This window comes from Struthio camelus, chromosome 1 (assembly GCF_040807025.1).
Source record: "Struthio camelus isolate bStrCam1 chromosome 1, bStrCam1.hap1, whole genome shotgun sequence".
Lineage (NCBI taxonomy): Eukaryota > Metazoa > Chordata > Aves > Struthioniformes > Struthionidae > Struthio > Struthio camelus.
Genome location: NC_090942.1, coordinates 93,075,574 through 94,011,300, shown reverse-complemented (window position 1 = coordinate 94,011,300; position 935,727 = coordinate 93,075,574). Strand labels below are relative to the sequence as shown.

Below are 935,727 nucleotides of genomic sequence, written 5' to 3'. Positions count from 1 at the left end.
TGAAGAAGCCACCTCATACTCACGTGCTACTGGGCCTCCCTCCTGCTGCCTACTCACCATGGTTTAACCCAGAGATATGACAGACCCACACCCAGAAGGCTCTATTTATGAGTTTGCATGGTGCTGTGATGTCGTCACAGTGATGTCATAAAAGGCAGCCAGAAGAGAACAAATGTAACATCTTACTCACCAAGAAGGTACTTGACCTTCTGCTTTGCTGCTTTTAGGGCATAGGACAAGAACCAGTGGCTAGAGAACCGAGTGTAGTCATTGGCACAGTAGGAGTAGATATGCACTGCTGCCCATTCCACCTGCTGGAGTAACTCTCCCAGCTGCAGCAGGCCTAGGAGCGTGTTAAGACTGCAGGCTGAAGTACTTCAGTAGCCTAACGTAGCATGATATTCAGTTAGCAGCTTCCCACCTCATAACTACAAAACAGGCAACTATGTTTTTAGTTAGACTGCCTTCTTCCACTGTTCACACTCGTTGCATAGGTGCCTTGTGTATAGGAAAAAAAAAAAAAAAACGGGAGGAACATATCTTCCTTCCCTTACCCTGCACATAAACTCTTCTGAACAATGACAGTTGCTCAGTTCTGTGTTTGTACAGCATCTAGTACAGGGGAGCACTAATCATTGACTGGGGGTTCCAGTTGCTCTTTACGTAAACAATATAAAGGCCACTATAGAAAATACATACGTTTCCCAGCATGAAACTTAATTGATAGCACAATAATATACAATAGTACTATGAAACAAGCATTGACAAAAAACTGTACCATACCAGCCACACAGATAGCAAAGGCTTCTTTCATTGCAGAGGCATGCCCTTAGTCTTCTCCAAGCATCTTGCCAACTAGATGACTCTTTTGGTGAGGCAGGAAGGCCACTAATCTCACACCATGGAGCCATTCCAGACTCTCACAGGCCCTGTCAAGAGTATCCTGCCAGCAGCCTCTCTAAGGCCTCTGAGGAAGAGGCACCTAGCAACCCTGTGCTGAGCACAAACAGCACGAAGGCAGCCTGGGAAAGAGGGGATCCCTCAGCAAGTTGCAAAAAAACAACAGTAAGCCCTCCTGCCAAGCTGGTGGATGTTTTTACCTCCTTTTTTTCTGACCAGGTAACTGAAGAGGCCTATGAGAAATAAATGGCTTGCTTAAGAGCAGAAAAAGCCAAATCAACAGCACCTAAGAGCTTGAGAAGTGCCTTCACCATTTTTCCTCATGCCTTACCAGCCTGTGAACACAAAAGCTAATCAGGATCCTCAAGCACAGCCAGCACCTCTAAGACCTGAGAAGACTTAATGAAGGAGGCGGGGCAGGGGGCAACTCCTGAGTAGATGTGTCACTTCAGATGCCTTTTTCCTTTGTCACTACATCCAGCAGCTACACTACCACAGCCTAAGGAAGAGCAGAAGACTTTCAAAATCTGTTCCTCCAAATTTGCACCCCCCTAGTTTTGTAGGACTTTCTCCTCTCCCTTTATCCTATATGCATTGTTCTAGCAGAAATAGGAAATCTGTTAAGCTAGAGGCACATGTTACTAAAAGAGAAGCTGTTTGGTCCTAACCCTTTCTCCTGACTTCAATTCTGCTAGCCAACAGCATTCCCAATCTTCTGTGAAGGCTCCCACATGTATGATTTCTGATTAGCCCAAGCTCACAGGTACTCAGAGGAGTGAATACCATTTCTCTCCCTTTCACTGCCTACTTTCATACTGTAGGATGTTCTTCCCTTATTAACAGTTCTGTCAATCATGTTGCCCTGGGAGAAGGAAGTTGTGGGTCAACCTGACTGCATAAGGACAGTAGTCCATTACACTTGTAGCATTTCAATAGTGATGCCAGATTAAGGGCTGAGAAAGAACCTGTATGATAGGGACTAAGCTAGAAAGGGGGAAAGAAATGAGTTTGTCTAGTTGTTCACCCAAGCAATAATCTATTTTGATTACTTTCTGTAGAAGAAAAGGGCTGTTTTGTAATGATCCTATCTGTTGAAAAAAACACAAATAGTTCAGGGCTTGCTCACTGTTTTAGGGGTAAAAGCTAGCCTATTAGGTTCTATTTTTAGAAATCATTTAAAACTTAAGAAGTTCCTTTGCTCTAGAGTCTTCTGTTGATTACTTGTGAGAAGCTTCTTTTCTATGAGAGGACTTCACCTTGTTTTAGTGCAAACTTTCAACTACGATTACTTTTATCATCTCTAAAGAGCTAGCATTGCAAGTAAAAGTTTTTGTGAAGGATATTCAGCTGTGATGATGGGTCCCTACCAGGATAGATTGCTTCTTCACCTCTTCTCTCAGCCTTTAGCAAGGCAAATACAGATTTGATTTGGTGAGGGGAAAAAGGGAGAGAGGAAATCAAGTCTGCAGAAGCCCACTCCACCCCCCTGCAACACCTCTGCAAGAGGGCTGTCAGCTGTGATGGGTGGAGTGCTAGCAGCTGTGGCCAGGAAAGCCAGGTGTTGCTGTGAGAGGCAGGCTCTGGCTCATTTGTTGTTTCTTATTTCTGCTTGCTGGTCTAAGTCCCAATAGGGAAAGCTTTGGTGGTTCTGCACAAATGCTTTTCTATTGTCTTTGCTGCAAGGCTGACTATATCCTCTCTTCCTTTCTCTTCCTGCCTTGCACCACATCCCTCTTCTTGGTAAGGCATTTGTCTAGGTTAGATGGGAAAAACAACTTGCTCTTCTTGCTGTGTTGTCAAATGCTGACAGTACTGAACAGGGAAATTAGCTATGTGAGAAAAGTCTTCCTTCTGCCTGAAGTTTAGGAGCCCCCCTCTCTCAGGATCAATGATATGAAAGTTATTCACATGCTGCCCCCAAGAGAGCTACGTTTCTCCTTTAACCTTTTCCTGCCTGGACCTTGGCCGTTCTAGCAGGAGGTGTTTTCTGTGGAGGTATGCCAGGCTGAATAGGTTTTTTAGACTTCTTTACCATGCTTTTTTCCCACCCTGCTGTTTGGAAATGTCACTAGCCTGCAGTGCTGTCAGTGACATTATTTAGTTTGAATCCTGCTGAGTCTCAACACCTCCAGACAAAGGTGACACAAAGTTATCTTCTCTCCATCACAGACCAAAAGGGCTTGGCTTGGCTTGGCTCGGCTCTGACACCTCATTGTCTAAATCTGTGGTTCAGATTATTTCCTGACTCATGCTGAAGTTATACTGGGTGTGAATTATAGCAGAAAGTGCTCAAAAGAGTTCAGCCTGGGTCCAGTAATATTCTCCCTGTGCTTTGCAATCACTTACACAGCTTAATAGGCTGCTTGCAACTTTTATGGCTCGTTTTGCATCAGTGTTGCAAGACAACATGATCAGGACATCTGGGGAGCCCTCTCCTGTGTAAATGGGGTGGTTATAGCAGGACTGATGCCCTTTCTGCAGACTAGCAGAGGGGTTTTGTTATCTTTAGAGCAAGCTTTGGCTAAGGAGCCTGGCTCCCTAATGCTGCCCTGCTATTTTTAGACCCTCTTCTGGTGTGCCCACCCAGTGCTGTTCCCCTTGTTTGTTTCCTACCAAACAATGAGACCTGAAAGAATTGCTTGGAAAGGGGCCAGCGCTCTTGCTAATGAAACTGTCAGGCCGCCAAGCTTTGCAACAGCCCTTTGTAACATACTGTACTGGGAAATGGGAAGCGATTGTCCCTCTGGCTTCAACCTCCAGCACGGGCTTTTTCCCCATGCTAAGAGCTCTGTGGTGCGACCTAGCCCCGGGGACTATCTTTGAGGAGGTGTCAGAAGACGTGAGGGGGAACATGGAGAGGCGACAAATCAGGGTGGCAAGGAGCAATGTGAGATCTGCTCTCTGTTCTCCCTCACCCCTAATCCTGTATCCCTGCCAGTGCATGTTTTAGCAGCAGGTTGTTCCTGGAAAGCCTTTGCTATCTGCCCCAGTTGTAGCAGAGTTGCTCATGTACATATAGGGTTACAGGTGCTGTCAGATGCCCTTCTCACTCACCCTGTGTGTCTTCTGTGTGCCCTTGTGGTGCTCAACTACCACTTTCTACCACCTAAACACTGTAGCAGAAAGAAAAGCAGCCCCAGTCTTACTGATGAGCAGAGCAAGAACTATGTTAAGACTCATTTTGCTTGATTTAAACAAATGGAGCCAGAGGGGGTGGGAAAAAAGTCCAGGCAGGGAGAAGAGAGAACGAATAGAGATTTCTTTAGCGCAGAGAGGTCCACCTGATCCTCAGCAGCCTGAACAATGAGAGGCTGGAAACTGTAGATCAGTATCCAAAACAGATATTGTTCCATTATCTTTAGATTCCAACTTTGTTGTTTTTTTGGCCTCCTGAGCCAACCCCCTCTCTAGCCAGAAAAGGGCATGTGTATCCCTTAGGGAGATTCCAGGAACATCCTTCAGCTGGATGTGTTTGGGGTTTTTTCTTTAGGTCCATAAGCCTCAGAGAAGTCAGAGCTTGCAAAAAATAGACACCAATAAGGATCAATGTTTCCGGTAGGGGAAGGAAGGTGCTCTGTACCAGAACCATAGCAAAACTTGGAGCAAGAGAATGATCAGCTGAAAAGGCACCTGCCCAAACCATGCAGATGTCTGCTGCTCCTGCCTAAGAAAAAGGGTGCAAATCTACTGTAAATGGAGGAATATTGAGGGAGAGGGCCTGCCACCAGCACCAGAATGTCATGCTGTAGCTCCACTGATCACATCATGTATATTGTCCTCTGGCACATTTAAGAGATGCTTAACAGAATCCAATAGTTTGAATTATAGTTAAGTAGCATCTTCTTTTTTTTTTTTTTTGATGATAATCAAATATTTGCAACTTGCAAATTGAACTGACTTTTAAGAAAGGCTTAGACGAAACATGCTGTTAGGGATAATTAGATAATTAATAACATTTTGACTACTATGGGCACAAAGCACCAGTTGACAGGCATTGTAGGACAGCAGACATTTCTGGGGCAGAAATTACATACATGAGTAGAGAGTATAGGGAGCAATTCATGGGCTGCAGCATGCAAATCATGTGGAAGTAGGAATTAATGCAGCAAGAGAAGGTTGCATTTCAGACTGACCTGTAGCAGACAGGCTTTATAGGTCATAGGAAGCAGGCCCTTGCACTGTTGCCCTTTCATATATCGCAGAAGGCAGTTCTGTATGTGTCAGGTTTGTGGTGCTACAATATTCTTGTCTTGCATAGCAACTGTCTTAAAGTTCCAGCTCCTGAAAGAGGGTGGTTTCTTATAAGACTCCCTGCTTTCAGTTCAAACCCATACCAAATAAGCTACAGCTACCTTGTTAGTGCACTGGGAAATTTTGAAGAAAAAAGCTCAGAAAATTCTGGAGGGCAAACTAAAAACAAACGGAGGATCTCTGTAACAGCTCCGGATTTGGTACACACAGAGGCTGGCTGAGAAATCTGGGATCCTCTTGGTTCTTGTTGCAGGAATAAAGGGGTTTATTTCATACTGGCTGTTTATTGCAGAACACAGATCCACTGTGCTTACTGACTAAAGATCATTTGTAGAGTCTTAATAGTCAACAGAAAATTATAGTCTCATTTTGCCAAATCGCTTTATCATGATGCCATTCTGAAAAGACTGTTCGTCTATTTTAATGGTTGCTTAGGAGATGAGAGAGGGGGTTGGCCTGCAGCCACTTCCCTCCTCTGATCCTCTCCAAGATAGTGCTGCAGCCGCTTACCTATAAGAAAGCCAGTGGTGACTGCTCGAATCACCAAGGAGATGTTACGTTCTGCCTCCTTTTGGGACCTCTTCGGGGCAGCAAGGCCTGAACTCCAGCTGAACGGGAAATAGAAAAGCTTACGGACAGGGAGAATCGGGGGAAGAAGGCGGGTTAATGACACTCTGAAAAGCTTGGAAGCAGCAAGGAAATGCCTGCTGAAGTGGCACACTTTCTTGGAGGCATCCTTTGCAAAAGCCTGTCTCGTGTGCTCTGGTTTTGGATCCTCATCTCAGTGGAGCCTGTTGTAGAAACATTTGTTTAGATGTGAAACGAACTAGAAGCGAGGGGAGGACTGATAGGGAGGAATCATAGCTGCCTAGTTTTGTTTTAATTGTATTTTTAGCCTTTAAATGAACTAGATCTTCTTTTTAGAAAGTGAAGCTGTTTGAAAAATTAATGTGAAATTCTGACACATTGTATCAAAGGCCTAATCTCAGCCACTGAACTGAGGCAAGGCACCAGTGCGAGGTCTAGGAAAAGAGTTCGCTGAAGTCAAAAAGCTCCTTTCCCTATGATCTGTAGCCTTTGCTGGAGATTCTAGAGGATATTTTCTTAAATTTATTCAGTGCTGTTTAATTCAATAACCAATATTGTTCTGTCCAACACTAAGAAATTCACAGCAAGTTGAAAAAGCAAGGAACACTAGGTTTTCTTTTTCGATTTCAGTATAAATGGTATTTGAGAGGCTGAGATTTACTAGCTCTAAAACCTTGTGGGAAATATTGACCAAAAAGAAACAATTCAATTCACTACCTAGAGATTATATATCCTTTCCTTATTTAATCAGTTTTGATCAATTTATCTTGTATATCCTGCACAGTTAGTGTAGCTTCATTATCTAATAAAAAGCAAAATTAAAATGCTAGCTTTCTGCATTTTAATTGAATTCCAATTCTCATCCAAAAATAGCTTGACACAAATCAAAAGTAAAAAAATAATTACCATGTAAATAAGCAATGCCATTCACTATTTTCTAACATAGCTAAATGCAAATTATGGATCTAAATAGATGTGAGCAATTAGATAGTTTTATATACATGTGCAGAGAGTCCAGGCTAGCAAAAATTTACCAAATTTAGTGGAAAGGCTATATTTAGTTTTAAAACAGCAGTCCTTAATTACTAGTGAACAGGAAGCAGCCTTTTTAGTTTTTTTTTTTCCTGGTAATCTTTTTAGGGTCTTAGAAATAACTACAAACCTGAAACATAATTAAGACAGATTGCTTTGATCATCTTTTCTTGCTATCTGTTTTTTTTTATATCACTGCATCTTGAACAGACATTATTGCATGCTAGTCTTGTTGAAACTTCACAAACGCTTTTTCTAAGTTATCCTAGTTTATCCCAGCTTATGGTTATCCCCCTTTAAAACTAACCAGGCTACCCAAAAGCAATTTTGAGGTGGATCATCTTCTCTTTTTCAAGTTAACCTTGGCCATAAATAACATAGTCCCTCATGTGTTTGCTGGTTCCAGCTTGTATCTTGGGATGAGCTCTGGCTCTTTATGGCCATAGTAGGGTAGACTCCCAGTACCTATTGTGTGCCCAGCAGCCTCCAAACAAAAATAAAAAAAAATACAATGCCTGTTCTGTCCACTGTAGTCTAATACTATCTACTACTTATTGCAGGCTTGTGAAACCATGGACATTCAACGGCTGAGGATTATAAAGTTTTTTGAACTTGCTGCCTAAGCTTTGAAGTGCCACCACATCTGAGTGCAGCTCTTGCATCAGGCATAGTTAGGCACTATATTTCCAGAAGACCTTGAGTCTCTGCCACCACTATCAGTCCTCTCTCTCCACCCTGTGCTGGTACAATGCTTCTAGTACTTCAACTTTTCATGCAGTCCTTGAATTCCCAGAGCCCGTGTGTGGGCTGAAGAACAACAGTTGCAATTGCTGAAAACATGAAATGGAAGGAAAGAAAACATCTTAGTAAAATACTCGCACACTGGGTGTAGACTGTGAAAATAAGAAGTGACAGCTCAGCTTTGGGGCCCTGGCATCTAGGGGTTGTAGATAAAAGCTGCTTCTATTTTCCTTCTAAAGTTTTACCTCTTATTCAATAAGTCTGAGAAATGTCAATAAGGAGCCAGATCTTCTTTGTCATCACTCATAGGTGGTATGATCCTCCCATGCCAATATCATACCATACATTACTTTAACATATTCTCTATCCCCTCCCTCCTTTTATATGGTTCCTAGATCTCAGTGAATAATTCTGCAATGAATTGTTTATTCAGCAAATTTAACTTCTTTTTCCATTTGTAGAGTGTCCCAAAGCAGATTGCAATTTCCTTAGGTTCTTTGTTATCTTACGTATCCTGGCAAGTTTGCTGCAGTTTGTTCCTCTCCTCCATGGACTGGTTATGAACTTTGAGGGGAATATTTGCTAGTTGTGGTTTCAGACATGTTGGCTAGCTGCGCTGAGTGAGATTGCATGGCTTAAGAGAAATCAAGTGCATAGCCATGTGCCAGTGTTTGAGTGCAAAAATGCCATCATTGTTACTTTAAGTTGCTATTGACTTTCACACCTGCATCTTTCACTTAAGGAGAGTGAACATAAGAAGAGGACACTGAAGGGAGGATCACTTAAATTTAGAACTGTGTGTCAATGAAGGAGAATACCTTTTGTGTTGTATGCAGAACAGGATATGGCACAACAGACAGAATACAGAGATAGATGATGACTGAGAAATGGTATTGTAAAGTTGCCAACAGCCTCTCCATTTCACTGCTGTACTGGAGCACCACGGTGTTTTCGATGTCCCATTCCTGGCCCCTCAAAGTTTGTTGTTTGGCTGCAGGAGGCGACTCTGCAGACAAGCAGAACAGATAACAGCACAGGAAAAAACAAAATCATCATTGCTTTGAACACTGTGTGGGTGTGGGTTGCCATGGAGAGGAAATCCCATGAACGGGTGTCCCAAAGTTGGTACAACGTGGAGGGCCCCTGCAGCGATGTGCTCAATTTGGCTGCCCTCCTGAGTTGTGTGCTGGCCCCACCTTGCCATAATGAGAGGGTTGGTGGGAAATGCAGGTTTGCCGCAGGCTCCCATCCTCCCTGAACTCCTTAATTTACCTTTCCAGTGATGGAAAGAGTGGGAGAGAGGAAAGCAACAGTGACGTTTCCTTTGAACAGTCGGTGACTAAGAGCCAGAATACTTTGCGGGGGGGGGGGGGAATAAAACAAGGGAACTCCACCCTTTTACCGCGAAAACGTCTCAGCCACAGCCCAAGCCCTGGCTAGCAACAGACTCCTTCCTTGCATTGAGGAGGAGGTTAGAAAGGAAGCCAGGAGAAGTGGGATGTACAGGCAACCAGAGATATTTTTAAATGTGCTGGAGGTCTGGAAGCATAGTTCAGGCCTGGTTTTGCTGGCACAAGGCCCTTTCTTCCCCAGTTTTGATACATCACACTTGCTAAGGAGGCCCTCCTCAAGTCAAGATGAAATTTTCTGGCTGACAAGACAGCTCCAGGGACAAGTAACCAGCAGCAGCAGCAGCAGCATTTCTGCTGTGTTTGTTCTGCAGCCTGTTTGGTTGAGGAGACCCTTCTCTCAGATGTGCTGCTCTGAGTAGAAAAGTAGGAATGTCAAGAAGGGCATGCTGTGGGCTTTCAGGTAATATCACAGGTTTGACTGAATACTTTCGGGCTTAGGCTGTCCACTACAGCTGAAGCCTCCATTGCCTGGGCAGGAGGCAGACTGCCACTAATGCTGTGTTTGATAGTTCCCTCTCTCCTTATGCAGCTGTACCTCAGAGCCTTTTACCCATCTCCTAGTCTCTGAAAAGGAGCACAGGAGGTACTGAGGAAGTACCAAAGCAATAAGGGATGTGAGCGGTGACTAAATGTTATTTGTACATACAGCCTGTGTGGAGGATGACAGGGAAAGGATTGTGCCTGTACGCAAGAAGGGAACTGGAGGAAGCCTCAGGCATTTATTCACACTGAGCCCTGCAAAACGTGCAACTTTTTTTATGAGTGACCTGGATGAGATGAACTCAGTGGTGTCAGGCTGGGGCCCTGTGGCGTTGTTCTTTTTTTATATAATTACACAGGGTTCAGAAATTTTGCTGTGGTCCTTTCAGTGGTATAAGGCAACGCTGTTAAACAAGAAGGTGAAAAGAAGGTGATGAAGACTGCTAGTTCCCTATGAGCCTAGGGAACTAGGCTCTCTCTGCTGCGGAGAGAGCACACGCTCTGTGCTGGCTCTGGACCTGCTAGACCTGGTTGCTACTGACCCACAGGAAAGAGATGAGGACATGAGGCAGAAGGGGGCCTAACCACATCCCCACACAGGGGAGGCCTGAGATGATCTCAGCCGGTGTCATGCTGTGGCACTACAATTTTTGCGGTGTTGTGGGACATCCTGTGACACACAACCTGTGACAAAGCTAGGAGAGATTGAAAGTGCTAGAGAAGAAAAGCCTTGTTGTGTTTATTTTAGGTAGAAACAGGAAGGTTACTGGTGAGGCAAAAAGAGCCCAAAGTGGTGTCCTTTCAGCCTACATCTAGCAAACCATGTATTTTCCACTACATGATAAAGTCAAGATTTCATCCTTTACATAATAGCTTTCATGGAAGAGATATTTAGTTAATTGGGAATCTCTTCACCTCCCGCTGAGAAGCAACCCCATCTGGGAGAGAACAGCGTCATCATTTAACAGCGCAGGTCCTGGAAAGAAGCACATATCTGAGAAATTCAACACATGGAAGGTAGTGAATTCAAACCTTGCCAGAGTAACAGTGCCATAGACCTTTCCCGAGGAAGGAAACATAGGATTTCTAATAAACCCACTTATTTAGGGACTACAGTATTACAGCTCATGTAAAAGGGAGCATCCACATCACTTCCAAACTAAGCTACTCTGATGAATCAGCTGCTCTTGTGGGTTTTGTTGCGTGCAGGGGGACCATTGATCCAAATGCTGATCGGCACTTCTATGCTTAGCATACGAGTGCTGCTAAAGCTGCAGTCCTAAGCTAAAGGCTCCTCGGCTTTGTCTTTTGTTGTTCTTGGTTCTTGTTCAAAGCAACTCGAACTGTCCAAGAGGGAACAAAGAAAAATATAGTGTCAGTTTCTTCTATGTTAACTTTTTTTCCAGAGACAAAGGTAGCGATATTAACTGCTTTTTGCATTGATGGCATGTGCAGGTAGATTTCATTTTTGCACAAAGTCATGGTCAGTAGCTATCAGTAACCCTTGAAAGTGGCCCCCTGGGCAAAATGCCCCTTTAGAAATCCCTGTGTCCACAGTAGCTAAAGCCCTTTAAACATGTCGATCATTTTCCTCTGAGGAAAAATTAAAATCCACCCTGATACTGTTACTGCGATAGCTGCCCCAGGAACAGCATATAGGGGCTTCCTCACTTGAGACTGGAGGCATTTCTGGGATTTGGGTTAGAGTTTGACATCTAGTGGTAATGTGTGGTATAATCCCAGAGCTCACTGGAAATTCAAGGGTCGCGTTCTTAGATAAGATGAGCTGGGAGAGGATCGGTCCATCAGCAATGGACACACTTGTATGCTCTATGTACAGCCATGCATCTTGGTATTATGGGTCTTTCATGCTGCACCGACATTTGATTAAGAGAGGAAAACACTAATAGGTAGGCCCAGGTCACGTTTCTTCCAGAAAAGTAACATTTTTTAAGGTTTGCATTTTGATCTCCTTGCTTATGAAGTCTTATATCATTATGAATGCTTTTAGCATGCTAATGAAGCAATAGCAGGAGGGTCTAAACCCAAGTAAAGCAACAGAAGATGTCCAGGTAGTTAATTTGGAAGTCTGCTAGGAAGACAGGTTTATAGAAATTACGGATATTTCAACTTCAGGTTTGATTGGTGCCATTTACAATTGCAACCAGAAGAGTCTTGTGGAGCTGATCTGCTGCTAGGAGCTGAATAATGAATGCATAGACAGAGCTGTCTTTATTAAAAGAAAATATAGGAAAAAGCAAAATGATTCAGGTGATATGAGCAGCAGCCCAACCTAACACTTCCAGAGGGCTACAAAGAGACTGAAATCTTCCTTATTTTCATACTTCTTCTCATTTCCTACAGTCAGAATGGGAAAGTATCATTATCCCTTTAGAAACATGATTCCAGCTCAGCCTATATGCAAAATCTCATAGGGAAATCGTGTGCTTTTGAAAAGTTTGGCCTGGTGTCTAGCTTGCAGAAGCTCAAGTAGGAGTGCAAGGGTGAGCAGATCCTCTGAACTTTCAAGATTTGCTTCTTGCAACTAAAATATACCTATGTGGATAGTGATCAGGCAGTTGCTTCTTCTCCCTGGAAGCGTTAGATTAGATAAGTATACAGGGCTTGGTAACATTGTACCAGGGATGAATTTGGCCCATTCTGTACAGCTGCCAAAAGGAAAAGAATAAATGTTAATTAGAAATTGTATTAAGAGTTTTGGAGCATTTCGGGTATTTACTTTCTTTCTATTTATTTTTAGGGAAAGAAAATACAAATAATGCCTAAATCAGAGTAGAAGTTATGGGTTAGAGCTCATGAAATCAGATACCCTGTCCTCCAGATATAGCAGAGTAGAGAGACTCCATTCCCCCTTTGCCCTCTGTGAGGTAAACCTACTTTCCATGTGCCTTCCGTGGGGCAGTGACCAGTTTCTCTAGTATCACTCTGTGAACCCTATGTGCTACAGTGCAAACTACATTTGAAGTCCATTCCCTGGTGCTGTAAAATGATTGCAGCTTGCGGAGCAATTCTCAGTCTCTGGAGTGTGTTGAAGTGTGAAGTGTGAAATTTTAACTCTCTCCAGATTATAGCTCAGTCAGTCACCTGAAAATTGTCTTGTCAGCCTTCTCCTGGCAGAAATGAGTCCAAGACTTGGAAGTGTCCAACACGAGGATGGTCAAACAAAAATGCCAAAAGCTGTGGCCTGCTATCAGCGTGCCTGCTTGGAAATCCTTCTTTCTGTTTACCCACCCAGGCAAAAGGTAGGTTGCTTTCCTCTGGCGGAGGTGGATGGGAGCCAGGACTTCTCTTCTGAGAAGTCTCCAGGTTGCCGAGATCTCCAGATACAAGGGGTGGAAAGGAACGAGAAGCATCAGGGAGCACCACATTGTGGTTGGAGAAATCTTCTATTGACCCTGTTCTTGCTGTTTAGTGTGGCTCATTCACATACCATAAACAAACACAAGGTCTAAGTATAAGAGAGTGTATCAGTCCAGGCTTCAGACTGTTTTGTGGCTCTGATACACAATTCACAGCTGCTTGCTTCCTCACAGGCATTCAGATGAGCTGGTACCACTTCATTAATGAGATCCTTAATTCTGAGGAGATGCAGACCCTCCCCTCCCACTGCGAAGCAGAGAAAATCTGTGACCCTGCACAAGCTCTTCCCTAAAAAAACTTGTATTTCCATCTCCTCCCTTTATCATTTGGTTTATTTCTTTTTATTTTGTTTCTTTTTTTTAACCTAGCTGTAGTCAAAAGCTCCTCAGGACAGGAACTATGTCTGTCTATGTGCCGGGGGGGGTGCGACAAACATTTGTGGAACAAAACAAACAGCATATCGTTGCCTCTAAAAACTAGGCATTACTGATACAGAAGGAGGAGAAAAACCAGCCATAACAGAAGATTCAGGGCAAAAGAAGCAGCGTCTTGGCCTGTGGCAGCTCTAGTGCTTTCTCGTTGGTGCGGATCTCAAAAGATAATTTTGTTTTAGACTTACTTATGTGCGTATGAGGTGGTGGAGGTTTAAAAGAACAGTATGAGATGAGAGCAGTGAAAGGTTATTCATAATCAAGATATTACTAACAAGAATATTTATTTGGGGAGGGGGAGGTTGGAAAAGAGAAGAAATGGCCGTTCCATTGTAAAAGACCTTTTAACTTTCTCCTACGCGCCCCTTTTCACAATCAGCGTGCGTTGCTGCAGGCCTGTCTCTGAGCCTGGGGGCAGCCAGTGAAACCCCCCTGACCACTACTGCACAGGAGCACAAATGCAGAAAAACTCTAAAACATTTATGCATTATTTAGAAAGTATAAATATATATGGAAACTTGTTACAAGTACTTGTAACAAGTTTCCATGGATATCTTTTTTTAGTATCACTTAAATACATTACAGAGCGGCAACTAAGACTGAAGCCAAAAAGGCCTATGTAGGAGAAAGTTGTAAAGGTTGGTCCTTCACAAGCTAATGGCCATGTCTTCTGTTTTGCAACATAAACAAAACGTTCTTGTCTTGTCAGTATGATCTTGGTAATAGATAACCAGTGCTGTTCTTGATTTGTACAATGTTGTTCCCTTAAACCTCTGTTACATTGTGCTGCCACTGCATGTCACTGTTAAAACAAAACGACCAAGAAAGATTTTAGTGAAGTTCATGAAGTTCTGGTGGGGCTGGACCCTGCTGCCGGTAAGGTAAGAGCTGTCCTGGTCTTGGCCTCCAAAGCAGGAGGAAGAAGTACGATTTTCTTCTCTGCTTAGGAAAGTTCTCCCTTCCCCTTTCTCCTTCCCCTCATGGCTTGCATAGCAGTCGGTTCCTACAGTCGTCTCTCAGATTGGGAAGGTAAAATCCTGAATAATTAGGTGAGTGTTGGCTTCTGCTGTTCAGAGAGGGGTTCTGATCCTACTATTTTATACTACAAGTCTCTTAGCCCTGAGGAACATTGTATTTCCTGCACAACAATCAGCTTTCTACACCCTCATTCCCCACCTGACCTTTTACATCTGAAAAAGCGCAGCCAAACACTAGATAACTTGCTATGGAGAAACAGCTGTAGGAAGCCATACCTTTTGCAAGAGCAACGGAGTAGACGCTTTTGTTATCTGCTTCTGGATATTGTCCCCATTCGTCACTAATGTCCCTTCAGCTTTTTGGTGTGCTTGCTTCATTTTACTGCCTTAGGCTCACCGAGTCCACCCAGACAGTGCGAAGCTCAGAGCCAGGACGGCAGTGTTTGCAGCAGTCAGTGATCACTACCCATCATGCTTCCGGTGTCCCCCTTGCCACCCCAGCAAGAGCCTCACCGTTGCCACAACTTAAATATGATCCAAACAGCCAAGTGAAGCCTGCCTGGGCATTGCTGGACAACAGTTTCCTTCATAATCCTGACCTCAGAAACCTGTTCTCCACAACAGTGCAGTTGGCAGGCAGAACCCGTGCTGAAGCACTAAGGGAAGAGGGTGATCTTCATGCCCTCTGGCGGGTGCTTTTATTATACTGCTCCTTAGCACAAGGAGCACCCAGTGCGTTTGTTGGGGGCCTGTGTGCCCACCACGTGCCTGGCAGTCGTGCCACTGAGCCCAGTCCAGACTTACCTATAAAGAGCTAAACTGCAGCAGCAGCTCTAGGGTTACAGCTCAACAAGTTTTTCCTGGCTGATTGTGACAGGGGAGGATTCTTCTCCCCACAGTCTGAGATGTCTACGTCTGAGCTGGTCATCTACAATATCTCTATTTATGACCAGCTGAAAGGAATAGGCACTTGAAGGGCACGGTTCATTTCTTTCTGCTGACTCTAAAGGGAGCCCGTGATGGTGAGCCTAGCTGCAAGCATCTGCATTCATTCGAGCTGAGGGAGGTGAATTCCATCCCGGTGCCCTAAGTTTTTGGAGACTTTAAACATTTAACCCTATTGCTTACCATCCAGAAATTATTCCACATTTTCAGTTTGGAAACATTTCTCTTTTTTTCTGGCAAGCTCAGTCTCGCCTTTCTTGCATGTTAAAAAAAAAAAAAATCTTGTCATCCTCTCAGACCAAAATGGTGGATGACAGTCAATTATCTAACAAAACTGATTGATTAATTTTTTATCTATCTATAAAACTCTTTTATCACTACAAAGTGCTATAGAAATTCTATGATGTTGTCAATAATACAGCAACATCTGGCAGGTGCAAAGATGGATCACCATCCCACAGATTAAGGTACACTGTGTTAACTTGTACACTATTTTTAGGAGAGTGCAGCTCATTGCAAGCCTCCAAATAACAGTTTTGCAGAGAGACTGGTCCTTGCCTCTGACAGCTTTTATCGCTGTATTGGTGCTGCTAAAATAAGCTAGTAGCCAGATACTTTGTTTTCATCAGAAGTATTATAGATATTATTTCCTCTTGTACCATTATGTTCAGATGCTGGAACCACCCCAGCAGCTAGGATACCTGGTGGTCTGCCAATGCTCCATCGAGCATCTGTCCTGCGTGCCTCTCTAGTACTCTCCCCAAGAGGTAACTTCTGTGTGTGTGCGTGTGTTTGTAATGAGAGGCATGTGGCTTCATTTGATAAGTCCAGGGAAGTGCGTTGTGCATTTGGGTTCCAACTGATCCCTCCTTTTCAAGGCTGCAGGAAGTAAATCAGTCATATTTTAAATGATCCCACGCTCCAGCTGCTGCAGATTTGGAAATTGTTAATGAATGCTGCTCACAGTGTTATCTGCTTGTGGCCATATGGCTCTGTAGGGAAAAACTTTCATCCTAAAGTGTTCTGCACACCTTTCTCTCATACTTGCAGCACCACTGGAAGGCAGCCATCACTGAGGTGGAGAGTGACAAACAAGTCCTGTTCAGAAGCCAATGCAGTGCAGCTGGGAGTGAGGGAGAATGATTTTTTTTTTTTTTACACAGTCTATTGTGTCAATATAGAGCAGATTTTAAAGGCCTTTACTCCCAGTGATGTGTGGAAAGCATTCTGCTCGGCTTATTAAAGCATGAAATGGATCCTTTCTGATCTCTTAGTCTGACTTGGATATTGTGTGATTCCCTTCTCAAAGCGTAGCATCCTTTGAAATGAATGTCCGTTTCTTCTCCCCTTATCGCAGGGCCAAACTTCCATCTGTTGTGGGGCTAGTGTGAGGCTTCATCATATTGATTGTAGAATATTAAAAAAAAGCATTATAAGGGACATCAGGCATTCATTTTATTCATTTTATTGATCTCCTGCCCAAAAGAGAACTATGTATATCTTGGTCATTCCTGGCAGATATTCAGTATATTTCTTTCTAGAGTTTATCATGATGGAAGCACACCATCCCCAGACAGTCTACTTCAGTGCCTCTCTTTCCTCACCTGTAAAATGCGAATGTTTAGCTTGAATTCCTCTTGCTTCAGTGTAAGCCCGTTACTACTTGTCCTTTCTAGTGTAGATATGAAGAATTATTAACGTCCTTTTTGCAGTGGTCTTTCATGTTTTCAAGGCTGTTCATCACATTCTCCTCCTCAGCCAATCTCTTCTTCTCTAGATCAAGCTAGCCCGGTTCCTTCTATCTTTTCTCACAGTGATCTTTCTTGGCACCCTCGCCCTGGACTCTGCCCAACTGATCCACAAAGGTTCTGAGTATGATACCCCTTGTCCAGCTGAGCTCTTTACTGGTACCAGTGCTGAAGGATTGCTTCCCAAGTCTTTCAAATTAGACTCTTGTTCATACCTCTTAATATGGTCTTATACATTTTCACAATAGTGTGACATTGTTGATTCATTCTCTTGTGAGCCAGTGGAAACTCCTCCCACCCACCCTTTTCTCAGGTCCCTCTCTGCAGATCTGTTATACAGAGGGCAACAAACAATTGCTTCTCAGTATTTGAGGGACTGGCTTCTCTACTGACTTTCCCCCTGGGAGAGATGGAAGATCTCCTGGGACTCCCAAATATACCTTAGAATACCAATCTCTGATGTCCTTGACAGGATTACACCAGTTTGCAAAGTTGGTCAAAAATAGGCCTCTCCACGTAAAGTCCTTTTAACCCCTATGTGGAGTTTTCACACCAGGTGAACCTTGGCCCCCCCTAGCAGCAGAACAAAGCGGGCTGCAAGGACAGAGAGGAGCTCCCTCCAGCAGTGCGGAAGTCAGGAAGGGGCTGGCTTGTGCTGCAGCATCCCGTGAGTATGAAAGAGAGTTTTGTTGCCTGTCCTACTGGACAGAGGACACATCATAGTTTAGAGGGAGAACACTTATGAGAGCCCTTTGTTAGAAAATCAGAGGCACAGTTAGCATATTATCATCCCTTGTTGCTTCACCATGCAGTAGAGAGCTGTAATGGTGCCTTTAATGCTTAGCTTTGAGGAGGGGCCCCTCTGAATCTTGCTCTAAGGGATTCAGAGCAGGCTAAGAGAAACAGGGATGATTAAGCTACAGATGGGCGGAGGTGAGCTTGACACAGCTACTGATATTCAGGTCAGCCAGTGCTTGTCTTCCTTCCAGAGGATTTTGCTTCTGACAGAGGAGGGTCCTGCATCTAGTCACACAACTTGACAGGCTGAAACCTGTAAGAGAGGAACTCAGTGGCCCATACAAGGCAGATAAAATCCAAAGGGGACTGTCCACCATAATCATGGCTATTACTCTGCATACCCGATGGGAGGTGACTGCTTAGGGGAAGGTACGTGGCAAATGCTAGCTTGAGGGCTGAGTACTGTGACAAAGATTTGGCAATACAAAGCAATAGGTCGATTTCTGCTCATCTCCACAGGACTGTGACCCCACCAAGAGCTTCATACCTGCCTCTGACCCCTCTTCCCCTCCTCCCGTTCTTAGCTAAGTTCTTTGTCCTCCGCAGTCCTCACTTAGCTGAGAAAAAAAAGGCCTGAAGCAAGGCCAAGGACAATGCAGAATTGTCAGCCTCGACTGCTAGTGTCAGGGTCAGGCCAGTTGGCAGACAAGGGATCATTTGAGCTCAACTCGTTGGCAAGCTAACTGAATGGTGCTGGGATCTATCCACATACAGACCCGTAGAGAGTCACGATGGATTCCTAAGCTGGATGCGCTGTTCCCAGAGGATGCTGTTTCACGCAAGGGGCATTCCTATCTCAGTCTCTGTAGCCAAAAAGCTGGAGTTGGGAGAGAAAACTTGAACTGTATGGAGATTCTTCCAGGAAAGTAGTAACACTCTACTGTATTTCAAAAAATCTTATTTTTTTCACCAGAGAAACTCTGTAACTCTTAAAATGAAGCTAGCTGCTGATCTAATTCCAAATGCTCTCTGTTTAACTTGAAAGCAATTTCAGCAACACTTTGATCTACACCCAAGAGCCACTGGGAATAGCACCAACTGCTCAAACAGGCCAAAGCATAGAAAGCAAGAGATGCCTACACCAAAAGAAAGCGTTCTGCTTCCTGGGCCTCCATCAAATCTACCCTGTGCCCAGATAAATGTACAGGCTCTTGGGAATGCTTATGGTCAAAGTAATGATACTCTTTGGAAGGTCGTGTGCTGTTAGAAGTGCTTCCCCTCTCTCTCTAGATCACTGTATCCAGCCTTTTAATTATAGCTGGCTAGATTATTTTTACAAATAAATTATCTGACTAATTCAGCCCTTTATCCAGCTCGTGAATCATTAGCAAACAGACTTTGCTTTTTGTTACTCTTGGTAATTATTTCATGAATGGTTCATGCAAATAAACTTCAGTCTGTGGGAGGTGTCTGCAACTTGGTCCCCTCTCCTGCTCAGGGCATGCAAGTGGTTCCCTTGGTGATGTGCTATGCTTTTCTTCTCTTGAATTGCATGTCAGAATTCTTTTAATGACAAGATTTCTCCTTCCGCATGCACAAAATACTGCTTCCACAGCTGTGTCCCAAACACTACATGCCAAGCAGAACCTCATTCACACCAGTGCTCATGAATAAGAAACAAAAGAGAGTGGGGGAGGAGTAGAGCTGAGCAGCTGTACAGAATCTGCATAAATATTCACCAGTTTCCCTTTTCTGCAGCATCTGCTGTCTAGGTTCCCTTCTCATGTGCAAATAACATACGAAGCGTGTGCAGGGAGTGCTAGGAGACAGTCATATGCCACAGTTTTCTAGGGGCTAGCTCATATAAGTTAACAAGCCCTTTACTGTTTTCAGACAGAAATAAAAATCTTCCTGATTGTTATAGTCCCCATTGTTCCCTTATCTTCATACCTGTATCCCTTACACATTCTGTTGGGACAGGGTTCCACCAGTCGTACTCTCCTTGGGGCATAGAGCTTGGCATGTCCAAAAAAGTCAGAGTAATAGCAGAAGTTTTCATGCTAGAACAGCTCTGTTCATCATCTGTCATAGTACTCTGTCTCTAAGAATGATTGGACAGATGTATTCTATATATTAAAATTGCTCATGATACATCTCATGTTTTTATGTATCCTTTGGAAGGAAATTCCTTCCTGACTGCAGCTAGTGATACAGTTGAAGCAGGACAATTGGTAGCCACGGTTGTTTTCACCTACTAGCTAGCCCACATGAACTAACCTCTAGCACAGATTTTCCCCTTAATAAACCTGGTTGTGCTCTTCTGAATTCGCAGCTGTTCTGCTGAGTGACATGTATCCTTTGTGCCCATGTACTACTGCTTGCAGCTCAATGCAAAAAGAAAATCTTTTCAGCCCCTTAAAAAAAAAAAGAATGGGATAATCAAATCATGCTTAGCCCTACAGCAACTGTTTTCAAGGCAGCATAAGCCAGCTCCCTAAGATTCAATGTTCGCATTTGCTGTTTAATAGTGTTCCCCCTTATTTATGACCTTTTCGCTATCAGACACGATCCCTCCTCCAGTGCACTAATAGGCCTTAATTGCCCTGACCAGCCTCACCTGGGCCTTCCACCCACACACCCTCTGCCCCCTGGCCCAGGAGCTTCATTTAAGCTCAGGCCTGGGCTATGTTATAGCTCTGTTCACTGCTGTCTTGCTTTGCTGATTTATTTTTCTGGGGTAGCTCTGAATCTATGCTGTAGATATCTGTTTCTAGTTCTGGCTCTGCTGCTGTCTGGATGGACCTGGGGCCTGACTCATTGCCTTGCCTTGCCTGGGGCTACCAGTGGCCACTTGCACCGCCCTGCCAAGGCACTGTGAGACTGTCCCGTGGTTGATGAGGGTACTGCCTGTGTTGCAGTCATCCTGGGCTCTTAGTTTGTCTTCCCTCATGGAGTAGTGCTGCTCCCTGGTATTATTCCCTTGGCGGCTTTATGCCTTGAACAGTGTACTCTGATGATCTGTCTCTTGCTCTCAGTGTTGCACCAGGAGTTCACAGACCTGAAAAGATGCAGAACCTTGCTTACATAGAAAAATGTGAAACTTTTGGCTTCAAAATAATGGCTGCCACAAATCTGTTCCACTTGTAAGTAACCAAAAGTAGCTACTATCCAATAATGGCTATTTTGGGGGAGTGATTCTGTCCTGCTGCTTGTGGTGAACTGTCCGGGTTGCAATACTGTTGCCACAATTGTCCCCTTTTATAATCAGCCTCAGTAGAGGGAATGAAAAGGCATTGGAACCTGTCCTACATTTAGAGTCCCCTATCCTGTGGAAGGTGGAGGATATCAGTCTCTGCAGTTGTTGGGCTGACATACTTCAGCAATGATAAATTCGACAAAAAAATGAAGGGCAACATCACAGAAAATTAACCTGATTTCAGACTATATATAGCCCTGGGATGCATGGAAGCTATTCACAGAGGGATTTCTGCCATCGTATAGGGATTTCTATTGCACAGTAGCCCTAAGCTGGAGGTGGGATGGTGTCCCACAGAAGCATTGTGGGAGCATGCTGTGCCTAGTTCATCAGTCCATAAAAAGCTAATGCAGGCAGATATCCATCTCAAGAGGCTATTTGGCTCTTTTTACTTCCAGAGTGTTTCATTTATTATTATGGTTAGAGTAAGCTGCTAATATGTTCATCAAAGGCCTTTTTTTTCTGGGCAAAAACTGATTTTTTTCAAAGGAATGGATACTTGTGAGAAATGTTTGTTCCCTTAGAGATTCTAATTCGTAAGATTAAAAAGGCATTTGATTCTGCAATTCTTTTGTTTGTTTAGGCTGAAGAAGGGGTGTTAAAGCGAACAAATATTTTCTATTAGAACTGAAATAGAATGAAATTGCTTGATATGATTAAACAAAGATGATCCACATGAAACAGATCATGATTTATTATTTGCTTCTAAGTGAAACAAAGCTGGGAGGGGAGAAGGACTTTGGAGAAAGGTAATGTGTCAAAAACAGCCTCCATATTTTGCTAGCCTTAACAGAAGGTAGATGAGTTTAGGTAAAGTGATAGACTTTGTAGTTGCTGTTCACCAGTTTTAGTCTGATCTCTGCCTGTGAATTTCACAGCAAAGAAGTCCCTGTTGATATTACTCTTTCTCCAGAGCTTTGGCTTCATTGGCTGCTGAACCCCTTCAAAGTATATATCATGAAAACTGAAACAGAGCAAGATTGCAGTCAGCTAAGAAAGTATGCTGAGATCTTGAAGAAGCTCTGGGATCAGAGCACTGATACAACAGGATCTGTTAGGTAATTATTGTTATGTCGTATGCTCTTATGTAATGCACAAATGGGAGCATGATACTCTTTTTTTCCAAAAAGATCATAAAGTAATTTAATTCAGGTTGAAAGGTATCTCAGGAGGCTATCTGGTCCAGCCTCTTGCTCAAAGCAGGGTCAACTAGGAAGTTGGAGCAGGGTGCTCATGGCTTTATCCAGGCCAGTCCTGAAAACCTCCAAGGATGCAGACAGCACAATCTCTCTGGCCAACGAGGTTCACTGCTCAAAATCTTCATGTGGAAAAAGGTTTTCCTTATATGCAGTCTGAACCTCTCTTGTCTTGAATTATACCTACATTGCCTCTTGTCCTCTCACCAAGAACCACTGTGAAGATCCTGGTTCCATCTTAATGATATCCTCATAGGTATGGGAAAGCTACTGTTAGGTCCCCTCAGAACCTCTGTCCTGCAGGCTGAACAAGCCCAGTTTCCTCAGCATTTCCTCACAGGGCAAGTGCTTCAGCTCCCCAACCATCTTGGTGGCCCTCTGCTGAACTCATTCCAGTTTATTTATGTCTTGTATTGGGAGCCAAAAACTGGGTTCCGTGTGGTCTAATGAGTGCTGAATAGAGGGGGATAACCCCTTTCCTCAGTTTACTGGCTAAGCACCTGTTAATACAGTCCAAGAAGCTGATTTATTATTTGCACCTGTTAATACAGTCTAAGAAGCTGTTCTTTGCTGCCAGGGCCCACTGATGGCACATGTTTGGCTTGCTGTCTACCAAGACCCTCAAGTCCCTTTCTGCAGAGCTGGTCCCCAGCCCATCAGTTTCCAAACTGTGTTGCTGCAAGGGGGTCTTTCTTCCCAGGTGTAGGACAATGCATTTGTCCTTGAATTTCGTAAGGTTACTGTTGGCCCATTCCTCCAGCCTGTCCAGGTCCTTCTGGATGGCAGTCCTGCCCTTTAGTGTATGGAATGACACCTCCACCCCAGTTTTGTCAAATTTTAAAAGCAAACACTCTTCCTCTTCCAGGTCATGGGTGAAGATGTTAACCAGGACAGGTCCCAGGATAGGCCCCTATGCTACTCTACATAGGTAGAGTATGTCTCATTAACTACTACCCTCTGAACCAGATAATCCAATCATTTTCTACACATCTGTTTAATCACCCATCCAGACCATAATGTCCTAACTTGGATACAACAACATGGTAGGAGACAGTGTTGAAAGCCTTGTTAAAGTCAAATGCTTTCTCCTCATTGACAATTCCAGTCATTTTTATCATAGAAGGCAATCAGATTCATCAAGAATTACTGTTGGCAAGCCTGTGCTGATTGTTCCAACTGCCTGCTTCCCCTTCATGTGTCCAGAACTGTGTTCAGAGGACTCACTACATGATTTTCCCAGTGGCTGAATTGAGGCTGATCAGCCTGTAGTTCCCTGAGCTGACCTTTTGGCCTCCTTCAAAGTTGGCTGTAACAATTGCTTTGAGGATTTGAGGTTGTTGAGGGTATCCTCCAGTCTCCATGACTCTTCAAAGATGATAGACAGCAGCCTAGCAAGGACATCAGTGAGTTCTCGCTGCACCTGTAGATGTAGCCAATCTGGTCCCACAGACTTGTATGGTTTGAGGTTTTCACAAGTAATCCCTGACCTAATGCTCACTTATTGCTGATAGTTCTTCTTGAATCCTTTTATGAATCACAAAAGCCTGGGAGATCCTGTTAGTGGAGACTGAGGTGAGGAAGATGCTGATTAACTAAACCTCATCGGTGTCTGCTGTCACTAAATGATCCACCTCATTCAGCAACAGGGCTCACATTTTAAATTTTTCATCCAATGTAGTCATAGAAGCTCTTCTTGCAAGGGATGTGAATGGCAGCAAGTCTCAACTACAATTGGTCTTTGGCTTTCCTGACACCATCCCTACGTTCGTAAATTCCTCCTTTGTAGCCTGTCCTGCTTTCACCTCCTGTATGCTGCCTTTTTGTGTTGGAGTTCTGTCGTGAGTTCCCCATTTAGGCAACCCTTCTGATGCATCTGTTCTTGAGTATCAGGATGAATTGTTCTTGCACTTGGAGGATGCTATCATTAAAGACTTGTCAGCTTTCCTGAGCTCCTTTGCCATTCACAGCTGCCTCCCACGGGATCTAAACGACTAGTTTCCTGAATAAGCTCAAGTCTGCTTGTCTGAAGTCCAGAATCTGCTACCGTCCTTCCTCACTCCCGTCAGGATCTTGAACTACTCTATTCCGTGGTCACTACACCCAAGGTTGCTTTTGGGCATGTCATCCACCATTTTTTTTGCCTTGTGTGTAAACAGCAGGTCCATCTCTATATCACCTCTGATGGACTTATCTAGTGCCTTTATCGAAAAGTTATTTCTGACACCTGCTCTGCTTGCATCTGGCTATTGCCCTTTCAGCAGATATCAAGGAGGTTAGTCCCCCATGAGAACCAGGGTCTGTGATCCATAGACTTCCCCAAGTTGTTTAAAGAAGGCTTCATCTGCTTCCTCAACTCTAATCAGGTGGTCTGCAACACAATCCCACAAGCTGTCAACCAGGCTGTTGTCCACCCCATAAAGCTCCATACAACAGTTGTTCCTTCACACAAAGGGCAACACCCTCCCCCCTCTGTCTTTCCTAAAGAGCTTGTATCCATCCACCACAGCACCCCAGTTGTGCAAGCTGTCCCACCATATCTCAGTTCCTGCAGTGATGTTGTAGCTCTGTGACCACATACAGAGCTCTGATTCCTCTTGCTCTTTCCCAGGCTTTGTACGTTTGTGTACCTAGGCTTGAGGTGGGCCCCCTTTTGCCCTGTTTTGTTGTTATTGAGGTCTGTCTTGTGCCCATCACCCTTCATCTTTTGCTTTCCAACCTGGTCCACTGTTTTCTTGACTGTGAGTTGCCATCTCCCTTCCCTATCATTTGTATTTTAAAGCTCTTCTCACCAGATTGTCCAGCCTTTTGGAAAAGATGCTTTCTCCCTACTTTGTCAGGTGGATCACATCTCTCCCTAATAGTCCTCAAAGAGGGTCCTGTGGTCATGAAGCCAAACCCCTGTTGTTGACACCAGTTGCACAGCCAGTGTTGTCTCTCAGGATCTGTCCTTTACTCCTCAAGCCTCTTCCCTTGACTGGTAGGACTGAAGAAAATACCATTTGAGCCCCCGTGGTCTTGAAGTTCACTCCCAGAGTTGTGTAGCTATTCTTGATACACTCAAGGTCCCCACTGGCAGTAACACTGCCCACGTGGATAAGCAGCAGAAGGTTGTAGTTCAAGGGCTGGACAAGCCTCGGAAGTCCCTTCAACACCCTGGATCCAGGGCCCTGGTGAGCCGCAAACATCCCTAGGTAGCAAGTCAGGTCAGTAGTCAGGGCTTTCTGTTCCCCACAGGAGGGAGACTTCCACTACTATTATTTGCAGATTCCTCTTGGTGCTGCTGCATGCTTCAGACTTGGTCTGCTTTGATGCTTTCCCAAACAGAGCTTCCAGCCACTTATCTGCTATCAGGGCACTGAATCTATTCTGTAGCTGCAGATCTGCAGCACAGAAAAGGAGTCATCCTCCTGTGTCCAGAAGTCAGAAGCCTCCAGCCTTCCCCATCATGAGAGTTTCCATTTGCCACTCCACTGAGCATAGATTCTGGCTCCTCCCCCATCTGCAGTTAGAGATTTAGGCACTTGTCTCTGCAGGATTTCAGAAGATCCTGTCAATCTTTCTCCATCTACCCTGATGCTGTGCAGCCTTCTCACCTTTCTCCCACAGCTCTTTAACTCGGTGACACAGCTCTTCAACCAACGCACACTTCTTGCAGGCAAGGACACTCTCTTCCTCTTTCCTAGCATCAGTGAGAGACATGAGACTCTCTCTGCTGCCCAAGACCTGGAGAGCTGCATCTTCCCCCTGGAGCTTTGTTTGAATGAAGGCCTTTGATGCGCTAGGGGTAGGTGCTCCACCACTCAAGCTGAGCACGCATACACTGCCTTCAGGAGAGTTGCCATCCCCCTTCTGTGCAAACTGCCGAACAAACCGTGGTGTCTGACTGCTTTTGTTGGCTGTGCTGTCAGCTGCACTCCAGGCCTAGCAATAATATGTCTCTCCCTAGTACCAGCTGAATGGGTGCTTGATGCTTCCTAATCAGGAGTCAAGTGAAGACAAAATATCAAAGAACCCTTTGATTGGGAATAGCTGACAGGTCATTGGAAACTGCTAAAGTCTGCTAGAATTAAGAGCCCCCCACGTGATGGAGAAGGACCAGTTCAGAGCTTTATTTCCAAGCTTTGTGAAAAGCTTAAACTCAAACCAGAACTTCCCTCTAAGAACTGACCTGGGGACAGAAGGGAAGTGGATCTTTCTCTGACACTCATTATGGGCTGTGGTGTTATGTTTCCTCTCTGCTCCAGGATAGAAGTGTCAGATCTTGCAAGAGGAAAGGAGGTAGCACAGATAGGAATTCTAGTCTAGAGGAAGCCCCAAAAAAATCTATGCCATTTGAACGTCAGTACCATTTTGCAGCCCTAAGGGGCCTGAATTTCCACTGCTGAAAGGAGATGAAGTTTAGTGTGAAAGTCAGTTGTCACCACTTTCTAATTGCTAATCTTTGTTTCTGTCTCCCACTCCTGGAAACTTTCAGGATCCTCCTTCCCTGTAAAATGAATTGTGTGGGGTTCTCTGCATCTAAAACATACAAGATTTGTCTTTCTCTAACCGGCAAGATCAGATTGGCCTTCCATTCGTGCTCAAGAGAGTCTATTAATCATAAATAATTATAAGGGGGGCAAAATGATTTAAAACTAGCTTGAGCTGTGTAAAGCATTCACCTTTATTTATCCTCACCCTTATTTCATCCCTATGGCATCCATCCCTAAGCTCTTTGCAGATCAAGGGTTTATAGTAAGTTCTCAGGACCCATCTTCCCACCACAACAGTATCCCTGTTCAGAGTGGAAGAATGTGATGCTGAAAGAGCTGTTCAGAGAGGTGCTGCCTCTGTCAGATAACTATTTTGCTGACTGACCTCTGCTTCCCCGCTGTCTCACTGCAGGGTTTGCATGCATTCACTGTTAAGCATTCAGTTTCTTTGATGATAAATATGACCAAGATTGAGTAACAGAGTGTGCATCTCTGGGATTTTAAAACTCACGATGTCTAGCAAACTAATAATGTTTACACAGGTACTTACATGGAATGCTAACCTCCTAAGATGCTGCTCTTGTAGGTCCATGTCTGTTAATCGCCTGTGCCACTTGCTGATAGGTAGGCTGACAACAAATAAGCACTGTGAACAGTGTAAAAACTCAGAGGCAGAACTGCTCTTATCCCAAACAATACCCCTCAATGTCGACAATTCCTATTTCATACTGGCAAGTCCATTGTAACAGCCAAATTTTTTTGTGAGCACCTCGAAGATTTTTGCACACAGGAGACCTGTCTAACACATATGATGTTGCAAGTGAAAGGTTAAGTTCTGCAGACTCCAGGATGCTCATTTCTGTAGTCATGGCTATAATGGAAGCTCTGATTATTCTTCAGCACTCAATTTGCTTTTCGCCAGTACTAATTATTTCAAGAGGCCTTGAACAGCAAAAAAGTGAATTTGGTGTAACTGCAGTTATTCACACAGCTCCCTATTTTTAGCAGGACTAAGTCCTGAATCAATTAATGGACCATGCAGTGTGACTGTACACTAAGAAAATGTAGTTCTGAACACTGGAGAGGACAACAGATGGAAAGGCAGGTGCAGAGTCATCTTACTGCCTGTTTCATTAGGGACTCTAAGATTAGTCTTCTAGTTGGTGAGGATGATCCCTATTGTCTAGAAAACACCTGCTGATAATTACAATAGCTACATTTTTCATTTATTTCTTGTCAATTGGCTCTAACAGACAGCTTCAGCACATAGCCATATACTCTTATCTACACTGGCATGTGCCAAGACAGATAAAGTCTAAACTCCTGTACGTCAAAAACTTCATCCTCAAGTCCTTACAAGAGCAGAAAAATCTGAGTCAGCAGGAAAGCTGCTAACATTCAGTCCAAAACTGTTTATGTTTCTGCTTTAGGGATGCAAAGAACCTTAAAGTCCAGCTGCACCTTTTAGCACTCGAGGAGCTGGTGGAGAAGAGTGCCAAGAGGTGGCCAGAAGGAATCGGTGACCTTTGATTTCCTAAAAATTCTTATTTTTTTTCTTCAGCAGGACATGCTATTCTTTCTTTCACTCCCTTAAAATAATTCCTTAGGGTATAGTAAACTTCTAGTGTCCTACTGCATTTCATCCAAGGGCTGGTGTAGATGTAAGAGTGATTCATACTTGGAAACAATTTTCAAAACAAAGTCCCTAAAGAAAAAGAGGCTTCTAATGCCTAATCTCTGTAACTAGGCGTGGATTCTGGGTCTGACTTCAGGAACTCAGTTTTGGTGTATATATTTTCCTGCCTCAATATTTATAAGATATTATATTATGCATGACGTTTTGTATGAAAAAAGAATCCTTTGCTAAAACAGCTAAATGGTAAAATCCACCTGCAGAAATGGTTACTGGCAAAGAAAAGTCCTTTAACATCCCATCCTTTAACATAGCTCAACCTAATAAAAGAAACTCACATTTTCAGCTAGCTGAATCCCGCCTCTATAAATAAGACCCAGGTACTTTGAAAATGTGCAGTAAAATAAATACCAATGTTCTTGAAAGTTCCACTGAAAGTCAAAAGTTGAGTTCTCTGAAAAGCCAATACACTTTCTGCAACAGAGAGGGTGTCGATGTGTTACTTTTCAGGAGGAAGGAGGAGATTGTAGGTTAGAGTTTCCGTTTTAGTGCACTTGAGGGATATTTTTTATCCATTTACTGTTCTAGCATCAGAAGCCAAAAAGTGTGTGTGAAAGAGATTACTGAAAACATAATGCCATTCAATAAATCAATAGTGTGCTTTCACTTGGAATATTGTGTTCAGTCCTAGTCACCAGCCCTCAAAGCAGTTGCAGTAGAAATGGAAGAAGTGCAGAGACTGACATGAATGATTATCTGCTTGGGAGGCTCCTATTGAAGAAAGATTGAGAAGGATTAATCCCTTTAAAGAAGAGACAAATAAAAGCAGTCAGGTTATGGGAATATTAAGTGGCAAATGGAAAAGGAAAAGCAGAGTTAGCATTTCCTGGAACTCTTTCCTGTGAAGCAAGCACCATGAAATTGATCAGCCTGGATCTTTTTTGCAGCTGTTTGATACAGCGTCATTCAACACTATGCACTTCATAGATAAGCGTAAAGACAAGAAGTAACAGCTCAGCATTCAGATTAGCAGTCCTGCAGGACAGTTCTAACCATTCTGTCAGCCCAGGCCATCATAGCATAAAAATTCTGCAATCCAAAACATGGAACAGAAGCTTTAATAGCTATTTCTGTGAACATGTGCAGAAGCGCTGTGCCTTTTTCACAGAATCACAGAATCATTTAGGTTGGAAGGGACCTCTGGAGATCATCTAGTCCAACCCCCCTGCTCAAGCAGGGTCCTCTAGAGCATATTTCCCAGGATCGCATCCAGACGGGTTTTGAATATCTCCAGCGAAGGAGACTCCACTACCTCTCTGGGCAACCTGTTCCAATGCTCTGTCACCCTCACAGGAAAAGAGTTTTTTCTTGGGTTCAGATGGAACTTCCTGTGGTTCAGTTTCTGCCCATTGCCTCTTGTCCTGTCGCTGGGCACCACGGAGAAGAGATTGGCCTCATCCTCTTGACACCTTCCCTTCAGATACTTATATACATTGATCAGATCGCCTCTCAGCCTTCTCTTCTCCAGGCTGAAGAGGCCCAGCTCTCTCAGCCTTTCTTCAGAGGAGACATGCTCCAGTCCCCTAATCATGTTTGTGGCCCTCCGCTGGACTCTCTCCAGGAGTGCCATGTCTCTCTTGTCCTGGGGAGCCCAGAACTGGACACAGTACTCCAGGGGAGGCCCCCACCAGGGCTGAGGAGAGGGGCAGGATCACCTCCCTCCACCTGCTGGCAACACTCTGCCTAATGCACCCCAGGAGACCATTGGCCGCCTTGGCCACAAGGGCACACTGCTGCCTCATGCTCAACTTGTTGTCCACCAGCACTCCCAGGTCCTTCTTGGCAGAGCTGCTTTCCAGCAGGCCAGCCCCCAGCCTGTACTGATGCATGGGGTTATTCCTCCCCTGGTACAGGACGCTGTCCTTGCCTTTGTTGAACTTCGTGAGGTTCCTGTCTGCCCAACTCTCCAGCTTGTTGAGGTCCCTCTGAATGGCAGCACAGTCTTCTGGTGTGTCAGCCACTCCCCCCAGTTTAGTATCATCAGCAAACTTGCTGAGGGTGCACTCTGTCCCTTCCTCCAGGTCATTGATGAATATATTGAACAAGACTGGACTGAGGACTGACCCTTGGGGGACACCACTAGCTACAGGCCTCCAACTAGACTCTGCGTCACTGACCACAACCCTCTGAGCTCGGCCATCCAGCCAGTTCTCGATCCACCTCACCGTCCACTCGTCTAGCCCACACTTCCTGAGTTTACCTACAAGGATGTGATGGGAGACAGTGTCAAAAGCCTTTTCCTTCCTTTTCCTGTTTATTTTTCACTACTGCTGCACAGAAGCACAAGTTTTCATTGACCTGATCATTAGGGACCACTAATTTAGGTCCTGTAACATCTGAGGCTCACTGAGAGGATTCTTTCAAATGTGTCAGTGTCCAATGGCTGGACTTTCTCTGCCAGTACTGCAGGTTTTGCCCGTCTTTGTTTAAACACTTCAAAGTCTTTCACAGTGATTGGTCTTATGACGGGAGCAAGGGAGGGAGGGGTCAAGCCATTTAGCTACTTGAAATCTGATCAGCTTATGAAAAGCTTTGTGATATAGTTGCTTATGTCAGCCAGGGCTAGATTCAGCCACTTAGGAGAACACTTGCTTTCGTATGTTCCTAAATAATTGCACGTTTATCTGCAACATTTTCTAGCTGTCTAATTATCAAAGCCTGCGTGATATGAAACCCTGCAGCATTTTGCCCCATCACAAGCTACACTTTTGATCATGCTCCTGATTTTCTCTGCTGTAGGCTGAACATCTGACCTATAAGACAGTTACTCGTAGTATCCCTAAGGGTTATCTGCTATCGCTTTCATTCACAATGAGCAATAACTTATTTCCTCAGCTATCCTGATGAAATAAAGACAGACGCTGCTAATGGAGCAAAGTATGGCTACATGCAGAGGGAAGTGGTCGAATTTGTGAGGCCTAGTTTACAATGCCAATTTATCGTAGAGTCCAGCAGAATAAATCCTGACACTTCAGTCCTGAAGGCATGGAGCACGTTTGCATGGGGAGGCTTGGGGTGCAAATCAATGCTTTGCTCCGAGCTTAGGCAGTGTGAATTGTGGTGCCCATGTCCTGAGGTGGCTCCCTACAAGATCACTCTTTAAGCATCACTGAGGCATGTTGCAATGCTAGGCTATGCTTTTTTTTTTTGTCTGTAGTCTTCACTGGGACATCAGGGCCCTGTGACTCCTGTGGCTATGGGGCAAGGAAAGGGAGCAGCCACCTGACACCATCTCCCCATTGGCCTGGGGTTTAACTCCAGAACCCCCTGCCACCATCAGAGGAGCCCCAGGGATTAATCACATGTGTTTCTCTTCAGCCCCACTACTGTTAAACCTACTGTTTTACTTCTGGTGCTGCTGACAGTCCAACCGTGATTAATGGTGTTCAGATGGAGCTGAGCTCCTTTTCTGTTTTACCAAGCAGCAGCAGTATGAAAGGCTGAGGAAACAGCTGATGTGCCTCTTCCTCTGATGTGTTCTCTTTTAAATGCTTGACTCAGCAGAGAGGTGACCAAGCATCTCTTGAATGATTTGCAAGGGAGCAGGCACCAGAACTTTTCCTCTGCCCTGAAAGGGCTGGAACTCAGTGACTTGATGCTTCAATGTGACAGGGGAAGAGATGAATCATAGGCAGAGAAGGTGATTGCAATCTGGGGTAAAGAACAAGGTACCTACTGTGACCCATGTTCAATGGCTATGAAACAGCAGTGGAAACTGTGGCTTGCAGCAAGCTGGTAAACAGTACCCTATGTGTTTTTGTAGTGAGACTGTTGTGAACATATGTTGCGGTCAAATTTTAGTCTAATCATCATTTCACACACTGTATTTCCCAGATAAACCACTTATTGCCCTCTTGGACTTTTTGTTTGTGTATGATGTGCAAGAGCAAACTGAGGCATGCAAGTAATTAAGAGCTATGGCTCCTGTTGCGCTTAGTGATAAGAGTATCGGAGACCTGTAGTTGAGAATCTACATTACCTATCAACTTGGATCAGGAATGAGGTTTTCATAGAAGTATGTGTTGCACTAAGGAAATGTCTTTGGTCTTCCTTTGGTTTGTTCCCTACTTGCTACTGCTGAAGGCACACCAAGAAAGATGGCCAATTAGTCTTTCCCTTACAGAGAAGGTGAGGGCACTGGCAGGGTAGAGAACTGGTTTGCTCCAGGATGGACAGACATTGGAACCCAGGCTCTCTTCCCCTAACCTGGTCTGTGAGTCTCCAGTGAGCTTACTGTGAGTTGGGAGCCCATCTGTCAGGAGAGTCACTCGTCTTTACTGGCGATCCCAAAGATTCAAAACTGAGGAGTCAGACCTCAAGACGTGTGGGAGTGGCTCTTTAAAAGGATGGTATTTTTTTCATGGGATTTTACTGCAATTTTGATCTAGCTTTGAGTTTTGAAACATCCCATGCACATGTTATCATTCTATCTATACATGTAAGGCTATCAGCATTGCCAGACCTCCTTTCTCAAATTTATCATTTAGTGTTTGATGTCCTCTGCTGCAAAGACTTTTCTCCCTTCTAACTCTCTCTTCTGCTCAGCAAACCATCCTTGCAGTCTGCTCCCAGGGAGGCTACAGAGGAGACATCATATCATGATGGACAGTTGCTCATCTGCCTCAGAAGTGCACAACTTAATACGCTGCCTCTGAAAACTCTTGGGAAGATGGAGAGATGTCACCGATTCCCACTCTATTGCTAAATAACTATGCATGTGACATGGCCAGCATCAGTTGCCCAATTTCAATCGGCCCTGAGATATTTAACCAGAAGGAGAGCAGTTCAGACAAGAACTGCCATTTACCTGGAGCATAGAGGGAAAGATTTTGACTTGCCTTACAGCTATTAGCTAAGGGACTCTCTGCTCTCCAAAGCAGTTGCACAGATTCAGTAGTGTTGTGGACTCTTTATCTCATCATCTTCAGATCAAAGTATATGAACTACCTTTTCACATTAACTCACCACAAATCTCCCTGCAGCTGTAAATATGAGAAGCAAAGACATTTTTGCCATGCTGTATATCATGAGATTACTGAAGATGGACAGACTTGACAGGTGCCAAGTTCCAGTGCAGTAGTTTTTACAGTTCTTGTAAGAAAAAGAGCAAGCCATCTCCAAAGCTGGCCTCTAGAACTGTTATAAAACAAGAATGCTGTTTATGCAACCCTGATACAGGATCACATACTCCATACCCTGAGAGTCTAGCCACACAGTGCAGGTGTTAAAAAAGTGACATTAAGCTCAGGTCAACACAAATAAACTGCACTGATGAGGCAGCATATAAGGGAAGAAATGTTTCATCTGTTTATGTTCCAGTGCAAGGACACTCTGTAACAAGCAAAAGAAATTTGAAATTTTCATTGCTGTAATTGGCATTGCTGAAACCTGGTGGGACAATTTTCATGACTAGAATGTTAAAATCCATGATTTTAATCAGTTTAGCAAGAAGTGAGTAGATAAAAGAAGTGGAGGTAGCAGTCTGCATTAAAGACATCATTACCTGATTTAGAGTTATTGATAATCCAGAATCAAAGGATGTTGAATTCGTACGGATTAATATGTTACCTAATAAAACCCAGGAGACAGGTGGTCTAGAGATGTTCCAGACCAGAACCAGAAAAAATCAAACCAGAAAAACAAGATGAGTTATTCTTTAAGCACCTATATCTTCTTCATACCTACTGCAGAAGGGGAAAAAAAAAAAAAAAAGGAAAGCTCTGTTCTAAGGAGTTTTAATTGTGAGGACATGTGCTGGAGCTGGTAGAGCTTAAAGGTTTCTAAAATTGCAGATGATAATGACTGTGACATGATTACATTAAATGTGGGCAAACAGAGGGCAGTTGCAAAGGAGCTAATTTCTCAAAAGTGGAAGAAAAAGACAAGTGAAATTGATGGGGAAAAAATTAAGCATGAAAGACGAATGAAAATTGGCAGGTTTTAAAGAAGAGTTTTTTAGAAAAAAGTGTGGTTTTGCAATCAACAAAAGGCATACTTTGGCTGAGATCTCATCATCCTTATTCAGCTGCAAAGTCAAAACAGCAATCAGAAACTAAGAAGTCGTATATGACAAATGGGTTATACTTTATCAAGAAATAGGGAGCAGTCAATATAAATTAGAAGTTACAAATATAGAAAATTGATAAATGAAACTAAAGACAAGTTAAAACCAAGTGCATGGCAGAGCTAAGTACTGTAAAGAGAAGTTTAAGTGTGTTAGAACAGAATAAATTCCATCAGTTGTATGGATTCCTGACTAACGAAGATTTTTTTTTCATGCATTGGAAAAAAGGCAGACGGGCTTAAGCACTACTTCTGTATTTGAAAAAAAGCATTATGAGAGGATGAAGTGGTACTTTCTAGTCTATTAATGTCTAGGCATATTAAACATCACCTGCTAAGGTTAGATATTTTAAAGTTTCCAGGTCTGAATGCCTCGTAGCCAAGAGTCCTAAAGCGTTTGCTGTGTTTGTTACCTATTGATTAGAGACAGTAACCTACAGTAAACAAATCTTGGCATGGAGAGAAAATCTCAGAAGACTGGGGGAATGCTATTGTTGTGTTAATGTAGCAAAAGATGCAAGCAGCTTGTCCTAAGTAATGGGAGGTCAGATAGCTGCTGACAAAGTAACGGGCAAAAATATAATTAATGTCAATCAACATGTTTTTATTGAAAGAGAACATGTCAAACCTTACGTGATTTTCTTGGATTTGCAAGCTTAGCTGATGAAGATAACCACGTAGATTTTTGTTCACTTAGTAGTGCACAATATTCTGAGTAAAAAATAGCCCTTTGATGATTTTGCAATATCCATAAAGCACAGTATGAATAGATTAAGAAAAAGCAGCTGAAAGTTCTCTAAAAAGAGTCGTCAGTAACAACTATTCCTCAAATGGGAACTGTGTCTCACATAGCTCCACAATCAGACCTAGGCCTAGTGCCTAATGATCTGAAAGGAGATATAAGATCCCAGCCAGTAAAGTTTATGGAGACAGAAAGTTTGACAGAGTAGTAAATATCAGCAAAAATGCTGTCATAGGCCTTGCCTCTCATTCAGCACTAAGTGGGTGCTTGCAGACCACATGCATTTTAACATGGTCCAGTGCAAAGCTAAGAAGAGGGATCACAAGCCATTCCTACCAAAAGTGCCTCAGTACATATTAACTCTGAATAGGATGTAGCTGCGATAGCAGACAAGAGATGATCATCTTACACTATAATGTACTAAAGGGGAGCTAATTAGAGCCTTGAATGTGCACAAAAAGTGGTTTTTTTTTTTTAACTTCTCTTGTGCAGAGAGCTTATTTTGTGAGAAGTGACTTGATTGCAGTGTACAAGTACCTTCACGGGGAGCAAATGCCAGCTACTAAAGGGCTCTCTGGTCTAGATAGGAAAAAACAGAGTAGGACTCATGGAGTGGAAGCTGAAGCTGGGCAAATTTGTATCGAAGACGAAGCATGAGTTTTAACAGAGAGGGCGGTTAACCAGGAAGTAGCCACTGGTATTAGATACAAATGTCCCATCCCCTGCTGTCTTCAAATCGAGAGTAAATAGTTGTCTAACAAAGATGCTTTCATCAAACATAAGTTCTTTGTGTCATTCCAGTGGCAACTGAATAAAAATGTGAAAGACCTGCAGTGCACAAAAGGTCAGGCTGCTTGATCAAACTGTGATTCCTTTTAGCTTGAAATTCTGCAGACCTGGAAATCACATTTGCGTTCACTTGGTCAAACGAGCCATGCTGTAACAATCTCATCTCCAAAATGTAAAGAGTGGGTCTGTTCCTGCCACCTGCAAATGTGTTATCCTCTTCTATCGATCATCTGCCGTGGAAGCTGATGGAGCACTTGGATTAGTTTAACAGTGTGCTTCTGCTTCATCTGTGTTTGTTTTTGTTTCCTTTTGAGGTTTGACTAGCAACCCCTAAAAAAACAGCACAACAGGAGCACAAGATCATCTGTGGCATGGCATTGTGGAGAGTGTTGAACTCTCTTCTCTAATACGCTTTGCTTTTACTCGGTCATACTGTGTTATGCTGTAGTGTAGCAGGGAAAGAATTTATGCTGGGCAGGAACAGCAAAAGGCAACTGCAGAGTTATAAAAGGTCTTTAATTCCCAGGACAAAACAGCACTGCAATCCTAGATAATACTTCCATACATATTCAGAAACAATTTGTGACCATTCAAGTCATCTAGTCAGACTGGCTGCATATCACAGACCATAGGAGGATAAGAATTGCCATCACCAGCACATGCAAGCTGGATCGTGTACTAGTGTCCACTTGAAGGAGGATGCTGCACCTCACCTTCAATCTGAGGTATAATTTAAAGAAAAGAACGTGTGTGTAGTGATTCTCTGCCAGCCAGCCCAAGGGCTGGATCCTGCAGGTCAAACTGGCTAACTTCTCCCTGCACTCTGAGCAAAGGGAAAAGGAGAAGAAGGTAAAAAGCCCCAGAGAAAAAACTCAGCTCCATTTTGTAGCTAATTATTAATCATATGTGGTTTCCCAGCATTTTCGGAGTAGTTGCTTGGTCTCCTCAGGACTGTGCCTTAGTCTTACGAATCAGAAATAAGCTTTTTGTTCTTTCTTTTGCCACTTCTTTCTCTGTGCTTTTGCCTCCCTTCCCCTCTCCATTGTCATACACCTTTCTTCCTTTCTATGTTCCGTCTCTCCCTGGTTCCTGCCTTCCAGTTTGTGTTCCCTGTATCTTTCTCTTCCTCTGCCATCATCTCTCTTGCTCTGTACTGTTTTCTCTCATATTCATTGTCTCATAGCTCTGCAACAGCAATGCCCTGACATAGAAAAAGTGAGCTGCTCCTAGAAAAATAATACAGCTGCAGCCCCAAGCTGTTTAATGAAAACCTTGAATATATGGCAAGAATGGTTTGTGAGTCCCTGAGGCAGAGGTAATATTTTGTATTAATATTTGATATCTTATTTAGGATGCTAAATCAGATGCTTGGAATCTCTGGGGAGGGATTGTACACAGAGTTCTGTTTAAATGATATAGCGCTAAGCCAGGCTGCTGGACCATCTCCTCTTGTCTTACAGCCAGACCTCTCTGCATTGCCTTGGTTTCAGACAGAACATTACTTGTGAATCAGGAAGCCATGGGAATAGTATTTATGAAGTCCCTGTATTACTTAGATTAAAATCCCCTATAACTGTGCCTTTCTCCAACTTTTTCTTGAGATGTTCCTTTCTTCTATGGAGTACCTAACCCCAAATGCTGAGTCAGATTCCTCCCCACATACCTTAGATTAGGCAAAAAAGATGATTTGGTGCTTTTTAGTTTATTTCTCTTTCTCGCTCTCTCTCTCACCTACACACATACACACAGAGGGACTTCTGCCCCTCCCTGCACATATATCTCTGTGGCAGGTGGAATTAAAAGAAAAGTGTCACTCACTCCCTCAAAATGCAGAAAACCAAAGTGATTTTGGCCCCTGTTGAAGACTTCTCAACTTTCCCCTCACTGCTTCATCCAATCAGTGTTTGCACCCCCTCTCAGGTTACCCTCAAAACACGCATGTGCATGTTCTGCATGGTTTCCAGCCATTGCTTCTGAAATCCTCATCTGCACAGCAACCTCACTCTTCCAGATCTGTTCCTGCATCTCCTGGCCAGGCTCTTCACTCCTTTCCTGAAACCCTGCATCCTGAGGTAGCAGCAGCAACATTCTCTCCTGCCTTTTCCAAGCCTACCAAGGGGGGTAGCTCCAGACATGTTTTGTTCCCTTTGCATCTGTCTATGCTTAGAGGGGCAGGAGGAATGCAGATGCATCCTCTACTTGTCTCTCTTCTCCCCCTACCTCAAAAAATATCTTCTCTCATTCCTAAGAAAAGATAGTGGTGGGGGTGGGAGGGTAAAAAGGGGGACAGAAGCAGGATTTGTCTCTTACCAAAGCCCTCATTGCCTTTTCTGCCCCAGGAGGCAGGCGAGCTTTTGGGGAAGATCGCCTCTTCAAGCCCCGGGCATGGCTTGCATTCTGACAGGCATCAGTGCTTCAGGACTTGCAGTTAGACAGGAATCGCATGGCTTGGGGAAAAAAAATGAGTACTGTTAGCAATGCTGTTCAAGACCTCGTCTTAGGAAGTTTGGTCTATAAGAAAATATGATATTTCTGTAGCATTTCTTGAAGCTAAAGTTTTCCATCTCCTCTACCATCTGAGCAGCCCATGTACAATGGCTCCTCACTGTATTTGCTACAGTTTCATCTTGGCACTTTCCAAAAAACCCTACCTGACTGGGCTGCATCCTTGAATATGTAATTTCTCAGCACAAGAACCACCTCAGCTAATGGAGCAGCGGTAGAAGGGAGGTTACTTGCCCTACAAGCACCCAAAGGGGACCAGTAAGAGGAGTAGCAAGAAAAAACATGCTTTTTTTCCTTCTGGGGCTTGGGCAGACTGACAGGCACAATGAAATGTGTGGGTGTCACTTGGCAGGTGTGAATTGTTCAGGCAAGCTACAGTACACATTTTTAGTTGTTTTAAACTGTCCTCATACATCAGACCTCGCCACCCCTTAAGCAGATTTATTGCTGCAATCTTTCATTTAGAGGATTAATGTCATCCAAACCTGGCTGCTTTGGCCATTTGCATCAAGGCTGCCAGCTTAATATTCGACATTTTGTCCATAGCAATTTCTTTCCTTAGTCATTTAGCGGGAGATCAGTGCAGAGAAGGGGAAAGTCTGGGGCTTTACCGCCAGCATCGCTTGGATGAAGTCAAGTCCTGTCAGCAACCCTCTGTTGCCCCTCTCTGCTAACGCACAGTGCTGTGCCTGGGCTGAGCAGAGAAATCCCACCCCTACCCTGGGGGGCTGGTTTGGCAAGGAGGAATAGCCAGAGGTCTGGGCATGCATCTGGGAAGTCATATGTTCTTTTTTTAAATCTGAGGCTGACTTGCTACATGACCCGTGTACTCAAATCACCTCCCTTTGCTGAGCTTGTTTTCCTGTGTGTGCATTAGGGCTGATGGTAGTGACATATCTAGGTGCAAGATGGGGAGTCTAAACTTACTACCATGAGCAAAAAAATGATTGCTGATGCTGAACAATTAGGGGTATGTGTTTAGCATTTGGCAGAGTCCAGTATTAGATGCGGCTTAATAAAAGCAGAAGGGTTTTTCTCCTGAGGAATAGTGATCAGCTTTATTTCAAGCATAGATTGGAAACACTTTACAGTTGTTCTAATTAACTTATGAAAGTAACACAAGTATTTTCTTATTCCAGAACTAGCAGTTCCTTCTCTCTCTAATTCACTGCCGGTCCTAGCTTTCCCCACCTGGCTGCACAGTAACCAGCGGGCAATTTGCTTTCCTTTTTCAGGCCACCCGTCAACACAGTTAACCTATCGGTTTCTCAACAGAACCATTACAATTTTGGGGAAGCGAAAAACCACTGCTGCCACAGACAGGATGGTCTCCCCCACTCTGTGCAGTTCTCCTGTGCAGTTGCTCCCCTTACGCATGGAATACATCCTCTCCCTAATTAACCTTTTTTGCCTCGGTTCCTGTTCTATTTTTCACCTCAAGGCTGGGAAACTGAGTAGCATCTTGTTAGCTGTGCATCCTTGTCTTAAACAAGGATGTTTATCCTTAACAATTTAAACAAGCTGGAGGATGCTGGCCTGCCACTACAACAAGCATAGACCTCAAGGCACCACAGGACTGTGCTACTGCAGGGCAGTGTCTGTATAGCACTGTGCCTTGGCTCCCAAGGTCATATTTTCTTCCTGATATAAAATACAGTGTGCTTCATGTCCTTCTCTTGGCTTAGCACTGCTCCCAGTCCTATTTTGGTCATATACATTTGTGCTATAAATGATCTCCTAAAATCAGAGCTTATCAAAATTGGCTCTGGGCTCAGGGCTTGTTTTATTGCATAAAAGGTGCATTGACGTTCTTCCATCTAATTTATTTCTTTTCTTTTGGCTTTTTTTCAGCAAATTGGTCAGAGGGACATGGCAGCTTGCAAAAACTTAGAAATAGATCTCTGATAATAACTTTCTACCCCTAAAATTGTCTTGCTGTTTGGAGCTAGGAATTTAGCACTTCCCCTACAACTCCAACTTTAGAAACTACTTGTTTTTAACTTTCCCAGGGCCCACCAGATACCTTGGGTATTGGATCCCTGAACCAGTTGGTGTGTATTTTGCAGGGAAGGCAGGGAAGAAGGAGGCTGACAGTCAGCCCAGCTTTGACTACTTCATTTAGAACTAGTTTTATTGGGGCTGAATGTTGCTTCAGTCAGTTCTGTAAAGACTCATGTCATCTGCCTGCCATATCCTCGCAGTGGGGCTGTAGAACTAAATCCATGAGATGCTGGAGGGTCGCCTGTGTCCCCCAGAGTCCAGAGAGCAGTGTAGCCTTTTAGAAGCGGCAGAGCAGGTTTGCATTTGTGTCCCTCCTCCAGGGCAATCTGCCATGCCCACTGGCAAGGTCTGTTATGGTAATGTATCTTGCTCTGCTTTGCAGATCTAGCAAATCATCTAGGTGAAGCATAGGATAACTGTGGCACTTCAAGACATAATTTAACTCTTTGGAAGAACTGAATGCTCCCCATAGTCAGAAAAGCTCGTGATTCTGCTTAATCCTGACACCGACACCTGTCTCTATGTCCTTTCTTAACCCTAGGATGGGAGGACTGTTTGTGGGGAGAAGCATGTTCTTTTGGTACTAATGGAGTGTTGCCCTGCCTTGGTCTGCTTCTGCCTAGGTAGAAACACCTTGCCAAATTTGTTAAGGCTATGCCCTCTTCCCACTAGCTGTCCTTTCAGGCCACATCCTACCCCTTCTCTCTCAGGCTTTTGTCCCTTCAGAGTAGAGGAAAAAAAGGGAATTTTTTCTTCCCAACTTCTAAAGTACAGCTCAGAGCTTCCTGGGGTTTCATGCAGGCCAGAGTCATAGTAAATTAATGTCAAAGATTCTCCTCTGACTTCTCCATCCCATAATCACCGCATCCCACTTCCTTGCTCTGCACAAACAGCTCTTGCGTTTTTGCCAGCAGTTTATCTTCTGTTGCAGGTAGTAACAACAAAGCTTTCCCTCATTTTCAGCCTCATTAGTTTTATCAACCAGCCTGCCTTGCCGGCTTTTGTCTGAGATTTTTCTTGGCTATTTTCTCTCTCTTATCTCTAAACCGTGTTGGAAATGTTTGGGGTTTAGCTTTGGACTGAGGTCCAGGAGGCCTCAGGCTGTCAGCCATACAACATGTCAAATGGAGAAGGTCCTGCTGAATCCCGTGCAACTTCCCACTGAGCAAACAAAATATAGAACAAAATTGCCTGGGTTCCACTCTCCTGCTTAGGTTTCCTCTCAGGGCCTGACTCATCCTCTCTACTAATTTATCCATCCAGTGATGATCAAAGGACATTCAAATGGCTTTTCTTGGAGGAGAGAAGGCTGGAAATAGTCCTCTGCTCCATTAGAGTTTCTCAGCCTACTCAGAAATGCTTAACTAAGTCCTGCAGAGTTCTTTTCGTTGTAGTGCTGTGTAATGGAGCTCCCTCTGGCCATCAGGTCATACCATCACAGATAATCAGAGTGTATCAGTTTCACACAGAGCTCAGCCAGACAAGCAAGACAAGACAGTCTCCAACACACCATGAATATCTCCCTCACATCACACATCATTTTGCTTTTAGCAAGACCACCCTGTCGCAGCACATAATGTATACTACCCATCTTACGGGGTGGCTGTGAAAACCGGGTTATAGCTGCAAAATGTGTTATTGCTAAGGCCTATTTTATTCTTTTTGTCTCTATTCTGAGTCTGAACATCTCAATATCTATATTTCTCTGTTTATTTTGGGGTCTTTCACAGTAGTGTCTCAGAAAACACTTCCTTCTGCTCAGTAACACAAGACAATAGAGTCTGGTGACAAGAGAGTTTTTTGGACTGCAGCAAGGGAAGAACCAGTGTACAGCAGTACGAATGATCATAAGGTAAGCAAAAGTAGCCAGGAACTAATACATTGTGCAAGAAGTTTCTTGTCAAAAGAGAAATCTCATGGAGGGACAGAGTGAACCTGCATTCAGCTTCCTCTCCATCTTTCAGACTGCAGCATGGAAGGAGGGAAGCATCGCAGAAGATGTGGGACCACAAAGACTTGGTGGGACATTGCTCACAGCCGGAGTCATGGTATTGGCTGCGAAGGTAAACAGTAGAGTTAAGATTCTGGACTTTTGGAGAGTAAGCTTTGTCTTGTTTAGGAACTTTCTAGGCAGAATCATCTGAGAAGCTGCCGTGAGGGGTTAAGGTACCCAGGGGAGCTGGTTGATTTTTAAAGGAAAATTACTGAGAGCTTAGGAACAAATCTTCCTGTTGTGCAGGAAGACTGAGTGTTTCAGCATAAGGCCCACTTGGATAAGCAAGGAACTCCTCAATGAAGTAAAATACAGAAGGAGTGCATACAAGCAGTGGAGACAAGGACAGACATCAAAAGAAGAGTTTAGAAGCATTTCTTGGATCCTTAGGGATGAAATAATGAAGAACAAAGCAAAAAAGGAACAGAGTGAGAGTTTCGAAGCTTTGGCAGGAACTGTCCAGATGGGATTCATTTTAAAAAAGTCAAGGCTAAAATATAGTTAGCACATACTCACCAAACAGAAGATACATGATATGTTCCTGGCAGCAATATAGGTGCTAGGGAGGAGAAGCAGCAACTAAATAGAAGGTTTTAACATAGGAGAGTGCTGAAAGTGGTCATTGTTGCTTTGGGCGCCTAACAAAGATGGGGAACAATCTGCCTCTGGCAAGAGTTTACATAAGCTGTTTACTTGTTTACTTCTGGCAATTTCTGGAACTGGAGATCAGAGAAAAATGATGAGACCAGTTAGAGGACCAGAAGGTCAAATTTACAGCAAGCATTACAAAAGTTAAATCTGTATCCGTGGAATAATGGATGATCAAAAGGGAACACAGCTATTCATCAATAGCTAAAGGGCAAGGCTGCTAAGGAGGCAGGGAGACAAGCAGGCATAACTAAGAACAGGAAAGGATATTTTCAACCCAGTGTCAGGAAAGTTACCGGGCCAGAGTTGTACCAGGTCATGAAAAAGTTTTCTGCAGGCAGAGGTGGAAGCCCTCCCACCTGAAGTTCTTCAGGGTTTTGAGCGCAAGGAGGTTGTTTAGATGAGAGGGCTATGCTCTCTCTACCCCTTTTCACTTGTTATGGTGGCTGCTGTGCCGCAAGATGTGTGTATGGGTGACGTAGGATGATCCATGCCAACAGTAGGTGTGAGTTTTTGGAGCCAGGGCATGAGAGGGGCAAGGAGAAAATGATGTCAAGGCCGAAGAAGAGAACAGTGCCACCACATTTGATTGCCCTGGGTTTCTGCCTGCCATGTCCTCTTCTACCCTCACCTGAACCAAAACGTCTGCCTGGGATTGCTGCAAGAGATTGAGGTTTGGCTTGAATCCAAACCTGACATCTTGTAGCCTTCCTTTTTTGGTATTATTATAAGAGAATTGATTTTCTCATCTCTTCCAGAATGACAAAGCATAGAAGGAGCTAGAAGCATCTCTCATGGACTAGCTCCCCTCTTCCAGGCAAAAATGTTAGTCAAGCCACTCAGTGTCTTTGCAGTGAAGTCCCATGCAGTCAGATGAAAGGGTCACACATGATTTGGATAAGCAAGGCTTTAGAGTGGAGGAAGAATCTGATGTCTGGGAGGAGTGAATCCTCCCTCACTGAGCAGGAAAAATCAAAGTGGGGCCATATAACCCTAACAGCAGGGACCTGCATATTTGGCGTGACCTGAGTGCCCTATACAGTAGGGACAGGTTGCAGCATGGTTTCCCCAACCTGCCCCCTCTCCCCACCACATACACCTCCTTCCCAAGGGGCTGCCTACTATCTTTTTATACCCTAACTCATGGCTCTTCTGCACTGGATCCTGAGCTGTGGATTTGGTTGCTAGCACTTGCTTAGAAGAGAAGTAGCAGCTTTGGGTAATTGCAGCCTGGGTAATTGAAAAGCTGCTCTGTCTCTGCTGAGGGCAAAAGGTAGGAGATTCCCCCATCTCCCAGGGCCAGCTCACACCTTGCAGTGCCCTGACTGAGTGCCGAGCTGCCAAGAGAGGAATGCTTCACTCACTTGTGACAGCCAATGGTCCGTTAGAGAGAAGAGCACTTCATAATGATGTGTATGCTTTGCTCTGTCAACACAGAGATCTGTCCCCTCTGCTACCCTCCCCAGTCCCACCCTGCAGCTGGATTTCAGCCAGAAGAAGCCCTTTAGAAAATGGAAATGGATGCATCTTTCACAGTCATTAGGGTGGATCGTGCTAATGGGATGTCATGATAAATACTGACAGTTAGCTGAGGGCAGCAGCGTTCACTGTGAGACTCCAAATGAGAGGGCAGCAGATGCTACAACAAGCTTGAAGTGCGCCTGTGGAGGGGGAGGATGCAGTAGGAAGGCAAAGGCAAGCTGGCCGGCAGGCAGGCTGGTGAAGAGATACAGAGCTTTCTGCTTCAAGGTCACCAGCCTGAAAGTAGTCCTGGGTGCTAGCAATATGGCAGATAAAGAGCAAGTGGTGTAAGACCCTGGAATAGCTGGGGATTTTGCACACTAGGAAGGAGAGGTATTGCTGGAAACCTCAAGAAGATCCCCCATGAAAATAGATGTTAGCACATGTGTGTAGGGAGCCCCAGGCTGGGAGAGCGGGGGAGCTGCAGAGCAGAGCAGGGGACACTAGCAGGATTGCATAGCTGCTACTGAGCACAGTTAACAAGGGTAGTTTCAGTTTCAGGGAAGAGATGAGATGCTAATGTTGGGGGAGAGGATTACTTGACTTGCATTATTATATGAGCTCATGTAAAAAAAATCAGAGCTCTTGTACCTCAGGGAACTGACCAGCATAACTATAGTCAGATAATTATACCATTAAATCCATGCTAATACTACTAAGGCTGGTCATGAATTTTTTAACAAACCAGTGTTTCGTTGGAAAATACCAAGTGATTTTATCAAAGTTGAAACTTTTCTCAAGGAGAAGCACAATTCAACTACAAAAAAAAAAAAAAAAAGAGAGAGAGTCAGAACACGCACCTGTCATAGTGAACTGTTTTTAGTTAGGACATCTTTTTCTCAACAGGAGCGCTAGGTTGAATATCCACCCAGTAATCAGACTGACAAGGGGCCTCAGACTGTGGATCCACCAGCCATAGTGGATACTCTGATCAGCAGGCTATCGAGGAGCACTTCTTGATCTTTCTGATTTATTTTCCCTGAAAAATGTCAGAAGAATCTGATTTTCATTCTGGTGCAGATCAGAAAACAATTTTTGCATCCCAAAGTTCGTTAAGGCAGGAAAAACTAGTTCATTCCCTGCTTTTAGTATAATTCAGCCACAGGGAAATGCTGTTCTAGAATAAAATCATTCTCTTATTTTGGAGTGATTACTCTTATTCTCGAATAGATTATGCACAAGAGGGAGTTAAAATAACGTAGCTAGAGCAATAAGTGCTATTCTGTTGCCGTACTAATCAACTTCCCAGTATATTCAAATCTTGAAGGATACAAAAGTAAATGTGTACTTTTTTTCTTATTGAGAGTATTAGCTCTTCTTAGGTCAATGTCATGTATAGACATTCTCTTGACAAGATTAGTCCTGCCTGACTAAAGCATTTCTGCAAAGACAGGCGAAGTATCCTGATGTATCCTGTGATGTATCCTGAGTTGTTCGAGGAGTTAACACTAGCCTTACTTGCTGAGCAGTGCTGGGGTGCAATACTGGTGTGCGTACATGCGTGTACAGTCACACACACATAGGTGCATACATGCAGCCTTTGTACATTCACGATGTCTTGGCAGATTCAGTAGGAGGAAGTGCAGAAATAACAAGGAGGTCTTTCACTATGGATCAGACTCAAAGAAGGAGGAGATATGAAGTGTGTGCATATGGTGTCAGCACATCACATTATATCCACCAATCATTTTTCTCCCAATATTTCTCACTGGAAGTAGCTCTGAAGACATTACAGTAATGATTATCGGCAGGATTTGTGTGGGTGAGGCGCTGAGAGCCAAACAAGCCGAAAGACTGTATGCCATTTGAGTCGCCTACACAGAGTGGCCTCTTCAGACCTAAGATGAGGTCAGCAGATGGAGGAGAATGGAGAGGAAGGGAATTCCATATTAGTGCTCATGACTTCATCCCATTCCTTTGCACAGAGAGTTTGTCCACCTGTTTCAGGTTGGGTGGGACTGCCTCTTGAGCTTTAAGAGAAGGACTGCAATCCACACAAAGGATCACCCAGGAGCCTAAAAACTTGTTGAGCCCTTGCATGGCATTGTCACATCACATTGTCCCAGCTCCACTTTGTGAGACTCTTTTCCAGGCTGGAGAGAGACTTTCCTGTTGCAGTAATGGCTCCCTTGGCCATACGTTACAAGCATTCAATAGTGATAGTTTAAAGAATGAAATCCCTTTAACAAACCGCCTAGCACAGGGCCCCTTCTGTTTGCTAATGTGTCACAACATAGCAATCACCAAGACTCCTTAGTACTTCCAAAGAGCGTTATACTTTCAGCCAGCTGTCCTCTTCCAGCCCTGCTTCTGCCCATGGACACACACTTCTTCACTGCTAGATTGACGTGATAAAGACATATTTTGGCATCCAGCTCTTTTTTTGCAGTGCCACTCAGCACAGCTGTAATTAGCTTGACCTGAGCAATGCTCAGGAGATTTCCAGAAAGCAAGTGTGGCGCATTGAAATAGTAATGTCCAGGCTGTCTCCCAGATAGAAACCTAAGCACGACTCCATTGGACTGGTGACGGCTGTTCATATGGAGGGAGAGATCGTAAGCTTAGATGAACCCTGTTGCAAAGCAAGCTGCACACCATATACTTGTCTGTGGTGACAGATTCTGCTCTTTCATTAACAGATCCAGACCTCCCTTGAGGGAAGGCTCTACCCAAACTCAGCTACCCAACTTGGCCAGGCTGGCACGAGCTGAGAGAGTTAGAGGGACCCCACAAATAGCAAGACCAGATGAACAAAAATCTAAGTTCATTCCAGCAAAGAATAGCATGCCTCTTTCTGTGTTTCCGTAAACCACAGCAGGAGGCAGATTCTGTTCGAGCAGAGGGTGATCAAAAGCTTCTATCACATTTGTGAGATTTCTTCATATGCTTGTGTTGGAGGAGGCATGTAGCTGACTAGGCGAATCCCTTCAGACTCATGGCTGCCTCTCATTTAATGACCAAAACTCAGAACTAGAGCTGTTGCCTGGATCAGAACATAGCCACATCAAGGGAATTTTCTGATCTGAACTCCAAGCCTTGGTCCTTTCTAAAGCACTTGCACCTATGATGCCACCAAACCGCAGACCTGTGCGGATTCACATCCGAGCACAAACCCAGGGAGTGGAGGGACCAAGCAAGGAAAAGCCTTGCTCAGCCACTAGTTGTTACACAGATGTTGCATAGGGCAGCACTGGCCTGGCATTTGCTTCATTCCCCTCTTGGATGTATGGACTCTGCCCCCGTGTGTCCAGTGCAAGGAAGGGAGCCTGCCTTTGGGGCACGTATGACTGATAGTGATTGTGTTTCCAGGACAAGCCAATACTGTGTGAGGCAGGTTTCAGCCTTTGCAAGCAGTGCTATTTGACCCTTATGTGGACCATTCATTCCTGTCATACAAAAGACAGTCTTGTTTCATTCCGTGTTGATGAAAGACGTGGAACGAAGAGAAGCTCGGAAACAGAAGCCACTTTCTCATATAGCCGAGTAGCTGGGTGACAACTACCCTCTGTTCTCCACCCCCAGCCTTCCTCCGCCTCCCAAAGGGAATAGACAAAGGATGTGTCATGATCTGCTTTTGGAAAAAAGGAGGACTTGACATCTCTGTCAGTAAAGCAGTGTGTGGAAAGCAGAGCCCTTCACATCCTTCTGGACTTGAGATTAATATTTGCTGTTATGAATGATGGCACATAGAGATCTGCCCTGGTCAGTGTTTGTCGAGTGACAGAGTCTGCCCTGACTCTCTCTCCTTGGCAGGATCGGTTTCTGTGTCACAGAGTTTCAAAAGCTACTCCTGCATCAATTCAGTGTAATAGCATGGTGAAAGCCCATGCTTTCAATAGATAGCACTTAAGAAGTAACTTTTTACAGGCAGTTACTTACTTTTATGGAAGAGCCTTATCAAATTTAACAGAGATGAGACTGACAGAATGGTATGAAAATTATTCTTAAAGCTGACATTTTAAAAGAGAGTGACTTTCTGTTTTTGTAAGCCATCCTATAGAAATCAACAGTCAGGATGTAACTCTCTGCTCAATATAGAGGATGGCTCACATCGATTGAAAGGTCAATACATATTTTCTCTCTGCAAAACTTTTCCAGAGGGAAACTGCTCCATCAGCATAACGTTCATTCTCATCTCCCTGTCCCCATCCTGTTCCCCCCACAAGTGACATGGGTGTATTCCCTGCTGCTGGGGTGATACTGAAGCTTGAGGCTTTCTTTTGTGTTATGTTTCTTTTGTTGATGGGCAGGAGTGATTTACTCTGCTAGGACATGGGAAAGGTGGTCACTCAGACTCTCCAGTCTTTAAGAGACAGATCCCACCTCTAAGGTGCAAGGCACATGCAAAAGTAGGTGGTTGCTTAACCCAGAGACCTATACAGAATGTGCGTGAAGGCTGTGGCATGCACGCAGCAACCTTTAAACGTGCTCCTACTGAGTAACTGTCAGTCGATTCACAGGCTTTTCGCAAGCTCTGAGCCCCTCCACAGTAATGGTGTCTCATGAACAGCTATGAATGAGACAGAGAGCCCTGGGAACGCAGAGCACAGGTCTTGACGGCGGCTGAGAGCTGAGTCCTCCTCGCAGCAGCCCCTTGCTGCACCTTTGGAGCTGTGCTACCAAATGAGCCGCCTTCCAGTTGAGGAATAACATGCATTTACCACACATCAATCTGTCTCTGTCTGGGTCCTCACACGGTCCCCATCATCATCCTATTCAAGAGCTTGCAAAGTATTTAAAAATAGCAGTAAGACTAACAATCTCTCTTTCTTTCCTCCCCAGCTTGTAGCAGAAATAGCTTGATTAGTGTACAGTTCTGGTGCTTCAAGGGGAGAGAAATGAAACTGCAGAGCTTGCAGAGCAGCTTTTCAGCTTTCTTCAGGCAGCAATTGCTGGCTGCTTTGCTGAAGCACAGGCTCTTCAAAGGACGGCAGGTTTTAGATCAAGGACTGCTTGTTCTGTCGCACATCTTCTGAGGCAGATTTACAATGAGGAGAGAGGCATTGCCACATCTTTGGACCTTGGGAGATACATGCCCAACTCCCCTCCCCACCTCCTGCCGTCACTTGTTCATCACGCCCAGAAGGCTGGGAGAAGAGAAGTTTCCTGTGTATGGGTTTTCTGTCCTGGGGATAGAGGCATGGCTAGACAGAACATAGCTCAACAGGCTCTGTGAAAATAGGATCAGGCTGTAGCGATCAGGGGCTTGGCAGGCAGGAGCACTGGGGTGTCACCTCATTCCTCAGGCACTGATTTGAAGGGTGACTTTGAGGAAATGCCTTGTCTTCTCCAGGCCTCGACCTTACTCTGAGCGGAAAGTAGATTTGACTTCCTTGGCTCACAAAGAAGGTTTCACTCACTTTAGCTTGTAAATTGCCTTCAGATTCATATTTATAGGGGTTATGTGATGTCATTGCTTCCCAGTGCTTTAAGGACATGGAGCCATTTCAGCTGTGGGCATGAATATTGATGGACCTTTTCAGTAGGTTTCCCTGCTATTGCCTCCGCATCCTCCCTCTGCCCTCCTCTTGGCCTGCTGGCAGCTCCTCCTCCCTTTTTGCATTTTTTGTGAAGTACATCGTGCCAGCTGGGAACCCGTAATGGCCGTGCTTGCTCCTCTGGTGGCTTGAATGCTTTGAGAAGGTAAGTCCTCAGCACAGCTGCTAACAGAGAGGTACCCACAGCACAGAATCACTTCCTGGCTGAGGTTATTGTCAAGGTCCCTGCTGTCCTGTAGCCAAACACCTGTGCAAAAGGGAGGATGGGATGGGTGAACAACTCACTCCCCCAGTCCTAGGACATGTCTCAGATGTGCACGCTGCCATGCAGAGCATGCGGCAGCAGCAGCAGACCTGGCAAGCCAGGGGAGCGTGGAGCAACTGCCGGCTCTCAGCCCAGATGAGGTAAGATCTCAGGAGGCTCAGAGCACAGGGGCACTACTTACTTCTTTGCAGCATGAGTCAGTGAATGTTTTCCGTAGCGTTTCATCTCCTATGACTTACCACTGCGAGAATCAGGGATGTGGTCTGTGGGTCTGCCTCAAGGCTGACACAGCACCAGACCCTACAGGGAATGCCAGTGAAAAAGAAAGAAAAGAAAATTGCAGGAATAAATTGTGTACAGATCACAATAAGCCACCTTCTACAGCACCATGTCTTGAAGGATCTCAAAGCACTCAATGCTTGGGAATGAGTTCAGCTTCACAGTGCCCCTCAAGGTGGAGATTTCACATAGTTTTTTCACGTGATGTTTTACTTCCCCTGTAGGAAATAGGGGTAGGAAGAGAGCAGATAGCTTAAGATCGCACAACACATCAGAGGGAGAGCTGCCACCCAGAGCGCTGGAGTGCAGATTGCTGGATTTGTTTCTGGACAGGACACAGCCATGACGATCGTGGGAGAAGGAAGGGACTTAGCAGTACAGCAGCTCCCCTACCACGTGGCTGGGAACACCAACTGCCACAGGCAACACTTTCTGGGGGGCCAAGGAACGTTATGGCATGCCAGGTACTGCCCTGTCTCTTCCAATAAATCCACCCTAGTTTCTCTAGCCAAAAGAAATGTTCTGCACAGGCTTCTCTTCCCTAGACTAGAGTCTCAATTCAGAAGTGTCCTGCTTTTGCCAGGAGCCGGCTCAGACCAGGCATGTGGGAGAGCATCTTTCTGCAGCGCTGGCCCTCAGCTCCTCCATTCCAGCTGTGGGATGCATTGCCTAAACTGTGGCTCCATGTGTAGCAGTGAAACAGTTATGTCAAAGCTGTAGACATAAAAAGAGAGAGCCTGGAGCAGGAATAAGAAATCCCTGAGAAGCTTGGGCCTCCAGACAGAGGCACTCTGGATCTAGCCAGCACTCTTGGATCTAATCTCTTTCTCCTGCCTTTGCTCTTGGGAGAGATTCCCAGGAGTGAAAGTCCTTAACAAGCCTCTTCTAGAGAGGTCCCAGGGTGAAGGTGTTCACCCAAGACTTGGGTCCAGGTCACTGGTCATATAAGATGTCTGTGGCCAGTCATCTGTCACTTATCCCTTCTGCAAGTCCCTACCCACAGAATGAGGATAACATCTCTGTCCTATCTCATGGGGATACTGAGAGATGCAGTGCATTACAGCAGGAGACAATCAATTTCATTGGTGAAGGTTTGGCTAAAATCAAGGTGCTGCAGAGCTGGAGCACCTCAGCTAGCTAATTCTTGGAGTGGAATAATGCTTCTGCTAGTAGTGCAGGGTTAATTCAGACTTCTGCTGAGCCATCTGTGGGAAAGCATCCGGCCATTTCCTGACATGCACACGCTGGCTTTGAGCCCCAAGCGCACAGGACTCTTCTGTGCCTGCTCTACAACCTGGTGATTTTTGCCTCTAACACTAAGGGTGGCTGCGTTTCTGGTCTGCTCTCTCCTAGTGCGGGGAACCTGTGATGCCAGGGCACGATTGCTTCAGCCCTCAATGCACTTGGTTAAGGAGGGGGACAATTCCTGCCCACCCTGGCTGAGGGAGAGGTGAGTGGGGTGAGCATGGACAGCAGCACGGCAGTGAGCAGGACAGCGGTGAGCATGGCACCAGGGTCTCCTTGGGGAAAACACACCCAGCTCAAGGCGTCCCTTTGGCGAGGGGAGAGGCAGGTGAGCGAACAAACGTGCTGGTGCTCACACATCCGTCATGCTGTCCGCATCTGGTTCCTCTCTATGTTCTGCTTTGTAAATATCATTTGGGCTCTGAAATGCCACTTGATGTCTTTCTTTCTAAGGTGTTTCCAGCAATGTGCGCTCCAGGAATGTAGCTGAGACTTGTCAACTAACCCAAGGAGACTGCTCTCGTGTTCTTCTCCAAGAGTGCTTCCCAGCCAAGGATCTCAAGGCCTTTTGCCCTGCTTAGCACATCGCACAGTAGGAGCCTATGACCTAAGGGGGAACATGCGGCTGCTGAAGCCAAACCTGATCAGCAGTCTTGTCTGAAGACTGGGCTTGTGCTACCTCTGGGTTTGCTGAAGACTGTGGCACCCTCTTCAAGAGAAACTCCTAGGATGCGCCGGCCACAGCCATCAGGAGAGTAAGCAGGGGGCAAGCTTGTGCTGCCCAGCCCTATACAAGGAAGAGGCTGGGAGCTGGCTGAGCACTTATTAAGGTGTGACAGCCGTCACTTCTCCCTCTGCGCATTCAGCCCCAGGTTAGAGGCTGAGGAACTGCTTCAGACCTCCCTCCTGGGAGCAGGATAGTGACCGTTCTGCCAGGGGACACAGCTCCAGAGGGAGGTCAGCAGAAGACAGCCACTGAGAGCAAGCTGCCTTCTCCAGCATAGCTTGCTCCGAGCTAGAGGCTGCTGGACAGACTGTTCACCGTGGCTGCTCATGTGGCCAATGTTTGAAATCAGCCAGTGGCAGCTGTGGTGAAAGTGGGTTGCACTAACGCAAAGCACAGAGCTAGAAGGGAAACTGAGGCACACAGCAGTGATGTGTTCCGTCAAGAGGCAGGTGAGGATACCAACGCCCAGAAGAGCTGTGGCTTCTGGCTCTGGGCCCTGTCAGGTGGGTCTGCTTAGTGTTAGTGACATTCAGATTTTGTGGTGGTATCTGGTGTCTTGTCCTCAAAGCCGCCAGAATCTAAGCAGGGAACGAGAACTTCAGTGTCCAGTTAAAAGCAAACGAACCCCCTAAAACAAGCAAGCAAACAGGCAAAATACTCTGCCCTCCTGGTTTCAGCGCTGAGCAGCAACTGGTGATCAGGGGGCAGCAGCTAGCGCTCAGGGACGGGGAAGCGACCGCTGTTCGAGGGGCGCCGCTGCCGGGGATGCTCCGTGCACAGTGCCGGGCGCGCAGCCCCGGTCCTCCCCTCCCCTTCCCTCCCCTCCCTCCCTCCCTCTCTCTTCGCCTCCCTCCCTCCCGGGCTGCTTTTCTCTCCGTTTCTTCTCCCTCTCGTGCTCTCTCCCCTTCCCTCGCTCCCCTCTTAAGGTGGCGCAGCGGGATGCTCGGCGAGCGCCAGGCGGCTGCGGGCAGCCCTGGGCGCTTCCCCCGGCGGGGTGGCCTTAAAAAGGCTCCTTTCGCGCAGGCTGAAGCGGAGCTGCATCGCCAGCGCCGGCTCTAAGGAGGCTGCCGAAACCTGCTGGCTCCCGGCCGGCGCTGGGAAGCGGGGACGGCTCCGCGGCGGGGCTGAGCCGCCGCCGCCGGGCACGGGCACGGGCACGGGCACGGGCACGGGCACGCGTGGGCAGAGCCCGGCAAGGCTGCAGCCGAGCTGGGCGCGTCGCTGCCCTGCGGCGGGGGATGCTCCCCCGGCAGCCCCCGGCCGGCTGCCGAGCTGCCCCGTTTTCTCCAGGATCTGCCCGGTGACCGGCGAAGCCAGCGCATCTCGCCAGGTAAGCGGGAGCTGCCCGCTCCGCCGCCGGGAGCCGGGCGGGGTGGGAGAGCACCGGTGACCTTGCAGTCCCCTGAGTGCCCAGCGCTTCGTTTCGTGACCAGCTGTTGTATTTAGCATGCCCTGTCAGAAAAGAGCTGGGCAGAAAGCCGGGTCCCCAAACTTTAGCTGAGCACAGAACCTGAAACTAGGTCTAAATTTCATGAGCAGCCCCTGCCCTTGCCGTGAACTAAGCCGTGCGATCCCCTTACCTCCCTGCCCCACCATCTAAGCACCTTCAAAATGTGGAATATTCAACATCCAGACTGGAATTTTCCAGCTTTAGGGTGATATCGCCTCTCGTGATTTCTGTCCACCCATCGCTATATTATCCAAAAAAAAGCATAGCATCTCTAACCAGGTTACCCAAATGCGGTGTCCCAGGCACATCACTGTCCAGTGAAAGGTTTTATCATGCCTCTTTGTGGTAGATATAGGGGAAAAAAGTACAAAGAGGCAAGAGGACTTGTGCACGGGCACGTGCAGCCACGAAGGACACATACCCTGAGCATATAGCTCCCTGTCTCCCTCAGCTAGGCAGCCCTCCTCCTCTTCAGCGAGAGCAGAAGGTGTTTGACCCCTCAGAGAAGAGGGTCTAAGCACAGGGAAGGGAGACACAATTTCCCTGTGTTGGCTGATGGCGACAGCTGGAAAAGGCCAGCATCACCATGAGGAGGCAAGAAGGCTCTGGAGAGAGGGAAGGGTGAGCAGAGTGGCATTAAGCAAACTAGGAGGGGGCAGGAGCAGGAGGAGGTGGAGGGCTGGGGAAGGACTCGGCTCCTCTTCACCCCTGACTGGCACAAACGTGTCTGCTGGGGATGCACTTGCTGGTTCTCTAGAGTGACAGAGTTTGCGATGGATGTCCTTAGGTGGGTTGGAAAATACTTGTTTTGCCCTCCTGTCACTCACTCCATCCAGGCTGGGGCCAGGGGAGGGGAGAAGCACGTTTAGCAGCTAGCCTATAAGAGAGGGAGAGAGAAGAATCCCAGAGGTGCTGCAAGTCTGGCAAGAAGCAGCCGATCCCTCAGCTCTCCAGGAAAACCTGCTAAGGGGCTAATTTCTGTGAGCACTTGGGAGAAGAACTGTTCAGATCTTCTGGGGAGCAAGGCCAGCACCAAGCATCTCAGTAGCACAGCAACAAAGACTGGCAATAAATATCCTTCCAGCAACTTGAAGCTTGCACAGCAAATGAGTGGGGGAGCATGAACGATGCAGTATCTGCAGGTACTTTCAGCTCCTTTTACAGGGCATGGGGGGGGGGGGGCACTGGCAGAGCTGGGGATGACAGAGTGTGTCACATCTGTTTGTAGCCGTGCATGCCTCCAATCCCCTTCTCTCTGTGCCTTAAAGCAAGATCTAGGGGCCAGGGTAGTTTATAGCTGGTGTCTGCTCCATGATTTCCTGGAAGCTGTTAAGGGCATGTATGGGACATGCTCTATAGGTAAGTGCTAGTTGCCAAGCATACACTGTGTCTTGGCACAAGGCCAGGAACACCACGGTAGCTGTGATTCCTTCCCTCCCTCCTGGGAACTACTTCAGCATCGCTTTCAGGGCACTTCCGTCAGCACTGAATTAAGGCTTCGCAGGACAGTTAGTGTCAGAGGTAGATGCACTGAGCAGCTAACACAGTGTCAGCTATTTCAGAAAATGAATGATATCAAATTAAAGCTCTTGGCTTCTTTGACATTTTCAGTGTAGTAATAATAATTACAATAATTGATAAGCCATTTAGTCAACCTTTCAATTCCAAAGCAATTCAACCAGCTGACACGGCACAGTTGAGATGCAGCCACCTTTACGGTGAAGGATCTCAGCCTGACTTGCAAGACACTTGGCAGCTGCGGGATAGAAAGTAAAGCAGTTGGGCTGAGGACGCTTGCTCTAATGGAAAGGTTTTTTAATGAACAAGGCTCCCGCACCTATGGGTTTTGTTACAGTGTCATTTAGGAAGACTGTTGCCTAGTGAGCTGTACAAAGCTCGCAGAAAAAGCTGTACAAAACAGCTAAATGTATGTAAAAGAATATTCTTGCACAACATATAGCCCTATTGCCTTTAAATTCACACCCTTTCTGTGGGCTGGGCATGTCTTTGTGGCAAGCACTTCAGTGCTGTTTAACGGTATCTTCCTGCAAAGTGTCCAGGTTGGTACTGGACAGCTCAAGGCTATGTCTCCTGGGTACGCAGCATCCTTTCTTCTTGCCTGTGACACCCTCTCCATTGGCAGAGGAGGGAATTTCTTGAAGGGAATTTCCCTCTGCTTCAGTGGCAGGCCAGGATACGTCCTTAGGGTCTGAGAGCCAAGATATACCTAGGACGCAGCTTGCCAGTGAGGGCTTGGAGCAGGTTCCCTGCAGCGATACCCCACATTGTTTTCCTTCCCTCTTCACCGCGGTAATCACCCTGCACGTGCCTTTGTTTCTCCATGCCTGCTCTGCCTCCACTTTATAGCCCCCTACCCCTGCTGCCCCTCTCCCTCAGGGTGCCAATGCTGCAGGCACTATCACACCATTCGCACCAATGTGTAGGGAGGCAACGCTGCTGTCCCAGGTGTGAGGAGCCACACCACGAGCCCATCTACTTCCTAGAGCTTCTTCCAAGGCTGCTTCTTCCTCCTCTTTAGCATCCTCAGTTGTCTTTCCTATTCCAGCAAGGCAATGTTTGGCAGGAATAAAGAGAGCGCCTGACATACTCTGCAAGACTATGTATGCCTGTGAGGGATGAGATATTTGATTGGCTCCAAATATGCCCTTTACTGAGCATGCAAAATTGCTCTGGGAAAGCTTTGCAATTATTCTGCAGGATGTACACAGGGAAGATGATATCTGTCCTCTTCCTCCTTGTATTTAATTATTCCTAATAAAAGAAAAAATCTACAAAGGTGGTAATAAGCCAGACTGGAAGTCGGGGTCCAACACATCTACAGGGTCCTGAAGAAGTCCAAAATCACTCTGCTCTTTTTGCTCCTGGCCTTTCTGTCTAGTAATAAGTATTATGCTCATCTGTACAGCTTCCCATCCAAAGACCTCAAAGTACCATACGTACGTGATGAAGAGCACTCTCTGCCCACGTACAGAGCTGTTTTTCAGTATGACTACCCCTACTTTACACAGGGAGACACTGCAGCTGATAGCGTCAGAGCTGAGACGGCCCCAGATCATCTGTCTCCCAGATCATCTCCCAGATGAGGCCTGCATCTCTGAGAAGCGTTTGCAAAGCTGGGAAGTAGCTCAGCCTAAGAGGACTGCAATTAAAACCTACTGGTACCATAATAAATACAGGGTACAGATGAGGCCTAGAGCTAACGTCACCCTCCTCTCAGCAACAGGCATGACTGCATAAACCCTACTCTTTGAGAGGGAAACTGGTCAGACCCCACTGATTCCTCTGAGCTGGAACCTTGTTCCAAATTGCACCCCAACTTGTGGCCAACATGTGTATCAAGAACTTGATCCTTTATCCTGTCGTGTTGTTCAAGCTGTGCCGGCTCGTAATTCAGACCTTGGTTGAGACGTCTTACCTAGTTCACTCTCAAGTGACATTAATGTTCCCGTAGGTCTTTCCTTAAGAGCTAGAATGCATCTACTTTGCCAATATTAACAAGTGTTCAGTCACCTGCGTGGTTGGCTTCCACCACTGCACAGTGCAGGGGAGCTGTCTAAGATCCTTCTCCCTGAAATAAAAAAAATTGCTCACATTTCATTAATTTGAAGAATTTGCAGAGTGCAAAGTTTCCTCAGGAGACACAGTTTCCTGGGGCTGAGACACAGAGTTGGGATCCACAGCTTCAGCAAAGAGTACTTTATATTTTGCTTGCTGTTTGTCCCTTCCCTCAGCAGGTAATCCCACAAATGCCTTATGCACAGCAAGATTTGTTAAGATGGGGCTGTTTAGTTCAGGGAGATAAATGAGGAGTGACACCAGGGTGAAAAAAACAAAGCAATGAACATTGTAGAACAGGGAATTAATGCTTTTCTACATCTCTTTTCTTAGTAGATGAACTGGGTTGCAGTCAGGAAAAATGCAAAAGGTAGCAATTTGATGATTAAAAAAATACTTTCCTTTGCAATGCATAGTGACATACGGAACTTGCTGGTACAAGATGCTGCCGAGGCTGAGTGTAGGATTCAAGAAAGGAGGAGACATTTTGATGGATCATAGATCATTCATCATTGAATAGGATAACCAATTTGAAATAGATCTAAATCTTCAGGCTTCAACCCTTCACAATTGCCTAGTGTAGGATTTCTTGTACCTTCTAAAACACACAACATTGATCAGTGTAAGAGGCAGAGGACAAAAGGAGACAGACATACTCGAGTGAAAAATCAGTGGGGCAACTCCTATATTCATTTATATGCAGAGGAGAAGAATTTATGTTTTCCAGCCTTTGTGATGACACTTAGCTCACATAGGTTTGTTTTTTGTCAGGTGAAGAAGGCTCAGGGTAAGTTCTGATGAGATTTGAGCTGGTCCAGTAGTGCTTACACTAGTGCTTTCCCTGCCTGTGCTGTTGATTTTAATAGACTGCCAGCAGCCTGGCAACTTTGTGTAGTGCTGGTTGATGAATAAGGCTGCATTACAAAAGAAAACTGTGTTGTCCCATTCTTTGGATGTTACCCCTTGGCACTGAGAGCAAGGGCATTTATTCCCGGTACAGCCTGCTGCTAGCCAAGTGAAGCACTGGTATTACTTGGAGCTGAACAGGGTTAGCAGTCAAACATACTCAGCTCTAGTTAAAAGATTTTTAGAGCAGCAATGCTGTCTCATTCTGTAAGTTCACGGTGGGTTTGTGTGTGGGAGTGCAGGGCACACGGGAACCTTGTTTTGCTAGCAAAGCAGGATTGCTCCTAGGCAGTCCTTGTGTGGGAGAACATGAAGGAAAAGCCAAGGGCCAGGCAGGCAGCAGCAGCTTGGCAGGCCCTGCTCCCTCTGCCGTGATGCTCCTAGGGCAGTGTTGCAGGGCAGCCTGGCTCCTGAAGACACTGCCTCTAAAGTTAGAGGTAGAGATATGGTCTTAGCAAGGTCCCCTGTGTCTGGTAGAAATCTCCTGGTACCTATTTCTACAACAGCACAGTTGGATCCTTGCCTGGTGCGGAGTAGAGGTTGCCTGCTTTCCTCTACCAGTTAGCCTCCCCCTTGATGCACCAGTCTGTAAAGGAGGATAGATGATATTCACCTCACTCCGAGTCCTCTTCATGTTCTGAAAGCATGTTAAAAAAGAGTTTGAAAAGGATATTTCTCCTGTGGCTGGCAGATTTAATAAACTGTTACCTGGTTATGTCCATAGCTATGGGTTAGGCAGCAGTGCTGGCCTTCCTGGAAGAGGGACTTCATGGCTCCCTGAATACCCTGGCTGTGACCATAGTAATAGAAGTGCTGTTCATCAAGGCAAACTTATGCAAAGTATCACCTTCTAATGACTGTGCTGGGCCAATTCGAGAGGAAGCAAAGGATCCAGCCATCACATCCACTCTGCAGCGCTGGGATGGCTTCCTTGCGGGATGCGGCCGAGCCTAATGCATTTATTGGGTCCCTCCTTCCCTCCTCTTTCTCCCACTGAGCAGCCCAAACTGACTGCCACAGTGATCTTAGCTTTTTCCCTCCAGATACATCATGCCCTGGATTGCTGCCTTCCACCTCTGTGGATCCCTCCCTCCCACAGCCCTTCCCCCACCCCAGATCCACACAAAGGTGAAAAGGAAGGAGGCGCCAATTGCTTTCCTGTATCTGCCAGCTTCCCTCTCCACCTCTGACGTGAATGAGGCCCTTCATGTGCTCCTCTTGAGCAAACACAGATGCTTTTGTTTTATGGGCTGGTGGGACGGGATGGAATTAATAAATCAGAGTGCTGATGCTGTGTTGCCACATTCCTGCAATTTTAAGGAAGGATCACAAACAAAAAAAAAAAAGGCCGAAGCAAAATAGACAAGCTCTTCAGAGAGAGCTCAGATGCTCCCTGCTCTGACTATACCTCTTGCTTGCTATCCCACTTGGTCCCCTGCTCCGTCTCCCCTGTTCATTCGTCCTCCGCTTTTCTCCCACTCTGTCATCCCTGTTAACCTCATCTTTTCTCCTGTTCCTTCTGCTTTTCTCAGCAACAGCTTCCAGTTATACCTTAATATCTCACCTACCCATTTTAATTCTCTCACCTTCTTTTCACCTGTGCTTCCCTTGCTCCCACCCTGCACTAAGGTCTGCCCAAGGCTTGTGCATTCAAGAGGCGTTCAATGTCGTAAGTGTAGGTTCAGGAGTGAGGAATGCCTCAGCTCTGTGCTTCAGCTCTTTTTATGCCCACTTCCGCCTCCCTACCTCAGTTTCTCTCTCCTAATACGGAGAGTAGTGCTGTCTGAGAAGGTAAAAAAATGACTCTGGAGATAAAAGAGAGTATTATCGTTCTCCTCTCAAACATGGTATCTATCAGTGTTCCTGTGAGAGAAATAAGATCCTGTCGCCTGTAGTCCCAGAACTGGCAGACCCTTTCTCTATTTTAAGTGTAACCAGAAAAATCTTGCTGGGATTTGCCTAAAATTAGTTATTTTGGTCCAGATAACAAGTTTTTGTCATCTCTGTAGGGCTACTATCAGGTGGTAAGGGGCTAGGAAAAGATCTTTGTTCTCCGCTAAAATTGGTTAACTGTACTTTGGGCTTCTGGAGTGAAACCTATACCATGGGAATGGTGTATAGTATAAAGATAGTGTGTGTGTCTGCATATATATAGATATATAGATATATACGGAGAGATCTATATAAAATGATATCAAAAAGGTATGTAGATAATGTATATAATAGCTAAGTAAGACAAGGGATATAGATAAGATACAGATATATATACATACAAGATAGTATAAAGGTAGTATAAGCTACTGTTAAAGTGCTGAGATAGTCTTTATTCATTGCAATAAAACAGTCTTCATTCACTGCAACGTTTCTTTCTGCAATGAGCCTGGGCACTTGAAAGTCATTTCCCCGAATTGCTTATACATTGTTGTGCTTATCTCACCTATGGGGGAACTGAGGCACCGAAGCAGGTGAAATGACATACGCATAGTTGAAGCCAGAAAAAGAACCAAGAAATCGTGTTTCACAGTTGAGTGCTTTATCCTCTGGCCTCAGAGGAGGCCAGCAAAGACCTTTATCTTGTTTAGATGAGTGGATAGTCGTTCCAAGAGGCCACTGGGGCGAGGGTATCTTTCTGCACTAATACGTGTCCTAATGAGCCCTGTTTCTAAGCTGCTTCAATGATAGATCATGCAACTTCTTCACTAAGCATTGAAATAATTTTTTAATCATTAAAGCTAATATAAAATCCTCAGAAACATCCAAATCTCACAGCAGGGGCTCAAATTAGCAAGCAAACAGAAACCAGATCCTGATTATCTCTGTGCACCTCCACAAAGCCCACAGGCAGCATCTGCTGAAGTCAAATATGTGCCCGGCTGAGCCAATTCTCAGAGCTAGGCAGGGCAGAGTCAGAGCCAAAGTGGCAAATTCTAATGCTCCAAAGTCCACAGCAAGTTTCTTTCCTTCTTCAGGCATGCCCTCCGGCTCCCCAATGACGTGGAACAACTGGAAGGGAGTGGGGGTATTAACCATTGCCACCAGCTAGCAAGGGTGTCACCTGGCAGATCTTTGGACAGGAGGAATTATTTGTGGTTTGGCAAGCGGTATCAAGTGACAGATCTCAGCATGGCCAGCGTTTCTGCCCTCATCCCATTTTTTTCCTTGGAACCTCTTCCTCAGCCCTACTCCCAACAGCCTCCTGCAGCCTCCATTTTATCAACAACTACCTGTTTCAGCAAGGGTGCTCTCCATCCCAGCCCTTCTCCTCTGCCTTCACTCGCATGTCTCCCCAAACCCTAGGATACTAACACCTCTTATGTTGTAGCAGCCCATAGGACTTCACAGCTCTTCCAGTAATCCCAGTGCCTTTCCAGTTCAGGTTAGTAACTCCCATTTTACTTGACATTTTCCTAAAACCTACCACGCTCAGAGGCATATTCTCAAATGATAACGTAAACTTTCTTTACAGCACAAGAGATGTTTCCAAGTTTCATGTCAGAACATGACTCTTGAAGCATTAAGGAAAACACAACAAACCTCTTTTTACTTGGTTATGCACCAAAAAGTCCATTACAAGGGAAAGCACAGGACTCTGCCAAGCACTTTGCTAAGATGTAGCCATCACTATGCTGACCTCTGTGCTGAGGAGACTTTTGTGGGTGAATATAGGTCACTCCAAGAGGCCTTTGGGAGAGGAGAATTAAAAATTGCACTTACCACCTCCAAGAGCCTCTGTGGATGGGGCTCCTTTCTCCTGTCACCCTCTGAAGAACAAATCCAATATTGTTCCCGTGTCATGACCAGTCTCCGTACTTTAGCTCCTAATCACAATGTTACCCTGTCGGACAAACTCTGCATGCTTCATCCCACCTAATACCTTCCTCTGGAGGTTTTGCAGAGGACCCCTCTGGCTCTCCTGTCAACACCTACTCAGTGTTAGATATGCTGTCATCAGCAAATTTTGTCTGTAGTCCAGCAAGCCAAGCCAAGCTTGGACTGTAGCTTCCTAGAAGTCATACCCAGCCCAGTAGCTGTGAGATGCTGGCACAAAACAGGCACTAGACATTATTTTTGCTCTTTTCTACTCTCTTTTGAATGCTAACACCAGCCAGCTAAAATCTGATACTAAATATTTCTATCCAACAGGGGTCCCTGACCTGAGCATCAGATGACAAACACACATGACCTAGAAATTAGTTGAAGCAGTAGAAGTATTTTTGCAGAGTTGGAAGGGGATGGAAGGAGGCAAGTTCATGTGTGCATGTGGCTTGTTGACCTACCCTGGCTTGTTGACCTCCACAAATGTCCCCACAGAGAACTGCTTTTGGCCTAGTCCTCCTGTTGCTCAGAAATACCAAGCTATTTGTTACACTGAGGTTGCACCTACAAAGATTAACATTGGCAGAAGACTAGCATGCCAGGCACCAGCCATAGAAGGAGGGCATGTGCATGTTTGCAAGGGTCTGGAAAGGAAGAGGCGAAGGAGTAACCTTCGTAACATCATTCTAAAGTTGTCTCAGTTTTAATAAAACCCAGCATCCCTCTTCTGTGAGAGGGGTAATAAGACGGAACGTACCAAGGAAGGAGTCAGAAAGAAAGAAAAGACTATTCACCAGCCACGCAATGTAGAAACTCTAGTTAAGGAACAGGAATATGAGGAGCAACCAGGAGTGTACTCCAGAGAAGGGAGGAAAAAAGAAAAAAAAAAGAAAAGAAAAAGGAGAGAGAAATAACCACACAAACAGTTCCAAAGCGTATAAAGCTGCTTGTATTGGGTTGGGACAGCAGTAGGCAGCTCAGAGAAAGTTAGCCTTCCTGCACCAGATAGAAAGACATAAGTACAATTTAAAAAAGTTAAAAACAAATGAAAATAAATAAAAATAAAGAGGCAGGAGAGGGATGGGAATAAGGATTAGAGGCATGGTACTACACCAAAAGAGAGGATTTATACAGGATGTAAGTCCTTACGTTTGGTTTTCACTCCAAGGTGGGTTGTCTGAACCCAAAATTCTGCTCTAGGTGCCCTTAACCACGGGTGATCCTGTCAACCCTGTTTTAAACCAACCTCGAGTTTCTGGAGATCCAGCTTCTAGCTCTGCAGCTGTCACTTTTACCAGCACAGAGTCTAAGCACAGACTCAATGCTCAGAGGACATTCAGATAATTAGAGGGCACTTAGCTCTCCCTGGCACAAGGAGAGAGATAGATTCACCCTCAGAAGCAGGAGAGGTTCAGAGGTTCAAATCCACCCCTGGGACTTAGAGCAGCAGCCTTTCAGCTAGAGCCTGCTTTTTATCTGACCTGATGTTTCAGGCCAACCTGATCTGCTTTTCAGGTGAGTTCAAAGGACTTTCAAAATACAACCAAGGGTTCCAAAAAAGCCTAGTTCATCTCTCCCTGCCAACTAAAAGTATCTCTTCCTCAGATATTCTACCCAAGGTCAACTGTCACCCCGCGCATGTGGAAAGGAGGTAGGAAGGACAGCAGCTGTGAGAGCAGAGATTTAAGAGCTGGGGAGAAGCATCTCCCAATAGTTCCTTGCTAGTGTTTGTGCAAAGACCACACTCCAAGCTCAAGGGACAGATTGAGCAGACAACCAACCATTCTGGAGGGTAGCACAAATCCCTTACTGGTTCCAGATTTTGAGCATCCTGAAGCATAAAAGTTCACAGATAAGCTCCTAAGTACAATACAGCATAGGCTGACCTTCCAAGGGAAGGCTTATAGAGACCACTTTTGGCCTAGGCTCCTTTCATTTGCAATTAAAGAATACAGTGCGCAAGCCCTATAGGCTCTAAGAAAGAGAGCAAAATTTGTTTCTCATGCTGCAAGCTCTTCTGTCTTCAATTCCCTCATAGCCTTGCGTTCCTAACAGACAAGCCTCGTTCATTTTAAATGTGTAAGACATGGAAAAACAGAATTCAAAACATACATACACTTCTTTTTGATAGGATTGGATTGTTGTCAGGATTGGATTGTTCAGTACTCCTCAGCTCCATCTGTTCCCCAGAATGTATTCGCTGCTTAAATGCTTTTCAACACTTTTTCTAGAAAGTAAACCTTCTATTGTAATGCAGGGCTATTTTCTGACCAGCTGGTTTTGTTGCCTAGTTAAGCTATTTCCACTATCGAGCTACCTGCTTCCCCGGCATCCCCAGAGGGTAGGAACTATGAATTGCACAAGGGTCTCTTGATCTCAGATGCCATAGTAGCCCTGGCACCTACTTTGAATATCTATCTATTCTTTGTGGCTTGATTATGATCCAGAGTTGACAGCTCCCCTGCTAGGACTTTCCCCTTCTATCCAACAAGTCATCACCTTCCTGCCACTTCTTTCCTTCGTTCCCTTTCTCCCTTTTCATCTCACATGCAGAGGGCAGAGGACAAGCACTGTAGCTTTCTGTATCTTTCTATTTTTCATCCTGTTTTTTTTTTTTAATCAAACCCAGGCTTATAGATCACCTGTGACATTTAAGGTACAAATTAAGCAATGGACCATCACATATATCTGTTACAAAAGAAAATTTGCTAAGCATCACTTTATTTTTCTGTTCTACATTTGTTTTTAAAAGTGTCTGCATAGCACTTGGATGCCACAAAATAAGTGGCAAATCTAATGACTGCTGATGATTTATTTTGGGGAAAAGATCAGAATTAGCATTTGGGATCATCACAGCTAGTTACAGAGCTAGCATATTTCACACAGACCAGAGAGCTATAACAGCAAAAATGTCCATCAGGGAGGCCAAAGCGTTGTTCTCCTCATTCCAGCTCTAACTTAATCAATGCCTGCTTGATTTCGTGGCAACTCATCAGTGCTAACTAGTTTCCATTCTGGGTTAATCTAAGTGCCGGACACCTGCAAAAATATTCTGCTCAAACTTGCTGTTTGCATTATGCTTTATCGATCATGTAATTCAGTAGCATTGCCAAATAAAAGCTCTGAGAGGTTGTTGCCCATATACCACACAGCTCTTCTGCCCCCAATTATTTTCACGCACTAAGGACTCTGGATTCTGATTTTTCAGGGTGCAAGCACACATGGGAACCATTAAAATGTCAGTATTTTAGCAGATTTCGGAAAGATGGCTGACACCTTTAGCTCTGGGTTTTAAACGGCATAACGGCTGTTCCACTCATTTGCAGTATGATTTTAGCCAGAGCAGCTTCTCCTTCAGTCTCTTTTGCCTTCCTTAGGAGTAACAGGGAAGTCCAAAGGGGAAGAGCGTTTTGACATTGCCTTTGAAAGCAGAAGGAAAACAAGCTGTCTCATCAGTCAGGAGTGTGCGTTAGGGATAGTATATTCCTCTGGAGGTCTGCATTTGATGTCATATTGACACACAGCTAAGATCAAAGCCCATTTCTGCATCCTGGCTGCTACTAGAGGAACAGCGCTGGCCTTTGTGCCCCATATCTTTACAAGGAGCTTGTGATCAACATGATATTTTTTCCCCAAACAAGCACCTGTGACATGTAATTATCCTTCAAATAACGCCTAATGCCTTTTTCTCTGAAAAAATAATTCCTCTCCATCTTTGATAATGCTCTGAAAGCAAATACTATGGGTTTTTCCTTTCTGCTTTTACAAGAAACCTGTAAAATGACAGCTCCCACTCCTGCTGAACAGGCTTCAGCTGTTAACTCAGTAGGGAAAGCTCTGGATGAAACGTACAGATACTTTGGAACAATTCAGTATTGGTTTTGCTTCCTTAGACTTATGTTGCCTCCTCAGAAAAAGAAAGCTTGTTTTTTTTTTTTTTGATAATGCAGATATTGGGCTGATTCACGCTGATACATTCGGAACGATTATTCTGTAATAGTCATCAGTGCCTAAAAAGGACCTTGGTTCTGCCAGTACTTGGCAGCAGGGGAGAGAAGTCATGGTTTGAATAAGCCCCTGAGCTCCTTTTAAGATAAGCTAATTCCAGGCAGGCAGGTCTCTCAGGAGAGAGCTGGCTTTCTCAGGAGACATCTGGTACCTCCTGCTTCTGTTGGGGCCTGAAGTGCCAATCTTCCTCTGGGTATTTTTGGCACCCCTGGATTACCGATCTGGTCAGGAACAAGCAGCACAGATGCAGGAAAATCAGAAGTGGGTCGAAGGCTGCGTCGCTCTGATTCATAGCCCAGCATTGCCAAAGCGCAGGGCAGCGGGGAGGCCGTGACAGGTTGTACAGGTCGATCGAGAAGGACGTATGGGTCTAGGCTGATTAAAAATAGCGTATATCATTTTAGACCTCCTTTCTCAGGCTCTGGAAGGTTCCCTGTGTAGCTGAGTTTGGAGTTTAGTTCAAGGTCTAGGCTTTATCTGAGCTGGGTTACCTCCGTTCCTGCCGATAGCCCAGATAACGGTGGATATCCTCGTTTCACCTGGGCAGAGCAGGCTGAGCCACGCGCTGCTCAAAAGTACTGGCTCCCACAGGACCTAGCCAGCAGATTTAATTAGCTGCCTCAACTTTTCTTTTTTGCTTTTTGTTTTTTTGTTTTTTTTCCTTTTTACTTGGGAAGAGAACCCTGTGTAAAGCGTAGCCCTCCCCCACTTGGTGCTGTTTAGCAAAGAACCACCTGGCTGGGATAAAGAAGCTGTTTCACCCTCTGAGGAAAGGCGCCATGCCGAGCTGTTTGCAGAGCTGACAGGCCTGAGGTTGGCGGAAGATGCTTGGCCTGCAGACGTGCGGAGGGTGGAGGAGTGGGAAGAGAGCGCGAGGCGAAGGACGAGCCCGGTTTCTGGGCTGGAGTAACTGCAGTCCCATATGGCGAAGGGACCGGTGCTGGCAAGGACAGGATGGAGCTTTTCATTGCATCTGTGGAAGATGTGGGGGCTTGGGAAGGGAGGCTGTTTCACTAAAAGTGACTCATTTCCTGGGGAAGTTTCCCCCCCCCAAGGAGCCCTCGCGCTGAATGGCAGAGTGTAGCTGGGCCCAAACGCTGTGTCCCCACAGCTGCTGCTAGATCCCATCTTCCTGCCTTAGCGAAGGACCTGACCATCCTTCCCCATATTGTTTTACTATTTGTAGTTGTCTGGTTTTCATCTCTCCAGAGGTCTCAGTGGACATCGGTTATTTCTGCCTCACACGCTGTCCCCACGAGCAGTAGTGAAATATCATTATTCACACCACTCAGATGACGGGAGCTGCTTACCCAGAGTCACTCACAAGGTCTGTGGCAGAGGAAGGATTCAATCCTCGGCTAGCTGAGCATGAGGATTAGGACTGCCTTAGGACTGCAGTGGTCTGCAGTACCTGCGCTACTGGAAAGTGAGGTCCCAGTCACGGGTTTAGGAAAGAGCCATTCCCTTTCCTGATCCACCAGTAAAATGTCCCTTCCCAGAACATCCTCCTCTCCTTTTCAGGTTTTTTGTTCTTTTGGGTTTTTTTTGTTTTGGTTTGGTTGGGTGGGTGGGTTTTTTGCTTTTGAGTCACCCAGTTCCAGCAGAGAACTGCTGACTGGCTAGAAAACCAAATCTTCCCTTCTGTTTCCCACCCTGCACAAGAAACACTGCTGAAAGTGACCCCACTGGTGCTGTCCTTTAGATTTAATCTGTCCTTTCTGTTCTACATCGGCCCCTTGAGCGCAGATCTGACTCAGGGTCAGAGGAGTTCCACTGCAGAGAAATGTCCTGTTGTGACTCTGTTTGCGCAGTAATTACCCCTGCTAATCCCCTAGCAAAAACCCAGTCCGCCCACTTCTGTCTTTCCTTCAGTCCGTCCTCCCACTTAATTGTGCACATCTGTAATAGGCAGGAGACTGCCCAGTGTGGGGAAGCACTGCAGCATCTTGGCTGGTATCAATTTTACGCTGCGCTGAAGCTTTGGCCAAAGGCTCTGTGGGATGGGCCCGAGGGAATGGAGACGAGGGGATGGCAACTTTCTGTGCATTTCAGCAAGCAGAGACGGAGCCGTTGCTGATCACCACAAATACCGGCGCTGCCATGAATTATGCATTCCTTGTTTAAAGAGAGGTCGCTCTCATCAATAATTGAAATCTCCCTGCTCTGCCTTCAGCATCGCATCTCCCACACCGAGAGTTAGGGAACTCATGAAATCTGCATGGAGTTCCTCAAGGTGGTTAGGGGCTGGAGGGGAGAGGCAGCAAAATGCAGGCAAAACAAACCCAAAATCCTGCTGACAGTTCCAGTGTGTGAAATTAAGAGTCATCTACACCTGCCGGCAGCTCTGCTCCCATTCTGCCCTTCTCCTCTTCCCCACACCCTTCTCCTTCCCTCTCCACCTCCTCTCTCCTCGCAAGGTGCACACAGAACGGTAGGCTTGCAAACAGGGTACAAACCAAGATTACGGGGAGTTTTTTGAAACTTTTGGCTCCATCAGCTGAGATCAGTTTGCTTTGGGTGCTTGCCTAGACAAGTCTGTACACTTGGTGGCGGGATGTTCCTGGGGAACAGTGTGAACTCTGAAACTCGTCCCTCCTTAAAACGATGCTCTTTACAGTCTGTGTTTCAGATGACAGATATATTGTCCTGGGGCTGAGGTTGCTCCAGCACTCGCTCTGTGAGCTCGGCAGCCAGTCTGGCTGCCCTGAACCAGAGGCTGCAAAATTACTTTCCTTGCAGAGCAAACCTTTTGAAAGGTGTCATTCTCACGCTGAATCCAGTGGGTGGAGTGTTTTGAAATCTCAAAACAGAACTACCTAACTCTGGGTGATTCCAATAATTTTTGAGTTATCAGAAAGGAAGTAAATTGAGTACCTTTTTAACAGGGCTATAGCAAAATCACAGGCTCCTGAACTCACATAAGCCTCGTAAACCCCAGTGAGCCAGGCCTCTCCCTAGCTTTCACCTTTCTCTACCTTCCATCCACAGATGTGTCCTTTAAAATCACTCTGCAGCTCAGGAAGAAAATCACAAACTTGAGTATCTTAAAGTTGTATCCGAACAATGAGGCTGCCTAGGTTGTTTCCCTGCCTGGGAATCCTTAGCCCTCTCCCAACAGCTGAACTGCCCTGCTTATAGCAAATTGTATCGTCTGTTGGTAATTAGTCAGCAGTGGACAGAGGGGTCTGTCACACGGGATGCTCTGAACTACAGTCGCATCTCACTTCTCTTCAGCATCAGTCTGGGGCACACAAACTTGGGGCTAGGCTCTTCCCCGCACGCTTCTCTCATTCTCTTCTCCCAACTTTCAGATTAGTGCCCTCTGCATCAGCACAACAGCTTAATAGAGACCAGGTGCCATTGTGTCCTGGGAACTGAGAAGTCTGACAAAGCCACATCAGCTCATCATAGCACAAGAAACCTTTTGTCCTCAGCATACCCAGCTTTGTGCTGTCTGTGTGTGCGTGCACGCGTGTGTGTGTGTGTGTATGTTTGTTTATTTTTTAATGGAGAACAGAAGATTGATGGATGAAATTAAGAAGAGGGATGTGTAATTGGAAAACAGCTCAAGAAGGCTACAGGCAGCATATTGAAGGCATCCATCAAACATCCAGCTAATGTTGTTAAGGGTGCGTAACACAAGCGAGGGCTGCAGGAGACACTAGGAAAAAAAAGAAGAGGGAGGAGAAAGGGGAATAGGCAGGAAAGGGAAAACAGCAAGGGAGGAGAAGAGACAGCAAGAGAGTATAATCAGTAATATTTGTATTGCAATTGCATCCAAAGGCCCCTGTTGGGATCAGTACAGGAGCACATTAAGAGACAGCCCCTGCCCTCTACAGTTTAAACCCAGGAATTACGGGACGATTGCTGGAGACTGGTCTAGATGATCACAAAATTTTCTCGTGATCTACAAACCTCATTCACTGGGATCGACTCTGAATAGGTTTAAAGGCAGAGGGAAGATGGCTGGCTGTGCCAAGAATGCATGCAGTAATGTCTGCCAGCCAGGCATGCAATTAATCTGAGCCACTTAGGGGGTCTTTGTTTTTAATTATAAGATGTAGGTAAAAATATGTGTAGTAAACCTCTGAAAACCCCAGTGGGGCCATCAGCAGCCTACCCAGAGGCACTGACACGTGGCTAGGTTTTGATGCAGTATTTTCAAGAGGATGGGCTGATGCTTTAATGGACTACTTTGTGGGAAATATTCCATGTGCAGTGGCCATTAAGAAAATGCAGTTGTGTGGGGAAGGAGGCAAGATGAAGGTTAGTGTTATTAGGAGGTCAGCAGATGCCTCTAGTCTTGGAAACAGGGAGGAACAGACACCTAAAGACTAAGGAAAGGAGAGTGAAAGAGGCATAAAGGGGGCAGCAATAGTAGAGAGAAAGTAAGGCTTTAAAGAGGAAATAAAGTATCTCAAGACAGATTTTCTGAAAACAGTATTAAAATCAGGCTCCTTGTGAGGTTCACAAGTGACCTGGTGCTTTTTGCAGGGTTGAAGTTCTTCAGGATTGCTTGCTATCGAGAAGCAATAGAAAGAAAGTGAATGTAGAATTAAATGAGCAAAGAGCACCAGGGGAGCTGCACACACAGACAGCATCTCTGCTTGTTTGCGGTGTTCAGGAAGCATGAACAGGGCTGACTGTGAAGAGGAGAAGAAAGAACTAGAAAGAGATTTTGTTAAAGCTCTTCCAACTATGATCCTCTCTCCACTGTACTCTCTTGGTAACACAGCTGCCACCGCCGCTGCCTCCTCGCCTTCCCTCCAGGATCAACCTGCGTTTGCAGCAGCAGCAGGCCCGCTGCATAGAAACTGTGCCTGTATAATTAAGGCTTTTTATTAACAGGAAAAACACTGGCTGCCTCAGGAAACACTAACGTAGGGCCATTTGTAATGCCAAGCATCCCCAGAGAAGGCAAGGAGCTGTGAGAACCCCAAGCCAGGGCCTGGGTGAACCTGGGTGTCTGCTGCCGTTACAAGGAAGTGTAGACCCTCCTTTCATTTGCAGGCTTGGATTTCTTTGGTGGCTCTGCCTGTTTTCATAGCTCCGAGCGGCAGGAAGCCTTGCTCTGTCCTGCTGCTCTGATAAGGGAAGGGGATTTCCTGGGGGTGAAGCAGCCTCCGTGTGAGTACACCGTCCTGCCCTATGTCCAGCTTAAACCTGTAGGTTACTAGACACCTACCCCTTCTGCACTAGAGCTTGAAGGAGCCTCTGGTGCCTGCCCTGGACCCAGCCATCAGAAAGCAAAACGTGTTTGCTATAGAAGACTGCTGTTGGCATCACCAAAACACTTCTGTATGGCCCTCGGCCAAGCAGGTCCTTTGGCCTACTACTTGATTGGTTTTTCATAGCTTGAAGGTAGAAGAAAAACACCAAGTTGTTCCCTGAGTGAGCAGTTAAGAAGCATTAAGGATTATCACTGTGAACAGTTAATTTGGGGAACAGTAGAGGTAGGCTGCCGAGAGGGATTGCTCCAGCATCGTGCAGTTGGTATCTGATAAGGAATGAGTTCACGGTGCAGCAATTCTCTTACTAGAGCATGTGAGTGTGGTTTTTGCATCTGCTTGCCTACCAGAAGTCTTGCTGGGACATGCCAGACCTCTGTCAAATTTGGCTGAAATGGGTCTGATAGTTACTGGTGGTAGGGCTCTGATGAGCCCTGCAATCACATAACACTTGTTTTGTTAGGAAACCAAGGTAAAATGTCATTGAAAACATTGAAAACTGGTCCCAAGAAGAACCCAGATGATGAATTTAGAATTATGCCCTCTGATATCTTCCAGGAGTACCAGGTAGCTGCTGTCACTGCAGATCAGGTTCTCTAAGGCTGAAGCAGGGTGATCCTTCCCCTTTGGACAGATGAGGTGCTGCTGGGCCCCGATCCTGCATACGGAGTTTCCTTTGCATTCAGTGTGCCCGTTTCCCTTTGTGGACTTTGGTGTTAGATGATCAGCCTGCAGCACACCTAGGAAATACAAGGCAGAGCAGGATTTTAGAACCAAACAATTTGAACATCCTTTTGTTCCTTTGTGTCAACGTGATGCCATAGTCCTCTTCCCTCAAATTGTCTTCAGCCTAGGAGAGCAAGTGAGCCTGGAGCGGCTGTATCATACAGTAGCTCTCCAGTTCCCTAGGAGTGTCACTGCAGTTTCCCAATGGAAACCTCACTGTAGGAGAGGTAATGGAAGTTTTACGCTCCCTTTAGGTTCCAGGGGAGCATCTCTGTAGCAGGAAGGAAGTCCACTGGGAGAAATATTTGACATTAGAAAGGAATCCAAGAGGAAACAGACCACAGATGTTACCAGGAGGGGAGGGGAGGGGAATAAAATCTAGCAAATGCATGTCTCAATCAAGCATCAGGCAACCTGCTTGGAGTGACAGCAAAGAGTCTTCAGACGGCAACAAGCAACTTTGCTCTGTACCACTCAGTGTCTCCTTGGGTTGCTCTTCTGCAGCAGCAAAACTGGATCCCTCTTTCTGAAGCGCTGCTTTTGTTGCTGGGCGTGTGATAACAGGATTGAGAGCTTTAGTACCCAGAGAGAAACCAAAGAGAAGCTGGAAATTGAAGGAAAAGGTTCTTGACAGTGTGTCAGAGCCATACATACACTACACTACTGGACCTCCAAAAGTCACATCTGAGATCTGATGCTCATATGACTTACTGCGCACAGGCTATGAAGGAACTTTCAAATAGGAGAGCCAGGACTGGGATCTCATCACACCATGACCTTGAGTTATGTCCCCAGACAAGTGGTCTATAACAGACAACTAAGGACTTCAGTCTGTATTTTCCAAGCTGATCATTAATGTTGGATACTTTGTTGAAGGCATGCCTACCTTGAGAAGCCAAGGATCTGATTTCCAGATGAGCTGGCTGTTCATTAATCGTATTGACTAGTGGGAGCCAAAGGTGCTCAACAACTGGGAAAAAACAAGCACAGGATTGCTGTAGCTTTGGAGTGCCTGTAAATAAGGCACCCCTTGTTGTTGATTATTCCTGATACTTTCGTCCTTGATTTTTATTTTCCTTTAGTTCCTCTCACCTTATGGGGAGAAAACATTTGAAATCAAATGTTAACTGTTGTGAATCCTCAGCTCTCCTGGTCATGTACGTTACAGAAATACTATGAAGGAAATTAAAGTATTCAAAAGTCTATGATATAAAATAAATGCTGCAGTGGCCAAATACTGCAAGCTAGCAGTAGAAAGAGATCTGGAATAATTAAGCTTTCAGCAAGCACCACCAGCACTGTGGAATGACTGAGGCAGGGGCTTTGTGGAAAACTTAGTAGGTAACGGTGTGGTTATTGACTTTATCAATGCATCTGCATAAGGAGGATGAATTTAAAACTGCAAGAGTGAAAGAGATGCTAGGCATCTTTAGGGTCCCTGACATTTTCTCTTTGTTTTGCCCACTGGCATATTCAAGAATGCAAATCTTGCACACAATTTTAAATAATTCTGCCAGTTAAGCACATTAAATGCTTACCACTAGGCTCAGGAATGAACACCCATCTGGAACGGGGGCAAGTAACAGTCATCTTAGGCCTCAGACTCAGCAAGGTGAACAACCTTAAGTCAAGGACAGCTAGTTCATCTCTGGGCAGCAGGTGGTTCTTTATAGCAACATAAATAGATAAAAGCTTATATTCAATAGCATAGGAATTATCAGGCCTGCAACCTAATGGGACTCCTGATTATACTTCAACAAATGCTTTGCTGTATAATAATGTCCATCATTTATTATGTCTCCCTCCAAGCAAGCTGAATTCAGTCTGTTAGTCTGGTCTCTAATCTTACTGTCCTAGTGTTTATGGTGACTGGTATTTCAGAGGCTTTCTCTTTTCCCTGCTCTGAAAGGTAGAGAGATGCCTGGGCATTGGAAGCTCTCTGCAGCATGCTGAGGAGACGTAACCTTCTTACCACGCTCCTGATCGCCTTGCCATGGGCTCTTCTCCTAACTTTGTGGCATCAGTACCCAACCACCCGCTACCTCAGCCTCCTGAGAAGTAAGTGCAAAATCTCTGCTGTCAATATGCCTGTCGCTGTGACAATTGCTGGTGAGAGCCCTCAGTAAGAGACTCCCTCACAGGATGAGTTAAACCAAAACAAATTTGCTTGAAGCAGGCACCCAAGCTGTTCTGAAGAGCATGTCCTTCGGCTGTCTTCAGAAAGAGGCTGCTGTGCTGAGTATTGCTGTTATGGTGCTTGTGAGAGGGAGCACTCTGAGAAGAGGGTTGTCAGGGAACCTCTGCCTCAGGCAGACACCAGACCGGCAGATCTGCAGCATCCCTCGAGAGGAGGCAGCCCTGCAGTGATTAGTTTTCTAACATCTTTCTTCCTCTTCCCTCCTTCTTTCCTTCCTTCCTTTTGCCCCAGAAGAGACAGATGAGAATGTGACCTCTAAAGCTCTTGTCAATGGTACATCTGCACTGAGAGAGGAAGGCCTCCCATCATGCATGCGGCAGCAGCAGAGCATGGCGGCAACGCCTAAAGTCATCCAGAATTATGTGTACTCCAGGCCTCCCCCATGGTCAGACACCTTGCCAACCATCTTCGTTATCACCCCTACCTACACCCGGCCAGTGCAAAAAGCTGAGCTGACCCGATTGGCCAACACCTTCCTGCACGTACAGAATCTGCACTGGGTGGTGGTGGAGGACTCGCCCCGGAGGACCAACTTGGTATCCAACCTGCTGGAGAAGGCAGGGCTTAACTTCACCCACCTCAATGTGGAGACCCCCAAGAGTCTGAAGCTGGGCCTGTCCTGGATCCCATCCCATACCCCAAGGGGGACACTACAGAGGAACCTGGGGCTGCACTGGCTGAGGAACAGCTTCAGCAACACTGCACCACCAGAAGGGGTAGTGTATTTTGCCGATGATGATAACACCTACAGCCTGGAGCTCTTTGAAGAGGTAGGAACCATAAAATTACATGGGACAGAAAACACAATATAGCTGCAAACATATACAGCCAGACCTCTTAAGGCAAGGTCCTCAGAGAGATCTCTGAGGCAGGACTACCAAATGAACTTTTAGCACCAGCTGGGAGACGAAGGTTCTGGCGTGCTGCCTGCAGCCCTTCCCTCTCTGCACTCTGCGGGAACTGGGAATAGGGCAGATATAAACCAATGGTTATGCAAATCCAGTAGCCATTCTTGAAAGGGCTAAAAGATCAAACAGTGCATCAGCCATGGTGTAGGCTGCAGGTGTGCATAGGCGGTCACCCAACATTGCACCAACTAAATCTCCTTTTGCCAGGTCTGTTTTCATAGGGGTCATAGAATAGATGCCCCAGAGGAGCAGAGGTTCAGGGAGAACTGACTTGGTTTAAATAAGCACAAAGACAAACTTCTGCCAAAACATAAATCTTCCCTGTTGTAGCAGTGTTAGAAAAGTTGACTGACTTTCTAATCCACTTTTTCCCCTTTCTTGCCCTTCTGTATTCTGAGTTCCAACCACCACAACAAAGCCATGTCCCTGGGATCAGAAAAGCTTGCCCAGACTTCTGCTGGAGACTTGGCTTTTGTGAGATGTCAAGTCTATGGCAGACTTGCAAAGATGATTATTCAGTAACACTCACTTGTCACCAATTTAAGCCAAACTGTAATACACCACTCAAAATCCTGTGTTATGCATCAGTGTTATTTCCAGTTTTCACAGTTTTTTAGATCTCTGCTAAGCTCATCCTTTCCTATTTCCTTCCAAGTCCTTTCAGGCAATTTCAATAAACACTCACCCTCTTAGGAAGTAGCCATGGATGATAGAACAAGGTGGGGTGTGGGGGGGGAAGTTGCTGTAAGTAAGGACTGAGATGCATCAGTGAGGGAGGTAGATTACTTGAATAATGGTAAAGATGGTGCGAGTGGAGCTGATAACAGGGAGCTAGAGGCCCGGTAGGAGCTGTGTTTGGAATGTTTCTATTAAGAAAATTATAAAAGTTCAGATGAGATTAGAAACCAAGCTTTTCCCTCTTCTGGAGGACTGAATTTAGGTAATAAAATGCAGTGAATTTTGCTGTTCAGAGCAGAAGACTATGTTAAGACAGAGCTCATGGCATTGCAGACTGTAGCTTTTCAAGCAGTAGCATAGGTGAACAAGAGTGTGTGCTGCTTAGAGCTGCATGATTGTGTAGGAAGTCAGTGGGGGAGGATAGGTGCCAAATGATACAGAGGATGGTATACTAACAGGCTGGGACAAATGTCACAGGGCTGAATTCTCACACCACTGTTTCCTTTTGGCCCACAGATGCGTTACACAAGGAGGGTGTCAGTCTGGCCGGTGGCTTTCGTTGGGGGTCTGCGATATGAATCCCCAAAAGTGAGCCCAGCAGGGAAGGTCGTGGGCTGGAAAACGGTCTTTGATCCCAACCGACCCTTCGCTATTGACATGGCTGGATTTGCCATCAGCATCAAGCTAATATTGGAGAAGCCTCAAGCCAGTTTCAAGTTGGAGGGAGTTAAAGGAGGCTACCAGGAAACCAGTTTGCTGAAGGATCTGGTGACTATGGATGGGTTGGAGCCAAAAGCAGCCAACTGCACAAAGGTGAGCAGGACAAGGGACCTTGAAGATACCTTCCTTTTGCCGGGTTCTGGCCTCTCCTGCAGCCTCCTGCTATGCCCCATTCACCTTCCACTGTGCCTGCTCTTGCACACCTCAGCTCAGAATCATGCTGAGGGAGCTAGAGCCTGTCCAATGCTTTGCCGATGAGAAGCACAATGAGTGCTGAGGAACATGGAGTGCTATGCATTGTAATTGTGTTACTAAAGAGCCTCAGCTGCATAATTTACACCTTGATTTCTTCTCCAAGTCCAGGAGGATTGGCAGAGGGTTGAGTGTGGGGTTTTGGTCCAGAATGATCTCTCCTCCTTGCCACTCTTTCATGCACTTATAAAGTCTCCCCCAGGTTCTGAATTAAGTCCTTTGAATTGCACGCTTCAAACAGTTCTGAGCCCCAGGTTGCTCAGGATCCTACCTGCTGCTCTCAGTGTTTCCATGGCATCCAGAGCCCCTCAACTCTCTTTGTGATTCCCTGTAGGTGCTGGTCTGGCACACAAGAACTGAGAGGCCTACTTTGGTTAATGAAGGCAAACGTGGATTTACAGACCCCAGAGTAGAGGTGTAAGCAGAGAGCCAGCTCCAGGGTGTGAGTATCCTTGTACTTATCGCTTTTAGCAAGGCAAATAATCTGTACTACTTTCCTTATTTGTGTTATTATTTCCTCTAGGACTGCATACATAAGACAGTCCCAGTAATTCCCTTATCTCATTCTTTGCACAAGAAACAGATTCTCACCTTTACTCCCTTACTGTCTGCATTTCTTACTCATTCATGCCTTCCTGCAGTTCACGTGGAAGTTTTGCCTGCATAAAGACAAGAAAAATCTCATAGTTTCACTCAATAATGACAAGTCAAAGTTTTTGCTCCCCTATAAGAGATTCCTGCCAGGTCCAAAGTCTTTTTGGTGTAGGAGTTGCTCTACAGTGTGTGGAAAGACATCACACGCCTGCAGATGATGAGCTTCCTCCCTTGCAGCCCTGCAGCCCTGCCACCTCTGCTGTGCTTCATTTGTCTACCTTCAGCTTTTCTCCTGCAAGAGGTACTTCATGACAAACCATGGTATGGGGCAGCACGTAAAGGCTGATGGGACACTTACACCATCTCAAAACAGGAACCAGCAAAAAGTAACCTATACAAACTCTCACGCAGTCTGAGGGGCTCCAGTACTGACATTACCAGTGGTAGGAGTACACCTGCTATTGAGGAGAAATAGTGAAAGCACTAGGAGTGCCTGTGTGGTCCACAGAGAAAAGTTCAGCAGGACGAAGGGTTTGTAGCCACCACCACAGGCAAGGGCAGGAATGTATCGGAGCTCAGTGATATGTTCATAGAAATTAAGACTGATGAAGAATAAGCTCCAGAGGAGTTGTAGAGACATTGACCTCTAAATATTTACCAGCTATAGGGTAGACTGTAGCTGGGCTCTCTGCATTGTTGTGTGCTTGGCAACGCCGCTCTGGGTGACTCTTATCCCAGCTATCCAAACCCAGCATGACCTAGTGGCTATGATCTCCTCTTTATATCAACTGTCCAGCCCTCTGATATCAGTGTTTGTCCTTGGCAGAATCCTAGCCCACAAATCCCAGAATAAAGGTGTCTGATTTGGGAGGATCTAGGTCTTCCTGGAATGACACATTCCTGTGGCAGGGTACAGGATGCTGAATGATTTACCCCTCTATTTTGGAAGATATTCCAGGGCTGCTTTCATTCCTGTCCCCAACATACCCTTCAGCCCAGAACTACCAGTGGAACAAGAATGACAGCTTTTTCACACACAGTCACGAGTGTTTCAACTTCTGCACTGACCTAGCATGTGTATTGCTTGTAGCTGTGTACGGCATTTCCATATCATCTTATCACCTCTGAGTGATAGCCATACAAAGAATGAAAGGTAACCCCAGCTCTGGCACATGGCAGGGGTGGGAGTAGGGAACCTGGTGTATCCTACCTGGCCCTCCTGTCAGGCGCAAACCCTGTATCATATCTGCCAGCCTTCCATGAATATCTCAGATATCCTAGGGAACCTGAAATGATGCTAGGCACCTATGCTTGGCAGCAGCACCTCTCTTGGCCTGTGCTTGTGTGACTTTCACTAGCAGAAACGTGCTCATTTTATAAACTCATTCATGCTGAGGCTGCAGTAAAGCAAAGCTATGACTTTCCAAGCTCAGCTCAGCTCCGGATCCAGTTAACTAACATGGAGGTGTTCATACAGGATGAGCAGACTAAAAAAAAAAAAGACACATTAGGCCTGCTTGCCTACTTATCAGAGGAGGAGTTAAGTACTCCGTTACAGACGCAGAGTGTGTGTGTGATGATTTTATAAATGTAGTACTTACGTGTCTGCTCTTTTGTCCTCATCCTCACTCCCCCCTGGCCAAACATTTACTATCTTCCATGAGACATGCCATTCACCTACAGTGAATTCTCATGGGAATGACTTCCTGCAGGTCAGAATTTGACCCACAGCCCCTTCTGTATCATCTTCCATGTGGGGCACCTGTCCTGCCTGCCAACTGGGCCGGTAGCACCCCCTCCAGGAGACATCTCCAGAGCAAGGCCTTCGGTGTGAATGCGCTGCCCTGAACAGCCTGGTGGATTCGACTGAGAGATTCTGCTGAGCTTCAGAATCTTGCAGACATGATCTAGATAAGCTAGAGGAAAAACAGGTGAAATTCCTCCCCTAGGGATGTTCTGTTCTATAGCCACAATTGTGAGAACATTTCTGTTTTTCCCTTCTGAGAACTTGTCCTCATTTTGGGTCAGATCAGGCCAGGCAAGTCCCAGATCTCCCAGAGGCTTTTTTTCCTTTACCCCAGGTAGACATTGCTTGGTGCAGGGTTTGGTGCTCTGTTAACCCCTTAGTTCAACCACTTTCATGGCTTCTGGGCATGTGTGCATACTCTCTGGCTTGCCAAACTGCAAAGATCAGGCTTTAACGGGTACTGCATAAATACAGTTACATCCTTCCAGTTGCAGTCCACTCTTATCCTCCCTTGCATTCTCACCGCTCTTAACTGTGTTTAGCTGAACCACTGCTTTGTTTGTGAATCTGTGAGAGACGAACTATACACTCCAAATCAGAGCAGATCGGAGAAGGGGAAACAATAAGACATATGCCACAGTTTTGATTTTCACGAGAGACAATGAAAAGAGCTCAGAATTTACTGACAGCGTTTTACCTTTCTGCATTGGAAATTCTGCTTTTCTCTGCCCCAAGAACCACTAGGGATGATCTGAAATGTGTTAAGATTAAGGACAGTGAGCAAGATCCTCAGCCACTTCTCCAGTCATTTGATGCAAAATGGAGGAGCAGGAAGGGCATAAAGGAGGTCTCTCAGCCCATCTTCAGCTAAACTCAGACTTTCACTGTGGAGATATTGCAGAAAATAGCCATAAGCCTGTTCTCTGAAAAACACTGTGGGGACGTGCAGGGTTGGAAGGGGAACGCTGGGGGTGTGGGAAATCCTTAGGATTGTCTGTGTTATGATAGGGGCCACAGATCAGCCAAAAGCCATTATAGCTTATATCCCTGCAGACTGCCATAGAAACAAAAATGCTGGTTTCTGAGCGCAGCAGATAGGGACTAGTTTCTCTTAGTATTTTTCCTTTGTTGAAGTCCTGAAATCTATCACTCAAAAATGGTGTTAAAAACTAGCTATTCTTATTGTTAACACCTATAACGGGCATTTGAGAGAGAAGAGCTCACTTAGTTTAGCTTAACTCTTTCTGCTTTGTGATATCTGGAGATAAGGAAAGAAATTGCCTCGTTTTTCAGAGCTTCCAGACAGACTAAACAGGGATCCTCAGAGCTGATTGTCTTGCTTTTTCCTAGAAAAAATATCGGAGGGATTAAATAACGATTTTACTGGGAAAAAAAAAAATCTTTCAAAACCTTTTACTAGTTCATAAAGAAAAAATCCCCCCCCCCCGACTCTGTGGTATAGATAGAAAAAACAGCACTTCAGCCATATCCCTAACCTGAGGTGGTAGCATGGTTGAGGAACCTGCTTACCGATACCTTGTGTTTATCTGAGCAAAAGCACAACTCTCTTGAAAATGCATCTCTTGACATGATGTAGTGGATGTGGTATTGAGACCTACTTCCTTTCCTTACCCCATCTTGTGTTTGTTTTGACAGAGGCACAGGGCAGTGTTTGTTCCAGAAGTTCGTCAGCAACCACAACAGCTGTGCACGCTGCCCGTTCTGCCCAGCACTCTGCTCCACCGCTGGAGGATAATGAAAGCTCCCAAATGTGGCCACATCTATCAGCTGGCACTGCCCGAAAGGTGGTAACAAAGAGGGACAGAGCTGATCCTGTGATCCTATAGATCTTTACCTTTGACTTCATCCACTGGCTCTCATTTCTCATTTGGGAGAGGAGTGCTTCCCTTTCCCTGTGGGGCCTGTGTTCATTCATTAAACATAAAACTTATTAGACGTGATCTTCATTCTCTGCTGTGCCAGCATAAAGGCTGAAATCCAGGATGGGTGTAGGATCTCTGAAGATCTCTTGGCAGCTTGTGAAACTATAGCTGTACAGCTGTGGCAAGCTGCAGGGATTCAGGGCTTGGAGTTGCTGCAGAAGCACATCTATCAGTCAGCCTAAGAATGGGATGCTCTCAAAACAGCTTAAAAACAAAGCTAGCCTGAGAGAAGGTCTCCCTCTGAAGGATACACTCAGATACATACATGGCTCAGCCTTCAGTTTTGGGCAGGGAGCTGTACTGAACCACCTCATTCTCAGTTTGGGAGTTCAGAAAAGTACATAGGTATCAAGTAGGGATCTGGTGCCTCAGCTTGCCACCTCAGCTGAGAATGGAACCGCCCTGAATTATAGTTGTTTTGGAAAATGCCATACCAGATCCCCAGACCCACAGCCCTCTGGATAAAGTTCCTCTCCCGCTTGGGGAGACCTGGCAAATACTGTACTTCAAAGGCCATGCCTCCACTTGCCACTGGAGAGCCCAGAAAGCAGGAACAAAGATGGGTGGACTTGGAAGGTTTGTTTCTAGCCTGGAACCCAACTGCAGCACCATCAGGCACTTCAGTAGCCTCGAATCAGATATATAGAGCTGTTTCCTCAATTTCCACAGACAAAGACACCTCTCTGGAGTGGAGGTGGGTGAGAAATGCTCAGAGAAGAGGAACCCTGAGCCTGGGCTCATCTCCTGCGATAACATCAAGGAATGTGGAGAGAAACCGTCAAGGAACTATTCTTGAGCACCATAAGTGACAACTGAAGTAGTAAATGTGACAAAGTTTTCCAGGTGAACTTTGAAAGGCATGTTTGGCCCTGTAAACAGAAAGAAGAGACATTGTCATCCAGAACAATTCCCTTTCCCTTAATAAAACAGGGGGACAGTGAGGTTAAAGGCAGCTCACAAAGGAGGAGCTAGCAAATAAGGACTGGAGGATGCACTGGATTAAAAGCACAATCGTTTGTATCATGTAGGAAGGGGGCAGGTGTCACTCCAACTTCCAGGAGGAGAACTTAAATGACCCAGAAACCCCTCTAAGCACATCTTGAAAACCATCTTCATTCAAGCCATGAGAAACAAGGCTTTAGGCTTTCAAAACACATTGAGGATTTTCATAGCTGGGGGAAAGTTATGAGTAATTGTACCATTCCCCACCCAAGAAAATCTGGGCTGGCAGGAGACTTATTTATTTTTTGATTTATTTATACTACAATTCTTTTCTGCCTATTCCTTGTTTTGTCTTACTTTTTAGCTTAGATCATCTGACCTATTCATGAAGAAAAAATATTCCCCCTCCCACCCCAAACTCTCACAGAAGAACAGTAGAGCTTTGCATTCACTGCTGAATGTCATGTTTCATGCTCCCTGGGGTTTCTTTACAATGGCATCTTAAACTGGCAAAATAATCAGAAACACAGCAAGCAGGGGAGTTTAGCAAGGGGAACTGCCGTTCCTTTGTGCAAGAGATGTGGGTGGCACTAAGTTTCTGGCCCCCGAGCAGTCATACCGAGGTGAAAACATGTGCAAAGGACTGTCTCGCTCAGCAGACAGTCCCCATGGGATTTTGGGAAGCTTCCAAGAAGAGGGCTCTTCGAAGGATATCTGAGAGAGTATATGTGCAACTAGTAGCAGCACACCCTGCTATAGGAGGGAGGTCAGAGTACAAGAAGGGGGAAAGGGGGAAAGGCACAACCTCTCGGAGGAGAATTCATGAGAAATTAAAGAACAGGCAGCAAATAGAGAAATGGAGGCTGCCCTTATTTTAAGTTTAGTGAGGCTCAGGCCAGAGATAAGCATACCCAGGAGAAAAAGCTACCTTGTCACCCATCTCAGCATGAAGGAATACTAAATGTACCATGAAAACTGTATCTTCTCTGGATCCTAGAAAATAGTCCTGACTGTTTTTTACGGGCGTCTGGCATTTTGGAACTGGATAGCATGAAGGAAGCCTGGCTTCTGTAAAACACTTTTTCTTCTCTCTTTGTCAGAGCTTTATCTCCTGGGCTCTCCATGAGGTAACAGGCTTGGCCCACCCACCCCTGCCACTAGACTGGCAGGCTCATTGATCCCATCTAGCATTAAAACAAGAAAGTGACCTTCTTTGTGATTTTAATGAATGAGCAAGAGAGAGGGAATCTTTATCCCTCTTAAGGGATAAAGAGAGGGAATCTATATCCCTCTTAAGCAAAGGAGTTGCTTAAGATCTTCCATTTTCCCCTCTGAGATGGGCAAGGTTGCTGCCCGTATGAAAAGGAGTGGATACGGTGACTAATTCCCTGGCCTTTGGTTCAGCTTTTGAGATTTTCATACAAGTCCTATGTAGAATTTTGGCACTGCTAGTGAAAGTTTGCAGCAAGGGTCTATTCCCATTGCAAAGGATACTCCCCAACCCATGTTTTTAGGGATTTCTTCTCTCTGCATTCCTACAAGAAAGCAAAGTTACTATTCCTATTTTTCCCACCGGGAAATTGGATTCCAGTGCGCTGTGCTACGCTGTCAGCTTAGCGCAGGTCTGAGCCTGCTCTCAGGGCCAGACCCTTCACACCGTTTCCATTCTTGTCCCAGCCTGAACCTGGAGCCCTGCAGGGGAGGAGATTCTGTGAATCAAGAAATTTCGTCACACCGCAGATTGTGCAGGCCCAAAGCCTTGTATGGGCAGCGTGGATGTACACAACTACCATTCCAGGCTAGCAGACATTTGGACCTGTTCAGCACAAATGCTCCTCCTCTGCAGAGCAGATGATGGACAGCAAGGACTGTTGCCAGTTGAGATACACGAGCTAAGGGCAAATGAGTAAGCAGTGCCACAACTTAAGATGGCTATTTATTAGCAGAGCTGGTGGGAGAGCCCAAGAGCAGAGCAGCAGTGAGGGCCACAGGTTTCAGGGTAAGCAAATATAGGGGTGCAGTAGGGAGGGAAGCTGCAGATCAATCCTAAGATAGTTAAAACAGGAGAAGGAATTGCAGCTCCTGTTTTTTACTAGCATATTAGTGTCTGATACTCATGTTCTCTGAGATTCATCTAGTTCACCAGCCAATGAATACTAACATTTCCTGTTGCAGAAAATACTATTGACAAAAGAAAGAGAATGTCAAGGAAGTAATTTTTAATGGTTATTTATTTATATTGAACGGTACTAGAGCGTTATTAAATATGATGTAAATAGTACAACATGGCACCATTGTTTGTCTTGCAGTTGAAGTGCTTACTTCTTTTCCAGGAAAACAGTGGGCTCTGTAATGGAGAATGTCATCAGTTTCAATTGTTCTCATTTCAAGGGAATTCTCTCCAGTCTTCATCTGACTTAAACGCTACATGAGAAATGCAAGCAAAAACACATCAGTTCTCTGGGACTGGAAGAGGCTGCCTGCATTATGGAGGTGAAGAGACAGAAAGGAACACGGGTATTCTGTCTAAACTCCATAATTCCACGGCAACCTGTCATTCGGGTGATGTGGTGGCAATCCCTACCAAAACTGCTTCGTAAAAATGCCGATCAATCTCAGAAGTGCATGGTGGTCAAACATAGGGCAGTCAGTTCTCCATCGCAAGGGTCTTAATGCAGTGGCAAGCTGTATGGCACAGCTATGCCGAAACAAGGCTGCTGCTGCTGACAGTGAGCAAAGACTACGTGATTTCTGCTACGTAATGTTATTTAAGTTAGTTCTGCAGGCAGCAGTCTCCCACTCCAGCTTTGTTCGGCCACCCAGCTCCTGCACACTGTCCTTCCACCTGGGAAGAGCCAGGACAAGCTCCTGGCAGCATGATGGGAAGACATAACGGATCCCCCACAGGAATGTGGGAACACATCGCATGTCTAGGGTCTCAGCAAAAGTTGATCCATGGTCATGTATCCATTTGGCCAGTCTGCTATGTGAAAAGTCTCCCCGAGTGGTCCTGGAGGCCGTGAAACCCCTCAAGGGACATTTTTCAACTGCCTCCCTCCTGCTGGGTCAGTTGCTTAGGATAGGTAGCAGTGAGAGGCAGCCAGGGCGATAGCTTGTGGCCCTGTGCAATTGCATCTCCTGGGGAGGGGGAGACATCCAGGAGCAGCACCAACAGGGTAAGGAAGAGTAGGCTAAGGCATTATAAGGTCTTGTCTTCCTAATGAATCAGACACTATTACCAGTTCCTGCTCCTGCCAGTCCCTAGTAAGCCACTGGGAAAAGTGCATAAACCCTCACCACAGCAGTAGGTTTCAATGGGATCACGTAGAGAAGCAGCTCAGGTCTCTTGATTCTTACTTCTCCCTCCGGTTAGGAGGAAAACGGATGGGCCCATTTGATGGGAGCCCAGTGTGGGCTAATCCACAAGGCTGGGAGAAGCTAGTAGACTCAGGTCATGTTTCTAATGCTGTTTCTGATTTACTTTGTCACTTGGCCAAGGTACATCCCATCAGCTATCTGTAACTTTGGTTTTTGTTTTTTGTGTTTTTTTAGTTTATTAGAGGACTGGCCAAATCCAGGCCTGCTTAGGTCATAACAATCACATTTGCAAAGGTGTCGCTTAAGGTGCAACACGGGGTGCCCAAGCAAAGGCTCTGAGAAAGGCTGAGAAAAAAATGCAGTGGCTCGAGTCATGTGAAATTTCCACTCCACTATAAAACATTGTTGCCCCCTAAAAAACAGGAACAGCTCTGCTTGGCTATGGTGGCTGAAAGCCCCTACAGTGCCTTTAGCAAGGCTTAGTGCTACCTTCATCTCTCCTTGATAGAAACCCTGGGGGTGGGGAGGGCAGTAGATGAGCAACATTGTCTGATACAGCCCAACTACCCTGCTGGGCATCGCTCTGTCACGCCAGTGCTTTGTTCCTTCCCTCCATTTGCCGTGCACCTTTAAGGCTGGGCTTCCCAATCACTCTGCTGCATTTTCAACAGGGAGCTACTGCAGGTCCCGGAGAGCAGCGGGGGAGGAATAGGAGAAAAAGAAAAGGCAAATAAGAATGAATCGTATTAAATGGTGTGAGGTACTTCTCTCAGTCTCTCGTCACGTTCAAGAGTGATTGGCGGTGAAATTACACTTGGAGGGAGGGGAAGCGCCCTCCCCTGGGACATCCAGAGGCTCTTGCACAAGCTTAATTTCAAGCTCTGTTGAAGATGGTATTTGTCTTTTTTTTTTTTTTTGTATGCATTTGTTTAATTTCTCAGGAGAACATGTGAAAATGAGAAAGGCAGACCTTTGACTGTGAAGATAGCCCTGTGCCTGCTTCTTATGGATCCAGTCTTGCATTGTTTTCTTCCATCACTGCCCTCAATACATCTGTGCTCAGGGGTTGCAAAAATGCCTTCCATCTCCCTTCCACGCTTCAGTAGAGATAGTTAATTTTTTTTTTTTATTTAAGCAATCCAATTCATTTTGAATTAAAAAAAAAAAACATAGCTTTCCACAGCTTGGTTTAAAACAGGGATACTGTGACCTTGAAAAGGCTCTGTGGCTTGGGTCTGTCTGGCACCATGAAGTTCCGATCCGTATTCAGCTCTCCAATCCATACTTGCTTTCTGGTGAGAAAAAAGCTTATGGTGGGTTATGATCCAGCCATTTCAGTGATGATGGCTGAAAGGGAAAGAGAGAAATCATGATTCTTGCATGTGGTTTTGAAAGGATGTTGAAGGAGGCGATCCCAGAGGTTCAGTTCTCCCAGGCAATATAAAAAGACATGCTGTTTGCACACAGTTGGTCTGGCTAGTTACATGTTAGTTTTCCAATCCCGAGAGTATATATACCCACAGATTTAAATAAAGATTGGGGCAGGCTGCTACCTTCCCAATTGACCTGCTTGTGCCTGGAAACAAGCACAAGGTGACAGCTATTACAACTAACACGTGGCGGCCAGTTTAAGTTAGCTGAGCTGCTGGTGCAGGTCAGTTGCAGTGTGCCTGGCTTCTCCCTGCCTCAGAAAGGGGTGGAGGCAGACAGACCTTGCCCAGGTTGTTCCAACATCACGGTTTTCTACCATGACCCAAGGAGGGATTGTAACTGAAGCATAAAGTCAGGCAGTACCAGGTCCTAAAGCAGTTGCTGCCAGCAACCCCAGGCCGTACCACGAAACTCTTGGTTTCTCTGTTTGTTTCACTACTGACACAGAGATTAATTATTTCCTGTCCGTGGCATTGTGTTCACCGGAGCTTTCAATAGAGCAGTGAGTCTCTGCTTTACTGCAAACCAGAGCATAAGATGATAGGCAAAGGTTAGTTGTTAGCAGGACAAGTAGGAATTTGCATGCAGGAGAAGTCCATGTTTGCATATTTTGGGTCTTCTGAAAGATTCCCTGCAGACTGTGCTACTTCCTATAGGTTCTCAGCTTTCAGTGAAAGTTATGGGATAGTACTTTTTGGTACAAATTGTGTAACCACAGTGGTGTTGAAGTGCTATCACAAAACAAGCTATTGGCTATACTTAGAAGGTGCAACCAACATGAGTTCAAACTGTGGAGGGAACGTCTTGATTCTTTTCTGAAGACAGGATAAATACGAATGCTAATGGAAGACTAGCACGATGAGAGATGGTAAGGCCCCAGGTATGTAAAACTAGATATTTACTTTTTTACTTACTTACTCACCAACTTATTTATTTAATGGCATGTACAGCAAGAATGCCTAAGAGTCCTGGTCACGGACCAGACAGTATGCAAACAACTACTATGCACAGTGAACAAGTGGAATGGCTCTCTCTACAAAGAGTTTACAATCTAAGACAACAGATGAGGATTACAAGGAAATAAGCTAACGCTGACTAGTGCAATCAGTTTGCTATGTCAGTACAGCAAGTTTCTCTAAACATTGTGGAAGAGGAGGGATTTGAGGGACGATAGCTAAGTATTTTCGGGACTGTTCAGACACGGGAACAGACAAACCTCTTGATACTAAGTGATGCCAGGTAAGGTGAGGACAAATCTTGAAAATGAAGACAAACAGGGTGGGTTTGACATGGTAACGGAGCGAACGCCCAAGGAAGAAAGACAAAGATAGACATTCAAAGTGTTATGCGAGAAAAGGAATCTCTGCAGCAGTATTGGGTGGGTTTCAATAAAACAAGACTTTTTCCAGGCAAGAGAAATCTTAAATACATCTTTTCTTTAAAAAACAACAAATTTAAATATCAAATTATGTCAATTTATATCCAGGCCTTAAGTAATCCACTTAAACTGAGTAACAGGCTACTCTGTGCAGCAGAATTAATGAGGTCAAGTTTCCTGCAGATTTGTGTCCTGCATCTCTTAGCCCTGCTCTGAAGCAAGAGTACTCTCAGCTCCCCTGACAAGCGATGTCACCCTCTCTCCCCCATCTTTTCCCCGTGACACATTCTATTTGGCTGGGCAAACAGCAGCACACGTTTTGCCTGGTTTGGGGCCATGTGCGCTGGCTGACGGACGCGCACGCAGGAGCTGGCTGCCCCGCCGGCTGCTGCAGCTTGCAGTGGGACGGCAGGCTGAGCTAAATGGACCTGCCCCATTTTGCAAGCACAAATTTGGTTCTTACTACTCTTGTCAGTGCAAATCCAGGCACTGACAAGACTGGCAGGAATTTAACGTCTGTGAGACCTCTTTTCCTCTGTGAAATTTAAGTGAAAGGGGAGAGCACGTTTGAAATGTATTATTGGAGAAGACAGATCGACCAACCGACAGCACTGTCACGTAAGCCCCATTTCGTTAAGCAATCAGCCCAAAAAGAGGTAAATGCAGAAGCCAAAATGTCAGAGGCAGTCAAGCCGTTAAAGGAAGTTCCTCACTGTGCCGTCTATACAAATGAAATCCCGCCGTAGTCTCTTCTGAAGTAGGTAGAGTATTGCATGAATTTCAGTTTCTCTAATTCGCTCAATGACTAATTCAGAGTCAAGAAAATGACTGCGTGTTGAAAGCACTGAAGAGCTTTCGCTCCCTCCCTGCCTATGATGGAAAACTAGGTGTGACAGATATGACATTAATTTGTTCTAAAATCTTGAAAAATACGGTGACCAGAAACAGTTACTTCAACTGTCCATTTACATATACTACTCCCTGTCACTAATAAATCAGTATGAAATATAAAAATAACTTCATGTATTCTGTACCATCAGACTAAATACTGCAACGAAGCTTTAATTGATGAAAACAATTTCAAAGTGCTTGTTTGGGGCATTTTTACGAAATTTTAAATTTCTACCCAAAAGCAGCTCGACATGAACCACGCAAAAACTATCTTGTAAATTAAAAAAAAAAAAAAACTTAACATTGGTCATAGTCCAATATAGCACGTGGCAAACTGACACGGCGGATTAGCGCATGTTATCCTGTATTCGTGTTTAAAGCCTTTTACAGCTTCGCAGCCGTCCTTGCCCCTCTCTCCCCCCACACCCCCACCCCACAGCGGCGGCTGCTCCTCCCCCGGGGGAGGGGGGGGTCACTCGGCCGCTGCTCTGCCACCCTCACGCGGGCCCACAGCACACCCTTCCAAGGCGCTGAAGGGGCGGGGTGGTGGTGGTGAGGGGACTACAGCTCCCATCATGCCGCGCTGCGGCCCACCCCGGCCGGCCTGCCACCGTGCCCCGCCTTGCATGCTGGGAGCTGTAGTCTCGCTGGCGCTAAGGGGGGCGCGGCGGCACGGCGGCGCGCGGGCTCCCCCTCACGCGAAAGGCGGGCGCGAGGCCCGGGGCGTGGCTGCGGTGGCGGCCGCGTGACGGTTGGGCGGAAACGGCTGCGCTGCCGCCGCCGCCGCCACCGTCGTAGTCAGCCAGCTCCTCCGCCGGGTGAGGGGATTCTCGCTCTGCCTCATCGCGGGGCGGGCGGGGCGGAGGGGGGGGGGGGGACGGAGCGGCGAGAGTCGGGCTCCTCCTGCGGGGGCGGGAGGGGGAGCAGCGTTCCCCCCCCCCCCGCCGGCAGCGAGCGCGCGCGCGCGCACCTCCGCCTTTTCGCGCCCCTCCCCCCCCACCACAGCGCGCACGTTGGGGGCCGCCGCGCGCGGCTGCCCCGCCCCCTCCCCCCCCCCCCGGCTCTTCTACTCGGGGTGGCCGCTAACAGTTGTTTGTGTCCTGTCGCCTGCCGTGCAGATTCGGCAGCGGGAAGCGATGGCTTGGCTCTAGCGCACCGGGCGGGGGCCCGAAGCCTCCTGACGGAGCCATGCTTCTGGAACCACGTGCTGCTCCTGCTGCTTGAGGAAAGTTAATTCTGGAAGAGGAGGAGCTCTTCTGTTCGCACTCATGTAGCCCTGAAAGGAGAACGGTAGCTTGTGAAAGGCAGCCAAACTCCTCACGAGTCTGATGGTCTAAAAACGATGTCCCTGTCCCGTGTTGAAAATCCCTGCTTTCTGCTCTTCCTGTTTGTCTTCCAAGCGATATTTATCCTGATACTGTACCAAGGTGGACCTTCACATGTGTTTCGTGGGATCTTAGATTCACATCAGAGTCAGGATTACTCAAAAACTCATGATGTGTATACAAACCTCAGCTTGTTTACCCAAGCTCCTAATGAAGAAGCTATGCCATACTGCTCTGTGCAGTCACCAATATTTGGTACGTATGAACTGGTAGTGGTTGAAATACTGCTTTGGGGTATAATGACATTGCACATTTCATAAAAGTAAGCTGTGTTTTCATACCTGTTCCATTTTCAAAGCGATATGCTTTGTTATGATGTTATAATTACACTGGCAAAGTTGTTTGGTATAACTGGAAAAGCATTTTACTGATGTAAACTCTTCCAATATTAAGGCTTTTGCAGAGATTGTAGGGGAACAAGAATGAGAGCAAAACACACCCTTAACACTAAATTAGTCATAGGTTTTTGACATAAAGTTGCTTTTTCTCTTAATAACTTGTCATGCGTCAAATGTCTGTCAACGATTGTGCTTTGGAAATCGTCCTAAGTCTAGAAACTGGCAACATTGACCTCTATGCTCTTTGACTCGCCTGGGTTCTTTATTTCAGCCTTATGCTGAGCCTGAGACTCAGTTAAGTTGGTGATGTTAGCTTTAAGTATGATTTCCATGAGAATGGGGTTTGGCACCCTGAAAAGCTTGGTATCTTACTTTTCCTGGTGCTTTGTTGGCCTATGGCTGATAATGCTTCCTAGGTCTTCTCCTTTAGGCTTTAAACTGTAAGTTTGGTCGCAGAGCTCACATTAGAGCTGGGTTTAGAGACAGCATTAATTTGGTTACTGCAGTACTAAAATGGTTGAGAAACTTTGAGTAAATGTAAAGTCAAAGCCATAAAGTAAGTCTGTTAGAGTGAAGTTAGTATCTCTGGTAATAGTGACTCAGTTCCACCAAGAGAGCTAAAAGTGGATATAAATTCTGTAACCATGCACACGTAGCTGGTGTGAATATTCCCGCTTCTTGGTGTTCTGTGTCGTAAGTTACTCTTTTCTGTTCTTCTGTATTGCACAGATTTCTGTATATTAAAATCTTACCTATAACCAGTCTTGAAGTGCTATTTAGTTATTGCACTAGTGTTGTAGGAAAGCAAATCACTGCACATGGAGCTTGGAAAGAGTCAATGCCTGACTTTGGCTCACAGGAAGTATTATGGAAAGTTGGTGCTGTGTACTTGTGTCAAGTCACATGATTAAGCTGGAGGACTCAGCTGGGCCACTGTGGATGAGCCCTTTGACTCTGCAGTGTTCATGATGGTGCTTGTTCTTTTGGGGAGTTTTCTTCCTTCTTCTGTTGCTGCAGTTAAATGAAATATGTGCGGCATGTATGATGAAATTGTATGATAACTTTTGGGTATATGCTTCAGCATTTCTCTTGGAAACAGGTATGTTTCCAAGTATATGTTGCTGAAATAACGATAGTACGGAGGCTTTTTGCACAGGTGCAAGTGCTAGTTGTTATGGTCTTGCTGTCGTCTCTGTTCATCACTAGCTAGAACCCATCATTTCTTTTGAGAAGCTACAATTTTGTGTCCCAGCCTTCTTTGCTTTTTACTTAAAAGCATAGTGGAAGTATGCTTGCATCTTGCTTGTTTCCACTACTGACAAGAACCTGCTGTCCTGGAAAGACAAATGAGGAAGCTTTGATCTAACTAAAAAAATAGGTGTATGTCTTCAGAGTTTCCCTGCAAACCATTGGATAAGCGAGAGTAAGTGGCACGTGTGGACGAGGCAGAAGCAGAGTAAAATTACACTGAAATAGTCAGTGCTCTTAGAGCTATGGAAACCTTGTAAGACCTCTTACTCCCTCCATCCTTGGGAGTGTTAAGAACAGACGATGGCATGCATGTGGTACTCCAGAGCTCAGATGAAAGCATAGTGTTCATTATAAACAGAAATAAACAGTAAAGTTCACTTGAAGGGAAAAAGTATGGCACACAATCTTGTGGAAGTGTTTCTGTACAAGAAATTATAATTGTGTGTGTGAAATGTTGCTGCTGTGAAGCACTTAAATCTTTTGGAGTGTTGATACTGGTTCAGTTTAAGTGAAAACACTCTGCTACAACTTAAATTTTACTTGGTCATGTTTCTATTTAAATGTAAGAAACAAGTTATTCTTTCTGATGTTGTGTCAACTTCTTCCCAGTGTTTTCTTTAGGGAGAGGGAGAGGTTTGGTTGTTTTTCTCCTAAAAGCATGTGCCACGCTCAGGATACCTGCCCTTGTTTTTTAGGTGATGGGCACATATGACTAGATATATAAATAGTTTATAAATGTCTTGATTGATTATCTTCTTCTCTCATGGGTCCGATCTCTGTTGGAAACCTTACATCAGAGAGAATGATGCCTTTTAATATTAATTTCATCAACTCCATTAAATGAAATTTCATATCAATTCTTGTGGACTCCAGTCTCCAATTCAGAGCTGGTAATAAGTCACTGTGTCCACTCCAAAGTATGTTAAAGTAACTGGATGAATGCCAGATGCCTTAAATGATTTATGGATCAGGGCTTTTATGAAGTGCAGCATTTTCTCCACTTATGTATGCCGTAGGTCATTTCACTAATTGTTTTGAATATAAGGTCAGCTTGCAGCTCATCTTTTTCCAGCTTCCTAAATCCATAGCATCTTGATTCCTAGCATCTTGATTTTTTCCACGTTAGGGGAGTAAGAATTAACTTAAAGTATAATTGCTCAACATCTTTGCCTGGGAGGAATTGAATTTTTGCTGACTAGTGTTACTTTTTTAAGCCTTACCGCTGCCTGTTGAGCCTCTTGTGATCCATAATTTGAAAAGCACTGTACTACATATTCAGTTTCTTCGTTAATATTGAGAATGAGTTACTTCAATTCCCTTAAAGGTTAAAGTCTCTACACAGATATCAGTTGCCTCTTTCCTTCTTCTTCATTTTTGAATAAACGGAGTATTCATATGCTCAAGTTGAGCCTTTCAAAACGTACCCACTGGCATTTACATTTGAAGTCTGCGTTTCTCACTTTACATGATAGTCTCTTTCAGTACATCTTTTCCTCTTAGAAGGAAGAAGCTTGATGCTAGAAGAATTGGGTTGTTTTTTTTTTTAAAGAGGTGCCTGACGTCATGATGCGTGCTTGTGTGAGTTAATTTGGCCCTTGCAGATTTTAATAGGTCAAAGTTCTGTCTGTAACTCTGATGTTTTCAATATGTTCATGCCATGGAAGAACTTCTTTCAACCGCTTCTTACAGCAGTTACTCCCTTTTAGTCCCCTCTGTCATAACCTTTTCATGAGCGTGTCCATCCGTTCTGGTAGTGAGTAGTTCATGCTGTGCCATTTAATGGATGCTCTCCTACTAAAGGTTCTTTCCCTTGTGTTTAAGAAGTGTGGTGGTGGTGCTGAGATTTATCTTTACTGTTGAGGCAGCCTCATAGTCTATCATTGGAAATTGGTGTTTAAATTAAGGCTGTTTGCTCTTTATTTTTTTCATCCAAGTGATGGTAGAATTATACAAATATGACTACAGTAATACACAGTGTGCTGATGCATTTTCTCTTTGAGATTTTCATCCACACTACTATTTCTGTTTGGCTAGCTTGTATAAGTTTTGCTTATCCTTATTGAACTCAGTAATTATAACTGCTTGCTCTGAACTAAACGTATGGGAGGAAGGTGTTTAGAAGTCATGTAGTTCCTTTCGTAAGATGGAGTAGGTCTAATCAAAAGCAATAGATCCCCCTGATATTCAAACATGTTGCCTAAAAAGTGAAAGAAGCAGATAGTGGAGTGTGCTGTCACTGGAACCGGCTGACAATGTGGACAGGGAATTGTGGTTTTTAACTCTTCGCGGTAAAGTTTCCGGTTCATATTAAACACCCTCCATTTGGCGGTACAGATGCCGAAAGAGCTCAGGAACCAGGCTGAGAAGAAAATTGTTTGGACACTCAAATATATTGATTTTATTTCTCATCTGAATTGGGATTCTGTGCTCTCTAGCATGTCTAAGATGGATTTTGCCTCCTTTCCTAAAGCTGAGCTTTAGCTGTTTTGTTTTTGCGTGTTTGGACCCGCCTGCGACTGCTCTGTCCACATCTGGGATTTAATTGGATTACAGTGCATTAGTCTTTCGTTAGTTGAAGTTGGACAGGAAGGAGTCTAGAGAGCCAGAACTTAGTTTATAGCCAAGGAGTGTGGGGCAGCCAGAAGTTTTGGGGATATAAGTCACAGACTTTAAATTCTTTGTCTGTGTTTCCTTGGAACATGTTAAGATTTGAGTTTCTGAGCTGAGCCCTTCGGGGTATGGAGTCAGGAAGCTCGGGAGAACATAACATCTTGAAAAACCTGATGAATGTAGATGTTACCCTCATGAATCATATATCTAGGTATAGAGGGAGACAGGAGCGAAGCTATTGCACGTTATCTTACTCTTACCCTTATATCCAAATTTAGATTTGATTTTTGGAATGTAAGGATTAATACTGCAAATCCTGCTCTGCGATATGAAGGGCCCTGATTGTATTGGAGAAAATAAAATCATGCCTTTGTGGGAGAATAAAAGGGTTTAATTCCTTTTCTTACGTTTTCCTTGGAGCAATGATGTGCGGATGTAATCCAATCTGAATATAACATCTCTTTAGCAAGCGCCAGTTGCTACTGATTCAGTGGTTAATGGTGCTTTAGTGAAAAGAACTGATAATGAGGGAGTTCATAAATGTAAAAAGCAACATAAATGACAAGTTAAAAGCAATGCTGGGCTGAAATGTGGTCTTCTAAAGGCAGAACAGGAAACTGGCTTCATAGAAGTAGATAATAACATGATATCTTAACAGTAAATGTGATCTAGATTCATGAGCCTTCAGTCTGTTCTCTGAAGAACTGTTACTATTCTGTTTCAGGCATAAATACATTGTACTTGCATATTGATGCTCCAGGTAAGAGAGTTGAAATCAACCCCCCGTGTGTTTTAGACACTGAGGGAAGGATTTAAAAGTAATACCTAAGAGTTCAGTATTGCAACACCTTGTCATTTGCTGACGCTGACAAGGTCAACCCAGATTTTCCTTATTAAGGGGCAAAAAATAAAACTTGAAGTGGAATTAACAGAGGCTAGTCCTTTGTGAAGGTTTGAGGAATGGGATCCATTGCTGCATAAACTGCCCTTCAGGAAGTGCAATTGTGTATATTTTTTGAGGACGAAGAGGAGACTTGTGGAGAATAGCTTTGCCTGTCAGAAATGTGAAGCATACCAACTTCTACATACAGGCAACATGTTTCTCCCTTCCGGGTAAATAGCCTGAGTCTTACTCCGAAGTTGTGTTCCTTGGCCTTGTTAGTTCTCTAAAAAAAGCAGTGAGAGGGGATGTTGCTCCCTTCTGAGTCAATTAAACAATATGGGTAAGCAGAGACTTGAATATCGGATGAGCTGGAAGAAACATCTTCTGGATCCACTTGCTTAAATATTTATTAGACTTAAGATTCACCCATACCTTCCCCTGCTAAATGAAAGCCAGTAAACATAAATACTTACACTAAATACTACTAATATAGTCCCTGAATACTTACTCTGTGTCTCCTAGGCATTGTTATCTAAAGCTTTTTGAGAGAAAAAAATAGTTTATTTCAGTAGTTTAAGAGGGAGTCTGAATTTTTTGATACTGAAAGCTCATTTCAAAATGGCCACAGCGTTGACTGTAAGCCTAGAAGGAAAAGAAAAACTCAACAGTGGCTTAAAAAAAAATCTTGCCCCGCAGGTTTTTGATACAAAATACTTTGTCTTTGGGTAGCATAGCCTGCAGAGAGTGATTGGAGCTACTTAAAGCTATAGTTTGAAATTAGCAGCTTTTAATTGTGATTTAAGTGAAGATTTCTTGCTAGTTCATAGAAGTAATAGATGTTAATCTTGTTCTGCATTTCTGCTTTATTTTCTTAGAGAGATTGACTGTCAGTGGTTGGAAACTGTTAAGCCACAGTGATTTGCAATTAAATACAACTATTTTGCTAATTTTGAAACCTCTTCTCACTACCCAGAAGGACAGGCTATATATGCATTTAAGCAATTGTAGAACTTGATGTGTTTATTCATATTGTTAAAATGTGAGACTTCTGTTAAGATGGTGATTAACATTTTATATTGATTGTTCTTTTTTACTTGTAATTTGTCAAATAATTTGTGATTTGTCAAAAAAAAAAAAAAAGTGATTGGTCTTCCTCCTGAAGAACAGCAAGATTCAGATAAAAATGCAGAAAGCCAGCATTCTTTTTTATTAAGTAAAACTGTTAAATGTAATGCATATCCAGTATATTTAAAATTGATGTATTGAGTAGAGAAAATATTACTTGTAGTTCATCTTGCTACGCTGTGCCTCCTGTAAGTATGCAACTCCGTCTTCTTCCTTCTCAACTTAGTAGTTTGCTTGTCTTAAAATTTTGATAGCAAAAATACTGCCTGATTATTACTGGGTATATAATTAAATGATATAGTGAATACAGCCTGTACGGCAGGCTACCATAACTTCAAATTTAACTTAAAACTTTACTTTTTAAATTTTCTTTTAGAAAAGCTAACACTTCCTAAAGCATTTGTATTCCTCCAGGCTTTGAATTTTTTTTCCAAGTTCACTGAAAATTCTTTTGGATGTTTTTGTCCTTGGAGCTCACCTGAAAAAGAGGCTTAGATAGAGGCTTTTTCCATATGGATACCAAAAGGAGACATGTCTGTTCATCTTGATCCATTTTCAACTGTGCTCTTGCAGCGAATACATTTATTTAAGGATACCAAACAACACAACACACACAGTTTGCTTGTACTATGGAGAGCCGATAGCAGCAAAAAGAAAGCCGTGTAAGAACCTAGTGAGATTTGCTGGCTGCGGTGGGATTCCTGATGTCTCTCTGGCAGGCAGCTGCCAGCCTAGTGCTACATGGATCCACGATGAGGTGTCTGGGGAGTAGCAATGGAAATCATCATGTGGGCGCAGCTGCATCACCTTATTGACAGTTCTGTGCTATGGGTAGGGCAGGTGTTTTCAGATAAGCTACATATACCTACAACTGATCAGATTGAGTGACAGTTGAGAAACATCACTGACCTTATTTCCTTTTTTTTTTTTTTCTATCTGTCTCTTCTTGCAGTTGGTCCCTTAACCATCACCTTCAGGGTGCTCCCCAGTGAAAGAATGATCATCCAAAAAAATCCTCTTGTTCAGTCTGGTGGCCGCTACAGACCTCCTCATTGCTTAGCCCGCTACAAATCAGCCATCCTTGTAGCATACAGGAACCAGGAGAAGTACCTTCACCATTTTCTGTACTATCTTCATCCTTTCTTGCAGCGCCAGCAGCTCAGTTACAGCATCTACTTGATTCAGCAGGTAAATCTAAGTTGGATGTGTCTGGTGATGTAACTGAGCTTTTTAGTTATGCAGTTAGGTTCTGAATGAGAAATGTAAATCTTCTAATGTGGAAGTAACATTTTATGTATGGATTGAGAGCAGGTCAGTTGCATCCTGCCCTATCTCCAGGGCTACTCCTCACTGAAGTATCTTACCACTTGCTGAGATCATCATCACTCTGCTATTGATTTGTTTTTTTCTCTGCTATGGGGATAAAGCTATCTTTAAATTGTAGCTTGCATTTTCAGCTCTTGGGAGGGTTGAAATGCAGTTTATCTGTAGCCTGTCAGTATAGCTGCTGAGTAAACTGTTGAGAGTAAATGCTAAAATGGAAGTGGGAGATCTTTAGTTTGTGCTCAATATCACATAAAAACATCTGACTTGACCTTGCTGTGGGCCAACCTGTGCAGGTCAAACAGCTATTGCTTACTGATGGAGGTGGGGAAATGTTGGGCTCATTAAAGAAAATTGATAGCTGACTGGGAAGGAGAGGAAGCTTTTTCATCATCAAGGTATTTACTCATTTCCCAGACTTAACAAGCAGTAGTAAGGGCAAAAGTGTTGATGTGCAGATGTAGACCTGAGAATTGACTTACTGATCTCTTAAAAGTTGGCCGCCTTTGTGTGCTCGTGGTATATCACCCCTGATGCAGAAAGCTTATAACAATGAGAATATTGTGAAGAGAGTGGACAAAGTTTTCAGTCTGTGACATTAGATTTGCAGCCAGCACTGATTCACTCCGGTGTCGCTGAATTGAATAAGGCTTTTGCACTAACATCAATTTTAATGGAATTATCATCTTTACTGTTGTGGCGAGGAAATGCAGGTTTTCTTTTCCAGGTGGGGAATGGTACCTTTAACCGAGCAAAGTTGCTTAATGTTGGTGTCCGGGAAGCCCTGAAGGATGAAGACTGGGACTGCCTTCTCCTGCATGATGTGGACCTAATACCTGAAAACGATTATAATCTCTATGTTTGTGATGAATACTATCCCAAACATATGGCAAGTGCCATGGATAAGTTTCAGTACAAGTAAGTGCCTCCATTTGCTTTGGGATGTATGTATTCTAATTAGTTCCCTTTCAGGATACAGATAGTATGAACAGGAACAATGAAAAACATAACCTTTAAGAGGTTTTTTTTTTTTTTTTTTTTGGTACTAGTGATTTCACCAGAAAAGGATATTCTTAACCTAAGCTTGCAATCTTGAACAGTTGCCTGCAGTTCCCTATTCTACTGTTAGCTCAGGTCAGCCGATGATCCTACCACCGGTCTGGTACATGCTCGCAGATTTTTCTGTTTGCCTTTTCTTCCAGAATAAAAATATAAGATGGAAATTATTAGACTATGTAATGTGTGGAAGATGTGGGATATGATACAGTGTTTGGAATTAAAAATTGTTAATTTTAAAACCAGCTTTACTTTGGGCTCCTGGTGGGGGGAAAGGAATTACGCTGAATTTGCTGTTTTGATGTTACAATGGCAATGTCTTAATTCAAGGCTTAGAGCTTTCCTTTGGGTACTTAATGTTTGTTTATTTGTTTTTGTTTTTTTTCTAAACTTGCCATTTCACATCCATCTACTTTTACAAAAAAAGGTCTGCAAGTTACAAGATTAAAATGCATGTGACTTGGATGATGATGTTAGATAGTTTGTGACGGATTGGTATTAGCCCTCAATCTTGTTACTTTTTCTTTTTTTTTTTTTCTCCTCCTTTAGTCTGCCATATAAGTCCTTTTTTGGGGGTGTATCTGCTTTGACTCCAGAGCATTACATGAAGATGAATGGGTTTCCAAACACATACTGGGGTGATGATGGTGAAAATGACGACATTGCTACAAGGTACTGATGCACAGGACACATACATACTCTTAAAATAGAACCAAGATAGCTTGTGAAACATATAGCATTACCCTAAGAAAGGAACTAAGAAACTTGGTTCCTTAACATGCTTGAGGTCAGAAAATGCTTAGACACTATGAATCTAATCATTGTGCACTGGGAGGACAAAACTTTCTTCAGACTCTGGGTGGCAGAGAACGTTAATTCACAACCTTGTGCCTTCGGTTGCTCTGGGATGCTTCCAAGGGGTTATAACCACCAGTAGTTGACAAGTAACTTCACTGATGTTAAGAGCCCCCAAGGGCAGGAATATATAAGCTTGATGAATGAGAAAATCAAGAAGGCAGTAAAACAGGTACTTCTTAATTCCCAAACAATTGGGAATTTAAGATGTGCTGTATGTACATATTGCTCTAAATACTAACTAGTGCTTGGAATTAAGGAACGTAAGAAATTCTGTCTCCAGTGTTGGATGACTGAGAAGTCTATGTACTGCTATGAGTCAGTGAGAGCCAAAAAAAAAAATCTGTTCTTTCTTGTACCTTTGTTGCTATGGCAGCAGTACGCTGAAGTGAATTTGATCACTTTAGTTCCACATACTCTACATAATGCAAATTCTGAGTACAAAATCATGGCTGTATCTTCTTTATCCAGCTTTGTAGCTGCATTTCATCTGGAGTGCGCCTTCATCATTGTGCACTGAGCCACGCTCATGAGGAGTTTATAAACTGGCAATAAAGACTTAATTTTTTTTGGATCTTGCACAGCATGACAAGTTATACAGTTTCAGTGGAATGTTCTGTTCAAGGACTGTGGGAGTTTTTACAAAGCAGTATTCTTTTGGGAATTGAAAGTTAGGTTTTCTAACATATAATTCCTCCTTTTCCTTTCAAAGAAAGCTGACTAAAAGAGTATATGATTGTTTAGCGAGTTGACATTTACTGAGGAATGGAATGCCAGGAAAGTAGATCTTTAAATCAAACACTACAATGCTGAGTCTATTCATCTCTCAGTACAACTTGGGCTTTTAGTGTGGTTTTCAAGTACCAGTGGTGAAGACTTATACCGATTATGGGTATGAGTGCGCTTCCTTACAGAAATCACTTAAGGTAAGTAGGTTATATAGATCCCAAAATAGCCTTTTACTAGAAGGGAGGCGAATCTTGTGTTGTTCTGTGAAAACTTATACAAATGATTGATTAGCAGTACTGTGGCTCATAGGTGCATAGAGGTCATGGGCAGTGACTGTTAATGATTTATTCAACTTTGCAAAGTCAGGAAATGATCTGGCTGTTTTTGAGTGGCCAACACGATACACCTACTGGGATTTGGATTTTAGAAAGTGCTCAAGCACTTCCTACCATGGAGCAACAAAAATAAATTGGTATCTGAAACTGGACATTGAAGTCTGTCTTATGTAAAGATTTCCTGTTGGAATGCTGGTTATTAAAGCAGAATTAGCCCCCCTCCCCCAAGAAGTGCTGGCTGCTGCTTAAGAATTGGCAGACTGCAGTACTCTATTATTTAGTTCTTAAAGCTAAATATTAGTCCCGGTAAGCACCAACATCCACCTTTTATTAGAAGAAAACACAACTTGAGTTAGAACCACTTACTTGTTAACATCAACTACAGGAAAAAGTCTGTTGGGGTTCTTTTTAAAACAGTACATGAATGTTGTCTTAAGTGTTTCATATTGTGTTATTAGCTAATCTTGCAGTATAAAAACTGCAACAGCAAAACTAGTTCAGCATTCCTACCTTTTCTTGTCTTTTGGATTGAATGTGCAATATGCCTATGTCCAGAAAATAAGAAGTCTTGTCTAAAACCCAGGTTGAAATAATATGTTATCAAATGCTTCAGTACTCTTAATGAACTGTTGTAATCATTCGCTATCTCTAGACCAACAGATCTCTTAAGTTCTTTAGCCTGTTTCTTTCAGCTTTGTACCAATCGTGCTTCTGTACGGCTTGCTGCTAGATCACATCAGAAGGCAACCAAACGTTACAAACGTGCCAGTTAGATGGGCTAAATTGAGCAAACATTCACTGTAATATACGTTTCGCAGGAATCTTCTTTGCAGAAGAACCATCTATGGTAACAGAGGTTTGCTAGAGCTAGCACTTTACTGGCAGTTTTTGTTGGTAAGCTAATATAGATGCCATCAGCAATGGGTTTCTTGCAAGTCACCCAAAATGCAGCTTTTAGCAATTCTGTGCTGGAATTCTGAAGCTTCTGCTCAATTGGTACTTGGCAAAGTGTACTGCAGCTGACCAGCCTGCATTTGTTGCTTTGGTATGTGTTATTAATCACCATTCTTTCATGAAGTCAGTGCTCTCATCAGACCCCTCTGTATGAATGGCAGTAGTCAAAGAACAAGAGACTTAATCTAGAGCTGAGACTCTAGACTGGGTTCCTTATAGAAACTGCAAGTCTTCCCCCCCCCCCCCCCCCAAAAAAAAAAAAACCAAAAAAACCTTGAACGACATGACCTCTAGTAGAAGCTCTGCGCTTGTAGAAGTGAAAATAATGCTTACTTGTCAGATGCATGGGAGTTGCTCTTGGATGGGTCTGTACACTGTTGTTCATTCCCTGCTTGTTAATCTTCTTTGTTCCCTGTCACATAGCAACCAGGCACTTCGCTGCCCAAAACTGCCTAGAACCCCCTAGGGAACATAGTTTGGCACCAAATTGTCAAACGTGCTCCTTTCAGCTTCTGCATTTTGCTGAGATGATTACATTAATATTGAAAATCATCTCTGCCCTTGAACTTACGAGAGGTGGCATCCTTATGCATAGGCAAACATTTTATTCTTTGTTTTAAAGGGTTCAGTTAGCAGGAATGAAAATAGTCAGGACACCATCTCATCTTGGACGCTACAAAGTGATGGACTACAAGAAAGAGCCAGAGCCCCAACAGCCTTGGAGAAGGTAACTGTTCTAGGGGGCACCTAGATGGCCACTTTGTGCCTTGTTACCTTGTTACTGTAACCATCATCTTCCTCAAACAAAGTGGCAAGTATACCTAATGCTGCTGTATAAAGGAGACTCCCTTTTTTTTTTTTTTTTTTGGCTGATGGATTTGAGGATGCTCCATCTTGAAAACACCTTTTTGCCTTGTTCTAATTTAGATTAGTCTAAGCGCTATCAGATGCAGTAAAGTCATACAAAAGATGTCCCATCAACACACACAAGTTATATTAGATGCTAGTACAGATCCCCAGTCAGTTTCAACTGAATTGTACTGCCTATGTTTCTAAATGCGAAGCGTGGATGCATTACTTTTGTTTCCTTCTGTCTTACTTGGTAGGAAAGTGTTGTTTTTGATAGAAAGCTGCCAGTAATGTCAAACTTGAGCATTAAAGTGCCACCTCAGTTTGCCTTGTAAATAGGGCAAATTGTGTATGAAGATCCTTTTGTTATGCCTTTTCTAAAAATTCTTATGCAACCTCTTTATAATAAAAATTTATTCTTCTGTCCCAGGCTTACAGTACATTAAAAGCATTGCAGCTTTACCATGACCCATTAAAACAGTGGAAGGCAGTGTTCTAACTTGAAGAAATGAGTAAGGTGCATGACAGCGACCTGTAACAATGAACTACTTTACATAAAAGAGCTGGAGGAGGGGGCTGGTTAAAGTGTGCTGGAGGCACCTCATTATTGAGGCATCAGACTTCCCTCTCAGTGTCTTACCACTGAGGTTTCCAGAACAGTCCTGTACTAAATCTACCTATAGCAGCCTTTATACAGCAGTACTGCAGACCTCTTTCCTGCAGTCCCAGGTCTCGCTAAGCTGCTGCCAAGTTCTTCTTATTTTTGCAGAATATAGTTGCCACCTCACTCATCTCCTGTGTTCCAGTCCAAATTGTGCTCCTTGCTTATAAGCCTCAGCATGAAGTTACTCCAGTTTAATCTCATAAAATACCTTCTCTCTCTCTAAACTAGATTATGTGAGAAGATTCTTCTTGGGGCTTGTCTGCTGGTAGCATTCATTCATCTGCCAAAGCACTTGCCATCTGGAACACCATTTTTTTCCCCCCCCTTCTATTCTAAAGCATCAGCTGCAAACATTTTCTGTGTGAGTGGGTTGGGGGTGTGTGTTTGGTTTGGCTGGGGTTTTTTTGTTTGTTTTTTGTTTGGTTGGTTGGGTTTTTTTTGCATCTAACTGCAGGTATTCTTCCTTCTTCAGGCCTGTTTCCCGGCACAACACCAGAAAAACATGGAAGGATGATGGAATGAACTCATTAGAGTTCAAGCTCCTTTCCAGGAAGAAGCACCCTCTTTATACTAACATCACTGTAGACATTGGCTATGTTCCTCCATTTTCTTAAGGGAATGGAAAGACAACTTGAAAACAGACAAACTTGAGTTTGAGCTTACCATGGCAGCACACGGGCATTTAGCGTCTACCTCCTGTGGTACAGAGTCTGTACCACCTGAGACTAGTCCTTTTGTCTCCTGTATTTCACTTCTCTTCTGAGTGTACAAGACTTGGAAGAAAAGACTTCAGGAATAGGGTATGAAAGCTAATGAATAGGATATGGCTTACTGTATAAAGACTCTCTCAAAGCACTGTAAACAATACCTACTGAGCCAGATGCACCTCAGGCCTTGAGGATTAAGATCTCCTTGACAGTAAGGTGACAAAAGTTTTCTAGTACCCTCTGTTCTATAGCTGGATAGCTCTCTCCTGCTGCTTACTTAAATTTTAAATGAGATGCAAGTTGTGCCGTCAGACACTCCTATCCTGTTGGGGCACCAGCTCCTCTGAAATGTTGTATTTGGAAAAAGAATTCACTGACAGTGTTACAGTTTTGAAGCCTGTTACATTTCTGTGAATATCTTCTGTGAATTTGAGTAAAATAAATTGAGATAGCTGTTTGGTTTGAGGTTTTCTAGAATACTTATTAAGAGTCTAATGAAGGAGAAAGGTACCCTGAAGTCAGAGAAACCAGAGGTCACATCCTTATTTCTGCCTCCAGCCAGGTCCATCAGTAGTTACATGTTTTTATTGCAGTCATAGAATAGTTCAGGCTGGAAGGGACCTCAGGCTTATCACCTGGTCCAAACAGCTAAGTACAGGGAAATGAATCTAGTATTTCAGCTATTGCTCAGACAATCACCTCTGTAATTTGTCAGGCTTGAACCATCTTCAACATAAAGTACTTCTGAGAAACGAAATACCAGAGAATGAACAAGTCACATGAGCTGTGACCTTGGCAGGTAATTACCTGACTCTGAGACCTTGCCCTTTTTGTAATCTCTTCTCTATAAAAGTAGTCAGCAGCACTGCCTATCAGACAATTATTTTGCAAGCTTGAGACAGCTATTTCTCATTACTGCTCTCATCAGTTTTCAGCAGAAATCCTGCTGCATACTGGAAGTGTTTGTGTTTCTTCTTTTAGAAGATTGGTGGAGATTTGTGGAAAACTAATAATAATGGCCTGGATATTCATATGAATATGTGCTGTGCCAACAGTGAGGCACAAAGCCTTAAAAAAAAAAAAAAACACACACACACACACAATCTCTGTCTCCCATAGCTAGCCAGGGCATTTCCATACAGATCTCTCCAGAGTAACACAGCCTGGAGACTACTGCAGAATTAAGTGAGCCTTTCATTTTGCTGCAGGACACTTGAGCACTCGCACTGCATGGTGAGTTGAGCTTACGAAGGAAGGACAAGAGATGCCTTTTGAATGAAATTCTTTTATTTTATTGAGAGGTTTTTAACATCTGCTCAACTGTTACCATTATTGCCTTCCCTCACACATAAGCAGTTTTTCCTTTAGGCTGGAAAAAATTGCTTTTCTCAGCAAGTTTGTAGATGCTGAAGTATTCTTGTGCTTTGACTGAGAAAAGACTGGCCTGCTCCTTTTGAAGTCATGGCAGTGCTAGGCTGCCTTCCCAGTTCAACAAACAGTAAGTGTAGCAATAGTTGTGAGAGCAGAAATTTTTCAGAAGGCATAGTTCAAGTCCTTCCACTGGACCAGCCCAAACAAGGAAACTTTTATATATGTCCCAGCAGAAAGTGCATAGGACACCAGAAACTGTCCCTAAGGTCAGTCTACTACTTCAGTCCTCACAAAAGGAAAATTTCAACCAATCAGTTAGACGCTGTGAAGAACAACTCTTTCCTCTGTGCTACTGAAGTATTCATTCAAGCAGAATGCTAGGATTCAGCTGCTGTAGCAGCTATCACAAACAGAAGATTTGTCCCCGTCTCCTAGAATCTGTGTGGTGCACATCCTTACGAGACCTTAGGCTGCATGCTGAAATCCACTGTGATGTTGATGTATAAAGGATTATGTTCCACTGAGAGCAATTTATATGAACAAGAATTCAGCCCATCTGTTTTCCACGTTCTAGACACCTGGCGTAAAAGCTTCATCCTGAGGACAGGACAGAGAAGAAAATCAGTACAAAATTAAAATGCACAGAAGAGGAGTGTTGAGCTCTTGCCCATTACTAGTAAACTGGCAGGTGAAGCAGCATCCATTCTGGGTTTACTGGGAACATCAAGTCCTGCTCTTCCTGTCACGATCATGCATGCTCAGTCAGACCCAGGAAAATAGTCCTTGGATTTTGTGCGGTTTGGGGTATTTTTAAAACCATTTACTCTCTGAAATCACATGCTCTAATCACATCTATGTGACTATAACTTTGAAAGTTTTTAAGGAACATTACCCAGGCGGTTACAGGAGATGTCATGCACAAAACCGTAGCTGCCAGCTGTGAACAATGGTGTTACAGTAGTGTCCCCCAGAGACTCTGGCACCACAGAATGTTTTATTTGGCCTACAGTGAAAAACTGGGCCACCAGTTCCCTGGCTGCTAGCCACCTACCAAGGCAGTGCAAGGTGGAACACTGTCCCTGACTCACCTCTCTCCATTCTCTTCGTTGCCCTGGTCTCGAGTGTGGAAGATCATTGTGTACCGGGCTACGTCAGGGGATGGCCTCATCACTCTCATCTTCTGCATCTCAACCCTGAAAGAAACAATAGTGCAGTGAGCAAGACACCACATGTAAGCCATGTGTTAAGGCAAAAAAGACATTTGGAAACTTTATGTCTTGTAGAAGCCGTGGAAGCAAGCACAAGAACTGTAAGGAACTTATCTTCGCCTCTTCCAAACTCCATTTTGCCACAGAAATGGAGCTCTAAGACTTGTGTTTTTTGAGAACAGGTCCAGTAGAGTGATAGATACCATTTTCTTTTGTAGAAGCTCGTAATTATTACGGTAGGGATCATGTAGACTTTTAAGCACACATTACACTAATTTAAAAGTATTCTGTTGCATCGTCTGGTGCAATTCTTGTTGCCATGTATTATCCTAGGAGGCCTTCAGCAAGATTGTACACATCCTGCAACAAGCATGTCGCAACTCCTGCAGTAACACATCTGGTAGCTCTCCACCGAAAGAGAACCGAGTCCATTTCTTTTCTAATGGTCCACAGACAGCTGTGCAATTTTTAACCTTTGTTCACATGAATAAAAATCTGATTACAGTGCCAGAAACACTAAGTCCCCTGCATGGAATTAAGTGCCTAACGTTAGGCACTTCCCTGGAACTTTTGGCCTTAAACACATCTATGGAACACAGCAGTTTTGCTGTCAGCTGATGAAAGGTTTAATTTCATGACAATGGAATTAAGGAATACCCCGAGCCTCTGCTAGTCAAAAAAAGCACCTAGAAGAGCAACAGGAAACCAAGAATTTGAGAAACTGAGCCCCCACAGATTTTCAATGACTGTCTATTGCAATAATTTATCACATGGAAGCAACAATCAATCTGAAATTCTCTTTGTGCTGCTCATTTTAGAAAGGGGCCCAAAAGAGAGCGGCTAGTTTAGCACTGAGGCGACACAGTAGGATGCAAAAGAACTCCCAGCCCCCGTTCTTGAAGAGAATGAAGAGGATGCTGCCATCTGCTGCCTTCACAGAGGAAAGGCTGCAAGGATCTCTCCATACAACATCCTACTGAGAAAGTAAGTTTTCCATTACCCACTGACCACAAACTGTAACCAGCCCAGTTCAAGATCTACCCAAGAGGAGAGACCTGAGCCAAGTCCAGTGCAGTGGGCACTTGGTCATACAGTTTGGTGACAGCCACAAGCCTGTGCACCCCTTTCCATACTAAGACCACAATGGCTGTGAAGAGTGATCCTTTGCCGTTCATAAGCATGCATCACTTTTGATTCCAGCCACTTACAAACACGCTGGACAGCATCAGTAAATCCTGTTCATCTGCTGCACAGCCAGTTCTGCACCTCATTAATGTTTGAAAGAGCACCACCATTACCTTTGCTCATGAGCTGTGAAACTTTTCAGGAAGTGAGGGAATAAGATTTGACCAAGCCTGCCACTAAAAAAAACAACCCTCAAGGTGTTCTCACAGAGAAATTGGTGTCTGTAGCTCCGGGGGGGGGGGGGGGGGGGGGGGGGAGGAGGTTAAAAAAAGGTGATGGGACTGAAATCCGCGTCACCAGTAGACCTTTTACATTTCTTGAGACATGCTCTGAGCACATCAGTCATGCTAGACTGACATGGGGAAAACTTTTGTTTGGAAATTCCTAACTTTAACATGCTTCATTTCACCAATGTACTTATTTAACAACACCAGGGGTATGCATTTAATGTCCCTGAAACATTAGTTTGCATATATTTAAGCAACTGAAAAGGATAACAACTAGTTTATCCACCAGGTTACAAATTGATAGGCTGAGGCAGCAGAGCTTGCAGGTTCCATTCTTTTTCAACTAACAGCAATGCGGGATGATAGGGGTTCCCTCCAAAGCACGGGGCAGAAGTTCAACATTTACCTTTTTTTGATCATCAACATGCATGCTAACTGGTTATCACCATACATCTTCTATTGGTTTCTTTGTCCTGCTAAACCTCTCAACTAACAAGCTTCTCTTGCTTGAACAGACAAGTCTGTAAAACTAGTTTTAACCACAGCAGCAATGAGCATAAGACAGATATATGCAGTCTTTATAAAATGAAAGTTATTGACTATCTTAATCAATACCAAGCCATGCTCAGAGAAAATCATGACAATCAATGAGTGTAAACCATTCTCCTCTCTCCCGAACCAAAAGCTGCCACACTCTTGCAAAGTACTGGAGCTCAGATCATTTATTTTCTTTAAAAAAAAAAAAAAAAATAACTACACCAAACTTCAATACTATTACGTTGGTTATAATCACAGAATGACCAAGGTTGGAAGGGACCTCTGGAGATCATCTAGTCCAACCCCCCTGCTCAAGCAGGGTCCTCTAGAGCATGTTGCCCAGGAATGTGTCCAGATGGCTTTTGAACATCTGGAAAGAAGGAGACTCCACTACCTCTCTGGGCAGCCTGTTCCAGGGCTCTGTCCCCCTCACAGGAAAGGAGTTTTTCCTCAGGTTCAGACGGAACTTCCTGTGCTGCAGTTTGCTCCCGTTGCCTCTCGCCCTGTTGCTGGGCACCACGGAGAAGACATCCTCTCGACACCCTCCCTTCAGATACTTGTACACGTTGATCAGATCGCCTCTCAGCCTTCTCTTCTCCAGGCTGAAGAGGCCCAGCTCTCTCAGCCTTTCTTCAGGGGAGAGAAGCTCCAGTCCCCTAATCATCTTTGAAGCCCTCCGCTGGACCCTCTCCAGGAGCTCTATGTCTCTCTTGTACTGGGGAGCCCAGAATTAGACACAGTACGCCAGATGTGGCCTCATCAGGGGCAAGTAGAAGGGGAGGATCACCTCCATCGACCTGCTGGCAATGCTCTTCCTAATGCACCCCAGGAGACCATTGGCCTTCTTGGCCACAAGGGCACATCTCTTCCCAAACCAAGAATACGAGTGCTCTGAGGCGGCTCGCTCGCTCCCTCCCCCCCCCCCCCCCAAAACTAGCAACAACAAAGAAAACACCCCACCCAAAAACACAATCTCAATAGGAGGACCAGGTTTCAGGCATGCCTACTGTTTTGAAAGACAACTCTGTTCGTAGAATTGCATCTCACGCTCCAAATCCCCAAACTAATACAGCTTTTGAGCTGAAGACTCCTGTAGCATTCCATCACCTTTAGATGCTAGGTCTGAAGTCACACAAATTTGTTGCTTTTTTTTTTTTTGGCTGTTTTTTTAAACCCCACTCTTCACCCTCCCATACCCATTTCCCTCCAGCCTTCTTTTTACCTCATTCGAAGGTCATCATCTTCTCCACCCCAACCCCAGTAGTTGTTAGAGAATCCGTTCACCTTGGAAAACTGTTCTCTCGTTAGAGCAGTTACACCTCCAAAATATCCCTGGTAACGTAACCTGGAAGTGCATAAGAAGAGAGAATGAAGAATTAGAAGTCTAGCTCTACTAACAGTGAAAAATATTACCCTGAAGCTTTGGATCCAGACCTGACTTTTGCAAAGTTCAGGGTGCACAGATCCAAGAGGTGGGTCCTGTTCTCTTCTATCGCTCTTTTGGCAAAAATAGTGTTGCTTCAGGCCAGAAAAAGTAATTCTCCAACTGAGTGTGTGGAGCATTCTTACTTGAATGTTTTCTTACACACGACTCCTCTTGACAGTCAAAAAGGCTCTTTACCTCAAGGACTCTAAATGAGTAGGAAAGCAACAAAGCTATGCAATAACATAGAAGAAGCAACAAGAGCTTGCTCCTTTTTAATAGCAATAGCAAGCCACTGACTATCATACGGCTAAATTTCAAAAACTTAGATGAAAAAACACATTGCGCTAAGAAGAAACATGCAACGGGTCCTCAGCACAGCTAGCAATATTGTAAGACAAATTCCAAGGCAAGGTGTAGTGTGAAAGGAGATCAGTTTCTAACTTCTACCTTCCTTGCCCTAGAAATTGTATCTACTTAAAAAAAAAAAAAAAGTAATGACATACCATGTTTGTTTACCTCATTTTACTGCCCTGCTAATTGCATTTTAAGACAGCTTCCTCTTGCTTGGCCCTTAAGGTAGCCATTATAACCCAGCCTCTACTACACTGTCACTGCCAAATTCAGACATGGCGTGCAAATGGCTGTAGATTACATTTTTATTTGTGGATGTATATGAATCTAACTAGATGAACAAACTGGCAGAGCTAGAAAGTATCCAGAACAGTAATTTACATGTCAGATAAGTGAAAGTGCAATACTTATTATTTCATGGATCAACTGGGGGGGGGGGGAGGGGAACCTCACACACACTATTTTTACCTTAAGATTGGCTGATTTTTGCTCCTGTCATAGAATCACAGGAGAATCAACCTCTGGAGATCGTCTAGTCCACCCTCCTCACTCAAAGCAGGGTCAGCTACAGCAGGCTGTTCATGGTCATGTCCAATTGAGTTTTGGATATCTCCAAAGATGGACACTCCATAACCACTCTGGGCAACCTGTTCTGATGTTTCACCACCCTTGCAGTAAAAAAGTTTTTGGTCATCTTTAAAGGCAATTTCATGTAATTCAGTTTGTTCCCATCGCCTCTTGGTTTTCACTGATAGAGAATGGTTGAGGTTGGAAGGGACCTCTGGAGATCATTTAGTCCAACCCCCCTGCTCAAGCAGGGTCCTCTAGAGCATGTTGCCCAGGAATGTGTCCAGATGGCTTTTGAACATCTGGAAAGAAGGAGACTCCACTACCTCTCTGGGCAGCCTGTTCCAGGGCTCTGTCCCCCTCACAGGAAAGGAGTTTTTCCTCAGGTTCAGACGGAACTTCCTGTGCTGCAGTTTGCTCCCGTTGCCTCTCGCCCTGTTGCTGGGCACCGCGGAGAAGAGTCTGGCCCCATCCTCTCGACACCCTCCCTTCAGATACTTGTACACATTGATCAGATCGCCTCTCAGCCTTCTCTTCTCCAGGCTGAAGAGGCCCAGCTCTCTCAGCCTTTCTTCAGAGGAGACATGCTCCAGTCCCCTAATCATGTTTGTGGCCCTCCGCTGGACTCATTCCAGTAGCTCTGTATCTCTCTTGTACTGGGGAGCCCAGAACTGGGCACAGTACTCCAGGTGAAGCCTCCCCAGGGCTGAGGAGAGGGGCAGGATCACCTCCCTCCACCTGCTGGCAACACTCTGCCTAACGCACCCCAGGAGACCATTGGCTGCCTTGGCCACAAGAGCACATTACTGCTCATGCTCAACTTGTTGTCCACCAGCACTCCCAGGTCCTTCTTGGCAGAGCTGCTTTCCAGCAGGCCAGCCCCCAGCCTGTACTGATGCATGGGGTTATTCCTCTCCAGGTGCAGGACCTTGCACTTGCCTTTGTTGAATTTCAGGAGGTTCCTGTCTGCCCAACTCTCCAGCTTGTTGAGGTTCCTCTGAATGGCAGCACAGTCTTCCGGTGTGTCAGCCACTCCCCCCAGTTTAGTGTCATCAGCAAACTTGCTGAAGAGGCACTCTATCCCTTCATCCAGCTCATCCAAGAGTATGTTGAGCAAGACTGGACCCAGTATTGCCCCCTAGGGGACATCGCTAGCTACAAGCCTCCAACTAGACTCTGCGTCACTGACCACAACCCTCTGAGCTCGGCCATCCAGCCAGTTCTCAATCCACCTCACCATCCACTCATCCAGCCCACACTTCCTGAGTTTACCTAGGAGGATGCGATGGGAGACAGTGTCAAAAGCCTTGCTGAAGCCCAGGGAGGCAACATCCACTGCTCTCCCCTCATCTACCCAGCCAGTTGTCCATCACAGATGGTTATCAAATTGGTTAAGCATAATTTCCCCTTGGTGAATCCATGCTCACTCCTGATCACCTTCTTATCCCTCCACGTGCTTAGAGATAGTCTCCAGGATGAGCTGTTCCATCACCTTTCCAAGGATTGAGGTGAGGCTGACTGGCTTGTAGTCCCCTGGCTCCTCCTCCTTGACCTTTTTGAAGCCTGGAGTGACTTTTGCTTTCTCCCAGTCCTCAGGCTCCTGTTCTCCATGACCTTTCAAAAATAATTCGGAGTGGCCAAGCAATAACATCTGCCAGCTCTCTCAGCACTCGTGGGTGCATCCCATCAGGGCCCACAGACTTGTGGATGTCAGGTTTGCCTAAATGATCTCTAATCCCATACCACTGAGAAAGAGTCTGTCTCCATCTCCCCCTTCTTTACTCCCTCCCATCAGGTAGCTAGGCACACTGATAAGATCCCCCTTGAGCCTCCTCTTCTTGAGGCTAAACAATTCCAACTCTCTCAGCCTCTCCTCATACATCAGATGCTCCGACCCCTTAATCATCTTCATGGCCCTTCACAGGAACCTCCGCCAATCGGCATGACCTTTCAAAGATAACTGAGAGTGGCCCTGCAGTGACAGTGGTCAGCTCCCCCAGCACTCATGGATGCATCCCATCAGGTCCCATGGATTTAGGTATGTCCAGTTTGTTTAAACGTTCCCTGACTTGATCCTCCTCCACCAAGAGTAAGTCTTCACTGCTCCAGACCTGCCCACTGGTTCAGGGGCCTAGGACTCCTGAAGGCATATCTTACCAGTAAAGACTAAGGTAAAGACGACATTAAATATCTCGGCCTTTTTCATATCCTTTGGCACAAGGTCCCCTACCCTGTTCAGCAGTGAGACCACATTTTCCCTTGTCTTCCTTTTGCAGGTGATGTACCTGCACTTCTAGCTTCCCATCCCATTGTCACTTGCCAGATCCAAATCCGGATGGGCTTTGGCTTTCCTAACTCCACCCCTGCACCCTCAGACAATATCTTTATGCCCTCCTGAGTTACCTGACTCTGCTGCCACATCTTGCATGCTTCCTTTTTATGTTAGAGTTTTCTCGGAAGCATCCTTGTTCATCCATGCAGACCTCCTGCCATCTTTGTCTGCCTGCATATGGGGATGGACTATTCTTGAGCTTGGAGGTGAAGATTCCTGAAAAAAATCAACCAACTCTTCTGGACCCCTCTTCTCTCCAGGGCCATCTCCCATGGGATTCTTCCAAGCAGATCCCTGAACAGGCCCAAGTTTGCACTCCTGATGACCAAGGTTGTGATCCTGATATTTGCCCTGTTTCCTCCTTCCCTCCTTATTTCCAGCCTTCACATCCCTGACCAACTCCTTTCTTGTTTGTAAGTATGAAGCCCAGCAGAGCACCTCCTTTCATCAGCTCTGGTCATCTGTGTCAGAAAGTTATAATCAATGTATCAATGTGTGCATTGATAGTCCCTCAGTTTAGGTACTTAACGGGCTCAGGATCTGTATTCCTTCAAACATACCAGTGAATTGAATTTCCCTGGACTTAAGACAATTATTATCCCCACCTCACAGATGTGGGAACAGAGACAGCAACAGAGATGAGAAGGCATGAACTGAAGTCGTACCATAGTATCCTAGTGTAGGGGATTCACAACAAAAACATCTCGTCAGTGTAAGACTTTTTAAACCAAAGGTTAAAGCTGACCTAAAGCTAACAGCTCTTTTCCACAGATTGGAGAAATCCAAGGAAATTAGTGGTAAGACAACCTTTTAATAAAAGCAAAAAACCACCTGCATGCTTAGCTAATCAAAACCCATGCAGTATGTAAGGCATAAGAAGTAAAACACCTCAAGCTTTATATGATATTACTAGTCCAGATTCTACATGTCAAATAACCAAAGTTTCTGTTGCTTTGTTGAATTGACCATCCTGCAGCCCTCAGCATTCTCTTTGCAATGCACACTACTCCAAAAATCTGTCACAAGCCTAGTTCATTTCTGGTTGTTCCAGTTTTTACTAAATAACTGGTAAAATAATTATTATTCTGTATAAGAATTGGCACATCCAATCTCTTTCTCATATATATTTGGAAAAAAAAAAAACACAGAGGTGAAGTAGAGTTTTACTTCAAAGCACTTTGAGATTAGCTTTTGAGAAGTCCATTTCTAATTAATATTTAGAGTGACCTGACCTAAGAGGTGAATCTTGAGTGGTTTAATCAAACCTGTTTCTTTCTAGTCATTAAAATCACCAATCTCGGGAGCCTCTTTTCTCTGAGGTGGACTAGAGCTGACTTTTTCACTTTAAATTTTTTGTATCACAGTAGCAGCACTTAGGGGACTCATGACATAACACTCCTGTATTAGGCACTGCTCGGTCAAATAGTTAAAAGGCAATCCTATCTCTTGGTAAATTCTCACACTTGAGCTCTAAATACCAGAAGTTACCTCTTCAACAGCAAAAGTTAAGTGGCAAGTTTTATTAGCACAGCCCTAAGACGGATAATACTGTTAAATCACAGGACCAGGAGACTGCAAGTATATTTCTGTATTTCAACCTCCTTTACATCACCCCAGAAAGAAGAATAGCGATGCTGACCACATGCACAGATGATCAAGGGGCTAACTTCAAAGGAGTCCGTAAAGATCTTTATTCAGAAGGACCTCCAAGGAGGCAGAATGTTATCAACAGAAATCTGCTGTCAGATGGATGTACAGAAAATAATAAATGGCTCTATTAGAAGAGGAACATTATCAGAAACATGGCATTTTCCAGTTAGTATTCTCTCCGTTTTCTTTATTTCCTACCTGTAGCCAGTATTGTTCCTGCCAACTACAAGGTGCTTTGGTTGTCTGTCACACATGTAAATGTTAAAGTCATTCTCTGGCACCAGATCCACATCATGGAAAATGAAACAGTCCCAGTTCTCTTCTTTCAGGGCCTCTAGGTATCCTACATTCAACAGCTTAGCTCGATTAAACTTTGTGCTGCCAGCCTGTGGAAAAGAAGGGAAAAATCTCAATGAATATGTCAAACCTTTTTAACTAGAACTGCTCCCAGGCTTTTGTTGTAATCAGATAGTTCACAACTGCACTTGCGCTTCACAGCCTTTGCAGCAGTACCTACGCAAAGAGCTACTCTAGAACATTAAATCATTGGCTGCTCTGATGCCATATCTAAAGTGTTTCTTCAGTCTACTTCTCCTGAATAAACAAACACAGTCAGGGTCAGAAAAGGCTAAGGTTATCTGGCTACCTGAAGAATGCCTGCTGCATGATGCAGTTCCACTACTATTATTGCGTCTGTCCTGGAATTTCTATCAGGCTACATAATAAAAAAAGGTTATCAGTAGACAGTTTAGGAACCAGCACTCCGTGCAACTGTGATTGCACAGCTTATGGAAGCTTAAAAATAATGGTACTCCCATAACGGTTGGTTTATAGGTTTCCGAGCACTTGACACAGGTGATTAAGCATTGCTATCTGCAAAACAGTGGACAAGCATAAAATAGTTCAGTGTATTTCCTTAGGCCACACAGTAGGTGGCAGACCTGGAAATAAAATGTAAGCCTCTTCATGGGTTTATTTAACTCCTATCTATACCCTAGTTACTAGGCTGCACAGGGACTCCTCCCAGCACAGAGCTTCACTTTACGTTTACTGATTTTAGTTGTTTGCTTTTACTGTATGTTAGTGTGTTTTCACTTTTTTACAAATATCATTTTCCCACCAGTTTTTTAATATATATAAAAACTGTATCTGGCAGTTTTGTAAGCTTTCGATGACACTATTCGTTCTGAAGCAACACGAGTACTTATCCGGCTATTTATTTTTTTTTTACTGGACTGTACACACGCACCAGCCAGAAGAGTGCTTTCTGCTCCTGAGGACAAGCTGGGAAGTTGCCTCCAGTTCACACCTGGGAATCAAAGGGACAAGCTTTATGCTTCCAGAATCCTGCCTGTAGGCTGGCAGTCATTTTTGCCAAAGCTAGCAGCCTGCTGAACTTAAAAGAATTAAAAAGCAATTTTCAACAGAAAGGAGTCCAGAGGGCTTCTAGCCAATGACAGAAAGAGGCTCCATGGAAGAACAAAAAGAAGCTGGCCTCCCCAGCCTGAGAGAGTGGTTAGCTCTAGGGAAAAGTAGGCATATACAAAGCGTATTTTATTGTCCTAATAGGTAACTTTGCTTCAGAGAAGCAATTTGCTCACCACTACCAATAGCCATCTGCTCCTGCACAAAGAAGATACATAGGATTTATGGCTCATCATACCTGCAGCTAGGGAAATGAAGCCCAGGGCCCGTTCTGAAAAATTGAGAGAAGGAGAATCAATTGTTTCCATTTTGAGTCAGGGAAAGAGGGCATTTCCAAGAAAAACTTAGACACAATTCACTCAAGAACTGTGATGTCAAGGTCCTGAGTATTTTCATATACAGGACACAAAAAAAAATCTGACAGAAAACCTTCTCCCGATGATGAAGACATAGACTGAGTGAACAACAGAACATTTCAGATGACTGGTAAAGAATATATAGAGAACATCACATATATAGCAAATCCAGCATTGTTCAGCAGCAACTTCTACTATCTATTGTTTTTTCTGTCTCCTTTGTCAGTCTAGTCAGCGACAACTGGCCCCTTCCTGTACAAAGATAGCTGAATGACAATTACAACTGCCTTCCATCAAAGGCCATTTCAATGCTGGACTGAACAAATGGTAAAGTCTATTCTCATCTTTTATAGACAGGAGGAGAATTCTCCTCCTTCTATGGAAGGACAGTGACTACAAGACAAACTTTGTTGAGAAAGAAATTATTCACCTTTTAAGGATTACAAACTCACATCTTTCAGTACTACACATACATGCAGAGAAACATAGTTTTCAAAACGTTAAGAGTAACCCATAAAGAAGAAATGTGGAATTACGCCCTTTTCATTGTTCATAGATAAAAGATCCATTTCTTAATCTTCCTCCAAAGGAGGCTCTTGTACATTTTAATATATTTTATAGTATATATAGTATAGTACATAGAGATTATAGATAAAACCAGGATTTAACTATTAAAATATACTATTTCTTTCCTCAAACATAATTAAAACATGGAGATTGAAAATGGATTTGCCATAAGAGAGTTTTAGTTAGACTCACCTTCCAGTGTATGGTTGTACCTATCCACCCTGAAAGGCTAAGCAAAAGTTCCCAGTCTTCCAAATAAAAAGTTAAATAGAACAAGTCCAGACTTCACATTGCTGCTCAGATCAGACAAAACTTTCAGAACTCCTTCTTACTTTTTGCTAACATGACAGCCTTTCTCCACCTCACATATCTCAATAAAAAAACAAATCAAAACAAAAAAAGAAATGGGCATGCCCACTCTCCCAATGATTTACTGTTAACCACTACTAGCTAGTTGGGTTCAGCCATTATATGTACAATTACAGCACGTGCTAATGCAGAAAAAAGCCTCACTTTTCCACTTTACAGTCCACGTGATGACTCTAAACAAGCAAAGAGCAGCATATTCCAAATGAAAGTAAATCCTGCCATGACTTTTGTTGCTGTTCTGCCATGACACAGAGCAAAAATGTAAGCTCTCCTCTAGAATATGCTGTTGCTTCCTGATTAAATGACTCCAGGCTGGTTAAACAGAAAGGAAGAGAAACTATACTAACTTAGCACCTCATTTGTTTCCTGCTGTTTGAAAAGTCTGTCTAGTGTCAAAGCAGAGCACATAAGTAAATGACAGTAAAAGAAAACTGATGCAGTTAAAGATTAAAAAAAGACAACGTATTACAAGAGAGAATTCTATGCTGCCTTAGATCACGTGACCAGAGCGTATGCACCGAGATGGAAAAGGACCTGGCAAAGATCTAAACACTCAAGCCTTAGCCACTGAATCAGCAGAGCTAAAGAGAATATGAAAAAAAAAAAATCAGTCATTAAATCTTTCAGGAACCAAATGCTATGACTACTCCTTCCCTCAGCTCTTGCTGTGCAACTGAAGTACCTACAAGTAGTAGGTAGTGTGTTTACCTCAAGACAACAGAACAACCACCACATGATGTGCGCAGCTTACTAACCATGACAGTCAGTAAGGAGATGGGAGAGAAGAGCTAGATATAAACTGAGGCCTTTGGTTCAAACAGCTCCAAATTTAAAGACAAAAAGTATTTCAGCCTAGCTGTGTAAAAATATGGTGCAGGAAAAGTGAGTTGTCAAAAGATGCCTGCCCTGAACACTAACTCAGAAATACTAAGTTAGACTGAGAAATGGACAATAATTAAAGACAGGGTTTGTTAATACCTCCAAGTTTTGCTAACAACAGCTCATATCCTCTAGCGCCTCTAGTGTTACCAATGACGGCTGGAAGCCCCACAACAAGTGGAAGACCCTCAACAATTGGAAGTGTTTGAAGCAGGCTCAGAGGACTGATGCTTTACAGCAGAGGTGGCATCTTACCCCTCCTCAGACTGCAGAGCAATGATGTCACCCCCCTCCCCTCCCAAAACCAAAGAGGTCTCTGTATAGTTGCCTCACCTGGTGGATAACGTAGATGCCGTAGTCCAGCTGCTGCCTCTGTAGGAACGGGTGGAGGTGCTCCAGGAGGTACAGAAGGTGCCTCTCCCGATTGCGGTGTGGGATGAGGATGGCCACATGTTGCAATGCTGAGCACTCAGCAGGGTGATACCGGCCCTTGGCTACCTGAGCATTCTCCTTTTCTACTTCTTCCAGTGTGAGAGCTGCTTTGAAGGTGAGTTTGCTGGCACCTCCTGCAGGAGAAGCACAGGAAGCTTTCCTGATTCGTTTCTGGTTGTGACTAGTCCAGTGCCCTCATGAGGTACTCTGTAACCAGCATAAGAAACCCAGGTTGAAGCCTAGAGTTCATTTCCCTAGCTTTCCAAGAGAAAGTAGTGCTACAATGGCATTACAGAGGCAGTGGAAGGAGGGGATACCAAATGTTTAGTCACTTAAACTGATACAGAGCAGTGATAAGAAAAATCAAGAGAAGTTCCACCCTACTTCAGAAGGATTGGCCAGAGATGGCTGCCAGAACAAAGAGGAGGACAGCAAAGTGGAAAGAGATGCAGGGCTGGAGCCATAAGTCACCACAGCTTAAAATATGAACAAAAGTTTCTCAGGCTTAAGACTAGAAACATATAGGAGAAAATATACCAGGGCGCTCTCTAGCCAAATGAAATTTTCATCACTTTCTCTTGCACTGACCTGTCATTCTAGCCCCTCCAAATTCAGCCATCCAACGAAAGAGAACAATGCAAGCAACTGTGAGCGTATATGGTTTTTACCTTAAACACATACATCTAAAGGGGTGGGAAGCAGGGTGAACCTAGACAGCAACTTTTTGGACTACACCTGGGATAAGGGAGGAATCTAGTTTCACAAACAAGCACCTAACTGGGTTCGTGAAGACGACAAAGACACAGTACTGCAAAACAGATGGTTGGTGCTCCTAGCACAAGGTGTCTAAGGCAGTACAAGTGGTCTAATAAAAATGGCTAAAACTAGGAAACAGAGTTGCCTATTTGAACCTTCACCATAAATCACCCCCAAAAGTTCAACGGCACAGTGATCCAAGTGGGAGCACTAACCCCCCAAAGTAGCTGTAAAGACCTTCAATTGTTGAGATAGAGAGGTGAAAGCACATCTGATAACGAAAAGGAAAAAGTCTCCTGTGTGGAAGAAAAAGGGAACACTTTAAAGAAAAGAAAAAAGAAACCTGTGAAACCGACAAATAAGGATAAGGCCCATTTTTCTTTATGCTGTCATTGTAGAGTTCAGTTTCAGGAGATGATCTGCAGAGCTGGAGTACAGTTTAAACAGCTGTAAGCAGTGAAGAGAACTGTCCACATTCTTTTAAACACCTTGTCCGTAGTCCAGAGCAAAGTTTAATATGCAGATGTTAAGCTGTTGCAGCTTTTTTGCTGGACTTTCCATCATCTTTGTACCCTCTCTTCCTGACATCCAATAGAGCATCAAGTTTAACCTGCAAGTAGCAATGCTTTCCATTTCATCTTTTCACAGTAGGGGTAGGATAGGGGGTTTTGCCCAGAACACATACGAGGTGACAATGGAGATAAATACAAGCAGTGCGGAGAAACTAATGGGTTTCTGCCACGTTCAACTTGACAACGCAGGGGTGGTCAAGCTTCGTGACATTAAAAGCTATGTTCCAAAGTTCTCCCGCGGCAAAAAGCTGCCCTGCCCAGCCACGCTTCACAACCTCAGTTCCATGCACTGCACTCCCCCCTCCCCCCCCCCTTTTTTTTTCCTTCAGTTTAAAGAAGCAACAAACATACCCGCCCCTTCTAATCTTCCAAGCCCACCCAAAGCTATCAGCCAAATCTTCCTACAGGAGTTAAGGCATCCAGTGCCACAAGTCACTACCTCACCCAGAAGTACTTATTGCAATTGGCAGTGTTGTTATTTGGTTCACAGCAAAAATGCCAGAGTGTAAAATAGCTCAGAAGAAAACCAAGTCAGCACTACCAAGCAGATGCAACTTGTTAAAAGAAGAGGAAAACAGTATCACTTACGCAGGTATGGAGAGAGAGCTGGGCAGTGACCCTGAGATGACTGCACTGTGGGAACTTTCGCAGTTGATTTGCTCTTCTCCTGCTTCTGGCTGTTGTCTTCCTCCTCCAGGCTAGGTACCTTTCTGAAATTTTCCACCATGCTCTTAGCTTTAGGAATTGCCTGTCCAGAGTCCATGATGTAACTGAGTGTGGCCCATAGCATCATCAAACACAAAAGGACAAGCAGCAACACTTTGAACTTATAGAAGAAGTGAAGAACATAAGAGCTCAAGGCCATGGCGCTCTCTGGTCCGCAAAATGCTTCCTCAGCTCTTCCCGAGGTAGGCCTTTCACTGCACACTCAGTGGGGATGAAATCAGAGGTCCCAAGAAGAACGTCACAGTAGAGAAGGAAAACCGGAGGTAGGGACAGCTGCCACACTTCCTCTGGTTTTGCAATTCATGGAGCTCTGATGCTGTTTGTCCTCGAAACGTCAGAAAACATGACTTAACCTGGACCAAAAAAGGGGGGGGGATGGTAAGTTAGCTTTTACTGATGTACCTTTACAGACGTCAAGAAAAGAACTCATGACAAGCCAAAGGACATCAGAGCATCACAATACAGAAGGAACAAGAAGTACGATCTACTAGTCAGAAACTCGGGAGACTAAGCTTTGGTCCTAGCTCAGCCACAAACTGAGCTGTATAATTTGAGGCAAATCACTTTTCTTTTTTGCTTCTCACTCCCAATCTGTCCATTTTTACATCAGAACATGCAGCAGTTGCTCCCTATTATGTCTGTATAGGGTGCCTGGAACTACGCAAGCTTAATTACCTCTATTGCTACCAAAAATCAATAACAGCTGCAAGGCCACAGATTCCGCTGGCCAGGGGTAAAGCCAGCTCCCCTCACCAAAATGAAGAGCCCACGAAATTATCTCTGAAGAATTCTGAGAATTTTCTCCTGAGAGAGAATATTATCAATGCTATGCTGCTATACCCTGTAGTGTAAACCACATAATGCTTAAAAGGCATCAGAAACTATTCTGTATATACTGCCTGACAGTACCACCTTGTGGGTCTTTGCCCAGTACTCCTCTCTCACATGCTGCTGTAACGAGGAATAAACAAGTAATTCATCCTGCTTTTTGAAGGAAAGGCTCAGTTTTCCATGATAGGTCTGCAAGGATTCAATCCTTCATTCCGTTTCCTGACCTCTTTCAAAAGCTCCATTTTCATATAGGCTTTCGTTGCCACCATACTATAGAGTTACAACGGTAAGACTTCTGTCTGATAGAACATAGCAGAGAAAGAATGATGTTGCAATAAAGAGAGAGTTCTGATAATGAAAATACACAAGAAAATAGCCACCTGTGGAAAGAAAAAGGACTGAGGCTAAGCAAAGCAGAAGCTTGGCGTTCTCATTTATTCCCTCTCCCCTGATTTGCCATGTCAGAATAGCCTGTAAGGCATTGACAGCATAGGTCTCTATTACTCTCTAGAGAAGTTTGAAAACGGTCTGAAACTAGTCAGAACTAGTTCTTCCTCTGTCGATACCCATTAGCTCTGTTTTCACAGAATCACAGAATGACCAAGGTTGGAAGGGACCTCTGGAGATCATCTAGTCCAACCCCCCTGCTCAAGCAGGGTCCTCTAGAGCATGTTGCCCAGGAATGTGTCCAGATGGCTTTTGAACATCTGGAAAGAAGGAGACTCCACTACCTCTCTGGGCAGCCTGTTCCAGGGCTCTGTCCCCCTCACAGGAAAGGAGTTTTTCCTCAGGTTCAGACGGAACTTCCTGTGCTGCAGTTTGCTCCCGTTGCCTCTCGCCCTGTTGCTGGGCACCGCGGAGAAGAGTCTGGCCCCATCCTCTCGACACCCTCCCTTCAGATACTTGTACACACTGATCAGATCGCCTCTCAGCCTTCTCTTCTCCAGGCTGAAGAGGCCCAGCTCTCTCAGCCTTTCTTCAGGGGAGAGATGCTCCAGTCCCCTAATCATCTTGGTAGCCCTCAGCCGGACTCTCTCCGGTAGTGCTATTTTCCAAAATAGAATAGAAAACAGCCGCAGGGCAACAGCCAGTATCCAGCTGATCTACAGAACTAGGAAACCTATGCAGTTAAGGACTGCCATATACATCTGCAAAATCCAAGACGATCAGCAAAGCTTAGCTGTATGCTGCTAATACACAGTGCTTTCCACGAAAGGATCTCAAATCTTGTGATAAACAACTGGAAACCAACTTTGTGAGGGACAATCTATAATACATATTATACATACATGGACATGGCAAGCTTGATTACTTGTTTTCCATGGTCAAGCATTCACCGTTTTTCCCTTTTTTGCAATATAAACTATCCAGCCTCTCTGCTATCCCATAGAGAAGAAATACAACCTTCAGACCCAAATGCCAACAAATCTCGTGACCTCAGTTATAAAAATTTACTCAGCACACCTCCTTCAGATATTCACTTACTGTAGTGAAACCACGCCTCTGTCACTTTTTCCTCCTATACAGTCAAAAACATCAACAACAGAAGAGTAAACACTGAACTTATTTTCTCCTTCTGTATCATCAGAGCTGTTCAATGAATTCTTACTACAGAACTAGCTGGCAGGCGTCTTGCACACACCTAGAAGGTCATTGCTCTCACTGCTGATAACTACCCCAACGAGCCTTGTTTCACCAGACACCTCATATTTCTTTTACTACGTTCCAGGAATCCTCAACATCCTGCTATAATGCCACCACTCTGGCAGGCCTCAGTACAGTCTCACATTTACACACACACACACACAAATAGCAATTACGTCTCAGGATCACCACACAGGGCCCAGACTAAACTCACCCTAAATATTTTGCAGTGATGCTGATGATCTGCTCCAGATGGTGCTAACCTTGAGTAGTATGCACACGAACCAGTCTGTACCAGTTCACCTGGAAGCCCAATTCTCCTTCTGGTACCTGTCACAGAACTGTTACTTACAGCACAGGGTGTGACACATGCTGACTGCCTGCCTAAGGGAGTGCAACCATTACTGCAAATCCAACTGCAAATCTCCAACGTTTCTGTGGTTTTCTGGAAACAACGCCATCCTGAATATTACAAACAAGGGTAGAAACGTGCACCGCAACCCAACTAGATTCAGAGATTAGCAGTGATTAATACCATCATGTAAATATTCCAAAGCTTGGAGATCGATGCGCAGCAGCAAGGATCTGTCTCCCTTATTTTTTAAAAAGGGCCACTTCAAACCCACAAAACTTCTCATTGGCATCATCAGCTTTGTGAAGTGTGGTAGTTCTACATATTTTAAAAATCAAAGGTTGAAACGGAGCACTCATTCCACCCTTTTCCAATTCTAAGGGCTACTACAAACAGTTATGCCTCTAGGGACCTTATTCTACAAATATCTGCTGAACAACAGATGAGCCCACAAGGATACAAACACTCCAAGCCAAGCCAGCAGCAGCATTTTACGACTTCAGGGAGGCCAGCAAGCTAGAACCAATGCTAGATATTTTCAGATGTCCAATTGTTGTTGTACCTCTCCAAAGTTTAGATTTAACAGTTTGGTAATACACAGTGGGAGTAAAGGCGTGTGGGGTATTTCTGAAAACAGGGCCATCACAATTGCACAGAAAAACAAGTTGTTCTTTCCTCCCTCGGGTCCTCTGAAGGCTGCAGGATCCCTTTCTGCCCCTGCTGGGTGGGAAACCGTCACTGGCTGCATTCCTTTCGCAGGCATTCCTCATGTCTCCCCTGAATCTGAAGACATTATTTTACAAAGGATAGGTTTTTTCCTGTTTATTTTTTTGTTACATTGTGAACGCACCCATTTCCCCCCCCCCCCCCATGCACGTGATAGATATAAGGTGATGGATTTTACTGTCCTAAAAAGCCTGCGATGTGCAAGAAACTCAGTATTCTAATCTATACATTGGTTAAACACAAATTAAATCCAGGGTTTCCACATATGCTCCAAATATTGGTTTGGGGAGGTTTTTGTTTTTTTGTTTTTTTAAAGTTAAAAAATATTACTGCAGTTGCTGTCAGTAACCGATGCACACTTTATTTTGCTGTTCCTCACATGAGTTGTAGGCTACAGCTGAAGTACTGAAGGAATGCCCAAAACATGCTACTGGGATTGCAGACAGATGGGGAAGGGAGGGAACTAAAAAGTGAAAGAGCAACAGGAAAAGAGGAAGGAGGAAAGTCTCAGTTAAGCACAGACAGGGGGTGGGATTCACTTTCCAGCAAAAGGAGTACTCCAGTTTGCACAGAAAAGTAGAAGAAGAAATCACTGTTTTACAGTTGAGAAAAGTGAATTAAAAGAAGTGAAATGGGCTCAAAACAAAAAAATAGATTAAATCCAGTTTAACCTTCCCCTACACTTCTAGAGTCCCAATTCAATCAAGCTCTGTAACGGGTGCAGGAGGAAAAGCCCCCTAACTAGGGAAATGAGAGGCAGATAAAACTATCATATATCAAATACTAAAGGGAAAGAGGCATGAAGAAGGAAAAGAAAAATGAACAGAATGAAATTAAATGGAAAATCTACAAGAAAGGAGTGGAAGATAAAAATAAGACTGAGATTTTCAATGAATATATTTTATTTCAGCTATGAAAATTTACATCTGACTTCATGTTTTGTTTTGTTGGCAGACGTGCCACAGTAATACAGACTTGCAGTTACGGTGCCCTGAGAGGTGACAGCAGAAATATCATATTGATATAACTTGAGTTAAACAATTGCTCACAGTGAAGCTCAAAACCTAAGTTAACAGGATAATATTTGTTTTTGAACATTGCCTGCTGCAACATCAATGCATTCCTTTCACCCAAGCATCATTTCCTAATTAGCCGTCATTTCTAATATGGTTTGCTTTATCCAGTTATTGCTGCCTTTCCAGGATCCCTGCCATACATACTAAGGAAAGATTTTTGCATGACAGAAGGGATTCTGGACCACAGCTTTGCTCAAAGTTCACCTCTGTCACTTAGGACTCCGATTCACAGCTGCAGCAACTGAAGAAATAACTGCTGAAAGACCATTACCCTATTGCACCACTACATATTAGCACCCAAATAAACGGGGATGCAAATAAAAGCGCAATTGTTGGCTCCCCGGCCAGAGCGGACAAAAAATTGATCAAATTCAATTTATTAAATTCATAGCCTCCCACTGTATCAGAAGCAGGCTGTATTTTTTTTTTTTTTTAAAGGAAGTTGAAATAGCTGCTTATCGCTCATGCGTAGGCTGGGGCAAAACAGATCCTCCCCCATGAGAAATTATGTTTTCACAAATAAAATAAAAATTTAGAAATAAACTACCTATGGGGGGGGGGGGGGGGGAACGTAACAACACATCAAGAAGCAATCAACACCATCCGCCAGAAGAACAAACTTATGAAATACTTTTATATCAGGAAGAGCATGCAGATGTAAAATTGTAAGGTACAAAGATGCCAATTTATGGAACTAAAGCAAACACTGAACTTACTGCGCCAACTTGATTTGTACCACCTTCCCACTGAGTTAGGTAGAATATCATGTGTACAGATTTTGTCAGCTTTGTGAATTCCCTTTACAAGCAGATGTTACTATAAGTTCACAGTACTTGCCACTGACACTTATTCAAATTTTACTACTGTCAACGTGAGTTATTTTGTATGGTACCTTAAACCACATCTTCACTGAGTTCTATGGCAGTCAGAATAACTGAACATTGTTCTTAAAATATTTATACTTAAGCACTTCATAAAAGTGGCATCAGTACACATGCATGATTACAAACAATTAGTCATTCTCAACTCATCACAACACATGCAGAAGGGCATAAATAACAACAAAGCTTGCAGTTTGGTATTTCGATGTCTTGTATGCAGAATACAGTTTGTACTGCAACACGTGAAAAGCATGAAGACGCTTCAGGTATGTTAAATGGAAAAACATGCACAAACTAAATTCACTCAACTTACATTAGCACTTCATAAGGTAAAAGGTATTTGTCTTTTCCTGGGACAAGGGAACGGTATGCACACAGAAAGGCTTGCCTGACTGTACTGACGAACTATTAAAAGCTGTGCCCTCGTGAATGACAGCAACTGAAAGAAGCAGTGAAGAGCTAACGCTTTTATGACTCCCACCAGGGATGCAGAACCTGTGAATATAAGATGACCGTAACTGGAAATAAAAGGACAAGCACGAGGTTCGGCCTTAATAAAAGCTTGTTTGGAGTAGTTACTTTACTGTTTCACACTAAGGATTCTGCATGTTTTATCCTAGTTAATAAAAGCTTACTTGTTAAAAAGGCGATTTTTCACCAGCCAATTTAAAAGATTGGTGTTCCTGCACTGCTAAGACAACTCACCCAGACTCAAGAATAGTAAGAGTTGTGGCCTTGTAAAAAGCCAAAAAACAACACAAAAAAACCCAACAACAACAAAACATTAGGCCCAGAGCTGCGATAGAAAGCCGCAGTCAGGGATATAGGATTAAAGCCAGAGCTAGAACACATCTATCAAATCATTATTAATGGCATAGCCTTAATAAAATAAAATATTGACTAGAACAGCCATGTAAAATCTACTCCAACTTTAATAAAGGCCAAAGGTCACTCTGCAATTCACGTGAAATGCAAATACTTTGCACTTCAAAACTTTTAGAGAAAAGCAAACCCTCGCCAATAAAGTACAGGCTGATAAGCAAATCATTGGTGATATACTGGAGAAGAAAAAGATGACCGGGTCAGATATTAAAATACGTGCAAAAATAATTCAAACAAAACATCAATACTATTGATTAACCTTTATAGCAAGATTTGCTTAATCTCAAAAATGCTGGAAATGTAGTTCTTCCTTCTTCTATATTTGGCAACTCAGGGAAACTGTCCTTCAAATATGGGGGGGGGAGGGGGAAAAACGTAAGTGGTGCAATAAAACTGTTCTCATAGCTGTCATAAACCTCTCTCTAGCTAGATCTGACCTTCAACAGACATACCCACGGACCTTTCATACAGACCTAAAGTGCAATTCATCTTGTGAACTAATTTCTCAGTGAAGTATGACCAAGCCTAGTTTAGAAAGTTGCAGCTGGTCAGCTGTGCACAGCAAAAATACAGCACTTCAGGTCATGAGGTTAAAAAGACCATGGTACCTGCTTCAAAATCCATGACAAAAATAGAATGTAGTTATCCAAAAACGAAATCAGCCAGAATTTCAAAGTCAATGGCTTTACGAAGAATGAGAAAGATCTCTATCCACACACAGATTAATCCGTATCTAGACAGGCACCACAAACATCGTTCTGAACAAATTCCTGATCAGGTTAAGGCACATAAATACCATATGATCTGTGCTGGGGACCTGATCTCTTATTTGTATTGATAGCTGCCCCTGTGCTCAGAGGTCTGTGAGGTCAAGTTCAGTAACCTGCTACGTTTTCTCAAACATGTGCCAAACTCCGCTTATATTTTCCAAGGCTCCCCAGCACTGCTCAGGATAAGCTACCTGTAGAAGTCAGTCAGCACGGCTGTCTGACCCCCTCAGCAAACAGGGGTTTCCAATTCTGATCCTTGGGCTTGTGGGCATGAACACAATGCTCTAACTTACCCATCTCCGCAAACCGCCCAAATTAGTAAGTGAGGTTCCTGCACGGACGAGATTTTTTTCTAAGCAAAACAACTATATTGTAGCCATCCATTTTCATTCAGGGGTTTCCCAGAAGAAATACACGTGCATGTGCACTGAGTCAGACTTGCTGCGCAAGCACAGAGCAAGCAAGCAGCATACGCGCAACTGGCTCCCTGTGCATGGGCTGCAGGGTCAATCGGCCCATATGCGGTGGGCATTTGTCTAGCAGCCTGGCTGAAGCTACTACCGTAACCAAGCTGGGAGATACCCAGAAATTCTAGACTGATAGCGATTCTTTTTCATCTAGACAAAATTTCTATGTAGACAAAGAGAAGATACGTACTAGTGAAGGAAAAAAATAAGATTACAAAACAAACTTTGATATGCAGTTGGGGTTGATGAACTCATTATTTTCAAAGACTTATTTTTCACTGATATGTTTTTAAATAAAAATTGTCATTATGACGCCTAGCCTTTTCTACAAAAAATCATGTGAATTTAAGTTTAACAATATAAATGATCAGGAAGAACACTTACCGCCTAAACTTGATTTCTCAGGTGTTTGCATTTAAAACAATTCACTCTGTATGCAACACCTGCAGAGCAGCTCTAGAGAGATCCTCCAATTTCATGTATGCAAAATTTGTTTAGTGGATGCTTTTTTGAATTTGCACAAACTAACCTTCCAATTCTGCCTGTCTCACGCTTCCCAGGAAGGACAGGTTTCCTATCATGCAGGATTTTCCAGAACCCTCTGCAACCTTCTCAAGTTCAGCGAAATGCACAAATTCCACAGCTGCAAAAAGCATTCATTTCAACCTAACTTTAAAACCCCTCATAAGTCCAAACAGGAAGTGAAGCACGAAAAGAGTTCCCTGGGACAGCATTTATCAGATCAATATTGTGCAGATTGCTATTTAGTACTTTGTAAGAGCCAAAATTCAAAGTAGCAAGGGGTTTGCTCTGGGGCTATCACAAATAAATTCAGCAACCTTCTTCTCTAAACCCTCCAAGAAATAATCAAATTCTTTACAGTTGACAGAGTAGAAAGATCAATGTAAACCATCAGCTTTTCTACACAAGACAGTTCAAGTCCTTGAGTTTTACAAGCGTCTAAACCCACTCCTTTCACAAGTCTTTTTAGCAGATGAGTTTTTCAGTTGGGCATTAAGATAACACATTTTAGGATTATAAAGCTGTTATATGAAAGAGGTGCTATTACCTCCACCTATTAAAGAAATACAAACTGCACTGAGAAATGGTGAATGCATCAGCAGTAAAAAATAAATATACGTATTACCAATCCTCAGAAAAACACCCTTTTTGCCCCACTTTCCGCTTCTCAGGATTTCAAGCCAAAAGGAAGCACATGAAATTACTGTTGCTGCTGCTGCCACATCCCTCCTTCCTGCAGAGCAGTCACTCTGAGAAGTACGCACGCTTGCCCTGTGCAAGCGACAGACACTTTTCAGCCCTGAAACCCCACACCATAAAGAGACCTCTGTTACCTCTCACAGGCTTCTGGAAAGAGTCAGCTCAAAACTCGCAGGATGACTGACTCGCAGGTTTTCCCCAGCCCTAGAGAGGCTCCCTAGCACCGTCCCCCACGCTCCTCCCCTCTGGCCACGTCCCAGGGAGGCAAGGTAGGCTGCTTCCCTCCCTCCCTCCCTTTCCCAGGGCACCACCGCACGACAGAATTAGCGGGGGGGGGGGGGGGGAGGGGGGGCGCACTCAGGCATATCTTGATGGAGCAGTGTGCCAAAAGCCGTACTGCAATACAAACAATAACAACAAACCCTGGTTAGAAACAAAGGCTCGAGCAAACCACAATTTCTATGTGAGCCCTTCTGGTACCTGTACTATTTGAGGATTTTTAATGTTAAAACTTGCATCATTCTTCTACAGATCAAGCTGCCCTTCCTCACATCCACACCCATGGAGAAGTCTAGGCACTCTCATCACACTTCTCTCGGTATCAGCTGGTCACACCTAGGAAGCACAGTGTCACCAATGACAGAAGCGTGTACCTTATATGAGGGTGTTCAGGCTGCCTGGTTTACTGCCTAGTATTTTCAGGAAAGGTAACTGTTTTAGTTACATTATTCTTACTGTGAAAGGTTGTCTCCTGCTGCTGCTTTCTCCCCCTTGCTTTGCCCCATAACGCTCTTCTAATAACCTAGCAGAATCAGCAGCACGAAAGTGACTGAGGCGTCTCCTTACCACCGGGTCCATGAAGGCTTTTGCAGGCCGCCAGGAAAGCGGTGCCACCGTGCTAGCCAACTCGGCACATGGCGCACAGCTACCAGGAGGTGGTTGCTGCCAGCCTACCCAGGCCTCCTCCCTAATGGCCATATATTAAGCTGACAAGCAGGCGTTTCTTTTGGTAGAGTTGCACCTACGTTAAGGGATTTACGAGCACACCTATGCCACTTAAGGGGTGGAATTTTCTCACGCTTCCAGTCAACATACTGATAATGGGGAAAAATACTATAGTGAGGACGAAACCTAAGTACATTCTGATTACAATGCTAGAATGGGTATTACATACAGGTGGGGAGAGAAAAAATAGTTACAGACTGACAATAAATGTTAATCTCCTATAATTCACAGTTGTTCAAACTCATTGTGCAATACATACTTGAAATGTATGGTAGATGTTTCAAAGCTTTACCAGTAGGTCTTCTCTGTGCCACAAAGATCTTATTATTGGGACTGCGCAAAAGTTTTGGCTAACAACTCGTTTCAGACACTCAGCAACATGGAAAAAAAAAACCTTTAGAATTACTGTATGTTTTAACTGGTGTTCCCACAGCCCCTTAAATTCAAATCAGCCTGGATCTTGACTGTCACTGTCTCACTTCTCTCCCCATTCCCACCCCCAAACTGTACTTCCTTTGCCCTGGCATTAATACTTACACAAACATGAGGTAAGTCCGATCAGGAAGCAAGCAGTATTTCTAATAACCACCTAGCATCCTCTATTCTTCCTGCTAAAGAATGTCAAAAAACATGGTACAACTAGGAGCAGAAAAAAAAGAGTAGCTCAGCTTTCTGTTTTAATAGGGAAGTTATTTTAGGAGGATGATAATAAAACAATATATTTCCAGGCAATTGCTGGCAACATTCTACAAACTGCCTTAAACTAGACAACTGTAAAGAGGAAATGCATGAGTTAAAGAAATCAAAATGCATCTGTGGGGCCTGATTAGAATAAAATCCATTGCCAGTGAAAACATGTCAGTTGTGTCTAGAATATAAGCAGATGTGCTGGCTGCACGTTCTTTTCTTGCTGTTTATTGCTCAATAACTGTTTGATGCCCAGTGTAAAAGAACAAAGGTAATGCCAGCCCCAACTCCCTAATGCACAAATTAAAAAACAGACAGAAGACTTAACATATCAGGAAATATCCTAGAGGTTTAGTTTACATAAATTATTGTCTCCACGTATATGAGCATCACGGAAGAAGATATTTATGTTATGAAACAGAATTCATCAAAGCAATGTAGTAAAACCTCACACAGGATCCTCCAACAGGTTCATAATTCATTTTTACTGATAGATATGTTATTACAATTACAGCATAAATATTTTCTTCTAGTTTGCAAGGGGCATGTGGACAAAGAGAGAGGGAGAATGAGAAAAGACAGTCACCTTACATAGATTTTCTAGCCGCAACTGGCCCGCCTTTCTTTTCTGCTCCTCATCTGACCAGTGCAATGGATGGATCTACTCACTTTACAATGATAAAGTAAAAGCCTGAAAGAACATATTTGCTAGCTCAAACCTACAGACGATAGTGAAATAAGAACCTAAGAAAGTGCTTTAAAAGATCCATTGTGTTGCTTGAGATGTATGGCTTCTTAATAATCAATCATACATATTTATTCCGAATATTTATCATTTTCTGGCTACTAGTATGCACAGTTAATACAAAGTCTTTTCCACCTTGTACCTACAGCTACACCAGGTGCATAGCTACACTTGCTATCTTCACTATCTTCTGCTTACCTCCAGAATAGTAACTACACCCTTTTACTGCCTTTGTAAACCTGAACAAGTCAAATAAACTGATTGATACTTTTTTACTGTTCACCTAGACAGTTATTGCTACATGGTGTAATTATCCTATCATAGCTCTACCAATTTATCTCAAGGTGAACAAGCCTCAAGTAACAATTTCACCAATGCACAAGAAATTTCATTTCATATTTTCTCTTAATATAGCCCTCTACAGGTATCTTGGCTCTAGCGTTACTTTTTAGTGCTCTACATCTATCTCCAATAGATATACAGCTACTTGTAACACCCCAGACAACTTGCTGAGCAAAAAGAGACGTTTTCTTACACAGCCACGTTTCGCTTACAAACAAAGGCCTAATTCTCGGCCAATACTCAGCGCCTAGAACATCGCATTAAGATTTCTCAGACTGCCTAACAACAAAACCTATGCTTTCTTTATTAAGCACTTACAGAGCCTTTGCAGCAAGTGACCCAACATCATTATCAAGCAGAGGTCAATTGAGTGGGTGCTATTTCAATATCACTGCAGTTTTCACTCTAACTCAGAGTTATGAACTCTGATTTTACGCTACAAAATGCAACCCAGCTTCTCCAGACCAAGAAACACAGTTATGAATGGCTCCCCTTGTTAGACAACTACAGCTGAGCCACTGACCTCACCGTAAAAGACACAGCACTGTCAGACTGAGCGCAGTCAAAGACTGAACGAGACAAACAAACCTGAACTGGGCACACTCCCTAACTCCCGTTTCATCCAGGAAACGGCTTTTAAAACTACAACATAGCTTAAGAACACCTTCCTCCCTATGCTCAGTGGAATATTGTGGATAAGAAAAAGGTAAAATAGATTTCATCTCACACAAGAATCTCATGCATAAAGGAAAGCTAAGGTTAAGATTCAACTTGGCAACACGCTACCTTTTTCTGGCAGCTGCTGCCTTGGTGGAGTAGTATCAGCCAGTATGGATGCCAGATGTCAGACACTATGCCACTTTACATAAGGAAAAAAAAATTAAAAAAAAAAACAAAAAACAAAAAACAAAAAACTCCCTCCCTCCCAAAAGACAAGCAAACAGAAAACCACACAACAATGCAGAAACAAGTTTCTGGCCAAATTATTCATTCGCCTTTCTTTGCACAGCAAATAATAGAGCAAGTTAAACTACATCCAAGAAAGGCATGGAATTAAATCAATGTACATTCTTATTGCAGCTTTAGGTACTTAAGAATACCTCTTTTTTTTTTTTTTTTAAGCCAAAGGATCAACCACAGATGGCTAAAGCCATATAGGCTTGAAATTGAGATAAGAAGTAGAGATCTGTAGCTACTTAAATAGATGTATAATTTGCAGTTTACAAGTGTCTATCTGTAAATCAAGTTGTAAAAAAGAAAAGCTCCTTCAGGAGCTAGAGACAGAAAGGAACACCCTCAATTCAGAAGAGAAGTAGGGGGAACCTCTGACACCCTTCATTTCCTCACTGTTGTGCAAATCTTGTCCTCCTCCTCCCATCTCATTGGCAAATCAGATTAGCTGCAAAAGTTTGGGAGTCAACTACAGGACTGGAGACCGAGGCACAGCAGGGGCAACACAAGATTAGCACTGCAGATGCCCCAGCAGTGTCAGTTCCTACAATTTTAATATAGCTTGGAAATGCGTTCATTTAGAATCTTGATGATTATCAGTTCAAGAGGATTAGCTGAATTATGATGGATAACTTTATCCCACACTTTGCTGCCTGACAAATAAACATTATCCAGAAGTTCTTGCTCCCAGCAGCAGCTGAGATATGGAATACGGAATAAATGGGGGGGGGGAGGGGGGAAAACACAACATTTAAAGACTCCAGGGTGACACAATCATAGCTGTAAGGCATGTTCCGTGTATGTATGCCAAAGCAATAACAAAAGGGGAAAAAAAGTACAGATGCATGATAAATATGTTAAAAATTATACAGAGGAGATGGAAGCTCTCCCCCACTGTTTTATAAAATTTTTTAAAGTTCCATTTATACCCAGCACTACAAACAGCTTTTGAAAGAAAAAACTAACTGGCACCATTACGAAGCCTGTTGTGTGACTTTTGGCTTATGTATTTGCCAGAGCAAGCAGTTTTTGAGCTGAACCCTTGCATCAAGCAGATGATCATTTGACCACACTTCGGAATCTTGAGGCATATCATCTTCAACTAGCAAAATCCAACTTCACCAAACTCATTCATACACCTTAGGGTTAGGATCACATAATAAAAAATACTAGAAACATACTTGTGAAAATTAAATACAGCCGCTACAAAAATGTTGCGGTGAAATACCTACCTAAATCAAAAACGTGTTCATGCAGATACCTTCTATCAAACTCATTAGATATGTTTATCAAGAACAATCATTTTCAGTAGCTTGGATGAAAGGTGATATTTCACTGTGTTAAAGAAAGGTTCGTAACATTTATCTCGCTAATTAAAGAGTCACAGAGAATAAAATACAACTCAGAAGCCCTGCTTTCCAGTAGCCTATATCTGATCAAAATATTTGTAATTAACAGAAGACTTACAGAATTGTCATTGTGTTACAGAGAATATATTCTTTAGAGAAAGAGTATCTGACATAACTTTACAAGACTTACTGATAAAAAGTAAACGTAACTTTTTTAAAGAATGCAAACAAGTCCTAAAGCGTATTTCTTCTTTTTTTCTTTTTTTAAACGTTAGCCATCTCAACGACATCAAAACTTCACCTTTCTTTTCTCTAACCCTCTTTCTTGAGGACTGAGATCTTCTCGAATGACTCAGGTGTCTCTCGGGAACTTCCTTAGCTCTTCAGTGAAGGGGTAGAAAGAATGTTAAATCCACAAAGGGCAACTTTGCTGCTAAGTCAAATAGGTGTTAGAAAACATATATAATATATACAACAGAAGGTTATTACTCTTCATGATGCAGTATCACTATCATGGTGCTGTGAAAGTCTCAAGTCGACTAGGTTTCTAAACTTATCAGAGCTGCACTTTTAAAAAAAGCCAACTGTGCTACAACTTACAGAACAACCCCTCCCAAATACTCCTGCTAGTACCCCTACTTCTGCTTCCCCTCAAGGCCTGCAATCACACATCCATCACCAGTAGCCCACCTGGGGCATTTTCACAAAACGAGGACTCCCCCAAACCTGTGCACATGCCCTCTTAACCCTCTGACCATTAATCAGGATCCTCCATAATAACAGCTGCAGCAATGAGTGAAGGAGTTCATGTTACAGGAACGAGAATGCTTTATTGAACCGTATCACATGCCTGTGCTTCAGATTCTCCATGTGTGAAATGGAGAAAATCTAGTAGAGTACTGAACTTACCTTATTACAAGACTGTTCAAAAGCATCAGTTAAAATGAAAACACCACCAAGTCCATCCTCCGGACTTGTAATCTTTAAGCCCAACACAATAAGCCCTTAAGCCTATCCATAATGTTTTGATATGTGATTATTCTCAATGTTACCGACATGCTAACGCTGCAGCGTAATGCTACGCTACAACGAAGTTATATACCAAAGTAAGTATTTTCAGGATCACAGCCCAAATTCTTTCCTTTGGCAGGTTAGCGATAATTTCAAAGGGACTACCTGTAGATTCGGGGGACAACCAAACTGTGACCAACTGCAGGATGGGGACCAAAGTGTTTTCAACATGCTAAACACGCAAAATAGTAGGCACAACTAAACAACTGTCCTTAACGGTTTGGCTAACGATTTAAAGCTGAAGTGACCCTGGAAAGCCCGCTAGCTGCTAAGATTCAGGACGACCTTTTCCTCCCTCCATCGCCAATTTATACCACTTGCGCCCGCGCGTCATATTTACAGTCTCACTGCTGCAGCCTCTCCGTCACACCCGCTGCAGCCGCTGGCACGTTTATCTTCAGGAGACATTTACTGGAGCGGCACGTCTCTATCGCTCGCCGGCTTTACCGAAATCCGTACTTACACGAGCCGCGCTTTAGCGCAAATACGAGCTGGCAGCGCCGGGCCGGGCCGGGCCGCGCAGCCGCCTCCCCCCGCCCCCGCCCCGCGCAGGCGCAACGGCCGCGCAGCAGCCGCGTGCCTCCCCCCCTCCCCCCCCCCCGCCGCGTGCCGGGGGCGGGGCGCCCGCTCCCAACGGCTCCCCGCTGGACCCCACGGCCGTTGGCGGTGTGGGGGGGAAACGCGGGCGGTGCGTCGCTACCGTTGTCCCTGGCGGGGGTCGGAGCGGCGGGTCCCTGCTTGCCGAAGGGAAGGCGGCAGGCGGCGGCGGCCCGGCGGGGGCACGCGGCCCGCGGCCTGTCCTCACCTGCCAGCCTGCCGCCGCCGCCGCCGCGCCACCGGCTCCCACCCGACTCCCCCGCCAACCATCGAGAGCGAGCCTAGAGCGGCCGCCTCCCGCCACAGAGACCCCGCCGGCGGGGTAGAGCGACCCTGCTGTGTGCGGGAGCAGCCGTTGCCCCCGCCGCCATGGCGGCACCGGCCCCCCTCGGCGCGGCGCGGCGCGGCGCAACGCAGCGGGTCCTGTGGGTCTGGCAGGCCTTACGCGCTTGTTTGCTTTAGCGGTACAGAGCAAACTCGGGAGTTATAATTTAATCAGCACAGGTCGGGTGTGCCAGCGTTTAAATATGCCTAGGGTATCTGACGGCTGCGTACCAGAGAGTGTGCCAGCTTCGGTGGCTTCCAGCTACGTGAGGACCGTTTGCCGAACTGGCTGGTTTCTGAAGCTCCAGGAGAGCTTTGAGGGTTTTGACGTCACAGCACTTGCGTTGCTTGTATTTGCAGAGAGCTGAGTTTTGCTTTCTTGTAAAACGTATCCTATTCAGGACTTTGATAAAGTGAAATCTTATGGGACTTGGCAGGACTTCCAGAAATCGAAACTTAAGATACCTGCTTGCAAAACCTAATGGCTTGTTAAAGAGAAATGTGTTCTCCTTCCTTAATCTGAAGTGGAATCACAAAAGGGCTTTTTGTGTCCAAACCCTGACAGAGTGCAAACAAAAGCCCTTGAAATGTGCATGCCCATGTGGGAATGTGGAGATGGTTGAGAGTATTTCTTCACCTGTTACTGGTAAGACTTGTTCATATTTGAAGAATTAAAAGCTTCAAAATCAAAAGTACTTTTACCTGCAGTATATTGCAGGCTAGATATAATGAATGCAAATTAAGTCACCCTTTGGGTTAACCAAAGTTTGTATCACTGTGGTATTTGTTCAGAACACTAGAGCTATTTCACTGACAAGAGGCAAGAAAAGCCAGATGGGAGCAGCAGGCAGGCTGGCTGGCTGGCTAGGCATTCCCGAGCAGGCCTGCTGGCTGCTTTTGCCCCCTTGCTTCTGTGCATTGCCCGTCAATCAGGACTGCATTTCCTCATGCTCCACACTGTTGGACGGGAACTGTGCTCTCCTGCTGAGTCCTTGGCTCTAGGGCAAGCCTGCATACGTTGTACGTGCCCAGCAGGAGCTGGACCAGGACCACGTTTCATCCAGACCTCAGAAAGGTCCTAAGTCTGTAGCACCCGGGAGTAATCTGCTGTCAAACACTAAAAAAAGAAACCTCAAGAAAAAAGCAAAATGCATCTTCTTTTGAGGTAAGAAATTACTTTTGTGAAAAGAGCCAGAGAGGAGAAAATATTATGCTTAAAAGTATAAGAAACTGAACAAAGCAAAACGCTGCAAATGTTTTTGCAAGAGACAAACAGCTGCAGCAAAACTGTCAGATCTGAAGGAGAATGAAATAACGGTCCTGTATTCCATCAGTTTGTAAATAGCACAGGATGTTGGTAACCCAAACTTAAAAGACAGATAGTTGTCCAGGGTTGTGCGCTTAAGATGATGGTAAGCGGAGCTCAGTAAAAACTACACGAGTGACCTCTGCTCTGATGGTATCGTTCACATCCATTGATATTTTTAGTCTAGCTTTCTAAAGAAATTAGATTAATGCAGTGTAATTGTCAAATCCAGATGTTATTTGCTGATTGTAATCAAATTTGTCAAAGTGGCATCTTAAGAGACAGTAAGAGTCTGTAAGTACTATGAGAATTAGAACTGGGTACAAGGAGATCTGAAGTCACTTCTCTGCTGAGAGAGGGACAGAGAGCTTTAGCCATTCTGTCCGACCTGACACTATCCTGCTTGTCAGTCCACATACATACTATGGATTTAATCAGCATGTGTCTTAAGGCCCAGCACCGTCAGCAAATCACATTCTTACCCATTCTACAGGACAAACAAAGATAGGTATGGGAATGGTAAGGGCTGAAACTACTATAGTGGTGGTCTTGCAGGATAGGGACAGGGAGAGGAGAGGTGGCCAAATGTATGTGGGAAGGCGCTGGAAGGGAATCAGGAGATGTGCAGAGGACCTGCAGTTGTTGGGTGGACTTGGAAAAAAGGGGATATTTTATTACAGAAGTATAAAGAATATGTTGGAAACCTGGACTATTGCTATGAAGACATCGTAGGGGATGTGGGAAACAAATCCACTGAGAACAACAATTAATTCATTTTATGGCGTGCTTCACTTTATTCACTTACCCAACGCTGTGTTAAATGCAAGCACTAACTATGGGTACACTTTTATGAAAGTCGCTCTGCATATTTTCCTCTACAAGCACTGTATTTAGTAAATGTAAATTTTTCCAAACTCTGTTTAAACAAGTTTCTTTCCTCTGGGCTAAGTGTTATGCTTGTTACCAAAAGACCTCATGGTGAACTCAAGGGAACTGAGTCTGTATTGAGAGGGGGCCCATTCGGAGTCTGAGGCCTCCGTCAGTGGTCCGTCTTTAACCTTTTATTAAACAAAACCTTACATTGTCCCCTACTTCAAAAATTCATTGTCCTGGATGAGATCTTTAGTTGTCGATCATAAATCCACTTGTAGAATATGACAAGAACTAAAGAACTGAATTCAAGCTGCCCAGAATATTAGCAGTGCATCACTGGGCACCACGCCACGTGCCAATTACTAAACATTGCACAAGCTTTTTTTCCAAATGTCCTAGTGACTCAAGATTTTCAAAGTGTAAAAAGATATTTTTCAAATATTTGAAAAAGATCAAAGAGCACTAGTTGTGGAAATAATTCCATCCAATGCATAATTGTCTGTAAACTTAGTAGTAGCTACTTCAGTGGAATTCTACACCTCGGTCTGGAGGAGGACATACAGTGTATGACACGCTGAGTAGTAGTATTATGTTGAGGTGGTGAATGGACATTTTTTTTCTGTCTGGGAAGAGGCAATGATATCAGACAGAAAACCTGATAACCTCCTCAGTTTCTTTAGCACAGCATAAACAGTTTCCCTCAGAAAACAAATTATAATAGCAGGTTCTTATGCTACTGAAAAAATAACAATGAAGCAATCGTGGACGTCGTTTATCTCAGTGCAGCATCATAGAAGTATTGGAATTTCAGAGCAAACAGAACAAGAATGTGGGTCATTTTGGTCTGTTTCTATTAATGTTGCTATTTGCTGAGCAGGAATAGATTTTAAGGCCATGCAGGTTAGTTTCCCATTCGTTATAGACATCAGTGATCTGAAATAGAATTATTCCATAATTCAGCTTGTAGAAGATGTACAGAAACACTATTTTCTTGAACTGAGTTAGTCACGACTCCGTATAGGACACGCTTCCTTGCAGAAAGTGTGAAAACACCCATTTTTTTTTTTAACCTTCTTTCTTGACTTTCACAGTTTAAACACATTTTCCTGTTCTTCAATACTTGGTCCTTTTAGCTGATAAATCCTTTAGATAACAGCTATTCCCCTGGTACAGTGCGGCCTTGAAAGGTGAGCAGCAGCAGTAGCCATTTCTTCTATGCAGCTGTGATACAAAGAAACCTTTGGAAGGGAGATTTGTCTACCCAGGCAGTGTTCTGCACAGGACATCCGATTAGTGTTCGTGTGGGTACAGAGCAAGTTCCATCTCCAGTTTAGACATCAGTGACTCATAACCCAGTGACACTTGCATCTTCTGGAATAGCATTAAGATTGTGTTAAATCCAGAGCTCTGTACTCATATTTTTAGTGTGTCCTATTTAGCTACACCCTATTGTAAACCTTGGAGCCAAATCCTAGCACACACTAAGCACCTTCCAAAAAATCAGCAACAAATAACTTCTGTGCATATATGTCCTGACATGACTTACTGTCACAGTTGTACACGTAGACGAAGCAAAGCTGACTTTAAAGTGGCTCAGATGCTGATAGCAGTGTGGTGACAACAGCAAGGAGTTCAGAGTAGGCTTCAAAATTCATCCCAGAAATGGGTGAACATTCAAGCAGTCGGTTCATGCTGAATTTTGTATTGCTGCAACTGTACTGTCAGTGGTACCCCAGCCTTGTTTGGATGTGTCCGCATGACACGGAAGTTGCAGCTTTGCTTTGTCAGGTAAGGCTTTGAAACTCTGAATTAAATAACTGTTGTATCCCCAGGTAAATTTGCAGGACTGTTCAGGGTAGGACCCGTTTACGTCCTACAGACTGTGGGACAATAGCTCTGAAGTAAAAGAGTAAGGGGGATGTTTCGTAGGATGAAAAAAGGAGGAGTTAAATCAGTGAAACAGAGAAGGGATTTGAAACAGGAGAGAACAGGACTGACAGAGAAGAAAAGGTGTTCAGGTCTTTTAAGGGACAGCAGGAAACAAACACAAAGCATGGCAGGAGGGAAAAGGAGATGAAAAGGGCAGTAACCTGAAACATCAGAAAACAAATGAGAGAGAAGAGAAAATCGGAACAGAGGTGAAGATAGGCAAAATTGTGTGTGCTACTGGCTGACAGCGTGCTAAGTCTGAATTGTATGCCGCTGGTTTTTGCTGGTGTGTTGGCCAGCCGGGAAAGTGGTGAAATGGTTATTCTGTATGCACATTTTACAGAAGTCCCTGTAGCAATTAAATATTTAATTAGAAATGAAGGGTCTTTTTGAACATGATCCTCTGTACTTTCCTGGGCTTCTCACTGATGTGATCCAGTGCTTTGCATGATAATGCCCCAGGCAAGGATCAGTTAAAACACTAGAGGGGATTTCACAAAAGGTAGCAATATGATACCAGTACTGATGATCTCATCTTTCAAATTCTGTCTGAGCTGATCCTTGTTCCTCCGTACCAGCTTCCTTAGCTCAATCTGGATTAGTTTCCTCTCAGATATTAGGAGAACAGGGACCAAAGTTTCACAAATCCTTATCTATGATGGATTCAGTGATAAAAATACAACACAGCTGCAAAGACCCTGGCAGATGAGTGCAAGGAATTTCTGAAGCAGATTTATCAGGAATTGATGGGGAAAAATTCTCATTCCCCAGTTGTCCGAAGCTCATACTGTTTGCCTGCAAGAGTGAGAAAGGGAAAGAGGAGGCTTCCAGGTCTCTGTAACATTCGACTGAATTCTGTACTAGGTAGGATGCTGGGGGATGTATGTTTACAGTAGGTCTGTAAAATACCCAGAGTTGATGTCAGGTTACTAGCCTAAGTTTTACAAATAATGTGATGAAGTTATTTCTTTGAATCAAAGTGTACAGTAGCTGGAAGATTGATGTGCATGTATCCAGACTTAGACTGATGTTCAGATTTGTGTCTAGGAAGGAATTGTCCCCCAATCAAATTAGCGTAGACCTCTGTTTCTTACCTTACTGTGCAGTACTGCACAGGTCCATCAGCTAAGATCTCCTGGACATATCGCTCCTAAACGGCAGCTTTCCATTACAGCACGGGCCTCAGGCCTAAGAAGCACCTGGACTGAGGTTAAGAACAATTTATTTTCTGAAGACCTCACATTTTGAAAGATGGGAAACCCTAGTTTGGATTTTTTCCTGCTGATCTGAAACAGGAAAATTTGGTGGGAGATTTTCTAATACAAGGTGTATGTATATTACACCTGGTTTGTCACTGGTGAGTGATCCAGAGATAGACACAGGGACTACAACCAGTCTGCTGCTAGAATTGTGATTTCACTGGTCATTTCTGTGGCTATCTACAGCTAAGCTACAGGGAGAAAGATGAGCAAAGCTGATATATGTGGTACTAGCAGGAGGTGAGGTGTATGTAGTCGGTAGTCGCACTACCACCTGTAGTCTGCTTTGTAGCCATGAAAATAAATGGAAGATGTTGTTGAGACTGATGGGAGGAAAATGTATGGATGGATCAGAAACTAGCTTAACCACACTGAAGAGCCAGTGAGACCATATCAGAGCCCCTTCCAGACCATCATTTTAAAATTAAAACAGAATAACAGAGGAGAGTTGGGCAGGCCAGCTATATGCCATTTATCATAGAAAAACCTGGTCTGATCAGCAAAAGAGTCTGCCAGGCCTGAGTAACCAGGTTCTCAGTGTAGAGCTTGTAAGTAGTGTGTCCCCAGGCAGAATTGTCTACAGCTCACACAGAGTCTGGAGGATTAGGCAGCAGGATTCTGGACTGAATTCTGCAGTATCGTAACCCTGTCTTTCAAAAGGGTGGTGTGAATTACTCTATGGGAAAAGATGAGGTTTACCCTGAAAGTTAAAAATAACAAATTTTACGGTGAGTGAATTTTAACAAAGACAAACATCATCAGGCTGACAGTGGGCCAACTAAATTTCAACCCAAAGAATGAATGTTTGGGACCATGAAAATAAATGGGTGGAAGGGCTTGAAAGCAGACTTTTGCAGGTGTTTGTCAAGTTATTTCAACTAAACTTTCATCTCTTTCTTAATTTCTGGCTACTGCTGTATGGGAAATGAGGGACAATCTCCTTTTTGCCAGCCTTGAGGATAAATGGGTTTCAAGACTATCTCTTTCCTCCATTATTTCCTCTCTCTCACTCCACATGTTACGACAAAACCGTTTTCTCAAACAGACTGGAAGAGTATCCTTCGTGTTATTGTGCAAGATAATCGTTCAAAGAGATACTTTTTTACCAGGACAGCCTCCCTGCTTTGGGATAGCATCTGCCAGCTGGCCCAGAAGTTGCTTCCTGAACCCTGTGCAAGATGGCCTTTAGTTGGTTCGGTATCAACTTACCTTTGATTATATGCTGCCGCTTGGTGGCTATTGCAAATATTACCCAATTCTCCTTCCTCAGGGTATATTTTTCACTGGTTGTCTTTCTCAGTGCCCTACTACTGTCCTGAAAGGAGAGTAACCCGCTTCCCCGTTCAGGTGGTCCAGGTGGTCCAGGTGTGATCTGCATCACACCTCATCCAGAGGTGGCAACGGCAGGAGTTTTTAGCTGATCCGTCATGGGATGAATAGATTTTGCTGACTGTAACGAAGCAGTGGATTTTATTTTTGGCCTCTTGTGATGCAAAACGTCTAGCTTTCTGGATTTTAATTATGACTCACGACTCTATAGCAACAAAAATGCTCTTGGCGCAGCAAAGAGCAAACGAACAGACAGAGCGTCTCCCCCAGAGACTCTTGGCTGGGTCTAGCCAGCGTGGGGATGATGCATGGGCTTAAACAAACAGCGAGAAGGATGAAGTAGCAGCCACACCGAGCACCCGTTTTGAGTTACTTTCTGAAATTGTACTTGATTTGTATTAGCATTGCAGGGGAGGGAGGGAGGGCAGGCATCGCTGAGTTAGTTATTAAGGCCTCAGAGAAGGAGCATGTTTTCCGGGCTGGAGAAAGGAAGCGACCCGCAGGCCTCGTCGGCGAAGGGATTTCGGGTGAGAGGGAGCAGAAGGACATCAAGAGCGGGAGGACCTGCGCGCTTCTGGAGCGGAGGAGGCAAGGCGGGAGCACAAAGCCGGGAGGAGAGACTTTGAGGGAGTTCCTCCCGCGCAGACCAGGACTCGGCCCGCTCGCTCCTGAGCGGCGCGCCGCCTCGGCCGCCACCAAGATGGCGGCGCGGCGCGGCCGCCCCGCCCCCGCGGCGCGGCCCCGCCCCCCTCGTGGGCCGGGCGCTGCCCAGCGCCGCCGCCGCCGCCGCCGCCGCCGCCGCGGTGGCTGCTGCTGTTGCCGCCGCCGCCTGTCGCCCTGTGATGAGAGCATCAGCCCTCACTGCCACGTCTCCTGGGCAGCTGCGGCGGCGGCGCGGGCAGCCGCTGTGCAGCCGCTGGGCAGGGCAGGGGCGGCGGGCGCCCGGGGGGCTCTGGCCGCCCGCCCGCGCTGCGCTGCGCTGCCGGGGGAGCGCCCGGCCCGGCGCGGCCCGGCCCGGCCCGGCGGCGGGTGCGCCGCTGCGGGAGAAGGGGACCCTGCTCGCAGCCCATGCGTGAGCTGCGCCGCCGCCCGCCCCGTCGGCGCTTGGACGCGTGAGTACGGCACCTCCCCGCCGCCGCCGACGGCAGCTGTCTGCCGCCGGGGGTCGGGGGCCGCCGCCGGCCGGGGGCAGCGCGGGAGGCCCCTGCCTGGCCCGCAGGCTGCCTGGGGCGCGGCGGGGGCGACGCGCGGCGCGGCGCGGGTCCGTCTTGGGAGCCCTTTGGGGGTTTCTTTCCCTTCTTCTTCTTCTTCTTTTTTTTTTTTTTTTCCTTTTTGGTTGGGTCCTTCCCGTACGCTGCAAGCTTTGGCGCTGATCTTTTGATTGGTTTTAGACGTTTCTTGATACCTCGGCAGTATGTTTGGGCTAGGGAAGAGGCTTAGGCTCGTTATTGAGAGACATGTGCTTTGTGCTGCGAGGATTAAACACGAGAAAGTTTGTTGGGCGTCACGGGGAGGTTTGCTCCGGGCTTTCCAAACGCTGGCCTTCAACAGCCAGCCCAGCAAGGGCCATAAGACAGCATAGCGTGACAGGGAGCAGGCAGAGCTGAGACGGTCCCTCCATTTAACTTATTAAAACGTTAGCCTCAGCAAACCTAACCCGCAATAAGATAGCGTTTCCAGAATTAACGTGCCTGTGTGTTTCTCTTGCTGCTCTTTCCTGCGCTGCCTTGATCATCCTCCATTATACAGGATAGTAGCCGTGCTGATGATCTTGCGTATAACGTGAGGTAGCTCCTTAACTGTTCTGGGGTCGTTTTAACACGCGAATGTTGAGCAGGAACAGAAGTCGCTTTGTTTGCGATGTATGGTCACTCTTGTGCGTGCTTTTTGGTTGTGAGTGCCAGGCCCCTCCTATGGCGGGCGTTTGTTATGACTGTAAATGAAGGAACGAGATATCCGTATTCCAACGTGGCGAGCCGTGAACTTTTTTGGAGGCGAGGCGTCCTTTCTGCGACCACCTCAGGTCTACTGGCTGGCTGCAGTCGGCAGGGTTTTTTGCCGGAGTGGGGTAGGGGGGGGATGCAGTACTACAGGGCTGAGACTGGAGTGGTTCAGCTCTGATTTCACAGGATGTCAAGAGCAGGGCAGGAAATGGACACCAAGGCTTTCAACCACTGTCTGCTCCTTTGCTCACCCCTCAGCCCTTGTGTCTGTTGGCGCTGCTTTGCTTCTGACGCTCGGCTCTCCTTCTAGCTGCTTCTCTGGAGCACAGAGGCCTTCAGCCGAGGGGCTCAGTGTGGCGTTTTGATGGCGCTGCTGGTAAAAGCTGGGCCCGCTGAAGCCAAAGTGGTAGCCAGGCAATGTTGATGGCTACAGGAGTTGTGCTGAGACTTCACCCGCTCCTTGTTGTCCCCTGTCAGGCTGGAATTTCTTAAGGTGTGAATACTTTTGACTCTTTGCTTCTGTTCTCAAGCATCTTTACTCTTGTTTTGCAACACAGACCAGCTTGTAGGGTGGGAATGCCGCCCAGGGCTAACTTATTTGGAGGCAAAGCAGAGCTAAGGAGATATAACTTGGCCGGTTAGCCTTGTCGGATGTGATGTGTACTGCTAGTCTCAAGACCATAGAGCAGCTATATAGCTGCGTGGCCATCTCTTGGCAGATCTAGTGACTTGCAGGCATTTGACACCTGATGTTCAGAAAGTCTGGCTATCCACGCTGCCATTGGTAGAGGTGCCTGTATTGTAATACCATAAGCATTCTGAATCATTGATAGTTTAGAAAAGCCGGGCACACCTCACCCCATTTTTTTTCCCTTTTACTCTGTGTATCAGTCTTTCTGCCTGTAAAATGGGGATACAAGATTTTACTTGCTGCTTCTGCAGGGTATGTTTCTATTCTCGTGTGAGAAGATCATTTATTTTCAGACTTTCTTGAGATGTATACGTTAGCACCTTTCTGAATTATTCTTTTTACAGGGACACTAATGCCATCCTGTGACACCTAGGGAAATAAAGCTATTTTCCTCTCTAGTGCCTTGTCTATATTAGCAATATTTGCAGTGATGTGACATCACCAATAGAGTTATGCTGTTATGTATTACTCAAAAACAGACAGGCCTAATTACTTTTCTGTCTATGTTTTCTTCAGGCGTGACTTTCAGGTCTGGACTTTTGGAGGATTAAATTATGTCTGTAGGATTTGAGGAATTTTCTGCTGGTTTTGGAATTAGGCAGCAGTGAACACAATTTTTTTCTCTGAGTTGTTCAAATGGATTTGCGAGGCAAGTCTGAATATTATAGAATGAACTTTTTTTTACTTCTGCAGCATCAAACCTGGATGTTTGAAAATACAGCGAGAGAATATATGCTAGAAGGTTTTGTTAAGCTGGCTTCCAGTTTCAGTGAGTGCTCAGCTCAGAAGCCAGCTGAGCACACAGTACTACTACTCCATAGAGTTACAACCCCTAAAGATGGGTATGGTGCAAAGCAACAAGATGGTACTGACTGAGGCCTTTCCACTCCTCAGTCTTCATGCTTTCTCTTTGCCTCAGTATCATGAAATCTTGGAAAAATAGTTTTCTCTGTCATTGCAGAGAAATGTACATTACAAGCATGCGGTTCGGTTTTAGTTTATGAACATGATACTCTGAATTTAGGGATTTGGATTCATACTCTGGATCTAAATGAATCAGATGTTTTGTCAACATAGAGGTGTGCATTTTTAGCACTTGAGAAAAATCAGTCCATTTCTGTTTAAACTTTTAAGTTTAGTTGAAGTTGCTTATTATTAGAATACCTATTTTCAAAAATTATCTACTTCCGACCATTCTTTTGTTTGTCCAGTGCAAAAGTTTATGTCCTAGTGTGTTTGTGGACAAAGAAATACATAGGAGAGCTGAATTAAGCTTGCAGAATCTACTTTAAATGCTAAGGTTGTTTAGACTTCATGTTACTTGATCTGTCGTTCTTAACTCTGCAATACAGTTTTCTGTTATTTAATATATTTATTTTCCTTTTGTAGGCCCAATTTTTGTTCTTGCATTGCTATTCAGTTGGAGAACTGATGCAGTTTAATGCCAATATTGCAGTGTTAGCGTATGCACAAGAAACCGTAAGAAAGATACGAAATTATGACCGTCAGCCTTCCTCTTCCCTCAGTGATCCTTTCCTCTGCCATCCGAGTAATCCACCCTCCATCTGAAGAGTCTGGCCTTTCATGGTGATAGATAATGTCATGAAGTTAGCACTCTCTTCTTTGAGAGTGTCCCCCTCACGACAAGCAGGTCTCTTGTGCTGATGGAAACTTTAGTCGATTTTTCTGACTGTATTACAATTTGAAGTGCTTTTAACAGGTGAGTCTTTAAAGCTGGAGGTAAATCTCTAGTTGCTGCGTGATGTGGCTGAATCGTTCATGAGCTGTCACGAACTCAACTGAAAGATTTCCTGCTGTTCTTTATAGGGTATATTCATTTGCGAGTCATTTCCAACCTTTTTTGACTTTTTGGACTAAACATGTTGCAAGCGGAAAAAGAGACTTCTGATGGGAAGTGGATATTATGCAACCTAGTCAGAAAAGCTGTGCTGGCCAACATGGTGCAGCAGCATCCATGTATGCTGGTAGGTTTGAAATGACTAATTTAAAGCAAAATTATCAGTGGATTTCTGTGGACCAGAAATGTTTTTAAGGGAGCATGCATGTAAATTCAGACAGCTAAACTATACTTGGTGTAATAAATAATACCAGGGATTAATATATCCTATTGCATTTTCCTGATGTGCGAGGTTACCTGCTCCGCAGATGGTCATAGGAGGTCCCGAGTTAGCACTCGGGAAGCAAAGTCCACCAGAGTAAAGGGAATTGAACTGAAGGCCCTTACTGTTTTGCTGGAGACTTGCATAAGAACAGGGCCATATGAAATGATTGTTGATTTAAAGAATTACCTGTACCTGCTATTTAAGACACAAGCGGAGGGGAGTTAATGTATTTTTATATGTATTTTATGCTTTTATGCAAATTATGTTTTCAGGGTGATCTATTTAGAACTCCCAATCATAATTTCACTTTTCCATGGTGTTAGGGATAACTAAATCATCATTGTACTGATAGTTTCTGATATGAATTCCAGTGTGATGACTTGGAGTAGGGCGCAAGCAACTCACAGCTGATTTGAATGCAGAGGAAGCCAGAGCTTTCAGAGTAGCTGCTAGCTGAGTTCTGCTTAGGTACAGTTAGGCACACCCCTCCATGTGCAATATCAGTAAAAGCAGCATTAGATGCCATTAGGGAAAAAATATGAAATGACTTTGAGAAGTATTCCTTGTGTTCTACTCTGTCTTCAAACTCACTGCTGCAGATGGCAGATTCCTGCCCTATTTTTAGCTATGTGAGGACAAACAGAAAAATGCTAGTGGCTCCTCATGGTTTGTCACCGTGGCTGATTCCCTTTAAATTAAACAGGGGTTGACAGAGGAGCCTAAACAGCAGGAAAGCTGCTTCTGTTTATTTTAAAAAAACTTGTCAAGAGCTCTAAAATAATGCTAAAAAAATCTTCACTGCTGCATACGGAGACCCCTGGGAGGATAAATACCCAAATATTTATCCTATTTGGAATAAGGAAATTGAGGCCCAAATTGCTGAAACAATTTCCCTGCAAGTCAGTTGAAGAGCAGAGATTAGAAAGCAAAGAGTTCCTGGCTTACAATCCAGTACTCGGGCCATCCATCGGGCCAGGTGTATGTGTGGTGTGAGGGTTTGGAAGAGAACGCTGATTTCACTGGCTTACTTGTCTGAAAATTACAAGATGGGTTCTTAAGGCAAGTGTGTTTGTTTTGTTTTGTTTTCTTCCCCTTCCCCCCCCCCCCCCCCGGAGTGGTCTGCTTTGCTGTATGTTTGTCCCGATAGGTTAGAAAAGAAAAATTCAGTGCCCACATCCCAAACTCCCCTCCCTTGCCAACTGCTGTGCGCTGCACTCTGTAACAGGGAGCGCTATCTCTGCCCATCAGTAGCGGCTGTGTTTCAGCTGTGCTGTGGTGTAGGATGAACTTAAGTATGCGTGTTGATAAACTGTATTAACTGACAGCTTGGATGGCTTTGCCTGTGTGGCCTGCTAATACATCATCCTTGTGATTTAGCATAACTTCCCAGCCTTTGCATAAGTGTCCCTTTCAAACTGCTTCTTTATTTGCTGCAGTATTAGTCTATCTCAGAGCTGACCATATGCTAATCCAGCTCTGAATCTATGACATACTAGAAATGCCTAGATATCTTGCAAACCCTCTGGCCTACTAGTAGCTGACTTACGGAGGAAAATGGAGACTATGCACTTCGGCAGTGATAAAACTTTTGTTTCTATCTGTGACAGGCATATGAAATTGGAAATTAAAACTTTTGTGTTGTTATATGTCTGAATCCAATTTTGGATCTCAAACTCTCTAGCTTTCAGATGATAATGCAACTTGTCTTTGAGAAACATATGTCTAGCGGAGTAGTTCCTGCCCGCTCTTTAGTTTGAATCTCTTGCTCTCTATGAGACTGGTATTGCTATCCTTTTCTCCATATGATTTAGAACATGGGAACTGTAAGACCAAAATAGACCATGATCCAACTAGTCAGGCCTGCATTTCCCTCCGGTGCCGGAAAAGATGAACTTTGCAATTCTTTCTTGCTCTCATGCAAGAACAAACAAATGCCGCCTTTATTCCCAAATTCAGTTTTTAGCTCTGATCATTGCTGTATATTTCAGAGGAGTCCAAAGAAAATTTTAATATCTGGCTAATTGTGTGATACTATTCTCTAGGTGATAAGTAAGTGTGCTATTGGCCACTTGCAGCTGATCAGCTCCAAGGACTTTGGGGGTTTTTCTTTTTCTTTTAAACTAATTGCACTTATCTTCATTCATAGAATTATTATAATCCTTCATTAAAGCCTTACTAAGCTGTTTGGTTTAACATGCTGCAGCAGTTAGTTACACAAGATAATTATATGGTTCTAAAGTATTATTTTATTACTCTAGAAATTGCAGCATTGTTCTTCTACTAGTCAGAGTGTCCTTAAGAGTGCTTAGAGCGTGCATCTCCTTTTGTCCAGTTCACAAAGACCTGATTTTTATCTGTATCCTGAAGAGGACCGTATCTCCCACATGCCTCTGAAAATCTCTTCCTTAACACCCCTAGAAATGAGGTATTTGAGGAGGTTTCTAAGGAATGTAGGATTCAGTTTGGAAATCTCTGTGCTTTTTAAAAATTGCTTTTTCAGTCTCTTAAATAATTTCACTGGCCTAGATTATTAAGAACTTACATATATATGTCCCATCTTTCATGAACGTGTCTGCTAAACGTGCTAAATTGAGCTTGCTGTTTTTTACCCTGGATAGGCTTTCCATGAAAGACTTTTCTTTCCTGCTCCAGTTTCTTCAGTGGGTATTGGAAGTACTGCGGCAGCTACAAATGGCAGGTGCTATCTTCATGTTGTCTTTAGCTAGAGCTTTGTTTTCCCCATTCATTTATCTGCTTAGCTCTAGCCTTCCTCCCTGAAGATGCCTGCGATCAGCCGTATAGCATGTATGCAGTTTGTGCAATCTTGCCTTTTTCTTGCTAACTTTTTCCCTTTGCTTTGGAGAGACGTGCAGAAGACCAGGTGATGGATCTTCTTTGTCAGCCAGAATTGTGCTCTGTCAGAAAACCCTGCGCTAACTTGGTCTCGCTGCTTGGTTTTGTTATTACAAAGGAGATTCTTAGTCACGGAGCAAAAATTAGTCTTGATAATGAGTCAGCTGACCGTGGTGATTCACAGCCGTGCTTTCGTTCTGTGAGTTCAGTGCTCCTGGAGCCTGACCCTTGGCTGGGCTCTAGGGTATTTCTGTCCCTGTCCGCACAGACACCTCCCTGTTAATCTGTTGCTCCTGAGAGTTCAGTATGGCGCGAGGACGTGGAAAATGTGCTGACTTCGGAGATGTCTCTCCTAACCGGTTCTGCCTCCCCGCGCCCAGCTCTACGCCAGGTGGCAGGTGTGCTCCTGCGTTACCAGGCTGAGTTCAAAGGTCCTGTTTGCTGTACGTGGGGGGAGGTCTGGGCAAGCCAAATATTTAGCGTGCAGTCTGATAACCTATCAGTTATTTCCTCCTATAAACTGGGTTGGGGAATGAAAAAGCACTTGGTTGTTGCAATATTAACGCTTCTGCGGAAGTTTTGCAACATCTCGTCTTTAGCTGCAGCAAATGTGACAACGCCAGCAAGGTGGCCTCGTGATCAGAGCACTGGTGCAGTCATAACTATTCCTACGCTCTATTCTTGATATTGCATTGTGTTGGGTAAATCAGCAACCAACTTTGCATCTCAGTTTTCCGTCCGTCAAAATGTCCTTTTTAAAAAAAAAAAAAAAAAGATAAAATTCTCACCCCTAAAGGAAGTAAAAAATGAGCCATAAGAAGTAGGGCTCTAGCAGTTCAGAAGAAAACTTGAATATCCCATGAACTCACTGATAATTTGCAAAGGAGTTAGGATTGCAGGACAAAAGCAAATTTGGGATTAGCTTGATCAGGGACAGTGATTATAAGCCAAGAGACAAGGTTCTTTGCTTGCTTCAATTCTGGAGACTGATATTGCGAGGGAAGGAAGAAGAGGAGAAAGATAGAGAGAGCTGTTTATCTGCTAGATAAGTCATGATTGTTACAGTGTATATTTAATCCCAAAGGTTAGATAATCCTTTCCTATTTTAATCCTCCCTTCTGTTCAGAAATTATTTCACCAGGGGCTAGTAACTGTCTTTGAAGCCCTGTCAGTGCTGTGCAAAAAAGGTTTTATACACAAACCACCGTCGCTTATTGGCACTGGCCGTGAGTATCACCAGAAGTTTTACAGGCGCTGGCCATGCTGTTCAGTGGCAGTGCTGGGGGAAAAGATTTTTGCTCAGCCTAGGTGAACTGCCAAGATCTTAATCGATCTTTTGCCTTTGCGAACTGGAAGCATGAGCGTCAGAGTTTATGTAGATAGTCCTTTGAGTTCTGTCCCAGGATAGGTTCCTTTATGAAGGAAAATAACCGTAGAAGTCAGTGCTCCCAAGAGCAGGGGCTTAGACACATGGTGTAGAGGTGCGAGGGACTGTCAGATGCCTGGATGCAGGAGTGCGTTGGAGATGCTTCCGTAGCAAGGAAGCCGTAGCAGTGACACTGTCTTCTTCTGTGCTCCTTGGCTCATCCCTTCCCTGTGTTGCTTACGGTTCGTTATCCTTTTTTTTGTCTCGCACTTGATGCTAGCTCTGGTTCTGGGTATTAGCAGTAGCTCCCTGAGGGTCTAGAGGTGTTAACAGTGTTGTGTCGGTGCTGGTAGCTCCCCGTGCTTCATGTCAGCACTGCTAGTGGTGTTCAGGTGTGCCGTGGGGGCAGCCTGCTGGGCTTTCCTGCAAGGGAGGGAGGGTGTCAGCTCAACAGTGCCTCTCCAGATGGCAGGTGCGCTGTTATGCCTGCTTAGCTGTAAAGCGTGGGCACCCCAAATGGAAAATCATGCTAGCAACCTAGAGACCACGAGGAACCTCTGGTGTTGCTGAGGCCGAGCTCTGTCACAGGCGGCCACAGAGGCAATGTATTGCTTCACCACTAGACGTCACGTGCTCAGGCAGGAAGAAGGCTGCTTTGATCAAGATGGAGGGTTGCAATGAGAGGCCTGTTGTCTTCTCGAGCCGCGTTGCTGCAAGTGAGGGTGGCCGCTGCGTTTCCCGTTCTGCTCTTAAGAATGTCTGGTTATAGGCCTTTTGGAGTCAAGGAGAACCTCTTGAATGTTTTCCAGGCTCTGGCAGTTCTCAGACCTCAATGCAGCGAGCTTCCCAAGAGGATTGGAGGCTCGGAGTTTTCTCCAATTAAAAAACATTAACGTCACCAAAATAACTGGCTAAGCATTGTAGTGTTTCCAGCAAAGAGATGAGGAACCAGGCAGATTTTTCATTCTGATGAGTCACTGGCTCTCTTCTGATTTGTTTCTTGTAAGTGCTGTTTAGACAGCTGCTGATGCAGGAATATGGTTCTGAGTGATGGTCGCTGGGGAGCAGGATGAGGTTGTGTGCTATTTCACCTCTGAACTGGTGAAGAGCTCGTCTGCCTAGCTCTTCATCCGTAAAGGCTTGCTTGCAACAGTGGTTCTTGCCTGCCTTCATCCTGCCTCTTCAAGATAGCTGGGGAGCTGGTGGCGGAAGGGGCAGGGAGAAATAAAATGTCTAAATATTTCCTATAGTCCCAAAGGCATAAATCAAAACTAAGAGGATCCGGTGCATTTCATTCCTGGATCTTCTGTTAACCATATCACAGTTGAAGGTTTTGCCTCTGCCCTGAAGGAAGAGTGACCCAAGACCTGTCTATAGCCATGTTCTTTCCATCTGCATGGTCAGGACCACTGTTTTGTAGCTGATTCCCGAATCTTTCTCGAGCGTTTTTGTGATGTCCACATCTGCCTGAGAGAGGAGAACTTGAAAGCTAGGCTGTTTTTGTTTTGGGGATGTTGAGGAGGCAGGCACTACAAATGTGTGGCACTGTTACTCCCAGTTCACATACAACTTCCCTCAAAACAATGTGGAATCAAACTAATGGACTACAGTGTCTCGGTAGGAAAAGTTTTTAATCTACCTTTATTCACTTCTTGCACTTGCGACTGTATATAAAATAAAAGATGCTGATGTGTGGCTACATAGGGACCTACAAAGAGCAAAGGAAGAGCCTGGTAGGCTCCCAGCTTGCTCTACTGGCTTCTTTACGAGAACTTATTATGACTTGGATGCACATAAGAGTCTGATCTACTGGAGTAAAAAGTCATGGATGCGCTTTTTTTTTTTTTTTTAAACACAATCATTTTTCACCACAGAATCATGCCTTAATTTAAAATAACAATTGAAAACTATAAAGAGGCTTTTCCCTGCGTCTCCTTCTCCAAAAGGAGGACTGTTGTCTCATTCAAGGCAAAAAATGCAAGCTTAGAGTCAAACTGATCTGTAGTCTGACTACTTTGACTTGATCTAGGGAGCTTTGGCTATCTAAAAAAAAAAAAAAAAAAAAAAGTTGGTGGGGAGATCTTCTCTTACAGATACCTGCTGAACTTAATCAGAGTCCAGGGAAGTCAACCAGTTATTTGAAGCGTAGCTTTAGTAACTGTACGCAGAGGTTAGCTCAATCTGTATGTTCATAGATCACTGTGAAAGGGATTATTCAAGGGCATTTAAAATATGGTGTACTTGCACTGAAGAGAGCTTCTTCCTATATGTGTTCTTCTTTTACAAGTAGACACCAGCATTTTACTGGTTTGCAAAACCAGAGGGTGAAAGTGTGATGGCTTAGTTTCCAAGCGTCTAAGTTGATGAGCATGTAAAGCATACTAACTGGATAATACAAATGGAAGCTGTTGAATTATTTGCATGAATTAGTGAATGTGGCATAAAGTATCTTCCACTGTTAATACCTCTAATTAGAGCACCAGCTTCTGGGTATTGCATCCGTTATCATAAATGTCCTGTAGGTTGGATCAGATCAATTATTTTAGCTTGCACAGTTCTTATAACAGCTTAATTTGTCTTAAAGTGGCTTTTAAATTATTCCTTTTAGAGTTTTTTCATCCTTTTCTGCTTAACTGCTCTTACAAAGCATCTGGATGCCTTTGGTGAATTCTGCATTGTCTTTTGCCCTCCCTGCTTGTCCCATGCATGCAGGGCTGGCAAGAGAATTTTCCTCTGTTTGTATTTAATTCCTGAAATGTGAGTCTTTGAAGCATTCCCAAATAAAACTCCAGAACATTCTAGAGAAGTTTTTCTCTAAGCTTTAAAGTATTGATCAGAAAGATGAGGAAGGATTCAGTTCTCTGTTTTGTCACTGGAATCATAATGAGAGGTTTAAGAAGTCTGAAAAAATATGTTTTTTTTTTCTCCTCCAAACACAAACTTGTCCAATGTTTGCTCTTTTCTTTCATGCAATTTCACAATTCCATTTGTTCTCCAGGATCTCTTTTTTACTTTTTTGCGAGTGACCTGCACATGGGTATGTACACAGCATTCATCTTTAGAAATACCGTTTTGACTTTTGTTGAAACTTTGATAATTGGTTATTGGAGTAGAGATGCAGCATGAGAAATTTTAATACAAAAGAAAGTTTTCAGATGGGGTCTTTTGGAATAGTTCTCTGTTTACCGTGACAGTGATGTGACTCATTCAGTAAACTTCCTGGCACCTCTGCCAGCTATGATTTCTCGGGATTTTAAAGGAGGTGATAATTGATTTATAAATAGAAGATAGGCTTCATCTGTAAATGTCAAAGATACGGAGCTTCCAAAAAAGCACTCCCACCTTCTGGGACCCTGGGTTGGTTCAGGCTGTGATATTTTGCCAAAAGGGCACCTGATTACTCTCTCTGGAAATGCGCACAGAGATAGTCCTTGTAGTGAGATGTTCAGCCTCAATACCTTGTTTCTGTACAGCATGCTCACTTGGAATGACTTCAGGATTAGCGCTCCAATTTAAGTTATCATTCCCTTATGTCTATCAGCCATCAAAAACTTAACTTGACTTCCAAAATCTTTGCAGTGTCATGGGTGAGATTTAGGAAATAAAAGCAAAAGTAGATGGAAAGTGGTGAAAGTCTGTGCCAGAGAATCCAGCTTTATTATTGACCCTCTGAATTGCTCAGCCTCTCTCATAGTAGTTCATTTTAAGGAAGTGATTGATTTAAATGCATCATTTAAAATAATCAAATACTTAAAAGGTTATTCTTTAATACAAAATTAAGGCTGGGATATGTGATTGCCTATCTATAAATTTGAAGTACTTGCATACATATATTTTCTGTTGCACTACTCTGTTAGCTAGGACCATGTTTAAATGGACCTCCTACCAGCATGTCAGTCAGGTTGCCTTAGCACTAAGGGAGCTGAACTATGCAATTAACTGCTTTGCCAAACCTTCATGTAGACCAATTAGGACCGTCCATTTAGAGCTCCAACAGAGAGGGGTCCAAATTAGCTACCAGCATCAGATGCTATCAAATGGTGTGTTGGATGGTTAAAAAGACCAGAAAAGCTCTAGCAGTTTCTCACACTGGACGAGAGAGAGGATTCTTCCATGTTTGCTCTTAAACTAAGCCACGCAGTTGTGCTGTCTCTAGCACTAGAGAGGCTCAGTAGAGCTTTCCAGCCAGCAGGAAGTGCTACAAGTCGTTGATGGCTAATTTAAGCAGTCACTTCTTAAAGATACAGTGTGAGTGGAGTCCATTCTGTGTAAGCAGACAGGCACTGATCTGGTGCCATCAAAATGGGGTGGTGTTTAGGGTGCTGATGGGTGCCTCGCCTTTACTACAAGGCTCTGCATGTAGGAGAACGGCTTCCCGTTGCATGAATTCATTTGGCTTGGGTGTGAACCAGCTTACCAGAAGTTTGCAGCTTAACTGATGTTTCTGCCTCCTTCGCAGACCTGGGAGGACTTCAGGATTGTTGTCTGGGTCTCGGGGCACAGCCTGCTGGAGGCACTGAAAGTGGACTGGTTCCTGGTCATGCCCGGTGGAAGGAGGGGACCCAGTCGGCAGCAGCTAAGCCGTTCAGCTTTGCCGTCTCTCCAGACTCTGGTTGGTGGGAGCTGTGGCAACGGTACTGGTTTGAGAAACAGGTGAGGGCAAAAGTGTGGTTGCTGAGACACCTGTGGCTAGGATGACACTAAAAGCTTAGGAGTCTTGATCTGCTCTAAACTGTGGAAGTGGGGCTTAATGGTTAAAGCAAAGAACTGGGAGATGGGAACCTTGAACCCGCTGTTGTGGTGTTCAGACAGAGCAGCTCCTGAAGGGCTCCTTATGCTAAAACCCTCCCCCAGCTTCTCTTCCCAGCTCTCCTGGTGATGTGTGCTTCCCTCTGCGGCCCCTCTCTCAACTCATGCTAAAATCTGCCTCAAGGGGAAGCTTACAGAAGTGGTCTCAGCAAGCCTTCACTGCGGTTGCAATGGCTAGGGTGGAAATTGCATAGTACTCATTTTGTCTTTCCCTGTAGCAATTCCCAGGGTAGTGAATTCTAGCTGATTATGAGTCCCCGTCTCTCTTACTCTGTTGCCTGCAATGCCCTGGGAAATTACTGTGACGTGTCAGAGCCCAGTTGTGAGTCCCCCTCCTACGCGGTAGAAAGGCAGGGCAGGAGGATGTCTGTATTCTGTTTTTAGCCCTGTCAGCTCCACGTGAAACGGGTTCTCACACTTGGTAAAGCTCATCTCCATTTTCTGGGGAAGTTGGGGGCTGAATAAGGAACACACAGTGACATTTAGAGCTCCTCATTTGTCATAAAGATTGAGAGAGCCCAGTGTTATTTCCTTCCCTGCAGAAGTGAGTAGACTGGAGAAACGATTTGCTGCATGTTGAGGTCCTGACTTAGGTGGTGTAACTTCATTCTTACAGAGCAGAGAGGGCCAAGCCCTTTAGTTTTGGCCTTTAAGGACTTCTCGGGCTGGAACAGGTGGACGAATGGCACAGTCTTAGATTCTTGAGGAAAAAGTGACTGCATTGGAAACATGGAATCAGCTCCCTGATCCTGGGAGAATGTTGTTTATTCTGGTTTCAGTCAAATACAGCAGGGTTTACACCTGTTGAAGTTTCTCCATCAGTTTAGTCTGCTGGAGCTTTCAGTTGTCATGGGCTCCTGTGAAGGCTGGAGAAGAAGGAAATGTGAGTACATTGACAGGTCAGCCCCTGGGAGGTAGCTGAACTCCTCTAGGTACCTCCTTATTTAAGAGAGGACTGCTGCCATCTCTACTCCAGCAATGCACAGTCCCAAACTTAGAGGTCCAAGTACTCCCTTTCCTGGAAAATGGTGGAGTCAACATTGGATGTTTCCCAAAGTGAGTGAAATCTGTCCGTTTTCAGGAATGGTAGTGCCATCAGCCTCTCTGCACCTCCGATCACAGCTCTGATTACTCCGGAGCCTGTACGTCACTGCCGGATCCCTGAACTGCCTCTGGACGGAAGCCTTCTCTTTGAATTCCTGTTCTTCATCTACCTACTGGTAGCTCTCTTCATTCAGTACATCAACATCTACAAGACCGTCTGGTGGTACCCATACAATCATCCTGCTTCCTGCACCTCACTGGTGAGTTTCCCAGCTTATGCAGTCACCTCTGTTTCATGATTTCACAGCTTCTGTTCATGCTGCTTCCATTCGGGACTTGCCAAGCATTTGACTTAAGTGGGTGAAGGGGACTTAACGTGCCCCCTCCCCCCACCCCGCCATCAGCTAGGGCCCTGTCATCCCTCGTTTTAAAGGGGAGAAAATACATGGAAAACGAAAGAGAGAATGAGATGAAGAGGTGTTAGCAGGGCTACTTCAGTGCAAATCTCTCTTACGATACTTGTGAGGCCTAGTTAGCCCCAAGGTTTTGAAATGGAGTCGAGACTCTAGCAGCCTGCTCTCTCCTGGTGTTGGTGCCCTTTCCCAGTGGAAACACCAGAGACTGAGAGAACGGAGATGATAGACGTTTTCATGAGGATCTTGCAGCAGGTCAGCAGCAGAGGAGTTTGGGGAGGAGGTCAGATCCTCAGCTCATGTAAACGTTGCCATCTCCACAGGTTCAATCTGAGTCTTTCCTGGCCCAGAAAGCTGGGCATCCTGGCAGTGACCTGTACCTGAGTCTTGTAATGCCATCCAACCTCATCTGGATGCAGCTAGCATCTGAGGTGGTCTTCCAACTTAGATGGTGGCCTTCTTACTTTGAAGCATGAGGTGGTTCCTTGGTTTCCATACTGACAGGTGGTGCTGGTATCCCAGTTATCCAGCAACATGTTTCAAATTTAGCTATGTGATGCTGGATGCAGCTTTCTTTGAGGAAAAAACATTTTGTATTAGGCTCCCTGCATGAAAAGACTTAATGGTCTTACATTTGTTCCCCTCAGAAGTCGAGCATTCTTGTTTACTCAGAAAAAAATCTTTCAAGTCCCAGAGAGCAATGTTCAGAGTCTGCTAACCATTATAAACAGAAGCTATTTGATGGCTTCGTTAACAAATTGTAAGGAGCCCAAGAGTTGTATCTAACTTGATGCAGCCAGAGCCAGCACTAACCTGTAGTACAGAGCTACGACCCATGAAGATCACAGTTCTCAAGTCAACTTGATGATGACATCTGGGAGCACTGGTGGTCACTACAGCCTGGTTTTGAGACAAAGGGGTGAAGTGAGCAGGTGTGCAGGACTCTGGACTGCACTTCAGTTCCCCTTACTCTGATCAGTTAGCAGCTTTTCCCAGGAGAACTTGTGAGCAGTTCTCCACAGTAGGAACCTGGTCCTAGATCTCGCTTGACCCCCAGAATATCTGCCTGAAGGGTGTGTGTGTGTGTGTGTGTGTGTGTGTGTGTGTTTGTTTGTTTTTGTTTTTTTGTTCCCCCTCCCTCCCTCCCAAGTAGAAATTCCTCTGTGAGAAGGAACATATGGCGAAGATCTTACTTCTGTAGACATTCCTGTGTTACTGATTTTTCTTCCTTCTCCTATCCTTAATAGACAGATTTGGGGCATGTTTACGTGAGATCCCAATGCTCTCTCAACAGCCAGCTTTCCAGTCTCCCCTGCCCTCCCCCCTCAAGCTGGGTGGTTTCGCAGTCCCTTCTCTTGGTAAATACCTTTTCTCTTTCCTCCTTCAGAATTTTCACCTCATTGACTACCACCTGGCGGCATTCATTACAGTGATGCTGGCTCGGAGACTGGTGTGGGCCCTCATCTCCGAGGTAACGTTCCCACTGTTCTCTCTGCTGCGTCTAACACTGGTCGTAGAACATAACCATTCCTGGATTGAGAGAGTTCTGTGAGTTGGATAGCTGGAGGATTCCTTCCTGCAGGAAAAGTCTGAGTGTGAAGGGCTAAGATTTTGGGAGTGCCCTTCTGCCTTGGAGCTCGTCTACCTCAGCCCACTCATGTCCTGTAGTATTTGGGAGCTCTGTTGTCTTTGCACCTAGAAGGAGATGGAACGATCACACTTGCTTCTATATCCCTGCAGGCACAATACTTTAGCTCACTGTCTCCTGCCAGAAGAGTGGCTGAGAGAATTGCTAGTCAGGTAGCAGAGTGAGGAGGAGGGAGGTTTGTTATTTTGGAAGACTGAACAGGAGACTACAGAGGACATGGCAGAAGGAGGAGGATATCTTGAGTACACCAAAGTGACACAGGAATAGCTGGTAGAACTGTTCTTCCTACACTAGTGCTCCTTGCTAAGCTTACTCCGATTACTCCGAGGCTCTGATATTATGACTTTGGATTTTGAAAGAGTTTGTATCTGGGTGTCTGAGAACAGAACTTGACCAAATATAAGTCTGAGAAAGGTCATTCTGGGGAAAGTGGAAGTTCTGCCCACTGAAATAGCTAATATGACTCTAGACTAAGTGACAGGTTTATAACACACACACACACACACACACACACACACACACACACACACACACACAGAGAGAGAAAACAGTTATGTCCTATTGAATAGGTGAATGGACTAAATGAGATCCCAGAAGTTCTCTTCCACCTCTGATTGCTGCCATTTTCACTTACTTTCCCATCCTCAGTAAAACCTCCTGTAGACTGAAATTTCTGCTTTGAAACCTTTCATGCAGATTCTTGAGCATCCCATCTATTGGCTCTAATCCCTAAGAATGTTTTTATAGTTCAGTTTGCCTTATCCCCTCTGGAAAGCAGAACAAGCTTCCTTGCTGTTCTTTTGAAGGTGGCTCCTCCTTTAACTAGACTACAGCCTGTGTATCCAATAGAGATGGGTGCTGGAATTCTAGTTTGGGGATTGTGCACCCCAAACCATCTGCATCTCCTTCAGCTGAGAGCTGGGACATTCCAGTTCTTTGGGAAAAGGAATGCTGAGACCTGATACTTCCAAAGGAAATAGCAAGAGGAAACGTGTTTCAGGCTCTCCTGGAGTATCATCAGAGCAATAAAGAACTTTAGCAAAAATGTTTCCTACTTTGCAGCTCGGATTTGAAAAGGCCCTATTTCAGTCATACCCTAGGACTTGTGGTTATTCATGAATCTTTTGGATTTTCCCAAACACTGAACGAAATCAAAGGACTTCACCTTTGTGAGACAGAGTTACTCAAACTTCTGGGAGGAAGAGAGCAGCCATGCCTCTTAAGTGCCTTCTGGCACGCTCCCCCTGCTCCTCTTCCACAGGTATACCCTGTGCTGTATGTTTTAGCACTAGCCTGATGGAATGGCTGAATGTTTCTTCTGGATTTGCAGGCCTCTCAGGTGGGCGCAACATCAGTGATTCACTACATGGTGCGCCTGGTGCTGCTCACCCTCTGTGGATGGGTGCTCTGCTGGACTTTGGTCAATCTCTTCCGCAGCCATTCTGTTCTCAACCTCCTCTTCCTGGGCTACCCGTGAGTAACAACACCTTGTACCTTCAGCATAGGGAGGGAGCATAGCCCCCCGGGCTGGCATGAGCCACATAGGGAACACCTGGAGAAGCAGAGCTGTTGGCTGTAATGTGCCCCCAAAAGACAAGCAAGCAAAAGACCTTTCCTAACCTAATAAGTAGAGGGGAATTAGGAATGAGGGAGGTAGGGGGAGGAGTCTTTATCCTAAGATACACTGAGCTTATGAAGCAAATTGCAGTAGGCAAGTTGCATGGGGGATCATTACTGTGACTGAAGCCTGCACAGTGGTCGAGGCTGTAACCCCTAGTCTCTCAGGGAGAGTAAGAGTTGGCCACTAGCTTCTCAAATGAGGGTTCTCCTGTGTTACCCCTCTGATATGAGCCAGCATCTGGTCAGAAGATGCCATCTTCATGTTGGGATGGCTGTCGTTTCAGCCCATGTTCCTTTCTTCCTTCTCTCCCTGTAGGTTTGGTGTGTACGTTCCTCTGTGCTGCTTCCACCAGGACAGCAGAGCACAGCCCCTACCTGCGGACTGTGGTTACTTGGTACAAGATCAGATGGTGGATGATGGGGCTTCGGGTGTCAGCAGCCTGGTCAAACCCAAAGATTTCCTCTCGCTTCTGTGGGAATCCCTGAGAGACCAGTTCAATAATCCTACATCTATCCCCACCCACAGCTGTCCCCTCTCCCCAGATCTCATCCGTAATGAGGTGGAGTGCCTAAAAGCAGACTTCAACCGCAGGATCAAGGAAGTTCTCTTCAACTCTCTCTTCAGTGCCTACTATGTGGCGTTCCTGCCACTCTGTTTTGTGAAGGTAGCTCTTGTCTGGCTCTCTCTGTGCCCCTGCCCGCCGTCTCCTTCTGAATGTTGTGTGAATTGCTGCCAGGCCAGATTCCTGGTTAATTCCCCTTTTCTCTGTCTCCCCTTTGGCAGCCCGGATAGCGGAGCATGGCTGCATCCGGAGGGCACTAGTACTGCTCCTGGTTGGCGGATAGGTATTGCCATAAATGTGATGCACATCTAGTCCCATCACCCCACGTACTAACTCCCCTTCTCCCACCCCCTGTCCTAGGCAGATGGATAGCTGTGTTCTTAGACAAGGGCACACGTTACCTGTCTCAGATCCAGTGTCCTGGTTTTTGAGTGCTTGGATCAGAGGCTTTGCTGTGCAGCTTGTTAGAAAACAGAGCCAACTAGGATGTTTGGGAACTTAAATCTGAGAACCACTTGTCAATGTGGGGGTTGTATTTTTTTTTTTTTTTTAATCTATGTTTCTCTAACTTGAATCAGCTCAGCATTCATTAACAAGGATATTTGGGACTTCCACAGCCAACCCAGTTGGTGTAATGAAATGGGCAGGGCTCCACAATCCGTGTAAGAGTCCTGGTGCAATTGGTGCTCCTGGGGCAGTTCTGTGGCAAGTGAACTGGGGGAGGAGATGCACCAGCTACAGCATCATCCCCCTTCCCTTTCTCCTTCAGGTCAAGGAGAAGGGAGTCTTGGGTGTTTCCTAAGCTGTAACCCTCTGAAATCACCGGCCCAAAAGCGCATGCCTGTAATGTGTGGTGTGGGTCTGCTGGATGCACACACAGTATGTCCTCTTGTCATTCCCTTCTCTGCTCTGTGACGGTGGTGCTAAATTTTTGTCTGGTCTCTTTGCAGAGCACCCAGTACTACGACATGCGCTGGTCCTGTGAGCACCTCATCATGGTGTGGATCAATGCCTTTGTCATGCTCACCACTCAGCTGCTGCCTCCCAAGTACTGCGACCTGCTCCACAGATCAGCTGCCCACCTGGGCAAGTGGCAGAAATTAGAACATGGTTCCTACAGCAATGCTCCACAGCACATGTGAGTGTGGGGATGGCAAGGGGCTGGTAAGACGATTTAGTAGATATGCAGGTATGAGCAGTGCTACCTACCAAGGAAGCTTTTCCATTCCCCACAGTGCCAGGCTCACAGGTAAAACTCTGCTGATCTTTCTGTTCCCTAGAAACAAACATCTGCTCCAGAGCAGCCTAAGCTCCTCCAGTCAATGCTCATTCGCTCCCAGCAATAAATACTCAGATTCCTCTTGGCTGCTGGAGCAGTAGCTTGTGTAGGGGGAAGGAGTGGCGTGCTCCAGTGCAGCGGGCTAGGTTCTTGTACTGGGAGCCGTTTGTTTACGTTGCTGAATTCTCAGAGTCCTTCTGATGAGTTCATTGTCGTCTTACCTCCCTGTGGTTTTCCAATGGGAGCTGGAACGTTTCCCTGTGGCAGAGGCTTTGTTATTTTTCAAGATGCGGTCTGTTCCTGCGAGTCCTTCAGTGAGCTGGGAACATCCTCCCACTTGCTTTCCCTCAGATGCTAACACTACAGTGTTCTTTCCCCACAGCTGGTCAGAAAACACAATATGGCCGCAAGGAGTACTGGTGCGACGTAGTCGATGCCTGTATAAAGCAGTTGGGCCTTACAATGTAGCAGTGCCTTCAGACGTCTCCCATGCCCGCTTTTATGCAAGTATCTCTTCTGTTGACATGCCTTAATTATGGGAGGGAGGAGAGACTCGAACCTAGCTGCGGCAGAGCAGATTATGCCTGAACTGAAGAATTAGACTAGATGCTTTCTCCAGTGAAAGACATGTTAGCAGAATAGTCATACCGTCCTGCTCTTTTCTCCTCACCACCTTTTAGGATCTGACTTTAGGGTCTCTCCTGGGGACCCTGTCTTTACAGTAGAGGTACCCAAATTACTTCCAAATGAACTGAGAGCAGATTTTTAATTTAAAACAAAAAAACACCACCACCATAACTGCAATAGTCTTAAAATCTTGTCCTGCAGAGATCACCCCAACAGCCTTTATTGTGGGTTGTGCCTCTTGACAGTAGACTTGCTGCTCCACCTTGGTTACCTTCCTGTGTTGGTAATCGTTTGCTTTCTCAGTATACAAGTCAGGTCAGCAAAGAGTGAAAATTAAATAGTCAATAGCTTAGAGCTTTTGCCCAAAAGATCACACTTTTTTCCATGCTACCTACGCAGTCTCCCCCTGATCAAGTAGTTATTTTTCAGAAAGTATGTATTCTATGCCATCCAGGTTTGCAGATATTTTCATTCCAGCTGTGGTGTGGGGCCTGTGGCTGCTGCGCTGGTCCTCAGTGGTGGTGGTGAAGTAATTGGTACTCAGTTATGTGGTTCTTGAGAGCTGAGGCGGCTCAGGAGCCTGGAGCCGAGTGCACAGCTCCAGAGGAGGAGAGGAGCTGATTTAAAGCCTTGCTGTCAAATGTGGCTCCTACCACTTTTGTCACATGAGATCTGTCATTCATCAGGGTCAACTCAGCACACTTACCTGGTAGAAGACTAATCCAAAAAGAGAAGTGCTTAGTTTTTGGCTGCGTTAGTGAGTGGAATCAGCTCTTGGGGTACTAGAGCCTGTGCAAGAGGGGAAGAGTGTTGAACAACAGAGATTTTCACCCTTCCAGTAGCAGTGGCTTGTTAAGAGTTGTGGTTTTAGATCAAGAAGCTGGGGAGTGCCTTTCCCATCGTGAATTGGCTGCATCACACCTGTTTATGCTCTCAGCTGAACGTTATTCCTCATGTGCCCATCTCCTACACATGCTTCGGCTGGGCTGGAAGGAGCAGAGTTCAGTGCTGGGCAACATCCTTTTTACTGCTAAACAGAGTATTTGTTCTTGGCAGAGGGACTTCCCCATTGCAGCATTACAGTGATGTCTTGTCTATGAGTGAGTAGGCTCATAACTTACCTACTACATTTTGGGCAAGATGAAAGTCATTGCTGCCTTGTCAGTGCTTTCTCACCATGGTAACACAGCTCTCCCATGGGGACAGTAGTGTCGACTAGGATTCTTAAGAGGATTCTAGTTAATAGAACATCTTCCAGGGGAACTGGAAAATATGTGAGCTGCCCATTAGGTTATTTCACCAGTCCTCCCCTTCTCAAGGAAAATTCCAATTATACATGCCTTGTTTCTTCCACTGCTGTCCTCTAAGTAGCAGCTAGTGGTGGGTGGGATACAAGAGCCTTTCTTCTGCCTAGCGCAGTGCTCGCTAGCTCAGTGGAGTCAGAGAGCATTATATCCACTCCGCTTCCTGCTTTAATGCTGCAACGAACCATAGATATGCTGCTGATGTTCTTCTTTTTCCATCCTTTTTAACTGTTCCCCTGCAGTTCCTTTTTCACCGTCCATTACGGCTGCTCAACCTGCTGATCCTCATTGAAGGCAGTGTGGTCTGCTACCAGCTCTACTCACTGCTGCGCTCAGAGAAGTGGAACCATACCCTCTCCATGGCCCTCATCCTTTTCTGCAATTACTATGTCTTATTTAAGCTCCTCCGGGACCGGATAGTATTAGGCAGGGCATATTCCTACCCACTTAACAACTATGGACTCAAGGCACACTAGGCCTGCCAAATGCGTCCCCCTTCCCTTTCCCGTCCCACACGACAGGGAGGGAACCTCAGAAAAAAATATTTTCGTACAGTTCTATTTTTTTCTTGCGGCGTTTATAAATATTTAAAATATTTTATATTTTGTATACTATTGTTTTTGTGGGGTGGGAAGGGAACCAGTGGCAATTAAATGTCGCTTTATAAACAAGGTGTTATTTTATATATATATATAAAAATCAGTGTGTATATACCGTATATCTATACCCATACATATATCTATGTGAAGCAACAGGATTGTGTGTGTGGTCACTGTGTCTGCTTTGCTCACACAACTGCCCTACTATATTGCATGTGGTGGGGGTGGGACTACTGCTAATAGGAACTGGTCTCTTGAAGAAGAGCTGTGGATGAGCTAGCAGCTAGGGGAAGTAAGGAAACACAGGGGGCTTTCAGCGTGCAAGCAGCTCATCTTAGAAACCTCAGTACCAGAGGAGTTTTGCCCTAGAACTGTGCACTGATGTGATACCAGCTTAGGGAAAGGGAAGAAGCAGTGTGCTGAAAGACAGACTAACTTACTGGAAGTCAGCAGAAGCTCCCTGTTCCCTTTTAGCAGGATGCAAATATTCTTTTTTTAAAAAGCTAACCCTTTACTTTAGGTCCTTGCCAGCCTCTTAGGGAGCTCCCGTTTCTAACTCCACCCAGAGAATACACTTCATCTTGAAATTGTAATTTTACAGTAGTATATCATTTAGGAAAGCAGCAGTTTGGAATAGTTTCATCTTGCAGATGGTAATTGATTGTTTTATATTGCCATTTCTGACCCCTATAGGAGTAGCATTAAATCAATGAACGTCCAGCCGTTATTTCTTGCAGGCAGCAGTGTTCCTTGGAGAAATTCATTCTTGTCAAACACTGATCAACTCCTATTTCCCTACAATGTACTTGACCAGTGCTTCATCTTGAAGGCATACAGAGCTCCAGGGTGTTTTAGAAATGTTTAATAAGTTATCCTTAATATTACAGTGACTACTTTCCTCTTAAAAATCTGCTCTTGATAAAATTGAACTATACTAGAAACTAGTGAACTATTAGTTCTTCATGTATTGTACAGGGGAGTTGAAGATGAAAGCCAGTATCAACCGTTCCCTTATTTTTAACTGTGGATGCTGCTAACAGCTGCCAGTAGCAGCTGATGCTTTGACCCAAGTAATTGTGGGGAAGGTAATGTAATTTTTCTTTTTTTCATTCAGATGCTATCTGACTGCTAACTTTACTCATGGCTGAAGTGCTAGCTCTGTTTAAAGAGCAGATTAAAAAAAAAAAAAAAAACAACTATATTGAGCTTTGGGCGAAACTGCAACCATTCTCTCTGTTCCTTCTTTCCTTCCAAGCTAAGCAGGAATACAGTGCTCTTTCCTGCTCCTAAGACAGCTTCTCCAGCAGCCTGATCCAAAGGCCAGCCATTTCCCTTCTCAGATATCTCATAAGGTAGGCAACAGAGGTCTCTGGGCATTAACCCTGAGCTAGTCCAAAATGAAACCAAATGCTTAGCCTTGGTTAATCCTAGGCCTTTTCTTGTCTTTGATGTGGATACAGCTGTGCAGGCAGGACACAGGCACTTGAGTCTACGGTCCAGGGACTTCCAGTGGAGCCTGTAGTACACAGTACTGTGACTTTAGGGCCTACTCCTGTAGGAATGTAGTCTTCTCTAGCTTTTCCTGCTGTGGTATCATGATTTAAGTAATAGAGCTTGGTCTTTTAATCCATGTCATAGTTCTACCTGATGACTTCAGGAAGCACAGCTGGGATAGAGGGAGGGCTGGCTTCTTGTTTAGAGCAGGCTCTGTGCTGCACACAGCTTCATGCCACACTTCTGCACCCAGGGTCTGCTCATGCAGTGCCCAGTAGCATTTGCTGTTTTTTAGTGCCACACCAGTTTCACCACCTCATAGCTGCCAGCTCAGCAACCATCTCCTTAAGAGCAGGTAGCTTATTCCATTCCGTTCCACTCTGGAGAAGGAATTACTAAACATGAGTAGGCTTATGCCTAAGCAACTATTGGGAGAACAAAGGCTCAACAAGTCTTCCCTTAGGAAGTGCATCACCAACAGTGGCACAAAAATCCAGAGCCCTGAACCAGAGTTTTGGCTCAGAGTTAACGAGGGTTCCTGCTCCGCTTTTGCCTTCCCTTGCATATAAGGCTGAAGACAGCAAGCACACCCGTGCTTTGTGCAACAGTTAAACCGACTCGTACACTGTTCGTAGCACAAGGGACAGAAAGAGCAGAGGAACACTTCCATAGCTACTGGCTTTCTATTTTGCTCTGAGGGACTATTCCAGGTTAGGGGCCATGACACACACTACCTTCTCGCAGGAAGGCTAAGATCCTCTTCATTCCAAGGGTGCGAGGCACGATATCTAAGGGAATCTATCTATAAAGGAAGCTGCCTTTCCCCCTCAAAAGAGTACCTTTGCTACATCCTGGAGTAGGAGGTGTTCTGTGAGAAGGTTTTAGGACTAGGAAGTGTGGCTTTCCATGCATAGCCATGTAAACCGCCTATATGCAGTCCAACTGTCTTCCGTCTTTACAGAGGAGCCATACAGGCAAAGGCGTTGCAGCTTCCCCTACTGGCAAAAACAGCGAGGAACAAGCTAGCACAGGTGGTCTCCCCAGTACAAACTGGAACATCCCCTACCCAACAGGGAGCAGAACTGATCTCTGCTCAGCATCAATGCCTGCTTAGATCAGTGTTCCCCCCATCCCTCAAATGGGCCTGCTAATAAACCTTATTCAGGTAAACACTGAACGCAATTCCACTCTTATACTTGGTCAGATCAGACGAGAAAAAAATAAAGTTTTAGCGCGCTGCCCATCTTGGCCGCTCCATCACATGAGGATGTCATAATAAATGGATGGTTTTCTGGTCTGGTGACGAAACTGCTCCAGCTTCAGGCCAATCCTGAGAAGCATAGCTTCATCCCACCATTTTGTCATGACCTGGGAGAAAGGGAGAAGGGGAAGAACGGCAGGGAGGAGAGAGAGAGAGAAACAGCATCATCACATACAGACACTACTGAAAGCCCTGCAGAACATGGCTAAAATTACATCCAACAGCACCAGAAGAGCACACGCTTTTCCCTTTTACCTCAGTAAATGTGGCATCACTGCATTTGAGATAAAGGCAGCTGTCTGACATAATTCAAATACATAGAGCTTTCATTTACGTGAGAGCATTTCAAGAGAAGAACAAGGAACGGCTTGGAGAAATTACATAACAGAAATAAGGAGAAGAGAGGGAAGGGTAGTGACAGATGATACGGACAGCTAGGTGATTAGTGATGCAAACAGATAGAAAGAGAGAGAAATCCATCTCCCAGATGCCAGAAGAGTCCTTCTGCCATTCAGGACTGACTTCCCCTTCTAGGCACGCCTTCACCCAGAAGTTAAAATTTCATTACCAGTCCCTGCATATTCTTCAGCAGCACTGCATGGAATGGCAGGAACCTGGTTATAGTAGTTTCAGTAGAGAGGGATTGTCTCACCTGGAGGCTAATAGGAAGCCCAGCAGCAGAATATCCAACAGGGACCACCAGGCCTGGAATGCCAGTGAAGTTGCCAAGCTGCATGAACCTGGGGGAGAAGCTGTCGTCAGCATTCCTGCCTTGGGACAGCAACAAAGTCAGCCTTTCTGGGAGGGGCACCTAAGAAGGATCTCTCCTGCTCTACAGCTTGAGCTCCTTTAGTTAGCTCAGCTAGTCCTCAGCTACTCCCAAACGTGGTTCTATAGTGCAAGTAGCACTCTTCTTACCTCATGGTCCGGACCGTCAATGAGAAATCACTGCACCCAACCAGAAGGTCAGAGTCATGGATTCTTGGGGCAGTAGAAGCAGCAGCTATGGAATGGAAGAGTCAGGCAGTGGGCAATCTCCAAGATACAGCTCAGTTCCTTAAAGCCACATGTTTTATCTACATTGGTGATGCAAACTGCCCTCTCGGAGTGCAAAGAAGTCATTGGGATTTATGATTTTAACAGTTAGTTTCTAATTGGAAGAAGACCATTTTCATGCCATAGAAGTAGATGTCCAGTCCCTCCTACACTGGCTTTGCAGGTCTTATTTCAACTATCAAAAAGGAATTTTCTGACTGCCATGGATACAGGCAGCAGATCTAGAAGTGTGCAGCACTCATCCTAACCAGAACCCATTTTCTTCTGCAGGCCTGAGGCACTGCAGAGTCTTTGCACAGAAGTCATGCTCTTAAAATTAGGGAGGGGGAGTTGATGAACCGACTGTACTTAGAATGCACCACACAACTGTCTGGGAGCAGCTCTGTGGCTAAAACTGCTAATACCTGGTGTAAGGATACAGTTCACAGTGGTGAAAATTTCTCGCAAGAAGTCTATGCTCCGGGTCCTCTGCCGATTTGCCTGCAAACAGAGAGACTACTGTCTGACAGGGCCTCTTGGTTCATGAGGCTTACATTTGATGGTGACAGCCTTTAACCATCAAAGCCTACAGCCCCAGCTCCATTCCTGCAGTTTAGACTCATGTAATACACCAACCAGTCGGACTGCTATCTCCTCTGTGGTGCCCCACCATTTAGCAGCATGTTCTCACAGCAGAGGGCAGTACTGTTGGGTGATGTCTCTCCACAGCCCCTGTCCCATGCATGAGGAGATTAAGGGAACCGTCCATCCCACTTTTGTAATTTCACTGGATGCCTCCACTCCAGCCTTCACCACAGTATGTTCCTCACCGTGATATAGTCCAGAGCTGTGAACTGGCAAGCCAACGCCAGGCTGGCCCGAGTCTCCAAATTCTGTAACAGAAAACGTTGATCATGGCTCTGCTTGCAACAAGCTAGTTAACCATATCTTCTTGCTTTAGACAAGCACAGGATATGAAAGAAGCTTGCAAACTACTTCTTTTCTCTCATACCTTTCTCATCCTCATTAACTTGCCATCAAGCATAAGCACCATAGTTCACATCTCTACACACTTGGACAGTCTTCCATGGTGACAGGAAAAGTTTTACATTGGGCATAAGAGTTTGAGAGGGCTAAGATGTGGTTAATAGCAAGAGATTGGACTGGATAATTCAGGAGTTCTCTTCTAGGTATACATTCCTGAATCTGTAGTCATCCAGCTGTTGTTTTGCCACAGAAAAAGCAGGAAAGCCCCAGGTTTCTCACTGATATACAGCACTTGTTCTGCATCAGCTGTGAAAACCACTGCCACCGATCCAACCTTCTGTCACTTACCATTTGCTGGAAATGTTTGTTGAAGTCAGCTTGCAGGAAATCTCTCATCTCGCTGAGAATGCAGACTGCGTGGGCTACTTGCACTTCCTCCATCTCTGGAAGAAACACTTCAACCACACTGGCTCCCAGACTCTGCAGGTACTCCACAGCTGAGGACAGAACAGGTCAAGCACAGGCAGCATCCTTGAGTTTAGCAAACTTTTACAGAGGGGCTGAGAATCCCCACTCCCCTGAAAAGTCAGAAATTCCATAGGCTGCTAAAATGCACACATCTTCAGCACATCATGTGGCAGGCAGACTGCTGCAGCTGCTTCTCAAAGGTAAAAGCCTTAGGCCTAATTAGATCACAGCGCTCCAACAGAGCAGAGCTAGGAGCTTGTAGGCTCATAACTTACCTACTACATTTTGGGCAAGTTTATCTCCTCCCTCTATCTCCTAGTTAACCTAGACAGTAAAGAGGGGCTGAGCACTTGACATGACCAGTATCATAAGAGCATGAAGTGGTTATTTAGCATCAGAAGATTCTCATTCAAAGCCTGTTCTGAACAATGATGGTAGGAGAACTCTGCGGTGGGCTGAGACCAAGCCAACAGTACAGGGTCACCAAATTCTACCACACTAGCAAAGCTGAACAGCAGGACTTTGGTAAAAAGTGAATCTTAAGCAGCCTCCGAAGAACACTCTTCTCTCTTTGATCCCAGCTTGTTTATAAATTCCCAGTCTTGCCTGTTTCACTGGCATATGGTATGTCCCTCCTAATAAAACTCTACACATGTGGAAGAAAGGCCAGATCTGGTGCAGGTAATATCTCTGAATTCTTCTATGCTGGACAACTAACAGCCCACCTTTGAAGCTGCATGCCATTGGGAGAGGAGTTGTGTTTTTTCAGGGAGCCTGTCACTTTGACATTTTAAAGCCACAGACTGTATTTTGATTCTCCAAGTACAAGAAAGCTGCAGAGTCTGCAGCGCTCTGTGTCTACAGAAATAAGAGCTGGAAATAAGGAGGCTGAAAAAAAATGCAGGCTAGCAAAGCCCAAGTACTGTGAGCCATCTCAGCTCCAATGCTCAGGAGGCCAACTCTTCTGCCAGAGACTGTGGAGTCTGCCTCCCCTCCAAGTATTCACCAAGTTCAGTTTTGCTTAGTCTAAAATTTGAGAAGGCCACCCTAATGGCACTCTCTGGCTGATTTCAAAGAAACACTACAGCACTGGATGCTTCATGAAGACCTAGCCCTATCTTTATTATTGAACAGTGGATGGTCAGACAAGTCCCTCTGCTAAAAGTCTTTCACCATTAAAGCTTGCAGAATGAGTATTACTGAGCACAGACGGAGCTGTCTTTATAGAGAGACAGCGGCTTAGCACATTAGACCCCATTCTTCCATTGTAACCAGGCGAGCCTACAACTGCTGAGCTTTTTAACCATCAGCAGTCAGAAGGATTTCCCTAGTACAAGGCTACGACTGTGTGTCCAGCCAGACCTCTTCAAGCATCTGCCTTGGAGGGCTCCAGGCCACACCTCTTTAATGGGTGCATAAGAGGAACACCAAGTCATAAAATGACTTCAGATAGACTCAGAGATACTACATGTTTTGCTCTTTACCTTTCTCACAGATGGACAGGATTTCTGCATCACATGCCTAGAGAAAAAGACAAAAGACCTGAGCAGTTTTTAATAACTGCCCTCTCTCTCCCCCAAGCACACGCACCAGCACATTGGTCCACGTGGAACTTTCTTTTCTCCTGTCTCTGATGGCAGGGAAACGCAGCCCTCCAGAGCTGCCTTCTGGCCACCCACTCCAAGAAAACAGCTTGGAGGACCTAACTATGGAGAAGGAATGGTCTCTCTTTCCAGGGAAGGAGCTGTTCCTCCTCTGCACTGAGGCAGAGCTAGAAACAGCCCTTGTTCTCCTCCAGGGAAGAAATCTTGGGCACCTCTGCGGGGCTGTATTACAATTGCCAAGCTTGCCAGCCCAGTTTCTACACTGGAATGATGAAATACCAGGCAGCAGCTACACTGTTGTAACCAAACGGATAAACTAATTTTCCTCATGCTTTTAAACAAATTATCTTTTGGAATCAGTTCAGAAGCATCACTTCCAACGGAAACACTCGTATGAGGAAGCACACTGCCATCAACTGTACAGAGTCATTACCTTTCCTCACACTTCCAACAGACCTTTGCTCAAAGGTCTGTCTCAGGAAAGAAAGTCATCCCAGTGGATATCTTCACCCGAACCATATTTCCCTCTAAGTATAGGTCTAAATATGAGGCGCTCTCAAGTTGACAGACAAGGGAACACTGACCACGCTGAATTCCTTCAAAACCTCATCTTGCAAAGCACCAGGAAGAGAGAAACAGGACAGGCACCTTAAAAAATGTCCAGTCCACTCCCAGTTTTAAGCCCTTCAGGTCAGGCGCACACATATCTGACAGGGTTGCTTTGGGCTGCTTTAATCCTGCAGGAAACAAACAAGAGTTCCTCTTTTTATCTAGGCTGTCTCTAGAAAGGCAAAGCACCTGGGCTGAAGGAGGGAGAGGGCTCACCTACCATACGGATAGAGTGGATCCGGCTCAGCAAGGATACTGTAAACAACGGCTGCATCTGCCACTGAGGTACAGATAGGGCCTGTCAAAGAGAAATCGGTTACATGTGTGACAAGGGGCAAACAGGACCTTCCTCCTGAGGCTTTTCGTGGGCACAGAGTGCCTCCCCAAGCAGTGACAACACCACACAACAAGGTTGCTGAAGTGAAACACAAGTTCTCTTACCCACGCTGACTGTGGAGTAGGAGAGCGGAAGGCTGCCATGAGCACTGATCCGCCCAAACGTACCTTAAGAAAAAGAAATGGAGAGTTAGGTAGATATGCAAGGTAATAACAAGCAGTTGCTGGTGCGCTCTGACCTGCACAGCTCTGGCCCTCCCAGCCAAGTTCCTCAGCATTTGTCAGTAAGCAATATACCCCTGCCAGTCACTTCTCTCTCTGCTGCTTCAGAGCCTGATCACTGATCGTTCCATAGTCAATTCTGCTGACTGCCAGTCTCATCAGTGAAGCAGCTGAGTTCAACAAATACTGAAACCATTTCCCCGCCATAAGAAATGATCTACCAAAGAGGAAGTATGTGCAGGGATTTATGAAATACGTGCATTTAAATATGCAGAAGCAGCACCTATGGTGTGGAAGATGGACAGGCAGGAATAGAATTATCAACTGCAGGAGATGCTGGGCTCTGGAAGCAGATCACTGCTCCAAAAGATCTCACTGCTCATAGGTGAGAATGCCTAATACCAGTTGTCTTCTGCGAGTGTTCTTGTTGCCTCTTTCTGACCGGTTACATTTGTCATAATCATCATCATCTTCCTCAGATCAATCAAGATGAATCAAGTCAATCACGTGTGAAAGACAGAAAAATAGGGTAATGGTGTGAGTGTCTGGCCTCAGATGAAGCAGCTGAGATCCTAAAGGATAAACCTTTCTTAAAAGTCAGTATCTCTTCCAAGTGGCAATCCTGCCCCTGTCTCTCCATCCTCCACGCTGCAGATACTGCCCTGTGCACGTTCCCCCTACTTACACTAACTCCTACTGGAAAAACTGCTTTGCCAACTATTTGCAGGAAAGCATCCTTGACAGATAAGGTACGTCCTGGTTTGGTACAAGCTTGTTACCAGGTTTAACTTAGCAGTTACCAGAGATAATCGAGTCTGAGCAGTCTCAGCCTCCCCACCTAATTGGAGCAATGAGAATCCATGTTTGGTGGAGATGCGTTTCACTAGCTTACTATGGATATCCAACCAAGTTGGGAAAACCTCTGAGCAGAGGGGCAGAGGAGGAGGATGGAAAAGGAAAGGGTGAGTTGAAAGAAAAGAAGCGCATGTGTTTTGCTGAGCATTTGGCTCACAAACAGAAGTTAATTTTTTTGAACGGCTGCTCCATGGTCAGTACTGGGAACACTTCCACTCTGCCAATCCCACCTGTAGGACTCTCAGGTTGTTATACTCCAGAGTTTCTCTGGCCGAGTTTTTTATGACAGGAATTAAAGGACTGTGCCTGACTTGTTTGTGGCATCCTACCGGATACAGAAAACAAGATTCCCCCCACCACGATTAAAGGGCACTACCTTTCAGCCCTACCACACCACAGAACGAAGCAGGAATCCTCACAGAGCCTCCTCCATCTGTTCCAATAGCCACTGGGCAGAGACCTAGAAAAAACACATTGGTTTGAGACCACCAATGAGAAGTGTCATGGTGCCCCTTCTATCCTGCTGCCAGCTGTAGCTAAGATAGCATAGAGAAATCTCTGTTCAGCTAGGAGTTCCCCCCGGCTTCCAATCCCCCAGAAGTTAATGCCTGAGGCTCAGGCTCTTCCTCTTCTCACCTCTAAGTTCGGTTCAGGACCACTCACCTGCTGCTACAGCTGCTGCTGACCCACTGGAGCTCCCACCTGTGTAGTGATTGGGCTCGTAGGGATTCCTTGGGATCTTGTGGAACCTGAGGCAGATAAGCATTATGGAATCTTTTTCTAGGAAGGACCAAGTACGTTATAGGGCAGGAAAGATCCAGAAAAATAACTCAGGGATTCAATTCTCCCAGTAAAGAGACACCCTTCTATCTCAGATAGTGTTATGTCCCTAGAAAATGAGGCCCAAAAAAGATTTCTGGCTCAGAGTCCAGTCTCCTGTTATCATAGGCAGCCTATCTGAGGAAGAGCAAAGCAAGAGAAAGGATGCCATTCCAGCTCTTCTCTCTGTGATGGCACTGTGCCCTGTGAAGCGTTACACATTTCCAAAAGATGGAGCAATTGCTGACCACCTCTTAGCGATCACAAGCAAGTTAGTATCCCCTGCTCTGCCCTTTATTCCAGGGCAGTGAACTCCCTAGTCCAACCACAGTGCCCAGATACCAGAGAGGCCTGCCACACTGAAAGGCTTCTAGCTGGTGTGGCAGACCACACGCAATGGAAATGCCCTGGCACTTTGATGTAGCTGGGAGGGAGCCCTGGTTCCATCCATCTGTGTGTGCATGAACTGTGGTTCTGTAGATGGCTTACGAAGACCATTAGGACCACTGCTCCAGAATAACTGTTCTCAGCTCGCTATAACTGGAAAATCCACAAAACTAAAGCAAATTACAGTGACCTCTGTTAGCTTGGAAATAAAAACAGTAAGTTCTCCTGACCTCACTGTTCTGGGCCTCTAGCAATCAATTACTGTGATTGAGCAGATTACTTGTTTTCGGTCCCTGAAGCTTTCATTTATCACTCATCCTGTAAACATTCACACCTCCAAGCCTGTAAGGTTTGGCAAAGCAACATCATTATTCAGCAGAAACAACTTGGATACTCTCCTTCCTTTGGTTTCAGAAACCTTCAGGCTTCCACAGTTGTCCTGACCCTCAAATCTGCAATGCTGGGTTTTCATATCCCTAGGGTTCCCCCTGCACGGGGCATTTCATCAGTTTTATTATGATGTTTGCCCTATTCTTGCAGCCTTCCCTGTCAGATCCGGACAAACCTTTAGGCCTTCCTAGATTGGTGGTTGGGGGAGTGGGGATGGGGAAGAAAAGGGGAAAGGATTTTTACCCATTGGAGTTACATCCAGTTGTTCCAGTCCCTAGTTCATGCATGTTTGAGACCCCAATAATGATAGCTCCAGCCTCTCGCAGCTTCTTGGCCACAGAAGCATCTTCTGTTTCAGGCTCTGTCCCAAGATACTCTGTTCCCACTCGGTGATGGTAAGGCACCTTAGCAAGAAAACACCTTGTCATGCATCCTAAAACCCTAGTCAAACAGGCAAGCATACTTACATGCTTCACAGTTCACCCTCACAACAGATCCCAGACATCAGGACCCACAGAGTTAAGACACAGCCAGGCAGTCTCGCTCTTCACCTTGTTCTGTGTCGGTTTCTGTTAGGAGGGACACTTAACCCTTCAGTATTGGATCCTCCCCACATGCAGAGGAGTCCTTTTAGTGTGATGATATGGAGGCGCAGAAACATACAGATGATCAAATAACCTGCCTCTCTAGAGCAATGCAGTTGTTATGCCCAGAGGCTGCAGAGCAGGCACTTTAGCCCCACGGCACACAGCAGTTCCATTTTCCACTTTTCTATGGAAGGAACTGCAGTGCTTCAGATCTGCAGTGTTTCAAAGTAAGGCACCAAGATTAGACGGATGCTAAAATATCAAACTGGCTCATTTTCAGGGTATGCTAAGTACTTTCCACTCAGATACAGCAGTAGAAGAACCTGTACATAAACAGGACTACCGCCCTATATGTAGCGCAGCATATGGCAGCTTGATTGCACCCACAGGAATACTTCACAGTAACTGTTGCGAGGCCATATGCAAGCTCCCCCATGGCTGGAGATTTTTGGAGTAACTTGCACATTTCTGACAAGTATGTCCTTTAAAGTAAAGGGAGAGAAATGCTTTGCCAGTAGAGCAGAGTTAGCGCCTGAGAAATCCAGGCAGTTACACCTGCCGCTACAGACGCATTTATTCATTCTCATTTCATCAGATAAGGGACAGGTCCCCACCCTACTCCCACGTTCTATGCTCCTTGGACTAAAGGGATCAGTACCAGCCATGAAACATGTCTGTCATTGCCAAAATCTGTCTTCACCTGGCATCACCTGTGAATCATACTAATTACAAACCGATGTACTACCCATTATTACAAGCATATTCTCAGGCTTCCACTGAGGAGTTGGTCTTAAAACCTTGCCACAGCGAGTTGCACAGGTTGACCGCTTTACATTTGCAGGAGCAAAGAAGAGACTGTGAGCTTCCTGAAATAGATTGCTTTGAGCTCCTTCACAAGAAGGAGCAAAATAAGCTCCTAGAATGCCTCGCAGCATAAACTGACAACTAGACAAGGAAACCCACCACTTTAAACTCTTCTTTCAGGCACACTGGGATCCCATCCAGATAAGAAAGGGTACAGTTATTCCTGTAACGAGCAGTGGAGGCCTCAGCCATCTGCACAGAAAAAAAAAAAAAAAATTAGCTGATCTGAACGTCATTACCAGTATCAGAGCAGAACCCACAAATGGCTTTGTCAGGCTGCTGCTAAGCCAAGCTAAGTTTTTTTTTCCTTTTCCATCACAGAATGGTAGAAAACTACTGCTTAGAGGCATCTATGCTGCTAACAGATGCCACAAAAGCACAGAAATTCTGTTTCAAATATAGTCACTCAGTAGAAAATAGATTGCCTTAATGCTACCTATCTTTGGAAGAAATGAGGCAAATTGGTTTGTAGTCCTCTACCCAAGGAGGGAGGAAACATATACGTAATTTTTTGTGCAGTATATCTACAGAAGAGCTGCTGCCCCTTCTAATAGATGCTATTGCTGTTGGGGCAGCAGAGGCCCCCTTCTTACCGTAGGCAGACATTACCAGCATTATTTGCTCCTGGTCCCATTGCACTATCGCTCTGAGCGGGGGAGTGGATTTGTCACAGTCCTCCAGCATGGCAATGATATTCTTTGCTACCTGAGATGGTGTCAGCTTCCCACTCCTATGGGACAGGAGAGTTACGACTTCATTATAAGACAACCGCACCATACCCACACGCAGGTATGGTCTCTCACAAGGTGCCGCAAGGTGGAGGCTGTCACTGTTGTAACAAAGAACTAGATAGGGATCTGTGGGTGGTCATAATTTCAACACAGTGTACGCCATCAAGAGATCCCTTTCTTTAAAGGGGGAACCCAGATACTCCTGAAATAACAGGGAAACATGGCTGACAGCTTTATAGAGAGCCCTCAAACTCTTGAAAGCCTGAGGCTATGAAACTCCCAGTATCGTGAGCTACGCCTGAGAGGTCAGCTCTCTTTATATCTGCCTGCCATTACAGAGAAGGGGCCCACAGAAGCGCTGTCGTAACCCACCTCTAACAAACGGGCCTTGCCTCCCTCCTGGCAAGAGGCTGCGTTACACCATACACAGACCTGGTCCTCCTTGATACTAAAGCCTCATAGTCAGGATAAGCCCCTAACACCAGACAGCAAGGTCAGCCATTTGCACCAAGGCCACGGCTTTCTGGCAGAGGCGGCTGTTGAGGAGGGTTTATCTGAGCGTGCTAGATCTGGCCACACATGCCAGAGGCAGCCAGGAGTTACTGAACAACTAACAGCTTGCCACAGAGTTGGGGACATGCTTCCAGCTGCTCCTGACCTGGAAACACTTGATGGGTGGATGCAGTCAAACTGCTCACAGGAACACAAGCAGCAGGGGAGTCGAGGGATTTTTCAGAGACTTGCATTTATGGGCAACTCTCATCATCCAGATGAACCTTCCTCTCCTGCCCTCTCACTTGTCTGGGAAAATAAGGTATGTAGAAGTCCCTCCCAGAGAGGGCCAACAATAAGCCAAGGATAATGGCATGTAAATATACTTGTGGGGCTTGTAAGAGTTCTGCCAGCTCCCCAGGTTCGCTTTCCTCTGTTATCCTATCAGAGGGAAAGGACTGCAGAAGGTGGTGTTAAGCAGTGGTACCTCAAGGACAATCCCAATAAGGAGACACCTGAGAGCTTGTGGAACAGCATCAGCCTGCAGCAGGGTAACATGCAAGACAAGTTGTTCTCAGACCATAATTTCACCTACCGGTAGCAATCCAGGTAGTCTTTGATCCCTTTGAAGCTAAACCCATCACTGGCAGAATCAGACCTGCAAAGAGAAGATTCAGGGGGCAACTGTACTGCCAAAGTCGCCTCTGTTCAGATCTTCAGCGTCCCACTGGGACTGCAGATTTCACTGCACTGCTCACTTCCACTAAACCTCATGGTTACTCTTTGGGCTCCTAGCCCAAGCATTTCAGGTCATGGTCTATCGGACTCCTTGCAGGCAAGCAAAGACACACATACACTAAGGGTGCTGCAGAAATAAGGGGCAGTCTTGCCAACATGTTCCAGTTGCTTCATATACCTACTGCAATAAAGTAGTCACTAAACCATTTGAAATTTATTCCAGATTCACACTTGCTGCTCATCACTGGAGCAATACAGAACAGCTAGAACATACGGGCAAACTCAGTCCCAGGGTCTCTACCCAAGTTTAAGTCAGTTAGACAGCCATGCATATGGCATGTGGGGGCTGGAGAGAGAAGAGGCAGGCACTACACAGCACACACAGGCATTGACATCTGCAAGCTGCTTAAAGATCAAGTCTGTGGCTGTAGCACCTAAGAAATAGACCATTCCTCATCACCCTAAGAGGAGCAAAAGAAAACACGGGAAGAGCTAGCTATAATGACTACTCCTGTGATGTCTGTTAGGTGATCATCACCTAACCCAGAAGCTAAATCCTGGAACAGGACAATGTAAGGTTCCATAAAATGCTTTGTAGGGAGGAGGCAAGGCTCAAGTAACCTGCCCAGTAATACTGGGCAATATATCACTGGTAGAGCTGGGGATGCAGAACCAGAAGGCTTTACCCACCCTGACCAGTATCTGCAGGAAATACACCCTTTCCTCTAAATTGAAGGAGCTGAAAGTATTTCCTCGCTCTAACTTAAGAACTTAAGCGTGGAACTAGTTTAGTCTTGCTACAGGCTGCGATATATACAGAGAAATGACTCTCACTGTCACTGATGAAGTGCAGCTCACAGACTTCTTCAGAAACCACAGGGCAGGTCCACAACAGAGAACAAAACAGATGGGGAGTGCACTCATAGCAGTCCAGCTGCTCCCAGCCCACCTCAGCATCAGACCTCAATGAGACACATGAGCCTAAGTAACTTTTCACCCCTAATCTAGAGGGATTTAATCAAGTAATTCAAGAAGCTGAACAGGCTGTTCTCTAGCAACCTAACTAAGAAAGCCTAAATTCCTGTGGATTGTTTTCTTTGTATCCTGCATTCCTTCCCTCCTCCCAGAAACCTCCTTCCTCTATGTTCTCTTTGAGATTCCTTGCAGGCAAGAAACAGCACATCTGCAAACTCACTTGAAGGGATGGACGTGCTGACTAGCCAGCCATTAAGCGTATCTGCTCTGACAACGCAGCCAGAGCCATGGTGAGACAAAGACTGGCAGAATTTGGTCTCTGCCCACTGCGCAGACTCCATGAAATTTGTAGAAACTTCATGTTGGTTGTCATTAACAACTTAAGAGTTACAGGAAGGATGACTGTTTCTTTTGAAGAGCAGCACGGTGTGGGAAAAGGAATTTTAATGCAGATTATTGACAATGAGTTTCCCACTACTATAACAGCATCAACACACGTGGTCTTCCACTGACTCCTACACATCACCTACTGACCTTGCATCTATCAGCTGCTTGATAATATCCGAAGTGCTTTTAGCCTCAGACTTGTCCTTTGTAAGCTCTGCAGCAATCTCCGGGATAAACGTGGGATCTTCATGAATATCAAGAGAACGCATGAGAGAGAAGTTGTTCAGCCTGAAAGAGAGAGACAATCACTGCTGGAGCTTGCAAGCTCCACCATGACTTCAGTTTTTTAGATTGTTTAAAGGTAACTTCATTCTAGAACATTTTCCCTTAACAGTCTGCTTCTCACAGCATGGAGTTGCAACAGTCACAAGATAATCTCTCACACCTTTCCTCAAGGTAAAAAAACCCTATTGAGCTTGCTTAACAAAACCTCCTACCTCCTGACATAAGGCCAGCCAGCCTTCATCAACGCAAGCTGAGAAAGAATTGATGGAAGTTTTCCCATTCACTTTAATTACACATATTTCACACATAGACCAAAAAAAGATAGGTGTCGGGAGCAAAAGACAAGGACAAAGTAGTACAACCAACCCATCTATTCAAGCACTAATCCTGTTAAAATAAGCAGACTCTTCAGACTTTTCCACAATCTGTCTCAATATAGCTTGTTTACAATGAAATATAACGGGTCACAGTAAGAGTTTAGGCTTGGAACAGATAAAGAAGCAAGGAAACCAAGACCCTGTCACAGATGTCAAGGAACAACCCACTGTATAATAGCGCTGATAGTTGTCTAGTTTTGATTCACTTTAAAAAAAAAAAAAAGGGGGGGGGGAGGGGGGAAAGCACACCCAGAAGTAAAAATTCAGGTGTTCCAAGAGTGTTTAATAGACTTCTCAATGTCTTGGAATCTGCAGAGATGATCCACCATGCTACAAACAACATATACAAGCTAAGTGCGAGCCTGAGGTTCCTGACACCTCTCAAACTGAGACGCTTTCAGTATAATGTATATTTGAAAACATAGGTTCTAACTAAAATACTCATAAGAGTGAGAGAGAAGGAGAAAAGGCTAACCTAAAATGGTGAATAGCTCCAAAAAGAACATATTAAAAATTCTAAACTTCATGTCTGGCCTCACTTCCCCACTACAGCTGGTGGTAAACACAGTCGATTTGCACATCCACAGGCTTTGAAAGAAACACTGCTCTTTTGCAGGAACACAGCAAGACTAAGAGGCAATCCAGTGAAGTTTCTGTGCACCAGTCTGGCTGTGAAAGAAGGTTAATTTCTTCTGATACAGGGTCACTCAAATCAGAGTTGTTAAACAAAATCTGGTAAACAACCCTATGAAATAACCTTTTTCCCCCCTTACTCAAGTTATGCAACTTCCCTCTTAGAAAAGGGTCATTTCAGATAAGGGGTAAGAGGTATGCAGTGCAAGCACCTTGAAAAGGGAACGTAAAGGGGGAAAAAAAACTCCCCACGCTTACCTCAATAAGAATGGCAACAAGCAGATCTGTCCAAAAGCCTAGAAGAAAATGAGAAGAAACACTGGTTTGTGCCTACTTTGATCTCAGCACCTTCCTCACCAGACATGGAATGTTGGATGCGCTCACAACTGCGGCAGCCTTGGCCTCTGAGCACCCTCAAGAGCACGCTGTGCTATGTAGTGAAAAAATAGCTGAAATATAGTTATTTCCAGGCCACAAACTTGGCCTGAAATGCCTTCCCCTCTCCTCTCATACTCAGAGAGTCAGAAGGATTGTATTCTTCTGGCTCTCCTGCAGAAATGTGCGTTCATCCTCTGACTCGGTCCCAGAAAGCCTGCTCTTGCAGACTGCCGCAGTGTTAGATAACTACAAGGCATACAAAGCTCCCGTCTGTTACTTTCTTACTGGTCTGCAGATTACGTAAACATTGGATAAGGGGTAGCAGCTTATTATTATTTGGCTTATTCCACTATCAGCATCTTTTCTGTTGCCATTTATCCTCAGCTGCCCTATAGAACACACTCAATCAGCTTCTGCTGCAAACTGAGTCAACTTGGAAAAACATTAGAAATGTAGAGATCCCATGGCAGCGAGCAGCTGAAAACACTCTTTGAATATCTTGGTTCCCGATGTAGCAATACCAGCAGTCCCAGATCAGCCTTGTGATTTCTATCCTGTTTCTATCCGGTTAATGGATTTCTAAATCACGTTAAAGGAGTGGGGCTTAATATAAGTCTGAAACAAGGCTCACAATCCCAGATCTACAGAGAGATACATTGCTCCACTCATTACAAAAGCTTTACAGTCTTTTGAAAAGGCGATGCTCCTAACCTACATCCACAGCAATCTGAGACAAAGAGAATCCTATATGAGTCTGAGAATACTGTGTCCCCCCTGCAAGGGGGAACTACAGGCCCCAGGGTCACACACCAAAAGCGGCCACAGAGCAAAGTATAAAAAGGTATTCCTGTTATTATGTCCTGGAACAAAACGGCTAGCAAGGTGACCTCACAACAATCTCAACAATAAAGGAATAACCTATTGCCAGTTTCCACTCCAGTCCCAACCACTTGCCCAGACCTGGAACAGGTCGTATTCCTGAAACAAAGTGCTTTTGCATCACCTTGACACTGGCTCAGAAGGGAAGACATAGGAGCAACACCAGAGCAATAAAACAATAAAACACAGCAACATCAACAATAAAATCCAACTGCTTTGGAGCGATCAAGGCTACAAGTCGCTGCAGAGGGGAAGCAGTCTTTTCACCCCATCGGCACTCTCCCCTGCAGCAGTCACACCTGCTCCCAAGCACTCTTCTTCCGCAACTGCCACTACCAGTATGGCAGGGATAAATCCACAGGCTTAAAAACATGCCAAAATCCAGTGAAGTATGAGCTCAGCATAGGGCAGCTGCCTTAAGCTTCCTCATGAAAACTACACTTACAAGTGCTCAAGCATCAGAATTCCTTTGTGTCTGAGTAAAGTTTGCAATTACTTTATTCTGTGCTTGATCTCTGTTCCCGGCTCTCCCCACCGTGACAACACCAGCCCCTCGGAGAACAGCTTTCTTTTCCTACCGCGTCCTACCCGGGCAGCCACTGCTACACCGAGAAAAGCAAAAGCTCAAAAAGCATCGAGAGAGCAAGAACCTCCCTGTATCGCAAAAAGCACGCGGGAAGCGTGGATTTATCTGTATTCCAAGGCCTTCTCCCTCAGACACCTCTGACAGCGCTGGCCTCCTACAGATCCCCCGGGCAAACAGGGAGGGTTTTACTGCCTTACTCGCTTATCGGCACCCCCGCCGGGGAAGCAGCACCGGGTGACAGGCGCCCTTCCCCGGCTGCCCCCCCTCACGCCGGGCTGCCCCCCGCCACCCCCGGCGAGGCCTGCAGGGCGTCCCCCACCCCCCTCCCCCCGAGGCTAACCGACGCGCCCGCGATGGCCGTTACACGGGGGTCGCCGCCCCCCGCCCCAAACTCACCGTGTTGGCCACATGCGCGAAGAGGCGCAGCCAGAGGCCGCTCAGCCGCGGGGCCCACTGCGGAGAGGAGGCGAGAGATGAGCGCCGGGCCCCGCTCCCCGCCAACCCCCCCCCCCCGCCAAAACCCCGCACCTCCCCCCACCGCCCGCTGCTCACGGCCTCCCGCGGCGGGCGGCGGCTCCGCCTCCCGGCCCGGCCCGGCTCCCGGCGGTGCAGCACGGCGCCCGCGCTGCCCGTGTGCCGCCGCACGCAGCCCAGGTACACGGCAGCGGCCGACAGCAGCGACAGCGACAACAGCAGCAGCAGCGTCATGATGGCGACTCCAACGGGGCCCGGCGGCGGACCCGCCCGCTCCCTGGGCGGCGCCGGCGGCGAGCGGCGGTGGGGACGCGCCGCCACCTGCCCGCTCCTGGCGCTGCCTCCCGCCGCCGCCGCCGCCCGTTACGGCGCTCCGCGACTGCGCGTGCGCCCTGAGCTCGGGCTGGGCGGGGCGGTGGGGAGCAGCGCGCGAGCGGCGCCGACCGTTAACGGATGTAACGACCGGTGTTTGCCGGGACGGGGCGAGACGGCCGCGCCGCTTCGCTGCCCGCCATGTCCTGCTTCCTCCAGGCTCTGCGTCGTGCATCCGGAGCCCGGGCGGCGGGGCCGGGCGTGGAGGAGAAGGACATATACCGGTGTGGGCTGACAGGTCAGTGCGGTGCGCCAGGAGCTGCCGCTTTACAGCCGTTAAACGACGCGGCCGGGCCTTGTACGCGGCCCGGGCCTGGCTCCTGAGGGAGCGAGGGGCACCGTTAGTGCCGGCAGCCCCTGCTCTCTCGCGGAGAGTTGCGGAAGCAATTACACTAATTTTAATGAGGTTTGTTTCCTCGGTGTAGCGGGCCGGCCATGCGCCTCTGGGGCTGGCGGGCTGCGGTTCCTGCCCCGCCTCAGCGGGGGTGGTTTGCTGGTGTTACTACGAATCGCAAACTTCATCGGGTTAAATAGACTACTGTAGAGACTAAGTAACAACAATAAAAGTTTTTTTTTTTTTAATTTGATTAAGTACTGAGGCATAAGAGTTTTCCCTCTTGTATCTTCCCAATCAGCAATGTCAAAAAAATAGGACAAATCTTTAATCACAGATCTTATGAGTCCGTTTATCATCAGTGATGACTCTTGTAATACTGAAAGACGTTTTTGGTAATACAGTTACTTTCTTTCTTTAGTATTCCAGTATTTGATGTTTAGTTTCTCTGGATACACTCTGCATGCCTATTTTTTCTGGGAAATAATAAAACAATCTAAAAAAGTCAGACACTGCGCACCTTGCTGATATTTTGGAAATGGAATCTATATAGTCTGGTAGGAACAGAGTCATTTTTCTGCGAGGAGCATAGCCTGGGTGGGAGGCTTTACATTAGCTTCCTTAATATGTTCTTTGCTGCAGATTAAGGGAACGCTGCCTTGCATCCTGGTAGTCCAGCAGGCTAGCAGGCTTCCTGGTTCATCCCACTGCTTTCCTCCCTGCCCTTCCCCTAGCTGGAGGTACTGCTTGGATCTGGTAGGTTCAGTACATCAGCTGCTGTGCTGCACAAAGATGGTTATGCTGATCCTGTCTTGACCATCTGGCTAGAACTAAAGTTATCTCTCAGGCTTATAAAATTCGGCCATGGCTGTTACAGAAAAGGATGCACTTCCCTCCTTGCCTCTTGCAAGCCTTTTCTGGGTTTTGCAGTCACCTGGTCTTTGTCTTTTCAGTTAGAGGATTAGGCCTGGATCTTGGTTTCCCGGGCTCTGTTTTGACTGCTGGAATGTTTCTGTGCAGCTTTAGTCAAGCAACTTCCATTCCGTGCTTCTTTATCAAATAAATTAAGACAACTTTCATCTACGTCGAAGTGAGTCATAAAGTTTAGTGAAAGTTGTAAAGCGCTTTCCACTGCTGGAATGCTAGATGTTAAAGAAAGCAGAGTACCTGGGCTATCCAGCCCGCCTGCCTGCATGCTTTCCTTAGCTGTGGGGAGCCCTTACTTCAACCCATTTGCTAGTTTGGTCTTCTGTTTCCTGTGGGCTGGTGAGTTGGTCCTAGCCCTGTTCGCTCATTCAGCTTTATGTTTAACAGTGGGGGGACAGCTAAGGTGGCAGGGGCAGAGGTGTCAGTGTTGCCAGTAATCACAGTACTTAGGTCCAAGTGCAAGAAAAGACCTTGAAAATTTCTAATTGATTTGATTTGATGTAATGTACCTGACAATAAGGATTGCTCTGCAGTGGTGCTAGCTATGGTGGTCTGCGCTTGTGGTGCTGTATCCTACCTTAAGCATGGGAAATCTGGAAAACATCTTGTTTAGAAACGATTATTATGCTATACTAGGCTGTTAGACAAACATTTGCAGACCGTTAGCCTAAAGCATGTCTCTACCGTATTTTTAAAAGTGGCCTGCACTGAAAATCCAGCTTTCTTGTAGGAATGCAGAGTAGCGGCTTAATTATCCTTGTACAGGCCTTGTACAGGGCTTAGGGCATTTTTGTGTATGCAAATTCCTGACTATGGTTTAATTTAATGAATTCACTGTAATACCATTGTCTCAGTCCTTTCCAGCAGGGCAAACTAGCTTGCGCTGAAAGCGTATATGGTTTTCCTGCGAGACAGTTGGGTGGTTCTGGTCTGCGCAAGACCTGTTTCTGCCTGGCTTCAAGGTGTAACAGTATTTAGAGTGTATGGGATGACTACCTAAATGCAACAAATTGCTTTTATTCCAGGCATTAAGCTTCGTCCCTATCAAGTAGAAGGTGTAAAGTGGCTGGTGCAGTGCTATGAAGTCCAGCATGGCTGCATCCTGGGTGATGAGATGGGTCTTGGGAAGACTTGTCAGGTGCGTGGCAGTGGTGGTGTTTTTCTTCTGGAGAATCAGCTTTGCTCTCTGTTTTTGTTTGTTTGTTTGTTTGTTTAGTCCCAATGCTTCTGCAAGATGAGGAAAAAAAGCACCCTAACAATTGATCAGTTAGGCGACCAAGTCCTAAAGTCCTTACTCAAAATACAACTCTTTGTTTCTTTTATTCCTTATTCATTTAAAACCTGTTAGGTCCTGAGTAATGCTCTGAAAGGGTTTCAGGGTTTTGTAAAAAGGTGAATGGTGATTTTAAAGAGACTTCTCAGTGTATAGTTCAGAGTATGTGGAGTTGAAGGGTGTGGTGTTGCGCCAAGGGTTTTTTTGAATGTTTCTTAACTTAAGGGGGGGCTGTAAAAGAGCAAGGACTCCAGGTGTAGCATGGCCACAAGCAGTAAGCATTTATTATTCACTCTTAGATTAATCTCTTGGCCTAATTAGCTATAGCCAGGCACTGCGTATTACTCTATGCGCCTTTGGGTTTGCAGCTGAGTTGCAAATGAATTCTGATTCTTCAGTCCCCTGTCAGTCAGGGAAGAATCGTGGTGCAGGCATCCCATTCTCACTGGCTGGGGTCCTGTGGTCAGTCCAGCTGTCCGGAGCAGGGTCCACACCATGTAGGAGGGCATTAACCTTTTATAGCTTCCCAAGCTGTTCCCCGCCAAAAGCAGCAGTTTAAACCAATCATGAGCCCAATTGTCTCTTTATCCAGTCAGGTACTGTTGTTCCCTTATGATTTTTGTTTCTATTTTTTAATCATTATATTCTCACATAGTTCTACCAGAGTTTAGCATTTCTGCAGTGTCATTTCATTTCTTAGCGCTATATTCCCACTTAGCTCTGCAGTGTGGTGCCTCAGGCCATAGACACCCCAGGCGATTGCCTATGGGTGGGATCACAGCAGTGCATCCTGCTGTAGTCAGGGCTGTGCTATCCATGAGGCCCACTCTTGCCTGCAGGTCTGTGACAAAGGGACAATATACAGCCAGTACAGTGAGAATGACATCATTTCGACACACCTGCAGCAAGATGGTTTCTGAATTTGTCAACATATGGTTTAAAGCTGAATACAAATGAACATTTATCAAAGTGTTTTTTGTGTTGAGTTTTTAGACGGGCTTCAGTTTTATTGGAGAATGAACGTTGTGCTTTGCTTCAGCTCGTGGTGTTCCGTGAGTCTTCAGTAACGAACTAGTCATTTTAAAAAATGATGTATGGTAGCTCTTCTTTTCTGTAACTGTGGGAGAAAGGGCTTTGGAAAGGGGGCTCCAGATGTCAGGGTCACAGTTTTTGGATCTAAACTTTTCTGTCATTTGTGCTGGTTCTCATTTGGTATCTTTTTCAGTTCCACTTTGTGCTAGATAACCTGTAGGAGCCAGCTGCAAAGTTCAAGAAGGAGAAAGTTTATGTAGTTTCAGGGTATTGGATTGAGCCCTTTTTTGCTATTAAAAAAATGTGTTTTCTTTGCCTTCTAGACTATTTCTCTACTTGCTTATTTGGCCCAAAAGTTAATGAACAAAGAGACATTTCTGATACTTTGTCCTCTGTCTGTTCTGAGCAACTGGAAGGAAGAACTAGAGAAGTAAGTTTCGTTGTCTGAATCATCATATTCTTGCACAGCAAGTTACAAAGATTCTCTTCAAATATGCTCAGTCCAACAATTTTCTTCCTTTCAAAAGGAAAAAAAGTAAAAAGGGAAGCTACCAAAACAACAAATCAATGCAAGCATCGCTTGCCGTTAATGCACAGTCTCTACTATGTTTGTGGTATGCATGGGTTCATCCGACTTACAGTCCTGGATGACTTTCAGTACAATTGCCTCCAGTAGTTCCTTGCTTTTTATTGTTTGGTTTTGTAACCCTTCATGCTGAGTCTCTCTCAGGCAAAGTCTGCTGAAGACAGCCAGGATTCAATATGATGAAAAGTAAGACCCAAGTGGAGTGGTACGTTTCTTTGCATGCTAACAGAGGCATGCAAAATCCTGTTACATCCATGCATGCAACCCATCTTCACTGGGGTTCAGTGACTGTACTGATGGCACATTCACTATGCAGAATTTTTCTGTTTTTTTTTTTTTTTTAAGCTGGAGCTCAAACATTCCTTTTAAGAGGAGGGGCAGGAAGTTAAAGATTAGAGCAAGTGACTTTCTTTGTGGTTATAGGATGATGCTGTCTCTCAAAACTTAAAGTTATCCAATTTAGACCCTGAAGTGAAAATACCTGATTTGAGTAGAGTTACAGTTGGAATACCTGAGGGAAAATGCATCGAAGGGTGCTACAGATCTGCACTGAATAGCTGTCTGGGAGGAATGTTAGGCAAATATTAGGGATGGGATGAAGTGAAGAAGGATTTTATGATCGCAGCTCTTCTTCCACTGAACCATTTTTGTCTGCTTCTTGGCTACGAGGACAGATTTTTGAGACCCTGACTTGGAACTGTTTGCTGCACACATCATTCCCCTTTATTTTAACTGGCTTTGGATCAATTTTTTGGTCTCAGCTGGGGAAAGTGTGTGTTCAGCATCCTGCTTTTCATCAGCTTTTTCAGTTCAGAATAGCGGATGTACCATGAGATTGGTTTGCAGTCACCTGTCTTGGACTATGACAGCTAGGAGAAAGCAGCTTATATGGGGCTTGTCCAGACCAGAACCAGCAAATAAAGTGCCAAACTGAGGCGCAAATCAATCAAGAAGGGCTGCTTTGGATTTTACAAGACCTGATGCTTAATTTATCTGTGAGCAGAAGAAAGCCCTCATTTTTCTCTTATGAGTCAGTCCCACTCAGGTGTTACTTTTAGCATGCTGATTTTTAAGAGTCTCTTAACAAGCAGCTTATATGGGGCTTGTCCAGACCAGAACCAGCAAATAAAGTGCCAAACTGAGGCGCAAATCAATCAAGAAGGGGTTAGATTCAAGAGCTAACATCCAGCCACGTATCACAGGAGGGAAAGATGTTTGAATAGGAAGTTTTAATTCAGCTTTATCTCTGTGCTGTGCACTAACTAGTTTTGATAATGGAGTCCAGTCACAAAAGACTTAGCTTGGTGTTGGTGTTTTTTCTCTTCGTTTCTCATGACAACAGGTTTGCTCCCGGTCTTTCCTTTGTGACATACATAGGCAACAAGGAGGAACGAGCCAAACTGCAGGGAGACCTGAAAGGACAATCTCATTTCTGTGCGCTCTTAACAACATATGAGGTACATGATGTCTGTCACTTGAAAGGAGGGCTCAATTTCGTAGGCTCAATGAGAGGGTATGCTTGTAGCAGTATGTTTATTAAAGCAGAGATTTTTTACTGATAGAAAAAACAAAAAAAAAACCCCTGTGGGCTAACAAAGCCGTCTGACTCAACCTCTTTCCTTGTTCAGTCATGTAGTCAAGCTGTCTTTGGGCAGTTGAGGACTGCAAAAAGTGTTCTTTTTTCACCCTTTTCATTCATCTGTGCTGCCCAGCTCATGTCTTGTCCTCTGTACACATCTCTGACCTTCCTCAGAGATTTTCTTCTTTGTAACCCACCTCACCCACTCTAGCTTTCTGCAGATTTTGTGTCACTAAGATAATGTAATTTAACCCCAGCTTTATAGCATAGCTGCATCACGCTTTGAGTAAAGAAAACAGATACACATCCACCCTATTGGCAGTATGTGCAGTGTCTTAGGTTGTATACGCCTGTGTATGGTACGTTACAGACCCGTAACGTTTAATAGAAGCGTACACACTTGTAATTCTTAAGAGCCTATCAATCAGGCAACATAGGAACACTTAGAAACAGCTTGCCTTTGGTTGTGCTCTTTTCAGCATGCCCTCATCAGACAAAACTCTCATTCCTGGACTATAAAATGGTACAGTTCCTGCTACAGTTGATAGGACGTTGGGCTGTGTCAGAGCAGAGCTGCCCTGAAAACCAACCAGAGTAGTGCTGCTCCCTTGGTCGCTGCTTTGGATTTTACAAGACCTGATGCTTAATTTATCTGTGAGCAGAAGAAAGCCCTCATTTTTCTCTTATGAGTCAGTCCCACTCAGGTGTTACTTTTAGCATGCTGATTTTTAAGAGTCTCTTAACAAACACACCAGCTTGAAATTAGATGAAAAGCCTCTCTTACTGCTCCTGGTTCATTTTTTTCCTTCTGATTTTCCTATCCTTTTGTCCTTTTGCTTTCCCTCTCTTTAAGTATTTTACTGTCTCTTTCCTCTGGGAGCTGTCTGTGTGACCTGGTCTGACCACTCTGAACCTACATCTTTTCCCACGTAGCACAAGCAGGAGTGGGTAGCTTGTGTGATAATCCTTGTCCTGAATGTAATAAATTGAGGTGTTCACACTGAAGCAAAGAGAAAAAGATCAGCTGTGTCAAGATATTCACTTTGCTAATATTTTTCTTGTCTCTCTTTGCTTTTGATGGTAAAAGTCTGTGCTTTTTAAGGATTTCTCCTGAGCAATCTGCTTCCTCTTGCTCTTTGAATCTGAAGCTGGGCCAGCAAAATGTGCACTTTAGGATATTAGCAAGTCATTGTAATGGCTCAGGTTAATCCACTGAAGCCCATGTTTGTTTAGGAGCAAAAAGAATGGGATGCTGAAGGAGGAGGAGGATGTGGAAAAAACTTGAAAGAGGTGAAAAGACTTTGGTGTCTGCATTTTCCTCTAAATCACTCTAATATTGTTTTTCTGAGCTTTTACTGCTGGTGCTTTGCCAGAGAAAAGTTAAAATGTGGGATCACCACAGCTTGTGATTACAATAGCTGTCATGTTACTTTCTTTAGGTTGTGGTTCATTCCACTCTGCTCCATTTCACCATAGCTTGCAGTAGACAGAAAGATACTGTGTTTCTTAACGGACCTGTTAATGTTAAGTCATAAGTAATGATTCATTTTCTTTCATTACAGATTTGCCTGAAAGATGCAGCATTTCTAAAGTTGTGAGTCTGGTTTTAATTTTTTCAAGTCAACTCTGTGGGTCTGTCAGCAGTTTCCTAAATGTATGTTTGTGTGTGTGTGTGAGATCCCATGCTTGTTTCACAAGTCGTGGATGCTCTGTACTAGTGATTAGAGCTTTACCTTTACCATCTTTCAGTAAATAATCTTTAATGTCAGTGTCTTTAATGTATGTAAACTTCACCCCAAGGACAGTTTTCAAGCCAGTTAACTCAGAATAAAGTGATACATAATGGCTTACAGCAGTACATTAAAAATATCAATCCAGGAGACAGAGGTGTTCTTCAAAAATTTCAGATTTTAGAGGTATTAGATGCAAAATTTGCTGAACTTGACCTGTCTTATATTATAGTGATCACATGCTGATACCATATCCTGCAGTTTATTGCCTCTTGCAATAAACTTATCACTCAGAACTGAGGAAGGCTTAAGGAGCATTATGCTTTCTAGCAAGACTGGTTATATTGCTACAACTCATCCTGTAGGAACTACTGTCATGATCATGCAGGATGTTCCAGAAGCCTATGCTTGAAGTGGGGAGGAATTTTCAGATCTTTTAATAATGCTACCAGTACCTTATAATAGGGGTAATGTGACAAATGCTGGGGCAGTCATGTCTCATGAATGGTTCAGGATCTCTGCAGGAGCAGAAATCCAGGAGCATCCACTGACACAACCTGGGATCTCTCTGTTCGCAACTGGTCAGGTCTGCTATGGGAGCCCTGCTGTATTTCTGCAAAGCACCTGCTCTTGGCCGTTGCTGGAAATAGGAGATTTTGCTGGATGAACGTGTCATGGTGGAAGCCAGGCGTTGAGCCTGCAGTATGAAAGCTGGCCACAGGCATACAGTTCTTAAAGCTCCAAACCATGTCTTGTGCTGCTGCATATGATTCTGCGTGTTTTGCAGCTTGGACCTGGACACAGAACAGTCAGTACCCAGGTGGAGCAAATAACTAGCCCTAGTTTCATAGAAACATTGGCTCCAGCGCAGTTTCCTAGTTCTAAGGCTAGCACATAGCCTCAGTGATTCCAAGTCATGTCACTCAAGTATTTTCCCTCTCTACTATTCCTTCTGAAAAAGGTGGCTGCTAATCATTTGTACCTTGCCTTCTGTGGGTCTTAGAGCACTTTAAAGATGGGTCATAGTTATCAGATGTCCCACCACCTTCTACAAGCAGTATAACAAAGCTGAGACGTGGTAAGGTTTTCACTGTTGCTGAATGGACAAGGCATTTATCACCAGCAGTTTACCAAGTTTTCTATATCAGCTGTCTTCCCTCCTGCTCCTATTTTCCATGCTGGAACCTGCCTCTCTCTGCTTAACAGTCTGGAAAGTCTGGGTCATCACCCCTGCTATTTGTTTGAGAGCTGTAAAAAAGATATCCTCCAGTGGTGGACTCTGTTGCCTTTTCTGAGACTGCTGCAAAAGCGGTGTGCAGCTGTCTGCCTGGCCCAGCAGTGCAGGAGAAGATGCACTGCTTTCTGCTGAAAAAGAGCTGAAAAATGAGTTGAGCAAGGGCCTTGCTCTCATGTAATGCATGACAGAGGAGACTCTGCTCTTGCCTCTGAGCTTCCGTCAGCGTCCGTTCTGCAATTCAATTGCAGAGCTTGTAAAATAACAATGATATTTGACTGTCCTGGCAATGGAGAACCACTCTTAAAAAGCAAAGATGGGAATCAAGGGAAGATGAAGAGGAAGGGCTGTGAGGAGAAAGTAGGTCCCTGGCATTCCAGGGTTTTCCTACTCGACTAGGAAGAGAAGTGTGTGGATAAGAAAATCTAGAGGGCCATGCTTTTCCTCCCCCGCCTGCCTGTGAGCCAGACTTGGTTGTGTGGAAATCACTCTGATGTGGAAATTGAAACCCTAGTAATAAGTGCATACCCACAATGAGGGCTGAAAAGGTCTGGGGTTTATGTTAAGCCTAGTGGATCTGCCAGGTCGGTGGTGATTCTGTAGCATACATGATGAGACACCTGCATAGGGCTGTATGAAGCTCAGGAGAAGTCAAAACTCCTGTCTTGGGTGAGATGCAAAAGGCTTGCAGTGGCTCTGCCATTACAACCTCATCATAGTTGCTAGGGTTTTGCATAGGTGCAAGGGCTCTTTCTGAAAAGTAGGCCTCCTTGGATGTTTGACTGACCTGTCCTATGTTTTTTTACCTATGGAAATGGAGATGGAGCGAGAAGTAACAAAGCAAAGTGAATTTACTTAGTTTTGATTTCAGAAAAAGTCATCCAGGCTACAGTTGAGAAGCGATATTGTCTCTTGTAAGCCAGTGCTTGTGATTTTTTTTTTTTTTCCTCCCCTCCTTGTGATGTTTGCGTGCAGGCCATGGTGTGGAGCCATCTCAAGTTCAGCCAGGCAGAGTCATGGCATATTTCAGTCTTTGCATAATGGCAAGAATGAATTATCTGCACCTGACTTAAGATGCTGTTTTGTGTTTGTTCACAGTTTTAATTGGACTGTCTTGGTTGTAGATGAAGCCCACAGACTTAAAAATCAGAGCTCTCTGCTTCACAAGACACTTTCTGAGGTAAAAGAACTCAAAAATCTTTTAGTGTCTACAGACTTTCTTCTCTTCAGTATAGAGTAAGGATTCACTGTCCTTCGGTGTATTTTTTACGCTCTGGGCCATAGTCAATTTCCATCAGATTTGGTGAACAGATGCTCATATTTAGTGGCAGATAGATCAGGGCCTATCTTGTTGGCTTTATGTGGAGGTGGACAGTGCTTGGAGCTTCGCTCTTATTCTGGCTCATGTTTGTGTTTGACAAGTTGGAGCAATTTGAGAGAATGAAGCTTGTGAAGAAGCCAGACATAGCACTTAACCACAGCTGTGTGACTGAAGCGTCAGAAGTCTGACTGGCCCAAGACAATAAACCTTTACAAAATAAGAGAGGACCTACAAATTTGTGCAGGTGATGGAACCCTGGCCTCGTTGATGGGAGCTTGAGTCAACTTTTTCCATTGTCTAGTTTAACGGAGTCGCCTGAGCTTATTGAAGTTAGTAGAATTGTTCCAGCTTCCCTCGTACTGTCTCAGATCAGCAATCAGCCCTGCTAGAGTGCTGTGAATGTCTCAGGACAGAATACCCTCTTGTCATGCCAGTGAAATGTGAGCATAAGATTTGGGCTGGCACCGGCAACAATGAACTACTTACCTTTAAAAAATGCCTAGACTGTTGCCCCAGATCTCAGGCTGGCTGGTTTGGGCAGACATTTGCAGCATTCTGCAGGCATTTATTTCTGTGCCATCTATCAGCTTTAAGACGGGCATGGATAAGAGTGGCATGGGTGGAGTTGTATATTAAGTGAATTTTCATTCCAGACACTTTTGCCTGATCATTTTGTTTTGCTATTGGTTCTTTCAGTTCTCGGTAGGCTTCAATCTGCTGCTCACAGGCACTCCGATCCAGAACAGTCTCCAGGAACTGTACTCCTTACTCAGCCTTATTGAGCCTGATATCTTTCCTAGAGAGCAAGTAAAAGAGTTTGTTGAGTACTACCAAGGGGTTGAAAAGGAAAGTGAGCCAGGCAAGTAGTAAACAATGTTATACCTAAATCAGAACTAGCTGTTGTCTTGACTAGGAAGCAGACATGTTGTATCTTCTTCATTTGCCTTTTAAAATGCTAATTAATTATAAAATTAAGCCATTGAAAGTAATGATTAATTGTCTTAACATAGCTCTTAAGTACTCTAAGAGTATGCAGCTGTATTTTGTTTTCTCTGTTTGTAAAATTAGGCTTGAATCATTTCACTAAGAGGTGTAAGGTTCATTTATTCGTTATTTTGAAAGGATAGTAATGAAATTGTTGTTCCAATTCCTTACATTCAATTCAATAATCCCCTGTTTCTCTGTGCTTCTGTGTAGCCAAAGAATTGCACCACCTTCTGCAGCCGTTTTTACTTCGAAGAGTGAAGTCTGAGGTGGCTGCGGAGCTGCCAAAGAAGGTGGAAGTAGTTCTGTATCATGGAATGTCAGCTCTCCAGAGGAAGTACTACAAGGCCATTTTGATGAAAGATCTAGGTAACAAGGAGTTTTGAACCTTATCAGTTGATTTTAAAACAGAATGAATTCCTTTTTTTGAATCCATGCTTGGTTATAGCAAAGCAGAAGGTGCTTTGGCCTGCAGAACATGCACAGAATGAACATGCCAAATTCAGTGTTCTGGGCTCCCTGATCAGTGCTTTTAGCTTGTGATAGAGGCAAGTGAGTCTAGAAGTGAGCTGTTGCAGAGCTAGGGATGGGTCAGTTTCAGAATTCTGCTTTAGGCCAGCCTGTAATTAGAAATGCTTATCACTGTGTAAGCCGCTTTTATCCCATGTTTTTGTATTCAGACAGAAAGGTTGTGCCAGAAGTTTATAAAATGTGGACCTCTATAAATTTTCCAACAGCAGGGTAGATGCCCTATAGCAAATTTAAACCTACTGGTGGTAGGTTTCAGCTTTTTGGAAAACTGCAGGACCATATAGACAGTATAGTCACAGACCCTTATAATAGCTCACTCCTTGGCGCTCATACCAACTAACTATAACAAAGCACCCTCAGGTATAAGAGATGAAGTATTTGCTTCTCTCTGAATTCTTCCTCCTCTGTGTATGCATACGACATCATATCGTTTGCCAGTGCTCGTCTTTTTGTAGGGGTAGTAAAACTACAGGGGATGGAGACCCTTTGTTCTGCTAGTGCTAGTGCCTGGTGTGTCAAAGAGTCAACATCGCTTTATGTGAATATCATCCTGCGAGCTGAACCTGTTTCTTCTGACATCAGCCTATATGTGTCTTTTTTTCTTTTTCTCTCACACACATGTATCCCTTAACTTCCTGATTCCCCAGGGGTTCTGGACTGTGCTATGTTACTTTGTTTGTTGAAAAAGTTAAATGAGCTGCACCAAACTACTTTTGATGATTTCAAGAGCTATAAATCACTCTTAAAAATGCCAGTGACGCTTTGCAGGGTGTCCAGAAATTAAGTGTTTGACAAGGCAGATTAGTTTTCATCAGGGTCTCATTTCTACAGGCTTATCCCAAAAAACACTTGGGAAAATCTGTTTGGCCCATGAAAAGGGTTGTGTTAGGTTTGAGCCTGGAAATTCAAATGCAAGTTATGTGTAGAGAGATACTCCACCTCAGTGCTAAAGCACAGACATTCCTAGTCACACCCACAGGTGGAGTGTGGGCTTTCCTGCTCCTTTCTTTTTCCATGTCACTCTGTGTTCCAGATGCATTTGAAAGTGAAACAGGAAGCAAAGTTACACTTCAGAACGTCTTAGTTCAGCTTCGGAAATGTGTTGCCCACCCATACCTTTTCAATGGTAAGAAAACTCCCTCCTCCCTTTTAAAGTAGGAGTACATCAGTTTTTTCTAGATGCACCCAACAGATTTCTACAACTGCTTGACAGTGTAATGGTTAGGAGAAGCAAGTAATAAGTAATGTTATACTTGAATCAGAACCAGCTCTGATTTTGTGACCGGTTCCAACATACGGCAGTTCACTAATGATGAGGAATAAAGTAGAGGGCTGCATGAAGCAGTAGTTTCTTACTTTAGCCCTCTAATTGCTTTCTTGTCAGTATGTTTTCTCTCACCTAAACAATGAAATCACAATGCTTTGTGAAACCCTGATTTAAGAATCCTGTGTATACTGGGGTCCTGTTTGGTGATAACTGGCAGTGCAGGCACACTGAGGTTGAGCATGAAGTTGTTACTTGTGTAATATTAGGGCTGCTTCTGAAAATCCTTTTTGTTCCAGGTGTTGAGCCAGAGCCCTTTGAGATTGGAGACCATATTGTTGAAGCCAGCGGCAAGCTGTGCTTGTTGGATAAACTTCTTTCATTCTTGTATGCTGGGTATGTTATGGTGGGGTGCGGAAGATTGGGTTGGCTTGGCATAGGGACAAAAGGGAAATGAGGAAGAGGAGCTGCCTTGTTTAACCATAGCTTCTGCAGGTACTCACCACAATACAAACACTGCCCTCATTAATGCATGTTACTGACTATCCTAAAGAAGTCATCTGAGTATCAGGGGCTGCATTACAGATGACAAAGGAACCTCAGAGATTTTGGAGCTTCATTTTAAACATTTCTCGAAACACCTAGCTAATTCTCTCACGTGTGCTCATGTTTGCTAAACTTATGCTGGGAACCCGGGGGAATAAGCATTTGACATGGTGTTCAGCACATAGGATTTGATCATGGGTTTCCCGTGGGTGCATCGCTTGAGTTTCTTTGTGCTACCGTGCCTGTCTGAGCCCAGGAGGCAGAACGCATAGTGAGTGCGATAAACGAATTTGACTGATGCAAAACCCAAGCATAAGCTGAAAACTGAAACATGAGCAACCTAAACTTTAAGAATGTCATTCAGAACTCTGATCTCGATGTTGAGCTTTGGTGACTTCAGAACAGGGAACCCAAGGACTTGTTTTTTTCCCTCTAGCTCAGATGTGAAACAAATCAAACATTGATTTGCATTCCTGTGTGGTCTGCGTGATACGACTTCTACCTGCTCTCTTAATTGGGCTGTGATTTCTCTCTGTCTACTTCCAAAGGACAGAGCTTCTGTAGACCTTGCAAGTTCTGATGTGACAGCAGGGCTTTTTCTTCCTTCTGTACAACACCCTGAGTGACTGCCTCTCTCCCTTGGATATTTCTGCCACACGAACAGTCCTGTGCAGCTTCTAAACTTCAAAATGCCTGTGTTCTGCTCAACAGTGAAGCCTTATTTAAACAGCACTGTAAAACAGTCTGAGGCCTAGAGCAGAGGCTGAAAGGGAGGACAGTTGATTTCTCACTTGAGCTCTGCCTACAATGGTGTATGGTCCTTGAGGGTCATTTACTGGAGAAGGAAATGCTCTACTGTCCCAGAGATGCTGACATTACGTTCTCCCAGCAGCTCAGACACTTTGAGGTGTGTGATTTGAGGGCAGTCCGATGTGTCAGGTTATGTGGTGAGGGAGACCTTGTGGTACTAAGTTGAAGCTGAGGAGTGTGTTTTTTAAATAGGATCCTTTGGATCCTCATTAGGATGTAGCCAGCAGTAGTGCTGTGCCACAGCCTCATCAGCTCTCCATGACTCCACGCGCTGGACGTGACAACTGGCGATGGCAGATGAGGCTGACTGGCTGCATCTGGATGTGGGGCTCAGTGTGTGGTGAGGGAATGGGCCATGACTGTGCAAGTCTCAGCATGCAAAGGTGGTGAGGCCTTGCTACGTAACGCTACCTTGTGAGGCTATTATAACACCACTACTGCTCTGTGAAATGCTATCGCAGTAGTTTGAAATCTCACTTTCTTCTTCCAGTGGCCATCGTGTCTTGCTCTTTTCTCAGATGACTCAACTGCTGGATATCCTGCAAGACTACATGGACTATAGAGGTACCTTCTGGACGCTTTGGCAGCAGAGGGCTTATCCTAATGATCTCTGTCATATGCTCTTCCTTTCTCTTTGGCTGATCTGCCTAGGATGGAGAAGGGACTATGATGGGAATGTATTTATTGCTTCTTAGTAGTTAGAAACTGTATTGTTGCAGTCAAGCTGGGGGCTGTGGGTTGGAGGGTCTGGAGTTCAGCTCTTTGTTGTGCTACCATCTGTCTGAAATGGGCTTGTGCTTCGGTGTTGTTCTTAAAAGTAGCTTCAGCTTTGGTTCCTTGATAAAATGGTCCTTAACAGATGGCAGGGTAGTGATGCTTCATTATATATGTATTCAGTTATGTGCTTGAGTTGTGAAGTTTTGTGGGTGTGGAGTCAGTGGTCATAAGGGTAAATCCAGGTTTGGTGTCAGTGAGCAAAGAGCCCTGTTGGTTTCAGAAAAGTTATATCGGGTTGTCCAGAGGCCCTAAGCTGGTTTCCAGTGACCAGATATGTCATGGCAGTACAGTGATATTGGAGCACTTGTGCTGGCTGAGAAGATCCGTGTGCTACAGGACACATTCTCATGTTCTTTCAGCAGGTATTAATTGAAATAATTGCACTGAAGGCAGTAGGCTTGCTCCAGATTCAGAACGTCCAGCACAGCATGCAAATTGGGCCACGTTCATACCAGGAAAAGAATGTTTTTGATAAAAACAGTTTTTGGCAGCGGGTCCCCGGCATGTCTACAAGGGCAGATTGGATCAGACCGTTTTTGGCAAGGTTGCCAAAGCGTTCTTGGGACGTTTTCTTTTGTTTCAATCCACATGGCTTCATGCCTCCTTAGGATTTCCCATGAAAGAGGCTTTTGTATGGTGTTTATGGTTTTGGACAATTAATGCAGCATAAAGCCAAATGCAAAACCATATCCCATACTGCTTGCTCACAGGAAAGCACACAAAGTACACGTTGAAGGCCGCAGGAGGCTGCATGAGGAAGAGCCATGGCCTGTATTGTGGGGCCAGCAAACAACACCGTGTAGTCTGAAATGGGACCGTGTGCTAACGTTCTTTTACTTTGGCTCTAAATTGTCCTGTTTTATTTCCAAGCAGTAGATTGCTCCAGCTAGGAGTCTCTGCTTCAGACTCAGCTAAATTACCCTTTGCCAACAGTGAATGTGCAAGTCTGGGTCCCTGCTTCAGGTTATACCAGGTTTAATTGGGAGAGAAGGGAGGAGTTGAGGGCAATAAAATGAGAATCAAGGCAGAAAGATTTGATGTAAAAAGATTCAGGAGGGAGTCTGTGGAGAATGAGTTAAGAGGGGTGAGAGCACAGACAGAATTTCAGAAACATACGTGTTGCTTGTTTGGAAAGGCTACAGCTACGAGCGTCTGGACGGTTCTGTTAGGGGTGAAGAGAGACACCTTGCCATAAAGAACTTTGGTCAACAGCCCATCTTTATCTTCCTGCTGAGCACCAGAGCAGGTAAGTCAAGAAAGGGAGGCGCAAACAACCCCTATCCTGCTTCTACAGCCCATATCCTTGCAGTCGCTGGCAAGATTTCAGGGTGTTTTGAATCCTGCAGACCCTGTTTCCACACATGTGGGATTTTAGAGGGAGACGAGACACATCCTGAACTTGGGTCTCTCAGCTAGGACATCTGGTTTCTGTGCTTTCCTTTCAGCAGCTGATGCCAAGATACTCTTCATATTGCAACCGCTTGAGTTATTTATTTTTTTTGTTCCATGTGCTGTAATGCCTGTCCCTGTGCCAGGTTGAGCTTAAAAAAAATCTCACCAGCATTTCATTTCTGCAAGCACCAGATTTTAAGCAGGAACTGTGTTCCTTTAAGGAAGCCTGTGGGATTGTTTCTTCAGTTTGCTGAACACAGACATGCTCTCTAGCTGGCAAGCATACTCAACTGAGAGCCTTTTACTGTCCTGAGACTGCAGAGAATGCCCTCAGACTGCCGTCTGTGCTTCAGCCCTTCTTAGCTCCTCAAGCAGAATCTGTGTCCTTTATACAGTTTCAAACCTCCCCGTCTTTTTACTCAGACAAGCACAGGGCCAGGCTTATGCTTGTCTCCAGAGGGAGTACCCAGACTGCTTAATCTCAAGCATCCAACTTGAACTAGTCCTTCTTCCTTTGGACTTCTGGTCATACTTTCCTGGAGGAGACTGGCTCCAGTGACATTGCAGTGTATTAAGGGGAGCATGTGGGGAGACTGAAGAGAAGTACCTAATGCTAAATGGTAGGAATAAGTGTGTCTCTTGCCACAGCGCCTGAACTCTCCCTGCCCACGCTATCCAGAGTCAGATTTGCTCTCTACAGCATATTGCTATGTGTGGTCAAGACATCTTGTATCCAGTTGGGAATGGGTGTAATGGCAGTATTTCTATCCCTGTTCTATTACAGGTGTGGATTTTCAGGTATGTGACTGTCTCCGCTTGCAGGGGTGTTTCGATTATTTTGAAGAGTGTTTGGCATGAGCTGGAAGAAAGGCACTTCAAAGGGCTCCCCTCTCTTTAACCATACTATGTAGTCACAGTGATGTATATTAAAAAAAAAAATCCCTATATTTTTTTTTCCTTTCATTCCAGGAGAGTCTAGACTCTCTAACCTCAAAAGCTCTAAGTAATAAAAAAAAAAACTAAGGCTCTGGGGCTTATACAGTTAGACCTGATGTTTTCCACTGTTCCCATGGTGTATCTATCAGTTACTTACATGCTGCAGCCAGCCAGTTCATGACTTGGGCAGTCCTCAGTGAACCAGCCCTTGCTATATTAGTCTACTCACCAGCTGAAGAGCGTGTCTATGTTCATCAGTTTTGACAAACAGTCCGCTTTGCATTGTTTTTACCTGCATCCTGTCTTTTTTTAACTGCAGTTCCAGTACGGTTGAATTTTGGACTGTTGTGGAAAGCTGAAAGCACAGAGGGGTACAGATATGGAAGGTTTACATATCATTTGAGGTCTTTGTGATACTCAGATTTGGGGCTGAGAAGTGGATTGAATTTGATGTAGTTGATCAGATCTGGCAGAACGTTGCATGGCATAAATTCTCTAGCTACACCTTTATTTTCTGCCGACAATATGTTTTGTGACCTTCTTCTTTCTTTTTAGGTGGAGTTGGCATGAACCTGACAGCAGCAGATACAGTTATTTTTACTGATAGTGATTTTAACCCACAAAATGACCTGCAAGCGATAGCAAGAGCTCACCGGATTGGTCAGCACAAGTGAGAAACATTGCTGCTTCTGATTTCGTTGCTGACCCTCTTGGTCTCAGTATTGCTTTCCCTTTCTATAGGCAGTGGAGCGTTTAAGGACAATAGATTAAAGCCAAGGGAGGAGAGCAGAGAGGGTTTTACGGTTTTGTTTTCTCTTGCAGCTTCATGCAGTCCTGTTCTTGTCATATGTCCAGGGTGGAAGCTTTGTAGATGTGGAGGGGGAGAGGAAACCTGGAGGTTTGCTGCATACTTGCAGTGAGCATTTCTCCTTGTATGAAGGAACGGTGGTATCAACATTACATTTCTGCTGGTACTTATCTTTCCTGATTTTGCTTTTGTCTTTGTCCATTGCAAAGGATTGGATGAGGGGTTAGTGTGCCGTGCAAGGAAACTACTTTAGTGCACCTCAAAAAAGGAAAATAACAACAACTTTCTTAAACTTTGCAAGGCCTATAAAAATTATCCGCTTGATTGGGCGAGATACAATCGAAGAAATAATCTACCGAAGAGCTGCTTCCAAGCTCCGGCTGACAAATGCCATTGTAGAAGGAGGTCAGTTTGCTCTGGGAGCGCCCAAGCCTCACGGAGCAGCAGAGTTACAGGTAAAATACAGCTGTGCCCTCAGTTTGACTCCAGTAATGTCCCAGAGTGTTTCTATTAAGTATGTCTGACTTGGACCTATTCTAACACTTGTTTTGGGGAGAGATGTACATTGTGGACATGACAGTTCGTTGCTTGTGTCTTAAGAACCAAAATGACATCCCAGGTCCAGACAACGTCTGAAATTTGAAGACAAGTGTTATAATGTTGAGGTTCATGCATTACTGAAAAGGGTGCGTTTTCTGGGAGAAGAGGGAAAAGCAGAACTTTACCTTGTTTTATTTGTGTATTTTTAATTATGACAGGTCTAAATTGGAAGCTAACTCATTGGTTTCTAGAAACTTACCCATCTCTCTTGCTTCTCCGTTGTAAACAGAGCTGACAGTAGGTTCTTTGGCCAGCTTCAAAAGTCTGAAACTTGGCCTACCTTATGTTGACCTCTTGGTAAATATAATTTCTCAGGAATCGGGGCATAATATGTAATGCTGAGGTTTGTGCTAAGAATTTGGGGTTGCCAACCTCAAGCAAAGTGAAATATAGAGGAATATATACCCTGTGTGCAGCTAAACCTAGGAGAGGGCTGGAAACTGTGTATCCTTTCCCTCTCGGGCCCCCCCCCCGCCCCTGCTGTGCACATGTTATCTCTGTAATCGTGATTTCCATGGGAGAAGTGGAACTGAGCCCACAGGAAATTCCCTGCTGATATCTTTCTCTGCGTGGACTTTTGTGGGATTTAAGCTTTTGTTTTAAAGGAGTAGGGTGAGAAAGGAAGCCTGGCATTTCTGGCTATGAAGAAAACTGCTTGAATGCAGTTAATACAATGCTGTCACGTCGTATAGCTAATAGAGAAAAATGACCATTTAGGTCTAGATGAGTGTTGCCGAGGGAGATTTGTCATAGGCGCCTAACCCATCAAGTGTCAGGAGAACTAAGTGTGTGAAACAGTAAGTGTTTTGCCAGGTAACATTGAGGATTAGATTGCTTCGCTTGCACTTCCTTTGCATTTATGCCTGAGAAGTTCAAGAAACTGGGATTGAATTAGGAGATGTTAACACTGGACTTGCCCATCTCTTTGTTAAAGCTGAGTGAAATCCTGAAATTTGGCTTGGATAAATTGCTCTCGTCTGAAGGGAGTACTATCCAGGATGTGGAGCTAGAAAGCATCCTTGGAGAAACAAAAGGAGGGATGTGGGTAACAGATGCTGCGCTGCCACACGAAGACGAGAGTGAAGAGGAGGATACAGAGAGTAAGTTAAGAATCTAAATACCTAATGAACGGCCTGACACTTGGATGCTAGTAGAGAAGGCTTCCCAGACAGAGGTGGCATTTTTCAAGCAACAAGAAGTAAAGTGGTCTTGTAATGAAGCAGGTATCTCGGATTTTGTTTGAGGCCTATTCACAAGTTTAATTTATCAGCCTTTATTGTTCTTTTTCTTCTTGTTTCCTTGTTTGCCTACCTGTAAAATAACGGTAACAATATTTGCCTCATGAGGTGGCTGGGGGGCGCTGAATTCCTTAATGTGCATCAAATATCTTGAGACCTCAGATGAAATTTAGGAGAAAAGGGGAAAAAGTCAAACTGCAACTGTTGTTGTTCCCACAGAGAACTGTTAAGATGGAACTAGTTTTACAGAAGTAACAGTAACTTAGGGAAAGACTGTATAGCAGGTGTTCTGTATTTGTCTCCAAACAAAAGATTATTGGCCATGAAAACTACCAGTTAAAGTGATCTTGAAGAATTCCAATATGTGAGATAAGAAATGCAGAGTCATGGAGTCTATAAACAACTGCAACAGCTGTACTCTATCTTGAATACGCTACCTTCCAATCCAAATGTTGCACAATTACAATGAAGTCTTTGTAACTGGTTGACCTGATGAGCAGTAGCTCTATATTTCCAGAGTTCTGTGCTTTTATTTTGTTTGGGAGCTCAAAACAAAAGGTGTGATATCCATTTACAAGAGTAACTCTGCAAATGGATAGCAAAGCTAAAAGGGTTTTACTGCTGGCAGAGGTGGAGTTACCAAAGAGAGTGGTAATAGAGCCACAACTTAAAACAGTTAATTGGCAAAGAACCTTTTGCCTGCTTCAGCCAATACAAATGCCTTAACTGAAAAGATTTTGTCTGCCGAGGCCAATCTTGATTCTGTTGTCTCAACAGGATGCTGACACATACAAAAAACTACCAGTGTGGCATCTCCTTTTTTGTAGAGGGTAGAACAGTGTCACAAAGAAGCCAGTTTTTTTTTTGTTTGAACTCGCTATGTATTTTAGGTGTCGGCAGTTTTCAGTTTATATTTACACTTTTTAATTATTTTTTTAAAGATCACATGTATCTATATGAAGGTAAAGATTATTCAAAAGAACCCAGCAGAGAAGACAAAAAAGCGTTCCATCAGCTTTTGGATCTTCAGAAAGCCTTAATCGAAGAGATGCACAAGGAAGGAAGAGCTCTCCGGAACAAAGCAAGTGTAAGACAAAAGACACGACTAGGTGTATGATGCTCTTAATTGCTTGTGGAAAATGAGGCTGATGGTTTTTGCTGTTTACGTACAGCTTGCAGAAGATGTTAAAAGATGTAGCTACAAATGTACTGAGGTTGACTCTTGAATCTGAGGGCTGGATGATCCAACAGCTCTAATTACAGATCAGAGGTTTAATGTGCAGGGCAGTAGTTTAAACTTAGGTCACAAAAGCAAGTATTATGTGACAATTGGGATTTGATGACAAATACCTGGGGCAAGTAGACAAATGGAAAGGTACATGGGGTGTTGGGTAAGGTGGGCACCAAGCAAGGGTTTGAGATGAGCAGGTTTGTTTCTGTGATACTTCTTTCTCCAGGTCCTTCTAACAGGTCTCCGTGAACGGTCATCCAGGAGGAAGCACTCACTGAGCGCAGAGGAGCTGGAGGCTAGGAGGAGGAAGCGCCAAGAAACAGCAGCAAAGAGAGCAAGGCTCATGGAGGAAAAGAGGAAGGCAAAAGCGGAAGCAGAACACAAGAAAAAGTATGTTTTTTACTGTGTCTGCTACTTACAAACTGAGGTCTGTTACTCTATGCTCTGGAAATGTGTGTCCGATTGACCAAAACAGGTCATGCCCTTTATCCTCTCAAGCAGATGGGCCTGGGAAGGAGAGGAGCAGAGGGTGAAAAAACAGCTGCAGGCCGTGTTTCTGAGTGTACACTCAAACTGCAGAATGTAGGGGTGTGAAGTGGGAGAAATGGCTTGAGCCCCTAGCAAGGGGCCTGTCTTCGCGTCTAATTTAATTCATAGAGATTGGCATGAACGAGGATCCTATGTCTGAATGTACACTCAACTTTCAGGAGAAGCCTAACTTGAAACTGTTGGCCCCTATGCATTGATCTGACATCTGTGACTTTCTTCGTCCTCTACACTTCCTAGCTCTTCTTCTTTGTTGCCTCTCTAAATAATTCCTTCCCCTTTGTCTTTCCTTCCCCTTTGTCTTATGCTCACTCTTTCTGTGCCTTCCGTCAACTTATCGTGCCAGCACATACTGTTAGTAGCACAGTAATAACCGTGGTTATCTCGGACCCTGTCTAAAATAGGGGAGGAAAGCAGACAGAATGCGGGTCTGAATCTAGGGTTTGAGATTTGCAACTCAAGACTCCATCTCCTGTGTTTCACGGCAACAATTTAAAACCCAAGGTGCATGTGCCCCCCTGCCTTTCGTTTTCATTGAACCTTGTCTTTTAATTTGTTTCAGGATGGCCTGGTGGGAGGCAAATCATTACACATCCGCTTGCCTCCCTTCAGAGGAGAGTGATTCTGAGAAAGAGCTTGAGGAGGATGATGCTGGGCTAAATGTGGATTTAGATTACAGAGACCCAGACCTGAACTGTATCAAGTACGTCATGGGAGATGTCACCCACCCCACAGCAGAAGAGGAGGATGTCATCATTGTCCACTGCCTAGGTGGGACTCGCAATGACAGGAACGTTGTTGGGTGGGGAAGGGGGCTAAATTGTCCCTTCTAGCTCAGTGGCTTCTAATTCCAATCCAGACTGAAATACTTGGGGCCTGAGTGTGACATGCCCTTGAGTGGTGCAGAGGCAACACGGAGTCCAGCTCTGTTATGTATAACCCACAGAAGTGCTTGGAAGGGGTTCATGGGAATTTTCATGCCCTTTCTGTAGATTTCTGGGGGAGCCTCTTGAAAGGTGCATTTGTGCCTTGAAGTTGCATGTGTCTGTGGCCAAATGAGGACAGTGCATCCTGAGAGGAGGGCCTTCTACTCATCCCATGTAAGCTCTAGGCACTGAACTGAGATACTGAAAATCAGCTCCCTTATATAGTCAGCAGAGAGAGACAGTCACTTCCAGAGGCTGAAATGAGAGCTGCCCTCTTGTGGTGCCTATTTCTTTACACTGACAGCAAGAGGCTCTAGGCTAGTCTCCTAATTTAAGGGCTTCTGTGAAGACACTAAAGCTGAGAGACACCAATTTAGGGTACAGAGCTTCTCTTGAGTCAGTGTTGGAGCTGCTTCCTGACCAAGGCTGTAGCAGAACATGAAAATGTGTTTGGCTAAATTTACGCTCAGCATGAAAACTCCTATTTAAAGTAGAAATATCAAGTAAAAGTAAAAGTTCCCAAATTACAAATGAAATTAGTGTAGTTACAAATTGCAAAACAAAAGTTACGGATTAGTTCTGTGAAGCACAGGCCACCAGTCTGGGCTCATAATGGATGCCAGCTTTCCTTGAATACAGGGATACTGACAGGTTTATATGGTAACTTCCATGATTCGTGCTCAGATAAATATCTCCATCGGGCAGTAGGAAAGAATTCTTCCTCCAGCGTTTTTCAATGAACTGTGGCAGGTTTATTTTTCTCAATGGCTCGGGTTTATCCTCTAGGATGGTCCCCTGAGTGCTGTCCAACTTCAGTTCACATATGGTTCCCATTTCTGTTTCTGATAATCGTTCATCACATTTGACCAGAGTAGGTGCCTTGCCTGCAGTGGTGGTCTTCAAGCTCAGTTTCTAGGAGTCTAACTTGTCATTTCCCTCTAGATGACTCTGGCCGCTGGGGAAGGGGCGGTTTATTTACAGCTCTGGAGGCTCGTTCTGATCAGCCGAGGAAAATGTATGAGATGGCAGGAAAGATGCAAGGTAAGAGATTAAAATATGACCTTAGGCCGAGATACTTGGAAGAGCTTCAATCCCATTGATGTTGCAGGGGTGAGGTACCTGAATACCTTGATGCTGATGATTTGTCTTTTTTCTCTAGATATTTGCATCGCTGGCTCTGAAAGTAGGCGTACAGTGATTGTGCTTTCACTTGATTTGTTTGGAGTGTGAGAACCCTTCATAGGGGTTGGTCATTCTGATCTATTCTTCAAGTCATTAAAAAAAAAAATTGTCCATTACTCACAGGATTTTTTTTCACTATGTAAGACAGAGCGCTGCATCTTCTGTCAAAGTCCTTTTAAGGAGGATGAAAGCCACCTCAGGCACAATCCAACTGGACCTTTGGTTCCTCCAAAAACTAATTTTCTCCTGCGCGTATTAGTAGATTTGAGCTACATTAAACAGCTGGTGAAGAATGCACATCTTGCTGTAGCTCTGTTGATCTTTTATTTGTTTCAATATTTCTATTTCTATTTGTGGGCTCAGACTGTTTGTGGCAGGGGTAGAAGAGGTAAGGGGGATGAGCACGCAGGGGGATGGTGATGTCTATCTTTTTTTCCTTCACCAGAGAAAATGACTGATTGACTGCAGTAAAATCATCATGAGGGAATAAAGACAGCCAAGGAGTACAGAACATGAGAGTAAAATCACCACTGGGCTGATTCACCATTGACTCTTCATGGCTGATTTTTTGTTCTGTTCTTGTTTTCTGGACAGACCTGGAGTTAGGAGGAACCCTGTTATTCCCCATTAATGACAAAAAATCCAGGAAAAGAGGACAAGACTTGGTGAGAATTGTGTGTGTATGTGTGTGTGTTTGTGTTGCTTTGCCCAGATGTTTCTGAAGCTTTGTGAAACGAACATTATGTCTTCTTCCCAATAGTAGTGACACTAAATACTGAATATAACTAAGTTGCATTTAAACATTAGAGAAAAGGAGAGCTTTTTCTAGTTTATTAAATACTTGCATAGTACAGTTTTCTAGCAGATATCACTGTGTCTCTTAGCACTGTACTGTGTCTCTTAGCACTGTAGATAGATTGCTTTTTTTTTTTCCCCCTATAGTTGGCCTTAATTGTAGCTCAGCACCGGGATCGGTCCAACAACTTGTCTGGCATTAAGCTGCCTGCTTTGGAAAAGGGCCTGAAGAAGGTTTATTTAGCAGCTAAGAAAAGGAATGGTAAGTGGTTGTGCAGCAGAATAGTGAATCCTATACCCACATGTGTGAGTCCACCCAAAGATGACGACCAGTTCCCATGTCTCCTGTACTGTTTTTCCTGAAGTGAAGTAAGAGCAAGGTCTCCATGGCAAATGGCATGTTGTGTTCCCAAATATTTCTTCCGTTCGTGCTGGGTAGCTTGAACTCCTCATCCAGATTGTTTTCTGTAAGTGTATCACGTCTTAAAGAGTATGCGCTCTCTCCTCCCTTTCAGCAAGTGTGCATCTTCCACGTATTGGGTACGCAACAAAAGGTTTCAACTGGTATGGTACTGAGCGGCTAATCCGAAAATATCTTTCAGCACGGGGTATCCCCACTCTTATGTATCCTTTTGAAATATGTTCTGCTTGGTTCAAATTTGACGTTGAAATGGTGTTCTGAAAATCTTGATGAATGTAAAGAAAGGCAAGGAACGGTTGCCACAGTATGACAGTCCAGCTGAAAACTCAGTTTATCTGACTCTGCTCTCCTCCAGGTACTCCTTACACTGTGAGGGCTCAGCCTCTTAGCTGATAATGATACTTTAGTGTGATTCAGTATGTCTGTCAGAATTGTGGGGGACTGCATGCTAGTTTTATGTTGACAGCTGTCAACTTACCTGCATAGATCAAGTCTGTGGGGGAGAAGACTGAATTTTCAGAGTGGCTCAGAAAGTATCAAAACAGTATGTAAAAAAAAAAAAAAAAAAAAAAAAAAAAACCCCTTCAATGTTGTAAGCAAGTAATACCCGGCTTCCTTGGCTGAACACGGTGGAGTTGGTGTTGGGACAGACTCGCAACAAAACAGCTCAGTGCTTTCACCTTCCAGGAAAGGAGAGGAACATCTACAAGGAGGCTCTGTTTTGTCGCTTCTCCAGGAAGACATGCATTTGCTAAATAGTGCCACTGTCAACAATGCTGTGAGACTGAACATCTGAAACAAAGACAGTAGTGTACAGAGCATTCCGTCTCCTTGTTTCAGTCCGTTAGTAGACACGTTATTTGGCATTCTGCAGTGTTTCCTTGACGCTATTTATTAGATACTACTTCCCTAGGAATAAAGGCTCTGCCTCTGCTTCACAGCTATCTTCATCTGCAATGACAGTCTCAAAGCCATGAAGACATAGTAATTTAATTGAGAAGCATGTGCAAAAACCAAAGATCTTTTCAACATCATGCAGGCAGTCTGTACGCATCCACTTCAGAAGCGTGGTGTGCACAGCCATTATTTGTCTCTGTGTCTCTCTGCCTTTATTGTTCAAAACGTTTATATATTATCAGTGGGTCTGAAGTGGAATCAGACTTCAGATTTCAAAGAGTTTTTGGAGGTGGATGTTGGCTCAACCCTAAATCTGTTTTTGAGATGGAAAATTAAACTTTCACTGATAGTCAGTTGTTATCCCTTACATTCAGTTATTACCAGGGCTTTTCTGCCCTTCTGATTTCATCTCTTGTCACACTACCCCTTTTTTCAGACAGCTTTTTAGTGGTTACTTGGGACTCTATGTACATGCACACGTAAACGTCTCTGTGGAAAGGACTGCATTAATGGCACGGCATGACACCCACACAGTATAAACAGTTCCAGCTCCCCAGAAACCCGTTTGACTTGCGTGTGTTCAAATATAAAATTTAGCCACATAATCATGTGCTTACAATCTAGCAGTATCCTTCTGACCAGAATTCTTGGCGAAGGCATGCAAGACTGCCAGTATTTCGGACGGCTTTATAAATGACGCCTTTGCTCCACCCACAACTGCTTTTTCATTGCACAGTTCTTTGACTGTTGCAGCTGTTGGGCAAAAACAGTTCCTTGTTGCTGGCCAAAAAGGTGGGTGAAAAGTACCATAACCCATTATTTCAATATACAGAAATCCTAATGCAGTGTTCTTGCTGTTGACTTATATTAATATGTGTTGCAACAGAATTTTCCTGCAGGTTATGTTGTTGGCAATGTTGTCTTTAGTATATAGGGTACAACTGGGCGGTAATACCTCTCCTAATAAGTGTTTGGACCAGAGTGAGAGAGCTTCCAAACTTAATTCACTGGTAAGTTCTGCTTGCAAAAGGAAATTATCCCACAAGCAATGGAAAGTATGTCTTTAAATATCTAATTGCCAGCACACATCTCATTTGCTGAAATTAACACTGTCTCTGTAGCACCATCTGGTTACTTAATTATATCAAGCCTAATTCTGACATGGTTCATCACACTGGATTGGTGTGCTCCACATTAGAAGAAGTCTTCCTGAATTGGATGCTGTCTTTCACTCTTATCTTTGCCAGAAGACCCTGAGTGATTCTCATCCCCTTTTATCGTGCTGAAGCTTACATGAGCTGCTTAGCACCTCTCTGCGTTGGCAGACCTTTGTTGCAGCTTCTCACAGGAATAGCCCCTATGTGTGTGGCAAACAGCTTGCAGGATCAAAGCGTGACTGCGGAGGCTTCTGGGGTGTAAGGTGGTGGGTAGATGAACGTTACCTTGTTTTCCTCGTTACATGAACTGGCATTCTTCCAGCTGGCCGGCTGGTGGCACTGTTCATTAGCTGCAACAAGCACATGTTGGTCTTCGGCCTCCCTTCAGAGACCAGGACTGTGGTTTCCAACGTGAAAAAACACTCCCGTTTGCCAGAATTAAAATACTAATAAGGGCTGTCTCTGAACACTTAATGTGTAACATCAGTCTGAAGGCTCAAGGCTCTTGCTTCTCTGCCTGCTGCTTTCCTTAACATTTATTGCTCTCCTTTAAAAAAAATGTAATTCCCAACTGTTCCTGAGTGTGCAGTGTTGCTCCTCGGCCTCATGTGCGCTTCCAGCCAAATCTCAGCCCAGCTACAGGTTCTCTGGCCACTGTGCTGCGGAAGGATTTGTCTCAAGGCTGAGACCCCCGGAACAGGATGAAGTTGATTTGGGTTACTGAGTCTACCACCTCTGTTGTCAGGTATTCCTATGTGAGACCTCATGCTCCTCTTTCTTTCTGTGAGAAGATGGGGCTCTGCCTCTGTCTGTGCCCCTCCCCCCAAAACTTACCGGGGTTATGGAGGAGAGGGGGTCACAATTACCTGCCTGTTGATGTCTTTCGTCCTCTAAGTGCAGATACACAAAGAAAGAAGGGTCATGGTACACAACAACCTCCAGCCCTCCAACTTGGAGATGAGTCAGACAAGGTGTTTCCTTTTTGCACTCTAGTCCTCTTAGTCTATTCAGATGAAATCTACCTTAACTTCTTCCCTAAATTTACTCTGGAAATCTTACAAATCATTTTTTCTTTTTTTAATAGTATTATTAAAGTCTGATGAACCCAAAGACAAGTCCAACTTCTAACTACATCTACTTTGAAATGGAAATGAGTTTTCAACTGAATAGTGAAGTGGGTTTCTCGGAATCCCAGCCAAGTGAAGTTTTTCTAGTGTTTGCTGCCCATCACCACTTCTTTTTATTTGGGCAGAAAGCATGCATTTTCGATAACTGATTCCATAAAGCTTTTGTGCAAGTTGCTATGCAAAACAAATTTGCCATGCTGTTTCTTCAGCTGTGCAGTACTACGCATTTTCCCTTTCTAAATAGCAACCACCCCAAAAGGGAAGGAAGGTGTTCTTTTGTAGTCCTGTCCCTCTGGCCTCCCTCTTCCTCTAAACAAGATTTTCTGCAGTGTGAGAGCTGAAATGTTGCTCCTTGTGTATATCTGTCATTGTACATTTACCTACAGCTCAGATGTGTACTGCTAGATTGAGGTCAGTGGCGCAGAGAGATCGTGCGCAGTTCACATCAACTGAGCAAGCAAGTTTGATGGATAGGCCCGCAAGGGGGCATCCAGTCTTTCAGGCAAAAAGCAGTCTTCCCCACCCCATGCTGGAGGCTGCCATATAGGAGTGAGCAGTAATTCAGAACGATGTCCATATTTCTGCTGGCTCAGCTCATGCTTCTGTTTCTTACTTGAGACAAAGCACTGCCTCTGATTCTCAGGATGATGTCTAGACAAACAAATTCTATTTTAGATGAGGAAAATCCGTGGCCTATAATGTAAGAATGACGATCTCTTCATCCTGCTCGTTAAACAGTAAGAAACTGGAGAAACTAATCAAGTTTTATAGACATGTACAGATCTGTGATTTTTGTCACCAAAAAGCTGTGTTGTGTATTGGGTTATGGGGAAAGAAAGAGGAGGACTAGTTTCCAAGGTGATGGAGGTGATCCGCAGCAGTTTAAACCTCAATATTTTAACAGAAATGCTGTATGTATCGCCAAACAAGGCAAACTCTGGCCCCCAAGAATGAAAAATTGCAGAAAAATACAAGGGTGAGTAGTGGGACTTTTTAAAAAATACATGGATCTGATGCTCCTTGGGGTAAAAAGAAGCCTACCTACTAAGTTGTGTGGAATCTCCTCCCACTTGACAACAGATGATCCCAGAAGAGAGGACGTAAAAGTTTTTTTAGCTAGTTTGCTTGGATAGCAGGTTGGGCATGAACTATGATCAGCAAATCAAAATATATGACACTGATTCAAAATACTATGAGATTTGTTAGAAGAAGGGATAGCGTCCACATTCCTGAAACTGTCTCTTCTAATAGAGCCAAGATCACTTGTGTTACACACAAATGTGACCCAAAATCCATCTCTCCCTGCTCTCTAGTCCAGCTCATGCTTTTCACAGTGAAAAATACAAGCGTGTATAATGCAGTAGCAGGACTAGTAAAAGTACAGCGTAAGCGTTTCCTCTAAAAAAAGCAGATCTCTGTATCATTTTGAATTCCCTGCATGAATGATTCTGTGTGTTCTCCATGCTGGACTCTACCATCCACCCATCTTGGCCTTGGTCAGATGATACTGCATTTGTGGGAAGATGCCTAGAACCATTTGCAAATTTGGTAGGGACAAAAATTGTCTCAATTCTCATGTTTCAACCAGGAGGAGAATGTTCTGAGCGCAGCTTGCACTTCCTACCGTTCTTTCTGATTATTTCTTCAACGTTAAGGAAAGAAACATAGCTCCTTGAGAGGACTATGAAATGAGAATGTGCTAGTCGTGTATCTATGAGAAGAACAAACCGAAGGAGTGTAAAGGGTAGCTAGAAGTTCTTTCTTATAAGACCTGATGAAGTCTCAGTTCTTGGTACCTTAGGCAGAAAAAAATTACTCATTTATTTCCTTGAAGTAAGTGCAGAGCATCTACTAGCCTTCCTCTGCTGCTTCCAATTAACTTGTGGCTGTAGCATTGCCATTCTCACAATAACGAATTTTTTTCAAATAGGGGAAGGGAGAGACAAATTGGGAGCAAATCAAAGGTATTTTTTCTGTATCTCATGCAAGTCAGCAGCAGAAGTGGATGCAGAATCTAAGATCATATCCCTTTTCTGTATGCTATGTCATGAAATAGACCAAGGTTGGGCATGGCTTAACATTAGTAACCTACCTCTTCACCTTTCTGTTTTGTGTGTGCATCCTTGCTCCCCTTTATTCCAGGAAAAAACGTGCCATAATGCAGTGCTGGTCTATGTACTTGACCACACACAGATCCTTCCTAAAACTTCCCCCCAGCCATTATACTAGCAAACATGGGTAAAGACCGAAACAAAAAGGAACTAACAGTGAAAACGTTTCACGTTACATGAAGCTGGAGTGCAGTCTGGGCCAGACACAATCTCCGTCTGTTTGACTTGGACACACTGGAGCAAGTCAAGGGAAGGGCCACTAAGATGATGAAGGGATTGGAGCATCTGACATATGTGACAAGAGGCTGAGAGAACTGGGACTGTTTAGCCTTGAGAAGAGAGGGTTCGGAGGGGAATCAATGTGTACAAATACCTGACAGAAGGGATTAAAGAAGACAGAGCCGGACTGTTCTCAGTGGTATTCAGTAAAAGGTCAAGAGGAAACAGGTACAAACTGAAACAGAGGGAACTCCATTTAAACATAAGAAAAAACATTTTTACTGTGAAGGTGATCAAACATTGGAACAGGTTGCCCAAGGAGGTTATGGTGTCTCCATCCTTGGAGATACTCAGAAGCTGACTGGACATGGCCCTGAGAAACCTGCTATAGTTGACCCTGCGCTAAGTGAGGATGGTGGACTAGACAATCTCCAGAAGCCCCTTCTAACTTCAACAATTGTCCTGGGATTCTGAGAGCGGTATGTTCTAGATACTCTAAAAATTGTTTAATCTGTGCTACCCAGTAGTGTTCATGAACATAGCACTTTGCAAATTTCTAAACTATGGCCCTACCACACAAGTAGCTTGATTTAGGCCAAACATTTTGTCATGTCTCAGAGGTTTAAACAGATGATCAAAGATATGCATGGAACAGTATCTCAGCATCTGCCTCTGAGCCCATATTCAGTGTTTCTTCTTTGCCAATATTCTGTGCAACAGTTTGACCTGGTCAGGTGCCAGCGGGCCCCAATGCTGGGTCTAACAGGTATCTAAGCCAGCTAGGTCTGGACAGGGCCTAGATGTTTCTTGTCTCCAAGGTCTGTGTACACCCTCACCTTAGATCTTGTAGCCATCACCTTTCCTTGGCATACTGCAACAAGTTCTGCTGCCCTACACCATGAAACTAGTATTCAGGAGTCCTCTAAATCTTCTCAGTCTTTTACTGGCCCCACTTTACACATGCCTCTTTTGGACTCTGCCTTGGTTCTGTCTACCCAGAAAACTTTCTTGAGCAGCTGTTGGGACAGCATAATCTCTTTAATTAAAGATCTAAGAAAAGAAATTAAATATGTTTGAAAAGATCCCCTTTTCCGTGTTGAAGCTCTTTTCCCTTAATTTATTTAGGCTTTCAGGCAAGGCAACATCTCCCCCTTGTCCTCTTCCCTGCTCTGCACAGGTAAAATTGTGCTTCTTACACTGAATCTCTCTCAGTGGCCTGCATTAACTCCAGCCTGTTGCCTTTTGTCACGTTTGCCCCACCTTTGAGCACCGGAGCAGGGAGGGAAAAAGTCCTGTTGTGATAATTCAGCAGTTGGGAGCCATTAGCACCCAGTGATGCTGAGAGACGGGCTTTCAGCAAGATGTCAAACACTTTCCAGGGCAGGGCAGTTGTCTGGAATGCAGCAGAGTACTCAAGCCTTGGGCGAGTTTAGACACATGTTGATGCATAGTACAAGATGGAGTCTATCATTTGGTATAGGCCTCTTCCAGTCAGTCACAGGATTGGGTATAGCATGTGCACCCTGCAGTGCAGCAGGAAATTCAACTACCAAATCAGGGGGATATGGAAACATTTCTTCTAATTCCTGATTGACTGTCTGTTTCATTGTAAAGTCATTCTACATTGTACAGATCTTGAGTAGAGGACAACTACTACAAATAAAATCATGACATTATTTTGGAAAAGGGAGTGAGGGGAAGTTGAAGGGGAAAAATTAAAGATGCAGTCCACAGAAGCTGCAAAAATGCAATGCAGAAACGATGTGGTAGGAATAACTTCAGTAACTTCTGTATTTGTTCCTTCTGTAGACTGGATTGTTCTTGAGTAATTCAAAGCACAGGACTGGGAGGTAGGTGGTCTAGATTTTCTTTATGCATTCCCAGCTGCTTATTGTGTGGCCTGAAAGCTTAACTGTTTTTACAGGGTAAAACAACCCAAAGGTGAAATGAAGAAGGAGCAGCATTCAGAGACAGGAAAGGTGACTTGCGTGGCATGCAGAACTCTGCCTTTTTGCTCCCCAGCTGGCCAGAGCAAGTGGTGTAAAGAATTGGGTGCCCAAGGCAGACGGGAAGCCTATTAAGAGGCTTTGGGCAGACTAGGCCCATCCTCCCTGGGAGGCAAGAGGTCCTTCCTCATTGCAGACCTTTCATTGCCAGGAAAGCGTGCTGCAGCTGCAGGCTACAGGTGGAGGAGGAGATCAAGCCATCCCAAGGCTAGGCTTTGCTGTGCCTAGTGATACGTTCAGCCTTTGTGTGGGAACATGGGCGTCCTAGACGGGAGGCCTTGAAGAGGCTGGTCTTCAACCTGGAGGGGAGTGTATCTGTGTAAGAACAGATGATGGGCGAGGCTGGGTGGAGGAAGACTGTGGCGTGGGAAGGGCTCAACCCTGGGGGGCGCTGTGGGGCTCAGCAAGCAGTGGGCTGGAGCAGGGAGGGGTGCAAGGGATGGGTCTCAGGAAGAGAGGTAGCAGCAGGAAGTCGGGGGGAGCGTGTCTAAAGGCTGAGATGGGGAGGAGGCAAATTTGTAGCGAGAGGCTCGAAGGGTGAATACGGGTCTCGAGAGAATGAGCAGTGGGTCCTGGCTGCAGCAAGAGCTGGATGCCCACGAGGCGCGCGGTTCAGCTTCTGTGCGGGGGAGCTCAGCGACAGCAGGGGTGCAGGCGGGAGATGCTGGGGACCGGGTCTGGAGCGCAGGTGGGCAGGGTCGTGGTGCCGGAGAAGGCAGGTTAGGGGACATGGGGACCGGCCTCGCAAAGGGGATTGGGGTCGCAGAGGGGCTGTGTGAGGCTTGCGGTGGGAGCAGAGGGCGGCCACCTCTGAGGGGGATCCCCGTGCGGGAGGCGCGGGGGCTGCTCCGGGCGGCGGCTCCGCCGGGGCAAGGCGCGGGGCGCCCGCCGCCGCCACAGCCGGTGCGGGCCGGGCCGGGGGCGGTGCGGCCGTAGCCGGGGGGAGGGACGGGGGTGCGGGGAGGGGCGGTGCCGGGCACAGGAAGCGGAAAGCGGCGGCATCAGCGACTGCGGCCGCCGCCGGGGAAGGCGGTGGGGGACGGCGGTGGCGGTGGGTCGGTGCCGGGAGCGGCATGGGGCGGCCGCGGGAGGGAGGTACGTGGTGCGGTGCGGTGCGATTCGGGGGGCTGCGGCGCTGCCGTCCACCGCACCCTCGCCTCCTGCCGTCGGGACTCGCCGCCGCCCTGCTGGGCTGGGGCTGACGCTCCGCTGGGGAGCTCCGCGCCCTGGCCGGGTTGGGGCTGGGGCCGGGGCCGCAGCGGGCTGGTCTCCCTAGCCGGCGGGAGCAGGGGAGGCTGCAGCCTGAAGCGGGGGAGACGGGGGAGCTGTCTTCTGGCCCTCCCGTGCCGGCGGGAGGGGGTCCCCCCGAGCCAACACCCGTGTCCCACGGGGCCTTTGCAGCCCCCGGCCCCGGGGCAGCGACGCTGGCGGGGTGCGGGCTAGGAGCCGGCCGGGGCTTCCTCCGCGCCCGCAGGCTGCGAGCCGAGCGGGGCTGGAGCGGGCGGAGCGGCCGCTTGCGCCTACGGCTGCCCGCTGTGAACGCGGGGCCGGGGGCTGAAAGCCGGGAGGGGCAGCGGTGCCGGCTGCGGCGGAGAGCGCGGCCCCAGCCCCCGACCCCAGCTCCTCCTGCTCAAAGCTTTCCGGGGGTGCCGGGGAGCCGGTTCTCGTCGCCTGGCTGCGGGGGGAGCTGGGCAGGTCTGGGGGAGATCTGGGGCGCCGCTCGGCTCCTGCACACTCGCCCGGGGGCTGGCGGTGGTGGGGCCAGCCTTGGCCGAGGAGCTCTGGCAGCCCTTCACCACGGGGAGCGAAGCTGCTTGGCCATGAGGTTCTGGTTTGATCCTTCGCTCGTTACAACGGAAAGGATCTGAACTTCTCACGAGCAAAACCTTTAAATTCAAGAGAGAACTGTAGGTTTAGCCCCTCACAGTGGGCAGCGATTTCTTTTCCAAGTCTTGTGTTTGAAAAAAACGGTGTGCTACTAAACAAGCCAGCATGAGTGACTTCAGAGTGGTTTGAAGACTCTGCTAATGCATCATTGGCCGAATCATATAAAACAAGCTGCTTTATGTTTCAGCTCATCTGTCTGGGCGGCTAGGGGGTGATGGGGACACGACACACAAGTATACTTTTCTGGTTAGAAGCTGATTTGGTCAGTTGGAATGATATCCAAAATCATGGGCTCACGGGACTGAGTGGTCATTTGTGTTCTGCACATTACAGCATGTGGAGCCTCACATGGCGGGAGATAAATCTGCTCCAAAAACACAGGCTCTAGCACAGTAGCTGCAAGGAGATCCTCCTTTCTCTCTCTTAGCAATATTGGCTTGGGTTGCACAGCTGAACGTTTCTGAGTGTGCCCAATAGAGGGCAAAGCTATTGCATTAGCCATTCAATTTCAGTAACGGCAAACTTTGGTAGCTGTGAAACAACTTTTTTTTTTTATTTAGAAGATTGCTGAGGATGTAAACTAACCTTCTTGTGGCAAAAGCTGAGTTCTTTGACTGCAGGGTCTGTGAAAGCTTAAATGACTTGATGACAGGTTTTTGGTCTACTGAGGCAGACTTAGTAATTCTTTGACTGGTCGAAGTAGTGTTGCTTTGGACCCAGGTTTGTCAACAATCCATTGCTCAGGAGATCATTGCAGCTATAAAGAGTTAAGAAGTTAAGTGACACTGGCTGGAAGAGGAAATTAGGATGTTGCAGAATGTGTTCCATGATACTGTTGCACATGAGCTCATCACTAGAGCATCCTGACACTGAAGAGAAGAGAGAAACTCTCTGAAGTTGCTTCCCCATTGCTGAAGCTATAGTCTTTGAGGAACTTCATTTTGAACGTGCTTGGCTCTTTTCCCCCTCTGGGGTTTGGCTATATAACTGGCTGTAAGTCTGGGGCTTGTATTGGCTCAGTCATCATTTCGCTTGTTAATTTTGAAAAATAAATGGTGAATAGAGTCTTACAGAAAGCCTCCCTTAAAAATGCTCCGTATGAGCTGAAATTTTGGAAGGATTTCCAGCCTGTGTCAGAACCACCCGGGCGAGTACCTTAACGGCCCGTGGTTGTTGGCCAGCAGCTTTGAAAGGAGAGCAGATGCTTGAGCTGTGCTTGGTGGTAGTTATTCTAATATAAACCCCCTTGTGGCTGCTAATAACATTTTGCTTTTAGTTAATATTGGCAGTATTCTTGGTAGCCCTTGTTAGGAATATGTGCAGCTAGGGAGGATTTACTGTAATGGGGAGAGTAGGATACTGTACTGCAGAAATGCTTCCAGTACGACAGCACTGGTCCTAGCAAAACCACATATTGTGTTGTTGTGGTAACCTTCCTTCCACCCACACCTCTGACAACCAAAGCTAAGAGCAACATCAGAAATGTTGCTTTGCTATTGCAGGGCCTGTTTCTTATGTTGTGTGTGTGTGTGTGAGGGGGAACGGGACCTGAGAGGCTGACCTGAGTGGAGAACTGTGCTGTCCAGTTCTGCCAGTGGGAAACAGTAATTGTACAAGGCACAAGTAGCATCATGCTCCTCTATATTTCCTCCTGTTGCTGGAGAATTTGGCAAAAGGAGAAAACAAGTGTTTGTCAAAATGATCTTATAAATATTTAAAAATTTCTCATTAGCCTTTACTGCAGAAATACCATGCCATTCAGGTCACCAAAAAAAAAAATTGCTTCCTCTGTGGTCAGCACTCCTGCCCTTTCTCCTTGCAAAGTGAGAATGGCATTGGCTTTAGAAAGGGTTGATCCCAAGGAGGGGGTTAGATGGAAACTGTGTTGTGGAATCCAGCTGTGTTGTGTACTGAGGTTTGGTCAGGGCCTCTAGACCTGTGTTTTGGGGATTCTTTGTTTGTTTGTTTTTTTAACCCCAAATGGGGAGTGTAATAGAAGAGGTGGAGTGCCCTTAAGGAAGGGGTAGACAATTGGTAGATAAACCTTCTGTAGTTTATAGCATTTAATGTTCTCTCAATATTTAACTGTTATGGCTACAAGTAAACTTTAAAAATAAGATATGAGTACTATTTGCTTGGATAGGCAGACTCTGAAGCAATAGCTCCAAGGCAGATCTTGTCCCAGTCTGTTTCAGTGAGGCTGCAGAGGTTTAAATGTTGGTGTTGATAGCTGTGTTAGCGTGTACTAGAGCACGTGAGACTGCATCACAAAGATCAGACCGGAATATTTTTCTACCATGTTGCATGGCTCTGGGGATAAGAGGTATGCTCGAAGGTCTAGCAACACAGGAAATACATGGATGAGGAAGTATGAGTTCTCACTAATCTAACAGGTTGGTAATTAAGGTATAGTTTGCATTACCGAAGTGAATGCTGGGTGGGCTTTCCAAGATTCGGACAGTGTAGATGTGGTTCTTGGAACAGGCAAAGGACATCCACTGGGGAAGCACTGGGTTGGTAGGTCCTGTGCAGAGAACTTCGCGAGCCGTGGGTCAGCTATGTAACAGGGAGGCAAGAGGCTGAGACTTACTACTGGGAAACACCACTCACTTGAGTATCGATTTTGTTTAGGCCTTTCCTTTGTTGTCAGATAAGACAGCCTCATTACATTTTCACACCTATGTTATTGCATGTTCTAATTAAACATATGAGTGGATTGCTTTGATAAATACAATGACTTTTCTTTTTGAAATATCCGTGTCATGGAGTTATGATTTCCAGCCTGAGAGATGCATAATTCCTGGGGGGTCCATGAACTGCTCTTAAGAGACCTGTGAGAAACAATGAAGAAAAGAGAACTTGCTACAGACTTGAATTTGCTGACTACTGAACATATTTTTAGAATGAGCGGCTTGCAAATTAAGAGCCACCATCATAGAGCAAAAACTTTGGTTTATATATTTCAAAGCCAAAATATGCCATATTTAATGACATGCAAAAATAAATAAAAAGCTTTTGGAAAAAATTATTCCAAAAGCGTATTGGCAATTGAAACTGAAGTCCCTGGCTCTGCAAGTAGATCAACATGGGTGAACTTAGGTGCTTACAGCTCATATTGCTGGACTGGGGCCTACTCGGGAAATTTAGAAGCGAAAAGTTCCTGCTATTATATTGCTCGTAGGTCTTTCTATACAGTTGAATATAGTAATTACATAACTTCTTTTTTTTTTTTTTTTTTTGAAGTGAATAATAGGAATATACTACAGCCGTACCATGTAGCAGAGTTAATGCCACAGCTGAATATTTCTTGGTTGTCTTGCAGTCTCTTTTAAATTATTTTTAGCCTTGAAGCCTAACGCTGTCCCTTAGCATAGCTCTTGGGGTTCTGCATGTTTAATTGGCAAAGCTCTTCACTTCACAAAATGAAGAAAAATTCTTCAGCATGATAACAAGTGGGCCTTCGTTATCCGATAGACAGCTGGTGCTGTTTAACAAATGAAGCCAACAGTGTACTGAACTGAATGTGTGCGCATACTCGCAGACACTTGTGGCTGCTTGTGCTCCAGATGGCACTTTCAAATGTATGCAACTTCATGAACCAACTGGTAAATTAACTCTAATTCATTGCAAATTCTAAACTGGGCAAGATTGAAACTATACTGACAAGGTTTTCTAAGTTGAGCTGCTGTGGAGTTATTTGCCTCAGCTTCACAAAGGAAAATCCATTGGGGAGCCATAGGATATAGTGTTCCTATTTGCGTTTGCCTTCTTTGATTGAAAGATGTAACTTGTTCTTTTAGATTTCTCTTGGGCTTGGAGCCAAATTGTGCTCCCTTGAAGACGATCACAAAGCTAGCTTCATTGCAAATGGGATTGGGCTGCAAGCATGGAAAATAGCAATTCAAAAGCTTTTTTTTTTTTTTTTTTTTTTTTTTGAGATATATGAATCTTTTTATGTGAAAGGAGAGAATTGTAGAGGGTTACGTAGCTGTGTAGAAACTGTAATTACTGCACTCTCTACTGTACCTCAGGGAGGGGCAGCTACATTTCTTCACTACCATGCAGGATGTGGCTACCCTTCTTGCCAGAACAGGGTCCCAAATTTTCCTTTTGGACATCCTTAGCATTATTCCCCATCTAGTAGTTTGCAGTAAGATGAAGTGTGCTTCTGTCATCTGTGAACAAGAGAAAGGCAAAATGTGAGTCCCAGCCCTATTGGGAGCCAAGTGCGCAGTGTACAGTTGCACAATAGGTTGGTTTGAGTGGAGGAGGAATTCCTGTCTGCCCTCTAGCTGTTTGCTTGTGCTGCTGTTCATCATGGTGTTGGTTTGTGTTGTTTGGGGCTGTGCTGTGAACTAGGTCACGGAAAGGATCCGAGACAAAAGCGTGGCAAGGGGGAGAATAGGGATTTTTTTCAGTGGTGCTGTTTGCTCTCTGTGAATTGCATTGACACAACTGAGTGGGGAACTGTGGTGTGGAGGTGGAAGCTATTTACACTGGCCTTCCTGTGAAAGCTGACATATAGTGTAACTGTACCCTCAGACCAGAGGAGCCTTCTTTCACACAGGGCTAAAAGCTCTGCAAACAGACCATGCCTTCAGTGGAGTCCTGTGAGATGCAATGATCCTTTGTGAAACCATTTGAACTAATTAAATTGAATTCTCAATTATTGCTTGTTTGTGGACGGATGAGGCCCTGAATGATCGGCTACTTCTTAATGCTGAATAGTTGTCCCTGTCCAGAGGGGATAGAATAAGGGTGGTGATGATTATTAATTCTGCAGTGGAGGTGTTTAAAAATTGCACTTAGTTTGGATCTAGTTGTGCTAGGTAGGATGCACATGTCAACTTGCCTTCTGTAGCTTTGTTCAGGCTCTAGGGGTGGGATCTACTGGGGTGGTGACCTGTCCAAGAATGGTTTCTGTCTCTCACATCAAAAGGGCTCCAACCAAGAGACTGTTCGGGCTGTTGTTTTTCTTTTGGTCCTCTCCCTACCTCTTCCTCAGCAGTTCAGAAAAATTTTCTGGGGTAAGGCTAGTCCCCTTTCTGCCATAACATAGACAGGAGGTAGTTAACCTACTTGGTTTGGCTATGAGAAGTGCGTGGCTGGACCGTTCTCTCTGCAAGCTGAGCTCCTCTTCCCTTGATTTCCTCGTTTCATCTTGCTCAGGTTGGGAGTGGGATCTAGCTAGCTGCCCGTGCTAAACTTTGCTGGTCAAATCTAGGAAGCCTTGTTGAAGATCAGCCTCAGTTGAACACCAGACAAAGCCAGTGGTCTTCCCCTTTTTCCAGCTCGAGTCGGGCAGACATATTTCTGTTCCCAACAGGCCCGTAGCTGCCTTGGCAGGAAACTATTTAACCATCAGTGTGTCCTGCAGCAGGGGCTGGGAGGTGTTGCAAAGTTCCCACGTTCAATACATTGCTTTTGACTGCAATCCAGCAGCCTTAACGTTTTCTGGGGGCTCTCTTGTTGACTTTTCACAGAGCTGTGTCAAAACCGTTGCTCTTGTTTACAGAGAAAAGGAGAGTTCACATGATCCAGCCTGCCTCGGTGTTCGTGCGTTAGCCTTGCCACGAGCCTGCTTTCTGTGCCTGGTATCCAGCATTGCCTTGCTTCACCCCACCGTAAAATGGGAACTGCACGCCCGTGCATTTTCACAGCAGTTTCTACCTGCTGAAATGTTCTCTCTCCAGAGAAACGTGACCCTGTGTTGCTGGAGATGACAGGGGGCATGAGAAGCTCTCCTCCTAATCTGTGTCGCAACTGATTCTTCTGTCTGGGATTTGGGAAAAAAATTCTGTCCTGTAATTAAAGGAAAAGGCTGGGAACTGGCACTTTTCTCGTGGGTTCCCCCATGCCACAGCGCTGCCATGTGATCGTGGGTGAGCAGTTAACTCTCACGTCAGCGCTGCTCACGTAACTGAGAGCATTCCTGGTTTGTTGTGCCTAATGTCTGTGAGCTCTTGCATGGCCAGGTCCAGTGTGAGTATCATAGTGCTTTATGGGGGTGGGGAGGAGAGGCTTAGCCCCGTTTAGCAGTGAAGGATGGGTGCAGAGGAAGGGATTTACCCTAGGTTGCCTGGCAGGGCAGTAGCAGGGCGGAGAAACTCAGCTTTTCTGAGTCCAAGTGTATTGCTGGAGCCATAAGCCACAGGCTGTGTGTGAACCTAGTGAGTTAATGAGTGTTTCAACATGTGTACCAAACTGGGGGATTTTTGTTCGTGTTATGTTAATGATGACCTATTCCGACCTGTGCTGTGCCTTGGCTCTTTGTTCTACTGTGCCTGTACGGTTTAAATTCATCCTCACTTTCCCTTCCCAAAACCAGGCCTTATGGTTCCACCCTTGTTTCCTTTTCCTAGATTTTTTGCTACCTTTAAGGAGCTCTCTTAAGGCATGATACACTCTTACAGCCTGGGAATTTGTCTACACAAAAGGTCCCCTCCTCTACTTCTCCTTTCAAAGAGCCTTGGCAAGCCCAAGTGCTCAGCAAATACCTGCAGGTCCTGGTGCAAAGGGACCACTTCTCAACGTTGTTACAGGTTGCACCGTGAACCAGGGAACCCTGTGGTGAAAGGATCCAATTCTTTGGCATGGTTTGTATGTGGTAGAGGGCTGTACTCGACTCTACACTTATTTATGAGCTTTTCTGGAGGTGTAAGAGGGGACATCTTTCTGTGTTTATGGCTGGAAAGAACGGTTGGCCAAGTATAAAGCCTGATTTCTCCTGTTGTCCCTTCCTGTGTTAGGGGAGGGAGAGGGTGGAAGGCAGTGGCTGACTGTTTTATTGCAAACAGCTTTGAAAATTGCTGTGAGCAGAAAACAAAGGAGGGATTTAATTTAATTTAAAGCAGCCTTTTCCTTGCTCTCAAACTGCAGTGTAACTGGGCCTTCCATTCCGCTGGTGTTGGTTAGAGGCAGCAATAGTCTGGGTAGGAAACATGTGAGAAAGCTCTTTCATGCCAAACGCTGTGCTGTGCCAATGCAGCTCCATCGATAGCTGCAACCCCTCTGTGTACGCCTCTTTATAGTATGCATTCACCCTCCAAGCTGGTGACTTGATCCCCTCCCTCCTCTCTGTTTCTCTTGTCGCCTAATGCAGAATCTGGATTTGGAAGGGGTCAGTGTCTACCCTTCTGTCCCACGGAGAGTTCCAAGTTTTTGACCTGCAACTATTAGGAATTGTTCTGATGTCTCCCTGTTCCTGTCCCAAAAACAGCGCCTCTCTTTTGCCCTTTACAGTTAGGACTTAGGCTGCTGTTCCAAATGGAGGTACTTTGTAAGAAATGTTGGCCCATATAAACTAGATATGTTCTCTAGTCAGCGTTCCCCAGTGTTATTAGTATGTGTGTATATATAGATATAATTTTTAATAAAATTCAATTCTTCAAGGCCCAAATTAACTTTTGGAGTAAAGGTTGCAAAGGAAGGGAGGTGCTTATAATGCCATTGATTGTATAGTAACTAATGCTTGTTAAAAGGGCACGCCTTGCAGTTATGAAAACAAAGCAGGTTCAGACATGGTGGTCTGATCTGTTCCTGCATTTCTCCTGGGATAGTCATATTCCCCCCTGTGCCTTCCTCCAAGCAGACTATAATGCTCTGGTTCTGATATATTTGGGATGTGCTTTACACAGGTGTAAAGACAGGGGTGGGGAAGTCAAGGCCAGTACTCTTTCTGGGAGTGAATTTCTATATCTAGGCTGCTGAGTCATCTCCAAATCACTGTCTTTTCTAAGTGGCTTGTGCTATTTCTGACTTTTGGATGAATGGACTACATTTGGCAAAACAGAGGTACGTTACCAGCTTATTTAAAGCTCTACAAATGTGCGCATTTTTCTGTAGACCTGAAAGAGGTGCATCAGCCAGGAAGAACTTGTGAACTGGGCGCAGACAGTGTGATGAGTGCTGGTGTGTGGCTGGGGTGAAGAAGTTGAGGGAATTACTGCAGTAGGAATGCTGTCTTGCTTTGCGTAGTGTGTGTTTCCATCCCTGCTTGTCTTTCTCTAGGTCGATGCTGAGGAGTACGGCACCCTCCCTCCCCTCTCCTGTGGTTGGGTTCCTTGTAACTGAAGCTCACTCATTCCCTGAGGACCAGACCTCACTGATGACTGGGAAGCAAAGAGTACCCAGAAAAGCACTTTTACCACGGACTCCACCTCAGGAGCACCAGCAACTCATCCTCTAAGTAACAATCTCTGCCCCTTCTGTGCAGTCCTGATGTCTGCTACCATGGATACAGAATCTACATATTCAGGATATTCCCACTACTCAGGTCACTCCAAAAAAGCCCACAGACAAGGGTAAGAAAAACTTATTCTAAATTACTGGCCGCTCAAAGCGAGGATACCTCCTGTGGAAAAATTTCCAAGTTGGGCTCAAATCCCTGGGGCTACACGGGGGAGATGCAGGAAGAGAGACTTTATGACGAAGGCAGTGAGGAGATCGGAAGCAATTATCCCACTAATTTAGTGGTATTCAACCAGTTACATGTACTCTGGAGTCATATATGGCTGGAAAGATTGGAGAAGAGTCAGCAGAAGGAAAAGATCACTTAACTGTATTGAGCCCGCTCACTTTTAAGAATAGAGTCTCTGAGAAGAAGATATGTCAAGGTTCCCAAACTGACGTTTGTCCCTTTTTCCCTTTCCATGCCATTTCTTTACCATGTAGCAGTAAGGCTTCCTTCCTCTCCTCACCATCCTCCTGGCTGCTCTTTATTGTTTAAATAGAATTTGAGTGGTACTTGAGTCTGCAACGAATCCTTTATCAGGTTTAATTGGATTAGAAGTCAGGCTTTTCCGGACTTGAATAGCAAGTCCTTTTTCTGCATGACTGTTGCAATATTCAATAGCCTGAAAAAAACATCTGATTACTTTGAAACATTATCTTTTTTTTTTCCTTCTCTCTCCTTTATCGTCATTAGCTTTACATGTAGGACTTGTACCGTTTGTGGTCTTTGTAACTTAGAATGAGTTTGTCCAAAGTAACTTTGCATTTCAGAAGCAATTATCCTGTGTAGTTGGAAAAAGAGCTCTTCTGTGAAAAGAAGTCTCTCTGCTTGAAGTCCAATTCTTGAGTAAAGTCTCGTTTGCCTTTTCTCCTTCTCCCTTAAGTCCCCTTCCCCCCCCCCCAAAATATGGGGTGCCATTTGAAGTTTAGAATACAATGTGAAAAGATGCCTTTGAATTTCCCAAAAGAACATTCAAAATCCTAGAGCCTCTGTCATCTGGTGCAAGAAACTGTCAGAAACCGTTTTAAGAGAAGCTGGGATGGTGGCAAGATACTGCTGCTTCCTTTGCTTCCCTCTGCGATACCTGAGGGGTTAGGCTATCCCAACCACCAGGCTGTAGGCTGCTCTGGGCTAGGTTGCTTTCTGCCTCTTCTAAAGCTTGTTTCATCACAGATTGAATCATTATTGATCAAGAGATGGAACAAGCGTGACTCTAGCCTTGCCATACTTGCCATAAATACAGATATTGCAGGTTCCAGGCCCTGTTTCAGAGACTGTCTTTCTGGTAACTTTCTTCTCCTCTTGCTCTGTTTGGAATAAGGAGTCGGGACAGGCACAAATCACCACGAAGCAAAGACGGCAGTCGATCTGAGAAGTCCGTCACTATCCAGGCACCACCTGCAGAACCGCTGCTTGGGAACGATGCCTCTCGGACAGAGGAGGGCCAGGTAAAGAGGGAGCAAAAATGAACATGGAGTGTGGTTTGTGGAACAGGCTGCCTGATGCTACCAGCACATGAGTAGAAAACGTTGCTTTCATGCTAGTAATGAACGATCATGAGTTATTAGTACGCTCTCGTAGAGCTAGAGTGCTGTGGTACCATTTAGAATTAGCCTGGCACAACAAGGTGTGTGTGGGGGGGGATTTTTTGTTTGTTTGGTTGTTTTTTTTTTTGCACTTCTGCTTTTGATATAAAAATACTTATTCATGCATAAAGCCAAGGACTCATTCAGTTTTATGTCATTTCTGCAAGCATTATTTTTGACAGCACCAGTGCTGGTGTGATTACCTTTGGGGCACTAATTTTCCTCTGTCTCCAGAGTGTCATCTGCCAAGCTCTTCAGAAACATCCGTTTCCATCATCTCCCTATGCATTATTCGGGTCAACTCGTTCCCCTGTATATGCACTTGTTTTTAAACAGGATTTGCTCAGGGGTAATAGTGTAAAGCATTAGGAGCAGGGATCCCAACAGGGAAGGGAGGCAAGAAATCTAAAGCAAATGTGAAATAGCTAGGAAGGAAAGCAAACCAAAAGAAAAACCTCACGGTGAAGCTGATGTATTAACAGTAGGTCAAACAAAGGATGGAAGAATGCTATTTTTAGTTTGCATCTAGGATAGATCCAGGACCTGCTCTGTATCTGGAGTTCCAGCAACTGATGGGAAGGTGTATATTTATTTTCAGGGAATGGCTGATGCTGCAAGACAGACTGCAGAATGCAGGATGTTTCAGTGCATCCTGGGTTGGACTTTTAGAATTGTAATTCTTGGTTGTTTGGCTCCTGCTCTGCCCTTTCCAAAAAAAAAAAACCCAACCAAAACAAACAAAAACCACCGCAAAAAACTGTACTGTTTCCAACCAAGATGTATATGGTAGTACTTGTAACAGTATTTATGTGGCAATAGGTGGGCTGATGGGACACCTCTTTTTGGTGTTTTGTAATGAGGTGCTTCATGAATTCCAGCTATTACTTGGAATAGGTCTAAAGATGCTGGTGAATTCATAAGCCCTTCTTGTTTTCATGAAGACCTCCTCAGTGTGAATTTAAAAAAACCAAAGCTTATTATTAGCTGATGCATGAGCCTGATTGTCTTCTACTGAGCAGGCTGCCTTAGATTGGGTCCAATAGCTTTGTACCACTGGAGCTTTAAACTCATGTTTCTATGTAACTGCATGATTTTTTTGCTTGTGCCTCTGAAAATGGGAAGAGCTATTAAAAGAGGTAGACTAGGACTAGGGCTGTGTGGTTTCTTCTCTGCGCTGTAGCCTTAAACTACTGTGGTATTTATGTATCTCTTCTCTCTTCTGCACAGTTATTCATTCCATAAAATAGTGGAAATTATGCAGAGTTATTTCATACATAAACATAAAATACTTGAAATGCTTAGATTCCTTTAGCAGAGACACCAGCAAAAAGGAAAATGTGATATGATTATGCTCCCTTTCAGGACATACTACAATGCAGAAGATATCTCTTCTGGTGCTCTGTTTTGATGAGAAGTGATTTTTAAAAAAAGGGGGGGGAGGAAGAGAGGGGGAAAAAAAAAAACCCTACTAAGATTAATTCAAGATGCTGACTGTGGGTCGGTCTGTCTCAAAGCCCTACTGCTCTAGGCAGGGAGGTATTCATGTCTTAGAGTGCATTAGAAGTTAAATTCCTGGAGTTGTTCAGTGCAGTCATGCTGTCTCTGTCCACTCCTCTCCCAAGGTTTCTTGAAGACTTTTTCCCATGACTCTTTAAAAGAAGTGAATAATGGTTAAAAAGTGCTCTGATAAGCATGCTGCAGCACTGTATGACTGTGGAGCGTCTGGCTTATTTCTAAAGGTATCAAGTCTCATGTTAAAAACGATACCTGTTTCTTTAAAACAACATGCTTGAATCGGCATGTGCAGCTGGGGGAAGATGGAAATCCTGTTAATGACACAGGTGGCAGAAGGATACTCTTGGAAAGGTGGGCAGAAGAACAACATGCGCGCTTGTGAACGAGCGTTTCAGCTACAAAGAGGGTCAGGTGCCGAGGAGCAAAACACATGCTACCTAGAAGCATTTGTACTGTTCAGTTTGTACTTGTGTGAAGTGGCAGGAGTCTTTGCGTGCATGAGTCACTTATTCAACAGTGGTGAGTCAAATCCGTACGTATCAGCCTAAGTCCTTGGCCATGCCAGCACCGGGGAGGAGCAATTTGAAGCATAATGGGGTGGGAGTACTAGCTTGCGGAAGTCCTCTGAAGTCTGCGAGGGTAGAAATCTGACTTTTGGAGAACTTACTATAGTTTGAAGCTTGACTACTTGGCAACTGTATTTCAGGTAGGCTTTTTTGAGGTTGAATGGCTTCTAACAATGTCTTAGACTCTAATACCAGTTCCTTGGTAGTCTAGGATCCCCTAAATCTAAAGCCCCATACCTGTGAATATCATCTTTGAGCACCTGTGAATTGCTGATTTAACTAAACTTTTATTAGAGTATGTCAGCTATTGTGTGCAATGCTCCCATAGAGGAGAGTAAAAGAGAAAAGTGGAGGAACTTGCTGAAAGGGCAATTACTTCTGTACTGATGGAAAAATAATGTATAGACATGTTTCTGATTGTGTAATGATTATGACTAGCTTGAAACACTGAAAGTTTCCCTTCCAGGTGATTCTGTGGTGCACCTGCACCACGGAATTTGTGGGCTGGAAGGGTGCTACTAGCCCTTGCCTTGCACGTGGGAACTGATGATTACTGCAGTTTCCAAGAGTTATGTGACGTTACTCGTTAACCTCTGAGGTAAGAGTGACTAGCCTAGAAAGCTGAGCTGCCTGCTCTGTAGTTACACCTTTCAAGCAGTGCCTAAAGTTTATAGTCACTGGTTTAGGCAAGCTACTGCTGTTCACAAATTTTTGTTAGTTTTCAGGCTTGATGTTGAAGGTAGTGCTTTTGGTTTGGTTTTTTTTTTGTTTGTCTCTCCTGAGACTTGTCTGTCACAGTGTTCCAGGTCTTCTGTTTTTCTTGGCTGAAAAGAGATTGCGACAAACCATCTGACTGTTTCACTCTTGTTTTTTTTTTTTTTTTTTTCTTTTTTTTTATCTCTTCCTCTGTCAGGATGACAACTGGGGTGAGACCACAACAGCAATCACAGGCACCTCCGAGCACAGCATTTCCCAGGAGGACATTGCCAGGATCAGTAAAGATCTGGAGGACAGTGTTGGGTTGGACTGCAAACGTTACCTGGGCTTAACTGTGGCGGCTGTTCTTGGACTCCTTGTCTTCCTCACCCCCATCGCCTTCATTCTGTTACCCCAGATCCTGTGGCGGGATGATCTGGAGCCATGTGGTACTGTCTGTGAGGGATTGTTCATCTCTGTGGCATTTAAACTCCTCATTCTCCTGATTGGGACCTGGGCTCTGTTCTTCCGCCAGCCGAAGGCAGATATACCCAGGGTGTTTGTGTTTCGGGCCCTCTTGTTGGTCCTCATATTTCTGTTTGTGTTTTCCTACTGGCTCTTTTATGGTGTTCGCATTTTGGACTCAAAGGACACCAACTATCAAGGAATAGTGCAGTATGCGGTGTCTCTGGTGGATGCACTACTCTTCATTCACTACCTGGCCATTGTGCTGCTAGAACTACGGCAGCTGCAGCCCACGTTCACTGTCAAGGTAGTTCGGTCAACAGATGGAGAATCACGATATTACAGCTTGGGACACTTGAGGTAGGTGCAAGCCCTTGAAGTCCAGGGGATGTAGATAAATGTGGCTATAAATGTGGTTTTGGTAGCACAAAGCACCAAGCTTTTGTTCCAGTGATATCACTGGTTTCAGAATCTCCTCCCAGAGGAATCCCAGAGTCTCTCAAAAATTACCAAATTGAACCTCTGTCTTTCTGTGAGCATGGGAAAGACCATCCTTGCTTCAGAGGGCTAGCGTGCATTTCTGTAAATGAAAAGAGCTGATGGCACAACTTGAGGCTGGTCACTGGGCTAAGCCTGATGACATCCTTGTTTTAAGTCCTTCTCTGGGCCTCTTGCCCTGTCCCCTTACTGAAGGAAAGGGGAGAGGCTTCGTTATTACCTGACTGAGGGTATCTGTGCTTTTCAGTTGTGTGGGCCAGATGCCAGTTTGAGAGCACCCCTTCAGGCCACGTGGAGCCATTTGTATCACTTTTCAGAGGCTGCTGACAGCAAGCCAGTCCCTTGTGTTCATGTGGCAGGGCTGAAGGAAGTAAGCAGCCCTGTTTGAGAAAGCATTCATCAGTTTACATGCTGTTAACAGCATCTGTTTGTCCTTATTGCCTTGTGCAGCCAAGAATCATGTAAGGGACCTGAATGAATGTCCCTTGAGTCAGATCCAGCATCATCATTTGGATTCTGTGTGAGCCATGAGTGGCTGTTTGAAGCACTTCAGATGTTTGAGCTCTGAAGCCTGCTACTGTGACAGGTAGGGACTACCTTGAAGGACTCGGCCAGATAACTACACAATGGGATCTGAAGGCTGCTTTCAGTGACTGGATGCTCTGTCCTTGTTCTTGAGGCCAGCAGTTGACCGAGTTTTGTGCTGCCATGGAGGAAATAGTGTTTGCTCCTTCTGAAGAAGTTGCCTAGATGCAGCCAGCATTTCCCAGCAGTTTGGTAGGCACTTAGGAATACTGGTTTTAATGAATGCTGGGGCACGTGCAGATGCGGGAAGTTTATTTTTCTTGGCAGCACTGTGATGCTGCTGGTTCAGTTCTGTAGCATGCTGGTATCTTGTTTCTGTCATTGGTATAGATCAGTTTGCTGGCTTAGATGTACCTGGAAGTGATTAGACCTTTGGGAGCTGTGCATTATCTATAAGTATATGACTCATGCATGCCAGCTTCACCCTTCCTGCTGGGGTTAATGCTTTCCTCAACAAAGGTACAGGAAAGGACAGCTGTCTAAAAAGACTCCTTAATTCCTGTGCCTTATGAAGCTGTCTAGAAATCTCCTTAGTTCTTGTGTGCTGTGAAGGTAGCAGTGGAACTCTGTGCACGATTCCCCAGACTGTGTGTGCGCTTGAACATCTGTTCAACTTATCTTGTCCAGACCCCTGTGGCATGCATATCTATTGCAGATGGAGAGATTAGTGTCTGCTGGCTTAAGTGGATGTAGGAACAGTCTCCTGCAACCATTTGCTTAGTAGTGGAATTACTTTGAAGCAGATTTAGTGGTTGACACTCGTGTCTGGGAGTTGACTCCTGGATGTTGCTCCTGGCTTAATGGAAGTACTCATGGTCTTTTGAATAAGCTAGATCTGGACTCTGCTGGATCCTCCTCGTCTGTAAAATGTGAAGGAGAGTCCCTTTTCTGTCGTGGAGGGGACTTCTGCTGACTTACTGAAAGGTCATCTTCAGGGCTTAAAAAAATCACCTAATCTCTGCTGGTTTTCTTGTGAAATAAGAACAAATATGAGACTTTGCTCATGAATTCCTCTGTAGTAAGTGGCAGCCTTTTGGACAAGGAAGGTGGGAAGATGGCTATGTAAGAGTTCCCCTGTGGTAGGGCTTTGTATCTCGAAGTGTGCCAGGGCAGTTGTCATGTAAGTGAATGCTGCACTGAAAGTTCATTATACGTGTGTGTGTGTGTATATACCTATGTGTGCAGGTTTGGCTTGAGAGAGTTTAATGGGTGCTTGGTACTAGATCACAGGTTTGTGTTCAGAGGAATAAGCACCTACTCTTGCCAATGTCTACATACGTGGCTTTAACAGTGTAAGTAATCTTGCCATCTGAGGCAAAGAATTTGTTTAAACCTCTGGAGAATGAAGGCCTAAAGACTCGTAGCACGCGTGATAGGAACAGTGTTCTCGCAAATGTTCTCCTTGCAGCAAGGTATTTGAAATGCCTTGGGTGATGTGAAGGCAGCAAAGAGTTGTTAAATTTAGGGAGAAATTTGAGATGTATGAAAAATTAATAATTTCTCATTTGTTGGCAAGCTGATTGCAATTTTGTTTGGCACATTGAATCCAAACCACGTAGAATGTAGGAGCTTCAGAGTCTTGTGTTACAGGAGGGTCTTATCAAATGTGCCTGGCAATGGTAAACCAGTGTTGCTTTTCCTTAGTTAATGGCAGATGAGTATAACATGTATTGACACATGTTTTGAAGCTCATGGATTGCCTTTTTGTTGTTGTTAGTGTAAAGGTGGAACCGTGTAGATTTGATTAGGGGCCAGATGCCTTCCGACTAAGGGAATGCTCATTTTTCTGCCTCCCTTTTGTTAAAAGCAACAGGGGAGTTATTTGTGTGTAAACCCTAAGAGCTGCTGGTCTTAATACGAGATCTGGCCCTAGTATGATAACACCTTCACTAACTTCTTAGGGTTTATCTCCTTCAACTCATAATCATATGTCTTCAGAAGTTACATAAAACGTTAGAAGGTTACGAATTCGGAACATCTTTGCAGCCTCATTTTTAGCAAAGTCTCCACAAAGGCCTTAATATGCTTGTCCGTGAAATGTCAGCCAGGGTTACGGAGGGCTTGCCTCTGTCTGGTTGGCCCTCTGGCTGAGGCACTGGACTGAAACAGGAGGTCTCTTGGTGAAAAGTGTTGGACAGGAAAAATGTGGAAGTGAGCAAGGACAGCGTGGATTCTTCAGGAAGACTGAAGCAGCCTTGCAGATGTGCTGCAGAGATGGTCATAACTATGAAGGGGTGTATATTCACTACCTGTTGCTGCCTGTGAGCTTTTTCCGTTCACCACAGCATGTGCTTGCCTCACGCCAGTACTTCTAAAGGTGTGTCAGGTAGGTTGCTGACTACTGCTTGACAGGAGAAAGTGTGCTTTAACAGGCATAGAAATCTCACCGTCTCCTAAAATCATCCCAAGCTTCCTCAGCCTTGCCTTTTGTCCTCTTAGAGCTCCCAAATCTCTAAAAGTTTTGGTTCCTGGCTCTCCATGGAGTCCTCCTTCCTCAAAAGCCCAGCGTGCTCCAGAGGCTGGCAGCAAGAAGGCTCTCGGGACGTTTTGTTCGGTGTTACTTGTTGGGCCAGCTCCAGATTTTTTTTTTTTTTTAAAATAGCAAAATCACTCGCATCAGCCTTTTAATCCAAGCTAGAGGCTTTGAAGTTTTGTTTTTTTGTTGTTGTTGTTGTTTTTTTCCCCTGATGAGGCATGGAGAGTTGCTGTGTAATTGTGAAGAGAAAACCCTCCTTGAGGGAGAAGGGAAGAAATCAGCCACCCTTTTGGAAAACTCTGTTTTTTGCCAGGCAGGGTATGGACAGGATTTTCCACCTTCCCTGGCTCCAAGTTAAGGAAAGAAGCTGAACTTGCCGAGTTAGGTATTCTACTCTGCCCCTGAGGGTACTAGGTCCAGGAAGGTAAGCATATCTGGGAATAGTTTCCCCAAATTCATATTATAATTAACCTATTAATAGACTGGCTTGGTCCCACCCCCAGCACTTTGGCTGTAACTTTTCTTTTGGGAGACTTGACTGCATAAATTATCGTTCCCTTTGGCAGTGACTCAGGGTAGGGGGGAAATGAAAATTAAATTGGAGTCTCCGTGAAGATCATGCCAAATCTGTTTACTGACTGCATGGCTGCTCCTGGTGGAAAGACTTGCTGCACAGGGGAATGCTTTATGGTGATACGCGTATGGGTAAAGAGGAGGGAAGAGAGTAGATACAAGAAAGGAAAGCCTGGGAAAATGTGAGAGGTAGGGTGGGGATGCTGGCAGGATTTGTGAAAGCAAGAACAAAGGGAGACAAAGTGGTGGGAGAGAGGAGGTAGATAACTTTTCTTTTGAGGCACTGGTAGTTTGAGCTGAAGCTTTGATTTGCAAGCCTTATGGATAGGGACATTGGTGGCACCTGTCATTCACAGTTCAGTTTCTGCTGGATGGCTCAGAAATTATATAGGAAGGACACTGCTGGAAAAAAACCCTCCTGTCCTTTCATTAGGATGCTAAATGTATTCTCTTCTCCAGTGAATTGTCTTTCCCCACCCTAGAGTGCTGCTAGTCTAGATGGCTCAGGAAAATGAATAGCTTCAAATGCACATGGTAATTACTGATCTGTAGCTATAGACTTGAGTGTTCAGCCCCAGTATAGTCTTGGTTTTCTGAGGTTAAAAATATTTGTTAGCGAGTCTTTCTCCTCCCTTTTTCTCTTAAGGGAGGATGTGAGGAGCACATGACAGTTCATTCATGTATTGGGCTATGTGAAGCACTGAAGGATTCAGGCTGCTTTTCCATTCTCCCTGGCATAGGTTTACCTTTATGAACAAGCTATCTGAGAAGCTAATCTAAATAAGAGAAGCTTAGCACTCAGAAATATTAGCTGCATGCGAAAAAAGTCTGTTAGTGTTGCCTGTCCCTCTGTGAAACGTCTGCATTTGGGTGGACTTTTGCTGAACTGTGGTTTAAAAACCCAAGAAGGGGACAGGTGCTTCCTTAAAACTGGTACATGGCTCTGCAAAGCCTAGAGGAGTTTTCATTATCTCAGTGAGACTCTTATAGCATGTGATTGCTCACAGACATGAGAATCTTGTAGCATGAACTTGCGCACGCCAAAGGAACAGATGTACAAACATTTACTGGAAGGGGAGCCTGTCACCAAGGCGAACTGAAACAGCTACTCTGCTGCCTCTTTACTTGGTGCTTGACCCTCAGGTGATGGTCACCCTTAAACATTTAATACAGACCAGGAGTTGTAACAGAATTGTGTAGTGGAAGCTGATGCCTCTGCTGAACCAGGTCTTTAGGGTTAGCAGTCTTGTATCTACCGAACCTGTCACTTGTAAAACTGTTCTCTGGGCTGTCAGTATTTACTGACCTAATCTGATAAGCTCTCTTACGTGTGTCTCTTGGTGCCACTGGAGCCACGTTCCCTAGTAAGGGTGGGGAAGGTACCAGGAGTGAATACAGGGCTAAGGACTGGGAAGAAGCAGCTTTTTCATACCGCAGCTTGCATTTGTAAGCCTTTCACAGAGTTGGGTGTCTGATCTTGCAGCAGTTAGGTGTTGGTCAAATATGCCTCCTCTACCAAGGGTGACATTTTTTTAATTAGCAAGAACACATGGTGCGATATTTGAACTGTACAGAGAACTCTTGCCTAGACTTGTGTCAACACTTGTCTTTCTAGGTTGTGCTGTCATGAAATCTCCCTACCCCACAAAAAGGAAAGCTTGCATGGCATATACAGACAGCTTTGTTCCTGTTTTCTAGCATGGTGAAATAAAGCAGCTTAACTACTGGTTTAATAAACGGGATATCTTGCCTGGGGCAGGAGCTACCATAATCGTGCTGCGTTCTGGTGAGAGAACATGCACAACGTCCGTCAGGTGGTCGGAGGCGGGACTGCAGAACTCTCCATGTTCCCGTTCTTGAGCTTGCAGCACTCCCTGTCCACCGCTGTACGGTATAGGCAGTTGAGCGTTAGAACCTTTGGCGCATAGGCAGTGCTGTACCTGGCACTCTGGGCTTGTGCAATCCTTCCTTCTGCCCTCTGCAGTATGCATGCAGTTTGGCTTGGACTTCATTTCCAGAGGAGTTGAAGAATTGCCTTGACCCTCCTTTTTCTATGGAGTTTCTTCAAACCTCACCATCTTCAATGGTGATAAACCCTGTGATGAAAGAAATTGAACTAGTGGGTTTTACCATGCTCTGTAGCAAAACATCAGTCCCACTGCCTTGATTATATGAGCTTCCTAGAACAACATGTTCCCTGAACTAGCTACTTGGCACAGCAGTTCTGTCACTAAAGCCTCTTAGTCTACTGAAACTAGCCTTCAGTTCCCAAATGCGTTCTTTCAGTCCTGAAATCTGTTTTACTGCTCCCGTGAGGGTGAGGTGAGAGGATGAGTGCGTGCATGGCCCTCCCCCTCCTCACCAAACTTGATGAGTGCCACTATTACAGAATCACAGAATCGTTTAGGTTGGATGGGACCTCTGGAGATCATCTAGTCCAACCTCCCTGCTCAAGCAGGGTCACCTAGAGCATATTGCCCAGGATCACATCCAGATGGGTTTTGAATATCTCCAGCGAAGGAGACTCCACCACCTCTCTGGGCAACCTGTTCCAGTGCTCTGTCACCCTCACAGTGAAGAAGTTTTTTCTCAGGTTCAGAAAAATCCTTGCGGATTAAATATACTCTCCGCCCAAGAAGTTCTGGATAGCCAGCTAAATGGGTGTTAATTGCATCTGCAAGTGTGAAGCTCCTGAAGAAACTGAACTGTCTGCTCCAGAGCAACTTCTTCAGCACTAACTTGTAGGTGTCAGACTTCTGACCTCCAAGCAGATGTCTTCCCAGAAACAGTTCACGTCACTGAGTATTTAGAACTACCTTTTTGCAACCCATCTCTTCCAAGGCTGGAGTGCTTCTCTGTACTCCCATACTTTGAACTTGCAGAACTCGCTGTCCACAGTTGTGTGGCATGGGCAGTTGAGTAGTAGGACCATTCAGACACCCTATACTATGGAGTAGTGATCCAAGGGAGGGAAGCTCTGGCTTGGGGCGGAGCTATTAATGGGGAAAAAAACTTTTCAGCCTCATTCTTAGTCATTCTTAGTTGCTAGCTGTACCTTTCCCCCTCCCCCCTGGGAGGGCTCTTACCTTCTGGAAGGAGCATATTTTCCTAGGCTCTTTCTTTTTTGTGTATGCCTTTCAGAAAGTTTTATACATGGCTTTACACTTAGCAAAACGAAGAGCAGCTCTAGGGGTGACAGAGCTCAGGGACTTGAAGCATCCAAGGTCATCTTGCTGCCTCTTTCCCCTCTGTTTGATCTTGGTTATGTTGCTCGCTCTTATATGTAGTTCTCCACTACCAGTATGGGGAACCTCCTGTGAGGTTCAATAAAGCCAGATGTGTCAATAAAATAACACTGTAAACCTGAATGGATACAGACTCAGACTGTAGGACCAGGGTGCATTTATACCCACTCCCACCAGCCCCCACGCACTCCCACACACAGCCTTTCCCATCTCTTTCTACAATAGCAGTACAGAGCTGAGCACGCTAGCCCACAGCCCAGGTAACAGTTGTGTTCTGCCTCTGTAGCTGCACCGAGCCGCAATGACTGGTAGCACAGGGTGATTGTTACACCCTGGAGCGGTCTTGCATTTTTGGAATACTTAATACTTTAAAAGTTTACAAGTGTACTTGTAAGTGAAGGGCCTGCAGTCAATTATTAATCCCCTTGACTAGCACAGTATTACTTGCTGTCTGACAGGGAGCTGCTGGGCTTTGTCCTTCTGAAAGAAGTGGTGTGGAAGAAATGCCATTGGTTTCATCTGCAAGGATTTTTCTTCTTGTTGGTTTGCTCTCGCAAAATTAGCGGTGCCCAGAAGTGCAAGAACAGCATGCAGTCCAGCCTACCCTGTACTTAAGGGGTTTGTCATGTCATTTCTTCCCCCCCCCTCCCCCACCCGCTGTCTGTACCCTGCGAATTGCCTATGTGTACCACCCACAGAGACAGATGGTCTCCCTAAGCTGCTGAACGAATTTTGTGGCCATTAGGATAAAAGTATCTTCAAACTCTGCAAAAAAAAAAAAAAAAAAAAAATCCACCCCCTCAACCTTCAACATCCATTTCTTGTGGTGAATGATGAAATACAGATATCCCACAGAGAAGTGAGCTGCGTGCCCTTTGGGGAATGGAGGGGGCTTAGTTTCTGTTAAGTGTGCAAGAAATTGTGAATTTACAATTATCACAGAGCACTACCTGAATTATATGTTTAGGAAGACTGGAAGCTTACTCCTGACCTGACACTGAAGGAAGAGGAAAAAGCTAATAGGGAGTTGGGTGGTAGTAAAAGAATATTCTTTGTAGCAGAACTGAGTTAGGCAATGTTTTAAGTTATAACTTGATCTGCCTTCAAACATTCAGCCCCTTAACTAAACTGCTGTGCTTAACTTCACCATATGCAGTTTAGCTCAAGTGGGGACGTGGGCTGAAACTTTGAGAACTGTTACGGCTGACAGTGCAACAGGTCTTTGTCCCAGAAGGACCCTAGTTGCTGTGTGAAGGCTGTTGACCCTGGTTTGTATTCCTGAAGTCCCTGTGAAGAGTCAGCTGCAGCCTTTTTGGGGATGAATTTGAGGATACTTAGCTCAGAGAACGGTAGAGTGTGTTTGTAAGGTCACCGAGTGTTGGCTTTAAAACGAGACTGCTTTTCCTTGGCAGAGCTAACTGGGGTGGAGTGGGGGGTGGTGGCTCTGCTGTGAAGGAGTGCTGGGGGGGGGGGGGGCTACAATTTCTGTAATCTGAAGTTCCTCCCTGAGCAAGGGCCTGCTGTCGAGTAGTATTGATACTGCCTTTTCAGGTCCATGCACATGGACTGGCACTGAAATAATGCCACACTGCAGTGGGACAAGTATCTGGATGGCTGCTCAGTGCATGGACAAAAGCAGTGAAATTGCACGGCGAGTGTAGCAGCTTCCTCTGTCACTGACCAAAACTAGTTGATTTCAGCAAACAGGTTAACTAACCGTGTTCAAATTTGTGTTTAGGCCAGGCTTAAAACACAGCTCAAATGTTGCTTATGTCATCCTACTTGAGCCCCATTCAGCCAGAAATAACTTCTTGGAATGGGTCTGAGACCTTGTGAGAGAAATCCTAGAAGAAGTTAAAACTGCTGTATTGACTCAAATGACAACCTTCATTCAAAGTCTGGCCACATTAATCCTGTCTCCTGCTGGGAGTCAAGTACGAGGTGATCCTCTTTCCCAAGAGAGTGCTTTGCCAGGCTGCCGCTGGAACAAGAGCTGAATATTTCTTTTTCATTGCAGCAAATGGACATCTAAATGCAGAGACTCCTTACTCCATCAAGGATTTGCTGTCAGTAGAAGCTTTGAACGCTCTCTGTTGTTAATTCCTTGGAATTAAAGTTGCATTTCTTAGCTTTCATTTAAAAAAAAAAAAACCAAAAAAACCAAACATAATTATATATGTAATTCAGGGAGAATTCTTCAGTAGTATTTGCATATTTGCAAGCTGTCTGAAGACTTTGGCTTTATATGACGCATAGTAGTCAAGCTTCAAATTGTCTGCTGAAAACGTGGACTCTTATCAACTTCTTTTCTTGCTCCCCTTGAAAGCTTGTGCGTCCGGTGGGGGGAGGATTGTTTGTTTGAGGGGCGGTAGCGGCTTAGACGGTTTGGAGGCATAATGTACATCGTTGTTGCAGATGTACTAGTCCCAGGGACTGAAAGTGGTAATCTAGGATGTTGTGTGTGCTAGCTGCTGCAAGATTCCTAGATGCTTTAGGAGCAGGGCACAAGCTAGAGAAGTCTTTGGAGGCCAGTGGGTGGCTTGTAGCCCAGGGCTGTGGGAGCCTGGTCTTTTACCCCTTATAGGTGAAAGTTAAATGCCTGTTTCACTTGTATTTTTTTAAATGATTATATTAAAAAACAAAAAAAAACCCCACAACCCCACTGGAGTTGTTCAAAACTCCTTAAATCTTAAATATAACTTCAAGTGTGCAGAAACTTGTAAAAGAGGCCGTGGGTCCCTCATAAATACTTTTTCTCTCTTTTGCAAAGAGGAACTGTCAACTCAAGAGCTAACATTATTTGTTGTCTAACACATCCTAGTGAGTGCAAGGGGGAGAAGAGCGAAGGGAAGCGGAGCAAAGCTTAATTTGGTCTTGTGCTGCAATTCCTTTTTGAGATGAAACACTGGTGTAAGAGTTGCCTTTTTGTTTTGGTTTGGTTTTTGGTTTTGCTGCTTGAGGTTTTTTATCAACTCTCGCTAGTGTTTTTTGAAACAATAGCGCAACAGAGAAGCTCGTGCAAACGGAGTTAGGTGCTGGCAGCTCTGCTGGTTTATTTATGAACCTCAAAATACACACAATTTACTCCTCAGTTGCATAAATGTTTGATTGTAGTTTAACATCACTTCAACTGATGCTGCTACAAGAAAAGAAACTGTTCTGCCAGCCATCTGGTTCTCCCCCAGCCCTCCCAAAGAAACTTTGTCTGGTCGCATGGGATCTGAATGAGGGAACCGATAAGAGTAGTGTGTGTGTGTGGTGTGTGTGTGTGTGTGTATATTTATCTATCTGCTGCCCTGCCCTGCTCATGCAATTTCTACAGTTTTGTTAACTATCCTTCCAGAGCCTGAGGTTTACAGAGAGTTATGGTGGCAGAAGAAAGCTGTGACATGGGCAGAGGGGAGTAGGCAGGATTGCATCCTCCAGTGGCAGAACCAGTTACAGTGAACGGAGTCACGATGCTGTTGCCTCAGTGGGGAACTGGGTTGTGGGTGTGGGTTGGTGCAATCTGCCTGCAGAACCAGAGCAGCATTTGGTAGTCTGTGCTCTGCCTGCCGGTGGCATGCTTCTCAGCTGAGCCACTTGAAAAGGAGAGTCTCATGTTCGTGTTTCTCCTCCCCTACCCAGCAGGCTTTCGGGGCACCAACTGTGGCCCGAACATGAAGTACAGGACTTGTTCCCCAAGCCGTACCCCTTAAGGTGCAGAGCTAAAAACTGTGTACCAAGCTTATTGTTGCTACAGGTTTTGTGTAAAAGTCAGACTGCCAGCTGTGAGGTGGGACTCTATAACTTGAGCCACATAGGTCTCCTTCCACAGGACTCGCTGGCCTCAACGATCTGCTCGGCTGTGGCTGTCTTCACCGCAAGACTGACTTTGACAGTGTCCTTAAGTTTCTCAAATCAGTCTTGAGTCAGTGGAGCGTTGGGTCCAGAGAAGTGGCACACGTTTGGGGTGCTGGCAGCCAGGTGCTGCATCTGGTGCACCTGGATCTGCAATGCGGTGCAGGCCAATTTATTTGCTGAATAGATAAAGAAAGCCTTTCACAGCTTTGGTTTGCTTCAGTGTGAGCAGTTGGTAGTTGGGATTTTTTCTCCCAAATAAGCAACTTAGTATTCTCATTAACTCTCTTGGGGACATGCAGCCACTTTGCAAAACCATAGCATGAAGACGGTCTGCTTGGTATGCTGGGAGCGTGCTTGGAAAAACCCACTTCTGGGTTGGTGTTTTGATCCAGCTGCTGCTGCTCTCGGGGTCTGATTCAACTACTGTTGGCTTCTGAGGGCACTGGGTAGGGCTTGTGATGTGGGTGTCTGGTCAGGCGTTGGATCGTCTCGCTGTGGGTGTCTGGGATGTGGTGGATATGTGGCTGGGCACAGGCAGGGGCTTTGCTCTCTTTTCTGTGCGCTGTGGCAGAGCCTGAGACCATGAGGTGCCAGTAGCAAGGGCTAGCTCTCTGCTTAACGAGAAGGTAGTGCCTTCATTTATTTTAATGTGTTAGATCTGATCACAAGGGAAACGTCTTTAGTATGAGGGCTATTGCGGCACCTGCACATGGCTATTGATGTCTAAGGAACTGGTTGGAATCCAGGCTGAGCGGGTAGCACCTGAAAGCTACTGGTGTCCGTTGGCTTATCCATGAGCTACATCACTTAGATTCAGTGGTTCTGCTTGGTATCTGCATGATGAGTAAGTTGTTGAAAACAACCCCCATCCCACCCCACTGCAACAGGCACGCACACACGCGCGCGCGCACACACACACACACACACACACACACACACACACACACAGAGAAAGAGAGAGAGAGAGAGAGAGAGCGATAGCGAGAGAGCGCGAGAGAGTGCTCCTCCTGCAGGGGCAGTCTTGGCGTGGGAGGTTGTGAGCAGTTTGCCTTGGAGCCTGCTGTCCAGGGCAGGTGGCTTCCTTGGGCGTCTGGGGAGATGCGCACCGCACTGCGTGCTCAGGCTTTCACAAACTGCCCTTTCAAACGCAGTCCCTTGAGCTGCTCTCAATTTGCACTCACGTACTGTTCCCAGCAGATGGGCCAAGGTAATCGCTGTAACATACCTTTGCCACATGAAAGCAAAGGGGAATTTGTTATTCTGAGAGGGGGCTGGAAAACAGCTTTTCTGGTTATTTAAACTGACCACTTGCAATAAGGCATCCTGGCATTACATGCAGTGAACCTGGAAATTAGTTTAGACTCAGCAAGGACTTATGTCTTGTGAAAGAGTCCACCAGATCAGCCTCCTATGGGATACAGTGCTCTGATGCCTCTGTTGTTTCTAAAACTCATGGTACGTTTTTGTATTTTATGTCCTATTTCGTGTTCTATCCATTGAATGTGATGTCTGGGCAACAGGTACCCCTGCAATCTTTACCTTCCTTTGGCACTTTACTGTGAAATGAGGTGCTTGCTGCGTTACTGGGGAAAGTGAGGTGTGTGATGCTGTCACAGAATCTGACCTCAACGTAGTGATCTGCTTTCCCTGATAAATCATTTGATTAGACCATTTGGTCCTTTCTTGGTACAAGAGGGTTGTTCGTTCTTCCTCCCTGCTATCTATTACCACTAATATCTTGGAGTTTTGCCCTAAACAATTGTTCTAGCTGCCGCCTTCAGCTGTCAGAACGGAAAGCTAAGGCAATGTGACAGTTGGAAAACATTAATCTAAATTGGAATTTCTGCCAGTAAAAGCGACTGGCAAAAACGTCCCGCGGGAACGCAGGTACTCTAGTTAACTTCTTCAAATATCAGGCTGGAAGGTCTCTCGGAAGGAGTATCGCAATGGGAGCATGCCTGTGAGTTTACTGGGTTTATATAGCTGCTTGCTAAAACTTAGCACTTTGTACTTCTGTAGCAGCATCTTAGTGCTGGCCTGGGAATACTTTTATAGGATTCTTTAGGGAGGTATTAAATAGTTTGGGTCATATCTTTTAAAGGAGTGGATTTAAAAAAAAAAAAAAAAAGTGGTGATGTCATCCTGTAAAACTGTCTGTTGTAAAAACTTAATTTCCATACTCATGTTTTAATATTTTTATTTGGAAGAGAAGCTAACAGCAGGATTTGTGGTAGACTTGGAGCAGTCCTTCTCTTTTTAGTTCATATTGGAAGGTTGTGGTTAGGCTACCACTCAAAAAATACAAAAATAAAAAAAACAGCCCTACTTTCTACCCCACCCCCCCCATCAGAAAATCTTTAAGTTGAAGTTTTTTCTGCATTAGCGACAAACTAGTGTGTTGCTCAGATCATGTATTGATTCTGATTTGTCTCATGAAACGTGACTTTAGTGTATGGTGTTTTGTGGTGGACATGACAAAATCTTGGAACATACAGTGCAGAAAAGGGGAGACCTGCTATTAGTGCTTTTCCCTCTAGCACAATACTGTATCTCAAACTTGCAGCATTGATGTGGCAATTGGGCAGATGTCTAGTGTTGTGGGGGAAAGCTTAAATCTCTTTTTAAAAGAGGGGGGAGGGGGCGGGAGAACAAACAGATGACGAGTAGCTGCTGGAAAACTATGGGACAGATGCCTTGAGAGCTGTGTTTGTGCTTGTGTGGGCTTCGTATAAATTGCACCATTAATGGATATACGCTTTCTTGGGGTAAAATGGAAGTGTTACCAAGAGGAGCCGTGCTGCCGCCGTGAGACAGCCCGTTACTACACTAAGAATTAAAGAACTGACCTTGCAAATCTCTTGCCTGCCTGACCGAGTGCCGGAAGTTAGGTATCTAAAACAAACTTGCTGTGTCTTGGTAGTCTGGTGCCTGTTCTGGGCAGGCATTAGGGAGGGTGAGATTTCTGCTTGCCTCCCTCGGCTGAGCAGAGACTTCAGTTGTGGTTTGTCTAACAAGAAAATGTGGTTTTCCTGTTCCTAGGGGCTGTGGTCTTGTTCCCTTCACTATTCCAAACTGAAACGCTGTTGTAGCTATGATTAAGGCATTTTTTTCTGCTCTGTTTGTTTGGCCACAACTGCTGAAAGAGTTTCTTGTCTTGGCATCTCTGCTGAGTTCTGACTCCTGCTCAGTCTCTGTTTACTTGAGAAGACAAAATTATAAACTGAAACATTGCTGCTACCGCCACTGTTATAAAACATTTCTGCACAACCTCAGTCCTCTTTGGAACCTTGTTTCAAGAAGCTGCTTGGGAAGGACAGCAAATGCCAAATCTCGCGCGCTCTGCTGGTTGGTAGGAAACAGCCTGTGGCTTGGCAATGTTGCCAAGAAAAGATCTGTTTGGGCAGCCTGTGTTGGCCTAACTTGTAGTTACGGTAGGAAGAGGGGTGCAGGAAAGTCTACTCAGTGGATAGTATAGGTGGTACAAATAGCTTCTGTTGCTGTTTTCAACAGAGATGTTGTTTGTGCAGGAAGCATTTTAATTTTGCGTTTCCAGTTTTATTTCTGAGCCTTTGATCCTGGTGTCTTTGAGTGCTCTGGAAGAGCAGCTGAGTAGTGAGGGACCAAGTACCTTTAAACCCCAACTCCATGCCTTCCGAAAGAGTATGTGGATGAAAGGGGTCTCTTGGAAAGGAGATGCGCTTATAGGGTAGGTCTGGGAAGCTGTAGGAGCTTTCTGAGCATCTAAGCCTATTGGGTATGAGCTGACAGAACTACTAGAGCATAAGAAGTGCTGTGGATGAGTAGGGCACTGTTCCAGGATGCCTGAGCATCTCCTACAGCAGATGATCTTGATGCAATTGCAGGCTGGAGACAGCCTGAAGTTCAAAGCTGGCTCTGTCAGGGAGAGTACTTTGTGCTATTCTTGCTCAGCTCCTCTTTGAGGTACTGAAGCTTCCCAACTGGTTGTGGCATGCGTTTAGCGTGCCCAGAGACCTCAGTTTGTTTTGATGCTCTGTCTGTTTTGGAGCACTTGGAAAATGTTGTTTGGAGCAGATGACTGTGTGTTGGGAACCATTTGATTAAATAACCTTAGGCTTACTCTGCCCTCAGCCCTCAATTAGCACAGCAGTGATCAGGCCTCTCTGACTAGCCTTGTGGATTTTAGATGCTTGGCTCACCCAAAACTCTGATGCTGCAGGACTTACCTCCACAGCACGGTTAGGAAGTGGATACTTCAGTAGCAAACAGCTTAGCTCTTTCTGGATGTGTATTTAGATCTGTATCTGTTGCAAATACTTCAGGCACTCCTTTGTTTTCAGTGGGTAGCAGTGTCTGGCTGAGGTTATAGTGCCATAATAGGCTATGTTTTTAGCTCGGCAGCAAAGCATGACACTGCTAAAATCATGTGAGTGACAGCTGTTGGAGCCTGCTGAATTTGGTGTTAGTGTGTCAAATGGCAACTTTGGGCATGCAAGTGTGACTTCTATCTCTTATTCTTTTTCCTTTCTGTCTCTCCTCTCTCCCCTTCCCCCCATCTCAACACTTCAGAAGACCCCAAACCATTTTTCCTGCAAACCTGCAGGGTCCCAGTGCCAATATTTTGATGGTGTAAATTAGGCTTCTTTCTTTGTGCTTTGCTTTGTTATATCAATGGCTTATTTTCCTGGAAATCCTCTAACAAGCCAGTTTCAGTAATGGTGTAGCTATGTCCCTGGCTGCAAATGGGAAGCCAAAAGGGCATCTGAGCCACAGAGTGACACAAGACCTTAAAAACCAAAATGCCATGGAACAACAACTATTCAAGCAGAACTGTTCCATGACTTACCTTTCGATAGGGGGAAAAAAAATGGCAGTAGTTGCTGCCTTTGTGTCACTTAGTCCCCTCCTCCACTTCGCTGGAGACCTTATAGAAGTTAATTCATTACTGTTTGTAAAGGACTTTGTGTTTCTCTGCTGCCAAATGCCACTTAGGTACGCTGGTACGCTGCTTCTGTCGGATCTGCTTGTTTGCTTTCCCTGCTGGCAGCATGCTGTGACATGGCCTTCTAAGAATAAAGGGAGGGAAAAACCCTGAAATGACGCAGAATACAAACTAACAGAATGTAGGCCCTAACCAGTACTTTGTACAAGGAGAATTCAGATTCCACTGGGCCACTGGCCCAGGCAAGTGGTTCTTTCTCATGTCACAGGTTTTTAGAGTGTAAACTGCTCTGGCATTTTTGTTCCTGTGACCCAAATATATTGGACTGGCAGTTGCTCTTTGCAGGACTTACAGAAGATCCTTGCTTTGACCGTCTCTGAACAGACAATAAAGCATTGAAACTTTCTGTTCTTTTTTCCTCCTGCCCCTCCCCATTCTTTTAAAATTGCAAATACAAGGAAAGCCTTAATATGCTGGAGTGTGAAGTGAACAAATACAGTGAACGACATGATGCTGAACTCCTCCTGAGACACTTCTGCAAGGAAAAAGCCTCCGAATGCGGGCTTCAGGAATGCTGCCAGTTTCCATTCCAGTTGGCGTTGGTGCGTGGGCGGAGGAAAGGCTTGCTGCAGCCACTTGGCTTTCGATTTGCAAAAGCAGCCGCGGGGCTGGTCTGCAGTGGAAAGTCCCAAAGAACCTGGCGTCCAAGCTGAGCTTCTGTTGCACAAAAGCATTGAGTCGCTGGCAGGGCCCCTTTCTGCTGCACCGGAGACGACTGCGTCTGGTTGGGGCAGGGGGTTCTTGCCGCTTTGCGGCTCCAGCATGTAGCAGGACTGGCTGTTCTGCGCTGTACAGGGTGAGGCTTCCCCTTGATGTGGGTGAAAAGGTTGAGCAACAGGCCCCAGAGGCTCTGATTCAGCCTTCCCCTCGCTCTGCCAATTATTGTGACCCTTCTAATTTTCCCATCCGTGGCATCTTGTCTTTAATTTTTCTTTTTTTAAAGAGAAGAGGCTCAGTCCAGCTGTCTTCCTAACTCCACATGCGTACAGTGGACTACATGGGAGCCAGACGTTGGCTTACAGAAATTTAGGAAACGACATTGTTTTATTAAAATTGCATCTCTGGAGAGCAGGCCCTCTGTACAGGTGGGGTGTCCTGAGCATGTGAGACTGAGCCTGTACTGATATTGCATCAGTATAAAATAACTGGGCTTTAACTTTCAGGGAAGTGATGGCCACTTATTGCAAGGTAAAGATTTAATTGTATTTGTGTGTGTGTGCGTGTGCGCGTGTGCGTATGTGCACGCAGGCCAATGAAGGTAGGCTGATAGGTTAGTAAGGGAATGGAAGGGGTAGGAGGTGGGGAAAGTTGGCATCCTGATGATAACATTCTCTGTGGGGTCCAGGGAAAATATCTGTGCTTTAAAAAGAATTATTCTCCCCTGGGATGCATTGTGCTTTGTCCTAATGGAGCTGGTCAGTCAACGGAGCACCTCCCAAACCTTTTCTGCTGCTGCGATTGTAAGTCCTAACGCTGTATGAACTGACTGCAGCGCAACCAGAGTGTAACTTTTTTTTACTTTTGTCTTTTTCTTCTCAGTTGCACCTAGTTTTCCAAGTCTGTTTGCCTTTTGAGATGAAATTCTGTGAAGTTTCACTTTTCTTCCTGGAAAGCTGACATGGAAAAACTTGAGTCATGTTCGAACACAGTCAGGAGGGGAGAATGTATGCTGCTGCCACATGACTTCTTTTATGAAACTTTGTTTTTAAACTACGGTAAATTCACAGTAGAAATCAGAAGTTTAGCAGGCAGGAATAAACGAGTTTTCACTTGTTCTCAGTTAGTGTGTATATGTGGGTCAGTCTGTACTTCTTTGTCAAAGGAAAATAATTACCTTGATTAAATAGTAACTATTTATTACATATCGATAGCTGAGTGCTCAAATGAAATCGCTTTTAAGGAACCTGATATGAGGAAGTATTAAGCACAGGCCCCTGAAAGGTGAAGCTCCTTTCAAATGCTCCGGCTGGTTGCAAAAGACCCCGTCAAACTGTCCTAAAGATAGAATTTGCTATAAAAGCTAAATTCGTCATCATAAAGGTACTCAGCTAATGAAAGAAACGGAGATGTACCATAATACTGAATAAAGATACAGCATGAACAAGTCTTGGCCTGTTATTTCCCAGAAGCTAGTAGATGGGCTGGGATCTAGACTTAATTCACGGATCAGCAGGAGAGGGGTACCTGGAGAGTAAGGATGGTGCAGGATATGTGTGTGTGTGTGTGTGTGTGTGTGTGTGTGTGTGTATTACTGGGGTGTGATACAGAAGTTAATATTAGCATTAGGCACAGGAAAATTAAATTGCTCCCCTGAGAGCGTGCGCTGAATTGGTGGCAATGCTGAGAATCGCATTTAGGTCTTAATTTGTTCCAATCTGTTTTCCCATGTTACCATCCTTCTAATGTTTTTTTCCCTATGTTATAACATGTGCAACAATACTTGGTTGCTTTTCTTGTGAGAGGCTTTGTTGGCGAGTGTGAACTTTACAATTAACTGGCAACAAATGCGCTGGCAGTTCTCTTATAATTTTTGTGGGTTCAAAGTGAAATTAACTGTGAGTTCTTGGCAAATTCCACCAAATTGGTGACTTGCTGTCTTAAGACTGCTACTGCCAGCTGAACGCTGTTTTGGGGCATGGAGCCAGAGCAATGTGACGAGAGCTATGTCCTAAATCAAGTGGTGTTTTCTGGTGGTTGTTGTTGGTGGTTTTTTTCTCTATAGCTTTATATTATTTTGAAATACTCTCCTACCATGTGTTGGTAGCAGTGCCTAGTGACATCTCTCTCTCTCTCTTAGTTGTCAAAATGATTGCAAAGGACCTCTGGGTTGAGCTTTTCCTGCTCATGGTGCACGCGTGTTATGTTTTGCTCCCGTGTGTCATCTTTTTATGTAGAGGCCTCCCTTCAAAGGGAGGGAGGAAGTGACACTATTCTTTATTTGGCCCTTCACCTGGGATTTAACAAGAAATCCTGAGGTAATTCATTCCTAGGCAGCTATCTGAGGCAGTGATCTTATCTTGCTGTGAAAGCTGAAAAGATTGGGCTCTTGTCAGTGCTTGGATGGAGGAGATCTGAGGGACTGCAAGGTGCGGCTGGAAATGACTCAAAGGGTAAAGCATCCATACCGAGCTGGTCCCTCCATCTGGGCTGGCCAACCACAGCAAAACCAGCGTGGTGCTCTGCTTTTCAGCCTAGGCAAGGCCTTTGCGTCACAGTTATCGTGCTGCTGAGATGGACTGAGCTCTTGTTCTGTGTTTTCCCAAGCGGCAGGTAGCCTAAAACTTCCGTTTATGCCCTGCTCTTGTTTTACCTTCAAACTGAGGTGAAGGGAGAAACATTCCTCTTACATCTCCAAAATGAAACTTGAGATCCTAGAGAGCCCCCATAGTTAGTAATGGATTGTGAGTATTGCACAATTTCATGGGAGTAGCAACCACATTCCAAACAATGCGGCTATTTCTTCTTCTATAAAACTTTTTTTAAAAGGAAACAAAAGACCTCATGTCATTTTTCGGGCTTTAGTCTTGTTTGTTTGTTTTTTCCTCCCCCCCCCCCCCCTTCCCTAGCATCCAGCGGGCTGCACTGGTCGTTCTGGAAAATTACTACAAAGATTTCACAGTCTACAATCCAGCCTTGTTAACAGCCTCCAAATCCCGTGCAGCCAAGCACATGGCTGGCCTGAAAGTCTACAATGTTGATGGTAGGTGAGGTGAAATGCAGTCTCTGAGACTGGGTGGGATGGGGAAGGGCTGGGTCGGTGTTAAGCTTTGTTATGCACACGTTCTCACCTTCTTGCTTTGCCAAATCCTTGTCTCTTGCTGGAAATCTTCCTGACAGCGCTGAATTTGATGGTTCCAGGTGACTTTACAGCTGTGTTTAGCCCACAACAAGGCTTTTGTCTTAGCCAGGTGAAACAGCCAAACTTTAGGTCAGGCTTAATTATTGTGTGCTTTGACAAAGGCTTCTTTCAGCACTACTGGTCGTTTTAAGCAGCTTCTGCTTTGTCACCCTCCAGTCATCCCCTTGGTTGTGTTGGTATGTTAAGCGTAACTTTTAACCCAGATCAGTTCCCCAGTCCAGTTTACTGCACTGCTTCCATAGGCAGCCTTCAGGGAAATTGAGGAGGTTGGTACCAGTGTAGGGACAAGCAAGTGTTTAGGCAGCTGTTGCCAACGTAAAATGTTCATCAGCCTGTAGCCTTAGCAGTAAATTAGTTACGCCTGGCTTATGCTTGGCCATGCTTCCAAATCGTCATGACGCTAAGTGCTTCATGGGCAAACGCAAAGACAGATATCTATCCCCACGGAGCTTTTAACGTTCTGCAAACCTGTTTCAGGCTTTTGGGCTTTAAAGAGGTGTGTGGGAGGATGGCTGGGTGGATCCGTGTGGATTATCATAGCAAGGAAAACCAGATTTAATTGTTTGACGCTCCTGAACTCTATCAGTAAAAACTAGGCTTGATCAGCAGGATGTGCCCAGCCATCACAGCCTCTATAAAAAATGGGCATGCCTTTGATGGGAGAGCTTCAGTTACATAGCTTACTAGTTACATACTAGTTCAGTGTGGCTGAAATCTTGTGCCAAGGTGTGCTGAGGGTCATCTTGTACAGCAGTCCTGCACATGGATGAGTTAGTTTTGACAGACGTTGAGAGCAGGAAGGAAGAAGGGGCATAAGGGACTTAGAAGGGCAGTGTGGCTCTGTGTGCAGGATGTGGAGACTGAAATATGAAGAATATCTGTCAAGTAGAATCTCATGTCCCAGGGTTTTTCTTCTTTGCCTGCAACAAGGTTTCAGCAACGTATGCTTTTCTGCACTTTGGGGAACTTCAGGTGTTTCAAAGGCCTTATTTTAAATCTTTCTCCAAACCTCAAGCAACACTGCTGAGCCTGTAAAATTTATGTGCGGGCTTAGATCCTTACAGTGAGAATGCCCATTTCTGAGAGTGGAAGGCGAAGGAAAGCAGGGGAACGGGAGAGGGGCAGGCAGGCTTTCTCGCCCTGGTTCCCCTTCTGCCTGCAGTGAAGAAACTCACAGGTGAGAAAGAATGAGTCGAGTTGGAAAGAGGATGTAAACTGACTTGGTCTGCTCCTTTTTAGAGCAAAGTTTATGGGAGGGAAATGAAGTTGCTTTAACAGGAATGGAAATCTTTCATTCCAGTTGCTCATTCTCAACTAGACCTGGTGTATGGAAAGTGAGGACTTCCAAATCCCGCAGGTGTCCATGTGCCATTGAAACCAAATAGCCTGCCAGGCTTGCTGCGGAACGTGCCATTCTGATTATTGTCTTGCTTCTCTTCTCCTGCCACGCAGCATCTCCTTAAGAGGTGGCAAGGTGTCTGTTCCTGCAGCAGCTGCTGTGGTATCCCAGTGAAAAGTTGGAACTCCCAAGCTTTGAGGAAAAATTGCCAATCCACTAGCATTAGTAGCTTAGGAGCAGCTAGTTCACAAAGTTTTGTTGGAATTGAAGAAGCCAGAAGCAAAGCTTAGGGAGCTGGCACATAGCCCTTTTAAGTGTCAAACCCATGAGCCTCCCAGGGCCTGAAAACTAGTGCCTCCCATTCTGGAGTGGTACAGGTTTCCTGGGCTGCTCCTTGTGCAATGCTTTTGCCTTTAAGACCATGGATATCTCAGGCTTAGAGGTGTATCCTTTAAAAGGATTCCAACGCATTTTACAAAGCAGAATGTAGTTCTGGCTAGGACTTAACCTTGGCATCCTGACAGTCTTTTACACCCTCCGTGTGAAAAGACTGTAATACTATTAAGGCAGCCTAATTTGTTGGCAGCTTATGTATTTGATGTTGCAGCAGCCAGGAAGGAAAAAAACATTTTGCTGAAATCTGTTATGTGGAGTGGGTAGGTTCACCTTCAAAATCTAGATTTTCATCACCAGGCATAGTCAATGAGGCATATAATAATTCTAACCCAAATTTGGGAGCTGGTATCTCCCTTGAGCCATATCCTCCATTTCAAGGTTGTCAAACAGCATCTAAAATGTTTAGACTCTTAAGAACCTGTCTGTTTGAATGCTACTGCATCCCTTCATAAAATTTCAAGCTTCTATCTTGGAATCTGGTTTATACTTTTTAGGAAAAAAATAAAAAGTTGCTCTTGCAGGAGCAGATTAATTTTGAGCACATCTATGCAATTGATTTGCCTTAATCCCTGCCAGTTAAGAGTGTGGAATCTCAGAGCAGTTGGTCAGAAAAGCAGCTCTTGAAAAACGTAGTTTGGAGGGTGTCTTAGATTTCCCCTTTTCGCATCTGGATTTGGTAGATTCTACAGCAACAACATTATTTTTCCTCCCTACCCCCTGCCCCTCCCCAAACAGCCAGTGCTATGAGCTTCATGGGGGAATTGCAGAAGCTTTCCTGCATTTTAGTGTCACTAGGTAAGATCCTGTAGTAGACAACTACTACAGATAGGCACCCCTGAACTACAGACTACTGTCAGTTGTCCCTGTGTTACAGATAGATTTCAACTTTCCTCTTCTTGCAGCTATGTGGGATCTGTTAACAGCAGTACCACCTCTAGCAGCCGATGCTGCTCCAAGTGCCATGGGGAGCTACTATGTACATAGACCCCAGCCTAACCTGTTGCAGAACTGCTGCTCTGACAGCATGTGCCCTTCTGAAAAAAGTCTGTACTTTGTCTAAATGTGATGCCGCTGCCTTTGCATCCTGGTGCAGTGTTGTATTTCATCCCTCTGTCTGGAGTTTGGCTTTTATTCATTCATCTCCATGTCTCTTGTTGTTCTTGTTTTTCTGTCTATCTTTTTCTCCCCTTTGCAACTCCTCACTTCTTGTGCTCTCACACTGTCTTGTTGCTGCAATGTGGTGTGTTCCAGCTGCCCTTGCTGCCAAACTGAAAACATACATAATGGATGGTAAGTTGCATCCTTGGCATGTGCATCTTGCCTCTTCCGTTGTCTACTTTGTGTGAGATCCTTCATCCCAACTAGCTTCCCTCTTGCACTGCCATGCTTGGAGCAGGGAGGAAAACCTCCTCTCCAAGCCTGCGCTTGGTTTTCCAACGGGGTTTTTGCTAGAGCCCATGAGGAGTGGGGAAGAGTTGTATAGCCCTTCCTGGTAGGGCACAGCCTGGTCTGCAACCACAGGGCACTTGTGACAAATGCTGCTGGGTGCTAGTCCTTCTCAGGTCCAGTTCTGTGATAGTAAGGTCACCTTCTTGTGTCTTCTTTTGCATCTTTTTGTTTGTCCTCTCCTCCTGAAGGCCCAGGTAACAATGCTTCTGGGCAGTCCCGTGCCCTGATTGCAGCTGCTGCCCGTCGCAGGGACTCCAGTCACAACGAGCTGTACTACGAAGAGGCCGACCACGAGCGCCGAGTTAAAAAACGTCGTGCAAGGTAAAGCAGTCCCTTCCTGGGGTTCCTAGGTGCTGCTCAGCCTGTGCCTGAACTGTTAGAGGCTCAGCCATACTGGGCTTGCTGAGCCTGATGAGAGAGAAGAATTTTTGATTAAGGGTGATTGTAAATCTGTCACAGAAAAGAAGCATATGAAACCCAGATGCACGAGGGACAGTGACAGCTTGCCACTGGAATTGTCTGAAGAAAATACTCAAGTAGAGCTCATGTGTGTTATGCCTGATAAGCTAATGCAATGTCACAGATTAGGGAACAGTCCAGTGCTTGACAAATCTGTAGTTACTTGGTGTAGGAAATCTTGTTATTTCCCCTGTGCTCAGGCTTGTCATTTCAGCTTAAGAGACAGAATTGTGGAGCGCTCAATATTGCCTATTCATGGAGGAGTAAAGAATTCTTGTGTTTGCAAGCAGCTAGCCTAGAAAGGGCAGTTTGACTATCCTTTTAAATGGGTTGGGAAGGCAGTGAGAAAGGAAAGATGTGACCAAGCCTGGCAGCATTTTCTTTTGGAAAATAGGTATGTTTTTTTCCAGCCACGCTTAGGCTGTAGAGTTACTGCTTTGTTGAAGCGACCCCAGAGAGTTAGTGCCTCTATTTGCTCTGGAGCCTAATTATAGTTTGCAGTTAGCATACCTAACAGTTTGAGGCAAGTTGCTTACAGATAGGCACCCCTGAACTGAGCTATGTTTGGAAGGAATGTGCCGTAACTGGAAGGAGCTGGCTTGTTTTGTGTTTTCTTTTGGCAGTTGATATTTTATTGGGAAAGTGCTGGCACACGGTGTCCCTATAGACTGATTCAGTCTGACCCATGCTCCATAGCTGTTGTCTTCCAGGCTCTCTTCCAGCCGCAGAGTGAGAGGAACTTGGATTTTTCCCTTCCGTGCAGTTTAGCCTCCTGACTAACTTGGGAACATCTCCCTTACCTAGTAAGTTTGGTTAGAGCCATTGCTTGGTCAGAGGAAAACCCTCAGTCACTAGAAGACTGGGGTTTCTTCTACTGCTCCTTGCATAGTCTGAGTACGTTATCGTGTACCTCTGCTTGTCACGAGGCAGCATCTCCTGGCTTTAAGATCAATTGAGTATTGAGGGCAGCGTAGAAAATGATGACTTGAATGGAAATGCAATGTGAAACAAGCCTGTCCAGAGGGGCAAAAGAGTTTTGTCAGGTGGCTCTTCCATCATTACTGCTTTTTCCCGTTAGCTGTAATGTAGCACCTCGCTTGTTAAATTCTGCTAGGCTAACTTGCAAAGGCATCTGTTTGCCTTTTTATGGTGTGGTCTTGGTGTTTGCTCACCTGCACCAACTCAGGAATGGTTTGCAGAGGATGTCTTTGACTGCAGTGTTAGGAGTGAAGACAGGGGAACCCGGTCACTGTTCAGTGGAAGGATACAGGGCAGCCATCCAGGAGCACAAGGTCTGTACCTAGTTGATGTAAATCGGAGCAGACTGCGGCTTGTGAGCACAGAGAGCCTGTAGAGCGCTCTGTGTCCTGGGTCATCTATCTATAGCCAGCCTCTTCCTGCCTGCCTGCCCTTATGGTTCAAGCTAAAGCACTTTATGCTGGAACTGTTTTCATATGTACACGTTAAGCATGACAGCAGCTGTGTCTTGTTCAAGTCATGTAGCTGATGTTTATGCTGTGTTGGCAGAACCAAGCGCAAGCCTGGGGCTTTTAAAGTCTTAGTCCTGGTTTATGACCCTCAGTTGCTGGATGGCTTGGCAAGAAAAGGAAAGCTTCGGTCTACCTCTCTGAGACTGTCGGTAGAAAGGAGTAAATAACTTGTCTGATGGTAGACAGTGAGTCAGTGGCAGAGATGGGAATAGGAGCTTGTAAATCCTGCCTCCCAGGTTCTGCCTTAACCACAGACCCATCCTAACTCTCTTGTGACTCTTGCTGCCCTGATTTGTTTTTTTCTGTAGGCTTGTGGTTGCAGTAGAGGAGGCTTTCACTCATATCAAACGTCTCCAGGCAGAGGAACAGCAGAAAGCTCCAGGAGAGATGATGGACCCCCGAGAAGCAGCTCAGGCAATCTTCCCTTCCATGGCAAGAGCTCTGCAGAAGTACCTCCGCACCACCCGTCAGCAACAGTACCACAGCATGGAGAGCATCTTGCAACACTTGTCCTTCTGCATCACCAATAACATGACACCAAAGGTAATACTTTCTCTAATGGTGCAGGAGGGAGGGAGGAAGGGACAGCACATCTGTGCATGCACGCAGAGCAGAGAGAATCATGGGGGGGGAGGGCGGCAAGTGGAGATTTTTGGGGTTGTTGTCTGTGATATGATCAATGCACTGTAGATTGCTTCAATTCTTAAAGGAAGGTGATGTTTCCTCTAAAACACTTTCTGTCTTTTTTGACTGAAATTACCTGTGAGGTAGCTAGCTACGTGTTCTCACATCCAGTTCAGCCCAGGAGTATGAAAGAAGTATCCAAAGCAGTGGCCTTGAGTCTCAGGGAATTCTCCAGGCCCGGTTCACGGAGGAGTGTGGTGTAGAGGGCAGCTTGCAAAGGATTACTTTTTTTCCCTCTGCAGTGCTGCCTTTTGAACTGCTGCTAATTATAGCATTAGTATCTCTCTCCTGGCCTAAACCCCTGTCTATTTGACAGTGTTTCTGACTTGTGGGTTGCTTAGTCAAGTATCTGCTCCTTGCTTCATGCTCTGACTGTGACTGTTGAACTGCAGACACTGAGAGGGACTGAATGATGAGGGAAATCGGCCTTATAAACAGCCTAGGTTTAAAAAAAAACCAAACCAACCAACGAAAAAAACCACCCCACACAATACCACACCCACCATCCTGGAGAATGCAACCCAATGGCAGAAAAGCAGGGATTTACCCTTGTACCTAGGACTTCCTATAAGAAGAGCAGAGACGCTGTGACAAGACATGGATTAGCACTCCTTTACTGGAATCTGTCCAGGAATCTGCCCTGGTTTGCAAGGGCCATTTCTGTAAACAGTAAGAGACAAGAGACATCAAACAATGCTTCCTGTTCTGTTCTTGTCAAGGCTGGTCAGGCTGCAAAGAAGGAAAACCTCCACTTTCCACCTCTTTTTCGACAGAGGGAGGGAAGGCCAACTGTGCCGTCTGCCTGTCTTGCACTGCAGTGTTGGGATTAGGTGGGGGGGTTAAAGAGGTGTCTGCTCTGCAGAACTGCTGCTCTTTCCAAAGTCCTACTTGGAGGGCAATGTTGAAAGTGAAAGTCAGGGCTGTGACAAAGTTGCCTGGGATGGAACAAAAGAGGATCTCTAGCTATTTTCTGTTTGATCTTGGGGTCTGAAATGTTAGGAGGGAAAGGGGGAAAGGGTATCTCCTGAAGCACAGGAGCTGAAATAATTTCCAGCATGGCACGTCAGTGCTCACATAGCTGTAGCTAGAAATTGAAAGAGAGCATCGAAGCAGTCAAGAGTCATGGGACTGTTGTTCCCTAGGCGTTAATGTGTTCGTTCTCTCACTAGGCATTCCTGGAGCGTTACCTCAATCCAGGCCCAACCCTCCAATACGACAGGGATCGCTGGTTTTCCAAGCAGTGGACGCTCATTAGCGAGGAAGCGGTCACAAGTGGGTTACAAGACGGAATTGTTTTTGTCCTCAAGTGCTTGGACTTCAGCCTTGTTGTTAATGTGAAGAAAATCCCCTTCATCAAACTCTCAGAAGAATTCATAGACCCTAAATCTCATAAATTCGTCCTTCGCTTACAGTCCGAGACTTCAGTTTAAGGGGTTTTGAGGGTGGGTTGTTTGGGGATTTTTTTTTTTCAATATTGTGCTTTTGGGTTTAATTTCCCCAATGCTGACTGAAACTGGCAGATGATGGACCAGTAATATTTGACCATCTGCACTTTATTTGGAAAGGGGAGGGTGGGTGGATTTGGGTTATCTTATCTAGAAAGGAATATCTTAAGAGGCGACAGGGTGACTTGGCTCGGTTAGCTCAGTTTTGGAGACAGAACAGCTTTTTCTTTTTTCTTTTTTTTTTCCTTTTTCCCTTGGCATATTGTAAATCTCATGCTCTCTCTTTCTCTGCAAAATTGCAATGCCTGTATTTTTGTTGGAACGCTGCCTTACACTGTGTGTGTGCATGCACTTTTGTGGCCCTGCTTTTACTACCTGTAGCTATTTCTGAGAATACATTGCTCACCTCTCCAGTAGAGAAGTCAGCGTGGTACAAGGGTAATGCACAGTTCTTTTTCATTTAGGAAGGAGAGGGGGTTTGAAGGGTGCATGTGAGAGAGGTTCCTCTCTGAACCACATAACCTTGAGGCTGAAGGGGTTTTTTTTTTTATTATTATTTTTCCTCTTCCCCTTGTCCCTTCTTGTATTAGCACTGGACCTGTATGAACGTAGTGGGGTGGTTTTGCTGCCTGTTGTCTCTGTGAAGCTGCTTGTCTTGCACTGGATCAGCCCATCTTGCAGCTGTTCAAATTTTTACCAGTGCTTGTTAGTGAAACATCTTTATTTTGCATGACACAACTCCCTTGTTCTCTCCACTGTTTCATCTCTAACACTTGCCCCCTTTGTCAGACGCTCCCAAAGCTGCCCATTTCTGTCCCCTTCCGTCTGGCTTTCCAAACGTGTTTCTCTAGCCACGGTCCCCTCGGGGTCTGCCTTACCACTTCTTCCTTTCACACCTGCAGGGGCTGCGTATTTGCACTGGGACGGAGTAGATAAGTAGCTAGCTCCTTAGATAAATCACAGACCCTCCCTATGTCTGACAGCCTCTTTGAGAGGAAGGGGAGTGCATGCAGGAATGCACCTCTCGTTCTCTACAGAGCTTCAAGTGTGTCTGGAGAAAAGAAGGGCAAAAGCACTTCCCGCCTTGAGGAGAGGAGCAGGGAAAGGGCTGACCTCTGCTGTGTGCACTTGCTTTGAAGAACTCCTGTGTGCTGGAAACACCACAATATGTCCTTCCTTGCCATACACTTTTGGCTGTAGCTAAGAAATACCAAACTAAATCTGAATGTTGAAAATCTGCCTGCCTTTCTTGGCCTTTCTCTCCCATGGGAGTCTCACCTCAGTGCTCAGTGACGAGTAGCCTGCTCTTTCTCTGCTCTTGAGAGAGAGATGCATAGCTCTTAAAATTGCAGTTTTGTTTTTAAGACCTTCTTTGCCCATTAGTGCAGCTTTTGCATCTGACACTTTTGTTTCTCGTGGGGCTTTGAAAGGTTTGCTTTTAAAGAGGAGCCTAAATCAGTGTACTGAAATCTAAGTGCTGGTAACTCCTGAGCCCAGCAGTGACCAGACCTTCTGCTAGAGCCTTCCTGGAGCCCCCCTGCCTCTGTGGTGATGGATCCATATGCATGAATGGAAAAGCTCAATTTGTTCTGCCCAATCTTTTACCATGCAAATACCTATATTTAGCAGGAGCTGACCTGCCTTCCATGCAGGTGCATCTCATCACAGAAGGCCCAGGTTCACAAGGTATATAAACATGTGCCCTTCTCTATGAGGGTGCATTTTCTTTGATGGGTCAGCAGCAGCAGCCCCTGCTGTCCTCTTTGGCCTCCCCCAGCCCAGCCTTGACTGCTTCATCAGCCCGCCATGCTGCTTCCCACCAGCACAAGGCAGCCCAGCTAAGCGCGGAGAGCAGGAATCTGCTGGTCCTGCATGGCGTAGCTGAGCCGAGCTGGGCAGTGCCTGCCACAGGCAGGTGGGAGGGAGCAGTTACCATAGGCCGGGGTGCTCAGAACAGGTCAGGGGAGTTCAACGTCTTCTGGCTGTGACAGCAGTTGCTGAGAAGGAGGTGTATGTCCAACAACACCTACAGACAGTCCTGCTGGGATCAAAGGAGCTACCTGCTGCCTGAGCACCCTGGTGAGCGAGGGTCCAAAGCAGTGGTTCTCCAGCGACATGTCATCTGCGGCATCCTGAACTCTTCCTGCTGATGGACGCTTTCTTCCAAATGCGTAATGTTCACCGGGATCCAGTCCTCTCAGTGTAATGTGCCAGAAATGGTTGTGAAGGAACTAGATGGTGAGGTGCACAACAGGATCCAGGATCAGGCCTGCATCCCTTGCAGGGTGGGAAGTAGGTAGAGTTTCACTGCTGTAAACTTATATTTGGGGTTTTCTCTAGGTCAAAATTCCTGGTAGTCTGTATGGGGATTTTTTTTATTGATTGTGCCCTTTGCAGGATTTTAATTTTTAAAAATACCAGATCATTTTATATCCTCTCCTTAAAAAGCAGAGGGGGCTTATAGTATCTCACACTTAGATCTCATAAAGATCGTATGTATTTGGCTTTTATGATGTGCATAACCAGCAAGGATGGGAGAGCCTGGGAGTAGCTTGGGAGACTCTGGAGCACTTACGCCTGTGTTCAGGCTGCTGCCTGTGGCTGAATTGGCTCATCTGTGAGAAGCCAGAACAAGAACCACCTTGCCGGGGGCTTGGGTGTGCCGTGTGTGGGGGGGGGGGTGTGCGCGCGCGAGCGCCAGAGCACCTTGTTTCAAGCACCTCGGTAAAAACCTTTTTTCCCAGGATTTCCTGCCCCTTTCCTTTCCCCTCCCCCCGTGGGGGAGGGGTTGTTGTCTGACAGTCTCTGCTCAGGAAACTCGCATCTTAGTCTTTAATTGCATTAAATCCTTAAACCCCTGGAGAACCAGACGGAAGCAGTGTGTGCTCGTTCTGGATCTGCTTCCTAATTGCTTTGCTGTGGGTCAGAGCGCTGTTTCTGCCTGTCATTGAAAAGGACTCTTCTCAACAGGGACCATTTCTTTCGTTAAATGCTCTTCCCCGCATTAGAGCAAACACTTTGCCTGGTAAAATCTGAAGTGGAGAACATCACCTCTCAGTCCGTTTACTTTCTTTGCACTTTTCTGAGACTGGAAAGAGAAGCAACTTGTTTAGTGGTGAGAACAGAGTAAAAGGAGATTTGGGACTCATGGGTATTTTTTCTCATGTCATTTTATTTCTCTGGGACTCTGTTTGTTTTGGAGCTTGTTTCCCATCCTAATGCAAGATCAGGGGACCATGATGATACCTACCTCACTGGGGTGTTCTGAGGCTAAACTCAACTTTTCTAAAGTGCTTTGAGATCCAAAGATGGAAGATGCTACAGGAATTCAGGCTCTTCATAGAAAGTATTGAACGGCAAGAGCAGACTGGCTTGTTTAACTTTGCTTATAGCCAGCTAGTGAGTAAGAATCAAGTCACAAGGAATGAAGCTCTGATCTAAATCCCACAGTCCTTACTTCTGCAGAGCTTGCCAAGAGCTGAGCGTAAATAAGGCTTGAAAGGTTTGCCAGCCAAGCACAGGCTGTTTCCCTCCAGATACCTCTCCTATCCTCCACTATCTCCTTCCACATACTTCTCCCTCCCCTCTCCCAGCCTGTATGCTTGTGCCTGACTGGGAAGTGATTTTTAGAAACAGAGTAGTTTCTAAGAAAACCCTGTTTGAAGTGAAGCTGACAGTGCCTCCCTCGGAGGAGAACCTTGCCCAGTGGTAGCTGGGTATCCTCACTACGGGCTGAACTGTGTGATAGGGCGAAGGTGCCTCGTGGCCTAGGCGAGGGTGGTGTTGCTCCACTCCTCTCTTCCATGTTGCTGTTTTCCCTTTGGCTCTCAAGTGTGTTGCACAGACTGTTTAAAGACTTTGTGCTTTTACTCTCAGATTTGTTACACCATAAACCTAAAACCATGCTTATGCCAGAAGCAACGAAGATTTTCAGCTGTTTCAGGGCAGATGGAAATGGCTGTGGGTTTCTACAAAGGCTGACTTTTTCTTTCATTGCTAAGACTGGAAAATGAGGATTTCTTGCAGCTTCTAGGAGCGTAGGGGTAGGTATTAGACCCTTAATACCTTGCCAGTCCCGCAACCAGGGCTGAGAAAAGGTTAACACAACTGCTAGGCAGCCCCTCATTGTCAAGCAGCTGCAACCATCCCTGCACAAGCTTGTGGGGTGCCTTGCTCTCTTGCTCTGGTCCTGCTCATGGGAGCAGAGCAGGCAGCAGCCAAATGTAAGCACTTCAGTGCTGCCCCCATGGCATAGCAGTCCCTGACCAAGCCACTCTGGGGAGGGGGGGATTCTGCTTGCAGCTACCTGCCCGCAGTCTGCGGAGGGGAGACTTTGCCGCCCCTGCTGAGTAGCTACGGGGGGATGTGCGGGCTGTGAAAGGGTGGTTTGATGCAATTTGCTTGCAGAGCAAGGTCAGGTCCAGCATACATCCTGCTTCTGTGGCTGTCATTGGTGCCTTCAAAGCAGCAAAAGAAATGGATGCCCCTGGAGGGGGGATCTTGGGGAGGAAGGTAGATCTGATTTCAGCCTTTGCTGGCTGTTCCTCTGATAATCTCCTGCCTCAAACCTTCCTGCCAACAGCTTCAGTCACTGTGCCTCCTGCTCCCATCCTCCCCTTGCTCTGCTTGTTCAAGTTCCCTAGTTAGAAAGAGCAAGTAGCAGGTGGGATGAGGGGTGCTGGGGGCTACTGGTTGAAGCTGGAGGACAGCTCTTGATAAGGCACAATTTTGGGGGACTCTTAAGAACTCTTTAGATGGGGATTTAACACAAAGCCTCGGGAGTCAGCTGTTTCCAGGTATGCCAAAAGCTGAGGAGAAGCAGTTTCTAAAAACTGGCTGTCCATAAGTAGCTTTTAAAGCTGTTTGAGCTGTGCTTGTTACAACATCTGTTGCTGAAGAAACTTGAAAGACCTGTACCATGCTGAACATGGAAACCTATTTAAGTCAGTTTCCTCTTGCTTACAAAAGCTTGCAAATCTGCCCTTTGTAGGGATAAAACAAAAAAATGTTCTGTTCTTTCAGAAAAACACAGTAGTCTGGTCCCAGGTTCTACTCTTCAGTTGTACTTGGTAGCTCTACCCTGCCATATGAGAGCTGTTGGGGAGCTGTGTGCCCAGACGTCTGTTTTCTCATATTTAGCTTGTGTGTGTATGTGCTTTCCCCTTATGTGTGTTTGCCTTATACATGTATAAGGCCTGGAGCCAGGCTTGGTGGTTCGGTGTTTAAACTGTATTAAGAAAGAAGCACTCTTGGGATCAAGCTCTCTTTAAAACAGAGCAAAGTTCTGTTCCCCTAAGAGAAGGGGCTTTGTGGCTGGAAGTCTCTGACAGGAATATGCATCCTTTTGCATTCAGGCTGCTGCCTCAGAGTATGACCAAAATTTGCTGTTTCTGGCAGCTGCTCTGTTACTGGTGTGGATCTCTGGATTACTCTTGAGCCAGGTCCCCACAGCACCATTGGCACAGGTCGTGCTATCTGCCTCTCTGCTTCCCTTTAAGAGAGTGTGTTTTTATCCCTGTAATACGGTGAAGCCCTCTGGGCAGTAGGCAGCCAGCCCTGCTGTAAGCGCGCTCTGCCAAGAGAGGGAATCCTTTGCTATGGCTGCGTCCTGGGCACCTTTCACCAGCGCTGAAATCGCTTGGGAGTATCTCGTGTGTGCACACGTGGATGCTGTGGTTCACAGCCTGCACAGATTTAACTGTGAAGGAATCTTACACTCTTCTGTGCCTGTTTCTTTAATTCAGCGTTATTGTGTCTTGGGGAAGGGGATAGGAGTGAACTCCCCTCCCAAACCCTTTTCTGATCACTGTGTAATACTCTTTTTCTACACAAAGTGTGTATAGTAAGATGGGTTTAGCCAAGGTTTTCTAATTAATGGACACTAACCAGCAATTCTTTTTCTCTCTCTGCACTTGTGACTTTAACTGCCATGGTACATGATCTTTCTGTTCTTTTCTAATCGTGGACTTAAGTAAGCAAATTCCTGGTGTCTGTGACATTAATGCACTGTGGGTCTAGCCTAGTAAATTGTTCTGTTCCAAGCCGGGTTCTCTTAAGTTATAGCTGGATGGGTTTTTGTTGTTTTTAAACTGAAACGTAAAACCATTTTACACTTTGCATATTTTGTACAGTAAAATTCTGGAAATAAACTGAAACCAGAAATTCTGTTGTCCCACTCCTTCCTCTTATCCTTTCAGACAAAAAAAGTGTTTTTCTGGCCTCTGAGCGTTCCTTCGCTGTGGCTGGGAGGGGCCCCGCAAGCATGCGGTTTAACCTTTTTGAGGCCAACTCTGGCACCCTCATTCTAGACCTTTCTGATCTGCCCTGCCACAATACAATGAAAGCTCATCTATCACTCTTAAAGCAAGACTGGTAGGTGACTGCTTTGAACACCTGAACTATCGAGTGATGGGGAGCAAATACAGCTGGTGAGGGTGTGGGGAGACGGGACCGGAGTTGGAACAGGTTTTTCTACCTACTCTATTCCTTCATAGTTTGCACACAAATTATGAAGTGCAGGATTCATTGCTGAATTCCTTATTTGGACCTGGTTCGGGTTGGGGGAGGAGTGGTGAGATGAGGAAAAATGAGCGTTCGTTGTTGCTGTGGATTTCGGCCTGTGTTCTCATAAAACAGCTTACAAGGTTCTCACCTTGAAAGCACTTGTGGTGCTGCTTTCTGCCTCCCCAGTTTCCATAACTAGAAAGCGGAGAGCTTTGAAAGACCATGGTGCCTCACAGCGGCTGTGCCTGCCTGCTCCGCATCCACCGTCGGGCCGAGGAAAGAGCCCCCGAGGAAGCCTTGGGAGCAGCCTTCCCTGGACAGTCTTTGCTACCTGCTCTTCAGGATGGCTGCAGGGCCTCATGCCCTTCTGCTGGTGGGGGGTACCTAGTCTCACAGCAAAGCAGATCTGCTCCCTCGGTCAGCCCTATTCTCCCTGTCCTGGACTGCTGGAAAAATCCACAGGATGCTGCTGTGCAGTGAAAAATACAGTGCAACAGTTGGTGAGATAAGCAGTTTGTGCATAAACACTGGTGGAGAGAAACATCCAAATGGCCAACTCTCAGCTTGGAGATGAATGTATTTAGGCTACAAAGCACTGAACTGAAGCCCAGTAGGAAGCAGGAAGGGTGGGGTGGAGGTTTGCTCAGTCCTGCCTCCTGCCCTCCCTTGATCTCTCTCCTTTTGATCTGTGTCCCTTATCCTGCTGTTCCTCTGGCCGGTGCTCAGCGCTGCTGTCCTGCCTGGGGCTGCTTGCAGTGCAGCTCCTGGAGATGTGGAGGGAAAGGAAACAACACCGCTACTACTCAGCAACGCGTGTAATGGGTGTGTAGCCATTGCTAATCCCCTCTTGCCCCACAGAGGACCTCACTTGCCAGACTGGAGCCCTGTAGGCAAAGACGCTGTTGCGCTGTTGGAGCCAGCGGCAGGTGTGTCACGGGAAGGTGTAAGAACCAGGAATGTGGCACAAGCAAGATAATCAGCTCACCAGCCTGTTTCATCCTAGGCTCTTAGCCTTGAGAATTTTGTCTTTCCATTCAATTTTGGCATGATTCGTTTTAATTTGTGGCTTAACACTGATGCCAAATCAATACTTGATGCCTGCTGCTGCTGCTGTTCGTCGTACTTTCTCTCCTGCTGTGGGTTGTGGGGGCTGATGGAAGGAACAGGCTTTGCTAGAGGGAGCAGTTCCCTCGGCTCTTGCTCAGAGCTCTGATATCTACGTCATAAGGGAATTGTGGCGTGAAGCTCAGCAGAAATAAGAGCTGAGGGTGCTATTTTGGTTTGGCCAAATCTTTCACCGAAGTTGCAAGGGTCTTTGGGGGGGAGGTGAGGGAGCCTCAGGTGCAATGTTGGGGCATGATTAAATATTACTGACCCAGACCTCTGACAAAATAGGAAAGGAGGCTTTGAGTGGTAACCACCTGGAGGAACTCGGTGAGCTGAACAACAAGTAAGTGTCTTGCCTTTGAGGGGGATGCCAGACCAAGGTCACTTGGGAAGGAGAAGCCTCTTCTGCAATGCCTTCGCTGGCTGTAAGGACATAAGACTTTGGGGCTGCCCTGATGCAGGACAGAAACAACAGCTGAGGCAGAGTATTTGATGCTGAGCAGGGATGACAGCTGAAGTGTGGCTTAATACATGATCTGTTGACCACGGTTACAGACTTATGGCCTCCAGTTATGGAGGGTGAGAAAACATCAGCTTAGGAGAATTAGGGGGGGGAGGTATGGGGCAAAGGGGCTACATGCTGTCAAGGTGTAGCAAATGAGTTGAGAAATGTGTTTGTCACTTGGACAGCTAGCACCAGAGTCTTGCAGGGGGAAGTAGCAATGCCTCGCCACATAATAATGTTAGCTACATTAATAGTTTGGTGAAATGTCTAGCTGTGGAGGTGAGCAGGGCTTCAAACTCCCTAAAAAAAACTTTCAGCTTCTACTGGTGCTGTGTATTGGCTCTGCTGTTCCAGCCCCAGATCTGGACATGCAGGAGGTGCAGGGAGTGATTAGACTCAAGGCCCTCAGGGGAGCAGCACGCAGCAAGCCAGGTGGCCCCAGCACCGCCTGGGGTGGGTGCAAGGGGAATTGGATCTCCCAGCAGGACAAGGTGCATCACAGCAGCATGCGGGAAGGGAAGACATATTGGGAGTTGGCCAAACTGAGCACTTTGGTTTGTCTTTCAACACCACTTCTGAGTTTATTTTGGACTAGGAAGGTGATGGGTTTAGGTTACAGTCCTTTCCGGTACTGACAGATAATCCACTGGTGTAGGGGCATCCGTTCCCTTTTTACACGTGCGTCCATGCACCACTGAGTCGGTAAGTGCTGAGAGAAGAGGGGGGTGGTGAACATAGCATGTTTGCAGAAGTATGTAGGGATAGTTTCATGTGGTGACTGCTTATGCATAACGAGGGTAATCTCGTTCATAGATAATTTGCTTTGAAATGCTATAACCAGTTCTACGGCCCTGCTACGAACACATGGGTTGGTTTACGCTGGCATGTTGCTAGTGAAACGGAGAGTACGTCAAGCAGGAAGAGAGCAGTTTTCCAGGTTTTCCCCGTCCCCCTGCCTGCCTCCACAGGGCACTTGAAATGGGGATTTTCTCTAGACACTGTTAATATTCAGTGACACATGATCAGCTCGGGCCCTGCTGCAGACTGCCAGCTAACTACAAAGCCCTGAGCTGATTGATCTTCCTTCTGCCCAAACTTGGGGAGCTGAATCTGGTGGAGAGGCTCACTTTTGTGCATGACTTGGGGCTTGCTCTAGTTTGAGCTCTGCTAATGTAAATAACCTGGGAGGCCAAGAACTGTCACGTGACAGTCCCACTGCCAGCCTGCCTCTGAGAGCAAGCGAGCAAGCAGAACGATTGTTTGCTGGCAGGGTCACAGCCAAGACAAAGGGAGCAATCATTCTTTGGCTTTGTCTGAGTGGCCTTAAATGTAATTTAGAGGAGGAAGAAGGGAAGGTATTTTTAACTTTTAGGTGTGTATTTGGGATAGGTCAGTGCAGCCACCTTGCTTGCATATCAAAATATGGAGAAAGCAGCAAAACTAAGGGACAAAGTTGATTACCAACAACTTTACTTTCAGAAATGCCATGGTTGGTTTAGATGAAGAGCCAGGTGTAAAAACTGTTCTCTGGCTTACTAGGTTTGCTCTCTGCAAGGGTCAGATGAGTTTTATTCAAAGGGAGATGATGAGGAAAGGAGGGGGCAGTGTGAGTCAGTGGAAGAGACCTGGGAGGTCAGGGTGCTTTTTTTCACAGACTCACTGAAGGTTGTTTGGTCCAACCCCCTTACTCAAGCAGGGTTAGCTAAAGCAGGTTTCCCAGGATTGTGTCCAGTTGAGTTTGGAACATCTCCAAGGATGGAGACTGCAGCCTCTCTGGGCAACCTGTTCCCCTGTTTGATCACCTTCACAGTAAAACGTTTTTCTGATGTTTAAATGGAGTTTCCTGTATTTTAGGTTGTGCCCATTGCCCTCATCCTGTCACTAGGCACCACTGAAAAGAGTGTAGCTCCATTTTCTTTACAGCCTTCCTTTAGATATTCGTTGATTAGATTCTCCCCAGCCTTCTCTTCTCCAGGCTAAACAGTCCCAGTTCTCTCAGCCTTTCCTCATATGAGAGATGTTCTGGTCCCTTGATCATCTCTGTGGTCCTTTTCTGGACTTGCTCTAGCATGTCCATATCTCTCTCGTACTGGGGAGCCCAGAACTGTACACAGTGTTCTCGGTGCAGCCTCACCAGTGCTGAGTAGAGGGGAAGAATCGCCTCCCTCGACCCGCTGGCAACACTCTTCCTAACGCAGCCCAGGATACTGTTGGCCTCCTTTGGCACAAGGACACATTGCTGGACCGTGTCCGACTTGTCCGCCAGGACTCCCAGGTCCTTCTCTGCTTTAATTTTAAAGCAAAAATCTAACAGGCAAATTTCAGGGCCGCTCTGTGGTTGAACATTGTTTTATTTCTAACTTTGTCACTGAGGGAGAGGTCTGATTCAAAAGTCCAAGCAGAGGATGAGGTGTTACCAAAGCAGGCAGCCTACTGCGATTTAAGTCACTTGCCACCCACGGCTGAAGAAGGGCTCAGTCAGGACAACCGCTAGTCTTTTCTGGCAGGTGATTAGGTTCCCTACTGCAGTTCAAGTATGGGATAACCTCTCCAGCAAAGTTCAGTTTGTTTAACCCTTTAGGCTTATTTCTTGTGCGTGAAGTTATGCTGCTTGTCTTGTGCTAGGCAGTGTAATGTAATTGCCAGGGACACTGCGAATAACTGTTCTCTTTCCGCAGTGGTGGCCTAGATAACGAAGCCCAGCCTTTCCCCATTCAGACAGGGCTTGGTGGAAAGACAATATTCCTCACCTGGATTTTGGGACAACTGGAAAAGATGCCCACCCAAAAATCCCATTTTCTTAAACACAGCCCAGCCTGTAGTGGAGGCAACCCCCTTGGGATTTTACATGGGAGAGGAGCGATAAAGGCCACCTGGCTTTAGCCCTTACTGTACAGTCTCTTTCGGGCTTGATTTGTGCTGCTTTTTCCCTGATTTCAACAGAATTTTACAACAAAGGGGCAAACTGAACTGTGCCTTGCTCTAGCAAGGAAAAATTGCTCCTTCTTGGGGGCAGAGACAAGGAGCCCTGGGTCCCACCCCTGGCATGGGATGGCTGCAGCAGGTCCCTTTCTAGGGAGCGTCCTGGGTGATGGGCTGGGTGCTTGCCCTGGGGGATAAGCTCTAGCAGCAGGGGCAGGGAAGGGCCTTGCCCTTAAAGGAGACTCGGCACCATATGCTGGGAGGCGGGTTGAGGAGAAGAGGAAGAAGGGCAAAGTGAAAATGGAGGGAGCAAAAATTGAGGGGAGCCAGTAAAGGATAGGAGGGTAATAGGTCAAGGGGGATAGAAAGAAGAAGAAAAGAAGGTGAAAAAGCTATGTTTTCTTATTTTCTGAAGCGTGGGGGACCAAGCCAGAAGTCCATTGACTGCTTTGGCAGTCTCCTTCCTTACAGAGGCTTAGGCGAGGGAGGGCACAAAGTGGGAGCGGAAAGGGGCAGTGGGCACCGGAAGAATCTTTGCTTCCATCCCAAAAGCTGCTTGTAATCTGACTCTAGACATAAGTCTTCAAGCTGCAAGGAAGCTCTGTAGCTTTTTTTAGCATTTATAACCTTTTAAACCTGTCAGGGAGCATTCTGCTGGAATAGAGCTGAGCCAAAAGGGCTGGCCCTGCCCCTGCCCTGTGCTCTGCGTTGTCATTAGACAACTTCCACCAAATGGGTGTAAGGGCGATCCCATCGCCTGCACCGGGTGGTGCTGTTCAAGGCCTGCTTTGCGCAGATGTCAGTGGTACAAGGTATGGGAAAGGGGTGAGAAGGGACAGAGCTAGGGGATGCTATAGCACAGTGAAGCACTGCATAGAGATAGCCCTTTGGGTCTTGGATATGGCACAGCCCTGCTGGCACAGCTTCGTAACCTAGGTTAATTAGCCTTCTTGCTCAACTCTGTTACATCCAGTTTCTAGTGGATAACGTGCTGCACAGTGTAGACATACCTGGGATATAAAAGTAGCCAAGAACCACGCCAGGAGGCAGTTTGCTTTGCCTCTGGAGGACCTCGGTGCTTGTTGCCTGCTGACGCATTCTTCCCCTTCAGCCCGCCAAGAACTGAGTTGCTTATGTGCAAATGCTGCATATTGGGCTTGCACAAACAGCCAAAGCTTTGCTGGAGGACAGAGGAATCCAAATGCAACTCTGGCCTGTTTTCACAGGACTGCAAGGGGATTGACTGGTGGTAGGGAAGTGATACATTCCTGTCTAATTCATTATTTCCTTCAGAATGAAAGGCAACACTTTATGTTCTGTCTTGGTGATGAATCAGTGAATCGTTTCTTATGTATGGTGTGTAGACAGACACAGACAATCAGCCAGTATCCTTGGCTTTGTGTGCTTGTTGGCATCTGACTCAGCAGCTGTGGCCTGGGATGGGAAATTGCTGAGCTCTCTAGTGTCACTAAGTGGTCGTTTCTCTCCCTGCTGTGCCTGAGGACAGCACAGCAGAGTCTCACCACTGCTATTCTCATTAAAGTCAGGAAAATTACTGAGCCTTAAAATATGAAGTAATCTGTTATTTACAGTGTGCCTCCTTTATCTCTCGTTCTGGAGCTGTGTCTCAAAGGGTTGACGCTAGCTCAGAGCAGCTTCTCTCTGGTTCACAGAGCCTCTCCAGCAGCGTCCTCAGGTCAGCTGCAGAGGCAACAACTTTCTGCTTCTTGCCTCTGTACTATAAAACCAGCCTGCAAGTATGTGTTTCTTGGTAGCTTACCCTCCATCTTGCTTGCTGGGTTAATAGCTCACATCTTGTTTAGCAGGGGAGTGATGATAGGATAAAATTTGAGCAACTGAGGAGTGGAGGGACAGCTTACAATTATCTCATTGCAGCTGGAATAACTCAAGGAGGAGGAGAGCGTGAGAAGCCTCTCTTACGCTCTCTTAAGTCTGCTCTTAACTGGAAAGGTCAGAAAGGCTCTGGAGGGCGAACTGAGGATCACCCTGGTCTCCTCTGAATGACATGGAGTGGCAATGACCTTGGGGAATGGATGTAATCAGCCTGTGGTACAGCATGCCAAAAATCTCTTCCTTGGCTCCCTGGCCGATGTCTGGGGACTAGGAGGAGATGGCATATGAATTCATGTTCTAGCAATGTGCCAATTGGGACAGGGGTTCTCACAGTCTTTGTGGGGCTGATAAGACCAGATTTTTGGCTACTTCATACTGAGCCTGAAGCAGTCTCAGTTGGATGAAGGCAAAACATGATTCTTGTTTTTATTTATTTGTGTTAAGACCCATTTGATATGAATGCCTAAGTAACACTTTGGAGAAAAAAATTATTTATTAAGACAGGGAAGGTCATAAGAGACTTGCCTACAGAAACATTCAGCGTTCCCCACACATGCACACTTTTTAAAATAAAAGGTTGTTTTGCTGGTTCCTCATACAAACGTACTGACCTTTTACTCTTTAAGTGAATTCTGGGCAGGCTGACTTTGCTCTCCAGGGTGGTCAGTGCCTTTCACTGCAGTTTGAAACTCTGGAGCCATCGCTGTGCCCATTGTGCCTGATTCTAACAGAGGAACCCAGGAGCACCCGTGCCCAGGATCTTCCCCGCTCTTGCCTTGGCCTCTGAAACCGACAGCCAAAGAGCCTTTTCTCTGGGAACAGGTGGGAGGGAACCTCAGTTCATGTGAGCGATGTGCGATCCTGCGCTCTGTAGATCCAGCTAAGGCTGGTCTCACACTGTAAGTGGAAAAGCACCGTATCCCACCAGTAGCTCCCAGAGTACTGGATACAGCAATGGTAAAACCAAAGAGGCTAAGGCCCACTAGCGCCTGTGCATACAGTGTTATTATCTGTCACAGTTCTGGACCCCTCTGATATCCCACTGGTCATGTATTGAGAGATTATAACATAAAAGAAGAGAGTCAAGAAGACTGGGCGTTTTTCACTTTATAAGTAAAAGATTTTAGCTTAATAGCTAAAGATAAAAAGACCTCATCCATGGACAAAGTGAATGAGAGGAAACTGTAATGGGGAAATGAGGGAAGGGAGAAAGAGGGACCTTTAAAGGGCTGCACTGGCCCCATGGAGGAGTGGCAGCCACGTGATTAGCCCTTTCTCTTGTAACTCAAGGGAAACTTTCTACAGATCACTGACATCAGCCCATCAGCCACAGCAGGAGCTCAGACTCACTGAGCCTCTATATAAGCCTAAGCACCACCGCTTTGATTTTTTAGCCCCCGGATCTCTGTCGCTTGGTGCACTGAAACATGTTTGTGCTTGTGAAACACCTGTGCACTTGAACAGAGCTGTCGTGCCAGTTACAGGGTCTATCTGTTCTGCTTGTGAGCAGGGTTAGCAAATTATGTCTCTCAGAGCATCTAGAGAGGGGTATATCAGAGTAGACGGGCATCCGGAGCAGAAGGGGAGCTATGCAGAAAGTAATGCAGAAAGGCATTTGGGATGCCCAGAGATCCAGCTGGGAAAAGTAGTAGAGCATTATTCATTTATTCTTCATGCTTATATGAAGAAAATGTATATATATTTCCATGGGACTTGGAAATGACTGATCTGGGCCTGCAGGGCCTATGCAGGCTGCCAAGGAAGTTGCCTTATGCAGGGTGAAATCCTGCGTGTTTTACACCTGAGAATAGCCCCAAGGTAAAGAAAACAAGTACTTTTCTCAGGTGAGTGATGCAAGCAGCATTTGTCCCTTAATCATGGGCTGAGAGTAGTAAACTGCTGGTTTGATCTGTTCTCGTTCCTTACCCATGTGTATAGATGAGACCGTGAGTCTCCTGCTTGCTCTCTACAAGGTCTCCTGAGTCTCTCTCTCTCCCAGAACCAGAGGGCCTTCAGCAAGAAGGAAATAGCTGGAAGGAAAGAGCAGAAGGTCCTGTGCATCCCTCCAACCAGGAGAGAGGGCTGTATGAAGGAAAGGAGAGGACCACCAGGCTGAGAGCATGCTGCATCTCGAGTCTTCTGAAAATCTCCACTGGGCCCTCTACGATGGGGGCCGAGTTGTTCATAATCCCAGTGTGAATACCCAAACACACTTTGTTCAAGCCCTCCAGGCAGTGTTTATACATCATAAAAAGGCAAGAAGGGGTCAACATATAAAAGATAGTAGTTGACCTGGGGGCTCTGATATTTGGTGTGAGCTATTCTTCTAAGAATGTGCCTGAAAAGTGCTGGTTAAGGGTTTGATATTCAAAGAGGAGCTAGCGTGGTCTGCTGTCATATACTGTATACCAGCCCATTATGAGCACAGTACTCATTTGTGTATGTACAAATGCATACATATCTGCCTGTGTGCTGTTCATACTGGCACTTTCCACCAAGGGGACATGGCACAAATAGAAGTATATCAATACTTCAGCCTTTTCATACCAGAAGTCTAAAATTTCTATTTCAGCTATTGTACATAGAGAGAGACAAAGAGACTGACCAATAGGCAGAAAAAAATCTATAAAACTTTGCTTTGCAATTCATCCAATAAAGGAAATATATGGTGTGTAAACCTTGTTTCTCATCAGGCTGATTCACATTCATACAGTAAGCTTTGATTTTTCCTGTCCCTTGCACTATTAATTTCACTAACATCACTTGTTCTCTCTGACGTAAGCCAGCGTAGGAAAGATCAGAACAATGTTCCTTGTCTCTGGAAAGAGAAGACAAATATACCCTATGCTTACAAGTCTAAACAACTGGAAAATGTATTTATAAATGTATTTATAGAGATAAAACTATCTCCAAACTCTCCATTCATTGCACTATTGTCAAACCTAATAAGCTAAGACAACTGAAATCTGCAGGCATGGGAAAGCAGGAAGACCTAACACTGTTGAAGTGACCTGCGCATGAATGTTGCTGCATTCGCCAGGACTGAATTGCTGACCCTTTGCATTGTGAGTGACCCTCTTGACTGCAAACTGACGCCCTGAGCTCCTTTTCAGTCTGCGGTCAAAAGAGGCTTCTCACAGGCTACCATGGGACATCTGAGCCTCTAAGCAGGGAGTAACTTTGCAGCTGAATACTTAAAAGCCAAACAGCTTGAATCCTTTCACTGCTCATTGCCCAACTCACATTATCCACCGTCTAATATGGTTGGATGGATGTGTTCCCTCCTAACATCTTGGTCATGGGAAAAGATGCCATATGGGATTTGGGTTAAAAGTCAGCTAAAGCTAGAAGGTCATGTGGAATAGGATGGCTTCAGAACAGGCCTCCTGTGAATGTTTCCAGCAGCACGGGTATGCACTCTCACATTTTCTCTTCAACTATCTTGTGCTCTCAGTGCGCAACCTTTAAATTCAGCTGAGGTTCACCTGAAAGAGAAGGTAGGCCCAACCCAGATTTGGCTGCAGATGTTTGGAACTGAGTTGGGATCCGGTTGAGTGCTTCTTGAAACTTTGGGGTTAAGAATCAACAGTTCACTTCAGCACAGTGACCTTCAGCCTCAAGAATCAGCCTGGGCTCAGATCTGGATCAGCCTTTCCGACAGTTCAGGAACTTCCAAGCTGCAATGTCCCGTATCAGACCACCCACACTTACTCTGTCTTTTGCCTGAGCTTTCAAGAAGACATTGTGCCAGACAGGGACTGCAGTATTTGGTTTTGCACTGCTTTGCCAGGTAAAAATATCCTGTTATATGGAATGAAAATTTATATATGAAAAAATAAATTTTCATTTCATTTTATATGAAAATTTAACTAGTATCTGTAAAGCCTTCCTCCCCTCTCAAACCTTTTTGCTACTCATAACACGTTAATGAGTAGCTATGGACTCCCATAGCAGAACTTGCAGGAGGATTCAGTGGTCTTGGCAGGGTAGCTGCAAAGGTTATTTTGTTTAATAAAAAGGACTAAACTTCAAAGTGACCTTCTCTATGGATGAGATTTGGTCTTTGGATGTAAGTGCTGGGCTGATGAGCACAGATAATATAAATTGGCTCAGTGTGTCCCTCTGGCAATGAATGGGCAGGCACTTTTCCTCCCTCCTAGGGGAGACTCAGGGGAAATTCCCTGCAGATTCCTATTGTCCGTATAAAGGAGGCATGATTTACAGCGGTGCTGGGTGCCTGCAGGCATCACCCGCTGCAGGGAGAGTCCTGGTTGCTCAGCACCGCTGAGAATCAGGCTGTGAGGACTCCTGGCAAGGGCAGGGGGAGCAGAGCAGAGGGGGAAGGAGGAGCAGGCAGGTGCTTGTTGACACTCAAAAATAGGTCTTCTGATGGAGCAACCCACCACGGGGGAGGCCTCTTAGCGCCCACAAGTGAAACTGTACACAGTCAAAGCTAATCGTCATCGTCATCATCATCATCGTCGTCGTCGTCATCATCGTCGTCGTCATCATCGTCATTGTCGTCATCGTCGTCATCGTTGTCGTCATCTTCAGTATTTATCTTCCCAGAAAGCACATCCTCTATCCAGTCCTCCAGCTCCTCGGCTGTGGGCAGGTCGTCGTCATCTCTGATCTCCATCCAGATGCTGTCAGCCTGCAAGGACAGGTGACGGGGGGATTAGCCACCCTCAGAGACATGAGCCAGAGACTGGGTTCATTGCTATCGCGGGGAAAAGGGTTGGACTGCAGTTGGCATGTAGGGATGGTGGTGGCTATCTTATCTCTCTGACACAGCTTGAGGACGGGATCAGGCAAAACATCTCACTACCCACTTGCTGGGTTCACCACTTGCCTCTAAAGTGGTGTTTTTTCTGAGTAGGAGGCGTGGGATTGATTTATGGGTCTACGGGAGTGTGTGGTGCTGTTCACCCCTACTGCCCATGTAGACGCTGCATTTTCCTCACCCTGTTTGGCCAGTTCTGCTGACTCCAAATCTACGTAGAGGCTGTGCTGCCTCCTGCTGCATAGCCCCAGTCCACAGCCTTTCCCTCTTTCACCCTTTCCCCTTTTCACCCCTGCTGGGTCTGTTTCATTGGGCCTGCTCATCCTGCTATCAGCACCCCTTTTCCCCTGCCTCTTTGACCAGCAGCTTTGTCTCAGGGTGACGCTGTGGACTTTCTGCATGTGACAGTAGTTTCTGCACTTGGAAGAGGCTTTCCCCAGGTCCTCTCAACCATGCTCTGCCCAAAGAATGGCCAACCCCCCCCCCCCCCCACCAATGCCCTGGTATGTAGGTCCCCTCTGTTCTTTCTCTCCAGCCATCTGCACAAGGCGAGGAGAGAGGGATTGATTCAGGAGCGAGATGCTGTCTAAAGTACAGTTATTAGCCAGAGACAGGAAGCATAGCTTAGATGTTCTCTGAGACCTGGATATGAAGGGTTTTTCTCTCTGCTTTGCTACAGGTTCCTTGGGTAAACCTCCTGGGGAAGACCCTTTTCTTTCACTGGCTTCTCTCTGTAAAATAGGATCAGCATCCTATTTCACGGAGGTGTTGTGAGGTTGTCTTGGTCAGTGTTTGATGTTGTAGAACCAAGTGCTATTCATATATCAGAAGACAACTGCAGGCTTTGACAAACTCACTGCACATCTTTCCTTGTCGATGGTGCCTAACTCTCTTTTTCTGTATGGTTTGCTAAAAAGCTAGACCATATTTCTGCTCAAAGGAAGCAGTTTCTCCCTTATATTTCCTTTCTAAAACACCAAAACAATAGCAAAAAGAGGCGGGGAGGGGCACGCAGTTCTTACTTCATGCAGATGATCCTGTGCTGACAGCAGGACTATTTGTGTGGCAAAAAATGACACCTTTGAATAACAGGAATAGGACTGGGCCCATTGCACACAGAGAAGCTGCTACGCGAATAAAGCAGCAATATTTCGTAACACATCGTGGCGCTAGTCCTGAGCCACTATGATATGATGAGCTAGTGGGAGGCCTCTGGGAGCTCAGTGGTGTTTGCATTGGCAGGTTGTTAGAGAAGTGATGGGGTCGCAAAGGTTACGTCCACTGAAGCCAACAGGAGTGTTTATTTGTACTCCGCTGTGTAAGCCCCACTTTGTACCTGCCTAACTCAGCTAATTCAGTGATGTAACACTGAAATAACGAAATGAGCTCAATGTTTGTTTTAGATATCACCAGCCAACCTACAACTTTTTAAAATCTCTCTCTTGAGGAATTGAAAACAGACTAAGAGGAATGAAAGAAAAACTGCAAACACTATAATCAACAACCTGAAACATTTACTACATCAAATCTAGATAATGCATGAGTTTTTACAGGTCTCTGAGTGGTTGTTGGATAATAAGGCATATGTTCATGCCTAATATCTTTTTGTATATGATTCTCTTGCTACTGACAATTCTACTTCCATGACTTTCCATTCATAGCTATTTAACATAACTTTGACATGACTTTAAGCATGGCCAACTGGAGTAAATACAACAAAGAGAGATACCGTGGCCTTGTGATGAGAGCAACAAGCTAGAAGATTTGGGCTCGGTTTCTGGCTTGCCCATTCATCTCTCATATGGTTTTAGGTGATGCATATTAACTCATCCTTCTTCCTTTTTGTCTCTCTTAACAAGTCTTAACCCACTGGGTCCCCAGTCTGTAGGTAGCTGTCCAATGGTCTCACGGATGCTGGTCTATTACATTTAAAGCTCTAGTCACATCCGGGCAGCTCTGCACCTACTCTGCAACTCCTGAGCCAACCTATGCAGTTCCCTTTCATTTCACTCACATGTGGCAGGCAAGATCCAGGGCCATCGGCTTCTTAACACCGTCTTTTTTTGCCTGCCCTACCACACCGCCCGTTTTACGGGAGCTATTGCTTCTGCTGTAGTTGCCATCTTGCAGTGCTTGTCAAGTGACAGGAGGCACAGTCTTATACTGCTTGTAGGAATTTCACTGTCCCTCTGTTCAGGAGAGAGGACGTAGATTGCTCCTGGTCACAGAGCAAGGTTGGTGGCGGGGCCAGGACTAGCACCCAGCCCCTGCCGGTTGCCCCAACTCTGCCAAGTCCCTCCCTGCTCTCTCCTAATGAAATTAGCTGTCTCTGTATTGATGAAATTTCAAACACAAGAAGTCATTACCGCCAACACCAAATTAAGACTACTTCTGTGGTGGGGACAATGCTGGTTCCAAAGACACTCCCCATATCCAGGCAGATTCATTTTAAAGAGCCACAGTTTAAAGTATCCAGCCTTTAACCATTAAAAATAAACTAAAGTAGTAAATGAGCCAGGCTGGAGCATGTGTTAAGTGTGCTCTGATCAGCTTGACAGTTATTGTCGGCAGGAGGAAAAATGGTGGGGGTTTTTCAGCCTCTCTACAGCAAAGCGTGGGGGCTGCGTGGCAAGGGGTGAGCTGCACTTTCCACGGTAACGTGGCAGCACTACTCGGAAAGGAGCTGCCTGCTCGGGGGAAAATGCAAGATGCTGGGCAGGGGGCCGTGTTTTGGTCAGTGGTGGGAGCAGAGCTGTACTCTCTCACCCATGTTTGCACAGGTGGGCTCCATGTGAGGGCGTACGGGAATGGCTCCATCCCCTGTTCCTGCTTCCTCCCTGCAGCTGGACAGCATGTGTCACTAGCTTTGATACAGGCACAGGGCGGTGGGACCCCCTGGTTAGTGCTGCTGAGGACATCAGAGCCCCTGGCCATGCTCCTGGTTATGGCTCAGAGCCTGCCACAGGCTGGACAGTGTCCGTGTACCTGCCCAACAGGGCCTGCGAAGGCTCCTTTGCACCAAGAAGCCTTGCACTTCCTTGCCACCCTTGAACAAGGCCTTCTGGGCCCCAAGTGTGTTTGCGACTGAACTTTTATATGGTGAGGAAACGGCCTCAGTTTCAGGCTGCAGAAGGGGGAAGCTTGTGCAAGGGAAATGATGGCAGTGGTTCAATGGGATGAAAGCCTAGAAGATCCCCCTGCTACCCTCTTTGCCTCAGGACAATCCCTCTGTTTTCTGTTTACGCTGTCTTCTTATTATGGCTGTTTATTTATTTATTTATTTAAAATTTGTGCAATTGCTCCCTGCCATCTGTTGGGGACCATCTTTCACTCCTACACTCAAGCTGTGCCACACTCAAGCTGTACTCAGCTGCTTCTGCTGCAAAAACACCCTCCTTCTTGGTTTTTCCTTCTCTAAATGCAACTGCCCCACACACTCACAAACACTTTTCCTCCTCAAGCCCAACCAGGCGCCCATCAGAGCAGATCCTTCCTGCGAGGCACAAAGATGCACACTGAGAGAAGAGGTGGAAATGTGAGGCCTTGAAAATGAAACTAAGCATACTCCTGAAGGTCAGACCACACGGGCCAATATTGTCCTAGGCAGAAGTGGTTTACATGTAACTCAGCAGCAGAAACATGGCCACGTTGAAACCCCGAAGCCCGCTGTTGGAGGTGTTAAGAGCCCATTTGCATGGGGGAATGGTGAGGTCTTGATACTTTCCCCTGGGGAAAAAGCCTTGAACTTAACAGTAAAAATCCAACCGACCTCAGTGGACTTGCTTTCTGTCTTAGATCCCATCCTCTCTAGCACTCTAATCTCATGATCACTGGATTTTCTGCGCTTGCGCTACTCACGTCTGTGACGTTCACCACCCCAATCTGTGGTCTGAACAGGTCAATCTTGAAAGTCTTCTCCCAGTAAGTGATCAGCTGCAGGAACGAAAAACAGAGGTCAGGCAAGGATCTTTGCAAAGCCTCTTTATATGAATTCAGCTAGCTGGATTGCAATGAAGAGATGGTGTATTGATTAAATCTGGAGAGGAGAGGTAGACCTCAGACTTGGGCTGCCTCACGCAGCAACGAAAAATGCTATACTTTTGGGATAGCCACATAGACAAGACGGCCACGTAGGAGATCACCCCCTTTCTCCAGTGCTAGTGTGCAAAACAAGGCTGGGAGGCCGACCCTGAATGAGTAGCCCTCAGTTTGATCTCCTGAGGTCCAGTTTCCCTTCCTTTAGATTCTGTGCGCACGCCAGGGCAATGCTGGTGCTCTCGCACATCCACACACAAACCCAAGAAAGGAAACGAGCCTCTGCCACTCACCAGCGGAAAGTCGTCGGGGTCAATCCACACAATGCTCAGGTCGGGATTATCCGTGTTATCCCTGGCAACCTGCTTCAGAATTTCCAGGAACTCAAAGCCATCTGAAACGAAATATGAACCACTACGTCCTTCTCCTAAAAAACACATTGGCATTTGCACTCCTGGGGTTTTCAGCTTCCCTCACCCCCTGGAACTGCACTTGTTGTTTATAATTCTCCTTTCTGCAAAAGAAAACGCTGCCTCCCAACTCTTTTTCTTCTGATCGTAATGCTTTTAATTTCTAGCATCCTCCCAGGGTACTGAAATTAGTTACACATGAATTAAGTCTCATAATCCTTCTGTGCAGTAGAACAATGTCACTATTTTATTTCAATGAGGGAGGAAAGGAGTCCCTGAGAGGCTGAAGCTTTTCCATGTGCTGGGGAGCATTTAGCAGTACCATATCCACGGCTTTTCATGAATTGTTGCCCACAGCTTTTCTAAGTGCGCTTGAAAAAGCCAGCCCTAAGCACATTCCCTGAGCCACACAGCAGGGCAGCCACAGAGCCAGGGAGCAAATCTTGGCGCTCGGGCCCCTGCTTCCTCTGCCGTAAAACGTACAACCTGTCATGCAGAATAAACCAAAGGTCTGCGCTGGGTGCTATTTCAGCGGCATCTGGGGCCGGAATACAAAGCTGCTGAGGAAACGCAAGCTAGTGATGAATTACTTCCTGGTGCCAGGCTGGGCTGGAAAGGGCGATTTTTTTTTTTCCAGCTGGCCATCAATTTAAATCCCGAGCTGACAGTTCAGCCCATGCATTTGAATCATGAGCAGTGCAACCACTAATGCCTAGCACAAATGCTCTCGAACAGCCTCGCTCCCCGTCCCAGCAGGTGCCAGCTCCCCCTTCCTGACGGGGGCGTGGGGTTCCTGGCAGAAGATAGGGCTGCCTGGCTGGTCTGACAGGCTCTCAGCTGCCAGACTGGATTTGCTCCGGAAAGAGCAAGTTAGGAGTGCTGAGCTGAAAGGCATCAGGCAGCCTTGCTTCTCAGGGAGGCTTCTCTGTAGCTAGGCTACCAGCGGGACAGCCTTCATGTGGGGAAGGCATGGAGCCTGGAAGGGGGAGTCAGGGCAGAGCCAGCAGCAGAGGGTGGGTTGCTTGCGGGAGCATGAGGGGTGCATGCGTGAGGGAGGTAACTTGCACATGGAAGAGCAAAGCAAGGAGAGCAGCTTGTGAGCAGGGGCAAGGAGGGGTAATTTGGGGAGTTGCGAAGGGGGGCCCTCATGCAAGGTTCCCACTGAACAGCCACAGTGCAAATAAGGCCCTTCAAACTGCACTTCCCTTGAGTGACAGGGTCATGCAAGGAGGAAAATGGCCTCTTACCTGGGTCATCTTCTTCAGCAAAGGCCACAATGTGGATTCCTTCCATGTCATCCTCCTGGAAGCAATAACACTATTACTGATAGGCCAAAAGGGAGAGGACAGGGGCCCGACTGTTACAGGAGATCAGGAGAAGCAGGATACCTTCAGATGATCTGCACAGTTATAAAGGGGAGGACTCAACTGGAGCCCCACTGAAACACTGAGAACGGGAGCTGAGGTAGGGCTGAGCTGTGGAGGTAGCAGGCACTGAACAGGGTAGTTGGGGTGACGTTGCTGGATTCCTACAGCTAAAAATGAGGTGGACACTGCAGTGGTGAAGGAGAGAGCCTCTCATGGTGAGGTTGGACAAAACCTTGCTTTTGGAGGAGGCCGCATGCCCTCTAACATAGGGGGTATGGGTTCACCCACCACAGCCTGAGTCCACATATCCCCAGTCAATTTACAGCCACGAGAGGCCAATTTGGGGGGGGGGGGGAGGGGGGAGGGGTACAAATATCTCCCGCCCTATTCAGACCTCAAACACGCTCCTTTAGGGTTAGTGAATGGGGTTTGCTCATAGTACGAGAGGCGAGATGGCTTACTGGAGCATCTTTGGGAGGTGAAAGATCTGGTCCAGGCAGGGGTCTCTGTGAGCAGTGAGGGGAAACGACTGGGAGGAGGCATCTCTGTGCAAATGCCATGGGGCTCAAATGAGTGCAGGGAAGAAACGACAGCCTGGTGGCTCTGAGGAGCTTTTCCTCATGAGCCACATGAGTGCCGACTTGGGTAATGATACTGGCAAAGGCCAGACGGTTTATCATCCGCCTGCTATGAATGTCATCGTGGCATTATCCCACAGAACAGCTTCATGTTCCTCATCTGCTGCTGGTCCCCGTTTCCATTTCAATTGGTTTTAATGCAAGAAAAGAATTCCCATCTAAATGCTAATTTCTTTTCCCTTTTGAGCCCAGAGGTGACAAAGCCACCGTCAAAAACTGAAAGGAAAAAAACCCTAAAAGATTAAGTGGAAAACATTGTCTTTAGAAACAATAGTGGATGATGGGCCTTTGCTGGTGTCTTTGGGGAATATGTTTTCACAGGGGCATTCCAGGCAGATTTATTCTAGGAATCAGACCACTTACAGCTGGCAAATTCTATAGTTTTACTTTTTCTTCATGTTTGCAAGCAGCATTGTCGGACAGGAAAATACAAAACCAGGGCTAGATTCTGACCTCCAGTGCAGTGGTTTAAAACTGGACGTCACTCCAGTGATGTCACTGGTGATAGTCTCAATTTGCAGCAAGACTAGAATCAAACCTGCTGTCTGTCGTATGTAAGAATCTCCTGATCTTAACCAGACGCTCTCTGTATTCTCAGAGTGTTTGTTAAACAAACACTCCACCATTCACAATTCACACTGTTCCTGAGGTTATTTTAGGATATATTCTGTATGAAATCAAAACCACTGTGTGTATGAAATTTAGGTCCCGCTGAAGCCCATGAAAAAACTTCCAGAGACTTCAACGGATCTTAGAAGCCATCTTCTACATCAAAAATGAATTTCAAAATAAAATGAAAAAGCTATCATGCCCAAGAGACTCAGAACTTCTGATTCAGTTGTATTAAAGATTCTCAAGGTTTTTAGTGCGTTTGAGGTCCACAGCATCTCATGGTATGCAAGGAAGCAACTGAATGCTGTTAAAAATCTTGTACTGAGCTTTCTGGAGGAATGACTGCATCATCTTTAATGTCTTTAAAGCACCTATTCAGTTTGTTTTTCAGCATTCTGCTGGCACTTGAAATTCCCTGGCTGGCTATTAACATTGTGCTCATTTGCACTGAAGGAATAATTTGTCATATATGATTTTTCTTTAATTTTCACCCTTCCCCTCTTCCCCCACACTTGCAGATCAGGAGAGCCATGTGCGATCTGTTGCAAACTGCTGGTTAATTCTGCAGAATCTCCAACATGTGGTTTGCTCACGCTGTGAGAAGTGCAATCAATGCACTATTTGCTCCGCAGCGTATATAATTAGCTGAATTGCCTGCCCTCGTCTGGATTTTGAATTTTACAATTGCTCCTATACAATTTCCATTCGTCATCTGTTTGGTACAAGAGCCATTACTCACCCAGCAAACAGGCTGCTGAAGTCACCCTACCACCAACTTGGACATCTCTGAGAAAAATCCGAAAAATCCTTCCCAAGGATGCTGAACATAGTCATATCGTGATCGCTAGAGAGACTTAACAACAAATGCATTTGGACCAGCTGGGGTAGTTACTTAACTGAGAATAGCTTCTCTTCTTCCGCTGTTTGGAATAGCCAGTTCTTGGGAATCACCACTGTTTACAGCGCTGGGAAATTGCTTTTCTATCCTACTTCCTCCCTCTCCATTCCCGCCTAGAGCTGGAGGTGAATTATGACTGCTGGGGCTGCCTGGCATGCTTTGCTAGCTTTTGGTTCTCTCGAGGAGCAACGGAGCCCCTGTTCAGCCCTCCATCCCTGCTCAGCACAGCATTTAAGCATATAGTTTGAATTCAGCTGTTGGACATCATAACCAAAGCCTTCCCTTCTTCCCAAAGCAGCCAACATGTCCGTAATACTGCCGATGCTTTGCAAGGAAGGAAAGATGGTGGTTCTGCCTAGTCAGAGGCTGGAGTTTTTATATGGCAGTTCAGTACCAGAAAGGATTTGTGTCTTATTAGAAGCTTGCAGAAGACGAAAGGCTTCCCACCCACATGTGCTTACCCAGGTCTCAAACATGTCTTCTGGGCGCAGCTTCCGCAAGGTAGCCCTAGAAAGAGCAAAGGACACGCTTTGAGGACACAGACAGCAGTCCAATGTGACAGGAAAAGGGTGCCGTGGCACATTTGGTTCGTGACTGGAGTCAGCTCCGTAAGCTAGCACGTTTTGAATGCAAGCTTACGGACACGCTAGGTCAAATTAGGCTTTCATTTACAGTGACAAAACCCTGCCCTTGCCCCCAGTAGAGCCACTGCAGCTGTTATTTGTGCCTCAGAAGATGAGATGGCCCTCTGGGCTGGAATACATTGCAGTTTGTTCCAGCTGTGTAGAGCTGAGAGCATGAGATGGCCCATCCAGTTTTTGAGGCAAGTGAAGTTTTGTGCTTCAGTCCCTGGGCTAGTTGCGCTCCTGCTCTCCTATTGGGCTTTGTTCTCTTCTTTTCCTAGTTTTACCCTAGCATAATTCCACCATAAAAATCCTTCAAAATTCTGCTAAAACAAAGAAGGCAGAATAGTCTGTGGCCAGCAAATTTAAATCACAAGGCTGGCCAAAGCAAACTTTTCAGGTAGTTCACAAAAGGCAAGAAAAGAGAGTAGTAAATGGTTTCAACCACATCAGAAGCAGGAAGCCTATCAGAGAGCCTGCCAGGCTGAGAGGTGACTGACACGTTAAAGGAGCACCTAAGAAATATAAGGCCATAGCAGAATGGCCTTAAATCTTTGCAAAAGTAATTCTTTGCATCTCTGCTTGCTGTGACACAAGGTGCCTAGGGATGTTCCCCCATCAGAGCAGTTCTTCATAGCAGACAGGTCTAGGGAACTGTTGCAAAGACAAATATCAGTAGATAAGAGTTTAGAACAAATTGGTAAGATAAATAGTAGCAAGTTGCCAAGACCAGATGGCATTAACCCATGAGTTCCAATGGAAATCAAATATGAAACTGATGATGTGCTTTTAGGGGTGTGTAATCTGCAGGTTCCGAGTGCCTCGCTGCCAGGGGGGTGGACGCGAGGAACGACAATCACATTTTTAAAGGTTCCAGAAGGATATGAGGAACCATGGACCACGAAGGGTGACTTCCATGTGGGCAAACGGGTAGAAACAATTAGCAAGGATAGATTTAATACACATTAGAATATAAGAGGATAAAAGACTACGTGACTTTTTAGAGGAAGGTCATGTTTCACAGATCCACTAGAGTTCTCGGAGCAAGTCAAGCAGTGGATAAAGGTATTCTGGTCAACACAGTTCACTGCATTTAAAGAAGCATTTGACAAGGTCACTTACTAAGGGCTATCAGAGAAACTAAGTTGCAATGATGTAAGAGGAGATGTCCTCCTGTGGATTAATGACATTAAAAGATAGTAAATGAAAGGTAGAAATGATAGGTCAGTTTTCACTATGGGGGGTATTAACCAGTTAAAATTCATATACATGAATTTTATGTGCATGATTATACACATAACATATTCTTACATAGTCTGAAAAAGGTGGTGAATAATAAGATGACAAAATTGCTTATCGTACACAATTATTCAGATGGTCAACACCAAGGCCTGACCATGAAGAGTTGCAGAGGGATCTCCTGTGACTTGAGTAGCTGCATGATAGGAAGACATGTAGAGAGTAATGCTCATGTTAAAAAACAACCCTGATTATTCATGTGCAACAATGAATTCTAAATTAGTTATAACTAGTTATTGCCACTCAGGAAGGACACCTAGGTGTCACTGTGGGTACTTTTAGGAAAACATCAGCTCTGAAGTCAAAAAGGCAAAAAGAATGCTAGAAATTGTTGGAAAATGACTAAGGATGAGAACACAGCACATCTTATGGCAATGGACAGCTCCACTGTGTACCCCATACTGCATACATCTGTGATTCTGATTATCCCATGTCAGAACTGATAATGGGACAGGGTGGAGAGAGAGGTGGTGAAGACTGCCCGAGTGGCACAGTGGGGAGCCCTTTTGAAGGGGCTTCTTAAGGTGTGCAAAAGTGATTGCGTACTTCTGAAAATGGGGAGCTTCCCCCAGTGATGTGATGGGGTAGGGTCTCCTCCCTCTGAGGGATGGAGAGATGGCAGAGACTCTCTTTGCCTCGGAGGAGGGATATCCCATGACTGCCAGGCTGGAGTAAAGTGAAGAAGTCTGCTGTGTGAGAGGAAGGAGGCAAGTGGCCCTTATAGACCATCCTGCAGGGGAGAAATTCCTTCCAAGTTGTTTAAAGGGAACTGGCAGGCAGCAACTGTGTCTGACTGATTCCACTTCCAACCTTTGGGTTAAGGTGCTTTACCAGCAGCAAGGTAAGAAGAAGCAGCATTAATTGCTGGGGACCTATCTCTGTGACCCAGAGGTTTTATCCTCCTGCCATGACAGTACCTTGGCAGGTTTGGGATTTCACATATCTGATTTCATGAGACTCCTTTTAATTCCCTTCTGAGCCTTGGCTCTTACAAAAAATAAAAGACACATCCCCCCGCTGCTCTCAAGCACAAGATAGCATCTTGAAATATATAAGACGCAGGGGGTTTCCACTGCAATTCTGAATTTTGTGCTGATGGAGAGCTTGCCTTATTAGGCTAGCATTTATCTGACTGTGTTTAATCAGCCTCCTGGCACTGCTGTCAGACAGAAAGAACTTGGGGGAAAAGATGGGAAAAGCTGTGGTCAGGAAGTGAGAACAGGAGGTCAGCAAAGTGACCTGAGAGTACATGGGAGATAGAAGACCCCTTCATACTTCAGAAAAAGCAGAGATCTGTTTCCAAGTCTGTCTGCTGAATCTGTATGTGACTAATCTCCTGTCTCTGTACCCAGCAGTATGTTTAACCCTGTGTGTATGAGCAGAAATCTGCAGCTCAGCCTTATTTCTGATCCCTTAACAGTATTCATGGCCCTTTTTCACTGAACTCTTTTCTTGTCCCTTGACTGTCTTCTGAGAGATGGCCGCTGCAGGAGCAGCAGATACCTGGTGAGACTATCCTGCACTGTATTTTTAACGGTGTAAAAATACAGCACCTCATAGGCATCTGTGCCTATATATTTGCATCTATGCATTGGTATAGGATCAGGCTTTCCAGTCACTTCCAGACTCCCAGGCTCCTCAAGTAGCCTAAGCAGTTATGCCACAAATCTGATTGCAAAAAGCATGGAGCCTCCATAGCTCCCACTGACTTGATCGACAACTGTAGGTTCTCAACACCGTTCCAGATGAGGCCCAACACAGCTGTAACTGAAGGGGCTTACTTTGTGCACCCACTCTGAGCAGAAGTGTGGTGCCGTTCCTCTTAGGCCATCACGATTCCTCTGACCTTGGTGTGAGCTCAGAGTCTGTGTACAGACATATCTGGCATCAGGAGAGACGTATAGCCATTAGTGAATCTATTTTGGAGAAGAAGAGGGCTGGACAGAATTTGGTGTTCACCTGACAGTCCAGGAGAAAATCTTTTTTTTTACAATCCTAAATAAAAAGTACGGACAAGCAGGGCAGGCTTACCACTCTTTCCTGCCCCAAAGCTTCTCTACTAGTTAAGAGAGGAGGAGCAGGGAAGTTGTGCTGTCATAGCTCCATGTGCTGGTTGGCTGATTGCGGTACCCATGCTTGTATCTTAGGGATTAGGAAAAGACTCACCAACATTTCAAACCTGGGTCAGCAAGCACCCAAAAAGTGGTAGTTATCTTCACTTTTACTGAGATGGGCTGCCCCAGAGGGGCAAGCCTATGATGACAGATGCCTTTACCCACTTCCCATGTCCAGGAACATCCTGCACTCTACGTACCTTTTGTGCTCCTTCACAAATTCAACCAATTCCTCTTCTGTGTAAGGCTTATCGGGGATGTGAACAGGCTCATCCATAAATGGTTCATAGAAATCCACCTCATTCATCTTCAGACCTAGTTTCTTGGCAACCTGTTGCAGTGGCAGAAGGTCACACGTGAGTAAGTCTGATGTGCCTCTTTGCCTACCGAGGGTTTCTCCTGGTGGCAGAGCTGAGGTCGAGGCACTCTCTCTCTCTCTGAGAGAACACGTTATTAGAGGTGGCCGTGAAGAACAGGAATGAGTCTTTCCTTGGTAAAGGAAACAATGATGCTTTCGACACTACTCGTCTCAAGCACTGGGCCAGAGCAAGGCCAGAAACATGGACTTGTGACTCTGAGGGGCTGGTTTCCAAACCCAAACCAGGATTTGCCTCCAAGCTGCAGAAATGGCCTTTTATGTTGCAACAGGACCAAATCTAAATGTGGACACACATACTGCAAGTTGTAGGAATGCTCAAAATGAGAAAGCGGAGCCAGACATTAAATCTGGGACCATCATGAGCTTCTGGAAAACACCATATATATGGTGGAATTGGAAGTTATGGGTAGAGTGAGGTCTTGAGATGTGTCCTTTTGCACCTTACGACTCTTTTGATCCATGTGTGTCTATGACCCCTCTTCAAGCATCCCCCATTTATTCCTCACAGAGTAGTTCTTTGCATGTCTTCATGTTGTATATAGGGAGCCTTAGGCAGGCATATGCCTGTCTCTTCCATCTACAGTTTGAGGATCTCAAACAGCAAAGAAGGAGGTGAGGCACAATGGGGCAAAAGGAACCCGATTCTCATTTCTCTATGGCAGCCTTGCTCCTATGTCATGGTGACATCCCAGTGGACAGTGGAGCGCTTGTACACTTACCCCTTTGTCAAAGGTGGCAAAGAATTTGATGTACGGCTGAAAGTGTTCAGCTGCCTCTTCGAATGCTTTGTAATCTGGAAGGAGAAAAGGAGAATGAAGAAAAGATTTCACAGATAGCTGGCCCTGCTGATCAGCACAGAAGGCACTAGGGAAGAACAAATATATGTTATTACAAAATATGGCAAATGACAGCGTTATGTTTCTTCCACTCTTCCAGGGTTTACAAAGAGGAACCATTTCATACGGAGCAAATAGGACAGACTTTGTGCTGCCGCACAGGTCTCAGGAAAACTATGGATCCCAGCATGCCCCACTTAACTGGGGGCTCAAATCAGCAACCCTGAGGAGCAGGTCCAGGGATTACACCTCCAGCCTACTGGTGAGGGTACTTGCAGTTGCCCCTTGCCCAAAGCAGTACTCCACCCTAGGAAATACACTGAGTCACTATAGCATTACTGATTGTTGGGATTCTGTAAGCATTCACCAAGCATGATGAGGCATGCTCCTGCAGCTGGTGGAGGAAAGGAAAGAGATATGTTTTTACCGTTACTGACATCAGGCTCTCAGCTGGGGTTGGGAAGGATGCTCTCAGCCTGGCAGGAGCTCTTTATTACATGTACTTCCCACCTTTTGTCAAAACACCTGCTCCTGAGCAGTGCTGGGGGAGGCACATCTCTGCCCCAGATGCAGCCAGTTTGGAGCCAGTAGGGAAACTAGAGAGAGATGAAGGGGCTATTGCAGTGTAGTATTTGTGATGCAATGCCTGTTCCGGTAGGTCTATCTTTCTTTTTGCTAAAGGAGTTTGTCTTCACATGGTGTTAAGCCTTGTGGTGTGAAGGGTGGGGCGTGCAGTGCCAGCATCTCCTGTAAGCAAGGGAGAGCAAGGGCCTGGCTGAGGAGACTGCTGGGGGTTATCAGGAAGGGACTTTTGGGGAAGTCTCTCTAGATGGATGAGAGCTATGGACATTTTGCCTGGGATGGCAGTAAGAGTCCCTGAGCCATGTGTCCCTCAGGGCATGGGACCAGCCTCCTCTCAGTGGGGTCCTGGCCAGTTACCTCAGCTGTCCCTGGGCTCAGCAAGCAGAAACAGGTCAGAGCCTCTGCCAGGCGGCTCTAAAACATCTTGCTTACTGCTGTTTTATGTTTCCCAAGATAGTGTTGAACATATATCTCCCTCTTTCCCTTCACCTCCCTCCCTTTTTTTTTTTTTTTTAAACCTTTTGGGCTTGCTGCTCGTGTGAGGGGGGAGCATCACTCCCTTTAGGCGCTCACTCAGCATTACTGTAATCTCACGTGGCTTGGGGTGAGGTAGAGTTACTTTCCTCAGCAGAAGAGCCTGGATTATCACCCCCTCCTCTTGCCAGCAGACACCTTGCAGAAGGGTTATTGTTTTCGGCAGGCGAATGAGTTCATGCGTAGCAGTAGCAGAAACTTCCATGCAATGCCACCTCATCTTCCACTCACTGAAAGCGACTTTGATGTTGCCATGGCACACTGTATACCCCGGTCCCTTAATACTCATGACCAAGAATCAATCCCTGCCTCCCCCAACTCCCTGTTCAAGCCCCTTCAAGCCCCACAAGGAACTTATTCATCTCACGTTCAGAGTCTTCTCCTTTGAAATAGCCAATGAGTTTGATTTCCTCATCGATTTGGTCAAAGGCCTGAAGCTCCAGCTTGCTGTTTATGATCTCCACGGGGTCTTCTAGCAGCTGCCATGAAAAATGCATTTGATAACATAATGATTTGCAGCCCCAATCTATGACTGGCAGGCTACATCACTAGTGACCGAAGTGGGGAGAAAGAGGTCACCCTATTTCTCTGCTGCTGGAAACCCTACTCAATGCTCCCTGCCTTATTGTGAGGAACCTAGAGAAAGAGGTCACCTTCAGAGCTTCAGAGGGAGCTGGTTGTAAGCACGCTGCACAGGTTGAAGTATGGACAGGGAAGCGGAGAGAGGTCTGGGTAGCCCAAATGGCTGCTGAGACACCTACTCTGGTGGGAGATAAGGCTTTGGAGAGGCTGGTAAAATGGGGAGAACAGTTGAAAGGGGCTGGCATGGGGACTATGTGAGCCTCTGTGGGTGACGGATATATTTGTTTTCAAGTGTACTTTGCTGGAAGAGGTCATTACAAAGAGATTGCTTCTGGAGAACAGTGTTAAAAATGGCATGCTAGAGGGTGGACAAACAATGTTGTGGAGCAGTGGAAAGTACAGATGTGTGTGTTCCTGGCTGATCATCCTATGTAGAATGGGTTAAACCCATACTTTGGACTGGGATACGTCACAGTTTTGATGAGGCAATTGGTTCCAAACCCACCTGCAGCTTTAGTGCAAACTTTGTTTTTGTTTTCTTAACTAGCTGCTGCTAGTGAAAAGATTTAGTCTGACTTTGCCGAGCCGTACTGGTATAAGTCAGGTGTGGTTGTACTAGAAAAAAAAATGCAGGCAGGCCACTGTAAAACCTGTAGAGGACCGCTGGGTTTGTTTTCCTTTGAGATCAGGCTGCCTAGATGCCACAGATGTTTGTTTTTATTTCCCTGCTTTACTGAATATTTTCCCTCTTGAGTGGAAAATATACAAACAGAAATCCTCACTTTCTTCCTTTTATCACTTAACATGATTTATAGGCAGCACACCACAAAGTGCAGCAAACCAAGCATCACAAAATGACTTGTGCTGCACCCCTTGCAAGTGAGGGTCAGGCATTTGGCTGTGCCTCTGCTGCTTTCTGCAGGGCTGGGCATGGGAAACGCCAAACCAGTGCGTGTGTGCTTGTTCCGGTAGTGCCCTCTGGTGCCTGAGCCCTGGGAATCCGGGATACTGTGACAGCCCTGGATCAAGGTAAAGCCTTGCCTGCGGCCTTGCTGGGTGGGGGAAAGACCTCAGCTTCTTTCTCTGAAGTTCTTCGTATGTGTTTCAGCTGGTGGCTACAACACCTAATGCGTGTAGCCACTAATGCAGTGCTATATGAGAGATGGGATCCTATAGAGATGTTTCTCCTCCCCACTACTGGAGTGGCACCAGAGGAGGCACCTGGGAGAACGGTCCTTTCTGGGGCACCAGAGGGACCGGTGCAGGGCTGAGAGACCCCTCACAAACAGGACTCACGTGCTCTGGGCCTTGTTCTCAATGGCTGGTATGAAATCACAGCCTGCGCCATTGTCCTCACCACAGGCGCTTCACCTTGGGTAATGCAGGTGACCATCTAGGCTGAGGGCCTGCCAAACTGCCAAGCAAACTCTGTATCTCTGCTGCTCCCCTTCCCAAAGAGAGATCTCTCTTAACTGCATTATGGCAATAGATGTTCCTAAAGGAGGCCTCATTTCAAAGTAAAGTCAAACTGCAGGCCACAGCATTCCCTCAGCAGAGAAAGAGAGTGCCTGTGGTTACAGCGAGCTGCCTCGAATTTTTGTATTTTACTGTTTCTGATGGAGAGTTAAGGGCTGTTGCAATATTTCTGTGTGCCTCAGCTTCTCCATCTACCACACATAAATAATAAATTATTGCTAAGCTTTGAGGGGCCATTTTGAGCTCTTAAGGCTTTTCAATCTGATACAGAACAGGCTAAAATGTTTTCACTGCAAAGCAAAGACCTTGTTTCTGGCCTGTTACCCCTCCAAGGAATGGAATATTGAAGGAGAGAAGTGCAAAAAGTTGATGAGGAAGGCAGCATTTCTTTTGCGTTTCGGCACAAGGATGAGTATGTAGTTGTGCCCATGGACAAAACGACCTGAGAGGGTTAAGTCTAGGGCCATGTTCTCCCCTAACTTATGGTGCTGCAGTTCAGTAAGTTCACTGAAGTGGCAGTAGTACACTACATTGTTTGTGTGAGGGTGTCTAGAAATGGGCAAATAGTTCACAGCACATAACGCTTTTTTTTTTCTTCTCCTCCCTCCAATGACTTGAGCGCTTTTTTTAGTTGCTTTTTGGGAATGCTACTTCTTGGAAGCTTTTGGAATACAATTTTATATATATATACATTTTAAACTGGGTGAATGATTTTGCAAATGGCAATGTGCTTGCATACCAGCTTGTTAACTGAGTTGGGTGAGTAGCCACTAGTTACAGGGGAATGTTGCTTGCTCCCCAGTAAAGCAACTGAACATCTCATAAGCAGGAAAGATCAAAATGTCCTGAAGATGTAAGTGGTTGGCGGCATATAAAGGTATTGGCCTTCCTGAGAACTCGTGTTCAGACAAGTGGTGAGGTTGGCAAACAACGTCATTTGTATGCCAGTGTGCAGCAAACAGATATGGTGCTGCAAATAAAGATAACCTATGTTTTCTAGTAAAGTGAGTATTTGCAAGGTCTTCTCTGGGAGGTTTTATCTAGCTCTGGGCTTATTTGTGCTTACATCCAAGAGGAATTCCACTAAGACATCCGTGGCCAGTTCTCCATCAAATTCAATCAATCGTTCCTCTTTAAAGACATAGAGACTTCCTTCTTCAACCAAGCCTGAAAGAAGGAGACAGGAAATATAATGTGGTCAACACATCACTAAAAGCATTGCTCTTTTTACCATGCAGCATCTTGCTCATTATTCTATGAATGTGTCCTGGGAAAATGCAATTTCCAGTTCACTGAGCCTGTCCAGTTAGAAACAATCTGAACAATCTCCTGACCAATGTTTCAGGGCACGATGCACAGACCTCAACCAGAACTTGTATTAGTTTCTTCTCAAACATTGGGAACTTCTCATTTGTGTTACACGTAGGTCTCAGTTGGAAGAATGTACCAGGAACTTTTTTAGTTTGGCTATCCATATTGCAGTAAATAATACTGGGCTCTAACAGACAGCCTAAAATTGAACTGTCATTTTAGGAAAAATGGAATCTGATGCAGGTCTGGATTTCAGAGTTGCACTCTGCCTAGAGAAGTCTGAACTATGTGGACATAAAGAGGGACCAGAAAGCCAAAGTGAGCTTTAAACTCTCTGAGGCTTAGCTACCCTTAGAAAAAGGATTAGAAACCTATAATTGGGATGCCACAGATGGCAGGTTGGCAGATCTGAATGACATACCACTGGCCTGAAGACTGAATGCCACAGCCTCTTGGTAGAGGATCCAATATCAGCAGTATCGAGCTCCAGCAATGCATGATGGCATGGTACGACTGGTCAATATGGGTGGTGGTTTGTTGCCGTTTTGGAGAGGCAGAAAATCTCAGCTCTGGTTAAGTGTCCACCAACACGCTTGGCCTCTCATTTAAGAAAGAAAATTAGTCTGCTGTACAATGCTTAAAGCGACTGACCCTAAGCCTAGTGGTATATACATGTACCATTACTTTTATGTGCTGTAGTATTTTTATATTCTACGTGTGCTAAATTACGAAGAAATCGCCAGCCACGGTAATGCAGCTATTTTTGGGAGTGTCATCAACCTTTCATCTTTATAGAAAGTTGCCTCTTCTATTCTGGGGAGCAAACCACAAAACTGCATTTCTCTCCTGTCTCTAGCTGAGCTGTGGGGCAAAGGCAGCCCCTCCTGGCAGGAGTCCCTGCACAGATGGACTTGAGAGGGAGAATCAGGAAGCACAGCAGAGGGAAGAAGGGGTTAGCTGGAAAGAGTTGGCACCTGGCTACCAAGCCATTGCAAGGTGGTGGCTCCACCTTCAGTGAGTGGTAATCACCCTGCTAGGAGGTAAGGTGATGTTTGGAGGGCCTGTGTGATGTCTCTGTAGGTTTCAGTTCTGTGTCACTGTCAGACCTGTCTCTGTGCATGAAGAGCGTATTTACTCCATGACAACTCTCTTACAGCTTCTGCTTAGTAAGTTGTGAGCCTCTACCCTGTCATCACTACAGTACGGATCGGCTCTTTTTTGTTCGCTTAGTGCTCTCAGCCGGGTAGCTTTTTGCTGGAAAGGTCCCAGCTCACTCCTGCCTCCCACTTGATCCCCCCCAGGTTGGAGTGGGCAGATGGTCAGTGTGCGATTGCCACCACCGCCCTCTGCCCTGGGTATAAGGATTTGACTATCCTCTCTGGGGCTGGCAGTTTGGCATCACTCTGGTACTCTCTCCAAGCTATTCCAGAGAATATTAAATGTGGCACTCACCTAGCTTTTTGGCAAGCTTGGCGTCCTTCTTAGAGTCCACCATCCCGAAGCCGATGCTTCGAGGTTCCAGGACCTGAGCCGCCAGCTGTAGGGGAGCCCAGAGAACCAAGAGTTAGTGGTACAGATGCTACAGGGTTGTTAAAGGGCATCATGCCCTGCCAGGATGGCACGACAGAAACAAGTGACCCATATTCTGCTTGTAGGCAGCACTGATGGGTGGGCCACATCACATGCTGCCTTCTTACAGAGATGTGCTGCCCGCAGGTCACAAGGACTGGATTTCTTCCCACTGTGTTGCAGTACGAGGTTACCTGGAGTACCTTGGTGATATCAAGGAGTGGGCACTGCTGGCTGAAAGGTCTGCATTCCCTGGCACAAAACAAAGAGCTCTCTTCTCCTTCATACCCCGGTGGCTCTGGCCCTGTTTGGAGGGGAATGCAACGTTTGGACATGGTGGACGTTTTAACTCTGGAAGTATTCAATATCAAACAACAGTGCTGGAAAGTGGAGGTGAAGGCACTGCAGCTTCAGTTGCAAACTATCAACTGATGGTTTGTTTCTGGAAAAAAACATGCCTCCAGCAAAACTAAAGGGAGGGCTGCAGAGGGACCCTTGGCCTTGCAAAAGCAGGGTAGTGTGTGTGCTGCCAGATACCCTTCCCCATATCACGTCTCCTTTAGGTCCTGGATTTTTCTAGAGTCCTTTCTTTATTGCTTTTCTTGCTGTGTCTCTGAAAGGAAACCTGAACTCAGTAGCGTTCAAATGTCCTGGTTTGTGTTGACCTGAGACCCTGGGGGAGGAGGGAAAGTGGGAGCTGTTTTCTCCAGAACCAACTAGGCAGTGATGTCTCCGCAGTGATTGGTGGAGAGGAGTTGGGGAGTAACAGCACAGTGATAAGACAGCCGAGTTAATACCCAAAGCAGTCCCTTTTCTTATGAAATGCTTTAAGTAATGTTTCCTGTCCAGGCTTCAGTCGCCTGCCAGTTACTGGTCCCCTCTTTTGCCAGGTTTCCAAAGGAAACGAGACTGATGCAGTCACACTCCTGGCTGTCTCCTTATAACTTCTGAAACTGCTGCCCAATTTCCACCATTTTTTGACAAAGGGGCCTCTTGAAGCTATCACGTTCCTGCTTGTTTTGTGAAAATAGATATCCGAGGAAAGGAGAGACTGTCTCCTTGTTACTGTTCTGTAAGTGCCCTGCTGTGGGAACGGCACCTTCTAAGGCCCTCGAAATTCCACATGGACCCCTCAGAAATGCCGTGGCCCCAGGAAACCACCTCTGTCGCTCACCAAACGAATCGTTTAGCTCTGACACAAGAATGCTTGAGACCCTCAAGGGTCGTAATGATGTACAGAGACCACAGAGCAGCTGTGAGATCCCCTTCCTTTTCCATCCCCCTCCACCCCAGGAATGCCTCTGATGTCGAGGGCCTCCTGGCTGTCCTCCCTGGAGCCCCTGCTGTGGGATATGCCTGTGGGGGATGGATCGGGGGTGGAAACCAGCATGTAGGGGGCAGAAGGAGGTAGCAGAGGAATACTGTGAGACCGGGAAGAGGGGCTGCGGGCCTCCGGGACAGTAATGTCCCTATTAGGACGTAGCTGCCTTCTCTCATGCCCTCACTGGCACTCCAGGAGACTTGAGGGAGGCAGAAGAAAAGCTGCAGACAGCTTATGGCCTAATTTATGAAGAGTGCCCTCCACTGGGTGCATTTCTGCACCTTCCCTCCCCACCTCCCCCCCGCCACCCAAGCTGGTTTGAATGTCGCCCAAGAGCTCGGTGCCGCTGCGCCTGGGTACAGGCAGCCTCTTAGCTTCCCTGCTATAATTAGCCTCTGCCTGCACCCAGCAGTTGCAGGAGTGAGTGGCAATTGAAGGTGGCGAGGACTGCTAGCCCTGGGGCTGCACCTCCTCCCCGGCCATGCTCTGGCAGCATAGCAGGGCCAACCAGCTCCCTACGCTGCCAACACTCAGCTCTCTGCTAAAATCCTCGGGGAAGGTTACAGGCACCCTGGTGAAAAGGGCTAAGGGACTTTGCTTGGGCTGAGGGTAGTAATCTCAGTTTTGAAAACATGATTGTCTTCTCCCTTCCATCAAATACACGTTTCCAGGCCTGTACCTAAGCCCTCCTAAAAGACATGTTCTCAACCAACCATCATACCGTTGCGATCCCTTTTTCTGGAGCTTGTCCCCTAGCGTGTATCCAGACCTGCTCCAGTTTCCTTCACACCATCAAGGAAGCAAAACACACAGCTACTGTGATCTTAATTCCTCTGCAGCTGCTTGGCCGGTTGTCTTTAGGAGACACTGCCGATGTGTGAAGGAAACGCACTGTGCTTCTCTCTCTATGGCGGTTTTACCTTCTGTTCTTTTCTTGCCCTTTGAAACAAAGGTGAGGCTGAACACTTAGGGCTCTTACTTACTTACAGTGAATACTGCCAGAATGGAGTGTCAGTCCTTATTTCCATATCTTGTTACATCAGAGCATTCGTCTGACTAGTCTGGTGTCTCATCTCCTGGCTCAGGCCAATGCGATCCATGTTAGAGCACCTGAGGGTAGCTGATACCTGATAATGCAGTGAAAGATGCAGACCTCTTGTGAGCTTTCTAGATTATCTGCAAAGCAGGTGGTAGTGGAAGTTGTTTCCTGTTCCACATTATGGGGATCTGTCTGTGCCTTTACTGGGCCATGGGAGGAGCCTGTGGGATTATCAGCTCTAGAGGACGTTATCAGATAATCCTCACACCAAGGCAGTTGTGCAGACCAACAGCAGGTTTCTTGGAGTCAACGCTTGAGGCTCTGGCTGCACTGTGACTAGAGGTACAATACCGAAAGACCAAAGGAAGAAGGCTATTTAGTCTGTCTGTCACATAAATATACTTGTTCTAGCTACAAGTTTACTGGCTACTTACTTGTAGCTGCGTAGCCATGTGCCAGACAAAATCAAGGCAGTATAAGCCTAATCTTCCCTGACTCCTGCAAAGAGAAGATGGGCTAGAATTTCTTGGGGGTGTTTCAAGGATCTCAGAAATGTGCCTTCATCATTTGAGGCTGGAGCACCTACTCCAGACATGTGACTGGGTGTGAGCAGGGGATGAAGGATGTTTGCAAGAGGCTTTGCAGAGGAGGCTTTGATCAGGAGTTGGTGTATGTGAGCATGCAGGGCATGCAAGGCAGCTCTTCAGCAGCTGTGAGCATGGGCAGTTTGACTGGGGGAAAAAAATGCATATAGAAAATGTGGGTGATGGGATTAAAGACTCTTTGAGATTCTGGGAGTGTGCATTTCATTAGGGCTTGTGAGGCAAAAAAAGGTCACAGTAAGCCTGGAGGTGTGCTTCTCTGTGTGGCAGGGTTTGTGTGTATATGCCAGTGGGTAAGAGTGTTTGGAGATCTTCCTCTGAAGAGGCTTGTCTTGAGAGAAGATATGTGACAGTGTATGTACATATGAGTGTGTGTGTGTATGTGCATCTGTGAGGACCAAGCTGTGAGTTATGCAGGCAATCTGCCTTCTTTGCTGGGACTTTCATGCTCATAAGATAATGCGAGGCATGCAGTACAGCGTGTGCCTGTGCACAGCGCCCTGGGGGTCCTGCGCTGGGGAAATCTTTCTGCAACATGAGACTCTCGGGCGCTCTTTCCACTGTGGCAGTGCCTGGCAGCAGGGGGTCTCTGCAGGGTTTTGGTACCTAGGGTTGCTTTTTCAAGTGCCAGCTACACAGAAGCTGCCCAATGCCACTGCCCTTGTTTTCCAGTTGGGCAGGGGAGTCTGACCAGTGCCTAGGTATGAAGTTGTTCCCATATGTATATTTGAACCCCATCAAGCAGCAAAGTATAAACCATGCCAGAGGCACAGAAGCTTGGCCGATTGCCCCCTGCTCGTTACAGTATCAAGCATTTATATATCCCCTTACAGTATTTTCTAATTCCATAATGCTCGTGGGATTTGAATGCAGATAATGTTTCTAATCTTGACAATCCTTTTGGCTCAGGACCTTGGGACAGAGGAGGCTGTAATATAAGACCACAGCCCTTTCTCATCCTCTCTTTAAATTCATATTGCTTGAAGTCTTGGCCAGCCAGAGCCCTTGTCATTGTGTTAGCCTCAACAGCAAGTAATTTAGCCTCAACAGCTGCATGGGGAGACGGAGGGGAGAAACTGCCCTTGAAGAACTGGACCTAACTGGTTGTGCTATGCGTCCCTGAGGTACAGAAGGAGTCTTGGGCAGGCAGAGCTGGCTTACAGTATGAGCAAAAACAACAGTCCCCTGTGAGTTCACATCCCGTATGCACGTTACAGCCTTTCTTTCATGTGTGTGAAGTCTTTGTGATGCACCTTTTTACCCTCAGGATGGCAAGCTGTGCCCTAAGCAGGCCTGAGAATTGAAGGTCTGGGTCTGGGAGCACTCCTGCTTTCTCCCACTTTCCTTTGGTAATATCCCTACTTTAACTTAGGCAAGCATGAGGAAGCCCCTGGCCCTCTGGGAGCTGTGAGAGATGCCACCCCAACCTGGAGCTTCAGCACTGCCAAGTGTGCAAGCACCACCTCTTTTCAGATGGTGTCAACAGTTACTGGAAATCTGAATAATGGGGGTGGAAAGAAAACAGAACATCTCAGCTTCACATCTACCGTACCTATCTGAACTTAGGCTTGGTGCTGGGAAGCATTGAGGTGATTTAGTAAGGGTTCTTCTGAACTCTTAGGTTATAGAGCAGCAAAAGAGAGAAGGATTAACGGAGAAGGGATCAAAGAGCTGTTTTGACTATTAAAAAAAGGTGATGGACCACTTGACCATGATCCTTTTCCAGTTTCAGACAACAGTGATTGGGGTGAACCTTGTATTTGGCATCAGTCTTGCTGTCAAATGGCAGAAAAAAATCCTGTGGAGAGAGTTACAGCTTGTGTGTGTGTGTGTGTCTCAGTATAGTTAGTTTTTCATTGTGGAGTGACATTATGGCTTTCTGGCCTGGATTTTCTTTTCACTTCACCTGCGTGTATCTGCAGCTCCTGCAAATAGTAAAGCTGATCTCCCTGCCTACCAGTCTGAGGAGCTGGGAAAGACATATCCGGGTCTCTGTAAGAATCATCATGAGTAAACTTTTCTTAAGCTCAGCAAACTTTATTTCCCTAGCTGGCAGCAGTGAAAGAACAAAATTCTAGCCATGCAAGGAAGACAGCAGTAGAAGTCAATGAGGGAATGTCCCTCAAGTGATGTGTTCTTCTTTCTGCTTCTCAACTGTTTCTGTCCCGCTGTCTTTTTTTTTTTTTAAGCTGCAGTCTATGTTGATGGTCAGAACCTGGCTGGTAGGATGCTGATTACCCATTATTTCTCAAAACACTAGAGTTTTTTATTTTCAGAAACGACAGGAGGAGATGGAGGTAGGCTACAATATTTCCCCCAAGACTTTGAATCTTGATTCAGGGCACCTGCTGTCACCCTACAGTTGGCTGCCCTGTTGCTCGAGAGGTAGGCAGTCTGATGGAGAGCAGAGGAAGATCTTGCTACTTCCTAATGCTACGCTGTTTGCTATAGCATCCCCTCACATCTCCCATCAGCAAAATTTCAGGTTCTTGTGAGATTCAGGCTTCTGAATTATGGACCCTGAAGGATCACGGTAGTCAGAGAAGTGGCAGAAGCCTGCTGAACAGCTGCCATTAGAGAAGCCACGCTGTTGGCAGCAGAACCTGGAGAGAGCTAGCTCATTTCTGCCCCTTTCCACCACCTGAGCTCACTGGGAGAGTCTGTTTATTGCTGAACCTACCCTCTCAGGGGGTCGCTGCTCCTCAAACGAAAAGGCAAGTCTCCAAATATGGAACACCCAAAGGTCACTTCTGCGGAGGCCCTGCACAGGAGGTGGCTTTTACAGGTAACGCTCCAAGAACGCTGCCTGAGGGCATTTATTGCCATGCAGTAGCTTAGCCCAAGAAGACATATGATGTGCTCTTTGGCTGCTTCCCCAAAGGTTTTGCATAGTTAGGGCTGTATTTTTATCTGCACCGGGCATCCCTAATATTAGCGAGCTATAAGCCAAAGCACAGCCACCCTGGCCATAAGATAACAGGGGCTGGTCCCTGTGCTCCCAAGTGCTCACAGGGCACAGGCCACCTGCTGCTGCTCTCTGTCAGCGCTTGCTGGCACTGCATCACAGCTGTTTTGCCAACTCGGCTGGGCAGCTTGGTCGCACAGGACAGCTTGGTGTGTGTGGGTGAGCATATCCCTGCCCCTCTCAGTCAGGCCCTCTTTTTGCTGCAGCTTTTTGCCTTGAAAGTGGAGGAGGAAAGTTTCTCCAGCCCCTGCAGGTCCTACTGAATATTGCCCAGGGCAGCGTTGCCCTTACTGGCCAGGCTGTGAACTCTGGTGGACAGATGCATGTTTTTTTCAGCCAGGTCGGCTACAGGCAACGTAAGGTCCAGCAGAGGGGTCAGGCAGACAGTGAGGGCAGTAACAGTTTAAACCAGCTCTAACCAGCTCCTTTTGGTAAGTGCTGGAGGGATGTGGTGAGAAGTATGCTTAGTATTCAAACTGTTTTCCTTTTTGCACAGGCCTCAAGCCATTGCTCCATGTTATTCCTACCCCTTCAGCTCCCAGGAACAGGTTGGCTTTCTTGAGTCTCTGACCAAGTCGGTCTGAGCCAATGTATCTGAAACACTGAAGAATCTGGGACACTGCGGATGAGAGCTGGGACTGGGTGCTCAGAACGAGCACTGTCCTGAATTTGGAAGAATTAATATGGGGGGCGTCAGGGGAACAGAAGGGTCCTTGAGACAAGAAAGACCTTTTAACAGAGGAGTGAGTAGTAAGCAACTGAGGAAACAAGAACTGAGGAAAGCTTTAAAAACAAGTGACCTCCTTAAGCAGGATTTGAGGTGTCAGGGGTTTGTTAGCCGGTGGAAGTTCATCTCCTGCCAGGGCAGGCTAGAGTTCCCAGAAAGAGGATGTATCATGTATTACAGCTGATCTTAGCCAAAGCTGTGCCAGGCAGTGCATAGCAATGGGCACCATCAGCACAGCCTTCAAATACTAGTTGTTGCAAGGTGTCAGGGGAGGGGAGGAGCGAACACCTTTTCTGCAGTCACCTGTGGGGAATTTAATTCAGTGATGCCGCTTGTTCTATTTCCTCAAGCAACGCTTTCTGTCGTATATGTAGGTAAATCCCAATGTGTAAAGGGGAAAAAAAAGGAGAACCTGGACCTTGCTAAATGCCTTCTCCCCTAGGCCATGGATTCCCTGTCTGGGTCCCTGTTATTTAGGGGTAAAGGCCCCAAAAAGACATCTTTAATCATCAAAGCTGGGACTGTGTCATTTAATCTCTTGTAACCTGGTCAAGGTCCATTTAAAACTCATTGGGCTGTTCTCTCCTTGACTTTTTTCTCTGCTGATGATTAGGAACTTCCTGGTTTCTAGCTTTGGTTTATTCATAGCCCATTTGTCCTTAGGCTTTGTGCTTAAATAGCTATTCTCCCTCTTGGGTGTTTAAAGAGAATTATCGTATTCCCTTTTCATTCTCCTCACAGATGAAGCTTAGACATGGATGAAGGGCAGCTACAGGCTTTGATTAGCTTGGTTTTAGATGAAGGGAACTAACAAACTAAGCTCTGGAGTAAGGTTGCTGTGAGCAAGAGTAGGACAGCCCACTGTATCTGGTGTGCTTTGCTGAACAACAGCTGCCCCAGCCCGCGAGCAAGTTCCTTAGAAATGTCAAGGTCCAAGCAGAGAGCATGAAATGATAACTATAAACACCAGTAGGCGGATGTGAGCTCAAGTGCATCAATCCCTCCAGTGCATAAGGCCTCCACTTGCAATGCCTTGGACAAGGGCAAAGGCATGTCATTATAAAAGAATGAGGTCCTGTTTCCTGGGAATTAGCCCAGCAGGAATGCAGTGGAAATATTCGTTATGACTTTGCTGGGAACCTGACTGGTGTAGCAGGATGGCTGTAACTTAAAAGGATGGACTTTAAAAGTTTTTCTTCATTTCTTGGGCACTTGCAGTGCTGAATGGCAGAGCGATAGAGGAGTGTCTATATGGCTTGAGGTCTTGCATGGCACCTACAGAGGTTGTCTTCTTGCCAGCAGGACAGTGAGAACAGCTCCTTGCTCCAGAGCTGAGGAAGCCTGCAAAGCCCAAGCAGACTTTGCTTTGCATTGTGTCAGCAAGTGAACCCAAGCTCACAGGGGTCTGCCATGTCTCCAGGTGACATTCGCATAACAGTTGGTCTTTGGATGAAATCAGCTTAATTTTCTTTAGGGTTTGGGATTACAGCTGTTTTCTGCCCAAAGAACTGCTGTCAGCACACCACTCCAGTAGCACTTCAGCAGACACGAACGGTGCCTTTCAAAGAGAGGTGCTGCAGTAATACTGGGGTCGTATATGAAAAGCAGCTCATGCAGGCAGCCCAAACTTTCTGCTGGTGGACTGAGAGAGAGGTTTTAAAGAAAGACGGTAGGCCATCACAGGCAGGGCAGCCCTGGAAATTTTTTCTATGACTATTATACAGTATGGCATAATTGTATACTTGCTGGATCTCAATGTCCCCGTCTACAAAATGGGAGTTTTCTGTAACTTGCTTTTGTCAGTGGGTGAAATCCTCCTAGTGCTGCTGCTGAAAATCAGTGCTCTCTCTCTGCTGGCTGTTGATGAATTGAGACCTACTTGCATAATCTCAAAGGACAAGTAGTCAGTGCACACTTTCCTCTTCTCCTTTTCTCTCCTCTCCTTCTTTATTTTTGTATTAACTTAGCTGTAGTGGCAGTTACTGCTTTAGTTGCCATGGAAACCAAAACCCTTCTTTTATTACAGGTATGTACAAGGCAGTTGCATGGTAGGCTTCTGCACATATCTTCCCTTCCAGGTGTGCCTCATCTCTTACCCTGAGGGCTTACTCTGTAGGGACTTGGAGACCTGACAGTTTCCATGGCATGTTTCATCTCTGGCACCATTTGCTCGCACTGTGAGTAGCAGCATTTAGTCCATGTCAATGAATATGTTTTGTGCACGTGGCTACCCAGCCCAGGAAATTTTACTGAGGTGCTCTCATATGAACGTTTTCAAAGAAAAAGGCTGAAATTTAAGTTTGTGAAACGGACAGACATGGATGCTTAAAGAAAGTGCTTGATTTTGTATTCTCTTGCATGCTGTCTAGAGATGGGGATAAACTAGAATCTCAGCTCCTGGTTCCTATGAATTTCTGGGATAACTTGGTTTTAACTGCACAGATCTAAGCCTGTAGACTTTGTTTCCATGTTGGATGAGAAGCAGAGAGGTCCTCTTCTCTATACGTTGTGTGGCTCTGAACTCTCACAGGAACCACCTGTTCTCAAGAGATTTCAAGACCATATGGGTAGAACTACCCAAAAAACAGCTGATCTTGCCCCAGTTTTTTTCCATCCTGAGCTGGAAGCTCATGAGAGGAGGTGCAGATGTTTGAACACCTGAAAATAAATCCTTGCTCTCAAGTGAACTGGGAGCTAGACACTTTAACCCTGTTCTTTTATTGGACTGAAAAATCTGTCTTTCCCTCTCCCACCACAAGTAGCTACTGGCTGTGCTTGGGCACTAGAAGGGAGATGCAATGTGACCTCATGGACTCATATCCCCAGGTTTGTAGGAGGAATTTTTCCTTGTGTAGTGCATTACAGAATCCAGTAAGTATGTTGTGGAGTTTGACATTGTCTGTCGTTTATTGCCAGAGGCAAGCCTCTGCTCCTGGGGCTGATCTGGAAGGGGACCACCATGTCCTTTTCTAACATCTAATCAAACTGGTTTGTGCCAGGGCAGTTCTCCATGAAATTTCAGCCCAGGGACACTGTTGCATTGAAGGGCCATTTAAGCACAGAGGAGAGGAATGGAGACAATGATCTGCATTGCAGGCAGCCTGCTCTGCTAGTGAGACAACCTCAGTTGCTGGAGAGAGCTTTCCATGTTCAAAAGTAAAGCCTCTAATCTCACTGCTCGTTATTATTACATGGTTCCTAGAGGCAAGGGCTGGCTCTCTGGAAGGAGAAACTATTCCAGTAACTGTGAAGGGTTCAGAGGTGAGAGGAAGAGAGGACAAGATCTGAGAAGTGATGGTGTGAGACAAGAGGAAACGTGGTAGGAGAGCTAGGAAGGACAAGAGAAGCTGAACAGATACTTCTCAGCTTCACTCTTTTGGTCTCCTCTTTTGCCCCTTTTCAGTTAAAGCTGAGACTTCTTCAGGACAAGCTTTTTTTTTTTCCTTGTCTCTTAAATCGCAGAATCACATAACAGTATAGTAAGTAGTATAAATAGTAAATTTGTATTGCAAAGCCTTGTCTCTGGCTGTGTCATCTGCTGCTTCGTTGTGCTCGCTCTGCAGGGCATGCAGGACCCTTGTAAACATTGCCACAGAGTAGGATAGCTACTGCTAGCTCTGCGACTGCCTAGTTCAACCTCTTGCACTGCCCTGTGGGGAGACCTTTCCCCATTCAAGCTATTCAGTGCTATTCAGTAGTTGGTGGGGCAGAGTAGAGGGTTGGGAGAAGGGAAAGCAAAGGAAAAGAGCCCTTTCATCTGAATTGTGCATCAGCCCGCGCTTGTGTAGGCCACGCTGTCTCTGTCCTGGAGTTGCTGTCATTTTACAAAGTCTCCCCATGCTGGCCACTAGGCAGCTGCATCTCCAAACATTGCTTTGACTATTTTCCCTATCGACTAGCTTGACAGCCCCTGGCTTTCCTACCCGCCACCTGAGGGGCTGGCACTGCTATCCTTGGAGCTGTTGCCATGCGCAAAGGTTGGTGCCAAGAAGCTGCTGTTGCTGCTCCCAGAGGGGCTCAGTTGCCCCAGGGCCTTGTTATCACCAGGCAGCAGCTAGCAGAGGTGGTGGAAGGAGCTGCTGTGGGGGCTCCCTGCCAGTCTCTACCTGGGAGGAAGGCTTGTTGCCTCAGCAGGAGTCCTTTCCCTTCCTAAACTGGAAAGGGACCCTAGACTGCGTGGGAATCCAGTGATGGATCCCAGTATACATGGGTGTGGGGAGCTGAAGACTGGGTGAGCTGTCCCATTGGTGGTCAGGTAGTCAGGTGAATGATGGCATCCCTTTTCTGGAGATGTCTGGTGTCCAGCCAGTACTTTTGGCAAGGGCAGTCCAGCAAGCTGGGCTTCTGTTGTGGGAAGGACTTAGAGGAAATTTTTGCTATTTTAACAAACGAATGGAGTGCTCAGGCTTGGACATATGCTTTTCTTAAGCAAGTCTCTCATAGGCCTGAAGCTCATCATGTCAGGCCTGCGTGCTGTCAGGCTGTGCCAAGTCTTCACAAAAGCTGCACTATGGCTTCTGGGGAAAATATTATTTCTTCTCACTCTGCTTTTTGTAGTTCCAGTTTGACAAAGTCCTTAAATATGTGCTTAATTTTACTGATGTGCTGTCTGGTTTTCAGCCTGATTTCCTAAGGAAATGAGGCCCTTGTTATTCTGCATGCTCGTGCTCTCCCTCTCCAGTCTGTCTGTCAGTTACCTCCGCTAATAATTTTTCAAGCTATTAGTCCATTTCAGCCAAATCTTACAGAGGCAGAAGTCTTAAATATGATTAAGTTCTTGCAAGCTTCATGAAGAGCAGGAACTTGGAAAGGAAAGGACTAAAGTGCCCTGAATAAAGGAAACGTTGCTACATGAGCTCAACCCTTGTTAGACTCCAGAGAACCCGCATAAGAGAGTCTCATGGGTTTCTCTTGGGAACGCACACATTTCAAGGGAAACCATGCTCACAGTGAAGAGACAATTTCCTCCTGGAGCGGAGGAGTGTCTGTCAAAGTCTATCTTGCCCTTAGGTGCTTTGTAGCTGTGGCTTTTCTCACATGCTGAAGCCTAAATCAGTGGTTGGATCTAGAGTTGAACTGGTAGGCACTGCTGGTACTTTTGCTGTGCAACATGCCATGCCATCTACTATCTGGACACATCTGGACGTTTCTGCTGGCATATGTGCAGGTACTTGGGCATCAGATCTCTCCTGTTCTTTTCTTGGCATCTATGATGTTTCCCGAGGCCTTTGATCTTCTGTTTTTATAATCATAAATTACTTATAAGGGGCTTAATGACTTGGTATGCATGTGAGAGAAACAGAAAGGGTGGACTATTTGGGGGCTTTTTGGACTTAACATCCATTAAAGTCATTGTCTTCTGTGCGTGCAATCACTCACGCTCTTCAAGAAATAGCAACAACCCTCAACCACCCACATCAGAGCTTTGCCTAGCTCCGCACCTGGCTGGGTTTTGGTCGAAGACTCCCTCTTATTCCTAGTGAGGGAGGTCAGTGCCGCTTTATGGAAGGGAAACTAAAGACGTAAATGTTTTCCAGGCTGTGGAAGCAGCACGTCCCATTGTGAGTCAGCAGGTAAATTCTCTGTGCAGTAAGATGGAAAAACATTAGATTCTCCCGAAAGGTGTCTTACCACAGCCAGCCCTCAAGTCAGTTGGCAGGGAACACCAAGGGCTTGAGTGTTTGCCTCTTAGACACCTTATTTCAGGATCAAAGGGCCTTCCTTAACTGAGCATTCAAGACACTGGACCCTTCCCTGAAAATAGACACATAAGGCCTTCCTTGAGTGAGGAGCACCAGCCAACTCTTTCCAAATGTGACTGGAAATTGAGGCCCTCTCAATACTACTGTGCCTAACCAGCAGCTCAGTATTCAAAGTATGTGCTCGAGTTATGGTAGGTCTGTGTTCAATTTCTGACGGCCTCCAAGGAGATTGATCCAAGGTATTTCATCTCCCAGGTGAATGACTTCACACCTCAGCCACAGAGCCACTGTAGCCGTTTCTTTCCCTCTCACTGGTCTGGTGAATACATGTGAAGTCAAACAGTGCTGGATGAGCTCCAGCAGGAGAGATGAGTGATCCCCAATGCACAATAACAGTGCGGCTTGGTGGCCAAACTGCCTCCTGGGAGGTGAGGCTTTGAGCTCTGTCACAAGGAGTGGATTAAAACCTGGCTTGCCCACACCATTCATGAGCGCTCTGATGGCTGAGTTAACCCGGAAATTGGGAGCTCCAGCATCTTGCTGGGCTGTGTCCTTTGTAGGATTTTGTCTCTTAGGTGCCTTCTGAGACCATCTCGCAGTCCAATTCCCTTAGGTGACATAGGCAAAGGGGTACTGTCTGTAGACTGCTGTTGTGCTTGGGCTATGAAATTGCTGCTGTGGCTCCCAGTCCAGGGAAGACTGAAACTTTGAGATGTGCACTGAGTCAGCATTGCAAGTGCTTGGGAAATTTTGAGGTTAAATCCACAAGTGCCAGTAGGTGTATGCCATGGTCAGCTGGTAGCTGAGCATTAGCGAATTGGAACATGACAATTATGTAAAATCTGCTGTGGATCTAACCCCTAATCTCTTGCCCAGATAGACTTCTGCTAAGAAGTCTATAGCAGAGAGGTGATTGGAAACCAAATCTCCAGAGTCCTTCCTAAGCTAACGTATACACTGCAGAATCAAACCCCACGAAACAAAAGCTTTAACTCATATAGTACTACAATCATTGCACCGTTGATACGGCTAATTGTTAACATGGGTATACTTGTCATGAGTATAATCTATAGGACGCAACATACCCGCTTCTGTCATGATTCTATAAATATGTATTTAGTAACTGCTTGCCATATATGTAGTACAAAATAAGTACCCTATTAAATAATAATGCAATTATACTAGCAGGCATAAACACTTCAAGGGAGTCCCAGGGTTATCTTTTCTTTTCTTTGCCAAATGCTAGTTGAGCATTCACCTGGAGCAATTAACTGTTTCCTGACAGGTGAATAAAATCTAGTTAGTTCTGAAATCTTTCTTGTTATTAAGCTTGCTGAGGGGGTCAGCAGATCTTGAACTTGGCATTGGACTTTTTTAGGTCCTAGCCCTCAGGAAGAATGTTTTTGAATCCACAATTGCTGTTCTTATAGGAGTGCAATGCATTCTTTCCCTGGATCAGAATAATAAAGTTTATGTATTTCTTTTGCAGTTCTCTCTCTTTCCAAATGCCTCTTTTAGTTAGGAGGGAATGTTCCTAAGCATCTGGTAGGAAGTGAACCCCTAACAATCCAGGCTTTATGCTGTGTGATCTCCTAGATTGCAGCTACGCTATAAGAAAGAATGCTATGAATCTACTTTGTAGTTTTTACTGTGATTTATTTTACTGAGGACTACTTCATCATTCTTCTGCCAAATAATTAACAATACTTTTCTCCAGCACCAAAGTGAGTGATTGCATTAACAAGCAGCTACAGACTGATTCCAAGTAGGCAACTGAGTGTCAGGAAAAACAGAAAACGGATTTAGTGTTGCACCAGCTGGGACTTTTTGAGAAGGGGAGCTAGGACGCCCTTTTGCAGCACAGTTTAATAAGGGCTTCTTGGCTGATTGCTCCTAGCGGGATAGAAAATGGGACTGAATCCAGAATACAAGGGGAGGGGGAACTGGCTTGCATAAACTGAGAAGAGATCTAAAAATTTCAAGCTCCATACTCAGATCTGTGTGCAGACTTAGAAAAGCTCAGTTGGTCTGGGTTTGTATTGCTGAGGTTTACAAGGTTATTTGGTTTTGCCTGGGATTCTGACCTACGATCCAGAGGGGCTATTTCCCTGCAAACGATTAAGAGCAGTGCAATAAAGGCCTTTTTGGGGGGCTTCACAGAACCCCAGGGCTAACTCAAACTCAGGTAAACACCCAAACCTTTGGACGCTCCCCCCCGGCATGATCCTTTGACTGTCCTTTCCCACGGCTCCTCTCCACAGCTCCAAAGGGTGCTGTGGTATTGATCCTTGCTGAGACATGCACCGGTGCTTACCTCCAGGACCATCTCTGTCATCTGGAACTGCTTCTGGGAGACTTTGTCAGAGCCCACAGGCTCATGGAAGAGCAGGCAGAGCATGTCGTACTTCTTCAGGGCCTGCTTGTAGTTCTTCTCGTTCAGGTCGATCACTCGGTCTTTCCCATCATAAGTGGGGAAATTAAGTCCTTCTTCTGCCTTGCAGCAGAAAAGCAGGTAAAAACCTGCCAGAATCCAGCAAGTTGCCTTCATAGGGAAACCTCTGGAGCGGAGCAGAAGGCAGGTGAATGTCTCTTCTATCTATTTGGAAAGAGAGGGAGACCAAAGACCCCAGGTAAAGTTTGAACCGCGTTTCTCTGTCTTCTGCCTTCCTAATGATCAGTCCAAACTCTGCAAGGTTGGTGGGAAGCAGCAAACTTTGCAGTCCTGGGCTCAAAACAAAGAGACAGACAGGAGAAGCTGTCAGGCCAAGCCCTGGATACCTTACATAGCTGTGTCCGGCTCCCGTGTCATTAGGAACTCCATTTTTAGGAAGCAGTTGTTTCAGGCTAAAAATAAACCCTGCAATGAATAAAAAGGACAGATATGACACTATTGAGGGACTTGCTGGCACTCTGCAGCATCTGAGCAAGAGGGAGTGAGTGAGAGGCAGTGAGTGAGTGGAGGATGTCGACGCTGGGACTATGCAGGCAGGTTTTATGAAGGGACAGGCTTCACTTGTACAGAGAATTAAGGCACAATCTGCCCTACTAGGACTTAACAAAAATAGAAGATTTTTACTGTGTTTTATAATAAAGGTGTCTTTCTTTGTAACCACTTGGGCATTGCAGTGATTAGGCATGGATAGCGGATCTTGGATTAAATGATTTAAGAGACTGCATCACTAGAGGCAAAGACACATTTCCTCAGGCAGCAAAGGAGGTGAGAGCTCATGGGACTCCCTTCTCCTCCTGGGGCAGCAGCCAGTGCTGCTTGCTTAAATTCAAGTTGTTTTCTGAAGTGCTCTCTCTGCTTGCGGGGTAGTAGGAGAATTTCTGGCACGTGAACCTTCTTCTCCCAGCTGTAATCCCAAAGCAGATGGAGGGTTACGTTGCAACCTTCCATGCCCAGAGCAGTTACCAAGCCCCAAACTCTGTATAAGTAGTTAAAGCTTTGTTATGCTGAAGGCAAGAGGGGCAGGAGGCGGTGGCACACACTCTTGCAGGTGGCTTGGGGCAGTGGGCAGGGATCTCCTCAGGACAGTGGACAGGTGCTGCTGTCCCTGTGGGCCTCCCAGCCTCTGTGACCTGCCTGATGTGTTTGTCACACAGCTCCATTGAGTTTACTAGCAAGTGATTCCTCATATTCCCTCCCTTTTCGTTGCCCAAGAACAGCAACCAGTAAATTCCTTCTTTTCCTTGGGACCACGTTCCTGAGGTCTCCCCCTAATTCCCCAGGGTCTCAGGTCTACTTACTGCTTTCCTTCTTCACCTGCATCAAGCTGCTGAGGGAGAATGGTTTGACAGCGGAGTCTTTCATGCCTTCCTCTCCTCTGACATGCGTGTCATCACTGCCCCATTACTGGCAGCAATGGGGATGTAGAAGCAGGCCTGCTGGCTGCAGGTCAGCGCCGACAACCGGGGGGTGACATTGATCTGCTGGAGAAAGTATTCTGAGGAGGTGGCAAAGCAGAGTTTGACAAGGGGCATGGGTGTCTCCTGTACTGAACTGAGGTGCAGACACATGGGTTTACTAGACCTCCTCATGGTGCCCAGCCTTGTGTGTTGCTCCATAACACCTTTGCTCTGTCCACTCCGAAAAAAAGATGATCTCTCTTCCTGGTGCATACCGCTCTTGCCCCATCCAGCTCTTCCCATTTAATTGCATGGCTGGGAGATTCCTGTATTAGTTTGGAACAAAAGGTGAGTGCTACTGAACAATTATGGCTCTCTTCTGAGTGACATAGGAGCACATATCCCCCTTAGCTTCCACTAGCAACATGAACAGCCCATGACATGCTGACTGAAACTTAGTGCAAAAAGTTCAATGTCTAACTTGTCTCCAACACCCCTTTGCAATTTCTGGCCATGCTTTTTCATAGGCTTAACATATTTCTGTGATTTGATGTCCTAATGATAAAGCTTGAGAAAGCTGAGAAAGGAGTGGTTATTTTTAGAGGAGATGGGATGAACCTAGGATAAAACTAATTGTTTTAGTGGTTGCTGCAAGACTCTCATCACAATGGGTGACAATGACTTGATAGACGCTTGCTGAATGCTTAGGCTGTAAAACGTGGAACTGAGATTGTGGGATGATCGGGCACACATCAGGTTGGTTGCTTATCTTTGAATAACTTAATGCATTGAGGTGCAGGAATAAGCTTCCACTGGCATCACAGTGTGTTTGAAATCAGACACACATCAGATAGTGCTTTAAGAATGGAACATTCACAGGTACTTCAAAATCAGCTTCCCAGACTCCTGCCCTCCTTTTATTTTTGTAGATCTTTAGCAATTGCTCCATTTTCATATCACTTAAGCTATTTTTAATGTGCTATCTCTAGTCTTTTTAATCTGTCTTAAAATAGACATAATCTAATTTTCATTTTCTCCTCTTTTTGCTATCGGAAAAATCACCAAAAGGATTTTTTTAATTGACAAGAAGTGTTGATTTGTTAGCCCCGAATCATCTATTTAAATCATCTGTTTAATCTGTCTGTAGTACGAGTCGCAAAGATCTCTCACTGTTAGGCTTCACCTATGTCCTGAAGGGAGTTCCTCTAGCAGAACGACATTGGATGTCATGGTCAACAGAGAGTACATCTCTTTGTCTCTGCTCAGAACCTTAGTGGTTCTTAGTGGGATTGTTTATGCTAATTCCAGGGGACATTTTCTGTACTCTTTTAGTTTTAGCTGCATTCAGTTGAAATTCAGGATACCTTGTTCCCTAGTAAGTGGCTTACGTGTCTGTATGCTTCTCAGGAGGTAGAGTTTACGTGTTTGACTTAGAAAGGAACGAACCTGTGAAGAGAATCAGGATAAATTCCTCAAAATCTGAACAACAGTCTCAATCACCTTAATTTTTTAATTCTTACGAAGTGGAGCTTTAATCAAAGCAGATGTTCTCCTTGTAATCTTGCAGGTACAGATCTGAATTGAAATCCCAGATTCATGAGTTCTGGGGTGTTCAGGACAGAAGTACTTGAGTCTAATACAGAGCTCCTTATTTGCCTGGAAACCTATAGGATGCCAATAGCAGAGCTGAGACTGAAACAGAATCTCCCATACTCTGACAAAGGCCCCAAGTACTGTTTTCGTCTCTTCATCTGACCTCTCTGGGTCTTGACAGCAGCCTACTGAGTCATGCTCATCTCAGCCCCGAAAGCAAACCTCTTCAGGAGTTCAAAGCTGTCCATCTGAGTTCAGACAGTGTTTTAGACCGGGAATTTTGGGATAGACTTGCTGTCAAGAAAAAGATAGGGTGTAGACTTCACGGATCTGGGGAACCAGGGTTTTGTTGAAGGCTCATTTCTACAGGATGCTGACATAACGTTTCTCTGTATGCTAGATCCTCTCTTGCAGAGTAGGAGTAATAGCAGTTCCCCATGGAAGGGGAGGATGGAGTGGGACAGCTACTCTGTCAAGTCTTGGATTTTGCATTCACAGGATCATTACAAATGCTTCATGCTATCCTCCTGCATAGTTCGAGGTCTTCCTCTGCCCATGGCTGCCCGTGGTTGCAACACTTCAAGTTCTGTGGCTAGTGACATGCAAGGGAATGGTGTTGTCAGTGCTGTGCCTCGCAACGCTTGCCTCCCAGCTCAGATAGCTCATTCCCTAGCAAAGCTGGAGTCCAGCAGTCTCTGCCATAAGTTGATTGCAAGGCTCAACCTCCTGACTCCAACTCCTTAACCAATACACTTCAATCATTCTGTTACGGCACCTCTTAGTTTCATGTCCTGCTTCAAGAAATTGAAACAATGCTCTTCCCCAGCTAACCATCCCAGAGCCTTCCACCTGGAAGCTCTCTTAGCAAAAGAGAGGGAAAAAGAGAGAATTGAAGGAGAAACTTGCTGTGGCTTTATCCACTATTCTAAGTTTTTGGGGGCATATTCAGTGAGAAAAAAATCCTGGCTCCACGGAACTTGGCTGGAAAACTTTCCCTGAGAGTTGAGATAAATTAAAATCCTAACTCAATAAAATTCTATTTCTTTGAAATTTTTGATGATAGGTAGCCAGCAATAGTTATAGAATAGGACTGCTCAAAATAGGATAGTCTTAGGCCTTCACTTCAGACTTGCAGAAGTGCAGGGTGCCTGATAGGGAAGTAGAATAAATAATGATCTCCTCCTTGTTGGTTTTTTTTCCAATTTATACTAGAAATTGGGGATATACACTGGCTGCTCCAGCCTCCTTGCTGCTCCAGCTATATTCCTCACTGCTGTTCTCACCTTCGTTGTCCTCTTTAGCCCACATAGCAAAAGAACTCCCCAGCCACTGCTGATCCAAATGCTTTGGTGAGCCTTTTTCCAGGGCTTCAGGATTTAAGGTTCTGCTTATGCTAATCTCTTTTCAAGCTTCTAAGACCTTGCATGTTTTGCAAGATAGGAATATCCAGAAAATATGCCTTTTACTAGCAGCTGGACTCATTACCAGGGCTGTAGCTAGCCAAGTAAGGTCACAGTTTGTAATAACTTGTAGAATATTGCTGTCGTTAGGACAGGAGCATCAGAGAAACACTGAGTCTTTCTGAGGAGACAGAGAGATTCATTATCATCTCACAGAAACTTCTGCGGTGCAAGAAAACCTCATTCTCTCTCCACCCCTTCCCTTCAACCCTGACTGAAAGGGTTGAAAGGCGACAAGCCTTTCAAGGTGCTTTACACTGCCTGCACTCTGATGCAGTCACGTCAGTGATGGCAAGTACAAGCAGTTGGATCATTCTTTCCTTTTTTTCCTGTTTTAAGATGCCAGGTATCTTTGCAAATAGGGCCTGATGACACTTTGTATATTTTGACCAAGGTGTCCTGGGACCTATAGTGTGATGAGAAGATGCTATAATCCCTCCTGTTTTTGACATACAGACATGTTTTTGGATGAGGAAAATAAAATGCAGTGCAGACAAAAGCACTTATGCAAAATTATATAGAAATTGTAAAGGGAAGGTCAACAAGATGACACAGGAGTTCTGGCTCACACAGAGCCACATAGGGTTGCTACTTATTGACATGTCAAAGTAGTGTCTCTTTTAGACACCTTGTCACTCACAGTGAAGTTGCTTTGTGCTACTTTATAGGGATTGTTGTGCTTCTCTGTCTTTGGAAATTGGTTTGGGACAAGCATCTTATGCAGGTCAGAAAGTAGTTTAGAAGGTGCCCTGGTCAAAAAGTGCCCTGGGCTGTCCCAGAAGGATTGAGATTGTCACCTCCTAATGGGTTATAAACCTTACAGAGCAAGGAGGATTTTATCTCAGACACCACCTGGGGCCAAATGGAAATGGACCCAGCGGCATGGATGAAAACAGGTGGGAAGGAGAGCAATAAAGTGAAAAGGAAAAGCATATGGAGAAGCGCTGGGAAGCAGAAAAGGCTTAATCTTCATGGAGAGTCCTAGAGAGGCCTTATATTTGGCATGAGTGCAGGGCTGCACTTAGGTGTCCCATTTCTCCCTGTACTTCTGTCTGCAAGAACTCCCATCTCCTAGGGTGGAGTAACCGGCACCGTGCCTAAGGAAGGTGGACCCAGATTTATTCACTGTGTCACCAACGGAATAGGGCTTGTATCACTGCAGAGCCCAAGCCCCCTGTTTGCATGTTGTTGCCTCTGCGGGAGTGGGCATAGGGAAGCTATGTTTGTAGCTGTGCTGATCCAATTAAGCAATGACTTCTTGGATCCCCAGGAAGGCAGATTTGTTTGGGCAAATGACTTGGCTTTGGAAAAGACTTTTGAGCAGGTATCTGGCCTTCTGGCTCTTCCTAACCTGCAAAGAAGGAGATTTAACTTTGCCACAGCCCGGTTAGTAAAATCCTCCCCTCACTTGTAAGGGCCCTAGTGCGCTGGGGTCCTACAAACGTCCTGCAGAGCTCTGCTGATCACACTATGCTAAACTAGCCCAGCAAGAGACCCAGCCCACGCTGCTGCCAGAAATGGCTTCTTTACCCACCTTCTCTTCTGCAGCACCTGGGAGCGAGGAAGAGGTGTGACACATATTTAGTGCTGGGGCTTTCAACCTTTTTTTGATTTATGAACCCCTAAAATCATTCCAGTGTCAGTGCAGATCCCTGCATAATAAGTTTAAGTTGACTGATGAGAGACCTTTTCTCCTCAGATACCTCTGACACACCCTGTTTCAGAAAAACTCCTGTGCCACAAGCTGAAAAACTCTCCTCTAGACAAATAACATGGCAATGGGAACAGAGCATGCTTGTCCCACAAAAACCCTCTCAAATTTCTTGTGAAATTACTACTCTTATCTTGAGTAGTGTACAGTTTACCCCTCTCATTTATCTTGCTCCATTGCCCTTCCTTCTTCTCCTTCCTCTGTGTCTCCCTTCTCACCCCACCCTTTTTTGTGTCACATATAACAATTGAGGAGCTAAAGCAGCAACTTAAACACAAGATAGGCAGGGACCAGAATCTCCTTTCCAGTGGAAAGGCACCGGCATGTGCCCTAGCAGGAGGGTGCTTCAGGAGTAGGGGAAGATGGCCGAGGGTGGCAGATGGTCATTCAAGTTTTCTACTGCTACAGGCTTCCCAGGTGACTTTGGAAAAGTCCATCTGTGTCTCAGTTCTCTATGCAGATAGCACGGCTCTGAACAGCAGGGTCAGGTGAAGGTAGCTGGGTTCGAGGTGCTTGGACATTAGACTGCTGGTGGTTGGTGCTGTAGGCAGGCTGAGAGCACGGGCCAGGTCCAGGTTCCTGAAGGATTTGGTGAGTCACAGAGCTGGTGGAGGGGAAGCAACTGCTACTGGCTACGTTTACAGCAGAGCTGGTTCAGAAATCTGGCCACACATGTTACTGAGAGAGATGCTGACGACTGAGCTCTGGGGAATTGCTGCAAAAACCAAGTGGCCAAGAGCCAAGCCCTGAACCTCCCTGAAAGCTAGGCCCAAAGCTGGTATCCTGAGAGCAGGGGTGTGAATGGATTTAGGCTGAGCTCTGGCCCAAGGAGCCCAGGAAATTTCTAAAACTAGCTTAGGCTAGACCCTAAGAAACCACCACATGGCTTAACATCGTGTGTTCTCTTTTGGAAACCCTTAGGCCGCACATAGACCAATCTAGCCATTTCCCTCTGGTTCTCTGCCTTTTTCTTGGAGGAGAGGGAATCACTGGACTCACGCCTAGCTTCACCTCCCACCTGTGCTCAGTCCAGCAGGAGGAGACAACAGGATAAGTTAATGCATGCGTTAACTGCTAGTGCTGCTTCAACTCAGCCCTCCAGGGGCAGGGTCTGAAACGATGATCCTGCACCCGGCAGTGCTGAGCTGGCCCGGTCTGGGATGCCGTTCTCACCTTGGGTTTCTCTGTGTTCCCTCAGCCACGAAAGTGCCGATATATTTAATACGGTTCTGAGGATCAGATGGGACGGTGGGGTTTTAATTTAGCAGCGTGGCTTTTTCTGCTGCTGACGGAGCTGTGCCAAGCAGATTTACACCTGTTGCGCTACAATTGCAGCTCTGCTCTCCTGCACTCCCCTGCTCCTGTCCTCCTGTGCTGCCTTTTAAAACCACCCTCCCTCCTTGCCTGGAGCAGCCAGAGACCGTGACGTCTGCCGGGTTTCGCTGGGTGCAGCTGGCAGGGTCAGGGAAGCGTTGGAGTGATCTCACTATGTCACCAGGAATTTCATTCCATTTTGATGATGAGCTGGCCAAGCTTAGCGCTCTCTTTAATTTGGTAAGGTGATAGAACAGATTTACTGCTCTTGAATTTCTGCTCTGTTTTGACCTCTCTCTTCTCTAACTGGACTTAGTACAGTCTGGGGTAGCCTTGAATCTCTCTAAAAAGTCTATTGGCACCTGTCAGGCATGCGTATTTCTAGGGTGAATAGCTTTCCAAACAGTTTCAATGTCTTGCAGTCAGGTCTATGGCTATAGTCAGGTCTATGCAGCACGGACTATGGCTTGAAGCAAATGTAGGCATATGGTTTTTTATGTTGGGCAATTTTTTAATTCAAATTCTTCTATGTGCATAAGCCCTCCTGGCAGCAAAACCACCAGAGATACTGGTGGGATACAGTTACATAGCATTTCCAGGGATTTAGAAGTAATGACTCAGGTATCTCCTTCTCTCAGATCAGTAAGTCAGCCTAGAAATCAGGAGATCAGAGGAGTGTCTAGCTTGGGATTTTTTTTTTTTTTTCCTGGCATGGTAGCTCCAGAATTCCCCTGCTCAAGCTTTTCTCTGCAGCCACAAAACATAGAAAAAAGCTTCTCTATTTTAAATGGAAGCTGAAATGTTTGAGTAGTAGCATGAATCCTGTAGCCAGGGAAGACTATGATAATCACAAACTACATGATAATATGGTGAAAGCTAGCAACGAGATGGAGACCCTGCACAAAATGAGACTCTTCTGGGATAGCTGAAAACTGATGTTGCATTTGATGGTGAGAAGAGGCATGTCTCTGCCCTACTGAAAACGAGCTGCTGCCAGCAATTGAGGGTGCTTAGCAGCCTTCTGGCTGGAGGACGCATTTCACAATGCCTTTTGAATCTTTTTGCGGCTCTCCTTAGATGCTGCCACCTGCGCTTGAAGTAACACTGGCGTGTGTTGCTCAGGTCTCTTTTCATACTGGGACACTATTTCTGAGTTTCATGATTTTGTGTGAAGCTAGTAATCACAGTGCTCACACTGCCAGCAGGTTGTTCTGCGGGTGCAGAAACCCAACCAGGATCTAGAGGCCCCTGGAAGGGCAAAACACGAGTCCACCGTGGAGGCAGAGGCTGAGAGGACCCATGGTGTGTGTCTGTCCATCCAGCTTCCTCAGTTCCCTTCGTAGGACCTGGGAACCGACCTCGTCTCTTCTCTACCACGCTGGCACAGCCCGCGCTGTGGGTGAGATGGGGGCCTCAGCAGGCACCCTGGCTGCAGTCCAGCTGCATGACAGGCTGGCTCCCTGCTGAGCTGCTTTTCTTTGGCGGGGCAGGCAGAAAGGGGGGCATGAGGAGGATGTGAGGATGCTCCTGTGGGCCCCCGAGTCTAGGTGACCATAGAGCCTGCTGCAGACTGTGCCACAGGGACAGCATAATCAGCAATAGCTGTTGGCACGCACCTGTCAGGACTCACACACTGCACATGAAACTGTATAGTTGTTTCCTGCCACTGCTGCCTTATAGCTGGCCTATAAGTCAAGTGCTTGCAGGGCTCTTCCTTGGCCTCTCCTGCCAGCTGTGACCCTGCCTGCCTGGCCTTTTGTCCCTGTCTGCTGTGGGAGGCTGGGAAGTGGAGGAAACTTTGCAGGGTTGAATGCTCAGAGGAGTCCTGCTAGAAGGAAGAGACCCCAGCAGCAGCTTCCTGCCCCAGCCCTTCCCCATGACACCATGAGAAACCAAAAGCAAGAGGTCAGGCAGCTAGTGCTTTACAGGAGAAAAGGCAGTAGCTGTGTCTCTCCAAGCCTGGGGCTAGGAAGACATTGTGCTAGAGCATGGCTTTGCTTTTCCTTCTAACCTGAGGTCGCTTGCTAAGCACTATCTGGCAGCCCCCCAAGCTGCAGACTGGGCCATGGCATGCATAACGGGCTCCTGGGGTCGTTTGTTATTTATAACACTCGCCTTCCCTGTGGTGTGCCAGCTAGCAGAGGTCAGCTATCCACTGGGCGCAGGGGAGTCATAAAACGCATGGCACAGGGTGTTCTGCTGTTTCCATCCCCGTGTGCCAAGCGGCCTCCCCCCTGTCAGCAGATCTCCCTAGACATTGCTGTGTCGGGGGCACGGCAGACTGGGCCAGTGGGGAAAGGGCGATGGGTCGAAGGGAGTGCACAGGAGCATGTTTTTGGCTTCTAGTGTAAGCTCTAGGAGGTGTGTGGCTCTTTCTAGTAGCACAGGGAAAGTGTGAGCTACTACAGCCCTGTGGGAGACAGTTTATATCCAGGCAGGAGAAGGGTCTTCTCCTTCAGGTGCATGTTAGTTGGCACTTCTGGTAAAGGAGGATTTCAAAGCCTGGGACCTGGCTCCTCCAGTGTATAGATGGTTACAGCTGGACTCAGAGTTCTCTAGGTTCATCAGTGATGGCTTTGGACTTGTGAGTACAGCTGCTGGCTGTACAACATGGCACTCCCCAGGTGAAGCTGCACTGAAGAGGGCATATTAGACCACTGGATGCCAGCCAGTGGCCAATGTTCCAGTACTCCTCATGGTTTTACAGGGGCGGCAAAGTATGGCATTGCTCCCAATATGCTCCTTACTGAGTGCTGTAGCCTGAGGGCTAGTGAAGGTTGCGGACCCCTGAGTTGGGACATTTTGGTAGGCGGTAGATACAGGTCAGGTTGGAGAGGATGATGGGTTTTAGGTAAGAAGTGAGGTTATACCCAGATGGTGGTTCTTCAGTCCCTTCGGTCTCACAGCATACATACTGTCTTGAGGACCAGCACTGCAAACTCCGCTCTTCCACCTCTCTCTGGAGCTGTAAGTTGTGGCTGTGTGCGTGGATCATCTACTCGCTGAGGGCTGTAACCAAGCTCCTATGGAGCTCCCCAGATTTGCACATGTGGATATCCGGGAAAGCAATGAAGTAATTTGATCCGGAGTTCATGTCAGTTAGTGCAGTTAGGCAAATGTCATATGTGAAAAGAGGATCTAAAATGATCTAGCATAAGAGTTTATTCTCGGTTCTTACCAGCCAGCAGGAGGAAACAAAGGTAACTTTAAATTAGTAAACATAACTGATCCGCATTCTTCCTTAGTCAAGCTTTTTTTCTTGTCTTTCAGTTCCCTCCTCCCCCCTTTTTTTCTGTTTCAGTCTAATACTGGGAAAAAGATTCCAAGGAGGATTAAAAAGCTTTCCTAGTGCTCATGCTATCAGGGATATTTTGACAAAGATACAAATGCCTGGTTTGCTTTCAGGGGTACTTATATTACTATTTTGGGCTACTTGTATTACTATTTTGTCTGAGTTGAAAGCTGTAGATTTATGAGTACAATGCAATTTTTAAGACCAGTTTCAGGATGCAATAATTTCTGGGTCACTATCTCATTTGCAGGGAGCAGATTTTCAAGGCTTAAGCAAGCAATTAGATATTTAAGGCTAGTCTTGTGAAGATGCAAGCCTTTTATTTGCTGCACATACAGTTCTTTCTGATTACTGTTTGTCCAGATTAGATCTGCAAAGCAAAAATTTAAACAGCTAAATGAATCAGGCCCTGATTCAGTGATGCATTTAACATACATTGAATCTGCTGAAGGCCCTACTTAAGTCCTCTTGACTTCAAAGTGTTGCGAACATGAACATAAGAGCGTGGCTGAATGGGATCATGTACCCCTACGCTGTGAACTTGAAAAACTGCTCACGCCAAAAAATGGAGACCAACTAAAAATCACTTCAGGCAGATCCTCAATAACATTAACTGAAGTGCTAAGTGGAAAATATCCAGTCAAAACACTTCACTGATGGAAAGCACAGATCCTGTGACATAAGGGATTCTACAACTGGAGTTTAATTTGACAAAATTCAGATAAACCAGTCAAAATATTTCCAAATGCAACATTTTTATTTCTATCCAAAACTTCCTTCCTATACTTAAACTATGTCTCAGATGGTAGTTGGGAGACTACCACTTGAAAACCAGGCCCTAAAACACCCTATCCACTGGGGAGCACTGTGAAGGAAACCAAATGAGCCTGGAGTCCGGGAAAGGTGCAGAAGTGGGCAAGTGAGTCCACATTCCTGATGATCTGAGAGATTCAACATAATTGAACTCTTCTGAAGCAAATACTATGACCAGCTGCTGTCTATAGCTACCCTGTGACAGTCGGTTGGCTTTTTTTTTTTCTCCTGCCTGTAAATTACTGGACACATGTAGAGAATTGGTTAGCATACGTAAAATTTAGGAAGCAGCACTCCCAGCTGATGCTGACATGCTGCACAGCGTTGACCCTCTCTGAAGTAACTGCTTGTTTGAACCTGAACTATAAACATGCGGATCATTGTTTTCCCGGATCAGAGCTTAACTTCTGAAGGTCCTTCAAGATTTGGCTAGATAGAGCTTGTCAAATGGTATGGTGCAATTAATATAACAGGTTTCTGGTTTCCTTTCTGTTAGTGACTGATTTATGACATGTAGGCTGTGCTGGTCAGAAGCGTACATCCAGTCATCAACAGTTTCTCATGAACTCTGCTTCAGCTGTAAACACATCAGCGACTTCTAATTAATGAAGTTTCTTCTGGGGTGCCTTTTTGTAGCTAATCGAGGCTGTATCTTCTTACAGATCCAGTGCCCACTTGCAGAGATCTAAATTAGGACCAAAAGTCTGAAGCCCAAAAGTGACTCCGCTTCAGCTCAGGGTTGTCAGAAGGCTGAGGGCAGCTGCTGGATGGAAACCAAGTTGTTGGACCGAACTGAGGTCCCTTCACCATCTGTGCAGTGGGATATAGCACCCTGCATTACCTGCATGGTGGTGTGTCTGCTACTGCTGTCTCAAAGCTTCCTGGATGTGGAGGCAAAATCAAAAAGGATGAGTCCAAAACAAGCCATTGCGTTGGACTACAGTTGGAGGATAGGCTTTGGAGTGGTGATTAACGCTGCCTTGGGGTCCTGCCATTGCAGCAACCGCTGTCCCCCAGCAGCAGGGCTGGCCAGGGTGTATGTGGGCAGGAGACGGGGACTGACCTCTGCATCTCTTCTGGCACAGGCAGGTAGGTAATGGGGTGATCATGTGCTCCGAGTGAGGCGGCCCTATTGCTCCCTGCAGCCTGCCGTCCTTGAGTTCTCTGTACTCAGCCTGTTCCTAAAGCCACCCTTAGAGCCTGCTCCCCTCTTAAGCAGGAATATAGCAAACAGTTATCTCTTGTTTATAGCCAGTCAGTGAGTAGACATCTGTGGTGCCAGGTGCTGTATAAACACAGAACAAAGAGAGCTGCTACCTCTGCTCCCTTATCCAGTTGTTAAAGTAAATGGTGAGGGATGCACAGGGGATGATGAAGACTCGGTGTTGCTGGTCAGCATAAAAATAGACATCAATTTCTTATGGGACGATGTAAGCAAAAGACTGCTCCTTGATCATGTCTTTCCAGACTCGCTTTTCAGTGGCGACTGTATCATGTCAAATAAGGGCTGAGCTCACAGTGCAGTCTGGGGACAGTAATACCATTTCTCCCTCTACCCAGCCACCTTTTTTTCATGAAGGTTGTAGGCATCTCACGTTTTTTGAGACCCTTCACCTATTCATCGGTTTTGGATGAAGCTGTCCAGCTAGTTCAAAAGTCACCCAGCGCATCTGCACGCAGACTTGTCACACGTGTAAAGTACACAGACGTGTTTTATTTGGAAATCGCTACTAAGCGGACAGGCACGATCAATTTTCTCCCCGCTTTTGCGAAACTTCAATGCTTTGACCCGCTGCTGCCGGGATCCCTGCGCTTTCTTTGGCTAAGGCAGCCAAGCAGCAGCGCCCACGCAGCGGCGGGGGAAAGAAACCTCTTAGGACCGGCTCGGCTAAACCCACCCGCCCCGGCGCGGTTCTGGCGGCGGGAGCGGCTCCTTTCCCGCGGCCGAGGGATCCCCCTTCCGGCCGCAGCGGGCAGCGCGGCCGCCCGAGCCGCCGCAGCCGCCGCCGCCCGGGGAGGCGCCTCCGGCCCGGCCGGGCGCTGCGCGGCGCTGCGCTGCTCCGCGCCCGCCGCCAGGTGGCGCCGCTGCTCCGCGCACCGCGGGGCTGCCCGCTGGTAACGCGCAGGTCAGGGAGGAGAGCTAGTTCAAGATAGACCTGCTCTTCGTTTTACAGGTGGGGATTTTTTTTTCTTTTTTTTTTTCTTTTCTTTTTCTTTTCTTTTCTTTGTTTTTCTTTTTTCTTTCTTTTTTTTTTCCAAATTCAGGTCTTGGCTTTGCAGTTATAAGACTTAGGGTTATCCTTCGTGACAGTTGCAAGAGGACAGCTTGAAGCCATGAGTGGGTTTTAAAGGCTCAGAACCTAGAATAGAAAAAGCCGCCCCCACCCCCCCACCACCACCACCAAGAACACGCAAAACTCTTTTTCTTGATTTAAATCTTGTGATTTAAAGGGAACCATGTAACTTTGAGGGCTGTGATCTTTGACCAGGTAGGGATGGGACTGCTGAGGTTTAGAGGCGCGGTGAAACTCTTCTCTCAAGGTTGAATCCAGCAGCAGGCAACATCTTACCTTTGCTCCCTGTGGGATATTTCATGGTCTTTCAGAACTGGTGGAAACAAGGTTGCTCAGCCAGTTGGGCCATAGGTTTGGTCTAGTTTGCCAGGCCCATGTTTCACACCAACTCAGCCTGACATCACCACCCCATTTTGTAGGTAAGGAAATGGAGAGCGCAGAAAGTCGCAGTCAGTGCGGCTGCCCCCTGCATCCCCCCAATGAGTGGCGGAGACCCACACCCCTTGCGTGTGCGGCAGGGTCCTTAGATGGCTCTCCTTGAACATTTGCAGTCACAGATGGTGTTATTCCCCCCCCCCCACACACACCAGGGCCACATGGTGTTCCCAGCTATGCTGGTGTGCAGCTAAGCAGGGCTCTCTGAATTTGCATGGACCCTGGGCACACCAGGCGCTGGCCATTTGAATGACAATAGAGTGGGCTGCAGGCTAGGTGGAGAGATGTTTCCTTGTGTGCATGGGCTGCTGCTAGCAGCTGCTGTCCAGCAGCCACCCTCTCCTCCCCTATCAATATCCTATCCCCTGAGCTGGAAGGACTAAGGGATAATTTAGTCTTTATGGTAGTTTGGGCTTTGCCTGATTACCAGCTGAGCCTGATTACAGAGGCCTGTGTGGTCCCTTCTGGGAAACAGTCCAGACAGCAGTGAGGGCTGCTGCTCCCCCCGCCAGTGCTGCTGCTGCCGAGCCTTCTTCTTTCGTTCTGGGTTACAAGATGGGCTGCTCGCTCTCTCCACTGGCCTCCCTGTGCACCTACCACCTGATACTGAAGGGCCAAGGTTTTCCTGAGGACCCTAAATCACATTCACGTGCAAGGCTTGAATGCAAATGCATGGAGCTATCTGCTGGAGAGCTGAGCTCTTATAACTTCTGAGGACATGGGGGTGGACCTTGGAGAAAGGAGTGACATGTAGCCTGTTTTCAGCTGGCCCTCAAAACCCACCTCAGTTTTCCCTCTCTGTTTCATATCTTGGCACCTGAGCCCCAATGTGCTGCCAGTCCATGCCATAGCTATGCTCTGTGCCTTGGTTTTCCATGTAACCAGGAGCAAAAGCTAGCTCTTGGATACAAACTGGTTCAAGCTGCAAAGCCAAAGAGCCGTTCAAGCTGAAGGTCTCAGCGTCAGCTCTTTCACTGACAGCAGACTGAGTGGCAGGCTGGTAGAGGGAGATGACGTACCGGAAACTGGCTGCAGGTAGGAATTGCCATGCAGCAGCCATCCTATCCTCCCCTGTCAGGGAGGGGATTGTCACTTAGGAGCACTTGGATCACACAGACACAAGATTCAAATCTGCCTCCATATCTACAGTTCTCCAGAGTTCAAATGAAGGGAAGTTTTGGCTTTGGGCTTGTGTAATTATTCTAAAGCTCATTGACATACAGTACTTCACTTGCTGTCTCCAGCCCCTTTGTATTAGTTGCAATCTGAGTTTAAACACTGTACGTAAGATTAGAATGGTTGTGGTCCCATATTCACTTGGATGGGAATTGTGAAGGGAGATGGAGGGAAATAATGCAAAACTAGAGCCAGGACTGGTTTAAAAGCGTCCTTGCACAGCTGAGGTATTTCTGGAGCGGCTTCTGTCGCACAGAGGAGTTATCACAACTTCTGAAGCTCAATGAAAACACTTGACCCTTGACTTGAACTGAGACCTCTGGCTATTGATCCTAGGAAAACTTAGGAGACCTCCAGGAGCGAGAACAGTCAAATTCTGCCTGCAGCAGGCTCTGGTCCCTAAATGGCTCGGTCTGTTTTTTAAGAGCTGTCATATTGAGCACTCCCTCTAGCCTCTCAGCATGGTCTCCCCGGCCTGTGGGCTGTATGCGTGCTATCAGTTAAACCCAGGGCAGAGTCAGCTCTCAAGATGAGCCTTGTCTTCCAAGCACACTGTTTTAGGCAGTGTGCTCGGGCCCAAACTCTGAAGCTTTCCAGGGAGAAGCATCACAGCACTTTGGCACTGCTCATTGAGCTCACAGAAATGCTGGTTGGTAGGGACGTCTGGAAATCTCATTGCTCAGCCTCCGTTCCGAACAGGTCAGTCGCCAGCACTAGATCACGTTGCTGTGGCTTCGTGTGGCCAGGTCTTGAAAACCTTCAAGGATGGAGCATCCACTCCTCCCTTGGTTCCTGTTCCAGTGCTGCACCACCCTCTCAGTGAATTTTTTTTTCCTGATATCCAAACCAAACCAGTGATGATGGCATTATTTGCAATGAGGCACACTGCTGGCTTATATTCTGCTTGCCCTCCACTGTAACCCTTGTTCTTTTTCAATAGGCACCACTGCATGGGTGTCAATGGGTACATCCACACTGATAAATCAAACAGGCCCAGGGAACGCTCCCTGGCCCTGAGGCTCAGTGGCTTTGATGGGTCCCCCATATGCTAGCTGGCATTTGGCCCCCTGAGCCCTGTTGGTGGTGGTGCCGGGAGTGTTTGTCTGTTTTCTGTTCAAAGTGTCTGAAACGAGGTGAGAGCAGGGGTGCTGGAGGGGTATATCCAGCTGCTGACAGCTGCTGACCCAGGCATGTGTCAAATGATGGAGCTCGAGGAGCTGTGGTTGCCTGGCTGCACCAGGACACAGCCTGGCATGGGCTAATTTATCCCGTGGCACTGCAAGCTTGGATGGCACAGCGCTGTCCTGCACTCTGAGACACAGCTGTGTCTTTGGGCAGATCAGCACTCTCCCTTCCTACTGAGAGTTACTGAGCATTGGTATGAAAGAGACTCTCTTGCACATGATGGAGCAGAGCATTATATGCAATTATGTGACAACTTTATTGGGCCAAAGAGCTGTCTTTTCAGCATCCTGTTTCCAAGCCCGGCTAGTAGCAGCTGCACAGGGAAAAGGTGTAGGTACCAGGAGTAGGATCACTTTGTACTTATCAAGCTTACCTTTATAGCTCAGGGGCATCTTGGAAATACCCACAGGGTGGAGCTTGATCAATCTTCCTATGACACAGCAGAACTGAATCAAGACAACTCACAGCCTAAGCAGTTTGCGCTCTTTGCAGCTGCACTGTGAACTGCTTTTGATTGTACACCAGTGTTTTTTTCCCCATGGGTAACTTAAAAATGGACCATCTCCAAGTTACTGAAATGCTGTTTCAATATTTCATTTTTCAAGCAGCTTGTTATGCAGGACTTTTTTTAAGGTGAAAAAAATATTTTTGTTGATCTGAAGCTCATTTCTTTGCAAAGGGTTTTTGCTGCATGTTAAACTTCAAATCCCAAGCTGCTGCTCTGGTATGGAGTGAGGGCAAAAGTTAAAATGGTAGAAATAATACCCTCCCGCGAAAGGACAGAGAAAAACTAAGGAACCCCAGTACTGTTAGGCTTCAACTGAACTTTGATCACTTTATAACTGTTAGGTTTTGACTTTCTATTTATATGTTTGTTTAGTTTTCTTCTCTTGCAATTTGTAATTTTGTAATTTGTAACCTTATAATATTCTCCTGTAATTTTCTTCTCTGGTAATGAGGCAATGTTCTAGTTGAGCGTATTGTCATCTCTTGCTGGAAAGAGTGAAAGCTGCTGAGCTGTGCCATGTTTGCCCAGCCAAAACTTCAAGTATTTTGCTTTGAAAAGCTTAGGGCCTGCGTTCCTTGGTTGATTAACTGAGTTTTCAAGAGTAGGGTTGCTTTTCTGTGCTTGGCGCCCTGCAGATGTGCTGATGTGTGAAGTGTCAGTATAGCCATACCTATAAAGTTCTTACAGGCTGCTGAAAACGGTCATTGGTGGTTTGCTCTCTTCTAACTGTTACCTATCTAAAGTATTGTGCAATTAAAGCCTATGTTCATTGCCTTTAATGTGCAGGCCATCCTTAGGGGAAATGTTGCTAACCGCAAGTGTTAGTGAAGCACACTCAGCTCTCCTTTGCATGAGGCTTGGGATATCCAGGATAACAGGAAACTCTCGTGCGGTGTGTCTTGTGCAGGGACCCATGAGTAACTCTGCATGGAGCTGAAGGTGCAGTTAGCTCTACCTCAACGCCAGCCAGTTGGACCTGGCTCCTGTAGCTCTCCCATGTGCTTATGCACTACATTCTTGGCTGCTGGGGGGCTTGTTAGCTCTGAGCTTATCCTGGGCCCCCAATCAGCCTCTGGTATTCATGCAGTGCAGTCCCAGTCCTGGGCTGGGAGGTGTGCTATGGAGGCAGCCAGGGTTTCTGCTGGACGTAGTTTTGTATCAAGTGATGTTTCCCAGCTCTGGCTCCTTTCCTCATGCTACTTGTGCTGCCTTTGTTGATAGGAATCTGAGGAGGTCTGTGCGGAGCCTGTTTGCGGTGTGTTTGGGCCCATCAGGGTTTACTAGCTATGCTCTTCACCACACTGCAGTGACTGTGTTGCTTCTGGACACAGGCTGTGCTTTGGCTAATAAGACCATTTGGTCTGAGGTAGCTTGCCATGGAGCTGACACTGAGGCCTCTACATTCACAATATAGCTCCTGTGCAACCTGGATCAACCACCTGCAGAGCAGCCTGTAAGCCCTTAGCTGACTCAGTGGAAGTCCATGGTTTGATAGCAGGGGGCCTACATTTGGGTTGTGCCCCTGCTGTTCTTATTGGTGCAAACTGGGCAACCGTACATGGAAAAAGTAGACACAGGATACCTTGCTAGCCGATCATCTGCTGATAATAACCTGAGGTGCATGCATGAGTACAATGATGTTCAAAGAGGGTGAGCGGCTATGAAAATTTGTCTCTGCTTGCCCAGAGAGCACATGGCAACCGGTGAGCGGAGCTTCTAATGCTTCCCTTCCTTGCCCCCCTGTGATCTTCCGGCAGACAACCCTGCAGGGAGAACCATTTCATTTTCTGTTCCGCGTTCCCTACAATGAGAATACCTAGGGAAAAAAATGACAGCTCTCTTTTCTTGAGACAACATGTCAAATGCCTGGGGCTGTGATGAAATATAGATCTACCTGATGCTGGACATAATACACAGGTGTTCCCTTATACACTTGAGGAAAGAGTTTGCAGCTCACAGCAGCATACTGTGTCTGGAGGAAAGCCACTCTCTCGTTTCACTTACTTACCTTTTTACCTGACAGCTAAATAAAGATATGGCGTTCGTTAGGGTACAGTGAGGTGCTTGGGGACATATGATCAAATACAAAGATCAGACAGGGGCTTTAATCAAGGAGCTTATCTGGGAAGTTGGTTCCTATTCTGCTCATTTTAGCTGGTGCTGTTTTAGACCTGCCAAGCGCCAGTTGTCTTTCTGATCCAGGGAGTCACTGGGAGACAGTTGTGAAAGTCTGGCGTGCTTTCCGTTCAGGTCAGAGCCCATTAGAGCTGGGAAGGCCAGGTGAGCACAAATAGAGCCAGAAACTGACCCCGAGAGGAAGAAGGAAGTGGCAAGACATACACAAATGTACTTGGAGTTGTAAAAAAACTCTTCCTGTGCTGCAATGGAGGATGCCACCTGGGAAGGGAAGCAGGAGAAGCACTATGTCTTGAACAGCTTGCTGCGCTCAGGCAGAGACCTGCTCTGTGGTGGCTCCAAGCACTGTCTAAACTTGACGTGTGCCAGCAGTACGGTGGCTTAATGAGTTGCCATGTGTCAGCCGAGCCACGAAAGCCATCTGTGACACCCTCAAACCCATGATAGATGGGTGGCATGCAGTGAAAACGCCCAGTAACCTACCTCGCCCCTCTTTCTTTGCAGACCAAGCCAATTCAAAGGGCTTTGCATTTGTCATGAGCTTGGGACCCGTTTGTCAGTGATCAGCTGCGAGGCTGCAGAGCTTGGAGCTGGGAGCTTGGGGCCGCTTGGCATCCTCTGGAGCAAGGAAGTCAGCCTTGCTGAAAAGCAGCATTTCCCCATGTGCAGCCGCAGCTCCTCCAAGTCACCCACTGCCACAGGCGGTCGCTGAGGCCAGCAACCATGCATGAATCAAAAAAGACTCGGGTATTTATCCAAGTGGGACTCCAAGAGCTCTTTTAGTAAAGAGGGAAAAATACGCGAGGGCCATGTTGGAGATAGAAGTAGTCCACTTTTAAGGGTTATGGCCTATGCTGGCCACATTGTTCATGAAGAGACTTTCTCTAAGAGCAGGTTATTCACTAATGGCTGACTAGAGGATTTTGAGCACCTTTTTGGAAGAAGTGGCCTTGGACATTGGCCTTGGACTGGGCTAGATGAATCTCATCCCATGTCTGACATTTCACCCTGAAACCTCTTGAAGTAGCTCACATCAGACCAGAACGCAGTAAATCCTCTCAGTTCATGTTTCAGGCTGATTTGATGACAATCTTTCTTTTGAAAGCAGTTGAAGGTTATTTTTTAAATGATGCAGTTGAATAAAAAGGAAATGACCTGTGAGATCTTTTCTAAATTATTATTTTTTAATTAGTTGGTGAGGAGTCATCCTTGGTAAATGCCTAGTAGCTGGCTAGCTGTGGATCTTCTGTCTGCCTTTGTGTGCGGTACATATGGTCTCGGTGGATGTGTATGGAGTGGAAGCAGTCCTGTTCTGTAGGTCCCCTGTGCTCAGGTTTGTGTTTGTGTACTGGGAGAGTTAATGAGAACAGACTGCCTTTCTTTCCCTTCATTCCCCAATCCCATCTGTTCAAACAAAAGGCTGAAAGGGAGAGAGAGCTGAGACCCTGCTGGTCAAGAGGGGATGGATAATAACACATATCCTTGGGCTACATTTCAGCACATGCAACCCTTTCAAGCTGTGCTAAAGCTTTTATTCAGGCAAGAGAAAGAACAACCGATATAGAATAAGGTTTTTTTTTCTTTTTTAAAAAAAGCTATATCAGGCCTGAAGGATGTTACATTCCGTTCTATCCCTATATCATTTTATAAAGCTGATTATCAAAAAGGAGTCTAAAACAGCACTGATTATATTTTTGTGTGTACAGACAGAGCACAGTATTGGGGTAGAGCAAGCGACATATGCAGAGGGGCCAGGGACGGCTTAGAAAGTCAATTTTCACTGTGTTTGCACATGGTAACAGTTCCAGATTCGTGTAATTAACTATACATCAAAAGGGTGTGAAGGAAGATATATTCCTCTCCACCTTGGGGATTTGATGGGTACTTTGCAATTCATGGTTAACCCCTCCCCCATTCACATATTTATCATTATGGTCATGCCAAACAACTCATATGGAGATCAAAACAGCTTTCTCTGGGACTGCTTTGGCGAGAGCAGCAAGAGAGATGGCACCTTGAGCCCCTGAGTGGATACAGAGGTGCTGAGAGGGAGGCAGTACTGGATGGCTGCGCTGGTGCTCCAGTCTGTGCCAGCAGCTCCAGAGAAGTGGTAATGGTTTACAGGAGAAAAATGGTCTCAAATGCCATTAGTTTAATGCTTCATAATGTCATTGTATCTGTTTTAAATGCAATCACAGAGCTCAGGGGACACCCAGGACTAAAATAGAAAGGAGGAACAGGGTTTCTAGAAAGGTAACGATGGAAAGGGAGACAGGGGAATCTTTGGAGAGTGAAGAAATGAGATACACTAACTCTTTTTCATTGATTAGGTAGCACACAAGTAATCGGTGTAGGATAGTTAAGGGGATATTCACTGCAAAAAAAGATAGCACCCTAATTGCAATAAACACAGCAAAGTAATAGAATCGGTCTTGGGGAGGAGAAGAGAGCGATTTGCAAAACACAAGACCTCATCCTGGCCAAAAGTGTCAAAAACAGTATTTCAAGCTAGACTTCTAATGCCGTGCTAGTGGCTCTGCTTCGTTTCTGGAAGTGTTGCACAACAGATCCCACCAAAGGTGCCCATCAGCCCTTAGAAATCCAGCAGGTTTATCAGCATGCATGCAGGTGTCTAACTCATGGGTCCTATTTCTGAAAATCTGTGCTGCGGTCAGTTGAATCCCCCTCACTGACTCGAGCAGAGACAGCCACATAAACGAACCGATCAAAAATAGTGATCAAGATAGTTGAAGCTGACCTGTCCATGAGAATAGATATACAAATAAAATTATTAAAAAAGCAATGAATAAAAGTGGTGGTTATGCCACTGTAAGCTTTAGAAATCTTTTTAACTCTCTCACATCTTGCTTCAATCACAGGTGGAGCTGTTTCCTTGTCAATGAAATTCTCCCTTGGTTGGCATCTCGGTCTCCAAGCAAAGCAGGTATATGCTCCTTTCAGACAAGACTTGTTCAGTTCCAGTCATCATCATTTATTTTTCTCGAAGATGGAATTTAAAACAAGGTGTGGGGGACTGCAGGATCTGGCCAGCACTGCTCATATACCTTTCATTTTAATCCTAACAATAGGGAGCAACCCGGTTTTGTGCGTGGATGCCAGAGACTAATCTTGTAGGGCAGATATGGCTGAGCATGCACCTCTTCTCCTCTCTATGCCTATTCTCACAGAGGACCCGTCTAATATGCCGAGCACATAGTATGCCTGCTCTCTTGTCTATCATTCAAAAGCAGACCCAGTGAGCCAGGGCTAACTCGGTGCACTACTGATGTATTAGGATGATGTACCTCTGCTGGATTCATCCATCAAGCAACTGCAAGAGGTGATTTCTAGGGATTAACGTTCTGGTGGGTGTATGCAGAGGTTGAAAGGAAAAGGGATCGTGGCAGTAGCTGGTTTACTGAAAAGGCAGAGAAATGAATGTGATGGAAATAGGGGCCTTAGCAATGCAGATAGGTATAGATCAATAGGGGGTAGCTTTCAGCTCCTCTGTTTGCTTTCTACAATAACTATTTGTAGAAAACAAGAAAGCACAGTTTTTGACAAAGCTTTCTACAAGGCTGGCTGCATTATAAGAGTCTGTTCCCAGTCTCTTACAAGCTCGCCAAATGTAACCCTTGAAGCTGAGATTTGCTGTGATGGATGTCTCTGGTGGCTTGGATTGGGGGAGCTGAATTTAATCTGAAGCAGTTCAAAAACAGTTTCTCAGAACGGAGCTAGAGAAAAAGAAACAGATGTATCTGTAGTTTAAAATTGACTTGCAATGCCTTTCTTTGAGAAGATCTAAAGCTTCTTTGGAGCAGTGAGTAGAAATTTGGCTCGAAAGGGCCTCTACTGCGAGGGATATGACTTCTGTCATCTCCTGAAAAAATTGCCCCAAATCTGTCCAGATTGTGAGCCTCCAAAGAAAGCCAGAGTAAATCTCATTTGCACATACCCAACAGAGTTCTGTCAGCAGTTAACAGCCAAGTTGTCTGCCCAGCCTTGGCATGCATGACCCACTGTGCATGACCCGTTCTTACCAAGTAGATGAGTGTGCAGTCCTCCTGAGGGACACTTGTCACCCAGTTTGCTTAACTATTTGGGGCCACTTTGGTGCCAGACACCACAACAGAGGGCAGGTAGCATCGATCATGAGGATACAGGCTAGAGACACACTTAGGAAAGTTTCTTTTCCATTTCAGCAATGGTAAAAGTGTAGTCAGATAGACTTACAGCTTCAGAAGTCACTGAGCAAGGAGAAAAGTCAGTGAAGCAGAAGTGCTCACTGTCATAGGTGAAATAGATAAAATTCTTCATTTAGTTCCTAATGTGAAAAAAATAGACTAAAGGGAATATTTTTCACTGAAGACCATCAGAGACATTTTTTGGAGAGATTGTTGTGTGACCCCCAAATATATTACCTGGACTAGATGTATTTAGCAGGCTTCTGGCAGGTGACTTTAGAAAAACAGAGTGCACGTTGGTGTTGCATGCAACAGCCTTTCTGGGAAACATCATTTCCTTTGCCTGCCATTCAGGCTGTGTTTTGCATCGTAGGAACTTCCGAGGAAAATACAGCCGAGACTGGTGTTACAAAGATACTTAGGTCTATAGAGATGACATTGTGATGTGGGGAAAAATGGATGAATAGCATGACTGGTGGCCCAAAGCGACTGTGGAAAAAGCTGGAATTTCCAGCTGAAGGCTGAACAAGAAAACTGTGTGTTTCTTCTGACAGAAATGATGTGCCTGAAAGAGAAGTTAACGTAGCCAGGTAGACAAGAAAAGTATGTTCAAAGGGCTACATCAAAGATATTCAGAAACTGAAAAATCAAAAGGAAGAGCCAAAGGTCTTTCATGCTGGTGTCAGAAGACTAGCAGCATCACAGAAGGTGATGAAGCTTGTCAAATATGCAGAAATAAGTAACAGAAGTATACCGTAAGTGAAATATGAGCAGAAATGCAGGTCTGTGTGAAAGCACAAGGAGAAGCCAGGGACGTGACTGACAGCAATCAAACTGATAAACGCTGAGGAAAGTGCTGTTTCCCTCAGGCCTGCACTTCGGCAGGGCCACAGCGCAGACGACTCCTCAGCAGAAGATCTGTGCTGTGCCAGCAGGAGAATGGTAGCAGGGTTACAGCACTTTGTATTTGCCATTCCTCCTCCTATTATCCCAACGGAAGGAGGAGGCATTGAGCACCAACCTTGCCTAAGGTTTGAGGAGGCTGAAGTCAACGAGATACTGAAGCAAAAAACTATCCCATGAAAACTCTTGACTCGTAAAAGGTGTAAAAGACCTTTTCAAAAACCAGTTAATTGTCAGCAAACAAGAGGAATCTAAGAGGTGTAGGGAGACCTTGACAGACAGTATCCGTACTCCTCCCTGTTGCATACAAGTGCTCCTGGTGAGACCATTTGGACACACACTTCTAGGTGATTGCATGTGGGTCTCAGAGTGTGACCAGGTAGAATCAACTCACTTAGAAAGGTAAATAAAATAAAGTCATTTTCTCCTTCCGTAAGGAGGGAGTTTTGTTTCATTAAATTCCTACACCTATATCAACATGCAGCCACATTAAAAGAAAGAGCCTGTGTTGGTAACAGAAGGAAATTTTGTCTTCTGCAGTAAAGGTGTTCTTGTTTTCTTTATGTTGGCCAGAAAAAAATTGTTGTACTTATGCTAGATAATTATTCCTGTTTTCCTAAAAAGCACTATAATTCAATATGTAATTAATTATCTATATCTAAGCAATTTTTGCTAGATATGATATACCTGACAGCAAAATGTCTGTACTCCTCAATCTAAATGGATTAGCTAGTAAGGTACTTACGAAGAAGGACACAGAGCCAGATTTGGATGGCTGTTCGGTACTGTTAAAACACGGAGCAGTACCACAGCAGTGCGGGTTGTAACATGGTAACATCTGCATCAGTAAGAAACTGAAAAACAAGAATACCCACTTGACAAAGATGCTAGGAATTAGAGTCCCTGTGGACTCTAGGATGCAAAAAGAGCTGAGATAAAACAAATACTGTGTGATTCAGGGACCCAAAAGCTGCTATGCATATTTACGATAGGGAGCAAAGTTGCAAACAGTGGGATTGGTGCTACCAATATATAAAACTATTGACAAATATACTTGTCAGATTGATGTCCACAATGAAGAAATAAGCAGCACCTTCTCACAATACCTATAAGTGTATAAGAAGACTTACTGTACCTACAGTTATAACCTCAGCAGTACTTTCTGGATGACCCAAACTCTTCCTCTCACGTAGTAATTACTGAGAGTGTCTGCTCTTATAACATAATTACCAGCAACAAAGTGGGGCTAAGCCACAGCTCTGGATCACGGTAGCCTGGGATGTTGGACAGCTTGAAAGCTGGATCCTAGTTCGGTAGATGGATCCAACCGACGCCTTGACAAGTTGGCTGACTACAGGTGGGGAAACACAGTCCTGCTCAGCTCTCTCTTCTCTTCTTCAGATGTAATTACTGGAAATGGTAGTCAAGACCCCCTTGGGACTATTCTTAAACAGTAAGAGACAGTTCTTACCAGAGTAGCTTCATCACCTCAAGGGAAGGGCAAGCACCTAACTGTCAGCCAAAGATTTATATACCTCTTACGGCAGGATTGTGGTAGGTGGGACTGGTCAGCTTCAGAGACAAGGTGGGACTGGGTGGGCTGCAAATTCTCCTGCTGGGTAGGTCAGGTCCTTATACTGCTGATACAGAGTTTGCAATCTAAACACGTAAAGGATAGAAAAGGGAAGCATATGTTGTCTCCCAGGAGGATGTGAGACACAGAGAAATACCAGACCGGCTGTGAGATTCAGAGATTCAGAGAAATGGGCTTGTTGGTGTCAGTCAAGCCAGAAGCTGCAACCCTTAGCAAAGCTCCAGGAGCCACCGTGCACAGGAGGAAGGAGCCTATCTGATATAGACACCTTTCTGACTGTAATGGTGGTATAACTTTCACTTGACAGAAATTCCCCTGCTGAACAAGCTATAGTTTTGAATGCAATTATCTTTTACAAGGTTCTTCCAATCCACCTAATCATCCTTATCTTAATGTGCTTTTCCTTTCTACATTGTCACGTAAAATCCATTTCCTTTCAATTTGCTTCAGATCTATCTGCATCCAGATTACTGCAACTTGGACGCACGGTAATTAAATGCGGTTTGTCTGAGTAGAAAGGCAATGAAGGCTATTACAGCTTGTTTATGCTAGCAAGGAATGCAGGTTTCTCTGTGCCATCCTGCCAGCCTGTCTTAACCCTACGCTAGAGAGACTATGTTTTAGGCTACCTGCAAGAGTCACTGTGCATTTAGTCCTCAGGCTGTCTTTTGAGATTCCTGATTAATGCTTCTTGGGATTCAGGGTTCTGAGACTTCAAAATACCCATCCCACTGAGCTCTGACTCAATAGCTCATGTTGTGCTGGCTCTCAGCTATTTCTTTTTTTCTGATGGAAATACTTAAGAATCTACTAACTTGGTCCACATGGTTAAAAATGTTACAAGAGGTTTTTACGCTTTGGCTAAAATTCAGTCTGGTGCTAGAATCCCTGTGCAGCTGATGGGACTTGACTCTGGCCCTGGCACTGTATGCTCTGAGAGCTTGTAACTCTCTACTCTGAGTTCTAGTTCATGTCATACTCTCACCTTTTGGATGCTATTGAGAAGCAAGTTGTTTGGTAGCAAGAGTCCTGGATGCCTTGAAATGATACAGAGAAGGTATTGTGAGTGTCTGTAGGTCAAGTATGCACTGTAAACCCGCCATTGAGAGTCACATTAAGTAACTATTCAAGACAAGGTCAAGTGAGGTAAATTCACCTGTGCGGAGCAAGGTTCAAATCTTGGGTCCTATTACAAGGTGAATGGAGTAGGAAAGTCTTGCACTGATATATTTTGCACATTGTCTGAAGCTACTTCATGGGTCAAGAAATCTGGTGGTTCCTTCTCAAGAAATGCTTTGGTATTGATGTATCTTGTGTGGGGAGCCATAGGCTGGGAGCCCTGGAGGGGGCTTTTCTACAGGTTTTGTAAGATACTTGCTTTGAAAGCCGTGCTTTCTCTGATACAAGGCTGAATTAGACAGAGTAGACTTTGAGGCAGTCATATGACTGCAAATGAGACAGTGATTTTTACCTTTCAATATTATTTCTGAATCTCTGGGTGTTCTTTATATTTTGTCTCCCCACCACGAAATCAAGGAGGATCGTCCCCAAACCACTTTTGGAAATACCACACCTAGCTGAGTAGCAAGACCAGGCTCACAGTAGAAATGGCCTCTGGCCACAAAGTTTAGGCTTGTCTGTTTATACTGGGGTTAACTGAAGATAACTACATTTGGTGTCACCTCACAAGTACTTGTCTCTCTGAGACACCTTCGGATACCTAAAGAGCCCCAATGGGATGGGCTTAGAAGACAAACCTGCGGTTCCCTCCGTAGAATACTGTTAGTTCACACGTTCTCCTGGTCTCACTCCTTTTATTCACCGTTTTAACCTCCCCTTCCTTTTCCCCTTCCTCGTTTCTTTCTCCTTTCTGCATCTGGAATCTAAAACACAACAAATGTAGGTAGGTATTTGATGACCAGGATGGCTGAGTCTAAATTCCCAGGTCTCCCATCAGTCCTTTTTCCCTCTGGACACTTGCAGTTGACATCTAGGTGTAATTACTAGATTAGTTTTGTTTAAGGTCATGAGACTTGAGATTTCCTTGGGGCAACTCAAGCAAGGTGAGAAAACATGACCCTGACTAATAGGACCTACCTCAGCAGAGCATGGTCCCATCCAAGTAAGGACTGAAAAAAATGTCAGGACAAGATGGTCAGGACCAAATTCAAAGCAGGACCCACCCTGCATTTGGTCTGTAGGTCCTACTCTACCATGATCATCATCATCTTCATCCTTTTAGTTACTCTGATGACAATCCTAAGTAACTCTGTTGATATCAGTGGAACTACTATAGATTTATCTTTATGTGTCTGGCATTAGACTCCAACCTTTTGGCTTTAGGGAAAAACAAATTTGTTTTGCTTATTGCCCCAAGGAACAAGCCCTCCTCCCTCCTGATCCAAAAGATCACATTTGTCTTGTCACATTGGCCTACTGGGGACTCACCATGCAGAGAGCTTTTGTGTCCAGAGCCAAAGAGAGTGAAGCCTAAGAGAAACAGCCACGTGTTAAAGATCCATTTCCTTCAGATCATAAAGATGTACAAAAGAGCAATTGCACTGAGCCAGACTGAAAGTCCATCTAGCCCAGCATCCCAGTTCAAAGTGGGGCCAAAAATAGATGCCTAGCGAAGATCGCAATAGGGAAAGGATATATGATAAGAAGTCTACCAGCCTCCAACCATTTATGGCTTGGGGACAGCCTGAGGTGTGAGCAGTTTCTATATATTTAAAAACCCTTGATGGATTTCTCTTCCGTGAATGTCTGTCCTTGAACTTCGATAATGTTTTCGCTTCCACAGCATCCTGGGGAAGGAGTTCTGCAGCTTGACTACACATGGTGTGAAGTGCCACCTCCTTTTGTCTGTTTTGAACCTGACACACACCAGTTTTATTTGATTCCTCCCAGTATCAACTTGTATTGGAAGAGACAGTGAATGAGTGATCCCTTTCCACTGTCCCCTTGTTAACTGGGATACAAAGGCATTCGGTAAAATCACTCCTGACTCGGTCCTTTTCACTTAGCCATTTCTCGTAAAGAAGCTGCTCCATGCTTTCGATTATCCTTGTTGCCATTCTTAGATGCTTTTGCAGTTTTACTGTATTTTTACTGAAAGACTGGAGGATCAGAGCTGCATACAGTATTCAAGATATGGACTTACTTTGGTTTTATGCAGGGGCATAATGGTGCTGTGTGTCTTGTTCTCTACCTGTTCTGTTCTCTCTGCAATGTTAATAATATCTAACACTTCATTTTCTTTTGTGATGCTACCAAGAACCAAGCTGAAGTTGTTGTGGCACAATCTATCATAACTACAAGATCTTGCTTCTGTGGTTGGCTCACAACCTGTCATTCTATGTGCGAAGTTAGAAATGTTCTTCCCGATGCTGCATCACGTTATCCCTTTATTTAGGATGAATTTGCTGCGCTATTTTATCAGTCTCACGTAGTCCTTATGCAATTCTTCATAGTCACTCCTTGTCCTTATTATCCGGGGGTAATGAAGATCCAATATAGGTTTGTGGTTCTATTGTACAGGGGACATTTCTGGGAAAGTCTTGAAGCCTATCTTAAATGCTAAATCTTGGATTTGCTGAACTAGGCAGAAAACCCACTGATGTTGGGAATATTGAGTGTGAAAACCTGATACTGGGAGAGAATTGTCTTTGAATGTTGTGTCTGCACACACAGTCAGACTCTACTTTCTTTCCCACTCTGCTTTTTATTTTCCTTTTCTTTCTTTTTTCTAAGTTTATCGTTTCTGTAAACCCATGTTGAGTTCTGGCCCTGGGGGCTGCAAATCTTTCTGTCACTTCCATGCACAGAAAAGTTTTCAGGAAAGAGAAAGACAGAGGACTTCTCTGAATGATGGATGCTGTATGACAACACCCTTGTCTTTCGGTCCTTGAAAAAGTGTTCCTGCACCAGTCCATCCCTCTGGCCACTGTTAATGCTGTGGTGATCTCTTCTCAATAGTCTTGAATGTCTAATTAACAACTCCTTCCAGTTCCCTCCCTACCTGGCACCTGTCTTTTCCTGGTTTGAACTCCCCTCTAGCCCCTGAGTGAGCTGCTACCTCTGGCTCGATGGAGCATCTTCTCCCCTTCCTCCTGTACTAGCAGCTCTACCCAGCCACTCCAGTTCTCCCCTTCCTCACAATTTCTGCTGCAGTCTTTTCCCAGTTTTGCCGCTGCCTTTTCATGTACTTTTTTCTAATTGCTCCATCTGCATGTGTCCTGCAATTTAAGTATGTCTAATCTGGTTTCTGATGTTTATTTTTTCTTTTAGTTCCCCCACTTTTAATGTCACATTCTTTCATCCCTTCTTCCAGGCCTCTTCTGAACTCTCCCCAAAGTCACTTTTTCTTCTTTGGCACCTTCTGTGTTTCAGGGAGGAACTTCAGGACGCAACTGTCACCTGTTGCTTTTGGAGTGATCCTGTGTCCTGCCACACTGAGAGCTATTACTGCACACACAAATGTGTGTGTATGTATGCGTAAGGGAGCTTGAGAGAGACCACATTACAGTACAAAAGAAGAGGAATGGTGGCTGGGAGGAAGAAGCAATGAAATTTTTTTTTTTTTTTGCATTAAATTGTTAAGAATTCCTGAAGCATCAGGTTGGATGTAAGAAGAAGATGATAACTTCTTTAGCATCACCTTCTCTTTCAGATGGATCCAGTAAAAGTCCTCACAGATGAGAAAGAAAGCAGGAGGTGAGCTCTGCCACCCTCCTCCGGAGCTGAAGCAGGAGGAAACCTGCAAGCTGTCCCACCAGGAGCGGGACCCTGCTGCATCAAAGGGTACAAACTGGGGGCAGTGGAAGAGCAGAGCCTCTTTCCGATCATGTAGCTCTCACAGATCGGAAAGCACAGCGTGGCCAAGGGGCAGCTGTGAGGAGCAGCCGTAGCGGGGAGCCTGGTGAGGGAAGGCATGCAGGAAGGGACGGGAGAGGAGGAAAAACGAGGAGGTACCTGCGGAGCTGGGCTGAGAGGAGTTCACGGAGAGTAGCGGTGGGCAGGAGAACCTGTGCTGCAGGAACATAGCATCAAAGTGCGGGGCAGGGAAGTGAGCAAAAAGCCATGAGAGCTGGCCCAACTTTGTGTCTGCATCTGTGTGTCGGAAAGTGGACTGAGTCGGAGCTCTGTTTCATTTTCAGCCCGAGTTATTCCAGCCCAGTGACTCAATTTATTTCTGTCTCTGCTCCTGACATTTCTTTCAGGTGGCTGCTGCCTGGTTTTGGGTGGGGCTGTGGGCTGGGGTGACTCATGTTTTCAAGCTCTTATCGGCATCAGTATGATGTTCTGCTTTTCTTTTCTGTCATATGGCATCCTGCCTCCCTCCCCTTCTTCCCCTCCCTCCACCGTCTCCCAGAGGAGGCGACAGACGGTCCTGTAATTTGGTTCCATTCGCTCGACTGGAGCAACACCTGCCCCCCTCTCTGGGGACAGGAGGGTCTCATCCCAAACCGTGCAAGGAGCCAAAGACAAATCTGAAGCCCACATGCAAATAGAGCCCCGGATAAAACAACACGGCCATTCTGGGCAGGAAAGGCAAAATCCGTCACAAGGGGAAGCGGCAGGAAAAACAGAAATTGCCTCTAAAGTAGTAAATAAGAAGAGCCAGGAGATTGCCTTTTCCTTTTGGGTTGTTTGCTATTGTGGTTATCGATCTGTCCCACCCTGGAGAATCAACTGAGAGTACTGAAAAATAATGACTGATATTAGAACGTATTTATTCCCTCTAAAAGGACTAGGTTAATTGGGTTATAGGATGGCTAGATGGATAGATACATGAATAGATAGATAGAATGTCTCTGGTATTTCTTGGCTTTCATGGCTATATAGCGGAAAAGATCCATTTTGTTGCTGAATTTCATATACAACATCCCCTTCACCTCCCTTCCCGCTGTGCTCTCTCTCTCACACACGCACATACACACACACACACACACACACACGCTCAATCTCTCTCTTTGCTAGAAATATAGCAAAGATATCAAATCACATCCAAGGCACTCAGAATTTCTCTGCCCTAAGTATCAGTTGCAATATCCTTTTGAATTGCTTGTACATTTTTAGCACAAGCAATAAGGCACTGCTTTGTGGTCAGTGAGCAGTGTGTTCCCAAATACACTTACTGTGTGCCTTGTTGGGAAGTTGGAATCATGGTCTGTGCCTAGAAAAGCTTCCTTTTGTATATGGATATCTAATAGCAACATAGATGCAAGTCTATATGTTTGAGAATATTTTGTGCTCTAGATCCTTTAATCTCTTAAGAAAGAAACAGCCCCTTCTTGGCCATACAGTCCCATAGAAATCGGTACATTTATTTGTAGAAGTTATTTTTGGTTTGCTGTTTGTCTTCCGTCACTGTGTCTGGGTCGGGATCTGTTTCTAGGGTTCGGCTGCATGCACTAGATGCCCTGCCTCCTAATGTTATTGGTGTGAATGGGTATTGCGCCCCATGTCAGTGTGTGTCCATATATGTCTGTAAATGTGCCTTGACACATCTTGGTGCTTTATGTTAAAGGTGTGCTAGATATCCATAGTACTGCAGTTGCACTGGAGCTACTTCCTTTCTGAGAGTCCTGGAGATATCCACACCACCTTTTATATACTGGATTAAGTCAGGCTTAAATCCCCTCCTTCAGCCTCAGATGAAGGTCCGGAGGTAGTGCTCTGCCTTCTCTGTCTTCAAGTTTGCTTTTTTTAATGGTTTGTAGGGTGAAGTCCTCTTCAAATGCAAAAGAATAGTATCTGCATGTTAGTTTTAAACACTAAAAAAGCAGGAAATATTAATGCTATGTTCCCTGCCTGCCATTGTTGGGTTGGCCAAGAATGATTGATGATGAGAATCTTTCACTGAGCAATTCCACCTTATTTCCCCTATAATGCTGTGCAGGATCATTCATTCTTGTACTGAGGAGGGCATGTAGACGTAAACAAAGTAACTTTGATTGGATAATTAGACTTTATCGCTATCTAATCCAGACACACAAGGGGATGGAGTAAAAGTTGTTTATTCATTCTTCATAAATCTAGATTTTTGAGTGCTTAGCCATACAGCCTTTATATTACATGAGCCTTGTAGCTTGTACGTACTACTTAGATCTTTCTCTAGGAAGCAAAAAAAGGGAAGGGTAGGAGTAGGATGGGGGAGCAAAACCTACATTTTGTTTTCAGCAGTCATCAACCGCTAGATGGGAATGAGTTTCCTTCTTGATGCTGGCACCGAAAATAGAAGTGGCTGAGCTAAAGTCATGGTGGTGAAAGGATATACACAAGGGAATGATAGGATGTAAGTGAGAATGGGTTTGCAAGGAGAAGCGATTTCTTTCATTAGATAAACCGTTACATTTGGAAGAAAAGGATACATCTTCAGGTCAAGCACACTGACCCTTCTGCAGGTTAAACTTGAGACTTGATCCTGTCACTGCCATCAGAAACAAAGCCCTTCCTGACTTCCCTCTAAGTGCAAGCAGGCTCTCGGTTAACCCAGGGCACGGCAGGACCCACAGCAACCTTCACTGCGTGAGACTAGCTTCAGCGTCTCTCAACCTGTGGCCTGACGTATTCACAGCAGCCCCAGAGAGGGGAGTGTGGACTGGAGGGACACTGGGATAGCGTCTCCTCATCCCACAGCCTATTTGTGTAGATGAAGTCCCAGTGATCACAGTCACCCTACTTTACAGCAGAGCAATGCAGAGCAGGATCTTCCCTGAAGCATGTATTCCCACATTCAAGAAGGAAATATAGGTTAATCTTTCTATAAACTAAGTCCTACCCACTGTTGGTAGCCCAAAGACTTGCTGGATGCCATGATTTATAATATTGCACAGGCAATTAGCATCAAACCCGACCGAGCGTCTAGATTTTGACACAACCTAAGAAACAAACCAATCTTGAAGAAAACTAGCTCCAAATTGTGTGGAGTTACCTCAGCGATGAAAGTTGCAAGTTTGAAAACAGTGCATCGAGCTACCAAATCTACATGTGCTCCCTTGGGGCACAGAAAGTGTGCATTGGTAGAGAGTAGAATTAACAGCCTCTCTGACAGGTTTTCTGCGTGGAGCCTTTCAGCTGGTCAAGACCACAGTTAATTAAACCACTGTGCAAAGTGTCAGCCGTAAAACCGGGAGGTGGGGTGGGAGGGTTTTGTCTCTAAAGCAAGTAACAATGGATGTGCTTTCTGCTGAATACAGCCTGCCCAAGTCAATGGCGATATTCAAGTTATGGGTAAAATTAACTTCTTATAGTAAATTAGAAAAGGATTTAGTAAATGTGATGGCACAAGGGTCTTGCTTTTCTCAGGTAATAACCTTTCTGTTATCAAGTTTGCGTCTGTGCCATGTTTCAAATGACAGGCTTTGGCAGCGAAGCCTGGTATCAAGGAGTATGTTTGAGATTTTCATAAAAATGGAAAAGGGCACAAGATTTTTATTTGGTTTCACCAGAATTGGACCTGACCTGAGAGGAATCAGAACTAAACTTAAACTAGAGAAAGGAAATACAATGTACTCAGGCAGGACAAAATGTGCATATTTTCATCATAAAGTTGGATTTATCAAAGAGCAGTTAGTCAGAGCAGGTGCTCCTGAGCATCAGATTCGATTTTACAGCCTGAACTTTGAAATGTGCAACTGGATGCCATTCGTAGCAGGGAGAAAGTGAAAGCAGTGGTCCTGGGTCTCACATGCATTTGGGCAGCACCCGCAGCTGAGACCAGCTGGAGGAGCGGAGCTGTACTGGAGGGACTGCAAGCTCGCTCTAGGAAGAAACATGTAACCTGTTGAAGCTTTTCCACACATGGCTGCAGAAGGCTTTAAAATCCTTATTCATAAGCCAGACCATACATTCTGCCTAATCTCCATCTTATAGAAAGACCAACAGGGAAAAATAATTAGGAAAAACAGCTTTTATTTGATACTTTTATTTATATGCAAAACAGCTCACCATTCATGAGAGATATGAAAAACGCATCAGATAGAAACCAGATTTATCTATTTTCACTACAAAATATTGCATTATATAAAGCAACAGAGACACACAAAAAAACCCTGAAAAAGACTAAAATCTTTGGATAGCAGATGTGTTTTTTTTCTTTTTCTCTTTTGTCCCTAAAATGCGCTTCTTGTTTTAAGAGATTCACAGCGAAGAACATGAAACATTTTCAGGTTATAGAATTTTTTTTGGTTGTCACAAAGGAAAGCAGTCCTGGATTTACTTCTTTTTCTTTTTCTTTTTCTATTTTTTAGGAAAAGTGTAATTTCCTAAAAATATACCACACACATACACACTCACGCTCACCCCCACACACATACATATATACACACACACACACACACACATATACACCCACAAAGAAACTACTTCCCTTATAAACGGTTTGCAAAGTACTCTTCAGACATAACTATAGATCAGAATAACAACAAGTTTTAAAAAACTTCTCCTAGTTAAGTGCTAGTGGTTGTCGATCCCACACACACACACACACACACACACACACACACACACACACACACACAAAGGAAAAAGTTCAAGAGCAAATGCCTTGATATATATAAAATATTCTCATAAACAGGAAGGGAAGGTTTGTCATACACAAGTGCAATATAATTGGAGGAGAAAAAAAAAGAGAGAAAAGAAAAGAAAAAGAAACACTGTATTGATCCCAACAAACACTTATAAAGTTAAACATAAAAATCCACAGGAGAAAGTGTAAACACCCGACTATAGAAAGCAATTGGCACAAAGTATCCAAAGTAAAATTGCCACCACTCTGAAAAATAAATAAGTTTTGAAAAAAATAAATTGTCTACTCCTTCTACCATAAATAAAAAATAGTTATTTGTAACTGCACCCATGGGTCACACGTTTAAGGTCACAAGTAGATGTTTTTGGATATATATATATATAAAGGGGCACTTGACAGCCTGAAGAAACAATCCGATTTTACATTTCTCTGCTAAAAAAAAAAAGGGGGGGGGGCTCGCTACGCTCGTGCGGCCGCGACGCGGTCGCGTCGGAAAAATGACTTGTGAAAGAGACGACGGTGCCGAGCAGCCGAGCGACCTGCCGCCGCCGCCGCCGCCGCCGCGCTCCCGGGGCATCGCCCGCCGCCGCCCCGGCGCGCTCCGCCGGGCCGGGGAGCGGGGCCGGGCCGGGCCGGGCCGGGCCGGGCCGGGAGGGAGGGAGGGAGGCCCCGGGGCGGTGCGCGGCGCTAGACGTCCAGCACGTGGTTGAGATAGGAGATGTAGCAGATGGCGAGGCGCAGGATCTCGATCTTGGAGAGCTTCTTGTCGGGCGGCAGCGTGGGCAGCAGCTTGCGCAGCTCGGCGAAGGCCAGGTTGAAGGCCTCCACGCGGATCCGCTCGCGCGTGGCGTGCGCCGAGCGGTACTTGGCCGTGGCGCGCCGCCGCCGCCGCTTCTCCTCGCGGCTCAGCGGCGGCGGGTGCAGCCCGGGCCGGCCCCCACCCCGGCCCTCCCCGCCGCCGCCGCCGCCGCCGCCGCCGCCGCCGCCGCCGCCGCCGCCCCGGCCCTCGCCGCCGCCGCCGCCGCCGCCGCCCTCGGCGGGCTCCGGGTCGGAGACGCAGCAGCTCAGCGCCTGGGCGTCCGCGCCGCCCAGGGACTCCGGGTCCGAGGGCGCCGAGGAGGGGTGGTCGGAGTCGGCAGCTTGGTCCGGGCTAAGCATCATCTTGGAGGGGGCGGAGGAGCCTTGCCGGGACAGAAGCACAGAGAGCGGGTCAGCGCCGGGCGGCCACCTGCCGGCGTGGGGTGCGCGTGGGTCCTGCCCCGTCCCTCCCCGCAGCCTCTGGCCGCCGCAGCCCCGGCAGCCGGGCCCGGGCTAGGGCAGCAGCAAGGCAGACGGCGGCGTCTTCAGAGGCAGCGGTTACTAATGAGAGCGGCAGCCAGAATAAATTATGCCCCATAATTTACCGTCCCAATCCTAGCGTTTGTCGGCAGCTTCAACGCAATATACACCCGCCCATTATTTCCCCTGCTTGTCTGTTTGTAGAAACAGGCCCGGAGAGCGATACAAGAATATATATTTATATTTTAAACAAGCTAATATCTAGTGGGTTAATATTAAGTGGATTTTTTCCCGGTTTTAATATCAAGCCCCCTCCCCCGCCCCGGCCAATCTTTGCTTAACCATTTCTCTTTCGGTTACACTCTATGGGATCTGGGCTACAGACAGGACGCTCGCAAATGGAGAGAATCGCAGCTCAAGGCTCCCCAAACATAACAAGGCCAAGGCCGGTGGGGAAATAAATTTCCCCAATTAAAACTACGGGATCTGATGTATTTGCTGGATTCTCCTTCTGCTCTTGTCTCTGCGCTCCTTCTTTTTTCTCCTGCTGATTTGGTTCGGATAGCGATTTGCTAGCGATCGGATGGGGATGTTTGGAGAGACTGAGGCTTGAAAGCGTGGGATTTAAAAAAAGAAAGAGAAAGCCGAAGCAGCGCCCGAACTTTCCCATTTCTTTAAATTTTCCCTCCTCTCCCCTCCCCGCACGAGAAGGGGGGGGGAGAGGGAGGGAGAGAAAGGGTAAATAAATAAATGCGGACGTGCCTTTCAAAAGAAAATTGAATCGTATCTTCTTGCGGCCTCACAGAGCACCATCTGTCATGTAGACAGCAATACAAATCCAAGAGCGTACGTGGACATGCCGGCATGTAATAAAACAATACATCAGGCAACTAGTGAATAACCTTGGACACAAATGTGTGTGTGTGTGTGCGTGTGTACGGCTGCAGTGTAGGGCGAGGTGGGGAGAAAACCTGAGGGAGGGGAGATCACATCCTCCCGTGCCCAAAATGCAGATTGCCAAGTATTTCCATGTGAAGTTTCCCTGCAAAGCCCCTCTCGGATCACAGCCCCAGTTGGCAAAATGAAAGAAATTAAAAGCAAAAAAAAAAAAAAAAGACTTTAAATGAAGAGGAGTGGGCCGGAGGAATACTTCCCAGGCAGGGCTGGATTCATCATCACAGCTAGCGCGAAACCATCACACACGGAGCCAGAAAGGAGGTGCGAGTGCCGGGGGGCCGGGGCTTTCCCGGGGGCCGGGGCTGGCGGCGGTGGCGGCCCACGGCCCCGCTCCGCGCCGCGCCCACTGGAGCCGCCGCCGCCGCCGCCGCCGCTGCCTTGCGCGCTGCGCGGAGGGAGAAGGCCCGCGGAGGGGAAGAGACGAGCGGCGGCCCTGCTTCCCCGCGGAAAGAGCCGCCGCTTGCCAGGGAAATGCTCGCTTTTCTCTTTCTAAGAAGGAGCTTTTACGCTAATAAGGCCCACAAGGCAAGGGTAGGGAAATAAAATCAGCCAGGGCGCAGGTCCGCGAAATATCAGCGATCTCTTGGAAAGAAAGGAAAGGATTAAAAAATAATCACCTTTCCATCGAGATCCAAGTGAGCGGGTTTGTTCGGAAGCACGCAAATAGAGGGGAGCCTTTGCAGGGCGGTTACACGAAAACGGGCAATTACAGAGGTGGTTCCCGAAGAAAGTTGCTTAAAGGTTGCTCTATGGTGTGTGTTGAATTTTCTCGTTTGATTTGGTTTTATCCACACGTTTGTTTATGGCGATCCGAACCGGAAAGAGGCTTTTTTTTTTTTTTTAAAGTAAAACCATGCCCGTGCCACCTGGAAAAGGATATAGCGTTAAGGCTGCTTACCTCGATGGAGTCGTTTGGACAGCCTCTCTTTCCAGGTCCCCTCGCCCCCTCGGCGATTCCTTTACAGTTCAAATGCAACTCCGGGAGCGGAGCATGGAAAAATGTTAAAAATCAAAATCAAATGAATTAGAAGCAGAGAAGTGTCCGGTTCAGATGGGGAAAGGCAGATCTCATCCCTCGCCGCGGCCTCCAGCGCTCCAGAGACGGGAGATGTTATCGCAGTGTTTGTTTGCGGAGTATAAATAACAACTTAAGTTACTTACGATGCATCAGGGGAGAAAAAGCGTTTCCCCCATCAAAATCTGTCTCCGCCCGTTAATTCGAGGCAGCGATCCAGAATATACAGGCAGCTGTTACGAGTCGGAATTAGGGGGGGAAAAAAAGAAAAAAAGTGCTGGAAAGTGCCGTCTCCCCTTCTCTTCTTCCTCCTTCTTCGCGATTAATAACAAAAGGGATGCGGAGATAGCACCAGCCGGGATTATTCCCTCTCCCCCGCCCCCTCGGCCTCTCCCTCCGCTCGGCGGCCCGAGGAGCCGGGCGCTGCCGGCGCGCCCCGGTGCCGCCGGCCGCCGCGCTGCGCGCTGCGCGCTGCGCTCCCCTCCCGGCCCGGGCGCCGAGCCCGGCGCGGCCGGTGCGCGGCGCGGTGCCCGGCGCGCAGGCACCACGCGAGCGGCGGTGACAATGCGGCGCTGCCTCCTTCTTCTCTTTTCGGTGTAAGGTGCGGCTTTTTTAATTCACGGGTCCTGGCGGAGAGGGGCAGGAGGAGCGGGGAGAGACGCCGTCAGGAAATAAATGTTTGGCTTAGTTTCTCTTCTGATCCTTCAAGAGCTGGTGAGGGGGGAAAAAAGGGTAAGCGCACACCCCATCCGTCCCTGAGCTTCCCAACTCCTCCTGCATCTTTCGGGTGAGAATAAAGAAAGAAATGAGAAGGTTAAAAAACAAAAACGAACCAAAACAAACAAATAAAAATCTTGCCACGGCTTTGGAAAAGCTGCGAGAGAGAACGTCGGCGCAGGAAAAGGTACAAAAAGAAAGTGTAGTTCCTCCCCCCACCCCTCCCGGAGTGGCAATGAAGCGAAGGAGGGGTGCGGAAGGTGGCACGGGAGAGACAGACAGACGGACAGAGAGAGCGGGAGATGTGTGCGGATCCTCTCCTGGTACCAAAGGGTTTAGCCTAGAGATGGTTGGAAGAGATGAAGGCTCAGAGAAAAGGGGACGGCATTTTTTCCCTCTTAAATTGATATTTAATGGGAAATCCTATTGGACAGAAACCTGGACACGAGTCACTTAATTGGACTTGACATCTGTCACAGTGTGGGAGTTTTCACAGCCCAAATATTTTCAGCAGATCAGATTCTCGCTGAATCTGTGCCACAAATTATAACAGTCGAGAGCAGCCCGTGATATAAACCCTAGCCTCTGGATATACAATCTCTAGCCATGCTCGCCTTCCCCCCGCCCCCCCCCCCAAAAAAAAAAATTGGATATTCAGTGATCTAAAAAAACACCGCTGGCATTTCGCATGCAAGCTAATAAATAAGCTTTAAACATCAATTTGCATCACGTACACTGAGCATGTGGAGAATCGCCGGACTGTTTTTCTAGTGCATTTATTTTTGCGCTCCCCATGTCCCCCCACCTACTGCATGGCAGGCACAGCCCTGCTGGAGCCAGAGCAGAGGGGGCAGAGAGGCTCCCCTCCCCCGGGTCCCTCTGAGTCCCCCTTCTCCCCCCCCCCCACCCCGGCACACAGACAATGCAGTGAGGGAGCTGGCCGTGGGTCTGTGGCTTTTCTGCTCACAAGAGGCTGCATGGAGTCAGGTTCCTTTGCGCTGGAGCCCGTGACCGAGGTGACACTTTCTGCAGCCACCTTGACCCAATCCCTTCCTAACCAACAGCCTCTTCCCAGGTCTGTTCCCCCTTTTCCTTGTCTCCCTCCCAGCTGATCCCATCAAATGGGGGCTGTAACCACTTTTCTCAGCTTAACACAGTCTTCCCCCCGGGGGAATTTTCTGTGCCAGGAGCCTGTGCTGAAGGAAGCCCTCTGAACCCCTCACCAAGTAGGGTGAGGTGCAGTCTCCTGCCCAGAGCCAAGCTCACCAGGCTGCTCACTGGGTACCTGGTGTCCCTGGAGCCATTTCTCTCCCTGGGTCCTAGTAGTGGGATGAGGTGTTGGAGAGGTGGTAGGAAAACACTTGCAGGGATGCTCACAGCTCATCCGATAATATGTGTATTCAGAGAGCTGGGAGCTCTCTGAATAGGGAGAGGTTCTGCTCTTGATAGTATTTGCAAGACCTTAATAATAATGAGTAACATGCTTCAATAATTTTGGCATTTGTGGATTTTTTTTTAAGTGATAGATACCCAGGCAAAGAATACAGTGTCCATGCATGGCACCTGGCCCAGGGCCATTCCATTAGCAGAGAAAAGCTCTGCAAGAGGATCCTCACAGACATTTCTTCTATGGAAATTTCGGAATTTTTCTCCCTTCCCCCACTACAACAGGTCTCCAAGGCAGCAGGAGTCTGTCGTCTGTTTAGGGGCCCCGACTCCATATATTAGCACTGGATCCATGGATATCTAACATGGTTCCTGGCCCTAGAGGGGCTTCTGGAGATGCTTGGATAGGTTACTTCTGACTGCCATGGGACCCACTGTAGAAGGCAGAGAGTAGAAATGCAGTGCAACCTCTGGCTCAGGAAGCCTGAAATACATCTCCCCTGAGCCCACCTGCCAGCCAGTCCCAACATACGAGTTCTTAATTTGCAGAAAGCCTCCTGCTAAGCTTGAGGTGAGCAGACAGGTATTACTGTGAGGTATCTGTTCTGCATAGAAAGAGGAGTTGCACTGGCACTGGGTCTGCTCTATTCAGAATCTTCAGGGGTGTGTTTCTGCTCTTAAAAGGAGGGACTCAGTAATTTCCTTTGCCACTGGGAAGAGAAGCAACCAAAATCTCACCTCCTCTGCCGGGACTGAGGCTGTGGCACATCTCCATTCAGCTCAGCTCGCAGGTAACCACCGCAGGTGCTCTTTGAAGATCAAGATCTGAACAGTGCAAGGTCACTGTCCTCCACTTTGCAAGGCCCAAGACCCTGTTCCACTAATTTGCCACCATCTGATGCTTCAAGAGTTATAATGTTGGTCCAATAGCCTGTTTCTCTCAGCTTCCCAGGCTGGAGGGCTGAAGAGTGGAGGGAACTCCGGCCATCCCTCCCTCCCTTAGCTCCTTCTACTGCAGGTGTGGATCGCAGTATTTGCTATATTCCCCTTCTCTAGGCACTCCTGAAGGGTGGTGAGGGGATGAAGTCCGTGCTGTGAAGGAGACCACCTCCAGTTTTTATTCCTCTGTGGCTCAGAGCTGGTGGCTTTGGCTCGCAATACTTCTGAAGGTATATGTCTCAAGCTTCAGCTCACAGGAACTGCAGGTGATGGAACAAATAGCTGGCCAAGACTACCATAGATAAAAGCCAGGAAGCTGTTAGTTCATGCAAGCCACCCTACTCTGCTGCAGAGGCTGTTATCACATGGCTCGCTTTTTATTTTTTCTTTCCAGGAGGATGAATGAGAAGTTGCTTGTTGATGCCCTTTGGTTACGGTTGGATAATTCTGACACCTCATAAAATGCTGTTCACTAACACTGTGATCTGATTACCCCACTGCTTTGCTCCTGGCTGTATTAAGTTTAGAGGTGCCCACCCTGCCCCGGGCATGCCAGGCCTGCAACTCTTATTCAAACAGCCCTGCCTGGATACTGTGAATTGTCTCACATCTTCTCTCTGGAACAGCCAGGGTGTCTGCTGTATCTTTAGGCCCAAGAAGCACCAGTTAGAGAATGCTAGAAATTACAGTCTGATTCTTCTGTGAACAGATGAAGCCCCAAAGCCCAGAAACAGGGTCAAATTTTGCCAACAGAGAGCTCTCCTGCCTCATGCCCCTCTCACACAGAAGAAGAGGTTGATTTCTAGAGTTCAACATTCCTGGGACCAACAGCCCCAGGAGTGGAGGTCACCAGAAGTGATTAAAAATTCTAGGGCAAACATATTTGATCAAAGCTAAAATAGTTCCATTTTGGCAAAGGCGAGGGGAAAAAAGCTCTTCCTCAAACAGTCTCTATCCTTGTGATTAGGATATAGCCTGACACAAGCAAAGACCTGCTCTTTGGGAATTGAAAAGGTCCCAAAGGAAGCTGCATAGGTGGGAGGCCACTTTATGACTTGTATCCCCAAATAAATTCACAGCCATTGGGAGCCTACAGTTGTTCTCTTCATTAAGCAAGCACCACACTGTCCTGAGGACTCACTGAAATTCTGAAAAGGGTATCAAAGGTGACCTCAGTGGCAGAAACAGCTTTGGTTAGGCTGCCCCATAAAAGGTAAAGCCACAACTTCTGAGCTGCGCCTGACGGAGGGAAAATGTGAACAGGAACAACAAGAGGCATAGCAAGGGTCTCCAGTTTGTACCATGGATGCCCAGGGGAACTCTGTGGCTGTAGTAATAATGGAGACTAGATCCGTTATAGTGAACTTGGAAGGCCAAGCGGGCAGACGCACTCTGGAGGAGAATGTGGGATTACATTTTGGGATTACAATCTGGGATTACATTTTACACTGGAGGGCTGTAAGTGAGTCATCAGCATCTCTTCTACCTTACCTGTCTTGAGATATTGCCCTGAGGGCTGGAGGCACAGGAGGAGTGGATCTGAACTCCTGTGGATGGCACTGCAGCGCATAAAACACCCACCCATCCTCCTCCTGGTGACCTCATAAGTGTAATGAGAATGAAAGGTGATCAAACAGAGATTCAGCATCAGCAGAAACGTACTTGTAGGGACCATCTCACTGAAAAGCAAGAAGAAAATTGCTTTTTTTTACTTCCAGGGCTCTTTGGCTTGCTAGCAAAACTTTGCAACCCAGACTGCCCAGTAGATAAGACTTAGCATGGAACAAATATTAGTTAATTCATTAATCATAGTAAATAAAAGCTGCCCACTGCTATGGCACTTACAAACCATCAGTAAGGTGTCACAGACCACCAAACAATCTCAAGTAATAGGTGGTGGTGAGTCTACAAGTGATTCATAACCCAGGGTTTTCCAGCGCATCAGTGAGTTTGGGCTTTGGGGAAAGGTGAGACTCAGAACAGGATCTTCCTCAGGATGTAGTCAGGAGAGGCAAGACTGAAAACACTGCTGCCATGAGATGGCGTTTTATGAAAAGGGAATACTCACTTCTGTGAACATCTCAGGTTCATTTCATGTGACCATTTGAAGGTAATGCCATTCGTGAGAATTGTCCTGAGCTGGCCTGCAATCACTAAAAGTTTACAAGGGAGCAGCCATAACAGCTTAGAGTAGATACCTGCCCCATGGAAACGTCATTCTGGCCCAGCAGCGCAGAAGAATGAAAGAACACAGCTGGGCTCTCCAACGCTGGGTAATGTTTCAGGATAACCATTTTTCACTTGCAATCTGAGCAAATCTCATAGGGCCGTCATGGAGCAACATCAAACATGGGAACCCACGATGCCACTTTTATGGAGTTGCTTGTCAGAGCAGAACTATACTTCCATTACTGACACGTCCTCCGTCTGCCGAAAGGACGGCTTTCTAGAATGCTTAAGAACATTCATTCTCTTTTATAGCATACGCCATTCAAGTTGCTGGCATATGCTGCCCAATGAAATAAATGGAGCTTGTCACTCTTGGATGTGTTCCTCGAAAATAAATGGTCAAACAAATTAGAACGCTGAGCCATGGAAAGCCCTGTCCTTTTGAAAAATCTGTACTGGATATAGCTCAGTGGCTCTGCTTGTGGTTTCCTTGGACATTTGGGTGATATTTTTAGTTTTCTACCAGTTATATTTGGCTTTATCTAGGCAGTGGGATTGAGGCTGTTTTAATAACTAGTTGGGAGCTTTAGGCTGCTGGCTGGAACAGCCTGCAACTGCGGAATGGAAAAAAAAGAATATCTCTTCCCTTCTGGGCCACAAACACAGGTATCAGGGCTACCAGATTTGGATCCTAGGCCTCCTTGGCTGGGGTCTGCCAGCAAGTGCTGAACAGGCAGGCCCTTCCAGCTGGTCCATTGCAAGTGCAAATGTGACTGTCTCTGGGACTGGCTGCTCTGTTTAAACCACTTGTCTCCAGGCTAGCTAATGGCAGAAATCTGTGGCTTTTGGACAAAATCTTTTTCTTTTCACCTAGTTCCAGCCTTTGGATCATGTTCCTATGTGTCTATTTTGGTTCCAGGCCTACCTTTCACCTAGACCAGTTGTGATATTAGGACGAACCTCCAGCTGCTATTCTAAAGAGCCAAGTTAATGACCCTTCACTACCATATTGTTTTGACATCTCCGTAGATCATCTTTGCAATACTAGTTAATATTCACAGCTGTCTTGAGGTATGTTAGGAGATGGAGGATGATGTGGAAGTTTCACAAACAGAAGGGACCACTGTGAGCATCTCTCTGCCAGTCAAAGGCCACAGGCCTTCCTGTTTGGTTCCTGTGCAAACATGTGTATGTCTTTCAGAAACAATATCCTCTTTTGGTCCAAATGGTGGTGGTGGCTGAAGATCTTCTATGATCCTTGGTAAGTTACTCCACCAGCCAGTTCTCCCCAGTGTTGAAAACACTTCTGTGGAAGATGAGTATGTCTCCCTTTGTTATATCTCTATCCGTTGAATTAAGAGTTCTCCATTAGCATATTATCAGGTTCAGGAAGGGATTTTGTAAACAGATGTATGCATGTGTGCTGCGCAGATGACTTCCCTGTGTGTACCAATTATTATCTTGGACTTTCTGGATAGGCAGAATCTAGCTGCAGCTATTGTGGGTGCTCTAATCAGACATCTGGAAAATTTGGACAAATAGGAAAATTCCACGTAGGTAAACATTTCCAGTAAAAAGAAGATACGTTTGAGGAAACCAAGACGTCTGCCAGTCCTCCTTAAGTCACTATTCTTTACTAGTGTCCATGTCAATTCTGCAGCCTTCTTTGTGCTAAACTGAAAAAGTTTGAATACCTTGTTATCATGCAAAAGAGACTAAGCCAGCTTTAGTTGTAAGGTGGTTCCGGTCTGGGATATTTCCCAGTATTCCTGTCTACAGTCCTAGCTCAGTAATGAGATGATTAGCATGCTAAGCTCAGTATGTAGAGCAAAAACTAGATATCGTGCTTTTCAGAGTCTCTATAAGATACTAATGCAGCCTGGATGCTCTTGGGACAGGCATATTACAAATCATTTCATCCTAAAATCACAGAGAACATATATAAGTACACAAGAATGGCCACAGTGGGTTAGACCAAAAGTATCCTGTTCTTAGCAGTGACCAAAGGCAGATGCCTGGGAAACCTGTGAGATCAGCACAAACTCACAGTGATTCTTGACATCATGTTAACTGCAGTTCACTGGATGGGCTTCTCTTCTATCAATTTGTCAAGTTGCTTTTTGAATCCATGTAAGCTTTCAGCATCCATAATTTCCCGTGGCAAGGCGTTCTGCAGCTTATTACTGAGAACCATGCAATTTAGGCAAATTGTAAACATTTGCTAATAAATTAGGCAAGATCACTGTGCTACTGTGGCTTCTATTGCTCATGAGTACATGAAGAGTAGTGTTGAATATGTGAGCAGTAGTGCCATGTGTTTTCAGTGAATACACTTGACTGAAAGCATAAATAATGTGTAGAATATAGCTAGTTAGGAAAAAGAGCAGGGATCTCCTACTGCTCAAGCATCAGTAAGGTAGCAAGACCAAGACCCGGCTCCTTCAAAGCAGCCAATCAACTTAGACTGAACTAGGCCTGGGTCTGCAAATACAACTAGATGTGCACATGCGCTCACATTCGTTAGATAGTTTGGAGTCATGGAAAATGGCTGTGTGGAGCCGGCCCTGAAACAGTTAACAAAATAAGCTAGAAAAAGAGATGTGAAGGCTAACCCTTGCAATGTGCTAACAGGTGACAAACACACACAAATGACTAGTAAGTTGCTTGTGAATTAAACAAGACAAAAAGGGGGAACCTGGTGATTTTGATACAAGCCTGGTATATTAAATAGCATGTATGGATATGTGGGGCTCCTAACCATACATGGCTGGGGTGGAGCAATTAGGGAATTGGGGAGGGGAGGCAGAGGGGAGGCAGGCACAATCTGCCTGACCACATAGGACCTCACCTGTGCACGTGTGTGCAACTGCTGGCTGCCAGGGTCAGGAAAGAAAAAGTGGATGTCAAGTCTAGCAGGCAGCCACTGCATCTGTCTTCTGTCTTACACTCCCCCACAGTCGAGGTGGAACTTGGCTATTTTTAAATCTGATGTCTGTGTGTGTAGCCATGGGGAATGCTCTTTCTTGTGCAAAAAAAAAAAAAAAAAGAAAGAAAGAAAGAAAGAAAGAAAGAAAAAGAAAAGATGAAGAAGGCGGTTTTGAAGCCACCTGTATTCCATAAGCAGCTATCTCTCCCTCCATTGATGCTGCACACCTGCTCCCCCTCCTCCCCTCAGGTTTCCTTCCTTCATCTTTACTTGGAGGAAGTAGAACTTGTATAAAAAAAACAGTTATCCTTCTCAACTTAAGCCAGTCAATCAGAGAAGAAAAGCCCTGTCATGTGATACATGCAACTTCAGGAGTGCTTTACTGGGTCTCCCAGGTGCCCTGTCCAGCTCAGTGTTGTTTCCCCAGTCATGGCCAGCACCAGATACTTCACAGGTGGATGCACTCAGCCTTGTGGAGGGTGCTGATGGAAATGTCTAGTTTTTCAGCCTGAAAATAGGATGTACCCAACAGGGTTCAAGGGTTAAGGGCATGTCTGCAGATATGACACAATGGGCACCTAGCAACAAGGCAGTCATAAATGGCATTTTAAGGGTTACCTCATAATGCAAGTGACCTATATAACCAGGCAAAAACTGTTTGGGAGTAGTTTAATCAGACAGATAGGTGGAAGAACAGCTACTGGGTAACCTGAGGCCATCTGAGTGGTGTTGTGCCAGGTCAGAGGTCTGTCTTGCCTCATACTCACACTGTTTGGTAGCAGAGGCTTACAGGAGAAGGATGAAAACAAGGTGAGTGATAGTAGCAGGTATGGTATCCTGCCTTCTAGCACAGAGTGACTTGATTATTTTGTGGTCCAGAAGTGGTATTTAGGGAGGATTACACCCCCTCCTTCCTTTTGCTTGTTTTGAACATGCTGTCATTTCATTTGCCTTCTGCTTCTTGATTTTTTGAGGAACAGTGAAGAATCATTCCCCAGTCTTCTCTGTCATGCTTTAGCTTTTCCACTTGTCCTGCTTTTATAGGCCTCTATCATATCCTTCTCCCCAGTGGTCTTTGTTCCAGATCCCAAAATCCTAAATCTATGTAGTTACTTCAGTTATTTAGTAACCTGTACAGGAGCAGCTCCATCCCTGTGTTCATTTTTTCTTCTACTGTAGCAAGGCCTGCCACATCATTTGGGGTGAGGAGGGACCAGAATGCATGTTCAAGAAGTGGAAGCATCATGGATTCATACAGTGACACAATGGTTCTTTCTGTTACGTCATGGATTCCTCTCTTTCCCTGCTCGCTACAGTCAGCTCCCGAATTGGCTACATGTTCAGGCTTCCTTCCTAGTAGTTTTATGCCTAAATGTAACATTTGCAGATGGCTGGTGATGATACTGGGTGAACAGGAAGCCAGGACTTCTCAGCTCTAAACCTGGATCCACTACCAAGTCAGACAGTGGTCTCAAACAATTTCATCTCTCTATGCCTCAGCTTTGTCCCTAGCAAAGAGAGAGAGTCTCAGCTTGCAGAAGAGGGTGTTGTGAGGTGAGCTGGGTATCCTTGAAACCCGTGGCTGAATGCCACTAGGGAAGGGTAGGCTGGCATTATCAAGGGCCAGCCTGAGCTGTGTTAGTTCAAAGGAAGGTCTGACTCCTTCCCTTGCCTCCCTCCGTGGCTTGTTGCATACTTCATTCTCACTCCCTGTGCTACCCTTGTAAACAGGCTAAAATTTACTAATCAAAAATGAAATGGTGTACTGAAATTTCAAACAACTTTAATGCCTGGAATAAGCAGCAAGCATATTGCTAGCGTGCAGAGCGTTCAAGGGTGCAGACTGACCAGTTTCTTTGGTAATTGGCTCTACACTGACTCCAATGAGTTATATGGTTATACCTGGCACAGGAGACAGATTGATTCACATCCTGTGCCCTTACCTGAGATGGTCCATTACCATCAGAGTAGCTGTCCTATAACTACAATGGGGACCTACACGTCTCTTCCTTGCCCTGAAACGTGTGGCAGGAGTGCAAAGGAGAGCCAAGCCCAGCCCTTCGCCCAGCAATGTGGAACACTCCTATCAGCTGGTGCCTTAGGCTGCTGCTGGGCTGAAGAAGCTAGCCTAAAAAATTATTCACTTTTTCCTGACAAACTATTTCCATATATTGCACGCATGTTATAATTTATGTTGCCATTTTCTCTTTCTTCTGTTGCCCATGTGTCTCTCTCTCTGTAGGGCTGGGAAAGAATTACATCTGGTTAGGGGGATTTCTTCTGGAGTCATGATTACGTAGAATTACAGCCTTCCCTTAAAAAAAAAGTTTCTAGCTTTAGATGATGTTGAAAATATGACTGGAGGGTATTTAGATGCAGAGGAGTCTGAAGGCGTGTGCAGTGCCCTGGGATCAAAACTCTCTGAGACAGGAATTATCTTGCATCATTTTGATGGGGTGTGTTTTCACTGCGCCCAGTTGATCACAAGATTTTTAATAAGACTAAAGTTTGTCGTAGGAGCCTTTAAAACACTGAAAAGCCCATATGGTTTAGCATGTGCATGCATTTCCAGGTGGTGAAGAGTGACTGATGTTGAAGGCTGTGGGGCAGAAGGATGTTTCCCTTGCTATAGATTATAGTCAAATATTCAACTCCCTGTAGCTCTTCCTCAATTGCCTTTCTTATCCCCGGTGAGGCTGTGCTCATCACCCCAAGAAACACTTGTTTTATGACATCAGTATGATAATATCTGTTTATAGAGGAGCTTTTTACCCATTGGTCTCAAAGCATTTTACAAAGATGTATAGCTTCACTGGTCTTGCTATATGCGTAAGGGAAAATGGGGTATGGGTGAATAATAGGCACAGAACAAATCTGGTAGGGGATGGATGGGAACATGGTCCAGTCCTCCTTTCACTAAGACTCAGATACCAGGAGCTGTTTGTATCTAGCAGGGGATAGGCCCTCTGTTTACCTCCATGGGATGGCTTCAGATAGAGTGATGACTGTTGGTGCTGTGCTAAATGAAATAAGATCATACCTTGGGGTCTCTTGACACTATCGTTCACTGGCCCCAGTGCTTAGACAACGTTCCCAAGGGATTTCACACACAGACTCATGGTAGCCAAAGTCTCTGTAGAGGCATTTAAGCAGCACTGGGCTCCCAAGTTCTCAACTCAACAGAATCAAACCTCTGAGCTGGCTTTAGACTGCAATGACTCTAGTTTGCCACCGACCACTCTATATAGAGCATAGGTTCAAAGAAAAAAGTTGTATAACAGGCCACCTTGAAGTTCCCCTCTTGTTTTTTCACACATGGTCTCTCCTTACTGCGCACTTTCTCCATAGTCTCTTAAAATGTGGACTGTGAGAAGGCCTCTCTGTGTGTACCGGGTACTATCTTCTTGACAACTGCAGCTCTGCAGTATTGAGCAGAAGCTAATGCAGTTTGATTCACCGCTCACTTAGGGCTGACAGATGAGCTGGCAAGTCTTTTTGTGGCAGTTTAGGCTACTTTCGTATCCAGCTGTCTGCCTCGTCCATCAGCCACAAGTTATTGCCCCTGTGACAGAAAGTCTCAGCAGCTCCAGTTCATCGTCTGATGTCTCAGTGCTTTTAAGCTAATGCACCAGCCTGCCATGGAACAGCCATGGGAGGACACATGTTCCCATCTGCCAAACCTGCAAAGGGAGTAATGAGAGGAGGGTCACCAGGAAGTTCTTAAGCTACTGCTGCAAGGTTCATCAAAGCTTATTTGTCAGAGCCCTTGTACCTGGGTAAATCAAGTTACTAGTAATTGGGATAAGTGTCATTGCTCAGTGCCTAAGCAGACTCCTGCTTGCAGAATATGGAGGCCTCGGCCCAGCCCCAGGTCCTTTAGAGCCTTAGGTTCTAACAGGAAAAGTCTCTGCTCTCTTGATGGATTCAAAATTTCATGCCCATATCCATATTTTATACACTATAGCTGAAAAAAAAAGTACACTCTTCATTTGTAGCTTGTCATCTCAAGGAAAATTACAGGATGGGTCACAGGAGTAAGGACATTATGGGCTGCAGCTAATAAATGGCCATTTACAGGGACTGCAAAGACTCAGGGGATGGAGGGTCTCTCAAGGCCATAATTTCACAAGCAGAATTAACATCGTTGCATGCAGCTTGACAAGTGTATTCAGGCTTTTTATGCAAGTCCTTTGAGATAAGAGATTCTCCTGTCTGTGCGATGGGGGAGTGTGAGGAGGCAGCTGGGAAGCAGAGGAGGATGAAATAGGGAGGATATGTTTTACCATGGCCACAGGTTGAGGCAGGCAAGATTTGTTTTTCTCTATTCTTAGTAAATTTGGAGAGAGAATACTCTAAGACTGTGAGTACCAGCCTTGCTCTGGAAATGTGTATTGCAGAAGACCTCAGCTTTACTGATGGATTTGTTGAGCCTCAGCCTAAAAAATAGGTTGCCTGTAGTTGGAAAGCAGTGGCTTAGGGGACTGAACACTGCTGATGTTCAACAGCACACAGCCGCGTGGCACAGAGGGAGAGAAAATCAAGAGAAATAAGAGATGGAGTTGAGAGTACAAGGGATAGTTAAAGCAGCAAAATGGTAAGACCCAAGGTGAAGCCTAGTCAGGACAATGATGTTAGAAAGTCGTTAGCAGGACAGTGCCAGGGGATAGTTGGTGATCACAAGTGTTAAGGGCCTGAGTTTCAGCCAGAAGCCACTACGAAATGCTTGTTGAGAGAAAGGGTGGGATTTGCAGCAGCAGCTGGAGAATGCAGGTCTCCTTGAAACCTGGCATGAAGCTTGTTCAAAGATATTATGCTGCTTTTGAAAATCCTGCTTAAAGACTTTTTTTTTCTTTTCTTCTTCTCAGAGGCCATGTGCTGTGTGATAGGTAAGGAGGTGGGCCTGGGTGGGAGAAGGGAGGGTGGCAGGGCTGGTGCGGCCTTGGGCCTTGCCTGAGCTGGACCTGTGGGTGATCTCCTACTCTGTGGTCCTTGCCACCATCAGCAGGTCCCAGGTCACTGCTCTGCAGTGCAAAAGTGCAAGAGGTAAGGCATACTGGCCCTCTGAAGGAAAGTGGGAGGTGAGAATTTCCTTGAGTGAGACATGACATCTCTGCAAGCATCAAGTATGGGCGTCGGTATGACAGCCTGGACATGGGGTCTCAGGCTTGCTCAGGCCCCTCTTACTGCTGTTCAAATGTCTCCCCAGCTGCCCCCGCAGCTTACATCGGGTGTCCTGGAGCCACTGGAGCAGCTGGCAATTCACTTTGGTGCAGAGGCTGGCATTCACCTCCACCTAGCCAGCCGGGCTTCTCTTCAGGCAGCCGGGAAAAGCAATTGTTGGCAAATGTAATGAGATAGCATCGGGTGAACTATGTAAATACTGTTTGGGCTAAAATGATAATCCCACACCATGAGCTGCGTTTTCATGCAAGCTGCAGTCTGGCCCCCTTGGATAATCTTAATCGTTTCTGACATGAAGGCTTCTTCTCCTATTTCATGACTTATTTCCCTAGTATCATTTAAATGTATTAAAACACTGTTAGTGCAGAAAGTAGGCATCATGTTAGCATAATATCTAATCAGAACTAGCCTGCCTGTCCCCGCAGGGTTTCTTTATTTATTTATTTTGTGTCTGTTTATGCTGTTTTCTTGTCAGACTGGAGAGCCCTTCCTTGACATACTCATTTGTTCTGCTATGTAATAGAATAGGATCTTCTGGAGCTGCTGACATCTGCTTTATTTTTGAGATCTGCAACCCTCAGCTCACAAAGAAACAATAATAATAATAGCAATAATAATCATAGTGCTAGGAAGCCTTAAGAAGTGAAGTTAAGCAGGAAAAGGGGAAAACAAAAAATAAAGGAGGAAAGAAGTGGGGTGGCGAAGAGAGTTTTGATCACTGTGAGTGTCAGTTTACTTTTATATATTCTTCACCTATTTACCCATTGCTCTATGATTGTGCTACTCTGTGGGCTTCAATTAATTTCCTCATGACTTGCAATATTGTATGGCAGAGAGGATCAGGCACCATGGTATATGCAGTCAGGATAGTTGTTCCCAGGTATATTCATTTCTGCTCTCACTCCTGTACATTGCTTTGATCCTTCAACGGCATTTCAGTATTGATTTTGAAGGGAATTCTTTTCTTCAGTGCTTCTGAGGATCTGGCCAGTGTGATTTCTCAGGGTGTGATACAGCCTCTTCCCCACCTCCCCCACAACTTTATCCTCACATGTTGCAGCTGAAATAATTGGCGTTGCACTGTATCAAACTGGAGGGATGCAATCACGAAGACTAGGAGGAATCATAGCCAGGGCAAGCCTTGAGGAAAAGTCGTACGAGGAAGAGAGTTGTTGGGTTAAGTGCTGTCTGCAAGAGGCTTGGAAGCTGTGAGCACCCCCCCATCCCCCCGCCATGCTAGGATACAGCAGAAATTGGTACTTCTAAGGGCAATGGGAGGTGACAGTCTCCTGCAAAGGACTGCATGATGGGTGGTATGGGCATATTACTGCTCTGATACGATGGTCATAGCCTGGATAGATGAATAGATAGCTCGCCACACCATGAGTAAATGCTGGAGTGGTGAGCAGAATGAGAAACTCCTGCTGGCTGCCTCATTTCCTGGACTGGGTGCTGGATCATGAAGTATGTTGTGGGGACAGGAGAGGTACGAGAAGCCACACAATTGCACGGGCGAACTGTCTTACAATGAGAACCTTGTAACATCTTATTGGAAGGAGGAGACCAAAGCTTTGCAACAAAAACAACCAGGAAGGGGGGTGCTGTTCAGCCCTTTAGGGAAAGAAAGAAAGAAAGAAAAGAGGAAAGTTCCTAGCAGTGAGATCAAGTCCCACTGTGCTTCAAGATCCTTGAGGGAGGAACTTATCTGAGTGTGTTAATATGACTGCAGCTGTCATGCCAACCCTTAATGTAAATTATTCACACTTAGGAATTCTGCATGATTTTTCATTTGGGATGCAACCAAGATTTGGGACTTGTGGCACTGGAAAGTGAGGATTTGAAGATGAGTTTCCTTGCTGGTTTCAATCACTGTGGCTGGTCAATAAACAAACAGGCCCAGAATTGCTTGAGATGAGTGAAATCAGCCCATCCTGGGAAGATGGGTGTAAGCAGCCTTCTTGCTCTTTAGCCTAAGGCCCTGTGTCATAAAGACAGGTAGGTTGAGCAAGTGGTGCAGAGGTCTGGTCAAACTATAACCGATTTCAAAACAGGGAGATGAAAACAGCCAGACCCACAAGCAAAACCTGGGCTTGCGTGTTTGTTGCGCTTTCCCTTCCAGGACAACCCAGGCTGCAGATTCTCACTCAGAACTGGTTTCCTAAGCCCTGCTTCTTCTCTTCCTGCTTTTGGGTCTCCTCAGAGCTCTCCGTTCACACTATTACTATTATCAATGTGTTTATTTATCTGACTGGACATAGGTGTAAGTGATGTTTTATAAATATTGGCAGGGCCATTCTTCTGCAGAGCACCGTATCTATCATGCATGCAGACACGGGGCAATACTAAACAGAAAACAGACTTATGAGAGCTAGAGGTGGAAAAGATTTATGAGGTCCCATCTGTTCTCTTTTTCTCCTGGCACATGCCTATGAACTAAAATACCTTTACTAGTGTTTTGCCTAGTTTTAAATATTCCAGCCAGCAGGGATTCCATGTCCTGTGGGAGGCTTTTCAATCAAACAATGGCACTCGCATCCTGGAAGACATTGGGATGCCTAGAAATGCAGACAGATGCCTCCTGAGATTTTTCTCTGGCACCCTATCCTGTTTCAGACCTGAAGAGGGCATACATGCCCAAAAGGTTGTCTGTTCTGTTACTTTAGCTATATCAGCCCAATAAAAGGACATGGCCTCATTCAAACGTTCAGAAACATTTCAGTGCCTTTCCATTTAATTTCAACTGATGATTTTTTTTTTTCTAGGAGTGTTAGCAGGGGTGATTTTTCCCGGGTAGCTAATGGAGTCTTACCTCTCTCATTAGCAACACTACGCTGCCACATGATGTGGGACATCAGGGTCCTCCATTTACATTAGGCTGTGCCGACCACTGCTTTGTGCATGATGAGTCAGGGCTGGCTGCCTAGCCACCCGCTCTTCGCTACCTGTATCTTTAGGGGCCCAGTTCATTTTTTATGAAATCTCTCCCCAGTCTGAGGTTATTTTTATTGTTCCTTTGTTGCTCCCTTATAGTTTGTTCTTGTCTTTGTGGAAATCAGGTGCTCTGCAACGAGTTCACTTATTAAAATGGCAATTTTGGAGATCTTTAAATAGGATATGTCCTTGTACTTCTTTGTGAGCTGATGCCTTGGAGTTTGAGAGCCTGGTGTTGAAGTAAGGAAGTATATTTCTTGTCTTGTTGGTTAAATGAGGCTTGGAAAAGCTCTGAGAAGTGATTTGATGGAGAACAGGAGTGCCTCCTGGCATAGAGGAGGCTGGAATGGTCACAGTCCTTTGGGACAGCTGGGCTACATGTGCCGATGAAAAGTGAAAGGCAGGGTGAGGTGGCAGAGTTGTGGGAAAACACTGAGCTTGGATGAAAATAAAAGTGCGCAGGGAGGAAAGATGCATGCCATATTGTTGCTGAAGCCCCATAGCTCAGAGACTGATAAGAAAATATCCTCATTACCAAAAATCCTAATGCCAAGTGATAGAGGGCAGTAAAGAAGTACTTTCTTTTGATAGAAATCTGCCTCCTCTCCCAGCTGAATCAGTGAGAAAAGAACCATGATCTAAACAGAAAAAACGGCTAGCACTGTTTAGTGACGGCCCATCATGGGTGTCATTGTAAGAGATCCCACAATCACCCATCCAAGGCCCCACAAGCACCCATCCAAGCTCGGTGGCTTATTTTTATATCTGAGTGCCTAAAATTAATCTCTCGTTAAAATGTTACCTATCTTCCACAGCACCTGTAGTTAGAGTTTATCAATGTCCAACAGCTCTGAAGATTTAGCCATATTTGTTTCCATGCATCTTGATTTGGGAACTTAACTGTGGTCACTCAAATTAATCCTTTGGGCTGTGTTCCTAAGGATATGGTCACATAAACCACAACAATTAAGCCATCATCGCTTGTAGGCCTCTGCCCATTGGCTGACTGTGCGCGCTCACCGTCTGCTCTCATTGCACAGCTTTGCTGAGCTTCAAAGTAACTTAGGCAAGTGCCGTATCATGATCACATAGAACTGAGTGATCTGATCTTTAAAAGGAATATTTAAACCAAACTTTGTTTTACCAACCAAAATAGAGAAATCAACCACTCAGAATTTCTCACTCGCAACAAACATGCCAGTTTTCTTGTGCTCCTGTGTTACATCGTTATGGGATATTGATTTCCATTACTGTGTGTTTCACAAAGTTCCCTGGGTAATGCGCGGGTGACTTGCTCCAAGCTGGGCATTCCAATCCTCTTTTAGTAGACAAGAGAAAGAGACATGTCACTCGTTTGTAAAGCCAAACCCTATCAAGCCAATAGTTCAAATTCTGTCCTTTGTCACATATACTACCTGTTCCTCTTGCAATATCAGAGGTGAAATTGAGCCTGTATTTGTGTGTGTTTTGCAAGCAGGTGGGATGTATAAAAATTTGCTTAAAAATATCGTATATCATGCTGCCACCTCCTGGTGTGGTAGCCTAGTGACAAAATATTGCAGTGATAAAGTTGCCCTCTAGCCCAGAGGATAATGGATACTCAGTTCTGCTATGAGACAGATGCATTAGTAATCAGCAAATGTTTGAACTTGCTTCTACCCTGCCAACCTACACCCAACTTGATGCCAACCTAAAAATCTCTCTCTTCTCCCTCTCACTAGGGTATACGTCTATCCCTACTGCTGGGGAAGTGCCCTGCTACATCTCTTACCTTACAAACAACGTTGGTAAAGCCATCGTTCCTCTCTTAGGTTCCATCAATTGGTACAACCTGGAAAAGACGGTGGTAATCTGGGAAGGTTGGTATGAGCCCCTAGTGGACTCTTACTAGAACCGCAACTATCAACTCCGGTCTCTCTGCTGAGCCAGAATTTAGTTACAGGACTTTGGGTCTGTCGTCCCAGAGAAAAACTCATAGGAGCTGGCCATGAGCATTTGAGTTGCTTAAGCTACCAAGCGCTAATCAACTTCTTCCCCCAACAAGAAGACAGGAAGATGAAGTGTCTCAAGGCAGAGTGGATGCTTCTGGATAACACAGGCCACATTCCCTCTTTCCTCATTATGCATCTGCTAGTAAAATCCAGGGAGGAAAAGCAGAATCATAGAATAATCTGCTGATGATTTCAGGGGAGCCAGGTTTTACCCCCAGGCTGAAAAGTGGAATGGGACACTCATATTTTTGTCTTGTTTAATAGAGGTCATAGAACTTTCCTTGGCTCTTCCTGATTCTTATCTAGTACTCTATTTAATAAAACAAATTTTGTTTATTTTTTATTTTGTTTAAATAGTACTGATCCTTAGAAATGACAGTGCTTCAAAGGTCCTGGAACTCAGGTCTTTTTGGATGCCTGATCCATTTCCCATTCATTTCAGGAATCCCACATATTACATAGATAGACTCTTAGCCTTCTTAGACCAGTTTGATCCTTGGGTTAGTGACACTGGGGATAAATCTGGCCCATTATAAGGCCACAGTCAGGTGAAGGACATTTTTCTGGTAACAGGCTAAGGTTGAGCGGAATAACCAGTCTGGTGAGGTGGATTTAATCATAGACTTGATCAGACTGCTGTGAGATGGCTTGTCACACTACCTTTTCGGTTTCATCATTGTAAATTAGGAGTAATTTTTTGTCTGCAAAAGAATTCCATGTGATTTTTTTTTTTCTTCAGAGGGCTAGCTGAGAACAAAGTATTACCTTATGCCTTTATCTTCCTTGAAGGTATCTATGGAAAAGTGTTTTCATGGGCACATTTCACCATAAGTAACCTCTTCCTGGCTTTCTGACTAGTTTTCCTTCTATATTTACTTGGCAATAGGTAAATGAAGCCTTCTTTCAACAGCAACAATTCGAAGTAGAAACTAGAAAAATTGTCAGTCCTGAAAATAAGAAGTTGGGCTTTCGGCCATCCTGGGAAACCGCAGAGCTTTGTGTCTAATGCTCATAGTGCCATTCACTCAAGTTTGGATTGGTCTTTCAATTGGGGTAAGAGTCAATCGTAGAAGCAACCTTAGATATCGGTGTAGGTAATACCCCGTTCTGAAACTTTCAGGAAACTCCCGGAGAGGAAGAGCACACACATATTATTGAATCTTTATGCTCCATGAATGCAGAACCAGCACTCTTCAGCCACTCCCTAAACCGGAGGTGAGTTAGCACCACCCTGTGAGCTTAGTCCTAGAGAAGACCCACCTCAGCTATTCATCAGAAACCTCCTAGGACCAGAAGAGAACCATCTTCAGGGGGTAAATGACAAAAGAGAGGAGGATCATCATTTCCACATTTACACAGGTATGCTGAAGGTTAATAAATAGGTGCTGACAGTTACTGAATTTTCAAGGTGTCCACTGTTCCTGAGAGCATTTTGCAAATACGCCTGAATCAATTACTTTAAATATGACTCATTTTCCTCACTTGCCAGTGCCCTCAGAGTGAAGGTATCATGTGCATGGTTCCCACTGTTTTTGACAGAAACCTGGGAAGGTTCCCCTAGGGATCAGCTCCTGTCTGCTGAGATGTGATTGCAAGAAAACAACAATTTCCCCATGGGTAGAAGAGAAGTTAAACGTCTGCTGAATCTGAAAGTTATATCTACCTGTAAAAGGAGGACTGTAAGAAGAAAGGTGAAGAGTTATTTAGCAGCATTCTTGGTGCCACTGAGACACCTGAAGCGGGATTTGCCTTAGCTAACTTCTCATGTCCACACATAATCTTAGAGAATCCTTCTGGGTTCCCTTTTTACTCAATGGAGAAAAGACACTGAGGGTGCAGTTCATCTAGATATGTCATTTCAGACACGTGTCGTAGGGTGAGGTGAAATACCTACTAGAAGGACCTGTTTCTCCCCATTAAAGGGAACCCAGACCAGCTACCACAGAAGGAGGTATTCATCATTGGTCAAATAAATCCTAGCCTTGGCTTCCAGATAGCTATACAGTTTCATATTTAGGTCTGGCCTTCCTTTTGCTCGGCAGCAAATCTGCTCCTTGCGCTCTCATTTCCCCGCTCTGATCCTTCTCATTTTCAGATTGGTTCATATTAAATAAGCATTGGCACTTCTTTTCCTATAAGCTCTCTTGCTCTATCTCTGCTCAGGGCAGACAGCAGCAGAAAAGTAGACACCAGAACTCCTGCTATGAGTCTTTAGAGAGACTATAACTTGTTCCATTTTGGCTTTTCCTCCATAGTGATGATCCTAGCTTCATCTTTTTCCCAGAGCTTGCTGGGATCTCAGTCCAGACACTTGCTCTACAGTTCCTTCTCGGATCTCTTTATGATTTATTTGGTTTGTTGGAACCTCCGTAGAAGCCTCAGGCAAGTGGAGGACCCAAATGCTTTAGGTGTTGAGCAGACAGAGGAGTCCCTGTTGTGAAGGATTTCAGGCGGTTTTACTCCTGCTTGTCACTTCCAGCCTAGTGAGAGTATCTCTGCTCAGATAACCCCGAGACGAGGCGCAGGTAAGGTGGCGGGTCCAAAGCCATCCCTCACAATATGCAGCCTAAGTAGGATCACTGGAGTGTAGCAGCAGTCCTCTGGGTGGCATGGAGCTAGTGTAAAAGCTCTCAGATTGTATCTGATCTGAGTTTGACAGAGCGAGGAACTCTCAATTTTGGCTCCAACTTGAGAGATACCTTTTTGGCCTGACCAGCTGTAGAGTAAATTGGCTGTTGTAGGAGCAGAGGTGTGCAAATTAGGGCATTTAGGGCACTTCTAACAGGCTTTGCCTGGGATTTGACTCGATATATTTATATTTGTCCTTTCTCATCATTCCTGATCCCTCTGTCTCACTTTTCACCCTCAAAACAAGATAGGCTTGCACACAGTGTAAATGATTATTGCTCCCCTGAAACACACAGGCCCGTAAGAAGTTATATCAGCTGAGGGCCTGCTCCAATCTCTCCCTCTTCTTTCTCTCCTGATCTCTTTGCTTCTTTGTTTCCCTCTCCTTTCTTTGTCTTTTTTTTTCCCCTTCCCTCATGATCTCTCTCTTTCTGTCTGTGTCTCTCAGTCCCTCTCCCCCACTCACTCTCTCTCTCTGGAGACAGGTCTAGTGGCCTGGTTGCCATCTGCTGCCTGTTTTTGTGAATGTGTGCGTGTATGCATGCGTGTGTGTATGTGGGTTTTTTTTTTATGAGGTTGAGATCAGATGGCATCTAATCGATCGTCATGGTCTCCATGGTTACCAGGGTGACAGAGTAGTTGGGAGAGACACATACTCCAGCCTGGGGCTGTCAGACCATTCCTGAGAGAAATAAAAAAAAAAAAAATCAAACCTCTTCCATCACATTTTACACATTTACATCTTCCTTAGATCCAGGAAAACATAGCCCATGCTTATGTTTTACACTGTTACCCATTGACTTGGCTCCAGGAGGGACAAAGCAGACCGGTTTTTCTCTCTGAGCTACACAGGCACAAAGGTGAAGCATATCTTCGTGAAGGGAGAAGGATTTCCCCTTTCCCCTTTTGCTTCTCAAAGATTTGATTTTTTTTTTCCCTCCTTTTTTTCCTGGTCACTCTTGTAACCATAATGATTATTTTTATTCTTCTAAATTAGGTGGTTAGTCTCTTGAATTGGCTAAAAGCAATGATATCCTCTGGGAAAAGATTTGCAATCTATTAGTATTAGCAACATCTCTTTCTCCCTGGTCTCAGCCCCTAATACTAGACAGTCTTTAGCCCTCATTGTGACAGATCAATCAATCTGTCTATGATTCCAGTTGGACAGTGAGTGGAGTGTGGTGCTAAGGATGAATTATGGAATTAGGTGATTTGTTCTCCTTTAAAAGCAGATTGAGTTGGGCAAGGCAAAATCTCTGATCAAGGCAATTACTGTGTTAGGAGCACAAGAACTGAAATTGTTTAGTGAAGAATATGATCCTGCATGAATCAGGGTGGGGGGGAGGAGAAGGCTGCATTTCAGGTGATACTGTTGTAGTAGTCACCCACCACCCTGGAAAAACAAACGGGGCATTTCACAAAGTTTGCCTACTGTACACCACTCGGGCACAGAGAGCCCTGCCTAGTCCAGATGGTTCCTGCCTGGGGTTCCTTGGCTGGGCAAACAGGAGTTTGGTCTCACCTCAGTGTAGCCCCAAAAATGCAATTGGGCTACAACTGTTGTGTGGTTAGGGTCACAGCGTTAATTCTCATCAGAGCTAGACTGTGCTTGTGCTCTGGCTCATGTTGTCCTTGCCACGTTCCTGCTTGTGGTAGCACATAGGGCTTTGGAAATGGCAAGCGTAAACACAGCCAAAGGGAGCTGAAAGCACCAAAGCACATGGCTGTGATGGGCTCAGAGGCTGGCAGCCCAGCAGAGCTCTGCAGAGACCTAAAAGCATTGACTTACTGCTGCTGACTATAAAATGTACCAAACAGATCCATCCCTGGCCAAGTAGCAATCTCATGGAGCTATACATGCCCTTTGAGCTGTACAGGTCTTTTTAAACATATATTCTCTTCCCTGGTTCTGAATTGAGCCAATTTTCACTCTGAATTGTGGTCTTGTTCTGCTCTGAGATGCCTTGCCGGTAGGAGGAGAAGGCGCCCTTGGTTCAGGCTAAAAATGCACACAGGCACTGACATTGAAAGTTAGTTATGCAAACAGTGTCATTGCAGGTAACATCCTATTCAGCCTCCATGTGCTGTTCCCAAAGGGCATATCTCTCTCATCAGGTCTATGCTTTACGTGCCAGGCTCCGTTGTATGCTTGGGGGGGCTAGCAGAACATTAGACGTTCCTGCAGCTAAACTCCAACCTGACGCCTGGAGCAAAACCTCAGCTTCAGCTGACACAATCATCCCGGAGGTGTGAGGCTTGGGCCAGGATGTGCGGCACCCCTGCAAGGAGGAGCTAGGCTGGATGGACGCAAGAGCAGACACGGGCAGTGGGATGGGGTTGGAGGCAGCAGGGTGGCATGGCAGGGGCTTTCTCACCTTTGGTGGGGGAAGAGCTTGCAGCAAGCTGTTTAGGCTTACACCAACTCAGAGATCTGCACTAGCTGGCTGCGTAGGCCCTGCAAGAAAGGAGGGATGGTGAAGATGGGCTTCATAGCTGTTTCAGGTACTTCTTTCTCCCGCAGGCGCAGCAAACAGAGCTGTCAGTCTGTAAGGATGTGGTGTTCGTGCCACGGAAGTCCTCTCCCCTTTCTTGGAAAATGTGTTCTCTTCCCCTTCCCCAGAGAAAGGTGTCATGATTAGAAATATTTCTTCATTTCTAGGCTGCCAGTGGTTTTTTTCCCTACTTAAAAAAAAAAAAAGTGATATTATCTATTTAAATTCTGATTCTGCTCCCTTCCCTCAGCATAACGTCTCTGTTTCTAACCTGCAGGGTGGGAAATCCTCTATTCTTCAATATTCCCTAGCGCTAAACATCACAGGCCTCCTAGATTTTCATACTGTACAAACACAAACTAATTAAAGTCTTACAAATACATCCTAGGAAGAGAATGAGAAGCTGTTCACTTGAGGAAAGACTGCTGGCTTTCACATCCCAAGGAAAGCTCCCTCGCAGTTTACATTGTTCTTTTTGCAGGGGATTATTTACAGTAAAGCCAATTTCCAATGAAACAGCAGACGTGTGCATAGGAGAAAAAAAAAAGTAAATACAACAGCATCTTTGTGAATGCAGCAAGGTGTTGGTGCCTGGCTCTGCATGCTCCATAATATATTAATACATACTGGCTGGCCAATCCCACTGGAGCATTCAATCATGCCATATTATAATAGAATTTAATGGAGTTGACAGCTAAGACCTAGTTGCTGGAGACATGCGAAAGACCTTTGCAATGAGGATCTACAATTAATAAAAGAAGGGGCTATAGATTTTTGGAGAACCTCATAAAAAAGTAAAATATCGACATTGATCACAGCATGCGAGGATATTAGATACGTAAATCTAGCCATTGCCTTTATTTATTTATTTGCACATCTTTAATATTATAGGCGCAGGTTTCCCTGAGGCCAAAATGCAATTTCTCTCTCCATTTCTCAGCAGGAGCTTTTCATCTCCCTATTCACCAGGTTTTGAACTGCACATCTAATAAGCAATAAAGAATTCCTGTCTCTTTTCCTTCGGCTGAAAAACCCACTTTTTCCCCTTCCTTCTGTTTTTTGATGGAGATAATGGTGTCCTTTACCTGGGAGTGGGCTCCTTGGGGATGGGGGGTCCATGAGATGGGATCAGGAACCCCACAGGGAGCGTCCAGACTTCATGTCTGCTGCACTTTGTTGTGCCACAAAGGGCTGAGGAAGGTGAAGGGTGAACTCGACCAGCACAAAAAGAGGAGGCTGGGAGGAAAGAGCTACTGTTACACCACACAATAAACCAGTTCCTCCCCTGTCTTCCCTCTCTCCAGAAGTTTTTGGCCTTATGTCAGAGAGCGGAACACAGATTATGGCCTCACTGCCTTCATCCTGCCATCTCTTCTGGGGAGAGAAGACCTTAGCCCTCGTGGAGCATTTGCAGTGATTTGATGGAATAGATCCTGCAGGGAAAATGCAACCACCTCAATCCTCTGCCCTGACAGAGGTGGCAAAAAAGCTGCAATTTTGTACCTGGGGGCATTGCTGTGCTCCAACAGGCTCAAATCTCTCTAGATTTTGCCTGGATATGCACAGAGTTAGCACACTACTGAATCAGGGTTGTTAAGTGGCTCTTGGCCTCAGAGTGATTCAGAACCAGGTTTCCAAAAGTATTTAGGTGTGGATTGGCACCTGGTACAATATTCAGGAAGACCTAGGCTCCTCACTCCTTACGGATGCTACAGTAGTCAAGCACCTGATGCTGCTGAAAAAGTCACTCTAGACACTTATAGCGTCTAGATTTGTTGATGTCTAGATAGCTTTAAAAAGCTGCCCCTACAGTCTAAGGGGCTTGAGCTCCTTCTCACGCTAGTTTTAACTCACGCAAGCCCACTCACCTCACTGGGTTTACTCCACATTGATAGACATGAATTTAGGATTAGATCCTGCAGGTCTGTAAGTCCAAGCCCCTGGAGCCTGAGGAGCTGGGACTTGTAGAGTTCAGCTCATGCCAGAGTGATTTGGAGCAGAGAGGAAATACAGTGAGGGGCCAAATCCATCTCTGGTTTAGGACTATAGGCATGGATGCGTTTACAAGTGGAATGACTTTTGGAAATTAAAAGCAACTGAATGGGCATCTTGTAAGCAGGCAGGGTACAGAATGAATAGTTAGATATTTCAGTTTTAAGAACAGCTGTGGCAGATTACTTTCTTGTCAGGTAAATCGACCTTGTTTTTCTTTCCTTTACCTATGTAAAGACATGTTTCTCCAGGATAGGTGATGTCTTGTTTGGAATGAAAGAGGCCATTTGTCCATATCACAGCAACTGCAACTGTGCAGTGTCATCTCATGCTCTTCTCCAGTAAATTGAGTTTGTCAGTGCTCAGCCACACAGCTGAGTGGAGTGCTGTGTGATGCCTTACCTCTCCTGGGAGAGAGAAGCTGGCATAAGCCATATCATAATGGGATCCAGAAACAAAGAAGCGTGAATGAAGTGCTAATTGCATTCATAAAGATATTAACAAAGGAATTAAAATGGCAGAAGCTTCCTTTCCCCCTCAAGATTCATATAAACAACCAAAAATAATCACTGAGGTTTAAACTGAGGTTTGAAGGGAATATGCAGAGTACCATGACATCAGGACTTGGAAAGACCTTTTCAACAGTCTTTTTCTTTGATTCTGTATCAGTGATGAGATGCTTAACTGCTTTTATTTATCCAAACTTGCACTTTTATATCTGTCTTTTTTCCTGTCCTTCTGTTTTCTTCAAAGAACAGGAAGATTATGCCTCATTTTCCCCTGAAAGTTTTCATAAGCGCTAAAAATAATGAAGTCAAATTAAAAATTGTGTATTTTCTGGAAAAACAAAATGACCCTAAAAGTTTGGCCAGTGACACATTGGAAATTTCCTGTTTAAAATAACCTGAAACATCCTGCCTGATTTTTTTCATCTCATTCACTGCTTCTTACCTTACCTATGGAAAAAGAAAAAAAAGACATCCTTGCTGATTTTCCTTAGTCAATTGCTAAACAGTTTCATCCATCCACTATAGGACTGCAGCACGGTGCTGTTATTTGCATTGCTAATACTGAGAGAAAACTTTTACATGTAAAAAAATCTCTCAAGTCAATGGATATTTTTCCCCCATGGGAATATCGCTGTTAGTCTCAAGCTTAGCAAGAGCTTGTTTTACAGGCCCTAAATTTTGAGGCTAATTTTACTGCTAATATCATTAAAATGGTACCCCTTTGCTTTTAAGAATACTTGGCTGTATTTATCACAGCTCCCTATCTCTTGCACTCACCTTCTTTCTGTCTCCTGATGTGGGTGTCGTGCTAGCAAAAGCTACAGCTAAAGCCAGCTAAACATTTTTGTTCCATTTGCCGTTTTTTTCAGTCGCTCATAACTTCCTAAAATGTTAACTCTGGGGACTGCAACCTGCCAGTCCTCCTCACTGCTCAAAGGTTAATTTATCTGGAAAATACAAGCCCAAGCCATTCAGCAGTTTTATAGAATAAGGAGACTGAAAAATATACACTTTTCCCACTGTTCAAAAGAACTCCCAGATAATAAGCAAACCCAGCAGAGGCAGGTTCCCTAGGAGGTCTATCTAGCACCACAGGGACTAAGAGGAAGAGTTTGAAGTTTGATAGGAAGGCGTCTGTCAGGGAGATGGTTGCAAACTTCCTGTTGCCCAGCTTGCTCCATCCCCAGGCTGCAGCTCCAGCCTCTAGTGGGTCCTGGCTCTGTGTTTCCAGCTCCAGAGGCCAGAACACAGGCCAAAGCAGGCGTAGTAGGGAGCACTAGCCAGGGAGATAGGATGAGCCACGAGTGCTTGAAGGGATGAGGTGGAGCTCCTCGTGCAGGCAGGAAGTGAGCGGGAGCATGGGAATGGGGTCCCACTGTGGGGAGGGAGGGGTGCGATAGGAGTTGGGGGGGAAGGCCTAGGGTTGTGGGGAAGGGTTGTGTATGGTGAAATAAGGTAGGCTAAGTGGGAGAGCGGTACAGCTCCTCCTGCACCCTCCTGCACAAAAGTGGGGGCTGTGGCCTGTTCTGCCATCAAGAAGAGTGCCTGCTCCAAGTGATGCTGAAACTTGAGCAAACAAGGGAGGCCTCACTTGAAAACACTTAGAAAAAAAGAAGAGAAGAGAGCAAGCCCTTTTGTATTGCATGGAGTCGGGAGGGAGTGACTATGCACCCATCTAACACCCCACCCCTTCTGAAAGCGCTGAAACACCCAGGGAAGTTTTCTGGGTTCATGAGCACTGCTCAGCTATTCCAGTAAAAACAGGGTTTGAGTGAGCTAGGACAATAAAGAGCCTGAGAGTTCACAGAGTCCTACCCGCAGGGCAGTGAACATTAAACCTTTCTCCCCAACTGCTTGCTAGAAAGCTTATCTGTGCGTGGTGCGCTCACTACCATGGTGCCTGCGTGAAAAAGCCCTTCTGCACTTATCATGTGCCTCTGCATCCTGCGGGGCAGTGTCACCCACCGGGAAGGGTGTCCTGGGGTCCCATCATCACCTAGCGCATTTGTCTCCCCACGGTAGAGATGTGGCAAACTGACTGCAGGGGTTTACTAGCATGGTCCAAGTGGGCAAGGGCCTGCAACATCGATCCAAGGCAAGGTAAAGGTCTCACCCATTCTCCTGTTTCCATCTCTCGCCTACTGGCTTCAGAAGGGGTTGTTAGCTTGGGTTTTAATTGTAATTGGTTGTTTAAGGAGGAAGAAAACAGTAAAAGTAAGTAGATGCAGATTCAAAGCCTGTAGGTCCTGCCACACTAACGTGCCATCTCTCAGTCCTCATTTCCCCCACTTCTGCTTCCCTTCTTTACTCCTAGGCACACCAAGTTCTTCCAGACATGCACCCACGGCCTGTCCCTTCTCCCTTGCCCCTGCCCTGTCCTGTGCAATGTCCAGCAACAACTTCAGTGGGATCCCATCCCTGGTGTTCATCCTGGCATGGCTGCACCACTGCAGAGCTCCTAAGCAGAGCCTGGGATCTAAAAATGTCACGGAAAGAGTGATGAAAAGGGAAAATGCTGGGAGGGAGAGTCAGCAATGCTCCTGCATTAAATTTAAAAATTAAAATTAAACCAATTCTCCATTTTACAGACAGCTATAAGAACACTGGTTAGCAGTCAACAGCAGCAGGTTTTTTGAGGGGGGGTTAAGCATTTTAGGCCGGACACAGTTAACCTCCTCATCCCCCTGTCCCCTGCTTGGGAAGGAAAGAAGCCCTGGCTGTCACTTAAGAGCAGCTGAATGAGGAGCAAGGGCAGCCTCAGCCCAGGCCTTGTTTCTAAATAAATGAAATGTGTATCTTCCGCGTGGTCAGCTGGGAGGGAGAAGCCTATCTCAGGAGTGACAGCAGGTGCTGCTGAGCTATTTCCATTTTCCAGCTCTGCAACCTCAGGAACCTATTTAATCCAAACTATCCACCAAGCTCCATTCACTGGCACTGAAAATCAGCCAGTGATTTTGGAATCGTTTTTTAAGGCTGTTTTTAATTTTTTGAAGTATCTTGCTGACGGATTTTTGGTCCCACCTATGATTTAAGAAGAAAGTTGCAAATCTCATTCTCACTTTTTCAGTCGTTTAAAGGGACACATCTTGCCAAGAGTTTAGGCTCGGCTTTTAATAGAGGGAATGTTGGGGTAAAGGGATATGAAAAGAAAACCAAGAGGTACAGAAATGCTATGCTGGCTTTGTTAGAAATTAAAATGTTCTTTACTTAATTTCTGTATTCCCCCGGTAGTGAAGGGAACTCATACACAATTGCATTGAAGTAATGTATGAAAATCAGAGAGAGAATTTGAGAAGAAGCTCCACCAAACTCACCTGGAAGCTCAGCGAAGCGCAGAATGTAAACCTAGCAGAGTAAAGAGTGGCATAGCTCAGGGGCATGATTTGAATTGCCATTGCCATGTTTTAAGGCATGAGTAACAGGAATGCAGCAAGGAAAATTGCAGAAGATATACACCAGCGTGATTTTGCTTAGGGCTTATGTTCCACAGTGTTGACAGCTATTCATAGATGTTAAAGGTAGATAGCATTTTTTTTAGTCTGATGAGGTTTATTTTAATTGTCATGCTTCGCAAGCACGTATGTGCATGCACACATACATGCACATGCACACACACGGCTACTGTTCCAAGTGCTTTCTGGTGTCTAGCTTGCTGAAATGCTTTCAATTAGAGTTTGGAAAAGGTTGACTCAGTCAGCCTAAGCGACACTTGCCAAAGATAAAATTAGTTTCAGTCACTGCTGTTTTCCTTCCAAAAAAACAAAGCCCCCACTCTCCCTTTCTCTCGTCCCTTATATTAAGTGGAGAGTATTCTCAGATAGGTGTTTAGCTGATTTTTAATGTCATGGAAACTTCATGTGTAAATTTGTTAGAAACTCTTTAGTAAAGCAGCCTAGTAAAACAGATGATTAATATTGGTAAGCTCCTCATTTGCATATTAATTAGTCTCTGTACTCAACTAATTAAAATGGGGCTGCCTGTTTGTAGACTTTCTGAATTCCAGATTGTTGCTATTGCTCCCATGTAAGTGCATTTAGCACAGCTAAAGCAGCCATTGATATTACAAACCTGCCACCCTAAGCAGCAATAGCAAAATTTTAAAGTATTTGGGGCTATAAGGGATGTCCTTTCAGCTGAAGCTGAACATTGTGGGTTACGAACAAGCCCAGGCTGATCTGCCCTTAAGCCTGTGGTACTTTGTCCAGAGATGCAACCTCAAATCAAAGCTGCGCCTGATAAGTCATGATGATTCAAGGTTAATTCTGACCTCTTTTGCTCTGGTGGAGCTCTGTTTAGCCTTCCCAGGCTGGGAGGGGACCTAGGCCTTGGAGTCCCCTGCAAGTCAGCAGGTGTTGCAAATGTGCCTCATAGCCCTGCTTGCTCCGCAGAGATGTCAAGGAGGCCAGGCGCTGGCTGAGCATTTACAGGCAGAGCTGTACTTCCTTACCCACATTTCCCTGCTGTTACTGGCTAGGTGGATGGGTGATATACAAAGCCACCCTCTGTTTATTCCTTGTCTTCAGATGTTCAGCTTTAGCTCCCATCACCCACAAAGACCTTCTCAATCACAGAGCCAGCCAGCCAGGCCTGCCCTCTCTGTCAGGATCCTGCCTCTTCCTCCCTTTCCCTGGCCAAGGACATACCTTTTTCTTCCCATCTCACTCTGGCTACCAGGCAGCCCCTCAGATGCTTCTCAGCCAGTACAGCTGCTGGTGGCGGTGACTTCTCTGTCCTCCTGCCTCCCTTTCTAGCTCCTCCTGCTGTTCTTGCTTCTAGACCTGCTTCTCGACTCTCTTTTCCTTCCTCTTCCCCTCCCCAGGCACCTGTTTTTTCCTCCTCCCAGCTGTTAGCATTCCCCCCCTTTGCCATCTCTGCTGTAGAAGAGGATTCCTGTAGAAATTCAGGAATTGAGGGTAAAACACTCAGGGCTGAGAGGCACTTAATAAATGTACATTTACTTCCGTAAAATACTTTGCATGGCAGTGACAAGTAGGTTTTCTCAAACTATCTGTGCACACAGAATCTTTCCTCACCCTAACTGCCAATAGCAGTTTGACAGGTTTTATTATACTCCATTATGCACAACAAGCCAGGTCGCTGTGCCATATGCTGTCCAGTCCTGCTAAAGTGAACCATGTGCCTGCATTGGCTGCAAACCAAGGCTGGGTAAAACCTGCTCCTCTTTGCGTGCTATTTGTTTCAAAAGAATTGGAGGTGGGGACTTTGGGTCAGTGCATCCCATCGCACAACTCTGCTCACCTCCAGCAGCCCAAAAGCCAATTGCAATGGAAAATCAGGGGTCGTGGCAGGGACCCAAGGTTCTTCTAGAAACCTGCCCTGTCCTGGGGCTGATGCCACTGGAGGCAGAAGGAGAGCTTCAGATCTCTCTGGGGCCACTGGCAACGAATTCAATCTGGAGTAGCTTTTGAGGTGATTTCATGCACTGCTTAGCAGGACACACAGCAAGGAGCAGTGCAGTGTTTCTAAGGCTAAACCTCTGCTTCACTGCAAAAGCTGTTTTAGGGGCATCCCAGTTACAGTGGGTGTTGTGTGTGTGTCTGGACAGACTTTCTAGAGAATCTTCCAGACTCTAGGCTCCTCCAAACATGTGCTTCCCTCTCCACAGCCCATGCAGCTTGCTGTAGTCTTACTTTCAGCTGCTTTTGTTGCTCTGTTTTGTTTATATGTTTTCTGACTTGTCATACCCTGTGATTACCAGTGCACAGCCCAGTCCAGAATTTTTTACTGCCTTTCAGATTTACCAGGCTTCAAATCCATCTCTTACCTATGGTTTGTGCTGTTGCTGTTTTCAGGGGGACAGTCTTCTCCCTCTTGCTGCCTCCGTTTTGCTGATCCTTCTTGCTGCTTCCACATCTTTTTCTTCCTAACTCTCCTATATCAGGCAAGCTGATGGCAGAGGCTACTTCTAAGTTCTCCCATTTCTGGACATAATTCTTGTTGCTTTGGGTGTGCTGACTGTCTGCTGCTTCTCTTCCATTGCCTTTGATGTCACCTTCCCCTCTGTCCTGAGTCTGTAGCTACTTCATAGCATTTATGTCTCACTGTAGCTCATTTGTTGCCTGCTGCATGTCCTGGGTGTGACTGCTAGATGGCTGAAGCAGAACTACTCCTGAACATAGTTTCAGACCCTTGGCTCTTTTGCTGTAATGGTGGCCTGCCCGTCTTGATAGCCCTTTTACCAGTTCTGCACCTCATCCATCATGCCTGCCACGGGCTGCAGGAGACTTACATGTGAAGATGTGTTGCTCTTTTGGCCATTACTGCTGGGACATGTACTGTGATGCTCCAGCACTGTCAGGCAGGCTTCCCTTTCCATTTTCTCTGCCTTTCTCATCTGCTGCTTGTCTACCTTCACTATTGACTCCACTGTCCCAACACTGGGGAACGCTGGGTTCACAAGGGACAGTAACTTGAGCAAAGGTTCCCTATTTGTACTGAATTAGTCAAGTTTTGCAGTGCCCTTAGATCCATGATTTGAGTAAGGTGGGTTTGGTATGCCAGGCCTTGCAAAACCTACTGTCAGCTTCCTTGCTTCAGTGACTTTATATGAACCTGTCACTGAAACAGCCCTTCTGGCCCTTTCTAGAGATGGGTTAGGATTTTGTAAGTCTGTAGAGTTTCCTTCTCTTGCTGATTGCTACACTCTTCACTCACCTGACACATTTTACAAGCATGGCCATACTGGATCACATGTAATGTACTTCCAGCCCAGTGTCCTGCTTCCAGCAGCAGGGGCCAGCAGCAGCTGGCTAGGGAAGAATATAAAAACAAGATAAACTGGGAGGGATCTTTCCCAGCAGTCAGTAGTTTAGGGACCTCTTAAAAAGTCACAGGAATCATAGCATTTCAGGTCTAATGCCTTCCACATGATTTCCTCTCAAAAGCCTTCTCACAAGTCTCTAACACTTCTCATGCTGCCTGACTGGTTATGTCTACGTGCTTTCAGGAAATGAGCAAATCTGTGGTGCATTTCCCTCACCATGCTCCATGCATGTACCTCATCAGCCTCTGACTCCTCTGAAAGCAATGCTGTAAGGATGGTCCAACCTTGGCCCACCTACAAATCCCAGTGGCCCTTGTGGTGTGTGGCACAAGAAGGACCCAACAGAAGACTTATCTCTACAACATTGTTCATGTGATGTCACTGTGAGGGCACATAAGAACCATAGTGGCAGTCTCAGGCTGTGAACAGTGTACCTCCCATTGCCCTTGCTGAAGGCAGGTGCAGTTTTAGATGTTTGCTCATGACATGAGCCATTTTAAGTGTATGTCCATTTCTGCACTTGAAACAACAGTAGATATGCCCATTGTATGTGACCTGATTCAAGGGCTCCTAGACATCTCAGTGGTGTAGGCAGAAGCTAAAATAAATCTGCCTCTTCTTATAAGCTCCTGGATTTCCTTTACATCCTTAATGTATCTCAGTTTGTAAGGCCCTAGTCATTTCCAGAAACTATCATTTTTATATTTTGTATAAACATGGACTCAGCACATATCTGTGGGAGACTGCACACTTCATTTTCCCTGTGTGACAAGACATTGGCAAGACATTGGCTTTTACTCTTGCCATAAAAGTCTATAGAGTGCTAGCCTGGTGATCTATTCTTTGCCATTTGCTAGCTTGACAGTTAGGGCCAGCAGAACTCTACATTTCAGTAGTCTCACAGCTGGCACAGCCAGGTCAATACCTAACTTCATCTTAGCCTTGCAGATCTCTCTTGAAATATTCTGCTACAGTGCTGGTTAGGATTTACAATGATTTCTTCATCCTTAAATGCAGTGAGGATATTCTGGCATTCCACCATGGTCCTATATTATAAAATAAGCAATAGCATCTCTTATTTCATAAGTTCCTTCAAACCAAAAGTTTGAGAAACTCACTACTTGAAAATGATGTTTCTGGGTGCTGTTAGGGCCCTGAAGGCACCAATAGTCCTTAACCACTCTGACCAGCCCCACTTGGGCCTTCCACCAACTCATCCTCCACCTATGAGCCCAAGGACTCCATTTAAGCTCAGGCCACAGGCACCTAAATTAGCCTCAGCTATATCATGGGTGTAGCTTTGCTTGGTCCTGACTTTGCTGATGTGCCTGGTTAGACTGCAGACCTATGTTGTAACTTTGATGGCAGTCCTGTTTCTGTTCTATGTCCTGGATGAACCTTAGACCTATGTTGTAGTCTTGTCTCTAGTTCTGTCTTTGACCTCATTGTCTGCTGCTTCTGACTGATTTCTGGAGGGACCTCTGACCTGACCTGACATGCTGCCTTGCCTTTTCTGGGACTGTCAGTGGACAACTACTGCTGTCCCTCTGCCCTGCTCAGGTATCATGGGACTGTGCTCTGTTGCTGAAAGCATTGCTCTGTCTGTGCTATGGTTACCCTGAGCTCCTTGCTTGCCCTCCCTTGTGGAGCAGCTGTTGTCTTGCTGTTCCTGGATAGGTGCCATGTTGGTACATGTCAGACATATCATGTCTGGCCAAGTCCATGGTAGTAAAAGGCAGACAATTTTTCTGGTTCTCCTGGGAAGAACTGGCCAAACATTGTTGTGATACCTCTAGTGAGGAAAGGAAGTCATTGTGCCTATGACCTTCAGAGAGATATCGGTAGCCAGGTAAGCGTGCTTTACTATGCTACATGCACTGACAGTGACATTCTCCCAACTCTTTTTGTGGTCTTCCTCCCTATTTTTTGAGGCATGGTTGTGGCTTCCTTTGAACCCTTTCTGACAGCAGGAGTGCACTTAACTGTTTCAGGCACATAATAGGCTACTGTTTCTTATACTCTTCAATAATAATAGGATAATGTATTTTTTTACTGGTAACTGCATTTGTCCTGCACTGGCCAACGCTTATTATCAACACATGAATTTCTGTCTCCTAGCTCCTTTTCCTGTGTCTGTGTGTATGTGGTTTTTTTTTTAAACATGGCAGCTAGGTCTGAAGTCCAACCAAAATCAAACTGGTCATTGGTCTTACAGTAGAATGACTATGATGGTAGCTGAACGGCTCACAGTCTTCAAAGATGTGTTTGGCATGTGTGAATCTCCTTGGCTCTGTTATCATGCAGCAGAAAACCTCTTCACTAGAAGTCTGTGTCATGTACCTTGCCATCTATAGCACAGCTGCTGCTCTCCTTCTGCAGAAGATATCCCACAGGGAGGTGAAATGGTGCTATTCCTCTAACATCTTGCATGCCTGCCTATGACCTGTATGTTATCCTTCTTGTCTTTAGAATTGTTTCTATGGGGTATGCTCTAGATCTTGATTTATTAGTCAGCTTTTCCTGCTTCATGAAAACTACTAGCTTTGGCATATGCACTTGTTTGGCTCTAGCAGCCTTTGTTTAAATTCTACCTTTGGTCCAGTTTAGCAGCCCTTGCTGTTCTTTCCCTGGGCCTAGATTTGTGTCTCTGAATAAACTGGGGCTCTCACTTCAGGAGTGGGATCATTTGCAGGGTTCTTTAATGCATCTCAAATGACAGAATTTTTGTGTTGTTGCTTTAAATGTCTGTTTCTTCTGTGTTACATGCTTGCATAAGCTGAAGAAAATCTGTATTTCCCCAAAAGCAGCTCTCTAGACTCTCATTTCCTCCAGTGGTCACTGTACTCACCAAATACATGGCAAGCCTCCCTATAGTTGAGGGCTAGGGGCAGCTGTTACTCATGGCAAGTGTATCTCACTTGCTACTTAACCTTTTCCTCCAGTGAGATGAGAGAGGGACAGACACAAAAGTTAGTTGTGCCCCTTGACCTGTTCTGTTGGCACCAAAGCGAGAAAACTGCCTTACAGGCTTGGGCGTGGTTTTAAGACTAGAAACGGCATTTCTGTGCTGTTTCTGCAAGCTACTTTCTATCCATGTAGTCTCCCTCTCTTCCTTGCTGTGGATCTTGCAAAGCCACAGGCTGCCATTTGGTTCCATATTCCCACATCCACACTGGGTGAGAACCAGGAAGGGCTCCATTTATAAGACAGAATTAATCTCCATAGGGGTGAAGATTGTTACTTACAATGATACCGCAACCAGCATTAAACTACATGCACGTAGACTGACTTACCAGTTCCCCAAATTCCCTTCTCCCAGTTCCACGCAGGCTGCTATGTGTTGCTTCAAGGCTGTATCAGAAAAGAGGCCTTCTGTTAGATCTTCAAAATTATGGATCCTCAAAGTAGAGGCCCAAGGTGGCCCTGAGCCCAAACAATAGATGGATAGGTTGAAAAGGCTTAGGTCTTCACTTTGTTTAGTAGTTACCTTGGTAGTGACAAATAAACGTGGGTGCAAAATCCCTTCCGTTGGTGGCAGTGTTTTTGATCCCTGACATATAAACGATCTGTCTGTGGAAGGAGTCAACTGAACTGTGGCTCAGCCACAGCCCAGGTCTAATAATGAATTATTGTTACCCATTCTTTCCTTGCTCCCTGGGACCTCTTTGAGATGATTTGATGGCTTTAGTGTACTTCTTAACAGACAAACAAGATGTTGGTAGCTTCTCTAAGATCTCCTGAGCTACAGAAACTGGAATCTTCAGCTCCTGAGGATGAATGCTGTTGCACGCTCCTTGATCTGTTAATCAGCAGGTTCATTTTCAGATCCTATCACAAATGTGCCCTGAAACCTAGTAATTCCTGAACTGTACTTTGACCATAAATGCCACATCTCTTTCCTAGCCCTAGGTAGCAGCTTGTGAGAAGCTGAGCACTTAGCTTTCCTGGCCTGGCCTGCCCTTCTCACATGGTGCACTTGCATGAGAAACACCTCCATAAGCTAACAGGGGACCCTCTGCATGTGACTCCTCTCTTCTAGGCCAGAAAGAGAAAAATGTTCATTGTTTGTCATGTTGCCTGGAGAAGAGAAGACTGAGGGGGGGAGCTGATCAATGTCTATAAGTACCTGAAGGGAAGGTGTCAAGAGGATGGGGCCAGACTCTTCTCAGTGGTGCCCAGCAATAGGACAAAAGGCAACGGGCATATGCTGAAACACAGGAAGTTCTGTCTGAACATGAAGAAAAACTTCTTTACTGAGAGGGTGACTGAGTCCTGAAACAGGTTGCCCAGAGAGGCTGTGGGGTCTCCTTCCCTGGAGATATTCAAAAGCCATCTGGACACAATCCTGGGCAATATGCTCTAGGTGACCCTGTTTGAGCAGGGGGGTTGGACTAGATGATCTCCAGAGGTCCCTTTCTATCTCAGCCATTCTGCGATTCTGTGCCTGGTGTGACTCCAAAGGGAACTACTACCTCTGTCCTGCTTTGACAAGCACCATCACGGGGTGCATATTCTGAAGAGGTAACTGAGTCTTGTATATAGGTCAGTGCCTTTGTTTAGATATTCAGCACGTTCCTTCAAGCTGCTGGCAAGAGAAATATGTTTGGTAGTGTAAATAACTTTGACAATTTAAGTGTTGTGTGTTAATACACTGATCAAAATGCTGAGAATTTTCAGGTCAGGTCACATCTGTTCATCACAGCGATCTTATTAAGAGGTAAACTCTTGTAGTCTGGGAGATACTGAGGAAATATTGCAGGATTTCTCAGTCTGGCAGGATTTTTTTCAGTATTAAAACCAGTGCTGGACCTTCTCTACAGAGAGACTCCTGTCACGGTCTTAAAATATTAATTGGTGAGACCTCAGCAGAGCAGTGTTAAACCAAATGGGACCTAAAAGACTAGAAGCATCTGTACACTGTTTCCCTGCATCACCACTGATGAATGGTCAAAGCTGATGACCATTCATCAACAGGACTAAATGAATGAGAGTAGTTCAGACAAAGCTAAAAGAGGAGCAGGGTCATGGAGTCAATGTGTAGAATTACTATCGTTCATGTGAGGTCTGGGTCCATTTTCTACCTATGCCACTGAATCATTTAAATCTGGGCCTGACTCTGCACTTCTGAAACCAGCGGGAGTTCTCCTGTTGTCTGTCTGGAGCCTAGCTTGAAATTCTCATTACCTCCTCTTCTCTCCTCTTGAAATAAGGATAGCTTTGCTTGCCAGGGCAGCTCTCTTCAGACTTGCATTGCCTGGGATGTAACAAAGAGCTAGATCTCCTGTGGCTGTTAAACTTCCTGGGGCATTAGCCCCACCATCTGGGTACAGTGTGTCTTGCCTATCAAGAAATTTCTCTGGGAATACTCACTTTTGGTGAGTTGATACACTCCGTTCCTAACAAAGCAGAACAATTTGCATTACAAGTCCGTTGTTTTAGAAGACAATGGAGGAAATCTGGAGCTCTTCACTTGGCTTTTGCTCAGTCTGTCTTATGTGGGAATATTGCCAGCCAAAGAGTTGACTGAGGGCTGCATAAGAAGCACTTGCATTAATACAGCACATTTCTACAATGCTATTTGTCCAAAGTCTTCAGAGTACATTTATTAAACTAAAGCAAAGCCCAGGGAAATCAGCTGAAATCTTTGCCTTGACCTCACGTAGCTTTTGGATCTGTGCCCAAAACAAGGAAGTATGCAGGTTCTTGAAAATCCTGGCATATAGGTGAGAATAATAATCCCCTTTCGTGAAGGGGGGGGAATGGAGACACAGATGAAGCAGCTTGTTCGGTGCTGCTTGAACAATTTGAGTTTGACACTCGGTAAATACCTAAATTTTTAGGAAGTACTGGCTATGGGGTGATGACATGAAGCTGATGCAAAATGGGCTAAACTTCAAAGTGCAAATTCAGGCCACTTCAAGAAACTTTTCAATTTAAAAAAAAAAAATCCTAAAGCCTCACATGGATTTGGTATAGCATGAATTAAGGACCAGCTTCTTTTAATTGAATCCAAAAAGCTCCCTTGACTATTCTCTCTTCCATTTCTGCCTTCCCCCTCCTTTGGTGTCTGTGTAGCTGTTATGTTTTATTTAGAGATAATTGAAAACAGAATATAAACTCATTCAATGAGCCCAACTGGAACACCAAAGATATCAGTAAGTAATGAGTGTTTACTTAAAGCAGTCTTGCTCAGAGGCAGTAATGATGAATGAATGGGGTGGCAGCAGGTACCTTCTGGCAGATGGGATAAAAACACCTTAGATTGTAGCCAAATATTGGCCCTCGCTTCTCCTGCCTCTGGGAGAAGCTTCATCTCCCATCCCAAAACCTAGAACTGACTTCCTCAGCTGCTGTTGATTCTGATCTGGCTCTAATCACAGCTCTGAATACTGAGTCTCAAACAGCTGAAAATCTAGCTCCTCATCTGAATTATGGAGTGTGGTTCCTCTCTGTGCAATAGGAAAATAACTTATCCAGGGATCAAAATGGGGCAGAGCATGCCAGAGGGAAACATAGGACTGTGCTCAGGCTATTAAAATCACAGCAGGTTTGTAAGAAGCTGCTGATCAGTTCTGCCTCTGGTAATGCTCCACTGTTGCACTCCCTTTTCCAGGAGCTGTGTTATACATAGTTGGCCTGATGACCAGTCCTTTTCTCCTCCCCACGCTGAAATTTGGGGGAGTCCCTTTAGCCCTAGCCTTAGGCTGAAGGTCCCACCTGTTGAGTACTTGTCTGTAAGTCTAGCAGCCCATCTGTGGCAACAAAAGACTCTCCATCTCCATTCTGACTATCTTTCTCTTTCAGGTTGCATAGACATGTATGCAATTTTTTTTACTTCTCCTCTTACTTCTTTATGAGAAAATATTAAAGGGGAGTTTAGGTTGCAGTCCATATGGCACATTGTGCAAGACAAAGTTGCTCTAAGTGGTTCTGTGGTTTTGACTAATCACTTCCCAACTATCTTCCACTTGCAAGGAGTAAAGGCAGTGCTCTGCCTCTATTTCAGCAAATCTCTTCCTGCTTTTATTGGTAGTGTCTGTTTGGTTGCCAGCCCTAAACTTGACAGGCTCCTGCCAAGAGTTTTTCAGCTTTCTCAGAGCGAATGTAGGCAACATGTTCTCTACAAAAAACACCCTCCGTACTTTTCAGTAGCACTCCCAACATTATTATTCTTGCTACAGAAAGCAAACAATGGCAGTTTTCCCTCTCACGACACTGTAGCCTGGACTGAACAAGACTGAAATGACGTTAAGGTTGTCTGGGGAGAAACACCACAAGAAAAGTTCCTCTGAAAAAAGCCCGGCGTGGGTGAGTCTGTGCACACGCAGATGCCAAGGTTAGAGGTGCAAGTTAGCTCTGAATGAGCTGGTAGGTCCACAGTGTGCCATGCAGAGGTGCTTGATCCAGGGTACTGCATGGGGTGCAGTGTGTTAGCATTACTGTACCGTCCTCCATTCACTGCGGGTAGACATGTCCTGCATGTCTTCCAGGTCCATAAACTGATTCTTGGAAACACAGCATATGGGGAAGGAAAACAAATTGACTCCAAGCAGTTGGGTCCCTCTTTCCACTGAGTATAGGAGACATGAGATGCACCTGACACATCAAATGTACCAAGATTCTCCTTGCTTGGGCACTGATTCTGTCCCTGAAGTCCCTGTTAAAATTCCTTCAGCTTCCTGGCTATCTCACAAATGGTTTAAGATCTAAAAGAGGCTTTATTTTATACTCCTAGATCTGTTGTCCTACTGTGGCTGCTCTCACTGAGTTTTCTGCTGTTGATTCCCCTCCTGTAGGAAGACCCAGGGCATACTGTACTCTCCTCCTTCATGATCAAATAATCATGTCTGCTTCTCTTCTTGCTACGCTTTCTCACTTTGCAGCACAACCAGGGACAGTGGCATTCCACTTCACAGATGCACACGGGAAAAACTCTTTTAACATCTCCTTTCTGTGCTGTGGCTGCCTCCCTATGTTATCTTATGAAGCTGATGAAATCAGCTTGGTTTATGGCCTCCATTTCCCTAAGTCTCCTATCCCTGTTTCTGAATTCTTGCTCTGTTCTACCCCAGAGGAGATCAGGTAAGCTAGGATGGGACTCAGCTTCCAATACCTGCATGTCTGGATTATAAAAACAGACTGGGAAGCAATGCAAAAGTTAATCTCTGTGAATAAGTTTGGAGCCACCCTGAGGTGAGGATGAATATCCCAGCCCCGGTGAACAGTAATGTAGCTGTTCACACTTGTGCTTCCCTTATTCCTTCTAATGGAGCCTCTGTCCCCTCAACACAAGTCACTTCAATGACTGCAATCATGAAAGGTGTTGGAAGTAGGGTCTGAGAGTTATGCAAACTCCTGCCTCAGGTGTCATGACCGATGAACCGATCAAAAATGCCAGCTTGTCTTAGAATGTCACTTCTGAATTCATGCCCGATGGCAGATCTGTCACAGTTGCCAACCATGTTAATATGGCTGAAGCCTGTAGGTGCACTTGTACCCTCAAAACTCAATGGAACTGCTGTCATCCTCCAACTGTTCAGTGGCCTAGATGAAATTAGTTAGGAGCCTAAATGCAGCTGCTAATAAAGATACTATTTTTCTGTCTTAGAAAAAGCACCAGCTCCTTTTGCTCCCTGCTTGGCAGTCTGAGTCAGTGAGGAGCTAAACGATGAAAAATGAACCCAGTCCCCAAGAATAGACCTTGGGCCCTGAGGGGCAGTTGTGGGAACAGCAGAAGGAAAGTTTTCTGTTGGTGCTGCCCGCTGGGGCTTGAAGTTGATGTCTGCTCCTACTAACGTTGCTTGGCACCAGAATCCAATAGAGCACCAGCGCAGAGTCTTTCTCCTGTTCAGGAAACTTCTTCTATTAGCCCTGCATAGGTCCCTTGGAGACAGGTTAGGGGGATGGATGGGTACAGCAACTCCAGGAAGAACTGCAGGGTCTGGGGCCAGCTGGCAAGTACAGTTTGAGATGTTCACATTTTTCTAGGGAAGAATGTGCGTCTTAGCTGCTCTGCCTGTCTGCTATTACCAGGCAGAATTTAAACTCAGAAGCCAAACTCGGTTGGATGGGCTGCTCTCGTAGTCCAGTGCTCCCAGAAGGAGGAAATGGAGTGGGAAAACTGCTTGCAATCTTTACGGAGGAATCTATAGTTTTCAGGGCTACATGTAGCTTGAATTCAGCACCGCTAATGCCTCTGGCACCAAACGTTCTCCAGCTTTCGTTTCATTTGTAGCAATGCTCCTAAATCATTTTGCCCCAAGTGGCAAGCTCTGGAGAGAGTAAAGTAGTTTAGCAGATGGACACAGTAGATTACACATCTGAGACTTTCACCCACTTTCTCCCTATGACCCCTGGCAAGACAGAAGCCCTTTTGTGAAACATCCTGCATTTCCAGCTAAGGAGATTTCCCCAGGAAATCCTTCCTTTGTGCCTTGTCCTCGAAGACCAGTGGGAGACCTGCCAGTGCCCATTAAAGTCTATAAAACCACAAGTGGCATGCATGATGTGAGCTGTTCTCCATTTCACCAAATGAAGAATAGGGAGCATCATGCAAAACACGCAGGTGATGGATCTCAAGCTACCGGAAGGAGGTCCTCTTCCATTTCCACATCTTGGCAGCAACCTGTCCCCTTCCAAAGGGATTGGGCAATGGAAGAAAAACTGTCCAGAGCTACTAAGTGTAAAGGCATCAGAGGTGGCTGAACCAGTGCCTGAGTAATACATTGTAAGAAGAATGGGAAAGAGGGCTGGGGAAGTCTTGGTGTATGCTTTGCCTGTTCTTCCCTTGATATCTGCAGCTGGTCAGCATTGGAGATGGTACTGATTTTTGGTCAGATGCAGTACACCCACTCTTGTATGAAGTAAGTACTATTGATGCTGGGAAGGGAGAATGGGACTAGATAGAGCCCAATTCAAAGCCTGATTAGTGCATGGTGTCTAATGTGGGCAGAGCACGCCTTTTCCTGAAGCCAAAGGTATACACCGGGGCAGTAGGGCAGGCATGCGTGGCCTTTGACTCTGGATTGAGGGGAGGTCCAGACTCACTCCTGTGAAACTATAAGATCTTTTATTGAAATCTATTCAGAACAGCAATGCTAGGTTTTGGAGAGACCATCCACATTCTCAACAGAGCAACAGAGACCAGAATCTAGCCTGGAACGTGTGCAGCAGAGATGAGAGGGAGTCTCCATGTTTTTTGTAGGGAATGACTTACAATTTTTCAGGCTAAAAGTATTAGCAGAATTAAGATTTCCCTTACCATACAAGTCCAGAAAGATCAGAAATTTGGTTGCCTGTTGCTGAATATATTCAAAATTCCTCTAGAATGCATTGTACCAGGAAGGCATGCATTTTCAACATGGAGACATCCTTCTCCTGTTGGGAGGTGAGGGTAACTATAAGATTTTGGTATCATCCACTCAGCTTTTTAAAAGCCTTTGAATTTGGTGCATGAGACTCAGATTCCACCATTTCAGTTTTTCTGGAACCAGTTCTCCCATTCTGCTTAAGCTAACTCAAAGAAGACAAATTTGCTCGTCTGCTATGATCCAGAGACTCAAACAGGTAAAAAGCACTGCATGAAGTGTCCCCCTGGAATCTAATTATGAGATTTAGACTTGGAATGGCCACTTGCTTTTTCTGTCCCTTTCCTATGTTTGGCCATCATAAACAAATGTTACAGCTGTTCTGAATTACTGGCTATCTAACGGTCCCTCGCACTCCGGAATAGGCAGCCATAATGGGCAAGTGACCGTTATCTGGCAAACTTGGTAGCTAGCATTGCCACATCAAGTCAATTCTCTATAAGACAGCTGCTTCTCTCACCTCTGGTAGCAAAAATGTTCTTTGGCCTTCGCTTTATGTTACAGCTCCGTGCCTGCTGTGGCACAGTGTGGTATAATGATGACGGCACAGTGATGTATAATAAAAACAATGCAGAACTAGATCTTTACAAGTCTGAACGGCAAGTTTGTGCATCCCTTGCCAGAAACATCAGATAAGGGACCACCTTCCTATTTTGACTAAAGAGTCCACTCTGAGCAGCACAGGAGTTTGCAATGGACGCTGGCGTGGCCGCAGAACTCATCGGCAGCCACAGAGCGTAGGACGAATTAAGTCCTTCCTGATCCTCGGCTTCATTTTTCTAAATGCAGGGCGGAACTCAGACCCACGCAGAGGATGTGCCAAGCAGGAGCAGGTGAGGGAGAAAAGGAACCCCAGCGTTTTGGGGATGTTCATCCCCGCAAGGACGGTTTCGTCCCCGGCAAGGCTGGGGCCGGCTGCAGGCAGGCAGGCAGCCCCGCGCCCGCGGCCCTGCGGCCGCCCCGCAGCGCGCCCGCGGCGCAGCGCTCGTGCCCCCCCTGCTGGCGGCGGGCGGCGCCGCAGCCGCCCTTTGTTCCAAATGGCCACTCAAGCGGAAGGAGACCAAATACGGCTGGGTTTGGGGGGTTTGGGGGGGGGGGGGGGGTTGGTGGGTTTTGTTTTTTGTTTTTTGGGTTTTTTTTTTGTTCTCTCTTCCTTCCTGGAAAGTGATGTAGGCACCTTACTCGGTTCGCCTGTGCAGTCCTTTTGCTGGTGAAAGGATTCGTCGCTCCCGGATTTGTTCCGCTCAGAGGACACATGCCTCGGGCAAATGCTCGGGCTCAGAAAGAGCGTTCATCTTAAACCCACCGCGGACAGGCACGTTTTGTTTTCCTCCCATCTAGTTCTTTTTCCGTGCGTGCAGATTGCCGAGGTTGCTGAGCAGGAACATTGGAAACTGTGTCTTGATGTCTGGCTGTCTTTACACCTTCATTCCTGAGGGCTTTTCCTAATTTGTCTCACTTCTTTTGGGCAGGCAGAAGGCACCAAAAGCCTTATTTTGCAGTTTAGAGTTGCCTTTGAAGGACAGGTTACTCCTGGGATAATTTGCAAGCGGCAGTGGTCAGGAAATCTTCATGGGGTCCAGATATACTTAGCAGAATAGCAGTATTGCAGGATGTGGCACCCCTGGGGTGCAAATAGCTGTTGAAATCCTTGTGATAGTTCTTGTCAAGGGCTTTTTCGCATCTTCGGGGCATTGTGAGGAAGATGCCACCTGCCACATACCCTCCTTGCTTCCCCATCCAAAGTGGTGTTTCTTCTGCCAGACAAACCACCACTGTCTGTGCACTGTTGTGAGATGCCCAGCAGTGCCCAAAGCAAGAGAGATGGTCCAAACAACTTTTCTGTATGCTAACGATTAGGCAGTGAATGAAGTACATAAATATCAAGATTATGAGCGCTACTTCAGCCAGAGGATCACTGTGCTTGGAAAGAAAGAGGTATACAATGAGCACATGGGTTCTCTCAAAAACAGTGCAGCACATCTGTCCAAGAGAACCCTTTTGAAATACAAACACTTAACTTCATGTCCAACACTTATCTCTGCCACCTGTGCCTCAGTCGCTGTTGGGAGAGCACAAAGGCAAATCCTGTCTCTTAGGACTCCGTTGTTTTTCTTTTTTAAATCTCTAACTTTTAAGTATTCTTTAAGCATAAACGTGTGGTTTATAAACTCCTTCACTCAGTTTGAACACTGTGAAGGGGCTAGTGGTGAAACCAGAGCTCCCAGCACAGGGTGGACACAGCAGGTAGTGTCTAAGTGATGGGAAACTGAGTAGGACCAGGACACTAGTTACAGACTCTGTCGGCCAAGGCAGGTGTTGGATGCAGATCCACACCCTGGGACGCGGCCAGGTGAGCCATCGTGAGAATGACTGGCCGCTGTCAGAGATGCACAATTTGTGGGGAAGCTTGGATTCCCTTGGAACCTGAATTGGAGCTGGTTTGCAACAGACAACTGTCCATCTAGGGAGGGACAGGGAATCAGCTTGTAACATCATTCACAATTCAGCCAGAAATTCAGCATCCTCAAGCCTCATCTAAAATTGAAAAGTGCCTCCAAAGGAATTGTTTGTTGCTTTGTTTGCAAAAAGTGCAAACAGCACATCAGAGAAGCAAAAATGCCTTGGTGGATTGTTTGCTGAACACTTAGTCAGGGTATATTGTAATGAGCCATATGCTAGCTTTGCATAGTATTATGGGGTAAGCCAGCTGCAACATGCAGCTGATTAGTCTGGTTGGAAAAATCTTCATTTTCCATAGCAGGAAGCTAGCAAAGGCAGTCACTCTGGCAGGTACTAAAAAACATCTCTGACTGTTCTGTCATGCTCATGTAGAATATGCCAAGCCAGGAGAGCAAGAGAACCTCCAGTTTATTTTTGTCCTGAAGGAGGAATCCTCCTTTTAGCCCTAAGCTTGTTTAATAGTAAGTGTTCTTTTGAATTGTAACCCTTTTATAATCTCACGGAAGAGGTTTCCTCCACCATTCTCTGCACCTGGAGGGAAAACATGCAAAAAGCCCTTGACAAAGGACTAGTGCAAGGATTTCTCGTTGCCTCAGTCAGAGCTCAGTCATTCAATTTAGCATTCGGCTCAGCTGATATGGTGGAAACCTTCTGGGGGTTGAGGGGATAGAGGTCAGGAGGGGATGGGAACCTGAAGAAGTGCAAGAACACAAAAGGGGCTGTGCAGGATAGGAGCAAAGGTGCTTCTTGCCCAACATCCTGTCTCCTGCAGTTGGCCAAAAGCTGATACCTAAGCAAGAGTATAAGAATATAGCAAGTACTTACTCCAAATATCAGCTTCCAGAGATTGTGTCTCAGGGACTTTCTGGAGCTAGAGGAGATTCCTCTTTGCATTGGATAAACCTCAGCGGACTTCCCTTCTGTGTATTTCTCCAGTCTCCACTTGAAGCCACTTGTTCTTCTAGCAACCACAACAGCTTGGGCTAAGGAGTGTTAGAGCTTGCTTATACCTGGGTAAGCCACTGACAGACAAGCCGAAACTTTCTCCATCAGCAGCAGATCTGCATTAGATGTCCTCAGCTGTGCCAAGAGCTGAATCAATGATCTGTGTGGCCACTCTTTGGGTCAGAAAACCCCAGCTAGAAGATGGGAACATCAATAGTTCTTTTAAGGTCTTTTTTCAAACTATTACTAGTTGTGTTTTCAAGGCAAAATTAACAGCCATGACAGGAAGTACTATGAATGAATACAACAAAGTGGGATGCATAATTGCAATGGGCTGGAATGGGTTTCTAGCTCTAAGATGGCTTTTTTTTTTTTTTTTGTTAAGAGAAAACTTAGCTTGGGGTAATTCCTTTGCATTTACATAATCTATTGTTCTGAATACTCTGGACAGTCAGTATATACAGAGAGAAAGGAGCTGAACATATATGAAACAATTACTTCAGAAAGGCTGAAAAGAAACCATATGGCTGTCTCAGATTTGCAGTGCTCACGTGAATTTGACATGTAAATATCAAAAGTGCAACAGAACCACAAAGGAGCAGTAACAGAGAGGGGTTGGGAGAGATGTGGGAAGACATAGGGGATACCACATTTATGTCTGCATAAGAAGCCTGACTCACTCATTAAAAGAAAAATTCCCCACAGACAGGATTGTTAAGACTATTTTTATTTAACATGGTTATTAATGAGGAGGAGGAGGAGGGACCAAATTGCACATTAATGAACTTCAAAGACAGTAACACTCCAGGAAGATTTGAGGATGCCAATGAGGAGAGATCATTGACCAAGTCGTGTGCAGCCCTATCGTTATGTCAATGAAACACTGAAACTTCTGCACGTTGCATCCAAACCATTGCAAAACAACAGTGCAGAGACCTTTCATTGTCAGTAAAAAGTAGGAAGATGAAAAAGCCTGTTTCCCTCTAAATTCACCAGACAGTCACTGCAGAACGTGATGTGAGGTGACCTAGGTGTTTGGGGTTTAGGGTGATGGAAATTGGGTATTTTACTTCACCCCGACAGTTCTTCCTCTTCCCTGCTATGCTTCAGCTGGGTTCCTTGCTTTATATGTCTTGTCAGTGTCACACAGGTAAACCCTTTGCACCCACTCCTGCCAAAGCCCGTCCTTCAAGCTCTCCCTTTTCTTGCCAACACTCAGGTCAGAAATCTGCTGGGTTTAGTGCAAAAACTGAAAAGCCAAATCTCTGCTAAAATCAGGCATTTTTGGTCGTGTGACCAAAATCAGGGAAGTTTAGAGCAGAGTGTGGATATGAAGGGCTCTGTCGTAGCTGGGACATGGAAACCACCAGAGAGGTCAGCTTATATGTGATAAAGCACATAACACCATATATTCTGCCCCAGAGTAACAGAAAGCAATGTAGAGATTCCTGAACAAGTGAGCAAACCACACCACCTTTGACAGCTGAAACTGAGACATTGTGGTGCCATGCATGAGTCCGTACAGTACAGCCACTCTCAGGACTGTATTTATATAGCTTCCTATTGCCTGTATGGTTCTTGGCCCCTAGACCAGCTGTGTAGCACCTACCCCCAGCTGAACGCTGAAGTAATACCAGGACTTAGAAGTGTGGCCACAGTAGCTGCAGGAGAGGCAGGGACAGCAAGAATCACTCAGACAAGCGTGGCTACAGTAGCTGCAGGAGAGGCAGGGACAGCAAGAATCACTCAGACAAGGGGAGACAGCTCCCCAGTGGCTGTTTTCTGTGTCTCCCCTGCCTGGGTGTGAGGCCTTGCTTTTTGCTGCATGCTATGGGCATGCCTAAAGCCTACCCAGTACCCTTGTTACAGTTAGGACTGGAGGCTGCAGGAGTTAGAGGTATTATCTCAGCAGAGCCATGGCAGGAGCAGAACAAGAGCATCACTTGGAAGGGAGCATCACCTGGAGGCAAATACAGCAGAGAACTGTTGGTTCTAATTGCCGCCCTGGTGGTAGGCAAAGCCTGTAACTTGGCTAGCTGTAAGAAAGCAGATAACATAGGAACAAAACTTCCCACGTAGCAGTACTTGAGGTCCTAAACAAGAGAGAAGAGAGAAGCAACGCTTGGAGGCTGAAAGGAGCACATAAATCTGGGAGGCAATACCTGTGTGCCTGCACAGCACTCCTCTGCCTCCTGACTCGGGGTGAGCAAAATCTCTATATTCCTTCCCCTAACTCTACTCAAATTTACTTCTGAGCTGAGGTGAGACTGAAAGTACGTGGCAACAACTTTCCTTGGTGCTGAATTAAAGCTGCAATTGCCATGCAGTGCAGCTGAATTGACTGGGAGGGGGGAGAAGGTGCAAGGGGAGAGGCAATAAGAGTGTACCGAGCACCAGAACAGCTTCCTCTGCATCTTAGCCAAGTAATAAAATGAGACAAGTGGGGTTGGATGAACACCAGAAAGGTCCTGACATTTCAGAAATCCTTTGCTGTTTTGCCTTTAATCAATCTGTACTAAGCCTCAAATATGAAAAGAAGTACTTAGGGCAAAGGTGAATTTCATATGAAGAGTAAATTGCTTTGATACTTGTCAATTTGTTGTGATTTTTATAGCAAGGAAATGGTATTATTTCCCAGGCTCCTGGCATGGTCCTAAAGGTCAAATCTCACAACACAGCTCTCTCCATTTTTCCTCAGCTGTTGTTCATTAAAACACACACACACACACACACACACACAACAAGCATAAAAATGTTGCTGCTGTTACTTAGTACCACCAGAAAAAGTCTTAATTAAGATCTAAGTTGTTTCACATTGTTGGAGATTTATTGTAAAGATGAAATGAAAGTGGACTGTGAAAAGTTCATGGCTACTTCACATGAATACTACTTTTTTCCTTTGAGCAGGGCACAGCACGTTACAGATGTGTTTACCTACCTTGCCACTAAGTAGGATTCACATTTTTTGGTCTTACCACCCAGCCCCATTACTTCTAAATGAGAACTTCCACCACATGTTCACAATGCAGGCTCTCTAAAGCAGTGGCAAACACTATTCATAAAACATATAATAACAAGTATTATAGTTTTATAAAGACAGCTGCAACAGAGAGATCTGTCTTCAATGGGAACTTTACCAAGAACGTGATTGTGGCAGGACCAGAACTGTGGTGGCACCTGCCCAGTTCCAAATATGTTTTCTTTCCACTAAACAATGAAGTAACGCTAACAGTTTTCCACCATCCAGGTACCGCAGCATTTAGGGGCCTTGTATGAATTCACTGACCTTGAGCAGCAGGTCCTCTGCTCACAGCTCCTGAGGCACAGGGCTAACACTGGACAACGAAGGTGCAAATCAACTGAAACTCCAGCGCCCAGACTGTGCTCTCATGAAGAAACTGGATCAGAGCTAACCTGGTGCCGGGGCAGCGTCACAAACCCCGGAGCTACCACCTCAGCATGAGCCCAGAGCAGCCTTCTCGCAGGGCGCGCCTGCGGAGCTGGGATCCCCGCGGGGGTAACGCCCCTTTCCCACTCCCCTTCCCAAAAAACCGGCACGGGAGCTGCCCCAGCTCACGGGGAGCCCCCTCACCTAGCACTCCTCTTCCCTACTCTGCGCACGCTCGCTGCAACCAGCCGCCCAGAGACTCCCTCACCCGCCCACCTCCCTCAAACCTCGCCCCTCCCCCGCCTCCCTCCCCACCGGCAGCCAATAGCGGCCAGGCAAGCGCGCGAGCCCCCTCTCCTTCCCCCCTCCCCCCCCGGGGTGCGCGTGCGCCAACGTTCGTAACGGCACACTGCGGCCGTTACGTTTCCGCTTCGCGCTCCGGCCGCAGCTGGGGGGAGGGCGGGGGGCGGCTGCGCGTGCGTGCGTGCCTGGCTGGCCGGGCTGCTGCCCCGCCTCGTTTTTCGGCGCGTGCGCGCTAGCGCCGCCTCGCGCCTCCCGCCCTTTCCTCCTCCTCCTCCTCCGCGAGGGCCCGGCCGTTGCTCTGCACCCCGCCCCGCCCCGCGCCGGGCCGGGCCGGGCCGGGGATGCGCTGCGCGGCGGCGGCGGCCGCTCGCAGGAGCTGCGCGGCGGGCGGGGAGCGGGATGGAGGTAGAAGAGGCGTTCCCGTTGGTGGGGCAGATGGGGCCCTACCAGGTGTACCTGTGCGTCCTGTTGGCCGTGCTCCTCCAGGTGAGACACCGCCTCCCGCCCCTTTGCCAGGAGTGGGGGGCAGCGCCCTGGCTCGTGCGTGGGCGCCCGTGGGGAGACGGGGGGCGGGGTGGCCCCCCGCCGCACGGTGTGGGTGCCGTTGGCGGTTGCCCCCTCGAGTAGCGGAGTGGATGTGCCTGTGGTGAGTGCTGCCTGGTGTGAAGGGCGGTGCCGGAGCTCCTCGCCGAGGGCTGCTGGGGTGGCAGTGATCCCCTGCTCTGCGTTTGGCCTGCAGCGGTTTGCTTTGCTCCTGGGGTGAAGGTGACCCCTTCCAGAGGCAGAGTGAACTTATGCAGGGTAAGCTTTGGGCGAAAGACTTGTGCTGTCAGCGTCCCCTTGCTTGAGGAGTGAGGACTGTGCTGCTTGTTGGATGATGGGCTGGTTGGAATGGAAGTAAATTGAGACTTGCATGAGGTAGGCTGGAAGATAGGGGCTTCTGCTAGAGATTCTGATATGGATCCTACACAACCTAGACTTAAGGGCCTCAGCCAGTGTTTTCTAGGTCGTGTATGGATTGTGGAACTGTTCAGAAAGGTACAGGTGGTAGCTGGCAGCTCTGTGTGCAGAAACTGTCATCTAATCAGCTGGTAAGCAGCAACTGCACTGGTACTCTGATTTGCGTTGACTTAGCTCCTAGAAGATTTTTCAGCAGGCTTCTATACTAGGTGTTTGGATGAGGCTTCGCTTCTCTTGGGCAATCAGATCTGTATTTTTGTGTTGCTGTGAGATGCAAAACTGGAATATTTGTCAATTCAATAATAAAAATGGAGCCATAGGTAACTACATGACCAAGTCACGTGCTCAGTCTGGTGCTCTACCACTAGGTCATTCTTCTTTACTTCCTGCTTTGCTTCATCTTTGTGCACATTCCCAAAAGAAAGAAAAAAAGAGGTTGAGAAGAGTATATGTATCTTTGTAGTCTGGCCTAGCTGTAAGGTAAAGTTTGAATTTGACAGAAGTCTAGATGTACTCCATTTTAACTCTTCAAAAACTTAATTGTAGTGCATGCAACTAGATTGACTAATACTGGATTACTGTTGCTATGGAAATGAACCAGCTGGGATAGAGAAAACTTACTAGCTGCGGGAGGAGGAGGGCTTAACTGTCCCTCCCTCTGACCGATGTTTTATTCATAATGAAGGACTTGGAGTCATAAGCTGTGAGAGACTGAAAATGTTTTCTCCTGGCAGCTTGGGGACTGATGATTTATCAGAAACTAAGCAGAGAGAAACTTGATAAGATGCCCCAAAAGTTCAGATCTCCGGTTGTGTCAGTTGTGGAATCTTGTACTTGTTTATCTTCATAGCTTTGCAACCAGCAAAAACTTCGTACTGTTTCTCTCGCTTCTTTTTTTTCCTTTAACTGATTTAGGCTTTAATATTAGGCATTGTTTAGAGCTGGTTCTACTGGAAAACTGGCTAAACAACTTGTATGATGTCTATTGACTCTCTAATCTCAAGTCTTTAGATCTTTTTCTTCTAGTGCTGATCATGTCTTAGAATAAACTGCAACCAGGACAAGTGCTCTGTGTTCCAGGAGTCTAAAGTAGTATGGCTGAATTGTTTTGTAATGCCTTTTTTTTTTTCTTTTGTAATGGATTAACTTGCATTTTTGACGAGAGAAGTAAATAGAAATATCTTTATCTTTATAAATACATTTATAATTCCAATTAACTGTGAAGAAACAAAGGGAACAGGTGCAGATCTGTTTTTCTTCTTGTGCTATCTTTAATCCTTGAACTTTACTGATGAGTATCATCCCCTGACTGATATGTTTTGTATGCTTCAAATCCATTTAGGCAGTGGAGTTTCTAAGAGATTTGGATATGAAGCTTGTTGTCTTTCAGCTGGTGAATAGATTTTGACTTATACAAGTCAAAATGGGTGGCTGATTGCTTTCTGCATTCCTTTAATGGTGCCAAGTTGCATAATGTGTCACTGGGATATGCTAGAGCAAGACTGAAGGCAAGTGCCATGGTTAGTGTTAGCTTTCTGTCTGCTTTATCATCAGTCTTTGGAAGATGGACCCAAAGTGAAGTAATCTGTTTGGTGCACGTGATGTGGAATTCGGTAATCATGGTCTCCTGTCCTTTTACTGGATCGGCTGTAGCATCTGGCTGGGGAATGAAAACTCCTGTTGATCTCTGTTGGCTCTCCCATTTCCTGACTAGTCCAGTTTATTACTTGTTTCCCTGCCCCCTCCTCCCACATGCTCAGGTTCCTTGTGTGTTTGCATTGGCATATTTACATCAAAACATTTCTATCTTTTAAAGGTAAGAGTACCATGAGGATGAAACTACTTTGGTCTTCACCCTCACAAATCCTTTTTTCTCCAATGTGAATGTATTGGGTTTAAACTCTATGCTTCCTCCTAAAACTCCCTACAACTTTTCTGCTTTTCCTGTAGGCTTTTATGTTTTTTTCATCTCTGGATGCTTCCAGTCTATTGACTTCCAGACTCCTTTTATAGTTATTTTCTCTTATCTTCCAGTGTCTTTCTACTCTTCCATTTAAATTTTGACAGTAAGCTGTTACTACCATGTAGCCTTACTTTATTTGATATGCCAGAATAAAGCCCTCATATTTGTGTTGTTAGTGTAGCTCACAGAACTTTGAGACAAGTTGTACCAAGCATTCATGTCTGTATGGGTGAAACTTAACAAATGACAGTCAGCTTTCAGGTGGGCTTGAGTGAATTGGTGCTAGATCTCTGGGGCTAGCTTAGTGACACCTTGGCAGAAAAACTTGAGATTGCCTGCAGCCTTGACTACAGAGGAGTTAAAGAGCTTGGAGGCATCTGCATTAGGACAAATGGAAAAAATGTTTTTGTGTGTTGTCAGTGTAAAATAAGCTTAAGTACAAGTCTTGCAGTCTGCTATTTTTCACCCTTGCAGGGTATTTTCACTTCACTGATTGTATTGTTTCTCCACTACCTGCTGCTGTTATTCATTGACTTGTTGAAACTGCTACTGTATTAGGCTATGCCTGACTTATTCAGTACCACCATAATGTGACTTTGGAGGATTTTTGGGAATGCGGTGTAGCAGTGGTTGCTAACTTTATGATGAAGTGATGATAGCTAATGCAGAGAAACATTTTTCTGAAAAGATAACCAATGAGTATTCTAAAATCTATGAAACTACTCAAAGACCAAACTTACTTATTTTGAGAATGTGGAGTCAGGCTAATAGGAATTTGAGGCTGTATTTGTCCTGTATTTTCAGTGTATTTTTTTTTAAAGAAGGTAAGGGAGGAATAATGGGAGCTGATAACTTTTAAAACAGCATGTACTTTATTTTGACTGAGCTGCTAGTAGTTGCTTGACACTTGTTGATTACTAGAGGGTACTCAATACCCTTTGAAGAATCAGTATTGAAAACACTGAGGTTTTTCTTCCCAGAATGGTATGTCATGTGGTGTTCATGTTTAGCACATATGTGGCCACATTAGATGAAGTCTCACATCTTGATCAGATGCTTGAGCATGTATAGGCATATTAAAGAATGTTTCTTAGTATCTTGTAACTCAACATATATAGCTGAAGATTGGTACTGGCTCGTGAACCTGAGTTACAGGAGTGCTGGAGTCCAAACTGAACCTCTGACAGAAATCTGAGAATGGAAATGTTGCTACACTGTTAAGAGGTTTCATAAAACCTCTTAGAGTTTAAAAGGGAGGTCTTGTCTACAAACCTGAAAAAGCCTTTGCCTACAGTTAGGTAGCATGTGCATTGTACAGTTCTATGGATGATCACCTAGGGTGTTGTTTCTCCTCAGCTTGGGGAATTATCACTCCCTGGCAGGAAGATGGAACAACAGTTAGGATAGTAATATCAAGTTCCTTGAGGAAGAGTAGTTCATTTTGACTCGAGGCAAAGGCATTCTTAATGCAGTGCAGCCTAATAAGAGATGCTGATACCATCTCTTTGCTATTGGCAGTAAGATCTTATATGATCTCTGTCATTAAAATATCCAAGTGCAGGAAGCTGCTCTTCAATCAGCTCATCTGCACAGCTCTTCTGAGGAAAGTGGATACTGGGACATGTGGCCAAAGTAAAGTAGGTTCTTCCTGAATCTTTAGAAATAATGCAAAAGGAATAGAGTCTGCCCATCTTCAGATAGGGTGCAGGTATGATTCCATACACAGGCTTTTTAACTCTTTTCCTTGATGCAACACTCCTTATTCCTGCTGAATTCTACATCTTAAATGACATGAAACATCACTCTACGGTTGCAATGACAGTAACAAAATATTTTGTCAGTGAATCTTCTTTCAGTGATTACATTTGCTTGAGTCTGTTATGCTGTTCTTTGAACTAGTTAGAACTTTCATCATAAATTAGTGCAGCTTACTGTCAATCCTTGATAGGGTATAGTAATTATGATTGTACCTGAATAGAAAGTACAAAACAACAAATCTGAAATGTGATGGAACAGTTTAAAATGAAGGAAAGGTATGGCATGATTTGCATTGCAACTGCTAGGCAAGGGCGCTGGGGTGCTTCATTAGGGATACACTGTTTCCCCAATCCAAGTTACTTGCCCTGTAACTTAGACGTAGTTCAACTGCAGGAATCTGTCAGCATGCAAGTAAAATGGCAAATACAAAAAGCTTCACAGAATTGCTGTGTAACCTTCTTTCCCTTTCTGATTCCCTTGTTATTTGGCTTTCGTTTTTCTTCAAGTTTTGTGGAGAAGTAAAAGTTATGGATTCCCTTGTGACTGCTTCTCAAAAACAGTTGCACAATATGTGCTTCAGACATCTGCAGCCACTTATATGGAGGGATGGTTTCATATGTGGCATGAATACAAACAGATAAACTATGAAGTCCCGATTTTTATTTCTTGAGATAAGCTTCTTATTCCTATATCTTCTCATACACTGAATCTTACTCAGAGCATGTTTATCCTCAAGAATCATGTTGTTTTCCTTGTAATAGAAGTGATGAAGGTCTTTAGAACAGTTGCAGCGGTGTTTGAATATAATTCCTTGTTCTGGTATAGCTTATTCCTGTTTGGGAAGCAAAATAAACTAGGTGGATATATATACCTAAAACAGTTAGGGTATGCAGTTATTCATTTACTTAATAATGCTCCTATCTGAAAGTTGGTAGAACTTCTAAGGGAAGACCAGTCCTCCCATATGCTTAAGCGGGGAAAAAATCTTCTATGGAAAAAGCTCATAAGTTCTTTGGTTCTATGTTACCTTTCATTTCATGTGTAATTAATTAGATGCTAATCAAGACTCCCTGAGGCAAACCTGATTGTGTCTCTTACAAAATGGGAAAGAAGAGAAGATAGAAGTATTTAGGGATTGACCTTAGGTAAATAAAACATAGTTGTCAGAAGAATCAGAAATTTAGTCAAGACCCCATGTGTTCTGTCCTTTGGTAATTACTTTTTTCAGATCCTTAACTATTCCTTAAAAGAAACAATTGCTCATCTTTTCCTCACGTTATAGTTATAGCCTTGAAAATTTGAATGCAGCTGATGCAGGCATCATCTTATATTCTGCAGAAAACCTGAAATAACAATACTGAGTTGTGACCTGCTTCGTTAGCAATGAGGTTCTTAACTCTCAGATATAACACAGAAGTTTTAAACTGTTTCCTTGCTGATTAATTTTTGGGAAACTGATAGCAAGTTAGCTGCTTAAAATAATCCTGTCATAAGTGGGGGGGAAAAAGATGGCAAAAGTTTCTTCTCAGCTGCATACATATGCATTTTTCCTCAAGGTTATTTTGTGTCTTAAACCAAACCAGTGCACCATCCACACAGCTAGGCTTTAAACCTGTACTTACAAGCAAGGGGAAAGTATGGTCAAAGCACAGCTTGAGGTATAGAGGAAATGAGCTATAGCTTTGAGAACTTTCCTTCTTTAGCTGCATCTTAACTACAAACATGTAATTGAGATCACATTTTAAGTGATTCTATGAATCATCCCACAATTCCCATGACTTTTTGATCTTCTAATGCTTACTTCATAGTCTTTGCCACTGAAACCACTTGTTCTATATGCATATGTATCAATGTAAGATATCTAGTTGGCTTTTACACCGTTATAAGGCTGACCTCAGTTCATGTGCAGTTCAATCCTAGAAGATTCAATGTGCTGTTCAAAGAACTTGCTTCTTGCTGTATTCATGACAGTGACCAGCAAGAATTCTAGCATGAAATTTTTAAGAGAAACACCCAAAGGTGGACATCCTGAAGGCCTGGCCACAGGCAGGAGCAAGCAAATTGCTGTGCCTGTCAGAAAAAAAAAAAAAACAATCAAAAACAAGAAGGCTGCCCTGCTATAGGCCAATGACAACAGCTGCAAGTCTGACGGCTCTCTACTTGCCATCGCATACTATAGTTTTCCCTCTCTACCAGCCTTCCAGCTACAGAGGACACACTACTGTGTGACAAGCTTCTCAACAGGAACGATTTGATTTTTCTAGAGTGGAGATGATGTGAGAAGTAACCATGCTGTGAAAAGTGAAGTCGGAAAGAACTCACTCTGGGGCTACTTACTCTAGCCATGGCTGAAGCTCATGCTTTTGGGATGTCTTTTAAAGAAATGGGGAAGGAAGATGCCCAGGAGCCACTGTGTCAGTGGTAGCTGGCATCTTTATAGTAAGTATGGGAAAAACATGGGAAGATGCTTTCGGGTTATGATCAATCAAGTTATTGCTACATAAAGTATTTAGTGCAGTGGGATGGTATTTAGCTTCAGTGGCAACTTCTATTGAAACAATGAGTCTAGCCAGTCTGTTTTCTGAGCACCTTCAGAAGACAAGCCTGAGAGTTAACAGGCATAATCGTACTTGTTACTAAAGATTTAAAATATTTGTTTTATGACACAATCTTCCTTTCCATCTTCCCCGCCCATGTATGTGCACGCTCTCTCTAATCTTCCTGTCATCTGTAGGCAATAGTTTACCTGTATTTTTCCACTAGTGAGCCACGTCATCAGTGCTCTCATCACTGACATTCCCTCCATCCTAGAGATGCCAATTTCCTTTTCTCTCAGATGATTTAACTGGTCAATGTGTAGTTTAACTCAGAATAATTGTTTCCAACTTGCATGTGATTGTTTATTTTTAACTCAAAGTTTTGTGTAGTCGAATACTTTTCTAGCTTACTGCACCTTTCAATTTGTGATGGACTATTCAGTTACTTATGATTTAAAAAAAAGAGATCAGAGCTTTTAAAACTCTTTCAATCTGCAGACCCCTACAGACTTCTCACTGAAGATGTTAGAATCTTGTGCAGTAAATTTAAGACTGCTAACAGTTTTATGTTTCTTATTTTTTACAGAACTTTTAAAAGTGTTTCAAGGACTTCCTGGGGCTGGTGGACTACGGGTTGAAAATCACTGGTTTAGAAAGGGGACTCCACCACAAACAAGAAAAGTTGCCCTTTCTGTTCTGGAACATCATGTTGGTCTGAAATAGCAGTAAAACTGAGACTTAAAAAAAAAAATTAGATCATTAAAATGTTTAAATGAATGAAAGTGGCTGATAGAAATGTCAGCAATGTCTTTTGGCCTGAATCTTAAACAGCAGAAGGTTCTGAAGTGATCAGTATATGCTTTTACTGCATCTTTATTTAAGGTTAAATACTTCAGTTATTTGGTAGAGAGGAGGTCCTAGCGAGCAAAAAATATTCTCTTCTCATAGCCTTAGTAGAACTCCATCTTTTAGATCTAGATGCCTTCCCAATGTTCTTTGCCAGAGTCCCAAACCAGCATATTAAGACAGGCGAGAACTTTGATCTCATATGATGCTGGCTGCAAGTCACAGACACGTTAATTGCTAAAGCAGACTGGAAGATGCAGAGAAGAAGAGGGATAAAGATGAAATGCAGACTTAAGAGTGATCATCCTTGTGAACACAGGACTTAACTCTGCCTGATACCTACCAGCCTGCAATTCCTGCTTCTTTACCATGTTATCCTATGCTTTCATTGAGACAGTTCAGCCCTGGGTTGGTTGGTAGTCTATTCATGAACTGGAATAAGAACATCTGGCACACTTTTGCTTTACTTTCCTATAAATCCTTGTTTACATAAGAACAGCAGAGTGGCACTTCCACCATAGTATTGATGAAGCTATATACCCTGTGTTCAACTGCAGAGTCTTGGCACTTGATTGCACATTATTGCAATTTAACTTTCTTGAATATTCAGGTTCAAGCAGCTGTAATGTTTATAGCGTTCCATAACTTTGATTCTTGGTTCTTATTTATCAGTTTGCTTCTCTAACTTATTGCTGTGTGAGCATTTGGCAGCAAAAAATTGGAAAATTGCATTCAGATATTTTAATAAGCCATTTAAGTATTCTTTATGCCCTTTGTTTTTAAAAGGGCAGACAAATAATACTTTATATCACAATTTCTGTCAATTTCTGTTATGCAAGGTTCAGTTTATTTCCTTTCCCCAGGGTCAGTGGCAGGTGCCTGTCCCAGACCTCCCAGCTGCTGTATATTTACCCCATGCTAGATAGATATGTTTGTCTTTTTTAAGTGCTGTTGCAAATAATCCAGCATGCTCTGAAAATGCAAGTGCTTTTGGTTACAATGGCTTAAACAGTTCTGGAAGCTGTTTTGGCCTCATTTTCAGTCTACTAGCATGCAGTCAGCTGCTGTGTCGACTGTTTAAATATATAATAAACCTCCTGTTAATTTCTGTCACTGAATTTAATGCTTTGTAGGGCAGGGTTGTGACCTTTTTTTCAGGTTAATTTCAGTATTCTCCTTATAATGTGTCAAAGGCCTACTTCTCCAGTTTACTTCTCCTTAGAAAATCCCAGGTCTCTTTAGCATCGTGTGTTCCCTCTACTTCCTATGTAAATTTGAAAAAAAACCTGCCATTATGGTCACCTTTAATGGCTGTGTAGTAGGTAGCATCCTAGGTGTTGATTTATTCAAGGGGCTGGTATAGCATAGTGTGAGAATCCTACTGAGCTCTTCTCAATCCTGTAAGTTGTTTCTTCCATCCCCGAATCAATCTTGTTGATAATTGTCTTGAAGATTTTTGCTTCGGTACAAGACTGACAGCTGACTTTTTAACCGGTTATCTGTGTATCTACAGCATGCCAGGTAACATTAGCAACCTGCTGCTTGATAGTAGATTTTCTTGTTTGTATGTTGTGGTGCTTGGGAGAAGGGAGTGATGGGGAAGAAGCTCGTGCTATTGGCACAGTTTCATGAAGTCTGCGTATGCAGAGTTAGGTCCACTCCTGATCGTGTTGTGTGAGAAACACTGGTTTGTACCATCAGAACCAACTGTGGCTAGTGTGGAACTCTGTTCCCCTCCCCCTTTGTTGTCATGTCCATGCCAGCCTTTGTTTTGCTTGCCACATATAAGCAAGCTCTGACATACCCTCTGTCTTGTGTTCGTTAACAGTAATTGAGAAGCCTCACATGACACCAATTTACCTAGAAATATTGGATCTCTAGGATGGTAGTAGTGATAAAAGTGCTGGAAGTACTCTACTAAATGCTGCCAGTAAAGATCACTTCTGCATACTGGGCAGAGAGGAACCTCATGAAGTTCAATAGGGGGAAGTGCAGAGTCCTGTACCTGGTGAGGAATAACCCCACGCACCAGTACGGACTAGGGGCTGACCTGCTGTAAAACAGCTCTGCAGAGAAGGACCTGGGAGTCCTGGTGGACGGCAAGTTGACAACAAGCCAGCCATGTGCCCTTGTAGCCAAGAAGGCCGATGGTATCCTGGGCTGCATTAGGAAGAGCATTACCAGCAGGTCGACGAAGGTGATCCTTCCCCTCTACTCAGCCCTGGGGAGGCCTCACCTGGAGTACTGTGTCCAGTTCTGGGCTCCCCAGTACAAGATGGATATGGAGGTACTGGAGCGAGTCCAGAGAAGGGCTACTGACATGATGAAGGGACTGGAGCATCTCTCCTATGAGGAAAGGCCAGACTCTTCACAGTGGTGCCCAGTGATAGGATAAGAGGCAACAGACATAAACTGAAATGCAGGAAGCTCCGTTTGAACATAAGGAAAAACTTTTTCACTGTGATGGTGAAAGAGCACTGAACAGGTTGCCTACAGAGGTTGTGGAGTCTCCTTCCTTTGAGATATTCAAAAGCTGTCTGGGTAATGCGTCCTGGGTAACGTGTCCTGGGTAACACTGTCTGAGCGAGAGGATTGGACTAGATGATCTGCAGAGGTCCGTTCCAACCTCAACTATTCTGTGATTCTGTGACATTGGCAAAAATGGAGTGTGAATTTTTTTTTTTTTGGGGGGGGGGGGGGGTATACTGCAAACTGATTCTTAAAACAACTTGAGCTGATGAGGTAAGAACCTAGATATCCATCCTACAATGCTAGCACCAGCGCTGACGTGTTTCTTCTTCATTAGGCATGCAGAAGTACAGGTAGTGTAGATAATGTAGTGTTCCCATAGGCCTGTCAAACAGATTTATATACACAGGAATTGGTTACTGTTTGGGCAGTCTCTGCAGAAAGCTTGTACGGTAGAGTTATTTATTCTTAAGAAAGAGACCCAAACTTGTGCCTGTGCTGATGGGAAGTAAAACAGAGCTGGTTTGTGTACATACTGTTTGGTGGCAGCAGCCAACAGGCTAAATAGCACGTGTGTGCTGACTAGCCTATCTGAACCAGAGGAGTGGCAAACCCCTGCAACTGCTGTTGCTCAGTGGTACTGAGCACAGACTAGGGTTGAGGTACACTTGTTTGGGACAGAGGAGAAGGTTAGGCAGGGGAAACTAAGGGGATGTTGGGCACAAACCAGTAAGAAATGAGATTCTGAGTTGTGGTTTGCTATGCTATTTGTAGATTTCAAACTAGATGTTGAAGAATATCTAGAGTAAAGCTATGTAGGGACTTGGACAGACCTTTGACTTTTTTGTGGATTCTGGAGTCCTATGCTTTAAGATTAAAATACTTCAAGTTGAGTAGGGTTTCTCAGTTTTTGTAGAGAAACTCTAAGCTCTTTCAAAATGTGTGGAATCTTAGGTCTCCTCACATAGATTTAAGAGAGTTGAACCAAGTTTGCGGCAGCTGAAGTAGAAGTTAGAAGTTGCAATTGTAGCAGCTGTGAATCTTCATGATTTGCACGTCCCCTTTAAAAACATTACTAAATGTTCTTACACGTTATTACAGACAGGTTAGTTACAGCAGCTTTCTTTTCATACATCCTTGGTTTCCAGGCTATATTCACAATTATGTTCTTATTCTCTCATTGCACAGGTAGTGAGCAACAGCAGTTAATGTTCTTCATGGAAATACTTCCTATCAGAGTGGGTTTGGGTGTTGCTAAACCATCTAAGAGATCACGTTGTGTTTTCCACTCATGGTGTTTGTTTGCTTTGTAACTACAACATAGCTTTTCCTTCGGTCTTACAGTGTTCTCTCTTACTGTGCTGCCAAGAGGAGAAAGGCGTTTTGATAGAAGAGCATATTGTCAGCAGCAGATACTAACTTTTCAACATGAAGATGTTTTGAGGCCTTTCTATGAAAAAGTTAATCCGAGGGGGGGAACAAAAAACATGGATTTAAAGGCAGATCACCCTTCTGGAATAACTCAGTGCTGATGAGATCATCTGTCTTTCAAAAATAAGGAAGGCCTTCAGTTTTTCAGCTGCTTGTCACAGGCTCCGGAGAAATGACTTTCGTCCTAAAATGTGACCATCTCTTCACCATAGACTTCTACCATAGCAAGGCCATTCATTGCTCTTTCTAAATTTCTGTCTTTCCTCAAGGTGCAGTTGTAATGCGTCTGTGCTTGGAAGGTCAGATGTTAGTGCTATGCTCATTATTTTGTTCAGCAGTATGTGCTTCAGCTAATATTTATCTAGAATGGCAAGGCTGGTTGTGAATTGTTGATGAGCTGATTAAAAAGAGTAAAAGCACTTTGTACCAGAAGTGCTTTTGTTCTTTTCTGTGTTTCGTGATGGACAAGCTAGGTCTAAAAGTTTCTTAAAGGATCTTTTTAGTATGTATTTTCATTATACGTAAGTGAAAATTTTTTTTTTCCCTTCTTCCATTACTAATCTTATTAGGGATTCTCAGTTTTTCTTGGAACTCATCTGTCAGGAAAATGAACACCGAGAAAGCTAGTCAAGATATTCCAGGCACTTCTGTTAATTCTCATTTTAAAATGTTAATTTTTAAGTTAATTTCAAAAACTGTTAATGAAATAGTTATAAATGACTAAAATTTGCTTTGCTTAGCCAAGAGAGTGAGAACTTTCAAGTTATTAAGATGTTGCCTTTCAATAAATCTCTGCACACCACAGACTTGTAAGATAGGCAGACCATAAAAACTTTTAACCTACAAAGAACAGAAACAAGCAGCAGAAACTTAAACCAAACTAACAGAGCTCTCAGCTTTGCTACATCTGTGACTGGGGCAGAGGGGGTGGGGGAAGGGATGTGAGTTGCTGCCTCTCCCCCCTCTGCTTGGCATTCATCTTGATTAATATAGATCAGTGCACGGAATTCTTTGGGGAGCCATTAACATCCACGTAGAGCCAATTAGAATGTTATATGAATAGAAAATATACATTAAATGACATACGAATTTGACTTGACTTGTACTATATGGGTTATAGAACAAATGAAAAATAAAAAGTCTTTGTTTTTGCCACTGTACATATAATGTCACTATTTTATACCTCATAGCATTGTTATATAATATTTCTGTTCTGATTGGATAGCATTTTTTACTGATCACTTATCTATACTACTATATTATTGCTAAGCACAAGCATTTAGAATTCTTAAGGGAGGATCCTTCAGACTTATTAAATCTCGACCCTTTTATTTGGATGTTTAAAAAAACCGCACAGAATTAATTTTTAAGTTTAGTATTTACTTGGTTATGTTTTTAAGAACACTTCTAGAAACCTAGAAACTGTTTCTGGTCTTCAGAATTGTAAAGAAAAAGTGCAGCTTTCATGTTAATTCCATACTTTCAGGATTCAGATTTATAAGGTTAGGTATGGGTGTAGGTGGGTTTTTTAGGTGGATGGTGGGCAGGGGCTTTGTTTGTTTGTTTTGGGGGGGAGTGTGGTTTTTTTTTTACATAATATTTATTTATTTGTATTGCAATGAAATGAAAAGGGTTTATCACATCCAAGAACCCAAGGCAGATGGTAAAAGCAGTCTTGTGACAATAATGACTCCAGTGAGCTTGAATATAGAAGGATACTATTTGATGACATCAAAATGTGTCTCCATCTTCATACATTTTTCCAGTTCAACAGCTCAGTTGGAGGTGTTTTGATTATTGTTCTCTCCTTGCTTGCTGCAGCCACTAGGAAGCTTGAGGCTGAATTTTTTTATTAAAAAAATATTGGTAGCGTTTCTTTGTGTGCCTGCAATTGCTTGCTTTTGGATGGAGTCTTTTGTAGCTGGGGTGGGTTTCACTTAGAGCAGAAATGGAAAAGTAAGTGTTACTCTTTGTTTTCTCTAACCAAATGTCTTGAAAATTTCATTTCCTGAACTAGTTCAAAACTATTTGTTGTTTCACAAGATAGAACAAGGGTGTTATCACTTAGTCCTGACACAAAATTGTCTGAGCTAGTCAGAGCACAGGGATGCACTGCAGATCATGACCTGCAATTCTCATTTCTCACTGATTTTAAAGTGTTCCTGTGTTCTTGAGGCTGTCACATCCACACATCCCTAGCAACATGCTCACTCTGCATTTCGCTCCTCCTTCTCCATGTAATCTTAGTCATAGCCTTTGTTCCCAGGTAAAGTCTTTTACTTTACGTTTTTATCTATTTTAAAAGTTGTTCTGCACCTTAAACAATAATATAAATAACAGATCTGTGTTTCTTCTTCCAAGTCCCTTTTGAATTTCAATAACTTCATATTAAAAAGTTGGAAAGAGAATAAACTTCTGAAATACTTATTTACCTTCTGCCACTGCAATAGGAGCTTATCATGTAGAGTACATAAAGGAGCTGAGGGACAGAAAATGCCTTTGTGCATTAACTCAAGTGCCCGTATGTTAACTTAGTAATAATACTCTTTTAGACCTGGGTGTAACTGACTTCTCAGCTGTTATACAGAACAGGAGTACTTAGTTTTGCTTACAGCAGAACTCCGGAGTCTCAGAGTCTCAGCTTTTTTTTTTTTTTTTTTTTTTTGGTAGTCCCTCTTTACATTCTCCAAACTCTGAAGAATTATCTATTATGTGGCAGCCTTTCGAGAGAATACACGTTCTTCTCGAGAAGAAGCAAAAGAGATGTGGCGAGCAGAGGGAGGGATGTATCCAGAAGGAGGTGGCTGGAGTGTGGCTTGGGGAACAAAGTGGCATGGCAAAGGTTTTATTGTGGAGGAAGTAGTCAGCCCACGAAGCAACAGGGTCCTTTTTTCTCGGGAGCTATTGAGCAGAGTTACTGCCTCTCAGTGAGGGCCTGAGACAAGAGGTGGTTTTGTCTGGAGAATGGGTGTTTCTGTATTGCCACCAGCAACTTATTTTCCGTCTCAGAAGACTTTAATCATTGGTTTTCTGTTGCAGAACTCATGGGACTTCTATTGTTAAAAGTCTAAAACTATGGGATTTAAGATGGAGGTATAACACTCTAGACTGTTAAAAGAGCAGTGGCCTGTGAATGTTCTGAGCAAGCAGTAATGACCTTGCTGTAGACCAGATTAGAAATGCCTGGATTTTTTTTTTTTCCTAAAAAAAAAAAAAACGGCTGTTAATCACTGTATATACATTGTGTGTATATATGCACATTCACATATGCGTGTTTTTTTGTTTTGTTTTAGAGTAAAACAGGTTCACAGAAGATAACAAATGAGAAAGAGTTAATCTTAGTGAAACTGGGAAAGATTAGATAGGAAACACTGAGGAGATGATCTGTTTCAAATACTAAATAAGAGTAATGAGCAACCTGGGTGGAGGGAGAGGTTGTAGCTGGACAGTAATATACTTGTATTAAAGTATAGTACTGGTACAGTGCTGGTACATTTATACTATTACAACTTTCCATGCATCCAGGCACTGCACCTGTCATGGGTGGGAGTTGGGGTCTCTGATTATGAGAAGGATGTCAGGAGGGAGAGAGTTCCTTTCTCTCAAATGATCCATGCCTTAAAAAAATGTAACAACCACTGGGCTGAAGTTGTGATTCTTTGCTACGTGATATTTGATAGATGGGGAATAGACAGAGCATCTTGTAGTAGTAAAAGGAGAATATAAAATAGGATTCTTTCTTAATACTGATTTGGTCTGACGGTAGAGGAAGCACTGTTTGCTTGGATGTATGCTCAGCATCTTTGAGGTTCGTGTGTGTTTCATTCCAGCTCTACGTGGCCACTGAAGCCATCCTCATCGCGCTGGTGGGGGCAACTCCTCCCTACCACTGGGATCTCGAAGAGCTCTCGGCTAATCAGAGCCATAGCAACCAGTCAGCGAGTGAGCAGAGAGCCTTTGGGGAATGGCTCCTGACTGCCAATGGCAGCGAGGTTCATAAGCATGTACACTTCAGCAGCAGCTTCACATCAATAGCCTCTGAGGTAAGAGTGATACATGATTCACTACATCATGTGTGAATAATAAATCTCATGGGGTGAGGTGCAGAGGGGCAGAGGGGCTACCACTTCTTTCTTCCATATCAATACATGTTTTGGTTAGCAAATGAAACAGGTGCTGTAGTCCAAGTAGAGAACTGGTAAAATTCATTCATATTCTTACTGGCAACAAAGAGCTAGCTTTGTTTTGCTGTGTAGATCTTGGCCATGTGGTTCTTCTCTGAAACTTCCCACCTTTTCCATGTGGGAGTTGCAAATTGAATGCTGTAGCCTGGTTCCAGAACCGTGCTGGAATTACGACGTTATATTAATGTGTTCAAAATCCTATATGGAGCCTGAGCTCTTTCTGGCCACCTTTTGCCATTCTCTTAAGGTCAGATGCATACAGTGCATCCATCATGCAGTTGGCAAGCAGGGGAGGAAGCAGAGACGAAGTGGCTTTGGCAGTTTCTTTGCAACTCCGGATATGGGGAGCAGCACGGGAGTGGGGAGTTGGATAAACAAATTAACCACCTCCATCCTATCCCAGAGCAAGCTTTATCTTTTGTAAGTGCAGCCTCTGTGTTTTGTAGGTGTCCTTTTTTGAGGTCTAGCCACAGTTTGTAGGGAAATGATTTTAGCTTCTGCCCTGTGATATGTGCAACACCTGCCCTTCTTGGGGCCTTCAGAATCTTTTAATGTTGAATTGTCCTGTGTAAGAGCGTTATCTGAGTGCATATGTTATAAGACCTGGATTAGAGCTATGCAGTTAAGACAAGCGTACTACCATTTGAAAATTGATGGTTATTGTCCATAGGAATTACTGCTATTTGAACTAGTCCTGTAAAGTACTCAAACTTTATTAGTTATGAGCACAGTAATAAAAACTGCCAGTTTTGGAATAGAACCAACAGCTGTGTACAAGAGACACTGATTCTTATTTCTGGTAACAAAGTGAGTGTAAATACTTACACCCACATCGAATTTAAAAGCCTAATGATTTTTTTAAGCATAATTTAAAACTAATTGTCAGTAAGGTTTTAAAATCTTCTCTGGGTTTGAGGGTGTTTATTTTGCTTTTTTTTTTTTCCTCCAAGAATCTTATTCTCTCAAACTTAGCAAATTCCAATATGTTTATGGAGCCTAGCAGTGTTTTAGGACATAAATTTTGAAAAATTTCTTATGTGCTTTAGTTGCATAGATATGAAACAGAAGTAAAGAACAAAATTTAATTTTAATTTTTTAAAAAGATCTTAAGTCTTCATCTTGAGCATCTTGTATTTTACGGCACTTCAAAGTAAAATCTACACTTTTCAGTAAAGGCCCATGTCTGTAAAATCCTGTTGCCTTTCCTGTATCACGCTGTTAACATATGCTTTATTCAGAATTCGCTAGTTGAGTGTGTTGTACATTTGGAAGATGTTATGTTGCTAATTACAAACATTTTAGTGTATCTGTTTAAAAACAATCTGGTTTTTTTTTTTTTTTGGAGTATCTGATCAACATCTTATTTCATGACTGATTTGTAGGGAAGGTTTTCTTCCTGCATTAGAGGAGCATATTTTTAAAGCTTGTCTTGTACCATCAATTACTAATAATGTGACCATTGGAAACTTACTCTGAGAAATAATCTGATGTAATAATGCTCGACTCATGAGCCCTTCTGAATTTGTGCAACATGCTTTATGTACACGAGAAAAGCCTTGAGCCCTTTAAATAGCCTCTAGCTGTTGAAAAACTCACGGGATAAATTCTGCTTTACCATAAACAAATTTATCCCTTGCTCTCTGAATAGTGCAGAAAGTATCTAACATCACTGAGTTGCAATGTTGACAGCCTTCTTTAACATTTATACCAAAAATTAGGGCATGATTCATGTAGCTATTATAAAATAAACTGACCGTGTTGTTTCAAGATAAAATTATTCTCATGATATCCTATTATTGTAGAAATATTTTTTCGTAGAATTGTTTTTTAAATCTAGGGAGGATTCAAAAACTGATCTTTTTGGTCACATGATTAGTTTTGGACGTGAATTTTGTCAGATTCTTGACGCTTTATGGCCACATTATTCACCATATCAGTAAACACCTCACCATTTAAGAGGCAATTCAAAAGGAAGCATATATGCGGTTAGGCAGGTTGTTTTCTTGGTGCTTCTGAAGGATTTGATTTTGTTAGCTCTCTAATCTCAGTCAGGTTTAGTCACATGGCTATGCTTCTCATGGTGAGATAGTTTATTACTGAGTTTTGAAAGCATATGAGTTTTTGTAGAAAGGATATCTAATGAGGTTTTGATGTGGGGAGGAGAAGATTATGAGGAGGACATTACAGGATGTTGTTGCAGGGAAAGTGATATAATCATCCGCTCGCTTGCACAGGAAGAAATATTGGGTGTCACTAAAAAATAACAGCTTTCCGTGAGGAATCTATCCTTGAATTCAGAAGCAAAGGTTGTAGATGATCTGGAGGAATTGTGCAATTGGGTAATACCCACAGTGAGCCTGAAAGATAGCAGTTGTTTCAGTGACTGTTATATTATTGACCAAGTGTAATGCTTAGGAGATTTAGGCAAAGTTTGATATTCTTTAAAGTATGTCAGGCCCTTCCAAGTATTAGCTCTTTGTGAACCTCTAGGTCTTTGATTAATGCTCCTTTTATTTCTCCATACAGTGGTTTTTAATTGGCAACACATCATACAAAGTCAGTGCTGCCAGTTCTTTCTTCTTCAGTGGTGTATTTGTTGGAGTAATCTCCTTTGGCCAGCTCTCGGATCGCTTTGGAAGGAAGAAAGTGTATCTCACAGGTAAGCAACACCGCCTAACAAAGTGAATAAAACGTTGGTTTCTTGTCTCCGAAGATCAGTGGCAAGAGCCCAGTTTCTGTAGAGAGCTTCAGACGTAGCACTGAATCATCTGCTGTGATTTATTTGGTTGTTTTTCCAGTATACTTGAGGAACATAAAGGCAAATAATTAATATTTGGCCATTTCAATTCATCTGAATGTCTGGGAGATGTTCTGGATTTAGGAATTGTACCATAAGGTCTTAAACCTTAAAGTTGAGTTCATTTGATGGTTTTCATGCCCATGGGATCTCTGCAAACTGGAGATAATATTTCTACTAACTTATTAGCAATGTTCTTACAAGTATGACTTGTTGTCTGTTGTACCTTTTATTCCTGTCTGCGTGATTTGGGAGCCTCAATCTGTTTTAAAGGTCATAAGCTTTATTGGTATCTTCGGACGTAACATTTTCTGGAGCTTCATGTTTTGTGTACGTATTTGTAAAGTTGACTTGTTACTCAGTGGATGAGCATGTGAAAATAAAAAATAAGCAGATAACCTTTTTAAAAAAAAACAAAACTCATTCATTCAGAGCAGATAAAGGTGGGCCTATGTGCAGTGCAAATGCCGTATGTACTATCCCTTTAGATAAAGACAGCATCTCTTTTTTGTAGTTTGGATGGGCTGCTTCCCAAGAATGAGGGGAAATGTTAAGTCATATGTTTAGTCTGTGGCTTCTGTATGGGGATAAACATCAAACCTTCTCAACTGAAGCCATGCAGTAGTTTTGAGGATGTGAAAAAATCTGCCATGAAATGAATCTGGGGGTTTAGGCCTGTGAATCATGTACCAGCAACCATGTGCCATTTTGTGTTCCCCACTTTTATGGCGTAGCCTTGGGGTACTTGCCGAAGGTTTGGACAGAAACGTAAGTAGCGGCGTTTTGTAGGTGTTGAATGTGTTTACTTAGGGCAGATGTCAGTGAACAGCAAGTAAATACACTGATGAATGCTTCTGTTTTTCTTCAGATACTCTTCTGAACTGAAACCTTTTGCCTTGTTTTCCAGGTTTTGCCCTTGACATCCTGTTTGCTATTGCAAATGGATTCTCACCCTCCTATGAATTCTTTGCCATCTCTCGCTTCTTGGTAGGGGTGATGAACGGTGGGATGTCACTGGTGGCCTTTGTTCTACTGAATGAGTGTGTAGGTACTGCCTACTGGGCATTAGCAGGTAAGTTTGAGTGACAGTGTTTTTATTGCCAGAATTTATAGATGTCTGTTGTACACACCACTTGAGACACACCAAAGCTAACATAACATTTGCAAATTTAACTCTGCTCCCCGGAGCACATGCGTGACCACAGTCTTTGAGCCCTGTTTTGTTTAATGTGAACCTTAGACAAGCACAGCAAATGACTTGAGGGCCTTCAGATTTCTGCATCACTCAAATTGACAAATGTACTTCAGTTGAAGCAAATCCACTGCGCATGTTACACAGCTAAATACCCATCAGTGGTTCATGGTAGTTGAGCTCTATCCATCAGAATTTGGGACTCTGCAAAACAGAGCCTAGACAGTGTTTGAATGCGAAATATCAAATTTTTCATTTCCTGGCTGTTCTCAAAAGAAATCAAAAGACTTATATTTGTAAAAGTATTGTGGATCTTTTTTCCACATTCTTGCCACCTCAAAGATCATGAGGCAACTTTTTTTATATGTTCAAAAAATAAAAAAAATCCCATGAGATAATCAACCTTACAACTTGGAATGAAAGGATATAGACACCCTTAGCTGTCCTGGTTGGTAGTGTTGAAGCTGTCCTTCAGATAGGATGCATGTAAGTTGTACCATTACTGTTCCGGGGCTTGACATATTCAGTTCTTAACAAGTGCCAAGACGTGCTATCTTACAAATCATTAGAGTTACAAATAAATGTTATATGTTCCTAAAAACACCAGTTTTCCAATGATGCCTAGTATTTATTGCATAGAAAGGTGAAACATACCTGTGTTTAGAATTAAAAGACCTAACTGTTTATAGGGCTCTGTTGAATGAGGAGGATGTAGAAGGCTGTTTTTTGGACTTGTCTTGATCTTGTAATTTGTCTTTCAATTAAAGGCAATACTTTTGCCTCATACAAGTGAAGAACAGAATGGTCTTTGGTCTGATAGCTATTTTTTTTCCTCTATCACTGAGTGGATTTTTCTTAATGAAATATTAGTTTCTGTCTGATCCTGTCTGTTGAGAGTTAGCAATGTTACTTAAAGGGATGATAATGGTTTTTTGGGGTTTTGTTTGTTTTTTTCCATCATGTATTAGGATCCATTGGTGGCTTGTTCTTTGCTGTGGGAATTGCCCAGTATGCTTTGTTAGGGTACTTCATTCGTTCCTGGAGGACTCTGGCTGTTGTGGTTAACCTGGAAGGAACAGTAGTCTTTCTCCTCTCTCTGTAAGTTATTTTTGAAACTGGACTTCCTTAAGAAAGATCTCAAAAATGAGAGAAAATGCAACTAGGTCAAGGAGTTTTTCTAGGATGATATGTAGTGGTGTAACTAAAGTATTTCTTTTAGCTTCCACCACACTTTCTGTGCTTTCTTTAAATAGCAGTGCTGTGGTATTTGAAAACGTAAGTATATGTTCTGTTGTATGTACGTTATTACTGTAGAACGATCTGCAGCGTGATGTAGAAGAACCACCTAATCTTCAGGTGGCCTGTGTAAATGCTCCAAACTGTTGTCTAGTATATATCTGCAACAGCACATTACAGATGCATGTCGAATGATACAGAAGCATTTCTGTGATTGTGTGGTAACATGATGTTTCTCTAGTAACTTCTTGTTTACTTACACAGACAGAACGGCATCAAAGTTACGCATACAGTCTTAAAGGTGACATGCAAAAGGAAAAATGGGCAGCTTCCTTTACTTTCTTTTATTTTCCAAATTTGATGATTAGGAAAGAATAGGAAGAAGGTTTCTTTATGTAGATAATGGGGTTTTTGTGTTTGTGGGCTTCAGCACTGAAAGCCATGTGATGTGTTCTTCCTTTCTCATAGGCTTCCAGATAAAACCTTCTGACAGCAAAAACTGAGTAATTGAGAGAAGAAAGGAATTTTAGTCAGTGTTTAAGCTTAAGGCTTTTTTCCTTCCAACATCTATTTAACTTCAGTAACTTTCTGAACGGAGTTCTTTGTTTAAAAAATCAACATACCCTTTCAAATGAAGCATCAAGACTGGTATTTGCCAGGGAGATCTTAGAACTTGGTGAAAGCAGACTTGACGTTTCTGAAATTTCAGAACTTGAAACAGTAGTGTTTGGGGATAGAAAAAAAAACCCACTCTTTAAAAAGACCCTAAACTTTCAGATCATGATATGTAAATTTTTGTTTGAGATGCTTTATGCTCAGGACTTCAAAGCTGTGCTCAGAGGCCCATCTTACTGTAAATAAGGATTTTTGATTTCAGATTTCACACTGCCCTCCCTCTCCACATGACTTAAAAGTTACTTTGTGGAGAAAATATTACTGATATCTTTTTTTAATTTTTTTTTCCTGTCATAGGGAAGAAAAGATGTTCCTTTCTAAACCTTTTTTTTTTTCTAAAAGCACAGAATCACTTTTCTTTAGGGGAAGAATGCCACTTCTGGGCAGAGACAAAAATCTTAGCTTCTGGCAAAAGGCTGAAGTTTAAGTTGGTTCTGGGAATCTAAAAAAATAGAGAAAGATTTGTTTTATAGGCAGTGTTGGAGGTATAGACCTATCGAGTGAACTTTGCACATGGGAACAAGAGCGTGGCGTTTGTGCAGCTGCTGCCTTGCTGTCTGTGGGAGGGAACTCAGGACAGTATTGGAAGGTGAGGAAGATAAGACAGCTAGTTGTCTTGTTGTTGCTGATGTTACTAAAAGTAACCACAGGATGTTTTTGTATTAGTGTTTAGAATTAGTATTTAGAATTCCCTTAAGACAGAGTCCTAATAGTGTTGTAATTTGTGGTATTGCAATATCTAGCTAAATAAATAATTTATATAAAAACTTAGATACCAAGAAATTGAAGGCTTACATTCCCTCTCTCTCCTTGCAGCACGCTTTGTCTGTATTTTAATAAGTGAGTCCTATACCTGAAGTGCTGTTTAAAAAATACTATTATACTGAAACACATTTCAGCCTTATTTCCATATGCAAGTCCAGCCTTGAAGAAGAGAAGGGCCCTGAAGCTCTCTGCAGTGTGTGCGTGTGTGTGTTTCAGATTCATTCCAGAGTCTCCCCGCTGGCTATATTCACAAGGTCGACTGAGTGAAGCGGAAGATGCCCTCTACCTCATTGCGAAGAGGAACCGCAAGCAGAAGTGCACTTTTTCATTAAAACTTCCAGCAGAGAGGAGCCCCAGAGAAGCCGGCAGTTTCTTGGACCTGTTTCGATACAGGATTCTCTTGGGACGCACTTTGATCATGATGTTCATCTGGTACTTGAAATACTTTGTAGGCCCAGTTGTGATACTTTTGCTTCTTAAAGTCTTTGAGAGTGTTGCTGAGAATCAGCTCATCCTGCATGTCATCCTTACAATCTCAATCTTTATTAGGGACGCTGTGCATAAAAAGAATCTTTGTTTTATAACCATTCCTTAGTGCATTTCTAACCTGAAGGCATTTTTACAATATAGTCCTGAGGTACTTTATCTTTGTATTTCTGCCATGCTTTTTCAAGCTTCAAAATAGTTGAGAACTGCCTCTTCTTCTGTGACCCTCAAAGGCTGCTGAGATTAGTCATGCTGTCCTGGTCTTTGGCCCAAAGTTATGCGTTAATGCTTTCAGTCACCTGGATTTCTCATTCAATTATGTATGTAAGGAGCACATTAGCAGGTGGGTGGCTTACATCATCTAATGAACCTGTACCTTTTTTTAAAGGAAAGTGCTACCAAGTGTTGCCATAGTATGCAGGAGGGCTGCATAATGCTACCTAAACTCATTATCAAAAATATAACTCTCCAAAAGCGTCCGCTTTGTTTAGGGTAACTCTGCTAACCCCGAGCTCTTTTGCTGCCATTTTGAAATAAGCCTAATGGATAACATGAACTGCAAGTTCTCTGACAGTGCTGTTCATATAGTTGCTTTTTTAACCCTTATATTTGGGAAAGAGGTATTCATAAAGAAAAAAAGAAAGGGAATTATTTTGTCAAGAGACAACATAGAGCTACATTTCTGTTGTTGTTGCAAATGCTTAGTGCAGAACAGATGATTTTTATTATTCCTTAAATAAGAATTCAAGGATCAGCTTGCTGATTTACCGCAGAATGAATTAGTGACCTGTTTCTTGCTTCTCTGTTTAGAATAGACAGCCGGTCAGAGTAACAAAAGAAATGAAAATCAGAGTTGGAGAATTAATAAAAACTGGGCCGGAGTATAGAAGTTAAAGGAAGGCAGAAGTCATCTAACATATTTGAAAAAGGCGTTACGCACAGTTGGACGAAAATGGGCAAAAGTGAAACCCAGTAAAACAAATGACAAAGATGGAATTTCTCAAGTCAAACCATGTACTCATGATCATATTATAACTTCATTTTGGTTTATGTACATACATCTTAAGTGTAATCTTAGGTTTAACTGAGTAAGAAGTCAGGAATTGGCTCTATGTAGAGACAAATGGTTTCTTTCCATGGAAAGCATTGCACGCGTGTGTAGAAACTTTTTTAGACTCATCTTCTGAAATACTAAATATAGTTTAAACTGTATTGTTCCAGACCAGTGCCCTAATTTGGCAGGCAAAGCTGCTGCTCTGGCTTTACTTCTTTTTTTCCCATCTCTTACAGGTTTGTGTGCAGCTTGGTTTACTATGGTCTTACCCTTAATGCGGGTGACTTAGGTGGAAGTATTTATGCCAATTTAGCCCTTTCAGGGTTGATAGAAATCCCAGCATACCCAATCTGTATTTACTTGATTAACCAAAAATGGTAAGTATACAATTTCATTAACCCTTTCAGAATGAGTTTTCTTTTGCTCCCATTTTTCCCCCAAGATAGGTTTCCTGCGTATTGCATCTCCTAGCTTATGTCCATTGTTTGGGGCTTCCTGCTTTAGTGTTACTAGTTCGTTATGCCCTCCTGGGGAAATACATTTTATGTGAAAGTGCCAGTTACGGATCCTTATATCAAATAATAACAGTTTATCTTGTTCTAAATAGTTCATTTATCATTAGCTAATTGTCTAATTTTGGCTCAAAGATGAGGCTCATTCTCCTGAATGAGTTGCATGTAGCCGTGCTGCCTCCATGCTAACACAAGATGGCATTCTTCCCACCTCTGTCTTGTAATCCCTAGTCTCATTGTTAAGTCAAAGCTATTGCAGCTAAACTCAACTGGAACTGCTGTGTGATATCCTGTAATAGCTGCTATGTGCTCTGGTAGGTGAGCAGAACTGTTTTCTCAGATATTTAGCCTTTTCTTGAGCCGTGGAACTCTTGTCTTATTTTAATAAAATTCACTTCCCAGTCTCTTCTCTACATGTTCCCTGATCAGTTTTACACACGTGCACAGACAGTGGAAAGCAAACCAAAATTCTAGGAATTGTCAGCCACTGCATGAACCTTTCATAGTGCTGATTTTATGAAGAGAGGAATAGAAGTTTATTTTAAAAATTGTGGGAGAAAGGAAGCGTTTGTGGGAGATGGCATTTGGCACTTTCCAACTGCAAATAACAAGACTATATGTCTTTTGAGTGCCTGTTGCTCTGCAATCTGCAGATTCAATGTAGAATAAAACTTTCAGGTATTTGTTATCCTTTTTTGCTCATCAGGTTTGGTCGAAAGCGAACTTTGAGTGCATTTCTGTTCCTGGGAGGACTGGCTTGTCTTATTGTCATGTTTCTTCCTGAAAAGAAAGGTAAATGTTTCCTTTTGTTACTTGGTAAGAAGTTGGCACTTGGTAAGAAGTTGTAAACGTATCATCCTATAGCCTGAGAGTTTGTTGGTTGGCTTATGGCACATGAGCGGTTCCGTTTTGAAGGCAGATAAGCTAAGACGTAGAAAGAATAAGCAGCCTTCCTAAAACCTTACAGAAAGCTGTTGAAAAGCTTTCGACATGTGCTCTTGTCTTTGGATTCTTTCCTATAGTTTGATCAAAGCAGTCACTCCTTTTCTTTCTGACTTAATCCCAAAGAGTGATGTTGCTTGGGATATGTCTCTTTAGCCAAATGATCAGTGTCAACAGCACCCATGCAATTGCATGTATATCTCTAGGTGAAAGTCCAATGTCAAAAGATCCAAAGAGCTGAATCTTTGGGCAGGTTTCCCTGTTTTTCTCACTGCTCTCTAAGGTTCAAGTGTATGATTATGTTTTTAGTAATGTGGCTACATCAGTTAGTTCAGAGAGCGTTTTGGGAATCTTCTGAACCAAGGGGTCTTTAAGAAATTCCCCCCCCCCCCCCCCCAGGACACGTTAATGTTCATTTCTTGTTTTTCAGATGTTTAAAATTATAGAAACACTGTACATATTTTATATGTACAGTGAACACTTTTCTTTTGAAAGCAAAGCACATAAATTAATCACAGTTTGTAATATTTGAACATGTGTAACACCTGTCAAAGGAATGAAGATGCTTTAAACATCTTTTGAAAGCAGCATGATTCAAAAAGATTGAACATTTATGTGGGTAATGAGAATATGCGTAAGTAACATTCATTACCATCTAGAGTGATAGGCAAAACTTTTTTACATGGATGCAACTCAAATTTCCTAAAGCCTTCCGGATGCTAGAGCCCAGACGCTCAGAGATTTTCCTGTTAGACCTAGCGCCAGTCATTGAGTAGTTTAGCATCTCAATCCAAGCTCTCTTTACAACACATAGAAAGAAAGGGATCTTCAGAGGATAGAACTAACTGCCTGACCCTAAGAAACCAGCTGTGTGTAGAACTGCCAAAGTTGGCCTGTAGCGAAGTGCCTTAAGAAACAAAGCAGCTAACAGGCTGGAAGCAAGCGCCTGTCTCTCTGCTAAGCAGTAACAGATTATTCTGTAATCTTCCTTGGTAGGCAGGAAGCATGTCTTCTGATTTATTTAGCGTAAGCTAGCGAGCGTTGGCCATCCTGACAAAACTCTGAGCTGGATGGAATATTTGGTATGGTTCTGTATGGCATCTTCCTATCTTTTGTTTTTCTTCCTAAGTAGTAAAATTAGAAAGCACATTATCGAAGTGTGGAAGTGACACTGAACAAGGCTTTGATCACGAAGAAACTTGGTTGCTTTTGTAAAATATAACCATTTGTTTTTTCTTCAGTTTGCCAGCACAGCTAGTTTAGTATTTTTCTAGCAGTAATCTCAAAATGTTGGGTTTTAGTTTCAGCTTTTGGTAAGTTTATAGAATTTTTTTGTATCTTACATTTCTAAAATTGCTATTATAGTAGAGTCTTATGCAGGATTTTAACATGTAAAAATTAAATGTCACCAATTGTCACACTGAGAAGAAGGAAAGCAAAAGTAAATTTCTTGGTGTTTTTTTTTTTTTTTGTCTTGTACACTAGTTCAGTACTGTAATCTTTGGGTCTGTACAATCATTTAATCCAGACCTTTTCTATTGGATCATATTTAATGAAATGCAGACAGTTTTGGGCTAGTGACACACACGTCTGCCATGAATTTGAAAGGTACTTCTTCACTTACATTTCACAGTGTGCTTTATGGAGAATTTTCTTTATACAAATCTGATTGCATGCATAAAGAAAATACATCCCTAGACATAGAATATAAACTCTGCTGGGCAACTTCTGATGTTGCTGTCTAAGGCAAAGAAGCCTCTTTGGATTTTCTTGAGTTCTGAGAGTTCTCCTAAAGATACAGATCATCTCTGACAAATACTATTTGTAATAGAAAAATGCTTGGCTGTCATAGCAAACTCTTCAGTAGATTCTTTTTCACTCTATATTGTTGTGTGATTGACGTGCATACTGAGACATATTTCTGTATGATCCTTACAAGGGTCACATTTTCTCTATCAGGCACAGGAGTGTTCGCAGTGAATAGTCGCTCTCTCTCTTTGCTGGGGAAACTGACAATCAGTGCTGCATTTAACATTGTTTACATCTACACGTCGGAACTTTATCCCACAGTGATCAGGTAATGCAAGTTAAGGTCTTTTCATGTTTCTGGTTCCTCTATGTGATCACCTTTTACTTGTCTGTCTTTGTTTGTTTGTTTTTTCCTATTAACTACAACTTCTCATTTGAGACTTTCACTTATGTAAGGTTCTACAGATAACCAAAGCAGCTTAGTAAATATAATGATTATCTTCTCACTTCTTATACCTCCCTAAAATTTGCATTGTGCTTATCAGAATAATTATATTCTATATAAAACAGTAAAATAATCCCTTGGTGTGGCTGGTATGCTCACAGCCCTCTCCCCACTAATGAGGATAACAACAGTGGTGTTGATATTACTTTTTCATGAGTAACATCTCTAACTTTCTCAATGCTTTATAAGCCATACAACCCTCTTAAACATTCATGCTCATTTAACCAGCAACATTGAAGATGACCAGTCAATAAGCTTTGTAAAAATAACTTGATTCTTCATAGGTGCATGTGAGCAAGGGAGTAAGGATTCATTTGGTAGAGGCAGAACTACTGCACTGCATATGCTTGCAGTGACAGAGTAGACAAAAGCATTTGTTATACTGGTGCAATTTTTCCTAGATATTTTTCCCAGGTATGACCACCGATGACCACCAATGAAGGTGTATTATTGTGTGTTTCATGGGTGAGCATATCTACTGATAAATATGGGGGGTAAGGGAATTGATCTTTCCTTTCAGGAAAGGATGAGAGGCTTTGATTGGAATCGTGTTGTTTGTCTCTTTATGTGTGTACATATGCTAGAAGTCTGGATGTGCCTGGGACTTGTGCTTCTATTTAAGCACAGAGCATAGGCATTATTCCTGTCTTGGGATGCTTTCAGTTGCGTTTCGTTTCGTTTCTTTCCTTTGCCAGTTAAAGTGGTCAGAGTCATGACTGATGTTTTTCTTGTTGATAGAACTTTTTTTTTCTTTTTTCAGTCCTAATTCCTCCTACGCAAATGCCATTGATTAATGGTTGTCATTTTCTTCTTAGGAACGTTGGAATGGGTGCCTGCTCCATGTTTTCCCGTGTTGGTGGAATCATTGCTCCTTTCGTCCCTTCATTGGTTTGTCTGAACTTTTCACTGCTTTATTTATATATTTTTTTTTTCTGTGGCTCTGATGTATCAGAGACTTGCAGAGATGGGGGTATTTGGATAAGCTATGTATTTAATCTAAGATCTATGACTTGACAGTATTGTGGTAGGCCAAAGGCATTGAGGTGTAATCTGTGTAATTAAAGAAAATTCCCATCATTTAGTTCAGAAGATGTTTTAGCCCTATAAGAATTTTGGGACTTAGCCTTGGTACTTCGAAGGTATTGTCATTTCAAGATACCAAGATGGTGATTCCAAATTTAAACCCTAAGTGAGCAGCAGCAAAATAAAACGCTTAAGCAGTTAAAAAACTTGCTGCATCAGATGATAGAGCACAAAAGTTCATTAACTGATCTTTCTGAGAAGAAAGGATCAGCTTCTACTAGTTTTACTGTCACTATACTGCATTGACTGCCTGTGGATTATCATTATCAGCACAGCATTATATCTTTGAATGAATGAATGAATGAAGATATTACTTTGGAGACCTGAGATACTCGCAAGGCTACTGAGCACAAACTTCACAGCAGCCTTTCAAGGCAAAGAATCAAACATGAAGATGAAGCAAAACTGTAAAATTATTTCCCTTTTATAGGGATATGTGTATGCAGGTAAAATAAAGGGCCCGTTTCAAACTGCTTATGCAAACCAGGTGAGAATTCCTTGAACACGACAGAGATTTTATCTGGAATAACTTTCTTCTGTACTATCTTCCATTTTATTACTGCAGGCAGAGGTCCAGCAAGAGAGCGGGCAAGCATATTGGGCTTTTTGATCTGTAGACTGAAAGATGGGTTAGGTGAGAGCACTTCCCAGGCTACTCCAGGCAAAGTCAAGGCTGGTACAGATCTGTCTGGGAGACTTAATAGGCTGCTTTTATGCAGCAGTCCGGAGTACATCGCATTGTATCTAGTGGGGATTTGGCACTGCAGGAGACCCGAATCATTAACCTTGGAGCATCATGTTTAAGGGGGTCCCATGAAAATGAAATAACTCTAGTTTAAAAAAAAAAAAAAAACTATTTGAGGAAAAAAATAGATATTTCTGTGTTTTAGATTTTCTTCAACAATTTCAATGTATTTTCAGTTACTTTTGTCTGAGGACCTTACAAAAAAGGTGGAAATGGAAAAAGTTAATCTCTGATGTAAGAGATTAAATGTTACGTTTATATTTGATCACTGCCCATTATTGTTTTCTTTATTCAGAATTGCTTTTTGTTATACAAAATAAGTTTTTTGTTTTGAGGTTTTTTTGAACAAAGAAACAGTTAAACGCTTGGATTTCTGAAATGAGCCTACTTTACTGTTGTCTGAAAGTAAAAATACAAGTTTTGGGCCTATATTGTAGTTTATTTATATTTTTGCATGCACCTTTTCCGGTTGTACTTTTGCTTGTAACAGGACATGAAAACAAGGACAGGCATCAAAGGAAGGGTATAACAGTTCTCAGGGATGATAGGAAGGCCAAAGCTCGGTTGAAGCTAAAACTAGCAAGGAGCATAAATGTTAATAAATAGGGATTCCAAGTACACTAGCAGCCGAAGGAAACCTAGAGAAAATGTTGAGTTCAATGTTGAATGTGGTAGACGAGCTATTGCTGGATAAGATGACATAAGCTGAAATATTCAACATTTTTGCTTCAGTCTTCACAGGCAGAACCTGACCCCAAACCTCCATGCATACTAGCACAGTTCAGTAAGGAGAAGACCAGCTAACAGTGGAGGATCAACAGGTTAAGGACTACTTACAGAAGGTGAAAGTATTCCAGTCCATGGAACTGCATAGGATTTCCCAACAGATAGTAAAAGAGCTGGCTGTGACTGTGAGGCTACTGTCTATAATCAGTGAAAAATCATTGTTGTTGAAGATGGTCTCTGATAACTGGAGAAAAAGCTAATGCTATAGGTACCTTAAGAAGGGTCAGAAGGCGGATCCAGGGAGTTACAGGCTGATCAGCTCAAACTCTGTCCGTGGAAAGATCGTAGGAGATGACCTCTCAGAGTTCATTTCCAAGCATGTGAAAGCTGAGAAGGTAATTGGGAACAGCCAGCATGAATTTACCAAGGACAGTTCATGCTCAACCACCTTGATAGCCAGACATTTCATCACAGAAAGCAATGTGGATGAAGAGAAAGCAGAGAGTGGGGAAGCCTTTTGTAAGGCTTTAGATGCTGTGTCGCACAACATTCTTGTTTGGAAGCTGATGAAGTGTGGGCTGGATGAAAGGAGTAGTAGGTGGATCTGAACATTGTATGCATCACCAGGCTCAAAAGGGTAGTAATAAAGTCTCGGTGTTTCATTGGTGGCTGGTAACAAGTGGATAATGAGACCGAATGCATGCTCTGCATGTCTGCAGATGTTAGAAAATAAGGGAGAGTGATTGACACCTCTTGATAGTAGAGCTTCAGTAATGAGGGACCTTCTGGGCCAACAGAAACCCCATGAAGGTGAACAAGCAGAAGTACAGAATTCTGCTTCTGGTGTGGAATAATCCCATAGTCAATACAGACTGGCAACCAACTGGCTGAGTAGCGGCCAGGCTGAAAAGAACCTGGGGGGGGCTATGATGGATGTCAAGCCAAATGTGAGCCAGCAATGTCCTCCCATTACAAATAAGCAAACTTCACACTGAGCTACGTCAGGAGGTACATGGCCCGCAGATGAAGTTCCTTCCCAGTTGTACAGGGATGCGGAAAGACTGGGGAGGGTCCAGTGGAGGGGCAACCAAGATGGTTGTGGACCTAGAGCACAGGACTTAAAGAGGAGAGCTTGAGCAAGCTGCGTTCATTTGATCCAAGACAATTGGATTGCTGTCCTTTTCGGCAGCAGCAAACGGTTCTATAAGGATTAATGGCCACAAGTGGTGGCTTGAGGGTTACAGATTGGAAATTCGGAATCCCCTCACCAGAGGCTTAGTGCAGCCCTGGAGCAGTTCACTTGGAGAGCAGGCATCTCCATCCTCGGAGATTTTTCAGTATTTGCCTACACAAGCTATAGTTGACCTGGTCTAGTGTTGTCTGTGGGCCTGCTCGGAGCAGGAGGTTGGCCTAGCTGACCTCCAGAGATCCCTTCCAACCAGCATGGCTATGATTCTGTATTCTCGCTCCCTTCTTTACAGGCAAAGTGATGTTGTATTTGCTGACAAAAACATACATTTTTTTTAAACAAGAATCGAGAGTATAAATTTAGCAGGCATTTCTTTTAAAATCCATCTCAAAATCTATGTGGCTCTAAAGTACCAATACGATAAAACAGATAAGATTGGTAAGAAACAGTAAAATAAGTAGTAAGCTGTATGATAAAAATGAACACACAGGTTTCAAGAATGTAAGAATTTATAACACTAATTTATGAAGCTCCTGAAATATTTTTTTCATCACAGTTGCCTGATGGTTATAGAGGTTAGGTGCTTGAGTCGGCGCTATGAACTGCAAGGAACCAACCTCTATTTAACTATCTCTGCTCTTGTTTCCAGAAATCTGTACAGTGGTCTCTTCCATACATCGTGTTTGGAGTGACTGGTCTTTTGTCTGGGCTTTTAAGTTTATTGCTGCCAGAGACATTAAACAGCCCTTTGCTAGAAACAATTTCAGACCTGCAGGTATGCTCGTACTGGAGACTGGGTGATGAAGCCATGTCATTGCAAGCACTGGATGGCTCACAGGTAAATTCATTTTCTTCCTTGTACTTCTCCAACGTGTTTATTTCAGCTGTCAGCATGTATATGCCGCTCTAACTAGATTAGGACAGTGATTTTTGGCCTGTGGATGATTGGCCCCAAGGAGATACAGAAGATTGCTTAGTAATCTTACCCTCACATCTGAAATGTTTTCTGGAAATGCAGGCTGAAACATAGCTGGGTCAATTCATCCCTTCAAGACCAAAAGCTTACAATCCTTTCTCCTTTGAAAAAAGGACTCAGTGATATGAGTGCATCTTTCATCTCTAGGCTGGATTGCTGCAGCATGCTTCATGCAAAGCTGACCACTGAAGTTTCTGAGAAGTCTTAGATGTTAAAAAAAGACAGAAGCCTCTTTGTGAAGGACTGTTATTAAAGGCAGCATGCTGTATTTCTACTGATCTGCCCTGGTGGTTCTGCAATAGCAGTTGTTAGGTCTATCCTGGAGAGTCTTTAAATAGGTTATAGCTAGATTAACCTCTGAGATCTGTCCCATTACTGAATCTGGGAAATAAGATTAGTTGAAAATGCTGCAACTATAAAAACCCCCAGACATAAGCGTAAAGAAATATGGAAACAGGATGTTTTTCAGTAAGGTGTGCTTGAGTGTTGGATTCTCACATGACTTTATTCCTCATTTTGTCAAACTCCTGGACACCTCTTGAGGCGTGTACGTTCTTCCAGGTCTGTGGCGTTTTTTCATTATTGCTGTTTTGTGAATAAAGTAGGATTAGAAGAAAGTAGCTATAGAATTGGAAGTGAGTGTTTAAATTTCAGTAAGGACTCGATGTTAAATCCTGGTTCCTAAATTCGAAGTATCAAAGGATTGATAAAGATTGAATAAGTGGTCAGAACACTTGAAGGGCAAGTCTTACCAAATCAAATGTTGCCGGTCCCATTAGACTGAGATGAGGGAGGATCCCTGTAATACCTCTCACTTTTGTTTCTGGTGAAGAAGTCTGAGATTCGCAAGCAGTCATAGATGTATTTTCACAGAAATCAGAAGCAGAGTAAAATTTATTTCTAGAATCAGAGCAGTTGTTTCCTTTCAAAGGCTTCAACATGTTGCCTTGTTTACCAAGTTTAGCTGTAATAATTCTTGACAGGGCAGCACAGTTTAGTGACAAAAGCTCCTGTTAGGAAAGCCTGAAAGAGGCAGCCCTGTAACCATTGATTTTGTACTTTATCTACTTTACACGCACATTTTATAAGCACTTTTAACCATACTGCATAATGTGTTATGGCACCGCGTTCTTGCTGGCTACAGAAATCCATCATATACACTTACATCAAGTTTATACCAGCTGTTATTTCCATGATTACTTCATTATTGCAACTTAACCTTGCAGATGGCTTACTGACCAGAAACAATTCTAGCAAACAGCACAGATGTTTTAACTGAGAGGGGGAAAAAAATCACTTTTTTTTTTTTCTTTCTAACCAAATAAGGTCAGTACAGCCCTTTGGGGTGACCAGTATTGTCTGCCTATCAGTATTCACACAACTCAGTTTACTTATGTCAAGCAGTCTTCTCAGGTTTAAATCTTCCCTGCTCTAATTTCTGCAGGCTTTTTAAAAATCCCAGCCTCAACAAGATCCCCAAAAGAAACAAAAAATTGAGGATGCTCTTCAGGAGCTTTTTTCCCTAGGTGTATTCAAATGATTGAATCCGAATGAAGCAAAAAGAGCCAGTTTTGGGCCTGGAGTTATACTGTAACTTCAATGAAATTGCATCATCTGGAATGTCTGTGACACATAGGGATTTATTTTAAATCTACCAAAAGAGAAAGCATTGAGAAAATGGAAAGCTGTTAAACATTAACCCTATTTGACAAGGCCGTGGAGAGGTCTTGTGGAGCTGGCATACGAAAGTTGTAGAATTTATTTGGCATACCCTGAATTCCCCCTGTGGAATCCATTGTCCTTTTGTACCACCTTCAGGATAACATGCATTCTGGCTGCCCAGAATAGGGGGTTTTGTCCCTGTTAACATGAGAGTGTGATGTTCAAATTGGACAGCATCCAGTGATAGCCTGACTTGCCTCAAATAATTTTAGAAATCCAGAAAAAAAGCATAACATGATTCCCTTTATATCTTCTGACAGTTCTTAGGCCTCAAACTGTTTGAAATTTCTTTGCAGTTAACACACATTGCTGTAGCAAAACTCCTCTGAAGACAGATCTAAAGCTACAGATTTTGCTTGCATAGTTCTGTAAGTCAGGAATATGATTTCCTCCCGTGTGCCCCCCGCCCCCGCCCCCCCCCCCCCCCAGTATAACTAGGCAGGCAGAAGTCTTAAGGTGGATGCAAGCATACTGGAAAAAAAATCCTAAAACTAGGTGCAGTTCATATTAGTCAATGGAAAGATGCTACATTGGCCACAAGAAATCATTTAGCTGCAATAGCTGGATTTTGATTATGTATACGGTATAAATTATATTGTCAAAAGGACTCTGGCTGAGGTTAAATATGCCTATATTAGAGAGCTGCTGTCTGAACATACAAACTGGTAATGTTTCTTCCCTTTCTATAACACCTTTAGCTAGTATTGCAGGGGGATCTTTTTAAATAAACCTTGCAGTGGAAAATGTCCATGCTAAACATGGAGAAACAATTTTGGATGGAAAAGCTTTCACCTAATCAAGTAACCTGTGTGTTCCGAGCATCAATTTCCAGCAGGATACCAGGGAATAGGGACCTCAGAGTTACATTGGTAAAAGTCAGAAATCTGAGTAAGCTGCTGCTTCAAAACCATTCTAGCCAGTTTCTCTCCTGCATGTGTTTTCCCTCGTGTACTGATGAAGGGAGCAGAGAGAGAGTCCATCCAGTAGAAGCCAGTCTGTTTTCAAGAGATTTTGAAGAAGCAAGGGAGACACAAAATTTTGAGATTCACATAAAAGTGTCTTCTTTTTATAAAGTTTTGCTAAAGTGATTTGGCCTATCTTTCTGTTTTCTTTTTTCAGCATTCCAGCAGAAGTATAATGTTTCATGCTTGCATATTGTCTTGAGATTCATTTGTTGACTTCTCTGTTAACCAATGACTTCATTTTCCTTCTTAGTCTGGAGACAAAGATAGTTTTGCCAGCAGTGGAAGTGAAGATGAGGAGTTTTACGATGCTGATGAAGAAACCCATATGATGAAATAATGAAAAGAAGAAATGCTGATCTACTTTATGCCTTTTCTTACTTGTCCAGTCAGTGCACCTGTAAGACAAGAGAGAACTGGGGACCACCTGTCAGGGGACATAATTGGACAAGTGCCTGTGTCTTTCCTGCACTAGCAAAGGGCTTTGAGTACTGTTCAGGTTCATTACATCACTGGTAGTCTTCATATGTGCCAGCCGTTCAAATTCTTGTAGTTCAGAATGACAATACACAGACTACGTTTGAAGCCAGGTGAGATAGCAAGGGAGGGATAATGTATTTCTGAAACTTAGGAAATTATCCGCCATTTGGACAGGTCATCAGTGCACATGCTTGCATCTTCTTTTCAAGGTGGTTTATTTTGAGTCAGCATAAAACGATAAACTTGAAAACATTCATTTTTTTTCAATAGAATGAAATTGGTCACAGAATGTGCTGTGCACTACTCTAGTGGGAACAAATTCCTGAAACTGTATGTTAAAATGTCTTCAGCATGTTGGGCAGGGGAGGGGCAAACTGTGAACATATGGTATCTCCTTTTGCACTTGAACATGTGTCTAGAGTTACAGGGTGCAGCTGGTTAGTCGTGAGCTGTGCACAGACTTAGTAATGCTGGGAGGAGGGGCTACTGGAAAGACCAACCATAACATTTGCAGCATTCCAAGCATTTCCTTTTTGGTTGTCTTATGTGCGGGTTTGCTATGTGTTCCCACATCTCGAATTCCTGTTGCATAGCTTTGCCTACTTTAACCTTGCCCTTGCTTTGTCGTGAATGTTGAAGCACAGCAGCTTCTCTGTTTTTGCGGTATAATAAATCTCTTGGAGGAAATAATTTCATAAGTTGAACACAAGTGAGGTATTTATCATGTCCTATATAATGAGGTGTGTGTTAGAGTATATACCTCATGTTTCTGTGGACCATCTGTGTCTTTATTTCCGGAAGAAACTTGACTCTGAAGTGGTAGGAAGAACTGTAGGTTGCTGCTATGTTTTGAGGGTGATTGCCAGGAACGTTGCTACTATTTATTTTAAATTGTTGCGTGTAGATAGAGTTCTTAGAAAACTGTTTGAGCCAGTATTTACTTAGTTACTTGAGCTTGCTGAGGAAGAGAACTTCATTCTCCTGTTCACACTGAACTTCTTATAAATACTTAATTAGAGGGATGTGGAATCTTGCAATATGTAACATGAACATATGAAAGGTTGCTAACTACAAAGATGAGGCCTTCTTATAAGGATTAAGTTTTCTTGGTTACAGTTGTCTTCATCCTTTAACCTATGCTATTTATTAGGGTTGGTTTCCATAAAGTGCTTGTAGTTTGTTATACTTGGAGTTCCCAGTAAAATGGTACAAAGTGTTTGCAAGTACATTGTCAGAGTTGCTAGCCATTTTGTGGATGTTAGCTTAAAACTGAATTTAAAAAAAAAAAAACACCCAGAAAGAAGCCACATCTGCTGAATTTATTCCAGTTAAATGGGGAAGCTCATTTACTCTGAAAGGCAATGAGAGTAAACAATATTTGAAGTTTACAGCAAGCTGCCTGAACTTTGTTCACTTGGAACCTGTAACATAGAGCAAAGTACACCTACCCTGGTTAGTGCAGAGAGTAGCCTAGAGACTTTACATTCTAGCGTACAGTACTCCTGCTTGACTGAACTTGATGCAGGCATTGGATGTGAGTGAAGTAGGGAACTTCAGTCCCTGTAGACAATGTATTAGTTCCAGTGATGGTGACTTCTGTTACATTACCGTTATAGGAGTCATTAGAATTCCAGCCTGTAGTCTTCACCTTGTTTTTTTCTGTTTGTATAGCTCTCATGGAGGTGATAGGACACTCTTAAACCCTGCTGGATGTTCTTTCTGCCTTATTTGGCCCTCTTGTATGTAAGAAAATTGCTACAGCTAAGAAATAAGAAGTACCTGGCAATACTTGGAAAGTTTGATTCCGTTTGAAAGATTTTTTTTTTCTATTTTTTTTGGGGGGGGAGAAGGTTGTTTGGGTTTTTTGTTATTTGTTTGTTTTTATTTCACATTTCACATTATGGACAGCCAGAAAAGTAACTTTTAATTTTCTTTTTGTAGTTGATGGTTTCTAAATATATGAAACCAGCTTGCTTAGAAGGAAGCAATGGTAAGCCTAGAAGTATTAGCATGCTGCCATAACCTCGAGTTTCTTAGAGCGTTACTGCCTCTGTCCCGCTTTGGGCGGTAGCTAGAGTGAGCCTTCCTAGCTCCACAGTTTTATTGTCATTCACTGATACTGGCAGCACTGGTCGTGCCAAGGGATACTTCAATGTAGTTTTCATTACAACAGTAGGATGTAACAGTTCAGGTCAGATCATTTTGCAGGACCTGAGTTAGATTTTGTGACAGTCCTCAATTTATAGTGAAACTCCTCTCTCCACTCATGCATCTTTATCTTATAAATTATATATGTAAAATTGCAAAAGCACGCGTGAAGAAAACATCTGCAATTTTTTTCCATGACAGTTACTGCACTTTTTTTTTTTTAAACCTTTATTTAAGGTTTTGTTTTATTTTATTTATTAAAGCTTTATCTGTCCCATGTCTTCACCTATGCAATTTTAGAAGGCAGCTGCTGCTTTTTTGCATCAGCCGTAGGGACTCTTTATTGTTACTTTTCCTGGTTAGTTAATTCAGCTATTTTATAGGAGAGAATCCCTCCTGGAAGAGCTCGGCAACATAGTGTTAGGGTTCCTAAAATTACTTGCCCTGTAACTTGCCATTGTGCTCTGAAGTCCAAATCCCTTGTCTGTATTTATCTTCTTTTCAGGCGTTTCTGTTAAAGCTGGCCTACTGATACAGAAACCTATAGGCTCACCTTTTCCTTATGCGGGGAGTGTGAGGCTTTACAATATGAGGTACTCGCACCATATGTAGCGCTCCCTGGGGAGATATGCTGCAAAGTGTTTTGTAGCACATGTGGTGAGCGTATTTGGTATCTAGATGGAGCATTATTGTTAAGTAGAAGTTCTTCAGTTGGACAGTGCCTGCTGCTGTGGGTCGCACAACCATGTTACTTGAAAGTCTGACTCAGAAGGTCAGAGAACTCATGACTTTCAAGTTATATGTAAGCAGCCTGTGTAGGCCCGATTAATAATTCTCACAGTGTTTGGGCAGTAAATCTGCTCTGGGGAGCTGCTGGAGAGCTGAGGCTGGTGCAGCACTAGATATATCACTATCTATGGCATAGGATAATGCTAAGACTCTGAGCAAGCCAATATCCTTGCTATAGTTGAGTGAAGCGTGACAGCGGTATCCCGTGCTTGTTCCTAGGGTAGCTTTGTGTACTAAGCAACCTGTGCTGTTCACTGCTCCTAGTGTTGTGCAGGCACTAGGATACCTCCAAAGCATTAACTGCTTCCCTGGATTCCTTTGGTTTTGCAGCAACTCACTTAGTGGGATTGTGCTAGAGATGAAACTTCTGCACAGTCCTGATTAGTTGGCTCTTACCGCAGTCTCTGGTGGGACATGTTTGGTTCTGTTACCTGGGGAGCCCACAAGTGGTATGTGAATACTGGTAGGAGTGATGGGTAGTGACAAGTCACATGAGACAGCGTGGAGGAGAATTAGCCGAACGGAGTGAAAAGAATAGTGGATTCAAAGTGCTTCAGAGCGAGGGTAAGTGAAAACAGAAGATACTAGCTCGTAGGAAGAAATACCCTTCATGCTGCTTGTGTTGTCTTGAAACTCCTCCTTTCAGAGCTAGCATTGGTTCCAGGATGTCCTGTTAGGGGCACAGGTTTCATCATTCACTCTTTAATGCCAGGTTTGTTAGCACTGCTGCTTTAATGATGAAACTTTGCCTTGATCAAGATAAAATAGATGTGGTACCTTTCAGTTCTCTTCTGGACTCAGCTTTTTTACTAAATGGCTTATGATTGAAATCATTAAAATTTCTAAGCCCTCTGATGGAGAGTGCTGTATAACTAGGCATCGCTTAATTTTGCGGCTTCACATCAGAAAAAGGTAGGAAGAGTAGAAGTATTTGATACGCTTTTGTCACACAAGCTTTGGTGAAGTGATACTTCAGCTTTCTAAAAGGATTTTGCTGCCTGGCTGTTTCTTTGGTAGGTTCGATAATGGAACAGGAAAGTAATTTGGCGTGTTTATTTTTTAAACCACCTCCCTCAAAAACGAAGATAGTGATCTGCTTTTAGGGACTGGGAAAGTGTGCTGTACTTCAGAGTTTCCCTGAGTGATCTTTCACATACCGCAAACTTGAGAAGCTCTGTTAAAGGAGAGCTACAGGTAAATCACTGTTTAGATCAGAGTGCTGACGGAAGAACACATCAGCTGCTCTTCAGAGACACCGAATTAACATGGAACAGATTGTAGCTAGTTGCCACCTTTGATGTTATGGTACAGCCTCTAAAGATTACAGCTTACTTGTCCCAGAGTGTGTTCATGTACAGGCCTGACCTAAAGCTCTTGCTCCTGAGTTTTTTGCATAATCTCGTAACAGAGATTTGGTCAGTATTTTATAACTTTGTTTCAACTGAAGGATGGTGTGCTATCTTTAGGTTTTCCCAACTTGTTTGAACTTCTTTAGTAATGCTCTTTGACACAGCTGCGTCTAGGCACTTGTGCATGCAAGTTGCCAGTCTGGCAGTAAATATGTCTGAAAAGCCCATGAACAGCATTATCTTTTGATGGTGAAAGTTAGTCTGACCTGGCATGCCAGAAATATCTACCTTCAGCTGTTCTCCAAACAGGAGATTGAGGGGTGTAGGTGTATTTTGAGTCTTATTTTGTATCTTAGTGCAGGATGTATTTAGTGGAGAAAAGATTCCTATATAAGGAAATCTCTGTAATAGATCTAGTTGTAGAAACGAGAGGGTGAAGAAATTCATATGTTATTCCATACTAAATATTTTTAATGCCTTGTGCGGTCCATTGCAGCCTTCAAATTATCCAGCTGATAAAGTTCTTTAAGTCCAATTGAACTGTATAAAAATATCATCTTAACAGTCTTGATTTACTGAATTTATTTAAATTTATATAATCTTATTTTTGGTACTGATGGCTGCTTTTGTTATGCTAAAAAAACTCTCATATTGCCTAAATGGGAAGCATATTTTCTACTCTAATTTATTTGAAGTGCTTGTATCATAAAAGGCCTTTTAAATGTCCCCAATCAGCTTAGTATAGGACTGTGTGTAAAGTAACATCATAGGATTAGACTATGTAAGTGCCAAAGAGAGTTTTTGCTGGAATGCAACGGTCCAAAACCAGTTCTAGCTGTGTTCACTTGGAATTCTTCCATGTGACCTGCTAAAACTGGTATTTACAAGCATCTCCGTGGAGCTTTAGGGGACAGAGAGAGTGTTATCTTTGTTTGCTTGCCTTTCAGTGCCCCGTGCACTTTAGTAGCTCTTGTTCCTGAAGCATTTTTCATTTTTTGGTAAGACAGTATAATGAACCAAAGAAATTAATTGAAGGATTTCAGACAAAGTATAGGATTTGTAGAACAGGCGGATTTTGCACTGTGTGGCCATGTAGAGAAATCTGCAGAGCCTGTTTGCTTCTGAATTGCACATATCAAAGCTCACTTTCGAAGGCTAATAAAACTGCACATTGGAATTTTTTAGTTCATTCACCAGCGTTGAAAAGAAGGGACTGCTGATCAGGGAAGGGACTGCTTCATAGAACCCAGCAGATTTTTATAAAAGGCTTAGTGAGTTTGAAGCATTGCTAAATGATGAAATATCTGGAGTTCAACTCCTTATTACTACTAAAAAGTTCACAGCAAGTAATCACTACCATGGCTGCTTGTTTGCCAGCAGATAGCCAAGTCTAGAAGGTTGTGTGGTGGGAGTTGGTTGCCTGCTGTTTAAAAAAATATAATCTTCGTTCCCAAGTATGCAGCAGAACAAAGTGGGACCATGAGGTGTCACGGTCCTCCCATGAAGGCAAGCTTAAAGAATGCAGCAGCACAGTTGTCTGTCCTCATTTCCAAAAGGTTTGTGGAGGTCTCTAGCATGCATGTTACTGCTTTCCAGAAAAGCCTCTGAGCTGCTCATACTGCACCTAGTTTGTCAGGAGGCAGGCAAAAAGTATGGCAGCAAGAAAAACTTTGATTCCAATATTGAAACTGTTTGGTTTCTTCAAAGAGTGCAAATGGCTCTCCTTGTCCAATGAGGAGAAAAGTATCTGTCTCACCTTTTGAATCGATGAGACTTTGTTCAAATAAAATGTTTTAAAGGGCTTGAAATTTGACTGGGAGATGGGCATTTCCAGTTTTCGTTTATAGGAAAAAAGAACTGTTTTGCAAACACTGATTAAAATTGTGTTACAGTATAGAGCAAAAATATTGATGATTCCTAATAAAATGATTTATTGCAGTCATTGCAATTTCAGATGTGCCTCTAAATGATTGATTTTTGAGTATTTGATCCTTCTCACTCCCCAAAGTGTAAATTAATTTTTCTTTCTGTTGTTCAGATTTGAGTAGAAGTCATGTAGTCATTGCAAACACATTTTTTCATTTTTATTGCACAACCTTTCTTTCCTGAATCTAGTAATACTTTGATTTTTTTTTTCCTCTAAAGCTACCTCCTTATGTTGTTTTTAAGTGTCTATTTTGTATTTTAATAGATTTTAGGAAACTACATAAAATTTCTTCCTTTTTTGTATTTATTTTGGGATCCATGACTTCAATAAAAAGATGACTTGTGGCTTTTAAAGATTTTCTTAGCCTTTTAAATTTAGTTAAAAGGCTTATGCCTATGAAGATGAGTTCTCCTGTGTGTATCTGTTTGCTTTTAGAAGGGCCAGAAACTAACCTCAATTGTGATAGCAACTGTACAGGGCTGACAGTTTTTGTGAACAGAACTTGGTACTGCATTCCCTTTCTGTGTTACTGTTGTAATAGGGTATGTTAACAGGTTACATGTTCGCATCCCCACTGATTTCAGAAGACAGAATTTAAGTCTCCACTTGACCAGAGGAGCAGCCAAAGGGGTAGACTTCATTCTTTCTGCTCAATCCCTCATCGTCATGGGAGCATTTTTTTGTATAGTCTCTGCATCTTGTAGACTTGGATAGTTATGTCTCCTCATGCCAGAGTTTAATTTGAACCAACAATTAATAGTCCTTGTCAGCTAAGAGTTGAGCGATGGGAACAAGGAAATTGGGGGACTTGATTTTTGTTTGCAACAGTGAATCTAGTTGTATATAGGTGTGTGTGTGTGTTGTGTATATTTTTCAATATTTAATTTGGATGACTTGAATACTGAGTGTTATGAGCCTTACACATTAAAATGAAGACTGACAAATTTCAGAAGTGGGTTGGTTTTTTTCCCTCCCTTTTTTTCTTTTTAACAATCTTGCTGTGCTGATGTTAGGTCACAGTTGTACTGCTGAAAAGTACGTTTTTGGAATCTTGGTCTGCGAAGATGCTACTAAAGACAGCATAAGCTCTTCCACAGTAATTCTTTTAACAGTGGTAGTATTCATACATTCTGTGAACTGCTGTTTGGTCTATCACTTTTTAAGATGGTCTTTGCCGTTGATGAGGGGCCATAGTAACAAATGTAGAAACATTCAGAATGGTTACTTACCTATTCTGTTTTTTAATGTACTTCATAAGCATACTACTCTACCCATAGCTGCAGTACTTCACTGGAGGTATGCCAAGTAAATATCAGAATCTTGAATTAAAGTATGAAATGAGTTTACAAAAAGAGCAATTCTGATAACTTACGTATTTTCCAGGTGTTGGTGGTAAGTCCAGGTGAATGTCTGAGTGAATTTGGTCAAAAGTTAATGTTGCTGGTCTCTACATGCTGGGAAATGCTCATGATTTTTGAATATTTGAAAGATATCTTTCTTTTAAGATTTTTTTTGTAGATACTAACCTATGTTGGTAAGCCAACTTTTAGGTGATTTGTAACAGCTGTGATACTGCCTCTGCCTCATACCGTTCATATGTCTTTGTAACTTCTTTTGTGCCTTTTCTTCCCCAACACAAAATCTCTCAATAAAAACAAGCTCTTCTGGAACATTGCAAACCTCTTTTATTGTACTGATTTTACTTAACTGACCCTTTTTGTTTTGTTTTGTTTTCTGGAAGGAGCAAAGCCAACTCAGAATAGAATAGATATTTATAACAGGCTCCGCAGAAGAAAATTGACAAGGTGGAAAGCAGGTCATTTCAGAATGGCGGCGCTACAAAGCGCCTGGGAAACTGGGACTGTCAGTACTAATCAATATATTCCACCATATCTATCATAAATCATTTCTAACAAAAACTGGAGCCAGTGGAATGTGAGAATCAATTTGCTACCAGCTTCAGTTGTGTTGATTGACATTGAAAGACTGGAAACGCTTTGAGGGGTTTAAACTAGCAAAACGTCTGTGTTGTTGCTATTAACATTATAACAGTTTTAGGGGAGTAGCCACAAACACTAGTTGGCACTGAAGACCCCCTCTCTAAGGTGCTATGCAAATGCACAGAAACATAGGCCCTATCCTCAAGGGTTCTGTCTAAACGTATTGGCAGGAAATTGCAGAATTTGAACATTTGTTTTCCTTAACTGGAAATGGGGTGATAAATAGCTTGACTGCATTTCCTATCCCCTGTCCAGCGACAAAGAAAATATTGCCTGAATCTGAATAAATATGGCTGTGGGAAATGGGAATCAGTACTCTATTTCAAGTGCTGGGTGATAGGGCTTTTGTACCTTTGCATATTCATCAAAAAAAAGTAATTGAAAGATTCTCCTTAAATATCTAGTCCTTTGAGCAGATGCTAGAGCATTTCAGAGATCAGTATTTTAAAGCGTGTACTAAAGAAGATGAATAGTCTAAATGATGGGTATTGGTACGAGGCCTTGTGTTACGTTGCATTTTCCTTTTCCTCAAAATGGAGCTAGGAGCAATGGTTCTGCCAGGTTCCTGAAGCCTGTTCTCACTGGGCACAGACTGCTGCAGAAGTCATCTTTACTCTTGTATCACTTACTGCAAAGGAAAAATGCAACCATCTTAACTCTTTCTTCTGATTCTTCTCTCGGATATGCATTTCAGAAGCCCCTGCAGGTATTTCAAAATATTTTGAGATTCGATCATTTTCATCATCAGCCTGATGAAGGATTAGAAACAATCTATGAAGTATACATCAGCTTTCAAAATCAATCTCCCTTGATTTTAAAGTCAAACACACACAATCTTTTGTTCTTGTTATTTACAATTTTGGGGAGTTATCCTTTTCTCCAGGACTTGGACTACTTAGTATTTTGCTTCTGTTTTCATCATGGAGCTAGTGATTGAATGCTCTGTCTTTCAGAGGTGTCTAGTTATGGGATCAGCACAGTTCTGCCCATAACTATTCAAAACTTCCCATTCCCATCCTGTCTAAGGTGTTTCAATTACATGCTGCAGGGAACTGTTGGCCTGAAGGAGTTCGTCGGTTGACATCTATGTTAGGGCGGGGAGTGAATCTGTGACCAGCCATTTGGATTACCAGCATTTGTGCCAGTGCTGGGATATGGCAGATCGTGCTATGATTTATGTTGACGCACCTTTCTTTTTAAACTTGGTTAAGCTGGGCTATCATTAAGTGCAGCTTTGCTTCCCTGTGCTTTGTACAAGAACTGGCCATGTCTTGCTCTAACTGGAGCCTATTTGACTATTTAGCCATGGTATTCTACAGTTTGTTGGCCCAAGATAAGGGAAAATGGGGTGAAAGACCAAGAATGGAGGAGGGAGGTACAAATTACATGGGAAGGACAGCAGTTCGTGTGGCAGTGTTTTGTTCTTTCCCTCTGTGTGAATCTAACCTTAGCTTCCTTGTCCTGTTTCTACTGTCAGTAATTTTTCACAGTGGAAAGGGGAAGACACCTCCAGAAGTCACCAAAGGGGAGACTTGGAACTAATGTTAAAAGCCACCCCTTCAAAGCAGGAACACTTTGAAAACTAGTTTTGTCCCTTGGCGATGAAAGCCAGTCCTGGTGTTAGTGATGGCAGCAGTAAGCATTCCCTACCAGCTACCAAGCAGCCATCAGGCAAAATGACTCTGTTCTTCCAAGCTGGACCAAGTGCAAATTGCTGAAGTGGAATCTACTTTACTTCTGAGTAATAGCCGATACACGAGCAGTGAACTTTTGAAGGAGACTCAGCTCTGCCTTTTCCGGCATTGTCATCTTAAATCTCACTGGGTACACAGAAAACAAGATAAACTCCTGTGGCCAGATTGTCTTCGATTTGGTGAAGCAAAGCCTCTAATCCTAATCTACTGCTTATTGAAGAGTAACTTCAATGAACGATCCTCCCTGCAGGGAGGGGGGGAACCCAACTTCTTGTTGACCGTGTGCCAAACCTGGTAGTGGCAAGTAATATAATATCAAACTTGAAAAGGTAGTGCACAGATGACTTATTCTTGCCATTTCTTTTCCTAGTAAAGATGACAAAGCTGCTACTGATCAAGTTTGCCTCCATCTTCGGAGGGAGAGGTGGTGTGGAATATGCATGAGAAAGATAGTAGCATTCCTTTTGATCTCATTTTCCCCTCTAAAACTTTTGCTACTGAGATGTAGCTATGATCTGACAATCCTGCAATCTGTTCAGTAGCTGTAAGTGGGCAGTTTTGTTCTTTCCTCTGCACTTTGTAGCTTTGCCAAGCCACCGTGTGGATTATACATTGCAGAATGTCATCAGAAGTAACTGAAGAGAAGGTTGACTGATATATGCAGATGGGATTACTTGGGAATTTGCAAGCTTAGGAACCATTAAAAATCTAGTTCAACTTTATTTTGGTGTAGTTTTGGCTCGAGCCGTGGACCAGATCCCAAAGGGTGGAGTGGAACGTCCATTCTTGAGGGATAGCCCCCAGATGCTGCATCATGGGGGATGAGCAGAGAAACTAAGAATTCCCAGGAAGTAAATTCTGAATGCTTTGATCCTTGTATGATACATAGAGAGGGTGAGCTTTTGGCATGGTGTAGCTCTCTTTTCAGAAACAATATACAGAAGAGTAGGAGAAAGCATTGCTTGCACAGTGGCCTTTTCTCAAGGATATTGGTTTGTCTGAACTGAGGGTCCTAAGTTTTTGAATTACAGATGTGGCCATGTGGTATCTTTTTCTACCAACCTGAAGTTTGTTAGAGAACAGTTAATTGAACAGAAGTTCTCTAAACCCTTTCAAATGAGATCTGTTCATGATAGCTGGGACTGGACTGAATGACTCTGTGCTCCTATAAATGCAGCTCCATTTCCTTTTCCCTTCTGACCCAAATTCGGCGTAGCAGGGAGAAGCGGCTCTGCCCTCTGTTATCAAAAGACTGTCAGGTACACTCACCTAGTTTCCCCTTCTTTCGCATGTCTTCCCTCCTGTCTCTCCAAAAATACCAATAAGCAAACAGATGACTTGCTCCTGCCTCTAGTCTAGCCAAGTAACACAGGTCGTCTTCTGCACGGTCCCAGTGCTCTTTGATGATCAGAGTTTTGACTCCAGGACTGTTTCCCCTCCCCTGTTCCACTCTTTCCTTTCAGTACTCTGAATCTGTGCTTAACTAGTTCTAGCCCCAAATATCTACCCTATGTCCTATCACTGCCTGAAGCAGATGCAGTGCAAATGATTGACCCTTTCCCTTTGGCAATTTGCCTTTGCCTGCACAAAGCAGCCAATAAAGTGGAAAGAAAGGGCTGGGCAGCTGATTACAGGGATTAATGGGCTGCTGTATAGTTTTATGGTCGAAGGAAGAGGAGGAAGTGTTTTTTAAAGAATGCAATTGCATTCCTCCTCCTTTCTCTTGCTGCTTGCTCTTGATGATATGTTCTTAGAAGTTGCCTAACTAAAAGAATAATGTACATATTTGCCAGGCACAGCTTGGGCTGGAGGCTGTTAGCTCATTTTCCAGTAACTGAAGCTGAAGTGTGCAGGAGCAGTGCAGGTCATGATCTGATCTGTCTAGATATTATTAGAAAAGACTTGAGTGAAGCCTCTGCTGAGATTTGCTCTCAGATGAGGCAGGTTCTCACTCACTCCGCTTGGTGTCTGCTGAATCTCTTGATCTGCTTTGTTGCCTGTGTGTCTTCTAATGAGTGTCTCTTTTCCCACTTCTGTGGATGTTCGCATTCTTGTCTATATTGTATTTTTACCTCATTGCAACTATTTCCCTCAGGCCTACCCGCAAGGCCCTTCACTGTATAGTCTCTTAATGATTCTCTCCTCCCCTCCCTTTTCCCCATCTGAAACATGCGATTGCCATGCACCTGGTTACAGGAGCCATTGCTAACGGTATGCTGACAAAACCTTTCTTTAACCTGTTTCCATCTTCTCCTGTCTATCCTATCCTCACTGTCCAGTTAGCTCAGGCAGGGTAAAATTGTTCTAAATTATCACCATCTGTTGTTACTCGCTCCCCTTCACCCTTCAGACAAGTTTTGTGCCATACGGCCATCAAGCTGCCCTCTTGCACCTCCCTGCTGCCCCATACTTAAGCACCTCCATCTCTTCTCTTTTAGCAGTTTCAGAGCCTTAAACCTGCAGCCAATTAACAGCTTGTATCTCCCCAGTAACACTACTTCCTGCCCCTTCAGGCTAAGCACCCATAAATCCAGGTGAAGCTCTGAAGAGACTTCACTGTTAATGATGCTGGAGATGATAACAAAAAAGAAGTCATAGAAAGCTGTGCCTCTGGGTGCATGTGAACCTAGAGGAGTCTTCCTGTGTAATCTCCTGCTTGGCCTGTTACTCTGCTCTGCTGAGTATTAACTAAAATGTACCATGCTCTGCTTACCATCTGCCATGCCTCCCTTCTCTTGCTGTTATCCCTTTGGGGTAGCAGCCCTTGGCATCCCACAAGAAAGAAACACCTGACCCCGTACTGCCCAAAGCAATTGCATGAACAGTGTTGTTTTTTCTTTCCCTCCTTTGAGCTTAAACATGGGGTTTTAAACATGCCCTACTATGTAAGTGTTTAGAAATCTGCATCAACTTCAGCCTCTTGGTTGGTGCTAGCCAAGAATAAGGGGAATTATCTGTAGTAATTCTCTAGTATTGAACGCTGCTGAGACTTCACATGTCCCTTGTCAATCAATTAAAATATCTCTTTGTGTTTTTGTTAGGTGTTTCACATTCCTCAAAACGCAATTCAGTATCTGATTAGGGGTCTGATTGGGACTACTGATTAGCTGTATGTTTGATATCTATTGGCTGTGTGTGTGAGATGGCACAAGCCAAGAAGTTTAGTCTGACAGCTTTTACAGTAGATCGGCCCATACAAGGTAACTGAAATTTTAAAGCACCAAGTAACTTAATTGATAGTAATATTAATATTTATCTCAGTGGCTCTGGGTCTATTGCACTCCAGAGCCACAAGGACCCAGAACCTTGTGAAGACTCTTACCTCTCCCATATATGCTCTTGATGAATGTGTAGTTAAGAGAAAAAGCAGTGATAGAGAAAAATATCATTTGCAGATGCTTGGAAACAGTCTGGTGAAATATTTGGTTTAAATCTTGCTGATGCACCAAACTTGCCCTGTTTCAATAAACTTCCAGAGGACTGCAAATGGGTTTAGAATTTAAAATGTCGATTTTCCTGCTCAGCATGTCAGGCGAGTGACCTTGGCAGCTGATGCTGCCAAGACTCCTAGGTTCCTGGCCCCTGTGCCATCCACTGCGCTGACCATTATGGACTTGGAAAATTCTAGGCTTCTTGAGTAGCTCACCACACTGGGTGCCAAAGACCTTAGCAATAAGTGCTAGGAAGCACTGGTATATGTTTTATGTTTGCTACTCTGTGGCCTGCTTCATAACGGCAGCTGCACAACTGACTGGATTCTTGTGAATTTGCCAGTTGAGGCTGGTCAGTGGTGGGCAACAGCATCATAATCTCAGTTAGTTTTCAGAATTTCCTGCATCCTCTGCTAGCGATCCTGGAGCGAATACTTTCTCTGAAAGTGCCAAATTGCTGCCTGAAAAGATTCAGGTTGTAAATTATTTTGATGGGAATTTCAAAACTCTTCCCAAGTTGAGATAACTCCTTTTCCAGCAAAAGCTAGTTGCTTTTTTTCTGACATGTCTGTTCTGGCCAGTGAATGGAGAAAAGATGCCAGTCTTGATAAACCACTGGACCTGATCCAATGCAGTCAATGGTTTGCTTAGTTTGGAAAGGTTATAAACCTTTTATTTACTTGATGTGAACTGCAGGCCCAAGGCTAGTGTGAGACTGTGTGGCAATGAGAACAAGCAGTGCAGGCATTTTTGAGCCCGCCAAGTATCGATCAGTGAGGTTCAGGAATGAGTAGAGCATTTCAATTTGGCATCCACGCGTGATTCTGATCTGTCACAGTGAATTAGCAGCACTTCCCCTCTAGTCCATCCCAGGCTTTTGTCATTGAAACATCCTCTTTGCCATATCTATTTGTTAAAAGACAAAGTGAAAAAACAAACTCACAGAACTTGTGCCCCAGAAAGCCCTGATTATGTTATGCTAGTGTCCTCTGAATGGTGACTCTGAACAATACCGAAGCGTCACTGCTAAAAACCATTAGAGCATAAATGTTATAGAGGATCCAAGCTACACTTACTTATTTTGTACAGTCACTTAATCCACTAATGGGGAGAAATGGGGCAGCAGTTTAAGAAAGCAAGAGGACTGTCAGGGATTATTAGATCTACTGGACTGATTTGTTTTGGTAGTCTCTCATGCGCCAAGTACAGCTTCAGCCAGTGCCTTAATAGCCTTAGACTTAATGCTTCTGGTAATTAGAGCAAAAAGTGATGAGGCATCATTAGCAACTGCAAATTAAGAGTTGTATTTCATCTGGAAGGCAGCATCTTCAACTGGGCTTATTTGTTACCCTGCAGATCCTCTGTGAGCCACAAGTGGTACATTGGACTGGTTCATTTGTATGATTTAGGAGAGGCTTTTTAATACGTGCTTACTGTTCCATATGAGTGGTTTTTCCAGATAGCTGTCAAACAGAAAATGCCACAGTATTGGACTTCCCCGTACAGCTGATACTTCTGCTATTATTTACATGATGTTGATGGCTTTTTGTTGTGCAGTTCAGAGTTCAGATGATATTTGATTGTAGGTTTGAGGCATATTTGTCATATTTATGAAACTAAACAGTGAAAAGAGGAAAATCAGACAAGCATGGAAAGCATCAGTAATTTGCAGTTTCAGGAGATACAAGAGTGAATCTAACACTGTTCAAGGTATGTATTCACAGAATATTTTTCTGTGGATTTCCCAGATCCACAATCATATTCAGTTCTGGATATTGCCCAAGACAAGAATGAAGATGAAATATCACAGATTCAGTGAAGTTGGAGGTAATAGGAAATCCTTAAACCCGCTTTGAAGAATACCAGTGAGCAACTGAGAAAACTAAATAAATCCTCAGACTTCACTAGGTACAAAGGAAAGTAGTCACAAATTAAACTCCATTAGAGGTACTATGAGCTGGGCACTGACGCACTGAAATAAAACAAAGGAGGGATGTAATATAGTTGACTAATTTTCCTACGTAGTTTCCTACCGTTTTCTTGCATAAGCACCGTCAGGAGAGAAGCTCCCTGAGGAGGACCTGGAGCATGGGTTTGTTCTTGCAGTTTTAGTGGTTAATGGAAAAAAATCCTGGATATCCTGAGCCTTGAGTGGGGCGAACTGAAAAAGCCATGATTGCTGACTGAAGATAGATGAAGGTTTCAGTGCAGTGACCCTGGAAATGGTTCTGCAAATGATACTGGAGAAGCTTGGCTTCTTCATGCTTTGGGTCTATGCCCTTTAATCTCTGCAGAAGTTTCTCTCTCTGCACTGTCCTTTCTCCCTTTCTCCTGATACAGTTTTTTTCCTACCTTAATATTCCCTTCCCACGTGGCGGTCTTCCTCTTCTTTTCTCCTGTGTTTTGTGCTATGTGGTGCTCATGTAACAGATGAAGGCCCTTGTGATGTGTTTATTCCTCAGTGAGGTCAAGATGGGGTGCTGTCTCCCGTAACACCAAGCTGCTTTTCCCTTTGCAGTAGCAGCTTTTGCCATTCTAATTTGTACTGTATTTTGCTGTTGGTGTAAGGGCCTTTGCTGGATGTAGTATTTTCTGTCTGTCAAACAGTAATCTTCTGATCCTAGGAGTAGCATGATAAAATCCACAGGGACTCAGTGCAGGTTATTCAGCTGCCATCTGCTACAATCTTCTGCAGCCAGTTCTTGTAACAGACTGTCTGTCTGTCTGTCTGTCTGTCTTTCTTTCTATTTATTTATTTATTTAGAGCTGAACAAATTATGAAGTAGCAGTTTCTTATGGCTGGAGCAAGGAGTGCTCAGAGTTGAGAAGAACCTGCTATTGACACTATCTTTGATACTGTCTTTCATGTTTCTTTTTTCTCAGCCTTCTCCCCCTTCTCTTCTTTTGCAATGATCTTAAGGGAACGTTATTTACTCTCATGAGATAGCAGGAGCAGGGAGGGACTGTGGGACTGTTGCTCAGGTCCTTGGATTTGAACATAAATTTGGACTTGGATTTAAATATGCTTGGACATTAAAAAAAACGAAACAAACCTTGCCCAAGACCTAATGCCATCCTCCTTCACTATGGGAAGGGGAGCTGGGACCATCCAGACCCTCCTGGAGATATGTTTCCCAATGGAAAAGGATGATAAAGATCAAGTATCTTACTGTGTACAAGCAAAATGACCAGAGCTGCTTCTTCATGTGTCTGCCAGCACCTGAGGCTTTGGACAGCTGTCAGAAGAAGAGACCATATAGGTGCAAGAAACTGAGAATCTTAACCTCTCCCCGCTTCCTAACACTCATCTGAGGTTCTGGGTTTTAAAGTAGTGTATGGTACCAGAAACATTAAGGAACTTGACTTCTGTATGTAAATCTAGCAGCCTGAGGGGGCGCATGGGAATTAATGTAATAAGGGCATACTTTTAACTGAGCTTGACCACTTAAAAGGCTCCTTCTCCTCCCTTGCACACTCTATTTGGGGTTAATCCCATGCAACCTGGCTTTACAAATCCTTCCTAATCTACTGTTCCATGCACTGTCTCTCAGATCCTGCCACTAGCCTGGCTTCCCCAGCAAAGGTCACGTACGCTGCTAAATGTTCAGGTGAAAGATAAGGTGGAAGGTAAGTCGTGAAGTGAACAAGGATGGGGTAGGGACCCTGAAAATTGGAGGCCTAATCTTTTTCAGTGTCCAACTCCCGTGGAAGGTGGTTGGAAGGAAATCCCTACAAGTCTTTGTGAACCTGTCACCAAATCTCTCAGGAAAAAGACAATGGAAGATGCCCTGGGAGACACGGAGAAAGGTTTGATTTGTAGATTCTGGGGGATCGGATGTCCTGCAGGTACTGGTGCACCATTGATGTAGGTAGCATTTCACTATTAATAAGGAACAACAGTCATAAAGAATGACCAGCAGCAAAGAGCCTGCTCTGAGATAGCACCCAGTGCCTACCCAAGTGCTGTTTTTTTCAGCTGCTGTAGAGCTAATGAATCAGTCAAGGGATATCAGTGAGTTCAACTTCCAGGGGGAAATAATGATTTTACTAAAATATGGCATGTGCCTATTTACTAAAATATGGCATGTCCCTAGCAAGGGCTGCTTTGCAGTATAGAATATCGTCTCTATACTCTGTCACTCCTTTCCATGTGCTGATGTATCCTTTCTTCTAAAATCCACCAACCCTCGTTGGATCAATGAGGCCTGATCAATTGTTTTTCCCTCTGAATGATGCATGTGGGGTTGTTAGCTGAGCTGCTGGCAGCTAACTAGCGACAGTTTTCTGTCTGTTTACTGTAAAGGGAGCAAAGCAAACTACAGGAGGGGACAGGCTGCAAGATATTTACTGTCAATACAGTTGGAGAGAGAGAGGAGATATAAGGAGACAGGAGCAGAGACTGCAGACTGCAACCCAAATAAGTGATCTGAGTGTAAAAATACCCATGCGGTTTCAAAAGGAAAGTGGGTGGATTGAAGTCAACAAGGGGTAGCTGAGTATTTAACAAATGGTTTAGTAAAAGGCTAGAGAGAGCAGGGAAGTACTTGTGGCACACAGAATAATAATGCTGCGCACGAGCGTAGTGACTCTGAAACACGCTTCTAGATCTGCCCAGAGACAAAACAGTAACTGGGCTATTTTTGTAAGTTCCTGTAAGTCCCAGCATTTAAAAGTAGTGATAATAAGAATAATAATGATTGAGCTTAACAAATAATATTTGGACCTAGTTTTCCTAGGCAGCTGGAAGTCACCACTATAACTCCAACCAGAAGAAAATAGGCATATTTCCTTGCTTTTCTCTCCTCTTCTTCATTCACAGAGGAATTAAGTGACGTGAGCTTCACAGGGCAAGAAGGCTCTGAGCAGCAAGCTCTGAATGTCCCTCTACTTCCAGAGCCAGGCGAATGAGTGAGGAGTGAATTCACACTTTAGAGAACAGCGAAGACAATCTTGCCATGAAACCATTCACAGATGAAGAAGTAGAAATTTACATCCAAAGCAAGGTAAGGCTTTATCTGTCCAGATTTTATCTCCCACGCTAGGTGTTGATTCTGAAGGGTGCTAATCTCAAGAGTTAGTTGCTTGCCTGCTGTTTTCCTTTATGAGATGAGACTGGGTGAAATTTCATGAGAATTGTATTTCTAGTGAGATTTCTAGGTTTCCACTGCAGAATGTTGCCAGGGATCTCAGCTGATAATCTAACTTCTTAAGGTGGTTGTCCTGTTTTTCTTCACATCTTGAGTTTTTGCTCCCCATCTTGAAATCTAGATGTGAAACTAGCTATAATTGCAAAGTCTTAATCTAAGGTATGGTCCTTACTCCCTTCCCTGTCCAATGGTCTTAGCTTGATACAGACGAGACCAAAACTGCAACAACAGGGATTGCCTCTAAGAAAGATGCAGGTAGGAACGCGGCTGAGACGGACACAGAATTCACCCACCAGTCTATCACCTCAGCTAAGGATACTTCTTTATATACCAGCACTAAAATAGCTTAAGTCTCATTAGTGGAGGCAAGTGGGAACCACATTTTCTATTTTATGAAGTGTTCCAGCAATCTAATGTTTTTTCCACTATGAAATTAGGTAAAATAAAAATCATCAGTGAAACTATTCTTTTTACTAAAAGTTATTCAGAATGAGTTGTAATATTTTATTTTGTTAAAGCTGATATAGTTCATCACAGTGTTTAGCTGGTTTCTGTTTGATAGTCTGTTTTCCCCTACAAAATGCAAGACAGTGAAGTGAAAAACCATTTCAAAATGAAAAACTATAAAGCTTTATTTTCTGAAAAGGATAACATATTCCAGTATCATGAAGGCGCTCGGGGCAAAGCTTTAGTTTGTCTGTGGAAATGTTTTGGTTACAAGTAGGTGTATTTCTGTAAAAACCTTCATTTTCAGCCGTGTATTTTCCCGTGGAAGATCATGCCATCAGAACCTAGTCAGCCAGCTACAAGAGCGAACACTTATCTGAAGATTTATAAAGCAGGGCTACAAAGGAGGGATCAGAGGGAAGCCATGCACAGGAGGATGTTCATATGACTGCCATAAGTACAGGGAACAGAGACAGAGTATAGTTAAGTGAGGCTCACTGGTGCCAATATTTTAGGTTCTACCAAAAGCACACCACCGTGAGAGTATCTTTTCCAGTAGCCCTCCAGCTCTGATGGCTCCTTAGTTTCTGCCAGCTCCCGAGTCTCCTGTACAAGTGAGACTGCCCAACCTTCAGGCAGCCCTGCTCTGCCTGTAAAATTCTACCTGTTTTTCAAAATTAGGTCAACCACCAGGTGCAACAGATCTCTCTGGTACCAAAGATTTGTGCCTTCAACAACTCATTTAGCAGTGGAAAACTCAAGTGCATACTGAGTGGAGACAAATGGGTAAATAAGAACAAACCCAAATGTTCTTTAGAATCCCTAGTCAATCCTCTTCCTCTTTTCTTCCTCCAGAATAAGATGTTAATCAACATTGTTGTTTTATTGTTGATGCTTTTGTTTTGGCATGACTTCCAAAGTCAAGATCTGGTAATGGGAATGCCAATAGGTTACAGAAGTGGCTTATTCTATCTCTTTTCCCAACATGTTCATGCTGATGCTAAAAAAATCTTATATAAATGCCTTGGCCCTACAGAAGCTGCATTCACTCGCTCATGTTCTATCCTCTTCCGATTTTGTGTCTTCCCTTCTGTAGGAAGGATATATTTTCCAGTAGTAGATTAGGCAGCATGACCATCATCTGCTGCCTGCCATTGGCTCTTTTATCTCTGCCCCAGTCCTGAGGAGTACATGCAGCAGGTGCAGGAGGAGTTTTGTGATACACCCGATAAGAAGTTTTTTGAGAGTCTATGCTCTTCTAAAGATTTCATGACAACTGCTGTAGTTTAGCCAGAATGTGATAAAGGCAAAAGTAAATGAAGCCAGGTTGGGTTGGATGGATTCTCCTAGGGAACTGGAGGTAGCAGAAAGTGTTTCTGGCAGATGCCACTGGAAGAAAACTTGGCCTGAGTAAGGAATACAGGAGCGCTTTCGGACCTCAGGTTGAGCTGACCCAGAGTAGTTGCATACTTTCAACAGAAAGAGTCTGCTTTTTGTGTCTGGAAGCTCACAGCGGTGGCTAACTATTTCTTTGTCCCTCATATTGTTTGCCTGTTGGAGGAACCATTAGCAGACTTGTTGAGCAAGTCAGCCTATTGGACAGTCCTAAGAACTAAGGGATTCTTCTGCACAAGTATAAAATTCGCAGAGAAAATAGCTGTAGCTGGGGAGGGAGAAGTGTCATAAATGAAAGCTGAAACAAAGAAGTGAGAACAAACATGAGCTAAAAATTTTGAGTAAAATTTTTCTTAGAAAAAAGAAAAAAGCACTTGTAAGCTAGCTAAAACTGATCTCAAAGAATATGGCTGAACTGAAATGAGAAGAGACAATTGATAGGGAAATTAAATAGTATTATATAAACATAAGAAACTATATATAGTTAACATAGCAAAGAATCAGGATGTCGAGGGGAGATGACCCCAGTAAAGAGAATATGATGCTGTTTTGATGTATTCCCTATTTGCAAGTACTATTCAATCTTATTAAAAATGTTGTTACCTTTGTTGGCTGGGGGGGAAATCTTATTCCAACTCTGCTCATCTTCAAGTCCAGTGTCAGTCAATCACTCTTCATTGGTTAATTGATCTTATGCAAGTACTAGTCTTTTTTAATGGTTGTGGTATGGTCCGTTGTTGTGAAAAAGTGCAGCTATTTGTCACCCGCCAGGGCGTGAGACTAAGCCTCCACGCACTTGATTGTTTCTTCTGACTGTTCACCAGTTGACATAGGTGTCCAAAAGGGCTTTTAGTGAAGTGTGAATCAGTAGCATTTTCTAAGAGGGAGAAGAATGTTGTTAGATGCTAAGGATAGGGCTAAGTAAACAGGACATAGGCGTTCTACTGCGTAATAACGAAAGACAGTAGCAATTGCATTTAGCAATGGTTTGATCATTGACTTCCGCCAAGCTGCTAATGACCTAACACTCTTGTTTCATACGTGCAAATAGCCCAGTTGGGGTTTTAGTTCTAGGTTCAGGTGGGTTTTCATTTTCTCTGATCTAGTCCTCCCAAAGTTCCCATCTGCTTCTGCATTTTTTTTTCTTTGTGACATACAATGAGGAAGAATGAAAACCTAGCAGCAATGAAAGCAAGAATTACAAATAAATGAGATCAAGCACCCGGATGCAAAAAAAGGACAGTAAACTGTCTTTATACATCAACCTGCATGGGTAATTCTCGCTGAATAAATAATGAGAAACATATTAATTAACTTAATTAACAGTATCTCGTTCTCATTTTGGTGAACTTATAAGGCTCCTTTGGCTAATATGTAAAGGTCCTCTACTAACATGGTTCCTCCATGTTCCTTCTATTGAATTGTCTTGTTTAGATTTTAACTATTCCCTTCTGTTCCATTCATTTTCAGTAGTATGTGAAGGTTCAGGTTCATATTTAACTTTCTGAGCTGTCTATCCATCACCTCAAACATTCACTAAGATTTTCCATTTAAATATTTTTAAATAAATAATTATGTTATCACTGTTTGAAATGAAGATATTTCCAGCAAGTCACGCAACCACCTAGTCCTCAGTGGGACCAGCTTCTCACCATCAAGGAATGGGCTCTCACCTGTGCTTCAGGTATGAAGATGGAGAGGATGGATACTTTTGACATATATGTAGGCACCTAGATGCTGCCACATATACCTGAGATCCGATTAATGCACAGAATATCTGCAGTCTTTGAAGTCTTGTCAGCTCTTGGAAAGTAAAATATCCTGAGTCTGTGAGTGGCTGGTATACGCAGGGGAAAAACAGGGCAGTCCATCCAAAATGGATCAAGAATGAGAGGGTAGGGTAGCTAGTTGCTACAAAATATATCCGTGTAATGAACTACTTTGCTTCCATCCAATGATATCAGCAAGGTAATATCAGTTAATACCTGGCAGTTTTGAGTATAGGCCCTTCTGTGTTCACCAAGAAGAGCTCTGTCTCATGGGTAAGTTGGTTGGGACATGTAGGGAACAACACATTTTTATTCCCAGTGCAGCCTAGGTACAAATGTTTCAGAATGCTCTAAGCTGAGTGACTGTTTCCTGCTGGAGATAAAGACTGCAGTTATCCATAATGTGAAGTATCTTGCTTGGAACTGACAGGTCGAGCCACGGCATTATCTGGTTTCCAAAGCAGTGGAGGAGGTGCAGAAAATCATCCAGCAACTGACCACAGAAATCAGCTTTAAGGCCATACGATTCCAGGCTATCTCCAACTCTGGCATTCATAATGAGAATATTAAGGTATGAACAAAAGAGCTTCAGTACACTCAGCTTGCAGGCAAAGAGTAAGTGATTTTCCACTGTGTGATTGTCTGTTGTGGACAGGTACCTCTATCATCCAAGACACCACAGATAATAAATTGACACTTTATTGTGGAAGGTCTAGTAGCTGACTGGGTCATAGAGGCTTACCCAAGGACATCTTAAAACTAGAGGAGCATCAAAGAGGGCTGGGTAAATCAGGCAGAGCATCTTTTTACAACTGCTTCTTTTACGAAGAGCTTCTATTGCCAGAGCTGTCAATCTGCAAGCAGAAGCCAAAGCTTTTTGGGAGTTAGAAAAAAAATTATACATCAGTAACAGAAGAAGAAAAAAATTCTCATGCCTTCATGAGCTATGACTCATATTTTCCACAGGTGGAAAACTGTCAGCTTACTAAAAAAGGAGAAAAAAAAATTCTTCACCACTATGAACATTAGAAAGCTTCTTCAGAAAAAATAGTGTTTTTTTCTTGATCATGGATTCAAATTTTTCCTTTTTTCTTGGGAAGAAATATGCTTGCTAGTAGAAGTAAAACATTTCCCTATTTTAAACCATCATATACCAAAATAATAATATCCTGTCCCAGTTGTGACAGGGGAAGATTGGTTATTTCCTGTGACTAGTTAAGACAAGAATAACCAGCAAAACGATATAAGAACAAATTACAGCATAGATGGAAAAGATCTTTTTCGTCTGAAGCAGTTTACATACTCTAGCTATGTCAGCCCTTGTGCTGAAATGCAGCCAGTTACGGAGCAAAACACAGCAAGCATAAAAGCACAGGGCAACTTCTGCAATTGTCTAGGATTGAAAGGGAAGAATTATGTGCGTGTCAGGCTGCTAGAAGGATACTGAGGTGGGGGTAGAATATGATCATCCAATCTGGAATGTGGCTGTTGCTTTGAGGACAAACGCATTCAGATTTACATCTTTTCTAGAATGCTGTGAACGCCATGGCATGAGCCTTGCCAGCAGGACTGACAACAGTGGCACAGAATGCTGTCACACCCTAATCCACGGACAGTCCTTAGTGCCATGGTCTGCATCCACTGCTCAAATTGGATTGATCCTGCTTGGCTTAGGAGGTCTGACAAGACCAGGGTCAATGTAAGATTGCTATTCTGGAAAACAAAACGGAACCAAACCAAGGCAATCTATTCTGAGCCAAAATTTAGCATTACTGTTGCTTGATCTGAGCAACCTCTGCTTAAAAAAAAATCCCCAAAAGGTATTTTCTTAGAAAGTGGCGGATTCATTATCCATACTGAACTAACCCCAGTGCTATAAATCTGGCAGTCACATTAGGAGGGCAGTGCCTCTTGGCTCACTTCGTACTGAAGGTGCAGAAGGTATAGCAAAGGATAGGTTAATAAGAAAAAGTTTGGTCTTGGCCTATTCTATTTCCAAAAACTAGAATCTTTAAGATTGTTGCTGAAGTGACTCAGCCTAGAGGAGAATTATTTTACGGGAAAGCCAGTATGTTGACTATTCTACGTTTAATTTTGCATCATCTTTTTCCTGACAATTAAGTTTTCAGTGGCTTTTCACAACTTTCAGCCTTTAGTTAGGAGGATTTAATTTAACATGTTGGGGATCTAGATTTGTTGCAAACCTATAAGCATCCTTTTAAATGTACAGGGCTGAGTGGGGAACTAGAAGAAAGTTCTTTAAATATTCAATGTTTTTCTGCAACCTGGGACAAAAAGTCAAAATCTTTAGTAAACACGTTTACAACTTTTAAATGTTTAATACTTCAAAAGTATTTATTATGCATTAATTTATTCAAACACCACTGCTCTTCTCAGTGTGAAACTCATCCAACCCCTTTCTATATAGGTGTATATTTTTAAATGCATTTTTTCTGATGGAAAACTATTCCCACTTCAGTAAGAAATCATTCAATCCAAATATATTAAGGGATTCTGACCAAAAAAAATGGTGTGTGCTCCTGTTCCAGAGCTAGAGAAGTCTTATTTCTGCTCTCTATGCCCATGCTTCTGCTGAGTAGTTCCTGAGAGCTGCAAAAAAATGTGACCTCTATACTGTAGTCTGGAAGAAACTAACCTCACACTTGTACTGTCTCTATAATACCCTCAGAAATATTAATATTTGCATGTTTTCTTACAGTGGCTCTACAACTAGCTTCTGTCCACATGGTGCATGAGGGAAGAAATGAAATGAGAATAGTACTGTTTTTAATTTATAAATACTGACAGATTAAATCAATCCAGCCACCTAGCACTAACCAGAACTGTTGTCTATACCTTGTGGGTATTTGATTGCACACATGGGAGATCTCCCATGGTCTTCACTGAACAGGGAGTGGAAAGATGCCAAAATCTGAGATTGCTTAAGAACTTCAGTCTAAGTGGCATCACCCTGGAAGCCATGCTTCAACCGGATGCAGAAAGACTACCACCGTTTTTGCAGCAGTGATCCAAGCGGGGCTGAAGCAGAAGCTGCAGAGGCTTCAGTAAGGCGTACTGAGCAGATTAACCATCCGCAGTAGTTACTAGTACAGCACTGCTAAGTGTTTAAATCTATAATCGTTGCAGGGGGGATTTTCCTCTTATCAGCAGGCTCAAAGGAAATCTGCAGCTTTGCTCTGTGAATGAATCACCTAGCACATGCTTTCTCTCTGTCTGCTGTATGTCTTGTTTTTCCCTCTGCTTCTCTCAGGATCAGCCAGCTTTACTGGCCAAGTGGTCAGCTATGCTTCGAGGGAAACGCCCGTTCCACCCATCCATCCAGGTACAAGTCCTTCATGCCACCCGGTTCATGCTGGTTGATGTGCCTGCTCCCTCCTCACCCACCCTCTTCTCCAGACAACTTCACCCATTCAACCAAGCCTCCCATGACCATTCAGCCTCTCTGTAAGAGACTTCCTTATTTGCTCAAAGCACGAACATTTTGTTTCTAACCTAACGCTTCCACCTCTCTGGGATAGCCTGGCCAGGCTCACAAGAACCAGACTGCATTTAAATTGCCCGACTTACTGCAGGCAGCTTTTTAATACAACAGAACTGGCCATGGCTTACATATCCCAGAATCCAAGGTCCTTGTTTGTTACCGCTAGCTTCGTTCAGTAGCCTGTGACTTGTTGGGGCTTGTGATCTACATATTGTGCATAACACTGTTGTGTGACAGAGCATAAGTGTGGGATGAGGATTTGTTCAGATCCAGAGAGTACCTGCTCCATGGCAGGTCAGCTTTACCACTCCATCACCAAACCTGTGATTTCTGGTGTTTCCTGGTAAGCACCAGGTGGAAGAGCCTTGTGATCCTGACAAAAATCCAACTTTGTTTTAAAAAATAACATAGGGAGAGTTTGGAGGGTTTTTTTTTTATCCCTTATAGCTATGAAGAAAAGTTTTTGTTTGTTTTTTGAAGTGATCTGAATGAATATCATTGGCTGAATGAATATCATTGGCTAAATGGAAATTAGAATGTAAATAGCAAAGCTCTCCCAAATTGTTCTAACTGTTTTTAAACCTCGTGGTTTTCTAAACCGTCCAGTGGCCTTGGATCAGCTCACTCTGGGGTTGCTCAGAGCTTACGGTGAAGCTCTACTGTTGTCTTAAGTCTAGGTTTTATTGCAGATGTGATTATACAACACAAAGAAGGCTTACCCAGAGGTCAAGAGGAGACAAAGTGTGTTCTGGGGTAGGACGGGTTGAAAGAGTGAAATTTGCAGGGTGTTGAAATAGTCTGCAAAAGAATTTTTCCCCAAGGAGGCAGGCTTCTCAGTATTTGAAGGTACTCACATAGCAGCTGCAGATCTTCCCTTTAAAATCTGTTGGGCAGCCATTACATACCATTTTTCTACAATGGTACTAGTTTGTTGTTCACTGCCACTTGATAGGGATGGTGATGTGGTTTGGCCTTTGCCTGCATGTGGCTGTATTTGGTACAAACACAGCCTCTCAAAGCAGTGTTTCAGCCTGGTCAAGCAGAACTTATGCTTATTTGTGTAGTGTCCAAATTCATGTTACACCCTGGGGCCTTTCTCCTTGGGCCTTCAGCTGGGCTGGCATTTTTCAGCTTGTGTAGCACCCATGCTTCTAGTGCCCATTTCGTTTTGAATGGGGCTATTGCAGCTTGTGTAAGTGAATATAAATCAGACTCTTGTAGTGGAAAACAACTGACTTTTTTCTATGCCATAAAGGCCTGCTAGTGCCCTCAGGGCCCTGACACCTCTACAGTAATATTCTAAATCAGCAGTTACCAGGAAGGCTACAAGAATGTATTGGATTATTACCAGAGAATGACAAGAGTTTTTAATTTACCTTGAGGTAACCACCTTACAGCAACAGCCATCACTTCACATCCTGTTTATGCAGCAGTTTCACCTTATTAATGCCAGTGTAAGTTAGGCTTGTTAGCAAGTGAAGTTGAAAAGCTTCTGAATCAACATGGTAAAAGTCTGAATGAGTTTAAGCACCCTATCTGAGCACCTGGAGCTAAGATCGCTGAATATTTCCAATACATTTGGAGTTGTCTGGTGATGTTCCAAACCCATACAAGGTTTCATGATATTCATGTGACACCTTATTCACTTTTGAGAGACACTGGTTCACCACTGTTTTTATTGGAGAATCTTTTTTCTCAAAATGAGGCCGATACTGACTTGCAAACAAACCTACTTGTGGTCTTGCTATCCACTGGTTACTGTTTCCATCCTTATGGTGTTTCTGGCTTCCACTCAACAGAAGAAACAGTTTCATAGAGTACAGCTGGTCAAGACCTGGGTTTTCATATGGCTGTATCACTGCCTGCCTATGTAGCCTTGGGCATGTCACTTACCTTATGTCTCTCTCTCTTAAGGAAGGACAGTATTTCCAGTGATGCGGAGTAAAACACTTATTTTATTAATGGGCCAAAGTCTTACTTTATAAATGTCTTTAATGGACTTTGAGGGAGATCAGAAAAGTGCGCCTTTTCTATAGTTGTTACTACTAATAAACTCAAGGCTTATCTCTAGTAATAATTCTAAGGTAATAACTGGCACTATTTTGTCTCCCATTGTTCGATCTCAAAACATGTTCTCTGATGCTCTTCTACTTCTTGGAATCTACTAATTATTACATCTCATGCAATTGCACCCTAGAAATAACAAGGAATGAGAGGAAATTATGGCAGCTGCGGTGGTAAATCAGCTGAGTCTGCTCTTGTCTCATATGCGGCATGGCTGTAACATCATACTCCTTCTAGGACAATTTTCTCTTATTCTTTGTACTTCCTAGGTAACCCTCAGACAGGCATGCAGTAGGTCCTGCCTGTATTCAGTTGTTCCCATGATACCTTGGCTTTTCCCTCTCTCCAAAGCCCTTCCCAGTTAACCTGTTGCTTCTTTAATCCTGCCTTCCCTGCTTTGGGCTCATGGATCTGCCCTTCCCTCCTCTCTCAATCTCTCTGAACTCTCCTAGGTCTTAGCACCCAGCCAATTCCTCATCACAGTCCCTCTGCGTGGCCTGACTGGGTACAGGGAGTGCCAGGTACGGCACTGGCGTTATTACACCGTGCATGGAGCCAAGCTCCTCTCCTCCGTGCGGGACCCTGAGGAATTGCACCAATGGCTAGAGGTGGAGCAGTTCTCAAAAAGCCTTCCGCAGTGGCATGAGACGGACGTGAACATCGAAGGTGATCTGGTTCCAGCCAAAGTCCTTATCGTCTTCCGGGAGCTGGTGGAGAAGTCGATTATCTCCTGTAACCTCTCCAGTGAGTTTAGTGGGGACAGATGTAAGGGGAACTGACTGTCTTGTGCAGCTGATGGAGTGGAAACCATCTCACACACAAAGTGATTGGTTGGCAAGTTCACACAATCGGAACTCCAAAAAAACCCAAACCCCTCCAGAATCAAGGAGTCTTTACCCCATTGCAGTGATGCAAATGCAAACCTGCACTGAAGATAGAATTAAGTAGTGGTTGGGCTTTTCCTACCCAAGCTTGCTCATTTCTCAGGAATTTGGGTAGGTTATCCAGCAATATCACTCTCACAGTACCATCAACATACAACTAGGAATCTGGGAAAATCTTTTTTTGTCCTATAGTAGCCACAATATGTCTAGACTTGCCAGAAAGATAGTATAAGAAATGTTGACACAGGGAAGGTGTATAAGTGGGAGGAAAGAGTGAAAAGTGCTTGGAGATAGAGGGGAGATAAGGGAAGCCTGAGCTGTCCATAGCTTTCCAGCCTGGGGTGTTGGGAACTAGGTAAAAAGGCTTCTGTTTCAAGCAAAGCCTGTTGGACAAGCACTGTTTTTCCCCCACTCCCCAGGCTGCTTTAGTATTGTTCAGCAAATGTCATAGAAGTTTGCTTTCAGTAGTGGTGCTGATCCCTCTGCAAGAAATTCCAGTGTGTCCATTTATTTCCTGTGGCTATTTATACTGGAAGTGCTGATCATTAACACAATGCAATTAGTGGTTCATGTAGCAGTGCTTCATAGCTGTGACATCTGCAGCAAGATACTGCCTGAACAGTGATCCTCATGCTTAATTCTCAGCATACTAGAGGCACATTATAGACTTCAGCTAATAAGGCTAAGATACTATGGCATGGTCAAGTCCAGACTGTAGTGCCTCTTCTGATGGGATGTTTCCAGGATGACTTTACCCATCAGCAGCATGATATGGGCCTTCCTACGTTCCAGAGAAATAGGAGCCATTTGTCCTCTTCTAATCATACTCTGAATTTTAGTCACAGAGGAAAGATGTGTTAAAGTCAAGCTCAGCTAGGTCATTCCGTTCTTCTAGGAAATATTTATTATCACAGGAGAAGGAAGTATGATGTGAATGATATTTCACCATTGAGACTCACAGAAAAGATCAGATGGAGTGGGCTTGCCTCTGAAACTTTACTTTTGTCGAAGTCATTGTGCTCAAGTGAAAACCTGCCATTCTGTTCAGCGGAAGTTCATCAAGCTGTTGAGCCAGAATGGGCACTTCCAAGGGACCCAGGGGGCGATGTCTGGGCTGATGGTTCTGAGGCTTCTTCTGTAAGGCCGGCTGGGAGGAGATAGACATAGAGGAGACAAGTTGAGATGAAGTCAGGATGAGTAATTATCATTTTGTTTGCTTTTGTGAAGAGTGAACTTCTTTTATCCAACAGCACAGCTGAAATTACATAAAATTTTTCCTGCTTTCACTGCTTCTCTGATTTCTTCTTCTCTGAGTATCAGCAAAGCCAGAATTTTTGCAGTGCCTCGCTTTGCCATTGGTAGAAAAACTGGAAGCACAATCATGATGCTTTTGGAAATGCTGTGAATGTATTTTCATTCTGAGACAGTGGTGGCTCTAATGCTTTTTAGCTTCTGGGGATCCCTACTGAGGATTATAAAGTTCTTGTGAGGATGGACTCCACTGTTCCCAAGGTAATTCACTTTGGTGCCCACACAAAGTCATGTTTCCTGGAGATGCTAAATCTGCCATTGGGAGTAGGCAGATATTTATTCTGTGAAGGCGGAAGAGGTTGTCATCCCAAATGTTCATCACTGTCCCTTGAAGCCTGTTGTGTGAACTCCTTGTGGAATTTCTCCCCAGCCTATGTCAATCAAAATGACATAGGTTAACACACACCTACTATTTAAACTGTTTGTGCTAATCTGCTCCATCTTTTACTTCAGTGGGTTAGAGCATGAGCACACAAGTAGCTCAGATGGCAGAGCTGAAGGGACAGTAATCCTGCAGAGTGACAAGGAAAGCTGGGGAAAGAAACTTCTCCCATTAACACAACTGGGCCAACAGGAAACATCTAGTCAAATCCATTAGATACAGCTTTCATTTCTTTCTGCTCTCCTTCTCGAAGCATGTTGTTCCTGGGGCTGAAACATTTTTCTTTCACTGAGGCAATCTCTTTTCTCCAAGTCACCATGGAGCTAACTCTTTTTCTTTTTTTTGACGCCAAGCAGTCCTAGTCAGACAGGCAGTTAATCCGTTTTGTATGATTGCTCTGCAAACAAAGAAAATCAGATAGGTGTGGCTATTCTGGCACTGGCTTCTGTGCAAGCGCATCTCCAGAAACAAAGCTGTACGCACCCAACAAAACATCCCAAATGACCAGTGAGGATAATCACAGATTTTGGTCTGATCACAGATTTTCTTAAGGAATAAGGGGTCTTTAGATATGAAGAGAACCCACCTCTAAACAGAGGTGATCTCCTTTAGGGTTTGTTGTACTGTACTGTTAGAAACGTGTAGGTTGCAGCAGTTGTCTATCTCCCTTTTTAAGAGACTGGTCCTATGAGTTACAAGGACCCACAGAAGAAAACAGAGCCTTGGTGACTGAAGATAAAATTAAGAACTTAGTTGTTCTTCATCTTCTTCCTGTTCTTGTTCCTCAGGGTAAATTGAAATGATAAGTGGTTTTCTTCCATTCTGCTCATGTTGTTGAAGGGAGAGTGCTTAGACAGACTGATGGAACTGCAAGAACCTCTTGGGACATGGGCACTAGATAGCCCCTCGCCTGGCTTGTGGAAAAGGACTTCTTCCCCTTTATTATCTTCTCTTGTTGTTCCTTCACAGATAAAGTGACAGTGCTGGAGAGCTTCAACTCAATGGTCCGGGTGGCTGTGGAGACGTCAGAATCCCAGGTCGAGGTAGAGCTGGTCCCTGCTGTGGAAATTCCAACTTGCTGGCCCAAGAAAGCCCAGTGGCCTCGTTGCCTTAAGCGTTGGCCTTCCCAGGAAAAAGTACAGTGCATCAAGGTAAACAGTGTAAACCATTTACTTGTTAACTATTATCTCTGTGCAAGAATTTACCTTGCAGGTGTCTGACAGTGGTTCCCAAGTGAAGGACTGCAAGGTGATGGCAAGCAGTCACCAGCAGACCAGTAGAACCAGATTGCCTTCATAGTATTTTCAAATAAAGCTTGTATAATAACTTACACATATTGCATAGTAATACCTCAGAAATGTCACACAGGGACAGTGGTACATCAGTTAAGATGTAAGAATTGCTACCAAAGGGAGCTGGAAAGTTTTTTGTGCCACCCACAAGTTTCCAATCTTCTTTGATTCAGAGTTTCTGAATCACCTCGACATCAGGCATTTGTTCCCAAACTAAGTAAGAAAGGCCACTGCTCCTTCCTGCCCCATGACATGTCTGGAACGTGTATTCTCTAGAGAAGCAATATTTCAAAGTACTGAGGTGCATTTTATTGGAATTTTCTTTTCTCTAATGGTGGTGAATTCTGTGGAAGAAAAACTGAACTATCTATCTACTGCATGAGTCTCTTCCACACAGCGTAGCTCAGTGCTGACCTGCATCGTTCTTGTTGTTCTGGTTTGCCTCATGTGGATGTTCTGCAAATGTGCCGCTGTCTTGCAGTTTCCCCTCCAGCCTAATCCTGTTTCTCCCTACAAACCGTGTGGCTGGATTCTGGCACTCCACCTTAGCCCCAGTTGCCATGTTCCCAGCAGGTCCACTTCTGCCTTCCAGTCCCGCTATCATTTCACACCTGACCTGCTGCTTCATGGCCAAGTGCCCACAGAGTTGTGCCTCTGCTTTAGTAGCACTGTTTGTGCTGTACTTAGTGGCTCTAGGGCTGGATCTTCTGGGAGCAACTGATGTCAGAACATGAGGAAACAGGATAAATTGGATGTTTATTTAATTAGGAATTAGAATGGGAACACGATCCAAATTTGCTACCTCTGCTAAAGCTGTTTAGACTACAGTGCTCCACTTTGAAAAATATTACACGGCCTCTTCATAATATTCCTGTGCATTTGTCAGAGATGTTTGCGTCTCATCTGGTGTCACACTTCTACTTTTGTCCACAGTCACTTGGTTTCGATCTTTTGGCCCACTCTAATTACCACTGGCAGCTGTGCTTCTTCCGTGCTGAGCATATGCTCATGGAAGGTCTCGATGAAGATGGTGGTTGTCGCATGAAGTGCTTCCGGGTCATGAGGCAGATGAAGGAGGATGTTTGGTGTGCTGGAAATAAGCCTGTCATCACAGCCTATCACCTTCAGGTAGGCATTACCAAAATATTGGGAAGGAGAGACTCAGAATCCGTTGCCAGGACTTCCAATGTCAAAATATCTTTGCCTCTCCTATGTAACTTCTAAAGTAACTTAAAACTTCAGTATCACTTAATTGCATTACAGTGGTAAGAAGTTTAGTAAATATATGTTCCATACATCAACAAGAAACTAAAACCTATAGGAACATTATGGTGGCAGCGATGTAAGTAACATCAGAATTGAGGCAGCTACTCTGTTTCCACTTCACATAGGCATTGCAATACAGTTTTTAACTGCATGGTTCCATTCTGCTTCTTGACTCCCCCAGACATGCATATCCATCAATAGACAGATCCACCTGCAGGAAACTTGTGTATTTGTCTTTCTGGGTGTGCACCAAGCAAAATTCTCTTAGGTGAACGTGATTTCATGAGTGAGGTGCAAACTGACATTTCTGGTGTTGTTTTACCTGGGGTGAGAAGGGAAGGAGGAGGTTACGGGATAGTGGCATCCTCCTCACACATATTTCAGGGTTCAAGATGGCTTCACTTTACAAACAACATTTACGAAGAACAGATAGGAGGTTGTGCTATGACTTTGTCCTCACGCGTTACAGCTACGAAAACTGATGGGCCAGAAGCAGCACCATTCATCTGTCAGTAGAGCTGTCCTGTTTTCTGGGCCTCCATCCTCCTGGAGCTGCCAGGGAGAGGCTGCTCTGCTCCTTCCTTCAAGCCACGAGGCTTCTACAGTAGTTACTGATCTTTTGGTGTCCAAAACCAGATGCAATGCCAAGAAGCTACTTAAAGCTTGAGACCATCAAATGCTTTTGTAGTCATGGGACCAATCTAAGTCAAGATAGAGTCAAAAAAAAAAAAGAGTGGACTAGGCTGGTTGTAGGTTAGCATAATGCTAAGCTTTTCAGCGCCTACGAAAACAAGCTGATGAAAAACTATCATAGGCAGGAGTAAGTGGAAAATCTTTTAAACCACTAGTAAGGATCTCTTTCTGTGGCTCAAGGAGAAGAGGTGTAGGGAGTGCTGTTGCATGTGCTACTCATCAAGCTCTTCATCAAAAAACTCTTCAGTTCCTCCTGCAACTAGACTTCAGGCTTTTAGAGCAAGAGAGAACTGATTGAGCAGATGGAAGGAATGCTTCAACATCACTTACAAAAGAAAGTATGAGGAGAAACAGTCAGTGGATAAACCAGCGGCTGAGGAGGGGCTGAGTGTTAGTTTTCCTCACATTAATAAGTTTTCCCTGTCTAAAGTATCCAACAGTGATGATGAAACAAGACTCCACCTGAAAAAGGCCCTTTACGACAGAAGAAAAACCTTCCCTTTGCAGTTGGAAAGCCTCAGAAGAGCTCGTGCTTACTTCCATAGAAATGAAGTTCAAGATCAGGAAGTCCAAAAGACCTAGATGCATTTTGAAAACCAACTTGATGTCTCTTATATACAATGGCAGTTCAGTAAATGCTGGAGATAGGTCACCTATTTGTCACCTGGCTGAAAAAGTAGCATTATTTTCTTCACCTCCAATACCTTCATTGCAACTGCTGCCCATGCAGCTTGCTGAGATATTTTTAGTGCTGGTGAAAGGTAGCTGTTCTGCAAACCTCCAAGGAGCAGCTCTCACTGAGTTTTAGCTTGAATTTTTCATTATGTCTTTTGCAACCTGGCAACATTAAAAAAGTCTTTGTCATTATTGCAGCCACAAACAAAGACTTGTTCATGTGTGAAGAGCTGCCCGAGAAGAAATTCCTCAGCACTGCAACTACTGCAAGGCCAACTGGAGGAAAAAAACAGGCAATCCAGAAGAGTGTGGGTTATGTTGATAAAGTTCTAGCTCTAAAAAAAGCAGAGGAGTTAAAGACTTTGTAGTTTGACCACTTCTCACAAGGTCTGACGGTCTCTCTGGGACACTGAATTTCCAAAATAAAATTGGGATTGAGAGGAAGCCAAGCAACTTCATGGAATTCTTACACCAAGATGGGTGAAATTATTTTTATAAAACTGATTTTCGGGTTGACCAACACAGTCAGTGCAAGTACTTCCTGAAGGTCCTTCTTAGTCATAGCAACGTTTGTAAAAATGTAACATGGGTAGTGTAAAAATAATACTATTAGAGCAATGATTATTGCTCATTATTGTAATTATGGATTGTCTCAAATATAAAATTCTGTAAAATAAACTTGGAGGGAAGAGAGTATAGCATATGCTGTAAGTATAAAAAACAGACCAGAAAACATGCCTTGTAACTGCAGTAGTTGCTTAGTATCCCAATCTGCTGGACCCAGTTTTGTGCACGTCTTCAGCCTAAGTACTTCTGAAGCTAACAAATAATTGTGTTAGTCTGATTCTTCTCTCCCTCCTTGCACATATTGGCTTCTACACTTGTATAATCAGCCATTTTCTACAGCCTAAAATATCTGGCATTTGTACAGAGGCTCCTGCTGGAGGATGGCAAATAGGCTAAGGTTAGCTTAGCAAGACCATTGTCCTTTGGCTAAATGGAGAGAGGGTCCTTTGAGGAGTAAAAGAAGGAACGTCACGGAGTTGCCTTGCCTAATCCCTGTAGGAGGCTTTCTCTCTGCATTAGCGAGGTTGCAAGACAAAGGAAGCAAGAGGACAGCCACAGGAGGGTGGGAAGGCTTCGCCTTAGGCTGCTGCTTGTGATCCTTCTGCCTCAGGAACGTTAGTTAACACAGGAAGCCTGCACTGTGAGTCTCTGATTTTCAAAGCTGTCAGCCATCTACCAGCACTAGAACTGCCTTAGTAAGCTGTATAAGCCCTCAACAGAACCTCTAACACCTCTTCTCTCCCATCTGCTTCTTACAGACAGTGCTATTCTGGACGTGTGAAAAATACCCACGCACCAAGGATTGGCGCAGCTTCCGTGAAGCCTTTCTGAGACTAGTACGGAAGCTGCACAAGTGTGTAAGCCAGCACTTCCTCAAGCATTACTTTGTCAGGAACACCAACCTGCTCAAATACACCAACACCAGCGACCTGGACCTGGTGGCCAGCAAGCTGGCAGTCTTCTTAGAGAACCCCATGCTCTGCCTGGACTAAAGCAGGGAAGGTCTCTTCACCGCAACCCTGCTCCTATCCCCCGCCTGCTCTCCCCACCTGTGGTTGTTCTTCGTCTCCTTCCAGTAGACACTGCAGCTGGCTTTGTAAGATGTTTGACACATGCAGCATGAAAGAGAGAGTCAAGCTGGCAGCAGTGGGCGGTGAAAACTGACGGGAGAAATCGCTCGATGCCCAGACGATCTAATTCGCTTTCAACAGTGACAGCCTTCCTGGAAGCTACAGCCAGTGCAAACCAGATCTCTGCGTCAGTGAGACAACTGCCTTGTTCTCTGTCACTAGTCCTGTGCCTCGTAAGCAGAAAGATGGTGTAAAAGAGTCTCTCTCCCTCTGCTGCCTAGCTGTTGGGTAACCTGGTGCGTATATTGTTGCCACTCCCTCCTCTCTCACAAGGACAGTGAGTTTAATTCCCTGCCTACCTATTAGGCCAGCTCTGCAGATGAGCAGAGGAACATTTCTGAGGTGCGCTGAAGCTGGAAGGCTTTTTCCGAAATAATCTGTGATTCTTCCATCTACAATTGAATGGGAACCAGCCCCAGCACGAAGATAGCCGTGCTACAGTGTTGAATAGCTCAAAGGGAAGGAGGAGTGGTGTTTTTTTGTCTCCTCCTTACTTTTCTCTCTTCCACATCCGTTTTTCTTCCAGTTTCTTCAAAGATTTTTTTTTCATATTTGCCTTTGCCATTTCTGTTAGTGCCGTACAACCAGGGGGCTTTGCCATGGCAGATTTCACTTGTACCTCTGGCTCTGTCCAGCAGGCTGGAGAAAAGCAGGTCTTTCCCACGTATTTTCGGGTGGTGTATGGAAGGAGAATATTTTTCAAAGGCTCTTAGCTTCAAAACCCCCACAGCTGTTTATATTATGTTTAAGAAGAAAACGAATGTTAGTGTTTCAAAAGAACAGAGTTGTAGAATGGGCATAAAGAATGTTATTCTTAATGTAATTAAATCAGTGAAATGAAATCAAAGTGAGCTTTTTTCTTACACCATCCAGGAAAGTAATATCCATTGCTAAGGGAGGTGGCAAACATGGGATTTGCAGCCAGTACTCCAGGGAGCTGCTGCCGTCAATGGCCTGCAAGATTACCATCTGTGGCAGAGCATCTCCCCCTTGTGTCAAACTGTGGTCTAACCACACATCTTTAACATAGTTTTTGCTTTCTGGCTTAGTTTTGTAAGCAGGAGTAGCACTTGTGGGAGGTACCCTGTTTCATATTCCAGTCCACTGTGACAGATCTGATGTTGTTTCTCAGGGTTCAGACTCTGAATCTCTGGGGTTTGACCCGTGCTTTTGAAGACTGTCCATCTCACTGGTCAGTTCCCCTTGCATTTGGGAGCCTTATTGCACGGGTGTCCTGGTCCCAGGCTCACAGCAGGTTACAGGTCAGAGTGAAGGATTCAGGAGAGGTCACAGAAGATCCTAATCTACCCCACCTCTAAGAACACCTTCCAAAAGGCCTGGGGCCATGATTCCAAACTCTCTCCCTGAGACAGCTACTGTTAAAGAAAGATTTCCCAGTCCTGTACACGGTAATCTCAGTGGTCTGTTCTCCCTTCCCCACTGCTTGCAGTGCTAGGCAGTAATTTAGGACAGGCAGGGCAGAGCTGCCAGCTGGAGCTACAGAGGGCTCTGGGGTCCATAGGGTGTGTACTAGGTCTTGCTGGGTTACCTTTCATTGCTCTGATGAGTTGTAGTGCTCATTAGTCTGATGTGATGCAGGAGGATCTGGCTCAACTCCCTCTGATGAGCTCGTACCAGACTGCTGTGGTTGAGGCACTGCATCTTCTTTACAATAAGTCTCCAGAGTCTATGAGTCAAGTCCATAGAGACTGAGGGTGCAGAGTGTTTCTTAAAAGGTGGGAACTGCACCCTCAGCTATCTTCAAAATGACTCTAAGAAGAAAATCAGAGGAAGCACAAAAGTTCATACTCAAAACAGAATTTGCAGCTTGGTGCAGCATGCAGGGTTGAGGATCTCACGTGGTATTCCCATTCCTCCCCACACTTACTCTCCAAGAAGCAGATGACTTTACACATCTAAGGTGAGCCTCTGGCTTCTCACCTCTCCCAGGAAGAGGGGATTCCCCAGTGCCATGTACTATAGTGATCACATCACTGTAGCAGGAGAGCCTGTACCAATGCAAATCTGGGAGAACAGGAGGTTAGTGCAGAAGGTTGGTGGCAACTCTGTATAAAACAAGGTAGGTATGTAAGTAGGAAGGCAATAATGAGGGGAAGCAATTTGAGGGCAAGCAAATCCCTGTACAGGGTGTCCATGCTTGTGCACTTTCAGTGCAATTTTCACACAACAAGAGCTGGGGTAGCTCATCTGCAGGGAGTTGGAACTGGACCTCTCCAAACCGAGACCTCTCTCACCAGGGACAATGAACTGGAAGACAGGAAAAGCAGATTGGTGGAGAAGAGGAGGATGGTTGCTACCTTTCTCCTAGCCACTCATAGCTTTGTCTGGTTTTCCCAAGTTACTTGTATGTCTCCTATGATTTGTTGCTTGTGAGTAGAAAAATACATCATATCTTGAGCTCTTAGACAATGTAGTCTATTTTTTTAGTTTCCTAAAGCATGAACAAGTATGTGCATTAGTGTTAATTAAGCATATTTTTAGAAAGAACCTGCAGGTGATCAAATGTTGGACCTCTACTGATACTGTGCCTGGCAGAAGGGTTGTTTCCCAGATACGCGGGAGAATGCACCCACATGTGCACCAGTTTCTTCCCCTCTTATTTCTGCCTGGTTATCAGAACCCACAAATCCCTAATGAGTACCAAACTGAAGATCTTCATGCATTAATTCCACTAATGCTGGCGCCCCTGTTTATAGAAGATGATCTGGATCTTCACGTTCTCCCATTCCTCAGGAGCCAACCCTTTACTCAAAGAGACTTTCTTTTTTGCTTCCTCATCCTTAGCCCAGGTATAGCAGGAGGCTTTCTTCCCAGGTTAATTCATTAGCAGGAGACAGAGATAAGGATCAGACAGATTCCAATTACTTGGCCCTTCTTGCACTGGTCCCCTGCATCAGACCCCACCGGCCACCATGAAAGCTGCACTTTCTGTGCTCACGACCTGGCAATACTCTCTGAATTGCTTTTCCACATCAGTAACCATGTTGCGTGGAACTGTTTTGAAAGGGTAACTTCTCTTGCTGTGACTTTATACTCTAGGCTGCTTTACAAACAAAAGTGGAAATTTCTTGATGACATCAGGCATGACTTTTCTGTTTCTGGTGAGCAGAGGCACAGCTGTTTCACTACCTTCCACGTAAAGAGCAAAGAGATGCCAATCTGCCAAGTAGAGTCAGACTGTTGAGACTCTGAAGTAGTCTCTCCTGTTTCATCTTGTTTTTGTCTTGTGGTTGTAGGACATAGCTTCCAGAGTTGGATGAGGGTAAGAGCAGTTTGAAAGGATAGTGAAAAATGTTCAGGACCCTTAATCCCAAGTTTGATATTTTAAAGTCCTGCAGCCTGATCCATTCAGGATTTACCTGTGGCTTTTAACAAGTTTACCTCCCTCTGCAGCTGGGGCAGAAGTGTAGCAGCTGTGGTATCTCAACTTGACTGCAGCTGGGTATCACAGTCCTCAGCTGCTGCAGATGGGAGGTGGGAGGTGCTGCTCTCTGCCACAATCGCAGTCTCTCAAGTGGCTGGGAATGAATCAGCAGTGCTAGTGAGTGAGCCTGTCATGACGAGCCCTTGCTTTGAGTAAGTTCAGATGATTTGTTCTTTCTTTCCTTATTGACGCACAGGGGAGTGCATCAACTAACATATGCTGCTCCAGGAAATATCATAGGGACTGTATATAACTAAGATCTGCCCTAGTAGCTACTTTGCTACTGAATGCAGCGGCACAGAACTACCCCTGGCTTTTTCTCCAGACACAGACAGATCATTAATAAAGGTGAGAGAAAAAGCTTTAAAGGAAGAACAAGAAATCTCAGAACTTTGGGGGAGGGGGGTATGCTATGCACTGTCCTATATTGTCTAGTGCACATCAGGTAGTTGGTTGGTTGGTTTTTTGTGGTGGTTGGAGAATTGTGCAGGAGGTCTCTGAAAAATGACTTTGCCTCCCAAAAGTACCTGTTGCTTTTCTTTCCGTGGTGAACTTTCTACAAACAGGATTTTTACTGTTATACGTCCCGTCTGATAACAAAAGCATACCCTTACCCCAAGTTTTTCCTCCAAAAAGGATATCATGTTGTGTTATGGCCACAGAATAAGCTCTACCTTTCAGATTTTTAGTTTTTCTTTTAAAAAAGTGAATGTCTTGACAAATATAGCCTTTCCTAAAGTATATTCAATTTAATCAAAAGCTGTATCTTTATTCAGAGCATTTGGAAGGAATGTGATGACCTTTTTCTTCTCTCTCTCTCTTTTTTAAATTGCTTTTATGAGTATTTGCAAGTCTCCTGAAGGCACGTCTAAGGAAAGAAGGGGAATTCCTGACTTCTGCTGTTTCGCTATGTTTGGCTGTGACTTGTTGCTTACTTCTCAGTTCTTATTTTGCTTCCTCCCCTTAACTGAATTATTGGCACCTTTTTACAAGAAAGGGCGAACAATGGCCAAAACTATTTTGTGTGCAGCTAAGACATAGTACTCAAGAACAACAGATATTTCCACACTATTCGTATATGTGAAAGAGAGAGGAATTAAATTGCAACTCTGTGACTACAGATGGGGTGCAGTGAGCTTTTGCAGAAACCCTCTGTTCAGGCAACGTGAAACAGCAGCGATGAGAGAATTTAGCAGGCTCTGCGCTGAGTTCTTGGCCCTCACTGCCTTTGTGCAAGATTAGGACTCTTGGGCTGAGTGCAAACTGAGAGTGTTTGTCAAGTTGCCCTCACAGTGTTGTTAGCTGCTGGCAGGTCAGTACAGGTGGGTGTGGGTGTGTGATCCTGACAGTCCTGCAGTGTGCTGGAGCCTGAACTGGGACTAGATGTGTTTTCTGAGATTGGTCGTGGTGGTTCCTATGGACCTCTTTGCAGCTATGGGGCACTCTCAGTACCCTCGCCACAGAAACCGTTACTCCATGTATTAGAAACTTCAGTCTGAACTTTGTTACCCTGTTAGGATGCAAGACCTTACAAAACTTGTGATGTTCTAGTACTTGTACACTTTCTATATTGAAGTCACTAGAGGGCAACCTCTCTCTCTCTCGCAGGCACAGGTGCATAGATTCAGTATGTTACTTGCTCTTGAAATCAGTGTCTTGCTCGTTTTCATTGAACTGAACGAGGGACAAATGAACTCAATTATTTTAATGGTAAATTCTGTTGCCAAAAAGAAGAGAAGGCAAGAGACCAAGGGAGAGCTTTCTAATAAATAGCAAGAATCAGGTAGAAAGTCTTTAAACTCTGGGAACCACTCCAAGAGCCAGGTGATGGATTTATTGGTTGCTGCAGCAGAAGATGGGCTGGCAGTAATTCCCAACAGCCTTGTTTTGGGGGGAGCACAGACAAGCCAACAGCTGATGAGGTTTTGGGAAGGAGGGAACACTCGGGAATAGCCTCCACCCTGCCCTTTAATAGTAAGTATATCATATCTTTCTCTCTGTAGGGTTTGGGGGCTGCAGGCCTGCTAAGAACGCAATGTGGTTGTGACCTCCATGTGTGCCCACCTCTCAGGGCAGCTCTGTCTACCTCTTGCCCTACTCCTACCCACTGAGTGAGATTTTCCCTGAGCAAGGTTTCTTTCACTTCTGTAGGAATGGCCAGTTCTCACTGTACTTCTCCTCTCCTTTAGGTGAGTCCATTGTAGACTTGAAGATTTCATCCACCTCTCCCTCATGCTCCAACTCTAGTAAGGTTTGATGCCTAGCAATAAAGTTAGAATACCTGTTAGACTACATTCCCAGTAGGAGCAGCCTTGGCCCTCTGGGCAAACTGGGATATGGACAGGCAGATATGGTAACAAGCTAATTCTGCCTCCAGACTAGATCCTTTTATCCTCTACCATTGCTAGAATCAGTATTTTTAAGGAAAAACACTTTTTTTTTCTTTTCTTTTTTTAAGGACTCTCATCTGACACTCTTACAACGTCACATGAGACAGTGACACAACACTACCTAATGCTCACAACATGGTGCGCGATCCCACCCGTCCTATAGGCCAACATCTGCCATGCATGTGTGCATCTCCCCTGCATCACAGGAGGACATGTGTGGCGCCCTTGGCCTCTTCGGGGTCTGACTTCTCTGGTTTGAGGAAGACGTGCAGTCTCAAATAGAATTATATAGCTCCAGGTAGCAAATTCATTTTAGGCTGTTCTAACCCAAGCTCTCACATCACAAAGGAACGGAAAAAGCTCTTCTAGTGATATAGGTATTTGGTCACTTCTGCTCCAGGCAACATCTTTGGTCAGAATGAAAGGAGGACATCAGACCTGGCTTGGAAAGCATCTCCTGGATGGGTGACGAGGAATACACAGATCCTAATAGAGACCAGGGCTGTCGAGAGAACAAAGAATGCGTTTTCCACAGGAAAGAATCTCCAATTTACCCTCAGCATCCTCATAAATAGAAATTACAAGGAAATACATCAAGGAAAGAATTAATCAGATTGAAAGGCATTGTAGTAATTAGAAGAAAAAGAGTGGCATCTTCTCAGGCTCCCCCGGGTGGTGGTAATTACCAGCTACGCAACTGTGACTTGTGCAATGTAAAGTGTTCTGGATTAAAAAGCTAAATATCTTTTTGTTTCCTTTCTTAGAGAAGCCATTCTTGGAATCAAGCAGCTGCACAGGCTGGGAGAAACTTGCATCAAGTTTGCATGCCTCAGAGCAACCTTCAGCCTGGCAGAGCACTGCTCTACATGCAGGTTGCTTCAGAGCCTGATGCATGCATCTGGCCTATCTTTTTTTTTTTTTTTTTTTTTCTCCTGTTTCCTTGGAGGAGATAGAGAATATTTGCTGGGAAACAAATGGTACCCAACAGCCAGACCCCTTCTGCTGCAACTGCAGGCAGCCTTAGAGCCATCTGCTGCCGCACCATATCCCAGCGGCAAAGAGCAGGTCATGTTCCCTTCCAGTGCTGATCTTGTCACTGGCACCGATGGGCCTGCCCAAGGTGCACGATTGCATATGCTGTAATTGAAGGAGGCTAGATCACGCTTTCCAGGGAAGGAATTTTATTAATTCAATTAGCATTGAAGAGATTTTATGAAAGTCCAGTTCCAAGCTAGTGATAAACTGAAAAGTAAGCACAGCACAGGGAAAATAAATCCCTAGCAGAAAAGAACTTCCAAAAAAATTGACATCAAGCTGTGAATTCCTGTGATCTCCATTTGAGATGCTAAGAACATAGGGCTGGGAGGGATCTCGTCAGTCATCAAGTCCAGTTCCCTGCCCTTGCTGATCTTTCCCCAAATGAATCAAGAGTAAAGGCAGTTGGATCCTTTCCCCCCTGACTCCTCTGGTACAGACCTGCACAGATAATTGGGAACTTTCGTTGAACTTTCAGCCTAAATGTGTTTACAGGAAGGGTCATCTGGTTTTGTACCAATACAGACTCAAGTTGCTGTTCTCCTTCCATGAGGTTTACTGTTTGTACAACCATGACAACAGTAATCATAAGCTCCCTTGGCTTTAGCTGAGCATGGCCAGATATGACAAAATGTCTTTTTCTCTGGTAAAATCTCTATTCCATCCCTGCTCTGCACCTTTCCCAATTGTAATTCATCTGAGCATGAATAACCAGGATTGTATGCAGTGTCCCAGATAAGGTCTTATCAGTATCCCTTGTAATGGTATTTCACATACGTAGTATTAATCCATGCAACATATCCCCTATGCTGAAGAGCAAAGAGCAGCAAAGGTTCAAGTTCAGTTTAAAAAATAACTGCCACTTCAAAGGAGGATCGACCATAGTCAATGATTTCCTTTAGCAAACCAGGTTAGGCTGGTTGAAAGGCTTTCTATGTTCCAGTTATCTCTGAAGTGAACCATATTCCCACAGATGTGAGCCAATGGATTCATCATCTCCTTAAGATCTGAGCTCAAGACAGAACTGGTGATTTATTTGAGTGTTTCTTTTTGCATTCCTCTGTTAACAGCCATTTCTCAACTATATTTCTCATTTAGTTCTACCCTTCAAGTTGATGGTAGACACCATCACTCCTTATAACACAAATTTGGCTTTTTAGAAATAAGCTGAAGAATTTGGCTGTTTTCTGGCTGTGTCTTTAGAATATCATAGAAGAGAGAGGCAACAGATCAGTGACCAGAGCTAATAGCAGCAAAAAGGATTAAATGAACAATGGATCTTGAGCGTAATTTATGAGTGCTATTAGTCGCTAGGAGGGAATTACATTATGGCTACAATTCTGAGCTAGGAGGGTTGTTCTTATCTAGGCAGGAAGAAAAAAGTAAAAGTGTCCAATTGCATTTGGATTAACAAACAGTAGTATTTATTTGCCGTGAGATACATCTTAGGCTATTATGTTTAGATTAGATCTAATAACATCTGAACAAAGACAAACTGCATTTCCTGTATTTTGCATTCAGACCCCTCCTGACCAGCAAATGTTGTGTTAGTGTTTCCGAGGTACCAGTCCACCATGTGGACTGACAAAACATAGTTCTCTATCAAGTGTGCCAGAAGGGTGGGGGTTTTCCCCTTGCAAGTCCATTGGGCTCTAAGAGACGTGTCATTAGGTGACACGAGTATTTCCTTGTGGCCTGTGTACCACGTTCCAGGGATGACACTGAGCAAACAATTCCTTTGTTTGAGATATCTGCTCTGTGTTTCATTTTATAATCAACACAGTATCTCATTAAACTGCTTAGCTTGGCAGCTGGGATCATTTGTTATAGTGTGATATGGAGGATCGTAATCAGATTAAACCTCAGGATTGTATTGTGGAGGGAGAGATTAGACCGGAGAATAAAGTGAAAGTTTCATTTTGTGTGACAGTGTAAAGTTCCCGCTGCTGGGGCAGGGGGGAGGAGGTGGAAGATGATTGTGGAGGATCAAACTATGGAGTGTTTTTTTTCCATTGGCTTGCTGCTCAGTTTTTGGTAGAAGGGTTTTAGTACCCACTTTGACATACATGGTAGTTCCTGCAGCTACCAGCCCCTCATGGCGTTGGCTCACTCTGCTTTTCTTCCCAGATGACTATTTGAATTCAGGGCATGCACAGGAAGGAAAAACAAAGAGGGTGTAAGTGATGCTAGAAGCCAAAACTTTGTGTGCCTTCATGTGGAATACTTCAGAAGAGAGATGACGTTGGCACTAGCTACTTAATTCTCATTATCTCTGCACTGGAGGTCCAGGTACTGGAGCTGAGCTGCTAATCCTCAGCTCCTTCCCAGTCCTGCATTTTTAGCACTCGTCATCCCATGAGTCTTCCAGCAGTTTGGGGACAGGAGGCACCCTCAAAGAGTCAGCAGGATCACCGCAGTATGAACATACCAGAAAGGAGGTCTTCTGTGAGATCCTTTGAGCAGAGTCTTCCTCTTTTGGCTCATACTAAAATTAGCTATCAGAAATTTTGGCAGGTTAGGAAAGGCAATATGTAGATGAATTCCTGTCGTCTCTGCAGCCAGAGAGAGAATGCAACTGTGAGTCAGAGCAGCCCCAGCCTCTGGCCTGGCCTGTTTAACAGGTAGTTATCATGGAGAGACCCAGGTACTACCACCATCAGAAAAGAATCGAGATCTCTGCAGGTCTCTCCCTGGACAATGCACTGGGCAGCAGGTATCCCAAATCCTGCCAAAAGGATTTTTTTAAATGTTGCTGCTGTAGTGCAGCTTGGGAATTTCCTGTCTTTCCCTCTTAGGCAATGGAGACTTAAAACCAATTAAGGGGGAAAATCTGTATGGAGAAATGGTTAAGATCATGGGAACTCCAAGTTTGGAGGAGGTGCGTGCACATACAAACACATGCATGTTCCCTTGTCATCAGTGAAAATCCATAAACATGTTCAAAAATGTTCAAAAATGGTGGCTAGGCTGAGTCCTATCCCAAATAAAGTAAACACTTGCCAAAAAGTAGAGATAAAGATGGCTGTATAAATATTTAAAACTGTACCTAACACAACTGCAAGGTCTATTCCCACACTCCCTCTGATACTCATCCTGGAGATGCACTTAGTGAATAATATATTCTTTCATCAGCTTGATCTTTTACTCGGATATTGTACCCTTTTCCTTCTCTGTTTTCTGTCTCTGTTCCCTAGAGATGAAGTATTTTAGGGCAGGAGCCTGGCATAGAGACACCCTGGTTTTCATTGTGATTCCTGAAGCTTAACACAATACAGTTCCACAGAAGAAAACCTCAGAGGGCTGAAGGAGATATTGATCTAAGCAAACTGAAAGCGGCCAGGGACCTCCTGGCCACCCACGATTACTTCTGGAGTGATGAGGAGGCACCAGAGGTGAGCAGATAAACTCTGTGTGAACGCTACAGTCACATGGATCGCTAACAACTTGCCCTGTTTTGTGGTGATGAAGTGCCAGGGTGCAGAAGATGGCAGAGCCAGATGCTCGGTACGTGGCTTAGAGGAATGCACATCTAACATTAACAAAGAAGAGATGGCAACAGACTGTCTTCCCCTCCTGGGGCCTGGCAGAAACAGAGAAAGGGCATTCATGCAATGGGAAAGCATCATCTAAGCTGGTGCTGCACTGGGGTGAAAGCAGCTGCGCTCCCTCCGGGGCTTGTCCCTCCGTGGCACCACGCGCTCCTGAAAAGCCCCCTGCTAGCAAATGAGACAGCTCTCACCTCAGGTCTTGCTGGAGGTTTTAATGAGTGGTGATGATCATGGGCAATATACATACGATATACATTATATACCGATCCAGATAGACATGGGCCGTATTTTCCTTCTTTGCTTTCCATGTATAGATAGGCAACATGTATTAAGGGCAGACCCTAAGCTCTTCACCAGTGCAGCAGGCTGGAATCGAAGCCCCGTGACCCTGTAAGCATACTGCAAAGCACAGGGCTGAGAGGAAGACACTGACCTAATCAAATGTTTGCCTCCCGTTGCCCTGGTTACTTTCTCAGATAACATAGCCAGCTCCTAGGCACTGTCTGTTCTTGTATTTAAGGCTCTAAAAAGCAGTGATCCTCTACAGCCCTGGCAGAGAGAGGCTCTGGTCTTTATTAAGCCTCTTAGAGTTGCTACAATACAATAACTTGTTTTTTAAATGGCTTCAGTGAGGTTTCAACACCTGCAAAAACCTGTTTGGAAGCTTTTTAGCAAATGGGAAATATGTCAGGTGTAAAGGAAAGGCCTGGAGAAGGGGGGGATACGTCTGGAATCCTCTACAGAGGGCGCTGGGTAGAGATGGCAGTGCTCACACCACGCTCCACTGATTCTGGCAGTGGAGGGCTCCAGGAGGGGGACTGCTCTGAAGAAATGCTGCCTTAGAAGGGCAAGAGAAACCCCAAGAAACTGCTGCCCTTTCCTACAGCATAACAGAAACTGGGGGCGACTCATTGGTACCACAGAGATGGGGAAATAGCACAGGAATCACTTTGTCTCTTCTAGCAACGTTTTTCTGGAAAAGGCGACCACACACCTATGGACTAGTGACAGGTTGCACAGGGCATCAGAAGGTGGCCTGTGAGGGAAAAGTACACAAAGCTTTTTTTTAAAAAACCCTTGGCATCTTTGATGCCAACAGACTCCAGGCAAAAGTCTCTAAGGCGTAAAGGACTGTGGCACCTGGTAGCATCACCTCAATCCTAATGAAAAGATAAGAGTCTGAGGCATGCGGGTGGGACACCAGATTTGATAAAGCCAAACCTATGATACGCACTGGACTTGGGGCTGGCCTATGAAGAAGAAAATGCAAGAACCATCTAAAAATATGGGTATAAGTTTTCCAGCAAATAAAATGACTTTGGGAGTTGTTAAAAAGACTGCAAAACATGAACAAATCACTTCAGAACATGAGGTGATCCCTGCTCTGCCCAGCATGTGTGCAACATTCACATGGCGGGCTCCTGAACCGTCTGCTGAACTGAGGGAGGTTGGGACGTTAGGGAGGTGAGGACGTGAAGGTGACAGCACCCTCGTCAAACAGCCAGAGGGTAGCTGTTATGTGATTCCAGCATGCAAAAGCTGTAGCAACAGGTTGCTTTCATTTGCTAGAATTTAACAGGAGCGGAGCTCTTCTGCACGAAAATGAGGACCCTAACATCCCTGTTTATGATACTTTTCTCACTGACTTAGGAAACCACAGCAAAGGCCATCCTTGCTGTTCTCAGCTCAAGTCTCTTTGAACCTTCAGCCTTCAATTAAAATAAGAAAACAATGGTTCAATGAATACTCACAGTATACATCCAGAAATAGATATAATTTATTAAAAACATGCTAGAATCCAAAACCTGTGTCTGCCTATTGAGCTCTGAATAACACATGCTTAGTAAACTGGAGAAAGCTGGGGTCTGTGTGTGTTTTTCTGAACAGAAACCATCTCAAAAATCAAATAGAAGGTTTATCAATACTCAGTAGTTAAAAACGTCTTAAAGGACCAATGTGGGAGCGGTCAGAGAGAGCCCTAGTACCCACTGCTGTTTTACCTTATGTCATGGGCACTGCTGGCATACCACTTTGAGCGGCTGGTCTGTGCTTTGTCAGACTTTGTGTGCTAAGCTTAGACTGAGATTTCACACAAAACACTGACGCATGAACAGGTGCATCCCTTTTCCAGTTCATAGATAGATGTCTATCTGCAACCACTAATAAAGGGAAACTGTAATATGTGCCAAATTCTAGGGCTCAGTAGACAGAAACACTAATGTAAGCCCTGTAAGAGTCTTGCAACGCTGACAACAAAGCTATGTGAAAACAATACAGTAGTTCTTACCTACGTACACTGGACAATAGCTCAACTTAAAATCACTCTGCAAGAGACCTTCAATTCCACCTTCTGATTTTTTCAGTGACCTGCTCTTACAGAACTGGAAAAGCTCTATATCAAAATCCTAGTCAAATGAAATGCAGGTGCTGAAGTCCTATTTCAAATGCTTGTGATGTAAAGTACATGGTATTGTTTTGAAATGACATGATGATCATTCAAAGCACCTTGATGCCCTCTTTTTCTTCTTTCCACTTCCTTGCAGACTGCCAACAGAATACCTTCAAAAGCACCCTCAGACCCTCTCCTTCCCTTTGCTAGATCCTGTTGGACAAGGCAGGAAGACATCATGAGCATTAGCCCACCTCTGAGAGTCTGCAAAGACTGGGTAGGACCTCAGGTAGGTTTAGTAGAGGATGTTGACATCAAAGATTTAGGAGGGTAAGCTTCTCCTCCCTAGCAGGGCTATTTGGTATAGGTAGTACTGTGCATCACTTGGAATTGTGAATACGATGCTGAATATTGTAGGCTGCTCCTTTACTTGTATCACTAGCTGTTTGGGCAAAAGGGTATCAAGTGGCTTGTCCAAAGTGACCTGGCAGAGGGTGGAAGAGCCAGACCTGGACTAGCTCTCCCAGCCCTCCGGACTGCTGGCGTCTCCGACTCATTAGCGTGCACTGAGCTGAGAAAGTTGCCTTTGGGTGTGTGGCTGTTGCTGAATACAGGAAACCTGCCACTGCTCTTAGAGTTATTCTGTGTTGCCGGTGTTTAATGTTCTTAAGGGGGTTGAGTTTTCCTCTTTTCTGTTGTTGTTTTCTTTGACTCCTTCATGAATATAGAGCAAAGATAGAATATACAAAATAATCTGACACTGAAGAGCATACAGAAATTGAATCTATGATTGTGATAGATGTGTTATATGTAAAACAGGGATAGAGTTTAATAAACCATGCTATTTTGGTGGTGGACAGAGGGCAATCAACAATACTATGCTACTCCAAGCTATGCAGCCTAGTTCTCCTTGCAGACTTGGTTCACAAGTTTTTCTTTAATTCTGAAGCCCTAAGCAGGGTTTTGGGTGTAGGGTGTTGGCTGAGGGTTGAGTTAGCACCATGGGCTGGAGTTTGGCAGAGGGATTCAAGTCAAAGAGCAGCAAAGCATATCTGACTATGAGGTCCTTCCAAGCAAGGCAGAGACCTTTATGGCAGTTGCCAGAGGCTCAGTTATTGAATTTTAGAGGTGTAGTGAAAAAGCTGTTAGTAAATCAACTAATATAGTTGAAGGCAAAAAAGAAAAATTTAAGATGAGTTTGCATACACAAAAGTATGTCTTTTTTTCCTTCAGCCCTGCCTTCCTGAACTGCTAAGGGATGTTACTCTTCCAAACTTTATCCAGCTCTCTAGACCTTGAACTTTCAACACTGTCTTGACCTCCCATTTCTTGTCCTACCAGGCTTGCACTGTGAAAATAAGGTGATTTTTTTTCTCTCCGTAGAGATATGGTAGCCTACCTCCCAGCCATCTCTTGTCAAATTGCAGTGCTCTATCTGCACAACACAATTTCTTGTGCCTTTGATGTGAAGAGCTTTCATTAATTTCTGACTGTAAATGACTGTCATGAGGGAAGTGCTATATATATTGTTGCCCCAGCCTCTGTTTAAAAGGTTGCCCTGTAAAAGGGCAAGAGTGACTGGAAGGATGGTGTTTCTCAGACTGACCACAAATAGCAATATTGCAGTAATTCTATTTCTCTAAACGAAGGAGGATGTTATATGATGCTGTCAAGTATCTGATCAGAAACGCAGTGACAATGTCTGAGCAGAAGTTATTGCATTCACCTGTTGCAGGGAGGCAATACTGCTTTGTCCCTCTTTTTGTATCAGATGCAGCAGGCGTGAGTGAGATCCCTGCTGTAGGCTGGCCATGATCCATCTGCACAAAACTATCGGGAGCCTAATGTGATGTTTGGGGGACAGTTTCCTCATTGCACCTGCCTCTCCAGGTGGAGGGAGATCTCCCTGCATTTCTCTCCTGTGAGGGGCAAGGCAGTGCTTGGGCCAGCATCACTCCAGCCGTCCTGCTGCAGGGTGCGGAAGCTCGGCGCTCTGGTTTCGGTGGGGTGATGGCAGGTGTGCAGTTCCTGCAGTGCGAGGTCTGCCTGCAGCACTTGAGGAAGACCCCTCCCTCCCTCCCTGTCGGTGGCGGGCACACAAAGGTGTACTGTCCTCCTCCTCTTTTGCTTGCAGGGTCTGCCCCTGCAACAAACCTCTGCTTTCCACACAGGCGCCTGGCCCAGGGCTCCAGCCTCTGTCACTGCAGAGGGAGAGGTGTCTGTGCACCAGGGGGGTCCTCTGTGTCCTGCCCTTTTCCCACCCCCTCTCTGGGGACCTGCAGCCCTGGAGCACCTTCCAAGGGGGAGATGAGGCAGAAAGACCTCCGAATGCATGGTTTCTGCCTCCCTTGTGGCTTCTCTGCCCCCAGCTTCCTGGTGCATTGTGCAGACCCGGCACTGGAGGGCACCCGGGACTGTGGGTAAACAGAGCAGGGCTTCGTAATCCCTCGCCTAAGAAAGGCCAGGCAAGGAAACAGGCAGCCAGTAGCAGGCTGGTGCATATAGGCTGAGGAGGGAGCAAGCAGGTCATCCCTACTGCTGCAGGCTGATCCCCTCCAGCCTGCATGTGTGTACATGCGTCCTCCAGCGTGCCACAGTGCAATCTGCCCTGCACACACACTTCTGCCCCGTGCAGAAGTGTGAGCACTGCAGGAAAGGGGTTGATGGTGCTCCAAGTTGCTTGGGGTTTCGTTCTCCCCTGTCCCCCATGTGTCTCTGGAAGGTGTAGGGAGGAAAGTAGCAGTGTCCTGCTCCATTTATACGCTCACTCTCTTCTTCCCTCCCTCCCTCCTCCTTTCTCCCCTCCTCTGCCACAAGCAGCCCCTGTCTCCCTTGTCCTGCACCCATGGTACTTGCACTTGCATCAACTCTTCCTTTGGCTGAAGAGCAGTGTCTTGTTGGAGACAAGCTTGGGATGGAGGGAAAGCAGGGTAACAGGAGGAGGTTTCTGGCATTGAAAGTCTTCAGTGGCAGTATTCCCTGGCAGTGCAAGTGGCTTTAATAACTAAAAGGTTGCCTGAAAGATAAGAGAGGTGGTAGTGATGCACCAGCGAGCCCTGAGGAAGGCTGCTGGTCACAAACTTGTTGCAGGGGCTCTCACAGCAGGGATGCCTGTGAGGGTGCTGTAAGAGAGGGAGAGAAATGTCCTCCTTCCCTCGTCCCTTCCTCATGGGGCCATCCACCTCCTCGGGTGCTAGGACAACAGGAGGTGGTGGGAAAGCAGCAGGGAGGAGAGGGCAAAAGAGTGAATTTAGCTTTGGATTTGAAGCGGGAGGGTACAGGGTGGGTCCGGCCCACCTCAGTCGCAGGCCACAGCCTACACGGCCTTTGGGCTGAGGTTTCACCTGGGTGGGCAGTGAGTGCCACGGGGGTCGTGGAAGCGGCCGCTTGGGTGCACTGGAGCTCCATGCTGCCGCTGCTGGCGGCCCACAGCTCTCCCGTCTTCCGCAGCCTCCTTCCTCCGCCCGGCCCACGCTTGCAGGCGGCGTCCGGGAAAGGGCTGGTTAAGATCGTTGGCGAAGAGGTTGCGTTATGATTCCAGGCAAATCGCTTTGTTGGCTTCCCTCCCCCACCATGGCCTGCCTCTGCAGCCGGCTCCAGGCACGGGTGCAGGAGCCACGCTGTAACGATCACTGAGAACAGCTTGAAAATAGTTATATATCCACACACACGTAAACTGCTCTCTTTCCTCCCAAAACCTCATCTCGCGTTGGCAACCCTCTAGAAAGTGTATCTTGAAGGAGAAAGTGCAGCTGTAGGGAACTGCTGAAAGAACTGGGAAACCAGCAAAGCCAGCCGCAGGGTCCTGCTAACTGTGCTTTGGACCGTGAGCTCCTGGAGTCGGGGCAATCCAGCACCTGAAACATCCACGGCACCACAGTAGGATAACTACCCCAGCATAAACTTCCCCTGCCTGAGCAGAAGTTACAGGTGCACAGCTGAGCAGGTTGGCACCCCAGCCTGAATTTGCATTCCCAGCCAGGTAGTGCAAAGGGCACTGCTCCAGCCATTGGGCGCTGTACAGAACACAGCCTGGAAAGCTTCTCACGCTTTTTTTTCATTCAAAGTTGCATGCTTTGTTTTTCCCCACCTGCTCTGATCCAAGTCTAAATTTTCCTCCGTGTTAGTGCTGACAGCATGGGCAAGCAGGCTCCTCTTGTGCAACAAGCCCTCTTGTAGCCCCATGCCCTCCCTCTTCACTGTCCCAGCTCTGGCTGAGAACATCATGTACCTGCTTGTGGGTGGTGAACGCCGGTGCCTTCACTGTGCTGTTATGTTCCTCAGGCCAGCACCAAAAGCTGTCTTTTTTCTTTCCTTTTTTTTTCTGCTTTTAAATGAGTGTATTAGATTGTTGAGAGAGCCGATGGAAATTCTCCGTTCCAAATGACTCAAGTTACACTGGAAACTGAAATATTTCTCAGCAGTCTGTTATGCATCTCTCTCTTGTTCCTTCTCTACAGAGGGGTTTTTAAACCAGCGGACAAGTAGGGGAAGGCACTTCTTGCTCCCTCTTGATCCTGACCATGGAGCAGGCTCCAGGTTTCCGAGAAGTGAGGCCTCACTGGCCCAGGGCAAGGCTCTGATTTGCCCTCAGTGGGCACCAGGCCCAGACACAGCCAGGCACTTCGGCCTTGTTCAGGGTCCCTAACGCTGGACTTCTTGCTGAGGGATGAGGCTGGCTAGCACTACGATATCTGAGCGCGTATCCTTAACATCAGTGTTGTGTGCTGCTGGTCAGATCCATTGGGTCCTGAACCCTCCTCCCCAGAGGCGGGGAGTAGGGTTCTGCATAGGGGCTGCTCTGGGTTTGGCTGATCCCAGTTAGGAGTCAGTCAAATTCAGAGGTGATGCAGTATGGGAACCATAAGCAACAGCTTGGTATCAGCTTTGAGCCTCATCCATCCCAAAGAGCTTGTCTATAAAGGGATTTATGTCAGAGCAGGGGAAAAGCACTCTTACTCCACCCATGGTGTTACTCAGGCAATTATTGGTGTTTTAATGTGTGAACGCTACCTGCATCCAAATTAATGGTTGAGCAAGGATGGGCACTGAGTCGGCACGTCAGCAGCCCCGCTTGTCCCTCCTGCGTGCCAGCAGCCAGCCCTGCCGGGTGACGGAGGCCAGCGGGCAGAAGGGTTGCTGGTGGTGATCCACCATGGTCCTGTCGTCACCAGCAGAGTGAGAACTGTCTGCGGCAACAGCAGCTGAGCAAGACGCAGGGAGCCTGTGCGGTATGGCCTTGACCGATGTGACAAAATGACTCCTGTTGCCATAGTTTTCTCAAGAATAAGGGCTTCATCAGGCCAGAGCAATGGTGAGTCATTCTGGCCAGAGATGGTGCATGCAAAGTGCAAGGGGTCATCTTGAATCAGTTCCCCACGGGAGCACTATCTGACTCGAACCTGTCCACATGGATGTGGCCAGGGTGGGACCTGGGAGCAGGGCTTGGCGCTGAGCTGCAGAAATAACCGCATCAAATCAGCATGCCGCCTGCTGCAGCGCTGCTGGAGACTTGGCTCTGCAAGAGATGTTAAACTGATCCCTCCCTGTCCTTCGAGGGGGTTGGATTTCCACCATGAGAAACATCAACTTTAATGGGAGATTTTTGACTGAATTACAGCTTTGCTGGTGCTGCAGCTCTGCAGGGAGATAAAGATAGCAAGTCATGCCTTTTTTTCCTTCCCCCCCACCCTAGCTTTAGCACCATGCACACCGTTTGCTGTGTTCCCCCTCAGCGCACAGACCTTCTCCTGCTTCCCCCTGTGGTTTTGTTTGTGTTACCTATAGGGGAACTTTTAAATCCAGGCAATTCCCATCTGCTCCCTCTTTATATTAATTTCTTATTAAATATTCCTGGAAGCTTCTCAAAACCCTAAACAGAAGATGAGAGACCTTGTTCTTCATCTTAAATATGATCGAAACGTAAAGATCCCTCCCAGGTAGATGCACTGATCAGCACTAACAAACACTCTCAATTTCTCCAGTAAAGCTCCAGATCCTGGAGCCACGTGATTATGAAAAACACCACAGTTTCATTTAAAATCAATTAAGTATATTCCCAGCCCCAAGGGGATGGAGTTGGGAAGGCATGAGAAATGAGCCCATGAGCCTCACATTTCTCAAATTAAGTGTCTAAAAACCCTACAGAGTCCTTTAAATTCTTTTTTGAGTCATCTTCATGACACTTTGCAGTCTCACTTGTGATTTTTCTGAAAACTTAAGAGCTAGCAGTAAAAATGAAGCTGTTAATCCACCCATCAAGGGGTTCTGAAAACACAGCCTGTGGCAGTGTAGCTGACCTGGCTGGTGGTGCCAGGACAACTGTGTACATAGCAAGGGAAGAGTCTTCTGTATTTTAACTAATATGGGGATTTTGAGCAGAAAATAAGACAAGTGAGTCTGTTAACTAGGAACCAGAAGCCTCAATCCCCACGGCTCTGGTACACATCACACTTTAATCCAACCCTTGGCTTCCTCTCCAGCCTGATTATTTCATCTTTCTTGTGCAACTTGTGTTTGATTATGGGTTTCTCAGCAAAGACTTTCTTGTCACCCCACAGCAGCATAGCCAGCTGTAATCCAGTTTCCTTGTCTTCAGGTGCCTAAAAGTGTTGCTCAGTGATCCCCATGGTAAATAACAATAGTTTTCACGACTCTGCAATGTTACGCTAGAGACCTTTGACCTCAGGGTACCGTTTAATAACAAAGGATCCCCTGGCCCTGCTGTCAGCAGCCAGAAGATGACATTTCTTTGAGGTATCTACCTCCAAAATTTTCCTATATGTAGTGTTATATCACTATTTTGTTCTGCCTGAGCAGCCTTAAAAAAGCCAAAACATCTGACCTTAAAGTAGTTTTAAAATTTATGGCTCCATGTGGGAGTAAAGAAGCCATACCAAAATTTGGGAGGATGAGCATTGCTATGTCGGTTTTGGCCTAGTATTAGAAGGAGGAAGTGCCTGCAGCATCATCAGGAAGTCACTTTCCTCAAATCCAGCCCAATTTTGGCATATTTGGGAGGTTTGGAAACTACAGACAGCTTTTATATGACTTCAGTCATGTGGAAGTAGGAGGGCAGGGAGAAGTCTGGCTCCAAGGTACTTGAGAGTTTCCTCATTGCCTACAAATGATCCAAGTTTTATAGAACAAATGTTGCACTTATCTATGTAATAGATATGTCTGCCTGTCGGGCTGCTAAGTCTCCGGCTCTGTGCATAAGACTGACACAGTCTGCTGCTATGTGTGCATCTCTGAAGGCCAATGCAAGGCTGTGGCTCTTCTCTCATATCTCAGTGCCAGGTATCACTGGCCTTGCCTGTTGCTCAGAAAGATTTTTTTTCTTCTTGCATTAACAGCGCTCGGGAGGGGTTTTGCTAGGGTGGCTAGGACATCTGCTTTCAGAGAGAGATTGTCCCTTCTCTCGATGGCATAGACTCTTTTCTCTGGCATATATCAGTGGCCACTTTGGATCTTCTACTAGCAGTCTTGTGCTGGCCATAACATGATGAGAAGCTTTTTGTGTCATGGGGTGATGCATCATAAGCAGCCTCACAATCACTGAGCACTGTAGGAGGACTTGAGGACTCGGCTGATCCCATTGGTCCCCTGTCCCTAACAAATACTGCAAAGACAGGCTGGGCTTGCAGCAGGGAAAGTGGTCATCCCATGCTCTCTGCTCTGGTTTTCCCAACAGGGAGCACCTTGACCACCTTCTTCCAGTTGCAAAGCTCAAAATGACAGGTTTTGACATCTAATACTGCATGAGTGATTGGGGCACCGTGAAGATACCCAACTCCTGCAGCTATCAAGAGAGATGGTCTTCCAGCAAAAGTCCATTACACTTGATAGCAGCCCCCTGTAAAGCTCTCTGCTCTGCCTACAGCCCAAAGATATCTCTCTTCCTTAATAATTCAACACCTCTAAATGTGCACAGTAAAGATTTTGCTCCTTTCCGCTTCCCACAGGGACTTTGCCTCCAAGGCAGCCAGTAGAGATCTCTCAGCATGGTAACGCTGCCTTTTACATGCAGGGATAGCGGTGCGTTCCTGTAGCCACATTGGTGGGAGCAGGAGAGCAACCCCCTGGGCCAGCTAACCCTTTCCAACCCCTTGCTGCGGCGTGGGGCTTGGGGTAGATCAGTGGGGCAGGGGTTTGCAGGGCTTCCCATAGCTGATGGTGCTGAGCTGATTTAATGTCTATGATTCCCTCCCTCCCACGACTGCTCCCAGCTGGGCCAGCATGCCGAGTTAGAGACTCTTGTTCCCAGCAAAGGGTATAGTCTTGCCAGGTATATAAAGCCCTCATTAAGGGAGGGCTGCTTATCTGCTAACCCGCAGTGGAGACTGCGACATGCCCTTGGTTATCTCTCTGTCCTGTGCCTGCTTCCCAACCATACCAAGCAGCCAGAGCCAGAGGGTTTGGCTGTAAGGAGCATGCATGTGCACACGTAAACGCGCTCCTTCCCAGAGGCTGGCCAAAGGCTGTATTATTTATACACCTCCCACATTAGGCTCTTGGCCTGAAATGCAGTCATCTGAGGAAATTTAATTAGGTAGCAAGAAGCAAGCGGGGGGCACAGGGAGTTACAGAGTTGTAAAGGGAGAGAAAAGTAGTTAGAAGCTAGCCTTCCCCTCCTGGCAGGGAAGATGCCTTAGCTCACTGCTTTCTCTACATCTAAGCACTGACAGCTTTAGGGACCCTGCTCTTAAACTTTATCTTTGTCCTCATTCACTTATTTTTTTTATTTCTCTTAAATTAATTCAGTTGCATATGAGGAAAGTCTGGAAGGAAGCTGAAAATCCAAGCTGCCCAAAAGCTGACATCTCCAGCACAAGCAAGAGCCAAGAAAAGGGCAATGCGGACCTGTTCCTCGCCACCAACTGCAGCCTGCAAGAGAGGCACTTTAGGCATTGCTGCAAAGTGCTCCGTGTGGCTTCACTGCTTTTATGAAATTCCCATGAAAATCAGGAGTGCTGGGAGCTGGTAGGGGACACCCTAAATTAGCATTCCAGCTGAAGGAAAGGCCAAGCTTTGTTAGTGCACCTGCCCAAGGAACAGGCTCACCTGCCCCAGGGAGAGAGCTGCTATCCACAAACCCCCGGGGGCAGGCAGGGCAGGTTAGATATGGGCTGGAAACTGCCGGATCTGAGCGCAATTGCACAGGGACGCTCCTTCGGCTCAGAGTCCTTCCCCGTAATTGAACTAGAGGCAGCAGAGGGGTTGGTTCCACTGCAGGGAGGAGCTGGCTCCCCCCACTCCCCGGGCAAGCTGGCCTTAAATGGGGCACTTTGAGTGTGCGCAAAGGATGAGGGACACCTGAAAAGCAGCATTGGGATGGGGTGCTCTGCGTGCACAGGGTGCTGCGGTGCCGGGGTCTCCTCTGAGCTGCTTCAGGCTAGCTCAGGCAGCAGGTTGCTGGAATGATGGTCTGCTGGGTTTCTGCAGGAAACGCCTGTAAAAAGGGGCTGAGCTGAGGTGCTGGGCTCTCGCTACTGACCTCGGAGCAACAGCAATAGCTATTTGATGGGATGACTCTCACTGAGCTCAGCGTAGTAGGGGGTTGGGTGCGAGGTCGGGTATTTTCCAGAAAGAGAGACAGAAATGTTGACATCTTCCAGAACTCCCCTAGTCGTCAGCTGGTACAGCTGACTCATTTTTATCTTGTTTTGAGGACTATGTCTGCCTCTGTGCCTCTCCTCTCCTTTCTTCCACCTGCTCTTCCTCTCTCCCCACCCTGCGTCTCATCTTGGCAAAATGACACACTTTTGTCCATGCATGCACCAATGCCACCTCTTGCCAGTGCCCCAGGGTGGTTTTGTTGTGTGCTATTCAGGAGATAAGAGCCAGCCTTCTCCATCCCTCCTTACATCAGCATCTCCAGAAAATTCTCATGGCACTGCAGGGAAGTCTTCTTCATCCCTGTAACACCTGCTCCCTCCTCCTTCTCTAGGAAATGCCTTAGTGATCTCCCTTCCTTCCTTGCTCAGATTTCTTGTCTGGCCTCTCTACAGCCTCTTGCCATGATCTGGCTCATCTCAGTGCTGGTCTCCCCTCTGTTCCCTCCTCTGTATTCTCCAAAACGCCCACAGCAGCTGCCGCAAGTCCTTTGCTGGTGCTTTGTCCCCCTGCCTTCACTGCAGCATGTTCCCTCCTCATCCTCTCCCCCTGTCCCACCAGGCTTGCAGGCAAGGTGGGGAAGCATCCCACAGGTGGGCTGGCAATTTAGCTTGCATGTGGTGAGAAGGCCAACGTTGTAATGTGCGGAAGAACATTTCAACGAAGGCTCTACTGAGGTACCTGCAAGCTAGGTCTTGCAGCCCTAGCTAGGAAGTAATATTATTACCCCTATTCCAAATAGTCTTAATTGCTCACCCCAAATTTTTCTGGATTAGGAATGCTTTTGCTGGGTGCCTGTTTGTTCCACCCCTCTGCAGATTCCCTCCCCTCAGAAGGGATGGATGACGCAGCTCGGCTTGGAGGGGGGCTGCTATCGGAGCCCCCTTTCCCATCAACAGCTCCAGCACAACTGGAGCTGGGAGGCCAAAGCAGGGATGAGAGAATTTCATTGCAGCTGGGAGCATGGCTATAGTTGCTTCATGTGACTTCTTTCATGAAGGAAAAGTGGGGTGGGCTTTCTGCTGAGCTCTGGCACTTCGATGCCCCCACTGAAATCCAATAGCCATGCAGAAATGACAGGGGGGACAGCCTTTCCCGAGCGATCTCAGGATACTCTTACTCTTTCTTGTCCCAGTGTGTTAATGAGAGCTGCTGCAGGGCTCCAGCTCTGCAGCTCGTGGGCCCGCGCGTACCCGGCGTTATCTTAATGAGCATGCTTATCGCAGGATCTTTTCCTTGAGAGCAGCACGCAAGCAGCAGGAAGGCAGATTGTCCCAAAGGCCTTCTCCAATAGCCCTTTCACTCTTCACTTTCCCCTCCTCCCTGTCCCTCCATCTCAGCTTGCTGGCTCTGCCTCCAGCCAGCTTGGCTCCAGCCGACTTACGTGCGGACGGCTTGGATGAGCGTGTCTATCCCGTCGTGCTGTTTATTGCATTAAAGAAGAGCAAATGGAGGGAGATGCACAAACATAGGCAGAGATGCAGGGAAGCACTGGAAAGCAGACATGAGGAGAGGCAAATGAGCAGAGAAATACAGATGCACATAGATGTGGATATTGGCACTATGCAAACTAAGCAATCACGGAGAGCCAGACAGGCATCGGTGCTAAAGGTGACTTGCAAATGTGCGTGCACATGCAAGCAGGCACATGGGCAGAGGACAGCTGCAAATGCCTACAGAATGGGAGACAGATGGACAAATGCAGGCAGAGAAAAACACAGGTAAAGCGGCACAACGGTAGGGAGAGCTGCAGAGGCATATGGTGAGGGAGACGGGGCACAAGCTATTGTACAGTGAGTGAGGGCATACATGCAAGTGTTGCATGACCCCTTTTTCCGAAGGAAGGGGCAAGTGGCTAGACAAGTCTGTCCTTCCCCCTTCCTGCTTGGCTAAATGCAGATTCCAGACAGCAGTTGCTTTCAGCATCGAGACCCACCCAGAGCAGTCTCACTCATTTATAGCCAGTTTCCTGCCCTTGGCTGCCTTACAAAATCTTGCAGCAGAAACTATGATGAAAGAAGTTTTTGAATGCTGACCTGCACAAGCCCAAAACCAACAGCCCAGAAATGCAGGCTCATTAATAGCTCCTTGCATAGTGAAGAGAGAAAGTAAACCCCTTTCTCAGTTAGGAAACTTGAGGCTGTCTCCTGGTTGGAGCGGTTGCTTGGAGGCTGGACTCCAGACTCTTGTTACAGACTTGACCAGCCTAACCCTTTTCCTCTTGGCTCCTTGCTCTCCCCCACCCATCTCCCCTCCCTTCCCCAAGACTGAGAATGATAAAGTCCTGCTCGCCGTTGAGAACGTTTATGAAGTCTCTTTGTAATGGGTAAATGGGTTTGGCGCAGCACAGCTCCAGACTGAATGAGAGCAGTTAACGGCACTGCATGGAGGCAGCCTGCATGGACCTCACCTCGGCACATGGCCTCTTCCTTTTCTGGCCATGTGGATGGGCAGCCAAATCAGTGTCACTTGCTCTGACCCATGAAGGTCTGCTAGTGGTCACTTCCTGGAGACGTTGGCTTTATTCCTTGGACCAGTGGAAGGTTTTTGGCACGGGAGCCAAATCAGTGAATGGAAACATCCTCCCTGCAAGCTACAGTGACATCCTGCTATTGTTGGCATCCCTTGGCCAGGTTTGTTCAGCTGCTTTGTACCAATCGACGTCTCCGGGCTTTCATCAGCGGGTCACTATCGCCGTAAGGCACATGGGCTTCCTGACATAATGCCCAAGGAAAGCCCTCTTCTCCTGTTTACGATCAGGATGTGAAAGTAAAGGAAGTAGAAATGCTACTCAGGAATCCACTCCGGACTTTAATCACTACTGTCAATGCTAGAAGACTTGGGAAATGTTGAAAAATGATCACCATCACTGTGTAATAGGATGCAGATGTTCAGGTTGTAACCGATCCAGCTATTATTACCTCTTGGCTACTGGAAGACAACACCTAATCAGAACTCTGGAGCTGAAAAAAATTGTTCCTACAAGCCTCCAAGAAACTGGAATTAGTTTTGTGTGTGATGATTACATGTGCTGTGGCTCAGACCAGAACTTTGGTTGGGACAGACCAGACCTAGCTGTTGAAAGTGTGGGATACCCATGATGAGTGCTGCTTGCTGCAGTATCACACAGCTCAGGTATGCTGCCCTGCAGAGGAGGCACCACAGCATGGAGAAAACTGGACTGAATCGCTGTCCACCACTTAGGTTCACCACTAATCTTGGCTGTAAACATGAACCTAGGCTATTTCAGGTTACAAAGTCATGGGGATCTGAAGCCCACAGTCCAAAGCTGTCTGTGGCCTTTAAAAACTGAACATTGTATTAAATTATGGGAGAGTTTCATTTCCAAGTCAAGCTATTATTCCCAGCTGAATCTGCAAGAGCATCTAACTGTTCCCATAGCATTTTGCTTCTTCCCCTGCTCCTCCCTCAGATATCTTTGAAAGGAGTATTAAAGTAGTGAAAGGGAAGTATGCACCCTTCTGTTTAATGAAGGCAAGGAAAAAATATTGTCATCTGGGTATCCATCCCGGTATAACAGCTGCATGTGGGAAGACTGGGGCATCTCCTCATGCGCTGCTGACCCACCGCTGGGACATCACTGTAAACTGAGCTCTGGCAGCAAAGAAAACCTGTGGAGGTGCTGTTCCCGCAGTGCCAGCTCCTTTCTCCAGCGCACAGCTCACCTGCAGGCACAGCACGCTCTTTCCCAGGTTCAGCAGGGCTGCAACTGTCTTGGAAGGGCCTCTGATAGAACAAGAAAATCAAAATGATACTGTAAGCTGTACTGCAGTATGTATTAACACACACGTACCCGTTATGTATACACCCACCCCCATCTCCCTTTGGAGGGGAGTGAAGGGATTAAGTCCCTTCCTTTCTGTGCGCGCTGGCTCTTCTCACCCCTTGTTTCTCTTTCCCACGCTGCAGTCAGTTCTCTGGAAGTCGCGAGGGCGGCTTTGGAAAGAGCAGAGGAAACTGCCTTCTTCGAGAGACGGTTATAGTCCTGCCAGGCCCCTGGGACGGGAGGAGGTGAAGCCGCATGGTCCTCCTTCAGCTGTAGTAATGACTCTTTCCACAGCTGCAGGAGAGCTCAAGGGGAGGGAGGGCGTGCGGACGGACGGAGCCTCCTTGGCTGGTCAAGCAAGCTGGTCCTGCCCCCTGCCCTGGCCTTATTCTCTTTTAACTTAACTCATGCTCTCTTCCTACGCTTGTTATGTCTGGTGGTGTCTCCACCGGTGATCTCGGGTGGGGAACCATGAAGCCGCATTACCTATGGGGGCAGAGCAGCGCCGGAGACAGCTTCGTATGCTATCTTGGGAAGAAGGTGAGGAGGCAAGACGGAGGCAATCTGGACTAACTCGTGCATCTTCCTGGGCATCTTTGAAGTTCCCGGTAATGACTGATATGCCAGCCAAAAATACCAACTAAGCAGCACAGGCACCTTCCAATCTGTACACTTGTCATCAATGCAGACAGCTGTTGCAAATCCAAAAATAGCAAAGTTGGATTTGGATTAATACAGAGAAAAGAGTTTACAATTTTTCAAGAGGATGATTAACAGCAACGCTTGCTAAGGAGTGAGCTTTTTTTTTTTTTTTGTTACCTGGAAGGCTTTTTCTTTCTGCAGATTCTTTCCTACACAAAATAAAAGATAATTTAAAGTAAAGTGACCTGAAACTTGAAGATTCTTTGACTGACATAATACAGAAAGTGCAGCTGGGCACTGTACTGCAGCAGAGAGGGGGAAAAAAGCAAAATCCCACTTTTCTTTGGGGCAAGTACATGTCTGTAAGACCCAGAACAGCCTGAGCCTCAGCCTCATGTTTTCTTTTTTTAATATATCCATCACTTTCTGCCTGCTGAAAGCCTGAGTGAGTAACCATTTGGGAAGCATGGAGGCAAAGGAGCATGTAATCGCACGGGAGCAGAGAACAGAGGCGCTTGCTTTTTTCACCAGCTCTTCTGAAAGCTTCCTGTGTGAGCTGGGTAAATCATGTTGCTTTGACGTACCTGCGTAGGTGCAGATAAGGGTACCAACTTTGCTGGAGCCAGTGAGGCACATTCACCTGCTGTAAAAAGCCAGCAGCATCTGGAAAGCATTAACACATTACAAAGGGAGTATTTTTAAATCAATATTTAGTGCTTTCTGTAACATCTGATCCCTGTGCCGTATTTTATTAAGAAACTGCTCTTTGTTTCAGAATCTGGCAGCAAGCGAGAGAGATAATTTTTTTTTCTGTTTGTGCTGCTGGAAACTGCAAACACACAAAACCTCTGCTTAAAACCGAGGGCCCCCGTGGGGTGCACACGCTGGGGAGAGGGCACAGAGGAAGCTGCGGAAAGGGCAGGTCACCTGTGGGAGTTCAGGTGGGGTGTAGCTGAGTTAAAAAATGGGAAGAGCAGGGGAATGAAGGAAATGACACCTGCGGGTGCTGCCCGTTCAGGATGCGTGATCCTCTGCGGGTGCAGGAACAGAGCGACACGGCGCCAGCCCTCGCACCCAGGGCCCTCGGCTCGCTGGGGGGAGCTGCCTTTGTTTTCCTGACAAATAGGCTCTGGGTGCTTGCAAACATGATGGTGGAGAAGCAGAAGCTCCTTGCCCAATGCCTGTGCTTTCAGCTGCCGGCACGTTTGGGTCACCGGCTGCTGTATCATACGCAGAATGACCCGAGGGTAATTTGCCCAGCCGAGCTTCGGCTTGGCTTTCAAACCAGACCTGCCCGCACTGGGTGTACTGGCCACCCTGCAGGTGCCCCTTGCTGAAAGGAGCATTGTTATCCTGCGGAAATGACCTTTGGATTCCAAATGCCTTTATTTAAAATGAAGCAAAAACAACTCTGACCCTGCTCTGAGCAAAAGCAAATTAGCTACCCTTGCTGCACAACTCTAAATACGCTGCAGTAATCTTCCATGCTTCTCTTTCTGACAGGGCAGTGAGTAAACGGTGCTGCGTTAACTCATCGCTGCGGAGGCTCCCACGCAGGTGAAAATGGTAAGGAAAACAGCGCATGTCTCCTCCCTCAGCTTGTATTTATTTTCCCCTCAAAAAAAAAAAAATCTTAGCATGATCCTCAGAGAAGGGAAGTAGTTGTGCTGGTTTCAAACTGTTGAACATGAATCAAAAAGCACCGTAAGTTTGAAATAAATTATTTGAAGTTTTAAAAAACAGCTGCTGTTGTCTCACTAGGGCTTTTTCCGCCCCCCCCCCCCCCCTTATCCTCCCACTAGTTTCTGACTTTTCTCAGGGATGGCTCTTTGCTGTCGCCCCTTCGGAAGTTCTCGGGAACTCCGCCTCGTCTGCGTTTTGTCAGGGGGGCGCAGATGAACTGTACAAACAACTTCAGGGACCCCTTTGGTCTGGCTGCATTTCTTAACTCGCTTTCTTTTTAGAGCCGCTGCCTCTTTGCTCGGACCTTTGTGCACAAGGAGAACAGAGTGGAAAGGGTCTCCCGGCTGAGTTTTGTGGTGGTGAAAAAGGTGTCTGCTCCTCCCCCCTCTCCCTCCCCTCTGTGGAAGGGCTCCAGCCAAACGCTGGTCTCACTAAAAGATTGTGGCAGTTACTAGGTATTTTTTTGAGCCTTTGCAAGTCAAACCCAGTGACTTTTGTTTCCAGACAAACCTGAAATTTTTATCAAGGGCTGGATCACCGCAGCACAGAAGTGGGTACTGTAAGTGGAGCTGTGCTTGGGAATAGCATGCTTCTGTAGCAGCGCCTATCCAGGAAAATCCTAAAAGTCATCAGAAGGACACGGCGCCAGTGGCAGAGACACAGGCAGTCGCCGGGTGCAGCCAGTGCAGCGATAACAGCCCTGGGGCACTGCGCTTCGCTTCAGGACGTTGATGTGCGAGTGGCTGTTTCGGGAAGCGCGCGGGGGCCGCCCAGCGTGGGAGAAAGCCGGAGGAGAGGGCTAACGTGGCGGGATGCTCGGGCGGCTGGCTGCCGGTGGGATCGCTCTGGCAGCAGACTGCCAAGCGTAAACCAGCGCTTCGGGCTCCGACTGCAGGGCAGGGACGCGCCGTGATCGATCGTGCCAGGCCGCGGGGGCTGCCCTGCTGCCCGACCCGAAATAGCGCTCAGCGGCCCCGGGGAAGTGCTACCGGACCTGGGTGGGCCACTCCTTCACGTCTAGAGAAGGGAAGAAAATAATTTGGTTAACCACCGACCGAAATAGGGAGAAGGAGCCAAAAGACGACTGCATTCCTGGTGCACGTCAGCAGGGCTGAGGCGCTGAGCCTGCAGCACTGGGCTCCTCGCTAAGGCAAGGCCACGGTGCAGCCCTCCGCTCTCGGACCTCCTGGGATAGGCCAGCCAAGTCGCTGGGGGGGGGGGGGAAGAGGGGAGGTCCTCCCTCCTGTCTGGACACCGTCGAAGCTGGGAAACATGAGCGATGTGGCTCTGGGTAGCTCTTGCTGCAACACACTGACCTCCAGAGGCTCCCGCGCCGCCGAAACGTGGCCGCGTTGCTTAACTCTCTAGCAGCTGCAGAGCATGCTGCCGGCAGCACCGAGCTCCCTGCGCTCTCTGCTGAGTCGTGGGGCTCATTCGCCCCGCAGCGGGGTGCAAGGGCTGGACCGGAGAAACCTGGCTCAAGACAAGATGTGCTTGGTGACTGAAGAGCCCGGATCGGCCCCAGGATCAGTGGTGGCCCCCAGCCTCTCCACGGAGGTTGCAGTTGTGCCGGTAGCTCCGCAGCACCGGGTGCACCCCGTGCAATGGATCGAGTGCACAGCCAAAGCCCCGAGCAGACTGCTCCTGCACACTGCAAAGCTGCAAGATGAAAGCGGCTGCTGGAGCTGCTGCGTCCCTCACCCAGCCCACCAGATCCCTCCTCTGCATCTCTGCTGGCCTAACCCGATCTCTGCGCTGGGGCGCGCTGCTTTACGGAGCCGTACGGAGAAGACAGTCCCTGCAGGAGACTGTCTAAGGCCACGTTGCTAACAGCCCAGTCCTCAGAGGAATGAGACCCCACATGCCCTGCAGACACAGTCTCCTCCACCAAACTGCAGCCTTGCACAGGGCAAGCGTAGCCCAGAAAGGCAGCGGGCGCCCTCGGCACCGAGAGCGTTGTCTCTCCTCCCAGCCCAGCTCCCGCGGGGCCATGGTCCTTCCTCCCCTGCTCTGGGGCCGTCTCTGCCTCGCTGTCGCTGCTGCACCGTCAGGTCGCAGCCGAAAAGCCCCAAAGCCTCTGCTCTCCCTCCCCGCTTCTCTTGGGTTTTCCTTTTGCAGCCGCCTTTCTGCGGCGCTCCCTTAAGCCCGCAAAGGGCTGGCCTTGGTGCAAAAGCCCCGCAAGCTGTGGGGCCGCGCAGGGCGGGGAAGAGAAGGGGCCTTGCCCCCTTCAGAGGCTCGCTCCTGCCACCTTCACCTTGTGATCCGCGCCGCGGGGCGGTCGAGGCTCCAGCGGCGCCTGCCCCGCGCGCCCGCGGCGAGAGGCGCCTTGTGCGGCAGCAGTGCCGCACAATGGAGGCACTGTGCCGGAGAAAGCGGCTCTGTCCGGCCGCCACCTGGCTCCGAATCGGGAGAGCGAAGGGGCAGGGCGGTGGCGGGAGGGGAAGGGTGTCCCTCCGCTCCGCTGCCTGCTGGTTTTTTCAGCAGGGAGAAGATGGAGGGGAAAGGCGAGGGCCTAGAGAGCGGTGTCACGCCACCCGCCCTGACACATGGAGGCGGCTGGGCAGGCCGGCGCTCCTTCGGGGACGCTGGAAGGACGGCGCGCTTTGGGCCGTTTGCTGTGCTACAGACTCCCCGGGGTAACCTCGGGCAGCTCAGTGAGGACATGCTGGTGCTTCACGGTCCCTGCAAAGGGCCGAGATCACCTGTGCCGGCGGAGGGGAAAAGCTGCATAGCTGTGTCGGTGCAGCAGCGCACCCGAGGCATCGAGCCCTGCCGAGAGCCGGGGTGCCGAGCCAGTGCGGCACACGGGGCCGGGAGATGTGGCCTTCGCCAGGTCCCAACAACGCTGCTGCTTGGCCGGCGTCAAAGGTTGCTTTCCCAGCCCTTTCCTCACCCGTTAGCGCTTCGCAAAGCAATGAGTTACTGCAGCTGGTGGCTTTGCTGTGGCCTCGGGAGAGACAGTGAGCGGGAGCGATTCGGGGGCTTGTCTGCATGGAGGAGCGCCTGGGAGAAGCAAAGGCAGCTCTTTGGGGGCCTGCTGGTGCGCTGCCTGCCGACATTAAGTGGCAGGGATCACAGTCTGCTTCCTTCTGAGCTGCCCCTGTAGCGCAGTTTTGTGCTGAGGCAGAGATATCCTTTAAAAGAGGCCGTCCCATCAAAGCTATAGACCCCCTTTGCAGCTCGACTCCAAAAACACTTGTAGTTACTTTTCTTCCTCTGATGTTCCCGCCATAAAAACCATTTATGGAGCCTGCTGCTTCACAGCTCCGTGAGTTATGTCCTGGGCCGTAACGGGGCGCTGGAGTTTCACGTTCCTGAAGGCGGACGCCTCGTTTTATTGCTTTGGGGCCCTCCATCGGAGCTGGCCGTCTCGTTCTGGCTTTGCCACCGAAGCAGCAGGTTCTCTAGTGCGCGGGAGATGATACGCCGCTTTGTTACCACGGGGAAGCCTGAGGTTCTCCACACGGCTGACCTGTATGTGCAGGTTTATTACTCCAGAGTTGCTCTAGAGCATCAGTGCCTGCCCACTTGTTTGTTTATTGTGGGGATGATGATGGCCTGATGAGTCACTGGTCCTGATCTCCCACATCTTCCTCTTCCCTTCCCACCTCCTGAAAGGCATCAAAAGCAGCTTTGGGAAAAGAAAGAGATACCAAGGGCTTTGCAAGCTTTGGTGACAAGGATGGGCAGGCCTGTTTGGGTTGCTCGGCGTGCCCCGACTCCCTCCGAGCTCGTGTGCGCGCATGCAGGCGCCACCGGCACCAGCCTCTTTAGAAAGCCTCCTCCGCACTGAATGGAGATGGGGGTCTTCCCGCTCCTCCCCTGCGAGAGCTAGCGGAAAAGGTTGGGAGTCAGTGCCCAGGAGGAAGCGGGGTCCCCTCGCTCCCAACCCCAGCGGTGCTGGCAGGCCACCCCATGTGGCAGTAGCTGCGTGGGGGGTCTCTCCCATCCACGGTGTGGGCCTGCTCCCTCCGGGGTCACACGGCTCACGCTCGGATAGCCCACCCTGCTCCCCCTCGTACCCGCTGCTGTCCAGCTCTTGCTTTTTCCTAGTCAAATGGGTCATTTTGACCCATTAGTTTCCCAGCAGTACAGCTAGGAAGGGACGGAGCAACCCTCAGACTGGAATCCTGGGGGTTTGCTACATCCGTAAATATCAAACACAGGATTTTTTTCTTTTTTAAAAAAAGCAGCTCCAGAAAGTCCTAGATCTTTAACAAAAGCTCAGAAACAATGGATCTGCTTCCCAGAGGCTGGAAACACAAAGGAGGCGGCGTGTTAAGGCAATAAAGCACACGAGGAGTAATGAGGGCTGGAGGAAGCTGCGCTCTGGCTGCCACGCCGTGGGACCGCGCCATACAATAGCCAGAAGGAGCGCGCAGGCCTCTCTGCTCTTTCTCAGGGCCTATGTAAATAATCCCCTTCCACAGGAGGTTTTATGGGTTCCCATAAAATTGAATAGCGAGAGCAGTTCCCAGGCTTATGGATAATCATCATTGTTTCCCAGGCCGCATAATTATTATTTTGACTGCTAGGAACCTGGGAGAGAGAGTGCAGACACAATATTTTCCCCATCAGCTCCTGGAGACCAATTTAACCCCACTTAAAACAAGCCAGCTGTGAACCAGTAAGCACATCCCAACCCCAGTGACAGGACCACAGCCAGGACCGGGGCTCGGTCCAGCCTCCCTGCGCTTCCCCCCCGGTGCTAGTGCGGACCCAGGGCGAAGAACATGTGATAGCAACCACATCTCTCAAATTGGTCTCCGAGTCTCGGATGCCACAAAAATGCACTGGAAATTGCTGTGGAGCGGGGAGGAACGCGCTGAGTCTCTATCAAGCCTTGTAAGGGGGAAGCACTGCTATTTCTGTCAAAAGTCCAGGAAGAAGCACAGTTTAGGTTTTTCAGCAGCCAAGGTACAAATATTTTCCCTGGCTCAAGGAGGAGAAAGAGCTTATTGGCGTTCATTTGCAGGCCGAGCTGGCAGGACTGGAACAGAGCCTCTCTCTTTTTGGGGACAGAAAGGCAACTAAAGGGAGCAGGCAGCTCGGAGGCTTTCAGAGTGAGCAGGGAGAGAAGGAGGACAGGACTCTGAGCAGCTCTGACATGTGTAGATGTTGCAGAGAACCACTTAGAGCGTGCTCCTTGGTTACAAGGAAATTAATTTCCATGGCTGGAGAAAAACAATGCTGTGGGCAAAATCCTGCCCTTACAGGTCGGAGCTTTTCTCCTGGCAAGAGGCAGGGTCTGGGGTGGTACCAGCCTCAGACATCACCTGCAAGGAGACGGGATGGCTCAAGCCTGTACAGTTACACTGCATGGCAGTGCACATGCCAGGGAGCCCATGCGAAGAAAGAGGATATAAGGGCTGCTGCACATCTGTGCTGCGGCAAGGCTGCCGCAGGCGAGCCCTGCCCTGGGGAGCAGCATCTGTGTGGGCCTCCTGCCCAGTGGCTTTTCAGACTCAGACAAGTCTGGGTTGTCCCATTTGCCCTCAGTGCTTCAAAGAGCGGCAACACCTGAAGGCTGTGATCCCAGCTGAGGTCCCTGTGCCTTATATTCGGTAGCAGATGCTGTGGCTTGGAAAACATCGGGGCTGTTGCATAGGCACCGGCTCTTGCATTGCACCATGGTGGTGTTTTTGAGGTGATGCTGCAGTCTCCTGCCCTCGTGTCAGCAGTGCAGTCCCCTTGTTCTTCGGATTTGTCCGTATTTCATGGGAGAGATGGTTTTGGAGAACAATAGCCCGGAGGGACATAGTCACTCAAGTGGATTTTTCCTTTTCCTCTCTCCCATGCTCCTTTCTGAACATGTTGGTATTCGCCTGCGCAACCGGAGCCTCCCACCTGTATATGCTTTCACATCCCCTTGCCAAAAGGGTTTTACCTCGCAAATATTGTGCAACCGCTTTCAAGTGCCAGCACCGATTTTTGTTCACTCAGATTACAGGAATATTGCAAGAGTCATTTTAAATAAGGAACAGCATTTAAAGGGACATGGCCGCAGCCCCAGAGGGTCTGCTTGTAGCAGAATAGTTGCACAATCTGCTGGCTAAATGCAAAGACCAGTATGTGTTGAGCTTATATAGGAAACCACGTTCCTAAAGAGCTAAAGCAAGGTCAGGAAAGGTTACTTTTAGCAGATTTGAGGTGCAGGAAACTGAGGCAGAGTGAGAGCAGCGATTGGCCTGAGATTACACTCAAAAGCTGCTTTCTGCAGCACAGTATGAACGCGCTCCCCTTTGCATTAGGACTGATGTGCTTTTGGCGGCAGCCCATTTTCAAGGTTGTTGCTGATGCCTTTTTTTCAGAGCCGCTCTATGGGCGTAAAGAAATGTTGTGTTTTTTTATGGTTCCAGGTCTGAGTTAATGCTTCTCCAGCTTAAAAATGTTTCTTGCAGGGAAGTGCAGGACTACTATGAGGCTCAGGGAAGTTGCAATTCCCTCAGCCCTAGACGGGGGTCTGACCTGTGCCCATTGCCAGGGTGGTAACATTTCCGATCAAATGCAGAAAAATAAATGCCTTTTTCCTGGATCCAGTTCTAGGGCAGATCTGTCCAGTAGGTGAGGGTCTGGCTCAAATGTGAGCCTTCTCCAAAAGGCTCAGAGACTCCTTCCTGGTGCCATGTCTCCCGCAACCTTTTCTCTGCAGACCATGACACTCTGTCATGGAAATGGGCAGCTAAAGTCGCTGCCTGGACTATTGGCATAGACTGTCTGCCAAAACAGGGGCAGGGTGGATCTGTTGCTAGGGGCCCCCGCCCGAAGGGAAGGCAGATGCCAAGGGCTTTCAGCTTCTGCCAGTGAAAGAAGGACAGTTTGGAGGTGGTGTCACAGGAGAGGGCACTTTCTATCTAGTTTCCACTGTCCTTTGAGCAATGGCCTTGTCAGCCCTTCACAAAGAAGCCCTGCCTCTCTGAGCAGCCAGAAGTGGTGTGGGATCCTGGCTGCTCCCGGCAACACAGACGACAATAACATTCCTGTTGCCTTCAATTGCTGTAATATTTGAGCCATTGTATCTGTTGACAATACGCTCTGGGGGAGAGCTGAGACGCTTCCAAAAATCTCTCCTTGGAGCTAGCCTGCAAGTGATAGAAGTCTTTGTCTGTTGCCCATGCGAGGCACCAGTGTAAATGTCAGCTCAGCTCTGTGAGTGGCAGCAGCGGTGGGATGCTGGAGCGTAAGCGAGGCCGGAGAGATGAAAGACAGAACAGGGGCTGAGTGGAAGGATGGAGACTATAACCCAGACCTTGGTGTTTTGCTCTGTCTGACAGCACTCCCCTCCTGCAGTATTTATGTTGCGAGAACCTGTTTATATTTCGTTTCTGTTCTGTTTCTCTCTTTGGGCTTAATAGAAAAAATGCAATAGATGCAATGGAAAAATGAAGTGAGAACAGAAACGCTCCTAGGTCACCCTTTTTTTCCTTTCCACTGCGCTTGCCAAGCACAACCCATTTTGGTCTCTGCTAACAATGCTCCGTGCTGCACTACGACATGCTCCAGCCCTCCAGGGTATGAGCTGAAACAAAAACTCCTGAGAGCCCCAGTGAAATAAAGCGATGAGAAGACTTGTATAACCACCCTGAGGCTTCCCCCGTGAGTCCAAAGCCATGTGGTGCCAAGACTCTGAGACCTGTGTGTCAGGATGCTTGGGAGGGTTGCAGAAGGCCTAGGAATGCGCCACGTCCAGCATTTGAGTGAGCAGCCAGCTACATCTCTGAGTGCGTGAGAAATGACATGGCAGTGATGAGGAGGCTGTTGACGAGCCCCTGGGGGTTTACAAACTGGCCTGTCGTTGCTCATCAAAAAGATATATTTTTTTCCCTCTGCCTGTCCACAGTCTTCTCGCTGCTTAACCACTTGCTCTTTGGACTGTCCCAAGAAAAAATCTTGAAAATACAAATTGCTCCCCAGTAGCATAAGCAAACTAGAGCCGCAGGCAATATCACATTCAGATGCCTGATCTGTTACGCTTAGTTTTAAAGAGCTTACCTCTGAACTCTTTTTAACAAAGTCACCTTTAGCCTATCGTCTGCAGACCCCCCCGTAGTTCTTGGGCTATTTCTGAAAGGTCTATGATAGGCAAGTAAGGAGAGAAAGCCTTTTGCTGACAGGCTAAATTCACTATACGAAGTCTGCATCATCACTGGAAGAAAATCTTAAAAGAGCTGTGATCATCAAGGTTGAAAGCTACTGGTACAAGACACTGGAGACACTTAGATACGGCTATGCTGGCTGTGGTGTAGCTTATTGTTCCCAAAGAAGAAGTTTTGTCTGCTTTTAAGAGGTACTGCAGGTCCTGGTTCCTTGCACAGTCCTTCCTTATGCATTGCCTATGGAGTACATGGAGGATGTTTTCCTTCCCTGAATATCTATTTCTTTCTCAAATAAACCACGGGTCAGTCTATTTTTTATGGAAGAAACACAAACCATTAGGGATCTTGCAAAGCTTTTAATAGCTGCATTTGGTCCCTGGGTACTATGAGGATTGATGAGATCACTGAACGCAGAACAGGAAAGGACCTTGAGATCAACTAACTCATCCTCCTTTCCCAAGGTAGGATTAACTAAACCTAGCCTATCCCTGACAGATGTTTCTTTAACGTGTCTTTAACAGCCTTCCAATGCTCCCGCCTGCTCAGGAAGTCTATTCCAGTGGTTCACTAACCTTATTGTTTAAAGATGGTTCATAATATTGACCTGGATCTCCTCACTGTGTTTTAGGCACATGAGTTTTTGATTCTTCTCCAGTGGGAAAAGAAAACAGTCTATTCTCTTCACTTTTGCAGTGACCTTTCACATGTTTGAAGGCTATTACTGTGGCTCCTTTCAGTCTCCTGTAGATTGGACAAAAAAACCCGTCGTTTTCTAGGTTTTCCCATTGTAGTCAAAGGGCAGTGATGGGAAAGCAGCTGGGCGAATGTTTCGTGCAATTCTTCCATTGCCCATGATGGTGATAATACAAAGAAGGAGGATAAAACTAAGATAGGTTGAATGCACCTATATTCCATGCTTTCAGAGCTCAACTGAGAGTAATTTACATTTAACAGCACTAAGATGTCTTTTTGCAAACTTTGTCCAAAGGCCTGAAGCTATCGCTCTGCAAAACTCCCCTTGTCTTCATGAGCCAGAAGATGAAAGAACTGCTGGATTTGGAATCTATTTCCTGGTTTTCACCCTACACTGAAATAAACTCTGAGAGCTGTTTTACTTTGATTCTCACCTCTTACACCACTGAGTTTCCAGGAAGGTTTGGGCTGAGACTCAAACACCTTCTCCATATGGGCAAGTTCAGACATAGGTTTTCGCAAGCAGGCCTTTGCTTCACCCTTGGACAATTTTCATCTGGATGGTTTGCCTCCAGACCCATCTGTTTTTGTGGCTTCACATACAGCTCATGGCTTGTTTTTGCCTCCTACTCCCTGGCCTGGCAAAGCTCCATCCCTGTTGCAAATATCATAGCCCCAAAGCAGCATGTTATAGTGCTCCCTAAAAGTTACAGGAAGATTAATTCTCTTCATCCACAAACTATATCCACTAACTACATTTAAGTATGTTCTGAGTCACTGCCACTCTTGAAACCAATGAAATATTGATATTTGGTCCATGGTTTCTGCAAGGCTGTGATATGGTAAACCTAGGATGATCCCTTCTATATAGGTGAAGCCAAACTTTGTTCACAGCATAACATTGCTCCATATCTAACCTATTGCACGGACATACTTGCTGTCTGTAGTGTTACTGTCTAACCCTCCCACACTTAAGGCCTGGTGTCATCACATTAATATTGCAGTCTATTGAATGATGAGACAAAATCATGTCTGTAGATGAGATTTCAACAGCACTCCTTAGGCAGGCTGAAGCCTGGTGCATGTTTAAGGTGTCTGGCTGATTAAGCATGGATAGCTTCATTTTGGCATATTAGTAGGAGTTTGTCCATAGCCCAGCCCTCCAAAGGTTTTCCCTTAACTGCAGTGCAGCATCACAGCTTCCTTACTGCAGCCACGTGTTGCCACCCAGCGCAGACATGCCTAACGTGGCAAGAGGGCAGCTGGCCCTGGCCTCACACTTCTCCTACAGTCTGGCCCGTAGCCTGCATTATATACATGTGCAGGGTGGCTGCACAACCCCTCTCCTGCTCTCTGACCCCAGGTGCCAGGGAAAGTTCACTGGGCTGTTAGACTGGCTTGTTCTTGGACATGCAGAAAAGGCAGCAAGGTTTCTGGCCCGCAGTAAATGGAATTAGTAGAGTACTGTCCTCTTTATGAGGCAGAGCAGAGGAAAGATTTATGCATGTGACCTCACAAGCCCCAAGCTCTCGAGAGCACGTGAGCATTCATCACAACTGGAGCAGCTGTGTGCTGTGAGTCAGGCTGGATTTCACGTTGGTGGTTGAGCGCGTCCTCTCACCAGCAAATTTCGGCTGGTCAGTGACGTAGACGGGGCCACAGCGTGTCCTCAGCAACCGGCACAGAGGTACCTCTGGCCCTGTCAGAATGACAGCTCAGCCTCTCTATGCTCAGAGCACTCGACGTTTCTGCCTACATCCACAGAGCAGCTTTTGTCAGCACTGGCCTTGGAGCTGTGATTGACCTTAGAGGACTCAGGTTGCGTGGAAAAGAAGCATCCTCGAATTCATGAGTGATCATGTATTACTTTTTTTAAGGCCACACCTGGGAGTCCTTGCCCTGAGACCAGTTTTACAGTGGAGATTTGTGCAAAAAGACATGCTCTGTGCAAACTCCTACACCACTCTGCTTTCTAACTGGGGGATCTAAATGGAGTCACCTCTCTACCGCAGAAGTGCAGTTGTAGATAAGAACACTCCTCAGGCATATAGACTGACTCTTCAGTCATGACCTACCCTTTTACATGCTGCTGTTGTTCAGATGGTTTCTTACACTGAAAGCCTGCTCTGATACTTGCTTAGCTGCTCTGAAAAGTGTGAAAATTTTGTATTATGTGGTTGTCAGAAAGCCACGACAAGGCTTGCCTACCTGGGAAATTTCCCTGGCATAACTTCTTTGATTCTGTGAATTATGCCAGCATAGCTAAACAGTATGACCATATATCGCATGTCAGTGGTTCCCTAGCTAACAACACTGTGGAAGTAGCATGTTTAGGGCAATACCCTGCTTTGATGTTTCTGGACTGCACAGACACTGGCTTCCTGAGACTGTAATCAACTCTAGAGATTGTGCAAGGGTTATGAATTGCCTCCAAGCCACCAGTTGGGGACCACTGTTGTTTTGTATTGGTATAGTAATAGCTAAACTATATCATTACTCCCCATGACATTCACCTCAGGGAGTTTAGGATCAGGCCTTCTCTACATCTGGTATCAGTTAAGACCGTGAAGAAGTGTGATCTTTTCCTTACTGAGCTGTGTCAGCAAGTCCCTGTTGTGTTCTGCTTGGAAGAGTCCAAATAAAGTATGCTGTTAGTTAGTGTAACGCCCAGGAGTGTGTTGCTGTACAGTATAGCAGAAAGCTACGTGGATAAAGAGTTCTTAATATAGACCTTGCAAGAGAGACATAGTGGCCAGCAAAGAGAGTTTTTGCAGCTAGCAGCCTGCATTCAGCCCTCTCCAAGACACCTGCGAAAAGAAAGGATGAGAAGGGTTTTGCAGTCTGAACCACGGCAGAGAATAGAGGCAGGTCCCAAAGCAGCTGAGCCCTGCAAAGTGCAAGCAGGGCTCAGATCCACGCAGAGAGCTGCTTGATAGCAAAGGCTGAATTGAATAAACCTTCATGTTCGGCCTGGTCCTCACTCCCTGTGAATGCTTCACCAATCAATAGGAGAAACAGTCTCCCAGCAAAGATAAGCACAACACCACTCTCCCATACCACTAAGTCTCAGGACAGATAGCCTGGGACAGGCAGATCTGGATGCTGCAAGATCCAGATGTGGGCAAGATACAAACACAGCTAGAGTAGATATGCAAGCCATTTTTTGCTGCAAGGAGCAAGTGGCCTCCAGCCATGTTCCCTCTGTGAGAGGCCTGACTGGGAAAGGGAAAAGATGGGAGACCGAGAGCCCTGGGATGAGGCGCTTCACTACACATAGCAGCACCTTTTGCTATGCCACTGTTTGCTGAGGGTCCTGCTGTCTAGGTGGCCATGCAACAGCCTCTCCTTCTCATTAATGCTAGATTGTGTTCCCCCTGCCACTCTCCTGCTGCTTTTAATCATGCTGGGCACCCATCCAAGGCCTGCTAGGGTGTCAGCTGGGTGTCAGCCAATCCTAACTAAACCATAGAGCTCTCAGGGTGGAGGGCACAAAGAAAAAGGGCAGAAATGGGGACAACTCATGAAAAATAAAGAAAGATGGGTGCCAAAGGGTTAAAAGTGCAAGAACAAGGAGCCAGCAGGGGACACAGAGTAGAGCCCCCTATTAGCATCCACCTCCCCCAGCAAGCATCTAAAGCACTGGTGGATGGGATAGGACATGGGGAAAGAAACAGCTCTGGCAGTCACTGTGGTCCCACCTCTTCATCTTCTTTCTCCTGGGGCTGTGTGTGGTCAGCCTGACCAGGGCAAGAGGAGGCTGATGAGGGCTTCTGACATGGTGGGGCCTCATATGGGGAAGGAATCAATAAGAAGGTGAGGAGAAAAGCACTTAGACTGTGGGGGAGCTGGGAGAAGGGGCAGTACAGGCCAGATGCATGCATGCCAGGGTCTCTCTCTCGCTGCAGAAGGGATTTGTGTCTGGGGACCCCGAGAACCATGCTGGGAATGTGCCTGTGCTTGTGGCTGCAGGGCAGACTCCTACGCACTGTGCCATGGGGTGTGAGGTTGGCTCAGGGAGCAAGCAGTCCCGCTGGGTGTCTCGACATCTTCTGAATACAAAGTGTGACTGCATTTAATGCCAGAGAGGGACATGGGGCTGGGAAAATGGAGCAAATGGATTCCAACTACTTTTAGTCTGGGAAGCCTCCAGTTGTTTGCACTCACATGCCATCTCACTTGCACCTCAGCCTGCCTCGTCAGGGATTTCCATTTCTTAAATGCTGTCATGTCAACACAGCCGCATATGGAACAAACACTTCTCTGATGTCTTCAACAACCTCTGGAGTGGCCACCCAGTAATGCACATTTCCTGCATGCATGCTACTCAGAACACCTGTAAATGAGACATTATGTACATTTGTGTACATACACACCCAGTTGTTCCTACCACAAATACAGCTGAAACACAAATCTGAGCCTACTTAGCAACCTGAACTTTTAACATAAACTAGATTGTCTGCTCTAGTGAGCAGCACTTGCAATAAAAAGCACATTAGCTTCCCTTCTGGCTTCCCGTTCAGGCAACGTTGCAGCCAGGGAGTCACGTTAGGTCAAGAGGAGTAGAAGTCTGAACCAGCTGCAGCTGCCTCAGACAGCTCTAGAAGGATCTTTGTCTTTGTTCTGCTTTGATAATGCTTTAATAGGCAATAGTAACTAGTTTATGGCAGCATGCTCAGTCTCTGGGAGATCCACTGACAGAACAGACCTTTTGCTTTCTCCAGCGCATGAGCACCTCATGCAGAATGGGAAATTTGCGTTTGCATTTAAAAGATAACTAATTCACATAGGCCATTCATGAACATTTCAGCTAGTGGCTAGGGCTGGGGAGGACAATCCCTAAAACAAAGGGGCAAATTCTTTTACCCTTTGTTTGGGGAAAAGCAGTTCTCCACCTACAGGCTACAGGTAGCCTGTGGTCCCTGTCTGTCACAGCAGTATCAAGTAATGACCCGTGGTTTTGTGAGTCTGAGCATGCATCACTTGTAAAGAACAGAGGCAGTCAGCGAGCGAGGCCTTGGAGGTGATGTTTTTGGATGCCAGTGGTGACAGGTGGGGACAGATGCTACGTGAGTTCATTAGCGGCAGTGGTGGCAGCTGGAGAAGGTTGCTAAGTGAGTCCATTAGTGCTACCTGCTGGGTGTGCAAGGCACCTGCCTGGGGATGTGTGTGCTGGAAAGGAGCAGTTACTCCTCTACGCAAGCACCCACTTGCTTTCCTTTGTGAGGGTGTCTATGTGCTCCTTTTTTCCCCTTCCCTGTTTTACCCCTGTATCTCCCACTTTCTACTTTCTGGGTGGTATCAGCTCCACTTTTTCCATCCAGCCCCCACACTGCAGCCTTCCCTCCTCTCACCTCCGTCTTCCTCCTCCATCACCATTCCTCATTTTTGTTTGTCCAGGAGAGGGGTGGCTGACCTGCCTTGGGAGGAGGAACACGGATAAAGGAGAGATTGCCTCACAAGCCTGTGGTTCATGGGCAGGAGGACCTGGTGCACCACAGCAGCATGCCTGTTTTTGCCCAGGGTGCTGATGGAAAGTGCTTTCAGGTAGTTACTAGTGTGTTGGCATGGCAAAGGCGGGCGGGAAGATGCAGGGGGTGTGGGGGCAAAGGGACTTGAAATAGTTGCTGCCCCTTTGTCTTTTCACCTTCTCTGCCTCTCCTTTATCTGGTCCCCTGGGGAATTTATGCCCCACCACCAGCAATGGGCTGTGTTTCAAGCCGCAAAGTGCCTTCCAGCTGAGTGTTAGACCTTGCTTCTTTCAGCCAGCTAGCCTGCCTGTTAAAAACCTTGAAAGGCTTAATAAGCAATAACAAGCTTTGTCCCAGCAACAGACTTAGCGAGACTGATTATCTCTATCTTATAAGTGGGGAAACAATGCAAATTCATTTAAAGTCTCTGTGCCAGAGCTGAGCAAAGAATAGAGCCCAAGATTTCCCGTAGGTTACCCTGAGGTTAAGCCGTGTCTTTGTCCTTTCCCTTTCTCCTGTTGCAAAGGAAATGAGAAGGCATGGTTTGAGAGGACATAGTCCCCTGCAAACTGCAGTTCAAAATCCACAGCTTCCAAAGCAGTTCTGCCAACAGAGGATTTTGCACAGGGAGCAGCCCCTCGGTGAAGGTGCCTCAGCCCCACTTCTTCAAACATGAGGCCCTGCGCCCTTTCCCCCCTCCTCCTAACCCCATGTTAGATCATTTCTCAGGGTCTGCCTTCCCCTCTCCTCCAGGCAAGGTCATGGGACAGGCCCTGGCAGCGCCGGGGCAGAACCGGCAGCAAATTCTTCCTGAGCGCTGGGCCTTTTTCTGATTAACTGGACATGCCTGAGTGGGGTGAGGAATCGCAGCTAAGCCCTGGTGCTGGGAGCAGGTCTCTTGCCAGCCCTGCAGCATGGAGGGAGAGGCAGATGAATCCAGAGATGTGATTTTTTTTTTCTTTTTTCCTCCCATGCCACGGTGCAAGCTTGGGAGCCGTGAGTGCCTGGGGACATGGCATGCTGCCAGGAAGCCCTGTCCCCTGAGCTCCTGCCTCAGAGGCTCTGGTATGAGCCTCCGTGGCCCTCTGCACGCTGGGTTGCTCCAGCCAGGTGCACGGCTGCAGGCGTCACGTGCCGACAGCAGCTCTGCTTCCCTCACCAGCTGGGCCAGGGTTGTAAAGGCACACAGCTCCTTGGCAAGCACAGTGCCAGGTGACACAGCTTTCTCCAAGTGCTACCAGCAGGACCTGTTTCGCTCGGGGACCTGGAGTGGTTTTGCTGTGCCGGTACAAAACACAGCTGTGCCAGTATAACTCTCCAGAAGTGTTTCTCTGCACACAGGAGCCCGGGGTTTGTACCACCAGCCCTTTCCTTAGGTACACAGCAGCCTGAGGGCCCCATCAGCCCCTCCTCTCCAGTCTACGCATGTACAGTGCCTGTAGACTGCCAGAGGGGAACTATACGGCTGTTAACTCCTTCTTCCCCTTTCTGAAAAGGAAATGCACAGACACAGCCACGCTGGGCAGATCTCCAGTGTGGCCGAGACCCAAACTGTTGACTTGACAGGAGTGGCCTCCTCTATGCATCGTTTGGCACTCCGGCTATTTCAGCCTTCTTCCTGGAAGCTAAGTTTCAGAGATCAAGCTGATACCTGTGAGATTCGGCTCCTTCACCATCCCTTTCCTACACGTAAAACTAATGCAGTCACTCAGATTCTCAGAGATACCTAAGCTGCAAAGTTATTGGGTTTGTCCTTTTTTTAATTATAATTTTTTAATTATTAATAAAACATAAAAGGCCTATTCTTCAATGTTTTCCAGTGCTGCTATACTGACACCCTCTCAGTAGGACTTGCAACAGGATAGGTGATGGACGACATGTTTCTTGGATCGGTTTCAGCTTGCCTTCCTCAATGGCTCTGCCACGGCTTCTCTGGTTACCTCGCGTAAATGTTTTGAAACCCAAATCAGTAACAAATACCATGCCTTCTGCTGCTCATCTTTGTGGGAGACTGAGAAGGAGCTCCACCTCTGAAGGGCCCTGCATTGCAAGGCTCCTCCACCTCTGCCGTCGCATAGGACTCTCACAGGTCTCAATGATAAGACCTGCAACTCAATCTGTGGCACAGCCTTTATGGTAAATCAATCCAAGTGTCCCAGGTCTCCAATTCCCCTGCATTATTAATGTTTTGTTCAGGAATTAATGTGGGTCAGCCTCTGCTGGAGGTCGCTGGGCCCATGCACTCATTTCAAAGGAAAGCTTGTTCAAAGTTTGGAGATGGCTAAAGGCAGGATTTGGGATCAGCCTTATATGTAAGACAAAACCCTGTCAAGCTATGACCCAGGTACAAGCATCCTCATAGCCTGGTAGGATCCATGCTTCAGTTTTGTTTCTATTCCTTCTCTGGGGAAATTGTTCATTTAGGGCCCTAGAGAATTTTACGTTGGGGAATTCAGACTAAAGACTCAGACTCAGAAAGGGGAGCAAAAATTTTGAGAGAAAGCAGAGAGTTAGATGGTTTGGAAAACATGATTCTGAGGAAAGTTTGGACAGGTTTGTTTTACTCTGGACAGAACAATTAAGGAGAGACAAGGCATGTTTACTGGCTTGATATGCAGTAAAGAAGATTCATGGTAGGTATTAATGAAATATTTTTCACTTATTAGTAAGTGACCTACAGCTTACACAGCTATACTATCACAGATCAGTTCTTAAAAATCTCCACAATTCTCACATGGTGGTGTAAGTATACCTGATCCTGTCTCAGAGCAACAGGTGGATTAGCTCAGCATGAGCTAACTAGTGAAGCAATTAGGTACGGCCTAATTGCTTCTTTGGAAGAAAAAGGTATGGCCTTTTCTTCTTTGGAAGAAAACAGCTTTGGGGGTTTTGCATCACCTATATAGTCAGCAGATACTTTATTCACCTGCATGGGGCTGGGTGATTAGAGCCAGGGTTCTCATCACTCTATCACTGTGGAAGAAGGCATGGAGGCAGGCATCCTTTTACACAAGAGCGTGGCCCAGCTAGGAGCTACTGTTTTCCATTTAGGATGGAGCTGGAGATTCCTAGGCTCTGTGGTGAATCCTCGCCAATTACCAGGTGGTATTTTAGACTTAAGTATGGTGAGAAGGGGGGAGATTATTGTGCTGTGAAGCCCACGGATTGATCTTCTTCCTGGGTCAGCTCTAAACCCAAAGGTAGAGCTAAGGGTAGCCTTTGACTCAACATTCATTCCAACTTTTCTTCTGTCTTTCAGATTTAGGGCAGAAAATCTAGTCTCACAGACAAACTGGTGTAAAACTCTACATGTCAGCTGCACAGCACTAAACACAGAATTAGATGCAGTATTTGAATTACATTTTGTATTACCCTACAATTTTCCTTCAAGGCATTCACTTTTATAGTGGCACTGACTCAGTTTGCACTCATTAACTTGGGTAGATTGACAGCAAGAAGCTTGCCTTTCCTGCCCCAGCCACATCAAACAAAAATGATCCTGCATCAACAGAGACACAAGTGCTGCTCGCCAGCAGGAGCCATAGGTGTAAGCTGCATCCAACTGCACAGTTGTTTTCTGCCTCAGCCTTCTCTGAGCATTACATTTGCTGATGGCCTGGCATCTACGAGGGACCTCTTGTGATCTGCTGCACTGTTCCAGAGCAGAGGAAACGAGGATCCACACAACAGGAGAGCAGTAATTAAAAAAGTTAACAATGTAAGATAGAACACCAGTTATGCCCAGGGCCCTCTGCAGTCCTGAAGATGTTCAAGTGAGAAAGCTGATATCTTTCTGCTACACTCCAGCTTGCCTCATCTGCTTCATAACCCCACGCTTAGATTCCCTATCTCCCCAACAAAATCATCCACCATTTTGTTTACCTTCTGCTCACCTTCTGCTGAGGGGTTTTTTCCTGACTGTAGAAGCTGATTTCAGGGTTGCTAGATGGTCACAGATCATGAAGGCATCTACGCTCTGTTGCAGGGGACTCTGGAAAATCTTAGTGTATTCCTAATCTATTCCTAACCTGTGTTGGCAATGCGGACAAATAATATTTCCAAAACACAAAGGCAGAGCAGACTCCCTCCTTGGAAGAGCAGAGAACAAACCTCCCTTCCTCCTTCACCCAAACGATACCTTTTTTCCCCCTACTTCTCAAAGGGAGTTCTTCCTTTTTATCTCCCTGCCTATCCTCTTTCATGGAAGAGACACAAAGCTGACATGACAGTCCATCTTTCCTCGGGTAGAAGCTCTCACAAGAGCCTCAGCATATTCATGAAATACAATACCCTAGAGAACCATTTACCTAACTCATGCTTAAACCATTTATTGAAAGATCACGTAATACAGTCTGTTCCAAACTCTCAGAACATCAAATAACTCCCTTATTTATAGTTTACACACTTAAAACAATAAACCTCCCTTCTGAACTGGATTGGCCAATATAGATTTAAGTGACTTCTTCCTATGAATCAATCTCTCAATCTGTTGTTTAAGCGGTCAGCGCTCTGGCTTGACAGGAACGAGTCTCATGACTTCCTGTAGGACTAGCTGATTAGGTTTGCAGAACCTCCTGTTTCCTCCGCTGTGGTTCTCTGGAAGAAGATGGTACCAGTCTAATTTGGTAATGTCAGCTTCTTGCTTAACACCACTCAGCTTGCACCAGGAGGGCTATGAGGCAGTTGTGTTTTGAGTTTAAAAGTACAACTGGAAAATATTGCCTAAAAACTGGAGGAAGAAGAAAAGGATATTTCTTCAAGCTGTGAAGTAAGATTTAAAAAAAAAAAAAAAAGTAAAATTCTGAGAGACACAGAAGTGCCATTTCTGCAATAGGTTCAGCCTGGAAAGGTCAGCAGTAGAGCATCGACTGCTTGCAAGCAGTTCCCTCCATGCCCATGACAGACACACGGGTCAGTAAACTGAAATAACATGTTTTGACCAGTGCCCTGGGCACTAAGTCAAGTCCCAGATGTCATGCATTTCTCTTAGCTTCAGGGTGGTGACTCTGGCCAAGGTCAGCTCTCCCTTGCCCAGGTGAACTCCTCCTGACCTGCCATGAGAGCTAGCCTAGCTAAGGCAGGCAGGCAACAGCTCCAGGTCGAGCACAGCACCTGAGCCCCTCAGGCACAGCAGCAGTAGAGCTGGATCTGTGGCATGCTGAGCCCAAACAAGGGCCATCAGAGCTTATCAGCTTAGGCTGAGCTGAACCAGCAAGGGGAATGCTGTGCCCCACTTCCCAGTCCTGCTGGGAGGAATGATTAATATGATTTTTCCATTAGCCAGGTTATGCCAGGTCCCTCTTATTTCAGCTAGAAAACCACTTCTTCCCCAGTCTTTTCTGTGTCTTCATTGCCTGTGACTCCCTCAGGGCAAGGAAATACTTTCCTTTATGGGTTTTACAATACCTAGAGAATGATTTATGTTTTTTCTGTGGGCGGTCCGTGCCCTTGCCTGGAGAAGCATGAAGAGGATTGAATGGGCGTGACAGGCTTTAGTTCTTCGGAACATACCTTGAGGAGGCAGTCGGGTGAGTTTGGCAATGCCCTTGGAGAGCTTTGTGTGCACACTGTATGCTGAAAAGAATGAAGACGAGAGGCTGTGTTGTTCGTTATTCCCATCTTCCTACTCATCAGGGCACAAATAACAGAGGAAGCCCTCACTGTTTATGTGGGAATTGAAAGCAAGGCAAAGCCTTCTCATCTATCCATGGGGACAGACTGGAGAAAACTTAGTTTCAGGCTGTTTTCCTCACTAGTAATTTGCACCTTCTTTTTCTTTTTTTATTTTACTTCACGGAGGTCGTATCCTTAAAATTTCCAGGTGTAGCTACTCCGGAAGGGCTACGCCAGCAAACCTCCCTTGTGGAAGTACTGCTTTTACTGTCACAAAAGAGTTCTGTTGGTTTTGATGTTTTTGATGAATGAAATAAAGATGATTTCACATTGGCAAAAGAGGTTGATTCATCAGCATCTGCTCTAAAGTTGTGGCCATAAAGAAATTTCAACTTCTCTGCCAAAAAGGCAAGAGAGGGAAAAAGATGTTCCCTAACAATATTGCTATGCTGGCACAAAAAAAAGTCTTTTCTAGACCGACTTGACAGTGACTTTTCCCAGGCATTTACTAAACTGGCAATTAGCCTCTTCCTATTAAATACTTTCAGTCTAACTAGAGATCAGGCTTGGAACAAGGTAGGACATCGAACCTCCCTCCTGAACACTGATGCTGAGAACGGGATCTGAACTCTGACACTGAGTCCATCCTCCCTCAAACCAAAATAAAATCTTCAGGCTCCTCAGCTCTGGGAAAACTCAGCTCTGGAAATGCTAGGTCTGTTCCTTTTTGCTTTTATCTACAACAGAGGAATCTGCTAGATCTGAGCATTAGATCAGAATATCTTGAGGCTTAAGGGTGGATCTCAATTATACAGCTCAGGTCTCTCTCTAACCATAATGGGCTTTCTACATTGTTTTTTGAGGACATGCCCATGCAGACAATAGCTAGGCACTGGCAAGCCAAGGTCTAAATGTATCTAAACACTATATAATCATAAAGAACCACACTGGGGGATAGGGACCCAGGCTGCTGGTAAGGCATGTACTTGGCAGACACCTATGTACTGTACAGAGCAATGTCACTGAAGGAACAAAGCACTTTCTTCTGGGACATGCTATACTTCAACACTGCTCCCTTCATCTATGGTCTCCAGCGTAATTGCTTCTTGGAATGCTAGATGTTAACTCTACAGCCTCAGGGAACGCTGTTTTTTCAGCAGTCTGTGAGAAAGAACAAAGACGATAGCAGAACAGCACCCGCTGCTCAGCCAGGCCTGCCAAGCAGAGCAGTAGACAGCTTGGTTTTTTGTCAGGGAAAAATCAAAAACTTACAAGTCAGCAAGAATTACCATAACTTCGAGCGCTGCTAACCCAGTATTGCTGTTCTGCTACAAGTATGTACTGTGTGAATGTAAAGTTTTCAGCAGCCTGTCCCAGAAGACATTAAAAAGAACCATTAATATCTTGGCAAACAGTTGATATTCACCTGAATAGAGACTAGGCTTTCTGGTTAGCCTGGCACTGGAATCCCAACCAGAATATGGGCAAATCCTAGCTCTGCCATGAATTTTCCAACAAGCTCAGGCAAGAAGTTTTACGCAATTCACTGCCCCTATCTTTGACTTGTCACAAAGTTTAGGTCTTTCAATAAGGCCAAAGTTAGTGGAGAATCACGGGGGCTTCCAGAGTGATTCACTTAATTCTAGGTCCAATGGCTGATATCAGCAGAACGAAATTGTTCTTCAGAGAGGCCCGTTGCTCTCTGCTGAGTGTAGAAGAAAACGCAAATCCCACCTTTGCCTCTCTTTGCGGTGCTGTGTTTTTTCTCCCGTCTGTATAGCGTAGATAACGGCACAATGAGGCCCTTAGTGTTGGGCTATACTTGGAGATACAGTTTGGCAGCAGGGTAAAACCACAAATGGCTAATACAACACATCAAATTGGTTACGAATGCATCAACATGACCCCGTAATGGATACACTGCATTGATAACTGCACACCTCGCCATCACTCATGGCAAACGTACAGCAGACTCCCCTCAGCAGATATTACCTTGGGCAGTCAGAAGGGCCAACGCATTATAAATCCATGTGGTCCTTCCCATCAATAACATGTTCCTATGTGCACAGTCTGTGCTGCTGCTGGGTGTTAGCTCGTACTTCAGACTTTTGCTAATTTGGTTAAACCCAGCACCACTTTTTTTCTAATCCAGGTGTACCCTCTGAGACAGCACCTATCACAGCCTCCGGCCAATGTGTAACTTCTTTATCTAGGGCAGCCAGAAATGCTGTCCAAGTGTTTGACTGCTGCATGATAGTCCATCTGGTACGCCGGGGTGGAGATGGGTGGCTCCTGTTCAGGAAGAAAGGAGCTTGAGCCTCTTCCCTCAGCAGCACTGAAGGGCTGCCTAGGTGCCTTGGTGACACAGCTGAGTGCCTGGAGCAGCCCAAAAGACATAGATCAGAAGCACATCTGGACAGATAACCTGGCGTAGTCTTTTGGCCATCTCAGAGTGTGGCTGTAAATCTCCCCAGCCTGCAGAGCTCAGATGTAGAAGACACAGAGGAAGAAATAGAGGAGCTACCCCCCCTCCCAGAGCTTCCCCATGGTGGATGGCTCTGCCTTTCAGCAAGGGCTGTGTGATTTGTCTGCCTAGATGAGACAACGCTGGTCCCTCCCCAGTTCGATTTTGAGCCACTACTGCTCTGCATTAACTTTTGGAAAGATGATAAGCTCCATGCTGGTCTGGTCTGCAGTCAGACTGTGGCTACGCTCAGGATTTGATCACACCGTCGTGCTAGGATGACAGTGTCCAGACACACTCCTGTGGGTATGTCGTGTGTCCATGCCCATTCAAGCCCTTTCTTCGCAATGCATACTGAAGCTGGTTAAGTGCAAGAGCCTGCGTGTCCTTCCGCCTTTACACAAAGTAAGCAACAATACAAACAACATTTGGAAGGTCTTCACTCTAATCTTCCTAGGTCTGACAAACTTCTTTCATAGTGAAGGTGAAGCTGATACATCTTACCCTTCTTGTTGCTGTAAGCAGCCATCTCCAGCTTATCTAAGAAAAGGAGCAAACTCAAATACCCATGTATTCGAGTGAAACTCTCCTGGAAAAATCTCTAGGCTAGCATTCGCCCCTGTGGACACTATACCTCCCAAGTAATGGCAATGAAGGAGAGGAGATTAGGGCTGAATTTTTGTAAAAACAGACAGAATGGATTTCTAACTATTTGCTTTTAAAGAGATGCTGTATTCCTGCCACCTTGCAGAGGAGCCATTCTCAAAATCTCAGTCACCTCCAGGCAAGTGTGCTCTTTAGGTTTTCTTGTTTGGTATCTGAACACAGACATACAAATATTTAAAAATGACATTTCTGTACAAAGCCACTAGCCACGTGAACTATGGCTGTCATTTGAACTCTCTCTCTCTCCTTCTCATCAATTCTCTTGTTGTAATTAATTTCCTTACTTTTCTGTGGGGTAATATTACAGAGCATTGATAAACAGCTTTTCTGTTCTCCCCTAGAATAAGTGAAGTGATCGGTGCAAACAGGTATGTTTCAAAAGCTTCGAAAAGAAAGACCGAGCAGAAATTGTTACTAAATCAAAATTTCTTTACAGACAAGGAGGACTGATAAACTTAAGCAAAAGCTATAGCAGGTCAGCACATTGATTGTTCACATTTATCTATTTGAGTTGCTCTGGGCAGTAACCACTGTGAGAATACAGCATATCTTTCGGCTATAGTTCATGTGCATAGGATAATTTTGCTGCTGAATGTGCATTTCTTACTAAAGATAACTGCTCATCTCAAGGCTATAATGATACGGATGTACTCATGACATGAACTACAACCCATTGTTCTGGCAGTTCTCTTGTTTTATTTCCCTGCCACAAGGGCTGGAATGAATTGTGTTTGTTGGTGAAGCTTATTTTTGCCGGCTTTCCATTTCGGGCAGCAGAGAATTTTATGAGACTATCTTGTCTCTTTCAAGACCTTTTCTGTATGTCATTTTTCCCAGTAGTTAGTCCTGAAATAGCCCCATATAAACATCAATCGTGTATATGCTTCACGTTTCCCAGGGTACAAGTCTTGCTATATAAACACGGTTTAAGAGAACTGCTGTGCGACAGCACCTTTCAGCCATCAGGTGGCCTGACTGATGCTGGTGTGGCTGAAATCCTTGCTATTTCCTAGGCTTGGTGTGTACCTCGGCCAAGGAGATGAACAATTTCCCTGCATGTCAACTGTAGTAGTCAGGAGTACTGAGTCACTGAGTACGGAGTTACTTCTGAGCTCCAGGGATTAAGACCATGCTCAGACTGTGTCCCAGATCCAGACTGGAGTGAGACTGGGATGTTTCTAGCTCTTTCCCCCGCTCTGTCACTTCTGCAGGACCCCACAGGCATCTCAGTTGAGGCTCTATCTCTGTGCCTCAGTCTGGGGAGGGAGACGAGCACTCCTGTATCATATCCAGGTGTGCAGGATGCCTTTACAAACAGCTGTGAAGCATATGGACATTATAAGCTATGGGAACTATATAGGAACTATACTTGACTACTGGCAAATCTGGGGACTCGTGGCTCCCAGGCTGTGACCTGAATGGTGGCAATGCCAGTTTATGGTAACGCTGCCTTGTGCTGGCACAGCTGTTTGTGTGGACCTGACCTGAGAGCAGATCCCTTAAAAAATAACTTGATAAGGAAAACATTGGGGGTGCTTTCTATCTGTTTGCTTGTTTTGAGCGGGATTAGATCTCCAATCTGCTTCACAGTGTCTGCCCTCACCACATGGGCCAGCTGCTGGGAGAGGTGGGGAACGCCAGGGGAGCAGAAGGAAGTGACGGAGGATGATGGCAATATGGCACTGCTTTTGCCCCGATATCGCTGCCAAATGTTTTGAGACATCCAGACTCCTGGATCAGGAGATTACTCTCCCTCTTTCTGAGTAAGACATCCTTCTCATCCACCTGGGGGATATGTCTTTTTAATTTTGCTTACCACATGCTATTTTTTAAACGATTAACTAGTGGGGCTACTAAAATGTCTGCTCCGTAGCACTTGCCTTATCACAATATCTGTCTTCGTAGCTTTTTGCAAAAATCTTCACGGGGACTGGATTATCCCAAAGGGAACCTGCACAGTGACTGACTCCTTTTCATTTCGCAGCCCAATACTTTCAACCTTTTCTCCGTAAGGCTGAGACCGTACAGAAAAATTGCCCTGCTTCAGAAGATAATTCAGTGCTATTCCAAACCAAGAACTCGCTCATTCCCAAAGCTCAAGTGTTCCCACGCCAGTTCAATAACTACTTACTGAAAATGCATCTGGTGGAAGATTTGGAGTGAGAGTCTGAGCCTTCAGAACAGGGTCCTAATCCATAATCTATTACTGTGTGCAGCAATTGCCAAGAGTGCCCACACAGTGAGGTAAGATTGTACTATGCTCTCTGCTTCCCTGAGTAAAGTGCCTGATTTAATGAGAAGCAAGTCCCTGATTCAGCAAAGCACTTAAGTGTTTTGATGAATCAGGGCCAGACTGAACATCTTGTGCAGAACTCAGTTGTCTAGCGAACAATATCAAATGTTCTGTTGATGGATGCAGACTTAAATGAAAATTAAAGACATGGCTATTTAAGGCTGTAAGTGCCCAAACCATATTGTTGGAGTTTTATTGTATTAAAGTAATCATTTCTACGGGAACAGAACCAGCCACCTCTAGAAAATCCATTCCATCCTCGTCATTCTGGGAAGAATATTCTCAGGCCTCCCCAAATGCCCTGCCAGACAGCTTGGGTATCTCTTGCCTAGAAACTCAGCGCATTTGGGCTACTTCAGATCAACAAGTTCCAGCCGCACCCTCTCATTTACTACCAGGAACACTCAGCTTTAGTATCCCTATTGGCTGCGTTTATAACAAGGTGTGGGGAAAAGAGGCGTGACCTCCTGTAGGCCAGATCAGATATTATAGGGTATGATCGATGCCTGCACTGTGTTCCATTTGGGGACCACTGGACAAATCTCAAGATCTCACTGTCATCCTTACTTTGCACCCAGTCAACAGGCAAGGCGTTGATCTCTGTACTGACCTCAGTGTCTAAACGTATCTAAGGTGCAGCCTCAGACAGGTTACAATCAGCGAGGATGTCTATGAGCCTGCTTTCCTTTCTGTTAACAGCTTAGACAGCTCTGTTAAAAGTGCTCTCAAACTCAGAACACATTAATCTTGTAAAATGAAGCATTAAGACGGCATGGAAGTGCCAAAGCGAAGACTGTTACAAACTGTCTGAATCCTGAAATGTAGAACTACAATTTCTGAGGTAGTAATGAGTGAGCTGCCTTTGAATTAGTGTCATCTCTCCCTTCCCACCAGCAGAGAATCTGGCCGGTGTTCACGCTTTACGTGACTCCATTCAATCATTCCTGCAGTCTTAGGGATTGCACTGGCTCTGTCATGTTCAGCCAATGGTCCAGGATTTCACAGAACTTGAGACCATGCACTGCATTTTGGTCAGATTTGACTTACAATTCATGTAAACTGGGAACATAAAGTGCAGAGGTAGGTATGAACAGGAAATAGCTTTCTGCCCTTGGGGGACAAAACGGACTAGGTAAAATGAATAAGGCAAGGAGTAGAACAATAAAGATAAACCTCTGAATATGAAAGCTTGCTCCCTCTCATTCATCAAGCAGCGTTTCGCCTGCATGCGGAACGAAGCAGTGCACTATAACCGAAGACGGCATCATAGTGCACACAGACAGATGGAAAGAGCGGAGGCTGGACTTTGGCACATCCTCATTTTGGGGTGTTCCTCTTTGAAGGAATCATATTTTTCTAACGCAATTTTGTTAAGGTAAGTTTTTAGCAATATTTTGTATATGCTTGAAAACGTATCTGTAGCATAGTAGGAGCCAAACATAGCTTACCTTTTTCTCATAAAAGCAATATACACGTTTTTCTCTCTCCCCATTCAGCCTAGAGCAAGAAGTAGGTAATTTCATCTCCCTTCTACTTATCTCTAATACACCCACTTGCCATCTCAGCTAGTCAAAAAACAACTGGAAGTATGTTTTATAAAAAACCCTACATTCTTAACCAGCTTGTATATGCACTTAGATGCATTCACCTCCCAACCATGGAATATAGATAGGTGCAAAAGGCGGGGGGAAAAAGGGTACATGAAGACATTTTTGCCTTAATCCTATGCTCTTGTAAACATTCCCATCGGGCCACTAATTCTCAAAAGATTCATAGAGAAGAAGTAAGCTACATGGTACTTGGTTTATCTGTTTTGGAATGATGAAGCGCACAAAACCCTGGAGAGATATAAACTGTGGTTCCAGGGAGTCTGGGGATTTCAAAGCTGCTTTATCTTCTAGATAACTAACTGGCAAAGAGGAATTAAAAACAGTGTCTGCAACTAAAAATGGAATGATATATTATGGGCTTAAAATATAAAAAGTGTCACATCATAAATACCTGTTACAGCTTTGTCTAAAGTAATAGTTTTAAGCCTTTATTATTTTGATTTGTGGATTTCTAAACATTTTTTTTTTCCGAAGAAATGCAAATCCTTGAATAGCATATTTTAATCTTTTGTCAATGGCTTCGCTTTCCTTGTTTTCACAGGGTCCCCCCTACAAGTAGTCTTCGGGAATTTGTGACCCAGCAGTTTTAAACCCTTAGTCTAGCAGTTAGAGCAGGGACCAAGCTCTTCTCAATTTCATCCTTTGATCTACTTTGCTGCATGACTGTAGTAAACCTCTGATTCCTCTTCAGTAAAACAAGAAAAAAACAGTTTTGAAGTTCTCAGGCTGAGACACTTTGAACTTACTATTGAGAAAGGCTGAGCAATTGAAGTTCCCACCTACAGAAGCAGCAAGTGCCTAGGAATTTTGTATAAGCACAACACTAAAGCACTCAAAATGACTGGAATGCTTGATATTTTTGCTCTTCGCCTCTGCAACCCACAATGCCGTGACTTTGAATGAAGGTTATACCATTTATGTGCAATGGCAAAGGACAGAGACTTAATTTTCAAAGGGCCATTAAGGATCCATTGTAATGTTTTTGCAACAGTATTTGAAGGATTTACTTGAAAGGCTTCAGAAAAATGTGAAATATTGTCAACAACGCAAAATGTTTGTATCCATCAGCCAGAGGGAGGGAAAAAGTACATGAAGAAACTCAGCCAAGCCTGACTAGATGTAGTGGATCTTGATCTTTGTTCACCCCATAGTTAGATATTGCTCTCCCCGGTCATTTTAATGGTATCCTAGCCTTATCTCCTAAGGTGATCTCATTAAAGCCAGGAGACAAGCCAGCAGGGAGTGTGAGACCTGTAATTACAGCTGGAAGGTCGATAGAAATACAGTTACATACAATCACCTTGTGTTCTCTGTGTCCCCTGGTAAGTGAATTACCCTTTAAAAAGCCTGAATCCCTTTTGGATGCCTTTTTAAACCTCATTTATATAGAGGCCTCATGGTGGAACTCATCTCACCTTATCCGCACGGCGGCTGCTTTTGTTGCCTGCTTTAGTGCGCTGTAGGTAACTTCATCCTCTAGAGACTCTAGAGATAAGGGACAAGTGGCTGAGGAAAAACAGCTTATTTGGGTCCAGCTGCATTCCCTTGTTTTGCTGAGGAAGTAGGAGCTGCAGGAGCATGTCACCTCTGAAGTGAATGGCACTGCATTGTCCAGAGGGAAAATGCTCCAATGTCCACAAACCTAATTGCCACTAAAGAAGAAGCTTTTCAAGGTGAAGGCCAAAGTGTGGCGCTCGCTACAATACATGCAAAATGCTGGTGGAGACAGGGGATGCCATAGAAAGCAATACTAGGCGGGAGATGGGATTCTTTCCTATTCTAGGTAGAATCCATTACGGGGATCTAACGTCCTAGCTTTCCCAGCAAATGCAGCCCTAGGCTGTGGCAGCTGCAAAGGGGCAAAGAAGATTTGCTTTTCTGTGTTCAGCTACATGCCGCTTGTTAGCGAAAGCAGGAATAAGCCTGAGTGGAAGCTGCTATATCCAGCAGCAAGAGCAAAGGGCTTTCTGATCCTTGGACTCTTTACCTAGAATCTGCTGAAGCTATTCTACACGCCTACCACCTTCTCACTGTGACTCTGCTTTCCCATCCTTAATATGGGCATAATAAAACTCCCTGGTGTAAAACACTCTCAGGTTCCCAAAGTAAAAAATGCTACAGAAGGACTGTATGATGTACATGCTATTAATAACAGCAGTAGGCATTCACATAATGCCTTGCACTGTTTTCATAATGCCTATCTCCATTCATTGCATCTAGCACTACCTACCCCTGGAATTTGAGCAGCCCACAACTGCGCCAAAAACAACGAACAGTCAGAAGGAAAAAAAGCATATTGCATCAAATCTTCAAAAAAGATTCACAATTACTCCCAGCCTGAATTGAGCAGGACACACAAGCAAGAATGTTCAGGTGTTAAAACCCGGCTGGATTTAATCCAGTGGCAGGAGTGAAGTTCCCTGAGTGTTATCCCTACTTCTCTCAGCCACCCTGCCAGCGTTATCAAAAAGAGTTTGTAATTGCTTGTAGATACTGAAACCAGAGCTTTCCTATTTTTTCTTAAGCTAATCCCTCTTACACCTGTTTCAGGAGGAGAATACAAGTACTTTACCCTCTATGCCTGGTTTTACACAATGAATTTTCCTTTGGCCCCTAGGGATTTGCTCTTACTTTAAATCACCGCCAGTAAGAGAACTGGGATACGCTTTTCTCCTGAAAGAAGTCGTAGGTGTAAGTTTACAACACCACCGTTGCACATGACGGTTTCACATGATGAAGAAATGGCAACGCGTCGAGTATCCCAAAGCAAATGATGGATCAAATTTACACTGCTCCAACTCAGCTATACTGTTCAGGCCATAAGCTGTTTCACTTCAAGGGGCAAAATGTATTGGAAGTTGTTTGGAGGGGTTTTTTAAAATGTCATACGGAAGATGCCTCACAGCTACATTGAAAGAAACTGAAGTTTGGTAAGGAGTGAAAATGAAATGAGTAGGTGATTTCAGTTCAGAAATTCCCAACCGGTTCCTAATACCTCTCCCTGCAGCTGGCAAGATCTAGCCCTTTATGGGAAGTCTTAAAAGAAAGCCTCAAAGATGAGTAATGAGAGCTAAATGAGAGCTCTGCCTTGGGGTCAAGATGGTGCAGCTTGGGAGGGAGACTGCTGCCCAGGCGCCATGTGTTTTCTAGGTAAATGGAAAGCTTCTGTCTCCAAGTCTGTCAAAACAGTGCCAGGTCCAATAAAGACCACCAGCAGCACAAAACGGATCTTAGGCAGAACGCTAAAAACGGGACTCGAAAAAAACCTGCTTCCTTGCCCTCTAAAATTGCATCTGAGCTCACCACTCTAAAGTTTCTACTTTGAAGTTCACTGCGTTCAGTCTCAGAAGTGCCTCAGTACCGAGCAGGCAAAGCCACTCGTAAGCCCAGCTGGAATCCCAAAACATAGTGTACATTTGTCTGCATGGACTCAGGTGTGAAATGTCAAAGCAGGTCTAATGCAGAGTGAAGGACCAAGCTTCACAAATGCTGTGGAGCCTCCCATCTTCTTTTGAGACACAACCAGCAAGGAGATGGTTGTAGTGGCATCCCTACCCCTTGCATACAAGGGTCTGTTAGCAAACAGGTTGATCACAAAGCTCTCACCCAGGACCTGAAAGGCTGAAGTTGTCTTCTGCTGAGGGGGGTTTTAGCCCCTGCTTACTAGCATGGTGCTTAACTACTTGAATGTAAGCTCTTCTCTCCAAAAATGTTCTCAGCACCCCAACAGCTAATCCAGTGTGTTTGGGGCCATCGGCAGGGAAACCCTCCCATGGGGAAGAGGCTACTGAAACACCTCCGCGGTGGGGTCCCCTGGGTATTTCACAGCTCATACCAGGTCCTGTAGGCTCTGTTAAGCTGTCATGAAAAAAAAAAGAGCAGATGCTTGTTTTCTTTGTGTATGAAGACAGAATTAAAAAGCAAACTGATCACAGGCACAGAGTAGCAACTTTGGCATCCATCAACTTTTCTCAGATTTTTATGTATAAAAGGAACCATGAGGATCACCTAGTCATGCTTCCTGAGCAATACAGGGCACAGAAATCTCTCCCGTAACTCTTTGCTGAGTCCTGATCACAATTTGTAGTAATTACTGAACTTTAAAGCCTTTAGAGCTATTTTTGTCAAGTTTATTCACATCTACTGGCATACAGGATGAGCTTTAACCTCAGCTTAGCAAGTCTGAAGCATTTCAGGCAACACGTAACCCAAGCCTACCAAGCACCCAATGTGATAGCAGAGAAGCAGAGAATGACTTGGTTGGAAAGGGCCTTCCTGAGGTCTTGAATCCTCAGAGCAGGGCTGGCTTCAAAGTTAGACGGGGTTGCCCAGAACCTGGTCCAGGCAGACTGTGACACCTGCAAGGACACACCTGCACACACCAGCCTCTCTGGGCACGGTGCCTCAGCGCGGCGCCAGCCTCGCGGCAAAAAACGTCACCCCAGATATCCAAACCAGAACATGCTTTGCTAAAATTCGCATGCTCCACGACAAGCTGCGGGGGCTGGAACCGAACACGTCCCGCTCCTCTGGGTCCAGCCCGGTTGCAGGCCAGCGATGGCAAGCAGCTGTGAGGCACGCAGCCCTCCGCGCGGCCCCACGGAAACCAGAGAGGGGAAGAGCGGTGGCGTGGGGAAGCCCACGGCTCCCCTCGGCGTGCTCCCACTCAAGCAGGACAAATCAAGCCCCCATGCCTCTAGGGTTGCGTTTTTCAGGGGAAACTCTCTGGCTTATCTTCCCTGTGGTGCTTTTTGATGTCCTGTCGGGATATCAGCGGAGAGCGGTTGGACTTCTAACGCAAGGCTCTTTCAACCTGCGGCTCTCAAGCGCCGGGGAGCGATTCAATGTTTACTTAACGTAAAGGATACAGGACGGCTGGTTCCTATCGTGACCTTGGAGGCTCCTGTCACCACGCAGTTGCCACTGACGGTGAATAACGGCCATTAGCGATAAATTACGTCAATCTCTTCAGATTTCACGGGAAAGCCGGGGCAGCTGGCAGGAACACAGCCACCCCTCCCCAGCCCGGCCCGGCCCGGCCCGGCGCAGCCCGACCCAACCCGACATGGCGCCGGCGGCGGCCCCGCGAGAGGCCCCGCGCGGGGCGGCGGCGGCCGGGCCGCAGCGCCCCCCGCCGGCCGCCCCCTCCCTCCTCCCCACCCGCCGCACCGCTTTCGCTTTCTTGCGCGCCCCTCTGCCCGCCGCGCCCCCGGCTGCCGGGGGCCCCCCGGGAGCGGCGGCCGGGGCAGCCAAGGTGAGCCCCAAGGGGCAGCCGCGGCCGGCGGGAGGGGCCGGGCCCGCTGGCAGCGATCCCGCTCCCCCTTCCTCCTCCTCCTCCTCCTTTCTCCTGGCTGGGCGCCCGCGAGGGGCGGGGCGCGGCGCGACGCGACGGGGCGGTGCGGAGAGGGCTCTTTATGCGGCGGGAAGCCGGCCGCGCTCGGAGCTGCGGGTGGCTGCAGCAGGGGCGAGGAGCTATCGCCGGCGGGGGCACGGGGGGCGGGGGGAGAGGAAGGCGAGGCGGTAGCAGCAGCAGCAGCAGCGGCGGCGGGAGGAGGACGACGGAGCGGCGGGCGGGCGGAGCGCTGCCGCTATTGTTCCGCACCTGCCGCCGGCCGGGACACGTGGCGCCGCTGAGCCCCCGCACCTCGCTAGTAGCACCCGCGGGCCCCGCACGCAGCCGCCCGGCACCATGGGCAAAGGGGTGAGCAGGGGCGGCCGCCGGGAGCAGGGGCGCGGAGCGGCGGCGGGCTGGCGCCCCTGGGGCGCGGCGCGAGCCGCGGCGGGGCGGAGCGGGGCGCGGCGCGGCGCGTGCCCGGGGCGTGGGCTGTGCGGCCGGGAGTGGGACGTTCAAGGAGCCGCCGCCGCCGGGGTCCGCGGGCGGGCTCGGCCGGGGCAGAGCGGGCGGCCGCCTGGCTGCGGCTACCCTCCCTCCCCCCTCCATGCCCCGCCGGCCGGGTCCGTGCCGGGTTGGGAGGCGGGCGGGGAGCCGGCTTGGTGCCGCTGACGCCGGTGGTGGCGGCAGCGGCGGGGGAGCGGCCGGCGCTCTAGCGGGCGCCAACGGCTGCCGCGGCCGTTGGAGGGTGGTGCCGAGCGCCCCAGGGGCGGGCCGCGTGCTCCGTGAGAGGAAGTAACGGAGATTGGGGGGGGGGGGGGGGGGAGAGGAGGCGGCACGAAGGCCCCGGCAGACGGCGGGCCCCGCCCGCCTGGGAGGCCGTGGGGGAGGGCTAAGACGTGGTTCGCGGTGCCGGGCAGCACTTGGCGTTTCTGCCCCGGGGAAAGCCGGGGGTGGGGAGGAAAGGGTGGAGGAAATACTTATTTAAAAGTTGAAGCTAGCGGTTAGGGTATATTATAAATAGGCGCCTATAAATAGGTTTCGTTTTTTAAGGCTGAGCTCTTAGGAATAAGTCTCCCAAATCTCATCGGCCCAGGCTTGTCGCGTTCGCCTTGCGTTCACCCCCTGCGTGGTTTCTTTCTGCGTGGGCCGAGCAGAGGGTGGGAGTTGGGTGCTGTTCTTGAAAGCTGAGCGATGCCTCCTCCTGGCATGAGGCAGAAGTTTGCCGGAGCTTATCCTGTAGGAAACCTCTCGCCTACAGTTTTGGGGTGATAAGCCCTCCTTTTCTTTGCGCGTGCTGTTGGTGAAAGCATGCTCCAAGCTGAAGGTTAGCCTGTCAGTTTTCTTGTCAGCATGGGAACAGAAATGTGCTCTGGTAGTGATGTTAGTGGGCTGCCCTTTTGGAGCTCGGCTTGAAAGCGTGGCTGCTCTAATATCTTTTTGGCCGTTATAAGAGTACTTTAGACTTCTGGAGGCATGAGGCGCCAGGGGGAGGTGACAGGCTAAAAGGCCCTGCTTATTAGTGCTCATTTGCTTATTAGTACCAGTGAGAATGTGATAAGACTTGATGGACTGGGGAAGATGATCATTCAAGACTTTATCGTGTCCCTCCGGTTAATTGGTGTGATAAAGTCTCCCAGGCTGCTGTGCAGCAGTTTCTAGATACTTGAGTGAGGAGTTGTTTCGGCACTTTGTTTCCTTTTAGCTTTCTATATTATAACCCACAATGAAATGAACTCCTTAATTCAGATTGTATTTTTTGAATTAAAAATAAGTATTTGAAGGCTCTTGGAAGCAGAAGTCAATACTCTGGCTTTTGATCACAGTAGCAAACTTTGCAGTGTGGGGAGCAGAAACACCTCTTGGGTTGCTCTGATTTTGTTTGGACGAAACAGCAGTTTCTCTGTGTGGGTTTTTAGTTTTTATTTGTAAGGGGTTTAGGGTCTCTTCCCCTCCAAATACTTGCTCCTAGATGTTGCACAATTGACGGGGAATAGATTTTCTTCCTGCTCCAGACTCTTTCCTGGCAAAACTCATAATTTCTCTGCTTCCATGAAGACAGCATAACTGCAAGGTTCCTAGAGACACAGGGATACCACGATTGTTCCCCAGTCCAAACCAAGATTGCTTGATGGTGCTTGCTGCTTACAGTTGTTCTGCATTTCTGAAGTGCTGTTCAAATATCGATCAGGACAGCACAGTGTCAGGCAGTGCTGTATAGCAGTGGCAACATTGACGTGAGTAGCAGAACTGTGAATGCAGCTGAAAGGGCAGTTATTTGTGAAAGGGGACTGAGGAGCGTTCCCCACCACCACACGCCACCACCATACATCAAGCTCAGTATCCCAGTGTAATGTATTTCAGGCTACTGGGTGGTTTAACTGATAGCAGTAACTTGGAAGGAACAGGCACTGTACGAGATCATCTAAGAGATAAATATGGGGGGGGAGGTTGATAAGTCCTCTGGCTGCTCTAGTTCATCAAAGAAGCCTTAGAAAGCTTTCCTGACTAGGATGCAGAAGGCTTCATGGGGGAGTTTAGGCTGTCTTGACTTGACCGGTGGGAGCTAGATCTTTCTTTCATTAGAAATTAAGTAGCTTATGTGTATAATAAGCAATTTGGCCTGAAACTGAACCTCCAACATGAGGGGTAATACAGCAATGTGTGGCTGCCTCAGGCTTTCTGCTAGAAAGTCGCAAGATTGGCTCATTTGGCAGTGAGAAAGCATGCTGTAATAGGGATACCCTGAAAAAGGTGGATGTGAAAGAGCAAGAAGTTGGAAAAGACTGCATATGATTGCAAAACTGAACAGCAAGCACCTGTCCTGACTTAGGGTGCCCAGAAAGGAAACCTTTCTTCTTTCCCATGGAAGCCTAGCATTGAAGAGACAGTAAGTGTGTGTGACACAGACAGACCTCTCTTAAGTGCTTGCATCTATGGCTCTGAAGAGAAGCTGACTAGAGCATCTGTTTTACTTTAAATGGTAATAGGGCGAGGGGAGGGGCCTGAGCTGCCTGGGTATGTCTTTCAGCCCAAATAGCAGATCTATCAAAGGCTGTGTGAACTGGAGAAAAGCAGACAGGATTTCATTTGTGCTCTGTGTTTGCCTGGAAGCTGTCTGTAGACAGCAGCATGTTTCATTATATTTGCCTTGCTACATGTGTGTAGAGTACAATCGTTAGTGTATGTTTGAGTTGTTTCTAGAGAACAATATTAATGCCTGGACCCCAGTTAAGCTTTTCTGCTGTCAGAAGCTAGGAGGCCTTATTCCTTAGTGGATCAACTGAGGGGAAATTATGCAAATCAAAGCATTCCTTATCTTAAGACTTTTTAATATGTTCACCACCACCACCCCCAAAATCCCTTGTCCTCACTTTTATTAGCAAGGGCAAGCGACAGGATATGCCTTTTGCCAAAGAAAACCCCTGGCCTAGCCAATGTATTTTCTCAAAGCAGTGTAATGGAATAGGAGGGTCTTTGACGAGTGCTCTGTACCTGTGGTTTTCAGTCCCACAACCTGGGGGTATCCTGACATGCCAAAAGCAGCAAAATAGTACACTTCAGAAACCCAGGCTATCAACGGACAGTTGAAGTTACCAGTTGTTCTAGGGAAGAGCTGTGTCCAATCTGTTGTTCCTTCATGTGTTTGACAGCTACTAGAGATGTCTAGGTTGACAGTACAGACATGCCAATATTCCAGACGCAGAATTGCAGGAGATGACACTTCTTAGTTGGCACAGCACCAGGGAAAAAAACCAGGAAGGGCTGCTTGGTCACACAACACTAGAGTTTGGAAAGCCAGTTCTGCTCCTGGGTCTTCAAGCAGCTCCACAAGAAGCAGGGGAGACACTGGTTCTGTTACTGAGAGAAAGCTTACAATATGTGGATGGTTGCGTTTCAACCTTGATGATGAGAAGCCTTGCAAATTTTAGATCCCTTTTCATGTGCAGAGAGGAAGGCCTGCAGGAATTTGAGCCTATGAAGCAGCAGTCTGCTTGCTGAATCCCAGTAAGAAGTGTTCACAATCAGTAACTGTGGCTGCTTAGTAAAAGTTAAATGGTACTGTCCTAGTTGCTGAGGATCTGTTCAACTGATGCAGCCAGTTACTTTTGATTACAGATAGAAGGTTGAGCAGAGCTTGTGAAAGGGAGTGAGAAAGCTCCTGAGAGGGTATTTATGTCCCTTGCTAAAACTACGTACGGTCTCAGAGCAGTGTCTCCAATCCAATAGGAATAGTCACTGGCATGACTCATCTGGTTAATATATTTACTGAAGTTTGTCTCATGAGACAGCAGGACAATAATTTTTCTGTTTGTTCTGCCCGGTTGATGACGACATAAATGTTGGAACAGACTGGGCCTCTGGAGACTACTTAACTTATCTTGGCTTTTACTTGACGTTGCTTGTTGGGGTAGGTGATATTAGAACAGGGTACTGCTGAAATTGACTGCTGATTTGCACCCCTCCCATTTCCTTGCTAATGATGGTTCATGTCTAAAGTATCAGGCATAAATGGCTCAATTAGCACAGAGCGGAAGAGCATAAGTTGTATCTTAAAGACAATAGGGCTTTGGGGAGCAGGGGAGGCAATGCATAAAACTTCTTGCGTCCCTGTGTACAAACGTTCTGCTTTGGCCAATGGAAAAAGCTTGTGTGAAAAAAGGTTGTGTTCTCTGGCTTTTCCTGTCGAGGTTTTGATGAGTCAGAGTTCCTTAGCTAAGTGAAGCAGCGGGGGGAGGGGGGGCATTTCTGATGCTACAGATGTTCCTTTGTGTTCAGGCCATGTGGTTAATTCTTGATATGATGTAGGTCAGGAGTGCTGTATGTTTTCTCCCTTTTAGGTGGGAAACGGAGGGGAGAGCAGGGAAGCTGTACAGTGACAAGGGGGCGGGATGAACCCCTCATCTCCTTGCAGCGCAGGCAGCATAGGCCTTTGAATAGATTGAGATCAGCTTGCCAGAAGATGACATGAGGCGTGTGTGTCAAATTCAGATTTGAATGATAGGACAGGAAGCTCAGATTCTGAGTGAAATAACTTTAGCAAGCACTGAAGCTGATGCTACTGACTTACCTTTTCTGTAATGTTAGGATGTGGTAGCAGGCAACAAAGGAGTAAATTGTACTTTTTTTTTTTTTTTTTTTAAACAGAGGTACTCTGAGCTCCTTAGTGTGATGTAAAATACTCAGGTGCTTAAAGTAACAAGTTACTTCACTGCTTTTTTTTCCCCCTGATTGCAGCTGGTGGCTTTCCTATTTCTTTTTGCAAACCATGCTTGAACAGAGGTGGTTTTTCATGTTTGCCCATTTGTAGGTTGCCTTTCTAGCTACAAGAGCTAGAGACTCTTATATTCTTGGGTTGTTCTCTTCCTTCCCCTCCATATGTGTTAAGTAACAGTAGTTCTCAGAGAGGCTTCTAAGAACCAGGGGTGTTAGACCACCTGCAAAAGCTTGCCAAGCTTTTTTTAAGGAAGTGAGTGAAACTGAAGATGATAGAATGCTAATCAAAGCACCACCTTAGTCACCTTCATTGGAAACCACTTTTCATTTTGAGCAGTAATCAAGAAGCATGTGTTTTGTGTGGGACTGTGTCTAGACTTACTACTGAAGGTCTAATAGACAGTTATTTGAATCTGAGGCTAAAGGAGAAAAGGAAGCTTCATGGTGTTGAATTGCCCTGTGGCAAATTCTTGTGATGCTGGAATGTGTGGACTGTGCTGTTTTAAGTTCTGTGGCTTTAACTTTTTTTTTGACAAAATAATGAAATAGGAGTTTTGGTGCAGAGAAGAGAATGTCAAGAATGCTGGCAATCTGTAGTCCTGTGTCCTTTTTCTGGAGGAAAGGAGTTAAATGGCTAGGATCTGCTGCATTTATTTTAAAGTTTCCACTGCACAGCTCTGTGGCTGCGTGCAAGGATATGAGGAATTCAGAGTTTGCCTACTTGAGTGAGGGGACTTCTGTGTATGTGAAGTGTATCAATATGGTTAGTGGTATACATGGGGCTAACTTAAAATAAATTGAAAACAAATCCTTGTCTAGATGGGTCTGACAGATTTCCTAGAAGTTGTGATTTTTTTTTCTTTTTGTGCTGTTTCACTTTTGTTTTTGGTTTCTGCTTCTCTCAGAGTAAATAATAGCAAAAACCCTTCCTGTATTTGTCATGAACAGGACAATTCTTGGATTGTAGCAACAATTTCTGTATCTAGATTGCTCTAGGGAATCCAGTTTTTGATTTGAGGTGCTTGTGCGAACAGCAAGGCAGTGCCTTCGAACCCTCCTCTTAATCTTGTTACTGGTTTGACCGTGTTGCTGCTAACTGCTTTTTCATCTAAAAATACTCCTCAGTTCTTATTGGGTGAAAGTGTCATAGCGTAAAACTTGGCAGGGATGTAATAGGTCTTTCTGTGAAAGAAAAGGGAGGGAAAAGCTGCCATTGGAGGCTTGTGAGAGTCTGGAAATCTGTAGAGGATTTAAAGGAGAAACTGCATTGCCTTGCCATGCCATGCTTGTGCCTGGGTTTGGTACCTTAGAGAGGGGGGCCTACATTTCTTTTGTTTAGGATTATACTTGGGACTGCATCTAAGTAAAATATAAAAGCTTTGTGCAGAAACAATTGCAGTTAAAGGAAATCATCTGAATAAAAATTCCAGCTGGAATACCGATTTGAGAATGAGTGTTTGGGACCTATCCTTCAGATTTGACAAGAGTTAGAGATAACTTTTTTTCTTAATCTTCAGTTGATAGGGTGCTCCTTGCCCCCCCCCCCCCCCCCCGAAGGATGTGAAAGGTTGTGAGGGAAGAGTTAATGCCTTGAAGGGAACGTACAGTTGCACTTAGGAATTGGTTTCTTCTGATCTTCTACTTTCAGCTTGAGCTGGGGCTCGCATGTGAGAACTGATTGAAGAGCACGTAGTCTGATTTCCTCCTAGCTGATCTTGTACAATGTCTGGCTGTAATCTCAGCAGCATCCATGATGCACAGCAAAGCTATCTGTTTACGAGCTTGTTTTTTATTGAAGTGGCGTAACTTTATTTAAACCATAATAATTTTGTCTGCCCAGCAGTCTTATATCCACAATTCATGTTTACTGCTGTAGAAGTTGACTGTAGGTGTTTCTTACAATACTATGCACTTTTTTCCCCCAAGGTTGGAAGAGACAAGTATGAGCCTACTGCTACATCAGAACATGGCGCGAAGAAGAAAAAGGGGAAGGAGAGAGACATGGATGAGCTTAAAAAGGAGGTCTCAATGGTAAGAGTATGAGGCAGGGAAAGAGCAGCTTTAAGATGTTAGCTACCTCCGAAGCCAGCTTTAAGAGAAAAGAGCTGTTGAGCTGACAGCATGGTAACTGAAGGCACTGATCTTTCTTCTGGTTCCCTGTGTCTCCAAGCCAGATATCCTACAAGTATTTCAGCATCCAGATGAGCATGCAGTAGGCTCTGAAAACATCACTTCTTGAAAGACACTTGACGTAAAACTTGAGTGCCTGGTTGCCTGTGTTACACGTGTCAAAGTGTAGCTGCATTTTTCTCACTCAGGCAAGCGCTGTCTGGATAGCAGCAGTGCAGACTGTCAAGTAGATGAGACTGCTGTTTTCACTCCAGCTGAGGAGTTGAGTCTGTATGGCTCCATTTGCTGCTGGCCTCTGCTCAGACAGGGCCCAGTAGTATTATTCTTTCTAATCACATATGATGCTGTGGAGATTCCCATCCCTGGATGATGCTGTACGTCTGTGTATGAGCAGCATCCAGCTTAGATCAGCTCTCCTTGAAGTTGATAAGGTTTTGTTGATGTGCTGTGGATTTTGGTCTGAGGTCTCACATTTTTGGCCCTACTTGTTAGGGAGAGGGGAGACTGAAACTTGCTCCAGGATCAGGTTTTCTGTTCAGTAGCAATGCTAGCTTAAAGTGTCTGCTCCCGCTAACACAAGTGTTTATGCAAGGCAGTGCTGTGCACCAATGGAGAACTTGATTCCGTTGAATAATAACGTGGCTATAAAAAGGAGCCTCTTTAGGGGGAGAAACACTGCTTAAGCTGGCAGTGTTACTGAAAACCTGTGTGAAATTGCAAGGCTGAGTTTCGGTATGCTCCTGCCTTCTTTCCTGACAACCCCCTCTCTGAAAGCCACTGAGGGTTCACAGAATCTGCTGGGTGCATAAAGATTGCACCGAGATGTAGTCAGTTTGTTAGAAAGCTGTCATGTCACATCCAAATAGCTATAAGAACACTGATAATAAGGCTGCCTTGAGTTGCTGAGTGAGCTAGAGATTCTCTTCGGAGAGAAGATAAGCTAGAGTCTTGCTGTCTCACTGAGCTGTTACTGATTTGGGCGGGAGGGGCGGGGGGGAAGAAGGGGGGCAAATCACTGAATTCTTGCTGACCAGTTTGCAGGGACTGTTATCTTCCCCCGATTGTTTCTTGTCTTTCAGGATGACCACAAGCTGAGCCTTGATGAACTTCATCGTAAATATGGAACAGACTTGAGTCGAGTAGGTAGACTTTATTTTCCCTCCTGCTTTGTCCTGATCTGAGAAGGAACAGTCTCAGCTTAAAGCATTTCATGAAGGGGGAGATCTGGGTGGGGGGTGTGTGTGGTGTGTTTTTTTTTTTTTTTTTTTTTTTCAAACTCAGCTCCTCCAGTTAAGTTTCCCAGGCTTTGGGAAAATAGTTGAGCTCACAAATACTTCTCTTTGTCCTCCCACTATGCAGCCTGGCTGCAATACTTTCATGACTGTTAGAAACAAAGTCACTGTTATCTGCCTCTGGATTGTTTCAAGGTCAAGTTGATTCTTGGATTTTTCCCTTAGAAGCTTTTAATAAAGGCAAATGTTTGTTTCCTGTTGCAAATATAGTCTAGTGAGCTAGCACATGCCCAGAGACTAAATGGTGGCTAGTGGCTGGTAGAATTTTACTCTTCTCATAAAAAGAGGTGTATAAATGCCCTGGCTAGCCTTGAAGTCCAGTGCAGCAGGACTGCAGTGATTTCATGCCTTTGCTTGCTTTTGGTTTACTAGATTTTTTGTAGGATTGTATATAGCAAAAATCTGTTCTTATTCTCTAACAGCATAGAGACTTGCATACTTCTGTCAAAGACCTTGGCTTCTAACAGCTGAACTTCCTGGAAAGCTAACTGTCATCTTTATGGCCCTCAGCTTTCACTTGTCTTGTAATTTGGACTGGGCTGCTTCTCAGAGCTTGGAGGTTCAGTGCTGTAGCCTTCTTGTCCTGCCTTCCTTTGGTGTTTGTAGTCCCATGGTCTGCAGGCTTCTCCTGTAGCATGCAGTATCCTCTAGCTCCTCTTTCAGTGTCAAGTTTTCACATCCTGCACTTGTGTTGCAGAGCCCTGGCAGCTTTGCAGACTTCCATTACCTGTTACGATCTCCCTTTTGCTGTGGCAGGACTCCTGCGTTCTTGAGCTGAAGATGAATGAGTTCAAAACTACCTTCTCTGGTCAATCCTGCTACAATGTCCCTGAAAGGAACCCCATTTTCGCTCTTCACCTCACTTCTAGGGTTTGACACCTGCACGTGCAGCTGAGATTTTGGCTCGTGATGGCCCAAATGCCCTCACTCCCCCACCAACCACTCCTGAATGGGTAAAGTTCTGTCGGCAGCTCTTTGGAGGATTCTCGCTCCTATTGTGGATTGGCTCTATTCTGTGTTTTCTGGCTTTTGGCATACAAAGTGCAATGGAGGAGGAGTCCAATCATGATAATGTAAGTAAAAGTGTCTGCTTTACCTCAGAGGCAGGCTGAGCAGCCTGTTTGGCTCCAAGCAGATCTACTTCCTCTAGGTCCAGAGACTTTTCCATAAGCATGGGAAATTTGGTGGGTGAACTTAACATGTCTTGGAATGCTTCCACATGAAGGAAGTCGGCTGTTTCTTTCATTAAGCTAGTGTTGTTAACGCAACATGTGGACAGGCTTGTGTAGAAAATGTACAGAGGCTGCAAGTATTCCCACACTTTGCAGTGGGGCGCTTAATCACCAAGCAACTGATCTAGAGCAACTGGAGACCTTTCAGCCAGATCATGTTCTCAGTCAGTCTTTCTGTATCTTGTAGCTATACCTCGGTGTTGTGTTGGCAGCTGTGGTTATCATTACTGGCTGTTTCTCTTACTACCAAGAAGCAAAAAGTTCCAAGATCATGGAGTCCTTCAAGAACATGGTGCCTCAGGTACGGAACACCTCGTTTGCTTGATCTTCTGAGCTGTAGTTCACTGGGGACTCTTACCTGGTTTAAACATGGGCTTCAATTGCAAAAGGCCCATCTTGATGGGAATGGTATGTATATTGGTCTTTAGCAGACAAGATATCTCTTGTGCCAAGCTCAGCGTGGGTAACTCACTCTTAATGTTGAGAAGGGGTGTAACACCCCCTCCAATTATACTGTCAGTGATTATGCTAATGGTCCAGGGTAGTTCCTGGCACCGTGCATGTTCTGAAAGTTTTTTTTAACACTTGTAGGACACTTTCTGAATAGTTTGGGAAGTTCAGTAATTTGTGTGATGAGTAAGCCTTCAAACCGAGATCCCTTCATAAATGGCATCATTAGCATACTTAACTATCTTACCGTCATCCTGGTGGAAAAGAACTTTAATATTAAAAAAAAAAAGCTATTTTTCTTAAGTCACATGCCTATTTGAGGTGGATGTTCTAAAGTCCTAGAAAGCTTCTGCTTAGAGTAACAACTATTTTAAGAGACTCAAAAGTCCCATGCACCTTCTTAGGAGATGCTTTTGGCACAGGTTGTTTTTTACTGTCTTTCAGCAAGCTCTTGTAGTCAGAAATGGTGAGAAGATGAGTATAAATGCTGAAGGTGTTGTAGTTGGAGATCTGGTGGAGGTGAAAGGAGGAGACAGAATTCCAGCTGACCTTCGGATCATATCTGCTCATGGTTGCAAGGTACAGTGGTGACAATGTCTCTGAAAACCTCATGCCAAAATGAAGGATGATAAATTAGTCTGATTTCAAAGAATTTCTTCTGTGCTGTCAATGGGTGGTGGAAGAGAAAGGTGGGGAGTGCATAGTGTTAGCCTTCATCACTGAAGCATCAGCCTGCTTGTGTATGAAGCAGCAATCTCTTCTCTGCAGGTAGACAACTCCTCTCTCACTGGGGAATCGGAGCCTCAGACCAGATCTCCAGACTTCACCAATGAGAACCCACTGGAGACCAGGAACATTGCCTTCTTTTCCACCAACTGTGTAGAAGGTATGTGACTACCCTAGTTTTCTAAAGTATTAACAGTGCTAGAGAATGAACTGCTTAGGTAAGCAACACGAATGCTGTTCATGCTTAATGAGCTAGTTGGGAGCCCTGTCCTGTCCTACAAGAGCAAGCTGGGAGTTCCCGATAAAGGCTTTGTCTACTGAAACTACAATACTGTGCAATGAGCAAAGAAGGCTCCACAGCCTTCCTCCACAGCTAACTGATTTCTTGCTCCTCCCAGAGGATGTGCAACTTCAGCAACTCATGCTGGAGAGAGGGCAGTAAATGGGGGTTGTACTGGCACCTGTGTGGTGGATCTTCAAGCCTGACTGTCTCAATACAGCAGTGTTAAAGAGCAGATACCAAACACGAACCCAAATGGTCAGGCAAAGCTATTGGAAATAATACAGCTGCTATAGAAGGCAGGAATTCCAGAACATCTCAGGCAGAACTTCCTGTAGCGGCTCTGAGTGGTGGTAGGCACTGCTTGTGCTAAAGCCTGTGGCATCTTACCAAACCCACAGGGTATCGAGGCGTGACTATCCAATGATGGTGTAGAAGTCAACTCCTTACTGTAGCATGTTCTCTCTTGACAGCAAACTGCCCCCAAAATCAGAACGTCGTTAGTACTTGGAAACTTTCCTACTCTTCTTTCCTCTCTCCTTCCCTCATTCCTCCCTGCCCCCAGCCTTACGATAATGAGGCCTGCTCTTGATCCTCCTCAAGAGTCTTGGAGAAGAAAAAAGGGCCTCCTATTAAAGAGCGGAAGAGGGCACCACTTCTTGAAGATGGCTTCCTCTAAGTCCCTGTGCAATTGGCACTTGAACCAAGTGGATTCTTGATTCCCTGGAATAGAAGGGAGAAGGCATGCAACATAGTCACACAGGAACCCTGTGCCAACCCTTTAGCAAAAGTCATTGGAGCTAGACAGTAGAAAAGCCATGGTGGGAGACTTTGGCCTAGTCAAATGCCCACCTGCAATATTTTCAACAAGGCTTGCTGAGCTCCAGAACAGGCTGAAGGAACTCTTGCACAGCTGGTGTGTATTTGTACTCAGTGTAGTAGGTTTTAGGACAGGTTTTGTTTTCTAAAGCCTACTTCTCTTCCAGGCACTGCTCGTGGCATTGTAATTAGCACTGGGGACCGCACTGTGATGGGCCGTATAGCCAGTCTGGCTTCTGGACTGGAAGGAGGGAAGACTCCTATTGCCATGGAGATTGAGCACTTTATCCACCTCATCACTGGGGTAGCTGTGTTCCTGGGTGTCAGCTTCTTCATCCTCTCACTCATCCTCGAGTACACTTGGCTGGAGGCTGTGATCTTCCTCATTGGGATCATTGTTGCCAATGTCCCTGAGGGACTGCTTGCAACAGTCACGGTGAGTGAGGTTCAGGGAAGAGGCTCAGTGGAATGGGTTACACACATGGTTCTTCACACACCAAGCACAAAGCGCTATTTCCTGTTCTCAGAGGTAAACCTTATTCTCGGCGCTGAGTGCATAGGGCTAGGTTTTATAAACTTACTCAAACCAGTTGCCCAAATCAGTGAGGGGTCAAGGTAGTGTGGATGCCAGGTTTTGCAGCTGTTTATATAATATAGGTGTGTCCTTAATTCACAGATGTGCACAGAGGCTTGGCATCACAGAACTGAAATGAGCAGGGCTAGGAGTTCTGGACTTGTTTTCCTTTCCTTTCCCCATGGCATGGAGGGGCCCTTCCATTAGGAAAACAGTTGATTTAGGGTTTCATCTCCATGCACACACGCACATCAGCCCCTCCAAACCTGAAGGACTAGCAGAACATCCAGTAAGTCCCACTCTAGTCCCAGCTCTTGATCTGGGAGCTGCACAGGGTCTTACAAATTTAATTTCTCAAAGAGATGGTGGGAGTACCTCGGCCTGCTCAACTGTGGGTAGAGTGGTAGTGGACAGGGCTAGAAACCATGCAGCCCTAGGGAGCAGAGCAGCAGCTGAGTTGAGGAATGAAGGGTTGGGAGCTAGCACCAGACAGCTTCTGGTGAGAAAGGGTGCAGGGGCTGCCTGCTTTTTTTGGGCCTGCTTCTATGTGGTCTGTCTCCACCTGTTTTGAGAGTTTCTGTGATTAGAGCTGCAACACTAGCTAAAATGTTAGTCTAAGATGTGTTTCCTTCCTAATGCACTAAGGAGAAGACTAAAACCCTGTGAGTCCTTTTTCTTGGAGCTAAAAGGCATGCATTTAGCTCTGGCCTTGTGCCCTGGAGCTCTGGAGTTGTTAAACTGGATCTCAAGGACCTCGCTCAAATGGGGAACAGATCTCTTCTGCAAACAGCACACCTGTGATGCAGTTACTGCAAAAGAGTACAGCACTAATTTCTGGAGGACTGTGGAAAAGTGCAGTCTCATCTGAACCTAGCAGCTGAGCCAAATTGTTGCTGCTTATCTTACAGTGGGAGGATGAGCAAGGAGGAGTTAAGGAATTGCTGCAGGGCATGCAAGTTTGTTGTCATCCTATGCCTGCAGTGAGTTAGGTAGCAGTATATTGGTACGCAAGGATGTCTAATCTGTTGTGTTCTCCCTTGCCTCCAGGTATGTCTGACACTAACAGCCAAGCGTATGGCTCGTAAGAACTGCTTGGTAAAGAACCTGGAAGCTGTGGAAACTCTGGGCTCCACATCAACCATCTGTTCTGACAAAACAGGCACTCTGACACAGAACCGCATGACAGTTGCACACATGTGGTTTGACAATCAGATTCATGAGGCTGATACTACAGAGAACCAGAGTGGTAAGACTATCTCTTTGCACTTGAGGCATCGCATTGTAAAGAGCTTATTGTGGGCCTTCCTGTACACCTGTGCTTCTAAGAGCTCCTGTGTTTGTAGCTCTCCAGTCCAAGTCCACTCTGTAGCACAAAGATTTGTAACATGATCTACAACTTGCATTAAAAGGTTTAGTGTGACCTGTAGAAAGTTTTGCACTGTACCATGGTTGGTTTAAACAATGAGTGCCATATAAGCTGCTCTTGCTCCAAATTTCCCCAGTGGAATTTGAGACTCGGGAATGTTCAGCCACTTAAGTCTATCCTGTAGGTAAAAACATCCTGTAGGTAAAAATACTTGTTATAGCAAAAGTAGTCAGGTGTTGAAGAACAATAATATACCAAATGGAATTGCCCATCTTAAGTCACACGTGCAGCCTTGAAAGTGCAAACAGGAGGTATTGACCCTGATAATAACTACTTAAGACTGGGCCTAGGCTGGAATTTCCTGTGTTGAAATAGACAGCTACCTTTGAACGGGGGTTTTCCCAAGATGTCCTGGCTGTGTTCAGGGTGCTGGCAATGAATGAAATGACTGTAAGGCTTAATAGGAAGCTTCCTCCAGGTATCAGTAAGAATCTGAAATCTCAGCACGCTATTCCATTGAAAGAGAAGTACTTCTCTCTCCAGAACTACTCTTAGTGCGACCAAATTCAGAATTTCTCTAGCTTTGTCATCCACCTTACAAAGCATTATAATTGCACCACATTACTAACATCTTTTTTTTTTTACTCCCTCCCTCTTCTGCTCCAAAGCATCATGCTTTTAGGAACCATTTTTGAAAGCTGCTTTGTTCTTAGTTGGTACTTTGTATTAATGGTTTAAAAAAAGCTGTTAGTACAAAGTGTTATTTGGAAGCACTCAGATTTGGTTTGGTAACACTTGGCTTGACTGCAGTAGAAATAAACCGATGTGATTTCCCTTCATGGGAAGTACATTAGCTTATCAGTTACCTATCTGCTCAAATAATCTTCCTTGAAGCCAACTTAAGAGACAGCATGGGCAAAGTAGGATCTCTGTGTATTTAAGCATCGTTCTTTTGGGAACTACTCCATTCTGTTCCAGATCACTGATAAAGTGAGGCAGCCTGAAGATGAAACCCAGTATTGCTTCCTCATCCCCTCTGAAAGGGTGTTATTCATCCAGACTTTCTTGAGTGGTTTCTGCTGTCAGCCTAGCTTCCGCTGCTACTGCATGCAACTGTTACCTGTAATCTTGAAAGCAGTAGTATCTTCTTTTTGTATAGCTAGTAATAACGTTTCTAGTAATAACGGTGTTCACCAAGTACCTGGAAAGTAGCAGGGAAGGGAAGGAAGAAATGTAGTGTGCTAACAGGCTGTGAGTGAGTTTCCTCCTCCTGTGAGGTAAAGAAGACTTCTCACCATTAAGCCTGTTTTCTTGACACTTCCTTTGCTTTCAGGTGCTTCCTTTGACAAGAGTTCTGCCACTTGGACTGCCTTGTCCAGAGTTGCAGGTCTCTGCAACCGTGCTGTGTTTCAAGCCAACCAGGAAAATGTGCCTATTCTTAAGGTGAGTTCTTAAAAGAAGCACTTGTCGTATTCCTTCCCCTTGCCCCACATGATAGGCTAAGCTCCATGTGTCGGGAGCAACTGTGGAGCGGACAGGCATGTGCTGCTATTAGTCTTTTATGCAGTCTAGCACTTTAATAGCCCACTTGCTGTGGGCAGAGTAGATGAGACTGAGAAGACGTTTCCCACAGCAAGCTCCTTGCTGTCTGCTATTATCCACAATCTGTTTGGCAAGTAGGATGTTTGACAGAGCTAGGTAGTGTGATTAGAGCTTTCCTAGGCAGTTTCCACTGCCTGGCCATTCCAAGAATTACCCTCTCAGTATTTGTGTGTTTAAAAGCAGCCACACCCAGTTTTGGAAGCTGGGAGAGTTGGACCCCGGAGGTGGGGGAGCAGCAGGTCGTGGGATGTGCCTTTAGACGTTCTGTTCTCGTTGGCAAATTTTTGCTTTTTAAGCTCTTACTGGTTTAGCAATGGTGCAAATTCTATAGAATCAATCCAGGTTCCAGCATCTGAACTGTTACCTAGCTAGGGCTGAATTTAACATACAGAGAAATAATGATCTGATGGACAAAGGGGACAGAAGAGAGGAATAGTGGGTTTAAATTGCAGCAGAAAAAACTCAGGCAGGATGTTAAGAACGTTCAGCTCTCCAGAGCTGAGAACTCTCACCCACAGTCTCTGCTTTTCCCAGAGTAAGGTTAGCCCAGGCAGGTTAAACCTCTGCCAGAAACTTGCTAAGCTGATCTGGTCTTGAGGTAGGAGAGTACATAAGAGTGTGTTTCTCTGTCATTAGTCTTCGTCTTGTACTTGCTGTATATCACTTGCCATGAAGAAGAGCAGGTGGTTGAGAAATCCCGTATCCCAGTTTTCTTCTCAAAGTTCCCTTCTAGCCTCCTCTTCTGACTGCACCTAGTTATCTGACTTTCTCTACCCTTTAAAACAGGCTTGACTTTGGCATCAGAAGATTACTGTTCTCACAGACTGGGAGACCTGGCACTCCGAAATGCAGTGTTTGTTGTCAGTGCTAGATAACAGAATTATTTATTTATCCTCTGCTCTCCTATCATGTTATGTTGAGGCTGGAATTGGGCTGATATGAATATGCCATTTCAAAATCTGATCCCCTGTGGAGAGTCCACTGGTATGTGCTCTAGTTGATTAGTTTTTTGTCTTTTTCCTCAGAGGGCAGTGGCAGGAGATGCTTCTGAGTCTGCGCTTCTGAAATGCATCGAACTCTGCTGTGGTTCTGTCAAGGAGATGAGAGAAAGGAACCCCAAAGTGGTGGAAATACCATTTAACTCTACCAACAAGTACCAGGTAAGTGTGTGCCCTCTTGAGGGAGAGCTATCACTTGAGGCATTTATGTAAATACACAGAGCACCCCAAAACTTGTTTTGGCACCAAACCTTGTCTAGCCAGCACTACCTGTAGACTGCTCAAGACTATGAATTTAAGTAACGAGTCATGCTCATTTATATTGTGTAAGTGCTTCCAGAGGTGCCTTGACACTGAAGTGTCAGCTGCTGGAAGAAGACTGGGCATGCTCTCTGCCTGTGCAGTTAAGGAGCAGTGAGAATAGAAGAGCTCAAATTTGGGAATGTGCGTGCAGAGAAGTGATCTTAAAGGTAGAACGCAGATGCAAGAAAGCCCTTGCCACAGCTGTGGTTATACGGTAGTGTTAAAGAATATTCAAAACTGCGCTGTTTGCAGGCATCTTCAAAGTGCGGGTGAATGTGAAAGCTAGAGCAGAATGTTAAAAATAGTTCTAAGCTACTGTGGTCACAAAACACTAAGTGATGATGCTTATTCGTGAGCTTTGCTGCACATGTCTATAAAACTGTTCAATTTCTTCTACCCTAGCTGTCTATCCACAAGAATGCAAATCCAGCAGAATCTCGTTACTTGCTGGTGATGAAAGGAGCCCCAGAAAGGATCTTGGATCGCTGCAGCACCATTCTCATTCATGGCAAAGAGCAACCACTGGATGAGGAAACAAAAGATGCTTTTCAGAATGCCTACCTTGAGTTGGGAGGCCTTGGCGAGAGGGTGTTAGGTGAGGAAAAGCAATCCTAGTAAATAACAAAAGATCTGTCCCTTGCACTCCTGTGCAGAGTCCTGCAGATTCAGTGTAGGGTTGTGCGCTGTTCCTGCAGTGTAACCATAGTGCTGAGTCAAGGTCACGTCAACAATTGATATAGGAGCAGTCATGCTTTTAGCCTTTAATGTAAAAGGCAGCCTGCAGGGTCCTTTCTTATCCAGCAACTGGATTGCCTAGATCAAAATGAAGCTAAGCTTTTTGGGACCTTCAGTTTCCATGGGCCCACATCATATTAGATTTGCTCCACTGCATATGAACCAAGTTGTGGCTGGGTACCTAGCAACAGCTATTAGTTATCAGAATATGAGCGTGACTCCCATGTCAATAGCCCTGGCTAAAATCCTAAATGCTGAAGCTGCCCTGTTGTTCTTATGTAGCTGTTCCCAGAAGTAGTAAGTGTTCAGTGCTCCCCACCTCTGCTTCCCTGTATGTAGGAATAGAATAAATGTGTCTTTAAATTGTTGCAGGCTTCTGTCACTTTGCTCTACCTGATGATCAGTTTCCTGAAGGCTTCCAATTTGATGCAGATGAAGTAAACTTTCCTGTAGAGAAACTCTGCTTTATAGGACTGATGTCTATGATAGACCCTCCTCGTGCTGCTGTGCCAGATGCTGTTGGCAAATGCAGAAGTGCTGGAATCAAGGTAGCTTCTTCCTGGGCTGAAAAACAGCCTTGCTTTTAAATCAGTGGGTATAAAGGGCTTCACATGCAATGTTGAAATGTGAGTGAAGGGAAGTATTGATTGGATGCATTTCTAAAGATCTGGTTATTCAGGGTTTAACAAATGCTTCTTCAGGCTTAATTTCAGAGTTAAATTCCAGGGATGGTATTACAGGCTGAAAAATGAGTTGGATGCCAAACTTGTAGGGCGCTGAGAGGATGCTGATTATTTGGTTTTGTTCTAGAGCATTTGATTTGGCTCAGGTGCCCCATACTACTGACGGAGCAGGGATGAGCAAAGCAGAGTTTGGAAATGGAACTAGAAATCTGTTGACTCCAGGCTAACAGTTTTCTTTATCTTCCCTCCACCTTAAACCCTTGCAAACCGGTAACAGGTTATATTGCCTGTGTCTCAGGCTTGCTCTTTGCCAGGACTCTCTTGTAGAACAAAAGCCACGCGGCTTTCAGTGTCAAGGGACCTTATCTCTGGGGCAGTGCTGCTCTGTAGTACAGGCAAGGCCTTCACAGAAGTCTCTTGTTTGTATTTCAGGTTATCATGGTTACTGGAGACCATCCGATCACTGCCAAAGCCATTGCCAAGGGTGTTGGCATCATCTCTGAGGGCAATGAAACAGTAGAAGATATTGCTGCTCGGCTCAATATTCCTGTCAGCCAGGTCAACCCTAGGTACTGATGGGTAGGGGAGGGCAGGCAAGATTGCCAGAGCTGTGCAGAGAATAAGTAAGCACTTGCTGCTTATTGTCTTGGATGATCTCTCAGCATCTCTCCCAGACATGAAAAGCTGGGCATCTGCTTATCTCGGCATGTTGTGGCTCTTCATGTCACATAGCTTTGTTCATTCTTCACATAGCATGTCTTGAATATATTTGTAAATACCAGTCCCTTGCACAGGGGAAGTGGTTAGGGATAAGGCCTACAAAGAATGCTTGAGCTTTCTTCACTCCTGTTCCGTAGCTGCCTGTCCCCAGGTTGGGACAAGGAAACAACGGGCTGGGGGGAAATCTTTTTTGGGGAATAACTTTTTTTCCCCCCCTCTCATCTGAGCATTTCCCCCACTGCTGCATGTCCCTTGTAAGCTCAAAGGGGCCCAGTATAGAGGGCGGGAAAGAGTAGCCAGAAAAAGGGCATGGGGGAGGGTTGACTGCCTGGGGACGGTTGAAGCAATGCTGCTGTAGAGTCTGAAACCACAAACTCCTGTGATTTTGGGTCTTTATATAGAAGCTAAGTCTAGTTTTGCCCCCAAACATATGTTTAGTCAAGCTTATTTAGTAAAAGCTGCTTATAGGTTCATGGGAAAATTCTGGTAGAAAAAAATGACTAGTTTGTTAGTCACAATGCAAACTGAATGAGCTACAAAAAGGGTCAACTTGGGTTAACTGTTTTATACTGTTTAGAGGAGGGAGTTGAAACACTGCCTATAGACTTGATCACTCAAAGCAGAGTTCTGTCCCTGTTGCGCTCAAACTCTGCTCTGGGTGTGATTGCTGGTGGACAAATAGGTCTAGGGCTGAGTAGAAGAACTGGCAATAATCGGTCACCACAAGCAGAATCAAGGTGATTAATGTGAAGATGGAATTCCCTTTCCTCTTAGGGGTTAATATTTGCCTTCATAGCCTAGTGCAGAACTGAGACATCCTAAGAAAATGTGATTTGGCATAAGCGGGCTTTTTGCAGAATGGCTGGGCTGTCTGCATTGCTTAGCTTGACCCAGCCTCTGTTTGGGCTGGAGGGTAGCCATGTAGCTTATGAACTGTGAATAGAGACACCCTGTGAAATGAATTGCTTGGGGAAGACAAGTATTGTGGCTGAATTCTCCTCTTTTTATTGAGGGTAACTTCATAATCTAGTAATGCAGGCTGAGGATCACTGGGCTGTGTGACTGAGCATTTTAGCAGCTGGCTGTAAGGGTGGGGAAGGAATTTCCCTGTCTAAGCTGTAGTGTCACTAGCTGTAAGAATAATCTGCTGGACCTATAAGGGATGGTATGCTGGGTTAGAGAGGTGGTATTTTACCATAGCGTGCAGGGTACCAAACTAGTCTAAATATAAATGTTGCATGCTTTTGTTGCTGAAGAGCATAAAATAGAGACTGAACTGGCATAGCAGGAGCTCTCTATGAAGAGCCAAGCGCGAATGAACAGTTTGTTGCAAAAAGGATCATCTACAGAAGACCACAGCATCCCTTCTGATGTTGAAAAGTTTACTCTCCAAGTCAGATGTTCCCTCCTTGCAGGGAGAGGGAGAGCAAGAGCTGTGAAATGATCTTTGCCTTGATGCCTTTAAAAACTGTAGAAACAATTGAGCTGCTCATGGGCTTTTGTCTGTTGCTTGGCACTGTTGTGTTGCCTTTTTCCTTGTGTTGCCCATCTGTCTCTAAACTTTGAGCATGAGACTTCTGTGCGGGTGCTGCCTGGATTGGTGTTTAGTCACATGCCGCAGGAGCTAGGTCTCTCCCTTAAAGTACTGAAGAGTTTGTAGGTTAATAGGGGCAAATGCAACTAAATTCTGGAAGTTTAACTGGTGATTATCTTGTCTCTTGATGGCAGGGATGCAAAAGCCTGTGTTGTTCATGGCTCAGATCTGAAAGACATGACTAGTGAGCAGTTGGATGACATCCTGACTCATCATACAGAAATTGTCTTTGCCAGGACATCTCCTCAGCAGAAGCTTATAATTGTGGAAGGCTGCCAGCGACAGGTAAAGAAGGAGAGAGCCCAAGGATTTACATTAGAGCAGTCCTTGGACTTGCGTATAAACTACCAACCAGTATTGTCTTCTGAAATGGCAGGGCTTAGCCTTCTTGATGTTCTCACATAAAAGGCCAGACTAGACTTTGGCCTTTGTCAGCAGCCGTGGCTGTAAGTGCATCTTGCAGGGTTAATTTTGTCTACTCTGCAGTACATAAATGGGTCTTGCAGGAAACATTGTTGCAAGAAGTTAATGCAATTAATCTTTAAATGCTCTGAAGGTGCTTGGAGAAGGAAGATGCAACATGGCTATAAGCCATTCAACATCTCTTCTGGAGAGAACCGCATGATTCTCTTACAAGCTTAATTGTCTTCCCCACACCCCTTCCCAGACTTCAGAGAAACACTGAGGTCTCTTTACTGCAAAGTGAAATAGCTTTCTGCTTCCTCTCCTGGAAAACAGGATAAAACTGCTGCCCAAAAAATCATGTCCATGTCTCTTTCCTACCTCTCTCTGTGGCTAGGGTGCTATTGTAGCAGTCACAGGTGATGGTGTGAATGATTCCCCAGCCCTGAAGAAGGCAGACATTGGTGTTGCGATGGGTATTGCTGGCTCAGATGTCTCCAAGCAGGCAGCTGACATGATTCTGCTGGATGATAACTTTGCCTCCATTGTTACTGGGGTTGAAGAAGGTGAGTTTAACTTGTGAGCAGTGGTGCCCAGAAGGGTGTGGGCATGCTTCAGCAATGTTACTTACTAATTCCCTCTGGCATAAAGAGGTATCTGAAGGGCTTTCCTTCCTTTGCGTCTGTCTCCATGACAAGTGTTCTCAAGGGAGAAAGGAAGCATCTTCCTGCTCTCTTCAAAATCTTCTGCACTTCTGTGAGACCTGCACTGCCCTTTGGAACTGGTAGCAGTGGGACAGGTTCCTGAATTCCTACCTGGCTATCTACCTCTCCAGAGAGGAACGAGGTGGGGAGCAGTTGAGTAACAAAGGCTGCTTCATCCTTTTGCCTATCAGTATGACTTTACAGCCATGTTTACCTGCTGAGTCTGACAGATTTCCCTCTCTGGGGTAATAGTCCTCAAACAGGAGCAGAAGAGGGTACCTCTAGTGTCTCCGATTTGATCTCTGGAAAGTGGGGCCTGATATCCTACTACTCTATGCAGTGAACCCTGACTGTGGTGACCAGGATTACTGCTCTGTGTAGGTGGTGGTGTGCTTGGAGTACGCAGTCCTTGCACCCGTGCTTGGAGTACGCAGTCCTTGCACCCGTGCATGCAAGAGAACTCCTCAATTTGCTGCAGTAGCACTTAGCCCTAGAGCGTTGCCACTGAAGCTGCCTGTGAGCTGCTTAGCTGCCTTCTGCTGATAAGCAAGAGTTAGTCTTCTCTTTTGCCTGTCCTAGGTCGTCTGATCTTTGATAACCTGAAGAAGTCCATTGCTTACACCTTGACCAGTAACATTCCTGAGATCACACCTTTCCTGATCTTCATTATTGCAAACATACCCCTTCCACTGGGAACAGTCACTATCCTCTGCATTGATTTGGGCACTGACATGGTGAGTCATCCCCCCCAAAATGTTTTCTAGGTGCCCCTTAAAAAGACAAGTGGAAGGAAAATCCTCAAATGTATTGCTTGCTCTAGGATTCTGACTTGAAATAAGCGACCACTTGATACCCCTGTAATCCACCATCCCAGTCTCTTGGCTCTCCAAGTCAGAGGCTGCTTCAGGTCTATCGAAGGACAGGCTGGGAAAGGGAGTGAGGTCCTTTGAATCCTACGCTGGGGCTCTTGAGCAGTAGTTTTTCAGGCTGAAAATAAGAGGCAGGGAAAACAATGTGCAGTGGAGAATAGAAACTGTTCTAATCGCTGTCCTACCACCCCCAAAGGTTCCTGCAATCTCCCTGGCATACGAGCAAGCGGAGAGTGACATCATGAAGAGGCAGCCCAGAAATCCCAAAACAGACAAGCTGGTGAATGAAAGACTGATCAGCATGGCCTATGGGCAGATTGGTAAGCTGCTCTGTTTGCTCTGGCACTGATTTGAACTCAGCAGTGGTGAGGTCTATGCACCATCCTTGGTCAGTGACTGGTCAGGCTGAGGCTTGGGATGTGTAAACCAGAACCTTGGGCTGCTGAACTTGCCGTGATTCTGCCCCCGTGGCATGTAACGGTGGCTTGTGCAGCTTGAGCCGTTGAATCGCTTTCACAGTAACTTTAATTGCTTAGTACTGTAAAGGAGCTGGCTGACAACCAGCTCTCCTCTGGTTCAGACTTGTTCAGCAAGAACATAGATCCCATTGTTAGTTTAATTAGAAATAAAGGATTCTCTCTAGCATATCCCTAAACACACATTATTAGGAGCCTTGATTAAAGGCAGCTACAGAGACGTGCCTAGTTCACAGGATGGGAGCTCATGCTTAATTGCAGCAGACCTTAGGAACCTTTTTCTTTTTGACTGTATTTTGCAAGGGGTGGGGGTGGGTGAGGCTTAATGAGAATACAAAGGGAGTTTTATCTGGTGTCCTTGAGTACCATGCCTTCATGGTGCAGGGCAGAACAGAGGTAACTCTGTACAGAGTTGGGAGCAGGAGCTGCTGAGCAAAAAGGCTGCAATTGGGCTTGATGTTAGTGAGAACTACTTATACAGCTGCTACTTGAGAGACTGAGCCTCCCAAGGAGCTGTTTTTGATGTGGTTGGGGGTCTCCAGCAAACTGCTTGTCTGTTATGACTGCATCATGCAGTAGCTTCATTAGTTTTATTCCTGCTTTCTCATCTCATCAGGTATGATCCAGGCTCTTGGAGGTTTCTTCACCTATTTTGTAATCATGGCAGAGAACGGGTTCTGGCCTTCTGGCTTGCTAGGCATCAGAGTTCAATGGGATGACCGATGGATTAACGATGTGGAAGACAGCTATGGGCAGCAATGGGTATGTCTTGAGGCAGAGCTTTCCAGTCAGAGTGCTGATGTATCCATTGGCCTTAGTGTGAGCACAAGAGAGGAAAGGCAGTGTGTCAAAACTAATACTCTGCTTTGTCTGCTTCCTAGACTTATGAACAGAGGAAAATTGTGGAATTCACTTGCCATACAGCCTTCTTTGTCAGCATTGTGGTTGTGCAATGGGCAGACTTAATCATTTGTAAGACTCGAAGGAACTCTGTCTTCCAGCAGGGGATGAAGTAAGTAGGGCTGTTCATGGAGGATTTAGGTTGGAACTCCATGTTTTCTGCAGCACATGGCATTGTAGTTCTTCACCCCCAGCAGTGCCTTGGTGGAGGATAAAGGACTAGGTGCTTTTTCTGTAATATCTACTACAGTCTGTTAGGCTGGGACCAAGTAAAGTGCTGATCTCTACTGGTGCTGTCTATGGGAACTGGTCTATCTGAAATGCTAGTGGTCGGGAGGTATTCCAGCACAGCAGCTTTGTGCAGCGGTAGAGCGGCTGAGGTCTCCAGAGACCTGGTGGCACGACTCCCAGTCGCCTTCTGAACTTGTGATGAAGGCAGTGGCTGGTTGGCCTGGTTGTAAACGGGATCTGGATTAGCTGCCTCTCTAGAGACGAAAGCTACCTTTGACAACTGTGCTGTCAGCTGGGATGGCCTGATAGCCTCAGCCTGATGGACTGCTGGGCTAGGCCAGAGTGTCTGCCTCCATTCACTGCTGTGTGATAACAGCCTTTTTTAGGAAAGGTCATCCATGAACATGATCTGTCCATGACTGCTTTCCTGTTTCTTCTACTAGGAACAAGATTTTAATATTTGGTCTCTTTGAGGAGACTGCTCTGGCTGCCTTCCTCTCCTACTGCCCTGGGATGGATGTTGCTCTAAGGATGTACCCCCTCAAGTAAGTCACATTCTACTTTCATGCAACAGGCTGTACCACAGAACAATAGTGCTTGGGTGGGGATGCAGGTAAGAGGAGATGTGGGCTTATGGAGTGTAAGACCCAGTCTTAACCCAGAAGATCTCAAACTAGAGAGAAGGAGTGAAATTGCTGTATTGTGACACACCAGGGATCTGCTTTCCTTTACTGCTTGTAAACACTCATGGAGATCTTCTGGTTTAGTGCCCCCACTAAACGAGCCACACCACTTCAGTTGCATTGGTATGCTGTGCAGCTGCTGTTGTATTTGCATGGGGTTTTTTGTTTTCTTTTTATGGGTAAGACTATAAGGAAAATAGTTAAATTGCTCTAAAATATAGGCCAGGTTCCTCCTTTTTTCTGAAGGACTAATGACAATGTCTTGTGCCTTTGCTAATTCTTTGGGGAGTAAGAATAGTCTGTAGACTTATTGAAAAATGCCACATCAGTGCAGGTGACCAGCTGGTGCGTAGGAACTTTTTTAGCAGTTGGGAGAAAGACGGCATCCGGCAGTGTTGCAATGTTTCATGGCAAGGCTTGGTTTCAAAAAATTTAACAGCCCTGGGCTTTAAGGTCCGTGAAATTCTCATGGCAAAAAGTCCTGGTCCATCTGGCATTCTATTCAGAAGTAGTGTTTGGGGTTTGGTGTTGAAGTGTTAGTGTTTTCTAACAAGAAATCTGGCATCCACCCAATGCCTACAGCGGCTAGATGTTACATGTGTAAGTCATAAGAGGAAACCAATGCAATTCAAATGAGCAAGGCTATGAGTACAAAGGTTGCATGTACTTAGGGGAAATATTACTAGAATAATAGCGAGGAGGTGCTGGCACAGAGCTGGACAAAGGTGCTACAACACGCCTTTTGTTGGAATTATAATCTGAAAGTGGATTAATTGATTACAGCAAGAAATTTGGTAACTGTTGGCTCGGGATTCTTGGCCGAACCTCAGCCTTATGGGAGTCGGTGCACTGGCAAGCTGGGACTTGCTTGCCTTCCAAGATCTGTACTCTTCTCGTGCCATCAACACAAAGCTCTGTTAGGCAAGGAGTGTCTCTGCAATGTACTGTCTGTGTTCTTACTGTCTCCTCTCCCAAACAGACCGACCTGGTGGTTCTGTGCCTTCCCATACTCCCTCCTCATATTCCTGTACGATGAAATCAGAAAGCTGATTATCAGACGCAACCCTGGTGGTAAGAATGTGCTGCCAAAATCTACATGTTTCCTTCCTCAGCCCTTCTTACTGGAATGATCGCTAGGGACACTGACAAAGCCCAGGGCCTCCCCAGTGTTGAGCACTGAGCAGGGGTTTAGAAAGTCCCTGCCTTGTAGATGTTCTTTTGGTCCCCTGAGCAGGGTTGTAGAGGGGAGCTGTAGGGTTAAGTGCTGTTGCTTCAGGAAGTCTGCTGGTTTTGCTGGAGTGAGTATAATTAAAGGCAGACAGGATTGAAGTTGGAAGAGGAGCAATACTGCTAGCAGTTTACTGACCCTCATCCCTTCTCCTCATCTGACATGTAAAGCAGATGGGGAAAATGTCCTGCATGCTCAGTTTTCGGCTAGGAATTGTTTCTAGTGTGCTTTTCTTCTTTGCCCAGCAGGGCTGCTTGGGACTGCAGTGAGCTGCAAGGCAGTTCTTCTCTCCGCCTTGGAGACTTGCTAGTGTACCCCCAACATTATTAGTTCAGTTGATTCAAATTTGGGGTTTTCTCTGTCACCTTCCTGCCTTCTCCCCCAGCATGTGAAAGTACCAATATGCTAAACTAGATAGAAAAGATTAGTGCCTGGATAGTTTTAAGAAAGTCAGAACAGGGCCTGAAAGGTGCAAAAGGTCAACAGTTTGGCAAGATTTTCCGTTATGCCACAGAGCACTTAACTTAGGCTTTGACACTAGCACATATGTTAAGTGCTAAAAAGAGCTCTTGTGAGCTTCCCACCCCATCTGCCTTGTAAAACTAACTCTACTTTCTTCCCTCCTTTTCCTTTAGGTTGGGTGGAAAGAGAGACTTACTACTAAAAAGCAACTGTAAAACATTCCACGCACAGCCCACCGCCACCTCTCCACCATCTCCCCTGTGTGTGTACTTCATCTTTGCGAGTGCAGAATTGTGCCTGGGCAGGAATGAGCTGAAACTGAAGGAAACGTGAAGAAACATGGACTGGAGGAGAAAGCGAAGGGGAGGGGGGAGGGGGTGTCTGACCATCAGTCCATGGGGATGAGAGATTGAGTAGTTTTTATGTGCCTTTTTGTTTTTGTAAAAGGAGAGAAACTGAAGATTTTATATGTGGATTTTTACAAATAAAGATGGATTTAAGAGGATGCCCCCACACAGTCTTAGGCAGATGTTTTCTCAGGGCAAAACTCTGTGCAGGGCGGTGGGGAAGCCAAGTAGATGACCAAACTCTCATTAAGGTGTGATAATGATGGCAGAGGTTAGTACTTGGCTTTCCATCTCCGGCAGGGAGGCAGAACTACTTGACCTGGAGACAGCAACGCATGCAGTTCTTAAAGGCCTTTGTGCATCCTGCTCTGTAGGACAAACAACTTGCAAGCGTTTGCCTTTCAAAGCCTTAAGTCCAGGAAGTTCTCCAACCTCTGTAGCCCTGCGTCTTAGCTGCCTTCTGCAGAGTCTTCTGCCACACAAATGTAGCATCAGAGGGAGAAAAGAGCTTGTGGCTGCTTTGAGAGGCTGCATGCAGCATGCTTGCTGGTTTCAGAATGAGAACAGACTGCCACTGACTGGCACTGGGATCCAAACCTCCTTGTTGTTAAAATCCTGAAACTATAGTTTTCCTAGCTGCTTTGCTAAGCAGGGACTAGTGTTTCTTAACGTCCCCCTTGCATGTGCATCTTTCAGAGCCTGTTCCAGCAGCACATTTCCTCTGTCTTGCTGACATTGGTTCATGTCTGCAGTGGACTGAGGGCACAGGCTCATTGTGCTTTGAGGGAAGAGTACAGCCTCCCTCCTCTTGCATTATCCAAAGTTTCCCCCTCCATCTCTTACTTTCCTCTAGTTTGTGCTGTTCTTGGAGTTGCCTGGCCTCAGCTCTGTGCCATACTCAGCCAGAGCAGACAGTGGGATGTGGGTCCAAAATTTCTCAACACCATTCCACACTTAGCAGAGAGGGCTGCGGACAGGCCTCTCCCTTCAGCCAGGTAATGTGCTTTGAGTATGGTGCCTGAGCTCCAGGCTGACCTTGGGCTGAAGGGGAAAGGTCACGCTGCTTTAGTCTGTACTTTTAAATAGTAAATCAAAGTATTTGGAAGATTGCTCATGTTTGTATGATTGACTCATGAAAACTTAGTGGGAGAACTGGGCTTTCATCACATGAGCAGTCAGCACCATGAAGTCCTAACTTCATCTGGCTTCTGTTGTTGCAGTAAAGCCAGCTGAAGGTGCTGTAGGCCCTCAGTCCTATTCTCAAACTGCCTATCTTTGCTCTTGGTTGTGCTCCTACCTCTGCATAGGGTCATTTTAAACCTGGATGCTGAAAAGATCTACCGCTATAACTATGTTGTTATTCCTCCCTTCCTTTTTTTAACGGATTATTTTAAAGCCAGGTCATTTTCCTGCTCTGTACAATACTGACTTGCAAACAGCTGTAGCAAGTACAACACGGAGGTAGGGAGGGATGAAGTGAGGTTGAGGGTGGGACCTCTGTAAACTGTCTCGGACATTCTGTAATGTGGAACCCTAGTTGGAGGATTTAAAAAATAAAGTGCTCCACTTGTCTGAGTCTACCCATGCTAAAAGCTGATTTAATGCAACTGGGGTTGAGATCATCCTAGCTGGGAGGGGGAGATGAGCTGTGCTAGAAGGGGGAAGGAAGGAGGTGGGATGAGCCGTACTGGATGATAGAGCAGTGCTGAAGAAATTACACTTGCTGTACCCAGAAGTGGCACTTGCTTGAACTTTTTGATCAGTGCTTGAGATTTCCTCAGAGTCCTGCTACAATGAAGCTGCACAATTAACTGTGCTGTATGATGCCATAACAAAAAATAAGAGGAATCTATTTTTTCTCACCCTGATGTTTCAGCTTTAACCAGCTTTAACTGCAGGCCTTTCAGTGGGATCACATGAAAATTTAGGTGGGAGAGGACACCTGAAGGTCACTAGTTCAACCACTTGCTCAAAGCAGAGCCATTTTCAGTTTGATCAGGTTGCTGAGAGCCTGGTTGAGCTGAGGTTTTAACATTTTTCAAGGGGGAGGGAGGTACCACACCTCTCTGAGCGTGTATATCAGAGTGGAAGCAGCACCCTGTGCGCTTACAAGGCTCACTGATAGGCTGTGCTTGTGCTAGTGTAGCCAAAGCCCCTTTGCAGCAGTAGCTGAGCGCAGCTATGCCCAAGCCGTGCCCAGCAGGAATGCTTTCTGGTTATATTGGCTGCTTAGGAGCAGTGCCTCACCCGCACACCAGCTCAGGAGCGTCTCCTGCATTTCATGCTATTTATTTGTCAGTGTAGTTGTGATCTGAGAGAAAAAAAAAAAAAAAAAAAGCACTGTGATGCTGTGTCCAAAATAACCAAATAGCTAATGTTAAAGGACAGCTTTATCCACCTGTGGACTGCTGGGTGGTTTATCATACATGGCCACAATAAGACATTGAGGAAGCTGTGGCTGGGGGTAAATGGGGCTCTGACAGTTAGGGAAGGGAAGAAGGCAACGCAGATAATTTATATTGGCTCTAGATGTTTGTCAACATTTGCAAGCTGAGCGACATCTGATAATTGGAAGCCAAACAGCAGTAAAGGTGGAGTACAAAGTTTGAGCTAAAAAATGTTACAGATTTTGATAATGAATGGCCTACACACACTGCTCATACCACTTTGGGATGCCCGTCCTGGGAGGTCAGCAAGCTACGTGAACTAGGCTAGACAAATCCCTTCCCTCTGCCCTTCTTCATTGACCAAAGGCTAAAAGACTATTTAAATGCAAGTTCATTTCAGCAGGATTTTCCCAACTCTGAGAGTATCTTGGAAAACTATCCAATACTAATGTTGCTTGCCCTGTTCGACCTGCATCCGTAGGGTCAGCATGAATTGCTGGGGAGTAGGCAGCTGTTGCCAAGCCAAAGGCAGAGGTATGGTATTGCTCTGCATTAAGCAGAGCTGCAGCTGAGACAACTGTCTGGCATAAGATCTGTGAGACCAGCACTTGCCTAACCCCCATAAGTTTCTGTTCCAAGGGGGGCTTTGTGTACTTGCAATGTCCAGCCCATGCTGTCAGATTCTTAAAGCCTTAAAAAGGCTTTCTGGTCAAGATCCAGTTGAGGCAGCATCTAAATGAAACAGAGATGGTGATGGTGATTTCTTGCCATGGTTATAGTTAACAACGTGGACGGAGGATTTGCAGGCTTTTGGCAATTAGATAGATGCCTAAACAGCATTGCTCTTGAAGAATAGTGTACTGGCTTTGCTCCCGCACTGAGTCTCCACCAGTTCCTTTCATCCAGGCCACGGAGGGACCGAGGCTCAGGTCAACCCTTGTGAGGGCTCTCATTTCATGGCATTGAGGCTACTGTGGATGGGACGCGGGGCCAGGCAGAGCTGCAGGCATAGGCCAGCAGGTAGACTTGTGGTCAAAAGGGAACCAGCTGGGGCTGTGTCCCAGAGGACTTGGAGGGCGCATGGGCAGTGTGCTCACTGCCAACGTGAAATGCAGGCACACGGGGCAAGAGATGAGAGTCAGCAAAGGCCTTCAGGCCCCTTTGGCCCTTCAGGCCGCAGGGGCTTTCTGCCACTTTTTGCCTCCGTCCCTGCTGGATTTTGACAGCCGAAAGACATGAGGTCAGCTGGGCTCAGCAAAAATGCAGCGTGGCATGGTGTCCCATCTGGAGGGTGTCTCCACCTTCCTTGGTCACCTTTGCTCCACATGGTTGGTGGGTGGTGGGGGTAAGATGAGGCTATGACTCAGTAGTCCACAAAGGAGGGACTCAGCACCATTCTCCAGGGTGTCTTCAGAGGCAACCCACCCTCCCACGTGCCCCTAATACTGCTGCTGCTTGCTTGCCTGTGCCAGCAGGAGCTGGCTCAAGCCTCACAGCCCGCTTGCTTTTTGGGACGCCAGCTTGGCTCCCCACCGCACACAGAGGCATCTATGGTGATGGCACGCAGGCAGAAGGGAGGTGAAAAAGCCCAAGTGGAAACCACCTGAACTTGACCCATTGGTGCCAAGTGCGGAGGGCTAATCGCTGCCCCAAGGACTTGGCAGGCAGGCCAAGCAGCAACAGCAGGCAGCTTGCAGAAATAGTGAAAGGGAAAAACTGGAGCCGCTCCGCTCCCTTGACCTTGGCTTTGGTGAGAGGCTTCTTCCACAGCCTGAGTTCGGCCTCATGGACAGCAGTTTTGCGAGAGGTTGTGCAAATGGCAGCGCTTGGCCGGGTGTGAGGATGCGTGTGTACACAGGCACCCCCCCCCAGGCGCTGGATGCACAGGCAGACCAGTGAATCTTCCCACTCCTTTCTCCCCATCAGGTGGTTATGGTCTTTCCCACGGGCCCCCTCTAAAGTGAAACAGTCCCCCCCGCAGCCTCCGGCTGGGAGGAAACGAGATGACCAGGGCAGGCTTGGGATTAGCTGGCACAAGGACGGCTGTGAATAACAGGAAGGTCGTGTTTGCCGTGATTAAACAACGCAAGACCTTGAGTGTCTGTCGGCAGTCAGCGCGGCGTCATTACACCGCCGGCATTGTTTTGCCTGTGGTTTCGTCGCCTCGCCGGGGAGAGCTCGTGCGAGCAGCCCTGGGAGCCAGCTGAGGTTTTGTGCTATCCCTTTTCATACAACTTTACTGCCTCTGAACAAGGCTCTGGGGCTCCCTTTTGTTTCCTGCTTGGGAACAGGGAGCTTTCCTAGACACACTATGTGTTGTTGCTTCGGAGGAGCTTGCTGGATGAGCATTGGAGTGGTTTGCTAAGGGGATGAGGTGTTTTTTTTAGGGACCAGCTTGGAAACCTTTCTTGTGTAAGCAGTGTGGCACTCTGAAGGGCTCAAACCCTTCCCGGGCCTTGCAAGCAAAGAGGTGTTAGAGCAAACATCTGCTTGGCAAGCCTTGAGGTCAGTGGGTCCGAAGTGTCTGCACGGCACAGTTGCCCTTGGCATTTCCCATGGCGCAGTGATCCTCCTTGGTGACATCCCTGGGGAAAAGCCCTTTCAGCTCAGGTCTGGCAGGAGGGGTAGCATTTACAATAGCTCCTCTTTACTGCAACAGACTCTTGCCACATGGCTGAGCTCATCCTCCTGACTCTTTTTCCACCCTCACACAGCAGGATGCCCTTCTGGTGGTAACAATTTCACCTTCAGTTTAATGCAACAGGAAAGGACTTGTATGAGGTTTCCATGATTCACTCCCTCCTGGCCAGGAGAGAGAACTGAAAGAGCGATAGTCACAGAGCGGAGGGACACAGAAAGGCTTCCAGAAGGCGAAGGAAAAGTTCACAGAGGACAGAGTGACAACAGCGGCGTAGGCCTGGCCTGCACTTCTGCTTTGCCCAGTGAGGGACTCCAGGGCAGAAGGGCAAGGGCTGGGTGACAGGCCAGCCAGGACCAGCCCACCAGGACTTGGGAGCTCCAGCAGATGCCTACAGAGCACTTCCTTCACTTATTGCCAGGCTCTAGCTGAGGTGGCTTCCTCCCCTTCCCCCCCCCCCCCCCCCCGGTAATCCTTTTTTCTCATGAGACCCAACAATCAGAGAGTGAAAAGGAGCTAATCCATCCCAGGGACCTGCTCCCCAAGCATCAGTCCTCAAAGGATAAAGTACTTTTCTCCCAGAACTGACAGGAGGAGGTAGAGCTGCTCTGAGCCTGCTCCACAGCTGTCGTCTCCCCTGACTCCACGACCTGAAAAGAGAAGAAGGGGAAAACAGCAACCTATGAGGCATCTGTACCAGCTGATTAGCCAAAACTCGAAGCAGATTAACACCAATTAGGCAGCAATGTGTAAGCAAACACACTCAGTAAAGCCGGTTGATTAGCTGAGGGCCTTTTGGGTAGGCAGAGAGCCTGAATGCAAGGGCAGGGAGCTGGGACCTTCTCTGGCCAAAGGCTGTGCCCACCTCACAGCTGTCTAAGGTGGCCCGACCTCTCCAAAGGGTGAGGGAGACTGGCAGACGCGGGTAGGAAGAAAGTGGCTCTCGTTCCAACTGATCAGGAGGCAGCAATGTGCCTCATGCACCCGCACCACCCTCTGCAGCACCTTGCCTTGCTAAGCTCAGGGATGGCACAGGTACCCCTGTTTAGTCCCACATGGGATATTGAGCCCTCACCACTCTTGGCCACTGGAAGAGGGGGAGTGTGGTTAGATGGTACTGGTGTTTGGGAGCCCTTTTGTGCTTTCCTCTAGCACCCTTGGAAAGGGCTCACTTGGCTCGCAGTCTTGCTCAGCTACTATCTGCCCTGACTTCAGATCTTGTCTCTTCCTCCCCTCTTCTCATGCTCTGCAGCCCTCCTCTCTGGCCCTTCCTCCATACTGCCCTGGGGAGGCTCTCTGGACCACTGGGCTTTACTGATGAAAAACTTGGCGGAGGGTGCATATTCATAGGAAGGTTCACTTCCTTCCCTGTCCTCATCACACTCATCTGTCCTCCAGAGAGATCATCTGTCCTTCTGCTTCTTTCCTCTCGTTGTCCCAAAACCAGCAACATCTTCACCTGGCTGAACTTTTGAACCCTCTGACTCTTCAGGAGGTTGGAAAGCAAATACAACGAGTTTGCCCAGCTCTAATAATAACAGCGGCAACAGGATCTTGCATTTCTATGGCTCTTTTCATTTTAAAAGGCCCCAAATTTCCTGCACAGTAGACATAAAACCTCCATCCACCTCCAGGAGGCTTGTGCTGCTGTCAGGCAAAGAGCCAGCGCAAACAGCAGAGAGGGGAGATATAATCGGGAAACAGATACTGAATACCTGCTCCCAAGCAAAATGCCAGGCCAACTTCCCCACTGCAGCAGGAAAAAGCTGTGCTTCCTAAGCAGCATGGGACTCCTGTGCTGTGAAAAGTTGGGCTCACTCCTACCGAGGCTTGCCCAGCCTGCGCCCTCCCCTCCCCCGACATCCAGTGCATTTCCCAAACTGGATCTGTGTCGCATAAAAACAAAGTGGGGAGAGAAATTGGTAGTTTGAAAACTGTCGGCTGTGAGGAACAGGGAGCCTTACTGCTCCAACTGACCAGGCCAACTCTTTGCTGTAGTGTTGCATAAAGGAGGCCAGAAGGCCAGCAAAATAAAGACAGATAATTTTTTTAATGCTAAAAAATGAGAAGGATTCTTGACAGTGTGTGACCAGTATGGGCTTGAACCCATAGCTGCCTGAAATCCAGGTTAAAAATAGCCATTGACTCTAATGGGCTCGGCAGTCTTAGGTGAATGAGTCCCAAGGTGAATTATGAAATCTAATATGCATTCTCTCCGTAACAAGTTTGTTTTCTATTTAGGATTATTTACCTTGGTCTTCATACCTGCTGGAAATAGAATACTGCTCTCAGATTTCACAGCTAAAGAGATCTGGGCTAGATCAGGAGACAGCCACGTAGCAGATAGAGGAAGTGTTGTTATGGAGGACACAGCTTCTTCTTAGCAATCGCATTAGCTGAAGGAGTTTCTGGCCATGTCTTCTTGCCCAGGACCACTGGCTTACCTAAGCTGTGATGCCACTCAGTGAACCTGGGCTTCACATAAACCCCCAATACCCTTTATTGATTTGATATCTATCTCTCTAGCCACAAATGTATTTGGCAATATATATTAGTTTCATTTATATCCATCATTTATATCCAACCAGTGCACTTCTGCATTGCTCAGCAGTATAAATCTGATCTGGATTGGGCATGGTAATATATCTGTCAAATTAGCCAGAGCACCGTATGGCATTCCTGTCGGCTTTGTGGCATCTTTGGGAGGCCAAGCAGCACCTCATCCAGAAGAAAAGAGCAGCACAGGCACAAAGCCATGCAATACTGAATTGTTGTGTCAAAAATTCACAAGTGATTTTGAGCCAACAGAGCAAGTTTATACTCATCTGCCCTTTGCATTGCATGGCCAGGGTGTGTTTGATCTGATGTCAGGAGCCCAGCAGTCAGATTTACCGCATTGTCAAGCTACGACCTGAAGATGGGAAGACTCTCCCTCCAGCTCGTGCTGTCGCAGTGCCCGAAACTGGTCCCATGGGCAGAGGGAGGGTGTACAGGGTAGGAGGAAGAGGCTTGACAGGCAGTTGGGTTTTGTTTTCCACAGTAAGGCTATTTTCCCCTATGGTTTTCAGTAATAATTACAGCTAGTCACCTAGGCCCTTTTCTTCCTTGATTTTTTTTTTTTTCCTTTTAAAACACACGACCACAGCGGTCTCCAGATATCATAGCTGCATAAATACTCTTTTATCTGACCACCTTTCAGGCCTGTACAGGCTTGTCGCAGCACCTACAGAGAAGGCAGTAGAGCTGTTACTCCCATGGTGTCACTGGGGCCTGATCCCAGCAGCCGGGCTGTGCCCTCCAGGAGAGCAGGGAGCTGGCGCTGGGCATCCTCCAGTAGCAGCCTGGAAAGGGCGCTAGCTCCAGAACACTCAGAAAAGCAGATATTTTGCCAAAGGTTTCATGGAAATTAACTGAACTGAACCAGGTTTGAGAAAGGCTCCCTGCTAAAGCCAAACTTGAGGAAGGAAGGAGTGCAAAAGAGCCCTTTCTCTCCTGGCTTCACCCATACTGAGCCTGGAGCAGTAAAGGGGTACCCATTCCCTCTTTGAATTTTGGGCTGACATCCATGATCCAGCACTAATAACATTGCCCTCCTCTTCCTTGCTGAGGGACAAGAGTGTCCTCAGGCGCAACGTGTTGCACTGCTGTTAGACAGAGAGACCCAGTTCGTCACACATCTGCAGGATGAGTCTCCCTGCCTGCCACGTATGCCCAGGATACAGCCCTCCAGTCCTGGAAAGGGGAGGCCAGAGTCCAACGCTCCCAGGTCGAGAGGTTCGTTTGATGGAAGGGGCCACGGCAAGGGTGGGAGAGCAATGAGCCCAGCAGCAGCTGAGTACTGGGAGCACATAGAGCGTCCCACCTCATCACAGTGCTTCTCTTTACACTACACACCTTCCTGGGGCCTGTTCCTGATGCTCGTGCAACATCTCCAGTGCACCTCAGACAGTTGCGGCATAGGCTGAGGCTGCTCAGCACCCCACAGCTCATTTTCGTTCCCTTTCTCATCAAAAAAGGGAGTCTGACCAGGCTCACTCATTGCTTTCTATCAATGTAAAGCACTTTGGAGCAGACAGCTATTGCTATAAACAGCAACTTTTTGCTGCTCCGCCAGGAAAATGGTATCAGCCTTGATCTGGGAGTGCAGGGACAGTCAAATTAGAGGTATTGCTCTGTACTCACACCGTTCCCAGCTCCCTAAACTTCCCATCACCAGCCAAGGCGTGGGGGAATGGGGGTTGGTGGTGGCAGCAGAGCAGAAGGGGTTCTTAGGAGAAGATCAATCTCAAAGCATCGTATTTGCACTCAGCAGGAGGCAATAAAGAAGCTAGGCAGGCAGGACAATTAGAGATAAGGGCAAACAACACACTGTTCCCAGGCCAATGTCCTGCCCACTGGTAAAAGTGGGGAGCGCAGCCCAATACATTCTTGACATTTTGTTCTCCCAGCTGATGCCAGCTCAATCCTTATCAGATATCTCCACGGCCAATGATTTTTCACGGTGGATAACACTGCCAAACTATATAGGAAAAAAATCATAAACTTTTGTCCTAAGCAGCTGAGCGCAATGTTCCCTTCCCAGCCTTTGCGTGGGGGGTGTTTGTAGCTATACTTTTCCCACCGTTCTTCGTTTAACCTCTTTTCTACCCTACGCATTGATGGCGCTGACCCACCGTGAGCTACGTGCAGATGAGGCCGGGTGGTGAATCTTTGCAAAGTGCTCTTGAAGTTTCTACTGCATTTAATGCGCAAGCACGGAGCTGGGGCAGGGCTGCACAGCCAGAAGAGGGTTGACCTCCTGGGTCGGGGTAGTAGCCCAGAGATGCTGTGCCTAGACCCAGACACCCCTCTCTCTCCTTGGCAAAAAAAATGCCCCTTTCCTCCGTCCTCACTGAGGAAAGCTACCCCTGTGCTAAGGTGCTCCCACATCTCTAGTTTCCAAGGACTCCATGTCCAGCACGGAGATGTGCCGATTCCCCCCTGCCACTTCCAATGCACCATGGGGATTGCCCTACAGCGAGCGAAGCCACCTCTGGCAGCAATCTGGCCTCACGCGTGTGAGTCTGGCCTCCCAGCAGACGTGGCACCCAAAGCTCCCTCTCGAACGACTGAGCTAATTTTGGCCAACTCTCAAGGATGCCTTTGCTGCTGCTCTTCCCTCATACTGAGCTACGTGAACCTGGGCTTGATGTCACTGCATGGCGTGAGAGGCACTCTCCTTGTTCTGCTGGGTGTTAAACTCTTGGTTAAAGCAATATTTGGGCAGTGCGGTTATGTGCGCTGAAGCCAGGGAGGCAGGTTGATTGCTACTGGGATGAGAAAGCTTTTCACTGAGTTATTACACAAAGGCAATGGCTTTAAAAGTACACCCTTACCCAGGGCACCATATGATGGTATTGTTAAAGAAAGCTTTTTTAAAGTGAGTTGTTAAGATGCTGCTCTGCCCCCCAACAGCTCACGCACCAGTTTGTGCTCTGGAGGCCTTTTCAACAATCCCTTGGATGGGTCCTCCCAGCTCAGGCAAGCAAAAACATGTTAAATTCGGCCAGGCAGCCCTGGCCTCGGCCAAGCCCAGGCTGCTCTGCCCTCAACGGAGGAAGGAACCTGGCCAGGGTGGGCAGGGGGCTCCCACCCGGGAGGCTCCCAGGAGGCAGCGCCTGCACCCCGGGGCCCGCAGGCTCCTTGCAAGAGATCTGCCTTATCTTGGGCCTCTCCTGAATGCACTGCAGCACCCTGCCCAGATAGTCTGGGCTATATCTTAAAGCTATTATGCCCAATCCCACATCTTCCTTTTCAAACCAAACGGGAAGAGTAACAGTAGGGTTCATTAGTGTAGGACATAGCTGTAAACAGGCAGAACAGCGCTCCTGAAAAACTCTGGCTGGTGACTACTGCAGCACCCGTTGCTGCTGTTCAGACCTGCAGGATGGCTCCAGGACATCAGGCGTTGCTAGCCGCAGCAGGCTTCTGCCTTGTCTGGCTGTTTCATAGCCCCTGCAGGGCTCAGGGGGGTCTCATCCTGTTGCAGCACTTCCCTGCTCTCTAACGTCAGATTTTAGAGGAGAGTTGTGTTTGCTGTTTTATCTTCTTTGTCTCTTTAGTCTGCTCCAAATCCCCAGCAGGGATTTGACAGCAGGGTCTCTCTCCTCAGCTTTCTGTTGAAGTCACCTGGTAGAAACCCACTCTTCATTAAGAGCTCTATTGTAACAAATATAATGTATGTTTTATAACATATATAATGTGCACACTATATATTTACTGCCTGTGAGTGTGAATCTATACACAGATACAGTTACATGTCTATAATGTGTGTACGTATTTATACACACTATACTGTACGTTACTAGTTACCCTGCAGTGCTTTGCAATGGAAGTTTTTTTTAACCATGATATAAGGGCATCCACGGGACAAGCCTTGTGGAGCGAGATCAACCATTTTATCAGATGAACTGCTACGGCTGATTAACTAGGCAAGTTTCTGGGCCACTTTAAGCCCTCTTTGGGTCTTTCTCAAAAGAAGCAGGATTATTTTCCATTTTGTCCGGTCCTCCATTGTAGTGGCAACAAGAGGCATTAGCAGCTACCAGTCTATCTTCTGCTCTGCCGCAGACCCACTGAATTGTAGCCAATTTTGTGTATAATCAGATCATAGCATAAGATATCAGCTATGTCCAGCCATATTTACATTTTTGTGTCTTGCACAGTTTGCGCAGAGCCCACGCCACAGCCTTCCTTGGACCCACATACTGAGCACTGCAGTCCTAACTCCTCTAGCTCCTTTTTTGTAGTGCTGCGGATCCCCAGCTGAAAGATTTGTTTCAGGACCCTATTCATGTGGCTGTAGCCATTTTTTTGGAGAGGATGTGCTGTGTTGCTTGGCACAGCCAGGGTTAGTTCTGGCTCTCCAGCTGTCTGTCTTGTTTTAGGTTCCAGCCATGGGCTGGTCTCCTCTGAAGGAGTCGGCTATGCTGCCCCTTTCCTTTCTCCTCCCCTTCCTTCAGTCCCCTCTCCCTGTGGTGTGATTTGCTCATCCGTCACAAACTTTACCAGTGCCACCTTCCTTCAATGAAAAAGGCATCTCTCATTTAATGTGGAATGTAGAATATCTCTCATTTTTTTCAGTCTTAGCTTTCTTCACCTTACGATGTGGTTATTCGGAAACTAGCAACTGCATCAAGTGCATCAGAGCCAGCCAGTAAGATACTTTGTAAGGTCCTGTTATTTACTCGCACCTTGTAGAGACACGGAGCAGAGCAGTCTGTGACCTTCCTCTGCTGCTTCCCACGGTTCTGGAGCTCCAGTAGAGCTTTAAATGCTCCATTCTTCAGCTCTGACATTTTCTCTGTGTTTCTGGTACCACGTCATCATCAGCGATTACTCAGTGTTTCAGGTATTAATTTGTAGGAGAGGAGCCTGCCTAAGGTCAATAAAGAGGTGCCTTTTTATTGATTACATTCAAATTTTACCCCTTCTCTCTACCCTAAGAAATGCTTCCCAGCACCCTCTAACCCATGTCAGCCCTTCAATACAAAGCACTGGAAGCCCCAGGACTGCAATAGCAGGACTGTATCTGCTAGACGAAATGCCAGGGAAGCAAATCATACCCCCACAGCTTTTTCCTATCTGACCAGTGCAAATTTTTTCCTGATTTCAGATCTGGAGATTGGCTTATCCCTGCATATTTGAATGAGACACACCAGTGAGGTTCTTGAGAGGTTTCCCAGCTCCACCTGAACACCTTCTGCCTCATCTCTATCTGTGGCCAATCTCTAGCAGTTCAGATGAGAGTCAGCCGGGACCATCCTGATTTTACAGGAATATGTAGCAACATGGAGAAGTTAAATAAGTGGCTTGCAAACAGCCAGGAAATCTGGCTAGACTGCATGCCTTCCCCCTGACTTATGCAGACAGTAAGTGCATCTATGAGAGAGAAGGAGAGAGACATTCAAGAGAGCGTACTTTGCACTGGGATCACAGCTCAAGAGCAAATGGAAGTTGTAACTCCGTGGCTGTTTCTGGGCACCACGCAGGCACTGCTACAGGTGTGAGGGCTTCACATGGGCAGTCAGATGACCCTGCAATCTGTCCCCACTCCCCCTCACCCTACTGGCTGTGCAGGGCCCTTTGAGTGCAGTGTTGTGCCTTGTGCAAGCTGCATGGCCGTGACTGCTTTTTGCAACAAATGGAGGAAGCCACCTTTGCCCGGGGCAAATGCGTGGAGAGCGCAGAGACAGCCCTGTCAGAGCAGGTGTCCCACACCAAGCTGGCACTTGCTCCAGTGGTTATATAATGACAATAAAAGTTCATCAAACAGTGGTCAAGCTACATCGCTCAAGACCTATTCAACGTCCAGACATACAGACAGCATGCCACTGCTATTACAGTTTATGGTCACATCTTTGCTTATTCACTGGTGTTTGCTGCCTGATGACGATGCCTCGAGGGACCTGGTGTCGCCTCTCTCCCCAGAGGAAGCTTCCTGGAAGCTCCTGCTGCAGCATCTACCCAAGTTGCCAAAGGCAGCCTGAAACAGCAAAATACACTGCCCCGCTCATTTTGGTGGATATGACACCGCTAGTGCACAGCAGTAATAATTTCAGTGGTTAACGTTGTTTGCTTATCTGAGGGCAGCGTTGGCAAAAACATTCAATCTCCATAGCAATATAAACCCACAGCTGCTTCCTCCAAAATAGGAGGTGGATGGAAGCAAGCTGAGTGAAAGTGTGTGTATGTATTGGTGGTGCTCATGTTGCAGAGCAAGAGCGAGAGGAAATGAGTCTAAGTGCAAAATAGAGGAAGTGGAAGAAAAACAGCACAAAGAAAACGCTACATCCATTGAACGGGACTTGAATTGGTATCTGGGCTGCTGTTTGACTGACTTACGGTATCACTAAATCTCATTCTCCCTGCGCAGGGAAAGAAGCCCTGCGACTGTGCATTGTCAGTGTGACGGAAGAAACAACGGCAGCTGATCCCAGTTGGGGCAGTATTCCTCCCAGCCTCACAGACGGGCCTTTGTTCCCAGTGCAGTGACAAAGAGCTCCCTTCTTTCCTTTACCTCCATCAAGTTGTTCACTGACATGTTGGAACAGTGCATTTTTTTCCAAGAATAACTCAATCCTGGGTCGGATGACTCAGCCCATTCCCCTCGGGCCCCTGGGCCACCTCCCACCCTTTGGGGAGTCCTTGCCTTGTCGTCGCAGGCACCCAGCTCCAGCCTGGGACCCATCTCGGCATAGCTCAGAGAAGCCATGTGCTCCCAGGAGCCTCTTGTTACTAAGCTACAATCAGAGGCAGGTCACCAGCCCCAAGCCTGGATCCAGCAGATCCCTGTGGGGGTTTCGCGTGACGAGCCGGGAGCGTGCACAGTGCTCATATCACTTTCCTGTTTGCCTGTCTGGGTGCTCTCAGCATCAGCTAAAGTTGCCACTTGGATGCACAGTTTTCTTGTTCTCCCTGGGCAGATGAGCACAGGGGATGGTGGGCGTCAGCTATTCTTCCGTGTGTCCTCTCTCTCCCCCAACATGGAAGAAAAGATCACAGAAGATTTCACAAATTTTAACTGAATTTTCACCTTCATTACTTTTCACATGCTCATGGTACACAGAGATGAATCTGCCCACAGACATGCAGAGATGCAAAACAGGGTCCATACTCTGACCCTGCACACACTGATCCTGACATACGAGAAGACACATCTGGAGGCATAGGCACAGAGACCTACTTGCAGGGCAAGGATCTTGCATAGATAAACAGAATAGTATAAGGAGGTAATGGCAGACAGACAGATGTCTTACAGCACTCGCCAAGAAATCCTAAGTCTGTCATTGACCCCCAAGGGAATCAGACAAAAGCAGCAGAGTACTTGCATCTTGTTTTAAGTATCTCGTTTCAGTGTCTTCCTTTCAGAAAAAGGGGAAGCAACTTTTAACCTCTGAAAGCAACAGATAGCAGTGAACGGAGGACCCTACAGCATAGGGGGCACAGCCTCTGCTACGGTTTTGATCCATGAAAAGCGTGATCACATACTAGCAATCATCCGTGCACACAGTCAACACCGCTGGGAGATGCCTGCTCTCAAATGAGCTGAAATCTATCCTTGGAAGTTGTGTCTCCAGGCCCGACTCATACGTAATAGCTTGACTAGATGGAGTGTCCTACCTTGAGCAAAACATGAACATTCATGAATGGAAGTTAAAAAGGTGAGGCTTCATTCAAAACAAGGTGCCCCAGAACGATGTTTTCCTCCTCTCCTATTATACTTCCTTTGGAGCTTGTTTTCTTTTTTCACCTTTTGGCTGTGTCTGATGCCAGGAAACACAACTCACATGAAGTCTAGCAGGCACGTGCACACACCTACAGGGAAGACTTGCCTCTGTCCTGAGGCCTCCACAAGCAACCCAGCCTCATCTGGGATTTGGGTCCTGGATCTTTGATTTTTCAGAGCGGGGATGGGCCAGATGACTGCATATGTAGGAAGAGGAAGCTCAGGAGAACAACAATGAAAAGGGAAGATGAAAGACACTTTGTGGTGCAACACCTCTTGCTAACCCGTACATGTTTATTTCTCTTACCTCTTGGGCTACTGGCCAGATCCCCATCAGGGCTGGTACTAACACGTCCGCTTGTATCAGAGAACACACAACTGCAAAGGCTGTGCCAAACCTGCACATTTCTGGGAGCTCACTGAAGAAGAATTTCTTCCTTTTGCTTATAGCAGTCATCCACACATCCAGATTCCACGAAAAATGAATTCCAGGGGCTGTATTTCATAGCTCAAGCTAAGGTGAGCCAAAGCACTTTGCATCTACATTTCTGGGGGGAAATGACTTCATGTAGGTGGAATAGCCTACAGCACAGCTTAGCTAATACTTCCCACAAAAGAGCAGGGTCATGCAGGTTGTAATCCCTGGGGCAGCAAAGCCTTAGAGAAGGGTGAAAGAGATGTTTGTTATGATGTTATTTGGGGTTGGTCAAGAGAAAGATAGAGTTTGGCTCCAGCTGATGTTTATGGCACACAGCTGAGAACAATTTACATGTGGCTAGAAGGAAGCCTCTATGTTATTATGGCTAAAATCATCTCTCAATATCTAGCCTCTATTTTAAGTAGGTGACGCATATATGTTCTCATGCCAGTACTCTTCAGTCTTTTAGCTGAAATAGCAGTTCTCCTTCTCTGGGGTTTACCCACTTGATATATTAATAGGCAGCAATCATACACCCTCTTAACATTTATCTTGCTAGGCTAAAAAAAGCAAAGTCCTTCTAGATGCATATGTTCATCCCTCCCTTTTTTCCGGATCGCTGTAGTGCCATTCTTTGCACTTGTTGCATTTTTCTCTTTCCTTTCCCAGTTCTTTTGGATGGCACTGCTGTCCTCCTCAGTACTGGCAATGCCTTGCAGTTTTGACTTGAAGAGACATGTAACACCTACGTTCTTCCTCCAAGGCAACACCTACATTTTTCCTCCAAGGTCTTTAACGAAAATATGAAATTAATTAGTGTCAAAACCAGTCCACAGAGGACTTTCTTTAATGAGTTGCGTGTCTTTATTAAGCAAGTCCGTACCCAATTTCCAATTCAAGCATGAATCTTTGTACTCTCCTGCTTTCATGATTTCCCAAGCACTTTTTGCGAAACCTAGATACATTGCATGTTCTACAAAAGCCATGTCTAAAACATGAGTTATTTCCGCCCTTAAAAATACAAAATAAATAAATAAAATGCCTTTGATATAGCCATGTTGAATTTTATGCCCTTATCCATTTACTTCAATATCTTTAATTGTTCCTACTTTGATTTAGGATAAGAAGAAAATTTGTTCTCCTCCTTTGGGTCTGTAAGTAGCCACATTCATTGGCTAGTTTAAATTTGCGTAAAACAGTGGCTGCTGTATAATTGTGTGGTCCCCTTCCACCTTTCAGCCTAACAGGTTGATCAAACATCTTTGCTATTGGATTTACCGCTTCCTGTGTCATTTTTCCAGCTCTCTGGGAATCTCCTGATCTGAGTAAACCCCGTGAGTTTTGCCTTGCCTCTGGTGGGATTGTTTCTGTTTCCAGTCACTTTCAGGCACTCTTTGCAATCTTCTCCTTCTCCATCATCCTTCCTGCAAACTGAGGCAAAACGTTTAGTCTGTGAGGCATACCTTGATCTTAGCCACACTGCACAAAGGTCTGATCTCCTTCCTTGTTCTTTTTACCTTTACGAAGAACTTCTTTTTGCAGCTTATGAGTTCCTTCACCGTATCTATCTCAGCTTGATTTCTGCTGACTGTCATTTTATCGCTAAATTTTGTGACCTCTACAATGGAGCTTTTTTTGCTGACCACTCCCATCTTTCACAGTGGAAGTTTTTCCACCAGGCACAGATACCTTCTCTATGCACTCCTTGCTCAGGAAGGCAAGTTAATTTTTGCAACGCCAAGTCTGAATGTCTTCCTCAGGGAAGTACTTGAGACCTTTAGCCTAAATTGTTTCACTACTTAGGACTCGCAGCTTCTCTAAAGATTCCTGCTCTGAAGTTAAAAAATCTTAGCTCTGGTGCCATGATATTTACTCTCCTATTTAATTTCAACAGAATCTATCTGTCCTCAGTCATGCTTAAGGTTATCTTCTGCCACCTTGTTCTATAATATCCTCACTGGTTACAGAGACCAGGTCAAACATAGCAGCAGCTCTGATTGATTAGTCTGCTGACTCTTTGATGAAGAAATATGTCAGAGTGCATCCAGGAACACCTGGGTCCAGCCTTTGCTAGCAGCAAATATTCTCCACTCCATATCCGGCAAGTTAAAATCTCCAGTAATGACAATTCCTCGTACTGTATGTCTCTCTAAAAACTTTAGAGACCTTCACCAATATCCTGCTCCAGCCATGGACAACTCTGGCAGAACTCTAGTCATCTTTCCTTAAGGTGATTTGAACCCAGATGGATTGTGTTTTATCAGCTCTACTGCTTCTTGTTTCTTAATAGTCAACCATAACATGAACGGGCAATACTATGACACACCCCTACTCGTCTTTGCTCTTCTTCAGAGCAGTGCAAATCCTTCAGTCCCAGTGGTCCAGCCATGAGAGCTGCCCATCATGCCCCGGGATACTGTTTCATAGCCTAGTTCTAGCTCCTCCACTACATTGCTCATGAGCTTCTTGTCAGTTTCAGTCATTTCCGTTGTTTCTCCCAGTTTCCCACATGGACTGGGTATATAATCTTGGATGGAGTATCTGTTTCCTGCTCCTATTATACTCTTGCTCTCATATTTTCCTTTATTCACCACAATATCTTAATCTTTATGCTCTTCATTCAACTACACATCAAAAGCAAGCACAGAAACCACACAAATCCCAACAAAAAAGCACACACAAACTCCCAGATCCTCCTCTCCATGTCTAAATTTAAAGCCCATCTTGCCCATCTCACTCCCTGAAGTCTACGTTCCTACACATGAACACTTCAGCTGCTAAGGAGACCCCCCCCCCCCTTTCTGTGAATGCCATCAAAGTGACAACACCACGCTGGCAGCAATTCCCAGGCGATGTGTAATGTCTGGGCCAAGGCTTTACCCTTTTCTTCTTTGTTTGAATTTCACTGAGGATTGAGCATTGCTTTGGGCAGAGTCTCCAGTCATCCTTCTTCCATTTCAGTGGGAATCTGGCACTGCCTTGTCCCTCAACATGAAGGGAAATGCTGCTTTATTCTCTCTAGCTCCTTTTCAGTTCCAGATGTATATCTCTGGTATTACAGGGATGATGGTTTGTCTTAAAGAGTTCTCACTCACGTAGACTGTCTTTTCCTGGAGCTCCTGGGGGGTCTCTGGCTCCATTCTGCCTCTGGCCCTTTCCCTTGGCAGGTCCTCCTGTAGCCCCTCCTCCTTTGCAGGTTCCTGGGTGTCACCATCGTTCTTGGGCGTATGCTTCTCCATACTTCACTTAGTGCGCAGGCAGGGTCTGGGGTGGGACGGTAGGATCCCTGCTGCACATACCTTTTGATAGCCTAAAATCAAGTAAAAACCTCCTTACTGGGTGTGCACCAGCAAGTGAAATATGGTGGATGCTGAGTAGCTTAAAGGAAAATTACCATGTAGCTTTAGTGTTCGGAGCATAGGGACATTTTATTCCTTTGAAAGTGCTGGCTGGAGCTCACTAAAGTGGAAACCTGAACTCACAAAAATGGCTGTGAGATTTCATCAGTGTGGAAGCTGTAACCCTAATTTAGCCTTATCCAGATCCCAGCTCTAAGTCTCATGCTTACTTAAAATAGCAAGGGCGGGCTGCAGCAGCACAATTCCAGAACATACAACGACCTTTAACTTGAGACAGCAACTCTGGTTACAAACTTTAGCTGAGATTCTCGCTTCCCCAGGAGATAGGCAACTATTACTACACTCGTCGTATGGTGTGGTTGACAGACAGCTGTTAAGTGACCTGCTCGTTGCTTGTGACAAAAGGCAGCCAGACACCACAAACCCAGACAGCTGCTGCCAGCTCTCAGCTCTAGGTGAGAGCTGGTAGTGGGGCAGGATTCAGGTTATGTGCCTATGTGGTAGATATCTCCACTTGAGCGTGTTGTCTAGACTCCCTTTATGATTGGAGAAGAGATATGGGTGTATCTAGAGCATGAGTGCTCTGGTCCAACCAAGAGGTCTCCTCAGCCGAGTCCACCCACTTTAGTGAGGACCCTCTTCCTATCTCTCTCCACCAGTTGCAGGGGGACCCAGACAATTAATTTAGATAGAGGCAGATACAGCGGACACATCTGAAGCATCCTAGTCTGGGGGGGTGTCTCACCTCCCGCTCCCTGACACCACCTTGTCCATCGCAACACTGCTGGGTAGCATCACTCAGCAGAGTACATGCATTATTTCAGTTGAGTTTCCATCCCAGACAAAGCTGCATTGCCAGGGGTGAGTGATATGATGCTCCCACTTGCTGCCTGGAAGCAGTCAGTGCAGAGCAAAGCGAGGTGTCAGCATCGCGCGACTGTGTCCCCCCACCTCCCATTGGCCTTGCTCAAGGTCATGCTGTGAGGCAGCGACAGGAATAGCGCTTGTGAATGCCACCTCCTTATCCCGCTTGTCCCAGCGCCAGGCGCCCGGATGCCCAGCCCTGGGCCCCACAGGGAAAACAAAACAAAAACAACAACAACAACAACAAAAAACGCCCCAGAAAGCGCAGCAGCAATGCCTGGGTGTTGCTGCAAAGTTCAAGAACAGGTTAACACTTACACCACAACCCCGGCCGCACATACAAAAGCAGTGCGAGATGCCAGTGCTGGAGGCTGGAGACCTGGGGACACGTTGTGCTGGAAACTGGGGGCCCCATCCAGCCACACTGCAGCTCGCCGGCTGCGGGAGCACAGACCTTTGTGGGCAATGCCCAGATGGGATGATTAAACAAGTCGGGGAGAGGGGGGGGTTCATTTATGCTCATTTAGACAGCTATCAAAATCTATTAGCATGGGCTCCGAAAAGTTTGGAAGATTTGGGCACCCATCCACTCGGTAGTAAAAGGTGTTTCTTTTACTTTAGTGAAAAGGTCGTGCATCACAGGCTACTGCTAGCTAATGAGAAATGAGTCTGGACAATTAATCAATACACAATCTCCTCCGCTAATCATATTGATAGAAGATGAGCTCCATCCCCCAGGAAGGGCAAAGGCCATTGAGCTAAACCATTTAGCAGTATTTATTTATATCCTCAGTGGCTCAGTAATTTGAGTCTTGCCTGATAGCATCAGGCCCCCAAGGGCTAGGCGATATTGTCCATCTGGAAGAAAACCCACCAGATATTTCGTAAGAAAAAAATAGCCTTACAACAGAAATGAATACTTTAAAAGGTAAATGCATTCCTTTTCTCTAAATTTTCAACCACATGCATGTGTGCACAAATAACTACTGAAATATTCCATGCAAATGGTCCCCAAAATGTCAAGTTCTGATGGAAATATTCAAGAAAACATTAGCAAGGTCTCAGGGCATAGATTGGTCTCAGTCGCATCAGAATGCCCTGCTCTTGAGGTCTACCATGAAGTCTGAAAGGAGAATTTGCCCCTCACGCATTCATCCCAGCCATCCCATATCTTTCCTCTAGCAGGCACAAACTGGCATGTACCTGGCCCTTTAGGTAAGGTGAGTTCATGTTTGTGCAATTAAAGCCTATGTTGTAACACATACGCACCAAGAGACAAAGCTGATGTCAACGCACAGCTGTTTCTGCAACCGGCTGGTTTTCTGGCTCCCTGACACAAGTCCTGCTCTTACCAACCTGTAAAGAAGTAAGTGGTAAACTACCAAATGCAGATTGTCCCTTGTTTTCTGTGTGGGCCTAGGCTGCCCCACGGTCCCAGCAAAAGCTAGCACAGCCCTTCCATCCACCCTTTGCCAAACTCAGTAACCTGGAGAGAGAGGCACTGGTGCTAGCAAAGAAGCTGTTTACATATGCAGGTGCCTGCTGGGACTTATTTACAGAGCACTGCTGAGAGCGACCAAATCTGCTTGTATAGCTCTGGAGACTGTTCAAATCCTCCGTTCCCAGGCCAGCGATTAATGCTGTGCAGAGAGAAGTTAGGACTGAGGATAAAACTGAGCTTTCAGAACAAGGGCCTCTGATCTCAAACTGAACAAACATTTCCCCTTGCCTGTGTCAGCTGGTTTGATTTCCACTAAAAGGGCAGATTGCTTTGGAAACTGTACCCACGCGGGTGAATTACCTTTCCCATGCGGGTGAACTACCTTTCTACCCGGTAGAGATAGCTCCCGCAAGCACACTGTCCCGCTCTCTCAAGCAGGTCGCAGAGGGAGCTCCCTCTCCAAGCAGCTAGCTCAGAATAGGCTCAGAGGGAAGTCTCCCAGCTCAGATCTTGGCAGGAACAAGATTACACTCTTTAGAGCCTCACCTTCTCATTAACCCTTACTTATAAACAGCCACAGGGCCAACGTGTGCTCAGAAGGTGCGCCTGATCCTGCTGGCAGCAGATTGCAACACAAAGTGCAACGGCTAAACCCACCCTTTGAAAGGACTACAGCAGCCAGAGCAGGATTTTCTCACACTTTGAAAGCATCTCTGGACAGGCTAGATTTAATTGCACTGGCAAGGTCGTGCTCCATGTGAACGGGGTCTGTGGAAGCACCACACAGAGCCCAGTGATAGCATCAGCCTGTGGAGCCTGTGGTCCTCCTTAACACCAGAGTGAGCCTCCCAGGCTGCTCTGCTGCTCTGTGTGTCCCGTACACTGAGCATATGAAATATGGTGAATGATTATTAGCTGCCCTTAAAGTCTGTGGCTTTTAGTTTATACATACAGGGAATACATGGAAGTGTAGACACATACACGTGCATGCACAGGCCATCATTCATGCGCTCATAGTGTGGAAAGCCCATCCAACCAGCAGTTGTTGCCTCCACTGCTGCCAATAACTGACGAGGTCTTGCTGAAAAATGCTCTAAGCTTGCATGCATGCATGCATTTTGTGCTAGTCTTTCCCAGCTGAGTTCACAGAGAACGCTGCTATTGTGCGGGCCAGAGCCTTTCTGCCATGCCAGCGCACGCATCGGCTGACGTTTCATAAGCTGCCTGCCATCAGGAGAACAAAGTCCCGTTGAGTGGGCATTGGCTCTGCCTTCCCTCACAGATAGCAAAGGATCAGCTGAATACAAGTTTGGCAGTGTCCCAGGGCATGGCACAAGGCTAGCCAAGCATGTGAGGCAGAGTCATTATCAGAGCCCTGTTCCTAACGAAGCAAAGACATTCATTTTCATCTCAAACTAATATTTGTCCATACTCTTTCCAAGTAGAGGAAGAAAGACACGCATTGTGCCAGATCCCCTGCTGTGATGTATTTCTCCTGATACATTGCCTGTACAGTTACACCACTGTACTCTAAAGGGGTTGTAAATATGTGAAAACACCTTAAAATCTGAATCCAGGGGTAGCATCCCATCGAGGTGTAAAGTAGAAACAATACATAAGGAAACTTTGGGGAAGAAGGGCAGAAAAAAATGACTTAATTCCATGTGTTTTCCCACCAAACGACTAAGGAAGCTAAGGGGAAGCTAAGAGGTAAGTGAAAAAGATTTGTTCATTCTCCTTCAGGTGAAAGAAAAAGTGTTGGCTGCCCAGAGCATCTGCTCTGGCATCTTCTAGGCCATCTTTAACACCTGAGATAGAAAAGATGAAGCTCCAGGACCTATCTCTGCATTTTAGCTCTGTTTTAGGGTACAGACCAGTTAGCCAGCCTCACAAGCTAGCCAAGATGCTGCAGCAGCACCTCAAGGAACTTCTTCCTGCTGAGTGTAATCCTAATTATTCCATATATCATTTGTTTATCTTCTTCGTAACTTGACTCTGTCCATGAACCGGGTTCATTCATGTTTCTAAGCAAACAAAATCCTTCTTTAAACAATGACTTACAGCAAAGCTGAGCTTGAGTGATCTGACACATATTGGAGACACTCTGCTTCTGTTGAGGCAGCGAATACATTATGCAAAGTTGCCCTGGGGAACTTCTTGCATGCCTACTGCCCACGAAGTATCAAGGCTGCTGGGAGTCCACAGAGCATTGAGTTGCAGTGCCCTGTCCCAGGCAGGCAAGACAAGCTGTCTGCTACAGAAAGGTGTCTCTGTGCCTGCGCGATCGCTGGGCTGAGACTAGTCCAGAATGACACAAGAGCAGCCACTGCAGACAGCAGGGTAGAGGGAGGCAGAGTACAAGAGCTCTGCCACGGGGCCTGTGCAACCACATTCTCCCCCCCCCACCCCCCAAAGTGGAGCCGTTTCACGTCCAGCCAGCTCATAGCACAGGCAAAGTGACAGGCTCTGTCCCTCCTCTCTATGGAGATATGTCCCTTGCTTGCTTCAGAGAGGAACAAAATAGAGCAGTGACCCTGCAGCTGGGCAGCTTTTCAGCTGTGCCTTTTAGTGTGCTCCAGGCTTTCCACAGTCTATGTAGATGGGGGTCCCTTCGGACAGTCCGGCACAACACTGTCTGGAGAAGGGAGTCAGGGAGCAGCGTGAGAGTTGGTGACAAAATGGTCAACGCAGCCCTGGAGTGCCAGGTGTCAACCCCTTTTCTCGTCAGCTTTCCTTTCCTTTAGCAGCCCACTGGACTTCCTTTGCAGGTGACCACACACCTCTCTCACAGCATCTGTGTCCCTGACAGGGAGGCAGTGTGAAGGTGTGCAACACACGCAAGGAGTGGGATAGGACCTCACCCTGCACCTCACCTTTGGCCGCAGTTTGGGCACTAGCAGGCCTGCAAGCCCAGCTAACCAGCCTGCAGCCAGCCCTGGAGCTTGCATGTTTCTTGCCTCCTCAGCTACTCAGTTGACAGGTAGCCTGTCAGTTGACGCCTCAGGTAGGCGTCCTCACTCAGCTTCTTTGAAGACACAGCAAAGTAGTTGCTGAATGATTCAGCCATTTTCTTATCTCCATGCATGAGCTCCCTGCCCTCATTTTTAGGGAGGCCCAACGGCGCTCCATTTGTGCTATTATCTGAGTGGCAAACAGGTGATTGAAAAACAGAGCCATGGCCAGTGAAAGCTGTTTAAAGGCATGCTGCATGGGGCTGGGAGATGGGCAGTGTAACAGGTGACTGTGCTGAAGCTGAGCTCAACGTGGGCACCAGGCGGGCAAGGGCACCTTGCACATCCCCAGATGCTGCAGGTGCCAGGCTCCGACTTGGGGCTGGGCGCAGGATTGGGTAGGCGCAGGAGCAGCTCCCTCCTGCCCGTAGGGTCCACAGCCTGCCAAGGCGGTGGGGAGAGCTGGGGCAGTCGCACAGGGCTCATATCCCTCCCTCTCTTGGGGGCTGCCCTTGGGCCATCAGTAGGGTCTGCCCCCTCCAGGCACTTCTTCTGCATCCAGAGGTTACCAGAGCTGCTTGCAGTCCTTTCACAGGGTGCAGCGAAGAAACAGGGAAAGAGCCAAGTTAGGCGCATGAATAAAGGCAAGAGCCACCACAAACACACCCGAGCCTGAGCCCAGCAGGTGCAAGGGCTTGCTCAGTGTTGTCCCTCTAAACAACATTCAGGGAAGCATGATAAGCTAGCGGTTGGCTCCCAGAAGCCAGGACTGACTTTGATTTTTGACTTTGCCTCTGTGTTTCTGTCTCCCTGCTGTTGTAGTGAAGGGGGAGGGCACCAGACACTTGCCCCCGTCAGGAACAGTAGCAGAGGGTCACTTTGGCTTGGCACTGGCCAGCAAAGAGAGGGAGAGCGTAACGCCTCCGTCACGTACCCAGGCTGCCTGCCAGAGCACTGGGAGCGCAGATTCTCAGGAACTGGATCCCTGGGGGAAAGGCCAGTTTCACCCATCTGTTTCCTCCCGGCCTCTCTGCAGTGACCTGTCTCCACGGAGCACCTCTGGAGAGCAGGGGAAGGCAGCAGCTCAGGAAGCTGCCTCCGCAGAGGAATTTAAGTACGTGAACACCACACTGTGGACATGAGCCAAAAAGCTAAGAAACATCTGAACCCCCAGAGCCCTTGATCCCCTGATGCCCTGCAGCTCAGCCAGTGCCCATCGGCAGCCCAGGGCATGCCCGAGCTCTGTGGGGAGCCTCAGCACTCGCTATTGGGACACAGGCTCTTGCCATCTCTAGCCCAGAGCTTGTCTCCTCATCTGTGCTACTGCTTTACAGCCTGCTGGGGCCTCTGCACCCAGTCCGGGAGTTAATATTTCATCTGGAGGTCCAGGAAAGCTCAGGGAAAATTGCCTTAAAATGCCAAAGGTAACTTTAAAATATTCCCTTCTGGACTCTGAAATGTTGCTGTTAGAAGTGTATTCGCTGATAAGGAAATGGTGCTGGACCTAGGTTAACAGCTGGGGAGGTTATTCATGGAAATCAGTGCCACGATTCTCTCTATCGTTTTCATCTGCCTTTCCCAAACTCTACCTTTATGAAGACTAACCACATTACTCTTGTAGCTCTAGGGAGGTGAAGCGAAAGCAAGCTCTCCAGCAGAGGCAAATCTGGTCATCCTGAAAAGGTTTCTTTGTTCTCATTGCACAGGATCATTTTTCTACCATGAAGCAGATTTATGTGAGGAACAGTGGTGGCATAGGGAATAATGATGCTGTTTCGCTTAATAATTAACCTGCACAGTCGCCTGGTGCCTTGTGTTCCAGCAGACTCGCAAGGCAGAAAGACAGTGCTGTCTGGAGAGCTAAGCACAAGGTGAGCAGTCAGGAAAAACTGGGTTTCTCCATCAGTAACGTTACAATGCCTCTAGTACATATATGCATATCTTCCTACCTACAGACCACTCTCCCAACAGTGCTTTGAACTCTGCATACTCTGCATATGCTGCACGTAACTCTGAAAAGCAAACTCTGTGGCAAGAATAAAAAAAGAAGTCAAGAGAAATTCAACTCCTTCTTGTACTCTCCAGCTACCATGGAAAAATGCTGTCTTGCAACCTATCACTGCCTAGTTCAGAAACCACCAGGAACGGCTTCAAAGACCCAAGATACAAGTTTCAGTAGAATTTGTTGGAAACTTTTTGCCATTTTTTTTCAAATTCTAATACCATTTCATCACAGCTGAAACATTTCCAGGGAAAGAGCTGCTTTCAAAGAATTTATCAGCCTGAAATTTTGTGGAGGGAATGCTTTTTGTGAGTGTCACAATATTTAGACATTTTTTAAAGTTAAAAAACCCAAAAAGCTAACTAATTTTAATATTTCTAAAGAAAATATTTTAAAATTACTCAAATAAAACATTTCAAGTCTAGCAAAAAGTGCTTTTTTTCCAATAAAATATCAATTCCTTGAAATCTTAGAGACTGCAACTTTTTATCCCAACTCAAGATATATACTGGAATCTCAATATCTAGAATCTTGGGGAGAGGGGGAATCTATTTCCCACTTCGCTTGGCTTTTAGAGAAGCAGAATACAATAAAGCAGAAAGGAATTTGGCCTGAAAAAGCTAAATCCAAAGCAGAATCCTTTACTTTAGTGAAAATGAATGCCTGAGATGTCAACACGCATCCCATTGCCTATGACCTGAACTCTGTTTGTGTATCTCTGTCTATTTTAAGGGGTGTCCAATTCGCTGATCCCTTTGGTCACAGGCAGGAATGTGATTCCTTTTGGAAACCATCCGCTCAGCAAGACAGCTGGGCTTTTACTGAGGGCCAAATCAGCAATGTGCATTGTAGCGCGTGAGGGGTGGGTGAAGATGCTCCGAGCAGCACCGTTAGCAACAGCTGTGTAGGGTGAGTGCATCCCCAAGGGGTGGCTCAGCACCTCCTCAGACCAGATTTCCACAGTTTCACAACCTCAGCACTCTGGCTAGGCCAGTGAATGTGGGAGGGACTTTGGTTTACGCAGCTCACACAACTCGCACTTATTTCCAGTCCTCTGGTATCAGGCAATCTTCAGCTACACTCTGACATCCACATCCTCCCCACCCACCCCGCACAAGTTTCCTGTGCAGGCCTCCTCCACCCTCTGCAGGCTTCAGACCACAAGGCCTCCTCATAGCTTGTGCCAGGTGACTGCTTCTCCACATCTTTTGAAGGCTGCCAGCCAAGCTTTGCCGCCCTGCTAGTCCAGCAGTCTGAAGTGACCTTCACGAAACTGGCGGCTAGGTAAAAGTACACAAGCAGATTGAAGTTGGTTTTTCAGCATCTATGGATCAGAGCAAAAGGGAGAAAACAAAGCTGGTTTAACTGTCTCCTGCAAGATGTCGCTGTCTAAGAGTTGGTTTTGGAAGCCCCAAAGCAGAAGCTAAGTAGAGCAGAGGGCCAAGGTAACCAAAAACTCAGGGTCCTGGAGAACTTCTGGCAGGGCTCCCAGTGGAGAGAACAAGAACCAGTGACAAGTTGGAGCATATTATTGCCAACCGTGTCTAACTGGGTGTTGATCCAATCACTGCTCTGCCTTCTCTGCGTTTCCTATGGTCAGCCCTGGGGAAATTCTGCACAACGCTGTAATCGTTGACTCATCAAACCGAAGTGAGAGAGAAAACAGTTTCAAACCAGGAACAAGCTATGGGAATCGGCAAGTTTCAGAAGAAAGCCTTGAAAACCCTCCCCCGCCAAACCCACTGTCCTAATTGTTCTTGCAAGCCCTAATGCAGGTTTCATTTACTCTGCAACCACTGAATGGTACTATCACGTACCACCTGGAGAGCTTGCAGAGTGGACTGGCTTGTGGCAGGGGACAACTGAGCAATTGCACCCCAGGTGCCTGGCCAAATCACATGGTTGTGCAGAGCAGAAGTGCGTGATCTGGGGAAGAGAGGATCTCACCCCCCTGCTTTTGCTTTTTGCACCACCACAGGCCTTATGCAATGCCCACTCTGTAAAGCTAAGGGGTTTCTAAGAATTCATAGCTAAAGTTCTCCCTTTCCAGTCTTTGAACAAGCAAAAGTGTCTCAACATATCCTCCCTGGCCCATCAAGCTTGATGATGTGTGACTAACTCTTTCATTGACCAAAGCCCAACCACTTCACTCACGTGACCTTACATAACTGCTCATCTATTTAGTTAATGAATGGAGCTTGAGAAAATTTCCATTGCCCAAGGCCCTTGGGGGAAAATGCGTGAGCACAGTCTCCACCTTTTGTGTGCTGAAGTGGGATTTTCCTATGGATTAACTGAGTACAGTGGAATTTTTTTTTGTTGTTGTCGTTGGTGCCTGAAATGGTATGTGATCGGCAGAGCACCATGGAGAAAGGGAAATAAAATAAAAAAAAACAACTCTTGTGCCTGAGCCAGAGAAAACAGGAGACTCCCTGTCCCAGGAGGGACGGCGTCATCTCTGCAGTCAGGGACTGCTTCTATTCCCAGGCAGGTGGCCGCTGCCAGGCAAGCACCGCTGTGTTTGCTCAGTGCTGCACGGAGCCAACACATCTCCTGGGCCTCTTGCTTCCCTCCCCAACCACAGACCCAGTAGCCCCAGCCTGCAGGTGTCCCAAGGGCACGGGTAGAAGCGCCTGATGGGCCAGACCCAGTTCTGGGGCTGGCAAGTATACCCACCTCCCACATTAGCATGTTAGAGGCAAACACACCAGAATTTACTGCAGGTAAGGAGCAGGAGGGAAGCTGGGGATACTGTGGTATTTCTGAAAGTTCATACTAGTGCTGCACACCTTCCCATTTCAACCACTGCCCAGTGATGCTGCCAAAGAAGGAAATGATGGTAAAAGTCCACCCATGGCGGCAAGTGGTGACGGATAGGGGGGGGTGGGAGGGGTTGTACCTCTCCTAAAGTGCTGTGTGCAAAGGAGTTTGTAAGTGCTGGAGACATGTGATTTTCAGAAACACGATTCATGCAGTTCTCTGAGGATGTACTTTGGAATGAAGGTATTTGTCTGGTGTGCAGTGTGAGCTCCTCACAGCACAAGCTGCAAATCTCGTGGCCTAGGGCTTGGGGAATGCTGCTGAAGTTGGTAGGGTAGATTAGCACAACTTCATCTGGGCACTGCGCTATCATGGAAGATGGAAGTGGCTGCACCGAAACACTGGAGGATGCTCCTTCTAATTCACGGGGAGAAAATGCAAATGCAGCCCTAGCCTTTGTAACATCTGGTCCATGTGCAACGATGAGTGAATATTTAACTGCAGGAAGAACATTCCCTTCCAGAGATCGAAGTGGCCAAGTTAATCAGTTCCAGACTGTATTCAAGTCACAGGTGCCAAGAGGACAATGCAAGTTCAAAACCTTGAGGATGTTCAAAGTCTTCTACTACTTCCTGGACAGTTGCCAGGACTCCTCTGAGATGCTAAAAGGGAGGATCTTGTCACTTGCTGGGAAAGGGTGACGATTAACTTACTCAAGGACATGTTTCACAGAGAGGAGGAAGAGGTGGAGATTCGGCAAACAGGGATTTTGAGATCCTCCTTTTGGATCCTAAAGTGGCTTCAGAAGCTTGTGAGTAGAGGCTGCTGCTGCAGCTGGGCAGGGAGAGCCCTCAGGCAGGTTTGCAGAGGTTTCCTTGCCAGGCATCCTGCTGGAGGCTCACAGTTTCCTGCAAGGCTGAGCTCCCCATGACAGAAATTGTCACTGGTTACAGGTTTCAGGCTTTATAAGGTGCTCAGTTTCTGCTAAACCCTGCTCTTACACAACATATTTCCAGTTATTCTTTCGCCCCTATAGTTAATTTGCCCTCATCTGCCTCTCCCTCACAGAGCCAGTCGGGTCCCTTCAGAAGTTAGGCAGTGGGGAGAGAAAGGTTGTTAGTATTCAGCTTTATATTAAAACAAGCTGCTTTAGACACGATGTGACTCCACTTGAAGGCCAGCAAAGCAATTTTAAAGGCACATAATTATTTATAACATCTGTAGGGCTGGCATTACAGTCCTAGAGGCCTTGGACAGAGATTTAGGTATCTGCACACCTTCTCCCACCCCTGTCACTGGACAACAAGCTAATGAGCTGGGATCTTCTCTGCTCACTCCTCTGCCTCGCTCTGACTTCCCCTGCACTTCGGTGTACACATCTCTCCATGGAGGAAAAACACTTCCAGAACGCATTTACTTGTAGGCTCCGTTATCTCTCCCATAAAACCCCTTGAGGTCCAACATAAATGGCTTTAGTCCCCCACCCCAAACAGCAGTCTTTTCTGCAGGGCCCATTTGGTTGGAAAGACCATCATCTGAAGTTGGGAGGGAGAAGGAGGGAAGTGACGCAGTGGCCTAAGTCCACCTGGATGACTGAGCATCTCTTAAGGACTTCAGTCAAAGCACTCTGCATTTACTTTTGTTGTTGCTGCTGTTAACATCAAAGAGGCAAAGATTTTACCATGCAGTTGAAACCTTTGTTTATTATTCAAGGCTCAGTTCCTACTACAGGAATGATAGATTAGAAGCTGTAAACGGCATGCTGGCTCCAAAATAAAAAAGAAAAAGTCTGTGTTGTTATTTTTCACTTTGGATGCAGGTCCTCTGGACTGAACTGCCCAAGCCAGGCACTGTGAAAGGATTTTTCCTGAAATAAGACGACAGGGGTAAGGGGCCCAGGCTAATCTGATTAGAATAGCTAAAGCTGTATCACATTGCCCCAGTGGGATCATACGATCGATCGCTGGGATGAGGAGTGAGGAGGCTTCCCAGGGAAGTGACAGGGATGGGATGCGACAGAGAAACCAGGTAAAATGGGCCCGCGGAGTGTGCCTAAGGAGGGACTGCCACCATATCAACTTGGGCGGTTTTCCAGGGGGGCTGCAGCCTCCGAGGGAGCACAGGGATGGACAACAAGCCCTCAAAAGCACCATTTCCTCAGGAAAGTGAGCCGGGACAAGAGCAGAGAGGGTAATGGGGAGGGAAGCAGGTTAGTGGCTGCCCCCTCAAGCAATGTTTTTACACGCACTCCTGCAGCATCTGGGACGGTTTGCTGGGCCTCATCCTGCTGGCAGTTCCCGCACTCCTAAATGGCACTGGGATAAAGGCCAGGCCTGAGGCTTTGAAAAAAACATGAGGACAAAGAGGCCACAAGCAGTGGAAAGTTAGCACTCAGCTGCCTTGGGGAACCTGTATTATTAAACAGGTGCAAACACCAGCTGCTGCCCACCCTGGGAGCGGCGTGCGGAGAAGGAGGCTTTCCACAGTGCCTTTGCAAACCCATGCTCCTGTCAAACTCAGCAGTTAAAGGAGTTAAATCTCCAAATAATGTTTGAGTTTAACCACAGTTTTACCAGCTTTCATTTCTTTGCTATTTTACCTTCCTGCCCTACTGTAGACCAAGATCATTTGCCAGAAAATAAGACAGAGGATCATTGCTGCCAAAATCTGCCCTCCAACAGCAAGAATTAGCACTAAGCAGGCAAGTAGGGGCACAGAGAGCTGCACAGAGAGTGGAAGAGATCAACCCCTATTATTTTGCTAAGGCTCTGTTGACTTTGAGGCAGGGCTCTCAGGGAAAGGTAACAGCTGGTATCAGACAACTGATACAGCTTGAAAAACCAGACAAGCTTTTAGACGCACAAATCCTTCTTCTGTGCTGAATTAAAAGACTGAAAGTATCAAGCTAAGCACAGGCTGGAAAGGTTTGCTTTGGGTCTCTTCCTTTTTCAGGGGAGAAACGAGGCTCCACAGTGAAAGAACTTGCCTCTAGACACGCGGCAGAAGAGAGGATTCCTGACGAACGAGCTCCCAGGATCTTCTGCCATGAGATGGGATTTCCCCATCCATGGAAGCCATCACTGTTGCTGGATCCATCAAACAAAACCTGCTATGGCATGGAAATAGCAACTTTGTGCAGCACTGGCAGATTTTTGCTCCATTTCTGGTTGCCCGCCAGCAGTGCGCAAGTGCATCTCGGACCCAGCCTCGTAAGGCAAAGCTGCGGTCTACGCTGACTCTGGAGGTTTCAGGTCACCTCATGCAACTGCTTCACCTCAGTCTTCACTGCAAACAGTCATTGCATCTTATAAAAAAAGAGCAGCTTGCAGTCCATGGGGGCAGCCACCAGGGTTGAGCAGAGCTCAGGAACTGCACCAGCATTAGAAGAAGCAGGTGAGTTAGAGGGGGCATGGCATGAAGATACTGTCAAGCTGCAGCTTATGGCCAACAAGGCAAGCGATACTCTGCCAGGTTTCAGGGACAAGCACCAGAGGCACTGTCCCAGATGCAGGAGCTAATTACATTGCATCCTGAGATCTGTAGTTCTGCTTTGCGCCAGCATGCTCAATTTGAACTGCAACCCCTTTTGTCTGTGGGCGGGCACCTTGGGTTCAGTATTGCACAATGTGGTTTGCACAAAAATGCACTGCATTCGGGCATAACTGCCTCAAGTGTCACAGGAGAAACCCAGCCTACAGGCAGCAAACGCTGGCCCTGCGACTTATTACTCAGTTCTGCAATTTCCCATTGCACAGTGTGGCCATTTCCAGACCTGCTGCTTCAGGCCTGTCTCACCCGCTGCTTTCCCTGTATTACGAAACCCCTAGTGATGCTTCCCCAGCAACGATACCATTTTGTTCAGGACAGAAAAACCTAGGACTGCTTAACGCTGCCATCAACAAGCAGGTGTCTCGGGTGGCAACAAAAGCACCAGCATCAATAATGCAGAGGGCAGAGAGAGAGAGATGCAATGAAGTGGAGAGAGGGAAGCCAATCAAGTTAATGAAATAAGGTGCAAGGTTAGTGAAGGGCTATTTATAGACTCCAACCGGTTCAGCCCTGTGCACTTAGAGGCCGGTTCAAACTGGCTCCTTAACAGCAGTAATAATCATTACAGAAAAGAAAGGAAAAAAAAAAGTGAAAGCTTGGAAAATTCACTGCCGGAGGTAAAGCTTCAGAGCCAGGGTTGGCTGGAGTCAGAAGTAACTGCATTACCGAGAGATTGAAAGGTTAATAGGAAACCAGCTGACACTGAAAGGGAACAATTAGAGAGGTTAAGGGGCTTAATATTAGATTAATGGTTGCCTGGAGGAGCAAAAGCAGAGATTTCAGGAAAAAGGTAAATGGTGCACAGAAAGCTGTTTTTCATGGATGGAGATCCCCAGATCTCCTCCTGCAGCTCCCTGGGTGAACTGGAAGAAGGTGGCCCCTCCATTCCCCACCAGTCTTTTCCAGTCTCCCCAGTGTCCATCTCTCTTCCTCTCCCCTCTCCGCTGTTTGTCTCTTGAACTCCCCCTTCAGGTTTGCTCTTCTCACCTACAGGCTGTCTGTATGGTCTTCTCTTACTGTCTTCTTTGTGTTTCTCCTCCATCCTCCCACAGTCTCCTTAAAGGTCATAATAATTAAATGATATTTAGCCTTCCCATAGCCCTGACATCCCTCTTCAGTGTGTTGCTCTCCAGTGGCAAAGGTGCTGGGGATGGGACATGGCACGTTTCCCCCCATTACTCCTAACCAAAAATCTAAGCTTCAGAGGAAAAAAAAAAAAAAAAAAAAAGGCCTCCCAAAAGTCAGATGCCAGGGCCAATCCCACCTCCCAGGTCTGCATCACAGCAGCTTCTTCCCTCTGGGTAGATAGATGGGCAATGCTGGCAGCGGTGGAGCCCCTGACTACCAGCAGCCATTTGGAAAGGCTTTCTTAGCAGGAAAGAGTTGGAGAAGTTGCAGGGAACAGTGATTTAGCAAGATATGGACTTATGACATAGACTGATGACGCCTCCAGGGCCAAAAGGGAGATTGAAGGTTCTAAGGAGGGAACATTCAGCCCATGGACAATACTACTGAGAGACTGCAAGGAACACAGTCCTGTCAGATGAAAGGCCACATGCATGCTGCTGCTGCATGGTGCGCTGAATACTGAAGTGACATAAGGTTAAAACAGGCCTCGTGCAAGAAGATAACAACAGATAGGAGGGTAGTCATATAGTTCAGGGGTTCTGGATGCTCTCCTGAAACCTTGCTCTGCAAAGGGAAGAGAAATAAGCAGTTCTGTCCTTTCACGCTGCACAGGAACAGTAGCAAAGGGTTTAGTACCCAGTGGATCTGTCCAATGAGCAGATTCCCCAGCCATAACTCTGGCCTGTCCCATGTCCCCAGGATCACTGCTGTTGCTAACTCAGTCAGTCCCCTGAGAGTCCCTGTACCTTGTTGCGTAGCACCACCAGCTGCTGCTGAGAACAATGTGGGGAGCATTCAACTGCTCTGGGCACTGCCCTGAGGCACTGCTAAGGCCCAAAGAGAAATCCTTCCCTCCTGCACCACCCCCTGCTGCTGTGCTCAAGGATCTTCCAAAGGCACGTGCTTCTCCCATGGGACAGGGAGAACTTTCCCCGAGTGCCTGGCCCTTGGCCGCTGCCTGTAGACTCAAACAAGCACAAGCTGGCTGGATCCCTCCATATCTTACACTGCTTCCCACAGCACAGCCTCCCCTCTGAAAATTTGCCGGGCAAGATTAGAAAGCAATGCACTCAGCACTTCCTTCTAGGGCTGTAAAAGCCAGCCTGGGACTCAGACACTGTGCAGACCCCAGATAGAGAAGTTTCTCCACTTGTGATAATGACAATGAATGCCCCAGCCTAGATGAGCTGTGGCCATTTGTGGTGCATTAGCTCCAACACACGTGAAACGCTGTGCCCTGCATTAGTACAACCTCTGGAGGCCAGCCAGGGGGATTCAAAGGGAAAAGACTAAGGAGACTCTGGTTGGCATCAGAAGGCAACTTGGGCTGTTTTCCTCTTATGTGTATGACAGCTGAGCACCGAATTCTCTGTACCGCCTGTGACCCAGCTAGAAAGACCATAGAAATTGCTAGAGATAGAGAGAAATATTCAGGGGATGGATTCCTCAAGCCTCTCTTCCATGCAGCCACATCTGCTGAAGAGCAGCAACCTTAGCCATCTGAAGGGACAGGCTCTCCCTCCCGCAATCCTAGCCTACATAGGAGCGTTTCCTAGGTCTAACGCAAACCTCTCCCTGTGCCTGGCAGACCACATCCCTAGGGCTGCATCTCTGCTCCTGAAGAGCTGATCCAGTTCCAGCGCTGACTTGTGCCAAAGGCTGGGGATACCCCATCACTACCAGGCCGCAGCACCCCAGCTGCGGGGTAAAAGCACATCTCAGCTAAAGATCTCAAAGTGCTTTACAAACACCTATTAATCCTTCAGTAGTTCCTGGGAGCCAGGCCTGCATTTATTTGGCTTGCCGTTTGTCTCTGGAACTCACTGTGCCATTCCCCCAGCCTGGAGAGGAAGAAAGGTAAAACAATACCCACCATTTCGTAACAAATTGCAAATTAAATCGACTCCAGCTCAACCTTTAAGCAAAATGTTACCTCTTCCATAATCACCCCCTGCAGGCAACAGCCTGAGAAAATGTAGCAACAGCTATTCTTTAACAGTTAGGTAAACTTTGACACAAAATTTTGGTGACATGCTGTGAGTCAGACAGTCTACATGTAGCAAATTTCTGAGAACAAAAATCAGGAACTAGACCTCTTAGTTTCTTGTTTTACCAATTGTAAATCTCAATTGTCTTCCCCTCTTAAAGATGACCGTCTAGGGAAAAGAACTGCAGCTTGTGCCCTTTTTTGTGTCTTCATAATAAATTAAGGAGCCTGTAGATTTCAGTCCAAGGGAAAAAGATTAAGTGTTTTTCCACTTGCTTTCTCACGTTAGAAAGGCAGGTCTTTTGGAGCCTAAAAGTCTCCAGTCTGTGCAGTGTAGATCATGACAAAAACAGGAACAAATGAAAGACAGGAGAGCAAGAGTGAGGCAGAGGAGAGGGGAGGGAAAATTGAGTCAGACTCCCTAAGTGCTCTTTACAAGCTACAACTGCATCAACACACTAACGCAATGATGAACAAAACGTGGCTAAGAAAAGCGGTGCCATTGACCATCTGACTCTCCTGCTGCTCCGGTCAGGGTGTGAGACCCCGCAGCAGTCAAGCTCAGAGTACCCCGCAGACCTACCAGGAAGAGCACACAGGAAGACCAAATCAGGTCTTCCTGATATTTCAAGAAAGGAAGAGAAGGGAAGAGAAAAAGCAAAGATGAAAAGGACCCTCACACCTTCCTCTTCTCAAAGAGAAGCTAGAAGGGCATGAGATCTTAGATAAGCCAGACCCAGCCTACAGGAAAGGGAAGGCTAGGACAGGAAAGCAGAGCCATGGCCATCCTTTTCGTTTCTCCTGTGTTGGCTGGGTTACTGCCAAGGGCTCCCTGGCAAGGAGATGCTGAAGGGAAAGAGAACAGAGTTAGGAGGGAAAAACCAACAATGCAAAAAGCAATTATGATGAAGAAAGTGGCCAGAGCACAGGGCTGGAGAAAACGTCAGCACACACAGGAAATTGTCCCACTTCAGTCCAGATCACAGAAAGGTCACTCAACTGTTTCTGACTGGCAAAGCTGTGCCTTTTGCAGACTTTCTCTGCCCTCTTCCTACACTTCCCTCCCCTAAAGCCTCAGATAGGCAGGGTTAGACCTGCTCGGTTCTAAGCCCAGAAGACAGAACAGAATAACTTCAGTGAGTTCCAGCTCCCCCTGCCGCTATCACCAGTTCAGTTGTACGTGTTCAAACTACTTCTGTGGTTGAGAGATTTAACTACAGCCAGTAGTTAAATCAGGCTGTAGTTAACTACAGCCTGAAATATACAGGCTGTGGGCTGCTTCAATAGTCTGGGAGTGAAACCTGTATGGTCATGTCTGGATGTGCCTGAGGGGGGGTATACAAACTGTGCAGGTATGAGGGCACAACATCTGTAAGTCCCTGGAAACTCTGACGGCTGAAGTCCAATTCTTTAAGCAAAAGCCTTTCCTGAGGAAACCCATTTTCCCAGTTTCCTTGAGAATCTGCTCAGGTAACTCCTGAGCACTCCTGCGGAGAGAAATGCAGAAATCCCAGACTTGTGCCAGCTTTGGCACTTGCAGTGACCAAGTGCAAATCCTGTGGGAATGCCTTCCCAGTGTCAGGGCCCAGGTAAATACCCACAGTGCCTGGCTGAAACCCCCCTCGGGCCCTGCCTGGACTTCGAGCTATGGTCCCACCATCAGCTGTCAGCCGCAGAAAGGAGCTGGCAGGCACTGTGAGGAGCTCTTGTCAAGCAGATGCCACAGCAGCAAAGTAATTGCTGATGCTAGAGCGGTGCCTGGTGGCTGGTTACATCAGAAGCACTTTGAAATTTTCCAACAGAGGATGAACTTGCAGTTAAGTTCAGGAAAACACGTCTAGGTAAGAGCAGCTCGTCCAGCTGGGCTGTTTCTGCCCTGCCACAGACCTGCCACTGAAGTGGCAAACAAGGTGTCCCAGCTTTATGAATCAGTCTGATATTTGTATTTATTGGATCCCCAGCCCCACGCCATTCATGATCTTTCTTTAGTTTTTAAAGTTTTGCGATTTTTAAGCCAATCTCAAGGGTATGGGTGACTTGGTTACTTTGGAATAACCCATGCAGTTTTGATTATGTAGCTCCCTGTGAAAGTCCAGATTCTGGATAGTGTAATCCCAGCAAGCCCCTTAACCTGTCAAATGATGGCTGCTAAGAGCATAAGGCACCCCAAATCACTGAGAGCATTTGAAAGCTGTGTCCTTTATTTTAGATACTTTAACAGGATCCTACTCAAAATGCCAATACACTACTGTTAGGGAGAATGGGTGGAACAGGTGTGAAAATCTCTGTCCTCTTGCTTCCTTTACTAATTAAAGAACTACAATGTGCTGGGTGAGAGAAATGACGTTGCAGGTGAAACAGTTCTCAACACAGAGGTAGTGTCTTGGATGCTCAGGAAACGAGGAGTACGAAAAAATGGAACCCCAAAGGAATGATCTTCAGTGCAATAACGTAGAAATGTTGTGCCACCTCTGCAGAAATATAACAATGTATTACATTAGACTTAGACCTCAGCCTCAATATTTGGAGACAATTTAGATATGAATGAAAAAAAACAGGTAGTGTATCACCTAATTTGTGAATGTAGTGTATGAAAGAACATGGAGTTCTAGCAGAAGATTGGGATGGTGTCCTCCTGAACCTACGCGCGCACACACACACACACACACACACACGCACACACAAGCAGAGTAGGAAAGAGGCTCTGTTCCTAAGGCCATGAAGTCTAAATGGATAAAATTGGTAATGGCAAAGAAGGATGTATGCATCTGCCCAGATCTGCCAAGGGCTGAAACAGCAAACTCCATCTCTCGAACACTCACTGGCCCATGTTTTCTCACTGGTGGCAGGTGGTGCCATGTTAGTCAGCCTCAGCTAGAGACTTCACATAATTTGCAGTTGTTTGCTATTTTGCCACATGAACCATCAGGCTGGCACTTTGCATCCTCAGCATAAATAGGGTCGATGTGGGCAGGAGGTGGGCAGGCAGACAAAAACAACAGTAAGGCCTTCCTGAAGAACTGGATGTTATCTCTGCTGATATTTGAGCTCCTCTGTGCTCTATACAAACCCAAAATATTCAGAGCTGAATACATGTTTAAGGTAGACACTGGCTAAATGCTTGTGTTGGGCCTGCAGCCCCCCAGACTTTAACCATCCTACTGTCTCAGCAGATGGTAACACCCCTCTTACCACAGCTGCACCAGCACCTTTCAGTAGAGACTGATAAACCTCAGAAACAGAGCCCAAACACTTCACAGACCAGTACAAGCACTGATCTTCTGGCAAATACTCCAGTAACTTAAATACTTTCTACTCTAAAAACTCCAGTGCACTAAGAGGCTAATAATTTACTACTTCATCATATTTCCCTCTCCTCCATGAGCAGTGCACGATACACAGATGCAGACGTTTATATGCGCACGTACAGAACATAAGCATTTGCACACACCCAAAGCACAAGATTTCCTAGCACCACTGCTCTTTACTTAACAAGTCAAAGCACCAGCTCGCACAGCTCACTTAAAAATAACAGTTCTCCTGAATGCACCATTACTCTTTCTCGTAGATGGGGAGGAAAAAAAAGCGCAGGGAACCTTATCTTATCTGTGCCTAAACACAGAGTTTCACCACCAGACAGAACTCATAAACAGACTGCCATTCAGCAGCTATTTGTATATTCCCCATTTCCCCACATGTGCAGTAAGAGTAAGTGCTAGTATAATCTCTGGCTGCTTGCCTTAACCATATGATGGCCCCAAAATGACACGAGCATGATGGAAAGCCAAGACTTAGTCATATGACTACATATTCCCTTAATCACTGAACACATCCTACAGACTTGGTCATAATTTCATTGTCTCTCACTTTTCCCATCTGTAAAAAGGGGACGATACCATCACCTACCTTTGGAGAGTAGGGGTGGAAAGACCCTGAGAGTTTATGAAATGGTCAGATGCTATGGCTTAAACATTAAAACTCAAAAGCACCAAAAGGAAAGTGAATTATTTCAGAATAGGTCTTGGATTATGCCTAATAAAGAAAGGCAGGGGCTACATAAAATAAAATGAAATGTTGAAGCAGGGTCCATTTACTGCCAGAGACAGGGATCTACTGAAAATACCAATGTCATTTTCAGAATGTGTAAGTACAGGGGGAATAAGTGAAGATTGTGCAGGAAATCTTAAATCTAGCTTCCTCTAATCTCTCAGTGTTCGATTTTGCTAGAATAATGAACTTTCTCCATCGTTTATTCAGCTCTAGAAAAAGATAATTGAAAAACAACCCAGTAATGCTGAAATATTAACATGGAGTACATTCATTATGGTGTTTTAATTCACCAAATACTTGTTGCTGCTACTATGATTAGAAGAAGAGTATTAAATCAGTTCTGGCTGATACGCTGCAGAGCTGAACCAGAGGAGTTTCATATTTAACTGGTGCGATAGAGCCAAGCTCATGGTCCAGTGCTCTGACAGAGACAAAGAACAGCATAATCTGGTTGCATTTGATGCAATGACATATTTGGGGACCATATGACCGTGATCCCAAACTAGGTATTATTTCCTCTGACTTTTTTTTCCTGTGAGATTGGCCACAGGCACCAGTTCCACACCCACTGTAAGCCAACGAGACTCTTCTGTCAGTACTGGCAAGCTTTGGAGCAGAAGTAACTTAGCAACTGTGTGAGGATATATAACAATAAAACTTTGCATGCAGTCTCCGCCACTCCTCAACAACACTGGTAAAATTTTGCTGCCCTGGGGCTAGTCTGCTCTTACTGATGGACTGGAAAGGAGAAGCAGCGGATGTGGGAAGTGGAAGGGCTCCCAGAACTTGGCACACAAGCCTAGGACACCAGCAGTCTATGGGTAATGGGAAATTTGGTCCGCAGTAACCCTGGGTCAGCATATCTTTTTGCAAGGCTAAAGTCCTCCAGCTCTGGGCTGGCCTTCAGCCATACCTCAAAGCCCTGCAGCCAATTCCTTATAGCTTTCTTCTTTTGATGTCTGGACTTTGGCCCACCTTGCCTGCTGGGCCTTGCATTACCCTTAAAACATTATGACGCTTCTGAGATAATTTCCCCCAAGGGTCCAGGCCCCTCCCTCTGATAGCACAAAGAAAAAAACCTTGAGCGTCTCAGCCAATTTCTAATCCCTCCAGAAAAAAATTCTTATTGGCCCTTGAAAACATCAGCAACAAAACATCCCACAGAGTGAGCTTCCCCCATCCTTACCAAATGCACCTTGTCTGACAAAGCGGGTAGGATCCTGCTTCCTACAGCTCTGCAGGCAAAATGCCTCATCCATAGGCAATTTTTTCTCAGAAGCCCTTTTCTCTCCCGCTCTGACCAGATCAACGGCCTTCCCTGCAAACCTTCCCTCTCCAAAGCACAGAGGGGTAGGTTGTGCAGGAACCTGAGAATAACCCCACACATTGCAGTTATTCTCCATATGCTCTGTTCTAACATCAGGTTATTCTCAGCCCCAGGCAAGGGGCCCGTCAGTCACCAGGCAGAGCAACACCACCTAGAAACAGAACTTTCGGGCTGCTGCTCTGGCACCTAAAACATCTTGCCTTTTTTTCCACCTTTATGTGGTCTCTCTGGGATAGTCCTCTGGCTGGAGTGACAGATAACATCACCACCAAGGAACCTTAATAAATTTACTTAATTTAGTTATTTAGGTTAGTTTAACAGTCACCCAAAACTGAGAACTCCAACTAGAAGTGAAGCTTCTGAACATGCAATTCTCAATCAGAACTAGCAGGGAAACGACAGCATCAACAGCCAGGAAAGGCCTGCAGTGTTGCCAGGACTGCAGGGCACAGTCAAGGCAAGCATTTCAAGAGATCGGTTGGATACAAATTTGCCACTGGAGCCCTGAAAAGCACTCTGTTTTGCACTACTGTAAATAAGAATTCATGAACCTTACCTGCACTTCCCTCTGCTTATCGTTCACCACTCACCTCCCCTCTGTTCCATCTTCCAATTCTCAGCTCTCCTCTTGGTTTTTTTCCCCACAGAGAACCAAACAAGGATAAAAGGAGACTCAAAAATGCATGCTCCAAGACCACTCAATCCCTCAGAGAAGAGAAATGGCAAACAAGCGTAACTAGACATTATAGGAGCAAAGCAGAAGAGGAAAACGCAGCCTAAATACAAGAGAAACTTCAGATTTGTAAGGCTGAGGATTAATTTTCTAAGTAGATAGGCACAGCTTGACTCTCTAAAAGCTAGAAAAAAACAGATGAGTTTTGGGACTCACATACCCTTCCGCAGATATCTAACAGGGGTCAAGCAGAAGCTGCATTATTTGGGTCGTGTAAAACTTGACAAAGCAGAAAGCCAGACTCCTGCTTGGGCATAGGATACATTGACCTCTCCCATGACTGAGCTAGCCAAGTCACAGTAGTCCACACAGTGTCCCATGGGTCAGCTCTGCTCAGCTCCTTTCACTTTGTGCCCTCAATAGCCAAGAGGGCAAACTGCATCACCCACCAGCCAAGCCTTCCTACACTCAGACCCATATCACTTTCACGCCAAGACAGCCCACAAAACTGGCATCTCTCTCTTCTGAGAGGGAAAGATAAACCTGAGGCAATATTGCAAGGTACTTAAGGACAGGCAGGAATAAAGCCCTCTTGAGGTCCAGCACCAAGGCAAAGCTCTTCAAAGTTTTATTCACGTGCTAATCAGGGTCCTTAAAACGGTTTCATGTCACTGTGCCTATGCTGCAGTTTTAGGTGCACCCAGAGACAGTGGGATCACACAAGCTCACCTCCTCCTTGATGCTTCGGGTGTCAGTAAGTTTGTCTGCTACTGCTTAAAGATCATTGCAAACTTACGTTCCAGCAGCAGCATCTCACATAGGGTTTGCATCACCTCCTTGCACTCTGGCAGGTCTTATCAGCCCATAGTTTTAAGTCATGGATGCAAGTCTAGTGAGCAGACTGTTATACGCTGCCTGCTGATGTTCCCGCTGTCCCTTGCTTTTGCTCTAACCCTGCTGCTGGAAGCCAGGGCCCTTTCTACTCTGCCTGAAAAGCTCTGTGAAAAGCTAGCTGTCAGGAATCGAAGGCTCTTTCAACTGACACAGCTTCTTTCACACTGCATTTGATCAGAGAACTTTTCCAATAGTCATACGGCCAACGACAAAACAGGAATGGTGTAATTTTTCAACTAGTGCAGCTAGATCCAGGAAAGGGTGCCTGCAAATATCTGAAAGCTAGTTTATATATGTCACCACAAACACAGCTGCATTCATTACTGTGGTTTAATAGCCAACACCCACAAAATCATTTCTACACGAGCACCCTAGTTCTGATCTCAGTTATTCTGGGATAAACAAGAAGCAACGTTTCCTGCAAGTCGTCGTTTCCGTAAGTCAAAATCAGTATAAAGAAAAGGAGGGCCAGGCCCAAGGCATCAACTGGAATGAGTAGTATGAGTAAAGCAAGTATTTATCAGCAGCTCCTACACATCAGTTTCTGTTACTAGTAATACTCACATCTTGACATTAGCAACTGCTGGAACTCTTGGGTGTCAGAGGGCAGGCGCACTTTCTAGAATAGAGTCAGCATTTCCTGGACTCAAGTCACACACCACAGAAGTAACTGTTTGCTTCTAAAGAGAATTTCTGGCCACTGCTACTGAAAGATGCTCATTTTTATATTCATTGCAAAGTAAGACTGGATACAATTTTTTTGCAGAGGGAATGTTTATTCTTCCTTAATTATTGTGCAGGAGACATTCAAAGAGAGGGACACGGGAAATAGCACTGTAAATGCTGTCACCAGAACTGGCGGCAAATCAGCCGGGTCCCTTCTTTCAAATGTCTCTCTTCACATTCCTCTTAAAAAGAAATAACTATCCATTTTAAAAAGTAAACAAAAATACTTTGTGAGCTTCAATCTTGCTTTGAAAATTGCCAAGTCTATGCTTTACAGCCTTAGTAGAAACCACTCACATGCACAGCCAAAGCTGTGCAAAGTGGATGGGAGTAAACAGGCAACGAGGCACTGGAGAGGCTGTAGTTCTTGGTCTTATGCCAGCCTGCCATAAAGCGAGTTTCTCTACTTCTGCCAAAACCCCAAATTCCACAAATTATGTTGAATTCTTCTCTATAAGAGCTAATTAACCGCTGTTTTTGAAGGCTGTGGGTTTTTGCTTTGGAAACAAAGTAGATATCCTCAGGTGTCAAGGAATTTTCAAAATCATACCCTATGCAAGACTTTTGCATCCTGTTTAATATTAAATTGCATGAGATGGACGCAGCATATTAGATGAGCTGGAACTTGTTAACATCATCCTGATAAACCTGTTGAAGGTGCAATGGAGAAGGATGCTTGGGGCAGGAGCTGTGTGACTTGCCAAAAATGACTTAGGGTTAAAGATGCACTGTTTTGGTGATCAGTTGCTGAACTGGAAGATTAAACAAAAAGTGTATGCATTCATATATTCTAAAAAGATAGTGCAATGTCTGTACATTTTTACATAGGTCTTTTAATAAATTATGAGCAAATATTTACAGAGAGCAACAGAGTAAGATTGTCTAGCTCAAACCAAATGTATTGTTTAACATTCCTGCAGTGCAGTTGCAAAAGCAGAAGAAGCTGTGGGGACACAGGTAAAAATCGAAGTGGTATGTGTGGCACTAAGAAGAGACTTCAAGTTTTCTGTGGGGCATATACTTTGTCCAACAGAAAAGGACAGGGCATGGGCATAAGTTACCTATGATCCTTCTCTTAAGGAGATCCTTCCTTACTCTTTAAGTTATGCACTTCTTGGGTTTTATTACCACAAAAAGCACACAGTAGCAGCTTAAAAATCCTACAGAGCTATCTAATATTACATCTTTGTCAACAGGCTGGGCAATCTGGTAGGGAAAAACTTGAAAATAGAATGATGGGAAAGGGATATCACGATCTAATTAGAGGAGGTAGCGGAGGTCAGGGGTCGAAAGCAAAGAGTGCAGGGTGACAGGAGCAAAGGAGAACTCAGGTGTGAGAAAACAGGGCAAAAGGAGACCCACCTCAAGTGTATGTAAAGACACACAGCCAGGGAAGCAAGCAGGAAGAATTACAGCTCTGCGTGAGTTCACAGAATTATGACATTGCTGGAATAACTGAGATATGATGAGGCAGCTCGCATGACTGCAGTGCTGTGCTGGATGGGTACAAGCTTTTCAGGAAAGACAGACAAGGTGTACAAGGAGAGCAGCTGCCCTTTCTGTGAAAGGGTGGCTTGACTGTATGGAGCTCTCCTATGGAACGGGTGACAGATTGTATGAAAGCTTGTGGGTCAGGATCAGAACGGCCAGTAAGGGCGGCATAGTGATGGTAGTGTGTAACAGACCACGTCATCAGAGTATGGAAGTGGATAAAGACTTAGCAACATGAGAAATCTCCAGCACTTAGTGGGGGGACTTTTAACTTTCCTGATGTGCTGTAAAGGCAAAACAGTAGGATGCAAGCAGGAAAGAAGATTTCCGGAGGATTTCTGGGACAACTTCTTCATATAGGTACTGCATGGGCCAAGAAGACGTGATGCACAGTTGTATCCGCTGTTAACTAACATGGAAGAACAGGCTGGAGATGTGGTAATGAATGACTGCATTGGCAGTAGTGATCACGAAATAATGGAGTTCAAGATCCTGAGTGGTGTGAGGAAGGTAAGCAGCAGTACAGACCCTGCACTGCAGGAAAGCAAATTTCAGCTTACTGAAAATTATTTCAGGAAATTAGTAGATGGAATGTTATGAGAGGCAGCTCTGAAGGGCAAAGTTGCTCAAGAGACTTGGCAGGCCTTTCACGATGACTTCTCCCAAGCATGAGAACAGGCCATTCCAATACTCAGGGGGAAAAAAACAGACATATCAGGAAATCAGCTCAACTAAGCAGGGAACTCCCAACAAAGCTCCAATGCAAAAAGGACTTATGTAAGAGGTGGAAGCAGGGACAGGCTATAATGGAGGAATTCAGAAACATTGCCTGGTCAGGTAGGGATAGTGTCAGGAAAGCCAGGACTCAGTAAGGGCTGAAACTGTCAAGGGACAAGGGCACAAAAGCAGTTTCTGCTGCTATGTTAACTGTAAAAGAACAAACAAGGAAAATACAGGCCCTTTCCTGAATGACGTGGGTAATTTAGTGCCATAAGACACAGATGGAAGGCTTAATAACTCAATGCCTTCCTTGCCTCAGTATTTATTAAAAAGGTCTCACAGGCCTCTGTGCTTATTAAAAGGGTTCAAGGAAAAACTACCAGCAGTTAAGGATAATTTGAGAGAACTTGATCCATACCAGTCCATGGGACCTGATCAGATGTAACCAAGGCTGCTGCGAGAGCTGGCTGATGCCACTGCAAGGGTGCAGTCATCTTTGAAAGGTCATGGAGATTGGGAAGGTCCCTGACAAACTGAAGAAAGGGAAACATACGCATCTTCAAAAAAGGCCAGAAGGTCAACCCAGGGGCCTGTAGCCCGCAGCCTCACTTCAATCCCTGGGAAAATCATGGAGCAAGTCCTCTTGGGACACATTTCTGGACTTGTGAAGGAGAAGGCAGTTGGGAATAATCAGTATATATTTACCAAGGCTAAATAATGCCTAACCAACCTGATTGCCTTTTATGATGAGGAAATGACCAGATTTCTGAGGGTAGAGCACGTCTTATGCCTTGACTTTAGCAAGGCTTTTGACACCATTTCCCACAGTATTTTTTATCTAAGTTAGGACATTTGGACAGGTGAACAAATAGGTAGGTAAAGAACTGGCTGGGTGACTGGGGTCAGATGGTAGCGGCTGATGAGTCATACTCTCCCTGGATGGAAAAGACAAATGGAGTACAATAGGGGTCTATTCTGGGACTTGTCCTGTTTAACATCTTCCATCAGTGACTTGGAGGAGACAACAGAGTGCACTCTTATGAAATCGGCAGGTATCACCAAATTGGGGAGAACCAATCAATAAGCTAAAGGGCTGGCATTCAGCAAGACCTAGAGAAGTTAAAATTCAGCAAGGACAAATGCAAAGTACTGGGAAGGAGGAACTCCTTGCAATGATACAGGCTGGGGGAGCTCTGCTGAAAAGGACTGGGCAGTCTTGGTAGGCAGCAAGCTCAACATGAGCCAGTAGCGGGCCCTGGCAGCGAAGGCCAACAGCATCCTAGGTTGTATTAAAAAGAGCTTAGCCAGTAGACTGAGGAAAGTGATTAACCCCCTCTACTCAGCACTTGTTGGACCACATTTAGAATACTGCATCCAGTTTTGGACCCCTTCAACAAGAAAGGCATTGATAAATTGGCACAAGTTCAAAGGAGGGCTGCCAAGACGGTCAGGTGCTGGAGCACTTGCCCTGTGATGAGAAGCTGCAGGCACCAGGCTTGCTCAGACCTGGAGAAGAGATGGCTGTGGGGAACCTAACAGCAGCTTCCAGTACCTATGAGGCAATCATCAAGAAGATGGATCCAGGGTCTTCACAGCGGTGCATGGGATAAGAGAAGGATAAGAGAAAACAGGCAAAAGCTGAAACAAGAGAGATTCAGACTAGATATGAGGACAAGCTTCTTCAACATGAGGACAGGCAGTAAAATAGATTGCTCAGAAAAGCTGTGCAGTCTCCATCCTTGGAAGTTTTCAAGACCAGCCTAGACAACGTTGAGTAACTTGATTTCATTTCAGTGTTGACTCTGCTTTGAGCAGGAATTTGGATTAATTATATGACCTCCTGAGGTCCCTTCCAACCCGAATTTTCCTATGATTTCTAAAACTGCTTCACGTTCCCTCTCTGCTTCTGGTCTTTTCACCGCCTTATTCATAAACATGAGGCCTTAACATCATGCCATTCAGGACCAATTCCTTAAATTGGATCACAGGTACTAAAAGTAGACTTTATCTGCAAGGGAATTGGCTCAGAGATTTAATAATCAACTACTTCACCTGAAGATTTCCTACAGACAAGGTAGCACAGCAGAACTTAGCACCATGCCAAAATCCCTTTCCACTCCTAGCCATTTACAGATCAAATCCCTGACCAATTACTTTGTACTAAGAGTGTGGATGTTCCTACGCTACTACACAGAGCAGGATTTGATTCCTGCCTTGCAGATAATTCACAGTCCAACAGGGAAGACAAAGGGGGAGTTTCTGATCTCTTGACAAACCTTCATGCTTCTGTACAAATACCAAGTTCAACACAAACTGAAATGGCTTTCAACTTCCAGAAAAAAAAACACCATGCAGAAGGCACAAATTAAGCACCATATCTTGATGTTTTGAAAACAGTAATCCATGGTATTCTTTTCTCTTTGCCTCTTTCTGAGCCTCAGCATATACATGAGCTCGGCTTTCAACTTTTCCCTCCAGTCGCAAGCAATCTAAAAACATATTATTATTCTTCAAAAATGAGTAGGTTGTCATTCTCTTAGAATAATGTGAAGCAGAACCTAAGATACAAAAAACTATCCCCCTCAAAGACATAAAAGTGCAAAAAATATCAAAAGTTCAAGAAAAAAAAAAAACAGAACGCTGCTAAAACCCACAGCTTTTGTTCCAACGCAAGATCAAACTGAACCGTAGCTTTATCTCATGAAGTCAGCCATCATCAGAAGAAGGTCGCAATTTGTCAGCCTTCTGCTGACTCCCGGAGTCAGCTATCTTGGAGAATATTTGTCTGGAGCATTGAGTTACTGCTGAAGAACTGAAACTAGTACATGCAAACTTCCATCCATTTGGAACCATTGAAGGATGAACCATCTTTCTTCTGACTGTAAAAAGTACTGATCTGAAGTTGCATAGAAAGCTGATTAGTTTTTCATTCATCCACGTTCATGTGTATGCATATAACTCTGTTAATCTCTAAATATCAGTTATAAAAATAGCAGCCTTGGCTCTTATATTTTGTATTAGTAGAGCACTGTTTGTTAGAAATTGATACAAAACAATACAAAATGAGATTTTTTCCATGATTCAGCCTGTTTATCTTCATGCAGTGACACCAAAAAAGGAGGCCGTCCATTCCAAGAAAAAAAAAAAACAGGCACTGGAAGCAGCTCAATCAGTCTTCAAAACACTTCTTTATGGATGATTTCAGTGCTAATGGAAAACCTCCAAGAAAAAAAGACAGTGGCTCTTTCACCACTTAATTCAATCACTTCTCTTCCATTCGGTCAAAACGCTGTTTGGTCCACACGGCAATTATCTGTTTATGACTTAAGATCTGGGGCAAAAGAAAAACAAACAAACAAACAAACAGGTAAATTACTATATCTTCTTTTCTAGTTAGCAAAATTTCACTAGTTATACAAAAACATTGCAGGCTTTAAACATTAATAAAGCGTGAAGATGAATTAAGCCATTGCTACCTCATCCAAAACAATCAAGTCACAGCAGCTTAGTGACCTGTGGTAGCTGCTAACCACTACCTATTTACCCCAGTTGATACGTTCAAGGTTAGACATGTGGCTTTGCAACTGAAGCAGGTTAATAACATTCTTCCTCAGTTACTGCCACCCAGCTGATAAGCAGCAGCTGGTAATCTGCAAGGCTGTTCTGACTCCATGACTTTGGACCACAAAACTAGGCCCTTACAACACCATTTTTCTGCAAAGATTCTGATTTATGACCTTAGTACCAGCTTTGCACTACACATCCACGTGATGCTGCTGCTATTCCTTCCACAGAGTAATGCCAGGTGCTTCTGGAGTTCTCTCCTTTGAGGATTGCAAATAGAGCTCTTTCTTGACAAGCAGGGAAACTGAAGCCAAAGGAGAGTTACAGGGCAGGAAGTTCAAGACTATGCACCCAACCTCACTCACTGCACACAACAGGTATCAGCATAAAATGAGGCTGATTTCCAACAACGCATACACAAGGTCCACTTACATCAGTGTTTCTTTCTCACTGCACACACAGCAACAGTGTAAGGGGAACCATCTGGACATGCCAAGACCCTGGGTCATTCAGCCTTTGCTCCTGTTCTGATAGCACTACTCCTCCCTTCCACTAGTCCGTAGCTCTGCATCACTCCCACCTAACACAAGACACCTGCAGGCAGTCTAAGAGAGCAGCACATGGCAATCTCCTCTATAGCCAATGAGAAGAAGAAAGAAGTCCCTGGTCTGGTTCTCACAGGGCTCCTGGATGGGCCTGGAGTATTTTTTACAATTTCTGTCCCTAAACCCTGAGCAGGTTTACTGCTTTACCCACAACTGACTTATGCCTGCTTGATCATGGGACTAAAGAAAAGTAACAGAGCAGCCAGCCTGGGGACCTGGTATTTGCTGTGAGGTAAGAGGACCTGAATAAAACAAGTGTTCCCTTCTCATTTTATAGCTCTAGTGATGAGCATCAGGCTCTACGCACCCTACAGAACATGTGAAATGGGTTACACAGCTTGCAAACAGCATAAAAGAAAGCACAGCTACCTCTGACATGTTTCTCCGTGCAGCAATGTGGCAACCATGCATAACATAATAAAGTAACTATTTCAAATGCCAAACCTGCAAGCATGACCTAGCAGCAGAGCTTAGCCAAATAAGTAATGCGTGCAGAGCAGCAAGTCATGTAGCCAAGTTCCAATACACTGACTTAATTCATTTGGTCTTCAGTATTAGTCATTGGCAACTGATAGGATCTGACTCAGTTGTTCAAAGATACCACAGCTTCCTCCTCAGCTATTCAGCCCTTTGTTACGTTCTAAAATTGGCAGCGTCTTCTGCATCATGCAGCCAGGTTTCTTATCCTCATTCCTAACTCACTCTCATCCTTGCACCCATCTTTGTTCCACTCATTCTGAGAGTTTTCACTTTTGACATTGTCTTCAGCGAACATCTGAACGGGATTAGTTGGTCACTCAGCAGAATCAAACCTAACAGAACAGAAAACTGCAGCCCCAAGGTGCCTCAGCACATTCCTGTAGGTTTTGAGAATCTTTAAAGGGATTATCCACATCACAAAGAGTAGAAACCAGTATGAAGTTCTCACAGTTGCCCTTAACTAAGGCCTATTACAACAGGCATGACATAGTAAATCCTTCCGTGGGGCACTGAGAAGTTACCCTGCCTGCTTTCCTCATACAAGTTACCTTCCCTCTAACAGAATCAGAAGACCACAAAGCGTCCCCATCCTGCAGTCTGCCTCAGTTTGCAGTCTGGAATCTCACACAAAATGTACATCGGACAGCTACAGAGGTACAGCCACTCAGTATGGAAACAGCAGTGCCATTGCAAAGGTGCTTATACCCACAGAGTTCATTCTCATATTGAAAGAAGGAATACTCCAAACTGGTGAGAAAACACATTTCATTTGCGAAAGTTTAACTCTGCTCACAGTGCAGGCTGTAATTCATAAACACTTGGTAGATACCTTGGGTAATAAATAAATAAATCATATTAAACTGATAAAAAGCACTGTGTAAACTATGGCTGAATAATGTTTTGTTTCATGCCATAACCGATATAAACAGAAGAGTGCCAGTTTTAGGTAGAATCAAAACCAGACATGTTTCCTATTGCTTTGAGGAAATGAGAATTGTTTTGCAATTCTGCAAACCTGCAAACTTCATTTCTTTCCAAATATGTTTTGATCCACACTGGCTTACAGTGCACATATCATACAGACTTTATTTTTATCTTTAACATTTAAAATTTCAAAAATACAAAACAGTTCTGGTGTCTCCACTAATAAATTTGGAAACAAACCTTTCAGTCAGCAAATACCAAAACACTTTTTTCCATCCCTTCCCTCCTTCCCCCAGGCAGCTTACTTGTTATAGTTGACCTATAATTTCACATCCCTCCAAAACCTTTCTCCTCACAGATGTCTTATTTGGCAAATACTTTTTAACTAGCTCTGATGTAGAGCAGTCAGTGCTGTCAGAGTCCTAAGCTCCAGGAGACTACTTCATGCTCTTTACAATCGAGCCAATTCTCAGTTAAACTATGGCTATTCTACAGCATCCTGGAAGCGCAGCAAAGCTCTACAGCATGAAAACTGTAGCCTACAAGGAGCAGTTTTCACCCACCCACAAGGAAGGCAGAGTTCCCTAACGTGTGCCTGAACTACAGCGAATCCCAGTAACTCTCTCACACCCAGATAAGTTGATAGTCCTGATTAGATGGATTCAAGGTTCAGCAGTGGCCCTCACTATCATCTTAACCCGTGTAAGCTCCACAGATACACCAGCAATAAGAAAGTTCTATTGCATATTTGCTTACAGGTTTATTTTTGAAAATCTTACAGGACTGCAATGACATTTTTCTAGGCAGCTCATGAACTTCAGCTATACCCCCTGCGAGTCAAGAAACCCATGATTATTACTGGCAGCTAGTTACACTTCTCCATGCTGCCGTTTCTTCACCTGCCAGGTCAGGGAAAAAATCTGTAGTACCCTTACATGGATGTAAAAAGACAAAGACTTTGACAGAGCACTATGCTACTGCTTCTTCTACTATTTTGCTTCGAATCTTCCTGATTCATTCTGCATTTTTCACAGGTAAGAATTCAGCAGGATTTTCTGCAATACTACAAAGTGCTTTAGAAGCTAAATTTAGGGTGCAGTAGTTGTACTTTTAATAAGAGTTCCACGTTTTGACATACCCATGGCAAGTGGGCCAGCATCCTCACATACCTCCTTCGCTGGGGCTGCGAGAGCCACTCAGACGCTGCCCGCTTCCATCCCCTGCGACCTGGGAGGCACCTGCCAGGAGGACAAGCAACGCTCAGAAGATCCCGGACCTCGCACCACTGCCCACGCGTACACTAAGAGCAGCCCTTGCCAGGGAACGTGGCGAGGCAGTATGGAAGAGCCTCAGCGGAAAAGACAGACAGACCTTTCCCCCCAGGCCGTTACCCTTCACCCAGTCACGCCTCCCACGGCTGCAGAGTCCTCTGCGCACTCCTCCAACGTGGAATCAAGAGCAATCAGACTCACAGCTGGGCCATCAGCTCAGCACCATCAACAGCCCCCCAACACGTGCCCGTCGCAGAACGCCTCCCCGCTCTCCTCCATACCGCACTCCACGCTGGCCTCTCCCTCCCTTCCACGCCCTGCCGAGGCCAAGCCCAGAAGGCCCTCAGCGCCCGCACCACCACCCATAGCTTTGCAACGAGAAGCCCTAGGCAAAAGCCAACGCACAAAGGTCCTGCCACAGGACAGGCGCTTACCGCTCTCGTTTACGCCATGCTCAGCTGCCGGCCTGGCACTCGGGCTGCTCTTCTGGGCAGTGCAGACATCTGCAGAGAGATCAGAGCGCAACTCCAGTCCCCAGCACTGCGTCCCATGGCCCACTTCAAGGTGTTGCCCGTTGTGTCAAGTGAACTGCCCGCCACAACGCATCAGGAAGCCAACACCACCAACGCCCTACAGGAAGCCAGCACCATCTCCCAGCTCCGTGCCATCACCCACGCTCGCTCTGCCCCGTGCGCCACCACCCCATACGGACAGCCCAAGCTTTTGAGAAAGCCCACCAGGACCACCGCTCAGCTGGAGAGCCACACGCGCGCACAGAGTAACCTCTCCCACCAGACACAGGGAAGGACAGCTTCTCTCTGCTTCGGGGAGCACCAGCCTCTGCAAACACCCATGGGAGCTGGCAAAGCTTCCCCTTGCTCACGCACGCTCGTGCTCCCCCGGCAATTGCCATGGAAACAGTCACCAAAGCGCCTACGTCTGCACTAGCGCTCATGGGCCAGCAACGACAAACCGAGGGCAGACCGCAAACGGTCTCTGCCCTCTCAAGGGCTTCCCCCACCTCCTGACTCACGTGCGCGCACCTGGGGGCCCGCAGGCTCCTTGCGGAGATCTCCCAACAGGCAGCGCAAACCAAACGCCAGCGCTCCAGCAAGCACCGTCCTAACCCAGGAGCAACGCCCACATATTGCAGGCACCACCCATGGGATCTTGGGGGCGGGGAGGGGGGAGGATATGCTGGCACATTCCACCTCGACATCATCTCCTGCCCTCCCATACCACAGCACGGCCAACAACCACAAGGGATCTCACGGCTTCGGAAACCGTTCCCTCACCCTCGCCCAGGCTCTCCAGGTCACGCGCTTTCGCAGGTGGGGAAGAAACAGCAGAGGAAGCAACTCGCAGCCTGAAACGCTGCCTCCATCACCCCTACTGCTAAGCATCGGCCAATAGGCCCCTTTGCCTCGGATGCACCAAGGGGACCTGGGCTTTCCCCTTCGGAAAGGCTCCTTTGCCCCGCGCAGCAACGCGTCCACTCCCCACTACGGCTGGGACTTGCGGGCGCAGAAATATCACACCCGTCCCCCAGTGCCCTGCCTCGCTCCCCACAGCCCTTCGACAGCTCAGCACCTTCCCAACAGCTCTTCCACAAGCCCACCGCAACACCGACATAGGTTCTCCAGTAAACCACCACCCTGCTCAGCATCGCCACAGAACCCACTCCCAGCCTGACAAGCAGACGGCTCTTCTCTGCCCCTCCTCTCCACGGGAGCAAGAAGGGCCAGGCGACACGCATCGTCCCGACCAGCACACGCCAGCGCTGCCGCTCCACGCCTCTGCTCTAGGCTGCACAGCCTCCCATGGCAAGTGGGCCAGCATCCTCACATACCTCCTTCGCTGGGGCTGCGAGAGCCACTCAGACGCTGCCCGCTTCCATCCCCTGCGACCTGGGAGGCACCTGCCAGGAGGACAAGCAACGCTCAGAAGATCCCGGACCTCGCACCACTGCCCACGCGTACACTAAGAGCAGCCCTTGCCAGGGAACGTGGCGAGGCAGTATGGAAGAGCCTCAGCGGAAAAGACAGACAGACCTTTCCCCCCAGGCCGTTACCCTTCACCCAGTCACGCCTCCCACAGCTGCAGAGTCCTCTGCGCACTCCTCCAACGTGGAATCAAGAGCAATCAGACTCACAGCTGGGCCATCAGCTCAGCACCATCAACAGCCCCCCAACACGTGCCCGTCGCAGAACGCCTCCCTGCTCTCCTCCATACCGCACTCCACGCTGGCCTCTCCCTCCCTTCCACGCCCTGCCGAGGCCAAGCCCAGAAGGCCCTCAGCGCCCGCACCACCACCCATAGCTTTGCAACGAGAAGCCCTAGGCAAAAGCCAACGCACAAAGGTCCTGCCACAGGACAGGCGCTTACCGCTCTCGTTTACGCCATGCTCAGCTGCCGGCCTGGCACTCGGGCTGCTCTTCTGGGCAGTGCAGACATCTGCAGAGAGATCAGAGCGCAACTCCAGTCCCCAGCGCTGCGTCCCATGGCCCACTTCAAGGTGTTGCCCGTTGTGTCAAGTGAACTGCCCGCCACAACGCATCAGGAAGCCAACACCACCAACGCCCTACAGGAAGCCAGCACCATCTCCCAGCTCCGTGCCATCACCCACGCTCGCTCTGCCCCGTGCGCCACCACCCCATACGGACAGCCCAAGCTTTTGAGAAAGCCCACCAGGACCACCGCTCAGCTGGAGAGCCACACGCGCGCACAGAGTACAGTGCATTTCAGATTAATACTGGGTTTTGAAAAATGATAAACCAAATTCCTGAAAGAATAAGTTTATATGAATGGGACAGGCTGGTAAAAGAGGTAGAATAGTAATCTCATATTTCAGCACAGAAACAAGCCCCTAACCAACAAGTAAAGAGTAAGTCCCCAGAAGCATTTTTCCAGCCCTCCTCCAAAGACCAGCTCCTGTTCTCCGCTGTCAGAAGAGAATTCACCCTGAAAAGAGCTGTTGACCAGGCTCCTCTCAGGCCATTCACTGTTGTTAACTCCCCACCCCACTAACGCATACACAAAGCGCAGGTTCCTGTGATTCTCCACTATTGCACCTCAGCGGAGATTTGAAGGCTCACACTGAGGATTAACTTAGAATATCTACACACTGCAAAAATGGGAAGAGCAGATGAAACTCCTCGTTCCAACCAACAGCCAATGTTAAAGACAGAGAGCCGCTAAACCCAAGAAGTACTACCAGAAGTATTGGCAGACAGTTAAAAGCAATGACCCGATACATATTTCACATCTCGTACCTGAAATGGATTGATCTTGGCTCTCTTGATTTAAAATTTTCATCTCTTCTCCTGTAACAAATGAGTTTTTGGACATATGTATTAAGGACCTGGAAAAAAAAAAATCTGTACTCCCTAAAACAAAAGAAAACCCACTCCTTCTCCTCTCCAATGAAAGACTGTACTGCTACAGAGAAAATTACAAGCCTACAACCAAATTAAAGCAACAGTCTGAATTCCACACATTCATGACACACATTCAGCTCTCTTACCTGAGCCATTCGTCTGATGACTGTTTTTACATCTTCCTCTTTTAGATCCACACCTAACTGCATCAAAACAACAACAACAAAAACCTAGATAAATCACTCAAAAATAAAATCCTGTGCTTTTGGAAACTAGCTGACAGTCTCCACCCCCCACAAATTAAGAATATTCACTGAGGACACGCAGTCTCCACCCCCCACAAATTAAGAATATTCACTGAGCACACGCAATGGAATAGATGACTTGGGGGAAGAGACCAATGAAATATCATACTGGGGCAAAGAAAAGCCATGAACTCCACCACAGCCAGGAAAGTTCCCATTTACTCACTCTAACCTCAAAGATGTAGCTCTAGAAAGATGATTCTTTCATTTCCCCCAAAAGCATGACTAAGTCAAGGACCCACAAAAGCCAGAGGAACAACTTCGAATATGGATGAATTTCCCCTTCTTCACTGTCCAGGAACAATCTAGAGCTGTAAACACTTGACCCCAGCTGCTGTTTCGACATGTGAGGTGTGAACGAAGGCTCTTCTGACCTGTTTGTCGGCCCTCATCACAAAATCAAAGCGTCTCCTGAGGATTTACAGATCTACTCTCACAGTACCCCCATCGTGTAGGGAATCACTGGCTTTAATTCCTACATGGGAAACTGCAGCACATAGGAAATGGCTTCTTTTCCAAATATGATTGTGTCTCCATGAGAGCCAATGATCCAGCCCATTTTAACAGTAAGAGAACATTCTTCACAACCTCTAAGAGCAGCTTATTAGGACTTTGGTCTTCCATGCTACTTGCCACCGTTATACCAGGCAGATGTTATCATCCAGAGAAAGAAAATTCTCCCTCCATTCCATTTACAATGGGCTAGCTGAGAACTTCTCAGCAATGTAATTGGCCTGAGGACCAAACAGGACATTTTAGTTTCTAATCCAAAGCAGTGTCTGGGAAATATGGTGTAAGTGCCAAGAGGGCATAAGCCTAGCACGTAAAGAAAATGAAGGATGAAGAATCTCACTACTAATGAAGCGGGAATAATTCTGATATCTGTTCAGAACAATGTTCCACCTTAGAAAGTCTAAAAACCCAGCTGGGTCCATCATAATCTCTCTGGCTCCAGTAGAGACACACTGTCTCTTGACCTGAAGCCCAGTTCACAACTCTTTCATGATCTGCATTATCAAATGAGACCCAAAGTGCCTAGCCCTCCAAGAAACGGCAAATTTCTCCTGACCTAAGGAGATGAGGAAAACAGTGAATAAGCCATACATTACTTTAATTATGGAGCGTGGCAACAAGGGATTCCAGGAGCATAGCCCTGTTGTTAGAAGATATTTAAACAGCCCAAAGTTACGCTTGTCCTTACAAGCTCCTAAATGCAAGTGGCATTGATCAAAATACTTTCATCTCCCACGTGCTTCCTTTAACACTTATTTATGAATCCTTCCTGATTTTCTCTCTGGAAGGAAAGTATTATACCTATTTTTTTCTGAAGGCAAAACAGAGACAAAGAATTGTAATCGTCAAAACTTTCCTTGGATCAAATCTCATTTTGATCACTTCCATCCCCAAGCACTCGCTTTGATGCGGGCAAATTTACAAGTGATTTCTGAGAATGTAAGTCCAAACGAGTCTCCAGAAAACCAAGGACACATTTAATTCTGTATGACTTACAACAACCCTAAATCTAAGCCAGGATCTAGCTACACTATGCGTGTATTTTTTTAAAAGAATTTTCTTTTAAAAGAAAATTTTATTCTTTTTGAGTAGTTAATGCCAAAAGCTTCAAAGCAACAAGTAATCTGTCAATTACATGGTCAAATTATTAATGTTTACAAACGACGAATATACTTCAAAAATATTAAATCAGCGTAGGATCGATGGAAGGGACCTCCTGCAACAACAAGACATTAGAACACATCGAAGCAAATCTAAAGCAGAGCTCAGAAGGTCTTGACTCGCAGTCTTGTACTTACATCAGCAAATCACATCTTCTGTTTGATTATATCCATGTAGCATTTACCCTACTGATGTATAACAAGTGTATTTCCTATCATGGTCAGGAGTAGCACGGTCCAGTCTTCATTGTTTCAAGGGAAACAGTTGGGCTGTTTCAAACTCATGGCCAATTATGAGTGACATTCCTCAGGGGTTGAAACTAGGCACAATACTGTTTAACATCAACAACCTGGACAAGGGCACAGAAGGCATCCTCAGTGAGTCTGCAGATGACAACAGCTGGTGTGGGTAAGGGATATGCTAGAGGGCATGGTTGCCATTCAGAGCGACTTCAATAACCTGGAAGAATGGGCTAGTAGAAAATACATTTGCCTTTGTTTGAACATCATGTGAAGTCCTGCACCTGTTGTAATAACCTCGCGTAGCAGCACAGGCGGAGCACTGACCAGCTAGAAAGCAGCTCAGCTGCAAAGGATCTAGGAGTCCTTGGGGATGAGGATTTGAACATTTGCTGCAAGGGCACGTTGCTAACTAAGAATGTCAACCATATTTTGGGCTGTCTTAGCAAGAGCGTAGCCAGCATGTCAACAGAAGTTATTCTTCCCCTCTGCTCAGCGTTTGTGAGACCACATCTGGAGTACTGTGTCTAATTCTGGATTCCCTAGTACATGGAAAACATTGACATACTGAAGCAAGTCCACCAAAGGTCCGGCAAGACGGTGAGGGGACTGGAGCTGTACAAGGAGAGGCCGAGAGAACTAGGTTTGTTCAGCCTAGGAAAAAGAAGGCTAAGGGGACCTCTTAATTGCAATCTTCAGCTAACTTATAGAGCAGACGAAGGAGACTCCTCTCAGAGGTGCACAGCAAAGGACACAAGGCATTGGTTACAAGCAATAAGGGAAATCCTGATTGGACATAGGAAAAAAAAAATCTTCTGCTCTTTTATTTAAAGATAGTCAAATTCAGTGTAGGGATGGATCAGGAAAAAAATCCAGAACTCCGTATGTATAAACTGGCATGAGGCACAGAAGTCCCTCTCTATCAGGGGAGCACACTAAACTGTCAGACTACACTCGGTACAAGGCATTCAACATGCTCTGATAAGAGCCCGTTCCAACAGTAAATCTGATCTTGAGGGCAGCTTCATGATGCACTTATGTGGTAAGTGGAAACACAGAGTAAACAAAACACGCACTCTGAGGGAGAAATTTGCAAATATGCGCTTCAGTGTTTCCCAATTCACAGAGCCCAAAGTCTGAATGTAAGTTGTACTGGCTTCTACTAATGGAATTACAATACATCCATGTCCAGGCACTTTTATTCATTCTACAGAACCTCAGACTAGCACAATATCAAAGCACGTTTATCTCTGTTAGGAAGTGCTATACATACCTCTTTTGTACAAGAACACTGATATTACCGCAACTGCAATTGGCAAGACAACAAAAGCCACAATAAGACCATCTCTCCTTCTTTTGTGATATGTGTCCCCTTTAAAAAGTAAAATAATAATTGATTAGCTAAGAAGCAGTATTTTTATGTGATAGACACAACTTCACTAGAAATATAGCCCTGTGTATGTTGTCTAGGTATTTGTTTAAACAAAACAAAAGTAACCTCAAGAAATGCAAGCAGCAGAATCAGTTATTATTGCAGTCTTAGGTGAGCTCCAGGAAAGTCATGTGATAACTAAGCTCAATGAAGACATATTACTTCTTGAAAAGCAATGGGGTTTCCTTTTTTTGACCTAGGAAGGGCCAAGTGACATCTCAGCCAACTGACAGTTCAGCAAATCTCTCATTTCTAACTGGTCTCTAGCACATGCTCCTGGTGAAGAAGGAAGAATCCTATATTGAAAAACCATGAAAATTGCTTTTGCGCCGAAGTGGAAAATTCTATCAGTTAGGGACTGCCTTACACACCCCACAAACCAGACAGTTCCAAACATGTGTTCTCATCCTATTGAAAAAAATGCAAGCCTCAAGTGTACTTCAAGCTGCGTTGAGATTGGCCTGAAGTAATAACCAAGACCAGGAAAAATTCTTTCTCTTTCCAACTGTGAAGGAGAAAAAGCAGCATGCTCTAAAGCATCAACTCATATACGTACCAGATGAGAAGTGACTTTATCTGATGGCTATTTGATGACTCACTTGAAATGACTGAGTAGTTTCATTCCAGTTCATGGAAAGCAGTACAAAAAGCACCACAGTCACTAACGTTAATGACACTATGCGAAGGCCAGAAGATTCAGAAGAGAGATCTGCTAAGTGCACAGAAAACATGCTCCTCCTCTCTCTAGGCCTCTCTCTCTTTATCACTCATTTAAAGTCACAGCCGATAGCCTTATTCTGTTGACACCCTTGCAAAAGGGTCTTTCCAAAGAGTTCAAACTGTCAATATAGTACCTTTCACCAACCTTAAACGTATTTTTATCAGATAAAAGGCTTCCAATTATTTTTACTCTTTAAATTCAACTTCTCGAGAAGTCACCGGAAGCCTTACAGGCAAAAGCCATTCTGCTTCTCAAACCAGCCCCTCAGACTTGCGCATTATCACCTGACCCATTATCTTTATTACCTGGGAAGCATTCAGCCAAAGAGAATTCAGAGCTCTTTTCTGTTTGAGAGACTTTAATGAAACATGCCACTTTCTCTGAAGCATCAACTTTCCACTTGTTAAGGATGACAACATCTTGGTGCTGCTTATAGTCTGCTATGCTACTGAACTTCCAACTATAAGTCAGAGGTTCCTTGAAATCTGTTCCACATTTTAACACAAGGTCGTCACCACTGATGTTGCAACTTATTGTAGGTGCAGAAGGGGGATCTGAAAGGAGAGAAAACATTCTATATTAGTTTGGTTACATACTGCCTTGCATTTTAGCATGCGATCAGAGCAACATAAACAGCAGGAGACCGCATAGACAAAAGTGCAAGGTAGGGGTGTGCGTGTGCACATGCGTGTCAGAGAAAGAGAATGCTCAAGTATACTTTATGTAACTTCACTATAAGACACAGATAAAACAACTACATTTCTAGAAGTGGTCTCTCTTGCGGTTCTTCAGTGTCTAGTTTGAGATACTTCATGGCTGATTTCAAGCAGCACTAATACAAGTGTTGGCCATATATATTTCCTAGAGATGACCAGTGGAGCTGCCTAAACCTGCACAGGATAATGCCATGTTGTACAGATATGCCAGCACATATAACAGGCTTGCAGGAGCACCTTTAACAACAGAGGCATACTGCCTGAGGTAACTGAGTCAGCTTGCTTAGATGAATTAGATGCCACCTTTGAAAAAATTGTAAAGTGACTAAGCACCTCAATGGCCGAGTCAAATAACAGAGTCTCCCCTCTATTTGCCCCCCTGATAAATAACTAGTTCTCCTTCTTGTCTTCTTAAAGGGAAAAAAGTTGTGCAGACTCTTTATGCAGTTCATCCACTACTTACCTAAGACAGTAAGTATAAAGGTTAAGATGAGAGTTTTTTCATCAGAAGGCAAGTACTCTAATGCATATGTGGCAGCATCTTTCTTCTCCAAGTTAAATATGGTCAAGCTGCCAGTCTCCTCGTTAAGTAATACTCTGTTCTGGAAAGAAGGAAAATACTCTGTTTGGCCTTGATCCGATTCAGCAACTTTATCTTTGTTTTTCTTCCAAGTAATTTCCATTAGTTTTTTGTCGATTTTTACTGGAAAAGTAAAATTTTCTCCCAAGATGCCAAACACTTCCTCACAGCGGATGTGTACTATGGGGAGGAAAAAAAAAAAAAAGTTATTTTACCGATTGTTTTCTAAGTTATTGTTTGACCAGTGCTGTACGCAGTACTAAATACATTCAAAGCTAGGTTTAAAGCGCATCACGGTTGTTACAATGTCAAGCATGTGTCAGCTAAGTATAAGTATGCAAACCCAGCCTGTGTACACAAGCATGCAACAGGCATTACAAAGCAGTCCCATTTCTACCTCTGGGTTGCTATGACACCAGCTAGAATCACTGTCCTGATCTTCTCCCCATCCTAAATTAAACACTTGCCCTCTGCTCATCTAAATTAGGCCATCTGCTCCTGCCCATGGCCTTCTCTTGAATTCCATAAGCCAACTGTTCCCAAGCGACAGCTACTTCCTTTTTTTTTGGTCTTGTTTTGACTCTTAGATAACATTAACTCAACAACCTAGTGATCTTTATATTATTCTGTGCTTCCCTTGCTTCTCATGTCATCACAGCATAAGAACCCACTTCCATTCATAAATCCATGAAGATACAACAGCTTTACCACATCAAAACCACAATTCACCTCCCCTCGCTGTATGAGTCCAGAAAACAAACCATGGCCGATCACATCGCACGTCCTGTCTTTCCATATGAAAGCAGGTGGCAGGCCAACCAGGCCAGTCACGAAGCTGCATGAGCTTCCCAATCGGCAAAAGACAACGCTCACCAATGTACCACGTGTCCTGCTCTTCTGCTGAGTGTCACATCCCAGAAACAAAGACTTTCTCAGGCAGGAAGTAGAAGATAAGAAATGAGAAAAAGCAGACATCATTCCTGGTGCTTGAGTAGAGAACTTCACACACAGGACTAACCAGTTTGTAATTTATGCATGAACGTATTTTTCTCGCTCTGCTAAAGTCTCCAGTCCTTGTTCTCTGCACTTTACTTATGCTGTGGCCTTTTCCAAGCACAAGGACTGGATAAGTAGACAGGGCTTGGCTATCGCATCATTCCAACACAATCTGCCTTTCTTTATCCTCTGTCCCATTCACACATCTCACTTGCTTCTGCTGCTCCAAAATGAGTATCTCTATCCATCCACATCAGTCATCAATTCCCAGAAGAGAAGAGAAGCCAGGACTCCAATATTTGTTTTTGGGGATCACAGGAAGGTAGGATTTTGTTTGGATCTGAGGAAGTTTGGAGTCTTATCAGGGACTTTTGTTTCATAATGACAATTTCTATGAGCACATTTCCCCGAAGAAGTCGTCTCTCACTGCCCAGGGACCTACAGCATTCCTAGTGTTGAGCAGAAACTCCTGCTCTACCCACTGGGAAATTCCACCTCTCGGTAACTTCGGCTCGCAGACACAGACTATCGGCAAGAGCAAGGTAACGCGCCTCCCTCCTGGGAGGAAAGCAGCCGCTTGCTCAGAGCTGAGAACACAAGCAAGGACAGCTACCACAGCTCAGCCAACTCCTAGTAAGCCTAGGTGTTGATACATGCAAATGGTCAATGTCTTTGCTGCCTTTCAATTAGTTGCAAGAGCTCCTCGGGGTTATGAGGGTTATTTCTCCTTCAAGCCCAGAAACGGGACTGGAGGAAGGCAGACCTGAAAGGAAAGAGATAACACATTCCCTCTGCACAGCTTTTGCTTGGCACAGGGCAGTACTGCTCTCTTCGGCGCACTCTCTTCTTTCTGGCTGGTGAAACCCAAAGGCTCTGCAGCAAGAAGCTGAAGGGTTCCTGCACACAAGGACACCTGGGACTCCCAGGAGTGAGCTAGGGGAGAGATTATCCCTTCAGGAGGACCTTCTTCCCCTCCTGTCCAAAACCAGTCATCAGACACCCTTACTTCCCTGCTCTAGTAAAAACGTAAAGAAACTTACCACTCACTCCCATCAGCTTCCTTTTTACAAAGAAATTACATGTCATACGGGAATGTTCTGTAAGGTCTCCACAACAACTTTTTGAGCTTCTAAAGAAAGGATATGGCATCAAATATTTTTTTTTAAATTTTCACAGAAATCTTCCTCCTTTCTACTTCATTTTACAAGGCAATGGATTTCCCACTCCACTCTAGTTAACATCTCTACTGTGGGCAAACCAGGACAAGGAACAGCCAAACGCTTTCTCTTACATTCCCTGTTTGGAAGGCTCCAAATCACAATGGTTCTTCTCTGCTTTCTTTCTCTCTCCTTATCGTATCTTATCATCCCAAAGTAAAGCACACACAACAATTCAGTGCTGTGCTATGGCCTCCAGTAGCCTCTACAGAAACTGTCAGACTCCTACCCTCTCTTACCTCCTTCAAACCCATTTCAAATTCCTTCTCATACCACATGTTTGCGTTCTATCCCTCAAAACAAACAGCATAACAATAGCATTATTCATAAAGAAGAGAAACTGGCATTGTGCAAGCCAAGGCTCTTCTACAACCCCATAAACTTATTCTGCCTACATCTTCTATTCTGCTCTTCCAGCTGCCAGATACCTTTGCCTCACAGCTGCCTTGTCCTGCCCAGGACTCAGATCCACAGTCAGGCATTCCACCTACCACATACACATCATCTGAACCATGGTAACTGCATGTGTGTATGGAATCGGCCTGCAGCAAACAGAAGGCCATGAGTTTTAGCCTGGTGCGCAATATACGAAAATTAAAACATTTCAGATTATCTCATGTTTGACGAGAGCTCAGCTAACGCACATAACCTGGAACTCTATGCTAACTGAATCATTTCTCTGAACATGCAAGTTAGATTGCAGCCTTTTCAAGACAAGGCAAGTCCTTCATTCTCATTGTAACATATGGCACGCATACAACCCAGTGTACTGTCCCTGAGCTGTACTATTTACCTGAACATTTTTCTTGGAACTGATGTAAGGATTAGCTTACATCAATTTTCAGGAATAACTAACTCCTTTTTTTTAGTGTCATCACTATAATTGGTTTTGGTATCAAGTAGCTGTTTGAAATGCATATATTAGGTCTATACATGCTTCAGTTAGGCTCCCATATTATCATTAAGATGCTAACATCCCACCTGCTGAAGCTGGGTGGCAAAATCCTTACTGATTAGCTTATGGCAAGGAACTGCCTGCCTCTGGAGTTGTACTTTTTAAATAGGTGACTTTTAATTTATTTAATTTCCCAACTATCCCTTTTTATTAGTTTTTTTAACTGTGAGTTCCCCCGGCTACTGCGAGCAGCAGACTTAACACTCCATCCTAAGGACCAGAACCCTAAGTTGCAGACAACCCTGGAATAAATGTCCAGTTCAGAAGATCCATCAAGGTATTCACCTCAGTCCTCCTATTCACCCAAAGGCCACAAACAGGGCTCATATCCCAACCTCCTGTAAGAAAGCTCTTAGATCCACAGTATAAAAATCAAAGGCAAAAATCTCCAGTCAGGCACAGAAAGAATGCAGAAGACAATAAGCTGTATCCAGAGTTTCAGGCTACTGAAACAGCAAATCAGATTTGTAAAGGAGGGACTGGATGAGGACTCCTGCTCTGCAACTCTTGCATACAATACTAAAAGCAGACTTTTTAGCTTATTTCCTGCAGCAAGTTCACAGAGGTGGGCGTTGCTGTCTCTGGACAATATAGGGCTGCCTGCAACCACAGAGCTCTACGCATCAACACAGGCGGGTCCTAAGGGGGGGTATCCACAACAAGCTTGGGCCCTTGGCCCTTCCCTGTCATTTTAAAATGACACTGCTGACTAAAAAGGTGGGAGTGGCTTGCCTGCTCCTACTTCTCCCTTGCTTTTGCGTCTTCCCCACCACCTCCCTTACCCAATCATTGGCAACAACACAGCCAAGCAGAGAGCACAATTAGGGATATAACCTGGCTGAAAGTTAACTTGACCAAAAAAGCAACAAATGGATTAGAATTCCTAGATTCGACTCGCTTTGGGACTGCAGGAACATCAGTGCTAGTCATGGGCTGGAGCAGAAACTAGTGAGCAGAGGAAAGAAAGGGATAAGACTGTCCCTTTGATTAGAAATACAGGCCTAGTTCCGATTGAAATGACTGCACCCACAACCTAGAGCACACTAGGTAAAGTAGGCACCAGGAAATGATAAGGACTGAGCTGTGTCTTAAGTCCAACCCATTGTGTTTATACACTTCACTGAGGGCTCCTGCCTCTCCTCACTCTGGATTCACAGCTCTAAACCTTCCCAGGATGGAAGCACAGCTCTCCAAAATGCTGTCAGAGAAGGAGATGCTGCCTCCCTTTTCTCCAGTAATTCACCCATCAAACCATATACTCAGGACATTTTCCTACAGTAAACAGATAAAATGTGTGCTCAACTGGAGAAGAGCCTAAAATCTTCCCACTAGTGTCCTGACCACTAGGTAGAGACACAGCCCCCTCACAAACCCTCTTGGGCCCAGCTGCGTTACAGTTCTCTGTGCATAGTGCCACAGTTTGGAAAGGAGGAAGAAAGCACACCCACCACCGCACACCTGGGGAGCCTATGGTAGGGCTAATGAAGCCTCAGTACGTGACTCACAGAGGGACTTTTTGGGGGATCCCTGGAGAGCTTAGGTACAAGCAAGATGCAGAAAAGCTTGGTGCTGACAAAGACTAGGCAGTCCTGGACATTACTAGGGAAAGAGCTTGAGGAGCGGGGAGAACAGAGGACCAAAAATTCTGCTCCTCAGAAAAACTGGTGCCACCAGAGTCAGGCACCAACTTGGGCAGGCTATTCTCGTTCACAGTTTAAGGTTTTTGAATCGAGGGGGAGATGAGAATCTCTGACAACTTTTGTGAGTTTAGCTCCACAGATTTTTTTTAATTTTTTTCCATCTTTGGAAAATAGCAAGAATTTTCAGTATGGAAAATTCCTCCTCTCCCCTGTACTCACATTTCTTTTCCATTTGCTGAATCCCACAGATCTCTCCAGCTCTGTCCGCTCTATTTCTTGCCCACACCTCTTCCTCTCCCCTTGTCCTCTGATTACTTAGCCAGTCTTATTCTTCCCACTATTTACCATGACCACTGGATGACTAATCACTTTTAAGTTAATGACAGAACCTATTCGATCCAAAATTTTGCAGCTCATGCCTGTTTTGTCAAAGACCTGAAACAGGTGCTCTGAGCCCAGTACTGTGTACATCTCAACTTGGATTCCGACTGTGCGGCTCAGGTAAGTGTTCTTAATCTTTAATACTTTGGCTCTTGTTCCCCAAGATGTAAAAGCAACTCTGAGGAGATAATTCTGAATAAACTTTATGCTAGAAGTACCCACTAGGTTATATTTCCAGGTTGGAAAGAATACTCTCTTCTCTGTGCGTGTGAATAGATTTGTGGGTTCTTATTACTGAGGCAACTTCCTGATTGGGGTTCTTCTTTTCGCTCAAGCTTTACTTCAAGTTATTTCTAGATAAACCTATTCATTTAATATTAAACAAACATATCAACAAAAATATTCAACACCTGGACAGTCTGCCTGCTCATACCCTAGGATCAGGGTATGGGTGCAGTGTCATCACAGCCACTCCAAATTCAATAGCAAGAGAAACGGCTTAACAAGGTTACTGATTTTAACCAGCATAACATCTCCCTCTTTCATGTACACAGTACAGTGGTTAACGTATTGGTCAAACTAGTATTCACACCTCTGCCATACTGGTAACACTGCACCCTAAGAACAGCAAGCAGAAATTTATGAAACACAGCGTTGTTAGCAAACTTCAGCCACTCCCAGTTCTAACCATCACCCTGGATTAAGTAGAGTGCTTCATTTCTGCTAACCAAAGAACATGGGGTTGGTCATGCTGCTTCTTACTACCATTCTAGCACACACCTGAATTCAACTCCATCATCCCTATTGCTAGGATAACAATGCAGCCTTACAACCCAAGGCTTCTAACTTTATACAGTCCTTCTACCTCACACCTACCTCAGTTCCCAGAAATTATCTCTGAGCAGCATTATGACTTTATTAATCATTGTTCCATCACAATTCTAATTATTGATTTAATCTTTTTATTATAAAAAGTATAGATGTGCAAGACCTTCTCTAGGAGCTAAAGAAAGAGTGATCTCTGTCTTATGAAAGTCTTTCTCATGTGCTTTTCTGGAGCAGGGAAACTTCATCTATCCTGTGGAAGTCAAATATAAGTCCAGTAACACAGCAGTACTCCAGGGAATGCACCACACATAGGAGAGGTTACTGCAAACCTGTGCTTCTTAAGCCTTTTTTTCCTGTGAGAGGGACTATATGGGACATCAGTGGAAAAAGAGCACATAAAAACATACTTGTATGTTCTGTAGTCGTCATATGACATAACCTTCACATACAAAGTTAGAAGAACCTAATTAACGCCTGCTTCAGCAAGATTTATCTAGCAGACTCGTACTGCCTTTACTTTGAGGCAACCTGGACTGAGCTGGTTCTGTGGTCACGAACATAATTGGCGAGGCCCTTCTGCAGGCGCCACATAGCGGGAGGCTGCAACGTGAGAACTCCTGCTCTAAAAACCAAGTGTCCCCGGCCCTCTGTGCTTAGCTCAGAGCGGTTAGACAAACAACCGAACCTACTAGGTAGTGAAGGGGAGGTCTTGCTCTCCCTCCCCTCTACCTGCTTTTCCTGTCCCTTCCTTATGCAGCCTCAGGGTCCTGCCCCTTTGCCAAGCTTACTGGACTCAGCCAACTCCATTCATTACCTTTCCGCTTTTTTACCAAGTTACATTGCCACTAAGGCAATGAGGTAAATTCAGTGAATGCCGAGGCCAACATGTGGCAGCATGAGAGGGAGGAGGGAGAACTGGGCATTCCCACTGTTGGCATAGGTGAGCTATTAGAGAAGTTCACTGTGTCTTGTGAAAATTTACCTCAGAGTTAGAGCACTCATTATGCTTGATCTCTATGCTTTGCTTAGGGACGCAGAGTTGACTTGCATTTAAATCTACTCTTAACTGCTAAAAACAGCAGTTCACATCCTCTGGCCACTTACTCCCCACATCTGCACAGCACTCCCTACACTATGCTAGCACATTCCTTGTGCAGCTATATGATCAATAGGACTGAGAAAATGACCTACCTAAATATTAACATTTTTCCCTTTGCCCAAGTTATTTTTTGGCCACATCATGTTTGTAGTTCAGTTCATGAAGAACTGCACAAACGTATGGCATAGAGAGGGAACTGTTTCCCTTCCTCATGGCAGCACGAGCTTAAATGTACAAACTATAATCTATGTCTCTTCCAACCCTATGTCAGCTAAATGGCCTACAGCCACACCACCAAGTGAACACACTCGAACCTCTCTCATGAGGCAGTAAACTCATAGGAAGGCCACTTAAAAATAAAAACAAACACATACACACACATATGGTCAAATCACTATTTTTGGCAAACACCCTTACCCACACAGTGAACTCACGGGACCAAGGGCGTCTGTACAAGTAACCCAGAAATGGTCTTGACTTTCTCATGACTAAGACCATTAATGACATCAAGCCAAGAAGCTACCAATAAGATTTTTCATTCTGTGTTCCTCTTGCAACATTAACTACCAATCCCCCCCACCCAAAATATTTCTTTTTTATGATATAATAGCCACAGCTCTGGAGGCAATGATTTATTACGAGCTTTTAGGCAGAGGGTGCGGGATTTTTGCATTTGTTTTTCTTTTGCTAGAAATCCAGAACTTCCTCTGTTTATTCAGGAGGATTCATGAGGAAGGTAACAGGACTAGAATATCAGATATATGAAGCAGACATTTGATAGTTAGAAAAGATTTTTCCAGTTAGCCTCTTTAAACCTCTGTATTTAACATTTCTATTAGTAAACTAATGATCTAAAAATAGTCTAAAAGCAAGCTGAAGACAACATTTGTTAGGAGTCCTGATTTCCACCCGTTTGTCCCAAGAGCTCATGATATGGTTCTCATGACATTCTCTTAGTAAATGGAAAGATCTAAGAAAAAAATATCAAGCAATCCTGATATTTCTGCAGTCAAATAAAATGTAGAAAAGAACATATGCTTGTGGCAGAAGAGAGGAAGGAAATTTTTAAACAAAACCAAAAAACTCCAAACCTCTCAAACTGCTTAAAGAGGAAGAAACAGCCAGCCAACGTTTAAGGTAAGTTCGTTTTCTGTGTTGGTCAGTTAGAGGAAGGCAGGAAATGTGACCTGTGATCAACGCTGTGTAAGGTAACTTCTGCTCTTGTGTGAACCAGGATTTCTCCCTTTAACCTCAGTTTTTGTAAAAGAAGTTGAATTGGGAAATTAAGCATTAAGTAACGCAGCAAAATACAAAAGAGAATTAGAAAAGCAGTAACACTGATTAGAAACAAGTTGATGCTTAGAACACCAAAAAAGCTTTCTGGCTCTCAAAAAAGTATCACTACAGATAACAGAACGCATCTGCACGCTATAGTTCATTCATCTGGCTTACTTCTCTCATCCCCTGTGCTTTTGGGGCAAAGTCCAAACTCTGCTAAAGCCATAGGAAGTTTTGTTGCCATCTGCAGTGCAGCTGAACATCCCCACTGGTGTGAGTGGCACTGCAATCCTCCTGTTGGTATCACAGAAAACCATTCATTCACTGGGTATGGAGAGCGTGCAAAGATCTCTCTGTGAGATCCTATAACAAACTACAGGTTCTGGGCAGTGCTTACTACTCTTTTTTTTCCATATACAATCTCTAGGGTCCCAAAGCTGAATGCAACTTTGGCTTTTTGCTATATAACTCTACAGCACATGGAGAAAGCTGTCCGGAGCGGCTGTGTCATGCCAACTTACTTTACAAAACGCCTTCATGAGAAGGATACTCTATTAATAATCATGCAGTACTGACACTCATTTAGAACTTTATCTGAAAAATTGCTACAGATGAGATGAAACAAACCAGGAACTAGTTAGTGGCTTAGGCTTAGATCCCACAGTTGACTGTGGGCAGACCGATTCCTACAGGCTTGCAGAGTCCTTCTCCATTGGTCCTACGCGTTCTTACGGCTCCGGCTGCACCACAGGCTCTCTCAATGGTATTTAAACAAAGCAAGCTGAAAACTTCTGGAATGCTATGGCAGAAAATCTCAGGGAGCTGTTTTGAAGACTTCGTAGTGTGTTTAACTGCTGATTTAAACCATTAGGAAAAGCAAGAACATATTGGCCTTTTTAAAAAAGGGGATGCAATACATCCTGTTTTAGGCACATCCAGGAAACTCCCAAAGCAACAAAAAAATCACAGAGAAATCCCTTAGTCTAGAGAAATGATAAGAAAACATATACAGAGCAAGTCATGCTGCTTGGTCAGCAGCAGCCACCCCTGACAAGTGGTGAAGCAATGAGAAACTTTGTACACCTGTCTTTAACTTTAAAAAAGAGTGAATTTTGATTGCGTATTTCTTGTGCTTACGAGTCCTACACTAGTTTTCTGCTCCTGAGGCCATAGAGGTGGCATTTGGATTAGGAAGGCTCCCATTTAGTATTTCACCAGATTGAAGATTAGTAATTTATTTCTGCCCAAGGGGGGGGGAAAAAATCTAAAATCACTGAGGACTTCAGTGATTTTTCCTTGAGAAAGAAGTAACCTGCAATACAAGACATGCACTCTTCCCTCAGTTATCAAAGCTAACTCAGGCCACCGAGGCCGTACCCTAGAACGCAGGAATTACAGTTTACCAGCCGATATAGGGATGACAAGTGTATTTTCAGAATAAAACCTAAACATCCGGCCACCTCAGGAACTCAGTGCAAATATGTTTTTAAGAGTACTAGAAATTCCAGTGTCAAACAGGGCCGGGTTGGCTCTGCTTTTGCCTCCTCCGATCGAGGATGACAGAAAAAGGAAACAAAGCGTTAGGACTGCAACCTGATGCGTAACTTCCTCCAACACAACGCTGGAAAATAAAGCGTGCAGCTCGGAGCAGGAGCGAGGGCAACGCCTCCGTAAGGATGTACGGGGGGGGGCCAAGCGCCAGGACGCATCTTCTCTCAGACACTCCCCTCCCCCCTCCCCGGCCGAGGCAAAGCTTGGTGACCTGACCGCGCCCGCCCCGCGGCCCTTAACGGTCGCGCCCCGCCCAGCTCCGCCCGGGGCCTGGGGAGAGGAGGAGCGGGACGGCACCCCCAGCCGCCTCGGCGCGTCCAGCTCCGCCGGCTACGCCCGCCCTCGACACCTCAACCGGGGTGGCAGCGCTGCGGGGAGCCGGGCTGAAGCGAATGAAGGGGTGAAGGGCTGGTGGGGGGAGTAAGGGAAAAAGCCCCCCCCCCCCGCACCGTGCCCCAATAACGACTCACCTAGCAGGCAGCCCAGCAGCAGCAGCAGCAGCTCCCCCGGCGAGGCCAGTAAGCGCATCGCGGCTCACCCCAGCGCCTCCCTCGAAGCGCTCACAGAGAAATCGAAAGGCACGAGAGCGACTGCCCGCCCCCCGCTCCGCCTCCTGCCCGCCAGCTTCCTCTCCCGCCGCCGGGGCGGTGCAGCGTGCGGCGCCGCAGGAGCTGAGTTGCTGGGTTTCCTCTGGAAAACCTCCGCCCGCCTTTAGAAAAAGGGGGTTTCAAAATACGGGGCCGCCTCTGGCGCGTTTCTTGGCGGGCCGAGACTGCCGGCGCGGAGCTGGGGTGGGAGGTGGCGTGGTAAAGCAGGGTTTCTGCTTCTCGGAGCGTGGCACCAGCAAGCACCTAGGGCTGAAATGGAAGTGCGGCTCTTAGAATAGGGGTGTTGCAGCTCTGTTGCCCCAGAAAGCTGAATTTAAAGCAACTGAACGTGGAATGGGAGTCACAAAACAAATTTCAACAACTAATACGCAGCTCAGCAACGCAGAAAGTTCTGATCCTCAAAACCTGGTGTTCAACACCAGTTTTCCCCCAAATGGCTGCTCTTCCCTTTGGGGGACACCTGGCAATGCCTCCTTCTGAGGGCTGGCCATTTTATTGTCTATCACCTCTAAGCTATGCTCGTCTATGTCACTGAAGGATTGACCCAGGCAGCATTGCCATTGGGAGCCGGCTGGGCTGGGCTCTGTGGAGATAACCATTCTGCCCGAGTTAAAAAAGGAGAGGGGGAAAAAAAAAAACCCCAGAAACCAAGTTTAACTTCTAGGAGTTTCCTTCAACCCCACCTGCTCAAAACGCCATTCACATAACTAAAACAATCTGAATTACACTCCCTGAGCATTTTGCTAGTGACTGGCCTTTCGATACTACAGAGCAATTTTGAGAAAGAAAGGGAAAACACCACGCTTTGGGAGACTTAACAATCAGTAGTGTGAAGAGTTGTCACTCTGCCAAACACTCTAGCAGCAGCTGTGACTCAGCTTTCCTCCCATAACTGTGAGTGGCTGCTGGGGTAAATGGAAGCTTCAGTCTCCTTTGCCTATATTGCACTGACACTGTACTATCCAGGCTGAGAAAAAGCCAGCTGATGGTAGGGCTAACTGCACATCTTATACCCTCAAGGCATGCTCATTTTCCAGGAGCTCTACTGCCTGTTCCCTGGTGAGACCACCACAGTGCTAGTGCTGGATAGGGAGGCTCTCACTGCAGGCTCAGCCTTTGGCTGTCTTTCTCAGTGCACTAGTCCAAAAGCTCACTGCTGAGCAACTGTGTCAGTCCATTCACCACCCCTCACAGGGACCTCAGCTCCATTCTTCATGCAACAGTGCCTGTAGTGGTTCAGAGAAAATTGACAGACACGGCAATCTCTAAGCAGAGGACCTTCCAAAATCAACCTCAAAGATGCTCCAACACTGAGTCTTTTTTTCCCCTCCTTCTAGGAATTGCTGAAAGCTCCCTTGGTTCATCACTAAAGGCTGTAGCGTGACCTAGAATGATGCTGTACTTTGGGCCGAACAATGCCATCTCATTCGGTTGCTGTAAAATCAGAATCATACTGAACAATTCTCCATGGCCCTATTGTTACAACAGGCTTACTTCTATGACACAAAAATGACGTGCAAATGGAGTCTGACCCAACCCATAAATTCCTTTGATAGAAACCAGCCATTTCAAGTCACAGAAATTTCAGTGACGGAAACCCAGAGACAACTTTCTGTCCCTCAGTTCTCTTTTCCTGTTCTCAATCTCTATCAATCAGGTGTCAAAAGGGAGCCCGTTCACTGAGGAGGTTCCAAGTCACAGTGTTTACACCTGAAATGTAGTATGGCCATCTCCCTGCGGTATACTAGTGGCAGGAGCAGCTGTTCCCTACTGCTGACCAGTCCTCCTGCCCAGTGAAACATTCTCCCAAGATGTCACAGGCTTTGGGTTAGACTTTATTGACTGGGGAGATGCCAGCTCCCACCTTACACACTACAACTTCCTGTAGGTTATGAAGTCTGGGCTAACAGATAAAAGTCTGAAGCGGAGAGGCACTATCAGTCAGAAACAGAGTATTTTAGGTTGGAAAGGACCACAGGAGACTAACACACGCACTCAAAGCAGGTCCAACTTGTTCCTACTGCAGCTGCTCCACTTTGTAGAGAGCAATTAGGGCTCTGCAGGCAGCGAAAGTGAGAGAGAAACTTGAGCAAGGTGGCTAGGGGCCTCACCTAGGCTCCTCTGCTCTTAGGGACAACAGGGATACATGCCAGGGCTGCGTTCTCCCTTCTTCTGCGTAGTTACATATTGGTACTAGGTGGGGAGTGCATAAAGACTCGAGGCAAAGACTGTTTTCCTCCTTTTCTGACTGAGTGCCAAATCTGACTTACCCATGCTTTCCCTCCCTCTTTGGCCAAGCTGATCTTTAATGTTTTATTTCCTGCTGATAGTTAGGACAGTCTTCTGAAAGTCAGGAGCTTGAACCGCTTCTTGCTGAGGTGAGAACCAAACTCTGGGGACAATACGTAGGAAGCCTAGGTGCTTAACGCTGAGCTAAGGATTCTGCTGCAAGGGCTAAGGACAGAAAATACTGAAGCTGGGATACTAAAGATTGCAGTGGTGGGGTGGATCTAGGCCTTAATGTACAGTAAGCTAAGCTACGCCTGTCTTTCATACCCTCCCTGGAATACAAAGACCACAAGGGTTTTAAATAGCCATCATTTGCTTAAATCACATTTGGTTTTGCCCAAGGCCACCCACTGCTACTCAGGCTGCATTGTTTCCGTTACCAATTAATAGCTTTCAAATCTAAGTGAATTTCCCCATGAGCAGATCCCCACTTGACTGCTGGACATATTGCAAAGCTTATATGTCTCATTCAAGCTGTTGCTTTGTGGGTTGGGAGATGACATTTTCAGTGGAATTAGGCATTTCTAGTGTTTGCCTGAATGTGCAGATAGGGCAATTCTCAAATTTTATTGAAAAGAATTTGTACATAAAATTAAGTTGGTTTGCTTTATTTCTTTTTCTCTGACTCATTCTCAAGTGAATCATATTATGCTTTGTGATAGTACACTGCAAGGAAATGTTTAAAAAATCTAGTGTAGTTCAAAAGTCTTTTTTTAACAGTTTAAAAGTCCCCGTTGCCATTATAATCACTCTCATTGGGAAGTAGAATAAGTGATAGCAGCACATGTTTCTGAACTATTATAGCTGTAGTTACTGAGTAATTAAATTCGTAAACAAAAAAAGAGAAACCTTCATACTGAAATAGTTTTACTGGTAGAAGTATTTTAAGCACAGAGGAATTGAATGGCTTTCTGTGATTGCATAAGGGACCATGACAGCATGCTGACACAATCAAAAATTTCCTAGAATTGCTAAAACTGAGGTTACAGGAAAAAAAACTATTAAAGAAACATATATTTCACTTTTATGAAGATGTATCTCTTTTAGCATAGTAGGATGTCATTTAACAATGTTGAAAGCACACACAGTGGCGCAAAACCAAATCCAATTGTACATCTTGGCTGCAGATTTGCCTAACTGTAAAGCTGTAATGCCAATGCCTACTTTGTATAACATGGCATTTCAAAACTTCCATAGAACTTGGCAAAGAGTAACAGTTGCGTCCTATTACAAAGAGGAAGAGCTTATTTTCCTAATTTTAAGTTAAAAAATGGAAATGGTCCCTATCTGCCATTTTCACAAGTACGCTGTTGCTCTGGAGGCCAAACTATGTTGCATGGAAATGTCACTGTTTATGGGTATGATTTCACAAGTTTATTTACTTGATTCTGAAGTTATCCAGCTCAGGGGAATTTCTGAGAGTAATGATGGGCCCTTTACAGTCTAAAGTTAGCTTTTGTCTTACATTCTGAGAATCCACCTGGGTCAGGTGCTCAGGTCAGAAAGAAGCGTGGGCTGGAAGCCAGGAACAGGCTATTTTTAGTGGTACTTTCAATCGTGGAAAATGGACAGTGTTGACAACATCAGCAGTGTATCTGTAGAGACACTAAGAACCCACTTCTCTGATTGAATCCTGCATGGTCATGGAGCCAAGTGTTTCAGGATCAGAATGTATCTGTATATGTGTCTCTGGGAAGATGCAGATGGAGCTAGGCTTCAGTAGCCCTCCAGGCCAGGCGGCTGTTGCTGCCTAACTCCCCTGAGAGAACGGGAGTAATTTCTCTGAGGATTGCCTTGGAAGTAAAGATCTTCTGCCTAAACCAGCTTCCCTTCCTCACAGCCTTTGGCAGGAGCAAATTGGGGCCAGGAAATGATTGCTTTCTCTGATATTTGTAAAGGAAAATAGTATTTGATGCTTTTGTAAAGGTCTTTCTTTACTCATCTCTCTGATCAGACTGAGCCAATTTCTCCATGTGTTGTTCAAAGAAGCAGCTATAGAATAGTGCCTGGACAGGCACGCTCCTCTCACTGCTTCTTGCCATTTAACACATACAAGCGGAGAGCTGCCTTCTTTTTCGGCAAGAAGGACCAACGTGCACCAGTGAGACTTTGGAAACAGGTATGCCCTTATCTTAAAGGCTAACACAGCCAGTGAGAAGGTACTGCCATCTCTTGAATGCAGTGTGACAGACAAACCTCTAATTATACACAGATCTGGGTGTGGTTGTGCACTTAAACTTCCTGATCTGTGTACAGCCAAGCAGTGAAGTCTTACATTCAAAGAGGCCTGCTGGAAATACTTGCATGCTTACAGTACTGGGGCATAACTGAGATCATCCGTTTGATTTCCTGTAGTATTCAAAATGCAGTCTCCAAAAGGAGTGAAGAGTGTCCCTGCCCCAAGAAATATACGGTCTGAGCGCATCGCAGCAGTTTGACCACTGTTTACCTTTTCACCTGTCTTTCCTCTCACTTTTCAGAAGCAATCTGTTGCTTTGCCTTTATTTGGCAGTCACTGGAACCTGACCAAAAGCAGAAATACAGGAAAAAGACAGCAGTGCAAAAGGACAATACCTAGAGCCAGGGCCAGTCAATTCTCTGTTACAAATCTTCCTGGCATGGACATACTGTGAAGCCTTATGACTAAGCAGTGTCTCCACTCAGAATATAGCAGACAGGGCTAGGTGACAAGGATAAAGCACATATTAACTCTGGTGGGTGCTGCAAATGATTTCACTAGCTGATTTCTGAAGTGATAACTTTGCCTCAGGGAAAGAGAAGTGGGGAGGAAAAGGGGTATCAGCATCTTTTTTAACTAAAATACCTGTGAAGCCCTGTGCTGAAACAGACTTTGGTCAATTAAGAGCAGAGGAGATTGCCCCTACCCTCCTTTCCCAAAAGAGCACAGGCCAGTTGATCATTAACAGTCAAGCTGATGAAGCAACTCCACAGTCCTGCCACAGTTGTTTTCCCCTATGTAGTCCTCGTACTTCTAGCGCTGTGGACTAACAGGAAGATGGCTGAGGATCTGAAGAGAAAGCCTCTAGTTGTTGTTGCTGTCATCTGGCTGCTCAGCTCAGCACAGGCAGGTAAGAAATACGTGACTACTTGTCAAGCAATTTAAGGTTTTACATAGAAGGCTCTGAATTCAATTCTCCTCAAATAACCTATGTTTCAAGAGATCTCTGCTACAATCCAGTTAGATGCCAGAAGACAGGGCAGTGCGGGAATGGCTCTTTCTTATCTCATGCTTTGATTCTGTCAGTGATTTTGTTCCACTGACCTCATTTAAAAGACTGATCCAAGATTACCCTAAAGAGCAAGGAAGTGGAGGACTACTTGACCTCTGGCATCAGCATCATCTGCCATGAATGCTGAGCAGTTCTAATCTGAATTACTCAAGAGAAAATAAACAGAAGCCACACTTCTATTTCTTTCTTTAATTGTATTGTATAAGGTTCAGCACAAAGAAGCAAGATTTAACACAGATCCTTTCTGGCCCTTATGCCATGTTTTGCCTAGCTATTGTAAAGTATTTTTTAATGGGAATAGTCAGCAATTAGGAAGCCGGTGGCTTTATTTTTTTTGCTATTTTATTGCATGTGCAGATTCAAGGCCGTTTCACTTCCTCCAGTCCATGAAGGGAAGGGGCATGCATTGTCATTTCAGCAGAATGCAGCTATGCCAATTCATACAGCAATATTTTTTAGGCCAGAAGGGATCGTTTAATCAATTAATTGACATTCAGCTAATCACAGGCTAATAAATTTCATACCATTAGTCCTCCAGTAAACCCAGCGTTTTGCCTTCAACAAGCCTTCCAAAATGGCAGCCAGTCCTACTCTGAAGTGGTATTGTTGGAGGTATGGTCCCCTTCTTTGGGACAACAGTACGAGGTGGACAATCCAGCTCTTCTGTGGTCAACCTGTTCTACTCACTAGCCATACATACTGCTAAACTTCTTTATTTATTTCTAGGCTAAATTTGTCCAGTTTTGTATTAGTCATAGGTTTGCACCCTTGTGGCAGAGGAGGCCAACACTGTCCTGGGCTGCGTCAGGAAGAGCATTGCCAGCAGGTAGAGGGAGTTGATCCTTCCCTCTGCTCAGCACTGGTGAGGCCGCACCTGGAGCGCTGTGTCCAATTCTGAGTTCCCCAGTACAAGAGAGACGTGGACATACTGGAGCAAGTCCAGCAAAGGGCCACAAAGATGATTAAGGGACTGGAGCATTTCTCATATAAGGAGAGGTTGAGAGAGCTGGGAACTGTTTAGCCTGGAGAAGAAAAGGCGCAGGGGGGATCTTATCAATGTTTATAAATATCTGATGAGAGGGTGTAAAGAAAAGAGAGCTAGACTCTTCTCAGTGGTGTCCAGTGACAGGGCAAGAGGCGATGGGCACAAATTGAAACACAGGAAATTCCACTCAAACATAACAAAATACTTCTTCACAGTGAGGCTGGTTGCCCATTAGAACAGGTCAGCCAGAGAAGTTGTAAAGTCTCCATCCTTGGAGATATTTAAAACCCAAATGGACATAGTCCTGGGCAACCTTCTGTAGCTAACCTTGCTTGAGCAGGGGAGTTGGATCAGATGATCTCCAGAGGCCCCTTCCAACCCCAACTATTCTGTGATTCTGTGAGGATTTTTCTTTGCTGGCTAAATGAAAATGCCTTACAGTAGCTGCCTTTTTCTTCCCATAAAATATTCTCGTCCTTTAAACTGATCATCACCGAATCATTTTATCAGCAGCATTGTCATCTTTATTTCTGGATTTTTGACACAAATGTCAGAGAGACTTGTACCTTCTAGTTAGCCTAGCAGAATGCAAACAGAAATATTCCCAATCAACGGTGACTACCTATTAGCAACTTTTTTTTTTTTAAGAATAATAGCCCGCTCATAAATGTACTTAGTTGCTGTTCCATGCAGCTGATTTGGAAAAAAAAATCATGTCATTCACATCTCAGTAAAACAACTCTCAGAACTCAAGGTTATCGTGACGCCTACACTTATCTTCTCCAGCCAGAGCAGGAACTCCCTCAAAGAATAGACACAACCTTATTGGACAAGACCTGTTTTCCAGAATAGGTTGATGTTGATTTATCTTCTGTCTCTTTACTCTTCATTAATAAAACCCAAACTGCTATCTTCATTTCCTCAGGGAATTAGAATGGCCTTTTTTTCTCCATTGCACAGACACAGGCTAGGTATACTTCTCACTCCCTTTCATTGCAGGAAATACAGACAAAGTCTTAGAGCATCTCTGCACTGACTTCCAGAGAGCAAATTTCCTGCGGGGCAGTAAACTTAAGGTCCAGTTTCTTCTATTCACCTCCTCCAGACCCAGCTGTGGGGAGCTGATTTTTGCTGACGATAGCATCAAGAACTCCAGTTTCAATAGCAGCCTGGAAACCAAGATCATAATCCATGGCTTCAGGTGAGAGAAAAAAAAATAACTGTGTCTAAGTTTATGCTAGTACATTAAACGCTGACATTGCTACATTAAACGGGCCTGGCATGGAAACTCCCCGTCCACATGACCCTCAGTCTCCCCAGCAGAGCAGCTGTGGGCAAAGTGCCTGCTAAAAACAATGTCTGGAGTGCTCCAGCTCCCAAACTGTACCTGGGAGTTTTCTGGGAGAGTGCTGGTGGGTGAGGGCCAGAAGCATGGAAAATGCTGCTAACTATTCTCATTCCAGCATAACTTTATGTCCTGCAGCTTGTGACCAGCTGCCTATCTGGTGTGTGTTTCACATTTTCTGAGCCTAAAACAAAATCTAGAAAATTATTTTCCTTCTTTCTTTCTTCCTTTCAATTTCTTCTCTCTCTTCCCCCTTTTTATTTAATAAGTCTTGTCTTCAAGATACTATTCCCTTTCAGTTGTGTCCTTGCAACTCAGGTCCTGACTCATCAATACCCTGGATTGGTCAGCCCTGTGAGACACGTTGTACTTCTAATCTTGAAAATGTAAAGATTTGAGCCAGGTTTCTGTAAGCTATCACATTTTGCAAGCTTATTCTACTGTGCCATTTTCCAGCCAGCTTATGAACATGTAACATTATTTGTTTTGAAGTGCAAAAGCCTGAATGGAAAGTGCAGAGAAAAACATAATGAAACCGCAAAAGGTGTTACAGGAGCTTTTCAGAAAAACAGCTGTTCCCCTCATATGATACAGCACCCCCCCCCCCCCCCCACACACACACACACCAGGTGCTGTTAACGGAAACAGGCAGGATACAGCCTCCTCCGTTTTCCCGGTATTCTATATGGATATAGACTTTTTTATCTTCTGCAGAGGAAGAAATGTAGCAGTGAGATTAGGTGATTTGACCAAGGATTTCTTGCCAGTTGATTGCGGAGCGGGAGCCAGGTGCTCCTGGTCAGTTCACTTTCCCCACGTGGCTCTTGTGGTGGCCAACTGAAGCACCACAGCAAGACCAAGATTTCAGTCTGAGCCCAGCAAATGTTATTCTCACTCATTAAAATATCTAGTTCCTTTCTGAATCAGCCTGTGCTGGAAAGAGTTTGTTACTAGACTGCAGAAAAGAAATGCGAGGTGTGGCTGTCTGGCAACAGAAAAAACTTTCATGAACCATCTGGCCACGCCCTCTGAGATATGTGAAGCTCCAGCACCAGTAAACAACACACTGGCACATGCCCTGCTTTGGAAGACGCCTAACAAACTTGTTTCTCATGACTCGGCAGGGCTTTGGGTACCAAACCTTCCTGGATTGAAGGGCTCGTCCGTGCCATACTGCGTGCAAGCCAGGCAAACGTGATTGCAGTGGACTGGGTTTATGGGTCTACAGGAACCTATGCCTCTGCAGTGGAAAACGTCACACGGCTGGCCCTCTCCATCTCGCGCTTCATCAGCAAGCTGCTGGTAAGCTGCTGTGCGTTTCCAGTGGTGGGGGAACATGACCAGAGAACATCATTTGTGCAAAAAATCCAGAGAGCTGCTCCCAACCTGCTGACCCTAGGAGCTGGTCAAGCAGGCTCTTTATTCCGGAGTGAGCACTGTGTAGTGCTAAAGAGTTTTATTTATTTATTTATTTGTTTGTTTTTCCTTTCTTTCTCAGCCCAGGCTTGAGTGTGCCGCTGTTTTTCTTCTTTCTCTTGAGTTTTGACTTTTTCCTGGAAACACATTCCAGTTGTTAGCTACCTCTCCAAGCCCAGGACAAAGCTGCAGGGTGTCTTGGGTTATTGCAGGTCTATGCTTCACTGGACAGATCTTCCTCTTCTGCCAAGAAATTTTGTCCAGGGAGCTAGAGGGGGTGGGATTTGAGGCTATTTTACATTTGCTTTGGAGCTTCAGACATACTTCCCAGTGGCAGGAAAACCCTAGATGTGTCCCAGTTTGCTCATGTACAGCACAGTTGAACAACACTTACGCAATGAGGATGACACATCTTTGTATTTACCAGTCATGCGTAAACTCTCTCTGTGACATTTGCACTGCGGGCCCAGGCTGCGCACTGTGGGAGTTCCTAGGTATGCACCACATTGTGCAAAGTCACGCATTTCTATCCAGAAATATGGCAACTCTTGGAGCTGCTGTGTCATTAGGAGAAAGAGGGAGAGAGTAATAATGGGACTGTCACCCCACATTACTGCTCAGGTTGCCCAGTGAACAAATGACTGAGCTGCTATTCAGTCCTCACCATCCATTCTGTGGTTGTATTGAGCTCTAGTCTGGTACTTAAGGTCTTTCTCTGCCCAGCCTCTCCCCACTACACTACACCAGAGCACTATATTGTGCTTCTTAATAGCCTCAGTGCTGCTCCAAGATGTAGCCTCACCTATTTCAGAGGCAGCATTTGTCATCTCCCCCCATGCTCTCATGCAAAAAAACAAACAAACAAAAACCACACAGTAAAGTCCTGGGACATCAGAGTGGGTCAGACCTTGAGTCCTGTTGCACAGCATCCTCTCCCATTGTATGGTACTGCATCATGCAGAGCAGCCTGCAGCCAGCTGGATTCCTTTGGATGGTGGAATCCATTTTACATCATTTTACATCATGTCTAAGTGTCTGTGATTTACCTGACAGTTCAGCCCATGGATATAAACTTAAGCTCTAAAAATACAAACTTAAAATGATAATCAGGTTATGGGTATGATGGTGGCATAGAAGTGAAAGAACGTGATCTTCCTTTGGTTTACTGAGGAAGAGATTACTCACATGGGGAAGATGTGTCACTCAGCTGAGAGAGGAGGAACTTCAGTATAAACCAAGCTGTGGCGAGAGAAGCAACAGGCTGCATAATTATGAACAGGAGCATCTGACAGGCCTGGTTAGGGTTGGTTTTGCATCTGTGGACCCCAAGAAAGGCTCTGAAAAACAGTAAGGGCAATATCCATCATCTTTCCACATCTTTTTTGGTTCTCCACTATACACGTCAAGAGCAATGCTTTGTAAGAGTTATGGAGTGAGCTGGGACAAACGTATTTCAACGTTCTGCTACAGAAATGCTAAATCATATTATCATCAATCTGCAGGCCCTGGGAGTCTCAGGGACATCTATCCACATTATTGGGGTGAGCCTCGGTGCACATGTCGGGGGTCTGGTGGGGCACTTCCATGGTGGTCAGCTGGGACGGATAACAGGTATCGTAAAACTGGGTCTTGAGTCCTCACCTGCTGTTCAAGGGAGAGAAGGAAAGAGCAGGGAAGGGGATGCATCCATAGTGGTCCTTTAACTGCATAAGGGCTCATTAGGCCCAAGCTTATGGGCTTCTTAGCTTTAGAAGAGCTTGGCAATGCCTTTCAGTTGCCATTAGTCCCCCATCCACTGCCAAAAGAATGCATGTGTTTGCAAAAGGGTCCTTCTGCCTCTGCTCCACTCTTCAAAATGGTGCCAGCTTAGAAGAGTACTAGGCTGCAAAGCTCAGCTAGACCTGGTGGCTAGTGAAAACTTGCACTACCCACATGCTTTGCTTCCACCTTTTAGCGTGTATGGCCTCTGTGGTTCCTAAAATTAAAGTTCACAATGCATGTCACTGTGGGAGAGCAGCAAGAGTGGGCTGCTCTTCAAGGAAAAGTGAGCTGGGAACCAAAGGTGACAGCAAGGCAGGCAGGGGCAGTGCCCTCACTGACAAGGGACACGGTCCTATGGTACCTGGGCAGGAAGAGCAGAGCAGGTGTAGCGACAAGAACCAGGGTCAGCCACAGCCCAGTGATCATCAGGCTGGTCTGTAGTGATGAAGCAAGTCCAAGCTCAAGCAGGATGTAAAGTCAGGAAGACAACAGCAGGATCAGGAAGGCACAGGCTTGGGCATAGCATCCCTACGACACAGCTCAGGCAAGAGCCAAGGGCAAGAGTCTGCACTAACGTGGTGGGGGGGGGGGGGGGCCCGATGAGGCTACTTGCTGCTCTTCCTCACAACTTGGCGATTTTCACAGCCGACTGGTCCAAGGCCACCCAGTTGTACCATATCAGAGCTAGCTTTGATCATAAACAGTTTCACACTGCGGGTGTGAGGAAGAGGTTGTAGTTGGGTGGTTTACAGGCTGATCATGGCATTTAGAGCTTCCGGGTGCCCTCAGGGCCACGCCAGCCTTTATGCTTGGGGCATGCATAGACACACAGAACGATTTATGTGGGAAGGGACCTTAGGAGGTCTTTAGTCCAACCCCTCATGTGAAGCAGGGCTGACTTGCCAAGTTTCAGGGATCCCCAGGGATGGAGATTAATCCTGATGGATGGTAAAATGCCACAAATAAGAAACAGACACAAGGGCACCAAGAGGCTGAACACAGTTCCCAGTCTGCCGGGCTGCCTCACCGAGGTATCCTTATTAAGGGCCTCACGGCACACTCAGCAGGGCAGAACACAGAAACATTGGCTTGGCCTTCACACATCACAGCTACCCACACTGCATGCATGAAACACAGGCATTTCTTACCAGGAGATGATTTGCCAGGCTTTTTTTAAAGCTGTGAATGAAAGTATTTATTAGGAGGTGCTTTGGACAAACTCCTGCACTAGCATTTTGTGATCAGCAACATCTTCAGATGAGCGGAAGCACACTCTTCCGAAGGAAAGCATGGAAATTAATATCTCCTTCTCTAGAGATATTCAAAACTCACCTGGACACAATCCTGTGCAATGTGCTTTAGATGGCCCTGCTTGAGCAGGGGGGTTGGACTCAATGATTTCCAGAGGTCACTTCCAACCTTGGCCATTCTGTGATTCTGTGATTCTGTAATTAACCTCAGAGTCAGAGACTCTTCCTCTTTGTTTTCTACATGTAATAAAAACTCTGTAGGTTTATTTATTCCCTTCTTTTTCAGCTCTGCCACAAGACAATCCTTTTTCCATGCTCCTGATTGCCTTATGACTTCAAAGGTCCACTGGACGTTGTAGGCTCAAGTTCAGACTTAGCAGCTTAAGACAGGTGGAATCAGACCCAAGATATCTGTCTGATCTTATCCCCTACCCCTCTCACACCCATGCACGAACACACATATAGAGCAATGTGGTCCCAGAGCTATAACTTCCTTAAGTATTTTCAGTCACCTAAAAGGAGCTGTGAAGCAAAAAAAGAATGAAAGTCTTGAAGCTCAGAGCACAAATGCTTTTTTTATGAAGTGAGCTTCTTTGACCCAAGCTTGTTCCTGTGGATATCTCCTTGTGCAGGAAGGCAAATGGTACAGGAACTGGAATGGACAGCCCATACACAAAATTGCTGAAGAGCAATTTGTTTCAGTTCTTGCAGAAGAAATGACAAACCCTGAGGGATTTCAGCTGCATAGAGAGTTAAGGCTTCAGTGCATAGTTTGCTAAGCTGCTGAGGCTTTGTAGCTCTCAAAGAAGTTGATGCAGCTTGTGCTTGGAGGAGGTAGGCACAGAGAAAAGAGGATAGAAAAGTACTTGGCTTGGAGCTGTGGTGCTAGAACTAACTGCTGTTTATCTTAAATGTACCACCATCCTCAGGAATAACTTCAAGTTATACTGAAGAGCATTTTCAGTCTCTTCTAAAGTGTTTAGCTAAAACTCGATCTGTAGAAGCAGGAAGGGAACTTCCCAGCTTTTTGTATGTGTAAAGATGAAAGAACATGGAGGAAGGAAAAAAGGCAGTAAATTCTTCTTCTGATCGCTTCTTTTTATTAGCTTTTAGTTTTAGAAGGAATCAGAAAGACTTCTTATTTTTTCCCTTCTCCCCCTGCCCCCTTCACACATCAGTTTGTATTCTGTTGATACTGCCTTTTCCATAGAGAAATAATGGGACTGAGTCCAAGGTAGTGAAACAGGCAGCAGAGCTGCTTCTTAAACTGTTCCTCTTGCCTGGAGAGTGAAAAAAGTCTTGTGAGATGATTTTCCTAGGCAAAGTCAACAGGATAAACCTCAGCTAGAATAAGAAAATGATCGTTAACCTATTCCTTGGTACTGCCAAGGAGAAATTTCTTTACTCCTTTGACTCCCCAGAATTTGCTCTGGGAGCAAGTTTGAGACAAAAATGCAGATGGCTGCTTTTGAGAACTAGTTTTTATTTGTGTGGAGAGACCTCAGAAGCCCCTTTGTTTTAAGGACGTTTGACAGGTATCAAACCTTTGTAATATTGAGATTGGTTAATGCCCTGGATGCTGAATGCATCATCTTACTCATGGTCTTCAGTGACATTTCTCAGACTAGTGTTAATATAGATGACAGTACAAATAGGGAAACTGTTACAAGTATGACTGATTCTCTTTCATTGCAAGTCCAAGAGACATTCTGCACCCACTTCTGTCAGGGCAATTTGAAGCTTAATCATGACAAACTTGAGGTTTCATGTTTGAAGGCTGTTTGGTACAGAACTGCTACATGGGAGTGGATGTCTAGGAATAGTAGAGGACAAGGTAAGGAAGCTGTAGTGGAACTTAGTGGGAACAGAAAGCATTCTGGAGTATAATCAGTGCAACTTACCACTTCTGCCTAGCAACTTTTTTTAAAAGTTTGGATAAAATAATTGGTCCAGAAATAAGAAAGAAAGGACCTGAGGAGCGTTGCTTCAGATGGTTGTTTGATTTGTTACAGGCCTGGATCCCGCAGGCCCTAAGTACACCAGAGCCAGCCCTGAGGAACGCTTGGATCCTGGGGATGCCCTCTTTGTGGAAGCCATTCATACCGATGCTGACAGTAGGCTGGTTTCTATCCTCTTCAGACTGTGCTTCCATTCCTTCTGCCGTCATTATTGCTAAGGGTCATGTAGGTCATTGTCCCCTTTAGACCAGATGACCATGAGTTCAGGTCAACTCTGAAGATGTCTCTTGATTAGATAGGCTTTAATTAAAAGAGATGAAATCAGGGCAGGTGTCTATACCCCAGAACAATTCACAGCAACACAAGTGGAAACTTCCCTGCTGTAGACACAATCTTCCAGCAAATATTTCTTCCTTAATCCTGTTACATCAGAGGGAGTTTCTGTTAGTCCTGCTGTTGTGGCTTTTACCCAGCTGGAAGGAATTTACATGCCCATTCTTGCTTTGCTTTTTCACAGCTGATGTCAGAGAGGTGCCACTGCGAGCGCCCATGGAGAGAATGACAGAGTCAAATCCAGCATAACTCTCTACCAGCATAACTCTCAGTCATACTTCATAATCCCCCGTTATGGTGGTAGTCAATTGTGTTCCCATTTTACAGAGTCAGGAAACTGAGTCACAGACGCAGCAGTGTAGTCAAAGTTGCCCGTCATTTTGATGGGCAGGGCCAGGAGCAGAAGGCCTGTTGGTGCTTTCTGCTCCATGCAGCAGACCCCAGAGATGGCACTATCTGCACAATGCAGGCATGTAGGAAGAAAGGGGAAATCTGTTTTTGCTGTGTGAAAAAAACAGGTCGTGGGGGGTTAGTTGGGTCCAGCACTGCTAATATTCAACCCAGTTACTGGAGCCTGTGAAAAACGAGTAGAGTACAGCCTGAGGCAACAGAACAGTCAAGAATAAGACTGAAGCAGAATTTCACCTCCTTTCAGATTTTGGGATTCGGATACCTGTAGGCCACATCGATTATTTCGTCAATGGAGGCAAAGATCAGCCAGGATGCCCCCAATTCATCTCTGCAGGTGAGAACACTCTGTGGCCAAATAAAGGGCTTTCATAACCACTTAGCAGCCTGTGAAAATGCTGTTTAACAATCAGCTCCCACTACAGCCAGGGCAGGCATCAAAACAGGACAATATATTTGTAAAGACACATGGCAGCAGAGCTTCATGGCTCACATCTCCTCACAGAAGTACAAGCAGCTGGAACAAAAAGCACATACAAGTCAAGTCTCTTGGCAGTACTGCTGGCAGGAGATGTGATTTTGGTGACACCTTGGTATGAGCCAAAAACCTAGCACCAATAGAGTTACATCAACAAGGAAAACATTTTTGTCAGACAGGCTGTCAGGTACTACTGGCAGAAGCTCATTTTTGTTTCCATGCGGCAAGCTGTGTCTATACTTAGAGAGCTAGCTTATACAATTATTGCCTTTTCCTTCTAGAGAGCAGGACTTTACACAGTAAACAGCGTGGATAAATACTCAAATACCTTCTGGATGAGCCAGCTCCACGGAGGGTCAGGTGACAGGGGACACCTAGGTCATGTTGCATCCCACAGCAAGGTCACAGTGCAGGTGAGAGTCAGGGCTATCGTACTCTGATCTTAGAGATCCTGGGGCCTTATCGATGGCACGCTGACAGAGACAAGGCAGCTTGTGGTTCCTCTCTTCTGGTGCACTCTGCTAGTGTAGGAGGTGCATTTCCAAATTCCTGTGTGACTTCCGTTGTAGAGGGATATAAGCTTTTAGTCACAGAGGTACTCTGCAAAACATTATTTGATGTGGAGGACGTTGCTTCAGAATCAGTAGTAGTGTTTAGTGACCGTAGGTTCCTTAGAAACATGCAGGAAGGCTAAAGCAGACTGCCCATGGCTGCTTTTCCCTGAATACATTTTTCTTACAGGCTACAAGTATCTGATCTGTGATCACATGAGGGCAGTACATCTCTATGTCAGTGCCTTGAAACATTCCTGTCCTATTGTGGCATTCCCATGCACAAGTCTTCAAGATTTTTTAAACGGACACTGCCTGGACTGTGTTGACCCCTTTGTGGCCTCCTGTCCTAGAATAGGTATGGTACCAGTATGAGACCTTCATGGGGCAGGGAACCATCCATTCCTGAAAAAGTCTCAGTGCAGAGCATGGCATGCGCTTCAGATTTATCTGAGCAGGATTTGGTTAGCATCTCTTTGAGGATGATGAGAAACTTCTGTTTTCAGGCTTCCATAGAGAAACCCTAGAAGCTCATATATTACCTGAGGTAGAACACCAACACCTTGAACATTTCTGATCTTTAAACATTTCATAGGGTCCAGAAATAAATTGAAAGAGTCTCCAGAATCACTCGCTGGGCAATCAGCTCAAAAAGGTTGTCTTGTTTAGAGAAGCAACTGGAATTTTTAGCCGAAGCCGTAATTCCCATTCTTCTGCAAACCACTTGCTGTTGCTATCTCACTTCCTTCTCACAAAGCTCCTGCCATGGCACCCCAAGGATGGCTGCACCCTTGGATTTGGAAAAGGCAATACCTGCCTCTTGTAGGTTTCTGAAACTGGGCTGTACCAAAAGCCCTCTCGTGCTGCTGTTTGGAGTTTGGCACCAGAGGAATATAAGGAGAGGCCTCTTTTGGTATAGGGGCTCCCCCTCCTCATGTCTCCAAAGTCAAACGGTCAGCTTGTCTGTGGTGCAGGCCTCGCACTACGGCTCTCTTCTCAATTGATCCAGAAATCCTAGTTGCCAGCACCTTTGGCTTGGGTTGTCATTTATGTCTGTATTCAGCTTCCTGACTTGGTAGGTTTTAGTCCCACTCATTTTGCACAGGTGCAAATGATGCCACAGTTTGTTAGCAGAGAGATAAAACAAAGCCATTTGGAGGTACTCCGCTGCTGATTACCTGGGGTAGCCAGAGTAGAATTTCCTGTTAACCTGATGTTAACCTGTCAAATGGGCACCACAAATTTGTGTTTGCTCTCATTTGCGCTGGTATAAAGAAAGGATCTATCCTGCAAGGCAGTGGAGTGGACAGGGTGAGAGTGAGAGGGGTGAATGAGGCCAATTATGTCTCTGTTCTGGGTCACTGATGGCTGTCCCTTCACCTGAAATGGCTTTATTTCCTCCTGCAGGTCTGCTGGAGCAGGCAGGTGTCAACATGAGAAAGCTGCCCAAGGAAGTGAAAGTTTATTTAATGACTAGTCCCTCAGCCCCATTCTGTGGTAAGTAGCAAAGAGAAAAAACAAATTAGAAGGGGATTGGTTAAATGAGGCAGATTCTCTGGGGAAACAAGGTAGTTGCAACCTATCATCCTCATCAAAAACAGAGCAGATGCTCTGAGAAAGACCGCTGAAGAGCAATAACCCTGCACCTCTCCCCATAAAGCCTTTTCCAATGGGTTTACTAGTGTGGGCACAGCCTCGGGTTACCACAGCCTCATGGCTTCAGGTCTGAAGTAAGGATAATGAAAATGCCTGTCTGTTTACAATGGACTATGCAGACTTGCCCACTGTGTCTCTTATATGGTAAATATATGTCTGTCTTTCTTATGTCTGCTTAATCTTCTCTGTGCTTGTGGGGCCAAGTGCTGGAGGCCTTCCTTTGGCAGGGTTGATCCAGCGTGCAGTATTTGCTCTCACCCCTGTCTCCTTTGCCTTTTGCCCAGTCCATCACAGCCTGGTCGAGTTCCACTTGCAGAAGAGAAGAAACACAGTCACCAACATTGAGATCACTTTCTGCAGCAACAGCACCAAGGACACTGCGAAGATCACCATGTGAGTGACAGTTCATGTTTCTGGCCTAGTTTTCCCAGCTCCATGTGTGAGGACGTTTACCCCAGTCCAAGAAAGGCGCAATGGTAACATATTGCCCTTAATGCAATCACTGTGTGGCGAACCATGTTTCTCCTTGAGTCCCTCCACATTTACCTTAAATGCTGTCCAGAATCAGGTATGTGCTACCGTTATTCAGTAACCTTGGCTAGGTCCATCTCTTCTAAGAGTGCACAGAGCAGTGGGTATACTCCGGGATACCAAAATTTTTGTGTGGTTAAAATGGTTCCTTTTCCACACCATACCCTTACCTTGTGCCAGTTCAAATCGCAATCACTGTCAAATAGTTATTAGCCCTACTTTGCCAAACTTGGATGGCTACAGTAAGCTCCTATCCACCAGACGTTTCAGACTGGCAGACTTAGTGGCTCACATGTTTCTCTCTATGCCCATTAGGACAGCAGTTGCAAAGAGGAGACAACTGCATCTCTGCCCAGTCAGAAGTATGTCACAGAATCTCAGAATGGTTGAGGTTGGAAGGGAGAGATCATCTAGTCCAACCCCCCTGCTCAAACAGGGTAACGTCCAGTGGCTTATTGCCCCTGCAGTAACTCAGCAAAACTCCCAGGCTCCCGTTGTAAGGGAAAAAAAAATCCATTGGTAGGGGACCAAGACCACATAGGCAGACAGTTGCATCTCTCTTGAAAACATCACCCTCTTCCAAACAATATCTGAATTAAAGGACCAGACCCAGCATGCTGTTGCCCCAGCCCTTGCATAACTGGGGATCTCCCCACCACAGAGAAGTTCCCCAGAAGACTTGTAACAGCTTCCTGCCCACTGCTGCGGCCTGGGAGGCACAGTGCAGACTTGCAGCTAGTATACGCTACTGGCTATTTCAGAAAAGCAGGCTGACTGACTGCTAAGGACTCCAGCCAGCTCTCCCAGGATCACTGGGGCTCCAATACTGGCTCCCACACGGTCCTTACTGCTAAGCCGAAAGACTGCGGCCTGAAGCTTGGAACTGCATTAGTTTAGTCCTCAGCACCAGGAGTTAGGGGGGTGAGATCTGGGGAAGGTGAGGCCTGCTCCAGGGTGCCCTCCCACTGTTGCCAGCCACTTGGATTTCCTGCCTAGTATTGCAATTTGGAGTTTACACTCCAGCCTGATGGAGCTAAGCCTATCTAACCCTTCCCCAAGACAAAAGCATGTCCAAGTAGCCCTGGAAACTTGGAGGCCAAATCCTCCTTTTCCAAAGGTACAGGAGAGAGGAAACAGTAACACCCAGGTCAAGTCAGGACCCGTAATTTGCTCAGGAGAATATGCAGCACTTCTTTCGCTGTTGTCAGACATGTGATATTTCATACCTGTCCGGCAGGAGGCATATGAGCTCTGGAGAGAAAGGTTGTCCAGGGAAGTGAGACAAGCAGGCAGTCCCAAGGCTTTACTGTACTGGCAAGTTTTAAGGTGACAGTAGAGTTATAGCAAGGTAACGTTACCTGTCCAGAAGGCATTGTTACCCTAGGAGGACAGCAGCTCTATCTGTTTCATTTAAGCCTCTCTGATCAACAGCATAAGGCTAAACTGAAAAATTTACTTATAGCAATAAACCTACAGATTTGAGGGTGTACATTGAGACAACCCTGTTAATTCACACTATAGCTAAGAGCAAAGAAACTTTCCCCTCCAGGCGAGGCCAAATCACCCAGTGCAGTCAAGCTCACAACATCAAACAGGCATCTAAACATATATTCACATGTTGTGGTTTAGGCACTGATTAATAACTGATTAATCACTGACTTATCATTTCAGCTGATCTGACTTGTATTTCAGCCTGCAGTTCCCAGGAACTACACAGGGACTTGGGAGTGTTCACTCAGTCTCATACCTTCAGCGGGTGACTTGAACAGTTGTCCCCTGCCTCACTGCTGTTCAGTCCTCTCCCAAATACCACTTCTGATCCCACTCCTTGGGATGCCACTCCCCTGCACATGCTGTTCAGAGTCCCCCAAGAGACAGGTTCCCCGGCCCCACTGATGCCAAGGGGCTGACAGAGCAAGGAGCTCATTACACAGCACACTTCCTAGCTGCATTACCATTGCTCACGTGTCACGTGGTGTAAAACACAATGTCATCCCCCACACCCAAGAAAGCATACTTCTGAAGGTCTGTTCAGTTAGCCAGAGTCCTATCCAAAGTCTTTGTAGGTTTGGATCAAATGTTAATTCCAGGAGTAAATCTCATCAACCCATTTAACGCTATTATGCCCCTCTGCCCTATAGTAGGGCTGGGTCCTGCCTGTGGATGACAGGCATCAGAGACAGATTCTCCTCAGTTTGTTTTCCATTTACTGTCCATTATTCACTTTTATAGCCACAATTCCTATTTTTGGCAGCTTCAAGCTTTACACAGTCAGACACATGTATTGTCCATGATCCACCAGTGCAGTCTAAGGAAAGACTGGTTGCTGTGGTTTTGGGTTGGCCCCACTGGCCTAGGAGGACTCTGAGTCCCTCCCTTGGCCTGTTCTCTGGAGCAGCTTTGGCCAACAGAACTATAGCCTGTTCCAGACCCTTTTCTCACGTCTCCCCTTCTCCTACTGTCACGTTCCTGAACAGGCAAAGTCAGCCAGGCACTCCTGGGATTGCTCTGAGTCAGCTAAACACATATTCCTCACAAGCACAGGGAAATTGGTCTTCCTGTGTAACACCGGGCTCCTGGAGGTGCCCCATAGAGCAGACATAAGAAGGCCCATAGGCTGCACTCCATGTAAGGGAGACAGCCCATCTAGGTAAAACAGCTGGGCAGCATTGCTTTGTAGCAGAAGGTCTGCCGCTTGGCTCTGATCATTAGCTGCTTCTTCCACATCTGGCCTTTCTCAGTTCTTGCTACTTGGGATAAGAGCATAAGGACAGGCAAAGGTCCCTCTGTCCAAGCATCCTACCTTCCACGTGGTCTAATGCCTCGAGAAGAGCGTAAAAGGCAATATAAACATGTGGCAATGCTTCCCCCAAGTATTTTCCCAATGTCTAAATAATTACAGCTCAGGGACTTTCTGAGCCAAAGGTGAAATCTTTGGTTTTAATAACTCCCAGCGGCTGTATCTTCCATGAACTTGTCTAGCCCCTCTCCCTTGAACTTGTGTAAGCTTTTTAGCATCCACAACATCCTATATCAAGGCTTTTTACAGCTTGAAAGCAATGGTACCTTGTGCAGTGTGCAGTTTTAAGCCTGCCACCTGTTAGCTTCCTTTGATGACCTCCAGTTTTTTGTACTGAAAGAAATGCTGAACAATCAATCCCTATGCATGCCATTTGTGATTCAAAGACGACACTGATCATATCTACCACTTACCTCTCTAGCAATCTGGGCAGCGTTGCAATCTATAGGCTATTAGCAGGAAGAGTTGCTGTAATTATGTGACAGAAGAAAGGATATTTATACATAAAAGTTTCTGACTACAGAGGTGAAACAAGGAGAGAGGGACAAAAATAACGTTAGATCCCAGATTCTCAGGCAATGCCTTGATTTTGATAGATGAGTCTTCTCACTCGTTTTGTTATGTGAGGGGTTCACATTAATATTTCTAGGTTCCTCTGACATTTCAACAAATCTGAAACCCACTGACCTTATGGACTGCATCTACAGTTTGATTAAATGCTCTCCCTCACAACTCTCACTCTGCCTTCCAGACATAAGCAGCAGAAGATGGGCAAACGGCTTCTGGCCCACAGAGTTCCTCTCTGCCAGATAAGCAATGTGACACTGAAGTATCTCCCCAGGGATCGATTTTGGAGGAAGGATGAGTCATCCATCATCGGCAAGTTCTGCACAGCCTCGCTGCCCCTCACTAACAAGTAAGCCACAGAAATATCCCTCAGGGTTCTGCTGTGCCTATGGATAGAGCCTATAGCTTGAACCAATGCATTCTTACATCAGCTTAGACAAACGTGTAGAGGGGTCTCTCACATCCCCACTATGTCCTTATGTAAACCGTTTGCTACCTGCGAGGGAGAAAAACTGCTGGGTTTCTTCAGTTCTTCATCCAGGACAAAAGTGTTGTGCCATGGAAGGAAAATGGCTGCCATTCACACCTTGAATACACCTAAGTCACAGACCATGACAAAAGCTTGGCCAACTAGGTATCATTCTTTTGCCCTTGCTTGCTTGCCCTCTCCCCTGCCTACAATGGGACCCATTTTGAGACATGCCAGGCACTCATATTTTTCAGGATGAGACAGTAGAAGACATGTAATACATTTTCGCTTCTTACACTGCATAGATTTATAAAGCACTGAGGCTAAAGACAACCATTTTGACGTTGCCTGGGCCAGGCACTACAGAGTACTTTGCCTTCAGCCTTAATTAATTTCTCCAGGGTAAAAGCAGCCAAGTCCTTCTCACCCTGAGAGAGGTAATGGACTTCTCCTATAATACAATATTTTTGCCAGTAGTTTTGTAGACCCAGAGTTCTTGCAAGCAGGGCAAAATAGCTGGGTCTATACTGACACATTAAACTGATTATCTGTATTGCTGCTGAGCTAACTCTTATCCGGGCTCCAACCTGAAGCAAGCTAGCGGGCACTCTCAAGTAGGGAAACCCAGAAGCAGAAGGGGGTCTGGCTAACATTCAAATTCTGTCTCCACAGGCAATAGCGAAACTCAAGCCCAAGGCAGTAAAAACATAGCCAGGAGGCCCGGACAGGGATAGGTGTTTCTAAGTAAATGCCAGGCACTCCCTTGAGTGTAAGGATTATTCCTTACTAGCATGCTCTGCAGAACAAAGCACTCTAAAAGTGGGATGTAGGTGCAGGTACACGGCTTTATGCCACTTATGAATGGGATGACATGGCACACTGCCTTGAGCGTGTACTAAGAATCACAGAATCGTTTAGGTTGGAAGGGACCTCTGGAGATCATCTAGTCCAACCTCCCTGCTCAAGCAAGGTCCTCTAGAGCGTATTTCCCAGGATCACATCCAGACGGGTTTTGAATATCTCCAGGGAAGGAGACTCCACTACCTCTCTGGGCAACCTGTTCCAATGCTCTGTCACCCTCACAGTGAAGAAGTTTTTTCTCAGGTTTAGGTGGAACTTGCTGTGGTTCAGTTTCTGCCCGTTGCCTCTTGTCCTGTTGCTGGGCACCACAGAGAAGAGACTGGCCTCATCTTCTTGACACTCCCCCTTCAGATACTTGTACACGTTGATGAGATCGCCTCTCAGTCTTCTCTTCTCCAGACTGAACAGGCCCAGCTCTCGCAGTCTTTCTTCCTAGGAGAGGTGCTCCAGTCCCCTGATCATCTTTGTAGCCCTGCAAGCGCTGGCATCAGCTGTGATGCAGGTGGAGAGCTGTAGGATTGCACAGGTTCACAGATGCTCTCTTATCTCAAAATCAGAAACACTCAGAGCAACAAAGATACTGCTGGGAGAGGGCAGTGGAAGGGTGAGAGGCACAACCCCCCAACTCCTCTGGCAAACTTATTCCAGCTGGGGCACAGCATACCCTTGCAAAAGCAGCCCAAGGTCCATCAGCAGCTTGCTTGCTTCTGTGTTAGGATAGCAATCTCTGCCTGCTCAAACACAGCCTGACTTCCCTGTGTTCCCCCCGCAGTGGGACAACGTTCTGCCTGCCCTGGAACCTCACCCTCCCTGGCAACACAGACCTCACCTTTGAGCTGCCTGCTGCCTGTGCCTAGCACTGCCTCCTGAGCAGGCAGGCGTACCTGAAACAGAAAGGAGTCCAAAACCTATTGCTTCTCCCTGCTCATGGACAGTACTTTGACCACGAAGTATTGAACTGGATGGGTTTTTTACTCCCTGCATTAGGGATAGGACGTCTAGGAAAAGAAACGTGCAGTACATCAACAAGGGCATGATGCATTCATTACAGCAAGCTCTCTCAGTTGAAAGGGTGGACTGGGACTTTTATCTCACCATTTCTGTCCCCAGCTCTGAAAGCAACTCTGGGCAAGTCATTTAATCTCAATGTTTGGATCTATAAGAAAGAAAAAGTGGAGATAAATGTCAGTCTTCCCACACAGGGAGTGCTGAGATGGTTCATTGGTGTATTATTAAAGCTTCCAAAAATCTTTGTATTAAAGGTGCAAGGTATTCTTTTTCCTCAGCACAGGGGAACTATGTTAGCCAGCACCCTCCGTGCAAAACTCACTAGTCCCACCTACAAGACACTTTCAGAGTGAGACCCAATTGATTTCGTGTTAGTACTCCTGCCAAGTAATCAGAATGGATCTCCTTCCCCTCAGAGGACTGGAGGAGCTCTTCTGGCTGCTGGCTTGTTCTCTGTGAAGCTCACAGGAAGTGAAACAGACGCCAGGGGCGCGGTAACGCACTTACATCCATTTTGTATTGCTTTGAACAACTACCCAGAATAGAAGGCAATACGAGCAGAAAAGAGCCTCTTAGCTACAGGGCCAGCAAACACAAACTAGTCCCAGGAACTCAGTGTAGCCCTTCAGACCTGGAAGGGTAACAGAGGTCTGGACGAACTGGCTAGAAGACTACAATGTGAGGGACATGTTGACACGCACAGGGACAGCCCTCACTCATCCACCCATTTTCCATTCTCCATCCCCCCCACCACCCTGATGTATCGGTAAATTAAAGGACAAAAGTCTTCCATCACTTTTGGCCACAAAATACATCTTCTGTAGATCACAGTTTCTGGATCCCTGGACTGGCTTCACTGGGTGATCCAAAACTGCACCAGGAACACTATGGTCAGGAAAGAGGGGCGTGTGAAAGGCGTTTCTGCCTTGAGAAAGCCTCAGTCACTTGGCATGAGCTGTCACTACTGCTCCACTAGACTTGCCACTGCAATTAGCTCCTGCCCTCAGCTCATACCCAAGTTTTTGGGCCTTGCCATGTGGCTGTTTGCAGGGTTAGTTAAAAATTCCATCTCCAGCGTACTCTCAGGAGAGGGTTAGAGCCCAACTCTGACAAGCTAGCATAGCACTTAGTTAGCTGGTGCCATGACTGAAGAGTTTCCAGGGAGCTCCTTCTTGAAAACTGGAGTATAATCTCAGCAGACACCTATGGGCAGTGGGAAATTGAGCCCAGCAGAGTCCACTACTTCAGGCAGGTGTATAAGGCACCACAACAGGCCAATGCTGTTCCATTGTGCTGAGCAGTACTTCACTTCGTTTGTAAAAGGGACCCCAGTAACTCCTGTGTTAATTTGCTGGAGACACTTCCTAGCTGTGAATGGTGACAGGACCAGGCAGAAGCAGAAGTGCCCAGCAACTAGGCACAGAGACAGCCATTACCAGGATGATCCCCAGGGTTGGGGCCACGCCGTTCTCCTGCATGTAGGCATGCTGACAGAGGGACTAAGGCTCCTTGCTCCTTCCCTGGAAATCTGCGCTGGAGAGGCTCCTAGGCTCACCTGGTACCCCAGGCTCTGCAGGATAGGGATTTCCTCTGCTGGTCCTGCTGTCTCTGTGATTCCCTGACAGAGGAAGTGGCTGGGGGAGCTTGTCAGCCAAATCCTGTTGCAGCTGAACTTGGAAGCAGCCTTTGTTTTCCACACCATTTTCATCTAACATATTGCATTTCTTTCTCACTGCTGGTCTCTCCAGAGCTTTCATACTCGCTCAAGTCTTCTCTCTGCCCCTGTGTGCACCTGGAGGCCACCCTCCACTGAGCATTAAAAAAAATTTCAGGCCCTTCCTGCCTAAACCTGCCCCAAGCTCTTGTGTCAGGAGAGCCCAGAAATGCAGTCCCAGTTCCTCCCCTTTCTTATTCAAACAACCAATGTGTCATCTGCCTTAGAAATTGGCAACATCATTGCTCAGTGGTGCTTGTCATATATGACAAGGGCAAATCCCTGGAAATGGAATTTCAGGTCTGATTAGAGCAGATGCCCAGTGAGACACATTACACCAAATCTCTAGCTAAAGCTCCACCATCCCACGTCCGTTACCAGAGCCTTCAGCCATCCCATTGTCCACTGTCATTTCCCCCATGCCTTGATATCACCTCACACCTTTCAAACAGTGCATCTCCTTCTCCAAATCCTCAAACACCAGCAATTTCATCTCTGCCTTTAATGGGAGCCATCAAAACAAAGGGAGAACAGATTCTGTGAGCAGGCTGTTATTGCTTCCAGTGATATCAGTGCACCTTGGTGTCAGAGCTGCCGACACAGCTCCAAGAGGCAGGACTAGAAAACAAAACAGGGAAATGCATTGAGGCAGGCAGCTCTGGTGAACAGACCATGGGGTGGGAGGTGCTGGAGTGTCACACTGCAGTCTCACACGTGTGCTTCACGTGCTCCCAAGCGTACACGTCCGTGGGCAGACGTTTCTGTGCACGCTAGAGTGCGTCTATGTGGTCAGAAACATATGTGAGCGTACACCCCCCCAGAGGGGCTTTGAGAGCCAAACAGCCTGCTGTTCCCTAGAGTTCAGGGGTCTGAGTGGGAGCCAGAGGGGCTCGTCCTTTGAAGAGAGGATGAGGGTAACTCCCAGGAAGGTTTCCAGAGGCTGCAGAAGGAAAGCGGTGGAGAGGAAGGAAAAAGAGGGACAGAGAGAGAAAAAGAGAGAGAGACCACCATTATTATCATAGCAATAATTCCTACCTATCTTCCAAACTTTTTCCACGACACAAGCCTCACGGATCCCACTGTTACCTGTCCTTCTCCCCTCCTCTCTTAAGTTAGTATGCAAAATTGTATCATTCTTCCACATATGTTATAAATTAGAAACTGGGGCTATACACCCATCCTGAGACAGCAAAAGCAAACCTCTCACTGATACTAGTGACACCAAGGCCACAATTCCTTTGCTTTTGCTCTCAGAGCAGTTCTTACTAGTTCAGATAACAAGCTACAGGCCACCAAGCACTGGGGGTTGATCCTTACATTGCGCCCGCCAAATAGAAAGCCAACCCACAGATGTAACTGTACAGCAGCAGTTTCGCATCTGGCAAGCATCCTATAGCAATAAACTAGAGCAAATGCTATATGGAAGGGGGAAAACGCAGGTGGCTTTTGGTTGTTTGAGTGCCTATTCAAGAAATAAAGCTTAATTTGCTAGGGAGTATTGAATTATATTGCAGTACACTGTCAAAGCAAGTTTTGAACAAAATCTTTGAATCTATTTTAACAGATGCAGCCTGTAAGTTACTGAAACAGCTCTCCTCAGAAAAACAAGGTGCTCATCAGTAGGATATCACAGTCTATCATCTTATTCTTCACCAGACTAGAAACTCTTTCAAGGAATTAGGTGATAAATGCAGTAGGCCACTATATCTCCTAAGAACACGTCTTGGTCTTCATGATCTGTACAGCACTGGACATTCAGAATTTTTTCCTGCACTATGGCATAGCAAGGTGGCTATTGCAGCAACAGATAACAAAAAGGAATGTGATGCATCAAAACACTTCAGCAAGGGGAATTTAGAGAGGCAGAAAGTAATTTCCTGGGTTAGAAGCTGCTGGGGAAGCAGCTGTGAGCAGAGAACAGGGGAAAGCCCCAGGGAAGCTCTGACTTCGGGGACCGCAGGTATGTCTCACTTTGAACAACGGGACTGAAGGGAATATCCCCGTTCACTATTAATGTTTTCGTCACTCCTAAAAGACAGGTTATGAAACTGCTTTCCCTGGGCCATGGCTGGCCTACTAAGATTATCTGTTGAGCTGTGGTGAGCACTTGGCCAGAACAGAGAACTGCAGCTGCTTTTTGTCACTAATTTGTGTCAGTAGAAGCTCAGGTCACTATGAAATACTGTCCTAACACTGACTTACTGTTGGAGGCAATTGATGCTGTGCTACTGGGAGGTGACATGCCTAGGAATACCTAAGAGGTGAGCAGAATAACAACGAAATGACCTTCTGCTACAGCGCCACGCTCAACAGTTTGCATTTCCTTGTCTAAGTACCTTAGAAATTAAAATACCACACTAGGCTATTGTCTGAATACTGATCGACAAGAAAAGGTCAGCCCCGCTCCCACCCAAAATGCCCGCCTCTGAAACATTTGGCCTTGCATTGCAGGTCTTCACTCCAAATATCAGCATACGTTGATGCTGCTTCATTCACAAGCTCTAGAAAGACAAAAGCTACCAGCAAGTTTTAAAGGGACTGTGTGAAAGAAAGAATAGTTTTGTATTGTGTCCCACAAGCTTTGTCCAATACACACACGCTCACACAAATACACCTCTTGCATGTATGTTCACAGTACTTCACAGTACAGTGTGATGCAAAAAGGGGAAGCTGAAAGGTTTGATTTAAAAAAGCTATAGTGTTCTCTGCCTCCTTCTCCCCCCACCCTTTTTAATTTCATTTGAAATTCTGATTTTGTTGAGCTTGGGCAACCAGGAGAACTCTGCCAATGACCTGAGAACGGACATCCCTTCTGCTGAGAAGACCACATACAAGCAAAGTCTAGGCAAAGTGACTTTACTTCATTTAAAACACTCACTGTGTTTATTTTTGATTGCATCTGTTCAACACAAATGCCTGACAGTTAAGAGGATGGCTGTCTCATAAATGATTCAGTGTTCCTTCCTCTCCAAGTAAGGACTGAGAAAGCTGCAAATCTGTATCTCTAAGCAGTCTACCAGCAAAACAGGGACTGGTCAGACATGACATTCCTAGGACTTCGAAGCTAGAAAACAAAGGAGGAATAATCCTTGTGTTCCCCCTCCTTCTCTGCCTTTCATTACAAAAACAAAAACAAAAACAAACTCCCCAAAACAAACACCTCTGGCTAGCCTTTCATCCAAGTCAGGGAAAACCAGATACATTTGTTTCTTTTCTAGCCCGTTCTTTCATATCCCAGATTTAAAGTTTGGAGGCATGGAAGCAGTACAGGAACAGGTGTGACTCAGCGCAAAGCAGAACGGTACAAAACACGAAGATCTTCCAATTCGTTTTCAAAAGCTAAGAACAATAACTGAGGAAACAGACAACAAGTCCTCTCCCACCAGAGGCCTATTGCATATAGCAACTGCTATCTGATCCAAAGATCCTTTTCATTCAGACCCCCCCCTAGGAGGGACAGTCCCCTTGCTGTTAGAGCAGCGAAGCCTGCAGAGCAGGGAAGATTCCTGCAGACTTGTCAGGGCTTATGCTAGGAGTCAGTGTCTCCTGTTTCATGTTGCCCTCCAGTGAGGCCATGACCCAAGCAGTTGCAGTACAGCTTTGGGCCCTCTCCCCACTTCTTAAGCCCACTCAGCAGCAGCCTCAGCTTAGTGCAGGGAAGGCCAGGGTGCTGGGGTGCACAGTATTCAAGGATCCCTGCTGGGGGACAATCTCAGCTCTCCCGTGCAGGGACTGCCTATCAAGAAGCAATGGGGGCCTGCAGAATGCAAGGGAGACCCACCCACTGGCCATGGTGCAGTGGTCACTTCCTGGACAGAAATCCTAGGCCCAGGCTCGGTGTCTGGCCACTGGATGCCAGAAAGCAGCTATCAGAGGACAGCAACAGAAATGCACATTCAGGACTGCAGCTGGCATGCAGCAGCTGGTGTGCAGCAGCTGGCTAAAAGTAGCTCAGCATGGAATTTAACTCTTGGCCATTTGAATCAGAATTTCAAGCACGAGTCACCCTGCCATCTATTTCTGTTCGCCTGTATTGCTCATCTGCCCCAACCAGGCCCAGAAATTTTTCCCTTGCAGAGTAAGAGCTGGCATTTTAGAAGAGAGCATGTTATTCCCACTCACCAGAAGACAGGGAGAACATTTCTGCAGTACTTTCTCTGTGGACTTGCACAGGGGAGCATGGGACATGTTAAAACAACACTCGTCAGCCCACGCAGGGTCACTGGAAATAACAGCTATTCCACGCAGGGCAGTCTTGTCAATGCCTTACTGATTTGGCTGAGCCAAAACTCAACAGAAACAAGGAGGACGGAGCAAGTGCTGTTGTCTGCCATCATGGGCAGGGGGAGGAAGGACCCTGAGCTCTCTCTGTGCTGCTCAGATAGTGCACTTGCAAGAAGTACAGCGGCCGCAACTGTTAATCAACATCAGCCTCACCTGGGTTGTCTGCTCTGTTGTCTACAACAGTCTTCCTCGGTTCAATACTGGAGTATCTCCAGGCTCAGCTCCACCTCACAGCAAGCCAGGCTGAACCCGGTGCTGTCTCTGTGGGCGCTCATATACCACCCACCAGTCTGGACACTGTTATGGCTCCTTTTCGTCCCCAGAGACACGGAGAGAAGACATGGCAGGGAATAGTTGCCTTTCGTCAAGTTACCTGTCCTTCTTCCACCCTACTATTTGACTGATGCCTGGAATTAAGTCTTTACCATACTCTTCCTGAAGAAAAATCACACAGATCCAGCACATCTCCTGGGATTCTTTGTGGAAGCAAATGAAAAATGCTGCAGCACAGCAACCCTCACAGCAGTGACACAAACCTTGCTAGCATAATTATGACCAAGTATGTACATCTGGTAATCCTGAGGTTATTTTGGGTGATTTCCATGAAAGAAAAAAAAAAAAAAAAGGAGGGGCAGGGTTGATACCTAATTATAGACCCATCTCTATACCCATAGACAGTGTCCTGTGCTAGTTAAACTATTCTGTGGCAGGAAACTACCCAGCAGGGAACTGATAAGGCCTACAAGTCACCTGCTTTCAATTTCCTTCTGGGGTTGTCAGGCACCTCACTGTATGTACCTCGGCCCTGCAGGACCTAAAGGAAGCCACCTGAACTTCTGTCATTTTTTCAGGTTTGCAAAGAATCAAATCTATGGCAAATAAGGCCAGACACTGGGGGGTGTTAGGCCTCATCTCTTCCAGGCAGTTAGCGCTAAGCTTTGCACAGTTGCATTGTGAAGGCCCAGGCGGAGATGGAAGAACTTGCTTCTGCAAGCGAGTACTTACACGGGAATCCCACACAGGGTGACGCGTGCCCGTGCTAGGAGTGCCCTCACTTCATATACTCCCCTTCGCTCACATAGTCCATAAAAGACCCTGGCAACTCAGCAAAATCTTCCAAGACAAGACTGGTAGAGTCCTCACCCAGCAGGTCACTATCAGGCCGGGAGGCCCTGGGGTGTGGAGCAGGCGGAGGCAGTGGTGGCTGCGGAGGAGGCTCAGAGATGCTGGTCTGGATACAGTCAGGTGAAGGTTGAGCTGGCAGCTCCCCACACTCCTCCAGCTCCCCCTCCGCCTCTGAGGAGGCTGGTCCCAGGACATGGTAGAGGCTGGGCAAGCGGATATCAAAGCGAAGGCCAAACTTGGCAAAGAGCTTCTCGTTGAGGGAGTACAGCTTCTCCGAGATGTCATAGCCAAGGTGCGATGAGAAGAGGCGGGCAATATAGCGGTCCTTCCTCAAGAGGAGATACAGCTTCTTCCTTGGCCAGGTGACGAAACTGCAGTCGGTCTCAGCTGTCAGCGTGACCTGTGGGGCAGGGAGAGGAGCAGCACAGGAAAGGAACAGAGTAAGTCGCACTGCTCAGGCAGGAGTCACCACCCACCACGGGGATATGCAGCTCCTCTCTGATAAAAGCATTTACCCCCATTGACTTCTGCTCTCTTTGGGGCAGAGGTGGGGAGCCAGAGCATCAAATCTGAATGATTAGAGAGATCTTTACCCTCCTCTGCTTCTTCCTCCCAAACGACTGGAAACCAGGTTTTCCTATGTTTTTATTTTCTTGCTTTCAAATGATGATCACTGTTTATACCTGAGCAATACAGCTGAAATGAGTAGGCTGGCAGATACAGCATGGAGGGCCTCATCTTTCTACAGAAATAGAGGGGCAATTGCGCCTGTCAAACACGCCCAGATCACTGGCTGCCACCTCTTCCCAGGCTGGGTTGCACACCCCCATGCTTTGAGAAGGTCTGGGGCATGGGAAGTGCCACCTGGTAGGGTTGCCTTTTTTCACCTGAGGGACATCATTGCTTCTCGTCAGCTCTCACAGGTGCTGTAAAAGGCAGAACAGCATTTAACAATGCACAGCAGCACAGGGCAGTTTAGCAGGAGAAGGCTATCATAGGCAGTTTTTACTATGTTTGCGTGTAGGGAAGGAATGGACAATTAGAGGATGTCAGACATAACAATCTAAGGTGGAACTGAGTCCATCTCAGGCTATTAGAAGTTTCACTTGGTTGATTTTAAGTACCTTCATTTTGCTTTGGGTTTTGCCAACAGAAAAAAGGCATTTTTTCCCTAGCAACAAGACTAGGCTAATTATAATAGTAAAAAAAATCATATACAGTATATATGTTTGGGTTGAAATAGAAATACAATCATAATAAACAAGCCACAAGATAGAGAAACATGTGAAGGGTCAAACTGCCTTGAGCCAGAGAAGAACATCCGAGTGTAATGGAGACACCAGTATGCGAACAAATGCTAGAGCCAAAATATCCCGGGGGCTCCCTTTCACTCTATATCCAGGGGTCTCCTTGGCCAGCCACCATGGCAGGAGGCCACTGGGAAGCTAAACACGGCTTGGCTACAAGCGTGTGTCCTTGGGTTTGATATTTAATGCCACAGCCATTGCAAGCAGCTGCCTTATGAAAGAAATATAGGAGCGAAAACCTGACAACTTTCCCAGGCCAAGGTGAGAGGGAGTAAGGATCACAGGGAAATTTGAATGACCAGATTCTCATTTTCCTAACCACCATCTGGCAAAGCTATTGAAACCCTCTGCTTCTCGCAAGGGATAAAGTAAAATGTAATGACAAAACCTCTCTCTTAACCAGGGCAGCAGGACAGAATTCACTCATGAATCCCCCTGACACACATGCTTCTGCATCTCATCAGAGCTCATAATTCAGTCTTCTTGGAGAATGAGGGCCAGTCGTGAAACCCAACTCCTCCAGACACTGGGAACCAGCAATTCTGTGGGAAGAAGACACAGCCAAAGCAGAAAGCATATGGAAACTGGATCGTCTTATGGAATGAGTCAGATTTTGCCATTTTTTGCTAGGCCCAGAATTGAAGCTGCTCAACTCAGACAGCCATGAAGAGAACTTGAACAGGAAAACCCTGGCTTCCTAAAACAAAGTCCTAGAGTCAAACATGCTTTCTTTACCCAAATGATTTTGATGTTGGGAATAAGATTGAGATAAACAACTCAGATAAGAGGAACTGATAGGTTAAACAGCTGCCAAAAACAGCACATCACCATAACTAAGCATGGCTGTCAAAAGTAACGTCCTGCCAGGAAAATGGACTTGTCGTGTCTTGCTTAATGAATGCTTCATGAGTCTCACATAGCCTGCTCCTTCCTCATGCTCCTAAGTAAGGAGACCTGATTTTGAGGCATTTCCAACACACCACTGCAGCCTTTCCGCCATCTAGAACCTCTCCTCCTCTCCTGGTGCCAGGCACAACTGATCTCCCTGACCAGCTGCGTCTCACTGAACAGGATAGAGGCCAAGAGCGTGTGCTTTGCAGGGCTGTGCTGTAGCCCCAGCTTGCTCTGGAGCTCTCTCACACACCGCAGATAAAGACACTCAGGAGGTCTGGGAACATTCAGTTCCACAGAAATTGCCTTAGAAAGCACTTCAGATGTCTTTGCAGGTTGCATGTCATCCAGCCAGCTATCTCCTCCCTTAGAGGGAATATTTCCCCCAGGAAGTACTGGGTAGCCATCCTTCTCTCTACTTGGCTCTCGTGCAAACACGACCTGGGAGCTAACAGCAATCTGCCGCTGGGCAGGAGACCTGAGCCTGGGACACTCCCACTGCCAGCACAGCTGCACTGTTCCTACACTCATCTGCCCTGTTATCTTGGCCTGACATCCCAGGTTCTGCCGCCCACCTCCTTGCAAGTTGTAACTGTGGCACATTCACAAGGTCAGTCATTGCCTGCAACTGTTCTTCTCGCAAGACCATAATCATCTGTATAGCTTTCAGGAGTGGCTGCCATGAACCCCCTCACACAGTACAAGGGCCAAATTCAGAGCCAGGGGAAGCAGATTCTGAGAGCTGCGCTGTTTTAACCAAGTCTGAACTTGACTGCCCTCATAAGGAAGCATCATCATTCCCTCATGACTGTCCCCATACTCCCAAGGGATTAGCAAAATCCCTCCTTATAGGCCCTAACTGGCATATTCTAGATTCACATCCTGATAGGGATCAGCCTATCCTGGCTTGCAAGTTAAAGGCAGAGAGGGCTTGAGTAATCTCCTCCAGAAGGAAAGCCAAACAATGGTGTTGACAGCAAGGGCAAAACCCTATTTTTCAGTTGCTGCAAATAAGAATTGGTCTGACCTCTAAAGAAGGGATTCTTGTACTCAGAAAGAACCATATTCAGGCGTGAATCATCCTTTTTACTTCTCCGCTCCAAACACATCATCATCAGAAACTTCTGCATGGAATGGGATATTTATGGGTTTACATCACTGTCACATTTTGCCACAGCTGCCGTCCTGATCATGAAATGATGCATCCCTCTAGCAGCATGCAGGGCAAATGCATCAGTGTAGGTATTAGAGCACCGTAGTGGCAGTGAGCCGGTAATCCAATGCCTTGTCTCCCTGCTAACCTGCAACTAGCACCCCAGTCCTTCCTTCAGAGGAAGGTAGAAGCACAGCAACACAGCTGATCATGCCGTCCTGTGCTGTTAACCATGAGAAGGGGCAGGAAATTATTCCTGGTTAGCTCTGAACAGCAGGTATGAACCCACTCTGTCCCTTTCCCAGGCACATCACTAAGTGGCAAGGAGCAAGCCTGGGCCCCTACAGAGCCAAGGTGGTTGCACAGAGTTACCTGGAAAGTTCCTTCCTCAGAGGGTCGTAGTGACTCCCATTCTGGAGAGTCCAAGAACTGATATGGAAATATATAATGTAGGAATTGTCCATCCTGGCTCACTCGGATTCTGCAGAAAGGATAGATGAAATGCACAAACTTAAGGCACAAAATAGATGTCGCATGAACCTGTCCAGCTCACAAAATGTGCAGGCAGCCTATCCCTACCAGGGAGGAAAGGCCTTCTCCCCACCTGGTACATGTCTTATACCCTCTCAAGGGCATTTGCAAATGCTTCAGTCTATGGGGCTGTCCCCCCTTCCTCTGTGGGGAACCGTCTTCATGGAGGTCACTGCCCTTTCCCCATATTCCATCTGTGTTTTCTGTTTCTTGCTAAAAGCCAGCCCTCATACGTGACACACTTGCTCATCAACTAGAGCTTCTCATTGCTCAAGGCTGCTCCTTTTCAAGTACTTCTAAGCCTGACTGTGGCTCGTTGTACTTACCTCTTCCTCCTCTCCTCAAAGTTTGGGGGGGGAGTGTTTACTGCCTCGATGCTGGGAAGCCTCTACATCGAGAACCCAAAAAATGACACTGACCATCCTTCCTGGCACATCACACTGCAAGCTCATAGTTTGCTGCCATTTATCATTCAATCTCTTCTGGCCTCTTTGCCTTCCAAGTATCCCTTTCTCCTATTTTTGCTGCAATTGCCTGGCAATGTCAAGGTCAATCGTGCACCCAGCTCTGCTGTGGAGCAGAAAGGAAGAGCTGCACAGGTCTGGGGCTGTGGCAGGAAATGTAGAAGTCTAGGGAATGTGAGGTGCATTTCTGACTCTGCACCATCACACTGCTGTGTGATTTGGGGCCTCTTGCTCCCCTGCCCTCACAATCCCCAGCTGTACGATGCACAAAGACAATTCTAGCCTTCAGGAATCATAAGGCTCCATTCATTGTTAGTAAGTCAGCTGGAAACACAAGGCAGGCTTTCTGATCCAGGCATGTTCTGCCCTTCCAAGACTCCCCTGTCTCAGTACTTTTCAGTTTAAAAGGGGAGCACCATAACAGTAGCAATGATCTGTTGGGTCTGCAAGGACCGCACAAGCTCACTGCAAAGCAGTAGAGTGGGTTCCAGGAAATACAACTTCAACCTCACCTCCACAGAGCATACTGTACTAAAGGAGGAGTGCGTATTTCCCACTGCAAAAGAGAGCAGAACAACTGCCCCTCCAGCTCTGGCTGGCTGCTGCAGCACTTCCATGCCCAGAGAGCAGCATCAGAGCATCCAGTGTAAGGTAAGACAGCACAAACTCCCCCCACTATCATTATTTGCAGATACGGTACACTACAGAGGAGGCTGCTCAGCACAGCTGTTTGGTGAGGAAAAAGACACCTAATAGAAATACATGTACTCAGTTTCCTCCCCCAGCAGTTTCTTACTGGATTAGCTGTTCTTCAGATGGTAGAAAGAAGCAGGTTGGCAAGTGCACAGATCTGCTTTACTCAGATAGAGCCTGCTTTTTACACAGCCTCCTTCTCCCAGCACAGCCTTAAGCAATGGGTGTAAGGTGAGAGCAAGCAGTGAACTGACCAGAGACCTGAGGATCAGGATTCCCTGGGTTCCAGCTGTGACTCCTCACTAGTCTCCTGCAATGCAACTTACTCTTCTCTTTAGGCTTCAGTTTCTCCCTTTTTCAAAAAGAAGAAAGAACACAACTCAGGGCAGAGAAGGATTTGAATTCTTGGACCAGGAGAGCTGTACAAACACTGAATGATTAGCCTTGAAACAACTAGCACTTTCTAAGCACACAGTAGTTGGGCTAGGTATGTTCAGCTACAACCACCTGCAGAGGGAAGCTTTTAGAGGTGTTATTTATGAAGTGCTTTGAGATCACCAGAGAAGGGTTGCTAGCAAAGGGTTTGCTGCTGCCTTTTGCCATTTGGCATTGGATAGTGGTCCCAGGGTTCTCTTAACACATCCTAGAAAAGGTGGGAAAGGAACAAACACCAAGGAAGGACAGCCCTTCTTTTTTACATCCCCCATCCCCACGAGGGAGGACGGACTACTGCAGTAAAACACGTGAGCTCCAGGTGAAGCTGGGTTTGTCTTCCCAAAGGAAAATCTTTGTGAGACACAGCTCCTACAGCTTAAAACTGTTCCCATTTACTGGTCTCTTTCCTGTCCCCCTCCCAGGTGATGTTGATGCCAAGTGTATGGCAGCAGCTGGAAAGCTAGTATCGCTATTACCTTTCTACATTTTGATGTTGCATATTGGAAAAGAGATAAGCTCATAGAAGCATGCCACAGGATCTCAGGTGAACAAACGTTATGTACTTCATTAGCACAGTTCACTCAATAATCAAACCCCCAGTGAACAAACAGCAACCAAACATTGCTTGCAGGCAATCAGCTGCGACCACCTACATGTCCATGGGGTCCTCTTTGATGATCCAGAGGAAGGAACATCATGAATGGATGAGAGCACAGAAAGAAAGAGGCCTAATGAGGTGGAATCTATCACAGGAGAGCTCTCTCTCTGTGTAATGAAGTGACTCTCAAAGTGAAAAATTTCCAAGCCCTGGGAATAGAGGGTAGAATCTTTCCCTTCGACACTGCTAGCCAGGGTGAACAGGTGAACCAACAACTACTACTCATTATACTTGCATGGCCATTCACACCATAGAGATGTGTCTAGTACCCACAGACACAGTATGCCACAGAGACCACAGGTTCAGGCACATCTGCTTCCTGCCTTGAGAAATAATCTCTCAAGGCTTTCAGACTCCAAGTCCTCTTCTGTCAGAAATAACATCACTTTAAAATGACAGAAAAAGAGGTAAGGATTCCCCAACAGTATCACAAGCAGGGCTGAGCTGACAGCTTCACTGTATACAGTTTGATTCTGCAAACCACTCCCTGAAATATTCTAACTTTAAAAGATCCCCCAAAACAAAACAACGAAACTGAAAAAAAAAAAACTCACCCCCAATAGACACATGCCTCAAAACCCTGTTTGAGGAAGGAGATCACCACCACCCATTTATACAGAAGGAGAAAGACAAACGCATGGAACGATAAGCCATGCTGCTTTGCTATCAGACTTTGTTTAGAAGCCTTTACCTGCCAGACAGCAGCAAGGAGAGGCGGTCAATGGGCGTCTTGCCCTCCACTGCGTAATTCTGGTCTCTGACTAATGACTGGACTTGTTCTTCACAGCACTTCACAACTTCTTTGTAGACTTCCAGAGGCACCTGCAAGGGCAGGTACATGGTCTTGTAGAGAAGGTCAAACTCTTCTGGGATGATGTCTTTGCGGAGCCGGTAAGCCAGGTGAGCCAGCTGAAGCAAGCAGACTAGGACAAGCAGCATGTTCCAGATGAAGATATCCAGCCCACAGGCACTCAGCCAGCCCCACAGAGCATAGCAGAAGTAGCCTGGGGCCAGTAGGCCAAAGATATAGAGGGAGCCAAAGATGCCACTTCCCCCCATGTACCCCAGGAGGACAATGCAACTGGCCAGCTGGTAGGCTGCTCCCTCCATGTGCTCCTTCCAGGCATCGCACACAGGGGGCTGGAGAATGGCCTGGTCCCAGGAGAGGCTGCTTCCACTCATCCTTCCCCGCTCCCCACCCTCCCTGTCCTTCCTGCTTTACAAATGAATTGTCATACAGAAAGCCTGCAGAGATCTGAAACCAGAGCCTCCGGGTAGCTGTTCCTCCTCCTTCTCTTGAGCGCTGGCCGGCCGGTCCCACAGCAGCGTGCTTCAGAGCGACACAGTGAAGTGCCTCTGAATGTTTTTCACTTCTGACAAATCCCAAAAGGCTTCCTTTTCCTCTTTGCAGCTCACAAACTGGCGGCTGGCCCCTACACTAGCCTTCGCCAGTACCGAACGGAGCTGGCAAATACAAGACCAAAGAGCTCAGTCAAAGAAAGCATGGAGGCCATTAGCTGGAAAACTCATAGAGGAGAGGACTGGGTAGAGATCTTGTTGCACCGTCTCTCTCTCCAGCCCTCTGGCAGTGAAAACAGAGACTGTGAGAGAGCAGCAGGGCGGGGAGGGGAGCAGAGCAGAGGGAGCTTGTGTTGAATTTGGAATGTATATCACTTGGCAACGGAAAGTGGAGAGACCCCAACTGGATAACCATGTTTGGAATTGAAATCCAAGGAGCAAAAGCAGTGAGGAGAACAGAGGGCAGGCATGCACCCGCTACTTAACATAACTCAGACACCCAGATAAGCCCAGCACAGTACAAAGAGGAGAAAGGAAAACAGCTAATTTCTTGCTGTGGACTTTAACCACACATGGGGTTATACACTGTTCTTCGCTCTTGCAGAAGAGTGCCTTTCATCCAGCACAAAAAAAGGAAAAAGGTAATCTCCCTCTTGAACTGTTAACTAGTAGTAATGGCAGGAACTTAGCAAAAGAAGGGAGATTGATTCTTGGGAAATATTTTCCAATGATAGGCTGTGTAGCACAGCCCCCCTACAGAGATGGTGGCAGCTCCATCTTGTGGGGCATTTTAGACCACGGGACACAAAGTAAAATTACACATGGGACCACACTTGTGAGTGTAAGGGACAAAGCTAAAGGAAATGAGCCCTTAGGACTCAACTGCGTCTGTCACGAAGACGACACTATCCTGCCTGAAAGTCTGAGAGCATAACACTTGAAAGTGTGCTTTGCTGGGAAATTCTCGTCAAGGGAGGAATCTCTTATCCCATGGACAACAGGTTCTGGAGGAGCTCCACTTTTATCCCATACACAGGAGAAAGGATACTGGGCAGGGATGGGAGACTTCGAGCAGGTCTTGTATTCCCATCTCTCTTAAAACAAAAACCAGTGATTCTGGTAGTGCTGAGAAACCCAGCCTGGGCTGGTGCTACTTAATGTTGGCAGAAAGTTAACTCCTTGGGAAATACAGTGTCACTTTTTTTTAATAGCTATTTAGAAACACCTTGGGTCTTCATTTAGCATGAAGAGAAAATCAAACATCTCTGTATCAGCTAACGTGGAATAAAGGTACAAGAAGGACCCACTGAGTTCAGTCCTCCACAGCCAGCCATAGAAAAGGCGTGCACAGGTGCACAGAACTGCCTCTCTACCAACTACTCCAAGGCTGCAGTACGTTTCCCAATCAATCCAGAAAGCTCTAATAAAAGACCTCAAAAAAAAAAAAAAAAAAGCAAATGCAATGCACCATACAGAGAGCAGGAGAAATAGGCCATCACTAACATCATAGGTTTTTGCTAGGCTCTTTTATTGTGAAAAGACAGAGAGAGGAGTGCTAGATAATGATGTTGGCAGTCAGCACCCACATTTCACCTCGATCCAAGGATCCAGCACATTCTCCTCAATTCTCACAGGGCCTGCCACAGAACAGCAAAGCACAGTAACTCCTCTCCTGCTTCTAGTAAAACGCCATCAGTCATAAAGGCAGAATCTGCCCAACTGCCTGGAAGTAGTTACATTTCAGGCATTGACGCAACCTGCGTGGTCCGTCAACAGTATGAAGTCAGCCTGCATGGGTCAGTGGAGTAGAGATAGGATTTCAAGACTGGTTGTGTTTCAGGATGAATTTGCAGCTGCCCTGCCTCACATACCATTCCATTGGCACCATTCACTTAAAGATAACACAATCAGCTCTTCTACCAATAGTGCTCCGGAATAGCACTATCTACTGAAAGAGGCTAAAGTAACATTTCAAGGCAACCATAAAAAAATTAGTCATGGCCTTGGATGATACAGCCTATCTCTGCAATGATTAGTCCATATGGAACACTGAATAGTACTACTCTAATAAAGAGCTTTGAAGGCTGTGCCATCTTGATAGATTGCCATATGGTAAAGAAATAACACAAATTAAAAGCTTTGTGAGTACAACTCAGTCAGAAGTATGCTTTCTGCTAAGGCTGCAATGAAAGCGGGAACCTTGTGTTCAGTGATCCCTCATTTAAGTGAGGGAATCACACCTATCACTCAAGCAGGACAAGCTGCAAGGGCTATGGGGAAATGGAGAACTACTTTATTTCTCTTGGTCTTCTCTGCAAAGAGGGAAGGACGATCTTATGCCCAAAGCACTACAATAAAAAGCTTGGGAGCAGAGTTCTACCTTTGTGATTTACTTGCTAGGTAGTCCCAACAATAATTTGTCTATATTTAGGTGTCTGGAAAGTCAATATTATCATGGAATCTCTTTCCAGGATAAGCTGACATTTAATATAAAAGGCTAACAAAGCACTATACCTGCACTGACGAAGGGGTTGTAATATCAAGATTGGGAACGCTTACCAGAAAGATAATTTACATAAGATATACAAGACAAAAAGCAAAGCACCTGAACTGTTGAATTACATTAAGGGAAGAATTCTGAAAAGCAAGTTGCAGTAAGGTTATTGCCAGATATGATCTGCTGCACCTGAATAAGAGGGTGCACCACTTCACAGCCCAGCCTCAGCATAGTTTGTAAAACGCCTTCCAGCTCTTCCTTTGCCTTCTTTCGGATCCCGTTTCTGCACACGGCCCCAGGTCATAGTTTCTCTCTCCTTTCTGTACTATCCAAAATCTTCTGAGGCAACAAAGAAGTGACAAAAAAACCTTACTAATTTCACTCCTCAGTTTGGGCAATCCTGAGCTATAAGATAGTCTGAAACACCACATTAACAACTCAGTAGGACAAAGAAAGTGTTTCATGTGATATCTTCCAGAACATGTCTTACCTAGAAAAGAACAGCAGTTATCAGTAACTGCAGTATTTAAGATTGCATGCAGTATATTCCAGAGTAGGATTTCCTGTTTATTAGCATTTTTAGTCGTGCCCTCTGATTCTTGATATTAGTGAGAGCACAGGACAAGGAGAAGGAGAGAGGAAGGCAGGAAGAGAATAAAATCATAACTCACACATATCAAAGCCTGCATTACTGAGGATAAGAGTGGAAAACCCAAAATGGTAATGTGCGTTGAGAGCCAAAGTTGTTGTGGTCACTTCAATTATATATCTGCATCAGTTCCTGTGGAGGTGTCTGGTAAGAAGTGACCTCTTGGGTATAGAAGCTTTAGCTGTAGTAAAGAATTCCTGAAGCACCTTTTGGTGATCTTGGCAGCTACCCAGGCATGTCTCAAGGTTATAAGCTTTAAAGATTAGCAAATTGTTCATGAGCAAGTAGACCAAAGAAAGGATCTGTAGCTGGTGGCACACGCCCACATGTTCCCAGGAGGGGGAGGCACCCTGGCCAGTTGGCAGCATATAGAAATGCACTGAGTGATCCACTACTCCTGGCCTTCAGATGTGCTGAATAATTCCTTTCACTGAGGAAGACAGACAGAAGGCTTTAATCCCACAGCAATAACAGCACAAAGCTCTCATTACAAACTATACAGCTTTTCTGCTCGGGCTGAAAGAGATGTTGGCAGAAAATGTCAACGCTTTTAAAAAGTAGATCACCAAGCACATATTAGAGATTAGTTTAGGTGGCCCCCTTTATTTATGGCAAGATTTGCAAAGGTTTGAACTACCAAGGCTCGGATCTTACTTTCTCCCTTGAGAGTACAGTGGCCACACAGACCCTTCTTCATGAGGTAGCACTTTCAGGTTTCCACACAGCAAAAATTCAAAGAGCTTTCTGAATTTTCTAGAAGAGAAGAGCTATCGTCACAACTTACCTAGGATTAGAATACATGCTTTCCATCCAGGGGGTTGCTGGGGTTCACCCGATATGAGTGTACATAAGCTAGCAGTGACTCAAGGGGAAGCCACATAAATATTAGAAGGGAAGATAGCAGGGCCAAAAACAATTTGGGCTCCAGAGAGCAAGTACGTAGAAAACACTTGAGCAGCTTTAAAAGGCTTCACTGGAAAAAAGACATATAGGTATTACAACAAAATGAGCCCATGAAGAGAAAAATTGACATTCCAAGCTCTTCAGCATTGAAATAGGCAGCATGTAAATAGTTATTCTACTGCATTAGTTTTACTCTAACTTAGCCATATGAACAATCTTTTCCATTTTTAAGTCTTTCTGTGAGGTTTCCCACTCTGCAAGTTTCGCACATATAATGAATTCTGCCAATGGCGCTTATATTAAGTTGTATTAAGTTGTACGCAATGACGCCATCCAGCAGCCGGCATAGTATTTGGCAAATGAATTTGCATACTTGGCATTAACCTGTATCCATGAGAACAGCCAGGTACTGAGAGATTATCAGTCCTAGATCCCACATTAGCTACATGGCTGGTTACTTTGTGCACCATCAGGAAGTCTGCAAGGTTATTATTGATATCAGAAGGTGAAAACTAGTGCAATAACCTGTGTTGAGGACGCTAAGATCTTGATGGCTTAGAGTCAAAGAGGGCATAATAAGACTCTTCCTTTCTGATTTGTTATACAGTGCATTACTGACATTTTTCCTGTTAGGAGAACTAAAAGTCAAAAACTTCACTTTAGGAAGGGAACTCTGCACAACTGTTACTTACACACTAGTAAATCCTGCCACAGAATATCTACTTGCTATTTCAAGTCCCATTAGATTTACAATGATTGGGAGAGGTCTAAAGCCTGCTCCAGACATGCTCACGGCCAGCCAGAAAGGGACAAAGATGACATCTACTGTCTTTAGGTGAACTACTGCTACATAGTTTGGTTGAGTTTCCCACTACTCATGCTTATCATGCCCTCACAGCTTCTTTGACCACTCTGTGCGAGACAGAGTCTGTCACCAGCTTCATCAGATAAGTAGTAATATGGAGCAAATAAAAAACACCACAGAATTAGGTCTTGAATTCACTCCACAGAAATTCTGTAGTAACAAATTAAGTCTCAGCAAGTAATCTGATTTGACTACAAGTTTCTTCTGTTGTAGTTTTAAAGTATGTAGCTGTCCAGTATTTCTTCAGTACCTGTTGCACACTGGTTATTGCAGCATCCCACTGATCATCCCTCTTCTAAAGTGTTTCTAAAATATCTGCCGTGACCTTACCTTCATATAGGGCTAGATGTCCCATTTCTTAGGCCTCTCGAATTTGTGTATAATTGCATAGAGACCCATTTTTTTCTTTTCTCAACCTCATTTAAATAACTCTCCGCTCTCATTTGACTATTGCCATCCTCTACCCTGCTCTTCACGACACAATTTCCAGTTTCACACGTACTGGATGTGCTGTCCCAAAGCCAGTGCTCTTCTGCCAGTTCTCTGAACATCCTCTTCAGTTCCAAAGTTCTGGTGCCAGCTGGTTCAACAATAAATGAACTAGTTCAGTCTCAGTTTCTAATCTCAAGGCAACAATAAATGCCAAGAGGGGTAAAGGGTCCTGCTCCCAACCAGCTACAATGGTCACAGCTGGTGACCTGTACCAACATACATCTCAATTCTTCCACTCCCCTTCCCTTGAAAAACCTACAGACTCAAGAACTTGAGCTTGGCATGGGAAGTTTTTAATTTTCCATCATAAAGTATAAAGCTTGAATCCTAGGGTCAAACTGTGCTATTAGAATAATTTCAGCTTTTGAATAAGGGAAAGTAAATCCAGCTTTGACACTAAGGAAACTTCCATTCGTAAGACTGTGGTTATTGTCACACAAATATAGTTACGCTCAAGTCACAAACAGCGCTACAAGCCTCAGCATGATCATGCTTTTTGATTGCAACAGTGTTACCAGCATGATTTCTCAATTTGCATCAGAGGGAAAACCCACTGAAGGCCCTTCTGTTCAACCACAAAGTAATTGCTGTTCTCATTTCATTGAGTAACGAAGCTTTTCTCATTTTCTCCTTTCTTGTAGCACACTGTTTGAATGAGGAGGATACTGTCATTTTTTTCTTAAAAAGAAACAAAGGTCAGGAAGACTGGTCATTTTTAGATTTTTATTAAGAGAAAAAATATATTTTCTATAGCAGCAGTCAAGAGCCAACAGTGGAAAAGCCAGAGACGTGATACACAGTCTATCATTAGAAATTCTTTATAAATAGATTCTTTGTTTATATTCGGTCCTCTGAAGCAACTTGCAGAAATAATTTAATATTTTTCAGCTTTCCAGAATACCAGTCACGCAACAGACATTACCTGGAAGAGAGGGGATAAACAGCTTCATAAACAGGGATTTCCAGTGGGTATCAAGGGACAGTGCAGCATCCTCTAGTCACTAAGGGTTATATACAAACAGTCTGCTCCTAGACAGGCTTCTAAAATTTTTTTCTGAATACCAGAAATATACCACGGTGAGACACACCTTTCCAATGAGGAAAAGAAAAGATTTCCTTCTCCCTCCTTTGTTTAGCTTTTGTGTTTAAAAAAAAAAAAAAAAAAAAAAAGACCACTGCCCTAACCATTAAAAATCTAAACTGAAGTCAGATCTCTTAAGCAATAACAGTGGCAGACCTATCCTTTATTTTTGAAGAGCTGCTCACAAAGACTGTTTAATCCTAGAAGGCTTCACCACTCTCACAAGGCCAGCAGTAGTTACTCCAGTGCCAATGAGGACTGCTTTCTCTTCTCCCTCTTAAGGAAGATGTCTTTGCCATCATTGACAGTACTATGGGTTTTCCAGTGGCATCTGCTCAGATGCCAGGGCACTTCAGAAGCAGAGATCCAGTAACGAGCACGTTGCTGAAGTCTATACTCACCACATTCACAGTCCTCTTCATCTTTCTCAGATCTTGAAGCCCAGAGCTCTCATGCACTCTTTGTGAGCTTCAATAAGGTGCCCACAGTTTTCTTCACCTTTCTCAATGATGCTGTAAACCAAAAGGTTTCCAAGGTTCAACAACAAAATGTTATTATTAGTCAAGGCACAGAGCTGACAAGCTGTTGGGGACAATTAAAAGAGCCTATTAGGCTCCAGAGATCGTCTTTTCCCCTCTTTTGTCCAGGGAAGCACTGTTTAGGAAAGGAGAATACTATCTCTAAAAGGTGCCCAAGCCTGGAGTGAAGCATTCTTAAAACTCTGATTAGATTCGTAAGAGAATTTCTTATAAACAGGCCTGTGTCTATTCTGAGCAAGTCTAGACTGGGATTTGTTATGTAACACGGGACTGTCACCTCACTTCATCCAGCACACTGATCTTGTCAACGGCAAGTTTCAAATCATTCTGTAGGGAAGGAACAAGACTTCTGCAGTAAAAGGCAAATGCAAAATAGCTTGACCAGTAAGTGAAGTTTTAGTCCACCTTCAGGCGGAATTCAGGGAATAATCTGAAGCAAAACATTGTCTAGCTACCATTTAAAAAAAAAAAAAAAGTTTATACCACATCAGGTAATTTTTGATGTTACTCATTTGTCCAAGTGTCTACTACATATTCAAATAGTGGTAAGAGTATATCATAGCTGGTGTACAGGATATACCACAAAAACAGTTTAGATTCGCTGTTTGATGGCTTGCAGAACACTTCCTGTCCCCTGCGGTGGGGACTCCATCACGCTGCAGCGGGCAGGTCACAGGTCTCCTCAACTCTAATCTATTAGGCTATTTTTACTCTCAAAAAAAGCTATCTAAGCGTGAACAACTAAAATACCTTTTTTCCTTCATCACTTAAGTCTTACCGTAGTAAGTCTGGTCAGAGGTGCTGGCTACTCAGGGCAACTCTGTCTGATCCATGGCTTCCATCCTACCACCCTTTTCTTAGAGGGCCCTGCCTTTTCTATCATGTAATTAGATGTCCACACTTCACTTTGACAAAAATAGTGTGTCTGCTATTATGTCACCTACTGGAAAACACCTGTACAACCTGTAAAGTAAACAAGGTAGGCAGTTTGGCCTCGTGACTAAAGTCATTTACTGTCATAGACAAAAGACCTCAATTACAGGGTGCAACTATGTGTTGATAGTGCATATTACGTTAACTAAGTCTATAGTTAAAAACACAGTGATATACATCATGGCCAATACTTGCACATTTATTTGTGAGAAACGCCACCCTCTGAGACCTAAGGAACATAGTATTTTGTTTTATTTAGAGAAGAATAGCCTTTACAATCAAATAAATAATAAAAAGAGAACGTTAGCACCCACAGATGCTCATCGCTGCAGCCAATCGAGGTTAGCGAAGAATTGCGAGCAGCATTAAAAGCTCATTTCTGATGCTGTTTTAAGCTAGGATCAGTACACCTTACACTCTTTATTTTTAATAATGCTTTAAAGATATTTCCTCCTCCTCCACACGCTCCTCCCTACCCCTCTCGGGCGTTTCAGCACCCTCAGCTGGCAGCGGGGAGAGGAGGGCTCGCAACAACCACTCCAGCACCCAGGGAGGGGTACAGATTCATAGCGGGTGGCAGCAACAGCAGCTGGGCGGGGAACCCACCGAAGCGGGCCCAGCGCGCAGGCCGGACGCGGGCGGCGGCCAGGTTACGGCCCCCGGCAAAGCCGTGCAGGGCCGCGCTGGCTCACCCGCATCCCCGGGAGCCTCAAGCAGGAGCTGGCGGCGGGAGAAGGAGAGGGAGGAGGAGAGGGGGGAGGAGGAGGAGGCGGGAAGGCCCCTCCGCACCTCCCCCACCCCCGCCCGGCCGGCTCGCGCGCGGGGCGGCGGTTGGGGCGAGGCAGGGCGAGGGCGGCCGCGCTGACTCACCAGGCGTCGCGGGCTTTCTTAGTCTCGGGGCAGGCGCAGCAGGGCTTCAGCGGCTTCTTCTCCGCCCCCGGCTCCCCCGCGCCCTGCGAGTCGCAGCTGGCGGCTGCAACCGTCGACATGGCGGGCGGCTCCTCGGCAGCCTGCGGACGGGAAAAGCCGTCAGCCGGGGGGGGGGGAGGGGGGGACGACACCGCTTCACGATGGAACCACCCGCACGGGCCAGCCCCGCCCCCCTCGCGCGCCGCTACCTGCTCCCCGGCACGAAAGCAGCACGGGATCACCGCACGCTTCGCGCTCCGCTTGCGCTTGGCGGAAGCCTTTTGGTTCCGGGTAACATTCCCCCCTTCGACACACACTGCCGGCTTGCGCGTGCGCGTAGGGCCCGAGGCATGCCGGGAGATGTAGTTCTGAACCACTCTGCCGTCATCCTCTCCCCCCTCGCCCCTGCCCGGCAGTCCTCGCAAGCGCGGGGCGGAGGAGGCTGCGCCCTGAGGCTCGTGCGCATGCGCAACTCCTGGCAGGGTTACAGCCCCCTCGGCGTTTCACCGAGGCGCCTCCCTGTGGCATCTGCGCTACCGGGACGAGGCCTGGGGTCCCCTGGGTCACCTATACCCTGGGTGGCAGGCTGCCGCGAAGGACGGAGACGGTGCCCATGTTCTCTGCCACACGCGTCCCTTTACCTGCTTCTCTGCGCCCGCAGGGGGTTTTCACCAGTGGGGAGAAAGCGAGAGCGAGCGCATCGAGAGGCTGCACCGTGCCACGTAGCACCCCAAGCAACGCCTTTGCACACCTCAGAAATTATCTTGCCCTCACATAGGAATGAAGCCACCGAGCGCTTGAAAAAAAATCACTTTGAGTCAGTGTAGGCAGGATTTTGTCAGGCAGCAAAGAACACTGGACCTTGAAAACAAAAAGCAGTGTTGTGCCTTCGGTAGGAATTGTGCTGGTCCACTGTTATCCCAAAGGAAGGATAGTTACAAAGCAAACGGATCCTGATCTTGTGATAATTTACCAACGTGCCATAAGAGTTATTCCCTAGGAATACTCATCCTTGATATTTACAAGCCAGAAAGAAAAGGAAAGGAGAAGCAAGCAGAAGGATGAAAACTGATGTACATCATCAATTGACAGAACTGGAAAAAGAACTCATATCTCTACCTTCAGGGGCCTGTCTCCTGTGACATGCTGCCTCTGGTCTTCAGTTTGCTTCCGCCCTCTCCCCCACCATGTATTTGCGGAAAACTCATATTGTCTTGGGATCGGTGCTTTCTCTCTCATCAGCGTGCCTTTCGGTCTGGCCTCTGCAGAAACACAAAGCAACCCTATTTCTTAAGGGATACTTATGCTACTGTAGCTCACACAGCTATTCTGTCCCACATTATCATTATGCGTCTGCTTTCTCTTTGTGCAATGCCTCCACTTGTTCAGCCGAACATCACAATGGTATCAAAGCTCCCTTTCCTGAAAGCTGTTCTGCACCATTCAGCTCTGCTGCAATCGTAACGAGAACAACGATTTAAACAGATTTCAATTCTCACAGGGCCAGGCACTAGAATCAAAAAGTTGCAGCCAGTTACCTAACGCCTGCCTTTCTCTCCTACTGGAGAAAATGGAAACTGGAGGGGAGCAAATATGGTCTCAAGTCTTTACAGAATGGTGCAGAGAAAGCTAGAACTCTGTGGAAGGAAAGAGGAGAATACGCCAGTGAGCAGGTTCACGTTTGGGAATAGCCATCAGGACTGGCAACATTTAATTTTGCTGTTTATAGTTAGGGGCCAGCCTGGCCTACTCCTGCCATGGGAAACATGGGAAAAGGCAAATAGCTGCTTTTCCTTCCCTTACCAAGAGCCACCATCCTGCTTATGCTGCCCCTGAGCAGACATCAGCAGCCAGTCTTGCTTTCCAGAGCTCTGCCATATACAAACTAGCAGGACTATTTTGCCACAGCCAGCATTCAGCTGTCGTAGGCAACTGCCTGCTACACCTGTGGCTGCAGTCAGCCCTGAGGATGATGATACCTGCAGTTGTATAGGCTGGCAGATATTGTAAAGCAAAGACACTCCCTGCACGGGTAACAGTGGGAAAGGCTGCATGTCAGCAGATGTGATACTGCTGAGGGCTTGGAAGGGGAAGAGAAGAATATGCCCACTGGGATGCAGCTGCTATGCCTTTTAATGGGATGAAGCAAGAGTCAAAAAAGAACTGGCAGCTTACAGCATCTATTAATACTATCTGTAGTTATAAGAATGCCAATAAGAATATTTGGAGGGACAGAAAGCCTAATATTTCAGGCCTCTAAATCATTTCTGACTAAAAGGATGAATCTTCCACCTGTTTTTTGGTCTACGATGAAGAGTAGTTAGCGGTAGCTACCATAAAATGTAACCTGCTCTCAGTCTCAGCAAAACTCAGGAGCAGGGAAATAAGCTGCTAGGGCTGTGAACACTCCAGTCAGATAAAAGACTGAAACAAGTCCTGCCAAATAAATGTCATGAAATATCAAGCACCTCACCCCACCCCTTTTTTTTCAAATACCCTCAGCAAGATAGATAGAATGATTTTTTATTGTCAGCCCTCACCCTTCCAATAAGCTAGGTCAAAAGTGAAATGATTCTCTCTTGAGAGATTTTGCTCTTGTTCTTCTCCGGAGCACCAAGGTGAATGCCAAGATCACCGACTCTTGCTAGCTGAATGAGTAAAAGACACGTGAGGAATTCTTCTCTCATCCTCTCATTCTTATAAAGAAAGAGAAGAGAAATATAGTCTAGCTCTTTTCCAGAGGGGCCAAGCTCATTTTCATCACATGGATAGGCTGGGAGGCTGTCCCATTTTCAGAGCTGAAACACCTCTGTGGCACTCCTGTCAGTGCAGCTCCTTGAATCACAGGCTCCTGTGGATCTTGCCTGTGCATTGCCATCCCACCTCTAAACTGGTGCCGTGAAACACTCACTCACCTTATCAGCCACCTGTTTAGTTATCCATCAATCTGAGATCAGCAGCCTGTCCCAAACTATTCCTTTTTGTCTGGTAAAACTGTTCAAGTTCATCTATGCCCCCATATAACCCTATGTTATTGTGTTAATTTTTTAAGCATGTTTTCCTTTCAAACTAACTTGTTTGGCCTTTTCTTTCTAGAGCTTTATCCACTTCTTCAGGGCTTGGAGTTCATGACAGCAACACAAACTCTGAGGGAAAGCCTGTGGTAAAAAACCTCAAAGGGGTTTTCCAAGTCAGCAAGTGAGGAGTATCTCACATCTTTTACTAGAAGAAGAGTTTGAATGAGCCTGATTTGGCCTGTAGAAATCAGGAAAAGCCCAAACCAAACACACTGTATACTCTTGTTGGAGTTGCAGGAGAATAAAAGGGAGGAGGGTGCAACTTAGTCTGCTGCATTCTGTGCGCAAAGGTATAGCCTTGGGAGACTAAACATCCCTGCAAGCAGCACTCCATTTTAACTCTAGCAGCTTCCCAAATAGATTAAGGAGGCGCACAGTTATTTTTGCCATGCCTGTGTGGTTACGGTTTATAACATAATCACCGTGGAAGAAGGCATCACTCACTTGGGGGTGGGGGTGCATAGAGGGGAGGGAGAAAGAAGGGAACTGCCATTAAGCACAGTCATACTTAAAGCACTTTCATACTGATTGCACTTTGGAGTACAGTGCAGAGAGGAGACGCATAAGTGCAGAGAGGAGACGCATAGCCTTTTTTCTTCTGACATTACCTTGCACATAACAGATGTGTTCTCAACTGGGTGCTTTTTTTCCCCCTTTATCCTCTGCCTGCTGAATCAAAGAGCATACATCAGAATGAACATACTCATCTACAACTCAAAGAGGAATGGTTGAGGGCAGGCTACTGAGTTGAGATTGCTGGAAAATTGTCAGATCCAGTACCCACGAAAGGAAGTACAGTGAAAATAGCAGAGACTCTGAAAGAGATAATGAATAAAGAGCATCTCCAGTCTACCACATCACTAGGCAGCCTGGTGCCACTTTGCGAGTACCAGGAATACAGGGAGCGCTGCACATTTACAGCTCTGGGCTTAGATAAATAATGGGTAAAGTAGGGGAGAGACTGTCCAATTTCCACGGGGTTATGAATTATTTTCCCTGTACAGCCTTTCTTCAGAATTAAACAACATATAGCAGAGACCCATCATGTGTAAGCATCATACTAGCACTGCAGTCTATGCCTTTGGCTTCTTGTATCTTCAGTGTCAACCCACTTCACAAAAGGCTGAGCACAGTCACTCCCATGAACACGTCCCTGAAGCTTCATGGTTATCTAAAAAAAACCCAACTTGTCTGTTAGAAAGTTTCAAGCAGCTAGACTTTTCAAGGAACCTCAAAAATACACTTACATTCATCGTTACCGTTTTCTAGGGTAAGCCCCTACTGACATCATTTGAAAGTAGCAGTCTGGGGTAGTCTGGGGTTTTCCAGATTTCTCACACTTCTGATATACACGCTATATAAGTGAATTTAGCTGTGGAAAATCTGAGTGGTGAAACAGATGTGAAGGTATTTTGGTATCTTCCGCATACTGTCTATTCTTGAAACCACTAACCCTTCACTACCCTGAAAAAAAAAAAAAAAAAAGAAACCTGTTCAGTATTAGTCTAGAGAAATATTTTTGTCTTAGCATAAACATGAGACAGCCACTGTCAACAGCAGTCCAGTCGACCATACACTGTGTTTGCTTGTTGAAAAAGGTGCCTATGTTTTGGTCAACACTTAGATACTCATGCTAAGGAAAAAGGACACCAGATATCTATGAGTAAGATGACTGGTCAGGGCCCTGTTGCCTGTCACATTAACTGCCCAGGTACAAGACAGGTTTTCTCTCTGTGAGAAGAGCTGCAGATTTGCAGCTGCCAAATACTATCTGCTCAGTAGTGTGACCTGAGAGAGCATAAATGCTGGGATAGGAGGAGCTTTGCTCTAATCTTGTACAACAGAAGAGGCTGTAAGGTGATTAATTAGAGCTCCTCAAAGTTTCAAACTCCATCTTTAGGTGAAAGCAAGTGGCTCCGTGGGCTAACATCACTTCAAAAAAAGGAAGTGCCAGTCTCCCTTCCCAGGCTGAAGAGGAAAAGCCCATTGTTTCAGGACAAAGGCATGACATTTGTTTGTAGACATTCTGCACCACAGCACTGAACCATTCTGTCCTGCGAGATCATCAGGAAAGACTAAGGAGAGAGGATGTACCTCCTTCAATTCTGCAAAACAAGTCCTTAAAGAAACAACAGTAGAATCAAAATTACTTTTAAAGCATTTCTGCCTGTTTTGAATGCCCTATGAGCTAGTACTACAACAGATCATCTCTTGCCAGAAATACAGCCAAATCTTCAGACTGTCAAAGGCCAGAGACAGAAGGTAGTTTGCAGACTACAGTCACTTTCCACTTTAGAAACAGAACTGCTATCTCTGACATTGTGGGACTCAGCCAACAGTGTTCCAGGGATGTGGAACTCTCATGCTGAGGTCGGGACTCTGTGGCCAATCCCTCCACAGTAAAGAAGACAGTAATCTCTGTACAACAACAGGCAGAGCAGAAAACTTTTGTCCAGATCAAAATTTGCAGCAAAACTAATTTCAAGCATTGTCACCATGACTTCAGCTAAGAAATCAGGTTTGTTTATAATACAGGTGAGACACTGTTTCGAGTAATGTATGACTTTTCCAGTGAAATCTGGATGTCTGTGCAGAAAAGAAATGGACATCAGTGCTTCCTTTTGCACAAACTTAGAAGACCTTAATGTCTTTCTCACATTTTTTCTGCACTTCTCCACAGATTGTGCTAAGATTATGACTACCATCGCTTTCATGTCTTTTCTTTTCACTGCCTGCTGAAAGCATATCCAGAGGTATTAGTAAAGATTATGAATTTGCCACGCAACACTGCAAAAGCCAGATCAGCAAATTCAGTATGCAATCTCCCTGGTTACACCACAAAAGAAGGAAGCTGGGATTTTGTGCTCAGCCCCAAAGTAACTCGCCTGTTAAACATGCATTTGAAGCAAGAACAACTGAGTTTGTGGCAATATGGCAGCTTTTCCACATTGCAGATGTGCAGCAGCTGATACTGGATGTGCATTCCAGGCATGCTGAAGCTTAGTTCAGTGCATGCTGGGGTGGCTGCTCAGCCGGTCCCCTTCATGGAGGGAATACCCATGCAAATCCATACATTCTGGGATAACCCATTGCACAGATCGGTGGGAAGGAAGAGCCAGTTGTTTGCACGCAAAGATGTTATACCTAAAAAATGTTATACCCACACAACAAAAGAGCATGGTTGCAGAAGACAAGCATATGTTGTCTTACAGCCTCCATGCTTAGTAACTGATGAAATCCTAAGAACATCACTAGTCCTCCAAAAGACATGAATCTGCAAAGACCTGTCTATCTACTGTGGTCAGACTCCTGGCTTTCAGTTAAAAATCAAAAAACACAAATGCCCAGCTTTTAAAAGCAGTTAGGAGTGAACAAGATACACGTTAGTCACCCAGGGGGAAGATCTGCTATCCTCAGATTTTTTTTTTCCTCTGCTCAGGTTTTGTAACTGCAGAGTTAACCAAGACAGCTGGCTATATAGTTCTTCCCAAACAGGAAACCTCTTTTATTCTTACTTCTCATGATTTGAAAGAGTAAGACTTTTCAAACTTCTGCGTAACTCCTACACAAGTGTCAGAACTGATCTGAATGTGATCCCAAGCAGTCAGACAGCTGATCCACTGTTAATATATAGCACCATGCATAGATGATCTCTGACTAGTCACCATACAGAAGGTAAATGCTGCCTTATAAGCACAAGGCTGTGCTTATATGTTACAGGAAATCTCTTTCAGGACCCCAGTTCACTTGCCTATGTATTGAGGAAAAATGACGCGCTGTAGTTCCATTAAATAGTCCATAATACCAACCTTCAACCTTGATCAGTTCTGCTGCAAACCAGGCAGTGCTACTGAACAACACTGATCAACGGTGTTCACCTGTCTGTCAACAGAGAAGCAGTGACACACCAGCTCAGCTTCTTTTCCACTGCACACGTTGCAGCTCTCCTTTTTTTCTGCTAAGAGTTGCTGCCATTAACAATTTTATTCTGCCTAGTGGTGTGCCATTTTGATGTCAGTGTCAATAGCAAATCTGGCTTGTTTCAATCTACTCCTGTCTGTCTTGGTGATGTTTTATGAAACGTGAAGCTCCACTACAGCAAATAGTTTAACAATCATGACAAACTGCAGGAGCTAAATGGAAGCCTGGAAGGAATCATTAGTATGTACAGATAGAAGAATCATTCCATTTCTGAGATGTTACTGATTGCAGCTGCATTCTTGCATGCACTTAAGTCCCAGCATCTCACGCCTCTTAAATACTGCATCAAGACATATGCTGTATACCTCTGCAAGCTGCTTGTCAAGAGCACGCATCATTACAAGTCTTCCGCATCCATTTAGACCCCCCACAGCTCTTACTCACTGGGTGAAGTTATAAAATGATGTAGGAAATGTAGTCCCTCTTAAGCCATGGTTTTCACTTCAGTGGAGAAGCTAGATTTCAACTTTAAACACTTGACTCTCTTGCACTCGTCTCCTTCTGCTCTTGTCAGTCCAGGAGAAGATTTTTTTAACTGTGTCTAATGAGCATTATTGCCACTTTCTAAACTAGGCTTTCAGGAACCAAATTCCCACCAAAAGTCAACCAAACTTGATTATCAAGTGCGTAAGGTTCAGATTTTAAGAAGCATTAAGGCATCTCCACATGCAGGTCAAGGAATTCTCAAAAGAGCCTATCCACACTGTCAGTTGCCTATAACACCATTATTTAGTTGGAGTACAATTATTTTTGTACAAATGACATGACAGCAGAAGTCATCTACAGGGCAGAAAAAAATCTTCTAAACCTTCAGCTCCAGCTCATATCCTAACTATTTTGCCTTGGTTTTCAATACCAGCATCCTGTGCAGTATAGTCTCCAACTACTGAGCGCCTATTGGGTTTGTACTCACTCTGTGTAATAAACTAAATTTCACTGAACACATCCTGCTCGGACTGGCGCATCCTGAACTTCAGCTAATTCTGTCCCTCATTTAAAATCCAGCATGGGTTCTTCTAGATTTGATTTTTTCAAAGGGAGGTCATCCAAAGACTTAATCAGGATCAAAGGGGAGAAGTTTCCAGATCACTATGCTAGAGGCTGAGTTCCTATCATACTCTCACAGTTGGTCTGTCAAGACAACAATGTGCTACATCCTGCAGCGTGTTCTGTTTATTCGCCACCGTTTGCAGTTGTTATACTCATGACAAAGTTGGTCTTAAAGCAAACGGAATCATACATTTAAACTTTGCTAGTCCTTTCTTAACACACTGGATCAGCAGGTCCAAGCAGCAGCCTGCACGGCACGTTTGGCCCAAGAGGAAAATACTACTGGGCCATCGGAAAAATAAAAGCAAAATTTTTCAGCCGTTGTTGTTTATGTGGCAGTGGACAAATTCTATGAAAGAGTACTGCTCACACATGAGGAGAAAAAGATCTGGAAGTAGGTCTCTTGCTCTGCTTGGACATAGTCTGGTACATTGGATCTGTAAGCTGTCACAGCTGCCCTCTTATGGGCTGTAAAAACAGGGTCCCTCAAGCTGGGGTCTAACTGGAAAGGCCATACGAGTCAGGAGGGTTCAAAGAAGTGAATTTAATGTGTTTGGAAATGACATGCAAAATCAAATCCCTCACAGCCTGGGGAGAGTGTTTTAAGATATATGTAAGTGCAAAGTGGGAAGGGCTACGGAGACACTCAGGAAGACAGAGGGGAGAGAAACGAGAATTTGTAAGATGTGGAAAAAACCCAGGCTTCACTTTCTTATACAAAGGAAGTGCTACTTACGCATCCTTCTCCAACCCTTGAAAGGGCTCTGCTCAGCCCCCACCCTATTCCAGGGTATTTCTTCCCATGAGCTGAGGGTCCAGCCACTGCTGTCTCACCCTCGTATTTCTGGTAGGCCCTCCCCTGTGCCCTTGGATGTGTGACAGCCCTCAGCCTATCTCAGTCCTCTAGATGGCAACTATAAGGATGATCAGCAAAGCTGGTTTTTGGAAAGTTTTAATAGAGAGGATTAAGATCATGTTACACTAGTTGTCTGAGGGGAAATAAGTGTTATTTATGGAAGAGTTATGCTGTATTTATAATTACAACCTGACATGGGGTTCCATAACACTTCTATCCAGCCATGTAATTTCCATGAAAAGAGTGGCTAAAAAGGTCACTGAAAATGAAGAGTCCTAGGGCTGCCAATACCTCATGTGTTTGTGCAGGCACAAACATTCACTCCTTGGAAAAGTCTTCCCTACTTGGAAGCCAGACTCGACCAGGAACCTTGGCAAACAATAGGAGGAAGAGCAAGCATAGATGAAATGCTGCAGAGGTCAGCAGTATACTCCATCTCATAGTTTTCGACATGTCAGACAAATATATACCGCATGTCTGTGCATCTGCTGAATTGTTAAGCTGCCCTGAACTAATGTAGGGTTCAGAACAAACTATCCATCAAGCAGCCAGTGAAAATCTAGCTATTGAGTTCCTGAGCTTTTCTTTTGCTTACGGTAACAACTTTTGCTGAAGGAGAAAACCTCCTCTCTACAGCCCTTGACATTCTTAGAAAGTAACCACTCTCAGTCATGCTTGACCCCTACCTAGGCTGGGGAAAGGAAGAGCCAGGTGGCCTAAGACGATCGCCCAGGCCAGGCCAGGCTGGTCTTTGCTGCTGACAGCACCCTCTCTGCACCCGTGCAGCCTGAACAGCAATCACTGGTCAAGTATTAGGAAGATCAGTACTTCAGTACGGCCTCTCCTCAGGCCTGGCTGAGTAAAATAGGGAGATCCACATTTATCCCATCCAAACTATTAACAGGCTTCAATCTGTCTTTGGGATTGCCCTTTTACAGAAAGAACTGTTCTCTCTCAGCTTAGCATGGTGCTGACAGGAAGCTTCTTGCTTCACCAGAGCAAGTCAGTGGCACCTGGAATCCTTCCACTAGCTCAAATAGCCCATATCCCTCCTAAGGCTCCTTCTAGTTACAGCTGCCTCTTGCTTCCCTTCCCTTCCTCCCTGCGCTTGCACACCCTTTTCCAAGTCAGTGGGTTTGATCTCTTCCCCACACTCCTACAGACAGCTTCCAGCAAATGCAGTAGTTGATTTTTTTTTTTTTACTTTTCAAAATGCAGAAAGAGATGATAGGGCTGGAGCCAATCCTTCATAAAAAGCAGATATGGAGCTGGAACACCTCCTATCACACCCCAGCTGTATGCACATCCCTCATCTAGGTCTCTAGGAAGCAAGGAGTAGTTGGATTGCTCTGAAGACACATGTTCTCCTCAAGTCATACTAAGGCAGAAATATGGCGTGAAATCCTGTCTGTTAAGTCACTATAATATTCCCCTTCCACCAGTTCCAGGAAATTGGTGTTCCTTGGGCTCTGAGGATTGTTCTCTTGCCTTCTGTGCTCTGACTAGCACGTAGCATCTCCTCTATGGATTGACCAAGGAGAGGCAAGGAAGAGAGGGGACCTAAGGTTTAATTTCAAAATGAAACATTTTAATGCATTGTAACTTGAAAGCTGCAAGCTAACATGTTGGCATTGCCATTTGTTTCCCTCAATATTGTATGGGAAGGCTGAGAACACTACACAGCTCTAGGAATTCATTAGTTCCCTAAGGAATTCGACCCAAGACCCTCTTGCTACTGAGGCCAGACAAGATTCTTGACTTCAGCCCAGCAGATCAGCCAAACGTCTGCTTCAGTCTTTCCCTGATCACTGAGGATCTGACCCAGAACTCATCCAAGTGAAAGGAGGTTTAAGAATGCCTAACTACTTTGCTGAACTTGGGTTTTTGTCATAAACCTGCCTAAGAGCTGAAAATGTCCTTAATTCTCCCTTTTCCTCTCTCGCTTTTTTTTTGTTGTTGTTGTTGTAATCAAAATCATTACAGGACTCTTTCAGCAGGCTTTAGAGCGAATCCTTTAACTGTGATCACAAAGTACTGCTGCTTTGTTTTCTTTGAGCTTTGACTTTTGAGGTTATCCTCATTTGCAGATCGCTTTTAGCATAGGAAACCAGCCAACAGTCACGCTAAGAAAAGAAAAGTAAGAAAATAGAAGGTCTCCTGTGAAGAGTTTCATCTCTGTCTCTTTTCCATTTCAGTAGTTCTGTCTTAAGATGCCTGTCTTAGCAGAGTTCTTAGTAGAAACAGCACAAAGAAACCAAAGACCTCACCTTGGCAAAGCTACATTTACCGTAATTGGTACTCTAAGGCCATTTCTACAAAAGACGTCACAAGTTATAAGTGAAGGGTTCCACAATGTCTTACTAATAGCCAAAAGCCAGCACAGAGGCAAGGCCTAGAGCCACAAAACAACAGGTATTTCACAGTATCTAATTTATTTAAGCAGATGCTCATGTATTCACAGACTTTCACCTCCTGTGTATTTAGATGGGGAGTGGACGTATAAACACATCACAGCACGTGTTATTACACTCCCAACAGGAGAAGAGAGGTCAGATTACCAGTACCTGCTTCTCTCATCTTTCTGAGAACTACCTCTCTTGACTGCCTGAAACAGTGACAATGTCTTCCTCATCCTCCTTTATCATTCTCCCTCACCATCTCTTCTGACTGGTTGGCATGAAGGCCCCCTTCTCCTGGATAAAAACCTAGCAACCGTACTGACTGCAACCCTCTTTCTATATCACACACCTAGAAAGAGATGCTTACTGTATGCAGTTAGTAAACCATGTGGAGATCAGACTGGGAGTGAAAATTGGTGCTTACATTGGAGGGGTCCAAGGGCCAAATTCATTTCGAGTATTTTCACATTTAACAGAAGGGCTGAACTGGTGCCATGCACATTAGAGACTATGAGGGATCATGCACGGAGAAACTGTGACATCCTGTGGCAAGACAGGGAAACAGCAGTCCAGTATAACGGTTAATGATTTTAAATGAACGATTTGAATCCTCGGCATTTCCTGACACCAAAACTTCAATAGTGCTGTTAATGGCACAACTCTGTTGCTTGCAACTTACTTCTTTTGTTTTTAATAGTCTAGAAAAAAGCGCCACTAAGCATCACACACACACAGCACCACACACCATGCTGTCACTTGGCAAACGATAACAAACGCATTGCAGAAGAGGACGATCTACATAATGAGCTTAAAGCCAGATGGATGACATGTTGCCAGGGGTTTCACAGATGCTTGTGGACTGCCAGGGAATAGTCACATTCAAGAAAGCTGGTTCCATCCCAAGTTTTGGAGGGAAGAAGGAACTCAACTAGACAGACTCATCATCTGTTCAGCTTGACTTCTTTGCCTTCTCTCCCCCATCCTGACTTTCCACACCTTTCACCACTTTTTCAGCTCCTCATTTCAGTCTCCCATTTTCTTGTCCCGACAATTCCAGTTCACCCCTACTGGCTCTGCACTTTGCCTCTCCTTCCTTCCCCTGCACCCTGGTTCCCTACTACCGCGCTCTCCTCCTTACCTACTCAGTTTTCACGGCTCTGCCACCCTATTCTCACCTCTAACACCACGATTTGTTGTCCAATATATTTTCTTTCTGCCTAGCTACTGTTCTGCTCTGAACTAACACCTATTCCTACCCTCCTTGTCTAAATTTTTCCCTTCTCTTTGTTTGATTTTACAGTTCAAACAGATTAGCAAATTATCACAACGTAACAAGTCCATCAACAGAGTAGCAGTAATTCCACTCACAGCAAATTACACCACCTTATCTCAAGGTTAACGTGAACTAAAATGCATTTAGCTCAGCCTCTTTCATGGGCAGCTAAACTAGTGCACTTTCCCACCCATTTGTAACATGCTAAGCACTGGTGCAGAGTCAGTCCCTGCAATCAGCCAATGCAGAGTAACTCACAAAGCTGTAGACAGTTTATTCATTTATCTGAACTCTTGGAGTCCCCTCAGAGTTAAGCAGCTGTAAGAAACCAACTGATAGACAGGCTCCCAACTCAGCTACATAGTCTTGCTCTAGAAAAGGTATTACTAGAAGAAAAAAAACCCATGCTTAGGCTCCCAGCCTTAAGGAGAAAGAGGTGATCCCATCAGCGAGGCTGTCTGGAGATTTTAGCTAAGAAACAGACAACTCTTTTTTGATTGCTTACAACTTGGTCACTTTCAACTCATTTTCACCAGAGGGACAGGATGTGTCCTTGACATAGACACAGACCTGCCAGATAAGCTTTGAGCCCCTTTGCCAAAAAGCTGTTCACAGACAAGATTGTGAGAGTTTACGGTCTGGCGTCAGACATCTTCTCCCAGCCAGCCTTTCATTGTTTTGGGATCCTTTGTTTGGAAATGGCTGATCTGCATTAAAAACAGAGAGAGGGACCTTGGCTAGATTTCACCCTAGTTGCACAAAAGGAAGACTGTGAGGAAAGATCCTCAAGATATTCAAAAAGATACCAATAATCAGCACATCTTTGAATACTCTCAGGCTGTTCACTGTCCATATCTGTAATTCATAGATATTTCTCGGAAACATTAGTTAAAAATAAACAATATTTCCCCCACCTCTCCCATAATCTAATCTAAGCAAGTTCCATGAACCTGAACCTTGAGCTTTTTAGCTCAGCCACATATAACTGCCACCTCCCTTGAGTTGCCACTAGAGTTCAGGCAGCTACGCACTGATCTGAAAACTAATCTTTTATTTTCTGACAGGTTAGTTTTCAGCCACAGCAGTCTCCTGACCCAGATTGCCACACAATCTTCCAGCTGCCAGCACCAACAGGTCACAGGCAGTGGGGCAAGGCAACTCATGGAGAACGAAGAGGAAGGTGAAGCTATCTCTTTTGGCAGCATCTTGCACTTAGATCAACGTAAATTAGTTAAAGGTAGTAGTGGAACTCTACCTTTCTGATCTTCCACGGAGTACTCATCTATTAAGCCATGTCCTGGGATTATGCACTCCTCTGTCACGTATTCCCAGCACTGTTCTATCGTTCTTCTTCTGCCTAGTTTCCATCCAGTCCTTCCCTCATCAGAAAAACGCAAGTCCAGGCCACCTGTATCGAGTCTTCCCTGAAAACCTCAAGGGGAAAAAAAATGAGAAGGTAGAGCTGACAGAGAATCATTTTTTGGGGGCCAACATACAGTTTATACTCCTCATCACATTGAGGCATGTGTCCAGCATGGAAATCTTCAGCATGGAAATGTAAAGTTATAATTGAATGAGATACACAAAGGAAAACAGAGTTTGATCACAGGCAATGTTGGGCAACTCTGGTAAAAAGTGGAGTTCCCAACCAATAACTGCAGTTAAGTTACCACTTGCTTGCAAGTTCTTTATTAAAACGAGAATCACTACAGCCACTACAGCTCCACAGGGTTTCTGTAGAGCATGGAACTGTTGTGAAAAGTAGTATCCAACAGAGGTCAGACAGCAACAGAGCTGTGACAGCATTTTTTGTTTAAGACTATCGTATCTGCGGCTTCACTTGACACGTTTTGATCAGCTAACCTGAGAAATACATACTTGCTCCAAACAAGGGTCAGGCCTTTAATAAAAAATGCAAACCAGTCCTCAAAGTTGAATTAAACGCCTACACGTAAATTCCCTGAGCCAAGGAATTTGGAACCACGGTGCTAATGTTTCTGTCCTGTGATGAAGCGCTGAGGGACCACAATTTTACTTCAGACATACCCAGCTTTAAATAATCCTTCGGAATAAATAGTTTCACACACCAATTAACAAACTCAAGGTACCTACTTTAAGACCATAGGCAAAGGAGGTGGCCCTTTTGCAATTCTACTGCTTTTTGTGTCCTAACAGTGTCGTCTCAGCAACATTGCTTCCCCCAAGACTGACAGGAGTGGCCCACAGCAAAGAGAATTTTTCCAAGCTCGCTCCTCAGAGAAGACGGCGGCCTCCTTTTTTAAAAACAGTGCTGCAGCTTAGTAATAGTGTAATGTTTGTGATCCTTTGTGTGGGTCTCTTCAAATGCTTTATAAATGCAAAAATACCTGTAGCCTCCCTGTGAGGTAGACAGCAAACCTAGTCACATCATCTAATGGCAGCGGAAGTCTTAAGTAGGAAGCAGCAGAGCCGCAAATAAGAATATCTGGCCTCAAATCCAGCATACCCCCAAGTGTAATCACCAAACCACTGTTTCTTAGGCACATCGGGCCAGGATCCAGGGGAACGGCAGAGCGGAGTTAACAACAATTTCTGCAAAATCTGTCGAAAAGCAAAAGCAAAAAAAAAAAAAAAAGTCTAGCCCCCTCACCTCTCTTCTCGGGCAGTTCCTATCCTTCCTAAAACACGTACAAATCACTTATATGCCTGCTTCGTGATACAGCCCACTATATGAGTTTTTCTTGTTTTTCGAGCCTCAGCCACCAGCCAAGGCAGAGACAGCCGACACCCTCACAAGATGGCGGAAAGGCGCCGCAACTCCCCCCCCCCGCCCTAACGTTCCTGCGCCGGTGGGGGCGTGGCTTCCAGAGGCCCCGCCCCTCCCGCCGCGCTGCGCGGGGGAGGGGGGGCGGCCCGTCGCCATGGGAACGGTACAGCGGCGCGGCGGCGCCATGAGCGGCGCGGGGAGCGGGGCGATGCGGGCCCCGCGCCTGGGGGGCGCCGAGAGCCGCGGCCAAATGGCTCCCGGCCGGACCTTCGACTGCCTCTACGGTACCGGGCCCGGCTGCGAGGGGCTGAGTCTTCCGCGCCCCCCACTTCCCCTCCCCCCGCCATGGGCCGCCGCGGGGGAAAGTGGCGTATCTCGGCGCGGCTGCGCTCGGGCGTGGAGGGGAGCTCGGCGCCGGGGGGCGGCGGAGGGGCCGCAGGAGGGGGCAGATCCGGAGGGAAGGCGTTAAGGTCGGCGGCGGCGGCGAGGCCTTGGGACGATTTAGCATCTGCAAGCAGGAGGAAGGCCAGCGCTAGCTCTTTATCCCCGAAGGAAGCACCCGCTTCCACTGGTTTACCGTTGCACTGGGCCCCCTTTTTCCCCTGTTTCTTTTCTTCTCCGTTTTCTTTTTCAGTTGGCACTGCTTTCAAAGAAGGCAGTTTTTCTTCTCGCATGTGCATGTCCCATAGAGCAGCAGCATTTCGGCTCTGCGGCTCATTTGCGTGACGGTGGAGTTTCTTTAATATGGAGACATATAATTCATGGTTTTTTTTCTCTTCCTGGTTTGGTTTATATTCTCTCATGGAAAGACTTTCAAAAGGGGGAAGTGCGGCCTGAGTGATGCTCCGTGCCTGTTTCTCCAATATGTAACTAATTCCATTTGTTCACTTATGTTTCAGACCCTCTGTACTCATTATCAAGTGAGAAGGACCATTCAAAGGCAAATGTCTATGCTCAACTTGCCTGGGATAAAGTGGTAGGTGTCAGCCAAAGACAGCTCACACATGCTCCTTACCTTTCTGTGTATGCATAGGTGCACACGGCTAGAAACTTTGTTACAGTCTCATCTCTAAGCTGCTCTCTTAAAACAGCACCAATACAAAGCAAGGGAAGCCGTTATACCAAGTACAAGACATAGCATCGTGAGCAACAGTGATCACGGGCCTAGGCTGACTCTGTAGCAGCAGCCTAGGAATGACCAGTTTCATGCCCATTTGCAGTTCCCTAAACGGTCTGTTGCTGTTTTTAATAAAATACCTCTGGACACTGCTAACAATAGCTGTTGTATGTTATTGAGATATAATAGAAAACCTGGACAATTGTCAGGCTGTTGTTGAAGCAGAACTGTTAAAATGTATTTCACACAGTGCCCCCTCACTTACTTTGGGATATACTTACACTGCAGTTCAAGGCAGCATACTAAAACAGTTTGAATGAAGAGCGTGCTAACAGCCAAGCAGCCTGTAGCAGATGGCAACCCCGTCCTAACTCTTCAGACCAGGTTACCACAGCTTAGCTTCCTAGCTAAGCCCTTAGCTGGTTGGCCCATACATAGCTCCCTACTGCTTTGGCCCCACTGCTCCGTATCCGTACTAGCTGGTTATAAACTAACTAGAGGATGTCTGAGGGAGTTACAGTCACACCTTTGGACTGCAGCAATCGATGTCTGGATAAGATGCATTTAAGTAAAATGCCAAAGAAAAGCAGACTTGCTACAACTGCACAGTGAACTGGATTTTAAACAGAGTCCTCCTGAAACTATGCACTTGATCGAGCCTGCAAGGCAGGTGTTCTGAACTCTGAAAGTCCGTTCCTGTACAGCAGTGAGAAATTTCCCAAGCAGCTTTCCAACAATGGATTCAAGAAACGCTTTTTCAAAGGATGTTTCTGTTTTTCCCTTACCCAGTTATGCCAGGCTCTTTTGTATATAAATATTATGTATATGAAAGAAATGTGTGGTTGTCTCGCTGTACAGAGACACACACGCAGAGCTGGTGACGTGCCTGTCATCATAGAGATCCTTGCAACATGGCTGTGTAATAGTTCAGGCCAGACAAAGTAGGTAGACATAATGTCACTAAATTTGTGTATGTCATAGGTGTAATTTTGCAGGTGGGTATGATGACAGACTCTGACTTACATGAAAAATGTTTTAAACCTGTGAATCAGCAAGTGCATAATGTACAACATAAAATAACCCGACGTTGAATTCTTGGTCAATAGCATCATAAGCGTGGACAGGGGTTGCAATATTTTTAGTTGACGAATTTTTCCAGACTCTTGAAAGTTGAATTCCCTTTCCAGAGAAATAAAACAAAAATGCGATCTCATCTACAGCAAGCAGTTAGTCATAGGTTGTATAGATCTTCATAATATGACACTTTCTTACACTCTGATGTGATGGTGTACTTGAAATGTCACTGTTATCCTATGTGCATCTGAGTTAGCATCCACTGAAATGAAAGAGACAATTCAATTCTGATTTCAGACTTTTCAGGAACTCAAGCCAATATAGCCACGTCATTTACACTTGAGTCACAATTCTGAAGATTTACTGGCAACCATAAATTTAGAGGTTTAAGGCATATCTGCCCAGGGAAATTAGTGCTCAGATGGAAGGGTGTGGATCTTTAATGCGATAGCTTTGTATGCTAACTCCCATGGAAACACTTTTAGCACCTGCTAGAATTGCTGTGGCATAAAATAGCGTATTTTACCCTGTAAGTGGAACATATTACTTCACTTTTAGAGCGCACAAAATGGGAGGGAGTACCTGTGGTAGCATGCTGGAAATTCACATCTTAGGTTACCGCTCACTAACTTCCTCATGTAACAAAAAGTGTTAGGCCCTTATATTTTAAGTAAAAGTTTGGACTCTGGAAAACAGCCAGAAGACATATCTCTGCATCTGCTGCTAGTCTGGAACTGATGTCATTTGTGTATGCCGCCTTCTTTCCCTGTCCTGAATGTGCACTCCTATAATTCACAGTAAGCTGTTCTATATACTGATCATATGCATACATTCACTAGCACCAGCTGAAATTCTGATCTCTTTAACACCATTTGAAATCACTAAATCAGTGCCTCTCCTCTTTTGTGTCCACATGAACATTAGGTAAAAGTACCAATTTTCAGAAGCATGTTTAGTAGTCTCATCCATTTTCCTGGCTACAATCTGTGCTTGCAAGGCAAAGATCCAGTGCCTCCGTTTATTGACCGAAGATGGAGAGGGAGAGCTCAGCAGCGCCTAGAAGCTCTTCAGTTGCTTGCTGTGTAAGTGTTCTATGGTTGGATAATTTAAAACAAACATACAAACAAAACCAACAAAAACCTATACACACTGAAGTGGCGATGACTGCAATTTGCTCCTACTTATGTTTCCCTTGAAATTAAGAGATTGCAGCTGTTGTGGAGTACGGTTGCCCATCTGCTTCTTAGAGGGTGGATGTTACACATTCCTTCATCCCTGTGCTATCTGCTCTGCATCAGTTGCCAGGAAAGTGAACAGAGTTATTTCAATCTCTTGTAGATAAGTTATAAAGACTTTGGTGACCCATGCATGTTACTTCAGTGGTAGCTGCTTCCTTTCAGTCCCCTGAAGCTGCAGCTGGTTAAATTGCTGTCACTGTTCATTCAAGCGTGCATGGGGCCTGAACTAGAGCACCACATTTTTAGTCTAGGAACTTCTTAGTTGAACTTTCTCCTGGCATCACAATTAGGGTTTCTGATTCAGCAAGTATTTAAGCACCCGTTTACATATTTTGCTGCACCATGAGTTTTTGAAGTCCTCTTACAGGTGTATTCAAGACTGCGGGCATCGGCCTGCCTAGTTGTCGTCAGAGTTTTTCTGCGCTAACAAGCGAGCTATAGACCGTGGTCTTTTCTTGTGAAATATTGCCTTGGGATTGCTGGTAACTGATTTATACCATGAGCTTGACAGTAATCAAATATGGTAAAGAGCGATGCAGATTCTTATTGAGTTTCTAAAGAATATTCTTATCATTTCTACAATCAAAAAGAGTTTGGGGAGGTTTTTTTCTTCTAATTTTCAGCACTTCAAACTGCCCCCACCGCATGAAAACCTGAGTGGCTTGTTATATTGTGCCTGTAGCTCTGTAACAGGAACTTATTTGACATCTGAGCTGCGTTAACATTTCAACAAGTATTTCCAAAATGTCTTGCAATTAACAAAAAATGAGAACTACTTCTCCTGTATTTCAACCTGCACTGTTTGACAATGTTGCCAGTATAGAAGATAATATTCCCCAGCTCTCTTTTCGGTAGTTGTATTGCTTCTGTAAGGTTACCAGGAATAAGCGCTCATTTGTATCAGCAAAGTCAGCAGATAGAACTCAAGGACGTGCAAGAGGCAGGATCTGTGGAATAAAAAGGGGTTATTTCACTGGGCTCCCATTGTACCTATAACTATACCATAATAAGATGAACAGCTTATGCTAATAAAGGTAGATCATAAGAGTAAGTGCCCACCTGTGCTTAACGAAACACACATCCATCTGGATGGAGCAACACTCTGATATGCAAAGAGTCAGCTAGTGGACCTAGCCATCAGCTCAGTTAACTCATCTGAATTACAAACAACTTTACAGTAATAGGTTGATTAGAGCTGAGCAAGTATCTCCGTTACAATGCTGCATATTGAACCCTTCCCCTCTCTTTTGTTACATGATATGAGTGAAAGTGCTGGGAATAGATGACTTTAAACTTACCTTGGCAGTAAACTGTATGTCACAGGAGGTTAATGAAGCATCTGGCTGTGCAGTGGGTAGTCACACTAGGTCCACAGCACAGCTCACAGGGCTGTGCAGTGAGGTGTTTGAAGAGAACTGATCTCAGCGTGCAATTCTCTGTTTTGATCCCAGCTGTAAAGCAACATTATGCTGTAAATATGCCTCTCTATTTCAAATTAGGCAGCAGCAAACAACACAGAATCCCATACATTTAATGTCAGGATTCTTGTAAGTTGCCAAAAGTGGTCTTGTGAAAAACATGACATGCAGGACTTTAGCCATATACGCAGCTTAAGGGAATGACTTACCTTAATGGCATGACATGGGATTTTTTTTTTTTTTAAAGAACTTCTGTCTGTTGTCTTTAACTACCTTACAGGTTGATAAGATTAAGACTGGAGTATAAAGTAGCTGTGAAATCAAAATAGCAGTCCTGATGCATAGCTTCCAATGGACTGAATTCTACCCATTCTCTCACTGACTGACTGAATAGACCTCATGGTCTTCCAAAGCTTTAAAATAAAGAAGACCCTCCAGGATGCTGTACTGAAACATTAAAACAGTCTGCTTACTTTAAATTCAAGATGGAAAAAAATGAAGAAAAACTCTTGGAAAAGATGTACTTGTTCTAGTATAATTTTTAAAGCATTCACCTGGTCAGCCTAAATGTTTTCCTCTACTGGAGAATTCAAATTGAAATTGCTGGTTCTAAAATTTTCCACATTTTCTCAAAAACTCTTTAGCTCTTCTTGGAAGGTAGCAAGTGATAGTCTTCCCCTTTGCTCACTATACTCCTTCCCATATGTTTTCTGTTATGGCAAGTTTTTTGCACTCTTGTGCAAATGAGCTTACTCCCCTCTGCTCCCAATAAAAGTACTTGACTTTACAAGGTCCAGCATTTACAAGTGTTTTTTTTCATGACAAGCTCATAAAAAGTGTTATTAAAGACAGCAGATGACCAGTTTTGCCCATACACAGTGTGGAATATCCATAAAGTATAAAACGGTCTTGCTACGTATAAAAGTATGAAAAAATGCAAAATATAATTGTACAGCTGCTTGTATTCCTATGGGGAATTTATAATATGTATGTTTTGATTGTGCAAGTAGAGAGAGAAAAAACAAATAAGTCAGAACTGCTCTGAACATACCTCTTAAATAATAGTAAGGAATCCTGTATTTTGGCTTTTAGAGCTCAACCTTCTCTTCAGATACCTAAAATTGTATATGAAGATCCTGAAGTTCGTGGAAGGAATCGCTACAAATACTTTGAACGGTAAGGAATGAACTAATTTGACATAAAGTTTAGGATCTTGCTTTTGTGCAGTTTGAAGAGTACCTAAATAAATGCCAAAGCCTTTTTTTTTTTTTGGTCAGTTCTTCGATTGCTGGTGTAGAAAATCTAAATAGTAACCAAATCTTAAATCACAAGGTCTTTTTACATTCACACTATCTCAGAATTTTCAGGTAATGATTTACTGTATAACCAAAAGTAGTAAGCATTCTGCACTTAGTAGTTATTTGTAGAAAGCCTTGAGCTGTAGATCATCCTACACAAAGGAAGATGCTTGCCAAAGCCATTGTGGTTCTCCACACTCCTGGAAACGTGCCTTCCTAAGAAAGAATCTTTAACTCCTGGTTTCTGCCATGGAGAGGAGCAAAAGGGAAGCCTAGATTAACTTTTCATCAATGTCCTCTGCTGCAGAACTGCCCCTCCCAGAGTTTTGCTGCTCTTCAGCAGCTGGACGCAAGACCTGAACCAACAGCTAAATAAAAACATTCTCAACTTAGTCACGTGTAGTTTGAGTTACGTTCACTAGTAGTGTCACTAGTAGTATCACCACTGTCAGCAGACACAACTTTATTTAAGAGCATGTGCATTATGCTGTTGTCCAACATGTCCACTTTTAAATAAAAAAAAAATTTGCCAAGTTTAATAAAAATGAATTAATAACAATGAAATGTTCTTTATGGCTATTTTAACAAAAGAGTGATAAAGATTACGTTATCTTCTTCTGCAATTTGAAATTCAGCTTTAAAGTCTCTCAGAGACTAAGGGAAATTGATAGAGACTGTAATATGCAAACTATAATAATTCCTAAGAAGGAATTATTAATATGAATACTTTGTCTTTGAGCCCCTATCATTTTCAAGGTACTTCAGAAATTACTGCAGAGAAGGAAGGAATCAAATTAGATAAGTCCAAAATGGCTTACCTTACAAGCTGATTGTAGGAATTCATTTCAGGATTTCAAGAAGTTACAAAAAAAACCTCTCCCAAACGAAAAAAAGTCAACTAACTAGTGAAACTTATGCATGTATAAAATCTTGTTAGCACACTCAAAACTAACCTCTTTTATTATTGCCTTGTTTTTCGATTCCAATTTTAAGTAGAACAAGATTTTAGCAACTGTTTTGTTGCGAGTGTCAGGCACTCAAGACAATTCTCTACCACCTACCAGCAGCATGGAATTCCACTTCCAAACACATTAAATTATTGATCTCTGACTGTGGCCTCTTCTGCAGCATTAGCAGTTAAACTCCGGCCAATAAGCTCATCAAGCAGTAGTTCTGAAACACTGAGACAATATAGTCTTAGAGAAGTTTCTCATCTTTAATTTATGTGATAATTTATTAAGTCTTTAAAATAAAGAGTACACATGCAGGACTGAATGCTGCCATAGAGCAGGCACAACTACATAACTCTAATAAGGTCTGTCCCTTTTGATGGCAGCTTGCTGTGAGGTTGGCTTCATTGTAACAACGAATTGCACCCTTTGGAGGAGGACATGAGAAACACTGGACTAGGTCGTTTGCGAAAAGTCTCATGCACACCTTTTGAGTGAACTGACCCCCATTGCTCCTTAGCTATAAAAGAATTATTTCATATACAGATGAAATACTTACACATGGAGGTACAGAACCTCACTTGTGGTAAATCAGCTTAACTCCACGGAAATTAGTGAGCTGCAGTGTTCCTAAACCAAAACAGTATTTTATGCTCATGGCTGTTGTCTTACTTCTGTGTTCTCTCTTTTCAGACCTCTCATTCCTTTTAATAAGCCGTTTCCACTAAATGTTGCTTATGCGATGCCAAAGTAAGTAGTGAGTTCTGGAGCAGGACTGTTGTAATGGGTCACATCTAGCCCAAAAAGGATTGATTAGCTGTTTAGTAGTTTTCATAATGAACCAATAGGAGGAACTTGTTAAGAGGTAAGGAGGACTCTGTTAACCATTGTGAATCCCTGAGGAAACAGGGGACTGCCTGGTTCAGAGTTTGCTTGCAGTAAAGTAGTGCCTTGTGGGTAAATGACAGATCAATGTATGCCTCACGTGTGTTACAATTATGAGGCTTGAAATAGAGTGCCAACTGTCTCTCAATGCTAGAAGAGATACTGATACAAAGATTCTCCGATATAGCAATACTGTTGGGAGTTCTTTTGATACTACTGATATTATTCTGATATTCTGGTATTATTACAATCTCTGTGATAGTTGCAATATTGTTCAGTGGTATAGAGCATCCATGAAATAGTCCAGTGTGGTTTTCAATGGGGATTAAGTTTTGAGGGGACATAAGCAGATTCAGTTCCTAGTAGAGTTAATGGAAGCTCTAAGGGCTTACACAAGAATTGAACTTCATTCTGGAGGTGTGGAAAAGAAAAATATGAAAGTTAAATTAAAGCAGTCCTACTTCATCTTACACTCAACCATTAGTTGCTTTTCTTGCCTCATATTAAAAGCAACACTTTAGAATGTATACATAGGGAAGATCTGTGTGTAACAATTTAAGAAAGCTGGGACCAGAAGATTTCTGGATTGCTTACCTGGGGAAGGAGGGAGCCAAAGGGCTCGGTGTGGTCTCAATCTGCTTTTACTAAAGATAATGGAGTTAACGTCAATGGGAGCAATGGTAAGGTAAAACAATGCATGTTTGAATAGCCTACCTTTGACTTAGTGTTTTCTTTCTTTCTGATTTTTTTTGATGAATGTGACAAATATTCTTCCATCTTGCATCTTTTTTTTTTTTTTTTAGGACAGAGCCCTTTGTTTATTCAGCTACCAGAAATGGCAGGGTCTTTGGTCTCCAGTTACGAACTTTGGGTACACAGACAGATTACAGGGATGGTGAAGCCCAGACTGACCCCTATTCCCCTGAATATGTAGTTCTCTCTGGCTCAGTCCCTGAACTTCTGACACTTGCTACTCTCACTTGGGGTGAGTTATGAAGTCGAGATACGTTAGTATAATAACGATAATTCTACCTTCTTTAGCAGGAAGTTTTATATTTTTTTTCGGAGATGTCCTATTTCAAGCATATTACCAGCTTTGACAACTCTCTTGCTTTCTTGTTTTGGGGTACATTATTTTATCTATCCTTAAAATAGATAGTTACCTACTTAAGAGCACTATTCTGGGGCCTTTCAGGAGTTTTGAGATCTTTCAGTATAAAAAGGCCCTATGTTGTGCAAATACCAACTAGTAGAGGTTTTGCATTTGCTTGCTGTTCTTCAGCTATTCTAAGTCAGACATTAATAAGGAGATAGTAAGAACACTGCTGTCCCAGAACACACCTGTGATCCTCATGTCCCCGTGTCCTACCTTTAATAGTGATGGATGCTGGACATGCTGAAGAAAGTGCTGATTCTCAGACTGCTTAGAAAAGTTTTTCCTCCCTTCCATCCTACAGTAGAGGATTGAACAGTTAGCATTAATGACAACTAAACAGTAGCAACTGCAGGTCCTACCATTACTCATATTTTAAAATTTTACTGGCCTTGGAAGTATTTACTTCTGTCTATTGTCAATTCTGCTTGTGTTTAACATATGGGCTTGTGCCCATCCAACCTTCTGGTATCTTAGCGCACTGGTGGTGTATATTAGCTGGATTTAGCATTCTTCTAAAGAGCTACCGCTTCTTGTCCCTGTAAGGTCGGGGACTACCAGCAGGACTAGCCGAGGTGGAGATGATTGAACGTGCCCGGGAAAAACGAGCCTGGGAAGCAACTCTTCCCCCTCTGGACAATCCCTCACAAATTGCAAAGAGGAGGAAAATGATGGATGATATGGAGAAGAAGGAGTGGGCCTTTAGAGAACAGGAAATAGAAAAGTAAGAGTCCAATTATACACTTTGCTCCTTTTAATTATCAGCTGAATAGAGAAGGGACAAGAAGGTTTGAGGTCCGGCTGGAGGATACAAGCCTTTTATTTATGTGAAAAAATTTTAAATGTAAATCCACTGATTTTGGGAAGGGATATTTTTGTTGAATTTAATATAAGAGTCACAATACTTTCCACTAGTGATAAGCTCACTTCTAAAAATGAAAGATTATGATATACAGCAAGAACTATTTGTAAAGTATTCAGCTGGGATGTAGGATTTGACGATGACAGCATTGCACAGAACATTGAAGAGTACTGTAGTTCATGCCTGGCCTTTCCTTCCCTTGCAGGTTGCAGGAGGTTCGACTGGAAGTCTTAAAGAAGCTGCTGTCAAGGAGAAAGGAGCAGCAGAATGAGCTGGATGTCAAGCGCTTGGATGCCCACTGGCAAAATCATCAGAAGGCTAAAGAAGAGAAAGTAAAAAAAATTCAGCACGACTGTGCGCTGAGTAAGTTGGAGCACCAGGAAGGCAGAAGTATGAGTCTTAGGTTTCAGACAAGCCATTTCTTTTTCCACAAGGCTGCAATCTTGATTCAAGATGAAACAGCTAGCATCTAGAGTATAGATATGCATGGCCAGCATTTGCTCTGATCAGACTGGTCAGGTTTTACATTAAACAGCAGAAACCCTTGTGAATTTCCTAAGATGAGGCTTTTTAAGAATATTTGTTTGAAGAACCTTCTCACATTTTTATTTCCTTGTCAGTGGTCAGAAAACTGATAGCTAAGAGGAAGAATGTGGGGGTGAAGCTGGAGAGACGAGATATCATCAAAGACTACACTGACTTTGCATCACAAACATATGCTCCTTTGTCTAGAATTGGTTATTTCCCAGACAACCATTCTGAGCGCTACATGGTAAAAAACTACTATCTTAACACTTTTGCAGGTAAAGCGTTTTGAAAGACTTAATTTGTAGGAGATATTTATGTTAACAAAACTCTGTATTTCTTTCTCTACCACTCCATTACATTCTCACTCTGTGTTTCTTAGGATTGTGTCAGCTGGAAGCCTCTCTCCCCGATTCTGTCACCCAGGTCCAGATTGAAGCTCCAAAACCTAAATGCACTACCACTAAGACTGGATCTCTTAAAAGATCAGCAAGGCTAGAGGCAGAGCTGGCACAAGTTCACCAGGTATGGAGCTGCAGCCAGCAGCACATCAGTTCCTCTTAGGTTTGAACTGCTCAGAAATGCTATTGAGAAAACATATGTGAACTTTCTCCAAGTTTTCTGTGATAAATTCATATTTTCTGTAAGACAACTTCAAGTAGAGAATGTATCAGACGTTCAGACTGTTGTAGGCATGCCCCGTACTGCTCTGAAGCTCAGTCTGTCAGTATTCTTTCTCCCTAACATCTGTGCTCCATCCCTATGGAAAGCAAGGATAGCTTTTTTTCTCCCTACAAATCAGATGTTTGGATTGTAACAAACTATATCAGTTAGAACTTCTCTCCTTCCCTTTGCTCGCTCTCTCTTCTCTCCTCCTTTGGTAATGCACATGTGACAAGCCGAATGGCTACACTGTTGAATTACTGATAATTAAATAAACCAGGTTGGGATCCATATTCTAAAAATTCTGTACATTTTTAAAATGTGCATTCTAAGAACATATTGTAAAAATACTTGCAGCAAAGTGTAATTAAAATGGCACCACTCATCAAATTGGATCAGAATAGTGGATGCCCATCAATGTTGTTCCCCAACAGCAGCATCTGATTTGCAAACATGGTAATGTTTTTTTACATACCTTAATTTATCACAGCTGTTCATACAGATGAGGTGTCCATACATACAATTAAGCACTGAGGAAAGTGGTGCCTCATTTGCATCTACAATCACAGTATTTGTAAATTATGTGTACTTTTAAGCATGCTACTTGTGACGCTGTTGAGGGTTGCCTTTTTTAAAATCAGGCCTATTGTTGCTGGCTGAAGTATTGCTAAAAATATTTAATTTCATTTGTAAAGCTTGGCAACTTTCACTTATGCTTTTTTTAGTCTCGACATATTTCATAATTGGAAATTGTGTGTATAGCTTTCTTGTTTTAGTGTAATTTAATAATACCCTCTCTATTCAGACACTAACTTTCTACTAATGAATTTTAAATTGAAATCTTGTCCTGAAAAAGCAATCATGTTATCTCAAGTTTAAATTCCAATGAATCCTGTAAAAGATGAAGTGTTGCATCTGATTGATTGATTGTTATTCAGAAGGAAAATTTTCAAAGAAAAAGCTTCAGTGCTGCAGGAAGTGTTCAAGAACTATTGACATTAGTTCACTCCAGACTTGGAGAAGAAGATACAGCACTATTGAAGGGCTTTGAGTTTTGGTGTTTGTTGTATAAAATCAAAGTAGTGATCCTATATAATCATGATCAGAACACTTGTGGCAGTTCTCGTAAGCAGCAGAATGTTAGCCTGAACTCTCAGGGCTGAATTTCCATTACAACAATTGCATTCTGCCTGTTCACAATACTTGCCATGGTATGGAAGACTAGAGTAGAAGATCTAAACTGTAGTCACTGATAAGAAGTAGGCCCTAGTGCTGGCTGCTCACATAATAATGTTTCCTCCAAGAGAAATTAATAGCCAAAGGGGAGATGGAATGCAGAACAAAAGCAGACAATACTGCATATTTTCTTCTGTAATAGATCACCGGGGCTACACTGATTTATACCAACTGAGGGCCTAGTATAATTAAGCCTCCTTTACCTTCCGCATAAAGGCAAAATGTGTATTCTTTTAAAATCACAAAATATTTCCTTTGCACGGACTGTTGATAAATCTGTTATGCCAAGTTTAACTGCTATTTTTAGATACTGAGATGTAGAAACCGGACTCGTCAGTCCAGATAAGCCAAAAGTTGTGACACCGCTAAAGACCCAGATTGCCTCAGCTACAGTAAGGCTTTAATAAACCTTCTGTTCAGAGCAACAAGAGGAAAAAAAAGTCAGTTTTATCCTAACAGTCAACTTACAGGATTTCAAGCATTACTGCTCTAATTAGTCCTTAGATTCTGCAGTGACATTATGGGTCACTTCTCCCATCAATGTCTTTTGCTGCTTAAGTTTGGTGGCTATAGCACCTTTTGGCTTAGCAGGACCCCTCAGGTCTACCTCATAAGCTATGGGAGCTGTTGAGAAGTGGACTGTGAAGGGAGCAGAGTACTTGAGTTAATAGAATTTAGCACTTGAAAGGACAGCTGTCTGACCGCTTGGCATAACCAGCCCCAATCCTGCCAACAGCCTCCTCTGCTACACAAAGTATGAAAGAAGTTTAAAGCTGGCAATTAGGAATCATCTCAGAATGGCACTGTATTACTTTGCATTATTTCTATAGCAGAGCAGCTGGACCAGTTTTCTCTTCAAAAGCCTCTTTTTAGTGCCGCCCAAGCACTCTCTTAATCTAGAAATGTTCTCCCATAATCCTAGAAATGAAACAGAACTCTAGAAAATTCAGAGTATACACTGTGATCTAGCTCTGGAATGAGTTTCTTTCATTTCCTGCTGTTAATCTGAGGTAGCTGGAGGTGGCAGGGAGAAGAGAAATGCTAGATTTTGGCTTCAGAAGAAATTACTTTTAATCAAGGATATTTCTAAGGCTTGCTTTTCTGGCCAAACAAGTGGCAAGATGGACTGGTCCTCCTCATTATGTTCCTCTTTGCTTTGCCATGCTGCAGGTTATCCTGAGGTTAAGGCTGCAAAGAGAGACAAGAGAATACCCAGGGAACTACAGAAAGGATCTTTGTCCTCTTAAGAATAAAATCATCTTCTTCCAGACTTGAAACTAATCCCAGAAGAAGTGATTTTAGAAGCAGGCTTTTCAAAGAGTATCCTGAAACCTTCTGCAAGAATATTATGTATACTCAGTATCCTTTGAATAATTCTCTAAGAGAGGAGAACATGAGAGACAGGAGTGACCCAGGATTTACAGAAAAAACAAGGAGCTATATCTTAAGCCAGGTCTGTAAAAGGACAAGAAAAGCCATTTTCTAGACAGAGGAGATGCTGGTGCTTTAGGGAATGTAAAGTGAGCCATTACATAAACAGCCTTACATGAAACTCCAGGGAATTCATTTAGTTCAAAAAGAGATAGCACACTGATACAGCTGATTACTGTAGGAAAGAAATGCAACTAGGTACCTGAATACACCGAGGAACAGAGGAGATACTAGAGGAAATCCCAGTTTAAAACAGCACATGACTTCAGGCCGACCCTGTACACTCTGGTGACCCAAAAGGGGTTAAGTGTCAGGCAGTTTCAAAGTGCTGGATCCGGATAATGCCAGAAAAATGAATCTTTCACCTCAGAATTAAGCGCAACTCTCATCATGTCTATTTTCCTTTATCTTGTTGCTGGAAGGAGGTGGAGAAGTAAGAGGGCCAAGAATATCTATGGAGAAAATCTGTGCCAACTTCAAAGAGCAGAAAAACCTGTTCAAGCAGTAATTTCATCAAGAACAGATCTCCAACGCAGTGTTAGTTTGGCTCATGCTCAGACAAGCTTTAAGAGCTATTATGTCACTCCTGAGCAGCCATGCCGCATTGCTCAGGAGATACTCAGGCTGTCCTTGATGATTTCACCTTCTTCATTCATGGGCAAAAAGGAAGGAAGAGAACCATGACTGTATACTCAAGTGCTACACATGAAAATGTGCATAGTGTATTGGGAAAAAGAGAGGATTAAAGAGTAGACAAGGAAGAAACCAAAGCATGATTTCTCTGAATGGAGAGTTGGTTCCCAAGCCACTATCCTGTCAAGAGTTCTACTTCTATCAGAAGCCAGCAAAGAAGCTAAAGGGTATGGCCAAAAGCAGGACTGCGTTCACCGGAAAAATGAAATGGAGATGAAAGATGTAGGTAGTCCTTCACTGTCCAGTCCAACCAGATTATGTCCTGACTCAAAACCAACTACATGGAAAAAGTAAAGTTGTATAGCCTATCCCAGAAAAATCAGTGTGCAATATATAGGCGGTGCCACTTAAAGTTGTTCAGAAATTTAGTACTTATTTTTCTCTCTCTTTTTTTTTTTTGTTAAGTTTTAAGAAAGTATTGCACAGAGATTCTTCAGTCTTGATCTCTATTTGGAAAAATGGTAACTTATTAAGTTAGGCAGAACCAATTAATGCAAGAACCGTACTTCCTTTAGTTGAGCTGTTACATTAAAAAGTCTTAAAATAACCCCTAACTTCAGGCTGGACAAAGCGATGGTAACCAGTCCTGACTTAGGAAAGACAGTAAAGCAGGCACTAGACTGTGCTAATGTGCAAACATAAAACCACTTCCAGGAACTGCGATATTTCTCAGATATGCGTTAATAAGAATTCCCTCTTGTCAGAAGTGCTCGTAATTTTTCTGTCTTTAAAAGTTGTCATTCTGGTTGCATTTTGTGATTTTGGAGGCAAAGGTTTTATTAGAAAAACTCTTATGAATGCAACATTGTGCTAATAAACATAGCAATCATTGTTTTCAAAATAGACACAATTACAAGGGCATTTTTCTTTCAAAGTTTTCCCCCATCATGCAAAACACCTTACAAATCATATCAAGCACTGTTATAATCTTCATGCCAGAGAGCTCTAAGATGACCAAATACAAGAAGCAGTTGAGACAATCTCTAACTTTGTTGAGCTATTAGTATTTCACGTGGTTTATAAGTACTTTATAGGCTTTGATTTGTGTATTACTAACCCAGTCCATTTCAGAAGTTTTCAACAATAAAGTGTTTTTCTCCCTCCACCTAAAACTCTCTCTCTCCTCTTTCAGAGCCATTAATTATCCGGGCCTGAAAAGTCAGATCCAACATGCAAGAAGGGTTTATATAATGGCCATAGGAGTTTCAAAACTTAATTAATTTTATAATTAAATTTTGTCCAACTCCCTTCCTTGGTACTGGAGAGAGAAATTCAACACAGGATTTTTTTCTTAACTTTCTATCGTTCAGTTTATCTGAAACATGCTTTCATTTAAGAATATGTTAGAAATAAAGCTCATGCCAATTCTAGATTAATTTTAAGTGATTCAGCCTATACAGTTGCTGATGGGTTACCTGTAAATAGAGTAAAACAGCTCTCACATCCTCCCCCATGTTATTTTGAAGCTTCCATCAGTATCTTCTGACCAGTCAGCAGCCTCATCTACTGACCATATGCAGGTTTTCAACTGAGGTGGAGTAAGAAATGAAAGCTACAAGCCTGCTAAGTGCAGAATACTTTCAGCTCCCTGTAGTCAGTGTGATCAGGAGCAGGTAGTAGCCAGAGGACTGATCTTAATATGTCGGTCTATCTAGCCCAGTTCTGATCAAATTGTTTGGCTATTCCAGGCACTACTGGACAAGAAGAATAAAGTCAAGGAGCCAAAGAAGCCCCTTCGTTTCCTTGAAAAAGTAGAAAAACCTGTTCCTCGGCCCCCAACTCCAAGCCTGGAAAAACCATCAGTCGTAAGTGGGATTTTTTTAGTACTTTTTTTTCTGTTGATCCGAGATTGTTCCCTGTCTGGTTATTAAATGAATATCCAGAGAAGTAAAGAAGTCTTCCATCCTGATCTGACAACACTGTTGTCATCCAGTGGAGCAATTAAGTTTAGTCTCACTGAAGTTAGTGAGACTTTGGGTGCCTAGCACTGAGCAAGCACTTCATTAATTTGCTGAAGTCATGCTCTTGCCGTCATGCAGGATTCAGTCTTTGATGAGCATGCTCCAGTTAATTGATAGTTCACAGAACATGGTTCTTTTGCAGAGGTCAAAACAGCAATAATGTGTCATGGGCTTGTGATATACTGTAGGCAAAAACAACTTGTTAGGGAAGCTGCAACTTCTTTTCCTTTCTTAAAGTAATATATTTCAGAGGTGGTTGCCCCAGTGGATTGCTTTGTCTGCTTATTAACACCATTTTCATGGTGCAGTAAGAATCAAACGCAATTATCATTTAAACCTGTGAATTTAAGAACAGCACGCAACCATAAAAGTGAGGGAGAGAAAGGCTCATTAGGTTATCCGTATTATCTTTTCTTGTACAGTATGATTTACTGTGGTTTACACAGTCCATTTTAAGGTCACTGAGACAAGAATATCTACTACTGCCCTTGGGAAGAGCTTTCCATGGTTTCACTGACGCCTGTGTATTAGTTATTGTATTGCAGCAGTCCCAATTTAGCAGATTGTTAAGTATTTCCAGGTTACATGGTATTTTCTATATCAGAAAGATTTTTTTCCCCACCAGCTGTAGTCATGTTTGAGTCTATTTACAGATTATAGCTTTTTTGGAAGAGTTCCAATACAATAGAACTTTACCTAAATTAATTCTGTCAGCATTTGGTTTCTCCTCAAGTGTTCTTACGTGCGGACACAAAAGAGAGTGGATGTCTCCAATGAAGCTCCATCTGTACAATCAGGCCACTTCAGCCACTGAAGGGCTGCCCTAAAATGTTCTGTCTTGCAGAATCCAAGTCAGGTTTCTTCTACCATACATCCTTCCAGCTGGCTGCTAGAAGCTCTGAAAGGAAAGCTTTTCTCTGTTGTTAGTGCTCCACTGCTTGCCCAATAGACTTACTAGTGCCAACTGCTAACTGCACCAGCTTCTGGTGGAGATCCTGATGGGAAAGCATGCCGGAGTGGTGGGCTGGTGACATGGACCACAAGGGATATAAAAGAAAGTGGAGAGAATGGAGACACTACTGCAGGTCTCTTCAACTCCTCCTCTTCTCTGCCAGTCATTTCTTATGCGCTTATCAGCCCCAACAAGTTTACAGAGCACCTCTCAATTCCTTCACATTACTTTCTCCCAGCTCCCTCTTGTTCTCTGCCGGATCCTAGATCCTTCTAGACCCTAGATCCGCTTTTCTTTTCCTGTAGGACATGATTGATAGACTTTCTGTCTCTCCTCTCTCTTTCCTGCTGTTTTGCAGCAGGTGGATGGAGAAGTTGGTGATTACCCTTGCTAAGGCATCATTTGCAGCACTGAACAACACAACTCCAAGTACCAAGATTTGCATCCCGCAAGAATTTAAACTAAACCTTGCAGCAGTTTGGCTTACCTGTCCACTCTATGTGCCAGCTGTCTCCATTTCCAAAAACTCTGTCCTGAAGGGGTTTGGGGCCTCACTTCCCTCTGCAGCCAGGTAATGTGGTACAGTTTAGCTCTCTAGTTGGGCTGGAAATTCGTTTCTTCTTTCTGGAGAAAAAGAGCAGACCAAATCATAAAACAGTCCTTTGCGTAGTTCTACTTTGCTCCTCTTGGGTGGTGGTGTGGAAAGGAAGAAATGCTTCCTTTTGCTTTTGGAATACTTAATCTGCAACACCTAAGGAAAAGCCCACACCCCTTCTCTCATCCCACTTTCTTCCCTCTTTTTCTAGCACTTCTAAAATACCACATTTCAATTCAAACCCCATAAGCTGTCTTTGCTTTATTAAAATAAAATTGTGCTTGCAATATTCAGATTTCTTCTAATCTTTTTTGGATATCTCATAGGCTTTTTCCTCCTGCTGGTGGCCAAGACCCCTCAGCAAGAAAAAATGCTGCCAGTTGTGCTTCCTGTATTTAAAATAAGCCAACATTTTATCTCCTACAGTCCTATTCCCTTTCCTACTACACATTATCTTTCTTCCAGATTGGTATCACTCACACAGTGCTAGGCCAGTAACTCTCTGAAAGAGACAAATTGCAATATGATGTAACTCATTTTACTTAGTTCCAAACAGTCACTCTCTGAATCTTAAATTAACTGAGTTACTCCAATAACGGTCACCTCTGGAGTAAATATCAGAAGAAAAATCTTATATGTTCCCTTTTAATTTAATCACTTTATTTATGGTTAACAGCTCTTTTGCACCTCCTGAAATAATTCTTCTCCCTCCTTAGTGTTTTGACCTGTAAATTCATGTAGCTGATGATTGTTCTGCCAACTCAGTCAAGCTACAAGTCGTACTTGCAATACATACATAAAGTAATTTTATTTGTCAATACTTCCGTATCATTAGGTACTCCTCTTTAAAGACCCTCTAAAAACTCCAGCAGAGTCTCTCTCCCCCATCTCTTGTAAAACAGCAAAGTAAGTAGTAGTCTGACTCATCTCCCTTTCCCCAGGAATCAGAAGCATGGTGTTCACAAGCAACTGAGAAAAAAAGCCAGATGTGAAATAGATTTTTTGATAGTTAGATGGATGATCTATAGAAATCTTCACCTGTATTTTCCCCAAAAGAAATGATTAATTATGGTGTGGATATTTGTTGTGTTTTGGCAGGAGGAAGAGGAAACAGAACTGGCAGTGATTTGTTTGCAGAGGTTGCTCCGAGGCAGGGCTATTCAGAACATGGTATTCTATGCCTCTTTGTTTATGTCTGTCTTCAGAATGATGGTGGGGATGACTAAAGGTGTGTTTGCAATCTTTTTTCCACAGAAGTAATCAAGGACAATGAAGCTTCTGCAGCATATCCCTCTGTATGTTATCTCAAGTCCTTCAAGGCTTTGCTCTTCAGCCCAGACTTCTTATAGGAACTTCTAGGTTCCTACAGATGTTAAGGAGTGTTTCCCTGTGCCAGCCATCGCCAACACTGAGCTGTTTAATTAGATGCTCACTAGCAGAATTACTCAAATGGCAAATTCTAGATTAGATCTGGATCATGAGTACATTTTGCCTTGATTGTGCCAAGATCCCAGACATATGAAACCTCCCACATGCCCTCCAGCAGGGCAGCTTGTATTTCTTACCGTCCTCCCACTTTTCCTGGGATGGTGAGCTGAACCTTCTTAGAGGCTGAAGCACACTACCATGGTTTCCAGCAACGAAAGCGGTGTGCAGTTCCCATCAGTCTGCTTACAGTGGAGTAGAAGTAGGCCTAGGCTTACTTTAATAAGGTAGCCCTAGTTTGGGCTTTATGTTAAGCAAGTCTTTTGATCAGACCAGTACAGAAGGCTGGTTTTCATGCCTGCTGCTTCTTTCTGTATCACTATTTGTGAAGCGTTCCCATGTGGAACACTGACCTGAGCTCTGGCTAACAGTGCAATTCTGAGAGTGGCTTCAGGTGAAACTTAGGCTTCCCAAGTCTTCCCCAGTTCTGTGGTGATCCGTGAGAAGGATGTCTGACTCCATTGCAGGGCTGTAGACTTTCATAAGATTTTTTGAGAGCCATGGAATGTCCCATCATTTTTAGGAATCTCCTTACAGCTGCTACTGGATCAGAAATACCTGACTCAGTTGTGAGAATGCTGTGAGCAGGGCTGACTGATACTTTTTTGCTCAGCTTCTAGCAGCAAGCCTTACCTCCTCATGCTGCATGCATAACTCCTGTTAGCAGTGAGGGGAAATGGACAGAAGACAGTGTCAGGTAAGGGGTGGGCTACAGAACTGCGTTAATAGGAACAGCTGCAGTTTTACTAACCTCCTTAGCAATTCACTGCTTTGCACTGTTGCTGGACTCTTTCAAAATGAATAGTGAATGTTGAAATAGGAGACATTTAACTCAGGACTGAGGAAAAGGTGCAATGCTCATACTGGGAAGCTTTGACAATTAGGCCAGTATAAGAGGATATCAAGAAGGATGTTGCCCTATTGGGTAAGGACAAACTTGACACTGGTTTTGCTGTTCTCCATTCAGGTAGTTTGAGTTCTAGGTGAGTCCTAGCAGAACTAAAAAATAATTATCTTGTAGTAAAGTAGCAGTGGGTTATCTATATTCCACAGCAGAAGGTGTCAACTTGCAACTTCCATAAAGGAAGTTTTAAGTTTAATTGACAGAGGTAGTGTTTATCTTGAATGTGGCCACAAATTTGTTACAGAGTCTTTCATTTTTCGTTAGGAGTATGAGGGAAATTCCCCAAATCTTCAAATGCTAACAGCAAAGAACTAGGTCTTAGGAACAGCTGACCTTACAGCTTGGAGGAACAGGGCGTTCTCTGCTGGCAAAATACTTTGATCTATATCCTCCTTTTAATTTGCCTCATTGTTTAACTTTATTTAAAAGATGTTTGAAGGCAAGGAGAAGCGGCTGGAACTGATCCGAGAGCTGCGCAGCACTCACGCACTTCAGGAAGATATCCAGCTGCTTATGAAGGCAGAGAAACAAGCGACACTGGCCTTACAGCAACAGCATGACTTCCAAATGCACAAGGTTTGCCTAGAAACGTGGAGCGGCTGATTTGTCACACTCCTAATTGCAGCACTACCAACACTCTTGCATTTAATTTCTTTACGTTTTCTGTTATCCAAAGTGCAAAAACCACCCCAACTTACTTAAATGCCCTTCTAGCAGAGGCCAGGGATTGAATGCCTGAGGGGCTAAATTGCTCTCACTGCTGTGGGGCTCTCAGGGTCTCAGAAACAGACTGAGGCACCCCAACCACAGCTGCTACCCAGGCTGTACTTGCTTTGTGCCCAAACAGAGCACTTACTTATATTCCCAGGGTTCTGAACAAACTGCACAGTCAGATGAACTTAAGTTTACCCATATTTCAGTCCATTTGGCTGCGGCTGTGACCTGGCATCACAACATGTTTGTCACCCCTGTCAGCTGTTTTCCTGCATGTGTGTTACTGCTCTGTCATTGCCCTGCCCTCTTTTTAGCTTGGCACCCTCTCAGGCTCCTGCTCAGGCAGAAATCGTCACAAAAGAAGCCAAAGTGGATTTACTTTGCAAATCTTGCTGGGCTTGAGACTTCTAGGGCTTCAGCAATGGAGTCACTTTGCTGTAGTTGCCACCCTTCTGGAGAGCAGAGAAATACTGGGACCCATCTGGTGTCCCCAGAATCTAGTGGGAGTTGAGGACAAGAATTCTGATCCTATTTCCTTGCAGGGCCACAGCCTTCCACAGCAAAGTGAATCAGATGGCACACTCTGGTCTGAAATGGATCATAAATAAATTTTGTCCAGGCTTCACTGTATCCCAGGTATATAGTGTCTCCCACATTCCTGCAGGTTATCCTGCAGTCCTTACCACGCTCCTGGTGTTACAGAGACTAGCTGTGAGGCAATTCTGCAGGTTTCAGATTATGATAACAGAATATACTGGCTGGCTGGCTGGCTTGGCAGAGACGGAGCCAGCCCATTGCTTACTCCTGGGTGAGCAGCTATAAAATTTCGTCTCAGACCTCAGTAAAAATGGAACTGGGTGACTGGGTTTTACTGTTTATGATTTCTGGATGCTCCCTCATATACAGGGAGCCTAGGTGTGGAACTCAAGAATACAGAACACCAGAAGATTATAGAAAAACAATTTCTTCTACTGAATTAAGAAAAATAAAAGATAAAAGCCTTAGGCATAAGGAATTTGAAATGGTCCTTCTTTTCTGGAAGCCCAGGTAAGAGTGAAGGAGAGACCAGTTCAGACATCATAATGACATTCAGAAAGAAGGAATGAGCAAACTATAAAGGTGCTGACCTCTAATCTCAGAATCTCCTTTGAGGAGAGACATTATCCTCCTCTGCTGGTATCTACCCCTTCAGCCTCTTGTTTTTGTTTTCCTGGGTCCCTAAAGTCCAAGGCTCAGGTCTTTTAATATTTTGAACTCTGAATCGCTCTGAAATGCAAGACCAGTAGTTTTCTGTGTGTGTGGATGTTTCAGAAAGTCATTGATAATTCACAGTTCTTTAGTTCTTGGTGGTCACAACTTTTTTTAGATTTTTGAACTTTCCGGTTTAAAAGACATTTTTCAAGAAATGCTTTCTGCAGAAGGAAGACTGAAATGCCAAGTGAAATGGTCAAAGGTGAGGGTTAGAAATCTCTACCTGGTATAAAACAGAATCAGAATTTTAAGATTGTTCTTGGGTTGTTTTCCTGTGTTTTATGCTGGTTTTACACACAGCACCTTGAGCAATAAGGAGAAAAAAGTACATTAGTCTCGTGTTATCCCTTTCTCTAGGACAGTGCAGTTAGTTACTGCATTACCTTCCTCCATCTTAACACTCACAGGCCCAAGCAGTGTCACTTCTAGATGTATGTGACATTGACAGTCCCACTTTCCTTGAAACACTACATGAGCAAACTGCATAGTAGTATGAGAAAGCTGATTTATTACCACTTGTCTGGGATATTTCAGCTCCATTTGGTTTTGTGCAAGTTTTACATTCCAGCCTGCTCTGTTATTGCCTGTTTATTCCAACAGCGTCACAGCATCCTAGCCAGCTCCACGCGTTCCCTCCTGCCAAGGATCATGGCTTCATAGCCTGAAGTGGAAATAACTTACCAAAGATCTTGTCCCTTTCCAAAGTGGGATCACACATACAGGACCCATAAAACATGATGTGCTTGGAGCGAGGAGGAAATGGCACAGCAGCGCCAGACACCTTGGCTCTATTCTCAACTTTGTCACAGACTTTCTGACCTGATTTTCCATTACCTGGAATTTTGAGCTCTCATTTGCACTTCTGCAAACTCAGTGTAATTACTGTTGATTTGAATTTGATAACAGCTACTTGCTTAACTTGTATAGTTTTAGGTAACAAGGTAATACCTAAAGCTGTAGAGACTCATGACTCCTGTTTGATTTCAGCGAGTTGTATCACTTTGTTGCATCACCAGGGTCCACCTAAAGAGGTAGCATTTCACTGAGGTGGCTTTGAACTGTAACAAACATTTTGAATCCTCTGGATAGGGTAGAAATGTGGTTATATGCACAATTGTACAGTTCCCTAAACTTCTGCTCAAGCTCCCTGCCCATAAAGACAGAGATTTTACTTTCCGAATGCTAGATAGATGCTGCATTTGCAATTTTTGATCCTTTTTTTCCGTCCTAGTCCAGCTAAGCTTAGCACAGAAAAATGAAGGGTATGCAGTTGAAGTCAGTTCATTGTCACTGTTACACCTCCCATTTCTTAGTCTGGGAAATAGAGCAGTTCCCCAGTAACAGACAGACTGTCTCGGTAACTGCTCTGGTTATACTCTCAGCCACAACACCAGTTCATAATAGCTGGAATACAATGCATCTAATATCTTATCTCCTCCCACCCACCCAAGCATAGGGGCTGTCTATCCTAGTGCAGCAGGATTGGGACTATTCCCAGATGGAGTAGTTTTGTCATTCTTTAGTCTCTTTATGCCATTGGAGCCAGTATACAGGAACCTTACATTATACAGAATCCAGGCCAGTGTATGTAAAACAGAAAGAATGCAAAACTCCTAGGTTTGCCCCATGGCTGGGCTGAGTGGATATTGCAGAGCTGTTTCACATGCCTGTGGTCAGAGGAACATTCCTGTGGTTTGTAACACAATTTTGCATTTTTTTTTTTAAAGCTATCACAAATGGAAAACCACTTGGCCTGGGCAGAAGGAAGGGTACTGGCAAACATGTTTGATTTCCTCTCTAAAGAGCTGTTGAGGCTACAAGAAGAGAGGAAGATCCATGCCTTTGTCATGCTGGCTGAGAGGCAGCGGCGGATGCGGGAAGCAGAGGAGAGCGGACGCCGCCAGGTGGAAGAGATGCAGCGGCAGGAAGAGGATGAGATTTTCAGACAGGTAAGAGAGGGAGAGTGTTGGGACTGTGGGCAGGTTGAAGGGACTGCCTCCCTGTGGTTTGCTCCAGCTGGAAGGGAAATGCTTCAAGCGCTGACTTAGGTGATGGCTAGTTTTAAAATTGAGGGGGAAGTATTAGTGAAGAGAGGGTGATTCCCTCCTCAGAGAGTCATCTCCATTAAATTAAGGATGATCTGAATGCCTCAACAGACAGTCCTGCTATTCATGCTGTTACATGACATGAGTAGATGTAGGTTTCCAAACTTCCACAAAAAGCACCTATGGAGAGCATATGAACCTAAATAATCTTTAGGACTAATGTTTTGTCATAACTTGGTCTGTCCAGCAGAACTATTAGGTGTTCTCCTACAGAGAATGCCTTTAAGCAAATTTTGGAGAGAACTCACTTATCCCTAAAAAGTGGGCTGCCTCTAACAAGGAGTGCCATAACAAGAGTTATTTTGAAGCGATGATAATGGATAACATAACCTTGAAATCCAGAAACAGAGATCCTGAGATTACCCTATTCCATAACTACTCTCTAGTCCTACTCATATTCCCTAACTCCTGTCTGCATGAAGCGTATTTCTCCCAGTTGAAAGGAATGAGTGGGAGCCTAATTGACTAAACCAATAATTTTCAAACTTTGTAGGAGGAGGTTAATACAAAGAGAGTCTGAAATCACTTTTTTTAAATTTTATCTTTATTTTTTAATCTCTTTTCTGCTTCTCTGAGTGGGAGGCAAGGAGGGCCAAAGTGCAATAAGCTTATGCCCTTCAGAGTGGTGGAAGGGACAGGCCCATTTCTAGAATCTCTGCTCTAGATCCATTAGGAGGAAACCAATATGTTTATCTTATTCACGTTACTTTGACTGTCTTGATGGGACACTTTCCTTCAGGATTTGCATGAATGAAACCTGATTAATTTGCTGAAATCAATACTGATGATTATTATTTGGCAGTTGTTCAGGGGACCGTTGCATTCACAGAACTAACCTGCTGTAGAAGAATGGGAGAGTACATTTGCCAATAAAAGTTTTGCTTCTAGCACTGGTTCTTTCCTGCCCTGTTTGTATTCAATCAGTTCTCAGAAAGCGTTATTAGAGAAGAAATTTTTACACAAGTTGTCCTTCTCAGAAAGCACTGCTGAAACCAGTCCATGGCCCTAGCTTCTCTGGAAATCTGGTTCCACGCACCTGTCACAGCAATAACGGTAAAAACAATATCTTGATGTTTTTTCCAGGTGGTCAAAGTGCACCAGAGCACTGTTGACTCCTACTTGGAAGACATTCTCCTGAGCAGCATGGAGAACACAGCTGAAGAACAAGCCAGGGAAGAGATTCAGAGAATGGCTGTAGAAATCAATGACATTGCTTATGAAATGGAAAATCGGTACGCTCTTAAAATGCACATTAGAGACTGTCTGCAGCAGTTGAGAACCTGCCTAACCATCTGCATCTGTACTTACATCTATAATCTAAGCTATAGGAAGGGTAGAGCAATACTGTTCATGACCACTTTGTTAGTGTGATAGTTGTATGGGAACCACACAGTTACTATCTGGTATAGACAGAAATCTGTCTGAGCTTTATTTCCATACAGCATGTGCCAGATTCCCTTTGGAAATCACTTCTGGGATTTGTGAATCACCCTTTTTAGACTTCTCCATGCCAGTGCGATGCTGTGACAGAGCTTTAAGTGAATCTGGGAACTGCCTAAAGCAATACCCATTCACATTGGTCTTTTCATGTATTTACAGTACTACAGAAAATTGGTTTGAAAGAGATGCTAAAGATACAGCTATACAGCAGCCTTTCATTCTGGGGTGGCTGTTCTTTAAGAAACTGCCAACTTTGAGGAGGGTCAGTCATACTGATGGCTGCCTGACAAGGCACACTGAGTATAGTAAGTTGTTGGGAACACCACCGTCTTGTGTTTGGCTGGGGCATCAGCAGTGAATACTTTTTAGGACCTGGCAAACATCTAGTTCAGTTTCTATGTGCTTTTTTGGAATTGAGCCATGAAAATCCCAATGACACAGTGACTCTCCTATGTCAGCTGTGTATTTTGCAACCAGATGAATATGAATGTTGAAACCCTTGGGGAGAATTAACCGTAGATAATGCATGCGGACCCAGGGCCAAATGGGAACCGACCAAATACAGCCATGGAAAAGAGTATGGGGACTAGCCAAATGCAAAGTCACAAAAGGGAAGAATTTAGCAAACTCAGCAACAGGCCACAGACTAAATTGACAAAGACCCAAATCCTCAGAGGTATCTGTGTGTCTAACTCAGTTTGACGTCAATGAGAGCTGGATTCCTAAATATCTCTGAGGATCAGGAATCTAGGGTGATCTTCTCTCCTGAAATATTGCTTTTCCAATACAATATTGAGCACACTGGCAGCGCTGTGCAGAGGGGAATAATCAGTCACACTGTCAGTGCTGCGCACTATTTTGTGGGATAAACAGATACCCAGCTGACAATTACTGCCATGAGAATACACTCACTTGAAAATAGTGAGAATATTTATAAGAAGGGAATCGCGTGTTTGCAGGAGTGATCTGCAAAGAAAAGTGAAATACTAATATCACACCCTGTGTCTGTTCTGTAGTCGAACTCGTGTACAGTCAGAAGAGATTGTAGCAGAGCTGGTTTATAGTTTCCTGATTCCAGAGATTGAGAAAATCTCTGTCAAAGAGAAAGGTAAGGAGTCCAATAGCTTTATTCTGTTCTTGAATTGGTTTGCCCTCCTCACTCCAGCTCAGCGAAAGAAAGGGCACACTCACAAACGTTGTCTCAGTTCCCTGAGATTCCTCTTTTGCACTCTGCAGGTAAAAAAATTAGTCCTCTGACCCCTCTTCATAGATTCCTCATAAGCCTTAGTCTTTTAAGAATGGTGGCCCAAATTCAGACCTAAAGTAATTATTTGGTGTAACTTTAACAGTAAAACTACAGGAGACAAAAAAGTCCATTGTGCCTTCAGAAATAAAAAGTCATTAAGTAGCATGACTGTGAATAATCTATTATATGGCAATTTGTAAAAACTGTAGAAGTCTTTAACAGGCAGATTACTTAAATATATGTCAAAGGAAAATTACAGGTTTCCACCTGCCTTTTTTTCCAATTGGTCAAGAAGTAAAAGCAAAGATAAGGTTTTAGGATTGACTGTAGTGGCATCACGTTTTAAGTGTATAATTTTGCAGTTTTAAAGGATGTTTCTGTTTAGTCAAAATGGAATAGTATCCTTCAAAATACAGAGGAGAAGACCCTGGAAACCCATATATTCCACTGAGGATCGAAAATAAATGGCTCTTGTTAACTGGAACGTTTCCACTGACCAGCACACTCAGAAGACTGTGACTAAACCAGTCATCCATGTAGAGTGAATATAACCTATGAAAGCAATTGAATCAAGATGGAGTGTGAAGTGGCCCTTGCTTTATTGTCTTTCGCTGAGTTGAGAACAAAAACACTTAGTTTATTGCTTTTGTGTTTTTTTAATGAAAATACAAACCCCACAGAAACATTTTGTGATCTGTGAATTGTGCAAAGTTCTTTCTTCCTGGTTTGTATTTATCACCAACAACAGTAAGTATTCAGCAGCTGGCAATACTTTCTAAACTTCATCAGCTCCCTTCTTCTTAGCCTTACTGGATGTGCAAGACTACCAAAGCAAGGCAAAGTAATTTTTGATCAGTGAAGTCTGTAGCTCAGGCACTAATGCACACAGGTTAGCTCATCTCAGAAAGAGAAACCTAGAGGTGGCCTAGGATTCTGGACATAAGGAGGCACCATCAACCAGAGGAAGCAAGAAAATGCTTATTGGGCTTAAAAACAGCAGCAGCTGATGAACTAAGCACCTCAAAAGTGCTCCCAAGCAATAGAGGACAAGATCTCCAAAATCTGGGATGGCTACAAGGGATCTGTCTGGAAGGCAGAGCTAAACCTATACAAAATTAGAGTGGAGGCTGGAAGAAGAGCTAGAGCAATAGGTGATAAAGTACAAGAGCTCCTTCAAACATGGTCAGGTGAAACTTGCCACAATAGTCTTGTGGCAGCAAGGGTCCTTGCTCATACATTCTTCTGCTATTGCTGCCTTGAGTGGGATGGATTCCCCGCAATTAAGAGCTAGCTGAGTTCTACCAAACATACGGTCTGGAGAACAGGCTCTGCCACGAGCCTCCTGCACAGTGATATCTTCAGAGAAGCAGAATCATCACATAAGTAACTTTTCCATGAAAAGCCAAAGAAATAGTATCAAAAAAATGCCATTTGAACTTGTGAGCACATCATTTTATTGCATTTCTATTGCAGCTTTTAAAGCTTTTGCTAGAGTGAGCCGGATGATTAATCATTATGAAACCCTTTGCTTTATCCACCTGGTGCATGCTTTAGCACATAACTCTCTTGAAATTAGCAGGAAGTTACCTGGGGTCAGCAATCTGACTGGCCTGCCAGAAGAGCAAATCCATTTGTGTAATAAAGAGCTGAGGACCTCCAAGTACCACCTTTTCCTACACTTTAGCTTCCCCTTCTGCATCTCTCTCTCTTTTGCCATTACATAGCCTTCTCTTCCTTTGTTTTTTTTTTCTCTTGAGCCTCTCTCCCCTTCTTGTGCACAACAGCAAGCACTATCCAATACTAGCCCATCCTGAGACTCCTCTCTCCCTCACTTCTGAACTCTCTCCCATTGGAGCTAGAAGACAATGTGTTGCTATGAGAAACAGTCTGCTTTTAAAAGGACAAAACTCACCCAGCAATTTGAGCCCTCTTTCTTTTAGACAGAATTCACTGTGGATGAAGGAAGGAACTGCAGCAATACCAGGAGAGGTAGTAGTTCATGCAGTGGTGCATGAACAGTTGAAGTCAAAATGTCTTGGAGAGAGGATGTTGTCCCGGGAATTGAGAGCTGGCTGGTGAAGGGCAGCTTATGAAATGCGTGTTAGATCCAGCTGTTTTCATTGTCAACTGAATGAATCTGGGAGATGGACAGAGCATAAAAAGGATGGCTTAGTAAAGTTCAGCAACTGAGTCAGCAAGTGGGGGGGGGGTCTGTCTGAACTGTTGCAGTGACAGTACACTGGACCACATGACACATGCAAGGCACCAGTGATTCAGAGTTCAGCGGCAAAATACAGCTCAGTCTTACAGTGTCAACAGACCAAAATCACAAGAAAGTCCTGGACTTTTGCAGGGAAGTGACGCGAGTGGAACCACAGCTTATTCCTGCGATGCTCCCCACCCCCTCCTTACAAGCATACAGTATTTCAGTCCTAATGTTGGTTTACCAACATCTTAAGGCTAGTAAGGAAAAGAGGGAATGAAGAACAGTGAGGAGAACAAAATGAAGAGGCGAGAACTGCAAGGTGAATGATTTAGCTTGGGTAATTAGCTCCCAAGAGATGGGCTGGAAATATATAAAAACTAGATTGGATGAAAACTGTAAAACACAGCAAAGAACAAGCCTATAGTAGTGAAAGGGAGATGATAACGTAGGTGACTTAATGAGTCTATACTGTCTCCGGGTTTGTTTTTCAACTCTGTAACAGTTTCTCTGTGCACGCAGAATTGTGATATAGGAGAGGGCAAATTTCAGCTGCTGTCTTCCAGAGATCTGCTGCAGTTAACAGACACTGAAGGAGAAGTTATTTTAAAGCCTGACTAGATCCTGAGCAATTCTACCCTAAGCTGGAAAGGAAAACACTTTGGCTGTGCTTCCCGCTGTCGGGGGTTGTCTTCAAAGGGAAGTGCAAAGTTGGTTGCTGCTATTAGGTGGCAGTAGAACCCTATTGGGCAGAGTCAGAAGGGCATCTTTTTTTTTTTTTCCCCCCTGAAATCAGCTTTTCCACAGCTGCAGAAGGCTAAAAGCTATCCCTCCCTTCTCCCCTACAGAGAACATTTTGCCATACCTTTCCAAGTAAAAGCCTTTCCTCTTTTTATGAACAGTGAGGCAGTCGCAAAGAAAACACATCAATGCTGCTCATCAGATCATCCACAGAGACACAGAGAAAGTAGTGGCCGATCTAGCGTTGCATCAGGAGATGTCTGCCAGCGAGATAAAAGGAGATTCCCCTGCTGCGACAGCTAGCACTGCTTCAAGCTGGACAACTAGTGGACTGAGTGCAACAGATAGCACTTACTCCATCCCAGTCGCACATGAACTATCTAAACTTCTGGGCGATGAAAGCCCAGGAGAGACAGCAAAGACACGTTCAGATGTATCAGACACAGATGCCACAGCCTCCTAGAGACAGCAGATGAGCAAGGTGAGTTTCCTTTCCCCTCTGTGATTTGAGCTCAGAGCACAGAGAAGGAGAGGGAAGCACATTATATCTACTTTTTTCAGGGCATCTAGGATGGAAAAGCATCTCTCTCCTTTGGACTATCCCTCCTGCCAGCACTGTTGTCCTGAAGCCACTCTGTGTACATTTCAATGTGTCATCCTCCATCCAACCCTCCCCCCCCCCACCCCCCGCCATAATCTAGCTTTGAATACTTTACTGGCTGACCCACAAAGGGGCATTTAAAACACTGCTTTGCTAAGTTACCTCTTCTAATTACTAGAAGAAGTTAAAGAGAGAGATTCAGTGTTAGCATCCCTTGCTTGTCCTCCTGGCACAGACCTACAGAGTTCTGCACCTGAGCTTTTGATGGTGGTTCCTTGCATCAAGAGCATTAAATGAAAAAATGTTCTAGCAGTGGGAGATTTTGAGTTGAGACCATACATAACATCTTTTCTCAAGCATATCCTACTGACTGACTTAGTTGAGTAAAGCAACGAATGGATTCCTGCGTTAGTTCTACTGTTAATAAGCACTGAAGATGAATGAAAACTACCTTTGACAGGCTACTAGCTACTAGCAAGGGTCAGATCTTGCATCATCTTTTCACATAGTTAGCCCTTGATGAGCTCAGCAGAGTGGTTCCTGCCAGGCCGGCAGTGTCTGGTGCTAATAACTAAAGGTAGGTGATTAGCAGAATGATGTGGGGGCTGAACATAACTTGTGCAAAGAACCCACTAGCCAGCGCTCATGGCTTTTCCAGAAATGTTACTCTGTGGGCTGACCTCTTCCAGCTTCTGCTCATCCCAAAGGAGAACATTTCTGGCAAAAATCCTATTTCCTAGAACAGGGAGCACACTGTTAGTCACTCTGGCTTTCTGACTCGATAAGGCTATGCAAAAAGGAGGCTGATTTTGCCTTGTTTGCAAGCATGGGGGTGCTCCAACTCAGAATGTGAGAAATCAGCAGGCTGAAGACAGGCGCAGTGCATCTGATCAGAGAGCTGTCAGGGACTTGCACAGCTCTTGAGCATTCACCTGTCAAAAATTCTTGAGATCTGTGGGTTTAGCATCTCAAACCTACATTTACACCAGCACCAACATCAAATGCACCAGTTTTTTGGAGGAATGGGCACAGCCACAACTAAACACCCAAAATGCTTAATCATTGATGCTCTAGCTACTATCTATGCAGCCAAAAGCAGTATTAGCTCTCGCTGATAATGGACTGATATCTGTGCACTTCCATCATTTGCCCCTGTAACTGATAGCCGAGTTCCAGGTATTCTGTCTGTAAAGTGTCAGGTATAGTCCAGCTAACTAATTCCAAACATACCTGTATCCCTTCAAAAGACAAACCAGCAGCTCTTTAAAAATTCAGGCTTACTAGAGCGTTCCTAGAAAAAATTTGCACCAGGCCTCTTTTCTGTGGATTTTTGAGGGGATGGGGGAGAAAGAGAGAGGGAAAACAACCAAGAAAATGACTGAATACTCCAGTATTCCATTGAGCTGCAAATAAGAATTGGAGAGAGGAAACTGAGAGAGCTGCACCAAGAAACCTTTGCTGGGCTCTAGGTCACTGATTCAGAGGCACCGGGCAGCCCATGTAAGTATTGGAGAAGCAGACATGAGTCCAAGATTGGGGATGAGATCCTGTTAGGATTCTGTGATGATCCTTTTAGGGATGAGGGCCTTTGAGAAATTCTCATAGCGTGAGTAGCTAGTCAGTAAAAGTGAAAGTAGCAAATGGAAAAAACACTGAAAGACGCACTCTTAGCACTGTGAGAAGAGAGGCTGTATCGGGTATTGGCTCTGTTGCCTCAGGCCACCTGGGACAAATTTAGCCAGATTAAAAGAGAGGGGGTAACATGAATCACAAGCTGCACTGTAATAAGAGAGACAGGGAAAACTTGAGGCAGCAAAACAGTAAAGTAGGAAGACCAATCCAGTGAAGCATTTACTGTGTTTCTAAGATCATATGCTGAAATAAACATTCTCCATGTGGCTTATCATACAATATGATATGGGTTTAAAAAGACCTGAAGTGTTCTAACATGCGTGGGAATGAACATAGGTGTTTCTGTGTTCAGGTCTTCTCCAGTGATACAGCCTTCTGCATGACAGCGAGGGGGCAGGGGACTCCGGATGCTATGCACAGGCTGAGCTATAAATGTCTTGGCTTCTGTTACGATTTCAAGGCACACTGTCAGGATAAAACAGCCTTTTCCGCATGACGTTGCATAGCGCATAAACTGAAGGCCATGGCAGGATTCCTCCAGGAATTCTGCTCTAGAAACTGCTTTCAATTGTCGCGTGCAGGTCTTTTTCAGGCTTTGCTGAATATGCTTTGAGGACGAAAGCTAGCACAGTGAGAGGGAACTGGGATCATAAATCAACAACAGGAGAATGAACCATTCCCTCTCCTAGCAGGAGCCAGAACTACCCTGGGGAGGAGCTCGTATCTGAAGCAAATACAGCAGATGCCTCCAGGGCTGCACCAATAAAGTGGGAACACTGGGGAAATTCCGCTTGTCCTGCTTTTCTTTCACCAGCTGCCCCCGGGAGGGAGCCTGGCTGTGCTGCAGAGCCTGCTTGTGTATCCTGACAGGTGCGGGAGACTGGCTGAACCCAAAGAGACTGGACAAAATGCAGTCAGTGCGCAGGGGACTGTGGGAATGGTTAATAATTGGTCGCTAGGAGTAAATGAATGAATGCAAATTGTCTTAGGTCTTCTTTGCTGGTAAGGCTCTTGCAGAGTGGAACTAGGAAATCCTTCTGCTATAACCACAGTTCAGATGAGCCAAAAGGACTTTTGACACACCTTTTTCCCTGGACTCTTTATCTGCATTTTTGGCAGCATAAAAACACAACAAACCCATGCTCTACCATCTCTCCTGCCTCCCTCAAAAGCCACAGGACCATCAGAAAGTTGCTGCTGTAGACCTGGCCATAGTGCTGTTAAAAGACTTCCTGCCACTTTCTGAGCACTGCTGTTTTCTCTGCTCCTCATCTCACAAGCGCTCAGGGTCTGCTCACTACTTTATTGCGCTAAATTCAGCCCACGCACAATCGGGAAGTGGCAGGATGCCGGGGGTGGGGAGGGAAGGGTGGCGGACAACCCTACAGGTATAGTCCTCACGTGCCAAAGGCTTTCAGCAAGGCCTGACTGCCCTGATATTAACTCCACCTCCTCCCAGTCTTGTCTCCCCTCCTTCAGCCAAAAGCCTGTTCATACAGCTCTTACTGTACTTCTCTGGATGACGAGTCAGTATTTTCTCAGCATCCACCAGCTTCCTCAAGTTTGTGCCCTCCAGAGGCGGGTCTGGGCTTGGAAGAGGTGCTATTTTTTTCATACTCATGTACTCCATCCCACTAGGGATGCAGGAATTGTTTTGAACATTTGCCAGAAATGCTGATTTCCTGAGACATAAAGTGTACATGTATATTACTAAACTAAATATGCTGGGCAGTGAGACCAACAAGCACAGAACAGCCTTAACAGGGTGCTGTTCTCTTACCTTCCAAAACAGAGAGGCTGTGCATGACATGCCAGTTGGAAACAGTCCCTAGTCCACGGTAATTCCCAGACTGTGTCAAGCAATTAGTCAGTTAGGAGAGTGGTGGAAGACCCTGTCTGAAAACCATGCCAGGGACGATCTAACATAAGACAGTCACATTCCGGTGCCTAGAAATGCTCCCTGGCACCGTTTAATTTACCAGATAAACCCTGCAAGATCTCTGGATGGACAAGAGGACTAGCACTGTTTACATGACAGTATGGGGAGCCTGATCGCAGTAGCTGGAGGGGGCGGGGGAGGGGGGTACTCCTCACCCAGGCTTAGGAGAGCTACAAACCTGAGCACTGCTGGAACAGAGCACCTGGGACTGAGGCTCCCTGCCAAGCCCTGACCACAGAGCAGATCTGCAGTGGGCACACAACCCATCCTGCAGTCTTGCAGGCATCAGAGAGAGGCCCAAAGGCTAGTGGGACCCCTCCCACGCAGCAGTACAGGGCTTTGAGGAGGCTGGGAGGGTGCTCTGGACAGAAGCCCCCACCTCTCCACTTCTCCTCACAGCCACTGCTAGGAGTGAAAATGGGTAGGGAAAGCATTTGAACTAGCAAACAGGCACCGCACCGTTTGCATGAGAAAGATAACCTCAGAAGTTCAATGCAAAGGGTGTATGCTGAAACTTAGGGAGGAGAGACAGCTCCGGCTTTCTGCTCTGATAATATCATTCCCTGTCATTCTTCCTTCCCTCCCACACCTTGTGTCAACCCCACACACCTCTTCCTCCAACTCATGTGGCTGGAGTCCAAGCTACTTCTCTTGGCCTGTTCCCACATGCCAAAGCCCTGTCCTTCATGTAGCACTTGGAAGGGATGTCCCATTTCCTTCCTGGGCTGATCATCTGTATTTACAGAGGACACTGTACTCAGGGACGGTGCCCTCCCTGGCCAGCCTGGCTCAGCACACAGTCCCCACCAGACCTTAGAGCTGTGGCTGCCCCTGCAAACACTCACCGTTGCAGCTAGCTGCTAATCCACAGCTGGTTGGACCTGTTGGACAGGCCAGCCCATGCCCAGCTACCTGAGATTTATCACAGTCTCGTCCTTCCACCAGCAAGGAGTTTTCATGGAAACCTGCACTCCTTGCCCATTCTGGAGCTCTCTGGTCAATATGGTGAGCAGGGATGTAAAGCCTCTTCTTTGGGGTGGAGGCTGGAAGCATGTGGTGCTACCTGCAATGCAAATTGCACTGAGATAATTAATTGCAGTTGTACAGCAAGGATCCAGTGCTGTTGCTCATGGTGATAACATCAGCACTGAGCGTGCGTGACACCTCTGCTCTGAATACAGATGCAGCAAAAAGCCTGAAATATATTACCAGTGCTCTTGTGTAGCCTCTAAACTGAGAAAGTACTTAAATTTCTGCTGTCCTAAATACCTCACTGGACCAGCATCTTCTCACTGACCGTTTTACCTCTCTACCATTTAGAAAGCAGCAGCTCTCGCTGGCGTTAGGAAGACTGAAGAGCTGCATTCGCTTCTCTCTCCTTAAGCTGCTGAAGGATTGATCCTAAGAATGAATCTCCCTCTTTTTATGAGCTAGTAATAGCCAGCCCTTGTAATTAAAGCATCTTACAAACACTATGAGCGTGTGGCTTGGTGACCTCGTTCCTTACCTATGTAGTTCTTTCTCCATCTGGTCACATAATTTCTAATTCCACACTGCCTCTGCCTCTAGCCAAATGTAAACCATCTTTCAGTGCTGTACAGACCCCAAATTTGCAGTCTCCAGCAGAACTAGCTTCCATTGACCAGCCCATTCCTAGCCTTGATGCCATGAAATAAAAATCTTAGAAGAGGAATGAAGTACAACTGAGATGGTCCAAATACTCCCCAGCTCCCTTCATTTCCCAGGACTACTAACAACTGACAATCACTCAAATATCGTGGATGATTTCCTGCTGGTCACTAGCAAAAATGCCCTCAAGCAGTGCGGGTTTTTCCAACAATCACCATCTGTCTCCTAAGCACTTTTGTCTGGCAAAGGGTTTGGCGATGTGAATGAGCTGCTGAAGGGAGAAGAAAGATATGCCTGCGCTTACGCCACAGGAAACATGAGGCAGTCAAGGTGTTGGTGAAAGGAGGATAAATGCTTCTTGTTTCCTCTCAAGTTCACATGCCATTCCCACCGCGTATCTGACCCTATCTCACTCCCTGCAGCTCCAGCCTTCCTCTGATACGACTTGTGATGCATGCATGTGTCAGCAGCCCAGACATCTGTACCCTATGAATGCTGACCACGTGGAGATGATGGCATAAAACACAGGGCATCGAAGCACCAGGCTAAGCTAGAGTCCTGTACTGACTAGTAGGTTTCACCGGCTTTTGAAAACTTCACTCAGAAAACAAAATTCTCTATTTAGAAATCCACCAGGTGCCCAGACCCTAGAGGCCTGCTACTGTATGCAGGGCTCAAGGCTCCCCATCAGGAAAAGGCTGTCCTCTGCCAGGCAGCTCTGCCTGGAGACAAGGTTTGCCTTGTCCTCCGTCACATTTTCTCACTCGTAGCAGTGGCAAGCAAGAGGGCTTTGCAGGAAGCCCTGGCCAAAGGTAGGCTCTCTCTGCAGTTCTCCTGCTGTGGCTCACCAAACAGAGCATCTTGACTACAAATGCTTTACTGCAGCCGTTTGCAAGCTTCCACAAGGGAAGATGTTGTTTGTTCCTCATCTACTTCTTCCAGAAGATCCAGCTTTGTCCCTGAGGGGCATGCAGAGCTGGGTGCTTCAGAGAGCAGGGAATCCCTGAAAAAGAAGGGCTTCATTCCCTTAACTCTATGGGAGACTCGCCAGGCTGTGCAAACCCCAGCAAGCACCTGGTCTGGTCAACAAGGCAGCAAAGAGGCAGGCATCCTGCAAGGGCTGAACCTTGCCGGTTCAGATGCTGGGTAGCTGCTGCCTCCACTCTTGATGACCCTGTGCCAAGCCAGGAGAGGAAGGTCCATGGGCTCTCAGAGTAGGACATATTAGGAAGAGAACACTTGTGTCCAGGACATTAGGAGTTAGCTGGGGATGCAACAAGGTCCAGGACTGCCTTTCTGCATTGACCAAAGGCAGGCATTTGCTGTGAAAGGCCATCTCTCCCTTATGGCTCTGGCACATTTGCTGTCTCCTCTGATGGGCATGAGCAAGTCGCCCAGGCACTGACAGCCAGTGGTGCCTCCCAGCAGGCTGTGAGCCCAGCAGCGGTGCTACGGGCTACAAAGCCTGCGTGGCCCAAGAGGCACCCCAAGCTCTTCTTGAAGTTAGGCAATGCTGGACCGTCCCTGCCTGTGCTGGGCAGCCCTTCCTCACCCAAGTAGGTCCTTTGGCAGGGACTAAGGCCCAGGAGATGTCACACAGCACAGATTTATCTGGGGGATTGCTTGCTGTTCGAACACCTCAGGTGTTGTATAATGCTCACACCAAGACATGAGCCTGGGTTTCCTGCTGTGCCCCAGTGTGGTGTTGCTACCCACATATCTTTATTTCTCATCAGAGCTTGGCTAGGCAGCAGGAGAGGTCTGATCCTGCAGCCTTCAGGCATGACTGGTTCAGCAAAGTAAGCACAGCTGGAGCAGCTGTGTCTTTGCCAGCAATATCACCTCCCCAAGACTAGCCAGAGAAGACAGGACAACGACCCAGCCAAACTCTTTGCAGAGCCAAGGGAGTGAAGTGAGGTTCAAGACTGGCTCATGAGGCTGTGTACCATCTGCTGGGCTTGCTGTCTCCCAGCGACTGGACTCCAAGGTTCAGACACTGAAACTGCAGCACTCTCACTTGCCCCTCCAGATTTTGTAGTTCTTTCTTTCTTCCTCCTTTGTGGCCCTTTTTCTTCTCTGACAAAAAGAGAAAGCAATTTGGACCTTACCAGAAGCAGCCTGAAAGCTGCCACCTTCCAGATAACAAATGGTGTCAGTAGCCTTGACACAGACTTTTAATTTTGACCCAGATGGTGAGAAGTTTGGTTGATAAAGACAAAGTACGTCAACGAAACAGTCTTTCGTAACATTCAGCCTGGTACGACTTTGCATTTGGATTAGCGTTTAAAATGATTCAAAGGCATTGTGACCAACAAGCAAGTGGATTTGAACCTGGTTAACAGATAGGTCTCAAAAGGTATTTTCAGATGGGGAATTCGAACAGGACAGCTTGCTCCCTGGAAAGTTGAGGGGAAAGGTGGGGGGGCCTAGTTCTTGATGCTAAGGTGTTTCAGCGTTTCTCTTTAAATGGTGATGTGGAAGAAACTATAAAAGTCCCACCCAATAATGTTTGCAGGGATTACAAAGGGAGTGATGGATAAACTGGACAACTGCAGCCCTCCACACGAAAAGGTGACTGCAGTCCTCAGGATACGTAGATGAACTAGATGCAAGATGCTCTCTGGTGTTTGTATGTGACACTGGTGAGTCTGTATTAGGCAGGCTCTGGCCAGTACTGAAGTCCCTTGCTCAAGAAGGATGTTAAAAACAATTGGAGAGACTAGATGCCATGCAGTGAAGGAGCTGAAGACCCACTTCTATTCAGCTCAGCAAGACATTACGAGGTAATTTGGTCCTGGCCAAGGGGCACTAACGTTCAGTACAGAGAACTGAGGCTGGAGCAAGAGTTTTGTGTGCAAAGACAACGCACAAGAGCTAGCAACCTGCAGTTGAGGTGAGAGGAATTTAAAAGAGACATGAGGCACCAGTGTGTGGTCGGTTTTGGGGGGGGGGAGGGTATCTTTTTTTTTTTTTTAAATACTGAGGATTATAGCAAACTCTCCGTAAGGGGTAAACCTTAAATCAATAAAAACCCAATTTACAGAGGCGCTGTAGTTCAAAGAGCAATGTATTTGCAGATGCCCTTGGCCACCTTGATGCCAGGGGCCAGCTTGGTTGAGCAGAGCAACCCCCCTGCTCTCAGCACGCAAATGAAACTCAGGCCATCCCTGGGTTACGGCGAGGCGATGACATGAGGAGGTGGGGAAGCTGCCCTCTGTGTGTCCTGCTTCTGAACTGGACGGGCTGGTGCCAACTCCCTGACCCCTTCATCCTGATACCTGAGCACCTTCCAGAGCAGCAGAGTTTGTACAAAAAAAGACCAACCACCCCTTTAGTGAGCTGGGGCTGGGGCCGGGGGCGGGGAGGGGGTGTCTGCTGCTTCAAGGGCTGCAGATTGAGAGGAAGAAGAGAAAGGTTTACACTATCAGGGCCCAGGAATAGCAGGGCTACCACAGCACTGCGTCTCCCAGGCCCGGAAGAGGGCCTGGCCTTGCCTCTCGGCGGTGGAAAAGGCGCAGCTTTACAGGCAGCCGGGGCGCGGGTGGGCACAAGCAGCCCCCTGCCATGGTGATGCCCACGTGCCCAAGCTCTGCCTGTCACTCCCCGCCCTCCCCCCCTCCCAGCACCCTCTTCGCCTGTGCCCAGCAGGACACAGAAAGGGCTGCAATGCCCAAGGCCCAGCTGAAGAGGCCTCGGCAAGGCTGAAGGTTCCCCAGACCAGGCTAGTTTTGCACTCAGCTATGGCTCACCTCTTGCCAACGGCTGGCAAAACTCCTCAGGGTCTTCTTTTGGCTGGCGATGCTCAGCATTTCCAGAGTGGCCGCTTTGCTTTCCACCGCCTTTTGCCCAGCAGCGTCCTCCAGGAGTCAGGGGCTCCGCCGTGGCCAGAAATCGCTGTCGTATCTTCTGCTCGGTCTGTGTGGAAACCGGTTGCTGGTGCTTCCCCCCGATGCACGGGCAGCACCTGGCTCAGAGGACACAGCTGCCGTTGCAGCCCCTTTCCGCAGCACCCTCCTCTCATGGGGCTGCCATTGCCCCCGGCCAGCCCTGCTGCCCCAGCCCCACTCCCCAGCTCCCCCCTGTCCCTGCTGCTACCAGTTCAGTCAGCCATCCAAGTCACTCAAGCTTTGGACAAACCATATCAGGTCAGCAGGGCCTTCTGAGGAGGGGGAAGCCTGGGGTGTGCGTATGGCGGTGGGGATGGCTCACCAAGCATCTTCCTTTTGAAGTCCCTGGTCTGTGTTAGCCCTGGCCATTGTTCCCCGAAGCTTCATCCTCCTCCCTGGGCTCTGGGTCCACAACTCTGATCAAGGCCACGTTTGCTCCTGCAACTGGCTGCTTCCTCCATCTCCATCTCAACACCAGGAAACAGCCCCGATGACACAGTGTTGGCAGGACTTCAAGGCCACCAGCTTGGAATAGGGACAACCAGCACCCCCCCGTCACTTGTTCTGCAGTTTGGGGGCAGAGGAGCTGCGGGAGGAAGTGGAGCTCATCTCCCTCCGAGCCTCTCTGCGCAAGCTATGTCCAAGTCAGAGGTGAGCAAGCCATGGGACAGCACGCGCAGAGCGAGAAGGGCTGCCTCAGCCTGCTGCAAGGGAGCCGAGGCCAGGACACTGCAGCTGATGGACACATCACCAGGAAGCAGGCAGGCTCCAAGAGCGCTCAGAAAGGATGGGAACAGGCCCAAAGGCTCGGGGAGGGGTGAGGATGAGCAAGCAAAGAAAGGAGCAGAGCAGAGTCTAATGCAACACTTGCAGCATTGACACATCAAGGGTAGCAAGGGTCCCAATCCAGGTGGCTGTCCAGTCCAGCAAGCAAGGGAACCACCAGGCATCACCACTGTCTTGCAACAGATAATCCAATAATAACAGATAAGCCCCAGTAACATTTTCTCCAGGGTCCCAGTCAAATTCTGGCACATACAGTCTTTCTATGAACAACCAGGTTCTCCTTGCTGAGGAGCTGTCTCAAGGTCCCACGTGTCTCCCCTCAAACACATGCTGGTCCTGAGCACCACTGAGCCACCTGCGCTGTGTCACCCTCCCCACCTCTCTTTTGAGATGCACCCGCATCCGAGCGGCTCCAGAGAAGAGGCTCCAGCCAGGACAGCCTGGAGTCAAACAAGCAAGGTTTCATTCAGACAACTGTAAGAGCAGCTTCCGTCACATGAATAAACCAAGAGGAGCCTCTTTGCAATATAAATTTGTTTTTATTGAAGCAGCAGTCACATGACCTCGCATCTAGCCTTTAGGATAGCGACAGAACGGATTTGGCCAGGTCAGCCAGCCCAAAAAAGTTTATTTTACTTTATTTTTTTTTTTGCGCTAATAGACATGTCATGTTTAATACATACATTATCCAGTACCGGAAACCCAACTCAGATAGCTACGTGCTGATTTGCTGGAGGAACGGTCCACTGGACGTGGTCTTGACAAACTTTACAGATCACCACCAAATAACATTACTAATGGGATCAAATAAAAAAAAAAAAGTAAGTGCAGTATTCAAAGCCAGCAGGTTACACAGGTTCTCAAGTTTGTATCTATAGGTGGACAGTAAAGGAAGATTGGCTGTGCTTGATTTGAAATATAATGTCCCAGGGTTCCTCTCTCCATCAAATCAAACGGTATCATAGACAAGCTGGCATCTCTTGGAAAAATATCATGGAATAACACAGCTTATTTAAGAAAACATGCTTATTTCTTGTGTGTTTTTTTTATTATTATTATTATTACAAAGATTCATGTCCACCTATTCTTGCGGAGTGGAAAGAGGTGTGAGGGCGAGGAGTGAGGGGTGGAGAAGGAAGACAGGAGGAGGAGAGAAAGGGGCAAGTTTTTGAAATAAAGACCACACACTTTGTATTTTTAAATTTCATTTCCAGGCTAACCTACTTTTTATTTAATGCAAATTACAGTACCAGTTAACTATTTCCGAACCGAGTCACACAGAACAAAACATATTTACAAGGGGAATGGGGCAGGGGAAATAATAAAACATTAAGCATACTTTCCACAAAAAAAGTTTATATTTAAAATGAAAAAAAAAATCAGTCACAGAGGCATTCAAGTAGTAATAATGTTATACAGGTTTTGCTTTTCCTTTAATCAAGACAGATTTGCACAAGTGTATGCAATAGTTTGTATACAACCCACAGTCCTTAATATATATATATATATTTTAGATTTCTGTTTTTAGGATGGAAGTGGTCACGCTAATTGGTGTGTACAGGCCCAAGTGATCCATCAGCAACACATTAATGAACGCAAATTTTACAGGCAAGCAAATTATATATATATAAATATATTTTATATATATATATATTAAAAATAAATTGAGAAAGACCAACACAAGGAAGCTACTTTTCTCAAGCTAACCCCTTAGGTACTGTTTTCCTTTCTTGTCGTTTTGCTGTTATTGCAGTGTTGCAAAACGAAACGAACTATGAACAAAACTGGCTAAAAGCCCTGTGGAAATAAACTGGAACCCCAGGGATACCTTTTCAATAGTCTCCAAAAAGGTAGGCCCTGGACTGAATACTCTACTGTGCTTTTCATTATTGGCTTTTTCTTTTTAACTGCAGTGGCTGAGATTCCTAATACAGGAGAGGTTGACAGACTGCTTTATTTTTATTTTTCGGAGTAAGTCCCGAAAGCCTGGGAAAATTTTAAGTCATCACGAGTTAAAAGTTGCAGGCACCTGCCAGTACTTCAGCTGAAGCTTTGCTTCAAAATTCATGAAAAAGCAACCAGGGATCTTCTATTAGCCAATTTTCCTTTGTAGTTCATTTTTTTTCCTAGTAAGGTAGATAAGTTTAATATTAAGAACATCAGTGTCTTGACTGGACGTCCAATAGGGGACACAGATTGCACCCGATCCCACCTCAGAGACCTATGCAATTGCAGAGTGGATACAATGACAGATCAAGACCATACTTCATTAAAAACAAGCCCCAAAGAGAGTAAAATAAAAGAGTAACAGTTCTGAGTGGACTGTCAAAAAGTTTGACATCACTGACCTTCGTGTCACCAGAAAGAAAGTGCAGCCTCTGCTTCACTGGAATGAACACGAGATGCTTCAAAATAAAACAGCAACCTTTGGTTTGGTAAAGAGTTAAGTGTTTTCCCATTCAAGACAATCTTATGTGGAATACTAACAAGGTAGTAAACACAAGCAAACTAGTTTTAGAAACAAGGCCTTCGTGCTGGGCACAAGAAATTAAGAGTAATGTTAAACTTATCATCTTAAGAAAATAAAAATGACTTCGGGGAGGAGCGTGGGGGAAAAGGGCGAAGAGGACGAGACGTCCCCTCGTCGGGAAAAAAACGCCCTGCTATTTTACAGTAATGCCCCCGCTCCCCTCGTGCCAGCTCACCGCAGCCAAAGAGCTTCGAGCACAGCCATCACTGTACAATACGCAGGGTTTCCTCCTAAAGGGGATCCTTTTTTCCTTAAGTTTTGCGAAGCCCCGTCCGCTCCCTCCGGCGCGGCAGGGAGGGAGCGGCGAAAAGCCGAGGCTGGTGGAAGCTGCTCTCCGGCAGACGTCTGGGCGCAGGGACTGGGGACAGACGAGCAAAGTCGAACCTCGCCGCTAGCCATGGGGCTACTCGTTGCGACGGAGGGCAAGTGTAAAACGCGACCGGGCACTGCTAGCGGGGGGGACAACAGGGCAGGACGGGGCAACTTCGAGACATCCAGAGCAAAGCCACGGCTCGAATGAAATGAGTTATAAACGTGGTTTCCTTTCGTTCCAACTACTGATCGTGGTATCACTGAAACCTTACAGCACTCAAAGAGTTAGAAAGCAGGGGAGCAAAGATGCGGTTTCGTGTGGGGGACTTCGTTAATAAAGGAGGGGGAAAAAAAACAAAAAAGGGAAATAAAATCCAAAAAATCATGGAAGCGAAGGCACTCCAAACTATATAGATACACTATACATCGCTAGAGTTATTGTTACAATAATACAGGCCGGTACCTACTGTACAGAGTTAAAACTATATGGCTTTAAAAAGCTCGTCTACATTTTGTCTGATTATTAAACAGAATCACTGCCCTGAACGGTAACTTTTTGCTCATTAATAACAGTTCCTGGGTCCACATATTTACATACAAAACAATAAAACTCAAAATTTAAAAACAACCAAAAATAATAATGTACAAGCTTGAATTTGGTGAGGAGCTTTGTTTTTTTTGTTGTTTTTTTTTCCTTATTTACAAAAAAAGGTTATTCAAAGACCTGGATCTAACTTGTATAAAAGAGTTTGTGATCCTGCCATGATCCTTGAAAAAAATAAAATAAAACAAAACCACCAGGGCCCCCCCGACCCTCCCCTCCCACCTAACACACACACGAGACACACAGACGCCTGCACATCCACAAAACTAGAGAGAAAAAGCTCTTAACTCTCCTCCACCAGTCTTAAATGAAAAGGTAAAGAGAAAAAAGCCACATTTCCTAGAACAAGCAGCAATTTTTTCCTTTCTTATTTTGCTTTTTGTTTTTTTTTTTTTAAAGACTTGGTGATTTACTGCCTCCGAACAAGAGCGTCCACAGCCAACGCTTCAGCAGTCGTGCCTGTAAAGCGGATCCATTCCTACGGTTTGAGCCTCCCAAACCCGTTTGGATCACTGGGTCCACCAAGCCCCGGGACTTACCGTGCAGGACACGAGCTAGCCCACAGCTCCTTCCTGCCTTAAGGGGCTCCTCAGCCCTTTGGACTGGGGCGCGTATCGGGATTTTGAAAGCCGTCAGTTTTTAAACGTAGGTGTGTTTTCCTTCATAAGCAGCCACAACTGAAGTACAGTTGCTTCGAAACCCTTTCCTTTCGTCCAACAGCAGGTTGGTGAGGGGGGCAAGGAAGGGTTTTTGAGTTTCACGCTAGGGTTTCGCTCACCTCTTGGCACAGCTCCTCCCTCCCCAAAACGCACCGTTCATCTGGCTGGACGGAGAGGGCAAGGCTTTTATCTGCTGTGGGGCTGCTAAGAGACAGTTTCGAAATCCCACACGAAGCGGGGAAGCTGTACAAGGGGAAACGTACGGAGCTCACGAACGAAACCCCTGCTGCCCTGCAGCGGCTGAGTCTGCTCAAGCTGCTACTGCTGGCTCCTCGTGGGCTGCGCAAAGGTCTGTACGTGTCAAAAAACCAACTGATTGCCTCAAAGAGCCACAGGTCAAATAACAGCTCATAAGCACCAAGGTGACTAAGGTTTCTCCGAATGAGTATAAGGCCCAAGCGGACACCGACCTCAAGTACAGGACAAGATCAGGTCTCAAAAGGCTATTTCTCTATCGCAGCTGCATCCTGTCCCTCACCTGACCCTTCCCCAAGGAATATTGCTTTTAACTTCGGAAACACAGACTTTGACTCTTGCACCACTCACCGCTACAGGGGGAAAAACCTCAAACCCTAAACAGATGGACTAGAACAAACACTCATCTCATGCTTCAATCAGACTGTTTCGAGATCGTAGACAAAAATAAAAAAGCAATATTGTATCTATGTATACATGTATATATTTATATAATATACATACACACACACTCATATATAGCCAGCCTGTCTACAAGTCAGCAGGTACAAATTACTGTCGATAGCACTCTGATGTGTATTTTATTAATATTCTACCAATGTAAAAACATAATGGCAACTGTGACACGCATCAATAAATAGAGATCAAAAAAGCAGGAGGTTAAAAAAGATGAAATTAAATACAGATTCTAGCTGCGGATTTAAAATCAGAACTATCATAGACTGTGGCATTCTGCAAGTTAAAACTGCAGTTAAAAAAAATATTACAAAAGAAACCAGTAGACTGTTACAGTTCACATTATAAACCCTGGTGTCCTTTTCCTGCACCCATCTCGGGAAAGGGAAGCCTGTTCAAACCGGGCAACGGGAAAAAACGCTTTCACAGTGGCCACTTTCCCAAAAGTCCCTTACCGTCCCCAGCTGGGCGCCCGCCCCCTCGGAGGGTTTTGTTCGTCCGCTCCTCTCTGCCGAAGACCAGAGCCGACGGCCACCTCCTCCTGCCGTTTTGGGCTCCTCCGCCGGCCCCCGACGCGAGGGGCAGGAGCTCGGGCGAGGCGAACGAGCTGCTCCTGTAACGCTACCGCTCGCCTTCGTGCATGTGTGTGTATTATATTATATAGAGCCCACTTGATAGACGGTTCCCGTAATGAAGCTGCAAGTTTCTTCGTTGCTAGCACTGATTTCCCCCCCTCCCCTCGCCACCCCACCCCCCCCCGCCCCCAAAATGAAAGTCTTCCACTAGCGGTTCAAGCCTTAGACACACGGCAAACCCTCCCCCCCTCCCACCCCAGGCAACCTATTTTCCTACCACGTCGCCTGCTGCCCTTACCGAGCCGGGGCAGTTCTTCGGACATCCTAGGACATGGATTCGCTTACAGGAACGCTGAGCTCAGTCGAATGACCCCTGCTAAGCTCCCGACCAAATTCAAGCTGTGCACTACATCAAAGTCTGAAACTTCACTTAAAAAGAAAATAAAAAAAGAGGTTAAAAAAAAAAAACTTCAGCAGAGAATGAGGTTTGGGGGTGGGGTTTTTTTTTGTTTTGCTTTTTTTTTTTCTTTTTCTTCCTTCTTTTGGTTGTGGAGGGGGCATGAGGCAAGAGTCCTGGTTCTGAAGCACGCGACAGCAAACTTCCAACATGAAGAGATTGTCGAGGGGAGAGACATTGGTGTGTTGTATTGCTCCGCTTTCCCTCCTCCCCCCACCTAGTCCCCTGCCCCGGACACCCTGCAGAGTGAGAATACAATGAAACTGGTTTGTATTTATAGCTATTTTACAAGGTTAAATAAGAACAACAATAATAATAATAAAAAATTGAACACTAAAATGAACAGGTTGGTTGGTTTGTTGGTGTGTTTTTTTTTTTTTCCTCTTTTTAATTTTCTTTCCAAATGTGACCAGTGTTGCTGAGCAAGACTCAAATTACTGGTGATTTTTCCTGTGCAGCTGGCTGCTTGGTACCGGTTCAGGTGGAGTTGGAGGCTGATGCTGTAGCTACACTATTGGTCTGAACTCGTTCTCCTGCATTAACATCTGCAAATGACAGGCAAGAGGAAGGGAGAAAACCAGCATTACCTCCAAAATACAGACATTTGGAACAACAGCGATGACATTTTCCACGCAGGGAAACCCACAACCCCCACCAATGCGCATATTCGGTTACGGCGTTTTCCCGATTTCAAGGGGTGCAGATGAAACGAGTCAGTCTGGGGGGAGGGTGGGAAGAGGATCTTTAAGCAGGACCAAGGTGCTGCGAAAAGGCAGTTTCAAAGGCTGAGGGCTGCAGGCCAGCATGCTAACACCCAGCTGGAACTGAGCAGAGTTTGAACCCGAAATGTGCGCGCAGCAGTATGCCGGGGGAGCCCATGGTACCTTCCAGTAACTCTAATTGCAGGATAAGGCACAACAGCATCACCAAAGTTAACACACAAAGTATCCGTGGCCACTACGAGGTTTCACATTGGTTCTGAAGTTTTTGGGTTTTTTTTTTTTTTTTTTTTTTTTTTTTACCGTCAGGCCATCATGAAACAAAGCCATCTGCTAGTTGCCGGAACGGGCACAGACAATGAGAGCAACAGGCCTGCTTCCCCAGCAGACACAGCTTGTGTGCTCATGTGCCATTCATGCACTCATTGCCCCAGAAAACGTCTTTCGAGTCTACTGCTTTATTCTGTGTTGCTCAACCAAAGTTGCATCTGCCACCCCTTGAACTGCTGAAGCAGATTACCATCGAGGCCTGAAGCCAGTCGTGAGGTTTACACAAGCGTACAACATTGTTAGAGGAGCAGTTCTCTGTAGCAAATAATCTCAAACACCTTCTCTTTTCTCAGAGAGACCGTGCTCCGCCGAGAGGGAATTCACAGCAGCAAGGGCACGTGTCAAAGTGCAGTCCAAGGAAACGCGCACAGAGCTTGCAAAGAAATACCGATGGGAAGTTCACTGCCACTGCGCTCTCGTGTGCCGTACAAGGGAAAAGTGGAGTTGCTGCAGTTTGTGACAAAGTTAATTAACCAAGGAGAGTCTTCATACTAATATGCAAAGGCCTTTAGAGGGGATTCTCAGATGTTTTATTAAGTAATTAAGTACTAAGTATTTAAGAACACTCCAACAAAATGAGGCAGACTGGCAATAAGGCTGGGAGTAGAGTAAAATAAGAGCCAAGCTGTTAATAAACATATTAATATATTAAGAAAAACAGAACAATATGAGGGCCAATTAACCACAGGCATTTGTTATTTTCCCTAAAAATCTTTCTTTCTTAGCATGAGAAGAATTGGGGGTGGGGGGGAGGGAAATGCACCGATTTTATCAGGAACCATCCTATACAGTATCTTAACATAACTGCATTAACATAACTGCAGAAAGGAAAGTGGCTGAAAGGTTAAACATATGAAATACTCAACACAATAAATGCTGGAGTGGGAAAAGATACCAAGTGAGGTTTTCTGCAAGAGACCATCATGCATTTTTCCTGCTTAAGTAAGGTCAACTGCAAAGTTATCAATACTGCAGTAAAAAATGACTTATTATCTCAATAAAGAAGAGGGTGGACTGGGCAAACAGTGCAGTCTAAAGACACAGGGAAAAGGGCTCACAGAAGGAAGGAGGTTTCCTGACATCAAGCTGAAGGACAAATTAAAACTGTGGGGTGGTGGGGGTGCAATAAGACTTCTCCAGCACAGAAGAGCTTGCGAGGCGACGCAGCCAGGCAAGGCTCTACAGTCACCTGTTAAGGAAACCTCTTTCCTCTCTAGCCATGTTGAACTGACCATTCTTGAGAGCACAGCCAGGAGCAAGAGGCAATGAAATCAATGGAGATGCTAGAAACAGGCAGCACTGGATGAGCAATAAATTAATGAACGTACACAGAGAACAAAAAAAGCAAACAAACAGAAAAAAGAAAATCAAACAAACAGCAGCATCCACGACTAAAAGGGGCAAGTGGGAAGAGGATGATGCCTACTTGAAAAGGAAATGCCATGAGCAGAGTGTGGGAGGAAAGGGAAATTCTCCTGTGCGCAGAGGATGACAGATGACTATTCTGGGAAAGAGCTTCCCATTCCCTTCCCCCTACCCCCACCCCCTCCCAAAATAATTTCAACACCCCTACCCCCTGCCCCAACAAATACCTCGAGATAAAACCAGCTCATGCAGTTAAGGCACTAACAGTACGAATGTGACTTGGAAAGCCAGCCTTGCACAGGAGACACAGACCCTCCCACACAGGAAGTTGCTCTGAAGGAGCTACTCCCAAAAGGCACATGCATGCAGACCAAAGATCACAGAAACCCAAAGTAGCCCAGCCAGATAGCCAATAGCTTCCACACTTGAAACTCTCCCTGGGCCTGTTTCTGATCAATTTTCAGGTAAGGGTAAACGCTAAGCAGTGAATGCAACATCTGCATGCCTGATGCAAACGGTCCAGTTGGAGCCTGTACAACTGGCAGAGACTTTCTGTGTGCGTGTACAGAAAGTGCTTCTATTCCATTTGCTGAAATGAAATGTGCCTTTTCATCTTCTGCTCCTGAAGACAGCAGAGGCTGAAATCATTATCATTACATTGCTATTAAGCAGAGAGAAAGTTAAAAAAAAGGGGGGGGAGAGGGAGAGGGAAAGGGGAAGCTACCTCATGTAACCTATGCTCCTTTTCTGTCATCACTCTAATAGGAGAGCTCCTGAAAAAAAGCTCCTCCTCCACATGATCAGAAAGGAATTAAACAAGGTGACACAGCTCCAGCCCATTTACATGGGGCTTTCACAACAATATACGAAAGTCCACTCAAGCTGGGACAGAGCATGGCGTTTGCTCAAGGCTGTATTGGCTCGCATTGGCTCAGAACCTGCAAGAAAACGCAGTATTTTCCCATTCCAGCTTGTTTTCTGCCTCCACTTCAATGGGACATTTGGGGAACAAAAGGGGGCTTCTTCCAATGCTTCTTCGCTTATGTGCTGGGAAAAGAGCACAACTGGAATACCATGCTCTCTGGACGTTCGGTTACTCCTTCCCACCATGAGGAATTGGTACTTGGGCATGAGAGAAGAAAATCTAGGCCTTCCGCAGATGTTGCTAAAACACCTGCTTTGCTAAGCAACCACCCGTGCTCCTGAGAAAGCAGCGTTTGGGAGTGAAGCCTCCCAGATGACATGGAGCTGTCTGCTACCGGAAAGACACCCACAACAGCCTGTGGCCCACAGCCTGCAGCTTGAGCTTAATCTGATTCTCTGCTGTGAACTGCCCCCCTGACACCTCCACACGCGTGGGGAGAGAAAGCACATCAGGGTTTAAGTGCTGGTCATTTCTAAAACTACTTTCAAAGGGGGAGGTAAAGAAATGGGAAGTGGTCTCTCCTCGCTGCAGAATCTCTCTTCCAGTTGAGCTTCTCCCCTGGAGGAGCGCGCCTCTGCCTCCCTGCAGGGTACCTGGCACTCCTTAGAAACCCACTGAAAAGGACAGAGAAGGCTTTTGTTCGGAGAACGAGAGAGGTCAACTCGGTCTAAGAAAGCCCATTACCGCTAACGAGGGCAACAGCTGGCTGGATTTGTATCGCTGACAGACCGCACTGCTCATCCGCAAAGAAACAAACTACCGGTCTGAGGGTCCTCACAGGACAACTGAGGACACAACTGGAAGGAGAAAAGTCCACTCTTCCTATCATGTCTCTGGCTGTAGAAATCCAGGCCTCAAGTGCAAAACTGGGAAGCTCAAGTTTTATTCCTATGACTGTCACGGACTCGTCTCTGTGCTGAGCTTGCAGAAGCACAAGCACAGTGCTTGCCCCTCTCTCCTGGATAAGGAACTAAAGTCTTGCAAAATTCTTTCAGTGGGAATACCATATATGCACTAAGCCTTTTTTCACGGCGTGCTGGCGTCTTTTTAACTGCCATACACTGGCAAGTAACACTAGCTCTAATCTGAGCTGTTTTGTTGCTGAAAGTTCAGGCACACAATCTCATTTGGGATTAGCAGGGATCAACACAGCAGGCTGTGTAAGAAAATGACCCCAGCGTCCCTGCTGGCACGACTCCCCTGCGGATGGCAACTACACTTTTCCCGCCCTAACGCTGACTAGCAGAGAGGTAACTACTGCTGCTGGCTGAGCTAGGACGAAAAACACGTAGTCATACACACAGACAGGCATTCAACTCGGTGTGCTTGCTCCCACCTCACATGCTGTGGCTGCGTGGCGATGAAACTATCCTCCTCCTCCAGCTAGGTCAAGTCAGCATCCGCGCGAATAAAGCTGCACTGCCATTTTTATCGATGGCCAGTATAATCTGCAGAACGCTATCACACCATTTCAAGCATGGGCCTGTAATTCCCCTCTTGCTTTTCTTCCGCTTTGCTTTAGACATGCCACTATGCCACAGAGAATTTCTCGTTATTTGGTTGAATTTCCTAACGCTAGTGCAGCAAGGCTTCACACGCCCACTGCAAAGGCAGCTTCCATTAGTGCAGCGAGTCCATCTTTATACCTCCAGAGAAGAGGAAATTTAGAGCAAACACATTTCTTAACGCTCAAAAATTAAATACAGTAATCCCCCTGTACATAACATCATGATCCCAGGATGAATGGTGCACTGAGCTATTCAAATCACCACCGTGCACCTATCAGTTAGTAACTATTACCCATTTCAGATAACTTTTAAACATTGTAATTTTAGCTTGAGTGTAAGTATTTCTGCGAGTTTTAAAAGGGAGCCATGTAACCTTGTGTAGTTAAAATAACTCCTTGGAAAGAGTGATCAATGGGAAAAGTGTGGGCGAAGCAGTTACATGAAAAAAGCAATTTGCAAAGATATCACCATGTAAGTAATGGAGAAAACACATTCACAAAAACAAACAGAAGACTCTCCTTTGGTGTAGACTGCGCCAATCCAGATGCTAAGCCAGGTTAAATCAAGATGAAAACTAGATGCTGACTATGGTTACAATTATATTCATAATACCATCTCTATACTGGGTACGTTCATGGACTCAGTAAAAGTTGGAAAAACTGGAAAAGAAAAGCTGATTGTAAATCCACAGAACTAAGCTGAACCTGGCACCGATATGCAACCTTTATGTTTTTTTAATGCGTTACACACACAAGGGGCCAGTATTATTATAGAGGCAAAGTCCCTTTTATAAAGTCATACAAATGGAAAGAAAACTAAAAGAAACTCTTAAAAGGTACAAAGAAAAAATAGCTGTGCAGATCTGCACCATGTTACACGTTTATTAGCATACAGGCTGGTATTGCTGACTTGATGAAACTTGGGACTGTTTAAGTAGTATGTTGAAAAGCCAATCTCTCCATCTCAACACTGCTGCTAACTCTCTCAGCAAACATTATTTTGCTAGACTTGGGACAAACAGATATTACTTTTCTGGTTATTCTCTACTCCTGACTCAGCTTTGTATATAAAAAAAAGGTTCTTGACAAGTAGCAGTGTTTTATACCTTATCACAAAGCTGCAATCCTGACGTTGCTGCATAGCAACACGACAGCTATGAAAACTGTGTAAGTGACCACGGGCAGGTAAAAAAGGCCTAGCTGGACCACCTGCAGGGACGGAGCAGCAAGCTCCGGTTCAAGTTACATGCTCCTGCGCCTCGAGCTTACGGAGCAGGTCGACTGTTCCTGAACACAGCAGCGGACACATGAACTTCAGTATCACTTCTATTTGCTAGAGGGAGACAAAAGTAACACACTTTTAAAGTGGATCATCGTTTTGCCCCTTTTAATTGCCTCGAGATCTATATTTTGCTGTGCCATCACCACTGGAAAAGCAGTTTCTGAACTTGTACTGCTTATTCACAAGAGCAAACATTTTGCAGAAAAGCATCCTGCCTAGTGGCATGCCCAAGGTTAGGTGGCAGCTTTACTCTCATACTGCTTTAAGAGTTATTTAAAAATTAGGATTTTATTGGGATGGGCAGGGGAAGATGAGATCCACTCGAAGAAACTCTGCTGCCAAGTGTAGCATCAGCATGCAAAGCAAAACAGATTAACATAATCTCATACGGGACATAATCCTAAAATCATAACTCTGACGAGGCTCCCACTGCCTGCCGTGAGAACCCCACGCGCGTAAGAAGCTACAAAGGAACGGCTCTAAGGTCAGCAGAACAGCTGCAGAGCAGAAACCCAAAGCTGCAAGCTGTCCAATACTGAACTTAATTTCACAATTGCTTTCCAAGTTGCAAGGATCTTTTTTTTGTTTTCGAACTAGGAATAAGAGATCCTATCCCAACTCAGCAATATAGAGCTGCTAACAGATGGATTAAAATTTTTGACATCAGTAAGGCTTTTTTTTTTTTTTTTAATACTATTGTTTAAATATAGGACTTGGCCTAATGTGTTTTTCCCTTGCATGAACTCTTGGAAGGTGCTGGGTGAAGAGAGACTTTTTCTCTTAATCTAATTCATTCCTCAAGACTGTTGCACCTGGGAAAAGAGAATTCCTCAGAAAGACAAGAAAAAGGACACTAAATGAAACAGTATTTTTCAGAGGACTTAAAATAATTTTCCATGCTTGTATTTTGCAGTTCTTCAGTCATTTTTACTACTTTTATCTGTTTTTCCCTCCCCTCACTCCTGTTGTTGAGCAACAGATGCACCATAAAAGGGAAACAGAGAATATGACTATTTGCAAAATGCTGCCAACTGTACAAAACAAACATAATAAGTTTTAAAATACCAAATTTGCTTTTCTCCTAAATTTGAGGCGCATAAATTGCATGGGCTACATCTTTTATCTGTTGGTACTACATTTCCAGACAGAAGCCTAACTCTTGAAGCTGGTTGTGTCTATCTGACCTGGACTACCAAAATGTTTCTGTAAACCCAAGGTATAGCAGTCCTTAGTGGCTAGAACAAGCACATCGAAACCCAGGTTACTGTCTGATAGATCAACCTGCAAACGCTTTCCTGCCTCTTTTGAGAATACCTTTACAACGGGGCTTCTCCTCAGTCAGCTGTCTTACACTGACTAAGCGCCCTGCACCTCCAAAGCGGATCACAGCCCTGTGCAAACAGGATTGATGTGCATACAAGATACAGATTCAACCCCACCCATTTCAGTTTGCCTTTGGTTGCCCGAGCCCCCAGATGGCCCCGCTGCTGTGCTGACTCAGGGCTGAGTCAGAGCAAGAGTGCCACGTACACCTCCGCCACATCCTGCAGCACCTGGGATTTTCTTTGGGAGTCTCCCAACTGATACTGCGCAGCTTTTAAGCTCTCATTAGAAACCTAACAATATGGCATGGCTACCAGCCAACAGTGAGCTTTTAAAAGGTTTCTGACAGAAACGAAAGAGAGAGAGAGATGGAGAAGAAAGCCGCTCAGTGCTGGACAAAACCCAAAAGCATCTACCTCGTACCCAAGGGTGACATGAGCAAACTCGGTAAGAAGCAACGGCAACTACTTAGATGAGGTAGTGAGCACACTGAGGGTGAACTCCCTGACAACACTTTTGTAAGCGCTGATGTCTTTCGCACTGGAGAAAAAATTCCCTCCACCCACGCTCCACAGAGGCTATGTTTACTGATACAGCCATTTCTTTTCTTCCAACTCACTCCTGCTTAACACAGTCAGTATTTATCTCAGACTGGCTGAGAGCTTAGAAATTAGATGCAAACCACTTCACAAGGATCGCTAAAAACCAGGCGAGATTATTTTTGCCATAGCGGAAGTCTGAATGAGACAGACTGACAAACTCAACAGCAGAACATGGAGTCTAAATGACCTGGGTTAGGATTTGCGTTAGCATGGCCCAAGAGGCTGCAGCTAATCTAATAAGCTTACAGGGAGGCTAGGATTAATCCTTCCTTCCTTGCCATTCACCCCAAGGGTCTCCATGACTCAGAGGCTGGTAAACGAAGGGATGTGACTGGAGAGGGAGCGAGGGAGAGGAGAGGAGGGAGGGAGGAGGCAGGCAGGCAGGCAGGGGCACGTTCTCACCTGAGGCTGCTGTAGCGTTTGTAGGGGTGGAAGCGGCTGCTTGATTCCGGGCATGAGCAGGGATGAGGATCGAAGCCAGAGATGGGTTACTTGACAGTTCTGGAGGGGAGGGGGAACAAACAGAGTTAGCTCATCGTTCATCAAGAACCCCGCATGCAGGTTTAACTCCTCAGGTTTCCTCAGTAACCGTAACCTCGGATGAAACGCATGCCTGCGCAGCCGAAGATCACGTTACGTTTTCTTTCTTTGCTTATGAGCAAGAGGAAACCCACAGTGATATTTGGCGAGGAAGTCTCCAGAGCAAGACTGTCAAAGCTACAAGTAGTGACACACGGGAATTATCTCCTAGGGAAAGAAAGCAGCTTGGGAGCTAGCAAAGAACCGATCGAGCCTGTTCCTTGGAAACAGCCTGAAAAATGCTATTCCCTTCACAAACCCACTTGCAATCAGCCTAAAGGAGAAGGCTGATAACAACGGTGGTGCTGCTTCGGACAGTGGTTCAGCAAGCAGGAAGCTGCCACAGTTGCTCCAAGAGCTTGAGGGATTCAGTTCTTTGGCTCGCTCAAGCTCCACTCGTCAAGGACCCAGGAACCCAAGCCTGATCACAGAGCGGTCTCCTTGAGGCCAAGGAGAGATGACATCTCCTTTAAAAGCACGGGGAAAGGCAAAGGGAGTTGGTTTGCTGGGTAATTTAAACGGACAACAAAATAACACAATCACTCTTTCTGAAGACATTAGCTGAAGAAAAAAAAAAGTCATGTCTTTTAGGCTCCAAATATAGCTTCAGCAATTATCAGAATGAGAAACAGGCATTTTAACCACAACCATGGGAGGATTAAGATCTTGGTATATAATGGGGCAGAGCTGGCTAGGCCAACAAATGACAACCTTCTGGCACTCCTTCAAGAGCATCTCGTGCCTCCCAGCAGGTGGGACACAGCCACGACAAGCCAGGTCCTGCTCGCTGCAGGAACAGGAGCGACCATCTCTCGAGAAAACAACATCCACTTAAAAGGATGCGGGCAGCCAACTTGGGGAAGGAGGAGACTGACAACTTTTGGAGCTCCAAGAGGTCAGCTGGAGGAGACATGAAAGCAGACACATTTTAACATAAGACCTCCAGATAGAAAGGGCTGCACAGAAACCAATCCAAGCCACGCCACGGGTGCAGTAAGGTGGTTTTGTACCTAGTCTTCACTAACTACCTGGATTCGTTTTTAAGAGCCTACTGCTTTTCTTTAACACAAGCTTTAAATTTAGGGCCTAAAAGCATCAGTTGTCTATTTGGTGATTTTTTTGGCATTAAAGTTAACTTTAGAAGGATCAAGAAGAACTGCTGGGAAGGCAAGATAGGGAAGGCTCTCACCCACTTACAAGCCTCTAATTAACACATATTTTGAAACTGTATTTCAACACTCAGGAATACAAGTTCCGGTCTAGAACCAAACAGAAGTTGCTACGTTATCAGCAACCTATCGAAGCGGTCCTGTAACACTACATTAAAGGCTAATCACACTTAGCCCTTCTAGAAAACTTCAACATTCAGAGCATTTGTACAAATACTAGTCTTCAAACTCATAACAGAAACAAATATAGCTTCCATTTTACAGAAAAATAAACTGAAGAAGTATGTGCCCACCAGTGTCAAAGCTGAATACCAGTGATAAATCTGTATTTTAATGCTGGTTCTATCTTGGCTATCAGGGCTCTGCACCAGAAAATGTTGCTCCTTTAGTATTATCTCCAAAGCTATTTCTCAAATCTATTATAGGGAATCTGCTGCTTACCTCATTCTTTCCTACAGTTTATTATCTGCACGCACTCTTTTCTGCTCATCACTGGCAGTAACATGGGACCACTACCCACAGAAAAGCGGAGCCAAAATGTCGATGAAAGCAAATAACATCTGTTACCTTTTGGTGCTAAGCTCTATGCCGACTGCACCACTGCAGCCATATTCCCAGGGTCAGAGAAGCACCTGCTCTGACAGAACAGCGTTGCTGCAACGATACTTTGATCCCATTATGATTCTTCCCATACTTTCACACAACACTGTCAGAATATCCAAATCCAATCCAATTCCCATTATGGAATATATACAGGTTCTTTGGTTGTTTTTAAGGCAAACGCGAGTGTTTCTCTGAAGCTACCTTAAGGAACGTGCATAGAGACTAGAAGGCTGATATTGTTCGCGCCTTCAGAAACCTCATGCTTCCTTTCTTGGAGTGAAGTTCCTTAAATTCAGGATGCTCTGAATGTCTTCTTGGTGCTTCAGTTAGAGGAGCAGTTCAATTCAGACAAGAAATAACCAAAGAAAATTGAGCTCTTTGGGCTGAAGTTTAATAAGAGCTTTGCTTTAGAACTTGTTTGAATTTTTGTTCTTCCAGATCTTTGTGGCTAACACATCTGGGAGGATCACACGCCTCAATACTGTAGAAAAGGCTTGATCTCTGGTATCTGCAGTACGCTTGAAATATTGAGCACCTCTGTTCTCAATGATTTTCAATCCAATATTTGAACAAGCTCCTGAACTGTAGCCTGCTTATCTAAATCAAACGTAAAATTCAGGGCTGTGCTACTACAACCAATATTGCTGCAAGAAGGTACTGCTATCAAAGTATTTCAGACAAGGTTTTCTATACTATGATGCTAACACAGCAGCCGTCCCAAACCATTTACTACAGCCAACTCCCATTTAGGTCAGCTGGGGGGACAACTTTGGCTTTCTCCTGACCCAATTGTGACGTTTGCAGCCAGTTTACGTCTCCAGTAAGGAACAGGAATCAAATATTGCAGTTTTACCAGGACACCAGGTTATCTTCACTTTATTCCCCAAATGCAATACAAGATTTTAAGCTGCGAAATAGTTCAGCGCTCATTTTCAGTGTCATTACGTTAGATATTTCAACACTCCCAGAATCCACTGGAAAAAGGTTTTGTATCATGTTTGCTTTAGCAAAATAACCAGCTTTCCATGTACCTGAAGTTACTCCAGCAGTTTTTCCTCAACCTAGAAGACTGTTGGAATCAGCACAAATTTCATACTTTTCCTTTCTTGCCCCCCCACCCCCAATTGCTGTAAGCAGAAACATTCTGTTAAAAGAAAGCTGGGTGGCACTCATATGGTCACACTAAGGATTTCTGGTCAGAATGAAACAGGTTAGAAATGAAGGTTTTAATAGTAAAAAAAACAAAAACAAAAACAAAAACAAGTCTGCCTTATTTTTTACTGATTAAAAAAATCACACTACCTAAAAGATGTTTGCCGTCAAGAAGTACAACATCCAACTCTAAAGCGCTGAATCACGGAAGAATTTTACAGTCACTCATGGCGAACATGGAACAACAGTGACATTCTGGGGTCCAGCACAATCATTGACATGTTATAAGATGTTGAGCAAATGGCAGTCATTTCACAGATTGTTTGAAAATTCAGCTTCTCAGAGAAGATTGCTTTCTCTTCAGCTGTTCTGCAGGTCTAAAAGTCACTGAAACGCAGCACTCTGGCTGCTGGAGATACCTGCTTGGGGGATTTTTTTTTTTTTTTTCCCTCCTCCAAACCCCAGTCAGCACATAAGGTTGGTTTACATACTAAGAGAAACTTACAGGCAAGAATAAGAATGATCAGATAAAGCTCTCTTCAATAAATCTCATCTCAGTAATAAAGGAAGCATCTATATGCCCCAAAACTACTACTGGCAGTCAGTCAAAAAGCATAATCTTCTATATATTTTCACTGCTTTTTTTCTAGGCTCTCTCTGAACAGCAGAAATGCCCAGCTCAGCAGGTTCGGTATGACACCTAGGTTTTTTTCTGAAAATCAGTCCAACACATTAATAACCAGATTTATGCTATTTCCAATAGTTTTGCCTTCAAGCCTTCTGCAGCTACCTTGTACTTCACGGGTTTCAAGACAACTGGATATAGCCAACCAAAACACTTCATACTGCCTGATAAAAGCGAATGCCGTTCAAAACAAAAGGTCATCTTTCATAACTTTCTAAATTACCACAGATGATGCTATCACCACATCCGATTTCCAGTAACCTGATCTATTTCCCAGTTGTGATTTCTGCTCTGGACTGGCAAATTTGACGGGGATGTGTGCAATCAGGCTAAAGCGCTAAGACTTCCCAATAGTCATGGAAGGATAGAAAGGTCCTCGCATATCTTGAGGGCATATTCAGGACTGCTGCCCACACAAGACTTAGCACTACTCATTTTCTGATCACATAGGTGTTAAAATCATTGAGCTGAGCGCTTTACTCTTTTTTTTTTTGTTCATTTTTAAACACTCTGATTAGTTTTTTGAGTTTGGCTGGTGATTTACAACAGAGCTTATTTCAAAATGCATTAGTGACCAGCATCTGTCCTGCTTTCCCTCTTTAGGTACTAAAACTGGCACCTGCTGATAACAGAAACCTCCTTGAATATTAAGGAACTTTCCCCCTCCAGAACAAATTTTTCTTGCCATCCCCTTAAGTCAACGTGCAAGGGGAGAGCATGTCAGCTAACCACACGGATGTCTGAAGACAACACTTCACTGAGGGTTGAAGGATGACAAATTAGGAGCTACAAATTTGCCTGAGGATTAGGGTAGCTTATGCAGCAGCTCCTGCACTGCCTTGAGAAATCAGAGACACGTTCTCGATAAATGCACATTTATTTTCCTCTACAAAGTTTTAAAAGAACTCACTGTAGAGCTTTCAAGCCTTTTTTAAAAAGAAAACTTGCTTTCATGTAGTAGATGGGCATCATGCTAGCATAATTAAAAATAATCATTGTTTAATAATAAAATTAATAATAAATACATTTAGAAAGAACAAGCATTGAAGCTATATTAACATATTGGGATCAAAACCATCTTCACTGCTGGAGGTAGCCTTAGAGTGGGGGAAAAAAGGCAATTCCTGAATATTATAACATGGTAGGATCTTTAATATAACTGCTAAATTCATATAGCTCAATTCATATAGCCAGATGTAGGAACCAGCACAAGGGACAGTGACCCGAAAGCACAGGCTGTTTTCACAGTACCAGCAACACCTGTGCAATGCTGGGAGACACTGTTGACACTGTTTTGCTGGTCTGTTAAAAACGCTAACAGCTCCAAAGCTTTCTCCCCTCAGATTTAAGAAAGCTCCACGTGTGCCTTACTAAAATTACTTTCAAAACATTTTTTTCAAGGTGTGCATGCCCTGGAAATGTTAAACCATATATTAATGTATATTTACTTCCTGCAAGATAGTGATTCAAAACAAGTTAAAAGTTCATGCTTAAATACTGTTTTGTATAGAAACAACTTAGGTACAGTTACTTTTGTAGTTACTATTATTAAAGAAAAGGACTCCATATGTTCAAGGACGGTGTTCTGCTTCACATCTTGGCAGATGGGCACTGCACGTACTAAAGAGTCTGAAAAATTATACTGATGCTAACCGAAGCAAAAGGTGTTTTAGACTTCCAACAGAAAATGCACATGTATCTATCCTCACACAAAAGGTGAGAACTGGGAGCTAATCACTTTTAAAAAGTGCTGTAAAATAAATTACTAGCAAATCTGTACATCATACTTCTCGCATTCTCTATCTTGGCAGGCAAAACTGTTCTATGGGGATATCAGCTTTATATTTCTGAATTCTATGAAAGTATACAGGAATGGTTTTAAAATTTGATACTGGTTTGGCTTCAGATAAAGGAGTTGGCTGTTTCTCATTTTTACAGTTTCTAAATTACTGAGTCAATATAACGCCAGCTGAACTGTGCAGTGCATAAAGTCTGGACAGTGAGGCCCCCGTATTTATCTCACTTCCAGAACCAAAATGGACAGCAACACCAAAAACTTCTCTGCCAAATCTGGTGTGCATTACTCCTTGCTATGGCGTTTCGGCTATCAAGGTGCAGGATCATCTTTAAAATGATCAAATAGTCTCCACGGTCCATTGACTGTGGTTTTTCACACAAAACCATCAACTGGCTCTCAAACACTAAATTGCAAATGTAAACTCTTCATGCAATCAGACAGTAACAACCTTCAGTCACCCAGACTAAATTCAAATCAAAGGCACTACATATCTGGAAATCCCCTAGCTCATTTCTCCAAGTCCCCCTTCCCATCTCTTTTTGAGCTGGATGGCTGGTTTCACAACTGTTTAATACCCTTAGTCCTGCTTGGAGTTTTTTATTTTTGAGGGAATGACACCCACATTACAGAGAACATTCATCATCACAGTGCTTCTTCCCAAAGAAGGGATCTTCAACGCTCACAGACTACCTTGAGTGGTGAAATTGAAGAGTGCAGGTTTCTCTCGCCCATTTGGTAACTTGACGTTTGGGTCCCGTAGTTCATCGAAGAAAGAGTGTGCACACGCCTCCAGGGGAGTCAGGCGGGCAGTGGGGGTGTACTCCAACAGACGGCTACATAGCGCAATTGCTTCTGGTGGAGTGCGGGGCCGGAAGACCTAAAAAACAAGCAAGGAGAAACAGGTTGTCTGGGTACGTTTCTTTTCTTTGCCAACCAGAAGCAAGTCAGAGCAATTAAACCTCTCACTGACCAACAAGTAGGAACAACCTGATGTTTGCAATCAAAGGTCTCCAGGGAGGATGGGAAAAATCCAGCTCCTAGGGTCGAGAAAGGGTTAATTGCAAAGTCTTGCACTCAAGTGAAGGTGCAATGCCAGCAAGAAGACTTCATGAGAGCGCACTCAGAAAAACAACTTGAAGAACAAAAGGGGAAACTCATTCAAAAATCATAACAAACACACACAGGTGCTATCAGCCATGCATATGGGGTGGAGTGAGGTGGGGGGAGAAAGGTTCAAATGAGCAGGATTCACTGGATGTAAAAACTGAATAGGGCCCCACTATATATATATATATATATATATATATATGCACACATATGTTCTTTTTTCCTAGTGGATGAAGCCTTACTAACCACTGACTTTTGCAGGCAGGCAGGTCAGATTGTTGCTATGGAGGCTGCTGCTCAACTTTGGAGAACAACAAGGAAAGCAAGGGTGGGGTGCAGGAAACGTCTGGCTCTAATTTGCAAGTTACTCCTTCCTTGACCTTATTCTGGCAAGTCATTCCCATAAATTTATTGAGATAACTCCTGCACATTTGGTATTTGTAAGGACAACTGAAAGTTGTGTCAAGAGAACCAACTGTTTCCCTCTAGCAGATTTATTTATTTATTTTTTACCTTGAGCGATTGCAAAACAGAGTTCACAGCAGTTCCTCGCTGAGCTGAATTTCAAACCTCCAAGAACAGCTCTATACACCCCAAATCACCCCCCCCCATCCCAATCTTCCTCTCTCAATATGTCAAAAGCAAAATGCAAGTTCATCATGTACGTGACCTAGGTGGCCTCTCCGAGCACTGATCTCTCACTACGTTACAGGTGAAATACAGGCTGGGGGAGAAGGGAGCAGGGTGGGTGAGAGTGTTAAAATCTGATGCCAGCATTTTTGACAAAAATTGAGCCAATCCAAAATGCTTTCGTACCAATGCAGGTGAACCCAAACCACACAGCACCAAGGAGCAAAGTTAGTGCACAACATGCTAACTAACTGCAGACTAGGAACTTGCACAGGCACCGTGTAAGTAGGTTTTAAACCAAAAGACACATATGCTGTCATGAGCGAAGATCAAACACCAAGGCTACGTTTTCTAGAAACGGCAGTTTTCTCCCCTTGGTGCCCAGCTGGCTCGGGGGCCCCTGAGTTAGGTCTAAGGCGTTCTGCACTAACTCGCATGGCAGCGAATCCCGACTCGTGGAGCCAACGAGCCCAGCACCGAGGGAGCAGCCTTGCTCTCTCAAACCGGCTTGCTGCGAAACGAAACCCAGCAAGAGGTTTAGCACGAGGCCCGCAGGCACGAAAGCAAAGACTTCCGCTCAACGCCGCGGCCCAGCTGCTGCAAGCGCCGCTGGCGGGGAAGTCGGGCCGCCGTCCGCGCCACGGACACGCTTCTAGGCGGAGGGGCGGCCAAAGCCGCTCTTCTCTGCGGTGTCGAGACCCATCGCCTCCAGAGTCCGGATTACTGACCACAGCGCAAGGGGGACCCAAGCGCCCGACTCCCAAGTCGCAGCCTGACCGTAACAAAAGGAAAGGCTATCCCCAATGCTAAAAAACACCCTGAAATTTTGACCTAGTGGTAACTAGCATAACTGCACGTGTCTTGGGGCAAAAAACACAGGAGTGAAGTCGCTTGAGTTTTTACCCTGAGGTAAAACTATTGAGGTCTTTCCCTTTTACCTTCTTCACTGATGCTTGACCAGGCTTGATTTACCACAGCGTGAAACAAAAATATTTTACTCTTAGCTGTGTTGTTTCCCCCCACTCTCAGGACAGCTCACGTTTATCAGTTACCATGCAGACAAAAAACAAACAAACAAAAAACAGCCCCCCCTTCCCCCCAAGGCAAAGACAACAACTGCTCATCTTAAGTAAATTATTAGGCAGTGTCACAGATCTGCTATCTGTAAAAGGACCCTTGTTGGTCCACTCGGTTAAAAAAAAAAAAAACTTCATTTTCACCTCAGTGAAACCCCAACATCCGTTTCTTAAACTCTGTTTGAAACCTGCTCACCCTGCAGCTGGACTCAGCAATCAGTGGCTGGAAGTAGGCACTTACTCTAGTCCACCCTCACTGTTTCAGAGCCGGGGAAGGAAAAGGGGGAAGAAAGAAAAAAAAAAAAAAGAAAGAAAGAAAAAAGAAACCCTCACGCATCCTCCCCCCGCGATAAGTGGCGATTAAAACATGAAGCGAGTTGCAGATCTATGCCTGTCTAATCTTGACCACCTTGTGTTAAAACATTCCCCTGGCCGCTGCCTCAAGGATGCTATCTGGACTCCGGTTTTCCACTTCTAGCATTTCTCTCTCCCTTTTTTTTTTTTTTTTTTGCCAAGACTAGGCCTAATAGTTTGAAAAAACGTTTAAGTACATACCCGTACTCCTGAGGTGAAATGTCCTGTTCCTGACGAGTCCTAAAGATGATAATGCAGTGAAATAATCCAAACAGGGGGAGTCAATCCAAAAGAGAATAGTCCAGCAAGGAAAAATATATCCAATATTATAAGAAATCCATGGTGTGGGGGACATAGAAAATGTTTATACAATTAGAAACTTTAAACATCAGTCTCCATAGCAGCAAGTCCAACTTCACCACAGTGTATGCCAAAAAATTGATTGTGCAATGGTGAGGCATAGTATAGAAACATCTCTATATTAAATTTATGTTCCAATGCCAGTGCATTTACTAAAAAAATAAAAAAAATTGAAATTAAAACTCTAACTTGAACTAAAAGGGTAATTGAAATCCCCATCATAAAGAATTTTCAGTCCTTGGTCCTGGATATAAATGTCCATAGACACCGGGGCCAAATCAGCTCGTCTCCATAGGTGCATCCCACTTGTAAATCTTTCCCAGAGACACAATGCAAACGTTTTTTTCCAAAAAAATCCAAACCCTTACCAATTTATAATTTGTGCTGAAGAGAAAATAAAAATCCATATTTTGAATTTGGCTGTTTTTAATTTGCGTGAGCTATGAGTGCATCAGGCCGCCGCGGATTATTCTCCATTTTGGATTGACTTCCCCACCAATGGATTTTGTTGGCTGACGTGATCTCTTTAGGATGCTTCAGGAACTGGACATACCACCTCAGGAGTGCGGGTATGGCCTTAATTTCTCTCTAGCGTGGGTTTGTCCCCGTCATACCGTCGCACCCGTGACTTAAGAATTTTTCCTCTCAATTTGCCTCCCCCCATCCCGCTTTTCAATAACGCAAAAAAAAAAAAAAAAGAAAAGAAAAGAAAAAAAATCAAAGCAAAAACCCTGCGTCTTTCAGCTCTTCTAATTCAACACAGTTCCACCAGAAATTCTGCCCAATTCACCCACCGAGAACTACACAAGAGGCTGCAGCACTCAGACATCAAGAGCAAGGGACGGTCACAGTCGCAGGTGAAGGGCATGACAGCTTGCACGCCGCCACTGCAGCACAAGGCAGCGGCGGCGGCGCGAGGGCGACCTGCCGTCGGCGCTCGCTCGGGCCCAAGCCGCAGGAGGGCAGACGGCAGGACGCGCCCTTTGCTGTGAACCCCCCCCCCCCTTCGCCTCGATTTTATGCTTCAGCGAGAGTTTCGTCCGCAGTGTAGTTCTCAGTGAGGGAATCGATTTTAGTCAATAATCCGCGGATTCTTTTTAGTCTGCGGACTAAAATTTAGTGCACGGACTAAAATCCGGCCCATCGGAGAGAAGTCTATCTCAATCTAAAATACATCTAGGTGAAAGCAAAAAGAAAAAAAAAAGAAAGAAAAAAAAAAGGAGAAAGGAGAAAAAAAAGGAAAAAAAGCTAAGTGCACAAAGTAAAGTATTTGGGCAGACTAACGTTTAGTATGCAGACTAAATATGGCCGGGCAAAATGCACAGCAAGTCCACAAACAAAAACAAAAATAAAACACTGACAGGAACTTTTAAAGCAATCAAATACTACCCCACCTGCGCAGCAATTCATTTTTCTAAAATGAAACAAGACCTTTTGTAAGGCTATTGGCCCGCACGAGGGATTGAAGGCTCAAGTTTTCATTTTAAAAAATGAACTTGTTTTGGAGATAAACAAATGCAAAAAAAAAAGTCTTTACATCCAATATTCTTCAAGGAAAATTTGCACTTGCGTAACTCAAAAACTCTTGTTTCTGCAAAGCAAATGAATTTCAGGCTGAGACCCAGGTTGCTGGTTTTTGGATGAGTGTCAAATCTCTGAATGATCATGTAAAATGGAAATGCTGACTCATCCAAAACCACATTTCCCCCCCCCCCCCCCCCCCCAAACTTCTTCTTCGTTATTCTGCCCCTTAGATCCCAATGAATCTATACCTCACCACAAAGCTGAGGGACCGGTGCGAGTCATTTCTGTGTTCAGGCATGCCGGTGATGCTCGAACGCTAACAGACCGTAGCAGCTAGATGGCAAGGCCAAACACGCTGTCTCTCTCCTTTCTATGTCACGCTGCTGTCAGTGTGACTTTTTTTTTAATGCGAGTCTCTCCTCATTTTTCAGGACCTACCACTCTGCCATCAACATTTTTGAAAATGACTGCCAGGTTTAAACGCCTCTGGTATGCCACTCTCCTCCCATCCCCCAATGACCTGAATTTAGATGAAGTCTTGGTACACAAGCAGAGCATATGCATTTTTATCTTCCTAATTTCAAAAAGTTTCTATTGGCCTTTCTGAATTTGAAAATTTTTCTGCACCGAAAGATGAAAGAAAAAGGACGGAAAGCCCAGGATACTCTTATTTCGCTATGCTCACATCAGCATTCAGCTCTCAAATGAAACCACACGGGGTAAGGGCTAAGTATTGTTTCAGCAGAATGGTTGGTCTGACTTTCATTCACGGCCATTCTTAAACCAGACTTTTCATGCACAACACGGAGAGCTGTCTTCTTGGTCTAATTACGCACCAAAGCCAAAGCTTCACAATGTTGCACCAAGGTGCTCTTCTAGCCGGTATGTATTAAAAGACATTACTTCATGCTATCCACTGCTGTGCGTTTCCCGTGCAGGCTGCGAATGCTGTTAGCATGCTGCACTCTCTAAGAGAGCAGAGGCTTATTAAAATGACATCTGTTGCTAACACATCAAGTTTATGACACCGCAGTTAAAAATTTCCTCATCAGCTTCAGAGACTTGTATTTTGCCAGGAACCACCCACACCACCGACTCAGGCTGACAGTCTGGGCACATCTCCTTTCAGTTTGTAAGCGCGTTTTTGACGGCACATGCCCCAGACTGGGAAGGAGGGTGATCAAGTCTCTTTGGAAATACTTCAATATTAGGTAACAGAGAAAGCTCTTCCCTTCCACCAAAAGCTCGCACTGCTTACAGGTGATCAAAGTTGTCAGATGTAGGACATGACCCTTTAATCAATTCTTTTAAAACACGATCACACAACTACCACAACTTTAGGACATGAAGCAATATTTCAGTCACGCAAGTTTAACATAATAAGCCTTATGGTAAACAAGACACGTTCAGAAACAAAAAAGGAAAATGAAGAAATACATGCAAGACAGTAATGTTAGTACTGAGCTTCACCTGACACACAGCAACACGAAGCTAAGGCTGAAGCTCTGCCCTTAGAATAAATCTTGTTTCAAGAGGTTGAGAACTTCAAAACGGGTTTTCTGAAGTACTTTATTTTGCCATTTTGAAGTACATAAAGCTCACATGATACAAATGAAGAGATTAAAAACAGAGAGGCACTGTTATTGGGAGTAATTTTAAGACATATATAAAACCCTCATTTCCTTCTCTGATTAAATCCCCCTACATTTTTCTAAAAAGCATCACAGAAATAGCAAATGCTTTCCCAGTCATAAAAATCCCCTGGCAGGTGGCATTTACACAGATAAGGAAAATGAAAAAAAGACAGAAGGGTTAAGTGGCTCACAAATGAGCCAACACTGAACTGGGAACAGAACCAGAAACCTGTCTCCAAAGCTACGTCTTGTTGAGACCACACACTTGTTACCGGGCTACTTCCATTGAGGACTCGGTGAAAACAGAATGAACAAAAATTTGTTACCCTGTGCATGCTCTGCATCTATGAAGCTCTGAAGGACCACAACAAAGCTAAGCAGAACAAAACAACTCCCTTTCTTCTCGGAGGGAACCCAAAAATCTGCCTCTGCAAATGATCTAAGCCTCGACAGGACAGCCACTCTCAACAGCTTGAACAGATATGTTGCAGTGCGATGACAAAACAGATGTTACAGAAGATGTTACTAGGTTACAGAAGACATGTCAAAGTTATCATTTGATTTTCCTATTTGCACTGATGCAAATCATGTCTTAATATTACAGGAATGCTCACTTATTTATTGTTGAGCACTACTTTCTTTACTGCATTCAAATCGGATAAAGGCAGGTCATTTATCACCTGACAAGCCTGGCTTCAGTTCTCATGCGTTATGTGGCGATAAGAGATTTGCTCTGTCAAAAATCATTTTTCCTAGAAAAGGAGCTGGGGAACTTGAACTTGCCAGTTTTTATTTATTTATTTTTTTTTAAAGTTAGTCTCCAGAAGAGCTGTTTTCATTCTTTGCTTGAAAAGTCATTACACACCAACTGAAAAACAGGATGGCCGTGCTCTTCAGAAAGACGTAAGCGCACAGTTTCACAATCGGCATAAATCACCTGCACCCCATGCTGGGAAAGACAGCTCTGCCTTCCTCTGACCATGCAGATCTGCCCTGTTCTTTTGTCCTAACTCTTGCAGTTGGGGCTGAACGGTCAGTCAGGTAAGAAAGTTGATCCAGATCCTGAATATTAGGGTTCTTCAGGAGACTTTTGCAACAATACAAATGTTAATGCACAAAGGAGGCAACAGAAACAGGCAGCTGGGAGCAGGAGGGCAGACCCCACTTCATGACGAATTTAAGCCAATTACAAAACTGCACCCAAAGAAGTATCCAGTCTCCACTGCACCTCTGCGACTCCACTGACCCTACAAAAGGTCAGGCCTCAAACTCAGAAAGAATAGAAGAGTTTGCATTTTTAATTCTAATGTAAGTACACTGATTAGATTTCTGACGAAAGAATTTTCATTTTCTTTTGTCATCAGCTATAATTAGAAGTGACAAAATTAGTTGTCTATCTATCCATTTTACTGTTCGGTATTCTTCCTTAAATCTACAGTACGAGCAGTCACTTGGAAGCATTACAAGCAAAACAATCTGCTTAAATCCCAGAAAAGAACCAAGAGAGCAGGAGTAAGATGGGATGAAGACACAAAACTGATTCTGAAGGGTGCAAAAAATGCTCACGAGAGAGATCAGATTCACTATGTCCCAGGCCCAGAGCGCGAGGAAGAAGGTAAGACTACCTGTCACTATTAAAGAAAAAATACAACACTCAAGGACAAGTGATTAGCATGGTGAAACATATACAAAATGTACATATACACACACACAAGATAACTCAGCCTAAAGTATTTGCAAAATATTTTATAATATTAATTCTCCACTGTATTTCTTGAAAAAATGAATCCCAAAGACAACATCCAAAGCTACTCTAATACCTGACTGTGGTTCCCCACAACCCTCAACCTGTAACCAGGAGTGGCCAACTGCTTTGGAAAAGTGCCAGAAGGGACATGAGCTAGAGTCTGAAATTTCATCTTCAGCACTGTTTCCCTCTGCTACAATAACCAGGCTTGAGGACACGGACAGAAAAACACATCCCACTGCACAAATTATGAAAGACAGTGAGTACTTTGGAAAGTTGGAAGGGACCCTGCCCTGTTCTGCTGTGACGTTACTGAGATGGAAAAACTCCACAGAGAAAGGAAGCGTGAACAACCTTGCCTGTATCATCAGGACATGAGAAGTATGAGGGCCACTAAACTGTGGCACACTAGAAGAGGCACACTGCATGTTTTTGAGAGCTCTGCATGATAGAAGTTACTTCCCTATCTACACAGCGGAGACAAGGCAGAGAGGTTAGTGATTTCACTAACGGGAACAGCCTTGGCTGATACGACCTGCTGAGCTGTTCTGCCATCACGAACCACGGGCGTGCTTGTGGCTCAGTAGATAAGGCAGTTTATTATAGTGCCCATTCGTGACAAACAAGTGGAAGGGTAGAAAAAATATATCCAGGGTCCAAACTAGTCATCTCTGTCATGCAGAAGGGGCCTGAACTATGTAATTACATTACATTTACTGCAGTGTTACTCAGATGAGATCCTATATTAGCAGGGTGGCGGGGGGAGGAGAAAGAAGTGGCATGCCATGGACAGACAGACATCTTTCTGTGCAATTATCCTCAAAATAATTGCGACAAGGTCTTTTTTTTTTTTTTTTTAACAGCCCAAAGGGTTTGAAATTTGAAGCATCTGAGTAATGCCTAGATATAGGCCAGCTGTAATGGGACCATGATAACCAATGCCAATATAACGTAACTTTATGAAGTATGCATTTACCACTTCCTTCCCCCACCCCACTGCCCCAATCCCCTCCACAAGGGCCAAAAGTTTAAGAGAAAGCTAACCACCAAAGCTGAACTTCAACAACCCTATGAAGTACAATCTTACATTTGCTCTCAGATTTTCTTTGGCTTTCTATTCTCATGATTATAATATATAGATGAAGCTTAGTCAGAAGAAGAGAAACAAGTTTGAAGATTAGCAGCAGACATCAGACTGTGCACTTTCAGTGAATAAGAAGGCTCAAGGAGTTGAAGTGTCTGAAAGACCTAGAAGCAAAGTTCTAATCTTGTAAAAACAGCAGCAAAGCCTCTAAAGAGGGTAGTAACTATTATTGGCCCAGCTGATACAGATGGTAAAGAAGGGTAGGCAGGCTAAACCTGAAGACACGATTGTGTATCCAAAAGCCTGTCCGTTTTTCCCAATTGTATCACTTGGGCCCTTGAAAGATATTACCATCCCTTCAAAACCTTGCTATCCTTATAACTTAGTGCCACTCACAGAACAAGGCAGACAAGCAGTGGGATGCATCTCCATGAATACAAACTCTTCTATATTCAGCAGAAGCAAAAGGAAATCTAATCAAAAAGAACAGCTAAATTACTAGATTAAACACTCCTGTACTATGAAGAAAAATGCTGGAAAAAAGCCGAAAAAAAAAAAAAAATCTACTCATGGAGGAGAAGGACGGGGGAAAGTCCTGTTTGGAAGAAACATTCCCAGAAAGTTTAGGTTTTCTTTTCTTTTGCTAGTGAGAGATGCACTGAATTGCAGTCACTACCTCTATCATGCGCAGGAACACATGCACGTGCTTCGACAACTCAAGACTACACTGGAGAGCGAGGCCTCTGCATGTTTTATGCTGAGAGATTCAGGCTCTTGAGTTGCAACAGTACTTTACACTCAAACTGCCAATGAATTGAAATAGCAGACTGAGAACACAATCAATCCACAGTGTAATCTCACATTACTGCTGCAGCACAAAAATATTTTTAGTGTTATCTTGCATTCTCTCCCAACCTAAGAAGACAGGCCCTTGTTAAGCTGAGATGTCTTTCATCACACTACTTCATCATATTAAATATCAATACTGTATACAGGTGACATCAATGCATTTCTTTTGAAAACTCTAAGCTACATCTATGAAGGCAGACCTCAAGTTTTAACAAACCTTGTGCTCAGAATCCCAATTTAAGCCTGAAATTGAAGGAATCTGAGAAATAATATACCTGGACGGACTCATCCTTGTACAATCTCAAGCAATTTCTCCAAATCTTTGAAAAGAGAGGCCTACAGCACTAGCAACCATTCTTCTTCATCTAGCAGACAAGGGAAAACAATTCACAGTATTGCAGGGATACTCAGAAGGAAACAACCCATCTATGCCTCCGAGAAACACCCAGGGAGCAGAGCAGAACCAGGTACATCCAACAACAAGTCCATATCCCAGAATTTCAGGTAGAACCCACAGGGACTACAGCTTCTAAAGAAAATCCTTGATTGCAATCTACACGTACCTTTGCAGACCAGTAAAGTTCCCTGAACACAACAGCTAACCATGGACCTTACTTTTGTATAGAAGATTACTGGATGGGATGCAATCTTTCATATTGCATAAAGCAGGCTAAGCTCCTAACTAGAAGCTGAACACGCACCTTCACCGGACATCTTCGCTGTATGAAACAGTTAATCCCAAGCAGCACCTATAAACTTCCGTGCTGGAAGACACCCACACTGCCTTAAACACCACGGAAGAGAACAAGGAGAATGCCCTCGTGTCAAAGAGCTGACAGCAGGGAGTGACTAATATTCACAACAATCTTTTCTCAAAACATGTTGAGAGCTAGTCACCTGCAAGTTTTTCATGCAAAAAACTACCTTCCAATTGTCTGCTGGGTCCTCTGCTTATAACTAGTCCACAAAACAAAAACAAAAAAACAAAAAAAACCACAAAGCCTTCTAACTACTGCAATGTTCAGTAATGCATTAGCTTACATGACAAAAATTTGTGCTTTTGAGACTGAAACTTCTAGAGTTCAAGTCCTGCTGGCAACTACCTGTAGCACTCTAGCTGCATGCGTTGTTATAACAAAAAACATTTGCACTTCCAACCTTTTCGCCATTCCTTTTCTGCTCATTAGACTGCACCTCTACAACCACACTTTAAAAGCACTTTTTCTCCCAAGCTTCTACTCATTCTTTTCAATTCTAAGCTACAGAAACTCCAAGATGATGCACATTCCCACTTCTATGCCATCAGATATTGTATCAATACAGCTGGGTAAGGAAGATCAGTTCTATATATTACTGCCATTTACTTACATCTTTCATGGCTTACTACCAAAATGTTGAAAGAAAAGAATTTTTAGAAGGAACACACTGAGAGAATGAGCAACATGACCAAGACCATACTGGATAATCCAATTTGCTAATTTAGCATTACTGAAGGAATCCAGATGCAACGCTAGAATTCACTGCTATAAGGCTTTGGGCCTATTCTTGTGGCTTCTACCATGATACGACTTGAAATAGAAGAGACCAACTGCCAGGGATTGGCCCTACCTTCCCCCTCCCCATTAATGTAAGATATCAACCAGCTTTACTGGATTTACTGACCTCTCAGACTACTACAAAGCACTTAACATACCAACTACCCCATAGTTAGACACTCAGATACAGAAACCAGGGATTATTAGGGAAAAGGAAAACAAAGGGTTAGATAGCTCACTGGAGAATCTATCACAAAAATGGAGACTCCCAGTATCTGGCCGGGCAGGTACCTAGCAGGTTCTTGGCCTGCTCTCTCAAAGACCTTGAATTAGCTCTATGTCATCTATCCAGAATTTCTACCACCATAGAGTATTTGGTCCCAAAATGTCTGAACTGGACACGTGCAAGACTAGGAATGCAACACTTTCATGCATACGCTCTACATTCTTGGCAGAAGAAAATCTGAGACATTAAGATACGATAAGAATATACTGTGACTATATCAGACGTTTCTCAAGCAGCAAAACGAAAATTAACTACCCATGTTTCAATTACTCAAGACTCAATATTTAACTTATTTCACTCCCAAGAGGCTAATTAAATGATCAGTTGTTACCCTTTCCCAAGTCAAATATCTTTCATTCCTCCATGTGTGGAGGATAGCTTAACTGTGTGGCAATATACTTATTTTAACACTGGCAGTTTCCTTTGTGATCGTGTTATCATATAGCCAGTATTTGCTGCAACAGTGTCTTCTTTTGAAAGGTAGATGACAAGAACAATCTTAAAGTAACCCCAAGAAAAATGACCCCCCCCAACCCCCAACAGCACACATATTACACTGCACGTATAATTATATTTATGAGAGAACTAGTTAGCAAAGTGACTGTCAACCATCACTGTCACGTTATGTAATAGTGTTATAAAAGTGTCACGCACATCAATGGAACGCTTTCTAAGTTGTAGGTGATTTTTGTGCACAGAGAGTTGTGTCATGATAGGATTTAGGTATATTGCAATTTACTACACAACACCATTTGTTTAAAAAAAATTAAACAAAGCAAAAAGAACGCTAGAAAACATCAAAAAAGTAGACCAAGAGTGCACTGCTGCAATACCTTCTCTCTCCTTACCTATACCAAGAGTTATTGGGTCCACAGTTTAATTAAAGGCACCCAGCTTAGACTGAAAGCCACCAAGAGACTAAACAATCAAACTTAATCCCTGAATTTTTACTTTCAGCCCACGTGTCTTTATTATCCAATTTATACAGACTCACCTTAGTCCATGGATGTGCCTTAATCTGAGGGAATTTGAATTCAGTATAGTTTGGATTCATTTCTCTAATTTGCTCCCTTGTAGGCGTTCCCAGAACCTAGAAAGGAGAAGAAAAAAAAAAGGCAAATTGTTTACATATACTTCAGACTCACATGACAAGCAAGAGCACAGTATAACCTATCACGCATTGAGACAACTTAAGTGAAGTCAATCTGCACAGCTAATAAATTAATACAGGGTTGAGAACGGAACATTTAACAAAACTTTACTACTCTTGGTGACAACTCAGTTCATGCTCCAAGTCAACTGTCAAAAATTTAATTCTCAGACGTTTTCATGAAATTCATGACTCTTCCAGATTTAGCAATACTTCCACAGGAATAAGATTCCACTCTAATTAAAGTGTTATAAAACAGTACTGCCGAACATCTTCATAGATGGCAGCTCACTGCATATGGCCAATTAAGGGTCAGACCATAACAGAGACTGTTTTAATAGCCATTAACAACAGCCCTCCAATGAGCTTAATTATTAGAAATGGATTCCTTTCATACTTCAATGTTCAGAAGATAAAAGTAGATTAAAGCTAACCTGGAAGCATCTACAACGTATACCTGTGGTTTACTTCTATAAAGGTGTACTTCTCATGCCCGGACTCTGCATGCTGTTTTCTATACATGTAAATTAGCAGTTGTATACGACATAAAACACAGTTACACATTGCTCTGTAGGGGTGAGTAAGTTTTGAGAGGATTCTGGAAATCTTTTCAGGGAATAAGCAGGCCCATATGGCACTAGGACTTTCTGTTCAGTTAGCATTTGTCTCGAGAGCACCATTCAATTCTACCTACATATAAAAATTCCAAAGAAAGTTCAAAAAATTCTCACCGCTATCTGTTTACATTCAGTTGCTTGGTATTCTTTTGGTCTACGGAGAGTACTGAAGAGGCCAGAGTACAGAGAAAGGGTTCCTCTAGTCCAAGCTCAGGTTCATCTCACACATAGGAACCCTACAATCATGCTAGTCTTGCATTGCCACAAATCTCCTGGCATACAGATCAGTATGTTATTAACTCACGAGCAAGACTGTGCTGTCACAATCGGGAAACAATCTAAAACATTATGCTAGCAGTCTATCTTACCATTTGATAAAGAAGTATTCTGTCATATATTCTGGTATTTGTGAACATTTTCATTTTGTTATGAGAAAGTTGCACAAGTGCTCTAAGGAGTCAGGTCAAGTGCCACTATTCAGTGAATCCATGCAACTAAAAAGCCATCGCCAGATATTATGAAGGAAACTTGATATCTCTTTCTATGATTTCAAACAGAGCTGCAAAGGACAAAAAACCTAGCAACCAAGCAACCTTTTAAATAAACAGCAGAAGAAAAAAGAGAAAAAGAGGAAATAACCTCCCAATTTTTCAGACAATCGTTGCTTGGATGACAGACTTCACTGACAAGTTATACAAAATGAATGATCACATAACTCCTACCTTCTGATCACTGCTTAGGATTTAAATCCCACCCACTCTAAAAGCTAAGGGTTACAGTCAGAACTCGTAGATTTTTTCTCTTGGGTCTGAAAATGCCAGTTTTGCCCAGCTGGCAGAAAAGGGGATGTTTCATAGGACCAAAAAGGTGCTTTTTCTGTGCTAGGTTTCTGGCTGGCTGCTCCAGCTCCCATGCTCTGCAGCAGCCTGCTGGCTGGTTAGCAGTCGTTTCAAGAGTACTGGCCACCAAGCAGCATGCCTGCCAGGACGGCAGTGTATTCAAAGCTTCCCACTTCTAAAATATCATGGAATTTCACATCTGCAAATATTATTTTCATCCCACTTCAGGACAAAAGCCATTTTCAAAACCTTCAAAGTTTCTTGGATTAGATAAACTTCTTGAAAAATTAGAAGCAACTTATACTGCTGTCCTACCCTTTTGTATTATGTTTTAAGGTTTCCTTGGAATAAACAGAACCTGTTTAAAAGGAAGCGCATCCTTCCCCTCCTCTCCTTCAAAGTTTTGCAAGTTTGGAAGGAAAGTTTTCTTTAGAAACTTTCCTAAGAGGCAAGGACTACATTTGTCATAGAGCCAAAACTCAGGAAACTGGTTCAGTTCCCGAAGCTGCTCAGAACAAGAGCATCTACACAGGGAAAATAGTTTTATTTAAAGACTGCTTATAGAATCGGAGAGAATTCAGCTTAGACAGGCAAGGAGGATTTCCTGGGAGGACCCACAGACAACTCCTAGCCATGTGTTTCACAAAACACACAGCTGTAGCTCCAAACAAAGGGAGGGGGCAACTCCTCAGCAGACAAGGACACTGAGAGGCATTCAGGCAAAACTAAATTCATTGACCTGAAAGGGCATTTGCTCATCTGATGCTGTGCACTGAGTGACAAGAAGGGTAAAAACGTGCATGCAAGTAGCAGCAAGACTGATGAATGGGAACATCTTATGCTCGGATATGAACTCTTCCAGGAAATAAGGATCATATTTCCAAGCGCAATGCTTTTTTGGTCTTTTCCTTTCCAACAGAGATGAAACCAAAAAGATGTATTTTAATAAGATACACGCACATACACATTTCAGCACAGTCTCTACCAAATGTATGCCCCATCTCCTCTTTTCTCTGGAAGCCCCAAACAGGACACTGCAATACAGATCTACCCCAAAGAGAATAAAAATACGCACGCTCTTTATTTAGTGCAACAGTGCAGGGTGTGGAAATATTATAGCGTAAGATTATCGCTACAGAATTCTACATTGCTTTATAACCGCAAATCAGTGTTTTCCTTGATTTCTACAGCGCTCTCGAGTTATGTGACATTCCCAGACACGCCAACCTAAATCTGAAAGACTTTGGGTGGGACAGACCTTTGAGTGGAAGCCACTAGCATTTTTCACAATTATCAACAGCCACTTCAAACACCAAAACTCCAGATGTGAAAATGATCTTGCATGTAGCCAGGGCCAATTCTGGGGGCAAAGTCACAGAGGCGTGGAGATAGGAGCTTCCCGAATTTTCCATACAGGGCGATTTTGTTAACGTCCTGAAGACGTAAGGCTTGCCTGAAAAATCAGTATAATTAGAATTTAAAAAGACGCCTTGCAGCTTTCCTAAAAGGTGGCACCACACATGCAAAAGAAACTGAACTCCATAAACAGTTCCAATCTGACATCATAAATCTTGCTAAAAAAAAATTCACTGGCTTGCTTTCTAAGAAGCTGAGTTGCCAGAAGCAGGCAACAGTGCTTAAGCTCTCATGAATGCTTAGAAAAGAACGTATGGAAGAGGGATCACGTTAGCTGAAAGAAAGGAAAGCCTGACCCTGAAGTTATATATGCTTTGACACACAAAATAACTGTACAAATGGAGAAGTGACCTACATTAGCAACTCACTGCATTTACTTTGTTCTCTCTAGCATGAAAAGCTATGTCATTGCTGCCTAGGTGCTTTCAAATCATACTAAAAGTATACAAATTAGGGCAAAGATGAAGAGGAAAGGAAAGGACATAGGAGGAAGGAACTTTAAAGAACCTAGGCATTGTAGGATATTTAAAATAGGATAGGCATTTTAGAGAATCTGACAAATTCAATCCAGAAAAAAGTGTGGAATGAATGAAGTTGATAAGCTATAAATACTGTACTAGTATTCCATATATCTGGAAGAGGTCCTGTAGTGGAATGGAAAAAAAATAAATAAATCCTGAAACACTGTTTGCTGCATGATTTTTATGTTGTACTTCACTAACTTGCACTGAGTTTTGTGACTATTCGGAATAAATTCATTTGAGTAACCTTGGTGATTAATGGTAATCATACTATCCCAAAAAACGGACAAATCATATCTTTAAAAAAAAAAATCACATATTTGACTATTTCTGTTTAAAAATGCAAAGAAGCTGTATAAATGACTTTGCATATTTTTGGCAAATTTACTCTATGAAAGAACTGCTCCTGCTATATCAAGTCAGAAAAATACTATGGAGTAGATGTCCCTTGGAGAAAGTTTTCTTTCATCTTGGAAAGGTCTGAGAGCTTTGAAGAAATACAGGATCTGATACTGAATTATTCAGGTCTACGCAGATTAGCACATACTTCTTGGGGGGAGCCTTTTAAAAGGTAGTATCTTCAAGGAAAAGGGTATTTTCTTTAAACGGGAACTTTTAATTTTTTTTTGGATATGAACCAAAACAGAATAAATACTAGAAAAAAACATGGTTGTCTGATGGAATCAGCTGGAGCTGGAATGAAAACTAAATTCCTGAATTAATGAAGAGGGACTATATGCGACACACACACCAAAGGGAATTTCTCACAGTGAAAACAACAGGCTAGAGGTCTACTAGTTTTCCTCTTCCATCTTTGCAGAGTCTCAATCGTCATCATCATCATCTCTTAAATAAAAAGAAGCATTATCCAGTAAGATTAACTGAGGAACACACTTGCTAAGACGGATGCTGCTTTGATTCTCTCAGGACAAAATCTCAATGGAGCAGGTTTCATAAGTCTTTCCAGGAAAGATTTTCCTTGACGTTAGTCTGTAATAGATGAAGCTTCCCAGATGGTTTTTGTTCCAGGGACAAGGTTCATGAAGGTGTATTATCTCAAGCAATTAAAGAAAGGCTACAGGTTCCTGGTAATCGCTTCTCTAACGAACAGTAAGAGGACATTTCTGGGATAAGCCTTGAATGTGACTACAAACAGCCTAAAGATGTCCATTTTATGTTCTTGCAATTGGGTTTTCATGGAGGAAAGGGAGAATAATATCCAATTCCAAAAGATATCCTCTCTACTACACCCTAGGACTGAAGGCAGCAGCAGTCCCCACCTGGCTGCACTGCACAGTCCTGCACAGAAAGTTTGAGACCCAAACCACACCATTTGCAACACAAGAGGCAGAGGAAACTGCAGGGTTCACGCAAATCCTAGTAGAATAAAGCCCTCTCTGATAACCGTTTTTACTTCTAAAACTTTGCCAAACCACAAAAATTGGTTATAAGCATAAGGAGACTGAAGATTCAGAAACTCCTGTTGGCGATGACTGAAGTGAACTACAGAGGGAACAAGACAGTTCTTTAATTCAGGATCCTCCAGAAAGCTGAGGTTATGGTGGTATGTTGCAATTTCCAAAAAAAATATACAAGTTTATGAGGAAGTATGCTCCTGAAAAAGCCTTGTGTGTGCATGGTTTACCGAACGGCACAACTAACACTTTTGCAAACATGTCTGCACCTCTTCAGAAAGTTGTTAGAGTCGCTCCAAATAGTTATTTAAAAATTTCACGGTGCTGGCATCTCAAGCTGTAAACATAGGCCAACTTTTGAGATAATACTTTGAGAGCGCTGTGGTAAAAAAATAAAATAAGAATTTACACTTTTTATATACACTTTCTTTCAAAAATACACTCTTGTCAAACAAAATGAAAGCCAACTAAATATAGAGATTTCTTCTATTCGCAAACACAAGGAGAGCTACGTACCAGCAATGAGAAGAAACCTACTGTCACTGCTGACACGGATATAATTGTTCGTCAACTTTTTGTACTGCCTGCCAGCAAGCACGGGAAATGGCGAACTACATTAGGCAGAAGAACAGCCAAGTTGTGACATAGGGTGGGGGGAGGGGGGGCACAGGAAAAAAAAAAAAGAAGCCAAAACACTTATTTTATGAGCAAAGGGCAAGGATCTCCGTTAGAGTCCACGTCAGCTGTAGGCATGTGCTCTGCAGAACCCGCAGCCAGGCCCACCACCACACAGCCGCCCAGCGCAGGACCATGTCCAATAAAGAGAAACTTTCCCTCCTCCTGCTTTATCCTCCGGAAGAGACAGATCCTCTCTCTCCTCATTAACTACTCTTACTGAATTTATTTTATTTCAGAAACTCAACCCAAAATAGCACCTTGACATTTGAGTGTGAGCCATATATTATAATTGCAGTCTATACTTAGCATTCAGCTCAGTAAAACTGTCGGAGACCAAAAAGTTACATATGGATAGGATTCCTGATGCTACAGAGCTCATGTTTTAACAGCTTCCCCTCTGCCTCATTCCTAACCCAGAGAATTATAGCAAGAAGATTTTGTTATTTCTCCTAAACTTTGGTGTAATGTTGTTTTTTGTACAAAGAATAATTATAAAGTTCAGTAAGAACAAAATTAAAAAAAAAAAACAACATTTCCTACAGTTTTGCAAGGTAGCACATCTCATACTCTAGATTGTAACATATGGAAAAGTATTTCTGGCAAAGCTGATGGAAGGCAGGTTGGCATATGAAGCCCTCCCAATTTCCCAGGATTGCTCAGATAATTATCTCGTTTCATTCTTCTGACAAACAATTTTTTCCCCTGTTTTCAAGGGGAGCAGGGGAAAGATATTAAACAGAACCTTTCAGAAGATAAATCTTAGCTTAAGAAGAAAACCATTGTTTCAGAGATTCCTTTTTTGAAACAGGAAAAAAGAATAATTACTCTCTACAGGAATTATGGTTGAAGACGTATCAGGTTGGAGGGATACCATGATAAGTTTTCTGCTGATGCTTTCAACGCCTTGCAGAGCTGGGAGGCCCTGTGGGCAGGGCTAGGAGCTCCCCACCTTTGGAGCTTTCCCAGGGGGCTGGCAGCCCGGCAGACACCACCACTGCGTTCCAGGACAGACGCATCAGATCAGGGGAATTACACCGGCATCCACACCGATCATATCTCAAAGAATCCTTCCTGTAGGTTAGAGTTCTTCTTTTGAACTGCATTCAATTAGAGGCCACTTGTACAGCGGATTGTAAGCCGATAAAGGGCAACTGCAACCCTCCTGGGCTGGTGGAAGGAGAAGTTTCACACTTCCACTGGTGAAGAGCCTGTTCTATACCTAATACTACAGGCGTGGCATTTGCTCATACATAATTTCTTTATACGACTATTGACAAAGTTTGCATTGCCACTGCGCCTATTTCAGAAACTAGCACACATTTCTGAAGACGTCCCTTGAAAGCTATTAGGGGGTGAACGATAATGAACCAGGAACACAGCAAGATATATTGAGCTACCCACTTGAGATATTCCCAGTGATAGGCCTAGCTAAACTTTGGAGCAGCTAGCAAGAGCTAGAAGCAAACTGGAAGAGTCACAACTCAAGATGAGACTTTGGAAAAGCACAGCAAATAACTTCTCTCCTGTGATGGTGCAAGTATTCAAGAAGAATGCACTCAGATTAAATTATTCCTTCAGACAGAGCTCCAAGTCAGCATTTCCCCACATCAAATATCATTTTGGAAACATCAGCAGTAAGCGGAGGATCTGGAAAGACTGCATTTAAGGAAATGTGAACAAGAGATTATTCAAAGAAAGAAGGGGGCCATCTTCTCAATCACATTAACACAATGCTGTGGTCCTAGACGAAGATATGTTCTTCCGATAATTAGTACAATTGCTTGAAGATGACCTAGCAATATTGCGTGAAATGGAAGTGTACCAAGACCGCTGAAAGTGAATCGAAGTCTGACAAAAGCCCAACAAGTTTCTGATGCAGCAAGGGACTGAGGGTATTCAGCATGTAGCCTGCAGAAAGCACAAGTCGCACTGGACTGACATAGCACAGAAAATCTGCTTTAACAAATACAGCTTCCTAGTGGATATCCTCATGTTCTGCATGAGGAGAGAGGACTAAGTTTAATATATGGTAGCATCTTGAAGAGTCAAACCCCACTCTAATACAAAGACTTCATATCCAGATGTAGCATCCAGCTGTTGTGTTGTGAAACGAACTCTGAATAATCAAAGCTTAATAAGCAACTGAATAGATAACTGAAAGTATATCTTAGCTACAAGACTGACTATGACTCTGAGTCACCCTGAATTGACAGGAATCCGCAGAAAGGTTTCTAAGTTGACCTTTCCTGCAGCAGAATCAAGTTTAAGGAATGTGAGGTCAAATGCATTCCTAAACTGATGGATAAACGCTTTTTAATATAACCCCTTTGGGGAGTTCAAAATAATCCATTTCCTCTGTCCCTAAATTTCAGACATATAGTTCTGAGAAAGCTATCTAAAAAGCATGACTCCAAGATAGTCGCTGTACAACAGCAGGTCACAGGTCGCAATCCACAATTCCTTCAACTTTTGCTGCTATTTGGCTGATCACATACCTCTACTTCTCCTACTGTCAGCTAACATTAACAAAAGTTTGTGCCGCAATAAAAGCTTTAAATAGTAATATTCTACAGCAGCAAATGGAAGAGGTGGAGACCATCCGTCAACACATTTTAAATGAACCCCATTTTAAATGCAATTTTAAATAACCTACCGTTTTACAACATGTTGTACCCAAGACTTATGTTTCTGGTAATTTTTATGCTGCAGAATTGGCTGTCTTCAACTGTATTGAGGCTGCAGAACCCAAGCTTCCTCAACAGAGTTTGCAATTTTTATACTAACCTTTCAAATCTGAGTGAAATTTAAACATCATGCTGTGGGGTGGGGAGAGAACGTTTCATGACTTCTGTACACATTTGAAAAAACAAATAAGCTCAATTATTCCTTGATTATAAGTCAATTTTAAGGGATATATATAATGGATGAGACAGGTCCCTGCCAACAGCTGGCATAATGGAAAATTTAGGACCTCAGTTTCTACTTTTCATCATCCTCAAAAGTGAGGAGAAAGATGACTTGACATTGGGGGTAAGCATGTACCGTTTCCCATTTACTCCGAGTATGGCAATTACCTGCAGGTGAGTGTGATATTAAGAAGGAAGCATGTCCTCACCCAGCTCATGCACTTTCTTAGACACTTCCTCGCAGCCTTTGTTAACTTTGAATGCACTATCCTTATACAATTACAATTCTCTCTGTATTCTCACCATAGCCTTCTGCTAGCGCTTTTACGTATAGTCAATTCAAAATTTCACAACACAAGATTTGGTAGACAGTTGTATTGGAAAACAGTCCACTCCTGCAGTTTGCATGCCATTTTCCTTCCAATTGTGGCCTGAGAATCGACGCTGTCTCAGTAACAAGTGCATGGGCAGAAAAATATTCACGGTACCTGCCAGTTCAAGTTCACATTTTCCCTCATACTTCCTTTATGGATTCAGGGAACATCTTTCTTAGGGACTATTACTTTTAAGGTTTACAACATTTGTTTTTTCAGACTTTTCTAAAACCTATCTCATTACTTAACTTTTCAATTGAAGAGACCTGGCTTACTATAAATGGGAGTTATTCCTACATTTAAGCTGCCTCTTTCACTTCATTTCTACGTATGAGGGCTACATACCTCATTTCTACGTATGAGGGCTACATACCTAACAGAACATGAAAATCAGGAGCAACACAGGTTTTGATGATCATTCAGAATCCCCCTTTCTACCGCTAAAGAAATGACTCAGAAACCCATTTCTGGTGAGGCGAAAACCATTATCTCAGCTGCAATTCACAGAAGTTCAAGCCTTTACACTGGACGCTCCTTCAGCTGTCGTGAGACAAAGCCTTAGTTTTGCAACACCACGTATTCAGTGATGAGTCAGTCCAAAATTATCACACATTCATGGTAGCGGCATTTAAAGAAACTGTAGACGGTATACAGACTATCAACAGCTTTATTAAAATATCCCTCTGCTTCCTTTTATGCTTGGACAACGTATTGAAACAGAATCATCAGAATTGGAGCACACAAATGCTATATAAAATTAACAGTTCACCGTTGTTTACTTCTATTACTGCAGAGCTGAAAATACCCAACTAAGGAAAACAGCTTCAAGCAAACTGAGCAAAACCACAATCGCTGCTTGGCAAACACCTCAGCAGTGAGAGGACATCTATTTTCTAATTATTATAATTCCACGCTGTCAAAGTCAAAGCAATGGTAAGGCAAAATGTTATGAAGTTGCTGATAAGGCCTCTCTAGTCTCAGATTTCTAACTGAACTATGAAAGGACTCACAGGACTATCATTGCAATGTAAATAATCATATTTACTCAAACTCTTTAAATATAGTTTCTCAGGATTGCACACATTAACCACTTCTCCCCTCATCAGTAAAACATGGCAGCTGCTCGTAACAGCTCCAGACAAAATGAAAAGATGACATCTGTGAAGTCCTGACTTGTGTCAAGAGGTACAACAGGGTTTTTCTGAGAACTTCCGAGGGCAAACACCACAGTTCATTGCATGAATGCTTGGGGAAGTCAAGCAATCAGAAGTGTTTCCAGGGACCACTTCACATCTCACAAAAAGGGCGCAATGGAAAGCACTGCGCCATTCCAAGATGCTTTTCAAAAGGAAAAAATTATCACTTGTGTAATCATCAACTCTACTTCTGTCAGCTACAATCCTACTCCTAGTTTTCCACTGGTGTTTCCTATGCAAACTGGCCCCACTGGAACCTGCTCAGCTTGAAGATACTAGGCAGAAAGACAACAATAAAAACCCAAGGAAGGCATGGGAGAGGTAGGTGCAAGACATGGAGCCTCCAGAGGAAAAGAGGTGACTGGAGGACTTCCAGCGAGACAGACAGCCACTACAGTAGTACAAGCTAGGAATACACAGCCAGAGGCTGGAGGAGATCTGGCAAGAGCCTAGAAAGGTCTGGGCATAGCTCCTATCTAGAGGAGAACATAGAGCAGGCCACAGAGCTGCCGAGTCCCACCAGCCAGCGAGCTCCACACAGGAGAACGGCATGTTACTACTGACTGGTGTCACACGCTGTGTTAGTACAGTGACAAAGACACCAGCAACATGTAAGTTTTACAGCTCTTCCAGTGAATGACAGACATCAATGGGAACTTCTGTTCTTCTACTCAAACCCTTTTGTTTTTGAGAGCGCCTTTTTCCACACGCAGGCAACACAAACACACATGCATCACAGCAGCACTTAAGCTGCAACACCAAGGAGGAAATTCTGTTAATACAGGCCCCTTGTGGTGATGAGGTAAATGAAGACAAACAGTGTGTGCATATATCTCTGATCCTCTGTAACCCTCCCGCCTTACTTAATGTATAATATAGGCAAATTCAGAGGGAACACACACAGTGCTCTTTAGATACCTCCTTCATTACCTCCTTCATTGTAGAGGTTGAACAAGGAGGGGGTGACTCGGGAAGAGAAACAAGCCTTTCAATCATACAACAGCTGAACTGAAGAGATGCTGGGAAGCCAGAATCCAGTCTTTTAATCTATGAATTACTCTTCTGTGCCTCTAATTTGAGAGTCACTGAATATTCATAGCTTACCAAATGAAATCAATCAAGATGCATTTCAATATAAGTGCTATATAAATGTTACGTACTCTGAAATACTAGGTCTTTCTCCCTTCAGCAAGACTTTTCAGGTGGAAGGTATTTTTGCCCTACATTAGTAGAACTTGATTCTCCATCTGCAAAATAGGTCTGCCATTTTCTACCTTTCACCTCACATAGCCAGAGGGAGGGAAGAAGAGAAGGCTACGCGTGATGTATCTGGCACAAAGAAATTTAATAACCATTTTCAAAGCCAAGTACTAACTACATGCAACAAAGGAAAAAGAGCCAGATTCTTAAAAGAATGAGGATCACGCACGTTAATAAATACTGGCTCAATATGTAAGTGCTACTTCCAAGTACTCTGAAAGTGCAACCCTTTAAGAGAACAAAACATTATATAACTTAAACACGGAATATCATTATACATGATTGTAAAAGGGGCAAATAAAGATCACTGGGTTCCCAAAACCACATGAGAAGTGTTTACAATCACAGTTTACATGCAACACACTCTACAGAGGTGACTGAACATCTGCTTTGCTAAGCTTATAACAATGCACATTTTCATACCGATTCCCAAGGAGTAATTCAGTGATCGAAGAAGCATTTAAAATTCCTTACCTTGATTATTTCCACCAACTGATCCACACCACTGTCACCTGGAAAGATTGGTTGTCCTAGTAACAGTTCAGCCAATACACAGCCTGCTGACCACACATCTAAAAAGGAGAGAAAAGTGAGGGACAAGGGAAGGTATCAGTAAAATGTATACGTTAGTCTTTTTTTTCCCTCCCGCTATAAATAGCATCAATTTTAAGCTACTTACTTATTCCTTGCTATATTGCACACTGTGTATAACAAATAAAAATCAAGACCATGCCCTGCCCCTGCCCCTGCCCCCTGCCCCCTGCCCCCCCCCCCCCCCCCCAGATATTACAATCTAGAAAACACAAGATTCCTGGCATAAAGCAACGGTAGGCAGACATTTTAGAAGTCAAACCACAAGACAATGAGAACAGGAACAAATGTTAAACATCACAGACTTATGGAAAAGGACTGAGAATATTTGCCACCTGAAAATGAAGAATTTCCCCAAATCAAAAAAGTCTAAAATATCCAAAAAGTGTGTTAAAAAAACAAACACACTGATTACAGACTATGCACAGGCATCACCTACCCAGTACAGGTGGTGATTTTGCTCTTTTTGTCAGTTGAAGAGACTTATTTTTCCATCCATATATTGAAAGCATACATTTGCTAGCAGATGAATCAATACTGCAAATGTTACTAGTACTTTGAAGTTCACAATTAAGGGATCTGGGAAACAGCCTTCCTAACTCAATGATATCAAGGCCTAATTTTTATCCCATATTCTATTTGCAAATGTGGCTGGATCATAGCTTCGCCAGGCATAGACCAGAGAATAACTCAACAGCATCCATACTAGACCTTACCAACTAACTTTTACACGTATACCAAATGCTACAACTAGTCATTAGCAGATACTCTTCTACATGAATAAAAATGTCATCATCTGCTACAGATACTTTCCTGAACAGCTACACACCTTTTGATCTTTTTACATATAAATAAGACAATTCAACACTATGGCAGTAACAATTTAAGTAAGCATTTGAGTGTGCTATAGAATACAGCATTTTATTTTCAAAACATGCTTAATCCAAAGGAAGAATATATCTAAGCAAATGCAGCAAGTACTGCACAGCAGAAGTTTGTGAGAATTTACTGTAACTGCACACTAAATACTGAAGTTTATGTTGTTCAACACACTAAACGCATTGCATCTAGCTGCAGAGAGAACTGTTTCTCCAAAAAATAGGTTGACTATTAAGTTTTCTAGAAAGTCATCATTTATTCAATGCAAATCTGAAACCTTACACAAAATCACTCTCAAACACCCCGTCAATACCAGGAGATCCGGAAAACCTACAATATTGTAACGCCCCGAAGTTTTCATGTCCGAAAAGAGAAAACGAACAAAAACAGCCCCCCCACCGTTTACTTCAAACTCTTGCCTACTTCTAAAGCTAAGCTGCCTCTAGGAAATAAACAAACAGAAAACTCAAAACCCAGAGAATTTACCTAATGAAGTCCCTTCCAACCTGAGTTATTTCATGTTATGATTAAAATCATTATTTCCCTAGTGCATGTAAACAATGTCATTGGGAAGCAGGACACACACGATGTTGTCATAAATGCTAAAATTTTGGGAAGTAAAGAGACCGTATGTGACAGTTCTCTAAACAGCCTATTATCACTTTGTCATACCTGCTAGAGACTGACACAAAAATAAAAACAACCTTCAGGAACTCAAGATTGATAATAAAATAATCTGCAAGTTGGAACAGACTCCTCCCCCCCCCCCCCCCCCCATTTCTAAATTAGAGAGAGACTTGGGCAACGCAAAAATATTTTCCCGTCTTCTCAAGCAAGACATGATTCAATTATAACAGAGGGAAACCAAAAAGCACTGCTAATTACTGCAGCGTTCCAAATCACGCATCTCTAAGTCAAACGGACACATTTTTACTTAATGTCTCAGTACAAATGTCATGATAGGATTTATCCTGAAAGGTGACCGTTTACAACACGAGCAGCAACTAGAACTAGTCCCAAGTTTAAGGTTTTTTTTTTTTTGAAATTAGAAAGATTAAGATTTTTGAACTTCTAGTCATGTTTAATAGAAGCTGATGCAGCCACCAAGGTGCTAAGATCTCAACAACAAATAAAGTCATCAAGTAAAGAACAATTCCATGTTTTTCTCCAAGATCTGATAGTTATTGCCATGATACATCCAACAGAAAGATGATGTAAAGAATCACCTTTTTATGTCGTCCCATACCTACTGAGAACCTGTCAAAGTGGGTTTATAGGAAATTACAGAACAGCTTGCAAGGTGGCATGGATGTCTTCAGAAATATTGAAGAAAAAGATTAAACGTACTAAACTGTCAGAGTATCGTAACTTAAAAGCCTACATAAAGGTGCCTTAAAAGGTTTAGAAAAAACTGAGTCCTTTACACTGATTATCCAAAGCAAGCGATGTCCAAAAGCTATTATCATTACTGACAATTTAGACACCTATTTAGGATTGAAAAAGAAACAGTACACGGGAAGATTTGACAGAACAGACCCACAACCAAAGCTGACATTAGAACTCCAGTTAGCATTTAGGGGTCAGCTCCTTCAAAAACGTTTAGCTACACTAGCACAATCTTCTCATCTTAGACCGTGGCTTTGTAAAACTGTTCTAAACAATCCTCTAGCTTCCCCATGAAATCAGCTTTGTGCCGTTTTATCCTTCCTTGGTCTCCCTAACCGCCTTCGCGCTCCACTAGCAAATCTCAGGCAGGTCTGAAAGGTAGAGCTCTCAAGAAGACATTTCGGAGATTTGCAAAAACAGAGGGGAGAGCCTGCACCAGCGTCTCTGCTGAGGAAAAGGAAAGCTCTGTGAACCAGCCGCAATGCGTGCAATATCTTTTTCAGGCAAGAACGCCAAATTAAAAAAGGCAGAGGACACGGGAGAAAGCTGAGGGCACTGCAGCGCGAGAGAGGCTAGCAGAAAGGACGTGGGTCATGAAGACCCACCTGGAGAAGCCTGAGGAACGCTTGCCGAATTACCCTTGCGTAGGTACCACAAACCTGCAACAACCCCCACCCCGAAACCCACCTCCTTGTGCAAGGAAGTCTTTCAGATCAGGTGATTTATTAATGCCTTATGAAAAGTCAGCTTAACTTGCCCTCATTTCATTTACTAACACCTTAAATTAGTCAATACACACACTGAAATAAGCTAGAGACCTTTTGAAATTCACATTTTTTTCCCAGGAACATAATTTCTCTGACTTCCAAAGTAGGATTTGGGCAATATTCCCTGCTCAACAAAATGAACAAACCTTTGAAGTGTTCTTGCTGAACGCCAGAGATCTCATACCAACTTCAGCAGCTTGAAGCAAGGATAGCAACAAGTGGAGATTATATTGGGTGTATACACATCGCTGGCGAGTAGAGTGCAGTCAGGAAGACAGTGGGAAACCTCAACTCTGCTGAGACTTGACAGAGTTTTTCATCACTGACTTTTAATGGGACTGAAGTTCGACTCCACAATGGTTCGATTTTTTTTTTCTTTGAAAGTGTTATTTTGAAATTTATCTTCCATATTCAAATGCTAATATTTTTCTGAATCCTGAAGTAAACATTGTATTAAATTCTATATTTAAAGATAAGTTACTTAAGAGAAGCGATAAGACAGTTAATACCAGTTTTTGATAGCTCCTTATCAGACCATTTTTCCGCCTCAGCACTTCATCACAGCTCACAATTATAGTTTAATAATCTAGTTTAATCAGAGTAAACCTGCAACATATCTACCTACTTCCATGGGGGAAGAAGTGTTTTCAACACTGTTCCTTTCTAACATGTACAATTTAATTAAGGCAAAATATGACTTTTCATGACTTTTCATTCAAATGCTTTAAACTGGTTAATAAGACCAGATAGGACCAGAACAAGAATCAAATTAACACATTATCCTCATGCCAAAATAGTTGGGTCAATGAGAGGATTTAAAGAGAAAATAGCGAGAGCTATTAATTTGATGTAGAAGAAAGTGAGTAAGGTGAATTTCTTCAGACCTTCGGGGGAATGTAATGATATGGACAGGAAATGCAACTACCTGCCGAAAGCAAACTTCTTACAAAGTTATTTCAGAGAGCCTTCACAAATCATAATAGCAGCTAAAGATGTACCTATTACAAAGAAAACGGAAACACTTAGAGAAATGCCATTATCATGTGATCTCCCTGTACTAACTTAAGCACATAAAAAACATACAGCCTCTTATATTCCAAAAACCAAAATTTGTGCGTCTTATCTTAATTAATACAAGTTTCTACTACTTTATTGTTCCTCACAGCTGTCAGGTAGGCATTAACTTATCTAACAATCTGATCTGAGTAATATGCTGGCTTTTGAATGCAATTGCAGTGTTACAGAGGGTAAGAGAAGGAAAATTTCTCCTTAGCTCAGTAACAAGCATCCAGGCATGACAACCTGCAAAATACACGTCCTAGCTTTAATTATACAGGCAGAGAACTGCGGTCTCTGACAAGGGCTGGCTGTGATAGGATACCCTGTTCACAAATCTCCTTGCTCTGCTCTGCAGCTCTTCCTTCCCAAACTGAGAGGCTGACCTCCTTGGCTCATCTCAGGATCAACGGTCATCGTACTATGCCCCAGCTCCCCTACCTTGCTATTTGGAGGACAGGAAGAAAAAAATTTGAGCCTGCTCTCATTCATTTAGGACAATTTAAAAGCAAACAAAAACAAACAAACAAAAATACCCCCACAACCTTCCTTTCTTCCTCATCTAGTCATCTCTACCCCACTGTGCCTTCATCCCAGGCTGACACACTTTTCAATCATGTGCAAGATGGACAAAGTTGCTGTTCTGGAAAGGGATTAACTGTACAAAGGAGTAGGGAAGAAGCGAAGAATAGGGTCAAAAGAATAGCCCTGGGAAGTTATAAACCTAGCAACTTTGAGTTGCCAAACGCCAGAGCACAAAATGCTTTTCAGGGCTATTTATTTGGAATGGGTCTTGGAACGTCAAAACCCTGGATCACTGGCACATCTGCTACGTCAATGCAAGTTTTGCACATCAATCCGCCACAGGTTATGAGAGACAGAACAAGGTCGAATAAAACGCTTGGAAAGTCATCGGGAACACAGGTTGAACACAGATATCCCTATTTTTCTGCAATGAAGAGATGAAACTACATTGACAGGTGATAGAACAGTTGAGTAAATTAACGCCTATGCTTATTAGCATTGGAAGTCACCGTTTGAGATGCAGAGGCAGCTACGACTACTCGTTTGGCAACGGGTTCAAGGCACACTTGGCAATGTTTTTGCCCTCCTAAACAACTCTGAGATAGCCCGACTACACATGCCTCCAAAGGACGCGCTGTTTTGGACTGCTCAGACGAAATCCTCTCCCCCTCAGTCTGAGCGCTCACGAGGAAAGTGAATGAATAACTTTGTGATACTTATTTTTGGCCAGTCCAGCAGAAGCCTGTGACACTGCCATTCAGATCAATCTTTCCCTGCCTGTGGCTATAAATGTTCCCTCTGGAACGCCCTCGATTCCTGCCAGCGCAGCGAAGGAGAAAATGCCAGAAGACCCTTGTCCCCTGGCAGCACCATCACGCTCTGGGGGAAGCTGTCTATTGCCCCAGCACCTACCCTAGTGAAAATGCGTGTTCAGTGTGTAAAGCTTAACTGCACAGCTGCTTTTTCCACAACCCAATCATGTGATAACAGAAACGTCCACATCCACCCCTACCATACCGCCTGTCTATGTCTGTCCTGGTACGTGTTGGGGGAATCTGGGCAGCAATCCCATAGTTTTCCAGCAGGCAACAGCAACAAGTGCTCGAGCGTAGCCAGCCGCATGCAGGGCAACATGCTCCGCAACAGCACAGCGCACACGGACCCGCAAGGAAACAGCTTCAGCCCAGCCACTGTCAAAGGAGAGCCGGAGGGATTCGTTCACAAAACCCTCACAAATTAGCTGCAGGAATAAAACCATGTGCCTTCCTTAGGCACACGCTCCCGCTTTTGGCATTCACAAATAAAGATACACCCAGGCCCAGAGTCTTCAAGCTACGCAGGCACCCAGCTGCTTGTGCCTTACCCTTGCAAAATCCCTTCAAGCAGTACTGCAGGCAGACAAAAGAGCCATTACGCTGGCCTGGTTTTGTAACTATTTGGCAACAGCGGCTATTTAAAAACTTGAATAGGTCATTTCCCAGGTAATTATTTTAGCAGTCCCAGGTCTGCTGGGTAACGGGCAGAAGCAGTATCGATGGTATTCTTACTATTATATGCATTTATATACACCACCAATGGCAGTGGTGTACATAAATACATAGTTACAAAACTGCAACAAACAACCCCAGGCAGTGGCTTATTTTTAAATTACAACCCAGACGGCTCCTCAAAGTCATGAACTTTGATAAAATAATCAAAGCAAGCAAGACCCCAGAAATTAAAAGCCTGAGTGTAGTTCTGTTGCAACACCCCGAATGGACAAACCCATCCTGGAACCAGTTTTAGTTTCTGCTACGTCTAAGATCACGTCACGTCACAATGACAAATCCATGTGTTCAAGTACAACCTAGATGAAGCCAGACAGACTAACACCCTTCTTGGTTACAGTGTTAAATACCATGGCTAACCACGGTGATGCATTCTGACTGTACTGCTAGGCGTGGGCCACCACGGTGTCATTGAGCATTTGCGGTGTCATTGAGCATTTGCATTTGTGTAGTTTTACATGTGAAACCACATAATGGGTTTGAAAAGCACTTCTTGCTCAAAAATACTTCTAATGATTACTGTAACGCACTGTGTTACAATCACAACCCCTGCAGTAATGCTATCAAACAACAAAAACCTCAGGAAAATAGCTGGACGGCTTGTGGGTAAGCTAAAAAAAGTTCCACTTAAGACACTTTTGGGCTCCATATTCTTGACCTGTTTTTAATGTAGTTTTAAGATAGCACATTTAAATAGAAGAGTGAAGATCCTTACAGTAGGTTTAAGCTCAGGTTTTGTTACTGCAATCACACACAAGTGGATTTTTATATACAGAAAAAGACTATACAGCCAGAAAAGGCTATTGTACTATGTTTCATTCGAAAGATGGACTTAGAAACAGTAGGTGCGTCTACATTAAAAAAGGGTAAATAAAATGCAGTACTAGAGTACTGAAGCATTTCCCAGATTCCTGTACCTTGAGTAATGGAGAAATTAACGATAATTTAATTTTCTTTCCTCCCTCTTTTAAGAAATCTATCTGTGCTTGTTAGCTGGTAAACAGTTAATGTTGGTCCAGTTTGGATGATTCAGCTTCTTATGTCGGTGAAATTAGGCAGAGCTCCTGAGCGCTGTTGCTACCTGTCCAGCAAGAACTAGGGAATAACATAACTCTTACTACCACCAAGAACAGCACCATAACAAAACCAAATCCCTAGATTTGCAGCATATCACAGAACACTGGTAAACTGCAGAGCAAGTTGTTAGAAGTATTTTATTACTTTTCAACTCCCACATGCACAGTTTCTGCTAGGAGGGGAGAGGAAGGAGGAAAGGGTAGCAAGGAAGAAGCGTTCGATGAACTTAGAGAAGGGGTTTGGGCAGATGAGGTTTTTTTGTGCATGGGAGTCTGAATCACAACTGGTCAAAAATCTTGATTTGTTTGGCAAGCAGAAAACGGACTCCTCACTTCATAAAAGATATTTTTATTAGAACTGTTTGAGAGAGACATAAATAAGAAAATCAAATGGAACGAGCAACTTATAAAAGCTTCTGCAAAAAGTGTGAGATTAAAATCATTGCACACTTGGAGCAAGAGACATTTCACAGACTTATCTATAAAGCAGTCTCCTCTGACGACACCTACAATGCTAGTAGTTTCACAGAGTTATTCTCTGAAGCAAGTTGCCTAAGTGCACTCAGATAACACCGCTGAGTCAATCTATATTGACTCTCAGCTGGAAAAAAGACGTCACCGGGATCAGTTTCCTTCCTCTCACTCATGAGCTCCTGCCACTTTGGTTTTACCTGGGCTCTGGTGCTCAGACTGCACAATAACGTTGATTCAGCTCCTTAACCTTGCAGAAAACGAACCCAACCAAAACAAGGTCTCTTGGCAACTGAAGGTGCATCAGCATGTTGAACAGCAAACTGTCAGAGCTAGTGCAAGGGAGAGAATGGGACCATGCATTCATAGCAAGAAAGAATAAGGTCGGGGCTGGCATTTTTGGCAGTGGTCAGCTATTTATTAAGCTCTGCTTTTTATCTTTATTGTACCATTACTTTCCCCAGACTTCCTATGGTCCTGCCTCTTCTTTCATACCATATGTGAGCACTGGTATATTATTTGTTGGAAATAATTATTGTAATGGAATAATTGTCGGAAAAGAATAATTATTGAAAAATAACTATTGGAAAAGAATCAACAAGGACAGGTAAGCCTCCAGAAACTTCTGTTTTCAAAGAACTGAAGAGTTAAAACAAGTTAGCCAACCAACAAGTTTAACACTAGTTAGAACAACAGTATGCCTAAAGGTATTTAAGCATATAGGTTATACACGCGCTTACGTTCTTCCAAGACTTGATCACCACCTCCAAATCCTTTCAAACATTTTAAACCTCACCTAAGGTATTTGAGTCCATGAGCCATGTAAAAGCTTAGTGCTACAGCGGGGGACCCGAGAGCAAAATCCCAGTCTCTTTAGCACCAGCCTTCAAAAAGAGCCCCGGGAAAACCTTGACTTGGAAAACATAGAAGTTGCAACAAGCCACTTGCTGCTGTTCATTTGGAGAAAACTCCTACAACTCCACAGTATCAAAACCCTGCTATTCCCTGCCCTCTGCCCAAACCTCCAGCTTTCCTAACAACTCCATGATACAGCTATTGTGCATGTAACAAAAGAAGTCTTCATCATGTTGAAAACTAGTAATGAAAGGACAGCAAAAATGAACAGAATAACTGAACATCAAAGGACTACCGTACAGACTATACCAGAATTTTCAAGAGAGTTCAAAGCCAAACATCAAGCAACACTGTCTCTCCCACTAAAAACACTTACTAAAAGCCAAGTGAACAAGTGACAAAATTACTCAAGTCTAAATGACGGCATATCAAACACAGGGTTACGAGTTGATTTTTCCACAGTCCTACTTTACAGTTATTTCAAGTCAACAAAATACTTGTTAGAGTTCTCATGTCTGGTCTTAAACTAAATAAAAAAAAGTTACCTAGAGGGATGGAAAAATTGTTTAAAAATCAGATTTTCCCCCAAACAAAAAAAATGCCTTTCCTAATCTAAAATCTCAACAGCTATAGAAATCACAGCAGCCACCCACAAAACGTGTGTATTCCCTGACCATTTACAGTATACTTCTGCTCCCAGGGATCATGTCCAGATCTCTGGAAGCATTTACGCTTAACTGTAGCATAAACACACATATAGCCAGTATGCAGTTCAACAAATACACATACATACCTATACTGGAGGTATAATCGGTGGCTCCAAAGATCAACTCTGGTGCCCTGTAGTACCGAGAGCAGATGTACGAGACATTAGGTTCTCCACGAACCAGCTGTTTTGCACTGAAGAGGAAACAAAGTAATTATCTTTCAGTAAGGGAAAGTTTTACAGTATTTCAGTGCAGGCCAATATTAAGCTTTAGTGCTACTCAGCCACCCCCAATTCCTTAATGCTTAAAGTGTTATGTTCTTCTAAGTTGATGCAAGCCACAGACGCAATGATTTACTGTGAAATCAGCCCAATCCATCTCTAGCAGCTTCCTCATATTGGACAGAGCAGAGGAAATTTTGACTACAATCTAGGGGGATAAATAGGGTCAGGCTTCTGGCTGGCAGTTTACCTATATAAAGTTTTGCTAGGTACAAAGGTTTGTTTATGCACAAAAATAAGAGGACAGAATATAGTTCAGTCAAATACAGTTAGTTACCTTTTAAGGTTCAAAAGCGCTAGGCAGTCACCAGAACTTAGAGTACTAAGTTTTTTTTCCCCTCCCCTTTAATCAGAACATTTTGACTCTTTGCTATTCATGGGAGCGTAGCATGAAGCAAGAGGGATATATGGAGACAAAAGAGAAAAAAACCTGTTCGCCACTGTAGGCGCATACGAATAATCCAAGATAAACATGAAGGCTTCATTTACAGTACAGAAGACCTGCCACAAAGGGCATAATTTAGAGTATTGGCCCAATCACAAGTGTATGCACCTTTTGAAATACCCTTTGTTTAAGAAAATAAAGGAACACAAGAGCACTTTACTTTCGGAAAATGGGGTTATGAACATGTTATATTCTTTCTTTCTATTTACCACCGCATGTCTGATGGAAAGGAGCTGCAGGACCAAACTGCCCTTTTGGAATTACAATACACGCATCTAACAAAGGAGCAACAAAGCCAGTGAGCAGCAAGCAAGTCAAATCCAACATCCAGCCTTCGAGATGTGCTTCTCTGCCTGCAGCGACGAAGGGCTCCCACCACTCATTTAACCTGTTCTAAAATGTCTCAGCTTTCCCTACAGCTCTTCTAAATGGGAACTATAGTCAACTTTTTACATTTTTAACAAGGAAAAACACATCACCTATTTATGCACTGTTACTTCAGGTTTTAGTGCAATACTTATTCTGTTGCAACACTTGTGAGGTAGAGCAGAGGAGGAGGCACCACGCGTGACTCTGCACTGCTGGAATAACCCATCTCGCATTCCAGCTCGTTGCGGATGAGCTAATTTAGCAACAGCCGCTCCGGTGACCTCGCGCCCAGATGACCTCCTAACTATTTTAGTCTGCAAGGCTATAGTACAAACTAAAGACTCAAATTTACCCCAGAGAAAAAACTGTTTCCTGCTCCAGCACAGGTTTCCAGAACCTCTGTATCAAGTTATTTTTCTTATACGAGAGGTGGACTCTATATATGGCTCACTTGAGCAGATACTGGAAAAAACGTGCCACTGGAAGCTGGCATGTAGAAGTCCACTATCTGAAAGCTTCAGTTAGAAGCACTGCTTCTCATCTTGAGCCTCTAAGGTATTTGAAATATTAGATGGATTGGTGCACATACAAGTAGACTAAAGCATAACATTAGCCTTTTGAGGTTGGTAAGCCATTCTGCCTGGCCTCTCTTCCCCACATGTATTTCACTCTGTGCAACCATAGGGTGAAACCCATAGGTATTTCACCATATTTGATTGCATTTGTTTCCATGGCACAGTATTTTCCCTTGCAATGGCATATTTATTTTTCTGAATATGCGCACAAATTGCAGGCTTACATTTTTAATTCCCTTCCTTTTGATATCCTTTCTCAGCTCCTTATTTACATGAACTCATCTTAAAAGGAAAACAGAGTACCCCTGATTTCCCTTTCAAAACTATAAATGATTAACTTCTGAGGAATATAGAGGATTTCTTTGCAAAAATTCCACTTGAGAGGAAGCGATTTCCCCAGGTTCCAGTGCACAGAGCCAAGCTTACCTTCCAAAGTCACAGAGTTTTAGAACAGCTGTATCAGGGTCCAGCAAGAGGTTCTGTGGTTTAATATCCCGGTGGCAGATTCCAAAGGAATGGATATAGGCTAAACTCCGGAACAGCTGATACATGTACAACTGGAACACAGAAATATTGCATAAAGTATGCTTTCCCAGGCAAAACATGACAAACTATTAATTTAGCACAAAGCTGTACTAAAGAAAAAAAATCAGAACAGACTTATTTCGCAGCAAAAAACCCTACTCAGTTTAAAACAGTGCGGTGAAGACGTGAAAGGCCTGGGAACTGGCCTTTCATTTCCTCCCGCACCTCTTTGCCACATAACCATATATGCGGGTCAAATCAGTTTTCTTATCCTTTCAAAAAGAAACACTTTATTCCAAAAAAAGTGGGAGAGCTGTCCAACATTTATAAACAGCCACAGAACAAAATGACGGTAGCTGTAAAAACACACACAAACTAGAGAAAGGTGTTTCAGTTTGCTTTGTAAATCACTCTCTATTAAGCTAAAAAAGCAACAACAGTGCTACAACTCAATGAATGGAATGTGCAAGGTCCACTAGTAAAAGAGAGTTTGCTCACAGGGAAACAAATAATATCCTTTCACAGTAAGAGGCAGCGAACAGAAAATGGATCCCAGCCACCCACAAAACACCTCCTTCACCTACCCAGTGAAAGGGGAACAGACCTGGAGCAAGAGGGGATGCATGCACATCTCTCTCCCTGTTCACCCGATCAAATGGGGCATCACCCCAAATAGAAAGTCAGAGCATGGAAGGAGCACTTCCCTTACCCCTCTTCTGCCCACACAGAGCACTGCTTCTGTCTTACCTCCTTCCAGCTCCCTCAATTTTCCATCCCCAAAGCACCCAAGCAGCGCTATGATATACTGAGAGCTTTTCAGACTAACTACAGAAGAACAAGACACGCTTTCTTTCTACCCAAATAAATCTTTACAATTAGTTGCAGCATAAAAATGAAGTACTCCATAAAATCTTCACCAACTCAGGTGGCTTTTTTAATTGTTTATTAGTGCCATATGAAAAGTTGCCCACAGAATATAGTAGTCTCTCAGCCAGTCACTTGAGTGAATCTCCCAGTTGTTCATGATAAAAGGACAGATTCAATTTACTCCACTCTGGGCAAAGGGAGAGCAGACAAGGACAGCAGCTTGGAATAACTTAGACAAGGCACAGCAAACAAGATGCTAAGGGAGGGTCTGTCCCCCTTTCCACAACGAGCCAATCCCTTATGCAACTTGGACTACAGGAAGGGGAGATTTTATGAAGCCAAGAACTTTGCAGGGCAAAATTACAGGGCAAAGCAACCCTGCTCAGATGCTGGAGCTACATGCTTTCACCTATGGAGAATAAAGAGCTGATGGGCATAAATAGGGCTGTAGAGCATCCAAAGTCATGAAGGCATGGGAAACCCTATTTCAAGGTTGGCACCAGGCAGCTAGGTTATTTCTATTCTGTGTCCCATGGTTCCATTCAAAACCAAGCTATAGGCAGCACGTTGTACTGGAGCTGACCCTTCACATTTCCCTTGTCTAAGAGCATTCTCCACAGTTCACTTTTAATGGCCTGTAAAACTAGGTGCAATTGCTAGATATTGGTATCAGGTTACGTTCGCCTCACTTGCACCACTATCTTTGTCTTTCCACTCTCTCCTCCCCCGCCTTTTTTTGGGGTGGGGAAGGTGCGAGAGGGAAGAAACCTGCCTGAACTCGGCCTTGAAGTTTTCAGTTTTCCTGTTTGTTTCTCAAAACTAAAACTCTGAACAAGGAAAAGCAAACAAATACAGATACGTTTTCTGAATTGCCTGTTATAGACACATTAAAAATCCAGTGCGTGTGTGCACACATGTCAGTGTGCTGCAAAATAATTCAAAAGATTGTTCTAACTTAAGGAGTCAAGTCAATACCTGCAGAATTTATAAAGCACACCTTTCACCTCCCTGCAGCAACCCAGAAATTTCTTACAGAATGCTAGAAGTTACAAAGTAGTTTTAGCAAAAAAGATGACTGGAAAAGCTCCCTTGCCATTCCATAACAGCTTTTGTTCTCCAGGAAAGAGGAGCTGTCTGCCTGTCTAGGTATCAATCAAAAGTGAACAAATAGGTATGATCTGATCTTTGTGTGCCAAGAGGTTAGGAAAACTGCAAAAGCTTTAATGGCATCAAGGTTATGGGATCTCTTTTTAAATATAAGATAAGGAAAAAGGCTTGCCTTGTCAGAAAAACAATATAAAAACAGTCTCCTGGGCTACCTCGAATGGGAAGTTACAAGGTTCCAATAAGATGAAAGAATCAAAGCAGAATTTTCTCGCAAAGCATGAGTGAGGACAATTTTTCCAAACTCCCAAATGGACAGCAATTAGGCCAACAGTACTGAGAAGAGAGTTATAAATAAGTTATCAAATGCTAAGCTAACAAGCAAATTGTGGGGAGCGTATAATCTAGAAGACCTGCTGTTCCACTGACAGGCCAAACAGAGCAACCTTACAGCAGAAATTCTTACTGCTGGATGATTTTGATAAGAGCCTATGCTTTCTTAAAAAGAAACAATAGTCCCAGGTATTGCTGAGATGTACAACTTACAAGTTAGGCAGATATAGTTATGGTACAATGCTTTGTTATTGGAATAATTGCTTTTTGTAACTTGCACCTTCTTCAAATCAGATGAAAGCTTTCTCTTAAACCTACCCTAATGTTAAGCACTGCATATTTAAAGATGAGTTTGGGGAAATCAATATCAACTGGAAACATTTGTTGCAAATCTCCATTTAATGTTATTTGACTAAAGAGACGAAATGTCTGCAGATCAGCTCTTTATCACTATCAAGTTAACGCCATGTTGACAGCATGACCACTCACTAATATTTGGACTCTGTTCACCACAATATGCAACATGGAACTTCGAGACACAGCTGAGATGAATGCTTGACAATAAAATTTTAGAAGTTTTAACCCCTTTGTAAATGACGACAGAAGCTGCCGGCAACTGTAAAGTCAGGTCTTGAGGCTATACGTGCAAACTTCTTATCCCATGTAACTCTTCAAGAAGAGAGCAGGAAAGTCCATGAGCTCCAAGTGCAGGGAAGAAACCAATAAGGCACCTTTCATGCCCTCAGAGAAGCACGTGAACTCCTCTTACTCATATGCCAGGAAAGGGGGAAGACAACATCCAGGAGAACAATATTCTTTCCAACATCCTCTTCCAATTCTTGACCTCTGCGCTAGTTTCTTTATCAGCTTAGGAGGCTGAAGCTGCTAATATGGCTGGTGGCAGTTTCTACCTCAACTGTTTAAAAACAACCTCTCTCCACCCCCCCGCCCCGCGCCGGAGATTTTTGTAAAGGGAGAAATCAAGAGTGCTGAAATGCAAGTCTCTTGCCTCTGGTCTTCCTCCAGCCTAACAAATAACCATTCCAACCTTTTTTCTTGCCTCAAGACACATGAGCTCCTGAGAATTTCAGAAAGCTAATTATGTGCCTCAGAAAAGAGGTATCCAGAAAGTCCATTCCCATAATTTCCTTCTTCATCTAACCACATCTGTCAGTTACTTACCTTGACATAAATCATAGGGAGTGTCTGTTTGGCCCGACTATAATGTCTGGCAACTCTGTATACTGTTTCAGGAACATAGTCCAGCACCAAGTTGAGGTACACCTCATCTTTCTGAAAGAGAATAAAGGAGAAGAAAAACCATTAACAGAGAGAGATTTGAAGCATGAAGTACAACAAAAGCATTCAGATAATCTGATAGCTTGAAACAGCTGTGGACTTGGTGCCTTTTTTTTTTTTTTTAATTTGTTTAAAGTGTACATCTTTAGTGGGACTGCAAACTATCACCAAACTTTTTTTCCTTCAAGCTTAGCACTTGTGGAGAAATATCTAAGTCAAACTTGTGTATAAGGTCACATTAATTAACATACTCTCTAACTTGAGACATTTTCTCATTATAAACATGGGCAAGGATATAGCTGGTCTGCCCACCTGATATGCTCATTAAGAGGTACTTCATGGTGATACTTTCATCACTAAGCTATCTATTAATCTGTTACCTTCTTCCCTGCCAAAACCCAAGAAGTGCAAATTTAAAATTCCCAGATTGACTCCACACAACTACACAAGAAAAGAATGTCTAAATGCCCTGCATCTTTTAGAAAGGTTACTTTGATCTTGCTGAACTCCTAATTCTCTTAAGAGATTAATAATTTACATTAACCATTCACAGATAGAAACCTAGTGTTAATATCTGTAACCATTTTGACAGCCAGGTTCACCCCACTTAAACATATGAACTTATTCATGGCAAAAAAACTACAAGATAGAAAACAAAGACGCCAGTGTGATTTTTAATATCTGGAATCACGTTAGAGAGCTGTGTGAAAGTAACAGAAACAACATAAGTAGCTTTCTAAGTAAGGTACTTTGTTCCCCCTTTCCCTTTGCCAAAATATCCTGTAACAAAAAGGAATTAAGTGACCTAGTACTACAATCACATAGTGCCTAATTACGGAACTGATAATTTTCAGCAGTAAAATAAGTCTTGAAAAGACTTCTGATATTTTAACGCAATCCTTAGTGCTAAGCGTCAGAACTGCAAATACATTTAATTATACCCCCCCAATATTAATTACAGTAACCTGAAAGTTTATTTTTGAAAGCTGGGAGAATTAAACAGAAAGTAATCTCTTCCGTGCTTGCTCTATTAAAACCTGTGTAGAAAGATGATACGCAGAGACTTTATATGGGTGGAAGCCATACACAACTCCCAGGTCTTCAATGGAGTCTCTTGTTAGCAGGTTTGTTGACTACATATCTTAGTACCTCTCAACCTGAAAACAAACCTTATTTAGCTACAGCGATTTAATAATAATACTACTGAAATTTATTTAGCCAACTAGAGCACAAGAGTCTGGTGTGTTGCTCTCATAGTGTTGCTCTCTATATTATTTAAACCGTCTCTGCACTGTCTGAGCAAACAGCAGCAACCTCCAATACGTAAAGAAATGATGCGTGTTAACCCATAAACCCACACCTTGAACATGCAGCATGCAAAGAACCTCTGGTTTCGTGTCGTTGACTCAGAAGTTCAAGATTTCCCTTCATCATTATCAGACAATAAACGTTTACTTTCTGGGCATTTTAGTAGCTCTTCCCAACTCCCTACAATAACATACTGTTTTTGATATTGTTCAAAACAACAGTGGTCATTCTACCAGCACTAAGCAAGTGCCCCAGCGGCCCATTAGCTAGTATCTGCTTTGATTGCGATTTTGCAACACAGATGGAAAGACCTGCAGCCTCAGACCCCCCCCACCCACGTCAGTGCCTATCCCACTGGTTTCCCAAAAACTGGGTTAGTGGTAGCAAAATCGAGAAATCCAGAGACAAGGATGCAGAACAGACTTTCAGAAATGGATGAGGAAAGATAAATATCAGCAGCACAGAGGACATATCAAAAGGCTACAGAATGTCATGTAGGTACAAATGTATAAAACATAGTTATATACACGTATTTTACCACCTTCCCTTCCGCAGCAACCCAAGTTCATGTCTCCTGGATTCTCAATGCAAGACAAACAAAAAATCCACCACCACCACCTCTACTTAGGTCAGATATTTTATATATATATTTATCATTAATACCCTGGAAATTGTGTCCTAAAAGTCAAAGTTAACTTAAGCCTGATAAGGCAACCTGTACACCAAGACAGAAAACATATTCCCATGAACAGGAACTCCATTCGACTCAGTCTAGATCCAGCCTGAGGAATACGCTGCCATATACAATACGAGCCTCTTGGAGAACAGAAAAGTCGTATTGGTAGCAAGTCACAGCACAAAGTACGCTATTACTGAGATTGATTACTTTCATTCAGAGGGTTCATGTTCCAAGCGACAAAGGAGATTTACATGAGAGATTACAGAAACGGCAAAAAAGGAGTGAAAATGGAATTATATTGCTTTCATTACTCTCTCACAGTACAAGTAAAAGGAGACGTGTAGAACAGTTACACATACAATCATTAAACCCTTTCTACACCACTCCACAACAGTGATATTCAAGAACTCTATTTAGTTCATACCACATTTGATTTACTTTCCCCTCCTCCATTTTCATTTTTATTTTCTGCTCTGCTGGAACTAGGACCAATTCAATGGCATAAAATGACATAGACACAAGAAAATGAAGGCATCTGAATCTAGAGACAGAGGCTCTGTGCCCACCAACCCTTAAGAGCTTCAACGCTTTCCACGCTGCTGCAGCTGTGTAGTGTCGCTCCTACATAAACGCGCATCGTCCACCAAGACTTAGGAACTGCAAAGGCACAGAACACCTTTCCTTCAGCCAGTTCTTGCTGTCACCTAGCACAAACCTGATAAACATGGACTACTGCTTTAAAGAGACCTCGCCCTCCTCTGTGAGCACGATCTGGTGCAGAGCAACATCTGTTAAAGTCACCTGGGTTCCCCTCATGCAGATTCAGCACGAGCTAGAAAGCAGGCCTGCTTGACAAGCTCTTAAGGATGACGTGACCTAGTTTATCCACCTCGTGCAGCCTTCCTCAACACATACTTTTCCAGTGACCCAGATGTATTACGCCTGGAAGCAGGGTCGGCTCAAAGAGCTTGCCAAATGAGGACAACTGCTTGAGGATCAAGAGAGAAGACTGAGGCTTATCTTTCCATTACAGGAAGCCTTTTTCTACCCTCACCACATATTCCTCAGGTGACTTATTTCCACGCTACTATTTCAAAATCCTTGGGCTGGGAACCAAGCAAGGTAATCTGTCAGTCAGGACCATGTCTGAAACACTTTTACAGAGATCCAGCAAGGTCCACAGGAACTGTATCATAGAAATGAAAAAGCAAATGCAAGATGGCATCAAATAATGCACTCTTCCTTTCAGCCATTGGCATTGAATTCGTTATTTACCTTCCTCGTCAGATCAAGTGTTTAAGTGCATCCATGTTTTCCTGTGCTTGCCACTCAGGCTATGACCATCTACTCTTTAAGAATAAAAAAGGCAGAGGGCAGTAAGCCAGAATTGAAATACAGGGTCAATGTATTTCATCAGGGCTTTGATTTTAGCAATGCAGCTCATTTCCCTGCAATTGCCTCTAATGACAGAAATTGCTTTTTGTCAGTTGGCAGATAAATCCTCAGTTGACACAAACGGCTTCTGAACATCTAAATGAGCCATAGCAAAATAACCATGGCCTTGTTATTGTACCAGCTGGTACCACTCAGGAGTAACCAATTCAGGCACCATCTCACTTTGTTGGCAGCTAATCTTTCTTTCTTTTTTTTTTTTTTTTTTTTTTGCTTTTTATCAGAAATCAGAGATTAAACAGAGATCATCTTGTTTTATGCAAAGGCTTTTATTATTTTTTTCATATATCTCACATACACTATACATATACATAATGTGCATATATAAAAGTGCAATCAACATTAGTCACAGTGCAACTCTTTCCCTTATCTATTTACCACAAACATGACAATAGAGGCCAGCGCATCCATAAAAGACAAACAGCAGACTCAATGCAAGGGGAAAGAGGATCTGAAGAATATGTCAGCATCTAATAAGACGTTCTTATGAACTGTCAGTTCTACCCTGATTCTAAGAGGAATTTCCAGAAGCGTGAAATAAAGTGATAAAACAAGGTTAAACTACTCCGGGCATTCTTTCTTCTAGTGACTGAATATAGCGGTCAGCGTTCTGGAAAGACTGATGAACATCCTTATCTCAGTTTTCTTTTTCCTGGCAGGTCAGTAACAATGTGGTGGAAGCAGTGGGTTTTGCAGGGTTTTTTTAATTTGTTTTTTTTTTTATTATAATTTGTTTTCCTACTCAGATGGTTCCACTGAACCAGTTGAGATATACTCCAGGTGAGCAGCTGTATGAGCCCAACTAGGAGGAGATTAACTACACAGGAGTTGCTTGAAACGATTTTGCATTCAATGAATTCGTAAGCATAGAACTGCACCCTGAAGTTACTCACTTCATCAGTTTATTCAAGCTAAGAGCATTCAGATTAGAGATAAACCTAAAATTAAGGAACATTCCTAAAGAATGCACTTCCCCTTACTGAAATTACCAAACAGCATCACAATAAGGGCTATACGAGGTAAATAAATCAGTCAGTTTATTCAAGTGGATCATGTTTTCTTTACTGTATCAAAGGATTCCTTGGATTTTTCAAAGCTATGTGTACGAATGGACACATTATTGACAGACTACTAGCTATGTCAGGCTGTTTCAAAGAGTGCTAAAGGATTTAACTTGGATTTGGAAAGGCAGACAAAGCCAGAACACTGATTTTCACGTTTCACATGGATTATGTCTTCTTTCAAACTGTGATACTCAAATACCATAGTGCTGGCATTTAGGAAGACATGCCTCTCACACTGTTTAGCCATCTAGATTTAGACAACATGGAAGGTTCAAAATCATAGTTTTTGCCCCAGAATCAAGAAAAAGGTTGTTTTACTTTCTTAGAGCTACAACCAGCATGTATTTCGTACATCCTTATCAAGCACAGTAAGAGATCCACCTTCCTTCTCCTATCTTGAAGGCTGACATAGTACTTTAAAGATACAAAGACTATGGAACTGCTTTCAAGACAAAGCAAAAACTTGCAGCCTTTCTACTCAAACTACTTAGTAGCCATGATATACTAGAAAAATTTGAAAATGCAAAAATAGGCTATAGCTGACCTTATCTGTATGAAGGAATGGTGACATCCAGTGGCCACACACGCATGTTTTTACTTGCATTTTACAGTCATAGCTTTTTCAGAAGAGAATTGCGGCTACCACCCAAAGAAAGGCCGGGTAAGGGATGTACAGCTGCAATTTAGCACAGAACTTATGGGTGAAAGAGAAGTCAAAGAATCAGTGCTAGCAACGTTTAAGTGTTCAGGAAATATATGAACATATTCTATTAGTACTGTAAATACTGGGCAAAAGCCCTTTCCCTCAGTGCCCCAGGGCTGAATTCCAGAAATTCCAGCAGTCCCAAGTCTTCTATTCCTCTACTTACCAGTCAAAACTTCCCAAACTGTTCTGTGTTCACATGCTCTTCAGCATGATACAGTCTGACGGTATGAACTCCCTACTGGTTCAGCTGTAAGGGCACCGTAAAGATGGAGGTCAAGCCTACCAATATAACTCAGACTGAAGATCTTTCCTGTATCTTAGTCTAAAATAGTTGTTCACTTCGTTGGAAGAGGCTGCACTATTAGGTGATGCATTAAGCCATGTGTTCTAATGAAATACTTTTTCCTTTAGTCTAAAAAAATTAATTTTTTTTTCCTTTAATGCTTTCCACCCCTCCTCCACCCTCCAAAAGACTATAGTAAAGAAAAAGGTCATTCACCCAGAGAAGGTGGGAAGCCCTGCCTATCTTGTCTATTTTATGCTCTTAAAGTCCTTAAGCTTTTAGATGCATTTCCAAGGTGAAGTATTTTGTTACACAAAGTCAGGAGCAGCCTCCCGACATCCAAAAGTTGGGACTGATTTATGATCTTTGACATAGGGGATCTGTGGACAGCTGAACCACAGCAGTCAAGTGAAGACGTCATTACCAGACGAAGCTGGTAATAAATTGGTAGGAAAATGAAAACTAATATGAGATCACTGTGCTGTCCTGCATGTCCTATCACATAAACAAGAAATAGAGTCTTTGGAGATGCACTATTTTCTTGCCTGTGCACTACTTCCAGACTCTGTGGAAATCTCTGCATCATGATATCTCCATGACATCAAATTAGGCAAGTTAATATACACTAATCGCCCAAACTCTGTCTACCTCAGGACAAACCGCATAAGCTACTTTTCTAAGGGCTAGTCAACGTGGAAGAAAGAAGCAGCAAGAGGCAGTGGAAGAATGACTTGAGAAGATAAAAGCAACCAATCTGACGTACTGGACAGTTCACAGACACAGACAGAAATCACAGAGCTCCCCATTTGCACTGCATGCATCTACCACAGTGAGGATATATCCCACTTCTAGCCACTGCTACCCACTACATTCTTGCAAAGTCCTACCACAGGCAGACAAAACTGCCATTTCTGTTAATGCTACCTATTCGAAACCCGAGACTGCTCATACCTACAGCTGAGGAAATTCCCAGCATGTTGCTAGCCATAACAGCAGTAACTGATAATCGTTACCTGATGACTGGTGCCCTTTTTGAAACAAGTTTGGCAGGCCTCAAGCAAGGTCTAAAGAGATACCAACACCACAAAACTCATCGTACTTTGCATTAATTGCTCCTTTGCTGTCAGCATAGCAGATCTGCCAAGGATGGAACAGATCATAGTGACTGAATTAATCTTTAGCGGTGGCCCTTCAGCACATTACTAGGGCTGGTGCAAAACATTCACATGGTCTCCAGCCTTTCAGAATCGAGCTCAAGGCTCTGACAATTGAGCACTTTGTATGAGCGCTTTTTTTTTTTTTTTTTAAACAGGTTCATTAAAGAAATCAAATAGTCCTACCATAAGTATTCAATTTTACCAAGGAACAGAACTGATTATCCTTACATGGGGACTCATCTGGCCAGTCTTGCAAAAAGGCTGGTAATGTTCATGCCTCTTTGAAGATGCAGGACATATGTCTTCCTAACAGGGATAATGAACTTGGAGAAACACCAACTATTCAGCAAGGCCCAAACTTGCAAATGAACCAGTCACTCCCTTCTTCCATCTTCTTCACTGTGGTTTAATACATCACTGCCAAAATGCACGTGAGGTACACAGAGCTGTCGCTATAAACTGCTGCGCACTATCACCTGCATATTTATTTTAAACTTCAGCCTAAGTATATGGGAGTAAATTTCCATCCCGAGTCTGCATGGAATTTGGCTGCCTGCCCTTACGGACAAGGCTAAATAGGATTAAAAATCAATTACAGCATGCAGAAGGGCCAGCTCAGCCTCTAAAAAAGAGTCAGCATATTGCCTCTTTGTGATCTGTCTGCATTTCCATGTAGGCTTTCTTGGACTACTCTGCATATCAAACCACCTTAAAGAGAGAAAAACGTTACATAACCAGAGACACAATTACTCAACAGAAACAGTGCTTACTTTACTTTTATATGATTTCATGCAGGAACAAATCTCTCCAGTGACCTATCTTACTCCTTTGGGCATGGTCATGGATCAGAGTATTAAAACGCAAAAACATCCACGCAAGAAGATCCAATAGTTATCAAATGCAAGAAATATATATACTGGAAATAGAAAAAAATGGGGATTATGAACTCTTATGTCAGGTTTCACACAGCTGAATAATTTTATTCAGCAGCCACTGATTTAGAAAGTTACCTGGTGCTACAAAGTATCAGCAAATATTCTCCAGAGGAACCAAAGAAAATATTCAGTTTATGTATGTCTACTCTCATTCGGAATATAGTTCAAAAGGTTCTCAACAGAGAGCTTCTTTAAATTTTTTTTTTTCAATTAGCCTATTAAAAAAAAATACATTTAGGGGTTGGCAAATTTCAGTCAAAACATTTCAATAGCCAAAGTGGTAGGCCCATGAACCTGCCCATTTTCTCAAGGATTACTTAGAAAACCACAGACCACAGAAATACGACTTGCCACTACTTCCATCGAGAGAATATTCCATAAACTAATCAATCTATTATTTAGTTGTTCCTTCTTTTCCTTTTTGTTCCACTAGTCATAATTTGGTTTTGGACTACTGGAAAGCACATTACAGCTATAAAAATCAGTGCCCTGCTATCAGACATCTCAAAGCCTCAGAAAAAAAGAAATCAGACTCTACCTTGGCAAATTCATTAAGGAAGAATCTTTTAAAAGAACTGAGTTATCCAACAAGTCCGACAAATGTTTGTAAACTTGCAAAAAGAACAAACTGATGAGGAAATGATTTACAGAAGCAATCTGAATGCCAAATCTGTCAACTGTCATATTAATATATTACATGCTCTCTGTGAACTCTCTTAAATTGGACAACGTTTGTGTATCAAGACACAATTTCTAAAATATATTTTGGGGATTGTCAGCAAGCAGCAAGATAGCTATTTAAGTTAGAAGGACCAAATTAAGAAATAAAGGTAATATGAATTCAGAGATGCTCAGGAAAGGAGGAGTCACCCAATCACAGAAATCAGTCAAGCCCTGTTTGATTCAAGACTTCAACGTTACTAAAATTGGACTGCTTTTCCTTAAAGCAGGAAGGAAGTTTAAGAAAAGGGGAGAGACAAAGCAGAGGAGGAGGACTTCACTGCAAGGAAAAAAAAAAAAAAAAACAGAGAGTTCAACCACTTGAAGTAATTCTAGGGAGAGCCCTCAGAAAGGGGACCAGCACAGCTTCCATTTCTACAATGAGCTACGGCTTTGAAGCAACTAAGGAATACTCTTATCACAAAGTGTTAGAATTACTTAGAATTGTTTTTCTCAATTTTATGCTTTTCCAGTCTTGTAATCAAGAATTTAACCCCTGGTTTGCTAGAATAAAGATAGTTTCGAAGTTGCCTAGTGCCCAAAATTGACTACTGATGAAAAATGAATTAAGTGATTATCAGGCACATAGCTTTCAAATAGAGGCAATTTAAATAAATTGGATTTGGAGAAACCCTTTGGCCATGTGGACATCAAGACAAATTTAAGTTTCTCAGATTTTGCAAAAAAAACAAAAACAAAAAACTCTGGGCTTAGAGACACCGACCGGTATCAAGTACCAGATAAGGGGGGAGAAGTCCCTAGAACTCTCCAGCTGGGACACGCACAATCACGGCTTCCTGAGAGCCTTCATGAAAGAGAATTTTTAACATCCAGATATCAAAATTAAACTCTCGGGTGAATAGTTTCATTAAAATGATCAGCAGTGCAATAGCAACTTCTGAATTTTTCCCATCACTGATAGACTTCAATAGCAATGGATTGTGGTAACATTGATGTGTGTACTCCACGTTGCAATTCTACATTAAGACAAACAGTGAAAGCAAGCTCCACTCACTGTTACACTGCTAGAATCCTCTACTTTCTCTTCCTGTTTCTACTGTTTTTCTCACTGGACTTGGCTTCAGGAATCACTTTATACAAAAGAGACCTTTCAACCCAAACAGTTACATTGCTAAAGTTGTGCTGGGTCCACTTTTGCCCTAGGGACGTGTTCACATTTGTCCCACTTTGCAACAGAGTGGGAATGGGAATCCCAAAGGCAGAGAGCAGAGGCTGCAGTATATGAACACAGAAGAGAAGATATTTTATTATTATTTATCCTGAAAATTAAGGTGAAATATTACAAGTTAAAAGAAAACTACTTCCTGAAGCATTAAGATTCACCTGTCATGGATAAAGAGTACATTTTTCAACAGAAGTAGCATTGCCAAGAACTAGCAACACGGAGCTGAAACAGCTACGTGGAAAATCCAGTCTCAAGCTCAAGCCCAAATTAAAGATTTCAGAGAGCTTTACTTAAGTTATTATCAAAGATTCCTGCAACAGTGTTCTGAGAAGCTGTAACATTGCCATTGCTTGCAGAAATTCCTGAAACTACAGAAAGCCATAAGACATTTGTCTTCTGCTAAAAAAAAAAAAAAAAAAAAAGAGTATGTTTGATCCCTGAAACCTGGTTCTGTAAAATTTCCATCTGGAGCAAGGCATAGGGCCAAGGCACCTCTCAGAGAGGTACCAGCTGGGCTCTAAAGACTTGCCGTGACCTGCCCCCGACGACCCATCTCGAGGATGTCAGCTTCCTCCCTACCTCCTGGAGACACAGGGCAGAAACCATGAACTGGACTGCCTCTCCCATGCTGTGCATCTACCACATGGCAACAGCAGTTAACAGCCTCCCCTTTGCTGTTGGCCGATATACTTAGCCCTTGGAGTACTGTGGGCACAAGTACCCTCGCACCTGAAGACAATTCAAGATTCTGTCCACTTATAAAAATTATAAATGATAAAATTTATATAAAAATTCTAATAAGTAATTTACATAAATATTTATAATCATATATTTAAAAGACCAGAAGGAATTTCAGAAGGTCACCTAGCCCATTTCCCCACCCCACAGCATAAACCAACTCCCGTAGGCCAGAAAGACTTTGACTTCATGGCCAACCCTGCTTTGAGCACAAGGCTGCACTAGGTGACAGAGGACCCTTCCATCCCGAATTCACCTGCGACTCCTAAATTGCTGGTGCATAAATAGACAAGGCAGCTATTAGAGCTTCACATTAAAACACAAGTTTAGTCTGTAAGACAACAGAGGACAGTATCTAGCTCTTTGGATGTATTAAATTCTGCTATTTGCTCCCCTCTCTGGAGCGTAAGCATCCTGACAAAGGCTACAGTTAGGTGGGCATTATTCTTTCCCCTGGGCCTTTAAACTCAGACCCACAGACACACGTGGACGGGGGATAAAAGCATACAGGTACTGGATTTGGAAAACACCACATGAGTTTAAGTTTAGAGTCCTTAACTCTGAATCATAGAAAATAGATTTCCACTTACAGAAATCCACCCTGCCCCCCTTTTCTTTTTTTTTTTTAAAACACGCATCACATTTTTAATTCATATTCCCAGCATCACCGTCTTTGTTCCCAGGCACTAGTCCTAGCTGCTTTTTTCAAGTAGAGGGAAGAAATACTAATACTTTTGGTTTTATTAACAGTCTTCATGAAGAAAAATGAGCTAGCTAGGGCCTGACTTCTGTATAATGAATTATCCCAAGTCAGATAGCAGCTAGGGATAATACTGACCAGAGGGATGCAGAATGGGATGCAGAGAGCCATGAGAGCAGAGGATCACACAAGCTGCACTTTATACATGTTTGAGTAACACCTATTGACTAGAACTTCATCACTGAATAGCAAATACCTCAAACAAGTAAAGTTCCTTTTTCTGTAATTACAGGGCATTTTGAGATGTAATCTACAAGTCCTACTTGAGCCCCAGTTAATATATTCCTGATCAGATTCAACAGCAAGCAGCTGGTGACTCTCTTAAATTTACTTAGTAAAGGTATTGCTAGGACGTGCAAACGAAGACCTGCATGCTTCACTAAATTTCAAAAGAGGCTGCGTGCATCCAAACCTGTGGTACGCTTGTAACGTTATACTAGCAACCACACACTTCCACACTGAAAAAGATCTGCTCCAACATGATCTGTTGGGCACCATTACAGCATTTTTTCAGTATTATCATGTCTACTGTTTTTACATTTTGCTGTCTTCAAATAGGTTCAACATACCCCAGATGGTTACTGGGAGGCATTTTCCTGTTTTCCATTTACTTCTGACCTACCTTCTCTCCGCTGGAGTAGAAGAAGTAACGCAATCGGACAATGTTACAATGATCCAACTTTCTCATGATCTGGAGCTCTCGGTTCTGAAACAAAAGAGAAAAGCATAACAATTAGGAAAACTCTTTTCAAGAAGTTCAGGGGGCTATAATGGACACTTTAGTCTACAGATACCGGAGCTGGCAAAACTAGCGAACCAAAGAACAACTGGAAGCTGAAAAGAAAGGGGCAACAGCTTTCTTACTGTAAGAATCACTTGTGTGTTAGTCTCCCTTCCAATTACTTTACCACTGAGAGAGTATCTACATCTTTGAGTGCATTTCTCCCCTAAAATAAAGGTCCACAAATCCATCACAACAGCCCAAGAATTACCTACTTATTTTACCAAGTTTCAGAAATAAGAGGCGAGAAGACATTAGCTTCCCATTTTTATTTTCTGATCTTACAATAATACAAGACATCAGCCAAAACGGCTAGCACCTGAATAATGTAAAAACAATGCAAATAATGTAAAAACAAACCTGTGAAGAGTTTAATTTTCATAGCTGTTTTAAATCTTCATTTTTAAAATGTTCCGGAAATCACAAAAGCAATACAGAGCACCATGTTTGGATTTTTCAGGTTGATTTGGTGCAATCTCAACAAGAGCAAACAAAAGGAGTTTGTAAAAAGTGTTTTGTCTTCTCCGACAAAAATCTCTAAAAACTCCAAAAACACCTGTTTGCTTCTTTAAATTGCTGTAGATATTTTAAAGTGACACCATTTCCACCTACACACCTTGCCCCCCACCTCGCAAAGCAGGTTTGTGATGGAAGGCTGTTTCCCATATCATTTGCATCGCAATACCAACAAAGAACTCCTAAAACTCGATTCTTACTTCCGTTTAACCAAAGTTTAACTAGATTTAGGCAGAGAGAAAATAGTGCTGCTTTTCTGTTTTTTGTATCAATCTGAGAAAAGCTGTTAAAACCGAACGACTTTATTATATGCATAATTTGGCGGGGGCTTTACTGGGATCCCCACTGTAACTGAGCCCTAAACAAATTTGGGACCTTATAGCCTAACAGGTTAAAAAAAAAAAAAAAGTGAATCATTGAAGTGCAGCTACGAATAAAAACAATAAGCAAGAAAAATTAGCACAGCCGTTTGTTAATACTTTATTCCAGAACCGCCACTACAAAACTCCTTTCTCCTACAGTCACATCTACGCATCACTATCCTTCATTGCTCAATCACCATACACTCTGCAGCTTTAAAAATGAAAGGTATTCCAGCCTTCGCTTGGCTCACAGGGCTCCTAGCCATATGTCCTAACTAGCTAGGACCAGCAATACACTGGTCCCGCTAGCATCATTAACTCTAATTTCAAGAAAATTTGGAAAGAAAAGGGTATAGCTGCCAAGCATTTTCATACTTAAACACGCAAAGGCAGTATCTCCTGTGAGAGGTGCTGCTGTTGGAGGGCAGATTTCATATTCTGTGCATCAGGGTGCACCTACGGTGCCTCTCACTACTATTAAAGCTTAAGGAACTTTGCAAGAACCACACTGAGCTTCTAATGCCAACATGATTACAAACTCTGCTTTTGATTCCTCTAAGCCATGTAGCCTTAAATAAGAGGTGCTAGACAGGATGCTGTATCATTAATCCTATCATCCTTGCCACCAGCTGACCAAAAAAAAAAAAAAAACACTTTAGCATTATCCAGCTCTTTGCAAACATGAGTGACATCTCACACAATTATCAGTTGGCAATTATCCAGTTGGTAGCTAGAAAGAGTAAAATTCCTTCCCTGAGCCTGCCTAGCTTCTAAGCTGATCAAAGCCCAAGTCTGCCAGGTACACACCGAGAAATGCCCATTCTGTCCTTGTTTGAGTATTTTTTTTTTAATATATATTTGGAGGCAGGGTGTAAAATACTGTTAACCACCTGAAGGCTGAAGAGAAAAAGTAGAGGAAATCATGGGGAGATCTTTCAGGCTTTCATCTGTGTCCCGAAATATAATGGGGTGAATTGGCGAACGACGACTACAGGCTTCACAATCTCATCAACGCACCTGATTTCCAATGAGGAAAAGTGTTCTTCAGAAAAGGGAGTTCAAGTAATCTCCGCTTATTCCATTCTTTATTAAACACCACCAAAAAGGAGTCAAGCTGGAGAGCGGTGGTTGGGCATGGCACAATTGATGGTACAACGCAGTGAGCTGAATTATGGATGGTTTGAGAGCCTACCAGTCACTGAATCGCCTATCACGACAAGAGACTAATTTCTGCAGTTGCCTTTTATAGTACTTAACACTGTTATTACAGGACTGAAAGTACGACTGGAAGTTCCAGTACCTAAATCCAAATCCACAAGCAATTCACTATACCACCTAGGGCAAATAATTTCTTCCTCCCTTTGTCCCGCTCACTGTTAAATGGAAATAATACCTTTTATCTCAGGGAATTACCGAGAGAAACGTGGACGTATTTAGCATGAATGTGTAAATATTATTTTAGCAATATCTCTACTAGCTCCTTAAAATACACATATACGCTGTAACTCAAGTTATCACCTCATGTTCTTAAGATAGTACGTATACCCTGATTGGATATGCCGGAAAAAAAAAGTCAGCAGAAGTTATTCTAACGCCAGGCTGAAGTTATATTTATACTCTGGTATCTCATTCTAGCATAAGCACAATCTGTGCCCACTTTGATGCCTTCCACTCTGATCCGTCTCCTTAGGCTCTTACCCTGACCATCTGCTGCAGCTTCAGGAACACTGCTGCAATGGGAGGTAATATCAGGGGTAGCTCATCAACCAGTTACACAGTAACCTAGATGTTACAGCCTAGAACTACACAGAATGAAGTAAATTAAAATTGTCCTCTTAGTCAAGTTAAAACTAGGCTGATTTTTAATCACCGCTTCCTGTTGGAGTTGATATTGGAAATACCCAAACAGTAGCAGAGCTGGAGTTGAATGTAGTGGCAGGAAGAACAGCTACTGAAGTTAAATATAACAGGCTGGTGGTTTTAAGAACTCATTTTTCTCAAAGAAATACTTCCAAGTATCCTCACATTACTACATAGTTCCCTGAACACAGCTTAAATAGATAACAGCCATTTCATGTTATAATGTGGGCTATTACTTAGTAGTGCACAAATGCATTGAGCAAAAAAAAAAAAAAAAAAAAAAAAAAGATTATAAGCAGGGAGCCCAACTAAAGGGAACAATGACAGACGTCCTACACTGAGTACAACAGATAAAATGCATGTCTAAATATAATGCAAACTAAAACCATTTGGAAACATGCTGATTAGAAAGGCTGACAGTGCATGATCAAAATATAGGGTGGATGAAAACACAAAGCTTTTGCTTATCCTTAACTCATCATTTTTGTCTTCCAAGAGCGGAGTGACATGGGTGAAAAGTCAGATTCAAAGGGGAAGTTACTCTTCTTCCCCTTCCCCCATCCATTCACAGGAAGAGAAAGGTTTAGTTTTCATACTGAAGGAGAATTTCGGGCCCAGTAAGCACTGAAGAAAGCTTTACCCATCACCAATCTTGCCACAAGAGCGAATCCAGCAGACTTGTTTATATCGAAACAGAGAACTCCTAAAGCACGTGTTCTTTAGGGACGCAGCAAAACCAAAGGGACTGCGAACAGCTTACTCAGCCCCTTTTGGTCGCAGTTTGAATTCTTTATCTGAATCCAGAACGCCAAGGAGTTGCTGACACAACTCTAGTAGACTACAACCCATTAATTTAAGGCCTTCACTAACTAGGGAAGCAAATCCACTGCGCTCAAAACCTGTTCCTCACTTCTGAAGACAACTTGGCTAGGCCAGACCGCCTATTCATTATACTGAATAAACCTGGTTGCTCATCAAGGTATTTCCACTAGAGATTGCCAAGCCATCATCGGTTTTATAACTTCAAAACATAACCAATAAAGCTCACGCATGAAGATTCATGCCTTCTCCCCAGGGTTACCCCAACTCTTCTCAACCGTGTTCAAGCTGCAGTTGATTAAAAACTGCCAAAGCAAGAAATATCTGTTTCACTACCATAACCTGCTGTTGCAGACTAGGAGAACCACCTTACAGATGGACAGCAGCAGCACAGGTACAGCCAAATTTCTCTTCATACGCAGTCATCCTCCTCTTGTACATGGCATGTTCACAGTTTCTTCCTCTCCTCTGCTTCTAACATTTTCTCTCTTCTACCACGTTCCACCTTCCTCAGTACAGCTTTCCCCTAGGGACAAGTTGGGGGCAGGGGGGAAGGAACTGCTTTCCACCAGGAAGCAGGGGGGCAAAGATGAAGCAGCAGCTTCACGGGTTTTTTTCCCCTACTTCCATTAGGAAAGCCTGAATGACTACTCACTTCCACTCACCCATGTTCACCCCCTGCCCTGCTGAGCCTAGGGAATCGGTTCAGCCTGAAACCTTGAGAGATTTAAAGCAGTTTCATACAGCAGGAAAACTCTGACCATCTCCCAGCACGAGGAAAAGGTTGGACTCCAAGCACAAGGCAGCAGTCCTATGCCGACAGAGATCTGAGTACAATCCCAGGCAGCCACACTAAAGCTGGCAGAAGTGGTTCATTACACAACACTTGAGCCACATCTCCCAGGCTCAGCTTCATGAGACACACCAAGACAAAGCACTCTGGACCACAGTAGAAGCTGTCATACTCCATGCAAGCTGCCTGCAGTAGAGAAATAGCACCAGATAGGTTACCAAGATGTACTCGGATCATCAAGATCTGCTTATTTTCCCCTAATATCATTAGTAAAGCGCCAATCCTAATGTCTGGTTTATCTTAAGTTTAGCAGGACAAGTCGGTATAAGAAAAGTTGCACCATATCTTCTCTAAATATCCCTAAAGTTGCCCACCCTATACTTCCAATACATATTTCAAACACTGCTAATCACAAGGCTGATTTTAACATTGCTTTGTTCTGTCACCAAAAGAATTACAGGAACTATTCTGTGGCTCACAAACCCAACTTCCTTTCACAGGTGTACGATGATTCAGTCACTTTACAGAGTAAAGCCTAAGCCCTACATTTTTCTGTGTTTGCCCCAAGCTATCACTGAAATAAACCAGTGTTTGAGGGAAAAAGAAATGCAAAAGTAGGTCTTAACTACCAAGGCCTGAGCTGGGAACCTGCCCATACCAGTCATCAATGGCTAGCTAGCCATGAAAAGTCCATGTTGCAGGCAGGCAATTTCAAGCAGAGATAAATGTCAACACGGATCACAGTTCTCCTCCTTTACATTTGAGGCTTGGATCAAGTCAAATTACTAATTCCCCTCTTCCCCCCAGTGATGGCATATTTCCAACACTAACAGGGCTGAGCTAGAAAAGTCTCTATTTTCAGCAGACCCATAAATCCCATGAAGTGAGAAGACTATTTATTAAATATTAGTATTTATGATACACTAAGAGCTGTAATGCCACAACAGCGACCATCCAGGTTAGTGCTGGTCCATTTATGACCGTTAAATACTTGCAGCCCAGCAGGCCTAAAGCACAGGTCAGAGTCCAGATACTTGTGTCCTGCTGCAACCTCTGCAATGAGCGTACACAGAAGCAGCTCTGAGGATTAGTGTTTGTAAAAGCACTATGACAGCCATCATCAAAAGACACATAGATATAATACTAATTAGTATAGTGTTAATGTTCAGGGTTTCCCTATGGGGGGGAGGGGGGGAACCCACAAACCAGAAATCAATGATAGCTATCAGCAGTTTACAGCATAAACTTGCTGCTTTATAGACAGACACCCACACCTCGCCCCAAACACACGCACACATGTTCTTTCCACCTCTTCCAGGAATCCCAAATCTTCATAAAAGGCAAAACCCAAATGTTAAGCGCCTACATAAAATTAAAATGACGAACTCACGTGTGCCCTGTAAGCGTGACCAGCACAGAAAGCGGATGCACAGATCCGGCACAAAGGCCGGTACTGAATGTTTTTGTGTGCGTTTCCATGAAACTCAGTGATGCACAGCGCTACATCACGCTCCATATTATTACATAACTAAAAGCAATGCAAAGGCTCCAAACCCAGTTTCTTTTCACTACCAAACTCCACAAGGCCAAACTTTTCACTATTTGTTCTCATGAAAAAGATCTGTTAATTAAGATCCTGGAAGCAACAAAAGATTGCGAGCTACGGCAGGGCTGCAGAGCAAAACGTTCTTTGAAACGCTGGCCTGAGAACCGTTAATGCCAAGCGTCCCGAAAGAGTTAGATGCACAAGGTATGTGTATCAGCTATATTCCAGTCAAAAATTATTACTGTGTACAGTGACCTTCAGCCCTGGCATGGGCACAGACGAGGGAAATAAGCCTCGGCGCAGACTGAGGCAGCAGTGACGGCTTGCCTTTCGAGGTCAGCGCACACAGTGCACTTGGCCGGATCCCCAGCCAGGCCAAGGCAGAGGGTTCAGGCAAGTGTAGGTGGAGGCACAGTGAACTGCCAACATGCAAGCCAGTGATTTACGACAGCTCGGCTGAAATGAAAGGGAGGGAAGGGGCAGTGAGAGGAAGAATGTGCTCAAAACTAAATTCTAGAAGAGTGAGCGAAGCAAAAAGTTAAAGGGCTACCTTAAATAAGGCTAGTTTTCATTAACCCCTTAAGAGTTAGATTTAAACCCCAATCACACAGTGACATGAGAGCTGTCAGAAAGACATGCTGGATGAAAAACTGCAGTATGAACACATACCTTGTTGCCACTCTAAAGTTTTTTGTTGGTGGTGTCTTGTTTTTTTTTTTTTTTAATTACTGCCCTCTGATAAACTCAGACATTACATTTCTTTTTGCAATGGGGACCACCTGCTGGGAACTTGCTACTATTCCTCGACACACCTCCTCCCACTGCCAGCAGTCGGAGAGGGAAACCACCTGTTATGTCATCTCCAGTCTGCTCTTGCCAGTGCAGGACACAGTCCCTAGGAGCGAAAACTTCACTTTAATACGCATCTTATACACAATCTTTCCTATAACTGGAAAAAGAAACTGCTTATTTTGGTTCCTCAAAGGACACAGAGTAAGCCCCAACCCTTCAGGAGAACAGAAAGAAAACTCGGACTCTGCTTTCTTTTCCTCCCTGTATCTCAGGAGTTAATTGAAGCGTTGAAGCCAAATTCTTAGTTAGCTCATCGCAGCCTCTTTGAATGGAAATGGAGGTTGAGAGCCTCTCAGAGACTTAATACCACGTCTAAATTCCTGCCAGCTCAGGAAGCAGGAGACTAAACTTGGAACACAAATTGATTTACAGCATCATGTCACTTTTAGACCACAACCTGAAATTCAATTAATCATTTTCAAGTGGTTGTTTCAAATATTGTGACTTGAGGAACAGCTCAGTTCAAAATCCCAGTTCTACAGCATTGATTGCGCTGTGCCAAAGGTGATTCCAGACGCAGCAGGAATTAGAGTGCATCCAAGAAAAAAAAAACAGAGAAATAGAACTAGATCTGAAACCCAGAAAGATGATTCAAGTCCAATGTAACACTGGAACAAGAAAGTGTAGAAAGGAGAATAATTGAAAGGAAAAGTCTTCTCTACAAAGTAATCCTATGCTTTCAGAGTTAATAGCCATTCTTCTTGAGAGAAGAGCACAGAGGTAGCACAGAGGATCTCTGGCAAGAAATCCTTATAGTAAAAATCAGTTCTCTTTCACAGAAGTAGCATATGGATTTTTCTCATATTCTGATTTTTAACTCTTCAACTGAGAGGGAGGAGGAAAGTGTAAGCATGCCTATAAAACCAGTCCTCAGGGAGTTCGCAACATCCAGAGAAACTTACACCTGCAACCACAACAGGAACAGGTTGCAATTAATCTATTAATCAAGTAAGTTCCAGTCTCCCACAGGCATAAGACATTTGCTGACTTGCTAATCACTATGTTATTAAACATTAATGAAATGCTTTATTACTCTTGGCCTTCTCTCCTTACATATGATGCAGCAGATGTTTCGTGCTGAAAGATTTCAAAGGAGTTGCAAACAAGAACTCTCCTCATACTCAAAAAAAATTTTATTTTTAGGGAGCAGATAAGTGTTTCCTCGCATGTTTATTCATCCATCAGCCTCAGGAATATTCCTACAGGACATAAAGACGTCAAATACTAGAAGTCATTAGGGGCTTTAATTTCAATCCAAATGAAAAATTCTACCTCCCTAGGAGCTCTGAGGAAGCATTTAAGTATGAAGATACAAGAAGGGAAGCAGTGGGGGAAGACGGACCAGAGCTCGAGGAAGTGTAGCTGGCTGGCAAGTGGAATTAGCAGCTTCGCATGATTATTTGCTGAGCAGAATTAAATCTTTCAGAAGAAAGAGTCTTTCTAATGAGCTCCCAAATGACCTAGCTTTTAAAAGGTTAAACATTCCCTGCTGAATTCAAAGGGAGACTGGCTCCACTCCTCCTCTGAGGATCCAGAGCTGGGGTGAGGGAAATCAGGTCACAGCTCCAGCAGGAAGTTTAAATATGGACTTAGATCCCTTACCTTACGTCCATATACAAAAAGCTCTTCTCCCTAAACTCCTGGAGGGTTCCCCATCCCCAGTTTAGGCAAGTTGGTCATAAGCAGATATCACCATGCTTTAAAACCACCATGTGCGAATCTCAGGTCTGAGATAAGCCTGTATGAGATGGTCACGTGTATTTTAAGCATATGTCAAAATTAAGTCTTCATGGCTTTATATACAAAAGCAGTCCAAGCTCCTCCAAAGAGGCATTTTTTTATATTAAAATGCACATTTCTCCTGTAGATGTAAAATAATTTCACCAGTTGGCCTTTTGCTAGATGCAAGAAATTTGTCAAGAGACTTAAAAGGGAAAGCCAGCTATGTCAAAGTACAAACCTACTATAAGCTACTAGAAGAGTTAGTGTTCACTTTTGGTAAAATAGGTTATCAGACTTGCTGCTCAGGAGTTTTTTCCTTGGTCAGCATTGGCACCTTTTGAATGCTGTCACATTTTCAAGAACTGTTTTGCTCAGGCTAAAGGCTGTCGCAGCACTGAAATAAAAAGATCAGCAAATCTTCACATTCACTTCTAGCCTAAATTCCCCCCAAAGAAACAGTAAGGCCAAGCAGAGTAAGTTTTAGTAACTATTTGCACAGCAAAGCGTGGCTTTTAGGACAAGATTTTCGCAAGAGCCAGCTGCACAGAGCTAGAGCAGCCCAGGGGCTAGTGATAGCTAATCCCAATGAAGCTCGGACCTTCTTCCTCCAACATCTGCAAATATCTAGGAATGTTATTGACTCTGTGACAGGATAACACTGAATTTAAGCCTGCCCCAGGGTAAATGTCACAACCAGTATCTTAGGAACGCGTTGCAATGAGAATCAGCCTACAGGCCCTGATTCATGACCAGCAGCAACTCGAACTCACGGGGCAAGAGCCACTCTCCACACCCAGCTGCCCTCCCTTCCCTTCCAGCTCATGGCCCTGCAGCTCGGACATCCGAGCAGCTCCTGAGACACCACCTGGTTTTCCAGCTTACAGTCTAAAGCACCAGGCTGAGTTCACTGCCTACCCGGGGCTGCAAGCAGTTATCAGCTCAAGAGCTGTTGCACAAGCTGTGCAGCAGTTTTCATGGCAGGGACAGTGTGACGGCTACTCCACCTGCCACTGCCTTCTCTCTCGGGAGAAAGAGATCACTTGTGCCAGGGTTGCGCCTTTTCCCATCCCTATGAAAGTTAATTTTACCTAATTTATTACAAAGCTCCAAAAAAACTCTTGAGAAAGAATTTATTACAACGGCTACTTTTCCAAAGGCTGCAACTGCCAAAACTGTGTTGTGCTCCCTCCCAATAACCCAGCTATCCACCAGGGCCTCTCCAGAGTCACTTGGCTTCCCAAGGATACAGTGGTAGAGTGGGGCTCTTCCTGCAACACCTTGTTGTTGATTGCTGCTGCACCAAGGACAAGGAACCGAAAGCCGGGAAACTTTCCTCTTCAGTCTTTCCAAAACTCCCACTCCTAATTCTACAACAGAAGTCAGAGGAACAAAGTAGTCTGAACGGGGAAGATTAAGAGCAGTAGCTGGGACGGCAGGGACTGGAAGCCAAGAAAGAACATGAAAAAAATGCCATGGGGCAAGAGAAAAACCTGCATGGAGATCGCTGATAAAGAGAGGATATTTAAAAAAAAAAAAAAAAAAAAAGCACACGCACAGACATAGAAATAAAAGTATAAGAGAGGCAGGCAAAACGGTAACACCATTCCCAACTTTTGATACTCTACTGCCTGTGCAACCTCAACCCAACCTTTGCACAAACACACCCCCATGCGCTGTAGTCCCGCCTAGAGGACTACTTGCAGGACTCCCAGTGCATACAACACACAACAGACGCACTGTGGGGATGGAGCTGTGTCATGCAAGAGGCTTGTCTTAGTACCCTGGACTTATTTGTTACAGAAGGGAAATAAGGTGAGGGACTGCAGAAACAGGTCGAATGGTCTTCTCTCGCAGTCAAAGCACTTTATAACGCTGTTCTGTTGAAATGGAGTCGCATCTACTTCTGTCATGCAGAAGAAGCCACATAAACCACTGCTTTTCTAGGAGGTCATTACCTTTGTTTTCCCCTGCCTGATTCAGTATTCTGAAATACTGAGGAATCGTAAATATTCTTGAGAGATCAATGGGACGATAAACGTTCAGACATATCCAAAAAACCCCAAACTGACTTCTTCTGTCCTACATCCTTTATATAAACAGATGTAAAAAACCCGGTGCCTGCATTTTAGGCATCACATCAGAAAATGGAATGTGAGATAACAGAGGCAGACAGGGCACCTGCCCTGGCCCAAGGTATCGTGCAAACCTGACACGTAAGCACATTAGCCAGTCTTGCCTAGACAAGCCAAGAGTCCCCCGTGCGCTACCAAATTCCTCCCCAACGGGCCTGCTTGATCTCCCCAAGCATGAAGTGTATTTGCGCCAAATTCAAAGTATGCATAATTAAGTAGAAAACATATAGCTTTGACTAGATGGAAGAAGTCGTAAAGTATTTCTGCTCTGGGTTCAAAAAGCTACATATATTCAGAGGTACTAGAAACACAGGAAATTGCTGACATCCAGTAGCACAACAAGCTAGATCCATTTTAATTCCCAAATTAAGTTTCTGAGGAAGGACCCTGACTAATCGCCCCGAAAAACTAGCAAGCATCTCCTGAACACCTGATAGCTTCCAGTGAAACCAAAAACCTTTCGAGGACAGCTAAGCCAGCTCTCCACGAGGAAGGAATTTGCCTTTCACTCTACAGGTAAGTCCTTTCTGTCTCAGCAATGCCAAGATACAGCTTTGAAAGACAAAAATCTATTCAGAAAGAGGAAGACTTGAAAGACTGAAGTTTTTAAATTGCCAGTCTGCTACTACCTAAAGTAATCAAGATGATCACAAATAACAGTTTCCACATCCAAATGCAACAGTATATTTCTATGCTAAAGCTGTTTTCCTCAAGCCTTTAACTCTCTGCTCGACATATTACCCTTCAATATCAGGGCAGGAAAGAGATTTTTAAAAAACTGTATAGCAAATCCCTTCTCCTCCCATTTTCTTGGGTTTTGAGTAATACTACATAAGAACAAGCAAGGCGTTAACATTTTGATTAGCAACAATAAAATTTAATCTATGGCCTCTTGAAAATCTACCTCTCATCTTTATCAAATATAACACTCTTTATTGGCCTAGAAGTTAGGGGCTACCGTGGTCTGCAGCACCTCTGAAACGATGGCTCAGGCATTATTTAATAAATCCATGAGACACCACAACAAAGGCACCGATTTCAATTTGAACTGGCACCTCTCACAGGTTTTCTGTTTATGGCGAGTCTTTACTGGATACAGAAAATACTGTACCAGCTTCCTAAGAGGTACAGCACTGAAGAGCATGCACTCAAGTCTGAACATTTTTCTCAAAATCAACTGCCTTCAAAAGCAGTGTGAAATGCCTATCTAGGTCAAGTGACAGAGTCTGCATCAGGGAACCACGCTACCTACACGGCCTTTACATCTACTTAAGCCCAAGTTTCTCCTCTGGAACGCAAGCAGGATCATCACAGTTATTACAGGAACTAATAAAACCGGTATCTGATTTCAGGGAAGTACTGCCCTTCTTCAAAGAGTCTGTCAATAAAGGAGCGTTCTTTCGTGTCTCTCTCCCTTCCTTCCCCTAGACGATCTCTAGGACCATTTGCACTGAGCGCACAGCAGCCCAGCTGAGCCGAAACAAGCATTTGCCATTATTCCCCGTCAGTCCTGCTGCTGTACCCCCCAGTCACCACCCCCCAGCTAGGCTCAGGGCCCTTACAGCTTTATTCCATGGTCTGAAGCAAGCCACGCTGTTGCACAGGAAGGTGAATGCAATGGGACAAAGCACATATGGATCAAGAGGGATTCTGGCTGTTACTGAGACACAAAAAATTTTCTTTCATTAATTCCAGCGTACAAGAAAACAGCTATTTTATACTGACACAAGTTAAATACGAGAATGGACACCCCACCCCCACACAACTTCAAGCCAATGTAAATGCAACTAGGCTCAAAGTCTCTTTATTTTCTTTCAGGGATAACTTATAATTGCATATTTTAGAAGTGGGGAAGCAGAATGAGAAACTTGTTTTCCCAGTCGGCAATAATTTAATACAGTTCTAAGCAACTGAAGCTGTTTTACGGTAGCTTATGCCATAAGAGCTACGGCTGCTAAAGGCTGCTGCTCGAGAATGAGCATGCTACAAAGGAGTCCGATAGCAGAAGCAAAGAGTCCAAGGACTGAACATTAGCAGCTTCATCTCTTTATCTAGCCAGAGGTGGTCTTTTCAGATTAGGATGAGTCACAGGAACCAGGTTTGCAACGTTGCTCTTTATAGTCAGAACAGACAGAGCTTCTAGCAGAGCAGCTCTCAGGATGGCCCCCACTGACAGTAAGCATTGAGCAGCAACGTGTTCACTAAAAACCCACAGAAATACAATCTGCTGCATCGTATTCCAACAGGATTATGCCTTCAGAGTTAAATTCCCCCCCCCCCCCCGCCCCAGACCAGTGAAAAATGCTTTTACACGTTGTTAAAACTGGGTTCCGTGCAAAGTCTTAAGACCCTTCTGCATTAAAAATTCAGTCAGCACAAAATACTGAAAAATGACTTTCTGCTGAGGATACGATGCTGTCTGCTTAAGTAGGAAAGCGGGTATTGCTCCCTACATTGATTAGTGCTTACAGCACACAAGCTTAGATTAAGACAGAGCCACAATATCTTTAGCTATATTTACATTCAGAAAAATTTAATTCAAATAAATTTTAAAGGTGTATCAGTTGAATTTCCAATGGAATTTGGGTGGATTAATGAATTCAAAAGGACCTCAATTTAACACAGTTCCCTTTGCAAGCACTTAACCTATTCAAGAAGTCACCTATAGGTTCATTATCCATATGTAGATCCATGTAGACAAGCCAGCAGGACAGGATGCCATAGCTGAGGGCTCCACCAGGAAGGGACTTTCTTCTACCACCCGCACACAGAGCTGTGCACTCGCACTGGGTACAGGATGTTCCCACTAGCAAGGCAGACCCTTTCCAAGAGATATTCATCAGGTGAGCTCAAAACAACAGTCCTTGCACTGTTTATCCTTCCAGTTAACTGATGGCCTTCATGCTGCCACCGAAATTGCTCAGTGAGTACACCAACTCTTATGCCTCCAACCCTCCAGGCAACCCTCAACTTGCCCTAGTTTACCTATGTCTCATGCTACTTACTGGTCCTACTCGATCTGTTAGCCCTATACAAGCACTATGAATGCAGATAACCTTTATGCCTGTTATGCACAGTTACAGAAGCAGAGTCATTGCCTATCAGGAAATCAATTGCATTATCTTCAAACTATGTCCTTTTCTGCCCTTTCCCAAGTTATGTTGACTTTGGGGGCGGGGGGGACGCAGGGGAATATGCATTCTACCTAGTTCTTGGCTATTTGTTTCGGCTCTTCAAACGCTGACTCCAATCACCTACTGAGGTTTCCAGTGCACCGGAGAAAGAATTTCTCCTTCACGCTCTCTTCTGCTTCTGCTTTTTGCAGGCATCTCACGACAACTGAACGGCGCTAATAACCCTAGTGTAATCAAGGAAGCTCCAGGTCTCTCACATACACAATTCTAGTCCAGCTTGCTATGATGCTGCACTCACAGAAGAGCCCAATCTAGAAAGAATACAGCTCCCCCCTCCCCCCATGGGACTTTCAGCGTCACTGTCTCAAAGTGAAATCATCAACTCCTACCGTCTTCCAACTTCATAACTCAAAACTGCCTACTCCTTATGAAGCATGTTCAGCACAGCACCAGAATGAATTCATTCATTTTTGGGACTTCTTGAGAAATTTGTGGTCACCTGAGATTCCCCGCGCCCTCCTTCCTGTTGCTCACTGTCACACTTAACTTGAAATGTGCTCACACATTTCAGATGTTGGCCACAGTCAGAAAGTACATGCAAGTGCATCCACGTAAGTCATTGCCTCTAACCCATGCACTGTATTTGGGAACAGCAAACTCAGCTGAAATACCAACTTCTACACTTGCACACTTCATTCCTGTTCTAAAAGAAGTCATCAACACATCCTTTGGAGTTTCCTCCGTTATTAATCAGTAAAACCTAACTTTTCCACCAAGGTGCCTTGCGGGGTTCAAAGAGGCAACAGGAATGTCCACTATGAAATTCTACATTCAAAAAGTAAAAGACAAAACAATCTTCTTCTGTACGCTTACCCTGAGAGCAACAGAACTGGTAACCAGCACAGCTTAAGAGCTCAGGAAGCATTCCTGCACCACCAAAACATCCCCAAAAGTTACACTACCCCTTTTCAGGAACCAGTCTGCAAGAGATGATTTCATTTACAAACACCAGCACTTTCGCACTGTTACAGTTAGCTGGCATAAATGGGATGCCTGTTTTCCAGCCCCAAAAACTTGGTAAAACATTTATGACTCATTTGTCCGGTGACATTAAACCAAAACGAACACACAAGAGCCTTCAAACCCAGTCTAATGAAGAGCACTAAGACAAACCTTCAAATGAATAACATAGAAGCAGATGGATCTTTAAAAGGCATCAAGTTAGATGTTTTGTTTTCATTCTCATTTGATAAACTCTAAGGGAGAAAAAAAGAGAAGGGAAGTAGACTATGGCATCAGAGAGCCTCTTGAATAAAAATCATAATTAGACCCAGCTGTTCTTTTACATATGTATTATTACACTTCAATGACTCAGTCTGGATGTTTGTATTTTGACTAGGTAGTTCGGTGCTAAGCACTCTAATCATCATGGCTAGGCTTTCAAAGGAGCAGCACAAATGAAGAGGTGAAATGAACACCTTTGTTGGGTCTATAACAATTAGACTGGGCTTCAAATTGTAGAAGAACTACAGAATATGGACCTATATATATAGGGAAGGAGGGAGGGAGGGAGGGAGAGAGTGTCTTTAGTTACTCGCATCATGCAAGTAACACAACAAGAGCCTCGATTATTTACCCTAGTTCACTATACCAGGCACTATATAAACAAAAACCCGCTCTGAAGACAGACGACTGCATTCTATTGAGTTAAAAGTCCATAACAAGTTTTTAAAAACACAACATGCAACACACCTCGCATCTCAGTCAAAAGAAGCAAAACTGGATTTTAAGTGGGTCCCTTCCTTACTCCCCTCCAAAAAACAGTAAGAATGTATAACTACTTAATTATTGAAATCGCTCCTTATATTTTGAGGCAACTATCAACACAGTACCAAAGCATCAAGCACCGCAACTAGAATTTTCATCAGCAGCAGTTTCTCAGTGTTCTCCCTCAACATTTCTTTTTTGGGGTCATTCCATGAGATAACTCTTATAAAGACACTCAAAATTGAGATCCAGTTTCCCTTCCAGTAGTATATCATGCAGGAGTCAAGCTCATCCAACAAAATCTCATCGTCTCCATCAGCCTTAAATTCAGTCTTGGACACTGTACGGCACATTGCACTGCGTAACGCAGTCAGATAATGTGAGAGAACAACCTCCAGAGAACGAAAACCACAAGAAGTATCTCTCAAACAAGTGCAATCTAAGATGGCAGAAAAGTAATTCCTTTTCTTTGTGCAGCCTACAAAACAGTTGCGTTTGTTACTCGAGTCTCACTTTCCCAGCTGCTGCAAGGAGAGGAAGTAGCCAAGGCACAGGGAGGACAGGAAGCATTGCTAATTCTGGAATATGCCCTGCAGACACTAAAGGGCCTCTCTCTCTGCATGGTAGATGCTCGGCAAAACACTGAAAACAGCTTTCTTCCAGTATTTTCTCATCTCTTGCCACTACTTCTCAGAGCAGACCTGGGTAGTGCATATTACCTTTCATACCAAAGAAAACAACCAGCAATTATATGGCTCTTACAGCTTTGAAAGCCCACGAGGAGAATACCAGTTGGGTCTAAAATGGCAGGGGCACTCCAGACAACAAAATGACAATCAAGAATTATTCCTATTTTCACATTTCCTTAAGTCTTCCTCATTTTGTTTGCTGAACTTGAGTTATCTCTCTTCCAAGGAAGAACCCAGGAATAAGGGACAGCATATACAAGTTCAGCTGAGAGCTGAACTACAGGGTAGTTACACAAGGTAGTGATGCATGAAGGAAGAGACCTTTCCCCTCTCCTTACTTGAGGAAGTTTCCATTCAGCAGCAGGTGAAATCTCTTCTGTCCTCCATGTGCCCCACCTTTCATCCGTTACTCCCTTTCTTCCCTTAAAGGGCATAGCTACCACAGGAGAATATTTGAAATAAATAACAAATATTGACTTCAAGAAGGACACAAGATTTCCCGTAGCCTGGAAATTTAGCAGGCGACTACTTTGAAGATAAAAATCTGTGTTTAGACAAAAATTGAAGGCAAATCATTAAACACCATAATTCCACACTCCAAGAAAGGTGAGTTGAACCAAAGGTAATCTAACCAAGTAAGAACGAAAGCAAGTGAGAGCCACAGGTATATACCATCCCTAGATGTAAAAAGTGTTCATGCTACATCTTCCGTAGCCAGATAATCTCATGCTGTGGGACTGAGAAAACACAACGGCAACAAAAAGCCTTGAAGTGATTGGATGTGCCAAACATCTAAGCAGTCTCAAAAGCATCATTTCTTATCTAAACAAGGATCAGCTAATTTTTTATTCATATACTACAAAATACTTTTGTCCTCAACTGAGAGACAGGTAAAAGTTGTCCATTGGGACATCGCTTCCACCCAACATCCATTTTCATACGCAAGTCCTTCACAATTGCAATGTTATTCAGCTCTGCCGCTTTGCAGTAGCTGGAACTACAAGATGAAAAATATTCAGCTTTGAATGTATATAGGAACTCATGCAGCAATATGTCACTTAATCAATAAGCTTCAGAATTACTTCAGGTATTTTACTGTGAGATTAAGCTCCCCTCCCACACCTTTTTCCTACATAATGAAGCTCAGAGAGCGCTCAGAACACAAGGAGCAGCAGCTCCCAGCTCTCGGTTGCTGACCGGCTGCACACGCCCAAAAGCTGTTTCATTTCCATGCTAAAAGGGTACAGTGGTAGCCATTAAATACTTTATTCTTAAATCAGAGAGACAGAAATTCCCTTCTACCAGCCTGTAACCAACCAATCCCAGAGATATATATATCCAACACGAGGATATATTCTCAGTCAAAGAAAGATATGTAGTATTTGCAATAATGTTCCTGAGAGGCTACCGCAGGTCTTTCTATAAAAACAGAAAACAAAACACATACATACTTTTCACAAAAGTTTCTGGACACCAGCACAGCACTCCAAAAAACCTAAGAATGTTAAAGTCGCCTCTCATGCTGGCAACACAGAATTAAGAACATGTGCCACAAATACCACTCCTTCCATGCAGAAGGTGTGACCAGAAAGCAAAACTGTGGGATTTACAAATGTGAGTAAAAAAGAGGAGGTTCTTGCAGAACTCATTCTCCTAAACCTTCTCAGGCATTTAAATAGTAAACTCAGACAGGGTGAAGGAAAGGAAAGTGTCCTTTTAAAACTAATCTTCATGTAACCAAGGACCAGAAATCCTGATAAATCTTTAACTATGCTCACATAGCTATAGTCTGCTATCACTATGGTGCAGAGTTGCAGCTATTTATGTGCTTTAAACTACACGTTTTCCATACCTTAACATATTTGGAATCCTTTTAGATGGTATCCTTTAGTCTGAACATCACAATTTGAGAATAGCATCCCTACCATGTTATTCTTGTTTAACCTCTGTGTCCCAGAGAAGGCTCAAGCTTAATTTTAGGAATAAAAGTATTAACATATTTCATGAACAACAAATACGTGAACTCCCTTTCTTTGGTACATGTGAGATACAAAAGGAAAAAAAACAATCATCATTACAATACTTTATGTAAAGTATTTTGGATTTTTTTTTTTTGTAAATAAAAAGTCAGTTTTTCTTAAGGAAGGTTTTTTTTCAGTTGCTAGACACATAGGACAGATAGGTTTACTTTCAGTCTCAAGTTGCAGATCGAAAGCATAGGAGGGGAGAGAAAGTTGACCGAAAATGGCTCTCTTGCTTTAAATCATCTCTTTAATCATCACAGTCTAGGGAACAGTACCACACAAAAACTTGTGAAAATAGAAAAGCTCAACATCTAAACTAACTGTGGCGCTTGAAGGGCAGCATGTACCTACCCGGAAACCTCATTCGAGCATCCACAGAGTGGAGAGGAAAAAACCTCAAGGGTTCTTTCGACTCCTCCCTTTTCAGACAACATATTATTCTAGGTATTTCCCTATTAACATGTGGCCTTCCACACAGAAACATGTGGAAACACACCTCAGCACGCACACAGACACGCGTGCAGGTGAAGAGTGCTTCCACCTCTTCCTCCTGGTCAATCACAGTTGGGCAATGCTACATTTGCAGTGCAGTAGTTTCCAGCCAAACTCCTTGGATTTTCAGAAAACTCAAATCAATGCCATTATACAAACCCCACCTCATTTCTACTTGCAGAAAGACCTGTTTCACATTAACCTCTATTATGCATCCTTTTCACTTGACAGATTAGAAAACATCTGTAGAAACAGTTATATAAACTTGAACATAACACAAACTGAACAAGATGCTTTTTCGACCTCTGATTTCTTCTAGGCTACACCAGCAGGGCCAAGGAGGTTTCTGCTGATCCATCAAGCAGTACACTGACCGCTCCCAAAACTCACCAAAAGCAAAGATACAGACAGGTTTTCAGTTTTGCTGGCAATAGTGTTTGCAAGAAGTGGAAAACAGGGCGAAAAATAAGGTTGTGAATGAGAATTTAGATACCTCTCCGACCTCGTTGGTACACTGGGAACAGATAAGCATTCGCAACCGCAGTTATAGCCAAATGACTGAATTGGCTCAGATCAGCTAGCCTTCAAGAAACACACAGATCAAGTACTGCTACAAGAAACGCCATTATCTTGCTAAATATCTCCAGTAATCTGGCTAAACCAAGCTCAACTGAAGCTACAAATTTGGCCTACATACAAGAGTTAAAGCATAGATTTGAAGAAATTACACAGAACTGAATACAGTCCTCCAGCTCTTGAAAATATGGGAAAATATCCCAAACACATGCGGAGGCATCTTTGATTCTGCAAAGCAGACCTGACAGGTCCAGTCTATAAGAGGGGCTGCAATCCTTCAGTTGGGGATAGGAAGGGTTAGACAGATAGTTTTGAAAAGGCTTTGAGACAAGCTAGTTCCTTCTGCTAGTTTTAGTCTATGTTAAGGAAAATATTTTCAGCTGTCATTCCCCATTTGTGATACAAACACAAGCCATCAAATTACAGTAGTCAGAAGACCGAACTGTAGCTCAGGATGCTCTCTCTTGCTGTTTAACAATAACCCTAACATGTCCTTTCAAAAGTGCAACTTCCATAGTGGTCTTACAAACAGTGATTCATTATTCCTCAGACTTCAAAAGCAGCTAAGATGAGCAAATCCTCAAAGAGCAGGAAGAAAGATGCTTAAATGTTAATATTTATAATCAACATGTTTTTCCTTTCTGACTTTTTATCCCATGGGTGCTTCCAACTCAACTGGAAAGTCCTTGGAAATCAGATAGGGTTGGCCTTGCGAGAAGGCCTTCAGATTAATGTTTGAATATTCAACTATCATCAGATATGAGAGATCTCAGCTAGCTCACACACAAATACTAAATTAACATAAAAGTGCAGTCCTGAACGCAGTGGAAACCTGTGCAGATGATGAGACATCACCATGAAAGATGATCAGGAATATAACAGGGTAGGTACAATCGTCACATTGCATTTTAATCTAATTTAAGACTTAAAGCACTGGCTTAAGATGAAGACAGTGTTCATTCTAAATCTTTGTGATAATGTCCAACTCCTTCTCTATAAAGGGGTGAAGTACTTCACTTGGACACGGTGTATTTGAACAGGTCGACAGCTCAGGTACATATAGGCAAAAGAAGTCTTTCAAGTGGTACCTCAAGATTCAGCAGTAAGGACGGCTTCTCTTCAGTTATACGTTTAATAACCTGAGGGCAAAGCTACAAAACGTAGCAATAGGGGGAAGATGTTTCTTAAAATATTTAGAGACAAGATGCTTCTTGCAGCGTGTCTGAAGCTGGAAGAGGGAGACCCAGCCTGCACTGAAGAGACAGAGATCCCTTTTTCCCTTATGCCCTTCCAACTGAGTTTCCCAACAAGTGTCAGGAGGCCAGGTATCAAACTCTTGTGTACTGTCTGTAGGCAGAACTAGCTACAGTCCAGGTTTAAAGGCTGCAGAAGAGACTTTTGTTAATTTTATTTCTGTCAGGCTACAAGGCACATCCTTTGTCAAAATGGATCAACTACCTAACAGTTACTTCAATGCAGATTGAAAGCCCCTGGAAACGCAGCATTTTTTCCAATAAAATGCTGCTGTTTCCCATATCTTGAACAGTCCAGAATAATGGACAACCAAGAAACAAGTCATGGAGAGCCTGCCAGGGGTGAAACCCATTAAACCTGCTTGGAAGTCAGACCACAATGGGGTCTGTTAACCACCAAGATTCTGAAAGTAAAAGACACAAATTGCATTAGTCAGTAGGTCCACATGTGCACGTGCACATGCACAGAATGACACCTTCAACCACAAGCAGAGACGCAGAACCTATTTAAAAAAAGAAACTGGGTCAACTTTTCTAATTGTTTAAAACATGTAAAAAACTAAGTCTCTTGAAGAGCTAACAGAGCTAAACACCCAGGTTTTTCTTAAAGGAGAGTTTTTCCTCATGGTTTTACATTTTTCACATGAGCGGCTTTGATCAAAGTTGCTATAATTAAGTTAACACAAAAAGCAGATACAGAGTACTTTGAAAAAAATCATCTCTTCATACTTAGCAGCTTGATATATTTGAAGCAAGAACTGAAGTAAAGCTGTTCTTCTTTCAGAAACATTTCAAAAGGCTCGCACAAGTATGCAGATCCAGCAGAGGAAGAAAAATCAGAACCTCAACACAAACTTGTTTTCTATCCTGCTGCTTTATTGGGTTGTAAGGTTCACGTTAACACTGAAATTTTCTTTAGTTTAAAAAAAAAAATCACATGCAAATGCAGAAAACATTTATTCCTAGCGCAAAATAGGAAACAGCACTGCCTACTACTCAATGGCCTCAGCTATATCAAAGTATAGCTTCATGTTTATGGCGTGTCAGGGATGCAGTTCGCTATTGGCTCAGACTGCGGAAGACCTACCTATTTGAATAATTCAGGAGTTTATTTCAACTAAGCCACGGGCACATACAACTTTAGCAATGAACCTAGGCAGCCACTGAATTATTTGACACACTGCACAGCGTGAGTGCTTCATGCTATGGAAGGTGGCTTTCTCTTGCTGCATGTTGAGGTCCATATGAGCTATTAACAAGACCGCTGATACCCAGTATAGATTGCCTGAAAAGGTATTAAGAATTATTAAGAACTCTCTTCTTCATTTAGATGGTGACAGCCTAGCAAAAAAAGGGGAAACATTAAGTACTGCAATCCAGATATGAACTGTTCATAAGTATTTATACTCTGTCAACTAGGAAGTACTTCTAGCAATTCATGTATTCATTCCTACAGGATTTCTTAAGGGTGGGCCAAGAATCACAGAATCGATACAAAAATTAGACTAAGAATGTTCCTATTTGTGCTAATATACCTGCTTTCTTATTATTACTTTTTGCATATTAGAGAGCAACCTGACTGATTCTTAATCTGAAGAATGTTCCAAGGAACATGCCAACAAAAGCAACACAAGAAAAATTTATGCTACCTATATATTTTTTTCCTTACAAAACATCACAATTAGATCGTGTCAGGTAAGGCCATGCATAGAAGCATGGAGGAAAATAATAAAAGAAATAAATAATGTAACAGCAACAGTATGCATCAAGAATGTTTCACATGAGGACCTCTCCTTATGCACCTGTGGGATAGAAGCAGAAATACAGTATTGATCTATGAAAGCCGTGACAGTACTTAGGAAGTTTTACCATTTGAGTAATTTTCGCCCTAAAAGGTTGTAAACATCTGTTGTATGCCATTCATCAAACAGAAGTGTCTATCAGTCATCCTTATCAAACTTTTAACTGAGAAGACCAAAGAAAATCTGATTCCCCATTCTGATTACAGACAATTTGAATGGTTTCAGAGATGAGCAATGAACAGCATGTGGTGTGAACCACTCACATAAGTAACACATAGATTGTCCAAAACGACGTTACTTAAGTTCTCATGCTTAATACGGAGATCAGGTCCAATGTTTAGCTTAATGAGGTCAGAAGAACTGCAAACCAAAATTAAGCCTAAAATTCTATTCAAGCTATTCTTCCCAGTCATCTGTCCCTATGCCTAGTATACCAATACCATTGCTCTAGCACGTTACACTGAACTATACGCATATGAATTTTTAAATGATTTTTAAAAGATCTAAAAATTGGCTACTGGGGTGCATTTTCCCATCCTCTCAATAACCTATGACATGCAGAAGGAGTGCCGAGAGATTATGTTCTCTTGGGACTTGCTAGAGCTTCTGAATCACATCTCTTAAGTTTCAGGGACTTAGAACACAAAGGAATTACGCAGCATGTACCAAGATAACCCTGTCAGGGTTTTAGAGGTAAGCAGACACCAGCTTGAAGCACACAGCTGAAAATTTCACAGATGGTCCACACTTCAGAAAGTAACTTCCGTACATTACTACTTCCTGATGCATCTCCACTACGGTGACTAGGGCAGACATGTTTCTAAAGCGTTATTCCCTCTCTTCCCTCAGAAGTTGACAACATTGATTTAAAAAACAAAACAAAACGAAACAAAACAAAAAACCACATGCACACACTACTGTCACTTCCCACTGCCTGTCTTAGGGTTTTCCTCATTATTCTCATGGGCAGATAACAAGCGGCCAATTTCTGCAGGAACTCTAGTCACTGGAACTGAGATTGGGACTCAGGCTGCCACGCTGGGGTGGTGACAGCCCAACCCAGCTACGCAAATGAGCTCTTTGAACAGGAGAGATGGTCTGTTTCTAAGCTACAGTCTAACTGTATGACTAACACACGTTCAGAAGTCCCTGTTTAACGGATAAAACATTTGATCCCCTATTTACAACGTATATCAGATGTTCCCAAAGAGTAGCATACTTTCAAGCAGTTGTACGCTACTCCTGATACAAGATACAGGTCGCCAGCTTCCAAATCTGCCCAGGCAGAGGCTTTCATCCATCCTCAAGGATAAATAGCTCCATATAGGAATTTACACCTTCAGCTAGGAGAACATGCACTTCCAGATTAGAAAGTGAAAAGAAAGGCCGAGAAAGGGAGCACTACACTGATATGGGGGGGGGGGGGGGAAAGGAGCTGAGGACAAAGGTCAAAGATGGAGGTCATACAGATGGGATACCAGTTTGGGGTAAAGAGCATGAGAAAATGCATAATTTGGCTACTACTGCAGATATGACCCATGCAAATTAGAATTTTTTAAAATATATATAAATATATAAATTAATTGTATTTACCTGTAAATCTACATATGCATCTATTAATACCGCCACCTGGAGGTATTAAAGCCCCCACATATGTGACATTCTCAGTTTATGTCCATCACACGTGGGTGATTAGTTCAGAGTCCGAGGGGGAAACACCCTGCCTTTAGGTTTTTTGTCCCCTGCCCTTTTTTTTTTGTTTTTTAAAGCGAAGAGAGGGCTACTGTTCAAAGATACCATGTGTTTTTCTAAATGCTTAAAGAAACAATCCAAACTAAAAAGATATTTAGTCAGATAACAAAACGCCACTCGAGAGAGAAAGAGAGGGAGAAAACAAGAAGAGGTAAACAAGTCATCCACTAGCCTTCAGATGTATTTCTGCAACTAACAATAGGAATCAAATTGCAAATGAGAGTTTCAAATTGCCAACTTTCTTTTAATACGCTTTGATTTTCTATTTTTAAGCTCCAAAGTTTCCATGTCGGGACCATGCCAACAATATTACTGGTGGCACCTTCTCTACCTATTGTCCTTACACTTCTGTGCAGAAGCTCTGGCCTCCAGATGCGAAAACCCATGCTTTTGATTTCAGATGCTAAATCAAAAGCCTTTGTTACCATTCACAGCTTGAACAAGTTTATCTGCAGGCCACTTGACTATAAGGGAAAGCAATGAAACATTTTATGTTCACCTAGCACAAGAGCTAAATATAATTTTTTGTTTGAAAGGCTACTCGTTATTTAAAAAGAAAAAAAGATTCACTAGTCTATTAAAACTGTGAGAATAGATCACGTTTATAAATCAAGTCACTTAGCGAAGTAACTCTCCTTCAGTCCAAACTGCCCTGGGCTCAGTATTTATTACCTTCTTCCTTGGCCAGGACTTTTTTGATTTACTCAAAAACAGCCTTCTACTTTGTAGGTGCAATAACCAAGAACAAAGTCCAAAAACTTCTGTACCTTCCAGCGGCCTAATTGAGAAGAATCTATGGTAGAAGAAAGTAAGTTTAAGAAAAGCCTTTCCTTTGTTTCCCCAGTTCATTGTCTCACGAATCTCGTCTGGGACCAGAAACAGCACCACAACATCAAACCAAGACTTTTAGCCTCCTGTTTTGCAGTAACCCAAATAAACTTAACAGCAGTGACTCACTGATTTTCAAGTTAAACTAAATCCATTTATCACAAACCATCTGTTTAATCTTTGGTCTTGAAAGTTTTGCTTGCATTTATGTGCTCCAAAGAAAATAATCAAGATAAAAGTTTGCCATCAAAGAAATGGAAAATGAGATAACATTCATGAAGAATATTCTAAAGTTATGCATAGTCTCACCTTAAATCTTTTATCCTGCAGGACTTTCTTAATGGCCACAAGCTCTCCTGAATCGCAGAGTTTGGCTTGATACACAACACCAAAAGATCCATTTCCAATCACCTTGGTGTCTGTGTAGCTAACTTCTTGTGGTCGGTCTGGACCTTGTCCAGGAGTTGCCACTACTGTAGTCACTTTGCTGCCGTCTTTGTCTCCTGCAAATCAAAAGATATGGAGATAATCAAAATACATCCATAAGCAATTCCACCAACCAACAAGAATAAAACAGAAGAGTAAAGCAAAAATTTACATCAACATGTACATTTCAATATAACAGGGAAAAAAAGCCTCCGTCCACAAAGAAAACACTGAACATTTTTAAAATAAATATATTTAGTAGAGACAATTTTTCATTTAGATCACCATAACAAAGATATTCCCTTTCCGGATGTAATTTTTACATCTGATTAACATAAGTGGCATTAAATACAGGACTGCCTGTATTACGAAAATTAAGCATCAAACCTTTTCCCCATATTCTTCTCTAACTGAAGCAAGCAAACTGCCTGCATAGCAGCACTCTTTCCTTTATATATGTCTGGCAATAAAAAACAGCAGCATTGACAAAGCTTGCTACAATCCCACCCACACGTAAAGCTTCAACGTGCGTGCGTCAGGAAGTAAAAGCTTTGTCAAGGCTGGCGGCGGACTCCCGATGGGAAACGGAGGCTTCGTGTCACGCAGCACCGTCCTGCTCCCAGCTGATTTAGCCACAGCGCTGCTGGAACACAGAGTCTGTTTCCGCCCTTCTTCCATCCCTGAATTTCCATGCAAAGGGAGGCTTTGGTGGGGAGGGGGGAGCACGAGGACGACAGCACATGCTGAGCTCATGTCTTGAAGTGAATGAGAACAGATAGGGGCACGCACTTGGGATCCCAGACACTGAGGGACGCCGCACAGCGCACGTACTTCATCGCAGACACAGCAACTGCGGACCGACTTCAACTGCCAGTAGCCAGCCCCACGTTCGCTCGCACTGATGCAACCGCCTTCCCATAGAAAGACAAAGCCACTATTGCCGACTGTAAGTACCACTTATTACCAGGGGTGCTTCTGCTTGTTCAAAGTGTGACTTTGCTCACAATAAGACAATTCAACTTTTTAGACATTTTGCAAGCACACACTGGGCGTTCATAGCCCTTCAATTATAACGGTTCAGGTTGAGAGACTAAAATAGGGCTGCAAAACAACCCCAGAAGTCATTGTTCCACAGCAACCGCTCTCCAGCTACACATAATCTGCACTCAAGAGACATCCGTTATCTTGGTTTATTAAGAAAGCTTCCTTCCACACCTTCCCCAGGGAGCCCCTTCCAGTCCACCACTACTCATGCACTCACCAAGATTTTGCTAATACGTAACTCAGATCACCCTCGCTGCAGTTCAGGCAAATCACTCCTTGTTTTATTCCAAGAAGGCATGGAAAATAGTTTGGTCTCTTCTCCCTCTCCCCTCAAAATACACAAAGGGCTGTTGCAAAGAAAGTTACCACACTGGAAATGCTATTTCTCTTTGGGCTAAAACCTCTCAGGTATGGTATCCAAAAACTAGACGCTCCAGAAGCGGCTTGCTTCTGCTCTGCCTAGGGACCCGGTGACTTCTTGTGTCTGACTTGCACCACACTTGTTTGTACAACCCAGCATAACGTTTGCTCGTTTTGCAATGCTATAATCGGCTCAGTTGGTGAACCCATATGCTTTTCTGCAAAACTGCTGCCTGTCCAATCATTTTCCACTTTCTCCTTGCACACCTGATTATCCTACGTTTGCCCCAACTGAACTGCAGCCAACATTACTTGACAGTATTTTGCCGGCTTGTAACATCCTTCAGAAGACTTGGAGTCACCATGACAGGAACTGCAATTCATGCTGGAATACAGAGTATACCTAATAAATTAGTGAAAAAGAGTGAAACCTGTGAGACTGCTGAAAGACTTTGTATAACCCCCTTCTTGGCGTTTTTTATGCAGTCTGTTACTTTCCTGGGCTGCTCATGGGAATATTGGTTTGAACACTGTAAAGTCAAGATATACACATCATCTACTACTCCTGTACCCATAAGGCTAGGAGAAAAGCACATCAGTTTAACATGATTTGCTCCTGAAAATTGCACATTAACTATTACTCGTCTCTTAAGCTAGCTTTTAGGTCCTTGAAACTGTTTCCTTTCACACATCCAACTATTCCATGAAGCAATTTCAAAAATAAAGCACATTACTGCAAATGGTACCCATTACTTGCCAAGTAATACACAGCAGATATATCCCTTCCCCAAAACATTCACAAGAAGGAGAGAAGCAGATATACAGATTTTGAGAGAAAAATGAAGAAATAAAAGAAAGAAAGGAAAACATAATTTCTGCTCAGAGGGAAAGAGGGGAGAATAAAAGGAAGCAGAATAAAATTGCAGGGAAAAATTTACCTCCCCTTTATGATAAGTATAAGTAGTAAATGGAAGGAAGCAAGGAAGAGAAAGAACATTAAAATCCTTTTTTAGTAATCAAGTTGAAAGAGTAATTGTGATCGCACTCTCGACTTTGTTTGCCTAGCTTTTCTATGATTAGCTTTCCAAATCACAGTATATAAATAGGTGACAACTGTTTTACTGCAACAATCCTTGTCATTTAAAAGGTAACCCCCCTACGTGTACACGTACATGTGAGTGTCTTGGCTATGAGGCCAGAGTATCACGATTACTGCGAGCCAGGTACTCCCGCGGCCCCTCCTGTACGACTACTGAAGTCTTAAAGGTAGAAGAAAACTCATTTCTGGTAATACCAGTAGAGATTTGAAGCACTTGGTATCAAGAAACCTGCTCAAAGGACACGGTTCAGAGCCAGAAGCCACTGAGGGATCTCTTCTACCACAAGAGCAAACCCTGAATTTCTGGCCACCGCAGGCGGTTCCTTCCAATGCGGCCCTGCAGCAACCTCCCTGGCCAATTCCTCCACAGCTCGGAGAGGTCCAGATGGGAGCCCAGTCAGCTTCGCACTGTTTCCCTGAATCCTTGGAAAAGCAGCTCTTAAACTTGTTTAAATTCATAGCGCTTAAAAACAGAAGCACTGACACTTCCAAGGTAGCTAAACCAAGAACTACTTTCTTTCTCTGCCAGAACGTTACAGATCACAGGTGTCCTACAAGTTTCTCCCTTCTCCCACTTTCAGCAAACACCACTTCCATAGAGCGATCAGCAAAAGTCACCATGAGGACTCCAAAACTGTGAGCCTGTATGCAGCTGCAGAATAGCTGAAACTGAGGGACTGTAGCAGTAAAAATTCACCTGGCATCTTTCGTAGCTTTGATTTTGAGCAATAAAACATCTCACTACTTTTCGAAGCATACAAATAATATATATTTGTCTCACAGCTGCATCCAGCAGCTATTCAGCCCTGTTCAGCCACTCATTGCACCACATACAGGCACGTAGTGTCCAGAAGTCCATACATACTTTAGAAGGGCTATCTCCGTTTTTACTGTTTGGACAGCAAGACTTGACTTGCTAGCTAAACAACACAGAAAGGAGCTCACTTAAATATCTCTGAGAAATACTGGTTTTAGTCTCAGCAGGATGAGAGCTAGCGAAAAGGAAACACCCTTTTTCAGCCATCTGCACTATCTCCAAGTATCTTCAAGTCGAGACTCCAAATATATCAAGAAGCCTTACACCACAAGTAGGCCTTAATGACAAGCGAAAACAAGTTTTCATCTCATCTGCTTTACTCCTTTCTTTGTTTCAAAGTGTCAGACTTTCTGGCCCCACTGGATAGGCAGGCATTGTCAAGCTCACAATACTTTTAAACACCTCTGATTGTAAAACATCTACAATAGAACTAAAACATTAAATTGAAAAACTAAGGAAGGAAGGAAGGACCAAACACCAAAACATTAAACAGCTTTTAAAGCATAGCTCACAGCAGAAGTCGCTCCTGTTTGCCCAGGGGAAGCTGACTTCTGGTGCTGACTGCAATATGACCTAGCTTTATTGCAAAAAAAGCAAACTCACGCGACTCATGCAATCATCCAGGCAAACAGCCTTTTTAATATCCACAAGAGAGGCACAGAAAATAAATAGCTATCACATTATAATACGCTTGTATTTGCACTTGGCACATTTCATCCAACCCCCTTCAAAGCATTTCCCCACATCCATGTGATGTTTAACATCAATGAACTGCTATTTGCAGGTGTTTCTAAAGAAGAGGTGATTCCAGAAGTCGGATATGCACGTGAATCAAAATCTAGACATCCTAATTACCCAAAGCTCTGATCTTCCCAGCTCACTTCCCACCTTGCAGCACATGATTACTGTAAGGGACAAATCGCTAGCATGATGTAAAGTCAGTAGTTTGAAAGTGGAGAACACTAATCACTTTCTGGGAAGAAAGAACTTATGCCATTTACAAGGTTCATTAAAGCACCAGTGCAAGCTCTAACTCCATTTTTCAGGATGTTTGTAAAATTTTAGTATGGCTCACGTCAGCTTCTTATCTAATGCCTATGATCACCTACCCTTTGAAGTTGGGTGTTAATTCCATTCCGTGCACTCAAAAAAGCTGAACATATTCAACTGTGTTCTGTTATACAATTCATGGAACGAGTAAACCAAAATGAATTCTATCAGTGTTATTCTTAATGAAAGAGTCCTGTGGTTGGGAAGAGATGCTTCCAGAAAGTTTCTGGCAGACGTTTACCCAGGTGAAGCAGTGGCCTCTACTACCGGCCAAGCATTTCTTCACATAAATGTCACACCAGCTGCAGACTCCTACTGCTAGCTCCAAGTGAGCCCTTCTACAAGGATACTGCACGTATACCTTTTTGTTAGTGCCTAAACGTTAGCTGTCAATCAATAAAATTCACTTCAGCCCAAAGACACGATGAAAGACTTCCTTAACAATTGATCCAAACTCCCCCCATCCGTGCTAATGAACGGTCTTGGAGGAAGTCCAAAATTATGTCTCTCCTACATCCCTTCCAGCTGTTTAGTTCCTGACTAAGCAGTATACATGCACATTAATGCACACATAGTCAGAGGTCTCTGATTCGTCACTTCTTTCAACCACATAGAAACCCTCTTCCTCCTTCCTCCTCTCGTGTATGTTTTGAGTAGAAGAAACAAAGAATTAGTAGGATGTTTACAGATGCTTTCTTCCTACTTCAAATGCAACCTCATAAGCCTTTGTACTGTCTACAAATTCCTCCATTTGTTCTTTCTTTTGACTTTACCTAACTCCTCTTGCATCCCTCCTCCAATTGCTACACTCCTTTGCTAGCATGCACGCAGCTCTTCCACTAAATATTAATTAGGTTGTTTTAAATCTTAAAAGAAATCTTAAAGAAACTCTCACAGGACTGCAACGCACTCTTTACAGCGTCTGAGGTCACATAGGTGTCTGTCTCCATTTAATTCAAATGTCCTCTTTGATCCACTTTAATTCTCTGTGCCACCTCCCTATTAAGGTGTGGCATCATATAAGCCAATCCTGACCACTTTGTCCCTTCCCAAGTCTAAAGCTTCTCTGCACTTTCATCTTCATTTGCTGGATGTTCAGTACAGTCAACAAGTCACTTCCCTTGAAACCCTACCCTGCTGGCTCCAGCCTCTGCCAATTTAAATAGGTTACAACCAGCAGCTGTCACAACTATCTATAGAAAAATGGGTGACGAGAAGGGGATGGAAGTCTATCAAAACTGCATTTTTTTCAGCCATTGATAATTTAGAAGGTCAAAAGAACTGAATACCTTGCGAAATAAGTATCTTAATAGCACACACACAGTTATCTGCTAGCGCTTGATGCAGATCATCAGATAACACTATGGAACACACCACCTGGCTTCTTAGGCATCTGGTTTTGATATGTAAAGGAAGGAGGTTTGATGTCATCACCTGCTGGAATAATCTTCAATGTGAACAACGCATGCTCAAAGAAATATGCTGTCAGCAGTAGAAATAACAATTCTAAATTGCAGTTTTCTAACCATTTTCCTGCACGCAATAAGGGTGGTTTTGTGGCACCTCATTCATAGAAAGCAGCTGATATAGTCTCAGTGGCAGTGTAAGTACAAGCAGTGACATCACAATTATATTGTTCATATAGTTCGTATACTGTTCATATCGCTTATGTCTATAAATAAGTTTGAAATGGTAACGTGCATACCTAGTACATTTTTAAAAAGTTAATTTCACAAAAAGCCAGTAATTATGAGCCAACACAGGACAGAAAGTCCAAAAATGGTATTTATGGGCCATTTTACTAGACATCTTCCCTTCTTCAGCAAACTGCATGAATGTTACCTAGTGGGAGATAAAGACAGAAATAAATGTACAAGGATAGAAAAAGAGAAACTGTGGGAATCAAAACCAGGAATCTAACAAAACACAAAGAAAATTTTTTAAATTTACATCAAACAAAAGGAATCCTTGGAAATTCAAAAATAACTCTGGTTAAAGGTTGAACAAAAATCATAAGTATGTCAATCATCACTCATAGAAGGCAGAAGCATTCAATAAATATATACGCTGTTTTTGGCACAGGAAATGTCATCTGACTTCTCGGCTGTAACTGAATACCGTAATAAAGAGTAGCCATCAGACGTTACTTAAGATCGGAAGAATCTCACAATTTGTATCCAAGGATTTTAGAAGAGCAAGCTAAGAAGTTCGAGTAGTGAGGATGTTTTTCTAATAAGAATCAGAACTCAGATGTTCAAAGGTGAATGGGATGACCCAGGAAATTATGATCCCACAAGTTCAATGACAGCCCAAGATTAAATACAATATCAAATATATACTTTGATAACATAAACAATAATTTGGTTTACGGAGTCTGGTTGTCAGGCGCCACTTTTTTTTTTTTTTTTTAAAGAGACTAGAGGTTTATTTGGAAAAAGAAAAGAAACAGTATTGATGCAAAAGCACTGACTTCTGTAAGGCTTCTGACTTGTTCTCACGTCCTAAATTAACGAAGAAACAAGTATACAGAATGAAAAATGATAATAAAATTACAATATACCAGCCCGTAAGTTTCAATATAACGATCATCTAAGAACGATTAATAGGAGGCCCCATTGACATTAATTCTTGGCCCTACACTATTTACTACTTTTATCAACAACCTGAAAGAAAAGCAATGAAGTTGTGAGACGCAAGATAGGGAGCTATACACAGTGGAGAGATCAATGAAAAGACAGGTGGCCTCGCTCTGGGACTGAAGTACAAAACACACGGAGGGATCTAGGAACCCAGATAACAGGCCACACTGTCGAACCAAGTAACTCTACCCAAAGCAGCATCAACTCTGACTTGGAATGCATCCTGACAGATAGTCAGCAGAACGATCAGGAGCACCAACACAATACTATTCCTAAGACCTAAAGCAACCCATGGACGTATAAGCAGGGGAGCATCAGCTAGGAAACAAAAAACAAGTCCTCCCCCCTACTTGGCATCCATGCAACAGCTACTGGAATGGCGTGCTCACTTCCGGCATCTAGAATTCCAAAGTGATAGATAACTCAAAACACTAGAGAGATTCAGAAAAAAAACCCACCGACATTATAAAAAAAGTCAGAAAATACATTACTTTGAGTGAGACTAAGAGCTCAATCCATTTAAGTCTAAGAGAGAAAGCTGGATGAAAGGGAACAGAATTTCAGAGAGGGCTCTGATCTTTAGGTAACGATATTGCATATAATGACTGGAAATAGAAATTGGCCAAGTTTGGGACAGTATTGGGTGGGGGGGAGTCTAGCAATGAGGAGAACATTTTTGAAAAATTCTTAAAGTTGTGGTGATCTTTGCAAAATGGATTTTCATTTCAGACTGGAATATTTTCTAAAACATATAATACAGCTTAACGACAACTATTAGACTTGAAATAAGAAAGCCTGCACTAGATGAACACAATGATCTCTTTGGGTCTTCAGGTCAGAAAAGTTCAATATTTATACACACCAGCTCTTGCTACACAGCAGTAATGCAATGGTATCAGAGCTCACTACTGAACATGCTGCTCTCCACAACAGCCAAAATCTTCATGCAATCTAAACAAAAACAGAATAAGGTGATAAATGATGCAGAGGTGAAACCATTTTTCACTGGCTTTATTGTTAATGATAAAATTATAGTTGCAACTAATTGCAATGTGGCAATTCACTGCTGTTCAATACAGAGACAAATAACCAGGACAAATTTCAGCAGCAATGCCATGCCACTCAAAGACCACTAAGCAAAAGGTGTTTAAAACACCGTCCTGCATTCAAAGGTGTCTTTGCCTCTCTCTGGAAATACAGAAAGGGAGCGAAAAAAAGCAAATATTCATTCCACTTGCACCAAATGTTGGTAAAGCTTTTAGATGTCAATCAGTTCCAAAACACTGCAGCTAGCAAAAGCTGTAAGCCAGTCCAGAAGAACTGTTGGCACGTCTATATTTTCCTCAGCAACTTCTAAAATGATAATACAAATTCAAAGAACTAAGTGTTAAGAATGTGTAGGATGCACTTGAAAACTGGAGAACTAAGAAGTAAAGTCATCACTATCATAAAACAAACTGTACCACCACTGTAAAATAAGCAGTAATAGCTCAGAAAGGGAACGTAACTTTATTATAAAAAATGAAGAAATATGTAATTCAACTGACCTTTCGGGCTTAGGCCTTTTTGACGTCAGTACGTCACAGGAAACAGAGAAACTGAATAGACTTTCAGGAAATTGTAACAGGTAATGACTTGCCTCACATCCCTATATTTGATGCAACATACATATTAAATAACACCAAGATTCAGGGATAGTTTTGTCCTATTACTGATCTGTTGATAAAAACCTAACATTCACCTCAAGGATCAGCAGCTAGATACACTGCATCTCAGTTCGGTCATTCCAAAGGTCACTGAAGTTTAAGTCTCTCAGAGGGGGCCATACAATTTTTGGAGGGGTCATACAATTTACTTTTTGAAAGCTTAATACTGATTGTAATAAAAAAAAACCCAAACAAGATATTCAGATCTAGGAACGTTCACGTGATAGGCTTGTTAAACAGCCACTTAAGTGTCACGTTAAGCTCCAAGGCATTTACTTTCTGCAGGCTTTTAGATCTAAACTGAAGCAGCAAAGGCAAACACAGGAGAACATTCACAACACAGTTGTGCTGGTCTTCCTCAGCATCAACTTTACTTGAAGCAATTTCTCAAAAAAACAAATACCACAAGAGGGGAAAAAGGAAGGAAAGGACCATCGAGCTAGCTCAGACATCTATCACTTTGGCCATCGGGTGACCTCTTCTGGATCCAACTGTGGCAGAAGAGACTACAATAGCCAGTTGCTTAAATTGGCCACCATCAAATCCCAACAGGTTGCCAGTCCACTGACTTGTGAACCAAGCAGCTGAAGCCAAAAGGGATGTTTACTTGCAACATTTGAAGAAAAGTTTCATTCTGCTAAAGCCTTCCTTCCTGCTGCGATGTGAGCTGGTGCCCCCCTCCCTGCCTTTCTGAGGCGCATCTAAGGCTGACGTTAACCTGCTCTCTCAGTAACGCAGTTTACTGAGTACTCTCCTGAGGGGAGAAGAAAAAAAACCTCTTAAAATTAAAGTCAGACTGATATTTCTGTCACAGCAAACAGAATACCACAGTAAGTTTCTAAGCAGAAAAATAAAAACAAACAAAAACCCCCCAACTTTGCCAAGCTTCAGTTAACACTGAGGTTGGAGGGGGGAAAAAAATGTCTTTTACCTTAGGGAGTCACATTAAAAGAAAATCTTTTCCTAGCTACACAAAACATCTACCTGAATGCTTGTATTTAAGTTTCTGCTTTGGAAAAAAAACATAGAAACATACAATTAAGGAAATCTAAACACTGGCTGTGCTGGCATTTCATAAGCAGTCTCATAGTTGCTAACAAGTTATTTTTAGTAGGTTCTCTTGCTGTTCTCTTCTCTACACACGCATATACCCCACTCCACAGAGGTTACCTGGCTGTACAGATCAATTTTAAATTTAGATAAGGTGATTCCATAGATTATAAAGTAAGTATTGGCGCGATCGTAACAGCATTCATTTTTCTAATCGCAGGACAGTCATTCCTGCCCCAGACAGCTCGCAGACAGAATGAGGGACATGAGGAGAGTGGGACTAAGCAGAAACAGCATGACAACACTGTCACAGCACGAGCTGGTGGCTGTGCAGCCCCTTCGCTGCACAGCTTTCTCGAGCTAATTGCCAGCTGAGAAATTCAGACTCAGTCCAAGAAGTGTACAGCATTAGCATTTCTTCTTTCAAGTTTCCTATAGCCCTTCCTCCCTCTTACGCCATCAGGGAACATGATTTAGCAAACATTTGATAAAGACAACTAGAGCAGCTCAGCTGACGCATAGTGACTTATAAAACCCCTGTAACTGAGCCCTGACAGGGCACCAGAGACCCCCAAGTTACAAAGAGATCCTATTTAACCTCTTGTTTGTGCCATTCGACAGCTGGCCCTTGACAAGTCTATCAGTGCCTTCTAGCAACGTCAATACAGTAAATCCACCACTGGACACCTACGAACACACTCACTTTCAGAGGACTGTCAGAAACTGCAACCTTTTCCCCCACAAACTAACAGCTGATAAACAGCACACGTCTGGGAATTCCTACAGCACCTACAATCATGCCATCTAAATACCTGGTCTGAACTACAAACCTTTTCGCAAAAGCAGTTCCTAACAAACCGCTTAAGTAGAAGACCCTTTACTTGCTGTAGGCTGCCCTGGCTCAGTTTTATCTGCATTTATTACAGCTTTTGAATCCAACTAAATGTATGTCACCTAACCAAGTACTTTTCTGATCCCCGAGAACAGCAATCATCAGTGTTTCTTCATTTTTATTATCTCTCTGCAGCCATTAAGAGGTTTCTGCTGTGCAGGCCTGTACAGTTAAGCAAAACCCACAGAACAGCAGCCTGCAACAGCTGCGAGTTACCATGACTCTCCCTACGAAACACTTGCATAAATTAAGATAATCTTAATACATCTTAGGGGAAGTCTCCGTTCCTCTCTTGGGATTTGAATAAGAAAGCTTCCAATCATGCTTGTTACAGCAGTGCTTAAGTACCAACCCTCAATAGGACCCCACTGTGCGAGGCACAGCACTGGGAGCAAGAGACAGCTCCTGCCCTGAAGCCTCCGTAGTCTAGCCAGAACAGCAGACAGACAGACAGACATGGGCTGAGACAGTAGACCCCACAGAGGAAACGACATAACGGTCAGTTGTTCCTGGCAAGTGCTGCAGTTATTTGAGAAGGAAGGAAAGGAGAAAGACAGACCTTAAAGGAAACGGGCTAAAAAAAGAAGAGTGAAGGTAAGGAACAGCAAAGGCAGGGGACAGGACACACACACACAAGAGCAATATCAGAACGATACTAAAAAGAGCAAAAGTGGAGAGAAGCAGGAGCAGAGATTCAAGGAGAGAAAAGACTCCAGAGAAGGACTGCTACATCAGGACAGGGCAGAAAGGCCTCCCACCAAAGGAGCTCTTTGAGTGCATGAAGCACTTGCTTTCACTGCTACTGCAGGCAGCCCAGCCAGAGCCTGCAGCCTTCTCCGTAGTCATCGCAACCCCTGCCAGACCATGGAGTTGTGGGGGAAGGAGCAGGGCAAAGCATGTCCTTCCACAGCTGCAGGGTCCCATTTCTTATGCAGCTGTGGTACCTGCCACAATATCCAATCCTTGTTGCAAACACCACAACCCCAAACCCTCAACTTCTGTCTTAAAAAGCAATTTCTATACGTGTTGACAAAGCAGGTGGCTTTGAAAACTCAGACACAATGACAGGCAGCATCTGCAGCATTCTCACTGGAGGGTGGAGGACTCAAGCCATCTCCCCCTCTCCCAGAAGGAGCCCATGGGTTCACACGCGTTTTTCTCGCCTTCAGGGCATCAGAGAGTTTTTGCTTTTTGATTTCTCTATTTTGCTACTGCCAAGTACCCCACAATTTGTTTCCTGCCCTGATAGGACCTCATATGTTTTCTTGCTCTCCAACTTTAATGAAATAGGACAGCATTACAGTACATACTTGTCATGCTACTCCTCATAAGACTAGAAAACAGAATGGCAGAACCAGTGTCCAACCTATAGAGAGAAATTGTTTCTTGCTGTGCTTTCATGCAGACTCTGAGATGGCTCAGAATCTGATATAGCAGCCAAGATGCAGAGAGAAAGACAGATGAAGCTAGTTATGAAAGGCTTTCGTTTGATACCTATCTCAATACTGGAGAAAGAGAGTAAGAAAACGGCCAACAGCTCAGAAGCACCATCCATCCCATGTGGGAAGTACAGTGGGGAAAAAAAAGTCAAGTAGTGAAGTGAACAGAAAGTGAACAAGCAGCATCCGAAATCCCCATGTTGAACTGTGGCCTGTACTTGTATGTTATTCTACGAGCCAAAGGGGCACTACAGTAATTCCTGTAGAAACTAAATTCAAGTTGCCTGGAATTGTCCCATTCATGCTGCAGAATACAGGTCAGCTCTAAGACTATGCAACTTTAGAGGCAAACAGTCACCAGTACTGCTTTAGATTACACTGCAGAATGGCACAAAAATGAAACAAATCAGTTTAGGCTAAGGACAGATTTGAATTCAAGGAGAACATTACCTCAATTAACATTGAGGAACTGTAGGCACGCTATCAATGTAATGCAGATATTCTCCATAGCAGGAATAGCTATCTTAGTGAAGAAGCTCCTGTTGCAGACGAGGTATCATTTTAGAAGCTAGATACGTAAGCTTTGCATCATTGGCAAGTCAGAAAGTTTGCTCTCACCTTGGGGTTGGACAGGAACAACAGCATTTAAAATTGGCAGACATCTTCAAAAAAGACTAGAAGTAAGGTCAGAAACACTTTACATGAGTTTGGGAACAGAAGACCACAGTGATGTATGATAGAGCCAAGTAACGTTCCTCTAAGAGAAGCTGAGAAGAAAGTAACTTTCACTAAAACAAGACTGGAAGGAAGCATATAGAATATGTTCTGATGTTTGCATTTTGGCTGAGGCAGAAAGTACAATCCTGAATAGAAGTTATTTTCTACAATAGCAGCCACTTGCACAATATAACTTCACTGTGGGCTTACAGCCTGGCACTGCAGCTAGGACAACAAATTGTAAACTCCTAAGGTTATCACAGAAGGATTTCAGTGAGGCCAGGCAGAGACTGAACATCTTTAAAAGTTGTGGCAAAAAAACAAAAAGCAGAAAAGTGTACTCTTGTGTTTCAGTTTAGATATAAAGTTATTTCAAAATAGGCTTTTTTCTAATAATATTCTTTTGAAAAGACAGCTTTTTCTAAAAATCAAATGACTGATTGTCCTTTATCTGTTAAGTACTGAACCCAGGATTCTGTTTTCCTTTACACTCATATATAAGGAGACATCTAATGTTTCACTTTAGATCTTGATAAATCAAATAGAACCGCAATTCAGCATGCAAATAAGGAGAAACAACTCTTTCCAAGTATTTCCTTGTGAACAGTGAAATGCAATTGAATTGGAACACGCTTCTGGCATTAGTGATAATTTTTTCAAAAGATCCGTTTCCTCTGTAAGGTCGCATGCAAATATGATCCACTTTTTAACCCAATTATAGCCCTTTCAGCAGTTTGTCATATCTAAAGAGTCTGAAAGTTGATGGTGCAGATACGTTCTACTGAAAGTAATATATGGTGCCTGAAGATGCCTGCATCACAACTAAAGGAACAGAGGAAAACCTTTAGACATTTTTATACATATTACTCATCACCAGAGGGGGTAAAGCATGGGTTCATCAAAATTAGATAGCTGGGAAACATTCACATCTTAAGTCAAACTCACCCCCTTTCCAATGTCAAAGGTTATGGCAATACTAAAATTACACAAAGGGGCAGGTCTTTTAATTTAATGACTGATCCTCACCTATCCCAATGATAGGTCATCACCTCTCTTTACCCCTAGCTCATTTGCCAAGGCAGCAGAATTGTTCTCCAGAAAGTTAGATTTAAGTGATCACCTAGCCAGAATCATCATAGTTACACAGTATGAATACAGACTGGTTAATTCCATAATTCCCAGCACTTTAGAGTGCCTCTGCATCACTAAAGAATCTAGGCATGAAATTATGCCTGGAGAGTGAAAACCCAAGGCATTTTATTATAGCATTAAAAACAGTAGCTTAAGAAGAAAGTACTGTCAATCATTTCAGGAGCCCAGGGCCTTAAAGACTTAGAAGCAGTAAGTTGCTTATGCAACAATCACAAGAGCGTTGTCAAATTAACTGCATGGCCATTTCTTGAAACCTAAAAGTTAATTATTTTCTTGATATATTAAGATAGAAACATCTATGGCTAAGATAAGAACATATTCTCCGATCAGTGCGCTTGCAAAATGACCGTAAACAAAGGGTCTAGCTCTTCACAGTAATTTAAGAAACATCACTAGTAAAACATCTGTTACCAGAAGTACAGTTTAACATTCAGAGGTTTTCACACAATTAAAAAAACACAGGCATCCTGGGAGTACCACTTTGTTAGTTTTAAACGTAAGAACTAAATTAAGTACATATTGGCTTTCAATAGGTATAAATTACTCCTTTCAATTTCACAACCCATCCTCCTACCATTTGTCCTTTCAGATGCAGAAGTCACCACAGAAGCAACACAGTTCAGACAGATCAGTGCAACAGCATCTGCAAAATACGCTCAGTTTAAGAGAAGAATCTATAGCCACATTCAACACAGAATACTAACCCAGACAATCCATCTTCCAAAAAGCACCTTGCAGCATTGTGTCACATCCTAAACCACTCTGATTATGAGAAACAAAGCATTTAAGAGGATTTTTCCCCGTACAACAATAATTGTTTAACATACAGATGCTTATTGCTTGTAAGCTTCCAAAAGCCAAGCTGAGCTCCAGGGTTGCATGAGCAACACTACCATTTCCAATATGATGGATCCGCTTTAGCACTAGAACATCCCTTGCAAGCATGGAGTCCACAAGCTGGCTGAATGTATTTCACTTCACAAGCACACAGTTCTCTGATGCCTGTTATTTCAGTTTTAGCATCCACAGGAACAACCTGAATGTTACATAAAAGTCGTTTCAAGCACATATACAATCTGCTACCTTCTATACTTCCTATCAGGACAGGAAAGCAACTCACTGCCACAAACAAGACTTTCCAGAAGAGCAAAATAATGCTACAGGAGCTCAATATTCTATTCCTATACCCTATTACAACAAGTCAGCATTTACTGTTTATACCATGTTTGCACCTTAAACAATGATAAGGCACCAGAAAAAAGCAGTAGTGAGCTTCATAAAAGTAGCATAACCACCTGCTGCCCCTGTCACTGCAACTACTATTGCAAATCATTTTGTATGAAAAATGCTACATGGCTAGGGCTCCTAACTTACTCCTTCTACATACAGTTGATTGTGCAGTTGCATGCTACTTTTCTCTGGTAGCAAAGTCAGATTAAGAAGTCTCCCACACACCCCAGCAGCTTGTTCCTCTCCTTACTACCATAAATCATCACTTACTAAATCACGTCGATGAAACTGTTTGTGTGGCTATGCTATAAACATCAATGAAGTAATCTGGGAAAGAAACCAAGCTATGTTTTTTATTAAAAACCACCAAACACTTTCAAGTCCGGATCTTCTCGCTGATTTGGTTCACAGTGCAGCTGTGGAAGAAACTAGTGTGGAGGACTGAAAAGATTAGGGTCGGGTAGGAAAAGTGGAACTGGCTTTGCCATGAAAAAACTAATGAAAAATTCCCCTTAAAAAAAAAGAAACCAAAAAAAAACCCATAGAAAAGGATGAGACCTTTGTCACCCATAAGGTAGGGAACAGCCATTATTCAGAATTGAGGTATCTTTAAGCTAGCTCCTAGGAAAAGACCTTTTTTGTTCCCTCCTCTCAAAAGATTTATGCAATACTAACTTGATAGAACTGTAAATCATACATGCAACTACATGAAGCCATGTACCTAATCTAGGTCTAATATGCCATATAAAGTAGTATAGTTAAAGCTTGGAGAGCGGCTCTTGCTCTTGTAACTGTTTCTACTTCACACTATCCAAATCTTTTTTTCTGGGCACACTGGGTCAGAAGAAACTTCTCATTATTTGCAAGTTTTTTCCAGGTTCTGATTACTAATTGGACTGGCAGACTCCAACCTACAAAAAAGGCCTCTAATGGGAATCTTTGAGCTCTACAGACTGGTTTAGTGTTCTCTACCCACAGCAAGATTGCAGAGGTGAGAGCATAACAAACCATCTGCTGGGAGAGGCTCAGCATGGCTCGGCAAAGGTAAATCCTGCCCTAAACCACAGGTACTCCAAGCATCAAATGCTTGGATAAGAGGAATCCATGGACATCACATTTGAATTTTCAAAAAGTCTTTACTGTTTCTTTGATAGCCTATGGCGAGAAATCAAGTTGTCCTGGGAATGGAGGAAAGGTCCATTTATGGATTGAAAGTTGGCTAGAGACTAAGCAGCAAAGGGCAAGACTTAATAATCAGGCTCCCAGCAAGCAGAATAGTCAGTAACAGAGCAGCCCCAAGAGTGTAGCTGGGACTCATTTTATTCAACGGTTCCAGTGACCTAGAAAGAAGGGCGGCGTGAAATTACCTAAATTTGCAGTTAAAACTAAGTTCTTTCACGTAAGTCAAATGCAACGCCAATAACTATGAAGCACCTCACAAAACTGAACAAATAGGCAAAATTGGCAGATAAGCTTCCGTGCAGACAAATATAGGGCAATACATATAGGGAAAAATGATCTAAACTCTGCTTATGTAATGCTGAATTTGCAACTGGCAGTTACATTTCAAAAAAACAATCCTGGAGTAACTGTTGACAGTTCTCTGAAATTACTGGCTCAACGTGCAACATTTGCCAGAACCGTTACCTAGATGTTGGACGTCAACAGGGAGGAATTGAGAAAAAGGCAGAAAGTCCTTTTGCTGCTATCGAAAGACTCAAGATCATAAGCACTGAGCTGGGGAGACCAGAACTGCACACACAGAAGACAGCAGAATTCAGAAAGGTACAGAACAAGACAACAGAAGGGTCAAAGAGATGGAGCCTGGTCTTTTGAGGAAAGACTGAAGAGGCTAGGACTCTTCAGTTTGGATCCAAGATGATAGGGGTGGGGAATATGATCAAGGTTTACAAAACAGGAAGGCAGTGGACAAGATGAAGACACGTTTTTCACCAAATCCCAAACTAACAGAATCAGGGAACAGCAGAAACGAACAACCCATTGGTTTAAAATAAAGTACTTTTTCCCCTTTCTTCTTCTTTATTTTTAAAATACAGCACGCAAAGAACTTCTGGAATCTGCTACCTCAGGACCATGAACAGATACGAAAGGGAACAGACAGTCTAGCACTGCCAATCTGGTGACTGGATGCTAGAAAAGTACAAGGAGAGGGGACCACAAAGTGGCCACGCTCACGTGTTCTCCCTAAACACCCATCTCCCATTGCCTCAGAGGGAAACTGAACATTTGGCTGCATGAACTACTGATCTGATTCAGTGCAGTATTTCTTACTTCTTAATTAAAACTGGGGAAGGAAACATCAACACAAAATTTAAAATGGATTTAATACTACTTAAAGCTACTAAAAATATAAATAAAAGGTCTGATTTCCATTATATTTACAAGAGTTCCACTTCAGGAGAGAAGAGGACAGATGCTAAGCTAGGAAGTGAGGAGCTTGGCTTTTGGGATGTAGGAGAGTGAGCAGGAAGAAAAGAAGTTTAGCCATCTCAAACACACATTATTCTAGGCACTTACAGGCAGGAAAGGCTTGCTTCCAACACAGCTACACACCTCCGTGCCAAAGGCTTCATCTCCGAGAGCTTCTGTGCCAATAAAGACAGTCCAGGTAAGAAGTGGGCTGACTCCCCCGAGCTGCGTTACCAACTGTAGTTAGGGTGCCTTGATGTCATCTCAAGGGAATTTCAGAGAGTAAAGCAAGCCTTTAAAAGATGACACCTCTTTCTCCATGAATGCCCAAACCCTCCAGGCAAACCTTGAAGGAGGAGGGATAGAAAACCAAGCCTAAAACTGAGTCATTGCCCAGGATCTCAGCCACAGAAGTTTCTTCAAAAGAGACAAGGCAGTTAAGCAACTGCATACTACTACTTCCAAAAAACAGCAAGTACAGAAACCTCACTGGTGCTTCTTCCTCTGCCTTGGAAACCCCGTGAAAGCAGGGCAGCAGTGAAGCTCTCATAACTTCTGCTGCTGAATGGCTCTACAGCTGCTCTTCTGATCCAGCCCTCCCGAGTACCCAAGACAGAGGTAGCTTAACTCCTTCAAGTGTTTTCCCCAAAGCAACTACTTGCTCTGCTACACTGCTCTCTGTTCCTACCACAGGGGACGGCAGCAGAGAAGCAGGTAAAGAGACACGCTCTGCAAGCACTGGGGCTCACAATCCACGCAAACTCAAGCAAACTACCCAAGGTGGTAAGAAGTGTGCTCTATTACTGTGTCCTTCCCCAGCTGGGAGGGCACAGTGGCCTCCAGAGCTGTCTCCTCCTGGGCTGAACCCGTACAGGGCTAATACTCCAGGGGAATATACCTTACATCTTAACATTGCTTTGTTCTCTTGTTCCTTACCACGTGGTTTGCAAATGGCCTTCAACACCACATGAGACAGTGGCAGAAGACCTGCAAGAGAGGCCTAGATCAGGCAACCTCTTCCTACCTTGAGACAGAGGCTGCACAGAAGCAGCCTCTTCTTTTATACCGTGCTCAGTCTGAATTACAGCCTCAGAAGATGCAAAACAGTTCAGGAACGCCAGGCTGAGCCAGGGCCTGGCAAAGTGCACAGACCCTGAACTGATATCTGACACGCCTGCTCCAATTAGCCACGCTGGACATAACAAGAGCAACCCACATAGGACCATGGGACCAGTGCAATGCATGCCTCGAGTCAGTGCCCCAAGTCCCCCTGCGCTTGGTGACACCTTCCAGGGCCTGGAGGGCTGTGGGGGAACCAAACAAGCCACTGCCAAAACCTGCAGTAAGACTGTACCCCTTTCCCCCTCCAGCTGCTGGCTGTCAGGAAAGGGCATCCAAGGCAACAACTAAGACTAGTGGTAAGAAATGATATGAGGCTTTTCTGCATCTTTAGATCTCGATGAAAGAAACTAATCCATTTAAAGGGCATCAAACAAAAGAACTGAGCCTGAAATTTAAATCACTACATATATCTTGAGAAAGCACTATGATCGCACTAAAGCATTATGAATGGGTTAAGCGTGCTTATATACAGTGGCACTTTGATCAATCACACAAATAGTGTAAACCTCCTCTGCTCTAGAGGAGCATTAAAAAGATACCAGCAGCTTCAGTCCCACTTAAATATTTCATTTATTTTAAACAGTTAAGAACACATTCACACAGCTTACGACAAGCAGGTAAAAGCAACAAGTTTTGCTTTATTAACAAATAAGAAGTGAATTTAAGCAGCATAATTTTAAGTTTGCATTTCTGTGCATATAATTACACACATTTATCAAATATTTCACTTCATTTAAGTTAGACAGATCTACTTTTTTCATTTCCAGGGTCAGCTTGACTTTTTCTTATTTGTGGTTTTTTCAACTCGAGTAGAGGCTGACCAAAGACATTTTGAAGTATATGACACTGGCTAAAACGAAGACGCAGTAGGTGGTATCATTTTCGTGTTCTCATATTCCACCACTCTGAGATTTAGATTTAAAAAAAATTTTGGAAAAGTATTTCAAATCCAAATCTAAGAATTTTAACAGTATTAAGAAATTTACAGCGCATGATAGCTTTCCTAACTCTTTAACAAGGATGCTTAGGGAATTATGTTGTGGAAGAAAAAATATTTCTCTATCCCAAAAGAGCACACTGTTGCACTGAGGCCAAATTCAGTGAACTTGAATTTATACCACTGATCACAAAAGCTGCATGAAAAAATTATGCATCTTTATTGGCTCCACAAATTTTGAGATTCTTCAGATTCACAGGCTGTTAAAAACTGCCCATGTAAAAACTGTGTTGGTGGATGACCATTAGTGATGTTAAAAACAAGGTTTTTGCAGCATTCGCTTGCAAATTTTTATGTCCACATAATAACCCTAAATGTAGGCATGTTACCACTTCACTATACTTTCTGCAAGTTTGTACTCTTAAAAGGTAAGCTGTTTTCTGAAAATCTTTACAATCAGTACAATATTAAGACACTGAATGCTTTCCCAGAGACCACCCTGCATCTTATACACAGTGATCACACAAACTTTACCCAGGTCTGACCACATATCTTTGAACAGTTTGATACCATAACCTTTCTGATTAACCTCCAACACTTAAGCCAAGTATTTTTCCTAGTAAATTGAGATGGAGTAACAAATAAAAATATTGTAAGTCTAAACAAAATAGTGGTTTGCCCTATTATAAAAGGCCTCAGCCTTGTTTTTCCATTTATTTGGCAGCCAATACAAAGCAGCAAGATAATCTATTTCTGTAGCATCTTCTTGCTTCATCCACTTAACTTCAGGAACTGCGGAAGATGGGCAGAAAAGGGGTTGTTGTTTCAGTTGTGCAGCAGTCTACGGAGCCCTTCTTTCAGGGAAATTTGCCATAGTGATTGTGAAACCTGTGGAATAGGAGATTCGGGGACCTTTCCAAAGAGAAATCAGAGTAGCAGAGATGGAAAGGAAAACACCAAACTATTTAATCACTGTGTTGGGCAGAGACAACAGAACAGGAGAGAAGCCAGGAAGTAACACAAGCCCTGAGCTTTTGCCAGTTAACATACATGGCTAAGGGAAAACAGAAGTGATAAAAGCCATCAGATTTAGTAAGGCTGAGACCACGAGCCATGTGTTCATCATTATCATTGTTACCTTCAATACCTGATATTCTTTTTAAACAGTCTGCTTCTGAAATCACTTGATCATACAACAAACTCAGCTCTCCTTAAGCAAGCCACATTCCTCATTTTACGCCTACAGAGGAACCTTGGAGAATATGAAGGGGCATAACCTTAAAGACCGCCTTCTGCCTCAAGTTAGGGGAGCGCTATATAATTCTGGGCAGCACCATTTGGAACCAGTTGACAACTATACAGTTAGGTACAACAGGTAGCTTGTATTTGTTTTAATGCAAAACAGCAAATTAGAGCTCAGCACCTTTTATGCTTGCCCTTGAAGCAAACGAAGTTTAAAAACCTATAAAATTGCATTGTATTCATTTCACAAATGCAGTAGAATTATGGAACTTAAACTAAAATTGATAAAATAACTCACTCTTCAAGCACACTTGCACAATGTTCCAGACCAACTACTTCCATTTGCAGAAAACCCATTTAAACTGATTTCACTGTAGCTCTTACCTAATTTGTATTCCCATATCCAGCTATATCTCTATTTACTTTCATCCCCCATTCCGATCTGCTTATTTCAGCTCCTCTCCCATCCCATTTCTTCCTTATCCAAGCTTCAGATTTACAGTAGGATCCTCTAGTTTTGCACCCTTCCATTCCCCCAAATCAAATGAATATTTCTCATCATATCCTGGCAGTCTCTTCTAACTTACCTCAAAAAGCCAACGGTGAAGTCAATGATGAAGCTGAATTTGTGTGCAAATCCTCACTGTCCAGGCACAACAGAACTGCTGGTCTATGTACTGCCTGTCAAGCAGTTGGCAAAGCACTGATCACAGCTCCCGTTCCCACACTTCTGCACCCAGTTGTGCAATCAGAGTCCTTTTCCCAGCAAAGTTACTTCATGTTTCCCCCACCTTACTAAACAAATCAAAGCAGTCCCAGATAGCCCATGGTGAAGCCTTTTCCTATGTTTTGGGGTGAGGAACGCAAATCACTCCTTTTAGGCTTTAAATTCTCTTATAAACTGATTGCCCCTCCCTCCCTGCTTTTAGACCTCTAACTGCAGAGCACTAGAGAAGAAAAATGAAGAGGCAGCTGAAAGGTTTCAGGCAGAGGTGGCCCCAGGAGGCTGAGCAGCCCCTGACAGTAAGAACTGCCTTGCTTATACCCCACCTTGATCGCAGCTCAGCCTGGAGCACGCATACAAGCCAGGCGCCATTTGCATAAAGCTAATTATTATCCCTCCATTACATTCAAATTGGAGTCAGCTCAAAAGAACTGGACTCAGTTTCAGCCTCTGGCCACCAGAACAGGTGCCTCCAACCCCTGAAGGCAAACAGCTGGAGTCCACCAACCCACAACCCACCCACATCAGGGCAACTGGTGTCCTCTCAGATAGAGAGGTACCACCAAGTACATGTCACTGAATTACTTTGCTATTTGCATGTGCTTACTGCTCAAGACGACACCTTCCTTTAGAGATTGAGCAAGTGCTTGTCAAGTTTCCAGAGCCCACAGGATACTTAAAACTCCTAACCCGAGTTTATGGATGCAATTAGAGCAGCTTTCAAGCAGCTGTTTTGATTGCCTTCAGCATATACGCTTTTTGAGAGGAAGCAATAGAAGGCAGCAAGCAAAATGTGTTGCTCTACATGAGAAACACACTGAAAGCAACTCTAAACATTTCTTCGTATTTATTCTTGTATGGCAAAATTCATTACCTATCTTCTCCCAAAAGGAATCCTAAATTCTAGAACTAATTACCTAAACTACTGCTACGCTCAGGCATTTGTTCTGTTACTCACATGGCTGTTTAAAATGGCTTTATGGTACAGATGAATTTTTAGAAAGAGAGAGGCTTCACCACCACCTTGCCGTTTCACAACAGATCTCCTTCCTACTAATCACAGCATTCAATATTATGTAAAGTGCATTAAAAAAGCAGTTTATACACCTCAGAACACCAGGAGAATATATTAAGAGGTTTTTTAATTACTTAGAAGAAAGTAGAAACTAGCACAGTGTGAGAGGATAGCTCTAACCTGTGACCAAGTGGTCCAAGGGTCTCAGTCAAATTCAACTGATTTCATCAAGTTTTATGTAGGCAGTATTAAGAAACTGCATTACCCCACACCGATGTACTTTCTAGGTACTCAAGAAAAAAAATGCTACTAAAAAAACCCCACAAACTGAATTTCTATGCTTGCCTCTATACTAAGACAGCTTCATGTTTTAACCGGATTCCCACATCTCCAAATGCCAATTTGGAACAGATAAGTTGTTTATTTTGATGATGAGAAACAGCAGAACTGATTCTGCATAACTTTTGGAGCTGTTTAATTTCAGAAATCAGTTTCTTTTGACTGATTTTTCCAAAGCTGACTGTGTTTATAGGAAATACTAAAACACTAACACACAAGCTGAAGAATAGTATGCCTTAAGCTTCCCAATTCCTCCCTTGAAGTGATTAATTTCCACTGATTATGTGAACCCCTCACCCTCATGTGCATACAATCTTTCTAAATGCCAGTTTAGAACTGATCTCCACTAAGCTAGGTGTCCATCTTGCAAAGGAAAAGCTGAAAATCTCAAATCCTATAACCTCCAGAAACATTTCCTTCATAAAAATCACACCCAAGAATTATTTTCATTGTAATAAAAAAATTAGTAGTGCTGTGCTAAAAAAGTCTATAACGCTTGAAAATGTTGCTAGTTTCACCCGTAAACTAGTCAGCACTTAAGATTAACATCCATGCCGTACAGACAGTAACATCTGACTGGACGACATTATGTCTGTATTTAAGACAATCCCTAAATACAAAACCTGAGGAGATGTTTCTACACTCAAAAAAATTTGTATATCAGAACAGCTCTTCTTCCAAGTATATGTCAGTACAGCTCCCCACATACTAGGGCTTGTCTGAAGCTTGTTCATCTAAACCATTATCCTGAATAGCTAGGTAGGGCCAACAACAAAAATATTCAGGTACAACAGTTACCAGTATTCTTTAGCAAGTACCTCCATCTCCCACCACTCTCCTTTTTTTATTATTTAACACACTCTGCAATCCAAATGAAGGTTTCACAGGTACCTGACAAGCTCCTCACCCTTCCTTCACCTTTTCTCTATCTGGGGAGAAGAGAAGGAAGGTAAAAGCATCAAAAAAAAGTGTTACTAATTGAACTAAGCCAAAGCCCTACTGTTTAAGCCACAATTATACACTTTCACTTAAAAAAAGCAGTTTTTGCCATCTTAGTTTTTCTTCAGTTAGCTACCAGGAGGGACATAACAGTGATAACTTTAAAAAAAAAAAAAAAAAAGGGAAAATAGCGTTTCCAATTGCTGTCACAGTAGTCCTTAGTTCTAAGCAAATAAAATCACAATCTCCTCTCTCTACCTTATGAGGCTAATCTTCATCGGTGCACAGCCTTGCATCTGAAAAATCTGACTGCAGGTTTCCATCTAAGGAAGGAAACTGCTGGTCAAGAAAGGACATCTGCCAGTCAGGACAAACATGCAAGTGCCTCTGGTCTTTAACTACGCTGGTAAATGTGTGGTTAGATGAGGCTGCTAAAGTGACCTAATACTTCACTGTCATCAAAAGAGACACTCCTTTTTGCTCTCCCTCTCTCTCCCTAAACAGAGTCTACCCTGTCCCTTGTCGTCATAACCACAAAATAAGGCAATTCAGCTGGCTAACCTGGCAGAAAACTGCTCACTCATGTTGGGTTAGCTTTTTGATGAATAAGTTCAATTGGCTCACTGTGTCATCATGCAAGCTCCAAAGTGACCATACATAGGAAGTAGTAGGACTATATGGCCAGTAGCGGAACCAACCCATTCTGACATCAACAAGTTAATTTTTGCTGAACTGATGCTGAACTAATGGCTTAATGCACCCCAAGGTTATGTTAAACTAAGTGATGTGCAAGAGAAGCAAATTGGAGTAGCACTTAAGACATTTATGCAAAGAATCAAGGCCCTGCCATTTGTGCATGCACATGCATGTGTATAAAAAATATGCGTGTACGTATATACGTATATATTATACACACAAACTATAAAAAGGTACAATATAATTTATATAACCTTCACTTCAAAGAGTTTGAAAAGCAGTTGAGGTCAATTCTTTGCCTTACATACAAGTTACTGCTACTGGTTTTTGTTGCTTATCAAAAACAACATTACAGAAACTTCTATTAAGAAGAAAATGAGGAAGTCAGTTCAGTAGCTTATAGAATTTCATTGATGTAGAAGGCTTACTTTTGGGGGTAAACTCAAATAACTCCTGACCTGGGTGCTTCTGTTAGAAAAGTAATTTCTAGGTGCAAAATAGGCTGGAGGAGTGAACTTTGGAGTTAGGAGACAGTTTCCTTGATGTTTTTCTACTCAATGTACTCTTGAAGACATTCACTTATTTGGTCAACACCACCTTTTAAAAAAAAAAAAAAAAAAAAAAAAAAGAAAGGCAGAAAAGAACATCCTGCTGGCTCTTCTGTCTTGTGAGCCGCTGATACATAGAAGTAACTAGTTGTCGTAACTAATTATTTGGTTATAATTCACTGATTTCTGTGTGATCCAGATTCAAATATGAAACTCCTAATGAAGTCAGTTTAGGTATTTTGTTACAGATATTAGCTCAAGTGATAAAAATTGCCTGTTAGGTGTGAATATGACTCATCCCCAAGTAAGTCTAGATAGACGTTATTTCTCATAACCTCTCCTTGCAATGGTAAACAGGCAATGACATAAATAGAAGTTACAGCCAATGTATAAAGACAGACTGCCCTGAAAGAATGGCATCCCACACACCTTATGAATAGAGAACGAGACAGGAAATGTCAGATTATCAGCATAACAGGATGCACAAGATGACAAGTCAATAGGGGATAGCAGAGTAACAACAGACGAGATAATACCTGAAGGATGATATCGAATAAAGGAAAGAATGTTATCCGCCATGAAAGGGAAAGAGGAATGGGATTTTCTGTAGAAGGCAGGCAGAGAACAATGAAGAAAAACGCAGAAAGTAAGTGTAGAGGGAAGAAATATGAAAGGATGCTTACAGAAGGAAATGGAAAAAATAAAACGTACGTAATTACTTCCAATTAGATAGTAAGGAAGGTCTAAAGGCTTACATTTATACAAAGCATGTCTCAAATTTGAAAATAAGAAGAAAGTTTGTGATCTCATTTTTCAGGGGGAGCTTTATTCATTGTTTTTGCATGCTTTGGTTCGTTGCACTGATAATTCCAGAAAGTACCTTCCCCACCTTGAAAATAGCCATGTTTGGTAAGAGGGAAAGCATGGAATAGGTGAAAGACTGAGTAGTCAGGCTTTGTGACCAAATGCTTTATATTTATAAGTCTGAGTAGGACCTTTGACTTTAGAGGAAGTCACTAAAAATTCTCAGAAGCACATTCAAAAGATTTCTTCTCTTCTATAAACAGATTACAACTAATAAATGTGGGGAAAGGCAGGGAGGAGACCACAGAGAGTATGAAGTAATTGTACTCAGCAGGGATTCAACCAGGGAAAGGGGATATTTAGTCAGCACCTCCTAGAAATACTGAAGTGAAGCTGCCCTACCCCCTATCTAAATTATTTCAAATTTACATAAAACACGCACATTATGGTACAGATTCTCAGTGCTTAATTACAAAACTAAAACCAAAAGTCTTAGTGTGTAAATATAGTGAACCTGGTAACTACCTGCCAGCTAAATGAAGATCTTCCAGAAAACCAGACGTGCACGTAGGTTAAACATACCTTCATGGCATTCCTTCTGCATTTCAGAAGAATCCCATAGAGTTAAGCATGTTGCAACCGAGTCCCCTGTGTTGAAGAAAACTAGACTTGGCAGTGATAGGATCTGCAAGGTACTAGCAGTGCTGCAGTATCCTTTGTAAGTACATGATAACACCCCTAGTTTTGCCACTGAAGCTTGTTCCTTATGTTTAAGAGGCTTGTAACTGACTGTTAAGCTTCCCTTCCCAAAGTGTTACAAAGGGAAAAAACCTCAGGTGGACTGTGGCTCTACCACCTCACAACATGGGTACACAAACAAGCTACCATGCAGAAAACAAGGGACTGAATTTACTATAGAACAATTAACATGCTACAGCTTCCCATCCTCACAAAGACACTAGGGGAAATGTATAGGGATTTATTTTCCTTTTACAGGCTGTGAATGAACATACATGCAGCTACCAGAAAGTACAGTTTCACCCAGTTTACCTGCAGCAATTTGTTCATACCTTTGGGTCCCTATTACTGTAATCCACATGGGCTTCATAATCTCTAACTGCCCTCCGAATACCTGATAAGATACAAAAAGGTCATTAATCAAATTTTCAAGCTGGAACACTGCACAATGCACTGAACAGTGTTTGCCTAGACAGCAACATTGACTGAACAGTGGAAACGCACAATCATATGGTTATAGAGGTGCTTTTCTATTGGTATAGCTATTTCCTCACAGACCGCAAACTGCCCTTAATGATATCAAGTTTTTTTACACTGGCACAAGCCAACCACCCCAGAGCTTTCAACATAATAAGCACTGCTACTTGAAAACCTCCTGAAGCAAACAGTGTGGAAGCCAGGCTTACATGACTTGCTCCAGGTCCAAGAGGTCAGTAATAGAAGAAGGCAACTCAACCCACACCCACCTCCCAAGCCCAACTGCACTGCCTCGAGCATTCGGCAATCCCTTCCTGTAAAATATTGCTAGTACTCTTTATTCTGTATTTTTTCCTCCCATACTCAAAGAACTGAAGCTTGGAGGAGCTCCATATTAAAGCACTTGTTTAGGATTCATTTAATACAAGATACCATAATAAAAGTACTGTGGCAAGGCGACTTTTGTCTCTGGTATTAATGAAAAAGAGCCTTGTAACTGAAGAAGTAGAACAAGACTCGAGAGACTGTGATAGTATTGGGGACTGAGCAGAAAGCCTCATACCGTGGATGAATCTTTCTAGTAGAAAGTTTCAGGAGGTAATGCTCCATGATATTCTCATTAGACAATGCTTGCAAGGCACTCAGTGTAATGATAGGGATTAAAATAAGACTTGCAAACTGATACGTTGAGGGAAAAATGAAACTTTTGCCTGGAGGGGCAACTTATAAGCAAATTTCATCGCTACTTCACTCTGGTTTGTATTCTACTCTATGTCCACCATACAGCCTCTGTCTTGGCTGCCACCTTTTTTAAGCTGGTTTCTTAAGGTAAGTACACTTATGTAGCCATATTTTGCCCATCTGTCTTTCCTCCCCACCACCAAGAGACCTGGAACTCAGTGGCCACTATCAGCCTAATTTGAAAGGGCAGAAGCCTCAAAGGCATTTTGGACCTTCTGTTAAACCAGGAAACAGCACAGCCCTCCCACAGAGCAAGGCAGTCAGGATCAGCTCTTAAGACACTGGCTGGCGTAGCAAGAAGCCAACTGATCAACGTATATCTGCTAGCCACCAAAACATGCACTGCTCCAGATGAGCCAACACACATGCCTTCTCTGCCCAAGAGAGGGGGAAACTAAGGTCAGTGAGTTACAACATGTATGTAAATAAACGGACAAATCCTTAGGGAAAGCAGTTTTCATTAGCTCTGCTACTCAGAAGCTTGTGCCATATGTGTTCACAAACTTCTCAGTCATTGCTTTAAAGCATTCCAGAGCTCTGCTTCCACCTACATTTGACCTCATTTCTTTACCCACCCTGTTTCACCCAACCTGCTTTAAAAATCTTGACAACACACCCTTAGGAGGCTTGTAATAGCAAGAGAATGACCTTACTCCAAAAGATCTAGCTGTGTTTACATTTATATATTTGTGCCTGAAGTAGATAATTTATTTAGACTACGGATATTTAGACTGCAAATCAAGTTATAACCACAAACCATATATGCTTTTATTTTATCAGTGGGCATCTCTGCTACCATTACCACCTATACAGAATCTATCCATGGCAGGGCATAAGAAGGCAAGGGCATATAAGTAACAATAGATAAAATACTCCAAAACCTTCTAAAGCTGTTAACAAGGCCTGAAAGTCTTAATAGGCAGACTACTGGTTCTGGAGGCCAAAGGCATAAGGTAAATGTAATGTAACATGATAATTTATTTTTAAGTCATATTCTCTAATGTGGTATAATAATCCCTTTGCCTTTAAACAAATTTTTGGCAATGTGTTGGTAAGAACTGAAAGCAGATGCATCTACAGAAGCAGATACACGATGAATCTGCCTCAACTCCATATCCTACGGAGAATTCAAAAGCTACCCTCAGCTGCTGAGAGCTGACTACCTTCGTCTTCACTCTATTGGAATTGAACCCCGTCAGATGGCAAAGTCACTAACCCACCATTCCTTATGCTTTTCCAGGAGGACTGCTTCAGAGAGGCAGAGACCAACTTTCTCTAACTTGGAAAACTGGTAGTTTCACCCATTAACTAGCAGATCAGCAGCAGACAGGGAACGGCTCTAAATGAGATATGGAAATCATAAGCAACAACCCCCTAAAAAACAATTCAATTGCCCTTAGTCAAGAGGATAGCAAGCAGAATAAAGAGTAACTTTCTCACCTTTAGGTTCAGTTTAGAACAGAAGGCAGCTTTAAGCGTGCAAAAGCTTAACCAACATGTTAAGAGTGCTCAAAACCTCCAGAATCAACCTGGTCTTCTATTTCGGTCTGCTTACCCTGCTGTTCCCACCTGTAAACGTTTTGTAGGAGGAAGTGCAATTTGACAGAGAGGACTCTGAACTAGGAATGACTCCAGCATGGCACGTTCTGAGAAATGCATGGTGGTGTCCATGAGCTCACGTACACTAACATCATCGCTCAGGGTCAGCTCAAGGCAGTCACAGCAATACTTGGTTACAGCTGAATGTCAGTTCATTATTGTCAAAGTACCCTTTTCCTGGGCTCTACTGGTGGCTTGAAGATGGAAGGAAAAAAGATGTCAACGTTTTAGGGAATTTAGGTTACTAGGACACCTGATTCTTTGCTAGTCTCCAACTGGTAGTAAAAAATGTGCACTAAACCCAGACTTATCTCATTAGGCTTAATCATTGCATTCACCATACTCATTCTGTCCAACTCGATGACTTCAAAACCCCTGTGCCAGCAGCACAGTTTACCCTGAATGCTTTCATTCTGGGTTCCTCACTTGTGATAACTGCTATGCAGCGGGTACAACCACCTTTCCCATTTACCCCCTGCATTAAGGTCTGCATTAAGACTGTAACCAGCTGCCTGAGGTAGTAAAATATAAAAGCCACCCTAAGTCCTTATCCACAGATGGCTGAGAAGAGAGGAAGATAAGATTGAAGTGAGACACATTACATACAGGTACTCTCACTTCAAATTAGGTGTGCACAACTCACCTTTAATATACCATGACCCAATTAGCCAAGGTCAATGCAACCGCTGTACATCAACAAGGAAAAGGTTGAGTTTTTGAACACAGTTAAAAGACAACTTGACCTAAATCTTCAAAGCAAAAGTCAAAAAGCTTAGTTATGAGTATCACTCCATCTACACGTATCAGAATGACACATTTTATAAATCTATTGTTCAAGAACTTACAGGACTAAAGAGGACTAAGCAAATTATTAATATGGAGGTTAGTTCCCCCCCCCGGCAAAAATTGATTAACCACGCAGGTTAACAAGAGCTAGAACCTCCTCAGTATACAGCTCTCTGCCATCCACAAATCAATCACTCTAGAAACCAGAGTTCAGGAACAGCTAGTTTAGACTAAACATCTCTAAGTCTAACCACTTTATCCCTACCCATAACAGGGCTTGACCAAAATGAAATAACATTGTCACTGCCAAAATAAAGTGCGCATATAGCAAAAAGATCTGAGAGACTAGAACCTCTTTAAAAGAGGATATTTACCATTAGCAATGAATAAGGTGCTTGCTGCCTACATAGCTTCCAACTTTTATAAATTCTGCTTTCAGCCTCAAAATATGTACTACTGCAGTGAAGCAACACTAACTTCTGCCAAAAGAGAGCCCATTCCAGCTGGCTCCACAGCAGCCAGAGAGACATTCTGCTCTCCAATATCACCCTCAGGTCTTGCATGGGCTCTACAGCTCTCCTGCAAAAAACCCTAAATTTTGCGTTAAGGAGTCAGCATACTGTAGGACAACTCTCAAGAAAACAAACAACAAACAAACAAAAAAGGAAGTTGTGTTTTACCTTCTTTTGACCTCAGTCTTCAACACACACAGAACTGAACCAACAGACAGCTAATCACCACAGTAAACAACAGAATGCAGGTCAAGATTTTATCACCCATTAGATTTGGTATGTAGGCTGTCATACAGAGACTCAAAGAAAGTTGTGCAATCTTCTGGCAACTCCAAACAAAATATCTTTAGAACAGTTACCACAAGGCAAGAAACAACTCTTAAAAAGCAATACATATTTTCAGAACTTTTTCCACATGAGAAAATTAAGTGCTTCATTATTTCAGTATTCCAAATGTAACAGGAAGCTTCATTGCTGTAATAAACGTTGTGAGTTTCTAAGGACAAGCTAAATATATACTGAAGATATTTTTGCAGTTTAGAAAAGTAACGTTTGTTATTCCACATATTTAAGTTAAGTATATAGCCAATTTTTTTTTACCCTTAAAGCAAGGATTCAGTCACTTTGCTGTGTAAATAAACTATTATTTCCTCACCAAATTAACAGTGGCTTTCCCTAAGCGTACTGCATATTCTGAGAATTTAAGTGGCTATATTATACACTCAAAAGAGCCCTTCAAAGAGCCTAATACTCTATGTCAGACAGATCTCAACTACCTTAACGGTTTAAAATACACAGTCTGTGAAGTTCAGACATGCTCATGTCCTTTGCTAGTTACATTAGAAGAACTGAAAACCTTGACACCCTCAGAGCAGTAATTATAGTCATCATTTTAAACAGCAACATTTCAGACAAAAAACAAAGCATGTTATATAGAACTCCACAGATGATTATTCACTTTCAAAATGGCAGTCTGTTTTTCCCAGCAAATTAAAATCAACAAAAAGAGTGGCATGTCAGGAACCACCAAGTAGCATCTGAGGGCAATGTAACTGCACTTCCTTTGGGAACAGTGGAAGATGGGACATTCTGAAAGGAAGTATTTTTATTTAAGTACAGCATTAGCCTCACACGCAGAACATTCAATGGATGGCAGCCGCCTTATATTTCAAGGAACCTTGTAGAAAAATGTTACTTTTCTGCAAAACAATAAATTCAGAGCTCTGGATTACAGCCAAAAACAAAAACTGCAACCAGGATGGGTACTATAGGGAGCATGGAGGCAAAACAGAAGAGCCTGCACATACATTGAGAAATATGAAAGTCAAGATCCGGAGGGTAGAGGGACATACCCTCCACATGCTTTGTGCCGTTTCCAACTGAGATGAAGTAGCTAGCTCCTACTGCAAATCACACAATAACCCCTACAGCTTAAGATTTTATAGTTAAAAATATCAACTAACATCATTATATTTCTTAACTTCTGATTTTTTAGATTAAAAATTAGATTGAGAGTCTGGTTAATCATCAAGTAAAGGGTAAAACATTTCTACAAAATTTATATCAAAATAAGTATTTCAAATTGCAGAGCGTGAGTGAGTATTTTATACACATTTGAATTCATGTGTTCAAGATAAACGCAGGCAGAACAACCTGAATTCCTCTTTCTGGATACACCAGCAGGAAAGTTGGAGGAAAAGGTCAGAGGAAACCAGGGAGACTCATGGGGGACCACACACAAACTTCGCACACATTTTGGTTGTAACTGGTCATTTTATGGCGTCGCTACAAGGTGGAACATCACCCTCATACATACAGCAGTTTACGTGTCTGGGCCCTTACGATTCCACGAGGTAGGGTAAACGAGCTCATATCAAGTTTGAAACCAAATGGTAACACCAAAATACCTAGCCTTTTGAATACAGAACCAAAAAACTTCCCTAAGCCCCAGATGAAGTGTTGAAACCAGGATTTAGAAGTTTAATCCTGTTCATATCCAGTTATAAACCCTACACATGTGACAACACTGGAAGCTGTTGACACCTTGTAGCCAGAAGACACGACTTGTCAGGCTTTCAAGAAGAAGTTGTGGGGTGCTGCCAAAACTTAAGCATTCTCCTTCTAAACACTGATTCGATCAAGCTACCAAATACTGAGGAAGCTACTCCAAACTAGTTAATCTGTAAATACAACTAATTTCCCTGTCTGCTGCACTAAACTGAAGAGTTTCACAAATATTCAAGAGTGGCAGATACACCCTCAGCATGCCAAAAGCCTTTCTGGTACTCCATTATCACAATTTCTTTTTATCTGCTATTAAAAGAATACACACAAACTCTAGTCTACTTACAAGGAATAAGAGAGCACATTATTTTCACAGAACATACACAACTTCAGGAAGAGTTTAACATACTGACTGTGTTTTTTTTTTTTCCCCCCCTGAGGCTGAGGAGCTGGTATACATGCCTCCATTTCAGCAACAAGCTGCATGGTCCTGAGACCAGTTAAGGCATACAGCTCAACTGTTCAAGGACAATGCACTCCATGTTATTGAAGAAATATAATAGCAACAAAAAAGAAAGTCCCCATAATGATTACTTTAAAGCTGCACTTTCAGAAAAAAATGCAGTTTCAGTCAGAAAATAAAGTTTAGCAAAAACATTCAAAATCAGAAGAAAGAAGGTGGGAGAGCCAACAGGGAAGAGGGAAAAAAAAACAATTGGCACACCTCAACATTTATAGTATGTCAAAATAAATAAATGAAGATAGGCACACACCTGCATACCTTTTATCAAAGTCTCCAACGGGACTTGAAATGAAAGAGACTAGAGAGAATAGAAAGTCATGATCCAACCAGAAGCTGATCAAAGCCACCTAAGCCTGGAAACATAGTAAACTGTACTGATCATGTTTTACTACTTTAATTATATTTAATTCCATGGCAAAATTAAGTTTTTGTTCTGCTTTAGGCACACAGTGCTGAACCTCCCTCCTCACTTGCGGGGGCATTAGAAAACCAGTGTTGAGTATCAAGCCAGATTCAGCACTAACAGCCTTAACTTGTCTAGAATTGAGCTATTCTTGCCTAACACCCTGAAGTAAAAAGCTCTAAAGAAAAGTTTTTGTTGTTAGTAGGTCAGCGATTGGAGAACAGTAAGTGGAAATAGGTGTGGCATTTTGACCACGGTTTTATTTAAGTTAGTTTTTTTTTTTCTAAAAACTTTTGAGAGGGGAGATTAAGAGGATGAGAGGAAGAGTGAGGAAGAGCTTCTCTCCACACACCGAAATAGAATGGTTTAGCTAAATACAGGAAAATGCACTTAAATAGACTTATTATGTACAAAACCAAAGTACTGGAGTACTGGATAGGGGAATAAAAAAAGATACTCAGTTGTATTTTAAGTACGAGTTTATCTAGCTGCCTTTATGATTTTTGTTAAGGATCTTTGGTGCAAAACCTGACATATGTACTTACTCTCACAAAAAAAAAAAAAAGGGGGTTTAGGACTTTCAAAGTTATCCTACTTTCTTCTCTACTGACTTTAAACATAAATACTGTAAAACACTGAATTTACATCTCCAAGCTGCCACACTGATGGTTTGTGGATGACGTCCTAATAGTATAACCCCGTTCCTCCCATGAACTCCACAGAAATTTAACCGTGCTTTAAGTTTTAGAAGTTAAATTGTATACAGTATTTTCATGTCAACTTGGTTTCAGCAAAGTCCTATGAGGATATACCACCTCACAATCTCTCATCTCTGATAATACATTCTCTCCGCTAGACTTCAAATACTCCTGCACCCCACTTCAAATCAAGTTCTACAAATCATCACAGCTAAGAGCAATTTGAAGCTTAAGACAGACATAATTCATTGCCTAATACTCATCCAGTCTCTGAACTTGAAGAACCACCAGAGTACAGGTAGTGATGGGATTTAAAATGAGAAGAGAATTCTCTTAAATAGTTTGCAAGCATTCCCTGTATCCTAGAGGCAAAAAAATATTAGCGTCTCTTAAAGAGGCCAAAGAATTGCTCAACTGCATGAAGTGGGCTGGTAGAAAACTTGGCCAAATTATACAGTCAAGCTCAATACAAGGGAGAAGTTAACTTCTTTGTTCCTCACTAAAAATACTGGGGAAAAAGTCATGATTATCATCTGGACAAAATATGCTTTGGTGCCGGTCTCAAATCTTAAAACAGGAGAGAGAATGGAAAACAAGTCTGCTAGTATAGAAAGTTTCTGTACCCAACGCAAGTCAAGACAACTCAACATCTGATAAAGTTACATAGCTGTTCTAGTTACTACTAGCCACAAAGAAATGTTCCATACCAGCTCATGAACGACTAAATTAGTATGTTTCTATTTATTCATTTTAGCTTTATTCCAGCCACTTCAGCGGTCTGGAGAAAGGCACACGACTGTTCTTTAACAAGCACAAGCAAGGCCTTCTCTTCGAGCCACAACAAAGGAAGTCACCAGCTCAATATATGCCAAAACACCCCCCTCGGCATGGCTAAAGTTGTTTTTTTGAGGGTTTTGTTGTTCTTGCCATTTGAAAATCATGAAAGCATCTCTGCTTTGATTTCTCATACACATTTTATAATAAGCAGAGGAATGAGAAGGCTCTCATAGTTCTCCAAGTCCAATTTCTTGTCTGAGGACAACCATAGCATATAGTCCTGAGTCTGCACTTAACCACGGTTAAGTCTTTAAGGTATTTACCTTCTCATGCTTAAAGTTATTCAATAACCTTTTGGGGGGAGAGGGGGAGTCAGGGCTTGGAGATTTTCTAGGCAGAAGAGAAATACTTTTCTTTGTTTTTGCACAAGCATTGTACTTGAGGGAAGTAAAAGCAATAACTAAACTAGTGTTTGTTCACTCCACCCTCAAAGCACATACATAGAAAAAAAAAAATACAATCACGTCCTCTGACCATTTTGCTGAACAACCACCCATCAGTTTCATTCCCAGGTTCTCCTTTCCCCCATAATCCTGGCTTGTGCTTCAGAGTGAATTCACCTCTCACAGAAACCCAAATAATCAGAAGTGCACATAATATTCCAGACGTGGTCTTGGCAGGAATGCCTCGATTCCACTAACTTCCCTTTCTCTGCCGGAAATGCATTGCCCAGAACCACGTATCACATCTCCAGCTGTATTGTTCAGAGGTCCCAGCCATGCTGTTATCCTTGCAAATTTCCAAGTGATAGGCTTTCAACCTAAAGCGCTCCACATCAGGGTGTGCAAGTAATTTCTACAGCCACCACCTTGATGGCCACAGATTTATTTCTGTACATTATTCTACTCTTGCACGAATGAAAGTAGGAATTTATCCTTTTTTTTAAGTATTTAAAATAGAAGAAAAGGTAAGATGCACTAAAATGTGAAGAGTATAAGTTCTAGTGTTGTTACTGAGACTTTCTTGAAAGAAGCTAGCCTTTTCATTCTCTTCCCATTGGCATGAGGTTTGAAAGGTGGTATAGTAAAGTATTTCTGCAAACACTGGTTTGGGGTACACTGCATACCTGAATTAGCTTACTTAAAAAAATTCCTAGTTGGATCCACTGATCTGTGCATCATTTTTAGTCAAAATTTGGAAGCTACTTAGTCCATTTGTTGTCTATGCTTCTACCTCCATCTCTAAGATTTAAAGAGCTATGAAAGCAATCAAAAATATTCTGAAATATTTTTTAAAAATATATATTCAAGACATTAGTAAGATCTGGAATATTAAGTTATCACCGCTTTCTTTTGCGTCCAAAGGCGCATCACTACATTCTTAAACCAGAACTGTTTTCAAGTCTACCACTCCACTTCAACCTTAACTTCAAAAAATAGGTATCTATTTGCATTAAACTGAAATCCACAAAAATAGAGTAGCATCAGCTAAAGAGTGGCATTACAAACAATAACCACAATATTTTCCACAGATACCTTCTTTCAAGACAGCTGTGGTTCCATCTGTTTTCAAGCACAATTATGGACTACAGTAAAGGTAAAGAAGCAAGAAAATGATACATGACCATTTAAACCAAAAAAAGCCTTCAAAGATAACTCCTTAATATTTTCAGCAATATGGAAAGACAAGGAATGAGTGCTTCTCTCCAATTTTTCTCCTCCACAAGGAGGAAGTTATTCCAATAACAACTGCATTAATTTATAGTTTCAGACATACAGTTTACCAGCTGTCTCATACTTATCTCCTCTATGCCTCAGCTCAAAAACAAGCTCAGGGAAGAGAGAGTACGTAGGGGAGAATACTTTCTTACCTTAGCAACTTCCAGAAAATTCAGTTCACATGAATGATTCCATTAAAGGAAAAAAACACACTTAGTTAAGCCCTACCACACTTCTTTCATAAAGGCTGTTACTGATACCAGGTTACTCTTGACTTCTTGTCACATCAAGAATTGAAGCTTAAGAACATCAACAGAATTGCCCCACAGCTATCAAAGGAAAGAGGAACAAATTTCCTATGATACTGAAGTTGGAAACTATTCCATCATTCAGATGACAGCTGCAGACAAAGAAAAAAATGTATGTCCATGACAGTTCAAGCCATCTAAGAAATGGACTATTTTGTGCATGTCAAAGTCAGAGCAAACACTAAATACACCCTTAAGCAAAGCACTGTCTGGAAGTGACGTACAGTAGTCTCCAACAAGATCTTCTCTCATAACTAAAGGTCTCATCTTTTCATCAGCCGAAGTCGAGGGGAGAGAGAAAGCATTCTGGACTATTATTGCATCCTAGGAGGACTCTGATATAAGGCTTATTTTCCAGTGTTATTTTCCTCTGCTCATCTGAATAGATTACAAGGAAAATAAGATTCATGGAATTAGATTACATGGAATTTAAGATCTATCTACTTTTGCATTCTTCTTCCATGTGGTTTTGGAATAGTGTAAGTAAGGTATCAGAATTTTAAAACATTGAATTATAATTCTAGATGTTACATCAATAGCAGTTAAGGATCTCAGCCTTCTACAGTAACCTCATATGTACACTGAGTATGACTGAAGCCTTGTGAGCCACTGAAAAAGGGGTATTTGCTTAGTACAACTGAGTTTCAGCATCACCTGAGAAACCACGCGTCAGCTCATTCGACCACTTTTCTTCTGAAGTATCTTTTTAGTTTCTCACGTGAAGACTTCAGTTCCGCACATTCTTATTTGCATGTGCAGAGAGGAAGTCATCAATTAAAATCCCTCCAAATTTTAGTAATCAAGAGGTTAAAGCAACACAAGTAGTTAGAAAGTGACAGAGACAATACTTTAAACCAGAACACTCAAGTAAAATAAATAAAAAATAAAACCGAATATGCATCTACACTCTACAGATGTAGAGGACTAAGAACACAAAAGAGCCACCACACTTTCCTACTTTTTGTTCTTCAACATTATGTAGATGGTCAAAGATGCAGTTCCTAAACCTGCTCCAGAGAATCCACAAGGTCTGAGGAAAAGCTATGTATTAAGGGATCTATATTCTTCACGCACTGGCATTATACAGCAAACTAATCTACCTCTACCTCTATCTCTGAGGTAGATACGAGCTTGGTACTTGTACAGTTACTGCAACGCTGTAACAAAGTTGAGCACAAGTGAAGAACTGCTCAGACCTTCAATTCTCTTGTGTTGAAGTAACAACCACAGGATCCAAAAATCAAAGGAAGGTATCATTTTTCTTAGGACCCATATTAACCAAGCTGCTGAGACACCCTCCACAAAGAAATTTTGTGGCTCTCAGCTACAGTAAAAGACTCAAATTAGAGCAAGCTTCCATATGAACAGCACTTACGTTAAAAAACAAAATTTAGAGCCAATTCCAACTTCTAAAAATGTAACCTCCCCTACAGATTAAGCCTTTCCAAGTAGAATACATTTACCTGAACAAAAGGCTAAGGAAACTCCTTCAAAATTAGAGCTACATGCAAAGGCTGGGACAAGTCATTCCATATACTAAGTTCCCAAACTGAAATAAACCTCTAAGATGACTTAGCCTGAAAGCATTAAAGTTGTGGAAGGTTTCACAGATCCTCATCTTCCCATCCACTGCCTTCCAGAAAGCTGCTGACAGCACTAAGCTCCTTCATCCCAAGGGGAGAGCAAGCAGGAATAGTGCACTATAAATGAAAACCATGCCTCCACCATGCAAAACTAACCAGAAGGATGGAAAATAAGGCAGCGGGGGACCACAGGCTGTCATAATTCAAACCTCGGCAAACCTCTATAAGTAAACTGCCTGACAAACTTTTTTTGTTCATTTTTAAAACAGTTACTGCTGGGAAACTGATAGCCTACCTAATCTGTTTGAGCGCTCCAGTTCTTCTTAAGAATTGACTCAACTAACTTAAGTCATGCTTCCTGCAGCTTAAGCCCACAACTTGTTTCATCTCCAGTGGGCAAGAGAAGAGTTTAGTTTTTTCTTTCCAGTTATCTTCAACATATTTGGAGAATGTTATCAAAGAAATCTCCTTTCAGTCTCCTCTAAAAATCAACTTAAATGCTCTCAGCTTTTCCTCAGAGCACATTTTCTAGATCTCTGATCACTCCTGTTTGCCTGTAGACCATTCTTCTTTGAGTACAGTAGCAAAATTAGGCAGCGCACTACAACTTAAGGCTTATTAGCACGCTGAGAAGCAAAAAGGGTAGCTTCATATATTTTATATGACATTCCTGCTAATATACCCAGCTAAACATTTGCTATTTCTGCAGCACCAGTTGATTCATGACCAGTGCAAAAACCTCAAACTCCACATTCTCCTCTGCAGAGCTCCTGCCCTCCCACTTACCCCCGACCCTGTTATCTGGGCAGCTAAGTCTCACTGAGATCTAACAGACTGTATCTGCCTCTGCTGAACTGCATCTTAGTTGTGTACCACCACCACGTCCACTTGTCAAGGTCATTTTGAACATATGCTCTGAAGTCCTTGGAGCTCCTCCCAAGGGAATACAGTCTGCAAGCCTAGAGAGTTTACTCGGCTCTGTTACACCACATACTACCACCACACCTATGGAAACTCTGCAGAACCTCACTTGACTCATCCTCCCAGTTTGACCATGAGTCCTCACTAACGGCAAAGAATGTTTTATAACAGCTGCAAACAAAAGTCTGAATTTCTACTGCAAGATAAAAAAAGTCAACTGCACAGAAGTGAGTACAACCAATAAAAAGACTATGTTTCATTTATAAGAACAGGCACACTGGGTCAAATCAAAGCCTCACCTAACCCAGTTGCCTGTGTTAAAGATGGGCCATAGGCAAACACCAAGAAAGTAATAATATGGCAATCTGTAAGAGATTTAAGCACATTCTAACTAACATTCTAGCCTTATCTAACTGTAAATTACACAGAGATGATACTCAGAAGTGTTGATAAGCAAGCGGGAAGGAACAAGACTATGCCCTGTTCCCTGGACCTTCACTCATTTCACTTCTAACTTTATGCCGCTGTTCTCCTGTGCTGCATTTTGTTTCCCTTGTCCACCAGCAGCTTATGTGAAAAATGTGCTCTCAGTTGCATGAAGCCAAAATATGAAAGTGATGCTATACTGAATTACAAGAGAAAAATTAGCAGGATTCCATAAAAGCACACATTTTTAAAGTTTTAGCTGATGGTGTCCTTTCAAATAAGCACTTCCATTCTGCAGAGCTGATTCCATTTACCAGCAAGATCCATGGCTGATCTCCTTTTAAGATGTTTTAGCAATGCGGTCTACATATCCTTTTCTTCAAAGGATAGCCACTTTGGGATAGGTCACTTTGTATGAATCTGAGCAAACTGCATTTTTTAAAAGAGCAGTTCTGAATAGCTTCTAAAGGATTTCAGCTTTTTCTTCTAGGAACACAAAGGAATATTTTTCTTAATGCTATGCCAAGATGACGCAAAAGGGATTCATAACTGCGCTAGTCTACCTTACTGCATTGCACAAAAGAAAAGACGCTCTTGAAGTTTCAGGAGCAGCACTGAGACTCAAGTCAGATCACTCAACTTTCAACGTGTTATCTTCGCTCAGTTCCATTTTTCACACCATCTGAGTAGTTACACATTATATGGTCTATCTCAGGACATGCAAAGTGGTACAGTCTAAAGGCAAATATCTAATATGTAATCTAGAAGCCTGGTGGGATGCCGGTATTGTTGCATTAGCTCTTGTGTTTTCATTTAAAAACAGGGAGAAGGGTGCTATGTGGTAGGTACGTATTTAATGTTTAATGATTTTTTTTTCCTCTACACAAGCACAAAAGCTAGTGATAAATACGGTAGAGTTGATTCCACACACTGAATAATTCCATACACTGGAATTATTGACTGACTCACTCTGTGTTTTTTAAGTATGAATGGATTTCATATCACTGCAGACAGAATGAGAAATCAAAGGAAGACAGTACACTAGATGATGCCCAGACTACTTACTAGAATTCAAGGGATTTCAAACAATAAATCACCAGTAGTTCAGTTACAAGCGTTCTCTTCAGTGTCAGACAAAAGCTCATCATTCTTCTTTACGCACAGGCAAACACCCCACCCCCTTATTAAGCAATTTTCCTGACAAAATCCTGGACATTATCTGAATTTTTAGAAATATGATTTTGTTGTCTGCTATGCTTTGAAATAATAGGTCTCAAATATACTACAGTTAAAAAACCCTATCCATAGTCTCAATGCAAAAATTGTAACACCCTATGCATAGCAATGTTCTAGAAAATCTAGTCCTGAGGGATGACAACTGTTGTTCTTATCACACAAAAACCCCCATTGCTTCTACAATTGAATAGACTACTGATATATTTTCATATGCAGCTTACTCCTATTTCTCAGAAAATTACTTGGCACACTAGCACGCATAACGGAGATGTCACTTCTATTGGCCTTTTCTTGCCCCAGCAGAGATGGCTACACCTTTTATGCAGAGATTCAAGGCATATCCGCAAAGTGCTAGGAGAAGGGTGCTAGGCCTGTTACAGCCCTACAGATGGATCTATACACCAAAGCCCTATGCACCACAACTGTGGAACTTCACTGGAAGTACAGTAACACACATCTCTGGGAGAAGTAAAATCTCCACAGTACAGAACACATCAGGCTGCACAGCAATTTTGAACATCCAAATAAACAAGTCAAAACCCATGTGCTACCAGACTTCCCAAATAATTGGACAAGAATACCAAGAGCAGCTTCGAAAGTAAGCGTAAAATGCAATGGTACAAAAGATAAGGTGTAAAACCAGCCAACTCAAAATTTAGAACAAGAGCAGCCCACAGCTTTGATTGTAACATTTCTCTGACAGTGCACGTACAAAATTATATTTGCAAAATCCTAACTCAAATATAATAACAATATTGTCTGATCATTATTCCCCATACTTTTTCCCCCCAAAAAGTCACAGCAACAATAAAAAAAAGAATGCTTCAACGCAATGCTTGACTCACCTAGTCAAAAAACACTGATGTAGATAGCCTGTAATTTCCTATAAAGAGGAGTACATCTACTAAGTTTGTAATGTTATGTTTGGTTCAGTGTGTGTGAGTGAGATTATATCCTGAGAAATCCAGATATTGAAATCCAGCCCATGCCCATAACACATACTGTTACAGGGTTGCTAAATAACGCTGCTAAAACTTGCAAAACTTCAGTGGGTTTCAAGCCTCTCCCTCTATCAAAAACTCATTTAAACTCATTAAGTGGAAAAAGTTCTACTTTAAAGTCACATAGTGACTCCATGTTCCTACTTGAAAATTGAACTTTTATTAGAAGTTTTAAAACTACATACATACCTGTCTATATATGTATTTACACACACACACACTTGATAATTTATCCAATTCGGAAATTTCATTTCCTACCTTACCAGTACTTTCTTTAAAACGTTGCTTGCTTACAGCCTAAAAATTTGCAGCCAGTAGAGAAGTCTCCCACAGTCACAACATTTTAAAAGGAAGAAGGGGAGGAAGAAGGAAATAAAAAGACAGGAGGAAGGACACAAAACAGCACATTAGGTTGTAGCCAGCATTTTTCAGAGCTACCTCTGTAGCATCAAATTAAATGTCGATGCTACTGGGACAGGACATGAAATCAAAATGTATTGTGAAGTCAAACAAGAAGGAGGTTCCTTACTACTGACAAAAGTATCATTCAAGTATTAAAATATTACTCCTAAGTTTAGTTCACTGAAACATAATTAGTCAACCCAGATTCGACAAGCAGCTTTAAAGTAGTCTTTAAAGAGTAGTTCTAAAGTACAGCCTTCACGCATGGTCTAGGTTTAAATTCCAGATCTCAAATCTAGATCTTCTCCTCCCCTTCATATCATACATCTGACCGTGTGTGCGTGGGTGGGTGCACGCTTGCGTGTCTCTCCACACACATAGTCACATATACATTTATGTATGTACAAAAAATACAAAGTGGTTGCCCAAAGACCAATTATCATAACTTGTTCTTAACTGTAATCTACTGAATCTCATCTGGTCTGCCAGGAAAACCTTCCTCTCCCCCGCCTTTTCTTGGGGGGGGGGGGGGGGGAGGAAGGGAAGGGAGAGGAGGCATCCCCCTACAATATCAGAATAAAGAGAAAGGCATATGCAGCTACTCTATGTTCCAAAATAACTATGAACATTCATATTTTGTAATTATGGTATCAGATGAGAACAAAAATTATGTTTTCACCATGTATTTTGAAAAGCAGGTGATGACATGCTGCCAGTATGAGTATTTCTGAATTTATCATACTTATCATAAAGTTAGGTACACTACATAAATGCATCTGCACTCCTCCCTTTTAGAGTTAGGCTGGTACAATCAAAATTCCGTAAACTATCAACAGCCCAAAAGCTACCAGTAAAAAAATAATCTAGTGGATTATAAAAAAAAAACACACACAGGCTATTGCATGAAGCCAAAGTATTAAAACCAAAAAACGTTATTTGTAGCCTTATGAATATCTAGCAACTGTAAATGAGTGCTACTTCATACATAGATAAGAGAGGTTTCTATATCTGTCTCCAGAATCCCAGAAGCCTTTCAAATGTCCCAGCTGGGAGAAAAATAGCCACAATTCTTTTGCTGTCACTGATCCCAGCAGCATCCTTTTCAGCTTCCACAGACACTCAAAGATATTAACTCCAGTTGAAAAGAAGTTTCACTCCACCAAAGCTGAAGTCTATCATGAAATATAACAGACATACAGATTTGGTAGTGTTCATTACCCTAAGACAACCTTACATTAACCCAATTAGATTTCTACAACCTTCTCTAATTGCATGACACTCCAAGAATTTGTTTCTGATCTGTATTGCTCAGACATGTGAAGAGCCCAGCACATATACAGAACTGTCATCCCCATGCCACTTGCACAGTAAAAATCTATACACAACTCCAAATTAATTCATGCCAGCTATATAGATCAAAGAACAGCAATCACAAAGCTAAACCCAATCTCAAAATGCCAGTTCTTTCCCTTTTGGGAGTTGCAATCAAAGCACTCCCCACCCCCTGCTGAGGAATATCATCAGCTATCCTAAAGCTCAGGGCCAAAATTTCCATGATGCAAGAACACTTTCTGCTCAGTTACACGCTCACTAGTTTTTCATCAGAAAACAAGAACAGGGACACACATCTACCTTTCGATGGGCCTTTAAAGCATTTCCCAAGAACTAGAAATCATCCCTGCAGTCTTTCATTGTGGGTATTAATACTCTTGATCCAAAATTAACAACTTTTTTTTAAACCTATTTCAAAGTCTCTAAAGCCAACACTGGATTTAGGAAGATTTTTCTATTCTGTTCTTTGAGAGAAACACAAAGCAGCATAACATTAATCTGCAGTTACTACTTTGCATTACACCATACGTACCCACAGCTCCCAGGCTAGCACTTCCAACCCTGGTAAGATTCAAGATTGGAAGTGGAATGGTCTACAAATAAGGACAACATTATTCTCTGCTTCTACAGGGTTCAACAGAGGAAATTTATATATTTTTATAAACATTCCAGAAGCATTACAGCTATTCACCTGAAAAAGTATGCCTTGCCAGAAAGTTTTTTTTATCCTCTTTGCAAGGCACAAAACATTTTCTGATGCTGATCTTCAACTTCCCACAAACGGGGGGAAATTCACTTGCAGCTATGGGCTTCATTCACAGGGATACAGATCTGTGCCAAATGATTCATATTTATTTGGCCAACAATCAAATATTCTGTTTATTTAGGCTGATGAATTTGTATCCCCTTCCCCCCTTTAGAAAATCTACTCAGAGGACAATCCGACATGTTCCAGATTGTTTTTCCCTGATTTCATCCGAGTTAAACCAAATGAAGCACATGAAAGAGATGGGATATGAATAACATAGGTTCTATATGATTATGCTTGCAGCAGGGTATGAACCAGGAAAACCAAACAGAATGGCCCCATCAGCTGCAACTAAAACAGTTTTCGTCTTTCTGCACTGCAAAAAAGTCAAATTCTGCTTTGCAGCAGTCAAATTTTAGTTTATCTTTCTACAAAATATATTCTTGGCCTGCATGGAAATTAAACAATTGCCTGCATTCCTGGCCAAAAAAATAGCTCTTTGAACTACAGGGCTTGTAGCCGACAAGAATTATACTCCTACTAAAAAAGTCAAAACAGACCATGTTCTACAGTTGCGGCTCTAAGAATTCTGTCTTGGTTGGAAAATTCAGCTGCTGCTTCCCCTCCGGTTATAGTTGAAGAGCCAACACCCAACTTCTTTCCTTCTAAGTGCTCTTATCCAGAAGCCTGTGCAACTTTCACAGCTACACTCAGACACTTGTTTTCACACATGCACAGCAGCACACTTTTCCCCAGGCCCATACACCTTCTATGGCAGTACTTGTCCAGTTAAATCAACCAGGACCATCCCCCACAACTCTTTTCTTTCGATCAACAGGTCAGTACTTCACTACCTAGTTTCATTCACCACATCCTAGCTGCCTCTGTTGTACAAGAAACAGGCATGAAGCATCTCCCTTCTATTAAAATGTAGTACTTCTGCTGGTAGACACTGAAGACTACGGTCTTCAAACCTGCCCACTTGCCTGAAGAGGTAAGTTGAGCAGCTATAACTATACCACTTCACATCCCTATGATGTATCATGTCTGAGAGTTGTCTTCTAGACTCTACCCAAGATCAACAGAAGTTACCTAATCAACGCAAAAATAGTAACAGCTATCTCTAAATAATTCACTCCAGCTAAGGCTGTAGCACTAGCATAATAGTTCACTGCTTTCAACATGACTACATTGGTCACTACAGCCTATAAAGGAAAAGATACTCAACCCTATTCAGGCCTATTACAAAGTTAGGAAGCTATATGTAGTGAAACTAATTAGGTGAGCAGATTGCCATTTTTCTTAGCTGTAAGTTCTTACTTATTAGCAAGCTAATTTTCTGTGGTAGAATCACAGAATGGTTGAGGTTGGAAGGGACCTTTGGAGATCATCTAGTCCAACCTCCCTGCTCAAGCAGGGTCCTCTAGAGCACATTGCCCAGGATCACATCCAGGTGGGTTTTGAATATCTCCAGGGAAGGAGACTCTACAACCTCTCTGGGCAACCTGTTTCCAGTGCTCAGTCCCTCTCACAGGAAAGAAGTTTTTCCTCATGTTCAGACGGGACTTCCTGTGTTTCAGTTTGCTCCCGTTGCCTCTCGTCCTGTTGCTGGGCACCACGGAGAAGAGCCCGGCCCCATCCTCACTGGTAGACACCAATAAGATCTAGAACCCCACAACGGTATTCCTTCAGCAAACTTAACTCCACATCACTGATGCAAAAGCCTAAGAAAACATCAAGAAGTTAATCAAGTGGAAGATACTTGGCAACCAACCTTGGATGAATTAAAACCAAAACACTAGTCAAGCACAGGACCACAGTGCCCACTTAAGAACAAGAATTGCTGGTAGTGATACTAAGAATACAGTCCTTCAACTGAGGAGGGGCAGTCAAAAAATACTGGGTCCTCTACTACAGAGAAGTGGTAACACTCGAAAGGACAGGTGCCATCCTTTCAGGATGAGCTGTTGCTGTACATTTTTTGTTCAAAATAAAAAAACTCAGTCCTTGACACTGACAAGTTATGTTACCACTTTCCTTTCTTCCATTACAACACAGACTAGGGTGAGAACACAAATGGCCTTAAATGCTCAGATCCACTTCCAATCTGCAAAAGATAAAGCAAAAGAGTTCATTCTATGCTGTTATATTTCCTTTCCTGAACAACAGACAACTTATCTGTGGTGACAGCACCTAATGAAAAGATTCTTTGATAGCACTGACGATACAAAAAAAAAAAGACCTTGCCCACTTCTCTTAAAGGCACATCAATAGGACTTCTGGGTATTCACATTTTTGGTAACGCTCAGAGGCCAACCTAGAAGTGCTTTCTGTAATGGCTCTGACACATGGATTTCTGTTGAAATTATCTCATCTCCCCTCTGCACAGCCAGAACATTGCAACTAAATTCAACTCGACCATACGTGCGCCAACAGTACTACTGTTTATCCAGTGTGCTGTCTCACGGAAACTAAACCTAGAAGATTGACTCCCTCTCTAAAACATAAGCTGACACCAATGGGGGAAGAGGGAGGAGTCTAAAGATTTAGAGAAAGTAGTTCTACCTATACTTGTTTTTAAAATCTTGTTTGCAAAAGCTTGAAGTAGAGCTGAATTCTGGGCTGCTGTTTAACGAGACACAGCAGCACTGACCAGGAACACTACTCATTGAACATGACTGGGATGTAGTAGCTATCTCTAAAAGAGGTTTATCTTGCAACTATGACTCACATCTTTCTCGCCTTAAGACTAGACTGCTGCAATGCACTCCATATAGGGCTACACCTAAAATCACCTCAAAAATATAAACTTAAACTTGTATAGGCCATCACGTCTCCAAAATTATACCTTCCCCAACAAAATGCAGCATTTAAGCCACAATCTCCACCAGATGAGAAGCGCTAAGAGGTTTCTGGTTTTGCATCTGAAGAAATGGGTTTTGACCTGTGTAGACATAAATGCTCAAACCCATATAACGCTAAGGGAGTATCTTTTCTTGCTATGTTGTAAGAGCTGTAATTAGCAAAGGTACTACTTATTTTCAGCATACATAAAGGAACATCTATGCATGCAGGTTACTGAAGGAAGATCTTAGCGTCAGAGCTACATAAAATTTTGGATTCCATATGGACTTACGTCAAAGAAAAGTGAGGAGACCTGTTTCGTGATGCACTTAAATTGTCAATAAACTCCTTTTCATAGAAGTCTGGGTTTAAAACTGTTCTTTATCTTTCAAGGCTACACTGGATTGACACTCATTACATTCAAAGAGCAGCCAAGTAACTCCACTAACTATAGACCTGCTGAAGAAGATAGCCGCTTTAACACTTCCCACACTATCTAGCTGTGGCTGACTACAAGTCCTCAGAGTAGAGTTAAAAATTTTAAATGAAACAAAGGGGAAAGAAGTCCATACAACTGCTCAAGTGATAAGTCTGTAGACTTTCTGGAAACTCAGAGGTGACAAGTCTTCCGTTTTAAAATGGGACGGAACAAGTCATTCAAAACAGAAAGCTTCCAACAGCTTGAACAAAGAGACCACAAGCGTTCTCCAGCCATCTTGGATATATGTATTAGCTGATGTGTTCAAATAACTAAAGGGTTTAACGTTAATTCATTTCAGGAAATGCTAGAACAGTTCATAGTGCAAAGCTCTGACTGTAGGCTTTTTGCAGACATAGATACCTTATATACTTTTAGAGTCTTTATAGAATTCATCCATTCAATTCAAAAAAAGGAGGAGGAGGCAGGGAATAGCAGCAGCCAATAACCCACAATTTGTATTATTGTGAAGACCTACTCTGAGTAAACCAGAAAATAATATTGGAAAAGTATTTATGTTCTGTCTAAAGCAGCGCTTATAGACAAGCTAAATCAAAATCAGAAGCAAGGGAACTCTTGGGGCAATAGACAGAAGCCCTTCATCTGGCAAGGTGGTCTTTAGCAATATATGCCAAAGAATTACTTCTCTTCCCATCCCCCTGCCCAAGAAAAAGATCAAACCACATAAGCCACCGCTGTGTGATACCAACAAGACAGGAACGCTGCAGGCCATCTGAGCCCCTATCAGGTTCAGAGATGAAGTAACAGCCTGACTTCCAAAACCAGGATGCATGCAGGCAAGGAACATATTCCATAAGTGGTATGGGGTTCTACAGCTGTGTAAATAGGTGAGCAAAATGTTTTAAATATTACTAAGAAACAGAAAAGGTTAATCAAGTGATTATAGGAGAACGAATCACCTCCAGGAAACACTGGAGGGAAGAAGAGGAAATGCGCAAAACAGTGGGAGAATGAGAAGGAAAGATTCAGGAAGAAATGAACACCAATATGCCTTCCAGGAAAGAACAGAAAAGTGACACGTGGGGCACAGAGCAGGAAGAGTTAGCCAAATTATTATTTCACAGGTTCCACTGGCAGGCCTCACTTCGTTATTAGTTATTTGTCTGCTTAACTAACCCTGCTGATACAAATAAATAGAAAATAGATTGGCAACGTTAGAATGAAGTACAACCGAGAGCCGTTTTATTCCTTTTGGATTGCAAGGCATGACTTTGAGGCACTTTAGTACGAGACATTTTTCACCATAGCACACATGGTCGTTGGCTGACCCCCGTTAGTCTAAACTTTTCAAGTCTGGGCACGAGTAAAGCCATTCACTCAGCAGCAGTCAAAAAGCTGGACAGGGCTAGGATCAGCAAAGGCCAGACAACCCTCAGCAGGCTTTCGGAAGGGAGTGAGCTTCCTTTCTCCAGGAAGGAGAGCAGGATGGGCAGCTTCCAGTTTCAGAAACCAATTAGGCAGAAACTGCTATCAAAGCAATAGAGAGGGCCCTACCCTAACTGAGTTCAGAAACAGAAGGCAGCGTTATCTCAGTCATTTTGCCAGTGTCAGTCCCACTCACTCCCTCTCATTGAAATTGCCCATGGTACTCTTCCAGCCTACCCAAAGCTCTTCCTACATATCTCCCTGGACATCACATAGCACTGAATTAAACCTAGACACTGTATCCTACCAGAAAAGCAGTTACATTTAGCGTACTGGCTTATTGTGTGGGTACGTAATAGAGCAACACCTCCCAAACTTGATTACTTCATGTGCCACTTTTTAAAGGGCCATTACATTAATGACAGATACATCATATTCACATGCCAGCAGGAGTACCATGTGTACAAAGTAAACAGCAACGCAGAGTTACCAAGCTATTGCGCTCTTGGAAGATTACACAGTGTGAAAATATACCGAATTTAAGGGGGGAGGGGGGATAGGTTTCACCAAAAAGCAAGTTTGGCACCAGCATAACATTCTTCTAGAGAGTCCAGAATGAATAATTACAAGATTGTCCTTTAGATTTTGCAATCAAGATTGTGTGTACAGCACTAGAATTAGCTAGAGCAAATAAAATTGCCTTCCTCAATCTCTAAGTTAACAAATTCTGCATATCTATTACAAATCAATGACACCCGCACATGGAGCAAAAAGCTTTTCATGGCAAGCACTAGCCCCAGCATCATTTTCCGCAGACCAACAGAATAACAACTTGCTATAGTTACAACAAGTACTGCTGTATGCAAGGACTCAGTGCTACTCTAAACCTGCTCCAGAGGCTGGGGGGGGGGGGACGGCGCCCACACACTAACAATTCTACAGTCATTAGATTAAAATTCTCAAATCGCAAACTTGAAGACGTCTAGTTTTATAGAGATATTTTTGGTCACGTGTTGCATGGCTACCCTTTATTTTTGTCCCATTCGGGAAAACGTACATCTGGAAGCAATGCAGGAACAACTAGGTGAAGAACAAAAGACAGCTTTAAACTCATGCAGATTATGTCGGGAAGTGGAAAACTGGAAGCTCTTGATTTAGGTATTCATCACCTAATTTTTAAGTTAAAATTCCAGCTGATTTCTTGAACTATTCGACATTAAGGTCACAGCTAAACTCTCACAGCTGAGACCTTTGTTATACTACGCATTTCCTTGCGGTTTAGGGACAGATTCCACATAAGGTGCATATACTTTTTTGTGCGGGGAAGCCAACAAACCCAGCTACGCAGATCTGCGCACAGAACAAGCTACTTGAGAATTACTTCAATGTAGAAATCCAAATGGAGTGGTGGAAAGAATGGTGTAACGATTTCAAAAAACATCAACTATATTAAGAAAAAAAAAAATCAGATCTCAGAAGATATTCTTGATGCAGGTATGCCTTTAAAGATGCATGAAAAGGCTACAGGGCTCCTATCCTTACAGGGATGTTAAAATCCTAATAAATCCTATTACCGAGCAATGAGAGCAGCATGCATGAGAAGTCATCTTTCCCAAGAGCTAGAAAAGGCGAAGTTGCTGGGAATCGTCTGTCCTCTCCCTTCAAGGTTCAGGCTTTCTTACCAGCTTCCGAGAACAAAGTCTAATAAATTACCCAGGGAAGAGATGAAAAACCTGCTTGCTCTCTCACATGTACCCTGAACCAAAGAACCCATCACTGTACTTCTCCAGTACCTCTCATCCTAGATAACCCATGAATCGGTGAGCCCTCCACTACTTCATAAGTCCCTCACCACCATTTGAATCCTTCCTTCCCACATAACCATTACTGTGCCTAACTAGGAGCAGCAATACCTGTGCAAATACCAGAGCAAAACTGACCTGATCGCTTCATTCCACTGCTCCTCCAGGCTTACAAACACAAGCAATGAAGCTGACATCAAGCAAGTCAGCTTTCAATCCCTGGCAACTTGGAGAAGACCTGCACCAAGACAGAGGTAACTAAAGCTGACTATAGGACTCAAACTGAACCATCAATTTTCATCTGCTTCACAAGGATTCTTTCACTCCAGCTTTCACTCAAAAGGGCTGAGAATATCATTAAAGTATCTATCTATATATAAAAAGTAAAAAGCAAGAGCCAAGAAACTCCCTGTTCACCATACAAGTGATTTTTTCCAAGCACTCAATACTGCTAATAGATGACTTGCTACATCATACCTTAAGATGCTACCAGAACTCACGAGACCCAGACAATTACCACTGTTTTTGGCACCTGGCAGCATCACTGCTCTCTCACAAAAGATTTTTTTTTTTTTTAAATCTTAATTTTCTGGACTGTCTTACTTGGATAGTTTAATTGAAAATATGAACTGTATTTCCCACAGAGTCCTTGTATGTGGTTCTCTTGCTTTGTTCTGACATTTTTTTCCAGACAGCAGAAGGAACAGGGCACATGACTAGAGCGATTGTGGGGGTTATCACAAGTGCATGTGCTTTATGCTACGGCCTTTGTTTCTCCCTCAGTGTTATACACTTGGGATTGAATCAAATTTGCAAACTTGTTAGTCTGCATCGGTTAGCACCCTCTTCATAGGTAAGCATCTGTCTAGTCTTTGACCTCAAATAAATGGGAAAAGAGTATCAATGACCTTTCAAGAATCAAGCTTTAAAGCTGGAATAAGACAAATATAGTTTCTGAGCGTGACAGGTCTAGGTCTGGCTTGGTTTAAACAGAACCACCTGCAGAAATATTGATCAACAAGACCCGCTTCCTATGCCACATTCACATAAAGTGAATCAATAAATTAAAATGGAGTCATATACAGATTTTCCCCACAAAAATTAAAGAGTCTTAATACACACTAATGCTGGATCTGATCAAACATACACTCTTATGCTGCTAATATGGATTAACTGCACTCCATGTTTTTCTAAGTACTGCAGGCACTCTGATCATGCAGATACAAGGTAGACTACAAGACCCCAAGCCCAATGCTCTCTTCAAGGCTTCAACCGCAGTAGAAGACATTTCGGTGCAGAAAAATGCCAACATTTCTGGTATGTCAAAAGCTCACAATCACATACAGCTTTGGCATGAGATGCCCAAAACAATATGATACACACACACAGTGCTGTCAGGTGTGGCTATACACAAGCATCAAATAAATCGATTGAACAGTAATGCATACCAAGCATTCCGCGTCCCATAATGATGCCACCCTCTATTTCCACAAGAAAAAAATATATACTTTTGAGAACTATGCTAGTAACACGAACCTGCAGGAACAATTCAGTTGTTAATATGAACATATTCAAATCAGGAGCCAACAAATTCTGTATTGCGGACACGTAGCTAGTCTTTCATGACTCAGAATAGGGCCTTTCTCCATTCACACCATACATTTGTTAATATTTAATACACATTTCCAATTCGCACGAAATACCCAATCCCACTGGCTAGAATATGAAGGATGGGCACATATTAAATACTTATTCCATCTACAACACGCCTGTGCAGAATAGAGCATAGGCCTCGTTCTTAAGAAAAATTCCTCTGATCAGAAAACTGGAAAAGGCATACTGAGCTTGAAATAACTACTCCATAGACTCACATGTCATATTAACGATTTCCTCATCCCCTCTATTGAGCATTTTAGCAGAGCCTGATTCGTATTACAGAGAGACATTTTAGTGCAGCCCACAAAAAAAAAAAAAAGAGAGAGAGAGAGAGAGAAAGAAAGGCTTACAAAAGGTGCTCACACCCGATCTACAGCTGCCTGGAAAAAAATCTACTAAGCTTTCTCCAGGAGAACCAACAGTTATACAAACGTATACTGAACATGAATGTCACGACCATACCTACGGGTCCGTAATTCATTTCCTCCTTTCACAGAAGGAGGAAAAAAAAAAGCCTCTAGAGCTTCCAATCCATTTTCCAAAGAAATATTCTTTTCAATTAGCCAAACGGGCGGCTCACAATATTAGCAGAGACAAGAGGCTGTAGAAACGGATAAAACAAGCGATATATACATATATATATATATATATATTTTTTTTTTTTGGTTAAGCAGGCCCCAAACGAAACCATGATGTGTGCCTATTCAAGGTTAATGAGGGGGAGGGAAGGGGAGAGAAAGGGAGCCGCCTCATCCAGGGCTAGAGGCAGCCCAGGACTCTGCCACTGCCCAGGCTCCGAGCCACTGCGTTACCGTATTTACCGAAAGATATACATATATAAAATAAATACGTATATATATAAATATATATATATATAAATTGAATTATAAAAATTAACAACCCCCCCCGCCACCCCCAGGACGAAACACCGCGGCGGGCGCCCCGCAGAGGGTGCGGGCGGCGAATCAATACTCACGGCTAACTTTCATGCTGCCGAAGGCCGAGGGCTGCTGCACCGGCTTGCAGCTCTCCGCAAAGGAGGTGGTTCTGGGCCGCCCGGACATGGTCTCCGTCGCTTCCTCTGCCCCTGGTCACCTTCCTGCCCCGCTGCCGCCGCCGCCCGCTTCGCTCTCGCCCGGCCGCAGGAGGCGGCTCAGGCCCGCTGCATTCAGCTCCCGGCCCCCCCTCTCCCCCCCCCGACCCCCCCCCCAAAACCCGGCCGGGGAAGCCCCCTGCCCTCTGGGTCTCGTCGCGCTTCTCGCGGCTCCTCCGCCTCACGCCGCCTCCTATAAGGACATCCTCGCCGGCAGCACCAGCGGCTCCGAGCGCGGCCTCCACCCAGTCCGCAGCGCCCCCGCCGCCGCCGCCGCTCCTTCTCCCGGCTGGGAAGCGATGGGGGTTTGCTAGGCCTCGCTGCCCCCACCCTGAGCGCCAGTCACATGGGGCGGAGGCTTATGGCCGGGCTCCTCTGATCCCGTCCGCCGGGCTTTTCTTTCTTTTTCTTTTTTTTTTTCCTCCCCTCCTCCTCCTCCTCTTCCCCCTCCCCTCTCCTTTCCTTCCCCCTCGCCTCTTCGGGAGGCAGCAGGGAACGGGACTATTTTTCCCCGGCGGAAGGATCTCGGGGCTCCCGGATCCGCCGACAGGAGGTGATGCGCCCCGCTTGCAAGGGGATCCGGCAGGGGCGGTGGGATCCGCGGCGGGCGGAGTAGGGGGTGAAGCGGCCCGGGCGGCCTCGCTCGCTCGCTAACGCTTCTCAGTGCGGCGCTGAGGCGGCGGCTCCGGCGCGGCTCCTCATTGCGCCCGCAGGGGCAGCTGGCGGCGGCTCAGGCTGGGGAGGCTGCAGTGCGGGTGGCGGCCGGAGGCGGCGGTGCAGGCCATGACGGCGGCGGCGGCTCCCCAGCTCCTCGTCAGCCGGCTTCAGAGCGCTGGCGGCGACGGCGGCTGCTGCTGCTGCTTCCCCGGGCGTCCAAGGCACATGGGACTCGCCCGCCCGGCTAAAGGCTCCTGCCGCTCCCTCCCGGCGCCGGCTGCCTCCTGCCGGGCCCCCTTCCCCGTTCCTGCCGATCAGTCCCTTTGTCCCCGCTGCTGCCTCCGCTGCGTGCCGGGCTCCTGCTGCTGCGCGCTGTGTGTGCGCCAAAGCCGCGCAGCCGCCTATGCGCGTTGCCGCCCTACGCTGCGGAACGGCCCTAAGCACCTTCTGTGAATACCCAGCCGAAGAGCCCGACGCACTCGCCAGCCCCCAGCCCGAGGCCCTTACGGAAACGTCCGAGCCTCCTCGGGGCCAATCCTGAGGCCGCTACAGAAATGCCTCTAACGCCTCGTAACCAATCGCGGAGTCGTTACGGGCGCAGCCGAGTCTCGCCGAAGGAGAGCGCAGACCCAATCGGCAATTGCTGCCGCCGCCCTAGCAGCGCGATCGGCGAGCCAATAGGAAGAGGCCCTCTCTTCCGGCCATTACCGGGCCCACCCGAAGAGAGCCGAAGCGGGAGAGCCAATGAGGGGACGCGCTGTCGCCCTGGGACGGTTTCAAGCCGCAGCCTGAGGCGGAGAACGCGTCCGGGCTCCGATTGGCTTCCCCGGCGGAGGCCTCTGATTGGCCGGCGGGGATGAGGCGGCCCGAAGACGCCATCCAGCTGCTTGCGCGGCGCCAATCCGCAGCCCGGCGCTGCTGGCAGCCTCCGCTCCCACTGGGGCTCGGCGGCGCCACCTCCCAGCCGCGCGCCCCGCCTCGCTCACCTTTATGACCTCACTGGAGGCGCAGGGCGGGGCTGGGGGGAGGGGAGCGCGCGTGCGCAGTGCCGCCGTCGCGCATGCGCAGGGAGGGGGCGTCGCGGCCTGGTGCGGCCTGTGCCAGCACCTAATCGCCTTAGCTCGTCTGAGCGTCCTGCAGTCATTTTATCCGCATTTTATCGGCCTTGGTGCCACCATGAGCGGGTTTGGCTTGGCCTTGCCCGGAGTCCCAGGCGTTTATCGCGACGCTCTTCGGGAAGGGCTCACGCTCTTCAGGGGTCTTAACGCGTCTGTGGGGCAACAGCTCCCGGCCCTGGCAAAGCCGGAGCTGGAGCACTGCTGCCTGCTGCTGTGACCCCAGGAAAATTACTCAGCAGACCTCAGCCAAAACTGAGAACCTCTTCCTTCTACCACTAGGAAAAAAAAAAAAGTACTTGCCAGAATAGTTTATACCACCAAGAAAATAACTTGGACTGGCAGAAGCATTTTCTTGCCAGTGTTAAGACTCTTAAATTTAAGAGCTGCTTCTTTCAAGGCATAAGAGTGCTGCCAGAGTCTTTTACTTTTTTCAGTCCTTCTCTAAACGGCATTGCTACATGAGCAAGCAAAGATCAGGCCAGAGGCAGCTGACGTTTATCCTTTGCAAGAGCTTTGTTCCAAGGCAAAAAACAAGCTCACCCTCTCAAAACGGTCCTGTTCAGCACTCCGCTCACCCCAGGGTGCTTGGTTTGCCAGAAACCTTTTCACCTTCTGATAAATGATACGTGATTTTTAACTATCGCGAAGGACCTAGGACTTTTTAGGGTTTGATTCTTCATGAGCTACCTGCACAGCTCTGTGCAGCTGGGAAATTAAAATTCGAGGGTGGCGTGCCTTACCAAGGACTGAAAGAGACAGTCTGAAGTCACCCCCAAACCACCCGGCCTCACTCACCACTCTAGACCCCTCGGATACACCACTATATTGAGCGTTGCTCAGCCACAGTCTCCATAAGTCACCAACCACAAAAAAATGACACGTTCTCTCCTATTCTGGTACAGTTCTTCACCCCCTACCAAGACTACTGGGGATGGAAGGCGAAGAAAGCAGGGGACAGCAATTTGGGCTACAGATTGGGTTAGTTCTCTAATATAGAGTGATCTTAACTCAAAAGACAAAGTCAATATGCAACTGGGCAGTGTCCAGCTTTCTTCTACCGGAAATGAACCATCAGATGTTCCAGGCATGTTTTAAAGCAGAGCTTGAAATCGCTTTTTAGCCTTGAGCACCAACACCAACACAAATCACGTTTTCTTATATTCTGATGAAGTTCTTTCAAAAGACCACACAAATAGTGGAACTGACCTAAGAGAGACCCTAAGCTTTGTTGTTTGACAAAGCAGACAGTCTGAAAAACGGCGGCAGGGGTAGGGGGAGTGGGACGATGATCTCTTTACATTAGCATTCATCATTACCCATAAGACTATTAAATAAAAATCACATACATTAGCCCTTTGCCGCATGTCTTTTAAAACTCTCTGACAAGTCTACATTCATAAATGAAACATCACCTTCATTTACTTATGGAGAACAAGGTTAACTCGGGAAAAAAAAAAAAAACAACCCTTCATGGTTGTACTCCTCAACATGGTTTATCTCGTCCCTACCAGTTTCCCCTTCAGTACCAAAACAATCCATATCAAAACCAAAACTCTCAGTTACTACTAATCTCGCTTTTCCAAATCCCAGCCCTATCCATCCACTTGGGGAATGTACACTAAAAAAATCTCAGCTGCCCTGCTTCCCCTTAGCCAGTCCTGCCCACATTTCCAAGTAATTATTAACCAATGAACTCTCCAAAACCTGTCCACTTCAGTCAGAGAGTTTTCTGCTCATCTACCTTGAAACCACACACATATATTTAAAGGAGAATTGTTACGTATTTGAAGACCAGATAAATATCATCCCTTTCCAATTTCTGTTAGTTTTTTTTCATAGACTATTTCCTTAGTTAAGACTGCTATCAGAAAAACCATAAACACATGATAAGGGCATCTGTTAAGCCTTCATTCTCGATTTCAAAACTGTACTAACAGTTAAAATCATTTGGGCAAATCATGAGTGAGCTAGTTGCTCTTTTGGATTGAAAGGTTCTCTTTTGACAACATTGCAAATTTCATATTTATGTTTGACCCCTTGGCTGATGAAATGACCTCCCTTTACAATCTGTAAATATAAATAGAATTGACGTTTTAATGATCAGTTTTCACAAGCAAGAATAATCCAGTGTCCCAGACATTAATATTGTTCCGATCTGGATGGGAAAGACAGCTTTATAGTTGCTAAAATGCAAAATTAAAGCATTTTTTTGGTAGCATCCAAGTTCTCAGGGAGGGTACCTGAAAATACTGAGCGTCTGATAGAAATTACTGAAGTGTTATCTCTCTAAAATGCCATAAGGTGGCAGTGAATTAGAAAACTGGTATTATTTTTGGACAGAACAAATCTTTAAAAAGCTTGATAGCAGGGGGACATTTTTTGGTCGATTGGTTCGTTGGTTACATTTCATATATCGTGCGGGCACATGCAAGACTCCAGCCTGAGCCGGGGCCAGAGTGAGAAGTGTGACAGAGTCTGCTGGCATAAACATCAAATCCAGTCATGTTAAACATACACGGAATAGTTCTGCTCCAACATGCATTGGTAGTAAGCAGATATGTTGCTGTACAGGGAACTCCTGCTTTTTCTTTCTCCTTTGCTTCCTCTGTGGGTACTCAGCAGAAAGACTTTCTGTTGCCTCTTTGTTTGCTTACCATGCAGCTATTACTGGGTCATTCCAACATATGCCACGGTGAGAGGGCAAGAGGGTAGTGTTTTATACCTCAGTTAGGCTGATAAGGATGCAATCATTTAAGGTTGTCTTGAACTTTGAAACACTAGTGAATTAAAAGAATATTAATGGATATACTGGTTTTGCATCTATTTCCCTAGTATTGCTGAGGGAGTTATCCAAGAAACAATTTAGCAAGATACTGTAATGGCTTTTTTCTGGTTTAATTGGCATGGATAAACCCAATGGTTATGGTTGAACTTTAACTTTTCTTTTTTCTTTTTTTTTTTTTTTTCCAGTGGAAAATCAGAGATTGTAATAGTAACAAATTTACCGACTGCCCAGGCATTAATGATTAGACAATAAATCCTGAAAAGTGGTTTTGATTTTTGTCCCAGAGCAAAATCCAAATGAATCTATGTTTAGAAAGTACTAGTTGTGTTTATTCTTCTGAGCAGGACAGAAGTTTTTAATCTTGAGAACCCAGCATTTTGCAATGATTTCCTGTCACAAAATGTCATCATTGACAATTGCTTCAGAGAACAGCTGATGTTTTGCTGATCTGAATGTGCGTGGGTGCACTTAGGCCTTGTAGGACTCCAGGTATATTTGCTAAGATCAATGGAGCCAAGTGGTCTGAACAGTTTAATGTGACAGGAGCTGTGGACAACTTCCATTTCCCAATTTGACAGCGCGGTAGAACAAGTACAGCCACAGCATACAGGTTCATGGGAATGTTATGGCACATGGAAAACACCAGTGACTCACTCAGGAGGCAAATGCATTCTCCTATGGAAGTCCCCACCACAGATGTTCTGGACATGTTTAAGGTTGTTCTTAACCACTGGCTCTTGAAAAAGCCATCATGTTTCATACTGTGCCCAGAGAGCCTGTTACTCAGTTTGGCGGTTTCTTCTGCTCTGTTATTTGTTTGGCCACAACTTATTCATAACTAACCCTGAAAAGACTGCAGTGTCCAGAGTCAAGAGAAACTGTGTCAGTCTGAAGAGCCTTTAACAAGTATTCAAGAAATGTGTCCTCCTGAACACAAAAATGATGCCTATGTCCCAGGAGCTCAAAAGAGTTCAAATCTAGAAAATTATTGGGCTCTTTGTGTGTATCATCGCCTTCACATTTGATTCAGTCAGGCAGCCCCAGAGAGATGTCCATTTGCTTTCCACTTGTATTTTCCAGTGCTGTCAGCAAGTCAGTCTGTTTCTGCAGTGAGGATACCAAAGAGCAGATGAGTCATTCTTCTAGCAAGAAATTTAAAATGACCCCCATTCCCCAGGGTTTACCAGGGCTCTCCATACTGCAGTATGAGTGAAAGGGCCCATAAATTTTCCACACTCACTGCTTATACTATTTTCCTACCTCCCCAATCAACTTCCAAAGTGGCTATTGAGGAGACTTTCTAAATACAAAGAGTTAAAGTCGGCCTGATCCCTGAGGCCTTCCATCCATTCAAGAAAATCTTTTCAGTTTAGGAAGACTTGGCTTGAGATATAGGATAAGGACAACTCTTGGCCCTTGGTAGATGTGTGAAGGAGGTTACGCTACTGCCCTGTGAGTAGAAACTCATTAGGACCTTGGTACAGTGACTTGGACAAGTGGGAGAAAACACATGATGGCACCATCCCAGAACCACCTTGGGCAGATTGGCATGGGCAGGGGAGACAGCTCAGGCTAGGTTTCCAGGTCAGCATAGCAACGTAGAAGTTTTACAAGGAGCCAGGCACAACAGCCAACAAAGGCAATTTTTCTCCACTTCCTCCTCCAAGCAGCTGGGGGATGTTGCGCCAGGGTAATGAGATTTACCGTGCCTTCTCAGAAATACAGGAAGAGGATGCGCTAATTCCTACTGAAACAGTCTTCAGAAAGAAAACATTACGTACAATGCAAGGTGCCAACAGACTGAGAAAGGGCCACTGGGAATAGATATCTGCGTTGCAAGAGAAGCTAAGGAAGCAATGATGAGCCTGGTGAAGCCTGCCTGGGATTCTGGCCTCGCCGCAAGGGCTCTCCACAGAGTGAGATTACAGTCGTTATGCAATGAAGTGTACGTCCAGCCCTTGCTGTTGCAGATGCTTTTACCCTAACTGAAAATAACTGCAGGGGAAGGGGATCCCCCAGGACTATCGGCTCCTTGTGGGAGAAGGGGAAGACAACGCCTGATGGGGTAGAGCCTTACATGATAGGAGTGAGACAAAACTCATATCGTTTCGTATGTTGGAAATACAATTCACTCACGTCTGCAGAGAGGAACAATATACACCTGGGTACTAGCAAAAAAGCCATGGTTGAACAGAGATATGACAACTTGGTCATTCTACATACATCAGCCACAGGAGTGAACTTGCAGTGTTGTATGTGGTATCTATGAGCAGGGGTCTTCAGTTTCCAGCCCAGAATTAGAGCTGGTGATTCCCCTCAGTTTCATCCTAGGTAAAAAGGTGTCGGAATGGGGAATAAATGGAACCAGTCGGCAAATACATAGATAATTGTGAAGAAGCCAAAGTACAACGGTATTGTCATTCCCCCCCACACACACTGAGCATTTGCCAAGCATAATTAATTTAATGATCCCTGTCTCGGGCTCCTCACTAACCTACTTCACACTACTTCCTTCATCTTTGGCTTGCAAATGGTTACTAATTGTTGCTGCATCTTGCATTGTACATCTGGTATTGACAGCTGTTGTTGTCCTGAGATGGAGAGATAGCTGTTTTTTAAAGGAGAGTTCTCTCCCAAATCTCTAAAACATCTGGGGAAATGTGGCATTGAAACTAAGTTATCAAATATGAAAAACTATCAGATATGTGCACAGGCTAAAGGGAAAGGGTCTGGAGACACCAAGCTTAAAATTAGGTGCAGGAAACAGAACGGGAGAGACTCACTGTTGTCTCCTTAAAGCATGAGTTCTGGGTGTTCTCCATAAAAAATACCTATTTCCCCCAATTCCCTGTTGCCTGCTTGATACGGCAGAATCTTTTAGACTGTGCACAACAGAGCACACCTCATAATTTGATCAGGCCATGTTGCTTTTGCCTCTGCCTGTTAAGAATAATTCAAAAGCTTTTCTACAAGGAAGGATTCAGGATCAGGCAGCAAGATTTAACTGCTTGGTGGCAAGAAATCAGGAGTATGAAAGCACGAAAAACCCTTAGAAATCAATGGAAACAACTGCATTCTTGAAAAAAAAAATTGTTTCCAAAATCTCATTTCCTCCTGAACATTTTGTGACCACAATTGTTACAAGCAACCTAATTTTTTCCCTCCGTGTTTGTTTTGTGCATTTAGCAGCACTGAGCGTCCAGTCCATTGTTTTGCTAACGGCCAGCAAGGCTTATCTCCCCATCTCGCCCGACACTATCGCTCACATGCTGTTCTGCGGGACTTGGATGAGCTCTCCTCTAGTCCCTGCGAGAGGCTGAAAACCAGCAGCAGCAGCAAAACTGAGCTCAACAGGCAGCAGTGAGTAGGCACGTAAGGACACAAAAAGCAAATGGCTGAGCTTAAACGAGTCTGGTGTGGTCGGCCCGACAGTCATTCCGAATGACCCTTATTTAAAAGAGCCTCCGAGCAGAAAAACCCTGGGAGCATTAACAACGCCTTTTTGTAAAGGAGTCATTTCAGGACATCCGACTTAAGGGAGGTGCTACATTTACTTATTTTTAATTGGGCTGGATTCAAGCCATATCAAGCTGATGATGCCGTTCTGAGTTCAAAGGGACAGTCTCTTTGCCTCCTAGCGCAGGAGCAAGGGGACACACAGTTAACAGGAAAGGTGGCACTTTCAAAGGCAGTAGAAGGAAATACTTTTAAATGAAGGCAGTTATTACGCATGCCAGGTACCAAAAGTAGTTTTTTTTTCTAGTGGGGAGAAGGTGAGAGGCTTCTCCAAGGGGAGGTTTGCAGATCTGCAGACACTACTAAGGCTCAGAGGACCCGCCTACTAACCGGCCCTGGGGTGAGAAGGCCCCATTAGGTGGCAGGAGTATGGCTGTATTTCTAACTGGACTCTGAAGGTCAAGGTGCAGGTTGCCACTGCCGCAAAAGCGCTAGTGAAATCTGGGTAAGTGCCGGGGTAATACTGACTTCCGAAGCAGGTAATGCCAAAAATACATTTTTTTAATAAGTGGTACGAAACATGCTGGTTGAATTCAAACCACTCTCTAACTAACTCTACAGAGGTGGATTTATTAGTCACCTTCCAAGTATGGAAGGATTTTTAAAACACTCTGAAACAGCTTGCCTTGACCACAATCAGGAACAAGATATTGGACTAGGAACCAGGGCCTGATCCAGTACAGCAGTTCTGAGGGTCCTATATGCTATCAGTTCTTATGCATTTTGTTAAACTTGTTTTTTTTCCCGAGTTTTAATTATAGCCATTACTAGTGTAATTAATTATAGAGAATACATATATCTGTGAGGATGAGGTGATTATGGGGAAACCTGAACTTAATAAAATAGTCAGACAAATTGTCCACAAACACAATACAAAAATTAAGAGTCATCATTCATGACTGCAGGATTTTGTACATGTGCCTTCAGGGGAAGAAGCATGGTGCAGGGAGATGGGGGCCGACAACAGCACACAGAGCAAGGTCAGATGAGTAGCAGGAGATGGGCGACTTATGACAGCCAGTACTGCACACTGCGCATGAAAATTCAGTTGCAAACTGTTTCACAGTCTATGACAACCAATGCAACATGGACTGGCACTGTTTGTGTTGTGGTAAAATTAAAGCAGTTTCACTGTATCAAAACAGGGCAGCACCCGGGGACAATTAAATAAGGCAGCATTTTCAAACTGAACACCCAGAAAATAGAGAAAACACCATTAGTGACTGCCTGGGAGAAGTCTAGTTTAAATGACCACCCAGAAACACTGATGCAGAGCAGATTTCCAGGGCAGCCATCATAAGATGAACCATGAGTATGTTCTTCCAGCTGTGTCCCCAGTCTCCTCCACAACACGGTCCTGGCTTACTTTAGGCACTGAGGCAGGACCCCATTAAAAAAAAAAAAAAAAGTATGCAATCACATGATTGCAGTCCACCTCGTAAGAGATTAGGCAAACATCTGTCAAGAATGGTCTAGGAATAACTGGTCCTGCCTTGAGGCAGTGAGATGGACTGAAATCCCCAGGTGGCTCCTTAAGGTCCCTGCCAGGCGTGTTTTCCACAAAATCATACATGTTGTAGAGAGCCAAATTAAGTTTGCACGGATTATTTTAATTGCAGCCTTCCCTGAGTGTTTCATTTCAGAGACTTTTTAGCACAGATTACAGCTTGCTAGTTTTTAGGATCTTGGCTGGTTTGTTTTAAAGCAAACTGAAACTAGCAAGGATGCCATGATATGCGCACCCACAAAGTTCACTGACAAGCTTGTAACAGCTGGATCCACCACAGAAACCTCTTTTGGGGACTGGCAGAGGCAACCCATGTCTCTGTGCCCTCTCCAACTAGTCGAGGTAAGGGTGGAAGTAGGAGGTGGTCAGTGTGCTGCGGGCCATGCCAGAGGCTTGCATTTCACATCCTTGTGCTGACAGTAGACCTGTGGGGAGACTCAGGACTCCTGGGTTTCCTCCCAAGCTCCAAGTTGTTGTGGAGAGCAACATCTTCCACACCAGAATCTTTTTTCTCCTTTCCATTTTCACTAATTATTAAAATCTGTCAATTGTCCCATGCTCTGGGCCTCTAACATTTAACTCTTCATTGGAGACCCTTTTGCTGCAAGACAAATGCTTTGCTCTCTAAATTAACCGATTACACTGGTTACTGTACGTTCATAAAACCAGTGGTAGTAAACTGGTGACATCATAAGTCCTAGTCAGTGTTAAAGGAGCAACATGCTTCAGCAGCCGAATTAGTCTGAGCGACATCCATCCCAACACAGTGTCATGGACTTCTTTTACACTGATCACTGTGTTTTGCAAAGATGACTTTCAGGTTCATTAACCAATTGTGGTGGCTTGGGCTCAGGCACGCTTGCTGAGCAGGTGAGAAATGGTAGGTTCATGTTATGGATGGAAGTCATAGTGCTCTTATTCAGCAGACATGGCCATCACAAGGACTACTGCTGTCAAAAATAGAATGTGCAAGTCAGTGTCTTGTATCTGTTTTGGTCAGCCTAAAATTTCCTTTATACTCTACAGGTAGGTTGTAGACTTGCAAAAACCAATGAGGCAATGGAAATTTTGATATAATGAAAGCATGTCTCTCAGCAGTTCCAGACGTTACAGCAGAACAAAGTTGTGGCCTATTCTTTCATCTGCCACCTGATGGGTAGGAAGATCTTTAAAAGTCAATTTCTCGTTTCTGGCTGTGCATTAGAACAGCCTAAACTGGTCACAGAGGGAAACTATTTTATAATAATCCTGTAAAAGGAGAGGCAAAATCTCAGTCACTCAGCTTTTAGCTGCACAGAGCTTGGCATCCACTCTTGAAACCCTATGAATAATTTTTGAAACTATTGTTTCTAGCTTTCCAGCTGCACCGGAAGGTAGGTGGTCAGTGCAAAACCTACCTTATCTCCTGCTGCTGCAAGATTGATGGCTTTCTGGATCAGGAAGAGGATAGCCCACTTCTGCAAAACAAATAGGTCCCTGCTGTGTCCGGCACAGAAGTGTCTTCTCTCCTTGCAGTACCATGGCCCCCTGCAGCCCAGCTTCTGATTGCGCAGCAGGACACTCCTCTTTCCCAGGGGAAAGCTGCAAGAGGATTTTTTAAAGCACTTTACCAGACTTATCTCACTTGCTTGTGGGATTGTTTCTAATGCTGTCATTGTCTGCAAAAATCTCCCCTTTGTGGTAGAAATCTCATACTTCCTTCAGCAGATGCTTGAATTTCTGATAAGGGGGAAAAATTCTTGGCTTGTTTTAGTTTCTGATTGTCAAATTCAAATTAAATCTGGAATACAATTTCAGTTACATACTGTGAAATTCGTATATTTCCTCTCTGTGTAAGGATACAAATATATACAGGAACATAGAGAGAAATATGATCTGATTCACTAAAACCAGCTGTTAAAGACAAATCTTCCATATACAGCAAATGCTAATTATTCAACAGCAAAAACATCAGTATTCACAGTTGATACCTCAGTTTGTTGACTGAACTCTCCCCACCTTCCCTGGCTTCTTACTCATGCTGCTTTGATTGCTTATTCATTTTTTCCAAAGGATGGTCCAAAATTTGCTAGCTAAGAAAAGAACTAACTAAGAAAGCTACCACAGCCTGGTTGTGAACATCGCCTCTCATTTGCCTGCTCTTTGACGGGTCAGTGTCTCTGAGGCCTTCCATGTGAATCGCTCAAAGTCCTTTTTGCAAATATATATTAAGGAAGCCTTGATGTATCTCGGGGAGGTGGCCTTGTTCACTTGAATGACAGATGAACGAGCTTCAAAGAGACTGTGATTTTTCTCCCTGAGATTAACACAGCAGACAAGACACCTGAGTCCTGAGTCTTCTCCTTCAGCAATTCTAATTTCATCCTCATGGCATCCTCAGGTATTCTAGTGTTGTTGGTTTTGCCCACTTTGAAGGCTAAATTCAGCACTCCCAAGCAGCTACTACTGAAGGTAGCAAGGACTGAGAGCTTTCACATCATAGGGCAGAATTTAGCCCAAAGGTTTCATACCAGGGCATAGCAGTTACCTAGTAATGCAGCACTTTGAGGAAGAGAAGAGCCTGCCTCGCTGATTTACTGGAGCATGCTGATATCAGGTATTAGAAGAACTAGGAAAAAGGCCTCTCCATCAGGGAGTCATGAAGAATGGATTAAAAAATCAGGAGCGTGCTTAACCTATTTTTATTATTGGTATGAAAAATGCTGTAATAGATATTTACATAATAATACATGTAATAGACAAAACAAGCTGCTACTTACAAAAGCATAATCTACCACCAGATGGAAGATCCGCCTGTCAGAGGAAAAGAAGTTTTTATCTAGAACCTGTATTTGGTGGACTGTTAAAAAAAAAAAAAAAAGTTACAGTGAAACACCGGCTTCAATTTGCTGTAATCCTGTACAGTGTATCCCACTGCTCATGGATCTGCTTAGCACTGCTGTGAATTTAAGGTGCAATTGCACCAGCTGCTGTTATTCCTGCAATTCTCTTTAGTTTGAAATATCACCCTGCTCATTTGGGTTAGATATGAGATGTAATTTCTTGGAAACCAGCACACACCTCCAGTAGGGTGCCCTGCTGGTTATATTCGTCTTGTCTAAGAAACACGTATGCCATTCCTATGTTGGATCATGTCATCAGGACACTGCACAGGATGTGCCTTCCTGTCCCCTTCCTGCAGGCACCCTGGGAGGTGCCAGGAGCTCCCTGAGAACCTGCAGGTCCTTATGGATTCCCTTAGCCATGGGAAGCTCCAGGAAGCAAAGGCTCTGCAGGGTTTCTGCACCTGTCAGGCACAGATGCACATCCAGACAACTTCAGGAGGTGTGCTGGACAGAAACATCAGAACATGAGAGGCAACTAAGTCTTGAGCTGTGAGTATATTGAAATCCTGTTGATAAACCTGGCACCTGACAGGTACTGGGAACCTCTGGTCCATCGCAGACTTCTAGAGGTAATGTAAAGTTTCTGCTGATCCACAGACAATTTGCCTCCTTCTGACATGCCTTTCCAATGTCCTGATTACCAATGAGTATTTCTTCTCCTCTGCTTTTCAACAGGTGAGTGTGATCCTGTTCCTAGCATCTTGCCAAACTTTAAAGCAAACCTTTGCTACAACTGGAGGCAGGGAGCAATCAATACAGCCATCCTTAAATTCTCACAATGGGAAAAGCATGACCTGGTAGGGGTGAAATCTGGGATCTCTTGCAATGCTTCCCTTCAGACTAAAACAGCAGCAGATATGGGCTGCTAGAGGGAACAAAAAATAGAAGGTCTCCTGCCTGAGTAGACCAGAAATCTTGGGAAGAAAAGGCCGTGTTCTTCATCAACATATCAGAAAGTAGGCTAAAAAACAAGAAGGGAGAACAGCTATTAACTAGAAGACAGCACTGGCATGAGAACAAGCGGCTAAAAATAGGCCATGAAAAACTGTGAGCTGGAAATCAGAAACAAGTTTCCTTATTGTCAGAGTGAGATTCTGGAATAACCTGCCAACAAAACTCCTAACTACTTCTAAGGTAGTCTGTGATAAATTAACAAGAGGGACCTTATGACTCAGTGCTTGTCATAGTTAGGGAATATGATGATGACTAGGAGATCCCTTCTAGCCCTGCATTCCTCTTGATATAATAACAGAGCAATCCGTTTACAGCACAGTAAGTGCTGAATCACTGAGTGCTTTATATAGCTGCCTGGCAGGACAAAGTCCCTCAAACCCATCCCGTCTCGGAGAACTTCCAGGACCAAAAAAAACACCCTTTCTTAAATGATTGTGCTCTAGCAGCACAAAGCTGCTAAGAAAAAGCTAAGAACGCCTGTGTTGGAAGAAAACCAGCTCAGTTACAGACTCCTTTACACAGAGGGAAGGAGATGGGTAAGATACCTCACTGTAAACACTGAGAGGTACATGCTGTGAGATGTACGCCCTCCAGTAGCTTTGATACATTATTTGCATTCAAGAAAGAAACTGTGTGCTTAGCACTGCGTGTAGGTATCTGCCCATGACACGCTGTGCCAAGTGCATGGAACAATCGTCTCCACAGTGTACGTCAGATAACATAGCAGAAAGTTCCTGGCTTTAACATCAGCTGCTGAAACGTCCACAGTTGTTCTCCCACCATCTCAGGATCCACAACTCTTTTTATGGTGCTTTTCTCTAGCTCCTAAAAGATCCCCCCCCCCCCCCGCCAAGGATGAGATATCTTTCTGCAGCACAGCAGCAGTGATGAGGAATAAGCCACAGCTTACACTGATGCATTTGATGCCTCACAACTTGGCAGCTACAGCTTTGCTGCACTGGCTTTAAGAGCAGCCTTTTGGGGCAACAGCAGCAGCTGCAGTTTCAGTAGTACTACGTCGAGGTAGAGGCCAAGGAGAAGGCAGGCATGAAAAAGTGGAGAAGATGAGAGGCAGGCTGCTCCAGGAAGGGTTTTTCTCCCTGCTGCTCATTTCAGCTTTGGTTCTTGGGCTCTGGAGAGTAACGTTGCTCAGGAGGAGAGCGCTGCACTGCAGCCCTGATGGCTGCTGGACATCAGCAAGACTTTCCTGGAGCTTCTTCCAGACCTGTGGAGGCCGCAGGCCGCAGGCTGATGTGGGTGCCCCTTTACGCCTGCCAAAGCTGCAGCCAGCACTACTGGGAAGCCTAAGGCCCCGTCTGCTGCTCACCACTTTGCCACAGCAATGTCCCGAGGCAGGTGCAACACCACTATACAGCCACCATCTGCACGGGTCACACGATCAGCCAAGCCTCAGCTGGTTATTGCGGGCACAGCACGCACCCGGGGTTTCCCTCTTGCAGTATTTTCTAATGACCAGTATGTCTAATATCTGCCCCTGCTATCAAAGCTCAGAGAGAAGTTCGCCTCCAAGTCCAGCTGCTGGTGTTAACTAACACAAGGCAAAGTCAACACTTCCACACTGACAGCGAGCGCTCTTCTCCCAAGAAGCTGGCTTATTCCCCTCCACTGTGGCTAACAAAGCTTTTTTTTTTTTTTTTAAACCAGGCAGCTGAATCATAATCAAGAACAATTTTGTAATTTCCTAAATAATTGCTAGCTGACAGGGGAACAGAGGCAGCAGAGAGTGAACAATGGCAGGCGAGCACTGCAGAAGAGGCTCAAGGCAGGAAGGCGCTGCCTGCCCGGAGATACCACTCAACCCCATGCTGCGCGCTGCAGCCTGCTGGAACAGCACAGGCAAGCTGTGCCAAGGACCAGCAAGCAGGTGTACAGAGACGTGTCATGCAGGCTGTGACACAACCCTTTCTGAACAGCCATCTGCAAGGAAAGGGCATAGAGGTCTAGGTACGCTGCTGGGGGTGGTGGGGACCTGGCGCAGGCTGTAGAGCTCTTAAACAGAGCAGCAACATTGGTGAACAGGGCCCATGGGTGGGGAAAGACTCTGCACGATTCCTCTGTGGAGAATCTTCTACCTTGCTATACGTGGTTGGGCTCAAGTCTGCTGGCTGAGCGGACTTGTCTCTTCCTATGAGCTTTGGTTTGCAGACAGCAGCCGGCATTGCGGAGCTGGGAGGTGCACAGCTGGCAGAGAAAGAACGACTTGGAAACATAGTTCCAGCAGCTAAAAACATTCAAAGGACCTCATCAGCATTAACACTTGATGGAAGCAACTGCTGTGGTTGCCCGGTGTGCCGTAGGAACCTCTCTGCTGGCAGATACTGCTTGGGAAGGCAGCAAGTGCTTGTATGAGGACAGGATTGCCATGGCTAGAGTTTCTCACATGCCCGGAAGGACAGCGAGCACAGCACACCATTAGTAGGGACTACGAGTCTCATGCTCACCTGGGAGCAGGAAGGGAACCTTCTTCCAATCACTTACCTTTTCATTTTCATTTCCGCAAGAAGAAAGGCCTTCCATTGTTCTGCCTTGAACAACGAAGAGGCACATCTGTTCTTAAGAGGAACAGATTTAGACAGCAAATCCTTTGGAGCAGGAATTGCCCGCGTAGGATACAGATACTGCAGGTCCCCTAGGACAGGTCTCTCTAGGCTACCTCCATAGTCAATGACAAGGAACAGGCTCCTCCAGACTCTGTAGTCATAACTCAGAGCACTCCCTGTCCCGCTGCCACCCTTCCACTCGTCTCTGACTATCTACCTTTCAGTCTTTGCAGAGTGCGCACCACTGTCCCCTACGGCTATTAAGAAACCGCAGATTCAGGGCAAAGCCCTCATTAGGGTGCTTTGAACTGCTTAATGGGGAGAGACAGGCTCCTCCAAAGTCTGTATGAAGAGCCTTAGTGGAACCGATGCCTAACTTTGTGCCCAAGCCAGATGCCTGAAGTAAACCAGCACAAAGGCTCTTCTGTGGGCCTGTGCAAAGCCTGGTGCAAAGATCCCATAATAATGATAACTGAAGGCACCCCCACCATCTCACTGTTCCTTCTTCTCATGCACAGGCAGCCTGATCCATTACACAGTGCTTTGAATCAAATGTATATTCCTTGATACAGGAGGCGGCTAGATTTGGGGGCCATCAAAAGCACCAATGAGTTTTTATGTGTGTACACACACATACACCTACACACTGCATCAGCCTCCTGTGTATATGTGGAAAGTATGTGTGTCCACACATGCAGTTTTCAGGTCCTAGCTACTCCTGACTAGAGAAAACAATTGCCCCAAATTCCAGTGATGAGATTCCAAACAAGCCAAAGGTTCAAAGTCTTCCAGAGGATTTTTCTGCATTCGCTAGTGGATTTTAGGTTAATTTGTATATCAGCTGCTTCCACATGGTTTAATGTTTGATCCTCTCCTACGACCATGCTGCCATGCCCTAGCCCCAGAGCAAAGTGTGGTTCTAAACGTGCTCAAGAGTGGCAGAACTGAGGGGTGGAAGGAATCAACGCTAATTTGCAAAAGCAGCTTTCTGATGCTTACTCAAATTTTGCAAGGTCCCTAGAGCATCCCAGCCACCCATCTGTCCCACCCATTGGTTCAAACTGGGGATGCCGTGAGATGTGCTATAAGGGGCATTTGAGTATCTAGTACCTCCAGTGCAGCCCTATCCATCTCACTCACTGCTCTCTCTCTGCACACACGCATGGGGCTCTGGCCTTGTCCTTGCAGCTTGGAAAGGGGTCCCTTCCTTCGTAGCACTGTTTCTCCTTCTCCACATCCACCCCCTCCCTACGAGGGTCCTGGCTGCATGTCAGCAGAGACCAGCTCCTGGTACAACCCCATGACCTTCTCAGCAAGCAAGAGAGACCAAGGCACCAGACCTTAACCTTGTTGCCCACCGTCTGGCAGTCCCACACCTGGAGGTGGGGGCACAGGCCAGGAGGGCCAGCCAGCCCCTGCCACCCCTCCCTCCCACAGCCAGAGGCTCCCAGCAAGGCTCTGGGCAGCTCAATGCCAGCAGCAGCAGCAGCCTCTACTGCAAGCACTGCAAAACTGCAGGCAGACTTTCCCTAGTCCCGAACTGCCCTGGGCCAGGGAAGCAATTGCACACGTTGGGAAAGCACCATCTGTTCCTCACCTAAATAAAATGTCCTGCTGCCTGCCATGCAAGCAGCAGCTCAAGGACTCAGCAGCACCTCAGAGATGCCCAGGCTTTCCAACATGAGAGGCCTGGCCAGCAAGCTGCCCAAAGCTGGCAGGGCTCTCTCCAAATTTACACTGGCTTTTGCATCCCTTACTGGGGTTCAGCCTGCCCCCTCCATTCCACCCACTGCAAGCTTTGCGGGGACTTGCATTACCCTTGACTGAGGCATAGAAATTGCTTGTTCATGTTCTCCAGCTGTGTGTGCTGCCTACGCCTGCCAGGAAAGGGCAGCCAGAGGCCACTGCTGAGGACTCTGCTGGCTGCATTTGCCCCAAGGGCATCCCAGCTCCACAAGTCACAGAGCCGAAGCCACTTCCGGCCGGGATGAGGTGAAGCTCCAGCCTGTCAAAGAAATGACAGCTATAAATAAAACATCGGCTGCTGTGAACTCGCTCTGGTCTCTGCACACTGCTCATTCACACAGTTCTACTCTCTTGAGGCCAAGAGGTTTGGCTGTTTATGGCTTCCCCTCCCCAACCCCCCACGAGCTGTGCACTGCTTTGGTTGAGCACAGAAGGCCCTGTGGATCCAGAAGATAAAACAGCTTCTGGAGTGCCCAAGCTAGTGGTGGAGGGGCGTGTTGTAGCCTACCTTTATAAATCACTGCCCTGCCCCTCCTACTCGTTCAGTACCCCTTCTGCATCAGGGAAGCCAGCAAGGACTGCGAGTGCAGGCTTTCCCCGTGCTGGGATTGCCAGAGACACTCCATATTTCCACCCCTGTCTTTGCTCTGGCCTGTGCTGTGTATTTGCTTTGCGGCGGTAGGAGACACCCAATCAATGCATTTCACCCCTGCCAGAGCCGACCACGCAGCCTCAAGCTGTAAATACCCAGACAAGCGTGAAAGAAGAACCAAAGGAAATTAGTTTCTGTTAGTTAAAGGTGACAAATGAAACTGGGATCACCCTCTGGAGTGTTTCCATACTAGGAACAAAGAGGGGCTTTGGGAATACTGTCCTCCATAAGATTATGGATTTTGGAGATTTGTCTTAGAAATACAGATTTCAGAAAGCCTGGAAAACTGTGGAGGTAGTGGGGAAAAGAAGGAGACACTGGTAAATGGATATAGAAGTTAGGGATTTCACCATCATAAGAGATAATTGAGAGGGAATTGCTAACTTCCATCATTCAAAACTGGGTTTGGGGTTCTTCTGTTACCACCTCTTTTCACAAAAGCATCCTTTCAAAGCAGTCTTCAGGCATCAAACCTCAAGTCTCAGCACCCCTAATTTCTTCTGTAAAGGCAACTACATGCTGAAATGTTGTTACAAATATCCAACAAAAGCAGGCATACCAGATTTTCTATTCTTGATGTTTCTAAGATAAAAATAGAACGGACCATGTTAAACAAGCCTAAATCATTCCAGACTACTTCCTCCACCACAAAGACATACAAAAGGGCACAAGCCCCACAAAAACAAAGCAAAACAAAGCAAAACAAACAAACAAAAACCTTTTGCAGATCCTCTTTTCAAATTGTTCTTTCCCTTCAGCTCTGCCCAGAGTCTAACCTACCATTGTGTGACTGAACTACACAAAATGCAAAGTCACCTCCATGGAAGTCACCTTTGGACTCCATTTTCTCATTCAGACACTACAAAAACAAAACAAAGCAAAACAAAACAAAACAGAGTCTTGCATGCACTCCCCGCTCCAAGGTCCTTGCTCTGCTGAGCGACCAGCACATCCCAGGTGAGTGGCAGATTGCAGCAGTCCTGGAGTCTGCTTGTTTCCAACCTCCCAGTGCTGGTGGGAGGCTCTATAGTGACAGCCTGGGGGACAGAAGTCCTCTGTCTGTCTGCCTGCTGAAGGCAGCAAGAAAACAAGCCATGCAAGTTTCCAAGCTGCAGTGCTGCTCCCCATGGGTGCGAATCGCTCACCACCCACAGGGTCCCCTCCGAGATGGAGAGGAAGTCCAGCTCTATGGTCTGCTCAGTCTCCTGCCTGGGGTCTGCTCAGTCTCCTGCCTGGGGCAGCTGAAGCCAGGACTGGGAACAGCTGGGTGTCTGTGGGATGCAGGCAGCTGTTCGGAGTGACCGGGACAAAACCACCAGCAATGTTCTCAGACTGCTACTAACCTGTTATCGGACAAACACAATCTGCAGTCACTGCTGACCAAGGCTGGGTCTCAAACAGCAGCCTAGAGAGGCGCAAGATTGCTTTCCTACACCTAGATCCCAGCGCAACACACTTCCCTCAAAGGGATGCATTTCTTCTTTAATGCTTAAAACACAGCGTTTTGGGAGGGGAGGGTGGCACTTGCCTTTGGGGTAGGGTGGTTACAGTCACACAAATGTGGGTTTCAGATCTTCTTTGAAATTCACTATGGGCTGAGACCTGCCGCAATGCTCTGCCCAGTCGCCTGCAAATCCGCCTGGTTCTGTGTCCGTGTCCGTGCTGCTGCTGTCAAGGGAGTCGAGTGGGCCCTGGAAGCAGAGCTCGCAGTAGGGCCGGTGGCAGCAGTGAAATATGTCCTCGGAGCTGCTGCTGGAGTCAGAGTCTGGGTAATAGCATGGTGAGCGCGGGAAAGGCTGTGCTGGCTCTCTCGGAGCATCCCACTCTGGTGGGAGGAGATGCAGGAAGGCCTCACAGGCCTGCTCTTGGCCAGCACCTGGACATACTGCTGAAACTGCGCCACTCGCCTCCTGGATTTGGGGTTCAGGCCAGTCCTGCCGTTCCTCTGGCTGGAGGCAAAGCTCAGTGCTAACAGGTGAAGCAGAGGGCACCAGCTGGTAAAGGAGCCTTCTGCCACCAGTATCACCTCCTTCCTCCAGAGAGACACTCGTTGACTCCTCATGGCTCCAAGCGCTTAGTCCACCACGCATCCTGCTGACTGCCTTGTTCACAACACACCAAGCATGAGGAGACATGGACCCAGGGAAGACGGCAGAAGGGAGAGGCAGAGGGATCCTCCTTCCTCGCCTCGTCAGGTCAGGGCTGAGGGGAGTGCACCTGTCCAGGTAGCTTCCCTGGGCTCTCCGTGCCCCATTCCTCTCGCATGGAGGGCCCTGGCTGCCTCGCAGGGGTGCCTGAGGTGACACCGGGCTGTTGATTTTGCCATCCAGGCTCAGCTCTTGCAAGATTTCCTGCAGCTTTTCACTGCTCACATAGTTGACCCTGGAGGACTGCGCTCTGGTCACCCCACCACTTCCCTGGGGCTCTGCTCCCCTGCCAGCAGCTGAGAGCTCCTGGCCTGGCAGCTGCTGCAAAGGATGCCCGGTCCTCGGGGACATCTTTCGCTCCTGAGCACCTTTGGGGTTGTACTCAAGGATGTCCTTCCCTACATCAAAAAGCAGCATCTGAGAACAAGCCAGTTCCTCAGGCGGCGCGTGCTCGTGGCTCATGTGTTTCTGGAGGTCCTCCATGTCACCACTGCACTCGAGTTTGCTACAAGGCACTGAGTTGCATTGTGCATTCAGTAAGCTGGGAGATTGCCACCCGTTCTGCTCAGGGGGGCAGTGCTCCAGAGGCACCCCGTTGCCTGCCGCGGCACTGCTGCACCACTCACCACGCTCCCCTGCACTCTGGGACCAGGAGGGGAAGGCAGCACACGGAGCTGCCCCGGCCAAGGGACCGCAGCCATACTCTGCGGCCATCAGCCTCATCAGCTTCTCTTTGGCGTTGTTCACCTGCTCCTGGAGGCTTTCGATCACGGCGTTTTTCTGCATCAAATAAATAAATTTTATGTCAAGCCTGGCATGGGTGGAGAGTACAGACATGCTGAGGATTCAGAAGCAAATAGGTCAGAAAATTGAATCAGTCTTCTCCACAGGGAGAAGGAGCTGGGCAGTGGGGCGGCCCGGCGGGGGGGGACGTGGCCGTGATGGGGGGCTGTGGCTGGCGGAGCCCCATACCTCAGAGAGCAGCCGCTGCATGGAGCTCTTCTCCCCCATCAGCTGGCAGAGCTGCTCCGCGCTGCACGCCGAGTGGCAGCTCCGGCTCGGGCTGGTGAAATATTTGGCCATGTGGCTCACAGTTTGGTTTTCCTCTTCAAAGGCTTTCCACTGCTGGAGCTGTTGAGCACAAGAGGCCGTTATAGGCACAGTAGGCACAGGCTGCGCTTGCACGGAGGGAGGCAGATGCAGCTAGAGACGGAGAGAGACAAAGGGGCAGACAAGGAGAGACACAAAGACCGGGTGTGACAGATGAGCACGGAGAGACAGAGAGAGACCACTGAACCACACAGTGAAGAGTCACTTGCAGCCTCCTGCAAATCTGAACTAAAGCCCTACCCTGTCCTTGCTTTTAGCTTTTAATACTGAGACAGTTAGTTCCTGCCTATGCATGCTGCAAAAGCCCCCCTCCTCCTTCCCCACAACTCAGTCATACACAAAGAGAGCAGCACACACACTTTCTGATCCCTGAATTGTTGATGACAAGTTGAAAACTAGCAATGCTTTATATCTGCTTTCTTGTTTGGTATCTGCGTGAAAGCCTTGTGCAGCCTAGCTCCAGCTGCTCATTGATTTCAAATGAGCAATAGAAGAGCAAGCCCATTAGGAAAAACAAGTTGACGCATTAAAAGATCCAAGTTAAATAAAATGTTCAAGGCCCCAAGGCTACAGCAGAAAAAAGGGGCAGGCAGAACGCATGGCCGACCTGTGCAGTGCAATTTATCAGCTCCTCTGTCCTCGCTCTGACAGGTCTCACGGTCTGCAGAGCACTGCAGGTGCTTGGTTTGGTGCTTGGCACAGGAGGTTTGGTGCCTCTGATCACAGGAGAATCGCTGGAGTGACTCAGGAACAGTAACATTTACTAACAGGAGCATTTAGCAATTTGGGCATGGGGGAGGAAGATCCATCGATGGCTGCAGGAAGAGAAACTCAGCCTTTAGAGGCCTGGGGGATGCGCTTGGGGAAGCAGGTCTCCTGGGGGTGTTGGGGACAAGCTGTGCAGGTTAAGCTGAACATTTGGGGAAAGAAGCAGAAAAATCATTGAGGTTGGTAGGAGATCAGCCTCTGGAGATCGTCTAGCCCAATGCCCCTGCTCAAGCAGGGTCAGCTACAGCAGGTTCCCCAGGACCATGTCCAGTTGCTTTTTAAATATCCCCAAGGATAGAGACATCACAACTCCTCTGGGCAACCTGTTCCAGCGTTTGCCCACCCTCATGGCAAAAAAGTATTTTCTGATGTTTAAATGGAGTTTCCTATATTTCAAGTTGTCCTGTCACTGGATACCACTGAGAAGAGTCTGCTCCATCAGCTATGTATATACATTGATAAGATCCCCCCTGAGCCTTCTCTTGCACTGAACTGCTCTTTCTTGTGCTTCACTTCTTCCTCCCTTCCTCACCTCATTTCCTTGAGCTCGAATGTCCCTCCAAATATAAAACTGAGTAAACAACTGTTTCCTCTCATTGTAACAATGAGAGTATTTTTTCCCACTAACATTACGGTCAAACATGCCAGACTCCTCCTGGAGGACATGGGAAGCAGAAGAGCAGAGCGTTGCCACAAAAAGCTTCCTTAAAACATCTCTGCATCCTCCCCCTCGCTCACTGCAAAGCTGCATTTCCCTCCCTGAGAGGGCCAAGAAGGACAGCCTCCTCTTGGGACAACAATATCTGCTGTCAGCAGCCCGCAGCGTCCCTGGGCTTGGCGAGGCAGTCTGAATTGCTGGACCTGGCTCCATCGCTGCTGTGGGCAAAAACCCTTGGCAGCTCACAGGAAGCGTGTACACAGAGTACAGGGTGAGGACAGCGGTATGAAGGACAGATCCCACTGCCCCCACAGAGGAGCACAACGGCCCACATCACCTGCACATGTGCCCTCTGCATAGGTGCCACTCACATCATGCTCTTGCACAAGAATTTCTGAGTGGCAGCTCTGAAACCAGCTTGCAGTCAGGGTTCTCAAGTAATATTAGCATAAGGCAAAGGACACATGTCAAGGGATGTGCTGGGTATGTCAGGCCCTATGATCGTCCCCCAGGAGCAGGAGGGCTGCAGAGTGGAGTGGTGGGCAGGAGAAGGTGCACTACACCTCTAAGGCCAAAGAAGGGAGTGGAGGCATGGTCCATGGATCTGGGAACAGGGGAGGAGGATCCATCATGGGCTGTGGAGAGAGAAACTCAGCCCTTAGAGAGCTGGGGGACTCGTCGGGGAAGCAGAGCCACTGGGGTGTTGGGGATGAGTTGTGCAGGTTTGCCTGAACATTTGGGGAAAAAAGCAGGAAGAATTAGAACTTGGCGCCCTACTGCTGTTACTCTTACACTCCAGAAACGCGCCTGTTTCCAACCAGGTCTCAGGACAGAGCTGGCAGTGTACCTGTGGGACAAAGATGAAACAATTGATTGTCGTTGTACACACAAAGATGCCTCCAGAGGTGAAACCAAACAGCAAGTTGTGCCAAGCATGGAAGAAACGGTGAACTAAGAAGACAGTCCCAGCAGCCAGGAAAATGAGGTTGACCCCAACGATGAGCGTCAAGGACTGGTTAACCGGTGGACAGCTGACGTTGTCGGTCAGACCAGCCAAGTACGTCCCGTACAGCAACAGGATACTCTGGAATCAGAAAATAGGGCCCGAGTTCAGAAAAGATTTCCAGAATGTGGAAAATTACAGCCCGACACAGTCAACCCCCACTTCACACTGAGCCGAGAGAGCTCAGATACATTCAGTACATTCCTAATTAATGCTCCTTGATCTATAATGCAGACTTTCAGCTTGCAATGGTAACTCCGCAGTAGATACCCAGCACGCTGCTGCAGGTTGGAAGCAGGATGCTTCGTCAGCAGAGGCCAGGGGAGAGAGCAGGACTGAAATTGCTGGGTCCCAGCTGAGGGGTACCAGCAGCTCTCAAGCGGGGAGCTGAGGATGAGATCAGCAGGCAGTGTCACCCAGCAGGGCACAGCCAGGACATGCCAGGAGCCCACAAAGAAAATATTCACTCCAGAGTGTTGGAACAGGAACACCAAAGACAGACAGACAGGAGACAGAAATCCCTTCAGGGAAGAAGGAAAGAAAAAAAAAAACACTCTGCCATCAAAGAGCAACAGCATAACTCTGATGGAGCAGAAAGGAGATAGATATACATTCAGAAGGAAAAAGAAAGACAGAAGAAGCAGAATTTTAGGCCAGAGGGAAGAGGATGTACTTGATGCCTCCTTAAACAAGAAATCCAGGAAACTACTGGCTACTATTCTTTTCACTGCTCTTTACAGTTTCCTGTCTGAATCTAGTGGTGGTGAAAGATGTTAAAAAATGCTCTGTGCACACACAGCCTCTCTCCTTAGAAGCAGGTAGGCTGTTTCAGGACGGACTTCCTTATCACACTGCCTCTCAAGTGTCTCCCTGGTACATATTTCCAATAAGCTAATCACCAGACTGCAGGTCAGTAAGGAGTTCCCTCCTTCGCCAGGTAGGAAACCAGTAGGAAATGCTGAGCGTTTTTTGCCCTCCTCTGTAGCATATGCTATGGTCTGTTTTCAGGATAATCCGGAAATACTGCCTAACAAATTCCCTGTTCATGCAAGGACTGAGAACACCGGGAACATGTCTCCCACATTGTTCCTGTGGCACATAATATAGGTAAATAATGGTAAATAGGTAAATAAAGATAAAAGACCTGTTGGCCTTTTACCAATAGATGTTAAAAGGCATCAAGAAATGCTTTGTGACCTGTGCAGCAGATGTTTTTTAGCCTGTTCTAGACCCCTCTATCCTGTGGCTGCAGGGCCCAAGACTTGGTGACCTTGATGCTCACTTCCAGGGTTATGTTCCTCATCCTGCACTCTTGTGGGCAAGAGAGATTCACGTCCATGGCCCTTGCACTCTCTGCTGAGACCCCCAACGTAAGAGTGCCAGGAGTCCCCAAGGAGAAATTGTGATAGTGAGACCTGCCTCGCTGGGAATAAGACTGAGACCCAAATCTGCTTTGTGGGATCAGCGCTGGATCATAACCACCTTCACCACAGGCCACCTCCAAATACACAGCCCAAAGGCAATCCAATTCCTAATCTCTGGGCAAGAATTAAAACAGCACCTAAGTCCCATCTAAAAGTCATACAGTTTGCCCAGGACACGGACAAAATCACTGCCATCTGCTAAACTAGGACTTTGACACAGGAGAATAAGCACAGGACTAAACTTTTTTTTTTTTATAATCTTGAGCAAAGGACTTTGCTCATAATTCAAGGTGCGACATTGGCAAGTAATTTCTGTTCATTGCTCTGTGCCTGTAAAACCAGGATAATATACTGAGCGTCTTCACGAAAGGCTGAGCACATTAATGCCTTGGAAGATAAGAAGTGCTACATACATGCATAGATAAACCTACTCACACATTAGCGTCAATCCAGATTAACTCCAGCGAAACCACTAAAGAAATACTGCTACGACACCCAGTAGATAGGATCAGAGTCAGGTTCAGTGCAACTCTATGAAGAGCATGTGTGACTGGGAATGTTTTATTCTGAACGAGAGGAATGGAAATAGTTCGTAGGAGTTGTAGGCACAAGCGTTACCCATCTAAAGCCTGAAGAAACTTAACATAAACTGGAGGCAAAGTCAGGGAAGGAGGTGGAGCACTGAAGCAGGCAGCCCAAGGAAGGCCTGCAATCCCTAGCACCAAAAGCCTTGTAAGAATGGGCTAGACGAACGTCTCCAAAAGGAACTGGAGCAGGAGAAGGACTTGACAGGGTCCTCACGTGCCTTCCTGCTCTTTTCCCTATGATTCTCGGTAGATGGTCAATGTATATTATATTATAGTGAGTCAGAAAGAAACTGCTTGTATTGTACACAGATTGAGTCATTCACAAAGAAGCTGTGATCTCACAAGGTTCATCAAAATCAGCCTTCTGAAACGCTTGCAACCTCTGCCAACCCAGAGACACATGAGACCACAGATAATTACTGCTATAATTATACCCACATAGTTATATCAGTATAACTAACTCTTCTGGAATAAGAATGGCCACATACAAAGTTACATCAGTGAAAGTGTATTTCAGTGGCATAATTAAGCTGATATACACCCTGTAAAGGTAGGCACCAAGCACTTATCATCTGCACCTCTTTGACTTGCGGTCAGAAGACTCAGAGTCTGAGCTGCATAGTACGTCACTGCAGTAGGCGGTCATCTGAGCTTTTATGGAAGAAGCGAGCTTTAGCGAATATAAAGACACAAGCTTTAAGGTGGGGTATAGAGGAGCTGTGGGGGTTTACAGGGAGAGAACTAGAGAGACAGTATGTTCCAGTTCACATAGAAGAGATGGTGAGGCAGGGAAAAAGAGGCTAATGGGATTTTATAGAGAATGCAGGGAAGCATCAAGATGGGAAGGAATGGAGATGGGAGGACTTTCAAGACAAGCAGGAGCAGCTGGTATCTGCAATATGCACATAGCCTGGGAGGGCCGTGAAACTGCAAATGCTGCTGAACAGTTAGACTGTGAGACTGGGAGGAGGTGAGATACAAAGCGAGAATCAATATAGAGGTTACGCACCTTAAACCCTAAAATGAGAATGAGCCAAAGATCAGAGTAAAGAGAGGCGCAGGACTGCATCCGGTTCACTGAACAGGTCATGCCCTTCTCTGTCACCTAGGAGGCAATGGGAACACGTAAGTGAAGGCCGCTACCCCTGTCCAGGAGCAGGGACAGATGGACGGGCAGACAGGTCTACAAATCAGAAGAGGTCTCCTCTGTAAATTCCAAAAAGGAAATGCCAAAACTGGTACTGCCAGAGGCAGAGAGTTAAAGGGAGAAAGATTTTGATATTCAGCTGCCAACACAGCTGATTAACATCTAGGTTTCCTAAAGCATCTGCACATGTCATGGATCTCTACTCTGCCACCCAGGTGACCAGCACAGCTTGGTCAAGGTCATCCACTAGACCCCATTGCTTGGCAAAGCAAAGCTCTGAATCTATCTTTTTTTCTTTCTTTCCTTCTCTCTCTCCCACCTCCAAGTGCCTGACCATGCACCCACCTTTACCACAGAGACCAGACAGGACACCCCGAGATGCTCCCCCACCTCTCCTTATCCCTTTACCCGCAGTGAGACGCTGAGGCTTCGGAAACACTGGACCGGATCAGAGAATATCCACGTCAAGAGCAACACTGTGTCTGCCAGCACCAGTGCTGCCACCATCGCCAGCAACTGGAGGTCTTTGATAATCTGCAAACGAGTAGAAAGCATTACAGTCAGGAGCAAATAGACACCAATAACCTCCTTCCCTCTGGGTCTCTTTCCAGTTGTTTCTTCCAAGGGACATGTTTACCCTAACACTTCCCCCAGAGTGGAGTCCTACAGGTCACCTATATCCAAGTGGGCCACAAGATCACTGTCTCTGGCCCCCAACCTCTTAGAGACCTAATCAGGCTTGGGGCCAGGAATAATCTCTCACTGACTGTGTGTCTAGCTGGTAAATGCCCTGACAGCAAACAGCATTTCCAAAACAAAAGCATTGTCCGTTTACCTACATTACAAGCAGAAAGATAAAGAGTGAAAATAAAAGCTTATAGGATTATTATATCGCAAGTTTTACACAGACCCCTGGTCCCTCAGGAATGGGAGTCCTTGCTTGTACCCTGTTCCTCTGCAAACCCCCGTTTCACCTTTCCTCTGACGCCCTCTCGTTTCACCACTGGAAAACGGCCCCTGTAAGCCATAAGCCTACTGTTATACGAATAAATGTGTACAGGTGGCCCCCATTTTCCTCTGAGCTGCCGTATCCCCTCTCTCTCTCCTGCAGGGGAGCATCCAAAGCTCCCTCCCTTCACCCAGAATATCAGGTGCATCTGGGGGTTGTCCCACATCAGAGACACTTGAAGATACCTGGTTTATCTTCATCCCACAAAAGCGAGCAGTCCAAACCTGGGCATAAACACTGGTGTGTTGTGTAACGGAGGCAAACTGGTATCCAGTTGTTTGCAGCCCTGTAACCTGCCTTCGCTGTTACTTGCCAGTCTCATCAGCTATTCCAAAATGGTTTAGGACTTTCTCAAGTTTGGCTCACTTTTGTAAAGTGTTTTCCTTTGCTTCTTGCTGCCTCCCATGCCCAGGTGCCTTGCAGAGGGAGGTTACCTGTACTGGGCTGCTCAGTGCCCAGGTGCCAGATACTCACCACCCGCTTGTCCGGTACCCGCTGGGTGAACACTTTGTAGAGCCGCCAGCTTTTGGCCAGGACAGGCCCAAACACCAGGGAGCTCCCGACGCACAGCAAGCAGAGCCGTACCTGCGAGCGGGAGGCAGAGGGATGGGGGTGAAGCAGCAGCAGCGACCAAGCACTTGTGCTTTTTCCGGCATGTGGCTGGCCAGGAGGCTCTGCCCAGGCAGGTCTGACATACCAGAGAGGGGATAAAGAGACCTGGTGGGGATGGAGCTATGGTGCTCTGCCTTCTGGAGGGCCATGTCAGGTATTAGAAAGTTGACTACAGGGCAAAATAAATTAAAATACGCTTATCCCTCTGCAGCCGACCCACATGGCCAGCAACAGGATATCCAGGGTGCAGAGCAGAGGTGGCAGGAGCAAATAGGCAGGCAGGAGGAAGCTGCTTGGCAGAAATCCCTGCCTTTTTCTCTCTGCCTTGAAAGGCTCTTGTCAGAGGAGCAGTGAGAGCCAGGCAGCTTGAGAGCGACAGATGCAGAGAGGGTCGAAGCGCCAATAAATCACTAGCTGGCATCTCTGTTAATTATCTCCACCCAGGTGGCTGAGCAGGACCTCCCTGCCTCTCAGCCTCTCCACACCCCATCCCATTTCCCTCGCCGGGTCAGTGCCGAGGCCCTGGTCTGGAAGGGAGATGTCCCAGGTCAGGAGTCGAGGATCCATCAGCATTTCTGCAAGATTGGCTCTGCATCCAAGAAGCTCTCCTGCTCGCCTCCGTATTGTACTTTTAAAAGCCAAGCGGTCTGTCTGGCTGTCTGGGGGGCAGCTGCTGCGGGCACTGCTCCCTCCCCTGGAGACCTGGCCTGCGTTCCTCCTTGCACTGCTGGCTTTTCATAATCAAATAGAGAAGGCTGTACAGACATAAAGCATCTGGCTGCATTTTGTGTATGTGGAAACAACGCAGCCGAACGTGCCCACAAGCAGGATGGAGACAGGCCATAGGTAAGGAAGAGCGTGGACAAGCATGTGTTCATGTGGACACCCATCCCAGCAAAACCCTCACCCACCTGAATAAGCATTTCCACCGACTCTCCGGATAGCAGGCTCTGCTCCTGAATCCCAAAGAGGTAAGCGCTAGAGTAAGTCAAGCCACTGCCCAGCAAGGTCACAATGTTCAGATTGGGGCTGGACATCTTCACGATCCTCCAGGAAACAAAGCAAGGAAGGTGGTAACAGTTACTGAGCACCATGACCTGGCAGCAAAGGGACAAGCTGGCTCCCCTTACACGGATGATGATGGCCATAAGGGTCGTTTCCCTGACTCACTGTCCTGTCCCCTCGCCAGCCCCTGCTGCTCACAGCTCCCCGCAAAGCTCAGCCATTGCTCCATGGTGCATACCTCATCTCCTCCCCAGTACTGCTGGAGCGCTTCGCTGTCTTTAAAGTATTCATTTTACCCTGTCCCAACACTCCTATGAGATAGCAAGACTCCTTCCCCCCAAAATGGATGGGTAACGGACTTGTCCCATGGCACCTCTACCCCCTGCATGTGCCTGTGGCACAGAAAAGCATACCCGCAGCAGCTTCAGCCAGCTTCGTTGTGGACAAAACGATGGCAAACAACGGCCTTCAGCTACCAACTACACAAGGTCACAGGAGGGTCTGTGCTGCCCCAGCTCCTCTGCTACCTGTGCTCATGCCAGGAAAAATAAAGCTGCGCCAGCTGTGCCACCTCCCAGTGTCCCTGCTGTAGCGCAGAGCCAGCCGATGCGATGCCCCACCATCGTGCAAGAAGCCCGTGGCACAGCATGCAGCTCAACTTCCCAGGTTCAAGGCTAGCATCTCCCCGCACCGCCCTCTGCCGCAAAGCAGCAGAAATCAGAGGTGATTTCCTGCTAATGCAGCCCCGGGTGACTGTCCCCAGCAGGAAGATTTCCAGTGCTTTGGGTACAGCAGTTTCCAGTGCCTCCAGGAACAGGTCCTTGCCCCTTCTTCTTCCTTCGAGGAGATTCTTCCACATTCAGTATAGTCTCAAACACAGGAAGTTGTCAGCACTATTCAGGCTACAGCTTTCCTTCTTTAACTTCATGCCATTACTCATGATCTTGTAACTGCATTCAGGGAGAGGAGAGCCAAACCACTGATCTCCACAGACCTGTCGCCCTTCCCCAACATTCCCATCAAGCAAAAGCCTTAGCTGCTGTCTTCCCTCTGTGTAGATCCATCCCTTCAATCCGCTGCTAGTAATTTCATTTCTCTACCCTTGAGCTTCTTCCTGATTCTTGCTACCTCTGAAGCAACACAGAGCCTAGGATTCAATCCAGCTCCCTCCCGCCCTGCCTTCCTCCTCATGCCTCACTCCCTGGTGAAAGACGTTAATCAGATCACGCTCTCAGCTGCATACTGACAAAGGTCGTCTTTGCGCTCCCAGGTTCAGTAGGCAGACCAGCGTTTGTTTGCTGCAGTGCAAATAAATAACACACATTCATTACAGTTTCACTCTGAGAACCTCTTTGGGGGCCTAAACAATTTTGCAATCAATTAAGATGGCCACAGAGCTTGACACCACTCTGCTTCGATAAATTAAATGCTTGCGTCCTGGAGACAGACTGCACAGCTACTGCACCATACTAGGCATAGGGCTCAAGATAAAAACATTATGAACAGGACTTTTCTGAGTTTAATATAGTTATAAGGAGCATTAAGTTCCTTAACAGAACCCGATCACTGAAACAACATGTCTCTGTACAAAACAAGGTGCACAGAGCGCAAAGGCTTTACCGGGTAAAGCTTGGGAGAGGCATGCATCTATGGGGGTGGGGAGAAAGAAGACAGGAGGCCAAAGAAACTGCGGAGAAAGCAGCGAGGAGGCAGCCAACACACCCAGAATTGCTGGGGAAGACTAGGAAAGTAAGCTTTCAGGCCAAGTGCTGGCTGAGAGAGTGTTTGAGCTACGAGGACTTACTGGGCTGTTTGATTTATGTGACATTCAGGGGACCAGGACTTTTTACATCCTTTGTATGGCCTGAATGACACCATGGAAAGCCTTCATTTCACCGTTAGGTACTCTTAGCAATGGAGACCATGCTCCCCACCGATCTGGATAACCACTGAGATCCAAAAAGATTAGCAATATTTGCAAACTATGAGTGGCCCAACACCAGGAAGGAAACCTGAATGTTGTTGAGAGCATGATGGCTTTGCTCATGTAGCTGTGTTGCTCAAAGTGATGCTCTCAGACTGTGGGGTAGAGGCAGACCAGCTCTCTTTTTGCTCACTCCTGCTGATGGTTTGTTCAGTACCACCTTTGAGAAGAGACCACGCACTGCTGCACCAGCCATGAGGGGCCAGGGGACGGCAGCCCCTTCATTCATATCACCCTTCCCACAGCCGCAGCCTATGCCATGCTGGAGGACGTCCATGCTCTGTCTTGTCCACAGCTTCTTGACTCAGGGAGGATGACTCACAGTCCAAGCAGGATTGTCTCCAGCAGAGGTCAACACAGGATATGATGGAGAAAGCCACAACATTCCCAGGATTGCCCTTCCTTGCCCAGCACTGTTCCTTCAGGGTTGTATCTTCCTAACCTTCGGTGACCATCAGCTCATAGCCTGGGACTGTGGGAACCTGACCACAGTGCCTCAGCTTGTGAGAAGTTTCACAACGGAAGAGGGAAGCTCTTACCTGTTCTTCCTGAAGCGAATTGTGAAGACAAGAAAGAAGAGGGCTAGCAGGACTCCTCCCGTCAGGAATGTCCACACAACTCCCCAGAGAGCAGCAGAGAAGGATGGGGAGCTCTTTCCACTGTGGTCAGAAGATGTCTGAGGAAAGGCAAAAGGGATGAGGAGGAATGGGGCATCCCTGGGGCCCCCAGCAAAGAAGGTCTCCTCACTGACATGATCTCTTGCATGAATACTCCTGCTCAACTGGAAGCGACTTGAAACCACATCTCCCAAACCCCTCTTCACAAGAAGATGTCCCTACACTAGACCAAGACACGCTGGCAGGGCTAATGAGATGTGCACAGGCAGGACACGTACTCTGCTGCTATACCCAACCACTTGCTGAGCACACAGGAAGAGAGGGCAGTTCCACCACGTTCAAAACACACTTCCCTTTGGAACAGCTCTGGGAGCCCTCCCTTCTTACAGCTGAGTGTCCAAACCCATCATGAAGCCGTGCACGTAACTCATAAACCTCAGGCAGCCCTGGCCACGAGAGATGGGAAACTGGGAGACTGTTCCTGACTGTCACTGGGAGGAAGCCAATGAATCTCAGGAAAGAACCCTCTGGAGAAAGACCCTGCAGGACTCCAATTTCTAGCATGCCTCTTTGGAAAGAAAGGCAGGGTGTCCTCTGCTAGCCACTCCCACTAGAAATAGAAATCTGTGCCTAGGAGGAATCATCCTTTACCCTAACCTCCCAGCAGATAACCAGCTGGTTGATTTTGCCACGAATCAGCAATAGAGCTGTCAGCTGGTGCAGAAAACACGGAGAGGGAACTGCAACAATATTTTTCAAATGTGTTACGTAGCAAGACACAGAGCTGGGCTCCACCTGCGCCCCAGCCCTTCAGAAACTAACCTGGTCCTAGCTGGATGATAGCTGAAAACTGGCTTTGAGGGACACCCCCAAAGGGGGCATGAAGACAGCCTCTCCCTAAAGGAAGGGAGCCCCACTCCAACCCCATAAACCCATGTAGGATTGCCGGGACTCCATGCTCCCTACCCCAGCGCCTTACCAGGCCATGCAGGTGGCAGAGGGGGGTGACCTCACGTCAGGAGGAAAGGCTGGGAATCGAGAGCTGGCATGAGGACCCATGGGGCATGGGTTGCCTTGAGGCACTTTGCAAGACAGGCCTGTTACCAAATGCTGTCCTATGAAAAGCCATTCCAAAATGTTCCTTCTCCTCCCTACCACCGGACAGCTGACACTGCTGATGGCCATACCAGGGAGAGGGTGGGAACAAATGGACTTTCTTTACTGGGGCTTTGTGTTCCCTTTCTATTTCAGACGGAGATGCTTACTTCAAATTTGTTCCTCTTTCCGGTTCTCCTGGTTACTGCACACAAGAGATCTTATCATTTTGAATCACCATTTAACAATTCTCACTGCTCTCCCTCTATTAAAAAGGGGAAGGATTAAATGAACCTACTTGAAACAAGAAACTTACTTCCACTGTGGATCTAAAATACTCCAGCAATTTTAATGAGACATGGACGTGTGGGTTTGTCCACACATACTATGGGAGCATGTTACTTACAGATGTTCTATTTAAATGTCAGTGCATCCCTTTCAAAGGGAAGAATGACAGCACAGGGCGGGGATCACACACCAACTCACTAAATTCTGTCATGCTGCCCCCATGCCAGCTCTTGAAAAGCTATGCGACTGTGCACAGACTGAACATCTCACACCAAGGAATAACATGGGAGGCAAAGAGCCCCTCTCATCTTCCAGAGCTCAGAGTGACCTGGTCCATAGGCAGGCACAGCAATCTTATTTATCAGAGTGGGTGCCATCAAGAGACAAACACAGAGCGCTGGGATATCCTATGCGGGGATCTACCCTTTGAAAAACATCCTTGGAGGTGTTATCTAAATCCTTTCTCAAGTATTCAGGATCATGTGCACTCAATTTATATAGCAGAAGCTTATTTTTCTAACAGCTACCACTGCCACATGCCCTCAGTTCTTCCTTCCACATCTTTTTCTACTTCTTCCAGCATCACTAGAAATAAATCTGCAAGGGGAAGTAAGGCAGTGGTTCCAGAGGGAGGCGAGGTGTCAGCCCCCTCTCCCACAGCTGGATCCATCTCATGGACTACCAAGAATAAAGCATAGCTTGGATCAATAAAGTCAGCATGTAATTGTTAAAACAAAAATGTGCAAAGTGCAGTTCTGGGAACTGAGAAGGAACCACCTTCGCAGTCACTTCAGGGATGTTGCTGTAATTTGGCCCCACTGCCTGACTCCAGCAGAAGCACTCATGATGCAGCTCAGAAAGTTCAAAGCTGCTCCATGTCACCGCCACGCAGGCATGGCCAGTCTGTGGGCCCTGGGCTCCAGACAGCTCGCAAGGCATTGGAGTGCAGCTCATGTGCTGGTGACACAGTGGTACCCACGGCTGCTCTGGTATCACGGCTCCCTGGGCCAAGGACTGCTGAGCAAGAAAGATAAGCCAAGAGCAGATGCTGACACTGCTGCATTATTCTGGGATACAGCTACACACACAGCTCAGCCCCACCTCGCAGCAGAGTGGTGGGATCCCTGGGGAGATATTCATCTTCCACCTCCAAACTGCTCCCCGCCTCCTCTCCACCTGTGTGCTCTAAGCTGGGTAGAACAGGGCTTTTGGTTCTCTGGGAGATGAAAACCCCAGCAGACAGCACAGACAGTGAGGCAAGTTGGCCCCACTCACCTTATTCCTGGACTCACTGTGCAAAAAACCCATCATTCTGCATAAATCATGGCCATCTTCTCATTCACTAGGAGCTCAGAGGGGCTGATATGGCTGCTCAGGGTCAGTAAGAGGCTGTAACGCCATCCAGTTTCTCCATCCTGCCTGGTCTAGTCCAAGGGTAATACTTGCCTGTTATCAGTGAGGCGAGGATGGCAGACTCCTATTCAAGGCACACCTCATTCCAAGGTGCATTCACAGCACTATCTTTCTACCTCTGGCTGCTGCCTAGCGCATTACTGCAAGTTCTTCTAAGGAGTCACCCAGGGAACAGAAATTCACCTGTGGTTCCACCTTTCCTTTCCAAACGCACACATACACAAACACAAAATGATTACTGTTTCCCTGGATGTCAGTGGTCCCTGATTACTTGAAGTTGATGGAGCACTTCATTTGCAGCTGAGCAGAGCATAAATCCTGGCCCTAGCAGGGGGAATATTAATTGTAACAAAGCTGCCAGAGCCAGAGGAGCCAAGCAGCTTATGTTCCTCTAATTAAAGGTTTACGCAGGATTCAGCAGAAAGCCAAGCAATCCAAGCCTAGCTAGTTCATCCAGCAGGCTCATGCAGCGTCAACTGCAAAGAAGTGCATCCCTGTGTCATTGCTACTGGCGTAGTGGTGGGGGGAGGTACCATTTATTATAGATGCTGACTTTTAATTAAATCCTTCTCTATTAATATGTGAAAAGGGTTTTGAGTTCCAGGGAACACAAAAGGTCAAGGGCACAGAAGGGCACCCCAGGTCCGTTCCTAGATGGCTTTCATGCTTGCTCACATGGGTGGACTCCTTGACACAACTTAGCTGTTCTGCTGCAGCTGGTTCCTCACCTTCTGGTTAACTGCTAGAGTGTTATCTAGGCAAATGCTTTTCTCAGGATGCCAACCCCGGAGGCAAGGGCTAGAAGGGAGTGCTTTGCTGTTACGTCCCTGTTTCCCCCTCTCCATCCCTCCATGCAAACTCATTCCTGTGGAGCAAACTCATTTCCCAGAGCTCCCCCATCTCTGTACATACGACTGTTATAGTGCAGAGCTCCTGCAGGGTCCTTTGCTGCTGCTCCTGGCTGCCAAAGCTGGAGTTGCCATCGCATAGGTCAGAGCAGTTTAATCTCGGCTCCATAGCACATCCTCAGCCTTCCTTCAGCCGTATCCTCTCAGCAGGCAGCAGGACGAGGGTCAGGCGATGGAGCATTGGCCAGCTGCGTGGGTTGCCCCACAGCACCGCCGGGGGCCGGCATGAGCCCAGCTACGCTGTCATGCCCCAGCAGGCAGCGGGGGGGTCCCAGCCTGCAAACCAATGCACAGGGGGTCAGGGTGGGCCTGGTGGCCCCCGCAGGGAGGAGGGCAGCAGCCTCTGCGCACCAGCTTTGCAGAGTCGGACACCCTGCCAGTCTGAGCTGAGGTTCGCACAGCCAGGGAGTTGTCCAGGCAGCACACCCCGAGGAGGTCTCAGCCCAAAAGCGGGGTCCACCACCCTTGCAGAGCTGACCCGCACGACTGGGATGTACAGGCTGGGAAGGCGCGCTGGCCCCGGCTCGTGTCTCTACTCCTCCCGCAGAGGAAACCCGCAGGAAGGAGTCACTCACATGCCCACATATGCACCCTGCAGCCCCACAAGCTGCTGCAATTGTCCTCTGCTAGCGAGTTATCCCACAGCAGTGCAACTTCAGGGCATATCTTTGCAGCTTCCCCATCACCACCCCATGCTGGCAGCTGATGATGATTTCCTGGTGGGTTCATTTCTTCCCAGCAAATAACAAGTAAGTAAAGGAAGACAATAAACAGCCACAAGTGTTGCCCTCACTTAATGTAGCCTAAACCTAGGCCTGGGTGAACAGGGAGGGGACGTGCTTGAATTAAACATACACTGAAGTGTTTTGGCTCATTTGGTCTGAGCAGCAGCCTAGCTAGCTCAGGAGCAGCCTGTTTATTAAGCGGATTTAAAAGCCCGACATTTCTGGGTTTCCCATCTCTCCTAGCGCTCTGGCTGCCAGGTATTGTGCCTGTCTGCGACAGCTCCTCTTACACCACCTTTGCCTCTGTTCCCGCTTTCATTTCTTTTTTTTGGTGGGGGTTTTAATAGGCCTCATTACCATTTTAGACATGAGGTCATACTTATCCTCAAGCATCCTTACTCAGTTACCATTGTCACCAGTTTTAATTAGCTTCCAATACACGACTGTAAGCAAGTCTGCCATGGTTAGCAGCTGGAAAGGCCGTGCGATAGATCCCTCCATATTTGCTCATGACAACAGCTGGGACGGAAATATTATTCAGACCTTGCTCCGAGGCGTTGCTCCCCAGCTGAGTAACTCTTGCGCTGAGACTCTGCACCCACCACCAGGTACTGCACCAAACCAGTGACCCTTCATCCCGTGACGCTCCCTCCTTCCCTACTGCTGCTTTACCTGACAAAAAAACTGGTTCCCTCTGCTCAAAAGCAACATACAAGCCAGAAATCCTTTCTTAAAAAAAACTCCTGTCATTATGCAAGCAAAGAAGGACTAAACTAAAATCAAGCGCAGGCCTCAGGGCCTATAACTTGGTGTTCTTGACATGGGATAATCAAGATCCAGTCACCAGAAAAGCCACAGACTTGATTCTCAGCTCACATAAACTGATTTTCAGCTTTAGAGACCTCAGTCTGAAGTTGCTTACAAGCCCCAACCCAGGATCATCAGGGTCAGTGAGCCAGTCATCCAAAATTAGAAAAGTCACCTTCTGAAGTCAAAAACACTACTCCTTGCTGGCAGACCCACAGAGGTACTGTCGTGCTAGATGCCTTCCTGCCTGAACCAGGACTATTGCCAGCACTAGATCAGGTCAGCCACAGCTATGTCCTACAAATGCAGTATCATACACTAGTTAGACTCATGCTCAGATTTTGCACACGTGACACAGACTTTTTTTCCAAGAGTGCTGATGGAAGCCAGCGCCGTCAAGCCTCCATCTCTCTGTAGCAAGCCATGGCAGTATTTGCTCCACAGCAGGAGCCCCCTTTGGAGGTTTCTACATCATTCACTGCACAGGTGAAACGTCAGATCACAGGTACCCCTGTAGGAGAAATCCAGCTGCTGTGGGGGATGCCAGATATTGCAACGACAGTATCAGGACAAAGAAGAGCAGTGGCGAGAAGGAGACATGCTCAAGGTGAACAATTTAGAGATAATGGCAATAAATGAGGTCGTGTGCACATGGATTTCTCCCTGCCTCCGGGGACAGGGATGGGAGAGGGTCGCTGAAGCTTTGCTGCCAAGAGGACAGGCAACCCAACGGCAGCCAAGTGCTGCCATTCACCCTCCTCCCGCAGCCTCCCCAGTCCCCATCTGGTCCCCCCGCCCCCCACCATCCTTAAAGGTCTGTGCCGGGATGCCAAAAAGCTCCTCTTCCATTCCTGAGAGGCAAACACCTTTCTTCAGTAAGACAGCTCATAGGGGCTGCGGTCAGAAGGGACCACAGGGCATCTGCACCGAGCACCAGCACCTCCCTAGCGCAGCCTGGCTGCAGTGGGAGGCCAGCTCCGCGGGTCCGAAAGGCCCAGAGAGGAGGCCAGCAGGCTCTCAGCAACCCCCAAAGGTCTCAGCCTGCCGGTCACGCACAGCTAAAGTCAGCCAGGTGTCAGGTGCTGTCAGCCCACAAAGCATGGCAGTCCCCGCAGGAAGGCCACTGCGCTGCTCCAGCACCAGGGGCCAGGTGGGTCGCTACCAACAGCAACCTAAGGTCAGTGAGCAAAACCTCCCACCGCTCACAAAAGGACACTTCTACAGGGCCAGAGGCTGGGAGCATCAGTGCGGCTATCTGCCTTGCGGCACTTACAGGTAAAAGCAGGAAGGTCCGAGCGACGGGGAGGGCGCTGCTTCGAGAGCGACTTTGCGAGTCCTGAAGGAACGGCACGAAGCAGCGAGCTCGGCCGGGGAAGCGGAGCTGCATCCAGCTCCCCAGGAGCTGCCCTTTGGCGGGGGTGGGAACGCTCGGGAGCTTCCACGGTCGCCGTCCGCTCAGAAACACTTCCATGCTATTATGCAAATGGCTCCCGCGCAATTTCGATAAAAGCCGGTCACCCAGGACAATTAGCACTCATTAGTATGCAATAAAGCAAGCGCGAACATGAATATTGCCAAAAGGCAACCAACGTTTCCATTCCAGCTCCTTTCCTCTAATTAGAGCCGGCAAAAATCGTGCAGCTCTCTTCCCCGTACTAGGGCACGGGAATGCAGAGCATCAGCCCAACTTCAGCAAACAGCCTGGCGAAGCCTGGACCGTGGTTTCTTTAATGTCTCAAAGACATTAGATCCAGACACTAGTGCCCTGATAGGGCACCTCTCCCCTCCTACCAGTGCAACCCCCGCAGCGCCCGACACCTTGCTCAGCGGCAGCGACGAGCGCGGGCCATGCCAGCATCGGGAACCCTTTCCTTCCCAGCTCTTCACTGACCTTGGGCTGGGGCTGCGCGCATGCTTGGACGGGAAAGCCCAGCGGGGCTGGGAAGCAGTGGCGGTGGTGAAGCACCATGAGTCAACGTGGATGGAGCAAGTGCCAACACATCAGCAGGCGAACAGCCCCGGCACCCACGAGGGTGCGCTGGCAGATCGCTCTCACTCACGTCTCGGGGCAACATGTTGCCCCCCGCTCCCCCAAAGGACACCTCTGCAGCGCAACGGAGCAAACAGAGTAGATGGCAGCAACCCGCACAAGAAAACAAGTCCTTAAAGTTTAGAGAATCTCTTGAGGGCAGAGACTTGGTTTTTAAAGGACAAAAAAACAAAAAACAAACAAACAAAAAAACCCCAAAACCCACAAAGCCAGTGGGTTGTTTCAGGAGAAGTTAATGCTCATTTTCTGTGCTTGCTGCGCTGAAAACACCAGGCTTCCATTTAAGTAATTTCAGAAGAAAATTCACCTCTAGAAAGTGAAAGGCTGAGGACATAAACGCCTTGCTGTGTTCATGTTCACCTTGAATATTGGAAGAAATGAGGGACACCAGGGCCAGTTAGAGTGAATGGTGCAGGTTGTAAATGGAGTTGGCTATCGTTTGATTTTAAACAAAGGAAGAAATGAAATTAGGGAACATTAGCAGAGAGCGCTTTCCAACAGCCCACACACCTCACGGAAGTGGTCACAGCGTCTGGCAAAGTAAGGACCACGTTCAGCTAACTGGCTCTGCTTGCCTTGCATCTCCCTCCTGCCTTGCTGCCCTTGGTCTTTGCAGTATTTAATTTGTGAGGCTGCTGGGTTGTAATCACTAGCATTTAGCCATGGCTAAGCATCAGTGGATGCATGGACATGATCCAACAAGCCTGAAGTTGATAGAAAACAAGTGACTGGACAACATAAAAAAAAACCACTACCACCTTCTAATATAAAAAGGAAACATTGTTTGTTAAAAACAATCATTGGATAAAGGAATTTGCATTCATCCCAATGGATGATCTTCAGCTTTGGAAAATCAGTTTGTTTAGGTCACCCAACACCCAAGATTTTTTACCTACTAATGCAGAGAAACTGTACCTTAAGGCATATCCCTTTTCCTGCAAAATATCCTGCAAAAAAGATATATTTGATCATGTCTAAATACACATCTTGACCTTCTTTAAGTTTCTTCTTGCCTTCAGACCCTTTTCCAAAAAGCTGCTACATGGGGTGGAGGGAAGTAAAGGAGCTGAATATTTGATTCAAAATCCATGAGCCAAAGGCAGGAAGACTGAGTATTTCACCCCAAGTCACTCTTTTTGCACCAGCACTGAAAGAGACTTCTCTGAGAACAAGGCACTGTTGCAGTTTGGTGAATCAAAAGGTGAAAACCTGAAGAAGTCAAACGGCAGAAAATAGAACAATTAAATTCAGAAACGTGCTGATTTCTAAAAGCTCTGCAATCCTGCCCAGTCATATCAGCCCCAATAAAGAAAGCTTTTTAGCACTTACAGTTTGACCGAGGTGCAGCTTTGCAACAGGAAGGCTGCTGAAAAGCGTTACCTGTTGGGAAGAACCACTCGTGTCTCCGGGAGCTGCCAAAGCACAGCACGCCCAGATAAGCAGTCGCACAGTTACTGTTTTCTTCTTCTGGGCTTCTTTGCGGCATGGCTCAGCTGGCAGTAGGGGCTCAATCCCACCTGCAGGACACTGCCACCCAGCCTGCCCTGCCTTTTTCCTGGCGGAGGTGGAGAAGGGCTGCTCAAGCAGCAAACCTCTGCATAGCCAGCTGAGACCTGTGGCTTTTGCTGCATGCCAGAAAGAGAAGAGGGAGGCAGGGAAAGAGGAGGCAAGCTCATGTTCATGCTACCACCACCTCTCTTAAGGAATGGAGCAGGAAGACCTCAGATCATCCATGGCCTGACCCATGGGTGACGGAGGACTGGCAGTCAGCACCAGCCCTCGTGGCTGCCAGGACTAGCCCCACCTAGACAGGCTGCCGAGCCTCAGCCTTAAAACAGCACGGAGCTTGAGTAACTGTTCCAGCGAGATAAATGATAGGAGATGGAGTTTTGCAATGCAGAAAACACTGGTGTTTCTCAGAAAGGTTTGTGCTTTTCGCTTCTGCTATTCTTGTCCAACAGGATCCCTTCCCGTTTGACCTGAGAAACCTGCAGTATTGCCAACCCCAAGGCAATCAAAAAAATCACGAGCTAGACTTACTACAACAACCCCCCAACAGAGCTATTTAAAAATCGTGAGTTAAAACACACAGGGTATCTGAAGCTTATTTTTAATTTATATTTAAAACTTCATCGTCCAAGTTTTCACGTTTTTTTCTGCCAACGCTTAGAGAAAACGAAAACCAAGATGCTCAGGTCATCACGTAATCCTAAGAGCTGGGCTAGCAGGCCTCGCTCCCTGGGAACGGCACGAAGCTGCAAAGCTGTCACCCAACTTCTCGGGGCCTGCGCTGCGTTCTCGCTCTGTCTGCTCCCGCTCCTGGGACGTCCAGGGCCACCTCCAGGCCTCCCAGATATCTGTGTCTCTGGCAGACGGGCAGCCAGCTCACTGCACAGTCAGGCGACAGCTCGTGTCACAGGGCCCAAATTATGTCATCCTCCCGCCCAGACACAGGACGGTCGGTGGTCAGCGTCCCAAGCTCCCCCCGCTCTGAGACGCACTCCCAGGCTGGGGCAGGGGTGAAAACCACCCAGAAGCTGCAGTAGCCGCCTGCACTGCAAAGGCAGGAGACACAGGCCAAGCTGCTGCCATCTCCCCATCCCCCGGGAGCTGATGGTGTGACTCAGAAAGCTGAAACTTTGTGTTTACTGAAGCTAGTTTCAGTTTTGAAGCGTCCTACCCGTTTTTGATAATATCTCCCAACAATACGAAGGCAATCAAGCTGATCTTACTGTTTACTCCAGCGTTGCGTGTGTGTCCGTTGTCCTTGCCTCAGCTTGGGAACACGGCACCGGGCTGGTGCGTTTAACTCCGGGTCTAGTCTTTCTCTTGCCCTGCCTTTCCCATGGACCCATTATCACGCTGCTACTGCAAAGCGGCCATGCTTTCACCCACATCCACATTCCGGATATGAAAGCACTATTGAGAGTTTACGACGTATACAACTTTTTAAATGCAGGTCAACTACTAGCCCAGCTCCTTTCAGTTCTGTGGCTTATATCGTGAAATTAAAGAAGCCTCTATGCAAAAAGACTCATGACTTTTTTGAACCACCACATGGTCCTGCAAGGAGCCAACTCATGATTCTCCCACTTGGAAGCTGATAGTGCTTTTAGCTCTCTAACCTTAATTGCTGTACAATGACAGGCACGTGAGAAAGAAAGAGAGATAGACCTTTAGATTGGAAATGCTCAAAGGCAGGAAAATCAGGAGGGACTACTGAGAGCCCAGGGAGAGGTTGCTGACGAGGTGAACGACAGGACCAGCATTTGTATGGAGGGGAGCCGAAGCCCTGGAGCTCCTGCTAAGCAACTCTGTGCCCCCAAAGACCCCAGCCCTCCCACGCGTCCTGCTGTAGGAGCAGCCGAACAGCACGTGTAATTCCAGCACGTGGCCCAAACGAGCACAAACCTGCATATTTCCGCCTCCCCAAAGCAACAGGGAGCCCAAGGATTTGGGCTCTCCCTGCCCATCCCGCTGAGCTAATCCCCAGCTTGCACCGCTAGGCTTGACCCAGCGCCCCATGCTCGCCCTTGGGGTCACGCACGCACGGCACAGCCACAAAGGAAAACAGCCAGACGCGCCATGGCAAACTCCTTCCCGCTAAATTTAAATGGCATTTTTGCTGTCCCCAGGTGGCAGCTCGTCTCTCTGCTCGTGAAGGAAAGAGGGGGTAGGGTCCCCACTTCAGTGCAGCAGCCCCCCTGCCGAAGGCTCAGGCAGGGGGCAGACGACGGGAGAGCTGCATGTCAGTGGCTGCCCCTCCAAGAAGACACGGCTGTTTCCCAGCTGAACTGGGAAGGGACAGAAACGATGCCCGCGACACCTACCTCGGAGCGGGGGGCCGCGGCCCACACATGAGAGGGCACCGCGTCCGGCAAAGAGCAGGAAGGCTCCCCCTCACCGCCACGTCCATGAGGCACCAGCTCTGGAGAGGGAAAACAAAACCCACAGAGACATTGCAGGGGAGGCAACAGGGGGGAAGGCACCTCTTACAGCTGGAAATGCCGCTGGAAGCCTCCGCTCAGAAACTTTGGAGCTGAAGTTGAGAAACCTGGGAGTCTTGCAAAAATCCCCAAGCACCTGCCTCACGTTTTGCATCCTGAGCAGCCACGGCGAGGCCGACAGCGAGCCCCTCCGACAGGTCCCTCCGGAAGGAGCCGTCTGTGGGGACCGTCCCTCCCGCCACCGCCTCTCCTCCGTCCGGCAGAGCGGACGGCCCGGCTCCTGTCACCCTGCCCCTCTCCGCACACCAAGACACCAGCGCAGTGCCGGGCAGTACTCCAGGAGACGCAGACGCCCGGCCGGGCGTGCGCCTCCTCCTTGCTCACCAACGCTTGCATCGCCCTCATGCTGCAGAGCCTCTCTCCCTGGCAGCTCCTGCCACCCAGAGCCTGGCACGGGCGCTTCGCTCTCGCAGGACGTCTCCAGACACTGCGGTGGCCTTCGGGCCCAGCCCTCAAATACTGCCGCTTTCCTCTTTGCCCCGGGACCTCCCAATATGTCGCTCCGAAGCGCCGCTGCCGGCAGCTCTCGTGTCCCTCGCACCTAACAGCCCCCTTGGCCTCCAAGGCGTTTGCTCCGGCATAACCACTTGAACACGGCGAGCAGCTCTACAGGAAGGCGTAGCCGGCAACATTTTCCTCTCTTAATTGTACCATCTTTCCAGAGCTACCACAAACAAGAGGTAAGAAAGCCTGAGTATTTAGTATGTTGATTTACAAGAGAGGTCTAACTTGTAGTTGCGGCATGCACGACTTAATGAAAAATAGAGGTTTGCTCCTCACTGACGTTTGCTGCTGCACTGTTCAAGCCCAGGGGGGGAAGAGGCCACAGAGGGGAGATTTTCGTAAAGTTACATTTCAGATTGAGACTATGCCCTAACAACCCTCCCTTTCAGAAACTGGCATAAAGGTACAGCTGCTTTTTCATGCAATCAGACACAAACCCATCGCAGCAGGCAGGCAAAGCCCCGACACACCTCCTGGTTTCTTCCACAAGCTGGACTAGAACGGCAGCACTGCGAAGCCAGGCAGCACAAACCCAGGGACAGCTGCTAACCCTAAGAGCGATAGCATCCTTTTTTTTTTTATTATTTTTTATTTTTTATTTTAAGTCAAACAGGACAATTTTGGGTATCAGGCAACAGACTGCTTCCCCCACAGAAGAGGCAGGACGGAGCACCACAGCCCTTTCACCTTGCGTCCGATGACCTAGCAGCAGGGAATATTTTCTCTTAGGAGTGAGATTTGATTTAAGGCTCAAAAGCCAGAAGAGATGTTTATGGCTCATCCAGCTCACCAAACTTCACCTAACAGTCCCTCACTCAGACTTCTCCTCCTTCTCAGCACTCTGGGCAAAGGGACAAGGCCATATCCTGGGCTCCCTGCAGACCCCTCTAGAGCTGGGGGATGGAGGCAGCAGGAGCCTGTGCAGGGTGAAGAGGGAGCAGGAAAGAGAGGGAGAGGGAACACCACGGAAAGAGCAGTGGAAGCCAGGGGTGAATGAGGAGCAGGCGGCAGTGGGGCATCTGTGAAAGCATGGGGAGAGGATAGCGGCAGGAGCCCTTGGGGCAGAGCCAAAGGGACGAGCAGGGTGGCACCATGACAGCGAGGTTCCCTTGGAGGGTGAGAGCTGCAGCTCCCCATTATGAGATGTGATTTAATCAGGGCAGCAAGCACTGTGTCCAAACTATGCAGGCACAAGGGCCTGCAACAGCAGAGGCATACACCACGTCCTGGCACCGAGTAGGTGAGGCGATGGAGCAGATACACCAAGGATGCATAAGAAATGCCAGCTGCAACTCAACACTTTGTGCTTCCAAGAGACGGCTCCTGGTTACTAGGGATCCAGTTTCCTGGGTCTCCTCTGTGTCCCTCTCAGGCTGCAGAGCAGCTGTGGGGCAATGGAAAATGCAGGTCTGGCCTAGGGCTCTGCTAGCCTCCCTCCCAGGGATGCACCTGAGTCCCGCAGTGCTGCGTGATGCTGAACTCCTGCAGTCCTCAGAGAAGCCAGCCAGAAACAAATCTGCTGGGTCCTGGAGTACTTCCCTGGAGGCTCTCACCCCGAACAAATAAGGGCAGGAATGTGGATCCAGCACTGAAGGGGCACACTGGTCCCTCTCTCTCCCCCTCCCTTGAGTAGGCAGATTGCTCCATAGGGTCAGTTGCAACCTTTCTTCCCCCCTGCCCCACCATCCAAATCCACAAAGCACGCAGCTCGCTAAGGCAGCAGCAGTTTCCTTGGCGCAAGCTAAGCAGAGCTGCAATTTCACATCTTTGCATCTTGCGAGAAAGCCCTTTTTTATTACAAAGTGCCAGCAGGCTCCCACTAAAAAAAGGTCTCCTTCTACAGCCCTGCTTTGAACGTTTGGGAAAGTATTGTCCAGGGAGGCACAAAACACCACCGTAAGGCTGCCACCATTTCAAGATCGGAGGTGTACTCCAGGCGCTGCCAAAGATAGTGAATAGAAAATAAGGAGCACTTTGACCCAAAACGGGATCCCGAACCCACCAGCCGGGCCAGGGCTGGCCTGCCTGCCACCTCCGCGCCCCCGGCATACAGTTGGTATGCATGGGCCTTTTGCCAACTTTTCCCCGCAGTGGCTGCAACCCCCAGCCCCACAGCACCGCCGCTGCGGAGGAGCCTGAAGGGCCACGTTTAAAGTGGGGAAAGGCAAGCGGGGCAAAGTGCTTTGAAACAAAAGCGAAGCGCATCAGGACGAGAAGGAACTTGGGACGCTCAGTTCGCACCCCTCGTTCCAACAAGCTGCTCCACCGCTTTCGCTCCCCGCCTTACGCACGCCGGCGAAGGACCAGGCGGCGGCGGAGGAGGGCAGCCCCCTTAAACTTTTGCCATCTCCATCTCTCCCCACCACCACCACCACCCCAAAAGTAACCCCCCTCCGCCGACCCACCTGCAGGGCAAGGCAGTGTCCCACGGCTCTGCAAAGCCCCCAGATCCCTTCTCGCAGCGCTCGGGCGGCAGCGCCGGCTCCCGGCTGGAAGTATCGCCGGGGTTTGCCCCGAGCGGCGCCGGGCAGCCCGCGGAGCCCCGGCGGGACCGGGACCGGGACCCGGACGGAGACCGCCACCGGGACCGGGACCGGGGCCGGGGCGCAGCCCCCACCGGCGCGGCGCGGCTCGGCTCGGCGCGGCGGAGGCGGGCGACGGGGAGGGGCCGTCGGGGCCCCGCTGCTTCTGCCCCGCCCGGCGGTGGGAGCGCACCTTTTGGGAGGATTTCACCTGGTTTCCTCTTGGTCCGGGGTAAAACTTCACAGTTTCCAGCCGTGAGGGAAAAAACTCGGGGGGCTGAGGTGGTTCTGGCTGATCAAAACCCCGCTTCGCTCCAGCCCTGTGCTATTTTGCTCCAGGTTGTCATCATGCCTGTTCAGTAAAACAGCAGCGCCTCTTCCCCGCTGCTTTGTCAAAACGGGGGCAAGTGGACACGGCCGGACTGTTTTGCTGACCTTGGGGTTTCGCTGGGTGCTGCGAGGTCACAGGTCCGCGCCTGGGGTGTGCGGGAGCCTGGCAGCCTCCCTACCCCGTCTGACCTGCCCTCAACGCTCATCCCACCGTCCCTGCGGCCTGTCCCACTGTCCCTTCACACTGCCCACGTCCAGTCTCCACGCTGCTGTTGCAGGTGTTGGCACAGCCCTGCCAGTAACAAACTGGTGCACTTGGGCACTGCCCGTAGTCGGGCAGCTGAGGCAGCACAAAAAACCCATGTGTGTGGCAAAACCAGCCCAAGAAGCTGATTAAACGCCAGGGCAGCCAGCCTGCACTCTGCTGCCTGCTTGCACAGCCTCATGGCTAGCGGTAGGTGACATGACTACTGGGTTAGGTATGGCTGTATGAGCAACGTTAGTGTCATACAGACAGACCTACTACCTCTTCCAACATCCCTGCACCGCCAGCTTTCCTCTGCTGTCTCCCACAGCTTTGGCATTCTCATTAACTTCTTGCTCTCTCCCCACTGGACATCCACTGAATTTTACTGGATTTTCTTCCCCAACTTCAAAAGCCAAAAGCTCTTCTCTCCTGGCAGCAACAAAGTACCCGTCCCAGCCCAAGCCGCCAAGCACTACCGCAAAGAGTTGTTTGCAGGTTTTCTCTTTTCATATGCTCTTTTCATATGCTTTTGTTTATCTGGCTCTGCCAGGCATGGCAGGAGCAGTTGTCATCCTGCTGATTTCCAAACACGCA

At 44.9% G+C, this 935,727-nt stretch overlaps 19 protein-coding genes and 3 long non-coding RNA genes across 80 annotated transcripts; 11 read left to right on the top strand and 11 right to left on the bottom strand.

Moving 5' to 3' along the window:
• The first annotated feature begins 53,379 nt into the window (after positions 1 to 53,379).
• On the top strand, positions 53,380 to 84,739 carry LOC104144278 (galactosylgalactosylxylosylprotein 3-beta-glucuronosyltransferase 1). Of its 6 annotated transcripts, XR_011143761.1 has the most exons (7): positions 54,883 to 55,109; positions 74,141 to 74,285; positions 74,656 to 75,194; positions 76,527 to 76,823; positions 77,317 to 77,424; positions 77,624 to 77,877; positions 80,980 to 84,739. XR_011143761.1 is itself a non-coding variant. In XM_009675212.2 (6 exons), exons 2-5 carry the CDS (start codon positions 74,174 to 74,176, stop codon positions 77,401 to 77,403), a joined length of 1,035 nt encoding a protein of 344 aa, XP_009673507.1. In that variant the 5' UTR covers positions 53,380 to 53,847; positions 74,141 to 74,173; the 3' UTR covers positions 77,404 to 77,424; positions 80,980 to 84,739. The 6 variants fall into 6 exon arrangements, 5 of the variants coding, with proteins under 5 accessions (XP_009673507.1, XP_009673506.1, XP_068814783.1 ...); XM_009675212.2 differs by lacking the exons at positions 54,883 to 55,109; positions 77,624 to 77,877 and adding an exon at positions 53,380 to 53,847; XM_009675211.2 differs by lacking the exons at positions 54,883 to 55,109; positions 77,624 to 77,877 and adding an exon at positions 53,381 to 53,847 and having other exon boundaries at positions 74,137 to 74,285.
• A 5,127-nt stretch (positions 84,740 to 89,866) lies between these two features.
• Positions 89,867 to 104,755, top strand: LOC104144279 (beta-1,4-galactosyltransferase 3-like). The gene is made up of 7 exons (XM_068958659.1): positions 89,867 to 90,044; positions 90,345 to 90,806; positions 97,771 to 98,006; positions 98,869 to 99,059; positions 99,747 to 99,869; positions 102,693 to 102,797; positions 104,056 to 104,755. The coding sequence occupies exons 2-7, from the start codon at positions 90,569 to 90,571 to the stop codon at positions 104,195 to 104,197; spliced, it is 1,035 nt and encodes a 344-aa protein (XP_068814760.1). The 5' UTR covers positions 89,867 to 90,044; positions 90,345 to 90,568; the 3' UTR covers positions 104,198 to 104,755.
• An 801-nt stretch (positions 104,756 to 105,556) lies between these two features.
• B4GALT4 (beta-1,4-galactosyltransferase 4) lies at positions 105,557 to 137,429 on the bottom strand. Of its 17 annotated transcripts, none has more exons than XM_068958629.1 (10): positions 137,032 to 137,081; positions 135,457 to 135,536; positions 135,039 to 135,141; positions 133,642 to 133,714; positions 121,089 to 121,579; positions 119,074 to 119,306; positions 115,343 to 115,530; positions 110,041 to 110,163; positions 106,750 to 106,854; positions 105,557 to 106,258 (listed from the first exon to the last, which is right to left on the bottom strand). In XM_068958629.1, exons 5-10 carry the CDS (start codon positions 121,363 to 121,365, stop codon positions 106,117 to 106,119), a joined length of 1,068 nt encoding a protein of 355 aa, XP_068814730.1. In that variant the 5' UTR covers positions 121,366 to 121,579; positions 133,642 to 133,714; positions 135,039 to 135,141; positions 135,457 to 135,536; positions 137,032 to 137,081; the 3' UTR covers positions 105,557 to 106,116. The 17 variants fall into 17 exon arrangements, with proteins under 17 accessions (XP_068814730.1, XP_068814710.1, XP_068814704.1 ...); XM_068958609.1 differs by lacking the exon at positions 137,032 to 137,081 and adding an exon at positions 136,567 to 136,764 and having other exon boundaries at positions 135,457 to 135,585; XM_068958603.1 differs by lacking the exon at positions 137,032 to 137,081 and adding an exon at positions 136,567 to 136,708.
• A 7,396-nt stretch (positions 137,430 to 144,825) lies between these two features.
• TMEM39A (transmembrane protein 39A) lies at positions 144,826 to 166,726 on the top strand. Of its 4 annotated transcripts, XM_068958464.1 has the most exons (11): positions 146,994 to 147,126; positions 147,867 to 148,197; positions 148,305 to 148,462; positions 157,279 to 157,472; positions 158,710 to 158,932; positions 160,473 to 160,556; positions 162,064 to 162,206; positions 162,670 to 163,018; positions 163,867 to 164,054; positions 164,578 to 164,698; positions 166,369 to 166,726. In XM_068958464.1, the coding sequence occupies exons 3-11, from the start codon at positions 148,358 to 148,360 to the stop codon at positions 166,600 to 166,602; spliced, it is 1,641 nt and encodes a 546-aa protein (XP_068814565.1). In that variant the 5' UTR covers positions 146,994 to 147,126; positions 147,867 to 148,197; positions 148,305 to 148,357; the 3' UTR covers positions 166,603 to 166,726. The 4 variants fall into 4 exon arrangements, with proteins under 4 accessions (XP_068814579.1, XP_068814565.1, XP_009673521.1 ...); XM_068958478.1 differs by lacking the exons at positions 146,994 to 147,126; positions 147,867 to 148,197; positions 148,305 to 148,462 and adding an exon at positions 144,826 to 144,955; XM_009675226.2 differs by lacking the exons at positions 146,994 to 147,126; positions 147,867 to 148,197 and having other exon boundaries at positions 148,247 to 148,462.
• LOC104144282 (uncharacterized) lies at positions 166,369 to 185,913 on the bottom strand. Its single transcript, XM_068958451.1, has 20 exons — positions 185,657 to 185,913; positions 185,501 to 185,557; positions 183,520 to 183,557; positions 182,114 to 182,254; positions 180,462 to 180,524; positions 179,253 to 179,373; positions 178,743 to 178,835; positions 177,436 to 177,596; positions 176,260 to 176,345; positions 175,973 to 176,056; positions 174,625 to 174,687; positions 174,404 to 174,481; positions 174,223 to 174,311; positions 173,455 to 173,491; positions 171,851 to 171,999; positions 171,346 to 171,408; positions 170,941 to 171,016; positions 170,399 to 170,483; positions 170,133 to 170,220; positions 166,369 to 169,587 (listed from the first exon to the last, which is right to left on the bottom strand). The coding sequence occupies exons 1-20, from the start codon at positions 185,810 to 185,812 to the stop codon at positions 169,477 to 169,479; spliced, it is 1,839 nt and encodes a 612-aa protein (XP_068814552.1). The 5' UTR covers positions 185,813 to 185,913; the 3' UTR covers positions 166,369 to 169,476.
• Positions 185,914 to 185,930: 17 nt separating this feature from the next.
• CHD1L (chromodomain helicase DNA binding protein 1 like) lies at positions 185,931 to 212,203 on the top strand. 5 transcript variants are annotated; one of them, XM_068958407.1, is made up of 23 exons: positions 185,931 to 186,188; positions 188,237 to 188,349; positions 189,840 to 189,946; positions 191,445 to 191,559; positions 193,244 to 193,275; positions 195,744 to 195,825; positions 196,663 to 196,825; positions 197,164 to 197,319; positions 198,515 to 198,607; positions 199,045 to 199,141; positions 200,592 to 200,665; positions 202,014 to 202,124; positions 203,762 to 203,876; positions 204,316 to 204,469; positions 205,549 to 205,714; positions 206,794 to 206,939; positions 207,310 to 207,473; positions 208,192 to 208,400; positions 209,498 to 209,596; positions 210,332 to 210,402; positions 210,680 to 210,794; positions 211,048 to 211,156; positions 211,852 to 212,203. In XM_068958407.1, the coding sequence occupies exons 1-23, from the start codon at positions 186,092 to 186,094 to the stop codon at positions 211,928 to 211,930; spliced, it is 2,667 nt and encodes an 888-aa protein (XP_068814508.1). In that variant the 5' UTR covers positions 185,931 to 186,091; the 3' UTR covers positions 211,931 to 212,203. The 5 variants fall into 5 exon arrangements, with proteins under 5 accessions (XP_068814508.1, XP_068814541.1, XP_068814533.1 ...); XM_068958416.1 differs by having other exon boundaries at positions 185,964 to 186,188; positions 206,794 to 206,933; XM_068958432.1 differs by lacking the exon at positions 210,680 to 210,794 and having other exon boundaries at positions 185,956 to 186,188; positions 206,794 to 206,933.
• Positions 212,204 to 218,923: 6,720 nt separating this feature from the next.
• Positions 218,924 to 266,897, top strand: VANGL1 (VANGL planar cell polarity protein 1). Of its 3 annotated transcripts, none has more exons than XM_068958501.1 (8): positions 218,924 to 219,158; positions 228,368 to 228,660; positions 229,912 to 230,038; positions 233,171 to 233,778; positions 253,186 to 253,319; positions 256,851 to 256,983; positions 258,920 to 259,154; positions 260,465 to 266,897. In XM_068958501.1, exons 2-8 carry the CDS (start codon positions 228,578 to 228,580, stop codon positions 260,723 to 260,725), a joined length of 1,581 nt encoding a protein of 526 aa, XP_068814602.1. In that variant the 5' UTR covers positions 218,924 to 219,158; positions 228,368 to 228,577; the 3' UTR covers positions 260,726 to 266,897. The 3 variants fall into 3 exon arrangements, with proteins under 3 accessions (XP_068814602.1, XP_068814610.1, XP_068814620.1); XM_068958509.1 differs by lacking the exon at positions 218,924 to 219,158 and adding an exon at positions 219,439 to 219,565; XM_068958519.1 differs by lacking the exon at positions 218,924 to 219,158 and adding an exon at positions 219,446 to 219,521.
• Positions 266,898 to 274,100: 7,203 nt separating this feature from the next.
• CASQ2 (calsequestrin 2) lies at positions 274,101 to 313,072 on the bottom strand. The gene is made up of 11 exons (XM_009675232.2): positions 312,351 to 313,072; positions 297,564 to 297,648; positions 295,867 to 295,967; positions 293,110 to 293,221; positions 291,510 to 291,583; positions 290,612 to 290,742; positions 286,837 to 286,882; positions 284,108 to 284,162; positions 282,744 to 282,844; positions 282,274 to 282,348; positions 274,101 to 278,286 (listed from the first exon to the last, which is right to left on the bottom strand). Exons 1-11 carry the CDS (start codon positions 312,582 to 312,584, stop codon positions 278,086 to 278,088), a joined length of 1,215 nt encoding a protein of 404 aa, XP_009673527.1. The 5' UTR covers positions 312,585 to 313,072; the 3' UTR covers positions 274,101 to 278,085.
• A 35,605-nt stretch (positions 313,073 to 348,677) lies between these two features.
• On the bottom strand, positions 348,678 to 351,681 carry NHLH2 (nescient helix-loop-helix 2). Its single transcript, XM_068931201.1, has 2 exons — positions 351,152 to 351,681; positions 348,678 to 349,199 (listed from the first exon to the last, which is right to left on the bottom strand). The coding sequence occupies exon 2, from the start codon at positions 349,177 to 349,179 to the stop codon at positions 348,706 to 348,708; it is 474 nt and encodes a 157-aa protein (XP_068787302.1). The 5' UTR covers positions 349,180 to 349,199; positions 351,152 to 351,681; the 3' UTR covers positions 348,678 to 348,705.
• Positions 351,682 to 401,697: 50,016 nt separating this feature from the next.
• On the top strand, positions 401,698 to 438,600 carry SLC22A15 (solute carrier family 22 member 15). Its single transcript, XM_068958379.1, has 12 exons — positions 401,698 to 401,865; positions 417,174 to 417,386; positions 420,054 to 420,186; positions 421,232 to 421,396; positions 422,485 to 422,614; positions 424,409 to 424,624; positions 425,969 to 426,109; positions 426,951 to 427,036; positions 429,146 to 429,263; positions 430,256 to 430,328; positions 433,833 to 434,021; positions 437,097 to 438,600. The coding sequence occupies exons 1-12, from the start codon at positions 401,779 to 401,781 to the stop codon at positions 437,181 to 437,183; spliced, it is 1,638 nt and encodes a 545-aa protein (XP_068814480.1). The 5' UTR covers positions 401,698 to 401,778; the 3' UTR covers positions 437,184 to 438,600.
• Positions 438,601 to 453,595: 14,995 nt separating this feature from the next.
• Positions 453,596 to 504,221, top strand: MAB21L3 (mab-21 like 3). 12 transcript variants are annotated; one of them, XR_011143719.1, is made up of 11 exons: positions 453,596 to 455,664; positions 459,850 to 459,990; positions 462,691 to 462,762; positions 465,438 to 465,729; positions 468,532 to 468,713; positions 469,788 to 469,982; positions 472,814 to 473,421; positions 483,250 to 483,447; positions 486,147 to 486,281; positions 501,540 to 501,602; positions 504,204 to 504,221. XR_011143719.1 is itself a non-coding variant. In XM_009675235.2 (7 exons), exons 1-7 carry the CDS (start codon positions 455,617 to 455,619, stop codon positions 473,045 to 473,047), a joined length of 1,164 nt encoding a protein of 387 aa, XP_009673530.1. In that variant the 5' UTR covers positions 453,596 to 455,616; the 3' UTR covers positions 473,048 to 474,018. The 12 variants fall into 12 exon arrangements, 2 of the variants coding, with proteins under 2 accessions (XP_009673530.1, XP_009673533.1); XR_011143718.1 differs by having other exon boundaries at positions 494,756 to 501,602; positions 504,204 to 504,216; XR_011143714.1 differs by lacking the exon at positions 504,204 to 504,221 and having other exon boundaries at positions 453,596 to 455,303; positions 455,481 to 455,664; positions 494,756 to 502,904.
• Positions 504,222 to 505,278: 1,057 nt separating this feature from the next.
• On the bottom strand, positions 505,279 to 533,695 carry LOC138068879 (uncharacterized). The gene is made up of 3 exons (XR_011143728.1): positions 533,491 to 533,695; positions 530,038 to 530,107; positions 505,279 to 505,330 (listed from the first exon to the last, which is right to left on the bottom strand). It is a non-coding gene; the product is annotated as an uncharacterized lncRNA (long non-coding RNA).
• Positions 533,696 to 534,011: 316 nt separating this feature from the next.
• On the top strand, positions 534,012 to 562,557 carry ATP1A1 (ATPase Na+/K+ transporting subunit alpha 1). Its single transcript, XM_068958300.1, has 23 exons — positions 534,012 to 534,323; positions 541,098 to 541,202; positions 542,381 to 542,440; positions 543,463 to 543,666; positions 544,013 to 544,126; positions 544,720 to 544,854; positions 545,044 to 545,161; positions 546,268 to 546,536; positions 547,722 to 547,920; positions 549,374 to 549,483; positions 550,668 to 550,802; positions 551,346 to 551,538; positions 552,051 to 552,226; positions 552,794 to 552,930; positions 554,810 to 554,960; positions 555,475 to 555,643; positions 556,361 to 556,515; positions 556,847 to 556,970; positions 557,743 to 557,888; positions 558,008 to 558,138; positions 558,701 to 558,802; positions 559,920 to 560,011; positions 560,804 to 562,557. The coding sequence occupies exons 1-23, from the start codon at positions 534,312 to 534,314 to the stop codon at positions 560,830 to 560,832; spliced, it is 3,066 nt and encodes a 1,021-aa protein (XP_068814401.1). The 5' UTR covers positions 534,012 to 534,311; the 3' UTR covers positions 560,833 to 562,557.
• Positions 562,558 to 576,512: 13,955 nt separating this feature from the next.
• Positions 576,513 to 587,650, top strand: LOC138068873 (uncharacterized). Its single transcript, XR_011143711.1, has 3 exons — positions 576,513 to 576,788; positions 587,009 to 587,173; positions 587,258 to 587,650. It is a non-coding gene; the product is annotated as an uncharacterized lncRNA (long non-coding RNA).
• Positions 587,651 to 605,211: 17,561 nt separating this feature from the next.
• CD58 (CD58 molecule) lies at positions 605,212 to 633,551 on the bottom strand. 3 transcript variants are annotated; one of them, XM_068958210.1, is made up of 11 exons: positions 632,913 to 633,551; positions 622,381 to 622,677; positions 621,507 to 621,755; positions 620,322 to 620,420; positions 616,977 to 617,033; positions 616,726 to 616,776; positions 615,839 to 615,907; positions 615,303 to 615,371; positions 613,888 to 613,956; positions 613,352 to 613,420; positions 605,212 to 609,940 (listed from the first exon to the last, which is right to left on the bottom strand). In XM_068958210.1, the coding sequence occupies exons 1-11, from the start codon at positions 632,968 to 632,970 to the stop codon at positions 609,927 to 609,929; spliced, it is 1,101 nt and encodes a 366-aa protein (XP_068814311.1). In that variant the 5' UTR covers positions 632,971 to 633,551; the 3' UTR covers positions 605,212 to 609,926. The 3 variants fall into 3 exon arrangements, with proteins under 3 accessions (XP_068814311.1, XP_068814321.1, XP_068814325.1); XM_068958220.1 differs by having other exon boundaries at positions 613,321 to 613,420; positions 632,913 to 633,072; XM_068958224.1 differs by lacking the exon at positions 615,303 to 615,371 and having other exon boundaries at positions 632,913 to 633,072.
• A 4,704-nt stretch (positions 633,552 to 638,255) lies between these two features.
• Positions 638,256 to 657,223, top strand: PLA1A (phospholipase A1 member A). Of its 4 annotated transcripts, none has more exons than XM_009689653.2 (11): positions 638,256 to 638,428; positions 640,575 to 640,776; positions 642,045 to 642,222; positions 643,839 to 643,947; positions 647,360 to 647,461; positions 648,276 to 648,383; positions 649,266 to 649,433; positions 650,483 to 650,572; positions 651,016 to 651,124; positions 654,814 to 654,978; positions 656,732 to 657,223. In XM_009689653.2, the coding sequence occupies exons 1-11, from the start codon at positions 638,275 to 638,277 to the stop codon at positions 656,814 to 656,816; spliced, it is 1,470 nt and encodes a 489-aa protein (XP_009687948.1). In that variant the 5' UTR covers positions 638,256 to 638,274; the 3' UTR covers positions 656,817 to 657,223. The 4 variants fall into 4 exon arrangements, with proteins under 4 accessions (XP_009687948.1, XP_068814301.1, XP_009687950.1 ...); XM_009689654.2 differs by having other exon boundaries at positions 638,259 to 638,428; positions 648,294 to 648,383; XM_068958200.1 differs by lacking the exon at positions 649,266 to 649,433 and having other exon boundaries at positions 648,294 to 648,383.
• A 1,947-nt stretch (positions 657,224 to 659,170) lies between these two features.
• Positions 659,171 to 671,831, bottom strand: POPDC2 (popeye domain cAMP effector 2). Of its 3 annotated transcripts, none has more exons than XM_068958241.1 (4): positions 670,914 to 671,812; positions 667,814 to 667,922; positions 663,971 to 664,490; positions 659,171 to 659,621 (listed from the first exon to the last, which is right to left on the bottom strand). In XM_068958241.1, the coding sequence occupies exons 1-3, from the start codon at positions 671,402 to 671,404 to the stop codon at positions 664,017 to 664,019; spliced, it is 1,074 nt and encodes a 357-aa protein (XP_068814342.1). In that variant the 5' UTR covers positions 671,405 to 671,812; the 3' UTR covers positions 659,171 to 659,621; positions 663,971 to 664,016. The 3 variants fall into 3 exon arrangements, with proteins under 3 accessions (XP_068814342.1, XP_009687947.1, XP_009687946.1); XM_009689652.2 differs by having other exon boundaries at positions 659,172 to 659,621; positions 664,109 to 664,490; XM_009689651.2 differs by lacking the exon at positions 659,171 to 659,621 and having other exon boundaries at positions 661,293 to 664,490; positions 670,914 to 671,831.
• Positions 671,832 to 677,729: 5,898 nt separating this feature from the next.
• On the bottom strand, positions 677,730 to 680,731 carry COX17 (cytochrome c oxidase copper chaperone COX17). The gene is made up of 4 exons (XM_068958259.1): positions 680,599 to 680,731; positions 680,351 to 680,490; positions 678,410 to 678,520; positions 677,730 to 677,849 (listed from the first exon to the last, which is right to left on the bottom strand). The coding sequence occupies exons 2-3, from the start codon at positions 680,467 to 680,469 to the stop codon at positions 678,436 to 678,438; spliced, it is 204 nt and encodes a 67-aa protein (XP_068814360.1). The 5' UTR covers positions 680,470 to 680,490; positions 680,599 to 680,731; the 3' UTR covers positions 677,730 to 677,849; positions 678,410 to 678,435.
• Positions 680,732 to 681,030: 299 nt separating this feature from the next.
• On the bottom strand, positions 681,031 to 695,819 carry LOC138068868 (uncharacterized). Of its 2 annotated transcripts, none has more exons than XR_011143710.1 (4): positions 695,655 to 695,819; positions 694,281 to 694,457; positions 681,509 to 681,651; positions 681,031 to 681,250 (listed from the first exon to the last, which is right to left on the bottom strand). It is a non-coding gene; the product is annotated as an uncharacterized lncRNA (long non-coding RNA). The 2 variants fall into 2 exon arrangements; XR_011143709.1 differs by having other exon boundaries at positions 681,031 to 681,185.
• A 93-nt stretch (positions 695,820 to 695,912) lies between these two features.
• Positions 695,913 to 731,557, top strand: CFAP91 (cilia and flagella associated protein 91). Of its 2 annotated transcripts, none has more exons than XM_068958169.1 (18): positions 695,913 to 696,055; positions 696,671 to 696,747; positions 698,887 to 699,044; positions 701,711 to 701,794; positions 703,560 to 703,616; positions 704,555 to 704,736; positions 705,451 to 705,628; positions 705,972 to 706,129; positions 706,387 to 706,569; positions 706,674 to 706,816; positions 712,003 to 712,119; positions 714,921 to 714,992; positions 716,641 to 716,787; positions 719,904 to 720,125; positions 721,365 to 721,513; positions 722,738 to 722,829; positions 726,073 to 726,392; positions 731,404 to 731,557. In XM_068958169.1, exons 1-17 carry the CDS (start codon positions 695,926 to 695,928, stop codon positions 726,372 to 726,374), a joined length of 2,451 nt encoding a protein of 816 aa, XP_068814270.1. In that variant the 5' UTR covers positions 695,913 to 695,925; the 3' UTR covers positions 726,375 to 726,392; positions 731,404 to 731,557. The 2 variants fall into 2 exon arrangements, with proteins under 2 accessions (XP_068814270.1, XP_068814265.1); XM_068958164.1 differs by lacking the exon at positions 731,404 to 731,557 and adding an exon at positions 726,473 to 728,924.
• A 5,347-nt stretch (positions 731,558 to 736,904) lies between these two features.
• GSK3B (glycogen synthase kinase 3 beta) lies at positions 736,905 to 889,096 on the bottom strand. 2 transcript variants are annotated; one of them, XM_068958145.1, is made up of 12 exons: positions 887,669 to 889,096; positions 833,486 to 833,679; positions 808,099 to 808,182; positions 796,372 to 796,482; positions 792,787 to 792,917; positions 790,777 to 790,883; positions 781,305 to 781,402; positions 769,453 to 769,548; positions 759,641 to 759,679; positions 756,963 to 757,149; positions 750,689 to 750,787; positions 736,905 to 742,778 (listed from the first exon to the last, which is right to left on the bottom strand). In XM_068958145.1, the coding sequence occupies exons 1-12, from the start codon at positions 887,754 to 887,756 to the stop codon at positions 742,711 to 742,713; spliced, it is 1,302 nt and encodes a 433-aa protein (XP_068814246.1). In that variant the 5' UTR covers positions 887,757 to 889,096; the 3' UTR covers positions 736,905 to 742,710. The 2 variants fall into 2 exon arrangements, with proteins under 2 accessions (XP_068814246.1, XP_068814255.1); XM_068958154.1 differs by lacking the exon at positions 759,641 to 759,679.
• A 10,980-nt stretch (positions 889,097 to 900,076) lies between these two features.
• On the bottom strand, positions 900,077 to 934,680 carry GPR156 (G protein-coupled receptor 156). 8 transcript variants are annotated; one of them, XM_068958057.1, is made up of 11 exons: positions 934,440 to 934,680; positions 931,354 to 931,451; positions 923,946 to 924,217; positions 920,160 to 920,296; positions 917,543 to 917,678; positions 916,494 to 916,604; positions 915,419 to 915,544; positions 914,873 to 914,968; positions 911,697 to 911,933; positions 909,286 to 909,516; positions 900,077 to 909,093 (listed from the first exon to the last, which is right to left on the bottom strand). In XM_068958057.1, the coding sequence occupies exons 3-11, from the start codon at positions 924,048 to 924,050 to the stop codon at positions 907,717 to 907,719; spliced, it is 2,556 nt and encodes an 851-aa protein (XP_068814158.1). In that variant the 5' UTR covers positions 924,051 to 924,217; positions 931,354 to 931,451; positions 934,440 to 934,680; the 3' UTR covers positions 900,077 to 907,716. The 8 variants fall into 8 exon arrangements, with proteins under 8 accessions (XP_068814158.1, XP_068814193.1, XP_068814165.1 ...); XM_068958092.1 differs by having other exon boundaries at positions 909,286 to 909,444; XM_068958064.1 differs by lacking the exon at positions 934,440 to 934,680 and adding an exon at positions 931,607 to 931,688.
• Positions 934,681 to 935,727: the final 1,047 nt, after the last annotated feature.

Coding starts and splice junctions, on each gene's coding strand:
- CFAP91 (XM_068958169.1), top strand. CDS start 695,926: ATGGGAACGGTACAGCGGCGCGGCGGCGCCATGAGCGGCGCGGGGAGC. Junction 716,788..719,903: donor ATGACTTCCAAATGCACAAG/GTTTGCCTAGAA, acceptor TTTTTTTTAAAG/CTATCACAAATGGAAAACCA. Junction 720,126..721,364: donor AGGATGAGATTTTCAGACAG/GTAAGAGAGGGA, acceptor TGTTTTTTCCAG/GTGGTCAAAGTGCACCAGAG.
- B4GALT4 (XM_068958650.1), bottom strand. CDS start 121,365: ATGGCCTTGAGCTCTTATGTTCTTCACTTCTTCTATAAGTTCAAAGTG. Junction 119,307..121,088: donor AGCTCTCTCTCCATACCTGC/GTAAGTGATACT, acceptor CTTCTCCTGCAG/GAGGTGCCAGCAAACTCACC. Junction 106,855..110,040: donor GATGATGACCTTCGAATGAG/GTAAAAAGAAGG, acceptor TGTTTCTTTCAG/GGTTGAGATGCAGAAGATGA.
- LOC104144279 (XM_068958659.1), top strand. CDS start 90,569: ATGTCCCTGTCCCGTGTTGAAAATCCCTGCTTTCTGCTCTTCCTGTTT. Junction 90,807..97,770: donor TGTGCAGTCACCAATATTTG/GTACGTATGAAC, acceptor CTCTTCTTGCAG/TTGGTCCCTTAACCATCACC. Junction 99,870..102,692: donor AATGACGACATTGCTACAAG/GTACTGATGCAC, acceptor TTTGTTTTAAAG/GGTTCAGTTAGCAGGAATGA.
- PLA1A (XM_009689653.2), top strand. CDS start 638,275: ATGAAGCAACTCCACAGTCCTGCCACAGTTGTTTTCCCCTATGTAGTC. Junction 643,948..647,359: donor TCAGCTGGGACGGATAACAG/GTATCGTAAAAC, acceptor GATTTGTTACAG/GCCTGGATCCCGCAGGCCCT. Junction 650,573..651,015: donor TCCCTCAGCCCCATTCTGTG/GTAAGTAGCAAA, acceptor CCTTTTGCCCAG/TCCATCACAGCCTGGTCGAG.
- CASQ2 (XM_009675232.2), bottom strand. CDS start 312,584: ATGAAGGCAACTTGCTGGATTCTGGCAGGTTTTTACCTGCTTTTCTGC. Junction 286,883..290,611: donor TTTGTGAAGGAGCACAAAAG/GTACGTAGAGTG, acceptor TGCTCTTTCTAG/GGCTACCTTGCGGAAGCTGC. Junction 282,349..282,743: donor ACCCCGACGACTTTCCGCTG/GTGAGTGGCAGA, acceptor TCGTTCCTGCAG/CTGATCACTTACTGGGAGAA.
- CD58 (XM_068958210.1), bottom strand. CDS start 632,970: ATGCGCTTACTGGCCTCGCCGGGGGAGCTGCTGCTGCTGCTGCTGGGC. Junction 621,756..622,380: donor CTTTATACTTACTGTCTTAG/GTAAGTAGTGGA, acceptor CTCTCCTTTCAG/ATCCCCCTTCTGCACCTACA. Junction 615,908..616,725: donor CCAAGATCAATCCATTTCAG/GTACGAGATGTG, acceptor ATCTCTCTGCAG/ATGTCTGCACTGCCCAGAAG.
- POPDC2 (XM_009689651.2), bottom strand. CDS start 671,404: ATGAGTGGAAGCAGCCTCTCCTGGGACCAGGCCATTCTCCAGCCCCCT. Junction 667,923..670,913: donor TCCTTGCTGCTGTCTGGCAG/GTAAAGGCTTCT, acceptor TCCTTTCTGCAG/AATCCGAGTGAGCCAGGATG. Junction 664,491..667,813: donor CTGAGGAAGGAACTTTCCAG/GTAACTCTGTGC, acceptor CCTGCCCCACAG/GTCACGCTGACAGCTGAGAC.
- ATP1A1 (XM_068958300.1), top strand. Junction 545,162..546,267: donor TTCCACCAACTGTGTAGAAG/GTATGTGACTAC, acceptor CTTCTCTTCCAG/GCACTGCTCGTGGCATTGTA. Junction 557,889..558,007: donor ACAGCTATGGGCAGCAATGG/GTATGTCTTGAG, acceptor TCTGCTTCCTAG/ACTTATGAACAGAGGAAAAT.
- LOC104144278 (XM_068958672.1), top strand. Junction 75,195..76,526: donor GCCTGGAGCTCTTTGAAGAG/GTAGGAACCATA, acceptor TTTGGCCCACAG/ATGCGTTACACAAGGAGGGT. Junction 76,824..77,316: donor AAGCAGCCAACTGCACAAAG/GTGAGCAGGACA, acceptor GATTCCCTGTAG/GTGCTGGTCTGGCACACAAG.
- GPR156 (XM_068958057.1), bottom strand. CDS start 924,050: ATGGAGCCGAGATTAAACTGCTCTGACCTATGCGATGGCAACTCCAGC. Junction 916,605..917,542: donor CGGTGGAAATGCTTATTCAG/GTGGGTGAGGGT, acceptor TCCCGCTCGCAG/GTACGGCTCTGCTTGCTGTG. Junction 909,094..909,285: donor TGCAGCGGCTGCTCTCTGAG/GTATGGGGCTCC, acceptor TATTTGATGCAG/AAAAACGCCGTGATCGAAAG.
- TMEM39A (XM_068958464.1), top strand. CDS start 148,358: ATGTTGCAAGCGGAAAAAGAGACTTCTGATGGGAAGTGGATATTATGC. Junction 158,933..160,472: donor CTGCTTCCTGCACCTCACTG/GTGAGTTTCCCA, acceptor TTCCTCCTTCAG/AATTTTCACCTCATTGACTA. Junction 160,557..162,063: donor TGTGGGCCCTCATCTCCGAG/GTAACGTTCCCA, acceptor CTGGATTTGCAG/GCCTCTCAGGTGGGCGCAAC.
- COX17 (XM_068958259.1), bottom strand. CDS start 680,469: ATGTCGACGGTTGCAGCCGCCAGCTGCGACTCGCAGGGCGCGGGGGAG. Junction 678,521..680,350: donor AAGAAAGCCCGCGACGCCTG/GTGAGTCAGCGC, acceptor TTTGGTTTACAG/CATCATTGAGAAAGGTGAAG.
- MAB21L3 (XM_009675235.2), top strand. CDS start 455,617: ATGAAACCATTCACAGATGAAGAAGTAGAAATTTACATCCAAAGCAAG. Junction 462,763..465,437: donor CGTTCCACCCATCCATCCAG/GTACAAGTCCTT, acceptor GAACTCTCCTAG/GTCTTAGCACCCAGCCAATT. Junction 468,714..469,787: donor AAAAAGTACAGTGCATCAAG/GTAAACAGTGTA, acceptor TTTTGTCCACAG/TCACTTGGTTTCGATCTTTT.
- NHLH2 (XM_068931201.1), bottom strand. CDS start 349,179: ATGATGCTTAGCCCGGACCAAGCTGCCGACTCCGACCACCCCTCCTCG.
- VANGL1 (XM_068958501.1), top strand. CDS start 228,578: ATGTCTGCTACCATGGATACAGAATCTACATATTCAGGATATTCCCAC. Junction 228,661..229,911: donor AAAAAAGCCCACAGACAAGG/GTAAGAAAAACT, acceptor GTTTGGAATAAG/GAGTCGGGACAGGCACAAAT. Junction 256,984..258,919: donor GTTAAAAAACGTCGTGCAAG/GTAAAGCAGTCC, acceptor TTTTTTCTGTAG/GCTTGTGGTTGCAGTAGAGG.
- CHD1L (XM_068958407.1), top strand. CDS start 186,092: ATGTCCTGCTTCCTCCAGGCTCTGCGTCGTGCATCCGGAGCCCGGGCG. Junction 204,470..205,548: donor ACGGAGCAGCAGAGTTACAG/GTAAAATACAGC, acceptor TCTTTGTTAAAG/CTGAGTGAAATCCTGAAATT. Junction 210,795..211,047: donor AGCAGCTAAGAAAAGGAATG/GTAAGTGGTTGT, acceptor CCTCCCTTTCAG/CAAGTGTGCATCTTCCACGT.
- GSK3B (XM_068958145.1), bottom strand. CDS start 887,756: ATGTCCGGGCGGCCCAGAACCACCTCCTTTGCGGAGAGCTGCAAGCCG. Junction 757,150..759,640: donor ATTTCACCTCAGGAGTACGG/GTATGTACTTAA, acceptor CTTGTTTTTTAG/GTCTTCCGGCCCCGCACTCC. Junction 750,788..756,962: donor CTTCAATTTCACCACTCAAG/GTAGTCTGTGAG, acceptor CCTCCCCTCCAG/AACTGTCAAGTAACCCATCT.
- LOC104144282 (XM_068958451.1), bottom strand. CDS start 185,812: ATGACGCTGCTGCTGCTGTTGTCGCTGTCGCTGCTGTCGGCCGCTGCC. Junction 180,525..182,113: donor AAGCAGCTGATAGATGCAAG/GTCAGTAGGTGA, acceptor TTCTCTTTGCAG/GTCTGATTCTGCCAGTGATG. Junction 172,000..173,454: donor CCTGTCCATCTGTGAGAAAG/GTAAAGAGCAAA, acceptor TTCTGTCCTCAG/CTGTGGAGTACCTGCAGAGT.
- SLC22A15 (XM_068958379.1), top strand. CDS start 401,779: ATGGAGGTAGAAGAGGCGTTCCCGTTGGTGGGGCAGATGGGGCCCTAC. Junction 420,187..421,231: donor GAAGAAAGTGTATCTCACAG/GTAAGCAACACC, acceptor CTTGTTTTCCAG/GTTTTGCCCTTGACATCCTG. Junction 427,037..429,145: donor GTTTCTTCCTGAAAAGAAAG/GTAAATGTTTCC, acceptor TTTCTCTATCAG/GCACAGGAGTGTTCGCAGTG.